This window comes from Cetorhinus maximus, chromosome 25 (assembly GCF_964194155.1).
Source record: "Cetorhinus maximus chromosome 25, sCetMax3.hap1.1, whole genome shotgun sequence".
NCBI lineage: Eukaryota > Metazoa > Chordata > Chondrichthyes > Lamniformes > Cetorhinidae > Cetorhinus > Cetorhinus maximus.
The window spans coordinates 8,760,498-9,865,792 of record NC_135903.1 but is presented as its reverse complement, the minus strand read 5'-3'; the positions used below and the strand labels follow the sequence as shown (position 1 = coordinate 9,865,792).

Genomic DNA, 1,105,295 nt, shown 5'->3' with positions numbered 1-1,105,295 from the left:
TGTCCACAGGTCCCTGAAGGTGGCAGGACAAGTGGATAAGGTGGTAAAGAAAGCATATGGAATGCTTTCCTTTATTGGACAAGGTATTAAATACAAAAACAGGGATGCAATGATGGAACTGTATAAAACACTGATTAGGCCACAGCTGGGATTTTGAGTACAGTTCTGGTCACCACATTACAGGAAGGATGTAATTGCTCTGGAGAGAGACAGAGGAGATTTACAAGAATGTTTCCAGGGGCTGGAAAATTGCAGCTATGAGGAAAGATTGGCTAGGCTGGGGTTGTTTTCCTTAGGACAGAGGAGGCTGAGGGGTGACCTAACTGAGATGTACAAAATTATGAGGGGCCTAGATAGGGTTGACAGGAAAGACTTGTTTCCCCTAGCTGAGGGGCCAATTTCCAGGGGGTATAGATTTAAGGTGATTGATAGAAGAATTAGAGGGGACATGAGGAAAAACCTTTTCTGGCATCTGGAATTCACTGCCTAAGTTGGTGGTTGAGGCTGAAACGCTCAACTCATTTAAAAGGTACCTGGATCTGCATCTGAAGTGCTGTAACCTGCAAGGCCATGGACCAGGTATTTGAAGGTGGGATTTAAAATAAGCGGCTAGTTTCTTTTCTTTCTCTTTTTTTTGGCTGGCATAGACACAATGGGCTGAATGGCCTCTTTCTGCACCGTAACTTTTCTATGTTTTCTACGGCCTTGACAGTGGGCGGAATTTCCTGTTGAGTAAACAACAGCTTGCATTTAGGAAAGATGTGAAGGAATTGGAGCGAGTGCAGAGAAGATTCACCAAAATGGTTCCAGGGATGAGGAACTTCAGTTAGTAGGTAGATGGGAGAGGTTAGGACTGTTTTCCTTGGAAAAGAGAAGGTTGAGAGGAGATTTGACAGGTATTCAAAATCATGAGTGGTCTGGACAGAGCAGATAGGGAGAAACTGTTCCCATTGGTGGAAGGATCAAGAACCAGAGGGCACAGATTTAAGATGATTGGCAACAGAAGCAATGGAGACATGAGGAGAAACAGTTTCACACAGCGAGTGGTTAGGATCTGGAATGCACTGCCTGAGAGTGTGGTGGAGACAGGGTCAACTGAGGCTTTCAAAAGGGAATTGGATCATTATCTGAAATGAAAGCATGTGCAATGTTACAGGGAGAAGGTGGGGGAGTGACACTAAGTGAATTGCTCATCTGGAGAGCCAGCACAGGCTTGACAGGCTGAGTGGTCTTCTTCTATGCTGTACCAATTCTGTGAATTATATAGCGCCTCTAATGTAGTAAAGTTCTAAGTAGCATTATCAAACAGAATTTGTCACAGAGCCACAAAAGGAGATATTAGGGACTGGTGACCAAACGTTAGTTGAACGGGTAGGTTTTAAGGAGTGTCTTAAAGGAGGAGGAAAGGTAGAGAGGTGGTAAGTTTTCAGGAAGGATTTCCAGAGCTTTGGGCCCAGGCAGCTGAAGGCACAGCCACCAATTATTGCATTTGGTTTGATACTAATTTCCTTTATGAACTGATTCCTGCTAGATGCAACCCAGCAGGTGTTTCATGAACTCCAGGTTCTTTGAACAGATTGGTCGACAGGGATGAGGAGTCCCAGACCAGAGTGTAATTTCCTATCCCTGTTTTTCCTCAGTCATAGCTTTTGTTAGACAAGCCTATGATGTTGCAGTCTGAAACAGGAACCCACTTCCTTTTATATTGCAGTAATTGGCTTATCTTATGTGATCAGAAAGCCTGTGTTTCTAACCTAACAACTGTTTAGTCCCATATTATCCACTGAGCTTACTTATTTGGTAATTTAGATGTGCCTATAATGTCCTTTATAAATTCATGTAAAATCATATTTAAGCCCTTCCACATATCAAAGTGTGTATAACAAATAGCGTTCATTGGTGAGAGTGCTCCTAGCCCCTTGTTACACTAAAGATTTGGAAGTACTCAGTGTCACAAGCACTTGTTTGAACAGTCAAGACAGGTTTTTACCTCTTGCCCTATATAGACTGTATTATTGCTGTAGGTAATGGAGGGTGGCTGCACCCTCGGTGGGGAAGGAGATGTGGGCCGGTGCTGTAGGTGAGCTAGGAGATTTGGAAAAAAAATATTTATGCAACAAATGGTTAGAGTTTGGAATGTGGAGCCAGCTAGGTTGGTGGATACAGATTCAATAGTGTGTTTGAAAAGGAACTGGTAAGTGCTTGAAGGATATGGGGAAAGAATGAGGGAGTGTGAATAACTGGATTGCTCTTTGCAAAAGGTAATTTTATTCTTTCATGGAATGTGGGTGTTACCTGCCAGCATTTGTTGCCCATCCCTAATTGCCCTCAAACTGAGTGGCTTGCTTGGCCATTTCAGAGTCAACCACATTGCTTTGGTCTGGGAATCACATGTAGGCCAGACCAAGTAAGGATGGCAGATTTCCTTCCTTAAAGGACATTAGTGAACCAGTTGGGTTTTTAGAACAATTGATGATAGTCACAGTAATGGTAACAATTAAACTAACTTTATATTCCAGGTTTGTTAATTGAATTCTACCAGCTGCCATGATGGGGTTTGAGCCCCTGCTCCCAGAGCATTAGCCTGGGCCTCTGGATTACTAGCCCAGTGACATTACCACTATACTATCATCTCTCCAAAGTTGGCATACACTTGATGGGCTGAATGGTCTCCTACAGTGCTATACTATTCTATGATTTTATAGGTACCTGGGCGAATGGGAGTGGTTTGCACCCTCGGATCTCCCTACCTTTCTGCGACACATTCCTGGGCTACGCCAACCTGATCCACTTTTTCATGCTTACCCCACCTCAGCCAATCTGCTGTCCCTATTTACACCTATTTTTGTCTCTTGTCTCATTAATACACCTTTTTCCTTAGCAACATCATCCCTACAGGTTGCTTTTAAGGATTGCCTTAAAGGAAGAGAGAGCTGTGGGGAGGTTTAGGAAAGGAGTTCCAGAGCTCTGGGTCTAGAAGCTGAAGGTACAGCTCCAAATGGTGGAGTGATGGGAAATGAGAATAGGAAAGAGGCTAGAATTGGAGGAGTGCAGAGATGTCAGAGGGTTTTAGGGCTGGAGGAAGTTAAAAGAGCTGTAAACATATATTGCTTTTCTACAAAAAATATGCAGAGAATGAGAGTGAACATTTGAGGGAACTGAATTAACAGATATCAGTGAAACAGTCAACTCAACACCAGTGTGGGATTCAGATCTGTCATGGGTCAGCTATGCCTGTGACTTCATCAAAATTTATTAAGCAATTCACAACCTAGGAGTGATCAATATCAACAAATCATCTATGTAACAACATTATTAATGCAGAGGCCCTTCTTGGTCTTTGTGAAACATTACTGCCTTTGAGGCTTATAAAACAGGCAAGATCTGTGCATCTCCCTTGTGAATGTAACCAGGAATTATCAAACTAGTATATTCCCAATGCTTGAGTCCATGTTAGATTGGCACTCATGCGTTAGTTAGCGTGACACATGTGTATGGCTTTCTGGTTTCTGGTACTCAAAGTCCAGACTGTGGCTGCTAATGAAAGGTTGCTTTGAAGTTATTAACAGTAAAGTTATTGGGATGTAAAAGAATTTGTTCACTCCATTGCATCACTTTATAGAGCTTTATAACCAATAACAAGAAATGCTCTTATTCCTGACAATGGGCAGAATCGTCCCAGATTTGCGCTGAGTGTGGTAGCAGATGGGTAAAACGATGTTTTACCCGTCAGCCGCAAGGGCAGCTTCTCAAGCCGTATTGTCCCAAACCCACCACATTAATTATGCATTCCCAGGAAACACGCCCTTTCCATGGGGCTGGGGGTGGGGGGGGGGGTTGGCGGGCTCTCATTCACCCGCCGCACCATCATCTCGCCGCTTCATCAGCTGCACGCACACCTCTCAGTGCTTCCAGCCCACGACTGTTACACAGAAGACAGGATGGCCCCAAAAGGCAACAAGACTGCAGCCCCCCAGCTTCAGTGACAAATCCCTCGAATGCCTTCTGGATGCCGTGGAGACTCGCCGTGATATCCTCTACCCCCACTCTGGCTGCAAGATGGGCATCTGCATCACCAATCCAGCTTGGGAGGCGGTGGCAGCGGTGGTCAGCGCCAATGTCCTAAAAGAGGGCAGCCACCCAGTGCCACTACAGGATGAAAGGTCTCATCCGTTCCACCAGGGTAACTCACTCTTCTCATCACTCCCAACTCACAGACTCTCAAACCCATCACACATCCACAGGGATCTCACACCTCAAGGGACAACACCGCTAACTCTCACACACACCCTCACATCTCCATCAGGCTCATATCCTCTCAGGGCCACATCCTCATCCGGTCTATGGCTCCGCTCACCACACAAACATTCCACTCAGTGCCATGTGCCCTGCTCACACTCTCCATCTGTTTTCGTGCAGGAGAAGCTGGCTCACAACAGCAGGGAGAGGTCCCAGACTGGGGGTGGAATGGCCTACATTAGTCCCCTCACTCGCTTTGAGAAGCGTGCTATCACGCTGACTGGTGAGGACATGGACCGTGCCTGCAGTGACAGTGAGGTCAGTGGCAAACACCCTCATGAGGATTCTGCGCCACATCATCCTTCTCTCGTGCAACTGTGAGCGTCTCTCTCTCCTGCTTTTGACTTTGCTGACATGCACTAATTATCTCTACTTTGGTTCACAGGGAGCTCTGCCAAGCGACTGACACCCTCAGCCAGGCAGTCCCTCAGCTCCATCCACATCTTCACCTCCAGCCAAGAGGACACCTCCTCCATTGAAGAACTGGAAATAAGCAGCCTGGAAGACCCGTCACAGCGCTTACCCACACCCTCTACCCGCGCAGAGACACACACCTCGGTGGAACCTAGATCTATAGCAGACTTGGGTTCACAGTCTGGTGGTCACCACACAGACACGTGTCCGCAGCAGGAGGAGGCAGGTTCAGCCGAGCTCCCCGGCACTCGGAGGGCTGCTGGGGAAGAGGCATCTGTGAGGCCCGAGTCAGATGACGAGCCTCTGGATTTGGCCTTCCACTCATCGTGGAGAGTCAAGGGAACCTCATACAGAGCTGATGGAAACCCTCAGCAGAGTGGCAGGCGTGTGCCCGCCCGCTCTCTGATGAAGTGGTGCCCACGTGCACATATGGAGGTCCCCATGGGGAGGATGGCAGATGCTATGGAGACCCTGGTCCAGTAGAATGTGGAGATGTGCACAGACCTGCTCTCCATTGTGGGAGCCATTGGTGAGTTCCTGCAGTGACAACGCGAGAGGGAAATGGGGCACCTCGAGCCTCCAGGAAGGCAGTCCTTCCCCTCAAGGAGTCAGGCCGGGGCTCCCGGGCACCCGAATGGAGGAGGAGCAGCAGCTGGACACCCCTGGGTCATCCACTCAGAAATCTCGGAAGCTGTCCACTCCCTCCGAGTCCCCTTCACCTGTGACCCCCTCAACCTTGTTCTCTGTCACTGCAGAGGGAGTAGCTGATCAACGAGTTATTCTGGGGGAGAAGTGTACGTGTGGCAGGGCCTTTCGGTGCCTCATGTGAGCCCTGTCCTACTCCCGCGGATCCTTCCCATATCACACTCACCTCAATGTCACGAGCATTTTGAATGCTGCATGCTGGGCTTCGCTTTCAGTTGTCCATCTGAGCTGAGCTGCGTCTCCACCCACCCACTGATCATCACACACCCTTGCAGCATCTGATCTCGCCCACCACAACGCTCATTTCACTTTCCATCTGGACAGCGTGGTCTGGATTCGGTTATCGTGTGCTCCCTCGTCTTTTCCCTTCCCCCAGTCACCCATTTCCTTTCCCCCATTACTGTTGACCACCCCCCCCACCCCACCCAACCCCGGCATCACATTCCATCTCCCCTCCGTGTCCTACCAGCCACAGCCCTTTTCCTTTGGGGATCTCCAGGTGAATGTGCACTTTCCCTTCCTTCCCGAAAATCCCACCCCCATCCACGTTCACCTTCCCGACCTCCTCCTTTCCACCCTCAGGGTCTGTGTCTGCCTCCAAGTTCCCACCAACCACCCTCGCCTACCCTTCTATCACTGCCATCGAACCCTCACCCTCCCACCCTACCACCTCACTCTGCCCTCGGTCATTCTCATCCACTCCTTGTTCCACGCCCACCCTCAGTTCGTTCCGTAGGAGACAGTCATGGATTCACCAGAGCCTTTCCTTGCATGTTCACCTGGACATCCTGCACTCCAGACCCCTTTCCCCCTTGGAACCCCTTCCCCCCACCCCCCGACTCTCCCCACTTTGGTCCTCCCCCCCACCCACCTGGCCTCCACCCCGCTTAGTCCTTCCCCATTTCCTATTCGTTCAGACACTCTTACTTCTCCGTCCAGTCTTAGTCCCTCCACTCTCTGCACTCCTTCCTCCCCGCAGACTCCCTCCCCTCTCCGCACTTCTTCCTCTCCCCAGACTCCCTCCTCTCACCACACTCCTTCCCCCATCCAAACTCCTTCCCTTACGCCTTCCACTCCCTTTAAACCTACCTCTTACACCTTATACCCACCAAGGGTACCCCCTGCTCCCCAGTACTCCCTCCCCCCTCCCAACCTCCCCCCCGACACCTTCATTCCTCTCCTCCAACCTCACCCCATTCTGACACCTTCATTTCCCCCCATGACAACCTCACCCATCCTGCCACCTCTCCCTCTTCCAGCTGATCCTAGACCTTCCTCTCCCACCCCTTCGACCATCATCCGTTGTGAGCAGACCCTCAACAGTGACTTTCCAACTTCCGTGAGCTGCTTCGGAGTAGAGGCCATGTCCATGAGAATCCATCCAGCATGCCATGGATGCTCCTCCAGTGTGCCATTGGTGTTGGGCTTCAGCATCTTCTGCTCCTCGGATGTGTCTGCGATGTGAGCGAGGCCCTGGCAGCAAGTCCCGACTTCACACTTGTCAAGACGTGTTCTACACCGGGAGGCAATCACGCCGACGTGGGAAGACGATCCAGCGGCAGGTGGGGGGGGGATGATTCCAGTGTGCTGGCTTTATAATGATATGTGCTGATGTATTACAATGATGCTCCCGACATCCGATGGCGGGGAACGTACCCCGCCATCAATGGGCTGAACGGATGATTGTAAACTGGTTTCACAAGGTCATGAAACCAATTTCTGGCCTTCGCAACATATTGTCCGCTCACTGAGCACGGCTGACGCCAGCGGGCAGGGAAAGTTCAGCCCAATATGTGCCATTACTTTGTGTTTATCTGTTGTTAATTATAATATTGGTAAATTCATCTGAAAATCACTAACATGAGTGAATTTTCAAGCTATTAGAATGAGGATAAGCACAAATGACTCTCAAAGGGAAGAATTTGCCACTGAAATTTATCTCCCTTGGAGTAAGTTGTGTGAAATTCAGACTCCATCCTGCAGAGCTGATCAGTTTGGGAACCTCAGCTTCTGTATTATTTGACGGAAGCTCCAATGGTTTTGAATTGAGACGAAAGGGTGATTTAAGAACTTGGGAGGTTAAAGGTTGCAATTCATGCCTTCTTTTGAAAATATAGTGCGCAATCAGATGGAAGAGTGTTTTTTGTACCCAGCTTTGTGTGGTGATGTGTTTTGACACACTTATGGTCTTAATAGAAAGATTACAAGATTGCAAAACCAACTGAAGACATGATAAAAGCAAAATACTGCAGAAGCTGGAAATCTGAAGTAAAATTAGTAAGTGCTGGAGAAACTCAGCAAGTCTGGCAGTGTCTGTGGAGAGAGAAACAGAGTTAATGTCTTGAGTCCAATATGACTTCTTCGGAATTGAAGACAAGGTCTAGATCCTTTGAAGAGCAAGAACATTTTGTATTTCCTCTGAAGGATATTTGATCGGATCTGGATTTTCATGTTCTATGTAATGTAAGATATATTGTGATCACATTTTAACTTTTATATTTAATATTTATTATCATATTGCTGCTCTCCATCAATTCCCCTTTATAGATAAGCTAGTCAATTTGGTGTACGGTAGCATAGCAGATATGTTAATGGGTTAGTAATCCAGTGACCTGGACTAATGATCCAAAGACATGAGTTCAAGTTCCACCATGGTATCTGGGGGAATTCAATTCAATTAGTTAAATAAATCTGGAATAAAAACCCCAAATCAGTAATGGCGACCATGAAGCTACTGAATTGTGATAAAAACCCATCTGGTTTCCTATTGGCTTTGAGGGAAAGAAATGTGCTATCTTTAATCAGTCTGCTCTATATGTGACTCCAAATTCACAGCAATGTGGCTGACTCCTAACTGCATTCTGAAATGGCCTAGCAAGCCATTCAGTTTTGCATTCACCACCCACCTTCTCAAGGGCAATTAGAGATGGGCAATAAATGCTGGTCTTACCAGCAACACCCACGTCCCACGAATGAATAAAAATATCCCACGTATTTCACTGGGATGTCACGACTCAGTGTTCTTCAAGAAATGCAAAATTTGAGGCCAGGGTTATTTGGAGCCAGGGTGTGCAGATGTAATTTTTTTTTCTTTATTCTGTCATGGAATATGGGCGTCACTGGCAAGGCCAGCATTTATTGTCCTTGAACTGAACTACTTGCTAGGCCATTTCACAGGGCAGTTAAGAAACAACCACATTGTTGTTGGTCTGGAGTCACATGTAGGCCAGACTGGGTAAGGATGGCAGATTTCCTTCCATAAAGGACATTGGTGAATCAGACGGGTTTTTAACAACCATTGATGATAGTTGCCATGGTCACCATTACTGAGAGATTAAATTTATAATCTCAGACTGATTAATTGAATTTAAATTCCACCAGCTACCATGGTGGGATTTGAGCCCATGTCCCCAGAGCATGGCCCTGGGTCTGCTGGATTACTAGTCCAGTGACATTACCACTATGCCGCCATCGGCCCCTTTGCCACCATCACCACCCCCCCCACCCCCACTCACCCCCCTGCCCACCCCTAATGCAAGCTTTGTATGAAAGTGTTCTGTATATCCTGTATTTATTTTTGATAATAACCTCTTGTTTGGAAAGATCAAGGAATTTTCCCTGAAGGTTGGTATAGATAACATCATCCACACTCCTATATCTGCTTTCTAAATTACCTCCTCAAAAAATTCAACTAGATTAATCAGATTTAACTAGATTTAACCTCAACAAAGCCATGCTGGCTCCCACTGGTCAGCTCATATTTGTTCATTCACTTTATTCCTAATGGTAGATTCTACTAGCTACCACTCGACGAGGGTTATATTGATGGGTCTATGATTACCTGATCTCATCATCCCATCCTTCTTAAATAATACAGTGACATGAGCAAGTTTCCAAACTAAAGGCACAATTCCTGAATCAAGAGAGCTTTGAAAGATTTCAAAATGGCTTTTGGTGTGTCATTATAACATTTCATCATCCCACCTTAACCTTAATCTAGACTGCATCTCACTGGAAAAGACTGAATTGCGAATTCCATAATCAGCCATGCGAATGACCAATCTAGACCAATGCAAAATGGACCTTTTTATTCATGGTCAAAACTGCAATTGTACAGCGGTACTCAGGGGCATCAGTATTGAACATCCTGTCTTGCTTGTTATTCTGGTGGTGTTACATGAAGGAAGAATGTTGGGCAGGATACTTATTGTGCCTTGGGATTTTTGATGTCCATTAGAATCAACAGAACACACATTTCATCTGAAGGATTGCACTTGATCTGACAATGCAATGCTCGCTCCAATGAAATGTCAGCTGGATTATGTGCTCAATTTCTAGGAGTAGGGTTTGAACCTAGAGCCAAAACAAAAACAAAAATACCTGGAAAAACTCAGCAGGTCTGGCAGCATCTGCGGAGAGGAGCACAGTTAACATTTCGAGTCCGAATGACCCTTCAACAGAACTTTTATCTTGAACCTAGAGCCCTCTGACTCAGAGGTGAGAGTGTTAGTAATTGAGCAGGGCTGACAAGCCTCAAGGAAGCATTAATAAAAACACAGTAAGGCAAGACAAAGAAATCTGAACATTATCTAGGAGTGCTGGAATAGTATTTGCATACATTTTCAAGTCTTTGCAACACCCAGCAATTGTGCTTGTCTTCACAATGGTTTGGGCTGATTACTCGACAAACACAGGCAATCTCACAGGAAATGCAGCGACAAGGCAAAAATCTGGATTGTGCCCCCTTTAAATCTACCTGGATTGAAGTCCCTGAGGGTGTCATTAGTAACTGAAGAGCACACTTCCTACATAATATAATGGAGTGATTCATTTTTTGAAGGATTGTGCAGTTTACTCTAATACGATTGTGACAAAAGTTAAACATTTTTGTTTTTGCAAGGTTACTCATTGGACCTTTGCCTGCTGATCTCACACACACCAGATTAAGATGAGCTGTTTCTGCAAATTGTATAGAATATGCATGAGATGCCAAATGCTTAGTTTCCTTGACAATGTTCTTAAGAAACATTTTTTGATCCCTTTATGCTCAGGTTCCGCTCGATTCAGTTTGGTTAGATTAACATTTCAGTCAGGTACAATAACAACAACCTGCTTTTATATAGCGCCTTTAACATAGTAAAATGATCCAAGGTGCTTCACAGGGCTGTGAACAAAATTAGACATTGTGCCACATAAGAATATATTACAGCAGATAACCAAAAGCTTGATCAAAGAGATAGGTTTCTAAAGATGTCTCTTAAGGGAGGGGACAGGCAGAGAGGTTTAGGAAGGTAATAGGAACATAGGAACATAGAACCTAGGAGCAGGAGTAGGCAAGTTGGCCCTTCTAGCTTGCTCCACCATTCAATACAATCATGGCTGATCTGGTTGTGGTCTCAGCTCCACTTTCCTGTCCGCCCCCACAACCTTTGACTCCCTTGCCCAACAAAAGTCTGTCTAACTCACCCTTGAATAAATTTAAAGACCAGAATTCCCGAACTTAGGGCCTGACAGTTGAAGGTGCAGCCACCAGGGGTACAGTACTAAAAATTGGGGAAGGACTAGAGACCATAGTTAGAGGAGTGCAGAGATATTGGAAGGTTGTAGGGCCGGAGGAGCTTACAGAGAAAGGGAAGGGCTTAGATTATGGAGGGATGGACAAGCATTGTTTTATACAGGCAAATAGACGAGAAAGGTCTTTGAACTATACTCTAAAAGGCAGCTGTATTTTATGGAGGAACAACCCATTGTAATTGATGGCCCTTTTTCAAAGGGAATGGAGTATAAATATAGGGAAGTCTTGCTAAAAATAAACAAGACACTAGTTGAAATAAAGGCCACCATTCTATTTGCCTTCCCTATTACCTGCTGAACCTGTATGCTAGATTTTTATGATTCATGCACTAGGACCCCCAAATCCCTCTGTGCTGCAGCTTTCTGCAGTCTTTCTCCATTTAAATAATATTCAGCTCCTCTATTCTTCCTGCCAAAGTGCATAACCTCACATTTTCCCACATTATATTCCATCTTTTTTTGCCCACTCACTTAACCTGTCTATATCCCTCCGTAGACTCTTTGTGTCATCCTCACCGCTTGCCTTCCCACCTATTTTTGTGTCATCCGCAAACTTAGCGATAGTACATTCACTTCCGTCATCCAAGTCATTCATATATATTTTAAATAATTGTGGCCCCAGCACTGATCCCTGTGGTACTCCACTACTTACAGATTGCCATCCTGAAAATGCACCCTATCCCAACTCCCTGTCTTCTATTAGTTAGCCAACCCTCTATCAATGCTAATATACTACCCCCAACACTATGTGCTCTTATCTTATTAAGTAATCTTATGTGTGGTATCTTATCGAACGCCTTTTGGAAATCCAAATACTTTACATCTACTGGTTCCCCTTTATCTATCCTGCTTGTTACCTCCTCAAAGAATTCTAATACATATGTTAGGCATGATTTCCCCTTCATGAAGCCATGCCGACACTGCTTGGTTATATTATGCATTTCTAAATGCTCTGCTCTTACATCCTTTATAATAGACTCTAACATTTTTGCAATGATGGATGTTAAGCTAACTGGCCTATAGTTACCTGTTTATGTCTCCCACCCTTTTTGAATAAGGGTGTTACATTGGCAGTTTTCCAATCCTCTAGGACTTTTCCCGAATCTAAGGATTCTTGGAAGATTACTACCAGTGCATCCACTATCTCTGTAGCTACTTCCTTTAATATCCTAGGATGCAACCTGTCAGGTCCAGGGGACTTATCAGCCTTTAGCCCCATTAGTTTTCCTAGTACTTTTTCTCCAGTGATAGTTATTGTATTTATTTCTTCCACACCCCCCCTTTTACCCCTTGATTATTTAGTATTTTTTGGAAGACTGATGCAAAGTATTTAATAAACTCCTCTGCCATTTTCTGGTTCCTCATTATTATTTCCCCAGCCTCATTCTCTAAGGGGCCTATGTTCAATCTGGCCTCTCTCTTCCTTTTTACATATTTAAAGAAGCTGTTTTTATATTACTTGCTAGTTTACCCTCAAAGTTTATTTTTTCCCTCTTTATTCTTTTTTGGTAATCTTTTGTTGGTTTTTAAAGGTTGATAAAATATATAAAAACAAAAATAAAATATATAATTGAATAAAGTAATTAAATAGTTAATTAGAACACATTAAGGATGTCAGGACAGGGCATGTGTCACAGCTGCAGCATTTGGGAGCCCCTGGATGCCAGTTTGATTCAGGGCAAATACGTTTGCAGTAAGTGTTTGAAGTTTGAGCAGCTTCAGCTCAGAGATTGAGCATCAGGGAGGGGGAAAGCTACCCGGAAACTTTGTACCAGGAGGCAGTCACACCTCTTAGGACAGGGTCTTCAGATTTGGTCAGTGGCCAGGGACAGGAGAGTGTGACTGTGAGTGAGGCAGGTAAAGGGACACAGAGGGCAGGAGTGCAGGAGTGTGAGCCTCTGAAATTGTCCAATAGGTCTGAGGTTCTCTCAGCTTGTTTGGATGAGAGTGGGGGCTGCCGGGTGGATGAGCAAACTGGCCATGGAAACGTGGTACAGGAAGCCATTCAAGTGGGGGCAGCAAATGGGAATGTAGTGGTAGTAGTAGACAGTATAGTAATGAGGGTTGACACTGTTCTCTGCAGCAAAGAGCAAGAGTCCAGAAAGCTTTGTTGCCTGCCCGGTGCCAGGGTTTGAGACAAATGCTTGGGGCTGAAAAGGAACTTGCAGTGGGAGGGGGAGGACCCAGTCATTGTGGTCCATGTAGGTACCAATGACATAGGCAGGACAAAGAAGGAGGTTCTTCATGGTCAGTATGAGGAGCGAGGCACCAAATTTAGCAGCAGAACTTCAAAAGTCATAATCCCTGGATTGTTACCTGAGCCACATGTAAATTGACATAGGGCAAATCCAATTAGGGAGATGAATGTGTGGCTCAAAGGCTGGTGTGGGAGAAGTGGGTTCTGGTCTGTGGGGCACTGGAACCTGTACTGGGGAAAGTAGGATTTGTACCGTTGGGATGGCCTACACTTGAACCATGCTGGGACCGGTGTTCTTGCGAGCTGCATAACTAGGGAAATAGAGAGAGTTTTAAACTAAATAGTGGGAGCAAGGGATCAAATTTGGGAAGATGTGGTAAACCAAAGAGTAGAGACAAGGTAAAAGGGAAAGGTGTTATTATGGGAAATGTAAAATAGACCGCGGGAGGAAGGGATAGAATACAAATCTAACAGTAAATCAGCAGATGAAACTAGAGGTTATAAAAAGAATAAAAGGATAAAACTAAAAGCTCTGTATCTGAATGCACACAGCTTTCAAAACAAAATAGATGAACTGAGAGCACACATAGAAATAAATAGTTACAATTTGATAGCCATTACGGAGACATGTGGATTAGGACCTGAATGTTGAAGGGTGCAGGATAGTTAGGAAGGACAGGAAGCAAGGAAAGGGTGGAGGGGTGGGTTTGTTAGTTAATGATGGTATTAGCATAATAGAGAGGATGAACTGAGTTCAGGAAACCAGGATGCGGAAACGGTTTGGGTGGAGATGAGAAATGGCAAAGGCGAGAAGTCACTTGTGGGAGTTGTGTACAGGCCCCCTAATAGTAACCACATGGTAGGGTTCAGCATAAAGGAATAAATAATTGGACCTTGTCAGAATGGCAAGATCATGGGAGATTTTAATTTACATATAGACTGGGAAAGTCAAATGGGCAAAGATAGCCTAGATGAGGAGTACATTGAGTGTTTTTTGGATAGTTTCTTGAAACAGCACGTTCTGGAGCCAGCCAGATAGCAGGCTATACTAGGGCTGGTATGGTGCAATCAGATTGGAGTAATTAATGATCTCATAGTGAAGGCGCCCCTAGGTAGCAGCGACCATACATTCAATTTGAGGAAGAGAGGAGTGGGTCTGAGACTAAGTTTTTAAACTTAAATAAGGGCAATTATGAGGGCATGAAAGCTGTGCTGGCGAAAGTGAAATGGCAAATTAGGTTAAGGGATAGGTCAATAGAGATGCAGTGGCTAATATTTAAGGGATATTTCAGAATGCACAGAATAGATACATTCCAATAAGTAAGAAAAAGTTCAAGGAGTGGACACACCATCTGTGGTTAACTAGAAAGGTTAAAGATAGTACTAAACTTAAAGAAAAAGCATATATTGTGCAAAGGCTCGTGGAAGGCCAGAAGATTGGACAGAATATAAGGAACAGCAAAGAATGACTAAAAGACTAATAAGGAGGGAAAAATTAGAGTATGAGAGAAAGCTAGCCAGAAATATAAAAATGGATAGTAAGAGTTTCTATAAATATTTTAAAAAGAAACAAGTTAACAAAGTGAGTGCTGGTCCTATAGAAAATGAGTCTGGAGAATTGATAATGGAAAACAAGGAGATGACAGATGAATTGAACAGGTATTTTGCATAAGTTTTCACTATAGAGGATACAAGTAACATCCCAGAAGCAGCTATAAACCAGGAAATGGAAGTGGGGGAGGAACTCAGGAAAATTACAGTCACCAGAGAAGTAAGTGATACTGAGTAAATTGTTGGAGCTGCAGGCTGACAAGAGCCCGGGTCTTGATGGACTTCATCCTAGGGTCTTAAAGAAGTGTCTGGTGAGATAGTTGATGCATTGGTTTTAATTTTCCAAAACTCCCTAGATTCGGGGCAGGTCCCATTAGATTGGAAGATAACAAATATAACTCCATTATTCAAAAAGTGAGGGAGACAGAAAGCAAGAAACTACAGGCCAGTTAGCTTAACATCTGTCATAGGGAAAATGTTAGAAGCTGTTATTAAAAACTTGGATAGGCTCAAGGTCATTAGGCAGAGTCAACATGGTCTTGTGAAAGGGCAATTGTGTTAAACCAACGTATTGGAGTTCTTTGAGGAAATAACATGTCCTGTGGATAAAGGAATTGATGGATGTACTGTACTTAGATTTCCAGAAGGCATTTGATAAAGTGCCACATCAAAGGTTATTGCCAAAAATAAAAGCTCATGGTATAGGGGGTAACATATTGGCATGGATAGAAGATTGGCTGACTAACAGGAAGCAGGGAGTAGACATAAATGGGTATTTTTCAGGTTCAAGATGTAATGAGTGATGTGCCACAGGGGTCAGTGCTGGGACCTCAACTGTTTACAATTTATGTAAATGATTTGGATGAAGGGATAGATGGAATGGTTGCCAAATTTGCTGATGACACAAAGATAGGTAGGAAAGTAAATTGTGAAGAGGGCATAAGGAGGCTACAAACAGATATAGATAGGTCAAGTGAGTGGGCAAAGATCTGGCAGATGGAGTTTAATGTGGGAAAATGTGAAATTGCCCATTTTGGCAGGAAGAATGAAAGAGAAGCATATCATCTAAATGGTGAGAGATTGCAGAGCTCTGGGGTGCAGAGGGATATGAGTGTCCTAGTGCATGAATCACAAATGGCTAGTATGCAAGTACAGCAAGCAATTAGGAAAGTTCATAGAATGTTATCATTTATTGCGAGGGGAATTGAATACATAAGTAGGGAGGTTATGCTTCAGTTGTACAGGGCATTGGTGAGACCACATTTGGAGTATTGGTTACTATATTTAAGGAAGGATGTAAATGCATTGGAAGCAGTTCAGAGAAGATTTACCAGACTAATGTCTGGAATGGGTGGGTTGTCTTATGAGGAAAGGTTGGACAAATTAGGCTTGTATCCTCTGGAGTTTAGAGGAGTAAGAGGTGACTTGATTAAAACATATAAGATCTGAGGGGTCCTGACAGGGTGGAGTGGAGAGGATGTGTCCTCTTGTGGGAGAATCTAGAACTAGGGGGTCACTGTTTAAAAATAAGGAGTCGCCCATTTAAAACAGGCAGGGCAAAATTCTTTCACTCAGAGGGTCGTGAGTCTTTGGAACTCTTTTCCTGAAAAGGTGGTGGAAGCAGAGTCTTTGAATATTTTTAAGGCAGAGGTGGATAGTTTCTTGAAAAGCAAGGGGGTGATAGGTTATCAGCGGTAGGTAGGATGCAGAGTTCAGGTTACTGTCAGATTGGCCATGAATTTATTAAATGGTGAGCAGGCTCGAGGGGGTGAGCTCCTGCTCCTTGTTCATATGCAATCAAACCAGACACACTGAGTGAACCACTTGGAAGGAACATTCCATCTCTAAAACATTGCCCCTGCCCCTGCCCCGGTACATCTGCTGCTGAAACCCTTGTCCATGTCTTTGTTGCCTCTAGACTTGACGATTCTGATGCTCTCCTGGTCGGCTTCATATCTTTCCACCACCGTGAATTTGGGTGGCTTTAGTGTCAAATGTAATGGCTTGTGAAGGACAACATTATACTGTGTTAAAGGTGTTGTTAAATTGAAAGCTCTTATTACTGTTCTGTATAATCTTCCAGCTAATGAAAGTTTTTCTCTAAATTAAACGGAAGGAAAGGAATGCATTTTAAGAAGTTTTTTTTTTAACTTGTGTTAAGATAAGGATAGATTGATTTTTGGTGAGTTGTATTTAAAGTTTGGCCAGCAGAGGTGCTGTGGAGACAAGAATAACATTTCTGGTGTGGGAAAGAGCTGGAATGTATTGGACTACCAAAACAAAAATAAACATACCTGGAAAAGCTCAGCAGGTCCGACAGCATCCGCAGAGAGGAACACAGTCAACATTCCGAGTCCATATGACTCTTCAACAGAATTGGACTACTCTGGCTTTTCAGTATGTGATCCGATTACTTAATTAGTACTTGGATGATTTAAAAACAAGCTCTGCTATCCAAACCTGTTAAGTGTGAAAGCCATACTTTTTTGTAATTATAGGACAGAATACTTTGTTATTTTGTAGTTTTGCTCCAAAAAAGTCAACAAAGAATTAAAATTATTTTTCCTGGTCACTAAATTAAAAATAAGGACTAAATTTCTTTCCCCGTCCAAAACTAAACAAATATTCAAATTCAAGATAAAACTTAAACTAAAATGAATAATGTTTCTAGGACTGAAAGAGTATTTTACAGACTTCAAAGCAGAGATTGCAAGTTCAATCAGGCAGATGGGAAATTTAAAGTGCCATGGTCAGAAATCTCTGCTGGTAACCCCTCAAATTTTCGATTAGGCAGCAGGTGATGCTTCTGTCAGTAAACACTTGCAAAATCACCTCCAAACTCTGCACTTTCATTCTCAGCTGCTGTTTATTATTTCTGAATATTTTCTGGTGAGTTTAGTGAGACAGGGAGTTAATAACGGGGTGTTTTTTGAAACATGCATTTGAAGAAAGAAAAACCTGAAAAGACAGTGAAACTAGCTGGAGAAAGTGCATGTCAGAGAAAATAAAAATTCACCTATTAGGACCGAATTTCTTTCAAACGCTAAATAAAATTTAAAGTACAGCCTCCATCCTAAGGCTCTGATGAAGAGTCATACAGCCTCGAAAGGTTAACTGTTTCTCTCTCCACAGGTGCTGCCAGACCTGCTGAGTTTTTGCCTTTTCCGTTTTTATTTCAGATTTTCAGCATCTGCAGTATTTTGCTCTTATTCCATTCTAGGTGCAAATACGCATCTCTGAACAGCCTAGAGGACAGGATGGGCACGGAGACCACCTGGGACCTTTTCAAAGTATATACTTAAGGTTGAAAAAGTGAATTTGCAGCACGTGTTGGTTATAAACCCTGAGGGGGTCTTACACATCACTCCACCCACCCCACTATGCCACACTTCAACCAATCCCCTGTCAGAATTCAGTGCTTTGTCTTGTTGACTTCAATACTCTGTGGTTAAACTGTAGTCTTCAGAAAATCCTGGCAGCGTTGCTGCTTCAGCCATATTGCTCTCTGTAGTAATTATGGTTTTATTTAGTGTGTAATTACTCTTAAAGGTACATGCTTGTTAGGAGAATCACATGGTCTGTAGTAACCAATAGGAGAGTAGCCTGGGCTACCTCAGCAGTCAGTGGAGAAAGAAAATTGGAGTTGAAAGCACACGTTTAGTTGCTGCTGTGTATATTGTAAATAAAATTAACGTTCCCACCCAAGAAGTGTCTGCAGATCAACTCTATCATTAATAGCACAACTCGGCCACCCTACAACACTCCCTGTCTTCTAGAACATTCTCTCTCAGCACGCCCACATTTCCACTGCTACTCACCTTCAAACACCTCTTTAGGACCCTATGTGTTGGCTGTGCAGTTGGGGGGGGAGGGGTGAGTGGTGGGGGAGGGGTGGGTGGAGTGATGTGTAAGACCACCTCAGGGTTTATAACCAACACTTGCTGCAAATTCACTTTTTCAACCTTAAGTATATACTTTGAAAAGATCTGATGGTCTGTACACAATTTGCATTCCTTTTAACTGCGAATAAAAGTTTTTCAAAAGACCTTGTAATTAAACGTAGGTGTCAAAAAGATGCCAAGAAACATCCAACAGGAAAACGATGTCACCCATGACAACAATATACTTATATATAGGCAGGATTTTCCCCACGTCGGATGGGCTTGGCGGGAGTGAGCGGGGTGGCCGCAGAACCAACCACTCACCGCGATCAGCTCCACACCGCCCAGAGTAAGATGGGACCGGGAGCGCTACCTGTGCGGGCGGGGGGAGGAGGGAGAGTCGGGGCCAGCGCTCTGTCGCATATGCGCACAAAGGAGAGCAGCAGTCTCCCTGAGGCACGGGAGATTGAAGCGATTGTTAAAAAAAAATTAAAACAATGAAAATTTAATGAAACATTTCCCCTCATGTGACTGTGGTTACTGTGTCACATGAGACGGGACATGTTTTTATTTTTCATAGAAATTTTAAAATTTAATTAATAAAAGCTTTAGGAGACCTCATCACGCTCGTGGATGAGGCTTCCTAAAAAATGTAAAGGCCGCTTGGCCTTTTCACCTGCCCCCCAACATTAAGATTGGATGGACAGCGTAAAGTTGAACTTAATTCCTTCGCCAATGGCCTTAACAGGCCTTTTAAATATCAGCAGGTACACAGCCGACTCCGGCGCACGCCCGCCAAACGAAACATCGCGGGACAGGGCGAAGACATCGGGATGCACGCCCGATGTCATCACGCGTCATTTTACACACCGGTGTGTCGGGCCTGTCCCACACTGAAAAATCCTGGCCCTAGTGCTTTTAACCTAGAAAGATGTCCCATGTTGTTTCAAATTATAGCAAGATGCAAGAATTCTGGGGCAAAAAGGGTTAAATTATGAAATTATGGTTTGCATAGACTAGGCTGGTATTCCCTTGGGTACAGAAGATTAAGTGGTAAGCTTTTGAGGGTGTTGAAGATGATCAAAGCAGTTGACTAGTATGGAGAGAAACTATGTCCCCTGGTGGGGGAGCCCAGAACAAGGGGGCATAACTTTAAAATTTAGGCGATACCATTCATGGGTGATGTCAGGAAGCAATTCTTCAAAGGATAGTAGAAACCTGCAACTCTCTCCCCGCAAAAGCGTTGAGGCCAAGGGTCAATTGAAAATTTCAAACCTGAAATCAATAGATTTTTGTTGGGCAGAGGAAGTGAGGATTACAGAACCAAGGTGGGTAAATGGAGTTAAAATACGGCCCAAGCCCATGATCTAATTGAATGGTGGAACGGGCTCGAGGGGCTGAGTGGACTAACCTCTTCTTCAATGGCTACATTTTGATATTAAATATCAATATATTCCTAGGATCAATTTGGAAGTGTAAGGAATGCTGCGGAGCACAGAAAGTGAAAGGAAACTTTGAGGAAACTAAACAAAATGTAAATGAAAGAGAGGAAAAGGCGAGAGCAGCTTTTACGTAAAGTAGAACAGAATGGAATCTCCTCAGCCAGTTAAAGGTTATTGTTTGTGTTAGGAAAAAGCTAACAGAGCAGTTGGCTCTTTGCTAAAGTTAGAAATGAAACCAGTCTCTCGAGGGAAGTTCGGGGACGTGCAGAGCTCTGCCTCATTTGAGCAGAGAATTGTGCGGAGTCAGCAGTGAGATTAAGGTGCTGCTGTCAAACCGGTGCGACTGTTTTCACACAGCCCAGACACCTAACAGCAAACTGGAGCACTCAGACTGGAACACCAGGACCCTGAAATCCAAACCAGTGTGAAATAAATTTAAAACAGATATTGGAGATAAAGGCAATAATCTCAAAGATTGATAAAAATGTGTAACAATATGCCAGACTGGAAAGTAGAAAGAAAGATTCGCACTTGGATAGCAAATTTCACAATCTTAAAGATCGCCAGCACTTTGCAGTCAATGGTGGACTTTTAGAAAAGTTGTAATGTAGGCAACACAGCAGTCGATTTGAGTACAGCAAGATCCCACAAACAGCAATATGATAATAACTAGATAATACATTTTTTTTGGTGATGTTGATTGAGGGATAAATATTGGCCAGGACCCTGGGGAGAATTCCACTGCTCTCCTGTGAAGTAATGTCACAGGATCTTTTATGTCTATGTGATGGCCTGAATTTGTGCTCCCGCATCAGGTGTACAGAGTGGGGAGTATTCCTTGCTTCATGAGCCCGACTTCTGTAAAACTGTCCTGGTGGTGGTGGGGAGTGGGGGGAGGAGATGGGGTGGTGGGGGAAGGGGTGGGGTATAATGTCAGGTTTGGGTGACACCGGAAGTAGTGTGGGAGCGGAGGTGGGTCTACCGTGAGTTGGGCGACTTGGTTGGCTATAAAAAATGGGCCATTAGGAAGGCCCTTTTGTGAGCAAGGAAGCTGATGGCTCAGTGTCTGTGCATCGGAGGAGACACCGCTGAGCAATCAGGTGAGTGAAAACTCTCTAAATGTCGTTGAACTGGTTGCTGACTCTGGAACAGATGGCCCATCATGGGCTTTCCATTGGAAAGAGTAGTCATTGTTGCTACCTATTCACATTGCACTGAAGGAGGACACTGAACCACTTAAAGCATCGAATGGCTCACAAGACGCAATCATGGAGATGGCAACATCTTGGCACCACTACCTCCTTAAGATATTCTGCAGTAAGGTAGTTAAATATTATCCCTCAGTGAATGCATGGTGAACAGTGCCACAGTCCTTAGCTCATCCACCTGCCCTTTTGCCACCCATCTATCAGGAAGTGCCCACACAGTTGACCCTTCACCAGGTCCCTCATGGCAGCATACTGACATGGCACAGCAAAGTGACTAAGAGGCAGTAAGCCAGTAGGGTAGTTAGTGGTCGGGAGCACAGCAAACCATCTGGGAGTGACAGCCGCAACATTCCATGGCACTGTGCATTTGTCCAGAGCCACTTCCTCCCCCAGCCCTCAACAGCACTCATGGATGATGTGGAGAAAATGGTTGGTGCATGTGAGCACACAAATGTGATTCACGGTGCATGGTTCACGGTCCTTTTTGTTTCACATCCGTGGAATGTCACTCAGAGGCGATACTGGTGGAGGAGTGGGTGCTGCTGTGGTGCCAAGGTTCAGTGACCAGGACTTGCAGGTTTTAGTGGAGGAGGTACAGAAGAGAGGGTAAAATCTTGACCTCCCACCACAACGAGAAAGGCCTGGGTAGAAATATCTGCTGTGGTAAGAGCAGCGAGAGAACACACACAATCCTGGATTCAGACCAGAAACAGCTTCACGACCTGCTGCTTTCTGGCAAGGTACTTGGCACAAGCACACAAAGATCCATCTGAAGGATTCCACCTGCTTGCTGTAGCTCAGGTGTAAGACCTGTCACATTCCTCTGTTCCATTGAGGTCTGTCTGTCTAAGCTGCTCATAGCTTTTTTTATTCATTCAAGGTACGTGGGCTTTGCTGGCTTTGTCAGCATTTATTGCCCATCCCTAATTTCCCTTGAGAAGAGCACACAGTACAGATATTAATAGGCACTGTGATGCACAGGCACGTGAAAAAGAATTCTCCCTGCATGCACTATAAATCAGGCTAATGTGAAACCATGTTGTCTTTGCAGTATAAGATAGCCCAAAACGTCAGGGGGGTGGCCCAGACAAGGAGGTGGCCCAGACAGGGAGGTGGCCCAGACAAGGAGGTGGCCCAGACAGGGGTGACCCAGACAGGGTGTTGCCCAGACAGGGTGGGTGGCCCAGACAGGGGGTGACCCAGACAGGGTGTTGCCCAGACAGGGGGTGGTCCAGACAGAGGGGTGGCTCAGACAGGGACGTGGTCCAGACAGAGGAGGTGACCCAGACAGGGGGGTGGCCCAGACAGGGAGATGGCCCAGACAGGGGGGGTGGCTCAGACAGGGACGTGGTCCAGACAGGGGGGGTGGCCTAGACAGGGGGGGGGTGGCCCAGACAGGGAGATGGCCCAGTCAGGGGGGTGGCTCAGATAAGGGGGGGTGGCCCAAACACGGGGGGTGGCTCAGCAAGGCTGCAGACAACTTGTTAAGTCAAGCGGACAGCCATGGAAGTAGCCAGGGTGCCTGTCCATCCAGTTGGGTGTCGGTGATGGTGAATCGCTCATTGCAGGTGATTAAGGCGGCGGTAAATGCACTTTGGAACATGGTGGAGGTCATGCTGTCAGTTTTCTAATCACAAGGGGACAAACATACAAACTTGGAACAGGAGTAGGCCACTCGGCCCCTCAAGCCTGCTCCTCCATTCAATAAGATCATGGCTGATCTGATTGTAACCTCAACTCCACTTACCTCCGATAACTTTTCACCCTCTTGCTTATCAAGGATCTATCTAGCTCTGCCTTAAAATATATTCAAAGATTCTGCTTCCACTGCCTTTTGAGGAAGAGAATTCCAAAGACTCACGACCCTCTGAGAGAAAAAATTTCTCCTGATCTCAGTCTTAAATGGGCAACCCCTTATTTTTAAATAGTGACTCCAAGTTCTAGATTCTCACACAGGGGGAAACATCCTCTCCACCTCCACCCTGTCAAGATCCCTCAGAAACTTATATGTTTCAATCAAGTCACCTCTTACTCTTCTAAACTCCAGCGGATACAAGCCTAGCCTGTCCAACCTTTCCTCATAAGACAACCTGCCCATTCCCAGGTATTAATCTAGTATATCTTCTCTGAACTGCTTCCAATGCATTTACATTCTTCCTTAAATACGGAAACAATACTGTACACAGTACTCCAGATGTGGTCCCACCAACGCCCTGTATAACTGAAGGATAGCCTCCCTACTTTTGTATTCAATTCCCTTCACAATAAACGATAACATTCTATTAACTTTGCTAATTATTTGCTGTACCTGCATACTAACATTTTGCGATTTATGCACTAAGACGCCCAGATCCCTCTGCATCTCAGAGCTTTGGAATCTCTCATCATTTAAATAATATGCTTTTTTTTATTCTTCCTGCCAAAATGGACAATTTCACATGTTCCCACATTATACTCCATTTTCCAGATCTTTGCCCACTCTCTTAACCTATCTATATCCCTTTATAGCCTCTTTATGTCCTCTTCACAACTTACTTTTCTACCTATCTGTGTCATCAGTAAATTTAGCAACCATACCTTCAGTCATCCAAGTCATTTACATAAATGGTAAAATGTTGAGACATTGGCATAAGAGGAAGTGTAAGGATGGGTTTACATCATAAGGGCAGTGCAAACATGGTTAAGGCAATGGTGCGCATCAAAGCATGCTTTCACAACGTGAAGGGCTATGCCTACATTACTGCTTTTATGCTTTACACCTAGCCTAGCTCTGCTCACACACACTCCTGGGCCAGCTTATCCCTTAGGCATCAGGAAGGGTGTGAGACATCTGTGGAGGCAGCATCACATCTGACGAGCCCACACTCTACCAACTCAGATACCAGCACATCAGAGGAATGTAGTGCGTGCATAGATTTGGTGGCACAGAGTGAAGGGTACTGCACAAGAGCGCAGAAGGTGGTGTCAGAGTCAGAGACATCTGTGCACATTCCTCCTCAGGGGAGAGAGGAAAGTCACAATGATGCTCCAGTGGGCAAGAATGTGGAACCTCAGGGGTCATATTTTGGGCACAGTTTTTGGACAATTGGATGCAGATGTGTGGACATCTGGCAGAGATCCTTGAGGCAATGAGAGCTCTTGCACTGCCAGTGGTGAAGTCCATCGCAGTGATGAGCTCCACATTGTCCTGGGGACTCAACACTGTGAGCTCCAACCATGAGAGAATGCCACTCTCACGGAGAGACACAGGCAGCGACACTTGGAGTGGATGCAAGAGTAGAATATTGGCCAGGAAAGGGTGCAAGGCTCACTCAGTAGCCTGGATCAGTCCACTCAGAGTATGAGTGCTGATTTCCACAGAATACGTGAAGAGCTGCATACCCTGAACAAGATGGTTGCACTATTGGCACAGTGATTGCTGGAATGGATGACTGCTGCATACCAACAGGCTGCCCCATCAACCCCACCTGAAGGCTGACTTAGGGTAGGAGTTTTTTTTTTCTGGGATGTGGGCATCATTGGCAAGGCCAGCATTTGTTAAAAATCCCTAAATTCCCTTGAACTGAGTGGCTTGTTCAGCCATTTCAGAGGGCAGTTAAGAGTCAATCACATTTCTATGCATCTGGAGTCACATGTAGGCCAGACCAGAAGAGGATGGCAGATTTCCTCCCCTAAAGGGTATTAGTGAACCAGATGGGTTTTTACAACAATAGACGATTGTTTGATGGTCACCATTACTGAGACGAGCTTTATATTCCAGATTTATAAATTGAATTTAAGTTCTGCCAGCTGCCATGGTGGGATTTGAACTCATGTCCTCAGGGCATTAGCCTGGGCCTCTGGATTACTAGCCCAGTGACATTACCACTATGCCACAATCTTCCTTAAACTGAGGAATTGACTGAGGAATTTTAATATCTTGTGACTTTTAGTAAATTGCGACAAAACCAGATAAAGCATCAAAGTCCATCATGCAGGACACAACCTAGTTTGAAAGTGAATTTGATGTCGAAGATCAGCCACGATCTTGGGGAGTGATGGAGCAGGCTCAAGGGGCCATGTATCTCCTCTAGCACCTATTTCATATGTTCGTACGAAAGGAGCAGAAGGCAGAGATATGAAGAAATAATGGCTGGGTGAAGTGAAGTTTGGGTTGTAGATTGGAGGAGAAAGTGAGACTGAGAAAAACGAGTTGTTCCACAGTGTTGAGCTCAGGGGAAGCTCAGGGAGAAGGATGGAGTCAGCAATGATACCAAGAGAGTGAAGATGTAGGGAGTGGGAGCAATGTGTAAACGGGATATTTGGAGCTTAGAAAGAGCATTTTGGGTATTTTATAGAGCAGTGTCCTGAGATTCACAAAATTCACAAACCACACTGGCAGATGATATTCAGTGACAACGTGGGTCTGTCATTTGAATTTGCAACCATCTGTTTTGGAGACAGATAGTTTAACTCCTGCCATTCTGGGAATCCTCTGATGTCCTGACTTTCATTTTTAGCATCATTTTTAACAGCTGGCGATGATTAATAAGTATGTCAGTATATTTCTTAACTGTTTTGTAGCTGCCTCTGTAAAATCAACAATCCTACTGTTGGGTCAGAATGTTGTTGAATGTTGAAGCCTGAGTTTGGCTGACACTCCAGTGCAGTACAGCAGAAGTGCCTGGACCCAGTCGGGTGAAGCAATTGCCCCTTTCTGTTGGTCCAGATGAATGTCAAATGTCCCTGTTCAAACTATTCAATGAAGCACTATTCAAGGTCCCAATGTCCTGACCAATATTCTTTACTCCAACAAAGAAAAACCCTAATGAATTGACCCCCCGTTGCTGTTTGAGAGATAATACGGCTGATAACCCAAAACAGTCACTGCACTTTATAAAGTAATTCATTACGTGAAGCATTTTGAGATGTTAAGATGCTACACAAGTAATAATATTACATGCTTATGAATATTTTATCAGATAATGCTCCTGTGAAGGGTCTTGTGACATTTTATTACCTTAAAAATGCTGTAAATGCAAACTGTTCTCCTTGTAGCTGTAAAATATCATATGGCACAATTCAAAGAAGAGCAGGTGAGTTCTCCCTGGTGCCCTGGTCAATATTTATCCCTCAACAGCACCACAAACAGATTATGCGGCTATTACAGCTTTACTATTTCTGGAAGTTTGTTGTGAGTAATTCATCAACTGCATTTTCATTGCAGCAGTGACTACACTTCTAAATCATTTCATTAGGTGTAAAGAGCTTTAAGATGCCAAGCTCCTTCTGGGAGTTTCTGGTGACAGAGTGCAGCCGTCTAACTGAGTGAAGACTTGGAGTTTGGCGAGAGGGAGTTTGGTTTTAAAGGTTAATTTTGTTCTTAAATTTTGCTCTTAAAATCTAATCTGGTCTGTAATTAGCAGTAACTGGAAAGTACTGTGTAAGCAGGCTAAGTTATTTCTTTCTTGCAGTTTAGGCAGGGTAAACTCACTCTCTGCTGTAGGAGCTAGTTAATTAGCTAATTGGTTGAATCTGGTTATTGTAGCCCCAGCTCAGTTTACTATAAATTCAGGGTTCTTTAGTGCAGCAAATGGAGTGCAGCTGACTAACTGAGTGGTCCATGTAGGTACCAATGGTATAGGAAGGAGGCTCTGCATATTACAAGCTAGGCACCAAATTAAGAAGCAGAACCTCAATGGTAATAATTTCTGGATTATTACCTAAACCACGTGCAAATTGGCATAGGGAAAATAAGATTAGAGAAATGAATGTGTGGCTCAAAGACTGGTGTCAGAGAAGTGGGTTCCAGTTCATGGGGCACTGGCACCAGTATTGGGGAAAGTGAGATCTGTACCATTGGGACAGTCTACACCTGAACCATACTGGGGCTGATGTCCTCGCCAGCTGCATTAGGGAAGTAGAGAGGGTTTTGAACTAAAAAGTTGGTGGGGGGCAAGGGGTCAAATTTGCGAAGATGTGGTAACCCAAAGAGTAGAGACAAGGCAAGAGAGACAGTTATTAATATGGGAAATGATAAACAGACTGTGACAGGAAGGGACAAAGAGTACAATTCTAACAGTAAATCAGCAGATAAGGTGAGACACTACAAAAATAATTAAAGGACAAAACTAAAGGCCCTGCATCTAAATACATGTAGCATACAAACCAGATGGGCTGATAGTGCGAATAGTAATAAATAAGTACAATCTGATAGCCATTGGAGACATAGCTACAGGATGACATAGATCGGGACCTGAATATTGAAAGGTACGTGACATTTGGAAAGGACAGGAATTAAGGAAAAGGTGGAGGGGTGGCTCTGTTAATTAATGATGGTTTTAGCACATTAGAGAGGGATGGCTTAAATTCAGGAAACCAGGATGTAGAAGCGGTTTGGGTTGAGATGAGGAATGATAAAGGCAAGAAGTCACTTGTGGGGGTGGTGTGCAGAGCCCCTAATTGCAACTGCACAGTAGGAAAGAGTATAAAAGAAGAGATAATGAGAACTCGGCAGGAAGGTACAGCAATAGTTATGGGGGATTTTAATCTACATATAGACTGGAAAAATCAGGTGGGCAAAGGTAGCCTAGATTTGGAATTCATAGAATGTTTTTGGGTTACTTCCTTAGAACTGCACATTTTGGAGCAAACCAGAGAGCAGGCTATACTAGGCATGGTATGGAGCAACAACATAGGATTAATTGGTAACCTCCTAGTTAAGGCACCCCTCGGTAGCAGCGATCATAATACAATTGAATTTCACATTCATTTTTAAGGAGAAATAAGTGTGTCCAAGACTAGTATTTTAAACTTAAGTAAGGGCAATTACGAGGGCATGAAAGCAGAGCTAGCTAAAGTAAACTGTCAAATGAGGTTAAGGGATAGGTCAGTAGATGTTCAGGGGCAGACATTTAAAGGGATATTTCAGAATGCACAGAATATCTACATTCCAATGAGAAAGTAAAATCCCAAGGAGAGGGCCCACCATCTGCGGTGAACTAAAAAAGTTAAAGACCGTATCAAAAACCGTATCAACAAAAGAAAAAGCACATAAAGGATGACAGGTCAGAAGATTGGAAAGAATATGAAGAACGGCAAAGAATGACCAGAAGATTAATAAGGGGGGAAAAATTAGAGCATGAGAGAAAGTTAGCTAGTAATATAAAGACGGATAGTAAGAGTTACTATAGATACTTAAATTTTAAAAAGAGTTAACAAAGTGAAATTTGGTCCTATAGAGAGTGCATCTGGGGAATTGATAATGGAAAGTAGGGAGATGGCAGATGAATTAAACAGGTATTTTGCTTCAATTTTCGCTATAGAGGACAGAAGTAACATCCCAGAAATCACTGTAAATCAGGAAATGGAAGGGAGGGAGGAACTCGGGAAAATTACAATCACCAGGGAAGTGGTATTGAGCAAATTGTTGGGGCTGTGGGCTGACAAATCCCCAGGTCCAAATGGACTTCACCCTAAGGTCTTGAAAGAAGTGGCTAGTGAGATAGCTGATGCACTGGTTTTAATTTTCCAAAATTCCCTAGATTCGGGGAAAGTTCCATTAGATTGGAAAATAACAAATATAAGTCTTTGATTCAAAAAGGGAAGGAGACAGAAAGGAGGAAACTATAGGCCAATTAGCCTAACATCTGTCATAGAGAAAATGTTAGAAGTTATTATTGAAGATGTTATAGCAGGGCACTTAGAAAAATTCAAGATAATCAAGTGGAGTCAACACGGTTTTGTGAAAGGGAAATCATGTTTAACCAATTTATTGGAGTTCTTTGAAGGAGTCACATGTGCTGTGGATAAAGGGGAACCGGTGGATTTGCTGGACTTAGATTTCCAGAAGGCATTTGATAAAATGCCACATCAAATGTTATTGCAGAAAGTAAAAGCTCCTGGTGCAGGGGGTAACAAATTGGCATGGATTGAAGATTGGCTAACTAACAGGAAGCAGAGCTGCCATGAACGGGTCTTTTTCTGGCTGGTGGGATTTGACGAGTGGTGTCCCACAGGGATCAGTGCTGGGGCCTCAACATTTTACAATTTATATAAATGACTTGGATGATGCCAATGGCTAAATTTGCTGATGACACAAAGATAGGTAGGAAAGTAAATTGTGAAGAGGACGTAAGGAGGCTACAAAGTGACATAGATAGGTTAAGTGAGTAGGCAAAGATGTGGCAAATGGAATATAATGTGGGCAAATGTGAAATTGTTCATTTTGGCAGGAAGAATAAAAATGAAGCTTATTATCTAAATGGTGAGAAATTGAGGAGCTCTGAGATGCAGAGAGTGTCAAAAATGCATGGATCAAAAAAAGTTAATATGCAGGTACAGCAGGTAATTAGAAAAGCTAATAGAATTTCATAATTTATTGTGAGGGGACTTGACTACAAAACTAGAAAGGTTATGCTTCAGTTGTACAAGGCATTGGTGAGACCACATCTGGAGCATTGGGTACTGTACTGGTCTCCCTATTTAAAGAAAGATGTAAATGCATTGGAAGCAGTTCAGAGAAGGTTTACTAGACTAATACCAAGAATGGGCAGGTTGTCTAATGAGGAAAGGTTGGACAGGCTAGGCTTGTATCCACTGGAATTTAGAAGAGTAAGAGGCAATTTAATTGAAACCTTTAAGATCCTGAGGGGTCTTGACAGGGTGGATGTGAAGAGGATGTTTCCTCTTGTGGGAGAATCTAGAATGAGGGGTCACTGTTTAAAAATAATGGGTCGCTCATTTAAGACAGAGATGAGGAGAATTTTTTTCTCACAGAGGTTTGTGAGTCTTGGAACTCTCTTCCACAAAAGGTGGTGGAAGCAGTCTTTTAATATTTTTAAAGCAGAGCTAGATAGATTCTTCATTAACAAGAGAGTGGAAAGTTATCAGGGGTAGGCAGGAATGTTGGTTTGAGGTTACATTCAGATCAGCCATGATCTTATTGACTGGCGGTGCAGGCTCAAGGGGCCAAGTGGCCTACACCTGCTCCTAGTTCATATATTTGTACGTATGTTTGTATGTTGATTGGCAGATAAATGTTAATCTTAAAAATCCACCAGAAAGGGCAAATGGAGGCCCTGTTAACATCTCAATGAAAAGACACACCTCCAACAGTACAGCACTCCGTCTTCTTCTCTTCTTCTTAGGCAGTCCCTTGGAGTTGAGGATGACTTGCTTCCACACTAAAAATGAGTTCTCAGGTGATTGAAGAGTCCAATGCATGACTTACAGTCTCAGTCACAGGTGGGTCAGATGGTGGTAGGGGGAGCAGGTGGGTGAGGTGCCCGGGTTGCCACACGTTCCTTTCACTGTCGACGCTTGGCTTCAGCTGGCCCTTGGCGATGAGACTTGAGGTGTTCAGCTCCTTCCTGGATGCTTTCCCTCCACTTCGGGTGGATTTGGACTAGGGATTCCCAGATGTCAGTTGGGATGTTGCACTTTTTCAAGGAGGCTTTGAGGGTGTCCTTGAAGCATTTCCTTTCCCTCCTGGGGCTCGCTTGCCGTGTCAAAGCTCCAAGTAGAGCACTTGTTTCGGGAGTTTCATGTCAGGCTTGTGGACGATGTGTCCCACCCAGCGGAGCTAATCGAGTGTGGTCAATGCTTCAATGCTGGGGATGTTGGCCTGAGCAGGAACACTGACGTTGGTGCATATATCCTGCCAATGGATTTGCATGATCTTGCGGAGGTAGCGCTGGTGGTACTTCTCCAGAGTTTTGAGGTGCCTGCTGTACATAGTCCATGTCGCTGAGCCACGTAGGAGGGAACCTGCATTTCTCTTGCAGTTGCCGTGCGGTAAGATCATGTCTGTTGTGCCCCTTAGTGGGTGGAATCCGCACTGCAACTCTGGGAGTAGCTGTTCAGCCACAGAGGGAAGGCGATTGAGGAGGATTCTTGCGATGACCTTCCCTGTGGCTGACAGCAGGGGGATTCCTATATTGTTACTGCAGCCGGACTTGTCACCTTTCTTGAAGATGGTCATGACTATGGCATCTCCTGGCATGCTCGCCTTCTTCTAGATAAGGGAGATGAGGCCATGTATTTGCGCCAATAGTGCTTCTCCGCCATGCTTTAGTGCTTTGGGATTCCATCTACTCCTGATGCCTTGTTGCACTTTAGCTGTCGAATGGCTTTTCTACCTCGTGCTGGTTTGGGGTTGTGCTCAGGTGGTGGCAGGTAGCATTCTGCGGGATGGAGTCGAGGACATTCGCGTTAAAGACAGAGTCTCTGTTGAGATCTTCGAAGTGCTCCTTCCAGCGGGCGCTGATGGCCTCTTTCTGTCCTTGATGAGCACCTCTCCGTTTTTGGCCAGCAGTGAAGTGGGGCCTTGGGTGCTTGGGCTCTAGGTGGTCTTGACTGCACTGAAGAAACCTCACATGTCATGGTTTCCGGCTAACTGCTGGATCTCCTGGGCTTTCTCCACCCACCATCTGTTCTTTAGGTCATGGGTTTTTTGCTGGACCTCAGCCATCAGCCGTCTGTAGAGCTGCTTATTTGCTCTCGAGTTGGGTTACTTTTTCAGGTTTAGAAATGCCTTGCGCTTTTGCTTATCAGCTCCTGGATCTCCTGGTCATTCTCATCGAACCAGTCTTGGTGTTTCCTGATTGAGTGACCAAGCGTCTCTTTGCAGGTGCTGATTCTGGAGGCTTTGAGGGCAGGCCAGGCGCTGTGGACACTGTGTCTCTGGGTCACCGGGAGTCACCAGGTTGGCAGAGAGGCACTGGCTCAGTACTGCAATGATGTGGCAGCTGGTTTATGTATTCTAAGTCTCTGGCTTGAAGCTTTGAACCTTCTAACTCAAAAGCAAGAAGGCTAGCCACTGAGCCATTGTTGAAACAAAGGAGAAATTACTTATGTCAAAAATATTTGGTTGGGGTATGCGCTGCGGATATATTCCCCTGCCTCCCCCCCTCCCCCACTCAATAGCTGGCCCCATGTTTACATGCTGCAGAAGGAGCTAATTTTTAAAGAAGTGAGTCCATTTACAGATAAGAGGTCAAGATAATGAGAGAGAAAGGTAAATGTGCACATCCTTTGTAGAATTGGAGAAAAAGAAATTATATTTGAGTTTGTGAAGGAAATTTGAGATTAATAATGGAATGGTCATTAAAAGGTAAAGTTATTGAATATTCATAAAGCAATGGGACAAGGTGGATTGCATCCAGGAGTGCCCTTTTTTAATTCAATCATGGGATCTGAGCAACAGTATTTACTGCCCATCCCTAATTGCCCTTGAGAAGGTGGTGGTGAGCTTCAGTCCATGTGGTGTAGGTACACCCACAGTGCTGTTGGAGGGTTGAGATTTTGATCCAGTTACAGTGAAGGAACAGCGATGTAGTTCCAACTCAGGATGGTGTGTGCCTTGAAGGGGAATTTGCAGGCGGTGGTGTTCCCATGTGTCTGCTGCCCTTGTCCTTCTTGGTGGTTGAGTTTGCAGGTTTGGAAGGTGCAGTTGAAGAAGCCTTGGTGACTTGCTGGCGAGTTAATGAAATAAGGGCAGAGCCAGGGAGGCGTAGTTAAAAACTTTCTTTAGTTCATAAAATACGAGGTAGTTCTAAACACTTAGAAAATATTCCAGTTTTTGAAAAGGCCAGTAATATAATCCTGGGAATTATCAGCCCCTGTGACTGACATCTACAACAGAACATAAATTGGAGATTTATATAAAGGAAATATGAAAATCTAACGACAGTCAAAGTAATAATTCCAAGTTGATATCAACTTATGAAATGCAGGCTGCTGTGTAACAAATTTAATGAAATTCTTTTGAGGTTGTAATAGAATTGAATACGGAATATGTTATGGATATTAGATTCCTGATTCTCAGAATGTATTTTATAAGATCTGTCACAAGAGATTTGTAACTAAGCTGTGAGGAAGGTGTAAATTTGTGACTACAATAGATAAATAACTGGAAACAGAGGTCAGAACGACGGACATTCTGATTGGCCAGGTTTTGACCAGAGGCTAATGTAAGAAGCAGTCCTGGGATCACTCTTGTTTACAAAATATTTTCCTGAATGTAATTAAAAGTTCTGCACTGAAACAAAGATGTTCGGAAGATTTTCTGTCCTTAATTTTGATGCATGTAAAATAATGAGCAGGGCCTGTGATTTTTCTGGTATCTACTCCCAATGAATAAGACTTGCCACAGGCTTAAGCATTTGTAAAACCCACACTCATCAGTGAATCCATCGTATATACAGAGGCAATCCAATGATTCATGTACCCAGTGATCAGAAAAGGTCAGACAATCAGTGTTATAGTGTTACAGCCACTTCTCTTGGCCTAACTCCCTTCACACATGCCTTCCTCCTGAAACTGGCTAGGTTTTGGGAACAGCATAATAACTATAGCTCCCACCATAGAAGATATGTTGGCGAGCGCGTTCTGTGTGATGGGAAAACTCGAGGTAATCCATGCATAGGAATTTTTAGGAAAAGAAGAAGTAATTGCTGAGTTTAATAAGCTTCCCGTTTTTTCACAGATCTCAAGCCACTAACTCACCTTTGGACCAAATCCCTTATCTTTTTTATATCATGTGTGCATCTAATTACCTCTGGACCTCCCCAAGAACTGAGTCGAGTACATTTGGCTAACCTCTGCCTGGTTTCCATTTTTATTTGTAAATTCCTAGTTTCTAACTCATGTCCTTGTTTTGAACCCTTCACAATCGTGAACAATTGGCCTGGGCCAATTCCCTTTGAGATCTTGAAAATTTCGACCAGGACACTTTGAAGTATCTTTTCTGGAGAAACCAAACAAAGTTTCCTTAACCTTTCTTCTTCATTAAAATTCCTGCTGCCCAGAATCATATTTGTCATCCTAGATCCTCCTAAAAGATACAATATTCTTCCTATAATTAAGTGACAGGAACTGTATGTAGTACCTCATGTGGGCTCTGATTGGCGTGAAACAGCAGCACAATGTCTTCCAATAGCTCTGTTATGACTGAGCAGTTGGTAAAGCTGAGTTACTTTTAAAAATTCCAAAGGGAAACTTTAAACAACTGTCATAACCTATAACTTTAAGTGTTATGTTTGAGATGCAACTCTAAATTCAGGAATCAGACCACCAATTCTTGAGAGGTTTTATATTAAGCTAAATGAAACATTTTATTAATTTACACAAGTTAAATATATACACATGACTACAAATTACTACGATCATAACTTTTAACAAACTCCCAAACTAATCTCCATTAAGGCAACAGCAACCCATAGATTTAACCAGACCCCAGGCAAAGCATTTTCACCGCACAAATTCAAAATGAGGTTCTTTTCACTTTGGTTCCTGTGGAGACAGTTGGAGGTTTATAGCTGCTTTTGATCTCACATTGCCTCTGCTCTACACCCACAAAACTGAAGTTGTATTTAGCACAGTTCATTGAATGTAAATTCTCATTGTATCACCAGCCTCTTCTAACAATAAAACCTCTTTCACAGTACCAATTCTATTAGCAATATAAACATATTGAATGATCTCTGCTCACTAGGTGCCAGAATTCACCCCACGTTCTTGAGTGCTCTATTCAAAAAAATGAAAATTACCCTATCTCTCTTACATCTCAAAACTAGTACACATCATAGCACCCAGACTAGCTGGCTTTAATCCAATTAAGACACACCCACAGGCTAAACCCCTATTTTAAAAGAAAAATATTTTCAAATAATATGATATACATTAATAGCTTCATGACAAGCTCTCCGTTTGTTTTCTGTGGTCAATCACTGTGCTGATCTTTTTTTTCCTAATAATTCCAAGATCTCTTTCTTGATCAGAACTATCAAAAACAGCAACGAAAAGATATAGGCTCACCTCCTGCCCCTCATAATAAAGAAAAGCTGTAACATAAGAGTTATTGGGTGGAAAGAAATGAAATCAGATTTTAAACATTATAAGAAGTGAAAGGGAGGCATGATTTGAAGAGGAAAAGAGAGACAGGGAGGAGAGAGAAAGAACAAACAAGTTTGCATTGATATAGTGTCCTTCACATCCTCGGGACATCCCAAGTGCTTCACAGACAATTACTTATTTTTGAAGTGTAGTCACCGTTGTTTTGTAGATGAAATGTACTGGCCTCCAACAATTCTCAATCCATAATCTTCTTGAGTTTCACTCCCTCAGTGCAGCACGTTATCTGAAGCCCTTGAGTATATGACAGGCCCTAAACCCTTTCATAAATCACACTTCAGCACTGGATTTTGATGAAAGTATGTTATTAGTAAGATCTGCAGCTATTTTTAATTTGGAGCCAAATTAAACAACATGATTTTGCCTCTTATTTCTGTATTCTATTTCCTATGTTTCTATTTGAACCCTTGGACTGATGACAAGGAAACTCCAGTACCCCTGGGTTATTTGGATTAGTTTGTATCCAGCTGACATGATATATAAATGTGAAATAAATTATATGATGGTAAAACTTGCCTGACAAAGACCAGTGTTAGTGCTGTAATACTCGGGTACAGTTGATGATCTGACAACACCTTGATTTTAAATTTATCATCCTTGTTTTCAAGTCCCTCCATGGCCCCATCGCTGTAAAATCCTCCAGCCCACACAGCCTCCTGAGACCTCTATATTCATCCAATTCTGGCCTCTTGCGTGTCCCCGGTTTTAATCTGACAGCTGTGCCTTCAGCTGCTGGGCTCTAGGGAATTCCCTCCCTAAACCTCTCAGCCTTGCCATCTCTCCCTCCTCTGATAAGATGCTCCTTAAAACCTATCTCTTTAATCAAGCTTTGGGTCATCTGCCCTAATCTGCCCTTATGTGGGTTCGGTGTCACATTTTGTTTAATAATATTCTTGTGAAGCACCTTGGGATGGTTTATTATGTTAAATATGATGTTGCTATTGATACTGCATCCTAAGCTGCTAAATTTTCTCAAAAGCACCAAGACTCAAACTGGGGTAACTAAGCCAGTACAATCAGGAAGTAACTTTGCTCAGTTTCTGTTCTGTGGTGAACCAGCTGATTTCAGCTGGGACAATAGTAGGAGCCCCAGAGTTGTCCCAGCTGGAGCAGGCTTGGGAAGGGTAGCATCTTCCCAAATGCTAGCTCCTCATTAGTGGCCCAGTGACCTATTGTGACCCTGATGCAGTATCGGACTTCCATATGGAGCAATACCTGGGCAACAGTAACCATATCATTACTGATTCAACTTAATCAATCAGACAAAGTTGCTGAAAACTTAATGCTGTCTTCATGTGGATCAGATTTGTTTAATTGACAGAAGACTTGAATCAGATCAATTGAGCAGCAAGAACATTATTTCCCTATATTCCATCTTACTTCTGTGTTGGTAATGTTAAACTTGTTTAGAAGCTTGGTTGGACCACAATTGGCAGACTGTGCACAGTTCTGGTCTCTAAATAATGAGGCATTGGAGAAGGTGCAAAAAAACTGATTCCCACGTTTGATACCAGGACTGAGAGAATATGCTTTTCAGGAAAGGCTGAACAAGCCAGTACATTTTTCTCCAGAAGAGAAATGGTTGATGGGCGGTGACCTGATCAAGAGGCCTTCAAAAACATCAAATGGTTTGATAGGGTAGACGTAGAGAAGGTGTTTCCACTCGTGAGGAATTCCAACTCTGGAAATCATAAATATAAGACAGTCACGAATGAATCCAAAAGGAAATTCAGGGGAAACGTCTTTATCCAGAGAGCGGTGAGAATGTGGAACTCACTCCCACTGGGAGTAGTTGAGGCAGATAGCATAGATTTATTTATGGGGAAGCCAGATAAACAAATGAGGAAGACAGGAAATGACGAATATATTGATAGAGTTAGATAAAAACTGGTGGGAGGAGGCTTGTGAAAGAACGTAAATATCGGCGTAGACCAGCTGTTTCTGTATTGTGACTCTGCATAACTCTACGCAATCTTTGTAAGAATCCTATTGCATAAGGAAGCTGTGCACATCCCCAAGGGTAGGAAAAGGTCAATGTGACTATGGTGGACTATGTGTAAGGCCAAATCAAACCGGAGCAAAAATACTCTTACAAATGAAAGAAAGTCATTATCAGGGGAACAGGAAAAGGTACCAAACTCAGCTGAAGCCTCCAAGATCTATTGCTGGAGCAGTCATAAAGTTATTGGAATAGAAAATGGTGGGTAATTGTGATAATATCGTCAATTTTTAAAACAATGTTAGGGGACCATGAAGAACTAGTTGAAGGATTCCTCAGGTAAAGTCCTGGGATATGGCAGAGATTTAAAACTGTTTCTTTGCAGCAGTCTTCAATGTAGAGTACGTTTCTAAATTACAAGTTGTACAGCTGACTGTAAAGTTCAAGGTGTCAACATGGATGTGGATCTTGCCTACATAGAATCACATATCTCAGTACAGATTGGACTGCTGGAACTGGTGGCCTTCAAGTGAACACACTTAAAGAAATGGGGTCTGTTCCCTCAGAGCGCCTTGCTCACATATTTAACAGATCACTGGAGTCTGGGATTGACCCATGGAATGGAGGGAGGGCCATGTGTTGCCAGTGTTCAAAAAGGGCAGATAGATAGCCTCTTTCTGTATTGCGACCATTATATGACTCTAAGTGAGATCTAGGACATTGCAAACCTATTAGCTTGGTTTCAGTTATAGGCAAGTTGCTAGAAGGAGATGATTGGAGATATTCTGTACGAGCACCTAGACAGAGAAAGGGTTTAGGAGAGACCTGCAACATAGCTTCTGGAAAAGAAGGTGAAATCTCACCAACCTGGTTGAAATTTTTTTGAGGAAATTACTAGGTTGCTGGATGTTTGTAGCTCAGTTAATATTGTACACCTGGATTGTCAAAATGCTTTTGAGGAGGTGCTACATAAGAGGCTATTTAGTAAGGCACAGTCCTATGGGGAAGAGTGAGAGTGCAGGGGGTCACAGAGTTCGTTGAATCCTGAAGGTGTGGGACAGGCTCAATTGATCAGCTGGTCCTTTCCTGTCCACCATTTCTTGTTATGTTTGTATAAGTTCCTTACTGGAGATGTCATGTCTGGAAATCAGGGGATGCAAGAAGACGCTTGGCTAGATATTCCAGGTAGCCAACAGACCATCAATGACATAACGCACATGTGAATACTGGCCTCTTAGGTGGAGTGCAGAGAGTAATGTTGACCTGCACCATTGAATTGTATGTAAGGAGGGTATCAGGGAGGAGAGCAGAGAAAACTAGTGAGAAACAAGTGAATTAAAATGCAAGTTACTGAAATAAACTCATAAACCAAAAATAACAACAACTTGCATTTATATAGCACCTTTAAAGTCTAAAACTTCCCAAGGCACTTTATAACAGCATAATCAGACAATATTTAATGCCAAGACAAAGGAGGAGACATTAGGACAGGTGACCAAAGGTTTGGTCAAAGGGGTAAGTTCTAGGGAGCATCTTAAAGATGGAGAGGCGCAGAGATTTACAGAGGGAATTCCAGAACTTGGGACCTAAAGGCACAGCTGCCAATGACAGGATGAAGTAAGTGGGAGACGTGCAAGAGGCCAGAATTGGAGAAACACAGATCTGAATTTTTAGAGTGGTGTGGGAGTGTGATCGGCAGGCCTAGAAGCGGATGTGAAATCCGTTTCCACCCCCGATCGGCTCCCAACCTCGATTTCACACCGACTGGCCAATCAACTGCCGTCCAACATGAAATGAGTGTGGAGACATGCTCAGCGTTGCCGGTGTGGGTGGGAAGAGGGTGAGTGCCGGGACCAATGAGGGTGCAGGCGGGGGTTTAAAAGTTGCTAAGGAGTTTCTGAAGGCTGGCAATAGGCACTCAGGAGCCTCAGGGAGCTGCAATGACATTCAGTGTGTTTCACTGCATCAGGAAGACATTCTGTTGTTACTGTCAGCATGGCATCTTGCCCATGCCAGGTGGGATGGAAGTGCCCGTAGTCAGTCTGCCACCCCTCCTCTCCCCGCCGGTTTCCAGATGATTGCCTGCAGGTTCTTCTGGACAGTGCATGCCCACCGTAAGGTTCTGCTGCCATGAGATGGTAAGAGGAGGCCACCTCACCTGACCAAGAAGGCCTGGATGGAAATGGCAGCCAGGTGAGCGGGCATGGTCACCAGACATGGATCCAGTGCAGATAAAGGTTCAATGGCCTTCTGCGCTCTGCCAGGGTGAGTACTGACTTCATGTGGAACTGTGGGTAGATGTCTGTGGGTAACAGGACTTGTTGGTGCTCATGGGTGTGAAGTGCAGAGCGTAAACTGGCACATATCCCTGTGCCTTCAAAGACTAAATAATTAGACTGGATGGCTGGCATGTATGTAAGGTTGAGGTGGGACAATGTGATGGGCACCTGAACCTGGGGCGAGGCTGCTATGTTCTGGCATGGAGAGCAGGGACTCATGAAAACACTTCTGTCTACAGGAGAAGAGGAACTATATCGTGCAGAGGAGCGAGGATGGACAGATGGTGGAGTGCCAAGATTCCTTATTTTAAGTCCGGTGGAGGTGGAGGCTCAGGAGATGGTGTGGAGCCAGGTCCACTAGTCACGGAGAGGCAGGGGTCACGGCGGAGGTAAGCGTGCAGACGACAGCAGAGGTACTGGAGGAGGGTACAAGAGATGTAGCGCAGTGGCTATTAGACTGAGATGTGTAAACCAATTGTCCCAGTTGCTCCTCATTCAGAATGCCTTTCTGAGGCATATGTCCATTGTGAGAAGCAACGAGAGTGTGTGCACTGTGACTTCACAATGATGTTTGCAACTGACATTCTCTCTTCTTCCCCCATGCTGCCACAGAGACCCCGAGGAGCTCCCTTGACCTCCCCGAGGGGGAGGAGATGTCAGATGCACACAAGTTGCATCCTCCCTCTGCCCCAGCACCTGTGTGTCAGCACGATCAGGCACGTCGGTGGGCATAAGGGTCCCGGAGCAGATGGTAGTGCACAGTGGTGAGGGCACATCACACTCACCTGAGGGGCTGGCAGAGACAGAGAGTCCACAGGGCGCCGGCAGTTAGAAGATTGCTGGAGACCAGGATGATGCTGCGTCCGAGGGAGATGATGAGCCTTTGGAGTCATCGATCAGGCAGCAGATGCTCAATGTCCAGCAGGATGTGCATGAAGATCTGGCAGAGACCCCTGAGGGTCTGCGCGCCATGGTGTCTGTAGTGGAGGAGTCCATGTGGAACATGAGCACTACTTTGAGCTGGAGCTCAGAATGCACAGCTTCCTCCATGGAGAGAGTGGTGACTCTCATGAAGAGGCAGCTCCCAGGAGCAGAATCAGGGGTTTCTGGGGTTGCATTCAGTCCTGCAAGCCCACACACTGGCAGTGACCTCAGCAGGTCACTGCCAGTGGGAGAGATGGATGAGCATTAACTCTGCTAAATGCCCGTCCATCAATGGTGAACAGGGAGGTTCAAACCAACCTCATGTTAGTGGACAAGCTGCAGCTCGCATCTGTGGACCCCTCTCAGGGCGATGTGGATCATGGCAGCAGCTCCTTTGCCTCTCTGCCAGTGACCATCACACCTGATGAGACCATGATGACTGAGGCGTGCCCAGCTATGCTCTGGACTCTCCTGCCAGACGTGGCCTGCACAGGCTCCACCAGCCAGAAGAAGGCCGCCAAGGTCATCAAGGTCAACAGGGCATCAGAGTCAGCAGGCTGCCTCCAATCAGGCTGCCAGCGAGGTGGGTGCAGGGCACAAGGCATAGCACTTGCAAACAGAAGTTTAAGTCACAAAAGGGGTTCTCATGGGTGATTTATGTTTCGTTGGCACAAGTGCACTGGCTAATTTGTGTATTTGGCTTCATTATAAACATTTTTAAAAATTCATTCATGAGATGGGGGCATCACTGGCTATGCCAGCATTTATTGCCCATCCCTAATTGTCCTTGTTCAGAGGGCATTTAAGAGCCAACCACATTGCTGTGGGTCTGGAGTCACATGTCAGCCAGACCAGGTAAGGAAGTTAGATTTCCTTCCCTCAAGGACATTATTGAACCTGGTAGGTTTTTATGATAATCAGCAATGGTTTCATGGTCATCATCAGATGTCTAATTCCAGATTTTTATTGAATTCAAATTTAACCATCTGCCTGGGTGGGATTCGAACCCGGAGCATTACCCTGAGTCTCTGGATTACTAGTCCAGTGACAATGCCACTATGCCACCATCATGAGCCTCCTTTTCAGTGGACACTCTTTGTTCCCCGGGAGACAACCATCCAAGCTAGCTGGAGCAATGAAAGGCCTTGGCACCTGGGGAATGATGGAGGATGTAGGCATCATGGCAGCTTCCAGGAAACCTGGCGTAAACCTGCAAAATCTGACTGTTGTGATCGCACACAATCTATGCGTTAAGGGAGCGGAAGCTCTTTCTATTCACGAAGGCACCTGGCTCTCCCGCTGGTGCCCATATGGGCACATAGGTGCAGTTGATAGCTCCCTGGATGTGGGGAAATCCTGCAAATGCAGCGAAGCCTCTGGCTCACTCAGCCTGGTTGGTCTTGTTGGTCTGGAAGTGAATGAAGATACTGATCCTTCAGAACAGAGCGTCAGTGATTAGCTTGATGTAGCTGTGGGCAGCCGATTGGGTGACACCGCATAGGTCTCCCACTGACCCCTGGAATGAACCTAAGGGGTAAACATTCAGGGCCACTGTAACCTTAAGAGCCACTGGCAGAGGATGGCCACTTACAAGTTGAAGGCGACCTCTGGACCAATCACCTTGCCTATAGAGGTGACAGTCTCCCTGGAGAGGTGGAGCCTTCTTTGGCACTGAACCTCAGACATGTCCAGGTAGAAGGAACGCTGCCTGTAGTTTCTGCCCGCTGGGTGATGGTACCTTCTCTGGCCCTTCTGCCTCACACTTGCTGCTGGCCCTGCATCTCTTCTGGCTGAGCCTCCCAACCCACGGATCCCATTCTGGGGCACTGCCTGCAGGCAACTGGCCTCCTCTCCCTTCTGGCCCGTTCATCCTCTCCTGAGGAGGACCCTCCAGCAGAGTAGATAATCCCCATTTTTTTAGCAGATGTTTGCACAGGATTGTGCACTCAAGGGGCCTCTCTGCAGAAAGCCTCTGCAAACACTGAGAAACCAAAGATCTCTCTAGAAACCTCAGAGAATGAAACTATCTGTAAACCAACTCCAACCATTTCACATCAAAACTCCTACCTACTCACCTTGCCAAGAACCTGTGCACCTTTTATCCCCACCCTAGATATAGAAATCAGGGGCAGGATCTTCTGTCCGGCGAGCCGGGGGGGTGGGGGGGGCCTGCTCGCCGATGTGTAAAATGGCGCAGGGCGACACCAGGCGTGGGTCCCAACATCACCCCGCGTCATTTAGATTTTCAATTCGGTGGGTGCACGGGCAGGATGAGGCTTCATGTGGGGGTATTAACGTTTCTATAAAATGTTTAAATAAAATAAATTGACATGTCCCAGGTCATGTGACAGTGGCACATGAGTGGACATGTCAGTAATTTTTTTTCCCCTTCTTTATTGAAATTTTCAAACCAGAGCCGATCTCCCTGAGGCAGCACTTTGCCTCAGGGACATGAGTGAGCTCTTTCGCGTGCCTGTGTGAACGAGCGCACTCCCGGCTCAGGGAACTCCCCCTCCGCCCGCACAGGGAGCGCACAGCGCTTCTTGGCGGATGTCACGCTGGGCGGGCCTTAATTGGCCAGCCCACGTAAAATGGCGACGCGCCCCCCCAACCGGGGGCGCTGATTGGGAACCCGCTCACTCGCACCCACTCCCACACTTCCCCCCCACCGACGGGGGGAAAATGTTGCCCCATGAAAAATGTGAAGGCTGCCTGGCTGAGTGGCCCATGCGCTGACCATAAAATCGGAGACAATTGCTGTTTAAATGGCCTTAATTGGGCCTTTAATTCTCAGCGGGCACGCTTCCAACTCCCGCACACGCCCACCGACCGAAATATTGCGAGGTACACAATGGCGTCAGGATGCCTTCCTGACGTCATCGTGTCCCATTTCGGGAAGGATCGGGACTGCCACACGCCCGCTCCGCCACCAAAAAATTCAGGCCAGAGAGTTCTTGGAAGGTGTTTACGATCCATTAATCCCTGTTTTAAAAGTGTACGGAGGTCAGGTTGGATTGTCTGTGATCTACAATCACACTTTGTTCTACAATTCTACAGGACTTTGGTGAGGCCACATCTGAAGTATTAAGTCCAGTTGTGGTCTCCTTACCTAAGGAAGGATATTCCTGGAGGGAGTGCAATGAAGGTTCACTCAATTGATTCCTGGGATGAGGGGATTGTTATATGAGGAGAGATTGATTACATCAGAACGATACACTCTGGACTATGGAAGAATGAGAGGTGGTCTAATTGAAACATATAAAATTCTTTAAAGGCTTGACAAGGTAGATGCTGGGTTGTTTTCCCTTGGCTGGGAAACTAGAACACAAGGTCACAGTGTCAGGATAAGGGGTCAGCCACTTAGGACTGAGATGAGGAGGGATTGCTTCACTCTAAGGGAAGTTTTGGAGTCTCTACTACAGGGAGCTGTGGATGATCAGTCATTTTCAGTCAGAGTTCAACCAATTTTTGGACACCAGTGGAATCAAGGGATATAGAGAGAATACGAGAAGTAATATAAAAATGGACAGTAAGAGCTTCTTTAAATATATAAAAAGGAAGAGAGAGGCCAAAGTCAATATAGGCCCCTAAGAGAATGAGGAAATAATAATGGGGAACCAGGAAATGGCAGAGGAGTTGAATAAATACATTGCATCAGTCTTCACGGTAGAAGACACTAATAGCATTCCAAAATTACTAAATAATCAAGGGGCAAAAGGAGGGGAGAAAATAAATACAATAACTATCACTAGAGAAAAAGTGCTTGGGAAACTAATGGGGCTAAAGGCCGATAAGTCACCTGGACCTGATGGGTTGCATTCTAGGATATTAAAGGAAATAGCTGCAGAGATAGTGGATGCACTGGTAGTAATCTTCCAAGATTAGATCCTGGAGAAGTCCCAGAGGATTGGAAAACTGCCAATGTAACACTCTTATTCAAAAAGGGAGGGAGACAAAAATTAGGTAATTATAGGCCAGTTAGCTTAACATCTGGGAAAATGTTGGAGTCTATTATTAAGGATGTAATAGCAGAGCATTTAGAAATACATAATCTAATCAAGCAGAGTCAGCATGGCTTTGTGAAGGGGAAATCATGCCTAACAAATTTATTACAATTCTTTGAGGAGGTAACAAACAGGATAGATAAAGGGGAACCAGTAGATGGAATTTCTTTGGATTTCCAAAAGGCATTCGATAAGGTACTACACATAAGGCTACTTAATAAAATAAGAGCCCATGGTGTTGGGGGTAGTAGGATGGAGGACTGGCTAACTAATAGACCACAGAGAGTTAGGATCAGGGGGGTATTTTCAGGATGGCAGCCTGTAACTAGTAGAGTGCCACAGGGATCAGTGCTGGGGCCACAATTATTTACAATATATATTAATGACTTGGATGAGGGAAATGAATGTACCATCGCCAAGTTTGCCGATGACAAAAATAGGTGGGAAGGCAACTGATAAGGATGACACAAGGAGTCTACAGAGGGATATAGACAGGTTAAGTGAATGGGAACAAACTTGGCAGATGGAATATAATGTGGGAAAGTGTGAGGTTGTGCACTTTGGCAGGAAAAATAGAGGATCTAAATATTATTTAAATGGAGAAAGACTGAAGAAAGCTGCAGTACAGAGGGATTTGGGGTCCTCATGCATGAATTCCAAAAAGCTAACATACAAGTTCAGCAGATAATAGGGAAGGCAAATGGAATGTTGGGCTTTATTTCAAAGGGAGTGGAGTACAAAAATAGGGAAGTCTCGCTAAAACTATACAAGGCACTAGTTAGATCACATCAAGAATACTGTGAACAGTTTTGGTCCCCTTATCTAAGGTAAGATATTGAAGGCAGTCCAGAGAAGGTTCACTGGGTTGATCCCGGGGATGAAGAGATTTTCTTATGAATAGAGGTTGAGTAGGTTTGGCCTGTACTCATTGGAGTTTAGAAGAATGAGAGGCGACCTTATTGAAACATATCAGATTCTTAGGGGACTTGTCAGGGTAGATGCTGAGAAGTTGTTTCCCCTTGTGGGAGAATCTAGGACCAGAGGACATTATCTCAGAGTAAGCGGACGCCCATTTAAAACAGATGAAGAGGAATTTCTTCTCTCAGAGGGTAGTCAATCTGTGAAATTCTTTACCGCAGAGGGCTGTAGAGGCTGGGTCGTTAAGTATATTCAAGGCTGAGATAGACAGATTTTTTATCTGTAGGGGAACCAAGGGAAAAGGCAGGAACATGGAGATGAGGATTATTAGATCAGCCATAATCTCATTGAATGGTGGAGCAGACTCGATGGGCTGAATAGCCTACTTCTGCTCCTACATCTTATGGTCTAAGGCGTAGCTGATCAGCTCTGATCTTATTGAATGGTTGAACAGGTTTGAGGGTTTGAATGGCCTCTTCCTGTTCCTGATGAATGTTCTTGATTGGAGGGGGAAATGCCTCCAAGGGAACCATATCCCAGAATGACATCTCACCCTTAGGGAAGGGAAGAAAATAAGGAGTAATTTTTTCATTGCAGTGTAAGTGAAAACAGAAACTGCTGCATTTGAAGTTTATTTTTCCAGTTTGTTTCTGCTTTCCTGTGATATGAAGTGCTTGGACTGAGCTGTTGAGTTTTAGCCTCTTGAATTGAGTATTGATTGTGACATAATTTCCTGTGCACAGTAAGTTTGATTGTGTTATCTGTTTCTTGGGGGGTTTGTCTGTTTAGGCTGTTTTCCAGCTTTTCACATTATAATTTATGATTTGATTTTCACTGAGTTACTGAAAGGATAAAATTTCTCATTTCAGTCATTACTTTGTAAAGAATATTAGAAATGTCGAACCCCATAGATGTGAATTTAGTGAAAATAACGCCATCTATTTTGGGAAGCATTTATTACTGTTTAGTAACTACACGGTAACCCGAAACATGAGCTTGGTGCTACCTAAAGCCTCTGGTTAATCTCTTAACTCTCCCTTACTACAGAACTTGATTTTATTGCAGCCTGCTGTATTCTTTCCTCTAAAATTCACTTTCCTCCCCTCCTCATTTCCTCTCCTCCCTGCCCATCCCATCTCCCATCCTCTTCTCCTCTCACCTAGTCCCTCCTCTACCCTCCCCACCCCTTCACTCCCCCCCCCCACCCCAATCCCTATCCTCTTCTACTGTCCCCTCTGTTCTCTCTTCTGTCCCCTCACCTATCCTCTCCCCTACTCTCTCCTCTTCCCCTTTTCTCTCATTTTCCCTCCCCTTCAAGGTTAGGTCACAAGCAGCCATGATCTGATTGTATAAGTGTGTCAGGGGGCTAAGACCTTATACTATATATTTTTATAAAATGTACATAGACATCCTTCTGGCTAATTTCTAAAGTTTTAAAAACTGGACAAATACCTTTTAAAATGGCTGAAGCTATGTCTTTCTGTGACCCTTGAACAAAAAAAGCTATCTGACAGTATCGCAGAAACTTGCACCTCATTATCTCTGACACCAACAAACCACTGTGGGCTGCAGAGACAAAATTCAAAGAGAACTATACAAAGGCCACCTGCATTTCCTAACCATGATTGTCTAACTGGAGTCTATTCTTCTGCTAGGACAAAGGACCCCGCAATCTACCTTCCAAGTCTTCATGGTTGGAACACTTAACCATCTTGGGAACCCAGACAAAGGATACACACCCTTCATCAAAGATAATATGGAGAGGTAGGAGTCATGTGAAGTGGACCTTTATCTGGGGGAACCAGTTAAGTTGCCTTGTGGAACTGCAAAGCTCAGTCTGCCATCTTACCATCTACAAGCAGCAACACAGAAATGAGGCTTTGCCTCGAATGAATACCAGGCCCCATCTATACTGTTTCTACTGGAACTTCTGTACCATCGCCTACAAGACTGACTCGTCTCTGCGAGTCTACCTCCTGATGTGCAGTCAGCTCCACTGGAAAGGGAATTAATTATACAGCACCAGTTTTTCAACCTGCTGACCTCCATGAAAGAATACCTCATTGGACTTTGATTGTGGACTGTGGATACATGTGAAATGATATTTTTTTTCTCTGTGGTCTTTGCCCTGTAAATCTTTCTTTCTCTATTCCTCTTTTACTATATGAGTGAAAAGGAGGCAACATTATTACTCTCTTCCCATGTTTGAGTGCGTGCAAATAAACTAACCCTTTGAGTTTATCTTATCTCGAGCTTGCTGTGGGGTTATTAATAGTCATTTGGTAATACAGAACTTGAGTATTGCTGAAAAAAGAGACATTTATTGTCAAAGCTTTTCATCTTGCACTCATCAGGACAATTCAGAAGAAAATACCAATGTCAGGAGAAACAACATATTTATACTGTATGAGAAGAGAGTGCTGATGGGTTGGCAAGTGGATTCTGATTGGTAGAGGCGTTGCCATGGATAATGCACCAATGGATGGTGACTGGCAGTTAACCGCCAAGCATTGTTTGAAATTTAAAGCAGGCAGCTTGACTCTGATTAGTCAAGACATTGCCCCGGGGAATGAACCAGTGAATGGCTGTCACTTATTTTGGTTAGCTGGAACAGGAGCAATGTGCTTACATGCTCTTTCTGTCTGCAAAGAACAGAATTAATAATGCTAAAGTGAGACACAGTCCCACAATTGAGCGAGTGTTTATGCGAGATGAGAATGAACAGATTGGTAAAAGGGTTAATAATTTACATCAGGCCCTACACTATGCTTCATCTGAGGTGCACAAATTTCTTTCATTTTTCAACTTAATCCTTTTATGCTGTTATATTGCTTCAATAGCTGACCACACCATAAACAGTACCCATTTGAAACACATCTGCACCGGAAGTGGTTTGGCAACGCAGTTAACAACACCACTAAACACATAACAAATCTCTCTGACCATCTACTCTCAGAAAGCGAGGAGTTTGTGCTTGCACATGGTTTCAGTTTTGGTGTGCCTTCATCCCAAATCAAACAGGAAGAGGTATTTGCTCTACTCCCAACCATCCCACCACAAACCAACATCTACTGAAGATGCTGAATCCTTGAAAGCACACCCAGCTGATCCAGCGGACATACATTGTGGAATTCTGAACGACCTGTCGGACTTTCACATGCAATGCGAATGTCTTGCAGTATTGCGAGGCCTTGAGACCAACCTGGACTTACACATCAGTAAACCTGACAAAGAGACGGGAATAGTCATCCTTAACAAGCGAGACTACATCAAGAAAGTGTACACCATTCTTAATGATGAGTCCAAACTCGTATCCATTGGACCTCCTGCGCAAAGTGACCGGACATCCTTGCTCGAAAGTAAGCTACAAAAGCATGTGCTGAACTTGTGTAAGAGCGATGAGCTGCCATGTGTTATATATGACAGAATTCATCCTCATGGCTCAGTGCGTCCATGTATGTATGGGCTGCCCAAAACACACAAAAGTGGTGCCCCTCTATGACTGGTTCTGCACAACATAATTGGCCAAATAATTGGGTGAATTGTTACAACCAGTTCTGAGCAAGTTTTTCACATACACGGTGAAGGATTCTTTCACATTTGCGAAGACCATACAGGGCTTGCATATCGATAGCAATGCTGTGTCCATGTGCTCATTTGACATTGCTAAGTCTATTCACCAATGTTTCACTTAAGGATATTTGTGCTGCAGCACTAAATCTAGACCCATTGCGTGAATTAGTATTGATTGAGCTTATGAACTTGGCAACTCATGCTGCTGAGTTCAGTTTTAATGACACCATGTATGCCCAAATAGATGGTGTTGTTATGAGAACAAAAGCAGAAAATGCTGGAAAAACTCAGTAGGTCTAACAGCATCTGTGGAGAGAAAAACAGAGTTAACATTTCGAGTCTTCTTCAGAGCTAAAGAGAAGTAAAAACTTGATGAAATTTATACTGTTTAAGGGGGCAGGAGCAGGTGAAGATGGACAGAAGGCCAGCGATAAGTGGGGGTAGGGGAGAGATTGACAAAGATGTCATAAACAAAAGGACAAAGGAAGCGTTAATGGTAGTGGTAAGGGCTAAAGGAGGTACTGATAGTGGCATAAAGGTAAGAAAGCAGAATGTGGTAATAGCAGGACAAGGGGATGCAACATGAACAAGTGACAGATGGCCCTAGTGGGGGTGGGGTGGGGGTAGGGGACGGTGGTGGGGAGAAAAGACCGAAAATAGGATAAAAGGTGGGGATAAAACAATGAATAAAAATGAAAATAAATAAAAATAAAAATGAGTGGATAAAGTTTTTTTTAAAAGAATATTGAGAAAAGGGGGTTAAAAAAAGGGGTGAGGATGGAGAACAGAGTTCATGGTCTGAAGTTGTTGAACTCAATATTCAGTCCAGAAGGCTGTAAAGTGCCTAGTCGGAAGACGAGGTGCTGTTCCTCCAGTTTGCGTTGAGCTTCACTGGAACATTGCAGCAGGCCAAGGACGGACATGTGGGCATGACAGCAGGGTGGAGTGTTGAAATGGCAAGCGACAGGGAGGTCTGGGTCATGCTTGCGGACAGACCGAAGGTGTTCCGCAAAGCGGTCACCCAGTCTGCGTTTGGTCTCTCCAATGTAGAGGAAACTGCATTGGGAGCAGCGAATGCAGTAGACCAAATTGAGGGAGGTGAAGTGAAATGCTGCTTCACCTGAAAGAAGTGTTTGGGCCCTTGGATGGTGAGGAGGGAAGCGGTAAAGGGGCAGGTGTTGCACTTTCTGTGATTGCATGGGAAGGGGATGAGGTGTTTGGGGTGATGGAGGAGTGGACCAGGGTGTCCCGGAGGGAACGATCCCTACAAATGCTGACTGGGGGTGGGGAGGGGGGGTGTTAAGCGGAAGATGTGTTTGGTGGTGGCATTGTGCTGGAGTTGGCAGAAATGGCGGAGGATAATCCTTTGAATGCAGAGGCTGGTGGGGTGAAAAGTAAGGACAAGGGGGACCCTGTCATGGTTCTGGGAGGGAGGGGAAGGTGTGAGGGCAGAGGCGCGGGAGATGGGTTGGACATGGTTGAGGGCCCTGTCAACCACCGTGGGTGGGAAACCTCGGTTAAGGAAAAAGGAAGACATGTCAGAAGCGCCATTTTGGAAAGTGGCATCATTGGAACAGATGTGACGGAGGCGAAGGAACTGAGAGAATGGGATGGAGTCCTTGCAGGAAGCAGAGTGCAAGGAGCTATAGTCGAGGTAGTTGTGGGAGTCGGTAGGCTTATAATGAATATTGGTGGACAGTCTATCACCAGAAATTGAGACAGGGAGCCCTTACCACTACCATTAACAACCCCTTTGTCCTTTAGTTCGTGACATCTTTGTCAATCTCTCCTTTACTGCCACCTTTGCTGGCCTTCTGTCCATCTTCACATGCTCCACCCCCTAAACAGTATAAATTTCATCACATTTTTACTTCTTTTTAGCTCTGAAGAAGAGTCATACGGACTTGAAACATTAACTCTGTTTCTCTCTTCACAGATGTTGTTAGACCTGCTGAGTTTTTCCAGCATTTTCTGTTTTTGTTTCAGATTTCCAGCATCCGCAGTATTTCGCTTGTATCTTAATGTTGCCATGGGATCCTCTTTAGGTTCCACTCTTGCAAACACCTTTGTTGGGTTCTACGAGAAATATGTCTTCAATGCAATGGCACCCACCTCCTACCCCTTGCACATTAAGTCTACCTTCACTGGTCAATACATGCATTGGAGGGCTTACAGTTCCATATGTTATAAGATTGGTCATGTCGGCAACTTCATAAATAGGGCCTGAGCCATTTGCTCACCATGCAAGCCTGATGCTGAAATAGGGCACATCAAAGGCATCCTACAGGATAACGGCTACCCCGATCAGATCATTTTGCGCTGTTTATCACGCAAACTCATGAATGGGCCCAAGGCCATCACTTTTGGCCCTGAAAAGAGCCCAGTCTACCTCAGATTACTCTGGAAGTGCAAGGCAGCTCAAAAATGTGAGCAATAGGTGAAGCTAGCTGTTTCACGCTGTTACTATGCAGTAGCAACATGAGTGATATTCGCCACTGACAGGATGCTGCCGTCAGACCAAAAAGACTTTCTGCCCATCACTCAAATGAGTAATATGGTATATGAATTTCAGCGCCAGTGTGATGCTAGGTATGTAGTCCTTATGTCCCAAAGACTGGTGGATCATATCAAAGCGCATGACCCTTCTGCTGTTCACAACAGGCAAGGATCGTACCTAACCAGCCCATGCTTGCAAAATTCAAAACATAGTGTCCAACATTAGATGTAATTCCGCAATTGGAAAAAATTTACAAAATAATCCTTAGTGTGCAAAGAATTACGCTGACAACCAATTTAAGATTGTAACTTGGTCTCTCAGTGTGGCTCATTTACTGGAAGCTATATATATTAATACACAGGGCCCTGTTCTTTGCAGACAGAAAGAACATATATACACATTGCGCCTGTATCAGCTAAATAAAATAAGTGGCAGCCATTCACTGGTTCATTCCCCAGGGCAATGTCTTGACTAATCAGAGTCAAGCTGGCTGGTTTAAATTTTAAACAATGCTTGGCTGTTAACTTAAAAGCAAAATACTGTGGATGCTGGAAATTTGAAACAAAAACAGAAAATGCTGGAAAAACTCAGCAGGTCTAGTAGCATCCGTGGAGAGAGAAACAGAGTTAACATTTCGAGTCTGTATGACCCTTCTTCAGAACTGTTAACTGTCAGTCACCATCGACTGGTGCATTCTCCATGGGAACTCATCTACCAATTGGAATCCACTTGCCAACCTATCAGCATTCTTTTCTCATACAGTATGAATATGTTCTTTCCCCTGATATTGGTATTTTCTTGTGAATTGTCCTGATGTGTGCAAGATAAAAAGCTTTGACAAAAAATGTGGAGTTATTAGTAAAAATTGGATCACACCAAAACTGAAGTGTTGGGAAATGCACCATCGCTTATAAAGGGGGAAGCAAATCAAAATCAAAACACCGTTCTGTTTATGGATGGGTGGCAAGCGGAGAAATCAGGATTGTTTAAATTAAAACCCCTCCTGTCTGTAACAGGTGCAAAAGTCTCAAGGGGCTGAATGTCCTGTTCCTATGTTTCTCTCCCCTCTCTTCTCTTCTCACCCTCTCTGCTTCTCTCCTTTCACCTCCAACTCACATTGGGCACAGTTCACCTGGTGGCAAATGCCACCTTCATGTGACTCATCCCAAGAGTCCATTCTTCATGTGTGCACTGAGACAGTGAGGGTTAGATATCCCTCTTCAGTACTGGGACTGGAGAGCTCAGTGGGATAGAAACCCCAACTGCATTGGTTACAGGCTGTTCACACATTTCTGTCTATTCATGTAATCCTCATCTCAATCAAACTGTCAAATATAAATCACCTGCCTTACATTTTACTTTTTTATCTCCAAATGTCCCCTGGGTTTTTGGTGTCATCAAGGAGACAGGGTTATGTTGGTGGGAAATGGGAGCTTTCTTCCCATTTTGAGCACTCAGTGTCAGTGAGAAGCCATCCTAGGACCCATAGAACATGGCGATGTAAACTTGGGCTCATCCAAACTCTGCTGCCCGTACCTTAATTCACACCAAGTACCCCGCATCACCCCCTGTGGTTGCTGAGCTACATTAGCTCCCCATCTGGCAATACTTCCATTTTAAAACTCTCATCCTATTTTCAAATCTTTCCACGGTCTTACCCCTCCTTATCTCTGTTGTCTCTTGCTGCCTACAACCTGAGAGCTCTGTGCTCCTCCAATTCTGGTTAGAGGCATATCCCCCATTTTCTTCAATCTACCATTGATGGCTGTACCTTCAGCTGCCTGGGCCCTAAACTCTGGAATTCCCTCTCTAAACCTCCCCACCTCTTTCTTCACTTTTAAGACACCCCTTAAAACCTACCTCTTTGACCAAGGTTTTGGTCACCTAATATCTCCTGATGTGGTTTAGTTATCAATTTTGTTTGCTAAATCTCCTTTGGAGTACCTTGGGATATTTACTACAGAAAAAAATTAAATGCAAGTCTCAAAATGCCTTAGTTCCAATGTCAGTATAGCACCCTCTACTGCACCATTCTCCACAGTAGCCATCCTGAGTATATCAACCAACTTAGTGCCAGTTTTACAGCCTTGGTCTCCTGACCATTGGACAAGCATTGGATTTTGCCTGGCTGAAGCTATTTTAAGTGATCCCCTGATAGGCAGTTGGCTGAGATTCCCTCCTGTCACTAAAGTGGATTCCAGTTCAGGTTCCAGAGGTGTTATCTTGCCAGCTGTAATCACCTGTGCCATTTATAGAATTTTTTTTAAAAAAATGAATAATGTGTAAAATTTAAAACTTCACAGGTTCTATCCTTTAGGATGTACCAATCAAATTTGCTGTAACATACAGTGGATATTAAAATAGATGTACAACCACACAAAAGCCCAGGATTCTCATGACACATCTATTGTATCTCTCGAACATTTAGCTTCATTGTATGTTTTAAGGGAACCATTCATTGCCTGATGTCCAACAAGGCTACATCAGTAAACGGGTTAAAATCCCTCCGTAGACACCAAATTCAGTTTAGAGCAGTTTCAATTATGACCTTTCATCTCAGCCGGAAATCCGTTTCATGTTAGCTGAGAGCACCTGATATCTTTTGGAGTGGGGGCATTTATGATATATTGGTGCAATTTCCTTACAGCGATCTGAGCAAATCCCTTTCAGAAGCTGGTCGTTTGTGAACCTGCCGGAGAGATTTAAATTTTTGAAACGAGCCGGGCGCTCTGACCTTTTGCAAATCGCACAGGACGTTGGACGGGGAGGAAATGGCATTGACTTTGCGGAAGTATTAGCGGGTGTGGCTTTAAAAACAGTCACTCTGATCTGTTTCAGGAAGATTTTGTTTTCGCTCCGTGTGTGTGTTGTTGTTGCAAAAAAAAAAATGCTCGATTCTGGGGCTGAGCAGATCAGAGAGAGGAGGGCAGCCCTGGAACAAGTGATCTCAGGGGCAGCTGGTGGAGAGGGGAGTGAGTGAGGGAGGGAGGGAAGGAAGGAGGGAGGGAGGCGGATAAACAGTTAATGTGATAATAATTCCGCTGCAAAACACACACACACACACACACCCAACGTGCACCGGTCTTGAAGTGATGAATCCGCAGGCTGCGGCGGATCTGGTTTTGCTGCATGTTCTTGCTCCGGATTTGGAGGAGAGGAGCGGCGGCGGCGGCGGCTCCGGTGCGGATTCGGGTTCGGGGCTGGGGTTGAAACCTCTGCCCTGCGATGGGAGCCGCCGCTCGGCTACATTGTTTCAAGATGCCGCCTGCAAACTGCAACATTTCGACTTCCCCGGAACAAAAGGAACCCGGCCGCAGCTGATGGTTTTCCGCAACCTGGTGCGTGCGGAGGACGGGCTGGGACCGGGACCGGGGGAGGGGGGCAGCCGGCCCGCTACCGGGGCCAATGTGGATCCGCTCCGGCTCCCGCTCCCTTTCCCCCGGGGAGGGATGAAAGCGGCTCCGTCTCCCCCCAGCTCCCCGGGCTGCTGCCCCCGGCAGGAGGAGCGGGTCTGCTTCGACCTGGCCCGGGACTTTGGCGGCTTCTCGGTGGCAGGAGGCCGGGGTGAGTGGCCGGGGCCGCCGGGCTGGGAGTGCTCGGCCCCGGCCGCTCCCAGCCACAGCCCCCGCTCCCTGAGCGAGGAACCGACTGAAACCAGCGACGCCGTCTTGGTGCTGGAGGGGATTGAACCCGGGGTCAGCAACCTGGACATGGGCAGCTGTCCGGCCGAGCCGGCGGCCAGCTTCCAGCTTCATCCCCAGCGGGACAGCAGCCCCCCGGGGAGCGACTCCCGATGTCAGCCGCTGCCTGCCGAGGCCGGCTCCGGCTCCGGCTCCACCCCCGGGCTGCGGGAGGAGGACAGACCCAGCCCGGAGCTGCCCAAGGTCCGGCTCAGTCGGTGCTCCAGCTCCCCCAGCCCCTCACTCGGCGAGGACAAGCTGCTGAGCCGCCTGCCCGGCAAAACCCGCAAGAATTCCCTGAAAATCCGCCTCAGCAAACTCTTCCGAACTAAAAGCTGCAACGGGAGCGGTGATCCTGGAGCTAAAAGACATTCAATGGACCTGGAGACATCAGCTGGATGCCTGGTGCAGATCTCCAAACTGCAAGAGGGTTATGACATGAGAAGGTATGAGGCTTCATTCTTGTTTACCTGGGCTGGGGTGGGGGGGATTTAAAATCACTGTTTGTTATAATGTGTGACCTGGTAAACCACAATACTCCATCGTATCATCCTGGTAAAGTGCCCTGATGGCTTGTGTGAAATTCTGATACTGTGCCCAGGTGAGAAATACCCAGCAGGACAATTGAGGCTTTTAGTCTTTCCCTAAACCACCCCAAAGTTTGGAGAGAGCCCTTTTGAGCTCCAGTAGGTTGAAGTTAAGTGCTAAAGGACCATCACTGCTCCGATCAATTTGAAGCCATGAGTTAAAAGTCATCAACAATAAGTGTGGCACGACATCCGTGTATATTGTCTTAAATACTGGATTTATTCCCTATGGTGTAATTTTAAAAATGCCCTCGAACTGTACAAAATCACAAAGGGGTTGAAAAGAATAAATAAGAAACTATTCCCAGCAGCAGAAGGGTCTGTAAACCAAGGACACAGATTTAAGGTGGCTATAAAACAGCCAGAGGCGATGTGAGGAAACATTTTTATGCAGTGGGTTAGTGTGATCTGGAACGCACTGCCTGAAAGGGTGGCAGAAGATGATTCCGTAATTACATTCAGAAGAGAAATGAAAAAAGAAATGAAGGGGGGGAAAACAAATATAGGGCTACAGGGAAAGTTTTTAAAGGGGGCTTGATTAATCAGAGGCCTACCAAAGAGGTAGCATGGGTAGAGTGGCGTCCTTCTGTTTCATTCTTTGATTGTACGATATATGCAGTGGTATGGCAGTGTTGTAATGATGGCTGGCGCTGTCTCTGAGTTCACCTGCAGGAATGCCACAAAATCTTACTGAGCTCTCAGGTTGAATTCAACTGCAGCATCCCAGTTCTCATGACAGAACAGTAATGTTAACTTTTTTTTGAGGGCAGCCATCGAAAAAGATTCTTATACCTTAAATGGATCCATTCTCAACATCTTGCCCAGCCTAATAACGTAGAAAAAATATGTAATTACAGACCCCCCACCGATTTTCTCCTAAAAGCAATGAGTCACACTGAGAAGTAGCTTTTACCCTAGAAAGTCAAACCGCATGTGTAGGTCTGATGTGTCATAGACCAGGGTAACAGAATCAGTAAGGGGCACACGAGGAGACAGGCAACTGTGCTGGAATGAGATGGAGACCAAGTCAGTAGCAAAGTAGGTTCACGTGGTAAGTTCTGGTAAGTCTTTTTCACGTTTAACTATAGGTTAAGAATCACAATCTGACATAGTATTAACCTTCATCAAAGCCGGCTACCTTATTAAATAGAAGAACTGCCTGGCACGGCAGTTAACTGTCAATCGCCTGAAAGCAGTTGGTGCAAGTGCTGTTATTTGCCGTAGTAGGAAGTTAAACTAGCTAGCGACTCATTAGAGGGTCTTTGAAAGAGATGGGCTTTTCAAACCACACGATCAGTAAGGGGCGTGTGAGGAGGCAGGTGACCACGCTGGAGTGAGAGGGAGACCGAGTGAGTGGCAGACTAGGTTCACGTGGGAATTCAGTGCACAGGGTGGGGGAAGAAGTGTGGTATACATAGGAGTTATTCTAACTTAATTAAGAAAGTAATTAAGTTAACCAAACAGTATAAGAGAGCCCATAAAGTAGCAGGAGTTCAGAGAGAGAATCCATAAAACAGTGGAGAGAGAGAGGCGGGAGTTTACAGATATAATCTATATGACATCATAGGATTCCCATAAGTTGATTGGTAAGTATAGGCCTTTCCAGACTCGGCACCGAGGAGATGATTGGTGAGTGACAGGTGAGTTATTATGTTACATTACTGTAGTAAACACTTTATATAAAGTTTAAGGAATGTCAGTGCAGCTTGGCCATGTGGAATGTGCATCCTGCAGGATATGGGAAGTTGTGCAGGCACAAAGAGCCCTTAATGACTACATCTGCAGGAAGTGTCACCAGCTGCAGAAGCTTGAGCTCTGGGTTGCGGAATCCGAGTGTCGGCTGGAGTCACTTTGGTGTATCCGCAAGTCAGAGGATTACATGGATAGCACATTTGGAGAGGTGGTCACACCTCAGCTAAGAAGTACACAGGCAGAGAGGGAATGGGTGACAGCCAGAGTATTTAAGAGAAACAGGCAGGTAGTGTAGGAATCCTGCACAGGTGGGGAGGAGGAAGAGTGGAAGTGCTGTAATGATGGGGGATTCCATAGTTAGAGGAGCAGACAGGCCTTTCTACAGCTGTAGACATGACTCCAGGATGGTATGTTGCCTCCCTGGTGCAATGGTCAAGAATGTCACAGAACGGCTGCAGGACATTCTTGTGGGGGAGGGCGAACAGGCAGAGGTCATGATCCACACTGGGACCAATGACATAGGTAGGAAAAGGGATGAGGTACGGAAAGCAGATTTTAGGGAGTTAGGAAGGAAATTAAAAAGCAGGACTTCAAGAGCATAACTGATAAGGATATATCAGACAGTGCTATCAAGGTAGGTAGAATACTTGGAAAGTTTGGTAGAATTAGAGTAGGCAATAGTAAGCCATTAGATGGGATCAAAGTTAAGAGGAAAGTTAAAAAGCCTAAGCCATGTATGTGAATGCACGGAGTGTGGTTAATAAGATTGGTGAACTTCAGGCCCAGGTTGACAAATGGAATTATACTATTGCTACAACAGAGACTGGTTCAAAGAAAGGCAGGACTGGGCCTTAAATATTCTTGGGTACGAGGTGTTTAGGGGAGACTGGAAAAGAAGAAAAGGGCGGGGTGAGTGGCAGTATTGATTAAAGATAACATTACAGTATAGGAGAGAGAGGATGTTCCAGAGGGGCCAAGGATGGAATCTCTCTGGCGAAAGGTAAGGAATGAAAAAGGTACAATAATATTGACCGGTGTAGTATATAGCCCACCAACTAGTGGAAGGGGTGTAGAGAAATAAATCTGCAAAGAAATTACAGACAGCTGAAAGGATTAAAGTAATTATAATGGGGGCTTCAATTTGCCGAATATAGACTGGGATAGGAATAGTGCAAAGGGACAAGAGGAGCGAGTGTTCCTGGATTGTGTTCAAGGTAATTTTATGCAGCAGTATGTTTCTAGTCCAAGAGGGCAGGCACTGTTGTACCTGGTCCTGGAGAATGATTTGACCCAAGTGGATCAAATACCAGTGGGAGAGCATTTAGGTGACAGTTATATTGTATCATAAGGTTAGGTTGGCCTTGGAAAAGGACAGGGAATTATCCAGAGCAGCGATAATTAATTGGGGGAAAGCTCATTTCAATGGGATGAGACCATCTGAGTCGAGTGAGTTGAAATCAAATTTTGGCAGAAAAGACAGTGGCTGAACAGTGGGCCACCTTCAAAGAAAAAATATTGCAGACAATGTCAAGATATATTCCCTTGAAGGGGAAAGGAAGGACAAATAAATCCAGAGGTTCCTGGATGACGAGATAGAGGTGAAGATGGAAAGGAAGAAGTGCGCGTATGACAGATGTCAGGTAGAAAATCCAATGGAGAGTCAGGCTGAATATAGAAGGACCAGAAGGGAAGTGAAAAACTAGGAAAGCAAGGAGAGAGAGCATGAAAAGAGACTGGCAGCTAACAGAAAAGGAAATCCCAAGATCTTCTCAAAGCATATAAACAATAAAAGGCTGGTAAAAGAAAATAGTGCCGATTAGGGATTTTAAAAAAAGGGGACTTGCACACGGAGGCAGTAAAAATAGCAGAGATATTAAATGAGTATTTTGCATCTGTCTTCACAAAGGAAGAAGATGCTTCCCAGACTGACGTGAGCCAGGAGGTAACTGGTACACTAGAAGAATTTACAATTGAGAAGGAGGAGCTGTTAGGCTATCTTTACTTAAAATAGATAAGGTGCCAGGGCTGGATCAGATACATCGAAGGGTACTGAGGGAAGAGACACTAGTGATAGTCTTCCAGTCTTCCTTAGAAACAGGACTGGAGAATTGCGACTGTTACATCCCTGTTCAAAAAGGGGTGCAAGGCTAAAGCCGGCAACTACAGACCAGTCAGTTTGACTTCAGTGGTAGGGAAACTTTTGTAACTGTAGTTCGGAGCAATATCAATAGTCACTTAGACAAGCACAGGGTAATTAAGGAAAGCCAACATGGATTTGTTAAGGGAAAATCATGTTTAACTTGCTTACTGGAGTTTTTTGAGGAGATAACACAGAAGGTAGATGAGGGCAACACTGGTGATATGGGGTACATGGATTTTCAAAAGGCATTTGATACAGTGCCACACAACAGACTTGAGCAAAAATCATGGAATAAAAGGGAGAATAAGCACTTGGATAAGAAATTGGCTGAGTGACAGGAAACTGAATAGTGGTTAATGGGAAGTTTTTCACATTGGAGGAAGGTTTGTAGTGGAGTTCCCCAGGGGGTCAGTGTTGGGACCCTTGCTCTTCCTGGATATATATTAATGACCTAGGCTGTGGTGTTCAGGACATGATTTCAAAATTTGCAGATGATACGAGGATTGGAAACCTTGTCAACTGTAATGAGGATAGTCTTGAACTTCAAAAGGTGGAGTGGCAGATGAAGTTCAATGCAGAGAAGTGTGATTTGATTCATTTTGGCAGGAAGAATATGGCGAGACAGTATAAAATAAAGGAAGAGACTCTAAAGGAGGTGCAGGAACAGAGGGACCTCGGTGTATACGTACATAAGTCATTGAAGATGGCAAGGCATGTTGAGAGAGCCATTAATAAAGCATATGGTATCTTAGGCTTTATTAATAGGAGCACTGAGTATAAGAGTAAGGAGGTCATGTTGAACTTGTATAAGACACTAGTTAGGCCTCATCTGGAATACTGCGTCCAGTTCTGGGCGCCATACTTGAAGGATGTGAAGGCATTGGAGAGAGCACAGAGGAGATTCACAAGAATGATTCCAGGGATAAAGAACTGTAGCTATGAGGATAGATTGGAGAGATTGGGATTCCGTTCCTTGGAGAAAAGAAGGCTGAGAGGAGACTTGATAGAGGTATTCGAGGTCCTGAGGGGTATGGACAGGGTAAATAGTGAGAAACTGATCCCATTCGAGAGCATCAAGAACTAGAGGACATAAATTCAAAATAATTGGCAAAAGGAGTAAAAGTGATGTAAGGAAAAATGTTTTCATCCAGAGGGTGATTGGAGTCTGGAATGAACTCCCTGAGTGGGTGGTGGAGGCAGGTTCGATCAAGGTATTTGAAAGGGAATTGGATGGCTATATGAAAAGGGAGAATGCGCAAGGTTATGGGGATAAGGCATGGGAGTGAGACTATGTAGAATGCTTTTTCGGAGAGCAGCATGGACTTGATGGGTCAAATGGCCTCCTGCGCTGTAAAGATTCTGTGAACAGAGGTGGCTTAGTTCCCTTTGCTGAAGGACATTAGTTAATGCTGTTAGAGTTTTTATTGCAGTTTTTGTATTCATTTTCTGCAGTACCAACTCAAACAGAGGCAGGTTCATGAAATTCAATTCTATAACTTGCCAGAGTAGGACTTCTTAAATTTAATTTCAAAGATATCTGGAAATCATAACATTTTTAAAGAACTAGTATCATTAGTAAAAGTGACCCTGAAGTTGTTGATTTTGTTGTGGAAATCTAATGGGTTCACTAATTTTCTTTAAAACCTTAAACCTTACCTGGTCTGTCCTGCATGTGACTCTGGCTCTATACCAATGTGGCTGACTCTTGGCAAGCCACTCAGTCTTTGTAGCAGTTTGATACAGCTACCGCCTTCTCAAGGGCAACTAGGGATGGACAATAACTCCAACTTTGCCAGTGATGTCAACATCCAGAGAATTAAGTTGCTATGATGGGGATTTGAATTCTGTGGCTGGATTACTTTTCCGATATTATAGCTATGAGGCTACTGTGGCCCATGTTATGATTCCACGGATGACAACGTCCGTCACTGAACTGGTCATACTTTACCTGAATGGTGAGTGCTGTGCTGCAATTTAATGGTTGAGCAACTAGACAAATTGCAGTTGAGCCTGAGAGCATCCCTCCTTGTAGTCTACAGACTTGCCACTTCACTTCACAGGGGTCACTGGCTGACTTTCCTGTTCATTAGTCTAGGGATCCTTAGACCAATTGTAGCAACCAATACTGCCACCATTCTTGTGAGGAGCTAACTTCATTTGTGGGTATCAAAAACACAACTCTCCTAATCTTTACGATAACTATTGTCACTTTTTTTTCCTTAAAGGATGATATTTAGTGTACAATATTGATACAACAATCGTATAATGCAAGGAAATATCATGATTGTGTGATATCTGATCAGTCTGAGTTGTATTACGCTGTTATAATTCTTCCACCATTGGAGGCTGTGCCTACAGTTACCTAGGTCCCAAGCTGTGGAATTTCCTCCCTTCACCTCTCTACCTCACTTTCCTCCTTTAAGACACTTACCTCTGACCAAGTTTTTGGTCATCTGACCTAATATTTCCTTGTGCGTCTCGGTGTCATACTTTGTTTTATAGTGTTCCTCTGAAGCACCTTTATTAAGGGTGCTCTATAAATATAAGTTGTTAGTCATGAAGCATCTGTTCAAATACAGTGAAATAGTTGAAGTATCTGAAGCTGAATTTTATGAAATTTTTAAACTAATGTGAATGGTCATCCCCACAATGAATCGGAGGGTCACTGTTTTAGGGACAGGGACATTACACCATGTTAACACGTGCAGTTAAATTGTAGGTGTTATCACTTTAAGGCAACAAGACCCAGTTGCTCCGCACTCTTAAAGCAGAAAATTAGGTCAGTTAAAGATCAAGCTGCTGATCAGAATCTTGGCTTTGTGGGAAAATTAATGTAAGAAGCTGTAGATATTCTGGCTTCATTATTAACCATGATACAGAAGTTTGCTTTAGACAATGTGTGAGACATCAGGATTGATGACCTATATTGAGAATGTTTTGTGGGTATTACTGCTCATGGTGAGTCAGAGGCTATTTTAAAGTAAGTAAAATTTAAAGTAAGCAAAGTATTATTGTCAAAGTGTTACAGGAAGTGCATTTGACAATTACAGGAAGTACCTGTTTTATGCAAGATTTTTAATATATTACAGAGGGTTGCTTATTTTTAAAAAGGCAAATTTCGGAATTGCTATTTACTTTCACTGAAGAACCAGTTGCACAGTCTTATATTTTTTTGGGGGGAGGTTGTGACATTGAGAAGCCATTGTGAAGAGCCAAGGCCCAGGGAGCAGAGGCACCATCAGCACTGAAAATAGTAGGAGAGACACAGCAATAACTAACCTGTGTTAGTTAATGACACCAAACTTAGATTAAAATAAATTGTGGGTTGAAGGAAGGAGTGAAATAATGAGATTGCTATTTTGAGATTCTGGAAAATATTTGAAAAGTAGGTGGTGATTAAATGAGGCTGGTGAGGATTCATGGAGGGAAGAGTCTGGATGCAGTATTGGAGTTTGGGGAGAATAGGAAGGGAGTGTTTGGCAGAGCACTGACTATAGTGTCATTAATATTGATATAAAGTTGAGAAATTTGGCAACAGAGAGGGAGGTGACTTATTCTGTCTGGTCCCACAGTGATAAACTGTTGATCAGTTAAGATTTTCCCTAATCCTTTGAAGAACAGCCTCCGGAATCCTGTCCACAATATCTACTTTGCTCTATTCCTCCCCAGCCATCCTGTTTAACAATATTCTGATCCAAATTAGCTGTGGGAAACAGCTTCCAAAGTGACAGCTGAGCTGGTATGTGAAACCACAACAGAATTCAGATCTATGTTCACTTCATCTACAGATGAGATTCTAAGTTAACGAAGTCTTTATGCATATACTCATACTTACCCTCATCCTCACCAACCTGCCTGCCGCAGATACATCTATCCATGACAATATTGGTAGGAGTGATCACCGCACAGTCATAGAAACAATGTCCCGCCTTCACATTGAGGGTACCCTCCATCGTGTTGTGTGGCACTACCATCGTGCTAAATGGGATAGATTTTGAACAGATCTAGCAACTCGGGACTGGGCATCCATGAGGCGCTGTGGGGCATCCATGAGGCGCTGTGGGCCATCAGCAGAATTGTACTCGAACACAATCTCTAACCTCATGGCCCGGCATATCCCCCACTCTACCATTATCATCAAGCCAGGGGATCAACCCTGGTTCAATGAAGAGTGTAGGAGGGCATGCCAGGAGCAGCACCAGGCATACCTACAAATGAGGTGTCAACTTGATGAAGCTATAACACAGGGCTACTTGCGTGCCAAACAGCATAAGCAGCAAGTGATGGACAGAGCTAAACGATCCCACAACCAACGGATCAAATCTAAGCTCTGCAGTCCTGCCACATCCAGTCGTGAATGGTGGGGGACAATTAAACAACTCACAGGAGGATAAAGTTGCATAAATATCCCCATCCTCAATGATGGGGGAGCCCAGCACCTCAGTGCAAAAGATAAGGCTGAAGCATTTGCTACAATCTTCAGCCAGAAGTGCCAAATGGATGCTCCATCTCTGCTTCCCCACCCCAGATGCCAGTCTTCAGCTAATTCAATTCACTCCATGTGATATCAAGAGACAGCTGAAGGCACCAGATACTGCAAAGGCTATGGGCCCTGACAATATTCCGGCAATAGTACTGATGACTTGTGCTCCAGAAATTGCCGTGCGCCTAGCCAAGCTGTTCCAGTGCAGCTACAATACTGGCATCTACCCGACTGTGTGGAAAATTGCCCAGGTATATCCTGTACACACAAAGCAGGACAAATGCAACCATCCCATCAGTCTACTCTCCATCAGTAAAGTAATGGAAGGGGTCATCAACAGTGTTATCAAGCGGCACTTGCTTAGCAATAACCTGCTCGCTGATGCCCAGTTTGGGATCCACCAAGGCCACTCAGTTTCTGACCTCATTACAGCCTTGGTTCAAACATGGACAAAAGAGGTGAACTCCTGAGGTGAGGTGAGAGTGACTACACTTGGCATCAAGGCAGCATTTGACCGAGTGTGGCATCAAGGATCCCTAGCAAAACTGGAGTCAATGGGAATTGGGGGAAAGCTCTCCACTGGTTGGAGTCATACCTAACACCAAAGGAAGATGGTTGTAGTTGTTGGAGGTCAGTCATCTCAGTTCTAGGACATCACTGCAGGAGTTCCTCAGGGTAGTGTCCTAGGCCCAACTATCTTCAGCTGCTTCATCAATCACCTTCCTTCCATCACAAGGTCAGAAGTGGGGATGTTCGCTGATGATTGTTCAGCACCATTCATGACTCCTCAGATACTGAAGCAGTCCATGTCCAAATGCAGCAAGACCTGGGCAATATCCAGGATTGGGCTGACAAGTGGCAAGTAACATTCGTGCCACATAAGTGTCAGGCAATGACCCTCTCCAACAAGAGAGCATCTAACCATTGCCCCTTGATGTTCAATGGTATTACCATCACTGGATCCCCCATTATCATCATCCTCGGGGTTACCATTGACCAGAAACAGAACTGGAATAGCCATATAAATACTGTGGCTACAAGAGCAGGTCAGAGGCTAGGAATCCTGCGGTGAGTAACTCACCACCTGATTCCCCAAAGCCTGTCCACCATCTACAAGGCACAAGTCAGGAGTGTGAGGGAATATTCCCCACTTGCCTGGATGAGTACAGCTCCCCCAACTCTCAAGAGGCTTGACACCATCCAGGACAAAGCAGCCCGCTTGATTGGCACCATATCCACAAACATTCACTCCCTCCACTACCAATGCACATTAGCAGCAGTGTGTACCATCTACAAGATGCACTGCAGGAATTCACCAAGGCTCCTTTGACAGCACCTTCCAAACCCATGACCACTACCAACTAGAAGGACAAGGACAGCAGATAGATGGGAACACCACCACTTGGTAGTTCCCTCCAATTCACACACCATGCTGACTTGGAAATATATCGCCATTCCTTCACTGTCCCTCAGTCAAAATCCTGGAACTCCCTTCCTAACAGCACTGTGGGTGTACCTACACCACATGGACAACAGTGGTTCAAGGAGGCAGCTCTTCACCACCTTCTCAAGGGCAACTAGAGATGGGGAATAAATGCTGGCCCAGCCAGTGAATCCCACATCCTGTAAAAATGAATTAAAAAAAATATGAAGTTGGGTTGCAAAACGGCCTTGATCTCATTGAATGGCAGAACCAGCTCTAGGGGCTGGACAGCATACTCTTGGGCACAGAAACAATGGACCAAATGATGACCTCCTGTGCTGTGTGATTCTATGACTTTGAAGATGTAGGGATTGATTTGAAGTTTGGGGTTTGAAGTAGTGCAGGATGCTTATTGTGTCAGGACAATGATTCTTGTAGTGCAGAGGTGAAATCAAGTAGCAAGAGGAGGGACAATAGCTCTATGACTGTGTCAAGTTTGAGTCTCTCATGGTAAGCTTTAAGGAACCCACATTTGCTTTAGCCCAGTTGGTTCGTAGGCAGGTGGACTGTAGGTTCAGTACCGAGCCATTTCAGGTACAATGATCCCAGCTTTGACTGCCAACCCTCACTGCGCAGTCTTGCAATGAAGCACAGCTGTATGGTGAGCTCCTGGTAGACAGTCAGCAATTGTGAAAATATACAAAAGCAAGAGTCAGAAGAGGAGGGGAATGGTCCATAAAGTACTGAAAAGGCATGAAAGTTAACATTAAAGAAATGTGTCTGCTGTCTGAGCCTGTGTTTCTGTATAACACTAACGAATCACTGTGTAATGATCCAAAGGACCCTGGACAAGGTGGGTCAGTGTGTATATGGAATTTGACATAAAGTCATGATTAGGTGCAAGAGAGGTGACAAAATGGGTTAGTTATTAGATGGGATGAACTCCAGCTAGTGGAATAGCAAAGGAAAGTGGGTGTTTTGTTTGTTAGGTCATCAAACCCATTGGTTCTATGTTCACATGTGATTGAGAAAAGATATTATCCCTAGGGGTGTGAATTAAAGGTCGAAGGAGATGATTTTGAATTTAAATCAGTTTGGTACGTCTGTCTCTGCAGCCCTGTGTTCTGTGAGGCCCTTGTGCTATAGAATAATTATTGGAGGGAGTCCAGAGGAGGTCTCATGGGGATGAGTTCTGAGAAAAGATTGTCTGCATTGGGACATCGCAGAATGGTAGTGAGACTGGACAGAAATTTTCAGGCATTTTGTAGTATGGAAGTTTGGTCCATTAAATTTGAGCTCATCCAAAACTCTGCTGTCCGTATTCTGAGTCACACTGAGTTGTGTTCACACACAATGTTGTTCATTTATCTAGATTGGTTCCTGGTCCGGCAAGGCCTCAAATTTAGAGATATCTTTATTGTGTTCCTGTCTTTTCATGGGCTCACCTTACCCTACCTTCTATAGTCTCCTTCAGTCTGCCAACACTGAACTCAGAGACACTGACCTTTTGAGCATCTCTGTCCACCCACCAACCAACCTACCATCACTCCTCCATGATGACTATGTCCCATTAACCATTTAGGCTGTAGGGTCTGGAAGATCCTCCCCAAATCCCTTTGCCTCACTCTTGTCCTTTTAAGACTCCGCTTAAAACCGACCTCTTTGGTTGCCCATCCTGTGTTCTCCTTCTTTGGCTTGATGCCAATTTTTGCCTGATTATGCTTCTGTGAAGCATTTTCGTATGTTTTACTGCAGTATGGGCACTATGTAGATGCAAGTTGTTCTGTTGACCACAGGATTCAAGAATTTGGTGACACGGTAACAATGTCAAAGAATAGAAAATTTTGCCAGCATTTTTTTTGGAAGGGTGGGAAAGATGGACCAATGGCGATCTACAGCCCAAGACATTGCTTTATTCCATTGTCTTATTGTTTATCATTTCTACAGCACCTTTTAATATAGTAAAACATCCAATATGGTCATTATTACATCTGTTTGTGGGAGGTAACTGCAAAAATTGGCTGCCACGTTTCCTTCATTACAGCTGTGACAACACTTCAGAAGTACTTCAGTGGCTGTGAATTGCTTTGGAAAATCTTGAGGCTGTGAAAGGTGCCATATCAGAGCAAGCTTCTCCTTTCAGAGGCACCTGCTTTACGAGCACAAGGGACTGTTTCCTTTTGCCTTGCTGAGTTTTATTTAAATCCCTTGGTGTGTCTAACGCCCACATGTCGTGACTCCTTGGGGCAGAGATGTTGCAGGAAATGAAGTGTGGAGTTAGACTGAGCCAAGTGGAAAGGAATTAGAACTGGAAACAGCCAGTCTCTGAAATAGAAAGGACAGGCTGACGCACTTGGCAGGAACTTTCGTCCTTTCTGATGAAGAGACCCACCCAAATTGTTACTCGTCTTTTTTCTCTTTCAGAGACTGACTGACCGACTGTGCATTTTCAGCCTTTTCTGATTTTAGCTTTTAAAACCAAACTAGTGGGTGCCGCAGCCAACTGACTTCTCACGACGACAGAAACAGAATAATTGCTGTTATTACAGATGTGCCTCTACAGGTTATAGAGTAGCTGCAGTGTGGAACTGTCAATTGGAATAGATGAGGGAGAGCCAGCAGGCAGGCAGTTTCCTCATGAGTTAATTTGCCAAAGAACCGGGTGGGTGAGATAGGTGAATTTTTTTTTTAACACAGCGAGTTATGATCTGGAATGCACCGCATGAAAGGGCGGTGGAAGTAGGTTCCAAAATGGAATTAGATAAATACTTGAAGGAAAAGAGTGTTCAGGAGGAATGGGCATAATTGGAAAGGTCTTTCAAAGAGCTGACACAGGCAAGATGGGCTGAATAGCTCCCTCCTGTTCTGTATCATTCTCTGATACAAAGTACCTTCTAAAGGTTGGGTTGGGTTTTACAGTGAGAATTTATAAATAGGAGGTGATTTGTTCCTTTGCAAAATAATAAATTTGGGTCCCTGATCCTGTCTTGAGGAAATTAGCAGGAGGAGGCAGTCACTACAGCCATTGATTTGCTGAAGCTTATTATTTTTTTAAAATTCAGGATTGAGTTAAGTGAAATGATACATTCCTCACTGAATATAATCACACAGGATCCCAGTCTGGGTCTAACCAAGTGGCTTATTTGTAGTCATTACGAATTCCAGCTTCATACTGTGACAGACATGTAAAACACTCTGCCTCTCTGCTACTTTCTCTCCCACACAACACCTTGCGTACTACTGTGCATTCCCCACCCAGCCAAAACCACGTGATCTCCTGCGTAAGATGTGAAACCAGTTGCAAAACCCTGGCCAATTTGTGGGGAGGAAAAAAACTGGGACTTCCCCCTCTCTCATCTCCATGTGATCGAAACCAGAGATCGCTGACCTTTTGTAGAAGATGATCTCCGCCAAACCGAGGAACTGATCCTGCCCTCACAAATGGACAAACGGAGTGCAGCCGAGCTAACTGAGTGAAAACTTGGAGCTTGGTGAGAGGGGGAGTGTTAAGTGTTAATTTTGTTCTTAAATTTTGCCCTTAAAGTCAACTCTAGTCTGTAATTAGCAGTGAAAAAAGAAAATGCTGGAAAAACTCAGCAGGCCTGACAGCATCTGTGGAGAGAGAGAAAGAGTCAACGTTTTGAGTCTGTATGACCCTTCTCTGAGTTTTTCCAGCATTTTCTGTTTTCACTGCAGATTTCCAGCAGTATTTTGTTTTTATCTGTAATTAGCAGTAACTGGAAAGTACTCTGTAAGCTGGCTAAGTTCTTTTTCTTGCAGTTTAGACAGGGTAAACTCACTCTCAGCTGTAGGAGCTTACTGGTTGAATCTGGTTACTGTAACTCAGCTCAGTTTACTATAAATCTTTAGTGCAGCCAAGGCAAACAGAATGCAGCTAAGCTAACTGAGCGAAGACTTGGAAGGGGAGAAGGAGGTGTTTGTTTCCCTTTTCTATCTTTCTCACCCCATAGAAATTGGTTCTTGATCTACTACAGGGAAAGGAGCTAGCTGTTTAGTAAGTATCTGGTAAGTGAGTAAGCTCTATTCTATCCCTGAGGTTTAAAATAGTACATAAGTTGGTGGTAAAGTTAATAAAATATATAAGAAAGCAACATAAATAAGTGATTAATATAATTAAGTAGTTATTTAAAACATATATTAAGGCTGGCAGAACAGGTGATGTGTCAAGGCTGCAGAATGTGGGAGCTCCTGGATAACATTGTGATCCAGGGCAAACACGTCAGCAGTAAGTGTTTGCAGCTTGGGGAACTTCGGCTCAGAGTCATTGAGCTGGAGGCTGAGCTGCAGATACTGTGACACATCGGGGAGGGGCAAGCTACCTGGATGCTTTGTACCAGGAAGCAGTCACACGACTTAGGACAGGGTCTTCTGGTTTGGTCAGTAGTCAGGTATGGGAGGGTGTGACTGCGAGTGAGGTAGATAAGGGGACCCAGAGGGCAGGACTGTAGGAGTGTGAGCCTCTGCAGTTGCTCAACAGGTTTGAGGTTTAGCTTGTTTGGATGAGAGTGGGGCCTGCAGGGCGGATGAACAAACTGACCATGGTACCGTGGGACAGGAAGCCATTCAAGTTGGGGTTGCAAAAAGGAACGTAGTGGCAGTAGGGGACACTGTAGTGAGGGGGATTGATACTGTTCCCTGTAGCAAAAAGCGAGAGTCCAGATGGCTTTGTTGCCTGCCTGTTGCCAGGGTTCAGGACATCTGCTCAGGACTGAAGAGGAACTTGTAGTGGGAGGGGGAGGATCCAGTGGTCATGGTCCATGTAGGTACGAGCGACATAGGCAGGATGAGGCAGGAGGCTCTGCATGGGCAGTATGAGGAGCTAGACACCAAATGAAGAAGCAGAACCTAAAAGGTAATAATTTCTGGATTATTACCTGAGCCATGTGCAAATTGGTATAGGACAAATAAGATTAGAGAAATGAATGCGTGACTCAAAGATTGGTGTGGGAGAAGTTGGTTCTGTTCTGTGGGGCACTGGCACCAGTATTGGGGAAAGTGGGATTTGTATCGTTGGGACAGTCTACACCTGAACTGTGCTGGGACTGGTATCCTCATGAGCCACATAACTAGGGAAGTAGAGAGGGTTTTAAACTGAATAGTGGGGGCAAGGGATCAAATTTGGGAAGAAATGGTAAACCAAAGAGTAGAGACAAGGCAAGAGAGAAAGTTATTAATATGGGAAATGATAAACAGATGGTGATGGAAAGAGTACAAATCTAAGACTAAATCAGATGAGGCTAGATGCTACAAAACTAATAAAAGGACAAAATGAAAGGCTCAGTATCTAAGCACATGTAGTATTTGAAACAAAACTGATGAATTGATAGCACAAATAGAAATGAATAAATATAGGATTAATTGATAACCTTATAGCGATCATAATATGATTGAATTTTACATTCATTCTGAGGGAGAAACGAGTGTATCCAAGACTAGTATTTTAAAGTTATAAGGGCAATTATGAGCAGGAGCTCCCACATGATGCAGCCTTGACACATCTGTTCTGTCATCCTTAATGTGTTTTAAATAATTACTTAATTATATTAAGTGAACTGGCAAATGAGGTTAAGGGATAGATCAATAGAATTCCTGTGCCAGAGATTTAAAGGGATATTTCAGAATACACAGAACATATACATTCCAATGAGAAAGAAAAATTCCAATGGGAGAGCCCACCATCCATGGTTTACTAAAAAAGCTAAAGACAGTATCAAATTGAAAGAAAAGGCATATAATTACACAAAGATGGGTGGCAGGTCAAAAGATTGGAAAGAATGTAAAGAACAGCAAAGAATGACAAAAAGATTAATAAGGAGGGAAAAATTAGAGTATGAGAGAAAGCTAGCTAGTAATATAAAGATGGATAGTGAGAGTTTCTATAGATATTTAAATAAGAAAAGAGTTAAAGTGAGCGTTGGTCCTATAGAGAGTACATCTGGGGAATTGATAATGGAAAGTAGGAAGATAGCAGATGAATTAAATGGGTATTTTGCTTCAGTCTTCGCTATAGAGGAGACAGGTAACATCTGGAAATAGCTGGAGAGGAGGGAGGAGCTCTGGAAAATTACAATCACCAAGGAAGTGGTATTGAGCAAATTGTTGGGCCTGCGGGCTGACTAATCCCCAGGTCTGGATGAACTTCACCCTAAGGCTTTGAAACAAGTGGCTAGTGAGATAGTTGGTGCATTAGTTTTAATTTTCCAACATTCCCTAGATTCGCGGAAGGTTCCATTAGATTGGAAAATAGCAAATGTAGCTCCTTTATTCAAAAAGGGAGGGAGACAGAAAGCAGGAAACTATAGGCCAGTTAGCCTAACACCTGTCATAGGGAAAATGTTAGAAGCTATTATTAAAGATGTTCTATCTGCGCACTTAGAAAACTTCAAGGCAATCAGGCAGAGTCAACATGGTTTTGTGAAAGGGAAATCAAGTTTAACCAACTTATTGGTGTTCTTTGAAGGAATCACGTGCTGTGGATAAAGGGGAACCAGTGGATGTACTGTCCTTAGCTTTCCAGAGGGCACTTGATAAAGTGCCACATCAAAGGTTATTGCAGAAAATAAAAGCTCGTGGTGTATGGGGTAACATATTGACATGGATTGAAGATTGGCTAGCTAACAGGAAATGGAGAGTTGGTATAAATGGGTCTTTTTCTGGTTGGTGGGATGGGATGAGTGGTGTGCCACAGGGATCAGTGCTGGGACCTCGACTTTTTACAATTTATATAAATGACTTGGATAAAGAGAACGAAGGAATGGTTGCTAAATTTGCTGACAGCACAAAGATAGGTAGGAAAGTAAATTGTGAAGAGGACGTGAGGCTACAAAGTGACATCGATAGGTTAAGTGAGTGGGCAAAGGTCTGGCACATGGAGTATAATGTGGACAAATGTGAAATTGTTCATTTTGGCAGGAAGAATAAAAATGAAGCTTATTATCTAAATGGTGAGAGATTGAGGAGCTCTGAGATTCAGAGGGATTTGTGTGTCCTAGTGCACGAATCACAGAAGACCTTATGCAGGTACAGCAAATAATTAGGAAATAGTTAGTGCTATAATTTATTGTGAGGGGAATTGATTACAAAAGTAGGGAAGTTATGCTTCAGTTGTACAGGGCACTAGTGAGAGCACATCTGGAATTTTGTGTGCAGTACTGGTTACCTTATTTAAAGAAAGATATAAATGCGTTAGAAGAAGTTTAGAGAAGGTTTACTAGGCTAACCAAGAACGGGCAGGTTGTCTTAATGGTTGGACAGGTTGGGCTTGTATCCACTGGAATTTAGAAGAGTAAGAGACAATTTAATTGAAACCTTTAAGATCCTGAGGGGTCTTGACAGGGTGCATGTGGAAAGGATGTTTCCTCTTGTAGGAGAATCTAGAACGAGGGGTCACTTTAAAAAAATAAATAAATAAAATAAGGGGTTGCTCAATTAAGACAGAGATGAGGAGAATTTTTTTCTGAGGGTAGTGAGTCTTTGGAACTCTCTCCCTGAAAAGGCAGTGAAAGCAGAGTCTTTGAATATTTTGAAGGCAGAGCTAGATAGATTCTTGATTAACAAAGGGGTGAAAGGTTATTGGGGTAGGTGGGAACATGGGGTTGAGATTGTATTCAGATCAGCCATGATCTTTTTGTATGTGGAGCAGGCTCAAGGGACTGAGTGGGTTACTGTTCCTAATTCATATGTATAGTCTGTCAGTGTTCACTGCTGTTTGTTAATGATACATATGGTGCAATAACATTTACCTGTTCACATTTTTCTCAGCTGAGAGAGTCACAGTTACTAACTCGTTTGTAGCTGCAGGTTTTTCAATGTTCGTCATCGTATGACTGGGAAAAGGGGATTACATTTCACCATCATGGTCATTAAGAAACTAAGGTGAAGGCTTGAGGCCTATAGTGAAGGATTCCAGATTAAAAAGAGCTCCCCTTAATTTACATCAAATCACAGAATTGGGCCATTCTGCCCAAATAGTCCATGCTGGTCCTTGTGCTCTGTGAGCCTCCTCACCCCCACCCCCTTCATCTACGCTTAATTAAAATAACCTGTTCCGATCTCTCGTGCTTATTTAACTTCTCAAATGCATTTATGTTGTTTGCCTCAGATACTTAGTGGGTAAAAGTTTCTCTTGAGTCATTGGATTTACCAATAACTATATAGTGCATTTCACTATCATGAGATACCCCAAACTGCTTTACAGTTAATGTAGGCCCTTGGAAATGTAGTTGCTACTTTAAGTAACGTTCATTCAACACAAATGCCAGGCAATGACCATCTCCAACAAGAGAAAACCTCCCCTTGACAATGGCATTACCATCACTGGATCCCCCATTATCAGCATCTTGGGGGCTACCATTGACCAGAAACTGAACTGGACTAGCCATATAAATACTGTGGCTACAAGAGCAAGTCAGAGGCTGGGAATCCTGCAATGAGTAACTCACCACCTGACTCCCCAAAGCCTGTCCACCATCTACAAGGCACAAGTCAGAAGCGTGATGAAAGACTCTCCACTTGCCTGGGTGAGTGCAGCTCCCACAACACTTGGGAAGCTTGACACCATCCAGGACAAAGCAGCCAACTTGATCGGCACCCCATCCACCAGCTCCAACATTCACTCCCTCCACCACCAATGCACAGTGGTAGCAGTGTGTATCATCTACAAGATGCACTGCAACAACCTGCCCAAGCATCTTCGACAGCACCTTCCAAACTCTACCCCTAATAAGGGCAACAGATACATTGGAACGCCACCATCTGCTAGTTTCCTTCCAAGCCCCACAGCACCCTGAATTGGAAATATATCGCTGTTTCTTCATTGTCACATGGAACTCCCTCCTTATTAGCACTATGGGTGTACCCACACTATATGAACTGCAGCAGTTCAAGAAGGCAGCTCACCACTATCTCCCTCAGGACAATTGGGGGTGGCCAATAAATACTGACCTTTCCAATAATGCCCACATCCTGTGAATGAACACAATAAACTTGATACTGGATCTACATTTGGAGAGATTGCAACACAATATTCCAATTCACCAGAGTCAGTGAGATTATCTGCTTAAAACTCTCTTCAGAGGGAGTGTAGAAAATAAGGGGGGGGACAAAAAGCAGCAAATGCTGGAAATACACAGCTGTCCAGTCAGCACCTGTAAAGTTTTGGGGAGTGTGCCTGAAACTTCATAACTAGCTCTGATGGAACCTGAAACTTTGACCCTGTCTTTTTCTTTACACAAGGACTGACCTGTGTACTTCAGGCACTTGCTAGTTTTATTCTGAAAACAGTGTATTTGGTAATGTGAAGAGTGATCCTACACCAGGAGCCGGGGAATATTATGGAACCTGCCAGCGCAGAAGGAGGCCGTTTGGCCCATCAACCTATACTGGCTCTTTGAAAAGACCTATCCAATTAGTCCCACTCCCCTGCTTCTTCCCCAAAGCCTTTCAAAATTTTGCTTTTCAAATATATATCTGAGTTATTATTCTGCTTCCATCATCCTTTCAGGCCATGCATTCCAGATCATAAGACTTTGCAGTGTAAAAGCAGTTCTCATCTTCCCACTTTTCTTACCACTGATGTTGTGGCCTCTGGTTACTGACTCGTGCCGGTGGAAATCATTTTTACTGATCTAATCTATCAAGACCCTTAATTTTGAAGAGCTTTAGTAAATCTCTCCATAGCCTTCTCCACTCTTAAGGAGAATAGCCCCAGCTTCTCCGATCTCTCCACATACCTCAAGTTCCTCAACCCTGGCACCATTCTGGTAAATCTCATTTGCACCTACTCCAAGCATTGACTTTCTCCCTAAAGTGTGCTGCTTGGAGTTAGGACACAGTACTCTATCTGAGACCTAACCAGTGATTTATTGTGGTTTATCGTAACCTCCTTGCTTAATACATATGCAGTGTGTCTGTTAACACAGTTGTGTCAATGATTGGAGGTGGAGCAGGACTTGCGCAGAACTAGCAGCAAACAATGTATATTTACTCAGTGGACGGAATCTAAACAATGCACTATAGCAAACGGTCTACAGAGTCTGTTTAAAAAGGGGTCTCTGTGAACTGCAGTAAACAAAACTCCATGACCAAAACTACAGCAATGTGTCCTGATAATAGCAGGGGGATTTGTTGCTGCAAAATGTAGTGAGTGGAAGATTGTTACATACAAATGATATCAAATCAATGCCAGCTACTTACTGCAATGCAGTTTCCTGGAGCGATTGGCAGGGGAAATGACCCAATTATCTCTCTTCTGGCCAGGGATTACTGGTGTGACTGTGGGTCAAAATACATGGGCCACGTACCCATGAGAAATGTGATGGACTGCAAATGACACACAACACTAATGACAGCCGCCCACTATGGCGAGTGCTTATTTGGAGATTTCAGAAGGCAACCGTTGAGCTAATTGTAAATATCTTCAGGGTATCTTTCTGCATTTGACATTTGAGTTGCTCCTGGGATAAGTAAAATTTTAATTGGGACAAGTGTATGCCTTGCAGTGCCTGTCTCTGGGGAATTTTATTGACACAATATCTGAGAGTTGAGCAAAGAAATATCCGAACCCCTGTTGCATAGTCATTTTTTATTTTCCAATTGTAACCTCTTATTTGTCCCTTTCCCAATTTGCTCTGTATTGACTGCTGCTACACTCCCTTGCCTGCGGTCAGGCTGTTCACCTATAGGGAATTCCAGACGATCCGAATCCTGATCTCTCCCGATGCACATTCAGGCTTCCTAGAACTGAGGTCTGTAAAATTACCAAGGGGTTCGAGAGGGTACATGTAGGGCAGCAATAGTTGGAGGCTTCAACTACCCTAATATCAACTGGGTTACGAACAGTGTGAAGGGCACAGAGGGCACAAATTCTTAAAAACTGCATTCAGGAGAACTATTTTGGCCAGTAACTTTTTTTTTTGGAAAAATATACTTTATTCATAAAATATCTGGAACAACATTCCAAACCATTTCAAAATCACCATCACAAAAGTACAATCAGGTTCAACTTTTACAACATGTATCACGAGGTGCATCAATACAATCAATGAATATTACAATCATTTGCAGACATTCATTTTGAGCTGTACAACCCGAGGGGCTCTAAACAGTTCCCAGTCCCTCGGTGCACTGTGGCAGAAAGGTCTTAGACAGCGACCCTTCCCCATGCCCGACGAGAGGGAGTGCAGTTCTAGATTTAGTCTTGGGAAATGCAGCAGGGCAAGTGGGTGAAGTAACAGTGGGTGACCATTTTGGAGATAGTGACTAGATTTAGCATAATTATGGAAAAGGATAAATATAGAACAGGAGTAAAAGTTCTAAGTTGGGGAAAGATGAATTTTAAGAAGCTGAGAGATGATCTGGCAAAAGTGGATTGGTTACAGCTACTAGAAGGGAAATTAGTGACAGACCAATGGGAGGCATTCAAAAGCGAGATTATACAAGCACAGTGTAGACATGTCCCCACAAATATAAAGGGCGGTACTGCCAAATCTAGAGCTCCCTGGTTATCTAGAAGCATACAGGATAAAATAAAGCAGAAAAACAAAGCTTATGTTGGTCACAGAAAAAATGCATTAGAAAGCCTAGTGGAGTATAGAAAATACAAGGGTGAAGTAAAAAAGGACAACATTTCAAAAGTACTTCATTGGCTGTTTGAACCTGACACGAAATATGATTGCAATGTACTCCCTTTATTGTCTTCAATCAAGTCCAGACAAATGTAATGTCTTTATTTGGCTGTTTGTTCCCTGCCTGTGTTGCCCTGTTCTTTTCGCTGGAAAGAGATATAATGTTCATCGATCCTATAGATCCTGTTGCTTTCTCCAACTTGTTGAGGAATGCCTGAGATCTTTCCTAAACACTGTCATCACCCATTCATTATAGCAGGGCAAGTGTTATTGTGGCTAATACCCATTCCTTCAAAACGCCAAATGCCAACACGATTACCACTTGGGAATAACTAATAATCTGGAGTTCCATTGTCCTACTTTGTTCCTTGAGACTGCCTTGGTTATCTTGCTTCACAATGTAGCCACTAAAATAAGTCAATGGACACAATTCGTACATTCTGCACTTGCAGCAAAATCTAAACAGCACCATCAGCTAAACTGTACTTTGATATATTAAACCCCAAAGCATCTGGGAATGAACAACTTTCAGCCATTTTATTATTTCTCATTGCAGTTCAAATCTACAAGCTTTCTGTAAATGAAAAACAAAAAAAATTAATCATATGAGGTTGAATCATATGCTATGTATGTAAGAATAGAGTATTTTACAGCTGTAAAGAACTTTGAGGCAGCCTGGGGTTGTGAAAAGCACTATATATCTGCAAGCCTCTCACTTTGAACCAATTGAAAATCAAACCTTTGTTAGTCTTTAGCTGATGTCAGTAATGTGCCTAGGGATATATACCAGCTTTTGATAAAGCCATTGAGGGCTGGATGCATCAGAATGAAAATGAAGTTTAGTGATGAAAGAGTTAAAGGTTCTATTTCCACTTTCCAGTTTGTTGCCAATGCCGCACTTTGCTGTCAGACTAAATCAGCAAGTAGCTTTATAATAAGATTACATTGCAGGGACTATGTCTCAGTAGAACTGGGCCTTAGAGCTGTTATAAATCTAACTGCTTTAAACACGGTTATAACCCATCCTCGAGTACTGTTTTGCTTTGCTTTCTTATTTATTTAACTTAATTCATCTGTGAGATCTGAAGGGTTTTTCTGTTGTGCCTAGGGTTGGGTTTGAGATTCTGAAGCTGCAATCTCTGAATATCCAACAAATTCCTAACAACATTGTCCCTGCATATACTTTTTTAAGAAAAAAAATCTGCATTAGGTATAGGAAGAAAAAGAAACAGCAATGAGAAGAAGCAATGTGTGATTTTGTTGATTTCTCATTCCAAAAGGAATATCTTATTTTGCCAGAATCTCGAATAGTTCTGTGGGTGGTATCACAGACTGATTTGAAATGTTTGAAGACATTTATGCTTCTCCCCTGTTCAATAAAATTGCAACCTCTCTTGGAAATGATTTGAACAAATGGCTTTATTTTTGGAAGCTGTGTAATTTTTAGCTTCTGAACCAGTTGAAATCAAATATCGTTGAGCTTTTTTCCCCTTATTGGCCTGAATCGTAATTACATGTTATTAGTTTAGTACCATGGGAACTGTAATGATCCTAATGATCATAGCAGAAGCAAAAGACACTTTTCATAACCTCACTGGCTTGGAGGCAGTCTGGATTTCTTATGTAGCAGGTTCTAAGTTCATAAGCTAATGGAATGCTTGTCGACCTATCTGTTGTACAATGGCTAGCACTCTCCCCTCCAAATTAGATGTTGGTTTAAGCGCCACTCCAGAGGCTTGAACACAGAATCTAGGCTGACACACCCAGTGCCGTACTCTGGAGTGCTGCACTGTCAGAGGTGCCAACTTTTGGTTGAGACATTAAATTGAGGTCCCGTCAGTCAACGCTTGTAGATGTTAGAGATCCCATGACAGTACATTGAAGAAGAGCAGGGGAGCTCTCTCTCGTTTCCTGGTCGATATTTATCCCTCAATTTAAGGTCTCTTAAGAAAAAAACAATCAGATTATCAGAAAAATCAGATTATTGCATTGCTATTTGTGGGAACCTGCTGCACGCACATTGGCTGTTGTGTTTCCTACTTTACAAGAATGATTGCACTTCAAAAATACTTCATGGGCTGTAAAATGCTTTGGGAAATCCTGAGGTCATGAAAGGTGCTATATTAATGCAAGTCTTGCTATCTTTTATGATGAGCCAAATCAAATATTACTCCCAGAGCTAAATGACTACATTTAAAACAACACTTGGATTAATATAGTAGAATAAACAAGTGTTCACTGACCAGGAGAGGGTACAGCTACAAACCTTCATTAACAAATCATTTGATGGTTGCATCAGCATTGCGAGGAAATAATATTTCTCACATCATAATGTTCATTAAAAACATCAGTGAACAGTTGAAGCAAGGAGATCCACTACTTTTTAAAAGAAAGTTTGGTTACATTATTTGGTTGGAGAATGGCTTGGTGGTTTTAGGGAGAGGTAAAGATAGATAATCAAATAGTCCACAGCACACAACATAGCTGGAAATTAAAAAAGTGGGAATGCTCTCTCCTCGATGGCCTCTATAAACTTGAGCTCACCCAAAACTCGCACCAAGTCCTGTTCACCCATTACCCCTCTGCTCGTTAAGACATCAGTTTTAAAACACTCATCCTTGTTTTCAAATCCCTAACTGCCCTTGAGAAGATGATGGTGAACTGCCTTGAATCGCTGCAGTCTATCTGGTGTCAATTACACTACAGTGTGTCACTGGGTGTTTTGGGATGGGAGGGGCAGGCGACTCTGTACCATACTGCCTCTGTCGTGCTGTTTTACTGCATTTTCGTACTTGGTTACGTCCATTTTTATCAGCATGAGGTGGCGTCAGTTGGAGAAGGGGGTCGAGCCCATGGGGACTCCAGTGAACAGCAGCAATATTCAACGTTGTTACTGTGCCAGTCAATCCCTTCAGCACAGCAGTAATAACACAGCACGTTGCCAGCACTTGCTCCCAGACTCGATACTGATATGAAGAGTTTCTGTTGTTGACTGGACACACTGGGATCGTTTTTTAATAAACTTGCATACAGCTAGGATTTTGCTTTGACTGGAATTCTCTGACCTCAGAATGGAAGGATTTTTTTAATGCAATTTAAAATTAATGAGAAATCTGTTCTCAGACAGTTAATTCAGACGTGTAATTATATGCAGCGATGAACGACCAGGTAATTTTATTTCAATTTATTCTCAGGATGTGGTTGGCACTTGCAAGGATGCCTTTATTGCCCACCTCTACCTGCCCTGGGAAGGTGATGCGAATCTTCTCCTTAAACCACTGAAACCCATGTCTGCTCCCCTGACTGTGTTCAGTGGAAAAACCTCAAGATTTTGACCCAGCGACTGTGATCCTCTTTGACTTGTTATCTGTTACCTTGTTTTAGAGGAAAATTCTTTGTTGACCTTGGGTCCATGAATCCTTCTTCTCCCCCCACCTTTCCCAATATCTCGGTCTGTTTTCACCTTTTCTTTAAATTAAATACAATAGAGAATTTTCATTTGCGTAGCACCTTTCATGACCAGCGAGTTTCATGCTCAATGAAGTACTTTTGAAATAAAATCAGAAAATGCTGGAAATGCTCAGTATGTCCGGCATCTGTGGGGGGAGAAACTAACATTTCAGATTGATGACTTTTCATGAGAAACCTTTTGAAGTGTTGCAATGTGGGGAAAGGCAGAAGCCTATCTGCGCACAGCAAGATCCCACAGCCAGCTATATGATAAACGACTAATGAAGTTGTTGTAGGGTGTGGGATACCATACAGTAGGTTTTAATGAAGTCTTCATAGTTTTAAGTATGTTAACTGTATGTATTTCTTTACAAGAACTATGTATGTATATACAGTATATATTAAGGTTAACTTGCAGGTTGAGTCGGTAGTTAGGAAGGCAAATGCAATGTTGGCATTTATTTTGAGAGGACTAGAATATAAAAGCAGGGATGTGCTGCTGAGGCTTTATAAGGCTCTGGTCAGACCACATTTAGAATATTGTGAGCAATTTTGGGACCCGTATCTCAGGAAGGATGTGCTGGCCCTGGAGAGGGTCCAGAGGAGGTTCACGAGAACGATCCCAGGAATGAAAGGCTTAACATATGAGGAACGTTTGAGGACTCTTGGTCTATACTCGATGGAGTTTAGAAGGATGAGGGGGGATGTGATTGAAACTTACAGAATACTGAAAGGCCTGGATAGAGTGGACGTGGGGAAGATGTTTCCATTAGTAGGAGAGACTAGGACCCAAGGGTACAACCTCAGAGTAAAGGGAAGACCTTTTAGAACAGAGATGAGGAGAAACTTCTTTAGCCAGAGAGTGGTGAATCTATGGAATTCATTGCCACAGAAGGCGGTGGAGGCCAGGTCATTGAGTGTATTTAAGACTGAGATAGATAGGTTCTTGATTGGTAAGGGGATCAAAGGTTACGGGGAGAAGGCGGGAGAATGGGGTTGAGAAACTTATCAGCCATGATTGAATGGCGGAGCAGACTCGATGGGCCGAATGGACTAATTTCTGCTCCTATGTCTTATGGCCTTATATACTAGGCTATGGCTAGGAGCTGTCTCCCTGCTTGCTTGTGCGCACAGCTCTGTCCAACACTAGACTGATCCCTAGGTGCAGGTCATGTGTTCATTTACATCACTGTGGGCAGTACTGTACTCAGTCCCATGTTATATGTGCCAGACCCTTATGCTACAGTTATTTTTAGTGATGCTGGTCCATACACGAGGAGGACTGTTCTAACTTGGGTTGTGGTTGTGAAACTGATGGGAACAGGTGCAGCGCTAATTTTCCATTAGGCCTGATTTTACTCGTTCTGCCCAATCCCTTGGGTCTCCCACTCAGAAAGTTTGGTTAAAGTTGCCCCCATTGTGCATGAAGCATTGTGTGCTTTAGAAATGCAAGTTCCTTCATTCTCTACATGCTGAATGTTAGAGGCCTTGCCATGTTCGCGAAGATTCACAAACTTGTTGGTTACACCCATCATGACCCTCTGCACTGAACTGGGATAATAATCAGATTGATGTCCATTGACAGATGGGTAAAGGAATAGGGTTTAGGTGTAATTAATGACTCCTCATTAGCAACATCTAATCAATGTGAGCCTTGTTATTAGACAAAATGGATCAAGTCCTGAGGTCTTTTAACTAGAATCCAAGTTTATTTTAACCTTTGTTTAATGCTTGTTGGTCAGTCTAAATGTAGAATGTTGTGTGCAGTTCTGAGTGTCTGACCTCCAAAAGGACATTCTCAATGGCTCTGCTGTGTCAGTGTGTTAAGTCTTTTGAAGAGTGCCTGCATAAGCGCGCGAAGTTTCAATGGAGAAAGTCAAACAGAGAGGGGGCACAATTCAGATCATTAAAAAGACAAGGAGAGCTGATATTGTTAGGCATCTAAGTCAGCCTTTGTGTGGACCAGTCCTTGGATGCCAACTTCTCAATTGGAGGATTTCTAGTAATTGAGGTGAATAGTATCAATGTTGGAGAAAGCAGTCGAGGGTTATCCTGGTTGAGTTACACAACGAAGAATCAGGATGCGTAAATGCTGGTGTGGATAAGGTTGGACTGAATGGTCTGTTTGTGCAGCAAGCAGCAGTTGCTGAATCCAAGTAGAGGAGAGGGCACCCAAAAGTGTGGTTACAGGGCATGATGCTTTAAGAAAACTCCACCATCACCACCACCACCATCCCAGTCATGGGACAGACGCCACTGAATATATAGACCTTGTGAGACCTCCACATGCACTAACACTTACTGTACTAGCTGCTTTGTAAATTATTTATAGACCCGAGTGTGCTGAGATAATGCTTCCTGCTCTCTGTACAATGAATCATCCAGCCTGCATGTGACTCACTGTCAGAGGGATTGTACATCACAGCACTTTATACATTAGATGAGGCAGAGCTATTTCAGGTGAGCTATTTATAAATTTGATTTTAATAGCTTTGAGTGGTAAGTCAGTTAGTTTTGTCAAATATAGGATACCTGATGGGGACGAGTGTGTTACCCAGTTACTAATGGTTGCCGCAGACTCTGCTCAACTGAGATCATAATCCAACCGTCTGGTGTAGCACATAATCTGTTTCTCACACCAGCTCTTCTTCTTCTTTTGCAATTTTCAAGCATATCGCTGGCATTTGTGCAGTGTTCCTCATTTCGGGATCCGTCCCAAGGAGGGTTCAGGGTCCCCAAGCCTGTCCCAGACAGTGTTCGTTGTTCCAAAATTACGAGAAGTGTCAAGGCCAATAATGCAGGAGGTAGGAGTTAAATCAGAAGGTTGTGCTTCAAGTTGCTGAGGTTTGAGCCCATGGACTAGAAGAGGAACACTGGTGATGTATGAAATTCCACAGTTTGGAGGTCCTGGGTTAGAGGAGATGTGATAAGTAGTCTCACATTTAAGTTCAGTGAAGATACAAGGAGAAGGTGGTCTGAAGATTGGCTTGTCCTCACAGAGAAAGTGAGAGACACGGTGGGCCCCTCCTACTTGCCTAGTGAGCACCAACAGGCTGAGTGTAGCAGAGGTCTGAAGAAGAGAACTCCAGCCTGTCTTTCTGCTGAGGAAGATAGCCATGAAGAGCTTGTGGTGATGTAGGAAGGGATGAGGTGGAAGAGGAGAGTCACAAAGGGAAAACTTCAGCATTCCCATTGCCCAATGTACTCTGTATTAGATCTGCTTCTGAGGAGAGCATCTGTTTTCTTTCATGGAATGTGCAGCACAGAGAAGGCCATTCAGCCCATTGTGACTGCGCTGACTCTTGGGTAGAACTATCCAATTAGTCCCACTCCCCTTTCCCTCAAATCCCTGCAAATCTTTTCCCCTCAAGTATTTATCCAATTCCCTTTTACAAGTTGTTATTGAACCTGCTTCCACTGCCCTGTCCAGATAATAACAACTAGCTGTGTAAGGCAGATGAAGGACTTGCTTTTAATTAAGGGGAAGCAGTGGCGTAGTGGTATTGTCACTGGACTAGTACTCCAGAGACCCAGGGTAATTCTTTGGGGGCCATGGCAAATGGTGAAATTTGAATTCAATAAAAAACCTGGAATTAAAAGTCTAATGATGACCGTGAAACAGTTGTCGATTGTCGTAAATGCCCATTTGGTTCACTAATGTCCTTTAGGGAAGGAAATCGGTCCTTACCTGGTCCGGCCTACATATGACTCCAGAGCCATTGCAATGTGGTCGACTCTTAAAAGCCCTAGCAAGTTCTTAAGGGCAATTAGGGATGGGCAATAAATGGTGCGACGCCCATATCCCATGAATGAATATAAAAAAAAACACCTTTCACAGTCTCAGGACACTCCAAAGTCATTTTGTAAAGTGGGAAAGGCAGCAGCCAATTTGCATATAGTAAGCTCCCACAAACGGCAGTGTGATAACGACCAGACAGTAAAATGACCTCTGGTGAGTATTCTCTGCCAATTTAAGGTCTACAGCAGCTCCCTTTCTTTCTCTCGCTATTTCTTCATATTTCCCCAGATCTGAGGAATTGTTTGCAGCTGAAGACTGTTCACCACATGTGATTTAACCATTAACCAACAGTCCAATAGACCTGCTGTTTGCTTCCAGAACTTTCCATGTTTTATTGCAGATTTCAGTGTTTTTTCATCTGAACTGATGATTTGAAGTAGAATGTGAGAAACTCAGACACTTGAAGAACGTGGATGAATTGACTTCTGTTCAAAGAAATAAAGAGATCGTATTTATTATTAAGTGCCTTTTACAATCTCAAGACTTTGTAGCTTTGCAACCAATTAAGTATTTACCTGTAGTCACTGTTGTAATGTAGAAAACAGAGGCCATTTGCACATGGCAAACTCCCACAAACAACAATGTGATAATGACCATGTGATCTGTTCTTGTGATGTTGACTGAGGGATAAATATTGGCCAGGACAGTGGGGAGAAGCCCCCTGCTCTCTCTGAAATAGTGTCACAGGATTGTTTACATCCATTGGAGGGGCCTCAGTTTAATATCTTATCCAAAAGTCCGTACCTCTAGCAGTACAGCACTCTCTCAGTATCGCACTGACTGAATATTGAACAAATGTTTTGCGTCAGTCTTCACAGTAGAAGACATTTCATTCCAGGAATAGATTGGCAACCTAGGGGCTAAAAAGAATGAGGAAATTAATATGAGCAGAGTAGAAGTATCAGAGAAATTTAAGGGACTAAAATCCGACAAATCCTCAGGACCTGATGACCTACACCCTCGGGTTCTAAGAGGAATAGCTGCAGAGATAGTGGATGCACTGGCTATATTTTGCCAAAGTCCCTTGGCTTCGGGGACAGACCTATCAGATTGGAAATTGGTAAATGTTGCACTGCTTTTCAAGAAAGGAGGGAGGTAGAAAACAATGAAATACAGGCCAGCTATCCTAACGTCAATTGTTGGAAAAATGCTGGAATCTATTATTAAGGAAGTCTTAACAATGCACTTAGAACAAGTCAACGTGGTTTTACTAAAGGGAAATCCTGTTTGACAGATTTATTGGAGTTTTTTGAGGATGTAACTACTAGGGTAGATAAAGGGAGCCAGTAGATGTTGTCTACCTGGATTTCCAAAAGGCATCCGGTCCATACATAAAAGTTAATAGCAAGATAAGGGCTCATGAAGTTGGGGATAATGTATTAGCATGGTTAGAGGATTGGTTAATGGACAGGAAACAGAAGGTAAGCATAAACGGGGCATTTTCAAGTTGACAGGTAGTGAATACTGGAGCGTCGCAAGGATCAGTGCTGGACCCTCAGCTATTTACAATCTATATTAATGACTTAGAAGAAGTGACAGAGAATAATGTATCTAACTTTGCTGATAATACCAAGCTAGGTGGGAAGTTAAGCTGTGGGGAGGACACAGAGAGGCTGCAAAGGGATATAGACAGGTTAAGTGAGTGGGCAAAAAGATGCCAGATGGAGTATAATGTAGAGAAATGTGAAAGTTATTTACTTTGGTTGTAAGAATAGAAGAGCACAGTATTTTTTAAAGGTGTGAAACCTGTAGGTGTTGATGTTCAAAGAGACTTGGGTGTGCTTATATAAGGCTCACAAAGTTAACATGCAGGTGCAGCAAGCAATTCGGAAGGCAAATGGTTTGTTGGCCTTTATTGTAAGGGGATTAGAGTGCAGGAATAAGAAAGTCTTGCTACAATTGTACAGGGTTTCAGTGAGACCACATCTGGAATACTGTGTACAGTTTTGGTCTCCACATTTAAGAAAGGATAAACTTGCATTGGAGGTGGTACAGCGAAGGTTCACTAAATTGGCCCTCGGGATGAGGGGATTGTCCTATGATGAGAGGCTGAGTAAATAGGGTTGCGGTTTAGAAGAAAGAGAGGTGATCTCATTGAAACATACAAGATTCTGAAGGGGCTTGATAGGGTGGATGCTGAGAGATTGTATCTGGGCTGGGGAATCTAGATATGAGGGCACAATCTCAGGATAAGGGGGCAGTCATTTAGTACTGAGATGAGGAGAAATTACTTCGCTCAAAGGGTTGTGAATCTGTGGAATTCTCTACCTCAGCGGGTTGTGGATGCTCCATGCTGAATACATTTAAGGCTGGGATTGACAGACTTTTGGTGCCTCAGGGAATCGAGGGATATGGGGAGCGGGCAGGTAAGTGGAGTTGAAGCCCAAGGTAAGCCATGATAGTATTGAATGGCAGAGCAGGCTCGATGGGCCATATGGTCTATTCCTCCTATTTCTTGTGTTCTTGGGAGTGTGTCAAGCAATTGGATTATGTGCTTAAGACTTGAGTTGGACTTGACTCCACAGCCTTCTGACTTGGAGCTGAGTGTTATCCATTGAACCACAGCTGACACCGACACAAGTAATCCATCTTGCTAAGGTAAAAGTAGAGAAGATGTTTCTATTTGTGAGGATCACCAATAAATTCAGGAGGAACTTCTTTACCCAGAGAGCATTGAGAATTAGAACTCACTATCACATGGATTGGTTGAGACAAATAGCACAGATGCCTTTAAGAGGAAGCTAGATAAGTACTTAAGGGAGAAAGGAGTAGGAGGATATACTTGTAGGGTGAGATGGAGGCTGGTGAGGAGGATAAACTGTATCATGGACCAGTTGGTTGAAATAGCATGTTTCCAAACTGCTAATTTTATGTAAAGAAAGTTAAACTCTTGTTTCATTTTGGCATTAGTCCTAATGTGGACTTCAAAGGCTTCAGGTACATTCCTGACTCAACAGCTTGTTTGTCCAAATTCTACCAGTTAACGGGTTGCATGTGTGGTGGTCTGGTAGCACACTGAACTTCAATAGCTTCTAGTTTTTAATATTCAGACAAGGCGAATAGCCAAAACTCAATTGGGCAAGATGCCACTAAGCTGGATAAGTGTAGGATGAAGGTGGGTGAAGTAATTTACTGGCAGCAAGAACTTTCCTGCTCTTCTTCGAAATAGTGATGGTGTCCACCTGAAGATTAAAGATTGGAAATACCAATGTAAAAATAAATCTCAATATTATCAGTAATAGTTTGTTACGTTCATTATTGACTGGATGAGATCTTCATTTTATGTTGATTTGAACTTTGACAAATATCCGGCAGAACAGTTGATTGTTGACTGTGATTAAATGATTTGCTCGGGTAAGATAGAGAGGAAATGTTTCCTCTGGTGGCGGGGAGTCCACGACAAGGGGGCAGAACCTTTAAAATTAGAGACCGGTCATTCGTGTGATGTCAGGAAACATTGAAACTTGACTGAAAATTTCAAAACATGAGATTGACAGATTTTTGTTAGGCAAGAGCATTAAAGGTTATGGAACCAGGGTGAGTAGATGAAGTAAGACGCAGATCAGCCATGATCTAATTGAATGGTGAAACAGGCTCGAAGGGCTGAATGGCCTCCTCCAGTTTGTCTGAACTCTGACCTTTACAATTGGAGGGTGAAGTACAGGTGGTTTGGGATCTCTCTGTATGGAGCTTGTGTTAGGACTATGTTGTGGTCATGAAATTACTGGTCCTCATAACGTGATGCAGGAGCCGCAATACTTGTGCTGCTAAATCAAAACACTGAAGTCCTCCTCATCAATAACTGGGGCCCTAACACCAACTTCCTGAAAGAAGCTGGAGAAATAGAAATGAAGAACATCCATTTGTAGCATGGGTTTCCATTTTCCTTCTGAAAGTATCTCAAAGTGAGTGATTCACTTTTGAAGTTCAGACAGTATTGTTATGGAGGAACGTGCAGTGTCTAATTTGTGCACTGCAAGATCCCACAAACAGCAATGCGATAAACAACTGGTTTTTCTGGTTACGGGTTTTTGGTGGGGATTGTGGGGCGAGCTGCTGGCTTTTGGTGGGGGCTCTGCTGTGTATTCACTGTCACTTGGAGTGAGTTCTTCTTATGCTTTTATAAGTGGTGACCACTACAAATGCCTCCAGGGGAGTTTTATCCTTGTTTGTATTTACATATGTTAAACTGGACAGAGTGCCGTTCGTGTGTGTGTGTCCAATTAGCACAATCACCAGCAGTGTCTGTGCTCCATCTCCATTGCTCCTAAACCACTGTTACAGCCTCTGAATTACCGTTGAAATCCTAGGAGCCTGCAGTGACCGAGTCAGTGTGTGATGGGGGTTGTGAATGATGATATTCAGGGAGCAAGGGACGAGAGCCACTTGTCAGTGAGATGGGGGGTGGGGGTGTGGGTGTGGCCCTTGGCTTCATTCCACAATTACACTGCTGGTTGTTTTGAACTTTGCTGCATCAGATGCTCACTTTCCCCGTCTCCAACGGGGAAAATACTTTGGAATCTGGTTGCGTGCAAGTTGTCGGAGCAGGAGGATGTTACTTGTGTTGAAAGCTAGTGCGCGTCGCCCCCTTTCTGGATTGTGTCTGTGACTGGGCTGACAGCTCCATCACAGATTGAATGTGGCAGGCCTGGCTGTGTACCAGAGTGAACCTTGAAGCTGCCAGTGAGTTTGTGCTGCTGGAAGCAGCCAGGCCTTCAGATTCCGACCCCTCCCCTCTGAGGCTCGCATGATCGGGAGGGTGAGGAATCGGTCAAGTGCTGAAGGCAGAATGTGCAGCTAAATCAGATGGCGATTCAGAGCCAGACTAGGCCCCTGAGAATTTGGCCCTGTCACAAACCCTTGATTTATTCTGTGTGATGCAGAGTCCGCCCACAAGCTATGAAATGAGACAACAGTGTGAATATTTAAGTGTAGGCTGCTGTTCAGCAATAAGATGCTAGCCTCCGAGTCAGGGGGAGTTTGACAGTTTTCCCAAGTGCGGGTGTATCTTCCTGTATTAACCAATCTCACTCTGTGTTCCTGCAGGATTTTCCGCCCACTTGTCTGATGTTTCTGTATCTGCTCTTCTTTTGTAGCAAGCCCAGGCTGACACGGACACAAAGTGCCTTCGCTCCAGTATCTTTAGCATCACCTTTCACAGGTAAGGAGTTTGTAATTTGCTTTTACTGTCGTCTCTCTCTCTCACTTCCTTCCCCTCCTCGTCCACTGTCTCTCCCTGCTCCACCACCTTCTGCTCCTCTTCCTCCTCTCCTATTTGCTCTTTCTCCTATCTCCTCCTCCTCCTCCCTTTTCCCTCCATTCTTGTCACTATTTCGCGATGAGCTATTTTGCCACTCTCGGTGAGAAAGGAAGTACTGTCTCAGCACAGATCTGACATTCCATGAATTTCCGCTCTTGCTGTAGAAAGTGTGATTTGCCTCAATCCCAGGAAAACAGCTTCCAGAGGTCATTGACAGTGTCAGCTTCTGAGTGAATTAGTTACCCTAATCTGGGCAGGTAACAGGAGGGAGGATGTGCTGAATCTAACAATTACATAGGGCTGTATGTGAGAGAGCATCATGTCATGGGGGAATAGAGCTTTGGTGACACTGGAACTATTGAGAGGATCTGGTGAATGAGGCACAATTCAAGATGTAGGAAGAAAAGAAAGATTTACATTTACATAACATCTTTCACAATGTCCCAAATCACTTTGCAGCCAATGGAGTATTTTTAAAGTGCTGTCACTGTTGTAATGTACGAAACACAATAGCCAATTTGTGCACAGCAAGATCCCACAAGCAGCAAAGTGAACATGACCAGATATCCATAAAGCGATATTGATTGAGGAATAAATATTATCCCAGGACACCAGGGGGAAACTCCCCTGCACTCCTTCAAATAGTGCTGTCGGGTATTATGCACCCACCTGAGAAGACAGCTGAGGCCTCCAGTTAATGCCTCAATTGAAAGATGGCTCCTCTGACAGTGCAGCACTCCCTCAATATTGCAGTGTGTGTCTCAGCCTGTATTTTGTGGTCGTTTCTGTAATGGGACTTCAACTCCCAACCTTCTGACTCGGGTGATGTTATCCAGTCATGGATAACACAGAGAATGTTGGGAAGTGAAGTACCTCCTGCTAAATCCCTGAGCAGCCTGCTCATTGCTGTTGTGATAAGTTTAGACAGTAAAGACAAATCCCAGAGTTGCTGTTTAATGATTTTTTTTAACCCCCCCCCTCCCCACCCCGCAAAAAAGAAGCTTTGGGGACGTGGTGGAAAATTTTCAATTTAAAGAAGCCTATCTTGACCCCAGCCAGAAAAATTACCTTCTCTTTTTTTTTATCTTCTCTTGTGTCTCAAGAAATGTCAGCCCTCTGCCCGTTTGGTGTCTTTCCTGGTAACGTATTTGATTTAGTAATTATCCTTGGTTCTTACTTTCAAGTTTCTCACTTCAAAATCAACGATTTTGAGTATTTTTTAACCCTTTTAGCTGCTAAATGAAATAAGGAAACCGGGAAGCCTGAAGTTGCTTTTGTTACCTCTACACTCAATTATTCTAACACCCCCCCTCACCAGCCTTGCACCTTGCAGCCTCTGTAAACCTGATCTCAGCCAAAGTTGTGCTATTCACATCCTAACTTTCAATAAGTCTCATGCACTTACCTCATCTTTGTTTGCTGACCTTGGTTCCTGGTCCAATAACACTCCGATTTCAAAATTCTCTTCCTTGTTTCAAATCTTGCCATGACGTCGTTCCTTCCTATCTCTAACATTCTCCTGCCTTGCTCTGACATCTCTGCTCTCCCCCAGTTCTGTCGTCTTGCCCGTCTCTGATTTACTTTCACTCCTCAATTGGTGGCCATGCCTTCAGTTACCGAGGTTCTAAACTCTGGAATTCCCGAAACTTCGCTGTATCTCTACCTCTGATCCCTCTTTTAACTCGCTCCTTAACTCACTCCTTAAGACCTGCTCATTTATCCAATTTTTAGCCACCCTCCTGATAACTCCTGATGTGTCTGAGTACCAGATTTTGTTTAATAGCGCTGCTATAAAGCACATTGAAATGGTTTACAATAAAGGCGCCATCTAAATGCAAGTTTTTGTTTTTCTATATGTAACAACATTATTTTCACAGAGTGATCATTGAGAAATTTTTTTTTAAAATCTCCTCTGCCACTGTCACTTCCCCAGTGTTCTCCCCCACTTGCTCTGAACACACTGACCTTTACAATGATACAGATACCCATTTGGCACAAGTTGGTTTTGCATGAGTCTAGATGACATGGGCGGGAGGTTTCCATGGTCCCATCCATGGATGGGACAGTGGGCGGGGTAACTGAGGGACACAAAATCATGCCTCAGTGTGGATTGAGCCTGTTAAAATCACTGCCGAGAGTGGTATGATTTTGTTAAGAATGAAATAGAGGAAGACCCGAGCTTGTTTAACACTAAAACAGTTTCTCTGAATCATCACAACACCAGTGACCTTCTGGAATAGTTAGGTGCATTTCTGGAGAGATGCGAAGTTGAGTGATTATTATGGGGAGGCAGCTGGTTGGATTGTGTTGATTCAAAAAGGGGGATAGGCCTCTTCACTCCTGTTTCTGGATATTCTATAGTTATCGTGGATTGGTGAGACAGAGATTTGCATTGATGCGTGCCCTGTTAAGTTACATATGTCAAAGTTGTCCTGAGAACAAACTGGGAGGGAGGCTCTTATAGAATGACAAAATTATACAGCACAGATGGAGGCCATTCGACCCATCATACGTGTGTCAGCCCAGTCCAATTAGGCCCAATCTGCTCGTTTTTCCTAAACGCTGTAGATTTTTCCATTTTGCAAGTTGCCACTGAATTTGCGTCTGCCCACCTTGGCAGTGCATTCGGGTTATAACCTGCTGTGACCTTACGTCTTATTTATCTACCTGGCACCCCTCCCCCCACCCCCACCTGGTTCTTTTGCAATTAATCATAAATCTGTATCTTCTGGTTCTCTCTTTGAGGACTTCACCAAGCGAGAGAAAGTAAATCATTCCTGGCACTCAGCGTAGACCTGAGTTTGCAGGTGCCAGGGGTGTAGGAATTTTGGGCAGAGACACTGGCGAGGCAAGACAGAGACTGAGGTGGGAGAAAAATAAAAACCAGATTCAGAAAACCAACACATTCACAACGGGGTGGTGGAGGGGGCGGGGGTGAGTGGGGTGATGTGGGGGGGGGAAGAAAAGGCAAAACCTTTTTCAGTTTTCACTGACCAGTCTCTTTCCCTCTGTTATCAGGAGAAACTGTGTCACTGGTCGACCTGGATATCTCTCGCCGTGGACCCCCCTCACCTCAACCCCCAACGCCACCACCCCCTCCTCGGAGGAGCCTCAGCCTCCTAGGTACAGTATAGAAAATGCACCAAGGGGGTGATTCTAGCCCGTCGCCTGGCATATTCAATCACGTCTTCGTTTGTGACTGACTTTTCTATAAAGATGATGGCCCCTGACTGTGTGCCTGTTTTCCCGTGCTCCCCCCTGACTTGCACCCTGCTCTTGTCTCTATAATGAAGGGGGTTGTTTATGTGAGGGAAGTGAAGCGTGTTGTGTTAACAGGCCAACGACAAACTGACGACCAATTGCACTGCTGGTTAATGCTCTGATCTACCCGTCTGAGATTTAGCTGTTTATTTTCAAATCTAGGTCAGCTTGTTTGTGGAAACTTGATCCCTCCAAGGGGCTTGTTTGATGTCTCCATCACACCCCCAAGTTCAGCGGTGGAGTAAACTGAAGAGGAACTTCACCTGCTAAGAGCATAGTGACCTCCACAGTCAGTGGTTCCTCAGTGACCTGTGCAAACAATCACTGGAGGGTGAGGATGGCATTTTTACCGGTGGGCAGGGAGCTTGTTCCATATAAAATCTGGTGTTGCCCCAGCCCAGCCAATGGAATATAAATTACCGTATCTGATGGACCATAAGATGCACCAGACAATAAGACGCACCAGGATTTTAAAAGGAAATAGTTGGAATTTGCCTCCGGACCAACATTTTTGGGCATTGTTTTTTTTTTCCCAGAGAAGAATTGCATTTTCTGATCCAGCAAGTCTGGTAACTGAAATCGGCCGTTGTTCAGCTGTGGCCTTTCATATGAAATATTTAATCTGCTTACACAGGTAATAAGGTAGATGTGCAAGAGAATGGCCATTCAGCCTGTCCAAACAGGAAACTCCAGCCCATCCCATCGTAGCAGCCAAGCGCTTTCTGGATTTGTCTCGTTCTCCCACCAGGAATCAATTGCACTTGGGCCATCCCTGTGTGAATAAGAAAACCCGAAACTGGGACTCTTCTCACTTAGTTTCATCCCTGTGGGAATAATTATGACTTTGGATGACAATATAGAATGGTCAATATCAGCTCAGCCCCCACCCTGTTGAACACGGTGTGCCATTCCCAGCTCCTCTGAAGTCAACAGTATTTTTTGTGCTTCTTTGTCACACTCTCAGGGTCTAGTTGGATGTTGTGAGTCAAGTTTCTCCTTGCTGTACCATCTCCAGTTGTGTAAACTCTCGTCTGCTGCCTTGAGCAACTAATCGAGGACAGGGAAGCCTCACTTCACCTGAGTTATTGTTTGCTTGATTGTAAAAACCCCGGGACCCGCTAAAATAGCGTGCAAATAACGACACTAATAACTTACGTTTGTATAGCACCTTTTAATGCAGCAAAATGTTTAGTTTTATCTCTCCAACTACTGAGTGTGTTACCTGGATTATGTAAAGTCAGCAGTCAACACCATCCAATGTCATTCTAGAGTCCGTTAGTGTTGGGAGTTTGGGGTCTTCACTCAGCGTCTTTTGGAGTTGTGGAGGGGGTGGGGGGGTGGGGGTGGGGGCGTGTTTGAAATCCTTCCGTTCATAATCTCACCACAAATGCTGGGGCGGGAACCAGCTACCGGCCAAGGTTCGAAGCCCAGGTGATGGATCAGCACCTGCCCTGTTCCCACCCGTTGCCTCTCGGTTTTATTTCTGAGGAAGCTTGTGTTGTTTTCCAGATGATATCGCAGGGTCGCAGCCTCCGTCTTACCCAGTGAGCCCGGCTGCTGCCAGCTTACAGTTGTTGCCTCTGCCGCCTCCTCCTCCGCCTCACGCTTCCATCCAGCACAGTCTCAGCTTAAACGGTAAGACCCTGCCTCTGCTCCTCGAGACCATAAGAAATAGGGAGAGGAGGAGGCCATTCAGCCCGTAGAGCCTGTTCTGCCTTTCAGTATGATCACAGCTGGTCTCCTACCTCAGCTACACTTCCCCACATGACCCCCATTTCTCTTAATTCCATCATCCTTTAAAAAGTACCTCGATGAGCACTTGGCACATCATAACATTCAAGGCTATGGGCCAAGTGCTGGTAAATGGGATTAGGTAGGTAGGTCAGGTATTGCTCATGAGTCGGTGCAGACTCGATGGGCCGAAGGGCCTCTTCTGCACTGTGTGATTCTGTGATCAGGATCTAAAAACCTATCAACCTCTGACTTGAATATACTCAATGTCTGAGCACCCACAGCTCCGGAGTAGAGAATTCCAAAGACTCTCAAACCTGGAGTGAAGGAATTTCCTTCATCTGAGGAAATGGTTTACTAAAGTATTAGAAGTTGGAGAATAAAAGTTACTTTAACTTATTTTTGACACCCATCTTTTGGATCCAACATCTCCCAGTCAAAGAAACTTGTTTCACTGGTTCCACCAATGCAGCCACATAGCTGCCAAGTTTACTTGGTTCTTTTCATACTTTTGTTTTTAGTTTTGACTCTCCCCAGCTGCCACTCGGTCCATCTACATAACAGCAGAGAAAGTAACGCGCCCTGGTGGGAGCCATGGAAGTGTTCCTGGAGACACAAAGAATGATTGAATTTAAGAAGAAGCTGGTGCTTTTCTCCAGCATAATTTTCCCCTGCGAGTGGAGAAAGTGAAAGGGAAATTAAGTAGAGGAGTTTGGAATCGGGAAGGTTTTTGCTGAGGAGAAGGGAGAAACTGTTTTCGTAAGAGCCAGTAAAGAGAAGATGCAAGATTTGAGCTGTATGGCAAAAGAACCAGAGAGAAGATGAGAGTTGGGATGATCTAGAATGCACTGCCTGAAAGGGCAGTAAAAACGGATTGAGTAGTGACGTTCGAGAGGGAGTTGGATAAATAATTGAAGGGGAAAAATTTGCTGGCGAGTGGAGCTGATTGGATAGCCCTTTCAAAGAGCTGGTACAGACATGATGGGCCGAATGGTTACCTTTCCTCTATACGATTCTGATTCTTGGGAATTGAACATTTTGATGTTGGGTCCTGCTCTGATTTCGTTAAAAGTTTTTGACTGTGGAAGAAAGCTGACAATCCCTCATTTCCTTTCTGGAAAAAAGTGTTTCAGCTTTAGTTAAACAACCAGGGCATCCGAACATTGTGTTTGTTTCTCCTCGGCCAATCTGCTACACCAACAACAACAACAACTTGCATTTATATAGCGCTTCTTACATAATGAAACGTCCCAAAGTATTTTCGAGAAGCGGTATCAGACAAAAATTTGACACTCAGCCACGTAAAGATTGACTAAGACAGGTAATCAAAAGTTTGGTCAGAAAGGTAAGTTTAAGGAATCTCTTAAAGGAGAGAGGTGCCAATGGTTAGGGAGGGAGAACTCGAGGGCCCAGGCAGCTGAAGGCTAGTGGATTGACTAAAATTGGGGATGCACAACAGGCCAGAGTTGGAGGACTGCAGAGATCTCCGAAGGTTGTGGGGCTGAAGGAGTTTACAGAGATAGGGAGGACCGAGCCCATGTAAGAATTTTAAAACAAGGTGAGGATTTTAAAATTGAGGCATTGCTAATGAAAGTTAGTGAGCAGAGTGGATGATGAGTGAATGGGACTTGGTGTGAATTAGGGTACGAGCGGGAACATTACAGAGTCACTTTTTTCTTGAAGCTTCTCCATGGCAGAGGAAGGACTGGGGGGTGTGGTTGTCTTTTGTCTGAATGCGGCAGTGAGATGATTGGCTTGTGATCACTCTTGGTTGTGCTCTCTCCTCCTTTTATTGAGGGTGTGGGGATGTCGTTTATTCCTGGCATTGATTTGGATTTTTCTTGTCTCTTGCAGACACCTTGCAGAAAAACTCACTCCAAATCCGGCCGATGACTGTGCAGCCACAACATTGCCCACTGAACAGGAGGGATTCCAACAGTTTTGCAGCCAGTCTGCGGGAGCTTGAAAAGGTACAAGCTCTCTGTCAAATCCTCACCTTGTTTTAAAATTCCTACATGGACTTGGCCCTCCCTATCTCTGTAAACCCCTTCGGCCCCGCAACCTTCGGAGATCTCTGCAGTCCTCCAATTCTGGCCTGTTGTGCATCCCCAATTTTAGTCAGTCCACTCGCCTTCAGCTGCCTGGGCCCCAGGTTCTCCCTCCCTAACCATTGGCACCTCTTCTCCTTTTAAGAAATTCTGAATAACCTGTAAAACTTTCGCTGACATCAATAATCTGGAAAAGAGGAGCAGAGGGTGAAAAAGGAAACGGCCCTCTGGCCTTGGAGCATAAATCGTGACTCAGTGGGTAACACTCTCATCTCCCAGTCAGAAGGTCATGGCTTCCAGCCTCACTCCAGAGACTAGAGCAGATAATCCAGACTGACACTATCAGCTGAGGGAATGCTGCACTTTGAGGTGCCATCTTTCAGATGCGATGTTAAACTGAGGCCCTATCTGGCCTCTTGGGTGGATGTAAAGGATCCCATGGCACTATTTCGAGGGGGCAGCCTCCCTGCTCTCCTTTCCGTGCCCCTGCCCTCTGCCACCACTGCACCAGTGTCCAGGCCAATATTTACCCTTCAACCAACACCACTTAAAAAAAATGATCTGGTCATTATCACACTACAGTTTGTGGGAGCTTACTGTGCAAAATTGGCTGCTGCATTTCCTAAATTGCAACAGTGACTACATTTGAAAAGTACGTCATTGTTTGTAAAGAGCTGCGAAGCGGGTGTATGAACACATCTTTCTTTCAGCTACTCCGTGTATCTATTTCCATATCCATGATGGAGATTGAAAATTCTTTACCAGCCTCATGCCCACTGTTCTGTCTCCTGCAGTGTGGCTGGTATTGGGGTCCGATGAACTGGGATGATGCTGAAATGAAGTTGAAGGGGAAACCGGATGGGTCGTTCCTGGTGAGGGACAGCTCGGACCCACGCTACATCCTCAGCCTCAGCTTCCGCTCACAAGGGATCACGCATCACACCAGGATGGAACATTATCGAGGTGAGGGTGGCAACAAGCTGTGTTTATGAAGTGCTTTTAACACAGCAGAACATTGAGAGGTGCTTCACAGGAGCATTATCAAACAAGCCTCAACACAAAGCCAAGTGAGATCATAGCAAAATAACTGTCATGTTTGCTAGGTTACAACAGTGACTACACTTCAAAAAATGTATTTAATTGGTTGGGATGTCTTGAGATTGCGGAAGGTGTTGTACGAATATAGGATCTTTTTTAAAAACAAGGTGAAAGATGAACTCATTGACAGGGATCGTGGTTGTAAGTTTCATTGCTATAAAATGATCAACTTTTCATTCCTAACCCTTGTGTAGTGGCTGTGCCGGGTATGGTAGAGGTTTGATTGGGTGGGATATGGCACTGACAGTGTCTGTTCTCTGGCCTTTTAATCAATATGATGCTGTTACTGGCTCTGTTTTCAGCAGCAGGAAATGATTTGTAAATTAGTATTTCATCATCCTTTTCCTTGTTGGAGAGGCCAGTGTTTGGAACCTGTTGCTACTGGCCATAAGAAGGAGATGGTGGGCTATCACCACCTTGAACTGCTACAGTCCAAGTGGGATTGTAATGTTTTGATACAGCTGAGTGACCACTTAAGGGTCAACCACACTGATGTGGGACTGGAGTCACATATAGAATCAGATTGGGTGAGGATGACAGGTTTCCTTCTCTTCAAGGTCATTAGTGAACCAGTTTAATAGCTTCATGATCATTTCTTCTGAATGTTTGTTTTTTTTTCCCAAACTGAATTCAAATTCACAAACTAGGATGGTGGGATTTGGACTCTCGTCTGAATTATTAGCTCAGTAATACAGCCACAACATTACAATACCCTACATGTTTTATGTTATGTTGTTATTTTAAAACGCTATTAATTTCCACAGGGGACTTCCCTGATTTTCCACAGTAACTTCAGCTGAAAATCCCTGGAAACTATAAATAAACAAATAATGCTGAAAGATTGGGAGAACTTCGTGGGAATTGATCCCTACAATCTCGGCAGAAGACCCTTACAAACAGGGAGGAGGCCATTCAGCCCCTTCGGCCTGTTCTGCCATTCAATTAGATTATGGCTGATCTGTATCTCAACTCCATCCACCCGCCATGGTTTCTGTAACCCTTCAATATCCTTGCCTAACAAAAATTTATCAATTTCAGTTTTGAAATTTTCAATTGACCCTTGGCCTCGATGCTTTTTGGGGGAGAGATTTCCAGATTTCAGCTACGCTTTGTGTGAAGAAGTGCTTTCTAACACCACCCCTGAATGGCCTGGCTCCAATTTAAGGTTATGCCTCCTTGTTTTGGACGCTTCCCACGAGAGGAAATAATTTTTCTCTTGTCTACCTTATCAACTATAATTATGTTACAGACATCAATTAGATACTAAAACTTTGAACCTGAAAAGTAACCAACAAGTCAACTAAATACCTCATCAAGCTAGCAACAACATTTTCCATCAGCTGATGGCTCGAAGATACTTTTAACATCAAATTTACTTGTCCTCTGCAGAACATCTGCTGCTGCAGTTTGAGCAAGCCTCACACTAGTACACTAGCTCATTGTTAAAGAACAGGCATGCTCTTGCAGACTGGCAGGCTCACACTTGCACTCGTGCACTGACACAAGAATCATGGGTGCCTGGCAATGATTACAGAGTGCTAACCTAATTGAGTGATTCAAATGATGTCAGAAACCACAAGAGCAATGTTTAAGATGTTCCGTAATCCAAGATTAGATTCCAGACTCGGAGCCGACTCCTGCTAAATGTTCATCTTTGGCCCAAAGGCGAAGGTTGCAGAAAGTGCACTAGTTGCATGTTATATAATCTACAGTGCATGCTACACCACCTCTCTACATTGTGTATTATATCATTTATACACTGTATATTGGGTGGAGGTGCAATATTTTATTTCCAGACTCTTAGTTAGGTGATTTGCCACCCTCGCCAGGCAGTCAATTTAACAAATTTGGCTTTCTTTAAGATTCCATTTGTTGTGATCTAAGACTGTGTAACAGTGTGGGGCCACACTGTCATCATCCAGCCCAGACTCTTGGTGATGATATTGTGCAAATGTTGGCTTGTAAAATACAAGCTACAAAACTTATGACTTACTAATGAGTTTCAGAAAAATTAAATGTAAGATGTCAGTTGTCACAAGCACACTTTACTTCCTATTTCCAGGAGCAGCCAGAAGCCAGGCTGATGTTACATTCTGGTGATGAGGAAACACACGAGGGGGTTGCTTTTAACGAGCAGCAATCCAGACTTGTGTAGGTGCAGTTGAGTATAACCTGCTCATCTTTAATTGTCAAAATAAAGAACAGTAGCACAGGACATAAATTTAAATTAGTGAATAGTAAATTTAAAACCGATATTGAGAAGAGCTCCATTACTCGCAGAATAAAAGGCTGGCTGGCTGTGCCTTGTAAAATCTATTCCATCTTCATAAATAACTGGGCCAAAAGGAGAGACGGGCTATGAATGAATGAATACAAAGGCAACTGTAAAACAAAACGAGCTGCTTGGATATTGCCTCTGCACAACATTGGAACTAAGTTAACAGATCTCCTATGTCATTGCTCCTGGATAGTATAGGAGCTGGTATGCAGGTTTTGATCTTCATGCTGGTCTTGACAGAACCTAGTCCACTGCTGTAATACAGCAAATATACTGAAGTGATAACTGACTCAAGATAAAACCATTGCTGAGCTTTTATTGTTACTGAAAGATACAGGCCTCACAGATATAAAAATATAAGAACCAGAGTAGGCCATACAACATCTTGAGCCTGCTCTGCTGTTCAATAAACCACAGCTGATCTTCCACATCAACTCTACTTTCCCACCCTATTCCCATACCCCTTGCTTCCCTTGAACCCCCAATTATCTCTTCATCTCAGTCTTGAATATACTCAAATACTGAATCTCCACAGCTCGTCTGAGATAGAAAATTCCAAAGATTCACAACCCTTTGAGGGAAGAAATGTTCTTTGTTTCAGCCCCTAAATGGCCGACCCTTCATCCTGAGGTGATGAACCCTAGTTCTAGATTCCCCAATCAGGGGAAACTACTTCTGAGCATAAATTGCCTTAGCTTTGAGCGGGGTTATTTGTTGTGTTCCTCCAGTTTCTGCTCAAACTCTTTTGTACATTCAAACATAAACTATTCCATTGGTCAGTGTTTTAGAATATAATTTACAAAATCTTTGCATTAAGAGAAATTCCTCTATATTTAAGGTGGTAACCTGGTGCAGTGTTATTAATGCAGCTGTAAATGGGCTTATCACAAAAAAATAAGCATTTTAACTAGTGTAACTAGTTGGTCACCTGTAAATAGTACAATTTCAGATAAATAACTGAAAATGAAAAGGTTGTGGGTTCATGCACTACTCCAGAGAGTAAGCAATAATCTAGGCTGAAGCTCCAGTGGAGTACTGAGGGGGTGCTGCATACAAACAAAACAAAATAGGAGCAGAAGTAGGCCACTCAGCCATCAAGCCTGCTCCGCCATTCAACAAAATCATGGCTGATCTGTCTGTATTTCTAATTCCACATTCCCATCTACCCCGATAACCTTCAATTCTTGTTAGGCAAGGGAATCAATCTACCTCTGCCTTAAAAATATTCAATGACCCCGCCTCCACCACTTTCTGAGGCAGAGAGTTCCAAAGCCGCACAACCCTCAGAGAAAAATTCTCCTCGTCTCTGCAATCCCTAATTTTAAAACAGCGCCCCCTAGTCCTGGACTCACCCACCAGAGGAAACATCCTTCCCACGTCCACCTTGTCAATACCTTTCAGGATCTGACATATTTCAATCAAGTCACCCCCACACCCCTCACTCTTCAAAACTCCAATGGAAACAAGCACAGTCTGTCCAACCGTTCCTTATAACACAATCTGCTCATTCCAGGTATCAATCTAGTAAACCACCTCTGAACCGCCTCCGATGGATTGTCCGAGGTGCTACCTTTTGTGTCAGACATTAAACTGAGGTTCCTTTTGCCCGCCTCAGGTGGATATAAAAGAGGCCATGGCACATTTCAGCAAAGAACGGGGGAGTTTCCCTGCTGTCTTAGCCAATATCGACCCCTCAATCAACAGCTATAACAGATTAACTGGTCATTATCACATTGCTGTTTGTGGGAGCTTGCTGTGCATTTACTGGCTGCTGTGCTTCCTATGTCACAATAGTGATTGCAGTTTAAATGTACTTAATTAGCTATGAAGAGTTTGGGGATATACTGACGTTCTGCAAGGTGCCGTAGGAATACAAATCTATTTATCTTGGTTCCTATTTTCACTGCGATGATATAATAATCTTTGGTGCTGTGTTAACCTTGGTAATGGACACAAACACAAGCAACGAGAGCTTGGAGCTTTGAGGAAGGACAAGTTACATAGGGAACACACTTATTGAAAAAAAAATTAAGGGAACTGATCACCCATCTCTTGCTGTTTTGGGATCTTTCTGTGAATAAATTGACAGTTGTGTTTGCCTATCTTACAAACGAAACTAAATTTAAAAAATATTTAATTGACTATGAAGTGCTTTGGGATCTTGTGTTAACGTGAAAGGCGCTATATAAATGCGAGGTTTTGTTTGAACCATGTGGTGATGGCTTAGTTAAGGAAGTAGACCATGATTGGAATGTGAATTAGAGTCTGAATGAAACAAAGATAACACTGGGGACTTGCCATGCATAAAAAGAGAGAAAGTGTGTAATAGAAAAATCACTTTTTCTATTCAGTCTTGGGATGTGGGAGTCACTGGCAAGGTCAGCATTTATTGCCCATCCCTTAATTGCCCTTGAGAAGGTGGTGCTGAGCCACCATGTGGTGTAAGTAGACCAACAATGTTGTTAGGAAGGGAGTCTCAGGATTTTGACCCAGTGACCATGAAGGACTGGTCATTATATGACCAAGTCTGGATAATGTATGAGTTGTGGGTGGTGCTGTTGCCATTTGCTTGCTGCCCTTGTCTTTCTGATTGGCGGAGGTGGTGGGTTTGGGAGGTGCTAAATCATTAATCCCTGGGAGTATTCATTGGAGAAGATGTTAAGTGGCTTCAACTGAATCTTGAAGTGTGACAGGAAAAGAATTTGACAGAAACAGCTGTGTGTAATGGTGTAACATTTCTGGGTTCTGAGTGGGCTGAAGGCAGTCACGCTAGATCAGTCCCTGGAAATCTGAGAAGTAACTAGTGTTAAAGAGCATCTGTGGTAAACATTATTCAACAAAGTGACAGAGATGGAAGTCTAATAACAGCTTAAAAGCTCAAAAATTCAACTGCGCAGATGGTGCACGCTCATGCTTAGTGAGATTGGACATTAAGACGCGAGGACAGTCCACACCAGGGAATACTGCAGATCGAGGAGACTAAACTGCTCCCTGCTGTTAGAGAGACTCAGTGATGAAAAAGATTGAAGATATTTCAAAACCATCCTCAACCTTTTGAACACCTTTTGGCCCCATTTCTCATTGGCCCAGGTTTCTAAGGTCTGGCCTAGTTCAGCAGTCTTCAATCCACTCAGAATTCGAGACTCTCCTTGGGCAGAGCTTTTTCTGTCGCGTTCTTTCACCCCAAGCCTTTTAGAAATGGTTGAATTCTCTACCGCAGCCTTAGAGAGTGCGTGTTTCCAACTAACAGCTTTATAGATTACTGCATGCAGTAACTATTTCAAACAGCACATACTTTATCGCAGGCTGCAGTATATGAGTCTTGCAGGCAGTAATGTATTAGGTAAAGTTGTGACAAAGAGGTGTGCATATAGCACAGTGCTCATTGAAATTTACATTTTCAGTGATTATGATCATGTTTCAATGTATCTCCTCGTCCTCCTTATCTGTCTGCAGTCTCTGGCACTGTTGAGCACACCATGCTGCTGTTTCAGTGCATATTATGTAGGGGCCTGTAGTGCATCATGAGCTGTGGTTGTTCAGGCTTTCAGTGGGGGTTGGGCTTCACTATTCCCATTTTATAAAGAATTCAGGGATAATTCCAGATGGCATTGCTCATGATTTGCTGAACTCTCATTTAGTGATTAGGATGTTATGAGCAGCAGACCCCAGAATGTCTGATACATGTTCACTGTATTAGCAAAGGCTCACTGGGTTGACTGATTCCTGGGATCAGAGAGCTATCCTATGAGAAGAAATGGAGTAGAATCGTCTACAACATATTCTCTGGAGTTTAGAAGAATGAGAGGCGTAGATACTGAGAGGCTGTTTACCCTGGTCGGGGAGTCTAAAATTAGGGATCACAATCTCAAAATAAGAGATCGGCCATTTCGGAGCAAGATGAGGAAACATTTCTCCACCCAAATGGTTGTGAATCTTTGGAGTTCTCCACACCAGAGAGCTGTGGATCTCAGTCGATGAGTATACTCAAGTCTGAGTTTGAGGGATTTTTGGGCAATTGAGGGAGTTGGGAGATATGGGAATAGGGCGGGAGAGTGGTGTTGAGGTTGATGCTCAGCCACGATCTTGCTGAATGGCAGAGCAGGCTCGAGGAGACGAAAGGCCTCCTTTTGTTCTTGTGTCTTACGTTCCCAGTGGATGAAACCCAACTCTGATGTTAAAAGTATCTTCGAACCATCTTCAATTCCCCTCCTAGCTGTCGTGCTTCCCAAACCCAAAACTAGACAGTGGATGAGATTGGGATGGAAACTTGAGTTCTAACAGGCACTTTGCCAGTGCTGAGATCTGTCTTTAAAATCTTACCTGCTGATGTGATGAATCACGAATAATATTGCAACAGGCGGAATGGGTGCTTTACGTTTATTGCTAATTTCTGGGCAGCTGATTGAAAAACTGGACTTGTTCAGTCCCAAACCAACAACCTCTTGCATTTATATAGCATCTTTAATAGAGTAAAATGTTCCCAGGTGCTTCATAGGAATGTTACCCAACAAAATTCAGCACCAAGAAACGAGGACAGGTGGCCAAATGTTTGGTCAAAGAGGCAGGTTTTCAGAAGCATCTTAAAAGGTTTAGGGAGGGAATTCTAGAAGTATGGGACTTAAGCAGTTAAAATTGTGGGTGAGCAAGAGGCCAGATTTGGAGCAATGCAGAGAAACTGGAGGTCTCCAGCGGTTGCAGAAGTTAAAGCTAGAGAGAGGGTGAGCCCAAGGATTTGAAAGCGAGGATGAGCATCATAAAATTGATGCATTGCCAATGGAGGTCAGGGGGCGGGTGGGGCTGATGGGTGAACGGGACCTGGTACAAATTAGGATCTGGAGTTTTTGATGAGCTCAAGTTTATCAAGCAGATCAATAATGACCTCTGCGTGAACGATGCTTCTGTTAAGAAGGGAATTTGTATACAGAGAACTAATTAATATAGCTGGCACTAGCAGCAGATATCTGGTGCTGATGGAACCCAGAAGGCTGGAAAACAATGTTCTCATGGCCTTGGATCAGATCTCAGTGACAGAATGGGAACAGTGGTCCGAACATTTCCTGGAGTCGAAGCTGTTGATTGAAGCTGACAGTTTGATTTCACTCCTGTCTAAGCTGTACTTTCATTTACAGTCACTGAAAAACTGGCTGATGTTGTGCCAGTATTGAACTTCCCTGTTTTTTTTTTCTCTTTTTCATTTCCTTCCTCCTCATGATAGTCTAGCTCATAGAGCATGAAAGCCAATCTCTGCTAATTTGCACTGAATCTTGTTCACCCATCACCCCCCGTGCTTGTTGACCCACATTGGCTTCCAGTTAAGCAACGCCTCGATTTTACAATTCCCATCCTTGTTTTCAAATGCTTCAATGGCCTTGCCTCCCTATCTCTGTACCCCCTCCAGCTAATACAACCATCCCTATCCTTGTAACCTCCTCCAGCCCCTCCAACCCTCCCTGTCTCTGTAACCTCATCCAGCCCCTCCAACCCTCCCTATCTCTGTAACCTCCTCCAGCTCCTCCAACCCTCCCTATCTCTGTAACCTCCCCCAGCCCCTACAACCCTCCCAGATTTTGGTTTCTGAGTTCTGTCCTCTTTTTCATCACCCACAGCCTCCATGCCACCATTGGCAGCTGTCCTGCCAATTTCCCAGGCCCTAAGTTCTGGAATTTCTGGAATTCCCTTCCTAAACCTCCCACTTCTCTCCCCTCCTTCAAACTTTTCCTTAAAACCTAACTCTTTGACTAAGTCTATGGTTGCCTCCTTTGGATCAGTGTTAATATTTGATTAGGCTCCTGTAATGTGTCTTGGGAAGTTTTACTCTGTACAAGGTGTTATAGAGTGCTCTAAGTGATATTTGTGCCTCATCAGTGCCGAACAATGCCTATCGCCAACAAGAGAGAATTGAACCATTTATGTTCAATGGCATTACCATCACTGAATCCTCCACCAACAACATTCTAAGGGTTACCATTGACCAGAAACTGAACTGGACCAACCATTTAATACTGTGGCTACAAGCGCAGGTCGGAAGCTGGGAATTCTGTGGCAAGCAACTCGCCACCTGACACCTCAAAGCCTATCCACCACCCACAAGACAGACGTCAGGAGTGTGATGGAATACTCTCCACTTGCCTGGATGAGTGCAGCTCCACACCATCCAGGACAAAGCAGCCGCTTGATTGGCACCTCTTCCACAAACATTCACTCCCTCCACCACCAATGCACAGTAGCAGCAGTGTGTACCATCTACAAGATGCACTGCAGGAACTCACCAAGACTCCTCTGACTGCACTTTCCAAACCTCAACCTCTGCCACCTAGAAGAACAAGGGCAGCAGATGCATGGGAACTCCATTACCTTCAAGTTCTCTTCTAATTCAGACACCATCCTGATTTGGAAATATATCATCTTTCCTTCACTGGTGGGTCTAAATCCTGGGCCTCCCTTCCTAACAGCACTGTGGGTGTACCTACATCACAGGGACTGCAGCGGTTCAGGAAGGCAGCTCACCACCACCTTCTCATGGTCAATAAATGCTGGCTTTGCCTGCGATGCTCAGCTCTTCAGAATGAATAAAGAGGAAAAAAATGCAGGCAAGTTGTTGGTGTTTCCCGGCGACTGACCCAGCCTACGCGGTTTGAGTTTGGCTGCTGAGTCCAGGTGCTATTCAGTGTTTGTTGTTATACGCCAAGAACAAACTGGCTGGAGATATCTTTCCCTAGGCCACAAGATGGTTTTTGGAATGTGGTTTCTTTCTTTCATTTTCCCTCCCCCCCCCACCTCCGCCTTGAGGAACTATCTTCATCTTCAGGAGGCAATGGCATAGTGCGTTTGTCACTAGACTAGTATTCCAGAAACCCAGGGTAATGCTCTGGGGACCCAGGTTCGAATCCCACCACAGCAGATGGTGAAATTTGAATCCAGTAGAAATCTGGAATGAAAAGTCTAATGATGACCATGAAAATCATTGCCGATTGTTGTAAAAACCCATCTGGTTCACTAATGTCCTTTTCAGGGAAGGAAATCTGTCCTTACCTGGTCTGGCCTACGTGTGACCCCAGATCCACAGCAATGTGGTTGACTCTTAATTGCCCTTGTTCAGAGGGCAGTTAGGGATGGGCAATAAATGCTGGCCTAGCCAGTGATGCCCACATCCCATGAACGAATGAAGAAAAAGAAACCACAAATTCAGCACCAAAAAAGTTTTAAATGCTTTGAATTTCATTTTGTATCAAAATTAAGATCACTTTTATTGGAATACAGAACCACATCTATATTCTCTTTCTTTCTCCCCCCTCTCTCTCTTTCTCTCCCCCCCACCCCCCATCTCTCCTTCTCTCCCCCCCCCCCACTTTCTCTCTTTCTCTCTCCCCTCCTTAAATGGATGCCTGGTGGATTATATAATTATATAGAGTTGGGGGTGGTTTGGTAACGCCCATTAATGTGTCAACATCCTGTGCTACAGAGAGGTGATGAGAGTTAGCTATGTTGACTGCACCTTCATATAAACATCACTCCAATAGAAACTTAACCAAGAAATAGAATCTTTGAGAGCTAATACTGTGAGCAAGCTTTAAATATGAGTATCACCACCATGGTTTGGTTTGATGATTCTCACTCTCCAACTGTCTCAGGACTCATGTCTAGTGTGGGTGTATTTTGTTGCAGGTTGGCCTGCATTAGAAGTGTTTATTATTCCCTTTGCGATTCTGCACTGTCCCACTCAGCCTGCGTGCTCGAGGGGAGGCCCTGGGGGCTTTGTAAGTGAGCTATTCGGGAAAAACAAAGACGAGAATTCTAAAAATGAGGACCCCTTCCAAAACATGGCAAACGAGCTGCGTAAGTTCAGTCAGTCGGACTTGTTCTGCTTGTGTTGCCAGCATCACTTCTGCAAAACTAGCCCTGACTTAAACTACAAAGGAAAGTCCTTTGAGTCAGACGGTCATGGGCTCAGAGACTTGAGCACATAATGCAGGCTGACGCTCCCAGTGCTATTGGGCGGACGGGCGGCCTGATGCTCCCAGTGCTGAGGGACAGTTATCATCCACACACTTTATAATAGCGGGGACTGATTATCACCAGGAAGAGGAACCCAGGATGATGTCTTCTAACCCACATACCCCAACCTCGAAACCTATTGTTGATCCAGTGTTGTCAGCCAGCTGAGACTAGCAAGTTCAGAGCTGCGTCCATTTGGGGCATGTTGATGGTGAAAAAGAGAGACTTGCATTTCTGTAGCGCCTTGTACAGCCTCAGTCTGTTGCAATACTCTTTACAGCTAATGAAGTACTTTTTGAAGTGTAGTCACTGCTGTAACATCAGGGAATGGAGAATAAATTTGACCACAGCAAGATGCAAATACAATTTGATAATGAACAAATTATCTGCATTGTTTTAGCGATGTGGCTACAAGAGCAGGTCAGAGGCTGGGAATTCTGCAGAGAGTAACTCACCTCCTGACTCCCCAAAGCCTGTCCACCATCTACAAGGCACAAGTCAGGAGTGTGATGGAATACTCCCCACTTGCCTGGATGAGTGCAGCTCCCACAACACTTGAGAAGCTTGATATCATCCAGGACAAAGCAGCCTGCTTGACTGGCACTATCTCCACCACCTTAAACATTCACTCCCTCCACCACCGACGCACAGTAGCAGCAGTGTGTACCATCTACAAGGTGCACTGCAAGAACTCACCAAGGCTCCTTAGACAGCACCTTCCAAACCCATGACCGCTACCATCTCGAAGGACAAGGGTAACAGACACTTGGGAACCCCACCACCTGGAGGTTCCCCTCCAAGACACTCACCATCCTGACTTGGAAATATATCGCCGTTCCTTCACTGTCGCTGGGTCAAAATCCTGAGACTCCCTTCCTGACACCATATGGATTGCAGCGGTTCAAGAAGGCAGCTCACCACCACCACCGTCACCTTCTCAAGGGCAATTAGAGATGGGCAATAAATGCTGTCCTAGCCAACGGCGCCCACATCCCAGTAAAGAATAAATGATGTAGGTTGGGGGATAAATATTGGCCAAGACACTGGGGAGATCTCCTGTGCTCCTATAAACGGTGGCCATGAGAATCTTAGTGTCTGCCTGAGAGAGCAGGGGGCTTGATTTAATATCTCTTCCAAAAGATGCCACCTCTGCCAGTGCAGCACTCCGTCGGTATGGGCACTGGGAGAGTCATCTGACTGAGGTAGGCATGCTACCCACAGAGCCACTGCTGATACTGAGGGAGCTTTCATGTGCTCAAAACTGACAGAAAGCTAGGGAAGAGTTTATCCATATGATGACATGATGTGACATTGTTCTCTCTCTAGTGAGCATGAAGCTTTGCAAAACTCTGGAATTAATAATAAATAATTACACTCAGAACAGTATCCAATGTGTTCTTTTTTTTTTGCTTGGGGCTGATTGACAGAAACAGGTCCTGTGCCTGAGGCTGAGCACTTGGGTTGTCTTTGAGAGTGATTGTCGAGGAGATTTTAATCATTTTAAATAGAATGATGCAGTGCAGAAGGAGGCCATTTGGCCCATTGTGTCTTTTCCAGCTCTTTGAAAGAGCTATTCAATTAATCCCACTCCCCAGCACCCCCCCCCACCTTTACCCCCAAATCTCTGCAATTTTTTCACTTTCAATTATTTACCCAACTCCCTTTCAATAGTTACTATTGAATCTGCATCCACTGCACTTTCAAACAATGTGTCTAATGTCATTAAAAAGAAATCCCCTCTACTCCTTTTGTCAGTTCCCTTAAATCTGTCCTCTGGTCACCCAACCTCCTGCCACAGGAAATGGTTTCTTCCTAAACACTCTACATCACATGGGCTGTAGCGGTTCAAGAAGGCAGCTCACCACCTTCTTGAGGGCAATTAATACTGACCAAGCCAGTGATCCCCACAACTCGTGAGTGAATGAATAAATTTTTAAAAAACTGTCAAAATCATTAATGATTCTGAACTTTCTCTGCCTTAAACTTCACCTTCTCCCATCTCCATGAAGCTAAATAAAGGTCTCCTTGTCTAAGAGAGGATATAGTTGTCATAGAATGAGTGCAACAAAGGATCACTAGACTGATCCATGGGATGAGGGGATTGTTCTGTGGCAAAGGAGATTGAGTAGTTGAGACTTTGGAAAATGAGAGGTGATCTCAATGAATATATTAAAATTCTAAAGGAGTTTGACAGTGCAGGTGCTGAAAGGATGTTTCCCTTGGCTAGGGAGTCTAGAATTAGGTACCACAGATTCAGAATAAGGGCCATTTATGACTTGGATGAGACGTTTCTTCACTCGGAGAGTGATGCATCTTGTAGATGGTACGTACAGCAGCCACTGTGGAGAGGATGAATGTTTAAGGTGGTGGTGGGCTGCTTTGTCCCTGGGTGATGTCGACCTTCTCGAGGGCAATTGGGGATGGGCAATAAATGCTGGCCTAGCCAGCAACGCCCACATTCCATGGGTGAATTATTTAAAAAAGTGTTGTTGGAGCTGCACTCATCCAGGCAAGTAGAGAATATTCCATCAGACTCTTGGTACATGCCTTGTAGATCGTTTTGGGGACTCAGGAGGTGAGTTACTCACCACAACATACACAGCCTCTGCCCTCTCATGGCTGTGTGTGGATGATGACATGGTCAAGTGGATGCTGCAAGCGGCTGGGAATTATATAAAGGACAAAGGGAACTGTTTCAACACATGGTCCCTGTCCTCTGAAGGATTGGAGGTAATAGGTATTTTTTGTACTCTCCTTTGTTACTGTCTTGTCGAACTGATCCACAGGAGGCGCTGGTGCGGGCCAGCAAAGTACAGGTCCGTTGGTTGCATTGTACCTATGACTCACTGCAATTTCTCTTTCACTACCAGGTACATTCAGCCTCTGGTGTCATCCGAAATTTGAAGACCGCTGTCAGTCTGTGGTCGAGTTCATCGAAAGGGCCATTATGCATTCCAAAAACGGGAAATTTCTGTATTTTCTACGCTCACGAGTTCCTGGTAAGTTGGGGTCTCCCTGCTTTTCTTCATTGAATCTTATTAAGCTCGTGCTTTGACTTCCAGGGGAGGGCCACAGCTGTGTCCAGGACTGTACTTATGGCCATAGCTGGTCCGAGCGCAGTCACTAAACCAGGAAATTCCCAAGATCTGACAATTCCTCACTTCCCTCCATCTTTCCTAACTTCTGTTGATCCTTCATCTTCTGTTTGTGGAATCTTGCTCTGTGGAAATGGCTGTCACACGTGCCTTAATCTGTAGTTTAATCTTTAATGATGTGGCCTTGTTAACCTGAAGGTGAGCAGAATCTGGGAGGAAGGGGAGAGGTTGAGTCTTGCACTCCTTAAAGTGAAAGTGGTTTTGAATGAGGAAGTGGAAGTTTGGTTCCTGTTGACCTGTTGTTATTAACTTAAACCAAAGCAAGCAAACTCCATCAAATTAGCTTGTTTGATCTATTTCTAACATCATTAATTAAACAACTAGGAACATTTTATTATGTCAAAGGTGCTATATAAATACAAGTTGTTATCATAGGACAATGAGGAGGCCATTCAGCCCCTTGAGCCTGTTCCATTATTCAATTAGATCATGGCTGGCTCTTTATCTTGGTTCCATAAGCATTAATTCCCTTGTCTAACAAAAAAAATCTATCCATCTTGGTCCTTAACTTTTCAAATGACCACCCCCAGACTCAACAGCAATTTGGAGGGGAGAGTTCCAGATTTCCACTGTTTTTGTGTGAAGAAATGCTTCCTGACATCACCCCCTGAACAGCCTAGCTCAAATTTTAAGGTGATGTCCCCTCCACCTCCCTCTGTTCAGGATTCCCACCCTCCTGCGTTAGAGATATGTAGCTTCTCTATCAAATTCTTTGAGCATATTAGATCTCCGATTGGTTTTCTGTACTCGAGGGAATTTGAGCCCAGTCAATGAAACCCATCCTAAAAATTGAACCTTCTTTAGCCCGGGTATCATTCTGCTAACTCCCAAGTGTGAGCCACAGGCAGAATGCAGCTACATTCTCTGGTCACTGCCTCATTTTGACTGGGGTGAAGATTAGCAAAGATTGAAATGCTTGCAGAGCGTCAAGTGAAAGAAAAATGATAAACAGCTGATTTGGACCTGGTATCGTGTGTTAATTGGCCCTGAAAGGGCAACTCCTCTGTGTTAAGCTTATTTTAATGGTGTGTATTTTTCTGATCCTCCCTTCCAGACCAGGTGCTGTACCTCAGACAGAGGCTATTTACCCAATTCCTCTGCAAGTACCACTCTCCACTCAACTGAGCTTAGGCAGTAAAAACAAAAATTACCTTTCTATAGCATCTTTCACAATCTCAGGGCATCCCAAAGCCCTTTTGAAGTGTAGTCACTGCTGTAATGTAGGAAATGCAGCAGCCAGCTTGTGCACAGCAAGCTCCCACAAACGTGATAGAGTGGATGTTGATCGAGAGGTCAATATTACTCCAGGACAGTAGGAGGGTCACAACTGTCCTCAGTGCCTCTAGGCCAGGGGACAATACAAACCAGGAAGGCTTCTTGTCCTTCATTCCAGCCCAGTGATACTGTCTGGAAAGTGTGCACTGACAATGGGTGAAGGAAGGTATCTAGTTTTTCAGAAGCAAAACACTGCGGATGCTGGAAATCTGAAATAAAAATGAAAAGTGCTGGGAAAACTCAGCAGGTCTGGCAGCGTCTGTGGAGAGAGAAACAGAGTTAACGTTTCTAGTTGAATATGACTCTTCTCACTCTGAAGAAATCTTATTGGACTCAATGTTAACCCTGCACTTTGCTTCTATTCCAGTTGTGATTTGTTTTTTGCATGTACCTGTCTGCTGCACATTGTCCAGGCTGTGGTGCAGAGGGGTTGGAGTTGCTTTCTAACGGTTTTGAATGGGAGTCTAAACCTTTGGGGGAGAAGAGGCACGAAAAAAGCCTTTCCTTTTATATTTTTTAAAAAGGAAAATCTTTCACTGTGAAGTCTCTTGTTAACCACAGAGCTGCAGGAAGCTGCCATTATCTCATGATTGCGTGTGTCAGAAACGACTGCACCTTCAAACTGAAATTTTAAACAGTTTTCACTGAACTCCTGTCAGCCAGTCTGCACAGTCTGAGTCAGTTTAGAATTTTCTTTCACTAATTTCCCGGGTACACTGCTCACTGGGCCACACACCGCCTCCCCGTCTTGTTTTGGTACAATGTTAACACTGAGCATGCTCTGTTTTGCTGAACTATTACAGTTTGAGTGTGAGTGAGTGGACAGAAAAGGTGAAGTCTTTCTGACCTCCTGTTCCAGTCATTCAGTTTTGCGTTTAAAATTCTCATCCTTGTTTTCAAATCCCTCCATGGGCCTTGCCTCTCACTATCTCTACATCCACCTCCAAACCTCTGAGATATCTGCACTCTTAATTCTGGCCTCTTGAGATCCCCACTTTTAATCACTCTGCCATTGGTGGCTGTGCCTCCTCTGCTTGGGCCCTAAGCTTGGGAATTCCCTCCCTAAACCTCTCCAACTGTCTCCTTTTTAAGAGGCTCCTTAAAATCGGTCTCTTTAACCAAACCTCTGGTCATGTTGTAACATCTCCTGACATGTATCGGGGTCAGGTTTTGTTCAATAATACTTCTGTGAAGTACCATGGAACATTTTAATACACTAAAATGCATCAATATGCAAGTTGTTGTTGTGTTGAAGGTTCCATGGTACTACTGGAGTGAGGATCGAGTCCTCCAATTCTGCCATCCAGGCCGCAATCGAATTGAATAATGGAGCAATTTCAAGGCTCTTAAATGGCCTGTTATTCTGGTTCCTATGTCGCTGGTTCCTTCTCCCTTCAGTGTGTCATATCCCATGGAGTTGTGCCCACCACCACACCCCCACACTCCACTCTGCTGGATCCTGCTGTGTGAGGGTGGGGGTATCAGACTTCTTGGATGAGAGACGTAGGTTATTTATCCTGCTCCCCCACCCAAGAACAGTCACACTTGAATTGCTAGGCCAATACCTTAAATAGGGTTCCTGCCATTGGTGCAGTCAGATTCATGTCAATTTTCCCATCACCACCTCCAACCCAAAACACTGCGCATCTCTAACTCTTATTCTACCATCACAGGTGAAGCATTCAGATAAAGTACCTCCCCCAACCTTTTCACAGCCAGGATCTAGCAGAGAGGAGTGTGTTTGGGGCAAAACTGCCCAGGAGATGACGGGCTGGAGGGTGAGGATACGAGGAACATTAGTAAGAGATGATTCAGAACCTCGAGCTTGCTCCATCATTCAGTTGAATGGAGGTCGGGCACTTCAACTCCGGATAGACCTGGGAGCTGGGCTGCACATGAGCAGACCAGGGCTGGGTTGCACATTTGCCGTTCTGCAGTGTAAGTTCTTTGGGCCCAGTTTGCCTGCACATAAAGAAAGGAAAAATGGTGCAAAAATCTCCGTCATGTGACTGGGAGCAGAGGGCCATGGAAGACTGTCCCAGGCAGGGAACAGGGAGAGGTCGCAAAGGGGAGAGGGGACATGGAGAGGTCAAAAAAGAAGAGCCCCAGAGAGGGGACAGGGACAGGAAAAGGTTCCAGTTCAGTTTAAAAAGTGAGGAGCAGAGAAACAAGCTCCAAACAGGAAAAGGGCTGTGGGTAGCAGACTTTAAATGAAGGCAAGCTCGGGAGAGGCCCTGAAGATCAAAGATGGCAGACGGAGTATGGTGACTCCATGCTGCGGGCCATTGGGGCAAAGGTACCCCTTTGGAATGATGGCGTTCTGCTCAGTGCGGCTGAAGATCTGAAGTTGTGTTTGAGTTGGTGCTTGGGTGCAAACTCGGGAATTCAGGGGAACGGAATCTTGGGAGATGAGATTGAAGCCCTGCATGGTGAGCCGTTGTTGATGCCATCCAAACTGGAGTGACTTTTGGAGAGAATTCCAAGGTTGGATCTTCAAAGGTGAAGATTGGAATCTCTCCTGAGAGAGACAGTGTTTCAGTGAGGTTGGTTGACTAACAGTGTTACTGAGGTCTGGGTGGGTTGTTGAGAAATCCATGGACCCTGTCTTGGTTGCATCTGCCATTTATTGTGTTGTGGTGTGTTTGACCACAGTTGTTTGGTTAATTTACCTGTACCTCATATTCGCCCTGACTGTTAGAGTATAAGATGGATGTTGTAAATCTTTCTGACCTTGGATAGTAAAGTTGATTTTTGTTTGTTCAAAACCAGTAGAATTTTGTGGCTTTACTCGCTGAGCGAGTGTCTTGAATCTCAAACTTTGCCCACTTTAAACAAAATACTATTGGTCCCTAACTGGATCTTACCAAAAATTTGGGGGTCTGGTCTAGGATCGTAAGACGGTGTATAAATACTTGTCTCTGTTATTATATTAGAACTTTTCAACCCAGGGGAATTCAGTGCAGAAACCTTCAGTGTTCGAACACTAATTTCTGCTGGTGTTTAATTTCAGGACCTTTTTTTTTGTTTTGAACAAGTATTCATTTTTAAGGATTAAATATTTGTTGCCAAGGATTATCTGGCGTTATGAGGAGAGAGTGGGGCACTGGGACTAGCTTTTAAGTGGAGCAGCAAATGGCCGGCACAGATGTAATGGGCCGAAAAGCCTCCTTGCTGTGCTATAACTTACTGTGGAATACAGAAATTCTAATGCGGATGTAGCCTGTTCAGTCCAACCGCTCTTTGAAGCCTTTTATCCTCCATCCAAGCTCTGCTCCTTATCCCTTGTCCAGTTTCCATAGTTACTGCCTTTAGTAAATGTGTCTGCCTTTGAAAAGAGAGTGCAGGTAATGAGAGCATTGCTTGAAGTATTTAACTGGATGAGGATAAATCTCAATCCCTGGAAATGGGTTGTAATTGGCTGAATCCCAGATTGAAGGTGACGTGACTATAAGTGGATTGATAATTGCCCGGCCCAGCCTGTACAGCTGGATGGCCTCGACGAGTGGACTCACCAGAACTAATCTTTCCCGAGACATTGGGGGATCAGTCAGAGATGTGGGCCTCACAACACTGATCCTTGAAGCACTCTTCCTCACAGCACTTACCGAGAGGATGACATTGCTAATCTTCACTGGAAGCCATTAGCTTGTTAAGGACTGATTGACCTTTCCTGCTTTCAGACCACAGACCTATTTCTGTCAGATGACACCTGGAAATGCATTTGTAGAAATTTATGTTGCTGAGTAGAGTGTCTGTCATCTCGACTGCACACAGGAGTTATGATGGGGTCAGTGTGTGTGAGAGCCACTTTCACCCCCCCCACCCCCAACTCCCAGCTTTAATTGTGCTGCTCCTCAAGGGAGAGTTAGGCAGCAGCTGCCCGAGGCAGCGAAGCTGATGATTCTCGCTGCTCATAGTGACCATGGGCTGTAGCGGACCAGCGGCCTCCCAACTGCCCCTCCGGTTACACGCACTGCGGGTGCGCTGTCAGAGGGGGCAGCACAGCGTTGCTGCCAGATGCTTTTTGAAGTGTAGTTACTGTTGTCCTGTAGGAAATGTGGCAGCCAACAATTATACAAATCATGGGGAATGTTGGCGAGGGATAAATCTCTCCTTATACATTGAGGAGAACAGCTCTGCTCTTCCTCCTTCGAAATAGTGGCTCTGGGATGTTTTATATCCACCTGAGAGAATAGACCAGGTTTTGGTTTAATGACCATCTGAAAGCCAGTACTTCCAACATTGCTGCACTCCCGACATTGCCGCGCTCCCGACGTTGCCGCGCTCCCGACGTTGCCGCGCTCCCGACGTTGCCGCGCTCCCGACGTTGCCGCGCTCCCGACGTTGCCGCGCTCCCGACGTTGCCGCGCTCCCGACGTTGCTGCACTCCCTCAGTGCCTCACTGGGAGCGTCAGCCTGGATTTTGTGGGAAGTGAAACCAAGGCCTTCAGTCAGATTAGTGCAAATACTCACTGAGCCCCAGCTGACACCAGCGTTTAATTCTGATTCTGGTTTTGAGGTCAGGGAGTGAGATCTTTCTGTGTGTCTGTCGATCAGCTCACTGACGCACACTTTAGCAGTTCAGGCCCCTTCCCTGGAAACTGTAGAGTTGTGTCAACAGGTGCCCTGTGCAGCACACCCGTCACATTCAGCGAACATCCTCCTTTGTGAGAATGTTTGACTGTCGTGTTCCTTTTACGCTTCCAGGTTCTATTTGCACAAAGTGGGGGATGTGAAGAATCAGGATTAAACTGCAGTATTGGAGTTTGGCGCTTATCACAAGTCTTCAGCTGCCTGGGCCATAAACTCTGGAATTCCCTAAAATCTCTCCGTCTCTACCTCTTACTGCTCCTTTAAGGCACACCTTAAAACCTGCTTTTTTACCAAGCTTTTGGCCACCGGTTCTAATATCCTCGTGTGGTTTTTGGTATCACATTTTATTTGATAACATTCCTGTGAAGCATTTTGGGCAGTTTTACTTTTGTTAAAACTCATTTACGGGATGTGGGTGTTGCTGGCAAGGGCAGCATTTATTGCCCACCCCTAATTGCCCTCGAGAAGTTGTAGGTGAAGATTGAGTGTCTTACTAAACCATTTCAGAGGGCGTTAAGAATCAGCCGCATCGCTGTGGGTCTGGACTCAGGTGGAGGCCAGAATGAATAAGGATGGCAGATTTCCTTCAGTGAAGGACATTCGTGATCCAGATGGGGTTTTCCTACATTACTGACACTAGCTTTTTATTCCAGTTTTATTTAATTAACTGATTTTGAGTTCCCCAGCTGCAGTGCTGGGATTTGAACTCTCGTTTACTACGGTAAGGGGGCTTATAAATGCAAATTGTTGTTGTTCTCTATGGTCCCCGGGCAACCCCCTCCATGCTTTAGTGCGGCACATAGTCTCGCAGCTCTGGCCAGAGCTTCTCGATGATGATGATTTTCCTGTTTGCAGGTTTGCCTCCGACCCCGGTCCAGCTCCTTTATCCCGTCTCCCGCTTCAGCAACGTGAAGTCCCTGCAGCACCTTTGTCGTTTCCGAATCCGACAGCTTGTCCGGATAGACCACATCCCGGAACTCCCGCTCCCAAAGTAAGTAGTCGGCAGCCTGCCATGGGGAGGGTTCAGGTGTGTTGTGGGGCTCTGTGGGCCAGGTGGATGGAGGCTGTGCTAATTGGGATGGGGTCTGTGTGGGTCGCTGGGGACTGAGCGGTGTTGGGTGGTGGTCTGTGCTGGGGGTGGTCTGGTCTGTGTGGAGGATAGGTGGTCTGCAGGTCGGGGTTTAAGTGGGGATGCGGTCTTGGGGTGGGGGAGGGGTGGTTCCGGTGCGGTGTGGCAGTGACCATGGGATTGATTCAAGTTGGTGTATGGTGAATGCAACACTGAGACTATAGTAGCTGAACATGAACTGTTCTCAATATGCATTGCAGCCCAGGTCTTGTGTGTACTGCTTCAGGGGTAGAAAGGGATTCAATTGTAACTTTCAAAGGGAATTGGATAAATGCTTATCTGAAAAATTCACAGGAATGTGGGAAAAGAGCAGGGGGACTGGGGCTAAATTGGATAGTTCTTTCAAAGAGCTGGCATTACACGATGGGCCAAATGGCTCCCATTGGACAGTGAGATTCTGTGAACTGCCTTTCCTTGTATTTGCTGCTGACTGACTTTGCATTCCTGATCTCGCTCAGACCCCTCATATCATATCTGCGAAAGTTTTACTATTACGATCCCGAGGAGGAGGCCTACCTTTCTCTGAGGGAAGCTCGTCTCTGTATCGCCCACGAACAGGATATGGACACCCAGACGTAGCTGTCCCAGAAATATCACTCGAACTGTCTAAAGTAAGTAAAGCCAAACGCTCGCTCTGCACCTGTTTATTGAGTTGTGTGGTTTCCTTTGCTTCAATTTTGTCACCCAGTCCCCTACCTCCTGAAAATCAGTGGCCCAGAAATTCCAGTATGAGGAGGGACCGATCTCTCCACCCACCCTTGGGCTTGCAGTCCTGGTCCAGCAGATTAAGAACGTTTTGAAGCATTGGACCAATTGCTGAAAGCAGTCATTTGCTCTGCATTCCGTTGCTTTAAATTTTTAATTCCCCACCTGCTGCCCCCATCCCCAATGAGACCCTCAGCAAATTTGGATGCCATTGGCCCACCGTTGCTATGGAGAAACAGGTTTGTGATTTCACTTTTTTGATCCTTTCGTTCTGCTTGACTTTGGTAATATTCTGTTCCCCTTCCCGCTTTGCGCCAGATCTTCTCTTTGATCAGTGTTAATGGAGCCTGTCCCCAAATTCTGTCCCATCTACAGAGTTGCCCCAGATGCGAACGTGGAACTCGCTACCACAAGGAGCGGTGGTGAACAGCATAGAGGCAGTTAAAGGGGAAGCTGGGAAAGGGGCAAAAGGTTGGACTGATCGGCTCGGGTGAAGGAGTGGGGGAGGAGGCTCATGTGGAATATAAACGTCAGCATGGACCAATTGGACTAGATGGCCTGTTTGCATTTGTAGACTGATAAAAGATAAAATAGCTTCCTGCCAGGCCACCGTAGATTGGCATTTGTTCCAAGCGCAATTAATGCAGATGCTGATTTTCAAACACTTTGTATATAATATGATTACTTTCAGTGTAGTTAGAATGTCACAGGGAAGCCAGGAGGGGCTGCGGACATCAGATGCATGTGATTGTTTGGTAATCTGTGGAACTAACTTGTGTTGTGGTTGAGCTAGGGTTAGGGAATGACACCATGACCCTTCATGCTGCCTCTCTGCTTTGTTCCAGGTTGGAGGGTTGCTGAGGGCAGTGGGAACGGCACATTCTGACTGGATCACTACGCCAGGAGCCGCTCGTGACCGAGGGGGCTCGTCGATTTTCCTGAAATGCTCCTTATTCCCGATGCTTATTTAGACCCGTCGCTCGCTCCGAAAGTTGGTGTGGTGGAGGGTGGGTTGTTGGGGGGAGGGGGGGGGGGGGGTGGAGGAGAGAGTGCATCCGGAACGTGACAGAATTCCTCCCGGAATCCCCCTGGATCGTGAAGATGGGACAGGACAATCAAACGATGGATGATCGATTTGCACTTTCTACAGAGAAAGACAGGTGTTACTAACTTGCAGCTTTTTGCTGGGGAGGCAACAGTTCTCCCGAATCCAGAGACGTTCCAGGTCTTTTGTGCTGACATGCCTGACTCTGAATGAATGCCTGGAAGGGTTATATTGCACACATTTTATTTTTAGTTAATTTATGGATTAAACTACTGGTTATATTCACAGGCTGTTTTATGTATAACTCATGGAAATCACTTGGAATCATAGAATGATTACAGCACAGGCCATTTGGCCCATCATGTCGATGCCGGCTCTCTGCAGGAGCCACTCAGCTAGTCCCACTCTCCCCACCTTTCGCTGTAGACCTGCATTCTTTTTCTTTTCAGATAATTGTCCAATTCCCTTTTGAAATCTGTGATTGAATCTGCCTCCACCACACTTGAAGGCAGTGTATGTATTCCCGATCCTAACCACTCACTGTGGGTGGGGTAGGGGGGGGAGGGAAATTTCCTTGTGTCGTCTTTGGTTCTTTTAGCTGTTCACTTTAAATCGGTTTCCTCTGGTTCTCAACACTTCTGCCCATTAGAACAGTTTCTCTTTATCTACCCTATCCAGATTCCTCATGGTTTTGAACACCTCTATCAAATCTCCTCGCAACTTTCTCCTCTTTAAGGAGAACAGTCTCTGCTTCTCCAATCTATCTATGTAACTGAAGTCCACTCATCCCTAGAAACATTCTCATAAATCTTTTATGCATTCTCACCAAAGCCTTCACACCCTCCTTACAGTGCGGTGCCCAGAATTGGACCCAATATTCCAGTTGAGGCTGTGCCAGTGTTTTCTAAAGGTTCACTATAACTTCCTTACTATGTGCTCTATGCATCTATTTTTAAAGTCCAGGATTCCATCTACCTTATTGACCACTTGTCTCCACCTGCCCCACCACCTTCAGTGATTTGTGCACATCTACCCTCAGGTCCCTCTATTTCTGAACCCCCTTTAGATTGTCCCCTTTTAATTTATATTACCTCTCCTCATCCTTCCCACCAAAGTGAATCACTTCACACTTCTCTGCTTTAAATTTCATCTGCCGCTTGTCCACGTGGACAGTGAGAAGGTTTGCCCTCTTGAAGTCAATCACTATCCTTCTTGCAGATCACAACATTTCCAAGTTTTGTGTCATCGGTAAATTTTAAAATTATTTCTTGTGCAAGTCTAGGTCATTAACAAAGGTCAAGAAAAGTATCTGACCCCTGGGGAACTATGTACCTTCCCCCAACTGTTCACCACTACTGTTTCCTGTTGCTCAGCGAATTATGTATCCATATTGCTACTGTCCCTTTTATTCCATGAGTTATGACTTTGCTCACAAGTGTTGTGGGCACTTTATCAATGCCGTTAGAAGTCCATGTACATCACAGCAACAGCATTGCCTTCTCTGTTACCTCATCAAACAACTTAATCTAGTCATTTAAACATGATTTGCCTTTAACAAATCTGTGCTGGCTTTTCCTCGACTAATCCACATTTGTCCAAGTGGCTGTTAATTTTGTCCTGCATTATCATTTCCACAAGCTTTCCCACCACCAATGTTAAACTGACCGGCCTGTAGTTGCTGGGTTTAAACTTACACCCTTTTTTGAACAAAGGTGTAACATTTACAATTCTCCAGCCCTCTTGACACCACTCCTGTATCTAAGGAGGATTGGAAAATTATCACTTCATCCACAATTTCTACCCTTTCTTCCCTCTGTCCTTGGACGCATCTCATCCAACCCTGGTGACTTATCCACTTTTAAGTACAGAGGGCCTTTCTAATGTCTCCTCTATATCAATTTTAACCCATCTAGTGTCTCAACTACTCCTCTTTCACTCTGACTTTGGCAGCATCTGCACTTCAATGGAACTGCAATTCCCTGGCATGCCTTTATTAACTATACTACCAACCGATTTAACAGAAATTAACTTAGACTTAAAGATTCATCGGCTACTCACCGAGCAGCTGCTTCCCTTGTACTGATGTCACTTTATTTTATAGGGAGGTTATCTTCAATGATTTTACTTTTATCTATATATCAGATTTTAATTTGCTGAAAAAATCAGAACCCTTTAGTGTTATTATCCCTTGTTATTTAATTTAAACTTTATCCCTGTGGACCTGATTAATTGAAAACTGATAATTTATCATTTAATTATAATCAAATTGGTTTTGGTTTTTATATTAATTGATCTAGTTTGACTTAATAGTTGATGATTTAAATTAAATTAAAAGTTTACCAGTATACTCTCCCCATGTGATTTCTTGTTCTGTGACATCACTTTGCGATTTATTCCCACTGTGTGTTCTTGGACTGCTGCTGCTCTTTGACCTGGAAGGATTTTAGTTTAATTGTCTACCCCACAGAGGCTGAGAATGAGTCCAGGGGTGAGTCCTTCCCAGTGCCAGAATCCAACCACCAAGGCAGTATGTATGTCAAATGACTTGCCTCTCCTGATTTATACCAATTTTGCTGGAGAAATGACCAACTGCTGTTTGCTCCTTCCCGGGGCAGTTAGTTGAGTGACCAGGCTTGGGAAGGGAATTCTGGAGTTTCGAGTCTCTAACACTGGCTGGATGTATTCCGTGTGCTTTAGTCACATGACCTTCCTGATCAGCTGCCCAGCCCCCACATCCCCACAATTGGTCTCCTGACCCATCCATCATTCCACCATGGCCTTCCCACAGCCAATTGGAAAGCAAACTGACTCTTTTGTTACCCTATTGGATGATTTGTTTTTTTACTGGTCTGTCACACAGCCATTTTCCCCCCCATGTCCAATATTTTCATAACTAATACACTAAAATGTTCAAATGTTTTTTTCCAAAAAGCCACTTTTTAATGCCCCCTATGGGTTGCTTGCAACAGTGTCCAGTGTCTTCAATTCCCAGAGACCCCAAGGCAAACCTGGAGCATTGATGATGGAAAGCACATAATGGGTCAGCAAAATGCAACATTGGCTTTATTTCCTTCATCCCACCCCACCCCTCCTCACCCTTTGCAATGTGACACAAAGAGCCTCTCTACTTCAGATCTAAAATTCCAGCAATCTCTTGGAAAATTCTACAAGTGGTCAGTGAGTCCAAGGTTTGCTCTTGGTCTCATTTCCTTCACCAGTGAATAACACAGCATCATGTTTACAGGATTCGGCTAAAGCACAAAACTGCTCATGTCGGTAAACAGTGCAACTCAGTCCATAATCCCTGAGCTCTGTGTGTTCTGTGTAACCGGTTTGCAGTCACCCACTTGAAATATATTCCAAGTATGCTTTTTTTGGCCAAGTTTTCTAAATTGTAGATAACCTACATTGAGTGCACAGAAACAAGCCATTCTGTCCAACTCACTTATGCTGGTGTTTATGTTCCACATGCGTCTCCTCCCACACTACCTCATCTCATCCAAACAACTTATCCTTCAGTCCTTATCTCCCTCGTGTGCTTATCTAGTTTCCTCTTAAATGGGTCTATGCTGTTGGTCTCAATCACTTGTAGCGAGTTCCACATTCTAGCCACTCTCTCGGTGAAGAAGTTTCTCCTGAATTTCCTCTTGGATTTATTGGTGACTACCTTATACTTAAGCCCTTAATTTTGGACTCCCCACAAGTGGAAACATCATCTCTACGTCTGCCTTATCAAACCCCTTTGTAATTTTAATAAACCTCAATCAGGTCACCTCTTAGCCTTCTCTTCTTCTAGAGAAAAGAGCCCCTTTTTAAAAATATTTTTCATTCAAAGCCTCTTGCAGATTCATTGTGCCCCTTCCTCGCCTTTGAATCAGAGGGTTGTGGGTTCATGTCCCACTCCCGGAAACCAAGAACTGTGATTGTACTCGAAAGAGTTGCAATCTGTGACTGTTGATAACTCGAAAGAGTTTCAAGGGGGCTGAGGAAGGCTTGATTCTGCGTTCTGATAATTGCAGCTCGTGTTCTTCCAGAGAGAGAATTGCAGGCTGTATGTGCACCGTTGCTTGGGGTGGTTAATTTCTGAATTACTTGTACTGCGGTACAAGTACACCACCCTTTCTGAGGAAGAGTTGTTGCTTCCTACGGGCAATAAAGTCTGGTAGAATCCAGTGTGGACACAATTACATTGCAACACGGCAATTCCTCCATTCTAGGTCATCCCATTTCCTATTCGACTGGATCGGGGCTGGGAGTATCACCTGTCCAGTGTTTCCTCTGGGTTATCAATGCTCCAGGAATTAAAGATTAATCTCCGGACACTGCTGCATGTGATAGCCGGGAGAAAGATCATGCTTGGGTTAGGGTGGAGGGGAGGGGTGGGGAAATCAGAAAAAAATTGCGCTCTTAACTTTCTCTGAACGTTTTCCCTCTTAATATCGGAAATGAGGAGAACAGCTGTTTTACTGGGCAGGGTCATTAGGGTGGGAGGCCAGTGATGAAACCTCCAGGAATAGGTTGAACCAGACTTGGAAGTTTTTTAAATGTAGAACTCCTTCTCCGCAACCCCACCCCCAACCGCCTCTGCCCTCCTCCTTGGATCTCGAGAACCCTATCGACCCATGGGGACAGCCACATTGCAATAGGGAAGTTTAACCCTTGCAGTCATCGGACTATAATTAAAAGTTTACTAAACCTCGCAACTTGAATTTTCTTTCTGCATTGAAGCTCTGCACCTGGGTGTTTGGTAAATGTTAAAATAATCTGCTGCACCGAATGGTTTGAACTTTGTGAAATTTGTAGATGAGAAGCTCCATACTTAGAGCCTTTGACCTGTAACCTGGAACATCAGCTCACTGGAGCAGCCCTGCTATGGAAGATCAATGACGAGAACAAGTCCTTTTCGAATTTATTTGTTAGTTTTAAAAAGAACGGGCTGGATGGGGTGATTGGAGTGGTGGGGTCAAGGGGGAAGAAGGGAATGGGGAACCTTTGATGAAAACCCCAGGAATATAGAGTTGGGAACCGTAACTGTACCCATGTGCAATTTGTTTTTTGGCTCTGTTGTGAGGACATTTGCCCAGTGAGTTTTATTTGCTTCTAAATTTCGACTGTTTCTTTGACTGAGTCTCTCTCTCCCCCACCCCCACATGTGGTGACCATGTAACGTGGGAATGTGTGACTCTCTCTGCTGGGGTCTCCGGGCTCATATGTACACAAGTGAAACTTTCGCTGGTAATATTAGCAATTCAGGAAGATAGTTACACATGCACTAAACTGAGAGCTCAGCAGGACCTTTATGAACTTCAAGAACTTTTTTTGTCACAGAGTGGATTCCAAATCGTGGGAACTTTGGAACTTCAGCATCAAACACTCCAGAATCAAGTGTAAGCAGGACTATCATAGAACCGTATAGGACAGGGGAAGGCTATTCAGCCCATCATGCCTGTGCTGGCTCTTTAAAAGAGCAGTCCATACAATTCTTTTTTTTTCCCATGGCCCCGAAAATGTTTCCTTTTCAAGTATTTATCCAATCCCTTTTTAAAATCTGTTTCCGCAGCCCTTTCAAACAATGCATTCCAGATCACAGCAAAAACGGCTTAATAATAGATGTCTCCTCATTTTGCCGCTCCGGTTCTTTTGCTAATTATCTTAAATCTGTGTTTCTGGTTCGATGAAGAGCAAAGCTCACCCAAACACTCCAAATCCGACCTCAGCAGAGACTCTACCCGTGCCACGTCTGTCGCTTTTCCATTTTTCTGCATCGACTTCTGAACCGAACTCTGAATGGGAAAAGGCCATTCAGCCCTTTCTCACCAGTGACGTTCCCAGTCTGATGCTGCTTGGGTTGGGTTTTCTGCTTTGAGCCTAGGGCCCAATAGGAACTTACTGAAGTTGTGCACACTTCTTTCAAAGAAGGCTGCACAGTCAAGGGAGAGCACAGGCCCCTGAAGTTTAGGCAAAAAAAAAATACAACTTAGAGTCTCAAGAGGCGAAAGGACAAATTCTTCTGCAACATTTAAATTGTTTTAGTGTTTGTGTGACCAGCTGAAGTTTTCCCCTATGTGAAAATAGTCCTGGACAAATCATAAAACAAAAAACTGTATCCCTTTAAGAATGGCCTTGCCTGTTAAATCTAGATATATTTTGTGATTGATGCAAAATCAATGCAGACTGACTGTAACCATCCAGTCTACTGATATTTTGTACATACTCTACTAATAAGCATGTATGTCCTCTCTGTATATAGAGGACCTTGGAACAATCAGTGCTGATGTCAGAGGGAGTCGAGTGTAAATGTTTCAACCCTTGTTTTGTAAATGTTGAAAAAAGGCGGTTGATTATGTATTGTGGATTTGTATTGAATTTCTATTCTTGAAACTACTGGCGTAAAAAAAGACTTGTACAGATTGGAATCTGAGTAAAACTTATAAACCAATTGATTTAAAATTGTTTTTGGGTGTGAGTGTTGGATTTTTTTTAAAAATGGCCGGAATTAATCCTTGTTTCTTTTTGGGCTGTTGCATTTAAACAACTGCTTTATGTTAGAGATTGGTATTTACAGCATGGAAGTAGCCCTCTGCTGATGTTTATGGTCCACACGAGCCTCCTCCACGCTTTACTTTGTCTCACCCTATCAGCATATCCTCTCTTCCTTTCTGCCTCATGTGCTCATCTCCTTTTCTCCTGAAGGCACCAATACTATTCATTTCAACTACTCCCTACATTCTCACCACTCTCTGGGTAAAGAAGTTTCTCCTAAATTCCCCATTGGATTTATTAGTGACTGTCTTATATCTATGACCTCTAGTTTTGGACTCCACACAAGTGGAAACTGCATGGACCCTATCAAACCCTTTCCTATTGGTTCATTTATCCGTTTCCAGACCAGAGTTTTCCCAGCCCATCTACCCATACACCCTCCCCCCACCCCACCACCCCAACCATCCTACTGCCCTGTACCCCTCCGATTTAACCGTTACCTGAGGTGTGCAGAATTGAATTATTTATTCCACACCTCTTCCTGCCTTAACAGGTAAAACACATTAACTTTGTGGGTTTTCTTAGATTAAGGTGGGCTGGTGTCTCCTCCCCCAAAGGACCCTGGCTGGCCAATTGACACAAGTGCTTCCCCACACAGCATTCCCCTCTGCCCCACCGACCTTAAATTCTTGGCCTCAAAGGTCAAGTGTTAATTTATTTTTGGGCACAGCAACCAACTTCTCGGTCTGCCTCCATAAAGGGGAGGGCGATGCTCCTTTTGTGCCTCGTATTATAACTTCCTCATACACACTGATGAGAGGTTAGTTGTCCAGGGAAATGTGGCCTGATCCCCGGTTCTGCATAAATACTTAAGATTGAGCTTTTTTGAATCACAAAAAAGAAAGGATTGCATTTCTATAGTGCCTTTCACAGGCTCAGGATGTCCCAAAGCACTTTACAGCCAATGAAGCACTTCTGAAATGTTGCCACGATGTTGTTTGTAGGAAATGCTGCAGCCAACTTTCACACAGCAATGTGATAATGATCTGATAATCTTTCCTAGTGATATTTACTTGAGGGGTAACTATTGGTCTAGAACACTGGGGATAACTCCCCTGCTCTTTCGAATAGAATGTGGGATCTTATATATCCATCTGAGAGCAGGCAGGGCCTAGGTTTACTGTTTCAAGTCTAAATCTTCTTCAGGTCCCTATAATATGGAAGCACTCTCTGAACATGTTTGAAACCTGTGGTTGTCCCATCTCTCTCAGAGTGGATTGTTAGCAGCCTCTGCCGTGTGATTTACTTTCCTCCTATATTTGAGGCTGGTTTATTTGGTTCCAGGTGACTTGCTCTGTTCACCTGTGTTCCTCCGGCCTCCAATGGTCCCAAAAACTCGAGTGACTAGAAATTAACGCACAGCTTGATTTATAATAAAAACAAAAATACCTGGAAAAACTCAGCAGGTCTGGCAGCATCTGCAGAGAGGAACACAGTTAACATTTCGAGTCCGTATCACCCTTCACCAGAACTAAGGAAAAATAGAAAATAAGTGAAATATAAGCTGCTTTAAGGGGGGGTGGGACAGGTAGAGCTGGATAGAGGGGCCAGTGATAGGTGGAGATAACCAAAAGATGTCACAGACAAAAGAACAAAGAGGTGTTCACGGTGGTGATATTAGCTAAGAAATGTGCTAATAGTGACATTAAGGGTAGAAAGCAGGACGAGCAAGGGATAGATAGCCCTAGTGGGGGTAGGGTGGGGGGAAGGAATCGAAATAGGCTAAAAGGTAGAGATAAAACAATGGATGGAAATACATTTAAAAATAATGAAAATAGGTGGGAAAAGAAAAATACATGTAAATTATTGGAAAAAGGGGGATCGGAAAGGGGGTGAGGATGGAGGACAGAGTTCATGGTCTGAAGTTGTTGAACTCAGTATTCAGCCCGGAAGGCTGTAAAGTGCCTTCCTAGTCGGAAGATGAGGTGCTGTTCCTCCAGTTTGCGTTGAGCTTCACTGGAACATTGCAGCAGGCCAAGGACGGACATGTGGGCATGAGAGCAGGGTGGAGTGTTGAAATGGCAAGCGACAGGGAGGTCTGGGTCATGTTTGCAGATAGTAAAGTATATTCTACTGAGGGGACAATACAGTCCAGTGGCTCTAACTCTTCCCTGGCTCCAGACTTGGAAATGAAAACGGAAAATGATGGAAGCTAAATGCTGTCTTCTCTTTGTTCAGATGCTGATGGACCAAATGCAAAAGAAGTTTTGGGCCTGAATTTCACACTTGGCATGTGCAAAGTCGCAGGGCCCGGAAGTGGATGTAGAATCTGCTCCGGGGCAAGATTGTATTTGCAACACGATTTCACACTGGGTGGCCAATTCAGGCCCGCCCAGTGTGAAATGTGTCTCCCAGTTGGCCTGGGGGTGTGGGCGGGAGTGGGAATGAGTCAGGCGCTGGGTCCAATGGTTTCCCCATGATTTTGATTACTTCAGTTAAACTTCCAGTGGAAAAACAGGTTCTGCAACATGGAAACAAATTTGGTGTTAATACTACAGCTTTTCATCTATGAACTGATCCTGACTCATATTTGTATATAGCCGCTCTGAAATATGCCTCGAAAACCTACAGCTCATGCCCAGCATCTTCCACTGATCCAACGAGACTTAGTAGCAGCAGTGAGGAAGCTGTGGGTGGGGGGGCAGGGTAGTTGGGGGTTGGGGGTTCCCTTCACCTACAAACACCAGTGAAAAAAGGAAAAATAATAGATAAGCATTTTCTCCTTTCATGACTTCAGGAGGTCCTATGGTGCCTCCCGGCTTTGTGAAGTGTCACTGCCCTTATGTGGGGAATGTGCCGGCCAGTCAATTTGCACACAGCAAGCTCCCGTAGACAGCAATGTTGGATCTTTTACATCCATCTGAGAGGGTTGACGTGGTCTCAGATTAACATCTCACCTGAACACTGGCAGCACAGACAGTGCAGCACTCTCTCAGGACTGTGCTGGTACTGTAAGCCCGCGTGCTCTGGGTGGGACTTGAACCCATTACCTACTGAACTCCAGAGAGCAGAATGCTCCAACATGGTGGACACCTATTCCAACAGGGTTGCATCTGGTCTACCTGCTATTACAGCAGCTCTGGACTGCCTGGCACAGCTCAGGCTTGTGGTGGTGGTGGGTGGTTGCAGGGTGGCAGGGGTGTGGGGGTGATGGGGGTGGGAGTGCTGGGGGCTGCAAACAAAGTGTGGTTGTTCCCTTTTTTTTAAAGGGAATCCTTTTTTAAAAAAAAAACGTTTTAATTATGCAGGGATCTGGTCAAATTCCACATCTACTGCTGGGTCAGTTGGGACATCTCCGATGACAAACCTGCAGTATCTTGTCTGTTGGGTCATAATGAAGGCCTGGGTCATGAGGAGTCTGACGTTCAGAGAGCCCCTACCATCAGCTCAACCAACACTGCCCCCCACCCCGCCCTCCGCATATAATTACCGTGGCAATATGCCAAATGGCCATGGATTTTCAAGGCCAACATATTTTGTAAACGACAATGCTCCCCATGGTTTGTACAGACTCGTCTATTTTGTTAGAACTTTGGCACAGATTTATAGGTGAACCAGTTTAGAAAGCTAGCGCAATCAACAGGAAATCAGGCAAAACTCAGAGGTTTAACAGCAGCAAAATCACAAAGCAAATGCAAGTGCTTGTGCTCCGGGGTGGGGCTTTTTATCCCGCTCTTGGATGAGAATTTGATTAAAAAGGTGCTGCCGGCCTGCCCCCTTTGTGCCTGTGCGACGAGTGCAAAACCACGGGCAGCATAAAATCTCAGTCAATGGGCTTTTTAATGACCTTAATTGGCCCTTTAATCGTCAGCGGGTGTGACTCCGACTCGCGCGTGCGCCCGCTGACCTCAATATTGCACACGTGCGCCATGATGTCGGGATACGTTCAGGTCAGGCACGCGCCTGACGTCTGGGTGAAAGATTCAGGCCTTGGTGTTTTAAGCCTTGTTTGCCTTGCAGACAGCGGGGGCTTCCAGCCTACAGAGTTTATCTTCCTCTCACTGTGCCTTATTGAAGAGATTATCTGAAGGCAACTTGAATTAAAAAGAAATGACCCTCTCGTTTTTGTGAGCTGTCGTTTCTGATTCTACCGTTTGTACATAATCTACATTCAGAGATAAGTTATATTAAACAATGTATATTAATAATGGGAATGCCTATGTATTTATGGGAATATGTAGTTTGCATTTGTACTGGAAAAACATGTTTCTGATTCACTGTAATGTCGTGTTTAATCCTCAGTCATGTCTTTCCTCCAAAAGTGGTCCCCCTTCCCTTACTGTCTCTGCTGTTAGATGCAGCAGTGAAATGGGATAAGAGTCAATTGGTCAAATGTGGAGCTAACAATGTACCAGCACAATGTGCCAAACAAGCTCTTTCTGTGCTGTAGCTTCTGTCAATCTATAAGTGGGTCAGAGAAAGCATTGCAATAAGCTAGCTGCTGTAATCAATTCTATTGTGCAGTTCAGTGTTCAGTTTGCTGCTCCCTGTCCCTGATAGAAAAGATTTACATTTATGTAACACCATTCACAACTGCCAGACATCCCAAAGCGTTTGGACAGATTTTTTTTCTTTCACAGGGTGTGGATGTTGTTGGCAAGGTTGGCATTTATTGCTCATCCCCATTTGCCCTTGAAAAGGTGGTGGTGAGCTGCCACCTTGAACCACTGCAGTCCAGGTTAAGGTACACCCACAGTGCTTGTTAGGACTTTTCTGCAGCACTTTGATACAGTTGGGTAGCTTGCTGGGGCATTTCAGAGGGTAGTTCAAAGTCAACCATATTGTTGCAGATGGAGTCACATGTAGGCTAGACCAAGTAAGGATGGCAGATTTCCTTCCCTAAAGGGCATTAGTGAACCAGGTAGGTCTTTACCACAATTGATGTATGTTTCGTAAGGACTATTACTGAGACTAGATTTTTATTTATTACTTACATTTTAACCGAATTCAAATTCCACCAGCTGCCATGGTGAGATTTGAACCTGTATCCCCAGAGCATTAGCCTGGGCCTCTAGATTACTAGTCTAGTGGCACTACCCCAACACCACCACCTCCCCATTAGTTAATAACGTACATGTGAAATATAGTCGTTGTTGTGGGAAACATGGCAGCTAATTTGTGCACAGTAAGCTCCCACAAACATCAATGTGTAACAACCATATAATCTGTTGTGATGTTGATTAAGGGACAAGTTTTGGCCAGAACATCCTTGCTCTTCTTCGAAATACAGTAATGCCATGGCATCTTTTACATCACCAGACAGAGTAAGAGCACTAGGCAGGTAGTGCAAGAGTCCCCTGGGTCCATCTCCCTCTCTAACAGATTTTCAGTTTTGAATATCGCTGGGAAACTGGCTCAAGCCAAGTCCGTGGCACCGTGAGTGGCTCAGCTGTGCAGGGCGGGGACGAAAATGAGCGGAAGAGCAATAGTGATGGGGATTCTATTGTAAGGGGAACAGATAAATGTTTCTGTGGCCGCAGACATGACTCCAGGATGGTATATCGCCTCCCTGGTGCCAGGGTCAAGGATGTCACTGATCGGCTACAGGACATTCTGAAGGGGGAGGGTGAACAGGCAGGGATCGTGGTTCATATAGGTATCAATGACATAGGTAGAAGGAGGGATGAGGTCCTGCAGGCAGAATATAGGTAGCCAGGAAATACATTAAAAAGCAGAACCTCAAAGGTAGTAATCTCAGGATTACTCCAGTGCCACGTGCTAGCGAGATCAGGAATAGGAAAATAGACCAGTTGAATGTGTGGCTGGAGAGAGAGTGTAGGAGGAAGGGATTTAAATTCCTGAGGCACTGGGACCGATTCTGGGGAAAATGGGACCTGTACAAGCTGGATGGGTTGCAGCCCAGCAGGACTGGGACCAATATCATCACAGGGGTATTCATTAGTACTGTGGGGGGAGGGGGGCGGGGTTTAAACTAGAGTGGCAAGGGGATGGGTACCTGAACAGGGAGATACGAGTGAAACAAAGATAGGAATGAAAGACAGAAAAGTAGAAAGCAAAAGTGGAAGGCAAAGGAAACAAGGGCTAGCAGCAAATAAGGCCATAGTACAAAAAAGGATGTATAAAAATGTTAAAAAAGACAAATCTAAAGGCACTATATCTGAATACATGGAGCATTCGCAATTAACAGTGCAAATAGACATAAATGGGTATGGTATGATTGCGATTATACAGACATGGCTGCAAGGCGACCAAGGCTGGGAACTGAATATCCAAGGGTACTCGATATTTAGGAAGGTCAGGCAAAAAGGAAAAGGAGGTGGGGTGATGTTATTAGTTAAGGATGAAATCAGTGCAATAATGAGAAAGGGTATTGGCTCAGAAAATCTAGATGTAGAACCAGTCAGGGTGGAGCTAAGAAGCAACAAGGGGCAGAAAACATTCATGGGAGTTGTCTGTAGGCCTCCAAACAGTAGTGGTAAGGTAGGGGATGGCATTAAAGAGGAAATGAGAGATGCATGCAACAAGACTGCTATAGTAATCATAGATGACTTTAATCTGCATATAGACTGGGCAAAGCAAATTAGCAATAATACTGTGCCAGATGAATTCCTGGGGTGTGTACAAGATGGTTTTTCAGACCAGTACATCAAGGAACCAACTAGGGAATAGACTGTCCAAGATTTGTTATTGTGCAATGAGAAGGAGTTAATAAATAACCTTGTAACCCAGGGTCCATTAGGGAAAAGTGACCATAACATGATAGAATTCTTCATTTGGATGGAAAGTGAAGTAGTCCAATCCAAAACTAGGGTCCTAAATCTAAACAAAGGAAAATACGAAGGTATGAGGGGCGTGTTGGCTACGATAGATTGGGGAACTTCATTAAAATGCATGACGGTGGATAGGTAATGGCTAATCTTTAAGGAAGGAATGCATGCATTGCAACAGTTATACATTCCTTTCTGGTGCAAAATCACAACAGGTAAAGCTAAACCATAGCTAACAAAAGAAATTAAGGATAGTATTAGATCCAAAGAGGAGTCATATAAAGTTGTTAGAAAAAGTAGCAAGCCTGAGGCTTGAGAGCAGTTTAGAATTCAGCAAAGGAGGATCAAGAGATTGATAAAGAGGGGGAAAATAGAATATGAGAGTAAACTTGCAAGGAACCTAAAAGCGGACTGTAAAAGTTTCTATAAGTATGTAACAAGAAAAAGATTGGTGAAGGCAAATGTAGGTCCCTTACAGTCCAAAACAGGAGAATTTATAATGGAGAACAAGGAAATGGCAGAGCAATTAAACAGCTACTTTACAGTATCACAGTATCTTTACAGTGCAGAAGGAAGCCATTTGGCCCATCAAGTCTGCACTGGCTGTCTTCACGGAAGAAGACACAAATAACTTCCCAGAAATGCTAGCGAACCAAGGCTCTAACAAGAAGGAGGAATTGAAGGAAATTAGCTTTAGTTAAAAAAATAGTGCTGGAGAAATTAATGGGACTGAAAGCCAATAAATCTCCAGGACCTGATAATCTACACCCCAGGGTACTAAAGGAGGTGGCCATGGAAATAGTGGATGTGTTTGGTTGTCATCTTCCAAAATTCTGTAGATTCTGGAACAGTCCCGGCAGATTGGAGGGTGGCAAATATAACTTCACTATTTAAAAAAGGAAGGGGGGAGAAAACAGGGAAACCAGTTAGCCTAACATCAGTAGTAGAGAAAATGCTAAAGACTATTATTAAGGATGTGATAACAGGACACTTAGAAAATATCAACCGGATTAGACAAAGTCAGCATAGATTTATGAAAGGGAAATCATGTTTGACAAACCTGGAGTTTTTTGAGGACATAACTAGTAGAATAGATAAGGGAGAACCAGTGGATGTAGCATATTTGGGTTTTCAGAAAACTTTTGATAAAGTCCCAAATAAGAGATTAGTGGTCACAATTAAAGCACATGGGATTGGGGGTGATATATTGCCATGGATTGAGAACTGGTTAGCAGACAGGAAACAGAGAATATGAATAAATGGGTCTCTTTTGGAGTGGCAGGCGGTGACTAGTGGGGTACTGCAGGGAGCAGTGCTTGGGACCCAGCTAATCACAATATATATCAATGACTTGAATGAGGGAACCAAATGTAATATTTTCAAGTCTGCTGATGACACAAAACTAGGTGGGAATGTGTGTGGTGAGGAGGATGTTAAGAAGCTTCAAGGCAATTTTGACAATTTGAGTGACTGGGCAAATACATGGCAGATGCAGTATAACATGGATAAGTGTGAAGTTATCCACTTCGGTAGGAAAAACAGAATGGCAGAGTATTATTTAAATGATGATAGAATGGGAAATGTTGAAAGGGTCCTTTGCAGCAGGTGCAGCAAATAGTTAGGAAGGCAAAAGGATTCATTGCAAGAGGATTTGAGTACAGGAGCAAGGATGTCTTACTGCAGCTGTACAGGGCCCTGGTGAGACCACACCTGGAGTATTGTGTGCAGTTTTGGTCTCCTTACCTAAGATAGGATATACTTGCCATAGAGGGAGTGCAGCAAAGGTTCACTAGACTGACACCTGGGATGGCAGGATTGTCGTATGAGGAGAGATTGGACCAACTAGGCCTATATTCACTGGAGTTTAGAAGGATGAGAGGAGATCTCATTGAAACGTTTAAAATTCCGACAGGGCTGGACAGGCTGGATGAAGGGATGATGTTTCCTTTAGTTGGGGGGCCTCTGACAAGGGGTCACAGTCTCAGGATATGGGGTAGGCCATTTAGGACTGAGATGAGGAGAAACTTCACTCAGAGGGTGGTGAACCTGTGGAATTCTCTACCACAGAGGGCTGTGGAGGCCAAGTCACTGAACATATTTAAGAAGCATATAGATAGATTCCTAGACTCTAAAGGCATCAAGGGGTATGAGGAATGAGGGGGAGTATTGCATTGAGATAGAGGATCAGCCGTGATCATATATGTATGTATATGTATATATATCATCATGGCTAACTCCTAAAATTTTAAAACTGGACAATGAATTTTTTAAATGGCTGAAGCCATGTCCGGCTGTGACCTTTAAATAATAGGATCTAAAATGGCAGAATTGAAGGTCTTTATGCCTCATTATCTCTGAAAAGACGCTAACGACTCCTGTGGGCTGCAGAGACCAAATTCAAATAGGAATTATGCAAAGACCATCTACATTTCATAAACTACACCCGGCCAACTGGACACTACTAGTCTGCTAGGACAAAAAGCCCTGCAACTGTCCTTTCAAATTCCTAAGAGTTGGAATATTAACAATCTCAGGAACCCAGACAAACTAGCTATACTCTCTTGCTGTATTGCAAATCAGTCTGAAATCTTCAATTTACCAAGCAACTGCTCAGAAAAGGGGCTCTGTCTGGGTTTGAACACCTGCCTCATGTATACTGTTTCTACTAGAACTTCTGAATGTTATACCATCACCTACAAGACTAATTCATCTCTGCGTGCCTATCTCATTGTGGAAGTCAGCTCTACTGGAAAAGTCAATTATCCAGTATCAGTTCATTCCCCATTGGACTTTTGATTCTGGATTCTGGATTCAGTAATTCTTAAACAATAATTCTTTGCTCTGTGGTTTTTGTCCTGTAAATCTTTCTTTCTTTACCTCTCATTTATTGTATGAATACACTGGGGCTATGTAGCGACACGCCCTCCCGCCTTTGAGGGTGTGCAAATAAACTAACCCTCTGAGTTCACCCCTTCTCGAGTTTACTGTGAGGTTATTAATAGAAATTTGTGGGGTTGGGAAACACACCACTGCATATAAAAGGGGAAGCAAATCAAAAACACCTTTCTGCTTATGAATGGGTGTTGAGAGGAGAAATCAGGGCTGTTTGAATTACACCCGCTCCTGCCGTAGCAATACTGAATCCTGGAGAGACTCAGCAGGCCAGGCAGCATCTGTGAAGAAAGAGAAACAGAATTAATGTTTCAGGTCATAGAATCATAAAAAGGTTACAGCACAAAAGGAGGCTATTCAGCCTGCTATGTCTGTGCTGGCTCTCTGAAGGAGCAATTCACCTCATGCCATTCCTCTGCCTTTTCCCTGTAGCCCTGCAAACACTTCCTTTTCAGATAATGATCCAATTCCCTTTTGAAAGCCTCCATTGACCCAGCCTCCATCACATTCTCAGGCAAGGCATTCCAGATCCTAACCACTCGATTGACCCTGCCTCCACCATGCTCTCAGACAGGGCATTCCAGATCCTTACCACTCGCTGCATGAAAAAGTTTTTCCTCATGTCATCATTGCTCCTTTGACCGATGATCTTTTGCCGGAGCTGGAAAAAGCTGGAAAGATACAACAGGCTTTAATTAAAAGTAGAGGCAGGACAAGCGGGGGGTGGGGTGCGGAGGGGAGGAAAGAATAAAAGGAAAGGTACAGCATCTGCAGTATTTTATTTTTGTTGACTGGACTAGAGTAGATTTTGTGAAATTTATCCCAATTTGTTTAATGGAAAACCCAGAGTGAAAGGTTCCTGTGAAGGTGAAGGGTCAGTTTCAATGGAAAATTAGCATCTGTAACACCTGCACATCTGTATGGCTCCAGTAAGTGCCCAGTTTAGAAACCAAATGACTTCAGTAAATGTGTGAACCAGAAATGACATGCGAGGAAAGTACAGATACAGACAAGCTACCTCCCTTCACAAGATTCTGATACTGACAGTACTGTAGTTTGGGTTTAAAATTGCCACTTCCTCTTTCTATTAGCAGTGACTATAGCAATGATAAAAGATCATAATTCTACACATTGATTTTCAGAGAAAGGTGGCTTTGCAAATGTCTTTTTGTTTAGATAGTACATCAGGTTGGCAAATAACCCAAAATGGGACTAAAAGCAGGGGATCCCAGCAGACTCTGTACCAACTATTTAGATATTGTGTCTAGCCACAAATTGTACATTGGGATTTTGTCAGCCAGAAGCTGTAGGCCCAAGGCTCACCCAAAACTGGACCTCAGATCTTAACAGCACGTTGCTGGTGAGCTGTGGCCACCACTTTAGGTGATCAGATGCAGTTTGATGGTTCTGTGAGGACAATGTTAGGCCAACTGCCTTCTCGGTAGCATTCAGGTAGTTTCAGCAGGAGGAGACGGGTGCAGGAGAGTGGGGTGGGGGCAAGGTGGACAATGGCCTTCAGGAATGCTGTGGAAGTGAAAGAAAGAACTTGCATTTTTATAGCACCTTTCCCAACCTCTGGTCTGGTCTGTGTAGACCCAGACAATGTGATTGACTCCTAATGGCTCTCTGAAATGCCTAACAAGACATGAAAACTTCTCAAGGATAATTAGGGATGGGCAATAAATGCCTCCCCAGCCAGTGATGATCGATCTAATGAACTAATAAATTAAACTAATTAGTGGAGTTGGGTAGGACTCTATTCTATGGGGTTGGCTTGAGTTTGATCGTGTTGTAATATGTGGGTTTGGACAATTCTATTGTAGTGCACCAGAGAATAATGCCTAGAAGTTTCACACTGTTATTTTCTCTCTGTACGTATCATTGTACATTAGAGGGATTATCACTTTAATCTCCACAAAGTGTAAGAGCCATTGCTCCAGGAAATTAGCTGAAAACTCCTCTAGGCTGTTATATTACAGTCAGTGGATAACAGCAAGACATGTATAAATTTGACTTTCTAATCTGCCTGCTTCCAAGATTTCACTGCAATTAATTTGGTGATGAGAATTTAGGCAATGTGATAATATTAAGGCTACTAACACTGGGGCCAGTATGTCATTTTGTTGATAGGAGCTTTGTTGACGATTCTTAGCCACATCTGAAGTTAAAATCCCAATTTAACAGGAGAACTGACAGATGCTAAGCTGACATTACTGAACAGAAGCAAGAGCCAGGGCTGATATAAAACTAGGAGTGTTTTGACCACTTGTCAGTCTGACAGACAGTGAGAAAAAAATCATCAAAGGGTTTAATAATGGCATCGACAATCAAAGGTGACAAATTAATCTTTTGGTTGTAAATGAACAGAGATTAGAGGAAATGTTTGTTATTTTAAATCCCTGACCTGCTCTGATGGTTGAAATGCCACAATTAAATATGACGAGACTCATTTCCAAATGACACCCCCAGGTGGTATCTCTGTCCACCCGATTAGCAACCCCTGACCCTGCTTTCATTTCATCTTTAATCAGCTAGAGATGATGATCTGCTTTCCTTTCACTGTGAAACATCAGACTCACCCAGGGCTGCTCAACACAATCAGTGACACCAGCACTTGGTTTCAAAGCATAGAGAAGGAAAAAAGGAAGAATAAAACATTTCAAAGAGCTCTTCCAAATCATCATCATCCAATTGAACTTAACACTGAATTTCCTTTAAAACAATATTGGTAATTAATAATTTATTAGCATAGTTATTTTCCTATGGCAATTGAGCTCCTGCAGCAAGATTTGGATTTCCAATGCCGAGACTTTCTAAACCCAACCTAGAGAGGGATTCAAACTTGCTGCCTTTTAAAGACACTATCGTACAAACTTGAGGGTTAAGTTGCAGCCAGTTTCTTGCCAATGGTGAATCTGGATCTGTGTCAGGGGGTTGTGGGCTTGAGCCCCATGTTTATAATTTAGGTCCACACTTCAGTATGGAAATACTTAATTTCTAAGATGCCGTCCTTCAGAAAAGAACATGAGACTAAATCCCAATCTGCTGCTTCCAATCACTCAGTTGGATGTCAGAGATTCCATGCCAATATTTGAAGAAGAGCAGAGGCTTCTCCTGCTATCCTGGCCAACACTTCTGTCCAGGTGCCTTTCATGCCTCAGTTGGACACACTCTCACCTCTAAATCAGAAAGTCATGAGTTCAAGTCCTGATACAACCCCTAAATCTATGCTGATGCTCCCAGCAGAGTAATGAGTGAGTGCCGCACCGTCAAAGATGCCATCTTTTGGATGAGATGTCAAACCAGATCCTGTCTGCCCTTGCAAGTGGGGGTAAAACATCCCAAGACACTATTTCAAAGAGTAACAGGGGTGTTCTCCTCGCTATCCTAGCCAATGCTTATCCCTCAACCAACATCTTTAAAACAGATTATCTGCTCATTATCACATGTTTGTGGGAGCTTGCTGTGCACAAGTTGGCTGCCACATTTTTGGAAGTTAAAATAGTAACTACACTTTTTTAAAAATTCATTCACAGGATGTGGGCTTCGCTGGCTGGGCCAGCATTTCTATTGTTCATCCCTAGTTGCCCTTGAGAAGGTGGTGGTGAGCTGCCTTCTTGAACCACTGCAGTCCATCCACAGTGCTTCAAGTGTACTTAACTGGCTGTAAAGGGAATTGGAACATCTTGAGGGCATGAAAAGTTAAACTTATTTTTTAGAGTTTGAAATTGAAAACAAGAGTATTGAATTCACATTTCTGAGGCTTGAAGAACCTGTGAAGTGAGGAGAGGACAGAGTGATGGGATTGTGGGATTGAATGCAAGTGCAGGACTGAAAGCAGGTGGGGATTGATCAGAGTGCGGGACTTTGTGTGGATAAGGTTGATTACTATTGAAGTTTGTGAAGGGTTGAGGCAGTGGAGACTGCCAGAAGAGCATTTGACAAGTTGAGTGTCAACATAATGAAGCTATTGAATAGGTGATGGCAGGGTGAGGCAGGGTGGACATGGTCAATGCTGCAGGGGTGAGAGAGACTGCTGTATTGACAATGCCACTGATGTGGATGGGGAGGTGAGGCGGGGGGAGAAAGGTGAATACAGTATTGAGCAGAACATCAAGTTGCTGCACTGGAGGTCAATTATATTAAGGTCAGGGGCGCCTAGATCCTGGTGGGAGCCAAGAAGAATAGCTTCAGTTTTGCTAATATTTGAGCTGGAATAAATTCTAGTTTCTCTGGGTCCTGATGTAGTACAGACAGTTGGAGAATACAATAGCTTTTGATCAATGAAGGAGACAGGGAGATAGAGCTGGTATTTTCAGAATAGATATTGAAGCTGACTCCATGTTTCCTGCTATTGCAGCCAGGGTGAGTGGATGATGAATAAGAGATGAAGAATGGAGCCCTGAGTTACAACTCATACCCACAAAAATCTGTTGACGTTGTGGCACTTAAATCCTTTAAAGAGGAGCTGGATAAATTTCTGATATGGAATGGGATTCAGGGTTTTTGGAACAGAAATGGACCCAACCAAACAATCTATGGGACCCAATGGTCCCAGGGCTTCTGGGGTTGGAAGAGGCATGAGACCAAAGTTAAATAGTCAACATGAGACTGATGAACATCCAAGGGTTTTGTTTGGGAATCTGGAGGTTAAACAGATGAATTCAGGTCCAGGGCAGATTATCCAGAGTCTGTAGAAGAACTGAAAACAATAGCCTGGGAGCCTTTTCTTATTCCATACATTCTAATTTTTTTGTTAATTCTGACTTTACCACATGGGTTAATGGGACTGTTAAGGAAACCACTACAAAGGAATTGTAACATTTCCACTGTACACCCTAGAGAAATAATCTAAATAGGAAGTGGATTGGACACAAAATATAGTGTGAATATTGACACCACTGTGTTTGACAATGAGTTGGTGACTGGGTTGGACTTGAGGGTTTCCAAAATCATAACCAAAGCTATAGTAAGCAGCGTATCCTGAGTACAGCACGATTGTTGCTTGGTCATACAGAGCTTGAGTATTGCTGAGAAAGGACCATGGCCTGAATCTTATGTTCTGAGTTTGGGCTCAGCCTGAATGCACACGAAATTGCACGAAAAGGTGTCGGGCGTACATTCCGATGTCATCACGCACGTGTGCAATATTGAGGCTCGTGGGCGCGTGTGAGAGTCAGAGCAGCACCCACTGACAATTATAGGGTCAATTAGGTCATTTAAAAGCTTATCGACTGCAATTTTACATTGCCCGTGTGATTTTTAGCTCGTCACAGGCAAAACGGGTGGATGGAATTCACATTTTAATCGTTTCCTCATCCATAGGATAAAAGGAGCAGCAGTGCTTTCTCTGTCATTGCCAGTCCTTTGCTGTGTGAGTACAGATTTGTCCCAGAGTTTATTGGCACCTCGTTTGATTGTCCAGCCTGCCTTTCAGCATCCCAGGTCCTCATCTTCCCTGGAAGGTTCCCCTGAGTATTGCAGCACAGACCTCCTTCATTTTCAAGACACTACTCCTCTGCATCCCGTCTAATGGGGATAGTGTATTCTGCTGGTGGAACCTCCTCTGAAGAGGAAGAGAGGGGCAGGAGGGAGAGGAGGCCAGGTGGGCACGGTCAGTGTCCCAGGGACAGACCTTTAAGAGGAGAGGCATGGGCTCAGTTGGTGCAGGACCAGCGGGGAGGCCAAGGCAGGAGGGCCGAAGACACCACTACCCAGCATCCAGGGTGTTCAGGCAGCACCCCAATTATCTCCAGATGTCTGAGGTCCAGTGCCGCAGGAGGCTCCACCTCTCCAGGGACACAGTGACAGCAATATGTCACATGATAGATCCGGAAATCGCCTCCAACTGTGCGGGCGGACACCCCATGCCGGTAGCTTTGAAGGTCACAGTGGCCCTGACCTTCTCTGTCTCTGGTTCTTTCCAGGGCTCAGTGGGGGATCTGTGCAGCATTTCTCAATCAGCTGCACACAGTTGCATCAAGTTTGTGACTGGTGCTGTCTTTAGACACGTCCACACATTCATCCACTTCTGGGCAGACGAGGTGAGCCAGGCAGGGAGAGCACGCGGCTTCGCTGTGATGGCTGGGTTCCCCCACGCCCGGGGTGTAATATCCTGCTGCACTCACATGGCCACCAAGGCACCAGCAGGTGAGCCGGGAGCTTTTGTCAACAGAAAGGGGCTCCACTGAATGAATGTTCAGATTGTCTGTGACCACAGGACACAGATACTCCATGTTTGTGCCCGTTACCCTGGGAGCTCACACGATGCTTATGCCTTGTGGCACTCACAGGTACCAAGGCTGTTCCTGGCTTCTGCACGTGGATGGATGGCTCCTGGGTGACAAGGACAATCCCTTAAAGAGGTAGCTGATGACCCCACTCCATTATCCAAGAACTGAGACTGAGGAGAGATACAACAGGTGTCATATCCCCACAAGGGCGGTGGTGGAGAGGACCAATGGGCTGCTGAAGATACGCTTCAGATGCCTGGACCGGTCAGGGGAAGCATTGCAGTATCTTCCAGAGTGTGTCCCCTTATAGTCATCACATGCTACACCCTGCACAACCTGGCATTGTCAATGAGGGCCCACTGGAGGCTGAGGAAAGTGAGGCAACTCCACAGACCACGGAGGATGACTCAAGTGATGGCTCAGAGGAAGAGCCTGGGGAGCTGGGGAGGTGCAGGGTGAGGAACTCGAGGCAGAAGACAGGAAGCCTCATGGAGGCAGGACACCAGGGATGCTGTGATGTAGCGAACATTCAGCTGGCCATCCAAGACATCGATGCCTCATCAAGCCAATGGCACCATCTCCTTTGCTAACAATCAATAAACGAGAACCCAGCCCAGTACGCCAGCACCACACAATGTTATACATTTATAAGCCTGTGCTGCACCTGGCACCTATTCATACCATCCAGCCAACTCAGCCCATTTAAGTCAAACATGAGCAAACAAAGTGTTCATCCCTAATTCAAGCGTCAAAATAATTAACACAAAAAATGTCACCCATGACAAGCCCCTGTTGTGGTCAAGATGCCTTCAACTTAGGTCTGCAGGTGCTGTGTCTTGGTGCCCCCCTCTCGCTGACAGTAGCGTTGGAGGCAGCTGCTGACTCTGCTATCCTGGCAGCCCTGATAAACTAGGCTGTCATACTCTGGCTGCTGGAGCCTGCGCTGGCTGCACCTGGGAGGGTGCATACAACCCCGTGACTGGGCACTCCTCTGTCATCGCGACATCATCAGATGCAGTGGCCACTGACAGAGGGGCGGAGGAGCTGGTGCCCTTGTTAAAACCACCCTGAGAGAAGCCCATAGAGATGACAGGCGACATAGAGTCTGCCAGCGTGAGGTATACTTGCACCTCCCTGCTCACCATTGATGGATGAGCACCCAGCAGGGAGACTAGCTGCCTCATCCTTCTCTCACACTGCCAGTGGCAGTGACTATGCTCCCACTGTTGGCTCCCCAGCTCCTCATGTGAGTGTGATGTGCCGTCACCGCTGCGCATTACCCGCGGAGCCAAATAACTAATGCCCAACGACGTGTGAGTATCTGCGCTGTTGCCTGGTTCAGAGAGATGGAGTGACGCTGGTGCAGGTGTGATGTCTTCCTCGGAGCTCAATAGGGGGGTCCTCGGGGTCGCCAGTGGCTCCTGCAGGTGGTGCATCTGCAGGAGGAAGGCAAATGATCAGTACATGCAGTCATAGTCACAATGCATGCTCAGCGGGCTGAGGAGACAGTGGGGACCTGCTGCACGGTGCCATCTGCATTGGGGCTTCACTGGGCTCTCTGGCTGCAACAGTTCAGTTCCTGATGAGAGGAGCCTGTTATGTTTCTAGTACCCACCACACACACTCCTGTCACCTGCGCTCTCACCTTCACCCGAGACCCCCATCTCACCGCGACAGGTGGAGTGAGCTGGCCGGTGACATTCCAGCTCCAGTCCATTGCTTTCGTGCTTAGTGAGGGTGCACAGATTTGGCTCCTCCACCTGTTCTGCAGCGCTCCGCAGCGTTAGGACTGTTCTTCTCCTGACAGGGAAAAATAGCCTCATTATTGTTCCATCTCCCTGAAGGTCCTTTCCTGGTTTCCACCCACCCTCCCATCTGGGCATTAGGTGGGCCATGTCACTGTGCCACATCTCACCCTGCAATGCACTGAGGCCAGTCGTGCTGACATCCCAGCCTTGGCAGGGCAGGGCTTCAGTGGCCCTGAACTTAGGTCCCTGAACGTTCCAAGCATTGGGCACCCGACTAAAGTTCTCCGCACAGGTCCATGCCATTTCTGCACTTAGCCTTGCTTACCACAGCAGATCATTGAACCTTTTATGACACTGAAGTCATGTGCGGCGCACCACGTTGTGCCCACTGACCTGGGCAGCGACCTCTGTCCAGGCCTTCTTGGTCAGGTGGGCCGGTCTTCTCTTGCCATCCCTGGGCATTAGGAAATGCCACCTGGCACTGACCTCCTTGACCAGCACTGCCAGGCACTCATCTGAGAAATGGGGGGACAGAGTGCCCACCCAACTTGCCCTTCCGCCTTCCACCATGGAAGCCACCAGGTATTGAAGCCATGACTGCACACCAGGATATTTGTTGGATAGCTTCCAAACAGTTCCCTCAGCCTCCCCAACAACTCCCAACAGCCTTCAGGGAGCTGCCTCTTCCATTTTCTGAACAGCCCACTGGGTCCCCATTGAACCCAACGCGTTCCCACCCCCATGCACAGAAAACACATCTGGCAGTCACGTTTCATGCTGGGCAGGCGTTAATTGGTCATCCAGCGTAAGATCACGTTCACAGCACAAACTCGGCCGGGAGCAGGTTTTACACCCGCTTCTGGCCGCGCTGACATCGGGCACACCCCCAAGGTAGAATTCAGGCCCATTTTTCTCATGCAGTATAAATTGTTGTTCCCTTTGAAATTTGGCATTTTTGCATTGTCCTGATGAGTGCAAGGCAAAAAACTTCAACAGCATGTCTCTTTTTTCAGCAAAACAGCAGGATAAGGAGCCACATTTGGTTAGCCAACAGGAAACAGTAGATATAAATGGGTCTCGTGACCCATGAGGATGGATTCTCTTTGCTCCAAAAACTAAAGTGCGGCTTCCAGCCCCCATTGTGTTGATGTGATAATCCCTAGTTTTAGCCACGTTTGCTGATTAAAATATTAATGACCGCCTTGTAATCTCATGATCTAAACTACAGCAGAGTCTCTTGATTGATGGGCTGAATGACCTAATCATCTCCATTCTGGCCACAACTAGTAGTGTCGTTATAGGCTGCAACAAGATATTCACAGTGTTAACGCTGCTCAGCATTAGAACCATGTCCCTGCTGTTAGCAGCTCTACTCACCACTATCTTCCTGTATCCTGTTCCTCTGTTTGGATTGCTTCCTCTCCTCTCACACAGATGCTTGTGGTTGGCTTGTTCTGCATTCGGTTCACTTATTTAAGATGCAGTCACTTGCCAGAGTCCATTTTTTTCAATATTGCTCAATGAGACAGAGCCACATTCCTTGGAGAATTTCAAACTGTTCCTAACAGCAACCAAGACCACAGTGAGATGGCAAAAGTAAGTTGTGTCAATAAAAGAAAGGAAAGGCTTGAACTTATTTAGAGGACTTTTACAACCTCAGCACGTCCCAAAGTGCTTCACAGCCAACAAAGTACTTTTTGAAGTGTAGTCAGTGTTGTAATGTAGGAGTCTCACACAAAGAGCAACAAAATAATGACCAGATAATCTGATCCAGTGATGTTGGTTGAGGCATAAATATTTTCCCATTATACCAGGGAGTACTCCTCTCCTCTCCTTCAAGATAATAGATCTTTTGCCTGCACCTCAGGACTTCAGTGTAACATTTCATTCTAAAGACTGCAGCTCTGACAGTTCAGCACTCCCTTGGTACTGCACTGGGAATTTCAGCTTCAATTACAAGCTCAGGCCTCTGGAGTGAGACTTGAACTCAACCTCCGGACTCAGAAGTGAGAGCACTACCAACTGAGGTATGGCTGATATCTTTAAAAAAAACTGGATGTGACATTCACCATGGCCAGTTCTGTTGGAGGAGTTGGCGATGTTGACACTCGATGAACATACTGATGTCTAGTGAGGCAGTTCATTACTTTGTATTTACCCTTTTAGATGAAAGAAAGAAATGGCATTCTTTGCCTGTACTTCCCGTCTCCATCTCTACCTCACTTTCTCCAACCCCCTTTATCATGAGAACCCAGATGACAGTTGGAACTCAAAATATTATTTTTATACTCTTTTTGCATATTCCCTTTGAAAACATCATTTTGTATTACTTTGTAAAGCAAAAATAGTTGATCTTAGAGTTCAATGTTATCCAGAAACATCCTCAACATGGGGAGAAGTAACTGTCCATCCTCTATATGTTAAGCAGTGTAGTACACTATATATAACCAATTGTCTCCATCCCAAGAGATGCCTATGATCTTTTATGGACTATGATTAATTACTTACAAAACAATCAAAATGAACTTTGAACAGAGCTGTTAACAGTAGACAAGTGTTAGGAATGGCACTTATGACTGATAAGGGTGGAACATGTTAAGGATCCATTTACAGATAGTGAGCTGTGTTTATTTTTACTAATGCAGCAAAATTTGTGAATTTTAAGTGGAGCTGAATGATTGTAATTCCTGCTGAGTGACACTTGTCAAGTTAGAAATTTATAAGATTTCCTCAATGGTGCTTGATCTCATTCTCCTGGTTCATTCTCACATTCCTTATAAATCAATTGTCTTCACCAATTTTCAAGTAAGGGCCACTTTAGCAAAAAACCAGCAGTGTGAGATCCACATCGACTACTAAATGATCATACTCCAGTAACGTCCTTGGGCCAAAAAAATACACAACATCAATGGTTGAATATTCTGATAGTCTTACGGTGGTTGCTATGGTAATATAACTGTTACTATACAACGCACTTACTTAGATATACTTATTGGTGCACATTGTACCATGTGGTCAATGTGACATGTAAAGACGGGCTGACTTTTGATAGGCTCTGTACACATTTTTAATGCTAAAAATAAAATAAATAGGAATGTAATGGTGGGATGGACTCTGGCTCATAGAGACCCTCTGAGGATAAAGCGGTTACTGAAAATGAATGGATGGAGTCAGGGAGCCGCACTTAGTGTCGATGGGAGCAGCCACTGACTCAAGGGCCCTGAAATGAAGAAGACTGGTATAAGTGCTGTCAAGCTAAATGTCAGGGAACAAATATTGATAATGCATCTTTTTTCATTGATGTGTTCGTTTGAGGCGTAATGCAGAAGGATCTAGGCTATGGTCCATGATCACCGACAAAGTCCAGGCTAATCTGATCTGCTAATCTACAGTAGATTCAATAATCTTCCTGTGGATCCAATCTTGAATCTGAACTGCAATTTTCAACACCTACTCTCTGACTTAGATTGGGGCTGGGCAGTGGCCTTCAAGTGTTATTATTCCTTCAATTTAATATTTTGTATTGAAACTTTTTCAGCGTGGCCTTGGGGCTGGGTTGCCAACCCTCCAGGATTGCCCTGGAGTCTCTCGTAATTAAAGACAAATCTTCAGGAGACTGCTGTGAGCGAACCCAGGAAGGAACGTCATAGAGATATTAAAAAATGTATTTATTTTTTGGTTGTTAGCATTAACACTATCAAAAGTGGGTGAAAGGGCTGTTTGACTGATAGCCAAAAACTGGACAACCAATCCAGTTGGTGCAGGAAGGCGGGATGTCATCAGGATGTCCAAGTTGGACAACCAAAGCCAGGAGTGGGAGGTGGGGCAGAAGATCATGTGATGCCATCTCCACGAATTGGCCCAACTAGAGTTGGGAACTGTAGGGGCTCAATGGTACTTAATCAACTATAGTGATGAAGTCTGACGAAAGCTATTTTACAACATTTTACTGTCATTACAGTGGGAATTAAATCAGTCAAAGCCAAATAGCAGAAAATGAATCAGCACTGAATGGACAGTTGCTTTTTATACCTGACCCAAAGCTTGTTCATTATTGAAGTGAAAGGAAAAAAATCTAGTGCGATGCAAAGCAAACTTCCCATTCGCTGCCAGCCTGTTCTGAGCTATTTGACTTTGGTCATGTTTCACTCCCAGTATTACATAACTACCTCATTTTGTTTAATTTAAAAAAAACCCTGGGTGAATGGACCATAACTCAATACAGGATAGAAACAGACAGTTTGCTTAAATGGAAAAAAATTGTTTAAAAAGGGTATAAAAAGGGAGACTATAGCACTTTCATGGCGTCAGGGATTCCTAAAGCGCTTTACAATACTTATTGAAGTGCTGTCACTATTGTAATATAGGAAACAGAGCAGTCAGTTATGTGCACAGGGAAGGACCTCTATAAACAGTAATAAGCTAACAGCCAGGGGATCTGTTTTTTTTAAAGAGATGTTGGTTAAGGGATAAATATTGGCCAGGCCAACAAGGATAGCTCCCCTGCTCTTATGCAAAATAGTGCATGGGATCTTTTCACATCCACCCGAGATTTAAAGTCTCATTGGAAAGATGGCACTTCCCTCAGTATCTGCACTGGTTATGTCAGCCTGGATTATAAACTCAAACCTCCAGAGTGGGGTTTGAACCCATGATCGTCTAGGCTGAGAGGCAACAGTAGTGTTACAGAGCCACTGGACAGCAAATCTGATGCAAGCCAAATTGCCCACGAGCAAGTTAAATTGTGTGTGGTTCTCTGGGAGCTTAAAACAAAAGCAGGCGAATAAAATAAATTGAACGAGCATGAAAAATAATGAGGCAAAACAAACTTGCTCGCCATTTCTAATAGTTTCACCTAAAGCTGAAATGGGTGTATCAGGTACATTGAAGCCTTTCTAATAGGAGGCTGTCGGCATTTTTTGATGGGGTTTTTAACCTGTCCTTGCTGGGGGAGCTTCAATTGATATCAAGAGGGGAAATTTATTTTAAAGAACGTTCCATTCAATAACTGGCAATATCTGGCCATCGCAATTAATTTTGAATTGATGTTTTAAAACTCAATTTTTATTTTTGATAGTCGAACCCAGTTTCAGCAGGCTTACAGACGTCGCCATACATCTTCTGCCTTTTCTCCCCGTCTGCCTGAAACATCCTGTAAAACTGAATAGGGCCTGCCACCTGGTGGAACAAGTTAACTACTGCAACTTGAAAGCAGAGTAAGGAAGGGGATGAAGATGATCTGCACCAGCCCATGCCCATGCTTTAGCTGTTGTAGGCAGCACAGGCTAATATCTGTATTCCGCCAATATTTGTAATGGTAGTGCTAGCTAAACCAGACAGGATCTGCTGAGATAGTCGTCCTGTTAATGAAAACTTTCAAATAGATAGAATCTAAAGATGGAAGACAGAAAGCAGGAAACTATAGGCTAGTTAGCCTAATATCTGTCATTGGGACAATGTTGAAATCCATTATTAAGGTAGTAGTAGAAGGACATTTAGAAAATCATAATAAAACCTGTTGACTCTGCTTGATTGTGTGAAAGGAAAATTGTGTTTTACAAATTTGTTAGTGTTCTTTGAGGATGTAATAAGCAGGGCGGAGAAAAGGGAACCAGTAGATGTCGTGTATTTTGTGATGACCTTTGACCCGGAAGCAGTACAGTAAGGAAAATTTATAATTTTTTAAAAGTATCTGTGGAATTGTTTTTAAGAATGTTTGAAAGGGATTTTAATTGCATGAATTGTAAAGAGGTCAATTGTAATTTTCTTGGATAATAAGGGACCTGCTGTCCCTTAACCTGTAAGCAGTAACAACAGAAAGGAAGTTAAGATACAGACACAGTGTGGCCTGGGACAAAGAAGCTGCAGCAGGGGAAGAACAGAGAAAGCACATTTACAAAGGGCTGTGCGTGTAATCGAGTTAAAAAGGACAGAAAGCTGAAGACACGGTTAGATGAGAGATTGTGAATTGAACAGTTGTGAGGAGGACACACAGAGTCTTCAAAGGGACATAGATAGGTTAAGTGAGTGGGCAAAAATCTGGCAGAGGTGGGAAAATGTGAGGTAGTCCATTTTGGCAGGAGAATGGAAAAACAAAATATTACTTAAATGGAGAGAGACTGCAGAATGCTGCCGCTCAGTGGGATCTGCGTGTCCTGGTACATGAATCATAAAAAGTTAGCATGCAGATACAGCAAGTAATTAGGAAGGCATATGGAATGTTAGCCCTTATTACAAGGTGGATAGAGGATAAAAGAAAGGAAGTCTCATTACAACAATACAGGGCATTGGTGAGACCATAGCTAAAGCACTGTGTTCTGTTTTGGTTTCCTTACTTAGGGACAGATACACTTGCATTGGAGGTAGTTCAGAGAAGGTTGACTATGTTGATTCTTGGAATGAAAGGGTTGCCTTATGAGGAAAGGTTGAGCAGGTTGGGCCTGCACTCATTGGAGTTTAGAAGAGCAAGAGGTGACCTTATTGAAACATATAGGTTCCTGAGGGTGTTTGACAGGTTGGATGCTGAGATAATGCTTCCCTCATTGGCGAATCTAGAACTAGGAGCACAGTTTCTAAATAATCTAAATAATTTAAGATTTAAAGGCGGTGGGGGGGGGTGGGTGGGGTGGGTGGGACAAGAAGAGCTGGATAGAGGGCCAGTGATAGGTGGAGATAACCAAAAGATGTCACAGACAAAAGGACAAGGAGGTGTTGAAGGTGGTGATATTATCCAAAGGAATGTGCTACAACAGGGCCCGCAAGCATTACTCAGACCTCCCTGTTGCTTCCCATTTCAACACTCCACCCTGCTCTCATGCCCACATGTCCGTCCTTGACCTGCTGCATTGTTCCAGTGAAGCTCAACGCAAACTGGAGGAACAGCACCTCATCTTCCGACTAGGCACTTTACAGCCTTCCAGACTGAATATTGAGTTCAACAATTTTAGAACATGAACTCTCTCCTCCATCCCCACCCCCCTTCCGATTTTCCCCCTCCTTTTTGTTTTTTACAATAATTTATATAGATTTTTCTTTTCCCACCTATTTCTATTATTTTTAAATGTATTTCCATCCATTGTTTCATCTCTACCTTTTAGCCTATTTTGATCCCTTCCCCCACCCCACCCCCACTAGGGCTATCTGTACCTTGCTCGTCCTGCTTTCTACTCTTAATTAGCACATTCCTTTAGATAATATCACCACCTTCAACACCTCTTTGTCCTTTTGTCTGTGACATCTTTTGGTTATCTCCACCTATCACTGGCCCTCTATCCAGCTCTTCTTGTCCCCCCCCACCCTTAAACCAGCTTATATTTCACCTCTCTTCTATTTTTACTTAGTTCTGTTGAAGGGTCATTCGGACTCGAAACATTAACTGTGCTCCTCTCCGCAGATGCTGCCAGACCTGCTGAGTTTTTCCAGGTATTTTTGTTTTTGTTTTAGCAATGGAGACTGGGTCTTTGAGTAAATTTAAAGCTGAGTTAGACAGATTTTTGATCTACAAAGGAATCAAGGGTTATGGAGGGTAGACAGGAAAGTGGAGTTGAGTCTACAATCAGATCAGCAATCAGTCTTATTGAATGGCCTACTCCTGCCCCTATTTCTTAAGTTAATTCTATCATATTGTTATGTGTGAGATTTTGTTGTGCATGAATTGGCTGCCAGGTTTTCTACATTACAACCATGATTACCATTTAAAAGTACTTAATTGGTTGCAAAGTCCTTTAAGACGTCCTATGGTTGTGAAAGGTGCTATATAAATGCAAGTTTTTTATGGGGCAGAATTTTACGCCTTGTGGGTGGGCGAGCGCCCGACCCGAATGGATGTGAAATAGCGCGAGATGACATCAGGCAAGCGTCCTGACATCATCCCGCATGCGAGCAATCTTCAGGTCAGCGGGCACGGCAGTCAGAAGTGTGCCTTCTGACAATTAAGCAGGCAATTAAGCCCATTAAGGTGGCAATTGAAAGCGATTTTTTGTGGCCCGTCCATTGTTATGTTTGGCGGACGGGCCAATCGGCCGGGCGGCCTTTACGTTTTTGCTCAAAACCTCGATCCGGGGGGGGATGAAATCTCCGTGGGGAAATAAAATTAAAAGAGATATCTGGGGACTTTTTTTATGAGGTTCGCTTTCAGATGCTTGGTTGTGCTGCATGGACATTGTTTGCAGCGTTTTTGTTGTTTGGTTTATTCTGCGGAGGTCTGCGGCTCCCTGAGGGAGCTGTCTGCCTTCAGGGAGCCCACTGGAAACGCTCACCAGCACCCGGGGCGACATCAGCACCCGCCCCCTTCCTGACCCCCCCACTGGCAGTGCTGAGCCTTCCTCGGTGCGCGTTTCACACTGGCTGGCCGTTAATTGGACAGCCAGCGTGAAGTCACGCTGCGGGAGGGGGCCGATCACGGTGGGGGGCCCATTTCCTGTCCACTCCAGGGCTCAACAATCCCCAACGAGAGAAAATTTCAGGCCATGGTGTCTAGGCAGAACCTCAATTATTCGTTGAATAATTAGTCGTATATTATCTGATTGAATACTGTGACAACATCCTAGGATTTGACAACTTTTATGTACTCTTGACATAGTTCTCTAATCCTTTCATAAAAGCTGCTTTGCTCTTTAGTCATATCCCGAAAATAGACTGTTTACAAACCATGTGCAAAACTTCAGTAGTCAATACTGATTATAAGGAGGTCTGGGTTCTATCACTGTCTCACAATCCATAGTCGAGGCTTCATAGAATTACATAGAATTTGCAGCATAGAAACAGCCCATTCAGTCCAGCTGGCTTATGCTGGTGTTTATGCTCCACAATGCTATTAGGCTGGGCAATAATGCTGCCTTTTTCAGAAACACCCACATCCCAAAAATAAAAAGAACACAATCCTCCTCCCATCCTACCCCATCTAAGCTCATCAACAAATCCTTCTATTCATTTCTTGTGTTTACCTAGTTTACATCTTGTGTTTACCTAGTTTACATCTTGTGTTTACATAGTTTTCCCTTAGCCAGGACTGACACCATGAAAAGTGAAACATAAATGCACATTTTTCTTTTCTCCTTTCACCCACTCATAGGAGAAGTGTAGAGAAGGCAACAATGCTTCTGTGGAACGCAAATCCTTCTATTCATTTCTTGTGTTTACCTAGTTTAATTCCTGTGTTTACCTAGTTTTCCATTAAAAGCATCGATACTATTCACATCAACAAGTTCCACATTCTATTCTCTTTGGGTAAAGAAGTTTCTCCTGAATTCCCAGTTGGATTTATTAGTGACTTTCTTAAATGTATGACCTCTAGTTTTGGATTTGTCCACAAATGCAAACGCCTGCCCTATCAAACCGCTGCATAATTTTAAAGACTTCTATAAGGTCATTCTTCAGCCTTTTATTTTCTAGGGAAAAAAGCCCCAGCCTCTATAGTCTTTCCTGATAGGTATAACCTCACCATTCTGGTATCATCTTTTAAAATCTTCTTTGCACCTTTTTTGGTTCTTCCATATCCTTTTTATAATATCTGTGCAAATATTCTATTTGTTACATTACTTTCGGAATGACTGGGCCGCATTCCAGTTCCTTCCCAACATTGATCTTGATATAGCTTCTAATTTAGGAGATGCTCCAGTGTCGTCTGAGATATTTTGCACATTTATTTTCCTTTCTTTGCAATGGGGATGTATGTGGCTTCTCTACATTTCTCCCAGTAGCATGGGTGAAAGAAGAAAAGAAAGATGTGCATTTATGTTTCACTTTTCATGGTGTCAGTCTTGGCTGTGGAAAGTGCTTTGCCTCTGGCAGAAGGTTGTGGGTTCAAATCCCACTTCAGGGACTTGCACACATAGGGCAGAATTTTGCTGTCGGCAAGCAGGGTGCGGGGCCCGCTCGCCGACGTGTAAAGTGATGCGTGGTGACGTCGGTGGGGGGGAACTCCCAATGTCACTGCGCCCCATTTAAATTTTCAGGAAGGCGGGAGCACAGCAAAATCAGCTGTGCACCCGCCGACCTGTCAATGGCCAATTGAGACCGTTGACAGGATCATTAAAACAATTAAAGGACCTGCCCGTCCAACCTTAAGGTTGGCGGGCAGGCCAGGAACCCCGGCGACAAACAGAGAAAACATGAAACCTCATCCATCAGTGGGATGAGGTTTCATGCAGGGTTTTAAAAATTGTAATAAAGTTACTCTGTAAATTATGACATTGTCACATGAGTGGGACATGCAAGGGAATTTTTTTTTCTTCTATTTTTAATATTTTTCAAAGTCCAGGCGATCTCCCTGAGGCTGCACTTAGCCTCAGGGAGATGTGCACGAGCGCACTCTTGATTTCAGGGATTCCCCCCTCCCCCCGCCGCCCACACAGGGAGCGCATAGCACTTCCCGCCGGACGTCACGCTGGGAAGGCCTTAATTGGCCTGCGCATGTAAAATGGCGGTACGGCCCGCTTCGCTGGTGAGGATCGGCTCCGCGCCCGCCGGAGATTGGGTCAGGCCCGCCCGCCCGACTGGCTGAAAATTCTGCCCAAATCTAAGCTGACATTCTCAGTGCAGTACAGAGTGAGTGCTGCACTGTCAGAGTGTTAAAGATCCCATGGCACTAAAGGAAGAAGAGTAGTCAAATTCTCCCTAAGTGTCCTGTCCAATTTTTATCCCTTAACCAATATCATTAAAAAAAATTATCTGGTCACTGTCACATTGCTGGTTTTAGAATCTTACCATGTGCAGATTGGCTGCTGTGTTTCTTACATAACGACAGTGACTACTCTTCAAAAATATGTCATTGGCTGTAAAGTGCTTTGAGATGTCTTTGATGTCATGAAAGGTGCTATAGAAATGCAAGTCTTTTTTTTCCTTTTTTATGACCTCAGGATATCCCAAAGTGCTTACCAGTCAATGAAGTTTTTTCTGAAGTGCAAGCACTGTTGTATTGTAGGTGGTATCAGGAATTCATGCGGGAAATCACAGATCTGATCCCCAGCTCTGAACGTGAATGCACTTCACTGCTAAGCAGACAGATTACTTCTCTGATGACAGATCACAGATCTGAAACGTTTCTCTCTCCACAGCTACTGCCTGACCTCCTGAGTATTTCCAGCATTTTCTGTTTCTATTTCACATTTTCAGCATCTGAAGTATTTTTGCTTTTGTGGTGTGATTACTTTTGCTATTTATCAGTATGTAGAGTTTTGATTTTTATTCCTGCAAACTGTAAATTCAAAGTGAGCTGCCTCATGCTCCTGTGGAGCGACGTCAATTTATTTTATCAAATGATAGCGCGATACACCAACATTGGAGGAAACAGGGGGAGAAGGGATGAGTTGAGAAATCACGATTAGATGTCACATTGCTTGAGTTTTAAATATTAGGTGTTGGAGGAATAATTGAGGCAGATTCCAGAGGTTTGAGGTCTTGAAAAAGAATGGGTTGAATTGAATGCCTGTATGATTATATTCAACATATCAAGGTCCTGGTGCAGATGAAGAGTACACAGGACCAGCTAATGTGCAGGGTTGGAGGAGCAAGAGAAAAAAACATTGTAGGAATATTTACTGTAGTAATTCAGAGGTCTGTACCAATAATCAAGAGAATAATTGTTCAAATCCCACTGTGATAGCTTACAAATTTGAATTCAGTTTCAAAAGGTCTGGAAATAAAAAGCTGGTATGAGTACAAGCCACCATGAGGCTGTTGATTGGTCATGAGAGTTCAACTGATTCACTGATGTCCTTTATGAAGGGAAACCTGCCATCCTTACCCACTCCGGCCTATATGTGACTCCCGTCTCAGACCAATGTAGTTGACTCTTCACCACTCTCTGAAGTGGCTGAGCAAGACATTCAATTGTATCATAATGCTACAAAGAAGAATTTCAATAGCTTAAGGAGCAGACCCACCACCACTTTTTCAGGGCCTCTAGGGGATGGATAACAAATGTCAGCCTTGCCAGTGATGTCCACATCCTGAGAATGAGGTGTGTGATGAGGAATGTGATTGGAAAGGAAAAGATTGGAACCTATGAGTGGAAAAGAGAGATGACCGATCAGAAAACATATTTTTTCTCGTAGCCCATTCAGCAGTGTGAATGGTGAAGGAAAGAGAAGTGTTTAGATGAAAAGAAAATTGAACTTCTTGGAAGGTTTTAGTGGTGTCCAAGTTCCATTTTGACATCAGAGATGGTGGACGAAGAATGTTGATAAATGAAAACTGATTCAAGGTCAAGAAATCAAAGCTGAAAGGTTATACTTGTTGGTTAAAGTTACAAGTGATTAACTTGGAGATACTGTGCCTCTGAAGAATTGAAAGAAAGTTGCATTATCCCATCAACTGACATGAAACAGGTCAAGATATGTGATTCAGCTGCTTCACCAAGCGGGAAATAGAAGTTGAAGGTGTACAATCTGAAAGAAGTTGATGAATCATCGGAAGAGTAGGGAAGATGGAGTGAACGAAATCAACAGTAGGATATCCTCCTTGTATGTACAGATTGATTTTTATCTGTGGAAGTTGATGATTTGATTTGACCTGCTTCATATCCATTTGGAGTGAAGTTAGTTTTCTAAATTGAGAAAGCTACATGAAGTTCAAGGATCAAGGTGTCCAACAGTTGAAAAAGTAGGAGAGACCCATAAGGCCAGAAGACGTAGGAGCAGAAATAGGCCATTCGGCCCATCGAGACTGCTCCGCCATTCAATGAAATCATGGCTGATCTGATAATCCTCAACTCCGCTTTCCTGCCTTTCCCCCATAACCCATGATTCCCTTACTGATTAAAAATCTGTCTATCTCAGCCTTGAATATACTTAACAACCCAGCCTTGACAGCCCTCTGCAGTAAAGAATTCCACAGATTGACTACCCTCTGGGAGTAGAAATTCCCCCTCATCTTTGTTTTAAATGGACATCCCCTTACTCTGAGATTATGCCCTCTGGTCCTAGACTCTCCCACAAGGGGAAACAACCTCTCAGCATCTATCCTGTCAAGCCCCCTAAGAACTTTATATGTTTTAATAGGGTCACCTCTCATTTTTCTGAACTCCAATGTGTACAGACCCAACCTACTCAACATCCCCTCATAAGAAAATCCCTCCATACCCAGAATCAACCTAGTGAACCTTCTCTGGACTACCTCCAATGCCAGTATATATTTCCTTAGATAAGGGGACCAAAACTGTTCACAGTATTCTAGGTGTTATCTGACTAGTGCCTTGTGTAGTTTTAACAAGACGTCCCTATTTTTATACTCCATTCCCTTTGAAATAAAGACCAACATTCCATTTGCGTTCCCTATTACCTGTTGAACTTGTCTGTTAGCTTTTTGAGATTCATGCACAAGGACTCCCAAATCCCTCTGTGCTGCAGCCTTCTACAGTCTTTCTCCATTTAAATATTATTCAGCTCCTCTATTCTTCCTGCCAAAGTGCATAACCTTACATTTTCCCACATTAGATTCCATCTGCCACTTCTTTGCCCACTCACTTAACCTGTCTATATCCCTCCTTGTGTCGTCCTCACCACTTGCCTTCCCACCTAATTTTGTATCATCTGCAAATTTGACGATAGTACATTCACTTCCCTCGGCTAAGTCATTAATATATATTGTAAATAATTGAGGCCCCAGCACTGATCCCTGTGGTATTCCACTAGTTGCAGGTTGTCATCTTGAAAATGCCCCCTTTATCCCAATTCTCTGTCTTCTATTAGTTAGCCAATCCTCCATCCATGCTAATAGACTACCCCTAACACCATAGGTTCTTATCTTATTAAGTAGCCTTATGTGTGGTACCTTATCGAATGCCTTTTGGAAATCCAAATATATTATATCCACTGGTTCCCCTTTATCTATCCTGCTTGTTACCTCTTCAAAGAATTCTAATAAATTTGTCAGGCATGATTTCCCCTTCATGAAGCCATGCTGACTCTGCTTGACTAGATTATGTAATTCTAAATGCTCTGCTATTACACCCTTTATAATAGACTCTAACATTTTCCCAATGATGGATATTAAGCTAACTGGCCTATAGTTATCTGTTTTTTGTCTCCCTCCCTTTTTGAATAGGGGTGTTACCTTGGCAGTTTTCCAATCCTCTGGGACTTTTCCAGAATCTAAGGATTCTTGGGAAATTACCACTAGTGCATCCACTATCTCTGTAGCTACTTCCTTTAATATCCTAGGATGCATCCCATCATGTCCAGGGGACTTATCAGCCTTTAGCCCCATTAGTTTCCCTAGTACTTTTTCTCTAGTGATAGTTATTGCATTTATTTCCCCCCCTTCTTTTGCCACTTGATTATTTAGTATTTTTGGAATGCTGTTAGTATCTTCTACCATGAAGACTGATGCAATGTATTTTTCAACTCCTCTGCCATTTCCTGGTTCCCCATTATTATTTCCCCAGCCTCATTCTCTAAGGGGCTTATGTTCACTTTGGTCTCTCTCTCTTCCTCTTTATATATTTAATGAAGCTCTTACTGTCCATTTTTATATCACTTACTAGTTTACTCTCAAAGTTTATTTTCTCCCTCTTTATTGTTTTTGGCCATCTTTTATTGGTTTTTAAAACTTTCCCAATCCTCTGGCTTACTACTAATCTTTGCCATATTGTATGCCTTTTCTTTTAATTTGATACTATCCTTAACTTCCTTGGTTAACCATGGTTGGTTTATCCCCTTCCTCGAATCCTTCTTCCTCACTGGGATATATCTTTGTTGTGAGTCATGAACTATTTTCTTAAATGAGAGAAGATATGGTATATCAAAAGGTAATGGTTAGGGGGCACCAAGATTGGGTTTTGAAAGCCTGTGGATCATAAGAGGGAGGTGGAATATGAAAAGGGAAGATGTAACAAATTGAAGCAGGGGTAGACCACATGGCCCCTTGAGCCTGTTCTGTCATTCAACAAGATCACGGCTGATCTTTGACCTCAACTCCACTTTCCTTCTTGATACCCACAGCCCTAGATTGTCTTCGATTCCAAGAATCTATCAACCTCCACCTTCAGTATACTTAGCAGCTGAGCATTCACAGCTCTTTGGGGTAGAGAATTCCAAAGATTTGCAACCCTCTGAGTGAAGGCTGAAGGAAATTACAATTTTAAACTACCGGGTAAGAATAACCTGATATAAATTTGATGTAGGGGAATTTCAAGATTATTTTCCCTCAATATGTTGTAATTAGTAGCTAATTTGATATATGGCATTTTATGGCGGGGAATGGGGAGAGGCTGTTACTGTATCTCTTCTCCCAGTGCCTCTAGACAGCTGGTCCAGGGAGTTGACTAATTGACAGTTGCAGCAATAGCAGATCCTTTTTAATTATTTTATCAGCACCGTCGTTAATAGAGTCTAGACAGCACCATATGAAAAATAGCACCAAAAAGTTATTCCAATAGAATTGCAGAGTGCCAGTCAAAATGTAATTATGCAGAGGTAATTTCACCATTCCCACTGTGCAGGAAATTAAGGACCTGTATCTATAGCTCTTGAGATATTATTGATATAACCTAGAACAATGGGCTGTTTCCAATAAGTATGTTTTTTTTGACATTGCATGCACTGGTGCAAATTGACGGTGCCCGTATACACCTTAGACAATGAAATGAAACGAATGGTTACTCAAAACCTTTGTATTTCCCTTTTCCTCTTTCATGCATGTGGAGATGAAAACCGAACATTCTGATAATCTCTAAGACCGGGCAGGATATAGTCCTCAAATTTCCCACTGGGAGTTAGGGAGTAGGGGTTGGCATTAATGACTCATGACTTCACATTAAGTGTAAAAAGATCAGTACATTAGTGAAAGATTGTTTGCCTTGAAAAACAAAAGCATGTGGGAATCATAAAACGCACAATAATAAATGTCATCATACTCTTAAACAGTGCATGTGAATCGATCATAACTTTGTGCACACTTAATTCAATGTATCAGCTTTTCCATTTGGTGGATAGATTTATTTATACTATTGTGTAGCACTAAGCATATATTTATTAATTTATATTTATTATGATAATTTCATGGACAATATTTCCATATAAAGAAACTACCAGTGTAATTTTATTCAGAACAATCAACATCATGGAGTTATATATGTCAGTTTAAATCCCTATTGATATGATTGTTTTGGATGTTCTTGCAGTTATTTTTATTGAGCAAATTCTGTGCCGTTTTTTCAAATAGATATTTTTCCTGCTGTGCCGTGAAGCAATGTGGGAAAGTGCAAAACAAAAACAGAATTACCTGGAAAAACTCAGCAGGTCTGGCAGCATCGGTGGAGAAGAAATCAGTTAACGTTTCGAGTCTTCATGACCCTTCGGCAGAACTGAGTATAGTTAGGAGAAAGGTGAAATATAAGCTGGTCGAAGGTGGGGGGGGCGGGGGGAGAGAGAAGTTGAGGGTGGGGTGATTGTGGAGATAAGCAAGCAGTGATAGGAGCAGATAATCAAAAAATGTCACAGACAAAAGGATCAAAGAGGTGTTGAAGGTGGTGATATTGTCTAAGAAAAGTGCTAATTAAGAATGGAAGACAGGACACTCAAGGTACAGCTCTAGTGGGGGTGGGGTGGAAAGACTAACAAAGTTTTAGTTTTAGATTTAAAAATATTGGAAATAGGTGGGAAAAGAAGAATCTATATAAATTATTGAAAAAAAAGGGAGGGGGGAGAAACGGGGTGGGGATGGGGGGAGGGGGAGTTTAAGATCTAAAGTTAGTGCAGTCTCACACCTGTAGTAAGACACACGGTGAGTTTTTGAGAAGAAGAGAATTTAGTCAAGGTGTTTACTCACAAGTGTGGAGGGAAAGTTGCGCAATATGGTCACTCATGTATAACCTCTAGTTGCTGTTTTCAGAGCAGCATTGTTTACATAGAGGCACACAGAGTCTACAGTACCATACCCAGGCCATTTGGCCCAACTGAACTATGCTGGTGTGACATGAGTCTCCTCCCACTCCTCTTCATATAATCCTCTCAGTATATCCCTCTATTTCTTTTTCCCTCATGTACTTATCTATCTTCCCCATAAATGCATCTATGCTATTCACCTCAACTACTCCTTGTGGTAGTGAGCTCCACATTGTGACCACTCTCTCGAGTTTCCCGTAAAGTTTTTAAATTTCTATTGGATTTATTAGTGACTATCTTATGGGCAGAATTTTCCATTTGAGGGGGGGAGCAGCGGGAGCGGGCATGGACCTGATTGCCGCCCGTGATCGGGTCTGCGCTGCCATTTTATGCGGGCAGGACAATTAAGGCCCGCCCAACATATTTGCTGACTCCCATGGAGCGGGAGTGTGTGGGCAGCGTGGGCGTAGGCTGCTGACAATGGCCAGTTCCAGGGTGCACCAGAGGGGTTTGGGCGAGCAGGCCAGGCTGGAGGGAAGGGCAGAGGAACAGGCCAGGCTGCAAGGTAGGCCAGAGGAACAGGGCAGGCTGCAGGGTAAGCCAGAGGGGGGGCCAAAGCGCCCCTCGTTTTTCTGATGAATGCCTTGCTGCCCTCCTCGAGGAGGTGGCAGCACAGCGGGAGGTGTTGGTCCCCCTGGATGGGAGGAGGAGGTCCTCCCAAATGACTAAGCATGCCTGGGAGGAGCTGGTGAGCTCCCGTGACATGGTGCAGCGCACCTGGATCCAGTGCCGCAAGCGCTTCAACGATTTGTTGCGCTCTGGCAGGGTGAGTACCATGTTGGCATTGGGCATTTAACATAGCAGGTAGCCTTACCCCCTTGAGGCCCCCCCCACCCCCAAGTCTTACTGTCGTGACTGCATTGAATCATGTTGGGCATTTTTCCTTCGCTGGTTGGCCAAGCAGATAATGCCCATGCTGAGGTCAGCCTGACTGGGTCATGAGGAGATGAGTTCTCCCCAACACCATGTGTTGCTCTTAGTCGCACATGACTAATTTGGGGGCAGCCTGCAGGAGATAAAACTAGGAGCACACTGAGAACTCCAGGACATGTCCTATTCAGGGTGATGAGATGGTGGAATGGGAGCCTCAAAGTGTCGTGGCAAAGACCCATCTGCTGCCCTCTACCCTGCACGTAGTTGCGCCTCCATGCTATGGGAGGAAATACTGTGTGGTTCCTAATGTGATGTAGGCAGCATGTGTCCGAGGGGGCATTGAGTGAGTGAGGAACAGGCATAGCATCTTTGTCAGTGATCAGCAGCAGCGGGGAGAGGTGGCACTGGAGGCCTGATATGCCCCACTCTGGTTGGGGTGTGGAGTGCTCGTGCAGAGTCCATGTGCAATTTGCCCTAATGAATGGTCTTCTCTCTTTCTCAGGAGTGGAATGCACATAACGCCTCTGAGCAGACGAGGACTGGAGGCGGCCAGGCACACCTCTCCATATTAACCCGGTTCGAGCAGGGGGCCCTTGAGCTGGAGAGGCAGCATGCACCCAGGTATACTGGTGTCGGTGAGGCTGGGGTGGCACAGCCAGGTATTTAAGGCCAACAGTGAGGTCCACATTGTCCTCCCAGGAGCCATAGCACTGATGACTGTTAATTTAGTTATTGTTGCAACATTGCTGGGTCATACAATCATAGAGGTCTACAGCACAGAAAAAGGCCCTTTGGCCCATCGAGTCTGCGCCAGTCAAACAAGTACCTAACTATTCTAATCACATTTTCCAGCACTAGGCCCATAGCCTTGTATGCCATGGTATCGTTATGAGAGTTTCTGCTTCTACAACCCTTTCAGGAAGTGAGTTCCAGATTCCCACCACCCTCTGGGTGAAAATATTCTTCTTCACATCCCCTCTAAACCTCCTGCCCCTTACCTTAAATCTATGCCCCCTGGTTATTGATCCCTCCACCAAGGGGAAAAGTTCCTTCCTGTCTACCCTATCTATGCCCCTCATAATTTTATACACCACAATCATGTCCCCCCTCAATCTCCTCTGCTCCAGGGAAAATAACCCCAGTCTATCCAATCTCTCCTCATAACTAAAACTCTCCAGCCCAGGCAACATCCTGGTAAATCTCCTTTGCACTCTCTCTAGTGCAATCACATCCTTCCTATAATGCGGATTCCAGAACTGCACACAATACTCTAGCTGTGGTCTAACCAGTGTTTTATTCAGTTCCAGCATAACCTCCCTGTTCTTATATTCGATGCCTTGGCTAATAAAGGCTGGTATCCCATATGCCTTCTTAGCCACCTTATCTATCTGTCCCGCTAATTTAAGGGACCAGTGGACATGCACATCAAGGTCATTCTGATCCTCGTTACTTCCCAAGGTCCTACCATTCATCGTGTATTCCTGTGCCTTGTTTGTCCTGCCCAAGTGCATCACCTCACACTTACCCACATTAAATTCCATTTGCCACTGATCAGCCCATCTGACCAGCCTGTCTATATCCTCCTGTAATCTAAGGGTATCCTCCTCATTATTTACCACCCCAAAATTTTTTGTGTCAATTGGTTCTGGAAGGTTGAGTGCAAAATAAGTCGGGGGGACAGGGATGAAGTTTATCAGTGTGTGCACGCTAACTGATCCACTGTCCTTGTTCTTCCTTTCAGCATCATCAGAGCATGGCCAGCAGGAGGAGCTACAGATGCCCCCCCTCTCACTCCTGAGGGACCTGAATCAGCATCACACCATCTCTGCCAGGCAGGCACCAGTGCTGATACTAGCACCTCGGTGGGAATTGGAATCTCGGCTAGTGTCCAGGGGCACAGTGGTGAGGGCACTTTAAAGTTGCTGGAGGAGCTGGCAGAGACAGAGTGCCCATGGCGCCAGCAGTTGGAGGACTGCAGGGGCCCAGGCGTATGCTCAGTCGGTGGCTGATGATGTGCCTCTGGAATTGTCTGCGGCGCAGCAGCTGCAGGAAATGCAGCCGGGTGTGCGGGAGCATCTTGGGGAGATACATGAGGCCGTGTTTGGCTTGGTCTCTGTGGTGGAGGAGCCTATGCGGACGCTCGCCAAAGCTATGAGCCACATGTCCGAATGCCATGTGTCCTCCATGGAGAGAGTGGCGACTCTCCTGGAGAGCCTACTCCAGGAGACCCGCCAGGGGATGCGCTCTGACCAGCAAGCCCTCATATCGGCATTGACCCAGTGCGGGAGAGGCGTGGCTCCTATTGTACCGCTGCTCAGCTTCTGTTCTTGGATGGCAGAGAGACATCATGAGCCACCTTCTGAGGGGATAGCCCTTGTCACCCAGCAGCCATCCATCCAGCCGGGCTGGAACACTGAAGAGCCCCGGCACCTGGGAGTGTCTGAGGATGTAGGCGTCGTGGGAGCTGCCTGGGTACCTTGCACAGACTTGTAGAATCTGCAACAAAAACAAAAATACCTGGAAAAACCCAGCAGGTCTGGCAGCATCGGTGGAGAAGAGCACAGTTGACATTTCGAGTCCTCATCTGCATCCTATGGTCACACACTATCTGCACGTTCATGGAGTGGAAGCCCTTCCTGTTGACGAAGGCACCGGGCTCGTCCGCTGGCACCTTGATGGCCACATGTGGGCAGGCTATTGCATCCTGGACACGGGGGAAGCCAGCAATCGATGCGAAGCCATGGCTCTCTGTGTCTGGCTTGCCTGGTCCCAGCGGAAGTGGATGAAGGTCAATGCATGCCTGAACAGAGCGTCTGTCACCTGCTTGACATAAGTGTGGACAGCTGATTGGGAGACACCGCAAAGATTACCCACCAAGCCCTGGAAAGAACCAGAGGCATAGAAGTTGAGGGCAGCTGTGACCTTCAGAGCCACTGGCATGGGGTGTCCACCCTCACAGTTAGGGGAGATCTCAGGCCCAATCATCTGACAGACATAGTTGACTGTCTCCCTTGACAGTCAGAGCCTCCTTCAGCACTGTACCTCAGACATGTTGAGATAGCGGCTTCGCCACCTGTCTACCCTGGCAGCAGGATAGTGGTGTCTCCTGCGGCCCCTTCCACCTTGGACTACCTCTTGGCCCTGTGCCCCTTGTGCCTGCGCCTGTCCTCCCAAAAGTGGCTCCCCTGGAGACTGAATGTGCACTCCTGGCCTCCTCCTCCTTCTAGCCCCCCCACTTCCTCCTCCTCAGAGGTGCCTCCAGTGGACAGATCAGATCCCATTCCCAGGCTAAGGGAAGGCTTCCTGAAAGCCACAGGCACGCAAAAGATTCCTCACTGCAGAGTGCTGACCTGAAGGTTAAAAGTCCAGAAAAAGCAGCTGGGATGCGTTCTGAAGTACTGCAGATCACACAGGCAAGTTTAAAATACTTTCCCCAATAAATACATCACAGAGCAGATTCACAACCTCACTGAGCTCTCTTATCCTGCCCGTGGATGAGGTTAATAGAAAAGTCTCTTACCCACCTGCTCGTTGCGCCCGTGCGCTGACCTGAAGATCGCACGGGCGCCGACAAATTAGCATCGATTGAAGACTAAAGGGTCTTAACTGGCCCCTTAATTAATGGCAGGTGCGTGTCGGACTTCATTGCGCGCCCGCCCAGCGAAATATTGTGATGGCGCGCGGTGATGTCAGGACGCACGCCCGACGTCACTGCACGTCATTTTACACGCAGACATGTGAGACCCACCCCCCACACATCATATGGAAAATTCTGCCCTATGTTTATAACCCCTAGTTTTGGTCTCCTTCACAAGTAGAAACACCTTCCCTATGTCTAGCCAATCAAACCTTTTCGTAATCTTAAAGATCTCCATCAGCCTTCTCTTTCCTAGAGAAAAGAGCCCTGGCCTGTTCAGCCTTTTCTGATTAAAAAAGCTTATCTATTCTGATGTCATCCTTATAAATTGTATTTGTGCCTTCTCCAGTGCCTCATTTTTTACAGTATAGGCACTGCACAGAGCACTCTAAATGTGGTATAACCAAGGTTGAACATTAATTCTCTGCTTTTCAATTATACCCCTCTAAAAATAAAGCTTGATTCGCTTTTTACAGCCTTATTAACCTGCGTTGCTACTTTCTGTGCACCTGTACCCCACAATCCCTTTGCTCCTCTACCCCATTTGGGCTCAGAAGTCTTGCAAACAGATTTCCAGCCTGGTAGGTTGCTGGGAGTGGGTGGATGGTGCAGGAATATAGGTTGAGGGAAAGAGCATATTTCCAGCCTGGCAGGTTTCTGGGAGTGGGTGGATGGTGTAGGAATATAGGTTGAGGGAAATAGCATATTTCGCAAGAGTTCTTGTTACTTTTGAAATAGCTGATTTCAGTCTCCTTACTTACAGAGATAAGATGGTGAGATACACAAAACGTAGGAGGATAGGTCATTAGTGACAAGATAACTATGTTGTTAACTTATGGATGGTTAATAATAAGTGTCTTTATGAAAAGAGCCCATGGTGCTTAGTTTTAAAAGATTTCCAACGTGCCTCATTTCCCCAAGAAAAAAATCCAGGGAGCAGAAACATTTTTATTCAGAAAGTTCTTATGGTTTGGAACGTACTGTGTATTATCTGAAAAAGTTGTGGAAGCAGAATTGTTTGTAGCTTCCAAAGGGGAATTGGATCAATATTTGAAAAGTATGACTTTGCATGCAGCAGAAATTTGCGGAGCAATGCCAAACACGGGCATGATGGACCACATGGTCTCCACCTGTGTTACTGCTGTAAGATTCTGAGAATCTATGAATTTAACATTTTTTTTTGGAAAAGAAACAGGAAAGTGTCACAACCTAGAAATTAAGATAAGGAGAAGAACACAATGAGATACAAGTATGTTATTTAATTTGGACTACGAGCACAGAACTAGGTGACAATGTACAAAATTGATATGCTCCAAATAATATTTGAGTTTAAAAAGAACATTTTCCCCCCATAGAATTGCAAGTGTGTGCAATAGGATCCCAGCTGAATCAGTTCATGTGGGTCAATTAAGAAGATCAGTAAAAGTAGAGCAAGGTGAAAGTCTTATTAGGAAAAGTAGATATTTGTGTAACTTTATGAGCCTGAACAGCTGAACCAATAGAAATCGTGTGCAGGAGTACTAGTGTTGGTTTCAAAGTTAGACAGGCTTCAGTAAATGGATGACTTATCCTGCAAGACATAGGAAATATTAAACAGGCAGGCATATGCCAGCTGGTAATTGCTACCACAATCAATCTTTTTCTATCCTGTTCCCTTCCAGTTATGATTGACATTTAGCACTTTCTTGTGATATTGTTTTTCCATTTTGATTGGATGCTCATTTATTTATGTACGACAGTGGGACTAAAGGGTACAAGAGTAATTGAATAACTATAGCAGAGAAAGTAGTGCTGATAATGTTAGCGGAACCCAAGGTGGCAAAGGCACCAGGCTCTAATGGCAAGTATCCTAGAATAGATGGTGGAGAGAAAATAACAAAGGCCATGTTCACAATCATTCAAACATGCTTGGACATGGAGTTGTGCCAGAGGACTGGCATGTCAATTTGGCTTCTCTCTTTTGAAGGAAGAGAGGGACAAGGTAACAATAGAACAGCCTCTGTAGAGGGTACGGTTTGAGTCCATTATAGTATATAAAATTAACCCTCACTTAAAAAGACACAAGTCTGACAAATTTAGGAGCTCTTTGAGAATACAATAAAATGTTTTGATATAATATAGAGGGGTAATATAGTATATGAATTAAGCTTGGCATTTAATATAGAACCATAGAAAAGTTAAAGCACAGAAGGAGGCCATTCTTGTCCATGCCAGCCCGAGGACACCCAGGTGCCCTTTCTAATCCCACCTTCCTGCACCTGGCCCATAGCCCTGCAGCTTACAGCACTTAAGGTGCAGATCCAGGTACTTTTTAAAACAGTTTAGAGTTTCTGCCTCTACCACCAACTTGGGCAGTGAATTCCAGACACCCACTACCCTCTGCGTAAAAAAGTTCTTCCTCATGTCTCCCCTACACCTTCTGCCACTTATCTTGAATCTATGTCCCCTGGTTCTAGAATTCTCCACCAAGGAAAACAATTTTATCCTGTCCACTCTTTCTATTCCCCTCATAATTTTGTACACTTCAATCAAGTCACCTCTCAGCCTTCTTTGTTCCAAGGAAAATAACCCCAACCTATCCCCAATATGATGTGAAGCAGAAGGCTTTATTAAAATTAAGGTGTATAGCATTAACAAATCTGACTTGAAGATAAAAAGAGAAAAAGCTGGGATTACTCAGCAGGGGAAGCAGCATCAATGGAAAAACAATAGTCAGTTACCATCCATCAGACCTTAGGACACTTCCTCAGGGTTAAGATATGCAGCATCTGTAGTATTCTGTTTATTGTTTCACTTGTAATGTAGGGAATAAAGCATGGGCACCTGAATATTAACAGGATCCAAGCCAGTTGATGAAGCAGAAAACCAAGACACCAAGCTTTTCTTCATTAAGGAAGTTCATTGGCTTGTTCAGTCTTACAGCTCTCCTCCCACACAGCCCAGTGTCCCAGCTATCCCCTATTTATATGTGCTCAATTAATACCCATCACCTGTTTCTCTTAACCATAACAATATAATTGGCAAACCTTAACAATGTAATTTGACAAGACTTTAATACTGAAAGCCCAAAGGGGAAATCCAAATGTTGGAGGAACAAAGTTAGTGGTGTGTTTCTAGGCAACGCTGGGCAATTGTCCTCCAGGAAACTTTGAATTTTCTCATTAATAATCTTGCATTCTGGTTTATTTTGAACTTTTATACTTCATAATTTGAAGAAGAGCAACAGGACAAGGTTTCTTGACCAGTATTTATCCCTCAATCAACACTTAAAAGCAGATTTTTCTATCATTATCATATTGCTGTTTATGGGATCTTGCTCTACTCAAATTGCTTTTTTAAAATCCATTTTTAGTATGTGGGCATCGCTGGCTGGGCCAGCATTTATTGCCCATCCCTAATTGCCCTTGAGAGGGTGGTGGTCAGCTACCGTCTTGAACCGCTGCACATTTTTTACGTTGCAAGAGTGACTACACTTCAAAAGTGTGTCATTGGCTGTAAAGTGCTTTGGGACATCTTGAGATCATGAAGAGTGCTATATAAATGCAAGTCTTTCTTTATTCCAATTAGATTATAAAGGAAGAAAATATAATGCATAGGAAAGGGATGGGTGAACAGAACCAAATAATTGTCTTTCAGGGGCTGACACAGGCATGATGTATGGAAAAGCCTTTTTCATTTATATTACATTTACTGTTACAAAATCTTATTCCCCTGTTAGAGAAAGAAATTGCCTTTGTATTCACCTTTCCTATCTTCAAGGTGTTTCAAACTGCTTCACAACCAATTAATTACTTTTGAAGTGTTGTCAGTGTTGTTATTTGGGTAAACATGGCAGCCAATTTGTGCACTGCAACGTCTGACCAACAGCAAAGAGATAAATGTCCAGTTATTTGTTTTGGGTGGGCTTGTTGAAGAATCAATGTGTCCAGGACACTGGGACATTGACCCTCCTCTTCTTCAAACATACCGCTCAATCTTCTATATCCACTTGAATTGCTTTAACCAAACATCTAAAGATGGCACTCCAAACAATGAACCATTCCCTTCATAATAAATTAGTGTTAACCTAGATTATCTATTCAGGAGATCCAGTGAGACTAGTCCCCACACCCCACTGACTCAGAGAATGCTATCGTTGTGTCAAGCTGACACAATAATATCTTTATGCAGCACTTCCAATGTAGAAAAATGCCCCAAAGTGCCTCACAGAGGTGCTATCAACAAATTTTGGATATTAATTGGGAAGACTGACCAACATTTTGGTCCAAAAGGTTGATGGGGAGCTAGTGCCAAGAATCATAGAATGGTTGCAGCGCAGGAGGAGGCCATGTTTTGATAATTATCCAATTCTCTATTGACAGCCACGATTGAATGCCATACTCTGAGGCAGGGCATGCCAGAGCCAAACCAATTGCCCGTGGGTGAGGATGTAAAGGCTTTACACAATAAAATTGTTAATTTGGGCACTCATGCTCCAGAATTCCACATCATCAGGAACACCAGTTTATAGAGGTATCTTAAAGAATTGCTAGACTTATTTTCTTTGGAGGACGGAGAACCATGGAGATATTGTTAAAACTTTTGCCCAGTAAATTAAATAGGTTGGGTCTAGTTTATAACACATCATTCGCCACATGCTGTGATTTGGATTAAATACGCTTCTGTTGTTCCATGCTTTGTTTTGTGCTGGGAGCTCAGCCCAGCCCAAACAACCAAATCTCATTGGCCAAACCAAGTGTCAATCAAGTACCGCAGACGCCTGAAGCCCGCCCCTAATAGGAGCTTTACATTGTGATTCGTTTATCGAAACATCAATCAACCACAAACGTGTTTTCAGTCCAATCTGTGTGGGACAAAATCTCAAAGGACAATTGAGCACCGTTGTATTCAACAGCGCATTTTTTCGTCATTTGCTCCAATGTTTTGATGCCTTTGATTAATAATTACATTTAGTATCAGAGACCATTGCAAACATTTATCCTAGGTTCCCACCCTTCGGTGCAATGATTGGAGAATCCAATCGTCCAATCACGGTGACGAACCGTTGTCGTCGCGCCCTCCGCCCCGTCGCCAACATCTGGTTCCCATTGGATAACATGTCCGTCAATCAACCTTATCCCGATTTCTATTGGCTGTCCTCTCCTGTCAGTCAGGGCTCGTCTGCAAGCTCCGACGGCCAAAGGCGCAATTTCAAGCGAGGGAGCTCGAGCGGCGGTAGTTGGGAGAGAGAGAGAGGGCAGGGCAGGGGAGGGGCTGGGTTCCTTTACCGGAGCTTTGGGGGCTATTTCTGACAGAAACGTGCACCCTGACAGCAAATGATAGGCGCCGGGGACGGTTTCTAATAAATCGCGGGCTGGGTGGGGGAGTTTGTTCCGAACCGTCGAACTCCCTTTGACAGCTCGACCGCTGCCTCTCTCCTCTCGATCTCGTTCTCTGGGGGGGGGGAAAAAGGTAATTTGATCAATTACTTCCACATTTTTTTTTCTCGCATGTATTGCCTTTTACAAATATATATCTTAAGCTAGGAGGTGATTTTGTGAGTAAAGTATTGAAGTCGGGTGACAGCTGCCTGGCGCCAAAACAAAAGCTGGAGCTGTCAGGGGGAAGAGGGCAGGTTGTCCATCAGTCTGAGCCACACATTTGCACCTCCTGCATCCATCAACCCTGTCCAAACACCTTCACATTTTTACCTCCGTATAATTTCTTTCATTCGCTCCATTAGTTGTTGGATGCCCTTTGGACATTGGGCATTTCTTTCCTTTGGAACTTTAGTATTTCTTACGGATTGTAAGCTTTACACTTTTTTTTTGTTTAAAATAAATCTCCCCTCAACAAGCTCAAGTTATCCAAAACAATTCTTCAATATTGGTGATTTTTTTTGTCCCTGCAGCTCGACACGTGACAGGTTACATTAGCATTTTGATAATGTTCAACTTTGGTGTTGGTATATTAATGTTAATGGTGATGGATGACTAAAACGTCTTTTCTCTTACTTTCTAGAATTTGAAGGTTACAGAGCCTGAAAGATGGTGCTGATTGCCAGTCTTCCTTTCCATGCCAATCAGCAGATGATGATGAAAGTTACAGATGAATATTGATGACCAATAATAAATTGCTGCGTTTTGCCGCAAGGAAATCATTGTTTTAAACAAATGAATAGTTTTTAAAACTTAGTTTCACAAGATGATGGTCCATTTTGTGTGGATTCTTGCGATACAATCTGAGGATGAAGGTGGTAAGAGTTACACGAATTACTGAGCTGGTTTCAATTGAAAAATGATGGCGAACCAAACAAAACTATCATCAAAATTTAATCAAGCAGGAAGACAAAACCTGACTGGAACTGTTAACACGGTATGAAAAATCAAGTGTAAATTTATGCTTTGCTCTCTTCTGTGTTTGTGGAATTATTATTATACTGAAGGAATACCTTTGCGATGTTGTCCTGTTTCATGGATTGAGGCTGGTCTGCTGTTTATAATTGAACATAGCATTAGGTTGTGTTCACGCATTGAAAAAATCTGCAATTCACTTTAAAACAAAAGATCAAAGCTGTTTTCTAAATATCTGGTTTTAATATTGGTTAACACCTGGAAGTGTAAAGCTTGAGGATTATTATGCATGTTGGTTTTATAAGCCCCTGCCTAGAGCCTTGGGACTTTTTACTGTGTTAAAGGTATTATATACATGAAAGTTGTTTACCTTTTTTATGCACAGTCTTTATAGAAATTCTTTATTGAATGCATAAATTTGGTTTGAGAACTCTAAGAAATCATTTCTGGTATTGCTGTAATCAGTTGATCATAAATTTTTGTTTACAGATTACTTCTGTTAATTCACTGAATTTTTAGAGATAAAACAATTAAATTCTAATTTAAATTTAGTAATGCAATTAACATGCAGATGTGAAATTAGGGCTAAAAATGAATGATCAATTTTTAAAAAATGAGTACATTGCATAAGACTACAATAATTTAGCCAAATCAAAAAAGTTTGCAACAGGACTGTAGGAATTTGCCTGAACAGTACAAAAATATCTTGATGCAATTTATATGTACTATATCAACAACAATAACATGCATTTATATATCATCTTGTAACATAGGAAAACACCCTGAGGCACTTCATAGGAACATAACTGGTCAGAAATTGACACTGAGGCACAGATAAAGATATTAAGATGGGTTGGTTGAAAACTTGGTTAAAGAAATAGTTTCTAAGGAGGATAGAGGCAGAATGATTTTGGGACTAGAAATTTCTTGTTTGTACTGATAGTGTATCTGGGGTGGAAGTATAAAATAGTAATCAAGTTCCATACTGCATTCTTTCTCTGCTTGCAGATGGGATATTCAATATTTGCAATTTGAAATACAAAATACATTATTTTCCACATAGTAAACATGTTTAGAGTATTTTCTGCTGACCTGTAGACATAGATGTGGGAGTATGGTTTCAGAGTGCTGGATTCCTTCCACTACTTGCCCCAAGTGTCCAATCTTTATTTTAATCTTAATGGTGAATGCTAGCAGACTATTTGATAATTAGGACATCACAGTAAGGCCAAATCCTAACTGGTTGTCTGCACTTCTCCGTTGCTGAACAGTGGCTGATTTTCTTTTTAACTTTGAAGCAGTGAGGTCAATTATAGTGCCCTAATCATTGCTCTGGCTGAGACCAGCTGATTTGTTTGGACTGGGAATCGAATCTTGGATGTTCATGGTTTGTGTGGCTCATCAATTCGCCTGAGGCTCTGGGAAGCTAAAATAATTTTTACTGGAACATTGTGGTCTCTTTTATGCTGGGACAACACAGTTATGAAACAAAACAAAGTTCCCTGGCAGAGAGCATTTGACCACCAGCCTGAAGCTTCACAGATTGGAGCGGCAGAAATTTGATTTCCCTACTGAGTCCTTGTCTCAGCTTGCTGCACAGGTAGTATTGCGTGGCAGCCAAGTTTCTCCCTGCAAGAGCAAATCAGTGTGAGAGTTATCACTGGGCTGTTCTTGTGCAACATTTGGCAGCCAGATGAATGGAACTTATGATATTCCTATGAAGGGGACACTCTTTCATTCTTTAGGTCATGTTTGGTGTGGCTTGCCAAGATCTCGGCAAGGAGAGGGATGAATTAACAATTAAAGATGGGGTTATGTACGTTCACAACCAAGATTGTACGAATGCTTTAATATTCTAAATCAGATTTTTAAAGTTTTCACCGTAAACTGAAATTACAGTTGGTTTGGTTTTTAAATTTAATTGTAAAGTACTTTTGACCTCAGGAATTATTGGAAATATGAAACCTGCAGCAGTGCTGGGCTAGATTGTCTAAGTACAGCTTTAGATTTTGTTTTATGGTGATAGATAAAAAGGACGAGCAAACAATGCATATGCAATAAAAGAAACATTTTTTAAGCAGAAATCATTATTTTTAAATTGTCAGAAGATGCCAAGCTTTATTTCATACCATAATTATGTTCTAATCAAAAGGATTTACCTTGTAAATACAACCCATTCACAAAACATTTATATTTAATGAAATAAAATGAGCTGACTGTATACAGTCACATATAGCCAAATTAAATCAGAATGGTATCAGTCTGCATATTACATGCATGTAGTTTTAATGTGTAGTTTCTCAGGTCAGGAAGTTTTATATTTTCAAAATGGATGCTAGTCTCATTATTTGTATGTGTAATGATACCTTGGAATATTTAATTTAGAACTGCTTTTGAGTGTACCTTTTTTGATTCCTTCACCCAGAATTTAATACTTAAGTTTAGAATATTCTGTCATATATTCCTTTTTTGTTTTGATTACTCCCATAAATCCTAACTGGAAATTATTTATAATTACAATAAAACGTTTATTTGTATACTGCAGTAGAAATGGCTAAATTATAACTTAACAAACATACAAATCTGCCCCATGTAGACGCTGATACCTTCAGATGCCTAGGGTCCTGACATCTCCTTTTGAAAACTTATACCTGAAAGGAGTTATCGTTTAAAAAATCAGCAGTAGTGAGATTTCTATATTACCAAGTACTGGCATGGTTGATGTGTAACATAATAGAATCTAAAGGCTGTTAATTGCTGAGGGATTTAGGTTTTTCCAAACAACCATCTGTCACTTCTATTTAATCAGATGATGTAACAGAAAATAAACAATTTTCTCATTCAGTTGCAATATTAATGTAAATGTTTGCAGAAGAAGTATTTTAATTGGACATTCTTCATTTATTTTTATTTTAAGCTAGTGTTTGAATGCAGACCATAAAGTTCCAGTTTTGCTTTAATTCGCCTGCCAACAACATTAATCAGCTCAATGAATTACTGCAGGTGATTACTTAAGGAGCAGTAACTTTTTTTACCAGACAATATTGCCTGTGGAATTACTAATTACAATTCTAATACTAATTGACAGTTAAATATTTAACTAAATATAGAGCAGTGTTTCTGATCTGAGGGAATTGCAGTGTTGGGCTTTCAATCCACTTAGTATTTGATCCTGTTGCCTAGAAAGCATATATGATGAGTTTGATCAATTGAATTATTGTAGTATGAGTAGGATAGGTACCAGCTGGGTTGAAGGGATGCATCCTCAGTCTGTGTCTGGTCCCTTTTTAAAATAGAAGTTTTTGGGCAAGAGGAGAACAATTATCTTCATACTTGAAAATTAACATTTTAAAACATTTTGAGTACAGCAGATTTTAATATTAACTGCATTTTTTTTGTTGCATTTTTGGAAACAGATGATTAACTGGATCCTAAAGTTGGAACTAACTGTTAGAGAGCCTAAAATATATCAACACTAAATGTACACAGTAGTGTTAAATAAGATGCCATTTGGTTTCCCAAGGTCTCTGAACCTTGGCTGATTGGGGAAGAGCATGAGAGAATGGAGACGAGTTTCTATCAAATTGTTGTGAAACGTGAAAAGGGTGGGAACATTTTTGATTCCAACTAACCTCAGTGTTAGTAAGAACACATTGTTCAGTTAATGCTTTCAGCAACATTCCATTCTAATGTTGACTCATACTCTAATGTTGAATACACCTATATGTAAACCTTAACACACTTTTAACAAAATAGGCATAGTGAAATACAAACTGACCCACAGGACCATGATGCTAATCTCAAGGTCCTCAGCTCATTGTTGTATGGCCGCAAAGCCTGGATAACTTGCACCTACCAAGGGAAAAAAAACTCGACAACTTGCATCGCCAGTGCTTAAGACGCATCCTCAGGATCACATGAAAAGACTAAGTCACCAATGAAGCAGACCTTTTCTAGAGCACAACCCAGAAGGAAAAAACAGTTCAGACCAGTACCCTTATTTCCCAGCTTTTACTGGTGTTCTATTTGAAGGTATACAAGACCAGTTCGGACCACTATTCTTATTTCCCAGTTTTTACTGTTTTTTCCCTTCTGGGAATTCTTACTGATGTATTGAACAATGTCATGCTTAGTATCTTAATGTGCACTAGAAAAAATGGTGCATGTACCAATTAGGTTAACTGTGATGTTTTGATGGTGACGGATGCAGGATTTTATTTCTAAATCTATACGTAATGTAAGCAATTAGAGTACTGATTTTTCATTATGAAAAATTGTAATCTGAAGTTGCTTTTTGTTCATGTAACAGATATTTTATGCACTAGTACCATTGTGTTTACTGTATAACATCATAGAGTACAGTGGTAGAATATGAATTTAGGGCAATGATTCCCTTTAGGTTTCTCTTCTAGTTTGTTCTGTGCTGATGTGGAGAGGAAACTGAGCAAAGTATAGCAGCTTCTGCCTGGAAGGCAGGGAAATTTGGATACTACGTTTCTTCTGAGGCAATTCTCAGATGATTCCTTGTGTTGGCTATAAATTATCATAAGTGAAAAGTTAGCAGAAGGTTGCCAGTTTGGGCAGTATGTTTGTGACATTGGAATACAAGGGCAAGCAGTAAGATAAATCTGATTTTCAAGCTCGACATCATTTATAACTGGTTTATTTTGCTTGTGTTACTTGTCTTAACCGTTGTGGTACATTCAATGATGTTCATCATCCTCCATCTGGAAGGAGTGATAACTTTGGCTTTGGCGTTTGATGTAAACCCTAATGGAGAATGATTCTTTTTTTATGGCAGTGATTAAGGCCGTGCCTGATTTTTCTTTTTGCTCCCCATCCAAAAAAAAAGACTGTATCACAACTGTGTGTCATTCCTTTGAGTCAAAGCTCTTGTAGACTTGTGGATTTCCTTTTGGGCAGGAGGTAAGTGTCCAATTTCTTACGCTATGTAGGTTTGTCTATCATACAGTACCAGTTCATTAATATATTCCTACTCAGCTGTTAGCTTTATGTGAAAGTAACAATGCAAACCTAAAAATTGGTTTAATCAGTCCTGGAAGCATGCCTTAGTGGCATTGAGGTTATCGCAATTCTCTGTTCTCCAGCTGCTGATGGATGTGCTGCATGATGTAATTGCTTCTTAGTCACCTGGCCATGGAAGATGAACTAGATGTTGTTTTAAAACAAAAAACTACTGCGGATGCTGGAAATCCAAAACAAAAACAGAATTACCTGGAAAAACTCAGCAGGTCTGGCAGCATTGGTGGAGAAGAAACGAGTTGACGTTTCAAGTCCACATGACTATGTGGACTCGAAACGTCAACTCTTTTCTTCTCCACCAATGCTGCCAGACCTGCTGAGTTTTTCCAGGTAATTCTGTTTTTGTTTTAGATGTTGTTTTAATTTGATTAACAGTGTTGCTGCTTAAAGATTCAGGTGTCCAAAGATATTTTAGTTGTTTAGTTTAAAAAAAAATGTTTTTCAGTTTTTTTTTTTGTTTATGTGCTTGCTGCAAGTGCCAAACCATTTGTTTTTGAAAAAGGGGATAATAAACCAAGTATTTCATTCAAACTTATGCCTTGAAGCCTGGGGCTTGTAGCAAATTATGGATCTGTAGTGACCATACCAATTTGTAAGCAATTACCATTATCTGGATACCCCCAGGGATTATTTTACCAGTTGATTTAAAAAAAATGTCTTTAGCTTCCTTGATGGTCTCCCCACCCCTGCCCCTTCAACTTCCTTCAGTATTGTGTGATTTACTCTTGGTGCCCTGCTTTTGACCCTTTACCCTACCATTGGTGGCAGAGCTTATAACCAACTTGCCTCCATTTGCTGGATCTCCTTCCCTAAGTCCCTTTGGTACTTCTCTCTCCATTTAAAAAAACTTGCCCAAAACTCACCTTTTCAATCAAACTTTAAGTTGCCTAGTTTTACATTTCTTTCCCCGGCAGCATTTCTTTTGGAACGCATACTATGGTAAAAGTACCATATAAATATTAGCCTTACTTTTTCTGTAACTTTCTCTCCCTCTCTGCCTTCCTGGATGTGATGCATATTTTATTGATCTCTCTTTCTGATGTTTTTTAAGACATTTGAAACAGAGGAAGATGGAAAGCAACATTTATCACAATGGAGGGATTAAGAAGATATTTATGGCAGTGTATTTCACCATGAGTGGTTGAGAGAATGTGCTTGCAGCTGGAAAGAAGCAAGACATTGGACTGTGACTGGGAGCATTCTGTGATCTGGAAGCAAGCTCAAGGAAGTTGAGCTTAGAAATAAATTTGCATCATAGAGTGTAGGAATGCTTGATGAAATTCAAGCCTAGGACTTGGGAGGACCTTGTTGCAGTAAATTTTGAACAGGGCCAATGAAAGATAGGTTGGGTGTAAAGGATTGCAGGGTAAGGTCAGGACAAATGTATAGAAATAGAAAGATGAGATTAGAAAGAGGGAAAGATCATATGGATTGGTTTAAGAGATGGACTTTGGGGACAGACAGAAAGCAGGGTTGAAACCAAGAAAGAGCTAGGGGCTAATTGTTGGACCCGATTCTTGGGAATGAGGTGGGCCAAGTGGATCAAGTGTCAGTAGGGGAACATTTGGAGGACAACGATCATTGTATCATTAAGTTAAGGTGGCTATAGAAAGGGCAAGGAGCAAGCCAAAGTAAGAATAATTAACTGGGGGAGAAACAACTTCAGTGGGGTAAGAATGGATCTGGCCCAGGTAAATTAGAGTCAAAGATTAGCTGTCAAAACAGTAACTGAACAATGTGCTGCCTTTAAAGAGGAGAGAGTTCAAGTACAGTAAAGCTACATTCCCACAAAGGGTAAAGGTAAACAAGCAAATCCAGAGTTCCCTGGATAATGAAAGAGATAGAAATTAAGATGGAGTAGAAAAACTGTGCTTATGACAGATGTCGGGTGGATAATACAATTGAAAACCAGGCTGATTTATGGAAAGCTCAGAGGAGAATTGAACAAGCAAAGATGGAGTATGAGAAGAGACTGGCAGCTAATATGAAAGGGAATCTATAAGTCCTCTATAGGAATATAAATAGCAAAAGGGTGGTAAGAGGAGCAGTGAGGCCGATTGGGGACCAAAATAAGGGGATTTACACATGAAGACAGTCTGCATGGCTGAGGTATTAAATAAATACTTTGCATTTGTTTTTAACAAGGAATAAGACACTGCTCTGATCATGGTGAAAGAGGAGGTAGTTCAGACATTTGAAGGGTTTAAAATTCACGAGGAGGTGCTATTGGATAGGCTGTTTCTACATAAAAGTTGATAAGGCACCAGGACCAGATGAGCTGTATCCAAGTATACTGAAGAAAGTGGGAGTGGAAATTGCGGAGGCACTGGCCATAATTTTCCAATTTTCCTTGACTTGGATGTGGTGCCAGATGACTGGAGAATTGTAAATGTTACACCCTTTTTTGAACAAGAGTGTAAAGGTAAACCCAATGACTACAGGCCAGTCAGTTTAACCTCAGTGGTAGGGAAGCTTTTAGAGACGATAATTCGGGACAAAATTAATAGTCACTTAGCAAATCAGTTAATTAAGGAAAACCAGCATGGATTTGGTGAAGGCAAATTGTGTTTAACTAACTTGTTGGAGTTTTTTGATGAGGTAACAGAGGGTTGATGAGGATAAAGCTGTGATTGTGGTGTACATGGACTTCCAAAAGGCATTGATAACACTTGTGAGCAAAGCCATAACTCATGGTATAAAAGGGACAGTAGCAATATGGATACAGAATTCGCTGAGTGATAGGAAACACAGCGTAGTATTTTTTCAGACTGGAGGAAAGTTTATACTGGAGTTCCCCCAGGATTGGTGTTAGGACCCCTGCTGTGCCTGTTTATATTTTAATGACATATCCTTTGTGCACAGGGCACAATTTCAAATTTTCCAGATGATTTGAAACATGGAAGTATTGTGAACTGTGAGGAGGGTGGTGTCAAACTTCAATAAGACACAGGTTGGTGGAATCCATGAACAAGTGGCAGATGAAATTTAATGCAGAGAAATGTGAAGTGATTTATTTTCGTAGGAAGCATCTGGAGAGACAATGTCAAATAAAGGGTCCTCAGCCATTTCTGCCAACTCCAGCACGATGCCACCACCAAACACATCTTCCCTTCACACACACACACACACACACACACACACCCCCGCCCCCCCCCTGTTGGCATTCCATAGGGCCCGTTCCCTCTGGGACTCCCTGGTCCTCCATCACCCCAACACCTCATCCCCCTCCCATGGCACCTTCCAATGCAATCGCAGAAGGTGCAATACCTGCTCCTTACCTCCTCCCTCCTCACCACCCAAACACCCCTTTCAGGTGAAGCAGTGCTTCACTTGCACCTCCTTCAATTTGGTCTACTGCATTGCTCCCATTGCGGTCTCCTCTACGTTGGAGAGACCAAACACAAACCAGACAGCTTTGCGGAACACCTTCTGTCTGTCTGCAAGCATGACCCAGATCTCCCTGTCACTTGCCATTTCAACACCCCATCCTGCTCTCATACCCACATGTCCGTCCTTGGCCTGCTGCAATGTTCTAGTGAAGCCCAACGCAAACTGGAGGAACAGCACCTCACCTTCTGATTAGGCACTTTACAGCCTTCTGGACTTCATTGAGTTCAACAGCTTTGGACCATGAACTCTCTCCTCCATCCTCACCTCTTTTTTTTTAATCCCCTTTTTTCAATATTTATTTTTATTCATTGTTTTATCCCCACCTTTTATCCTATTTTCAATATTTTTTCCCACCACTGTCCCCTCTCCCCACCCCACCCCCACAAGGGCCAACTGTCACTTGTTTATGTTGTTCTTTCCAGAGTGCATCCCCTTGTCCTGCTATTATCACATTCTGCTTTCTGACCTTAATGCCACCATCAGCACCTCCTTTAGCCTGTACCACTATCATCAACACCCTTTTGTCCATGACATTTCTGGCAATCTCTCTTTTGTCTCCACCTTTCGTTGGCCTTCTATCCAGCTTCACTTCCACCCCCCTTTAAACAGTATAAATTTCATCACACTGTTACTTCTCTTTAGCTCTGAAGAAGAGTCTTACGGGCTTGAAATGTTAACTCTTTCTTTTATCTCCACATATGCTGTTAAACCTGCTGAGGTTTTCCAGCATTTTCAGTTTTTGTTTCAAATAAAGAATACAGTTCTAAAGGGGATGCAGGAGCAGAGGGACCTGGGTATAGATGTGCATAAATCTTTGAAAGTGGCAGGATAGGTTGGGAGCAGTTAACAAAGCATATGGCATCCTAGGTTTTATCAATGGAGGCATAGAGTACAAAAGCAAGGAAATTATGTTAAACCTGTATAAAACATTGGTTCGGCTTTAACTGGAGCACTGCATCCAGCTCTGGGAACCACATTTTAGGGAGAATGTGAAGGCATTAGAGAGCGTGCAGAAAAGATTCATGAGAATGGTTCTGGGGGTGAGGAACTTCAGTTATGTAGAAAGATCGGAGAAGTTGGGACCGTCCTCCTTGGAGAAAGGAAGGTTGAGAGGAGATTTGACAGAGGTGCTCAAAATCATGAGGGGTCTGGACAGAGCAGATAGGGAGAAACTGTTCCCATTGGTGGAAGGATCGAAAACTAGAGGGCACAGATTTAAGGCAATGGGCAAAAGAAGCAATGGAGACATGAAAAACGTTTTCACACAGTGAGTGGTTAGAATCTGGAATGCACTTCCTGAGATTGTGGTGGAGGCAGGGACAACTGAGGCTTTCAAAAGGGAATTGGATCATTATCTGGAAAGGAAATATTTGCAGGGCTGCAGGGAAAAGGTAGAGGAGTGGCATGAGATGAATTACTCCTTCAGACGCCAGTACAGACATGACAGGCCGAATGACCACCTGTGCTATAACCTTTCTATGATTCTAAAACAAATGCAAAGGGCATAATGGGAGGGTGAGGAGATGTAGTGGAGAGATTTGGACTTGGCGAAAGCAATGCCACAGGAGATCTGCCGTTGTTTCATTCCGTAAATGAACTTCATACCCTTGTCCTTAAAAAGAAATAACAGTGAGCTATTTCAGAGGGAAGAAAAACCTGGACTAAGTCCAATTTCCATGCCAACGCTCTTGAGTGCAAGATATTTATGCTGCTTGCACTTATACATTCTCCAGAAAACTATGGTGCTGTTTTGAAAGATAATAGTTTACAGATGTACTGAGGCAATTGTTCCTGTCATCTCACAAACATATAATCAGGCTCAGTAAAACTGCTTGATTGGATTACTCTTTGCCTTTCTATTTTGTTATGATTATGCACCCATATCAGTTAAATTGTAGCTGGTTGGGCAACTCCCCTTTCAAATTTGATAGTGTGCCAAGATACTCGAATCACATTTTTTTTTGTAAATTGATTTGATTTTTTCTTTATTTGTTCATGGGATGTGGGCGTCACTGGCTAGGCCAGCATTTATTGCCCATCCTTAATTGCCCTTCAGAACTGAGTGGCTTGCTAGGCCATTTCAGAGGGCATCTAAGAGTCAACCACATTACTGTGGGTCTGGAGTCGCATGTAGCCCATACCAGGTAAGGACGGCAGATTTCCTTCCCTGAAGGGCATTAGCGAAGCAGATGGGTTTTTACAACAATCGACAATGGTTTCATGATCATTTTAATTCCAGATTTTTTTTTTTGAATTCAAATTTCACCATCTGATGTGGTGGGATTTCCATAGCATTACCCTGGGTATCTGGAATACTAGTCCAGTGACAATACCACTATGTCACTGCTTGCCTTATGTTCCAACCTTTGAAGGCTCCCTATATCCTGCATATTTCAGTTTAAAAAAAAAAAATGTGGTAGAGCTGTTCCCAAGCTTCTATTAATGCCATTTTTATATACGATCACAAGGAAGTTCGGAACACTGGAGGGGAAAAACTTTCACTTTTCTTTTTACCTCATTTTAAATCTTATCCCAGATTTTATGTCTCCTATCTGCCTCCTACCAATTATATGTTCACTGAGGGCATCATGTGTGAGAAACTTGCTGCCAAGGGAATGACTGTCACGTTCATCCCACAACAGCAGTATTACAAATATGGTTGATCTGTGCCGGCCAGCGATATGCAAGGATACACAATGGGGAACTACAATGGAAATGGAAAGATATTGTTGGGCTTTACTGCATTAAAAATACAAGCTGAAAAGAGGAAACTGACATGGTGATGGATCAGACTGTCAAATGAAGGAGGCGATTTATTATTTTTTTATTGGGGATGTCCAGTACTTTTGTTTCTTGAGTAAACCTTAGTAATTTGCTAGAAAATGCAAGTAGTGATTTGTGATGCACTCAAGACACAACAATAATTTGTAGTTATATAACCTTTAATGTAATAAAACATTCCAAGGTGATTCATGCGAGTGCTATCAAACACAATTTGCCACCGAGCCATTTAATGAGATATTAGAGCAGCGTGGTCAAAGAAATAGGTTTTGAGGAGCATCATAAAAGGGGTTTAGCGGGGGAATTCCAGAGCTTGGAGCCTTGGAAGGTGAAGGCATTGCCACCAATAGCGGCATGATTAAAATAGGATGTACAAAAAGCTAGAATTGGTGGGGAGCGGATAACATGCAGGGTTATAGGCTGGAGGAAGTACAGAGATGGGGAGGGGAGAGGCCTTGGAGGGATTTGAAAATAAGGGTGAGATTTTTAAAATTGAGGCATTGCTCAACTGGGAGCCAATGTAGGTCAGTGAGCACAAGCACGTTGGGTGAACAGGACATGGTATGGGTTAGAATATAGGCATCAAGAGTTTTGGGCGAACTTACGTTCATGGAGACTGAAAATGGGAGGCTGGCCAGGAGTGTGTGGGAATATTCAAGTTTAGCGTTACAGACAGGGGAGGGAGGCAAAACTAAACTCCTTTATTTTTTTCACCCTCGGTCCGATAGCAGAAGTGTTTGAATTTTTTAAATGGACTGTGGCATGTTTCCCCAAACCCCTCTGCCTATGAGGTCAGTTTTTAAAGTGACTTGCAGCAAGCTGTCTTTAGGGTTAAATCAGGTATAGTTTATTCACACATTCAAACCCAGGAATGGTCACAACTTCAGACACATGCAAGAACACAATAAGAAGATGGGAAAGAGGAGCTTTTACAAGTGTGAATACCTTAAAGAAAAAACACCACAGATGTGGATATCAGTTCACGTGATTGCCAGAGTTCAGAAAGTCAGAGTCCAGTGAGGGTTCCTTCACGTAGGAGCTACAGTTCAGCTAGCTGAAGCACGGTTTTGCAGAATTCCTTTAAAGCTGATGGTGATACAGTGAGATGAGGTTGGTATATAGAGACTTGGTCTGCTTGGCAGGCAATGGCAGAATCTTCCAGAAAAATGGAGCTAGAGGAGGCTTAGACTTGATGCAGACTGTTGGTATCCTGGAATCCTGCTTTGATGTTTTCAAGCTGGAGTTTAAACATCAGACTGAGTAGCAAGTCTGGAAATGTAATTTTAAAACTTTAAAGGTCAGAAGCTTGGGTCATGTATGTTGCCTATTAATGAGTCAGTTGCAGGCTAATGAGCAGTTTCCATGCCTATGGTCAAAATCCATTTATCACCTTGGGAGAAAAATGGTGGCTTTTAGTGGCTCTGCAAGTATAATGAGCTTCCAAAGAAGTGTAGAAAATTTACAGCACAGAAAGAGACCATTCACCCGATTTTGTCTGTGCTGGCCCCAAAAGGAAAAATAAAAAAACTAGCTGCCCATTTTAATCTCACCTTCTAGCACCTGGCCCATAGCCTTGCAGGTTACAGCACTTCAGGTGCAGACCCAGAAGCATTTTAAATGAGTTGAGGGTTTCTGCATCCACCACGAAACCAGGCAATGAATTCCAAACACTCACCGCCCTCTGGGTGAAGAAGTTTTTTCCTCATGTTTCCTCTAATCCTTCTGCCAATCACCTTAAATCTTTGCCCCCTGGTAATTGATCTTTCTGCTAGGGGAAACAGGCCATCCTTATCTAGGCCCCTCATAATCTTGTACACCTCAATCAGGTCACCCCTCAACCTCCTCACTTCCAAGGAAAACCACCCCAGCCTATCCAATCTTTCCTCCTAGCTGCAATTTTCAAGCTGTGGCAACATGCTTGTAAATCTCTTCTGTGCTCTCTGCAGTGCAATTATTTCCTCCTTCTGATGTGGCAACCAGAACTCTACACACAATTCCAGGTGTGGCCTAGCCAACGTTTATACAGTTCCATCATTACATCCCTGCTTTTGTATTCTATACCTTGTCCAATAAAGGAAAGCATTCCATATGCTTTCTTTACCACCTTATCCACTTGTCCTGCCACCTTCAGGGACCTGTGGACATGCACTCCAGGGTCTCTCACTTCCTCTATCTCGTCTTAATATCCTCCCATTTATTGTGTATTCCCTAGCTTTGTTTGCCCAAGTGCATTACCTCACGCTTCTCTGGATTGAATTGCATCTGGCATTTTTCTGCCCACTCAACCAAACTATTGATATAATTCTGGAGACAACAGCTATCCTTTTCATTATCAACTACATGGCTAATTTTTGTGTCATCTGCAAATTTCTCAATCATGCCACCCACATTTAAGTCCAAATCATTAATATATACTACAAACAGTAAGGGACCCAACATTAAGCCCTGTGGAACACCACTGGAAACTGTTTTCTATTTGTAAAAACATCCATCAACCATTACCCTTTGTTTCCTGTCGCTGAGCCAATTTTGAACCCAACTCTCCATATTCCTCTGTATCCCATGGACTTTTACTTTTCTGACCAGTCTGCCATATGGGACCTTGTCAAATGCCTTCCTAAAATCCGTGTAGACAACATCCACTGCACCAGTCTCATCAATCCTCCTTGTTACCTCCTCAAAAAATGTGATTAAATTAGCAAGACACGACCTTCCCCAAACAAAATCACGCTGACTATCCCTGATCAATCCTTTCCTTTCAAAGTGACAGTATATCCTGTCTCTCAGAAATGAATCTAATAATTTGCCCACCACAGAAGTCAGACTGACCGGTCTATAATTATTTGGTCAATCCCTCACACCCTTTTTAAGTAATGGTACAATGTTCACAGACCTCCAAGCCTCTGGTATCTCACCTGTATCTAGTGAGGATTGGAAGATGATCTTCAGAGCATCCACTATTTCCTCCCTGGCTTCCTTTAACAGCCTGGGATACAATTCATCTGGCCCTGGTGACTTATCCACCTTCAAGGATGTCAGTCCTTCCAGTACATTCTCTCACTATGCTTATTGTATCTAATATTTCACACTCTTCCCCTTTAACTAGAATATCTGCTTCATTCCCCTCTTTAGTGAAGACAGAGACAAAGTATTCTTCGAGAACCCTGCCCTCCCTCATTCCCTCATTTATTGGTGCCCTCCCTCATTCCCTCAATACTGCTGCCATCCTTCATTCCCCTATTTACTGCAAATAATCAGTCCCCCATTTACTGCGGCCCTCCCTCATTCCCCCCTTTACTGCTACCCCCCCCTCATTCCCCCCTTTACTGCTACCCCCCCCTCATTCCCCCATTTACTGCTACCCCCCCTCATTCCCCCATTTACTGCTACCCCCCACCTCATTCCCCCATTTACTGCTACCCCCCCCTCATTCCCCCATTTACTGCTACCCCTCATTCCCCCATTTACTGCTACCCCCCCCTCATTCCCCCATTTACTGCTACCCCTCATTCCCCCATTTACTGCTACCCCTCATTCCCCCAATTACTGCAGCTCCTCATTCTCCATTTTACTGCTGCCCTCCCTCATTCGCCAGTTACTGCTGCCCTCCAACATTCCCTCATTTACTGGTGACCTCCCTCATTCCCTCATTTACTCCTGCCCTCCCTCATTCCCCATTTACTCCTGCCCTCCCTCATTCCCTCATTTACTGGTGCCTTCCCTCATTCCCCATTTACTGGTACCCTCATTTGCCAGTTACTGCTGCCCTCCCACGTCCCCCCATTCACTGCTGCCCTCCCACGTCCCCCCATTCACTGCTGCCCTCCCACGTCCCCCCATTCACTGCTGCCCTCCCACGTCCCCCCATTCACTGCTGCCCTCCCACGTCCCCCCATTCACTGCTGCCCTCCCACGTCCCCCCATTCACTGCTGCCCTCCCACGTCCCCCCATTCACTGCTGCCCTCCCACGTCCCCCCATTCACTGCTGCCCTCCCACGTCCCCCCATTCACTGCTGCCCTCCCACGTCCCCCCATTCACTGCTGCCCTCCCACGTCCCCCCATTCACTGCTGCCCTCCCACGTCCCCCCATTCACTGCTGCCCTCCCTCGTTCCCCCCATTCACTGCTGCCCTCCCTCGTTCCCCCCATTCACTGCTGCCCTCCCTCGTTCCCCCCATTCACTGCTGCCCTCCCTCGTTCCCCCATTCACTGCTGCCCTCCCTCGTTCCCCCATTCACTGCTGCCCTCCCTCGTTCCCCCATTCACTGCTGCCCTCCCTCATTCCCCCAATTACTGCCTCTAGTTCTACATTAAGGACTTCAGTTCATTTGATTATTCCTGGTATCACTCTCCTCCACGCCAATATTCCACCTCCATGAAAAGGTCCGAAATGCTGTCTTAATTAATGATCTTCAATGTGTTGATCCCACTACTTTTGCACCACCATGATCTACAACCAACTGGCCATGATCTACAACCAACTTCACAAAAGTGAAGATATGCAGCTGCTGGAATTCTGAAATAAAAAAAGAAAATACTGGAAATACTCAGCAGGTAAAGTAGCTTGTGAAGAGAAAAAGAATTAACATTTCATGTTCAATCACAGATCTGACTCTCTGCAAATCTGCCTGACTGCTGTTTATTTCCAACATTTTTGCTTTATTTCAGCATTTATTTTTGATTTTCTTGATTCTAGTCTTTGGGTCATAATTGTTTTCAATCTATAACATTTCCGAGATCAACTACCAACCATGTATCAGCGCCGCACCAAGACCGCCTACTTACACCTCCACACCATTGTCGGACTATGCCCTTGCCTCAGCTCATCTGCTTACTGAAACCATCATCCATGATTTTGTTCTCTCTAGTGTCATGATCCCAAGACATGAAAGAGATCATAAACTGTTAAATCAAACCTTACCTTTTAGCTTATTTAAAAAGTGGACTTTGCTGAACCAAAAGATGGCTGTTACAGGTCACGCAATTCACAAGTTGGCTACAGTTTCTGGAAATTTCCAACAGCAGTTACAAGACAAAAGCTCAACACTCATCCTTGTGGAATCTCACACCTCTCTACATTACAATCAACAAAACCAGTGGGCAGCAGATGATCCATCTCCCCTGCCTGGTCCGAGAAACAAAGGGGAAGCCAATGAAACATGTACATGGTAACTTGTGCTCTAATGCTGAAGATGTGGGCAGGGTGATTGCAAGTTTTTTCGCTGGAAACATGGTCTCATTGCTGAAATAGGTTGGTGAAATAGTTTGCCAGTACGCACATCCTTAATTTTTTGAATGTCTTTGCTCAATGTTTCCAATTATATTTTGATTCCTGTGCTTTTTTTTGTAATGTTTTACGCTAGCGCACATGCTGAATTTAGTTTTGATATATTATCCTCTTGCTTATTTCCTGCAGGTTTAGACTAATACAACCTAACCATTTACTTATCTCAGGAGTTAGCAGTAAATGAACACACACATTCCTCCAGCCATGCTGTGGATTGCTGATTGTTTGTTCGGCAGCAGTGGCCAGTTGAGAGGTCATCTCTACTTCCTTGTAAAACTTCACAAACAATCTGTGTTACAGCTGGTGAATCAGTGGTGTTTTTCAGTTTAATAGAATCCCCTAGTGCAGCATAGAATTTGAATACACTTCATTATTTGCATACCTTCTTCAAATCTGAGTCTCTTGTAGAGACAAAAGTAAACACTGTAGTCTCATTCCCATATTGGGAAACTGAAATGTTCATGACAACAGTGGCCCCTCCCCATTGATCTGCAGTTCGTTGATGCTGTGCTCCTGGAAAAGCTTTCCAGAAGTAACTTGGTAATTCATTCTCTGCTTGTTTCTGTGGCTATGTCAATACACGAAGATAGAAAAAGCACCAATTAACTGAACACAACTGAAATCTATTTTTGCAGAACACCTTTGGTCTGTCCGCAAGCATGACCCAGACCTCCCTGTCTCTTGCCATTTCAACACTCCACCCTGCTGTCATACCCACATGTCCATCCTTGGCCTGCTGCAATGTTCCATTGAAGCTCAACGCAAAATGGAGAAACAGCACCTCATCTTCCGACTAGGCACTTTACAGCCTTCCGGACTGAATATTGAGTTCAACGATTTTAGATCATGAACTCTCTCCTCCATCCCTCTCCCTCCCCCCCCCCCCCCGCCTTTTTCCCCCCTAATAATTTATACAGATTTTTCTTCCCTGACCTATTTCCATTATTTTTAAATGTATTTCCATCCATTGTTTTATCTCTACCTTTTAGCCTATTTCGATCCCTTCCCTTCACCCCACCCCCACTAGGGCTATCTGTAACTCTTTCGAGTTATCAACAGATTGCATGTAACTCTTTTGAGTACATTCACAGTTCTTAGTTTCCGGGAGTGGGACATGAACCCACAACCTTCTGATTCAAAGGCGAGGGTGCTATGAACTGAGCCACAGCTGACACCTTGTTTATCTGTACCTTGCTTGTCCTGCTTTCTACCCTTAATTATCACATTCCTTAGATAATATCACCACCTTCAACACCTCTTTGTCCTTTTGTCTATGACATCTTTTGGCTATCTCCACCTATTACTGGCCCTCTATCCAGCTCTACCACCCCCCCTCCCCCCAAACCAGCTTATATTTCACCTCTTTTCTATTTTTACTTAGTTCTGTTGAAGAGTCATACGGACTCGAAACGTTAACTGTGTTCCTCTCCGCAGATGCTGCCAGACCTGCCGAGTTTTTCCAGGTATTTTTATTTTTGTTTTGAAATCTATTTGTCCTTGCTATTCATAGATGGTCAGGATTATCAGGAATACATAAGGATTTTGCATTTTATTTTGCATCTCCATTGTAGGCAATTAATGTTGGGCTCAATAGGTCAGAGAAAACTAGCAAACATTTAAGAACAAGAGTTAAAAGGGATCTTGGAAATCTGTCTGTCAAATTAATAACCCTGACTGGTGTTGGAAAGAGTAGATGGAATCAGACTGATTCCCGTAATTGAGGGATGTAGAATGAAGGGACATGGGTGAATGAGGTTTAAGATAAAAAGGAGAAACTTTTCTTTACATGCTGCATTCCTCACATCCCCCTCTATTGTGAAGTTGAAACTCTGCCAATATTTATGAAAGGTTAATTAGGTGACTGAAGGAAGGAAGAATAAAGGCACATAAGTACAAGGTAAGCACGTGGAATTAGCACTACTGCTCAGGTGGAGGATCAGTATCAACATGGGCTGGTTAAGTAAGGTGCCAGTTCTGTTTTTGCTTCAAATAATGAAGGCTGTAGCAGATTCAACTACTGATTGTGTGCGATTCAGCCAATGTGCTTCAATGGCTGCCTATACAGATTAATGTATATTAATATTGAGATCTAAGGACTGAGCCTATGGGCCAGGAATGTCTCTTTGGGTTGCCTTCTGAATAATTGCATCTACAGTTATTTCTCCATTGAATGTCAACATTGCAGTAATCATCTGGCAGGTGTTCTAGAGAAAAGTGCTGCTCCTTCCACTTCCAATCTTTTATATAATACTTGCAGGTAATCTAAAATAAGTAAACCTGGTTTCTAACTGTTTTATAGAATTAGGTCACTTGGAATAATTAGAATCTGAAAATAGCTACTGAAGGAGAAGCTGACAACCTTAGCCTGTACTCTTGCATAGGGTAGTGATTTTGATGCCCTATTTTCCAAGCTAGATAAAACCACTGTGCACTTGACATTGTTAATAATAGCTTAGCTCTGTCTTTTAGGATGAAATAAGTTGGTCAAGGAGGGAAGGAAGGTCAAAATTGTCTTCTCTTCCTGCTTGAGCATCTGTGGTCAATATGTAACCCATGATCTTTTTTTTAACATTAACCTAAAGTTAATTCAAAAACACGCATTTGTGATTGACTGCTAACTACTCATTATTTTAAAATATCATAAGCCGTTTAAGCTTTCTGTAATGATTTGACCAAGGAGGACAGCAAAAGTAGATGGGCTATGTTGTACATGTGGTAGCAGGAATAAGTAATGAATGTTTTAAAACACTACTCTGGTTAATTGATACTGTAAATGTGTTGCTCATTATGGAGCACTACTATGAGATCACATCTATTGTTTAATGCCTAATATGTGCAGAGTTAGCTGATTTCTGCTCAGGTGCTGATAAAGACACTTCAATTAGCTACATGCATTTGATCAATAATTTCCCCTTCAATCAGGGTTACTGCTTCTGATAGTTATCCAGTGAATATCGGATGAAGACAGAATCTAGCATAGTTTTGCGTTCTTGTGGTCTGTTCACCTCCTGACACACCCTAACGAGGCAACTTGGAGAGGTGATTAGAGTGATTAGTGGCAGTACATCTATACACCAGCCTGAGTTTGCACCCTCAGAAATGGGGAGGAAACATTGAGGGTGTATTAATTAATGGAAATAAGCAATCAGGATTAATGTAGTGAATTTGCATTCAATTTTGGCTTCAAAACCATCTGGCTGCGATCAACATTTGAAGTATGTACCTGATTAATGTTGATCATTATACTAGTTGTATCAACTTGAGTTGTATTCCCTTGAGGTTAGAAGATAAGGGGTGATCTGAGCAAGGTATTTAAAATGTTCAAAGGTTTCAAAGAAACACAGGAATGTTAGACTGCAGAAGGAGGCCATTTGGCCTATCATGCCTGCACTGGCTCACTGAATGAGCAGTTCACTTAGTGCCATTCTTCTGCCTTCTCCCCGTAACCCTGCACATTCTTCCTTTTTAGATAGCAATCTAATTCCCTTTCAGATGGTTCAGTTGAATCTGCCTCCTCCACACTCTCTCAAGCAGCGCATTCCAGACCTTAACCATTTTCTGCATGAAAAGGGTTTCCTCATGTCACTTTTTTGCTTCTATTACCAATTAGTTTAAACCTGTTCTTAATCCTTTCACAAGTGGAAACAGTTTCTCCCTATCTACTCTCCAGAACTGTCATGATGTTGAATACCTCTGTCAAACCTCCTCTTAGCCTTCTTTTTTCCAAGGAAAACAGTCCCAACTTCTCCAATTTATCTTCATAACTGAAGTTCCTCATTCCTGAAACCATTATTGTGAATCTTCCCTGGACTCTCTCCAATGCCTTCACATTCTTCCTAAAGTGCACCACCCAGAACTGGACACAATACTCCAGCTGAGGCCAAACTAGTGTCTCAGACAAGTTCAACATTATCTCCTTGCTTTTGTACTCTATACCCTTATTAATAAAGCCTAGGATACTGTATGCTTTATTAAACACTCTCTCAACCTCTCCTGCCATCTTCAAGACTTTTGCACATATACACCCAGGTTCTTCTGCTCCTGCACCCTCTTAAGAATTGTGCCCCTTTATTTTATATTGTCTCTCCATGTTCTTCCTACCAAAATGAATCGCTTCACATTTCTCTGCATTGAACTTCATCTGCCATCTGTCTGCCCATTCTACCAACTTGCCTATGTCCTTTTGAAGGTCTACACTACCCTTCCCACTGTTTACAATGCTTCTACTGTTCACAATGCTTCCAAGTTTTGCATCATCTGCAAACATTGAGATTGTGCCCTGTTCACCAAGGTCTAGGCAATTAGTATATATCAGGACATAAGAACTATGAGCAGGAGTAAGCTAAACGGCCCCTAGAGCCTGCTCTGCCATTTAATACGTATTATGGCTGATCTGATTGAAACCTCAACTCCACATTCCCACCTAGCCCCTATAACCTTTCCCCCTATGCTGATCAAGAATCTTTCTAGCTCTACTTTAAAAATATTCCAAGTCTCTGCTTCTCCACTGCCTTTTGAGGAAGAGAATTCCAAAGACTCCCGATCTGCAGAGAGAGAATTTCTGCTCGCCTCTGTCTTAAATGGGCGACCTCTTATTTTTCCCATAAAAGGACACACCCTCTTCACATCCATCTTGTCAAGACCCCTCAGGATCTTGTATGTTTCAATCAAGTCGCCTCTTACTCTTTTAAACTCTAACAGATACAAGCCTAGCCTGTCCAACCTTATAAGACAACCCTCTCATTCCAGGTATTAGTCTAGTAAACATTCTCTGAACTGCTTCCAATGCTTTTACATCCTTTCTTGCATAAGGAGACCAATACTGTGCACAGCGCTCCAGATGCGGTCTCACTAATGGCTTATATAAGTGAAGCATAACTTCTCTACTTCTGTATTCAATTCTCCTCAGAATTAACGATAAAATTCTGTTAGCTTTCCAATTACAGTACTTGCTCTACCTTCATACTAACCTTTTGCAATTCATGCAATAAGACACCCAAATCCCACTGCATCTCAGAGCTCTGCAATCTTTCATCATATGATAATATGCTTCTTTTTTACTTTTCCTGTTAAAATAGTCAATTTCATATTTTCCCACATTATTCTCCATTTGCCAAATCTTTGCCCGCTCACTTAAGGAGACTACAAAAGGATATAGATAGGTTATGTCCTCTTCACATCTTACTTTCCTACCTACTACCTTTGTGTTATCAGCAAATTTGACCAATTTCATCCAAGTTATTTATATAAATTGTGAAAGGTTCGGGCCCCAGCACTGGTCCCTGTGACACACTGTTGTAGCACAGTGGATGGTAAATGCCGAGCTGCTCAAATCCCAGAGGGAAACTTGAAACAGCTGCCACAACTGTTTTGTCATTTGTACTTTATTTCGGGATGCGTGCCTTGAATTCAGTAGTAATGAGCCCACTGACACTTAGAGGTTTTTTTTTTACAAAACTAAATTAAACATTTATTAATAGAAAAAAGGTTTTAAGCACATACATAAGTCTACAAATTGCTACCATAATACTCCTAACTCTCCTAATTAATCTAGTTCCCAGTTGCACCTCTCGGGGGCTAGTGGCAAAATTGGGAGAGCTGCCTCAGAGTCTAGTCAAACAATAGCCTGACATAGTCATCCTCACGGAATCATCTTAGAGATAATGTCCCAGACAGCACCATCACCATCCCTGGGTATGTCCTGTCCTACCGGCAGGACAGACCCAGTAAAGGTGGTGGCACAGTGGTATACAGTCGGGAGGGAGTTGCCCTGGGAGTCCTCAACATTGATTCCGGACCCCATGAAGTCTCATGGCACCAGGGCAAACATGGACAAGTAAACCTCCTTACCACGTACTGCCCTTCCTCAACTGATGAATCAGTACTCCTCCATGTTGAACACCGCTTGGAGGAAGCACTGAGGGTGGCAAGGGTGCAAAATGTCCTCTGGGTGGGGGACTTCAATGTCCATCACCAAGAGTGGCTCAGTAGCACCATTACTGACCGAGCTGGCCAAGTCTTAAATGACATAGCTGCTAGACTGGGTCTGCGGCAGGTGATGAGGGAGCCAACAAGAGGGAAAAACATACTTGACGTCATCCTTACCAACCTGCCTGCTGCAGATGCATCAGTCCAAGACAGTCTCGATAGGATTGACCACCGCACAGTCGTTGTGGAGACAAAGTCCCACCTTCACTTCGAGGATACCCTCCATCATGTTGTGTGGCACTACCACCGTGCGAAATGGGATAGATTTCGAACAATCTAGCAATTCGAGACCGGGCATCCATGAGGTACTGTGGGCCATCAGCAGCAACAGAATTGTACTCGAACACAATCTGTATCCTCGTGGCCCGGCATATCCCTCATCCTACCATTACTATCAAACCTGGGGATCAACCCTGGTTCAATGAAGAGTGCCGAAGGGTATGCTAGGAACAGCACCAGGCATACCTAAAAATAAGGTGTCAACCTGGTGAAGCTACAACACAGGGCTACTTGCATGCCAAACAGCATAAGCAGCAAGTGATAGACAGAGCTAAATGTTGAAGGTAAGCATTCATGTGCAGCAGGCGGTAAAGAAGGCAAATGGTATGTTGGCCTTCATAGCCAGAGGATTCGAGTACAGGAACAGGGATGTCTTGCTGCAATTGTACAGGGCCTTGGTGAGACCACACCTGGAATATTGTGTGTGGTTTTGGTCTCCTTATCTGAGGAAGGATGTACTTGCTATAGAGGGAGAGCATCCTGGGATGGCGGGACTGACATTATGAGGAGAGATTGAGTTGATTAGGATTATATTCGCTGGAGTTCAGAAGAATGAGGGGGGATCTCATAGAAACCTGTAAAATCCAAAAGGACTAGACAAGGTACATGCACGAAGGATGTTCCTGGTGGTGGGGGAGTCCAGAACCAGGGGTCTGAGGATATGGGGTAGACCATTTAGGACTGAGATGAGGAGAAATTTCTTTACCCAGAGAGTGGTGAGCCTGTGGAATTCATTACCACAGAAAGTAGTTGAGACCAAAACATTGTATGTTTTCAAGAAGGCGTTAGATATAGCTCTTGGGGCGAAAGGGATCAAAGGGTATGGGGAGAAAGTGGTAGCAGGCTATTGAGTTCGATGATGAGCCGTGATCATAATGAATGGCGGAGCAGGCTCGAAGGGCTGAATGGCCTACTCCTGCTCCTAGTTTCTATGTTTCTATCCCACAACCACTGGATCAGATCTATGCTCTGCAGTCGTGCCACATCCAGTCGTGAATGGTGGTGACCAATTAAACAACTCACTGGACGAGAAGGCTCCACAAATATCCCCATACTCAATGATGGATGAGCCCAACACATCAGTGCAAAAGATAAGGCTTTTGCTACAATCTTCAGCCAGAAGTGCTGGAGGACCTCCTCTGGAGGCGCCCAGCATCACAGATGCCAATCTTCAGCCAATTTGATTCACTCCATGTGATACCAAGAAACGGCTGAAGGAACTGGATACTGTAAAGGCTATGGGCCCTGACGATATTCTGGCAATAGTACTGAAGAGTTGTGGTTCAGAACTTGCTGTGCCCCTAGCCAGCTGACCCAGCACAGTTACAACACTGGCATCTACCTGGCTATGTGGAAAATTGCCCAAATATGCCCTGTACACAAAAAGCAGGACAAATCCAACCCAGCCAATTACTGCCCCATCAGTCTACTCTTGATCATCAGTAAAGTAATGGAAGGGGTCATCAACAGTGCTATCAAACTGCACTTGCTTAGCAATAACCTGCTCACTGACACCCAGTTTGGGTTCCGCCACTTGGTTGCTGACCTCATTACAGCCTTGGTTCAAACATGGACAAAAGAGCTGAACTCCCGAGGTGAGGTGAGAGTGACTTCCTCTTGACATCGAGGCCGCATTTGACCGCATGGGGCATCAAGGAGCCGCAGCAAAACTGGAGTCAATGGGAATCAGGGAGGAATACTCTCCGTTGTTTGGAGTCATACCTAGCACAAAGGAAGAAGGTTGTGGTTGTTGGAGTTCAGTCATCTCCACTCCAGGACGTCACTGCGGGAGTTTCTCAGGGTAGCGTCCTCCACCCAACCATTTTCAGTTGCTCAATCAATGACCTTCCTTCCATCATAAAGTCAGAAGTGGGGATGTTCGCTGATGATTGCACAATGTTCAGCACCATTTGTGATTCCTCAGATACTGAAGCAGTTCATGTCCAAATGCAGCAAGACCAGGACAATATCCAGGATTGGGCTGACAAGTGGCAAGTAACATTCACGCCACACAAGTGTCTGACAATGATCATCTCCAACAAGATAGAATCCAGCCATCACCCCTTAATGTTAAATGGCATTGTCATCACTGAATCTACATCCTGGGAGTTATGCCATTGACCAGATACTGAACTGGACTAGCCATATAAATACTGTGGCTACAAGAGCAGGTCAGAGGCTAGGAATCCTGTGATGAGTAACTCACTCCTGACTCCCCAAAACCTGTCCACCATCTACAAGGCACAAGTCAGGAGTGTGATGGAATACTCCCCACTTGTCTGGAATTGTGCACTCTTGTCCATTCTTACCCCATTGTGCACTGGAATTGTGCACAACACTCGAGAAGCTTGACACCGTCCAGGACAAAGCTGCTTGTTTGGCACCACATCCACAAACATTCACTCCCTCCACTACCGATGTACAGTGGCAGCAGTGTTATACCATCTACAGGACCAAGTCTCCTTTGACAGCACCTTCCAAACCCATGACCACTGCCATCTAGAAGGACGAGGGCAGCAGATACATGGGAACAGCACCACCTGGAAGTTCCCCTCCAAGTTACTCATCATTCTGACTTGGAAATATACCACCGTTCCTTCACTGTCACTGGGTCAAAATCCTGGAACTCCCTTCCTAACAGTGCTGCAGGTGTACCTGCACCACATGGACTGCAGCGGTTCAAGAAGGCAGCTCACCGTAACCTTATCAAGGGCAACTTGGGATGGGCAGTAAATGCTGGCCCAGCCAGCGAAGCCATATCACATGAAGAATAAAAAAAAAACTCCTCCAATCCTGTTGTTTTATCAACTTTAAGTACAGACAGTATATCCAATACCACCTATTCAATTTTAAACCCTTCTAATGTCTGAATTATCTCCTCTATCACCATGGCCTTGGTAGCATCTTCTTCTTCGGTAAAGACAAAGACAAAGTATTCATTTAATACCTAAGCTGTGCCCTCTGCCTCCATGCATAAATTCAGCTTTTTGGCCTCTAATCGACCCTACTCCTTTTTACTATTTATATGTCTATAGAAGACTTTGAGATTCTCTTTTATGGTGGCTGCCAGTCTCTTTTCATACTCCCTCTTTTACTACTTTATTTGCTTTTATCACCTTCTCTCTGAACCTTCTACATTTCAGCCCGGTTCTCAGTTGTATTTCTAACTGACATCTGTCATAAGCACGCTTTATTTTCTTCTTTATCTTAATTTCTTTTTTGTCATCCAGGGAGCCCAGGCTTTGTTTGCCCTTTCAAGGGAATGTACCTTGACTCTGCCCAAAATACCTCTTCCTTGAAAGTAACCCATTGTTCATCTACAATTTTTCTTGCCAACTTTGACTCCAATTTATTCGGCCCAGATCCATTCTTACCCCATTGAAGTTGGCATTTCCCCAGTTAATTCAGTTAGGTAGATTGAGAAACCATTTCTTCTGGTGGGGGAATCCAGAAATAGAGTGCATAATCTTAAAATTAGTGGCAGGCCCTCTAGGAAGGAAAGTGAGAAGCACTTTTTCTCACACAGCAATAGAACTCTGGCATTCTTTACTTCCGAAAAGCTATGGATGCTGGTCAGTTGGAGCTTTCAAGATTTGAGACCGATAGATTTTTGTTAGATGATGTCAAGGGATATGGAAATAAAAAGGGTAAATGAAGTTGAAATAAAGGTCATTCATGATCTAATTGAATGGTGGACATGCTGGAGCTGAATTGCCTACTCTTGTTTCTGTGTAAGATGATGGGACACCATTTCATATTTTAATTTCCTGCATGTGATTGACTTACCATAGCTATGTGTCATGGGAGGAGTAGAGTGTCAGGGAATTGCCAAGTAAGGAATAAATGATCATGTGGAGAGTTAAGTATGGGGTTTGCTTGTTAGTTCAGAGTGATATAGGAGGTTCAGAAACAGGTTGCCTTCCTTCACATTTTACTAGAGGTGGTAAAATAAGATGGAGATATCAGAGAAGGGAAAAGAGTAATTTTTAAGAGGGGGTCCTAGTGTAGAATTAAAATATAAAATTGGTGGGAAGAAATTCTTTTCAGAAAAATGTGAGGAAATGAATCTGAATTGCATTTTGTGCAATCAAAATATAAACAAACGCGAAAGAAATTCTGTAACCTGGTAACAGTTCCCGCTATTCAATGGTAATTGAATCACACAATAGTGCCCTTTAAATCACTGCATCCGAGTAAGTGGTTTTGAGACATTCAGAGAAGCAGAAATTAGTAGCATAATTGGGTTTTCTTTTGTGAAGTTGTACTGTATGGTATAAGATTTAGATTCCATTTTGCACTTAATATGTGTAAATGTTGCTGTTCAACTTGTGTTGGATGCATTGTATGACGCAACTGATCCAGCATAATAATTTACTTAAAAAAAAACAAGATTCTTTGGCAAGTTAATTCTTGCATTGGCTGAAGATAACTGACTTGTCCTTACATTACAAGCAGATTATAAACTGACACACCTTTTAAGAATTGTTTGACATACTAAAAATGACTTATTAAACAATGTGTGTTTTGTTTCGGTCCTAGTAAAGCTGTAAAGCTTTTAAATATAAACAAGTGCCACAATGTTGTCCTCATTTTGCCTATGGGAGGCAGTCCATACCACCAGGCAACTGTAAGGATGGTGTATTTTTGATGAGATAATCAATGTTATCCTTATTGTTTCATAATTGGGCAGTAAAAGATAATCTTTGCAGTAGAGATGACTGTGTCAGTTCTGTTACATTCAGAATCTCTAGTGTGAGGCACTCCCATCAGTCAAGATCTAATGAAACCTGCACCAGATCTATGTCAGATTATCTTTAGTAGTTTGTGATCTCGTTTGGCTGTTTGATTAGTTGGAAGATGAGCAGTCTTGCCTGTTACCAAGCCATTGTGGGAACTAATTTGGAGCTTTGACTTAGTATTTATTGCTGGACAGCTCTGTAGATGCAGAATGTTACTGGTTGCATACTTAACCATTTTTGGAATGAGTAAAGATCAGTTAATCAAGAACTTTGGAAATATTTTTATATAAGATTTTTGCTCTTGAACTAGAAACATTGGACTGTGGTGCTGTGCATTGGAGCAGAGGAACACTAAATTGAAAGTCCATTTTACTGTCTTTCTCATCGTGGCTGCACTCAGGACTAGTGTTGGCTGCTGCAAAGCTTTTTTGCAGAGTGGGGATACAGCCAAATGAATTCTGTCAACTGTGACAGTGGAGAAGCATTCCAAACAATGAAACATCTCTTAGAATGCCCTCTACTACCAGAGCTGGGTAACCTTCATGATTTGAAGTCTTCAGCTTTTGAGCTAGTGCCTGCACAGAACAGTGGTGAGGGAAGGTGTAGGTACATGACAAGAAGAAGAAAGCTGCACTGTATGGTGTAGGTGCTGCATGGATGTTGAATGCTCCCTGAAGAGGGAGTTCAAAATACAATTTCCTGGAACCTTGTACATAGTTGATTGTGGCCTACCCACTTGTAGCAAGCAAAGATTTGCACCAATTACAGCCTTAGAACATTCAAAACTCTTTACAGCCAGTGACGTTCTTTTGAAGTGTAGTCACTGTGGTAGTGTAGGAACTGCCAAGTTAGTTGAGGGATAAATATTTGCCAGGACACCAGGAAGAAAACTTCCCTGTTCTTCTAAATAACACATGGCATCTTTTACATCTATCTGAGATGACAGGCGAGACATCAGTTTAACATCTCACCTGAAGGACGACACTTTCTGCAGCACTTAAGTGTTGGACTAGATTTTGTGCTCCAGTCTCTGTAGTGGGATTTGAACTCGCTTCTGAACCAAAGGTGTGAGTGCTGCCACTGAGCTGCAGCTGATGCCTAAATATAAGTGAGTAGGACTTATCATGTGGGCACCAGATTAAAATGGACCCTGATGTGTACATCTCCATTATTTTTCACCCTGGTATATCAATTGCTTTAGCAGTGGTGAATACCCAATTAAATTCAGCCTGAAAAATTGGCACTAGACTCCTGTGCTGATGCATTCTTAACCTTCTGATTTTAGGTCGTTGCGGTCCTTTATTCGCCATGATCATGTTGCATCCCTCAGTGCCAATCAACTGCCTTGGTGATTTCGAGACGTCACCTCTTCATTAACTGAAGGAGAACATAGTGATTTCGTTAAGACAGGCTGCTGAAATTAGAGAAAAGCCCATTTGTAGTGAGGAGTAAACATTGGAATTTTCCTATTTCAGCCAACAGAATGTAAAACCTGAGTTGCCATGTTTTTTTAGTATTCCAGTATTTCCTGATTAGAGACTTTTACTGACTGCTATGATGAGAAGCTTTGCTGTTCAACTTATTAGTAAAGATGTCTCAGTGGTGGGAAGGAAAATCCCAACACTTTAGCTGCCAGTAATTGGTGCATTTCACTGCCAATTCTCACACACATTTATCGTTTTATGCCACTTAGTTGACATGAAAATGTGAAGCCTGTGCATTCTTCAAGTAGGACTTAGCACTAGTCTCTAACCTTTCCACAGCTCCAACAGTAAAGGTGAGAGAATTTTCTTCTTTATGCATGGAGCTGCTTGGGTATCAGAAGCAAAAAAAATGATATTGCGTACTGTTTTGAGAGAAAAAAAATACATTCAACTGTCATGAGACATTGCCAACAATTTGATTTTTATATAGGATATTTAATGTAGTATTCATCCCAAAGCACTTAATGAACGATATTAAAATAGAGGACCGAAAGCTTTATCAAAGGTAGATTTTAAGGAGCATTGGTAGAATGGCAGACAGGTTTAGGGAGGGAATTCCAGAGCTTAGCATCAATGTAGCAGAAAACACGACCACCATTGGTGGAGCAATGAAAATCAGGTATGTGTAAGAAGCCAGATTTGTATCTATGAAATGAAGTTTTCATTAAATAAAATTATTCCAATCTAAGTAAGAATTGCAGTACGGCTTTGCTTAAATTAGTATGGACATCATCATTAAACTTTATGTTCATTCTTAAGCTATTATTATTATTCCATTATACTTGAGTTTCACATTTAATACTTTTTGTATTTTTAAAATAACATCTAAATGGCTTAATCATGATCTCTAGTAACGAACTATTTGGATATCAAATGACACAGTGTAACCTTGATTGAATTTAGATATGCTTAGTTGAAAATGGAGGACATCTTTTCAGCTAGCATTAGTGAAAATGAATTTATAATTGAGTGACATGTGAAACTCAGAATTATTAAGAATTATGTGCATTTCCTGTCTACAAAACTTTAATTCGTTAGAACATCATCACGTTTGCCAAATTTTTTTCCAAAATAAATTCCTAAGTCGACATTTATAATAGAAACTGTCCATATAAACTTAACATGCTGTAGTTACATTCTTCTGTCCGCAATGGTGGTGTAATGCATTAGATTTGCATTACCCAGCTCCTCGGCCTGTACTGTAGAAAAATTTCTGTGCATTGTTACGATCAGTTGAGAAGGGGTGAACTGGCTCCCCTCTATTCAACCTCCTTGGTTGGCCACAATAAAGATTTAAGTTAATTCTTCACAAGGATATGTCTTTTCCAAATTAGAATGTATTTAATTATTTAAGCTGCGAGTAATAAGGAGCCAATCAAACAAGGTTTTCTTGAGTCATAGAGCAAATTTATCAACCACTTAATCTGAGGAAGAATAATAAAAACATAACGTCAAGCATTCAGTGCTCATGCAGTCACTTGTGCCCACACACCACCACCCCGCCGCACACGCGCACACACACACACACACACACACACACCAGAAATAAGGGGAGTTAAGAATCCAATTTAAGAAAAAAGCTAACAGTTAAGTGTCCTTTGATTATCCTTGAGACATAGATTTTAAGCGCTGTGGCTGATTTAGATTAGCTGGTTTCTTGAATGCGGGCAGCTGTAGAAGATATCACAATTATTGCGAGTTGGCCTTGCATTTTTAAGCAGTTTGCTCTGTCTCAGTTCAAATTGCAAAATTTCCAATCAGTTGAAAGTTGAAAAATCATATTTTCAAAAATAAAGGGGCATAGCCTCATGACAGCTTCAATTTTTCTGCTTCCCAAATTACTGTAGATTTTCTGTGTGCTGCTATGTCTTATTTGGAAGTGATTGATCCTGATTGCCCAAAATTGAAAATATCCCATTTTTCTGTCAATGGCTTGCTTTTCTCGATAAATGTAGAAATTTATTGAAATAAAAATCAATCTGTACTGGATGAAATTGAGATTTGCCCTGTTATAGATATCTTAGTTAACCTTCACCCCGGGTTTATGTAAATTGGTTTGTCTCTGTTTGTATGACTTGTATTGTTTTGTGCCTTACATCTCCAATTTTGTACTTGCAAAGCAAAAGCCTCCAATTTAACCTTGGTGACCCTTTGTTTTTTCTTTCCAACCTTTATGTAAAATCAGGCAAGTTTCATTTTTGCCATTGAGTCATTTAGGCACAGAAGGAGGAAATTCGGTCTGTTGAGTAATATCCTCCTGGGGAAGTGATTGTCTTGAACATGCTGCCGCCACATGATGGCATGTTTAAAATGGGAAATTAATTGTGTTAGAAATAACAGTTGCAAATATGTAAACCATGGGGAGAATTTTCTCTTTGGCGGGCGGTTCGGGAGCAGGCACGTAGCCGATCACCGCCCATGATTGGCTGCGTGCTGCCGTTTTGCGTGGGTGGGCCAATTAAGGCCCACCCAGCGTGACGTGCACCCGGAAGCACTTAGTGCTACCTGTGCGCGGGGTGGGGAGAGGAGGGAGAGTCAGGGCCTGCGCTCCCTGAGGCACAGGAGATTAATTTGATTTGGAAAACTTGAAAAAAGAATTTAAAAAATTATTCAGATATGCCCCCTCATGCGACACCCTAAGGTTGGACGGGCAGCCCTGTTAATTATTTCAATTGATATTTAAATAGCCTTATAGGCCTTTGACAGTTCGGCGGGTGCGCAGCCAACTCTGGTGCATGCCTGCCGAACTGAAGATCGGAATGTCGCGCGGTGACATCAGGATGCACACCCGATCATTTTACGTGTCGGCGAGCGGGGCCCGCCCCCGCATGCTGACCAGTGATGCCCATTACTCCATGGGGCAGTTATGTCACTAGTACACTACACATCTGGCTGAGGTGAAATGATTAATAAACTGTGGATAAAAACAAAAATTCTCTCTAGGTGTGCTATGTTTTACCCCAAACTAAAATTTGATTGGTACAGTGTATGTCCTTTTAGATGAAGTTAATTTTGGGCTGTTGATTTGAAGCTCCTGGATCTAGGTTGGAGTTCAATATGTCAAAGAATATTAGGTAAATGGTGCCCGATCAATGAACTTGTCTTACTAATCATGCACAACTTGAAGCATGACTCCTCTTTTTGTAGCAGTTCAACTATTGCCGCATCAACATTATATTATCCCTTATCCAGTTGCTTATCAGCCATTTTTAGGTAAGATTCAGTATAGTAATTAATCCATATTCAATACAGTAATTAATTCAGAATACATGCTTTCCATGACTTTGAAATGTTTTAAATTGGTACATTGGTATAGAATGTTGCAATAAAACTTGAAAATTAAAAACAAGTAGCTTTTAAATGAGAAGCACTTGTAATTGGAAAAATATAGATGTTCCATAAATATACTTGCAGTTTGAGTTTTGGCAGTGTGAAAAGCTTTGGCCAAAGGATGTTGTGCCTTGCTGTGTACTGTCTCAAATGTTCTAGCACTTCTAGATGGTGCATAATGAAATTACCAAAGGGCTTGTTTAATCTGCAGCTATGGCGATACGTACATAGATTGAGTTGGCCTGCTGTTCAATTTTCTTTTAAAACTTTTACTGTTAAGCTACAACTTATTGAGATTGGTGTTGCATTGGAGGTAATTTGGCCACCTGATGTGGTCAGTAAAGCAATATTTTCCCCATAGCACTTCAGAAAAGCAAGCCAATGTGTAACGTTGATCTTGCTTGTAGTGTAGGAATAGGATATTATCATAAATTTGATAAATAATTTGTAACATGGGCAACAAAAATACAGGTCTAGACAGAATATGGTTTTGGTTTATATTGTTTAATAAAACTATTATTTACAGCATGCACTATGGGTAATATGACCCTGTTGTTCCACAGGGCCAGGAGGAGTGAACCTTATATACAGTCGACAGGACTGTTTCTTTTGGTAGTAGTCAAAATCGGACAACTGCCCTTACTCTAAAAAGCATGTCAGTGGTGTTACGACCAGGTCATCAGGGGTGAACTGACTGCTCTCTTTTTCCCACTCCTGAGTTGGTTACAACACAGTTTGAATTTAAAAGGGAGGTGATATTGCCTATTCAATATAAATATTTAACTGTGCTTAGCTTGGTGCAAGGAATAAGCCAGCCATGTTCCTTAAGTTAACAAGTAAAAAAGTTAGTTTTATTGCTAAAACTCACTTGGGTAAAGATGCGAAAATTATTAACAAAAGGGTTAAATTGTACAAGTATGTCCAACTACCCACTAATGCAAAAACAACACAGCAATCCCCCAAAGCATGCAAAAAAACCCCAAAACTCTGCAGAGTATCAGACATTAAAAGTTTGGCCAAGTAACAAGTAAAGTCGTCAGAAAAAAAAATTTTCACTGAGTGCCTAGATGCTTGTTTACAGCTGAAGGGTAGCTGCTGGGTCTTGGCAGTGAGTTTTGATATTGTTCCCACTTGTTTCCCACTTGTCCTACCACAATTGTTATGCCTTTTGTAATGGATCAACTTTTTATTGATCCTTTCCCTTAAGATTTAGGATAGTTGTGTGCTAGTTTATCTCACTAGCTGGTGAAAGGTATTGTTTTAATTTAATATGATTCCTTTATCTGTTGTAATCCTCACATGGACATTTTGTTTGGGAGAATAGCCTATATTTGTGCTTTGAATGCAGTATAGTAAGGCCCCGCCTAACATTGGCTCCGCCTAACGTTGTTTTGCTTTATCGTCGGTCAGTTAATGGGGCCTGTAATCTCGTTTAGCATCGTGAGTTTCGTCTTAATGTAGTTTCCTGCTGATCTGACATAGGGCCATAAGAACTGATCAGCACCATTTTGGAGCAGTCTCTCCTGCTCCCTGACCCACCATTTCGCTGATCCTTCCTCTTGCTGAACTCCCTGACTCTTCTGCTTGCCGCTTCCCTCTCCTGAACCCTTGCTGTGAGTGCGGACTCTGGAGATGAGAGGCAGGAGGAGCAGCTTCAACTTGCAGGAGATGAGTTCTCCTTGTGGGCTTGTGATCTGCTTCATCCCTTTCTGATCTAAAATCTTCAGGTAACAGATCTCTGATCCTGACAATGACACAATTCACTCACCAAAGGATTGAATATGTTGGGCTGGGACATGACTCCTGTCTGCCATGGTAAAACCAGCAGGGCAGTGGCCTCCAATACTCCGCTTCCGCCATACTATGGGTGTGGGAGCCTCTCCCAGTTACTTTAAAACCCAGGTGGGGTGGACAGGGAGATTTTTACAAAGGGGTGAAGCTGATCACAAACCCACTTGAAGCAAACTTACCTCCTGCAAACTGAAGCTGCTCCTCTTGCCTCTCACCACTCATCTCTAGAACCCATGCTCAGAACGAGAGTTCAGGAGAGGGAAGTGGTATGCAGCAGGGTTGTCGAGAGGAAGGATCAGAGAGCAGGTGGGTTAGGGAGCGGGAGAGGCCACAAGCCCAGAGGCATGGCAACCAGAGGGTGGGTTAGGGAGACAGAGAGACTGCATGTCTCAGGATCGGTGAAAGGGTGAGTGATGGAGCGACAGAGGCTGCAAACTGGAGGGTTGGCGAGAGGAATGGTCTGCAGGGACCAGAAGGGTCAGGAAGTGGGATGTGTGGCGAGCAAGATTGGCAATAAGCAGGAGGCCCTGTACGTAGTAAGTTACCTTATTTTTAAGTTTGTTATTTAAATTGCCAATGTAGGAATTTAGTAATGTAAAGTATTTAAAACATTTATTTCCTGTAAGCTGAATGTATTTTTTTCTTATGAGGAAGGTCCTACAGCTCCTAACTACAGTTTTTACATTGGTTTTAATGAGAAAATTTAATTGGCTTAGTCATTTCACTTAAAGTCGTGATTTTCAGACAACTACAATTTTAATTGAGGCCTTACTGCACTCTTGATGAGCAAGTTCATCATTACGAATGTGCCTGAATCATATCAACACAAATGTGGAAAAGAATTTCATGATTTAAGAGTTCACTCAAATGTAAGCGAGATCCTTGATTGTTTATTTTCCTGTAGCAATGAGCGTCTTATATCAAAGCTACAATTGCTGTTAATCACCTTGTGAAATTATTTTGGTTTTAGATTATTTTGATTTGTTATAGTGATGTATATGGTTTCGTTTATCTTTGCAACCAGTTTTATTTTTACTCCCTATTTATACCCATTAAAGGAAGAATAAAAGAGAAGCATATAATTGAAATGGTGCATGATTGCAGAGCTCTGAGATGTAGGAATTTAGTAATGTAAAGATGGATCTGGGTGTCTTAGTGCATGAATCGCAAAAGGCTAGCATGCATGCATAGCAAGTAATAAGGAAAGCTAATAGAATGTTATCATTTATTGCAGGAGGAATTGAATACAAAAGTAGGGAGGTTATGCTTCAGTTGTACAGACCACTCGTAAGACCACATCTTACAGTGTACAGTGTTGGCCACCTTATTTAAGGAAGGATATAAATGTGCTGGAAGCAGTTCAGAGAACGTTTACCAGACTAATACCTGGAATGAGAGGAATGCCTTATGAGGAAAGGTTGGACAGGCTAGGCTTTGGAGCTTAGAATAGTAAGAGGTGACTTGATTGAAACATATAAGATCTTGAGAGGTCTTGCCAGGGTGGATATGGAGAGGATGTTTCCTCTTGTGGGAGAACCCATTGAAAACGGAGATGAGGTGAAATTTTCAGGGTTGTGAGTCTTTGGAACTCTCTTCGTGAAAAGGCAGTGGAAGCAGAGTCTTTGAATAATTTTAAGACAGATGGATAGATTCTTGGTAAGCAAGGGGTGATAGGTTATTGGGGGTAGGCGGGATGCAGATTTGAGGTTAGTATCAGATCAGCCATGAGCTTATTAAATGGTGGAGCAGGCTCGAGGGGCTGAATGTCGTATGTTCATATTGTTGCTTTACCTGCATGTGCTACTACACCCTTTTAATATTAACTTCATTGGAGTTTGCTATTGAACACCTAAGTATGTAAGGTGAATCGGCCTGTACCTATAGGGAAAATAAACATAGCTGCAATTTCTTTTTAAGTTGCTTTTCCATCACCAAAAAGTATTTGTATGATACTACTACCGACGTCATGTGCCTGGAGGTCTGTATCAGTGAATGGCTGGTGTGCCCAGGCTCACCTGGCACCTGGATATCTGTGATGTTCTGGCATTAAAGTGCAGGAAGTGCAGAAGTCAGCATGTCTGTTGGTTTTGTGACGAATATAGCATCGGCTAGGCAAGCTTACATGAATGTGAGGTGTTAGTGAGTTCTGGGTTTCTTAGAAGTGATGAGTGGCTTGTGTGGTGGCTCCATTGCCTCATTGTGTGCAAGCAATCATGGAATAGGCCTCTGCTGTATGGCAAGGTTCTTGTGAGACGGACCTTGTTGAGGTGTTCACTTCCATTGGGATGGTGTGAAGTTAGGATGCCCAGGACATTGTACAGTTGGAGTCCTCCTATCTGAAGGGTTGTTAGATGGGGCTTATTTTTTATATCGTTCATGAGATGTGGGTTTTGCTAGCTGACCAGCATTTGTTGCTCATCCGTAATTGCTTTTGAGAAGGCAGTGGTGAGCTGCTGCCTTGAACCGCTGCAGTCCATGTAGTAATATCCACAATGCTGTTAGGAAGGGAGCTTCAGGATTTTGACCCAGCAACAACGAAGGGTTATTTGGAGAGACACCACGTTAGGGATGTAAATGAAGAGCAACCCCTGAAATGGGCTGCTTTGCTCAATTCCAGCTCTCTCCAGGGACCTGCTGCAGTTGCACGTGCAGTGGGGGAACAGAGACAGGTGGGGCCATCAGTTGTCTTGTGAGGGGGCTCTGAGGCAGGATTGTGACAGCTCCAAGGAGTCTGCAATGGTTTTATTTATTTCATAAGGTTTCCATTATGCTGGGCTATTTTTCATAGGGGCATTCACACATTGGACAACAAGGAGAGAAAGTATGAAGGTCAGTACTCATGCTCTGAGCTGCAGCCAACAATTCTTAGCAGCCTCTATCTTCTACCATCACTTAGAACCAACTTCACAGAATCACAGAATTGTTACGGTGTAGAAGGAGGCAATTGACCCATCTTGTCTGCACCGGCTCTGAGCATTTTAACTTGGAGTTTTCCGACAAAGATAGTGGCCGAGGTGGGTCTTTCATCAGTCCTGCTCTGGAATCGGCCTGGCTCTAGTCTGCTTAATTTGGTATCAGACCTGTCTCCAGGCCAGTCAAGTGCCTGATCCCTGGAAAATATCACTTCCCGGTAGGCTGGTGATGGAGGCAGGTTCCCAACCTGGAACTGAACCCACCTCCCAATTCCTGTCTCCGAGGAGAAAATCCAGCCCCATATCTTCAAATGCTTCAGAGGCCTTGCCCCATTTCCTTTGAAACCTCCTCCAGCATTCTATGCCTTCCTGTACTCATCTTCTAATTTCGACCTTTGTACATTCCCCTCACTGCACCATTTGGTGGCAGAACCTTCAAGCCCCCCTAACCCTACTCTGCAATTCAACAACCCCATCTCTCCTCTCGCCACATTTAAAAACAAAACTCCAAAAAACTCCTCTTAGCTCCTCCTCCTATGGTTTAGTTTTTTTTTAGCCTATCTGTAAAAAATCCTTTGAACTTTTTCTACATTAGAGGCATTTATAAATGCTATTTGTGTATTTTCCATATCGAAAAAGCATTGCTGGAAAAAGGGACATGTCAAAGCTTAGACATGTATCTTTTCTCAGCAATACCCAAGTTCTCCACTACCAAACTACTATTGAAGAAGTGTTAAAATAAGGTTGAGTGGGTAAAGTGCAACAAAGTGAGTTGGCTTGATTTTAATGTAATTGTTTTGGAGTGGGATTGATTTAAAAGCAAGTTACTGCTTGTCTCCACAGTCTATTTAACCAGTATGAAAAACTTGTAAACCATGAGCTTTGCTGCCATGAGGGAATTATGGTTATTCTCATGAGTAAAATAAGCCTGGTTATTAATATGGTATTATTATGTTATTGGCAGAAGTTAAAGTGTCATGAGCATTTAGAGACACTAAACTTGTGCCAAGTGCATACGAATGACTTGATTGAGTGATTTTTTTTTTGAGGAAACCTTGCAATCCTAACCATAATGCCAATAATTGAAGTGACCAAAGATGTGGTTATGTTCCTATTATTTCTTCCAGCCTTGAAATTCTGCTATAAACTGTTGTTACTCTAATGCCTGGTAAATGACTATGGATGTCTATTGCATAAGAAGCAACTTGATTTGAACTCTTTTTTTATATCTTTATTTTTGTTATTCCAACAAATACTCTAAGAGCTACTCACAAATAACACACCAATGTATCTTTTCTACCTCTGTCCTCTGTTCGCAATAAAGAAAAATGGCAATATTTGCAGCACAGTTCTGTAGGTTTCTATTTAAAACAAATCTATGTACTTTTGTTTTTCTTCTCGGTTCCTCCCTCTCCCCTTCAGCACCATATGCCAATTCCAAGTTGAAAATAACCTGCATTTATGTAATTTCCTTTGTCCCAAAGCGCTTCACAACTGGTGAAATACTTTTGAGGTGTAGTCACTATTGTGTTGTAGGAAAATATGTAAGATTTCCAAATAGTTTTAAGCACATTTGAGTGAGTTGCATGTACTGAACATAAATAGGCAATGCGTAATGAATACAATTGGTGAGCTAGAGGAATTGAGAAACCTATCGAATCAATTACACAAATCTTTAAAAGTTGATGTATTAGTTGTTCAAAACTTTTTTTCTATATAAAAAAAAATGAATTTGGGATCCTATATGTGATAAAAAGGAGCAAGCAGTACCAATGCAAAGATGTAATATAAGTCATTGGGTTGATTGGAGTTAGTTAGAATATTTTGTCCATTTTTTGGATGACCTCCTTAGGAAGAATGCCTCGACCAGCGAGAGGATGCAGAAAACAGTTACTTAATATAACAATGATGGGCAGCTTTAGTTTTGAGGAAAGATGAGAGAAATTGGAGCTCTCTTGATTAGAAATGAGAAGTTTGGAGGATCTGATTTAAGTGTTCCAAATGATGAAAGGTTTTGATAAGCTGATAGGAAAAACTATTTCTACTAGTTGGTCATTGACTGAAAGGTGTAGATTTAAAATCACCATTAAAAAGAATGAAAGGGAAGCTTATGGGAATCTTTCTTTTATGCAGGAAGTTGTTTGGGAGTGAAATGTCCTGTATAAAACAGTGATGGAAGGAGAATCCATACTAATCTTCTAAAATGGAAGTAGATAAATATTGGAAAAGGGTAGGGAATGGAACTAACTGGAAAGCTCATTCAGAAAATGTGTGTGAATTTGCAATAGGGTTTTTCTTGCTAGGGTTTGCACATGAGAATAGATTTGGTCTGAGATTAAATTGTCGTTACTCATGCTTTGATAATGAAGATAGCTAGAATTTTTTTTTGCAGCAACTCTTATGATCGATGAGACCTTTTTTGTTCAGTATGAATGCCTGCATGTTGCATTGTGGATCCTGGATACACCAGTTTGGAAATCTTGATTTTTCAACTAATGCTTCTTCAGCTGGTGTTTACAATCAGCATTGGCAATATGATGGGCCTCATAGTAGGTGATGCCTTCCTGGATGTTATTTGCTATGCTTTCTTATCTTGAGCAAGCTGTTCCCACTTATACACTGTTTTCGTGTCACTTGCTGTTAATCATGAAATCATATCTAAGTCATCAATGCATCATGAAAGCTATTCAGGATTCATTTATCAAACATTTGTACCGCATGATCTGACCATCGTAGCTGTGCCTTCATGATGTTACGACCGGTTCCTGGGTGAGGAGGAATGAGCTGGCTCTCCTTTATTGTAACAAGGTTAATTTAAAAGGGAGCCCTTTCTCCCCACCCCCATGAATACTTTTTCCCAGTCCATATGTATTCGTTTTACAAGAGCCAATTTAACAAGAGCCATGGTTTTCTTGAGTCAAAGAAGGTGTAAGTTTATTAGTTACTAAAAACCCGAGAAAAATAATAAAAACACAACACATACACACAGATCAGAATGAGAAGTTAAGTGTCCAAATAAAAGTTTAAAAAATATGCAAATCAGTCTTTGGCTTGTCCGTGAGGTGTAGAGGTGATACATTGCAGTTGGGTGATTCTGGTAGAACTGACTTTGGCAGTTTAGCAGTTGGCTTGGAGACACTTGGTTCTGCAGTTTAGCTGAAGAAGCTGTCCTGTTTCCTTTTGTATTGTGGCTTTGCTGAGCCTTGCCTCCAGCAACAGAGAGAGGGAGAGAGACTTTGCCTGCAGCTGCAGGGGTGACTAGGTGATCATCTTGTGATGTCACTCTCACAGCACACTAGCACTGTTCTGCAGCTAGCTTTTTAGCCTATTTTCCCTTGTGTATTCCTGTAAGGGGGAAAAAACATGACTTGCCTCCAGAGCCTGTTTTCTTTGATCTCCGTTCATTTTACACATTTTGAGACATGAATCAACAAGAGAAGGATTTTAGATGACTGCTGGGACATGGTAATCAGTCTTTTTTTCTCTGCAACCACAGGAGATTAAAGTTAAGTCTTTTGCATCTTTCCTATCTGTCTCCCTTTCAAGTGCCTCTGCTTGAAGAAGGCCATGACATCTTTTCAGGTGTGACATTCCATGTTTTCTCAGGACAGGCGGGTCAGTGTAATCCACATAGGAATTTTCCAGAAAGTGGTCACTTTACATTGTCAGCAATCTTCTGCTCAATGTCTTTGTTTGTATTTCTTTAAAAACACACAAGCCTTCCTTAAAAAGTTCAATATGCCCATAGTAATGCGTGTCTATAATTGGCTTTTATGACAATGATCAAAGTATCTTTGCTTGGCGTGACAACATTTTTAAGAACTTGGGTATCAGAAATCATTGTCATCTCAGGCAGCTTGAGTGAAAATGATTTCAGTTTCTTTAATGTGGCATGTGTATGTTGCCCAAACGTCACAGGTATAAAGCAGGGTCATTAGAACAGCAGCCCTTTACTTTGAGCTTGGTCTGCAGACTCATGCCTCTTGTCTCAGAGGTATTCACTTGCCAGAAGTTAAGCTGGCTTTGGTGACACTTTGGAATGCTTCTGTATTGAGATAGATTTTGCTAGACAGGGTGCTCCCACGTAGGTGAATCTGACTTCAGCCTGAAATGTGTGATCACCGGATGTGATGCCTGGATTGGTTAGAAGAGTACTAATGGCTTTTGAGACTGATAGTAATTACAGGCAAGCTGGTGCAGGCCTTTTTTTCTTACTAGTGTTTGGCTAAGAGAATAGGCTCTTATCAATATAAAAAGAGAAAATGTTGGAAATACTCAGCAGGTCAAGCAACATCAGTGGAGAGAGAAAAATAGTTAATATTTCAGGTACATGATCTTTCCTCAGATTCTTATTAACATTGATCTAAGATTAACCGCCTAAGAAGTGTATAAAAATAACCTACCTTGACAGAAGTGACTGGCTTCTAGTTGCCACTTTCCTTGTTGTCAAGGTATTGTAACTTGCTGTACAAAAGATGACAACCATGATCTTGTACTTCACTCCAGCAAGCTATAACATGTTATCTAAAATCTCACTGGATGGCTTAGTGCTTGCGTCAAGTCTATTGAATGTTGCAGGAACTGAAAGTGAAGAAGTTGGAGGTTGCCCTTTCTACTGTTTTTAAAAAAAAAAGAATTGAAGTATTTTCTTTTCACCTCCTCATATTAAATAATAAAACAATTCTGTGCTCGGCTTATAAATGCTGCATAAAATGGCTTGGTGACGTGGAAGTTACATGACCACTTATTGTTCATTGTAAAGAAACCAGTAGTGTGGAATAATTGCAAAATAAAACAAGCGTTGAGGCTTTAATTCAAAACTTTTTGTCTTTGGTTGTAAATCAAGGCCTTCAGTGTTTCTAAGAGATCACTGATATGACTGAAGGGTGTGTGCTTGAATGCACTTACTGGAAGCTAGGTGGTGCAGTCGACTACACTTGGGAACTGTTGAAGTGCACACGTGACGTGTGCATGCCAAACCCACTCATGCAAATACTAAAGGAGGCTGATTAAAATGGTAAATGTTCACCAGCTGAAGACTTGGTCTAAATCTAGTGCAAATGGATGATTGCCTTCTTTTCCACTGACTGCTGGTACAAATTTTATCTTGACATTTTCCTATATTCCTTGTCTTGATTACATGACAAAATACTGTGACTTTATTAGGAGCCTATCTCTCCAAAATATGTTAGCACTTTTATACATCCTGGGAATCTGTTTTTCTTTATTCTAAGTTATTGAATTCTACTGTCACAACATCGCACAATGAAGCTAATATTTCTTTCTGTACTGTATCTTTTGCTGGCACCCTGATAATTCTTGGACTTGTAGTTTTAACGTTATTCAGGCACTCAGTCATCCAGTAAGGTAGCCCAGCAGCGTACAAATATATTGGTTCTGAAACTACACTGTAACGCCCATTTCTTGTTAATGTCAAGACCACTTTGATAAGAGATTAGGTGGACCTGAGGGGCTTGTGTATTTCAGCAAATTATACGAACATGCTGTCTTGATTTTATTGTTTTGCATTGATTTTTGCCTTCCTTGGGCTGCTTTACTTTTTTCATGTTTTATTAAAAAGTTAGCAGCTATCCCCAAAGGAAGAGCTGATGTTTTTTGACAGTTGGCTATAGAGTAGTGTTAACTCTTTACTGAAATTTTGGCGCCATTTTTTCCCCCAAACCTTGATCTTCTGAGGTTTGTGCACTGTTGCTGGGAAAAGAAACTACAAAACCATAGCTACCACCATCCTGTTACTTTTACAGATACTCTCGTTCAGGCCAGAAGCCAAATGGCTGGACTGATGAAATGGCCGCAGCTGACCACATGATGGTAGTTCTGGAAGCTTCTGAGTAATTTAAACAAGAACAAAGGGTAACATATCAAATCCTCTGGAATGTAACATGCCTTGCATCATATAAACATTCCAGCCAAGCCAACACACAGGATTCATAGACGATACGTCTGCAGCAGCCAGCTCTGGACAAAGACAGAGTTGTTTGGGACTTGCCATAGTCAACATTGTACTAATGGTTCTTAGTCTCTGCTCAAAACACAATGGGTTTTAACGTTGGCTGAATAGCATGACCTGAAACCATCCTATCACATGACTGAGACTTGAGCTGTCGAATTCCTTTAATTATGCAGCTCTTGAATTTTATCTTCTTCAGTTGCGGTTTAACCTCCGAAGGGAACTGGACTCCAGGCTAGCAGATTGCTGTTGACCTCCATCTCTCTCCAAGTCTGATTTCAGAAAGACCCCTGTATTTGGCCTACAGAGTGAACTAATACCCATGGTACAAAAATACTTTGCTGCATCTTCAACGGACTCAACCTGCAGCCGAGTTCCTAGGACCAAGACGAGGAATTCTGCCAGACAGACAAATTAAGCCACCTAGAAGAGCCTTCCTTGGACATTGATCCTGGACTCTGGACTCGCATGAAACCATAATTCTTATTCTTGTCTTGGTCTCTGCCCTGAACCCCTTTCTTTCCCTTATCCCTTTTCTATTATATGAATGTAAAAACCCCTTTCCTGCGTTTTGTGTGTGTGTAAAATAAGCAAGCCCTCTTATTTTACCTTATCTTGAGTTTGCTGTGGGGTTATTAATAGAGGATTGGATAACTCCAAAACTGAAGCGTTGGGGAAAATACGCCACTACCACTTATAAAGGGGGAAATTAAAAATCAAAAACACCTTTCTGTTTACAAATGGGGGTAGTAAGAGGAGAAATCAGGCCTGTTTAAATTAATTCCCTTCTAGTCCGTAACACTATCATTAGCTCATTAAAAAGGTACTCAGTGAAACTTGGAACATCATTCCTGTTGCACGGTTGCACCTGCATGTTACATTTAGTAGCTGATCTAGTGGGGGAGAGTTACATAGATTGATATCATTTACTGAATACTCAGCTTTTTAGTTTTAAGTCGCTTAATTGAAAGCACAATTCCTGTATTGTTTTATTCACATTGCTTCATTAAAATTGCTGCATAATTCAAATTTTTTGTCAGTAGAAAGTGATTTGAATTAACGGGAGTATTTGTTCTGCCAATGTGGATCATCATAGCCTCCATGTTTAAATACTGCTATGATGTATGAACAATATGATTGATTGCGATCCTTGAAATTGTACTTACTTTTCTTCAATGTATATCATTCTATTGGAAAATACAACAGCAACAACAAGTTTCATTTAATTTCAATAGTACCTTTTAACTTGTTAATATGCGCCAAGGTGCTTCACAGGAACGTAATCAGATAACAATTGACACTAAGCCAAAGAAGGGGATAAATATTAAGACAGCTGGCTCAAAGCTTGGTTAAAAAGTTATAAATTAAGGAGAAGTGAAGAGGTTTAGGGAGGGAATTCCAGAGTTAGGGCCTAGATGGCTGAAGCGGGGGATGTACAAGAAGATGAGGAATGCAGATCTTTCAGAAGGTTGTCGGGATGGAGGAGATTACAGCTCCGGACTGGGTGAGACTATGAAGGAATTTAAACAGCAGGATGAGAATTTAAAAATGGAGTTGTTGGTGGCCAGGGGGCTAATGTAGGGCCATGAGTGCATGGGTAAATGTGACTTGGTAAGTGTTGGGATACAGGCAGAAAAGTTTTGGATGAACCAACTTCATGGAAAGTACAGGATGGGAGAGGCAGGCCAGGAGAGCATTGGAATAGTAACTCTGGAGATAACAAAAGCATGCTTGAGGGATTCAGAAACAGATATAAACGGGTGATGTTATGGAAATGGAAGTAGGTGGTCTTAGTGTTAGAGAGGACATGTGGCTGGCAGGCTGGAAGCTCAGCTTGGGGTCATGTAGAAGCTAAGGTTGTGAACAGTCTGATTTAGTTTGAGACAGTAATCATGAACGCGAATGGAATTGGTGATTAGAGATTGAAGTTTGTGATGGGGGCTAAAGGCAATGATTTTGATCTTCCTAATTTTTAATTGGCAGAAATTAGTCACCCAGGACTGAATGTTGGACCAGCAGTCTCAACAGAGGCAGTGAATGGATTGAGAGAGGCAGAGATTGTGTCATCAACACACATTTGAAACCTGACATCATGTCTTTGACACCAAGTGGCAACATGGCAGATGAGAAATATAGGAAGAGGCGGGGAGGGGAAAGTTTGAAGGTTGTCTAGCTATGGTTGGACATCTAAAAGTTCTCCCAGTTATTGGGAGCAAAGGTAGTTTGGGCTGATGTTGGCTGCTACTAGAAATAGTTAGAAGAACACAAGGCAATTCGGCATAATAAACCTGTCTCCTTTTCCAAGAATAACTTGCCTTCTCACCATATTCCTCAATCTTATTATTCCCCAGAAATGTGTTAATTATCTTTTGAACCTGTATGTATATATTGCTGCCTTTAATGGTAATTCCATTTCTAAGGAAGCCCTTTTAAAATTCAGCCTGTATCGTTCAATACAAGGGTATAATTTTACTTTAAACATTTTCGGGCTGTGTGGAAGGAGGCTGCTATGTGAGATATGCAGCACAGTTGGCAACAAAGCTGAAGCCTGACATAGCATGAAGATCGTTTTTAGAGAAGCTAGTTCATCTGATGTGCTTGGTAAAGGACACGGAGTAGATAAAAGTAACTTGACACAAAGCGAAGTTGAAATTCTTAATCATAGTGTGAGCTAAAAATGTCTTCAGAATAGCAATCGCTTCAAGAACGATGGGAATTTCATTATATTAGTTTGCAATGCGAAGGTTGGAGTTTCTTTTTAAAGGCATAGTCCTGCAATTACTTGCTTTATGTAGATTGACATTCCAAATCGGCAAACAATTTTGGGCATGGCCAAATTGGGAAACAAGTTTTTGTGCAGTGGCTGTGGTCTTGGGGAGTAGTTAGAGTCCAGCGTGGCATTACTTCTTCCTTCACATTACTTTCAATCATTACAACCATGCAGCTGGGTTTCATACTATTAGAGCTTTACATGAGACTTAATTGATTTTTATTCAATAAAATGAGAAACGATAAAATACTGTATAAGCTAAAGAAATATTCAGCGAAACTCTCATGTTATGCAAAAATGCCTCCAATAAGAAATGACAGCCTTTGGTTTGGTCCTTGCATTATAAAAACTGCACTGCTATTTTACCAACCAACTTATTGTATGGAACTATGGCGTTCCTCTGTCATATCGCTCATGAATGTCAGGCTTGCAATTTCTCGCAGTTTTAAAAAAATAGTTATAAAACCAAAAACTAAAAGTTGGCAATTGTTTAAATAAAATACTACAATGTTTTAACACCTAAATCCAACCATAAAGCTTAGTTTTAGTTTTGTCACTTGCTACATAGTCTGATCCACCACTTTTTAAAAAATGAGATAGCTTGCCTTTTATCCTGTTATATTTGAATTTCCCTATATCACTTGTCATTAAATTAATCAAGATTCGTATTCAGCTTATTCTTTAAATAGTGATTCAGTAACATCACATCATTTCGAGATTTTTTTTATCTAGATGAAAATATATTTTGGCTTTTTAACCGACTTACACTGTTCGGGGAGCTGATAAATCAACAAACTGTAGCACCAACTTTACAAATAAAGGAGGCAAATTTTCAACTGCTAGCCACCTGTATCTTGCCTGAAAAATGAGTGACTAATAGAAAAAGCTCTTGTGGGGACCTTGCCTCATTCATGTTTTTTTTGGACAGACCTTTAAATGGACAGCCAGTGTTTCTACCTGACATTTGCATTGTGAATGAAAACTGGGAGAGAGAGAGAGACAATGGGCAGTTGAATCAATGTTGCCTGTTCGCACTGTCAACCAAAGTCAAAATTACCCCTATGTGGATGTGTAAGAAACCAGCAGATAATTCCATTCAAGGAGCTGATGATTTTTGGTCAGAGAATATATGTTAGACCATTTCTGCCATGAGTACCAATTGGCTCACTTTCCATCAGTATATTTTAGTTCATGTAGCTCTGGTTGTTACGCCTGCATAATATAGCCACCTATTTATAAAAAAGATGGACACTCTAATTTTTAAAAATAATAGAATGAAAGGACAATTTGCCTTGACCTAAGATGGAGTCTAGGGGGACTCCGGTGACGTCTTGGGCGTTTTGTACAGACACTGAGATAGACATGTCTGGGCATATCTCTGTAAATGGTCTTCCCAGGTGTTACTACCTCTCTCCATTTCAATTAGAGATTTAAAATGATAAATGGCTGCTAAACTTGCAGGCCCCATGAAGATGGAAATACAAATAAAGACATTTGGAGGTTATTCATAATTGGAATGTTGATGGCATATGAAATATCTTCCATTATGTGACAAATTGCTTAGCCATCAACCCATTTGTGTGGGCAATAGAAATGTTGATATAATGGTCACATGACACAAACTGGCTTGTTTCGGGAAATACCTTTATTAATTCACAAGGCAGCCTAGAGCAGGCAGTCTAGGACAAGGAACTCAGAAGGGAGAGATCTCAACCCTAAAAAGAAAAGAACCCTGCCTTGAAAAGTCACCTCAGGCAGAAAAGTGGAGCTTTTCTTGTACCTGTGGAGTATAACTTTTACTACAGGGGCACGATCACAACTTCGGCTGGAAAAGCCAGAAATCTGCTATTGCATGGATTAAACCATTGTGAATTCATCAGCAGTGACTTTAACCTCAATTTTTCCTTTAGTGAATCAAGAGAAAATGTTCAAGCCTGTAACGCTTCTGGCGACCTTCTTGAAGAATTAGAGTAATATTGACTTTCAGAACTCTTAAGTGCATGCTACATCTTTAGAAATAATCTTTTCTTGTGTCTGTGTTGTGTGAATGAGGAGTGGGTATTTGTTGCAGTTAACTTTTGGGTGTTGTGAAAATAAACATTTATCCTTTCTTTTGACTTAAACTTACAAGAAAGCCTGTTTTGTGTCTGTTCTTAAAAGTCACAGCACTCAATGGGTTAAAACAGTCCTCTAAAATATGTCTTGTTATGGTCAGTTAGAGGGAAGTTGGCCAACATCTCTCCCCTGTCTGTAATATGGTTGTTTTCTGTGCAACTTCAATTGGATATTAATAGATCCATAGTTCCATTTTTTTTAAGTCTTTCAATTTTCTGTTCAATTAAGCCTAACAACTTTTCTACCCCCTTCCCCGGAATTTAAATGCTGTCAAAGAAATTATGTAAGTTTAGTTATTGTGCATTGGGGAGGAGTATAATCCTTTGGAATGAAAGTGAGATTTCTTTTTAAAAGTTCAACCCTTGCTGCAGTAAATCAGCCCTCAGTTTGATTCCACTTGACAATGTGATGCCATTTCACTGTTATAACAAAAGATCACTGTAAACTATGCAGTTAATAAATGCAGATTCCTGCTTCGTAGTGAATACTTGTATTTAACTTGCGACTACTCTGCCTCATGAAGTTATATATCTCCTGTGAGGGAAAACAAACGTTCCACACAGTACCCGGAATTCCACACACTACCCGTGAACTTGACTCAAAAATCTTGTTTTTAAAGGAGTACATTCATGCGATCATAAGTTTGGTCTGGAATGTCTTTACTGTCCTGTGGGAACCCTTTGTGGGAGCGGTCAGGCAGGACAAAGCAGGGAGCCTGCTGAGTTCAAAAGTGAAAAATTGGACTACAGTAAAATAATTGTTCAGTATGAATGTGGATGACAGCGTTGATTAGGATGGAGGCAGCAGTTTTTCCCCCCCCAGTAAGCTATAGCTATGGCTCAGCATGATGATGAACTGAGCAGTTTGTAATGTTTCTTCTGATGAAGACATGAAGACCAGACAATGTTTGTTTTTGCTTAGAGAGTGTGTGATTGGTGAAAGTTGGCCAAGAATGTTGTTGCAAGATCTGTTGGAAACTAAATGGCTTTCTGAATTTCAGGTTATAAATCTGCCTCGGAGATATCCTCTGCCAGTGTAAATGCCTTTATACTAGGGCTGAGCTGGTCTTTGATCAAACTACATCTCAGATGAACTTTGCCAACTATTTGTGTCATTATAATCGACTGATTATTTTTGTGCTAGGTGACTTTTTTCCCCCTGTGACCTTACTCTCAGTGAATGTTGCATATGTGGTTTTATGATGATGTAACTAAGTAACGTGATCTCCATTGTATTCCTGGCATTTTAAAAAATAAATCGCCTAGGTGTTTCTGTAATTTTTTTTTGTCTTGCACTTTTCTGAAAGCTTCATCTCCAGTCTTTTTGATTTGCTTTTTGCTCTTTCTCTCTGTCTCTGCTTTTTTGTGGGGTTGGTGTCTCTCACTTCATCTACATGGTCTTTCTTCTATATATCTTCCACTCTGCAAAACACTGATGAATATTACTTCATTGATTTATTCAGTTAATATATTTTGCCTTTTTGCCAAGAAAGAAGTGAATAGGATCCACAGCTTGCAAATGGGAGCCGTTGTCTTATTTTCCCCTCCCGTTTTAACAAAAATGTTTGTAACCAGGTTTTTTTTTTAACGATTGAGAGCAAGACTAGTTTGAGCAGAAGGTGAGAGCCTTATTTGCATTTGGGGGACTTGTGTCATCAGGAAGGTACCTTCTCTTGGGTTGAGCTTTCATATCGGCAGGGAATAGATTGTAAACTCAGAACTCAAAGCTTGGGTTTGAGAGAGAAGCCGGCCTGTGGAACGAGAAGTTTAATTCTATCATGGATTATACAGTTTTGTGCGTTTAGTATGTTAGATTTTTATTTTTAGCATGGTATCACCAAGTCACCAGCGTATAAGATTGTGGCTGAAAAAGTCTCAAAATAATGGAATACTTCTATTGGTTACCCTTCTGTTATTAGTTGTTGCTTCTGGATTTTTCAATGGCTGTTTTTCTACTAGTTTAATCATTATTGGCGTTGATTAAAATATTATTGCTTTTTAAGCTTTTAGATTTAAAGGAAAATAAGCTTTTTGGCTCCACCCCTCAACAAAATATGGAGTGTTAAACAAAGCTGTGTACCTTCAGGTTCTAAATAGGCAGACTGCTTGTATGACATCCAGCACTGGATAAGCAGAAATGTCTTCCAAATAAATATTGGGAAGACTGAAGCCATTGTCTTCAGTCCCCACCACAAATTCCACTCTCTCGCCACTGACTCCATCCCTCTCCCTGGCAACTGTCTGAGGCTGAGCCAGACTGTTCACTACCTCGATTTCATATTTGACCTCTATGAGCTTTCAAACACACCCACTCCATCACTCAGACCGCCTGTTTCTATCTCTGTAACATCGCTGACTCTGTCCCTGCCTCAGCTCATCTGTTGAAACCCTCATCCTTGCCTTCGCTACTTCCAGATTTGCCTATTCTAATGCATCTCTGTAAACTTGAGGGTGCTTAAAATCCTGCAGCCCACTTCCTAATCTGCACCAAATCCCATTAATGCTTGCTGAGCTATATTGCCTCCTGGTTAAACAATGCCTCGATTTTAAAATTTTCACTCTTGTTTTCAAATCCCTCTGTGGCCTGGGTCCTTTGTATCTCTGTAATCTCCTCCAGTCCCACAGCCCTAGCTGCCAATTCCATCACTGGCTGCTGGTTCAGGTGGAACCAGACTGCCTGCAGCCTCGGCTTTCTATTTGACTCTGGGCTGAGCTTCTGATTGCATATCCTCCCCAGGCATTGGGTATTAACTGGGGTTTTACTTGAGCACCTATGAAGAAGACACTTATTGAAACTGTGGTGTGGTTGAGTTAGAAGGTATATGCTTGTAATGTTTAACTCTAAATAAATGCTGCAATACATAGTTAAGGTTGGTTTCACCAACTGCCTATCCAAATTAGAACATGGTAGTAGCTTTTGGGTGCCTAAAATTGTAGGTTGAAGCTTAAAGAATAAAAAATCAGACAGAAATCCTATTAGCCATTGTGAGAAATGGCAGTAAGAAAGTGTAAATGTTGGGGTCTGATTACCCACCAATGTTCAGAGTCTGAACCATGTGACCCATGGTGGAAGAACGACTTGGATGTGTGCACATGGTTTACATCTCTACCAAAGGGGAAACATGATAGGGTCTTGACATTGTCACTTCCTACTGGGACTAAAACCAAAACCAGAAATAAAGTATCTGTGATTTGGATGCCTTGATGAAGGTTTAGATATTTTGTTAGAGTTCTCGGTTGAAATTTATAATGTAGGTGATCCATTAAATACCTGTGAGGCATGGTCAGACTTCGGTAGACTTTGGAAAACGGGTGGTAATTTATTAGAGGAATATGTCATGGACTTTAACAGATTGTATAAAAGATTGCCAAAATTCAATATGGAGATCCTAGTTTAGTGTTACTGTTTAAATTGCTGGATTGTGCTAAGCTGTCTCATGTTGCCAGGCTCCTGGTTCGAACTGATGTTTTCTTCTCGGATCCCTGTAAGATCAGATGTCTGCTGTGCTGAAAAAATTCCTGGGGAAACAGTCACTTCATGCAGCCTTGGTAGAACAAATGGAACATTCTGCAGTGATGAAAAGAATAGAGGACTCAATGATTGTCAGATTACAAAATGGTCCACATACTGTGTATAGGCATCAATGCAATGGAAGGGTTACAAGCAGGCAGAATGAGAAATGAAAGTACCTTTAGCAGATCTATTATAGCAGAGGATAGAATTGAAACAGCTATAGTAGGTGGATGAATCTCAGAAATGCCCAAGGAGCTATAGGTGGTTCAGGCGTGACTCAATAATGTGATTAACTGCCCAAAGAAGAGAGATAGGGTCCTCTAAATGACACAGAATTCTGAGGCAGAAGATGAAGACAATGATGAATCCAAACTAATTGAATTGGTCACAAGGAGTTTTGGTCCTGTAATGAATGTGTTAGTCATGCAGATTCATTCAACTGTTCCATGCTGGACAGTGCTTGCATTTCTAACAGTATGTGGAACAGATGGATTAAAATGCAATCTACACTCAGTAAACAGTGAGGATTGATGCGAGGTTTTGGCAGAATAAAAGTGCCACTTGCTTCAGGTTGGGTGATGACAATACATTGAGGTTACTAAAGAGAGTTGTCGTTCCATGTAAGATAGCTGAAGTCGTTTTATCAGTACTGACGTATCTAGTAAGATACCTTTGCTATTGAATAAACTCTGAAAAAAGCAGAAATGAATCTTGATGTGAAGCATGATAAGGCAATTGTTTTTGGAAAGTCAATTTTTTCACCTTATTTGTCAGAGGTTAAAGACTCAAAAAATTCTGGTGTGCTTGAACAGTATGCAAAACTAATAGAGATTAGTCAGATGAATGAAATCTTTTTTTTAAAAAAAAGTTATCTGAGGATGCACCATTTCCCTTTGTAAGTGTAACATTGGCATGACTTTAATGAGATGGCATGGATCTAAAGGTATGAGACAAAGACAGAAATATTTTCAATCTTTTTTAGTTCTAGCAGCCACATTTAGTCTTTCTACAAAAATAATTAGTGAGGACAAAAGTGTGATTATAGACAAAGTTATGGGGAAATAGATAAGGACCGGACTTGGGGCATCAGTTAAGTTTCTAACTGATGAAGGTGGAGAATTTGGTAATGTCAGGAAATATTTTGTCATGTAATGCAAGACAAATGTATAATGCTGCTGGAAAATGCTCACGAGTTCAGACCTATTATGTCAGAACAGATTCTAGAAAAGTCCTCTGACCTTAATTAACTTAAATGTGCCCCTTTTCTTTGCCTTGGAGCGGGGTGGGTGGCTCTTATTTTGTAATCTTGGAGAAATGACAAATCTTGGTATAGTTGTGTTAAACGTTAAGGCCCATTTTTATTAGAGCAACACTAGATGTCATTGACAAAGTTTTGAACAAGGCACGGGACCTCATTTGAAATTCACATTAAATATGATTTGCCATCACTTTTATTTCTGACACAAACAGAAATGGTTGGAAATATAAGCATTGAGCAAATCAACTACTTCAAATATTTAAATGTATCTTTTATTGGTAGCTCTAGGAAATATCACCTACAATTAGCAATATATTTTTTGGTTAAAAAAGAAAGCAGACTGTTTATCGAGAATGACAAACACAGTCAAAACTCCTCTTAAATATACAGTTAAAAATATCTTCTGAACTTTTTTTTAGGCTGAAGGAAACTTTCTAGTATAATAATGATTAATTTTTGAGTGTGTTATGAGCATTTTTGTCTATGAAGCTTTATTTGGTAGTATAAGTTGGTAAACTCACTAGTTGTGCATCAAAGGCTAAATTTTCTGTGCTCCCACAGCCTGTGAATTTTCCATGCATTAATTTTTCAAATGCTGAAAATTTTCTTTAAGTGTTTTAAGGCAGGAAAATAAAGATGGAACTGGCTGACTTGCAAGATGGTGGGGGCTACCTGAGGCTGCAAAAAAAAAAAAATTGTGGTAATGCTCAGGGAGGGACGAAGGATCTCCCTTCCCCACAAGGCAGCAAGATCCTTTTTTTTCTCCATGACATGTCCCATATTTTTTTCAATTCATTCATGGGATGTGGGCTTCGCTGGCTGGGCCAGCATTTATTGCCCATCCCTAATTGCCCTTGAGAAGGTGGTGGTGAGCTGCCTCCTTGAACTGCTGCAATCCATGTGGTGCAGGTACACTCTCAGTGCTGTTGGGAAGGGAGTTCCAGGGTTTTGACCCAGCGGCAGTGAAGGAACAGCAATATATTTCCAAGTCAGGATGGTGAGTGACTTGGTGGGGAACTTCCAGGTGTTCCCATCTATCTGTTGCCCTTCTAGATGGTAGTGGTCTTGGGTTTGAATGGGAGAATTCCTGTAATGCATCTTGCAGATGGTACACACTGCTGCTACTGTGCGTTGGTAGTGGAGGGAGTGAATGTTTGTGGATGTGGTGCCAGTCAAGCAGGCTGCTTTGTTCTGAACAGTGTCAAGCTTCTTGAGTGTTGTGAGACTCCAGGCAAGTGGGGAGTATTCCATCACTCCTGACTTGTACCTTGTAGACGATGGACAGGCTTTGGGGAGTCGGGAGGTAGGTTACTTGTCATACGATTCCTAGCCTCTGACCTGCTCTTGTAGCCACAGTATTTATGTGGCAAGTCCAGTTCTGTTTCTGGTCAATGGTAACCCCCAGGATGTTGATAGTGGGGGATTCAGTGATGGTAATGAACATCAAGGGATGATGGTTGGATTCTCTCTTGTCGGAGATGGTCATTGCCTGACCTGACACTTGTGTGGTGCAAATGTTACTTGCCACTTGTCAGTTCAAGCCTGGATATTGTCCAGGCCTTGCTGCATTTGGACATGGACTGCTTCAGTATCTGAGGATTCACGAATGGTGCTGAACATTGTGCAATTGTCAGCGAACACCCCCACTTCTGACCTTATGATGGAAAGAAGGTCATTAATGAAGCAACTGAAGATGGTTTGGCCGATGACACTACCTTGCGGAACTCCTGCGGTGATGTCCTGGAGCTGAGGTGACTGACCTACAGCAACCACAACCATCTTCCTTTGTGCTAGGTATGACTCCAAACAGCAGAGAGCTTTCCCCCGATTCCCATTGATACCAGTTATGCTGGGGCTCGTTGATGCCACACTCTGTCAAATGCTGCCTTAATGTCAAGGGCGGTCACTCTCACCTCACCTCGAGATTCAGCTGTTTTGTCCATTTTTTGAACCAGGGCTGCAATGAGGTCAGGAGCTGAGTGGCCCTGGCAGAACCCAAACTGGGCATCAGTTTATTGCTAAGCAAGTGCTGCTTGATAGCACTGTTGATGACCCCTTCCATTACTTTACTGATGATGGAGAGTTGACTGATGGGGCGGTAATTGGGTGGGTTGGATTTGTCCTGCTTTTTGTGTACAGGACATACCTGGGCAATTTTCCACATAGCTGGGTAGATGCCAGTGTTGTAGCTGTACTGGAACAGCTTGGCAAAGGGCGCGACAAGTTCTTGAGCACAAGTCTTCAGTACTATTGCCGGAATATTGTCAGGGTCCATAGCCTTTGCAGTATCCGGTACCTTCAGTCGTGTGGACTGAATCGAATTGACTGAAGACTGGCATCTGTGATGCTGGGGACCTCCAGAGGAGGCAGAGATGGATCATCCACTTGGCATCTCTGGCGGAAGATTGTAGCAAATGCTTCAGCTTTATCTTTTGCACTGTTGTGCTGGGCTCCTCCATCATTGAGGATGTGGATATTTGTGGAGCCTCCTCCTTCAGTGAGTTGTTTAATTGTCCACCACCATTCATGACTGAATGTGGCAGGACTGCAGAGCTTAGATCTGATCTGTTGGTTGTGGGATCACTTAGCTCTGTCTATCATCTGCCGCTTATGCTGTTTGGCACGCAAGTAGTCCTGTGTTATAGCTACACCAGGTTGTCACCTCATTTTTAGGTATGCCTGGTGCTGCTCCTGGCATGCCCTCCTGCACTCTTCATTGAATGAAGGTTGATCCCCTGGCTGGATGGTAAAGGTAGAGTAGGGGATATGCCGGGCCATGAGGTTACAGATTGTGATTGTATACAATTCTGCTGCTGCTGATGACCCACAGCACTTCATGGATACCCAGTCTTGATATGCTAGATCTGTTTGCAATCTACCCCATTTAGCACAGTGGTAGTGCCACACAACACAATCCTCAATGTGGAGGCGGGACTTCGTCTCCACAATGTCTGTGTGGTGGTCACTCCTACCGATACTGTCATGGACAGATGCATCTGTTGGAGGCAGGTTGGTGAGAATAAGGTCAAGTATGTTTTTCCCTCTTGTTGGTTCCCTCACCACCTGCCACAGACCCAGTCTAGCAGCTATGTCATTTAGGACTCTGCCAGCTCAGTCAGTAGTGGTGCAATTGAGCCTCTCTTGGTGATGGACATTGAAGTCCCCCACCCAGAGTACATTCTGCACCCTTGCTACCCTCAGTGCTTCCTCCAATTGGTGTTCAACATGGAGGAGCACTGATTCATCAGCAGAGGGAGGGCGGTACATGGTAATCATTAGGATGTTTCCTTGCCCATGTTTGACCTGATGCCATGAGACTTCATGGGGCTTGGAGTCGATGTTGGACTCCCAGGGCAACTCCCTCCTGTCTGTATATCACTGTGCTGCCACCTCTGCTGGGTTTGTCCTACCGGTGGGACAGGACATACTGAGGGATAGTGATGGTGGTGTCTGGGACATTGCCTGTAAGGTCTGATTCTGTGAGGATGACTATGTCAGGCCGTTGGTGGACTAGCCTGTGAGACTGCTCTATTAATTTTGGCACTAGCCCCCATATGTTTTGTCCCAACGACCTCAAATTCCCAGACTCTGACTCTGCCAGTACTGAAACCCACTCATGAGTCTGATTTAGATTCTAGATTTTCTTCCTCTCTGGGCACTGAAAACTCTAGACTACATTCCCACTCCCCTTAACCTGAGAGCCCCCTCTCCATGTCAAAGCTCTCAAGCTTTCCTTCCAGTGGAGCTGCTCTATTGCTCCCAGACTTCCCTTTCCAAAATTTCAGAAACCTTGCAGCCCTGAGTCCTCATTCCAGTATTGCCAAAATCTGCTAAATCCACATCTCCATGCTTGTAGGTCACAGTCTTACGCTTAATGTTGATAATGCAGCATCCCTGGTAATACTGTTTGGGATTGCTGTTCTGGTCTCATAATAAAACCTCTGACTCACTGTGAGCAAGGGCCACAGGAAATCTTCTCGTCATGTAGAAGTTGCCCTGTTTGAGGTATGGCTAAGTTCTGCTTCCATCACACTGATTTTTGGATATCTGTGAACACCACCTGTTCGTATAAACTGACAAAGACTCCTTGTTTCAAATGGTGGATGAAATGGCCTCTGCTCTCCAGCCTTTATATACTAAGTATGCTATCAGAGGTCACATGACTATGGCAGGCCTCATTGCACAAAGGCACTTCTCCAAACGTCCCCCTTTCATAAAAAGAAACAAAAACTACCTGCATACACTATCATTTGCGGTTGCAGTTCAAGCATCTAATATGGTTTGCAATGAAAATCATCATGCATGTACAGAAAACTGCTCATTCTAGTCTGATCCACTTTTGTCTGTCCCTACACATGCGTTACACACAAACTTTAAAGCATTCAGGTCTCCTAATGATATGCGTTTGGGTTGTAATTGGCTGTTCATTTCATGTCTGCTCATTCCTGGGATGATGTTCCCTCTCTGGGGAATGTGGCTGTGGCAATTGTTGCTGATCCGTTGCCTTTATTGGGGAACGGTTGACCCTTGGGACTGATGGTTATTCAGTTCCTTTGCAGTTGGTGAACTCCCATCTTCCTCCTCAGCTGTAATAAAAGTAGCTCTGAAGAAGAGTCAAATGGTTCGAAATGTTAACTCTGTTTCTCTTTCCACAGATGGTGCCAGACCTGAGCTTTTCCAGCATTTTCTGTTTTTATTTCAGATTTCCAGCATCTGCAGTATTTTGCTTTTAATCCTCATTAGCTGTCAGGTGTGAAGGAGCAGATTCTTCAATTGTATGTATCTGTCTGCAGATTCTTCAATTGTATGTATCTGTCTGCAGTTACGATGATACATCTGGTCTTCATTTTCACCGTGTATGATCAAGGTGATAACTTCTCTACACAGGTCCCAAGTTGACAAGTAGGCTGACTTTTGTTGAGAGCATTGAATGTTTACGCTTTGACCAGCTGTCCAATTCTTAGCTCTGGCAATGAATAGGCAGCTTAAAGTGAAATTTGGCTTTGTTGTTCCACTTTTATTTTGTCACTTACTCCTGTTACTACTTCTGGCTTCAGTAGCTTCTTAGCTAATGGAAGAGTAGTTTGGGCGTGGCGTGAAATTAGTCGCTGAACTGGGCTGCTTTCCTTCCCTTCAGTAGATGTGTTTCTTCATTCTAGGATTGCCTTATACACACTTGTGCTGTATCTACTCAATTTTTTGACGATTCCTTTGGCAATTTTCACAGCTGCCTCAGCCTTTCCATTTGACTGGTGATAGTGTGCAGATGACATGAAATACTGATTTACCCAATGATTTACATTGAATTCTTCACTCATGAACTGAGGGCCATTGTCGCTCATCACAATGTCAGCAATGCCATAACAACTGAAGTGTGCATCCAGGTATTCTATGATTTCACTGGTAGTCATCAACGTCAGCTTGTCTTTATTCCCCATAGTCTAAATAGACTGTGGTTTGATAATTAATTCCAAAAAGAGTGAAGAGGTCTACTTCATCCTTGCTCTGTCTGGGATGACATGAGTCATGAGTGGCTGTTTAGCTTGCTTAGCTTGATGTTGATTACAAGCACTGCAGTGGCTGATAAGATCCTTGCTGTCATTGCTTATGTTTGGCCAGTAGAGCACTTCTCTTGCTTTCCACAGACTAGACTTGATTCCTTGATGACTTCCACAGATGTGCTTCAGCATCTCTTTTCTCATCTCCTTAGGAATGATAACTCTAGTTTCTTTATACCAGATGCCATCTTGGGGAATCACTTCATTCCTGTGTGCCCAATGCTCTCTTATAGCAACAGGTGTGTTCTTGATGGTTTCATGCCATCCTTTTATCACTACTTCCTGTAGCACTTGGAGAATTGCACCTCGTTGTGCAGTTTGCTTGATCTGATCAAGACGCTTGCCTGTCAGATTCAATGGCTGGAATTTTCCAGCCCTTCATGCTGGCGGGATCTTCCGGTCCCGCCAATGTGAACGGAGATATCAATGCCCCTGAAGAAGAGTCATATGGACTTGAAATGCTAACTCTGTTTTTCTCTCCACAGATGCTGTCAGACCTGTGAGCTTTTTCCAGCATTTTCTATTTTTATTTCAGTGGCCCGCTGGCCCCACCGCTGGGGGGCTGGAAAATTCTGGCCAATATTTTTGGGTTGATGACTTCCAGAACATGTCGTGCCATTGCTTCTTATCAAATGTGGAAGACTTCACACTTGGTACCAGCATCATGAACTTAATTCAAAGGGAATGCAGCCCTTGACAGCATGTCAGCAATGTACATCCACTTCCCTTCCAATGAAAACTCTGCAAGCTAAGTAACATCCTTTGCAGATGCTTTGGAGCAGGTAGAAATATTTTGAGAAAGATGCTTTGAAATGGCTTATCACTTTGTTTCTCCCAAAAAGGTGCTGATTAAAATGCTCAAGCAAAGACAATAGCCAGGAACTCTTTCTCAATCTGTGTGTATCATCATTCGGTTTGTGTTAACGTTTGGGATGCAAATGCAACTGGTTGTCTTTGCTGCATGAGGGTTGCTCCAAGTCCTGTCCCACTGGCATCACAATCCAGGGTGTCCTCATTGTTAACTTGGTAGTACCTCTGCACTGGCATTGTTGTCACTAGTTGTTTGATGCAAGTGAAAGCTGCTTCATGCTCTGTGTCATTGAACATCCTTTGCAGTGAGCTTGCGGAGAAGTTCACACTCTGATGACAAATTGGGAAAGAACTTTGCTGGATAGTTTATAAATTCTGGAAATTGCTGCATCGTCTTCTCGTCTTTTTCTGCATTTCTGCTACAGCTCTCACCTTATCAGGATCAGAGCGAACTCCTTTCGGTGTCGGTACATTACCTATATACTTGACTTCAGCCGTCTTTAGTTACAGTTTTTCCTTTTTCAGTTCGGGTTCATCTGACGAGCACTTTCTAGCAATCTCGCTAGATATTGATCGTGGTCTGTGATGTCTCCTTCCATCATATCTCCACATCCATAGACTAGCAGATCGTCCACAATTGCTTCCACTCCTGGAAGACCACTGACTATTTCATGCTGTCTGTATTGATACTCCTGTGGAGCAGTAGAAATGCCAAACAGCATGTGCAACCGTCTGTACCTCATAAATGGCATCCAGAACATAGTTAGAAAACTGTTGCTTTCACCCATCTTCGCATGCCAGTATCCATCCTTTGCATCTAGGATGGTAAAGATCCTTGCCTTGGCAAGCTTCAAAAATTTCTCCAATGGTTGGTATGGGGTAGTGAGGTCTCTTTGAAGCTTTATTGAGGTCCTTTGGATCTATGCACATTCTCAACTTTCCAGGTTTTTTCAATGCTACAATGCTGCTAATCCAATTTGAGGACTGGAGTGCGACTTTGAACAAGAGTGCTGGGACTTGGGTGAATGAAGGAATCTTCATCTCTTTCTAAAAATCTAATTTTGTTTGTATTTAACGTTTAACATCTAACTGAAAATTACTGATTAAATTCTAAATTTCATCCAAGGTTAAGCAGGGATATACAAGCTGTCCACTGGAAAACAGTTAAAGTAAGTTAATTAAGGAAACCAGCTTAAACTCTTTTTTTTCTGTACCTGGAACTGAGCTAAGTCTTTGGTTTCACTATATATAAATACAGGCCTCTCGGTGAAACTTAGCACTGGAGTGTGACTTTGAACAAGACTGCTGGGAGTTGGGTGAGTGAGGGAGTTAGGGGAAGCAGGTGCTCCTTTGTTTTTTCTAACTTTTTCACCCTGTAGGAATTCATTCTTAGAAGAAGAAACTAGCTGTTTGGTAAGTATCTGGTAAGTAGTTATTCTATTCCTAAGTCTTAAAATAGTATACGAACTGGTGGTAAGGTTAATAAAATAAATAAGGAAAATAATTAATTGAATAAAATAATTAAGTAGTTAATTAAAACACTAAGGATGGCAGGACAGGAGATGTGTCACGGTTGCAGCATGTGGGAGCTCTTGGATGCCATTATGATCCAGGGCAAACATGTCTGCCATAAGTGTTTGCAGCTCGAGCTTTGGTACAGAGTCATTTGAGCTGGAGGCTGAGCTGCAGACACTGCGATGCATCAGGGAGAGGGAAAGTTATCTGGACACTTTGTATCAGGAGACAGACACGTCCCTTAGGATAGGGTTTTCTGATTTGGTTAGTGGCCGGGGACAGGAGGGTGTGACTGCGAGTGAGGCAGGAAAGGGAAGCCAGAGGGCAGGAGTGCAACCTTTGCAATTGTCTTGAGTCTCTTTCAGGTTGTTTGGATGAGAGTGTGGGCTGCAAGGTGGATGAACTGACAGGTCATGGCACTGTGGTACAGGAAACCATTCAAGTGCAGGGGAAACAAAAAGAAAGGTAATGCTAGTAGGGGACAGTATAGTGATGGGGATTGAAACTGTTCTCTGCAGCAAAGAGTGAGATTCCAGAAGGCTGTGTTGCCTGCCTGCTGCCAGGGTTCAGGACATCTACTCAGGGCTGGAGAGGAACTTGCAGTGGAAGGGGGAGGATCCAGTTGTTGTGGTCCATGTAGGTACCAATGACATAGGCAGGACAACGAAAGAGGCTCTGCGTAGTTGTTATGAGGACCTAGGCACCAAATTTAGAAGCAGAACCTCAAAAGTAATAATCTCTGGATTATTACCTGAGCCATGTGCAAATTGGCAATGGTCAAATAAGATTAGAGAAAGGAACGTGTGGCTGAAAGACTGGTGTGGGAGAAGCGGGTTTGGTTTGTGGGGCACTGGCACCAGTACTGGTGAAAATGCGGATGTATTGTTGGGACTGTCTACACCTGATCCATGCTGGGACCAGTGTTCTAGCGAGCCACATAACTAGGGAAGTAGAGAAGATTTTAAACTAAATATTGGGGACAAGGGATCAAATTTGGCAAGATGTGGTAAACTAAAGAGTAGAGATGAGGCAAGAGAGAAGGGTACTAATATGGGAAATGATAAACCGTGACAGGAGGGGATAGAAAGTAAAAATCTAACAGTAAATCAGCAGCTAAGTCTAGAGGCTACAAAACTAATAAAAGGACAAAACTAAAGGCTCTGTATCAGAATGCATGTAATAGTTGAAAGCAGATTGGGACCTAACTATTGAAGTGTATGTGACATTTAGGAAGGATAGGAAGCTAGGAAAAGGTGGAGGAGTGGATTTATTAATTAATGATGGTATTAGCACAATAGAGAGGGATGACCCAAGTTCAGGAAACCAGGATATAGAAGCAGTTTGGGTAGAAATGAGAAAGGCAAGAAGTCATGTGTAGGAGTGGTGTACAGGCCCCCTACAGTACCTACAAAGTGGGATGGAGTGTAAAGGAAGAAATAATGGGAGCTTGTCAGAAAGGTACAGTGATAATTATGGGGGATTTTAATCTACATATAGACTGGAGAAATCAGATGGGCAAAGGTGGCCTAGAATGAGGAGTTCATAGAATGTTTTCAGCATAGTTTCTTAGAACAGCATGTTCTGGAGCCAACCAGAGAGGAGGCCATGCTAGACCTGGTATTGTGCAATGAGATAGGATTAATTAATGACTTCATCGTGAAGGCGCCCTTAGGCAGCAGCGATCATGTTTGAATATTTGCATTCTGTTTGAGGGAGAGAAGAGTGGGCCCAAGACTAGTATTTTACATTTAAATAAAGGCAATTATGAGGGCATGAAAGCAGAGCTAGCTAAAGGGAACTGGCAAATTAGGTTAAGGGATAGATTAATAGAGATGCAGTGGTAGATTTTTCAGAATACACAGAATAGATACATTCCAACGAGAAAGAAAAATTCGATGGAAAGGACACGCCATCAGAGGTTAAATAAAGTTTAAAAATAGTATCAAAATTAAAGAAAAAACATGTAATTGTACAAAGATGGTGGCAGGACAGAAGATTGGACAGAATGCAAAAAGCAGCAGAGAATGACTTAAAGATTAATGAGGGAAAAATAAGAGTACAAGGGAAAGTTAGCTAGAAATATATTTTAAAAAAGTGAACAAAGTGAGCGTTCGTCTTGTAGAAAATGAATTAGGGAATTAATGATGGAAAATAAGGAGATGGCAGATGAGTTGAACAGGTATTTTGCATTGGTCTTCACTATTGAGGATACAGGTAACACTCCAGAAATAGCTGTAAATCAGGAAATGTAAGGGAGGACGAGGAACTCAAGAAAATGACAATCACCAGGGAAATGGTGCTAAGCAAATTGTTGGAGCTGCGGGCTGACAAGTCCCTGGGTCCTGATTCCTGATGCACTTCATCCTAGGGTCTTAAAAGAAGTGGCTAGTGAGATAGTTGATGTGTTGGTTTTAATTTTCCAAAACTCCCTAGATTCGAGGAATGGTTCCACTAGATTGGAAAATAGTGAATGTAACTCTTTAATTCAAAAAGGGAGATAGAAAGCAGGGAATTACAGGCCAATTAGCTTAACAGTTGTCATAGGGAAAATGTTAGAAGCTACTATTAAAGACAGTATAGCAGGGCATTTGTGGGGGGGGGGGGGTGGAAATCAACGTAATCTGGCAGAGTCAACATGGTTTTGAGTGGGAAACCATGTTTAACCAACTTCTTGGAGTTCTTTGAAGAAGTGGATAAAGGGGAACCGGTGGATGTACTGTACTTAGATTTCCAGAAGGCATTTGATAAGATGTCACATCAAAGGTTATTGTGGAAACTAAAAGCTCATGATATAGGGGGTAACATATTGGCATGGGTAGAAGATTGGCTAGCTAACTGGAAACAGAGGGTAGGCATAAATAAGTCACTTTCTGTTTGGCAAGATGTAATGAGTGGTGTGCCAAAGGTTCTGTGCTGGGGCTTCAACTTTTTACAATTTATATAAATGATTTGGATGAAGGGATCTTGGTTGCTAAATTTGCTGACAATACAAAGATAGGTAGGAAAGTAAGTTGTGAAGAGGATGTAAAGAGGCTACAAAGGGATATAGATAGGTTGAGTGAGTGGGCAAAGGTCTGGCAAATGGAGTATAATGATGGGAAAATGTGAAATTGTCCATTTTGGCAAGAAGAATAAAAAAGAAGCAAATATTATCTAAATGGTGAGAGATTGCAGAGCTCTGAAATGTAGAGGGATCTGGGTGTCATTGTGCATGAATCGCAAAAGGTTAGTATTCAGGTACAGCAAGTAATTAGGTAGGTTAATAGAATGTTGTCTTTTACTGCCAGGGGAATTGAATACAAAAATAGAGAGGTTATGCTTCAATTATACAGGGCATTGATGGGACCACATCTGGAATACTGCGTACAGTTTTGGTCTCCTTATTTAAGGAAGGATGTAAATGCGTTGGAAGCAGTTCAGAGAAAGTTTACTAGACTAATACCTGCAATGAGAGGGCTATCTTATGAGGAAAGGTTGGACAGGCTAGGCTTGTAACCGCTGGAATTTAGCAAGGTAAGAGGCGACTTGATTGAAAAATATAAGATCCTGAGGGGTCTTGATAGGGTGGATGTGGAAAGGATGTTTTCTCTTGTGGGAGAATCTAGAACTTAAGGGTCGCTATTTGAAAGTAAGGGGGCCACCCGTTTAAAGAGAAATGGAGAAATGTTTTCTGACGGTCGTGAGTCTTTGGAACTCTCTTTGTCAAAAGGTGGTGGAAGCAGAGTCTTTGAATATTTTTAAGGCAGAGCTAGATAGATTCTTGATAAGCAAGGGGATTGAAGGTTATTAGGGGTAGGCAGGAATTTGGAGTTGAGGTTACAATCTGACCAGCCATTATCTTATTGATTGGTGGAGCAGGCTCGAGGGGCCGAGTGGCCTACACCTCCTTATTCATAACTTCATATGTTCGAGATGTCACTTTCTTGGTTACTCCCATCTTTTTAAGTTCCCCTATCTTGTTTTTCAGGCTGGACTTCAGGGCAGCTGATACTCTTTTTGGAAGATGCTGAGTTGGTCTCTCGCTCTCCTCCTCTTCAAGATGATATTGACCAGGAAGCTATCGAAGACCTGTGAAGACATCTTTGTAATTTTTTAAGGATTAGTTCAGCAGTCAATGGCTTTATGCCATGTGAAACGCAGCAAACTCCTGCTGCTGCACTAAGGGTTACCAGTCCAAGCCTTTGACTTGTTTATGCTGAGCGGAGTGGATTTTGCTTAGTGTCTACTATTTGGAACTGCAAATCTTTCTTTCCACTGCATTGGGCTCTCGGCTTAATTTGCCCTCTTGTGGTGAGCATTATTCCATCATGTAGCCTCAACTTTACCTTTGACAGCTTCACTTTTGGGTCACCATCTTGAGCAACTTCACACAGGTCTGCGAAGTTCGTTACATTGCATGTAGCACCAGTGTCTATCTTACACTTGATATCAACTTGATGTTTTCCTTCTGCAGTCATCAATCCAGTGGTCACAAACCGTTTTTTGCCTTGAGACTTGATGATGTCAACCTGTTCTAGGGTGTAGAGTGATTCGTCAGAATCATGGTCTGACATCTCTCCAGGAACCATCTTTATAGGCTTGCTTTTCTTCTTTCCAGCAAAACATTTGTGTGCATTATGATGCAGCTTCTTGCAGTTAGAGCACTGCTTTCCCCATGCTGGTCATGCTTCCTTTTCTTTTGTGCGGTGTCCTCTAATATTTACATCCAGTACTCTGGCCTTGAGCTTTCTGCTGGCCCTTCTGCAAATTGTTCTTCCTTCTCTCCATTGGCTTGTGCTTGGAAGGCTTGAACCGCCTCTCCGTATAGCTAAGCCTCATCAGTTCTCCTATCAATACTCAGCAGAGGATGATTGACCACTTCAGAGCTTCTGCAAATGTCAATGGCTTTATTGAGGGTAAGTTTCTCTTCTCTCAGCAGACGTGCCCTCACCACAGGATCTCTTGTTCCTAAGACACTCCTGTTTCTGATCAGATCACCCTTCCATTGCTCAAACTCTTAAGAATCAGCTAGGCATCTCAATGCTGTCATATATTGTTATGACTGATGCAGTTGGTAAAGCAGAGTTATTTAAAAATCGCAGAGGGAAGCTTTAAACAACTGTCATAACCTATATGTTTAAGTGGTATGTTTGAGACGCAACTCTAAATTCAGGAATCAGATCACCAATTCTTGAGAGGTTTTATAGTAAACTAGATGAAACATTTTATTAAGTTACAACACATTAAACACGGATACATGCCTACAAAATACTACTATCATAACTTTTAACAAATTCCCAAACTAATCTCCATTAAGGCAACAGCAACCCATAGACGTAACCAGACCCCAGGCAAAGAATTTTCACCGTACAAATTCAAAATGATGTTCTTTTCACTTTGGTTCCTGTGGAGACAGTTGGAGGCTTACAGCTACTTTTGATCTCGCATTGCCTCTGCTCTACATGCGCACACACAATGGTTGCCTTGTTATACTAGCACAGCCCATTGAATGTAAATTCTCATTGTATCACCAGCCACTTCTAACAATAAAACCCCTTTCATAGTATCAACTTTTATTAGCAATATAAGCATATTGATTCATCTCTGCTCGCTAGGTGCCAGGATTCACCTCAATTTTTGAATACTCTATTCAAAAAATGCAAATGCACTCTACCCTCTGTTTACATCTCAAAACTAGTACACATCAAAGCACCCAGACTAGCTGGCTTTAATGCAATTAAGACACACCCACAGACTAAACCTCTATTTTAAAATAAAAATATTTTTCAATAATATTATATACATTAATAGCTTCATGACATCCCCCTCCCTATAGAAAAATGAACCGTCATAATTCTAGAAGACGGCTTCATTTTAATAACCCATCTCACACTATCTCCTACACTTACTACACTATTACATTACCAGATGCATGCATTATCATAACAGCATATACTCACAAATCCATGGTATCAACAGAAATCACTCCAGTTCAGTGTCCAGGCGTTAAAAAAAGTCCCATTTTCCTTCAAGCTTCAAACTCTTGATAACGCATCTGCGAACAGATTTTCTCTTCCAGCAATATGTATAATGCGTAGATTAAATGGTTGTAATAATAGACTCCATCTGAAAAGCCTTGCACTTTTGTCACAAAATTTGTCCAAAACCTACAAAGTATTGTGGTCTGTATAAACAATTGTTTCTGGTAAATTGTTTGCAACATAAATTTCAAAATGCTGCAATGCTAACACCAAACTCAAAGTCTCTTTGTCGATTGTTGAATATCTTCTCTGTTGTACATTCAGCTTCCATGAAAAATACCCTATCGGTTTTTCAATTCCAGTGTCATCTTCCTCTAACAGTACAGCCCCAATACCTATATTGCTTGCATCAACGGCCAACTTGAATTCCTTGGCATAATTGGGTACTGCCAAAACTGGTATAGTAATTAATACAGTTTTCAAACTATCGAATAACTTCTGATACTCCAGTGTCCATTGAAACTTCTTGTTCTTTTTTAGTAGTTCACTCAGTGGAGCAACCACTTGGTTAAAATTTGGCATGCCCAGAAATCTCAAAACTTCTCGTTTTGTTGTAGGAAATCCGCGTTAGCCTTGACTTTTGCATCTCTTGGAGCCACCTTACCATGTCCAGTGGTATGGCCTAGATACGTAACTTACGCTTTTACAAATACACTTTTAGCCAAGTTCATCACCAAGTTAGTTTCTTGTAGTTGAGTAAATAATTCTTCCAGATGCTGTAAATGCCCCTCCCACATCTGACTGAAAACAATTAGATCATCAATATAAACCGCACAATTGCTAAGACCTGCAATTACTTTGTCTGTCTTTGAAATGTCGCAGGTGCATTCTTCATACCAAATGGCATGACTTTAAACTGATATAGTCCACTTGGCGTTAAAAAAGCTGATATCTCCTTTGTTCTCTCCAACAGCGGTACCTGCAAATATCCTTTTAGCAAGTCAATCTTTGTGATAAATTTCGATTGTCTCACTTTTTCAATGCTATCGTCCAATGGTGGTACAGGATATGAATCCGCTTTTGTCACTGCATTCACCTTTCGATAGTCCATACACAGTCTTTGTGCTCCATCTGGTTTCGGTACCAGTACAATTGGTGAACTCTAGTTGCTGTAACTAGACTCAATGATATAATTTTGAAGCATGAAATCAATTTCTTTTTGTACTTGTGATAACTTTGCTGGATTTAATCTATAAGGTTGTTGCCTTATTGAAGATGATATTCCTATACATACATCATGTATAGCTGAATATGTCTTTCCCAACTTATTTCTACAAATAGGTTTGTGTGACTGCAATAGCTTTTCCAAATCACTTTGACGCTTGCTTGGAAGGTAACTCAAAATTTCATTTAAATTTTCAAGCACCCCTTCATTATCCAATTTGATTAGAGAATAATCAGTTTGAGTCCTGCACTTCTACCTCTTTCTCATCATCCGCCAATACTTATACCTCTTTTTGTTCCTCTTCCCTGTCAAGTTACGTTTTAAGCATATTTATATGACACACCCTCTGCTTCTTTCTTCCATCTGGAGTATTTATTAAGTAATTTACTTCACTCAATTTCTTTTCAATCCTGTAAGGTCCACTAAATCTTGCATTTAATGAATCGCCTAGTACTGGTAACAAAACTAGTACTTTCTCTCCAGAAAGAAAACTCTAAATTTTAGCCTTCTTATCTGCTTTCACTTTCATCACTTGCTGTGATGTCTTTAAATGTTCCCTAGCCAGCTCACATGCTCTGTTCAATCTTTCCCTGAAATTTGATACGTAATTCAGGAGAGTAGTTTCTGAATTTTGACCAAGCCATTTCAGTGGTCTAGTTCAAAAGGGCTAAAACCAGTTGATTCATTAGGAGCGTCTCTAATAGCAAATAAAAAAATGTAATTCCTGTATCCCAATCCTGTGCATAATCATGACAGTATGCTCTTATCATAGTTTTTATTTTGATGCCATCTTTCCAAAGCTCCTTGCGACGCTGGATGATAAACTATTAAACTGTTTTATCCCTAAACTGTTTATCACTTCCTTAAACAGCTGTGACATGAAATTTGACCCCTGAGCTGATTGTATTTTTTTAGGTAAGCCATATCGTGTGAAAAATTTAATTAACTCCTCCCCTATCTTCCTAGTTGTAATATTTCTTAAAGGTATAGCTTCAGGAAACCTAGTAGACACATCTATTATTGTCAATAAATACTGATTTCCATTTTTAGGGAGCGGTCCTACTCAATCAATCACGATCTTGGTAAAAGGTTCTTCAAATGCTGGTTTTGGGATTAAAGGCACCGGCTTAATCACTGCTTGTGGTTTTCCTGTTATTTGACATGTATAACAGGTTCTACAGAATTTGACTACATCCCTATGTAATCCTGGCCAAAACAAAAAACCTCTATCTTTTCCAATGTTTTCCTAATTCCTAAATGTCCCCCCATTGGAATTTCGTGCGCAATTTTCAGAATCTCATTTCTATACCCTAATGGGATAACAATTTGATGCACCTCCCTCCAGCTTTCATTTGCTGAGACATGATCCAACCTCCATTTTCTCATCAAAATACCTTCCCGAAGATGATAACATACTGGAATACATTTTGCTTCCGTTTCTGGATAAGCTTTCTGATATAACTGTTTTAATTGCGAAACATTTTTCTGTAACTTCACTAACCTCTTTGAGTTAAACACTTCAACTGAGCTGTCCTGCATTCCTTCCTCCTGAACAATGTTATCAAACACTCTGCCAGCTAATTGGATTTTGACACCACCTTCTTGCCTTTGAACTGCCTGCCCTCCTCGTTTATCTTGTTCTTCCCAATGAGCCTTTGATCTCGTTATAACACTTTCAGGAAACGATCCAGGATGTTCCTTCTGTAACACCTCTGTTGAAAACATTTCTACAGGCTGCTCAACTACCATAGGCACCACCCACATTTGCAATCCAGCTATATCATTACGTAGAATAAATTGAACCCCTGCAATGGGCAAATTTTCTACCATTCCAACTATAACTTCACCTGACTTCCATTTGCTCTTTAAATTTACCTTCCACAACGGAATAGATTTAGCATCTCCATGACCCCACTTATTATTACCTTCTCCTGCAATATTCCTTTTGAACAGCAAATATCACTATCCCACAACATTAGGGATTGACTAGCTGCTGTCTCTTAAAATGTTAACATCTTTACTTACTCCACCCTGTACACATGGAAAGACTTTCCCTCCACATACAAAATCTTTAAACATTTCTGCAAGCTATTCCTTAGAATTCTCTTGAGTAAACTGTGAACACATTCCCACTTATTTACCTTTCACTGATTCTTCCTGTTTAACCTGTACACAAACCACTAGCTTCTCCTGTGCCTGAACCGCAATCCACAGTACTTTTACTTCCAGAGCTTTTCTGTACTCCAACAATTCCAACAGATTTTTCCTGCAATCTCCAACACACTGACTTTGTGTGCCCCATTTTATTACAATGAAAACACCTCAATTTTCAAATGTTACTTCTACCTTCAGCACCTTCCTTTTTATTCTGAGAAAAAAACTTCCTGGGAACTTCCAGCTACTCCTCTTCCCTGACTACCTACCTTCCTTTTACCTTCCCACGTTTTATCCTTTTCCGATTTGAAAGGGTTACGCAAAAAAGTTTTTAGCTCTATGAACTAACTCATAATCATCAGCTATCTCTGCTGTTTGTCTTACAGAATCACACCCCGCCCCCCACCCCCCGGCTCCCCGTTTATCCACACGAGCTCTCACTACCGAAGGGATTGAATCTTTACATTTTTCCAAAAGAATGACTTCTCGAAGAGCTGCATAGGTTGTCTCTATTTTTAACTCCCCGTATCCACCGGTCAAAATTACTTTGTTTTACTTGTTCAAGCTCAGTATAAGTTTGCTCAGGTTGCTTTCTCATATTCCTAAATTTTTGCCTGTATGCTTCAGGAACCAACTCGTATGCACTCAAAATAGCGTTTTTCACCACATCATTCACTGACATTTCTTCTGATAGCGAAGCATATACCTCATGTGCCCTATTTAACAGCTTAGACTGTAATAATAACGTCCAGTTTTCCTGTGGCCATTTCATCTGTTTAGCTAGCTTTTCAAATGAAATTAAGAACACTTCAATATCTGTTTCCTCAAACTTTGGAAGAGCTTGTACAAATTTAAACATATCCCCACTGGGTTCTACTCTAGAGATAAATCCTTCCTCACCTACTGGCATCTCTTTTTTAACTGCCATCGTTTTCAGTTGGATTCTCTCTCTTCTCTCTCTATTCCCTTGCTTCTAATTCAAACTTCTTCATTTGCAACTGAAGTCTCACTACCTCCAGCTGTGACTCACTAGTGTCAGGTTTCACTTCCAACTGTAGCTGCTGTGCTACACTTTTAACTAAATCTGATTTCCTAGGACCCCCAGGTAACCCCAATTTTAACTTACCTGTCAACTCTTTTGGCTTACTTTTGGTTATTTTCTCCAGCCCAGTCAAAGTTATCTCTTACACCCCCAGATAAGCCTTAACAATTGCCAGTACCATCTTGCAGTCTCACCACTTCTAAAATACCTCACCAACTCCTGAATTCAACGTGTCTCTCGTACTCGTAAGCTTAAGATTCACCAATTCTAAAGCAATCAAGGAATTAGAAATAAATTATCCCGGACGAGCCCCCAATTGTTATGACTGATGCAGTTGGTAAAGTAGAGTTATTTAAAAATCCCAGAGGGAAGCTTTAAACAACTGTCATAACCTATATTTTTAGTATGTTTCAGATGCAACTCTGAATTCAGGAATCAGACCACCAGTTCCCGAGGGGTTTTATTTTAAACTAGATGAAACATTTTATTAAGTTACAACATGTTAAACACAAATACATGGCTACAAAGCACTACTATCATAACTTTTAACAAATTCTCAAACTAATCTCCATTAAGGCAACAGCAACCCATAGACTTAACTAGACACCAGGCAAAGCATTTTCACCGTACGAATTCAAAATGAGGTTCTTTTCACTTTGGTTTCTGTGGAGACAGTTGGAGGCTTACAGCTGCTTTTGATCTCACATTGCCTCTGCTCTACATGCGCACACTAGCACAGCTCATTGAATGTAAATTCTCATTGTATCACCAGCCACTTCTAACAATAAAACCCCTTTCATAGTATCAACTTTTATTAGCAATATTGCTTCATCTCTGCTCGCTAGGTGCTAGGATTCACCTCAATTCTTGAGTGCTCTGTTCAAAAAAATGCAAATGCACCCTATCTCTCTGTTTACATCTCAAAACTAGTACACACCAAAGCAACCAGACTAGCTGGCTTTAATGCAATTAAGACACACCCACAGACTAAACCTCTATTTTAAAATAAAAATATTTTCCAATAATATTTAATACGTTAATAGCTGCATGACAATACTGATCAAATGTTTTCGCCCTGTTCCTGAAATCTAGTGTTGAATGTGTAACAATCATGAATAACATTAGTAGAGGACTCCAAAGTGTGTCCTTAAGGCCTGCAAAATTTCACAAGACTGGCTTTTCTGCTTCTCAGCAAGGTGTAGGGTTCAATAAAGCTTATATCACTCTATTTCCCTAGCAGTTTATTTGTTCAGGTTTCTTGTTTAACTCTGTGGCAATTTCATAGTTTTGCCACTAAGACTGGAAGAGTTTCCAATTTATTTTCAAATCTGCCTTCACCTCCGTAGGAGCAGTTACTGGGTTATTCAAAGTTACACTAACTCACACCCAGGAGTCAACATCCTGTACAAAGTTGCAGATTGAAGTTGTAATTATTCTCTGCTGTTCCTTACAGCAGTGGACTCTTACAGCTATCAAAATCCACTTAGTTTTAGCTGCACTCTCCTAACACCATGGGCAGAATTTCACCCATGTCGGGCCGGCTCAGCGGGGGCAGTCAGGAAGCCAACCACTGCCTGCGACTGGGGCCGGAAGGCAATTTCACAATTAGCCCACCCGAGCGGCAGTGCTCAGGGCTGCCTGTGTGGGTGGGGGAAGGAGTACGAGTGGGGCGAGGGCGACCTTCACGCATGCGCACAAGCGCCATTTGCAAATCTCCGAGGCACAGAGCTGCTTCGGAGATGAATTGATTTCAAAAGAAATATTAAAGATTTTATAAATCTTATAAAACATGTCCTCTCATGTCACATGAACAGGGACATGTTATTAATGCAAAAATAAAGTTTTTATTTCATTTTTATTTGCTTTTGGAAACCTCACCCCGCTTGTGGATGAGGTTTCCAAAAAAGTGCAAAGGCCGCTTGGACTTTTTGCCTGCCCGCCAATTGTAAGGTTAGACGGGCAGTGAAAAGGTTCTTTTAATAAACTTTTTAATGGCCTTGATAGGCCTTTTAATTGTCAGCGGACGTGCTGCCGACTCTGGCGTGCGCCCGCCAACTGAAATATCGCGCAAGTGCGCGATGATGTCGAGATGCACGCCTGATGTCATTGTGTGTCATTTTATGCTCGGTCGGGTCAGGCGCACACCGGCCCGCTGAGCTAAAAATTTTATCTCATGTTCCAAGTGGTGGATGAAATGGCCTCCTCAGCTTTCAAACCTTTATACACCAAGGATGGCATCAGAGGTCACATGACAATGCAAGCCACATTGCACAAAGGAACTTATCCAAAACCCTTGAACTGAATTTCTGCTCATTTGTCCCTACAGTCCAAAACTTTCTCTCCTTACTTAGTACTAATGCCTCTCTCCTGATGTGAATAATTTAAAAAAAATTTTACGGTGCCGCCGCAGTGTCCCCTCCCCACCCCGGCATATCTGGCGATTTAAATCTCCATTCAGTTCGGCGGGACCGTAATATCCTGCCGGGCGGGAGGGGCCGTAAAATCCTGGCCAATGTTGAATTTGGATATTTACCTTTTCCATATATGTGGTTTTTAAATCAGTCAGGTGGTTGTCTTGCAGTTCTTTCAGGAGCCGTTTTCTCTAATCAGAGGGAATTTAAAATGCTGGAGACATTTAATTATTTTGCATACAACACTACAAATAAGTTTGGGGCTATTCCTACTTGATTCTTTTGTGGGTATTAAATAAATCCTGAAGTTACCAAAATGGGATGAATGCACAACCAAAAATGAGTAGCAGCTGTTGTCTTCATAGCTGAATTGTAGCCACGGCATAGCTCAGTACTAATTGGGGCCCTCCCTGACCTTGTATATTCCTTGCAGCATTTACTGGAAACATTGTTGATACATAAGGGTTCTTGGTTGAGCTTTTAATCACCAATTATAATCTGACCATCTACTGTAGCCTTTAAATTTGTTTAACAAAGCTCTGTTGTTTTTATCTCCTTTGTCTTCTGATACTAGCCCAGAGGGCAGATGATCTGTTGCTAAACTCTGATCTTGTTTCTGAACCATATCTGATTATGTGAAGATTTGGAGTTTCTTGCTTATGTTTTAAACTGTTTGGGTATTGTGGATATTTGTGTTGTTTGCATGTTTACATTAAGATTTTCAGATGGCATCTACAAGGGTGCAGATAATGCGTTGAGCTGTGCAATCCTGCCTACAAATAGACAGTGATGCACTTATGGCTTGGTCAGTGGCGAAGGAAGGAAGCTCACTGCTGAGCATGAAGTAAATCTCACTGAAAGATCTAGTGATCTCTCTCTGGTGCGAATTTAGCTCTTGTGCCTTACAGTGGTTTTGTAACTAATTGCAGTGTTGCATACTGAGCATTCACTGTGGAACAGCAGTGATGTAATCGGCCTGTCCAAGCAGCTAATCAAATTAAAGAATTTTCACAGATACGTAAATAGGAGACAAAAAGCAGTAAAATAAAAGCACTTGTAAAAATTTTTATATCGAATAATTTAAAGATTGGGAAACACAGGGTGAAAGTATAAGCTAAAATATTCTGAAACTTTTTGAAGCAAAGTTATTTTAAAAAATCATTAAAAATGTACTTATTAATCATTTTAACTGAACTCCTTGAATATAAAATTACTTTTCAGGGCCAGTTCTGTTGTTCATCAAATGATATTAATCACAATGCCACTTGAAAACCCAATTGCAACTTATTGAACTAGGTGTAACGTTTTAAAGTGTTTGAAACAAACAAAGAAAAGTACAGCACAGGAACAGGCCCTTCAGCCCTCCAAGCCTGCGCCGATCATATTGCCCGTCAACTAAAACATTTTGCCCTTCCGGGGTCTGTATCCCTCTATTCCCATCCTATTCATGTATAAGTCAAGCTGCCTCTTAAACACCACTATCGTACCTGCTTCCACCACCTCCTCTGGCAGCGAATTCCAGACACTTATTACCCTCTGCGTAAAAAACTTGCCCCGCACGTCACCTTTATAGTTTTCTCCTCTCACCTTAAATCTATGTCCCCTAGTAATTGACTCTTCCACCCTGGGAAAAAGCTTCTGACTATCTGTCCATGCCATTCATAATTTTGTAAACTTCTATCAAGTTGCCCCTCAATCTCTGTTGCTCTAGTGAGAACAATCCGAGTTTCTCCAACCATTCCTCATGGTTAATAACCTCCAGACCAGGCAGCATCCTGGTAAACCTCCTCTGCACCCTCTCCAACACCTCCATATCCTTCTGGTAATGTGGTGACCAGAATTGCACGCAATATTCCAAGTGTGGCCTAACCAAGGTTCTATACAGCTGCAGCATGACTTCCCAGCTTTTATACTCAATACCCCTGCCAATGAAGGCAAGCATGCCATATGCCTTACTGACTACCTTATCCACCTGCGTTGCCACTTTCAGTGACCTGTGGACTTGTACACCCAGATCCCTCTGCCCGTCGATGCACTTAAGGGTTCTGCCATTTACTGTGTAATTCCTGCCTGTATTAGACCTTCCAAAATGCATTACCTCGCATTTGTCCGGATTAAACTCCATCTGCCATTTCTCCGCCCAAGTCTCCAATCGATCTATATCCCGTTGTATCCTTTGACAATCCTCTTCACTATCTGCAACTCCTCCAACCTTGGTGTCATCTGCAAACTTACTTATAAGCCCAGTTACGTTTTCCTCCAAATCATTTATGTATACCACAAACAGCAAAGGCCTCAGCACTGATCCCTGCAGAACTCCACTAGTCACAACTCTCCATTCAGAAAAGCACCCTTCCACTGCTACCCTCTGTCTTCTATGACCAAGCCAATTCTGTATCCATCCTGCCAGCTCACCTCTGATCCCGTGCGACTTTACCTTCTGTACCAATCTGCCATGAGGGACCTTGTCAAAGGCCTTACTAAAATCCATGTGTATAACATCCACTGCCCTTCCATCGTCGATCATCTTTGTCACTTCCTTGAAAAACTCGATCAAGTTAGTGAGACACGACCTCCCCTTCACAAAACCATGCTGCCTCTCACTAATATGCCCATTTGCTTCCAAATGGTAGTAAATCCTGTCACGAAGAATCTTCTCCAATGATTTCCCTACCACTGACGTAAGGCTCACCGGCCGTAATTTCCTGGATTATCCCTGCTACCCTTCTTAAACAATGGAACAACATTGGCCATTCTTCAGTCCTCTGGGACCTCACCCGTAGCCAGTGAGGATACAAAGATTTCTGTCGAGGCCCCAGCAATCTCCTCCCTTGCCTCCCTCAGTACTCTGGGGTAGATCCCATCTGGCCCATGGGACTTATCCACCATAATATTCCTCAAGATGCCTAAAACCTCTTTTTTGATCTCAACATGATCTAGGCTATTTACACACTCTTCCCTAGACAAATCGACCGCTAAGTCCTCTTTGGTGACTACTGATGAGAAGTATTCATTCAGTATCTCTCCCATTTCTTCTGGCTCCACACACAGATTCCCACCTCTGTCCCTGAGTGGGCCCACCCTTTCCCTGGCTACCCTCTTGCCCTTTACATATGTATAAAAGGCCTTGGGATTTTCCTTAACCCTGGTTGCCAGTAACTTTTCATGACCCCTTTTAGCCCTCCTTGACTCCTTGCTTAAGTTTCTTCCTACTTTCTTTGTATTCTCCACAGGCTTCATCTGTTCCCAGCCTTCTAGCCCTTACGAATGCTTCCCTTTTCTTTTTGACTAATCTCACAATATCCTTCGTTATCCAAGGTTCCTGAAACTTGCCATGCTTATCCTTCATCCTAGCAGGAACATGCTGGTCCTGAATTCTTACCAACTGACGTTTGAAAGCCCCCCACATGTCAGTTGTTGATTTGCCCTCAAACATTCGCCTCCAGTCTAGATTCCTCTGTTCCTGCCTAGATTGTTATAATTAGCCTTCCCCCAATTAAGCACCTTAACCCGAGGACTCCTGTTTTCCTTATCCACCAGCACCTTGAAACTTACTGAATTATGGTCACTTTTCCCGAAATGCTCTCCTACTGAAACTTCGACCACCTGGCCGGGTTCATTCCCTAATACCAGGTCAAGTATTGCCCTTTCCCTAGTTGGACTATCTACATTGTCTCAGGAAGCCCTCCTGGATGCACCTTACAAATTCTGCACCATCCAAACCCCTAGCACTAAGTAATTCCCAGTCAATATAGGGAAAGTTAAAATCACCGACCACAACAACCCTATTGCTCTTGCATCTTTCCAAAATCTGCCGACATAACTGTTCCTCAATCTCCCGCCGGCAATTGGGAGGGCTATAGTAAACAATGAAAGAAAATCTTTTGAGAAGGCCAAGGAAAGTGGAAGGGGAAGTGATGAAGGAATTTATAGGTGATAGCTCCTGAGGTGGGCATGGTGGCCGAGAGTGTATCTGAATGATGGATTAATGATGACGAAGCGGAACAAATGGACTAGTGCCAGAAGAAAAGGGACCCTGAAGGATGTTACTGAGGTGGGGTAGAGCAAGGCTGTTGAGGCACAAAGTAGAGAGAGGATTTTGAAATTGATTTGGAGGAGTTACAAGAAGCAAGAAGTGGGGAGGTGGAACTGTGTGGCTTTGAATGATTAAGGATGCAGGTAGTTCCATTCTGATGGTGTTGCAATTTATGGAGAATGGTTTCTCCCACCTTGCTCCTGCTCCGCCTGTCTATAACTTGGTTGTAAATCAACAAAGTCATCCATGTTCTGTACTGTAAATCTTTCATGCATGGATGTACTTTTGAAGGTAAGATGCCAAAAATTGAGGATGTTATTTGAAAATGTGGTTTCCCCCAACAAGTTATGAAAGGTTATATGTAGCCAACTTGTGAAGAAAGTATAATAATTTCCATAATATTTTTCTGATTTATTGTGAAGTAGGCTTATGGGAGTAAGTACAGCTGGGTCTGTCTATGTGATTTGGAGTAATGTAGACAGCAAGTTTGAAATCATCAAAAGAAGCTAGGTGCTTGACATGCTAATGAGTAAACATGGATGCTGGCTTAGCATGTAAGGTGTGAAGGGAATTTGCATTTTCAGATAAATGAAGGGATTATTTGGATTTCAAAGGGATCTTAGTCCGTTTACAGCTAGCTAGATAAGCAGGGCTAAAGAGTGTGTTTATTTTCCCCAAAGGTTACTGACAATATTGGCAACATGAAAATATTTTTATTATGAGGAAGATAGTTTCAAGACATATGGAACAATAGAATTTACATGTTAAAAACAAACATAGCCTTTTATTCTCCTTTATATATGTGTCAGAAGGCCTTGTAAGATCTAACAGGAGTGTGCGAAATAACCTTAAGGAACCTTCCAGCCATGTGTGCCTGAGTCTATGTAACAAAACTGAAGTTGAGGAAAAGCCATTTGTAATTCTGCTGTCAAATGGTATTGTGTCACTTTCTGGTCTTGTTTTAAATCTAAAACCTGTTTTGAACTGTTGCCTTAAAGGGGGTGTAACTGGAGGTCAGGTTATTTGGGAATTTTAGGAGTCATTATAGTATTAAGTAATTGTAGTCTCGTGTATGTGCTTGAAATCTTTTCTTTTGTTAATAAATATTTTAGTTTAATTTTTAAAATCCCTAAAGGTCTTGATGGACTGACTACTTCTGAGTTCAGTGCACACATCTCCTGTAATAAATACAAATTGCAAAACCGTTGTGATAGCATGACCAAGTTTCCCTCATGGATTTGGTCCGCCTGGCACACATCATCTACCACGTCAAACTACCATAATTTGCGTATGAAGGATGCATGCTCACTTGTTCCGTCTATGTCATCCTGTTTTATCTTTCTGTGCATAAATACTTGTACCTGTTTGCTTGGACCCCCAAATGGCTACAGTTGGGAATTCTTCAGAAAGAGGAAATCAAACCTATGTCACAGCGCTCACTGATGCTCAAAACAGGATATTATGCACTTAAGTTAGTAATAAGTCAGCAAATATTAGCAAGATGACCTGGTTATGCAGTTTTGGAATCGCATGATTCGAAACAGATTGAACAAGTAAATTGTTGAAACGTAATATTCACCTTTAATTTTGCCTTTACAGCCGTCTCACTCTTGTGTGTCATCACAGAATTCCCTTTATAGCACTTGATTTCAAAACATTTATACCAATATTAGACTTTACTTTTGTATTTAAAGATTGTAGTCGTGGAGCACATGAAATATGAGAGAATTAAAGGCTATGTTTAAATCTTTGGATTCTGTTGAAGTTCGTAAACTAGCTTGTACTTCTCTAGTTTGTGGCTTTATTAGTAGCTCTTTATTGAATGATACTCCTTATTTATTGATCATTACCTGAATCAATATAAATGGTTGCAGATTTGGCAATACAGTCAACTCCTGCCATTTACGACCCCATCTATTGCAAATTTGTTTACCTGCGCGAACGTGTTTGTAAACCCGATCGCAGTTTGTTGCCCCTAAACTTCGCTCAACTATGCTTTGAAATGTTAAACTTCTCACCTTTCCCATGTAGAAAGCACACACTGCACATGTGCTATCTTTGTGCACGCGCATGTTTGCCATTCGTGATTTTGCCCTTCGAGAATTCGTGGAAGTGGACCCCTGCAAACAGCAGGACTTTACTGTATCTCTATCCTCTCTCTCAGGATTTGATATAGAAGTTCAATTGTATCTGTTCAGCATTTCAATACTTCAAGAAACCCTTGGGGCAGAATATTGTGCTTGGCATGAGGGCGCATGCCTGACATGCCCAAGCATAAAATGACGTGCGATGACATCGGTTGTGCATCCTGACGTCATCACGCAGTCTTGTGATATTTCGTTCGGCGGGCGCACGCTGGAGTTGGCTGCACGCCCGCCGATAATTAAAAGGCCTATTAAGGCTATTAACAAATTAAAGGCAAAATACTGCGGATGCTGGAAATCTGAAACAAAAACAAAAAATGCTGGGAAAACTCAGCAGGTCTGACAGGAGAGAAAGACAGAGTTAAAGTTTCGAGCCTGTATGACTCTTCAGAGCTCTGAAGAAGGCTATGAACAATTTAATTAAATTCAAATTTACACTGCCCATCCAACCTAACGGTTGACAGGCAGACGAAAAGGCCAAGCGGCCGTTGCATTTTTTAGGAAACCTCATCCACGAGTGGGATGAGGCTTCCGAAAGCAAATAAACATTAAATAAAAACTGCCGCTCGCAATCCACGCAGGGTGGGCCTTAATTGGCCCGCCCGCTGAAATCGTGGTGCAGAGCTGATCGCGGGCGGCATTCAGCTTCCTGACCGGCCCCACCGAGAACCCCTGCTAAGGGCAAAATCCTGCCCTTGAGCTGAAATCAGTGCAATATTAAGAAGTTTTGTATGAAATTCCTTTGCTATTTTCATAAGACATTTGACTCTATATTAGATTAATATGTTAGAATGACATTTTGTGTTTGAGCACGTCACTTCAGGTTAACTGAAACACTGGTGCCTGCTGTATCAAAATTTTGATGCTTAGCTGCATTTTCAAACTTTTGGTTGTGTATTGACCTAATAACTTCCGCGAGTTTTTATTTTTGTTTTGATCAATGAATGAGAATCGGTTTAAAGTAAGATTTTGTTAGTTGTCATTGGATTTTATTACTTTTTGTTATTGCAGTCAATAGTGTTGCAAAAGCGCTTTCTGGACCAACGTAAATTTAAGGTATACGGGATCACTAGAATGTGCTTCTGGTCACATTCCTTATAATGTGTCACATTCCTTATCTGTCAAAACAAAATAAAGACAATTATCACTTATTACGAATAACACTAAGATTGCCAATCTCTGAAATGGTAACTTAGCAAGGTCAACTCTCCTTTATCTTTTGTGTTCGACGTGGTTAACAACTGGGCACTTGAGTCTTTGGGAGCAGGCGTTAGATTTAATATTGCAGCACCATGAGCTCAGAATTCTTCCAGAAAATTGTTATTATTTTGCAACAATTTCTATCTCAGCACATTCCTAAAATGAAAATGATTTTTTTGTACAATGGAATGTATCTAAATAGCATCACTTTGTTTTGGTGAACAAAAGCTGTGGGTATACTTGGCACTATTAATAAAGCATTTTTAAAGGCTTGACTTCTGACTGACCTGTTTTAAGCTTTAAGTCAAGACTTGGGTGCAAGGTTTAAGGAGCAGGTCACTTAGAATTTATTTTCTACAATTTGAAGTTTAATGCCAAAGACCTCAACTTGAGTAACTTAGGAAGAGCTCATAAAATAATTTCCTGAACTTTTCCCATGTATTTGCTTGTGGTTTAAAGAAAAATTCAAAAGCTTTCTGGGATTTAAAAAAAATTGCCAACTGCAAACCTTACATTGAATGGTAAGTTGGACAAACATGATCCCTACATTCATTTTCCTACACTTTGAAAATGAATCTGGAGCAGTGACAGTTGTGTAATGTTCCTCAACTTTATTGTTGAATCAAACACTGCAAATAAATCAAGTTTTATTATCATGATATATTGGCTTGTAGTAAGCAAACCTTTTATGCTTTTCGTCCATGAAAAGTGTAAAAGGACTATCTGCTAGAAGTCATTACTACCATAAAATGTTATTTGCAGGCACTAATACAGTGCCCAAAAATGAGCACAGTCTGAAACTGCATCCTATTAGGTAGAATGATTGCGAATTAAGATATAAATACGAGTGGTAATTTTGAGGCAGCTAGTTTAAGAGCTGCAGTTATCACACTCTGGTTTCAGTCTTGACTTGGAAGAAATGCTGAGTGCATTGTAGGTGGCTTTACAGGGAGATTGAATAAAATCAAGTGATTTAGTGGCAGCTTTTCTTGTTTGCTTCCTAGTTAGTGACACTTGCAACTAAGATGGCGTAATAGAAAACACTGGAAATACTCTAAGTCTGGCTATATCTGTGGAGAGAGAAACAAGAGTTAAATGTTTCAGGCTAGTGACCTTTCATTTAAGATAGCAGCTATGCTCACATCTGGAACATGAATGTATAATACAAGAGGACCTAAAGAAGGACCTAGACAACAAATAATGTAAATTAGTACAAGCTTTCAAGAAGAAAGTCATATTTGTTGAAAGTATATGCTTCAGAAACAAGTGCCTAAATATTTATTTTTATAACCTAATTTTTATTGCCCATTCAGTGTTTTGTTCTGGGATGCTAAAGGTTTTGTAACCCTTTATTCTAAAGATGAAGCCGACATGTATTTACGAAGAGCTATTCCCTCAAAAAATGATACTTTGCCAATAATGATGTACTGAGCTTGGTTACTACGTTAAATTTATATTAATGCCAGTTGAGTCTGTTGTAGTTCCTCAGCTTGATCTCCACAGAAACATTTTACCTTTAAATATCAGAATTTATAATGCTACCTATGAGTCCTTGCATCGAATTGGCTGAGGAAAATACTGTTTACTCCATAGCATTGAAAGAGTGGGTGAAAGGATGGCAAGGAAAAGTATTTAGTTTTGAAGTTTTCAAAATAATATACATTCCTGCCTTGTGGAAAGAGGCTTTTTGATTTGTATCTATTCTGTTGGATTACAAAGAATTTATAGTTATGTTGGATACCTTGATGCAAAAAAAAGTACTTGGTTTGCTCAAAGTTGTATTTGAGCACACCAAAAGATTGATACTTAAAGTCCCCCAGGAGGATGTCTTTTTTTTCTCTCTCTTTTGGGATGGCAGTGAGGGCTTCATCAAGGTTGGAATTGAACTTTTCCTTATCTTCAACAAAGTTGAGGGTCAGGGCATAAGCACTAATGATGTTACCATATTGGTTACGGCTGAGCTGGAGATGAAGTGTTATGAGTCTTTCATTTATACAACTGGGGAGTTCTGGCAGTCCGTTCAAGATCCTATTCTGGTACTGTGGGGCTGCAGTATATACACTCTACAGGGTACACTGTAATAACTCCGAGATTACCTTGACAACACCTCTCTGCGATCATTACCACAAAGAAGAACCAGAGTACCAATGTTGTGGGAACAGTATCACTTTCACAGTGCCTTCTGAGTCACATGGCAGCCTTGGATATCTGTATAGTGACTGGGTCAGAATTTTGGAATTCCTGAGCTAACATTTTTGGGAGCAATAACCACAAGAACTGCAGCAGTTCAAGGTTAAGGCCCACCATCACCTTTTTGTGGGCAACAAGGGATGGGTAATAAATATGGCCTCATCCTGGTTTCCCACATATTTAATGAACAACAGTGAAATTCAAAATCCATCTTTTGTTTAAAAATTCGGCAGTTGCTTTCCCCTCCTGTTTCTCTGCATATTCCGACAACACTACTCTCAGCTCGTGACCTCCAGAATTCTGATTCCATGTTTCCTCTGTCAATTCCTTTCAACTCTGTCTTCCATTTCATTATCTAGGACACCCTCAGAGTATGTTAAGCTTGCTACTTTGCAAGATTCCTAATTCTACCTTTTCAAGTGACAATTGGTCATTACTTCTAACTTCTGTGTCTGTATCTGAAATGCCTTGAACATTATATTACATTAAATATGCTATATAAACTCAAGCTGTTATTGAAAAGTTTGAAACCTTGGATTGGTCACAACTGAACTTTTATGTCACTAGTTTGTGCCTGTTGCTGAGATACAAAGTGCATGGAGTGAACCTAAACTTGATTGTTACTGACACACACTAGTTTTAGGAGTTTATTTAATTTTGGGCATTAAATGATAAATTAGTAGTACCTGTGGATTATCTTGCTTACTCATAGGCTAAATTTGGCATGTCACTCGAGTTTATAGTGGATTTATTAATGTACTAAGCTGAAGAAAATGTTACGAGCAAATATTTGCATTTGTAACATGATCATTAAGAAGTTTGGCTGTATGAACCTTTTGTTCGCCCTGTTATATTTGCTGCTGTACACTGTTACATTTTTGATAATGATCACAACAGTCTAACCCTTTCAAGTATATTCATAATATGACTTTATCTTTTTTTAAACAGCAACAAAGAAACCATTTGTTTTTTAGCACGCACATATTTGGTTACAAGTATTGACACCTTCTGAACATCCAGTAATGTTTTGGACAAAGGTTCTTGGACAGATTGATAACAAGCATATGTGTTGAAACTGTGAATGCATTTTTAAGCAAAATGAATGCCTTTAGGGTTGTTGGTGTTTATAGGGTTAAATTAAATTTGTACAAGCTAAAACTAAGGTGGGGGGGGGTGGGGAGAGAAATATTTTAGTGGCAAAAAAATGTCAGATTTTAGTGGTTTTCAGCCTGTTTTATTGTGAATGATGTATTTGCCAGAGCGTATACACACACCAAATAAATCTGTGGAAGAACTCGCTGGGCAGCAGCTAAAGGATCTTTACATTCCTACAGAAGCAGCTGTCATGGTTTAGAAATGATGGGTATATCACATGACCTTCTTTACACAACTGGGGGGAGGGGGGGTGGCTGGAGCAGCAAATGCTGCCTTGTGATTTCAAGAGGCTGTATGAGCTATGCATTTGTTGAAGTTCAGCCTGTCGTGCCCAGGCAAGTGAGTCCCATGGAGAGTTTGGTTGTCTTTTTCAATCTGTTGCAAGTTACAGGCTATTAATGATGGGACTATAGGGATGGAACCTGAGTGAACAGGATGACACACGTAAGTGAAATTATATTTGAACGTTCTTTATGTTCATTTTTAAGAAAAAGTGAAATGGATTACCTTGTGTGGTTGCTGCTGGGTGTTGTCTTTAGTTATACAGAGGTGTGTAGAACACAGATAATTAAGAGCTAAATGTGTCTATATGGATTCAAAGTATATTTTAACCTATTGCTCCTCTCTAGCAGCTAACAACTGTAAAATTAACCTGGTGTGAATAATATGACAGTATAAAAGGTGCCGAGTTCTGTTTATTTGTAAGACGTTCCCAGAGGAAGAAAACCTGCCTACTCATAACCAGACTGTAAGAACCTCATATTAAACTTGTCTGATTTTTGAGTGAAACTTTCCTCTTCAGAATAAACGTGCTTTGAAGATGTTTGTTTAGGGTAGGTTTTCCATGACAACTTTAAAAACTGGCTATTGGATTAATAAGGTATATTTTGACCATTAACCTCCAGCAGCAAGCAGTATAAGGTTAACTAATTGAAGGCACAGTGTCTTCTGTTTGACAGATGGTATGCAATATCTGCTGTATAATAAATAGTTGGATAGTATTGTGAATAACCACTTAAGTTTAAGAAGTAACATTGCTACTTTTAGCATGCTGGCAACAGACACTATAATAGGACAGTTAGGTGGGTGTAAACTCATAAAATATTTTGGTTGAAATGGATTTCATTACAAATAAAGAGTTAAAACACTAATTGATCTATTCACAAAGATTGCATAAAAGCTTTGATAAAAGTTTAACATTCTACTGTAGCAATTCCTGTGATGTAGCTTTTGAAAGTTGGGGAGGAGAGTGAAGAAAATAAAAATCTGTCTGCTTGGTTGAATGGACACACACAAGATAGCTCAGGGTTAAAAAGATTAACCACATGCTTTTGTGTATCTATCATCCCATATAATATATGTATTTCTCTGATCCCATAAATTACTTGTGCCATTTACTGCTGCTGAGCCAGAATTGCACATTGACATGACCCTGGGAGCAGGTCACCAATGTTCTTCCAGATTGTGTGCAAATGGCCTGGATTAGTCACCTATGGATCTACATTCTTTACTCGCAGTAAATGTTTACCCGTTTCATTTAAACTGAACAGAGTAGTAACAAATTCCTTTATTTTACCTCAATTTTTAATTACATGTTTTACAGATCTGTATACATTGAAAGATTACTTAATGAATATTATAAATATTGTTCTGTGCCTCAACAGCTTAACTTGGCTTTGAATTGGTAAGTTTGTATTTTTAACTTGGAATTTAGCTGAAGTAAGTTGTGGAATTACTTCTACCAGGAAACCTATAACATAGGCTTAGGACATAAAAGGTAGTCCAGGTCTTGCTACATGCAGGCACAGACTGCTTTAGTAGCTAAATACTTGCGAATGGTACTGAACAGTGTCATCATTAGTGAATATCCCCACTTCTGGCCTTAGAACATAAATTGGAGTGGCAGAAATAGGTCTTGTGTTATATGATGGTGCAACCTCCAGTTTTTGGCCTTTTTAAACTTGGTGGACAACTTTGTGTTGAATTATTGAAACCTTCTCAAGGGCAACTAGGATGGGCAATAAATGCTGGCCCAACCAACGAAGCCCACATCCCGTGAATGAATAATAAAAAAAATATTATTTATGTTCAACTATTATGCTTAACTACACTGGGTATCCTTTTTATTACATGGTGATAAGGTGATTAAGTATCCCCTTGATAGCACTCTGACCTGTGAGACAGAAGGTTGGGGTTCAAGTTCCACTCCAGGACTTGAGCATGTAATTTAGACTGACAGTTCAGAACAGTATTTAGAGGGCACTGCACTTTTGGCAGTTCCATCTTTCAGATGCAACGTTAAACACCCTGTCAGGTGGAAATAAAAGATCCTAAGGCACTATCTGAAGAAGAGCATCCAGCTTCCCTCTGGCATCCTGACCAATTTTTATCCATGTCTGACATTATTAAAACAATTACCTGGTGAATTATCTCATTGCTGTTTATGGGACCTTGCTGTGCAAAAGTTGGTTGCCATATTCCCTACATTGCACAGTGACTACGCTTTATAAATTATTTCATTGGCTGCAAAGCATTTTAGGAGGTCCTGAGGTTGTCAAAGGCTCGATTAGAAATGTAAGCTCTTTTTATTTCTTTTGATGAAAATAATTTTAGCACTGTATAATAGCTCAAATCCCATTGAGAATTTTATGTTCTAAGGCCAGAAGTGGGGATATTCACTAATGATGACACTGTTCAGTACCATTCGCAAGTATTTAGCTACTAAAGCAGTCTGTGCCTGCATGTAGCAAGACCTGGACAACCTTCAAACTTGGGCTGATAAGTGGCAAATAACATTTGCGCCAAGTAAGTGACAGCTACAATACAGGCAGCTACCCAAAAATGGGGAAAAATTGGCCAGGTATGACTTGTCCACAAAAAACAGGATGAGTGCAACCTGGCCAATTACTGTCCCATCAGTCTGTTCTCAATCAATAAAGCGTTGGAAGGTGTCCTGGACAGTGCTATCAAATGGCCCTTATTCAGTGGTAACCAGATGTAGGGAAAATGTGGTAAATCAAAGAGTGGAGGGAAGGCAAAAGAGAGATATTATGGGAAATGAACAACAGACCATGACAGGAAGGGATAGGGGGTACAAATCTAACAGTAAATCAACAGATGAGTCTAGAGGTTATAAAAAGAATAAAAAGGATAAAACTAAAGGCTCTGCATCTGGATGCACGAAGCATTCAAAACAAAACAGATGAACTGAGGGCGCACAAAGAAAGAAATAAGTACGATTTGATAGCTATTGCAGAGACATGGCTGCGGGATGTCATGGATTGGGACCTGAATATTGAAGGGTACAGGACATTTAGGAAGGATAGGAATCAAGGAAAAGGAGGCGGGGTGACCCTGTTAGTTAATGACGGTATTAGCATAATAGAGAGGGATGACCCAAGTTCAGGAAACCAGGAGTTGGAAATGGTTTGGGTAGAGATGAGAAATGGTAAAGGCAAGAAGTCACTTGTGGGAGTCGTTACAGGCCTCCTAATAGTAACCACATGGTAGGGTGGAGCATAAAGGAATAAATAATGGGAGCTTATCAGAAAGGCACGGTGACGATCATGGGAGATGTTAATCTACATTATAGACTGGAAAAGTCAAATAGGCAAAGCTGGCCTAGGTGAGGAGTTTATAGAATGTTTTCGAGAGAGCCAACCAGAGGGCAGGCTATACTAGACCTGGTATTGTGCAACAAGATGGGATTAATAAATGATCTCGTAGTGAAGGTGCCCCTAGGTAGCCGTGACCATAATATCATTGAATTTTACATTCTGTTTGAGGGAGAGAAGAGTGGGTCTGAGACCATGTTTTTAAACGTAAATAAAGGCAATTATGAGGGCATGAAAGCAGAGCTGGCTAAAATGAATTGGCAAATTAGGTTAAGGGATAGGCCAACAGAGATGTGGTGGCAAACATTTACGGGGATATTTCAGAATACACAGAATAGATACATTGCAACAAGTAAGAAAAGGTCCAAAAACGGACACACCATCCGTGGTTAACTAGAAAGGTTAAAGATGATATCAGACTTAAAGGAAGTGCGTATAATTGTGCAAAGAGAGGTAGAAGGTCAAGAGATCGGACAGAATATAAGGGACAGCAAAGGAAGACTAAAAGATTAATAAGGAGGAAAAAATTAGAGAATGAGAGAAAGCTAGCCAGAAATATAAAAACAATAAGAGTTTATGTAAGTATTTTTTTTAAAAAAAGAAATAAGTTGGCAAAGTGAGCATTGGTCGTATCGAAAGGAAGCCTGGGGCAGAATTTTCTGCCTGTTAGGCAGGCGGGCCCGACCCAATCCACGGCGGGCAGGGAGCCAATCCCCGCCGGAGAAGCGGGCCCCGCCGCCATTTTACGTGGGCGGGCCAATTAAGGCCCGCCCAGAGTGACATCCAGCAGGAAGCCCTATGCACTTCCTGTGCGGGGGGGGGGAGGGGGGATTCCCCAAAAGCGAGAGCGCACTCTTTCGCGAGTGCGCATGAAAGAGTGCACATCTCCCTGAGGCCAAGTGCTGCCTCAGGGAGATCACTTACACTTTTAAAAATATGAAAAATAGAAAAAAGAAATCCCGAACATGCCCCCCTAATGTCACATGAGATGGGACATATTCATAATCTACATAATAAGTTTATTAAACTTTTTAAAACTCTACATGAAACCTCATCCTGCTGGTGGATGAGGTTTCATGCTTTTTCTATTGCCCCCCGGGGCTCCTTGCCTGCCCACCGACCTTCAGGTTGGACGGGCAGGTCCTTTAATTGTATAATTGACCTTGTCAATGGCCTTAATTGGCCATTGACAGGTCGGCGGGCCCTGCTGATTTTGCTGCGGGCCCACCTTCCTGAAAATTTAAATGGGCCAGGATAACGTCGGGGGTTCAGCCCGACACCATCCAATGTCATTTTACGCGTCGGCGAGTGAGCCCCGCCCCCTGCTCGCCGACAGCTAAATTCTGCCCCTGGAGAATTGATAATGGAAAGCAAGGAGAAAGCAAGGAAAGCAGAGGAATTGAGCAGGTATTTTGCATCAGTCTTCGCGTTACAGGATACACGTAACATCCCGAAGTAGCTATAAGTCAGGAAATGGAAGGGAGGGAGGAACTTGGTGGGGGAGGAGAAACTATAATCACCAGAGAAGTGGTACTGAGTAAATGGTTGGAGCTGCAGGCTGACAAGGGCCCGGGTCCTGATGGACTTCATCCTAGGGTCTTAAAAGAAGTGCCTAGTGAGATAGTTGATGCGTTGGTTTTACTTTTCCAAAACTCCCTAAATTCGAGGAAGGTCCCATTAGACTGGAAGATAGCAAATATAACTCCACTATTCAAAAAGGAAGGTAGACAAAGTGAGAAAGTACAGGCCAGTTAGCTTAACATCTGTCATAGGGAAAATGTCAGAAGCTATTATTAAAGAAGCTATAGCAGGGCACTTGGATAAGTTCAAGATAATCAGGCAGAGTCAACATGGTTTTGTGTAAGGGAAATCGTGTTGAACCAACTTATTGGAGTTCTTTGAAGAAGTAACATGTGCTGTGAATAAAAGGGGAACTGGTGAATGTACTGCACTTAGATTTCCAGAAAGCATTTGATAGAGTGCCACATCAGAGGTTATTGTGTAAAATAACAACTTTTGGTGTAGTGGATAACATATTGGCATGGATAGAAGATTGGCTGGCTAATGGGAAGCAGGGAGTAGGCATAAATGGGTCTTTTTCAGGTTGGCAAGATGTAACGAGTGGTGTGCCACAGGGATCAGTGCTGGGACCTCAGCTGTTTTCAGTTGATATAAACGACTTGGATGAAGCGACTGGAGGAATGAATGCTAAATTTGCTGATAATACAAAGATGGGAAAGTAAGTTGTGAAGAAGACATGAGTATACAAAAGGATATAGATAGGTTAAGTGAGTGGGCAAAGATCTGGCGAAAGGAGTATAATGTGGGCAAATATGAAATTCTCCATTTTGGCAGGAAGGACAAAAGAGAGGCATATTATCTAAACGGTGAGAGATTGTAGAGCTATGCAATGCGGAGGGATCTTCGTGTCTTAGTGCATAAACCCCAAAAGGTTAGTACACAGGAAAAGCAAGTAATTAGGAAAGATAATAGAATGCTGTCATTTATTGTGAAGGGAATTGAATGCAAAGGTAGGAGGTTATGCTTCAGTTGCACAGAGCACTAGTGAGACCACATCTGGAGTACTGTATACAGTATTGGTCACCTTATTTAAGGAAGGATGTAAATGTGTTGGAAGCAGTTTAGAGGAGGTTTACCTGACTAATATCTGGAATGGGCTGGTTGTCTTATGAGGAAAGGTTGGAAAGGCTAGGTATGTGTCCGCTGGAGTTTAGAAGACTAAGAGGCAACTTGGTTGAAACATATAAGATCCTGAGGGGCCTTGACAGGATGGGTGTGGAGAGATGTTTCCTCTTGTGGGAGAATCTAGAACTAGGGGTTGCTGTTTAAAAATAAAGGTTTACCCATTTAAAATGGAGATGAGGCAAAATATTTCCTCAGAGGGTAGCCTCATGTCCTCTTCACAACCTACTTTCCTATCTTTGTATTATCAGCAAATTTAGCAACCATTCCTTCGGTCGCTTCATCCAAGTCATTTTATATAAACTGCAAGAAGTTAAGGCCCCAGTTATATCAGGGCACTTAGAAAAATTCAAAGTAATCAGGCAGAGTCAACGGGGTTTTGTGAGTGAGAAATTATGTTTAACCAACTTATTTGGAGTTCTTTGAAGAAGTAACATGCTGTGGACAAAGGTGAAACAGTGGATGTACTGTACTTGGATTTCCAGAAGGCATTTGATAAGCTGCCACATAAAAGGTTATTGTGGAAAATAAAAACTCATGGTGCATGGGGTAACATACTGGCATGGATAGAAGATTGGCTAGCTAACAGGAAACAGAGAGTAGGCATAAATAGGTCATTTTCTGGTTGACAAGATGTAACGAGTGGTGTGCCACAGGGTTGAGTGCTGGGGCCTTAACTTCTTGCAGTTTATATAAATGACTTGGATGAAGCGACCGAAGGAATGGTTGCTAAATTTGCTGATAATACAAAGATAGGAAAGTAGGTTGTGAAGAGGACATGAGGCTACAAAGGGATATAGATAGGTGAATTGAGTGGGCAAAGATCTGGCAAATGGAGTATAATGTGGGCACGTATGAAATTGTCCATTTTGGCAGGAAGAATAAAAAAGAAGCGTATACTATCTAAATGGTGAGAGGATGCAGAGGGATCTGGGTGTCCTAGTGCATGAATCGCAGAAGGTTAGTATGTAGGTACAGCAAGTAAGTAGGAAAGCTAATGGAATGTTATTGTTCATTACGAGGGGAATTCAGTACAAAATTAGAGATGTAATACTTGAGCTACGCAGGGCGTTGGTGAGACCACATCTGGAATACTATGTACAGTACTGGTCTCCTTATTTAAGGAAGGATGTAAATGCGTTGGAAGCAGTTCAGAGAAAGTTTACTAGACTAATACCTGCAATGAGAGGGTTACCTTATGAGGAAAGGTTGGACAGGCTAGGCTTGTATCCATCAGAGGTTAAAAGAATAAGAGGTGACTTGATTGAAACATATAAGATCCTGAGGGGCCTTGACAGGGTGGAAGTGGAGAGGATATTTCCCCTTGTGGGAGAATCTAGAACTAGGGGTCACTGTTTAAAAATAAGGGGCCACCCATTTAAGACCGGGATAAGGTCATTTGGTAGTACAGAACTCGGGTATTGCTGAGAAAAAGAGATGAAAAATGTGGGACACAAAACACAAAAATGTCCCTTTTTTTCAGCAATACAGAGATGAGAAATTTTTTGAGAGTCATGAGTCTTTGGGACACTTCCTCAAAAGGTGATGAAAACAAAGTCTGAATATTTTTAATGCAGAGCTAGATAGATTCTTGATAACCAAGGGGTGAAAGGTTTTTGAGGTAGGCAGGAATGTGCAGTTGAGGTTAAAATCAGATCAGCTATGATCTTATTGAATGGCAGAGCAGGCTCGAGGGGCTGTGGCCTACTTCTCCTAATGCGTATGTTAGTATGTTTGTATGTATGTTCATATTTGAGAGGTGAGTTGGGAGTGACTGTTCTTGACATCGAGGAGCCCTAGTAAAATTGAAGTTGATGGGAATCGGGGAAAACACTCTAATAGTTGGAATCATATTTGGCACAAGGGGCAGTGGTTGTGGTTGTTGGAGGCTAACTTACTTGGCTCCAGACATCACTGCAGGAATCCTAGAGCCAACCATCTTTAGCTGCTACATCAGTGACCTTCCCTCCATCATACGTGGGGTGTTCACTGACAAATGCGCAATGTTCAGTACCATTTGCAACTCTTCAGATACTGAAGTAGTCTGTGTCCATATGCAGCAAGAGCTGGACAACATTCAGGCTTGGGCTGACAAGTGGCAAGTGACATTTGCGTCACGAGTGCCAGGCAATGACCATCTTCATCAAGAGAGAATCTAACCATCCCCCCTTTACATTCAATGGCATTACCATTGCTGAATCCCCCGCTATCTACATCCTTGGGGTTACCATTGACCAGAACCTGAAGTGGACCAGCCATATAAATACTGTGGTTACAAGAGCATTTCAGAGGCTGGGAATTCTGCGGCGAGTAACTCGCCCATTGACTCCTCAAAGCCTGTCCACCATCTACAACGCTCAAGTCAGGAGTGTGATGGGATTCTCTCCACTTGTCTGGATGCATATGCCTCTAACAACACACTCTAAGCTCAGCACCGTCTAGGACAAAGTAGCCCATTTGATTGCCACCCAATACAACACATTAAATATGCATTCCCTCCACCAGTGGCAGCATGGGGAGTACTATATACAAGATGCACTGAAGCAACTGGTCAGGGCTCCTTCGACAGCATCTCCTAAACCTGTGACTTCAACCAACTAGAATGACAAGGGCAGCAGATGCACAGAAACTCCATCATCTGCAAGTTCTCCTCCATGTCGCATACCATCCTGACTTGAACTATATCTTTGCTACTTCACTATCGTTGGGTCAAAACTCTAGAACTCCTTCACTTTCAGCAGTGTGGGTGTATCTACACCACATGGACTGCAACGGTTGAATAGGGTGGCTCACCAGCACCTTCTCAAGGGTATTTAGGGATGGGCAATAAATGGTGGCCATGCCAGCAATGCTCATATCCCAAAAATGAATTTTTAAAAATTATTTTGATAATAAGTAGCAGTTATAAGTTACAGCTTCTATCTGAGGATTATGGTTCTATTATTCAAGTTACTTTGGTGCTGTTTGTACTGGATATATGGAGTTGAAGTCTACTATTATTTATACTGGATTATGGATTCTATGCTGTATATGTATCCAGGTTTGATGGTAACTGGTACAACATGTCATCACGCTGCATGCATAGATGACTACATAAGTACTAAATCCAATTACACTCATAACTTTGTTTGCTCAGACTCTGTCGCCCTGATGAGAAAAGGGCAAGGTTTTCAAGTGTTGTCTAGAAATTAATGGATTCTTTGTTTCAAGTATATTAAATCTAGTGACATGACAGGAGTGTTGCTGCTGTATATTACACCTCAGTATAGCTGATATTGAACTGAACTTCTTTCAGTAAAAAAAATGTTTTATGCATTTTGGTTTCCAATCTCCATTTCAGTCTTAGTTTCCTTAGAAACTGGAAGGGTCAGTGTGCCTCTTCGGTTGTGATCTGTCTAAAAAAATACACAGATTCTATCACAATAGGCTCTTCAACATGCCATGGCAAATTGTGTTTGGCACTTAAGTGCAAGTGATGAATCCATCATTTAGAAAGAATAAGTAGCTAAAGCTCCACTGATTTTTTTTTTGCTCTACAATCACAGTCACTATTAACACATTGGGCAGAACTTTACATTTGGTGTGCGGGCGCAGGCCTGACACGCTGGAACGTAAAATGATGTGCGATGACATTGGGCGTGCGTACCGACATCAACGTGCACCCTCGTGATATTTCAGTAGGTGGGCATGCTATGAGGAAGGAGACGCGCCCGCCTTTAATTAACGGGCCAGTTAAGGCCCTTGAGGCACCAATTGTCTTTGATTTTATGCAGTCCATGCGATTTTCAGGGTGTCGCATGGGTGTAACAGGCAGGTGGGTAGGCCACATTTTCAAAAAACTCACCCACGGGGCGGAATAAGAGGTGTGAGTGGGTTCTCTAATGTGAGTTGTTCATAATTTAGATTATAACTTACTGCTGCTTGCTTGTGTGAACAGGAAAACTTAATTTCGCTTCAGAGCTGCTTTGACAGAAATAACGGGCTTCAGTTCAGGACTCCAGAGGAGTCAAAACACTTGGGGCCTTCCAGGTATCAGACAGCCTTCCCTTACCCTGGGAATGGGGATTGTGGTCTCCGCTGGAGGTACCTCCCCTCAGGAGGAAGAGAGGGCCAGAAGGAGGAGGAGGAGGCTGGGTGTCCCTTTTTAGCCTCTAGGGGAGCGACCTGTGGGAGGACAGGTGCAGGACAAGGGGCACAGGGCCAACAGGAAGTCCAAGGCGGAAGGGGCCACAGAAGACGCCACTATCCTGCTGCCAGGGTTTACAGACGGCAATGCAGCTAACCTCATTATGCCTGAGGTGCAATGCCGAAGGAGGCTCTGCCTCTCAAGGGAGACCGTGACCTCCATCTGTTAGATGATCGGCCCTGAGAATCAGCTCCAACAGTCTGGGTGGACACCCCATGCCAGTGGCGCTGAAGGTTACAGTGGCCCTCAACTTCTATGCCTCCGGCTCTTTCCAGGGGTCGGTGGGTGATCTTTGTGAAGTCTCCCAGTCAGCTGTCCATAGTTATGCCAAGCTGGTGACAGGCGCTCTGTTCAGGCGTGCATTGACTTTCATTCACTGTTGCACGGACCAGGCTAGCCAGGCAGAGCGAGCCAGAGGCTTTGCCGTGATTTCTGGGTTCCCCTGGATCCAGGGTGCAATTGACTGCACACATGTGGCCATCAAGGCGCCAGCGGGTGAGCAACAGGAAGGGATCCCACTCCATGAGCGTGCAGATAGTGTCTGACCATAGGATGCAGATTCTGCAAATCTGTGCAAGGTTCCCAGGCAGCTCCCATGACGCTTACATCCTGAGACACTCCCAGGTGCTGAGGCTCTTCAGTGCTCCAGCTCAGCTGGATGGATGGCTGCTGGGTGACAAGGGCTATCCCCTCAAAAGGTGGCTCATGATACCTCTCCGCCATCCAAGAACAGAGGCCGAGCAGCGGCTCAATAGGAGCCATGCCTCCACAAGGGCTGTGGTAGAGAGAACCATTGGTCTTCTCAAGATGCGCTTCCAATGCCTGGACTGTTCAGGGGGCGCAATGCAATACCCCCCAGATCATTTGTCACTGATAGTGGTTGCATGCTGCACTCTCCACAATCTGGTACTGAAAAAGCGGGGAAGCAGTGGAGGAAGATGATGTTGACACAGCTGCCCTGGCAGCAGATGATGAGTCCAGTAGTGAGTCCGAGGATGAGCACGCTCAGAATACTGAGGGAAGGGATAGATGCTGACTTGGGCAACCTCCAGGGAGGCAGGGACACCTGGGAGGCTTTGATCCAACACTCCTTCAGCTAGCCTACCAAAGATGAACCACATGCCAGGGCTGCAGGCTCCATACTCTATGCCTGACAGTGCATGTTGTTCACCAAGCAAATGTTCCTATGTGCCATTTCAATAAAGTTCAGTGACAAACAAGTCACTCATAACATCATGGGTTACCCTTCGCCTGCAGAACTAATGAAGCACCCAGAGGCTTGTTGAACACAAACGCATTTAATGTGTGGTGCCTGGCATACATAAAACAAATAAAATGGAAACGTGTTCTCCATCACACCTACTAATAACTAACTTAAAACTGGGGGAAAGAAATATCACCAGTGATAAGCCCATGTTGTGCTTAAGGTGCTTTAAGTTTACGTTTGTGGGTGCTACGTCTAGGTGCTCCCCCTTGCTGGCACCAGCTTTGGAGACAGCCTGCTCACTCTGCTGTCCTGTTGGCTTTGAAGACCTTGGCTGGCGTCCTCCGGCCTGTGGAGCCCGTGCTGGCCCCGCCTGGGAGGGAGCAGCCAGTGGCATAGCTGGCATCTCCCCACTCACTGCAGCCTCATCGGATGCCACGGTCAATAGCAGTGGGGTGGAGGAGCTGCTGCCCTCATCCGGAGTGCCCTGAGAGGAGCCTGCAGAGATGACAAGCAGCTCATGTGCCAACGTCAAGTCACTTTGGACCGCCCTGCTCACCATTTATGGATGGGCACCTACCTGGGATACTGGATGCCAAATCCATCTCCCACACTGACAGTGACTACCTGAGGCCATTGCCAGTGTGAGGGCTGGCAGGTCCGAGCGCATCCCCAGGAAGCCCTGATTGAGCTCCTGGAGGAGCCTCTCCATGAGAGTTGCCACCCTCTCCATGGAGGAGACAGTGCACTCAGCCATGAGGGTCATTGCATTGCTCATGCTCCGTATGGACTCCTCCACAATGGACACCATGGCACGCATTCCCTCATGTATCTCTGCCAGATCTTCCCGCACATCCTGCTGGACTTCCGGCATCTGCTGCTCAGGGACGTCTCCAGAGGCACATCATCAGCCACCGACTGAGCATGTTCCTGGTCCCCAGCAGTCCTCTAACGGCCGGGGCCCTGGGCGCACTCTGACTCTGCGTGCACCTCAATGTGAAGTGCCCTCACTATTCAGCACAGAGATGCTATCTGCCGAGCTAATGCCCACCGAGGTGCTGGTAACTGCGCAGGTGCCTCAGTGAGGACATTCTGACCTCAGTGCACTGCACCCTTACCTCCCTGTGGCACCCCAACCTCACAATGGCCGGTTGACCTAGGCGCATGGCGCCTCTCCAGCTCCAGTGCCTCCTGCTTGTATCTGGATAAAAGATTAGAAGATGGTGCGGTCCTCCGCCAGTCCACAACCTTTCAGCATTGTTGTGGGATGTCTTCTCCTGAAAGGAGAGAGGAGCATTGATTAGTCCACCATGTACTTGCATTGCCATTGCAGCCTGGCTAACCCCACCTGAGGAACACCTTGTAGGGCTCAGCAGATTCGTGACCCTGGAGCCGCAAGATCCTCATTCCAAGCAGCCAGGGGGAGGCGATGGCATAATGGTATTATTGCTGAATGAGTAACCCAGAGACCTAGGGTAATGTGCTGGGGACCTGGGTTCGAATCCCACCACGGCAGATGGTGGAATTTGAATTCAATAGAAATCTGGAATTAAAAGTGCAATGATGACCATGGAACCATTGTCGATTGTTGTAAAAACCCATCTGGTTCACTAATGAAGGAAATCTGTCGTCCTTACCTGGCCTGGCCTACATGTGACTCCAGACCCACAGCAATGTGGCTGACTCTTAAATGCCCTTTCAAATGGCCTAGCAAGCCACTCAATTGTAACAAACTGCTACCAAGTCTCAAAAAAAAGAATGAAACCTGACGGACCACCCGGCATTGACCTAGGCACCGGAAATGACAATGGCATTTGCAGCCCTGTTGACCCTGCAAAGTCCTCCTTACTAATATCTGGGGGCTAGTACCAAAGTTGGGAGAGCTGTCTCACAGACTAGTCAAGCAACAGCCTGACATAGTAATCCTCACGGAATCATGCCTTACAGATAATGTCCCAGACTCCACCATCATCTTCTCTGGGTATGTCCTGTCCCACTGGCAGGACAGACCCAGCAGAGGTGCGACACTGTGGTATACAGTCGGGAGGGAGTTGCCCTGGGAGTCCTCAACATCGACTCAGGACCCCATGAAGTCTCAGCTGATGAATCAATGCTCCTCCATGTTGAACATCACGCAAGGGTGCAGAATGTTCTCTGGGCGGGATCCATCGCCAAGAGTGGCTCGGTGGCACCACTACTGACTGAGCTGGCTGAGTTCTAAATGACATAGCTGCTAGACTGGGTCTGCGGCGGGTGGTGAGGGAACCAACAAGAAGGAAAAACGTACTTGACCTCATCCTCACCAATCTGCCTGCTGCAGATGCATCTATCCATGACAGTATCGATAGGAGTGACCACCGCATGGTCATTGTGGAGACGAAGTCCCATCTTCATATTGAGGATATCTTCCATCGTGTTGTGTGGCACTACCACCGTGCTAAATGGGATAGATTGCAAACAGATCTAGCAACTCATGAGGCGCTGTGGGCCATCAGCAGCAACAGAATTGTACTCGAACACAATCTGCAACCTGATGGCCTGGCATATCCCCCACTCTCCCATTACCATCAACCCTGGTTCAATGAAGAGTGCAGGAGGGCATGCCAGGAACAGCACCTGCATACCCAAAAATGAGGTATCAGCCTGGTGAAGCTGTAAAACAGGACTACTTGCGTGCCAAACAGCATAACCAGCAAGTGATAGGCAGAGCTAAAAGATCCCACAACCAACGGATCAGGTCTAAGCTCTGCAGTCCTACCACATCCAGTTGTGAATGGTGGTGGACAATTAAACAACTCACTGGAGGAGATGGCTCCACAAATATCCCCATCCTCAATGATGGAGGAACCCACATCAGTGCAAAAGATGAAGGCTGAAGCATTTGCAACTATCTTCAGCCAGAAGTGCCGAGTAGATGATGCATCTTGGCCTCCGGAGGCCCCCAAGCATCAGAGATGCCAGTTTTCAGCCGATTCGATTCACTCCATGTGATATCAAGAAACGGCTGAAGGCACGGGATACTACAAAGACTATGGGCCCTGACAACATTCTGGCAATAGTACTGAAGACTTGTACTTCAGAACGTGCCGCGCCCCATAGCCAAGCTGTTCCAGTACAGCTACAACAATGGCATCTACCCAGCTATGTGGAAAATTGCCCAGGTACGTCCTGTCCACAAAAAGCAGGACAAATCCAACCCATCCAATTACCGCCCCAACAGTCATCTCTCTATCATCAATAAAGTGATGGAAGGGGTCATCAACAGTGCTATCAAGCGGTACTTGCTTAGCAATAATCTGCTCATTGACGCCCAGTTTGGGTTCCGCAAGGGTCACTCAGCTCCTGACCTCATTACAGCCTTGGTTCAAACACGGACAAAACAGCTAAACTCCCAAGGTGAGGTGAGAGTGACTGCCCTTGACATCAAGGCAGCATTTGACTGAGTGTGGCATCAAGGAGCCCTAGCAAAACTGGAGTTAATGGGAATCGGGGAAAACTCTCCGCAGGTTGGAGTCATACCTAGCACAAAGAAAGATGATTGTGGTTGTTGGAGGTCGGTCTTCTCAGTTCCAGGACATCACTGCAGGAGTTCCTCAGGGTAGTGCCCTAGGCCCAACCACCTTCAGCTAAGCATCAATGACCTTCCTTCCATCATAAGGTCAGAAGTGGGGATGTTCGTTGATGATTGCACAATGTTCAGCACCATTTGCAACTCCTCAGATACTGAAGCAGTCCATGACCAAATGCAGCAAGACCTGTACAATATCCAAGCTTGGGCTGACAAGTGGCAAGTAACGTTCGCACCGCACAAGTGCCAGGCAATGACCATCTGCAACAAGAAAGAATCCAACCATTGCCCCTTGATGTTCAATGGCATTACCATCATTGAAACCCCAGTATCGACATCCTGGGAGTCACCATTGACCAGAAACAGAACTAGACTAGCCATATAAATACTGTGGCTACAAGAGCAGGTCAGAGGCTAGGAATCTTGCGACGAGTAACTCATCTCCTGACTCCCCAAAGCCTGTCCACCACCTACAACGAACAAGTCAGGAGTGTGATGGAACACTCCCCACTTGCCTGGAGAAATGCAGCTTCTACAACACTGAAGAAGCTGGACACCGTCCAGAACAAAGCAGTCTGCATTTTTGGTGAGGTGGGGGGGCCCTCCTCCTCCCGTCCCTGGGGACAAGTATATCCCTGCGTGCTGTTGCCACCTCCAGGAGGGCAGCAAGACATTTGCTGGAAAACCGCGGGGCCGATTGCCCCGCTGACCTGCCCTCCTGCCTGCCATGTTCAGCACTGACGTTCTCCATGACTGCAGCTTTCGCATGGCTGCCACGGCCGCTTTTGAATTGGCTGCCGGGGTGCCATTGGACCCGGCGGACATTGAGCTCCTGCCCCCGCCCACCCCTTGTCGCTGATGCTGGAGTCGTGTATTACACTGGATGGGCCTTAATTGGCCAGCCCACATAAAATGGCGGTGCGGAGCTGATCGTGGGCGGTGGTCGGGTTCCCGACCGCCCACTCCTGCCGAGCCCGACTGATGTAAACTGCTAGTCATTGGATATCAGTATTAGTAGTTAAAATGTTAATATGAAATAGATTAAAAGGATATTAGGTCTATATTCCTGATTCAAGTGGGGTGAAGAATAATATAGGTCTGAGAAGAGGCCACTTAATTGTTTACTGACAGAAGAAAAAGATCAAGTGTGAAGCATCAAGAGAGGTTTGTGCATACCTCTTAAGAGTAAATTACTTAGCAAATGAATTTTTGGGCTGGGATTGCAGAATGCTATTGGAGAAACCTGTGTAGTGAAAAAAGAATGCTGTTTTTATTTAACTCTTGCTGGCTTCCTTAGATTTATACATTGCTAATATGCCCATAACTTTATTTTGAACAAAAATATGCATTAATTTAAATCAGGAATGAAGCTTTTTAAATATATTGGCAAGTCTGGTAAAACAGATTTTTGTTTCTGTCTGGTCAAAGCAATAAGACACTACCTTCAATTGTACTATGAAGAGCCTTCTGAAAGACTTCAACCTATATTGCTTTGCAGTTCGTAATTTGTAATTCATAATTCATAGAAGTAATTTGAAATAAAATACAGCTCATCACGCACTATTTTTTCAAGTTATTTTGATAAAAATGATACTTTAGAATTAAAATTAAAGATTGCCAAATGATTTGCTGCACATTCTGGACTGAAACATTTAAATACCTGGTTAGAAAACTTGTTATTGTGGTAAAATTGTTTTTGTATTATTTCAAAATAGCCCTTCAGAGTTGTGTTGTTGATGGACTCCCTAATAATGCATTTAATTAATTTTAATATTGTAGGGTGTTGGTTCAGTTCAGTAGGTCTGAAGAAGTCTTCATAGTCATATGTAGGTTAACTGTAAGTCTTAACTCTTGAACTGTTTACAAATATACAGTAAAGGGTACAAGCTAGGAGCTGTCTCCATGTTTGCTGGTATGCACAACCCTGTCCAATGTCTCTGGGTGCAGGTCATGTGCTCTCTCACAATACTGTGTGGTGCTGTACTCAGTCCCACATTAACCCTATATGTACTAGACCTTTATACTACAGATATGGGGATTGTAATATTTTCTCATCTGTGCTTTAGAGCACAATCTTCAAATGCCTGTATTGTCTTACATAAAAAATAAAATCAGTAACTTCCTCACTCTAACCCTAAAGTTGCATCTGTCTCATTTGACTCTCAACTCCCCTCATGGCCTGAGCAAGTTCATGTCACTTTTTATTCATTCACAGGATGTGGGCTTCACTGTCTGGGCCAGCAGATATTGCCCATCTCTAGTTGCCCTTGAGAAGGTGGTGGTGAGCTGCCTTCTTGAAAGGCTGCAGTCCATGTGGTGTAGGTACACCCACAGTGCTGTTAGGAAGGGAGTTCCAGGATTTTGACCCAGTGACAGCGAAGGAACGACGATATATTTCCAAGTCAGGAGGGTGAGTGACTTGGAGGGGAACTTCCAGATGGTGTTCTCATCTACCTGCTGCCCTTGTCCTACTAGATGGTAGTGGTTGTGGGCTTGGAAGGTGCTGTCTAAGGAGCCTTGGTGAATTTCTGCAGTGCATTGTACACTGCTGCTATTGTGCATCAGTGGTGGAGGGAGTGAATGTTTGTGGATGGGGTGCCAATCAAGCGGGCTGCTTTGTCCTGGATGGTGTCAAGCTTCTTCAGTGTTGTGGGAGCTGCACTACTCCAGGCAAGTGGAGAGTATTCCATCACGCTCCTGACTTGTGCCTTGTAAGTGGTGGACAGGCTTTGGGGAGTCAGAAGGAAAGTTACTCGTCGCAGGATTGCTAGCCTCTGACCTGCTTTTGTAGCCACAGTATTTATATGGCTAGTCCAGTTCTGTTTCTGGTCAATGGTAACCCCCAGGATGTTGATAGTGGGGGATTCAGTGATGGTAATACCATTGAATGTCAAGGGGCAATGGTTAGATTCTCTCTTATTGGAGTTGGTCATTGCCTGATACTTGTATGGTGTGAATATTACTTGCCACTTGTCAGCCCAAGCCTGGATATTGTCCAGGTCTTGCTCCATTTGGACATGGACTGTTTCACTATCAGAGGAGTTGCGACTGGTGCTGAGCATTGTGCAATCATCAGCGAACATCCCTACTTCTGACCTTATGATGGAAGGAAGGTCATTGATGAAGCAGCTGAAGATGGTCGGGCTGAGGACACTACCCTGAGGCACTCCCGCAGTGATGTCTGGAATGGAGATGACTGACCTCCAACAATCACAACCATCTTCCTTTGTGCTAGGTATGGCCCCAACCAATGGAGAGTTTTCCTCCTGAATCTCCACTGATTCCCATTGACTCCAGTTTTGCTAGGGCTCCTTTTGCCACATTTGGTCAAATGCGGCATTGGTGTCAGGAGTTGAGTGGCCCTGGCGGTCAGTGAGCAGGATATTGCTAAGCAAGTGCACTTGATTTCACTGTTGATGACCCCTTACATTACTTTACTGATGATGGAGAGTAGACTGATGGGGTGTTAATTGACTGGATTGGATTTTTCCTGCTCTTCTGTGTACAGGACATACTTGGGTAATTTTCCACATAGCCAGGTAGATGCCAGTGTTGTCGCTGTATTGGAACAGCTTGGCTAGGGATGCAGCAAATTCTGGAGCACAAGTCTTCAGTACTATTGCCGGAATATTGTCAGGGCCCATAACCTTAGCGCTATCCAGTGCCTTCAGTCGTTTCTTGATATCATGTGGAGTGAATTGAATTGGCTGAAGACTGGCATCTGTGATGCTGGGGACCTCCGGAGGAGGCCGAGATGTGTCATCCACTCGGCACTTTTGGCTGAAGATTGTAGCAAATGCTTCAGCCTTATGTTTTGCACTGATGTGTTGGGCTCCTCCGTCATTGAAGATGGGGATATTTGTGGAGCCTCCTCCTTCAGTGAGTTGCTTAATTGTCCACCACCATTCATGACTGGATGTGGCAGGACTGCAGAGCTTAGATCTGATCCGTTGATTGTAGGTTCACTTACCTCTGTCTATCACTTGCTGCTTATACTGTTTGGCACGCAAGTAGTCCTGTGTTATAGCTTCACCAGGTTGATACCTCATTTTTAGGTATGCCTGGTGCTGTTCCTGGCATGCCCTCCTGCATTCTTCATTGAATCAGGGTTGATCGCCTGGCTTGATGGTAATGGTAGAATGGGGGATATGCTGGGCCATGAGGTTACAGATTATGTCCGAGTACAATTCTGCTGCTGCTGATGGCCCACAGCACCTCATGGATGTCCAGTCTTGAGTTGCTAGATCTGTTTGAAATCTATCCCATTTAGCATGGTGGTAGTGCCACACAACAGGTTGGAGGGCATTCTCCATGTATCCTACTGATACTGCCATGGGCAGATGCACTTGCAGCAGGCAGGTTGGTGAGGATGAGATCAAGTATGTTTTTACCTCTTGATGGTTCCTTCACCACCTGCCACAGACCCAGCCTAGCAGATATGTCCTTTAGGACTCTGCCAGCTTGGTCAGTAGTGGTACTACTGAGCCACTCTTGGTGATGGACATTGAGGTCCCCCACCCAGAGTACATTCTGTGCCCTTGCCACCCTCAGTGCTCTCTCCAAGTGGTGTTCAGCATGGAGGAGCACTGATTCATTAGCGGAGGGGGTGGGAGGTGGGGTGCGGTGCGGTATGTGATAAGCAGCAGGAGGGTTCCTTACCCATGTTTGACCTGATGGCATGAGAGTTCATGGGGTCCAGAGTCGATGTTAAGGACTCCCAGGGCAACTCCCTCCCAACTGTACACCAATGTGTCGCCACCTCTGGTGGGTCTATCCTGCCAGTGGGTCAGGACATATATGGGGCTGGTGATGGTGGTGTTTCGGTGTCATGAAAATATAACAATTTTCATAATATTATTGTGATTTATTGTGAAAGTGGGTTAATAGTGGGATTTAATTAAATTGGAGACAGCTGATCTGGAGTTGGAGTTATCAACAAGAAGCTAGGTTTGGAATGCTAAATATGCAAACATGGTTGAAGTTTTAGAATGTGAGGTGTAAGGAACATTTGTATTTTTAGATAAATTAGGTTAGTTTGAATTTCATAGAGATGGTAAGATGTTACACCTAATCAGAAGAAGCTGAGCCAAACAGCGTGTTTATTTTTCCCAAAGGTTACTGATAAAATTAGCACTATGAAGAGATTTATAATTTGAGAGAGGTAAAGTTCCAAAGACATATTGGACAATGGAATTTGCATTTAAAAGGGAGAAACATATAAAGTAGATGAGGCTATGTGTAAGAGGGGGAGGCACCTAAGATCTAACAAGTGTGAAAAGCCTCTAACCTCTGTGCATCAAGTTGCTGTCTACAGGAACCGAAGCTGAGGAAACTCACTTTGAATTTGACTGTTCAGGGTATTGTGTGGCTTTGTCTGGATCTGTTTAAATCTATTTCTTTGTACTGTTGCCTTAATGGAGATGTAACTGTGAGTCAGATTAATTGGGGGTTTTAGGAGTTATTATAATAATTTGTAGACTTGTGTATGTGCTTGAAATCTTTTCCTCTGTTAATAAATGTTTAGTTTTCTAAAAAACCTCTGAAGTCGCGGTAGCCTTATAGTCTTATTACTTCCGAATTTAAGGCACGCATCTCGAAATGAAATATAAATTGCAAAACAGTTGTGACCGCGTGATCAAATTTCCCTCGTGAATTTGATTCGCCTGGCACGCATCATCTGCCATGCCATAACACTAGGAAATTATCTGTAAGATATGATTCCGTGACGATGATTATGTCAGGCTGTTGCTTGATTAGTCTATGAGCCAGCTCTCCCAACTTTGGCGCTCGTCCCCAAATATTAGTGAGGAGGACTTTGCAGGGCCGGCAGGGCTGAGTTTGTTGTTGTCTTTTATGGTGCCTAGGTCAATGCTGGATGGTCCGTCAGGTTTCATTCCTCTTTTTTGAGACTTGGTAGCGGTTTGATAGAACGGAGTGGCTTGCTAGGCCATTTCAGAGGGCATTGAAGAGTCATTGCTGTGGGTCTGGAGTTACATATAGGCCAGACCAGGTAAGCACAACCGATTTCCTTCCCTAAAGGACATCGGTGATCTAGATGGGTTTTTACAACAATCGAGAATGGTTTCATGGTCATCCTTAGGCTTTTAATTCCAGATTTAAAAAAAATCAGATTCTACCATCTGCTTTGGCGGGTTTCAAACCCTAGTCCCCAGAGCACTACCATGGGTAACTGTCTTACTAGTCCAGCGACAATACCACTACGCCATCGTCTATTAGACCTACGTTAAGCTCCCTAAACCCCATTTGCACTAAACTGCTGTCCACTCAATTTTCCTTCCTTGGCTCCATGCTAAATGAAATTATACATGGTTGTCCCTCCTAAATTATTGCTTACTTCCCCTTTTCCCTTTTAAAAATAAAAAAACCCCTAATCCCTTGCAAACCATTTCCTCCATCTCAAACCTCCCTTTCTTCTCCAGCCCTTGAACTTGTTTTCCAGACCTATTCTTGGTCCCCTCTCTCTCCCTGTACATGCTGCCTCTTGACCACATAATCCACTTCGATCAACTTCCACATGTACAGTAATTAATTCTGTTTCTGCACCACCTGTCTTGATTTAACCCTTTGCCTCTGCCACCCTCCCAGCCCCCTAAACACCACTCCTTTTTGTGTGTCACACTGCTTGTTTGACATCCAATCTTGGGTGAGCCATGATTTCTTCCAGTTAAAAATTGGGAAAACCAAAACCATTGTCTTTTCCCTTGCCATGTATCCTCTGACTCGTTCCACTCGAGACCCTTGGCCACTGTTGTGGCTGAGCCAGCCTGTTCGTAACGTTGACTTCCCCATCCCCTCCTTTTGCCTCACCATTAGCCTGCAGGCTTCAGTTGCTTCGTTCCCACACTCTGAAAATCTGTCCCTAAACTCCATGCATGCCTCCTCCTTTTAAGTCTCTCGGTAAAGCCCATCTTTTCACCAACTATTTGGTCATCCGTTTTAATATTTTCTCCATTCCTGCTCTTGTGTGCCATTGGTGCTTTTTCTATGTTTAAGCTACTATATAAATTTGTGGAATTTCCTGCAATGTCCATTGAGAAAATAGTTAAAAGGTTAATCCCATTTCCCGCTTTTTTTTCTGCAAAAAATTAATTTACCAATGAATTTTGCTTAAATGTTAGAAGATGATAATTATATTAATCAGCATTTGAACTTGACAGAATATGGTTATCATTATGTTGTTGGATTTTTTCAAATGTTGCTCATTAGTATCATAATTGCAATTTCAAGTAATGTTCTCCACATTTCACTGTTCAGTTGCCACATCTTTATCTTGGTCATTGAGACCTTGGTTTAACTCAAATTATGTTGGCTGACAGTAAAGGCAATCTTGCCACTGACAGATGTGGCCACCTGTTACAAAAGTATAATAATTTTCATAATATCCTGGTGTATTGTGAAGTAGGTTTATGGGTGTGAGTGTAGATGGTTTTTGTCTGTGTGACTTAATTACATTTGGAATAAGGTAGACTGCAAGCTTGAAATTATCAAAAAAAGCCAGGTGAAGAAAAACTAATGAGTAAACATGGATGGGGTCTTAACTTGTAAGGTGAAGGGAATTTGCATTTTTATATAAGTGAACGGGTTGTTTGGATTTCAAAGAGATGTTATGATGTTTACAACTAGCCAGATAAGCAAGACTAAGCAGTGTGTTTATTTTTCCCAAAAGTTTACTGACATCGACAACATAAAGATTTTTTATTCTGGGAAAGGTAAAGTTCCAAAGACACATGGAACAGTGGAATTTACATATTAAAGAGAGAGAAACACATATAAAGGGGAAATGAAAGGTTATGTTGGAGGGTCATGTAAGATCTTGCAGAAGTGTGTGAAACAACCTTTGGGAAGCCTCCAGCCATTTGTTCATTAATTTGCTGTGTTCAGTAACTAAAGTTGGAGAAAGGCATTTGGGAATTCCACAGTCAAGTGGCTCATGTGGTAACTTGCTGGTTTGCTTTTGAAATTTAAAAATCTATTTTAGACTGTTGCCTTAAAGGGGGTGTGCTATTGAGTCATGTTAATTAAGAATTTTAGGATTTGTTATAGTATTAAGTAATTGTAGTCTTATGTATGTGCTTGAAATTTTCTTTTGTTAACAAATATTTTAATTTAATTTAAAAAAATCTCTGTAAAGGTCTTAGCGGACTCATTACTTTTGAATTCATGCACACATCATCTCGTAATAAATACAAATTGCAAAATTGGTGTGATAGCGTGGCGAAGGTTCCCTTGTGGATTTGGCTTGCCTGGCACACATCATCTGCCACATCATAACAACCAGCATACGATTTACTGCCATAGGTGCAAAAATAATAAACTAAAATTTCAAATTTAATGTGCATAATCATTTCATCTAGTTCATTATCACCACAAATATTGCTGCAAAGCATGATTATATTGGCATGGGACTAAGACCTCACACTATATATTTTTGTTATATATATCCTCACTGGATAATTTCTAAAATTTTAAACCTGGACAATATCCTTTTTAAAATGGCTGAAGCAATGTCCGTCTAGTGACCCTCACTTCTGTACCATCGCCTACAAGACTGACTCTGCATGTCTGTCTCACCATGGAAGTCAACTCTACTGGAAAAGTAAATTATCTAGCAACAGTTCAGCCTGCCAACCTCTGTGAAGGAATTCACCATTGGACTTTGATTCTAGACTCTGTGGACTGCGGACATGTGAAACAATGATTATTTTCTCTGTCGTGTTTGCCCTGCAAATCTTTCTTTCTCTACCCCCCTTTACTGTATGAGTGCACAGGGGCTACTTAGCAACCCCGCCCCACCCCCCTCCCAGCCTCAGCATTTTGAGTGTGTACAAATGAACTAACCCTCTGAGTTCATCCTATCTGGAGCTTGCTGTGGGGTTATTTATAGAAAATTGGATCACACCAAAACTGAGGTTTTGGGAAACATGCCAGTGTTTATAAAAAGGGAAGCAAATAAAAATACCTTTCTGTTTACGAATGGGTGGTGGGGTTGTTCAAATTAACCCCATTCTGTATGTAAAAATATGAAAATCTACCAAGTGAAGTACATATGATATAGTTACAAAATAACTATTAGTATCAGGCATGCCCCAGCTGACCGTATATTATGTTTTATATATTTTAAACAGAATTCAATTGAATGACATATAAAACAAATCTACTTGCAGTACAGAGAAATTAACAAACCATGTACTTTATAAATGTTCACCACCTTGTACATTGCAAGCAGTTCTTTTATTTATTTCATTGCTTCCATTATGGCCATTAGGGGGAGTCATTGTGCCTCTGTGATACAGAGGACAGAATTTTCCGTGTCCGCTGGTGGTGGGCGTGATAGATGGCATGAGCGGACAATATGGCGTGATTGGTTTCACGGTGGCGGGAAGGCAGGATGTGATTGTCCGCTCAGCCCGCCAACAGCGGGCTGCATTTCCTGCCATCGGTCATCAGGAACCTCACTGTAATACATCAGCATATCATTATCAGGCCATCCCTCCAGGTCCTTGCACCCCTGCTGGATTGCCCGTCTACTTTCCTGCTGATGTGTTTCACAACAGCACAGAGGCGCTGTGCACTTGACGGCCTGCACTTTGGGGAACTGGAGGTGAGTGCACAGCAAAGTTCTGCAGAGTTAGCGAGGGTTGCCTGTTGCTTTGCAGGCTTCAGGGACACTGGGTGGGGGTCGGGGTTAAGTGCCGCCCTGCCTCTGAGGCGACTTTTGAAGGTGAGGGGGAGATGGGGGCAAGTGCAGCTTTGCCTCTGAGGCGAATTGTGGGGAGGGGGAAGGCAAGTTCAGCCTTGCTATTGAGGCGACTGGTGGTGGGGTTGGGTGGTGGTCAAGGGCAGCCCTTCCCTTGAATATAGTGCACAAGCGTTTGGGGTGAGGGGGGATAGGGTGGGCGAGGTAAGTTGCCATGCATTCAGGAAACCTGTAAAAATTGACTATTCCTCTGCAACTGAGACAGTTCAGGCACAGCCACAATGATATGATATGATTGGGGTCGGGCTCCTAGCTTATCTTCACACTCAAGCAATATGAAGGCATCAGAGTGCCACCAAGTTCTCCAGCGCTATACCCCCCCCCCCCCCCCCCCGCCCCCCTTGCAGGGCACAGACTGCAAATTCATGAGCACTTTAGTGGACTGCAGAGCAGTTGGACTGAACACATTGTACAATCTCCTCACTAAAGCTGACCATGTAGCAGTCCCTGCTGGAGGCACTTACAGCCCCTTGCAATGTCAGCATCCTGGTTTGGACCAATCTCCCCCATGGTTCAAGCTAACAGGGCAGCCATGCAGCGTACCAGTCTCTCTCTCTCTTTCACCCTGCAGGAGGAGTACATCAGGATCGTGGAGCCTGATGAACTAGCTGTATGGCTAATGGGCTACAGAGCACGAAGGAGACGGTGGAAAGAGCGACTGAGGCTCCTGGCTGCGCAGAGGCAGGAGCAGCAACCTCAGAAGGGGCAGCTGGGGTTCCCGCACATGCCACCCAAGAGCCACAGCGAGCCATCACAGGCTGGCACCTGGCGACACCCAGGGTCTATAGATGCTGCCTTTCATTCCTGCAGATGACTGAGAACCAGTGTTGCCAAAGACTGCGAATGTCCAGGGAACTGGTTGCTCACATCTGCCAGTTGTCGCATGATTTGGCGTCATGGGGACTTGGAGGGCATCCACTGCCAGTGGCTGTGAAATTAACTGTGGCACTCAATTTCTATGCTGGTGGCTCCTTTCATGGCTCCACAGGTGACCTCTGTGGGATCTCTCAAGCCTCCACCCACAAATGGATCCATGAGGCCACGGATGCCATCTTTGGGAGGGCACACAACTTTGTGCGTTTTGCCCGGGACCAGGACAACCAGGATGCAAGAGCGATTGGATTTGCCCAGATCTCAGGTTTCCCACAGGTGCAGGGTGCGATTGACTGCGCTCGTGGCGCTCAGATCTCTGTCGCAACACACGGTGGACTACATCAACTGCAAGGGCTTCCATTCGCTCAATGTGCAGCTGGTGTGTGACTGTGAGAAACGCATCCTGCAGGCATGTGCATGGTTTCCAGGGAGTGTGCTTAACGCCTATGTCCTCGGTCGGTCACAGATCCCTGGAGTCTTCCACAGCCCACAGAAGCTGCAGGGATGCCTCCTCGGGGACAAGGGCTACCCGCAGAGGCCGTGGCTGATGACACCCTTGCGGTGGCCTCAGACTGCAGCAGGGTGATGGTATAATGAAGCTCATGCTGCAACTTGCACCTTGGTGTAACAGACCATTAGGATGCTGAAGATGCGGCTCCAGTGCCTGGACTGTTCTGGTGGAGCCCTGCAATACAGTCCGCAGAGGGTGTCACGTGTTGTCGTCGTCTGTTGCGCCCTTTACAACCTGGCATTCCGACAGGGAGAGGAGCTGGCTGAGGAGAAGGTGGAGGAGCTGCACGTCTCCTCTGATGAGGAGGACGCCGATGGGGATAAGGCTGAGGAGCTCCTCGGAGGCGACGATGATGGGGATGAGGCCCTCGCACTGGCTCAACAAGGCAGGAGTGCATGAGAGGCCCTCAGCTGCTAAATTTGTGGAAGATGATGATGACATGCGGTGAGGTTCCTCACATCGCATTTGTGAACATTTGTCTCCAGTCTGGCTTATGGCAGCGTCAATACGCTCTGTGAGAATGCTCCTGTCACAGAGAGACGAAGCAGGCCCTAATAGTCACTTGATTGCAGGAGGATGATGACGACATTGAGGACACTCCATAAATCTTCACACAGCCTCTGAGACTGTCTGACTCCTGTCTGGCCAAGGGCAGCTCACTTGTGCTCCGTGATCAGGGTCATATGACAGAGACGCAGCCATGAAACTTTAGAAGCATCTGAATTTTGTCTACCTTCAGCACCTGAGCCCTTCAGGAGCTGGAGCACAGCATCAGTGATCACAGATGCTGAAGAGATGGGGGCCTGCCCCTCCTTAAAGGTGCTGAGAGCAGACCGAGAGAATGAGAGAACTCTGTGGCACCTGCCCACTACATTCTGGCAGCAATGACGAGCACCCTCGAGGTGCAGGCATCAGTAATGTCTCTAAGGAGTGAGAGGCCGGACCATCGCTTTGGTCTGAAGGCTAAACAGAGCACAGGGAAGAGGCCCTGGACTGAGACACCCTGGCAACATTCTTGTAAACCTCCTCTGCACTCTCTCCAGAGCTATTACGTCCTTCCTGTAATGTGGTGACCAGAACTGCACACAATACTCCAGTTGTGGCCTCACCAGTGTTTTATACAATTCCAACATTATATCCTTACTTTTATATTCTATACATCTGCCAATGAAGGAGAGCATTCCATATACCTTCTTTACAACCTTGTCTACTTGAACTGCTGCCTTCAGGGACCTGTGTACTTGTACGCCAAGATCTCTCACTTCATCTACCCCTCTTAGTATATTCCCATTTATTTTGTAATCCCTGCAACTGTTTGACCTCCCTAAATGTATGACCTCACACTTCTCTATGTTAAAATCCATCTGCCACTTTACCACCCACTCCACCAACCCATCTATATCGTTTTGGAGATTATGGCTATCCTCTACACTATCCACTACTCGGTCAATCTTTGTGTCATCTGCAAATTTCCCAATCGTGCCCCCCACGTTCACATCCAAATTGTTAATATATATCACAAACAGCAAGGGTCCCAACATTGAGCCCTGTGGAACACCACTTGAGACAACTTTCCATTTGCAAGGGCATCCATCGACCATTACCCTTTGTTTCCTGTTACAAAGCCAACCTTTTATCCAGTTTGCCACATTACCCTGAATCCCACGGGCTTTTACTTTCCTGACCAATCTGCCATGTGGGACCTTGTCAAATGCGTTGCTAAAATCCATGTACACAACATCCACTGCATTGCCTTCATCAACCCTTCTTGTCACTTTCTCAAAGAATTCAATCAAATTTGTGAGGCAAGACCTTCCTTTAACAAATCCATGCTGACCATCCCTGACTAGTCCATGGGGGGGAAGTCTCCACTGGTTGGAGTCATACCTAATACAAAGGAAGATGGTTATGGTTATTGGAGGTCAATCATCTCAGCTCCAGGACATCGCTGCAGGAGTTCCTCAGGGTAGTGTCCTTGGCCCAATCATCTTCAGCTGCTTCATCAATGACCTTCCTTCCATCATAAGGTCAGAAGTGGGGATGTTTGCTGATGATTGTTCAGCACTATTTGTGACTCCTCTCAGATACTAAAGCAGCCTGTGTCCATATGCAGCAAAACCTGGACAATATTCAGGCTTGGGCTGAAAAGTGGCAAGTAACTTTGGTGCTACACAATTGCCAGGCAATGATCATCTCTAACAAGAGAGAATCTAACTATCTCCCTAGTGCATTCAATGGTATTACCATCGCTGGATCCCTCACTGTCTACATCCTGGGGGATCCCATTGACCAGAAATTGAAGTGGATCAGCTATATAAATGTTTTGGCTACAATAATAGGTCAGAGGCTAGGGATTTTGCAGCGAGTAACTCACCATCTGACTGCCAAAAGCCTGTCCACCATCTACAAGGCACAAGTCAGGAGTGTGATGGAATACTCCCCACTTGCCTGGATGAGTGCAGCTCCAACATCACTCAAAAAACTTGACACCATCCAGGACAAAGCAGCCCGCTTGATTGGCACCCCAACATTCATTCCCTCCATCAGCGATGCACAGTGGCAGCAGTGTGTACCATCTACGAGATGCATTTTAGTAACTCACCAAGGCTCCTTCAACAGCACCTCCCAGACCCATGACCTCTACCATTTCAAAGGTCAAGGGTGGCAGACACATGGGGACACCACCACCTGCAAGTTCCCCTCCAAGCCACGCACCATGCTGACTTGGAACTATATCACCGTTCCTTCACTGTTGCTGGGTCAAAATCCTGGAACTCTCTTCCTAACAGCACTCTGGACTGCAGCAGTTCAAGAAGTGGCTCACCAGCCCCTTCTAATGGGCAGTTAGGAACAGGCAGTAAATGCTGGCCTAGCCAGTAATGCCCAAAACCCCATGAACGAATGAATAAAAAATAAACGTGGGTAATGTGCAATAAGAAGTGATTGGCAGCATTTCTATTCCATCCAGAATCTTACATGAGAGAAACAGGCCATTTGCCCTATCATGCCTGTGATGGCTTTTTGAAAGTGATGTCTAATTCGACCACTCCTCAGAGCTTTCACCATACGTCTGCATATCTTTTCTTTTCAAGTATATATCCAGTTCTATTCTTTAGTGTTATTCTATCTAAAGTAAATCAAATTTAAATATGTAACATTGCTTTCAGATGTCTATAGTACCCAGACAATAATGATTTTATAAACTAGCATTCGGTACTACTTTTTCAATTTCGGTTTTTGCCCTTCTATTATCATTTCAGATTTACAGAATTAACTCCTCACAGAGCAATTGCTGCCTGTTACATGGAGGCTGTACCTTTCATGTAATCTGCCTTTAGTAGACATGAACATTTTGGAGATTAACAATGAGCCAAGTTGCAGTTATCTTTTTGCTGGCTTTAATGTAGTCATGTGGTATGCTACCAGATTATTTTTGGCACTGCAGGTATTACTCAAAGTAGGAGTCAAATGTGGGTCCTAACCTCACGTTGTGTCAGGAACGGTCACCCCTCAGTGATTTTTGGCTGGATTGGCCAATTAATGACCAGAGTGTGCACTCGCCATCCATTTAAGGATGATGGTGGCTCTCTAAGCTGGAGGGCCAATAGGAGGCTCTCCGGCATGGAAAGAGGTGAAGCTTGCCATTACAGATAAGGGAGAGAGAGGGTGCCTCCATCTTGAGGTGCCTTCTTAGCAACTTAACAAATGTAAAATAAAAAATGACCACAACTATTGGCCCACCATTATGGAAGGGGAAACTTCTGAACAGAGTGGCTCACGACCACAGTGGCCAGCCAGGTGGTTGCGGGGGGTGGGGGGGGGGGAGCGGAGAGGAGAGGAGAGAGAGAGCTTGAAGGCATTCTGGAATGCTGCCCCTCACTCCCACCCCCAACCCCTTCAGTCTGTTGCTGGGAGGTCACATCCATGGAGCTGGTATGTTCCTGATACTGATGGGGCCCACCCACAGTCTACTTAAATTGATAAATGGCCAATAAATTATCTTATGCTAACCACCGCTTGTGGGCGAGTCACCATTCCATCCTCGAACTGGCCTCCAGGAAAATGGCTCGGGCGTGATGGTGCTGGCATGCTGGCTGTCGACATGAAATTATGCTCCCTTCTGCCTGTGTTCTTGTCTCATATATTAGGTGAAAATTCAGCTTAAGATGTTTTGCAGAATAAAGCAACAAATGCCAACCAATCAGCACTCTCTTCACATACAGTATAAATTGTTGTTTACCCCTTATATTATTCTTGCGAAGTGTTCTGATGAGTGCAAGACAAAAAGCTTAGACATGTCTCTTTTTTTCAGCAAACTACCAAATGACAAAGTATGTTGGTGGGAAAAATGTTACTTTGACTAGGTTGATCGTTTTGGCTTTTACATACACTTTAAAAGTAATTTTGTGACATCTCTGGAGCAATCCATTTTTAAAAACTTACCATTAAACATTTGCTAACTTGGAATACTTGTTGGCAGTAGTTATCTGAACTAATGTTTCTAAATATTTGAAAAATGATAATGGAGATTTATGTGAGAAAAATCAGACCAATTGTTAAGGGTGAGTACTGGAGAGTAATTAGGCTCAAATGTAAGAGACAATTCGTAGAGGGAAAGGAGACTTGATTTTCTTGACATCTATAGAATAAATGTTGTGAGACTTCACTGATTATAAATAATAATGACTGGTGGAAGTATTTCATTGCTTAGATTTCAATTTCCTGAAATAATTCTTTTAGATATAGAATATTATGCTACTGTGTACACAGTTGGCCAGTGCTGTTCTAAGTTATGAAGCGAATTAGAAAACAATATTTTGAAGAATGTATTACAGACTTGTAACTTGGCACCAGAAGCATTTTTTGCTTTGTTTTCTCTTTGGCAATTTTACCTCCTTGCTTGCATGAAGTTTAATGAGCATTGGCCTAACAAAAACCTTTCCTCAAGTGGCCATTATTCATGTGAGAAACTTCAGTGTGCAGAGAATGGTTATTTCTCTGAATGGTGTCAAGAAACCAGTTAGATCCTATTCTTCATGACACTGAAATTGAATCATACACCACAAAAGGAGGCCATTTGGCCCATTCTTCTGCCAGCTCTTTGGTAGGGCTCTCCAAGTTTCATCCCCTGCCCCACCCTGCATCTTGTGCTTTCTTTCCCCACAGTTCTGTAAATTTTTTCTCAAGTATATATCCAATGCTCTTTTGAAAGTTAATATTTATTCTGTTTTCAATGCCCTTTCAGGCAGTGCATTCCAGGTGCAGTATTTTATGCCCGGCCCTATGGCGAGTTGTTGTCTATATCAATGATTTGGATGATAATGTGGTGAATTGGATCAGCAAGTTTGCTGATGACACTAAGATTGGAGGCGTTGTGGACAGCGAGGAAGGCTTTCAAAGCTTGCAGAGAGATCTGGACCAACTGGAAAAATGGGCCAGAAAATGGCAGATGGAATTTAATGCGGAAAAGTGTGAGGTGTTACATTTTGGAAGGTCAAACCAAGATAGGACATACACAGTAAATGGTAGGGCACTGAGGAATGCGGAGGAACAGAGGGATCTGGGAGTTCAGATACATAATTCCCTGAAAGTGGCGTCACAGGTAGACAAGGTTGTAAAGAAAGCTTTTGGCATACTGGCCTTCATAAATCAAAGTATTGAGTATAGGAGTTGGGATGTTATGGTGAGGTTGTATAAGACATTGGTGAGGCCAACTTTGGAGTATTGTGTGCAGTTCTGGTCGCCTAACTACAGGAAGGATATCAGTAAGATTGAGAGAGTGCAGAGAAGATTTACTAGGATGTTGCCGGGTCTTAAGGAGTTGAGTTACAGGGAAAGATTAAATAGGTTAGGACTTTATTCCTTGGAGCGTAGAAGAATGAGGGGAGATTTGATAGAAGTTTACTAAATTATGAGGGGTATAGACAGAGTAAATGTGAGTAGGCTCTTTCCAGATTAGGAGAGATAAACACGAGAGGACATGGCTTTAGGGTGAAAGGGGAAAGGTTTAGGGGGAACATTAGGGGGAATTTCTTCACTCAGAGTGGTGAGAGTGTGGAACGAGCTACCATCTGACGTGGTAAATGTCAGCTCACTTAAGTTTTAAGAATAAATTGGATAGATACATGGATGGGAGAGGTCTGGAGGGTTATGGACTAGGTGCAGGTCAATGGGACTAATGGAATAATATTTCGGCACAGACTAGTAGGGCCAAATGGCCTGTTTTCTGTGCTGTAGTGTCCTGTGGTTCTATGGAATGCGGGGAGGGCATTTAATCAGGCATGATGGTGGCAGATGGGAATCCCGCCTGCACCCTGATCAGTCTATGCCGGGAAGGGCTATGGGTGACCTACCCACCCCCCAGCCAATTGAGGCCCTTAAGCAATTAATGCCCACTTAAGGCCTCATTCCATCATCAGTGGCAGGTGGGCCTGTTGCCACGCAGGGAGAATTATGAACAAACCTGTGTAGCTTGCTTGTGGTCTCCCAGGTGAGGGTCCCTCGTTCAAGGATGCTCTGTGTCTGATCGAAGGACCCCCAGCATTGGGATAGGGGTGTCCGCTGAGAGCCATCCCCTTCACTTACTGCTGGCTGCCTTCAACCCCTTCTCCCTGCAACCCCCACTCTGCGAAACCCCTCCTGCCATTGCTTACCTCTAATCTGGGTAGCTTTGCGATCCTGGGCCCGCGGTGGGTGTATTTCCTGCAGCACCTACCACCTGCCCGATGGCACTGCTGAGCAAAGAAGCTGTTGGCCCCTGTTTGGCCGGCAGCATTCAGCGGATGGGCCTTCCAGGGGATCGGGTCTTCCATGGGATCAGACACCCACCCTGGGAAGGGAAGGACTGCCGATGGCCTGATAATTATCTAATTGGCATGTAATTCAGCTTGCCTTCCCTTAAGAAGGCAACATGGGTCTCTCGTCAGCTATCCAGCTGGTGGCTGAGATCACCTTCTTAAAATTCCCTCCCTAGATCACTCAAACTTGCTGTGTTTAAAACAAATTACTCCTCATGTTGGTCCTCTTTTGCCAATCAGCTCAAATCTGTGTCCTCTAATTTCTGGCCCCTCTGCTACTGGGAACAATTTCTCCTTATTATTAAACTCCTTACTGATTTTGAACACCAGGTACCAGTCTAGTAAATTACATTTCACCCTTTCTCTAAGACCTTAACATCCTTCCTAAAGTGTATTGTCCAGAATTGAACACAATACTCCAATAAATGTCCAATATTGCACATATGTGCACTAAACAAAGAATTGCTGGATAGTGATTTGGAGCAAGAGCTAAAGTAGAGGGTTTGATAAGCAATGAGGATGATTATAAAAGCAAATAATGTGGATGCTGGAAATCTGAAACAAAAACACAAAATGCTGGAAAAACTCAGCAGGTCTGACAGCATCTGTGGAGAGAGAAACAGAGTTGACATTTTGAGTTGTATGACTCTTCTTCAGAGCTAAAGAATAGAAATGTGATGAAATTTATACTTTTTAAAGGGGCGGGGTGGTGGTGGAGCAGGTGAAGATGGACAGAAGGCCAGTGATAGGTGAGGGCAAAGGAGAGATTGACAAAGATGTCATGAACAAAAGAACAAAGGGAGTGTTAATGGTAGCGGTAAGGGCTAAAAAAAAGGTGCTGATAATGGCAAAGGTAAGAAAGCAGAATGTGATAAAAGCAGAACAAAGGTAAACATTCTGAAAAGAACAACATGAACAATAATAGATATCCCTGTGGGGGTGGGGTGGGGGGAGGGGGCAGTGGTAGGGAAAAAAGGGCCAAAAATGGGATAAAAAGGGGGGATAAAACAATGAATAAATGAATAAAAATATAAAATAAGTGGATAAAAAATAAAAATGAATTTTGAAAGTCTGGAAGGCTGTAAAGTACCTAATTGGAAGAATTCATATACGAGGTGCTGTTCCTCCACTTTGCATTGGGCTTCACTGCAACATTGCAGCTGGCCAAGTACAGACATGTAGGCATGACAGCAGGATGGTGTGTTGAAATAGCAAGCAACAGGAAGGTCTGGGTCATGCTTGCGGACAGACCTAAGGTGTTCCATGAAGCGGTCGCCCAGTCTGCGTTTGGTCTCCCCAGTGTAGAGGAGACCGCATTGGGAGCAGCGAATGCAGTAGACCAAATTGAAGGAGGCGCAAGTTAAGCGTTGCTTCGCCTGAAAGGAGTGTTTAGGTCCTTGGACGCAGAGGAGGGAGGAGGTAAAGGGATAGGTGTTGCATCTTCTGTGATTGCATGGGAAGGTGCAGTGGGAAGGAGATGAGGTGTTTGGGGTGATGGAGGAGTGGACCAGGGTGTCCAGGAGGGAACAGAGTCTAGGACCAAAGGGCATAATCTCAGAGTAAGGGGTCGCCCATTTAAAACATAGATGAGGAGGAATCTCTTCTCTGAGGGTAGTTAAATTGTGGAATTCATTACTGCAGAGGACTGTAGAAGCTGGGTCATTAAGTATATTGAAGGCAGAGATAGACAGATTTTTAATCAGTAAAGGAATCGAGGGTTATGGGGAAAAGGCAAGAAAGGGGAGTTGAGGATTATCAGTTCATTCATGATCTCATTGAATGGCGGAGCAGACTCGGGCTGAATGGCCAACTTCTGCTCCTACGTCTTATGGTCTTATGGAATGCTGGGGTGAGGGGAAGATGTGTTTGGTAGTGGCATCATACTGGAGTTGGCAGAAATGGCGGAGGATGATCCTTTGAATGCAGAGGCTGGTGGGGTGAATGCGGAGGCTTGGTGAGGCCAAGGGGGACCCTATCATAGTTCTGGGAGGGAGAGGAAGGTGTGAGGGCAGAGGCACGGGAAATGGGTTGGACACAGTTGGAGGCCCTATCAATCTCAGTGGGTGGGAAACTTCAGTTAAGGAAGAAGGAAGACATGTCAGAAGCCCAGTTTTGGAAAGTGGCATCATCAGAACAAATGCAATGGAGGCAAAGGAACTGAGAGAATAGGATAGAGTCCTTAAGGAAGCAGGTGTGAGGAGCTGTAGTTGAGGTTGCTGTGGGAGTCGGTAGGCTTGTAATGAATATTGGTGGACAGTCTTATCACCTGAGATGGAGACAGAGGGGTCAAGGAAAGGAAGGGAAGTGTCGGAGATGGACCATATGAAAGTGATAGAGAGGTGGAAATTGGAAGCAAAATTGATAAAATTTTTCCAGGTCCAGATGAGAGCATGAAGCGGCACTGAAACAGTCATCGATGTACTGAGAAAAGAGTTGTGGGAGGGGGCCTGAGTAAGACTGGAACAAGGAATGTTCCACATACCGCATAAAGAGACCGACATAACCGGGGCCCATGCGGGTACCCATAGCCACACCTTTTATTTGGAGGAAGTGAGACAAGTTAAAGGGTAAATTGTTGAGTGAGAGAACAAGTTCAATCAGACGGAGGAGAGTGGTGGTGAATGGGGATTGTTTGGGCCTCTGTTAAGGGAGAAGCCAAGAGCCCTCGGACCATCCTGTGGGGATTATAAAAGAGTTCACTGGGACATGGACCGATTAGCAGAATTGACTTGAAGTTGGGAAATGTAATTAAAGTGGATAGCTGTGGGGCAGTACAATTTGGGAGGGAAAATGAGGGGCACAATTATATACTCAAATAATGAGACACTGAAGAGTATGGATGAGCAGAGAGACCTGGTGGTTCAAGTGCATAATTCCCTTAAGGTTCAAGAATAGGCAAATAAAGCCATAAAAACAGCCACAAAAGCATGTTTGGTTTTATCAATAGGGAAAATAGTTCGAGTATACACCGCTAAATCACGTATTTGTTGGTGCACTTTTTAAATAAAAAAACTCAAACAGTTTAAAAAAGACCAAATAATAGTATCCACGAAGAATAGACTATGTACTGAACATGCCTGAATCAAAAATGCCTCTCCAGAGAGCAAAAAGAGTGTTTACATAAGGAGAGTCCCAAGTACTGCAACTGAGGACTCTCCTAGAATCCCAAAAATTTCAGACATTAATTAACTGCAGTTCTTTCAGGTGACGTGCAAGAACCAAGGGAATAGTTTGTGGTTCTGTTCTAAGATTTACTGATGATTGTTTTTAAATGATGCAATAAAGTTGGTATTTCCCAGAAACTGAGAAGCTTGAATCACCATTTCACTAGTAATCTGGCACTATAACTGTAAATGTTGATTGTAAGTATTAGATCAAGCCTTTTGCGCGTATAATTTTACCTTCAAAACCACACACAATGAATGGAACTTTATGACAAAATAAAACTTAAAGATTTAATGAACTTATAGACAAGCTTGTTCATTGATGTAAAATATTAACATGACAAAATGGTGATTTGTCATTTTTCAAAGACCAGAACATTTGTTTTCTTTTTACTTGGTGTCTAATTGAAATTACCTCCATCTGGGAACCCACTGTTCAGATGGCTTTTGGAATAGAAATACTGCAAGGTGCGAGGAGAAGAATAATATTCAATCTTGGTGGTATCAATACACAGAACCAGAGGTTAAAAACATTATTTCTTTTAAGCCTGTACAGTATTAGTGAACTATGCTCTGTAGCCATGTTCTGACTTTGCAATAACAATGCTGCTGAAAAAGATGTTGTTTTACTCTTGTATTTGTACATAATGTTTACTGCAGTCCTTAGACTGTTATGACTAACTTCAGCTTCATTTTGGTGGTATATAAACATGTTTATATAAACAAATAAATGATGTAATAAAACAGTTAATCTTTTTTTCGGTAAATTTGCTAATCCCATTCAATGTGAGGCATGGTTTTTGAAATAATGTGTCAGATTTTTATGATCTCTAAAGTGTGTATTTTTAGTGCAGATAATTCACATTGTCTTCCTTGTTGGAGTTGGAAAATGAGACCGAGGAGTCAAGGACAGGGAGTGGTTGTGGATAGGAATCGAGAACTGGCTATGGATGAGAGCCAAAAACTTAGATGGGCCTCTGGGAATTTGGAAGTGAGTCTAATTATGGACAGACACAGAGCCTAAGATGTTTTAGGTGGCAGTGTTGAAGAGTGAAACAAGACACTGGATGTGATCCCACTGCAATTAAAATAGTAGTGTCTGGAGGTAGCACTGTTCTTTAATTCTGCCCTGTGAGATGGGTGAAACAGTTTTCAGTGTGAACACAAAAATGATATTTTACAGCTGATGAAATATCAGTGGAAGTGACCAAGGTTATAGATGTTTTATCTGAGTAGGTCATTGACTGAATGACTCAATAAAATGACGGGAAATTCTACATCATAATTTGAACTTCCATGAGATGCTATGCTTAGAGGGAGTGCCACTATATTTTATAAATGAAAGAATAAACATTTAAAGTTCAATCTTTTGTTTATTTCTGTTTGATTTAACAAATTCTTTCACATAAACAATGAATTCCGATAACATCGCTGTGGGAACTGGCTTGCAGAGGTTACTGAGCTTTACAGTGTGACTGAAGTGAATTAACATGCTTTTGATACTAATTGTGTAGAGTAACTTGTGAGGCGGTCATATTTAGGCATTTGATCATTTAGTGCCTTGAGTCTTGCACTGGCTGCAGTATAACTACTTCCTGATGTAAAATAAAGTTTATAAATTTTCATTGAACTGCCTGCAAACTTTTCAAAATTAATTTAAAATCACTTGTATCTGCCTTGGGACAGTTGGCTCTTTGTGAATGGTAAAAAATACCTGGAAAAACTCAGCAGGTATTTTCCAGGTATTTTTTATTTTTTGTTTTGGATTTCCAGCATCCACAGTTTTTTGTTTTTGTTTTTGTTTTTATCTTTGTGAATGGTAATAGTTAATTAACATTTGGATGCTGGTGAGCAAAACTTTAACTTCCTTGGGAGGTCAAAACAGTACACTATCTGGTCTCTTTGTTATTATAATGATTGATACACATGGAGAGAGTGTTCTAGAGGGTGGAAAAAATGGATTTGTCTCGCTTTATATCCTCCATATGGTACTGTAGAACTACCTGTATGTCAGGTGATTGAGTCTTGAAAACTTTATTGAATCATTAAAACTTTGTGGCCAGTGAAGCATTAATATGCTCCTTAATACCTCCTTGATGAAGGCCAGTAAAACTTCTTGTGTACTATGGGATAAGAATATGGTCACTGGTCTGGAGGGCATTTTGAGTTTTTTGAGTCTGTTATGGATCCCCTCCTTCCTCCACTGCAACTTCAGCAGAGCTTTAGCTATCAGGATGCTGGAATTTTGTTCCTGACCCCTGTAGCCTTGCCCGTTCTGTCTATCTTCTGAAGGCCTTTTTCAAAACCTATTTCCCTTGGTGTGTTTTTCATCGCCAACCCTAACCTCCCAATTCCTGCTTGGTATATGATTAGCCCCTCTAGCAATTAGGAACACTTCTTTCTTTTAAATTTCTTCCATGAGATGAGAGTATTGCTGGCAAGGACAACACCTGTTGCCCATCCTTAATTGACCTTGAAAAGATGGTGATGAGCCACCTTCTTGAACCGCTAAGTCCATCTGGTGCAGGCCCACTGCAGTTGGGAGGAGAGTTCCAAATTTTGATCCAGCGACAGTGAAGGAATGATAATATAGTTCCAAGTCAGAAAAGTGTGTGGTGTGGAGGGGAACTTGCAGGTGGTGGTGTTCTATACGTCATCTGCCCTTGTCCTTCTAGGGGTTAGAGGGTGAAGATTTGCAACGTGTTATCAAGGACCGTTGGTGAGTTCATGTAGTGCACCTTCTAGATGGTGTACACTGCTGTCAAACTGCGTCAGTGGTGGATGGAGTGAATGCTTAAGGTGGTGGATGAGGTGCCAAACAAGTGGATTTCTTAAGCCTGGATGGTGTCCAGCTTCTTGAGTATTGTTGGAGCTGCACTCACCCAGGCAAGTGGAGAGTATTCCATCACACTCCCTCCTTGTAGATGGTGGACGGGCTTTGAGGAATCAGGAAGTGAGCTACTTGCCTCAGAATTCCTAGCCTCTGACTTGCTCTTGTAGCCACAGTATTTATATACTGAAGCAGTTCTTGTCCAAATGCAGCAAAACCTGGACAATATCCATGCTTGGGCTGACAAGTGGCAAGTAACATTCGTGCCACAGAAGTGCCAGGCAATGACCATCTCCAACAAGAGAGAACCTAACCATTGCCCCATGCCATTCAATGGCTTTACCATCGCTGAATCCTCCACTATTGATATCCTGGGGGTTACCTTTGACCAGAAACTGAACTGGACTAGCCATATAAATTCTGTGGCTACAAGAGCATGTCAGAGGCTAGGAATCCTGCAGTAAGTAACTCTCCTCCTGACTCCCCAAAGTCTGTCCACCATCTACAAGGCATAAGTCAGGAATGTGATTGGCTACTTCAGGAGGAATCCATGTTGCATTTCTTGCTGAAGGTGTTTGCAAATACCTCAGCCTTGTCATTTGCACTGATCACTGATTTCCTGACCGCTCCTGTCATTGACGTCAGGGATATTGGTGGAGCCTCCTCCTCCTCCTAGTTATTTAATTGTCCATCACCGTTCACAACTGGATGTGGCAAGACTGCAGAGCTTTGATCTGATCTGTTGGTTGTGGATGGCTTAGCTCTATCTGTTGCATTCTGCTTCTGCTGTTTGGTATGTAAATAGTCCTGTGTTGTAGCTTCACCAGGTTGACAACTCATTTTTAGGTATGCTTGGATACTGGTCCTGCGTGTGCCCTCTTCCACTGTTCATTGAACCAGGGTCGATCGCTTGGCTTGATGGTAATGGTTGAGTGGGGGCTTCACAAGAACTGTGCAGTGGCCACTCCTACCTATGTTGTCATGGACAGATACGTCTGTGGCAGGTAGATTAGTGAGGACCAGATTTGTTGGTTCCCTCTCCATCTGCCGCAGGCCCAGTCTGGTAGCTATGCCCTTCAGGACCTGGCTGGCTCGGTCAGTAGTGCTGCTACTGAGCCGCTCTTGGCGATGGATATTGATGTCCTCAACCCAAAGTACATCCTGTGCCCTTTCCAGCTTCAGTGCTTCCTCTAAGTGGTGTTCAACATGGAGGAATACTGACTGATTCATCAGCTGAGGGGGGAGGGGTATTTGGGAATCGGGAGGTTTCCTTGCCCATGTTTGACCTGATGCCATGAGACTTCTTGGGATCTGGAATCAATGGTGAGGACTCCCAGGTCAACTCCCTCCTATACCACTGTGCAGCTGCCTCTTTGGGGGTCTGTCCTGCTGGTGAGACAGGACATACCCAGGGATGGTGAAGGTGGTGTTTGGGAGATTGGCTGCAAGGTATGATTCTGTGAGTATGACTGTTGCTTGACTAGTCTGTGGGACAGCTCTCTGAACCTTGCACAAGTCCCCAGATGTTGGTAAGGAGGACTTTGCAGGGTTGCCAGGGCTGTGTGTGCTGTTGTCATTTCCATTGCCTAAGTCGATGCAGGGTGGTCTGTCAGGTTTTATTCCTTTTACATTAGCGGGTATACATCATTTATTGTTTTGAACTTATTAACAACAGTACTGTTAACATTTGGCTCAATATATTTTGTAGAGCAATGAAGGTGGGAGTATATAAAGATCTATTTATTGGAGCAGAGATAGATGATTCCGTAACTTGGAAATCTGAAGGTTGAAGATTTTAATTTAAAAAGGTGAAATGCATCATTTTCTCTTTTAAATGTCCAATTTCAAAAGGGAACAAACGCCTGCACATGGAGACACATAGAACTATATAGATAATGACCCAGTTATTTTTTTGAAGGTCTCAATTGAATCTGCCACCACCACATTCCCAGCAAATCATTCCAGATCCAAACGACGTGTTGTGTGGTTAAAAAAAAAAAGTTTTTCCCCCATGTCACTGTTGCTACTTTTGCTAATCATCTTAAATCTGTATCCCCTGGTTCTCTACCCTTTTGCCACTGGGAACAGTTTCTTCTTATTTATTCTGTCCAGAGCCCTCATGAATTTCGAAAACCCTTCATAACAAATCCCATTTTAATCTTCTCTTCTCCAAAGGAGGACAGCTTAAGCTTCAGCTACCCATGTAACTGAAGTTCACTTGTTTAATAATCATTGTTCGTAGTCAGAAACATATCCGTACATTCTGAAATATTTTGTGAATGCCCATATACCCAATAGCATGAGTCAGTGGGATAGATTTAGACTTTTGGGATCCAATAGCCAGAGTCCTTTGGTTGACTGCCCATTCCGGCGGCGAAGAGGCTCTTGTCATTTTGAAGCTCTGGCCTCACTTAAATTTGGCAGAAGAACTGCAGAACACCAGAAGGTGTCCTTGTGCAGCTCGCTGGTGAAACCTGAAAATGGGCTAGAGCTGTGATTTTTGTGGTGGTGCAACTAGAATTCTAGTTAAGATTGAAGTATTTTTGCATTTTCTTCACTTTTGTCTAATGCCATTGACATTTATTGTGAACAAGCTTGATCTCCAGACGATCCGTAAGGAACACTACATTGCCAGACCCTGCAGTCCCAGGCGGAGTTTTTGTTAAAAAGAAAATGAACACTACTTTCATGATCAAATTTTGCCTTTGATGTGTTACGTGCTCCCAAAGCGATGACTGTGTAGGGGCCAGTCGGCATATTTGCACTGGGGGAGATTGGCTGAGCAGCACCAAAATCACCAGCAGCAGAGCTGGTGGACACGAGTGGACACAAGGCCACAACAAATGTTTGTGAGCACTGCAGTTTCTTTTAGGCTACGTAATTAATGCCTTAATGCTACAGGTAAAGCTGGATTTTCTGTACTGTTTTGCTGAAACTCTAATTACTTTAGAAAAACAAATTTGAACTTGTAAGTTGCAGTTCAGTAAAATCATTCGGAGAATTTTTTTGCATAGTCAAACATTTTAATGACACAGAAATTTATGGGAGGGTTAGGAGAAGAATAAAGTCAGGAAGTAAGAAATCCAGCAGGGCTATTTCCTTAGTTTCTGCAGCCAGCAAACACAGGAAGGCAGTGCAACCTGTTACAGACGGAAAAAGTTGCTTTATTACAGTAAAATGTGGCTGGAAATTACCAGATTGGAGATAAGTCACCAAGTGCAAAGCTATTTTAAGATGGCGCCATTCAGTTTTCAAAACTAACAGATCTTGTTATTGAGGTAGATGAAGTAAATGGCTAGGAGTTGGAACCCCAATCTGTTTTTCTGATGTTATTCTTGAACGTCATTCCTCGTCGTGCTGTAAGATCTAGAATATTTAGTAGCAGAATAATATTTTGAACTGCTATTAGCATCCTGTTTTCTTTAACCAACCCCCCCCCCCCCCTCCCACATGAAGATATTACCATTTACACAGAATAAAGAGCTAACTGCTTTTACTAGTCTGAGGGGGCAAAAAGGTGTTTCGGAAATTGTGATTCCAAACTTTTCCCAGATACGAATAAGCTTAATCATCAGGATAAGATTTTTTATTGTCATTATGTATAGAAACAATGTAAAGTAATTTGTGAATATTTCTTCTTTCTGAAATCTCTATTTATTATAATTTATACAAATAATATTTATTATTCAAATTCTTTCAATGTTTACCATTTGGGTAAAAATATCAAATAGAGGAAATCTCCACTAACTCATTTATGATGTTGGTACACAATGACCAGAGCAATAAATGCCCTGCAAAACTATTGTCATAACAAATAGATAGTACTTTGGTTTGAAACCTTATGTTCCATTCTCAGTTGTCTTGATTTTGTAACATGAGGATTGTTGAATGTAATAAATGAATCTCAAATTGAAGCAACAAGTTGAAAATTCAACAATCCATCTCGGTCTTGGTTTAATCACAGAATTGTTATGGCAAAGAAGGTGGCCATTTGGCCCAATGTGTCTGTTCCGGCTCTCCAAATGAGTAACTCACCTAGTTCTGTTCTCCTGCCTTCTCCCCATAATTCTGCACATTTTTTTTAAAGTAACAGTTTTCCCTTTTGAATGCTTCAATTGAACCTGCCTCCACCACACTGTCAGGCAGAGCATTCTAGACCCTAACCACTCACTGCTTGAAAAAGTATTTCCTCATATCATTATTGTCTCTTTTACTAATTACTTTAAATCTGTGCCCCCTTGTTCTCAATCTTTTCATGAGTGGGAATAGTTTAAGTTTAACAGTTTAAAGGACGACGCAGGTATAGACATTAGGGTGGAGGACTGTGACATATCAGAGGAAATTAACAAAGAGAGAGAGGAGGTATTAGCAGGTTTAGCGGCCTTAAAAGTGGATAAATCCGTAGGCCTGGATAAGATGTATCCCGGGCTTTTGAGGGAGGCAAGGGAAGAAATATCAGGAGCCCTGGCAGTAATTTTCAATTCCTCTCTGGCCACAGGTGAGGTGCCAGATGATTGGAGGACTGCTAACATTGTCCCATTATTAGAAATGGGAGGAAGGGATAGACCAGGAAATTAAAGGCCAGTCAGTCTAACCTAGGTGGTGGGGAAGTTATTCAAAAGAATTCTGAGGGACAAAATATATCTGCACTTGGAGAGACATGGATTAATCCGGGATGGTCAGCATGGATTTGTTAAGGGAAGATCATGTTTGACAAATTTGATCAAATTTTTTGAGGAGGTAACCAGGAGTGTTAATGAGGGTACTCCATTTGATGTGGTCTACATGGACTTTAGCAACGCTTTTGATAAGGTCCCTCATGGCAGACTGGTCAAGAAAGTAAGAGCCCATGGGATCCAAGGCAAAGTGGCACGTAGGATCCAAAATTGGCTGAGAGGCAGGAAGCAGAGAGTAATGGTAGAGGGATGTTTCTATGACCGGAAGCCTGTTTCTAGTGGGGTTTTGCAGGGCTTGGTGCTCTGGCCCTTGCTTGTGTATATAAATGAATTGGACTTAAATGTAAGGGGTATGATCAAGAAGTTCGTGGATGACCTGAAAATTGGTAAGGTGGTAAATAGTGAGGTGGATAGCTGTAAACTGCAGGAGGATATCAATGGACTGGTCAGGTGGGCAGAGCAGTGGCAAATGGAATTCAACCTAGATAAGTGTGAGGCAATACATTTGGGGAGGGCTAACAAGGCAAGGGATTACACTATGAAGGATAGGACCCTGGAAAGTACTGAAGATCAGAGGAACCTTGGTGTGCATATCCATGGATCCTTGAGGGTAGCTGGGCAGGTGGATAAGATGGTTAAGAAAGCATATGGGATACTTGCCTTTATTAGCCAAGGCATAGTATACAAGAGCACTGAGGTTATGCTGGAACTGTATAAAACGCTGGTTAGGCCACAACTGGAGTACTGCATGCAGTTCTGGTCACCACATTATAGGAAGGATGTGATTGCACTGGAGAGGGTGCAGAGGAGATTTACCAGGATGTTGCCTGGGCTGGAGGGTCTGAGCTATGAGGAAAGATTGGATAGGCTGGGGTGATTTTCCTTGGAGCAGCAAAGGTTGAGAGGGGATCCTGATAGAGCTGTATAAGATTATGAGGAGCATAGAAAGGCACTTTTCCCATTAGTGGAGGGGTCAGTAACCAGGGGGCATAGATTTAAGGTAAGAGTTAGAAGGCTGAGGGGAGTTGAGGAGAAATGTTTTCACCCAGAGGGTGGTGGGAGACTGGAACTCACTGCCTGAAAGGGCGGTTGAGTCAGAAACTCTTGTAACATTTAAGAAGTATTTAGATATTCAATTGCGTTGCCATAGCCTCCAGGCCTATGGGCCAAGTGTTGTCAATTCTTTGTTGACTGGCGTGGACACGATGGGCCGAATGGCCTCCTTCTGTGCTGTAAACTGAGTCTGAGTTTCTCCCTGTAAGTCCATGTCCTCTTGTTCTCTGTTTTCACGAGTGGGAATAGTTTCTCCCTATCTACTCAGTCCAGACCCATTATGATTTTAAATACCTCTATCAAATCTCCTCTGAGCCCCCTTTTCTCTAAGGAAAACAGTCCTAACTTCTCCAATCTATCTTCATAACTGAAGTACTTCATCCCTGGAACCATTCTCATAAATGTTTTCTGCACTCTTTAATAGTTTCTTTTGTTTGATCTTCTAGTGAACAGGAAAGAGATGATACTAATGTGTGTGTAGATTGTTTAAACAGTTGACTTCATCAACTGGCTTGAATAAATTAAGACACCAAGCCTTTCTTTGCTGAGAGAGTTTATTGACTTTGTCCAGCACCAACACTCCTCACCCACACCCAGTGTCCCAGCTATTCCCTATTAGTGTTCAGTTAACCATTGCCTGTTTCCCTTAATCCCTGTTTTCTTTAAATTAAAACTTTTGAAAACATAAGAACAATTTTTAAAACTTATCAAAAAGAAACAAAATTATATTTCTTTTCATCTATGTTTAACATTATAGTACAGCCAACCATTAATAGATCTCATATGCTCCCTTCCTTAAACATTTTTTTCTTCTTTACCATGTATAAATAATTATGAAGCAATCAAAGAAAGTATTGGCTTTCCATATCCTCATTATCACACAAGGCGTCTCTCCTCCAGTACATCTAATAATTTCTTGGAGCACGCACCTTTCTTAAAACGCTCTGACAATTGGTGACTTGCATCCACCCATTTTATTTTTGAAATCTTTCTTCTTGCCAACATTTCCTTTGCTAGCAACGTCAATCCTCAACCTTTTATCAGTGACACCGTTTGTCGAATGAACATTGTACAAAAGAGATCAATCATCCACATAGCATTCTATGGGCAAACTTTTCTTAGGTTGTCCCTTGTATAGGATTTCCTTCAGTATATTAGATAAGTGCACCCCCATATCTATTGCTTCTACTAATGTGTTTTTCAGCAACTAAGGTGCTTTTAAGAACCATTTTTATTTTCTTTTTGTTTCCAGGCCAATGGACAAACATGTATTATTCTTTCCCAACAAGAATATGATTAACCCTGCTGTGTTAGAATATCCATCTGGAAGATTGGCATGTGAAGCATTGCTAAAAATAACTAACCTCATATTTTCTGGATTACCCAAGGCTGGAAACTTGACTGTGCATTTCCCTGAATTTAATCTTTTAATGTTTGATTTGCTTTCAGAACTTCCTCAACTCATAGTAGTACTCTGTTCCAATATTTAATAAGTGGCATTAGGCCTAGTCTGAGTACACAACCGGTTCAACTGTCCAATCAAACTTCTTAATTGCTCTGTTTCTTCCTTGGATGTAAGATCCTCTTTTTGTGAGGACTGGCATGATTTATTGAGATGCGATTGGTATTTTTTAGTTAAGATTGTTGATTCAAGGTCACTGCTGACTTATTCTGCTTAATGTTTAATGTTATTTATTTAAAGGCCCCCGAAGCTTGACTTCCGACCTTAAATTCTTTCTTTATTTTATCTGTCACCCATTGCTCAAATTCTGCAGAACCTCCCCAGGGAAAATCATCAATGTGCATCATAAAGGTGCTTGCTAGTTTCTTCTTGTAATACCAATAGAACATTGCTGAGTATGCTTTCAGCTGACCCCAACAAGTTTTCAGCAGGATGGACCTAACTGAGAAATACCATACCCTTGTTGCATCATTCAGCCCATAAACGCACTTGATTAATTTTCACAGTTTCCCTTCTATATCACCACTCTCTTTAGATGGTTTTAAAAATACTTCCCTTTGAAATTTCTCATCCTGCAAAAAAAAATGCAGCTTTTATATCATATGTTGCTAAAAGGGCTGACAAAATTCAAGGTCACTTTTTCCTGCAGTGAGTCCACTCTGATATCTTGATCACCAAACCTTTCTTTGAAACCCCACGACATTAGTCTAGCTTTAGCCTTATATGTGCCATCAGGAAGTACTTTTTCTGTGTATATCCACCTGTGTGATAAGACTGGCTGTCCCTTGTCTGGTATTTCGGTGTATACGCCAAATTCTTTCCAACTTCCCAACTCTTGTTAGGCATCCTTTATCAACTTATCTTCTAATTTATTAGTAGCTACTAAATCATCTTGATCATAAGGGCTTCTACTTCTAGTAGCATTCCTAGCCTGTTCTATGGTCCTTGTTCTTGTCAAACTACAACTCTACTCGCCCTTCGATTTCTTTCTGGACTACTGCTACATGGTCTCTCCCTCCTACAATCAGAGTCCCTTTTGCAAGTCCGCAATCTTTTCCTAGGGCCGTGATTACTTCCCGATCCACTCTCAGATGCACACAGCATTTTCTGTCCTTCCACATCTTTACCTCGTTTTGCCAATCCACGGGTGTTTGTCCACCATCTTGCACATTCAGCCAATGTTTGTATTTGCTGGTGGCTTTTCCTGCCCTCCCTATAATGATGGCATCCTTCCATTCACTGTCCCCTACTGGCATACATGTTACACTAATGCCAACTTTGGGTAGTTGTCCTTTCGGATAAATAGCCTTATCCTGTGCTTCAGTGTTACTTTGTTCATATTCAATCAGCCCTTTATCTTCCATAATCTGCTCCACGTAATTGTCTAACATATGTGTATGTGAAGTGCAGGGTGCCTCTTTACTTCCTATTACCAGTTCAGATTCTGTAAATGTATAATCAGTGCCAATTAGCCTCGAAGAATGTACCTTAACAGTTTGATTTGCCATGTTGTAAAATTGCTATTTTACCATCAATGCCTATAACCTTACCCAAGCCTTTCCATTCTTTCTGCTCTTCTCTTTTGCAATATACAATGTCCTCTGGATTAAAATTTATGTCTGGTCTTATGCAGTGCCATAAGGCTCGCCAAATTTTCTCCAAAACCTCAGCCTTGATAAATGCCTTTCTCCTTGCATGCAGGGCATTCAAATGCACAGAAAAAACTGATCTAATCGCAGTTCCTTCCAAGGCCAGGGGATGATCCCACATCACTGAAGGTGTATCCGGACTTCTCCCATAAACTAATTGATAGGGACTATAGCCCATTTGAAGTGAATTCTTCTCATGGACTGCCCAATCCAGGGCAGATGTCAGTTTATAGCTTGGTTGGTCAGCTAAGGTTTATGTGAAGCACCTCATCAATTACTGCATGATTTCTTTCATAAACTCCATCACTAAAGAGACTTTCCACTGCTGTGTTCATTGCTACGATGTTCGTAGTTTCTCACACACCTTTAAATTCATCGTTGGCAAATTACCCCCCCATTGTCAGTTAGGAATGTAGTCAGTGCTCCCAGTCCAGCTCCTATCCACTTTTCCATTATCTTGTCCACAATTACCTTTTTGTTGTTACTATATATTACTGTTGATATACTGAATATTGTTACCATGTCTATGGAGTGCAAGAGAAAAATATTTTTGCCCTTATCCCATACCTTCAACACCATTGAAACAATTTCATTGAAGTCTGTTGTTAGTGGGAGACTTACTACGGGTCGTGATGGTGTTCTCCAATGTTTTTTTTCAACATATCACATTTCTTACTGATATCTTCTATAAGTTTAGTATATTCATTGTCCATTACCCCTGCATTCTTTGGTATAGTTTTAACCTATGACAAGCTGGATGGGTAAACTGCCAATGTAGTTTTAAAACAATTTGCTGTTTTTCCTCTAAACTTCTACCCCTGATGTAATCAGCACTTCAACATTGTGATTAGAAATGTTAGGCCTTGTTAAGGGGATACAATAATGTCCCAGTAGTGTAAACTGTAAATCTACAGATTTCCCAAAAACAATTGCCTTATCGTGTTTCATATCTAATTTCATTTGCGCCTTTTTCGTAGTTGGCTTACCACAATAGTAAGGATATTTCACTGGACGTTACATCTGTGCTGATGAGATGGTTTACCCTAGCTTTTTTACACAGAATCACCGCTCTCGTAAGTGATTTTAACATGTTATCATCGTTGAACCTGGATTAAGGAGAACTTTCATATTCCTTAACCTTACTTTGGTCTTTAGTATTTAGAGAATTTAGCCAATCCACTCCACATACTGTGGACATGCACCCACTGTCTAGCACAGCACAATTGAATGAGTCTGCACTAGAATACTCATTACTAGATTAAAGCTTCTGGTGACTAGTACAATTCCTTCTGACTGATCAGCATCATCATCTTTTCCTTCCTGGTCATGCAATATTTCACAAATGCTGTTATTCCATTTTGGACAATTCATCGCACAATGATATTTCAAGTGACATCTGAAATACCATTTGCCATTCCTTGGTTATTCCTGGGGTTCATTCTCCTGCCATAATTCCCTAATTCTTGTCATCCGTTAGAGCTACCAAAAGAGTCTCTACCCTCATTTCTTTTGTTTCTGGTGGTTCTTTCGTATTGACGCTTGCGCCCCATATCTAAACAGTCTCAAAATTCTTTCAACATTGAATCCTCCATCTTGTTACTGCGTTAGTGCCATGGAAGTGGCTGGAAATGAATGTTTCCCTCCAAATTTTTTTTAAAACTCTAGACATCTGTTCCAGAAGTGCATCTCTTTCTGAGAATCTAACACCAGTCAAAACCAGGAGCCTATCCATGTTTAATACTGTAGCACAATCCAACAATTTGAAAGCAAGCACTGAATTAGAGATCTCCAAATAGAATTTCTGCAAAATGTTAGATAACCTGTTAAATTCCATGATATATTCTTCTTTGGAATAACAGTCCATCCTTCTAAATTTATCAAAATCTGAGCATGCTTCATCTGCATTTAACAGATCATCTTTCTTATAAGTTTTGTCCATAAATTTTAAGAGATTATCTAAATCTTTCTCAGTGTCCAAATGATGAGTCTCTAGCTCCAAAAAATACTTTGCACTTGATCCTGCAAAATTCGTTGGCCTGTGGTAAACACCTCACATCTGCTCACATGATTGAAGCAAAAGTGCCAAGGCCATACCTTGCTTTTTCTTTGTTAAGGGAGTAACCCTTGTCCATATATCCATTTCATTCTTCCATTGGTCATAGGGCTCAGCTTCACAGAACAACAGAGGGAGATCATACCCTGATACTTTAGACTTGATTTCAGCCATTCTTCTCCAAAGTAACTCCAATTGCAATCTTCTGTCTGAAAAGGTAGACTCATAGATGTTTACAGCACAGGAGGAGGCCATTCGGCCCATTGTGTCCTCGCTGGTTGACAATTGGTTTCCAATTTTACCTTTAGGCCAACCATGTTCTGCTACCAATTAACATGACTCAAGCCAGTTGAAGTCAAAACTAAAACAGAGCATTTCCTTGCTCAGAGTTTGACTTTGTCCAGTCAACACTTCTCAGCCACACCCAGTGTCCCAGCTATCCCCTATTTGTGTTCAAATACCATCACCTGTTTCTCTTAACAATGTAATTGACAAGACATTAACATGGGTGACAGGAATGTTTTGAATAAGCCAAGTGAAACTACCCTTGTCCCAGCTTGTTTCTTTGGTATATATTTGTTTCCGTTAGTATAATTTTTTTCATTTAAATCTAGTCTATTAAAGTAATACTAATCTCTAACATCAGTTAGAGAGCAGATGTGCTGAGTTGAATTTTTAGCTCTCCTTTGAAGCAGAAATTCTGGAATGTAGGGATCATGCATGACACATTGTGCTAGTATGAATAGAAAAATTCAAACCAGTTGTTCATACTATAGTTCTATCAAAGGGAGCATTAGGGGTAAGTACAAGGAATGTGATGTACTGACACTGAATGTGGATTATTAGGTTTTTTTTGTTACATCTGTTGACTTATTTAATCGTATTTGTAGATCTCCTATGGGGATTCTTGTATGCTGTGTAGGGAAATGCATGGGGCTCTCTTAAACTTTGCTTGGAATTCTGTTGAGTAAACAAAGGGATTGCTATGTTGGTTATCTGTTTATGGAACAGTCGTTTTCAATTTCATTTTCTTTCAGCCTCTGGTGGCTGCTTTGAGTGACAAAATTCATTGGCCTGTGGTAAACACCTCACATCTGCTCACATGATTGAAGATAATCATGTATTTAGAAAACTTTGCATATACACAAGCATTTAATTTTGGCAATTTGCAGAAGGTCTTGGGAAGAAGCTCTCCAGTCATGAAAATACAAGATCACTATCGCAATGAATTCACTGGTCCCAGGTGTAAAAGAAACGAGCTATGAGAAAAAAGTTGAGAGAAACTCGCTCATTTAGAGGGTAAACATTTGAGATGGCATTCACTGAGATAATATAAAATATTGAATATTTTGTAACATAAGATATTCAAAATAATTTATTTTCACAAAGTTTCTTTTGAATAATTTGCCATGCAAGGTAAGAGACAAAATATTAGAGGCCTTTTGAGTTGCAGCTTGATACTGGGTCACGAAAATTAAGTTATCAAAGGGGCATGTGCTTCATTGGGCCAAATGGCCTTTCATCATCCTAGGCTTTCTTTATTTTTTCATGATCTGGAATCATAGAATGGTTACAGCACAGAAGGAGGCCATTCAGTCTGTCAAGTATGCCAGCTCTCTTAAAGCAACTCAGCTAGTCCCACTCCCTGCCCTTTTCCCTTTTGCCTTGCGATTTTCTTTTCCCTATGGGCATATATCCAATTCCCTTTTGACTGTCATAGTTGAGCATGTGGCGATGTAGATTCAGACTCTGCATTCAAGATCCTAACCATTTGCTATATAAAAACATTTTTCCTCATGTCGCCTCTGGTTCTTTCGCCAATCACCTTAAATCAGTGTCCTCCGGGTTCTCAGACCTTCCACCAATGGGAACAGTTTCTTCTCATCTACTCTGTCCAGACCCCTAATGATTTTGTACATCTCTATCAAATTCCCTTGCAACCTTCTCTTCTCTAAGGGGAACAATCCTAGCTTCTTCAATCTATCCATGGTTCTAGGGATGAGGGACTTCAATCTCGTAAATTTTTTTTGTTTCCTCTCTGAAGCATTCATGTTCTTTTTAAAGTGCAGTTACCAGAATTGGAGACAATACTCCAGTTGAGGCTGAACCAGTGCTTTATAAAGGTTCATCAGAATAATTGTATTCTCACCATCAGTAGCCTATTGCTAATCTAATTTTCCTGGTCTATTGAATCATTGTTTGTTCTAGTTCCTGCTTTATGTGGAAGGCAAATTCATTTATTTATTCGAAATTAGGCATGAATTAAGAATTAGCAAGGACCATCGTTGTTTTCCTATCACATTATGCTTTGGAACTGAAGATGAATGTACTTTATAAGATGCACAGCTGACCCTAATTTTATCCCATTGAAGTGAAAGAGGGATTAAAATAAACTGAAGAGAACTTGGTGTTAAGTGTTGGTATGCTCCATTTTTTCTGTTGACCATGCACCTCCTAAATGATCATATTAATGGGTTGAGGTGGTGTAGTGGTTATTTATTGGACCACTAATCTAGAGGCCTGGATGAACAATTGAGAACATGAGTCATAATCCCACTTTGGCAGGTTAAGAATTTTAGTTTGTGTAAAAAGAATCTGGAACTAAAAAGTTGGGACAGTAGAAGTGACCATTGAAGCTGTTGTTTTCTTGTACAAACCCAACAAGTTCATTGATATTCTTTATGGAAGGGAAATCTTGATTCAAATTCACACCAGCATAAATGACTGCCCTCTGAAGTGGCCAAGCAAGCTGAATCAAACTGCTGCAAAATGGCATTGTGAGGCCATCTCCACCATACTGATTTAAGTGGTCCAAGAAAGTCCATCACTATCTTCGGGGGGCAACGAGGGAACAGCAATAAATGTTAACTGTGCATTTTTCTTTAAAAACTTGTTTCTTTCATCAAATTTGTAGATTTGCTTTAGTGGCTTATCAGCTTCGGGAACCTAATTAAAAGTAACTTTTTAACTTGTATTTGTGGAACTGTTGTATCATAGCTGAATACAGCACTAGATTTGAAACCGATGAAAGTAATAGAACAATGAAATTCCACTTTTATTATCTTGCCTGTGATGTTTGGCATTCCTAAAGGCACAATTCGAGAGAAGACAGAATTTTCCAGCAAATCTCTCAAAATGCCAATAGAGGGAATGTTTGTGTACAGGTAAGCCTGATATGGCTGGAGTTGTATCCAAAATGTCTTTTAATTTTAACTTCAAATGAGTCAAAAGTATCCATTAGGGTGGAAATTAGTGAGCTCCACAAATGACAAGTGGAGGGGCTGGTCATGTGGATTGCAGAGTTGGGGAAGCACTTCTGCTCCTCCTAGTTCCAGAAGAATGCTTTATGTAATATTTAAATTTACATATCGGTAACAGCCGCTGAAGAATTGAGTAGAGCAGGCCTGTTATGCTCAATCCAGGCCAATTACCACCTGGAGGCCAATTTATTTGCTTATTATCCCATCTGCAGGACAGAGCTTTTGAGGCTGTCACTATTGTTCAGAGGGGAAGGGAGAATTGGAGAGAAAATACTTCTAGTGATTAACCACAGAAGGATAATAGCAAATTTTTGGGTAGCTCATCCTTTGAGTTGGGAGTGGTATATTTTGTATGAAGACTCAGGAAAATGGAAATGGAGAAAGGTTTAACTAAAAACTGATCAGTCACATTATTTTTATGATTAAAAAAAGCAGATGAAACAGCAAAGGACAAATACATCTATCTTTGGACTAATCACTTCTTGTATGGTAATATGATCATAGCACTGGATGAAATTTGACAGGTAACATTGTAAACCCAGACTCTGAACTCACCTAAAGAGCGAGCCCATCTTTGTAGTTTTGGACAGCCCTCCAATACCCTTATTTATAAGAAACACTAATCTGAAGTACGTGTAATACACCCTTGAAGTTCTGACAAGCATGCACAGACAGCTTCAATATATACATTTAATCAGCTGATTGGAATTAACTCCAGTGACCTGATTCAGTAGTTTCAGGGAAACACTGGCATGATCAATTTCAGTTTGCATTTAGCTGCTTTGTGGACCCTGTGATGATAGGAAAACAAGTTTCAATTAACAAGCAGTAATGTTCATTTTAACCCCCAAGCAGGTAATTGGGAATTCCATTTTTGTATATAGCTCTGTGCCTCCCTCCCTCTCTGTCTGTCTCCTTTTTGTCACACAAATATCTCAAACTAACACCTTCCAGTTGTATTAGTTCCCATCATGCCTGCCTGTTGTGCTTTTCTGTGTGCTTATAAGCCATTTTCCCCTGCTCCCTATCTCTGGATCATTCCTATCATGTGACTCACTCCAAAGCTTGATCGTCCCATCTACTGAATCCTAATTGGCTCAATGCAGTAACACACATCTGCAGGTCTGCAGTGCCAACTCCATCAGAAGCTCAACCAGGTACATTCCATACGCCAGGCTTCTCTTTCTTGGCCTACTGCCCCGATGGCAATGCCATTTGTATTAGCCTGAAGTTTGCGGTCAGTGGCGAATTAACAATGCTCAATGCTGACCTCGAAAAAAAGACCCACAGTGATCTGGTGATTTCTGTGGTGAGAACTTTAACTCTCAACATGCAGTTGATTGTAATGTTCTTTAATGGAGATACCCAGTGTCAAGCTGCAGTAATGTTATCAAGTAGCCAGTCATATTAAAGAGTTCTTTCAGCCAACCAGGAGCTGAAAAATACTAATAATCAAATCTTTAAATATTTTTAGAGAGCAAAATAGAGATTGGGATGTAAAAGCATGAGGTTAAGAAAGAAGCTGTGAAGTATCATGAAAAATTTTCAATTTAAAATTAGTTAAAAAGTAGTTTAGAAAAAAATCTAATAGTTAATTATTATGGAGACATTTAACAACAATCTAGAAATATAAAATTAGTTTTACACGGACAGATTGGTTGTTCAGCAGTGTTGCTGTTTAAAAAGCCAGATACACCTTGTTGAACAAGGTGTATCTTTTTATGGAGTTCCTAACAGTAATTCGAGAGTGTTAAAATGAAGTTCTTGCTAAATCAACTGATTTCACTGATTACCGGTCCTGGGGATTGGGGGAAGGGGGAGAGCGCAGCCTGTGGTGGAACAATGAACAAGTAATGACAGTCCGCTGTCAAAAACCCCGCAAAGTCTGTCTATTGTGTTGCTTTTCCTCCAAGTTCAGCTCCTGTTGTTCTTTCCCACCACCACCACCAACCCCCTTCCCCCCCACTCACCAAGTTCCACTCTCTTTGCCCTTGTAAAAAGTCCCAGTACCTAGCTGGCTAACAGCCTTGCCTGTTCCCTTTTCTTTCTTACATGCTCCCGCCCAGCAGCTCAGTCATTTCAAACCTCCCCAATTGTCCGATCCCCACTGTCCACAATTAATTACTGCCCACATTGCCACTCTTCGTGACTCCAAGCTTATTACCCAAGTGTTTACTAGCCACCCTTCATACTTCTCGCTTATCCTCAACTTCCTATCACTTTGCAATATCCGTTACCCTCTGTCAAATATGATTCACTTCCATTTCTTCTAACTCTCCTCAATAATATGACTCTTCTCAGTACTTCCAGAGCTTTCCTGTGCTCTTTTTTTTAGATAGCTCCCAAGCATCAGAAATGTCTTCCATCAAGTCTATATACTTAAATCTCAACACGCCTGAGACTACTCCTACCATGCATCTTTACAATGCTGCCACACTTCAGCATCCTTTTCCACTACTGTTCCCAGACTCTAGTGTCCCAGTCCTCATTGCCACTATTCCTCACTGCTCCTAATCCCACAATCACTATTCCACCCCATTACCAAACCCCATGTCTCGCAACAAAATCCCTGAGTCACCAGTTCAATTGCTGCCATATTTTGAGGCCACCCTCTTGCACTGATTGGGCTCATTCCCCAAGACCCCCAGGCTCTGCCTTTACATCGTCCAACCCATTGGCCACAATATCCTCCTCCCATTTCTGATCATTACTTAGGCTGCTCCTGCCAGATCACCTTCTGTATCCTGTCCTTCAAAGTGGGATAAAAGAGTTTATGTCAGTTTAGTGTTATGATCCCAGCTGATGTAACTACTGGACAAGCCAAATCCCAGCTTGATAAATCCTAACTTTTACTTTTTGTTTAGAAATGTGGAGGGCGGCTACTGCACCGAGTCACAGGAGTCAGCTGATAAACTTATAACAGAAGAATAAAACATTTATTAAACAAGAGAAGATGAGCTATATTACAATACTCCTTCACCCACAACTGTACCTTCACAAATATATACAAATTTGTAAGGATAACGCAAGTTACAAAAGTTATCTTATACTCCAATGTTCACAGTAAGTACACAGACCATGTAAACCAATAGGTGACCTGTGGTCAGGCACACCACACTCTGAAACCAAGTGACTGATGCCACCCCCACACAGATGCTATGGATCTCTCATCAACTCCCACCAGACGCTTGTCACACTGTGAGCTAACTGGTTTCACTGAACTCAGTCTTTCACACAAGGGTTTCCAATCTCCACTCTCCAAGAAGCTGCCTTGGAATCTTCTCCAAAACGATGCTTTCTCTCAGGCGCCTTACACAAGGGTCCACCTACAGTGTTCCGAACACTCCTTCCGCTGTTCCTCCCCCCTTGTACGCCGTGTGCATTCAGGCTTTGCCTTCCATACATACACTCTTAAATGCTCATCCGTGCCAACAAAGCACCACTACTTCACATGCCTATAATAGAATTACAGAACTTTGGCTGTCTCCTTGGATCTTCAGGCCTCTCACAAGCCTATTTGCTTCAGGTCTGTATCTTGCAGCTTTCTCCCTTTAAGCTTGCAGCCTTTCTCTGCTCCTCACTCTTATCTTCACTTAACAGGAACTTTACCAGATTCTTGTCCTTGTCCTTTGACTTAGCTTTAAGGGCTTCTTGGGCCTTCCTCTTTTTCCTTTAGGACCTCTCTCCTGCAGTTCCCTCTCCCAGTAGACTGCTGACAACTTGGTATCTCCCTCGAGATCCAGAATTCACTTGACATTCACTGTTATTTTAACTTTAGAGCAACTAATCTAAGATTCTTAGACTTATTCTCCTCAGCAATCTGCCAGTATGTGAGCGAGAGACATACACTGCTCCCTTCACCTTTATAGCAGAATGACCAACTGAACTCCAACTGCTTTCAGTTTCTTTGTGTCTGTGTGGAGCCTCTCTCTCTGGACCCCTGTTGCTAGGCAACAGCACAGTTTTTTTTCTACCTTGTGTTTGTTTCAACTCCCCTTTCATCTTTTAAGGTGAAACTAAAACTCAAGTACTCCCTTTCTTAACACACAAATGCAGAAATACAAATTAACGTAAAGTTATACCTCATTTATAACACCCACAAATACAAATATAACTTACCTAAACAAACTCTAGTTCCTAACATTAGGTCGTTTTTGAATCTCCCACAAGTGAAAACATTTTCTCTCTTTTCTACCCTATCAACCCCTTCATCATTTTCTATTGGGTTACTCTTTTTTTTTAGACAATATAGCCTTGGCTTGTTCATTATCTCACTTTTGATCATTATAACTCTTCTGTACCAGTATCATCCTTATCATTTTACATCTTTTCGAGTGCCTCTATATCCTTTATGTAATATGGAGACCAGAACTCTGCACAACAGTACTTGAAGTATGATCTAACAAAGTTCTATATAAGGTTAACATACCTAAAATCATGGACGCAAGTTTCATTATGATTGTGAATTTAACTCTGATGCAATATTAGACTTATTGTTTTTCTCTTATATTGGTATTCTTGCGAAGTGTCCTGATGAGTTCAAGACGAAAAGCTTAGACATATCTCTTTTTTCAGCAATATTCAAAATCTGTTTTTAATTTCATTTTGTGATACTGATTTCCAAAAATTAAGCTACATTGTGATAAAAGCTACATTTTCATCTGAAGCAGGAAGATTAGAGTCGAGACAGGACAGTACATTTTCCATGACTAAATCTTGATGTACCTATTTCCAACATTTGAAATCTAAAGTTTAATTGGTGGGTTTGTTGACATTTCAAACTTCCTGAGTAACTCCATAAGGAAATGGCTGCTCTGGGGGGTAACTGGCAGTTTTGAGGAAAATAACATTGGCATGGGGAAACATGTGGAAATGGACTTATGGTGGTGTGTAGAACTACGCTTCTATGGTTGATTTAAAAGACTAGTTTGGTCTGACAAGATCAGCTTTTTTTTCTAATTTACTTAGATAATCATGAAGTAGGCTGTAATTAAAATTAACAACTGACTGTTGCATCTATTTTTTTAAATTTAAATTTTTAAAATCTCCATGTATCGCAGTTCTTCCAAAGTTGACGTTCCATTAACTTGTAGTGGCACCCTGTTGCACCAACAGCTTCTTTGCTGTATATTCTGTGTCTTCAAAGTTGCTGTAGTTGAGGCTTAAACCTTGCTGCTTTCATCTGTTCTGACATCCTTCGGCCTGTTTCTTGACTGCATGCTGGTATCCACCCAACAGCAGGCAGGGGACTTGCCGTATGGGAAGCCCCAAAAGTTAACCCTGTCAGGGTTGTTTGAAGGCTTCCAAGGTGGGTGTCCCTCGTTCAAGGGCACTCAGCACCTGATTGAGGGACATGCCATCGGGAAGGTGGAAAAGCTAGCTGGTGGTCTCTGATTGGCTGACAGCTCTCGGTGAGGGGATGGAATTTCACTCCTGGAGTCCTTGATCCTGGGGAAAGTCTGCCACTGCCAAGTTAAGTGCCCAATTGGTACTTATTTGGGCCTCCCTGAAAAGAGGTGAGGTGGAGCTATTGTTGGCTGTCCAGTCGACAGGTGAGCATCCTGTCGCCTCCATTAAATGCTGCCCTTAGTGTGAGTTAAGGCAGCGACAACAGAGTTTTGGATAACCTCAAGTTTGTGGTACATGGAAGATGTTAAGTCAGCCAGGTGTGTATTGGAATAGTCAAGTTCAGAGATAACAAAGGCATGGATGCATTGTAGGGTTGCTTTGTTGTGTAGGATACAAAAGACATTGAAGTATTCGACTCTCTCTCAGACTGTCTGAAAGGTGGCAGTAACATAGATGGCAAGATTAACTTTCCAAATTCTTTCTTTATAATTATTGGAACAGTTCAGTAGTATTTAATTATTACATTCAAATCACTGATTATCATGGATGCTCTGTAAATCCTGGTTGTGTTTGTTGATTTTTGACATGCAGTAACTATAATGTATATTAAATTAGCAAATCAGCATCCATTTTATGCTTTCTCTTGTCATTTTCGTCTATTTTCTTCCTACTCTGAGAGATAAATTAAGAGAATATGAAGTGTTAGGTGAAGGTGAGCAGAGATTTCAGTCTGCTAGTCTGGCCATGAATCCTGTCGGATTGAAGTAAAGTATAGAAAAATAAATACTTTAAAATCTTTCTCTAATGAGTAACCTCTGTGAATTAGGAAATTCACACACCACAGACCACTATATCATTCTTTTGTATACTTCTATATTGTGCCTTGCTTGATAGAAAATATTTTTTAAGAACATAAGAAGTAGGAGCAGGAGTAGCCATTCAGCCCTTCAAGCCTGCTCTGCCATATAATGAGATCATTGCTGATTTTCTACTTCAATACCATTTCCTGCACTGTCCCTGTATCCCTTGATGTTTATAATATGCAGAAATCTATCAATCTCAGTCTTGAACATACTCAACAACTGAGTCTCCACAGCCCTCTGGGGCAGAGAATTCCAATGATTCACCACCCCCTGAGTGAAGAAACTCTTCTATCTCAGTCTTAAATAGCCTGCCCCTTATCCTGAGACTATGTCCCTTGGTTCTAGATCCCCCCAGCCAAGGGAAACATCCATCCTGCATCTACTCTGTTGAGCCCTGTAAGAGTTTTGTATGTTTGAATGAGATCACCTCTCATTCTTCTAAACTCCAGAGAATAGAGGCCCAATATATTTAATCTTTCCTCATAGGACAGTCCCTCCATCCCAGTAATTAATTCAGTGAACCTTCGTTGCACTCCCTCAATGGCAAGTATATTTTTCCTTGAAGAAGATCAAAACTGCACGCACTACTCCAGATCTGGTCTCACTAAGGCTCCATACAATTGCAGTAAGACATACGACCATATGAATTAGGAGTTGGAATAGGCCACTCGGCCGCTCGAGCCTGCTCCACCAGTGGAAGCAGAGTTCCAAAGCCTCATGACCCTCAGAGAAAAAATTTCTCCTCATCTGTCTTAAATGGGCAGCTCCATCACTTTAAACGGTGACCCCTAGTTCTAGATTCTCCCAAAAGTGGAAACATCCTTTCCACATCCACCCTGTCAAGACACCTCAGGATCTTGTATGTTTCAGTCAGATCACCTCTTACTGTTCTAAGCTCCAGCAGATACAAACCTAGCCTGTCTAACCTTTCCTCATAAGACAGTCCTTCCATTCCAGGTATTAGTGTAGTAAACCTTCTCTGAACTGCTTCCAACGCATTTTACATCCTTCCTTAAATAAGGAGTCCAATGCTGTAATGGTACTCCAGATATGGTCTCACCAATGCCCTGTATAACTGAAGCATAACCTTCCTATGTTGTATTCAAGTCCCCTGCAATAAACAATATCATACTATTAGCTTTCCTTATTACTTGCTGCACCCGCATGCTAACATTTTGCGATTCATGCACCCAGATCCCTCTGCATCTCGGAGCTCTGTAATCTCTCACCATTTAGATAATATGCTTCTGTGAGAATGGATGTTATTTGAAAATAATATTTTGCGGTATATTGTGTTATTCTGTAAATAAGGCTGTGTATGTATGTGTTTTTAATTAAGTTGGGCAGAGTTGAAAGGAGTGAGGTTGTCTGGGGTTTGGAAACATGAAAAGGATAAAGGTGTTAAGTTGAGGCACAAGTAAATAGGTTAGATCTAACATTTAAATTTTTAGATAGGTTGGGACGTTGTTTGAATATCAAAGGGGAGTTAGAGGTACCAATAAAAATGTTTGCAACTTGCAAGAGTTTGTAGGTAAACAGTTAGTGGGGATATGATATTTTATTGACCCAAAAGTAAAGACAAGATGGAAACATGAAAGATTTTATTGTTGGAAGGGCTTGAGTTTCAAAGTGACGCGTGAGAACAATGAAGCGAAGATGAAAGAGAAAAAAGGTATATTAGAGTTACTGGCAATAGCTGTTGAGTGGTTAAGCTTTAGATGGTTTGAGATAGCTGGAGCTGTTGAGAAGTCTTGGGCTGCAGCAAGCAGTTTTATTCTGAAGTGAATTCCACCATAAAGTGGAAAAGGATAAAGGTGATGTGGTACACCTTTATTAAAGCTACACAGTTTGCCTTGTGCAATATTACTGGATTTCCTATTTAAATATCTATAAGGGAGTGCTGCCTGGAAAGTGTTTACTTGTGGGTTTGACCAAGTAGAGAGTTTTGAGGAATGTTTTGTAAGACTAGTCGTAATTGCATAACTGTCATCTTGTGTGCTTAAGTTTTCTTTTCTTAATAAAACTTTTACGTTTAATTTTTAAAAACCCAAAAGTTTACTGGACCTCTTACTGCTGAGATTGGTATGTTGTCTTCTCGTTATCAGAATATAAAAAAAATCGTTGTGGCCTGTAAGCCAAGTTTCCCTATGGGATTTAGTTTCCACAGCAGTTAAAACTGGCTGTGCTCATAATACTTCCTTTTTATTTTTCCTTTCAAAACGGGCAATTTCACATTTTCCCACATTATACTCCATTTGTCAGATCTTTGCCCACTCACTTAACCTATCTATATCCCTTTGTAGCCTCCTTATGTCCTCTTCACAACTTACTTTCCTGCCTATCTTTGTATCATCAGCAAATTTAGCAACCATACCTTTGGTCCCTTCAAGTCATTTAAAATAAATTGTAAAAAGTTGGGGTCCCAGCACTGATCCCTGTGGCACACCACTCGTTGCATCTTGCCAGCCAGAAAATGACCCATTTTTGCCTACTCTCTGTTTCTTGTTAGCTAGCCAACCTTCTATCTATGCCAATATGTTACCCCCTACACCATGAGCTTTTATTTTTCGCAATAACCTTTGATGTGACGCCTTATCAAATGCCTTCTGGAAATCTAAGTACAGTACATCCACCGGTTCTTCTTTTATCAACAGCATATGTTTCTTCTTCAAAGAACTTCAATAAATTGGTTAAACATGATTTCCCTGTCTCAAAGCCATGTTGGCTCAGATATATTAAAGGTGATCAAGCAAAGTGCCCTGCTATAATGTCTTTAATAATTTTCTCTATGACAGATCTTAAGCTAACTGACCTGAGGTTTCCTGCTTTCTGCTCCCTTTTTGAATAAAAGAGTTACATTTGCTATTTTGCAATTTAATGGAATCTTACTTGAACTATAGAGAAGAATACAACATTTTTTTCTTCATTCTTTCATGGGATATGGGTGTCGCTGGGAAGGTTAGCATTTGTTGCTCAGCCCTAATTGCCCTTGAACTGAGTAACTTGCTAGGCCATTTCAGAGGGCAGTTAAGAGACAACTGCATTACTGTGGGTCTGGTAAGACCAGATAAGGATAGATGCAGGGATGAAGTTTCCTCTGGCTGGGGAGGATCAAGAACAAGGGGTCACAAGGATACGGGGTAGGCCATTTAGGACTGAGATGAGGAGAAACCTCTTCACTCAGAGGGTGGTGAACCTATGGAATTTTCTACCACAGGGCTGTGTATATTTAAGAAGGAAATCAATATATTTCTTGACTCTAAAGGCATCAAGGGGTATGGGGAGAGAGTGGGAGTATGGCATTGAGATAGAGGATCAGCCATGATCATATTGAATGGCGGAGCAGACTCAAATGAGCATTTTTTTTTCTATGTTTCTATGGCAGCTTTCCTTCTCTATAAGACATAGGTTTTTAGGACCGTCAATAGTTGTTTCATGGTCAGCATTGCTGAGACTAGTTTTATGTTCCAGCTTTATTAATTGAATTTAAATTCCACCACCTGCCATCATTGGATTTGAACCCATGCCCCCTGGGCATTAGTCTGGGCCTCTGGATTACCAATCCAGTGATATTACCACTATGCCACCATTTCACCCTGAACAATATCAAACTATGTTAGTATTGGGTTTAAAGCTATTGTGTTGTGCTAGTAATATTGATCATTACTTCATTTTGAGTAGACTGGAGTTTGAGTCGGTTTGTTGGGATTGAGTCTTTTGACAATTTGATGCCCAGTTGAGAGCTAGCTGTCACATTAATTCTAATGTATGATTCATAAAGCTTAAGAAATGCTCTGACTGGAACATGAACTGTTAATTCTTTCTGGGATGTTGGAATCCCAGTAGCACCTGTTTAGTATCATAATCAAAATTAATGTTCAAAAAGTTAGCAATTATTAGAACTTACAACAAAATACTGCATTAAACATAATTTTTGTTTTTTTCTTTTTGAAACGGACAAATCGGAGAATCAGTTAAACCAACATCATTTGCAATGATTTAGTTAGAGTGTAACATTCAGGTTTTCAACATGATTCATCCATATTTCAGTGCACACTGTTTTACTGTATTAAATTATGGCACATGGGTGTTGGGTTGGTTTTAGAAGCTAAAATTAAGGTAGGTATATTGTTTTAACCACTACCCTGCTTAGTCCATACAGTGCATTCAGAGAAATTAATTCAAAGGATTAATACACATTCTCTTAATTAAGCAAAACTAGCAAAAATATCAAAACTACAAGAAAATATTAATTATTTTTAAAATTTGTTGCCACCACTGTACAAAGATCAGCATTTGATTAAGTACATTATATAATGAGTTTGAAATTGCAGGAGACCATGGTTTGACCTGGGGGACTTCTCCGCCAGCTCTGTTTAGAGTCAAACTGCATCATTGGCAGTAGCTAAAATGTCACGTTTTATCCCGATTTCAAAATGTGAATGTCGTGATTGAACTAAATTGAAAGGAAAATGATTATGTAACACTATTTCATAAATCAAATTTTATTTGTTCAGGACATGCATTTTACTATGTATGCAATATAGATTATGCAGTTTCTCTCTCTGTTCTGTTCTGCTCTGTCCTGTCCAAAGCAGTTGGGCAAAATTTATTTGGGGAGGAAAGGGAGATTGTAAGTCAGGTTGCAAGGCCAGAGGGCTTTAGGGTAAAGGAGAAAGAGGATGGTAAAAATGGCAGTTTTGAAAGGAAGGAAGGGAGACGATATCTGATGAGAATCAATGGCCTGAATCAATGGCCTGGCTCGTCGTGCGCACACAATTGGTGGGCCTGGAAGCGAACGCGAAATGTGCTTCCTGCCACAATCGGCCCCCAACCACAATTTCATGCTGGCTGGCCAATTAATGGGCAGCCAGTGTGAAATGTGCCCTGAGAAAAGTTCGGCGCTGTCAGGGGGTGGCAGGAAGAGGATGGGCACCGAGAATAGTGAGGGTGTGAGTGGCATTTCTAGTGAGCTCCCTGAAGGCAGACAGCTACAGTGGAGCTGCATCAGGGAGCACCAGACCTGTACAAATTAAATAATAAGAAAAAAAAAGCAGCGAACTGTTTATGCAGCACATTCAAGCACCTGACAGTAGAACTCAAAAAACCTCAGTCACCAGACATCTCCTTTTATTATATTTCACCCCGGACATTTCATCCCACCTTGGATCGAGGTTGTAGCAAAAACGTGAAGCCTGCCACACTGGTCTGTTCGCCAACCATAAAAGTGGACGGGCCATGTAAAATCGCTTTCAGTTGACTCCTTAATGGGGTTAATTGCCCACTTAATTGTCGGTGGGCGTGCTTCTGAGTGCCGTGTCTGCTGAGCGAAATATCATGTGAGTGCACGATGACGTTGGGACACGCCCCTGACATCTCATGTGATTTCATGCTCTGTCGGGTTGGGCGTGCGCCTGCTCAAACAACTAAAATTCTGGCCTGTGATTTGCAGTATTATCTTGTAAGGGGACCAGTAAGGAAATTGAATGATCAGTAATCTCAACGATGAGATAAGCTCAGTGTGAGAAATGGAAATGAGAGGAACAAGTTCAGGGCTATAGGGAAGCGGGGAGTCTGGGGCTGGATTTGGCTCAGTGGGATGGGGGAAGAAGCAGCAGAACAACTGAATGGATGGTCTCAATTTTACTGAGTCCCTTGGAAGTGAGGCTAAAAATGGGATTTTAGGGATGTGGTTGATAATGGAGTAAAGAAGCCTGGGGTTGGGGTGTGCAACCTTTGTGGTCCAGGATGATCTACAATGTTGCTCATGGCTCTGCGATAACAAAAATAATCATGCATAGGCTGTTGTTTTAAATTCACGGTTTATGACATTACAACCATAGAGTCATTCAGCACAACAGGTTGTTGGGCCCATCGTGCCTGGGCTGGCTCTTTTGAAAGACCTTTTCAATATTTATCCAATTCTCTTTTTGAAAATTACTATTGAATATATTTCTACTATACTTTCAGGTTGTACATTATAAATCATAACAACTGGATGCATAAAAAACTTCTTCTCATTTTCCTCTTGAATATTTTTTGACAATGACCTTAAGTTTTTGTCCTTTGGTAACCACCCTCCTACCAGTGGAAAAAGTTTCTCCCTATTGACTGTCCAATCCACATAATTTTGTACACCCTTTTTAGATGCCTTCTTGTTCTTCTCCATTCTAGGGAGAACAATCCCAGCTTATTTTCTCTTTCCACATAACTGAAGTCCGTCATCCCTATGTACCATTCTGCTAACTCTCCTTTGCAACTTTTCAAAGGCCTTGATATCCTTCCTCAAATGTGGTGCACAGATTGAGATAATGTATCCGAGGCTGACAGTGATTTATAAAGGTTTACCATAACTTCACTATATTTGTAATCCATGCCTCTATTTATGAAGCCAAGGTACATGTATGCTTTTCGTTGACAGATTTATCAACTTTTCCTGTCACTTCCAAATATTTGTGTGTTTGTATCAAGCAGGTGGAGATAATACTGATTTTAATTGAATCAATTTTTCTTTAAAGTGGTAGAACTCGATCTTTGTAGTTTACTACAATTGAAAGGTTTAAATAGCATTTTTAAACCTTATTTGAATTTGGTACTTATGGGTCGTTTACTTTAAGAGCAATGTGAGATATGATTCAAAATCTATGTGCAGCAACTTGAGGGAACACCCAGTGAGTAATGCAGCAGAGCAAAATCAGGAACTTACATCAAATGTATCCTGAAACCAAAAATGAATAGGTGTAAATAGAAAATGATTGTTTTGTGTACTGAATAGATATTGTGATAGATATTTACTGTACTTGGGGCTTGGTATATTCAGATTTAGCTATTAAAAATAGATTTATATATCTAGATTGTGGAATGTGATGCTTAGGGCAGATGGAACTGAGCTGATGTCATCGTGTGATACCAGAAGAGTTTGACCTATTTTTATTCAGTATGCTGTTCCCTAGAGTTCTGTATATTTTGGACCTTTATTGCAAATGTGCTGTTAGGTGCTTTAAGTAATGTAGCTTTATGTTGGCATTTGAAATGCATTTACGTAAGCTGACTGAAGTCCAATGGATTATGCGAGAGAAAAAACTTAGCATTCTACACTTTGCTATTACTAACAGTGGATGGAATTAAATAAAGTTTAAGTAAATGTTTTGACATATGTTTATTACAAATATTGTTTTATATTTCATTCAAAGCTTTGAAAATACAGAATAAAATCTGTGAACTACCCTACGTTGGTATGTTCTTAAGCAAAAGAGTGACTCACTCCAAGAAAACAAGTCTTATTGTGGGGGCGGCATTTAATGCAGGCAGTGGGATTTTCGCCATCTGGCTGGAGAGCGGAGAGAGCCCTGCACTGCCTCCCTTGAGGAAAGTCTGCCATATCGTGTTTCTCAGGTACTTAAGTGGCCAGCGGCAGGCCTTCCTCAGGATCAAGGACCCCAGGGTGAAAATCCCGCTCCTGTTTGCTGCTGGCCAGTTGGAAGCTGGCAGCTATCCATTGCAGGTAGCACGACCGTGGTAGCAGCCAGCAATGCATCCAGGAGAGTGGGGAGCCTGCAAGCAAACTCAACAGGGTCGGGCTTCCCGAGAGCGACCCCCGCCTGCGGCTGGTTGAAGCACACCAATGGTGGGATGAGACTCTTGAGTGGTGTTAATTTACCACTTAAGGGCCTCAATTGGCAGCAGGCCTGGAAGGCCATTGATGAGCCTTCCTGCCCCAGATTTAATTGGGCAGAGGCACCCATCTCACCCACCACCTGATTTATATGGCCCTCTACCTTCAAACTCACTTAAGGGAATGGCATTGAATTTCACCCTGTGAAGTTTTGTAATAGACCACTGAGACCCAGTTTAGTACCAATGAAGTTAGAACTGAAGTATTACATGTGCATTGTTCTTTCGCTCAGAGCCCATTTGAAAAAAAGATAGTTCTGTTTATGTTAACTTTGGAATTTTACCAGCCCGATGATAATAGGCTTATAGCAGGTGCTTGGAGGTCGAGGGCAGTAAAATGGTGGAGGAACATGTTGGAGCGGATCCCTGACATCTTTCTGCTGCCGGCCAAATTTCCCTGGCCCTGGGGAGGTTGATCAGTGGGATTGATACCGTGCAAGCCAGTGGCAGGCAGCCGTTTGAGATTGTGTAAACAGCCAGTTGACCACCATGATTATACACAGGTTTTACCATTTTCCATGGGGTGTACCGGGTGCAGAGTGTTAGCAGCTTGCCCTCTCGAGGGAGTTGAGGGCTGACCAGCAGTGTTGACTAAAATTAATAGCCGTTGATTCTGCTGTCATTACAAACAGGCAGGTGGCAAAGAATTGAAGGCTGTGACCTTTAGCGGGTTTGTAGAGTGTAAGGCCACAGGTGAGAACTGTTAGTAGAAGGGTGTTTCTTCGGTCTCCTAGAGCAAGTGCAGGCAATGCGAAGGGGAGAGCCATTGTGCAGTGAGGACTCCAAAGTTAAATGGGTGCTCTGCACTCAATTTTGACACCTACAATGAGGACAAGAGTGGAAGAAAGATGCTACATCAGCCACATGGAATGGTGCAGCCAGTGGGCAGAGGTGAATAATGGCATGATTCTGTGATTGGATGAGAGGGGACATAGGGGCTATAAGACAGTCTAATGTTCAAAGAAGGTGTTACCCTGCTCAGAGGGTCCACAGTTAAAAGCCTAGCTTTATGAAGATTTTGAAGCACTGTGCCTCCTAAGACTGCATTTGTCAAGACTGGTGGTTGCTGACCTATGTGAAATACTGGAGGAGTTGAGGTCACTGGGATGTGGTAGCCACCCATTGCCTGTGGCAGTGCGTGACCATTTTAGATATTGTCTGGAGACAATTGTGGGATCTCTCAGTCAGCAGCCTATTGCTGCATCAAGCAGGTGAAGGATGCCTTGTGCCAGAGGGCAGGGGAATGTATCAAGGTTTCTTACTGATCGGGCCAGTCAGGCTGAGAGGGAGATTGTACTTGGGATCAGGATTCCCTCAGGAACAGGACTGTCTACACTTGGCTATCAAGGCTCTCTGGAGCAGCCAAGGGTAATTTGTTAATAGGAAGGTTCCTCCAGCTATGTCTGAAGCTCCCAGGAAGCTGATATGACTCGTACAACCTGAGATATTTCGAGGTGCCTGAACTCTTCAGTCCATTTGAACCTCTTTGTGGAGAATCCTGGATGTCAAGACAAATCCATTAAAGACATGGCTGCTTACACCTGTGTGGAACCCCAATACAGGGGCAGGGGAAATGTTCAACCGTTGCCATGTAACTAGAAGGGCCACCATCAAACAAGCAATTGGGCTTCTGAAAATGTGGTTCCGATGCTTAAATCTGAGAGAGCACCACACACCCCATCAGAAGTCTCCGGCATCATAGTGGACTACTGTGTTCAATACAAGCTGATGAATCAGAGAGGAGCTGCATTGGAAACGGCGACTACATTGTGTGCGCCGTTGCCTCCTTCATGGAGGATGAGGGGGATGCTCATCGAGACCCAGTGGCCATTTGCTTATATGTCTGCAGGTGCCAATGACCATGGCTATTGATCTGTACAAAGACTACCTCATCTGACATGGAGGCATTCAGGAAATAAATTTCACCCAGTGACAGCTACTACATCCTTTCATGTAAAAGCTTCCAGGTGCTCCTATGTTATGCTCTCCTGGTACCTAGAGCTGATGTGGCAGCAGGCTGTTGGTCTTGATGCTCTGGTGCTTAAGGTGCCAGCAGTGGACAGCCCCTCTGTGTGACTGAGTCCTAGAAGGGTTGGGCACAGATTGTGCCATCTTCAGGGGTCGCCACTGTCCTTGGGGCTTCATGCAATGTTCTTGTCACCCTCAAAGGGGCTGAGGCTCTGCCCTCAGCATGCCTTGAGAAAAGCCCCAGTAACCTTCAGACATCCACTTTTCGAGCCCCACCTGCATGCTCCAGCTTATCTGGAAATGGGCCCATGTGTCTCTGGGCCAGTGTTCAACACTGCTGATGTATGAGGCTATACTGTGGTGGCTGCCAGACATTTCCTGCATCCGTTTGGTCTGCTGCAATGTGGCTCTTCATGTTGCCACTCTCTGTGGTAATTCACTCATATGTCACTCATGGTCATTGACAGACTCCTCCATCACACACACATGGGAGCAAACAGCCTCTGGGAACTCTGACAGATGTCCGCATGTTTACGCTGCTGCTCCAGTGTCTCCTACTTCAATAATGACTCCCAAGACCTGGCAACTGCTGGAAGCTGACCATTGCTAGGACTTTCCTCAATACTCCAATGGGGCTGGCAGAAGCTATTGTTGTCTCTGCCACCTACTCCTGTGCATCTGCAGTGTGCTGACCAGCTGGTGCCATCCACTCTTAAAGCATGTCAGTGCCCACTGACTTCAGAATCTATGCTAGTGGAGGTCCGGCTGTACTGATGCAACACTGTCTCCTCAGGTGGTGGCTCCTCTTTCATAGTTCAGATGCTATTGTTGGCACTGCATCCACCACTAGCCCTGCTTGAGAGGCAGGAATGCTGTTGACTTCAGCAGCCACCCCAATCCCCCTTTCTGTCTTTGATGTTGAGCTTCCTGTGGTCAAGGCCACAAAGGCACCAATGATAATACTCGTCAGACAGAAGGTTTGGTGCCCGTGACCATTTCCTTGCTCTCAACCCCGTACTTCCCTTTCTGACAGGCTGGCCTGTTGCAACCCATCCAATCTCCATCGTGTGCTCCTCCATCTATGTGACTACAAGGGTGAATGGAACACCACCTCCCGTGCATTTCCCCTCCTTAGCATTGAGTGTGCTTCTCCTACAATGACAGAAATACAGATTGTCACATTTGTCTCATGGCCCAGCAGTGCTCTTCAGACTGTGCTACTTTAAATGTCCATCATCCCACCACCTGGAGGCCAGCTGCAAGGGGCCATTCACCCTTGTCACAGCAATGAGCGCCTCTGACTGACCATGGTTCTCCGATGTGAGGCCGCTCTGTGGTTCATTGTGTATGGTGGTCCTTGGTCATTCCCTTTGCCTGGTTCGACCACCTTGCTTCACATTTCAGTGATGTCATATAAGACAAGCATGGCTGCCATTTTGCCATCATGCATGCCACTCACCTTGCCAGACTGCAAGGTCATTGAATCGCTTCTGGCACTGGACCCATGTTGGTGCAACTACCCCACAGCTGCTAACTTCCTTGGACACCTCTAACCATGCTGCCTTCATCAGGCTTACTAGCCTTCTCCTCCTGTTTACTGGGAACAGAACCTCTCTCTGCTTGCTCACTGTTGCTGGAGCTTTTCGAGAGACATCGCTGAAACATGGCACCTTTCTCTCACTCTTGTCATTTCTCCACAGGCTCACTCCTGCTGCACCCCTTCCTCCATCCTCTATGTGCAGCTTGTTTGGAGACTGGTCTTTAAAATATGGCGCCAGTAAACTATCTGACAGCACTCTCCGGTCAGGCACCTGTTATTGGTTGGCTCCCCTGACAGCCAGACTCTAACTGGCCACAGATCGAAAGATTCCTGGTGGAGTCCTGCCACCTGCCCATGCGGCTGCTTGACCCTCAAATGACTCCAGTGTCAGGACAGTGACTAGGTTGGTAAAGTGCAGCCCGTTGTTTCCGACGTATAACGCAAACGTTTGTTGAAATCATCTCAATAAAGATCATTAATAGCTTTGTGTTTCTATAGTAAAAGGCAATTTTTAGCAAGTTTTGTTTCTCTCTCCAAGTTTTCTGTTACTTCCAGTCATATACTTTCATCAGAGGCAGATTCAGAGGTTTTATACTCCAGGTTTGAATATGAACCTTTTGAGGTGACATGATTTCAATGTATTTATTTTCTATTAGGTTGCCTGCACTCTCTTTTGTACTGTGCAGACAGGATTTGGGTGCAGTCTCTAGTCCATGTGCTGTTCTAGCGTTTCCGTCACATGCTTCCCCTGTCAGTTGGAATGTTTACTGGCAGGGAGCCTCCCCCTCTTCCCACTCTGGACTGTTGTTTAAATCACAGCTGTAATGTTTTCGATCTGATTTAGAAAAAAGAGACGAGATCCAGCAAACATCACTGTTTTCTGTAAATAAGAGAAGCCTAAAAGGGACAAAAGTAGTAATATGCTACTCTACAAATTTGTTTTACTTGCTTAATGTATTGAATGTTTTTCTGCGTCTACTGTAATGCTCTGACAGATTCCCTGGTGCAGAGTACTGGAAGTTGATTCTGCTTTCCCCTTTGGCTGTGGACAGGATGATAATTAGAAGACCAATGCATGCTCTTCCGCAGAGCAGATAGGCGGCTTTAGCCTGGGGAGGGGGGAGGCTACTAACTGCAAGTTAAGAGCTGAGCTGGGATATAGATTTGTGTGGCTTTTTACTACATTCTGAAAACTCGGAGGCACACCATCTCACAGATGAATGGCGTGGCTTTCTGTCTCGTTGGAATTCCACCCTATGTGGAGGCACAAGTAAGTATGAAGTAGAGAACATAGAGACAGGCGTCTGCATAGTCTAAATTGAGGCTACAGTATTTCCTTTTAATTATAATGCATTTGTGACTAAGAGGATTAACATATAGGAACACAAGGCCTTTGAGGTAGAACATGAGCAGGAAAACTAAGGGCAAATTGATTTAAGGCTCTGACATGGCATTAAATAAATGTCGCCATCCTCATAGATTTTGATGACCGAGCCTTGTCTTGCTTTAAATTTTTGCTTTTTGGCATTTATGTTCTTGTTTTACGATCTGTTGCTGTTTAATGTTTTGTTCTGTTTTAATGGTTTCAGTAAGTATTGGTATGGTAGTGATGTTTTCTGGTTATGAGTGGGAGCAAGCGCAGCCATGTCAAGTTATTTAAAATCACCAGTGCCTTTCTCTTGGAACAATGCTGCTTTGTAATATGCACTAGATCAGAGTTCAAGCCTTTTCTTGTTCCTCCTCTGTATTCAGAGTTAAAAGAGCAGAAAACAAAACCACGTGTTTTGTGACAGGAATCGACATTCTTTAATTGCTTTTTCCTTGAAATATTAGTTCACAAGTACAGTTACTTCAAATTGCTGCAATATGAATAACAAACTAGAAATTCTGCAATGGGTTTACGAGAGTTTTCACTGATTAAAGTGAAGACCTCAAAGAAATATACTGTCTGCATTGTTTTTTAACCTTGAAGAATGTTTAGCCAAATGTAACAGAAGTAGTTCATTTGGGATTAATGATCAGTATGTTTTGAAACTTTGCAATTGACCTAAAGCACTAAAAATTATCATTATTTGCTTTGTAATATGTTTTATTTAGAAGAAAGGGTTTTGGGTTTATAAATATTGTGGCAATTTTGTTGATGGTTTGTGTGAGTATTTTCTTTTCTCTGAAAATCATATTTGTGAAAATCATTTTTCCTTTCATCTTGTATCTAATTAATGTACATGGATGTGCTAAGTAAATTTAACCAGGTATTATGGGGTTAAATATCATTTGCCTGAGTCAGAAGGTAGAAAGCAAACTCTTATGATGTAAATGAGACCTACCTTACTCAAAAATTGAATAATGACAAATGCATGAACTGCAAGTCAGTATATTCTTCATTAGTCTTGATTATATTCTGAATGATATGACTTGTTTCAAGTGTTTTCCAATGCCTCGCACTTTTTAACTTGTGTCAGCATTTCTTGTGAAGAGTGCATCTGTTTGCCCTAGATAAGTAACCATTTGGATCCTTGAATTTCCTGTAATTGTGAATGTTTTTGTCTTTTGAGGACTCTTCCCATTAAGATTTTACTCCACTCAGCACCTGTGGCCAAGAGGCTAGGTGGGTCACCTGCTCCAAATTCTGCTGATTAGAACTGGCTTCTGTGAGGTGTACAAAAGTGGCAAGGGAGTAACACTTTTTAACCATCATCCCATGCTGACTTGTTTGGCTTAGTACCTTGCTGCCCCCTCCCATCCTAGTAATAAGCCCAAGGCTAGGAAATTACGTGTTGGGGACTGAAACCTTTGCTCTTACTTGCCACCATATGTTGACGACATCAACTTGCTACGCCACTTGCGCCACTTCATGTAATGATAAATAGTTGATCCACCGTGCTTGTAATCTATGAAACTTTGTACTAGCCCTGTTTAGAGCTTTGAACTTTTTTTCTTACAGTAGAAACATCTGATGTGGCAGCTAAATGCAGAGGAATAAAATGCCAAATGTTCAGATCAAAGTTGTCTGCAAAACAAGCAAAGTTGTATATCCTGAATAAATAATCAAAGTTCCATAGTGAATCATGTCTGTAGAGATCTTGTACATATGTTTATGTACTGCTTTAAAGTGTAAATCTGGCTTTTTTAAGCTCTTTTAAATAGGTGCAGGTATATTATGTTGGTTTTGAAGGTATTAAAATTGTGTGCTTATATACCAGAGATTCTGTACATGTTATTAACTGTGGATGGATGTAGATAATGTCAAAAGATGACTTCATTTCTCAAGTCTTTGAAGTTCTAATGGTCTGTCTAGCCAATATCCCCATATGGTAAAAATTATTCTTAAAGTTCATTAGAGAGGTGTCTGGGTCTGTTAAAATCCAAGTATTAACTGGGCACAGATGAAAATTTTAAGAAATGTTATGGCCTGAATTTTTCGGATGGCAGGGTCTCCCTTCACGCCATCTGAAGAGTCCCCCGCTGACTCAGAGTGCTCTGTCGCCATTTCACGCTTGAATGAGTGTTAAGTGGCTACAGGCGGGACTTCCGCCCCTCACTCCGGTGGAAGTCACGCCTTAGAGGTCTGCCAGTCAACCTGATTGGCTGGCAGCTCTCCAGTCCCTGCAGCAACAAGAGTTGCAATAGTAGACTGAAGAGGAAGTGCACCAACATGCCTGAGCCTAAGTCCTGGGAACGCAGGACAAGGTATGTTTAAGGGGCCCCTAGGCAGGGAGGTTAGGGAAGGCCTGGCGGGGGTGGGGGTGGTGTAAAAGGGGTGATCAGGGTGTGGGGGGAAAGGCCGGGGGGAGGGAGGCCCAGTGGCCACTGGACCTAAGGTGGGGGGGCACTCGCAGTCAGAAGGGGGCTTCTGATGGAGGTGCCCGAGATCTAGGCCCATTCTTTTTCGGGCTCATCTCACACCAGGTAAATCCTCCCACCAGCCTAAAAATTGATGCTGGGTGGGAAATGGCCCTTAAGTGACCATCAATTGGCCACTTAAGTGTCTCAACTGGACAAAGGGCATGCTTCCCGCCTAAGGCCTTGCCCAGCTCAGCATAATATCACCATGAGGTCAGGGTGGGTGGGAACCATGGGCGGGAACCCAGAGGGAATCCCGTTCCTTCAATTTCAATTTCTTCCTCCCCCCACCCACGGTCTAAAAATCCGCCAGCGGGGCAGTGTGAAATTCTGGCCCATATTTTACATTTAATTTTTTTTTTTGCAAAAAAGCATTTGAGTGTATTCTGTATACATATTTTTTAATCCCATTGACTCTGGGGCTCCTTGGACATCTCCTTGAATTGTCAAAGAATGTTCAGCATATACTGGAGCCTCTCATTGGGTAATAGCATTTATATTACACATGCAGCCTCTAGCTGCAGTGGTTTAAGGATATTGCTTGTAAGTGTTGGAACTACATTCATCTGTTTGTGTACATGTTACCTCCATATCTTTTTTTATTCATTTACGGGATGTGGGCGCTGCTGGCTAGGCGAGCATTTATTGCCCATTCCTAACTGCCCTTGAGAAGATGGTGGTGAGCTGTCTTTTTGAACCGTTGCAGTCCATGTGATGTAGGTACACCTATGGTGCTGTTAGGGAGGGAGTCCCAGGATTTTGACCCAGTGACAGTGAAGGAATGGTGATAAAGTTCCAAGTCAGTATGGTGAGTGGCTTTGAGGGGAACTTGCAGGTGGTGGTGTTCCAATTTACCCTTTGTCCTTCTAGATGGTAGCGGTCGTTGGTTTGAAGGTGCTGCCTAAGGAGTGTTGGTGAGTTTCTGCAGTGCATCTTGTAGATGGTACACACTGCTGCCACTGTTTGTCAGTGGTGCAAGGAGTGAATGTTTGTTGATGGGGTGCCAATCAAGTGGGCTGCTTTGTCCTGGATGGTGACAAGCTTCTTGAGTGTTGTGGGAGCTGCATTCATCCAGGCAATTGGAGAGTATTCCATCACACTCCTGACTTGTGCCTTGTAGATAGTGGACAGGCTTTGGGGAGTCAGGAGGTGAGTTACTCACTGCAGGATTCCTAGCCTCTGACCTGCTCTTGTAGCCACAGTATTTTATATGACTAGTCCAGTTCAGTTTCTGGCCAATGGCAACCCCCACGATGTTGATAGAGGGAGATTCAGCGATAGTAATGCCTTTGAATATCAAGGGATGATGGTTAGATTCTTTCTTGTTGGAGATGGTCATTGACTGGCACTTGTGTGGCATGAATGTTAATTGTCACTTGTCAACCCAAGCCTGGATATTGTCCAGGTCTTGCTGCATTTGGACATTGACTGCTTCAGTGTCTGAGGAGTCACAAATTGAACATTGTGCAATCACCAGTGAACATCACCACTTCTGATCTTATGATGAATGGAAGGATGTCCAATCTCTCTACACCTTTATCTCCCACCATGATGGTCTGTGGCTCTCTGTTTGTTCCTTGAACGGAGGCCCAACCATTCCCTGCTACCTGGGTGAGTTTGTTCTCATGTTGAACAACTTCTCCTTTAACTCTGTTCACTTACTCCAAACAAAAGGTATTGCTTTGGCTACCCAGATGGATCCTAGCTTTGTCTGCCTTTTTGTGCCTTTGCGGAACATTCCTTGCTCCGTCCTATTAAGGCCCACTCCCTTACCTCTTTTTTTGGTATATTGCTGACTGAATCGGTGCTATTTCCTGTTCTCACCTTGAACTGGAAAGTTTCATAAACTTTGCTTGGTGGTGGCATAGTGGTATTGTCACTGGACTAGTATTCCAGAGACCCAAGGTAATGCTCTGGGGACCTGGGTTCGAATCCCACCATGGCAGATGGTGAAATTTGGATTCAATATATAAAAAAAAAATCTGTAATTGAAAGTCTGATGATATCCATGAAACCATTGCCAATTGTCCGAAAAACCCAATTAGTTCACTAATATCCTTTAGGGAAGGAAATCTGCAGTCCTTACCCGGTCTGGCCTACATGTGACTCCAGACCCGCAGCAATGTGGTTGATTCTTAAATGCCCTCTGAATTAGGGATGGGCAATAAATGCTGGCCTAGCCAGCGATGCCCACATCCCTTGAATGAATAATAAAAATATTTCTCTCGCCTTCATATCGTCCATTTCTGGCTCATCCCTTCCTTTCTTTGACTTACCAGCCTATCCCTGGAAATGTAGACAATTAACAAATATTCACCAACTCCAATGATGCCCATAGCTACTTTGACTACACTTCCTCATAGTCTGCTTCCTTTAAATATTCCATTGTATGCTCCCACTTTTGCCATCTCCATTGTATCAGTTCTGATGATGCAGTCTTCAAAACCAGCGCTTCTGATGTGTCTCTGTTTCCTCAACCAAGGACTCCCCACCCCCGCCACTGTGGTTGACTGGGCCCTTAACTGCCTGTCCCATTTTCTGTACTTCTGGTCTCAGCCCTTCTCTTCCTTGTCAGAACCATGATAGAGTTTCCCTTGACCCCTCTACCCCAACAGCCTCTGTATTCAAAGGACCATCCTTCAGCGTATCTGCCAGCCCTGGCGTGACACCACTATCAAACACATCTTTCCCTTCCATTGCATTTCAGTGTTTTGAAAAGATCGTTCCCTTCATAACACCTTTGTCCACTCCTCAACCACTTTGGCACCACCTCCCCTCCCCATGGCAGCTTTCCATGCGAGCACAGGCATTGCTACACCTGCCTTTTACCTTCTCCTTCCTCACTCAAACACTCCTTCCAGGTGAAACAAGGATTTATATTACTTTCAATTTAGTGTACTATATTCACTGCTCACAATGTAGTCTGTTGAACACTGGGAAGACCATATGGAGATTGGGTGACCACTTTGTGGAACTTCTCTGTTTAGTCTGCAAGCATAACCCTGAACTTCTGGTTGCTTGTCATTTTAATTTACCATCTTGCTCCCACCCTGACCTCTTTGTCCTCGGCCTTCTGCAGTGTTTCAATGAAGCTCACTGCAAGGTCAAAGAACAGCACCTCATTTTTTGATTAGGCATTTGCAATCTTCTGTACTCAACATTGAATTCAATAATTTCAGATCGTAACCTCTGCACCCAATTTGCTTTTTTCTTTCCTATTGTTTTTTACTCTTGTTTTCTCATGTTTTGCTTTTGAAGAGCAGCTGTTCATCACACCTCCACTGGACATTTTTTTTTGTTCTGTTCCATTATCACTCCCTCTGGCTTTGTACCACCAACCCTTTGGTCATTTCATGTCTCCTGCCTCCTACCCGATCACAGACCTTCCCTTTTCTTTTTCCCACCTTCCTCCCTTTTACCTGCTTCCAACCTATTACTGTTCATTTCTAACCTTTCTCAGTCCTGATGAAAGATCATCAGCCTGAAACATTAATCTGATTCTCCACAGATGCTGTGTGACCTGCTGAGTTTTTGTAGCATTTTCTGTTTCTACTTCAGATTTCCAGCATCTGCGATTTGCTTTTTTGATTCTCCATAATCAATTATTTTGAGTAGATGTACCTGCTTCAACATAAGACTAGTTCTGCCATATAACTCATTGCCATCTCTGATTATGTATTTCATACCCTATTCTCCCCAGCACCAGTGTCTACATCCCACACTCTGTCTACCCCATGGAGGCATAGGTGAAGATAACCTCTCCAGCACTGGGAAGCAACTAAAGCTATCTTGGGACTGTATATTATTATCCGCTCCTTCATCAAAAACATATAGCAATGCAAAACTAGAAAGACCAGGAACCACAAAGTTGCAAGCCTAGCATGAAAGGCAGCAACTGAGATCAATGAATGTAGCCAACCGACACAAACTATTGCTGGATAAACAGCCACCTACAGCTTGCACTTATTGGCCTTATTTGGGGTTCTAATGTAAGGCTGAAACCACCCTATTTAAGCAACAACACTATTGGCCTGAAAAGAAGCCTGTGTCTCACTCAGAGGGCCTATCAATCTTTTCCTCTCTGGTGCTATGGAGAATTTCTGTACACATTTACCAGAGGTGAATTCAGCTGGGATAAAAAAGACTTCTTCAGGCTAGGCCACTTCCTTGATCGTGGCTAAAGTTAGCTTTGTCAAAGATCTGATATACAAATTGCACCATGCCAAACGTAAATAGTACTCGAGGACCTGGCCACACTTCAAATGTGAGCAAGCCCCACTGAAACTGTACCTCCAGCCCCAACAAGCATCTATAGCTTCACCCCATGCTTCATGTTTGCCATCAATTTAAAAAGCCTGGGAACAAGACTGGGCCAAGATGAAAGCAGAGGAAAAATGGAAAGACTTGTATCTCACCCAGATATACAAATTGTATTCATCTGTTCCAACTGTTCATTTATGATAGTCGCTTGGTAGTACAGAACTTGAGTATTGCTGAAAAAAGAGGCATGCTGTCGAAGTTTTTCATCTTGTACTCATCAGGACAGACTCAAGAATGCCAAATTTCAAAGGGAACAACAATTTATATTGCATGAGAAAAGGGGTGCTGATTGGTTGGCAAGTCAACTCTGGTTCAGACATTGCCATGGCAAATACATCAGGGAGCTATTTTCTCCCATGCTTTTTTTAATTAAAAAAAAGTGCAATGTCTGGACATATTCCTTTTGCCTGCAGAGGACAGGTGCCTGCATAAGTAGCTTCTGGCAAGTATAAATAAGCTACATTGTAAGCCTGACTGATTTTAAATTGGTTGTTACTGTAATTCTTCAGCAAGTGCTGTCCAATCGTAGAATTGCATCTAATGTTTCCCTGTGGTGCATTTGCCATGGTAACATCTTGACCAATCAGAGCCAACTTGCCAACCACTCAGCACCCCTTTTTTTTATGCAGTATAAATTGCTGCCCCCTTTGGAATTTGGCATTCTTGCACTTGTCCTGATGAGCGCAAGATGAAAAATTTCGACAGCGTGCCTCTCTTTTCAGTAAGTTATGATAGTCTTAAGGTTTTCCAGGCTACTGAACATGACTGGAATGGTATGCATGTTTAACCCAAACCATTTCTTAGTTCTAAAGTAAATATGTGCATGTTACTCTCTTGATTAATTTTAGTCAAATAAAAGTTCCTATTATTATGGTTTATATTCTATTTGTACATCCCCAAATGTGTTGGAAATTGTGTTCGTACTCTGCTTTTAGAATTCCCTCATTAGTTTTCTTGCATATTATTTTTCAGTTTATGACATTGTATTTACTGACTGCCTTGTGACACTCTTACTGTATGCTTTTTATTTACAAATCTATATGCAGGATAGTATCAGTATAGAATGTCTGAGTTAGGGTTATGAGGAGTTCAGATAAATTCAAGGAGAATTTGTGTTGTGCATTTGTATGTTTCAATGCTCCTGGTAGTGATTATTTTGCTGCTGAACTATCAGTGGGAAAGGCAATTGTAGTTTGCTGCTTTGATAAACAGTTGTTAATGGCGATGGTTATTGAACCGAGTTTTCTGGCATTCATTTCACATTTAGTGTGTCTGCTCTTTTCTTACCTCTGGCTTGCTGTGTGAAAGGCTAGTGTTAAGGCATTCTGGAGGACTTTCAAATGGCCTGAAGGCTCACAGATGTTACTATTTTTAGTTTTCTTTTAAAAAGGTTGAACATTGATTGCCTCAGAGCTTTTGAAGTGTTATTGGAAACGTAATAATAATTTGAAAACCTATGTTCCTTGTTTGTTAAAAACTAAATTATTTACTCTCAATCATTAATCTTGACATTGTACCCTCCTAAGTGGAAGGGTCACTGAATTTTTAATTTTAAATTATATAAAATTTGATTCTGAGGACCATGAAATGGATGAAATTATAATATAGACCCAGAATTAGCTTTAAAACTTTATTATCATGAACCAGCATAATCTCAAAGCACTATTTTCATTTGTTCACTGGAGATTGCAGTTGGCAGACTTAAAAATTCAGAAAGTGCTGAAATACTAAATGGAGAAGAAAAAAGGTAGGCTGGACTAGATCTTTGAATCTTAATTTTCTGCTCTCCCCATCATTTTCTTAACTTCTTATTTCTTAATGTGGAATCTTGCCAGGGGACATTTTTACAGTTTCTAGTTGCTTTCCACTACTTCCCTCAGAGACTGTTCTTTGTGAGTCAGACTGGGGTGCAGCTGCCAAAATCAAGTGGCTTTCCAATGCCTACTATTTAATATCTATATACATAGTTCTGATGGACTGTTCAGATCTGTTAATCAGGGGCAGAAACCGTTACTACATCCCAACTGGGCTTGGCTGACTCAGAAGAGATGAGAATCAAAGCTGGGACTTTTTGGTATGATGTATTTTAAGAATACTTTTATATAAATGTCAACCATAAAGGAGAATAAAGAATGCCCTGCCATTGTTATAGCCTGTATAATAAATAAAGTCTGTGATAATAGCATTGCTAGATACTCTGGTGATGATTATAAACTTAGAAAGATAATCCAAACTCTGTCTTTTGTATTTGGACAGCAGTTTTGAATATAGTAGAGCATGATGGGATTAATGATTATGCTCACTATTACCTTCACAAGGGCAATTAGGGATGGACAATAAATGCCAGCAAGACTCGCATCCTATGAATGGATTTTTTAAAAAAGTGAATAAATATGATTGCAAAGAGTGTATTTCAGAGCTGTGGAATCTCAGTTAATAAAAATAAAGCCTGAGCAGTTTATGCCACTGAACATACTGCTATCAAATATTTCAGAATCAAGAATATATGATTTGTTTCTTTAGATCCAATATTAAAATCAGTATGCTTTACATTAGATTACAGTTCTTGAATTATATTAGAGTATCCTTATTAAATGGGGGAGTGGGATGTGGTGTGGATGGGGGACACTAATTCAAAATTGAGCTTGGGTTTCCCATTTGTGGGTTTGTCTGTCTTTTCCCCTCTTTTTTTTCTCTGCCACCCCTCATCTAGCACCCTGTCATTCTATACTGTGCAGTTAATGGCATTTCTTTTTTTAATCAACTTTCAGATGTATTTCTTCAGAAATTAACTGCCATAAAACATGTTTTTAATTGAATGAAAAGGAAAAGTTGACAATAGCAACTCCCACTATAGCACTGTCCAGATTGTATTTTTTGTTATTAAAGCAGAAATTGCTGGAAATACTCAGCAGGTCTGGCACCATCTATAGAGAGAGAAGCAGAGTTAACATTTCAGGTCGGTGATCCTTTGTCAGAACTGCATTCTTTGTTAGTTCCATTTCCATAGTCTAGAGTTGTAGGTAGTTGAGAAGGGAGATTCTTTTATAAAATCAGAAATTTGAGACTGTGGAACTTTGCCTATAGATAGAAGTTTTTTAAAAATTAATTCACGGGATATGGGCTTCGCTGGCTGGGCCAGTATTTATTGTCCATACCTAGTTGCTCTTGAGAAGGTGTTGGTGAGCTGCCTTCTTGAACCGCTGCAGTCCAAATGGTGTAGGTACATCCACAGTGCTGTTGGGAAGGGAGTTCCAGGATTTTGACCCAGCGACAGTGAAGGAACAGCAATATATTTCCAAGTCAGGATGGTGAGTGACTTGGAGGGGATCTTCCAGGTGATGGTGTTCCCATCTATTTGCTGCCCTTTGTCCTTCTAGGTGGTAGTGGCCGTGGGTTTGGAAGATGCTGTTTAAGGAGCCTTGGTGAATTCCTGCAGTGCATTTTGTAGATGGTACACACTGCTGCTACTGTCCGTTGGTGGTGGAGGGAGTGAATGTTTGTGGATGTGGTGCCAATCAAGCAGACTGCATTGTCCTGGATGGTGTCCAGCTTCTTGAGTGTTGTGGGAGCTGCACTCACCCAGGCAAGTGGGGAGTATTCCATCGCACTCTTGACTTGTGCCTTGTTGATCGTGGACAGGCTTTGGGAGGTCAGGAGGTGAGTTACTCGTCGCATGATTCCTAGCCTCTGACCTGCTCATGTAGCCACAGTATTTATATGGCTAGTCCAGTTCAGTTTCTGGTCAATAGTAACCCTCAAGATGTTGATAGTGGGTGATTCAGTGATGGTAATGCCATTGAACATCAAGGGGTGATGGTTGGATTCTCTCTTGTTGGAGATGGTGTTGCCTGCCACTTGTGTGGTGTGAACGTTACTTGCCACTTGTTGGCCCAAACCTGGATATTGTCCAGGTCTTGCTGCACTTGGACATGGACTTCTTCAGTATCTGAGGAATCGCGAATGGTACTGAACATTGTGCAATCATCAGTGAACATCCCCACTTCTGATGTTATGATGGAAGGGAGGTCATTGGTGAAGTAGATCAAGATGTTTGGGACTAGGACAATACCCTGAGGGACTCTTGCAGTGATGTCCTGGAGCTGAGATGACTGATCAGTTATATAATACACTTCAGTTATATAATATGTTGTCTTTCCATAGCCAGGTTATAGAAAATCATCTATTTTTATTATACCGAAGATCATTGTACACTTCTAGGTTGGAGAACTGGTAATAGTTAAAGAATACTCTATCATTTGCTGTATAAGTGAAGGGGAGAAGGGCACCATTTTAAAATTGAGCTTGGGTTTCCCATTTTTGCCTTTTTCCTCTTGCACTCCTACCTACTGCCAGTCTCTCCTGTGCGAGTGATAAGAAATCTTTTTTGTAACAACTTTCATTGATATTTTCTTCATAATTAATTGCCATAGGAAATACTTTTAATTGAATGAGAAATAACAACCTTTAGGGGGATTTTGAGGAATAGTTTTTTCCACCTTTGTTTTCAATGGGTGCTTGAAATTTAGACACATGATTTTCTGACTATTCGTTTAAATGATTGGAAAATTGTGCACCACATGAAGTTCTGAGTGACACTCTTGGTGTGCAGTGTACCCTACAGGAACTGTGGACTTGGAAAATTTCAGCTTGCATTGCCGCTATTTTGATTAATTCAGTTGTGGTCCAAATACATATGATGGCCATGCAGCAATTAAGTAATGTTGTTCGAGTAAAATGTTTGTTGCAGTGGCCGCCAAAATTTCAGACTTGGCACACGTGAAAATCTAGATGTGCAATATTTCCGCTAGATGTTTCTTCTTGCATTCCACCTTTCCCTGCCTCCTCTCTCTTCCCTTGTCCCCTTATGGAGTGATGCAACTGTTGACCTTGCAGCATATCCTGAGAAACTGATGACTCAATAGAATGTATCAGACTTCTCTGAGGGTTGATGAAGGTATGATTTCCTGCAATTTTAAGTGTCACAGTTTCTGACCAGTAAATACTTTCCAACATTTTTACTGCAGAAATATTTTGTCATCACTACTGTTTTGTCTGCTTTGTAGTAAAATTGCCAACAGACTATAAATTGAAAATCAGAATCATTCTTCAGTAAGTATAATTATCAGGACTGCGTTTTGCTTCATTGCATAATAAATAACATAACAGGAAATTTTCTCGAGTCCTGCTGATTTTTTTAAAACAATGGTGGAAAAAGGACATACAAACTGGATTTCACTTGGTCATGTTTAGTCTCTGCTTTTCCTAATTTTTTTAACTCTGGTTTGCCGATGCATGCTTATATGTTCTCACTGTTTTAGACAGACAGAGGTTTTCTTTTATTGGCTACCACCAACAGTGAAAATTAATTTGAACCAAACATTTTTTGATACAAATGTTTAATTCAGATGCTCTGCAACAATCTCTGATCATCAAACTACCTGCCAATAATTACAAAGTCCAGATAAATTAATCAAGATATTTAATATTTTGGTAACAAACCAACAGTACCAGCACATATTATGATATATGCCATTTGAGTTCACGTAACAAACATTCAGGTGATTTTTCTTTGCCAGAGAAAAAATTAAACAGCTTGAATAAAATATGGCACTTTATCTTTAAAGTGAGTAGACATGTACCAAAATATGGAATTGCAAGAGCAAATCAAATGAAATTGAGAATTTTTAGCTGGGGAGTGTGCAGGATTAGACTCATTTGTAGTGTTGACATATTTAGATAGTCTGACAACTTTCACTAGTTAGGCTTATCAGTGAAGGAAGGTGGTGACATACTAGAGGGTTGCTGACAACCATGGAATTGATTTTTACCATATTTGGGAGAGGATAGCTAATGCTGAAGTTGGGGGGAGAAAATGAAGAGTCCCATGGAGCCAAAGAAAATAGGGAATTTCACAGTGCTAGTTTGTGGAAAGACATCCAAATGGAAACTGAAAATTTGGACCCCTTTATCATTGGCTGCAGGCTATTTCCATACAGAAGTAAAATAATGGTTGTATCCTTTTTCAATAAGATGTACTCGAGCTGTAAAAACACATTCTAAAATATATTTAAAGATGGAGATGCTTTGAGCTTAGAATTGCCACTAAAAGCCACAGGTTTTAGTTGGATTAAGTTCTTGATGCTTTACTTATAACTGTTAAGATGAGAACTGGCGAGGCCCTTAACTTCAATAATTAAATTAAAGATACAGCGGCAATTTAAATGTTTTGAATTATAAAGTACCAGAATCAAAATATAGAATTTCCTATAGCAAACCGCAGTGAGAACAGTAATAATAATGCAAATTTGCTGTCAAAAGTTTTGCTCAGTTATTTTGACCTTGTAGCAAGTAGTTTACTGCATTTGTTGGTGGTTACTTTTTTTTTTACTGTTGCACTAAAAATAATTGTGAAATTTGTCGAGATCAACTGATTCAAGAAGCTGATGGTAAAACATTTATGAAAGGCAAATAGCTGCGCATGATAGCTGTCTAGTCTTGGGAGTAATTTTAATCTAACTCACCCATCAGGAAACTGATGGAATCAAACTGACCACTCATTTTATAGCTACCTGATTTAACTTTGAAATTAATTCAAATTAAATTCAGCAGAAATAAAAATCCAGCAGGGTATAAAGTGGGCAGCCAATCTGATTTCATCAGTTTCTTGCCAGGTTGGATAGTAAAAAGTTACCTTAGTTGTTAAACTAAATGTCTGATTTTGTTTGTGGCAGATAATTGACTGCAACAGTATTTAATATTTATACAGTGTTCCTTGTGGAAAAGAATGCTTAAGTGTTTCACAAGGTGGAGATGTGAGTTATAAGTAGGAAATGAAGAATTTAATAGAGGAAGTCCAAAAATGCAGTTGGAGAGAGATTTTTAGGAGGCTTTACAGAAGAGAGTTTGGCAACAATGAATAGTGGTTTGATGGGCCGAATGGCCTAATTTCTGCTCCTACGTCTTATGGTTTTAGGAAAAGTGCTGCCAGAGGAACGTGTTCTTTGGTGAAGCAGAGTGTGTGTGGACAGATGAGAAGTCTGTTTCAGAAGAATGGTATGATCTGAAGATCTCATGGGATGGGGCAGGTTCATGGAAGGATATGAAAACTTGGATGAGGACCTTGAATTTGAATGACTGAGATGCTGAAAGCTGGTGTGGGTGTGCAGAAGAGAACTGCAGAATTCTAAATTAGTTGAAGTTTCTGAAGGGGGGGAGCATGAAGGCTAAAGCTTTTGAATCAAATGCTCAACAGATGTTGAAAGTTAAGCATGCCCAGAACAGGATTACACAAATGGAAAGCTTGGTCCTCAGGTGCAGCAAGAAATCATGAAATTCAGGTCTGCCTGACGTGCTGATGCTTTACTAGGGCATCCATCTTTGCTCCACATTCTTAACTTCATGCTAATTTAGCAGGGTGAGGAATTTGTGCTCAACAACTACAGGAGAATTGGATTGTGAAGTAAAGTAGCAGCAGCAGGAAACAGTAAAGAATAGCCGTGGCTGACAAACTGGGGAAAGAAATGCTGCCTGTTTAAAATGAGAAGGCTTGGGGGGGTGTGTGTGAAAGAATCCCCCTCTGAATTGGAGAGGGCGAACTGAGGGGAGAATAGGATGGAGTGGAAAGAAAGAAAATCACCTCCCTGATCTGGATGGATCGAGGAGAGAAGAGCGAAGAAGGCTGCAATGCAGTGTTGTGGGAGACAAGAGCCAAGAATATTGCGGGAAAGAGCACTCTTACCATTGTGAAAAACAACTGATTTACATTTATGTTGTAGTTCTGAATGACAGTATTGCAAAATGGCAGTGTTGCTTGGTTTTGACAATTAAAAATTGTGCTATGCAAGATTACTATAAATTTAATATGTTGCTGATATTGCACAGCATTTTAACTTATTTGCATTTGGGAGAACTGGACTCCAGTGTTCCTAACCTTTATCAGTGGCCTGCCAATCAAATTTGAGTATCCTTCAGCTAGTTTGTTCTTAACATTTAACTAGATGTTAAATGTTATGTATGTTATGCTATGTTATGTATTCAAAGTAAATTGCACCATTGTGATTTTTAGACTTTGAATACAAAAATTCTATGCTGTAAAAGGTTAACAGCTAAACACAGGCTGACATGGGTGCCCTGTAATAGGGTCAGTGGTCCACTTGCATAACAGAATTTGCATTTGTACACTACACTCGTTGGCAGGTAGATCGGCATATAAATCATTTTGGGAGCAGCTATTATAGTCTGAAAGAAGTATGTGACTCTATTGGTGATTTGCTTTCATTCAACTTCTGCCTTATAAGAGTTTATTTGTAATTTGCCAAATTCTCCAGCAATTTGATTAGAATCGAGTAACTCATTAGGGCAAAACTCTAACCTATGGGATAAAGAGCAATCTTTTGTTGTTAAAACCTGCTTACTATGTTACGATTCCTCTAGAGAACAATTTTGAAAAGTGATATATGTGAATGTCCCAGTGACCAACTCAAAGGTTCACCACAGGATTTCACATTCTAAGACTTTTACTGTAGCAAACAAAGTAAAACCAGATCGACTAAACATTACTTAGTAGGCAACTAATACACTAAACTACAGAAAAGGTATCCCTGGTTTAACTTCTTAACACAATGGAAAACACCATGCTGTGTTTATACATTCTACTACATTCTCCATAGACATGTAGCCTTAAGTTTAAAGTTCAGCTCCTCCTGGTGTTAACAGGATCTCTTCTCCCTGCTTCGCCAAGGTGAATCTTCCAGTGTCCTTCTAAACAAAGTCCTCTTCACTCAACCCTTTGAGCATAATCAAATAGATTTTCTGTAGTAAGGTTACCTGTGGTGATTCCATGCTCTCTAACTTTTCACAGTCCTTGTTTCCTCGAACATGGGTTTCATCCTCACCAGCCCTTCCCTTGGTCATTAACCCAAAAACTGTCCTTGTGTTTTTGTGTAGAAGCACCCATGGTGGGTCTACTCCCCCTTCAATCTGACTTACTCTGAGAATCTGCAGCAGGAAGGCCATGCTTTTTCCTTTATGTCCAGGTGTTAAAACTCACACTTGACTTTGAATAAATATTGACCTGGTCCCCCTGCCCCCATGGCAACTAGGTCACATGGGCTGATCACCAAGCAAAGCTTAGTACAATTTCACACCATCCTCCATTCCAGGGCATTCTGTTTTACCTTAAATTAAAAGAGAGAGTTTAAACTTAACTGTCTTATATAGTCTAGCAGTCATAACTGTATTAAAGCTTGCTTTGGAGGGACACAGGTGGATGTCTTTTTGCATCTTTAAAATCATAGATATACAATGTAAAGTGACATGATGTCACTAGCAGTTTTAATGAGTAGAAAAGTCATAAGTCAGAATTTTCTCTTTCCAAACTACTGGCATTCAATGAGATCTCTAATCTATGAACTTTAATCACCCTCATCAGGAACAAAGCCTGGCTTTGTATTCTGCTTCTGTTTTCCAGAATCTGATGTATTTTGTTTATTGGGAATCTTTCTGTAGGTCCACAAGCCTTGCTGCTTCTGTGATGGTCTACTTGGTTTACCAGCCAAGATGGTCCTGTACTCAACAAATGATGAAGTTCCCAGGCTTTTTCCTGAGTGCTAGGTGCAATGATAAAGCTACTTAAATTGACCCAGGCACCCATGGGAAGAGAAAATTTAGCAAGTGCTCTTGCTCTCTATTGAAATGCTAAGGACTTGCTGCAGCTTGGGTGTGATACTTCCATGCAACTGTAGCCTGTTGAAACTCGTTGCCTTGAATCTCGTAGGAATAATGATGATTTGGACAAATTACTGGACAGTCACTTATTTCATGTTGTGGTGCATCAGAACATAAGAACATAAGAAATAGGAACAGGAATAGACCATTCGGCCCCTCGATCCTGCTCCACCATTCAATAACATCATGGTTGATTATCTTGTGTTTCAATTTCCACGTTCCCATCTAACCCTGATAACCTTTGATTCCCTTGCCTAACAAGAATCTATCTACCTCTGCCTTAAAAATATTCAATGACCCAGCCTCCACCACCTTCTGAGGGAGAGAATTCTAAATTCTCACAACCCTCTGAGAAAAAATTTCTCCTCATATCTGTCCTAAAAGGACGACCCCTAATTTTAAAACAGTGCCCTCTAGTTCTGGACTCACCTACAAGAGGAAACATCCTTTCGATGTCCACCTTGTCAAGGCTGTTCAGGATGTTGTATACTTCAATCAAATCATCCCTCACTCTTCTAAACTCCAGTGATGCCCAGTCTGTCCAACCTTTCCTCACAAGGCAACCCACTCATTCCAGATATCAATCTAGTAAACCTCCATTGAACCCCAAAGCATTTACATCCTTCCTTAAATAAGGAGACCAAAACAGCACATAGTATTCAAGGTCTAGTCTCACAAATGCCCTGTATAACTGAAGCATAACATCCTTACTTTTATAAAAACAAAAAACTACTGCGGATGCTGGAAATCCAAAACAAAAACACAATTACCTGGAAAAACTCAGCAGGTCTGGCAGCATCGGCGGAGAAGAAAAGAGCTGACGTTTCGGGTCCACACGACCCTTCAACAGAACTGTTCTGTTGAAGGGTCGTGTGGACCCGAAACGTCAGCTCATCCTTACTTTTATGTTCAATCCCTCTCGTGATAAAGGATAGCATTCCATTAGCCTTCTTAATTACTTGCTGTACCTGCGTACTAACTTTCTGTGACTCGTACTAGAACACCTGGATCCCCTGCACCTCAGAATTATGCAGCCATTCTCCATTTAAGTAATACTCTGCTTTTTGTTCTTCCTGCCAAAGAGAACAGCTTCATATTTTCCCACATTACACTCCATTTGCCAGATCTTTGCCCACTCACTCAACGTATCTATATCCATCCGCAACCTCCTCATGTCCTCTTCACAACATACTTTCCTACCTATCTTCGTGTTATCTTCAAATTTAGCTACCATGCCTTCAGTCCCCTCATCCAGGTCACTGATGTAAATCATAAAAAGTTGAGGCTCCAGTACAGACTCCTGTGGGACTCTACTCGTCACACCCTGCCAATCAGAAAAAGACCCATTTATACATGCTCTCTGCTTTCTGCCAGCCAGCCAATCTTCTACCCATGCTAATGTGTTACCATCTACACTATACGCTTTTATTGTCTGTAATAATCTTTGATGTGGCACCTTATCAAATGCCTTCTGGAAATCCAGGTACAGTACATCTATAGGCTCCCCTTTATCCACTGCACATATTACTCCTTCAAAAAACTCCAATAAATTGGTTAAACATGATTTTCCTTTCATAAAACCATGCTGACTTTTCCCTATTGCCTTGAGCTCTTCTAAGTGCCCAGCTATAAACTCCTTAATGATCGATTCTAATAACTTCCCCATGACAGACGTCAAGCTAACTGGCTATAGCTTTCTGTTTTCTTCCTCCCTCCCTTCTTGAATAGAGGGGTTATATTTGCTACTTTCCAATCTGATGGAACCTTTCCAGAATCTAGCGAATTTTGGAAAATTAACACCAGCGCGTCAACTACCTCATTAGCCACCTCTTTTAAGACCCTAGGATGTACTTCATTGGAACCTGGAACTTGCCAGCCTGCAGCTCCATCAGTTTGCTCAGAACCATTTCCCCAGTGATTTCAATTTCACCAAATTCCTTTCTCCCGTTCACCTCCTGATTCGCAGCTATTACTTGAATGTTTTTAGTATCCTCGATAATGAACACAGAAGCAAAATATTTGTTCATTTCTTCTGCCATTTCCTTATTATCTACTATTAACTCCCCACTGTCACTCTCCAGAGGACCAACACTCACTTTACTTACTCTTTTCCTTTTTAAATACCTGTAGAAACTCTTGCTATCCATTTTTACATTTCTAGCTAGCTTCCTTTCATACTCTAATTTCTTTCTCCTGATTAACCTTAGTCATTCTCTGCTGTTCTTTATATTCTGTCCAATCATCTGTCCTGCCATTCATCTTTGTGGAGTTGTATGCTTTTTCCTTAAGTTTGATGCTTTCTTTAACATCTTTAGTTAACTACGGATGGTGGGTCCTCCCCTTAGACTTTTCCTTTATAGTAGGAATGTACTTATTCTGAATACTCTGAAATATCCCCTTAAATGTTTGCCATTGCTTCTCTATTGATCTATCCTCTAGCCTAGATTCCCAGTTCACTTCAGCTAGCTCAGTTTTCATCCCCACAGAGTTGCCCTTATTTAAGTTTAAGATACTAATCTTAGACCCACACTTCTCCCTTTCAAAGTGGATGTAAAATTCAATCATATTTTGGTCGCTGCTACCTAGGGGTGCCTTTCATTAATTAATCCTGTCACATTACACAATACCAAATCTAATATAACCTGCTCTCTGCTTGGTTCCAGAACATGCTGCTCTAAGCAACTGTCTAGAAAGCATTCTAAGAACTCCTCATCCAGACTACTATTGCTAATCTGATTTTTCCAGTTTGTGTGAATTGAAACCACCCATGATTATTGCAGTCCCTTTATCACAAACACACAATATTTTCTCTTGAATACTTTATCCTATACTGTGGCTACTGTTAGGGGGCCTGTAGACCACTCCCACTAATGACTTATTTCCCCTACTATTCCTCATCTCTACCCAAACTGATTCTACATCCTGATCTCCTGAACCAAGGTCATCTCTAACGATTGCACCAACGCCCTCTTTGATTAACAGTGCCACCCCTCCACCTTCACCTACCTTCCTGTTCTTCTTGAATGTCATATACCCTTAATATTAAGGACCCAGTCTTTGTCCCCTGGCAGCCACATCTCCATAATTGCTATCAGATCACATTTATTTACTTCAGTGTGGGTCAGTGTGGGCCATCAATTCATTTACTTTGTTATGAATGCTACGTGCATTCAGACAACCTTCAGTTTTGTCTTTTTGTTCAATTTGTAACATCTAGACTTGACTGCTAATGTATTCTTAGGTTTTTTCTCTGTCCCTTCCTGCCATTCTCTGACCCTCATTTCTCATATTACTATTTTGCTCTCCTATCTTGACTTTACACCTTGAATTGCTACCTCTACCCAAGCTTGATCATTCCACTCCACACACACACACACCCACCCACCCCCCCCCCCCCCCCCCACCCCTCTTGTTTAGTTTAAAACCCTCTCTACTTCCCTAGTGATGCGATTTGTGAGGACACTCGTCCCAGCACGGTTCAGGTGTAAACCGTCCCAACGGCACAGCCTCCACTTTCCCCAGTACTGATGCCAGTGCCCCACAAACTGGAACCCACTTCTCCCACACCAGTCTTTGAGCCACGCATTTGTCTCTCTAATCTTATTTGCCCTATGCCAATTTGCACGTTGCTCAGGTAATAATCCAGAGATTATTACCTTTGAGGTTTTGCTTCTTAAATTGGTACCTAACGCCTCTCACTAACTTTGCAGAACCTCTTTCCTAGTTCTACCTATGTCATTGGTAGCTACATGGACCATGACAACTGGGTCCTCCCCCTCCCACTGCAAGTTCCTCTAAGCCCTGAGCAGCTGTCCCAAACCCTGGCACCAGGCAGGTAACATAGCCGTCTGGACTCTTGCTCTTTGCTGCAGAGAACAGTGTCAACCCCCTTCACAATACCATCCCCTACTACTACTGCATTCCTTTTTGCTCCCCCTGCTTGAACAGCTTCCAGTGCCATGGCCAGCCAGCTCATCCACCTTGCAGACTTCGCTTTCATCCACACAGTTTGTGAGCACCTCAAACCTGTTTGACAATTGCAAAGCCTGAGGCTCCTTCCCTACTGCCTGCTCGGTCCCATTACCTGCCTCACTGACAGTTGCATCCTCCTGTCCCTCACTGCTGACCAAAACAGATGTCCCTCTTCCAAGAGGTGTGACTGTCTTCTGGAACAAAGTATCCAGGTATTTCTTCCCCTCCCATATGTTCTGCATTTCGGCTTCCAGATCAATAATCCTGATTCGGAATTCCTCAAGCTGTTTACACTTCCTGCAGACGTGTTTGTCATTGATTACCTTGGCGTCCAAAAGCTCCCACATCTCTCAGCTGTAACATAACACCTGTCCTGCCATTCTAACTTATGTTATTTAGTTAATTTACTTTAATTACTTTCTTCCTATGCTGCAATTTACTGTGTTTATTGAATGCTAGTACCACTGACAACTAAAGGTTATATGCTTCTTAAGGTTTGTGTTTTAGATGTTTGTTTAAATTACTTTATTGCTTTTTAAAATCTTTATTGTTTGATTTTAGTTTTAATGTTTTCAAATTTTGGTTTATTATTTTAAAGTTTTAGTTCTTTTTATTTATAGATCTATTTTAACTCGCCTGTCCTAAGCTGGTTTCCCACACACTGTCCCTTAGACTGACCACTTACCGGCCAATTAACTTACTAGCTTCTTGTGACGTCACAGTTGCTTTTTTTCCTTTTTCCTCGACTGCAGCTTCCCAGCAGTTGAAACAGTGCACTCCTCAGCTCCCGACTGTCTCCCACAGGTCCCCTCTGACTCCCAGCAAGGTAGGCCTCACCCGAATCCCTGGTCTGTATTTATAGGCACTCCTCAGCTCCCGACTGTCTCCTGCAGGTCCACTCTGCTCCGACTCCCAGCTAGACCAAGAATTGGTGTCTTCAAAAGAGGAAGAGGGAGGATAATTAAGAAAATGAACAAACTGGAGCTTTGACCCCTTTATTTGACACCTTTTATTTGGTGTACTATTTGGAATTAGTCATCCTTGGAAAAATGTTTTTCATGGTATTCCTTTTTAATTCAAGCAGTGGAGATAAAGGGTGTGTTGGCAGTAAAAATATAAAGCTGATGGAATAAGAAAGAGAATGATGAAGTGGTTCACTCAGTTAATACTCAGGAAATAGTGGAGAAAAATTCACTTTTTTAATATGAAATGAGCATATATGAGAAGAAAACCGAGGCCACCTTTTACTCCTGACTGATCTCTGGGATTACCAAATATATACCTACTGGGTTCTATATTAAAGCAGAAACTCCACTTTTCTGGAACCTCGTGATCTGTAGACTGTATTGCGAGCAAAAATGAATCCGTTCTCCTGCTGCGGGGGGTGCCTTTGGCATGGCATAGACAGATCATAACAGTTAATACTTCTAAGTCGCATTGTTGATTATAAAGTGGCAAATTAGTTTCACTGAAGTTTTATATTGATTTACCATGTAGCCAATTCACAGTTGTAACTTGTTCATCATTCGTTATTATGAATTTCATGATGTAACTAGTCTTTTTGATTAAATCAGTTTTACACATCAAAACTGATTCAGCCTTGATCTATTCCCAACTTCAGCTTAAGAGGGACAGGCTGGACTGTCCAGTTAAAGAGATCAAAGGCTTGTCATACCACTTCTGTAGACTTAACTAAATATTCGACAGAAAAAACTGCTGAGTTAAACTGTGCTTGTTTCTGAAAGTTTTGATTCCAAAATTTATGGTGTAGGCATATGTTGGGAATGAAAGACCTCACTGAAGATAAGCATATTGAATATTAGCCTATTTTAATTGGATGTACTGACCACAGTGCTATTTAAAATTGCAAAGAAGATATAATCCTTTTTGGAGTTTTGTAGACCTCAGCTCCTGTCCTGTTGGTACCTTGCTGCTCTTTGTCCTGTTTCGCAGCAAGGTACACAAGGTTGGTTTAGGGGAAAGACAGTATTTTGATTAATTTGAAGACACCTGAGTAGCAGTATAATGGTTCAGTTCTTAAATTGTAGAAGGATTAACCCTTCAACTTGCTTTCCTTTCACATAATTAAGCCAAAATTATATAAATCAGCTTTCCAGGATTATATGTGGGGTAATCTTAACAGTTAACAAATCTTCGGTAGTAGTTTGTGTTTCATTTATTTTTTTCTGGAACATAGGAACATGTGAAATAGGAGTAGGCCATTTGAACCATCAAGCCTGCTCCACCATTCAAACAGATCATGGCTGATCATCTGCCTCTTAGGCTGTTCTCCCCAGTATCCCCATATCCCTTGATGTCATTGGTATCCAAAAGTCAACTGATTTCTGTCTTGAGCTTGCTCAGTGACTGAGACCTTCTGCAGCCCCCTGGGATAGAGAATTCCAAAGATTCACCACCCTCTGACTGAAGAAATTCCTCCTCATCTCAGTACTAAATGGCCTGCCCCTTATTCTGAGACTGTGTCCTCTGGTTCTAGACTCACCAGAAAGGGGAAATATCCTATCCATGTCTACCCTGTCACGCCCTATAAGAATTTTGTAAGTTTCAATGAGATCGCCTTTCATTCTTCGAAATTCTAGCGAATACAGGCTCAGTTTCCTCAATCTCTCCTCACAAGACAGTTGCGCCATTTCAGTGATTAGTCTGGTGAACTTCTGTTGTTCTCCCTCTAAGGCAAGACACATACTTCCTTAGATAAGGAGACAAAACTGTACATAATACTCCAATGCGGTCTCACAAGGCTCTATACAGTTGCAGCAAGATATCTTTACTCCTATACTCAATTGAAACATACAAGATTCTGAGAGGACTGACAGGGTAGATGTTGAAGAAGATGTTTCCTCTAGTTGTGGTCGGGGGGGGAGGGAGGGGGAGTCTTGAACTCTGGGACATAGTTACAGAATAAGGGGACACTCATTTAAAACTGAGATGTGAAAGAATTTCTTTTCAGAGGGTAGTTAATGTCTGGAATTCTCTATCCCAGAGAATTGTGGAGGCTAGATCACTGAATGTATTTGAAGAGGAGGTAGATAGATTTTTGAAATCGGGGAGTTGAGGGCCATGAGGAGTTGGCACAAAAGAGGAGTTGAGGCCTGGGGCAGATCAGCCATGATCTAATTGAATAGCGGGGCAGGCTTGAGGGACAGAATGGCCTATTCCTGCTCCTATTTCTTATGTTGTTATGAAAGATCCTAGTTCTTTGGAATGTGTAACTCTCTCAATTCTGTCTTTAGTGAAATTGAATTGTCTTAGTTGAGTCAACTGGTGCATGCAAGCTGATCATTGCAGGACCGTATCTGTGTGGAATGAGTCGTTAAAGCATAAACAGTACTTGAAATCAGCCGTGATGCTGAGCTGCAGATTAATTTATGAGAAATTAGTAGGAATGTTTAGATCTGACAACATTCATAATTTTGGCTTCCTATTGGAAACACAAAATTATTTTGAGATGCACTATGTTCCTGAAGAGAAAACACATTTTAAAAAAAAATGTACATTTTTAATTTACCAAGGAGAGGGATATTAGTGCAGGGAAATGGAATACTTCCCATTTAAGATACTCCCAGATCAGGCATTGCATGACTTAGATGTCTAAAGTAAAGCTTACCTCCATCTGTTCCAACAATGTGCCTCAATCTTTTGACGATCACTCCCTGATATGTTTGTGGGATATTTAGTCTTGTGGCCTCTAAGTCAAATTAACTGTTTAGTACAAATTAGGGGAGCTTGGTGGCACTTGGAACTAAATTGAGATTCCCCAAACTCAGTAGCTATTTTACTAATTTTAACTAGGGAAAAAATCACTGCAAACATATGGAATGATACTTTTAAAACATCTTCTGGTTATCAGTGGGTCTCTGTTATTTCAACTAGTAAAATTAAAACAAGTTTTCCTGGTTTGTGAATTGTGATATACTTTGTTTTTTGTTATATAATATTGTGTAACACTTGGAGCAGAGAAACAGGCCATTTGATCCAGTAGATCCTTGCTTGTGTTGACGCTCCACATGAGCCTTCTCCCATTCCTCTTTAACTAACCCCATCAACATAGGACAATGAATGCCAAATGGCAAAAGCAGGATGCTATAGAGAGAATTAAGAAATCCTACAACCAGTGGATCAGATTGAAGCTCTGCAGTGCCAAAATTGAGAGAGCAGTCTCATAGATTAGTCAAGCCACAGCTTGACATAGTCACATAGATTCATCCCTTCTGCCAATGCTCCAAACTCCTCCATCACCATGCCTGATAATGTGTTCTCCCACCCGCAGAACAGACCCACCAGATGTTGCAGCAAAGTGCTATGTTGTCATGGGGAGTGGGCTCTGGGAGTCCTCAACATTTACTCTGATCCTTAAGAAGTCTCACAGGCCCATAACTTCTGATCTCCGGAGCATCGTACCAAAGATGCGCTGGGCAACCTCTACCCCCCACCCCGCCCAAACCCCACAACCTCCTCCGGAAGTCTCCACATAAGGACTGCATGGCAATTGCCTGGGAAATTCAAACTTCCTATGGGCAATAACCCGGCACTGGGAACCATCCAATTCTCTGAGTTTAAATTGCAGTCTTCAGATGTTTCTGACTGTCTTGCAAAAATAGTTACCCTGGAAAAGTTAGAAGAATTAAAACCACTTCTAATTCCTGGGCAACTATAGTACTGACCCTGACTACATTCCACCCAGTGGACTACAACCCTTTTTCAGAGCTGAAGAGAAGTAGAAATATGATGAAATTTATACAGTTTAGGGGGTGGGGGGAGAGGAGGAGGAGGTGGTGGAGCAGGTGAAACTGGATAGAAGGGCCATACAGACTCAAAAGTTAACTCTGTCCCTCTCTCCGTAGATGCTGTCAGACTTGCTGAGTTTTCCCAGCATTTTCTGTTTTTATTTCAGATTTCCAGCATCCGCAGTATCTTGCTTTTCTCCTAGGCACCAGAACTGATTGCAGTCTTGGTCCAAATGTGGACAAACATTTGAAATGCAGAGGTGAGGTGAAAGTGCCCTTGAGATGCAGGCAGCATTTGAGTAATTGTGGCCTTAAGGAGCCCTAGTAAAGTTGAAGTCAGTGGGAATTCAGAGGAAAGCTTTGCACTGGCTGGAGTTGTATCTAATGCAAAGGAAGATGATTGTGTTTGTTGGAGGCCAATCATCTTGGCACAGGACATTGCTGCTGGAGTTCCTCATGGTAATTTCCTAGTCCCAACCACCTTTAGCTGCTTCATCAGTGATCATCTGCCTGTCATAAGGTCAGAAGCAGGGAAGTTTGCTGATTGTGTAATGTTCCATTCGCATCTTCGCAGATGATGAAGCATTTCGTGCCTGCATGCTCCAGGTTCTGGACAACATTGAGGCTTAGGCTGATAAGAAGCAAAACACTTTGGTGCCATCCAAGTGTCAGGCAATGACCATCTCCAAAAAGGAAGAGTCTACCCACCTCACCTTGACATTCAACAACATTACCATTGCTGAATTCACCCACCATCAACATCATGAGCAGGTTACCATCGACCAGAAACTTAACTGGATCAGCCACAAAACTACTTCGGCTGCAAGTGCAAGTCAGAAGCTGGATATTCGCAGATATTCACCACCTGATTTCCTAAAGCCTTTCTGCCATCTACAAGGCACAAGTCAGGAATATGATAGAATATTCCCCATGCCTGGATAAGTGCAGCTCCAACAACACTGAAGAAGCTTGACACTACCCAAGACAAAGCAGCCCATGTGATTGGCAACTCATCCACCATCTTAAACATTCGCTCACTCCATCACCACTGTTTGCATTGTTCAGCATCTGCAAAGTGCAGGACAACAACTTGCCAAGCTTCTTTGAAAGCACCTCCCAAACCCACAATGTCTACCATCTAGAATGATAATTCTATTGATTTATGAAGGGATGAAGTTCCTGAATCAAATCATATTTGTAGTAAAGCTGTCTGAGGTATAATCTGAAAATCCATACTTAAAGAGCAACATTTACTCTGTGTTCTCACAGGAGTACAAATGGGAGCATTGACGTTTTTATGGTGTTTTGTTTTTGTGAGACAGTGAATAGAGTTTGACAACATCACTAGCATTATTAATCGGCTAACATTTTATTGTAGATTAGGTCAAGAACAAACATTAGCTTAAAATATTAAAGGTTGAGAAACTATTGCTCCAAATTTTCTGCAGTCCCGCTAATATCAATTAAACTCTATCTTTTTCTTATTTTGAACTCCAAACTTATAACACTGTCCCAAAATGTTATTTCCCCATAACAACCATCTGAATTTGTTTTCCACCAATGAACTGTGCACACATATCTATTGGGAACTTAGTTAAGGTTGAGTTCCTTGGTAAAAAGAGTTCAGGCAATCAGTCATGAAAGAGGAAATACTTCTATTGTGTTTGTATTCAGACTTATGTCTAGGTGGTGAAAAGACAGTTTTGGTACCTTTTCAGTAACCATCTTTTTAATTGATTGTTAAAATGTTCATGCCATCACCTTTTGCACAACGTCAAAGCTTACCTGCTGCTTTAAATGAAAGCTCGGAAGGCAATTTCTGAAGTGCAACAAATTCCTGAGTCGGGACTTTGTCAATACCATGTCATTCCCGATGTTGTAACTGGAACTAGCGCCACTTCTGCATTCTTTCTCTTTGCCTATCCCACGCGTTTGTACTTAGATTTTTAAGTGCCAGCAGTGTGCATGCAAAACATGTGTGATTTAGTGATGGGGAAGCTTTTCATCGATGAAACCCACTCTCAGCTAACAATACTGCATCTGCGGGCGGCCGATTAAAGATCCTCCTGTTCAAACAGGGAGACTGTGCACCACTGCCAGAACACTCCACTGCTTGAGTGTGCCATATTCTTTGGAGAGATGAGTGACTGCTGAAGCAGACCAGCCTGACGCTTCAACGACGTCTGCTCTGCACATTCACCTCTGGGCCGTGAAGGAAAGGCGGGAGGTGCTCTTTTCTTGAAGATGGTTTAAGTCAGCCCTCCTTCCAGGCCAAGGTGGTATGAATGGAGGTTGCAGAGGAGGTGAGCATCCATGGGGTCACCGGTTGAACCTGGGTCCAGTGCGAGAAACGGGTCAACGAGCTGCTCTGATCCGCAAGGGTAAGTGCCAGTGTCAAATCTTCAACAGGAGTCTCTTGTATGGTTATCAGTGATGTATATGTGTGAGTGAGCAGCTATGCCAGAAAAGTGTATGATCAGCCTTAATGGCGCATGGCCATTGAGTCCAAAGTGCCTGGAAGTTTTCTTTTTGTGTGCTTGGATGCAATGTGTTAGGCCAGTATGTGTGATGGGGATGCATACAGACAAGGGGGCTAGGTGTCACTTGACATGTCACTAACTCTGCACTTTGTCATGCAGGACAAGCATACCCATAGTTCCCACGAGAGGAGACGCACAGGAGGAGGAGTTCCAGACCTGAGCCTCCTCACAGCCACTGAAGAGGTGGCGATGGCAATCACTGGTGAGGAGGGAGCACTGTCAGTGGCAGATGGTGAGGCTGGACTGGTCAGGAATAAGGAGGAAGAGGCATCCGTTCTGCTGGTAGTATATAAGATGGATGCGACAAAATATGAAGTGCTGAAACTGTGATGATTCTTAATCTGACCCTTTTTGTTCTCCACTACAGGTCTTCACCATCCAAGGACCAGCTCGCAGCAAAGACAGGAGCAAGAAGACACCATCCCTGTGGATGAAGCAACCAGTGCCCGAGAGGATGCATCGTCGTCTGCCTTATCATCCACTTCCGTCAGCATAGTTACACCCACAGGATCCATGGAGGGTTCGCATGTAAATTCGGGAGCACAATCTGATGAGCAGACCACAGACACATCCCAGCAGCTGAGGAAGGATGTGACAGCTGGGCCCTCAGATGATCGGAGACTGCTGGGGACCAGGCCCCTGCTGAGCCCCATGCTAATGGCTTGCCTCTGGTCACAGCCACAAGAAACCTGTTAGACAGGCTTGGAGACAATATGGCGGAGATGCCAGGGATATTATGTGCAGCTTTGCTTGGGATATAGAGGAATCCATGCTAGCTATGAGTTCTACTAAGTCCCAGGCATTTGAGCACATGGCTTCATCCATAGAGAGGATGTCGACTGCCATGGAGAGCTAGTTCGAGCATTCGATCCATATGCACTCTGACCTGCATTCCGTTGCTCAAGCCATGGTCTGTGCAGCAGTCACTAGGCAAGAGTGGGGACAAGGCACCTGGATCTCCCTCCAGGAGTGACTTCCGCTCAGGGTGACAGCGAGGTGCCATTGCGTGCACAGATGGAGGAGGCGCGCATGCCAGCTGCCCCAGGGCCTTTGTGCCAGGGCAGCCACAGGGTTAGCTGCTTCCACATCTCCTCCATTACTGACTCCAACAGCTCCAGCTAGCGAGGCCAAGGGGGTTGCCCCTGCATCCACCAGTAGGCTGGAGCTCTCAAGGCCCCATGCCTCCAGAGGACGCCTGTCATGGTCATCCAAGGTAACGGGGCATGAAACTGAGCAATTTCCACCTCAGCTGCTGATGTTGGGGTACACCTAGATGTAGTGGTAGAAAAAGAAAATGGAAAAATATGAGCACTAAGGTGACACGGGTGATTTTTCCATGCCTGTCTCACTTGTTAAAATACGCACAATATAATTTGTTATCTGTAATCGTTCATGATTATTGAGACTTTTTTGGGGCCTGTCCTATGTTTCTCTCAATATGGTGGCTGGAGAGGAGATAGGGATGCAGACATTATTCCTGAATGAGGCGTTGCATTTTCGTGCGTTCTTTATTGAGTGTTCATGTGAATTGTTCCTTCTGTGATGATCATTCTGTATAACATGACCATTAAATGCAGGCACAGCTGGAACCCCATTGATGCACTCTAGAGGATATTGGTCCACTTAACTCTGTGATTATAAATGGGACAGGTGCAGTTGCATTTAAAGCACATAAACGATGTTGCTGGATCAGATTAACTGGGCAAAGTGAGCTGTTACATGAATGCCCATGTACCCTAAGGTGTCCTTGGTTCCAGCACTCACTAACAAATGTGTGCGACAAAGCTCCACTCCCCATTCTATTCTAGGTGGTAAAGGATGCAGGTTTAGAGAGAACTTGGCAAGGGAAGATGGCAAGGCTAGGTCTACACCCAGGAAAGCGATGGTCATGCAGAAGTGTCATTGTTGTGCGAACCTTGTGTAGATTAGGTTGTCCCTGGCATCTGTTGTATGTCTCACCATGGCATCCATGAAAGGCTCATTTGACTTTATGGGCTCCTCCTCATACTCTGACAAATTCTCATCACCTGAGATGGGCTGATCTTCCTTGCACTCTCCCTCTTGCATCATGTGCCCGCATTGCAGTGCATAGCAGAGAACGACTATTTGTGACACCCTCTGGGATGTGTATTGCAGAGCCCCTCCAAACCTGTCGAGGGAGCAGAAACGTATTTTAAGAAGCCCAATGATGTGCTCGATGATGGGTCTAGGAGCATGAGCTTGGTTGTACTGCTCCACTATCTTGCTCTGGAGATACCTCAACTAGTGTCGTCAGCCATGTACACAGGGGATATCCCTTGTCACTGAAGATCCATCCATCAACCTGGGCTGGGACTTCAAAAAGCTCTGGGAGCAAGTTGTGCAAGATGTATGTGTCGTGACAGCTCCCTGGGAAGCAAGCACATATCTGCATTATTCTTCTCCTGTGGTCACGCACCAGTTGTACGTTCATGGGGTGAGAACCTTTTTGATTTACAAAGGCAGCTGGCTTCTGTGGCCACACGATTGCAGTCGAGGACACCTTGCACTCGAGGAAACCCAGTGATGACATCGAACATGGCAGACCTTGCAGCCTGGCTGTCTTTATCGGCGGTGAAGTGGATAAAATCATTGGCACGACTAAATAGGGCATCAGTAACCTCCTTTATCAACCTATATCTGGCAGCCTGTGATATGCTACATATGTTGCCTGTCACATTCTGGAAGCTACTGCTGGCATAGAAGTGCCAATGTAACTTTGAGGGCCACTGGCATGGGGTTCCAACCAAATCCACATGGATGCATTGATGACTAATCCAACACACCTATGTGATAATTTCCCAGGACATCCTGAGATATCTTTTGCATCACCTCTCTGATGTGGAGGTTTGTTCTTGTCCTCTGGATGCATTGACACTCAGTGCCCATTTTCACCAATGCCTTCCCTGGATGTCTGCATCCAGACCAGCCTTCCCCTCTGGTGCTGCCTGCTGTTGGCCTTGAGGCCCCTGTTATTGGACAGCAATGGCTCTCCTTCTCATTCTCTCCTTCTACTCCCAGGCCAGAATTATACCTTTGGTGTGCGGGCACGCACCCGACATGTCCGAACGTAATCTGATGCGTGATGATGTTGGGTGTGCGTCCCAATGTCATTGTGCTGTCTCACGATATTTCGTTCGGTGGGTGCGCGCCAGAGTTGGCTGCGCGCCTGTCAATAATTGAAAGACCTGAAACGAACTAATTAACTTCAAATTTACGCTGCCTGTCCAACCTAACGGTAGGCAGGCAGGTGAAAAGGCCAAGCGGCCTTTACATTTTTTAGGAAACCTCATCCACGAGCTGAATGAGGTTTCCTAAAGCTAATACAAATTAAATAAAAACTTTCTTTTGACATTAAAAACATGTTACATCTCATGTGACACAGTCACATGAGGGGACATGTTTCATTAAATTTTTAACATCTTTATTTTTTTTAAGAAGTGCTTCAGCCTCCCTCTCCCCTCTCTTGCTGTTGAACCTCTCCCAGTTACCCTGGACCTTATGACTATTCCCCTACCCATGTCATCTCTTACCCCATGCCTACACACCTGACCACCTTAATGCCTACTCTGACCCTGAACCCTCCCTTTATCCTCCTCCATGCTTTTGATTGCTCCCATGACCTACCCCATGAGACCTTCCAGTACCCGACCCTGTCTCTGGACTTGCCCACATACTGAGTACAATTTCCCCTTTTGACTGCGACTGTTCCCTTTGCCACACAGCACTCTTAATTCGACCCTTGGGACCCCACCATTGACAGCTCCATCCCTCCCCTTTTGGTCCTTCATCTACCTTTCAATCCCTGCTTGAACTGCCCACACCCTTACAGGATCATTACACCCAGGATGCTAGGCTCTTCCTTCCACCGCACCTCCCTGCACCCGAACACCACCATATTGTCCATCCTCCCTTCCTTCCACTGTACCTCCTTGCACCTGAACACCACTCTCTGTCCACCATCCCTTTCCTCCATTGCATCTCCCTGCAGCTGAACACAAACCTTTCACCACCCAGCATTTTATGCCACAGAATTCAACATGGAAACCTGCTTACCTTAGTCGCAACTGCACAGAGCCAACCAGTGCGTGCCACCTTTAAATGATCGCAAATGGGTGCCACGAGATTCTTGTGCGTTGCGGACTTTATCCTGAGGGTAGGATTTTATTGAAAACTGTTTCAGGTTAACTAGTATTCGTGGCATGCAAACGTATTACGAGTATGAACCTGTCACAGCTGTCCTAATTTTTGACCCACCACAAATACTTATCTCTCTATCTCAACCCATCATTGGGAAATCGAAATTACACATCCCACCTAATTAAGTGACACTGCATGTCGCTTTCCCACTCTTGTGGGCTCCATAAAATCCACCCCCCCTTTACAAGGCTTGGAGTTTTCACTTTTGTAGTTTGGAATAATTAAGTTGATGGGCTATTGTACTTTATACAAAAATATTTAAAGGACATAAAAAAAACTTGCATTTATATAGTGCCTTTTCTGACCTCTGGATGTGCCAAAGCACTTAACAGCCAACTGTATAATTTGGATATGCATTCATTGTTTGTCATGTAAGAATCTGGCATATCAGGCTACACAAATAGCCAGTTGATCTGTCACTGATGTTGGTTGAGGAATTCATAATTGCTATAATCAGGAGAACTCCCTTATTCTTCAAGTAGCAATGTAGGATCTTTACATCCACTTGAGAGGGCAGATAGGACCTTAGTTTAACAGAGATAACAGTCCCTCAATACTGCACTGCAAGTGTCAGCCTAGCTTTGCTGTTCAGGTCTCCAGAGTGATCCTTGAACTCACAACCTTCCTACTCTAAGGCAAGAGTGCTACCACTGAGCCATGGTGACATTAAGACTGCTAATAATTCTAGATAGCTCTTCTGTTTTGTTCTGTATTTTTTATGTTCTTTTCCCACCTTGGTTCTGTGAGTCCTTGAAACTTTTGTGAAAATGAGGCTGAGCGCTATGACTTAAGACTTCTGCCATTGTCAATTGCAGATTGTCAGCAGGAAGGTTAAGAGGACACCCAACCCTGATTTCAGAACAGAAGAAATAGGAGCAGACGTGTGCCATAAGGCCCCTCGAGCTTGCTCTGTCATTTAATGGCTGATTCTGGACTTCAACTTTACTGCCAAATTCCCTTAGTGTCCAAAAATCTATCGATCTCAGCCTCAATGCACTTGAGGACAGAGCTTCAGCAGCCTTCTGGGGTCGAGAATTCCAAAGAATCCTAACCATTTGAGTGAAGAAATTTCCTCTAATCTAAGTCCTTTTCTCCTAGGCACTGTGCCCTCTATTTTAGATGCTCTAGCCAGGGGGAAATGCCTCTCCGCATCTACCCTGGCAACCCCTTCACAACTTTATATATTTCAATGAGATCACCACTTCCTTCTTAATAGGAGAGAGTATAGGTCTATTCTACTTAATCTCTCCATGTGATAACCCTCTCATCCCAGGAACCAATGTAGTGAATCTTCGTTGCATAGATCCTTCTGTACGGAGACCAAAATTGGATACAGTACTCCAGGTGTGGTCTTCCAACATTTAATAGTTTTTGCCATCTAAAATATTATATTCTACTTACCAATATACTCCACCTGCCACCTCTTGCCCACTCACTTAACCCATCTACATCCCTTTGCCACTTTTGTGTCCTTCTCAGCTTACTTTCCCACCTAACTTTGTATCGTCAGCAACCTTGGATACATTACACTTGGCCTCTTCATCTAAATCATTTAACCTAGATTGCAAATAGCTGAGACCCCAACATTGATCTTTGCAGCATCCAGCTAGTAACAACCTACCAACTGAAAATGGCCTGTTTATTCCTATCTTTCTTCCTGTCCTTTAACCAACCCTCTCTACATGCTAATATATTACCCCTAATCACCTGAGCCCTTATCTGGTGCAATAATCATTAGTGTGGCACTTTATCAATGTCTCTTGAAAAATTAAAATATATTGCATCTACCCTGCTAGTTACATCCTCATCAAATTCTAATATGTTTGTAAAACATCATTTCCCTTTCATAAAACCATGTTGCCTCTGCCTAATATTATGATTTTCTAAGTGCCCTGTTACCGTTTCCTTAATAATGAATTCTAGCCTTTTCCCACGACTGTTAGACTAACTGCCCTGTAGTTCTCTGTTTTCTCGCTTCCTCCTTTCTTGAATAGCAGATTACATTCGCTACTTTTCAATCTACTGAGACTGTTACAGAATACAGGGAATTTTGGAAGATCAGAACCAGTGTATCAACTACCTCTGCAGCCATCTCTTTTAGAACCCTATGATATAGGCCATCAGGCCTAGGGATTTGTTGGCTTTTAGTCTCATAAATTTCTGAAGCATTAATTACTTCTAGTTCCTCACTCTAATCAGACCCTTGGTTCCTCACTATTTGTGATCATATTTTTGTCTTCAACTGTGAAGATGGACATAAAATATTTGTTTCATGTCTCTTCCATTTCCTCATTCCCTAAAACAATTTCTCCTGTCTCAGCCTGTAAGGAACCCATGTTTCCTTTCACTACTTTCTTCCTTCAATGGGAAATTCTATCATAGTCTGTCTTTCCCATTGGATCCTTTACTATGAGGTTACTAATTAACAATGTCTTATTAGACAAAACAAGATCTAAAGTAGCCTGTTCCTTGGTTGGTTCCAGGACATGTAGTTCTAGTAACTTGCCTTGAATGCATTCCATGAACTCATCCTCAAAATTACTTTTGTTGATTTGATTTGTCCCATTTATATGAAGATTCAAGTCCCTGGCAATAACTGTTTTGCCTGTATTAAAAGCTCCTCTTATTGCTTGAATACCCTGTCCAACCATTAAACCAACCTTCAGGATCCTATAAATTACTCCTACCAATGTTTCTGACCTTTGATCTTCTTTAACTCTAGCCATACTGATTTTCCTTCCTGTTCTTCCAAGCCACAATCCCTACCCAATTTGGTGCTCATGCCACCCTTTATCATCAGGGCTAAACCCTGCCCACTCCCTCCTTTTACATTTATTTTTCATTTACTTTCCCTGATTTCTTAATTCAAAGTTTGTTTCAAATTCAACCTCTCACTGTTCATAATCCAATTCTGAATGCTGTGGTCTTAATCGTTCATGGGATGTGAGTATCACTGGCCCATCCTGAATTGCCCTTGTTCAGAGGGCTGACCAGGTAAGGTCAGCAGATTTCCTTCTCCAAACCAGATGGATTTTCACAATCGACAATGGTATCATGGTCATCATTAATTCCAGATTTTTATTGAACTCAAATTACACCATCTGGCGGGATTCGAACCCGGGTCCCAAGATTACTAGTCCAGCGACAATACCACTACGCCGTTGCCTTCCCCAAATTTAGGGGCTTAAGAGCCTAATTTCATATTTCTGTCTTTAAGGTGTGTGTGTCAAGTTTTGGGTTCTTAGGCAGGGTTCATCTTTATAACTCTGCACCTGTTTCACTCTAAAGTAAAGTTTGTTTTCTGCTGGTTATGCCAGAGAGCAGATTTAGAGATGGAATTCATAAAGAATTCCTGTTTGCTTCAGGCCTGTTGCTCTATCTTTGTCCTTAATGCCACACCTTGCAAGCACGTATTAAATGACGATAGGTTTCACATATGTAGGACAGATTCGCATATTCACTTATGTCAGACTCTCAACTTAATTTGACTTATGAGGTTTACTATCAAACCGTTACTAAAATTTGAATTCCTTCCAATTAACACCAACCACTAAGAGGTTAAAAATTCCAATGTTAGACATTTTTAACAGACCATTGTAGGAATACAGGAACAGTCAAGTGGAGCAGCAGCTGTCCAACAGCAATTAGCAAACAAAGGCCCAAGAGTTGAGCATGGCTTTTCATGATTGATTAAGAAGAGCCTGGGAATGAGGCACAGCTGGCCAGTAGCATACAGTAAGTGTCTATTTCAAGGATTGGTGAACTCTGCCAAACTGCAGTGACCCAGTAAGGTTATCAAACCGTTCTGCCGAAGGGCCATGAAGGCTCGAAACGTTAACTGATTTCTTCTCCGCCGATGCTGCCAGACCTGCTGAGTTTTTCCAGGTAATTCTGTTTTTGTTTTGGATTTCCAGCATCCGCAGTAGCTTTTAGCTTTTTGTTTTTATCAGTAAGGTTATTGTTTTGGTTTGGGGAAGATGAGAAGCATCTGATAGGCTCCTTTGGATATTGCTGAATGGAGCTTTTTGACAAAATATACAAGATCGATATATCTGCATTTACAATATGCTGACGTGTCTGATTACTGAAGTGAAAATTTGCATATGAATGCTGCCCAGCTAGCACTGATCTAAGATATGCGTTTTTCCAACCTGTCATTAGCATTTTAAAAAATTCATTCACGGGATGTGGGCTTTGCTGGGTGGGCCAGCATTAATTGCCCATCCCTAGTTGCCCTTGAGAAGGTGTTGGTGAGCTGCCTTCTTGAACCGCTACAGTCCATGTGGTGTAGGTACGCCCATCGTGCTGTTTAGGAAGGGAGTTCCAGGATTTTGACCCAGCGACAGTGAAGGAACGGTGATATATTTCCAAGTCAGGATGGTGAATGACTCGGAGGGGAACCTCCAGGTGGTGGCGTTCCCATCTACCTGCTGCCTTTATCCTTCTAGATGATAGTGGTCGTAGGTTTGGAAAATGCTATATAAGGAGCCTTGGTGAATTCCTGCAGCGCATCTTGTAGATGGTACACACTGCTGCTACTGTGCGTCAGTGGTGGAGGGAGTGAATGTTTGTGGATATGGTGCTAATCAAGCGGACTGCTTTGTTCTGGACCGTGTCCAGCTTCTTGAGTGTTGTGGGAGCTGCACTCATCCAGCCAAGTGGGGAATATTCCATCACACTCCTGACTTGTGCCTTATTGGTGGTGGACAGGCTTTGGGGAGTCAGGAGGTGAGTTACTCATCGCACGATTCCTCGCCTCTGACCTGCACTTGTAGCCACAGTTTTTATATGGCTAGTCCAGTTCAGTTTCTGGTCAATGGTAACCCCCAGGATGTTGATAGGAGGGGATTCAGTGATGGTAATGCCATTGAACATCAAGGGGCAATGGTTGGATTCTCTCTTGTTGGAGATGGTCATTGCCTGACACTCGTGTGGCGTGAATGTTACCTGCCGCTTGTCAGCCCAAGCCTGGATATTGTCCAGGCCGTGCTGCATTTGGACATGGACTGCTTCAGTATCTGAGGAGCCGCGAATGGTGCTGAACATTGTGCAATCATCAGCGAACATCCTCACTTCTGACCTTTATGATAGAAGGAAGGTCATTGATGAAGCAGCTGAAGATGGTTGGGCCTAGGACACTACCCTGAGGAACTCCTGCAGTGATGTCCTGGAGCTGAGATGACTGACCTCCAACAACCACAACCATCTTCCTTTGTGCTAGGTATGACTCCAACCAGCAGAGAGTTATCCCTCTGCTTCCCATTGACTCCAGTTTTGCTAGGGCTCCTTGACGCCTCACTCGGTCAAATGCGACCTTGATGTCAAAGGCAGTCACTCTCACCTCACCTCGGGAGTTCAGCTCTTTTGTCCATGTTTGAACCAAGGCTGTAATGAGGCCAGGAGCTGAGTGGCAGAACCCAAACTGGGCATCAGTGAGCAGGTTTTTGCTAAGCGAGTGCTGCTTGATAGCACTGTTGATGGCCCCTTCCATCACTTTACTGATGATGGAGAGTAGACTGACGGGGCGGTAATTGGCCGGGTTGGATTTGTCCTGCTTTTTGTGTACAGGACATAACTAGGCAATTTTCCACATAGCCGGGTAGATGCCAGTGTTGTAGCTGTACTGGAACAGCTTGATAAGGGCTGCAGCAAGTACTGGGGCACAAGTCGTCAATACTATTGCCAGAATATTGTCAGGGCCCATACCCTTTCCAGTATCCAGTGCCTTCACCCGTTTCTTGATATCACGTGGTGTGAATTGAATTGGCTGAAGACTGGCATCTGTGATGCTGGGGACCTCCGGAGGAGGCCGAGATGGATCATCCACACGGCACTTCTGTCTGAAGATTGTTGTGAATGCTTCAACCTCATCTTTTGCACTGATGTGCTCGGCTCCTCCATCATTGAAAGATGGGGGTGTTTATGGAGCCTCCTCCTCCAATGAGTTGTTTAATTGTCTACCATTCATGATGTGGCAGGACTGCAGAGCTTAGATCTGATCCATTGGTTGTGGGATCGCTTAGCTCTGCCTATAACTTGCTGCTTATGCTGTTTGGCATGCAAGTAGTCCTTTGTTATAGCTTCATCAGGTTGACACCTCATTTTAAGGTATGCCTGGTGCTGTTCCTGGCATGCCCTCTAGCACTCTTCATTGAACCAGGGCTGATCCCCTGGCTTGATGGTAATGGTAGAATGGGGGATATGCCGGGCCATGAGGTTACGGATTGTGTTCGAGTACAATTCTGCTGCTGCTGATGGCCCACAGCGCCTCTTGGATGCCTAGTCTTGAGTTGCTAGATCTGTTAGAAACCTATCCCATTCAGCACGGTGATAGTGCCACACAACACGATGGAGGGTATCCTCAATGTGAAGACGGGACTTCGTCCCCACAATGACACTGTGGTGGTAGCTCCCACCGATACTGTCATGGACAGATGCACCTGCGGCAGGCAGGTTGGTGAGGCTGAGGTCAAGTATGTTTTTCCCTCTTGTTGATTCCCTCACCACCTGCCGCAGACCCAGTCTAGTAGCTATGTCATTTAGGACTCGGCCAGCTTGGTCAGTAGTGGTCCTGCAGAGCCACTCTTGGTGATGGATATTGAAGTCCCCCACCCAGAGTACATTCTGTGCCCTTGCCACCCTCAGTGCTTCCTCCAAGTGGTGTCGGTGCAGACTCGATGGGCTGAAGGGCTTCTTCTGCATTCTGTGATTCTGTGATTCAACATGGTGTAGCACTGATTCATCAGCTGAGGTAGGGCGGTACGTGATAATCAGCAGGAGGTTTCCTTGCCCATGTTTGACCTGGTGCTATGAGACTTCATGGGGCCCAGAGTCGATGTTGAGGTACCAATTCAGAGGGGGGATGTTTAAAAGCATGTGATATAAAGCCAGACACTTTCTTTCATATAGGGTGTGAAGAGATACAACAATGCTATGACCAGATTTAACATTGAGTGGTCAGTATTATCTTACTGTTGCCTTTTTTTGGCATCATCTTGTAAAGGTTTTTTGCACCCTCTGCCCCGTGTTTCTGTCTTTTTGTAATATGGGGACCAGGGTTGTACTCCAAATGTGTCCTTATCAATGTTCTATGTAAGCTTAACATAGCTTATCTGCTTTCCAATTCCATCCCTTTAGGTAAGAACCCCAGTGCAGTGTTTTCATTTTTATTGTCACCTTATCTTCTCATTTTGTACTAAATGATATGAAATGTTTGTCTGTGTCATCTTGGGCTAAGGAAGCAAAATTTAATGCATAACTACATTAAGTGATACATTAAAAGTTATAAATATGTGTGCACATTGTAGGCTGTGCTTTAAATCCGTGTGCATTCAATCAGAATGAGTGAATGCCAGAAGAATTGGATGGTGTGTCTTTACTGATGTGCTCTTCAGTGAGTATTACTATATACCATGAATACAAATCTCATCATCTGGTTATGCTCATCTGGACATTAGGGAACCTTTTCAATGGAACTAAAATTGAACAGGTTCTTCAATGGATGGATAATTCACTTGTCCAGGTTCTCCGCTGGGTGGCAGAGTTGAAAATTGCACCATAGTGTCCTAAATTCTGAAGTGTGCCCAGGATTTTCTGAAAAATTAAAGTTTAATTTGAAAAGTGTACAAAAATATATAGAGAATATTTGCACATGTGTAATTAACATTTCATGGTTGATGGCAGCATGGAGACTTAATTCACTGCCTTCCCCCTCACAATGAAAAAATGATTGTACTTAGTGCAAAAGTGAGGTAGAGGGCATTAGAGATGAACACCACAAAATAAAATTCACAGCTGTCTCTGACCAGCTGTTTGAAGTGCAAAGAATAGAATTGACGAGAATGAAGCATAATAAGTAAATATGGCAACATTTTCTTATTATCAATTTGAGGATAATAAAATTATATGGAGTCCCCTTTCCTGAGGGAGGGGACATGTGCACATGCATAGACTTAACAGAATATCTGAGTGACTGGAAGTTCCAGGTACTTTTTCATCCAAAGCATGGCATTTAATTAACAAGGATGGCTCAAGATTTAACGAAGATATCCCTATGAGATTTCACATCTAAGAGAAAAAAATTCTATCTGGCTGTTAGACCTATGGGATCTAAATTGCAAGCTGAAAAGAGTAGATTTAATTTTCAGTTGAAAGACAGTGCTCTAACAATGTAGCATTTTGATGCGTGGCAGCATTAGAAACTAGTATTTCCCAACCTGGGTTTGCACCCACATCCTTGTGGTTCAGCAACATGAACACTATCGACTGCCCTAATTATATTTTTTCAAGGTCTGCCGTAACTTCTGATCCCTAGTGAGGTATTTTTGCAACATTTCTAGTATATTTCGGAGCTTCAATAGTTTTAATAAAAACCTATATTCGTAATCTTTGGTGCTGTTTGTGATTTAGGGATGATTTTCAACTTATTGTTTTGGAGAATAAAATTGGCATTTTAGTTCAGGCATTTCTAGAAACAGTTCAATTGGAAATCAATGGAACAGAAAAAGGGGCCATTTATATAACTGACCACGTTATCAGTTTTCAGATTGGGTGTCAAGTTGAAAATTACCGCCTTGTGTTTAGTTAGTGTCAGCTTTTTTTTTATTTGTTCAGGGAAACTCTTTCGAGTTATCAACAGTCACAGATTGCAACTCTTCCAAGTTCAATCACAGTTCTTGGTTTCCAGGAGTGGGACATGAACCCACAACCCTCTGATTCAAAGGCGAGGGTGCTATGGACTGAGCCACAGCTGACACCTCGTTCAGGGAATGTGAATGTGCACATCTGGCTAGGCCAGCCTTTATTGCCCATCCCTAATTGCCCTTGAAGGTGGTGGTGAGCTGCCTTCTTGAACCACTGCAGTCCATGTGGTGTAGGTGCACCCAGAGTGCTCTTAGGGAGGGAGTTCCAGGATTTTGACCCAGCGACAATGAAGGAATGACGATATATTTTCAAGTTAGGATGGTGAGTGACTTGGAGGGTAACTTGCAGGTGGTGATGTTCCCATCTGTCTGCTACCCTTGTCCTCCCAGATGGTAGTGGTCGTGGGTTTGGAAGGTGCAGTCTAAGAAGGCCTGGTGACTTGTTGCAGTGCACCTTGTAGATGGTACACACTGCTGACACTGTGCGTTGGTGGTGAAAGGAGTGAATGTTTGTGGATGGAGTGCAAATCAAGTGGGCTGTTTTGTCCTGAATGGTATCGGGCTTCTTGAGTGTTGTTAGAGCTGCATTCAGTGATGGTAATGCCATTAAATGTCAAGGGGCGATGGTTAAATTCTCTCTTGTTGGAGATGGTCGTTGCCTGGCACTTGTGTGGCGCAAATGTTACCTGCCACTTGTCAGCCCAAGCTTGGATATTGTCCAGGCCTTGCTGCATTTGGACATGGACTGCTTCAGTATCTGAGGAGTCACGAATGATGCTGAACATTGTACAATCATCAGCGAACATCTCCACTTCTGACCTTATGATGGAAAGAAGGTAATTGATGAAGCAGCTGAAGATGGTTGGGCTTAGGACACTACCCTGAGGAACTCCTGCAGTAATATCCTGGAACTGAGATGATTGACATCCAGCAACCACAACCATCTGCCTTTGTGCTAGGTATGACTCCAACCAGCTGAGAGTTCCCCCCACCGATTCCCATTAACCTCAGTTTTGCTGGGGCCCTTTGATGCCACACTCAAGGGCAGTCACTCTCACCTTACCTCTGGAGTTCAGTTCTTTTGTCCATATTTGAACCAAGGCTGCAATGAGAGCAGGAGCCGAGTGGCACTGGCAGAACCCAAACTGAGCGTCAGCGAACAGATTATTGCTAAGCCAGTGCTGCTTGATAGCACTGTTGATGCACCCTTCCATCACTTTTTACTGATGATTGAGGGTAGACTGATGGGATGGTAGTTGGCTGGGTTGGATTTGTCCTGCTTGTATACAGGACATACCTGGGCAATTTTGCACCTAGCCAGGTAATGCCAGTGTTGTAACTGTACTGGAACAGCTTGGCTAGGGGTGCGGCAAGTTCTGGAGCACAAGTCTTCAGTACTATTGCCGAAATATTGTCATAGTCTTTGCAGTATCCACAGCCTTCAGCCGTTTCTTGATAACGCATGGAGTGAATCAAACTGGCTGAAGACTGGCATCTGTTATGCTGAGTACCTCAGGTGGAGGCTGAGATGGATCATCCACTTGGCACTTCTGGCTGAAAATTGTTGCAAGTGCTTTGGTCTTATCTTTTACACCGATGTGCTGGGCTTCCCCGTCATTGAGGATGGGTATATTTGTGAAGCCTCCTCCTCCAGTGAGTTGTTTAATTGTCTGTCACCATTCACGACTGGAATTGGCAGGACTGCAGAGCTTGGATCTAATCCATTGGTTGTGGAATTGCTTAGCTCTCTCTATCTCTCGCTGCTTTTGCTGTTTTGGCATGCAAGTAGTCCTGCCTTGTAGCTTTGCCAGGTTGACACCTTTTTTTTAGGAATTGAGATGTGACCCTGTAACTTGACCGAAACTGCTGGATATTATTGAAATCTTTCAGCCCAAACTATTCAACTTCTGACCAGCTGCATTCCAAAGGTGATTGATCCATGTTTCTAGCAACAAAGAGAAATATTTTCATGGAGCTAACTTAAATATACAATGCAGCCCAATTTCTTAATTGGTTTCTGCATGAGCTTTTTTAAGAAATAATGTGCTAATAAATGCACGATCATTTGGCTTAATTGGCTTTGAATGCAAAAATATTCTTTAAACTTTTCAAACTGTTACTAGTAGCTCTTGTATGAGATCTGTAGAATGTATTTAGCCAGCTTGTTTTTAAATTGTGCACTAAAATAAGATTAGGAACAAATGCTTTTCAAGCAGAGTGCTCTTTCCATGTAGTTATTGAAAATTGTTTCTTAAGTGTCTTGCCTTGTAGGAGAATTTAGAATTTTAATGTGCCTTTTGTTACCTCCCATCAGCCATCAAGAAATCACTCAGTTCTTGTCAGCCTAAAGTTCGCATTTCACAAGTAGCTAAATGCACAGCAACTTTCAGAGCCAAAAGGAGACAACTATATATCCATGATATATACAAAAAAAATCAGAAGGAAGCTGTAATGCTTACTTAGAAAACAATGTTTTGCATATATGTATAGTTATTTATTTAGACATCTATTTATTTTACATTTTTTTTGGCAATAGTGAGAAAAAAATGGCCACTGTGGATCAGCTACAAGTTGTACATGCTTCCTGATATTTTTTCCCCTCCCCTTGAAAGGAGACATGCGTAAGGTGCGGCTGATGTGATATTGTCCCTGAAGTAACACCGGGAATAAAAATTCCTCCCAATGTTTGTAAAAAAAAATGTCTTTGTAAACAAAACAATTAGGAACTTAATTGCAGACACAGGGACAATAGCATTGTGGTTATGTTACAGAACCAGTAATCCAGAGGCCTGGCCTAATGATCCAGGGAGACGAGTTCAAATCTGACCTCGTCAGTTGGGGAATTTTAATTTAGTTAATTAAATAAATCTGGAATAAAGACTTAGTATCAGTAATGGTGACCATCAGGTCCTGGTGACCTTCAGATCCTGAAGTAGTCCTTGTCCAGGTCTTGCTGCATATGGGCAATATTCAGGCTTGGGCTGATGAGTGACTAGTGGGGCCACACAAGTGCCAGGCAATAACCACCTCCAACAAGAGAGAATCTTACTGCCTCCCCTTGACATTTAGTGGCATTATCATCGCTAAATCCCCCACTATGAACATCCTGGGGGTTACCATTGACCTGGAACAGCCATATAGATACTATGGATATAAGAACATCCTGGCAATTCTGTGGTGAGTAACTTGCCTCCTGACTTCCCAAAGCCGGTCTACCATTTACAAGGCACAAGCCAGGAGTGTGAGGGAATACTCTCCTCTTGCCTGGATGAGTGCAGCTCCAACGACACTCGGGAAGCTCGACACCATCCAGGATTAAGCAGCCCATTTGATTGGCACCCCATCTACCACCTCCAATATCCACTCCCTCTACCACCGATGCACAGTGGCAGCAGTGTGTACCATCTACAAGATGCACTGCAGCAGCTCACCATGGCTCCTTCGATAGCACCTTCCAAATCTGTGATCTCTACCACCTAGAAGGACAAGGGCAACAGATGCATGGGAACGCCACCACCTGCAAATGTATTATACTGGTCACTTCAACGAGTTCCACATTCTCACCCCTCCCTGGGTGAAGAAGTTTCTCCTGAATTTCCGATTGGGTTTCTAGGTGACTATCTAATATTGACGGCCTCTAGTTCTGCTCTTCCACACAAGAGCAAACATTCTCTGTATCCATTCGATCAAGTCTTCCAGAATTTTAAAGACCTCTATTAGGTCACCCCTCAGTTGCCTCTTCTCAAGAGAAAAGAGACCCAGCCTGTCAATCCTTTCCTGGTATTTATACCCACACATTTTTGGTGATATTCTTATAAATTGCGCAATGTTGGTTTAGCACCTCCTAGACAACTTTACTGCCCATTGAAGACAATATTGTGTGGGTTGTAAACCCAGCGTCCTATCCAATCCCACAGGGAATTAAAGTTAACCCCCAGATAACCTATTTATAGAAAAGGCTGAAATAAAAACAAAGTGCTGGAAAAACTCAGGTCAGGCAGCATCTGTGGAGAGAGAAACAGAGTTGATGTTTCAGGTCGTTGACCCTTCAGCAGAATTGGAAAATGTTAGAGACGTAACAGGTTTAAGTTGCAGTACGATGTGAGGGCAGTGGTTGGAGGAATACTGAATATCCTATAGATATCTGTAATCCCAGGTGGATCTGAAAGTTGACTGCTTGGAAATTCAATTGGGATCCACATGGAATAAGTCTGAGCCGGAGACAACTGCTGAGGAAGGAGATGTGGCTGTGAAAACGAGTTTTGGTAGAAACCCGATCAAACAGGAGGAGGGAAACAGAAAGCAAAGAAGTTGGGACAAACAGAAATCCTGTCCGAGGGAAGAACAGACTTTCTTCTAGGTTGGCCAGACCTGCACATGTATAGAGCTACCACTGCTTTCTGCTGTATACCCCAGCTAATACCCTATTGATTGTGTTATCGTACATGTCATCATAGATCATGTCATCATACATCACTCCTGCTACAGACCGGTCATGCTAGCTCAGCCCCCATATTCCTCTCACATACTTTGCCTGTAGAATACAGTTTGCATGATTGATCTTTCCTTTGACTCGTCAATTTACATTAATTTACAGGTCAGATTATGAGAATTTAAAGATATTCCCTTAATTAAGCAACAGATTAAAACCAGGTATGAGTGGCAAGGTCAGTTTGAAAGTTTCTATATGCAGCAACTTAGGACCAGGAGGAGGCTATTCAGCCCCTTGACTCTGTTCTCCCATTCAATAAGAACGTGATTGACCTGCATCTCAACTCCAATGACCTGCCTTGGTTCCGTAATCCTAAATTCCCTTACCCAACAACGATATCAATAGCTTTTTGGGAGAGAGAGTTCCAGACTTCCACTCACCTTTGTGTGAAGAAATGCCTCCTCACATTATCCCTGAACAGTCTGTGTGTGTGTGTGTGTGTGTATGTGTGTGTGTGTGAGAGAGAGAGAGAGAGAGAGAGAGAGAGAATGGGAGTGTGACTGAGTGCATGAGTGGGAATGGGACTGTGTATATGTGAGTGTGTGGATGTGTGTCTGAGTGTATGCATGGGAGTGTGTGTGTGTGTGTCTGTGAATGGGAGTGCGACTGAGTGTGTGATTGTGAGAGTCTCTTTCTCCTCTCAGGGTGGGGGATGGAGGGGCTGGGGGGAACAGACAAATCACGAAGAACCCCATATAGACCCTGAACACACGATGAAACATGGTGGCAGCAAACTGCAAGTAAAATATCCAGAAAAAACTCCAAGAAAAGACTACAGACATGGCAAGCCTACAGATCTTTGAAAGAAGGTTGAAAGGAATGGATTGAAGACTCACCAAAAAAGTCGGAGCTTTGCGGGTGCAGCAGACGCAAGCCAAGATACAGACCCGGAGTCTGGACAGCAGTGAGCACAGACCAGAATCAACATGCAACACTAGTGAAGCAGCAACAAGTCCAGAACTTGGTACAAGCATGGAATCTATATTGCTGCTCCCAGAGCTTTCCCGAAGTGCTGAAGGCCCGCAGCAAGCTTAGCATTCAGACAACTGGAGAAAGAGGTCTTCCAGGTATAGAACCACTTCTGGTTTGCACAAAAAAGATCATGTAGGTACTCTCTGCAGTTGGCACTATTGCCAACGATGTAATGGTGAGAAAGGGAGTCAATGAGATTTCAAGCTCTTACAAGGAGGTCTTCCAGGCATTTAATTCGTATTTCAGCATTCGCAAAAATTTAAGAACATAAGAAATAGGAACAGGAGTAGGCTATTCGGCCCCTCAATCCTGCCCCTCCATTCAATAAGATCATGGCTGATCTGCCCCAGGCCTCAACTCCTCTTTCTTGCCAGCTCCTCAAAGCCCTCAACTCCGTGATACTTCAAAAACCTATCTACCTCCTCTTTAAATACTTTCAGTGATCTAGCCTCCAAGACTCTCTGGGGTAGAGAATTCCAGGTATTCACTACCCTCTGAGAGAAGAAATTCCTTCGCATCTCAGTTTTAAATGAGTGTCCCCTTATTCTTGTAACTATGTCCCCTAGTTTGAGATTCCCCCACTAGTGGAAACATCTTCTCAACATCTACCCTGTCAAGCCCCCTCAGAATCTTGTACGTTTCAATAAGATCACCCCTCATTCTTCTAAACTCTAATGGATAAAGGCCTAACCTGTTTAGCCGTTCTTGGTAAGTCAACCCCTTCATCCCAGGAAGCAGCCTTGTGAATCTCTTTTGAACTGCTTCCAATGCCAGTATATCCTTTCTTAAATACGGGGACCAAAACTGTACACAGTACTCCAGGTGCAGCCTCACCAACACCCTGTACAGTTGTAACAAGACTTCCTTATTTTTAAGCTCCAAGCCCCGAGCAATATAGGCCAAAAATCCATTTGCCTTCTTAATTACTTGCTGCACCTGCATGCCAACTTTTTGTGTTTCAAGTACACCCAGATTGCTTTGTGCTGCACTTTTTGGGAGTCTCTCCCCATTTAAATAATAGCCTGCCTTTTGATTCTTCCTATCAAAGTGCATGACTTCACACTTTCCTATGTTAAACTCCATTGCCAAGCTTTTGCCCACTCACTCAACCTATCTATATCCCCTTCCAGATTCCTTATTATAGAACGGGCAAAATCTAACAAGCAAAGACCAGGTGAAACTATGGATTCGCTCATCAGCTATCTAAACAGGCTGGCAGATAATTGACCACGGAAAATTGAGGGATGAATTGATTCGTGGTCATATAGTAGTTGGTCATATAGTAGTTGGGGTCCTAGATGAAGCTCTATCAGATCTCTTGCAAATGAGAGAAGATCCAATTCTAAGGCAGTACAAATAGTGAGGTAAACTGAGCTCAGAAAGCAAAATACAACGTTTGTTTGTGGGGAAAGTGAGATCCCTTGGAAAGGAATGAGAGAGGCCATTCAATTTGTAGGCCAGAAGAGGGGAAACACACCAAAACAGAAGCCTGGGAAATATGGGGAAAAATGCACTAACTGCCATCTTGAAATGCTCTGTGTGGTGGGAAAAACCTGCACAAGTGGGAAGAATGCCCAGCAGGGAAAGCAGAGTGCCATAACTGTGGGAAGATAGGACACTTTAAAATTGTCTGCCAATCTAAAACACAGCTTGCAAAAAGGAAAAAATATTAAGGCCAAGCCATATACAAAAAGTGGGAGAATCACAGAAAAAGAAAATAACCTTCATAGGAGAAGTACATGAAACAGAAAATAAATACTGGAGCATTAAACTTGAAGTGGATGGACACCCCACAGAATTTAAATTAGACATGAACAGGTGTTTCAGTCTTATCTGACGAAGTAAAATGGCTTAAGCACATTACAGTACAGCCATCCAGTTACAAGGTCTAGGTGGGACTACACTGAAAGTCATAGGACAACACCTGCCAAAATTAAAATACAAGGATAGTGAAATCATTGAACCTCCTGTATGTCAGACAGAACAAAGAGTCATTGTTGTCAAGCAAGAAGGCATGCTTAGAATTGAAGCTGATCTATAAAGTTGATGAAGTTGCTAATGAGCAGTACAGTAGCAGATGAATGAATTTTCAAGATTATTTACAAGCTTGGAAAAATTGCAGACCAAATACTATGTTCCCCTAAGAGCTGATGCTAAACTAACTTGCCCCCTCTTCACACTGAGCAAGCTCCCTCACCCACTCTTGGCCAAAGTCAAAGGTGAAATTTGTTTTGTCCTGGGCTCGGGGTCTGGATTGGGGTTTCTTTAGGGTTTGTCTGTTGCCCTAAGAATGCAACCATAGACCATCATTTGTAAATTGTTTATTTACAGATCTATATGTACATCTCAGTGCTCAACACGATATATTTCTGCTTCCCACCAGATGTCTTAGCCATGTGTCATTGCATCACAGTTACATCATTTACATCAGTATCAGGTGCTTCAGATGTTAACCCTTTACCCTACATTTCCACGCCAAGTCTTTATCAGAACTACATAAATACCCCCACATCTCCACCCCCAAAGTCTCCGACATCACAGCATAAATCTCTGTGGTGCCTTGACAAATCTCGCTGATCTGGTCCTGATTTCATTTCGAGGTTGAGGGCAAACTTTCGTCATTCAAGGGAGTGTCTTTCACTTGGTCGGTGGTAGGGCTTCCTTGTCTCTGTCAGGATCTAGATAGTATGTCCAAGTTTCCATTGGTTTTCTTTCCAATGATATCAAGGCTCTTCAGTTCCTTCTGATATTTCCCTGGTCCGTCTCGATTCTAAAGGACATAGCTGCTAGACTGGGTCTGCGACAGGTGGTGAGGGAACCAACAATAGGGAAAAACATACTTAATCTCATCCTCATCAACCTGCTTGCTGCAGATGCATTTGTCCATGACAGTATCTGTAGGAGTGACCACTGCACAGTCCTTGTGGAGATGAAGTCCCGTCTTCACATTGAGGATGCCCCCCATCGTGTTGTACGGCACTACAACCATGCTAATCAAGCTTGATACCATCCAAGACAAAGCAGCCCGCTTGATTGGCATCCCTTCTACAAACATTCACTCTCTCCACCACCGATGCACAGTGGCAGAAGTGTGTACAAGATGCACTGCAGAAACTCACCAATGTCCTTAGGCAGCACCTTCCAAACCCACAACTGCTACCATCTAGAAGGACAAGGGCAGCAGATACAAGGGAACACCACCACCTGGAACTTCTCCTCCAAGCCACTCACCATCCTGGCTTGGAAACATATCGCTGTTCCTTGACTGTTGCTGGGTCAGAATCGTGGAACTCCTACCCCTTCCCCCCTCCCCCTACCCTAACAATGTAGGTGTACCTACACCACATGGATTGCAGCAGTTGAAGAAGGCAGCTCACCACCCCTTCCTCAAGGACAATTAAGCTTGGGCAATAAATGCTGGCCTAGTCAGCGAAGCTCACATCCTGTAAATGAATAAATATAAGATAGCGGAACTCTTTCTATTACAATGCCCTCTTTCTGTTGACCTCATATACACTCCTCTACCCGGACTGTAGCTCTTTCAAGTCTCGTGCTCTGTGCCTGAATTTGAAATTACGAGCTTGACTGTCCCTTTGTTGCTCCTAACACTTCCTAACTTTTTCACAATCATCTAAGGTAATGTTAGGTTGTAGTGTTTAATGTAGAGCTGGGCGTTGTGTTCGCAGCCATCTTCCCATCAACGTACATATGAACATACAAATTGGGGGCAGGAGTAGGTCATTCGGCCCCTTGTGCCTTCTCTGCCATTCAATAAGATCATGGCTGATCTGGTTGTGGCCTGAACTCCACATACCGCCTACCCCATATAACCTCTGACTCCCTTGTTGGTCAAGAATCTATTTACCTTTGCCTTAAAAATATTCATTGACCCAACCTCCACAGCTCTCTGGGGAAGAGATTTCCAAAGGTTCACAACCCTTAGAGAAAAAAATTCTTCTCATCTCACCTTAAATGGGAGATCCCTTATTTTTAAACTGTGTCCCTTAGTTCTAGTCGCTCCAAAAGGGGGAAAGATCCTTGAAGCATCCTGTCAAGAATCCTTTGGATCTTTTACAATTCAATAAGATAACCTCTTATTCTTCTAAACTCCAATGGATATAGGCCCAGTCTGTCGAACCTTTCCTCATAGGATAACACACTCGTTCCAGGAATCAGTCGAGTGAGCCTCTGCTCCTAATGCATTTATATCCTTTCTTAAATAGGGAGACCAAAATTCTACTCCAGATGTGGTCTCATCGATGCCCTGTACAACTATAGCAAAACAACCCCACTTTTATATTCCATTCCCTTTGCAATAAAAGACAACATTCCATTTGCCTTCCTAATCACTTGCTGTGCCTGCATACTAATTGCTTGTGATTCATGCACCAGGACACCCAGATCTTTCTGTACCTCGGAGTTCTGCAGACTCTCTCAATTTAAATAGTACGCTGCTTTTCTGCTCTCTCTGGCAACTTGGACAAGTTCACATTTTCCCACATTATATTCCACCCGTTAAATTTTGCCCACTCACTCAACTTATCTATGTCCCTTTGCAGACTCCTTTATGTCCTCTTCATCCAAAGTCATTGATATAAATTTTAAATAGTTGATGCCCCAGCACTGATTCCTGTGGCACTCCACTCATCACATCATGCTAACCTGAAATTACCCATTCACCCTACTCTGTTTCCTGTTAGCTAAGCAATGCTCTATCCATGCTAATATGTTACCCAATAGACCATGAGCTCTTATTTTGTGTCATAACCTTTGATGTGGCACCTTGTCAAAAGCCTTCTGGAAATTAAGTGCAGCAGATCCACAGGCTCCGCGTTATCCACGTTGCTTGTTACTTCAAAGAACTCCAATATGTTAGCTAAACATGATTTCCCTTCCACAAAACCATGTTGACTCTACCTAATTGCTTTGAGATTTTCTAAGTATCCTGCTATAACAACCTTAATAATAGATTCCAGCAATTTCCCTATGACAGATGTTAAGCACACTGGCTTAACATCAATCGTTCTGATGGCAAGAACCCATTTTTTAGTGGGTTAAGAAGGGCTAAGGTTAATATCTTCATTCTTTTTTATTAATTACTTAATTTTCGAACTCCCCTTTCTTCTTCTCCTTTCAATTGAGGATATCTAGGCAACTAGTCACATGCATAAAACCATATTCCTGAGCAAAGTTATGGAACATCTCATTAGCAAACTGAGGACCGTTGTCTGACACCACAATACCCAGGATTGCATGTGTGGCAAAGATTCTTCTTAGTGATGTAATTACTGCCTCCGCTGTGGTACTATACAGCCCGTTCACTTCATACCATCTGAAGTAATATTTGCTGATGACGCTAACTTTGCCTTTGAACTCAAAAAATCCATTCCCTGACAGTCCCATGGCCGAGTAGGAAAGGTAGATCGCTCTGCTGCTGGCCATGCACTGCGCACATAAGACAACTTGTGATTAATTCTTCAATGGAGTAACTGACGCCTGGCCACCAAACTGACTGTTGGGCTCTTGCTCTGTATTTCGTTATTCCCAAGTGACCTTGATGGATTGTCTGTAGAATGCCAAGTGGGAAGTATTTTAAGAATGACTAGTTTGTCATTAAAAACTAAGAAATTGTCGACAATTGTGAGACTTTTTTTGTTCGAAGTATTGGTGAAGTACTGGATTATTTGGAGTGTACTCTGGCTATCCATTCCGACAATACTCTTGTATTTTGATGCACTTGCCTTCCTGCTGTTGTGCTTGCTTAATTTCTTTTCATCTCTTCTTGATAGCTGATAAGTATTTGGTCATGAGTGAAGTATATACTTCCATTTTCCTCAAAATTTAAATCTACCAGTGTGACTCCTTCTACTGGTATTCTTGGTAATGCATCCGCTGTTGTCTGGGTGCTTCCCTTGAACAAACTCAGTAAATTAATTGTATCTCTTGTTTTAGACTGAGACATTGATTTTTGGCAGCATTTTTTGCCAATTTCTTTAGGTTAAGAGTAACCAAAGGTTTGTGATCGGTTTCAATTTTAAACCTTAATCAGAACTTCTCACAGGCCCATGTGGCTGCTAATGCTTCTTTCTCAATGATTGTGTACCTTTTTTCTGTGCCTGTGAGAGATCTTGAATATGTCAGGAAAATATAATCATTTTCATGTTATTGGAATTTATTTTAAGGTAGGTATAGTGTGTGCCTGTGTCTGTGTGTGTGTGTGGGACTTAATTGAAAGCTTTGATGTATCAGAAGAGAAACTAGGCTTGAAATATTAAATAGGTAAACATGGCTGAAGTTTTTGAATGTGAAGTGGAGGGAATATTTGCATTTTTAGATAAAACCCGAGTAATTTGAATTTCAAAAGAGGTGGTGAAATGTTAACACTTAGCCAGAAGAAATCAAATAGTGTGTTTATTTTTTTCAAAGCTTACTGATAAAATTGGTACTAAGATTTTTATATTAGAAAAGTAGAGTTGAAAAGTCACGTGTAAGAGGAAGGCATTCCAAGACCTAACAAGTGTGAAAAGCCTCCAGCCTCTAAGCCTCACGTTGCTGTCTACACAAACTGAAGTGAAGAAAACACTTTGAATTCGACTGTCCAGGGTATCATGTTACGTTGCCTGGGTCTTTTAAAATCTGTGTGTTTTACTGTTGCCTTTACGGAGGTGTAACTGGGAGTTAGATTAACCAGGGGAGCTAGGAGTTATCATGGTAGTAATTTGTGTGCTTAAAATCATCTTTTTATTAATAAAGATTTAATTTAGTTTTATAAGAAACCTATAAGTCTTATTACTACTGAATTCAAGGCACGCATCTCGAAATAAATACAAATTGTAAAATAGTTGTGGCAGTTGTTTCAAGTTTCCCTCTGGGATTTCAACAGCTGAGCATTTACCATCACTGTGCCATAACAAGTGATAAACTAGTGTTACAACCGGGATGGGAGGAGTGCGTGAATTATCAAACCCCACTACTCCGCAGGCCATACCATTCATTTAAATGTTTCATTTTCTCACTAAAAAGGCCAATTGTGTACCTATACCTCTAGTACCCAGGAAAAAGCGACTCTGACCAGGCTTCTTTCAAAAACTCAGAATGATTAGTTTTTAAAACAAAACGTTTTTTAACAAGTTGCAAGTACTGGTTAACACACAATTGTAATCAGGAAGAATAACTATATCTTCCTAAAGAATTCCCCCAGCGCACACACAAACAGGCCAGAAATTCTCGTCGGCGAGCTGGGGGCGGGGCCCGCTCACCGACGCGAAAATGATGCGGGATGACATTGGGGGGAACCCCCGACATCATCCCGCCCCATTTAAATATTCAGGAAGGCGGATGGACAGAGCAATCAGCTGTCTGCCCGCAGACCTGTCAATGGCCAATTGAGGCCATTGACAGGATAATTAAGCCAATTAAAGGCCCTGCCTGTCCAACCTTAAGGTTGGTGGGCAGGCCAGGAGCCCCAGCGGGCTTCTGAAAAAACATGAAACCTCACCCATTGACGAGATGAGGTTTCATGTCTGTTTTTAAAATGTTTAATAAAGTTTTACTCATATTTATTAACATGTCCCATCTCGTGTGACATTGTCACATGAGGGGGACATGTTAATTTTTTTATTTTTCTATTTTTGATATTTAAAACACTGTCAGTGATCTCCCTGAGACAGCACTTAGTCTCAGGGAAATGTGCACTCTTTTGTGCGCATGAGTGAAAGACCGCACTTTGATTGTTGGGGAATCCCTCACCTCCCCGCACAGGAAGCGCATAGTGCTTCCCGTCGGGCAGCCCACTGGGCGGGCCTTAATTGGCCCGCCCACTTAAAATAGCAGCAGGGCCCATTTGGCGGCGGCGATCAGCTGCCCGCCCACCGCTGAGCTGGTGGGGCCTGCCCGCCCATCAAGGGCAAAATTCTGCCCATTGTCTTTCTGAAGAGATGGGCTTTGGAAACTGAGTGTTATAAAATAAAGGATAAAGTCCGCAGGGTCTCGATGTTGTCAACCTGGAGTTCTCTTGTGTGCAGACAGGCATCTGGTCCTGGTAGATATCTGGAAGTTCCCACCAATTGATCTCAGCTTTGCAAGTTTGAATGCAGACTGGTTACACTCAGATGAGGTTGACAGGTTGATAGCTACACACAAGTTCAGGCAAGGTAGAGAGAGGGTGCCTTCTTTCCTCAGCTTGTTCTCACAAAAACTGCCTCCCAAAATAAGCAGGTTCACAAATTAAGGTTTTTTTTCCCCTCTTTCCCATGTGATTCCCAGCAAGTTATCAACCTTCACCTTTTTTTCTCCATCAATTAAAATGATTGCAGTTTAAACTAACAACCAGATCTTCCTCAAGTACCATAAAGGTCAGGTGATTTCTTGGAAGAGACCTGCTTGCTGACAGATCCAATGTGAACTTGCGACCTTTTCAAAAAAAAATCACAAGTTAACATCCAGATGTGCTGATCATGCCATGTCCTTCCATATTGTAAAAGAAAAATTCAGTCTTGAGAGATATGATTCTAACACTAGTCATCCTTGACCATTTTTTTGAAACAGCACTGGGTCCAAGCCTGTCGATGCACCCACTGCTACACTTATTGGCAACTCTGGATCACAGTGTGTTAGAATTTCTGGCGAAGTTAGGAGATTTATGATCTTGTCAAAAAGCATTTTACTGGTCCACATTTCAGCTCCAGTGACCTTGTCTCAAAGCTGCCATAACAACGCGTTGATTTCTGCCAAGTTTGATAGGAACTTGCCTACTTGATTGACCATCCTAAGGAATCTTTCTAATTCTGTGATGTTTTTAGGCTGTGGGAGCTCTCTTATGCCCTTGGTTTTCTGCAGATCAGCTGTAATTCCCGAAGCTTGTGCAATGTGCCCTAAGAATTTTATCATAATCTTTGCAAATTCACAATTCTAAACCTCCTGCTTGTAGGACTTCGAGGACTGTTCTCACACGATGGTCATGTCCTTCCTTTGAGCCGTAAAAGAGGATGTTGTCCATGTGGCATGTTACTCCTTCCATGCCTTCCAGGATCTGAGACATAGTTTTTTTGGAATATGTCAGGTGCAGAAGCAATCCCAAATGGTAACTTGTTGAAAGAATACGACCAAATGGGGGATAAAAGTCGTTAGCAATTTTGAATCGTTGTCTAGGGTCAACTGCCAGAAGCTGCTGTTAGCATCAAATTTTGTGAAAAGGTGCCTTTTGCTAATTTGCCAAGACTTTATTCATGTGGGTCTCAAGCTCCACTGACTTGTTTAATTGAGTCAAGGCCATACAGGTTCTAATTGAATCATTAGACTTTGGTACTGTAACCATTCCAGATCACCACTTTGTCGGTCTGGCTGACCCCTTGTTGTTACATGGATGACATACTGTACATGGCTCCATGAGTGGGCAGTATGACTGGAGAGTGAGAGTAGTCCTGAAAGCTCTAAAGGATGCAGGTTTGACAATGAACAAGAAATGTGAATTTGCAAAACCTATAATTAAACATTTAGGGCACATCATGCAATTCTCAGGAATGACAGCCAACCCACAGAAAACAAAAGTGATTGGAGAGTTTCCACAACCCAAGAATATTTTATAGCGCTACAGAGATGCCTAGGAATGATCAACCTACCAGATTTTACAGAAACCCAATGAGCCACTGAGACAGCTATTGAGAACCTGGAATGTGGACCAGCAAAATGTTTTTGAGATCAAAGATCATCTAATTTCTCCTGAAATTTTAGCACACCACAATCCAGAACTGCCGACCATAGCAGCAGATGCATCACCTATATAGTATAAGGGTCTGGCACATATAGGGTTAATATGGGTCTGAGTACAGTACTGCCCACACAGTGATGCAAGAGAACACATGACCCGCATCTAGGAGTCAGTCTAGTGATGGACAAAACCATGTGCACAAGCAAGCATGGAGACTGCTCCTAGCTTGAACCCTTGACTGTATATATGTACATAGTTCTTGTTAATAAATACATACAGTTAACCTACTTAAGACAATGAGGCCTTTGTTAAGACCTACCAAAAGGTATCCAACACCCATGCACCCAACACGATGGCAGCAAATGGAAAAACCCAAACCCTTGCCAAAAATGCAGAAAAAAAACTAAAATCCTGCATGACTAAAGAAAAATTTGAAAAAGCATTCTGACCTGAAGAAAGCTCAAGAAATGAAGGCAGAAGGAAATCGTCTAGAGAAAAGCTTCAAAGAAAGGCTTGGAAGCCGAAGACAGAAATTAAATTCCTCACTGCAGCAGAAGACTCCATTGAATTCCGTGGAAGTCCACCTTCAGTACTCAGAGTGCAGAGTCAGCAGACCTAGCAGAGGTAAACTAAAACCTTTAAATTCCAGGATACAGCCAAGCCCTGAGAAACTTTTAAATTGTTCAGTGGTCATAAATTGCCATTTAAAAACTCAGTCAGAAAAAACACATTCCTGCGATGGCACCTGAAAACATGGTGTCCGAGCTCGCACCGAAAAGAAAAATTAGTAATTAATTAATTTGGAAGAATTACAACTAAAGAATCAGCTTTAAAGGCCATTAAAGAACGGGATTTGATGCTTTTGTGACTCTAAAACATAGCACTGGAACAGAGAAGTCTGCAGCTAGTTGATCCAAGCAACCATTGTTTAAAACTTTTTCAAGGCTGAGCGTGAGCGCTATTGAAGCGGGAGCCTGCCAAACTGGCAAGCGCAGGAAAACCCTTTGTCTTCAAATTAATGCGGCGCCATCTTGAATTTCAGCAACTTCTTAAAGCTGAACCTACACTTTAAAATCTTTTAACCATGGATCAGGAATCCACTCTTCTAGATCAATTTAGACTTATCCAAGGCCCACATCAAATATGTAACTGGGGACTTTGGAGCAAAAGTTTACTTAGATACATGATTGTTTCAGGTCTGGATAAAAAGATGGAAGCTTAACAAGTTAACATGCTGCTTTACTCAATAGGCCCAATAGCAGACAACATTATTGCTAGACAAGGAATCAACACATCATCTGCTAAATTTGAACAAGCACTAAAATCATTGGATGTTTATTTTAACCTAAGAAGTAACAAAATCCTCGAAAGGGTTAAATTTAATAAATGTGTCCAGAAGCCAGGAGAACCTGTTGACTCATTCATTAATGATCTGTACAGGATGGCTGAAGGCTGCAAAGACGGAGACCTAAAATCTGAATTTATCAGGGATAGAATAGTAGGAACAGCAGACAATGCACTCTCAGACTTGCTGCAAGTGACGGCAGATCTAACCCTTGAGAAAGCTGTCCACATTGTTAGGCAGTCTGAACTCTGTGTGCAGCACAGGTCCATTTTAAGAGAAGAAAGTAAACAGTGGTACAAAGGAAAGCCCACAGTCCAGTTAGTTAAACAGCACAGAAATGGGGACACTGCAGGCCAAGGGAGGCAATACCTTACAAAAGCAGAATTACCTGGAAAAACTCAGCAGGTCTGGCAGCATCGGTGGAGAAGAAAAGAGTCGACGTTTCGGGTCCACACGACCCTTCAACAGAACTGAAGAGTTCTGTTAATACCTTAACTGACCAGTAGAGAGACCATGCCAGAGCTGTGGAGCAAAGCGCCCCCCACAGGCAAGATCAATGTCCTGCAATTTCAGCCAGTGCTTTCAGTGTATCAGAATTGAACACTTTGACAAACTGTGCAAGGCCAAACTATTTAAATGTGCAGAAGACCCAAAGATGATTCATGAGGTAGAGACTGCACACTAAGAGGACCTGCAGCCATGCTTCTTGAGTGAATCAAAAATCTAGAATTTTCATATTAGAATGTGGACTTGTTGATTAACAGCCATCTCACAAACTTTAAATTGGACACGGGGGCCAGTGTTACGGTTCTGTCGGACAGAGAACCATGGCTGGTGACCCGATGGCTGATGCCACCCATGACACCCCTATACAGAGCAGGAGGCACAAATCTCCCGGTGAAAGGCACCCTAAAGGTGACACTGAGGTACGAGGATAAAAGGATCCAAGAGATCCTGTTCGTGGTTCACAACCAGGACTGTTCACTGTTAAGCCGCAAAGCCTGTGTTGAGTTTAACCTTCTGCAAAAAAATTGACCAGGTCAATGAATGAGGACCAGTCTCCAAGTATAAAAATGAGTTCTTGAAGCTCTTTACAGGACTAGACCGATGGCAAAACGCACACAAGATCACGCTGAGGGAGGATGCTAAACCCGTGTTCCTATTCACACCATGAAAGATTCCCTACCCACTCCTGAAATTGCAGCAGCTGGACAAGATGACAAACATGGGAGTCATCTCCCCAGTCACAAAACAGCCACATGGTGTTCCAAAAACTGAACGGGTCCATTTGTATTTGTATCAATCTGACGCAGCTCAATAAAGCTGTAGCCAGAGAAGTACATTCCATGTCCTCAGTGGATGAAAGCCTGACTAAACTTTTGAAGAGCACGGTATTTTCAAAGCTGGACGCCAACAGTAGCTTTTGGCAACTGCCCCTTGACGAAGAGTACAGGCTGCTGTCCACATTCATTACCCACTTTGGCAGATTCTGCTTTAACTGCCTGCCATTTGGAATCACTTTGGTGCCAGAAATGTTTTAAAATATGATATCGGCCATTTTGCAGGGCCTGCAGCGGGTCATTTGCCACGATGCATTGGTTCACGGTACAGTGGTGGAGGAACAGGACAAGAGACTCACAGCAGCCTTGGAGCATCTGCAAGAAGCAGGGCTGACACTGAATAAGAAATGGGAGTTCTCCAAAATATCCATCTGGTTCCTGGGCCACATCATCAGTAACAAAGGCATCACCCACTGAAAAATAAAGCTATTAGTGAGTTCCCAACCCTATCTCGATTCCAGACCTCCAGTAATTCTTGGGGATGGTGAACTAGCTGGCAACATTTTTATCAAATTTGGCACAGGCCACAAAACCTTTTGAGGCATCTGCTTAAGAAAGACCAGGCATGGTGCTGGGACTCCCATCAAGAGCAAGCATTCACTCGCATCAAGGCAATGATGCTCTCCACTGACATGCTGGCCCATCATGACCCATCCCTGCCCACCACCATAACAGCGGATGCTTTGTCCAGGGGCTTTGGAGCGGCCCTATTCAGGGAACAACTAAATGGAAATTGCCAACCACTGTACTACGCTTCCAGAGGGCTGTTGGATGCAGAGATGAGATACACCATCACATGGGCATGGGGGATGTTTTCAAACTACGTCATTGGCCTCAAGGTGACAATCAAAACAGACTATAAGTCTCATTACTGGATCGGAAAGAGCTAGCAAAGATGCCTCCCAGAATCCAGAGATTCTGCCTACACCTCATGAGGTTTGCCTACCAGATCGTGTACGTCCAAGGTTAAAAAGCAAACAACTGTAGACACACTTTCCAGGGCCACAGGCCTTCCAACAAAACAGGGCGTCAATCTCATCAAAGAACTGGAAGCGTACCCCAATTGACAGAGATATCTGCCAGCGACCACCAATAAACTCCAATAGATTCACCAGTATCAAATGCGTGTTGAGGAGTGTGCTTATATTTGCTGTTACCACCAACAAGTATGGCCACAACAGAGACCAAGTGGTGGTACCATGAAAGCTTGGTTCAAACAACAAAAACACTTCATGGTCTCCTGGCCTACAATGAGCGGGCTGGTCATCTCGGCTTCCCTTCAGCCAGAGATCCTTCAAAAATATACCAGGGCAGGGCATGGGCCCAATCCACTGCCTGGTGGCCAGGCATTTCCAAGGCAACTTAGGACACCATAGCAAACTGTCAGGTGTATGTACTGCACAGGCAGAACCAAAGAGAGCCCCTCATCCTCACACAGTTCTCTACAAGGTTGAGAGAGAGGCTGGGCATCGACCTATTTGTCTTCAACAGCAAATTGTTCCTTATAGTGGTGGATTACTTTTCCAGATGGGTTGAGGTGAAGCAACTATATATGATTACCACAGAGGCAGTAATTAAGACACCGAAAGAGATGTTTGTGAGCCACGTCATCCTGGATGAGATCGTGTCCGATACGGCCCACAATTTTCAAATGAGTACTTTGTGCACTTCGCCACCACGTCAGGCTTCTACCATGATACCAGCTCCTTGCAATACCCACAGTTAAATGGGGAGTCGGAAAGAGGGGTCCGCACTGTAAAAGCCATCTTTAAAAAAGCATAAGGACTTTCCCATAGTATTGCTAACCTACAGTTCCAGCCCATTACAATGTGGCCTGCCTCCATCTGAACTCCTGATGGCAGGAAACTCTGCACACAACTTCCAATCCTGCTGAAAAAACTAATACCAGGGTTAGTAACCAAGGATTACCAGGACATCCAAGCAAGAGAGCAGTCCTACAGGCAGAAGTAGGCTTTCACCTACAACAAAAGGTACCGCAACCGACACTCGCCACAACCACAAAGTGATGACCAGATCTGGATTAAAGACCTTGAGAGAGAGAGAGAGAGAGAGAGATGGTACAATCATCAGGAAGGACGATGACAAACCCCCGTCCTAGCTGGTTGGCACCCCAGAGGGTACAGCCAGGAGAAACCAGAGGAGCTTTCTCCTCATCCCTATATCGCCCATTCTAACAGCACTGCGCAGAGATGCCGATGAAGATACCCAGATGCCCGAACAACCTCCCAAATCAACAGAGTTTACCTTCTCCTCCGACAGTAATGCCAATGAGATATGGAAGGGTTTCAAGGCCTCCAGACGACCTGAACCTATGAACTCAGACTTGGAGGGGGGTGGAGAGGGGAAACATAGACCAGATTATTACAGCTCAAGATCACTCCACAGACACAGATGCAATAAAAAGATATGTGACAATTGAGACATTCTGCCTATCACACAAATGAGTAATGTGGTATATGAACTTCAGTGCCAGTGTGATGCTAGGTATGTAGGCTGTATGTCCCAAAGACCCATGGATCGTATCAAACAGCGTGTCCCAGCTGCTGTTTGTAATGGGTAAGCTACAGATTGTACCCAACCAGCCCGCACTTGCAAAACTCGAAACATAGTGTCCAACGCTAGAGATGGTTCCATGAACAACATTTGCTAAATAATCCTGAGTGCTAAGAACTACGTTGACAACCAATCAGGGACAAGCTGCCTGATTTAAATTTCAAACAATGCTTGGCAGTTAACTGTCAGTTACCATCAGTAGTGCATTCTCCATGGCAACACCTCTATCAATCAGAGTCCATTTGCCAACCAATCAGCACTTTCTTCTTCTACAGTATAAATTGTTGTTTTCCCCTTATATTGGCATTCTTGCGAAATGTCCTGATGAGTGCAAAATGAAAAGCTTTGAGATGCCTCTCTCTTCAGCAATGCTGCAAGTAAATTGTTGTTGCACCCAGAAAGGAGTGGTTTGGGCCGTTGACTGTGGGAAGGGAGGAGGTAAAAGGGCAGGTGTTGCATCTCCAATGCTTGGATCAGAATGGGAGGTGTTATTGGTAGGTATTTTTGCAGCACTGCTCATGAGCCTGGAGGAACAGGGGTGCATGCCTCCCACCTCCTCCTCCTCCCGAGATCCTGAGTAAACCTGCAGTGATCTCTCCCTTCCCAGTAACTGGCTACCTCCAACCCTGCTGAATGCCCTCCTCCTCCTTCCCCCATCCCTGCAGTTACTCTCTTCACACAATTGGTTACCACCCCTTACTCCAGCAATCCCTCCTTCCACATGACCCGCTGATCTCCATGAAGTCAGCTGACTCACCCCTCCCCTCCAACCCCGGCGATCTCTTGGACCTCCATGATCTCTCTGACCTTCCACCCCTCTGATATAGTATCACCTCCCCACTGCACAATCTCCTTTTATACCAGCCCCATCCAAGCTCTGTGCTCCCACAATCCCTTATCATTTTGATTGCCAGGAACTATATCGCGATATAACATCATACGTTTAAGTTGATGCATAAGCTTAGCTCCTGTAGTTTATGTTGGTATCTACATCTCTCAATATTGTAATACATTGTACAGTATGTGTTATTCTCTGAATATGTAAAGGAATGTTTAGTAATTCAATATTAACAGTGTTTAATTTGTGTGTGTGTAATGTGTCTGCTTAGAACTAGTATCACATGGTACGTAATGTACTAACAGTTCTTGATTTGTTCTTTGTGTTGTACAAAATTGGAGAGAATTAAAAGTTAACATTTTATTTACTGTCGATAAATTAACTTTGCAGTCATGTTTTGTCAAATCCTTTGAACTTGGATTAAGTTACAGCCGCAGAGCTACATTTATCCTATTTATTAGGGACTGTAACAAACTGTCTATTTTGAATACATTTGAAGAACATTAAAAGCTGTTCAAGTCAAACATTATTGTTTAGCAATTACTTTACAGAATGTTCTCTGCAGTATGTTAAATAAATTGTTAACTTCAACAATTTAAATCCTTTGCCTTGCCCCTACTGCATACATTGAATATAGGTTTCTTGGTAAATTAGTCTTCATCTGCAGTACCCACTGGAGAGAGCCCTGTTTTTGTGCCATTGTGGTTTAGAGGTGCAAAGATACTAATTACTGGTTGCTGCATGATTTGGCTGACTTATCTGATTAAAGGAAAGTACTGATGCATTGCTGGATTTAGCAGGGTAATTTTTTGAGGGAATGCAATACTGAACTGCCCTTTCAGGGCTACTCTCAACTCTTGCTTCCAGAAGTTGCTAGGCAGGGCATTAATTTGGTTTCAGGCTGCTTGGAGGAATTGTAGGAAAAGGGCTGTTTTGCAATTAAATAAACTTTGGTTCTCTGAATTCTTTCTTGACTGTCCCCATAGCAACCACTTTAATACAAGAATTGTGAAACCTGTAATCTACTGAAAAAAATTACAGTAATTTATCATCTTTGATTACATGATTCTGAGTTGCAGAGTAAGACTCCTGGATGAGCCACAAAGCTACAGAAATAGCGTTCCAATATCATTAGCTTCTTCCTGTGCAACAATTCCACCCCCTCGCCCCCAATTCCATTGTACATCCTTGATGCTGTGCAGAGCGTAACTATGTAAGGGATGGAAACAAAAAGCTAAAAGCTACTGCGGATGCTGGAAATCCAAAACAAAAACAGAATTACCTGGAAAAACTCAGCAGGTCTGGCAGCATCAGTGGAGAAGTTGACAGCTGGCCCATCAAGGATGAATAGAGGTTGTAGAGTTTAACTCAGTGACTTTGGGGAATTTAAAGTTATATCTATAGGAGCCTCTAAGAGGTTAAACTGGTGGTATGGAGTCCTGAAAGAGTTATATGGTCTATCAAGCGACATGCGCTTAGTAATAACCTGCTCACTGACATTCAGCTTGGGTTCCACGAGGGCCACTCAGCTCCTGACCCCATTACAGCCTTGGTTCAAACATGGACATAAGAGCTGAACTCCAGAGGTGAGATGAGGGTGACTGCCCTTGACATCAAGGCTGCATTTGACCAAGTGTGGCACCAAGGAGCCCTAGCAAAACTGGAATCAAGGGGAATGAAAGGGAAAACTCTCTGCTGGCTGGAGTCATATCTAGCACAAAGGAAGATGGTTGTGGTTGTTCGAGATCAATCATCTCAGTTCCAGGACACCATTGCAGGAGTTCCTCAGAGTAGTGTCCTAGGCCCAACCATCTTCAGCTGCTTCATCAATGACCTTCCTTCCATCATAAGGTCAGGAGTAGTGATGTTCACTGATGATTGTACAATGTTCAGCATCATTCGTGACTCCTCAGATACTGAAGCAGTCCATATCGAAATGCAGCAAGACCTAGACAATATCCAGGCTTGGGTTAACAAATAGCAGGCAACATTTGCGCCATACAAGTGCCAAGCAATGACCATCTCCAACAAGAGAGAATCTAACCATTGCCCCTTGACATTCAAATGGCATTACCATCACTGAATTCCCCACCATCAACATCCTGGGGGTTACCATTGACCAGAAACTGAACTGGACTGGCCATATAAATACTGTGTCTACAAGAGCAGGTTAGAGGCTAGGAATCTTGTGGCGAGTGACTCACCTCCTGACTCCCCAAAGCCATTCCACCATCTACAAGGCACGAGTCGGAAATGTGTTGAAATATTGTCCACTAGCCTGGATGAGTGCAGCTCCAACAACACTCAAGAAGCTCAATACCATCCAGGACAAAGCAACCTGCTTGATTAACATCCCACCCACAAACATTCGCTCTTGCAGAAACTCATTAAGTCTCCTTGGACAGCACCTTCCAAACCCATGATCACTACCATCTAGAAGCACAAGGGCAGCAGATACTTGGGAACACCACCACCTGGAAGTTCCCCTCCAAGACACTCACCATCCTGACTTGGAAATATATTGCTGTTCCTTCACTGTCGCTGGGTCAAAATTCTGGAACTCCCTCCCTAACAGCACTGTGGGTGTACCTACACCACATGGACTGCAGTGGTTCAAGAAGGCAGCTCACCACCACTTTCTCAAGGGCATTTAGGGAGTGGCAATAAATGCTGTCCTAGCCAGCGACGCCCACATCCCATGAATGAGTAATAATAAAAAAAAAGACTCCATCAGCTGAATAGATTTTCTGCTTCTCTGAACTCTTATCTTATGTGATGGCATTATTTTCTTCTGTGCAGGAACAGCAAAAAGCATTGAAACTAAGTGTTTTTCTTCTTAATGCTGTTCAACAGGAAAAGATCTGGTTCAAGGTTGTATTGTATTTATAACTTTGGTGTTTCCCAGTCATGGTCAGTCTTTTCCTGTAAAGTATGCATTCTTTTCCTGTACATCAGAGATGTCAACATCTGGGAAATATTAGCAGTGACCATTATGAATGTGAAGAATAACAAAGATTGCAAATCCATTAAACAGAAGAGACAGTACCTGTTAAAGAATCCTAAAAGAGATACATTAGAGTGGCACTCAACAGCTGTGCTTATTTTATTTTAAAATGTGGCATAGTGCATTTATTCAGAAAAAGTGGTGTTGGGTGACTTTGAACCCCTGCACCCCTGTGGTGATGGTGCTCCTGCAGTGCCCTTCAGTGACGAATTTCGACCCTGTGACGATGAAGGAATGACAGTATTTATCTAAGTCGAGTTGTGTGTTAAAAAGGGTGGAAGGTGGAGGTGATGCCACTCTTGTGCTTTTACTGCTCTTACCTATTTCATTGTGGAGGTTACAAGATTGGGAGACACTGTTGAAGTACTTTGCTGAGTTGCTGTAACCCTGTAGATAGTATATATTTGAAATTCAATATGCTGGTGATGGAAGATGTAGATGGTTGTACTTTAAAGATTGCCAGAGGTGGGTAGGACTTTTCTTATTAACATGGTTGTTGCTGCGTATGTACACTTGCCATTTGTCAGCATGAACCTGTATGCTGTTTTGGCTCTGTCATAGACTGGCATGGACTGTTACATTAACAGATGAATTGCTAATATAGCTAAACAAGAAATAATCAACAAACAGCTCCACTCCTGAGCTACTCATCATTATAAAAATAATCACTAAACAGCTGAAGATGGTTGAGACAAGGATGATTTGCTGAGGAGCTCCTACTATATTGTCCTGGACTGTGATGATTATTCTTGGATAAATATTTTCTTGATTTCAAAGGCAGTTACTTTGTCTTCTGACATTCAGTCCCTGTTCAGATCAGGCTGTAATAAGGTTTTGAGTTCACTGTGCTGCTGGGACATGAACTGAGCATTAGTGAGGAGATTATTGGTGACTAAGTGGAATTGATATTGCTATTGATGACACTTCCCATCTCTGAGGTGTTAGTTGGCTGGGCTAGATTTACTATTTTTGTGGACAGAAAGTAAGTGGGCAATATTTCACAACTGAGTATTATTCATTCATGGGATGTGGGCTTCATTGGCAGGGCCAGCATTTATTACTCATCCCTAATTGCTCTTGAGAAGGTAATGGTGAGCCGCCCTCTTCAACTGCTGCAGTCCATATGGCGTAGGTACACCCACAATGCTATTAGGAAGAGAGTTCCAGGATTTTGACCCAGCGACAGTGAAGCAACAGCAGTGTAGTTCCAAGTCAGGATGGTGAGTAGCTTGGAGGGCAGTTTACAGATGGTGGTGTTTGCATGCATCTGCTGCCCTTGTCCTAGATGGTAGCAGTTGTGCGTTTGGAAGATAGTGTTGAAGGAGCCTTGGTGAGTTGCTGAAGTGCATCTTGTAGATGGTACACACTGCTGCCACTGTGCATCGTTAGTGGAGGGATTAAATGTTTAAGGTGGCGGATGGGATGCCAGGATGCCCTGGATGGTGTCAAGCTTCTTTAGTGTTGTTGGAGCTGCACTCACCCAGGCAAATGGAAAGTATTCCATCACACTGCTGACTTTGTCTTGTAGAGGGTGGACAGGCTTTAGGGAATCAGGAGGTGAGCTCCTCTGCAGAATTCTCAGACTCTGACCTGCTTTTGTAGCCACAGCATTTATATGGCTGCTCCAGTTCAGTTTCTGGTCAATGGTAGCCCCCAGGATGTTGATAGTGGGAGATTCAGTGATGGTAATGCCATTGAATGTCAGGGAGAGATGGTTAGATTCTCTCTTAGTGGAGATGGTCGTTGCCTGGCATTTGTGTGGCACAAATGTTACTTGCCACTTATCAGCCTAATCCTGAATATTGTCCAGGTGCACATGAACACTGACTGCATCAGTATCTGAGGAGTTGCAAATGGCGCTGAATGTTGTTCAAACAACTGCACTTTTGACCTTATGTTGGAGGGAAGGGTGTTGATGAAGCAGCTGAAGATGGTTGGACCTAGGACACAACCCTGAGGAACTCCTGCAGCGATGTCCCAGAGACGATTGATGTCCCACAGCCACAACCATCTTCCTTTGTGCTAGGTATAACTCTAACCAGTGTAGAGTATTCCCCCTGAATCCCATTGACCAATTTTGCTAGGGCTCCTTGATGCCACACTCGGTCAAATGCTGCTTGATGTCAAGGGCAGCCACTCACCTCACCTCTGGAGTTCAGCTCTTTTATCCATGTTTGGACCAAGGCTGTAATCAGCTCAGGAGCTAAGAGGCCCTGGCGGAACCCAAACTGAGCATCTGTGAGTAGGTTATTGCTGAATAAGTGCTGCTTGATAGCACAGTTGACGACCCCGTCCATCATTTTGATGATGATTGAGAATAGACTGATGGGCGGTAATTTGTTGTATTGGATTTGTCCTGCTTTTTGTGTATAGAACATACCTGGACAATTTTCCACATTGCCCGGTAGATGCCAGTGTTGTAGCTGTATTGGAACAGCTTGGCTTGTGGCACGGCTAGTTCTGGAGCACAAGTCTTCAGTACTATTTCCAGAAATACAAGTAAATGAGTAAATAAGATTGTAACACCTATCGTAGAACATCATGGCTTAAGGGGGTGGCAATTCTGATTGCAGCTCTTCGGCACTGAAGCCAGGAAGTCATCAGGTTCTTTTAGCTTTTAGTACTTAAAGTGCACTTTATTTAGTATCACATGGTATTAACTGAATCAATGATCATAGTATTATGGAATATTATGGCGTATAAGGGGGCTTTTTGGTCCATTATAGCTGTGCTTTTTTTTTAAAGAGCTATTCAAGTAGTCCCACTCTTTCCTTGTAGCTTTGCAATTTTTTTCCCCTTTCCAATTACAATATTACCATTGATTCTGCTTCCATTCCCCTTTTGGGCAGTGCAAGTCATATTACAACTAACTTGATTAAAAAAAATCTTTATCACACCTCTGGTTTTTTTAACAATTACCTTAAACCTGGTCCTCTGGCAAATGGAAATAGTTTCCTCCTTATTTACTCTTATCAAGCTCCTTTTTTAAAATTATTCTTTCATGGGATGTAGCATCGCTGGCTAGCATTTTTATTGCTCATCCCTAATTACCCTTGAGAAGGTGGTGGTGAGCTGCCTTCTTGAACCGCTGCAGTCCATGTGGTATAGGTACTCCCACAGTGCTCTTAGAGAAGGGTTTCCAGGATTTTGACCCAGTGTTAGCGAAGGACTGGCAATAAAGTTCCAAGTCGGGATGATGTGTGGCTTGGAAGGGAACTTGCAGATGGTGGTTTTCCCATGCACCTGCTGCCCTTGTCATTTCAGGTGGTTGCGGTCACATGTTTGGAAGGTGTTGTCGAAGGAGCCTTGAAGGATGCTGCAGTGCATTTTTGTAGATGGTACACACTGCTGTCACTGTGCGTCGGTGGTGGAGGGAATGGATGTTTGTGGATGGGGTGCCAGTCAAGCAGGCTGCTTTGCCCTGGATGGTGTCGAGCTTCTTGAATGTTGTTGGAGCTGCACTTTTCTAGGCAAGTGGAAAGTATTCCATCACACTCCTGACTTGTGCCTTGTAGATGGTGGAATGGCTTTGGGGAGTCAGGAGGCAAGTTACTTGCTGCAGGATTCCTAGCCTCTGACTTGCTCTTGTTGCCACAGTATTTATATGGCTAGTTCAGTTTCTGGTCAATAGATAACCCCCCAGGATGTTGATAGTGGGGATTCAGTGATGGTAATTCCATTGAATGTCAAGGGTTAGATTCTCACTTGTTGGAGACGGTCATTGCCTGGCACTTGTGTGGCGCAGATGTTACTTGCCACTTGTCAGCCCAAGCCTGAATATTGTCTAGGTCTTGCTGCATTAGGACATGGACTGTTTAAGTATCTGAGGAGCCACGAATGGTGCTGAACATTGTGCAATCATCAGCGAACATCCCCACTCCTGACCTTATGTTGGAAGGAAGGCCATTGATGAAGCAGCTGAAGATGGTTGGGCCTAGGACACTACTCTGAGGAACTCCTGCAGTGATGTCCTGGAACTGAGATGATTGACCTCGAACAACCACAACCATCTTCCTTTGTGCTAGGTATGACTCCACCCAGCAGGGAGTTTTCCCTCTGATGCCCCTTGACTCCAGTTTTGCTTCCGCTCTTTCATGACACACTTGCTCACACTTGCTGCCTTGATGTCAAGGGCAGTCACTCTCACTTCACTTCTGGAGTTCAGCTCTTTTGTCCATGTTTGAATCAAGGCTGTAATGAGGTCAGGAATTGAGTGGCCCTGGCATAATCCAAACTGGGCATCAGTGAGCAGATTATTTCTAAACAAGTGCTGCTTGATAGCACTATTGATGGCCCCTTCCATCAATTTACTGATTGAGAGTAGACTGATCGGGCAGTGATTGGCCAGGTTGTATCTGTCCTGCTTTTTGTGTACAGGATATACCAAGGCAATTTTCCACATTGCCAGGTAGATGCCGGTGTTGTGGCTGTAAGATCCTGAATGGTCTTCACAAGGTAGACCAGGAAAGGATGTTTCCTCCTGTGGGTGAGTCCAAAACTATGGGGCATTGTTTTAAAATTAGGGGTCAGCCTTATAGGACAGAGATGAGGAAAAATTTTTTCGATGAGGGTTGTGCGACTTTGGAGCAGTCTGCCTCAGAAGGCAGTGGAATTGGGGTCACTGAATATTTTTAAGGCAGAGGTAGGTAGATTCTTGTTAGGCAAGGGAATCAAAGATAATCAGGGTAGATGGGAACGCAGAACTTAAAACACAAACAGATCAGTCATGATCTTCTTGAATGGTGGAGCAGGCTCGAGGGGCAGAATGGCTGCCTACTGCTACTTAGCATGTACTCGTACTCTGTCCCTGGCCCAAGTCCAGAGTCGTCGTCTTTGGATAATAATTTTACAGACAAGGTGTTACTGAGAAATGATGTAATAATAAGTATGTAGTTTGCAAATGTATTTAAACTGTACAAATGGGTATAAAGTGTTACCTTGCTGCTATCAGTGAGTTCTGAAATCCATCCAGTGCCAACAGAGTGTAATACTGTCACTTTGATTTGCTTACACAAAAATGTAATTTTGGAACAAACCAGCTGGATAGAGAGAATGGGTCTGACAGTGGAATGAGCCTTTATCAATTGACCTGTTAGGTTTGTGTCTCCAGAAACTCTTAATAAGCCTGCAGCAAATGGTGGTGCAGCCCACATGCTGAGATTCAGCTATATCCTTCAACTCTGAGAATCATTCTTGGCATATTGAAGTGAGAATTTTCCATCATAACCTACAGATAAACCTCCTGAAATGTTTGGGAATATTTTCTTTCTTGCTAGTTAAGTCAGGGGGTGTAGGAGATGAAATTATTACTGAGATTCATGCATGTGGTTTGTTTAACCTCATCCTGGATGGAGAGCAATGAATCAAAAGGATTCCAAGTGTATAATTATATCCTAATAATCCAATGAATGAGAACTTGCTTGTCTTTTTGCTTGCATCCTTAAGGTAAAAATATTATCAAAGATATCTTCCTCCACATCTACTGGTTACAATTTGTCCAACATCCTGATTTCTTCTTTTGTTTATTTTCTTCTATGGTACAATATAAATCACAAAGCAAATATTCCTTACTTAATTGTGTCTTGACTGAAGACGCTGGTTACATGATGAACTGCAGGTACAAACTCATGTTCTATCCCTCCATGATACAGCATGTGAATTAGACACCAGTAAGCTGTTGCACACAGTGAGAGGAAGGCCTATACTGGCTCCTGTTCCTGAATGCTGATGATACCAAGATAGGTAGGAAAGTAAGTTGTCAGGTGGAGGTAGAGTGTCTGCAAAGGGATTATAGACAGGTTAAGTGAGTGGGCAAAAATTTGGCTGATGGAATATAACGTGGGTAAATGTGAACTTGTTCACTTTTGCAGGAAGAATAGAAAAACGGTATGCTATTTAAATAAAGAAAGATTGCAGAACTTGGTGGTACAGCGGGATCTAGGCATTCTAGTACATGAATCACATAAAGTTAGTATGCAGGTACAGCAAGCGATCAGGAAGGTAAATGGAATGTTGGCATTTATTGTAAGAGAAATGGAATTTATAAGTAGGGAAGGTTTACTACAGCTGTACAGGGCCTTAGTGAGACCGCATCTGGAGTACTGGGTGCAGTTTTGGTCTCCTTATTTAAAAAAATATATAATTGCTTTAGAATCAGTTCAGAGAAGGTTCACTGGACTCATTCCTGAGATGAAGGGATTGTCTTATGAAGAAAGATTGAACAGGTTAGACCTATACTCATTGGAGTTTAGAAGAATGAGAGATGATCTTCTGAAATATATGAGCTGCTGAGGGGATTTGATAGGGTGGATACCCTGAGGATGTTTCCTCTTGTGGAGGAGGCTAGTACTAGGGGACACTGTTTAAAAATAAGAGATCTCCCTTTTATGACAGAAGTGAGGAGAAACTTTTTCTCCCAAAGGGTTGTTGTTGTGTGGGGATTCTCTTCCCCAGAAAGTCGTGGAGGCTGGGCCTTTGAATTTATGTAAGGCAGAGTTAGACAAATTTTTGTTAGGCAATGGAGTCTCTTGATACCCTTAGTTTTGACTGAGAAGAGTTCATAAATGGATGCAGTCTTCTAACTGCAGCCTTGCCAATGGGTATTGGTTCAAATGCCATGTACATAAGTGACTCTATGTAGATATAGAAACTTTTACGCCGCACTTCCACCCAATTGTGGTTTGTGGTATTTATACTCAATGAAAGAGATATCCTGTGCCCAATAATACTTCAATTTGAAATGAGCTTGTTAATCCCACAGCATGTTGCATGTTTGGGGAAGAATTTCTTAAAAGTATGAAATTAACAGTGTTGATCTTATTGTTTGTTTAGCTTTAAATGAAGCTAATTTTGAGCGAAGTTAATGTTCATCACTTCGGGTACCAATACAAGGTTCTATAGTATGGTGAGATTTAGATCAAACGAGGCAAGCAAAATCTAAATTCAAGCTAAAAGACATGGAAGGGCTGTTTTCCCAAATTGCTGAGCTTCATTTTCATACCTGCTGCAACAAGTCTGGGACAGGTATTTGCTGAGCCATTACTAGAACAGCTTCAGGACATATCACCAGCATTGATTGATAGCACCTGGTGTAAAGCACTAATTATACATTAATTATAAGAGGGAGTTTGCTCCTTTAGGCTGAATTTCACCCATGCCATCTTCACTGGGGAAAAATCTACTGGCTACTTGTTTTGGAAGTCAAAATTATGAGATGAAATAAAAGTTACCTATTTTATAAGAAAAAAATCTATAATGGAGAATGTCTAAGTGTACCTCTTCCAGCAAAGTAGCATCTGATTTGATCTTTGTAGCATTTTGACATTTTCTAAAACAAAGCCATAATCACTTCTAGGAATACCATGTTCTGCTTAGAATAATTTCATATTGCTTCATGGAATTAACTGGATTGTATTTTTGACAGTAGTGTTTCAGCACTTCAGGCACCCATACGTGGTTCTTGGATATGGTGAGATGTCGATTGCACATGCAGCCTGACAGAGTAAATTCCCTATTTTAGTTGTCTAGCTGTGCAGAAAACACCAAACCAACAGTGGAGAGAAACTGAGAGCAGACAGTTCAGTTTAGCATTGGTTGAGACCTGGGAGAAGATTAGTCGTGGATGAGATGTTGTTTTGTGACCTCTTGAAGATCACTTATTTAAAACCCTGACAGTAATGATCTGGGAAAGAATGGCATATTTGCTTTGAGTTTGTATTTATTCTTTCAGCAGCGCAAATAACATGTCTAATATTTGTCTATAAATGAACCATTTTCATTATGATGGTTTGCATCATATCAAAAAATGTTTTTAATTGTAAAATAGAAGAACATAAACATCTGAGCTTTTTTTTACGTACCTCATTTTGAGATCCTCCTTAAACCCACCTTATTGGCCAAGCTCGTATGTCTTTGTTTTTGATTACACCTCTGAAGTGCTTCTTAATGGTGTTAAAGGTGTTATATAAATACAAGTTATTGTTGTCAGTGGCAGTAAAAACATAAAAATAATTTACAAGCCTGCAAGTTTCTGCCATAGAACTATTTGGCACAGATTTTGTATGTCCCAATGTATATAGAGCTGGTTAGTGGAATAATGGGGCCATCTGTTGGTGACCTGGCAGGTCACAAGGACAAAACCAGTAAAGATAAAGGAATAAAAATAAAATACTGCAAATGCTGGAAATCTGAAACAAAAACAGAAAATGCTAGAAAACTCACCAGGTCTAGCAGAGTCTGTGGAGGGAGAAACATAGTTAACGTTTTGAGGTCTTTGGGACACTTCAGAGCTCTGAAGAAGCGTCATATGGACCTGAAACATTAACTGTTTCCCTCTCCACAGATGCTGCTAGACCTGCAAAGATAAAGGTATGTTGCAAATAAGCAATAATTGTTTTACTCAGAAGGAAAGAGTGCAGTTCATTTATTTTAAAAGTTCAATTATTTAAAATTATTTTTGGCTCTTAGGTTTCCCTTTTATTTCAAATAGAACAGGGAAATATTTTCAAGGTTATCTTCCAACCTGATGGATCCATTTGTGCTAAACTGATAGAGGGAGGAGAGTTGATCTATTCCTAACCTCTGCCAACGAAGCTATTGTTTTGGTTGGAAGGTAGTATCTCCAAGTGGCCTGGAGTGATTCACTGACTGGAATTCTTTCTACTCTGTAGTGAAATATCAATCTTGTGCTCCTGGATGCCAGACTGAAGTTGTCATTTACAAAAACAGAATTACCTGGAAAAACTCAGCAGGTCTGGCAGCATCGGTGGAGAAGAAAAGAGCTGACGTTTCGGGTCCACATGACCCTTCATGACCCTTTTTTTGTTTTTAAAGTTGTCATTTATTTGCTGCCAACATCTAACTGAGTACATCTGCTATTTGAGATGAAAATGGTACCCACATGAGGCCATTTCTTTCTTGATGTATTTTGTAACTTGCGAGTGAGTGTGTATGTGTGTGAGATGTAGAACAGAAACATATAAAAACAGCTTGAAATAATTTACTCATGAGAAAGACGTTTGTTTTGTGTGAAATAAAATTTCTGGGCATTAATTGGATCATTAATAGAAAATTAAAGCAAAAGACCTTGGTTAATTAAAAGCAAAGTGATATAAAATCAAGTTGTGATTATCAGGAGGATGGACTTACAGAGCCTGAAGATTGTAGGAGGGCGAGCTGAGGGAGACCAGGTTTCTACAGTTATGAAGTCTTGTGGATGCGTGAGTTGGAGTTCAATTAAGTCCTAATTTCAGAAAGATTAGAACGCAAATCTTCATCATCAAACCTTAGGTGCCATCTTAAAAATTATATTGAGGGCCCCCTATCTTCTGCATATTCTTGTTTTCTTTCTAGCAAGCATATCTGGTATGAAATTATAAAATGTCAGTTGGCTCATTGGTTCCCTCCCATCTGAAAACGTGTATATTTTGGCCTATCATGAACTCTACCCAATATGCTAGCCTCCTGACAGAAGTGAGTACCGCATGCAAAAACCCCATGAACAAAAGTTGCATCTGTCCCTCCCCAAAGATAATTCAACATAACCATAAGTTATAGATGCACCTTGCATCTAATACAATTCAGCTCTGCCCAGTTATATTTCACGTATACACATCCATAGTCCTCTTGTTCCATTGAATATTTTTAATAATACTTCCATTTATATGATGCGGACTTTCCTCTGGACTGATCTGATTTGTCACACTGCATGTCTGACATCCACTACTGCATGTTCAGAAATTTCCTCCAGTTACATTTTGGGAACACCAAAGCCATTATCTTTGTTGCCTACCACAAACTTGGCTCTCCAGCCACTGACTCCATCCCTCTACATTGTCATTGTCTGAGGATGAGCTGAACGATTTGCAACCTTGGTATGTCATAAAAATAAAAATACCTGAAAAAACTCAGCAGGTCTGGCAGCATCTGTTCTGTTGAAGAGTCACATGGACTGGAAACGTTAACTGTGTTCCTCTCCTCAGATGCTGCCAGACCTGCTGAGTTGTTCTGTTGAAGAGTCATATGGACTCGAAATGTTAACTGTGTTCCTCTCCGCAGATGCTGCCAGACCTGCTGAGTTTTTCCAGGTATTTTTATTTTTATTTTGGATTTCCAGCATCCGCAGTTTTTTGCTTTTATCTTGGTGTGTCATATTTGACCCAAAGATAAGTTTTTGATCATATATCTGCTCCATCTAGCGGTGTAGGCTCAAGAGACCAATGGCCTATACTCCTGTTCCTATTTATTATCACGAAAACTGCCTACTTCCGTCTCCTTAACATTGAGATTTTAGCAGCAGATGAGCATTCATGCCTTTGTTGTCTCCATTCTTGACACTTTCAGTTCACTCCTGACCGTCCTATCTTCTGCCCTTATCCTCATGCACACCAAGGCGCATTCACCCTTGTGCTCGCTGGCCCACATTGACTCACATCCCCTCCTAAACCTTTCCACTTTTTTTTCCTCCTTGAAGCTCGCTCATAAAACCTGCCTTTTTGACCAAACCTTTAATCATTTACCCAAAGATCTCCTTTTGTGACTTGGGGTCAAATTTTGTTGGATAATGCTTCTATGAAGCACATGGGACATTTGCTATGTTAAGGGCACTACATAAATGCATGTACTTATTGTTCTTGTGTCTTAAATAAAAACTCAGCGCTTTAGGCAATGAAATATATTCTAAGTAAGATGACTGTTATAATAATGTCAAAATATATCTTTCATTAAAACCTTCAACCTTGTTCTTAAGAATTTATTTTAATAGAGTTGGTTGATATGACTTGCGGGAAATCAATTTGACAAATCTTCTGACCAAAATTTTTTAAATAGGTTTGCAACTCACTAATTTTGTGCTTTTGTCCTCTGGTTTTGCTCACATTTTAAATGAAAAATCCTACTTAAATGTAGTTCATGCAACCCTCCTATTAATTTAAAGATCTGGATCATATGCTTTTTAAAGTGTAATTTTACATCAGTTTGGTAAATCACTCCTCATAACTTAAAATCCTAAATACCTGAATTCTAACTGCTGTTACCTCTCCCTAGTACTCGAGGGGCAGAATTTTTCCCTTGTCGGGCGAGCTTGGTGGGGGTGGGCAGGAGCGATCGGCTTGGACTACTATTTTACGCTGGTGGGCCAATTAAGGCCGGCCCAGTGTGGAGTGTGTGCTGCAGTGCTCAGCGCTACCTGTGGGGGGGGAGGGGGCTGCGGGGTGGTGGTGGTTGGCGGGAGGAGGAGGGCAAGTGGGGATCTTCGCGCATGCACATGGGTGCACGCTGGAAAAGCTCCCTGAGACATACAGCTGCTTCAGGGAGATGAAGAGTTCTGAAAAACAAAAATAAAGAATTTTTAAATGTTAAAAAAACATGTCCCCTCATGTGACTATGTCACATGAATAGGAACATATTTTGAATGAGATGTAATATTTTTAAATTTATATTTGCTGTTGGAAACTTCATCTTGCCTGTGGATGAGGTTTCCTAAAAAGTGCAAAGGCTGCTTGGCCTTTATGCCTGCCAGCCAACTGTAAGGTTGGACGGGCAGCGAAAAATTTAAGTTAATTAATACTTAAAGGCCTTAATAGGCCTTCTAATTGTCGGACATGCTGCCAGTTCCCGTGCGGGTCTGCCGACCGAACTATCGCGCAACTGCGTATTGACGTCGGGACGCTCGCCTGACGTCATTGCGTGTCACTTCACGCTTGAGCGGGTCGGGCACGCACCCCCCCCCCACCCCGCCAAGGTGAAAATTCTGCCCTAGTTCTATTGAAAGTGTTCAGATTTGCTTATAAATTAAGCGCAGTTAAAATAATACTTTTAATATCTACCTATTTTACTTTTAATAGCAGTTTTAAATTGACTGCATAATTTCAGTGAATAGTCCATAATCGCATCCAGTACTTTTCCTTGTACATGATTACTAATGGATTCACATAACATATTTAATGTTTGATTGTACACCGCAATACCTATATTAAAGTTAAACTGCAATTGCTTAATGCATCTCTTTACTTTCAGCACAAACATTCACTTATGTCTTCCTTACTTATTTTGAAGAAGTAATCTGGGTTTTCTTGATTTATGGAACTTGATGGTTATAAATTAGTGAATAGTTAACTGTTTGGCCTGCACTTGGGTAAAACTCATTCACTTTTTATTTTTACACAATGTGATTGACCAGGACAGGAAGGAAATGCAAGGCGATGAAAGTGAGTATGAGGATCTGACAGCTTACTGTGTTCTGTGGAATTTAACATAACAATAAAAGTTTTGTCGAGTTGTCTGCACTGCTATGTCATCTAAAACAATATTAACTTCTCCTTGAAAAATAAGTTGCCCATGCTCCTGAATCACGGTGAAGTTAACATTTAGTGATGAAATAATTGAATTCCATTCATGATGACAGTAGCAACTTGCATTAATATAGCACAGTTAATGTAGTAAACTGTCCCAAAGTGCTTCACAGATGTGTTATAGACAAACGTTTACACTGAGCCTCGGCAGGCAATGGTAGAACAAAAGGCCGAAAGCTTAGTAATCAGCGTCTTAAAACATAAAAGAAAGGTGGCGAAGCGGGCTTTGCTGGCTGGGCCAGCATTTATTGCCCATCCCTAGTTGCCCTTGAGAAGGTGGTGGTGAGCTGCCTTCTTGAACCTCTGCAATCCATGTGGTGTGTGTATACCTGCAGTGCTGTTAGGAAGGGAGTTCCATGATTTTGACCCAGCTACTGTGAAGGAATAGCAATATAGTTCCAGGTCAGGATGGTGAGTGGCTTGGAGGGGAACTTCCAGGTGGTGTTCCCATCTGTCTGCTCCCCTTGTCCTTCTAGATGGTAGTGATCGTGAGTTAGGAAGGTGATGTCTAAGGAGGCTTTGTGAATTCCTGCAGTGCATCTTGTAGATGGTACACACTGCTGCCACTGTGCATCGGTGGTGGAGGGAGTGAATGTTTGTGGATGTGGCGCCAATCAAGTGGGCTGCTTTGTCTGGATGGTGTCAAGCTTCTTGAATGTTGTGGGAGCTGCACTCATCCAGCCAAGGGGCGGGTATTCCCATCACACTCCTGATTTGTGCCTTGTGGTCAGGCTTTGGGGAGTCAGGAGATGAGTTACTCGTCGCATGATTCCTAGCCTCTGACCTGCTCTTGTAGCCACAGAATTTATATGGCTAGTCCAGTTCAGTTTCTGGTCACTCCAGGATGTTGTTAGTGGTGGATTCAGTGATGGTAATGCTATTGAACATCAAGGGGCGATGGTTAGATTCTCTCTTGTTGGAGATGGTCATTATTTGGCACTTGAGTGGTGTGAATGTTACTTGCCACTTGTCAGTCCAAGCCTGGGTATTGTCCAGGTCTTGCTGCATTTGGACATGGACTGTTTCAGTATCTGAGGAGTTGCGAATGGTGCTGAACATTTGTGCAATTGTCAGCGAATATCCCCACTTCTGACCGTATGATGGATGGAAGGTCATTGATGAAGCAGCTGAAGATGGTTGGACCAAGGACACTACCCCGAGAAACTCTTGCAGTGATGTCCTGGAGCTGAGATGACTGACCTCCAACAACCACAACCATCTTCCTTTGTGCTAGGTATGACTTCAACCAGCAGAGAGTTTTCCCCCTGCTTCCCATTGATTCCAGTTTTGTTAGGGTTCCTTGATGCCACACTCGGTCAAATGCAGCCTTGATGTCAAGGGCAGTCACTGTCACCTCACCTCTGGAGTTCAGCTCTTTTGTCCATGTTTGAACCAAGGCTGTAACGAGGTCAGGGGCTGAGTGGCCCTGGCGGAACCCAAACTGGGCGTTGGTGAGCAGATTATTGCTCAGGAAGTGCTGCTTGATAGCACTGTTGATGACCCCTTCCATTACTTCCATTAGGGAGTGAATTTCATAGCTGTGATGATGGGGAAGTGGGGAGGGAGGAAGACACAATAATGAAGATGGTGATGGGATTCCTGATTGCCCCTTTTGGAATTCTGTGCTTGGTTTTGTTGTGCATTTTGTCAGAATTGAGATGCATGTACTTCAATGGAATTGCATTCTAAATGCTTCTAGGGACAGCCACAAGGTGGCAATGCAATCATTGGTGTTTTCACAAACCACAATATTTGCAAGTTGCCCTCTTGTCAGTACTCACCATTTGCATGTGATAAGCAAACTAATGTGTCTAAAAGGAAGATTCATGGACTGGATAGTTATGTGAGCACAGAATACCCAGCCTTTGGAGACATCTGGCGATACCATCATGAATGTTGGTTCTAGTTTGACTGCTGATAAGCAAATCTGGAACATTCAGCATTTTGCTGGAGGACATTTGAGCTTTCTTTGTTCATGTTTATCTCCCTTTTGAAGGCTGCCTAATACAACTCTTGTTCCTTTAGCCACAAGAGCAGGTTATCTGAGCTAGACACCCCTCTATAACTGCTGTCAATACAGTTCTAACATAATTAAATAGGCAGGGAAGAGAGAGTATTCTTTTCTTTGTGTTTTGATTTTAAAACCTAAACGCTCTGCCACTTTTAAAACCTTTTTATGGAAAAATAGCTCAGATTCTGTGTTAACCAATCCATTAGATAATTTTTGACAAACGTGCTTTAAATGATACTGAATTGTGGTTTATTGTTGCATTTTTTCTGAATGTTTTGCTCCTAAAGATGTCAATCTTGCCTCAGTCAATAGCAATTTTGCCTCTTCTGTCAGAGGTGGCTGAACTTCCAGTTCAGTGACATGAGCCTGTTATTTATTTGGAAACAGTTGGCCATTTTAGAGCTGTGGAGGAGAGGAGATTCAAAATAAAATATCAAATAGGACATTCTGCTTTTGTAAAAAAAAACTTATTCAGTGATAATTGGATGAGAGTTGCTAACTCTCTGAAATGTAAATATATCTGAAATGTAAAGAGAAAATGAAAATCATTTCTGCTGATAGTTGGCTGCCCGAAATGTCTGTTTTCAGATAATGCTGTGTATTTCTGTAACTTTCTGGTCTTATTTTAGATTAAAAAATTTTTTTTTGCTTAAAAACACTCTGCCTTTACAGCAGTCCATTCTCCTCTCCACCTCCCAGTTACCTTGTGCTTTCATTGTAGCACTTCTTAGTTTCAATTTGTTGAAATTTCTATTCAATGTTGCCAAGTGTTCACAGATTATTATATAGTGACAGATAATTCCATATGCCCAAGAGTGGAAAGCAGTGTCTGATCAAGGTTTCTGTTGGTTGAAGCAAATGTTACTGTTTCCCGGGGCGGACTCTGATAATAGTCTACTTAGTTTCTTGTTTTTTCATTTCCTTCCCTAACTGATTTTACCTTTCAGTTCTTTTGACTTGTTTTTTTTGTTTGAGTAGCTGTTGGAGTGAGTATTTCAGTTACCACCTGGGATTTTAGCTTGGGTTAGCCTGATTGTGACACTGACCAAAAAATGTATGGGTAGCAGTTCAGAGCATCTAGTCGTCCACACAGTCTAAATGCAGTGATTCATACCATTTCAGGTAGACAAGGATCCAGATGGTGAGATCTCAGCTATGTGTTCAGTTATTGTTTGTCTTCCATTTGTAGACAGACAGTAATGATTTTATTATGGTTTTAATACCAAACTCTGTCTTTGGTTTTAACCCTTAACAGAAAGTTCAGTAACCAAGCACAGCATACAAAGAAACTTATGAAAATGAAATGCTGTAAATACACAGTGGCCTATCAGTATTTAAAAAAGGGAACATTGAGATTTATGTTTCAGGTATAAACTCAACTTCTAAAGAGTACAGGGCTCATCCGAAACATGAACTGCCTTTTACTTCCTCTGACGCTCCAGGACCTGATGTGTAATTCAGGTATTTTCTGGTTTTTGTGAACTGCTATGAATTTTGAGCAAAGCATTTGCACTTTTTCTTCAGATCTGCCCAGAAGCTTACGGATGAGATTAATTTGTGGCTTTTCTGATGCTGGAAAGGAGATCCAGTTACCCTGTTCCTTGAACGCACTAAACTGATACTCTAGTGGAAGTAAAAAACAAAAAAAGTAGGCCTTGTCTACCCACACATAACAGATGGTGCCTCAGAAACAAAGTGGCTTTTCTTGTTTTAAACTTCAAAAGATCAAGCCTGCCTCGGCACATCCTGAGCTGGATTATGTAAATTCTGTACAGAGATGTAACATCTGGAAACCATGGAATGTTACAGAAAGATTCCTGAGTCTTATTAAGTAGCATCCAAACAAGATCCACATTTTATTTTTTGATCCATCGATTTTCTGGATGCATTTAGCTTTTAATTTAAAAGTCCCCAATTTAAAAAAGGCAAATTGTCTTTATTACAACCATATAAATAACAATTCCGATTTATGAATATTGAAAATGTATTACTTCATTTATTTATATAAGAAGTTAATATTAAAACTTGCATGAATTATTTTCTGCTGTTGTTGACATTATTACTGCGCTCAGCTAGATGTGTGGCAAAATTTAGTGTTCAAGGTCTGTTGCTTACAGTGAACTAGTGTGGAATGTTTATCACCAATATACATCAATTCCTGGATGCTGCAATAGTTACATGTTAAATAACTGCAGTACTTTGATGTAGGTACAAACTAAGTTACTGTGATTTCATAGGAGACCTCAATTTGAAAAAAAATCTCCTGATGCAAGTATTATAGCTTGTTATGGCTCATCTGGTTAAAGCAGTGAGTTATTGAATCATGCAGTTTGTCCAAGATGGCGCTAGGCAAATTGCAACATTTCTATGTGCTTTCGGGTTAGTGAGGAATACATTGACAAGATTCTTGCTCCCTAATGTTAATTACTCCTGTTGGAAGTGTGCAGGTGAGGACAGGATCAGCCTCAGCTTTCCCCCTGGTAAAATAGTCTGCAGATACTCTCACATAGACAATGGCTGCTTGGGCAAAATGCTGTGCCTGTGGAGCTGCGCTTATCTAGGAGTTAATCTATACAGGAAAATCAAGAAAATTAGCAGAAAAGGGAGAACATCATTAAATACCATATCAGTTCATAATCAGCATATACCATAAGTACTTGAGTAATGGTTGTACTTGTGTATAAGTCAACCCCTGACTTTTAGCCAAAAAAGCAAAATTTTGCACTTACCACCTGCTTGCCACTGAAGCCAAACTTGCCCAGGTGCAAACCTCCTCATTGATAGAATCGTAGAATAGCACACCATTGAAGATGGCTGTTCAGCTCCTTGTGCCTGGGCATGTCAACACATGATGTCAAGGCTACCACCTCACTGGTGCTCGTTGTGTTCCTGCCAATCCCGCCCTCTATCCAGAAGGAATGGCAGATACACAGCCCAGTTCAGATTTAAAGTTGTTGAGATTGCAGAGCAGATAAATAATTGTGCAGCAGCCAGAGAATTCAAAATATTGGAGAAAAATATTAGAGATTGGAGGAAGTTCTCTCACAGCTTAGGCAGATGCCAAAGAATAAATGTACAAACAGAGGAAAGCCTAGCATGTGGCTGCAGTTGGAAAATAAAATTGCAAAATCCATCAATGAAAATTGCCAGAATGGACTCTCAGTTTCTCAATCTATCCAAATCTCCACCCTGAAATGAGCAAGAAAATTAGACATTGCAAATTTCAAAACCAGCCCTGGATGGTGTACCAGGTTTGTGAAGATAAAAAATTTTGTACTGCGACAGAAGACCAAGATCTCACAACATCTCCCAGCAGAATTTGATGACGGGCTTATCATATTTCAGTGATTTATAGTCAAACATCATTAAAAGAATGGATACAGATTGGCCTGTATTGGGAACATGCGTGAGACTGTCATGAATTTTGACATAGCAGCCAGTCAAATGGCAAGCAAAGATCCAAAGAAGAGCATTAGTGAAGACAGCTAGCCATGAAAATAGTAGATCCATCATTGTTTTGTCATGTATGTCCAATGGAACAAAGCTTCAGCTAGTAGTAATATCCAAGAGAAAAGCCCTCTCAAAACAGCAATTCTCAAAAGGAGTAGTTGTCCACGTTCATGATAAAGGATGGATGGATGAAGTTGGTTTGAAAATATGGTTGGGGAAGGTTTGGAGTTTCCAACCAGGAGGATTATGTAAAGAAAAACGTCTTCTTATCTGGGACATGTTCCAATCATGCCTTGTCAATTATGTTGTTGCTGAAGTTAGATCACAAAATATTGATATATTGCAATGATTCCCAGTGGCCTAACCAGCCCTATTCAACCATTAGATGTCTCTATAAACAAGCTGTTCAAGGATAGCATGAGAAGAAAGTGGAATAGCTCCCTGGATGATCAGAGGATAGAAGACCATTCACCAGGGAGGCAGCATATGGGCTGTGATGTTAGTAGCCTTGCATGAATGGGTTGTAGAGGCCTGGGGTGAAATCAGACAGGAGATTGTCATCAAATCATTCAAGAAATGTGGGATATCCACATTTGGGATATGGTGTTGGTGTGAGATGATGGAGTTGAGGTAGAAGCTCACTCGTGATCTTGATCAGTGGAGGAGCAGGCTTGGTGGGCCAAATTGCCTAGTCCAGCTCCTATTTCTTATGTTCTTGTGTCCTTAGTTTGAATGATAATCTGTCTTTTATTTCCTCCACATACCATTTAATATTTTGTAATATTTAAATGAGATCCTCCTTAACTGTCAGATAAGTTGTAAAGTTTGAACTCCTGGAATCCTTAAATTTTGTCATCAGTCTTTCACACTTGGGATTAGTCTTGCTTCTCTTCTGTGTACCCTTTTTTTGTTAAGTGTGGTGACCATGTTCTACGCTGCATTATTTGTTTAGAAGATGTGAAACATTTTTGGGCTTCATAAGAATGATAAAGCCTTCCTGCTTATTGTCATTCTTATTATTTTATTATTGTTGCTTATTATTCCTTCCACATCAAACATATTCAAGGCAATGTTTGCAGAAGAAAAGGTAGCACTGAAAAAATAAGGCATTCACCTGAAAACTAATGGTTATCTCAAATGCCATATTTGAATCAAAGTCATAGTCAGCTTTGAAACAAGTTAGGCTTGTTAAAGGACAAGGGAAATTTTTCTGTCGATTTTCATTTCAACCCTATAAATGGAATTGTGCTTCTAATTGCTGTCAAGTATCAGAATCAGATGATCTCTGAGGCCACCCAGAACCCTCAGTTCCCACCTTGTTCAACAAAGTGTTTGTTTAGAAGAGAAATAATGTTCTGATCTGCCTAGTGATCGAGAAGAAATTATTCAATTTTTAGGTAATAAGGTGTCAAATCTTTTTCATGTCACAGACACTCTGGCCCCAATATTGGCTGGGAGGGTGTGAAGAAGTGTTGCATTGTAGGAAAAAGCTGGTAAGGCCGAGGGCATGAATACCTTCTGGAATTTTAATGGCAAAGCTTCATTTAAATAATTTTTTGCTGACTTTCACCTGACAGTGGCCAAATTGACAGCCTGGCTGATTAGTGGGAGCATAAGAGGTGACTTGATCAAAACATTTAAGATCCTGAGGGGTCTTGACAGAGTAGATGTGGAAAGGATGTTTCCTCTTTCCTGGAAGAATCTAGAACTAAGGGTCACAGTTTAAAAATAAGGGGTCACTCATTTAAGACCGGGATGAGGAGATTTTTTCTGAGGGTCTTGAGTCTATGGATCTCTCTTCCTCAAAAGGCAGTGGAAGCAGAATCTTTGAATATTTTTAAGGCAGAGTTAGATAGATTCTTGATTAACCAGGGGGTGAAAGGTTTTCAGGGGTAGGCAGGAATGGGAGGTTGATACTCTTTTGAGTTATCAACAGTCACAGATTGCAACTCTTTTGAGTACAATCACAGTTCTTGGTTTTCCAGGAGTGGGACATGAACCCACAACCCTCTGATTCAAAGGCGAGGGTGCTATGAACTGAGCCACAGCACCCCGGTCCCCATGGGAGGTTGATGTTGCAGTCAGATCAGCTATGATCTTATTGAATGGCGGAGCAGGCTCGAGGGGCCGATTTGCCTATTCCTCCTCCTAATTCTCATGTTTGTATAAACAAGTGGCAAGTGACTCTGATCAAAACACTTAAACACACTCATGTAACAGCATCAAAGTAACTTTGGTAGAAAGTTTGGAGACGGTTATCTGCTGCCCACTTATTTGGGGAATACTACAGAGAGCAGAGCATTTTTTCTAAATGGTATATGATGTTACTGCGCAACATTTTTTCTTAAGCCTTTGTCCTTCAGTTGACTTAATATTGACTGGGGTTGGACCCAATACAGAAAGCATCAAATAACTTGTGCAATGTTTTGAATATTTATGATTCAACAGTTGTCTGTCTGACATTAAGACCTTAATGAGCCAAAATTTGCTCCAGCTTAATGCTGGCAGAACTAAAGTCATCCCCTGAGTTCTCCTGATATCAACATGGCCCTTAGCATGACTTTATCACCCTTGCAGCTGGTCCCTTGGGAGGCGCAGATCCTCAGTGTAAGACTAGACTTTGAGCTGAGTTGTGCTTTGCCCCGCATCACATTTGTTCCAGTTTCCATATTGCTTTCTGCAACATTGCCAATCTCCACTCCTATCTCTTAAGGTAAATTACAGTTCATGACTTTATATACTTGAACCTCAACATCTGCATGTACTCTCCCAACTGGCCACCTCTTTCACAAATTACAACTCATTCAAAAAGCTGTAGCTGACATCCTCATCTGCACAGAATCTTGTAATTTCATCATTCCTGCTATTTTCAAGCCTCACTAGTGCCTTAGCGAATTGACTTAATAGTTCCTGTCATTTAAAAAAAATCTTGATCTTAGCTATTCTACTTAAGCAATTTTCTTCAAGTACATGTATTTCAGTCCTCTGGTGCTGCTTACCACTTGTATCTCTGCCCCATAAATGATGGTTCTTTTAGCTACTATGCCCAGCCTGATGAATTCCTTCCCCAGTACTCTATACTTTTCTACTTCCTTCCTTAATTTAAGACATCTCCTTTAAAACCATTCTAAACAACCAACACTTCAGCCTTGTCCTCAACATTCTGTACATGAAGAATGCTCTATTTTATATTGTGCATGTGTACAGAACAGCATAACACCACTCAGCAAGTAAGATGCAACATAAGTGCAGCTGCATAGTGAAGAACAGGGCTGCCTTATAAATCAGTCTGTCGTGTACATTTATATAAGACATCTGTTATACATATTAACTTATTTTAACGTTTTAAATTTGTGCATTATTTGCAAAATTATATTTTAAAAATTTTTAAAGAAATAATGCAAATTTTCCTTGAAGGCAACACTGAGGTATTCTTCAGTTGCTGAACTGTTAATGAGATCTTGTTTGGAGTCCGAAGTCTGGTCTGATTGTCTTTTGACCAATTAGCTCATCTGAGCTCTTGAAAGGGAACTTTATGTGCAAAAAAAGTGACATCATGTGTTTATCGAAAAGAGAGCAGCCAAACCCACAGAAGAAGAGAAGGCGAGTGTAACATATTTGTTTGATTGTTTAGTTTACTCAGTTTACTCTGGCATGTGACAGAATTTGCAGCAATTTGAAACTTTCGATAGTCTCCTGTGAGCGTCAGCTGGCGACTCGGGTCAGAGGTCAATGTCTGCGGCTAACAGCCCGGAACAGCTGTTAGTTCACAGTGTGCAGTGTACAGGGCTGCGGTGTAAGTTTTCAGTTTGTTTGAGTGTCTGACGTTCCAGCTAAAGAGATTGCGCCTGGCAGTCTGTAGTTATGCCCCGCAGCATAACTGTTAACCATCTTTGGAATATATTTGGGTTCACTGTTGATGTGAATGAGAGGAATGGGAAGAATATGCTGGATACTGCACTGTTCCAGCTACCAGATGAACATTTCATTATGTGATATATGATGTGTAACTTGTTTTGTTGTTGTGGATGGAAATCGGAACGCAACAACCATCTTGAACTAATGGTAACCACTTCTGAAAAGATCGCTTTCATGTGGGCTGGAAGTTGCTTTTCTAGTTGGATTAAAGTGAACTAAGGAAGAGACGCAGAGTTATCTGTGAAAGCATGTCCAGCGCTGGAAAAGCTGCCTGCAGCCCAGGCGTGATCTACAAACACTGGAATTGGGAAAGACCAGTTGGGATTGACTGCAGTTCTCCCGAGCCCCGCTGCATTTGGTTAGCTGCACTGAGGAATGTGACCTCAGAGGTAAACCCCAGGAAGGAGAAAGACAGTGATATCTCAGCTGTCAAAAGAAAGCACAGTTTTCCTGTTTGGGAGGAGGAGGAGTTGCTGGTAAGGTGTTTGGTTAGCTGTGAAGTCTTTGTATGTGTATTGTGTAGAAGAAAAAGCTAGATTTAATTTCCTGGATACTGTATTGCCTCAGGAAATCTTTAATAGAATATAAATGCAGACATGCCTTTTTGCAAACATGCACCAACAACGATTCTGCCTCATAAAACACCGTTACAGTTTGTCACGATAATTGCTTGCTTGTGCTATTGATAACTCATTAAAGCACATGCAGAGTTAATGTACCAACAGCAGTTTCTGTAAAACTCTTTTATTAATTTAATTTAATTTAAATACATTTAACCAGTTTTGAATCGGCCACCTTAGGACAAAAAACAGAAATCTTTTTGTCATGGGTATTGACTAAAGGAGCCCAGTTAGTTGATTTAAAAAATATATTTGAGTGTTGATCCATGTCCTAATCATAGAATGGTAACAGCACAGAAGGTGGCCATTTGGCCTGTCAAGTATGTGCTGGTGCCTTGGCACATTTGACTAGCATATCTCACTGCGCCACTGAATCCTTTAGCCTACTTTTCATAACAGTTGTAGTTTGAGCTCCTCTATTATAGAATAAAACTATTATGCAAAACAGAACAGTAATATATTGCCTTAAAACAAACATTTGTTATGAAGACATTCAGATTTTCACAGTAGAAATTTAGTTCATAAACAGGATACTTGTATGTGTGTACTGCTGACCTCTTCTTCATGCCACTATCAATGGCAGGAATCCAAGGTTGCAGGGTGAAGTCAATGGTCTGAGTATAAATCACATAGTCCTGAACTTTTATTAGGAAATTTGAGATGTTCATAATAGGTACTGTTGGAGAAACATTAGTTAATGGGCCGACTTCCTATTCTACTTGTATAACAGCAAATAAATTTATTCCATAGTTCTTTCTGGGTATAGTGAAACAGTAGGTTATATTGATGGACTTTTAATCTAGGGAATGAATGTTCTAATCCCATTGTGGCAGAATTCAAATTCAGTTTTGGAAAACAATCTAGAAATTTTCTGTATCAGCATGAACTGGCCATGAAGCTGTCAGATTGTAGTAATAACTCCTAGCTGACTGGCTTTCAAATAGGGAAAGAAACCTACCATCCTTGCCTGGTGGTCGATATGTGACTTAAGGCCGACACCAACATGGTTTATTCTTAACTGACCTCTGAAGTGGCTTAGTAAGCCACTTAGCCACAGCAAACCACTACAGAGACGATTGCAGTGGTTCCAGAAGAAGGCCTGCTACACTTTCTCATAGCAAATGGGGATCATTAGTAAATGCTGAGCTTACTAGCTGCTGCCATCCCATCCCACCCTAGCCCAAGAACGAACAATTTAAAAAAAATTACGTTATCATGATCCAGAAGAGTGTATTATAATAAATTTCTGCTTCTCGACTTATTTCCAGGTTTTCTGAATTAAATTCAAAGTCTCAAACTGCCAGGATGGAATTTAATACAAGCGACGGGAGAGAGCCACACGTCACCCCCTATGGAGAAGGCTCACTGTATTAAGTGCCAATCAGGGACTTAAGTGGCCAGTGACATGCCTTCTCCAGGATCCCTGGGGCAAAAATCCTGTCCCTTGGGAGCTGGCAGCGGCACAGGAAGGCAAACCCACCTGGCACCCTCCCACGAGATTAAATGCCCTCATCTCCAACGGGACGGCATTAAACTCTGCCCTCCATCTCTACATAATCCAGACCCCTATTATTAGTCTAGTAACATAACCACTATGCTACTGTTACCCAGCTTTACAAAAGTGGTATTGTAACACATAGCACTGTAACTGTTTCACTGTGACATTATGGGAAGAAGCAGTCTGCTTAGCAACCTACTTTACTTTCCAATTTGTGATTTGAAAAAAAAAAAATTTTTTTGCTTTTGGCCTTGTCAAATTAATAGTTTAAAAACAATGAGAATGTGTGAAATATAATCTTTATCTGACAGTAACCATGGATTTTTCAAATAAAAACAAAATGCTGGAAAAACTCAGGTTTGACAGCATCTGTGGAGAGAGAAACAGAGAGAACGTTCGAGTCTGCACGACTCTTCTTCAGAAGAGGCTCTGAAGAAGAGTCATACGGACTCAAAACATTAACTCTGTTTCTCTCTCCACAGATGCTCTCAGACCTGCTGAGTTTTTCGAGCATTTTCTGTTTTTATTTCAAATTTCCAGCATCCGCAGTATTTTGCTTTTATCTATGGAGTTTTCAAAGCTGTTTTCTCATTTAGTTAGCTTGATGACAGATTCTATGGAGAGACTGCACTCCTTATGATTTGGAGTTTGGATCTTTTGTTTTTCTGCTCTCCAGAAGGAACTGGCTTATTTAAATTTACATTGATTCCCACTACATCTCCACCTCTCAAAAGATAGAAACACCTGACAGAAAACCATTTCACGTAGGTTTAAATGACTACTTATTTCCAATTTAATAGTTTACTGGAGCAAAGATATTAGGTGAATAATTTGTAATATATGTTGAAATTTAAAGTACAAGACAAGGCTGAAGCACTTGTAACCATTTTCAGCCAGAAGTGCCGCTCAGCATCCTCCTGAGGTTCCCAGCATCACAGATGCCACTCCTTGGTCAATTCAATTAATTCCATGTGATATCAAGAAATGGCTGAAGGCATGGATACCACCTGACAACAAGCTGGCAACAGCATTAAAAGACTTGTGCTTCAGAACTAGCTGCACCCTTAGCCAAGATGTTCAGTACAGCCGCAACACTAGCATCTACTCGACAATGTGGAAAATTGCCCAGATATCTTCTGTCCACACAAAGCAGGACAAATCCAATCTGGCCAATTACTGGCCCGTCAGCCTCCTTTCAATCATCAGAAAAGTGATAGAAGGTATTATTGAAGTGCAATGAAGCAGCATTTACACAGCAATAACCTGCTCACTGATGCTTAGTTTGGGTTCTGATAGGGCCACTTGGCTCCTGACCTCATTACAGCCTTAGTCCAAACATGGATAAAATAACTGAATTCCAGAGGCGAAGTGAGGATGACTGCCCTCGACATCAAGGCAGCATTTGACCGAGTGTGGCATCAATGATCCCTAGCAAAATTGAAATAGGAATGAGAGGGAAAACCCTCCACTGGTTGGAGTCAAACCGAGTACAAAGGAAGACGGTTATGGTTGTTGGAGGCTAGTCATCTCAGTCCCAGGACGTTGCTGCAGGAGTTCCTCAGGGAACTATGGCCAACCATCTTCAGCTGTTTCATCAATGACCTTCCCTCCATCATAAAGTCAGAATTGGGGATGTATGCTGATATTTCACAATATTCAGTACCATTCGTAACTCCTCAATACTGAAGCAGTCCATGTCCATATGCACCAAGGTAACATTCAGTCTTTGACTGTGACAGGTAATATTCATGCCACACAAGTGCCAGCCAATGATCATCTCCAACAAGAGAGAATCTAATCATCTCTCCATGACACTCAATGGCATTACCATCAGTGAATCCTCCAATATCAACATCCTTGGCGTTACCATTGACCAGAAGCTGAACTGAACTAGCCATATAAATACTATGGCTACAAGATCTGGTCAGAGGCTGGGAATCCTGGGACAGGTAACTCACCACCTGACTCCCCAAAACCTGTCCGCTATCTACAAGGGACAAATCAGAAGTGCTATTGAATACTCTTCACTTGCCTGGATAAGTTATGTTCCAACAACACTCAGGAAGCTGGACACCATCCAGAATAAAGCAGGCGGCTTGATTGGCACCCCATCCACCACCTTAAACATTCACTCTCATCACCACCAACTCATATTGGCAGCATTGTGTACCATATACAAGATGCACTGCAGCAATTCACCCATGCTCCATCGACAGCACCTTCCAAACTCATGACTTCCACCATCTAGAAGGACAAGGGCAGCAGATGCATGGGAACACCACCACCTGCAAACTGCCCTCCGAGCCATATACCATCCTGACTTGGAACTATATCACTGTTCCTCCACTGTGGCTGGATCAAAGTCCTGGAACTCCCTTCCTAACAGCGCTGTGGGTGTATGTGCATCCAATGGACTGCAGCGGTTCAAGAGGGCAGCTCACCACCACCTATCCAGGAGCAGTTAGGGATGGCAAACAAATGCTGCCCTTGCCAATGAAGCCCACTTCCAATGAAAGAATAAAGAAAGTACTTTGAATGCCCATTTTGAAAGTTAGTTTTATGAACTCTTCTTTCAATTTCTTGAATTATCACAATTTGGTGCCTGGTCTTCAATAGAGGGAATATTTGAATGCTTATGAAGTCCTTCCTGCATTACAACAGTGACTACATTTCAAAAGTATATAATTGGGTGTAAAGCACTTTTAAGTCATCCAAAGGTCATGAAAAGAGTTATATTAATGCAAATACTTTTTTTCTCTCTCCCTCCAGATAACTAAAGTTCGCATAAAGATATTTAAGCTTTAAACTCTTAACTCCTTAACAGCTGAGGACTGCAATCAATTTGTGATCAAAGCAGCAATACTACAATGCTATTTAGTCTGTGGCATAGGTTCTTGTACTACTTGTTCTAAGATTAGATCATGAAAATGATCTTGCAGAATACTGATGCAAAATAAACACGGAACTGTTTGGAATGTATGACTTCAATGGGATCATAGCTACAGGAGTAGTCCATTTAGCCCCACAAGCATGTTATGTTATTCAATTAGATCATGGCTCATCTGTACATTCTACCTGCCTTTGCTCCATATCTGTTCATACCCATATTTGATAAAAAATCAGTCTTGAAAACTTCAGTTGACTTGTCATCCACAGCCTTTTGGAAGAGAGAGTTACAGAATCTACTGCACTTTTGTGACAGAAAATGTGCTTTTAGGTTTCATTCCTAAATGGCCGAATTTTAAGATTGTGACTCCTTGTTCTGGATACTACCAACAAGAGAAATGGTTTTCTTGTATCGACCCTATCAATTCCCTTTTATTGTTTTTAACCATTCAATTTTATCACCCTCTTAACCTTCAAAACTGAAGGCAATACAAAACCAGTTTATGCAGCTTGTCCCCATAATTTAACCCTTTTAAGTCTTGTTATAATTCCAATCTCATTGAGTTAAGGCCAACATTCCGTCATATTGTGTCCAGTTCTGGTCACCACACTTTGGAAGGATGTAAGGGCCCTTGTGAGGCTACGGGGATGATTTACCAGAATGGTTCCAGGGTTCAGGGATTTTGGCTGCGAGTTAGATTTGAGATGCTGGGGTTGTTCCAGTTGGAGCAAGAGAGATTGAGAGAAGATTTGATAGAGGGGTACAAAGTTATGACAGGTTCAGATAAGGTGAACAAAGAAATGTTGTTCCCATTGGCTGATTATACAAGGACGAGGGGACACATTTAAGGTTTTGAGCAAGAGGTGCAGGTGGCTGTGAGGAAGAGCTTTTCTTTGCAGTAAATGGTAATGACTTGCTGCCTTTGAGGGTGGTGGAAGTCGAGATGATGAGATTTCGAAAGCAAATTGGATGGGCCCTTGGGGGAAATAAACATGCTACAGGGAAAGAGTAGGAGAATAGGACTTATTGGATTGACCCACATAGAGCTGGTCTGGTCTTGTTGGGCTGAATGCCCTCCTCCTATGCCATAATGTTTCTACGTCTATGACTATGACTCAATGACTGTACAACTCTATCATTTTTGATTACTTTTTGTCTTTGCACTAGCATTTAAGGATTTGTTTAAGTGGATACCTAAATTCCTTAGCCTCTCTATAGTTTCTAGTCTGTTACCATTAAGAAAATATTCAGAATTGTCTGTTTCAGATTCAAATAGGACTTGTTTTGGAATGCATCCCTTAGCCACTTTCCCACATACTCTAACATTTTTGATACAAAATATTTATTGTTTGAAATGCTGCATTTATAAAACTCATTATAAAAAAATATGATTCCATATTGAATGATGAGAACCAATTTGCAAAGTAGCAATTCTTCATATGTGTACATCACTGGACCCTCTAATTACACCAAGCACCACTAGCCAAAACAATTAGGAATGGATGAAAACCACACGTTTCACAATCTGTGACACTGGCCAAAACTGATTTTGTTGTAGGCTTGCTGATCAAACAACCTAGGATATAAATGTATCTGGATCCTCATCTAAGGTCCTCTAAATTGTATCTATTTATTTGATACTGGGTGGATAGCTCGTTCAGTTGAATGCCAGACTTGGGACCAGAAAGTCCCTGATTTGATGCTCTTTGAGCTTCATTAGGTTTTTCATTCTGTTGATGTGGATAAAATGAATACCATGTCTTGGGCACAGGATGAAACAAGGTACCTAAGGCTGCATGCTGCCCAGTTTCAAAATCTCCTCTGTGTTTGTCAGTGGAAATTAGGGGACCAGGATTTTGTACAGCAAACTACTTTTTATATTAAGGTGTATTTGATGCTTCTAGGTTTAATTACTGCGGGGCAGAAAGAGCTTGAAAAGTTAAGAAAAGTTGACCCTGGGCAGGGCTGTGGATGAGGGAGTGTTTGAGATGGGCCTGGAAAATGCATAATTATGCCTGAATTAGATTTGTTTCCTTCCCTGGAGCAGCATAGCTGGAAATTAACCTGCAAAAAAATGTTCAGGTCCTGAGCTTTTGTTACAACCTTTCTTTCGCTGGAACTTGCTGTTTATAATGTGCAATATTCTAATATATTATAACAGATAATATAACACCATCATACATGCATGGTGATTAAGGTTTAAGTGCTGACATTTTTTTGGATGAACAGTTCTTTTCTCAACTGTGTTCATTTTTCTGCAGCAGTGTGCAGCTTTAAAATGTGGACCTGAATCTTTTGGATGGCAGGGCCTTGCTTCCCACCATCCGAAGAGTCTGTGGGGAACACGTCCCCGCCAACTCCTAGTGCCCGCAGCCATTTCGCGCTCGAATGAAACTAGCCCGAAACTCTCCCAGTCCCTGCAGCAATGTGCTGCAGTGGACTGAAGAGGGAATGTAGGAGGGCACCTGAGGCTAAGTATGTTCAGAGGGTCCCAGGGCAGGGGCGATAGGGAAGGCCTGGGCAGGCGGGGTGCGCAAGGGGCGATTGGGGTATGAGAGGAGAGGACTGGGGAGCGGGGGAGGGAGATCACTAAACCTTAAACTGGGGGGCAGGGGTGCTCGACTTCAGAGGGGGCTTTTGATGGAGGTGCCCCCCCCAAACCTGCTTTTCTGCCCGAGATCTACCTCTGTTGATTTTCAGGCTTCCCCCACACAAGTTCAATCCTCCTGCCAGCCTAGTCAGGAAAGTGAGATCTCAAGGGATACAGGGGAAGGTGGCAGGTTGGATCCAAAATAGGCTCAGTGACAGGAGACAAAGGGTAATGTTCGATGGATGTTTTTGCGAATGTAAACGGTTTCCAGTGGTGTTTCACAGGGTTCAGTGTTGGGGCCCTTGCTGTTTATTGTATATATTAATGACTTAGACTTAAATGTGGGAGATATGATTGGGAAATTTGCAGATGAAACAAAAATTGGGCGTGTAGTTGATAGTGAAGATAGCTGTCGACTCCAGAATGATATCAATGGTTTGGTTGCGTCAGCGGAGAAGTGGCAAACAGAATTCAATCCAGAAACGTGTGAGGTAATTCATTTGGGGAGGGCAAATAAAGCAAGGGAATACTCAATAAACGGGAAGTTATTGAGAGGGGTTGAGGAGGTGAGAGACCTTGTAGTGCATGTCCACGGGTCCTTGATGGTGACAGGACAGATGGACAAGGCGGTCAAGAAAGCATATGGAATGTTTTCCTTTATTGGGTGTGGTACTGAGTACAAAAGTAGGCATGTAATGATGGAACTGTATAAAATGCTGGTTAGGCCACAGCAGGAATTTTGGGTTCTGGTCATCATATTACAGGAAGGACATAATTGCCCTGGAGAGAGTAAAAAGGAGATTTACAAGAATGTTGCCAGGGCTGGAAACTTTCAGCTATGAGGAAAGATTGGATAGGCTAGGGTTGTTTTCTTTAGAACAGAGGAGGCTATGGGGTGATCGAACTAAGGTGTACAAAATAGAGGGGCCTAGATGGGGTAGACAGGAAAGACTTGTTTCCCCTAGCTGAGGGGTCAATTTCCAGGGGGCATAGATTTACGGTGATTGGTAGCGGAATTAGAGGGGACATGAGGAAAACCCTTTTCAACCAGAGGGTGGCGGGTGTCTGGAATTCATTGCCTAAGTTGGTGGTTGAGGCTGAAATGCTCAACTCCTTTAAAAGGTACCTGGATCTGCATCTGAAGTGCTGTAACCTGCAAGGCTATGGACCAGGTTCTGGAAAGTGGGATTAAAATGAGCGGCTAGTTTCTTTTTTCTCTTTTTTGGCCAGCACAGACATGATGGGCTCTTTCTGCGCCATAACTTTTCTATGGTTCTAAAAATTGAGGGGCTGAGTGGGAAATGGCCCTTGAGTGGTCAATAATTGGCCACTTAAGGGCCTCAACTGGGGCAAGGGTGGGTTTCCCGTCTGAGGCCTGGCCTGCCCCAGCAAAAATTGCTGTGTGGTAGGGGTGGGTGGGAACCTGGAGGGAATCCCATCCCTTCAATTTGATGCTCCCTCCCTCTTGGAACTGTCAGAAATGTTAACACTACTCCTCCTTCTCCAGAGATGCTGCCTGACATGCTGAGTGTCTCCACATATTCTGTTTTTATTTGTCTTTTCTGGTTTAATTTACAATAGATCTATAGGGAACTGAATAATATAAATAATTGTTTCAATTTAAAAAATAAAATATAAACCGTAGGCCTGCAAACAGACAATGAGCTGGTTCATTGTGCTACTCAATGTTATTATAATAAGTAAGTTCAGTGAGTTTGTCGGAGTAGAAATAGGGTATATCGGATGAATACGTGGCTGAAGAGATGGTGTGAGGGGGAGGGTTTCAGATTCCTTAGACATTGGGATCGGTTCTGGGGGAGGTGGAACCAGTACAAACTAGACGGGTTACACCTGGGCAGGACTGGGACTGATGTTCTAGGGGGAATATTTGCTAGAGTGGTTGGGGAGGGTTTAAACTAAAACGGCAGGGGGATGGGAACCTGTGCAAGGAGTCAGAGGAGGGGGAATCAAGGACAAGAACAAAAGACAAAGGGGAATAAGAAAAGTGATAGGCAGAAAAATCAAAGGCAAGAATCAAACTGGGCCTCAGTGAAAAATAGTGGGAATGGGACAAGTAATTTTAAAAAGACAAAGCCTTAAGGCACAAATGCCTTAACGCGAGGAGCATTCTCAGTAAAGTGGATGAATTAACCGCGCAAATAGATGTAAACAGGTATGATACAGTTGGGATTACGGAGACATGGCTGCAGGGTAACCAGGGATGGGAACTGAACATCCAGGGGTATTCAGTATTTAGGAAGGACAGGCAAAAAGGAAAAGGTGGTGGAGTTGCATTGCTGGTTAAAAAGGAAATTAATGCAATAGTGGGGAAAGATATTAGCTCCGACGATGTAGAATCTGTATGGGTAGAGCTGAGAAACACTAGGGACAAAAAACGTTAGTGGGGGTTGTATATAGACCCCCAAACTGTAGTGTTGATGTTGGGGATGGCATTAAACAGGAAATTAGAGACGCATGCAATAAAGGAACATTTGTAATTATGGGTGACTTTAATCTGCATATAGATTGGGCAAATAAAATTAGTAACAATACCATAGAGGAGGAATTCCTGGAGTGTATACAGGATATTTTTCTGGACCAATATGTTGAGGAACTAACTAGAGAACAGGCCATCCTAGACTGGGTATTGTGTAATGAGAAAGGAATAAATGGCAATCTAATTGTGCGAGATCCCTTGGGGATGAGTGACCATAATATGATAGAATTCTTCATCAATATGGAGAGTGATGTAGTTGATTCTGAGACTAGGGTCCTGAATCTTAATAAAGGAAACTACGATGGTATGAGGCGCAAGTTGGCTATGATGGATTGGGAAACGTTACTTAAAGGGATGACGGTGGATAGGCAATGGCAAACATTCAAAGAGCAAATGGGTGAACTGCAACAATTGTTTATTCCTGTCTGGTGCAAAAGTAAAACAGGAAAGGTGGCCAAACCATGGTTTATAAGGGAAATTAGGGATAGTATTAGATCCAAGGAAGAGGCATACAAATTGGCTAAAAAAAAACAACAGACCTGAGGATTGGGAGCAGTTTAGAATTCAGCAAAGGAGGACCAAGGGATTGATTAAGAAGGGGAAAATAGAGTGCGAGAGTAAGCTTACGGGGAACATAAAAACTGACTGTAAAAGTTTCTATAAGTATGTGAAGAGAAGAAGATTGGTGAAGACAAATTTAGGTCCCTTACAGTCAGAAACAGGGGAATTTATAATGGGGAACAAAGAAATGGCTGACCAACTAAATACATACTTTGGTTCTGTCTTCACAAAGGAGGACACTAATAACATACCAGAAATGTTGGGAAACACAGGGTTTAGCGTGAGGGAGGAACTGAAAGAAATCAGTATTAGTAGGGAAATGGTGTTGGGGAAATTGATGAGATTGAAGGCTGATAAATCCCCAGGGCCTGATAATCTACATCCCAGAATACTTAAGGAAGTGGCCGTAGAAATAGCGGATGTTTTGGTGGCCATCTTCCGAGATTCTGTAGACTGGAACAGTTCCTACAGATTGGAGGGTAGCTAATGTAACCCTGCTATTTAAAAAGGGAAGTAGAGAGAAAACAGGGAATTATAGACCACTCAGCCTGGTCGGTAGTGGAGAAAATTCTAGAGTCCATTATAAAAGATTTAATAGCTGTGCACTTGGAAAACAGTGGCAGAATCGGACAGAGTCAGCATGGATTTATGAAAGGGAAATCATGCTTGACAAATCTACTGGAATTTTTCGAGGTTGTAACTAGTAGAGTTGATGAAGGTGAGCCAGTGGATGCGGTTTATTTGGACCTTCAGAAGGCTTTCAACAAAGTCCCACATAAGAGATTAGCGTATAAAATTAAAGCGCATGGGATTGGGGGTAGTGTATTGAGATGGATAGAAAATTGGTTGGCAGACAGGAAACAAAGAGTAGGAATAAAAGGGTCTTTTTCCGAATGGCAGTCAGTGACTAGTGGGGTACCGCAGGGATCGGTGCTGGGACCCCAGCTATTCACAATATATATATTAATGATTTAGATGAGGGAACTAAATGTAACATCTCCAAATTTGCAGATGACACAAAGCTGGGTGGGAGGGTGAGCTGTGAAGAGGATGCAGAGATGTTTCAGTGTGATTTGGACAATCTGAGTGAGTGGTCAAATGCATGGCAGATGCAGTATAATGTGGATAAATGAGTGGTTATCCATTTTGGTAGCAAAAACAGGAAGGCAGATTATTATCTGAATGGCTATAAATTGAGAGAGGGGAATGTGCAATGAGACCTGGGGGTCCTTGTACACCAGTCACTGAAGGTAAGTATGCAGGTGCAGCAGGCGGTAAAGAAGGCAAATGGTATGTTGGCCTTCATAGTGAGAGGATTCGAGTACAGGAGTAGGGATGTCTTGCTGCAATTATACAGGGCCTTGGTGAGACCACACCTGGAATATTGTGTGCAGTTTTGGCCTCCTTAGGATGTTCTTGTTATAGAGGGACTGCAGCGAAGGTTTACCAGATTGATTCCTGGGATGGCAGGACTGACATATGAGGAGAGATTGAGTTAATTAGGATTATATTCGCTGGAGTTCAGAAGAATGAGGGGGGATCTCATAGAAACCATTCTAACAGGACTAGACAAGGTAGATGCAGGGAGGATGTTCCCGATGGTGGGGGGAGTCCAGAACCAGGGGTCACAGTCTGAGGACACAGAGTAGACCATTTAGGACTGAGATGAGAAATTCCTTCACCCAGAGAGTGGTGAGCCTGTGGAATTCGTTACCACAGAAAGTAGTTGAGGCCAAAACGTTGTATGTTTTCAAGAAGGAGTTAGATATAGCTCTTGGGGCGAAAGGGATCAAAGGATATGGGGAGAAAGCGGGAGCAGGTTATTGAGTTGGATGATCAGCCATGATCATGATGAATGGCGGAGCAGGCTTGAAGGGCTGAATGGCCTACTCCTGCTCCTATTTTCTATGTTTCTATGTTTAGAAAGTTCAGAAAGAAGATGGGAATGCTGGCAGTAGATCTGGAGTCCCACATGAATGTGGAGAAATTGTGGGATTGCAATCTCCAAATGAAACTGAATATTTGTGTCACAGAAACAAAATAATGCAGATGCTAGAAATCTGAAATTAAAAGAGAAAATGCTGGAAATACTCAGCAGGTTAGGCAGTGCCTATGGGGAGAGAAAAACAGTAATGTTTCAGGTTGATGCCTTGTCATCAAAACTAAAAAATGTTAGAGATGTAAGAGATTTTGGCAAGGAAACAGTGGGAGGAGGAGAGGGAAGAAAGAACAAAATGGAAAGTCAATGATGGCTTTCTAAGTGTAGTTCCATTGTTTCAGAACTGAATTTCGCTAAACTGGATCATCAATAAACTGTACGTGAACCTCTGTGTGCCCAGTTTTTTTTAAAAGGGGAAAATGATGATGTTTAAGAGGCATACAAAGAACAGCTTAAGTTTTGTTTCCTCTATGTTACTGTAACATCCCCCTCAAGGAAAATTAAACAGGTCAATGACAAAGTCATTTCTTGCATGAATATATTTGTCAAACTTAATGTGCTCGCTGTTGCATTGACAATTAGAATATGCAAATAAGCAATGTATGATATGTGACTTATTCCAAAGAACTTGTTCTCCAGCAGTGCTGGATGCAAGGGACTATGTCCTATTGGTGTAGGGTATGTAAAAGTATGTAAAAAGAAAAAGATTAGTGAAGACAAATGTAGGTCCCTTATAGTCTGAAACAGGAGAATTTATAAGAGAGAACAAGGAAATGGCAGAGAAATTAAACAACTACTTTAGTTCCCTCTTCACGGAGGAAGACACAAATAACTTCCCAGAAATGCTAGGGAACCAAGTGTCAAGTGAGGAGGAGGAATTGAAGTAAATTAGTATTATTAAAACGACAGTGCTGGAGAAATTAATGGGACTGAAAGCTGATAAATCCCCAGGGCCTGATGATCTATACCCCAGGGTACTAAAGGAGGTGGCCGTGGAAAGAGTGAACGCATTGGTTGTCGTCTTCCAAAATTCTGTAGATTCTGGAACAGTCCTGGCAGATTGGAGGGTGGCAAATGTAACCCCGCTATGTAAAAAGGGAGGGAGGGAGAAAACAGCGAATTACAGATCAGTTAGCCTAACATCAGTAGTAGGGGAAACGCTAGAGTGTATTATAAAGGATGTGATAACAGGACACTTAGAAAATAGCAACGGGATTAGACAAAGTCAGCATGGACCTATGAAAAGGAAATCATGTTTGACAAACCTACTGGAGTTTTTTGAGGACATAACTAGCAGAATAGATTAGGGAGAACCAGTGGTTGTGGTGTATTTGGAGAAAGCTTTTGATAAAGACCCATGTAAGAGGTTAGTGTGTAAAATTAAAGCATATGGGATTGGAGGTAATATATTGGCATGGATTGAGAGTTGGTTAGCAGACAGAAAACAGAGAATAGGAATAAAAGGGTCATTTTTCGGAGTAGCAGGCAGTGACTAATGGGGTACCGCAGGGATCAGTGATTGGGCCCCAGCTATTCACAATATGTATCAATGATTTGGATGAGGGAACCAAATGTGATAGTTCCAAGTTTGTTGGCAACATGAAACTTGGTGGGAATGTGAGGGGTGAGGAGGGTGTTAAGAGGCTTCAAGGCAATTTAGACAGGTTGAATGAGTGGGCAAGTACATGGCAGATGCAATATAATGTGAAGAAGTGTGAAGTTATCCACTTCGGTAGGAGAAACAGAATGACAGAATATTATTTAAATGGTGATAGATTGGGAAATGTTGATGTACAAAGGGACCTGGGTGTGGTATGTTGGCCTTCATTGCAAGAGGACTTGAGTACAGGAGCAAGGATGTCTTACTGCAGCTGTACAGGGTCTTGGTGAGACCACACCTGGAGTATTGTGTGAAGCTTTGGTCTCCTTACCCAAGAAAGAATATACTTACCATTAGAGGGAATGCAACGAAAGTTCACCAGACTGATTCCTGCCTGGGATGGCATGATTGCCGTATGAGGAGAAATTGAGTTGACTAGGCTTCTATTCACTGGAGTTTAGGAGAATGAAAGGGGATCTCATTGAAATGTATAAAATTCTGACAAGGATGGACAGACTGGATGCAGGGATGACATTTCCTCTGGCTGGGGTGTCAAGAACAAGGGTCACAGTCTCAGGATACAGGGTAGGCCATTTAGGACTGAGATGTGGAGAAACGTCTTCACTCAGAGGGTGGTGAACCTGTCGCATTCTCTATCACGGAATGCTGTGGAGTCGTATGTGAAGGGGTAAAAACAGGGCACTATATTCTTGAAGTGCATGTACCAGGACTTTGTACATGTACCAGTTTTGTATTGATAAGAAATGTACTTGCTTTATGTTTCATTGTCCTAGATATACACTCTAACAACTTATTCACTTTTACCAGCCTCAGCACATTGGCTTTCAGTGTTTTGTAAACTCCCAGGTCTTACTTCCACTTCACCTCCTTGAGTGGTAACCCCGAAGGGTCTTTATGTTTAGAATTATTTTGACATAAATGCATCATGCTGCACTTGTCTACATTAAAAGGCACCTGCCATATACTTTTCCATTTCCTCCAAAGTATCTAGATTTGCCTTGCAGACTATTGACTTTGTCTAAGGCCCTAATTCCTGTACATATTTGTGTCATTGGAAAACATGTGGACTGTTCCCTAATGGCTTTGTCTGGATCATTAATAAGGTTGGTGAATAGCAAGGGATCTAACATGAATCCCTCGTTACATTAGTGACAGGCCCCCACACATAGCTGCTACCATTAAAACTACCCTCTGTACATACAGATACAATCTATTCTCTTTTGAACCTAAAATCTGCTGCAAATCTCTGAAAATGCATGATTTGCTTAGTCTTTTGCGCAGCACTATACCAAAGTGTTTTGAAAATCAAGACATAGTCTGTTTGACTTCCATTACCCACTGACTTTGTAATTACCTCAATAACTTCCGTGAGTTGGCGATACAAGGCCCTGTAGTAACCTCTGCTCTTTCTCAATGATCAGGCAACATTTAATGACTTCCATTAACCTTTCTGTAAGTGAAGACACTCAAATGGATTTGTAGTTTCAGGAGGTTTTTCCCACAGGAAGTGATCAGCACTTGGAATGGGCAGGCAGGCAGAATGGTGGAGGTGAAAACCTTGCAATCAGTTAAAAAACAGCAATGTGGAGCTTATTGTCATTCTGGATGGATAAATTAGGATGGACTTTCTCATCTCTAAGTATTTTATGGTCATTGAATCTTCACAATTTTTTCCCAAAAGAAAGACTGAAGTTGGTTGTCAAAAATTCTTTGCTAACAAAACAGGGAGAGGCAGCTGAAATACTTTGTAACTAAGTATGTAAGCAGTGCTTTCTCTGACTCCCAGTGGAATTTCTACATGTTCTAACATGGCCCTTAGTGTTGAAGAATGACATCAATATCTCGTACAGCATGTTATCTATGATGTTATTTGGAAACGTGATTTAAAACTAAGTTGTGACTTGTAAATTTGAATTTGCAATTTGTATTAACAGCACAATCAGGATAAAAGAAATCAAGCTAGCAAAAGATAATTATAAATTTTTTAAGCCAGTAATCTAAATTTGGAAAGTGTTCATTTGAGATTTCTCTCAACTTTTAGGTACCTCTCTTTTTAGTCTCGTATGATTGGAGTGAAATGTCACATCATTCATGGTAAATCATTACAAAATATCCATTCTTGGCCTGCCTCTAGCTGACATTTTAAGAGCATCGACTACAAAAACAAGGAGCTGCTAAGACCCTAGTCAGAGCAAAAGAAAGAGGAGCAGTGGGTCATACAGCCTCTCTAGGCTGCTCTGCCATTGAGTAAGATCATGGCACACCTTTGAGCATCAAGAAACAGCAAGAGCAGCAGGGCTACAAAGAGCACGGAGAGGGAAGGCAAGAGCTCAGCTTGAGAGGCGGGTAATAGTGAAAGCAGCGGGTATGGGCAGTTTCTAGTCAGAGTTCTGATCGTGGGAAAAAAATCAAGGTGTGACATCACAGGGCAGGTAGGAGATTGGCTGATGAGCATTTCTGATCTAAACTTGGGAATATTCTGGGTGAGTCTTATCTTTTCTTATAAATCAGAGTTTATTATTACTAGTAGGTTGTATTAAGTATTAATATGAATCATAAGTATTAGTAACATTTATTGGTAAGGTTTATTGATAGTAAGATCTGGAATTTAGGAAAGTGTAAACTTTTAAATAATCCTAAACTACCTACCTCATAATGAATTCAGAGACACTAGCAGAGGAAGTAAGAAACTAGTGAGTCTTATTTATTTTATTCTTAACTGATGGTGTTAATTTGACTACTAAGCTTTAAATTAGTACAGTAAGTGGCATGAGAAGAGGCATTAATTAAGGAAATAATTAGTCACTTAAGATACAATAAGGATGGCCAGACAGGTGATGTGCTGTGACAGCAGGATGTGGAAGTTAGTGTGATCCAGGGCAAACATGGTCTGCGGTAAGTGTCTGTGGTTTGAGGAGCTTCGGCTTAGAAACCATAGAACCATAGAAAAATTACGGCGCAGAAAGAGGCCATTCAGAGTCATTGAGCTGGAGGCTGAGCTGCGGACACTATGACACATCAGCGAGGGGGAATGTTACCAGGGCACTTTGCTCCAGGAGGCGGTCACATCCCTTAGGATAGGGTCTTTGGTCAGTGGTCATGGGCAGGAGGATGTGATGCAAGTGAGGCAGGCAAGGGGATCGAGAAGGTAGAGATGGAGGAGCCTCAGCCCTTGCAATTGTCAGAAAAGCAGAACCTCAAAGCAGAATCTCTAGATTACCTGAGCCACAAGAAAATTGGCACAGGGCAAATAAGATTAGAGAGTTAAGTGTGTAGCTTAAAGGTTGGTGTGGGAGAAGTGGGTTTTGATTCCTGGGGCACTGGCATCAGTATTGGGGGAAAATGGGAGCTGTACCATTGGGACGATCTTCACCTCAACTGTGCTGGGACCAGTGTTCTGGCGAGTTGTATAACCAGGGCAGTTGAGAGGGCATTAAACTAAATAGTGGGGGCGAGGGAAGATGTGACAAACTGAAGAGAGAGGAGAAGGTAAGAGAGCAGGATAGCAATAAGGGAAATGGTTATCAGAGTGTGTCAGGAAGGAACAGAATGTATAAACATAAGAGTGCGCCAGCAGTTAAGGCTAGAGATTGCAAAAATAATAAAACAAAATTAAAGGCACTCTGTGAATGCTGTGAATGCATTCAAATAACAATGTAGATGAACTGACGGCACAAATAGAGGTAATCAAGTATGAACTAATTGCCATTATGGAGACGTGGCGGCAGGATGACCAAGGCTGGGAACTGAAAGTTCAAGGGTATTCAGCATTTAGGAAGGATAGACAAAAAGGAAAAGGAGGTGGGTCGCATTGTTAATAAAGGATGGGATCAGTACATCTACAGCCCTCTTAGTTCATCTCAGTCCAAAATGGCTGTTCCTTTATCCTGAGACTATGCCCCCTAGTTCTAGTTCCAGCCAGGGGAAAGAGCCCCTTAGCATCTACCTTGTTGATCCCTCTCAGAATTTTATGTTTCAATGAGATCACCTCTCATTCTTCTCAACTTCAGAGAGTATAGGCCCATTCTTCTCAATCTCTGCTCATAGGACAATTCCCTCATCTCAGGAGTTAGTCTATTGAAGCTTTGTTTCACCCCTTCTAAAGCAGTAAATTCTTCCTTGGGTATGGAGACTAAACTGAACAATTGCAACAAGGCATCCTTACTATTGTATACCAACCCCTTTGCAATAAAGAATGACATAGTATTTGCTTTTCTAATTGCTTCCTGTATCTGTATGTTAACTTTCTATGTTTCATGTACAATGACACCTACATCTCTTAAATTTGTACCATTTAAAAAAAACAATTTTTCTATAATGAAGCATGCATACATTCTATAATATGCATGCTTCTATGTAAAATGGGGTTCAGGCAGTAGTTGGTTTCTAGCAAGTAACCACTAGAACTTGAATAAGAACAGAAACTGCTGGAAAAACTCGGTAGGTCTGGTAGCATCTATGGAGAGGGAAACAGTTGATGTTTTTGAGTCCAATATGACTCTTCTTTGGAACCACTAGAACTTTGTTTTGTAAAGCATTAGCATTTCACAATAATACTTGCTAGTCACTCGGCAAGCCGTTAAAAGTATATTTTATTTTTTGTAACATAGATATCTGGACGATGTTACCTGGTCAAGAGATTGGTGGAATTCATGGTGACCACATTGACTTGTGATGCAAAATATTCACTAACATGTCTAGTTAATTGAACTTTACTGTCAGTTGAGGCAGATGCAACATTGTGTGAATGAACAGTTTTGTCAAAATTTCTTTACAGTTCCATCACAAGTAGGAGGGACTAGTTTTAGAAGATTTTATTATGGTATAGTGTGTATTGAACATTTCTGGGAGGGAATCTCCCTCTGCATTGGAGTGAAATCCTTTCTTGTTGCTTCATATTTGGGAGTTGGCTAGCTACCTGAGAGGCACAAATCAAAAGCTAAGTGGATAAAGCATGTTCATGTCAGCAAGAATCCAATAACAGTGAAAAGACATCATTATCTGGCAATAACAGCCAGATTATTTGTTCCATCAAATTCAAAGCAGCGGGACAGATATTTCTGAATTGCAGCATTTGTATGTTTTTAGATGACTGGTTTGAAAGATTTTCTTCCCTACACTCTGCAGATAAATTGGCATGGTACAGCATTCATCATTAACATGCAACCTTTTCTATCTAAAATGGTAAGTAGATGTGTGTGACAATTGTAGAAGAATTTTCCTACTTTTCGTTGCAGGGAAACTCCTTGCTGGGATTATCTAAAATTGTCATATGAGCATATCACTGAAGACTACTTGTGGATTTAGAAAAGATTCAATATATGGTATTGAGTTTTCCCCAGTTGCAGCAAACTTGCAAGTTTGTTGCGCCATTTATCTTGTAATTGTATTCCTGAAAGTTTTTATTTTATATTGTAAATCTATTTTCAAATAATCTGAGGAAATTGACGAGTGATCTCTGAATTTTACTATGGAGGTCCAGGATGTTTAGCTAATGAATAACAATTGTATATCATTAACTTTTTAGAGAAAGATCATAATGGAAGAAAATTGTTGGAACCACCTGCAAGCTTTCTCTGGGCCATAGTTTCCACAGCTTGCAAACCATCCATAAGACCTTATGAAATCTTATGGCTGTTCAGAATGCAGATCCAGAGTCTAAACTGGTATATCCAGCACCTCCTGCACATCTGAAATGTCTCTGGAATGCAGTCTGATGCAAATGGTTTGGCTTGCCTTTTAATGCTAAACAGAACAACTGATGACACAAATTCTCAAGGGTTGATAACCATGTACAAGGGCAAACATTTTCAGCTTGTTGTGAGATTTAAAATGGGCACTTGGAACTTATAGACAGTAATCTCCCTTTTGAAGTTAAAACTGCAAGAGCAAAATCATCTATACTCTGATGAGACTACACTATCTGCTTATCCCCTGGAATCCCCTTTTCTCTGTATATTTATAAAACTCGCTAAAGGGATAGAGCACCACTAAAGTATGATTTTTTTTCTCCAGCTTGATTGTTTGAATCTAATCCTGTAAATTAGTTATGGTTCAGAATGCTACCAAAAGTTTTGCTTTATTGTTTGCGAATAGAGCAAATCAGCTATTTGTATCATGTTCACTTGTACCCAGTGACAGGCAATTATTGTTTCTGCACTCACCTGCCCACAAGTTTCCTGTCTATTAAAATGAATGGGAGGAAATGCACTGGTGATGCATAAATGGAAAACCCTGCCCAAAGTGCCAGTGTTTTTCTATCTTGCGTCACAGTACAATGCATTTCAGTTACGCCTTTAAAAAAAAAATGTTATAAACATTATCTAAAAGGTTTTAAGGAATTACACATACATGTCCCAAGGACAATTGCTACTGGCATCTTTATTGCAGTTGTTCAGGTTTAATGTTACCGAAGTGTGGTTCCAATGACAGTGTTTAGGGAACACAATAACTTGAGCTGCTGAGATTACAGCAAATGCAATTTTATCGTGGATTTAATGTTCTAAATAATTTAATTTATAGTTGAATTTATGTAGGTGGGATATTGCTGTAATTTTTGGAGACAAGTTTTGGATTTTTTTAAATTGAGAAACTTGGTTGAAGGGCCAAGATCCATAGGGCAGGATGCCATGAAAGTTGAAAAGAGTAATTAGCACCAAGCTTAGGTTTTCAAAAGACCAAAGATTTGATTTTTAAAATTATAGAAAGAAAGAAGAATTGAGGAAGATGAGTTTAACAGTTTTGAGATCTCAGAAAAGAATATTTTATTTAGAACATGTACTGAAATGCTTCATTTCTGATGAATTCGGTGACTGGAATTAAAAAAGCAACTTAGAACAGGTGTAAAAATGAAATGAAAAATATAAAATTATATTGATAGCTCCAAACAGATTTTCACGAGTGTAAAACTCAATAGCGAGTCAACTGATCTGTAGCCTTACAGCCCTACCCTTTAGTTCTTGCTCACATAGAAACACTAAAGCAAGTGTGCTTTACTAATGTGCCAGTGTAAATCATTGCAAATAGAATGTGGTCTATTAAACAAATTGGTCGAATAGTTCAACTTTAATTTTGACGGGCTGTTAACTTCCTGCTATTGTGGGATGTGATTTTAATCTGGATAGTTGCTTAAAATGGTATGTTTCCATTAAGTAATGGAGCTGCATAGATTAACTGTTCTCAGTAAGTAAGCTAGTTGGCCATGCAGTTAACTACACAAAAATCATTATCAGAAGTACAGCAAAATAATATGATTACCGATTTAGAATTGGAGTCACAGATGTAATTCCTGGAAATTCGCGGAGGAGCCTGTAGAAAAATGTTAGAAAAACAATGATATATTTCGGGAAGCTGTTCTGATGGGTTTAAATAATCAAGTGCCTTAAACACTCAGGAGTATGTTTACCACAGCAATTAAAAAAAAACATATTTCACTAAGTCATTGGGTAGAATTTTGCCCTCGGTGGGCGTGCGGGCCCCACCGGCTCGGCGACAGGCGGACAGCTGGCCCCCGCCACCGAAACGGCCCGCCCCCATTTTGAAAGGGTGGGCCAATTAAGGCCCGCCCAGCGGCCTGCCTGACAGGAAGTGCTATGAGCTTCCTGTGCGGGGGTGGGGGAGGGAATCCCCAGCTGTCAAAGTGCGCTCTTTCACACATGCGCGCAAAAGAGCGTACTGCTCCCTGAGACACAGTGCTGTCTCAGGGCGATTACTGACAGTCCAAAAAACTTTAAAAATAGAAAAATTAAAAAATTATTAACATGTCCCCCTCATGTAACAATATCACACGAGGTGGGACATGTTAATAAATATCACACAAAATGTATTGAAGTTTTTAAAAAACTGACATGAAACCTCATCCCGCCAGTGGATGAGGTTTCATGTCTTATCAGAAGCCCGCTGGGGCTCCTGGCCTGCCCGCCTGCCTTAAGGTTGGACGGGCAGGTCTTTAATTATTTTAATCACTCTGTCAATGGCCTCAATTGGCCATTGACAGGTCGGCGGGTGGACAGCTGATTTCGCTGTCCGCCCGCCTTCCTAAAAATTTAAAGGGACCGGGATGGCGTCGGGGGTTCCTCCCGAAGTCATCCCGCGTCATTTTCCCGTCGGCGAGCGGGCCCCGCCCCCAAATCGTCGACGGGAAAATTCAGGCCATTGTGTATTCTGTTTGTACAGTGCATGAAACGCTTCACTGGTTTTTATATGTAATCTTTATGTAAATATTAATTGGTTCATGTTGAGGTTCAGATAAGCTTACCAATATGGATGCCTGCGAAGTGATTTTCAGCTGTGTATCTAAATTATTATGGTAACTACAGAAGGATTAAATAATTGAACATAATGCACAACTTGTTTACAAACTCCATCAAAGAACCCAGGTTAAAGCTGTGCAAAATCTGTTGAACACATGAGGTACCAGCAATCCAATCTAATTATAACACACCTGTGACAATAAGATCAAATAAATTAAATAACTTTTGGAATTAGCTGCAACTTGAGTGAGCATTGCAATATAAACAGTATGTTCTAATCAACAACAGTTCACTTGTGCATTTTGAGCCATATATTAAAGTTGTTGAATACCTGTTGGCTCTGGTCCAGGTAAAAGTGATTTTAAAATGTTATCAGTAGGATATAATGGCAACATGTTCTGGCTGAGATGCAAGAGGGGAATATTTTTGTAAAAGAATGAGCCACACATCTATCAGTTTTTCTGCTGTTTTTCACTTAAGCCTACATTGGATTTTTGGAAGACGGCTGTTCCTGGGCAGATTAATGATCTGTGCATTATCACCATTTAGCTGTTAGGATGGATAAATGCACAAAAATCTATCAATCTCAGTTTTGCCTTCAATCGTGTTTAAATTAGAAAAGCAACCAGTACTGACAGTAGGGAGACAGAAGAAAGGTCATTCGAACAGCTAAGTGACTGTCATTGTTCTCATTTAGTCAAATAGTTGGAGCACTACATTGTGTATTCTCTTTTCATCATATATTTTATTAATAATGGTGAACTTTCATGTGGCTCAGCATGTGGTACATGCACTACCTGGTACGATACATAGAGGACAGGATACAGTGGGTTTCACTCCTAGCCCACACTGAATTAGCTGATCTTAGCCAGGGTAGTAGTGATGATGGAACTACACATAACTTCTGTGTCCTATGGCTAGGAAGAGAAAATATTGGTTATGTTTCATGCTTTTGATCAATATTTAGTGACTCCAACGGGAAACTGTTTGTATAGATGAGGATAGCCTCCTATGAATGGCGATTCTGCTGACATTTGTCTGAGGCTATGAAGTATGTCCATTTGGACAAGGTGGCTGTGGAAATGTACCCAGCCTGACTCTGAACTTTCAGAAAAATAAAGAAGGAAAAAATCTTAATTTCTTGGCAGGTGTGGCTTAGAGTTTATCCCAGAGCTGTGCTATTGGTTCAGCAGAGGAAGAGAATAGCATGCTGGACAGCCAGAAAAACTAATATTGAATTGGGGACTCGGCAAAATTAAGCAAGATAACAGTAATGAAGAAAGTAATGGCACTAAAAAGTGACAAATCCCTGGGATTTGATTGATTTCATCTCAGTGTTTGATGAAAGTAGATGAGAACACTGCAGACGCCCTAACTATGACCTTCCAAAATTCTCTTGATTTTGGGAATCGTTCCTCGTGATTGGAAAATTGCACATGTCTCTCCACTATTTAAGATAGGTGAGAAAGGGAAGTTGAAGAATTATAGAACACTTAGCCTAACATCTGATGTTAGAAAGTTACTAGAATCTATAATTAAGGATAGAGCGACTGAACACTTTGAAAATTTTCAGTTGATCAGAGGGAGCTAGCATGGCTTTGTAAAGGGTAGGTCATACTTGATGAGTCTGGTTGAATTTTTTGAAAAGGTGAGTAAAGTAGTGGACAGGAAAGCATCAATAGATGTTATCTATATGGACTTCCAGAAGGCATTTGATAAAGTCGCTCATAAGAAACTGCTTGCTAAAGTTGAAGCCGATAGAATTGAAGGCAAATTATTGACCTGCTTAGGAAACTGGCGGTGAGATAGCAGAAGGAGTAGGCATAATGGGAAGGTACTTTAATTGGCAGGATGTGACCAGTGGTGACCCACAGGTTTCGGTTTTGAGGCCTCAACTATTACCATATTGATGATGGGATAGAATGCCTTATATCCATTTGCCATGACACAAAGATAGGTGGCATTGTAAGCAGTGTAGATGGAAGCAGGTTATAAAGAGATATTAATAGGTTAAGTGAATGGGAAAAACTGTGACAAATGGATTTCAATATAGGCAAACTTTGGACCTAAAAAGGATAGGACAGGATACTTCTAAATGGTGAGAAGCGAGAAACAGTGGAAGTACAAAGAGACTTGGAGGTCCAGATAAATGGATCATTTAATAATCAAAAAGGCTAATGGAATCCTGGCCTTTCTATCTAGGAGACTGGAATACGATTAGAAGTTACTCTACAGCTGTACATAGCCCTGGTTAGACCACATGTGGACTTCTGCATACCACACCTTAGGAAGAACACATTGGAGGCAGTGCAACATAATTTACGAGAATCTGTAAATTCTGAACTCCAAGGATTAAATTATGAAGAGGAATTACACAAATTAGGGCTGTATTTCCTGGAATTTAGAAAAAGAAGTGATTAGATTGAAGTTTTGAAGGTATTTGGGGGGGTGGGGTGGGGGGGTGGGGTGGTCGGCGGACGGCCAAGGTAGGTAGATATTATTTCTGCTTGTTGGGGAGTCTAAGACTAGGGAATATAGTCTGGAACTTAGAGCTGGATCTTTCAGGAGTGTAATTAGGAAACACATCTTCACACAAAGCGTGGTAGAGTTTAGAACATTCCTATGAAAATAGTAATTGATTCAGTTAATTTTAAATCCTGAGATTGATAGATTTCTGTTAACCAAAGAGACTAAGGGATTTGGGACAATGCAGGTACATGGAATTAGCTCACAAATCTGCATTGGTCTCATTGAATGGTGGAATGGCTCAAGGGATCAAATGGCCTATTCCTGATCCTATGTTTCCTGTGCATTACAGCTGCATTCTTTCTGTGGTGAGGAAATCTTTGTAGGAATGAAGCCTCAGATCTCATGTAATATGTCAGACCCATGGGAAGCGCATTTCCTTTATGTATATGGGATAGTATGTTTTATTGCTGATTCAATTGTAGAACCTGTTTTTGAACTCTTCTTTTGCAACATAAGACAGTAATATACATAAATGTGTAGGTCAATTTAATTGTTGAAGTATCTTTATTATGTGTAAATGGAATTAAATTCCTGTAATTTGTGGGGTTTTTTTGGTATTTAAGAGGGAAAAAGCTACCAATAGGTTTGCTGATAGACTTCTTTAGGTGTAGGTTTTTATTTTGGCAATCTTAGTTCCTCGTGTCTTTGCAAATTGTGTTTAAGTTGTATACAGTTTTTGCAGTTACATGCACACTTTCACTATTCAAAATAGTGAAATCTTGAAATGTGGATTTCCTAAATGTCCACTTGATGAGTATTTATTACGAAAACTCATTGAAGAGCAAAATGAAGGAGATTGAGTGGATAAAGTAAAAAGTCATCGGAAAATTGATCCCTTATGAATAGTCTCTGGTTCTGGTTGTGAATTGTTTTCCCTTGGGATATAGCCATTATAGATTGTATAGTTTGAGAATAGGATTATTGTCAGTTTAAATATTCAGGCCAACAAATGAAAAGTTCACAAAATGCAATCTTTTTTTATTGAATGTTTGATTACAGTGGAATGATGAAAGGTGTTTTTATTACTGCATAGACTGTTGTATTTCATACATTTTTACTGTGTTCCACAAAGTGAGGCAATTCGTGCCCCTGGGATGTCCAGTAGGGCTTTGGTTTCAGTTTGATATATTTGGAAAGGATTCTCTTCATCCACTCCTCCCTTCCCTTTATCAGGACATGTACAGTATGAAGAGGTATAGCTAGACATGAGATCTTGTATCAGAAGGAGTCTCTTGCAATAGAATCATAGTATAGTACAGGTCAGAAGGAGACCATTCAGCTCATTGAGTCATCCAGTTAACCCCGTATACCTGCAATTATTTCTCGTTCATGTACTTACCTGATCCCTTTTGAAGACTATTGAAACTGTGTGTACCACCCTATCAGACAGTGCATTCCAAATCCTATCCATTTGTTGCCTGAAAAAGATTTCCTGATATCACCTCTCATTGTTTTGCCTGCCATCTTAAATCTGTACCCGCTGGCTATCATTGTTTCAGTTGTTGGAAGCAGTTTCCTTTTGTTAGAGTCATTATTCTCACATTGAGGAAAGAATGAATCTGGAGCCAGTCTTTTCCATAACCAAGGTTTATTCACAAGCACACCGACTTCCTTTTTCCTCCCTACTACACCAGTGTAAATTGGTTCTTATATACTTAAGAATAATTCCCTAATCTTACCCCAATTAGTAACAGCTGTTCTCAAATTAAAGTACGCACTTCATTGTAACAGGATTCCAACATTAACAACTTTGTCTAAACCCTTTGTCTAAGCACTCCTATCAAATTTCCTCATAGTCTTCTCTGCTCTAAGGAGAACAATCCCAGTTTCTCCCACTTTATCCATGGAACTATAATGCCTCATCCCTGGAAGCATTCTAGTAAATCTCTTCTGTACCCCTTCCAAAGCCTTTACTTCCTAATGTGTGGTGCCTAGAATTGGACACAGTACTCCAGCTGGGGCTGAACTTGTGTTTTACAGAGGTTTAGCATAAGTTCCTGGCTTTTGTACATGGTGCCTCTATTTGGAAAGCCTATAAAAAAAACTGTTAAAAATGTTTCGTGATTGTTTGTTTGTTACACCCTTTAGGGCAAAGCTTATCTATAATACATAACAGGATGGTTGCTGTATGTATTTGCAAGGGCATTTAAGGATGGGCAGTAAAAGCTGGAATTGCCAGGAATACCCATATCCCAAGAACAAATAAACAAAAAATGTATTATTGGGCCAGCATGACTTCCAGCACATGTGAGGTCTGGAGAGAAGGGGGATGACTGTGTACAGTGCCATGAAACCAACACTATATTAAGCTTATGTTTATAGTGCATATCAACCTTGTCTATAGTGTAGAGGATACTAGTCAGAATAAGGTGGTTTATAGAAAGTTGTTGATGGAATAATGTTATTATTATTCTTCAGTGGAGCAGATGCAAGTGCAATTATTTTTGCTTAACCAGATAATGAGAAGTTTATTTTTCAGCACTGTTAGTGCCTGCTGTGTATTCTATTGTTAGTGTTTGTGCATTATTGACTTTTGTTTTCTCATTTTTAAAACTACTAATTTTCCTCTGGGGTTGGACCAGGTGGCCTAATTTGCTTATAATTGGGTTTCTTGGGGCTGCTGGTATTCATATTACCATCAATAACTTACATTTAGGCAGTATCTTTAATGCCTGAGGGACTTTCACAGACAGGTGATATAAGACAGCAGTTTAGTGAAATAATTGGTACCCATGTTATTAAAGTCGCTAACCCTTTTCAGCATGTGCTCCAAATAGGAATACAATAAGGCAGGAAAAAAGCTTCGAAGTCTGAGAAGGATTGTATCTGGATGAGTTCTTCTGCTTTTGTTGCTTTCAGTTAAGGAATAAATCATTATAAATCCCCTCCTTTCAGCCTCTGTTTCAACTAAAACCAGAGAATTTGGTCAGTTTGACCCAGAGCACTATTTTTTTATGCAAGATAATATTGTATTTCATAGAAAAATATTTCTAGGGTGTGCCTAGCAAAATATTACTACATTGCTTTGGGCTCTATGGGAGATCTCAGTCTCCTGTCGAAAGTTATTTGAATGATCAGCATACCTGCATGATTGCATCATGTACGTACCTGGTATTTTCAGAGATTAACCCTCTCTTTGTCTTGAGTCCCTAAACTCTAAACCATTAATGTTACATTATATTTGGATAGTGTTGCCTATCCCTGGAGGGAAAAGCAACACTTTGAGATATGCTTATAAAGCCAATTGTTTAAAATTATCAAAAGATTGCAAATTTATAATTGCAACTGTAGAATTTTTTAAACTTGATTGTATTTTTAACTAACTTGCTCCATTTTCCTCTACAGACTAAAACCCAAAGAGATGGGAAATGCCCCAATGAAAATGCTAACATGGTGCAGGATGAAATATTTTCATGGCCTGGCCCAAAGACAGTACTGCTACAGAAGAACTCTCAAGGTTTTGGATTTACGCTGAGGCACTTCATCGTCTACCCTCCAGAATCAGCTCTGCACCCAAGCTTTAAGGTAGCAATGGCATTGACATTTATAGTATGCAGGACATTTAAGTAGCACAGTACATGCATGCAGGGAAGTGTAAATAGACCCACTGGTCTAGTTAATTCTTCAATCTAGAGGCCTAGCCCTGATTTCCTGTGATATCACAGAGCTTAAATAATAAATGAAAGTTGTTAGATATTTAGGCTCCATGCTGTTATCATATTTGTGTGTCAGCTTTGGAGGTAGGGTGCATGAGAGTATGATGAATTGTACCTTTTGCCAGGTATCTTCCATCTTACTGGGGTATCCTTAACTAAAGTTTTTTTTTAAAAGTTAACAATTAACAAGATTCCAATTATTCTTCTTGAATGCTAAATAATGTCTAAATAGAGACAAAATTTGAAGTATTTTGGCTTCTTCCTGTTAAGTGAGTAGTATGTTTGTCAGAACATTTTGTTAATTCATTAGGATCACAACAAAACTGTTCTGTCGTAGAATTCTTTACATACTTTTTAAAATGTTTTTCCTTTCAAAATGTTAAGCTCTTTTTTATTGTAGATGATATAAACTGTGCAGTTTTACATAAACTGATAGACGTGTAATGTAGCATGCAGACATCATAAAATGCATAATCTGGATTAAAAGTCAAGAATTTATCGATAAAATAATTCTGTTAACAGTCCCGAATCCAATGAGTTTAACTAGAAATTGGTCCTTTGTGTTTCTTCCGTCAATATAGCAGGCTTAAATATGTTCTGTATTTTTGTTGCTGCAATAGTGCTATTTCAAATGATCAAGTCAGCAATAAAAATTATCTCAACAAACAAATGTCAGGTGGTGGGGAAAATGTCAATCTCTTTTAAAGGATGTGACAACAAGGTACTTGGAAAATAATCATGGGCAGAATTTTCCCCCCCGTCAGTGGGGGGGATGTTCAGGAGTGGGCGTGTGGAGGCGCGCCTCCAATTGGCGCCCCTGATTGGGGGCGCGCTGCCATTTTACGTGGGCAGGCCAATTAAGACCAGCCCAGCATGATGTCCACAAGGAAGCGCTATGTGCTCCCTGTGCAGGCGGGGAGGAATTCCCTGAGTTGAGAGTGTGCTCTTTCACACACGAAAGAGCACACTCATCTCCCTGAGGCTAAGCGCAGCCTCAGGGAGATCGGCTCCCTGATATAGTATTCCCAAATTTGCTGATGACACATTCCCACCAAATTTTGTAAGTTGTAAGGAGGATGCAAGGAGGCTTCAAAGGGACTTGGACAGGCAAGACATTCACTTATGAATGGGCAAGAACATGGCAGATGGAATATAATGTGAATAAGTGTGAAGTTATCCACTTTGGTAGAAAAAACAGAAAGGCAGATTATTTCTTAAATGGTGAGAAGTTGGGAATTGTTGATGTCCAAAGGCACCTGAGTGTACTTGTTCAGGCTAGCATGCAGGTGCAGCAAGTAATTAGGAAGGCAAATGGTACATTGGCCTTCATCACAAGGGGATTTGAGTACAAGAGCAAAGATGTCTTATTGCAATTGTATAGAGCCATGGTGAGACTGCACCTGGAGTAATGAGTACAGTTTTGGTCTCCTTATCTAAGGAAGGATATACTTGCCATAGAGGGAGTGCAATGGAGATTCACCAGACCAATCTCTGGGATGGCAGGATTGTCTTATGTGGAGAGATTAAGGAAACTGGGCCTGTATTCTCTAGAATTTCAAAGAATGAGAAGTGATCTCATTGAAACTTATTAAATTCTTACAGGGCGTGACAGGGTAGATGTGGATAGGATGTTTTTCTTGGCTGGTGAGTCTAGAACCAGAGGACACAATTTCAGAATAAGGGGCAAGCCATTTAGTACTGAGATGAGGAGGAATTTCTTTACTCAGAGGGTGGTGAAACTTTGGAATCTTCTACCCCAGAGGGCTGTGGAAGCTTAATCATTGAACATGTTCAAGTCAGAAATAGATAGATTTCTGGATACTAATCACATCAAGGGATATGGGGATAGTGTGGGAAAGTGGTAATGAGGTAGATGATCAGACATAATCCAATTGACTGGTGGAGTAATCTTGACGGGCCGACTAGTCTACTCCTGCTCCTATATTTCTAAGCATCAGAAAAAAGACAGATGGATGTTGTTTATTAAATATGTACTACATCACTTTAATTATAAACCCCTTTCAATTTCACCCATAAGATTTTTGCATTGATCTAAAACGAAAAATTTCAATGGACAAACAGCTGCTCCTTACCAATGATAAAACTGTCATTTATACTATTTATAGTTGCAGGTATTGTTACAAATGCACCTTTCTTCAAACTATGTAATTCCTGCCCTAACCTGACTAAATCACTCCTCCTTCTCATGGCTCACATTAAGACTTCAGTCCTTCAACAGCTAATAGTTGACTATCAGTTGCTGCAGCAAATGGCGACATTGAGTGGAAACAGCACATGGCGGGATGGCTGCACAACTGGACAAAAACTATGAAGTCAATTCACTTCTGTGAAGCTCACATTCTCATGTGGCATACACTCACCTGAACTGGCTTTCATTCTTTACTTCAACAAAAGATAGTGATATGTAACCATATGCCCTGATATTGTTGTTATTCAGTTAATGGGAACTAATTATACCAATCACAACATCAATTTCTAAAGCATGTATTTATTCATGGTTGATATGATTACATTTTTAAGATTTATATTTTTGTAACTCAATAGTGATTATCTACAGCTGTTGGAAATTGTAAAATGCAAACTTACCTTAGATTGTAAGAAATTAATCAACTCTGATACTAAAACATATTTTTGTTTGTGTACATTGCTGTTTCAGATTTAAAAACCTCAAATATCTAGACAGCTTTGATGCTTGAATTCTTAATATAACAGCCCTGTCATTACAAAACAATGCTTCCTCTAACTTGCTGAGTGCAATGTCATGGGAGACCAATTAGTATGTAATTACACATGGCGTACTATAAAATACTTTTGTGACACTGCATATTTTCTAATTCACCATGAACCACAGGAGATCTGCCAATTCATTTGAAAAAAGGTACACAAAAAACAAATTTATTTGAAGTAATTATAAATTACCTATTATAGCTGATAAAGCATGTTAATCAAAAGTCGATTAAGTGGAGAACAATGAGCGATTGAGGCAACCGTCTGGTCATCATAAACTCAACTTTGTGGTAGAGTATTTGTAATAGCCTATTTTGAAACCTCTTGCCATGATAATGTCACTGTGTTGGCTAGTATGATAAGTTATCATTGTAGGAGCTATTACTTATGCATTTTCTACTTTCATTGCATAGTACTTTGTACTGCCAAATGTTTGCAAAGACATCCAACTGAATCCATACATCACTGTTTGGACCATTGTACCCTTTACCACTTCCAAACGCAATCAAGTGCACAAAATTAGGCAGTGCCCCTTTAAAGTTTACAATCTGATTCAAGAGATGAACAATTTGAATAATTTTTTTTCACTATTACACACTTTATCTACTTAAACATAAGTATTACTGTTGATACAGCTGAAGTCAGTGAAACAGGAAAAGGAAATTAAGCCGTTGATTCACCACCATCTGTTCGGTACTGAATTTTATCACCATGTGATACGAGTTTGGCCATGATTTAATAGCACTTGCAAATACATTCTGGCATCAAACCTGCTCCAGAGGTTGGGCCTTATTTATGGGAACCAATCTGGATAATCAAATTCTGAGTTGGCATTGAAAATTGTAAATCAGGCTGTTAGAAATGCAGGGTCTGCTGCTATGATGTCCAAACTGACAATATAAATGGTATCAATCTTTTTGATTGTCAGCAATACTTTATCTGAAGAACACAATGGTTTGCTTGGACTTCAAAAGTCAAAATCTGCCAAGATGATATAGTTTTGCTAATATTCTATTCAAACCATTCAAATGATAACCAGACTCTAGACTCGAAACAAAACAGAAGAACTCCAATCCCTTGTTCCTCCGCTTCTGCAATTTGAATGGATGAATTGGTAGTCATCCGATAAGTCACTTAAGCAAAATTATGCCCATCTACTGCAGTAGAATGCACAGCAATCCTTTCTGACTTTTGAGTGTAACTGACAATTTAGCACTTTTCAAGTGTGTCAACAAATAACCTCAGTATTTACCCGTTCAATTAGTTGCCCATCCTATTACCCTACTGCTGGTGACATATTCACAGCTGGTGTGCAGTATAGCCCTTTAAAATGTTTACTTCTGGTTGCCTTATTCTTAGAGAGAAAGTTGTAAAATCAGGTAGGAACTGCCCCCTCCCTCCTCCCCTGACGCACACATTCTCTCCTCTTCCTTTCTATCTCTCTTTGCTAATTTACAAGCTTCATGCATCAGTATAATTTATTCTGATCATCAAGTGCCCAATGTGATCAATGCATTAGAATTTCTGGTATCCGATTATTGCTGTCACATTGTCTTGGAGGCGAATCGTATAGATGCATTAAAGGGGAAGCAAAATAAGCTTTTGAAGGAGAAGGGAATAAAAGGTTATGCTGGTAGAGTTGGGAGAATGCTGAAGTGGAGCATAAATGCTGACAGGGACTGGTTGGGCTAAATAGGCTCTTTCTTTGGTATATATTCTAAGTTCAAAGAAATGCATTTAATGGTTAGTACCAGTAGCATTTGATGTGAAGTGAAGGGACTTTGTGCAATTAGCTGTAGCTCACATCACACTACTTGCGAATTGAAACAAACAGGACTTTAGTGTACATGTACTTAAACATATGTGGACCTCTGCTCACTTGCTTTCAACTATTTATGACTTTTTTACAGTTGGTTCTTTAGTAACAGTGTAAATTTCAATATAAAGATGATCACCAGGCAGCCTGGGAATTTCAAAATTTAGATTTGTACTGGATGTGTTTATATGGGATGAAGACTCTCTCCCTCACTACTCTATACTGAAAGTAGCTGGACTGCTCTGAGAAAACTCTGAATGGATTTCATGAATATGATTGGGACTCAAAGTCAGAACACTCCAGTGTTGCACGTAATCGGATGGCGTTGATTTTTGAAATTTCTTTTTTCTGTCCTGAAGGTGCTGACTTGCGTTGAGGCATGTTTCCACAGGAGCCATTAGTTCTCCACTACTTGTACATGTGGCATTCTTCATGTGAAATTGGATAGTGGATGTCAGCAGCTATTTGACTATGAGACAGAGCTGAAGCTGATGCTGCATTCATCTGACATTGATCCGTGTGCACTTTCTAGCAGGGTTCGGAAATGGGAGACATAATAATTATGTTTTCCTTTTTCTAGAGACATTGGGGATAATTTTAACCCCCAAAAATGGTGGATTTGGGTCAGGTGGGATGCAACGTCCTTTGTAAGATGTGTATATGCGCGGCCACGCAGCAATCTTGAATTTACCATGCATTGGAATAAGCAGGTCATGACAGTAGCTTGAGCAGGGATGGAGTTGAGCATCAAACCTGAAAACCAAGTTTGAGCCACTGTAGAGTGTGTGTGAAAACGTACAGCTGTGTCAATGACCTTGGGTGGGTGGGTGGGGCGTGGTAGGGCGGTGGGAAATGTGTCTGTTTCTGGAAGTTATCAGCCCACAACGAGAAGGGGAGGAGTTGAGCAGTGGAAGTGGAGACAGCCGGACCTGCATGGGACACCTCGACTCGGGCAGCGGGCTGAGTCTGAGAAAGTCCAGGAGTGACATCACAGGAAAACTTAGGGAGTGTGTTTAAGTAGCTTAAAACTAGGAAAACGTATCATTTATAAAGAAGTAGCTACTTGGATTTCAGTAAGGAACACTAGCAATAGGGAAGTAAAGTTAAATCAAGTCAAAGTGAAATAAAGTAATAAAGTAAACCAAAGTAAGATAAAGTTAGCGTAAATGTAGTAAAGTTAAGTTACTAGTAATTTATTCTACTCACTCTAAGTGTAATAAATAGCTTTTAGAGTTACGGGATGGCAGGTCAATTGGGCCAAGAGGAGTGTACATCCTGCGGTATGTGTGAAGTCGGGGATGCAACATGTGTCCCAGACAAACACATCTGTAAGAAGTGTCACCAGCTGCACAAAATTGAACTCCGGGTTTCTGAGCTTGAGCAGTGGCTGGAGTCACTGTTGGTGCATCTGCAAGGCAGAGGGCTGCGTGGATAGCTCGTTTAGGGAGGTGATAACACCGCAGGCCAGAAGAGTACAGCCAGAGAGGGAATGGGTGACGCCCAGGCAGTCTAAGAGAACCAGGCAGTTAGTGCAGGAGTGTCCTGAGTCTATCTTGCTTGCTAATTGATTTTCCATTTTGGATGCTGATGGTTCCTCAGGGGAGTGCAGCCAGAGCCAAGCCTGTGGCATCACGGGCGGCCCAGCTGTACAGGGTTGTGGGGGGTGGGAGGAAGAAGAATGGAAGGGCAATAGTGGTCGGGGATTCCATAGTCAGGGGATCAGACAGGCCTTTCTGCAGCAGTAAACGTGACTCCAGGATGGTGTGTTGCCTCCCTGGTGCCAGGGTCAAGGATGTCACGGAGCAGCTGCAGGACAACCTTTGTGGGGGGGAGAGGGGTTTAACCAGAAGTCGTGGTCCACATTGGTACCAATGATATGGGTAGGAAGAGGGATGAGGTCCTAAAGCAGATTTCAGGGAGCTAGGAAGGAAATTAAAAAGCAGGACCTCAAGAGCAGTAACATCAGGATCACTCCCAGTGCCACGTGCTGGTGAGCATAGGGATTGGAGGATTGATTGATTAAATATGTGGCTGGAGAATTGGTGTAGGAGGGAGGGCATCAGATTTCTGAGGCATTGGGACTGGTTCAGGGGTAGGTGGGACCTGTACAAGCTGGGCGGGTTACTCCTTAGCAGGATTGGAACTGATATACTTGCAGGGAGAATTGCTAGTGCTGTTGGGGTGGGTTTAAACTAGCTTGTCACAGGAGTGGAAACTTGAGGGGTGGCCCAAATTGGAAGGAAGTAAAGTTGGTAACAGGAAGAAGTAGTGAGACTAGAAGGCGGGGGAAACAAAGCAGAGCATTGAGTATAATTCGAATGCGGAATGATGTCAAAAAGACAAAGTTAAGGATGCAGCATTCACAATAAGGTAGGTGATCTAAAGGCACAAATAGAGATAAATGGGTATGATATAATTGCCATTATGGAAACATAATTGCATGCTAACCAAGACTGGGAACTGAATATTCGAGGATATTCGACGTTTAGGAAGGACAGACAAGAAGGGAAAGGAGGTGGATAATAAAGCACTGGTAATAAGGGATGGGATCAGTGCATTAGTAAGGGAGGATCTCAGATCGGAAGAGCAATGTGTGGAATCTGTTTGGGTGGAGCTAATAAACAGCAAAGTGCAGCAAACAGTTGTTGGAATTGTTTATAGGCCACCAAATAGTAATGGTAATGTGGGGCATGGTATTAACCAGGAGATGAGAGAAGCATGTAGCATGGGCAATACAGTAATCATGGGTGACTTCAATCTGCATATAGACTGAGTAAACCAACTGAGCACTAATGCTGTGGAAGACGAGTTTCTGGAATGTGTTAGGGATGGTTTCCTAAAGCAGTATGTTGAGGAGCTGACTAGAGGATAGACTATTTTAGATCTAGTATTATGTAATGAAAAAAGGCTAACTAATAATCTTGTTGTAAAAGAACCTTTAGGGATGAGTGACCACAATATGATAGAATTTTACATTAGGTTTAAAGTGAGGTAGTTCACTCTGAAGCAAGGGTGTTAAAGTTGAATAAAGGAAATTATGATGGCATGAGGGACAAATTAGCTGAGGTGGATTGGGAAAATACATTAAAAGGTATGACTGTATATAGGCAATGGATAGTCTTCAAAGAACTATTACATAGCTTACAGCACTTATACATTCCTTCAAGGTGCAAAAACCCCCAAAAAGTCAGTGGTCTGTGGCTGACAAAGGAAATTAGGGATTATATACGATTAAAAGAAAAGGCTTATAAAGTTGCCATAAGTAGTAGTAAACCTGAGGATTGGGAGGTTTTTAGAATACAGCAAAGGAAGACCAAAAACTGATAAAGGGAGACTTTATGAATGCAATGTAGCAAGAAACATAAAAATGGAGTGTAAAAGCTTCTATAGGGATATAAAAAGGAAGCATTTGGCTAAGACAAATGTAGGCCCATTGCAGGCAGAGTCAGGAGAGTTCATAATGGGAAATAGAGAAATGGCAGAGAAGCTAAATGATTACTTTTTGTCTGTTTTCACTGAGGAAGATACAGGAAATCTCCCAGATTTAGAGATCCAAGGAACTATGGAGAATGGGGAGTTGAAGGAAATTAGTGTAAGTAAAAAGGTTGTATTGGAAAAGTTAATGGGACTGAAAGTTGCTAAGTCTCTGGGACCTGATATTCTACATCCCAGAGTGTTGAAAGAGGTTTCTATAGAGATAGTGGATGCATTGGTGATCATTTTCCAAAATTCTATAGATTCTGGAATGGTACCTGAAGATTGGAAAGTAGCAAATGTCACCCCGCTATTTAAGGAGGGAGGGAGAGAGAAAACAGGGAACTACCTGTTAGCCTTAAATCAGTAGTAGGGAAAATGCTAGTATCTATTATAAAGGATGTGATAAATGGATATTTGGATAATCATGATCTGATTGGGCATAGTCAGCATGGATTTGCGAATGGGAAATCATGTTTGACAAACTTGTTGGAGTTTTTTGAGGATGTTACTAACAAAATTGATAAAGGAGAGTCGATGGACATAGTATACTTGGATTTTCAGAAGGCTTTTGATGAAGCCCCCCACAGGAGGTTGATTAGCAAAATAAAAGCACATGGGATAGGAGGCAATATACTGGCATGGATTAAGAATTGGCTAACGAGCAGAAAGTAGGAATAAACGGGCCATTCTCGTGTTGGCAGGCTGTGACTAGTGAGATACTGCAAGGATCAGTACTTGGGCCCCAACTGTTCACAATGTATATCAATGATTTGGATTTGGGGACCAAATGTAATATTTCCAAGTTTGCGGATGATACAAAAGCTAAGTAGGAATGTGTGTTGTGAGGAAGATGTAAAGTGGCTGCAGGAGGATTTGGACAGATTTATTGAGTGGGTAAGATGGAATACAATGTAGAAAAATGTGAGGTTATCCACTTTGGTAGAAGGAACAGATGTGTAGAGTATTTCTGAAATGGTAAGAGATTAGAAAGTGTAGATGTACAAAGGGACCAGGGTGTCCTTGTCCATAAATTACTGAAGGTTAACACCTAATGGAATGTTGGCCCTTATTGCAAGAGGATTTGAGTACAGGAGTAGTGAAGTCTTGCTTCAATTGTATAGAAGCTTGGTTAGACCACACCTGCAGTATTGTGTGCAGTTTTGGTCCCTTACCTCAGAAAGGATATTATTACCATAGAGGGAGCGCAACAAAGGTCCACTGGACTTGTTCTGGGGATGGCGAGACTGTCTTATGAAGAGAGATTGGGCAAACTGGGCCTGCAATCTCTAGAGTTTTGAAGAATAAGAGGTGATCTCATTGAAGCCTACAAAATACTTAAAGGAATAGAAAGGGTAGATGCAGGTCAGATGTCTCCTCTGGTTGGGGAGTCTAGAACCAGGGGACACAATTTCAAAATGAGGCGGAAGCCACTTAGAACAGAGATGAGGAGAAATTTCTTTACTCAGAGGGTTGTGAATCTTTGAAATTCTCTACTCCAGACAGCCGTGGAAGCTCAGTCATTGAGCATGTTTAAGGTAGAGATTGATAGACATCTGATTAGCAATAACGTAAAGGGTTATGGGGATAGTGTGGGTAAAAGGAATTGAAGTTTGCGATCAGCCTGATCATATTGAATGGTGGAGCAGGCTCGACAGGCTGAAAGGCCCCCTGTTCCTATGTTTCTATGGGACAGGGCCTCAGAGACCTCAGGAGACACTGAGCTTCAAAAGGTGAGAGTGCTTAGAATTCATCGGTCTAAGGTTATGGGAAGGGGATAATCCCCCAGTAGCTGGCTGGCCTGTGAGGGAAGGGAAGGGGTTGAGCTGCATGAAAGTACTGGGGCCTGCGGAAAGTCTAGTTGCCATTCCTGGATTAGTGAGACTCGGAAGCATTCCTCATCAGCAGCTTCTAGTAGCCCAGAACTCAACCAGGAGTTGAATGCTCTAGAAAGACCCACAGCAACTGAAGGTCACAAACCTGGAGGGCATGGTCAGATAAACACACACACACTTTGAGGTGAAATTGATTAATGGACGAGCATCTACTGTTTCCTGGCGGGCAGTGTTATGATGCTATTTAGGATTTTTATGAACATGGCCAATGAACACCAAATTTCAGTATTGATTTTGTTGCACATTGGCCTGGAAACTGTAGGATAATTGAAGCTTTCTAGCTTATTGGCTAAAATATATGAGAACAGATTATGAGAGTTTCATTTCACTGTTTCGTGAAATGAATTGATCTTTAAGGTTGTTTTTGATCTAAGCCCAGACTTCAAGCTGTGTGCATCTGTCCGGCTTCTTTCGCATTTCATCTGCCTTCCTGACAGTGTGAGCTCGTGTCAGGAATGTGGAGGTAACACTCCAATTGTTTATGTGAAGGGAGAGCGAAATGGGACGGTGCGAGGAGAGAGGCGTGTGTGTGTATGCAGCTGGGCAGCAATCTCGAATGTACCGCACATTGCAGTAAAGGGAGCCACTCTCAACTTTGCAAAAGCTCCATGAAAGTTTTAAAATGTAAACTGCCCATGGAAAATAAAGGAGCACTGAGTGGAATTTGTAACTTGCCCAGTACAAAGAAAATTTAGAGGGAACATCGGTGGGAAGTGAAAATGTTAAACATCTGAAACCGGAACCAAAGCTGCTTCAAAGCCTTCCACTTTGTCTGGGTGGACAAGGGATGGGCAACCAATCCACTCAGGAGGTGGGTCAGTCATTGAAGCTTTTTAAGAAGAATGCATACTTTCATTGAACGGGATTTATATTTTTTAAACCCATTTTGGCTGGGTTTTCCAGACTTTGGGAAACTCAGCAGCTAAAAGGAGGGGGCAAAAGGCTGGATCTTCAGGCAAGCAACTTTACAGTGCTACTTGGGCTGAGAGGAGCAGGACTGTTTCCTCTAGGCCCAACAAGCTAACCTGTAAACTCTACCCACCCTACCTTCATGATCTTTCCCTGTCGTACTTTTTATTCATTGATGGGATGTGGGTGTCATTGGCTAGGCCAGCATTTATTGCCCATCCCTAATTGCCCTTGAGAAGGTGGTGGTGAGCTGCCTTCTTGAACCGTTGCTGTCCACATGCTGCAGTAACACCCATAGTGCTGTTAGGGAGGGAGTTCCAGGATTTTGACCCAGCGATAGTGAAGGAATGGCAATATATTTCCAACTCAGGATCGTGAGTGGCTTGGAGGAGAACCTCCAGGTGGTGGTGTTTCCATCTATCTGCTGTCCTTGCCCTTCTAGATGGTAGTGATCATGGGTTTGGAAGATACTGTCTAAGGAGGTTTGGTGAGTTCCTACATTCTATCTTGTAGATGATACACACAGCTGCCATTGTGTATCGGTGGTGGAGGGAGTGAATGTTTGTGGATGGGGTGCCAATCGAGTGGGCTGCTTTGTCCTGGATGGTGTCGAGCTTCTTGAATGTTGTTGGAGCTGCACTCATTCAAGCAAGTGGGGAGCATTCCATCACATTCTGACTTGTGCCTCATAGATGGTGGACGGGATTTGGGGAGTCAGGTGGTGATGCAGGATTCAGAAGCTAGGAATCCTACCCTCCATCTCTGCCCCCCCTCAAATCTCTTCACAAACTTCGACTCTCCTGAGAATTCCCCATCTCTTCCCTGATCTCCAGCCCTGTTCTTGACCCTCAGCAGCATTTTTTCTGCCCCTGGTCTATGACTCTCCCCACTGTAAACCCCCTCCGCCCCAACCCCATCTCTATCACTGTTCCCTGATCTTCTTTTGATCTCTCCCCAACCCCCACAACATTCATTCCCACTCCTGTGATCACTCTTGACTCTCCCAACCACAATATATGTGTAGTATTTTCACATAGTCCAGATATTTACTCTTCACATAGTAAAATAAACACACTTGGTACTAAAACAGTAATAGAAGTAACACTAAAATAAAAGTAACACTGTTGTGCCGATCCCACCCTCCCTTGATAAAGATATTTATGTTGACAACAGTGATAGGACTTCTGTATTGTGTTGGTTTTGGTTTCTGTATTATACAGCATGCATGGACACAGACTGGGTGACTGCTTTGTGGAACAGCTTTGCTCAGTCCGCAATCATGACCCAGACCTTCCTGTCTCTTGCCATTTCAACACACCATTCTGCTCTCATGCCAACATGTTGGTCCTTGACCTGCTGCAATGTTCCAGCGACGCAAACTGGAGGGACAGCACCTCATCTTCCGATTAGGCACTTTACAGCCTTCTGGACTTAACATTGAGTTCAACAACTTCAGACCATGAACTCTCTCCCTCCTCTTGACTCCTTTTCAGTCCAATATTTATTTATTTTTAAAAAATGTATATGTATTTTTTATTTTCAATGATTTGTTCATTTTTTTAATCCTTTTCCCCCTCCCCCTCCCCGACAGGGCTATCTGTCACTTGTTTTTATGTTTGGTCTCGAGTGCTAACTCTTGTTCTGCTATTAAGACCTTCTGCTATCTTACCTTTATGCCACTCTCAGCACTTTCTTTACTCTTCACCACTACCATTAACACTTCCTTTGTCTTGTGTCCATGACTTCTTTGTCAATCTCCCCTTAGCCATTATCTGTCCTTGACCTTCTATCTGGTTCCACCTGCTCCACCCCAGCTTAAACAGTATAAAATCTATCATATTCTTCTCTTTAGCCCTGAAGAAGAGTCATATGGATTCAAAACGTTAACTCTGTTTCTCTCTCCACAGATGTTGCCAGATCTGCTGAGTTTTTCCAGCATTTTTTGTTTTTTATTTCAGATTTCCAGCATCTGCAGTATTTTACTTTTAGCTTTAAACCTAGTTGGTTTCACTACGTTCTGGACCAAGAAACTGTCACAAAAGCATTCTACAAACTAATCTTCTCAACCATTCTTGCTAATTTGTTTGTCCCAGTCTATATGAAGATAAAGTCCCCTGCAATTTGCTTTGTTACAGGCTCCAGTATTTCTTGTTTAATGCCCTGCCCAACGGTATAACTACTGTTAGGGGGCCTATAAACTACTCCGACCAGTATTTTCTGACTTTTGCTGTTTCTAATTTCCACCCATACTGATTCTACTTCGTGATCTTCAGAGACCAGATCTTTTCTCAGTAATGTCCTTATGTCATCCTTTACTGTAAGGGCTAACCCACCTCCTTTGCCATCCTGTCTGTCTTTCTGAAATATTGTGTACCCCTGAAATATTCATTTCCCAATCTTGATTACATGTTTCTGTAATGGCAATTAAATCTAAATCATTTACCTCTTTTTGTGCCACTAATTAACCTATCTTATTGCAGATGCTTTGTGCATTCAGAAAAATAACCTTTCAATTTCATTTTTTTTACTCCTATTCCCTGCAATGACCTTACTCACTGATGTACATTTTTTGTTAAACTCGAGGTTCCTTCCTGTCTCACTCTGCTTGTCTTTACCCACATCACTATACTTTTCCAATACCTTGACCGTTCTCTTTGAATTTCTGAGTCTCCCTTCATCTGAACCAACCCCGCCCCCCTCACCTGTTAGTTTAAAGTCCTGACCACAGCCCTTAGTTATACACTGAACCTGGCCTGGTTCAAGTGGAGCCCATCCCAGTGGAATAGCTCACTCTTCCCTGAGCATTGATGCTAGTGCCCCATTAATCAAAACTCCTTCCCCTCCTTCCCATGACACTCTTTGAGCCATGTGTTTAATTCTCTAATTTGTTTAACCCTATGCCAAATGGCACGTGGCTCAAATAATAATCCAGAGAAGATTACCTTTGATGTTCTGCATTTTAATTTGGACCCTAACTCCTCAAATTCTCTTAGCAGAATATCATTCCTGGTTCTGCCTATGTTGTTGGTTCCCACATGGACCATGACAACTGGATCCTCACCCTCCCACTCCCATCGAGGAGATGTCCTTAACCCTGACACCAGGCAGCCAACACAGTCTTCGGAGCTCCCTGTCTTGGCTGCAGAGAACAGTTTGTATCCCCCTGACGATACTGTCTCCTATCACTATCACATTCCTTTTCGCTCCACCAACTTTAATGGCATCCTTCACCATGGTGCCACGCTCAGCCTGCTCATCCACCTTGCAGTCCTTCTCATCCACACAGGTAGCAAGCACCTCATACCTGTTGGAGCTGAGGCTTCTCCATCACTACCTGCTGGGCCCCCATATCTGCCTGACCTGCAGTCACATCCTCCTGTCCCTGACCATTCACCAACTCTAAAGTTCTGCCTATCCTAAGAGGTGTGACAGCCTTCTGGAATAAAGTGTCCAGGTAACTTTCCCTCTCCCTGATGCATTGCAGTGTCTGCAGCTCTGCCTCCAGCTCAATGACTCTGAGCCAAAGCTCCTTAAGCTGCAGATACTGACTGCAGACATGTTTGCCCTGGATCACACTGGTGTCCAGAAGTTCCCACATTCCGCAGTCGTAACACTTAACCTGCCCTGCAATCTTTATTATGTGTTAATTAATTACTTATCCTTAATTTATAATTAATAAAACCTATCCGAATAACCTTTACTACTGCTAGTAGACCTTAACTCTACCAATAAAACCCTACAATTATTAATAAATTACACACTTTTGGAAGATAAAGGAGCAAAATATTCCCCAACTAATTTGTATCCCTGTGACCTCACACTTTGATTATTACTCTCTCCTCTCACGCTGTTTTAAAACTCCTCTTACTGTTAACGTCCTCAAAGCTCCTCTTCTCTCGTACCCGCTTACTGTTAGTGTCCCTGCTGCTCCTATCTCACTGTTAATGTCCCCACTGCTCCTCCCGCACTTGCTCGCTGTTAATGTCCTCACTGCTTCTCTCCTCTCGCACTCACTGCTGATGTCCCCGCTGCTCCTCTCCTCTTGCACCCACTCGCTGTTAAAGGCCCTGCTGCTCCTCTCGCACTCACTCACTGTTAATGTCCTGGCTGCTCCACTCCTCTTCCACTCACTTGCTGTTAATGGCCACACTGCTCCTTGCCTCTCACACTCTCTCACTGTTAATGTCATCACTGTTCCACTGCTCTCACACTCGCCCGCTGTTAATGTCCTCATTACTCCTCTCCTCTCGCATTTGCTGATGATGTCCCTGGCAGCTCCTCTCCTTTCACACTTGCTCACTGTTAATGTCCTCGCTGTTACTTTCATAGGAACATAAGAACATAAAAAACAGAAGCAGGAGCCGGCCTTTTGGCTCCTCAAACCTGCCCCGCCATCCAATAAGATCATGGCTAATCTACCCCAGGCCTCAACGCCTCTTTCGTGCCAGCTCCTCATAGCCCTCAACTCCGTGATATTCAAAAATCTATCTACTTCCTCTTTAAATACTTTGTGATCTAGCCTCCACAACTCTCTGGGGTAGAGAATTCCAGATATTCACTACCCTCTGAGAGAATAAATTCCTTCGCATCTCAGTTTTAAATGAATGTCTGCTTATTCTGTAACTATGTTTCCTAGTTTGAGATTCCCCCACTAGTGAAACATCTTCTCAACATCTACCCTATCAAGCCCCTTCAGAATCTTGTACGTTTCAATAAGATCACCCCTCATTCTTCTAAACTCTGATGAATAAAGGCGTAACCTGTTTAGCCGTTCTTGATAAGTCAACCCCTTCATCCCAGGAATCAGCCTAGTGAATCTCTTTTAAACTGCCTCCAATGCCAGTATATCCTTTGTTAAATACGGGGACCAAAACTGTACACGGTACTCCAGGTGCTGCCTTACCAACACCCTGTACAGTTGTAACAAGACTTCCCTATTTTTAAACTCCAAGTCCCCTAGCAATACGGGCCAAAATTCTATTTGCCTTCTTAATTACTTGCTGCACTTGCATGCTAACTTTTTGTGTTTCATGCACAAGAATACCCAGATACCCCTCTGCTGCACTTTTTTGGAGTCTCTCTCCATTTAAATAATAGTCTGCCTTTTGATTCTTCCTACTAAAGTGCATGACTCTCACTTTCCTACATTAAGATCCATCTGCCAAGTTCTTGCCCACTCACTCAATCTGCCCTTTGCAGATTCCTTAAGTCCTCATCACAACATGCCCTCCCACCTATTTTTGTATCATCAGCAAATTTGGATACATTACACTCTACCCCTTCTTCCAAGTCATTAATATAGATAGTAAATAATTGAGGCCCTAGAACTGATCCTTGTGGCACTCCGCTAGTTAAGTCTTTCCAACCTGAAAAAGACCCATTAATCCCGACACTCTGTCTTCTGTGTGTTAACCAATCCTCAGTCCATGCTAATGCATTACCCCCAATACAGTGAGCTCTTACCTTGTGCAATAACCTTTTATGTGGCGCCTTATCGAATCCCTTCTGGAAATCCAAATACACAACTCTGCTTGTTATATCCTCAAAGAACTCTAGCATATTTATCAAACATGATTTCCCTTTCATAAAATCATGTTGACTCTGTTTGATTGCATTAAGCTTTTCTAAATGTCCTGCTATTTCTTCCTTAATGGACTCTAGCATTTTCCCAATGTCAGATGTTAGGCTGACTGGTCTATAGATTCCTGCTTTTTGTCTCCCTCCCTCCTTGAACAAGGGCGTTACATTAGCGGTTTTCCAATCCGCTGGGACCCTCCCAGAATAAAGTGAGTTCTGGAATATTTCGAGCAATGCCTCCACTATCTCTGCAGTCACTCCCTTTCCCCTCGCACTCACTCGCTGTTAATGTCCTCGCTGCTCCCCTCATACTCGCTTGCTGTTAATAGCCCCGCTGCTCCCTTAGCACTCGCTGATGCTTAATGGTCCTGCTGCTCCCCTCACACTCTCTCGCAGTTAATACAGTAGAATGTCAGATGCCTGCCCGTATTAAAAATGCTGTATAAATTTGATGCCTAACTCTGGATGTGCAATTTAATTTGTGCTCCCTGAGTTGAATTTTTTTTCTACAAATGAGGAATTAAATGATCTATTGTTAAATATTCTGTAATCAGTTTGACTCTGAACTAATACAACCATCTAATTTGAAACTAAATCTAGAGTATGAATATTTTTATATTTTCCTGGAAATTAGAGAATATCCAAAGACTGGGATTAGCTCCAGGTTTCCAGCCCAGAAAATGTGCTAACCTCGTTGCCCTAAATTAAATTTAAGACACTAGGAACCCAAAACTCAGTGCAGTGTAAGCAATTTCAAGCTCAGGTGGAATTAGTTTTTGCTGTACCACTATGTTCTCGCACCATTGTTTGGCTGTCTATGGTAATTAGAATTTCAGATGAAATAGGAAAGTTAAGAGACACTTTGAAAAGATAAGGAGTAGATTTGGACTTTATGCAATAGTGTAAAACAGCTGGTAGTAAATCCACAACCCATTTCACATATCTCACCGTTTTTGTATCCACAGATGTTAGATGGGTTGCCGTTTGCTACTGCAAGTTTTGCAGTATTGCACAAAACCTAACCTACCACCAGGCACTTTTGAAAGCAAACTCTTGGCAGGCCTAAAACTTAGCTTCTACATAATGTGCAAGAAATAGCATACAGATAAAACCTATGGGTAAATGCCACTGTAAACACAAGAATGCTGGGTGAAATATCAATATAACATTTGTGGTCCCTGTCTTGTTCGTCATATATATCTATTTTAAAGTGGTGGTATCACCTTGGGCATGTATTCTGACCAGCTCAGTTTCTGGAAGCTAAGTTTAAAAATATACTTGAAGCAAATTCTTTGTTTCATGCTGCATGCCTCCGTTTCTACTCACGATAATGCACCTTAAAATAAACTTTTATCATTACAGCTGCAAGCCTTTGAATTCTTTACCCTGTATAGTATCAAAACATGTGCTTTGGAAGATGCCATCTGAAAGAATGTCTTAATTCTCTGTTTCCTTTATCTAAAACATTGGCTCTGTTCTTTACTATTGATCTGGAAATTCAGAATTATAACTGTGAAGACTTGGCCGTAGGCTTAGTGAGAAAGAGGTATCCCAATTATGGAGGTACACTATTCACTTTGGAACAGTAATTGCATTGTTGTATTTTTGTCCATGGTAAAACATCCAGGTGTCACTTTCAGTATCAATTGCCGCATGTTTAAGTTGTTGAGTCTCACTCAGATACTTTTGCAGGGGGCGGTGGTGAAGGTAGAAATAGTTGATATATGTGTATTATGTGTGCATAGGTTTGTATGCATAATTATGTATATGGAGGTATGTGAAAGTGTATATGTCTTAAATGCCAAACAAAAGTTAGAACATATTGTTACCTTGCAAGGGTTTCTCTGCAGCGATTGTTTCTGAAACTTTTGATTTTAACCCTCCTTGAGAATATCTAATATTATGCACAATAGTTTCAGCCTCCCACCTTGTAATAGTTGACAGAAAAATATTTATCTTGTCACTGCACTGATCTGCTGAGTGAAAATTCATGACTAAGGTTGAGAATATTTGCTGACAGAATAGGTGTTTAGATTAAGCTGTAGACCCCGAAGTGCTGGCCAAGCAGGACACGGTGAAAGAGTGCTGAGCAGGCTGCTAGTTCCCAGTGCTCACAATAGTCGCAGCTTTGTGAATTCAGGAAAAATGAATTGGTTCTGTCAGTTGAGTTAAAAGCTTACGTGTTTCAATTCAAATGTTTTTACCTCAATATTGTATTGTTGCCTAGCCTTTGACCTTTCAATCATCACAATACTTGTGCAGTTATCAGTCTGTTCAACTCCCTCTCCTCCACTTTTTGAAGTCTTTGTACACAGTAAAATTCTTATTTCCACCCATCCTCGTTGTTCTCCTTAGCAAGCCCCGTCTCTTGGCTCCCTGAAGTCTAAGGGATGCAGGCTTGAGCATGTCTGAAGGATAACATGTTTAGCCATCCATCACCAGATCTGCCTGGAGCAAACAAATTGCCGTGAGGCCTCACTTTCCTTTTCTAAAACCGTTCACTATTTCAGGATCATCCTTGAGCGAAGATAACCTGCAGATTTGTTTCTTCACGACCAACCCTCACTTTAAATCCACTGCCCTGCCCCATCCAGCCTCAGTTCTAACAACAAGTACATGGGCCTTCTTTGTTACTAAGAGACCATTGTTTAGTTACCTCTGCTGTTTGTCTCCTGTCCCCTTGCTCACCAAGTGTGAAACCTCCCTAGACACCCTCATTTCTTAGCTTTGAACCTGCATCTTTCTTTAACTTTGCTCCTCGCCTCATACCCTTTCCAAACTCATCTTGTTCATGTAATCCAGCTCCTATCCTTTTGACCCCTTTCCCACTAAACTGTTGACCACCTAACTTCCCTTCAGGACCCCATGCTACCTGGCATTTTAAATGGTTTTTTTCTGCTGAGGTACTATCCCTCTCCATTTGAAAGTCACTACTAAAAGTCATTCTACCTTCAAAAATCGCATTCTTGGCCCCCAAGTTCTTGCCCTTTTCCAACTTGCTTTTTCTCTCCAAAGTCCTTGATCATGCCAATGCTACCCAAATTCATGCCCATCTTTTCTGCAGCTCAATATTTCATTCTCTGCAATTCATTTTCTTTCCTGCCATGGCGCTGAAACAGCCCAAAAAAGATTACACCACGGTAATACAACAACAATAACAGTAGCTTGCACTTGTGTAGCACCTTTAATGTTGAAAAAATCTCATTGTATTTCATGGACATAATAAATAAGAGGCACTAAGCCAAGTGGGAAGGTGATGCACAAGAGACCCGAGTCAGTGTTGTAGGACTGGAAATGAGAAGGGGCAAGTTCATGAAGGGAATTAAACACAAGGTAAAGAGCTTAAATTTAAGGTATTGGGGACTGTTATGAGGCTATGCCCCATCATTTTTGAAAATTTGATTTTTCAACTTTCATCTGATTGGAAATTTTGGAATTTGAAATGAGACAGAACAAACTGCTTAAAAATGCAAAGCCATATTCCAGGGTGAAGGTGAGAAATCAACAAATCACCCTCTGGGGAGTGTGAAGAGAGAGACATTACCTATAACCCAGGCACCCATCGAAACTCGTAACTGTCAAAGGATGAGACATTAAAAATGCAAAGTACTGGATATTGAAACAATGGCTACCACAGACAAACACACCCAAAACCTCTTAGAAATACACAATGGGTGAAGTATATCAAGGCAAGGTTGCCAGCCAGTCAAGAGAGATTGCAAGTGACCCAGGCGGTGTCAAGAATGTTTTCAGTAGAGGAAACCAGCTGAGGGCCATTCTGTCATTCTCTCTCTTTTGGAATAAGAGTGTCACCCGGTTCAAGAATCCAACTCTACCAGAAACCTACTAGCAAATCGAGATCTCATAATAATTGCAACATCTTCTACATCCGACCGCATTCAAGAAACCAACTAACCTAAATTATCCTCAGTGTTTAAAATCTATGCCTCAAGGACAATCAAAGGACACTTAACCATATATTCTTTTACCTTTATTCTTATTGGACTCTCCTTATTTCTAATACTTGTGTGTGGGCCCGAATGATTGCATGAGGGCCGAATGCTTGACGTCGTGTTATCATTATTCTTCTCAGGTTTAGTGGTTAATAAATTTGCTTTCTTTTACTCAAGAAAGCCTTGTTTGATTGGCTCCTTGTTGCTCGCAGCTTAAATAGTTAAATACATTGATTTGTGAAAAAGAAGCTTAAACCTTTGCTGTGACCAACTGAGGAGGTTGAATACAGGGAAGCCAGTTCATCCTTTCTCATCTGGCCATAACAGGGACTGGGAGCCATTGTCAGATATTGCTGCTCATCCAGAACTGGATATTGGACAAGCAGCTTGATAGTGCAAGTGCACTCTTGTCTGTCACGTCTCTCTCTCTTACCCCCCTCCCTCTCTCCCTCCCTCCCTCTCTCTCTCTGTCTCTATCACTCTCTGTCTCTGTCGCCCTCTCACCCTTGTCCTCTCTCTGTCTCTCTATCTCTCTCTGTCTCTCTATCTCTCTCCGTCTGCCTCTATCACGCTCTGTCTCTATCACTGTCTCTGTTTCTATCACTGTCTCTGTCTCTCTTTCTCTCCCTCTCTGCCTCCTCCTCTCCCTCTCTCTCCCCCTCTCTCTCTCCCTGTCTCCTCTCTTTTTCTCCCTCTCGCCCTCCCTCCCTGTCGCCCTCCCTCCCTCCCTCTCGCCCTCCCTCCCTCCATCCCTCCCTCCCTCCCTCCCTCCATCCCTCCCTCCCTCCCTCCATCCCTCCCTCCCTTCCTCCTGCCCTCTCGCCCTCCCGTCCTCCCTCCCTGTCGCCCTCCCTCCCTGTCGCCCTCCCTCCCTGTCTCCCTCTCGCCCTCCCTCCCTCTCGCCCTCCCTCCCTGTCGCCCTCTCGCCCTCCCCCCGTCGCCCTCTCGCCCTCCCTCCCTCCCTCTCGCCCTCCCTGTCGCCCTCCCTCCCTGTCGCCCTCTCGCCCTCCCTCCCTGTCGCCCTCCCTCCCTGTCGCCCTCTCGCCCTCCCTCCCTGTCGCCCTCTCGCCCTCCCTCCCTGTCGCCCTCTCGCCCTCCCTCCCTGTCGCCCTCTCGCCCTCCCTCCCTGTCGCCATCTCGCCCTCCCTCCCTGTCGCCCTCTCGCCCTCCCTCCCTCCCTGTCGCCCTCTTGCCCTCCCTCCCTCCCTGTCGCCCTCCCTCCCTGTCGCCCTCTCGCCCTCCCTCCCTGTCGCCCTCTCGCCCTCCCTCCCTGTCGCCCTCTTATGGGTAGCACGCAGATGAGGAAGAGCCTCTTTCAGGGGTATGGTTAGTGGTACGGGATCACAAGAGAAGCTAATCCTGGGAGTAATCTAGTTTGACTACAATTGGAGAGCAAAGAGCAGAAGCATGAGAGGCCAGCCCCACTGAGCTGGAGTATAGAGTAGAAGCGTCGGAGCAAGATGACCTGGTGGACTATGTCAAAGGCTGCAGGGGGATAAGGAGTTAACACCACAGCTGCAGTAACAGAGAACACTATTTGAAACTTTGCCAGGAGAATTTTGGTCCTGTGGCAGGATTGAAAGCCTAATAGATAAGAACAACAGGAAGTTCTGGAAAAGAGCCACTGTTTTGGGGGTGACACTTTTCCTCTTCTAAATTGCAACATTTCCTGATCATCTGTTACCTCTGTTCTCGCTGATGTACATTGGCTTCTCTTCACCCTGTAACTCCAATGTAATCTCCCCCTTGTGTTTAAATCCATTTCTTGGCCTTCCCCTTCATATTCTTAATTGCTTCAGCCATACACCCCATGTCAGAAGTCTGTGTTCTCCCAGCTGGCTTTTTGCATCCTCTGACAGGCAGCTGTACCTTCAGCCATTTGGAATCTTTGCTCTGGAATTCCTCCTTGTAACTCCTCTCTCTCATCATCTGCGCTTCCTTTGACCTCCTCAGAAATCACCTCTTTAACCAAGGTTTTCCTCACTTTTCCTAAATCTACTTCTTTAAATAGGAATCCATTGTTGCCTGAATGTTCTTTGAATTGTTTTTTTCTTTGTTGATGGTGATATATCAATTCAGGTTGTTGTAGATTTGCTTTGTCAGCTCAACCAATACAAAGGAGGACTTTGTTCACTGCTGTTCTGTATCTGCTGACATGAGCAGGACTGGAACTGGAATCTTAAGCGTTTGGTTGGTCCTCATTGTTTCAAGTGTGTTACAAAGTGCCTATTCTCTGTTTCCTACCACTGCTGGTATCTCATCAGTGCATGGCGGTTCTTGAAAGAGATGAGGAAATACTGCCTTTCTCACTAATAATTAAAACATTGCAGTGTTTTTACTTTGATAACATAATATGTGTGTGACTACTGTCCATATGTGCATAAAATAATCTGGTTATAAACTATCAAGGCAAAGTCATTTGAATCACATGATAAGATTCTGACTTTGTCAACATTATAATATGAAACTGGCAAATTGCTCGTTATGAATAGATTGTGAAGAAACTGGGCCTGTGGAGCCACCTAGTGCCTAGAAAATGCAATTATATAGTAACTGCTGAAATAGCAAAATTAAATTGGTAGAAAACAAGGATTTTCGGTGAGAGATGAAATAAGGAGTGATAATCAGGCGAGGAGAAAGTGCCAGAGGAGTAAGAGGACAGAGGAAGGCATGATATGATAATGAGTCACACCACCACCACCGCCGCCATACTGTTTGACTGGGCCAAGCAGTGGAAAGGTATAGCCTGTTGGGGAGATTTCATTCACCCCTCAGCCAGGGATAAGGAATGTTGAAAGCAAAAGATAATGTAAAAATTATGATGACAAAGTAAATTTTCTGGACTGGTGGTGTATGCCGGAACCCAACTTCTTAATGTATAGGTGAAGGAAAGGAGAATCATATTGTGGCAATATTTTAAATGCAAATTCATTCTTTTTAGTTCCCTTGTGCAAAAATCATTTTAAACGCTATAAGAGAACATCATTATTTTAGTTGATTCCCTGCAATCTTATGGAGATGGAATATTTTGGGTTAAGAAATTGCTGCAGTCCCTCAGCTGGCATCCACAGGGTTTGATCAGTTAGTGTATCTTTTGAATCCAAGGCAATCATCATTCTTTTCATCCTTTGAAACTGAGTAATTTTGCTATTGAATACCAGCAAAGCATTTGTTCATTCATTTACTCCTTGATACTTGGGTCTAAGTTTCAAGCTTCACAAACTTAAGGATACTCCATTCAAATGTATAAACCTATACATTTAAGAACATTCACTTTACCTGCTCCAGATTATGCACATTGAGTTAGCAAATTTCATGTTCTGGTTTTGATACATCATATTTTATTAGGACTTAATAGGCCAGGATACTGTTAACATTTAGGTTTCATAAAATTGTTTTCCTCTTTGAAAATGTGTAACAGACTACCCACGAGTGAATCATTCCTCTCCAGCTGTCTGGGTTGCATTTGCTCAAGGTTAACAATTTATTTGCTGTAACAGTGCACATTGAAATTTATATAGACTGAATACGCATTAGAAATCCTATTTGAATGTGGAGAGATCACACTCGGAAGCAGGCTGTTGCATTCTAGAATGACTGCAGTGTTCATTTACCATTAAATAATGAAGCCTAGCAACCAAGCAGTGCTGTAAGCACAAGACAATATTGCCATGTGTATAAATCCTAGAAAGTTATTCTTAGAATCCTAGAACGATTATAGCACAGAAGGAGGCCATTCAGTCCATTGTCAGTGCTGGCTCTCTGCAAGAGCAATTCACCTAGTGCTATTCCCCCCATAGCCCTGAAAATTTTTCCTTTAACGATAATTGTCAAATTCCCTTTCGAAAGCCACAGCTGAATCTGTGTCCGCGACACTTGCGGGCAGTACATGCCAGGCCTAAGCACTCGACCCACAAGACGCAAAAGTAAAAGCTATTGTGGCATCCCCAATGCCTGAAACAAAATGGGAAGTTTTGAGATTTCTAGGCATGAGTGGATTTTATCAGAAATTTGTGCCAAGCTTTAGCCGTGTAGTTGCTCCACTGACTGGACTATTGGAAACAACCCAGAAAATTCCAAAGGACACGAGTGTCAAAATGCATTTGACAGCTTGAAAGCTATATTAACAAGTACCACCTGTTCTATCAGCATCTGATTATACAAAGCAGTTTAAATTGGCTATTCATGCCAGTATTGGAGCCGTATTGCTACAAGAAGGCGGGCTAGGAATTGAGAAGCCAGTAGGATATTTCTCACGGAAGTTGAGTGTGCAGCAGAAGAAATAGCCAACTATAGAGAAAAGAGACTTTAAGTTTGGTGTTAGCTCTGCAGCATTTTGAAGTGTATGTTGCAAACAATTCTTCAGAGACAGTTACATAAACTGACCACAATCCTTTGAAATTTCTGGAAAAGTTTCAGAACAGAAATGCAAGACTGTTTCGGTGGAATTTATTATTGAAACCATTTAATTTACAAATTATACATGTGGCTGGACGAACAAATTTGATTGCAGATGTGTTGTCAAGACACTTTTCTGGAAGGTAATACAATATTACATCTAAATCCTTAAGCACTTCCTCATTGTCCAATTTAACCCAAGGAAGGTCAATTTCACAATCCTTAATTCCTACCTCTGTTCCCTTACTTATGACTACCAGTACTTCCTGCTGTCTATTCTCTGTCAAATTTTTTTTAATAGCATATTTACGTGGCACACTGGTTGACTCTTCTTTCTACCTGGGGTACTTACTGCGTAGTTTACTTCACTCAGTCTCTTTTCAATCTGGTCAGGTCCACTAAACCTTGCCTTCAACAGTTCCCCTGATACTGGCGACGATACTAACACTTTTTCCCCAGCTACAAAACTACAAGCCTTTGCCCTTTTGTCTGCCCTTGCCTTCACCAATTGTTGAGATATCCTTAAATGTTGCCTAGCTAAATCACACACTTCACTTAATCTCTCTTTGAATTCCATCGCATAATCCAGGAGATTTGTTTCAGAACTCTGATTCACTAATTTCTCCTGAATCAGTTTGAGTGGCCCCCTTACTTCATGACTATAAATTAACTCGAAAGGACTGAACCCTGTTGACTCATTAGGGGCGTCCCTAATAGCAAACAACAAAAATTCACAGAATCTCACAGTGCAGAAGAGGCCCATCGAGTCTGCACCGACATGTGAGAAACCTACCTAATCCCATTTACCAGCTGTTGGCCTATAGCCTTGACTCTTATGATGTGCCAAGTGCTCATCCAGGTACTTTTTAAAGGATGTGAGGCAACCTGCCTCCACCACCCTCCCAGGCAGCACATTCCAGACCGTCACCACCCTCTGGGTAAAAAAGCTTTTCCTCACATCCCCCTAAACCTCTTGCCCTACACCTTGAACTTATGTCCCCTTGTGACTGACCTTTCAATTAAGGGGAACAGCTGCTCCCTATTCACCCTGTCCATGCCCCTCATAATCTTGTACACCTCGATAAGGTCGCCCCTCAGTCTCCTCTGCTCCAACGAAAACAACCCAAGTCTATCCAACCTCTCTTCATAACTTAAATGTTTCATCCCAGGCAACATCCTGGTGAATCTCCTCTGCACCCCCTCCAGTCCAATTACATCCTTCCTATAATGTGGCGACCAGAATTGCACACAGTACTCCAGCTGTGGCCTCACCAAGGTTCTGTACAACTCCAACGTGACCTCCCTACTTTTGTAATCTATTCCTCGATTGATAAAGGCAAGTGTCCCATATGCCTTTTTCACCACCCCACTAACATGCCCCTCCGCCTTCAGAGATCTATGGACACACACGCCAAGGTCCCTTTGTTCCTCAGAACTTCCTAGTGTCATGCCGTTCATTGAATACTTCCTTGTCAAATTACTCCTTCCAAAGTATGTCACCTCACACTTTTCAGGGTTAAATTCCATCTGCCACTTATCTGCCCATTTGACTATTCCGTCTATATCCTCCTGTAGCCCAAGACACTCAACCTCACTGTTAACTACCCAGCCAATCTTTGTGTCATCCGCAAACTTACTAATCCTACCCCCCACATAGTCATCTATGTCGTTTATATAAATGACAAATAATACGGGACCGAGCACAGATCCCTGTGGTACGCCACTGGACACTAGCTTCCAGTCACTAAAGCATCCTTTTGTCATCACCCTCTGTCTCCTACAACTAAGCCAATTTTGAATCCACCTTATCAAATTACCCTGTATCCCATGTGCCTTTGCCTTCTTTATAAGTCACCCATGTGGGATCTTGTCAAAGGCTTTGCTGAAGTCCATATAAACTACATCAACTGCACTATCCTCATCTACACACCTGGTCACCTTCTCAAAAAATTCAATCAAATTTGTTAGGCATGACCTCCCTCTGATAAAGCCGTGCTGACTATCCCTGATCAAACCTTGCCTCTCCAAATGGAGACAGATTCTCTCATTCAGAATTTTCTCCAATAGTTTCCCTGTCACTGACGTGAGACTCACTGGCCTGTAGTTCCCTGGCTTATATCCGCAACCCTTCTTAAATAGCGGAACCACATTAGAATTGAATCCCTTGACCCCATTAATGTGGATAATTTTGACTGTGTGCTCTAATCATAGCCTTTAAAGTCTGTTGCCACCTTTCTAAGGCACCTTGTGATTCAGGGCGATAGGCTGACAACCTAAATTGCTTTACTCCTGGGCTGTTCATTACTTCTTTAAACAGCTGTGACATGAAATTTGATCCCTGATCTGACTGTATTTTTTGGTAATCCATACCTTGTAAAGAATTTGATTAACTCCTCTACAATCACCTTTGCTATAATTTTCCTTAAAGGTATTGCTTCCGAAAATCTTGTGGACACATCCATGATTGTCAGTAAGTACTTTTTCCACTTTTAGTCTTAGGGAGGGGTCCTACAAAATCAATTAGGACCCTGCTAAAAGGTTCCTCAGATGCTGGAATTGGAATTAAAGATGCAGACTTAATCACTGCCTGAGACTTCTTATCACCTGATGTGTGTGACATGTTTGACAGAATTTGACTACATCGTTATGTAGTCCAGGCCAATAGAAATGTTTTTGTATCTTAATTTGAGTTTTCCTCATTCCCAAATATTCAGCCATTAGAATTTCATAAGCCACTCTCAAAGTTTCATTCTGACACCCGGATGGTATCACTACTTGGTGCACTATCGCCCACTTTTCATCTGCTGGAACATCAGGTGGTCTCCATTTCCTCATTAACACATTGTTCTTAATGTAATAACACTCTGGAATGCATTCTACTTCTGTTTCAGAATAAGCTGTCTGGTATAATTTCTTTAAATCTGAATCCTTCTGCTGTAATTCCACTAACTGCATTGAACTAAACACCTCAACCTCATCCTATTTACTCTACTCCTGAGTAATCTTTTCAAAGATTGATCCAGCCAACTGAATTTTAGTATCCTTCCCTGTCTTTTAGATTCCTCCTCTTCCTGTTCAAACTTGTGCATTTGTGATCTCGTTACCACACAATCTGGAAACAATCTAGGATGCCCTTTCTGTAACACCTCTGTTGTTTGTGTCTCAACAGGCTATTCCACTGCAGTAGGCATAGCCAATATCATTCCCTAGAGTAAATTGAACCCCTGCAATGGGCAATTTCTCTACTATCCCAACAATCACCTCTCCTGTTTTCAAATCACTTTTTAAATTTACCTTACACAATAAAATAGGTTTGATTTTGCCATGGATCCCTTTAATTAATGTTTTGTCCTGCAATAACCCTTCTGGACAACAGAGAGCACTATTCCATAACATTAAATATTGGCTAGCCCCATCATCCCTTAAAATTTTAACATATTTTCCTGCTCTTCCCTGCACATATGGATATACTTTCCCGTTGCATTTAAAATCGTAAACATCTCTACAACCTGTCCTTCAGAACTCCCTTGGGTAAGTTGTGAATGCATTCCCACTTCTCTAGCTACCACTGATTCTTCCTGCTCCACCTGTATAAACCCCACTTGGTTTTCTTGCCTCTGGATCTCAGAGCCTATAGTACTCTTATTTCCAGAACTTTTCTGAGTTCCAATTACCGCAATTGGTTTCCTGTTTAACCTCCAACAACATGATCTTGTGTGTCCGGCCTTATTTCAACATATCGGCTTCCTTCCTTCAACTCTATTTTCCACCTTTAATAGACTGGCATCCTTCAGCTTTATCCTTATTGCTAACAATTTTACCATCACTAGGTTTTCTAAGTGTCCATCTTCCCTCCTGATTTCCATATGACCCTTTTCCTGCACTCAGCTGTTTGTGTGAAATGTCGTGCGTATCGGCTAAAACAGCAGCTTCCCTGATCTTTTTACTTTGGGCAGAATTTTGCCCTTGGTCTGCGTGCGGGCCTCACCGGCTCGGCGGCGGCGGCGGGCGGACAGCTGACCCCTGCCACCGAAACGGGGCCCGCCGCCATTTTGAGTGGGCGGGCCAATTAAGGCCCGCCCCGTGGCCTGCCCGACAGGAAGCGCTATGTGCTTCCTGTGCTGGGGGGAGGGAATCCCCAGCTGTCAAAGTGCGCTCTTTCGCGCATGCGTGCGAAAGAGCACACTGACCCCTGAGACAAAGTACTTTCTCAGGGAGATTACTGACGGTGCAAAAAACTTTAAAAATAGAAAAATTTAAAAATTATTAACATGTCTCCCTCATATGACAATGTCACACGAGATGAGACATGTTAATAAAAAGGACATAAACTTTATTACACTTTTTAAAAAAGGACATGAAACCTCATCCCGCCAGTGGATGAGGTTTCATGTCTTATCAGGAGCCCACTGGGGCTCCTGGCCTGCCCGCCAGCCTTAAGGTTGGACGGGTAGGTCTTTAATTATCTTAATTAGCCTGTCAATATCCTCAATTGGCCATTGACAGGTCAGCGGGCGGACAGCTGATTTCGCTGTCTGTTCACCTTCCTAAAAATTTAAAGGGACCGGGATGATATCGGGGGTTCCTCCCGACATCGTCCCGCGTTATTTTCCTGTTGGCGAGCGGGCCCTGCCCCCAAATCGCCGACGGGAAAATTCAGTTCTTTGTCTTTCATCTAAAAATGCCTTAATGTTTACGGGAATGCTATTTCTAAATTCTTCCATAATCATAACCTCTGTTACATTTTCAGAAGTCTTATCTCTCCTTTCTTCCTTCATGCTAAGTTTCCATTCAGACAATTCATACTGTCTTGCTTTTTTCTCTCTCTGAAACTCTTTGACTCTTTCCCTCTCTCCTCAATTACTAACTTCTCTTTGAAGTTCAGGTTCAAGCTTTCGCATTTCTATCTCTTGTAATCTTTTCCTTTTCCTGCTCCTTTTCCCATTGAAGTTTTTTTTATTTCTGTTTCCTTTAACCTATCCTTTTATTTTTCCTTTTTTTTTCTAAACTGAGTTTCTTAATTTCTCTTTTTTCCAATTCAATGCTTTTCAGTTCCATTGTTTGTTCAAGTTCAAGCTTCTTCATTTGCAGCTGAAGTCTCACTACCTCCAGCTGTGACACACTAGTTTCAGGTACCCCTTCCTCCAACTTTAAATGCTGGGTAAGTACTTTAACTATATCAGCCTTACAAAATTCCACTTTTATCTCCACCTGCACTTTCTCTGTTAATTCTTTCAACTAAGTTTCAGAGATTTCAAATACTCCACAGATCCATTTTCCACCCCCAGAAAGTCATAGCAATTGCCAAAGCCATGTTGCAGTCTAACCACTTCAAAACCCCCCAACATAAAACTCCTGAGTTCAGTGTTCTTTTCGTACTTCTATCCCTTGAATTATCAAACTCCAACCCAATCAAGGAATTTTAATAATCCCACAAAGAGCCCCCAAATCTGTTATGACCGCAGCCGATGTTAATTGCTGCGCAAACTAAATCCCAGAGGGAAACTTGGCTTACGGGCCATAACCTTTATTTTTGTGTTCTGAAACCGAGAAGACGACGTTCCAATCCCAGCAGCAAGAGGTCCGGTAACACTTTTGGGATTTTAAAAATTAAAAGTAAAAGTTTTATCAACAAAAATAAAAGAAAACTTAAGCACCCAAGATTACAATTACACAATTAAGGTTAGCCTTACAAAACATTCACCTAAAAACACTCTACCTGTCAAACCCACAAGTAAACACCTTCCAGCCAACACTCCCTTATAGATGTTTAAATATGAAATCCAATAATGTTACACAAGGCAAACTACTGTAGCTTCAATAAAGGTGCATCACATACTCTTTACCCACTTGCACTCTGTGGTAGAATTCACTTCAGAATAAAACTGCTTGCTGCAGCCCAAGACTTCTGGCTTGACCAGATGGGTGATTCAAACTCCTCCAGCCCAGTGCTCCAGCTATCTCAATGGCTCAAACAGCTCCAGCTATCTCCAGCCATCTCTAGCTCTCTCTCCAGCTCAACAGCTAACCACAGCAACTCCAATGTACTGCTTCCCCTTTCATCTTCATTCCATTGTTCTCACACAACTCTTTGAAGCTCAAACCCTCCCAAATATGAGATCTTTCATGTTTCCATCTTGGCTTTGCTTTTGGGTCAATAAAATATCATATTCCCACTACTTGTTTACCTATGAACTGCTTCAAAATGCAAAACCTTTTCTTGTGACCTCTGACTCCCCTTTGATGGTCAAACAAACTCTCAACTTATCTAAAAATGCAAATGTTTGATCTAACCTATTTACTCGTACCTCAGCTTAACACCTCTATCCTTCCTCTTATCACACTTTTCACAGCTTAATTAAATCTCACGCACACACATAGACACCCAGCCTTCTTTACAAAATACACAATATACCCCAAAATACTAAAAAAATCCATTCTCACACCTCATATGTCAGATATTGAATTTTTTTCATTATGTGAATGCTTGTTGTGTTCTGCATATTGCTGAAACAGAACCAGATCTGTCTAGACAACTACTGCGACTGGATCAATTTGTAAAATTATTTTGTTGTTTGAATGAAACAACCTTGAACTGCAAGCAGAAGAAAATCCCTTTCTACAGCACATGAGACAGCTTCAGATTGGTTTCTCCTTATTTAGTTTGTAAGGGTAATTAGGTGAAGCAGCCTCCACAGCTTATCCAAACACTGCTCTTTGAATTTTTCTGCTGAAAATGTGTATTTGGCTTGGTGCTCAAACTGGCGTTGACATCAAGTCAGGGAGCAACTCACTTCCATTATTTTGCACTGTTTCACATGATCCCATTGTATGCTTACTGACACGGAAACCTTGAATAACAGAGAAGCTATGACACCTTCTGGCAGTTATTTGTAAAGGGTGATAAAAACAAAAAGCTAAAAGCTACTGCGGATGCTGGAAATCCAAAACAAAAACAGAATCACCTGGAAAACCTCAGCAGGTCTGGCAGCATCGGTGGAGAAGAAATCAGTTAACGTTTCGGGTCTTCATGACCCTTTGGCGGAACTGAGTATAGTTAGGAGAAAAGTGAAATATAAGCTGGTCTAAGGTGGGGGGGCGGGGGGAGAGAGAAGTTGAGGGTGTGGTGATTGTGGAGATAAGCAAGCAGTGATAGGAGCAGATAATCAAAAGATGTCACAGACAAAAGGATCAAAGAGGTGTTGAAGGTGGTGATATTGTCTGAGAAAAGTGCTAATTAAGAATGGAAGACAGGATACTCAAGGTACAGCTCTAGTGGGGGTGGGGTGGAAAGACTAAAAAGGTTTTAGTTTTAGATTTAAAAATAATGGAAATAGGTGGGAAAAGAAGAATCTATATAAATTATTGAAAAAAAAGGGGGAGGGGGGAGAAACGGGGTGGGGATGGGGGGAGGGGGAGTTTAAGATCCATCACATTCTCTCAGTTCCTTCGCCTCCGTCGCATCTGTTCTGATGACGCTACCTTCAAAAACAGCTCCTCTGACATGTCCTCCTTCTTCCTTAACCGAGGTTTTCCACCCACGGTCGTTGACAGAGCCCTCAACCGTGTCCGGCCCATATCCCACGCCTTCTCCTCCTTCCCAGAAACATGATAGGGTCCCCCTTGTCCTCACTTATCACCCCACCAGCGTCCGCATTCAAAGGATCATCCTCCACCATTTCCGCCAACTCCAGCATGATGCCACCGCCAAACACATCTTCCCTTCACCCCCCCGACGGCATTCCGTAGGGATCGTTCCCTCCGGGACACCCTGGTCCACTCCTCCATCACCCCCTACTCCTCAACCCCCACCTATGGCACCTCCCCATGCCCACGCAGAACCTGCCCCTTCACTTCCTCTCTCCTCACCGTCCAAGGGCCCAAACACTTCTTTCAAGTGAAGCAGCATTTCACTTGCATTTCCCCTAACTTAGTCTACTGCATTCGTTGCTCCCAATGCGGTCTCCTCTACATTGGAGAGACCAAACGCAAACTGGGCGACCGTTTTGCAGAACACCTGCGGTCTGTCCGCAAGAAAGACCCAAACCTCCCTGTCGCTTGCCATTTTAACACTCCACCCTGTTCTCTTGCCCACATGTCTGTCCTTGGCTTGCTGCATTGTTCCAGTGAAGCCCAACGCAAACTGGAGGAACAGCACCTCATCTTCCGACTAGGCACTTTACAGCCTTCCAGGCTGAATATTGAAATCAACAACTTTGGATCTTAAACTCTCCCTCGCCCCATCCCCACCCCGTTTCTCCCCCCTCCCCCTTTTTTTTCAATAATTTATATAGATTCTTCTTTTCCCACCTATTTCCATTATTTTTAAATCTAAAACTAAAACTTTTTTAGTCTTTCCACCCCAGCCCCACTAGAGCTGTACCTTGAGTATCCTGTCTTCCATTCTTAATTAGCACTTTTCTCAGACAATATCACCACCTTCAACACCTCTTTGATCCTTTTGTCTGTGACATCTTTTGATTATCTGCTCCTATCACTGCTTGCTTATCTCCACAATCACCACACCCTCAACTTCTCTCTCCCCCCGCCCCCCCACCTTAGACCAGCTTATATTTCACTTTTCTCCTAACTATACTCAGTTCTGCCGAAGGGTCATGAAGACCCGAAACGTTAACTGATTTCTTCTCCACCGATGCTGCCAGACCTGCTGAGTTTTTCCAGGTAATTCTGTTTTTGATTTGTAAACAGTCCTTTGTCGTATATTGTTTTAGTCCTGAGTGGCATTATTTTGAAATTGCACTGAGAAAATTTCCTTTTACACTGTTAAAATGTATGCTATGCCTAGACTTTCTGAATTCTTTTAATTATTTTCTGTTGCTTCACTTCTTAAATAACCTTTTCCATTATATTTTATTGAAGGCCAACTCTCCACCCCCAGATACAGGAACTACATGAGAGGATTATATGGACTAATTTTGCCTTGCTACAGATAAGCTAGTGGATTTAGAGATTTACCATGATGAGAAATTACTTCCTTTTTGTTTATCTTAATTTGCTTTCAAAAGCTGCCTGTGCTTTTCTCAGGCTTTTCTTGTGATACTTTTAATGCACTTTCTCTTAAGCAGTACTTGATCTTAAGTGGAGTCTCAAGTAATTATTGTATTACCACACTTGAAAGCTTTGCTTTGACACATGCACTAAACTGTTGTGAATGCCACCAGGTAGTGGAAAGGGAGTGTTTTTGTGTATTTAGAGTTGAATTCCCTTGAGATTTGTTTCAGTAAAATCCTCACTAAATGAAAGATATATTAAATTCACAATTAATTATCCCTCCACCCCAATTATATTTTTGAAACATTGTTCTCATTTTCATTTATTTTCCCAAACGGAAGTTTCAGCCACAGTTACTTAGTCCCACCCACAGAGGGTCATCACACTTATCTGAAAAATGCCAGCCGTGCATGGTGCATCTGTGAAGGGCGTTGGCTCTTATCCCTAACATCCAGCCTGGTGACCTCATGCCTCTGAAACTGAGTTGAGAATAACACAGAAATAACAAGCTGTAGCAGTCAAACAGACAATGTACTAACTTTAGTTTAATATCTAAGAAATGGAACAGTGGTTGGAATTTATCAGTGAATTTCAGTGCTGATTTACAAATGTATTTACTGAATAAATTAATTTAAAAAAACTAGTTTTTGTAACCAGCTTAATTTTCTTATTAACAATAATTGTTAATTAATATTATTATTGGAACAATAATTGGTAATAACGCATGAGGTTAGTAAAGAAAATTGAATTGCAGGGATTTGGGGTCATATACTGACGTAGGTTGAGAATTGGTTAATGAACAGAAAACATAGTAAGAATAAATGGGTCATTCTCAGGTTGGAAGGCTGTGACTAGTGGGTACCACAAGGATTAGTGCTTGGGCCCCAGTTATTCACAATCTATATCAATGACCTGGATGTGGGGACCAAATGTAATGTTTCCAAGTTTGCTGATGACACAAAATTAGGTGGGAATGTGAGTTCTGAGGAGGGTGCAAAGAGGTTTCAAAGGGATTTAGACAGGCTAAGTGAGTGGGCAAGAACATGTGTTATGACTGATGCAGTTGGTACAGCTGAGTTATTTAAAAACCCCAGAGGGAAACTTTAAAAAATGTCAAAACCTATAATCTTAAGTGTTATGTTTGAGGTGCGACTCTAAATTCAGGAATCAGACCACCAGTTCTTGAGGTTTTACATTAAACTAAATTAAACATTTTATTAATTTACGTTGGTTAAAACAAATTACTCCTATCATAACTTCTAACAAATTCCCAAACTAATCTCCATTAAGGCAACTGCAACCTATAGACTTAACCGGACACCAGGCAAAGCATTTTCACCATACGAATTCAAAATGAGGTTCTTTTCACTTTGGTTCCTGTGGAGACAGTTGGAGGCTTACAGCTGCCTTTTGATCCCTCATTGCCTCTGCTCTGCACACCCGAAAACTGCTGAAATTATACCTAGCACCACTGAGTGCAAATTCTCATTGTATCACCAGCCTCTTTGAACTCTATCTTTTAACAATGAAACCCCTTTCATAGTACCAGTTTTATTAGTAATATAAACATATTTCTTGGTAGCTGCTGGAGAGGTGTCAGTTTTCACCCCACTTTTTGAATGCTCTATTCAAAAAATGCAAATGCACGCTATCTCTTGCGTATCAAAACTAGTACACATCAAAGCACCCAGACTAGCTGGCTTTAATCCAATTAAGACACATCCACAAACTAAACCTCTATTTTAAAAGAAAAATATTTTCCAAAATATTATATACATTAATAGCTGCATGACACGTGGCAGGTGGAATATAATGTGAAAACAGTGTAAAGTTATCCATTTTGGTATGAAAAGCCGAAATGCAGAGTAATTTTTAAATGGTGAGAGATTGGGAAGTGTTGATGTCCAAAAAGACCTGAATGTCCTTGTTCATGAGTCACTTAAAGCTAGTGGGCAGGTGCAGCAAGCAATTGGGAAGGCAGATGGTATGTTGGCCTTTATTGCAAGGGGATTTAAGTTCAGGGATAAAGATATCTTGCTGCAATTGTGTAGAGCCTTGGTGAGACCCACCTAGCATTGCATACAGTTTTGGTCTCCTTACCTAAACAAGCATAAACTTTCCTTAGAGGGAGCGCAATGAAAGTTCACCAGATTGATTCCTGGGATGGCAGGATTGTCCTATGAGAAGAGATTGAGGAGACTGGGTCTGTATTCTCTAGAGTTTCAAAGAGGCTTTCTCATTGACACATACAGAATTCTTAGAGGGCTTGACAAGGTAGATGTAGCAAATATGTTTCCTCTATCTGGGGAATGGAGTGCCTAGAATCAGGGGAGAACAGTCTCAGAATAAGGGATAGGCCACTTAGGTCTGAGATGAGGAGGAATTTCTTCACTCAGAGGGTGGTAATTCTTTGGAATTCTCTACCCCAGAGGGTTGTAGAAACTCAATCATTGAGTATGTTCAAGTCAAAAATTGATAGATTTCTTGTTAGTAAAGACATCAAGGGATATGGGGATAGTGTGGGAAAATGGCATTGAGGTAGAGGATCAGCCATGATGGAGCAGACTCAAGGGGCTTAATGGCCTACTCCTATTTCCTATGTTCCTATTGTATTCAAAGAACAACGTGTCATATAGTGTAACTTCATACTGCACTACACACCAAATATGGAAGTCATGGGTGAGAATTTCTAGAAAACTGAACATTAGCTATTAAATGGGCCATGTTGTTGATAAAAGGCTTTTTTGACATTGATTTGCAAGATTCATTTACTGGAAGTTCTGTTCAACAGGATTTATGTTTATGATGGTTTTGAACAGTGGAGATGTGAAGCACTCTGTAGGGTGCAGTTTAATCTTTAACTAATGAACTATTAGTCATGAATGCCAAATAAACCTTCAGGAATAGCATTTCCTTTGTTGGAATTCATAGTTAAGATTTTTGGAATTTTAAGAAGCCCTGCCTGCTCATTGTCTGTTGCTAAAACGTCAGAAGCAAAAGGTCTACAGCAAAACTTTACAAATTTTCACATTTTATAAGTAAACCCCTGGTGGACAAGCTTCCCCATCGAGGTTTAGTCAAAATAATAAGGAATAATAAAAAAGTTACACCATCAGAGACGACATTATCGAAGGTAGTTAGGAATGGGCCGTAAATTCTGGTCTTGCCATTGATGCTACATACCATGATAAAAAAGAGCATATGATGTATAAAGAACAATAATTGCCAGAAAATAATAAGAGGTAAAATTGGAACTGTCACACATGCTAACTTCAAAGGGTAGATTTGTTGTAAACTGGTAAAAAAAAATCCCATTAGCAATTATCAGTTTGTTGGTCAGCAAATGTAATTCAAGTAAATTCATGCCACTTAGAGCTGGAGAGAGAAATACTAACTTCTTCCAAAACGTAATTTTCCCGATTACTATGCTTCTCTTGGAATTGATTACACGTATGCACATGTGAGCAATGTGGTTAACTATAGCTGCCAATAGAATTCAGTCACAAATCCTTCCCCTCCCCCATATCCTCCCAGGCAGTTGTATTTTTCGATGAGGCCAATGGGGCCTTCGTGAATGGTGTTGTTTGGATTGAAAGACTAGATGAGCAGCAAAAAGGAAAGATTGAGGTTAAGAAACTATGGGTATTAAATACTAGAAGAAGTGAAGAAGAATTAAAGAAATAAGACAGACGTGAGGCACAGTCTTATACAAGCAAGAAAATAAAGCACACAAGAGAAAGGAACACCACAGAATTTGATAGACTGGGAGAAGAAAGGTGCTGAAAGTAGAAAAAATGTAAGTACTAGCAAGGAGACCAAATGTTCTGACCGTTTACTTAAAGACATACTAAGGGGTTAAGATGATTGTTTCTGTTGAATATGAACAGAATGTGTGACATTAACAGTTTTGTCTTTAATTCCACCAACATTCTCTTTTTAATGGTTTGTGTGCTGAAAATGTCCCTGTCCAACTCCTGAGAATGTAAAGGAAATGTACTCATCTTGTTTGTGACCTTAAACTTTCTAGTTTCTTTCATTCCAAACCTGATTGTAACTGAAATAACACTGTTAAAAATGCAAGTTGGAACCTATTATTTGTATTAGAAAAAAAATAGTCAGTATTAAAGGAAAATACGAATGTTCTTACTTAAGCTTCCTGTATTAAGTGTAAGAAAGATCTTTCTTTTATACTGCATTTTTCATTTCCTCAGGATGTTTCAAAGTGCTTCACAGTTAATTAATTACACTTGAAGTGTAGTCACTTATGTTGGCAAAAACAGTAGCCAAGTTGCCGACAAGATTCAGCAAACAGCAATGAGATAAATGACCAGATGATCTATTTTGGTAGTGCTGATTAAAGAAGGATTGTTGACCAGGACACTAGGATAACTAATCTATTCTTAGAATAACTGAGGAATCTTTTAGGTTCAGCTAAATTGATGAACTAGCCCATAATTCACCAAAAGGCTGGCCTCCAGCAATATTAGCACTCTCTCAGTTCTGTACTGCAGTGTCAGTTTAGATTTATGTGTTCAAGTTCTGGATAGGGCCAGCAACCCATGACCATGTGACGTAGATGTGGTGTTACCATTGAGCCAAGCTGTGTAAGGTTATATATAATATTTTAATACTACATATGTCTAGCTGGGATCAGACAGAATTGTCACTTTCAGAAAGCTGCACTGCCCTGCCCCCAGTTTACAAACAGACTTTTTATCATTGTGGGGCTTCATTGATTTGTTCCGGTTCTACTGGTGAGGAATATAGAATAAGATGCATGGAGAAGGTAAAGGCTAACCCAAAAGTCCAAATTAAACATATTCTGAAAAATAATCCAATGAACCTCTGAACTACCCCAATTTGAGTGTGATTTTGAATTCAGTCTAGAACTACTCCCCAAAAGCACAAAGTTCTAATTGTGCAGAATGGATGCCATTGTACGTAATCCAAGGTCCTGGGTTCAATGTTTGTTCAGCATTTGGTTGAAACAGAAATTTTCCATTGTAATCAACTGCATCCATATATGGTCACAACGTGCTGCTGTCATATTTTCTTTTGGATCTTAGAATCATAGAATGGTTACAGCACAGAAGGAGGCTATTCAGCCTAACGTGTCTGTGCCAGTTCTCTGCAAGAGCAATTCACCTAGTGCCACTCCCCCACCTTTTCCTTGTAGTTCTGCAAATTTTTTCTCTTCAGATAATGATCCAGATCTCTTTTGAAAGCCATGATTGAATCTGCCTTCGCCACAGTCTCAGGCAGTACATTCAAGATCCTAACCACTCACTGCATAATAAAGTTTTTCCTCATGTTGCCATTGCTTCTTCTGCCAATCACCTTAAATCAGTGTCTTCCAGTTCGCGACCCCTCCACCAATGGGAACAGTTTCTCCTAATCTATTCTGTGTAGACCCCTCATGATTTTGAATACCTCCATCAAATCTCCTCTCAACCTTCTCTTCTCCAAGGAGAATAGCCCCAGCTTTCCAATCTTTCTATCCACAGTTGCCTATAATCTCAGTTCCAGGACATTGCAGGTGTCAGCTCTACAACCCTGAACCAGTAGATCCCAGCACTGTAGCATTCTCCAACAGATCCCGGCGCATAAAACAATCCAACAGATCCCAGCTCAGTAAAGCAGTCCAATGGATCCCAGATCTATAACCCTGTCCAACAGATCCCAGCTTGAGAAGAAACGTTCATACTAATGGGAAATGAGGATGCTTTTCCGAAGATTACCAATTCCTTAGGCTGTGCCACACTATCCTGGTTCAACATCAGATGACCAAAGATCAAACAAATTTCACCGCAGGCTTCATTCTGATCCAAGTACATTTACTTCACTGCATTGCAGCTGAATACTAAAGTTGTTGATTAAGAGAATGATTACATAACAACATGTAGCTCTGAAACTTGTCCTGCGTAGAAGTAGGACATAGAATCATAGAATGGATGCAGCACAGAAGGAGCCATTAGGCCCATCGTGCAGAGGGAACATCCACCAACCTTATGAAATTAAAAGATGCTGCTGATTTATATTTACAGTAAAGTTCAGCCATTAATTCAAATTTAAAATACTGCAAACATTAAAATAATGTAACATTTCAGTGTGATGTTGGGGTGGAGTGATATCTGGACATGAAGTTTTTTTTTATAGGTTAACGTTATATCACCCAAAGTTAACATTGTCTGAGCATGTTGAGTGGTAAAATTTACTTTGGCAGTGTTTGCTCATTGAACATAAAGAAGTCATGTATTTGTATAGCACCGTTCACAACCTCAGGTTGTCCCAAAGTGCTTTGCAGTCAATAAAGTACTTTTATAACATAGTCACCATGGTAATGTAGAAAATGTAGCTGCCAATTTGTGCACAGCAAGCTTCTACAAATAACAAAGTGATAATAACCAGATAATCTGCTTGCGTGATGTTCATTGACTGGCAAATCGTAAGATCACAGCAGGTTGCTTTGCCCTGTTATTTTTTTCAGTTCTTGTAACTTAGCATTTTTGTGGTTTCCTTATGCCCGACATTAAGAGGGCATTCTTTACCTGGAACTTGCTCAGTTGTATTTTCAACCACATATGATTAGTTTATCAGAATAATTTGTTGTCATATTAATATTGGTTGTACTGTTCACAACAATCTTTTCAATGGTTAAGTTATTAAAGGAAATTACAAGGAATATTTAATTTTCCTATTTTACCAAGCACTGGAAAACAGTTGATGGAAGCCATGGTAATTACTTGAATTAAAATCCGATACTAGTTAGAGTTTGAGTGCAACAAGGAGAGCCCTTAATTGTCCTTACTGCGTTAAATGTATAAATGATTTATCTAATTCATTTGTTTAAATGACAAAAAGTATATCCGCCAACCTGTAATTGCAAACGATGTTTTGAAGACAATTAAAACCAAATCAATTGCCTATTAAGCAGATGGAAATGTTTGCTTTTGGTAAAACATGCAAACATTAACAGCCTGATTACAGCTATAATGTCAAACACACAAAAAGGCTAGAGAAGTAATAGTTTTCAATTGCCTGTGACAAATTCCACTTACTCATATCATATAAACAAAGCTTCAAGGTTTGGATGAGTGGCTCTTTTTCATAAGGGCATCAATCCTTATCAACCAGAATATATATACAATACAGGCAGTACCAGATATCTGACATTAAAGAGAGCTTTAGTTTTTATTAAACCCCAGGGCAACAGTACTTTACCATTTGATATAGCTTTTTAATTCTTGAGTACCTGAGCATTTTGATACTGTTAGGAACAGGGCAACATTTATGTAAGAATGAATGATGCAGAAACACAGTCAGTTGACCTGTTTCTGTCAGATGGTTTGGCAAACACTGCACAAAATAACTCTAGAAGAAACTCCTAACTCTAGGAGCTCAAAATTTTCTCAGCTCATGTTGAAACAAAGCATTTTATGGCCCTCTGACCACCTTTTTAAGATTTCTCATTTATGCATGATTCTTTACAGGAAAAAAAAGTTAATTTTTTAATGAATTTAACATGCCCAATGTTATTTTCAGTGATTTGTTGTGCTTATTATGGTTGGAATTGTCAGTGATGTGGAAGGAATCAATTTTCCCATTTTGGGATTCCAGCAGAAAGTATGGTTAGGCAAAGTGTATTAGATAAAGAACAAGGCCCCTTCAACTCTATCCTAACAAATGTGCACCACTGCAAAAGAGCACAATTTGCTGCATGGCATTATTTTTTTCATCTCCACCACTCATGACCCTGATGACCTTTATTCCCGTACTGTTCACAAATTTCTTGGTTGCAGCCTGATAAAGGTGCAGCAAGCGCAACAGAGCATCAGGAACTTGAGTGAACAGCAGGAGCAATAATAAATATTCTTAACCAATTAAAAGTTTAAAGATTAAGAAAGTAACAGTGGAACAATAGAGAATGAAATAGGGTGAATTCGAGTCAAATTAAATCCAATGGTTGAATTGACCAAAAGCTGCAATTTTGAGCTGATTGGAAAAAGAACCAGAGGAAAAGCTTTTTCATATAATTACTACTTAGGATTTGGAATGCACTGCCTGATAGAGTGGTGGGTACAGCTGCAATAGTCGCTTTCAAAAGGGAATTGGATGAATACCTAAGAAAAACTTGCAGGTATATGAGGACAAAGCCAAGGGAGTGGAACTAACTGTATTGCCCTTTGAAGGAGTTGTTCCACACCAGATGGGCTGATTGTTATGTACTATTCTATGATTCTATGAAAGAAATTGGATTAGGGGAGAAAGAATAAAAGATGCAGGAAAAATAGGATTTAAAAAAAATATACAATTTAAAAACCTCAAGGAACAATTTTGGAGAAATGAGATTTCACAGTTTCAGTTATTTCCTTTCGGTCCAGAGAGGAGAAGATAAATCTGGTCATTAAAATCTTACATCATCAGCGCAAACTTTCTGCAATGAGTTTAATTTATTTTAGCAGCGCAACTCCAACAATTTCTTGAAACTCACAGGGAGCTTAAGAGCAAGCTCTACATTTTGCATGGTGATTCACAAATCATACAGCATATCTCTTCTTTGCCACAAATTGCTATTTTCTTTACAGGCTTATAAGGACGAGCGTATTTTACTGTTATGTTCTCAGTAACTTCTGGGCAAGAATATTTACTGAGTATTTCCAGAATGATTGGAGGGAAAACTGGGGCAATGGTATGGCTAAAAGCTACTGCGGATGCTGGAAATCCAAAACAAAAACAGAATTACCTGGAAAAACTCAGCAGGTCTGGCAGCATCGGTGGAGAAGAAATCAGTTAACGTTTCGAGCCTTCATGGCCCTTCGGCAGAACTGAAGCATAGTTAGGAGAAAGGCGAAATATAAGCTGGTTTAAGGTGGTGGGAGTGGGGCGGTGGGGGGGGGGGGGGAGAGAGAACTTGAGGGTGTGGTGATTGTGGAGATAAGCAAGCAGTGATAGGAGCAGATAATCAAAAGATGTCACAGACAAAAGGATCAAAGAGGTGTTGAAGGTGGTGATATTGTCTAAGAAAAGTGCTAATTAAGAATGGAAGACATTACACTCAAAGTACAGCTCTAGTGGGCTGGGGTGGAAAGACTAAAAAGGTTTTAGTTTTAGATTTAAAAATAATGGAAATAGGTGGGGAAAGAAGAATCTATATAAATTATTGAAAAAAAAAAGGGGGAGGGAGAAACGAGGTGGGGATGGGGGGAGGGGGAGTTTAAGATCTAAAGTTGTTGAATTCAATATTCAGCCCGGAAGGCTGTAAAGTGCCTAGTCGGAAGATGAGGTGCTGTTCCTCCAGTTTGCGTTGGGCTTCACTGGAACAATGCAGCAAACCAAGGACAGACATGTGGGCAAGAGAACAGGGTGGAGTGTTAAAATGGCAAGCGACAGGGAGGTTTGGGTCTTTCTTGCGGACAGACCGCAGGTGTTCTGCAAAGCGGTCGCCCAGTTTGCGTTTGGTCTCTCCAATGTAGAGGAGACCGCATTGGGAGCAACGAATGCAGTAGACTAAGTTAGGGGAAATGCAAGTGAAATGCTGCTTCACTTGAAAGGAGTGTTTGGGCCCTTGGACGGTGAGGAGAGAGGAAGTGAAGGGGCAGGTGTTGCATCTTCTGCGTGGGCATGGGGAGGTGCCATAGGTGGGGGTTGAGGAGTAGGGGGTGATGGAGGAGTGGACCAGGGTGTCCCGGAGGGAACGATCCCTACGGAATGCCGCCAGGGGGGGTGAAGGGAAGATGTGTTTGGCGGTGGCATCATGCTGGAGTTGGCGGAAATGGTGGAGGATGATCCTTTGAATGCGGAGGCTGGTGGGGTGATAAGTGAGGACAAGGGGGACCCTATCATGTTTCTGGGAAAGAGGAGAAGGCGTGAGGGCGGATGCGCGGGATATGGGCCGGACACGGTTGAGGGCCCTGTCAACGACCGTGGGTGGAAAACCTCGGTTAAGGAAGAAGGAGGACATGTCAGAGGAGCTGTTTTTGAAGGTAGCGTCATCAGAACAGATGCGACGGAGGCGAAGGAACTGAGAGAATGGGATGGAGTCTTTACAGGATGCGGGGTGTGAGGAGCTGTAGTCGAGGTAGCTGTGGGAGTCGGTAGGCTTGTAATGGATATTGGTGGAGAGTCTATCATCAGAAATTGAGACAGAGAGGTCAAGGAAGGGAAGAGAAGTGTCAGAGATGGACCATGTGAAAATGATGGAGAGGTGGAGATTGGAAGCAAAATTAATAAATTTTTCCAGGTCCCGACGAGAGCATGAAGCAGCACCGAAGTAATCATCGATGTACCGGAGAAAGAGTTGTGGGAGGGGGCCGGAGTAGGACTGGAACAAAGAATGTTCCACATACCCCATAAAGAGACAGGCATAGCTGGGGCCCATGCGGGTACCCATAGCCACACCTTTTATTTGGAGGAAGTGAGAGGAGTTAAAGGAGAAATTGTTCAGTGTGAGAACAAGTTCAGCCAGACGGAGGAGAGTAGTGGTGGATGGGGATTGTTGGGGCCTCTGTTCAAGGAAGAAGCTAAGGGCCCTCAGACCATCCTGGTGGGGGATGGAGGTGTAGAGGGATTGGACATCCATGTTGAAGAGGAAGCGGTTGGGGCCAGGGAACTGGAAATTGTTGATGTGACGTAAGGTGTCAGAGGAATCATGGATGTAGGTGGGAAGGGACTGGACAAGGGGAGAGAGAAGGGAGTCAAGATAACGAGAAATGAGTTCCGTGGGGCAGGAACAGGCTGACACGATCGGTCTGCCAGGACAGTTCTGTTTGTGGATTTTGGGTAGGAGGTAGAAGCGGGCCGTCCGAGGTTGGGCGACTATCAAGTTGGAAGCTGTGGGAGGAAGATCTCCAGAGGAGATGAGGTCAGTGACAGTCCTGGAAACAATGGCTTGATGTTCTGTGGTGGGGTCATGGTCCAGGGAGAGGTAGGAGGAAGTGTCTGCGAGTTGACGCTCAGCCTCCGCGAGGTAGAGGTCAATGCGCCAGACAACAACAGTACCACCCTTGTCAGCGGGTTTGATGACAATGTTGGGGTTGGACCTGAGAGAACGGAGTGCAGTGAGTTCAGAGAGAGACAGATTAGAATGGGTGAGAGGAGCAGAGAAATTGAGACGGCTCAATTGTCTGTGACATCTTTTGATTATTTGCTCCTATCACTGCTTGCTTATCTCCACAATCACCACACCCTCAAGTTCTCTCTCCCCACCCCACGCGCCCCCCCCCCACCCCACCCCACCTTAAACCAGCTTATATTTCGCCTTTCTCCTAACTATGCTTCAGTTCTGCCGAAGGGCCATGAAGGCTCGAAACGTTAACTGATTTCTTCTCCACCGATGCTGCCAGACCTGCTGAGTTTTTCAATGGTATGGCTTCTGCTATCAAATCATTTAACTTTTTGTACAAATGTAACATCAAACTTCAAAGGTTGTAGTCCTTAAAGCAGATATTGAGCAGAATATTGAAAAGCTGACAGCTCTAGGAATTGAACCTATGTGGAAGCTCTCTAATATGGGAAAAACATCTTTAAGGTAAAATCTTTTTTAAAAAGAAATCCTGGCGTGTTTTTGTATTCATTTAATTTTTAACAGTATTCCCCCACCTCCCTTAACAGTATTTCTCAGGTGATTTTTCTCCCTCTTCCTCATGACCTTTTAAAAAAAAACTCACCTTAGATCTTGATGGTTTGTCAAGTAAACAGTGACTTTTCCTTAAGATCAAAGCCAATAGCGCTGCTTGTTTATCTGGGAGGTGTTGTGCTGTAAGAGAATGTACGTCATTTGCCTTCCCACGAGATTTCCTCTAGCAGGAAGGATGTTGCAGTCAGATGATTAGCCATTAATTCACCTGTTAATTAACACTGCAGTCTTATATTGAACATTTGTAAAGTGGAATGCCACACCTCTCCAACATCTTGGTATGGTAAGAGTTATGTGGATGGAGTTCTTTTATTCCTTTCTTCTTTAATTGGAGTGGGGGCTTTAGGTTATCAAACTCTGACCGCTTTGGCTTTGTTAAAGTCCTGCTGGTCTGAGATACAGATGCTGCCTTTTTAGGATTTGGGCTCTTGGGTAACATTTATAAGGAGTCCAGCGGACCAGTGAGTGCTCAAGTAGAGAAAATATAGGTAATTGTGACAGTGCACAAATTTCTATAGAGGTAATGACCATCACATGGCCCTTCCCCCAACCACTCCAAAAAGGAGTCCAGTTGGCCTTTGGGAGAAGATTTATGTGGAAAATATTTGAAAAAACTAGGTAGCTACCATTGGGGGAGTTCAGCTTTGGACCAAGCTGGTGGTTTTGATGCTCTGTTCCAATGGCCAGCAGATGATTTTTAAAAAATGTTGGAGTAGAATAGTAGTCTTTTCTAGGGTCATACGATACTCTTAACCAGTATCCCTTAAGGTCAGACTGAGACATTTTTTAAAATAATGGAATAGGATTCAGAGGTGGAAGGGAAGAAATGGTAATGTTTCATAAAAAACATCGTGCTTCAGACAATGCAATAAAACTGTGGAAGAAATCAATGTATGTCTTGAATAGCATAAGGATCTTTAACTAACAGTGAACCCAAGGTTTATTGGAGCATGTATGTTGGAACAAATACAGCCACAATCTAAGATTAATACAGGGTGTGCGGGTTTGAGTTGTTTGGCAATTGTATACAAGAAGAATCTTTTTCATTGTATTTGTCTTTAGGAATTCTCTTCAGAATTTTGCAGGAGACATGTCAAATTTCACACTCTCTGAAATATATATCATTTATAAAGGAACTATTAACATATGAACTTCCTATACCAGCATTAGAGCTGATATAATTTGTTATCCTGATATTTTGCTAAGGGACGATAGAATATTGAAGCAAATTTATCATTGTTCAGTAAAGGGTTGATTCAAGGACTGCATCTGTTTTCTTCATTGAAATGGAAATGTCATCTTTGTTTCAACATCAGCCACACTGCCTGCCTGGATAAAAACCCAACAGTTCCTCTATTTGATTGACCAGGTGCTGTAGGGCATTCCCACACAGTGCAGAGCTGAAATGGAACATACTTCGAGACACAGTCTACAATAGTGCACTCTCAACTTAACTGGGAAGCAAGAGTGGAAAAATGCTGATTGGTTCGAGGCTAACATCACTTTGATGAACCTGTCACTGAAACCAAGGGGTCCAATTTCACTTATTACAAGAGAGATCCAAGTGAGAAGACTCTAAATGCACTAACAGCCCACATAAAGTAAAATCCAACAGACTTCTAGGCGGTGTGCCCAGTGATGACTGATTACATCTTGGCCAGGATATCTAGGTTACCTTGGACACGGAATGCCTGGGGTAAGTATGAAGCAATCAAAAAGGCAAGAGGTCCATCAGCAAAGAAAACAGCCCCATTGAAACAAAGGTAGGGAGGTCATCACTGCGTGCAATAAGCAGTTGGAGGGATGGGGTAGGATACTACCTTGAGCTGTACTCTAGGGTGAACAATGTCACCAAGGAAGCTATAGACTCCATGGAAAAGCCTGCCTGTCATGGCAGAGCTGGATATCGAATCCACAGTGGAGGAACTTAGTAAAGCTACTGATTCATTTGTCATGGGCTGATGCTATACTGCCTGAGGTCATCAAGCATGGGAAATGGGCACTCTCTGTCTCTGCTGGAGGGAGGAAGCAGTGTCGCAGGAAATGTGTGATACAAAGATTGCGACCCTGTACAAGAACAAGGGCGGCTACAGCGATTGCAACAACTATCAGGGCACCTCCCTGCTGAGCATTGTGGGGAAAGCATTTGCCTATGTTGTCTTTGTCAGACTGCAGATCTTGGTTGAACGCATTTAGTGTGATGTCAAAATTGGAAGATCTACAATTGACATGATCTTCTTAGCCTGGCAGCTGCAAGAAAAATGCTGTGAACAAAGGAGACCACTATATATTGCCTCCAACGATCTCTCAACATTCAACTATGTGACCAGGGGCAGTTTATTAAAGATTCTGGAAAAAATTGGCTGCCTGCCAAAGCTGCTGAATGTGACCTCCTCTTTCCACGCCAACATGATGGGTAAGGTCAGCTATGACGGGGCAACATCGGAACCTTTATGACCTGCAGTGGGGCCAAATGGAGTTTTGCTCTGGCACTCTTTGGCATATTCTTCTCTTTGCTGCTGTCATATGCCTATACAGAGGATGTCCACTTACTTACCAGAACTGATGGAAAGCTGTTCAGTCTTGCTCGCCTGAGATCCAAGACAAAAGCGCGCCAAGTCCTCATCAGAGAGTTGCTTTACACTCACGATGCTGCAGTAGCACTCCATACCAAGAAGCAACTTCAGCAGCAAATTGATGGACTCTCTAGCACCTGTAAAGTGTTTGATCTGACCATTATCATCAGGAACATAAATGGCATGTTAAGATTGTTGCTGTACTGCCAATTATCAGCAATGGCAATGTGACTTAGAGGTTGTTGATAGCTTTACATTTCTAGGCTCCACAATCACCAGCAATCTCACTTGATGCTGAAATCAGCACAGGCATCACACAAGCTGCAGTGGCTATGTCCAAGCCCAGTGAAAGAATGTAGAACAGCAGCAACCTGACTGACAACACCAAACTGTGAGTTCCACAAGTCTGCATCCTCAGCACACACCTACAGTGGTGAGACCTAGACAGCATATGCTCGGCAGGAGAAAAGGTGAACATTTTCCACCTTTGCTGCCTCACGTGTATCCTCGGCATCTCTGGCAAGACAAGGTCACCAACTTTGATGTCCTGAAGCATTCTAATTCCATCAGCAATACGCTCTTTGCTAAGCCAATGATACCTGTGCTGGCTCAGCCACGTTCATTGGATGGATGATGATTGTATACCCAAAGACCTTCTGTATGGTAACCACTGGGTCACGACCTCTTGGGCATCCACACCTCTGCTACAAGAATGCCTGAAAGCGAGATATGAAGATGGTGGACATGGACACTGACAAGTTGAATACAGTCACTGATGGCCCTGACCTCTGGAGGCTGACGGTTTGGAAGATATGAGCAGAAACAAAAAGCTTAGCAGGCTGAGAAGTGGGCCCAGAGAAAACGGAGGCTAGTAAAATGTGCACCTTCTCAACCCACTGTCTTCATCCGCATCAAATGCGACAGAGACTGCTGTGCCAAAATGGGGCTCCTGAGCCACACCTTAACACAGCATAACTCGACAGTTGACCACCAGGGCATGAAACATGGTCTTTTAAGACGGAATGCTAAAATCGAAGATTATGATTTTGATTGAGGGATAAATATTGGCCAGGGACATCAGGGCTAATTCCCCTGCTCTTCTTTGAAATAGTGTTATGGATTTTTTTTTACATCCACTGGACTAGGCAGAGGGGCCTCAATTTAATGTCTCATCTGAAAGACAGCACCTCTGACAGCACTCTCAGTACTGGTCTAAAGTTGTAAGCTTTAATTTTTGCCCTGGTGTGGGTCGTGAACCTAGAAGCTTGTGACTCGGGTGAGAGTGCTAGCAACTGAGTCACAGCTGACAATCAAGACATCACTTTGAAAAGACTGAAATGTTAGTATTTGATGAAACATGAAATATGAAAGGGCCATTCAACCCAAAAGCCTTTCCCATGTACATTTTGCCTTGTCATGAACTCTGGACATCCCATTCGATGGAGTGAGCCTTTGGTTTGGTGCCAGCATTTTCTTGGAAGAAACATTCATGTTAATCACTCCATTACTTCACAGTATTGCCCAAGAAAAGACCATGTAGATAGAAAACAAAAACCCATTCAGTTGCCTAAAAAAAAAATCACCACAGATACTCCTTGCCTTTTCCTCAAGTGTAAAACAGCAAAATTTCCAGCAGATTAGTTCTACTTAGTACTCTGATCAGTTGTATTCAAGATCAACTCATCAGTTATCCGAGCAGGCCCTGAACCATATTGCTCTGAGTTTTTATCCTTATAACCTCCAATTCCTTTCTTAAATTAATAATAACCCATCAAATCAGGGAATCTGATACTTAGCATGATGCGGACTGTTTTTACTTGGATTTTGTTTGACAATATTCAATTCTCAAAAACCTGCCTAAAGGGTAGAAAGGTTGAAAAATACCTTTACAACAGTTTTTAGTTTACTAAGTCACATGAATTGCAAGCCAGTTCAGTTGCTTCACTTTGGATTATTAAGTAGTTTTATTTATGTTGATCTTTAATAATTCTACATAGAGAATTTGGAAATATGTTTTGAAACTGTGGCACAAATGATTGTTGTTAGCTGAACTTTCCACTTGGGTTTCGTAAAGTAGTAAGTGTTTGTGTTTAGTCAGCCGAATGAGACTTGTTGTGAGTGATTCTGAAAACCTGTATAAATCACAACAATTGGTGCATTTTTTAAATGCAGTTAGCACTAATGAGGTTTATTAGATAATAGGAGTTCTCCCATGTATGTGCTTGTATGTGTTACTTCATTATATCACTGTATATTTGACACTCATTCATTGGAAGCCTGTGAAAAGTTCCATGCTATTGCTTCCCTTGACCAGCCTTAGAATGAAGCTGTTTTCTGGTGTGGCTTCACCATTCCAAATTTGTCAGGAGGGTGAAGGGTATTCAGACTCATGAATAGAGCTGGAATTGCATTCTGGGGTGTTTTATTACATTGGCTCCAGGCAATAACATTTCCCATGCCCCTGCCAAGCCAACTATTTGTGTAACTCTCAGAACAGCACCTGAACGTTGGTATTGTCTGAGCATTTTCACACCACATTTTCAAAAGAAATTTGCATGTTACTTTCCTGGTATGACTCATTGTTTAAGGAAAAAACCAGATCATAAACTGAATTGCTTGATCGGTTCACTTTATCTGTGCTCAGCAGTATACCTGTGAATTGAAGGACTGATGCCAAGTGCAATATTGTAGAACTATGGACTATGGACTAAATGGGTTTGTTTACACAGTGCTTCTGTTCAGCATCAGCACTGATACTTAAATTAGAAACATACAACACAATCTGGAAGTGCTGAATAATGTTGCACTTGTGTAGTGCACCATGGAGTAGTATGATGCTGGCTCACAGTTATCTGCCCAGAAAGTTTGCGGGTCAGCCAGATTTTGTGAGAAACAGCAAGCAGGAACTCAGCATCCATCTTGGGAGAAATTATCAGGAGGTTAATCAATTATAATTGCCAGCTAACTTTAAAGGTTTTGAAGCAATTCAGAAACGAAGAAAATCTAAGCTCATTCTACCACACCATGACTGAATCATATGTAAGCATCAAGTAACTTTTGTGCCCCCATCATTGAGCCACTTTCTCAATGGGACACAACTGACATCTATTTGGAAGCAGATAAACAAATGAAAAAGTTACATTTTCATATGATCATATTTCTTTGAATGAAACCAATTCTCCATGTATTCACCCCCTGTTTTTTTTCATGCAGTGCTCTTGTGATTTCTTGTTAACTTGAATTTCATAAATGGTCAATTGTAAAATACTCATCAGTTTTTCAGTCATTAAAAAACCTTGTTTTGGTAGGATTAAGGGAATAGGGTTCAAGCAGCTCTGCTTAAAAGTGTTAAAAGGAAAATGTGCCTGCACTTGGGTTTAATTCAGGGAAAAATGAAGAATAATGTTAAAGTACCAAAGGGAGATGCTGAAGGAGATCAGGGACTGATGGTAAACATAACATTAACTATGTATAACCAGTCTTGCTGAAGCTGTGCAGTGGTCTGGCCAGGCTGCAAATTAAATAGTATAACCAGTTCTGGTCATTGAAGTACACGGGCTGTGTCCAAAACTGGAAATGTTCAGAGAAAGGCCATGAGGTTGATTTAGAGTAACAAGCGGGCAGAGTTATGTTAGAAAATCTTAGACCCAATTTTAAAATCCTGGTGGGTTTTGGAGCAGATGAATAGTGAAGTGATTTGAACCTTATTTAAATCCCACTACTTTACAGTGGCAGGCCCCAGTGACTGATGGCAAAGTAATTTGGTCAATTGTAACTGCCTACCCACTGTCTACTATGAAAGTGTGGGTTTCTTATAAAATATCAGATATGTTGAGCTCAATTCATTTGTTGGCCCAGTGAAAACTATCAACCAACTAGGAAAATTTAAAAGAATTGCATATTTTGCCATGACATGTTTTGCCATGACAATGTTGAATATGTTGGCTTGAATTTTCTGTTTTATTTGTTGTGAAGTCTGTAGTTGATTGAGAAGGGTTAATAGCAATTTACCAGGAACATCCATTCAAAGGGGGTGAAAGTAGTAAATTGCTCAAATTGTTACAATCAAAGAATTGCAACAGTTGCACTTAACTAAATTTATTTTGATTCTTTTGTAGGATGAAGAAAATGGAAATGGAAGAGGTGAGTCTTGCTTTAATTATTTTTCAAAATATATTTGCATAAAAAATAGCTGCTGCTGTAACAGATATTTATCAATCCTAGCTAGAGAAAACAGACAATGGGCTGCTTTGTTCATTTTAAGGAGTGTGGAGTGTGAAGAGTTTCCCTGCCTGTACTTGTAGTTGATAACATCATAAAAGTATTGCATTCCAAAAACCAAAAGGAATACAAAGAAAAGCTGTTCCCATTAGTTCATGGCATAAGGACTACGGGACACAGATTTAAGGTTTTGGGCAAGTGATGCAGGGGGATGTGAGAGAGAACAATTTTACATATTGAGTGGAAATAATCTGGAATTCGCTGATGATGGAAGCATAGACAATGATTGATTTCAGAAGGCAATTGGATGGACACTTGAGGGAAAAATAAACTCAGGGCTATGGGGATGGAGCAGAGGAAAAGGACTGACTGGATTGCTCTATAGTGAGCTGGTATGAACTCGATGGACCATATTACCACCACCTGTGCTGTAATGACTCTATGACTATGACTTGATAAAACATAAGATTATTCTATGTCTGTGTCTAAATTTGTGTATATAACTCTAACGTACATAGACCAGTCTCACAGGTCAGGTGGATCAGATGTAAATCTCTTGCCATATCCACCCTTGTAAAACTGACAGATACAATGGCCTGGATTTTGCAATCAGTGGCAAAGGAAGGGTGCTTGTCGGTAACCTCAAAAAGGCTTGCTGAGAGACCTAACTGTCTCTGTAGAGAGAATTTTAACTCTCTTGCCATTCTTTATTCTTTCATGGGATGTAGGCATCGCTGGCAAGGCCAGCATTTGGAATCCCTAATTGCCTTTGATTTGAGTGACTTGCTAGACCATTTCAGAGGACATTTTAAGAGTCAACCACATAATTGTGGGTCTGGAGTCGCATGTAGGCCAGACCAGGTAAAGCTGGCAGATTTCCTTCCCTAAAGGACATTAGTGAAGCAGATGGGCTTTTATAACAATCAATGATAGTTACATTGATTGTAGCGTTCTTTAATGGGGATTCCCAGCATGAAGCTGCAGTGATGCCATCAAGCTGTCCAAACAGCCAATCATATTAAAATATTCTCACAGCCAACCAGCAAATGAAAAGCACTAAAATTAAATTAGTTTTTTTAAAAAAAATGACATAGAGCAAAATAAACATTGGAACATGGGAGACTTTGGGACATAAAGCAGCAAGAGAGAGTGCAAGACTTCAACTAGGGAGACTTCGGGAGATAAAGCAGCAAGGGAAAAGAGCGAGATTTCAACCAATGAGACTTGGGAGATAAAGCAGGAGTGGGGAGGGTGAGACTTCAACCATAGGGACTTCGGGAGATAAAGCAGCAAAGGAAAGTCATGCAAGTCAGAGCACACGTTTGGAAAGAAAAATTGAGGTGCGACATCACAGGGAAGCAGGTAGGTGATTTACTGGCAAGTATTTCCTATTTATGTTATCCAAACTAGGAAATAAACCGCTGAGTCTTATCTATCTCTTTTTTAAAAGTAAGGTTTATTACTATTAGTAAGGTGTATTAACTTTTTTTATTCGTTCATGGGATGGGGATGTCACTGGCTAGGTGAGTATTTATTGCCCATTCCTTGAGAAGATGGTGGTGTGCTGCTACTTTGAACCATTGCAGTCCATGTGTGGTAGGAATACCCACAGTACTGTTAGGAATGGAGTTCCAGGATTTTGACCCAGCGTCAATGAAGGAATGGCAAGTCAGGATGGTGTGTAGCTTGAAAAGGAAATTGCAGGCGGTGATGTTTCCATGTATCTACTGCCCTTGCCCTTCTAGGTGGTAGAGGTCATGGGTTTGGAAGGTGCTTTTGAAGGAACCCTGGTGAGTTTCTGCAGTGCACATGTAGATGGTACACACTGCTGCCACAGTGCATTGGTGGTGAAAGGAGTGAATGCTTAAAATGGTGGATAGGGTGACTGGTAGGGCTTATCAGTATTAATAAAGTTTATTAGTAAGGTTTATTAATAGCAAGGTTTATTCTCAGTAGCAAGGCTATTAACTAACAGAGGAATGACAGGGCTGCCCCAACCTCTAGAGTGCACCATTTGTGCTTCGTGGGAACGCCAGGATGTTTTCCGTGTCCTGGATAACCATTTGTACAGGAAGTGTCATTAGTTGCCACAGCTGGCATCATGGTGGAGCATCCATGAGGTTGAGAGCTTCGTGGAAAGCACGTTTATAGATGTGGTCACTCCGCAGTTTAAGGGAGAGGGGGAATAGGAGACCACCAGACAGTTGAGTAGAAACAGGTAGCTAGTGCAGGAGTGCCCTAAGCGCGTCCCATTTTCCAACCTGTATTCGGATCTGAATACTGATGAGAGTGATGGCTCACTTGGGGAGTGTAGCCAGAACCAAGCCCATGGCAGCATGGGTTGCTCAGCTGTATTGGGGTATAAGGAAGACTGGAAGAGCAATAATGATAGGTGATTTGATAGTTAGGAGAATAGACAGGCGTTTCTGTGGCCACAAACCTGAATCCAGGATGGTGTGTTGTCTCCCTTGGTACCAGAGTCAAGGATATCATTGGCTGCACCTTGAAGTGGGGGAAGGGTGAACAACCAGCAGTTGTGATACACATTGGTATGAACAGCATAGACAGAAAGAGGGATGTGGTCCTGTAATCAGAATTTAGGGAGCTAGGTAGGATATTAGCAAGCAGGACCTCAAAAGTACTCATTTCTGGATTACTCTCAGAACCACGCACAAGTGAATGTTAAAATAGGATGATTAAGCAGATGAATGTATATCTGGAAAGTTAGTGCAAGAGGGAAGGCTTTAGCTTCTTGGGACATTGGGATTGTCTCTGGGGAGATGGGCCCTATACAGAACAGATGGGTTGCACCTAAATGAGCTGGTACTGAGTTCATTGTGGGGTGATTTACTAGTGCAATGGGGGAGAATTTAAACTAACTTGATAGGGGTGTGGGAACCAGACGATAATATCAGTGAGGAGTACCAAGGTGCACAGAACACTGGGAGAGATAGATAGCACTAGAGTAAGAAATTGTATGTTATTAGGTGGGGTCAGAGTAAGGGAGAAAGTAATAACGTCTAAATCAGAGTTACTGTGCATATATGTGAATGCACGGAGTGTGGTTTATAACGTTGGTGAGTTATAGGTGCAGATTGACATGTGGAAATATGATGTTGTGGCTATAGCAGAGACCTGGCTCAAAGAAGGGCAGGACTAGGTGTTAAATATTTCTGGATACAAGGTATTCAGGAAAAATAGAAAAGGAAGAAAAATGGGAGGAGAAGCAGTATTGATTAAGGAGAGCATTGCAGTGCTGGAAAGAGAGAGCGGGTATTCCAGAGGGGTCAAGGACACAATCTATTTGGCTAGAGCTAAGGAATAAAGATGGTGCAATTATATTACTTGGTGTAGCCTATAGGCCACCAATTAGCAGAGAGGATGTAGAGGAACAAATTTGAAAGGAAATTACAGAGAGCTGTAAGAATTATAGAGTAGTTATATTGGGGGACTTTAATTATCCAAATATAGATGGGAATAGTAATAGCATAAAGGGCAGAGTGGGGAAAGAGTTCCTAGAATGTATTCAAGAAAATTTTCTGCAGCAGTATGTTTCCAGTCCAATGAGAGAGGAGGCACTGCTGGACTTGGTTTTGAGGAATGAGGTGGGCCAAGTGGATCAAATATCGGTAGGAGAACATTTAAGGGTCAGTGATCATTGTATCGTAAAGTTTAGGTTGACTATGGAAAAGGACAAAAAACAATCGAGACTAAGAATAATTGACTGGGGGAAAGCCAACTTCAGTGGGGTAAGAATGGATCTATGCTGAATAAATTGGGTTCAGAGGTTGGCAGGAAAAATGGTAGCTGAACGATGGGCTACCTTCGAAGAAGAGATATTTCATTCAAAAGGTATATTCCCTCAAAGGGGAAAGCAGGGTAAACAAATCTAGAGCTCCCTGGATGACAAAAGAGATAGAGGTTAGGATGAAAAAGAAAAAGTGTGCTTACGAAGATGTCAAGTAGAAGATACATTTGATAACTAGGCTGAATATAAAAGATTCAGAGGGGAAGTGAAAAATCAAATAAGAGATGCAAAGAGAGAGTGTGAAAAGAGACTTGCAGCTAATGTAAAAGGGAATCCCAAAGTCTTCTGTAGACATATAAATAGTAAAAAGGTGGTAAATGGAGGAGTGGGGCTGATTAGGGACCAAAAAGGGGATTTATGCATGGAGACAATTGGGATAGCTGAATTATTAAATGAATACTTTGCATCTGTCTTTACCAAGAAAAAAGATGCTATCTGGATGACTGTGAAAGAGGAGGTAACAAATACACTAGAAGGATTTAAAATTGGTAAGGAGGAGGAATTGGATAGGCTGTCTGTACTAAAAGTTGATGAGGCACCAGGACTGGGTGAGATGTATCCAAGGATACAGAGGGAAGTGAGAGTGGAAATTGCAGAGGCACAGGCCATAATTTTCCAGTCTTCTTAGACTTGGGGTGGTGCCAAAGGACTGGAGAATTGCCAATGTTACACCCTCCTTCAAAAAAGGGTGTAAAGATAATCCTAGTAATTACAGACCAGTCAGTTTAACTTTGGTGGTGGCAAAACGTCTAGAAACAATTCGGGACAAAATTAATAGTCAAATTGACAAATGCGGGTTAATTACAGAAAACCAGCATGGATTGGTTGAGGGCAAAATTGTGTTTAACTAACTTCCTGTAGTTTTTTGAAGAGGTAACAGAGGGTTGATGAGGGAATGCTGTTGATGTGGTGTACATGGACTTCCAAAAGGCATTTGATACAATGTCGCACAACAGACTTGTGAGCAAATTATAGCTTGTGGAATAAAAGGGACAGTAGCAATATGGATATGAAATTGGCTGAGTGACAGGAAACAGAGGGTAGCAGTTAATCGACATTTTCGGACTGGGGGAAGGTTTGTAGTTGAGTGCCTTGGGTGTCAGTGTTGGGTCTCTTGCTCTTCCTGATATGTATATATTATAAAGACTTTGACCTTGGTGTACAGGGCACAATTTCAAAATTTGCAGCATGGTGAACTATGAGGAGGATAGTGAAGAACTAAAAAGTACATTGACAAGTTGGTGAAGTGGATGGACAAATGGTAGATGAAGTTCAATGCGGAGATGCATCTGTCCATGACAGCATTGGTAGGAGTGACCACCGCACAGTCATTGTGGCGACTAAGCCCTGCCTTCATAGTGAGGATACCCTCCACCGTGTTGTGTGGCACTACCACCGTGCTAAATGGGATAGATTTCGAACAGATCTAGCAACTCAAGACTGGGTATCCATGAAGCGCTGTGGGCTATCAGCAGCAGCAGAATTGTACTCAAACACAAACTGTAACCTCATGGCCCAGCATATTCCCCACTCTACCATTACCATCAAGCCAGGGGATCAGCGCTGGTTCAATGTAGAGTGCAGGAGGGCATGCCAGGAGTAGCACCAGGCATACCTAAAAATGAGGTGTCAACCTGGTGAAGCTACAGCACACGACTACTTGCATGCCAAACAGCATAAGCAGCAAGTGATAGACAGAGCTAAGTGACCCCACAACCAATGGATCAGATCTAGATCTAAACTCTGCAGTCCTGTCACACCCAGTTGTGAATGGTGGTGGACAATTAAACAACTCACTGGAGGAGGATGCTCCACAAATACCCCCCATCCTTAATGATTGGGGAGCCCAGCACGTCAGTGCAAAAGATAAGGCTGAAGCATTTGCTACAATCTTCAGCCAGAAGTGCCAAGTGGATGATCCATCTCGGCCTCCTCTGGAGGTCCCCAGCATCACAGATGTCAGTCTTCAGCCAATTTGATTCATTCTACGTAATATCAATAAATGGCTGAAGACGCTGGATACTGCAACGGCTATGGGCACTGACAAAATTCCGGCAATAGTACTGAAGACTTGTGCTCCAGAACTTGCTGCGTCTCTAGCTAAGCTGTTCCAGTGCAGCTACAAAACTGGCATCTACCTGGCTATGCGGAAAATTGCTCAGGTATGTCCTGTACACAAAGCAGGACAAATCCAGCCCGGCCACTTATCGCCCCATCAGCCTACTCTCGATCATCAGTAAAGTAATGGAAGAGGTCATCAAAAATTCTATAAAGCAGCACTTGCTTAGCAATAGCCTGCTGACTAATGCCCAGTTTGGGTTCCGCCAGGGTCACTCAACTCCTGACCTCATTATAGCCTTGGTTCAAACATGGACAAAAGAGCTGAACTCCCGAGGTGAGGTGAGAGTGACTGCCCTTGACATCAAGGCAGGATTTGACCGAGTGTGACATCAAAGAGCCCTAGCAAAACTGGAGTCAATGGGAATTGGGGAAAACTCTCCACTGGTTGAAGTCATACCTAGCACAAAGGAAGATGGTTGTGGTTGTTGGTCATATCAGCTCCAGGACATCACTGCAGGAGTTCCTCGGGGTAGTGTCCTAGGGTGAACCATCTTGAGCCGCTTCATCAATGACCTTCCTTCCACCATGAGGTCAGAAGTGGGGATATTGACTGATGATTGCACAATGTTCAGCACCATTCGCAACTCCTCAGATACTGAAGCAGTCCATGTCCAAATGCAGCAAGACCTGGACAATATCCAGGCTTGGGCTGACAAGTGGGAAGTAACATTCACGCCACACAAGTGTCAGGCAATGACCATCTCCAACAAGAGAGAATCCAACCATCGCGCCTTGATGTTCAATGGCATTACCATCACTGGATCCCTATTATCAACATCCTGGAAGTGACCATTGACCAGATTGAACTGGACTAGCCATATAAATACTGTGGCTACAAAAGCAGGTTAGAGACTAGGAATCCTGCGATGAGTAACTCACTTCTTGACTCTCCAAAACCTGCCCACGATCTCCAAGGCACAAGTCAGGAGTGTGATGGAATATTCCCCACTTGCCTGGATGAGTGTAGCTCCCACAACACTGAAGAAGCTTGACAACATCCAGGACAAAGCACCCTGCTTGATTGGCACCACATCCACAAACATTCACTCCCTCCACCACCGATGCACAGTAGCAGCAGTGTGTACCACCTTCGATGCCCCTCTTCGATAGCACCTTCCTAACCCACGACCACTACCATCTAGAAGGACAAGAGCAGCAGATAGATGGGAACACCACTACCTGGAAGTTCCCCTCCAAGTCACTCACCATCCTGACTTAGAAATATATCGCCGTTCCTTCACTGTCGCTGGCTCAAAATCCTGGAACTCCCTTCCTAATGGCACCGTGGGTGTACCTACACCACACGGACTGCAGCAGTTCAAGAAGGCAGTTCATCACCACCTTCTCAAGGGCATCTAGGGATGGGCACTTGAAGCCCACATTCCATGAATGAACAAAAAAAAATGCAAAGTGATTCATTTTGTTAGGAAGGACATAGAGAGACTATGTGAAATGTAGGTTACAACGCTCAAGTGGGTGCAGGAGCGGAGGGCCCTGGGTGTATATATGCATAAGTCATCGAAGGTGACAGGACAGGTTGAGACAGCAGTTAGTAAAGCATACAGTATCCTAGTCTTTATTAATAGGGGCATAGAGTACAAGAGCAAGGAGGCTATGTTGAACTTGCCTCAGCTGGAGTATAGTGTCTGGTCCTGGTTACCAGACCTTCGGAAAGATGTGAAGGCATTGGAAAGAGTGAAGAAAAGATTGATGAGAATGGTTCCAGGTGTTATGACCGAGCAGTTGGTAAAGCTGAGTAATTTTTTTAAAATCCCAGAGGGAAATGTCAGAACCAATAATTTTAAGTGTTATGTTTGAGATGCAACTCTAAATTCAGGAATCATACCACCAGTTCTTGAGAGGTTTTATATTAAGCTAAATGAAACATTTTATTAATTTACACAAGTTAAAACCATACACATGGCTACAAATTACAACGATCATAACTTTTAACAAATTCCCAAACTGATTTCCATTAAGGCAACAGCAACTCAAAGACTTAACCAGACACTAGGCAAAGCATTTTCACCTTACAAGTTCAAATTGAGGTTCTTTTCACTTTGGTTCCTGTGGAGACAGTTGGAGGCTTACAGCTGGTTTTGATCTCACATTGCCTCTGCTCTACACACACAAAGCTGCTGACGTTATACCTAGCACAGTCCATTGAATGTAAATTCTCATTGTATCACCAGCCTCTTCTAACAATAAAACCCCTTTCATTGTACCACCTTTATTAGCATTATAAACATATTGCTTGGTCTCTGCTTGCTAGGTGCCAGAATTCACCCCACTTCTTGAATGCTCTATTCAAAAAAAATGCAAATGCACTCTATCTCTCTTACATATCAAAACTAGTACACATCAAAATACCCAGACTAGCTAGCTTTAATCCAACTAAGACACACCCACAGATTAAACGTCTAATTTCAAAGAAAAATATTTTCCAATAATATTACATACATTAATGATACCAGGGATGAGGAACATCATTTTTTTAGCTATAAAGATAGGTTGGCGAAGTTGGGACTCTTTTCCTTGGAGAAGAGAAGGCTGAAAGGAGATTTGATAGAGGCATTCAAAATCATGAGGGACCTGGACAGAGTAGGTAGGGAGAAACTTTCCCACTCATGAAAGGAGCGAGGACGAGAGGTTGCAGATTGACATAAGAAGCAAAAGGGATATGAGGAAAAGCTTTTTCACACAGCGAGTGGTTAAGGTCTGGAATGCTCTGCCTGAGATTGTGGTGGAGGAACTGAGGCATTCAGAAGGGAATTAGACTGTTATTTGAAAAGGAAGAATATGCAGGACTATGGGGAGAAGCCAGGAGAATGGCACTAAGTGAATATTGCTCGTTTGGAGAGCTGGTGCAGACACGATGGGCCAATTTGCCACCTGCTGTGCTGTAACAATTCTGTGATTCTATGGAATTCTGTGATTCTGTGACATACACATGAGACGAAGGTAGAAGCTCAAATACCATGAAATAAATTTCAAAAATAATTCAAATTTAATTTAATAAACCTAGTGATTAATTATAATAGAGGTATCTAACAGCACTCTACAAATATAAAAATATTTTTCAGGACTACATCAGTTGTTCAGCAATTGTTAGATAGATCGCAATTAAAAACCCAGTTGGACTTTTGAACAGAGTGTAATTTTTTTATGGGGCTTGTAACAGTGATGTGAGAGCAGTAAAGGGAAAGATCTTTCCCCATTAACTGATTTCGCCAATTTTTGGCTTAGGGTTGGGGGTTGTGGAAGGTCTGCACAGCACAGCCTGTGGCGGAGCAGTGTGTGGCAGACTGCAACTTCAGGACTTCCACGTTAATCTGCCCATGCGCTAAATCCTGTCGTGCAGTCAGTTTCACAGCGGTAATGAGAGTGAAAGCAGGTTGTTCCCTGTCCAAAAGCTTCTGCAAACTCTGGGGCAACAGTTAACATATCGTCGAAATAATAATAAATATCACGTGACATGAGCAAAAGTTTTAAATCACCACAAATTGGAAATAAAGGACGATTGCTAGAAATAGAAGAAGCATGGAATATACATTTCCGCACAGATCTCGAAGGAATTTTCCTTCAATACACCTTCTCAACCTAGTATCACTCCACTAATTACTACCCACTACTTCCTCCTCCATAGTCAAAATCCTTATCCAAGACACAGGGCTTGTGGCACAAAGTGTGCCCACCCATATACAAAATATATTTCCTGCCATTTTTCTTGTTTGAACATTGGAAGAAAGGGCCATTTGCTATGCTCTGCATTCAAAATTTGATGAAGGAAACCTGTGCAGTCAGTCGTGGGGTGTAGCAGTGCAGAACCTCAGAGTATTGCCAAGGACAGACTTCTTGGATTCTACCTGTGCCACAGTAGTTCTGTCACCTGATTCTGACATGACCCTTCAGCAGAAAATGTGCAGTTGTCCCCATGTATTCTAATGACTCGAAGAATGGGAAAAATTCAGCCAGAATCAGAACACACCTCCATGGCAGATGAAAGTTAAGCAGAAGGTGCATTCCGGTTGAAAAATCACTTTTTTGTATGAAAAGTTTCCCTAATAGTATAACTTTACAAACTGATCTTGTTTTACTTCACAGGCCTTCAGAAAAGCCGAACAGAGCCTATGGATACCATCTTTGTTAAAAGTGTAAAGGAAGGGGGAGCAGCATATCAAGCTGGCCTTTGTACAGGTAATTATGAACTGCTAAGTCAAAGCGAATCTTTATCTCCACCCGTTAGTATTAAGCCAAAGTCAACAAAACGTGAGTGTTACTACTTTTACTTGACTAAGCTGACAAATTCTCAAATTCTAAGCATCATTGACTACATACAGAAAAGGTTTAACATTGACATTCCTATAATGCCATTTTTCTGAGGCTATGGATTCATTGTTGAAATACAATTATAACCACCCACTAGTATAACACCAAGTGGTTGTGTATGAGTCTTGACTTTGTGTTGATCACATGAGGTGAATCCAATCCTGTCCTAACCTGATGTCCACATGGGCACCCTTCAAACAATGGTCTAGACAGAGTAGATAGGGGGAAACTGTTCCCTTTGGCAGAAGGCTCGAAAACCAGAGGGCACTTACTTAAGGTGATTAGCAAAACAAGCAACAATGACTTGAGGGAAAACCTTTTCACGTAGTGAGTGGTTAGGATCTGGAATGCATTCCCTGAAAGTGTGGTTGAGGTTGATTCTATTGAGGCCTTCAAAATAGAATTGCATAATTACCTGAAGAGATAACATTTGCAGGGCTAAGGGGGAAAGGCGGGGAAGTGGGACTAGCTGAGTTACTCTTGCAGAGAGCTGACACAAATGCAATAGGCTGAATCACCTCCTTCTGTGCTGTAACCATCTATGATTCTATTCTAATAATGTGACCAAGAAAGACAGTGATTTCTTCCCCTTCACCCAGGGATGCAGAGACTAATTGTTTTGTTCCTTTAGCTATTCAGGCATTTCTGACATTTGGTGGCCATAATGTTTGTGTAACCCCTCTATTGCATTTGTATTAATGGCATCTTATGATATAAATATTTGTTTCACACCTTTGCAGTGATATGATCTTAATTCATTACTGTTTGACACAACCCATTTAAGTACTAAGCTTTTACATTTAAGATGGTTTAGTTTATCTGAATTAGTGTAGCCAGATATAGAACTGTATAATGAATATGGCATTTATCAAATTGTTTTATTGTGGGATCCTTTAAATGTACTTTACTTATATAAACCTGCATTTACTTCTGAAAATTCCCACCATATACTGTGAAGCTGCCTTTATTTTCAAAAGAACATACACTACAATATAAGGCTTTAAAAATGAAACTATATTACCCTGAAGAAACTTTTCATGTGGAATACCTAAAATAATGCTTTTATATTTTTCGTGGTTGTCCACACTTCCTTGCTTCTCCATTTTTGCCAGTTGGTTAATAGATTATCCCACTTGATACTGAAAAATATAGAAGATTATGCTTCTCTCTTTGTTGGACTAATACCAATGAACCAGTTATGCTTGGGTAAAACCACTGTGCCCAAGTCCGTCTTGGAATTTTTCTAGTGGCTTGGTTTTAAACAATAGAATTTGTGAATCAGTTCCTGTTAAAGGCTTGTGCAACAAGATAATATCAAAGATATTGCCAGTTGGTTAATAGATTATCCCACTTGATACTGAAAAATATAGAAGATTATGCTTCCTTTATGTTAAGATAGTTGTTCTTAGTTTGGGTTGGGTACGGAAGGGCTACAACTGATTTCAGTTCTCCTAGGCAATGGCAGCGATGGATTGGGGGTGGATGGGTGGTGGAGCAGGTGGTGGAGAACAATCAGCCAGAGTAGTTATCCAATGATCCTGGCTGGAAGTGTATATTAGATGAGGATCGAACTGTAGTTGTTATGTCTCCCACAGTCAAATAGCTTGCTCACATTCATTGAGCTTGTACATGAAGAATGATCACCTGTGACATGCTGTGGAAGGCTGGCAGTGCCCATGCTACTGTGCCCAGTAAATTAAAATATGTTAAGGAGAAGTGGAAAAAAAATGCTCTCTTTGAAGAACTGTGTATATGTACAGCTTTAGTGTGTTTTATTAAAATTGTCCAGCACTGTGTATGGAAAGAGAATGGATAGGTTTTTCTTCAGAGCTATCCAATCACATTGGCATGAGTCCCGAGTCCCACTGCTGAGTCTTGAATAGAGTAATTTTCTAAAACATTTTCAGCACAGAGCAGGAAGCCATGCACATGAGAGGAATATAAAAGTATTATAATCATTATTGCTTCTATTAAAACACATTATGCAAATGTCCATAAACAATGTGAGCATTGTTTTTTTTTCAAATGATAAAATGAGGGCTTCTACCTATCTGTGCATTGATTGAAGCAAATTTGATGGTAAATTGAACCTAATCTTGTACCGTCCATAGAGAAGATGCGTAGCATTGGGGTTCAGTGAAAGTGTTTTAACATGTATTAGAATTACTTCAGTCAAACTGTGGTTACGTGAAATTTCTGATAATGGATTGGACCCAGCAGGACTGATTTTAATATTGCTCTGTTGAAGTCTAGACTTTGGCTTAATGCTACCTTTGTAATGAGTTTTTTTTTTGGCCAATTACCAAAGAACACATGTGGTGAGGTTTTATTGTACCTAATGTACACTAAAATGATGGTGAAATAAATTGCGAGAGTGAAGATGTGCTCCATCTGTCTAGCTAAGATTCCTGTCAGTGGACTTGGTTGTAATATTGTTTACAATGTGCAAATAAATTAGTTTTTTAAAATATATTGAAACAGCAGCTATTTGGGATTGTCTCTCTTTGTTGGACTAATACCAATGAACCAGTTATGCTTGGGTAAAACCACTGTGCCCAAGTCCGTCTTGGAATTTTTCTAGTGGCTTGGTTTTAAACAATAGAATTTGTGAATCAGTTCCTGTTAAAGGCTTGTGCAACAAGATAATATCAAAGATAGATTATTATTTAGTCTGTCTTGAACTTTAGAGGCTGAATTTTTGGGCACTATTGAGAGTAGGAGCACAGGTGGATAGGGCCCAAAAATACTGGCGTAGGCCAGATTGCAGAACTTGATGGTGCAGAGGGATTTTCATGTCCTGGTACATGAATCACGAAAAGTTAGTATGCAGGAACAGCAAATGATTAGGAAGACAAATGGAATGTTGGCATTTATTGCAAGAGGAATGGAATATAAAAGTAGGGAAATTTTATTGCAGCTGTACAGGCTTTGGTGAGATCATATCTGGAATACTGTGTGCAGTTTTGGTCTCCTTGTTTGAAAAAAGATATAATTGCATTAGAAACAGTACAGAGAAGGTTCACTCAACTCATTCCTAGGATGAGGGGCTTTTTTTATGGAGAAATGTTAAATAGGTTGCACCTATACCCATGGAGTTTAGAAGAATGAGAGGTGATCTTATTGAAACATAAGATCCTGAGAGAATTTGAGTCATAGAGGTCTACAGCACAGAAAAAGGCCCTTCGGCCCATCGAGTCTGCGCCGGTCAAATAAGTACCTAACTATTCTAATCCCATTTTCAAGCACTAGGCCCATAGCCTTGTATGCCATGGCATCAGAAGTGCACATCCAAATACTTCTTAAATGTTATGAGGGTTTTTGTCTCGACCACCCTTTTAGGCAGTGAGTTCCAGATTCCCGCCACCCTCTGGGTGAAAAAATTCTTCCTCACATCCCCTATATACCTCCTGCCTCTTACCTTAAATCTATGCCCCCTGGTTATTGATCCCTCCACCAAGGGGAAAAGTTCCTTCCTGTCTATCCTATCTATGCCCCTCATAATTTTATACACCTCAATCATGTTTCCTCTTAATCTCCTCTGCTCCAGGGAAAATAACCCCAGTCTATTCAATCTCTCCTGATAACTGAAACTCTCCAGCCCAAGCGACATCCTGGTAAATCTCCTCTGCACTCTCTCTAGTGCAATCACATCCTTCCTATAATGTGTATTCCAGAACTGCACGCAATACTCTAGCGGTGGCCTAACCAGCATTTTATACAGTTCCGGCATAACCTCCCTGCTCTTATATTCTATGCCTCGGCTAATAAAGGCAAGTATCCCATATGCCTTCTTAACCACCTTATCTACCTGTCCCGCTACCTTAAGGGACTGGTGAACATGCACACCAAGGTCCCTCTGATCCTCGGTACTTCCCAGGGTCCTATCATTCATCGCGTATTCCTGTGCCTTGTTTGTCCTGCCCAAGTGCATCACCTCACACTTATCCGGATTAAATTCCATTTGCCACCGATCAGCCCAGCTGACCAGCCTGTCCACATCCTCCTCACTATTTACTGCCCCGCCAATTTTCGTGTCATCCGCGAACTTATTGATCAACCTTCTCACATTCAAGTCTAAATTGTTTATATATACCACAAACAGCAAGCCCAACACCGATCCCTGTGGAATCCCACTGGACACAGGCATCCAGTCACAAAAACACCACTCAACCATCACCCTCTGCTTCCTGCCACTTAACCAATTCTGGATCCAATTTACCAAATTGCCTCCCTTTTTCTCTTTATCCAATCCTGTATATCCCTCGACATCTACGGTTCCCTGGATTTGTTGGTCCCACCCTTTGTCTTTACTGGAATATGTTGGCCCTGTACTCTCCCTATTTCCTTCTTGAATGAGTCCCACTACTCTGACGTGGATTCGCCTAAAAGTAGCTGCTCTCAGTCCACTCTGGCCAAACCATGTCTGATCTTATTAAAATTGGCCTTCCTCCAATTTAGAATTCTAATTTCTGACCCATCTTTGTCCTTTTCCAGAACAACCTTGAATCTAATGGAGCTATGATCACTATCTGCAAAATGCTCCCCCACTGATAACTCTACCACTTGCCCGGCTTCATTTCCTAAAATTAAGTCCAGGACCTCTCTTGTAGGACCTTCTATGTATTGGCTTAAAAAGCTCTCCGAGATGCATTTTAAGAATTCCGCTCCCTCTAAACCCATTACACTATGACTAACATAGTTAATGTTGGGGAAGTTGAAATCTCCCACTATTACTACTCTATTATTTTTACAATTCTCTGAAATTTGCCTACATATCTGCTCTTCTATTTCTCTCTGACTGTTTGGGGGCCTGTAGTACACTCCCACCAATGTGATTGCTCTTTTTTTGTTTTTCAGTTCTACCCATATGGCTTCATTTGAGGAGCCTTCTAAGATGTCATCCCTCCTTACTGCCGTAATTCATTCCTTGATCAATATTGCGATAACCCCTCCTCTTTTACCTCCTTCCCTGTCTTGCCTGAAGATGCTATATCCTCGAATATTGAGCTGCCAATCCTGCCGCTCTCTCAACCATGTCTCTGTGACAGCAATTACATCATACTTCCATGTGTTAATTTGTGTCTTCAACTCATCTGCCTTATTTGTCAGACTCCTTGCATTAAAATAAATACCATCCAACCTTGCCAAGCTCCCTTGTGCCTTAACTGACCTATAATTTCTATGCCTTCCAGATTCACTTGCTCTCTCTTCTAATTTTGGCTGTGCATCTCCTCCTGCTGAACCTCCTGTCAGGATCCCATCCCCCTGCCAAGTTAGTTTAAACCCTCCCCAACAGCACTAGCAAACCTCCCTGCAAGGACGTTGGTCCCAGGTTCAGGTGCAACTTGTCCGCCTTGTACAGGTCCCACTACCCCCAGAAATGGTCCCAATGTCCCAGAAATCTAAAGCCCTCCCTCCTGCACCATCTCACCAGCCGCGCATTCATCTGGACTAACCTCCTATTTCTATACTTACTAGCACGTGGCACCGGAAGTAATCCAGAGATTACTACCTTTGAGGTCCTGTTTTTTAATCTGTTTCCTAGCTCCCTAAATTCTGCTTGCAGAACCACATCCCTCTTCCTACCTAGGTCGTTGGTACCAATATGTAGCACAATCTCTGTCTGTTTGTCCTCCCCCTTTAGAATGCCCTGCAGCCATTCAGTGTCACCCTTGACCCTGACACCAGGGAGGCAGCATACCATCCTGGAGTCACATCCACGGCTGCAGAAAAGCCTGTCTGTTCCCTTTACTATTGAGTCTCCTACCACTATTGCTCTTCCCCTCTTTTTCCTCCCCGCCCTGTGCTGCTGAGCCACTCAGTGCCATGAGCGTGGCTGCACTCCCCAGAGGAACTGTCACTCTTGGGCGTTGTCCAACACAGAAAAATGGTTCTTGAGCGAGATGTACCCTGGGAACTTCCTGACTACTTGTCTGACACCTTTCTTCTGACTGGTCACCCATTCCCTCTCTGTCTGCCCTTCCGTAAGCTGTGGGGTGACCACATCTAAAAACGTGCTATTCACAAAACTCTCAGCCTTGCGGATGCACCTCAGTGCCTCCAACTGCAGTTCAAGCTCCAAAACTTGGAGCTCAAGTAGCTGCAACTGGTGGCACTTCCTGCACACGTGGTCGGTCAGAGTGCAAGGAGCATCTATGACTTCCCACATGTTGCAGGCGGTACATAACACGGGACTGAGCTGCCCTGCCATGCCTCTAGTTGAAAAAAAAACCTTTAAGTTAAATACAGTAAAAAAAAGTTAAATTATTTATGTACTTGAAATAAAAATTAGAACTCTTACCTTTCCTTAGCTTAATCTATTTTAAACTGGAGAAAAACACTTACCCACTACTCACCAATCAGCTCTCACCTTTGTGTTGATGTCACTTTTTGAAGTGACTGCTTCACCGCGATACTGACTACAGGAAGCTCTTCCCAGACTGCTTCACCGTGGTGCTGACTGCAGGACGCTCTTCCCAGACTGCTTCACTGTGGTACTGACTGCAGGATACTCTACCCAGCTGATAGGGTAGATACCGCGAAGATGTTTCTACTTGTGGGAGAGACTAGAACTGGGAGGGCATAGTTTCAGATTAAGAGGCCTACCGTTTAAGATGGAGATGAGAAATTTTTTCTCTCAAAGGGTTATTAATATGTGGAATTCTCTTCCCCGGAAAGCAGTGTATAGAGGGGGGCCCAGGAGGCAAAGCAACCAAGGACAAGCTGGCAACTTGCTGAATACAAGGAAGGCACCATCAGGCCATGGGTGCACAAGTCTCAGATTTTGGCCCCAGTGGCGATGATGGGTAGCACTTTCTGCAGAAAGGGCAGAGCCCTGGACATCAGGAGGGCAGGGGCAGAAGCAAGAGGCAGGAAGGACACAGAGTCAAATCCTATACAAAGGATCTGCTGCCAAGGAAGGAGCTACCTGGTGATGACCGAAACCCAGTGCAGCAGGAGACTGTGAATCTCCTAACATCTGTGCCCTTGATGCTGAGTACCTCACAGCACCCATTGCCATGCCCTGCCAGTAGCTGTTAAAGTTACTATGGCCTTGAACTTCACTTTTGGTTCCTTCCAAGGATCAGCTGTGCACTTTGATATCTCTCAAGCACTGCATACCATACGTCTCCACCTAAAAGTTACACTGCAGCAATTTGTTAAGCTTCCATCAACAGCACCTTCCAAATCTGTGACATCTACCACCCAGAAGGACAAAGGTAGCAATCACATGGAAACACCACCACCTGCAAGTACCCCTCCAAGCCACATACCATCTTCGCTTGGCTATATCATCATTCCTTCACTAGGGCAAAATCCTGGCTCTCCCTCCCCAATAGCATTGTGGGTTAGCCACACCACTTAGACTGCAGTGGTTCAAAAAAGCAGCTCTCCACTACCTTCTCAAGGGCATCTACGTGAGGGCAACAAATGCTGATCTTGCCAGGGGTGCTAATACACCATGAACAAATTTTTAAAAAATCACTGAAGCTGTATATGACAGAGCTTTACAACATAGTAATTTCATGACATTTGAAGCCTCTTAAGCACAGAAGGTATTGGGTTTTGCTGCAATTGCTGGGTTTCTACGGGGCATCATGGAATGCACCTGAGGCACCTAGTGGCAGGCAGGTCAGATTCATCCACAGTAAAGACTTCCACCCTCTCAACGTTCACAACAAGAGCTCCCTTCATGCGTGCACTCACTTTCTTGGCAGCTGCAGTGACTCCTTAATCCATGGTAGTCCAAGCTGCCGCAGATTTCTATTTCAGCGACCCCACCCTTCCTTCGGCCCCTCCCCCCCACCCCAATGTCTGTGAATGTATCCCAGGGGACATGGGATATCCTTGAAGAGATGGCTCCTCACCTCTATAGGAGAGCCTCAGACAGAGGCAGCACACCTGCTCACTAAGACAACCACTGAGCAGGCCATCGAGCTTCTCAGAATGCAATACTGGTTAAGGTGGTGTCCTCCAAAGCATTACTGGAGGAAATGGATATTGTGGTGGCCTTCTGCATCCTGTATAACATAGCCCTCTAGAGAGATGTTGGCCTTGAGAACAGTGAGCCCTTGGAATGGGTTAGCTCATCTTGCTAGAGAGAAGCAGGCAGATTGGGCACTATACATGACACTTCTCAGATTGCAAGCATCCCTATGGTGCAGGATGCCATCGACTGTGCACACATCACTTTTTGAGTGCCACGTGTCAGCTCTGCTCTATGCTGGAACCAACAGAAATTCCACTGTTGCTCAGCTGGCGTGTGTCCTTAGGTAGAGAATCATGCAGGCCAATGTCCGGCACCCTGACTGCAGTCACGGTGTCTTCATTCCACAGCAGTCTGCTGTGTCGGTGCATTTGAACCAACATGGAAAAGCAAAGCGTGGCTACAGAGCAACAAGGGCTGTCTGCTGACCATGTGACTAATGACTCTGATGCGCACATGTGCAACATCTTTACAATGAAAACCATTCTGCCATAAGAAATGTGATAGAGCATTCCATTGGCATGATGAAACAACACTTCTACTGCCTGGACCACTCTGGCGGAATTCTGCAGTACTCAGCAGAGCAGGTGTCAAGATTTGTAGCGGTCTACTGCGTGCTGCACAATCTCACCATGAGGTGACTGTCCTTGCCACCAGCTATACAGCATGGAGCTGAGGAGCATGAGAAAGAGGAAGGGAGGAGACAACCCCGACAGACCCCTTCAAGCTAGACTGTCAATGAAGAACTCATCCAAGTGTGATACCAATAACCACAACCCCAATTTTCCATTAACCAGCAGTCCCACACCACCTCCTAAGCATCATTAAGCATCAGAGCATCCACTTGACCATAATGCAAAAATAAAAGCTACAATATAAAGACTCCAAGCCAAATTTATAATGAAATAATTACATTTTGCATACAAAGGTAATCTAATCAGCCTTGTGGATTCCATTAGGTCCTGTTTTCTGTGTGCCTTTGCCTGCCCTTGTCCCCATACGCAGTGCTACCTCAATGGCTGCAGCATGGATGGCTGAAGGCTGCTAACTTTTAGTGGTGCAGGCTGCAGATGGCCTTAGAGGACAACCTCCAGCAGCTCTGGGTCTAACTGACCTGGTCGTGGTTGGCACCATCTTGGTATTGGAGGCATTAGCTTCCTGGCTGATGGGCAACTGAAAGGGCACTGGCACTGTGGCAGTAGTTGTTGGACAAACGCTGTCTTCCTCAGAGAGGACAGCAGGTTTGTGCTCCATGAAGGCTGGAATCATTGAAATGAGCAGGCAACATTAAGTTGGGATGCTGCCTGCGTTGCAGTCAGTGGGCGTGGATAAATTGTGTATCACAATACCCTTGCCTGATGGATAAGCGAATAATGGATGTAAAGCACTTGTCCTTAATTTCTGTGTATGCATTTCAGTGGTTCTGGTGTTTCAGAGTTGTGCTATTTTTGTTTTTTTAAGTTATCACATTTGATTTTCCTTGGCATCTGTAATTTACAAACATATGAACATACAAATCAGGAGCAGGAGTAGGCCACTCCCCCTCAAGCCTGCTCCACCATTCAATAACATTATGGCTGATTGGATTGTTACTCAACTCCACATTTCCACCTACCCCTGATAACCTTTCACTGCTTGTTTATCAAGAATCTGTCTAGTTTTGCCTTAAAAATATTCAAAGACTCTGCTTCCACCACCTTTTGAGGAAGATAGTTCCAAAGATTCATGACCCTTAGAGAAACATTTCTCCTCATCTCGGTCTTAAATGGGCGACCCCTTATTTTTAAACAGTGACCCCTAGTTCTAGGTTCTCTCACAAGAGAAAACCTCTTTTGACATCCACCCTATCAGGACCACTCAGGATCTTTATATGTTTCAATCAAGTCACCTTTTATCCTCCTAAAACCCAACGGATACAAACCTAGCCTGTCCAACGTTTCCTCATAACACAGCCCTCCCATTCCAGGTATTAGTCAAGTAAACCTTTTCTGAACTATATCCTTTCTCAAATTAGGAGACCAAAACTGTATACAGCACTCTAACGGTCTCACCAACGCCCTGTATAACTGAAGCATAATCGCTCTACTTTAGTATTCAATTCCCCTGGCAATAAAGGATAACATTCTATTAGCTTTTCCTAATTACTTACTGTACCTGCATACTAACCTTTTGCGATTCATGCACTAGGACACCCAGATCCCTCTGCACCTCAGAGCTCTGCAATCTCTCACCAAATAGATAATAAGCTTTTTTATTCTTATAAAAACAAAAAACTACTGCGGATGCTGGAAATCCAAAACAAAAACAAAAACAGAATTACCTGGAAAAACTCAGCAGGTCTGACAGCATCGGGGAGAAGAGAAGAGTTGACGTTTCAAGTCCAATGACCCTTCAACAGAACTGAGTGTAGTTAGGAGAGGGGTGAAATATAGGCTGGTTTAAGGTGGGGGGTGGGGTGGAGGGAGAGAAGTTGAGGGTGGGGTGGTTGTAGGGACAAGCAAGCAGTGATAGGAGCAGAGAATCAAAAGATGTCACAGACAAAAGGATCAAAGAGGTGTTGAAGGTGGTGTTATTATCTAAGAGAATGTGCTAATTAAGAATGGATGGCAGGACACTCACGGTACAGCTCTAGTGGGGTGGGGTGGGGTGGAAAGATTGACAAGGTATTAGTTGTAGATTTAAAAATAATGGAAATAGGTGGGACAAGAAAAATCTATATAAATTATTGAAAAAAACAAAAGGGAGGGGGAAGAAACAGGGTGGGGATGGGGGGGAGGGAGTTTAAGATCTAAAGTTGTTGAATTCAATATTCAGCCCAGAAGGCTGTAAAGTGCCTAGTCGGAAGATGAGGTGCTGTTCTTCCAGTTTGCGTTGGGCTTCACTGGAACAATGCAGCAAGCCAAGGACAGACATGTGGGCAAGAGAACAGGGTGGAGTGTTAAAATGGCAAGCGACAGGGAGGTTTGGGTCTTTCTTGCGGACAGACCGCAGGTGTTCTGCAAAGCGGTCGCCCAGTTTGCGTTTGGTCTCTCCAATGTAGAGGAGACCGCATTGGGAGCAACGAATGCAGTAGACTAAGTTAGGGGAAATGCAAGTGAAATGCTGCTTCACTTGAAAGGAGTGTTTGGGCCCTTGGACGGTGAGGAGAGAGGAAGTGAAGGGGCAGGTGTTGCATCTTCTGCGTGGGCATGGGGAGGTGCCATAGGTGGGGGTTGAGGAGTAGGGGGTGATGGAGGAGTGGACCAGGGTGTCCCGGAGGGAACGATCCCTACGGAATGCCGCCAGGGGGGGTGAAGGGAAGATGTGTTTGGTGGTGGCATCATGCTGGAGTTGGCGGAAATGGCGGAGGATGATCCTTTGAATGCGGAGGCTGGTGGGGTGATAAGTGAGGACAAGGGGGACCCTATCATGTTTCTGGGAGGGAGGAGAAGGCGTGAGGGCGGATGCGCGGGAGATGGGCCGGACACAGTTGAGGGCCCTGTCAACGACCGTGGGTGGAAAACCTCGGTTAAAGAAGAAGGAGGACATGTCAGAGGAACTGTTTTTGAAGGTAGCGTCATCAGAACAGATGCGACGGAGGCGAAGGAACTGAGAGAATGGGATGGAGTCCTTACAGGAAGCAGGGTGTGAGGAGCTGTAGTCGAGGTAGCTGTGGGAGTCGGTAGGCTTGTAATGGATATTGGTGGAGAGTCTATCATCAGAAATTGAGACAGAGAGGTCAAGGAAGGGAAGAGAAGTGTCAGAGATGGACCATGTGAAAATGATTGAGGGGTGGAAATTGGAAGCAAAATTAATAAATTTTTCCAGGTCCCAACGAGAGCATGAAGCAGCACCGAAGTAATCATCGATGTACCGGAGAAAGAGTTGTGGGAGGGGGCCGGAGTAGGACTGGAACAAGGAATGTTCCACATACCCCATAAAGAGACAGGCATAGCTGGGGCCCATGCGGGTACCCATAGCCACACCTTTTATTTGGAGGAAGTGAGAGGAGTTAAAGGAGAAATTGTTCAGTGTGAGAACAAGTTCAGCCAGACGGAGGAGAGTAGTGGTGGGTGGGGATTGTTGGGGCCTCTGTTCAAGGAAGAAGCTAAGGGCCCTCAGACCATCCTGGTGGGGGATGGAGGTGTAGAGGGATTGGACATCCATGGTGAAGAGGAAGCGGTTGGGGCCAGGGAACTGGAAATTGTTGATGTGACGTAAGGTGTCAGAGGAATCACGGATGTCGGTGGGAAGGGACTGGACAAGGGGAGAGAGAAGGCCAATATGGACAATTTCACATTTTCCTGCGTTATACTCCATTTGCCAGATCTTTGCCCACTCACTTAACCTATTTATATCCCTTTGTAGCCTCCATATGTCCTCTTCACAGCTTACTTTTCTCCCTACCTTTGTGTCAACATCAAATTAGCAACCATACATTTAAGTCATTTACATAAATTGTAAAAAGTTGAGGCCCCAGCACTGATTCTTGTGGCACACTGCTCGTTGCAACTTGCCAACCAGAAGATGACCCATTTATGCCTACTCTGTTTCCTGTTAGCTAGCCAATCTTCTAGCCATGCCAATATGCTACTCCCTACGCCATGAACTTTCATTTTCTGCAATAACCTTTGATGTGGCACCTTATCAAATGCCTTTGGACAATCTAAGAGCAGTACATCCACCGTTTCCCTTTATCCACAGGACATGTTACTTCTTCAAAGAACTTCAATAAGTTAGTTGAACATAATTTCCCACAAACTAAACATGTTGACTCTGCCTGATTACCCTGAACTTTTTCCAAGTGCTCTGCTATAACATCATTAATAGTAACTTTTAACATTTCCCTCATGACAGCTGTTAAGCTAACTGGCCTGTAGTTCCTGCCTCCCTCCCTTTTTGAAGAAAGGATTTACACTCATTATTTATCAATCTAATGGGATATTCCCTGAAGCTAGGGGATTTTGGAAAATTAAAACCAATGCATTAACTATCTCACTAGCCACTTATTTTAAGACCCTAGTATGAAGTCCATCAGGACCCTGGTACTTGTCAGCCCGCAGCTGCAACAATTTGCTCAGTACCACTTCCCTGGTGATTGTAATTTTCTCGAGTTCCTCATCTACCTTTCTATTTCCTGATTTACAGCTATTTCTGGGATGTTACTTGAATCCCCTTGTATCCTCTATAGTGAAGACTGATACAAAATACCTTTTCAATTCATCTGCCATCTCCTTATTTTCCATTATTAATTCCCCAGCCTCACTTACTGTAGGACCAAAGCTCACTTCGTTAACTCTTTTTAAAATATATTTAAAATATAGGCTTTTTTCTTTAAGTTTGATACTATCTTTAACTTTTTTAGTTAACCATGGATGGTGTGTCCTTCCCTTGGAATTTGTCTGCTTTATGAGCTTGTCCACACTGCTATTTCTAACTGTTATTGTGGATCAAGTTAACAATAGAAATGTGACGCCGGGCCTCTAATTTTCTGTGGCCCCAGTCATTATAATGTGTTTTTTTTTGGTGGGTGGGGGGGTGGAAGCAGCTGATGCACTTGGTACCGTTTGATGATCCTTCACAAAGAATCACAGGATTGTTGCATCTCAGAAGGAGGCCATTCGGCTCATCCTATCTGCACCACCTCTCTGAATGCATTTCACCTCTGAATGAATTTCTCCTGCCTTCTCCCCGTAACCCTGCACGTTATTTCTTTTCAAATAATCATCTAATTCCCTTTTGAATGAACCTGCCTCCATCACACTGTCAGGCAGTGCATTCCAGACCCTAACCACTCAGTGTGTGAATAAGTTTTTTTTCATATATCACTTTTGTTGCTTCTACCAATTACTTACAATCTGTGCTATCTGTTTCTTGATCTTTCTGCCAATGGAAACAGTTTCTCGCTATCTACTCTGTACAGGTCCCTCACGATTTTATCAAATTTCCTCTTGACCTTCTCTTCTCCAAGGAAAAGAGTCCAAACTGAAGTTTCTCATTCCTGGAATCATTCTCGTAAACCTCTTCTGCACTCTGTCCAATGCCTTCGCATCCTTCCTAAAATACGGCACCCAGAACTGTACACAGTACTACAGCTGAAGTCTAACTAGTGTCTTGTACATGCCCAACATAACTTCCTTGCTCTTTTACTCTAAGCCCCTATTAATAAAACCTAGGATACTGTATGCTTTAGTAATTGCTCTCTCAACCTGCCCTGCCACCTGCAATGACTAATGTACATATAGAAACATAGAAACTAGGAGCAGGAGTAGGCCATTCGGCCCTTCGAGACTGCTCCGCCATTCATTATGATCATGGCTGATCATCCAATTCAATAGCCTGCTTCCGCTTTCTCCCCATACCCTTTGATCCCTTTCGCCCCAAGAGCTATATCTAACTCCTTCTTGAAAGCATACAATGTTTTAGTCTCAACTACTTTCTGTGGTAACGAATTCCACAGGCTCACCACTCTCTGGCTGAACAAATTTCTCCTCATCTCAGTCCTAAATGGTCTACCCCATATCCACAGACTGTGACCCCTGTTTCTGGACTCCCCCACCATCGGGAACATCCTTCCTGCATTTACCCTGTCTGGTCCTGTTAGAATTTTATAGGTTTCTATGAGATCCCTCCTCATTCTTCTGAACTCCAGCGAATATAATCCTATTTGACTCAATCTCTCCTCATATGTCAGTCCCGCCATCCCAGGAATCAGTTGGGTAAACCTTTTCTGCTCTCCCTCTATAGCAAGTACATCCTTCCTCAGATAAGGAGACCAAAACTGCACACAATATTCCAGGTGTGGTCTCACCAAGGCCCTGTATAATTGCAGCAAGACATCCCTGTTCCTGTACTCAAATCCTCTGGCTATGAAGGCCAACATACCACTTGCCTTCTTTACCACCTGCTGCACCTGCATGCTTACTTTCAGCAACTGGTGTACAAGGTCACCCTGGTCTCGTTGCACATTCCCCTCTCTCAATTTATAGCCATTCAGATAATAATCTGCCTTCCTGTTTTTGCTACCAAAATGGATGACCTCACATTTATCCACATTATACTGTATCTGCCATGCAGTTGCCCACTTACTCAGCTTGTCCAAATCACACTGAAGCATCTCTGCATCCTCCTCACAGCTCACCCTCCCACCCAGCTTTGTGTCATCTGCAAATTTGGTGATATTACATTTAATTCCCTCATCGAAATCATTAATATATATTGTGAATAACTGGCGTCCCAGCACTGATCCCTGTGGTATCCCACTAGTCACTGCCTGCCATCCGGAAAAAGACCCTTTCATAAATCCATGCTGACTCTGTCCGATTCTGCCACTGTTTTCCAAGTGCTCAGCTATTAATTCTTTTATAATGGACTCTAGAATTTTCCCCACTACCGACGTCAGGCTGACTGGTCTATAATTCCCTGTTTTCTCTCTACCTCCCTTTTTAAATAGTGGGGTTACATTAGCTACCCTCCAATCTGTAGAAACTGTTCTATAGAAGTCTAAAGAGTCTATAGAATCTTGGAAGATGTCCACCAATGCATCCACTATTTCTAGGGCCACTTCCTTAAGTACTCTGGGATGTGGATTATCAGGGATTTATCGGCCTTCAATTCCATCAATTTCCCCAACACCATTTCCCTACTAATACTGATTTCTTTCAGTTCCTCCCTCTCACTAAACCCTGTGTTCCTGAACATTTCTGGTATGTTATTAGTGTTCTCCTTTGTGAAGACAGAACCAAAGTATGTATTTAGTTGGTCAGCTATTTCTTTGTTCCCCATTATAAATTCCCCTGTTTCTGACTGTAAGGGACCTACATTTGTCTTCACCAATCTTTTTCCCTTCACATACCTACAGAAACTTTTACAGTTAGTTTTTATGTTCCCTGAAAGCTTACTCTCGTACTCTATTTTCCCCTTCTTAATCAATCCCTTGGTCCTCCTTTGCTGAATTCTAAACTGCTCCCAATCCTCAGGTCTGTTGTTTTTTCTGGCCAATTTGTATGCCTCTTCCTTGGATCTAATACTATCTCTAATTTCCCTTATAAGCCATGGTTTGGCCACCTTTCCTGTTTTACTTTTGCACCAGACAGGAATAAATAATTGTTGCAGTTCACCCATTTGCTCTTTGAATGTTTGCCATTGCCTATCCACCGTCATCCCTTTAAGTAACGTTTCCCAATCCATCATAGCCAACTCACGCCTCATATCATCGTAGTTTCCTTCATTAAGATTCAGGACCCAAGGCTCAGAATCAACTACGTCACTCTCCATCTTGATGAAGAATTCTATCATATTATGGTCGCTCATCCCCAAGGCGCCTCGCACAACTAGGTTGCCAATTATTCCTTTCTCATTACACAATACCCAGTCTAGGAAGGCCTGTTCTCTCATTACTTCCTCAATGTATTGGTCCAGAAAAACATCCCGTATACACTCCAGGAATTCCTCCTCTATGGTATTGTTACTAATTTGATTTGCCCAATCTATATGCAGATTAAAGTCACCCATAATTACAGATTTTCCTTTATTGCATGTGTCTCTAATTTCCTGTTTAATGCCATTCCCAACATCGCCACTACAGTTTGGGGGTCTATATACAACCCCCGCTAACGTTTTTTGCCCCATAGCATTTCTCAGCTCTACCCATACAGATTCCACATCGTTGGAGCAAATATCTTTCCTCACTATTGCGTTAATTTCCTCTTTAACCAGCAATGCAACTCCACCACCTTTTCCTTTTTGTCTGTCCTTCCTAAATACTGAATACCCCTGGATGTTCAGTTCCCATCCCTGGTCACCCTGCAGCCAGGCCTCCGTAATCCTGACTATATCATACTTGTTTGTCTATTTGCGCGGTTAATTCATCCACTTTATTGCGAATGCTCCTCGCGTTAAGGCACAAAGCCTTAAGGCTTTGTCTTTTTAAAATTACTTGTCCCATTCCCACTATTTTTCACTGAGGCCCTGTTTGATTCTTGCCATTGATTTCTCTATCACTTTTCTTATTCCGCTTTCTGTCTTTTGTTCTTGTCTTTGATTCCCCTTCCTCTGATTCCTTGCATAGGTTCTCATCCCCCTGCCATTTTAGTTTAAACCCTCCCCAACCACTCTAGCAAATATTCCCCCTAGGACATCAGTCCCGGTCCTGCCCGGGTGTAACCCGTCCGGTTTGTACTGGTCCCACCTCCCCCAGAACCGGTCCCAATGCCCCAGGAATCTGAAACCTTCCCCCTCACACCATCTCTTCAGCCATGTATTCATCTGATATATCCTGCTATTTCTACTCTGACTGGCACGTGGCACTGGTAGTAATCCTGAGATCACTACCTTTGAGGTCCTACTTTTCAACTTACTTCCTAACTCCCTATATTCTGCTTTTAGGACCTCATCTCTTTTTTTACCTATGTCGTTTGTACCAATGTGTACCACGACCATTGGCTGTTCACCCTTTCCCTTCAGGATGTCCTCTAGCCGCTCTGAGACATCCTTGACCCTAGCACCAGGGAAGCAACATAGCATCCTGGAGTCTCGTTTGCAGCCACAGAAACCCCCAACTATTCCCCTTACAATTGAGTCCCCTATAACTACTGCATTCCCACACTTTTTACTCCTCCCCTGTGCAGCAGAGCCAACCGCGGTGCAACGAATTTGGCTGTTGCTGCTTTCTCCTAAGAAGCCATTCCCCCCAACAGTATCCAAAGTGGTATATCTGTTTTGCAGAGTAATAGCCACAGGAGATTCCTGCACTGCCTGCCTAGTCCTCTTGCTTTGCCTGGTAGTCACCCATTCCCTTCCTGCCTGTGGACTCCTAGCCTGCAGTGTGACCACCTCTCTATACGTCCTATCCACGATACTCTCCACCTCGCGGATGCTCCACAGTGTCCCCAGCTGCCCCTCCAGCTCCAGAACCCGGGCTTCCAGGAACTGCAGCTGGAGACACTTCCCGCACACATGCTGGCTCGTGCCTGGCTTCCAGACATACACCAATGTCCTTCTGCTGCTGCACCCCTTTTAGAGTGGCGCCCTTTATTTTGTACTGTCGCTCCATGTTCTTCCTACCAAAATGCATCATCTCACGTTTTTCCGCATTGAACTTCATTTGCCACTTATCCACCAATTCCACCAACTTGTCTATGTCCTCTTAAAGTTCTACACCACCCTCCTCACAGCTCACAATGCTTCCAAGTTTTGTATATTTGATTGAAGTATATAAGATTCTGAACGGTCTTGACAAGGTGGATGTGGAAAGGATGTTTCCCCTTATGGGTGAGTCCAGAACTAGGGGACACTTTTAAAAATTAGGGGTCACCCTTTTAGCACAGAGATGAGGAGAAATTTTTTTCTGAGCGTTGTGCAACTTTGGAACACTGTGCCTCAGAAGGTTATGGAGTTGGGGTCATTGAATATTTTTAAGCCAAAGGTAGATTCTTTTTAGGCAAGGGAATTGAAGGTTCTCGGGGGGTAGATAGGAATGTGGAATTTGAAGCACAAACAGATGTGCCATGATCTTATTGAATTATGGCGCAGTCTTGAGGGGCCGAATGGCCGACTTCTATTTTGTATGCTCGTATCGTTCGCAAATTTTGAAATTGCACCAAGGACTAGATCATTAATATTTATCAGGCAAAGCAGTGGCCCTAATACTGACCCCTGGCACGCTCCATTACAAACCTTCCTCCACCCAAAAAAACATCCATTAACCCTTACTCCCTCTTTCCTGTCACTCAGCCAATTCTGCATCCATGTTGCTACTGTCCCTTTTATTGCATGAGCTATAATTTTGCTTACAACCTTCAAATGCCTTTTGAAAATCCATGTGCACCACAGCAATAGCATTGCCTCATCAACCCTGTCAGTCACCTCTTAGAAAAAATTCAGCAAGTTAGTTAAACACGATTTTCCGTTAAGAAATCCATGCTGGCTTTCCTTAATTAACCCATATTTGTCCATGTCAGTGTTATGTTTCACACTGCAAATTGTTGGCTATGTCATCCGAAGAATCTGAAGGTGTCTTCCTTGTCTGTGGTTGAACTTTCGCCTGTGTTGGAAGGCTGTGGGTTCAAGCCCCGTTCCAGAGACTTGGGGCAGAATTTTCCCGTTGGCGTGCGGGGGTGGGACCCGCACGCCCATGCTAAAAATTACACGTGGTGACGTTGGGCGAGCGCCCTGATGTCACCGTGCGCCATCACAATATTTCGTTGGGTGGGCGCGTAATGATCTCCGATGCACACCCGCCATTAATTAACGGGCCACTTAAGGCCCTTGAGGCAACAATTGACGCTTATTTTTCGGCACCCATGCAATCTTCGGGTCGTCGCACGGGCGCAACAGGCAGGCGGGTAAGAGACACTTGTGTAAACCTCACCCACGGGCAGGATAAGAGGGCTCGGGGGGGTTGCGAGTGTGCTCTGTCAAGTATTTAATTTGCAAAGTAACTGATACTTGCCTGTGTGAGCTGCAATACTTCAAAACGCATACCAGCTACTTAGATTGGACTCAACCTTCAGGTCAGCACTCTGCAGTGAAGAATTGTTTTTGGGCCTGCAGGTTTCAGGAGTCCTTCCCTTAGCTTGGGAATGGGAGTTGAACTCTCCACTGGAGGCACCTCCCCTGAGGAGGAAGGGAGGGCTAAAAGGGGGAGGAGGCCAGGAGTGCATGTGCAGCCTCCAGGGGAGTCACCTTTGGGAGGAGAGGCACAAGCATAAGAGGTGCAGGACCAAGAGGTAGTCCAAGGAGGAAGGGGCCGCAGAAGACGCCACTATCCTGCTGCCAGGGTGTACAGGTGGCGAAGCCGCTATCTCAATATGCCTGAGGTGCAGTGCCGAAGGAGGCTCCATCTCTCAAGGGAGATAGTCAACTATATCTTTCAGATGATTGGACCTGAGATCTCTGCTGTGTGGGTGGACAACCCACGCCAGTGGCTCTAAAGGTCACAGCTGCCCTCAACTTCTATACCTCTGACTCCTTCCAGGGGTCGGTGGGTAACCTTTGCAGTGTCTCCCAATCAGCTGTCCGCACTTGTGTCAAGCAGGTTACAGACGCTCTGTTCATGCGTGTATTGACCTTCATCCACTACTGTTGGGACCAGGCAAGCCAGACACAGTGATCCAGAGGCTTCACGGTGATTGCTGGGTTCCCCCGTGTCCAGGGTGCAATAGACTGTACACACGTGGCCATCAAGGCACCAGCAGGTGAGCCCGGTGCCTTCGTCAACAGGAAGGGCTTCCACTCCATGAACGTGCAGATAGTGTGTGATCACAGGATGCTGATTCTACAACTCTGTGCAAGATAACCAGGCAGCTCCCACGACGCCTGCACCCTCAGACACTCCAAGGTGCAGGGGCTCTTCAGTGCTCCAGCCTGGCTGGATGGATGGCTGCTGGGTGACAAGGGCTATCTCCTCAGAAGGTGGCTCATGACACCTCTCCGCCATCCAAGAACAGAAGCTGAGCAGCGGTATAATAGGAGCCAGGTGTCCACAAGGGCTGTGGTGGAAAGAGCCATCGGCCTTCTCAAAATGCACTTCCAATGCCTGGACCGTTCAGGAGGCGTACTCCTGTACTCCCCAGATGGTGTGTCGCTGATAGTGGTTGCATGCTGTGCTCTCCACAGTCTTGTGATGGAAAGGGGGATGCTGTGGACAAAGAAGATGTGGATGCAGTGGCTGCGGCTGTACACAATGAGTCCAGCAGTGAGTCCGAGGATGAGCATGCACAGGGAAATGCTGAGGGGATAGATGCTGACCCGGGCATACTCCAGGGAGGCAGGGAACCCTGGGAGGCTTCAATCCAACGAACCTTCAGCTAGCACACCACATGTGGACCTCCAGGACAAGTCTGGGCTGCAGGCTCCATACTCAATACCTGAGTGCAAAGTCTGCCTGGATAGGAACATTAACTAAAGGCCTTGTCAATAAAGCTGAATGTCCCACAAATCACTCATAACATTATTGATAACCATCCACCTGCAGAAGAAAAGAGGCACCCTCAGCCATGGTGACATGTCTGAATTTAATGGTATAACAAAAGGAACTTAAGAGAACAAAATGACAAAAAGGTGTTCAACAGCACACCAACTCATAAAGACCTTATTGTGGGCCAACACAAAAACACCAGTGATAAACCCGAGGTGTGCCTAAGGTGCCTTATGTTTACGCTTTCGGGGCTACGTCTTGGTGCTGCCCCCTCGCTGGGACTGGCATCTGAGACAGCCTACTGATTCTGCTGTCCTTTTGCCCTCGATGATCTTGGCGGCTGTCCTCTGGCCCATGGAGCCTGTGCTGGCCTCACCTGGGAGGGAGCTCCCAGTTCCACAGCTGGCATCTCCCCAGTCGTTGTAGCCTCATCAGATGCAACGGTCACTGGCAGAGGGGTGGAGGAGCTGCCGCCCTCATCCGGAGCGCCCTGAGAGGAGCCCGCAGAGACGACACGTAGCTACTGGGCCGATGTGAGGTCAGTTCGTACCTCCCTGCTCACTGTGGATGGATGGGCACTGAGCTGGGAAATTTGGTGCCCAGACCATCTCCCACACTGGCACGGACCAGCTGAGGTCAATGCTGAAGTGAGGGCTTGTTGGTCCGAGCGCATCCCCAGGAAGCCCTGATTGGTCTCCTGGAGGAGCCTCTCCATGACAGTCGCCACGCCCTCCATGGAGGACGCATGGCGCTCGGCCATGAGGCTCATTGCATCAGTGATGATTTGCGTAGACTCCTCCACCACAGACACCAAGCCAAGCATAGTCTCATGTATCTCCACCAGATGCTCCTGCACACCCTGCCGCATTTCCTGAGTTCGCGGACGACTCCAGAGGCTCATCATCAGCCAACGACTGAGCATATGCCTGGTCCCCTGCAGTCCTCCGACTGCTGGCGCCATGGGCACTCTCTGTCTCTGCCAACTTCTCCAGCGACTGTGAAGTGCCCTCACCGCTGTGCCCCGGGACACTAGCCGTTGACCTAATTCCCACTGAGGTGCTAGTATCTGCGCTGGTGTCTGCCTGGCAGAGATGGTGTGATGCTGATGAGTCCGAGGCTTCAGGGCCCTCAAGTGTGAGAGGGGACCCCTGCTGCTCCTCCTCCTGACCCTGCTCCGCTAATGCTGAAAGGAAGAACAAGGTCATTTGATTAGTTAACGTGGAGACAATGTCAATGTGCATCCCTGTACCCCAGATCATTATGCGCTCATCCTTCCATAAGCAATGGTCAAGCCATGTTGCAAACTTCAATCACTGAACATTCAGCAGTGCCATGGCTGCTGGGGGAACAATGATGATCTTAGTGCTGGGCAAACGTACCTGCCCATGGCATCCCAGCCTCACTGACACCAGTGGACCTGGGCGCATGGCACCTCTCTAGATCTAGGGCTAAGGAGAGAAGAGCTTAGTGTTACTTGTACCTGGACTCTATTTGCGGACGGCCCACCCCAACCAGAGTGGGACATTGAAGGGCTCCAGTGCCTCCTCATCCCGCAGCTGCTGAACACTTGCACTCACACAAAGATGCCAGGCTTGTCTCCCCTCCCCCCCTCTCCCGCTGGCCAAATGCTGCCTACATCACATTTGGCACCACATGTTCTAACCTTCCTTAGCAAGGAGGCGCAAGCATGTGGAGTGCAGAGGACAGCAGATCGATTGGTGCCACGCCACTTTGAAGCTCCCTTCCCAGCATGTCCTCACCCTGACTTTGACATGTCCTGCAGTTCCAGCACAGCGCCTAGGTGCAGCTCCTCCAGGTTGCCCCCAAAACAGTAATGTGGGTGTCACTGTACCATATGCTGCGGGTGCAGAACCCATCTCATCACCACCCTCTCAGGGTGACCTAGGCATGGACAATGTCTGCTGGCCCACCCAGCAAAGGACACATGCCATCAATGATTCAATGCAGTCACTACACTCAGATTTGGTGGGGGGAGACTATCTCCGCCACCTCCTCCCGGGCATGTTTGGTCATGTAGGGGGCCTCCTCCTCCCATCCTGGGGTGCGAGGACCTCCTGCCGTGCTGCTACCTCTTCGAGGAGGGCAGCAAGGTAATTGCCCAAAAAACGAGAGGCGCAGTGCCCCCCTGCCTGGCCTGCTCACCAGCAGCGCTCTGAGGAGCCCTTCCAGTAGCCATGTTTGATAGCCTTTGAAAGGCTGCAGCAGCTTTTTTAAACAGGCTGCCGGGTCACCATTGGTCATGGCAGCCCCACCTTCGCCCACCCACTCCTGCTGTCCTTGGGAGCTGCGATTCGCGCTGGGCGGGCCTTAATTGGCCCGCCTGTGTAAAATGGTGGCACGGACCTGATCGCGGGCGGCGATTGGGTCCGCGTCTGCCCACTCCCGCTTCGCCAACCCGCCAGCCAGAAAATTCTGCCCTTGAGCACATAATCTTGATCAGCACTTCAGTGCAACACTTGAGGGAGTGTTGCGTTGTCAGAAGTGCCATCTTTCAGAGCTGTTGTTAAACCAAGACCCCATCAGCCTCCCCAGATGGACATAAAAGAACCCATGACATTATTTAAAGATGTGCAAGTGAGTTCTCTTCAATGTCTTGGCCAGCACTTACCCCTGAACGAACAGTTGCTCTAGTGATTTATTTAATTGCCGTTTGTGGAACCTATCTGTGCATAACATTTCTTGCATTATGATAGTAGACACACTTCGAAAAGGCCACACTGACTGTAAAACATGTTGACATTCTGCCGTGAAAGGTGCATGTCCTTTTCCTTTGCCAAACAGAGATTAAGCTAGGAGAGAGAAAAATGAGAAGGTAACTCTTTCTGAACTGCATTCATAACATCTGTTGGCTAGCTGAAGAGTATCTGCAAAAGGCCAAGGAGCAGGTCACCCTTTCCTCTCAGCTATGTAGATATGTGGTTGATGCTGTGGTTGAACTGATTCAGCAACAAAACCAGATTTATTAAATAAGAAACTATACAGCTGGTGGTGTGTGCTTCAAACACAAGTTCTGGGTTTTTCAGAGAAAGGGAAAAAGATGAAGAGTGATTGGAGGACCAATCACAGTAGGGGTGCTGTCTGAGAGAAATTATATATTTGAAATTCTTGGTTCAACTACTTGTGGAAATAAGCTACATGTGCACTTTGTGTATTTAATGGAGCAACATCTAAGGATCTCAGATGATGGTGTTGCATCTGTATAATATGGATATGAGGAGGATGTAATTGTACTCTAGTGTAGAGAATGAATCAAGTTCCAACTGTGGACAGACAAACAAAGAAACTTTTGTAATAGTTAATGCGCTTTCTTGAACCTAACATTCTGAACTCCAATTTGTATAAAGTATTGCTTCAAACAGTAAGTTGTGTCTTCAAAGACATATTTTAAATTCACTCTTTGAAAACCATTTTGTTTTCCTCAGGGGATCGTATTGTGAAGGTGAATGCAGAAAGTATAATTGGCAAAACATATTCTCAAGTAATATCCCTAATTCAAAACAGGTAAGTTAACATATTAAAAGACAACCACTTGATTTTTCCTTTTTCAGTGATCACTGCCATGCAGCTACCTTCACTCCAAAGGTATTGTGGTAATGTGTGCAAACTTGTCAGTGTAATTCAGTTGGAATCAATAGGAAATGTCATCATTCGGTAAAAGGGGCCTTCCCTCTCTGTTTGGGAGAGGTGCCATATGGCTAGTGCAATTGCGTTCTGGTGAGAGAGACTAATTTCAATTTTCTTTGAACCCTTAATGAATTTAATGTACAGTGTGCATGCAGGCTCCCAGTAGCCTTTCTGCTAGTGAGCCACATTGGGTGTGTTCTGTGCTTTGGGTGTGCTGCCAGCCTCAACATTTTAGCATCTGATAATTAGGGACATCAAGCTGCTGTCATTGTGTTAGCAGTCCTGTTGTAGCTTTTGGAATGTTTGATTATCTCAGTCTGTACCTATCACAATATCCTAATCGTATCCCCAATCAAATGTTAGGCAGTTCCTTTAGGACATTTAATTTGTATAGTGTTAATTGCTCTTGCTAGATCTCTCCTCAAATAGCATGGTTGGCAATAAAGAATTTGTTTGGTTCATTGTTGTGTTCTCCTTTTTAGGAGTCCTTGGACTCAGCAATTTAATTTTTATGGCATAGTTCCATGGACTAAAATCAAAGAAAAAATATGTCAATGACATTTATGCCATTGATGTAGATTTCGTAAAACATGTCTTTTTTTTTCTCCTTGTATTTAGTGAGGATGTATTGGAACTTTCAGTTATGCCCAAAGATGAAGACATTTTGCAGGTGGTAAGTTACAAAACTTTAATTTTTCTTCTTTCCCTGTTTCAGTCAATTAAGGTGCATAAGTTCTGACCCCTTAGAACTAAGACAGAGGTCACCTGCAGGGTCAGGTTTATAGCAGGAATATGGTTGGTATTTATGGTATTAAATTCTTTAAAATGAAATGCAATTAAGTTAAGATACAGACATTTGAATGAGGTGTAAAAGTGGCTTGCCTTGTACCATTGAGATTGTTGTGTGGATCATATAAGGAATTACTGAATTTATTTTTAACTAACATTTCAGATATGTGACCATTCCACAGACTACTGTCACCTTTTATTTGTTTTTGCATCTTACCACGCAAGTTAACATGCAGGTACAGCAAGCAATTAGGAAAGCAAATGGCATGTTGACCTATATTGCAAGGGGATCAGAGTATAAGAATAAAGTCTTGCTGCAATTGTATAGGGCTTTGGTGACATTACACCTGGAATACTGTATGCAATTTTGGTCTCCATATTTAAGAAAAGATATACTTACATTGGAGGGCAGTACAGCAAAGTTTCACTAGATCAGTCCCTGGGATGGAAAGGTTGCCCTATGATCAGAGGCTGAGTAAACTTGCCTATGTTCTCTGTAGTTTAGAAGATTGAGAGGTAATGTCATTAAAACATTTGTTTCAGTCATCGTTTTTATTTTTGTTTAAATTTCCATCTTCCATATGTTCTGCACATGGTACTGAAGCTGAAGCTTCTTCCACAGCTCACCGTAATACTGTGAGCAGCAGTGGGGATGGTTTCCCTCACTGCAATCACAGAACCACAGAATCACACAGTGCAGAAGAGGCCCTTTGGCCCATCGAGTCTGCACTGACAATGTCTAGTAATATGATGAATACATTTGGAAAGAGTTCCTTTGGTCAGTATTTCTAGAAAAATTGTACATCTTTTCATCAGCAGTATCAATCAGAAAAAAATAATGCTATAAATGAATAGAAGAAATTTTCCGGTGACATGCTGAACAAATAAACATGGCCAGAAGCAACCTGCAGGATTTGTATCACAACAAGCCAGCTGAGACCTGCAATATGGGGCTGAATTTTTGGGCACCCTGAGATGGGGAATGGAGCTGAACAGGGCCTGAAATACCAGTGCTGGTTCTGCAATGCTGTTCCTGGAGCCACCTGTGTTCACCAGGGCAGCGGGGGAGGGTGAGAATGTGATCCCGCCTGATCCCCGATTAAGGCCTCTTAAGGTACTAGGACAGGAAGGACATTGTGGCTGTAGCCCCCGCATAGGATCTACTCTCAAAGAAGGAGCTTCCTGGAGTTGATTGAAGCTCAGTGCCACAGGACACTGATTCCCCCAGCAGATGGTTGCAGTCATCGTGACCTGGCACCTCACAGCACTGGTTGTCATGCTCTACCAGCAGCTGTCAAAATCACTGTGGCCTTGAACTTGCTTGGAAGGTGCCAGAATCAAAGATCAGCAGTGGACCTTTGTGGCATTTTGCAAATAGCTGCACACCATTGCATCCCGCAGGTCACTGATGTCCTATATGCCAGAGCTGGACAATACATTCATTTCATGACTGATGAGGCCTCTTGGGTGCAAAGGGCATTGGACTTCACTGCCAGCGCTGGGTTCTTCCAGGTGCAGGGCATAATTAGTTGCACCCATGTGACCATCAAGGCACCTAGTGAAAGGCCAATAAGATTCATCAACAGGAAGGGCTTCCTGTCCCTCAATGTTCAGCTCGTCTGCAACCATAATAGGAGCTTCCTCCATGTGTTTCATTCTCTAACAGTCCAGGCTGCCACAAATCTTCACTTCAAACCTGGATATTTCTGGATAGATCCTAGGGTGCAAAGGATATCCTTTGAAAAATGACGAAGAGAGTCCCAGACAGTAGCATAAAGGTGACACAATCAAAGTCATCTGCTCACCAGGACCTCCATTGAGCAGGCTTCTCAAAGTGCCATTCCTTGCCTGGAGCAGATTTAAATGGCATCCACAGTAACGCCTGTCATGGGGATTTAAATCACACTTACACTTTTTTTGGCCCGCCTCCGCTCCCATACCTGCAGTCTTGAATTGGCTGCCAAACCCAACTCCAATCAAATTAAGAGGTTGCTCCCTCCTTCCCCCTGTAGGTGAGTTTGAGGCCTGGAAACAGTCCCAAATTCCATTTCCTGCCTCCGACATACAAATTCAGCCCCTGTATGTGGGCTGAATGTATGACGAATCAAGCTTTCCCATGGAAAAATGTGTTAATCACCCAAGTGAACTGAGTTGCCAGACTGCTGACTGTCTAAGCTACTCTTATTTCGCAAGTTTATTTATTTTAAGTTCACGTCAGTTGTTTTTTTGTCAAATTTGAGTTTCTCTGAGCTTGTTAGATGTGCTGCAGGAGGTGATGTGCCTTGACAGTGTGAATGTACTTGCCTGAATGTAAAAGCTAAAGCGATCAGAAGGGAAGGAAGGGAAAATATTTAAGGAAAATTGAACTGTTTTTATTCAGGACTTATTCAGGGCTGACAGACATTTTGGAGTTCTTTGAGGCTGTAACTGACAGGGTAGATGAGGGGGAATCAATGAATACTTGAATTTTCAGAAGGCGTTCAATTAAGTGCCAGATTAGAGGTTGTGTTGCACAAGTTTGGGCTCATAGGACTGCGGGTAATATTTTGTATAGATTGAAGATTGGCTGGCAGACAAAAAACAGAGTTTGAATAACATTATAATTTTCAGGTTGACATGTTGTAACTGCTGGTGTGCCATAAGGATCAATATTTGGGCTCAACTATTTATAACCTATATAATTGACTTGCAATTAGTCCCCTTATTTAATAAAGTCAGATTTGCTTTCACAAAGAGGCTACTAAGGGATATAGACAGTTCAGTGACTGAGCCAGAAGGTGGAAAATGGATTATAATGTGGGGAATTTTAGAAATTATACAGTTTGATAGGAAGATAGAAAAGTAGATTTTTTTTAAAGGTGAAAGACTAATAAATTCTGGTCTTCTGAGGGATTTGGATATTGTATACGAATCACAAAGTTAACATGCAGATACAGCAAGCATTTAGGAAGGTAAGTGGTATATTAGCCTTTATTGCAAGGGGGTTTAGAGTATAAGAGTAAGGAAGTTTTGCTGCAATTATATAGGGCTTTTGTTGAGACCATCCCTGGAGTACTGTACTGTGTAAAACTTTGGTTTCCTTACTTAAAGGATATACTTACCTTAGCGGGGTCGCAGCAAAGGTTTAACAGATTGATGCCTAGGCTGAGGGGGACAACCTTGGGAGGAGTGATTGAGCAGAATGGGACTATATTCTCTGGAGTTTAGCAGAATGAGAGGTGACTGAAAAGTATAACATTCTTAGAGGGCTTGGCAGGATAGATACTGAGAGATTGTTTTCCGTGGCTGGAGAGTCTAGAACTAAGGGTTACGGTCTCATGATAAAGAGGTTGGCCATTTGAGACTTTTTTTCACTCAGAGGGTTGGGAATCTTTAGAATTCTATGTCCCAGATGGCTATAGATGCTCAGTAAGTTGGTACATTCAAGACTGAGATCACTAGATTTTTAGGCATCCGTGGAATCAATGGATGTATGTCAGCGTGGTAAAGTGGAGTTCATTTAGAAGATTGACCTTGATCTCATTGAATTGTGGAGGATATACGAGGGGCCATTTGGCTTCCTGCTGCTATGTTTTTATTTTATTATTGCATGATCCTTTTGTATCGATATTGGAATGCTGCTGTGAAGTCACTTTTTATTAACTAATGGACTGAAGAGGCTGCAAAACTCCCTAGACATATTAGTGCCATAAAGATTAATACCACTCGATTTCATTTGTAGTTAGCTGACTTGTGATCTTATTTTAATCTCTGCTTTATTTAATGATAAAATTGGAAACATTTAATGCATTGTGAGCTATGCTTCGCTGCAGACTCCTAGATGGTGTGTGATATTGCACAGATATTTCCACCCTGAGGAAAAGATTGGGCTCACCAAAAAAAATTGGAAGGAAGTAATGTTTAGCATTTTTTTAGATGCAAGGGCATTTTAATAAGAACATCTGGGGTGGAATTGTCTCCTCCTGCCCTAAGTTCCGTGACGAGATCAGGAATTTGGAGTGAGCAAAAGCAGGCTTTTACACGCAATTATCCGCTCCCCGTCTCTTTAGTTATGTGTACGTGCGGTTCACATTGAGTCTCATGGCGGAGCAGGTGGGCAGGAAGTCAGGCACCCTGCCCTTCTGTCCGGGCACCACATTTAAAAGGCACCTGGACAGGCCTTCACCAATGGGAAGAATGAGCAGCAGAAGGCAATAAATCACACTCCCCGCTTTAGTGTTGTGTCCTTGAAGCATCTGCTCGAGGCAGTAGAGGGAAGATAGGATGACCTCTTCTCCAGGGATGGCCACAGGAGGCCCACCCAAATGACCACTGTGACCTGTGAAGAGGTCGCCAGGGGGGTCAGCATCTGCGATGCAAAGGAGGGCTGCCCTGCAGTACAGGAAATCCACATCACCATTCATTTGTTACTCTCATGGGACCTGATTGTCACTGGCAAGGCCAGCATTCCTCTTGTGCATCCCTAAATGCCCTTGAGAAGGTAGTAGGCTACTGCCTTATTGAACCCCTGCAGTCCATGTGCTCTGTTATTAGCGAGGCAACTTCAGGATTTTCAGCCAGCCACAGTGAAGATGCAGTCATGGGGTGGAGTGCAGGGCAACTTGCAGGTGCTATTGCTCCCGTGCATCTGCTGCCCTTGACCTTCTAGCTGGTAGATCTCGTGGATTGGAGGGTGCTGTTGAAGTAGCCTTAGTGACTTGCTGCAATGCACCTTGTACATGGCACACACTGCTGCCGCTCTTGTCTTGGTGGTGGAGGGAGTAAATGTTGAGGGTGCTGGATGGGGTGTCAATCAAGCTGGCTGCTTTGTCCTGGATCGTGTTCAGCTTCCTGAGTGTTGTTGGAGCAGCACTCATACAGATAAGTGGAGAGTATTCCATCACCCTTTTCACTTGTGCCATGCACATGGTGGTCAGGATTTGGCGAGTCACAAAGTCAGTTAGCAGCCACAGAATTAGCAGCCTGTAACTGATTCTTCTTCATACATGCTCACGATTCATCTTTATGGAGGAGAAGGTGGTCAACAACAGGAGGGAGAGAGGGAGCGGGGATGCCTAAGCTCAGGCCGCTTACTGCGTTCAAGCAGCAGGCTGCCAAGCTGGCTGGGGAGGATCGTGCCTATGCCAACTGCAAGATTGGTCTCCCTCAAGCATCTCATGAGGAAGCATGTGTAATCCAGATAATATTGGAAAATCAAAGTGATTGATGAGTGCCATGTTTGGGCCAGTCTAGGCAGTCACTCATTCTCTCCATCCTAGGCCCAGCAGGAAGAGAGTGGGGCCAGCCACGGCATCTGAAGCAAGCCCCAGTCCCAAGGGTGACTTCATACCTGTATGCCATCATATCATTCACCTACACCCTCCTCCAGCCCAGAGACACACACCTAGGTGGGTCATATATCTAGATTCAGCTCGGGCATACACTCTGGTGGTAACCTCAAATACATGTGTTCACAGCAGAAGGATGCAGTGACAACCAAGGTCTCTGGCAATCAGAGGACTGCTGGAGAAGAAGCCTCTGCTAAGTCTGCATCAGATGATAAGCCTCTGGAAATGCCATGGAGGAGAGGCTGTAGTATCAAAGAGACGCAGGGGAGCATCAGGCAGAGGCATCAGGCCCTCATCAGAATGGTATGAGAGGCAGAGGAGTGCGCCTGCATTCTCTCTGATGTTGTGGCTCTGACATGCGAGCACATCGAGGTCTCCATGGGGAGGATGACGGATGCCATGGAGAACCTCGTCCTGTTGAATGCCCAGTTTCTGCCAGAGATGCACTCGGACCTGCACTCCACCACTCTAGCCATGAGCTTTTGCAGTAGCTACACGAGAGGGGGACTGGCACCTCGACTCCCTTCCACGTGCTCCTTCTCCTCAGGGAGTCAGGAGAAGGGCCCTTGGACACCTACAGGAAGGAGGATTGTCAGGTGACACCCCGGTGGACACTCCCAAGGGCGTCCATGTGATCCCAATCCCCTCTGCCTGTGACCCCATCAGCTACAGCTGCTCAGGCTGAGAAGGGTGCACTTGCCCCCGAGCAGGATACCCAAAACAGGCTGGGGCTTGCCAGACCTTGGACCTCCAGAGGATGCCTTCCGAAGTCATCACAGACAATAGGGCATGGTAGTCAGCAGGCTGCCTCCAACTCTGCTGTGGATGTCAGGGATGCACCTAGATGTAGCAGTAGAGTTAGGAAAATTAAGAAGCATTGAACTAACACTGGTGGCATGGGTGTACAGTCATTGTTTTGGGGTTTTGCACTTCAAAATGTATGTTACCTGCATTTATTGGAAGTCCCCTAGATTAATCCTTGCTGCTAGCTGTTTTAATGATCGTGTGCACTCCACCCCTTTTGGGGGCGGACAAAGGATGGTCTTCCTCTCCCTAGTACATGACTGTGCATGGAGATATCGCTCTTTGACAAGAGCGATGACTGCCATGTGTGAGAGGCCTCCCACTCACACTATTCTGCTTTTCTCCACTGCCCTCGAGACTATGAAGAGACCTTATCACAATGGAAAGACTAACCACATGAGCATGTCAGGCAGGTCCATTCCCCCAGGAGGATGGAGGTTTGCAGTACCAACTTGGCTGCCATTCACCTGTATGCCCCTTGTGGGCACCCCCCTCTTGCCCCACTTCTTCCCACCTCTGCCTGGAGCCAATGGCAAATTGCTCAGAGTGAATAGCAGCTGTACACCTTGCTGGGATCTCATTGTAATCAGAGCCCTCTGGGCCAGACCTGCTACCTTCACTGGACAGTGAGGATTTACAAAGCAACAAGGTCTCATACAGTCTTTACAATTATTAGGGTTTACCTTTCGTTGTCCAGTTGTGCTGACCTTTAGCTCCACCCACCCGGGAAGACACCACCACCGCCACCACCACCTCGAAGTTTTGCAGTTGGAAATTGAGGGTTATTTTTAATATTCATTCATTGGATCTGGACTTCGCTGGCTGGGCCAGCGTTTATTGCCCATCCCTAGTTGCCCTTGAGAAGGTGGAGGTGAGCTGCCTTCTTGAACTGTTGCAGTACATGTGGTGTAGATACACCCATAATGCTGTTAGGGAGGGTGTTCCAGGATTTTGACCCAGCGACAGTGAAGGAATGGCGATATATTTCCAAGTCAGGATGGTGAGTGACTTGGAGGGGAACTTCTAGGTGGTGGTGTTCCCATCTACCTGCTGCCCTTGTCCTTCTAGATGGTAGCGGTTGTGGGTTTGGAAGAAGGTGCTGTTGAAGGAGCCTTGGTGAATTCCTGCAGTGCATCTTATAGATGGTACACACAGCTGCTACTGCGCATCACTGATGGAGGAAGTGAATGTTTGTGGATGTGGTGCCAATCAAGTGGGCTGCTTTGTCCTGGATGGTGTCAAGTTTCTTGAGTGTTGTGGGAGCTGCACTCATCCAAGCAAGTGGGGAGTATTCCATCACACTCCTGACTTGTGCCTTGTAGATAGTGGACAGGCTTTGGGGAGTCAGGAGGTGACTTACTCATTGCAGGATTCCTAGCCTCTGACCTGCTCTTGTAGCCACATATGGCTAGTCCAGTTCTGTTTTTGGTCAATGGTAACCCCAGGATGTTTATAGCGGGGAATTCAGTGATGGTAATGCCATTGAACATCAAGGGGCAATGGTTAGTTTCTCTCTTGTTGGAAATGGTCATTGCCTGGCACTTGTGTGCCGCAAATGTTACTTGCCACTTGTTAGCCCAAGCCTGGATATTGTCCAGGTCTTGCTGCATTTGGACATGGACTGCTCCAGCATCCGAGGAGTCGCAAATGGCGCTGAACATTGTGCAATCATCAGCGAACATCCCCGCTTTTGACATTATAATGAAAGGAAGGTCATTGATGAAGCAGCTGAAGATGGTACGACCTAGGACAATACCCTGAGGAACTCCTGCAGCGATGTCCTGGAGCTGAGGTGACTGACCTCCAACAACCACAACCATCTTCCTTTGTACTAGGTATGACTTCAGACAGCGGAGAGTTTTCCACTTGATTTCCATTGACTTCAGATTTGCTAGAGTTCCTTGATGCCACACTCAGTCAAATGCAGTCTTGATGTCAAGGGCAGTCACTCTCACCTCACCTCGGGAGTTCAGCTGTTTTGTCCATGTTTTAACCAAGGCTGTACTGATGTCAGGAGCTGAGTGGCCCCTGGTAGAACCCAAACTGGGCGTCAGTCAGCAGGTTATTGCTAAGCAAGTGTCGCTTTATAGCACTTGCCTTCCATTATTTTACTGATGATCGAGAGTAGACTGATGGGGTGGTAATTGGCCGGGTTGGATTTTTCCCGTTTTTTGTGTACAGGGCATACCTGGGCAATTTTCCACACAGCCAGGTAGATGCTAGTATTGTAGCTGTACTGGAACAGCTTGGCTAGGGGTACGGCAAGTTCTGGAGCACAAGTCTTCAGTACTATTGCCAGAATATTGTCAAGGCTTTGTAGTTTCCTTCAGCCTTCAGCCTTCAGGGCCTTCAGCCCTTCCTTGATATCACGTGGAGTGAATCGGATTGGCTGAAGACTGGCATCTGTGATGCTGAGGACCTCCAGAGGAGGCCAGGATGGATCATCCATTGGGCACTTCTGGCTGAAGATTGTTGCAAATGCTTCACCCTTATCTTTTGCACTGATGTGCTGGGCTCCTCCATCATTGAGGAGTCCCCCGTCATTTGTGGAGTCCCCTCGTCCAGTGAGTTGTTTAATTCTCGACTGGATGTGGCAAGACTGCAGAGCTTAGTCTGATCCATTGGTTGTGGGACCGCTTAGCTCTGTCTATCACTTGCTGCTTATGCTGTTTGGCATGCAAGTAGTCCTGTGTTGTACTTCACCAGGTTGACGCTTCATTTTTAGGTATGCCTGGTGCTGCTTCTGGCATGCCCTCCTGCACTCTTCATTGAACCAGGGTTGATCCCCTGACTATAGTGGGAGTATGCCGGGCCATAAGGTTACAGATTGTGTTTGAGTATAATTCTGCTGTTGCTGCTGATGGCCCACTGCGCCTCATGGGTGTCCATTCTTGATTTGCTAGATCTGTTCGAAATCTATCCCATTTGGCACGGTGATAGTGCCACACAACACGATGGAGGGTATCCTCAATGTGAAGGTGGGACTTTGCCTCCTCAATGACTGTGCGGTGGCCATTCCTACCAATACTGTCATGGACAGATGCATCTGCGGCAGGCAGGTTGGTCAAGTATGTTTTTCCCTCTTGGTTCCCTCACACCTACCACAGACCTAGACTAGCAGCTACGTCCTTTAGGACTCAGCGAGCTCAGTCTGTGGTGGTGCTACAGAGCCAGTCTTAGTGATGGACATTGAAGTCCCCCACCCAGAGTACATTCTGTGCCCTTCAGTGCTTCCTCCAAGTGGTGTTCAACATTGAGGAGCATTGATTCATCAGCTGAGGGAGGGCGGTATGTGGTAATCAGCAGGAGGTTCCCTTGCCCATGTTTGAGCTGATGCCATGAAACTTCATGGGATCCAGAGTCGACGTTGAGGACTTTCAGGGCAACTCCCTCACCAGGGATGGTGGTGCCTGGGACATTATCTGTCAGATACAATTCCGTGAGGAAGATGTCAGGCTGTTCCTTGACCAGTCTGTGAGACATGCTCCCAATTTTGGCACTACCCCCCCCAAAAATTAGTAAGGAGGACTTTTCAGGGTTGACAGAGCTGAGTTTGCTGTTGTCGTTTCCGGTGCCTAGGTTGATGCCAGATGGTCCGTTCGGTTTCGTTCCTTTTTTGAGACTTTTTGAGGTTTGATACAACTGAGTGGCTTGTTCAGCCATTTCAGAGGGCATTTTAAGAGTCGACCACATTGTCCTGTGTCTGGAGTCACATGTAGACTAGGTAAGGAAGGCAAATTTCCTTTCCTAAAGGACATTAGTGAACCAACAATCGACAATGGTTTCACGGATATCATTAGACTCTCAATTCCAGATTTTCATCTGCTGTGGCGGGATTTGAACCCAGGTCCCCAGAACATTACCCTGGGTCTCTGGATTACTAGCCCAGCGACAATACCAATACGCCATTGCCTCCTTGCCTTGGCCTGGAGCTGGCTCTGTCTCAGTATGGTGCATATATCATATCAGACTGTCCCCACCACCTTTTACCCTCCCCGTGTCACTACCAACTTTTCCCCCCATCACCATCAATCTCCCCTCGATGTCACCTTCACTCTCCCTTCCTTAAGCCTCCCTTGAGCCTCCCCACCTCACCATGGACCCTATCACGGTCAATTTGGACATGCCTTCCCTCCTTGCTGAGCCCACACCAGTCACCATTCCTATGCCCACCCTGATTCTCCCCACTCCTGTAATCCATGCCACCATCCTTGTCCCCTCTCAATGACCCCCCTCCAGATGAGAACTATACCTGTCATACCTGGACCCTGACCCTACTACCTTACCACATCCCACTTTCCTCTCCCCTTCACAGTCACTGTCCCCTCCTAGCACCAGCAACCCCCAGTTCTCCCCCTAGGATTCCAACGTTAACTTGACTGACCCCTCCCTTTGAAACAGTCTGGCCCCACCCCACCACCCCCGCCTTAGCTTCCTCGCCTGTCTTTTCATGGCCCTTCCTCCCCATTCCCCTTCATGCCTTCCTTCCCCCCCTCACTCCACCCACAAACTTCCCTTCTCTTCTGATCCGGGACCCCCCCCCCCCACCAAACTTCGTGTCTTCTACCCACCCCCTCCTTCATCTCCTCTGGACTTCTCGCCCTTCCCAGTTGCACGCCACGAATATGCAGTCAGGTAGCAGAACAGCATAAATTCCTGCTGGCAGGGCAGAAGATTTGATGGGGGCACAAGATTCCAGTTTGTTGGGTTTTAAGGAGCGTGCATGAGATGCAAAATGGGTTCCCACCAAGCTTCAGCAGAGAACCCAACCCCCCATGAATATCTGGAGGGTAAGATCCTGACCTGATTTCCCGATATCGGGAAACTGATTTTTTGCACCCCGCCATATCTTTCACCCCATCCTGCCACAAATCCTGCCGATGGCAGGAGAGGACAATTCCACCTTAGATTTGTGTATTTTAATATGTCTGAAAGGGAAGTATGTTGTCCTGTTCTCAATGATATTTTCAGAAAATTGCTGGTCAAAAGGAAAGATTGGGTGGAAACTCTCCCCTGTACTGTGTGAAAACTTCATGTTAACTTTTGCACTGTCACTGCAGTTTTTGAAGTCTCCGGCTATTCTTTCCAAAATAACCTGCATGCTTTCCTTGCCAACTCTGGGTGTAGCTACATTCCTGTGGTCTTGGGTTAACTGCGTATATGGATGTAAGGAAATTACCCAGCTGTGACGTCACCTTGATATATTACATGAAGGCTCAGAGAGGGATCATTAGGAAAACTGCTGCTGGTCTGTTCACAGTACTGGAGGAACTGCACTTGCACAATGACGAGTTAAGAACGTGGTGAATTATTTCTCTGCATACCAAATTGTGAGTCAGAAGTAGCAGTGGGATTTTGTAAGAGCTAGTTCAGCTAAGGAGAATTTTTTTACGGAAAATCCTGCTTGAAATGAAGAGAAGTTAAACAAGGTAATGAAAGTTCCATTGGTATTGTTTTGATACCCTTTCTTTTCTACTCAGAAAACACTCAAATGACTAAACAGCTACATTTTTGGTTTTTATCAAAGCAACAACATAGGTAAATTACAGATTAGTTTTAATGTATTTAATGAGGTTATGTAAAATTGTAGTCTATTCCAATCGAGGCTCACTTCCTGTTTTTAAAAAGATAAAATGATTTGTTGATTGATGCAACAATGTGTTCAATTGACAGTCCATGGGCGTATTGCACCCCACTGGTTATGCAACAGGATTTCAAACCTACCTGTGCTGTTGGGAGATGCATCAAGCAGGTAGCAAAGTCTATTGTTCAGAGGGAAGGAAAATCAGAAAGCTTTTCTTTGCTTACTGTTCTCAAGTACTTATTAACAGCCACTTTAAGCAGACTGTTGACAGAGCCCTGGGAGGAGGTTACCAGCTAACCAGGAGAGTGTTTTTTTTGGAGAAAATTTTGATGAAAGAGAAAAAAATCTTTTTTTATTAAGGTAAGGAATTTCAGATCACATGAGGGTACCCTAAGAAAGCTTATTTAACTACTTCATATAGGTTATACAAATCCTATGCGCTACATATAAGCGTTTTGCAGTAAGTAAGAACTAGTGCTACATGTGATTCATTTTGGGGAGGAAAAGTCCTAATGTTTAGTTTTATGAATACCTACAGTTGTCTAATTAAATCACTTTTCTTTAAAGTACAACCCAAAAGGGTTATGAGAAGAAAATATTTAGCTTTGCATAGTGCTTATTTCTATACTGTTTCACACTACACACAATTTAACTAATCAGTAAATAATTGGCTTCTTTTAACCCTTTACATTTGTATCCAGTCTTTGCTAAACATGAAATAATGCAAACAGATTTTAAAACTCCTATTCTTGAGCAGCTTCAAAATGCTATGGGAGAATGGTTTGGGTTATTAAGCTCTTTGATATCTTCCCTTTGTGTGGAAAATTACTTGTCCGATCTTTTGTGGATGAGAGTGGGTCACGTTTAGGATGAAGGACTTCAAACTTACTTCAAACCTTCAGAGACTCCAAAAGACAGCTCTGCGGTTACACTAGGGTGGTTTTGTAATACAATAGACATTTTTTTTACATATAGTACAAACTGTTCTTCTTTTCAGATATGGAATATAGTTGCCTATGTAAAAATTGTTCACTTGAAAGATAAAATTGCTACAGAAAGTGATGGGAAACTTGTTATGTTAATGGCATGACATGTTTTTACTTCCCTTTGTCAATTTAGTTTGTCAGTAGGAGTGAGTGAATGGTTATGTTATCATATTTCTTACTGTGCTGTCGATGTTGTATGCTTCGTACTATAAAGCTGCGAGGTTGCACCATGTCCATCTGTCCTCAAATTCAAACAAAATTTTAGATTTTCATTAAATTTGGGTCCAAGGCATATCAGTGTACAGTTCAGCACCTGACAACCTACGCAAATAAACCTCAAATTTTCTTCAAGTTTAGGTATGATGATTCTTGTTTTGATTGAGTTATTCTGAAGTCCCATTCTATACATGTTGATCTGGCATAAGCTGAGCTTGCAAAATGCCTTGCTACATTTCAGTGGTTCTTTGATGTTTTTGATTTGTTTTGCGACATGGATGATAAATGGAAAAACGATACGGGATACACAATTTCTGTTAGAAAATATTCTTGAGTGAGAGCCATTTTCTATCAATGTCTCCTTATTTATCTGATATTGTTTGTATATGCAAATATATATGCAAGCAGTTAAAATAAGTCTTGTTGACATTAAGGGAAATATTCCAAACATGAGTTATTTTGAAGTACAGTGACTATTGAAATGTGGTGAAATGGTTTGGAGTAGTTACTGAAATTATAATTTAAAGGAACAGAGGCACCTTGAGTTAATACTTGTTCCTCTAATCTTATTGAGCTGTTTCACTTGTTTGCCCTCAGTTTTTCGTATTCACGCAAGTTCTCCAATGATGCCACCAGGGCTTATAGCTAAAGAAAACTATTCCAAAGCATATCAATTAAGAATTCATATTTTCTTTGATTTAGTAAAGAGGTTGTTTCTCTTTTTAAATCATGAATGTGCTTTTCAAATAGCTGAAAATTAACTTAGTTTCCTTTTGCTTATAATGCAACATGGACTCCTGGCTTTTGTTGCACCATTTTTTAACCCTAACTATCCTAGAAAAATTGAAGACTTTTCAGGGTATTCTTTAATTGTTTCCCATTGTTTTCTCCTCGTTCTTGCTTCTATGCAGCCTCCTTCAGTTGGGAGGGCAGGCGAGCAAGCTGTGTACTTCTGCCTGGCTTCAGCACCAATACCATCCCATACTCAGCTGACAGTAGACACTTGTGAGGTGAGATGACCTAAAATAGCCTTTAACCTCAGCCAATCCTTCCCGCCTCGTTTCTTTGCAGCCACAGGTTTCTCCCCCACCCCCTCCCCAACCAAGCGGCTTGACGTAGAACTGAAGAACTTTATCACAACAAGATGTAATTCATTACTAACTGTTACAGAACCAATTAACAAGGAATGCCGTACATTCAGCAAAATAACAATGGCTGGTACTTTAACAGACAATATTTACCATGAAATCATGAGCTCATTTATAGAAATATTTCTATCTTTTCACATGCTTAAGGCACAACAAAGTGTTGATGATGTATGTGCTGATTCCATTTCTGCATTACTCACTCATACACTATAGTTAAGATAGAGTGGGGAGGAAGTTTGTGAGACATTAAATGTCAAGTAGAAACTCATTAAATAGTACATGTTCTGATTATCTGGGTTACAAGGTTTTATGGTATTCATTCCATTGTAATCATCAGTTTGCATGAAAGTGAAGCATGAAAATTGTTTTGTTGTTACAATCTAATAATCTAGAATCTTATTTAAAGTTACCAAAGTTACCAACTGCTTACAGCACTATAATAATGCTTGTGAGTATAACTTTTAATAATTGTAGTTTCTCATCTCTTTAAGTAAAATCTTCAATTAATAGAAGTCCAAGTAAAATAAAAGGAAAACGTCAAATGTTAGACAGCAGGCCAATCAGCATCTGTAACAAGAAAAGATACTAAGAAATTTTTGTGTGTGTACACACCCTTCATAAGAACTAAAATTAAAATTGTGGAAGGTTCCATCATATGTGATTGATTAAAAGAGAACTTTTAAGAATTTCAGTGGAATCTAGGCATATTGCAAAATAATTGGCTTGGAAATTAGCTCTGCAGTAGTGACTGGCAATAGACTAACTTGTTCTCTATCTCAGTCCATGTTAAAGTTGCATGGTAGGTTTGTGAAACTGTTAGCACAAATACAGGATTCCATGACTTAACCGCCACCATGATTAATACAAATTGTTAGTGTTGAAAATTAATTTTTCTTCCAGTGAGCTAACTGACTGTACTTGAGTTATTTTTGGCTGCTAAATCTTCAACTTGCTGAGAATCTAGGATTACCTGTTACCAGTTAACACAATCAGTAATTTTTCAAGTGTAATCATTTTCATTTTCTTCAATTTTGCAGGCCTATTCTCAGGATGCTTATCTGAAAGGCAATGATCCATATTCTGGTAGCGCTCAGCACATACCAGAACCGCCTCCTATATGCTACCCTCGACATTTGGCCATGACCCAAACCAAGGAACCTTTACTGACAGAGCCTTCACGGGGACGGCAGGTGGACAATAGGATTTACAACGCTGGCTCAGTTTCTGATAGAGGATTTTACTCTGACCCATCCTCACCTCCGGACAGTGTTACCACAACTAGCCCACCTGCTAGCATATGGAGCGAAGGAAGGGCTAGAGCACGATCGTCAGATATTTTGGCTGAGATTGGAGCAGGTCATTCAAGCCACTTGCACCACATGGAGGAGATACGGTATGGGATGAAACCGAGATCAGTTGTAGTGAGAGGAATGCCTGTTCCTTCCTCTTCAAATGCAACCCAAGGTAGCTCTGTTCCGCAGGGCCAAACCAGCAGTAAATATGGTTCAGGTAGCGCTGCTGTGCAAGATAGGTATGAGGGACATTCTAAACATATTCCTTTTTCATCAGTCTCAAACCACAACATTTATTCGGGTCCAAAGAGTAATATTGGTCAGAGGAGTTGCATCAGTTCTGAGGGCAATGTGAAAAATGACTATTTTCATTCTGATGTTAGGACGTCATGGGAACGACTTGGCAGCCCTAAAACAATCAAACAGCAATATAACCTGCCCAGCTGGCGATCAGCACAGTTACCACGTCGAAGCTCATCCGAGGATCGCTGTTATTCAGCTATGCCCCCAAAATACAGGAGTTTCTCTCAGGACAGACTTGAGGAGACCTCATTACACAAACATTGGCCTCACAGTGCTTCCCAGGACACACTACTCACACCTATGGGTGAATCATGGAGTTATCGAACTCGGTCAGAAGATTATCTGGGAAAATGTGATCGATCTTTGGAGAACCTAACATACGATGCCTTTACAGCAGCTGGGGATAGATTAATAAGGACACGTTCAAGGACTGGAGCAACAACTGATGGGATTTCAAAGTCTGGTGGACAAGAACAAATCTTTTGCCAACAGTATAGACCAGCAGGACATTCATCAGGAAATCCTCTGATGCATGGTCAGAAGCATTCATCCCAACAGAACTCTGGCAACATGAATGCATATTACAATAACAGTAACTCTAGGGTATCTATTCCTCCTCCGCAACAATGCAGGAACAATAGTGGTCATGCTCAATCTGTAAAGAGAACAGATGTTGTGCATGTCGATCAGCTGTCTGTCAGTGTTTCTCAAAATAAAATATCTCCCCTTTCAGATAGGTCAATATTTGGTTCTACTTTGACTGCTAGTGCTCCGAAGGCTGATCGTTGTACACCCTATCAAGTTCAGAGAATTGATGTGCCTGTGGTTCGAGACCAAAGACTGACCAATCATGATCGGCAGGGTGGATTGTATCCACAGCAGACAGACAGGAAGTCTGACAAGGGTGCAGTACTTCAACATGAGATCCGACCATTTGCTGTCACAAAGCCTGGAGCTTCCCAAACCTCTGAATACGTCAGTGAGATTCCTCTGGGGTTTTTACAGAAGGAGCAGGAAACATCGCAAACAAATGAGGCTGTCATTTTAAGGCAAAAACCTCCGACTGGCCGTAGGGTACCGCATCCTCTCAGGCACCCAGCATACCTGGTAGCTGTGGATTTACCAGAGCTACCACCTGCAAATTTGTTGCCAGCTGACAAATCTGAAAATGTGTCATTGCAGCAGACAAATGGAAAGCTGGTAGGGTCAGCTGCAAAATCATCAGAGGATTCCTTGGCTTCAATTCCATATATAGGTATGTGGAAGAAATGATGAAGGATAAAATAAAAATGCTGTGTTAATTATATTTTAGAAAATTAAAAGATCAGTTGCTTTCAGGTTGGCTTCAATGCCATTGAAATGAAATAACCTTTGCAAGCTAGATGAAGAAGTTATCCAAAATCCAGTGTGCACAAATTTTAGTTCAAACAGCAGCGCTCATGTAATGGGCAGAATGTCCTTCAAGATGTGCACTATTCCAATCATACAGCATTATTTCTAAATGTGAATATTATAAATCATTGTACACACTGTAACAAATTGGAGGAGCCTACCCTGATCTTGAAAACAACTTAATCGCACAGCTAAAATTGCTTGTGGCAGAGGAAGCTCTGTGTTGGTGTTTTAATGAATCTGTTTTACTGCATAGGAGAGCTTTAGTCACAAAGGCTGATGGAAGCCAAGTTTATTTCTTCTCCCTCAGCTTTACTTCCATTTATGGTGTTACCAGCACCAGAATGAAAGCTCCCAATGTGCACTGACTGCATTTGCATAACAGGCACACACAAATAGTTCTCCCAGAAGCTGGAGGCAGCAACATTGCAATATTTATAATACAAAGGCCAATTCATACTGTAAATGAGGAAAAAAGGGGAGACAGTGGCAAAGCGGTAATGTCACTGGACTAGTAATCCAGAGGCCCAGGCTAATGCTCTGGGGCATGTGTTCACAACTCCCACCATGGCAGCCCGTGGAATTTAAATGCAATTAATTAGTAGATTTAATTAATAAAAGCCTGGAATTGAAAGCTGAGGCTGAATTGAATGTGCTCCCCCAAGGCGAGTTTCATGGCGCAAGGGGCATTTAACCAGTCGGGTGGGTGTAGGTTTGTGACCCTGCTGTCTTCCTGTCTTGCCTTGTTAAGTCAATTGAGGCCCTTAAACGGGTACTAATCGCTGGTATTCAACCAGTGGGGTTGGGGCAGTCACTATGCGGAAAGCCCAAAGGGCTCTGGAGAGGGTGGGGGGTGCCCTTGTTCAAAGGCATTCAGTGCCTGACCGAGGGACCCAGCATTGGAAAGGAGGTGCTATCGGAGAGCCACACCCTGCTCGCTCTTCCTCTAATTAGCTGGCATCTCTCGGGGGTGGTCGGGTGGTGGTGGGGTGAGTGGGATTTATGCCCCTGGGATCCTTGATCCTGGGGAAAGTCAGCCTTATTAAGTGCCAGTCCGGCATGCGAGACCCTGTCGCCTGGATTAAATTCCATCCCTATTCTTGGTAATGGTGACCATGAAGCTATCATTGATTGTTGTCAAAACCCATCTGGTTCACTAATACCCTTTAGGGAGGGAAATCTGCATTTCTTTCCTGGTCTGGCTACATGTAACTCCAGACCCACAGCAATGTGGTTGATATTTAACTGTCCTCTGAAATGTCTTAGCAAGCTGCTCAGTTGTCAAGAGCAATTAGGAATGGGCACCATCAAATGCTGGCCATGCCATGAAAGAATTTTAAAAAAAGGAATGCAGGAAATTAATTCATCTCTGAATGAAAATTATTTATTTTCAAAGTTATGGAAAATGAAAAATTATTTATATAATGAAAGAACTGGAAATGGGAACTATAGGGAAGAGGAAAACACTTTAATTTAGATATGTTCCATGATAATTTATTTGATGTGCAATCACTGCAAAGCAAAATCCCATTTTAAAAAGTTCATCATTAGTTGGGGAAGGAATGCTAACTAGGACACTGAAAAAGCTTTCTGCTTTTTTAATAGTGCCATGGGAACTCTAACACACACCATGGGCAGGCAAAATAAACTTCAGTTTAAAGTCCTATCTGACATATTACGTCAAATCATTCTAGTGCTCCCTTGGTAATACCTAAATTACCAGGCTTGGTCATGCTGAAGCTACAACCTTCTGACTTAGAAGGTGAAGTGCTACTACAGAACCAAACTTGACACATGTAATAGTTCTCTAATCTTCCTGTAAGATCTTGATCTCTAACTCAAGAAATTAGACATTCAACTGTAAATTGACATTAATGAAAAATCTGAATCTTATCTGCCTTGATATTGTTTAACCAGTATAGAAATTAGAATAATATTTTCTTAAGTCACCCTCTAGCATTGTGATTAACTGCAATTATGAAGGTGTCATGCTTGCTTGGTTGATTGATATTTATTTTCAAGGTTTATAAATGTTGATACAAAGTGGATGTTAGTTTTGATGCTGTTAATTCTTATTGTGCACGGACAAGTATATACTCTGATCTGACAATATAGTAGGCTAGACTGAAGCACAGGATGTATTGCAATGATTTGAAAGACACCACAGGATATACTTACAAGTTTGCACTGGTTGCATCTGTAGTCATTAAGACAAACCACCTGATTGTAGCTGCATTTGCTTGTCTCAGTGAATGCAGGAATTGTGCTGATACTCATGATTCTGGATCCTTTTAAGGCATATTTTTGGCTCTTAGATTATCTTTGTTTCATACCAGCACACTAACATGCTGATTTGTTTTAATAAGTAGCACATTTGTTTGATGGAACATTTTACCAATTCAGTTTTATACTTTGGTTGGTGAATGTTGTAACTCACCGGCTCTTTCATTTATTAAACAATAACTGCACTTAATCAGTTACTATTGTGGTGGGGGTTGGTTTTAATTCTAATGTTCTGCTTCTACTCAAATTTAGTCAAGTCAGATGCTGAAGATAACATCATACCAGATGAATCTTGCCTTCTGATTTTCTGTATAAAAAAATTGGCAAAAACAATGAGTCATGATAACATATATCACAACCCGGTCACAGCAAGTTACAACTAGTGTAAAATCTGAACTGGCATCTTTAGTTCCAAATAGCATTCTGGGAAAGATCTTTGATTTAAATACATCAGTTACAGGACCATACATTAAAGCATTGGTTCTATTGGCTTACTTCATGTGGCTTGAGAGCCAGGGAGTAGGAGAATAACATGGCAGGTTGTTCAAGGTTAATGCATAATTTGCATTCATTCTGAATGCCCTGCTTCTGGTGCCCACTAAAACAATGTGCATTTTATATAGTGTCTTTCATGACCTCAGGACTAGCACGTGCATTTTCAGAGAAATCCAGAGCAGATTACATAGAAATTACAGCACAGAAACAGGCCATTCAGCCCAATTGGCCTGTGACAGTGTTTGTACTCCACACGAGCCTCCTCTCAACTTATTTCACCTTTCTTTATCAATAAATCCTTCAACTCCTTTCTCCCTCAGGTACTTATCCAGCTTCTCTTTAAATGCATCTATACTATTTACCTCAACTCCTTGCGATAGCTAGTGCCACATTTAAGTCACACTCTGGGTAAAGTAGTTGCTCCTGAATTCTTTATTGGATTTATTAGTGACCAGAATAGATTTATGACTCCCAAGTTTTGGACTCCCCTACCAGTGGAACATCTTTTCTACATCAACCCAATTAAACACTTTCATAATTTTAAGCTCAAATTTGAGACTTTCCTGATTACCTAATAAAAGGAAAAGGTGAAAGAATGCAAATAGTAAAAAGTTTGTTGCTTGGAGGAATAATAGGCTGATTTGCCCTGAGAAATTTTTAATTGTGATTAATTTGAGAACACTTTCTTTTTCTTCAATTTCCAGATTGCTTTCAAATCTTAAAAAAATTCTGGGGGAAAAATGTAAGCCTTTGGTGGTATCTGTAGTCAAAGAGCAACCAAGCCATAACTTCTTCAAAAGCTACCTGAACAGTCAATCTCTCTCTTATTCTCCCTTTACAGAATTACTCTGTCCACCAAACCCCACAGATTTCAGTCCACAGTGAGACATTCTGCTGCCCTGCTGCTTTTGTCATTGCCAGTGCTAGCTTTAATTTCTTAATTAAGTTGTTACCTCATTCTAGAAGCAGGTTCTAAACTCTGGGAGGTAGGTAATAATTTCCAATCGAATTTAAAAAAAAGACTATATTGGATCCAAGTGTATAGTTCCATAACCTTGTGATTATGGTAGTGAGCTGGGAACCAAAGGTTATAGAGCAGCAATATTGTGGGAACACCATCACCTCCAAGTTCTTCCATATTTCACATGCCATCCTTCCTTGTTACCAGATCAATATCAATGTTGCCCAGTCCTAAAATCATGGTCAGGAATTATTTTATTCTTCTATGAGATGTGAGCTTTGGTGGCAAGGCCAGTATTTGTTAACCCTAATTGTACCTTGAAAAACCACCTTCTTGAACCACTGCAGTCCATGTGGTGTAGATACACCCTCAGTGTTAGGGAGTTCCAGGATTTTGATGCAGTGGCAGGGAAGGAAAGGCAACATATTTCCAAGTCAGGATACTGTGTGCTTGGAAGGGAACTTGCAGGTGATGGTGATCCCACATGTCTGCTGCCTGTGTTCTCCTAGGTGGTAGAGGTCACAGGTTCAGGAGGTGCTGTTGAAGGAGCTTTGAAAAGTTGCTGTAATGCATCTTGTAGATGGCACATTGCTGCCATTGTCAGCTCGTGGTAGAGGGAATGAATATTTAAAGTGGCAGATGGGGTAGTAGAGTACAAGAGCAGGGAGGTTATGATGAACTTATGTAAGACAGTGGTTAGACCTCAGCTGGAGTATTGTGTACAGTTCTGGGCGCCATACTATAGGATGTGAACGCATTGGAGAGAGTGCAGAAGAGGTTTATGAGAATGGTTCCAGGGATGAGACACTTCAGCCAAATGGCCTCCCTCTGCACCATAACAATTCTGTGAATCTGTGATTCTGAGTGCCGATCAGGCAGACTGCTTTGGGTGGTATCGAGCTTCCTGAGTGTTGTTGGAGCTACACTTATCCTGGCAAGTGGAGAGTGTTCCATCACATTCCTGACTCGTGCCTTGTAGATGGTGGACAGGCTGTGGGGAGTCAGGAGGTGGTTACTTGCCACAGAAATCCTAGCTTTTGACCTGTTCTTGTAGCCAAAGTATTTCATGCCTACAGTTTACAGCTCAGAGTCCACTCTTGGGTCAGTACGTTAATGTCAGGTGTAGGTGGATACAGGACGAACAGTGAGAAAAATACTTATGGAAGCATCCTTGAATCAAGAAGATCCGAAAATGGTGAATTATGTTTCTGGGACAGCTATTTCTTCTCAATGGCTGGACATTGATAACTCTGTTGGCTTCAAGGTAGACATAAAGTAAATTGGGAAGATGACAGACCAGGATGGGCACTAATCTCATTCATACCGTTCCTACCTCTAGACTTGACTGTTCCAATGCATTCCTGACTAGCCTTCCACTTTCTAAACTTGAGATCATTCAAAACCCTGCTGCCTAGGTCTTAATTCACACCAAGTCCTAACTCTTGCACCAAATCCCATTCACTCATCACTCCTGTGCTGGCTGATTTACATTGGCTCCTGGTTAAGAAACACCTCAAAATTTAAAAAATTCTTGTCTTTAAAACCCTCCATGGTTTTGATCCCCTTCCCATTCTTTGTAATCTGTCCCAGCCCTACAACCTCCCCCAAGATATCTGCACACCCCCAATTCTGGCTTCTTGAGCATCCCCAATTTTAATCACACTGCACCATTGGCAACTGTGCCTTCAGCTGCCAAGGCCCTCAGCTCTGGAATTTTCTACCTAAACCTCCTCTTCCTCCCTCAGCTTCTTTAAGACTTTCCTTAAAACCACTTCCTTCTCAGATATATTTTCTACTAAAATATTAGACAATGACAATATAGTTTCTTTCAATTTTAGGGTAATAATAAAAGAAGCCATTGAGTCAGCAAAAGAGGAAAAAAAGTGAATATCTTGAGGGTACATTTTCTGAAGTAATAGCAGTAGGTTGATATTTGGGTTTGGGCAGGACACGGAATGAACAGCTCAGCCTCTGGAATCTAAAATAACAGCTATTAAATAAATGATCTCAATGGAAAAATATAGTTTGAGTATTCGTCTTAACATACAGTGAGAGCCAAACATGTGTTTTGAATTTGCCTAGTTAGTTTCTGAAGAAACTGATCCATGCAGAATGATATAAAATTGAAGGTGGCTGTTTGCAGCTAAAATAAGGGTGATTATAACTGCCTGTCTGGTGGGTGGATATTTAAAATTGCCTGGGAGATTTAACTGCTGAAGTACCACTCCCTTCCAGAGGTCTTCAATTTTAACCTGAGGGGTCCTTGTTTAAATGTATAGTTCAGGCTGTAATTATGTCATCGGGGCCTGAATGCTATTTTAACTGGTGGCCTGACCAGGGAAGCTGTTATGGTTTTTCTGCCACAAGAAGCTAGCAGGGGGATGAATCAAAGTGAAAAAAATAAGTACAGAATACATGACTTTAAAATGAGGATTGAATGACATCTATGTGCACAACTACACTCCAACCCATTTAGCATAAAGAATACATTTAATCTAGACTCCCTCAGATTTTTAAATTGGAGCCACTGTAGCTGTGTTTGATAGGATTTCCCTCTTTTCTTGTCTTAAGCCATTGTGGATACAGTGAATGAATGCAAGCCTGCAGAGTGACAGATTTGAGCTAATTGTCATTGCTATTGAAAGAGGTGCCAGGTCAAAAGTTTTTTTTCAAGCCTGAACTCGTGAATAATTCACCAGGCTATTTCTACAGCTCATCCTCCTATGAAAGAAATAATGTTTATTGAAAAAGCCTTTGGAAGTTCTTCAAAGACACTTGCCAATTGAGATTAGATTTGCTTTTGTTATTGAGGTGCCAAATGCTACATATCAGGTATACTTATTGCAGTTTTTCACTTTGATTTTTGTTCTCAGTTCAGTTGTATTTTCAGACAACTGCAGTGAGACAGGAATGTAGAGATCTGCTTATGAAAATACTTAACTGATTCAGTTAAGAATTCAAAACACTTTGGTGGTGATTTTATCTGAATTAGCCTGACAGGAAGCTAATGCAAAATTAATGCTGTGGAAGTCATGTTTGTTTTGAATATAAAAGGAGTATCAATTTCTCTCCTTTAATCTCCCGTTGCTCCTCTGTGTATTTCTTTGAAATAACTTAATTAGGTTATATTGTTCAAGCTAAAGCCACTATCAGTGTCATGTTTATCCATCTATCAGAGAGACCAACAGTGCACCCTGAGCAATCTAGTTCTATTTCCAGCATAAACCTAATGGCATAAAGATCAATTGCTAATGCTGATATGCATAGCCTTAAGCATTGAAGTGACAGAATAAGTTAGTTTGTCAGAAGCTTATGCTTGTCTATACAGGCACTCCATGTGAAAGTTGTTTTTAGGAGTGATCATGAGGAAAGGATGTTAGGAGAAGCCCAAACTCTGTATCAAAATACAGATTGGCACAAAATCTTTAAAAAATGGTGACTGAGATGGTTCATGGGTAACCTGGAACTCCCTCCCTAATAGCACTGTTGTACCTACACCACATGGTATGCATGAGTTCCAGAAAATGACTCACCCCAGCACCTCAAGGGCAATTAGAGATTTTTAAAAATTCATTCATGGGATGTGGGCTTCGCTGGCTGGGCCAGCATTTATTGCCCATCCCTAATTGTCCTTGAGAAGGTGGTGGTGAGCTGCCTTCTTGAACAGCTGCAGTCCATGTGGTGTAGGTACATCCACAGTGCTGTTGGGAAGGAAGTTTCACGATTTTGACCTGCGGCAGTGAGGGAACGGCGATATATTTCCAAGTCAGGATGGTGACTTGGAGGGGAACTTCCAGGTGGTGGTGTTCCCACCTATCTGCTGCCTTCTAGATGGCAGTGGTCCTGGGTTTGGAAGGTGCTGTTGAAGGAGCCTTGGTGAATTCCTTGGTGAATATATACTGCCATTTCCAGCCACACCCACATGCCTTGAATGAATTAAAAAACTGCATGTGCAATGGTATATTTTTCAAGGAGACGAATATTAGTATATATTCTATTTCAGTTACCCAGATGCCTGTATGAGACACACACTGGTCAGATTTACATTGTTAGATGTAGAATAAAGCCCCTTCAACCCTTAGCGCAACAACGTTTCCTAGATCTAACTTCAGATGAGCAGCGCCTATTGCACCAATGCTAACATTTTCATGTTATACATCCCAGCCTTTCTGCAGCCACTTTAAATGAATTGGCAAGTTATAAGTGTTCTTGTGCTGTAAGTTTATGCCCAGTAGCAGCTGAGGCCACCCAAACTTATTTCACACAGGATTCATACAGCAAATAGAGAAAATGGTAATCACATAAACATAGGCAGTGCTATTTGAAGATTATTTGTGCTGTGTGTATCCCAAAGTTTTTTTTTTCTGTAGATAAATACAAATGAGAAACTGCTAGAAATCGTGGAGAAGTAAGAGAGATTAATAGGACTTTGAAATTAGAAGCAGTAAATAAAAAGAAAACAGAAAAGATGGTGCAGGAGGGAGGGCTTTAGATTCCTGGGACACTGGGACTGGTTCTCGAGAAGATGGCACCTGTACAAGCCAGATGAGTTGCATCTGAACAGAGGTAGGACTGAGTTCCTTGCAGGTCATTCTGCTAGTGCTGTTGGGGAGGATTTAAACTAACTCAGCAGGGGTGTGGGAACCAGGAGAGAATATTAGAAAGTAATACCAGGGTGCGCGGAATGTTGGGAGAGGCAAATAGCACTAGTATAGAGAATAGTAAGTTTATAGATGGAGTCGGAGTAAGGGAGCAAATAATGAAGTCTAAATCAGGGTTACACTGCATTTATGTGGAATGCACGGAGTATAGTTAATAAAATTGATGAGTTACAGGCAAAGGTTGCCTTGTGGGGTTATGATGTTGTGGCGATAATGGAGACCTGGCTTAAGGAAGGGCAGATCTGGGTGATAAATATTCCTGGTTACAAAATGTTCAGAAAAGATAGGAAAAGGAAAAAAGGAGGAGGGGTGGAATTTTTGGTTAAGGAGAGTATTGCAGTACTGGAGAAAGAGGATGTGTCAGAGGATTCAAGGACATAATTGATTTGGCTAGAGCTAAGGAATAAGAAGGGTGCAGTTACATTGCTCGGTGAAAAGGATATAGAGGAACAAATCTGCAAGGAAATTACAGAGAGGTGCAAACATCATAGACTAGTTATAATGGGGGACTTTAATTACCCGTATATAGACTGGGATAGTGGTGGTGTAAAGGGGCAGTGAAGGACAAGCGTTTCTAGATTGTGTTCAGGAGAATTTGCTACAGCACTTTGTGCCCAATCCAACAAGAAAGGAGGCACTACCAGGCCTGGTTCTTGGGAATGAGGTGGGCCAAGTAGATCATTTCCCAAGTGGGGAACATTTAGGGGTCAGTGATCATTGTATTGTAAGGTTTAGGATGATGGTGGAAAAGGATAATGGCCAATCCAGAGTAAGAATAATCAACTGGAACAGAACAGACTTCAATGGGGCAAGAACAGAGCTGAGCCAGATAGACTGGAACCAAAGGTTGGCGTGAAAAACAGTAGCTGAACAATGAGCTACCTTCATGGGCCCCAGCTATGCCTGTCTCTTTATGGGGTATGTGGAACATTCCTTGTTCCAGTCCTACTCCGGCCCCCTCCCACAACTCTTTCTCCAGTACATCGATGATTACTTCGGTGCTGCTTCATGATCTCGTCTGGACCTGGAAAAATTTATTAATTTTGCTTCCAATTTCCACCCCTCCATCATTTTCACATGGTCCATCTCTGACACTTCCCTTCCCTTCCTTGACCTCTCTGTCTCAATTTCTGGTGATAGACTGTTCACCAATATCCATTACAAGCCTACTGACTCCCACAGCTACCTCGACTACAGCTCCTCACACCCCGCTTCGTGTAAGGACTCCAAGCCATTCTCCCAGTTCCTTCGCCTCCGTCGCATCTGTTCTGATGATGCCACTTTCAAAAACAGTTCCTCTGACATGTCCTTCTTCTTCCTTAACTGAGGTTTTCCACCCACAGTAGTTGACAGGGCCCTCAACCGTGTCCGGCCCATCTCCCGCGCATCTGCCCTCACACCACCTTCTCCCTCCCAGAAACGTGATAGGGTCCCCCTTGTCCTCACTTATCACCCCCCCAGCCTCCGCATTCAAAGGATCATCCTCCGCCATTTCTGCCAACTCCAGCATGATACCACCACCAAACACATCTTCCCTTCACCCCCCTGGCGGCATTCCGTAGGGATCGTTCCCTCCGTGACACCCTGGTCCACTCCTCCATTACACCCTACACCTCAACCCCCTCCCACGGCACCTTCCCATGCAACCGCAGAAGATGCAACACCTGCCCCTTTACTTCCCCTCTCCTCACCGTCCAAGGGCCCAAACACTCATTTCAAGTGAAGCAGCATTTCACTTGCACTTCCCTCAACTTAGTCTACTGCATTCGTTGCTCCCAATGCAGTTTCCTCTACATTGGAGAGACCAAATGCAGACTGGGTGACTGCTTTGCAGAACACCTTCGGTCTGTCCGCAAGCATTACCCAGACCTCCCTGTCGCTTGCCATTTCAACACTCCACCCTGCTCTCATGCCCACATGTCCGTCCTTGGCTTGCTGCATTGTTCCAGTGAAGCTCAACGCAAACTGGAGGAACAGCACCTCATCTTCTGACTAGGCACTTTACAGCCTTCCAGACTGAATATTGAGTTCAATAATTTTAGATCATGAACTCTCTCCTCCATCCCCACCCCCTTTCCGACTTTCCCCTCCTTTTTGTTTTTTCCAAAAATTTATATAGATTTTTCTTTTCCCACCTATTTCCATTATTTTTAAATGTATTTCCATCCATTGTTTTATCTCTACCTTTTAGCCTTTTTCGATTCCTTCACCCCACCCCACCCCCACTACGACTATCTGTACCTTGCTCACATTCCTTTAGATAATATCACCACCTTCAACACCTCTATGTCCTTTTGTCTGTGACATCTTTTGGTTATCTCCACCTATCACTGACCCTCTATCTAGCTCTTCTTGTTCCCCCCCCCCCACCCCCAAACTTAAACCAGCTTAAATTTCACCCCTTTTCTATTTTTCCTTAGTTCTGTTGAAGAGTCATGCGGACTCGAAACGTTAACTGTGCTCCTCTCCACAGATGCTGCCAGATCTGCTGAGTTTTTCCAGGTATTTTTGTTTTTGTTTTGGATTTCCAGCATCCGCAGTTTTTTGCTTTTATCTTTTTTCAAAGAAGAGATGGTTTGAGCACAGTCAAAGTATGTTCCCTCAAAAGGGAAGGGTAGGACAAACAAATCGAGAGCTCCCTGGATGACAAAGGAGATAGAAATTAAGTTAAAGAAAAAGTGCCAGGTAGCAAATACAGTTGAGAACCAAGCTGAATACAGAAGGTTCAGAAGGGATGTGAAAAAGCAAATACGAGAAGCAAAGAGGGATTTTGAGAAAAGACTGGCAGCTAACAGAAAAGGAAATCCCAAAGTATCCTGTAAGCACATCAAGGGTGGTAAAAGGAGGAGTAGGGCTGATTAGGGACCAAAAAGGGGATTTACACACAGAGGCAAATGGCATGGCTGAGATGTTAAATGAATACTTTGCATCTGTCTACCTACGAGGTAGATGCTGCCCAGGCCATGGTGACAGAGGAGGAAACTCAGTCACTAGAAGGGTTTAAAATTGATAAGGAGGAGGTATTGGATAAGCTGTTGGCACTTGTACTGTTGATAGGGCACCGTGACTGGATGAGATGCATCCAAGAATATTGAAGGATGTGAGAGTGGAAATTGCAGAGACATTGGCAATAATCTTTCAATGTTCCCTGGATTCGGGGGAGGTGCCGGAGGACTGGAGAATTGCAAACATTATGTCCTTGTTTAAAAAAGGTTATGAAGATCTGCCCTGCAATTACAGTCTGTTTAACTTCGGTGGTGGGGAAATTTGTGGAAACAATTATTCAGGATAGAATTAATAGTCATATGGAAAAAACGTGGATTGACTCAGAAGAATCAGCATGGATTTGTTGAAGGAAAATTATGTCGAACTAACTTGCCAGAGTTTTTTTGAAGAGGTAGCAGAGATGGTTGACGAGGGAAAGGCCGTTGATGTGTCGTATATGGACTTCCAAAAGGTGTTTGATACAGTGCCAGACAACAGCCTTGTCAGGAAAGTTATAGGCCATGGATTAAAAGGGACAGTAGCAATGTGGATACAAAATTGGCTAAGGGATAGGAAACAGTAATGGTTAATGGGTATTTTTCAGGCTGGCAGAAGATTTGTAGTGGAGTTCCCCAGGGGTCGGTATTGGAACCCTTGCTCTTCCTGATATATATAAATGATCTAGACCTTGGTGTGCAGGGGACAATTTCAAAGTTTGCGGACAACACAAAACTTGGGAGAATTGTAAACTGTCAGGAGGACAGTGTAGAACTTCAAAAGGACATTGACACATTGGTGGAGTGGGAAGATACGTGGCAGATGAAGTTCAAAGCAGAGAAGTGTGAGGTGATGAGTGGGACAAAGAACATGAAGATACAGTATAAAATAAAGGATACTATTCTAAAGGGTGTGCAGGAGCGGAGAGACCTGGGTGTATGTGTACATAAGTCATTAAAGGTAGCAGGACAGGTAGAGAGAGCTGTTTCTAAAGTATACAGTATTCTAGGCTTCGTTAATAGGGGCATAGAGTATAAGAGTAGGGAAATTTTGATGAACTTATATGAGACACTGGTTAGACCTCAGCTGGAGTATTGTGTTCAGTTCTGGGCGCCACATTATAGGAAGGATGTGAACACATTGGAGAAAGTGCAGAAGAGGTTTACGAGAGTGGTTCCAGGGAACTTCAGTTATGAGGAAAGATTGGAGAAGTTGGGACTGTTTTCCTTGGAGTGGAGAAGGCTAAGAGGAGACTTGATAGAAGTTTTCAAAATTGTGAGGTGTCTGAACAGAGTAGATAGGGAGAAACTGTTCCCGCTCGTAAACGGATCGTAAAGCAGAGGGCACAGTTTTAAAGTGTTTTGCAAAAGAAGCAAATGCGGGGTAAGAAAGAACTTTTTCACACAGCAAGTAGATAGGGTTTGGAATGCACTGCTTGGAAGTGTGGTGGAGGCAGTTTGATTGAGGCATTCAAGAGGGCATTGGATGATTATTTAAATAGAAACAATGTGCAGGGTTACGGGGAAAAGGCAGGAGATTGGCACTAAGTTAAAATGTTCAAAGCCAGAGAAGACATGATGGGCCAAATGGCCTCCTGCACCATGGTGATTCTGTGCAATAACCGCCTCACAATCCTTGAGACAATGTCCTATCTTCACACTGAAGATATGTTCCGTCGTGCGATAGTCAATATTCACCAAATCAAATCTGATAGCCAATGTTCCAATTCCCCCATCCCTATGAATGTCCTGTCCCACTAGAGGGTGGCATTCTGCTAAGTGGGATAGATTCAAAACCTATTTAGCAGCTCAAAACTGGGCATCCATGAGTTGCTTTGGGCCATCAGCTGCAACAGAATTGTATTCAACTGAAATCTGTAATCTCGTGGCCTGGCATATTCCTCACTCAACCATTAACATCAAGCAAAGGGACAGCCCTTGTTCAATAAGGAGTGTAAGAGAGCATGCCCGGAGTGCCATCACATAGACTTAAAACAGAGGTGCCAACCTGGTGAACCTGCAACACAGGGCTACATGCACGTGAAACAATGGAAGCAGCATGCTCTAGACAGATCTAAATCATCCCACAGCCAACAAATCAGATCAAAATAAAAACAGAAAATGCTGGAAAAACTCAGCAGGCCTGGCAACATCTGTGGAGAGAGAAACAGAGTTAACATTTTGAGTCACATGACTCTTCTTCAAAGCTGAATATGGCTGAAAATAGTACTGAAAACTCGTGCTACAGAATCAGCCAGGCCCCTAGCTAAGCTGTTCCAGTACAACTACAATACTGTCATCTACCCAAAAATGTGGCAAATTGCCCAGGTATCTCCTGTTCAACAAAACCAGGACAAATTCGATCAGGCCAGTTGCCACCCCAACAGTTAAGCCTCAGTCATCAGCAAAATAACGAAGGCGTGATCAACAATGTTAACAAGTGGCACTTATTCGGCAACAACCTGCTCACTGATGCTCAGTTTTGTTTCCACCAAGGCCACTCAGCTCCAGACCTAAATACAACCTTGGTCTAAACATGGACAAAAGAGCTGAATTCCAGAGGTGAGGTGAGAGTGACTGCCCTTGACATCAGGCAGCATTTGACTGACTGTGGCATCAAGGGGCTCTCGCAAAATTGAAGTCAATGGGAATCGTTGGGGGGATACCTCTCTGCTGATATCTAGCACAAAGGAAGATGATTGTGCTTATTGGATGCCAATCATCTCAGTCCCAGGACATTTCTGCAAGAGATCCTCAGGGTAGTATCCTAAGCCCAGCCTTCTTCAGCTGCTTCATCAATAACCTTCCCTCCATTATAAGGTCAGAAGTGGGAATGTTGGCAGATGATTGCAGTGTTCAGTACTATTCACAACTCTTCAGATACTGAAGCAGTTCATGCCCATGCCCAGCATGACCTGGACAACATTCAGGCCTGGGCTGGTAAGTGGCAAGTAACATTCATGCCACTCGTGCCAGGAAAAGACCATCTCCAACAAGAGAGAATTTAACCATCTCCTTAATGTTCAGTGGCATTACCATTATTGAATCCACCATCAATATCCTGGGTGTTACTGTTAGCCATAAACTTAACTGGACCAGTAAAGTGCTAAGTGGCTAGAAGTTGCAAGTTTGGAAGGTTCTGCCAATGGAGGTTTGGCGAGTTGCTGCAGTGCATCTTGTAAATGGTATGCACTGTTGCCTCTGTGCATCAGTGATGGAGGGAGTGAATGTTTAAGGTGGTGGATGGGGTGCCAATCATGTCGGCTGCTTTGACATTGATGGTGTCAAGTTTTAAGTCAGAGACTAGGAATTCTGCAGCAAGTAACAAACCTCCTGACTCCCCAAAGCCTGTGTATGATCTACAAGGCACAAGTCAGGAGCGTGCTGAAATATTTTCCACTTGCCTAGATGAGTACAGCTTCAATAACAATCAAGAAGCTTGATACCATCCAAAACAAAGCAGTCCACTTGTTTAGCACCCCATCCACCACCTTAAACATTCACTCCTGCCACCACTGATGCACAGTGGCAACAGTGTGTGCCATCTATGACATGCACTGCAATTCATCAAGGCTCCTTCGACAGCTTCTTCTAAACTCGCGAGCTTCACCATTTAAAAGACCAATGGCAGCAGGTAAATGGCAATACTACCATCTACAATTTTTTTTCTAAGCCATGCACCATCCTGACTTGGAAATATATCGCCGTTCCTTCGCAGTCACTGGGCCAAACTCCTGGAGCTGCCTTCCTAATAGCACTGTGGGTGTACTGACACCAGATGTAATGCAGCTGTTCAACAAGGTGGCTCGCCACCACATTCTTGAGGGAAATTAGGGATGCACAATGAATGCTTTCTTTGCCAGCAACGCACACCCCCATGAACAAATACAAAAAAATGCCAGCTTTATCTGGAAATTGCCTGGGAGCATCTAAATAAACCTCTCAGCCCAGAAGTTTCGAAAGCAAAATTGCCATTGTGTGTCCTTTAAAGTAATCCACCAGGATTATCGTTTTTGTTACGATTGCTTGGGAAGTTCAAGAACAGTTTGCATTTACATAGCACCTTTAAAATGGTAAATGTCCTCAGACACCATTTGGGGGAACATGGACAGGAAGTAAGAGAGTAAGGAATGTTGATTGAAAGCACACTTGGGAAAATTTTGCAGTGTTGAGGAGCCTTTTCAATGATTTGGAAGAAAGCATGAAGGCCACCAAGTTTAGGGAAGAAGTTACAAAGAATTGAACTGAGGAAACCAGAAGTGGAGGACTGCTGAGGTAGTGGATGTGCGGCTGAAGGAACAGTGATTTTCCTTAATATTCTGCACAAATATGGCAGTTAGAAACGTAGAACAATTTACGGCACAGAGGAGGTCATTTGGCTCATTGTGTCCATGGTGGCCAGAAGAAACTATCCAACCTAATCCCAATTTACAGTTCTTGTTTTGAAAGTTGAAAGTGGTTCAAACTTTCTTGGGATATATCCAAAAACACTTAAAAATTTGAACAGCTATATATCTTTGCCTAAAAAATTCAACAGTCAGAGGTAGAATGGGAGAAATAAAAGACATACAGGACACAGTGTGAATAGCTGAAGGGTTGGCGGATAGGCTGGCGAAGAGGGAAGAATGGAAAAACTAGCAAATTGCTCAGAAGCCTGAAAGAAGAACAGAAGCAGGTCGACATCGAGGATGCAGATCATCCTACTAAAGTTGTGATCTAAGCACTAAGCTGCTTCTGTTTTTAAAAAAAATCACCAGTTTTAAGGTTATGTATTCTGAACAACATTTATATTATGGTTAGGTACAAGATTAGAGTTGGGGAAAGTGCTTCAAGGTGCCATCACTTTACCAAAAGTATTTGTGTGAAGAATACTTTTATTGGCATCATAACATAGGCTTGAATATTTTTTAAAAATCATAATAAATGGAGTGAGTCTTAGTAGCCCACTTACATGTGTTGCATCTGCAGCATCTTCTGTTCCAATTGATTTGGCATGATCTTGTGTTTTTGAAAATTCTGATCTTCAGCACCATGTCAGTGCGTGTAAAGCAGGGCCTGATACCACTGTACACAACCTTTCATTTGCATCTGTTCATTTTACTGTCTGACCTATTGCTAACAAATACAAACATTGATACTTTGTCAATGAAGGATATAGTATACAGCAGCTTCCATTGTAACTGAAATAATGTTGAGTTTCAATGCACAAAGATCATGCGGTGAAGGACTTCACATTCCTCCATTCTTGAATTCATTATTACTACTGATAGAATCTTATTAGTACAAATTCTTCGCTCCATCACTAGTGGCAGAACCTTCAGAGGTATCTACACAGTCCCACATTCTCTTCCTAACCAATTCTGCCTTTATTTAATTCTACTTACTTTTTTGAACATGTTTTCATCATTTTTTAATTCTTTTATGGGATGTGAGCATCACTGGCAAGGTCAGCATTTGTTGGCCATCCCTGCCCTTGAACTGGTTGCTTGCTAGGGCATTTCAGAGGGCAGTTAAGAGTCAACCATATCTGGAGTCACATGTAGGCCAGACCAGGTAAGGATAGCAGATTTCCTTCCATATTAGTGAACCAGATGGGTTTTTATGAAAATCAATTTCATGATTACCATAACGAGACTAGCTTTTTAATGCCAGATTTTATTAATTGAATTTAAATTCCACCAGCCATTGTGGGATTTAGACCTGTATCCCCAGAGCATTAGCCTGCGCCACTGGATTACTAGTCTAGTGATATTACCACTACACCACCATCTCCGCTTATCAACTTCCTAGCTCTTCTGATAATTCCTGCTTTGTGTCTGCCTATCCAATGTTCACATTTTTTAAGCAATGAGTTGCAAACCAGTAGGTAAGTAAACAGTCACTGTGTGTTTATTTGGTAAGAAAGCTTGCTTGGAAGTGTTCAGTTATCCACATTTCATAGAAGCCATGATCTCTATTAGATGGTCTAGTGGGGTACAGAATTGATGGATATGTCTGAGACTGATCAGAATATGGGACAGGAACAGTGGGTTTGTAGTCCATTTAAGTTCTGCCATAAATTCTACAAGTCGTGAGGGTGAGAGATGTGCCTTTCCAAACAAGTGTACAACTATGCAAATGTCTAGCTTAGGATCAGACAATGGGCTGGATTTTATGTGGCAGCAGGTTCCTCACACCCCCCATCCCCGACTAGAAAGTCGGTCGGGAGGCCACCCACGATAAAGCCAGTTGCCCCTCAGCCATTTTAGAGTTGGCAGGGCGTTAATTGGCTTAGGGCAAGATTCCACCTCACCGCTAAACAATTGAGGGAGGAAGTCCTGCCTTAGAGAGCTGCTGGTCAATCGGATTAGCTGGTAGCTTCGTAGTCCTAATAGCTCCATTTTCAGGTGGTGGCCACTGGTGGTACTACAACCAGAACCGAGAGGAGGTTATGGAAACAAGACTTAAGGTAAGCCTGGGGTATCAGTGGGGTCTGTCTGGCAGGCCCCCAGGGAGGGCGGGGGCTGGGGACTGGATTTGAGAACCAGGGAGAGTTAAAGCAGGGGATATTATGGAGAGGGTATAACCTTGGTTGGGGGCGGGGACGGGGGGGAGGCGAGGGAGATGCCTCCGATGGGCACAGGGGACCCCCCCCAACAAACAAGGCTGGACCCCCCCCCAACAAACAAGGCTCCCCCCCACCCCAACAATATCTTGCCCAGTAAAAGCTGCCGGGCTACCTGCTTGGCCTGTGCCTCCCACAGCTGTGGGTAAAATAGCAGAACTGGTGGGATGAGGCACTTAAGTGGCCAATTGAAGGCTTCAATAGGCCCAAAAACAAACAGGCTGCCCAACGCCTACACTGCCCCCCATAAAATGGGAGACAGATTGAGTGCAGGCAGGAAGGCGGCAGGCAGGCCCTGAGCATCCCCTTCTTCAAACATGCCAGCAGGGGGCCATAAAATCCAGCCCAATGTGTTATTAATACCATAATTACCAGCCATTATAGAATCATCAGTACAGCATAGAAGGAGGCCATTCAGCTCATTGAAACAGCTGGTGCAGGTCAAAGAGCAATCCAGTTAGCCCCACTTTGCTGCTCATTTCTCTAATCCCTGCAGTTTTTCTCCCCAAGTATTTGCCCAATTCCCTTTTGATGAATCTGTATTGACCATCATATCAGATAATGCATTCCAGATCCTTATCACTTGACATGTAAGAATTTTCTCATGCAGCCTTTGGTTCTTCTGTCAGTTATCTTAAATCACCTTAAATCTGTGCAGTTTGGTTACCAACCCCTCAACCATTTGGGGAAAGGTTTCCCCTCATTTACTCTGTCTGAACCCTTCATGATTTTAAGCATGTCTAACAAATCTACTTAGTCTCCTCTGCTCCAAGGAAAACAACCCCAGCTTCTCCAGTCTACCAATTTAACTGTCATTCCTGATCCCTGGACCATTCCAGTAAATCTCTTACCTGTACCCTGACCAAAGTTGCACATCTTACCATGATAAAACAGGGGTATCTTGCAGCAACAATTGAGGAAAGCTATACAGTAGTACTTTCTTAATGGTAAGTTGCTGCCTTTCAGTGTGGGTTAGATTCATAATTCTACTTTGGAGCTTTTACTTTGCTCCTTATTTTTCAGACTGTAGCTTCAAAATCTCCCTTGTGTCAATTTCAAAATTGTGAAATTACCCTAAAATAAACAGGATGGTTGCGAAATAAGTTTTCTAAAGGGGATTCCTCTCTTGGAGGAGAAAGAGAAAGGAACAGCAAGCAAAGCAGAAGGCCACAAAAATAACATCTAAAACACATCCTCTTAAATCTAGCAATGTTTCATGCTCTCTATAATATAAAACATTCCCTCTAAGCTACTTGATTACCTCCAACAGCAAACATGAACATGTATGGTTTTGGAGTCTGTAACCAACATATGGCTCTGAATTTCTGGAACAGTTGCTATTTCCAGCTGTTTGCACTGGTTCTCTGAGAGATTGCCAGACTCCCACCAGCAGGAGATAGGGAAGACTTCACTGGCATTCAGGGCCCTATTTTCTGTGTGGAGGCGAAGAATCATTGTCCTCAAACCTGATTTTCTACAGTACTATTGTTCCAATATTTTAAATGAAATCAGACCAAGTTTTGATAGAATGTTTATATTTTTATTTGTCAAAAATATACATATACCTGGGTAGGAATAAAATGGACTCTGGATTCCATAAAAACATTTTTTATTTCCAGATGCCTTATTAATTTTTGATCTGTTCATTTGTTTGTCTGAAGTTACTCAAGATACTGGAACTATTTCCACTGGAACAGAGAAAGTTAAGAGAATATATAACAGAGGTTTATAACATTATGAAGCATGTTGATAGGATAATTAGTGAAAAACTATTTGCTCTGGTTAGGGAGTTGGTGAACAAGGAAAATCTGTTTAAAATTGCAACAAAGTGAAGTGAGGTTAGAAATATCTTTATGCATGGAATTATTTTAGTGTGGGAATTACTGAAACAGAAACCATTGTATCTTTTAAGGGAAAATTGGTTAATTATGTGATGCAGATGAATATACAAGTCTATTGGGAAATTGATTTAGTTTTGGAATGTTTCTGTACTGTAAGACCTAATGATTCTATTCTTTTGCAGTAGTAACCAAGATCTTACTCTGTATGTAATCTCTGTTCTATCTGCGCTATGAGGATTCCATGGCTGCCAATCTCAAACAATTTTATGTTATGTTAATTTTCTATTTAAATCTGATAGGCATCAAAAGTTATTTCTTGTGCAAGCATAATACACAGGCATAATAAAGTGATGCTTTATCTACCTAAATTGTAATGCTATACATCATGCTGTTTTGTGTGAGGAAATGACAAAAATGTTGACACCCACATTTATACAGTTGGCAGCCAGGCATATTATTTTTGTTGATAATTGGTTTGAGGTGTGAAAGAATTGATTTGCAATGGTATTCATGCAGTGATGCATGAAATAATCCCACTGTTTTAGATTGGCAGGACACTTGATTCAAAACAGCCATAAACAACGCATAGGGTTTGAATTGACTTTAGCTAAGAGCACTGTAAATTCAACTGTTGTGTAAGTTACATCTTTAAATTTAGTAAACCTAATTTTAGAATTTGCAGTAGAAATATTTTAGTTAATTATGTTAATCAGGCTTTGAATTTAACCATAATGTTGAAAGTGAATAAGAACAGATATGTATGTGGATAGTACATTTGGCTTGAGCAAGATTTGATTTGATTAGAATTGATCTTAAATGAGCCACACTGCGTTATAACTGTATGTACTTCATTGGCTCTAAAGCACTTTGAGACATCCTGAGGTTGTGAGAAGAAGCGTAGAGATACAAATTTTTTCGTTAATGTATAAAACTTGTGAATAGTTAACAATTTTGAAACTGGATATAGTACTGTAAAGAAATGTTTTATTACATGGATGTAGTTGATTAATTTATTAATTATTTCCTGCCTTCTCTTTCCCTCCACAGATGAACCAACAAGCCCAAGTATTGACCTGGTGGCAGGTCACATCCCTGCCTCAGCTGTTGTTTCTAGTGGTCAGAATCCAGCTCCAACTATCATCACTAGTCCTGCTTCTCCAACTTTCACCTTCCCCTTCACTTACTCACGCCATTACTCTCAGGATTGCAGTGAGTTTGCATATGTACTGATTTTGCTAATGTTTTACAGAAGACAGTGAATATGTAGTGATATAATATGGCAACAAATGATTTTTATCAGTGAATGAAGAGCTATGACATTTTAAGTGTGCAGTAGTATTTGAGTGTTATGCGCACTCCTTCTCCCACCCAAAACAAAAACAAAAGTAAAATCGTGTATTAAACAGAATACTAAAATTCCTCCTAAAAATTAGTCCAAAAGTGGGAGGGGTGTTTGAAAATTACAAGAATACTGCTATGTAAATGTCTGACCTAATGTACATAAGAGGATTGACTATGTGGATCTCACCTTTCTTATAGGTTGGATGCCATTAATTCCTGAGAATGGTATACATTTAGGTTGTTTATTTTATTAACAGAGCACATCCTATCGTCAGCTCTATGATCCTTTTACCATAAATTAAGAATGGCACAGGAACAGTATTAACAGGTTTGCTCTCTCAAAGGTGCAAATAGGGTGAGAATAAACAAAAACAAGGGTTTAGCACCCTAGCACCTCTGAGGAAAAGTTAAAATTGCTGCCTAGCTAAACCTTCATTAAATTGAGATGTTTTACCTCTCCTTAATGCTATTGTATTTACCCAGTGCCTTATTGAGTCTCAAAAACATCTTAAAACATTTCCCAGCTGATGAATCACTTTGCAATTCTGCCACTGTGGTTTTTGCAGACCAAGGCAAACAAATGTGAACTACTGAACTTTTTAATGCTTTCTTTCTTGGAATGTGGCTGCTTGTCAAATTATATATTTACATTAATCAGTTTGGAATTTGCATGATAAATTATTGGCAATAATAGCAGTCGAATGAATTGGTGTAGCTTGTGATTTCAATCATCACTTTATGGAGTTAGTTCTGATATTTCGAGCACCACTTTTAAAGGTATTAAATTTAGCTTGTTCCATTGTGAAGTACATTGTAACTCTAACATCCTATCATGGAATAATAAGATATGGATTCCTAGTTAAGCTCCCTATGCAGTGGCTTTTTAATCAGCCATGCTGTAAGGGAGACACCAAGCTAGGTACAGGGAAGTTTGGAAACCAAAGATCCTCCAGTCAAATTGGCAGAGGCCTAGAAATGGATTAACTTAATGGATTAATCAACAGAGAGCCAATGGGGAATAAAGGTCAGAATTTTCCCAATCCGCCCGTGGCGGGTTTCATGGCAGGCGGGAGCAGAGGATCCAGCAGCAGGCAAAAAGTCGGAAATCGACCGACATAAAAGCATTTTGCAATTCTCCCGATGGTGGGTTAATGGTGGGTTGATTATCCTGCTGACTAGTGGTGTGAACGCCATTTGCATTTATTAACATCTCATGAATGCTCATTAAAGCCGATACTCGCTGGAATCTTGTCAAACCTTCCAATCTTGCCAGTGGGAAAATACATTGGCATCAAACCCGTTTGAAAAGGGGTGGCATGCACAAGTCAGCCCTCGGTTCCCTTGTGACTTCGAGGGATTACAACATACATAGTCTACCTGGCATAGTGCTGCGCCAGTCTTCTTGTGATGAATGCCACACTGCTTGGGCTGTAGGGTTGTGCTGCTTCTGCTCTTTGCCTACGTTGTCCAGAAGAACACCACTGTGCTGTGGTACTCATGCAGGCCTCCACTTTCAGACAGTGACCAGTACTGCGCCGGGGTTGGGGAGTGCAGGGGTCTGCCTCTCCCAGTGGCTGAGACCATTGTCCACAAGGACACCACTGTGCAGTGGTAGTCAGGCTGAACTCCACTATTAAACCAACTGGCACTTCAACTGGATGTGGGCTGTGAGGCGGGGGTGAGGATGACGAACACAAGCTGGGCATTGGGGAAGGAAGGCTGTGGAATGGCAGTGAGGGGGAAGGGCAAACAGAAGTGGGCCTTTCTGAGGTCATTCTGTAACTTGTTGCCACAAGAGTGAACAGGAAGCTTAGAAAGAAAGGAGGAAGACATTCTTGCGATGAAAGCCAATGGCTTCATTAGCACTGTTAAAGGGCTACTCAGAACTCAGTGGCTTCACATCGCAGTCACTGCATCTCGAGGAATTTAGAATTTGGGAATGCAAGCAATTGTGAAGAAGGTACAGCTGCATCATATATGGCATTCCATCAATGAAAACCTGTGACGTATTCACCAGATTTGACATTCTTAACAGGCCAAAAGGCATCCACTCATTGACCATGAGCAACTGATTGGTCATCGATGTTTGTGCTAGTACCTCGGGGACAAGGTAGCATCAGTCACCATGCAAGTTGGGCAGGAAAAATCATGGACTTTTACAGTTCCCATACGTGTCATCCTCTGAGCTTCATTTTCTTGCCCCTTGAATCATTAATGTTTTCAATGTTTCCTTTCAGAGAGAAGGCAAAAGCACATATGGATCTAGGGCTCAATGCTGCCTTTGTCAGAGTCCTAATGCCAATGGAGGAGGTGAAGGAGGGAGAGGCGATGCTGTGCTCAGCTCCAGCAGAAGGCCACACCTGAGGGACATGGCCAAACGGAGCCAGAGCATGCACAGGAGGGTCAGGAGGAGAGACCCAGATAGTGGAGGCGAATTGCCAGACCTATGGTTTATCGTAGAAGAGCCTCCTATTAATAAATGAGAGAGAGGCAATGCTGTGCACGTCTGTGCTTGTCCAGGCTCTGGTACATTCCATATGCCACATTCTTCAGAGAAAACTTGATGCCACGTGGAGTTGGAGGGTATCCCTTGCCAGTGGCTTTGAAGGTGACCACAGTGCTCTATTTCCTTGCCTCTGGATCTTTCCAAGGATCAATGGGGACCTGTGCGGCATCTCAATCTGCAGCACATCGATGCATAAAGGAGGTCATAGATGCCCTTTACAGGAAGGCCCATCAATATGTCAAATTTGCTCTGGACGAAGATAGCCAGGCTGCGAGATTCACCAGCTTTGCCGCCATCTTAGGCTTCCCAAGAGTGCAATAGACTGCACCCGTGTGGCTATACGGGCTCCATGGCAGCAGCTCCTAATGTTTATAAACCTCAAGGGCTAGTATTCCATCAATGACAGCTGGTGTGTGATCATCAGAAGCGCATACTGCATGTTTGTGCATGGTACCTGGGAGTTGCCATGCCTCCTACATCCTGAGTCACTCCCAGGTGCCTGAGATTTTCGAGGGGCCAGTATGGCTGCAGGGATGGCTGCTTGGGAATAAGGGGTACCCACTGAAAAGCTGGCCGATGACACTGGTGCATCGCCCTCAGAGTCATTCCGAGAAGAGGTACAATGCTGCTGACAGCTCTACTCGCTCCCTTATAGAGCAGTCCTTAGGGCTTCTGAAAATGCACTTCAGATGCTTGGACCGCTCAGGTGACTCACTACAATACGCTCCCAATAGGGTTTCCCGGATCATCGCAGTGTGTTGCGCCTTTCACAATCTGGCAATGCAAAGAGGTGAACCCCTGCTAGTGGATGAACTGGAGGAGGGTGAGGGCTCATCGAAGGGCGAAGATACCGAGGCCCAAGGAACCTCAGGAGGCTGCTGAGGGTCTGCGTGAGCACGATCACGCCACAGAGGAAGGAAGATGTGGGAGACTTGCCTGTGATACATTAATTGCTGACAGGCTCCAGGAAGAGTAAAGCTAAGTGAGGGCATATGGCCACATCTCTCCTAGCTCTCAATGCCATTCCCTTTCATTTCAGGGGATGTCCAACCACTTGCAGTGAAAACAAGTCCTTCTGGCCTCTTGAATCGCCAGGCCATGATCTCTGCTTTGGTCTGTGGTGCCCTGTGAGTGAGCTCACTCTGGGAGCTGAGAGTCCACTGAGGAACAAAAGTGATGCAAGAGAAGACTTGAAGCCTTCGCCGCCATCTAATGATGCAAACACTGCTGCAACTGAGATGTGGACATGACAAGGGATTTCCTCCTCCCATGCATGTCTTGTCTTCTGCTGCTACAACTAAGAAGACACAAATGCCACTAGAATATTAATACTGATGAGCTGCCCTCACTCTAGGTGTTCCCTGAGGAAGAAGGGCTAGAAACGCTTACATCACTCACTTCAAATAAATATTTAAACATATCTTCCTGACATCACACAAGGGTGCGGAGACTAGTTCTACTGAGGCTGACATCAAAGAAATGTTAATCTCACAGTGGGACACTATCACTGAGTGGGTGGATGGCTAAACCTCAACATAAAAGGATTCAAATGTACAAAATCACACTGCCTCCAGTTGCCCAAAACAATCACATAACCATCAAATGTATTCACAAAAGTGCAACTTCTTTACACGTATAGCACAACCGTGACCCAAAAGTGACAACAATTTTTCTTAACTTTCCTAACCCTACCGCTATGCCTGGGTACAGCCCTGACATTGGCAGCAGAGGTGGAGGCAGCCTGCTGACTGCTACTCCCTGATATCTGCGATGACCGTGGTGGACGTCCTCTGGTGGCCTGAGGACTGGAGGGCCCCAGCCTGATGAGGGTCACCTGCTCAGGCAGAAGCGTCCCCAGCGGCCTGAGCAGATGGGGTCACCTAGCAGAGAAGGCTGTGAGCAGACGCACACCCTTGGAGTGTCCTGAGAGAAGGTCCCCGGTGTGTCTGCTCACTCTCCCTGTGGATGCCCGAGGGCCCCACCCTGACTCCTGCAGATGTTGCACCTGGAGGATGGTCAAGGTGACTCATTGCAATGTAGCCTACATCTTGATGGTGCCCATCAGGGTGTGCGGCTATGGAGTGCAGGGGCAAGCGCAAATGTGGCAAGACCTGCGGGATCAAGGTCTGTCTGGTGGTCGCCAGCCTTCCCATGGTGACCTCGAGGAGCTCCCATGTTGGAGCAATGACATCAGATCAGGCAGAACGCGGAGGGACTGCTCCATCGTTCGCCCTAGTCTGCTGAGTGACTGTCGAATCTCTGCCTGATGTTCCGCTGCCTGTTGTTGCATCTCCAGCATTGAGTTAGCAGCCACTTCCAGAGGCTCATCATCTGACTTGGACTGAGTGGGTGGCTGGTCTCCAGCAGCCCTCCGATTGCCGGAGACTTGGGCTGTCCCTGTCTCTGACTTCTGCGGGGATGTGTCAGTGAGGTGTTCTCCAGAAAGTGAATCCGAGCCTAATCTAGACCTGTGCCCCACCGGTGTGTGTGTGTCCCTGAGCTGGTGGAGGGTGCGTGTGAGCGCTTCGACGATTCTTCCAGAGCTTCCTCTTCGGACATGGTCTGGGGGCTTGGACTGATGCTCAACTAACTTGTTGGGCTCGATCTACTGGTGCCTAGAAAATAGAATTTCAGTTAATGAGCATGTGAGTCACTGTGATTGTCAGGATTTGATGAAGTGATGGATCTGTGATCCATACTAGGTTGCTGGGAGAGGCTGACCTCCCCTTCTCCTACGGGAGTAATTCCTATCCTCCCCAGCCAGTTCAGCTGCAGCCTCCTTGAACTCAGTGAAGGCAATGATGTCAGCCGTACCTCCCCCGGTCTGTGATCTTTTGTGCCTGTTGTGTGCCAGCTTGGCCTGTATGAAGAAGAAAGAAAGGCATGCGATGAGAAGGGATGGAGCAGAGATTGGGTGAGATGCATGTCCCCTATGTGTGGTGAGCCCTCTCCAGAAGGACCAGAGGATGGATGTGAGCAACCTGGTAGATGGGATGGTGGTGATGTGAAAGTCTCGTTGAGCGAATGAGTGCTGATATGTGTCCCCTGCTAATGGTTGTGTGAGATCTCTGAAGAGTGGAGCCGCTTGAGTGCATAATGCCATGATGAGAGTTTGATATTGGAGGGAGCTGAAGGATGACTTACCCTGGTGGAGCGGATTAGATCATTCATCTTATTCCTGCACTGGATGGCATTTTGGGTGCTGTTGCCAGCCCCACTAACCTGCTCTACAATGGCCTCCCAGGCTGGAGAGGTGAGGCTTGTGTGCTTCCTGGAGCCATCCCTGGGATTCAGGACGTGCCTATGCGCCTGCACTCCTTTGATCAAGGCCTGGAGGGCCTGGTTGGTGAAGCGGGATGCTGCCTCCTTCTGGTGGCTTTCATCCTTCTTGTGGCTGGAAGACATCTCTGCATGTGTCGTGAAGGTGGGTGGGCTGGAGAGAGTGCGATTGTGTGTTGGACTGGTGTTTAAATGTGGTGCCCGGACCTTCAACCCTGCCACCTGACGGTGGGCGGACAAATCAGCTCTTGACCCACCAGGGATTCAGACCAATACTCGCCTGTGCATAAATAATGAGCTTCTAAGTACGAGTTCCTGCCATTTCAGCAAGTGGGGTGGGTGCCGCCAAGACCCCCCCACTTAGTCTCATAAATGGAAAATTCTGCCCAAAATGTCTTAACCAATACCCAATTGAGCCAAGAGAATCCCAAGATCTGTTTTGATTGGTATAAGCTGTTTGACAGTTAATATTACATATTTGAAGTTTCCTATGATACCTGCAGTACAATATCTAGAATCAACAATGAACAAATTTATAGCAGGTACCAATGCACATACAATATTGGCAATGGCAGTTCAGCCACAGCATTCAAATACTAACAGACAACGTAACATTTCATGCTGTAGGTATTGTTATGGTTTCATAATTTTATTTTTTCATTGTCTACTACATTTGCTGTTTCTTCTACTAGGCAACATAAAAGCCAGTCGACGGTCGTCTTACCTCCTTGCCATAACAACAGAGAGGTCAAAGTCCTGCGATGAAGGGCTAAATACATATCGGGATGAGGGAAAAGTGTATTCGTAAGTTTATTTTTTATTATGGGCAGATTCTCTCATTTGAATGTGTGCATAAAAGCCATAGTGTTTCTTCTTAAGTAATTCACGCTTACAATAATTAGATTCACAGCACGTCACACGCTCGGGTCAAAGACCACACAACCAATGTTTTTTATATGGGGAGTGTCTGGACTATTTAGAAAGTACAAGTAACATGCATGGCATGAAAATACATTGGACAAATTAGTTATATTTATTACAAATCTGCTTGATGGTAATGATTATTAGTGAGGCATGTTAAAAGGCAACTTCTAATTGGACAAAAGGTGCCCCTGGACTACGAGTAAAACAGGTAATTGTCTGTTTTCCAAGAAAGTGAGTTTAAAACCTGTAAATTCTGCTCACATTAAAGAAACAAATCTGAACCTTAAAGTTTAAAAGATCCTTTGAGTGTTTTTTATATTTGGTACAGGCTGACTGTCTCTTGGTGACATCTCAGTTTCTAGATATAGCTGAAGCAGTACTGCACTGAGTACACAATATCCTTTTAACCCCTTCCTTTATATATGGTTTCCTCATAAACACAATTGTTCTACAAGGCAAAAAAAATTAATAATGGCCAGGATCTTCGAGTGGGACCCGTCATGGACAGGACAGAAAATTCGGAGAGGCAGTCAAACACCCTTTGACTTTAGACAGGATTTTCCGGAACCTCCCAAATATCTGTAGCCATAAACATGTTTTAAAGGATGAGATCCATTTAATGTGGCAGAGTCAATTAAAATTGAAGTAAAAAAAAATTACATCTGAAAAGAGATAAGGCTATGAATGTTATCTGTCTTGACTTTTAAGGGTGTTATTAATCTCAATAAAAGCTGAGATAGAACAGCTAACACAGCACTTTTCATGCTTTCACCACTAAATCCTGTGTGTGAACACACCTTTTACAATTTTATGAGCTCCATAACATTTGACCTGATTACAATGTATACCTTATTTTAAACTTAAAAGATCAACCAAAAAGTGTGACTTGATCATAATTACAATTTATACCTGTATCCAATTATCATAGAATATGGTTATGTCCACAAAGTCGATATATTTCAATCCTAGTTAAGTTCTTGTTCATTTTTATTAGGAAATTGCCAAAACGGGTTCCTAGTCTAAAGCTGCTGAGGAACTTTTTCACAGATGGGGTAAGTGTTGATTTTAGAAATGAGAGTAAGGAAAATTGAGTAACTCACGGTATTGGTTACCAGTGGAATCACTATTAATAACACTCTGTACTAATGAAATACAGAAGGTCTAGATGTCAACTTTGTTTGACTCTTGTTAACCCGCTTCTTAAATTGCCACTTTGACACAAACTGAGACACGCCTATACAAAACCAAATTACAGCAGAGTCGGGAAACCTGAAATAGACATAGTAAATGTTAGAAAACGTCAGCAGGTCTGACAGCATCATGGAGAGAGAAACAGTGTTAACATTTCTGGTCTATGACCTTTCATCACCATCCATCATGTATAACAGAAACTTATTAAACCTATAAAACCAATAAAGGATGCTGATTTGCCATGCATGCAAAAGGTTCTTCAGGTCATCATCACTAGACCACACCCTACACTCCTGACTTGGCCGCTTCCATTTTGCGATGTTCTGTGTTCTGGTCCTCCGCAATTTTCATGGAGGCTGGCCAGCTTTTCAAAGAGTCATGGTTCATGGTACCTGACGTGTCATGAACCATAGTCTGCATGAGGTGACCTTTTGAAAGGAAAGTTTGAAAAGGTCCTCCTCTTGCCTCTATTCCAAGGTTTTTCCATCCCATCCCAAACAATCACCTATGCCCCTCATGCCCAGGTGTTTTAGTCCTTTAATGGATACCTTGGCTGTCAGCCATGAATACATAATGAGACTTGGCTCAGAAAACCATTAGCCTATTGAAACATTTGATCCCCAGAGAAAAGATTGCTCGATTGACGCTCTGGCCCTCTGATCTGTGTTGTCAATGTTTATTTACACAAGATCAAGGTTTCAGGTGTTTGCAATTTCTGCTTATGATACTTTAAAGAGTCTGGATTGACACTTTTATTGGGCTGTAGTAAAAAGGAGCATTTTTTAAGAAAGTGGGAATCTATAAATGAAAGTTTTTTTTGTTACACATCCTACTGTCACAATAGGGTTAGTTCCTACTATACAATATGGAGTAGGTGAATGGAAATGCCATAGCTTGGCATGTGGTGTCATAGGGGTTGTTTGGTTGGGGGGAATAGCTTGGCATGAGGGACCATGGGGGTGAGGTGACATGAATGGGGCATGGGGGGGTGGGGGGATGTGAGGGGTGAAGGCTGGAGGGCCTTGTTATTTTTATTTTAACTGGGATGAAGTCCCACATCAACGAGGTGGGCCTTTTAAACAGCCCGCCCCTGCACCCGGCAGCCCCTGCGGCTACCTCTGTATTCTTTCATGGGTTAGCTGGCCTGACTGCAGCCCACACCGCCCCCCATAATGAGAAACCGGTCCTTGCGGGCACTTTTCCTCCTGAAGTGGGTGGGCCGAGCCAGGAGATTTCCTGACTCACACTACCTGCCTTGAGGATGAAAATCCAGCCCTAAGGATTCATGGATCATGTTCTTTTTCTCTAGGGTACCTGAATGATTTTAGGGAAAGAAAAGTTTAGTACTTGTGTTTGCATTTATTTCACCATTTTTTCTCCCCAGCAACTTTAGATAGTGATCAGAAGTGGGACTTTTGTTGATTCTTCTCTCAGCCAAAGGTTTCTGCAACAGATTGAAATAGTTCCATTGCTAGGTTGGCTAAGATTGGCTAATTCAACAAGCTTTTTATAAAATAGCAATACAAAATCTAACCGTTTTAGTACTTGCACTCAACTTGCAACAATATATACTGCAATCCTATCAGTTTATAACTGTTCTGAAAGTCAGTCAGCTGGATTTTAGCTAGCCCGTGGCTAAAATGCGACTGCTATGATGCATGAGGCTGTGTGGAAGGCCTTTATATCTGTCAATGAACAGGTATACACCAAAGTTATTGTTTGCTTTTTTGAGAACTTCATTTCATGGGTACAAAGAAAAGTCGATTGACAAATAAATGGTGTCATTTGGCACTATATTTTTTTGAGCACCAGATTTTCCTGATCATTAACAATGGTTTGGATGTATGTAGGACCAACATTTGTCAGTAAGTAGGTGACCCAAGAATACTATAAGAAGCAATGGTGAGTAGGGGAATAAAGTGATTGCTAAGAATGCTAAAAATGATCAATTGGATCCAAATAAGCTGTGACCAATAACTTTAAAACTATGTTAAAACTTCATGGTCTATGATGATTTGTATTACATTCCTCATTTAAGTGCCATATTTAGCTTTAAAGACCAGACTTATAACTATTAACATTTCAAACATACGAACCAGGAGCAGGAGTAGGCTATTTGGCTCCTCGAGTCTGCTCCGCCTTTCGGTAAATCATGGCTGATCTGATTGCGGCCTCAACGTCACTATCCTGTCTATCCCCATACCCTTAGATTTTTAACCAACAAGGGAATTGACTTACCCCTGCCTTAAAAATATTAAATGACCCTGCCTCTACCACTCTCTGTATTATGACTGATGCAGTTGGTAAAGCAGAGTTATTTAAAAATCCCAGAGGGAAACTTTAAACAACTGTCATAACCTACAGTTATGTTTGAGAGGCAACTCAAAATTCAGGAATCTGACCACCAGTTCTCGAGGTTTTACATTAAACTAAATTTTATTAATTTACACAGGTTAAAAATATATATACACATGGCTATAAATTACTACTATCATAACTTTTAACAAATTCCCAACCTAATCTCCATTAAGGCAACAGCAATCCTTAGACTTAACCAGACATCAGGCAAAGTATTTTCACCTACAAATGCAAAATGAGGTTCCTTTCACTTTGGTTTCTGTGGAGAGAGTTGGAGGCTTACAACTGCTTTTGATCCCACATTGCCTCTGCTCTGCACACCTGAAAATTGCTGAAGTTATACCTACCACCACTCATTGAATTTAAATTCTCATTTTCTCACCAGCCTCTTTGAACTTCACCTTTTAACAATGAAACCCCTTTCATAGTACCCATTTTATTAGTAATATAACCATATTGCTTGGTAGCTGCTAGAAAGGCGTCAGTTTTCACCCTACTTCTTGAATACTCTATTAAAAAAATGCAAATATATGCTATCTCTCTTACATATCAAAACTAGTACATGTTAAAGCACCCAGGCTTTAATCCATTTAAGACACACCAACAGCCTAAACCTCTATTTTAATAGAAAAATATTTTCCAATAATATATACACTAATAGCTTCATGACATCACCCTCCTTTTCGAAAAATGAACCGTCATGATTCTAAAAGACAGCTTCTTTTAATAACCCATCTCACACTTTCTGCTATACTCATTACACTATTACATTACCAGATACATGCATTAACATAACGATATATATGCACAAGTCCTTGGTATCAACAGAAATCACTCCAGTTCAGTGTCCAGGTTTTTTCTTAATGCCTCAATTTCCTTCAAGCTTCAAACTCTTGATAATGCATCTTTGAACAGATTTTCTCTTCCAGCAATATGTATAATACATAGATTAACTGGTTGTAATAATAGACTCCATCTGAAAAACCTTGCACTTTTGTCTCTCAATTTGTCCAAAAACTTCAAAAGATTACGGTCTGTATAAACGATTATTTCTGATGAATTATTTGCAAAATAAATTTCAAATTGCTGCAATAACACCAAACTTAAAGTCTCTTTTTTGATCATTGAATATCTTCTCTGTTGTACATTCAGCTTCTGTGAAAAATACCCTATTGGTTTTTCAATTCCAGTGTCATCTTCTTGTAACAGTACAGCCCCATGCCTATATCGCTTGCCTCAACGGCCAACTTGATTTGCTTGGCATAACTGGGTACTGCCAACACTGTGGCAGTAGTTAATACAGTTTTCAAACTATCGAATGACTTATGACACTCCAGCGGCCATTGAAACTTTGTGTTCTTTTTTAATAATTCAGTCAGTGGAGCAACCACCTGGCTAAAATTTGGTACAAATTTCTGGTAAAACCCACTCATGCCCAGAAATTTCAAGACTTCTCATTTTGTTGTAGGCACTGGGAAATCCACAATAGCCTTGACTTTTGCATCTCTCGGAGCCACCTTACCATGCCCAACGGTATGGCCTAGATATGTAACTTGCGCTTTTGCAAATTCACTTTTAGCCAAGTTCATCATCAAATTAGCTTCTTGTAGTCGAGTAAATAATTCTCCCAGATGCTGTAAATGCTCCTCCCACGTCTGACTGAAAACAATTAGATCATAAATATAAACTGCACAATTGCTTAGACCTGCAATTATTTTGTTTGTCAGTCTTTGAAATGTCACAGGTGCATTCTTCATACCAAATGGCATGACTTTAAACTGATATAGTCCACTTGGCGTTACGAAAGCCGATATCTCCTTTGCCCTCTCTGACAATGATACCTGCCAATATCCTTTTAGCAAGTCAACCTTTGTGATAAATTTTGATTGTCCCACTTTCTCAATGCAGTCCTCCAACTGTGGTGTGGGATATGAATCCACTTTTGTCACTGCATTCACCTTTCGATAGTCCACACACAGCATTTGTGTTCCATCCGGTTTCGGTACCAGTACAAAAGGCGAACTTCAGTTACTGCAACTAGACTCAATGATATCATTTTGAAGCATGAAATCAATTTCTTTTTGTACTTGTGATAACTTTGCCAGATTTAACCTATAAGGTTGTTGCCTTATTGAAGATGATATTTCAGTACATACACCATGTAAAGCTAAATTTGTCTTTCCCAACTTATTTTCATAAATAGGTTTGTGTGACTGCCATAGATTTTCCAAATCAATTTGACACTTGGAAGGTAACTCAATATTGCATTTAAATTTTCAAGCACCCTCTTATTATCCAATTTTATTAGAGGAAAATCAATTTCAGAGCCCTGCACTTCTACCTCTTCCTCATCATCCACCATCACTAACACCTCTTTCTTTTTGTTCCTCTTCCCTGTCAAAGTACTTTTTAAGCATATTTACATGACACACACTCTGGTTCTTTCTTCAATCTGGAATATTTATTAAATAATTTACTTCACTCAATTTCTTTTCAATCCTGTAAGGCCCACTAAATCTTACATTTAATGAATCACCTAGAACTGTTAACAAAACTAGTACTTTCTCTCCAGAAACAAAACTATGAATTTTAGCCTTCTTACCTGCTTTCACTTTTCATCACTTGCTGTGAGATCTTTAAATGTTCCCTAGCCAGCTCACATGCTCTGTTCAATCTTTCCCTGAAATTTGATACGTAATCCAGGAGAGTAGTTTCTGAATTTTGACCCACCAACCGCTCATGAATTAATTTCGGTGGTCCCCTTACCTCATGTCCATAAACTAGTTCAAAGGGGCTAAAATCAGTCGATGCATAAGGAGCGTTTCAAATAGCAAATAATAAAAATGGAATTCCTGTATCTCAATCCTGTGCATAATCAAGACAGTATGCTCTTATCATAGTTTTTAAAGTTTGATGCCACCTTTCCAATGCTCCTTGTGACTCCAGATGATAAGCTGTTGACTTAAACTGTTTTATCCCCAAACAGTTCATTATTTCCTTAAACAGCTGCGACATGAAATTTGACCCCTGACCTGATTGTATTTCCTTCGGTAAGCCATATCGTGTGAAAAATTTAATTAACTCCTCCACAATCTTCTTAGTTGTAATATTTCTTAAAGGTGTCGCTTCAGGAAACCTAGTAGACACATCCATTTATTGTCAATAAATACTGATTTCCACTTTTAGGGAGGGGTCCTATGCAACCAATCATGACCCTGGTAAAAGGTTCTTCAAATGCTGGTATTGGGATTAAAGGCACCGGCTTAATCACTGCTTGTGGTTTTCCTGTTACTTGACATATATGATAGGTTCTACAGAATTTGACTACATCCCTACGCAATCCTGGGCAAAAAAAATACCTCTGTATCTTTTCCTGTGTTCTTCTAATTCCTAAATGTCCCCCCATTGCAATTTCATGAGCAATCCTTAGAACCTCATTTCTATATCCTAATGGGATAACAATCTGATCCACCTGCCTCCAGTTTTCATTTGCTGAGACATGACCCAACGCCATTTTCTCATTAATATATTCCCTCGAAGATAATAACATACTGCATACATTTTGCTTCAATTTCTGAATAAGCTGTCTGATATAGCTGTTTTAATTGCAAGTTGTTTTTCTGTAACTCCACTAACCTCTTTGAGTTAAACACTTCAACTGAACTGCCCTACATTCCTTCCCCCTGAACAATGTTATTAAATACAGTTCCAGTTGATTAGATTTCGACACCTTCTTGCCCTTGGACTGCCTGCTTATCTTGTGTATTTTGTTCTTCCCTATGGGCCTTTGAACTCGTTATAACACAATCAGGAAACAATCTAGGGTGTTCCTTCTGTAGCACACCTGTTGAAAACATTTCTACAGGCTGCTCAACAACCACAGGCATCACCCACATTTTCGATCCAGCTATATCATTACCCAGAATAAATTGAACCCCTGCATTGGGCAATTTTTCCACCATTCCAATTATAACTTCACCCGTTTTCCATCTGCTCTTTAAATTTACCTTCCATAATGGAATAGATTTAGCATCTCCATGAACCCCACTTATTATTACCTGCTCCAGCAATACTCCCTTTGAACAACAAATATCACTATCCCACAAAATTAAGGATTGGCTAGCCCCTGTGTCTCTTAAAATTTTAACATCTTTACCTGCCCCACCCTGTATACATGGAAAGACTTTCCCTTCACATACAAAGTCTTTAAACATTTCTGCAACCTGCTCCTCAGAATTCTCTTGAGTAAAATGTGAACACGTTCCTACTTCTTTACCTTTTGCTGATTCTCCCTGTTTCACCTGTACACACACCACTGGTTTCTCCTGTGCCTAAACCTCAGAACCCACAGTACTTTTACTTCCAGAGCTTTTCTGTACCCCAACAATTCCTACAGATTTTCTCCTGCAACCTCCAACACACTGGCTTTGTGTGCCCCACTAGTGTCAGGTTTCACTTCCAGCTGTAGATGCTGTGCTATACTTTTAACTATATCTGATTTCCTAACCCCCACAGGTAACCCCAATTTTAACTTGTCTGCTAACTCTGTCAACTTATTTTCGGTTATTCTCTCCAACCCAATCAGAGTTATTTCTTCTACTCCCAGACAAGTCTTAGCAATTGCCAAAGTCATCTTGCAGTCTCACCACTTCTAACATACCTAACCAACCCCTGAATTCAAAGTGCCTCTCGTACCCGTAAGCTTAAGATTCACCAATTCCTAACCAATCGCGGAATTAGAAATATAATTTAATCCTGGACGAGCCCCCAATTGTTATGACTGATGCATTTGGTAAAGCAGAGCTATTTAAAAATTCCAGAGGGAAACTTTAAACAACTGTCATAACCTATAACTTTGTGTTATGTTTGAGATGTGACTCTAAATTCAGGAATCAGACCAGCAGTTCTTGAGGTTTTACATTAAACTAAATGAAACATTTTATTAATTTATGCAGGTTAAAAATATATATACATGGCTACAAATTATTACTATCATAACTTTTAACAAATTCCCAAACTAATCTCCATTAAGGCAACAGCAACCCATAGACTTAACCAGACACCAGGCAAAGCATTTTCACCTACGAATTCAAAATGAGGTTCCTTTCACTTTTTTTTCAGTGGAGAGATTTGGAGCCTTACAACTGCTTTTGATCTTACATTGCCTCTGCTCTGTACACCCGAAAACTGCTGAAGTTATGCCTACTATCGCTGATTGAATTCAAATTCCCATTGTCTCACCAGCCTCTTTAAACTTCACCTTTTAACAATGAAACCCCTTTCATAGTACCAATTTTATTAGTAATATAACCATATTTCTTGGTAGCTGCTAGATAGGCGTCAGTGTTCACCCTACTTCTTGAATGCCCTATTCAAAAAATGCAAATGCACGCTATCTCTCGGAAATATCAAAACTAGTACACTTCAAAGCACCCAGGCTAGCTGGTTTTAATCCAGTTAAGACACACCCACAGCCTAAACCTCTATTTTAAAAGAAAAATATTTTCCAATAATATTATATACATTAATAACTTCATGACACTCTGGGAAAGAGAGTTCCACAGACTCAGACCCTCTGATAGAAAAAAATTCTCCTTACCTCCATCGTAAATGGGAGGTCCCTTATTTTTAAACTGTGTGCCCTATTCTGGTCTCCCCACAGGCAGAAACATTCTTTCAGTATCCACTCTGTCAAGCCCCCTCAGGATCTTGTATGTTTCAATAAGATCACCCTCGTTCTTCTAAACTTCAAATGGATGCAGACCCAATCTGTCCAACCTTTTCCTCATAAAATAACTCCATCATCCCAGGAATGAGTCTGGTGAACCTTCTCTCAACTGCTTCTAATGCAATTATTTCCTTTTTTTAATAAAGAGACCAAAACTGTATGCATTTCTCCAGATGTGGTGTCACCAATGCCTGTACAACTGTAGCAAAACATCCCCACTTCTATATTCCATTCCTCTTGCAATAAAAGCCAACATTCCATTTGCCTTCCTAAACACTTTCTGTACCTGCATACTAAGCTTTTGTGATTTATGTGCCAGGACACCCAGGTCCCGCTGTACCTCGGAGTTCTGCAGCCTCTCTCCGTTCAAATAATATGCTGCTTTTCTATTCTTCCTGCCAAAGTGGACAAGTTCACATTATACTGTACCTGCCAAATTTTTGCCCACTCACTTAACTTATCCATATCCCTTCGTAAACCCCTTGTGTCTTCTTCACAGCTTATTTTCCCACCTGTCTTTGTGTCATCTACACCTACATTGATTGTTTGCATTTATTCAGCATTTTGTCCCATTATTTTTGACTCTCCATCATCTTTCAGCATGTTATGCTAAGCTTTTATAAAACACTCCTTATGCCCCAGCTCAAGTATTGTGCCCAATTCTGGGCATCACATTTTACGAAGGATGTCAAGGTCTTGGAAAGGGTGCAGAGGAAATTTACCAGAATGGTACCGGGAATGAGGGACTACTGATTGTGGAGAAACTGGAGAAGCTGAGGTTGTCCTCTGTAGAGTACAGAAAGTTAAGAGAGGAATTTGCAATATTTTGAGGGGTTTTGATAAGAGTAAATAAGGAGAAACTGTTTCCAGCTGCAGGTGGCTTAGTAACCTGACAGTGAACAGATTTAGGTGATTGACAAAAGTATCAGAAAAGATATGAAGATTTTTTTTTAATGCAGCAAGTTGGGATCTGGAATGCACTGCCTGAAAGGATAGTGGAATCAGATTCAACAGTAGCTTTTAAGAGGGAATTAGATAAAGTAGATGTAAGAATGTGAAGAGCTGTGGGGAAAGTGGGACTAATCGCTTTGAAAGAGCAGGCACAGGCATGATGGGCCGAATGGCTTCTTATTGTGCTGCATGGTTCTATTTCCAATTTTCTCATTTCCTCCACTGTCCAGACAATGACTTTTGCTGCCCTCTGGCTCAAAGAGCAACAACCACCCACCCTAACTGGATATACTCACTCATTGAGCCTTGACATCCAGATCACAGTCAAAACTTCCACAAAATAATGCTGGATGGTCACCAGGAATGGAAGTCCAGGTTTATTTCCAATCCTCCCTTCCCCAAACTCACCCAGCCAATTGTAGTTCCAAAATGCTAAACCCCGCAGAGATCAGCTGATATAGCCTGTGATTGGTCATGCCATCGGACCTACTTTCACTGACAAAGCTACATATGATGGCTTAAAGCTGAATTAAATTTTCAGATGACACAGAACTTGGAAGTATATAGTTAACTGCGAGGGTAGTGATAGACTTCATGAGGACATAGACAGGCTGGTGGAATAGGCAGACATGTGGCAATGAAAGTTAACACCGAGGTGTGAAGTGAGATATTTTGGTAGGAGGAATGAAGAGAGGCAACAAAGGTTAATGGGTAACATTTTAAAGGGGGTGCAGGAACAGAAAGACTTGGGGACAAATGTGCACAAATCTTTGAAGGTGACAGGGCAAGTTGATAAGTGTTCAAAAAGCAATATGGTGTCCTGGGTTTTATAAATAGAAGCATAGAGGACAAGAGTGAGGAAGTTATGATGAACCTTTATAAAATACTAGTTCAACCAATTGGAGTATTGTGTCCAATTCTGGACACTGCTCTTTAGGAAGGATGTGAAGGCTTTAGAGAGGGTACAGAAAAAAATTACAAGAATGGTTCTAGGGATGAGGAGCTTCAGTTGTGTGATAGATTGGAGACAGAGTTGTTCTTAAAAGTAGAGATGGTTGAGAGGTGTTCAAAATCCTTAGGGTACATGCACAGTTCATAAGAGGGAAATAGTTTTTAAAATGTGTTTGTTAACACAACATCAAGATCTGCCATAAAATATTAAGTCAAGCTCTCTTATATAAAAAAAATTAAAGATTCACTAATGCACTAGTATTCTCCTCAGGCAGGATAGGGGTGAGCTGTAAGAGTACACAATTAGCACTTAAAATATCTGTCAAGAACCTTCTGAATATTTAAAAAATAATTTGAGTGCAAGTATCAAACTTTTTGGTTTTAAAATATCTTTTATCGACCTTAATCTCAGTTTGTGAGTGATGAGTCCACTGGTTATGTGATCAATATTTGAATTGAATTTGATTCCTGGACTATGGTGAACCAGTTGATCTCAACTAGTATAGCAACAGGAAAAATAAAATTGGCTTCATTCCCCCTGGGTGGGGAAATCATTTAGTATTCCCGCTCTTGATCAGTAACCAGTGACCCCCGCTGTAATAAGGTGTGTGTGTGTGTATAGTCACATTGTTATTCGTCTAAATGGACATCTTAAATTCCAATACCTCAGAAGGCTTATAACCTTCAGTGCCTGAATAACATGCATATGGATCTTTGTATTGTTGAACAAAAAAGTTGATATTTATTGGTAGAAATTTTAACTTTGAACAGGGGAGTGGCTGGCCCGTTTGGGAGCGACAGCAGGAAGCCCAGACGATTTTAAAGGCCAGGCGTCATTAATGTCAGTGGTCAAATTTACAACCAAAATGACCGCGAAGTCAGTGGCAAGAGGCAGGAAGTCAGGGTGGCTTGTTGGGCCCAAGGTTATTGCAGGAAGGTAGGGTGGGTGGGCGACAGGGGTTCGAGGACAGTTAATAGTTTGAGCGTCTAAGCAGGAGAGGCCTACATCTCTTTTGGGACTCAGAAAAGCACCCCTCATTGTTCTGGTCTCTCAAAGAAAAGTTTAAAAACTTGCATTACAATGTTTCTTTGATGGTCTACCAGGTGCCTGCTGTTGGAGTGGTGCCAAATGACTTCCTGATTAAGGTGACATCCTGGTCTCATTGATGGAGTAGGATCCCAATTTGCATAAATATGACATTGCCGCTTGACTCACACCCTTGTATGCCTGCAAAATCAGGCATTTTAAAATCATAATAAATCAGGAATGAAGTAGAAATTAAAATTCTGTGTTTCTCAATTTTCAAAAACAATTATTGACCCTTTTATTACTTACTTTTTAGTCCTTGGATAACTTGGATGTTACCGAAAACGCCAGGTCTAAGCGACATTCCACGTCTGAACTCTGTGATGTGACCTTCAGTGATGTCAGGAAAGAAGGATGGTTGTACTTTCGACAGCTTGTCACAGAGAAGGGAAAGGCAAGTCCTAACTCCACAGCAGCCTCAAAACATCTGTCAAACAGACTGCTTACTAATTTAGAAAGAACAAGCTTTTGCATTTGCATAGTTTAGTGCCTTTCATGACTTTTTGACATCCCAAACATTTTGTATTTACAGTGTAGTTACTCTTGTAATGTAAGGAAACTTTTAAGTTTATGATTATATATTAGTTAATCTCTTGTAGCATTGCAGAAGGGGATGCAAGACCCAGGCTCGTAGTCTTCAAGGGAAGCAGGTTAGAAAGTATGGAATTATTGAACCAGGATGCACAAATGTAATTCATTTTAAAGCCATACACCCTGTCCTTATTTTTATGTTTAGACAAAACTTAAAGCAATTTAGAAAGCAGAGAGGTAGAGTTGGTTGAAGTATAGTAATTTTTCTTTGGTGCAGACTGAGGAGCTTTGAAAGAATTTGCATTAAAGGAGAGCCTTCCACTATTTAAGGATGACCCAAAGTGCTCTGCAGCCAATTAAGTAATATGATGATATAGGAAACATGACAGCCTTGCTAAAGGATTAGGGTTAGGGTCCCACAAACAGCAGTGAGATACATGGCCAAATAATCCATCTTTCGTGATGTTGGTTAAGGGAAAAATATTTGGCTTAGACACCAGGAAAACGTCTCTGTTCCTTTAAAGTGCCATGGGATCTTTTATGCTCACCTGAGAGGGACGACTACTACTTTTATGGTGGGGTTGGGATCGGTATCGCCATTTGCTGAAATTGCTTTTTAATGGCATCAATTGGACTTGTCAGTGATACAAAACTGCTATAATATGTTGCAGTATGTCACTATTACTTGCCATCTTTTATTTATTCTAGATAGCAAATGCTATTCTTTCATCGTCCAAATATATGGCCTCTTCAAAAATCTGTAATCTAATTTTAATTAGTATGATAAATTATGCTAAGAAAAATAAAATACATTAAAATTAAAAATCCACAAGTACCATAGAACCAAAGGTATTTCAAACAGTAAACATTCAGAGTTTTTATATATCTATTCTTCATAGATACGCGTTCAGTATAATTTGTTCTGTAAATGAGATGTCAGTAAGGGGCGTATTATAGCTCAAAGGAAGTATTTACAATTCCTGTATAGATTTTACATCTAATAACTAGGCCCCTGTGCTTGTGCATGGCTGACTCTGTTCTACACAAGACTCATCAGTTCAAACTCACTCCCAAAAATCATTGCCATTCCAAAACAAGGAAAAGATCTTTCATTGGCAGCCAGCTAATGACCGATTTCGCTACTTTCTGTGTGCTTTAAGATCTTTGACCGTCTTATCCTGCAACTCATCTCCAGAAGTAGAGACTATCCTGAATGTCAACCAAGCTGGTTTCTCTAATGGCCACAGCACATGATCAAGTTCTGGCACTTACCACCTTCGAAAAAGACTTCCAAGAGAACCTGAAGACAGGCATAGTGCTAAAGGACCTCACAGCCACCTACAATACTATGTGGCACATTGGCCTGCTCCCAAAGCTTTCCAGAGTGTTTCCAACCTGGGTCGTGACGATTCAGAGTCCACCTTGTGCAATGGAAAAGTGCACAGAGAAACAGGCCAACGGACTGCCTCAGGCTCAGTGCTAACCCCAACCTTGTCCAACATGTATACAAATGATCTGCCAGCAACCATGTCCCGCAAGTTCATTTATGCTGATGACATCTGTTGTGCCACCCAAGATCCATCCTTCTATACTCTGGACCACACTCTTAAAGAAGACAGTAAAAAGTTGACAGACTACTGCAGCACATGACGTCTCATGCCGAATCCCTCCAAAACCACATCCAGTGTATTCTGCTTCTTCAATGCAAGTGCCAAAAAAGAATTGCCCATCTACAAGGATGGCCAGAGACTAAAGCATGATCCCAGCCCAACATGTTTGGGAGTGACTCTAGGTAGGACTCTGTCCTTCCAGGGACATCTAAAGAAAACAGCAGCAAAGGTCAAATTCAGAAACAATATGCTAACCGATCTTGCTGGATCTATGTGGGACCCTGCTGCCACAACATGCCAGATCTCAGCACTTGCCCTATCATACTGCACAACAGTACTGTGCACCTGTCTGGCAAAGGTCATCACAAATACATCTTGGGGGCACTTAATTGAATGCAACAATGCACATCATAACTGAAACTCTCCACTCAGTACCCCTCCCCTGGCTTTCTGTGCTTGCAAACATCATTCCCCTACACATCTGCTGACTTACTAAACCCACAAGCTGGTTGAAACCACCCGTGATGCACCTCACTTGCCATTCTATGATGAACTGTTCAACCCAACTACTGTCTGGCTTCTATTTCAGCGCTCTATTTGGAGCAACCTTCCTGAACAAGATCGATCAGCAGTCATCCTTTGGATCAAGGAATTGGAAACTTGGGAAGTCACTAACAAGTTCCTTGTGACAAACCCTATCTGTTGAATGGCAGGTCCTTGTGCAGAGGCCCCTGTGCAGCCAACCTCCACTGCTGAGGCCTCAGTACAAACCCCTTATGCACTTGTGGAGAGACACAAACAATGTTGCAATTACCAAGGAGTGTCCCCTTTACAGACTAAATGTTGGTTTAATCACTTTAAACTCAGCAAATGAGGAGGCTGTCGCTTGGCTTTAAAAATTTGCATTCACTAAATAAAATATCAATTTACTTTACATGATATGTAGTATGATCCTGAATTCAAGGTAGATACTGACTTATTAATTCACAGTAAACTCTGGGGATACTTAATGTGAGGTAATTCAATATTGAGGCACCATAATGGCCTGAGCCGATCATCTGAATATTTCATATAACCACGAGGCAGTTTTAGGATGAATACTCAGTGTAAGCCTGCATAGAACTTGGTTTCCTTTGTCCGCATCCAACAGTTTTAATGTAAGTACAGCATAAAATGAAAACTTAATGCTTAAAAACATTACATTGAAAAGGGACTAAAGCAGGCAGGTTCTGTGGTTGCTTGTGATAAAGCAGAAGTGTCTTTATTAACCATGGATCCATCCTGTAGTAAATGAAGCATATTCTTTGTTCATATAATATAATATTTATATCACGCATGCTGCTTGTTATTTAAAAATTTGGTATGCATATTACAAGACCAGTGGCTGAACAGTAAATAATAATTGATGTGTATTTGGACAGTATAAAATTAATTCTGTGTGGAATCTTTGTCTGCTTTTTATTCTTTCCTGAAAACACACAATCCAATTAGCAAATAAATCAAAAAATATTGATTAACACAGCAAGCCAGTCCGTATCTTAAAGAGATGGTCAGGTTTACCTTTGAGTGGCAGCCTTTATCAAGGATCCAGTAAAGGGGCTCCCAAAAACATCACCCTGTCTTCTGTTTATTTCCAGCATTTGCTGTTTTGATGTTTACACATGGGGAATTCTTTATCTTTCCCTCCCTTACCGATAGTGGGTAAATCCAAGTCGTTCCATTGCAATAAACATAGAGGTCAGGATTCTGTGACGTAGCACTAATTGTAGGAATGTAAAGTACAATTTCCATGTAGAAGAAAGAAAAGGTAAAATCAGTGGAACATTTTGTGCATGTAAGTACTGATGGCCTTTTCTCAAGGAGAGCTGTGCTACTGTTATGTATGCTTCAAATTAATGCAGTACTAATAATGGGCAAGAACCCCAAAGGAATTTTTTGTGGTGAAGAAAGATGCCAATATTTTCAGTATTAAAAAAATCTCACATAAGAAAAATAACTCAGTCATTGATGTTTTGATTTGTGGTGATCTCTTATTTACAAACATTACATTTTGTTGCATTGCTGTATTGATCAAGAAGAATACTGCAATTCCGTACAATCAGAAGTGTATGAGGGACAACTGTCTTTTGGTTAGGAGTAAATGAATTGGGGAAAAAGGATATTATAGTTTACATGATCTGATGACTTGTATTATTGTATTACTTTTTCTTTTCCCTAGTCATTTTCTTTATTTATCTAATGATTTATTCATCTGTTTCTTTACTTATCCATTGTTTCTGCTGGTTATTTGATGGTCTATTGATTTTTCTGCTTATTCAATTATTCATCTGTTGCCAACAAGCCTTAGCTATCCATAAATTAAGGAACTTATTTCTCTCGATCTTCCTAGTTTTCTTTTAACCGTACAAGGAGACTAAGCATACTTATTTTTACAATATTAGAGTGAACTGACATTTTGTTGTTTTCCATTTAGATAATTCAAAACCAATCATTGTTCTGTTTCTTTTTGACAGAGAGTTGTGAGCAGCATTCGTTCTTGGAAAAGGGTGTATGCTCTCCTGCGATCACATTCCCTGTACTTGTACAAGGATAAAAGGGACGCAGTGACTTTTGTTTCTTCCCCTTGTGAGGACGAGCAGCCCATTTGTATTAAGGCCTGTTTGATTGATATTTCATACAGTGAGACTAAAAGGAAGAATGTTTTCAGGCTGACTACGTCAGATTTCTGTGAATATCTGTTCCAAGCTGAGGATAGAGATGATATGTTGAACTGGATTAAAATTATCCAAGAGAACAGTAAAACAGAGGGAGAAGTAAGTACTATTTCAAATTATTTTCTATTTTTTGAATAAATGAACCCGTGACTCATCTTGTAGGTTTAAATTCGGGGTGTCACTTACTGCGCAAGATTCACACTTCAGAGACTGGCAGCCAACGTACCCCACTGAGTACAAAAGCAGCTTGAGTATCCAGTCTAATATTTCAGCTACATAGAGCTGAATACCTGATGTTTCCACATTTCTAGCAAGAGAGCAACCCAACCTATGCTCATCATTCACAATGATGGCACAACAGAGATTAAGGATTATTGGCCTTATTTTTAATATTCATTTATGGGATTTGGGTGTCACTGGTTAGGCGAGCATTTGTTGCCCATCCCTAATTGCCTTTGAGAAGGTGGTGGTGAGCTGCCTCTTGAACTGCTGCAGTCGATGTGGTGTAGGTAGACCTACAGTGATGTTATCCTCTCCATGACGGACCAAAGATTGGAGGTTAAAAATTGAAAAGTGGGGAACACATTTTCATCCGAGCTCATACTCCTCTGTTGTTGTTTTTACTGTGACAATGTAGTGTGCCTTGCCAGTTACCCGCCTTCTAGAGGCACGACACTCCGTTAAGATATTTAAATAAGGCTTCCACTGTAATTGCGAGCCTCATTTAAATTTAACAGCTGCTGGCTGGGTTCCCCAGAGCTTGGGAAACACGGCAGCGAAATGGAGGCAGTGCTGACGGTTCCAGAAGGCGGGAGCTTTTTGCAGCCCACTTAGTGGGCCAGGAAGAGCTGGAGTGCACCTAGCCCAGCCCCTCAAGGAATCTTTCAGCATCCTTTCTGCTGATCGCAGTCTTCTCCCCATCCCATCACTGTGGTTCCTTCCCTCCTGATTGTGGTCTCTTCCTGCCTCCACCACCAAACCCAGATCTGTATTGGGGCCTATAGCAAGGATCCCCAGGTGTAATCTCCCAACACTGGTTTTCCTGCCTGTCAGCCAGTCAGCATGTCAGCTTGGCATGGAGGGATATGGATGAAGAAAATTATAATGAGGTCCTGCCATTAAATTCATGAGGACCTCCCTGTCCTTGGTCTTGCCAAGTTTTCCCTCACACTGCCACACACCTCCACACCCATCCTACCTTTCTCTAAATGGCCCATTGTGTGGAAAATTGTGGGCAAGTGATATAAACCAGCTATAGTTACCAGAGGTTTAGGATTGGCTGATCATCCTGTCCTCTTGATTCTGTAACAGTACAGGAGAGATTTGTTTTTAAATGTTAATGGATTACCTTTTAAAATGTTGTCCCTTTCATTATTAGGACACAAGTGCAAGGTTGATCGAAGTCAAATTAAAGGAGTACAGAAACCAGAGGTAATTAAACTATTTGGATATTGAATTATTTGCAAATGTCATCTTGCAAATGACACAACTGATCAGTATTTTATACTCATCTACTACTGAGTTAGAGAATGGCTACCTTGTTCCCAGTCAGCAATCTGCAATGAAAAGAGGTGCTGATCTTTGTCAGCACAAATGCTTGCTCACTGAATCCTTCATTCTTATTAGCTGAGGACATTTCAGAAATGTTAAATGTTTTCAAGGACATGAACAGTGCTGTGATCCTTTCTCCAAACGGGAATTATTTTTTGGATTGATGATGGACCAAATGGCCTTCCTTTTCTGTAATTATCTCGTGATCTGGTGCTGATTTTTCTCACTATCCTGTTCTTTTTTAAAAAATGTTGACAATCGAATAGTTAAATGCACTATTGAAAGAACAGGAGACGTGGACAGTGCTCAAATTCTACGTATCTTTCTTTTGAAATTTGTTTGCTATGTGATGTTATATGTAGTGCTATTGCGGTCTTGTGCAATCAGTGTGTCATTTCATGGAAAAATCTTACTATTTAAAAAATGAAATTCCAACGGGGAAATCATTTTGAATATTTACCAGAACTTGGCAAACTTCCTTTGGAATGCAAACCTTATACATTGCCATATTTGGCCGAACAATGCAAGTGGCGGTATTGGAGCTGATACCAGTGCCAAAATGTTAGGAAGCAAAGACTCTATGTCCTTCCCAGGAATGTTTAAATCACTAAAAGTTGCTGGTTTCAGTGTGTGTCGTCCATTCAGGAACCTAAGTGAAGTGAGATGCTTTTGGTTTTATAGAAGCACAGTGCCCTTTTTTGTCCAGCCCTCCTTCCCCTTTTGAAGGTGTTGATTACCTTTATGGGTATGATTTGACTGGCTCTATATGCTCCATGGCACAATGTCCAGGCAGCCATTCTTTTTGTGCAAACCTAGCCTGATTGTAAGGGGAGTTTGAGCCTGATTTGTATTCCTCTGATATACAGCACATTTATAGCACCGGTTTGATAGATAGGAATCTGGAACCTAACCTAAAGAGCATTAAGGTCAGTTGTCGAACCCCTACTGCCTTTCCATCTGAAATCAAATAACTGGACTTAGACTGAGAATTAAACCTGGTCCTTTCCTTAAACTGCTAAAGCACTGGTAACTTTGTTTGCAAACTGGTTTAATTTTACCCGATGGAACTTACTATGGCACTATTTCGATGGGCAGTTCTTCACTATGCCATGCCCAATATTTAAGCCTCTATCAGCACCCAAAAACAGATTATCTGGCTTTCATCATATTGCCCCATGTGAGATCTTTCTGTGCACAAATTGGTTTTCTGCATTTTAAGTATAGGTACTTCTCAGTAATTGGCTGTAAAACTGTTTGGAATGTCCTGAGGTCATATTTCTTTCTTTACTTACTTTTATCTCGCACTTTCGTTTTGCAAACACAGAAAAATGAAGATTTAATATTTTGCAGGGCAGGACAGAATGCTTCATTGAGGGAATTGTGGGGGGAGGGGGGTGGGGGTGCATTTTCCAGAATGGCAACCTGTAACTAGTGGAATGCTGCAGGGATCAGTGCTGGGGCCACAATTATTTATAATATATAATGACTTGGATGAGGGAAGTGATTGTACTATTTCCAAGTTTGTGGATGACACAAAAATAGGTGCGAGGGCAAGTATGACACAAAGAGTATAATGAGGGATATAGACAGGTTAAGTGAGTGGGCAAAAACTTGACAGATGCAGTATAATGTAGGAAAATGTGAGATTATGCACTTTGGCAGGAAGAATAGAGGAACTGAATATTATTTAAATGGAGAAAGACTGAAGAAAGCTGCAGCACAGAGGGATTTGGGGGGTCCTCGTGCATGAATCACAAAAAAGCTAGCATACAAGTGCAACAGGTAATAGGGAAGGCAAATGGAATGTTGGCCTTTATTTCAAAGGGAATGGAATATAAAAATAGGGAAGTCTTGCTAAAACTATACAAGGCAATAGTTAGACCACATTGAGAATACTGTGAACAGTTTTGATCCCTGTATCTAAGGAAAGATATACTGGCATTGGAGGCAGACCAGAGAAGGTTCACTAGGTTGATTCTGGGTATGGAGGGATTTTCTTATGAGGAGAGCTTGAGCGTGTACTCATTGGAGTTTAGAAGAATGAGGCGACCTTATTGAAACATATGATTCTTAGGGGGCTTGACAGGGTAGATGCTGAGATGTTGTTTCTCTTTGTGGGAGAGTCTAGGACCAGAGGACATAATCTCAGAGTAAGGGGTTGCCCATTTAAGACAGAGATGAACAGGAATTTCTTCTCTGAGGGTAGTGAATCTGTAGAAGTCTTTACCGCAGAGGGCTGGGTTGTTAAGTATATTCAAGGCTGAGAAAGACAGATTTTTAATCAGTAAGGGAATCAAGGGTTATGGAGAAAAGGCAGGAAAGAGGAGTTGAGGATTATCAGATCATCCATGATTTCATTGAATGGCAGAACAGACTCGATGGGCCGAATGGCCTACCTCTGCCCCTATGTCTTATGGTCTTATGGAAATTAAAAAAAGAGAAATCACATATTGTTATCAAATTATTATTGTTTTATTTTATTTTTATTTTTTTCTGTCCTTGTTCAGCAAATTGAGATTGCTTCAAGGTCATGACCAAAATTATTGAATAATCTGTGCATAGAAAATGTAAGCCTGTGACCTTCTAACTTATGCACTTTGCCTCTTGTCACACTTTTTCTCCTCTGTGTTGTGTAACAGTACTGCTGCCTGATCATACTAGTACTTCATTTTTCTGTCTAACCATGTAATTTTATACTGTTGTTCATCGGTCAGGATATCTTCCTCGGTAGTTATTCCTTTATAGCTCTTTTTCTCAATCAAGCAAATCATAAGGATATATTATTTGTCCTTTGCTAGAGTTCACAAAAAAATCCAACTGTAGAACTGGTTTCTGCTCATGTTGACATTTTCAGTAGTGAAGAGAAGAATAGATAACACAGAGAGAATAAAAGATAGGCAACTATCCATGTATCAGAATGAAACTATGTATTATAGCTAAATAATGCAATATGATTAACTGCCTAACTTGAAAAAATTACTATTGATTTGGTCATATAGTCTTTAATTCAAACTCTGTGTATTCCTATAAATTATGTATGATTTGGACATGGGACCATGTGTCAAAATGCAGAAAATGAATTATTGTACTGCCAATTTAAGTAAAACTTATTATATATCTGAGATTGTACCTGTATTGTGTTGCAGCCCTGCAAATAATAAGTCTGATTCTTCACCAAAAGGATCTCGCCACCATACCACTCGACGTCCACGATCTCCCAGGCAAGACAATGCAAACAAAGGTAATTCAGTTTAACATTGTGACATCACTGCCACGGCCTTGTAACCCATGTACTGCTACGAATCTCATCACTTTCCACTTGCTTCAGCGATTCACCCTCACAATTCAACCCTATCTCCAATCAGTGTGAGTTAAAATGAGGCTTAAGCTTACTTTGGAATATTGGTGATATTTCTGCTGAAGAAAAAAAGATGATGGGTTTAACTGAGATTTTTCAAACTGAGGGATTTGAATGTAAAGAAGACTATTTTGTCTAGTTTTGGAGTCAGTCATAAGTAATTTAAAATTACAGCAAGAGAGTGAAAGGAAAGGTTGCAGAAAATTTATTTGAGAGTTGCTGGAGCATAGAGTGCTTTGCCCAGAGAGCAGTTCTGCCAGAAACTTAAAGTCTTACTTTAGCTAGGAGATTTTTGTTGAGAAATTTCAATGAAAGATCATAGTGGAAGACATCAGAAAGATCAGGACATTCTTCTGGGGGAGGGTGATCAGGCAGAGGTCATGGTCCACATTGGTACCAATGACCTAGATAGGAAGGGGTACGTGGACCTGCAATCAGAATTTAGGGAGCTAGATAGAAACTTAGCAAGCAGGACCTCTAATGTAGTAATCTCCGGATTGCTCCCAGTGCCGTGTGCCAGTGAGTACAGAAATAGGAGGATAAGGCAGATGAATGTGTGGCTGGAAAGATGGTGCAGGAGGGAGGGCTTTAGATTCCTGGGACACTGGGACCAGCTCTGGGGGAGATGGCACCTGTACAAGCCTGGCGGGTTGCACCTGAACAGAGCTGGGACTGAGTTCCTTGCGGGGCGTTTTGCTAGTGCTGTTGGGAGGGCTTTAAACTAACTCGGCAGGAGTGTAGGAACCAAGAAAAAATATTAGTGAGGAACACCAAGGTGCACAAAATACTTAGAGGGACAGATACCACTAGTATAGAGAATAGTAAGTTAATAGGTAAAGTCGGGGTAAGGGAGAAAGTAACAAAATGTAAAACAGAGTTACTATGCATGTATATGAATGCATGGAGTATAGTAAATAAGATTGGGGAGTTACAGACGCAGATTGCCATGTGGAAATATGGGGAAAAATTTTCCCCCCCATTAAGGGGTTCATGCGGGCGCACCTCTGATCGGAGGCATGCTGCCATTTTACGTGGATGGGCCAATTAAGGCCTGCCCAGCGTGGCGTCCGCCAGGAATTGCTATGTGCTCCCTGTGCAGGCGGGTGGGGGGGGGTGGAATTCCCTCAGCCGGGAGTGCGCTCTTTCGCGCATGCACATGAAAGATCGCACAGATCTCCTTGAGGCTAAGTGTTGCCTCAGGGAGATCAGCTCCGATTTAAAACTTTTATTAAACACGTTTAAAAATTTTCACTGCCATGTCCCCTCATGTGACACTGCAGGCATTATAGAGTAGTTATAATGGGGGACTTCTACCCATATGTAGACTGGGACAGTGGTAGTGTATAGGGCAGACAGGGGCAAAAGTTCCTAGATTGTGTTCAGGAGAATTTTCTACAGCAGCATTTGTGCAATCCAACAAGAAAAGACCCACTGTTGGACCTGGTCTTGGAAATGAGGTGGGCCAAGTAGACCAAGTGTCAGTGGGGGAGCATTTAGGAGAAAGTGATCATTGTATTGTACGTTTTAGGATGATGATAGAAAAGGATGATAGGCAATCCAGAGTAAAAAAAATTAACTGGACAAGAGCCGACTTCGATGGGGCAAGAATAGAACTGGGCCAATTGGACTGGAACGAAAGATTGAGAGGAAAAACTAATCAATGGGCTACCTTCAATGGGCTACGTTCAAGTGCAGTCAAGGTATATTCCATTAAAAGGGAAAGGTAGGACAAAAAAATCCAGAGCTCCCTGGATGAAAAAGGAGATTGAAATTAAGATAAAGAAGAAAAAGTGCGCTTATGACAGGTGTCAACCTAGAGGAATAAAGAAGGTTCAGAGGAGAGGTGAAAAAGCACATTAGAGAAGCGAAGAGGGATTATGAGATAAGACTGGCAGCCAACACAAAGGGAAATCCCAAAGTCTTCTATAGGCATATAAATAGTAAACAGGTAGTAAAAGGAGGAGTAGGGCCGATTAGGGATCTAAAAGGGAATTTACCCATGGATGAAGGGACCATGACTGAGTTGTTAAATGAATACTTGCATCCATCTTTACCAAGGAGGTGGATGCTACCCAGGCCATGGTGACAGACAAGGAAACTCTGTCACTAGAGGGGTTCAGAATTGATAAGGAGGAAGTGTTGAGTAGACTGTTGGTACTTAAAAGTTGACAAGGCACCGGGACCGGATGAGATGCATCCAAGGGTATTGAAGGAAGTGACAGTAGAAAATACAGGGGCACTTGCCATAATCTTTCAGTCTTCCCTAGACTCAGGGGTGGTGCCAGAGTACTGGAGAATTGCAAACATTATGCCCTCATTCAAAAAAGGCTGTAAGGATAAGCCCAGCAATTACAGACCAGTCAGTTTAAGTTCAGTGGTGGGCAAGATTCTAGAAACAATTATTCGGGACAGAATTAGTAGTCACATGGTAAAATATGGGTTGATAAAGAAGAGCCAGCATGGATTTCTAAAGGTGAAATTGTGTTTAACTAACTTGCTGGAGTTTTTTGAAGAGGTAACAGAAAAGGTTGATGAGGGTAATGCTGTTGATGTGGTGTACGTGGACTTTGAAAAGGCATTTGACACAGCGCCACACAGCCAACTTGTGAGAAAAGATATTGCTCATGGAATAAAAGGGACAGTAGCAACGCGGATACAAAATTGGCTAAAAAATAGGAAGCAGAGAGTAATGGTAAATGGATATTTTTCGGGCTGGAGGAAGTGTAGTGGAGTTCCCCAGGGGTTGGTATTGGGACCCTTGCTTTTATATTATATATATATTAATGATCTAGATCTTGTTGTGCAGGGGACAATTTCAAAGTTTGTGGATGATACGAAGCTTGGGAGTGTTGTGAACTGTGAGGACGACGGTGTGGAACTTCAAGAGGACATAGACAAGTTGGTGGAGTGGGCAGATAGGTGGCAGATGAAGTTCAATGCAGAGAAGTGTGAGGTGATGCATTTAGGTAGGAAGAACATGGACAGATGATCTAAAATAAGGGGTGAAATTTTGATGGCGGTGCAGGGGCAGAAAGACTTGGGTGTATATGTGCACAGATCATTGAAGGTGGCAGGACAGATGGAGAAAGCAGTTAATAAAGCATATAGTATACTGGGCATTATTAATAGGGGCATAGAGTACAAGAGCAGGGAGGTTATGCTGAATTTATAAAAGACACTCTTTAGACCTCAGCTAGAATATTGTGTACAGTCCTGGGCACCATATTATAGGAAGGATGTGAACACATTGGAGAGAGTGCAGAAGAGGTTTACAAGAATGATTCCAGGGATGAGAACTTCAGCTATTAGGATAGATTGGAGAGGTTGGGACTGTTCTCCTTGGGGAGAAGAAGGCTGAGAGGAGATTGATGGAGATGTTCAAAATCATGAGGGGGCTAGATGGAGTAGATAGCGAGAAGCTGTTCCCGCATGTAAAAGGATCAAGAACGAGAGGCAACAGATTTAAAGTGATTTACAAAAGAAGCAGGTGTGACGTGAGAATCAACTTCTTCACATGAGTGGTTCAGTTCTGGAATGCACTGCTTGGAAGTGTGGTGGAGGCAGGTTCAATCAAGGCATTCAAGAGGACATTAGATGATTATTTGAACAGAAACAATGTGCAAAGGTATGGGGAAAAGGCAGAGCAATGGCACTAGGTCGTAATGCTCATTTGGAGAGCCGGTGCTGTATTGATGGGCTGAATGGCCTCCTTCTGTGCCTTTAAGAATCTGTGATTCTGTGAGAGAAGACTAAATAAATAGTACTTAGTAAGGAGGTGAGAAGTCTTGAAATTTTGAGGACCTGGCAAAAATATTGAGTAAGAGACAAAAGTTTATTGAAGCCTGTAGAGCGTCATTATTCATATATTGTTCTGTAAGTGTGGCGCTGTTACGTTTCCACAGCAAAACTGCCAGTGGAGTGAAACCTGACGTAGACCTGTGCCCCTCAGTAACCTAAAGGTGTATAAGTCGAAATGCTTGCTTGACTGTATCCGCAGGAGTTAACAATTGCACCAGAGGGCACCCTTGTTTCAGATAGTACAGTGCCTTCAACACTTCGCAAAATTAGATGATCACAGAGAGGGAGGTAAAATGAAAGATTGTCGCTTCAGCTGGGGATCCTCTTGCACAAAGATATGGCAGCAGGTCACCTCCCTACCCCCAGCTGGAAAATAGTGGATGATCTGGCAAAGAGGGAATAAGTGAAAAGTGACTGTTAAAATTGTTCTGGAAAAATATATATCCTTCGACTTGCAATGATTTTTAGTGAAATTTGGGAAAGAAAATGTGTAATTGAACCTGTAGAATATATATTTTTTTGTCCTTTAGTTCCAGAAATTCTTTTTAAAAAGGGTGGGATTTTCCAGCCCGACCCGCCGCCAGCTTAAGAGGCTTAGTGCAAATCTGGATGATTCCACACTAAGTGCGGTAGCAGACAGGAAATAGGATGTTTTACCCACTGGCCGTAATGGTGGGTTTTTGCACCGTATTGTCCCATTCTCGCCTCATTAATTATGCAACCGCAGGAAATACACTGTCTCACTGGCCTCCGATTTGCCTGCCATGTTGTTACCTCGCCGCTTGCTCATGCAGGTCGCCATATTTAAACTGCAGCTGCGCACACACTTCTTAATGCTTGCAGCCCAGGAGGGCACCAATGAAGACATGGCCCCAAAAGCCAAGAAGAGTGCAGCCCCTCCACCCACCCCAATTCAGTGACGAATCCATGGTGTCATGACACCGTGGAGGCCCACCGCGATGTCCTCTACCCCTGCTCTGGCCGCAGGAGGCCCAACAGTTTCGCCATTCACTCCGGTTTGGGAGGCGGTGGCAGAGGTGGTCAGTGTCAATGCTGCACACAAGAGGTCAGCCATCCAGTGCAGAAAACAAATGAATGATCTCATCCACGCCACCAGGGTAAGGCAACCATCTCATCACCCTGAACTCACACTCATAATGCCATCACACATTCATTGGCATCCTACTGCCAGCTCAAGGGACATCATCACTCACTCTCCCGCACAAGCCCTCGCATCACCATCTGACTTCATCTCAATAACAAATGCTTCTGCATTATAACATATAGAAGATGAGAGGTGAGGGAAAGAGAATTGAAAATAGATTTTTGGAATCCAGTTAACATTTTACAGATTTCTGGACAACACACTCAAATAAATTGACTGGAGGCGTCCCTACTACAAAAAAGGTCATCTGCTCTCAGGCTGGGATTTTCCAGCCCCATCATGGCTAGACCCGCTGCGGCAGATTCGGCAGCCTGCCAAGAATCCACCTTCCCATTGTGTTTACAATATTGCTAACATATTGCAACCAGAAGAAATCTCTCCTCACCCCCCCCTTTCCAATGTGTGGAATTGTCACATATATCAGTATAGTAACAGGCTGTGCTACAGTGTTGATTGCTTTTGTTTTTAAAATGATGACAAAACTGAATGATGACATTCATTTTATTTAGTATGGGAATTTAATTAGAAAGCAATTTTGGTAATTGTGAATTGAGTTATCCTTGAGATGTAAAACCCCATGAACAAAGACAATCTAAAAGTATTCAGAGGGATTATATAAAAAATAAGTAATTTCCCAAGGCACAGATAGCTGGTTAAAGAGAGTTGGGATACTCTGCTTAGTCTAACTCCATTAGTAACTAATCTCTCCACATCAGAGTGACTGAAGTTTAAATGACTTAATGGGTTATACAGCTTGCATGATGCTATTTAACAAGTGGAGGTGTTCAAACCTATTTATGCTCGATAGCAAAATTGTTCAAGATTTAAAATGTTTTTTTTAAAGCACTTCAGTTTTGTCCTAAAGATCAGGAAATAAAGGACTTAGTTCTCTTGTGCAATTACTGACTGAAGCTCCCCCCATAAATTAACATACATAAAATGTATCTGGCTTGGGTTTCTCTTGTTAAAGTAAAGGTGTACAAAATTATGAGGGGAACAGATAGAGTGGACATGATAAAATTGTTTCCCTTGGTGGAGAATTCTAGAACCAGGGGACATAGATTCAAGATAAGTGGCAGAAGTTGTAGGGGGGACATGAGGAAGAAGTTTTTACGCAGAGGGTAGTGGGTGTCTGGAATTCGCTGCCCAAGTCGGTAGTAGAGGCAGAAACTCTAAACTCTTTTTAAAAAGTACCTGGATCTGCACCTCAAGTGCTGTAAGCTGCAGGGCTATGGGCCGGGTGCAGGAAGGTGGGATTAGAAAGGGCACCTGGGTGTCCTTGGACTAGTATGGACAAGATGGGCCGAATGGCCTCCTGTGCTGTAACTTTTCTATGGTACTGAATCACCTTTTGGTTCAAAGGCTTGTTTCTTTTTACAGATGAAAGTAGCCTTCCTAAGGATAAGAGTTCTTGGTTGAACATAATGAAGAAAACTAAAAAAACAGTTTCTGGAGCAGCTTTTGGGGTTCGATTAGAGGAGTGTCAGCCTGGTGTAAATAACAAGGTAATTGGTTGTGTGTGCTTACTTTTACTAGGCTGTAAGCATTCATGCCTTAATACCTTGACATATATACCTGCTTGTAATTTAAACGTGAGCTTTATTTCTGCTCGAGCATTCTTTCCCTAAACTTTTCTGCTGCTCAATCTCTGTCTCTCCTTTAAGATACTCTTTGAAACCTACCTCTGTGACCAAGTTTCTGGTCACTTGTCCTAATACCTCCTTGTGTACCATGGTGCCAAATTTTGTTTGATACTTGTGACGTGCCTTGGGATGTTTTACTATATTAAGGGCATTAGGGGGCTGGTAGCATAGTGGTAATGTTACTGGACTAGTAATCTAGAGATGTGGAGTAATGCTTTGGAGACATGGGGCTGGATTTAACAGGGGCGTGGACTGCTCATATCCTGCCAGAAGGAAAGTTGGTCCCAAACAGACCAACTTTTTAAAAAGCCTACCCCACAGCAATAACACCCTGGGGCAGCCTAAACAGCCTGAGGGTCAGACCTCTGCCCCTCAGTGGACAGCAAGTCCCAATCTCAAGGGTTACAAGCCAGTCTGATTGGCCAGCAGCTGTAGCAGTCCCAGTGTCACAATTCAGTCGTGGGTGTTGCTGGGACTGCAAAGAGGCCCCAGGAAGAAGATCATAGCGACAGGAGACAGTCAAGTCCCAGGCATTTGGGTTGGGCGGGGTCTCGTAGAGTCTGTGGGGGGGGGCGGGGTGGAAAGAGGGTGTCAGGGATTTGGTTTTGGAGGGCTGGCAGGGAGGAACAAAGGGTTGGGGGCTGACATCTTGGGGGGCACCCCTGATACGCAAAGGATAGCCCCAGTTGATGAGTCCCCACTTCCTTCCCGCCTTTTCAAAGAAACCTTTTCAAAAATGGCCTTTACCTCCTGCCACTGCCCAGCATTTTATGGCAGTGGAGGTGGATTGAGGCTCTTAATTACCATTTATTTGGGCAGTTAAGGGCCTCAATAGGCTTAAGGGTAGGCGGCCTGGTGGGCGTATTACCCACTGCCGTATTATAGAAATGGGTTGAGAGAAGGAGGTGAGTTGGCACCTGCCACTTTTTACATGCCCCCCTGCCGAAAACACACCATGAAGGGGGGGACGTAAAATCCAGCCATGAGTCCTGGCAGCTGGGGGAATTTAAGTTTAATTAATATATCTGGAATAAAATGCTAGTCTCATTAATAATGATCATGAAATTATCCGATTGTCATAAAAACCCATGTGGTTCACTAATATGCTTCAATGGAGGAAATCTGCCATCCTTACCTGGTTTGGCCTACATGTGACTCCAGACCCACACCAATGTGGCTGACTCTTAATTGCCCTCTGAAATGGCCTAGCAAGCCACTCAGTTGTATCAAGCTGCTACAAAAAAATGTACTGTGGGTACTGCAATGGCTTAAGACGATGGCTCACCACCACCTTCTTAAATCTTTATTAGGGATGGTCACAAAATTCTGGCCTTGCTGGTGATGCTCATATCCCAAGAACGAATAGAAAAAATATGAAAGCGAGTAGTTGTTCTTTGTTTCACTATTTGGTGAAGAAAAATTTAGTTTTATTTGTTTTATGTTTTTGTTTTAGACGTAGTTAAATATTGCAGTATGGTGACCTCAATATGTTATTCAAGTATTTATGTGTGTTTGTATTTGTTCTTTCAGTTTATTCCATTGATCGTGGAGATCTGTTGTAAATTGGTGGAGGAAAAGGGTTTGGAGTACACAGGGATCTATAGGGTACCAGGGAACAATGCCATGGTCTCCAGCCTACAAGAACAACTCAATAAGGGAATGACTGATCTAAATACCTCAGAAGAAGTAAGCTTCCAATTCTTCAGCAAACATATTATTACCCCTTTCTCTATTTTGCATTTATACCATTTCAGAGCTGGTTTTGCAGGAAATTAGCTGAGAAGCATTAGCCTTTTGCTCAGGTTCTGACTAGCCCTTTGCGAAGAGCTCATTGTTGACATCAGTCTGTAACCACAGTGTATATTCGTGGTGAACTTGAGTACAAAGCTACACATAATTTGACAGCTTTCATTTAAAAGGCTATAAAAAAACATCAAATTTGAATCAGTGCTTCAAAGAGACATCTGTAATTCTTAGTCTTGACTTTCTGCTATGGTTTCCTTGCTTCGCAAAAGAATGATTAATAGTAGGGATCTGTATTTGAGTGGTGTCCTCTCTCATGGCATATAATGGCTTCTTATATTGAGTAATTTTGTCTTTGCAGAAATGGCAGGACCTGAATGTGATTAGCAGTTTGCTTAAACTGTTCTTCCGAAAGCTTCCCGAGCCTCTCTTCACAGATGGTGAATAAAAAATCTTAATAATTCATTTGTTTCAATTTGAAACCAGTCAATCACTTGTATAATTTTTGGGACATTTAACAGTCATTATACTAAAGCTACAGCAATAAATGCCTGTTTGGGGAAGTTGAGATCTATAATTTTGAAGTCACATAAAATGATCATTAGGTTTCATAGAAAAAAAAGAGAGAAAACTTTTCAGTTATTTGGTGCCTTCTCATATCTAGCCAATGTGTCAAAATTTTTCACATACAATGAATAACTTTGAAGTACCATGGCTGCGATTTAGGCAAAATAGCCAATTTGTGCAGAGGAAGATCCTTTAAGCAGCAAGTGATGAATTACTAGTTAACTTGTTTTTGATGATACCTGTTAAGGAATTGCCATTGACTCCTCTTTCATTGTAAACTCCCACCTCACTTTTTTTTGCTTTCCCAAGTTCTTGAATGTGTTGTCTCTCAAAATCATACCCATCTTCCCGCAACCCCATGTTTGAAACTTTCCAATCACATTTCCACTCACATCACAGCACTGAAATATCCCTTGTTAAAGTCAGAAATTATGCCCGCTGACTGTGACCAAGGCACACAATCCCTCTTCAACCTTCTCGACCTGCCTTCAGCTTTTAACACGGTTAATCAATCCATCCTCCTCCAAAGCCTCTCCTTCAATGTCCAGCTGAGTGAAACTACCCTTGACTGGTTTCTTACATGACAACTGTGGGCGGAATCGTCCAGTCCTGTTGGCGGCGGGCGACATGACAGGTGTGGGCGGACAATATGGTGAGAAGGCCAAAAATTGGATTCACACCATTGTGAAACCAGTTTGAGATCGTCCGCTCTGCCTGTCAATGGCAGGTTGCATTTTCCACTGTCCAACGTCGGGAACTTAATTTTACTGCATTTGCACCTCATTATTGTGCCCTTACTCCAGAATCATATCCCCACATCAAATTTACTGCCCCCGTCGGTATGACTTCAGAGCGACATGCTTCACGACTGTCTTTAAAAGGCATGCACCTGGTAAGCTGAACTTCGAAGAGAACTTGGAGGGTGAGTGCACATGACCTTGTGCCGCACTCATGAGCATCGTCAATAGGACATCAAAGAAGAAGTGCTGTGCATTTGGGGTTGGCGGGGGGGGCACAGGCAAGTTGCTTTTTCCTGACTGGCATTCAGTGTAGTGCAAGAGCTCCAGTGCGGGTGAAGCCGGGAGCGGTGAGGCAGTCAAGGCAGCACAAATGGAAGGAAGTACACAAACGCATGTCTGGGGTGGGGGGCGGGGGGCGGTGGATTGAAGGGGTGAAGGAAATGGCCATGTACTTGGAAAAGCTTGTCAAAAGTGAGTATTCTTCTGCAGCTGAGACTGCTCAGGAGCTCCATTGACATGCTTGGAATCGGGCCACTGAAGCCTTTCTGCCCACTCAAGCAACGCAAATGCATGAAAATGCCGCCAAATGATCCAGAACTTTTCACCCCTCGGGCGCAGACTGCAAATTAATGTACGGGGCAGCAGAACAGTTGGCCGACTAGGCAAGCTGAAGAATCCCCTTGTGAAAGGTGGCCATGGCGCAGTCACTGGTGGAGGCTCTGAGCCGCTTGCAATGTCCTTATTAAGGTTTGGACCAGTTTCCCTCATGGTTCAAGCTAACAGGGCAGCCTTGCAATGTGGTTTAGGAGGATGCCTGCGCCTGAGCTGAGAACACAGCATGCAGTCTAGTGGCCAAAGCTGCCGCCAATTGGACAAGTGGAGTAGGGCGCAGGTGGGTGGTTCGGACAGCCATGAAGCACACTACATGCTGGTAATCCAAGTGGTGGCCAGCACTCTCCGGCATGCATGAAGGGGCCTTCAGATTTAACCAAGCGAGGTCTTTATGACACATATGCTAACCCATGCTTCTCTCTCTTTGATCCTGCAGGAGGAGAACATCAGGATCATGCAGCCTGGTGATTTAGTGGTCTGCCTCATGGCTCACAGGGAGTAGAGAAGAAGAAGAAGAGAGCAGCGGAGGCACCTAGCTAGGAAAAGGGAGGAGCACCTCCCTCAAGATGAAGGGGTGACAGGGCCTGCTGCGCACGCAGCTGAAGATCCACAGAGAGCCGTCTCTTGTAGGCGCCGCACCAGACCCAGGATCTACTATGGCGCCTGTCATTCCTGAGAATAAGTGTCGCCAAAGACTGTGCGTGTCTAGGGAACTGGTTGGTCACATATGCCACCTACTGCAGGTTTTGGCGCCACAGGCACATGGAGAGCATCCGCTGCCAGTGACCATGAAAGTGACTGTGGCACTCAATTTTTACGTCAGTGGCTCCTTCCAGGACTTCACAGGTGATCTGTGTGGGATCTTGCAACCTCCACACACAAGCATATCTAGGAGGCTATGGACACCATCTTCATGAAAGCACAGAACTTTGTGCATTTTTCCTGGTATCGGGAAAGCCAGGAAGCAAAAGCACTGGGATTTGCGCAGATCTCTGGTTTTACACAAGTGCAGGGCTCCATCGACTGTACTCAAGTGGCACTTAGATCTCTCTGGCAACAAGCAGAAAACTACGTCAACCGCAAAGGCTTCCACTCACTAAATGTTCAGCTGGTGTGCAATCACCACAAATGTATCCTACAGGTCTGTGCATGATTCCCAGGGAACCTCCACGACTCCTACATCCTTAGCAGATCTCAGATCCTTGACATTTTTCATGTTCCACAGAGGCTGCAGGGTTGCCTCCTTGGGGACAAGGGCTACCCACAGAGGACATAGCTGATGACGCTCATGCGGCGGCTGCGGACTGCAGCAGAGCGACGGTATAATGAGGCTCATTATATGTGATGAATTCAGCATGCTTCCTCTGGAGGGCCGAGACCTGGAGCTCCCACCTGCTTTGGGTGTCGTACTGTGGGTCAGCTGCACCCTCCTCTGCCTGTGGAGCTACAGCTGTGGGGGTCACAGGAAGAGGGGATTTGGATCGGTTGGATATTCCCAGAGTCACCCAGGTGAATGGCCCTGGGGCGTCAAGCAGCTGGTCCTCCTCCCTAATGGTGTCCAAGGGCCCCTGGCTGACTCTTTGAGGAGAAAGGGAAGCTGGAGTGAGATCAAGCTGCCCCGCATAACTCTCATGTTGATTCTGTTGGAGGCCAACTATGGCATCAGCGACGGAGTGCAGCCCGCATAACAGTGCAGGACTGATGTCCTGCGGACCAAGGTCACCATGGCGGCTTCCAAGCTTCCAGGGTTGACCTCTGTGCATCAGCATGCCGGTGCTATCACCTCGGATCGAAGGCAGACAGACTCATCCATCATCCCCTGCAGTCCGAGGAGTGCACCAGACATCCCTCCCTGATGTTCCCGTGATTGCTTTCTAGCTCCACCAACTGACTGAGGACCCAGTCCAGAGGCTCATCATCTGACTCGAACTCAGCAGATTCCTTCCCTCTTGCAGCCGTCTGAGTGCTGGCAACCAAGGATGTCCCTGCCTCCGGCTGCTGTGGAACAAATTGTGTGCTGTGCTCACCAGAATGTGATCCCAAGGCTGCTGTATATCTAGGTCCCATCTAGGTGTTGACGTGCTGGTGGATGGTGCGGGTGAGCACCATGACAGATCTGCAATGGTGTCGCCCTCAGGGTCCTCATCCGTGGTGCTCTCGGCGCTGGGGTCGGGGTCAAGGTTTCCTGAGAGCGTCGTGTCAGATGTGCCTAGGACAGAAAGTGGAGATTATTAGTGCTTGGCAGCCATGTTGAACACAGAACAGTGGACTCAGAGTAGCGTTGAGAGAGGAATGATGTGGTGCAGGACCCTCGTGGGTGTTTGTCGCCGACCTCACCATCTTCACAGGAGCGGTCTACGTCCTCTCTGGGCAGCTCCAACGTGCAACTCTCAAACGAAGTGAGGACCTCGATATCCGACACTCTGACCCTAGTCTGGGACCTCTCCCGTTGATTGTGTGTGATCTTGTTCTGCATAAAGACAGATGGAGAGAGTGAGCAAGGCGCATGCCAGGCTAAATGAGAAAGATGCCAGGCGTGTATGTGTGCTGAGTGGAGCCATGGACGTGATGAGGAGGCTATCTCCAGAGGAGATGAGGCCAGATACAGATGTGAGTGTATGTCTGAGAGAGTGAATTGTGATGTCCCTTCAGTTGGCAGTGAGTGAGATGCCAGTGAATGTGTGATGGGCTAGTGAGCGGGTGAGTTAAGATTGATGTGATGGTTGACTTAACTTGGCAGCACGGATGCGATCATTCATCTGTTTTCTGTACTGAATGGTCAACCTCTTGTGTGCAGCATGGGCACTGACCATCTCTGCCACCGCCTCCCAAGCCGGAGTGGTGAGACTGATGTGTCTCCTGCGGCCAGAGCAAGGGTAGAGGACATTGTGGTGGGCCTCCACGGCATCCAGAAGGCATCCCAAGGATGTGTCACTGAATCGGGGACTGCACTCTTCTTGGCTTTTGGTGCCATGTCTTCACCAGAGCAGCACTGGACTTCAGGCATTGAGGACTGTGTGCGTGGCTGCAGTTTAAATATGACACCTGGCATGAGGAAGTAATGAGGTACTGGCGTGGCGGGCAAATTGGAGGTCGGCCAACAGCGATCCAGTGTGTTTCTTGTGATTGCATAATTTATGAGGTGGATACGGCACGAAAACCTGCCATTGCAGCTGGCGGTTAAAATGTCTTTTTTCACGCCTGCTACTGGACTTAGTGCAAATCTGGGACGATTCCACCCTGTGACTACACAAAAAAGTACTTCATTGGCTGTAAAGTGCTTCACGATGTCCTGAGGCACTAGATAAATGCAAGTCTTTTTCCTTTTCCTTGGGTATCCAGATAGTTTCCTGCAGTGGCCTCTCTTCTTGCCCCTGCACCATTATCTCTGGATCTATCCTTGTCCTCCTTCTGTCTCTCATGTACAAACTGGCCCTTTACAACATCATCCAAAGGCACAACAATCCAGGTTCTACGTATGCTGACCCCACTCAACCTCAACCACTTTTTTCGACATCTCCATTGCCTTCATGTTGTTAGACAGCTTATTTGACAACCAGATCTCCAAGTAAACAATAGAAAGACAGAGATAACCAGCTTATATTTCACCCCTCTCCTAATATTACTCAGTTTTGTTGAAGGGTCATGAGGACTCGAAACGTCAACTCTTCTCCGCCGATGCTGCCAGACCTGCTGAGTTTTTCCAGGTAATTCTGTTTTTGTTAATAGAAAGACAGAAGTTATTGCCTTCAGCCCCTACCACAAATACTGTTCCCCAGTCACTGAGCCCATTTTTCCATCTGGTCACTGTCTCAGGCTGTACCAACCTGACACCTGAACCCAACCTCAGCATTTTATTTGACCCTGAGATGAGCTTCAGACTCCATATCCTGTCGCTCAACAGGACTAGTTTACTTCCACCACTGCACTGACTCAGCCGCTGAAATCCTCATTTGTGTTTTTGCTACTTCCAATGCTCTCCTGGCTGACCTCCCATCTTCACCAATCATAAATTTGAGCTCATCCAAAACTGTGCTTCTGATCCAGATGCGAGGGCATTACCAGCAGAACCAAGCTGACAAATAACTGCAGCTAACTGAATATTGATGTTTCCTGTACTTTACAGATAAATACAATGACTTCATTGAAACCAACAGACTGGAGGATGCAGCAGAAAGGCTTCAAAGATTTAAGAAACTGGTAAATCCTACAAGATTCTGTCACCCCTTTGTGTATATTCTAACTTTGGATTACCAAACCTGCATTCGCAGCTAATAACAAAAATTAACAATTTCAACGTCAGTTAGAAATGCATTAAAAAAATTAAAACTGACAAAATCCCTTTAAAGAGTTCACAGGTCATTTAAATTGTTCCCTTAAATCTCCCTTAACCATCTTTGCTCTAAGGAATGCAATCCCAGCTTCTCTAGTCTCTCCACGTGACTTGAGTTGCCTAATTTCTGTTAAATCCCTTTGTACTCTCTCCAAGGCCTTGACATTCTCGCTGAAGTGTGGTGTTAGAATTGGACAATGCTCCAACGGAGGTTAAACCAGTGATTTATAAAGGTTTACCATCACTTCCTTGCTTTTGAACTCTGCCTCTATTTATAAAACCAAGGATCCTGCATGCTCTTTTAACAGCTTTATCAATTTGTTCCCGTCACCTTCAAAAATTTGTTTGTGAACCTCTGGATCTCTATTGCTGCACCCCTTTTAAAGTTGTACCATTTAGTTTATACTGCCTCTTTTCATTTTTCCTTCCAATGTGCATTATTTCGAACCTCTACTTTAAATTCCACCGGTCATGCATCTATCCCTTTCACCAGTCTATGCCCTCCTGATGACTTACTATCCTCTCACGGTTTACTACATTTCCAACTTTGTGTCATCTGCACACTTTGAAATTATGCCCTCCAAACACATTCCAGATCATTCATATGTACCCAAAAGAGCAGTAGTGGTCCCATAATTTCCTCCCAGAACTGTTCACTACAACTCTCTACTTTCTCTTGACTTTTGCCTTTTATCTGAGAGGTCAAAGGTTGGACTGAAGCACCCTTATGTTTTTTACATTTAGACGCAGATTCTGTTACATTAGAATTTATAGTAACTGAACTTGAATGTGTTGTGGTATAGTAATGAGGGTTATATGATTTCAGCTTCGGAACTTACCGGAAAATTATTTTGAAACTCTGAAGTTCCTGACGGGACATCTGAAGACGGTCGCAGATCACTCTGAAAAGAACAAGGTCTGTGTAGCCTGTCCATTTGTAATATTGACAGTTTGCCAAATATTCGGGCGCTAAAACTAATATTATTTCCTGTGATTGCATAATTTGTATGGTGGGAAGGGTCGGCTGACATGGCGCGAAAACCCGCCATTGCGGCCGGTGGGTAACACACCTTTTTCATGCCTGCTATCTGGGACAATTCCACCCTGTGACTACACAAAAAAAGCAAAGTGCTTTAGGATGTCCCAAAGCATTAGATAAATGCAAGTATTTTTCCTTTTCCTTGGGTATCCAGATAGTTTCCTACATACGTGGTAAATTATTAAATGCAACATAATCTTACAGTGCCAAGCGGTAGTGGGGAAAATGTTAGGACAGTTGGCCAAAGCTGCAGGCCAGGATTTTCCCATCCCGCCTATGGTCACAGTCAGGAGAGGCATCCACAGTCTGTAGGTGGGGAACAGGTAGTGTAGGAGTGGGCACTCAGTGGTCTCATGGGGGATTGTTCCTATATATGACAGTACAGTAGGCGTCAAGATGGGGAGGGGTAAGGTCTACATGGGGCGTAGGCACATCCACCTCAAACGGCACAGGGGGTAACACAGGGATGTCAACCACAATTACAATGGGATCAAGGATTAAAGGGGAGGACTGAGAGTAATAGGAGGGAGGGAAACTTGAACATTGTGCCTCTCCAGGATGATGGGAGGGATTTCCACGGTCACACAGGGAGGGTTGAAGCTGGTCTGGAAATAAACCCTGAGGACCACCATTTTGGAACCTTAAACAATGGCAAGCAGAAAGTGAAACCAAGAAAAAAACGCTGCTGGGGAGGGATGTTTTGCCTTCTGGATCACAGCACTTGGGGATGAATTAAAGGTGCACCCATGTGGAATTTGTATTACCACATGAAGAGGAATGCACAGCTGAGACATATTAGGAGTATCTCAATAACTACAGAGGCAATCTGGAGCCTTCAATGTATTAGTGCATTCATGTGAGATTAATTCTTATGTATTCCAATGATCAATCTCCTCGCAATAATCCATTATACTAATCGTGGTAATTCCCCAGTGTGATAATGACTCCAAAAACAAGTGGGCACCTGGACAGACAGGAGAAGCCTCTTGGAAACCCCCACCTCAGAATCTTGCAGCTGCCAACTTCAGCGATGGGAATTCCCAGGACCCCCCAAATAATCTCATCCCCCCCCACAGATCATGTACCCTCATGTCAATTCCAAAGGATGTAATCATAGAGTCCACTGAATGAGTAATATAACGCCTCAAGCGTCTGGCCAAATCCATCTCGTGGCAGTAGATCGACTGAAATAGGGCCAGGGTTGGGAAGGACACTGTGATGCTGAGAGTGATCATTGCGATGGCCAGAATTGTATTGGCTAATGGGTGCCTAGACTGTAGCCAAGCCTGTAACCAAGTCCTTGAATCCACCGTCACTCACGAGTCAGCGACAGAAAGAGAACCTTTGTAGGCTGATACTCAGTCATGTCTTTCTTTCAATATTCATGCGGCGAGGAAACCTTCATGAAGATGAAGGGTGCATTTAATGTTGCCTACATCATGGCATGCAGGCAGGAGGAAAGGTAGAGAAGCGTGCTATGGTGGCACCAGGCTCGCCAAAGGGAGGAGCTACATCCTGATGAGCAAGGGGCAGCAGGGGCCCCCCTGTACCCAGAGGATGAGGCTCACAGAAATGCTGCGCGTAGACAGCTCTCAAGACTGAGGGTGTACAGAAGACGCATCTCTTTTCTGCAGGTGAACGAGAGACAGTGTCGTCAACGCCTCCGCATGTCCAGGGATCTCGTGGCTCACATCTTCCACATCTTTCATGAGTTGATGCTGCGGGGAATGGGAGGACATCCTTTGCCAGTGGCTCTGAAAGTCACCGTTGCTCTTAACTTCTACGCGAGCAGCTCTTTCTAGTGGGAGCTCTCAGGCTTCTACCCACAAGTGCATACAGGAGGTGACAGATGCCCTCTTTGCCTAGGCCCACAATTACATGAACTTCGCTAGAGATCAAGCTAGCCAGGCAGTCAGAGCACTAGGCTTTGCTGCTATTTCCAAATTCCCACAGGTGCAGGTTGCCATCAACTGCACTTGTGTGGCTATAAGAGCTCTTTGGCAACATGCAATGTAGTACATCAACAGGCAAATCATCCACTCGCTCAATGTGCAGCTGGTCTGCAACTACCAGAAACACATCATGCAAGTTTGTGCGAGAAACCCGGGAAGCTGCTATGACTTCTGCATCTTCAGTAGATCGCAGATCCCAGACATCTTCAAAGGACCACACAACATTCAGGGGTGGCTCCTCGGTGACAAAGGATACCGACAAAGGACATGACTGATAACGCCCGTCCGATGGCCACAAACTCCAGATGAGGGGAAAGTACAACGATGCTCATTCCGCCACGTGGGCATTGGTAGAGCAGACCGTTGGCATCTTGAAGATGTGTTTCCTGTGACTCAGTAGATCTGGTGGAGCACTCCAGTACACTTCCCAGAGGGTCTCACGGATAATCATGGTTTGCTGCAGCCTGCACAACTGGCGCTGCACAGGAGGGAGGACTTGCCAGATGTCAAGATGGAGGAGCTGCACCTCTTCCCCAATGAGGACATTGAGAGGGATGAGGGTGATGAGGTCGAGGAAGCCGTGGCTGTATGGGAAGGAGCCATAGCATAGGCCAGACAAGGCAGCGTGCACGTAAGGCGCTCAGAGCCACCAGATTCCAGAAGGATGATGACGAGTAGGGTAGTGCTTGTCCTATTAGGCCCATGCCACCACCAGTGTGGCTAGTCTTCTCAACCATCCTCTTCATTCTGAGATTGACAGAAGGTGCTGCCTCTTCAAGCATCTCTCCAACATCCCAGTCGCAAGCGGCACTGCAATCCTCAGTGGAATTATGGCAGTATACCTTCAGTCTGACAAAGCGTCTCAAGGGGATCCATCTCCAATGGAATAAAACGCCTTATGTGTCACTTCAACAATGATACTGCGAGGCTAGACTTGGGCCAGGGCAGACGAGGATGCTCAACAGATGTTAACACTTATTCAAAGCACTCTGTTCTCAGCGTTACCTTAATCCCAATTACATTAAGACCCTTCACTCTCAGTTAGGGATGCGGGGCTTCAGTTAGCCTGACCTCTCAATGGACATAGATCACCTCACGATGACCATCTTCACACATTTGCCTGACAGACATGAAAAGCCTCATTTTGGACACCATCAGTTTCCCGTAATGGTCAGCCCTGGCCCTTGCAATTTCGAGAATGCAGACACACCATGGAGCCCTCAAGGTTCCGCTTCATTGATAATAAAGAGCACACATCAGCTGCGTTACACCCTAGTTCCTAGCCCATTTCTGCTCTGAGCATTGTCTTCCCATCAAGCTAACATATGAATATTGAGACCATGCTCAACAGTTACATTGACCGCAACACATCTCCACATGGATGTAGCATTGCTGAGCTCGGTGAATGTTAGGGGAGGGGAGACTAAGCAGAATGAATGGGCCGGTGCTGCATCCCTTTTTGATAGCCTTATGGGCGCTATGCAGACAATTCCAAGGTGCAAAATGGTTAAAGCTGTAGCTTTGAACACCAGAACAAAATTGTGCCTGTGAGGGACAGAGCACTGGCATAATGAGGTGGGAATGTACGCAGCTTATTGGTCAACTTAGCAGATGCACACCCATAGAGTTGACAACATGCAAGGCAGGCAGGAGTGCATATGACCTTTAAGTATGGGCTGATAGATTGCAAACCTTCACGGATGACAGAGAGCATGGAGTTCATTACCCTTCTCCAAGTGCATCTACATGTCTCCTCTTTCTACACTACACCTTCACCTTCCCATAATACAGACAAGTCAAGGAACTACATGAACCTCCATCTCACACAACCAAGAATGAGCATCACTTGAACCTTCAGTGCACGTCTACGAGATGCCTTGTATAAGCATACTTTACATTGAGGGTGAGGTATTGTTATGATCCCAACTGGGATTACTTCTGGACAAGCCTGATCCCAGGGTGGAATCCAGCTTGATAGATCTTAACTTTTAGTTGTTTGTTTAGATACATGGAGAGGGGCTACTGAACAGTCATCACAGAAAAACAGTTAGGTGATTGGTGGGTATCTCTTCCGTGTCTGTCTTGATAGGTCAAGTGGTCTAAATCAGGAGACATTATTACAGTTGAAGATTATAGTTAAATTCACGTTTAAAATATTTAACACACAAATTAATTATTTAAATAGAACAGAGATGGCTGGGCAGACGATGTGTTGCAGCTTGTAGGAGCTGGTGGACGCTGGTGCGATCCATGGTGACCACATCTGCTGCAAGTGTTGGCTGCTCGAGGAACTTCGGTTCGGAGCTGGAGCCTGAGCTGCGGACACTGCGACACATCAGGGAGGGGGAGAGTTACCTGGACAGTGTTTCAGGAGACAGTCACACCCCTTAAATTAATTAGATCAAATTTGGACCGTGGTCAGGGACAGGAGGGTGTGACTGCAAGTGAGGCAGGTATGGGGATGCAGAACTTAGCTCTGGAGGAGCCTCAGCCAGTGCCCTTGTCCAAGAGGTATGAGGTTCTTGCTCCCAATGTGACGAGGGCACAGACTGCAGGGAGAATGAGCGAACTTACCACAGCACCGTGGTACAGAGCATCATTCAAATGGGGGGAGAAATGAGAAATGTAGTCATAATAGGGGATAGCATAGTTGGGGGAATAGATACTGTTCTCTGCAGCAGAGAGTCCCAAAGGCTGTGTTACCTACATGATGCTAAGGTTAAGGATATCTGTTCTGGACTGGAGAGGAACTTGGAGTGGGAGGGGAAGGATCCAGTTGTTGTGGTCCACGTAGGTACCAAAGACATAGATAGGACTAGGAAAGAGGTTCTGCTGAGGGACTACGAGCAGCTCGGGGCTAAATTAAAAGACAGAACCACAAAGGTAATAATCTCCGGATTACTACCTGAGCCACATGCAAATTGGCATAGGGTAAGTAAGATTAGAGAGACAAATGTATGGCTCAAAGATTGACGTGGGAGAAATGGGTTCCAATTCATGGGGCGATGGCACCAGTACTGGGGAAGGAGAGAGCTATTCTATTGGGATGGATTACATTTGAACCATGCTGGGGCCAGTAGTGTCCTGGTGAATCGTGTAACTAGGGTTGTAGATAGGACTTTAAACTAATTGTGGTGGTGGGGAGGGTTCAATTGAAGGTAAGTTTAAAAAATCAAAAAGAAACAAGGGAGCAAAGATGCAGCTAGTGATGAGGCGAATGATAATCAAAATGTGACAGGAAGGGGCAGGAAATATAAGCAGAAGAGTGCAGCAGAAATTAGAACCAGAAAGAGTAATAATGGTAAGAAGTCAAAGCTTAAGGCTCTTTATCTGAATGCATGCAGCATTTGTAACAAGATAGATGAGTTGATGGCACAAATAGAAATAAATGAATGTGACTTGATAGCTATTAGAGTTGTGGTTGACCAAGGGTGACCAAGACTAGGAACTCGATATTCAAGGGTATTCGACGTTCCGGAAAAATAGGCTAAATAGAAAAGGAGTTGGGGTAGCTTTGTTAATAAAAGAAGGTATCAGTGCGGTGGTGAGTAATGATATAGGTGCAATAGATCATGGTGTGGAATCAGTTTGGGTGGAAATAAGGAATAGCAAGGGAAAGAAGTCATGGGTGGGAGTAATTTATAGGCCCTCAAAGAGTTGCCTCACTGTAAGACAAAGTATAAATCAGGAAATTATGGAGGCATGTAAGAAGAGCGCTACAGTTGTCATGGGTGATTTTAATCTGCACATTGACTGGACAAATCAGATTGGCGGGGGTAACATGGAAGACGAATTTGTAAAGTGCATCAGGAATTGTTTCCTAGAGCAATATTGCAGAACCTACCCGGGAACAGGCTATTTAAGATCTAAAAATGTGTAATGAGGTAGGATTAATAAGAGATCTCATAGTTAAGGATCCTCTAGGGGATCGCATTCACAACATGGTAGAATTTCACATTCAGTTTGAAGGTGAGCAACTTGGGTCTCAAATCAGTGTCCTCAACTTAAATAAGGGCAATTACAGAGGTATGAAGAAGAAAGCGGGCTGGGAAAATAGGCTTAAAGGGAAGGTCAGTGGATGAGCAGTAGCAGACATTTAAGCAGATATTCCATAAAGCTTAGCAAAAATTTATCCCGGTCAAAAAGAAGCTCTCGACGAGAAGGACGAACCATCCGTGGTTAACAAAGGTGCTCAAGGAGAGTATCCAGTCAAAAACTAAGGCATACAAAGCGGCGAAAACTAGTGGTAGGCCAGAGGATTGGGAATTTTTTAGGAACCAGCAATGAATGACTGAAAAGCTAATAAAGAGGGAGAAAATTGATTATGAAAGTAAATTGGCAAGAAATATAAAAACAAACAGCAAGAGCTTCCACGGGTATATAAAAAGAGAGTGGCAAAAATGAGTGTGGAGGATGCGACTGGAGAATTGACAATGGGGAACAGGGAAATGTCAGAAAACTTAAAAGAATATTTTTGCATCAGTCTTCACAGTGGAGGTCACTATAAACATCCCAAAGATATCAGGTAAGCAAGGAGCTAATGGGAGGAAAGATCTTGTAACAGTCTCTTATCACGAGGGACAAAGTATTTGACAAACTAATGGGACTAAAGGCAAACCTGATGGCCTGCATCCAAGGGTTTTAAAGGAAGTGGTTGCAGAGATAGTGGAGGCATTGGTTGAAATATTCCAGAACTCTCTGGATTCCGGGAGGGTCCCAGCAGATTGGAAAACCGCTAATGTGACGTCCCTGTTCAAGAAAAGGGGGAGACAAAAAGCAGGAAACTATAGGCCAGTCAGCCTAACATCTGTCATTGGGAAAATGCTAAAGCCCATTATTAAGGAAGAAATAGGACATTTAGAAAAACTTAACGCAATCGAACAGAGTTAACATGGTTTTGTGAAAGGGAAATCATGTTTGACAAATTTGCTAGAGTCCTTTGAGGATATAACAAGTAGAGTTGATAATTGAGAACCGGTAGATGTTGTGTATTTGGATTTCAAGAAGGCATTTGATAAGGTGTCACATAAAAGGTTATTGCACAAGATGGGAGCTCACAGTATTGGGAATAATGTATTAGCATTGATTGAGGATTGGCTAACACACAGAAGACAGAGAGTCAGTATTAATGAGTCTTTTACAGGTTGGAAAGACGTAACTAGTGGAGTGCCACAAGGATCAGTCCTTGGTCCTCAGTTATTTACTGTCCATATTAATGACTTGGAGGAGGGAGTACAGTGTAATGCATCCAAATTTGCTGATGATATAAAAATAGGTGGGAGGGCATGTTGTGATGACAACATAATGAGTCAGCAAGGGGACATAGATAGGTTGAGTGAGTGGGCAAAAACTTGGCAGATGGAGTTTAATATAGGAAAGTGTGAGGTCATGCACTTTGGTAGGAAGAATCAAAAGGCAGACTATTATTTAAATGGAGAGAGACTTCAAAAAAGTATAGCACAAAGGGATCAGGGTGTTCTTGTGCATGAAACACAAAAAGTTAGCATGCAGGTGCAGCAAGTAATTAAAAAGGCAAATGGATTTTTGGCCTATATTGCTAGGGGGCTGGAGTTTAAAAGTAGGGAAGCCTTCTTACAACTGTACAGGGTGTTGGTGAGGCCACACCTGGAGTACTGTGTACAGTTTTGGTCCCCGTATTTAAGAAAGGATATACTGGCATTGGAGGCAGTTTAAAAGAGATTCACGAGGCTGATTCCTGGGATGAAGGGGTTGACTTATCAAGAACAGCTAAACAGGTTAGGCCTTTATCCATTAGAGTTTAGAAGAATATGGGGTGATCTTATTGAAATGTACAAGATTCTGAGGGGGCTTGACAGGGTAGGTGTTGAGAAGATATTTCCACTAGTGGGGGAAGTCTTGAACTAGGAGACATAGTTACAGAATAAGGAGACACTCATTTAAAACTGAGATGTGAAGGAATTTATTCTCTGAGGGTAGTGAATGTCTAGAATTCTCTACCCCAGAGAGTTGTGGAGGCTAGATCACTGAAAGTATTTAAAGAGGAGGTAAATAGATTTTTGAAATATCGTGGAGTTGAGGACTATGAGGAGCTGGCACAAAAGAGGAGTTGAGGCCTGGGGCAGATCAGCCATGATCTTATTGAATGTTAGGGCAGGATTGAGGGCTGAATTGCCTACTCCTGCTCCTATTTCTTACGCTCTTATGTAGAGATAATTAGTGCATGGCAACAGACTCCAACACATAACATTGCACACTCAATCTCGCTGTCTGAAGGATCAGCTGGTGCAGGGTCCTCATTTGGCTATGCACTGCCAAACTCACTACTGTCACAGGCATGGTCCCAGTCCTCTCTGGCCTGGTGTACTGCGCGCTCCTAATACTGGGTGAGGGCCCTGATCTCTTGTATCCCACCACCAGTCTGGGACCTCTCCCCCTTATTGTGGGTGAACTTGGGCTGCATGAAGACAGATGGAGAGAGTGGGAGCAGGAAGGATGCCTGCCTTGTGTAGGTGCTGAGTGGAGCTGTGTATGGGATGAGGATGTGAGCTGCACAGAATGTGATCCCAGATGGAGATGCCAGGGAATGTGTGGGAGAGTGAGTAGTGATGTCCTTTGTGCTGGTTGTGTGTGAGATCCCTGTGGACTGTCATCCTGCGAATGTGAGGGGCTTGTGAGTGTGATCTAAGAAGGATGAGAAGGTTGAGTTACCCTGGCTGTGCGGATGAGATCATTCATCCGTTTGCAGCAATATATTGCTGTTCTCCTGCGAGCTGAGGTGGAGCTCACTGCCACAGACACCTCCTCCCAAGCAGAGATGGTGATATGGTTGGACCTCTGCTAGCCATCCATCCCCAGGTTAGGGAAGGTCACGGCAGGCTTCAGCAAGGTGCCACTAAACCTGGAGGCTGCACTCTTCCTGCTTTTGGGGGCCATCTTTTGCCTGGAGCAGTCCTGGGCTGCAGACATTGAAATATCTGTCTGCAGGTGCGGTTTAAATGTGGATAAGGACCTGCTTGCGTCATGGTGAGGCCGGCGAATCACAGGTCGCCTGCCAGTCAAACAGTGTGTTTCCAGCTGATGAAGATTTAATGAGGTGAGAGGCGGACAATCGGGTGCAAAAATGGAGCATTGCGGTTGGCAGGAAAACCACTTTTCCTTCCTGCCACCGCACTTAGTCTGCAGAGGGGAAAATATCCAGCCCCTGGTTAAATGAGAAGTTAAGGGGATTGTTTTGAAAGTGGAAAAAGAGGACAGTTGCAAGTTTTTCTACGAGGTAAGGTGGGTCAAATAGCCTTCTCCTATACTATTTTATTCTATGACTCTTCCCATAGTCTGCACAAATAAACTCATCTCCTGTGCTGTTATTCTACTGCCCCAAATTGAGCATCAAGTGTGTGCCTTGGATGGGAGAAAGTTTTAGTAATAAACTTGGTTTTAAGTGTTGCATTTTATGTATGACATGCACCTGCCCACATTCAAGTATTAACAAACCCTATAATTATCTTTTGATAAGAGTCCCAACAGCAATTTGACTCTTGTGTAGCTCTGTATTTTTAATGTGCCCATGATTCTACTGAACAAAAATTTGTATTCCAGCCTGACCTTGTGTTTTATTTCTTCCCTCTCAGATGGAACCACGGAATTTAGCATTGGTGTTTGGCCCAACCCTTGTCAGGACATCTGAAGACAAAATGATTGACATGGTGACGCACATGCAAGATCGGTACAAAATTATTGAAACATTAATACAACATGTAAGTTTAACCTTTCTCCTTATGATTGACTATAATGGATGATTATTTTGAGAGAATTAATAAGGAGTGCTAGGAGGACCAAAATCTATGATAGAATAAAACATTCATGGATCCTGGATGGAGTAAGCATGTTGAGCCCATCGGCCTTTTCTCACTCCAGACCTCGTCAATGCTGTTGTGAGGACTATAGCCATGTTATTTTCAAGGAAGCCTAATGTTAGTAGCCTGAACTGTTACATCAGCATGCCTACACGAGAAAGACCATGGCCAGAATTTTTCAGTTGGTGGACGGGCTCAGTGGGAGCGGGCAGGGTTGGTCGTGGAGCCGATCACCGCCCGCAATCGGCTCCGTGCTGCTATTTTACGCAGATGGGCCAATTAAGGCCCACCCAGCGCAAGACGTGAGCCATAGCGCTCAGCGCTACCTTTGCGGGTAGGGGGAGAAGAGAGAGTCAGGGCCAGCACTCTTTTGCGCAGCTCCGTGCCTCAGGGAGATTGAAGGGCTTTTGAAATTATTGAATAAATGGAGTAAAAATGTAATTAAACATGTTCTCTCATGTAACCGTGTCACATGAGATGGGACATGTTTTGATATTTCGGAACAATTATTTATTTAATTAATAAAAGCTTTAGGAAACCTCATCCTGCTCGTGGATGAAGTTTCCTAAAAAATGTGAAGTCCGCTTGGCCCTTTCGCCTGCCCAACGGTCTTGAGGTTGGATGGGCAGTGTTAACAATTACATTAATTGCTCCCTTAATAGGCCGTTTACATTTCAGCGGGTGCGCAGCCGACTCCGGCGCGCCTGCTGAATGAAACATTGCAACACAGCGCGATGATGTCGGGACACACAGCCGATGTCATCGCACGTCATTTAACGCGTAGGCGTGTTGGGCCTGCCCCCGCACACTGAGTGAAAAATCCTGCCCCATGTTGTTTATGCAGACTCAGCAACTATTTATAGACCAATGTTAACAACGCGGAAGATCATGCTTGACACACACAGTTTGAAAAGTGTTTCAGTCACTTTTAATATGTGTTCATAATTGAAATTTTGTGTCATTATGTTTCCAGCAAATATAAATGAAAACTTCAAATCCCATTGTAAGGATTTGTTTTCACATTGTTATTTCTTTATGGATTGGCCTGGTTACAGCTAATCTATATTATTGTTTGTCTGAAAACTTTAAACCAGTTCAGTTTGCTGATTAATCTCCCAAGCCAGATTCCCATTGTTCATTTTTCAACGCAAGAGAAATTTACTGCTTTGAACTGCAGTGACTTCAGAAAGTTTAACTTGAGTATATTAGGTAATTGCATATAGTGTACAGTAATAGGTATTGTCACTGGATTAGAAATTCCAAGATCCAGGGTGATGCTCTGGGGACCCGGTTTCAAATCTCACCACAGCAGATGGTGAAATTTGAATTCAATAAAAATCTAGAATTAAAAGTCTAGTGATGACCATGAAACCATTGGCAATTGTCGTAAAAACCTATTTGGTTCACTAATGCCCTTTAGGGAAGGAAATCTGCTGTCCTTACCTGCTCTGGCCTACATGTGACTCCAGACCCACATCGGTGTGGTTAACTCTTAACTGCCCTCTGAAATGGCCTAGCAGGCCACTCAGTTGTATCAATCCGCAAAAAAGTCTAAAAGGAATGGAACCGAATAGACCGCCAAGCATCGACCTAGGCACCGGAAATGACAGCTGCAAACTCAGCCCTCTCGACCCTGCGAAGTCCTACTTACTAACATGTGGGAGCTGGTGGACTGCAGTGGTTCAAGAAGGCAGCTCACCACCACCTTCTCAAGTGCAATTATGGATGGGCAATAAAGGCTGTTCTAGCCAGTGATGCCCACATCCCGTGATTGAGTATTAAAAAAATTTGGGAGAGCTGTCTCACAGGCTAGTCAAGAAACAGTCTGACATGGTCATACTCACGAGAACAGACCTTACAGGCAACATCCCAGACACCATCATCATCCCTGGGTATGTCCTGTCCCACCGGCAAAACAGACTTAGCAGAGGTGGCGCACAGTGGTATACAGTCGGGACGGAGTAGCCCTGGGAGCCCTCAACATTGATTCCGGACCCTATGAAGTCTCATGGCATCAGGTCAAACATGGGTGAGGAAACCTCCTGATGACCACATACTGCAGCCTGCCCCCCTCAGCTCCTCCATATTGAACACCACTTGGTGGAAGCATGGAGGGTGGCAAGGGTGCAGAATATACTCTGGGTGAGGGACTTCAATGTCCATCACTACGAGTGGCTCGGTACTACCACTACTGACTAAACTGGGCTGAGTCCAAAAGGACATAGCTGCTAGACTGCGTCTGCGGCAGGTGGTGAGGGAACCAAGAGGGAAAAACATACTTTACCTAATCCTCACCAACCTACCTGCTGCAGGTGCATCTGTCCATGACAGTATCAATAGGAGTGACCACCGCACAGTCCTTGAGGAGACGAAGTCCCACCTTCACATTGAGGACACCCGCTATCTTGTTGTGTGGCACTGCCACTATAAAAAATGGGATAAATTTCAAACAGATCGAGCAACTCAAGACTGGGGCAACCGTGAGGCACTGTGGGCCATCAGCAGCAGCAGAAGTCCATTCAACCATAATATATAATAGCCGGCATATCCCCCACTCAACCATTACCACTAAGCCAGGGGATCAACCCTGGTTCAATGAAGAGTGCAGGAGGGCATGCCAGGAGCAGCACCAGGCATGCCTAAAAATGAGTTGTTAACTTGGTGAGGCTACAACACAGGACTACTTGCTGCTTATGCTGTTTGGCATGCAAGTGATAGACAGAACTAATCGATTCCACAATCAATGGATCAAATCTAAGCTATGTGGTCTTGCCACATCCAATTGTGAATGGTGGTGGGCAATTAAACAATTCACTGGAGGATGAAGCTCCACAAATATTCCCATCCTCAATGATGGCAGAGCCCGGTACATCAGTGCAAAGGGTAAGGCTGAAGCATTTGCAACAATCTTCAGCCAGAAGTGCTGAGTAGATGATCCATCTCAGCCCCCTCTGGAAGTCCCCAGCATCACAGATGCCAGTCTTCAGCCAATTCGATTCACTCCATGTGATATCAAGAAACAGCTGAAGGCACTTGGTGCTGCAAAGGCTGTGGGGCCTGACAACATTCCAGCAATAGTACTGAAGACTTGAGCTCCAGAACTTGCTGAGCCTCTAGCCAAGCTATTTCAGTACAGCTACAGCACAGGCATCTGCCCAGCAATGTGGAAAATTGCCTTGGTTCAAACATGGACAAAAGAGCTGAACTCGAGAGGTGAGGTGAGAGTGACTGCCCTTGACATCAAGGCAGCATTTAACCGAGTGTGGCATCAAGGAGCCCAAGCAAAACTCGAGTCAAGGGGAATCAGAGGGAAAACTCTGCTGGTCATACCTAGTGCAAAGGAAGATGGTTGTGGGTGTTACAGGTTAAACATCTCAGTTCCAGGACATCATTGCAGGAGTTCCTCAGGGTAGTGTCCTCGGCCCAACCATCTTTCAGCTGCTTCATCAGTGACTTTCCTTCCATCGTAAGATCAAAAGTGGGGATGTTCACTGATGATTGCAATGTTCAGCACCATTCACGACTCCTCAGATACTGAAGCAGGCCATGGTTAAATGCAGCAAGACCTGGACAACATCCAGGCTTGGGCTGACAAATGGCAAGTAACGTTTGCACCACGCAAGTGCCAGGCAACGACCATCTCCAACAAGAGAGAATCTGACCGTGGCCCCTTGACACTTACTGGCATTATCATTGCTGAATCACCCACTATCAACATCCTGGAGGTTACCATTGACCAGAAACTGGACTGGACTAGCCATATGAATGCTGTGGCTACAGGAACAGGTCAGAGGGTAAGAATCTTGCGGCAGTTAACTCCTGACTCCCCAAAGCCTGTCCCACCATCTACAAGGTACAAGTCAGGAGTGTGACTGAATACCCTCCACTTGCCTGGATGAATGCAGCTCCAACAACACAAGAAGCTCAACACCATCTAGGACAAAGCAGCCCGCTTGATTGGCTTCCCATCCACAATCATTCACTCCTTCCACCACTGACGCACAGTGGCAGCAATGTGTACCATCTACAAGATGCACTGCAGGAACTCCTTAGGCAACACCTTTCAATCCCACAACCACTACCATCTAGAAGGACAAGGGCAGCAGGCACATGGGAACACCACCACCTAGAAGTTCCTTTCCAAGTCACTTACTATCCTGACTTGGAAATGCATCGCCATTCCTTCACAATCGCTGGGTCAAAATCCTGGAACTCCTTCCCTAACAGCACTGTGGCTGTACCTACACCACACGGATTGCAGCAGTTCAAGAAGGCAGTTCAACACCACCTTCTCGAGGACAATTAGGGATGGGCAATAAATGCTGGCCCAGCCAGCAATACCCGCATGCTGTGAATGAATTTTTAAAAAAGGAAAGAAATTGACCAGAAGCACAGGGCGCCTGCTCATGTGACCATGAAACCTTAATGGGAGCAAATATATAATACACAAATAAAGGAGATAAGGTTTTGTATGCTGAATGCTTTCAGAATTCATTAAAATCTTTGGAATGCAATACCTCTTTGAAACGGTGACACTTCAGTTAAGATTTGGCACAATAATAATTAATGAATTCATAAGCAGATTATTAATTTTAACTGATTTAGATGGTTGCTCATGTCTGGCTTAGTCCCTCAATTTGTTAATGTTATGAATACAGAGAAAATACTTTGCTGCTTACTATTAGTCCTCCAGTGTTTCAACCAATGGTTTGATTTGCTGTCATCCAGGAACGTGACACGATTGTAGATGGGGCACCTGATATCAGAGCTTCCCAGCCTTCCCACCAGAGATGAATTCGTATCAAAATCTGACAATGCTCTTAAACAAATAAATCAACACATAACAAGGCTGTTCTTCACCCCTCTCTATAATGAGTGAAATGATACACAGCCAGTAGCATGTCCCTTTCCTTTGGAATAATAAATTCCAATTCATTGATTCAGTTCAGCATCTGGAGTGGCGTTGAGCACAGTACAAATTAGGATCCACATTTTCTGATTGTGAACATTTTTAAAAGTAATTTTGTTTTGAAAAAATTCACTGCACATTATAACTCCAAAAATTAGATAGCCTTCCTTTTGTGGATTCTTGATTTTGGACTCCAAAAACGATTGCTTAAAGCAGAAAAAAGAGAAAACAGTAATTCAGCTGAGATTGTGCTAAGAATGTTTTCACATTCTAGAGTATTGTTTATTTTTTTTCTTAGGGTAATCAGTTTGTTTGCATTTTTTCCAGTATGATTGGTTTTTCAATGAAGACCGGGACATGGATGAAAAAGTAAGTACTCTTCAACCTAACTCATAGGCATTAAACGAGATCTTCTTACAAAAATAAATGCAATGTATGAACTAGAACAGAATGCTTAAGGGACTATTTAAAAAAAAACCTCTGAACATTATTTGGGGAATAATGACCTGGCACTTAATAAATGGAAAATTTTGAAAAGAAATGGAGAGATTCCTAATTTATCAGAGGGAAACTGGTATTGGTAGAGGCAAAAGTCAGTTTAAAATGATCTGAGCAGTATCTGTATGCGGGCCTAAGTACTTGTCAGTGAAATTAATCAAGAAATCCCAAATTGAATTAAAAAAAACTGAATATACGCTCTTCCAAACTTGTCACATGAGAAACATCTTGATGACTAAGAACTGTAGAGGTTTATTGCACCGAAGGAGGCCACTCAGTCCATTATTTGTGCTACAGCAATCAAAAACTAAGCCTCCTGCTTTGCTGTCTCCCCATAGCCATGGATGGAATTTAACCCAACTTGTCATGGTGGGAAACATAGCAGTCAGGCCCACTTAATCGTGGGAGAGGCCACACATCAGTAGGCCGGCAGTGGGGGAAGCCTCCCGCGATTAAGTCAAAGGCAGGAAGGGGTTGTTGTGCAAAACTTACTTGCCTGCTCACGGCTGGATGTCGATTAGGCTCATTAATGAGCCAGTTGACACTAATTAACCTTGAGTCCACCAGAATTTAGTGGTGCTCAGGGATTAAATAGGAGTCGCAAGACTTTCCGGTGCCCAGAAGGCCACCCAATAAGACTTATTTGGTTTGCCAGCGGCATGATGTGGGGGGCTCCTTTGCTGTCAGGTACTCAGTGTCTGATCAAGAGACCCAGCATTGGAAAAGAGGGGGGGCGCTGAAATCTACCCCCTGCCCTTGCCTCCAATCCACCAGACCCCTCCCTTTAACCCCCTCTTGCCTTCACTCACCTGCGCTCAGGGACCCAATGATGATACCCGGCGAGTTCGTGGAGCATTACCAGCAGCAGGTACTACTACCAGTGGCACTGTTGATAATGGAGGGCTGTCAGCCTTCAAGTTAAATCAGAGTAACACTCTCTCCTTCTATCACCTCCTGAGCACCAAATAATATTTTTCTTGTGGAGAAATTTGCATCTAACTTTACTATTCTGAGTGACCTAAAATACATGAACGCAAGCACCCTTGTTCAAACAGGTGTAAATATTTGCAACCAAGAAACAATGTTTTAAACATTATTGAAAAAGAAAGACTAGCATTTGTATAGTGCTCTTAACGACCACCAGACATCTCAAAGCGCTTTAGAGGCGATGAAGTACTTCGGAAGTGTAGCCAATGTTGTAGTGTAGCAAGCATATTATTGAGACAAAATAAACTTATTTAAAATTTATTTTGATATTCTAGGCTCCAATTGACCATGTAGGTAATACAGAGTTACAGCCAGTACCTAACATAGACCATCTGCTGTCAAACATTGGGAGAACAGGAGGAGCACCAGGGGATATCTCAGGTAACAGAAAATTTTCAATACTGTATAGCTCCCTTCTGAACTGATGTCAAGTTGTAGAGTAGAAGATACCAGATCTGAGATATGAGCACAGGTTTCAATGGGAAATTCCACTTTTTTAATAGCACAGCCCAAACAATGGAGGGACCTGTTTCCATTCATGACTGAGCTTGTTTTCATTATGTATTCAAACTAACTGGGTATATTAATGAGGTATCTGAAGTTACTCAGATTATGATAGGGGCACACTCCTTTGCTTAACTAATTGATTTGACATGGCATGACATCTTATAACACATCCTGCAAAAATTCTATGCAAACTGCCAAATGTGACATGCTGTTCGGATACAGGTATTTTGTATAAAATGTCTCAAAGTGAAAATGTCAATTTTTAAGTAAGTCCAACATTATTTACCCTATTTATTAAATAGATGGTGCTTCTAACAAATCGCTTCAATTAAATTGTAAGACTTTATTCCAATAATATGCAATATATTATTTATATGTGGTCTTCAAATGTTTCCTGAAGTCTTTGGGAATGGGTTAAGCAACCAACATTCAATCTCACTTAACAATGGCCAGGATTTTCCCCTTGGCGATTTGGGGGCGGGGCCGCTTCGCCAAGGGGAAATTGACGTGGGATGATGTCGGGAGCAACTCCCGACGTCATCCCGGTCCCTTTAAATATTCACGAAGGTGGGCAGACAGCGAAATCAGCTGTCCGCCCGCCAACCTGTCAATGGCCAATTAAGGCCATTTACAGGTTAATTAACCTTATTAAACACCCTGCCTGGCCAACCTTAAGGCTGGCGGGCAGGCCAGGAGCCCCAGCGGGCTCCAGATTATTAATGAAACTTAATCCACTGGCGGGATGAAGTTTCATTTCCGTTTTTTAAAAATTTAATAAATTTTGTGTTTATTATTAACATGCCCCATCTCATGTAACATTGTCACATGAGGGGGACATGTTAATAATTTTAATATTTATCTATTTTTAGAGTTTACTTACCTCTCACGAATCTCCCTGAGACAGGACATTGATAGATGGGGATTCCCTCCGCCCCCCGGCACAGGAAGCGCATAGTGCTTCCTGTTGGGCAGGCCGCTGGGCGGGCCTTAATTGGCCCGCCCACTCAAAATGGCGATGGGCCCCGTTCCGGCGGCGGGGTTCGGCTGCCCACCCGCCGCCAAGCCAGTGGGGCCCACCCATTGAGGTAAGAATTCTGCCCAACATTTGCCTGATAACTTTAGTCAGTTCCCCACCAGTTGGGAGAGCGGCTGGATAGACTGGTCAAGCAACAGCCTAGAATAGACATACTCCCGAATCATACCATGTAGCCAATGTCTCAGACTTCTCCTTCATCATCCCACCAGCAAGACAGACCTACTAGAGGTGGCGGCACAGTAATATATATAGTTGGAAGGAATGGTTGTGGGAGTCTTCAACATTGATTCTGGACCGCATGAAGTCTCATGGCATCAGGCCAAACATGGGCAAGGAAACCTCCTGCTGATACTTCTTACCGCCCTCCCGCAGCTGATGAATCAGTGCTCCTCCATGTTGAATATCACTTAAAAGATATTCTGAGGGTAGCAGGGGTGCAGAATGAACCCTGGGTCGGTGACTTTGATGTTTATCACCAAGAGCGGCTCGGCACTGAGTTGACAGAGTCCTGAAGAACATACCTGCCAGACTGGGCCTGCGACATTGGTGAGAGAGCCAACAAGAGGGAAAAACCTATTTGACTTCATCCTCATCCATCTACCTGTCGCAGATCATTGTGTCCGTGATAGTATTGGTAGGGATAACCACCGCACAGTTCTTGTGGAGATGGTTCCATCTAAATGGGATGGATTCAGAACAGATCTAGCAGCTCAAAACTGTGTATCCATGCGATGTTGTGGGCCATTAGCAGCTGCAGAACTGCATTCAACCACAATCTGTAACCTGGTATATACCTCATTCTGCTGTTACACAGGGGCCAACTCTTGATCAATGAGGAGTGTAGGAGAGTATGTCAAGAGCAGCACTAGGCATACCTAAAAATGCCATACCAACCTCATGAAGCTATAACATAGAACTTAAATGCAGGTGAAACAGTGGAGGTGATCCCACAACCAAGAGCTCTGTAGTCCTTCCAGTTATGAATGGTGGTGGACAATTAAACAAACTGGAGGAGGAGGCTCCACAAACATCCCCATCCTTAGTGACGCTGAGCCCAGCATTTGAATGCAAGAGACAAGGCTGAAACATTGGATGTCACCTTCAGCCAGAAGTACCGAGTGAATAACCCATCTGGGTCTCCTCCTGAGGTCCCTTGCACCACAAATGCCAGCCTTTAGCCAATTCAATTCACTCCAGGTGATGTAAGAAACGGCTGAAAACTGCAAAGACAATGGGCCCCGACAAAATCCTGGCTATGGTACCGAAGACTCGTGCTCCAGAACTAGCTGCATCCCTAGCCAAGCTGTTCAGTACGGCTATAACACTAACATCAACCCGACAATGTTGAAAATTGCCCAGGTATGTCCTGTCCACAATTAGCGGCCTATCAGTCTACTCTCAATGATCGGCAATGTGATAGAAGGTGTCATTGACACTGTTATCATGTGACACTTACTCAGAAATAACCTCATTGTTCAGTTATTGTCAGTTCAGGTTCTACCAGGACCACTTGGCTCCAAATCCCATTAGTGCCTTGGCCCAAACATGGACAAAAGAGCTGAATTCCAAAGGGGAGGTGAGAGTGACTGCTCTTGACATCAAGGCAGCATTTGACTAGGTGTGGCATCAAGGAGCCTTAGCAAAATTGAAGTCATTGGAATGAGGGTGAAACTCTCCACAGGTTGGAGTCATACCTAGCATAAAGGATGATGTTTGTGATTGCTGGAGGCCAATCTCCTTAGCCCCAGAACATCACTGCAGGAGTTCTCAGTGTAGTGTCCTAGGCCCAACCATCTTCAGCTGTTTCATCAATGACCTTCACTCCAACACAAGGTCAGAAGTGGGGATGTTCGCTGATGATTACACAGTGTTCAGTATCATTCATGCCTCCTCAGCAAGACCTGGCCAACATTAAGGCTTGAGCTGAAGAATGGCCATGCAAGTGCCAGGCAAAGACCATCTCCAACAAGAGAGAATCTAACCATCTCCCCTTGAAGTTCAACGGCATTTTCATCACTAAACCCAACACTATCAACATCCTGGTGGTCACAATTGACCAGAAACCATATAAATACTGTGGCTACAAGGCTCCTTCGACAGCACCTTCCAAACTCATTACCTCACCAACTAGAAGAACAAGGGCAGTAGGTACATGGAAACATCATCACCGGCAAGTTCCCCTCCGAGTCCCATACCATTCTGAATTGGAACTATATCACTGTTCCTTTACTGTCGCTGGATCAAAATTCTGGAACTCCCTCCCTAACAGCACTGTAGGTGTACCTATGCCACATTGGAATGGAATGGTTGAAGAAGGTGGCTCACCACCTCCCAGTGGCAATTAGGGATGGGCAATTATTGTTGATCTTTGCTCAAATCCCATGAGTGACTAAAAACAAAACAATTGATCTTTTTCTGTATTGTTATCAGGTCTTCTGAGTCAAATGCCTGTTTGTCTGCCTTTCAATAGCATAATTGAATCAATAGCATAATGATTTGAAGAGAAACTGGGAAACACAAACAACCTTTCATCTTTTGCCTAGTGTTGATACTGTCAGGAGTCGAGTGGTAACATCTATGGATAAGCACTCGGTTGCACAGTTACCATTGCTGTTCACAACTGAATGTGCCAAATTTCAGCTGAAAGTCACTTGTGACCCTGACACTTTTTCTGTCAATCACAAAAATATAACAATTGAAGTGCAGTTGTATTACATGTGGTATGTACTACCAATTGTAGAATTTACAGAACTGGCAAAGTCATCTTGCTTGGTTTTAAAAACAAACTGGCTGGTGGCCCATCTATTAGTAGACTGAAACAACCAAGTTAAATTCCAATTTTCATCAATATTTGCAGTTGCACCTCCCTCAGCTAAGCTGTTGTTTGCAGCAGTGAGGATTAGATGAAGTGCATAGCGAATGGCCATGGAGTCACTTGACTGATACAGTACTTCAGCCACCAATTGGCTCAAAGGCGCCCACATTCACCCAGCTATCTTGTTAGCCAGAGTTCATGGTGTACTCCTGGGAACCTACAAAAGGCAGAAACTAGAGACAAGATGCTAAATTTATTTTAAAAAAAGGAAGGTAACTGCATTAACTGATCAAAACCTCAGGAGGCACTTTGAAGACCTGTAGGATATTATCTCATTGCTGAGCTGACCTTATAATTCATGAATACTAAAATAATGATTCATGGTAGTTGCTATGTTTAGGATACAAGCTATCTTTAATTTGAAGAACTTTTTTCATGAAGAAAATTTGAATTATCTAGTAATTCAAATTAAGGAATTGCAATAGCACAGCACAGAAGTCATTTTAGTGCTAAAAATTTGGATTATCTAGTAATTCAAGTAAAGTGATTTTAAATTAACACTGTCTAAGCTGTATCCCACAGGTTTCCATTACATAGCCTGCTAATACTTTTAAAAATTAATTAGGCGAAAAGGAAAAAATAGATTAAAGGGTGCAGAATAGCATCAAAGCTGATCTTATATAAAGGCTTAAAGTTTTCAGTCTAAATTCCTCTGCTGTTTTAGTGCAGGCTTTGGTTTGTTTAAAATAAATGAGAGAATACCTGAATCAAAATTGTACAAAGAAGAATTTGGAATGAGCATACATAATAAGTATATATAAGAGATCAACATCTTTCATAATTTTGGCTTTGGTTCTATTTCAGCTTGAGGTAATATTAGTATTCATTTATTTCTGGGGTTTAGGCTGTTAATGCTTTGAATATTATTGTCAAAAATATATTTTTAAAGGAAATATGCTTTCACTATTTACAAAACTGATGTTTGCATAAAACATGATTAATGATAATGACACTGCATGTGATATAATTCACAGTTTGATATAAATTATTATACAAGTGATTTTTTGACCCATTTGCTCATTTAAGCAATTCTGATAATTAAAACGAACATTATACGTTTTCAGCAGAATGTGGTATGGTGGCTGATGAACATTCAGGCTGTCCAGAGATGGGTTATACCATGGTTTGAAAATGATTGCATCAAAACAGGCGCTCTTCTTCCTTTTATTTTGTGTGTGTTCTTTTTAGATTTTTTCAACATGTGTTCTTCTAATAGGTTTTTCTTTGCTAATGAATGACTCTGTCAATCTTCATCATGTCTGTTATCACTGTGTGAAACAAACAACTGTAAAATCAAATATATGTTGCATATTTGATTGTTGTTCTAAACAACTTGCATTTACATAGCACCTTTAACATTGTAATACAAGCCAAAACCCTGTAAGTATAGAGTGTATTTTACGCTACTATGGTGTAGGAGACAAGTGTGCCTTAGACAGTAGCTGTTATGGAGATCTGAAAAATAAGACGAGGCAGTGAATTCTGTAATTTTACGTATTCTCTAGATGTGGGTGTTGGTGGCAGAGCCAGTATTTATTGCTCATGCTCGGTAAAACTGAGTGGCTCACTGGGCTGCATTAGAGGATAATTAAGGTCAGCCTCATTAATGTGGAGTTACATACAGGCCAACTGGGTAAGGACAGCAGATTTCGTTCCCTAAAGGGCATTAGTGAACCAGCTGAGTTTTTATGATAATTGGACACTTCGTTGTCACGTTACAGATTTTAAAAAATAATTCTCAAACTGCCGAGGTGGGATTTGAACTCACATTCTTTGGAATATTAGTCCATGTCTCTGGATTACTAGTCATTACTAGTTCAGTAACATAGTCACTACAGTATTATATCCAATTTTCAGCCTATTCATTTAGAAACATCTATTTTAAAAGTAGAATCATCTACATTATTTGTAATTCTTGAGAAATACATAGGATGATCAGATGCAGGACGGCACACATCTGGCCCAATATGGTGCGGTCACAGTCATTGTGAGGGAGGAGATGTAAGTGATGGGCACTTGCAGTGGTAATAAGGAAAAAGCAGTAGGTGGGTCAAGCGGGAACAGGCTTCGAAACATTATAAATGTGTATAGGTAGAGGGCTGCCTTCCCCAGCTATCGTATGTCAAAGAGAACCTAAATAGGAATTTGGGTTACTTAGGCAACTTTTTAATAAGCTACGATTAATTTGTTTACAGGTGTTTTGGCTGTGCAATTAGCTCATTAAATGCATGGGTGCAGAAGTCTTAACTTTCAAATTGCACAAAAGTGATAAAGATGGTGAGATGAAGGAGTCTTGGCTGATTTTTAAAAAACTTCTTTTCCGATTTCCCCTCTTTGATGGCTGTTTCCTTAAAATCTTTCTACTGTTTCTTATTCCTAAAGCGGACCTCGTGGAGAAATAAACTGGGTATGATTTGGCTACTCTGTTGCATTGTTGAGTTAAAAAGAAACATTTGTTTGTTATGTTGGGGGGGCTGCATTCGACTTGGGTTTATGCGTGCTCTACAACATTTGTGTGCACCCCAGTTAACAAATTAATAAAGAGCATCAACTGACAGGTCTTTAATCTTGTTTTAAATTAAAAAGAAAATTGCATATAGATTTTTTTCACCGGAATTTGATACATAATGGCTGGTTTTACCAAGTTTATGTCTCATCGAGTATCATTCTCTATTGTACATGTAAGATTTTAACAGAAGCCAGAACACTTGTGTGACTCCAGTTATCATTGAAGTAATCTATCTAAAATTCTAAATATTGGCCTGATTAGGATTTGACTCAAATGGAAGCTTTTTTCTGAGTCTATAAAGCTTCAAGTTAACTTTGTGCAGTGTACAACTCATGCACACATGTGACTGACTTGATGCTTGAGGTTCTGGTGTTCACACCATCTAAAAATAATATTTAATCAATAGAAAAATTGAAACATGCCATTACCCATGTAACTTGGGCCATGATTACCGTCTAATAAATGATATCGCTGTGGAATTTTGATTTTCATTTTGACAGGTAAAAAATTAAATGTCATAACTCTCTACCTCCTCTCCCTCTCCTCCACTTACACTCGCCAAAAATTAAATGCGCCAGATATGTTTTGTTAAAAATTTTTGCTTTTCTTGCGTGCAGTTCCACAATCGCCCACAAAAGTATCTGACAATATTTTCCATTGTCATTGCCAAAATTCAGATGATTGGATCAATCTTGTCATTGCTCTTTATAGTTTGTAAGCTGCTGGTGGTGTACCAGATTGTATTGCAGAACACGTGTTATCTCCACACTTTGTTATGATGACAACTACAGTTACCATCCCATGCAGAGTGTAAACTATACTATTAGAGTTATAGGGTTATTTATTGTTGAGTTGTCCAAAAATGCTCTTTCTCAGGTCTTGGTACAAATCGGAACAAAGCAAATACATGCTGTGTTACTAATAATGGAGAACATGCAGATAATTGCACTGTAAGGCTAGTGTAGCAATGTGTGCTTTGACATTTGAGTGGAGCTACTTGCTGCAGGACCACTGCTTCAGCTAATTAGTTCCTTGTAATTGGTATCATGAATCACATTTAGGGTGGTGCATGTAATCAATGAGAAATGTAGTCTTAAGAGTGTTCGGGACTGTAAGGGTTAATGTGGTACTGGGGAAAGGGTACCCCCCCCGCATTAAGATATAGAGAGTCACATGGGCGTAGTAGTGTATAGCTGTGAGCGTGGTAGAAGTCAGCAGGAAGATAGCACTTAGTCAGGACTGTATCCTGTATATATTAATGTATATGTAATTATGTGTTATTAATAAACAATTATTGTTCAACTATACAAGCCTCTAGACCTCTTCATGAGACAATATGCAATCTTACAACATAATGGCAGCAGGTGAAGGACCCCAAAGTGCCTAAGAATTAAGGAATAAATAAACTGTAGTCTGACCTGAGAGAAGTGCGCCTAACTTGAAAACCTTGAATACACAGCTGGAGATTGCAGGCGTGAAGGCTGAAGAGCAGATGAAAGAACCACTGTGCAATGTAAAAGAACTCCACCTGAGCACGTGAAGGTCTGTTGCAAGACCCAATCAAAAGCAGAGTCAAAGGACCTAGCCAGATTGCAAAAAAGTGAGCAAACTCCAAAAAAAAGGCTGAAATAAGCTTTTAAATTCAGTGCACTGATCAGGTAACACCAGCAACCGACTATCTTAATGAACGCAGTTGAAGAATGTTGTACTCTGGATCCAAAGTTGGCGCCATAACACAGTGGGGAGATAAAACATTTAAAGAGAAGTCAGAACAAAATGTCAGCTTCAATTCTATCCTCCAAGCTTAGGAAAGCAACAAGTTGGCCAAAACGATTTGTTCAAAATCTGCAGAATCATTGAAGTTTAAAATGGCTCTGTAATTGCGACAGGAGCCCACCAAATCCCAACAAGCGCGGGAAGAAAAAAACAAACGATTACTGCAACACCATTTTTTTTTTTAAAAAGCTGTATTTTCCTGTGCTGAAACAGCCATGGGTGGTAAATCAACATTGTGAGACTAAATAAGGCAGATGGGAGAGCCAGACAAGGTGCAAAATTGGGCATTATGAAGAAGAATATTTTTAAGCATCAGGCATGAATAAGAAAACAGAGGCTTAACAAGTGGGTATACTATTATATTCCAGTAGGTCCAATAGCCAATGACATAATTGCCAGATAAGGAATAAATGAATCTTCCTATAATTTTGAAGAAATCATGAAGTCCCTTGACACCTACTTTAACCTAAGAAGCAATAACATTTTGGAGCAAAATTTAACAAGAGAGTCCAAAAGCCTGGGGAACCTATAGACTATTTCATAAATGAGTTATACAGATTGGCTGAAGGCTGTGCCTATGGTGAACTTCAGTCAGATCTCATAAGAGACTGAATAGTAGTGGGAATGGCTGATATCCTTTCGCAAGTACTCCAGCCTAAAGAAGATCTCACTTTGGAAAAAGCCATCCAAATCATCAGATGATTGGAAGTCCACCAGCAAAACCAATCTATTTTGTGTGGCAAAGTTAAACCATGGTACAGAGCAATCCCATCAGTCCGCTCATAAGGCAACAAAAGGGCAAGCAGACTCCAGGGCAAGGAAAGCAATACCGAAGCAAAACACATGATGGTGGCAGACCATGTCAACGCTGTGGTGCCGAAAGACCTAACAGGTGCGAGCAAAGCCCAGCAATCACTGTGCCGTGCTCTCACTGCAACCGCCTGGGACACTTTGGAAAGGTATGTAAGTCCAAAACCTTGAGATGTGCAGAGGTTCCCAAATAAGTCCATGAGATAGAGGAGCCATGCCGAGAAGAAGTCCAACAATGCTGCTTGGGAGAAATTAAGGATTTCAGATTCACATTTTGGATTATTGACGTAACTGCAAATGGTCACCTCACGAATTTCAAATGAGACACAGGAGTCAGTATGACAGTTCTTTCAGTCTGAAGCCACCTACAACACAGGTTACATGGACCAGGAAGCATCAAGCTCCAGATCAAAGATACATTGCAAGCGTGCTCCAGTACAAAAACAAATAAATACGGGAGATGTTATATGTGCTCCACAACCAAGAATTTTCTCTCCTGAGCAAGAAAGCCTGTGTCGAACTCAACTTCATCCAAATTATTGATGAGATTAACCAGCAAGGAGCTGGTTCTGATTTTGAAAAGGATTTTCCAAAACTTTTCACTGACTGGGGCAACTGAAAGCTGCATACAGCATAACGTTGGAAAACGATGCCAAACCCACGTGCTTGTTTATCCCACAGAAAATACCGCACCCACTTATGAAGCAAGTACAACAGTAATTTGATGAGATGACCAAGATGGGGGCCATCTCTCCCATCACACAGCCAACAGTCCCAGTTCCAAAGCCAGATGGGTCCATCTGCATCTGTCGACCTGACACAACTCAAGGCAGTGGTGGTGGCGAGGGAAATCTACCTGATGTCCTCAATGGACAACAACTTGACCAAATTCTGCAAGAGCACAGTGTTCTCAAAACCTGATGTCAGGTTCCATCAAAATCTAAGTTGCTGACAACTTTTATCACCCCATTTGGCAGATTCTGCTTTGGTCGTTTTCCCTTTGGCATTATCTTAGCACCCGAGATTTTTCAGCTCATGGTGTCGGTCATTTTACAAGGCCTGAATGGAGTCCATATGCCATATGGATGATGCCTTTGTCCACGATATGACTGTCGAACATGACAGTAGACTGATGGCTGTCTTGAAATACTTGCAGGAAGCAGGATTGACTCTGAATGTTAAGTGTGAGTCCCCCAAGACCCTCCATTCGATTCTTGGGTCATTTTGTGAGTAGCAAAGGCACCATGGCAGACCCACACAAAACAAAGGCAATTAGTGAGTTTCCAACCACATCATCCGTTCCAAATCTCCAAAGATTCCTTTCATGGTGAACCAGTTGGCGAAATTTCTGCCCAACATAGTGCCTGTCTCAGAACTTCTGCGACACCTTCTCAAAAAGGCCCAAGCATGGTGTTGGGATGCACACCAAGAGCAAGCACTTCATCAGATCAAATACATGCTGTTCTCACCTGATATCTTGGCTCACTACAATCCATCCCTGCCAACTACAATTGCAACGGATGCCTCATCAACAGGATATGGGACAATTCTGTTCCAAGGGCAGCTGGATGGATGCATGACCAGTATATAACACATCTAGGGGGCTGTCAGATACAGAGATGCGGTATGTAGTTATTGAAAAAGAGGCCCTCGCAGTAACATGGCCTTGTGAGAAGTTCTCTGACTATATTGTTGGGCTGAAGGTGATCATCGAGACAGATCAGAAACCATTGGTTTCACTATTGGATGAGAAAGTACTTGCCAGGATGCCCCCCAGAATTCTGAGATTCTGCTTGTGTCTCATGCACTTTGCATACATACAGAGAAGCATCAAATGACTGCGGACAGTGTCCAGATCCATAGTTGACCATCCTGCGGCACACAATGTCAATCTGGCCGAGCTCAAGTCATATTCCCAGTTCATGACAACATGATTGCCGACAAGCTCCAAGAAGCTTCAATAGATTTGCCAGGAGCAGATGGGAGATGAAAAGTGCATCCGCATCCACCAGTGCTGCCTACAGGGCTGGCCACTGCAGCATCCAGGTGGCAATGTTTTGAAAATTTACTCCAAACATAGAAACACTGTTATTGATGATCTGCTTGTGTATGATGAGCGGTTGGTCATTACCGTCTCACTCTGGCCAGAGATTCTACAACAAATCCACCAAGGCCACTTGGGCATCACAAAGTGCAGAGCACGAGCCCAGACTGCAGTGTGGTGGCTGGGAATATCAAGAGCAATTGAACAGATGATTTTAAACTGCCAGGTGTGCGTGCCGCACAGACCAATCCAGAGGGAGCCCCTAATTCCCACACTGTTACCTATCAGACTGTGGGAATGTTTGGGAATGGACCTATTCATATACAACAGCAAGTCCTTCCTCAGCATTGTTGATTATTTCTCTCAATGGATCGAAGTGAAGCGTTTACACACAATGACTACAGAGTCAGTCATTAGGTTGTTGAAAGAAATCTTTGCGATCTATGGCATCCTGGACTAGATGTCCGACAATGGGCCACAATTCACTGATGAATACTTCAATCGTTTTGCCAGGAATTAGATTTCAACACAGAACCAGCCCCCCCAAGGTATCCACAATCTAATGGTGAGGTGGAAAGGGGCATCTGCACTATCAAAACCCTCTTAAGAAAAATGACAACTTTCCAATGTCACTTTTGACATATAAATCCACCCAGTGCAATGTGGATTAGCCCCATTAGAGTTGCTGATGGGCAAAAAGAGAAATTAATCCCTGACTGGGAGTATCAGAAGGTCAGGACCAAGAACAGCCCCATAGACAGCAATAAGCGTCCACTTACAGTAGGAGGTACTATATGAGAAACCTGTCCAGGCTAAATAGAGGTGACAAGGTTTGGATCAGGGACCTTGACAGAGAAGGCGTCATTGTCCTGAGGGATAAAGATGGACAACGGTCTTGATAATACCCCACCAGGCACAGTCAGACAAAACAGCAGAAGTTTTCTCCTTGTTCCTTGTGGCGAACCTCCTATCACACATTTGAGTGAACCACATGTAGAAACCCAAATAATTGCAACGCCAAGTACTACAACTTCATCTCCAACTCCAGACCAACAAAGTCAGCCCAAAACAGACTACTACTCCTCCAAACTTGAAAAGAATGAGATCTGGAAGAGTCGTAAAGCCACCAGACCATCTGAATCTGTAAAGTCAGAGACTTGGGAGGAGAAGGGGTAGCATGTAAATATGTAAATACATTTGGGTAAAGACTTGGGAGGGAGCTGTAGTATTGGTGTGTTCAGGACTGTTAAAGGTTAATGTGGGAATGAGGAAAAAGTATCGCCCAAATTATAGAGTCATAGAGGTCTTCAGCACAGAAAAAGGCCCATCGAGTCTGTGCCAGTCAAACAAGTACCTAACTATTCTAATCCCATTCTCCAGCACTAGGCCCATAACCTTGCATGCCATGGCATCGCAAGTGCATTTCCAAATACTTCTTAAATGTTATGAGGGTATCTGCTTCTACCACCCTTTCAGGCAGTGAGTTCCAAATTCCCACCTCCCACTGGGTGAAAAAATTCTTCCTCACATCCCCTCTAAACCTCCTGTTCCTTACCTTAAATCTATGCCCCCTAGTTATTGATCCCTCCACCAAGTGGAAAAGTTTCTTCCTGTCTACCCTATCTATGCCCCTCATAATTTTATACACCTCAATAATGTCCCCCCTTAATCTCCTCTGCTCCAGAAAAATAACCCCAGTCTATCCAATCTCTCCTTATAACTAAAACTCTCCAGCCCAGGCAACATCCTGGTAAATCTCTTTTGCACTCTCTCTAGTGCAATCACACCCTTCCTACAAAATCAGATTCCAGAACTGCATGCAGTACTCTAGCTGTGGCCTAACCAGCATTTTATACAGTTCCAGCATAACCTCCCTGCTCTTATATTCTCTGCCTCGGCTAATAAAGGCAAGTATCCTATATGCCTTCTTAACCACCTATCTACCTGTCCTACCTTAAGGGACCGGTGGACATGCACACCAAGATCTCTTATCCTCTGATCCTCGGTACTTCCCAGGGTCCGACCATTCATCGTGTGTTCCAGTGCCTTGTTTGTCCTGCCCAAGTGCATCACCTCACACTTATCTGGATTAAATTCCATTTGCCATTGATCAGCTCATCTGACCAGCCCGTCTATATCCTCCTGTAATCTAAGGCTATCCTCCTCACTATTTACCACCCCATCAATTTTCGTGTCATCTGCAAACTTACTGATCAACCCTCCCACATTCAAGTCGAAATTGTTTTATATATACCATAAATGGCAAAGAACCCAACCCTGTGAAACCCCACTGGACACAGGCATCCAGTCGCAAAAACACCCCTCGACCATCACCCTCTGCTTCCTGCCACTCAGCCAATTCTGGATCTTATTTGCCAAATTGCCTTGGATCCCATGGGCTCTTACCTTCGTTATCAGTCTCCCATGCAGGACCTTATCAAAAGACTTGCTGAAGTCCAAGCAGACTACGTCAAATGCATTGCCCTCATCTACACACCTGGTCACCTCTTCGAAAAATTCAATCAAATTGGTCAGACATGACCTACCCTTAACAAAACCATGCTGACTGTCCTTGATTAATCCCTGCCTCTCCAAGTGTAGATTAATTCTGTCCCTCAGAATTGCTTCCAATAGTTTCCCTACCACAGAGGTTAGACTGACTGGCCTGTAGTTCCTGGTTTATCCCTTCCTCCCTTCTTAAATAACTGTATCACATTGGCTGTCCCCCAGTCCTCTGGCACCTCTCCTGTGGCCAGAGAGGTATTGAAGATTATTGCCAGCGCCCCTGCTATCTCCTCCCTTGCCTCACTCAACAGCCTGAGATACATTTCATCCGGGCCAGGAGACTTATCTACTTTTAAGCCTGCCAGATCACTTAGAACCTCCTCCCTTCCTATGCTAATGAGTATCTATATCTATGAGTATCCCTGACTTGTACATCCTCAGCAGGTCTCAGATCCATGACATTTTCCAGGGTCCACAGAAGCTACAGGGCTGGCTCCTCGGGGACAAGGGCTACCCATAGAGGACGGGGCTGATTGTGGCGGCCTGAGAATCCAGTTGAGAGAAAGTACAACGAGACTTATTCTACAACCAGGACTTTGGTGGAGTACACCATTGGGATCCTGAAAATGAGGTTCCAATGCCTCGAGAGATTTGGTGGAGCATTGCAGTACACCCCACAGAGGGTGTCATGTATCATCATGACTTGTTGCTCACTACACAATCTGGCGATGCAAAGTGGGGGGAATGTCCTGAATGATGAGCAGGAAGAGGAGCTGCACAACTCCTCCAGTGAGGAGGAATTGGAAGCGGAGGAGGGTGATGAGGTCCTGGAAGCCCAGGATGCAGGCAATGAGGCCGTTGCTCTGGCCAGACGAGGCAGGAGTACTCGCGAGGCCCTAATAGGCACAAGACTCCGCAAGGAGGATGACGAGATGCAGTGCGGACTCTCTGGAGAGCACAAGATAGCAACTGGGAGCGTTTGGCACCAGTCTGGCAGAGGTCATCGCACTCACGCTCTGTGCAGAGTCTTACCTCATGCAGACCTTGCTGGAATACAGCGGGAACATGGACTTGAAAAGTACTTGATAAATTTGCTTGCATAATCACCTGTCCCCTTCAGCATTACATCTTCATCTGCCCAGAATGCAGGTGAGAAGGGCTGGCAGCCCTGCCTCAAAGGTATTCAGGGCCCAAAATCGCTAGGGCACAATATTCTTGCAGTAAATACAATCCACATCAAGATGCAGGCATCACTGATGTGGTCAGTGACTTTGGGATGGAACAATCCCAGTGATCAGAGGGTACACATGGCACAGAAGAGAGGCCTTGGACTGCGACTCGTGATTTCATTTTGTGCAAGGACCAAGGTTTCAACTCTGAATGACATGAACACACCTTATCATAATCTACATCCCAGAGTACTTAAGGAAGTGGCCCTAGAAATAGTGGATGCATTGGTGGTCATCTTCCGAGATTCTGTAGACTCTGGAACAGTTCCTACAGATTGGAGGGTAGCTAATGTAGCCCCACTATTTAAAAAGGGAGGTAGAGAGAAAACAGGGAATTATAGACCAGTCAGCCTGACGTCGGTAGTGGGGAAAATTCTAGAGTCCATTATAAAAGATTTAATAGCTGAGCACATGGAAAACAGTGGCAGAATCGGATAGAGTCAGCATGGATTTATGAAAGGGAAATCATACTTGACAAATCTACTGGAATTTTTCAAGGATGTAACTAGTAGAGTTGATGAGGGGGAGCCAGTGGATGTGGTTTATTTGGACTTTCAGAAGGCTTTCAACAAAGTCCCACAAGAGATTGGCGTGTAAAATTAAAGCGCATGGGATTGGGGTTAGTGTATTGAGATAGATAGAAAACTGGTTGGCAGACAGGAAACAAAGAGTAGGAATAAAAGGGTCTTTTTCCGAATGGCAGGCAGTGACTAGTGGGGTACCGCAGGGATCGGTGCTGGGACCCCATTTATTCACAATATATATTAATGATTTAGATGAGGGAATTAAATGTAATATCTCCAAATTTGCAGATGGCACAAAGCTGGGTGGGAGGGTGAGCTGTGAGGAGGATGCAGAGATGCTTCAGTGTGATTTGGACAAACTAAGTAGTGGGCAAACGCATGGTAGATGCAGTATAATGTGGATAAATGTGAGGTCATCCATTTTGGTAGCAAAAACAGGAAGGCAGATTATTATCTGAATGGCTATAAATTGAGAGAGGAATGTGCAATGAGACCTGGGGGTCCGTGTACACCAGTCGCTGAAGGTAAGTATGCAGGTGCAGCAGGTGGTAAAGAAGGCAAATGGTATGTTGGCCTTCATAGCCAGAGGATTCAAGTACAGGAACAGGGATGTCTTGCTGCAATTGTACAGGGCCTTGGTGAGACCACACCTGGAATATTGTGTGCAGTTTTGGTCTCCTTATCCGAGGAAGGATGTTCTTGCTATTGGAAGGAGTGCAACGAAGGTTTACCCGACTGATTCCTGGGATGGCGGGACTGACATATGAGGAGAGATTGAGACGATTAGGATTATATTCGCTGGAGTTCAGAAGAATGAGGGGGGATCTCATAGAAACCTATAAAATTCTAACAGGACTAGACAGGGTAGATGCAGGAAGGATGTTCCCGATGGTGGGGGAGTCCAGAAGCAGGGGTCACAGTCTGAGGATAAGGGGTAGACCGTTTAGTACTGAGATGAGGAGAAATTTGTTCAGCCAGAGAGTGGTGAGCCTGTGGAATTCGTTACCATAGAAAGTAGTTGATACCAAAACATTGTATGTTTTCAAGAAGGAGTTAGATATAGCTCTTGGGGCGAAAGGGATCAAAGGGTATGGGGAGAAAGCGGGAGCAGGCTATTGAGTTGGATGATCAGCCATGATCATAATGAATGGCGGAGCAGGCTCGAAGGGCCGAATGGCCTACTCCTGCTCCTAGTATCTATGTTTCTATAACAAGGAGCCATAGAAAAAGAGACATGATTATCAGTGTATTTACATTGATGAACATTACATGCAAGTGATTAACACCCGTGCCCAGGCTGTGCTTCCACCATCTTGGTGGTGTAGTGTATTGTCACTGCACTAGTGATGATGTAGAGACAACATGCAACCTTGCATCAAGAAGTAGAGACAGTGCGTTTATGCCATTAGTGGACATCTTTGGTAACCCTTCTACCATGGAAGCTTGTTGCTTGTGATGAATCGGGTGATGGGTCCGTAGATAGGCTATACCTCCTGATGCTTCAGTCCTATAGAGAAGCGCAGCAGCATTTTTCTTCCATGTTCTAGATTGGGAGATTCTGTTAAAGTGTAGAAGAATTGCTCATTATCCTTGCTGTTTGTGCCACAGTGAATCATGTTTCTTAGAATATTCTTGAGGTACAAAATTAAAGTATATGATTTTTGGTTGTGAGATGTTCACAAACCTAAAAAAGGTTTTGATACTCTGATTGATCCAATAAATATATGCAGTATTTTGAAATTGATAATTGGACAATTTACTTGTTAATTCAGCACCAACAAATCTTGCTGTAGTGTGTTGCAGACTTGTAAAGCTCTAGGCTCAAAATCACTGCAGGAGTTAACAACATGGGAGTAGCTGGTCGTTACATCGTAGTGCCTTGTCAGCCACATATTTTGATATGTTGTTTGATTTGAAGGGGTAGATTTAAACTTAGCACCTGGTGGAAAGCTGCAGCGGTGGATCAATTGCTCACTATATGTCCTGTCTGATTTTCCTCTTGCATCGAAGATGATGGGCAGGGTGTATAACAGGTGCCCAATTTGCTGTCCGCAGTTATCTACCCAGCAGTGAAGGATAAAATCAAGTCCAAGTATTCAATTTTTTTCATCTTAAAATACATGCAGTACATTTTGAATGATTATGAAGTAGCTATTTAATTCCAAAATGCACCACTCAGCACTATTTTTATGTATTTAGGCTACACTTGGATGTACCAATTCAACTTTGCCTTATATATAGTAATATCATGTATTGTGTTTGAGCATTAAGCCTCCTGTACCTTTGTCCTTACCCACGATAGCAAATGTGCAGTTAAGAAAAAGATAATAGAGCAGAATGTTTCACTGTGTTTTGAAGGGTGTTCAAAAGTGTAATTTGTTGTATTTGATTACTTGGACAACTTTTTTAAAGAGAGATGGGCTTAGTTTCTAAAAAAAAAAAGTATATAGTTTGCACTCTGCCTTAATTCCATCATTTCTCCACGTTTCATACTTCATTCCATTCTGTCCTTCTTGCTTGCTGTGTGAAGTCTGGATATTAACACTTTGGTTCTGGCAACAACTTTTCTTTCTGTGACCCAGCATTTAATTGCCTAACCTTGGATCCTCTAACCTTGAAATAATCTTTGGGTTAACTAACGAATGAGCAACTTAAGAAAGTAACTTGCCAATAGATGATTATTCTAGACAAAATAAATCTTTTATCATCCTTACTTTGTGGCACAGTAAAATTTAATGGTCTTGGTGGGTCCCTGATCTTGGTTACTTTGTCGGGGGAAGACCCCCCTGCAGAAAAGACCATATGTCTTCTAACAAGATAAGTCAGTAGGTGAATTGCCTTGGTTACCCTTACAGTGGCCAGTCACAGACCTAAAGGTGACAAAAGCAATTTGAAATAAATTTTTTAAATAATAGTGTCGATGTAACTTGTGCATTGAGAAGTTAAATGATGCACATAAAAATATTTTGTGTCCAAGTAGAACATGTCTTTTAGTGTAATGTCCTGTAGGCCCTGTGGAATATATTAAAATACTGCATTAGACATTTTCAATGGCTGCTCAAAATTTTCAAAATGCCAAACAAATCTGAATGCTATGGCTCTGAGAAATATTCCCATGAACAAGTTCTCCCCCTAACTATGCAGTATAGTAACAAGCTTCTGACTCAGTAGTATTTCTTACAACTTTATGCTGTGATTAGAGATAGTTAATGCATTTATATAGTTTATACTCAAGCTCCATTCTTTGCTAAGAAATTGGTAGGTTGGATTTTATAGTTCATTGAGAATTGGGAATTAGTGAATATCTATCCTGAGGTAAGTATCTTCAACTAATGTTATAAAGTTGTTAAATAATGAATTTAAGTAGTAATTTTACATGTACAAGTTAAATGTATGTCTGTATTAGAACCTGGAGAACTAAGTGGTTGTTAGTTAAAACATGATTTTCTCCCAGGAACTGAGTTTGAATCCAACTGCGAGTAATGAAATAAAATTTGAGCACAGTCCAATTCCTGGTGGGAATGGACCCACTGCACAAAACTGTCCGTGTCTGCACTAAATTGGTAGTCTCGTTCAAAGAGGCCACAAGACAGCTTATCTAGGCAATGGAAAGTGGCAAATCAGCACAATATGTTCTCTGTAGTTTAGGGCTAATGTACAGTTAGAGTAGGTTACAGCTGAGGGATGTTTATCCTCTATTTAACTGTAGGATCTAACCAGGGAGTACTTGATGCTAATACTGGGTGTGTGAGCTGGAAAGTGATAGATTATTCAATACAAAATTCACATTAAAAATGTATAAGTGCATTCTTACAGATTTATTTTTCTGAATGACTAGTTCACCTCTAATCGATACAGTCATTAGGTGTATTAATGGAAAAGATATTCTGATTTTTAGTGATACTTCTGATTATTTTGTCTTAAACAAGGCCTACCAAATGATTTGGGATTGCATAGTGCTGTGAGCGGCAATAGCACTTGCTGCTATTTTCTTTTGTCTTTTCTATTGTCATTTCATGCTTTAGTTGAAGTCCAGTTCAGGGAGAAGAGGCAAAGATCTTTTTTCAGCAATCAATGTCAGCAATGAGATTTAGCTGTCCGAAGACAGTGATTCAGTGAACAGGTCAACAGCATGAGCATTTATTCTTTTCTTTCGTTCATTCATGGGATGTGGGCGACACTGGCTAGGCCAGAATTTTTGCCCATCCCTAATTGCCCTTGAGAAGGTGGTGCTGAGTTCCTTCTTGAACTGCTGCAGCCCATGTGGTGTAGTTACACCCCCAGTGCTGTTAGGGAGGGAGTTCCAGGATTTTGACCCAGCAACAGTGAAGGAACGGCGATATATTTCCAAGTCAGGATATTGTGTGGCTTGGATGGGAACTTCCAGCTGGTGGTGTTCCCATGTGTCTGCTGCCCTTATCCTTCTAGATGGTAGGGGTTATATGTTTGGAAGGTGCTGTCTAAGGAGACTTGGTGAGTTCCTGCAGTGCATCTTGTAGATGGTACACACTGCGGCCACTGTGCGTTGGTGGTGGAGGGAGTGAATGTTTGTGGATGGGATGCCAATTAAGCGGGGCTGCTTTGTCCAGGATGGTGTCGAGCTTCATGAGTGTTTTTGGAGCTGCACTCATCCGGGCAAGTGGAGAGTATTCCATCACACTCCTGACTTGTGCCCTGTAGATGGTGGACAGACTTTGGCGAGCCAGGAAGTGAGTTACTCACCGTAGGATTCCTAACCCCTGACCTACTCTTGTAGCTACAGTATGTATATGGGTGGTCCAGTCCAGTCAATGGTAATCCCCCAGGGTGTTGATAGTGGGACATTCAGCAATAGTAATGCCGTTGAATGTCAAGCAGCGATGGTTAGATTCTCTCTTGTTGGAGACGGTCTTTGCCTGGCACTTGCGTGGCATGAATGTTAGCTGCCACTTGTCAGCATAAGCCTGGTTATTGTCCATGGCTTGCTGCATTTGGTCATGGGCTGCTTCAGTATCTTTGGAGTCGAAATAGTACTGAACATTGTGCAATCATCAGCGAACATCCCCACTTCTGACCTTATGATGGAAGAAAGGTCATTGATAAAACAGCTGAAGTTGGTTGGGCTGAGGATGCTACCCTGAGGAACTCCTGCAGTGATGTCCTGGAGCTGAGATGACTGACCTCCAACAACCACAACCATCTTCCTTTGTGCTAGGTGTGACTCCAACCAGCAGAGAACTTTCCCCCTGATTCCCATTGACTCCAGTTTTGCCAAGGCTCCTTGATGCCACACTCAGTCAAATACTGTCTTGATGTCTCATCTCTGCTTACCTCTGGAGTTCAGCTCTTTTGTCCATGTTTGAACCAAGGCTGTAATGAGGTCAGGAGCTGTGTGGCCCTGGCATAACTCAAACTGACCATCAGTGAACAAGTTATTTCTAAGCAAGTGCTGCTTGATAGCACTGTTGATGACACCTTCCATCACTTTACTGATGATCGAGGGTAGACTGATGGGGCGGTAATTGGCTCTGTTGGATTATTGCTTATTGTGGATGGGACATACCTGGGCAATTTTCCGCATTGCCTGGTAGATGCCAGTCTTGTAGCTGTACTGGAACAACTTGGCTAGGTGCCTAGCAAGTTCTGGAGCACAACTCTTCGGGCCCATCGCCTTTGCAGTGTCCGTTGCCTTCAGCCGTTTGTTGATATCACGTGCACTGAAGCGAATTGGTTGAAGGCTGGCATCAGTGTGGCTGGGGACCTCAGGAGGTGGCCGAGATGGATCATCCACTTAGCATATTGTTGCAAATGCCTTATCTTTTGCTGTGCTTTTTGATGTGCTGTGTTCCCCCATCATTGAGGATGGGGTTATTTGTGGAACCTCCTCCTCCAGTGAGTTGTTTAATTGTCCACCACCATTCACGGCTGGATGTGGCAGGGCTGCAGAGCTTACATCTGATCCGTTGGCTATGGGACTGCTTAGCTCTGTCTATTGCATGCTGCTTACGCTGTTTGGCATGCAAGTAGTCCTGAGTTGTAGCTTCACCAGGTTGACATCTCATTTTTAGACATGACTGATTCTGCTCCTGGCATGGCCCTCCTGCACTCTTCATTGAACCAAGGTTGACCCCTTAGCTTGGTAGTATGGTAGAGTAGGGGGTATGCCTGGCCATGAGGTTACAGATTGTAGTTGAGTACAATTCTCCTGCTGCAGATGGCTCATAGTGCCTCACGGTTGCCAGTCTTGAGTTGTTAGATCTGTTCAAAACCTATCCCATGTAACGTGGTGGTAGTGCCACACAACACGATGGAGGGCATCCTCGATGTGAATACGGGAATTCCTCAAGGACTGTGCTGTGGTCACTCCTACAGATGCTGTCATGGACAGATGCATCTGCGGCAGGCAGATTGATGAGGATGAGGTCAAGTATGTTTTTCCCTCTTGCTGGTTCCCTCACCACCTGCCACAGCAGCTATGTCCTTTAGGATTCAGTCAGCTTGGTCAGCAGTGGTGCAACTGAGCCACTCTTGGTGATGGGACATTGAAGTCCCCCACCCAGAGTACGTTCTGCACTCTTGCCACCCTCAGTGCTCCCTCCAAGTGGTGTTCAACATGGAGGAGTACTGATTCATTAGCTGAGGGGGGTGTGGCATGTGGTAATCATCAGGAGGTTTCCTTGCCCATGTTTGACCTGATGCCATGAGACTTCATGGGATCTGGAGTCAATGTTGAGGATTCCTGACTATACCACTGTGCTGCCACCTTTGCTGGGTCTGTCCTGCCCATGGGGCAGAACATGCCCGGGGATGTGATGGTGGTGTCTGGGACATTATCTGTAAGGTATGATTCCGTGAAGATGACTATGTAAGTATTCTGTATGGTGTTGTTATGCTGCATGTTGTGGTCTCAGGAATACACTGCAATTATCGTAGCTTATGAGGTGGTGGGAAAGCTGCAGCTGGTGTCCGACTTAGAGTGCAATGAGTAAAATTGTCCCCTATTTCAAAATCTGAGGATCTTAGGTTTGAGAGAAAAGAAAACAGAAAGCCTTGGATAATAGGATGGATTGAATTGAAGCTCTGACTCATTTCATGACCAAGTTGGAGGATGCTTATTTAGTCCTTTGTTGGCAAGCTCCTGGTTTAATCCCATGTGGTGAGGGGTCAGGGCCAAATGGAGGCTAGATATTTCCCCATAGAGAGGGGACAGAAGGAGAAGAGGGGAAAGTGAGAGTTCAACAAGGCTACATCTCGCACAAGTTCAATTGGCCAATGTGCGTAATACTAGTCGAGCTCGGGAGAAGATCGTGTGTTTGCCCTATTATCCAGAGACTAGTGGATATAAGAAGACATAAAAGGAAAGAAATGCTTTTGTAAAGACTATTATAGATGGCAGGAAATCATTCAGCTAGACCTTATCTCACCTGATTACTGATGATTTGCCTATAACTGGAAGTGACACACTGCACTAGTGCCTTTCACCTTCAACACATGAAATTCCAGCAAATTCTCCATGGTAGAGCCACCAAATGAGAAATATCTATGTTAATAATTAATACAGGTAGAGTACCTCAAATCCAGCCACCTGAAAACAGGCAGTGTCTGAAAACCAGACTTTTTTTTCCCTGCACTCCAAGTGGCTTAGTGAACCTTGACCCCAACTGACCCAGAGAGAAGAGAGATCATATTGTGTCCCCTATTCACTGAATTAAGCGGTTTTGTTTTTTTTTGCAAAATTCGGCAAGTTCCGAAATCTGACACGGACTCAGTCCTGAGGTTGCTGGATTTGAGGAACTGTACCTGTAATGGTTAATTCCTAATGTGCTTGGCTAAATGTTTGTGTTGGAGTTAATAATATGAGTGCTTGTTGAACAAAGTTACTTGCGCATAATCAGAGATTTGCATTTTCAGGTTTTCTTGTTTTGACGAAAAGCTTTGTAGAGAAAAGTTAATGCATGTTGTATTTAAATTTCTTACAGTAACCCTTTCTTAAAACACAGGTGTAACATCTGGTTTCTTCTTTTCCTTAATGGCTTAAATTGCTTTTTTTTGTGTCTGATAATTAATTGAAAAACTGACCTCCTTAATGTCAACCATTTGTAGTCACTTTCTTGCACTTTGTTCTCTAATCTTAAGGGGAAAATGCTCAATTGTATTGTCAAAGCAATAAATACTGAAAATGCGAATAGTTATTTTTAATTTTGAAGTCCATTGCCATGCTCTGATCTCCATATTGCAGAGAGTGCTGCTTTATTTGTGGCCTGTTCGCACAACTGTGTTTTGTCCTGTGATTCTAACCTTTACTATTAACCATGTTAGTCACAGTGATAACTAATAGGCTGAGCAGCCCCTAATGTGCGCATATGTTTTTGTTAAACTTACAGATTCAACCACTAGTGATTCAGCAAAGTCTAAGGTAAGAACTAAAATGTTTGGAGATTTTAGTTATTCACCTATTTTGCCAACAACTGTGGCCACTACTTCTGAATATTCCTCTTACTTTTTCTAAGCTTTAAATATGCCAATTAATATGCTGTAGCTCTTCCATGCATCCTAACTCTATTTAAATTGAGACAAATCTCACTGCCTCTAGCTCATTCTTTCAAGGAGCTCAAAACTGTGAAATTTCTTAATGCCTTCATTTCCTTCTATAATCTGCAGACTCTTAAAACAGTAGGCTGGTGGCATCTAACCACCATTTCTTGAGTTATCTCTCTGATTCTAGCTAGCTTTAATGGTGCTGGATCTATCTTCTTAAGAGGGCTTTCTTGATTTAAAAAAACAGGAAGTACGATTAAAATGCATCATATAATAAGTACTTACAAGAGAAATCAAAAACTCGTGTTAATCAAATCTTTTTTTTATAAGGGTGATAATATTGTTATTCTTTATTTAAATTGATTCATGCTGAAGAGATGCCCTTAGATGACTTGGTTTAGGCGGGAGGACAGGGAATAGATTTAACATCCTCTGGTGCAGCATCAGTAACCCAACAAGAATTACATATTAGAAATCTAATGGGACCAAATAAGCATATACTCAAAAGAAATTAAACTGAAGTTTTTAAAGAGCTTTTTAATCTATAGAGAATTTTAAAACACGTCCTTCAAGGTCAAAATAGGTACTATCCCTGGTCACCATAAAATCACAAGATAATTACAAATGAGGGAAGGCATTCGGCTCCTCTTAATTCAGCCATTCAGTAACTTCCCCCAGTTTAGCCCTTAAATGGTGTAAAATAAATGCTGGATATTTTCAAACAGAAATTTTTAGGCAGTAGAAGTTTGGAACTCTCTTCCCTCGCTAAAAGACTGGGGATGCTAGGACAATTGGAACTTTCAAGACCAAGATGAGATAGATGTTTGTTTGGTAGGTGAGAGTGACTGCCCTTGACATCAGAGCAGTATTTGACCGAACGTGGCATCAAGGAGCCCTAGCAAAACTGGGGTCAAGGGAAATCCAAGAGAAAACTCTCTGCTGGTTGGAGTCAAACCTAGCACAAAGGAAGATGGTTGTGGTTGTTCGAGGTCAATCATCTCAGTTCCGGGACATCACTGCAGGAGTTCCTCAGGGTAGTGTCCTCAGCCCAACCATCTTCAGCTGCTTCATCAGTGACTTTCGTTCCATCTTATGATCAAAAGTGGGAATGTTTGCTGATGTTTGCAATGTTCAGCACCATTCGTGACTCCACATATACTGAAGCAGTCCATGGTCAAATGCAGCAAAACCTGGACAATATCCAGGCTTGGGCTGACAATCGGCAAGTGACATTTGTGCCAGGCAATGACCATCTCCAACAAGAGAGAATCTAATCATCGCCCCTTGACATTCAATGGCATTACCATCGCTGAATCCCCCACTATCAGCATCCTGGGAGTTACCGTTGACCAGAAGATGAACAGGACTAGCCATATAAATACTGTGGCTGCAAGAGCAGGTCAGAGGGTAGGAATCTTGCGGCAAGTAACTCAACCCCTGACTCCCCAAAGCCTGTCCACCATCTACGAGGTACAAGTCAGGAGTGTGATTGAATACTCTCCACTTGCCTGGATGAGTGCAGCTCCAACAACACACGAAATTCGACACTTTCCAGGACAAAGCAGCCCATTTGATTGGCACTCCATCCACAAACATTCACTCCTTCCACCACTGACACACAGTAGCAGCAGTGTGTACCATCTACAGGATGCACTGCTGGAACTCACCAAGTCTCCCTAGGCAGCACCTTCCAAACACACAACCACTACCATCTTGAAAGAGAAGGGCAATCGGCACATGGGAACACCACCACCTGGAAGTTTCCCTCCAAGTCACTCACCATCCTGACTTGGAAATATATCGCTGTTCCTTCACTGTCGCTGGGTCAAAATCCTGGAACTCCCTCCCTAACAGCACTGTGGATGTACCTACACCAGCGGTTCAAGAAGGCAGCTCATCACCACCTTCTCAAGGGCAGTTAGGGATGGGCAATAAATGCTGGCCTAGCCAGCGATGCCCACATCCCATGAATGAATGAAAGAAATGGTAAGGGTAACAATAAATATGAAGGAAAGGTGGGAAAATGAGGTTGAGGTGCAGGTGTTTCGCATTACCTAACTGAACAGTGGAGTAAAACCAAATGGTTGAATGGCCTCCACCTGTATCTGATGTTCCAATCTTAAATTGAATCTAATTTTAAATTAAACTAAGTTTAATAGTCTTAGCATAATTTATTTTAGTTTAGTGACCTCTAGCTAATTTGAATAATTATTTGTTTCACATTCAAGAAAGATGTCAGACTATCTTAGTATTTGTATCTTACATGTTAGTATTTTTGCAGAAGTACTCCCAAAGTGCCCCCAAAGTGGAACCCAATGATGAGGTATTTTCATGAGTTGGAGAATTAAAGCAAGCATCAGTGTACACCATTTGAACTTAAAATGCAAATATGGCTGTAACATTGTCCCAGCCTCAGTATGTTGTTATGATCCCCACTAATGTTACTACCGGATATGCCAAATCCCAGGGTGGAACCCGGCTAGATAGATCGTAACAGAGAAGTCAGCTGATGAACTTTTAACAAACGAATAAACATTTATTAAACAAGAAAAGATGAACTATATTACAATACTCTTTCACTCAGAACGATACCTTCACAGATATATACGAATTTGTAAGGATTACACAAGTTACAAAAGCTATCTTATACTCAATGTCCACAGTAAGTACATAGACCATGTAAACCAATAGGTGACCTGTGGTCAGGCACACCACCCTCTGAACCAAGTGACAGATGCCACCCCAAACAGATTCTATAGATTTTTCATCAACTACTGCCCCAGGTGCTTGTCACACCATGAGCCAACGGGTCTCACTGAACCCCTTCTTTCACATGAGGATGTCCAATCTCCACTCGCCAAGAACTCGCATTGGAATCTTCTCCCACACAACGCTTTCTTTCATACACCTCCAGGGTTTCAAACTTTCCTTCCTATGTTCCTCTCCCATGGATCACCATGTGCATTCAAGCTTCCTTCTCACTGACTCAGCCGTGTGAACAGAACACCACTGCTTCACATGCTCATAGTAAAGAGTTACATACCTTCGGCTGTCTCCTTAGGCTTGCGAGAAGCCTGAATATCCGTTTTGATTTAAGTCTGCATCCTGCAGCTTTCTCCCTTTAAGCTTTAAGCTTGCAGCCTTCCTCTCTCCTCCTTACTTTCACTTCCACTGAACAGGACCTTTTCCAGACTACTGTTCTTCCTTTGACCAGAAGGTGGTCTTAGGACCCCTCGTTTCTGTCTTACTCCTTGGCTTTGCGGCCTTTTGGTTCTTTTGGGAAATCTGCTCTCTCTGCAGTCCCCTCTCCTGTGTCCAGCTCCTATTGGTTCCTAGCTTCAATTTTAGTTTGGGACATGCTATCTGTCCATCTCCTATGCTGCTACTGCTGGCAACTCCTTTCAACCTTGGAGCATAATCCAACTGAACTCAAACTGCTTTTGGTTTCTCTGTCCCTGTGTAGGCCTTCTGTTGCTAGGCAGCAGCCCAGTTTTTTCTACCTTGTGTTTGTTTTAACTCCCCTTCAAGAGTTATAAAACCTAATTAGAATGCAGGCATCTTTTAAAGCGAAACTAAAATTCACGTTCCCCCTTTCTTAATATACAAATACAGAAATACAAATTAAACTTAAACTTAAAGATATACCTAATTCCTAACTCACACAAATACAAATATAACTTACTTTAACTATCTCTAGTTCCTAACAATGTGAATATGCTGTGGGGTGCACCAACAATTCCCACGGATCATGAAAAGGTCCCAGCTTCAATTTATGATCTATGCTGAGTTACGGTTTTCACTATTTTGTTCTGATTGAATAGACTGGACTCTGCTATAGTGTTACTAGCAAATGGAATAATGGACAGTGTCCATTAGTGTTCCATCAGAAACGCTGGTGCTCTACTCGCGGTACCAGCATATTAAAGGTACCAATAAGAACTACATTGGAACTATTTATTTTGCCCCAGATAGCTACTGGGTGAAGTTACTTGTGCTTTGCAATCACTTCCCGGCTAATCTGGAACTGAAATGCCATTTCAGTCTATTACAACACTCAAGAACAACCGTCCAGGACAAAGTAGCCCACTTGATTGGCACCCCACCCACCGCCACCAACATGCACTCTCTCCACCACCGATGCACAGTGGCAGCAGTGTGTACCATATACAAGATCCACTGCAGCAACTCACCAAGGCTGCTTCAACTGCACCTTTGAAACCTGTGACCTCTAACACCTTGAAGGACAAGGGCAGCAGATGCATGGGAATACCACCATCTGCAAAATCCCCTCCAAGTCACACACCATCCTGACTTGGAACTATATCGCTGTTCCTTCACTGCTACTGGGTCAAAACCTAGAACTCCCTTCCTGACAGTACTGTGGATGTACCTACACCAGATATACTGTCACCACACCTTATCGAGGGTAATTTGGAATGGGCAACAAATGCTGGCCTTAAGTGACGCTTACATCCCACGAAAGAAAAAAATATGCGACATTGATTAATTGTTAACAAGACTATGTAAAATGTTCCAATATTGTTTCCATAATTCTTACAATATACAGTGAGCTCAGGGCGGTCTATGTTGGATTGCTATATCTACTAAAGCAGCTTGTCCAACCTTTTCATGTGAAGGGCCACATCTCAATTTTTATTCTCATTCGAGGGGCCGATGAACAAATTTGGAAAAGATAAGGTTTGGCACAACATTAAACATGCATTTCAATAAAATATTGAGATATGAAGAAAAGAAACAGCTTGCTGAGCAAAAATAAAGCAATGTCAGAGCAATAAATTGATAATTTAAAACAATGAGCAATTAATGAAGATGACCACCAGAGTGTGAGAGGGTCAAATTGAGTTTTGCCTGCTCACTCTCAGTCTCAGGGTACTTATTCACCCACCCTCACCCTCACCCACATCCACTGCATGATTTTCTCTGAGTGTGTTGGTGTGTGGGGGCCGGGTGAGTGCAAACCCTGAGACTTGGAGTGAGCTGGACTATCACACGCACGCACATGCACAAACTCTTTCTTGCTCTCACTCACACAGACTCTTGCTTACTCACACACACACATACACGCTCACATGCAAACACACACATCACAGTCGCTCACACGCACGCTCTCTTCCTCACGTGCGCACACTCGCTCACACGTGCACACTCGCTTGCATGTGCACACACACTCGATCACGCAAACGCATGCTCTCTCGGTCACGCGCATGCACGCACGCTCTCGTGCGTGCTCACTCTCTCACGTGCGCACACTCTTGCTCATACACTCTCTTGTTCTCACACACACACACACCCGCTCACCCTCGTTCACACACATACACAAACATTCTCTCGCTCTCACACGTTCACACACACATTCTTGCTGTCATACACACACACTCTCGCTCACACGTGCACACTCGCTGTCACACGCACACTCTCGCTCACACACACACACTCTAGTTCTCACACACACTCACTCACTCTCTCGCACATACTCATTCTCTCACACACTCGCTCTCACACTCGCTCACATACACATGCTCACACACTCGCGCTGACATAGACATAATCTCGCTCAGGCATGCACACAGTCGTGCACACACATATACTCGCTCTCATGCAGACACAGTCACTATCACAGGCTCATGCACACACTCTCGCTCACGCGAGAGAGTGTGCATGGGTGGAGTGTGCGTGAGCCAGTGTGAGTGGCACGCGCACACGCTCTCTCACTCCTGCACTTACACGCGCACGCTCTCTCCCAAGCACGCTCTCTCCCAAGCACCCTGCGCCCCGCCCTGGCTGCCCACTCACTATCTCACTCTTTCTCTCTCTCACACACACACATTCTCTCTCTCTCACACACACATTCTCTCTCTCTCTCTTTCACACACACATTCTCTCTCTCTCTCTCACACACACACACATTCTCTCTCTCACATTCTCTCTCACATTCCCTCTCTCTCACACACTCTCTCTCTCACACACTCTCTCTCTCACACACTCTCTCTCTCACACACTCTCTCACACACTCTCTCTCTCTCACACTCTCTCTCACACACTCTCTCTCACACACTCTCTCTCTCTCTCACACACACTCACTCTCTCTCACACACACTCACTCTCTCTCACACACACTCACTATCTCTCTCTCTCACACACACATTCTCTCTCTCTCACACACATTCTCTCTCTCCCACACACACATTCTCTCTCTCTCACACACACACACACATTCTTGCTCGCTCTCTCACACACATTCTTGCTCGCTCTCTCACACACATTCTTGCTCGCTCTCTCACACACATTCTTGCTCGCTCTCTCACACACATTCTTGCTCGCTCTCTCACACACATTCTCGCTCTCACACACATTCTCGCTCTCACACACATTCTCGCTCTCTCACACACATTCTCTCTCTCTCTCACACACATTCTCTCTCTCTCTCACACACATTCTCTCTCTCTCTCACACACATTCTCTCTCTCTCTCACACACATTCTCTCTCTCTCTCACACACATTCTCTCTCTCTCTCACACACATTCTCTCTCTCTCTCACACACATTCTCTCTCACACACATTCTCTCTCTCACACATTCTCTCACACACATTCTCTCTCTCTCTCTCACACACATTCTCTCTCTCTCTCACACACATTCTCTCTCTCTCTCACACATTCTCTCTCTCTCTCACACATTCTCTCTCTCTCTCACACACATTCTCTCTCTCTCTCACACACATTCTCTCTCTCTCTCTCTCTCTCACACACATTCTCTCTCTCACACACATTCTCTCTCTCACACACATTCTCTCTCTCACACACATTCTCTCTCTCTCTCACACACATTCTCTCTCTCTCTCACACACATTCTCTCTCTCTCTCACACATTCTCTCTCTCTCTCACACATTCTCTCTCTCTCTCACACATTCTCTCTCTCTCTCACACATTCTCTCTCTCTCACACATTCTCTCTCTCACACACATTCTCTCTCTCACACATATTCTCTCTCTCTCACACATATTCTCTCTCTCTCACACACACGTTCTCTCTCTCACACATATTCTCTCTCTCTCACACATATTCTCTCTCTCTCACACACATTCTCTCTCTCTCACACACATTCTCTCTCTCACACACATTCTCTCTCTCACACATATTCTCTCTCTCTCACACATATTCTCTCTCTCTCACACACACGTTCTCTCTCTCACACATATTCTCTCTCTCTCACACATATTCTCTCTCTCTCACACACATTCTCTCTCTCTCACACACATTCTCTCTCTCTCTCTCACACACATTCTCTCTCTCTCACACATTCTCTCTCGCTCTCGCTCGCACGTTCTCTCTCTCTCGCGTGTGTTCTCACTCTCGCACGTTCTCTCTCTCTCTCTCTCTTTCTCTCTCTCAGTCACACACACTTGCACCAGCAGTCAGTCCCTTCTCCCCCTGATCCCCACCCCCACCCCCACTCACCAGCAGCCAGTTTTTCTCACACTGCTCTGACTGCCTCTTTGACTCTCTGCTGGCATCACACCATATTTTCAGATCTCAGGCTGAAGAAAGCTGCTCCTCTAATCAAGGACTGGTTCTTTCCTATATTTACTGCTGATTGGCTCACTAATGATCCTTGCAACAGTAAATATGGGAGAGAATGGCCTGTGATTGGGGAAGCAGTTCTTTGAAGAATCTTCAAATTCACTTACTGACATTTTGAATGGGTCCACAGGCCAGAGAGAGGCCTGGTGAGCCAGATGTTGGCCCACAGGCCGTGTGTTGGACAAGCTTGTACTAAAGAATTCCCACAATGTTTTCAGCTTAATGGCCGGTTCTAAAGGGTTGAGAAAGGAAAGAGTGAAAATAGAACAATGAGAACACCTCTGAAAACACTGGCAGGCTTTCAGAAGTCCCTGGAGAGTTTGTGTGCAAAAGGAGAGCCTATTAAAATCCCAGTTAAATTGCATGGTTACAGAATCCGCTCCCTCCTAGTGTTTTCCAATATTGTTTCCATTATTCTTGCAATATACAGTGAGCTCAGTGCAGTCTATGCTCGACTGCCAATATCTACTAAAGAATTCCCACAATGTTTACAGTTTAATGGCCAGTTCTAAAGTGCTTCTTTACACAGGTGTAAATTTGAAACTGCTGAATAATTGCTTATGAAGAGGGCGAAATCCATTTTAAAAACCTATTTGTCAGCTGAAAGCCATTCTTTAGAAGTATAGTATTGAGAGCTTTTTAAAACAAATACATGTTTATACATGTCATATATATATATATGTACAGTTGTGTGTGTATATATATAAATATATATATGATGACGAGATTAACATGAGGTATATAATTTTCTGATGTAAGCTTTTTTCTATCCTTGATTCTATGACCCTGCCCTGCACACAATATGGCTGTAGTCCCTTAATCTTTATACATCGTGTGTTTTTTTTGCTTCATTAGCATTTCATACAAATGGAAACATAATTTTATTATTAAGCAACCATCAAAGAAAAACAGAAATGCTGAAAATTTGCAGCTGAACAATCAGCAGCTGAAAGGCAGGTTAACATTTTGGGAACAAACCCTTCAGCAGAACTGATTCCCTTCCATGAGTTCAAGCGACGTATCTCTATTCAAAATGTTGCTATTATTACAGAGGCAGACAACGGTCTATATCTGCTTTTATTTTAGACTGCCAGCATTTTCAATTTTCTTTCTATCCTTATTTTACAAATATGCTTTTGTTCAGTGCTAGTTAACTCATCTTCAGGGAACTAATTTTTTTATTCTACACCATTACAGGGATCGTGGGGATCCAGGAAGGATCTGTACAACAGGGAGCTGGTGATGTCAATCTTTGCAGCGGCCAACCGTAAAAGAAAAAAGCAAAAAGAGGCAAAGGTGCTTGAAAGTAGCACAGATGATGATTCAGAGCATGAACCTATTAAGGCTATTAACAAAGAAGGATCAGTAGACAAGACAGGAGTGGACAGACAGAAGGATGCAACAGGACAGAGAGAGAGACAGTTGGCAAATACCAGGAACACAAGCATGGAGCAAATTTGCCAACCCATTGCTAACAAAGAAGTTCAAAAGGTACCAGGAGAGCCTGATAATTCCAAGCAGAACCACACTCAGACATCCCAATGGGAGAGTGTTGACGAAGCCACTCTGAACTCTTCATATAGACAACAATGCAGCCTATCCTCAACTGGTATTGAGTGTTCATTTAAAGAAGGAACCTCCCTCAAATTGTTGGATTTAGATAGAAGAATAAACTGTGCAGGTAACCAGACAGCCATTGCAAGTCCTCAGTCTCACTGTAATAGTGAAGCATTTTCCAGAAACCCCAAACTGAAGATGTGGCGGACTCCCGAGATGGAGCACAGAGAGACGATTCCCACTGATGCCAGCTCTGTTGTTTCAGGATACTCTACTATCTCATCCACAGTGACAACCCTGGATCACAACTTCAGTTCTGAGGTACAGTCGATTGCTGAAAGCAGGGGGGATGAAGCTGATGATGAAAGAAGTGAGCTTATCAGTGAGTGTGGGGGCCACTTTGAAACAGACAGTGAAAGTGGCTACCTTACACGGACACTGCCAGGCAAGGCCTCCCATTCACAGCAGGAAAGAGGCAGGTTTTGTCGCCGTGAATCAGATAGCAACACAAGCTCCGACAAAGAAGGGATCCCAGCACAAAAGCTAAACAGTAGGCCATCTTTTAATTCTCACAGATTAATTCAGTGTGATACTTTGGCTAGAAAGAAGTTGACCAAGCCAAAAGCAGAACATGAACTTAACACAAAAATCAATGAAGATAAAGAACCTGAAGTGGTAAATCTTTTTGATAATTTGAATGATCCCAATTCCAGCAGCAAACACAATATCCTCAAGAGTGATCCTGACAAAGAAGATGCAACTCAAACATCAAAACGAGCACTGACTGATCAGACGAAGCTGCGATTGAAAACCTCAGCGGATGATATGTTTGGAGTAGGGCTGAGAAAACAGAACTCCCCAGAGACCAGGAGAAAGAAGAACATTAGGAGGAGACACACAGTAGTGGTGCAGAATGATTTATCAGAGTTTCACTTTAGAGAATGCAAGGAGAAGCTACTGGAAAGCAAGGACATTGGCCACAAGGTGGGCAAACCATCCAACACCAGTCAGTTTGGGCAAAATGTTGATTCCAGGGTGGGTCCAGATACTGGAGGAAATGCACAACCAGATTTAGATCATAAAACCAAGGAAATATGCAGACCGATTGATTTAGAATCACAAAATTGTTCCATTCACCAGAGTGGGAATTTACAACCTGAACAGCCAGCACCCAATAGTAAGCATTTGAGTAGCAATAACAACTCAGAGCGTCGGCAACCAACTTCACTGTCTTCCCCATCGGCTAGCTCGACTTCAGGCCAAGCTAAAGACAGTGACTCAAATTCAGCCAAGCACTCGATGGACATAAAGGCTCAGCAACCTGCACCCACCTCTCGATTCCATCAGTATCTTTGATAGAAATTAGTTAAGGCTAAAACATTCAGGAGCTATGACAACATATGGGTTTGCCTTTTTCCCCAAATAACAGGTCGGAAATCTCTGAATTGAATATTTATTTTTTTTTAAAACTCCCTCTCCTTTCGAGATGAGCTAATTAGAATCTGGCTGTCCAGTTTAAAGTAGCAGTATTTATGTGCTTTTACTGTTTTTCCCTTCACTCAACCATCTCTATTTTATAGAATATTGACTGACTACTGCTTTTTATTTTTCTAATTCTCACTCATTTGCTCTAGAGGAACATGTTAAAGGGACATTAAAAAATCCTCTTGTTTTTTTTAAAAAAAAATAGTATTGTTTCTAAATGACTTGTAATTGTTGAAAAATTACCTCCAAAAAAAAAACCTCACATCATTTATCATTTAGAACACTTGATCCCTGAATTTCTCCAGCGGCTCGATTGGTGTCTCACTATAGCCCCAACAGATGTCAGTAGAACACCCAGAAAAAAAGCCTTTTCCAGCTACTTACACTGTTCCTCTGAAGATTCTGCTGGTCTCCTTCCACAGTCACAGCAAGTGGCCCAGCCCAGCCCCAGCCCCGCCCAGCCCATTACAGGATTCAGTCCTGGGTAAAGTGGCTAGCTAAATAGATTTTTTTTTAAGTGACCATTGCAAATGCAAACTAAACACAGAATATGCTTCAACCATATAACAGATCTCAGCTTCTGAAAAAGATAGATTAGAGAACTATAGAAGAACTGTTTTGGTACAGGATCTCTACCCAAACATTAACCTGTATTTTTTTTCTGATGCTAATACATCTGATATGTGTTTGGGCTAAGGAGCTGGGAAGAGTGGGTGCAGGCTAAAGCACATGATAGTAAATTGGCTGTATGTTGTTACTGGGCGGTTTAGACCGAGGGTTGTTAGATACTAACATTGTGCTGCTGCTTTTGCAGTTTGCATGGAAGCAATCTTTTTTGAACTCAGTTCTCTTGCCATTAGCAAAGGATTTTTACTTTAAAAGTCGGTGCTTTGCTTGCTTCGTATAACTTGGTTGGCCTGGAATTCAGTGCAGCTGCCTTATAAAATGGTGAAATATATATATAAAATATATAGAAAAAATGTTTCACTTTATCTTGAATAGTTTTTCCCCAGTTTCAGTTATACAAAAGAAAGAAAAGTAATTGCATTACATGGTTAAACCCTTAGCTAGCATAAAAAATCTATTTAACAAAGTAATGTTACATTGCTATTATAGGTAAATATAACTGTTTCCTTTCACTGAATTGTAGTAGCATAATGCTACCTCACAGTGAAATCTGTGTCAATTTGTCCTTTAATTCCTTCTCTTTTTATTTGAATTTAAAATTAGCCCTTACTATTACCACTGCTGTAATTGAAACTTGCTAAATGGGGAGCAAATTCAAGTGTCATTACACCACATTTGAATTTTGAGAGAATTTGGTAATTGTTTTCCAAATATATTTTCATTTTCTCCACATCATTTTCTTGCATTTTGCCCATCTGGACAGCATCCCTGACTGAGAAGTGGTGCAGGTGGCTTGCTCCCAGCCTTGTGCTATTAATGGATATTTGCTGTGAGCAACACAAGAACAACTAGGGTGTTTTTCACAAACCCAAGCATGAACCTTGGGTGCAGGTCCACCCTGTTCAGTGGCTCAATGACACCATTTGTTGGATTTTTGTTGTTGTCATCTCCGAATTTTCAGAATTTTGAGAAAATTTAGATTAAAGGAACAATCATAATAATATCTTTCTTTTACTGACTTCAATCTCCCTCATCTAGGGTCTAAAGAACCAATCGTATTCAGTTTAAAAGACATCGTTAATTAAATGACAACCAGCAGTCAATTAATATAGTGTGCAACTATCAGTTTAGTGACAGGCTTCTGTGGGTATGTCAACAGCAAGTGATTTCAGTGCCTTAGGAAGGCAGATAAATGGTCTGGTACCTTAAATGAAAGCAAAGCACTAGGGCAGGAATTTTCTTGCAGCTGCTTCCCCGCCACAGTTTCACTGCACTTCTGCCAGTATTACAGGGTGAAGCAGGAACAGCCAGGAGGAAATTCCCAGTCCATGCATGATGGCGGAAATTAGGCTACAGACAGTAGAAGTCTTCCACGTTCCTCCTTTAACTTTGACCCTCAGAGATGGCTGTGAATTAGTGGCTATGAACAAATCAAGTAGCTGACACTACGTCAATTTGTTTTAAATGTTTACTATGGAAGTTAGTAATGGAAACTCTCCCATTAACTGGCTAGTTGATCAAAGATTTTCTACCTATCCAAGAATAAATTTTGCTTATTGTAGGTTAGCTTTCTGCTGTTAAACAACAGATTTAATTTATCTTTGTTATTAAGAAATCGATTTGTAAAAAGGATAAATCTGTTCTCTTAAAATAAGTACCTATAGTTTACTACAACTAATGCACTAATCATTGAATTATTTATATTTTATATTTATTTATTAACTTAAAGATTAGATTCCCAATCTAACAAGATAACATTTTGTTATTTAATTGAAATGTCACTTTGAGAACACTGTTTCCATGTTAAAATATTTGATAAGTTGTTTTTATTGGTGAGATAAAAAAACTTAAGAGAATTGTGCACCCTTTTTATCCTGATAATAGAATGGTTCCAAGATTGTTGATGAATTTTGATGGAAATTTTTATAGTTGTAATGTCGTTGGAATCAGATTCTAAAACATTTACTAAATAGCTTTTCATGAAGGCAGTGCTGCTTTAACACAGATTTTTAGTGGTTTTGTACTGTTTGAAATATCAAACAAACTCACAATATGAAATTGAACTTCAATTTCATTTTAATCACAATGAGACAAATAGGGGTAGCACTTAGTGATCAGCACTCTCTACACCTTTAAAGGAACAGTGTGGTTTCACGGAGTTCACATCTATTCTACATGCAATCTGTAGTTGTCACACCAGATAGATCAAAAATCCCTCCTGCTATTGTTCAGAGGGTTAATCCTGTGAGTAGCTACAGTTGGAAAAAGGTCCTAGGTTTGATCCTGGTCTTTGCTGATTGAGCTCAGCCAGGGGCAGGAATGCCCGTTAGCATTGGCCTTGAACACGAACAACGGTCACAAAGAGTATCTGCTGTCTATGAGGAAAGCTATATTCCAGAAAGAATCTGTGCTTTCAGGAGAATGGAACAGGCAATTGGAGTGGGGCCGGGCTTAAGGTTAGGGGGAGGTGATGGTGCAGTAGAGAAATAAAAATAGTTAAAGTACCCGTACAAAACAATTTAAGATCAATTTTGGAAATTTAATTTCTCCAGAATTCTTTTTCATTTTCTCCCATTTCTGTTTTCCAGCATAAAGCATTTTCCCTTGTACGATAGCAACCAGGTCATTTCTGCTCTTCAAACAGCCTGGAGTAATATTTAGTTTACTTGTGTGAATGAATTTTATGTTTTGGGCACTTAATGCTAGTGTCATCTTTGCATATCACAGCACCACATATATATATAATTATATTTACACTAATTAAGTGAGGCAAGGAAGGTGCAGTTAAGGTTTTTGTCTTGGTGAGATTTTCAGGTGAACACCATGGAAGAAGCTCAGGCCACAGATACGTTTAGAGCTATCTCAAGTTGCTGAAGGAAGCAGATCTTGGTGTTTTGATTTAGGATTTAACCACCAGTGAGGCATTGATAAGAACAGATTTTTCTAAACTTCCAACCCACAAAATTCAAGCAGGTTAAATAATGAATCCAAAATAGAAGAGGGAGTACCGCGTAATTGCTCAGGTTTCATGGGCCAGAATGCCTTTTTTCGATCAATTACAGTTTAGATAGCCTGCTGAACACGGCACAATTAAAATTCTTTATTCTGACACATTTTAAATAAACTGCATTAATTTAGTGTGGTTGGCAAAAGAATGAAATTGCTCCTATTAACTCACTGTTAAAAGTGATAATTAGAGAGACTGACTAATTCCAAACTCCTGCCAGAACAGCTGTATTAAATCCATAGTCCAGGCAGCTAGCGACTGCACAACTTCCACATTTCCTGCTTGACGGGGTGCCCAGAACCTTTTGTGACAAATGGCATGGGCTCAGAATTCTGTCCTTGAGTTTTTTCTCCTACAAAGTAGCACCCATCTTCCCCGCTCCCCACACCCCTGCCAGCCAAAACAAAGTGAAAAAGAAAAGGATATATATCCACTCCTTTAACTGGAAACTTTGTTGTTCATGCATTTCATTCACGAGATTGATATGGATGAAACGTTCAGCCTATTTGAGTTCACAGGTGCAGGAGGAACCAACAACCCCTCACCTTCTTTCACCCCTCCTTTTCCCACCCCATTGCAACATCTATTTATTTCGTAATAGTTAAATTGTAACAATCTCACTTCAAGATTATGAAGTCACACCCCTCTGCAGGGCCTGAGTGTATAATCTAGGCTGACACTTCAGTGCTGCCAATTTCCTCACCAACTCGCTTCCATCAACCAAGCAAAGCCAGTTAACTTATCATTTATCTTATTGCTGTTCATGCAAACTTATTGTGTACAAATTGGCTGTTATTATTTCCTTATTTAACAGTGACTACAACTCCAAAAAAATAGTAATTATTTGGCTTTGAAGTGCTTTGGGACAGCCTGAGAACTTGAAATGCACAATATAAATACACGTTCTTTCTGTTGGTTTCACTCCCCTACCCAGATTTAATTTCATGTGTTTTGTACATTCTTCTTGTGAAGAACAACTTCCTGACATTAGTCCAAAATTTATTTGCTTTTCACTAGTTTGAACTGTGCCTATTTACTTCAAATTGTAACAATGGGATAATGCTCTGGATCTGGTTACAACTTTATATAACTCTGATAAATCATTTGCTTTTCTAAGAGGTGGGGTGAGATGGTCTTGTGTTTATCAAAAATCTAAGAATACTGTAAAATCTTGGAGGTTGGTATTAGAGAACCCAATGAAAGCAAAGTAAAGAACCAGAGCACATGATACCTGCTGATTCTTAAAATAATACAGAATCGCCACATGGCTGTTTGGACAAAATCTCCCCTTATTAAGATTTGCGTTTCAAAAACACTATTTACCTTTAAAGCCAGCGCTTGACACATTATTCACTGGGAGTTGTACCATAGAATAGGTTTTCAGTAGAACACATCCTGAATTTAATTCATAATACTCAGATATGTGTCTTTATATTCACAACTGCTGCAATCTGAGGGTGGAGAAAGGGGAATTTTAATTTTTGGATGCTGTTTAAAAAAAAGTGCTGCTCCACTCCATGGTGATGACATCTTCTGTACATTTATATATTGTTATACTGAAATACCAGATGCGAATAGAACACTCTGGCATATGTAATTAATAGATTAGCTAATAGTTGTTTTTATTTACAGGCCACATTACCCATTCACTATTATTAAATTTAGCGATTCTGTCCTTTCTCAGTTCACATTTTGAAAGCTTTTATATTAAATTCCATGGGGAAGGGAAGAGCAGTTCTGCATAGTTTTTAGATTCCTGATTTCCTCTGACTTGTGCTTAGAAAGTTCCAATCTTTCACCTTTTGAGGCCACCTGCAACTCAGCTGTTTTGCCCTGCCGCTATTTAACATAATGCAACGAGACCAAATTCACAAGAACGTAAGATAGGAGCAGGAGTAGGCCATTTTGGTCCCTCTAGCCAGCTCTGCCATTTAATAAGATAATGAATGATCTGATATATTGTGAATTCATAATGGCAACATTGCAGACACTGTTAAACTTGCAGTTAGTTGGGGAGAGATAACAAAACTATAATGTAAACTGGCTCCTGATGCTTTTGGCTTGATACAGTTGAGGCTATATGATTTTGTATGGTTTTGTATTGAAGATTGCCCATTTAACCTCTGTGTGTATATAAAATATATATAATATATTTTTGTTTGCATTGTTTACATTAGTGCTTCTATGCACATTTGTTTGTTTCTACTGTTACTTGAATTTTTAATTTTCGATACTTTTGCTCCACAGCTTGCTCAGGTCGAATTAAAAACTCGGTAACAATTCTTACAAATGCATTTTTAAAAATTAAACTAGAGCCAGAGGTGAACTCACTTTAATGCCATGTTTCTGTATTAAAAGCCATTAAATTACCAACAGATATTGGATAAGGGCTAGGAAAGGTCATAACATAATAACTCAGGTGCTTGGTATGAAGATTATGAAATAAAAAATGAGCTGATAGAGAAATCATGCTTTTGGGAAGAACAGTAATGGGTTTTTTAAATAAAAGAAATTGAGATCCCATATTCTGCTTTTCAGTGAATTCCCAGAATTTTGATTAGTAGTGTTGAATCGTGCATTTCTTTGAACTCAGTTAAAGCTGTAATTTTGTCAAAGCAAAAGTCAACTTTACTGTGTAGACCAGCCTAAATATTATGATTCCTCCCTTGTCTCCTTCACCCCAATAATGAAATATACCTGTGATTCTTATTAAATGTTTGAAATAGCATGGAGTTCATTGCAGTCTGAAATTGCTGTAATATGCAGTATGATGCTTTCACAAACATGGTGTGTTAAGTTGGCAAATAATCCATGTTGACACTGAACATATTATGGGTACTGTGTACAGAAATTCCTTGAAGCTTAAAAACTAGGATAATAGATGGTATTTCCTTTTAAGTTTTAAATCCATGCAGTTCAAATTGTGGTCCATTCCTGTGGAAACATGGCTTTAAATGAAGACCCCATCTCTAACCCATGGTGCCAGATTTAAAAACATTGTACTGAAACCTTGCTTCTTAACTGTTTATTCTAAAATGTTATATACACTGAGTCCAACTTCCAAAACTATCAAGGTTTGCCCAAAAGTATCTTAAAATATGAATTTCTCACTCCTGGCATCATCTAAAAAAGAACTAAAAGATGTTTTAGATGATTTGTGAAAATATTTTCTAAAGTGTCTGAAATTGAACATTACCACATTCTGTGCAAATGCACCTTAAAACAGGCAAAATTATTTTAATATGGTTTTAAATTTGAGTTGTAATTGTAGTTAGTTAGCTCTTTTTGTTTTATTTACCTGTCCTTGGAAAGTGCCTCATTTTTTTGCAAGTCATTTCTTAACAACAGTCTAGATTCCAGACTCCATGGAATTTATGTTAATGTAACTTTTAAAGATTTTTTTTTAATTTAAATACAAATGTTGCCTATATGTAGGCTTTTTTAAATGTAGTTATGTATAAACTACATTTTGTTTTTCATGAACCACGCTGGAAAAATCAGGACAGAGCTTTGTGGCACATCTATCTTGCTGTTGCCTATTGCGCACACACCTGTGTCAATGACTGGCTGATGTTCTGCTTTGTCCTAACTGGGCTTTGGAGGTCCAAACTCTGATACCAAATTCAGCCAGCCTGATCAGGAGCATCTGTATTGGAATCTAGGGAGAAGATGGGGTTGAGGATGATGGGGAGGAGAAAGGGGTAAGAGCTGGGCATGAAATCTAGCATTGAAGCAAGGAATGAAATACCAATCACTCATGCCTTGGTTAAAAGAGCAACAGGCTACACTGTCAAAAGAAACTTTATGCCACCCCAAGAAGAAACTTAAGACGTGATGTCTAAAGGGAGATGCTTTAAGCCGCACTTTTCCAGCTTGTATTATTATTTCTTTTATGTTGCTGTTTACCTGCAGTATTGAGATTATTTGGCAGGCGGGCATTTCAGAGCTTCCATTTAAAAAAAAAAAATCAGGCATTCCAATGAAGCGTTGAACAAAACTGTCAACGTGACCTTTCTCCATATACTGTGTGCAGTTTATTGAATTATGCAAATTTGCTGTAAAGTTAACTGCTTATTTTGTAAATATGTTCTAGGATGTCAACCCTGACAAAAGCCGTGTAACATAGATATATAAATTGTTTTTTCCTCTTTGCCAACTGGCCATAAAAGAACAATGTGTTATTGTTAGATTCTGCATGAACTTCTTGAGTTTACAACTGAAAATGTACATGCAAAAGGAGATGCTTTAAATAATGCACCATCCTGTTTTATAAAAATGGAAATAAACTGACTTCCCTTCCAGTAAATCTAGAGTGGGTTTCTTTTTATTACTAGTGAATCACTGGTGCTATTAGGCATGATAAATTGGATAAAAACACTTTTATATTTGGTCAGGAATGTTATTCTGTGAAGGTGGATCTGTATCCCTCTGAGGCCACAAAGTCTAATTGTTACAGTACAGGTCAGCTGGAATTTACTTGTTTGATTAGGGAACTTTGCAGATTGGAATGTGCTTTGTCAATTTTTCCTCTCTTGTTGAGTTCTCCAGAAAGTACTTTCCCATTTTATGAAGCTAGTAGGTGTATGTAAACAAATCTCTTATGAATTAAGGGTACATTTTATAGTTTTATGAAAATACACATTCCCAAGCATAGTTTCTGAAGTCGCTGTACATGTTGACTCTGACTACATAGTACCTATGGGAGCATGTCTCCCCCCATCAGGCTTTGGGGAGGGTGAGGCAACTTGTTTGGTCTAGAGTTATGAAGAAGGGCCCTGCAGAGTGTGCTCAAGGCAAGAGGGTGGGTTATTGCATTGCGGAGATAGTTTATGCCAAGTAGGTCTCCAGGAATGATCCCCAGACCACTTAGTATTTTCTCAATTCCTAATAGAGGCCAAACAGGCTGGCCGACGCCCCCCCCTTGCCTGCAGTAAAAATTTCAGACAGGTCCGGGCCCAGGTGGACAGGCCGCTCGCTGGATTTTATAAGGCCCCCACCTTCACACCCACTGGCGGGGCAGCATAAAATCCAGCTTTATCTTTCAATTTTCACCAAGTTGCCAAGCACTTCTAGCTTTTTTTCTCTTAAGCAGAAAATGTTGAATTTACAGTGCAGCTCAGAGACACTTCAGAATAAAACAGTGGGTTAACAGTGCTGAATTGGATTGCTACTCTCCAGGATACCCCTGTAGTCTCCAAGAATCAGAGAAATAAACCTAGGACAGAATATTTTGTTTGGCGGACAGACGTCTGTCTGACCCGCTTGAGCGTGAAATGACACGCAACGTCGGCCGACTGTGCTGACATCAATGTGCAGTCGTGCGACAATTAAAAGGCCTGTTAAGGCCACTAAATAATCAATTAACTTAAATTTTTCATGGGCCAGATGAGGTTTCCAAAAGCAAATAAAAGTTTTTAGATTTAATTAATAACACATCCCTGCTCGTGTAACAGAGTTACATGAGCGGGACATGTTTTATTACCTTTTTATTTTTTAAAAAAATGCTTCATCTCCCCGAGGCAGCGCTGTGCCTCAGGGATTTTGAAGCGCTCATTTGCCCGCATGCGCGAAGTTTGCGCTCGGCCCGCTCACCCTCCCCATCCCACCCAGGCAATGCTAAGTGCTGCTGCTCGCGTTTCACACCTTAATTGGCCCGCCAGCGTAAAATGGCGGTTCAGTACCAATTATAGGCGGCACTCAGCTTACCCACCAAGCCCACCCGCCAATGGCAAAATTCTGCCCTAGGATTATTCAAAGAAAGTGAGAAACTTCTTGAATACTTTATTAGTTATAAAAATATCGGAGAGTTGAAATCATAAATTGATGGTCAAGGCTGCTGTGTCGATTCCCTCAGTCATCACCAAGTCACAGTAATTCTTGGTACCTTACCATTGCCGCAGGTGTATCGTTACAAGACAACATTTCTTTAACAAAAACAAAAATTGCTGGAAAAACTCAGCAGGTCTGTCAGCATCTGTGGAGAGAAATACAGAGTTAACGTTTCAAGTTCGTTTGACTTCTTCAGAACATTTCTTCATGTGTTTTCCACAATAAAAGCTTCAACAGAGGTTTGTTAGTTTACTGGTGGTAGGATGTTCAAGGCTGTCATTATCAGTATGTAGCTGGTATATAACGTGAGCCTCAAGCCCCAATACCTCAGTCCCATCAATCTAAAACTGCAGACACTGGAAATCCTTGAAACAAAAGTAGAAAAATGCTGAAAATCACTGTCACTCGGTCGACCTCCAGAGAGAAAAGTTGACGTTTTTTTGAGGTATGCCAGGGCATAGGAACAGAAGGAGATCATTGAAGCCATGATCAACCATTCAATAAGATCATAGCTGATCTGCAGTCTAACTCCATATATATGATATTGCGTTTGTCAGAACGGAAACAAATACGACTGATGAAAAGCATTAAAAAAGGTACAGGACAATGTGAAGAGAATTGGGAGGAAAACCCAGACAAAGAAACGAAATGGACTTGTAAAGTACACAAAATGTTTAAAAGCCTGATATGAAATAATGAGAGAAAAACATTTGAGACACAAGTCCAACACTGCGTGGTGGGATGAGGGAACTAGAAATTGAAGCACAAAAAAAGGTGCAGATTTATTTCTATTTATATTTCTGACTGGTTTGCCCAGTTTTAAACTTCATTTGTAAATGGCTGTTTATCATTGGTGGATAAATCCTTAATTGGAATCTCTGCAGAGTGAGATAACAGTAGAATTGTGGGAGACATAAAGCTAAAAGTGTAGCCCCAAGCCTCCACGCTGACCACTGACTTAAAGACAAAAGATTTAGAGCCTGCCATTGTAGATGAATTCTTTGTTTCACTGACTAGAGTAGATGTCAAGGTGCTATTGGAGAGAGGGAGTAGAGTAGGGTTAACTTGCTGCACAAGTGCATTCATTAATTTGTTTATATGAAATTTCTTTGTATCCCCCAGTAACACACGTGAAATAACATCACCAGCTGCACTTCAAATCGGGGCGTTTGGTATCACCAGTACAATCGTGTGTTTTGACTATAGGGGAATCAGAATTTAATCCAGCCAATGGGGGCTTTGCCTGCTTGCTGGAGAGCTGGTGAGAGCCCCATGTTGCCTCCTATGCAGAAGGCCTGCCATATTAAGTGCCAGTGAGGCACTTAAGTAGCCAGCGGCAGGCCTTCCCTGGAATCAAGGACCCAGTGGGGTGGAAATTATGACTTCTCGAGAGCTGCCAGCCAATCAGAGGCTGGCAGCTGTCCATTTCAGGTAGCACCAGCAGAAGTGATGGTAGCAGCTGGCAATGCACCAACCAGGGACCCAGGGTGGGATGGAGGTTGCTGAAGAGGGGAGGGGAGTGGAGAGGGAGGTGGGATGGCTCTCAATGGGCACCTCTGTTCCTGAGGCCAAGTCCCTTGAACGAGCACTGATTGCCTGAGAACAAGGGACTCCCTCCCCCCACACCAACCCTCAACTTGGGAGCCTCCAAGCAAATCTAGGCCTTTGCCTTTTGGGCTCCCTGCATAGCCAACCCCCTAATAACTGCTGGCTAAATATCAGTGGCAGTGGAATGAGGGTATTCATTTCCAACTTAAGGGCCTCAATTAGTGGTGGGGCGAGAAAGCTGTCCACGAGCCTTCCTGCCACAGAACTAGGGCAGAGGCAGGTAGGAAGTGGGGACCCCAGCTGGCATCCTCCCACCCAATTAAATGCCTCCAGTCTCTCCACGGGGAGGCATTAAATTTCGCCCCTCGGAGTCTGACTTCCATTACTACTCAGCATGTCACATAGCAGTGATGAACGAGAAACACTTTCAGTGATCAAATAAGCTCACCCCACAAACTCTACTCCCTAGTGTACAGGGCAATGCAGGCTGTGGAAGTGAGGATCAAGGTGGGAACTGAAAGATACGTAAAGTGCTTTGCAACATTACTAGAATCAAGGCACACTAGGCATTGAGGGGAACTCAAAATACTTTTACAAAAATGCAATCCCTTTATTTCATCTCTTCACAGAAACCACATTAATTACAGATTGTCATGGCATCGACTTTCAGTACACATCTCACTACTCTACAAATGGAAGATCCCAGTTTACAAAAACTCTGTAGATATGTTCAATACAATGACTAATCACAGCTCTTACTGACCAAACAGTAAAGCCCCATGCACCAGAGAAAAAAAAATACACAGTCTAAACAAAAAATGTTCCTATTGTATCCAGATTTTCACAAATTTTTTATATTAAGATTCACGTACAGACACTAATCTAGATGCATCGTGCAATTTCTTAGCATATACATGCATAATTAGAACCCTTTATTATTTAAAAGCAGGAATAAAGTGAAGTTCATGTTTTATGATTACTGACACATCCTTCAGGAGACTATGAAAAATGTCACATTTATGTAAAAAAAATTAATGCATAAAAAGGCATTTTTTATTTTTTCACTTTTACAATTTGCTTAAATAGAACTTTTTTAAACGTTTTCTTCTAAACACACACATTTGATACATCCCGAAACAATCATTGCCTTTTAATCAATTTGGAAAAGACCAAAATCCAGAACAGACATTTCCAGCATATTCCGGTTTGAACCAAAAGTAATTCATTTTAAACAACAAATTTGAAGGTAATGTTTGGTGCTCTTGCACTTTATTGGCTGTAACTTTGTTGATTTATGTTAAGATTTGCATTTTTTCTGTGAGAGATGAGGTGATTATGTTCATTGTGAGAATGCTGAAATATATCATTACCAGCTGGTTTTTCACTGCCTTTGTGAATGATTAACTCAATCACTTTGAGCAAAATATTAACAGTTCTGTTTTCAAGATAATAAATATTCTGTTGGTGTGGGAGGGGGGCGTTGAGGGGTGAACATTTTGTGCCCATCGAAATGAGCAATGCCAATGCTGGGGAATGAAATACTTTATCCAGGTTTGCATCCAGCCTCAACATCAAATACCCTCAGTTATGTAGAGAGTGAGGCTTTACACCGTGTGTCAGTGGCTCAACTGGGTCTGTATTTCAGACTCCGCTGGTTGCTAGTCTGGAGCTTCTTGAGCTGAGAAATAAAACATTGACCAAAAGGACTTGCTAATATTCTGGATGAGAAAAGCAAATCTCCAGGGGAGGGATATTGATGAAATAAATCAATAGATAACTTCCACCAGGAAAGAGTTCATATGTTTCTGGTGTTTTTAAATGATGTGGGAGGGGGAAATAAAGGAGTTACATACATGGAAATGACCTCACAGCCTGTCCTTCTCCTGTGATAAGTTTTCCTTTTGTATTGGTCACAGAAAGCCAATTTCTCATGGTAACCATGTCCAGTCAAGATTGTTCAGCTCAACAATTTAATATCAAAAATGAAAACTATAGAAAATAAAAGTGCTTATTCCCCACACCCCTGCCAATTTCTAATATTTCTCCAGGAAGTCTTACTGGTTAATGTTTTAGAATCTGTATGTTATATACCATGTACTTATCTGATCAAAGTACATTTGGAATATAGATGCTTCATTCTGCCCTGGGACTTAGTGCCACTTTGTAGGGTGTTTGGTGAAGAAACTAAATATTTTAAGAAATGATGGGATATCTCCCTCTCTCACTGAACAAACTGGGTTCATATATGAAATGGTTTGAAATGTTGGATCTGATTTTAATCATTGTTCTTGGATGCCCTTGAGGCTTTATCTCTCCCTGGTTTGTGTACCTTTCACACACAAGGCTGAACACACTTTGAAGGGGGTCGACGCATGTCGAGTACCAAGACATTTTTGCATTAATTCCCATTTAGAAAGTGAGGGGAAAATGATTCTCCCTCATCAGCAGGACCTCATTATTACCACTCACAGGAACAGTAGGCGGTATGACTGACTGGAATATCCACAATTGTAAGCAGGTCAACAAATTTTGAAAAGAAGCACTCTGTCGATGCATTCAGCTAATTCTGCACCTTATGAAGTAGAGACCGAAGCCTTTCCATCAACAGCAAAGCAAACACCAGGACTCGAAAAACTACCCTCATTCGCCTGGTGCCAGACTTCATAAAACTTCTTAAGTAGTTTTTTTCTAAACAGAAAAATCTTTCACATCTCCCAGAGGAAGGGTTTTTACAGAATCAGTGAGGAATTAGAGCTCAGCCCCCAAATAAAGAGAAAGCTAGCCCCTGTGAGTTTGTACTATGGAAGTCCGGCTGAGTGGGCTCAATTATGAAGCAGGAATTCAACATGTCTAACTTCAGTATGCTATTTCAGAACCAAACTCTTCATCATGGGTCACATTCAAACATGAATAGTTGTTCGCAAAAGGAGTCGGATACAATTCACACAAACTGAATACAAAGTGTTAAAAGACTTCACTTAAAATGTAAAGAAACTTCTTGCAATTGCAAGTAATTGCTTTGTGAATACTATTCTTTGTACAAAAATTATTTAAGACAATATACAAAAAGAATAAGTGAATACATTGACTCTGCCAGTGATATATATACTCTGCAGTTCTAGATATTGATTTAACAGAAATAAATCATTCTTCATATTCTCTATTTTTCAAATCCTGTGCTTTCATATATATTGTTCCTTGTGGAGTTTATTTAATTTTACTTATCTAAGGTAAAGTTATCCAGTTCATGGTGTTTTACCCACTTTACAAGTGCAACCACTGAGAAGGACTGGACCTTACTGTGGGCTGGATCAGATCAGACACATCCGATACAAACTGTGTTTCAGAGCTGTACTGTGTTACACCAACTGAGTGAGTAATCAGGAGTGAGAAAGTGAGCAGAGAGAATGAGTGGGAAGCACGAGAAAGGAATAAGAAACACAGCAAGAGAGAAGGAATGGGTGAAAGACAGCAAAAGTATGGATGAGTGAGAGGATATGAGAGAAAAAATGACGGAATGATAATAAAGGAAAGTCTCACAATCACTTTTACACTCTACATAGCAGGGCTGAGCTTGATCAGAGTCAAGCTCTCATATTGGAATATTGTGCTCATCATTAATTTAGAAAATAAAACTTTTTAAAAATCATAATGTAAGTAAAAAGTGACCAGGAGCCACCTTTAAAATATAGAATGCAGACTGAGACTAAGGGCTGGGGATGGATCAGGTTCATTGCAACTTATTCATCCAATGGATGGGACAGTGCTGATACCCTAAACTCAACAGGATTGCGAGGCATTTGGTGCATTAAAATTAAAACTAAGGTGCATCAACACTAGAGGGAGCACATCTGAAGGGAAGATCTGCCCCTCCCTGCATTGCATAATGTAAATAGTCTGACATTCTGAGAAGCAATGGAAAGTTGAAGCTGCCAATTTTCCATACGGTTAAGATCACCAATTCCAGTAAAGAAAGGCAGAGAGCTGATTCGCAATGTACCACCCATTCACAGCAGCAATGGCCTTTCAGTGCTGACCAATACAATAAAGGTCATGGACATGAAGTACCCGGTAAAGTGTAAAAGGCTATTTAGAGACTAAGTTTAGAAAGAGTGGAACATGATGAGAATTATATTTGTTTAGTTTTCATTTTTTACAAAATATTTCATAATTTTCACATCTATTCTACTGTGATATATCTATAAATCACTTGTGCTGTTTCCACTATTAATAAACAAGCTAACACACTACAGCTCTGACACCAGCTGGCATTCTGGATCAAAGCAGGTGACTGATTAGCAGATGGAGATTGATGGCAGAAGCGTTGTAGCCCCTCGGTGCACATTCTCCGTGAATCAATCATCCTCTTCTCGCAGTCCCCTCGACTGGATTGGGTGCAAGGGAGGAGGAGGGAAGGAGAGAAGGAAATGGGAGGGGGGAATTGGAAAGGGGGGAAAAGGGGGCGGTGACTGCAGAGAAGATCGTGTTGCTTGAAGCCGGTGAAATGGAAGCTCTTTAAAGACTCCAAAGCCGCAGCGATTCAGCACAAAGGGCAGCAGCAGCAGAAGGAGCAAAGCAAGACATTTTGGAATGAAAGGGAGAGGGGATAATGATGGGAAAGTTCGCTGGATTTCACTATAGTCAATGACTGTGCACTGTACTAGCTGCAGGTGTGAAAACAAGCAACTAGCAGGGAGGCTGGCGATTGGCTAGGAGCGCTGTCCAGTTCTGGATAAGGGCAGGTTTTCAACACAGGTTGGTAAAGTCTTGGGACAACTGGCTGAAGCAGAAATGGGATCTATACCAGGATGTGGAGGCAGGACAAGGTCCTTAGCAGCAGCATCACAGAAGAAGAAACTTCTTTTATTACCCCCATCAGCAGTCTGAGGACCTCCACAGGTCTCGACGCAGATTTCAGGAGGCAAACAGTCTGGTCAGAGAGGCAAACCCTTGCCTTTGGCCCTTACAGCAGAAAAGTCCCATAATTATTACAGAACTTGAAGACTGAAGGGGTGAGCACTGGGCTTACTGGGCCAGGCAGAGAAAGTCCAAAACACAGAACAGAAAGGCAGCAAAGCAAAGCAGAAGTAGCAAGGAGAGGAGGGAAAGAGACAAGAAATTAACATTAGAATCTTCATACATTGAATACTCTTTATATTAGAGGTGATAATGATACATAAGAAATAACTGACTGAAGACAACAACTGAACAGGTACCATAAGAACAAAAGAAAGAGGAGCAGGAGTAGACCATGCATCCCCTCGAGCCTGCTTCACCATTCAATATGATCAAGGTTGATCTGCTTCAACTCCACTTTCCCGCCCACTCCCTATATCCCTCGATTCCCTGAGAGACCAGAAATCTGTCTATCCCAGCCTTGAACATATTCAACGATGGAGCATCCACAACCCTCTGGGGAGGCAATTCTAAAGATTCACAACCCTCTGAGTGAAGAAATTTCTGATCATCTGTCTTAAATGATCGACCCCTTATCCTGGGTCTGTGCCCCCATGTTTTATGTTCCCCGACCAGCAGAAACAATCTCTTAGCGTCTACCCTATCAAGCCCCTTCAGAAACTTGTATGTTTCAATGAGATCACCTTTCCTTGAAACTCAGTAGACAGTAGAGCCCCAATGTACTCAAGCTCTCATTGTAGGACAATCTTCTCATCCCAGGATCCAACCTAGTGAACCTTCACTGTACTGCCTCCTTGGCAATTATATCTTTCCTGAGATATGATCAAAACTGCTCACAGTACTCCTGGGCCAGAATTTTACAGGGCCTCAGGAAATGTGCTGGGAATCGGTGATGGTGAAAATTCAGGTGTAAAGGGGTAGTTTGGAAGGGTAGCCCAGCGGTATGTGGATCCTGCGCCATATGGGCAGACCACCCTGCGGGGGGCTTGGGTGAGGGGGGGCTTTCCTACCTGGGAAACATCGCCCTTTGCCCTCATCAAGCACTCCCCGAAACCTCACTGGAGCCTGTCTGACTGACCCTGACAAACCCAACCCCACTTACCTGGGTTCTAAGGCCTCCTCCATCATTGCTGCTCCTGCTTGGTTGCAGTCCCAGCAGTGGTCACTGCTCCCGGTGGCGCTGCTGGGATTGAAAAGCTTCTTGGGGCGAAGAGACCTCGTCCCTTAAAGATACAGGAGTCCCAACAGCAGGCAGTTAATTAAGATCGGGTAGGGGCTGGGGTGGGATTGCCCTCAGCTCTCCGGTTAGTGCACAGGGCCACCACTGTCTCATAAAATCCCAGCCCAGGTATGGTCTCATCAAAGTCCCATACAATTGTAGCAAACCTTCCTTATTCTTGTGCTCCAATCCCCTTGCAATAAAGGCCAACATGCCATTTGCCTTCCTAATTGCTTGCTACACCTACAGGCTAACTTTCTGTGTTCCTTGAAGCCTCTCTCTCTCTCTCAACATCAACCAGAGCCCTAACAGAATGGGACAGAACAGGAGGTGAGTCAAATACTCACTTGAGAGAGACAAAGAGGATCTGTATCTGAGGGGTGGGATTCGGAGGCAGGCAGTGACAGAGATTGGTCATAGTTAGGGTTGGCAACTCTGGTTGGACATATTCCTGGAGGCTTGATCAAGTGACATTCAATGATGTGACTTTCGATCAGGTGACATTTGCCCATGGTTTATGACATTTATTGCCTTAGACAAGTGCCCTGTGTATTTTACCTTGTATGTGAGCAATATACAATTGAGTTGTGTCGGCCTAGGGAACTGTACCAGCAAAAGTCAATGTGACTTTGCGAAGAAATGAGAGTCTGGGAGAGTGGGGAAGGATGTGGGGTGGGGTGAGAATGGAGGGAGGGCAGGGGAAAAGGAATATTATTCAGTGAGTGACATATTCACGTCAGTACAGGTTTATTCAGTGTTCATGTCTCCCCCAGAACTTTGCTTTGGTGCAAATTAAATCTCAGTGTTTAAGGGAATGTGATGGTCTGCATGCGGAAGGCAAACCATTTATTTTAAAGATGTATCAATACCCAAAATCTCATTGACTGCTTAAAAACTCTCCATTCTTGCCACAAGATGGCTGTCAAGTGCTGTGCTGTCATCTCATGGCAAGACCAATCTGATATTGCAGGAAGACAGATTTCATACAATCATAGAAGCTAGAAGCACAGATGGAGACCATTCAACCCATCATGCTTGTGCTGGCTCTTTGGTAGAGCTATCCAAATAGTTCCACTCTCCCACTCTTTCCCTGTAGCCCTGCAAATTTTTTCATCTTCAAGTATGTAACCAAGTTTCTACTGAAGCTGTTTCCATCGCCAAGGCAGCAGATTCCAGATCAGAACTGTATTAAAAATAATTTTGTCTCCCCTCTTTAGTAATTTTACTAAATCCCTGGCAATTTGCCAATTTTATTAATTGCTAATTTTTCATCTTTATCATTTATTCTTTCATGGGATGTGGGCATCACTGGCAAGGCCAGCATTTGTTGTTCATCCCTAATTATCCTTGAACTGAGTGGCTTGCTAGGCCATTTCAGAGGGCAGTTAAGAGTCAACTACATTGCTGTGGGTCTGGAGTCACATGTAGGCCAGACCAGGTAAGGATGGCAGATTTCCTTCCCTAAAAGGCATTAGTGAACCAGATGGGTTTTTACAACAATCAATGATAGCTGTCATCAAAGATTAGCTTTCTATCCCAACTGCCATGGTGGGATTTGAATCTGTATCCCAGAACATAATCCTGGCCCACTAGATTACTAGTCCAGTGACATTACCACTAGTTCTATTGGAAGAGCCATTCACTGGGAGTGGAGTGAGCTTCAACAACTGTCCCTGAAATTGCAAAGAAAATAAGTGATTTCCCTATAAACTGACAGTTCATTGAAAGTCTCCATCTCCTCAACACACAGCCATTTTACATTGCAGACTGGTGAACCAGCTATCCTAGCTGCCATTCTGCTCTAATTAACCTGTTTGTGCCACTTTTATCTTTAAACCCTGTGCCTGTCAGCCACTGATCTTAAAAGAAACAGCTCTGGATGTGACTGTTCCTGGACATGGTTTATAAGTTTGTGTTGCAGAATGGGGCAGTGGTTACTGCATGCTCTAGCCTGCTGAGACAATACAAGAGCACTCACTCACACCATCAAGTTTCCTGGTACGACCCGTGGGTACACACAGACCTGCATCAACCTGCAGTGGTCTGTGTGCAAGTGTTTATATGTATGGATATCTGTGTATATATACACATACACACACACGTTCTGGTATTTAGACTTGTGTATTTGACACCGATCTCGATATTGTCTGTCTGAGGGTGGTAGTAATGCAAAAATGGGCTCATAGTGAATTTGTGACCTGACTGACCACTCACCTAACTGACCCTTCTGCCCAAATGACTCTCCTCGCCTGACTGACCACCCACCCCACCCCACTAACCTCCACAATCCCTGAGGCCAATTTTCTTTTTCATTCCCTTCAGTGTAAAACTTTACATGGATCTCGGTGTAAAAGAGGCTCCTGAGCTCACAAAGGCAGTGACCAAGTTCAACTCCCGAGAGATCCAGGCCGCTATGCGCCTGCTACTGCCCGAGGAACTGGCCAAGCACGCCGTGTCGGAAGATACAAAGGTGGTGACCAAGTACACCAGCTCCAAGTAAAACTCGACAATGGACTGAAAAACATTCACCCTCTCCCCAAGTTTCTCTCCAGGCTCCAGTGCAGGGACCGCCGCAGTAAGCTTTGCTCCACGGGTGAAATGCGAGATGAGTCAGATTCTGCGTGTGCGTGAACAGAGAGTGAGGGAGAGAGTGTCAGGGAGGAGACCACGGAACACAGACTGGGCTGGTGCAGGAGTCGAGCAGCGGACAGGATAGTGACTTAACATTAAGACAGTTTTAGTTTAAATGCTCACTTGTTGTCTAGAAGTAAACTACCTGCTGACTGCCCTGTTGGCTCTGCAGTTTCAGATATTCTTCCCGCTGTTTGTTATGCTTCATTTTTTCGCTGCTGCCGTGCTGTTGCTTGAGTTTTGGAGCAGCTGGAATTGCAATCCTGCTCTGGGGTGAGGGACCACTCCCAGTCTGGGAACAGAGAGAGAGAGAGAGAGAGAGAAAGAGAAAGAACAGAATAAAAACAATCAGCAGTCTCACCTGACAGATTCAACACAGGGACTCCTTCATTCCCTCTCCCCCCACCCCAATCACCACTCCCCTGCCCCAACATCCCAGACCCCCCCTCCCCTGGCCTGACCTATCCCCCAATGCCAGAGATAAAGAAACACAAACCATACAAGCTGGGAGGGGGAGGGTGAGCATTTGTTATTCTGACTATTCCTGGTCCTATCCCCTGCCAGCAGGGAGCATGGATGTGGGACAAGGAATAATCCACTTTGTCCCCTTGACACCCATCCCCCGCCCCCCTTCCCCAATCCCTGGCTCCCCAACCTCCTTCCCGCATTCCCTACCTGCCCCTTCCCCTCCATTCCCCTTCCCCGTCTCCCTCATCCTCATCTCCTCAATTCCCTCCATCTCATCCCCCTTCCCTGTCTGCCCATCACCCCTGCCTCCCACCCAGTAAATCTTGGCCAAATCCCTCTGTGAGGGCAGGAGCCTTCCTCTTTCAGATGGTAATGAGCATGCTGTGCATTTCCAGCGTTTGCAGGTTTTTAAAAAATGTGTAAAATTAATATTTCAAACATTGATAGCATGATCATCTACAGATTTGCTGCTTGGTAATTGAAATGTAAAGATCAAAAGATGGTGCGTTCCCTGGATGGTTGAGTGGGTGACCAGCCTGCTTATGGTGGTACTGAGCAGGGCAGAGAGAATGCCTACTGTATCGGTGCTGAGTTTGATGATCTGGCTCTGGCTACGCATTAAAAATTAGCCCAATGAAACACCTCACAATTCTTTACCCAATCAATTCTTTTGAAGTGTAGTCACTGTTGTGATGTAGACAAACTTCACTCAAAGGGTTGTGATTCTTTGGAATACTCTACCCCAGAGGGTTGTGGATGCTTCATCGCTGAATACATTTAAGGCTAGGATAGAGAGATTTCTGGTTTCTCAGGGAATCAATGGATATGGGGAACAGGTGGGAAAATGGGGTTGAAGCCCAAGATCAACCACCATCATATTCAATGGCAGAGCATGCTTGATGGGCAATGTGGTTTACTGCTCCTATTTCTTGTGAACACAGAACTAATTTCTGCACAGCAAGATCCCACAAATGCCAGTGACGTGAATAACTGGCCAAGCGGTTAGCATCGACATGGTCTGAGGGAAGGATGTTGGGTGCAGCACACCAGGGAGAGCTCTACTGCTCTTCCAAATAGTGGACTTGGGTTATTAACATCCCACTGAACATACAAACAGGACTTTCAGTTAAATTACATCTGTACAACAGCACTTCTGATAATGCAATGGTCATCTAGGTCAGTGTCAGCCAAGTCTCAGTAGGTATTATTGAAGTCAACTGCTTGTTGGCTCAAGTAACTCTCCAGAGACCTCAGTACAACATTTAAACCCGCACTCTCAGTGCGGTACTAAGAGAGTGCTGCACTGCACTGTCGGAGATGATGTCTTTTGGATGACATGTTAAACTGAAGCCCCACTTACCCTCTCAGGCAGACATAAAAGATCCCATGGTACTATTTTGAAGAAGATTAGGGGAGCTTTCCCTGGTGTCCTGGCCAATATTTATTCCTCAGTCAACATAATTGTAGGAGCTTGCTCCACACAGATCGCCTGTCCTGCTTCCTACCTTGTAATGGTGACTACAGTTCAAAAGTGCTTCATTAGGACAACTGAGGTTATGGATGGTGCTACAGAAATGCAAGTTCTTTCTTTCTGCATTGGACTGTCATCTTAAATTATGGGCTCAGTTTGATAGTGGGACTCAAGCCCAGGGGAGGGTGAGGGTGAGGGGGCAAAAGCAACACATTGAGGGCACTACAATTACCCTAAAACCTCTTGAGATGGGGGAAGAGGATAAGACGGCTGATGCTGACACTATGGGATTGCAACTGGAAGTGAACATTTCCAGGTATTGGGAGAGAATAGGACCACAAGTCACCCATGGTCAAAACTTATACTGACTAGTAACTGTGAGACTTCATATCTGATCCAACAAGAGGGGGAGGAGAGAAAATAACAGAAAACTGCATGAACAGTGAGGTGGTCTCAATTCCTGCATGTAGTAAAGTGCTGATGTAGCAAGAGCAAGAGTAAAGAAAAATAAAATCCCCTCAGCCCACACAGAATATTAACATGATTCTGAAATAAATTGTTTCCAATATTCCTGGCAAAAAACATGCAAATGCTGGAATTAAAACGTTACATTTCCAGATACAGATCCAAAGAATTAAAAGAACCTAATCCCAAACTGGAGGAATGAATGAATCTTGTTTTTGATGCTGTACTGAGCACCAAGATATCACACAACTCACTATAACCAGGGATTAAGCACAGGATTATCTAGTTACTAACAAACTGCTATTCAAACAGCTATTTAACTGATTAACCTAATGTGCTGTTATCCCACTAGTAAAAGCCTCCACCAGCCTGTGAAGAGTAGGCTTTGAATGTCTCATTATTAATCCTTCAAAGACCAACAATGGTTCAGAAAATAATTTTACACCAAGACACATTTTCCCTTGATCAGAGGGTGTGGGTGCAGGGACAACGTCAGAATGACAAGCAGCAATTTCTCCCTTTTCATGACTTCATGAAGGCTGAATACAGACAACAGAGAGCAGCTGTCACAACCCATGTCTGCCTAGTGTCTCCGATGGTAGTTACACCTCGGGATTGCTTGGTCATGTTCGGTTTCTGCATCACTGAACTTGCCATGGATGTGACTTACTCTGCTGCAGTTTGTGTTCAGTGTTAAAGGGGCATTGCCTTCTGGATTTATTAGGATGAAGAACATAATCCAGATTGGCAATGACCTGTCATCTGCTATGATGTAAATGACATTGGTTCTTTTTTTCCTCCCCCGCCCCAAAAAAAGGGGTTTGGCAATTCTATCCCTCCCCGATGAAGACAATGCCCCTTTAAATTGCACAGCAAGATTAAACTACTAGACAAGATAAGATGAGAACGCAAGAATCAATGAAGAAATCTGAAAATTGCAATTCTAAAAGATTAACAGCATTCCCAAGAAGAGAAATTTGATCAGCTTTATAAGAACATCAGTAGAAGCAAACAGGTCCAGGCAGGTCTAGGATTATGAATGGAGTCAGTTTATCGACCATCTTTATTCAGGCTGAAGGAATCAGAAAGAAACTAAATCTAAATTGGAAAAAAATAGTAGCAAATCATTCAAGCTTCCCAGGCAGAGGCAGAGTTTAAGAAATAAGAGCAGTGCATCTGAACGTGATTCAATGCTAACTGAATGATTGCGTGGTGCAAACAGCCAGGAGAACACAGGAGAAGATGGGGCCATAGGGGAGGCCCAGGGAGAGCAGTGGGCAAAGTGTATAAGATAAAGAAATGAAAATGGAACCTTTGCATCTGCTGGCGACAGTTGGGGCTTTGGGAGGAGGGGCGGCTTAACTTTAGAACTTGGAGACATGCTCTTCTTCGAGGTTGAGGGTGCGAGAGATGGCTGGTCCATCAGGTGTGACACATCCTCTTCCTTTTCTACCACAATAGGTTGGTTAGATGCAGCGTAAATGCTGGGATCGTCCACCAGCTCCTCTCTCGTCTCGCAGATGTTGGGGGCACTTAAAAATTCTTTGGAAAATATAAAATCACTGCACGGATGTTGGCTGATTTGGGTGATGGTGGATTCCAATTCCCTGATTGTCTCCTCAAGACTATCCATTGTCTTGTAGGTGCTATTTTTGATTTCTTCCGTTCTGGCAAAAGCTGTGCTTGTGCTTTGTGTCTTCGATGACCTGCTCTTCTCGATCTGGTTAATCTGGTACTTCTTCACTTCTGTTTGTTTTTCACCAGTTACTTTGTCTATCTTTTCCTCCTCTTCGTAAACAACCACTTGCAAGGTTTTCCCTCCAGTTTTTGTTCCCGATTCGATGGCTTTTGACAACGCGTTCAATCGTTCTTTGGGAAGACGAATCTTAACATACGAGTTTCCATTTTTTAACTCTGCTCTCTCAGGAGATGTAACATTTGGAACAGAATGTAAGGGTTTCTCATCCGAAACTGTGTCATCATACTTCAGATCTCCTTCTAACTTATTCACAGGTGTGCAATCATTTGATTCGGAGTTGGAAGGCACATCAACTCCATCAGAAACAGAGGACATTGTCAAGGATTCTGCTTGCTGCTCAAATGGGATTGAAGAAGTTTGAGTTTCCTGATTGGAGACTTTATCTCCAATTACTGTTTGAAACTCTTCATCATACTCTTCGAATACAGTTGACAACCTCTTGTATGCTGTTTTGATGTCCATGGGTTCTTCAAATATGATCACAACTGGCTTCTCGTCCAAGGAGACAATCAGGCCATTCCCCTCACCTTGAGCTCGGATTGGATCCAGAGGCAGGAGACCTTCCGACTTTTCTTCCTTGTCTGAAGAAACATTCCAGGTTTGAATATCCTCACCTTTCTCACTCACCATTTCCTGAACTTCTCTTCTGGATAAAGCTTGAATCTGGTTTTCTGTTATCATAAAAGCCACATTTTCTTCAGCATCACCAATGCAGGATGCTTCCTCAATGCGATTGATGGAAAGCTCTGATTCAGGTTGTAGAGAGATTTCCAGGTGCTTTTCTTGGATTTCTTTTGCCTCCAAGTTTTCCTGGTCTGGGGAAGGGGATTCGGATCTTGTCTGGTCTGATTGTGCCAGGGCAGCTTCAAGAAACATGAACTCTTCCAACACTATTGCAGACGGCACAAACTGCATCCAAGTCTCGGAACTGGACAGTGCCTGTTGACTCCACGTAGGAAGAGAGGCCAGACCCCTTCTGGCTGTGTCTCTGCCCTCTACTGTTCTGTCAGCTGTCTCTTCATGTGTGTTAGTTGGTGCTGTTTCTTCAGCAGCCTCAGACCCCATCATTTCATAAACAATAGGAGTACAGGAACCAGATGTCAACTCAGTCAACACAATCTGAGGGAGCTGGGATAGGCTTGGGGAACTCGGGACGTCTATTTCCTACAGATGCAGACGTGGATAACATAAGGAAATAAATGAATAATTAGTTAGCAGCAATTACCCCGAGTCTCTGCACTCCAAATTCTGACTCACAGCTGAGGTAATATACAGTGCTAGCTCCATTATCAACCTTATTGGAAGGGACCTCAATGATGGTTAATGGAAGTTTGCAGATAACCAAAAACCTCCAAATACTAATCATAAAAATCTGGTACAACAATACACTAAGAATAAAGACTTAAACAGCACAAAATAAAGAAAATCCAATATTTCTTGGGCTGTGGGGTTAATTGTGTTAATGTGCGGATCAGTGAGACAGTAGGCAGAATTTAATAGCCCATCGCGGCAAGCCATTCAAAAGTCCATTGACTTCGGTGCGACCAGAAAATCCCGCTGGCGTAAAATTCTGCCCAATATCTTAGAAAACACTTTGTTCTGCAACAATTCCAATGGATAATCAGGAAGGCAGATAAATCAGCTGCCATTGTAGCAGACAGTAATTTGGTGTTTAGTTTTACCTTGTTTGAATCTTGCTCTTATCTTGAATGTAAAATTTCCTGGTGGAAAATGGCCTGGTGAGAATGTTGAGCTGATCACAAGTTAAGTCTGACAGCGAGGAATGGGTGGATTGGACATTGGTACGGGGAATGGAAGGTAAGTCAAATATCACGCCGGTGGGGGGGGGGGGGGGTTGTTGTCGGTTCAGCTGAGAGTGGGTAGGCGGTTTCTATACACGTTACTGTCCCTCCTGACCCACAAGCAGTGCTCTAAAGGCACTTAAACTGATAGATTGAGCCTTCATATCTCCCTTCACTGATGGGTTTCCTTGAGGATCATGAAACTTAGCCTGCGGGTGTTAAAAACTAAACTTACTTACTAATACTTACCTCTGTTCAAACCAGAAATTGAAGGTTGGGTTATTTATTTTAAACCTCTCCCAAATGCCTTCCCACAGCTGTCCTGTGGGGGTAAGATACTCACCTCTCTCCCAGCCTCTGCTATGCTCTATTCTGCGATCTCTGTGCTCCTCAAATTCTGGCCTCCATTTCTCCATCACTGGTGGCCGTACTTTCAGCTGTCTAGATCATAAACTCTGAAATTCCCTCTTCTAATCCTCTCCAACTCTCTTCCTGTCTTTCTCCTCCTGTAAGATGTTTCTTAAGCCTAGCTGTTTGATCAAGTTTTTGGCCATCTGCTCTGTACATCTTTATATCACTTGGTGTCAAATTTTGCTCCTTAAAGCAACCTGAGATGCTTTACTACATTAAAGGTGCTATATAAATGCAAATTGTTATTGTGTGATAATTTCCCTATAGATTCTAAATGGTTGCCTTTGCTTCTTTATTGCTTATTTGGAAGTGTAATAGAAACTTGCATTAGTGTGTGATGTCAAAAGATTTTAAGGATGGTTTTAGTGTTTCTCTTGTGGCGTTGCTCCTGGTGACCTAGGTAATAAAAGTGGGTGTTACCAGCTAAGTGTGATGCAGGATATATTACAGGAAGGTAATTGTGACTCTTATAGGAAGGGCAACACATTCATGATATGACAGGTGCAAACAAATAAAACCAGGTGAAATTAAATTGACTAGAGGTAATGTGTTTAATGGAGATTGAGCTGAATGGAATGGAGAGTGTGAAGAATTGTTGAAATGATTTTGAATTATTAAAGTGAAGAAATCAAATTGGTTTATACCATTCCAATGATCTGAGTTCATTGTCAAGTAAATGACAGGGTTAGAATTAATTCACTGATTTGAAGCCATTCTTATTCACCACCAGGAGACAGAAGAAATTCTGATGGGAGAACATCTCGCAATCCAGTGATTTTTAAATCTGGTTCATGCAGTGTGTGAGATGATAGAAGAGAACCATTTGTTTCTGAAGCTTATCCTGTTTCCAGTGCCTTTTGGACAGAGGTAGCAATCTGAAATAACATTTGCTATATTTAAAAAAAAGACATGCTCTCGCCCAAAGCAGTTGCACTTAATGCATGTTTGCACCAGTTATACCTGAAACAGGTCCTACCAGTTCATTCCCCACAAACACACATACACACAAATGCACCAATCCTGTAGTATATTGCAAGATCTGAACATTTTGTTATACTGCCCTCTCTGTTGTGGAGGTATAAATAAAGTTAGTTCAATAATGACAATAATGACTTTTAATAGAGGTTTCACCAGTTCCTCTCTCAGCCCTGTGCTCACTGACATACATCAGCTCCTGCTCCGGAAATGTCTTGATTTTGAAATTCTCATTCTTGTTTTCAAATCCTTCCATTGCCTCACCACCACCCTCCCCCCATTTCTGTAAAGTCCTCCAGCCCCACAAACCTGCAGTTGAGCAGTGTTACTGTAATACACAACCAATCCATGCCTTAAACTCATGTACCAATGCCCAAACACCTCCAACAATCGATACCCCAAATATTTCCGCCCATCCATGCCACATCCACATCTACCCATTCAGGGCCAAAGTAGCTCAGCCACGTCATACCTGGAATTGGAAAACAAAAACAGAATTACCTGGAAAAACTCAGCAGGTCTGGCAGCATCGGTGGAGAAGAAATCAGTTAACGTTTCGAGTCTTCATGACCCTTCGGCAGAACTGAGTATAGTTAGGAGAAAGGTGAAATATAAGCTGGTCTAAGGTGGGGGGGCGGGGGGAGAGAGAAGTTGAGGGTAGGGTGATTGTGGGGATAAGCAAGCAGTGATAGGAGCAGATAATCAAAAGATGTCACAGACAAAAGGATCAAAGAGGTGTTGAAGGTGGTGATATTATCTAAGAAAAGTGCTAATTAAGAATGGAAGGCAAGATACTCAAGGTACAGCTCTAGAGGGGTGGGGGTGGAAAGGGTGCACTCCGTTCTCTCAGGTCCAACCCCAACATTGTCATCAAACCCGCTGACAAGGGTGGTACTGTTGTTGTCTGGCGCATTGACCTCTACCTCGTGGAGGCTGAGCGTCAACTCGCAGACACTTCCTCCTACCTCTCCCTGGACCATGACCCCACCACAGAACATCAAGCCATTGTTTCCAGGACTGTCACTGACCTCATCTCCTCTGGAGATCTTCCTCCCACAGCTTCCAACTTGATAGTCGCCCAACCTCGGACGGCCCGCTTCTACTTCCTACCCAAAATCCACAAACAGAACTGTCCTGGCAGACCGATCGTGTCAGCCTGTTCCTGCCCCACGGAACTCATTTCTCGTTATCTTGACTCCCTTCTCTCTCCCCTTGTCCAGTCCCTTCCCACCTACATCCGTGATTCCTCTGACACCTTACGTCACATCAACAATTTCCAGTTCCCTGGCCCCAACCGCTTCCTCTTCAACATGGATGTCCAATCCCTCTACACCTCCATCCCCCACCAGGATGGTCTGAGGGCCCTTAGCTTCTTCCTTGAACAGAGGCCCCAACAATCCCCATCCACCACTACTCTCCTCCGTCTGGCTGAACTTGTTCTCACACTGAACAATTTCTCCTTTAACTCCTCTCACTTCCTCCAAATAAAAGGTGTGGCTATGGGTACCCGCATGGGCCCCAGCTATGCCTGTCTCTTTATGGGGTATGTGGAACATTCCTTGTTCCAGTCCTACTCCGGCCCCCTCCCACAACTCTTTCTCCGGTACATCGATGATTACTTCGGTGCTGCTTCATGCTCTCGTCGGGACCTGGAAAAATTTATTAATTTTGCTTCCAATCTCCACTCCTCCATCATTTTCACATGGTCCATCTCTGACACTTCTCTTCCCTTCCTTGACCTCTCTGTCTCAATTTCTGATGATAGACTCTCCACCAATATCCATTACAAGCCTACCGACTCCCACAGCTACCTCGACTACAGCTCCTCACACCCCGCTTCCTGTAAGGACTCCATCCCATTCTCTCAGTTCCTTCGCCTCTGTCGCATCTGTTCTGATGGCGCTACCTTCAAAAACAGCTCCTCTGACATGTCCTCCTTCTTCCTTAACCGAGGTTTTCCACCCACGGTCGTTGACAGGGCCCTCAACCGTGTCCGGCCCATATCCCGCGCATCCGCCCTCACGCCTTCTCCTCCTTCCCAGAAACATGATAGGGTCCCCCTTGTCCTCACTTATCACCCCACCAGCCTCCGCATTCAAAGGATCATCCTCCGCCATTTCCGCCAACTCCAGCATGATGCCACCACCAAACACATCTTCCCTTCACCCCCCCCCGGCGGCATTCCGTAGGGATCGTTCCCTCCGGGACACCCTGGTCCACTCCTCCATCACCCCCTACTCCTCAACCCCCACCTATGGCACCTCCCCATGCCCACGCAGAAGATGCAACACCTGCCCCTTCACTTCCTCTCTCCTCACCGTCCAAGGGCCCAAACACTCCTTTCAAGTGAAGCAGCATTTCACTTGCATTTCCCCTAACTTAGTCTACTGCATTCGTTGCCCCCAATGCGGTTTCCTCTACATTGGAGAGACCAAACGCAAACTGGGCGACCGCTTTGCAGAACACCTGCGGTCTGTCCGCAAGAAAGACCCAAACCTCCCTGTCGCTTGCCCTTTTAACACTCCACCCTGTTCTCTTGCCCACATGTCTGTCCTTGGTTTGCTGCATTGTTCCAGTGAAGCCCAACGCAAACTGGAGGAACAGCATCTCATCTTCCGACTAGGCACTTTACAGCCTTCCGGGCTGAATATTGAATTCAACAACTTTAGATCTTAAACTCCCCCTCCCCCCCTCCCCACCCCGTTTCTCCCCCCTCCCGTTTTTTTTCAATAATTTATATAGATTCTTCTTTTCCCACCTATTTCCATTATTTTTAAATCTAAAACTTTGTTAGTCTTTCCACCCCACCCCCACTAGAGCTGTACCTTGAGTATCCTGCCTTCCATTCTTAATTAGCACTTTTCTTAGATAATATCACCACCTTCAACACCTCTTTGATCCTTTTGTCTGTGACATCTTTTGATTATCTGCTCCTATCACTGCTTGCTTATCCCCACAATCACCCTACCCTCAACTTCTCTCTCCCCCCACCCCCCCACCTTAGACCAGCTTATATTTCACCTTTCTCCTAACTATACTCAGTTCTGCCGAAGGGTCATGAGGACTCGAAACGTTAACTGATTTCTTCTCCACCGATGCTGCCAGACCTGCTGAGTTTTTCCAGGTAATTCTGTTTTTGTTTTGGATTTCCAGCATCCACAGTAGCTTTTAGCTTTTTGTTTTTATACCTGGAATTGGTCCTGTCTGGTCCATATGCACAGCATTCTTTGAAAATAATGTTCCGTGATCACAGAATGCATTTCTGTTGTCCAGTTTTCACTTTCTCAGGTAGCCTGTACCCAAAATTGCCCGCGTTCTATTCTCTTCTGTTACAGTGTCAGCCATACTTAAAAATCAACCATTTCATCGCCAGTGTGAAGATTGCTGGCTTCCTGCCCCTAAGCCAATTCGGTTGGGAAAATTTCTCACATATTTCTAAGCTCCCTCATTACTTACCAACACAGTGCCCGGGTTAACAGGAAGGATATTCTCCGAGACCCCCGACTCTTCAGCATTTGGGATGCCATCTGAATTCTGACGGGACACGTTTACAGGATTATTGGATTGGCTTAACACTGAATGTCCGCAGGCTGTGAGAGGAATCACAGTTAAGCCTGAGCACACACACACACTCTAGGAGGCTACACTGGATAATAATCAGCAGCAGATTCCAGGATGATTCATTCCCTCCTGGTTGAGGTGATGAGACCAATTGTGACCCCATTTCTGGTCCAGAGTTTAGGACAGACTGATTATTTATTCTGGGACTCTCTTGTTCTATAGGGATCAGACAGTGAACTTTACAACTGAGGAGAGGAGGGGACATCTCAATTATTTTTTAACCTGGAGGGATGCAATTTTCTTCCCCGAGTTTGAGGAGTTGTTCACTGTTTCCTTTATTTCAGGTTTCACCATTTCCCCTCTCAGCCCTGTGCTCGCGCACGTCAGCTCCTGCTCCGGAAATGCCTTGAATCTCATTGTTGTTTTCAAATCCTTCCACTGCCTCACCACCCATCCCTCCGCCCACTTCTGTGAAGTCCTCCAGCCCCACAAGCATCTGAGATATCAGTACTCCTTCAATTCTGGATTCTTGTGCATCCTCGGTTTCCATTGCCTAGATTCTAAGCTTTAGAATTCCCAATGTAAACCTCGTAGTCTCTCTCTCCTCTGTCAAAGATTGCTCCTTCAAACCTACCTCATTGACCAAGCTTTCATCATCTGCCTTAGCATCTCTTTATGTGGCTTGATGTCAAATTCTGTTTGATAACACTCCTGAGAGGCACCATGAGGCATTTTACTACATTAAGGTGCTAAATAAATGCAAGTTGTTGTTGTGAGGGGGCAACAATCAACAAAGTGCCACTATTCTGCTCACATCCCTCTGTAGAAACATTTATCTCAGCTTGACTCACACCAAGGGGGCACCTGTCATCTTACACACTTTCCGATGTGTATGTGCTCAGATATGCATTTTGCACACAGATTGATGCAGTAAATGGTCACACTGGCAAGCTGTGAGTGAAGGATATGTTCTTACTTAAATACGTTTGTGGAAATGAAGTGAGATAAAACTATCTTGTTTTCAATCAATTATTCATTAACAAACACACCCGACAACACCAGATGCTTTATGATTTTCTGAAAATAACAGTAAATCCTTAAAAAGGTTCTTTAAGGTTCAGTATTTTAGATGGAGTGAATATTGACACCACTATATTCTCCAATGAGATGGAGGCAAGGGTGGGTCTTGGGTGTTTAATTCACAATCCAAACTCATGACCGAAACTACAGCAAAGTCTCCCGAAAACAGCAGGATTATTTCTCCAGCAGTGTGTGGAAGACAGTTACATACAAATCCCAGTCAGTTGCAGCAGTGCAGTCCCTGGGTGTAATTTACAAGGGGAATTTCTCAATCATCTCCATTCTAGTTGACAGGACATGTGGTATCACTGGGCTGAATTAAATGCCAGTGACAGGGGCCCTGAAGGCAGGCTGGAAAGCCATTTCCAAGAGCCCCAGTGCAATTCTATGCCCATCAGGAAATTAACTGCCTGATGTCGGGTTTCCCATCCTTTAAAGATGGAGATCCCACCTCCAAAAGCTGCTGGCCAATCAAAGGGCTGGCAGCTCTTCCAGTCCTAGCAGTGTCACTGAGGATGGAGGCTACTGCTGGTACTGCAGCTGCCAGTAGCAGCCACAAAGGAGTGGGCCCCCGAATGGAGGTGACTGGGGTCGGGCTTCTGGGTCCAGTTGGGCAGTCTCCCAGCAAGGCGGGGTAATTCATGAGGACAAGGGGGTGTTCCCATGGGGCAGCCCTTGCCACCAAGGAGGTTCTCTGTGGGCCACAGGGTGTCTGATCAGGAGGATTCCCACACCACAGTCCTTTCAGAGACTGCAAAGTGGCCACCAGCTTTCACTGGGTTTTCTCCCAATGTGGCAGATAGAGCCTCCGGTACTGGCAGAATGCTACTTAATTGGCCACTTAGGGGCCTAAATTGGCCTCTGGGTGGGAAGGCTGTGCCCCTGAGTGAACTGGACAGAGTTGGGCAGGTGACGCGAACTCCACTCCTGCCTACCCTCCTGATTCTATGCTCTCCCCTGCCACCCAGCACTCTCCTGTAGGCTGGGTGAAATTCTGTCCACTATCTGCAGCTGATTTTGAAAGCTCCCTCCCCAAGGTTTGCAGGTGTCAATCACAATGACACTCTCAGCCCTGCAGTTAGTCACATCTGCATTGTTACTGGCTCACGAACAACCATCCCTCAATTTCCCCCCTCCTCCCCTCGAGAAGATTGATCTCTACTCAGCCCCTCCCTGCTTGCCGTGGCGTCAGGGCCATTGGTAGGTGCCCCAATCCCATCATTCTGTGGCACCACCAATTGATGGTCTATCCCCTATCCCTGATTACAAGATTGGATGATTCAGTCTATCAAGAAAAATTGAAAAAGGCTTCCTTGATCAAAGTGAAGACCTGGTATTACTGATATCATAAATTAGACTGCATTTCTCTTAGCAACAAACATAATTTGAACCATGTTACATAACTTTAGTCCCACTGAAGCCTAACTGGAAGTGCTCTTAATTCTAAGCAAAGAAACTGCAGAGTAACCCCAAAAGTTATTAACAGTTGTTAAGGTGTGGACAGAACACATTTTGAAAAAGGGAGAACAGGTTAGTGCCAGAGCCTTAGGTATAAAGGAAAGGGTTGGTGAAGATTGTTGGATGTAATTAAAAGGCAGCAGAAGTACAGTCAGAAAGGGCAGGGTGCTGGGAAGTATCTCCAAAAGCATTCCATTTGGCATGTTGTTGGCGTGGGAACGTGTGGCATACTGGCATGGCAACATGCTGTGCCATCAAGCAGTAAGGCTCATGCCCCTCCAAGTTTGACACAGTGGGCTTCAATTGTCCATCAGTTCGTTAGGCGGACAGGAACGTCAGATGAAGGGAAGGAAAATGGAAAGGTTGGGTTAGTGTTGTGCAGGTCTAATGGTCAGTTAGATAGCACCATTAACTGACCCTTGGCACCAGGGTGCTCACCTGCTCTACTGGGTCTCGGAATAATATTGACTTAACAAGGAACAGAGCCAGGGAAAGGGGCAATAAAAATAAATGAACAACAAAGTATTCCTGGGATCTGTTGGCCAAAGAGTTGTTTTTTATAAAGTTCTGAACTAGAATGTTTTGTCACAGAACTGTTGCTTGTTAATCTCTTTCAATACAAGATAATTTGATACCAAAGTTGATCCACCATGGCGAAACTAGACACACAATTCCTTCCTAAACAGCAGAACTGATGATTGAGAATCTAGCCAGTCAAAAGGTGGGGGGTTATTATATTCAGGTTAAGGATCCATTGAGTCCAACATCAACTCAGTTCCTATCGAGGGCTCATCCACACAGTGGATTGGACACTAATTGGAGATTATGACAGACAGTCTGGGAAATGCAGACATTGCACCCGGTTTGAGGGGCTGAATGGTCTATCCCTCTGGAATTGTCTCCACAGACCAGAGTTGCAGGTTCAACTTGGGATTCCATTATTTATCTGATGCGCCATTTGGAGTCCAACCAGTGGGAGGGATGTTATTGAGCAGCCCTGTGAGGAAGCAGCTCACTATCTCTGACTGTTCCTCTTCCTCAGGACTCCAGCCGACTGTTTGGGGAGAGCGGGGAAGATTGTAGGTATATCTCACCTCACATTGGTGCTTCAATGCTGCAGTGCTAATCTTCAGAAACACACATAGCCATCTCTCAGCTACTTCAATTGTTGGCCTTGTGACATGCTCCAGGAATTAGTAAATAGGAAATTGGTAAAAATTGAACAGTGCAGCACGCTGGTGACATTTACTGGCTATTGTACCGGTGCCAACTTTACAATCTGAGCGTGCAGTTGGTCCTGAGGCTTTGGTGAAGATTCACAGTGAAGAGGCAAAAGAGTAAAATAAGTGAGCGGGAGATGCTAGCAGCAGTGGTTAGTCAGGGAGGTGGAAGCAGGCTAGTTAGAGAAGTGCTCAGAAGAATTTTGAAGCCACAAGGCTTTACCTTCAGTCCTCTGGTGGGTAGGGAAACCCTGCAAGACCTGGGATCTGGAGTGGGGAAAGCAGCCATCCCCTGGTCACTTATTGTCTTTGAGCCTGTGAAAGTTACAGGGCTTCTTTGAAAAACCTGGGAGGACCAGAAATTGGGGAGAAAGACATGAAAAACATTGTGTAAAGTACAACCTTTCTTCTGAAAGACTACCAATGCCCTTCACTAAAAATCGCTTAGCATCAAAATAAGGACAATCTGCAAATTGAAAAATGGGATGATTTTAAACAGAGCGAGTGCACATTCCTCTCTGTGTGGAATCAGAGCCCGGTGAACGTGTAAATGGGCAAATTCTTTTGCATCAACTGGGACATTTCCAAGTTGGCAGCTATAAGTACAAGTTAAAGTAAAACATGTGACTATAATGGAATGTCACCCCGGCCTCGGATTTATTAGCGCTGTTTTGAATGGGATTTCACCTGTTCTGTCCTGTTGTGGTCTTTTCCGGAGCAACAAGCTGAGAAGCCTTGGGCTGGGAATTCCATCAGCTACCCATTAGCCTAAGTTGGGACATACACATTGGGCAGAGCGATTCCAGTCCAGCTCAGCACAGTATGGCTAGAAACACTCTCACCATAGCTGACTGACAAATACCACGTTGATGCCTTCAGTGGGGAACATTGCTTTTGAAGCCAGTTAGTGATAAAACACTGATATCATTTGACACTCCTTCACCAGCCTGAATGTTAACTTGTAGTAAAAATTCTCCTTTAGCAAAAAGACAGACCAGTGTTGAGTATAAAATGGACTTGACAGTGTCATACAGTGAACCTCTTAGTACCAGCTGAGGAAGGAAATTGGTCCAGTACAATGCAGTGGCTTTTGTACTCACTCTGCCCCAGAGCAATATCAGTGTTAGTCCAAAAACACAAACCTCCAATTCAGCCATGATTCTATCTTCTTCATCGTCATCGTCTCGAACAGCTGATGCCACAATCGGTGGTGGCGTTGATGGAGGTTTTGCCTCTGACATGGTCCTTCTCAGCTTGACATGTGGTCTCGGCCCATCAGTCTCATCAGAGTCAGCCTTCTGATAATGACAGAAGGAAGAGAGTCTTTAACAACAGAATTTCCTTTCACCTTTAGCTCCACAAACAGTATTCCTGCTAAGTTGAGCTTTGATCTTGGTTATTACATTTTTGTTCTTAGGAACTTGCATTTATATAGCACTTTTAATTCAATAAAACATTCCAAAGTGCTTCATGGTACTGTAACCAAACAAAAGTTACAACAGTGACTGTATTTGAAAAGCACTGTGCTGACAGCAAAGCACTTTGAGGGATCCTGAGGTTATGAAAAGTGCCATAGAAATGCAAGTTTGTTCTTCCAGTCTCTGGCTGGTCGGACACGTCACATACCCCAGAAGATGCGCTACGGGACCCCTTAGAAGTCCCAATGCAAGGACTCTGTGGGAATTGCCCAGGAAGTTTGAACTTCCAATGGGCAATTCCCATGCTCTCCAGGACTCTCTGAAAAAATCTCTAACTCTGAGTTAAAGTCAGAGACTCTGGATGGTTCCAACTTACTTACCTGGATAGTTACCCAGGAAATGCTTGACTGAAAAGAGCCATGTTGAACTCTTGGGTAACTGACCACCCACCCCCATCCCGACCCCCTCCCCCAACCCTCCAATCCCTGACTCCCATCCCCAACCCTCTGATTTCCCCTGATCCCCCTACTCTCCCCAGATCATCCGACTCCTCCCCAACCCAACCTGACCTCACAACCTACCATTCTGCCACCCCATCCTCCCTGCCACCCTACTCATTAACGCACTTACCTCACTCATACTCATTCGCTAACGCACTGAAAAGCTATTTAAATGTCCCAAAGTTTTTCACTGTGTTGGTGAATGAAGACTTACTAAAACACAGCAGCTAGTGCCATAAAAAGGGGCTTGGCTTCCCCTAATGACCCTGCCCTACGAAGAGGTACGTTCCACATTTTTGAAGAGGGCCAGTGTAGAAGTTCACAAATGTGGTGTTCTGGCGCTGTGTAAAGAAATGGGAGTGGAGTGGCAATCCGACGGTGATTGCCACTCCTCGGAAGGTTCACCTCTTTCCTTTTTATAGTCGGGTGACCATGAGATCTCAGAATGATGATGACAGACCCGAGTTTGCTCATACTCAAGATGAATCACTGTCGTTTGCAGCTCAGTGATGCAGGAAACAGTTCAGCACCATTTGCACTCTGCCTCTCGTTTAGCTGTGCCCAACTGTACTCACTAATGCCCTTACTGTACCCAGTCTGACCTGTATCTGACTCCAAACCCAAAACAATGTAGTTGACTCTGAATGACTCTCTGAAATGGCTTAACAAACCATTCATATAGAGATGGGAAATAAATATTGTCCTTGTGTAGTAATTGTAAGTAAAACCTTTCATACTGTTTTGGGGATCATGTGACTGTACAGACAAATCAGCCCTAAGTGCAGGTGATCTTAGGGGCGGTGCATTTTAGCCTTGCCCTCGGTACAAGAATGTAGCTTCATCAGGAGCTCTGTAAATAAAATTTACTGTTTCTTACAAGAAACCTGCCCAGTGCTCCAAGTTTATTAGAATTTGCAATGAGGATAAATAGCTCCAACACTGCACCTTGCATCTTGAATGTGAGTATTTTGATTTTTAAGGGAAGAAAGAAAAGTATACTCACCAGTAATGCCTCTCTTCAGCAGAATTGACCCATACGACTCATCTATCAAGGACTGGAGTCGGTACACAGAGCATCTACTTTGTGGTGAACGAAATAAGGCAGAGGAGAAACAGAAAGCAATTCTTCGAAGTGTCTGCAGGAGCAAAATGTATAACCTAATCTGTAGTCTGGCAGCTCCGAACGTGCCAAATTCCAGATCCTTCACCGAGCTAGTAGACCTCGTGAAGGCACCTTTTCAGCCTAAACTATCGGTGATCATGCAAAGATTCAAGTTCAACTCTAGAGTAACAGCCCCAGGTGAGTCGATTGCAATGTACACCAAGAAGTTAAAACAGTTAATGGAGCACTGTGACTTCAGAGATACTCTAAATGACATGTTGCAAGATCATTTGGTTTGCGGCGTACACGGCGACGCCATTCAGCACCGTTTACTTGCAGAAGTTAATCTAGATCTAAAACACACCATGGAGATAGCACTAGCAATGGAGAATGCTGAGAAGGACTCGCAGGCTTTGCAGAGTGTGTAACATGGCATCGTTCTGCACTTAGGGGCAGGAACCTGCCACCAGACGTGGCGTGAAGACCAGGGAGCCAACCGCGAAGTGGGGCATGGTCCCTACTGCTCGAAAAACAAGAAGAAATACTGGAAGCAACTCACCAGTAATTCAGAAATTAAAATGTTACCAATTTGGGGGTAATCATGTACCTGCAGATTTAAAGAGACAGAATGCCACCACTGTCACAAAAAAGGGCATGTTGTAAACATGTTATAGGGCAAGTGATGCAGCGTGAAATCAAGACAGCCATTCAGATAGCAGGCCAAGTTGAATGAAGTGCACAATATAAATGAACCAGGAGCAGCTGATACTGATATCCATTCCCTACACAATCTGAAGGTCAGGAAAACTGAACCAATCACTGTTGCCCTTCAAGTAATTGAAAGCCTCTGCTCATGGAGGTTGACACAGGAGCATCGACCACAGTGGTGGGAGAACACATCTTTAAATACCTCAGTGAAGGAACCCAACCATTGAATTTGGAGCAAACCACGGCTCAGCTGAAAACGTATACTGGAGAGGCAATACAGGTGAAAGGCATCACCTCTGTACCTGTATCCTACAGGCAACTGACAGCCCAGCTGCCAGTAATTGTTGTAACAGATGAAGGACCTATCCTTCTGGGCTGTGATTGGTTAGAAGAAACTAAACTCAACTGGTCAGAAATTTTTCAAGCCAGAACAGGAGGAATTCTCGAGTTGTTAAAAAAGTATGACAGAGTATGCCGAGATGAGTTAGGAAAAATAAAAGGTTTACAAGCTAAAAAAATACGTGGATTCTAAAGCAACACCCCGGTTTTTTAAGGCAAGGCCTGTGCCTTACGCCCTAAAGGAGAAGGTGGATGCGGAATTGTGCCGTTTGGAGAAGTTAGGAATAATCCAACCAATCCAATTTTTAAAATGGGCAGCACCCATAGTCCCTGTGATGAAACCAGATTCGCATCTGTGGAGATTACAAATTAGCTTTGAACAAGGCTGCGAAATTAGACAAATATCCAATCCCAAGGATTGAGGATCCATATGCTAAACTCACAGGGGCGAGATCCTAAACTGGACATGAGCCATGCATACCAACAGCCAGAGCTGGACAACACATCAAGAGGTTACCATAAACACGCACAAGGGCCTGTACCAATATACACACCTACCCTTTGGTGTGTCATCTGCCTGTGCAATTTTCCGAAGAACCATGGAAAGCCTACTACAAGGACTTCTGAGTTACTGTGTACCTGGATGATGTCCTGATCACATGATCAACGGAAGCAGAGCAACTGGCCAGCCTAGAAGAGGTTCTGAAGAGATTTTGAGGCTGGCGTATGTTTGAAAAAAGAGAAGTGCACCTTCCAAGCAAAGGAAGTTATGTACTTGGGTCATTGAGTGGATGCCCAAGGGTTGCATCCATTAGAGGAGAAAGTCAGGGCAATCAAGGAAGCGTCTTTTCCTACCAATGTCACAGAGCTGAAGTCCTTTTTGGCCATAGTAAATTATTATAGTCGCTTCTTGCCTAACCTATCTACGGTGTTAGCCCCTTTACACTTATTATTGAAGAAGAACCACAGATGGTCCTGGATGGCACAGCAAAAGAAAGTCTTCATAAGAGTCAAGAAGTTTTTACACTCGTCATGTCTGCTAGTGCACTGTGACCCATCTAAGGAACTGATACTCACTTGTGATGCATCTCCCTACGGAGTGGGAGCAGTATTGTCACACAAGATGGAGGATGGATTTGGAAGACCAATAGGATATGCGTCTGCAGCTGAGAAAGGTTACTCACAAATTGAAAAAGAAGGCTTATCTATCGCATTTGGAGCGAAGAAGTTCCATCAATGTTTGCATGGTCGACACTTCACCATAGTGTCAGATCACAAGCCACTGTTGTGTTTGTTTAGTGAAGATAAAGCAATCCCACCGATAGCCTCTGCTAGAATTCAAAGGTGGGCTTTGATTTTGTCGGCATGTGAGTACACCATCCAGGTGTGCAGATAACAAATACAGATGCCCTTAGTCGTCTTCTTTTGCCAGATAGCATTGCACATGCTCCAATACCTCAAACAGTTGTACTTGTGTTGAATTTCCTGGACTCCTCACCAGTCTGCGCGAGACAGAGAAAGAATTGGACAAACTGGGATCCAATTTTATCAAGAGTCCGAGAACAGGTATTGCAAGGATGATCAAATGCGCAAGACTCTAAAGAATTAAAACCATTCTATGCCCATAAATCTGAACTGAGTTGTCAAGATGGTATCTTGTTGTGGGGAGCAAGAGTCATCATCCCTTTGCAAGGGAGAGAACCACTATTGACAGAGCTTCATAGTGCATATCCTGGTATTTTGAAAATGAAGATGCTCTCACAAAGTTATGTCTGGTGGCCAGATATAGAAAAAATGGTTAAACATTGTCTCCAGTGTCAGCAACAGCAGGAGTTGCCCATTTCAGCTCCACTGCATCTGTGGGAGTGGCCTGGTCAACCCTGGGTTAGACTACATATCGACTATGTAGGTCCATTTTTAGATACCATGTTTTTAGTGATCATCAATGTGCATTCTGAGTGGATAGGTGGATATGAAGTGAGATCTATTAAAAAGCTGCACCAATGTTTTAGTGTACATGCCCTATCAGAAATCATTGTTTCAACTAATGGTACTGCTTTCACTAGTACAGAATTCCAGAGATTCATGAACTTAAATGGGATTAAATACGTCAGAACAGCAACGATTCATCCCTCATCCAATGGATTAGCAGAAAGAGCAGTACAAATTTTTAAAACAGGCATGAAGAAACTATCCAAAGGAACGTTAGAAACACAAATTTCAAGATTTCTTTTCAACTATCGCACGACTCCTCATGCAACCACAGGTTCAACAGCTTCTGAATTTCCAATGAAGCGCCGACTTCATACAAGATTGAGTCTAGTATTCCCTAATTTAGAAGGGAAGGTGAAGAAGAACCAGAGTAGTCAGAAAGTGAATCATGATGTTCAGTTACTGTGGGAGAGAGAGATTTTGTGTGAAATTTTGCAACTGGACCGAGATGGGTTCCTGGTACATTCAACTCTGCAACAGGACCTTTGTCATACCAACTGGAAGCGGAAAACAGGATTGTTAGGAAACACATGGATCATCTCAGAAATAGAGGAACACTCCAACAACCAGTTACTCCACCTAAAATCGAAGGTGAACCTTTAATCCCTGAGGTGCCAAACCGACAAAGAATAGACATACCTGATGTCTCTGTTGAAGTAAATAATTCTGAACTGCCATTGTCTAAGGATGTACCTGATGCTGCAGTTCCTGGTCAAGTCGATCCAATGGAAGGATCTCAAGTCGTAGAGTTACGTCGCTCTACCAGAATCAGAAAGCCACCTCAAAGACTAAATCTATTATTGCATGAATTGTATTTGATATGGGTTAGATACTTTGTAAATAAGAGGTAAAACAAAATTAAAGGGGAAGGAATGTAGTAATTGTAGGTAAAACCTCTCATACTGTTATGGGGATCATGTGACTATAGGCAAATCAGCCCTAAGCGCGGGTAATCTTAGGGGCGGAGCTTTCTAGCTTTGTTCTCGGTACAAGCATGTAGCTTCATCAGGAGCACTGTAAATAAAGTTTACTGTTTCTTACAAGAAACCTGCCCGGTGCTCCAAGTTTATTACACCTTTTCTTGCCAGTAAAACAAACTAGGCTCCTAGAATTCCTGCTCTTCTGGTGATGTTTCTAGGAAGCGGTAATTTTCCAGCTCCCATACACCAAGTCAAAGGAGTTCTGCTTCACAGACCCAACACAAACCTGTAGTTTTTCCTTTTTCATCCTATTGCCAAAGGAATGGCCTTCACTGCCAGCTGGCCACAGTGACAGGAGGGAAGAGAGGAGTCTCAGTGTCAAGAGGATTCCAACACTCTATGATCCAGCTCAGAAAGAAAGACACTTATTGGGTTTAAAAGCCTCAACAAGAGTTTAACGACGCGAATCGGATACTTTACACTGATGAAGATCAGACTCAATGATGGACTCAGCAAGACAACACTGAAGAAAGGACGTGTTCTGTCTAAGCATATTTCACTGCAATACTCATTCACTAGGGGAGGCATTAGCAATGATACAGAATCCGTTCATCTCCAAACAACCACAATGTCCACTCAGATCACAGCAACTATCCACAGTTTATATAGAAACAGAAACAGGCTATTCGACCCAACTAGTCTGTGCTGATGTTCATACTCCACACAAATCTCCTCACATTCCATCTGCCTCATCTAAGCCTTTCCTATTCCCTTTTTCCTCATCTACTTGACTAGTTTCCTTTTGAAAGCCTCTAAACTATTTGCAAAGGAATTTCTCCTTATTTCCTGATTGAATTTATTACTAACTCTTTATCTATAGCTCCTTGTTTGTTAAAGGGACATTGCCACATTGAGAACTGTTTCTATCACACTTTTTTTGAGGATTTTGCCCCTTTAAGCTGGGTGGATGGGTATTGCAATGACACTTACCTTGAGAGCTGCTTCTTTTTTATTTGTAATTATGACTTCCCCAGTCCTGCCTGTGGTCAACCCGTGGGATGATGGGAAACTCCGTCGTGGAGGAGGTGGAGGGGGTGATTTGGAGGGTTTCTCTGTTCGGTATCTGTGGACTGTCAGCTCCTCTGCAAAACAAACTGACCCGTTAACTGATTAACATTGGTTAACTAACCTGTTAACTGGTTAATATTGGCTACCATTTCATCCTCCAACCCTCCTCCCGATTGACAAGAGTGAGGAGAAACACCAATCCAGTATGATACTGAGGGAGTGCTGCACTGTCAAAGGGGCAGTACTGAGGGAGCGCTGCACTGTCAGAGGGGCAGTACTGAGAAAGTGCTGCACTGTCAGAGGGACTGTCTTTCAGCTGAATCATTAAAACAATGCCAGGTGGATGTAAAAGCTCCCTGGGCAATATTCTGAAGAAGAGTAGGGCTGATCAATGTTTGCCCCTCAACAAACATCATAAATAAACAGATTATCTGGTCATTACCACATTTCTTAAAGAACAAATATGATTATTAACATCTATCCTGCTTTGCGTACACCTTGAAGATGGTTTTCTTTTGGTGTTTACTCAATTTCCTCTTATTCCTCTTTAGAGTAATTCTAGATCATCCTCCAACCGAACTTCAAACAATTCCTAATTTTGAGTATTACTGGGAAAAAAAGACATTTTTGTCAAAGCTTTTCATTTTGCACTCATCAGGACAATTCGCAAGAACACCAAATATAAATGGAACAACAACTTATACAGTATGAGACGAGAGTTGGCAAGTGGACTCTGATTGGCAGAGGCGTTGCCATGGAGAATGCACCAGTTGATGGTGACTGTCAGTTAACTGCCAGGCGTTATTTGAAATTTAAACCAGGCAATGTGACTCTGATTAGTCAAGCCATTGCCCTGAGGAATGAGTCAGCGAAAGGTTGTCACTCATTTTGTTTAGCTGAAACAGGCGCACTGTGTGTACATGTTCTTTCTGTCTGCAAAGAACAGGACCCCATGCACACTGCGACCCCATGCACACTGCGAACCCAACTGACAATCTTAAATTCATTGTCAGAGTAATTTTTAGCACACTGAGGATTATTTAGCAAAGGCTGCTCAATCGTGGAATCACATCTAATGTTGGACACTGTTTTGAGCTTTGCAAGCATGGGCTGGTTGGGTACGGTCTGTACCTTGCCCATTGTGAACAGCAGCTGGGACATGCTGTTTGATATGATCTGCCAGTCTTTGGGACTGCTAGCTGTTTCACACTGCTACTATACAGTAGCAACATGTGTGGTATTCGCCACTAACAAGATGCTGCATCAAGCCAAAAGGACGTTCCGCCTATCACACAAATGAGTAATGTGGTATATGATTTTCAATACCAGTATGATGCTAGGTATGTAGGCTTTACGTCCCAAAGACTGCCGAAAGCTTTGCAGTTAACGGTCAGTCACCATCAACTGGTGCATTCTCCATGGCAACATCTCTACCAGTCAGAGTCCACTTGCCAACCAATCAGCACTCTCTTCTCATACAGTATAAACTGCTGTTCCCTTTACATTTGGTATTCTTGTGAATTGTCCTGATAAGCAAAAGACGAAAAGCTTCGGGATGTCTCTTTTTTCAGCAATATTCAAGTTCTGTACTACCAACTGGCTAATTCCTAGTTTTCTTGATATTTTTGACTCTTTGATAAGAAGTTGAAATAAAGAAATAAGACTGTGAGAGCAAAATAATAGAATCTGAGAAACTTACCACACAGAAGAAGGCTATTCTGCCCATTGAGGCTGTTCTGGCTCTTTGATAGAGCAGTTGTGCCTAATTCCATGCCCCTTGCCTTTCGTCTGTAATCCTGCAAATCCCTCACCCTCAAGAACCTGTCCAATTAATTCCCTTTTAAAATTATTTACGGAATCTGCTTCCATTGCCTTTTCAGGTTCAGAGTTCCAGGTCCCAACAATTCTCTGAGTGAAAAAAATTCTGACCTCCTCCCTCAATTTTTTTCCACTGATTTTAAATCTCTGACCTCTGCTTATTGACCTGCGGATAGTTTTTCTCTATCTACCCTATCAAAATCCCTCACCATTGTGAAAAGCTCAATCACCAGTTATTTTTTGCTGTTCCAAGGAGAACAATCTGATCTTTTCCAGTCTCTCCTCAAAACTGGAGCCCCTCACCTCCTCATCCCTGGGAACATTCGAGTAAACCTCCTCTTATCCATTCTCAGCCCTTTATGCATTTCCTGAAGTTTGGTACTGGAATTATTCACAATACTCCAGCTGAGGCCTAACCAGTGATACAGAAAGTTCTAGTGGTTTGAATGTGCTGCAGTGAAGGTTTAAAGTGACTGGAACGAGATCTCCTCACCTGAGTGTCTCCGTCCGTTGGCATCTGTCTTGGTGACTGTTTTCTGTGCGTGCTGGGGTTTTGTCTGTTTCGACTCCGCTGTTGGCATGGTGGCTAATTTTGGTTTGTTGGTAAATCCTAGATCAGGGATTGCTTTCATCAACTCAGCTTGTGTGTCTTCCAGTAGACGGTTAATGTCCTTGTTACTGAACTGAGTCAAGCTGGCTCGCTTCTCCTCCCAGTCTCTCTCTGCTGCCTTTAAATAGGAAGAGTAAATACACAGCCTGGGAGTTATACATTCGTCCCATTGCTCAGACACACAGATTTTGCAATCTGAGGGATTAATATTAGTTTCTTTAGCAAAATGAAAATGGAACTGTATAAAATGATGACTTGGTGAGCTTTGGCTCAGTAGTAGGATTCCTGCCTCTGGGCCACAGGGTTATGGGTTCAAGCCCCACTCCAGAGGGGTCTGGTAAACAAAGATCTGAGTTGTGGGCTGAGCTGATTGGCCATGGCGGTGGCCCAGCCATTGACCAGAAAGCCAGCAGCAGTAGCCACCACAGCCATTGCTGCCAGGCCTAACAAAACAAAATGGCAATCAGGCAATTAACTGCCTGTCATAAGGATTTCCGTGCCTTGGAGATAAAGATCCCACCTCCAAGAGCTGCTAGCCATTCAGAGAGCTGGGAGTGTTCAGTCCCAACAGTGCCATCAAGTGGGACTGCAGGAAGCCCAGGGCCAGGAACATTGCTGGAGGTCTGAGGAAGAGGTGAATGGGGGAGGCTTGCCGCAGTCAATCAGGCAGGCCCTGATGAGGTGGGGTGGGCTTGGGGGTGCGTGGATTTCTAGTGGGGTGGTATTTGCCACCAGCAGGAGCCTCCATGGGGCACTAGCCTCCCCCCCCCCCCCCCCCCCACCCCCCCCCACCCCACCCCACGAAGGCAGGTTGCCAGGGTGTAGTTGGTGGACTGCCCCTAGCTCCCCTGGTAGAATACCAGCAGCAGCAAAATATGGCCCTTAACTGGTCAAGGAATGGGAAGACTGACCTTGACATTTCCCGCACCAGACTTAATCGGGGGGGTGGGTCTAGGGAGGCAATGAGATCTCCACTCCATGCCTTCCCAATTGATTATATGCTTCCAGCCAATCTTCCAGAGGAGTGATGGCTCCCCCCCTCCCCTCTGACCTGCCATCATATCTTGCTGCTCTCCCCTGGACCAAGCAAATATCCTGTCCACATAAAGATAGGTTTTAGTTACAGAAATTCCCCAGAGTACAGGATGTAAAAGCAGAGAAAGAAATAGGATTCCCTGCAGCCGTTATACATGGGGGAGAAAGAGGAAGAACTTAATTTTAACCAGCTAGAAATGAAGAGACTATAGAGCTCAGTTTACCGTTTCCAAGGTCAATGAAAAACAGCCAAGAGGAAAAATCTCCTTATCCCAATTCCATTCCAAGGAGATCTCTACTTTTCTTTTTAAAGTATTTTTGTGCCTTCCTCTCTTCATTTCACCTACCCTGGAGTAAACAGGAAATCACCTTCTCCATTGATAACAGGCATTGGAAAACAATGAACTGTCCTTCAATGTTCATTCTCCCTTGGCAGAGGAGTTGGGGAGAGGGGACAACGAGAGGCGGGGTAGGGAAAGGGTGAGAATGGGGAAGGGATGGGATGGGAAGGGAGAGGAGAGAATGGTGAGAAAAGGGGAGGGGAGAAGAGGGGGAGAGGACAGAAGGTGGAGGAGAGGGAGGGAGCAGGGAGTAAAAGGGAGGGAAAGAGAGGGGAGGGGGAGAAGAGGGGATGGAGATCAGTGGGAAGGGGATGGGGAGGGAATGTGAAAGTGGCTTTGTTGGGACAAGGAGGGGGGAAAACAGGAAGGAGAAGGACTGGAGATCTGAAGGATGGGGGAGGCAAGGGGATGGGGAGTACGGAATGTGGACGAGATGGAATGGGGAGAGGTCGGGAAGAGAGGGAAGGGGAATCTGAAGGTATGGGGAGGAGGAGGGAGAGAAAGCGGAGGAGGAGGGAATGGGACAATGAAGAGAGGGCTTGGGAAGACTATGACTGGTTGGAAGCTCTTTACCTCAGGCTGTGGACACAAGGCTGGTGCAAACCCATGCCCACTATCTGACAGATAAACCATAGAGCTTTGCTCTAACTATAATTCCCACTCCAAGGCCCTAAACTTTGTCTTTGACAACAGAACAGCCTTTACTGCAACAATTTGCAATTTCTCCATCATCCACCCTTTGAATGAGATGGTTGTTTGTGCTGAGTTACATGTGGTTTAACATGTGGATTAAGGGGATAGGGGGTTGTGGTTTACCCTCACTCATATTTCAAAGTCTCCTTCCAGCCGTCACACAGAGGCTTTTACACGAACTGCTAAACTAGAAAGGAACATTTAGTTCACCTTCTGGCATCCACGGTCCAGTGATAATGGAGTTGTTGATTAATCACGGTGATCAATTTCTGTCAATGAGTTTACAACAGACCCAGGCATGAGGTGAGCAAAACCAACCCCCTCAATCGTGAAGAGAATTGGAAACCAAAATCACCTGTTCCTCCAAAGCTACACTTACCTCACGGCATGTCTCAAATTACTTGTAAACTGTATCCAAAATATTATTTCTTTTATTTCATTAGCCTGACCTGCAACTGAACACAGATCCTTGAATTAAAGGCCATTGTGAAGACATGACCAATGACTGCAAGAGATGACAGGGTGTGAGTCCAGCATACTATGCCACCTTCAAAGCTTCTGCAACTTTTAAGTTCTTAAATGTTAATATCTTACTTCAACAGAGATGGTTTGGTCCACGTTCCTCTTGCCTGACGCTCCTGGAGCCTCCTCCACTGAGTTGCTGTGGGTTGTGATCCCCTGGCCCATCCCTGGAGAATTCTGGGAAGAAGCAGCATGAACTGGGGAATTCTGGGTAAGCTGAGCCAGGACGGAATTGTGGCTTTGCCAGTTTTTCACTGAGGTCATGTGCATTTCCTGGAAATTCGAGGGAGGGCTGGTAGGAATTTCAAATTCGGAATTCCGGGAGTACAACTCTGTGCTCATGTGCTTTGGTGATTGGGCAGCAACTTCCTCAGTTCCTTTCAGCAGGGTCTCATTTGCTTGTCTGTGGAATAAATCCAAATTCAACATAAATGTGAATTCCCACTAGGTGATTAATTTTTTCCTCCTAATTACACACACCCTTTTTTTAAAATCCAATTTGGCCCCACTTTCCCCTGAAGGTACCAATCTAAAATCACCCTCCCAGTGCCAGCAAAGTTGTGATTCACAATTAGTTTGTAGTTTAGTTATGTGTAATGATCAAATTATATTAATAAGTTAACCTAATATTATATTCTGCTTAATTGTAATTAATGTAGGACACTGTTACCATGTGACTGTCCCTTTGTCTGTAGTTGCATCCTTACTTAATAAGTGAAATATGCTATATGGCTCTAAGCCTGGGCAAAGCTATGCTTGTATAGTTTAATTGCAGGCTATTGCTGTGAATCCCATCAAGGTTGAAGGGACCAGAGTCTGGAACCATTGCACTCCCTAGCAATTAACACTTATCAGCGTGTACTCTTGACGCAAGGCTCAGTAGGGAGTTAAAAAGTCCTATTGTATGAGGAGAACAGCTGTGAGGTTCCAAGCCTTCAGCTCTATCTCCTAAATTAGTTTAGTCTTTTAACTTGTAATGCCTTAAAAAGAAGCAGTCACTTTCTTTTCTATTATATAACAAGCCTATGAATTGCTTTGGTTCTGTAAGCTTAACAATTAAGTTCCACAATTAGTTTGTATCTATGTCATTCTTTTACTCTTGTTACTCATATGTATCAATTGAATGTATTTTGCAAGTATATCTTGCACCAGCTTTAATACACTGAATTTATGCACTGATTTCATACATGTTCTGTGTAGATTTTATGTATGAAGTAACTTGGTAATTTCTGTATTGGTTTTATGGCTATGTGCCACTTTGTATTCTTTTGCTATTTTTAATTAACTTGTGCCAAGCATCAACAGCCACGATTGAAATCCACACCAGCGAAGTAGTTCCTTCAGCCCAAAATACTGATAAGCACCTGTCTTAATGAGAATCCCACAGGACATGCATCAATTAGACATATGGGACGATGAGGCCAAAAGTTAATCACCACTACCTGATACCATATGCTCTCTTATCTCAAATAAGCAGATAAAGAAACTATTATTAGGCACCCCGTTATCTTGGCAGAAAACTATACAATTAAACAAAATTACAGAAACATGGTTTAATGAAAGGGAGTGATCCACATGTGCTGACACCTTAGGGAACCAATCAGGAGATAATAGGAAGTGACATCTCTTAAGTAACCAGGCACTGATCATGCACCCCCTATACCAATCAAAGACTGATCACACACCACCCAAACCAATCAGAGTCTGATCACGTGCCACTTAAATCAATCAGAGACTGATCACACACTACCTAAACCAATCAGAGACTGATCACGCACCACCTAAACCAATCAGAAACTGATCATGCACCACCTAAACCAATCAGAGATTGATCACACACCACCTAAACCAATCAGAGACTGATCGTGCACCACCTAAACCAACCAGAGGCTGATTATGCACTGCCCAAACCTGAGTCCAGGAACAGTACTGATCATGAGAAAGGGCTATGCCTCACAAAGTGTTAATAAGCACCAACTCCCAGTAGCAATGCACGCAGAGGGAAAAGATGAAGAATTGAAGAAATTGCAGAGAAGAGAAGCAGCATGTCTGCTGGAAGCAGAAGAACAAAGACAAAAAGAGAGGAACGAACCCAAGTGTTGACTGCTTCCAAGGCTGAACTGAGAGGCAAGAACCACGTGAAGCCAGTAAACCTAACTTTGTTAAGTATTATCTTTTGTTACTTAAGTAATTTTTCCTGATATTACGGCACCAGACTATCTCTTATTGCCTGAATGATTAAAACCTCAAAAGGACAAAAAAAATTAAGTGAGGGGGGACTCATCAGATTAGAGTTTAAACGTGCTTCCCCAATCCCCCAAAAACTCTGACAGCTACACTGACGGAAGGTCAGTACTGAGCGAGTGCCACACTGTCGGAGGGTCAGTACTGAGGGAGTGCCGCACTGTCGGAGGGTCAGTACTGAGGGAGTGCCGCACTGTCGGAGGGTCAGTACTGAGGGAGTGCCGCAACTATCTCTCGGGTGTAATGCTAAATCCGAGGCCTCCGTCTTCCCTCTAAGGTGGATGTAATAAATGTTGTGTAACTATTTCAAGAGAAGCAGGGGAGCTTTATCCGGAGTCCTGGTCAATATTTATCCCTCAACCAACACCTAATAACAGATTAGCCGATCATTAGCACATCGCTGCTTGTGGGATTTTGCTGTGCTGAAATTGGCCACTGTGCTTCTTACATTACTGCAGTGATTACACTTGAAAAGTAATTCAGTGGTTGTAATTGCTCTTTGGGACGTCCTCAGGTCGTAAAAGGTGATATATAAATGCAAATCTTACTTTCTGTAGACAGAGGGCAAACCAGACCTTAAATGAAAAATACTGAACACAGACTAGAGCAAATAGGCCTGATAAACACACAGGTTTACACTCCGGACTGATGCTCAAAGGAGCACACGTGTTTTCAATCATTACGGTTTTAAAAATTTTAAAAAGGAACATTTAGAGGCGGTGAGGGAAGGAAGAATGGAGAAAGGGATTGTCAAGCGGTAAAAGGGGGGATGGAAAGTCAGAAGGTAAAATTGCCAGAGACTCACAGGACAGACAGCTCAGGGTAGGAGTTGGGGGGGCAGGACTCCCCAGGGTAAAAGGGTAGAAAACAGGTGTATTTACCTGAACCGCCTTGGGCAGGCCTCCACAGGATAGGCCGAGTTGGAGGGCGAGCAGCTGTGTAAGAAAAACAAGAAGATCGAAAATGAGTCACTGCAGTGAGTTCCCCAAACAGAGCTCTGAGTATAGTGACCAGAGCTAAGCACTACTTTCTGACTCAGTCTCAGTGGTACTCTGTAACTTATTCCAGAGCTACTCAGCCAGGGTTTCTGAAATCAGTCAGAATAGTCTGTAACAGGATGGTTTTAAATGTACTTTCCATGCAACACTGTTTGGACCAGAGCTCTGATACCCTCCTTCTAACTTACGGCAAGCCCTGTTCACCCATCACCCCTGTGCCCACTGACCTACGTTGGCTCCTGGTCCGGCAATGCCTCGATTTTGAAATTCTCAACCTTGATTTCAAATCCTGCTATGGCCTCACCCTTCCCTGTCTCTGCCATCTTCTCCAGCCCCACAACTCTTCGAGACCTCTGTGTTCCTCCAATTCTGGTCACTTGCACATTGCCAAGTGGGTCACTATTGGAGAGTCAAGTGTTGCCATCATTAATGATCTGAGATAAGCAGAGACAGCAGTACAAACTCAGTGAAATGCTCACCAAGGAATAATTTCTTCGCAGAAAGGATGGAGAGAATGAAATGCGTTGCTTCAAAAGGTAAGTGGTTACAAACTTACCTGGAAAGTAGCAGTATTAAAGGAGGTGGAGACCGAATAATCAACTGGGAGTGAAAAGGTGACCTAGCTGCCTTTAGCTCACAAAGTGGTGACTAAACATCCAGTTGATGAAGCCTCGATCGTTCCTGGCTCTAAGGACTAAAGGCAGACATGTTGGGCTGGATATCCCCTCTGTGAGTAGGAAACAGGAGCTGGGACTGTTTCCGGGTCCTGAACCCTGAAGTAATTAATTGGTTGTAATTGCTCTTTAGGACGGCCTCAGATCATGAAAGGCGATATATAAATGTGAATCTTACTTTCTTTAGGCAGAAAGCAAACCAGCCCTTAACTGAAAAATCCTGAACATATGTTTTCAATCATTACAGTTTTAAATTTTAAATATAAAATTTTAAAAAGGGAACATTTAGTGAGGAAAGGAAGAAAGGACAGTTACCCCCTGAGAGAAGCAGTCACTCTTTGGGACTTACCCCTTCCCATCATATTGGGAAACTGGGGGCTGACAGGTAAATCCCAGGCAGCCTCCTTTAATTGTGCTCAACAAAATTCATAATGAGCCTAATCGGCCTCCTACCTTGTGGGGTGGGAGTGGGGGGGGAAGTCCTGCTGAGCTCCGAAACCACCTTGGTAAAAATGACCATCATCAAGAACCAACATCAGAAAACCAACATACCAGTCATGACCGGTATTTTTAGGCCCCGTCCACCTCCGTTCCTGCCATTGGCAGGGCCCAAAAAAGCTGCCCGTTGACTTTGTCACATCCTCAGTGTATCTTTACCTGAAAAGACCCGGAATTGAGCAATTCCCCCAATATTTCCTACCTAGGGGTTGCCGACTATAAGTGGAAAACCAGGTTGGTTTCATCAATGATGCCCCTCCTTTAACCACCTTGTCTCCACTCTCCTGTCATTGGTCAATTGGTTGCTCAGCAAATCCATTTGCCCTGCCTTCCCACATCATTGAAAAGTGAACAGACTCTCTTACCTGATTGGATGATTTTTGACTCTCAAGTCCTCCCAATCCCCAATAAGTAATAAACAAAAGTATTCAAAGAAACTAAAACAAAATACAATTACATTTCAATGCTCATGAAACGTTTCTCCTAGGAGATTAATCTTTAATCAATCTTTAATTCCTGAGGGATGCTCCAGAGAAACCTTAGAGGGTTGGCAACCCTATTTCCTTCTGTTATTCTGCCCCCTGGTCCAATCTATGAGTAGTGACTGAATGGCCACTGTTGACCCAATCAGCAATCTCCAACAAATTCTAGACTTCAATCAATTCACGTGTGGGCCCCAGCAACAGGGTCATCAAAGGATCATGGCTCTTAAAATAGGCTTCTGAATTGTTAAAGAGGTCATGCTTTCTGTCATTTCTATTTCGGTACTTCTGCAGTTAGTATCCAATGTAGCAGGAAGCCAAGGGTCCATCACATTACCTTCTCAATGTGGCTAAGGTGTCCGTGACAGTTTTGCATCGTTTCAGCAGGATGTCTAATCTGTGAGGCTCCTCTTTCAGGAACTTCACTGCCTCCACCTCCACACGTAGGATCACCCGCATTTTACTCTGCAGATTGGGGAACTGAGCTAGAGAGACACAGACAAACCAAATCAGTATCACAGACGCATGAACAGCATTTTTCCAGTGTGGATTCTCTCCTACTTCCTAGAATCTGGACTCTCATCAAAGAGACCCAAACCCAAGACTCAATTTAGATCTGTTTGTAAGCTTCCTGGAGTAGGATGGAAGGAGAGACAGAGACAGAGAGGTGATAGGGAATGACAGAGTGAGAGAGAGTGAGAAAGATAGAAAGGGGTAGGGAGAGAGAGAGAGACAGACAGACAGGGTCATAAATAAAGAAGCAGAGGCCGACAGAGGGATAAAGAGAGAGAGACAGAGATAGACACAGACAGAGAGAGGGACAGAGACACAGAAAGGCATAAAGAGAGAAAGATAAAGAGACAGACAGGAACATAGAGAGGGATGGAGAGAGAGAGAAATAAAGAGACAGAGAAAGAGAAACAGAGAGAGTGCGTACTATGGAGGTTGCTGTGTGACTAAACAAGGTTCTCTGAAGCTTGGTCAGGTAGATCATATTTAATTTAATGAGGCTACATTTGATTGTTCTGATTTTAATGTTGCATGTCCCAGAGGTTAAAATGAGCTTCGAGTGTTAGATGTTCTGGAAAGGTAAGTGCTGGTTGCCATTGTGGTCCTGCAAATCCCAGTCTCACAGGCGAGATCTCACCAGTATTTTAGTTTTAAGAGTTCCATGACATAATTTAGACCCCGGGGTGATTTGTACTTTGGACTGCAGCTATGACACTGGGGGGATCATGGCCTGAAGAGGTCTACGGCTTCTCTAGTGTTGCCAACTCTGATTGGATGTATCCCTGGAGGTTTCATCACCTGGCCTCTCTCCTCCAAACACCCAACCTGGTCAAACATCCTAGCTACAACTAATACATGAAAGCATTACAAAGAAAATTAAAATAAAGCACAATTGTTTTTTATGCTCTATGATTTTATTTCCTGGGTTAAGTAGTGTCCAAGAGATTAACCTCCGATTCTTGTAAACTCCAGGGCAATCCTGGAGGGTTGGCAACACCTAGATGCCTCCCAGCTTCAAAAGGATAATCTGGGCGTCCCTTCCCCTGGGTCCTTGGTGATGGTGTTGTGGCACTGAAGATCCTGTCTTCGTCTCTCCTCCACCCCTAGCCCCCTTGTCATTCTTATAGAATCACAGAACATTTGAGGCAGAGAAGGAGCCCATCATGTCCATTCCAGCTGAAAAAGAGTGACCTAGCCTAATCCCGCTTTCTAGCTCTTGGTCAATAGCCTTGTGGGTTACAGCACTTTAAGTGCATATCCAAGTATTTTTAAAAATGAGATGAGTGCCTCTGCCTCTACCACCCTTTCAAGGAGTGAGTTCGAGATCCCACCACCCTCTGGGTGAAAAAAATTCTCAACTCCCCTCTAATTCTTTTAATTCCTGCCTGGTTTAAGTCAGCTTTTCGTAATTTGAATCAGGCCTTGGAGTTAAGATGACCTCACATTAGCGCTTTCATTTGTACATCAACCCCCCACCCCCCCGAACACCACCCCCCCCTATTCCCTGTTAATGGTTTGTTGATTTTGTTGTTAAAAGATGCACATGTGATCAACATTGTTTGATTAAGGGCTGGATCACATATAAAGAGAGGCAGCTGAGACACTGGGGTAATAGTTTGAAGGCAGAGATCTCTAAGGCTGCATCCTGTGACTAAACCTACTATCAAGGAAAAGATCAGTATCTTATTTCGTACTTCACCGTCTGGATTGAATCCATTTGACACAGTGGTAGAGAATGGTTGCCTAAAGGTGAAGATTGGAAATTAAGATTAGATTGGAGTTACTTTCAAGAAGAATGGCTGAGAACAAGTATGAAGTGTCACAGTATGATTTCTCACTGATGTGCTCTGAATCTGAACCTCATGATCAATGGAAGAATAAAGTAGATATATGACATGGGTTACCATCCTTAGTAAAGGAAAAACAAGGTGTGGCCCTGGCACTGTTGCTTCCCACCAAGAGCAGGATCAGATACAAAGTATTTTCAGAGCTAGAAGCTTGTCAGTTAGCCACTCAGGAAGGTTTGGATATTCTATTAAAATTTATGGACAAAATTCATAAGATGATCTGTTAAAATGTATATGCGGCATGGTCAGACTTTGATGAACTTAGAAAGACAAATGGTTACTCCATGGAAGAATATATCATAACAAATTATGGAGGATTCAATGTTCACGGAAGTTTGAGACCGTTCAGATATGGGGTACAGGCGTCAATACAACAAGGGAATTTCAGATGGATGGAAACTTCTTTGGCAGATCTGGCAGACAATAGGCATGGAGCAATAATAAGAGGAAAGGACCCCAGGAATGCCTGGGGAATTATTAACAGCTGTTTCAGATGCAATTCGAAATATCATGCAGTAAATTGACCAAAATGTAACAGCAGGGTTTTTGATGTGGTGCACAACACGGAAGGGGAAGATAACGATATTGATCAGTCTGAAGGAATTGTACTAGTCACAAGAAGTTTCACTCGGTGAAATGTGTACTCTTCGCGGATTGATTTAATTGTGCCATTTTGGACAGTGGTTGCATACCCACAGTATTGGTTGAAAAGTTATTTGGATGCACAAAGTTGTAAGGATCGAGGTAAGGTAAAGGAATATGGAAGTTTTACTTGCTTCAGATTTGGGGATGACAACACATTAAAGTCACTGAAAAAAGTGGTGATTCATGGTAAATTAGCAGGGGTAAGCCATTTTTAGTACAGATGTGGCATCTACTGATACTTTTGCTGCCGCACAATCCATCCATGATAAAGGCACAAATGGAATTGGACATGGATCATGATAAAGCAATTGTCTTTGGAAAGTCTGTAGATTTGCATTTTACTCAATCAGGACATAATTGCACCTTTAACAAAACCTAGCATCTCTAATCAGAATGTTGAAGTGTTAATGGCCATCAGGTGACAGGAATTTGAGAGGAAAAAAAGCATATTGTCTTAAAGTTACATCGACAACTTACTCATCCCTCTTTTGTCGCAGGTTAAAAATCTTACTAAAGGATGCAGGGGTAGTTGATGATAAGTACACCAATCTTTTTGAAGAGATTAGTGAAAAATGTGACATATGCAAAAAGTCACCATCACTGACTACTGCTTTGTAAGCTTCCTATTAACGTGAGACTTTAATGAAGTAGTAGCTATGGATTTAAAGGTGTGGGACAAGAATGTAAAATGACAATGTTTCTACTTCATAAACATGACAAGATTATCTGTCTACAGTAATACATGGTAAAAAGACAAAAGAGTGACTGTGGATAAAATCATGGAGAAATGGATAGGGACCAGACTGGGAGAACCAGTTAAATTCCTGACAATGGAGGCAGAGGGGAATTTGTCAATGACAAATTTAGAGACTTGTGAAAATATGAACATTGAAGTAATGAACACTGCAGCTGGGATTTGTGAAAGAAATCACGCAATGGTTGATGAAATGTTTCACAATATCTTAGCTGACCAATCAAATGGGCAGTCCATGCAAAGAATTCACTTCAAATGGTTGGGGACTATAGTCCGTGTCAGTTGGTCTGTGGGAGAAATCCAAAAATACCTTCTGTGGTGCGTGATCATCACCCTGGCCATGGAAGGGAATCTACAATTAGTTCCACCTTTTCTGGGCACTTGAATGCCCTACATATAGGGAGAAGAGCGTTCATCAAGCCAGAAGTTTCAGAAAATTCAGCAAGCCTTACGGCATCACATAAGACCGTCAAAGATAAACTTTAATCCTGAGGATTTCGTATACTATAAAAGAAAGAGTCATAAAGAGTAGAAAGGTCTGGGTAAAATGATAGGATGTGATGGGAAGACAGTTATTCTCCAAAAGGGTAGTTAGAATATTAGAGTCCATTGATTATAGACTTGCAGAACCTGAGCAAATAGTAGAAGGTGATGAGGCACCCTGCACCCCACATACTCATATGTTTGACCGTTCTGAAGAGCAGAATACAGTAGATAAGGGGCTGGGTGACGATAGACAGAGTGATACCGATGCATAGGATAGAGCTATTTATCCCAAAGGACAACTACCAAATGTTGGCACTAGAGTAACATACATACCAGAAGAGTCCAGTGAATATAGGAATGTAACCAATGTAGGGGGAGAAGGGAAAGGCACTGGCAAATTCAAACATTGGCTAGATGTTCAAGATAATGGACAAAAGGTAAGATCTGGTGATGAGGAAAATTAGGTAGAACTATGGAAAGCTAGAAAATACCATTTTTTTTTATTCTTTCACAAGACATGGGTGTCAATGGCTAGGCCAGCATTTGTTGCCCATTCCTTATTGCTCTTGAGAAGGTGACGGTGAGCTGCTTACTTGAACCGCTGCAGTCCATGTGGTGTAGGTACACCCACAGTGCTGTTCAGGAGGAAGTTCCAGGATTTTGACCCAGCGACACTGATGGAACAGTGATATATTTCCAAGTCAGGATGGTGAGTGGCTTGGAGGGGAACTTCCAGGTGGTGATATTCCCATGTGTCTGCTGTCCTTGTCCTTCTAGGTGGTAGTGGTCGTGGGTTTGGAAGGTGCTGTCTAAGGAGTCTTGGTGAGTTCTTGCAGTGCATCTTGTATATGGTACACACTGCTGCCATTGTGAGTTGGTGGTGGAGGGAGTGAATGTTTGTGAATGTGTTGCCAATCAAACAGGCTGCTTTGTCTTGGTTGTTTCTTAAGTGTTGTTGGAGTTGCATTCATCCAGGCAAGTGGGGAATATTTCATCACATTCCTGACTTGTGCCTTGTAGATGGTGGACAGGCTTTGGGGAATCAGGAGGTGAGTTACTCGTTGCAGGATTCCTAGCCTCGGACATGTTCTTGTAGCCACAGTATTTATACGGTTAGTCCAGTTCAGTTTCTGGTCAAAGGTAACCCCCAGGATGTTGATACTGGGGGATTGAGCGATGGTAATGCCATTGAATGTCAAGGGGCGATGGTTAGATTCTCTCTTGTTGGAGATGGTCATTGTCTGGCACTTGCATGGCACAAATGTTACTTGCCACTTGTCAGCCCAAGCCTGGATATTGTCCAGGTCTTACTGCATTTGGACATGGACTGCTTCAGTATCTGAAGAGCCACGAATGCTGCTGAACATTGTGCAATCATCAGCGAACATCCCCAGTTCTGACCTTATGATGGAAGGAAGGTCATTGATGGAGCAGCTGAAGATGGTTAGGCCTAGAACACTACCCTGAGGAATTCCTGCAGTTATGTCCTGGAGCTAAGGTGATTGACCTCCAACAATCACCATTATCTTCCTTTGTGCTAGGTATGACTCCAACCAGGTCATGGGTTTAGAAGGTGCAATGTGAGTTTCCCTAATGGATCTGGATGTAACTCTGGTCCTGGGAAAAGATCATGTACTGGCAACAGAACTTCTGATCATGAGAGGGTGAGGTCACATAGCAGTACTCCAGAACAAGATAGGAGGGCAAGTAGAGGGCATAGTTTGACTGGAGCAAGGACTATAAAGCACCACCATAGGAACACCTATGTGGAAATAGAAGCCCTTATGATTGGGAAGTTTTATTGGCTACAAACAAATTAGAAAATATATCGATACAAGGTGTGAAACAAAGGAATTGGATAGTTGGAAAGAATTTGATGTCTATTCAGAAGTGACAGATAGGGGACAGCCAGCCTTATCTCACAGGTGGATATGAAGGGAAAAAAGTACTTCCTGATGGGACATAAGGCTAAAGCCAGACTCGTGGCTCAGGGTTTCAAAGAGAGACTTAGTGATCAAGTTGTCAGAGTGGACTCCCACAAGGCAGGAAAAGTGATCTTGAAGATTGTATTAGCTCTCCTAACTATATATTCGTGGGAATGTTAAGTCAATGGACATAAAAGCCGCATTTTGACAGGTGAAAAATTTCAAACAGAAATGTTTTTGAAACCTGATGAAGTGAGTGATATAGAAGCGAAGCTGTGGAAATTAAACAAATGTGTTTGTGGATTAAATGATGTGTCAGGGACATATTTCTCTGTTAGGTCTGTCTTGCTGGAATTAAGTTGTATTCAGCTGAATGCAGACCCAGCATTGTTATACTGGTATCACAAAGAAATTCACAGGCATCTTTATGATGCACATCGAGAATTTAATGGGGAGGTTCTGTGCAATTTGAGCAGTATGTCATAGATAAGATTAAAGGGAAATTTAAGATTGGAAGTTAGGCCTCGGGGCCTTAAATATATAGGGTTAAGCATTAACCAGATTAGGTCGGGTGTAACTTTGAATCAACAATCATATCTAGGAAGTGTTAATGGTACCCAGATAAATGGGGCAAGTTCCTCACAGAAAGATGATCTTGCATCCAGGGAAGAAACAGGCAAGTTAAGAAGTTTGTTTGGACAGTTAAATTGACTGTGCTGTCAGATAATACCTGATGCCAGTTATGGGCCAGGGTTTTCCAGCTCCACAGTAGCAGGACCCATCATGGGGGGTATGTAGCAGGCCAGTCAAAAGTCCAATGACTTTCAGCAGCACCGAACGATCCCGAAGGTGGGCGGGGCCAGAAAATCCTGGCCATGATGTATTAGAACTGAGTACTATGATGAAACACGCTACAGGTGAGGAGGTTGAGTGCAAATAAAACCTTAAAATTAAATTCAGAGAAATGCACACTCAAGTTTCCAGCCTGGGGTGACCTGAAGAAATGAAACTCATCCTTTTTAGTAATGCTTCCCATGTCAAACTTCCAGATGGATATTTGAGTACGGCTGGGTTTATCATATTCTTGGTGGGTAGAAATCGGAAGTGCTGTTCTTGGCCTGGAAGCCAAGAAAATAAAAAGTGTGGTTTAAAGTACCCTAGCTGCAGAAACACCGGTACTAGAAGAAGGGATAGTTATGGGATTGTATTCATTTAACATTCTGAATAAAATCCTACATAAGGGATAATCTGAGAAAAGTTTGTCCATAGAATGCCATGTGGATAACTGTTCATTCCCTGGGATAATATTCGTTTGATGAAGGAGTGTTACTGAGAAAAGGTTGAGGATTGACCTTGCTAAAAAATGAAAAATTTTGGAAAGAAAAGGGATTTCTAAAATAAAATGGGTCGACACAATTCACCAATTATCAGACTGTTTTGCAAAGAGAGATGTTTGCTCTAAGAAATGAATGAATGTCCTAGAATATGGACGTCTATTGAAATGAATTATCAGAATTATGGAAAATCATTTTGTTTCTTTGATTGCTATGTTAAAGCTTTTTTGTTTAAAGAAAGGTGAATCTGTTAATCAGCAAACCATTATGTTGTTAAAGATACACAGGTGATGGGAATTGTTTGATTACAGACTAGGATCACATATAAAGAGAGTCAACCCCAGAAATGACATTTTGATTTGATTTTGTAAGTTTCCTTTCACATTTTTGTTTTAGTTACAGTGCCCCACCAAGGGCTGTCACCACCCCCGCCTTTGATTTTTAGTTTAATTTATTGATTTTGTTTTTTAAAGGCATCTATAAAGAGAGTTAACAGGAACACTGGGGTAGTAGATAGGAGGCAGAGATCTGCAAGGCTGCGTCCTGTGAATAAACCTACTATTAAGGAAAAAGAGTCGTATCTTGTTTTGTACTTCACCATTTGCCTTGGATCCATTTCACACTGTCACCCCTTCCCGCACAAAATCATGCCTCGGGGGTCAACAGAGTCTGTATGAGCTGGGAGGGTAAAAGTTGGGGGGGGGGGGGGGGGGTGGGGTTTAATGAACCAGGGCGCCATCTGCCCAGGACTCCTTCCGAAAAAAGTGTTTTCTTTCGGAAATCAGGGGGAAACTTTGTCGCGGTCTCCCCTGGACTCTCATGACTATGGTTACAATGTAGGCGTAAAGGCACCCCGGGGTCCTTTAAGTGATATCCCATGGAGGGTGTGAGTATCTTCTGGACACAAGGACCGAAAATTCCTGCCTTCATGTTCCATTATTCCTCCCTTTCAGATCAACCGGTAGTGGAGAACCCTCCCATCTCTGTTGGCCAGTTTTCGAGGCCCCTTACCCTTCAGTTCAGTGAGAGTCTCTCCCAACTGACGCAAGACCAGTGCCTTCTCCTCTAGTTCCTGCACAGTAATCAACCTCTGATTCAGAGCTGAGTCTCGCTGTAAATCTTCCACTGACTTCTCCAAGTCGCTGTCAACAAGAACACAAATTAGACTCCAACCTCCTTCAGAGAAACAGTAACTGAGGTTAAAACTGTCAACTGATTTGTCAGTCTGATTAGTGCTCTCGAAGGAACAATAAACCTCTTGTGTGAGCCTAACCCTGGTATCTGACAGTGGCTGCAATCAAAAATACTGCCATTTACACGTTGCTTTAACACATCTATATGAGCTCAAGTGTTTTGTATAATGAATTGTTTGCAATCCAGTACTGTTATTAGGTTTCAAAAAAGTGTGTTATTCTTTTTTAAAGCTGGCTCTCTTATCTTACCCATCTGGGCCCAAACCTGACTCCAGTTCCACTCCAATGTAACAGACTCTAAATTACCCTCCAAAGTGCCTAGTAAGTCACTGGCAACTAGGGATGGGCAATAAGTGTGTGAATTAATAAAGAAAGGGCCTGATTGACAAAGGTCCCTGCCCAAATAGTGTATGAAAGACCTGCAATAATGATCTGTTTCTTCATGGAAGTACTTAGCACAGCCAGTGAGGGGCAGTAGACCCTCACACATATAATTGGCTCATTACAGAAATTTACCTTCACTTGAACCGACCGGGCAGTCATTTCAAGGTGATACTTTCACTGTTCATTGAGCTCCAAAGCAGAGCTGATTAAAACAAATGGTGGTAGTGTTCAGGGTAGTTATGGCAAAAGATAATTAGGACAAAGTAAAAATCTGGGTTAACAGAGCCAGTTACAGGCTTGAACCGTTAACACTGGATTAGCAGAAATGTTAGCGCAGTGGTTAAATTACTGGATTAATAATCCTGGGAATTTGAGTTCTCATCCTACCATAACATCTTAATTTGAATTCAGTTTTTAAAAATCTGGTAAATTCAAGCGCTGATGAATTTATGATTAAACAACCTTTAGTGAAGGAGACCACCCATCCTTCTCCAGTCTGGCCTACATGTAACTCCAGTCAGACACCTCTCTGAAGAAGTCTATCAAACCACTCAATCGTTTCCACTTTTGTAGGAAAAATAGAAAAGCAGAATATCATTTAAATGAAGAGACTGCAGAATGCTGCAACACTGAGGGGCTTGGGTGACCTTACACATGAATCACAAAAAGTTAGCAGGCAGATACAACAAATAATTGGGAAGGCAAATGGAATGTTGGCCTTTATTGTAAGGGGTCTGGAGTATAAAAGTAGCAAAGTTTTGCTACAATTGTACAGGGCATTGGTGAGACAGCACTGAGAATGCTGTTATAGTTTTGGTCTTCTTATTTAAGGAGGGATTTCCCTGCATTGGAGGCAGTTCAGAGAAGGTTCACCAGCTTGATTCCTGGGATGAAAGGGTTGGCTTATAAGGAAAGGTTGAGCAGGTTGAGTCCAAACTCATTGGAGTTTGGAAGAATGAGAGATGATCTTATTGAAACATATAAAATTCTGAGAGGGCTTGATAGGGAGATGCTGAGAGGATGTTTCCCTTGTGGGAGAATCTAGAACTAGGGATCACAACTTCAGAATAATTGGTCTCCCATTTAAGATGGAGATGAGGAGGAATTTTTTCTGTCAGATAGGGTCATTACTCTTTGGAGTTCTCTACCTCAGCAAGCAGTGGAGGCTGGGTCATTGAATATATTCAAGGCTTAGTTAGGCAGGTTTTTGATTGATAACGGAGTCAAGGGTTATGGGGGAGCAGACAGGAAAGTGGAATTGAGGTCCTGATCATGTCAGCCATGAACTTATCGAATGGTGGAGCAGGCTCAAAGGGCTGAATGGCCTACTCCTGTTCCTATTTCTTGTGTTTCTATGTTTCAAACTGGTATCTAAGGATGGAAAATATACATATATATATGAACCTTGCAAGCAAAGACCACATCCCAAGAATAAATACAAAAAGATGGTGATCCATCACTTAATACCAAGATTATAAAACCACACAAAATCTCTAATTACATAACTAAATACATTGTCAACCCTTGTTTTTCATTTCTCTCTCTCCACAGCCTGCCTGGGTCCATGCTCTATCGCTGAAGAAGGATTGAAGACCAGAGCACACAGGCCAGTGATGGATAGTTAACCTTCATACATGGAGCTGGCTCACTGGATGCCACTGCATCCGCTGAGGTCAGATGGGACCTCAGCTTAACCTTGCATCTCTGACAGTGCAGCACTCCCTCAATACTGCACTGGGAGCGTCAGCTGAGATAGTGTGCTCAAGTGATTGGATTGGGACTTGAATCCATGTCATTGGGTAATAATATTTTGTGCCTCTGAGTCACAATCGGCCAAGATTGATACAGGTAAATATCTGTCGAAAAGATTTGTTTATCCTTTATTGAATTCAGTGTAAAACACTTTGTCAGTAATCCCCAACAACCGTTAAACTCCCAGCTCCTTCAACAGGAATAAACTGTGTAACCTAGCTACCAAACATAATCACACAAACGCACATGTTTATCTGCTCTCCTCCTCCCCATGACAAACACATACGCTTCACAATCGATTACACAGTGATCTTGCATTTAAAAACTTCCATATAACTTCCATGGAAATACACATTAGCCACATTATTTTGTATTTCTCTTTCATTGATCCAATTATGTCTCAATTCTGAAACCGATGCACCGTCTCTCTGTACCCCTGCCTCAGTTAACATTATTGGATCATGCAAAACCTAAATCTGATTACAGGCAAATCACTTTATTTCATTTTAAGTGGGTTAGTTTATGATTAATGCGATGTGTAGTTGGATGTTTTTGGGATGTGCAATGGAGTACCTGCTGTTGCTTGGTAACAGGATGCAGCTCACAGGTGTGCAGTCCACCTGGCCATCTTAAGAGGGGATAAAATGTATTACCAGTAACCAGCAGACAGACCTGGTTTGTCAACTAACAGCTGAATGCTACTCGGTAACCCTGGAACTTGACAGCAAAAGTGGAACTTCAAACTGGCAAATATCACCCCCTGTGTTCTCTGACCTACGTCATAGGAACATAGGCCATTCGGCCCTTCAAACCTGCTCTGCCATTCAATAAGATCATGGGTGATCTGGTTGTGGTCTCAACTCCACTTTCCTGTCTGCCTGCCACCCACCCCCCCCCCGCCAAATAACTCTCCATGATTCCCCTGACTATCAAAAACCTAACTCTGCCTTGAATAAATTCAGCCTCCACTGCGCTCTCTGGGGAAGAGAATTCCACAGACTACTGACCCACTGAGAGGAAGAATTTCTCCTCATCTCTGTCTTAAAAGGGAGACCTCTTATTCTTAAATGGTGTCCCCTGGTTCTAGTCTCCCTCACAAGTGGAAACATCCTCCGGGTATCCACCCTATAATCTCCTCAGGATCTTAAATGTCTCATTCTTCTAAACTCCAATGGGTTTTGGCCCAACCTGTTCAACCTTTCTTCATAAGAAAAGCCCCTCATCCCAAGAATGAGTTGAGTGAACCTTATCTGAACTGCTTCTAACGCAATTATATCTTTTTACAAATGAGACCAAAACTGTACACGGTATTCCAGATGTGGTCTCACCAAGGCCCTGTAGAACTGCAGTAAAACTCCTTTTATATTCTATTCCTTTTGCAATAAACACCAGCATTTAATTTGCCTTCCTAGTCACTTGCTGTGCCTGCATATTGACTGTGATTCATGTACCAGGACACCCGGGTCCCTCTGTACCTCAGAGTTCTGCAATCTTTCTCCATTTAAATAGCTATATCCCTTTGCAGACTCTCTACCTCCTCTTAACTTACTTTCCTACCTATCTTGGTGCCATCTGCAAATTTAGCTGCCATACATTCAATCCTTTCATCCAAGTCATTGATGTAGATTGTAAGTAGTTGAGGCCACAGTACTGATCCCTGTGGCGCTCCACTAGTTACAGCTTGCCAAAAAAGTGATCCATTTATCCCTGCTCTCTGCTTCCTGATGGCTAAATAATCCTCTATCCATGTCAATATATTAACCCCTACACCATGTTCTCTTATCTTGTGTAGTAACCTTTGATATAGCACCTTATCAAATGGCTTCTGGAAATCCAAATACACCACATCTACAGGTTCCCTTTATCCACCTTGCTTGTTACTTTTCCAAAAACTCTAAGAAATTATTTAAACATGGGGTGGCATTTTCTGTGCCCGCTGGTGTCGGGCGTGTTCAGCAACATGAGTGGACAATACGGTGGGAAGGCCAAAAATAGGTTTCTCAACATCGTGAAACCAGTTTGCAATCATCCACTCTGCCCATCAATGGCGGGCCACATTTCCTGCCGTTGGATGTCGGGAACCTCATTGTAATACATCTGCATATCATTATAAGCCTAGCCCACTAGAATCATCCCCCCATGCTGGATCGTTCAAGCACATCATCTTGATTTCACAACAGCATATATAAGGCGTGCACTTGGCGGGCTGCACTTCACCCGGGACTTCAAGGTTTATTTGCCTACCTTGCTTCGGGCAGCACTCGCTGTCATCAGCGCCAGTCTTCGCAGGCAGCACCACATCACCTTTAGGGGGCTCACAGGCAGACCAGCCGTAAGGTGGGGGTGGCTTTTCAATAGCTGCAGGGCTAGGGCTTGCTTGGGGAAGAGGGAGAAGTGGCCTCAGGCAAGGGAAGAGGCTGCAGGGAGAGGGCTGTACTGGAGAAGGAGGGTATCCCAGGGTGTGTTTGGGGGCATATACTGACCTGTGCAAATGGCCTCAAGATGGTGAGGGCTGAGGAGGCAGTCTCCAGAGGAGATGAGGCCAGATGATATGGGAGGGTATGTGTGAGTTTAGAGTGATGAGATGGTTGCCATTCCTTGGCTGCATGGATGAGAATCATTCATCCTCCATCTGCATCGGATGGCCAACCTCTTCTGTGCAGCATTGACACTGATCACCACTGCCATCACCTACCAAGCCGGTGTGGTAATGTTGCTGCCCTTCCTGCAGCCAGAGCGAGGGTAGAGGGCATCACAGCCAGCCTCCACCGCGTCCAAAAGGCGCTCAAGAGATGCGTCACTAAACCTGGAGGCTGCAGTCCTCTTGCCTTTTGGGGCCATGTCTTCTTTGCTGCAGTCCTGGGTTGAAAGCACTGAGAGATGCCTGCATGGCTGTACTTTAAATGTGGCACCTGGTGTGATGAAGTGGTGAGGTGACAGTGTGGTGGATGAATCGGAGCCCACCCGCCATCGAAATGGTGTGTTTCCCAGGACTACATTATTATTGCGGCGAGATTGGGACGATATGGCATGAGAAGCTGCATTGCGGCCGGCGGATAAAACGTTGTTTTTCCCGCCCGCTACCGCATTTAGTGCAAATCTGGGACGATTTTGTCCGTGATTTCCCTTTCACAGAGCCATGTTGACTTTGCCAGATCACATTATGATTTTCTAAGTGCCCTGTAAAACCTCCTCAAAAATAGATTCTAGCAATTTCCCTATGACAAGCATTAGGCCAACTGCCCTGTAGCTTCTGCCTTCATCTCCCTCCTTTCTTGGGTAAAGGTGTTACATTAGCCATATTCCAATCCACAGGCACCCTTCGAGAATGTAAGGAATTTTGGAAGATAATAGCCAATGCATCAACTATCTCTGCAGCCATTTCCTTTAAGATCCTAGGATGTAGGCCATCAGGTCCTGGGGACTTGTCAGCCTTTAGGTTTAATAGTTTCCCACCACCTTTTCCTACGTTTTTTAAAATTCATTCATGGGATGTGGGCGTCACTGGCTAGGACAGCATTTATTGCCCATCCCTAATTGCCCTTGAGAGGCTGGTGGTGAGCTGCCTTCTTGAACCATTGCAATCCATGCGGGGTAGGTACACCCACAGTGCTGTTAGGGAGGGAGTGCCAGGATTTTGACCCGACGACAGTGAAGGCCATGGTGGTCTGTCAGTTTCATTCCTTTTACACTTTGTCGTGGTTTGGTACAGCTGAGTGACTTGCTAGGCCATTTCAGAGGGCGTTTAAGAGTCAACCACAACGCTGTGGGTCTGCAGTAACATGTAGGCCAGACCAGGTAAGGGCGACAGATTTCCTTCCCTAAAGGACATTAGTGAACAAGATAGGGTTTTACACAATCAATGATAGTTTCATGGTCACCATTACTGAGACTAGTTTTATGTTCCAGAGCTATTATTTGAATTTTAATTCCATCAGTGGTTTTTGAACACATGTCCCCACAGCATTTGGCTGGGCCTCTGGATCATTAGTTCAGTGACATTACCACTATGCCTCCCTATAAAATGATGGTGATTGTTTTAAGTTCATTCCTCTTGTTTGCCTCTTGATTTTCAAGTATTTTTGGAAAGTTTTCGAAGTCTTCTACAGTGAAGACGGACATAAAATACCTGTTCAACGCCTCTGCCATTTCCTCGTTTTCCATTATCAATTCCCCAGACTCATTCTCTAGAGGACCAGCATGAGCTTTAGTTACTCTTTTCATATTTAAATACTTGTAGAAACTCTTACTATCTGTTTTTATATCACTAGCTAGCTTTCTCTCATACTCTACTTTCTCCCTCTTTATTTTTTTTTAGTCATTCTTTGTTGGTTCTTAAAATATGACCAATCTTCTGATATACCACTAATCCTTGCAGATTTCTACAGTGCTTCTTTCAATTTGATACTATCCTTAACTTCCTTATTCAGCCACAGATGATGCATCCTTCTCAAAGAGTCTTTCTTTCTGACTGGGATAAATCTTTGCTGAGAGTCCTTAAAAGTCTGCCATTGCATCAGCACTGTTCCTACCTTTTAACCTAGGGCAGAATATTGCGCTCGTCGGGCGGGTGCGTGCCCGACCCGAACGAGCATAAAATGATGCGCAATGACGTCAGGTGAAAAGGCCACACGGCCTTTGGATTTTTTGCAAAACCTCATCCACGGGCAGGATGAAGTTTTGATCAGTCGTTAAATAATTTTAAAAAAATTTTCAAACTAATTTCTAACATGTCCCTGCTCATGTGACATGAGGAGACATGTTATTAACATTTTTAAAATCTTTCTCTTTTATTTTCAAAAATCTTCATTTCCCTGAGGCAACTCTGTGCTTCAGAGAGCTTTTCCTGCACACACCCCCAACGCATGAGCAAACTTCCACGCTCATTCCCCCCCCCCGCACCGAGCGGGCCTTAATTAGTCCACCAGTGTGAAATCATGGTCGGGCCCTGATGGCAAGTAGCAGTCGCTTTCCCGGCCGCTCCCGGCCCCACCCCTAGTTTCCCAGTTCACTTTAGATAGCCCTGCTTTCATGCCCTTATGATCACCTTTATTCAAGTTTAAAACATTAGTCTTAGACCCACACTTCTCACCTTTAAACTGAACATTAAATTCTATGATGTTATGATCACCGTCGCCTTAAGACTCCTTTGTCATGAGGTTATTTATTAATCCCGTTGCAATGCACATTACCATGTCTAGAATAGCCTGCTCCCTGGTTGGCTCTAGAATGTACTACCCTAAGAAACTGCCCCACATTCTCTCTATGAACTTTTCTAGGCTACCTTTGCCAATCTAATTCACCCAATCTACATGTAGATTAAAGTCACCTGTGATTATTGCAGGACCTTTCTTACATGCCCCATTTATTTCTTCCTGTATACCCTGTCCTATAGTGTGACTACTGTTAGGGGGCCTATAAACTACTCCCACAAATGACCTCTTACCATTACCATTTCTTATCTCTACCAAAACTGATTCTATTTCTTACTCTGTCGAGCTAAGGTCATCTCTCACTACTGCACTAATGACATCCTTAATTAACAGAGCTACCCCACCTCCTTTTTCTTGCTTCCTATCTTTTTGAAGTGTCAAATACCCTTCAATATTCAGGTTCCAGCCTTGTTTACCTTGCAGTCATGTCTCTGTGATGGTTATCAGGTCATGCATATTTATTTCCATCTTTGCTAACAATGTATCCATTTTACTATGAATGCTGCTCGCATTCAGTTACAGAGCCTTTAACTCCGTCTTTTTACCATTTTTGCAATCTCCGGCCTTATCTACTGGTGCACTCTTAAATTTGTACTTTCTGTCCCTTCCTACCACACTCTGGTTATTGTTACCCAAATCGCTACCCTGCTGTATTACCACTTTGTTACCCTTTGATTTACTACATCGCCTCTCTCATGATCTTTTCCCCTCGCTATTTAGTTTAAAGCCCTCTCTACCACCCTACGACTCACCTGAACACTGGTTCAATATGGTTCAGGTGAAGAATGTCCCAACAGTACAGCTCCCACTTTCCCCAGTACTGATGTCAGTGCCCCATGAAACAAAACCCATTTCTTCACACCAATCTTTTAGCCACGCATGCATCACTCTAATCTTATTTACCCGCGCCAATTTTCTTGTGGCTCAGGTAATAATCCAGAGATTATTACCTTTGAGGTTCTGCTCATATTCCCTCAGCAGAACCTGTTTTCTTGTCCTATCTATGCCATTGGTACCCATGTGGACTTTGACCACTGGATCCTTTACCTCCCACTGCAAGTCCTCTCCAGCTCCGAACAGATGCCCCGAACCCTGGGCAACACAGCCTTCTGGGCTCACGTTCTCAGCTGTAGAGAACTGTGTCTATTCCCCTGACTATACCGTCCCCCACTGTCACTACATTCCTATTTACGCCCCCCGCTTGAATGGCTTCTTGTACTCGGGTGCCATGGTCAGTTCGCTCATCCACCTTGCAGCCCCTGCTCTCATCCATACAAGCTGCAAGAATCTTAAATCTGTTGGGCAATTGCAAGGGTTAAGACTCCTCTACTTCCACCTTCTTGATCCCTCACTTGCAAGCACACCCTCTGTTCCTGATCACTGACTAATTGGATGACCCTAGTTCAAGGGGTGTGACCGCCTCTTGGAATAAAGTGTCCGGGTAACTTTCCCCCTCGCTGATGCATCGCAACATCTGCAGCTCGGCCTCTAGCTCAATGACTCTGAGCCAAAGTTCCTCCAGCCATAGGCATTTAGTGCAGACGTGTTTGCTCTGGATCAAACGGGTGTCCACAAGCTCTGACATTCCGTCGCAACACATCACTTGTCCTGCCACCTTTATTATGTGGTATGTGGAACAACACCTCCCAGAAGTTCCCCTCCAAGTCACTCACCATCCTGACTTGGAAATATATCACCGTTCCTTCACTGTCACTGGGCCAAATTCCTGGAACTCCCTTCCTAATAGCACTGTGGATGTACCTACGCCACATGGACTGCAGCGGCTCAAGAAGGTAGCTCACCACCACCTTCTCCAGGGCAACTAGGGATGGGCAATAAATGCTGGCCCAGCCAGTGAAGCCCAAATCCTATGAATGAATTTTTTAAAAATTATTTTTCCTAATTAATAAAGCCTACTACAACTAATAAGCTTTACTACCATTAGGAAATCTTACTACTAATAAAACATTTCAGTTATCAATAAATTATGTTCCAGATTATCAATAAAATTTGAAAGGTAAAGGACAAAAATACTCACCAACCAATCACTTACCTGTTTTCCTGTGCTGTCACACTTTGATTTTTTTAGAGACTGGACCCGACCCAACCAGACCCTCACTCTCTTTTCAACTCTCCAAAGCTGCTCTCCTCTCCACCAGCTCTCAGTCTGACAATGCCTCAATTTTAAAGCTGTTTTTCTCATCTTCAAATCCCCTCCACAGCCTTGCCATTCTCTCTGTCTGTAAACTCCAATCCTACAACCCTTTGAAAACTCCACGGTTCTCCAATTCTGAGCTCTTGAGCATTCCCTGAATTACTTCACCTCAGCTTTTCTGGCCGTATCTTCAGCTGCCTGGGCGCTGAGCTCTGGGCTTCCCTCCCTAAACATCTCAACCCCTCCAGCCTCCTTTAAGATGCTCTTTAAAACCTACCGCATTGTTCCAGCTTTTGGTCACTTGTCACCTTTGGCTTGACGCCAATTTTTGTTTCGATAATTGTACCTGTGAAGCGCCTTGGGACATTTTACACCCCTCCCATTTAATTAATGCCATAATTACTAAATGCTGCTGATTTTCAGCAAGTCAAACTGTGTAATGCAATAAAAACAGAAAATGATGGAAAAACTCAGCAGGTCTGACAGCATCTGTGGAGAGAGAAACAGAGTTAACATTTCGAGTCAGTATGACTCTTCTTCAGAGCTGTGCAATGCAATGCTTTTCTGAACTTTTCTGCTGCTTCTCCTCAGCTCCAAGTACAAAGTTCCCTCAGACCCTTTGTTCTCTCGACTCTGACTTGACTGATTCTGAGAATGGCGTGTATCAGTTCCTGCTCAGTTAATTTTAACCCAGAACCTCAAAACTGGGAGAAATTCCTTTCAACCCTTGGCCTTCCCTTCAATGTGCTTGTTGTGGAGATTTCCACGCTGAGAGAATCGATCAAGAATTCAGGTTGGGCTGTCAGGAGAGACACTTGTAATCCAAATGGAAGGAAGTTCCTGTCTCTCTCTCTCTGATTTGCTTGCCTGCATTCCCAATAGATGCTCAATTTCTTTAATTTATTCACAGGATGTAGATGTCACTGGCAAAGTCAGCATTCATTGCTCATTCCCAATTGCCTTTGAGAAGGTAATGATGAGCCGCCTTCTTGAATGCAACTGAACAGTTTTCTCAGCCATCTCAGAGGGCAGTTAAGTGTCAACTACATTGTTGTGGAGCTGGAGTCACGTACAGGCCAGACTGGGAAAGGATGACAGATTTCCTCCCCTAAAGGAGATTAGTGAACCAGATGGGTTTTTATGACAATCGTCATGTTAAGGTCATTGTAGTGTCCTTGAGCTCAATGCTCTGCAATTTCGAGTGATGGTTCGTACAATCTGCCTTAGCTCATGCAATTATCTAGTTTTGCAAATAATTTTGAACATACTTCAGCTGCTGTATAGTCATCTCTTCCTCATTCAGGTACTTCTGTCTCTCCTCCTCTACCAGAGCACGCTGGCGATGGAGAGGGTCTTCCTGCTTCCTCAGAGTTTCCGTCACCCTGATGCTGATCTCTGACTCCAAGCGTTTCATCATGTTCTTCATGGTGTCTTGGCTTTGGACCTGTAGAGAGAATAATGAACAATTGATACTGGAACTGCAAGCTTCTATCTAACAGAAAAGACTGAATAGACTGGAAGTATTTTCTACAGAAAAGAGAAGACTGGGGAGGCCAAACTAGGCCATAAATATAAGATGGTCACTAATAGATCCATTAGGGAACGCCAGAAATAATTTTTTACCAAGAGTCTGGTCAGAATGCGGATCTTGCTACAACAAGGAGTAGTTGAGGTGAATAGCATAGATGCAGATAATGGATAAAGACATAAAGGAGCAATGCCTTGGCTGAGACTGGTTAACTCCTAGAGACCAGGGTCTGAATTTTTGGGCCTGCCAAGGTCAGGAATGGAGGCTGATGAAGCCCGAAAAATCAACGCCGACTGGTGTGCCAGTTTCTTAACGCCATTCTCCGTGGTGGCCATTTTTGTCCATGAGGTGGGTGCCAATTAGGCCCACTAAGAGCACTGTCGAGCAAGTTAAGATTTTCCAGTTGGCCTCCAGTGTTCTGATCCGGCGGGGTGAGGTGAGGATAGCTCAATTGCCTGCAGGTGGGCACCCATCAACAGGCTGGTGGGACACCACTCCAGGCAGGCATACAGAACTCCCCTGCCTGCTTGTGTGTGGGTGAAACCACAGGCCTTCCTGTAGAGGGATTCCCCCCTCCCACACAACCATGCCCCCCTCCCCAAACCACTTGCCCAAAATGGTGACCCAGCTGCTGAATCTGCTTTTTACTTCAAGTTTTAAAAATGTTGGTGAGACAGTGCGTCCATGTTGAAGCGCCCTCTCATTTCCTTACCCTCTACTGCAGCCTGCTGCTGCTCTCAAGCTGGAAGGCCTCTGATTGGCCCTCTAGCTTTGAAAGCCTGCCTGCCATTCTTAATTTGACAGGGAACCTTTCCGCGTGCCGATTAAGGTGGCACCTCTGCAAAAATCTGGAAACAATTCCAACTCCTGTTTCCCGCCTCCAGAGACAAAAAACAGCCCTAAGAATCAAGACAGCAACATTCCTGGTTTCTGTGCCACAATCCCAAGAATCTGAATATTTATCTATCCATCCCGTTGAGGAAATTCAATAGAAAGAAATGGAAAATGCTGCATTGGATCTAATGGAATCCTTATAACTTTAATTTTATTACTGCATTCCTTCAGTACTGATGTTAATTTGACACAGGGGAGGTGGCGGCCTTGTGGTATTGTCTCTGGACTAGAGATCCAGGGTAATGCTCTAGGGGCCTGGGTTGAATCCCACCATGGCAGATGGTGAAATTTGAGTTCAATAAAAATCTGGAATTAAAAAGTCTCATGACAACCATGAAACCATTGCCAATTGTCGTAAAAACCCTTCTAGTTCACTAATGTTTTTTAGGGAAGGAAATCTGCTGTCCTTACCTGGTCTGGCCTACATGTGACTCCAGGCCCACAGCAATGTGGTTGACTCTTAAATTGACAAGGGCAATTAGGGGTGGGCAATAAATGCTGGCCTAGCCAGTGACACCCACATTTCATGAATGAATGAAAAAAAACAGGGGTTAATGGCCAGCAACCTAGACAGAGGCTTCTATAACTCGACATTGAACATCAAATCTGTAGAATAATAACTAATTTCATGGAATAAGAAGCTTCGCAATTCCCTGTCATGGGGCAGAAAGCTTTGCTTGGCGGGTGGGCGCGCATCCGACCCGCTCGAGTGTGAAATGACTCGCGTTGACGTCGGCTGAGCGTGCTGACGACAATGCGCAGTCACGCGATAGTTCCATTGGCAGCGCGCATGCCGACAATTAAAAAGCCTGTTAAGGCCACTAAATAATCAAACAACATAAATTTTTCGCTGCCTGTCCAACCCAATGGTTGAGGAGCAGGCAAAAAGGCCACTTTTGCATTTTTTTGGAAACCTCATCCACGGGCAGGATGAGGTTTCCAAAAGCAAATAAAAATAAAAGTTTTACAATTGAATTAATAACATATCCCCATTCATGTCACATGAGGGGACATGTTTCATTACATGTTTATTTTCTTTTTTTTAACAATGCTTCATCTCCCTGAGGCAGCTCTGTGCCTCAGGGGGATTATGAAGCACTCACTTGCACGCATGCAAGAACTCGCACTCGGTCCGCTCTCCCCCACACCCCCACGCAAAGGTAGCGTTGAGCGCTGCCACTCGTGTTTCACATTGGGCGGACCTTAATTGGCTCGCCAGCATAAAATTGCGGTCTGGTGCCAATCGCGAGCGGCTTCCCGACGGCCCATGTCCGCCCCCACTGAGCCCGCCCGCTAAGGGCAAAATTCTGCAGATGGTCATTCAGATCTACAGGTGAAATTTCTAACCAAGGTGGGACCCAGCTGCCAGTAACGTGGGATAATTTCACAGAGACCTTCTTGCCTCTCTCTCAGATATCATCACTCAGTACTGGCCAACAAGTAATCAGATTAACCAGGAAAATTCCTTTCCATTCAGGAACAGCTGTTTTGAGTATCTCAGAATCAAGGGCACCTGAGGGTAACTGCGCAGTTATATTCTGATCAAAAGGGAGGTGAGGGTTGGGAGGGGTGAGAGTGGATTTGAATTCTCTTCCAAACTCAGATTTTGGCTGTGAAATTGCTCTTGTAAATTTAGGGGCAGGATTTTTACCTTGTTGGGCAGGTGCAGTGGGCCCCGACCTCGATTTCATGCTGGCTGGCCGCTAATTGGCCAGCCAGCATGAATCGCACACTGCAACACTGAGCGCTGCCAGGGTGGGGGCAGGAGGAGGGCAAACGCTGAAGTTTGCACATGTGCGTGGGTGCACACACTGAAAGCTCCCTGAAGGCACAGAGCTGCCTCAGGGAGCTGAAGATTTTTAAAAACGCAAATTAAGAATTAAAAATGGTAAAAATATGTCCCCTCATGTGACTCTGTCACATGAGCAGGGACATGTTATAAATGAGATTCAAACATTTTTATTGTATTTTTAATTCCTGTTGGAATAGATGAGGTTTCATTAAATTTCCATTTAATTATTAATTTAAGGGCCTTCATATGCCTGTTAATTTACAGCGTGCATGCTACCGACTCTCTGTGCGCCCGCCAACTGAAATATCGCTTGAGTGTGCGGCGATATCGGGACACTCGCTTGACATCATTGTGCATCATTTTACACTCGAGTGGGTCGAGCATGCGCCCACTCGCTCAGCTAAAAATTCTGCCCTAGGTATTATTTATGAGGCATAGTGCAAGGGTATTTATAGATTCAGGTTTGACTATGGAGAAGTTCTGCTTGCACTTCCAGTTTCACAAGAAGAATGGGGTCTCTGGCAGAGTTCTGAAACACTATTAGCTCTGGAGAAAGAATGAAGGAAAGAAAGAGAAAAGAAAGGGTAGAAAATAACCCAACAAACATCTCCCAAATTCTGACGAAGAGTCATTTAGACTCGAAATGTTAACTCCATTTCTTGCCGAACAGATGCTGCCAGACCCGTTGAGTTTTTCTAGCATTTTTTGTATTAATTAAACATGTCCCAAACCTGAGACCTCCAGCATCCAGAAGGGTCACATGTGAACACCACTACTTCCAGGTTCTCCTTCAAGTCTTGAGATCTTATAGTCAAGGGTTAAAGGGGTATCAGCAGGAAAGTGGACTTAAGTACTGTTAAGAATAACACTTACTGTAACCAACAGGAGAGTAGCGTGGGCTACCTCATCAGTCAGTGTACAGTTACAGTTGGAGTTGAAAACACACATGTAGTTGCTGCTGAGTATGCTGTAAATAAACTTAATGTTTCCACCCAAGAAATGTCTGCAGATCAACTTTATTATCAGTAGTGCAACTCAGCCACCCTACAACAAACTGGCGATGAGGATAAAACAGGATTGAAGAAATCAAGTTAGAAAATCAGCACTGTACCTCGCCCAGTGACTGTAAGTAGCAAGCTCCATTGGAATTGAAGACGTTCTCCTCTCTCAAAATGCCACAATTTGGGAGAATTGATCTTTTTGAACCAGCCACAGATGATTGGTCTCAATACATAGAATGCCTCGTACTTTTTTCCAAACAATCGAGATTACAGAGGGAAGAGAAGAGGCAAGCAATCCTCTTGAGTACTTGTGGGAGCAAAACCTACAGTCTGATTCAAAGTTTGATGGTACCCAGTGCCCCAGATTCGAAGAGTTTCAATTAATTGGTGGACCTTGTGAAGGGTCACTTTCAACCCAAGCCTCAGTCACAAGGCAGAGGTTCAGGTTTAATTTGCAAAATAGAGCCCCGGGTGAGACAATTGCATGCTAAGTGGCAAATTTGAAGCAGCTAACAGAACATTGAGAGTTTGGTACGACCCTGAACGACATGCTCAGAGATCGTTTAGTGTGTGGTGTGAAAGAGGACTCTATTCAGGAAAGATTATTGTCCTAAGTAAATCTGGATTTCAAGAAGATGCTAGAGATAGCACTGGACATGGAAAGCGCAGTAACAGATTCACAAGCAATACAGGGTGTGCAAAACGGCGCCGTCCTCCATATCGGGTGGGAAACCTCAGCCGAAAGTGCCGCAAAAAGCAAGACTCTGCTGAGAAGCAGGAAACATCACCCCCAGCCAAAGAATAAAGAAAAATCACTTTGCAGCAAAATCAAAGAACAATTTTAATAGAGGTGGAAACAAGCAGCCTTTGAGCAATGGGCAGTTTAAAACAATTGAATGCTACTATCGTCATAGAAATGGACATATGATGAAGCAATGCAAGGAAAGATTCAAACAGGCTTACAAACAAGAGAAGAAGTCCAATGAAATCTACAATGTAGAAGAGCCTGAAACAACAAATTCAGACATTTACTTGTTTAGTCTGAAAGTTGGAAACACAGAACTAATATTTGTCACAGTGAAAGTAAATGGCAAACCTGTTAGAATGGAAGTGGACACAGGAGCTTCCGCTAGTGATTGGGGAACGTACCTTAAGATATTTGAATAATGGTGAACATCAGTTAAGTTTAGAAGAAACAACCGCCAAGCTAAAAACATATACAGGTGAAGACATTTAAGTAAAAGGCATAAGCAGAGTAACTTGCCATTATGGAGGCCAATCGGCAAAGCTGCTCTTGATGGTGGTAACAGGTGAAGTGCCCAGACTCCTAGGGCAAAATTGGTTAAAGGAGATTAAGTTAGACTGGTCTGAAATTTTCAGTTGAGAGCAAGTGAGCTACCAGAGCTACTTAGAAAGTACGCCACTGTCTTTAAGGATGAACGGGAAAATGCAGGGCCTGCAGGCCAAGGTTCATATGGATCCGGAAGTAACCCCTCACTTCATGAAGGTGAGGCCGGTGCCATATGCCCTGCGAGAAAAAGTCAACATTGAACTGAAAAGACTAGAGAAACTGGGCATTATACAACCTGTTCAGTTCTCAGAAGGGGCAGTACCCAAAGTCCCCATCCTTAAGCCCACCCAAAACGTCCGAATTTGTGGAGACTACAAACTGATGGTTAATAAAGTAGCTAAGCTAGACAGGCACCCTGTTCCAAAAATCAAAAACCTGTATGCCAAACTGGCAGGAGGGACAACGTACACAAAGCTTGACATGAGTCATGCTTATCAACAACTAGAGTTGGATAATAACAAAAAACTACTGCGGATGCTGGAAATCCAAAACAAAAACAGAATTACCTGGAAAAACTCAGCAGGTCTGGCAGCATCGGCGGAGAAGATAAGAGTTGACGTTTCGAGTCCTCATGACCCTTCAGCAGAACTGAGTAAAGTTAGGAGAAGGGTGAAATATAAGCTGGTTTAAGGTTTGGGGGGGTGGGGGGTTGGGGGGAGGTGCTGGTTGTAGGGACAAGCATGCAGTGATAGGAGCAGATAATCAAAAGATGTCACAGACAAAGGAACAAAGGCGAGTAAAAGGTGGTGATATTATCTAAGAGAATGTGCTAATTAAGAATGGATGGCAGGACACTCAAGGTACAGCTCTAGTGGGGGTGGGGTGGAAAGACTGACAGGGCATTACAGTTATAGATTTAAAAATAATGGAAATAGGTAGGAAAAGAAAAATCTATATAAATTATTGGAAAAAACAAAAGGGAGGGGGAAGAAACGGAAAGGGGGTGGGGATGGGGGAGGGAGTTCAAGATCTGAAGTTGTTGAATTCAATATTCAGTCCGGAAGGCTGTAAAGTGCCTAGTCGGAAGATGAGGTGCTGTTCCTCCAGTTTGCGTTGGGCTTCACTGGAACAATACGCAAACTGGAGGAACAGCACCTCATCTTCCGACTAGGCACCTTACAGCCTTCCGGACTGAATATTGAATTCAACAACTTCAGATCTTGAACTCCCTCCCCCATCCCCACCCCCTTTCCTTTTCTTCCCCCTCCCTTTTGTTTTTTCCAATAATTTATATAGATTTTTCTTTTCCCACCTATTTCCATTATTTTTAAATCTATAACTGTAATGCCCTGTCAGTCTTTCCACCCCACCCACACTAGAGCTGTACCTTGAGTGTCCTGCCATCCATTCTTAATTAGCACATTCTCTTAGATAATATCACCACCTTTTACACGTCTTTGTTACTTTGTCTGTGACATCTTTTGATTATCTGATCCTATCACTGCTTGCTTGTCCCTACAACCCCCCCCTCCCGCCCCAACTTCTCCCCCCCCCCGCCCTAAACCTTAAACCAGCTTATATTTCACCCCTCTCCTAACTTTACTCAGTTCTGCTGAAGGGTCATGAAGACTCGAAACGTCAACTCTTTTCTTCTCCGCCGATGCTGCCAGACCTGCTGAGTTTTTCCAGGTAATTCTGTTTTTGTTTTAGAGTTGGATAATGCCTCCCAGGAATTTGTCACAGTTAATACCCATAAAGAGTTGTACCAATATACACGATTGCCTTTCGATATCTCCTCAGCTTGTGCCATCTTTCAGAGAACAATGGAAAGCTTACTGCAGGGACTGCCCCAGGCTGTAGTCTATTTAGACAATGTATTGGTGACAGGATTCACTGAAAAAGAGCATTTGGCAAATTTAGAAGAAGTCTTAAAACATTTCTTGCAAGCTGGAGTGTGTCTAAAAAAAGAAAAATTCACATTCTAAGGGAGGGAGGTCATCCATTTGGGTCACTGGATAAATTCACAGGGCCTCCACCCGGTTGAGAAGAAAGTGAGGGCTGTAGGAGAGACACCTGCGCCAAAGAACGCCTCAGAGCTCAAATCATTCCTAGGAATGATAAACTATTATAGGCGCTTCTTACCCAATTTGTCCACAGTGTTAGCCCCCTGCATTCTTCACTCAAATAGAACCAATGTTGGTCTTGGGAGGCACCCCAGAAAGAAGCTTTCATAAAGGTGAAACAATTGTTGCACTCAGCCAATCTATTAGTGCATTATGACCAGATGAAAGAATTAGTGTTGACATGTGACGCATCTCCCTATGGAATGGGAGCAGTGCTCTCTCATTGGATAGATGACAGCACGGAACGGAACGGCCAATAGGTTACATATCAAGAACACTCACCATACCGGAAAAGGGATACTCACAGATAGAAGAAGAAGGCCTATCCATCATCTTTGGTGTCAAGAAATTTCACCAGTACGTACATGACCACCATTTTACAATTGTTTCAGATCACAGACCAGTGAGGGCAAGGCTATACCACCCATAGCTTCCGCAAAAATACAATGATGGGCAGCATGCGAATACACTTTTGTACATAGGCCTGGCAATCAAATCGCAAACACCGATGTCCTTAGTTGCTTGCCTTTACAAGAAAATGAAAAGCACGTCCCAGTTCCACAGGAACTTGTTTTACTGTTAAATTTCTTACATTCCTCGCCGGTATGTGCTCGACAGATCAGAGACTGGACAAGTTGGGACCCAGTCCTAGCTCAAGTACGAGATCAAGTGCTATGTGGTTGGTCACAGGAACCCATATCTGACAAAATGAAACTGTATTTCAACAGAAGACATGAAATAACCAACCAGGGTAGTATCTTATTGTGGGGAGCACAAGTGATAGTTCCTCCAAAGGAAAGGGAGCCACTTTTAGTTCAATTACACAGTGCCCATCCAGGAATTTCCCAAATGAAGACCATAACACACAACTATCTTTGGTGGCCTGGGGTGGATGGCGAAATAGAGAGTTTAGTAAAGCACTATGTGCAATGTCAGCAGCTGCAAAAGTTGCCAGTGACAGCTCCGTTACACTCATGGGAGTGGCCAGGTAGGCCCTGGGTGAGGTTACACATTGACTACGTTGGACCTTTCCTGGGAACAATGTTTCTGCTCATCGTTGATGCCCATTCAAAATGGTTGGAAGAATATGAGGTGAAGTCACCAACATCAGGCACTACAATTGAGAAACTACATCAGAGTTTTGCCATTCATGGACTACCAGAAGTAGTTGTTTCTGATTATAGCACAGCATTTACGAGTGCTGAGTTTCAACGGTTTATCAGCCTCTACAGTATCACTCATGTGAAAACTGCACCATACCACCCTTCCTCAAACAGACAGGCCGTAAGGGTAGTTCAAACGTTCATGATAGGCATGAAAAAGCTAACTAGTGATTTCTTGGCAACTAAGTGAACACTCTTTCTTTTTCATTACAGGACTATCCCTCACACAACAGATGTCACACCTGTGGAGTTGTTGTTGAAACGTCGTCTCAGGATGAGATTGAACTTAATAATGCCAAATTTAGAGGGGAAGGTGGAAAGGAGTCAGGGAAGCCAGAAAACTAGACACGAATGGCATAGTCGCAAGAGGAAATTTACCGTGGGAGATCTGGTATATCTGAAAAATTTCGGGGAAGGACCAAAGTGGTTACCAAGTGAAATAAATGTGGTGACTGGACCTCTATCTTACCACGTGGAGGTGGAAGACCGGGTCATCCATTAACATGTGGACCGCTTAAGGAAGAGAAAGACAAATCACCAAGATTTAGTTCCACCAGTGATCATGGCCAGGTCTGCATTTCCTGTTGAGGATATTCAACCCAGGACTGATATGTCTGATGTTCCTATAAGAGTTGAGGATAGAAAACTGCAAGTGCCCACTGAAGCATTTGATGTTCGGGTAACTCCGGAAAAGCAGGTTCCTGACAAAGAATCTGAAGTTGTGGAGCTGCAATGTTCCACATATATCAGGAAACCACCTGAAAGATCGAATTTGTAAATTCTTTACCCAGTGTAAATATTATGTTGTCTTGAAAAATATGTACTTGTAATTATAGCCAAGTTAAAGGGGGAGGAATGTAGTAATTATGGTTTTATTTAGTATGTAATGTACCTTTAACAATAATACTTGTTAGGGAAGATCACATGATCTATAGTAATCAATAGGAGAGTAGCGTGGGCTACTTCCGCAGTCAGTGCAGAGTTAGAGTTGGAGTTGAAAGCATACGTGTAGTTGCTGCTGAGAATATTGTAAATAAACGATGTTTCCATCCAAGAAGTGTCCGCAGATCAATCTGTTAATAGTACAATTCAGCCACCCTACAACAGAGAGAGAGAGAGAAAGACACACACAGAGAAAGAGAGAGAGAGAGACAGAGAGAGAGAACGGCACAGAATTTGAGTATCGGCCATGACTCACTTGATAGTATTCTTGCCTCCGAGTCACAAGGTTCTGAGTTCAAGTTTCACTCTTGGACTTCAGAGCTTCACTGCCAGATGCGCTGTCTTTCAGATAAGATGTTAAAAACATCTTAAACCATATTAAAAACATCAAGGGATACGGGGATAGTGCAGGAAAATAATGTTGAAGTAGAAGATCAGCCATGATCTCATTGAATGGTGGAGTGGGCATGGAGGCCGAATGACCTACTCCTGTTCTTATGTTAAACTGAGCCTCCGCCTGCCTGCTCAGTTGGATGTAAAAGATTCCATGACACTATTCCAAATATGAGCAGGGGAGTTATCCCCGGTGTCCCTCAATCAACATTACATTGTTATGTATGGCAGCTTGCTGTGCGCAAATTGGCCTCTGTATTTCCCATGTTACAACAGTGACTACACTTCGGAAGTACTTTATTGGTTGTAAAGTGCTTTAAGATGTTTGGTGGTTGTGAAAAGTGCTATGTAAATGCAAATCTTTCATGTTTTAATCTAATGATAAAGACAATTAGATACCTGGAGCTTACGCAGCTGCTGAAGTTGGTTGCGTAGGTCGCTGGCATTCTGCTGGAGATCGTGTAGATGCAGCTGCATCTGGAGCCTGGTGATGGCAGTGGGGTGGCTGATAGATGCAGCTGCGCCTGAGCTGGTCACAGTGCTGCGAACAGAAGGACTGAGGGCTGACAGCAAAAGAGAGAAATAAAAAATGCATGATGAGTGAAAGCCCAGAAACAGATCGAGCTTTTCAACAAGTTTAAAACTCCCAAATACTCCAGGCGAGGAAAACGATCACAGGACACTACTGTAAGCAAAGTGAGAAGGGCAACAGCCCAAGGGAATTTGGACAACACATTGGTGTGAAATGCCAGGAGCTTCAATCAGCAAATCATCCACCGGCTTAGATTTCATCTCAAAGGTTTTTGCACAGTTTACTGTGGAAACATCACATGCACAGTCTGCTGCCAGCTGTGTCAACAGGAACAGAGACAGAAAGATGAGCATGAGCTGCCGAGAATTCCACCAGCACAACCAAAACCCACCACCACTCGAAACTCTCGATGTCAGAGCTGCAAGGTCACTTTGCTCAGAATTGCTGTTTAAAACATTACAGAAGAACAATGTTTAATTGCTAGGCAGTGATTTACTACCATGTTTACACAAAGCTTGGGGAGGTTGCGACTCCTGTTGATATTGCACATGAATGATATGGGCGGGCCCATGTGATATCTGTGAGCAAACACTCAACATGTTTTTATGAAATTCTTTTGCTTTTCAGCAGGGTAAACTAGCAAGTAATATAAAAATGGACAGTAAGAACTTCTTTAAATATATAAAAAGGATAAGGGAAGCCAAAGTGAACATAGGCCCCTTAGAGATGAGGCTGGGGAAATAATAATGGGGAATCAGGAAATGGTAGAGGAGTTGAATAAATACTTTGCATCAGTCTTCACGGTAGAAGATATAATAGCATTCCAAAAATACTAAATAATCAAGGGGCATGAGGGGATCGAGGAAATAAATACAATAACTATCACTAGAGAAGAAGTATTAGGGAAACTAATGGGGCTAATGGCCGATAAGTCCTCTGGACCAGATCCTAGGATATTTAAGGAAGTAGCTACAGAGATAGTAGATGCACTGATTCTTCCAAGAATCCTTAGATTCTGGAAAATTCCCAGAGGACTGGATAACTGCCAATGTAATATCCTTATTCAAAAAGGGAGGGAAACAAAAAAACGGGTCAGTTAGCATAACATCCGTCAATGCGAAAATGTTAGTGACTATTATAAAGGATGTAATAGCAGAGCATTTAGAAATGCATAATATTATCAAGCAGAGTCAGCATGGCTTCATGAAGGGGAAATCATGTCTGACAAATTTATTAGAATTATTTGAGGAGGTAACAAGCAGGATAAAGGGGAACCAGTAGATGTAATATATTTGGATTTCCAAAAGGTGTTCGATAAAGTATCATACCTAAGGTTACTTAATAAAGTAAGAGCCCATGGTGTAAGGGGTAGTACATTAGCATAGATAGAGGATTGGCTAATTAATAGAAGACAGAGAGTTGGAATAAGGGGGGCATTTTCAGGATGGCAACCTATAACTTATGGAGTGCCACAGGAGTCAGAGCTGGGGCCACAGTTACTTACAATATATATTAATGATTAGATGAGGGAAGTGAATGTACTATCGTTAAGTTTGCAGATGACACAAAAATAGGTGGGAAGGCAAGCGTTGAGGGTGACACAAAGAGTCTATAGAGAGATATAGGGAGGTTAAGTGAGTGGGCAAAAACTTGGCAGGTGGAATACAGGGCAGAATTTTCAGCCTGTCGGACGGGCCATGCGGGAGTGGGCGCTGGCGGGCGCGGACCTGGCGATTGTGTCTGTGCCGCCATTTTACACAGGCGGGCCAATTAAGGCCCGCCCAGTGTGAAACGTGGCTCCCGAAGACACGGGAGTAGGTGGGCGGTAGCAGGACTGCTATGACCGCCAGGTCCAATGGTGACCTGGTGGCCTGTTTAAAAGAGCTCCTGCAGCCTTGCAAAGATCTGTCAAACATGGCCAGCAGAAGGGCTCCGCAGAGCACTGCTGGTGAGCAGGCCAGGCAGAAGGTAGGGCAGGGGGGCACTGTGCCCCTCGTTTTTCAGATGATTGCCTTGCTGCTCTCCTCAAGGGACGGGAGGAGGAGGCCCCCTCCACATGACCAAACGTGCCTGGGAGGAGGTGGCGGAGATAGTGAGCTCCCACGACGTGGTGCAACACACCTGGATCCAGTGCCACAAGCATTTCAACGGCCTCCTGTGCTCGGGAAGGGTGAGTACCATGTTGGCCTTGGTCACTTAATCAATGCAGGTAGGCTTTCCCCACTGACTGCACCCCACTCCACCCAACTCTGAATGTAGTTACTGCATTGAGTCATTGACGGCATGTGTCCTTCACTGGGTAGGCCAGCAGATATTGCCCATGCCTAGGCCACCCTGAGAGGGCAGTGATGAGATGGGTTCTGCAACTGCAGCATGTGGTACAGTGACACCCACATTACTGTTTTGGGGGCAACCTGGAGGATCTGCACCTAGGTGCAGTGCTGGAACTGCAAAACATGTCAAAGTCAGGGTGCTAACATGCTGGGAGGGGAGCTTCCAGGGCACCGATCTATCTGCTGCCCTTTGCGTTCCACGTGCTTACGCCTCTTTGCTTTGCAAGGTTAGACCGTGTGGTGCCAAATGTGATGTGGGCAGCATTTGGCCAAGTGTGGTGGACAGGCCTGGCATCATTGTGAGAGTGTGCAGCAGCTGCGGGGTGAGGAGGCACTAGAGCCCTGCAATGTCCCACTCTGGTTGGGGTGGGTCGGCAGTGAAGAGATTCCAGGTACAAGTTGCATTAATCAATGCTCTTCTCTCCTTTTCAGGAGAAGAATGCTCATAATGCCACTGAGCAGTTGAGGACTGGCGGAGGGCCGGCCAGTTGGCAATCATTAGCAGGTTCGAGCAGGAGGCCCTTGAGCTGGAGAAGCGCCATGCGCCCAGGTCCACCAGTGTCGGTGAGGCTGGGGTGCCACGGGCAGGTATGTTTGCCCAGCACTGAGGTCACCATTAGTGTCCCAGCAGCCATGGCACTGCTGAATGTTCAGTGATTGAAGTTTGCAACACGGCTTGACCATTGCTTATGGAAGGATGAGCGCATAATGATCCGGGGGACAGGGATGCACATTGACATTGTCTCCACGTTAATTAATCAAATGTTGTTGATCTTCTTTTCAGAATCACCAGAGCAGGAACGGGAGCAGGAGGCACAGGGGCCTCCTCTCACACCTGTGGGCCCTGAAGTCTCTGACCCACCAGCGTCACACCATCTCTGCCAGGCAGGCACCAGCGCAAACACTAGCACCTCGGTGGGAATTAGATCATCGGCTAGTGTCCTGGGGCACAGCGATGAGGGAACTTCACAGTCGCTGGAGGAGCTAGCAGAGACAGAGAGTGCCCAAGGCGCCACCCGTCAGAGGACTGCAGGAGATCAGGCATATGCTCAGTCAGTGGTTGATGATGTGCCTCTGGAGTCATCCGTGAGGCAGCAAACGCTGGAAGTCCAGCAGGGTGTGCGGGAGGATCTGGCGGAGATACATGAGACTATGCTTGGCTTGGTCTCCGTGATGGAGGAGTCCACGCGAACCATTGCCAAGGCAATGAGCCAGAGGATGGCTGCTAAGATCATCAAGACCAACAGGACAGCACAGTGAGCAGGCAGTCTTAGATGCCAGTGCCAGCAAGTGGGGAGCACCTAGACGTGGCGCCCAAAAACGTAAATTTAAGGCACCTTAGGCATACCACGGGTTTCTCACTGGTGCTTCTATGTTGCCCCAAAATGAGGTCATGATTAGTTGGTTTGCTGTTCAACACCTTTGTGATTGTGATCAGGATTGTGTTGGAGGTCCATCTGTGGTGTGCTAGCTGAAGATTCGTTGGATTAAAGCCTCCCGGGTGTCCCTGGAGTATGCCCGGGTCATCGTCTACCCCCTCAGCATTTCCCTGCGCGTGCTCATCCTCGGACTCACTGCTGGACTCATCATCTGCAGCTGCAGAAACTGCGTCTACATCTTCTTCATCCACAGCATCGCCCCTTTTCAGTGCAAGATTGTGGAGAGTGCAGTATGCAACCACTATCAGCGACACATGATCTGGGGGGTACTGGAGTGCGGCCCCTGAACGGTTCAGGCATCGGAAGCGCATCTTGAGAAGATCGATGGTTCTCTCCATTGTACCGCTGCTCAGCTTCTATTCTTGGATGGCGGAGAGGCGTCATGAGCCACCTTCTGAGGGGATAGCCCTTGTCACCCACCAGCTATCCATCCAGCCGGGCTGGAGCACTGAAGGGCCCTGGCACCTGGGAGTGTCTGTGGACGTAGCCGCGTCATGGGAGCTGCCTGGGTACCTTGCACAGACTTGCAGAATCTGCAGCTTGTGATCACACACTATCTGCACGTTCAAGGAGTGGAATCCCTTCCTGTTGACGAAGGCACAGGGCTCACCTGCTGGCGCCTTGATGGCCACACGTGGGCAGGCTATTGCACCCTGGATGTGGGGGAAGCCAGCAATCGATGCGAAGCCTCTGGCTCACTGTGTGTGGCTGGCCTGGTCCCAGCGGTAGTGGATGAACGTCAATGCACGCCTGAAGAGAGCGTCTGTCACCTGCTTGACATAAGTGTGGACAGCTGATTGGGAGACACCACAAAGATTACCCACCAAGCCCTGGAAAGAGCCAGAGGCATAGAAGTTGAGGGCAGCTGTGACCTTTAGAGCCATTGGCATGGGGTGTCCGCCCACACAATTAGCGGAGATCTCAGGCTTTTCATATGACAGATAGAGTTGACTGTCTCCCTTGAGAGACGAAGCCTCCTTCGGCACTGCACCTCAGACATATTGAGGTAGCTGCTTCGCCGCCTGTATACCCTGGCAGCAGGACAGTGGTGTCTTTTGCGGCCCCTTCCGCCTTGGACTTCCTGTTGGTCCTGCACCCCTTGTGCCTGCGCCTCTCCTCCCAAAGGTGGCTCCCCTGGAGACTGAATGTGCACACCTGGCCTCCTCCCCCTTCTGGCCTCCCTTCCTCCTCAGAGGAGGAGGTGTCTGCAGTGGATAGCACAGCTCCCATTCGCAGGCTAAGGGAAGGCTTCCTGAAACCTGCAGGCCCCAAAAAGGATCTTCACTGTAGAGTGCTGAACTGAAGGTTGGGAGTCCTGTCCAAGCAGCTGGTACGAGTTTTGAAGTATTTCTGCTCACACAGGCAAGTATCAGTAACTTTCCAAATTAAATATCTGACTGAGCACATTCGCAACCCCACTGACCCCACTTATCCCACCCGTGGATGAGATTTATACAAATGTGTCCTACCCACCTGCCCATTGCGCCCATGCAATGACCTGAAGGTCGCACGGAGCCCGAAAAATCGCTGTCAATTGGTGCCTCAAGTGGCCCGTTAATTAATGGCGGGTGCACATCGGAGATCATCACGCGCCCACCCACCGAAATATCGCAATGGCGTGCCGTGATGTCGGGACGCTCGCCCAACGTCACAACGTGTCATTTTACGTGTCGGCGTGTGGGGCCTGCCCCTGCACACCAACGGGAAAATTCTGCCCATAATGTGGGGTTATGCATTTTGGCAGGAAGAATAGAGGAGCTGAATATTATTTAAATGGAGAAAGACTGTAGAAAGCTGCAGCGCAGATGGATTTGGGGGTCCTCGTGCATGAATCACAAAAAGCTAGCATACAATTTCAACAGGTAGTAGCAAAGGCAAATGGAATGTTGGCCTTTATTTCAAAGGAAATGGAGCATATAAATAGGGAAATCTTCCTAAAACTATACAAGGCACTAGTTAGACCACACCTAGAATATTGTGAACAGTTTTGGTCCCCTTATCTAAGGGCAGTGTGGATGGGTGGGGGTGGGGAGGGTGCGTATGGGTGGGGCGGTGTAGATGGGTGGGGGGTGGGGGTGCTGAGGATGTGGAGCACACTGAGGTGAGAAATTTAAATCCCTGATTTTCCGTGCTGTGCTCAGGATTGAAATCACCAAATTAAGGAGACATTTGGTTGATCAGTAAGGTTTGGGAATCCAATTCTGCAGCAAAATCTCGCTTGACTGGGATGCAGAATAGAGAGTCAGGAATATATCCTTGCTGAATTTGGTCTTTCACAAACCCCTGTCGAGGAACCCAGTAGCAACCCACATTTAATCATTTCAGCCACATGCAATGTGGACCAATCAGAAAGAGGAACTCAATGATGCCACATTCATTCATACAGACACAAAAACTAAGATGTGCTGACAAGGGATCATGACCAAACCCACCATCTTTCCCTGACTATTTTGATATGGATGGGAGGGGTGAATTTACAGATATACAAGATGGAGATGAATATTATACTCACTTCCAGTGCCTGAGCTCCCATTTATTGATTCGGATTTATCACTGAGAAAAATGAAAATATAGTAATTAAAATAAGCATTAAATCTGAAGCTAGCTTTATGCAGAGGAGCTGAACACACAGCCTTTTGTCATGTTGGACAACAACAACATTTTGTATTTGTGCAACACCTTTAATGTTGTAACACATCGCAAGGAACTTCACAGAAGTGTTATCAAGCAAAAATTCACACCCACTAAATCTGGGTCCTGCCCGCCATTTTCAAAGGTCTGCAGAGTCTTCCCCACTCTGCAAAAATCTAGCCCCATGTCACACCCACAGGCGGAAACATCATCTCCATCCTATCAAACCATATCATAATCTTAAAAGGACGCTATTCAGTCATTCTGGAGTTCTCTTTTCTGGACAAAAGAACCCCAGTGTGTTCAATCTTTCCTAATAGGTATAACCTCTCAGCTCTGGTATCATTTGATCTTTCCTGTAAAGCACCTTGGGATGTTTTACTACATTTAAGATGCTATATTAATGCAAGTTATTGTTGTTGTTTCAACCAATCAGGTACAGGGGAGCAGTGCTAGAGCCTGAGAATGAAATGTTTGGGGTTCTTTACCTGACAGGTTCTCCCTCATTCCCTCGTAAAAGTGCATTTTGTACCAGTCCTGTCAAACTGGCAATCTGCTTCTCCATGGCTTCCATCCGTTCCCTGTGACGAGAAATAAAGACAGCAAAATACAGTCAAACATCTCAACAAACCATGACAAGTGTCTACACCACTATTCCTAGCCAGAGTCAAGATAATTGGGTAATTTCCTTGTGCAAATGACTGGGATTGATTTTATGTACAAAATTTAATGGGGAACACTGCTGTAGATTCAGTCAGGAGTTCTCTTTGAGAGACTCTTTTTTTAAAAAGATAGACCATTTTCTGCAGTATGCTTATTAAAAAGATGCTATTTGCTGAATAAATAAATTCTGTTCACTTCAGAAGAGAATGTTTGCCTTAAGTCCCACCTTGTCTCCAATTCATTGGCTGAAACGGTGGTGTCAATGGACACTCTGATGTGAAGAGAGACTGGGCAGGGCAGTGGGTTAGGCATTGTCCTTTCACCTCTGTTCGAAACAGTCAGTCAGTCAGTTTGCTGTGACTACGGTAGGTTATCGAAAGTGTTGACGAGGAAATTTTATCCCCACAGAGCATTTAACAACCACCACAGTCTTCCTCTTCCAGCTGCGCATCTCCATGGAGGCACTGAGCTTAACATAAGGCTGGGTGAAGGAATCCCCAGATTCATTAATGGAACCATATTGCTCATCTTGGGCCATATTTTTTGAAACTGGAGTGGGCTAACATACTGTTTTACATGAAGGAACATAAGGGGATGAAGAATCAATCAATCACTTTGAAAATGAGCCAGGCAGTGTACAGTGCAGAATCAAAGCAAAAGAAAATCCAACACACATCATTGCACAGGGGAAAAAAATTATTGAGTTTGGTTAGCAAAATCAAGCAAGGTCTGTTTTATACGATTCATTGTTTATGCCAGAATTCTTAAATTAAACAATATATAAAAATATAATTTATAAACCTAGTTAAACCTGGACTGAGGGCAATCCCATTCACATCTCCTCCAATAATGCAGCAGCTCAAACTAGTCTACAGCAGGACCTCCCCTGGTCAACATTCTGGTGTGGGTGGCAAAGTGACTGGTAACATCTGCACCATATGAGTGCCAGGCAATATCCAACTCCAACAAAGTCGAACCATCTCCCTCAAACTGCTTTGCCCTGGATGTTATCCCCTGTGATTGCTGATCTACATTGCCTCCAGTCCAGCAACGTCTTGATTTTAAAATTCTTATCCTTGGTTTTCAAATTCCTCCATTGGCCTTGTCCCTCCCTATCTCTATAATCTCCTCCAACCTCACAACCCTCCTCGATATCAGCGCTCCTCTAATTCTGGCCACTTGTGCATTCCCAATTATAATTGCTCCGTCATTGGCAGCTGTGCCTTCAGTTGCCAAGGCCCTAAGCTCTGGAATATCCTCCCGAAACCTCTCCGCCTCTCTACCTCACTTTCCTCCTTTAAGACAGTCCTTAAAATCTACCTCTTTGTCCAAGCTTTTTGTCATCTGACCTAATATCTCCTTATGTGGCTTAGTGTCATACTTTGTTTTACAATGCTCCTGTGAAGCAGCTTGGGAGGTTTCATTACGTTAAAGGCACTATATAAACGTAAGCTGCTGTTGTTAAGCTCCTTGAGTGGTGTTGGAGCTGCACTCATCTAGGTTGAAGACAAAGGTTCATCAGCACCTTCTCAAGGCAATTAGAGATAGGCTATTAATGTGGAACACCTGTTGTAATATGACTTTAAGGGATATCAGCATGACATCACTAGAAGGGAAATGTGACATGTGATCCAGTCTTAGTTTTACTTTTGCTCTGAGCAGAGCACACAGCTCTGATGCCTTCAAGCTCTATACCTATGTATGTTCATTATAATAACACAACAACACTCACAGCTTAGAGCAAATTTAAAAATAATTGGGATTGCCTGCAATGCAGTTTAGAAATGAATGGTCCAGCTTTTGATGGATTTGACTGAAACTTCGTTAAGAGAAAAATTCTAAATTTCCAAGTAGCCCATTTTATATTCTATTTATTTCTGATGGACAGGTTTTAGTTATCAAGGCTTTCAAATTAATTGTCAGTAACTGAGGAAACAGCAGAACTCCAGCTGTCATCACAGCTCCACCCCGACTCATTCTGATTGGTTTCTGCTTTGGCTGAAGGTACCAATCTTAATCACAAGACACAGGAACAGAACTACCTGTGTGTGCTCTGAAGAACTAGAGAGAGAGAGAGAGAGATTAGTCAGACTGCAGCGATATTTAAGCTGCATTTGAAGGGCAGGTGAATTCAAAACTGTGGAAACAATGGGCTGAATTTTGTGACGGAAGCTCTGGGTCTGAGGTGAGCCCTCATTGGCCAGCAGCGGGATCTGGGGAGGCTTTTCCCAGCAGCTGCCAATTAAGTGGCCATCACCGGGACTGCCATCCCTATTAACCACGACTGTCCAACCCCAAAAGCTGCTGGACCAAAGGGCTAGCAGTTCAGCAGCTTCAGCTGGGCCATTACTGGTGCTGGCCATTGCTGAAGGGGTGGTGGTCACCAAGGATTGGCGGAGCCATTGTCATGGGAGTAGCAAGTGCCTCTTGGAGGCCATGGAGTGCCTAAAAAGGAGGGGCATCGCCTTCATATCCTGCTGGGAGGCTGTCAGGTTCCACTTGATAGTCTCCTCATGTGGCGAGGGCCCCCTCCAAAGCAGGCAAAATGCCAGCCTGGAGCTGGGGGGGGAGGGGGGGGCGCCTTTAATTGGCTACTAAAGTGACACAACTGGGCTCCAGGCGAGCTGTCCGTCTGCTGGATTTCCCGCTCCTGGAAAAATGGTGTGGCAGTGGGAAGATGTCAGACATCTCTCCCACACTTTCCCGTGCCATTTTGCCAGCCTGCACACCTCCCAGCTGTCGTTAAGGGGCTGGTAAAATTCCCATAATATTTTAGAGAGAGGAATGGATCAGAGTCCCTAGGGACAGGTAGAAGCAGCTAGTATTGATTCATTAACACATTTTGGGATGCAATATGAATGATTTGAAGCATGACATGTTGTTGCATGGAGTGTGTTCGGGAGGAACAGATGACTCTAGACCGATGGTTCTCAACTCTCTCCACCACTGGGGGTTTTCCTCACCTTGGAATGGATTTTCATCCTCGAGGCTGGTAGTGGGAATCAGGGAATTTCCAAGCTTGTCCCTCCCGTCCTGGGAGAAAGTGCCGGCAAGGATTTTTATTGTGGGGCGTGGCGGGGTTGGCCCTGGAATTCCCCCCAACAACTCTGATGGCCCTTCATGCCCCCCATGCCAATGCCCTCCATCGCGACTCTTTAAAGTATCAACAGCAGAAAATGTCAACACTTGAAACCTCTTTATCTTTTGTAGGTAAACATTGTGATATTGGCAGGATAGAACAGAGAGCCAGAGCTGTCAATCAAGCAACACTTTCCCTGCGGCTCAGGTCTGGGGTCTCAGCCAAGAATACATAATGAGGCTGAAGTCAGGCCAGCTAACCTGGGAAAATGTTTGGAGGCAGCCACAGGGGCAGAGGCGAGCTGTTTAAAAGTCCCGCCTCGGCTGTGGGACTTAGTCCCAATTTGTAGTAATTATGGTTTTATTTGGTGTGCAATGTACCTTTTAGAATAATACTTGTTAAGGAAGATCACATGATCTGTAGTAACCAACAGGAGAGTAGCACAGGCTACCTCAGCAGTCAGTGTAGAGTTATTAGGGTTGGAGTTAAAAGCACATGTATAGTTGCTGCTGAGTATATTGTAAATAAACTTAATGTTTCCACCCAAGAAGTATCTGCAGTTCAGCTCTATCACTAATAGTACAACTCGGCCATCCTACAACACAATTATAATGAAAAACAGAAAAGCCCTCCAGCCCTAACTCCTCATCATCCTCCGCATGCTCCCCAAGCTCCAACCAAGCCATCTCATTTCACCCCCACATACCCAGGGTGGGCGGGGGGGTGGTGGTGGGCATGAGGGGCAAAAGGGAGTGAGTAGGAGGAATACCTTGGCATGGGGAAGCATGAGGATGACCTTTTTAAACTTACCTTTCAAAGCTTCCCTTATGCAGATTATGGTTCACAGCTTCTTGAAAAGTTGACCCGACTTCATGAAAATAGCAGGGGACCAGGACATGCCCATCCCTGCAATGGAGCCAGGTTGGGAGTGCAGGGTGCAGGCTCATGCCCCAAACTAGCCCAAACCCATAAAAAGGCTCTTCTGAAAATTGGAAACCCTGGGAATGAGTCGGGAATCCTAAAATCGAGTCCAGCTGCCATTTTTAAAGGGCCCTGAGTCATTCCAACTTGGTGAAAATCGAGGCCGGAGTGAGACAGAGAAACAAAGTTTGGAAGAGCAATTGAGTGAAAGACAAATTGAGTTGGAAAAACAGAGAAACATTAAAAATGAGAAACTGAATGAGACAAACCGGCAGAATGAGAGAGCAACTGAGTAAGAATGACAAAGCAAGAGAGATTAAGCAAGAGACGAATGAGTCAGTGAGAGATGCAGGGACTGGAGAGAGATGCAGACACACTGAGTTGAGAGATACAGTCAGAGTGAGACAGACAGACGTGAGTGAATAAGAGAGACAGAAATTGAGTAGGAGAGAAATCAAGAAAAAGAGTGGCAGGCTGAGTAAGGGAGGCAGAGAAAGATGAAGAGGCAGAGAGGGTAAGGATTGAACAAGTGTATCCCTGTAACAGTTGAATACTGAAGTCACACAGAGGAGGATGTAAGGAGTGGAGTGAGAATGTGGTAAAATTAAATAAACCAACACACTGCTGATCTGCTTGGTTGCTTCCTCTCAGGTAATTATTATTACAGGCTCCTTGAATACCAATAATCCAGGGATACAGAGCACTGCACAGTGCAAGAAGCTATCGTTAATTCCACTTTGTCACTAATAATCAGTAATGGAAATTAATGCTGCTGAACTTGCTCTTCCAAGTGAATCAAAAGTTTCAAGTCTCCACTGTGATGGTGATTAGTCTGAAGTTGCACGTGACCAAGGATGTGTTTCACATTTCTGACCCTGTGATCATATCCTCTCTATACAAGTACAAGAAAGTGAAGGAACTCTGTGGCACCAATGGGTCCTAGAGGTAGAGTCAAAGGGGGAAGAGGGGAGATAAAGAGAATGAGGCAGACACCTCAAATAATCTGGCCTCTGTTTTTGTAAAGTGAGATGAGGTGAGTCTATTAGCCATATAGAGCCCTTTAGGCACCGTGTCCATTAATGTTTTGCTGTTTTAATGGGTAATAGACAATGGGTAAAATGGTGCTACAATGTCCTCACAGGACAAGTTTTGAGCATTCTGACAAATACTGGGGCTACACAAACAGGACATTCTGCAGCAATGACTCACCTCCTGACTCCCCAGATCCTGCCCACCATCTACAAGACACGAGTCAGGGCTGTGACGGAATACCCAACACTACGCAAGAAGTTCAACACCATCCAGGACAAAGCAACCCACTTGATTGGCACCCCATCCACCACATTCACTTCCTCCACCACCGGCACACCCTGGCGGCAGTGTGTATCATCTATAAGATGTACTGCACCAACTCATCAGGGTTTCCACAAACTTTACCACCTAAAAGGACAAGGGCAGCAGAATTTTGGGAACACCACCACCTGGAAGTTCCCCTCCAAATCACACACCATCCTAACTTGGAATTTTTTGGCCGTTTCTTCACTGTCACTGGGTCAAAATCCTGGAACTCCCTCCCCAACAGCACTGTAGGTGCACCTACACTACATGGACTGCAGCGGTTCAAGAAGGCAGCTCACCACCACCTTCTCAAGGGCAAATAGAGATAGGCAATAAATGCTGGTCTAGCCAGCAATGCCCACCTCCCATGAATGATTAAATAAATTTTAAAAATAAAAGATTCCTATCAGGTTCCACATCAGAAATACTGAGGAAGAATTTGTACAATTGACTAATTGTAAATCCTTTCAGACTTCTGGGTGGGAGGATTTACATTTTTCCCATGTGGCAGTGCCATCATAAAACATGTTCTTTCATCTAGGAAAGTCATCCTGCTGTCTCTATGATGTTATTAGCATCCATTTCCCCACATTACTGGTGCACCGTGTCTGTAGTGTGTACTAGCCAAAGTTCCTGTGAATATTTATGCAGAACTTTCCCTCAGAAGATTGAATCAAAAGACTCGAGAGCTTCATTAATCCTCGCCTTCACTCTCAGGTCACAGAACTGTGAAATAATGCCTTTCATTGACACAACAAGAATATCACAGCCATGTAAACTGTAAACCACTCTCCATAATTCCTAATGTGTCCCCTCTACAGTTTACACTGCGGCAACTAGCTAAGGTTTCCTGGCAGCACCTCCCAAATCTGCCTCGTCCACCAAATAGGGCAACAAAGGGAGTGAGTACATAGAAATGCCACCACCTCCAAGTTACTCTCTAAGTCACAAGCCATCCTGACTTGGGCATATATCACCATCCCAACTGAGAGAAGGTAGTGGTGAGCTGTCTTCTTGAATCACTGCAGTCTGCGTGGCAAAGATGCCGCCAGGGAGGGAGTTCCAGGATTTTGATCCAACGGCAGTTAAGGAACAGCGATATAGTTCCAAGTTAGGATGGTGTATGGCTTGGAGGGAATGGTGATGTTCCCATGTCTCTGCTGCCCTTGTCCTCTAGGTGCAGGAGGTCAGAGGTTTGTAAGGTGCTGTCAAAGAAGCTGTGGTGAGTTGATGCAGCGGAGCTTGTAGATGGTACTCACTGCAGTGAGTCATACTCACTTTATTTCCTATGGCTTGTGGGTCAAAGCCACAAATTGCAAAATGTATTGGTTTCAGTTATACAGTTCATGCTGGGATTTGACCTCAATGATCTCCAGGTCACTAGGTGACCATAACCAAATTTTCAAAACTAAATAAGGACAACAGTTTGAAATTGCTGTATTGAATGAAAGTTGAATATTTCTTTACCTCGTTTCTGGGTCATTGACAGCCAGTGGAGAGCTGTACCCAGATGCTGGCCTCTCGGTTGCCCCTGTCCTCTCACTTGGTCCTGGAAGAGCTTCTGTTGCAGCGGCGGGATTGGCATTCCTGGATTTTGTCACTGTGGTCTCAATAACGACTGCGGTTCCTGGGTCCTTTCGGAATGATTGCCGCACTGGAGAGGACCTGCTGGGTGGCCCAGAGTAAGGGCTGTGCGGACTTTGCCCTTGTTGGATGTCCACCATTCTGCTGTCAGGAATTTTCTGAGGTGATGAAGGAGGCATTCTGTAGCCCAGCCCGGTGCCGTAAACGTCACTGTAAATCTGGGGGCTCGGTTTGTAAAAGGCGTCCTCCAGGTCACCCTGCAGTCCTGCAGCTGAATAAGTGCTGAGCGACCTCATCGAGCCACGTCGATAAAGACCTCCTGGGTAAGAGAAAGGGTCCTGTATTCCCGCTAGTGACTGTGTTGATGCGATACTTAGCCTCCCGTCATGCATCATGTTGTATGGGTCAGCGTACAAGCCTTCGTTTTTCATCAGCACCACATTCTTGTTGCTCATGTCTTCGTCTGGTTTAACGTCCCTCCGCTCCAAGATGGCACTAGGGCTCGGCGAGATGGGCTGGGAAGAGGGCATGCTACCCAGGCGTTCGGAGTGGTGAACCGGGCTCCCGGTGTAGGAAGGGGGACGCCCGCCGCTGTACGACATCCGGGAACGGGAAGGGGATGAGGATTGTAGCCCAGGCGTTGGGGAGCCTGACACCAAATGAGGGGAGCCAGAGGTGACATTGCTGAGGCGACGAGTGGGTGAAGATTCCCGAGATGTGTAAACCATTTCTCTCTGTTTAACAGGAAGAACATTGATTATTAGATCAGATGTCAAACCTGTGCCCAAGAGAAGTCAGGTACCTGAAAAAGGTTGGCTCTGAGACAATCCAAAATATTCAGAAGATCAATATGGATGAGGAAGACCATTTGTCCATCTTCATCCATTCAGAAAGAATCTACAGTTTACACATCATTCAGCTGCTTCCTAAACAAACCCAGGGGGTTTTACCTCAATGATACTTTCTGGAATTCCATGTGTGGAAGAGTCTTATTTTTTAAAGAATTTTCTGGCACTAGTCCTTTTGGGCCTGTGACTCCTTGTGAATTGAAATGTTTACAATGTACTTTTCCTCTATTGTTTAGCATCCCTCTGGCCTCTCTACGGTCCTACCTCAGTCACAGCCTGTCAAAGTTGGAAAGTCTCTCCAATCTGGATTTAGAACACAATCTCTGGATTATTAGTCCAGATTACCAATCCAGTAAAATAACAAGGACACCACTAATGTGCAATGTAAATGAGGTGCATCCAATAGCACATAAGTGTATTCCATGGGGAGAAAGGGACAAAGGAAGTGGGTAATAGATAACAGAGGACATCAAGCATCATCCCCGAGTCAGATTTACTTGCAATAAAATCAGCTTAAAGAAGTCAGAAACTGTTTCCTTAGAGCAAAGGCTTACTGTACTGATAATTACTCTTCAGTAATTATTAGCACTCCCATATGTAAATGGTAACCTTTGCTGTCAGATCCCTCAGATACAGATGTGGCTCTCAATGACTATTAGTTGAAGTGTTATTGTAGGATGGCAGTGAGTGGGACATCATCAGTATTCACCCCCCAAGCATCTCGTTAGTAATCAGCTTTTATTCATTAGCTTGTTTTCCTTCCTTTTGACAGTACCAATCTCCCTTGTCACATCATTTTACTACATCTTGAAGCATAACCTGTTCTCATTCATAATGGAATTCTTAATTGTTTTTTTGGAAAATGACTGGGTGATGTAGGTGGTGGGGCTGTTAAAAAGACATTCTGATGATGTGACAGAAGAATTATGATACTTAGGGATAGGATTCAATGGACCAAATGGCATTTACCTATCCTTGGCTTTTCTTATATGTTTACGTGGGAGATTGCCTAACGGTTCAAAAGGTTTTCAATGTCTTACCCTCAGGTCTCCATTTGCGATATGGGAAGCGGGATATGGTGCATAGACTGGATCTTTCCTGAAAATTTTTATTATACTTCGATCTTGGATATCCCTGGAAGAGAAAAAATGAGTGGTGAGATATTGTGGAGCTAAAAAGACAACATTCCTGATAGTTTGTTTCTGTCCACTTGTTACTGAAGTTTCCTGGCATTTCATTCTTGCCCTAACAGGATGTATAAGCTTCAGATTCTGCAAATACAAAGTGCGGATTCTAACTGGTTCCTTAGAACGGAGGCTTACACTTCTGATAATCACTCTTCAGCAATTATTAGCACTCTCAAAATGTAAATGGTAGCCTCTGCTGTCAGATCCCTCAGATATAGATGTGGCTCTCAATGAATATTAGTTGAAGTGTTATTGTAGGATGACAGTAAGTGGGGCATCATCAGTATTCACTTCCCAAGCACCTCATTAGTAATCAGCTTTTATTCATTAGCTTGTTTCCCTTCCTTTTGGGCTGAGTGAAGGGGTTTAGTGGTGGGAGCAGAACAGTATTCTTCCGAGGGTCACTACTGAGTACATTGCGGTGTTGAATCTCGTATTGCTCAAATATGTGACTTGGCCACAGTGTATTAAGAGTCAGAGCTAATCCAATCGAAGAAAGGAAGATTTGATCTAATGTGGATATCACTGGAACCCAAGAACATGGCCTAGTCCCCCTTGCCTCCATCCCCTCCTCCATAGCCAGTTCCTCATTGTTGAGCTTGAGCAGTTCAAATGGTTGAGCCTTGCCTTTCCCAGGTCATATCCTTCTGAAAATCACAATCAAAGAAACATACAATCTTGGAATGGCCTTTCAGCCCATCATATCTGTACCAGCTTTTTGAAAGAGCTGTCCAATTAGTCCCACCCAATCCTTCCCCAAAGCCCTGCAAATCTTTCCTTTGCAATCAATCCCTTTTGAAAGTTACTATTGAATCTGTTTCCACTGCCCTTTTTGGCTGTATTGTAGCATTAGTGATCTGCCTAAGGCAGGTCCTCTGTTCAATTCTCCATACCTCACGGACTTGCGCTTTCCCCTTCAGTTGCTCATAGGAGCCTCCCATTTTCAATTTCAATGAACAATATGACTAGGTTAAAGAATCCATGAGATGGTTTCCTGTTGCCTTCCTCCTATGTGCTTAAAGGAAACAAGTTCTCTTCCTGAAGGATCCTCTGTCCGTAAGCAGGTGGTATCCCTCAAGGTTTTACCTCATCGGCCATTACCACCGAAAATTTGCTGGCTCCACTGTTAGCTATGGCTCATAACCCTAACCATGGGATCCTTAGCTGGGCCTGGAGTGACTCACAAAAGGGCTGGGATGACCACTCCCAAGGTCTCAAATGACTGTGCTTTCCTGTGTATTCAGGCGGTGTATTCAGGTTAAAACAATTTAACCCATAGAAAAAAATCTTTTCCATTCCCCCTGCACCCTTCTTCTTTTGTTAATTATCTGAAATGTGTCCTCTAGTCACCAAGCCTTTTGTCACTGAAAACAGCTTCTCCCTCTCTGTTTCATCATAGCGCAGCACTTCATAAACTTACACCATATTCAATCTCCCTTTATTCTTATCTGCTCTAAGGAAGCAATCCATTTCTCCAGTCTTCCCACAGAACAAGTTCCTCACCCCTGGCTCAGTGTCAAAATTTTGTTTGAATCACCCTAGGACATGTTAAAAGTGCTACATAAATGTAAGTTGCTGTTGTTGTCCTGTAACAATGAGACACATTCAAGCCAACAACTGGCATTGAGTGACAGAGCATTCATTCTCTACTAAGCTTTCTGGTTTACTTACTGGATATTCAGTCTTGACAATTTCGATGTCATTTATGATGACTGTTTGGAAATGTCAACTGTCCTTTGAGTCATTGGGTACAAGGCTGACCTGAGCACAGGTGGAATCTGTTACTATGGAGCAGGTTAGACCATTTATTTCAACAACAAAAAATCACTAAGCATTTGATAAATCTCTGAAGCTTTCAGTCAAGATACTACTTAAGGGGAACTGGCTCTTTGTACCTTACATCTTCCAGTTCATAAAAGACGTTTCTTGTCTCATCCTTGATGAGGATAACAGTATTAGGTGACTTTAGCATTCCTATTGTGAGTTTCTGGGGGAACATGTGGACAATCAGAGCATACAAAGTATCCAGGCTGCTGATTTCATGAGTAACGTGGACACGTCTGGTTTCATCACCATACTGGAGGAAGAGTACCCCTGCCGGAACAAGAGAACATACATATCAATCAGAAATATATCCTTAGCATAATCACAATCATAAATCACACCCTGGGCATAAGCTCTGCTTTATACTTAAGTAAACTTGACATCTCTCACATAATTTTCTCTCCTTCGCCTTCATGTGTGAAATGAAACAGGAAATGTTGGTTCAGTACTCCACCAAAGGGAATCGTAGTCCAACCGGGCTCTTCTCTTAACTAATGTAGAGCCCCACTTGTCATTTCTGCACGCCTCTGACCTCTATAATGTAGCAAACCTGTTGTGTTCTCAATGAAGACTATCATTGGTGTTAATCACTTGAATTCTCAATGAAGGCTATCATTTGTGTTAATCAATTGAATTCTCAGTGAAGGCTATCATTGGTGTTAATCAGTTGAATTCTCAGTGAAGGCTATCATTGGTGTTAATCAGTTGAATTCTCAGTGAAGACTACCATTGGTGTTAATCAGTTGAGTTCTCAGTGAAGACTATCATTGGTGTTAATCAGCTGAGTTTTCAGTGAAGACTATCATTGGTTTTAACCTGTTCAGTTTCTGTTGAAGACCATGATTGGTTAGGTGCAGTTTACTCTTTCGTTTCCACAAGGTCTTTGCTGTACTACTTGGCACACTGGAAGTTCCTGCTCTCAAGTTCATTAACAACCCATAACTAGCTGCAATTGCAGCAAGGGCCATCCTTCATTTTCATATCTAATCTGGTGAATCCTTCCTGTGTACTGTGGAAACTCTCCCTCCAACAATGCAGCTAAGTTCAAGTACCCAAGGTGTGGGGACTTGTAGAGTTGATTAGAGTTTTAGCTTCCGGAATGGAGTGTCTGATAAGATTGTACAAGAAAATATCCAGAAATCATTTCAGTAACAGCTGGATGCACTGATGGGGGGATTTCTGGATGGATGTGCCAAGATGAGCTGAATAACTTTCCCCTTCTTTACCTGTCTGATCCTCAGCCTAGTAGCAACATTAGGAACAGGAGGAGGTCATTCAGGCCCTTGAGCCTGCTCCACCATTCAATTAGATCATTGCTGATCTATATTCATTTAACCACCATAGCTCCATATCTCTTAATATTCTGACCTAACAAAAATCAGTCTCAGCTTTGAAATCTTTTTCTGGCCAGGCCAGGTAAGGATGGCAGGTTTCCTTCCCTAAAGGACATTAGTGAACCAAATGATAGTTTCATGGTCACCATTACTGAAACTAGCTTTCAATTCCAGATTTTATGAATTGAATTCCACCAACTGCTGCGTTGGGATTTGAACCCATGTCCCCAGAGCATTAACCTGGACCTCTGGATTACTAACCCAGTGACATTTGCCACCATCTCCCTCAATTATCCAAGCTACAATTGTACCAGAATCCACAGCCTTTTCGAGGGAGAGTACTGTCCTTCATCTGAAAAAGTGTTTCCTGATTTCACTCCTGAATAGCCTAGCTCTAATTTTAAGTTTACGTTCTCTTAAGGGAATTCTGTCTCTTCATGTACCCTAATGAATCGTTTAGACATTTTAAATACCTCAATCAGATCATCACTCAATCTTCTAAACCCAATGGAATACAGACCAATTTATAAAATCTTGCCTCATAGTTTAACCCTTTATATCCTGGCATTTCATTCAGTTGAGTCTGTCCTGCACCCGCTTCAAGACCAATATAATTCTTCTGCGGTCCAATGCCCAAAACTGAGTGCACTTAATCCAGATGGGGGTCTGACCAAGGTTCTGTACTAGTGAAGCATAAACAAAAACTTGCATCTTTAACAAAGTAAAATGTCACGAGGTGGTCCACAGGAGCATAATCAGACAAAAAAAACAGTGAGTCACAGAGTCAAAAACCCAGTGAATTACCATTCCAGGTGGTCTCACTATTACAAAGTACTGCAGATGCTGGAAATCTGAAATAAAAACAGAAAATGCTGGAAATACTCAGCAGATTAGGTAGCACCTGCCGAGAAAGAAAGAAAGTTAATGTTTCAGGTCAATGACCTTTCATCAGAACTATTTAATCATTACCTTTTCAGTAGGGGGCATATCATGAAAATATAATTATTCTCATAATACTATTAAGATTTATTATAAAGGTAGGTTAGTAGTGGGGTTTGGATAGTTTCTCTGTGTGTATGTGGGATTTAATTGAATTGGAGACAGCTAGTCTGGAGGCTTTGAGTCATCAGCAAGAAGCTAGGTTTGAAATGCTAAATACCTAAATGTCGCTGAAGTTTTAGAATGTGAGGCGTGAGGGAAATTTTCATTTTTAGGTAAATTAGAGTAGTTTGAATTTCAAAGAGATGATAAGATATTACACCTGGCCAGAAGAAGCTAAGCCAAACAGTGTGCTTATTTCTCCCAAAGGTCACTGATAAAATTAGTACTATGAAAATATTTATATTATGAGAAATGTAAAGTTCCAAAGACATATCGGAATAACAGAATTAGCATTAAAAAGGGAGAAACATGTATAAAGGAGATGAGGCTATGTGTCAGAGGGGAAGGCATCCTAAGTTCTAACACAAGTGTGAAAAGCCTCCAGCCACTGTGCATCAAGCTGCTATCTACAGGAACTGAAGCTGAGAAAACTCACTTTGAATATCATTGTCCAGGGTATCTATGTGATTTTACTGTTGCCTTAATGGAGGTGTAACTGGGAGCTAGATTAATTAGGGGTTTTAAGAGTTATTATAGTAGTAATTTGTAGATCTATGTATATGCTTGAAATCTTTTCTTTTGTTAATAAATGTTTAATTTAGTTTTCTAAAAACCTCTGAGGTCATGGTAGTCTTATTACTTCTGAATTCAGGGCACACATCTCAAAACAAAATACAAACTGCAAAAGTTGTGACCGTGTGAGCAAGTTTCCCTCGTGGATTTGATCCACCTGGCACACATCATCTGTCACGTCATAACAGGGCAGAAGAAAGTTAAATTACACTGCCAGCTTGTCATTATCATCAATGGGTGCAAGTCCTGTGAAATGACCAAAGTGTTGGTTGCCCACGACAGCATCAATCTAACTAAGTGAAAAGGAGAGCTGATGCAGTCTCTCCCACTGATAGGCGCAGCAGGAATCAGCTTACCTGGCGAGCGAAGTTTGGTCTGGCTCGTGGACCTAGAAAGGGGCAGACTCTGTCGGAAACGGTTAGACCGGGTGAAACCGATTGGGACTTCTGCCTCTGACATGGTTTCCAAGGACTCTGCCGATGCGAACGGTAGTTTGGCTGCCTGGTCTGCCAGTCCAGATTGCTGGCTCTGGGAATGTCTGGGGCTCCGAGTCTGTTCAAGGAAATAAGAGACAGAACATTAACTAGATGTCGCCACACCTGCCTCTGGCCCAAACAGCATGAGGCACTTCTGTATATCGGCCATATCTTAGTCCAATTTCAGGGGAACGTGCTCATGCGTCACATTCCCGTTTTCTTATTTGGACTGTTAAACTGATCGCACACGGATTATGGGTCTGCGATGCCACGTCAAGAAGGAAACCATGCTGAGTTACGCTAGAGATTACAGGGAAGTTTAACTGGACTAGATATATAAATACCATGGCAACAGCAGCCAGTGAGAGGCTAGGAATCCTGTGGTGGGTAACGCACCTCCTGACTCCCCCAAATCTGTCCACCATCTCCAAGGGACAAGTCAGGAGTGTGACGGAATACTCTCTGCTTGCCTGGATGAGTGCAGCTCCAGCAACACTCAAGAAGCTCAACTCAAGATGCAGGACAAAGAAGCACGCTTGATTGGCCACCATCTTAAACATTCGCTCCCTCCATCACCGACGCACAGTGTGTACCATCTACAAGGTGCACTGCAGCAATTCACCAAGGTTCCTTCAACAGCACCTTCAAAACCTGCGACCTAGGAAGACATGGACAGGAAATGCATGGAAACACCACCACCTGAGTTTCTCTCCAAGTCACACGCCACCCTGACTTAGAAATATATCGCTGTTCCTTCACTGTCGTTGCATCAAAATCCTGGAAGTCCCTCCCTAACAGCATTGTGGGTGTACCTACACCACATGGACTGCAACGGTTCAAGAAGGCAGTTCACCACCACCTTCTGATGCACAATTAGAGATGGGCAATAAATGCTGGCCTAGCCAGTGATGCCCTTACCCCGAGAATGAATAAAGAAAAAAAACTCAGCCCTTCGAGCCTGCTCTGCCATTTGATAAGATCGTGGTTAATTTGATAGGGGCCTCCTTCACTGTTGCCGGGTCAAAATCCTGGAACTCCCTCTCTAACAGCACTGTGGATGTACCTACACCACATGGAAATATATCTTCTTGCAGCTGTTCAAGAAGGCAGCTTACCACCACTTTCTCAAGGGCAATTAGGCATGGGCAATAAATGCTGGCCTTGCTGGCAACGCTCACATCTCAGGAACAAATGAAAAAATTACGCAATTTTAACCTAACTTGCCAGCCGGGAAGCCCATGGGAATGGGTGGAGTCCGGTTTTACATCCATGCCTGATATTGTTCTGGAGGGTAAAATCGGATGGGGTGTTAATACCAGTGTTGCACCTAACCCTGTCAGTTTCCAGATGGAAAATGATTCTATTTGTTTCCAACAGTTGCTGGCACTCCAGTCCCATTGCTGCCTGCAGCTCCGTTCAGAGGAATGCAGGTCACCAGGACCAAAATTATCCTAAACTTATCCAGGAGGCATTCAGAATAGCTGATCAGAGACAAATATGTAACACAGCTGAAATAGGTTCACAGTGCAGTTCAATCATTATTTAGGAAGTAAAAATTTCTGCTTGAAGAGTGAAGAAACCAGGCACCCAATAGCTAACCCCATCCAGTCAAAGGCAGATCCTTCTAATCACTATTTCTTTCATTCCATCATTTTTAATGCATTTGTGCACAGATTGAATGTATCAAGTTTCATGTTTTCTTTTTTTTAAAAAAGAAATTCACAGACTTGACCTCCCACCGTTCCTGTCATCATTTTCTCCCATCCCTCCTAAGGATTGTGATTTGCAGTTAAAAATAAAGGGTCTCCAATTTAAGACAGAAATGAGGAGAATTGTTTTCTCTCATAGGGTCATCGTCTGTGGAATTCTCTTCCCCAGAGAGTAGTGGAAGCTGGGTCATTGAATATTTTTAAGGCTGAGTTAGATAGGTTCTTGTTTGACAAGGGCATCAAACGGTATCGGGGGCAGGCAGGAAGGTAGAGTTGAGGCCTCTATCAAATCAGCCACGATCTTATCAAATAGCGGAGCAGGCTCGAGGGCCGTTTTCTTTCTTTATTCTTTCATGGAGTAAGGGCATCGCTGGCTAGGCCAGCATTTATTGTCCATCCCTAATTGCCCCTTGAGAAAGTGGTGGTGAGCTGCCTTCTTGAACTGCCGCAGTCCCTGTGGCGTAGGTACACCCACAGTACTGTTAGGGAGGGAGTTCCAGGATTTTGATCCAGCAACAGTGAAGGAACGGCGATATATTTCCAAGTCAGGATGGTGTGTGACGTGGAGGGGAACTTGCAGGTGGTGATGTTCCCATACATCTGCTGCCCTTGCCCTTCTAGGTAGTAGAGGTCACGGGTTTGGAGAGTGCTGTCGAAGGAATAGCTGTTGAATGGCCTACTCCTGCTCCTAATTCATATGTTTGGAAATTGCCATTTATATTTGGGAGCTTCAGAAATCCTGTGCCAGACTCAATAACTGCTGTTTAACCAGTTCAATGGTAGCCTTTAATTGCCACAATCATTTCAAATCCTGTCAATGCAATTCAAGCATTAGAATAGTTACTTCCTCTTCCATCATTGGTTGAAGACTCTTTGAGGAGTAAAAATGAATTATTTTGCTGCATAAATAATATTTGAGCAGTGTCTGAACAAGTAGCAAGGAAGTGTAGCTCACCTGGATACTGTCTGTACTCTATCCTCTGAGTCTGTGTTATTACTGAGACTCAGCTCTGCTCTTCTTTGACATCAGAGATTGATCCTTAAGTCATGACTCCCCAAATCCTCTCCAAATTGTCCTCAAAACTACTTCACCTTCCCCTTCCTCTCTTGTCTTCCTAGACAGAACTCTTCACCCATTCCATTGTTGCCCCACAATTTCCCTCTTTTCCCACTCAGTATCCACCACCATTTTGTGAAGTCCTCTGAGACATTTCTTCATATGAAGAGCAAGGTATAAGAAAGAAAATTTGCACTAATATGGTAACTTTCACCACCTCTTGTACCATCCTGAAGCATTTCACAGCCAATGGAGTAATTTTGAAGTGTAGTCACTGTTGTAATTGAGGAAACGCAGCAGGTAATTTGTGTGCAGAAGACTCCCACAAACAGCACCGAGATAAATTATCAGATAATCTACTTTAGTGATATTGGTTGAAGAATAAATATTGGCAGAATTCCCAGGGAGAACTCCTGCCCATCTCTGAGTCATAAATCACAAAAGGTCATTCAGCCCAGCATACTTGTGCCAGCTCGTTGGAAGAGCAGCCTAATTAGTCTCCACACCCCTGCTCTTTTCCCATAGATTAGTGCCATGTGGTTTTTTACATGTGCCTGAGAGGACTGATGGTGCCTCAGTTCAACATCTCATCCGAAAGGGAGTGTTGCATTCCACTGGTACAGCACTGGGGTGCTAGCCTCGATCAGCTGCTCAAATCTCTGAAGTGGGACTTGTGACCATGAAAAGAAGCATTTAAATGTAAGTTCTTTCTTTGTAACCAGACTCCCTCAGAGGGTCAGTTGACTGAGCTTTATAGCCTGAAAGGATCAGATCTACTTCTGTGCTGATCTGACATGTCTAGGATGCTGCAACTTGTAGTATAAAGGGTTAATGTTAAATGTGCAAATATATAGTCTATATCATCACCGATGTCAGATCACATGATAAAAGAGCATGGAGAGAGATAGTTCTATGTAAAGCCTCATGCAGAGTGTACATTGTAAATAGTTAGCATGATGTTCAATAAGAGATAGAGTTTGCTAACAACATCACCTCCAGCATTGTCTGTGGTCCAGATCCACAACTACCACATCTAATACCGAAACAACAACAACAAACAACTGAGCCAAGTGCCCCTCGACTAGCGAGGGCAAGGCCTCTTCCTGGGTGCCTGCTTCTGATCACTTGCTGGTCACTCCTGCTGGGGGTTGCAGTGTGTGGTCAGGTTTGGGATAAATAGTGATGCTCTTCATGGTTGATCAGCCTATGACTGTTCAGGCTGACAAAAAAATAAGCATCCAGTGCCCATGGCCGAGTTCATCAGGGGAGGGAAAGAAACTGAGGAAGGTGGAGCTTTAAAAAAGTGCAAAATATTTAAGAGCTAATGTCAGCCTCCAGGGAAGGAGAGAGATCATGAGTGTCTGGTCTGAGATGCCCTTAGTTTTAGGGAGGGATAGCTATATCCTCACCCAATGGGAGAAAAGGAAAATTAGTAAATAAAGGAGACTCTGCTTTGGTTACTCTTCCAGTTGAGGACATGTCTTCAGGGTGAGTGCCAGAGTGAGGGAGATGGTGAAGGAAGAGTAAGAGGTCGAAGGAATAGGCATGGAAAAAGGGAGGTTGGGGGGGTGAGTACAAGGGAGTGGGAATGGGGAAGGGCGAGGCTCATGATGAGGGTGAGGACCAGGGCAAGGATGAGGAGGAAGATGACACTAAGACTGAGGGCAAGGAGGGAGAGAAAGGGTGAGGAAGGTGAAGGAGAGGGTGAGAGTGAAGGTGAGGGAAAGGGTGAGGGTGAAGGAGAGGGTGAGTGTGAAGGTGAGGGTGAAAGTGAGGGACAGGGTGAGTGAAGGAGAGGGTGAGAGTGAGAGACAGGGTGAGGGTTAAGGAGAGGGCAGGAGAGGGTGAGTGAGAGGGTGAGGGTGAGGGAGAGGGTGAGAGAAAGCGTGGGCAGTGGTTAGTTAATTGTTGGATAACCTGACACCGTTTATTTGAGATAGTCTGGTAAGTGACTGCTTTTTTTTAAACCAGTGGTGAAATCTATTCTAGGTTTGAACCACATTCCCACATTAATCTTAACCAACTGGCTGTAGAATTACTCATTTCAGGAATTTCAAGATTAATGGGCTGAGGCAGGCCTACAGATTTCCAACATTTTTCCATCTCTACACTGTCCCCATCAAACACTCCCAGGACAGGTACAGCAAAGGATTAGATACAGAGTAAAGCTCCCTCTACACTGTCCCCATCAAACACTTCTAGGACAGGTACAGTCCTAAAGGTTGACCCTGAGACTGTGCGCACTAGTTCTAGACTCTTAAGAATTTAATAGAAGAAATAAATTAGCCATGTTTGGAACACTTAGATAAGACTGGTGACATTTTGTGTGTTTGTGGCTACCATAAAGTAGAAAACTACTCGAGGAGGCTAAAGATTGGCTACAACTGTGAATCTATGAGTGCAGATTAGCTCTAGGCTCCAGTAGCAGGATGTAATCAATTTATAAAATAAAAACAGAAAATGCTGGAAAAACTCAGCAGGTCTGTCAGCATCTGTGCAGAGAGAAACAGAGCTAACATTTCGAGTCGGTATGACTCTTCTTCAGAGCTGTGCTGACTCGAAACATTGACTCTGTTTCTCTCTCCACAGATGCTGTCAGGCCTGCTGAGATTTTCCAGTATTTTCTGTTTTTATTTCAGATTTCCAGCGTCCGCAGTATTTTGCTTTAATTTTAGTGTAATCAATTTATGTCCCATTCACAGAATGCATATAATGTAGCTACCCTGATGAATACAAATTATTGTTTGATATCTTAAATCAAGTCTGGATGTAGTTCTGGCAGAGAGATCTTTCACCCCCCCCCCTCCCCGACTGTTGTTCTAATCTGTGCAGTTACTACCTGGCTGCCTGAATCCTCCCCTGTCCTCCAGGGCCAGGGAGAGAAATCATCAGTCCTGATGCGTCTCCTTTTTCTGGACCCCCTTATCTTGCACCCCACCCCCCGCCACCCTTCCCTTTACCCTCCCCCTCAAATCCTTCGGGTGCCCAGAATTGGGAACTATAGTCACAGTGGGGTTGAACTGTTATATATTGGTTTAGCAAAACTTCTTGGCTTTTATACTTATATGCCTCTATTTATAAAGCCCATCAAAAGCTCAGGTTTCAGTATGATACACATTACAACCATGGCATTGTCAGACAATTACACACAACTTGGTCGTTCAAGTTATGCAATCGGCTCCACTTCTTTTAGCCTTACCCTATGCAATATCTGGACAGCAACATCCAAAAGACTTGAACCTCACAAGCACTGCAAACAACAATCCCATGTACAAATGAGAACATCTTGAACTAACAATAACGTATTCTACTGGCCCTTGACTCCTGGTTTTAATTCCAAGTTTAAAAATGACAAAAAATCTACCAGTAAATTAGCACCAACCAATTCACCTGTAATAATGTGCTATTGCTACCCACTCAAGTGGTTTTGTTAACAGAAAAATTACACTTTGTATTGAGTGATAAATACTTTCTCATTTTAAATTGAAACTAACCACACTTACAAATGCCCAGCACGGAGCATATAAGACAGCAAAGTACTGCAGATGCTGGAAATCTGAAATATAAACAGAAATGCCGGAAATACTCAGCAAGCCACGCAGCATCAGTAGAGAGAGAAACAGAGTCAAACACTTCAGGTCCACGATCTGCACTCTTTTGAGTTTGTATGAGAGTGTGTGAGTGTGTGTGTTTGTGTGAGTGAGAATGTGTGTGAGGGAGAGGGTATGTGTCCGTCTCACTCAGCCTCAGGGCTCTCTCTCTCTCTCTCACTTATTCTCATGCACATTCACTCATGCTCACACTTCCCTATTCTTACTTCCAAAATCTTTCACTTCACAATTTTTCAACGTTGAACTGGATTTGTCAAATCTCTGACCCTTATTGTATTTTACTACTCTATGTCATGCTATGGGCTGGAATTTTCTATTCTGGAGACTAAGTGCAGTGTCAGGCGGGAAAGTCAGCGTGATTCCCGCTGGGTGGATGAACCCACGTGATCTTCATCTTTTCAGCTTATTAATTATGCCTACTCCTTCTCCTTGTTCATATGTTCATATCAGCGAGGAGCTTGTCGAATCTCATGGCGGGGTGGGCAGGGATTGATGCGCCCCGCCATTACCTCATGGGGTCGAAGGTCCTGTTGCCATATTTAAACGGCGCCCGCATACACATTCACTCACTGCAGGACAGGTGTTCTGTCAGATAGGTAATCCATGGCGCCTAAAAGATCAAAACTGTCAGCACCATGGTTCAGCGAGGTCTCCCTGAGGATCCTCCTCCAGGACGTCCAGGAAAGGCGGGAGGTCCTCATTCCTCAGGATGGGAGCAGGAGGTCCTCCCACCTGACCACGCTGGCCTGGGAAGAGATCATGGGTGGTCAGGCCGTGAAAACAAGGACTGCCCTGATCTGCTCTGCTTTGCCAGATTAAGTGAAACTTCTACTTATTCCAAACTCACACTCTCACAAGGCCATCAGGCAGTTTCAGGGTTACAGTCCACAAGGGTGTCAGGCACTACCAGAAGATGGAATATCAGCACAGCCTGTCTGCCAGCCACTTTAAGATCACCATCTCATGTAAGATCCTGCACTAACGATATCTTAATTAATCCCTTACTGAGGAGAGCTCAGCAGAGACAACAGGCATGAATGCTCTTTCATCCATAGTGCTCACAGTTAATTTATCTGTTTTTATGCAGGGCAAGATTTCCCACAACAAAAGGGAGTGAACCAAGACTGGCAGGGGATCCTGGAGTTTACGGCACTCTTCTTCCTTACAAGGAACAGGCTGAAGAGCTGGCTGGAGATGACAGAAATCGTTCATGCACGGAAGGTGAGATCAGTCTTCCCCAACAATCCAATTGAGGAGGCAGGCCTCCTAACTGATGAAGACTCATCACTGTGTTCACCTGCACCCTCCACCAGTGCAGATACACACACCTCGGTGGGACCTAGTTCTAGAGTAGACTTGGGTTCACAATCGGGTGATCACCTCACAGACATGCGTCCTCAGCCGGCAGAGGCAGTGGCAGCCGAGGTCTCTGACACTTGGAGGATTGCCGGAGACCAGGTCCCTGCTGAGCCTGAGTCCAATGACAAGCGTCTGCAATTGGCCCTAAGAGAAATGTTGGAGATGCAGAGACAGGCAGGGGAACATCAGGCATTCTTGTCAGAGTCTGTCAACAGACTGGAACGAAGGATACAAGAGTCTGTCCATATTTTGCCTGACGTTGTGGCTCCTACATTATAGATCACACATAGTCATTGTCTGCATGTGGCATGCAAGTGCATTGAAGTGTCCATTGGAAAGGTGGTGGCCACCTTGGAAACTCAGGTCCAGCATTTCCTGCCGGATTTGCGCTCGGACCTGCACATCATTGCTCTAGCCATGGGTGCATTCCAGCAGTGGTTAGGCAAGAGGGTGACAGGGCATCTCGACCTCCCTCCAGGTGCTCCTTCTCCTCAAGGAGTCAGGGAGGGGCCATCGGGCACCCAAAGGGAGGAGGAGTGCCAGCCAGGCACCCTGGGGGCATCCACCCAGGGCACTCCAAGGGTGTTTTGCCACTTCAACTCCCCTCTGCCAGTGACCCCATCAACTCTAGCAGGTCAGACTGAGGAGGATACATCTGCCCCAGCACAGGAGACCCTTAGCAGGCCGGGGCACTCCAGGCCTCAGCCTACCAGAGGACGCCCGCCAAAGTCATCTCAGGCAACAGGACATAGAAGTCAGCAGGTTGCCTCCAGCTCTGCTGCAGATGTCAGGGTTTCCCCATAGACATAACAATAAGGTTAGAAAAATTAAGAAGTTTTAAATACACAATGGTGGCAGAGTGACATGTCACTGCGCGCTGATGTCTAGGCATGTTGGGCTCAGTAGCAAGATGAGACCTCTGCATTATTCACACATGAGATCTAGCGTTTGGAGAGATGGTGCTGTCCGGATGTTGCTCTCCCTCTTGTGGCAGTCAAGCAATAACCATTGACGAATGTTGTTCCTGTTAGTTCCTGTCTAAAACTCCAGCTGCCCCAGGACTCACTGTTGGTTCCATTGCTGCTCTAGCAAACACTGCTATTGTGACTCCTGTAGTCCTGTAGTGGGCCGGCAACTGCATGGGAGAGCGAGGGCGTGGCCAAGGATGAATTACATCACCCAGAATGCACCCTGGCTGTCAAAACAAATGGCCGTATGTACTCAGGCTCTCCCTCCAAGACAATCGGACCTTGAGGGCTGGAACGTATTTCAGAGCAGAGCACCCGCCTCATGCTTATGTGCGAGCACACTGAAGCGTGAAGTGGCCACTTGAGAGTGAGGGCAGTGCTGCTCCAGCCTGGACCACCCCTGAAGGCACGGGCCCCAGTGATTAGTACCGTGCACATCCCTCACCTGGGCACTGCCGCCCTCCTTAAAATTTCGGGCAGGTTGGGGGTAGATGGGTAGGCGGAAGGAAGGCCACCCATTGGATCTTATGTGCCCTCCACCTTCAAACCAACTGGTGGGGGAGTGTAAAACTCAGGTTCATTGCTGTCTTATTCACTAAACATCTCTCAGGTTCTCTTAAGTAGGTTCACTACAATTCCAGTATGATCGCTAATTCAACACTGCAAACAATCTGAAGCACAACTGGACTCACTCTTAGCTCTTCACGCAAAGTCAGTCCTGGTACCCACCATGGATTATATCTAGTGATTACAGCAAAGTCACTGGTTTTCTGAATGGTTTTGCTGCCACTATTCTGTTTTTGTATTTGTTTTTACTGTGTAAAACCGGTTGGCCCAATTAGGATCAGGCTGCAGGAAGACGAACACTCTGGAGTCCTGGGCTTCAACAGGCCAATGAGGAGGTGGCAATGTACCAGGAGTCAATCTTCTCCATATGGCAGAAAAAAAAACTTGCACTTACCTAATGCCTTTCACAACCTCAAAGTGACCCAGATCACTTCACAGCTAATTAACTGGTTGGAAGTTGTAATATAGGAAACCGTCTCCAGCCAGAGAACAACAGAATTCCTCCAACTGGACATTCAAAAAGTACACAAGGAGGCTATTCAGCCCATTGAGTCTGCTTTCTGAAAGAGCACCCAGAAAATCCTGGACACAATAGACCCTATATTAGCTGTACTCAGGGTTACCCAATCTCTGGAAAGGATCCCAAAGGAGGGGGTTGGGTGGCTCATCAACATGTGGCCTACAGTATCCTCTTGGGAACAGTGTGGCATTTCCACTTGTCTTCCTCTTTCCCTGCAGATTTTTTTCCATTTTTCACTAGAAATTCATTTCCATTTTGCAGGTTACCATTGAATCTGTTTAATATTGAACCAGAAATTCAGATTCTCATGTATATAGGAAGTTGTGTTTTTATAGCATCGGTCTCACCCTCCAGACTTTTCAGGTTGCAGTTACAGAATTACTTTTGAAGTGTAGCCTCTTGTTGTGTAGACAGCCAATAAGTGCACAGTAGGATCTCACAATGAGAGAAACAAAAGTTTAACTTTTTTTGTTGTTCGCTGTCAAGGTGTGTCTCATTTTGGGTATGCGCATGGGATCTTATACATTCACCTGAGAGGGCACCTCAGTTTAGTGCCTCAGCCAAAAGATGGCACCTCTGGCAGTGCAGCACTCCCTCAGTACTACACTGGGTGTGAACCCACAACCTTCTGACTGAATGGAAAGTGTGTTACCCACTGAGCCACGTTTAGATATATATCCACATGCACGTGCACACAGGCATGCCTGCACACACACACACACACAGACAGGCATGCACACACGCACACAGATAGGCATACACGCACACAGATAGGCATGCACACACACATACATACGCACACACACATATCACAATGAAGAATATACCAGAGTATATAGTAAAACTGACAACATGTTCATGATGAGCCAGTTTTCAATTCTGGAAAGAAAAGTTAATGAAGTGTTGGCAGTGAAAAGCACATCAGACAGCACTTCAAACACCAAGTCACTGGCATGTGTAATACATGTACCGAAGGAAAACTATTTCTGGCTTGCTCGTCAAATCAGATCTTGCTCAGTTTTTCTGCTTTCTCCTTAACCCCTTCAGAACTTGAGGGCATTAAATTTCTCATTTCTTAAAATAAGAAAGGCATTTGCATTTCTGTAGCACCTTTCATAAGATCAGGACATCCCACAGTAAATTAAGCCTATGAGGTACTTTAAGTGTAGTCACTGTCGTAATGTAGGATATATGGCAGCCAATTTGCACACAGCAAGATCCCACAGCCATATGATAATGACCAGTTTTTATTAAGGATGTTGATTGTGGAATGAATATTGGCCCAGGAGACATGGGCACATTGCCACAAGGGGCTGAATTTTGCCGTCGGCGAGCAGGGGGCAGGGCCTATTCACCGATGCGAAAAATGATGCGGGATGACGTCGGGGAATCCCCCCGACGACATCCCGCCCCATTTAAATCTTCAGGAAGGCGGGCCCACAGCAAAATCAGCTGCCAGCCCACCGACCTGTCAATGGCCAATTGAGACCATTGACAGGATCATTAAAACAATTAAAGGACCTGCCTGTCCAACTTTAAGGTTGGCGCGCAGGCCAGGAGCCCCGGCGGGGAATAGAAAAAACAAGAAACCTCATCCACCGGCGGGATGAGGTTTCATGTAGGGATTTTAAAAGTTTAATAAAGTTTTAGTGTAAATTATGAACATGTCCCATGAGGGGGACATGTTAAGGATTTTTTTTCCCCTATTTTTAATGTTTTTAGAACTGTCAGCGATCTCCCTGAGGCAGCACTTTGCCTCAGGGAGATGTGCACTCTTTCGTGCGCATGCGCGAAAGAGCGCACTCTCGCTTACGGAGAATCCCCCCCGTCCCCGGCCGCACAGGAAGCACATAGTGCTTCCCGGCGGACGTCACGCTGGGCGGGCCTTAATTGGCCCACCCACGTAAAATGGCGGCGGGGCCCGCTTCTCCGGCAGGGATCGGCTCCCCGCCCGCTGGAGATTGGGTCAGGCCCGCCCACCCGGAAGGCAGAAAATTTTGCCCAAGATCTTTCACATATACCTGAGGGGACAGACAGGGCCTCAGTTTAATGTCTCATCTGAAGAAGGACACCTCCGATTGTCAGGAGTCCTTCAACACGGTACCAAACTGAACCCATTAGCTTCTGACTGAGCTAAGAGTGTTACCCACTGAGCCACAGCTGACACTCTCTGCACCAATGATCCATGATTAAATTAGTACAAATTTTGGAGCTTGTGATCCATCAGTTGTCTATCTTATGGTTAGAAATTTGGGAATGTGAATGGTCTGAGAGAATGGACTTGAACTCACGACCTCTGAATCCAAGTAGGCGAGTGTGCTGCTTACCGAGACACATTAACTGAAGTTTCTCTGTAGGTGCACAGCACAACTTAATGCACAACTTCACAGAATGGTCCAATGACCATTTAACTAACATTTACTTGTTACACACACACACGCACACTCTCTCTCGCTGAACACACACACACCCTCTCTCACTCGCTGAACATACACACACACTCTCTCTCTCTCGCTGATTCACACACAGTCATTTGGTGCCCTAATGATCAGATCCTCCTGGTGGGAAGGCCTCACAGATGACAAGGCGATTAAACATTCTTCACACACACTGGTCAAAGTACAAAACTCCACTGAAAATCAAGGTCAGGGAGAGTAAACACAATGATAGGGAACCATTGCGTGACAAGACTAATGTCACCCTCCACAACTCCTCACTGATAAGCCTGCCTGCGTGCAAGTAAGCAGAATTCAATTTGTAAACTAGTTGAAACTTTCATTTTGGGAACATGGCGTCCTGTATTTCATTGTCAAGTAGGAGACCTCAGCATTTCCTTTGATCAGTGATGGGCACCTTTGCTCATCTGAGACCAGCCAAGCTCTTTAAATAAAACTTTTGTGTTTGAGCACTCGTTGAATAATCAGTCAAGCAAATCCTCTGAAGATCACATAATGCAGGTCTTGTTTGAAGTGTGGAAATTTCAATAACATTAAATGCTGCGACAACTAAAATGACAGCTGGAGAGTTTGAAAGGTCTACCATATTGGAGGCCATCTTAAAAAGGAATCTCTAAGGTAGACAGTGAAGCCAAAAGTCACAGTAAACAATTTGTTTAGATCTAGGAACCTTTTCCTCTCTGGGTTCTTATACACCTGATAGGGTTTAATATTGCGAGTGCTCAGCAGGCAGTCAGCAGTACATTACACTGCAGGGCACATTCTTTCCTCTGGTTACTGCATGGAAAGGCTCCATGTACGTGTACTACACACAAGCAGAAAGCCAATTGACAGAACCATACAGCATGGAAAGCGGCCATTCGTTCCATTGTACTTGTATTGGTTCTTTGAAAGAACCATCCAATTAACATCACCCCTGATAACCCTATGATACTTTTCCTTTTTAAGTGTTTATCCAATTCCCTTTTGAAAGTTACTATTGAATCTGCTTCCACTATTCTTTCAGGTAGTACATTCCAGATCACACCCTGTGTAAAAATAAATTCTCTCCATCTCCCCTCTGGTTCTTGTGCCAATATATATTTGCATTGGAGATGGTACAGCCAAGGTTCACTGAATTAGCCCCTGGGAAGAGCGGGTTGTCCTATGAAGCTGAGTAATTTGGGTCTATATTCTCTGGAGCAGAACTTTTCATATGGCGGGCTTGGCGGAAGCAAAGCCGATCACCACCCGCAATCGGCTCCTCGCCACCATTTTACATGGGTGGGCCAATTAAGGCCTGCCCAGCTTAAGACGTAACTGGTAGTGCTCAGTGCTACTTGTGCGGGCGGGGGAGGAAGGAGAGTCAGGGCCAGCGCTCTTTCGCGCATGCACGTGAAAGAGCGCTTCAATCTGCCTCAGGAATCGATATTAAAAATATTAAATAAAAGGATTAAAATTTATTTAAACATGTTCCCTCATGTGACTGTGTCACATGAGTTGGGACATGTTTTTATATTTATGAAAAGTTTTTTACTTATTTAGCAAAAGCTTTAGGAAACCTCATCCTGCTCATGGATGAGGTTTCCTAAAAAACGCGAAGGCCACTTGGGCTTTTCGCCTGCCCGCCAACTTTAAGGCTGGACAGGCAGTGTTAACAATTACAATAATTGCTTTGTTAATGGCCTTAATAGGCTGTTTACATTTCGTCAGGCATGCAGCCAACTCCGGTGCGTGCCCGCCGAACGGAATATCGCGGGTCTGCGCGATGACATCAGCACGCACACCCGACGTCATCTTGTGCATCGGCCTGTTGGGCCCGCTCCCGCACGCCGACTGAAAAATTCTGCCCCTGGAGTTTAGAAGAGTGAGAGGTGATCTCATTGAAACATACAAAATTCTGAAGGGGCTTGATAGGGTGGATGCTGAGAGATTGTTTCCACTGGTCGGGGAATCTAAAACACAGTCTCAGGATAAAGGACCAACCATTTAGGACTGAGATAAGGAGAAATTTCTTCACTCAAAGGGTTGTGAATCTTTAGAATTCTCTACCCCAGTGGGTTGTGGCTGCTCCATCATTTAAGGCTGAGATAGACAGATTTTTGATCTCTCAGGGTTTGGTCTCTCGGGGAATCAAGGACTATGGGGAGCAGGTGGGAACATGGAGTTGAAAGCCCAAGATCAGCCAGATCATATTGAATGGCAGAGCAGGCTCAATGGTCTACTCCTGCTCCTAATTCTTGTGTTCAATTATGTTAAATCTGTGCCCTCTGGTTGACAAGCCACCTGCCAGCAAAAACAGTTTCTCCCTACCTCCTCTATCAAATCTCCTCATAATTTTGAACATCACTATTAAATCTTCCCTTAATCCTTCTCTGCTTTAAGAACAATCTCTCCACATAGCTACGTGTCTGCCTGCTGCTGCAATTTGCAATGTTGGAGTAATAGCTGATCAGTGAAAGAATGATTAACTTGCATAAATTTGCACAATGCCTTTTTCATGTTTCTCGGGAATGTCTTAAAGCACACAATGCATAACTTTGCATATAGTGTCTGTTGTTATGTAAGCAAATGTAACGGCTGTTTGACACCCAAGGAAAGTTCAGTGGCCAGTTAAACTGTTCCTAGTGGCATTGGTTTGGCAAGAACATTCACTAGAAGAACTTTCTGCTTCTCTCTAAGTCATTGGGTCAAATGGCCTGTTTCTGTGTTTTAAATTCTATATAAAATTACTGAAGAGGGAATATGATTACAGGGGAAAAATTAGATAAAATTTCAAGTAAAAATGAGAAAAAAAATGGTATAAAATGGGATATCATTCGTGCCTTTGTTACCTCTAGACTCGACTATTCCAACGCACTCCTGACCGGTCTCTCACATTCTACCCTCTGTAAACGTCAGGCTATCCAAAATGTGGCTGCTCATGTCTTAACTTGCACCAAGTTCCTTTCCCCTATCCCTCCTGTACTCGCTGACCTACATTTATCCCGATTTTAAAATTCTCACCCTTGTTTTCAAACCCCGCCGTAACCTCTCTATCTCTGTAATCTCCTCCGAGACATCTGCATCCCTCTAATTCTGGCCTTTTGAGCATCCCTGATTTTAATCGCTCCATCATAGGTGGTCTTCAGTTACCAAGGCCCCAAGTTCTGGGATCACTCCCTACGCCGCTCCATCCCTCTACCTCGTTTCCTCCTTTAAGGCACTCCTTAAAATCTACCTCTTTGATGAAGCTTTTTATCATCTTTTGATCTCCTTATGTGGCTCAGTGTCGAATTTTGTTATATAATGCTCCCGTGAAGCGTCTTGGGACGTTTTATTATATTAAAGGCGTTACATAAATATAAATTGTTTTTGCTCTTATAATTATGCAGAAGAGAAAAAATACTAAAACTGTGAAAAAGGGTGTAAATTACTAGGACGAGAAAAGGAAATAAAATTACAGGAGGGAAAATCAGAGAGAATTACAAGGAAAAGATAGAGGGAAATTACCTAAAAGTACATTAATAAAAAGACGAATGTCTAAGTTTAAACCCTAAATATGTTTTGCTTCAGGTCGGGAATAGTTAAATAGGTCAAAAGCAGATTTCTTCCTCCTTTAACACTGTCAAATTTTCCAGCACAGCTTCAGATGTTCCCAGTATGCACTAGGAAGCTCCACTTTTGACGTCAAGTTCATTAAATTGTCCAAAACATGTCATTTTAATCAGGAGTTCGACAGCTGGTCCTCACAGAACTGTGGAACTGAGATTAACACAAAACAGTCAGTGAGTGTTGGATAATCAATGCAAGTTTAGAGGGTTACAAAATCTGGAAAATGAGACTGGTTAAACCTTCACATTATCTACGTGCAGCTGCCTCGCTGGCGATGTTAACACTGGCAGTCAGCAATAGATTACAGCTCTTGAGTCGATTTAGGTTTAGGGATTGCAAAAACCCAGGATTAAATAGGAAAAACGACTTCAGACAGTTGGAGTTAGCAGCTCATTGCTACAACAACTTGCATTTATCTAATGCTTTTAACATAGTAAAAACATCCCAAGGCACCTCACAGGAGTGAAAATCAAACAAAAATTTGACTTAGAGCACATAAAGAGTCAATGGGACGCATGATCAAAGGCTTGGTCAAAGGGATAGGTTTTAAGGAGTGATTTAAAGGAAGAAAGAGAGAGGTAGAGAGGCAGAGAGGTTTCAAGCCTAAGGCATGTCCACCAATAGTGAAAGGGAATCATGGATGCACTAAAAACCAGATTTTGAATAGCAGAGATTACCTCGGAGGGTTGTAGGGCTGGAAGAGATTATAGAGATAGTGAGAAGCTTGGCCATGGAGTGATTAGGAAACCACAACAAGAATTTTAAATTTGAGGCATTGCAGGACTGGGAGCCAATGTAGGTCAGAGAGGACAGGGGTAATGGATGACCAGGGCTTGGCGCAAGTTAGGATACAGGCAACAGAGGTTTGGCTGAGCTGAAGTTTAAGGAGGGTGGAATGTGGATAGTTTAAAAATACCAACTTGCAAATTGCTGAGTTGAGAGGTCTGGATACAACTGGGCAGGATTTTCCTGGCCCAGGTGACTGGTGGCCTCGGAAGGAAGTGGCACCAGAAAATAGCAGAGGTGGGGGGAGAGGAGCTCCCAGATGCAGCCCACCACCAGGAAAGCTTCCCAGTGGTAAGACTATATGCAGAAAGGCTGCCCACTGAATGGAGTGAGCAGCCAATTTAAATATTTTAAGAGACCCAATTAGGGTCACTGCTTTGGGCCTGCTGGTGGAGTGGCCCCTGCCACACAGGGAGGCCACCAGCTTCATGAAGGCGACCTCCCTGCAATCATCTGGGGGACCATTGGTGCTAGAGGTTCCATGCCCCAAAGAGGGGGCAGGGAGGGTCACCCCTGCAGCCCAATGGGACCACCCCTTAATTGGACCGCAAGTCCGGAGGCAGTAAATTTCGAGGCTGTCTCTGGTAAAAAGGCAGAGCTGGCCCACCTAGGAAGTGCAAACTCAGGATCTCCATTTCACTCCCTTGCCAGGGTCCCAAGGCCTGTGGTAAAATCCTGCTCAACAAGTTGCTTAAATAGCAACACTGGCACAGAACCTACTGGCATCAAATGAACATGTCTGATCCTGAACGTGAACTGCTATTTGGAAATTTGTTAATGAGGAAGGCAATCTAAATTCAAATTCAAAGCTCTTTTGGAGGAGTATGGATGTGCTACTTAATGTGGTCCTGAGCTACAAAAACAAAGGAAGTCCTGTATTTGTACCCTGATCACTCCTAACTAGGTGATCACACCCAGTGCAGTGGGTGGCCCATATTGAGGGGTTTGGGGGAAAAATCATCTGAGGTCCCAGCCCCCAATTGATATCCAGTGACTTCTGCTGGGAACTGACCATGTGTGCACAAGGACAGGATCAAACATGTCTCAGTAACGATGAACAACAAAGTTTTTACCAATAATGAGCTTCCAGGCATTCTGGAACTGAGGGAGTTGCGGGGGGGGGGGTTGCAGAAGAAGTCACAAAGAGGCGAGGTGGAGAAGAAACAGGAGGGAGGGGAAAAATCCCCCAAAATAAAAAAGACAAAATAATAAGAAAAAAAAGACAAGATAAAAATGTCATTTTAAGATACTGACTTTTAAATTCAACTATCAGACTTTTAAACGTAAATGCCGTTTCTCTATAATCACTTATCATTACCTCATCTATACTCTGTGCGTGACATCAGAAAGCTTGCTTAATAAAAGTGATAACAGTTTTCCACACTGCAGCTGTCAAGCAAGTTCAATGCATATATGTAAAAACACCTCACATTGTCGGACAAGGCTAATCAACAAGCACTGGGGAAGGTTTCAGTTTTCAGGTTGCTGTTACAATCCAGTTAAGTACCAAGAGTGACACAAGCAGCAACAACAGACGTGAGGAGCCTGCCCAGCATCATTCCACCTCTAAGGGACTTATTCAATTATGTAGCACCTTTCACAACTTCAAGATATTCCAGAGCACTTTACAGTCCACTAAGTGCTTTTGAAGTGTAGTCACTGTTGTAATGTAGGAAATGCAGCAATTTGTGCATAGCAAGATCCCATGAACAGCAATGTGTTAATGACCAGATAATCTGTCTCAGTGATGTTGATTGAGAGATAAATATTAGCCCAGGACACTGGGCTGGACTCCCCTGCTCTTCTACAAATGCCATGGAATTTTTTACATTCACCTGAGAGGGCCTTGGTTTAATATCTCATCTGAAAGTCAGCACTTGCTATAGTGCAGCACCCCCTCAGTACTGCACTAGGTGTGTCAGCCTAAAGGGTCTACACATCTGGTGGCAACACGTTGTATTTTCCGAAGTTGATGGGAGGAAGGGATTCAGCAAATAATGACCACTAATTTAGTGAATCTGGCAAGTTTGCTTTGGTTTTGCCGTCCATTGTATGCCTCATGTTCAGAACCAATAGCATTGACATGGCAAAACAACAATAGAAAGTCAGCTTAGACTGTCCTGTCCAAAACCAGACACTACGCAAAGAAAGGACTTGCATTTATGATTTTCACTTTTCACAACCTCAGCACCTGCCAGACTGTTTCAGGGCTAATACCCTATATCCGTAGCCTTCCATCTCATTCCAAACAGACGTCTGATGTTCTCCTGCATTTCCAGTTACATGAGAGGTTGCTAACCTTCCAGGGTTGTCCTGGAGTCTCCAGGTATTAAAGGTTAATCTGTAGGGAACTGCTTTAAGCAACCGAGGAGAATTTCCTATTTATTTTAAAAACTTAAGAACATAGGAAATAAGAGCAGGCACAGCTGTAAAGTCCCTTGAGCCTGCTCCACCATTAAAACTTTTACATCAACTTCGCTATGCGCCCTACGCTCATATCTCTTGATTCCCTCTGTGTCCAAAAATCTACTCATTTTAGTCTTGAATATACTCAATGAGTGAGCATCCACAAACCTCTGGGGTAGAAAATTCTAAAAATTCACAGCCTTGAGTAAAGAACTAAAAAATTACATTTATGTAGCAATTTTCACACCTTCTGGACATCTCAAAGACCTTTGCACATAATGAAGTACTTTTTGAAGTGTAGTTAATGTTATAATGTAGGAAACATGGCAATCAATTTGCACACAACAAGCTCCCACAAATGGCAACGTGACCACGACCAGTTAATCTGTCTTTTTTTGGTGACGTTGATTGAGGAACATTGGCCAGGACACCAGGGTGAACTCCCCTGCTCATCCTTGAAATAGTGCCATGGGATCTTTTATATACACTCAGGCAAACAGATGGGGACTCAGTTTAATTTCTTGCATGAAAGACTGCACCTCCAACAATGCAGCTCTCCCTTTGCACTGCAACAGAGTGCTAACCTTGATTTTTGCACTCAAGCCTTGGAGTGTGACTTGAACACAGAACCCTGTGACTTTGAGACAAGAGTGCTACCAACTGAGCCACAGCTGACATAACCTCACCTCACTTCTAAAAAGTTGACCTATTTCTTTGAGCTCATTCATTTATTCATTAGAAAAATATTGGAGATGCAGACAAAGGCTGTTTGACTGACAGTCAAGAACCATCAGGTTATTCAGGTTACGAAGAGTTTGCTTGATTTGTGATTATTTAGGAAGGCAGCTCACTTGGAGGATGAGCTGGTGGGAATTTGGGGTTGGGTGGTTGGAGGCAGCGGCTTCTGATGAAACCTGTGGACATACACCCAATTAGAGTTGGAAAATCTCAGTTACAGCTTCTTGATGTGTGTGGCTACTAAAACCCATCTTCACAGCATGGTACAGGATCCAGGAAGAGCAAATGTTATTGGGAAAATATGTGCTTTTCATTGGCAGCTGTGCCTTCAGCAGCCAAAGCCCTAACTTTGGAATTTCTTCTCTCAACCCCTCTATCTTCATTTAAGACATTCTGTAAAACTAAGCTCTTTGCCAAACTTTTAGGTCACCTGTCCTAACATCTCGTAATGTGACTTGATGCCAAATTGAGCTTCGTGATACTCCTGTGAAGCATCTTGGAACGTTTTTACAATGTTAAACGATCTATACGATGCAAGTCATTGTTGTTTAACACAGCTCACTCACAGGGAGGCTGGAATTATTGCCAATCGCCTGACACTAATTACAGATTTTGATTTATTCATCTTTGTGCTCCTGCCTCAGAGCTTCTGTCTCGCTGGATGGTTTCTGACCAGCTTGTTGTAATGAAGCCTGCTTACACTTCACCAGCCATGGCCATTATTCATTTTAGAAGGTGGAATTTCAGATACAAGTCTGTTTGGAACAGATGGAATCTTTCCCACCTTCCTCTCGCCAGGAATGGCCTGGGAACATGCGACTGGGAGAAAGATGCTGTTTTTTAACTCCTTTGATGCTTCTTTTGTAATTCTAGATTAAGTGGAAACATGAAGCTCTACCATAGTGTAAAAGTAACATTGTAAACTACTGTTCAAGCTCAGTTAACAAACTCTATTTTCTGTGCTTTGTGCACACTACCTCAAATCAGCTGTCTAATTGCAACATTGTCAGATGTCAATTCTGAATGGAACATAGGTCAGAAATTCCATTTGTCTAAACATTTAAACTGCTCCTGTTATACTTCTGTGGCGTAGTAATTTTACACAGGTGTTAACCCATTTATTCAGGAATAGTGAGGAATGCAATCCTGTTTAACAAAATTAATTAAGTTTATTTAATACAAAGGTTGAAAATTATGAAGCGTTTTGATACATTAGGATCTGGAGAAACTTTCCATTGGCAGAAGGAATCAGAGGATTCAGATTTAAGGTAATTGGCAAATGTGCCAGAGGAGATAGGAGGAATTTTCTTTTTAAAAACGCAGTGTTAATGAGGATCCGGAATGCATTGCTTGAAAAAGCAGTTGAAGCAGATTCCACAGTAACTTTTAAGAAGGAATTGGATAAACACTTGTTGGGAAAAAAAAATTCCAGGGTTATAGGGAAAGAGCAGGAGAGTGGAGCTAATTGGGTCGCTCTTTCAAAGAGCTGGCACAGGCACGACGGGCTAAATGGCCTCCTTCTGTGCTGCATGATTCTCTGAACTTAATGCAGTTTGAAACATTGAGTGCTTGTACCATTACATGTCTACAATAGACACTCAAAGTGATATGAAAAATGAAAGCTTGCTGATGTGAAGGAGCACCTATATCATTAGACTGGGGAATGGTACAAAAGAGGGAAAAATGCATGCGGAAAATAGCCTTTAAAAGTCCATATATATCAAAGAGGTCTGAGATTCAAACCACAGTCTGTGCTGAGTTAACTGATCTTTGGTGGGGCAGATATAGGGCAGTTAGACTGGTGGGGAATATTAATAACCAGGGTTCCCACTTCTGATCCTATCCAGTGAATCTTTGATGGAAAGAGGAATATATACACTGGATGAGGATCAGCTATGGTCAAAGAGTCTGTGGTCACTCAATGAATTATTCACATTGCAAGGACGGCATTGTACAATGAAGGACTGGAGTGTCACCCCCCCTTACGGTTGTGCTTTGCAGGAGCCAGTACTTTCAGAGGAAAATGTTAAACCTGCAGCTAAACAGGCCCATATGGTCTCATTTTTGTATCCAATTAGGTGGCTGCAAATAATATATCAGCTCACAATAGAAAGTGCAGCATCTCCGCAAGTTGTTAAGAGGTAGACATCATCAATATGCAGTTTGGTGATCATCAACATGATATTGGAACTCAGCTGTTAATGGTAACATCAGTGCTGGAGGCAGTCGGTGTGGGACAATGAGTAAATGCAGCAAAACCCAAACTTCTACATGAAGGTAAACTTTAGAAAGGGCATTGCCTTCTCAAAATATTTTGGCAAAAATGATGTCATCATAAACATGCAACATGATGCTGAAATGTACCACAGCATCACTCAAACAAGTTATGGTCCCAAAGACAAGGGGCAGAATTTCCCCCCCACCCCCACCTCTGATCGGCACCCCAAATCGGGGGCGCGCCGCCATTTTACGTGGGCTTGCCAATTAAGGCCCGCCCAGCGTGACGTCCACACAGAAGCGCTGTGCGTTCCCTGTGCGGGCGGTGGGTGATTCCCTAAACCGAGAATGCGCTCTTTTGCGCATGCACACGAAAGAGCGCACTCATCTCCCTGAGGCTAAGTGCTGACTCAGGGAGATTGGCTGTACATTTAAAAATCTAAAAAATTGAAAAAAAAATCCCTGACATGTCCCCTCATGTGACACTGTCACATGAGTTGGGACATGTCCATAACTTTTACATACACTTTAATTACATTTTTTAAAACCTACATGAAACCTCATCTTGCCTGTGGATGAGGTTTCATGCTTTTTCTAATGCCTGCCAGGGCTCCTGGCCTGTCTGCCAACCTTAAGGTTGGACGGGCAGGTCCATTAATTACTTCAATGACTCTGTCAATGGCCTCAATTGGCCATTGACAAGTTGACAGGCGCACAGCTGATTCTGCTGAGCCCCCACCTACCTGAAAATTTAAATGGGGCGCAGTGACGTCGGGAGTTCCGTCCGATGTCATCCTGCGTCATTTTACGTGTCAGCAAGTGGGCCCTGCCCCCCACTCGCCGACAGGAAAGTCCTGGCCAAGGAATCTCATTCGATCAAACATAGCTCTCAACCAAAGCAGAAGAAAGCCCATGATAACAAGGGACAGCTCTTCATTTGTCAGTTCCCTAGTTAAAAGGGAACAGGAATATAGATGTCTTCCCAGACATTTGGCAAGCTCCCTGAAACCCCTTCCCACTTCCTACCTGTTCAGTCCAGGATAGGTCTAGCCTTCCAGCGGCATTCTTGCTTCTGAGTTAAAAGATTTTGAATTCAAGACCCACTTGAGCTGAAAATCCAGGCTGACTCTCCCAGTGCAGTACAGAGGTAGTGTTGTACTGTTGGGGGTGCTGTCTTTCATTTGAGAGATTAAACTGAGAGCTGTTTTTCTTCTTGGAATCGGATAACACATTTGGCTCATTGAGTCTGTGCAAAATATTTCTCCTGAACCTTATTAATCACCTTTTTAAATACATCACAGAATATTCAGAATATTATGGGTTTAAAATTAACACTGTTTTTGGCAGTATCATGGTCAAATCATATTCCCATGAAACTTATTGGAAGATGGATACATTACTTTTGGAATGCAGCATCGAATATGGACACTGTACCTTGACAAGGTGGCCTCCAGAGGGGTCAGGTGACTTGTTTTGAGGTTACTATACAGACTGGGACTAACTCCATGTTTGGACATTTCTGGAAAGTCATTAAAATGTAAATTGCCTTCCCAGGTGTTGTTGACCGCCCTCTCCATTTCAACTCATGAGTCTTAAAGTAACAGCTGTTAGGCTTGCTGGGTCCATGAAGATAGGATGATAAATAAAGACATTCAGGAGGCCACTCATGGCTGGAATGTTGGTGGGATATCATTCATTCCCCATTATGTGTGAATTACATCTGCCGTCAACCAATTGTGTGGACAATGGAATATATTGATACTGTTGTCACATGACTAAAACTGGCTGGAAATAGCCATTATTTCATTAATCCAGAAGGATAGAGGAGGGCAAGCCATCTCTTACTCAGCACAAGGATGGACCCTGCCTTGAAAAGGAAGTCATCTCAGGCAGTGAAGTGGGGCTTATTTGTTTTACCAGCAGGATTATAAATTGTTAATACAAGAGCTTGGCCACAATTTCATCTGAAATAGCCAGAAACTTCCAACTTCTATCGTCTCTAGTGAACCAGGAGAGAATCTTTCAGGCCTGCAATGTTTCACCTACCATCTTAAGGACTGTTTAAAGAAGTGACCGGTTTCTTTTATCCTTTAAGTAATTGAAGTACATATTACATCTTTAGAAATTGTCTTTTCTTTGCCTCTGTGAATATGAGTGGGTGTTTGTTGCATACATTTTTGGTTGTTCTGAGAAATAAATGTTAAATCCATTCTTCTGATTTAAACTTACAAGGAAGCCTGTTTTATGTCTGTTCTTTAAAGTCACAGCATTCAAGGGGTTAAAACACTCCTGCTCAAAAATGCATCTTGTTCCAGATAACTGGGAGGTGAGAAAAGGGGGAAATCATCCCACATCTCTCCCCATCCGTAACAGCAGCACGATGCTACCAGAAGTGATTGCCATTGATGGAAGAGACCAATACCAACTTTCTTAACGTATCCCATGACACTATTTTGAAAAAGAAAAGAGGAGTTTACCAATAGTGTCCCAGAAAATGTTTATCTCTCAAACTACATTGCTAAAAACAGATTATTTGGTCATTGCCGTTTGTGGGACCTTGTTGTGGACAGATCAGCTCCTGCAGTTCCAACATTAAAATAGTGACTACACTTCAAAAAGTACTTCATCAGCTGTAGTGTGTTTTGGGATGTCCTGAGTTTGTGAAAGGTGCTATACAAATGCAACTTCATTCTTTATTAGTGCAAAGCACCTCTTTCCATTCTACAACCCAGCAGCATAAATCGTAGCAACAGGAGATATGAGTAAGCAGGACGAGAACAAGGCTGGAGTGCTGAGCAGGGCAGAGGTCCTAAAGGGATTGTGGAACAGGAAACATCCAATGACTTCTTATCAACTCTGCCCCTTTCAAAGACTGGTTTCAATCAGCTCTATTGTTTAGTGTACCTCGTCTACTTAACCTGCCGAGGAAAGGTTTAGCAAAGTGTCACCCTGCCTTCCTCAGGTGAATCCACTACCACTCCACATGGCAGAGTTAGCTTCATATTGTACATAAGCAATTGCCTGTCTTCCTCAGGAACCATCTCATTCCTCACAAGATTCAGTAGACAAGAGGCTACTTGGGCGAAACCGCCCAATACTCCCAAGAGAGGAACTAGTTGGATAGCTCTTGCAAAGGGCCTGCACAAACACAATGGGCTAATGGCCTCCTTCTGTACTGTACCATTCTGTGATTCTGTGATAATGGAGATATGAGGGGTTAAATTTGCAGGGGAGAGAAAAAGTAGACAAGAACAATAAAATGGAAACAACGAACAATACAGTAGTTAATTTAAAAATATACTTTTTTCAAGGCAGGATTATCTGAAAGCATTTAATTCAATTCTGCTTAATTCTGGATTAATGTTGATCAGCCATCATAGGACAAGGAATTTTAATCAGACGCTGTATGCAGTTTCAAATCACTTGTAATAAAATTAATGAATTCCACCAATTAAAGGAATATTCATTGCTGGAAATCATGCATGTTCCAGTCATCCAATTACATCCAAATTCATAAATAAAATCAACAACTCTGGTCTCATTACTGCAAACTCTGCATTATTTATTTTGATTAATTCAATAAAAATCTTCTCATCCACCTTGGGTAGAGATTGCAGTTATTAAAGGTTAACACCTTTATTCAAGAAAGGAATGAGGCAGAAAGCAGGAAACAAGAGGCCAGTTAGCCTAACATCTGTCATAGAGAAATTGCCAGAATCCGTTATTAAGAAGGATACAGCAGGATACTTACATAATCAAGATTTGATCAGGTAAAGCCAACATGGCTTTGTGAAAGGGAAATCATGTTTAACTAGTCTTTTAGAGTTTTTGACAGAGTAATGTTAAAGGTGGATAAAGAGGAACCAGTAGATGTGGTGTACTTGGATTTCTAAAAGGCATTTGATAAGGTACTAAATCAAAAGTTACTACATGAGATAAGAGCACATGGTGCAGGGGGTAACATATTATCATGGATAAAGGATTGGTTGGCTAACAGGGAGCAGGGGATAGGGAGAAATGGGTCCTTTTCAGATTTGCAAACTTTAACTAGTGGAGTGCCACAGGGATCAGCTATTTACAATCTATATCAATGGCTTGGATGAAAGGACTGAATGTATGGTAGCTACATTTGCTGATGACACCAAGATAGCTAAGAAAGTAAGTTGTCAACAGAAGGTCTGCAGTCCAATGAGTGGGGGAAAATTTGGCAGATGGAGTATAATGTGGGAAGATGTTGACTTGCCCACTTTTGGCAGAAAAAAGCAGTATACGATTGAAATGCAGAAAGATTGCAGAACACCGTGGTAAGAGGGATCTGGGTATGCTGGTGCATGAATCACATAAAGTTAGTATGCAGGTACAGAAAGTGGAATCTAGGCATTTATTTCAAGAGGAATTGAATGTAAAAGTAGGGAAGTTTTACTACAGCTGTACAGGGCCTTAGTGAGACCACATCTGGAATACTGTGTGCAGTTTTGGTCTCCTTATTTAAAAAAAATGCTTTAGAAGCAGTTCAGGGAAGGTTCACTGGACTCATTTCTTGATGAAGGGGTTGTCTTATGAACAGTTTAGGCCTATACCCATTGGACTTTAGAAGAATGAGAGGTAATCTTATTGAGACATATAGGATCCTGAGGGGACATGATAACGTAAATATCCGGAGGATGCTTCCTCTTGTGAGTGCGTTGTCGGGTGGACAAGTTGTCTATTCATATTAGAGTTGATCTGCAGACACTTCTTGAGTGGACACATTGAGTTTATTTACAATATACTCAGCAGCAACTACACAGTGTGCTTTCAACTCCAACCCTATCTCTAAACTGAATGCAGAGGTAGCCCATACTACTCTCCTATTGGTTACTACAGATCATGTGATCTTCCCTAACAAATATTAGTCTTAAAGGTACATTACACACTAAATAAAAGCATAATTACTACATTCCTCCCTGTTTAACTTGGCTATACATGTTATATTTATAAGTACATATTTTTCAAGACAACATAATCTTTACACTGGGTAAGGAATTTACAAGTTCAGTCTTCCACGTGGTTTCCTTGTACGTGTGGAACGTCGCAGCTCCGCAATTTCAGATTCTTTGTCAGGTACCTCCTTTTCCTGAGTTGCCTGAACATCGGTGGGAACTTGCAGTTCTCTATCCTCAACTCTTACAGGAACATCAGACATGTCAGTCCTGGGTTGAGCATCTTCAACAGGAAACGCAGACCCAGTCATGGTCACTGATGGAACCATATTGTGATGATTTGTCTTTCTCTTCCTTAAATGGTCCACATGTTTACGGACGATCCGGCCTTCCACCTCCACGTGGTTAGATAGAGGTCCAGTCACCACACTTATTTCACCTGGTAACCACTTTGGTCCTTCCCTGAAGTTTTTCACATATACTGGCTCTCCCACAGTAAATTTCCTCGCACGACTATGCCAGTCATGTCTAGTTTTCTGGCTTCTTTGACTCCTTTCCACCTTCCCCTCTAAATTCGGCATTATTAAGCTCAATCTCATCCTGAGACAGCCTTTCAACAATAACTCTGCAGGTGTGGCACTTGTTGTGTGAGGGGTAGTCCTGTAATGAAAAAGAAGGCGTGCTAGCTTGGTTGCCAAGGAATCACCAGTTGGCTTTTTCATGCCTGCCTTGCACGTCTGAACCACCCTTTCGGCCAGTCCGTTTGAGGAAGGATAGTATGGTGCAGTCTTCACATAAGTGATACCGTTGAGACTGATAAACGTTGAAACTCGTAAATGCCGTGCCATTATCTGAAGCGACTACTTCTGGTAGCCCGTGAATGGCAAAACTCTGACGTAGTTTCTCAATTGTAGCACCAGACGTTAGTGAATTCGCCTCATATATGTCCAACTATTTTGAATGGGCATTGACAATGAGCAGAAACATTGTTCCCAGGAAAGATCCAACGTAGTCAATGTGTAACCGCACCCAAGGTCTACCTGGCCACTCCCATGGGTGTAATGGAGCTGTCACTGGTAATTTTTGCAGCTGCTGACATTGCACACAGTGCTCTACTAAACTCTCTATTTTGCCTTCCATCCCTGGCCATCATAGATAGCTGCGTGCTATGGTCTTTATTCGGGAAATTCCTGGATAGGCACAACTAAAAGTGGCTCCCTTTCCTTTGGATCCCAGAATAGGATGCCAGCCTAACTGGTTATCTCTTGTCTTCTGTTGAAGTATGGTTTCATTTCATCAGATAAGGGCTCCTGGGACCAACCATGTAGCACTTGATCTCGTACTTGAGATAGGACTGTGTCCTGACTTGTCTGGTCTCTGATCTGTTGAGCACACACCAGCGAGGAATCTAAGAAAATTAACAATGAGACAAGTTCCTGTGGAGCTGGGACGTGCTCATCATTTTCTTGTGAAGGCAAATGACTAAGGGCATCGGCGTTTGCGATTTGATTGCCAGGCCTATATACGAAAATGTGTTCATGTGCTGCCAGAATTAAGGCCCATCATTGTATTCTTGCTGAGGCTATGGGTAGTAGGTAGATGTCAGCACCAATTCTTTCATCTGATCATAATACACTAATAGATTGGACGATTGTTTCACCTTTATGAAAGCTTCTTTCTGGGGCGCTTCCCAAGACCAACATTGGTTCTTTTTGAGTAGAGAATGCAGGGGGGCCAGCACTGTAGACAAATTGGGTAAGAACCACCCATAATTGTTGATCATTCCTAGGAATGATTTGAGCTCTGAGGCATTCTTTGGAGCAGGTACCTCTCTTATGGCTCTCACTTTCTCTTCAACCGAGCGGAGGCCCTGTAAATCTACCTGGTGACCCAAACAGATTACCACCCTCGCTTGGAACATGCACTTATCTTTTTTTAGACACATTCCATTGCAAGAAACGCTTTAAGACTTCTTCCAAGTTTGCCAAATGCTCCTTTTCAGTGAATCCTGTCATCAATACATCATCTAAATAGACTACAACCTGAGGCAGTGCCTACAGTAAGCTTTTCATTGTTCTTTGAAAGATGGCACAAGCGGAGGAGAGACTGAAAGGTAATCGTGTATATTGGTACAACCCTTTGTGGATATTAATTGTGACAAATTCCCAGGGGGCATTATCCAATTCTAGTTGTCCGTAAACGTGACTCATGTCAAGCTTTGTGTCCATTGTCCCTCCTGCCAGCTTGGCATACAATTTTTGGATTGGGGTACCTGTCCAGTTCGACTACTTTGTTAACCGTTAGTTTGTAGTCCCCACAAATTTGGACACTTTGGTTGAATTTAAGGACAGGGACTATGGGTGCTGCCCATTCTGAGAACTGAACAACTTGTATAGCGCCCAGTTTCTCTAGCCTGTTCAACTCAGCATCGACTTTTACTCTCAGGGCGTATGACACAGGTCTCGCCTTCATGAAGCGAAGGGTTGCTTCAGGATCCACATAAATCTTGGACTGCAGGCCCTGGATTTTTTTTTCCCAGTTTGCCCTTGAAGATGGTGGCATACTTTCTAAGTAGCTCTGGTGGCCCACTTGCTCTCAACTGGAAGATTTCAGACCAGTCTAACTTAATCTCCTTTAATTAATCTCACCCAAGGAGGCTTGGCCCTTCACCTGCCGCCAGCATCAGGGTAGCTGTGCCGATTGGCTTCCATAATGGACAGTTACTCTGCTTATACTTTTTACTTGAATGTCTTCACGGGTGTACGTTTTAAGCTGGGCAGCTGTTTGTTCCAAGCTTAATTGATGTTCACCATAATTCAAGTATCTGAAAGTATGTTCCCCAATTACGGTAGTGAAAGCTCCCGTGTCTACTTACATTTTAACAGGTTTGCCATTTACTTTCACTGTGACAAATATTGGCTCTGACTTTCCACCTTTCAGATTAAACAATGAGTAAATGTCTGAATTTGTTGTTTCAGGCTCTTCTACATTGTAGATTTCATTGAGCTTCCTCTCTGGTTTACAAGCCTGCTTGAACCTTTCCTTGCACTGCCTCATCATATGTCCATTTCTGTGACAATAGTAGCATTCAATCTTTTTAAACTGCCAATCGCTAAAAGACGGATTGTTACCACCTCTATTAAAATTATTCTTCGATTTCATTGATGTTATTTTTCTTTATTGCTGGCTAGCGGGGGCTGTTTTCCTCTTCTCAGCAGAGTCTCGCTTTTTCGTGTTACTTTTGGCTGAGGTTTACCACCTGACGTGGAGGATGTGCCATTTTGTACACCCTGCATTGCTTGTGACTCTCTTACTGCGATTTCCACGGCCAGCGCTATCTCTAGCGCCTTCTTGAAATCCACTTAGGACAATAATCTTTTCTGAGTAGTGTCTTCTTTCACACCACACACACAACGAAATCTGAGCATGTCGTTCCATTAGCTGCTTCAAATTTGCCACATAGCATGCAATTGTCTCACCTGGGGCTCCACTTTGCAAATTAAACCTGAGCCTCTGCGTTGCGACTGAAGGATTGGATTGAAAATGTCCCTTCACGAGGTCCACTAATTCAACAAAATTCTTCAAATCTGGGGCACTGAATGCCATCAAACTTCAAATCAAACTGTAGGTTTTGCTCCCACAAGTACTCAAGAGGATCACTCGCCTCTTCTCTTTCCCTGTAATCTCGCCCCCCCACCCCCCCTTAAACCAGCTTATATTTCACCCCTCTCCCATTTTTACTTAGTTCTGTTGAAGGGTCATGAGGACTCGAAACGTCAACTGTACTCTTCTCCGCCGATGCTGCCAGACCTGCTGAGTTTTTCCAGGTATTTTTTATTTTTTATTTTGGATTTCCTGCATCCGCAGTTTTTTTGTTTTTTAAGAACATGAAGCGTCCTATGTATTGAGACCGATCATCTGTGACTGATTCAAAAGAATCAATTCTCCCAAATTGTGGCATTTTAAGAGAAGATAACTTCTTCAATTCTAACGGAGCTTGCTACTTACAATCACTGGGTGAGGTACAGTGCCAATTTCTTTCTAACTTGATTTATTCTGTGCAAATCCTGTTTTATCCTCATCGCCAGTTTGTTGTAGGGTGGCTGAGTTGCCTATTTGTAATAGAGTTGATCTGCGGACACTTCTTGAGTGGAAACATTAAGTTTATTCACAATATACTCAGCAGCAACTACACATGTGCTTTCAACTCCAACTCTGTTTACACTGACTGCGAAAGTAGCCCGTGCTACTCTCCTATTGGTTACTACAGATCATGTGATCTTCCCTAACAAGTATTAGTCTTAAAGGTACATTACACACTATATAAAACCATAATTACTACTGCGGGAGACTACAACTAGGGCATAGTTCAAAGATAAGACAAAAAACAGAGATGAGGGGAACAATCTTTTACTAAAGGGTCATTTGTGTGTGGAATTCTCTTCCCCAGAAAGCAGTGGAGGCTGGGTCTTTGAATTTATTCAAGGCTGAGTTAGACAGATTTTTGTGAAGCAAGAGAGTTAAGGGTTATAGTGGACAAACAGGAAAGCTGAGTTGAAACCACAACCAGATCAGCGATGATCTTATTGAATGGTGGAGCAGGCTTGAAGAGCCAAATGGCCTACTATGTTCCTATGTTATTGGCTTGTAACAGTTGTTCACCTGGTATGTTTGTTGTATGCCACAGGTCACTGACAAGAGTTGCCAAATCTGCCTGGACATCCTACTGGAGTTATCATCACATGATCTCCTACCACCACGCCCCCCCACCCCCCCAACACTCCTGCCATTGGTCACCCAAAACATCCATCCTCATACTGCCCACTTTCCCAAGTCAATCAGAATGCGAACAGACCCTTCATTATTTGATTGAGTGATTTTGGGCTGTCAGTCAAACAGCTTTTTAGCTGGTATTACTAATAAACATAAGTGGTGAAAGAAAGCTAAAATAAAACCCACTAAATTCTTATTGCCCCCGTGAGTTTCCTCTTGCGTTTACTCACCGCAGTGTCCTGGAGATTACAACAACAGCAACAATATCTTATATTTATATTGCACCTTTAACATAATAATCATCCCAAGACGCTTCAGTCAGAGCGTTATAAAACAAAGTACAACACTGAGCCACATAAGGAGATATTCGATATGATGACCAAAAGCTTGGTCAAAGAGGTAGGTTTTAAGGAGTGCCTTAAAGAGGGGAAGTAAAGAGAGAGATGAAGAGGCTTAGTGAGGGAATTCCAGAGTTTAGGCCCTAGGCAACTGAAGGCACAGCCAACCATGGTGGAGCAATTAAAATTAGAGATTCCAAAAAGACCAGAATTAGATCACAGAATTGTTACGATACAGAAGGATGCCATTCGGCCCATTGTGTCTGCACTGGCTCTCTGAATAAGCTTTATGACTCAGTGCCATGCTCCTGCTTTTCCCTGTAACTCTGCACATTATTTCTATTTAAATAATCATCTAGTGCCCTCTTGAATGTCTCAATTGAACCCGCCTCCACCACACTTCCAGACAGTGCATTCCAGACTCGAACCACTCACTGTGTGAAAAAGCTTTTCTCACATCGCATTTGCTTCTTTAACAAATCACTTTAAATCTGTGCCCCTCATTCTTGATCCTTTTATGAGCAGGAAAAGTTTCTCTCTATCTACTCTATCCAGGCCTCTCATTATTTTGAACACCTCTATCAAATCTCTTTTTAGCCTTCTCCTCTCCAAGGAGAACAGTCCCAACTTCTCTAACCTATCTTCATAACTGAAGTTTTCATCCCTGGTACCACTTTTGTAAACCTCTTCTTTGCTCTCTCCAATGCATTCACATCTTTCCTAAAGTGTGGCACCCAGAACTGTACACAATCCTCCAGTTAAGGTCTAACTAGTGTCCTACACGAGTTTAACATAACCTCTTTGCTCTTGTACTCTATGCCCCTATTAATAAAGCCCAGGATACTGTATGCTTTATTATCTGCTCTCTCTACCTGCCATGCCACCTTTAATGACTTATGCACATGTACACCCAGGTCCCTCTGCTCCTGCACACCCTTTAGAGTTGTACCCCATATTTTATATTGTCTCTCCTTGTTCTTCCTACCAAAATGAATTACCTCACACTTCTCCATATTGAGCTTCATCTGCCACCTATCTGCCAACTCCACCAACGTGTCTGTCCTTTTGAAGTTCTACACTGTCCACCTCACAGTTTACAATGCTTCCAAGTTTTGCATCATCCCCAAATTTTGAAATTGCACCCTGTACACCAAGATCTATATCATAGATGAGCACAGATATATCTCAGAGGATTGTGAGGCTGGAAAAGATTACAGAGGTAGGGAAGGGAGAGGCCATGGAGGCGACTTGGAAACAAGGATGAGAATTTTAAAGCTTGACTGGGAACCAATGTCAGTCAGCGAGCACAGGGGTGTTGACGAACGGATTTGATGCAAGTTAAGAAACAAGCAGCAGGGGTTTGAATGACCTCAAGTTTATGGAGAATTGAATGTGGGAAACTAGCCAGGAGTGCATTGGAATAGTGAAGTCTAGAGGTAATGAAGGTATAAATGAGGATTTCAGCAGCAGATATGATGAGACGGGGCAAATTCAGGCGAAGATACAGAGGTGAAAATAGGCAGTCTTAGTGATGGAATGAATATATGGTTGAAAGCTCATCTCAGGGTTGATTAGATTTTTAGTAAAATGGTCCCTGGGGATCAGGAGGCATTTTCCCCTTTCAAGTATCTATGCAGAGAAATTGGGCTTCGCAGGGGTGAAGCCAATGCTGTGGCATATCTACATTTCAGATTTGTGTTTACAATATCTATCACTTTACTGACGTATGCTGTCCGTCAAACCTCAGCAGAAACAACAGCTTAGCTTCATGTGCATAGAAAGTTTTGTATTCACATAATCAGACATGTAGACACAGGGATGCTTATCTGCTTCGTCCAGTTTTTATAGAGTCATAAAACAGTATTGTAAAGGAGGAGGTCATTTGGCCCATTGAGTCTGTGACAGCTCTTTTCAAGATTAGCCCAATTGGTCTCACACCCTGGCTCTTTCCCCATGACCCTGCAATTCTTTTGTCCTTCAAGTTTTTATCCAATTCCCTTTTAAAAGTTTGCAGTCAATCAATACTTAGATCCTGAAGCTTCAAATATGCTTCCCAAGTCATTGTTGAAAAAATTATAGCTCGACATCCCAAACTTAAATTAACTTAATGTGGTCATAATATCTAAAATTTATGAATAACTCCATCTGCTGAAAATCTACAGCTCTTGTCTGGTTAGTCCAGCTGCTGAAAACTATTAAGGTCACATAGCCGCACGGTTTAAGGATGGCTGGCATGGAAAGTCTACTGCTGAGATTATCTTTGCTTCACACTGGAGACTGAATTATGCGGACAGAAATGCCCCGACAGTGTCTACTCAATGTCAGGAGATGCAAAAAATCCTTTAAATGGATCTTTGGTTTACAATATTCTTAACAGCAGGAATTTGGCATATTTGTGTTGAGAACCATGATCAAACTCCAAGTGGTTAAAAACCAGGGACTACACTGTTCATTCTCCAGGCACTGGAGAATATTAATGACAGCGAATCGTTGTAAGTGTCTATTTGAAAGGCAGCCACGCTTTCAGATGATGACAAATCATTGCATCAGCTACTTGGGTCACACAGGTTCAGGAATAGACCATTCAGCCCCTCGAGCCTGCTCTGTTATTTAATGAGATCATGCTTGATCTGCAACCTAACTTCATCCACCCAACTTGGCTCCATATCCCTTAATACTCTTGGCTATCCTTTAGACTTCACTATTCCTTTGCACTCCTGGCTAGTTTCCCACATTCTAACGTCCGTAAACTTGAGGTCATCCAAACCTCTGCTGCCTGTTTCTTAACTTGCACCTAGTCCATTCACCGACACCCCTGTGCTCAATGACCAACACTGGTTCCCAGTCAAGTTTTAAAATTCTCATCTTTGTTTCCAAATCCCTCCATGGCCTCTCCCTTCCCTACCTCTGTAATCTTCTCCAGTCTCACAACCCTCAGAAAACTATCAATCCCAGATTTAAAATTAGGTATTGAGATAGAATCTGTTGCTTTTTGGGGTAGAGTCCCACACTTATACCACCTTTCACATACAGAAGTGTTTCCTCATTTCTCCGCTAAATGGCCTCACTCTGATTTTAAGGTTAGGTCCCCTTATTCTAGACTCTCTACAGTGGAAAAAAGGTGCTCCCTTTCTACCCTATCAACTCCTTTCAAAATGCTAAAAATCTCAATCACATCACCACTCAACTTTCTATAGGGAATACAAGCTTTGTTTATGTAATCTCTGGTGAATCTGCGCTACACTCCTTTCAAAGCCAATATATCCTTTCTAAAGTGCAGTGCCCAGAACTGTACACAATTACTTCAGAATGACTGTTTTGAACCACCATTTTAAATCAAACATAACCGAACACTGGTTACACACATAGTAAAGAAGGAGAGTGAGAAACAAGAGTCTATTTCAAACAGCAGACCCAAGGTGAAAAGCTATTGCTCACTGGGATCCATTAAGAGTCACTAAATGAAGAAAAGGTTAGACTTAAAGGTCTAGTTGTCATGTTTTGCTGTGTATCCCTTCAGTATTTTGACAGGAAGAGATAACATTGATGGAATGAACTGTGCGATCTGAGGGTGATCTGATAAGCACTGTGGGATGTCAAGCATGGTACGGGTGAGACAAACTGTAACTGCAGGTCCCTGTTATACAACAAGACTTCTAATCATCCCCTCAAGTCATCCCTTGAAATGCTTCTGTCTGCCAGTCAGTCTTCCCTTCAAACTATAAGCTTTTAATAACACAAGGTTGGTGCCATCTGATTACGACTTCCTCATCTTTGCAAATTTGCTACTGCCTGGCATGCCTTCGGCCATGGCATCACATATTTTATATAAATATGCATTGAAAAAAAGAAACAATTTGCAGCTAGGCATATCTTGGTGAATGTGACACATCAGCCTGAGGCTTCTTAACACTGTAACAAACTGCACAATACTTAAGTTCCACAATACCATAAATAAAATCAAACTTGGAGAAGGTGCAGAGGAGATTCACCAAAACCATACCAGAACTTCAGTTATGTGGGGACACTTAGAGAAGCTGGAGTTGTTCTCCCTAGCGCAGAGATGGTTAGAGGAGATTTAATAGAGGTGTTCAAAATCATGAAGCGTTTTGATAGAGTAAATATGAAGACACTGTTTCCACTGGTAGGAGGGTCAGGGCACAGATTGAAGAGCCAGAGGGGAAATTGCTTTACTCAGTGAGTTGTTATCATCTGGAATGCATTGCTTGAAAGGAAGGTGAAAGTAGATTCAGCAATATCTTTCAAAAGGGAGCCAAATAAATACTTGAAAAGAAAATATTTGGAGGGCTATGAGGAAAAGCAACGAATGGAAGTAATTGGAAGAACAGTTGGGCCAAATGGTCTGTTTTTGTGCTACAGATCCTACGTAATTGGATAGCCTTTCAAAGAGCTGGCATAAACATGATGGGCTGAATGGCCTCCTTCTGTGCTGTAGGAGTCTATTACATATTATATTACAGTGCCTACACAGCAAAATATCTCCAAATGAAGGAAGTCCCTGTTAATTCTTTCATGAATCAGAGTACTGAATATTGTGCCCAATATAAAATTGGTTCCATTGGATCAGTGTGTGGGTACATTCCACAGGTCGGGACTGATTCTGGTTTGTGTCATGCCCACTGAAGACATGACCTAGTCATAACTTTAAATGTGGACTGCACTCGGTATATAATTTTTTGGAACTGTCTTTTATTTAAAAATGGATACAAACAAGACTGTTAAGACAGCTGCCAAGGGTCAGGTGACCTTTGCAATTTCTGTACAGAAAAAGGATTAATTCATGTCTGAAAATGTCTCTGGAAAGTTCTGAAATGCAAATGGGCTTCTCAGGTGCAAAAGGACCATCCTTACCACCTCAATGGAAGAGGTCTAACTGGCTGCCAGATATATCAGAGCCGTGAGGATGGAATTTCAAATAAACTCTTCCAGTGAGCTAATCATAGCTGGTGTGTTGATGGGTTATCAATCATCCCCCCATTGTATATCAATCACCCTGGCTCCAACCCATTTAGTGGACAATGGAAGGCACTGAAACTTGCCATCATGTGACCGAAACTAGTTTCTGATGCCAAGTCCTTTATTATTCCAAGAACCAAAGAGAAACTAGTCAGCCAGTATATACAACATCAGCTACAAGACATCAGCAGCAGAAAAGACAGTAGACCCACACATTTTTAAGCCTGGAGATTGTTATATCTAAATTGTCACCCAGTCTAATTCTTATTCCAAGCCCACATGTAAAGAAACTTGATCTTCTGGTAAGAAACTATATGCAACTAAATTCGCAACCTGCTAAACATCCATCTCTTTGAGGGAATTCTACAATACTCGCTGGTATACAATTAAAGTTATTGAAACCACCTAAACTACCCTTCCAGAGCGAAAATGCTGCCTTCACCAGGCCCACTACAACCGTTTTCCTACAACATGTCAAACACGTGAACCATGAACTATTCTTTTGTTTACAACTTGTAAAAGTGCACTATTCTCTCAGACTAAATTTTTCTCACGCATGTGTGTGTGTGCATGAGTAACACAGAATTTAGACTTTTGGGGTGAACGTGTGAGTAAATAATCCTCTTTATTTAAACCCACGAAAGCTGGCTGCTGCTATTTAAATTGACCACACACTCCGGGAGCCAAGAAACACACACATCTTCCTTTCTAAAACCACACTTATTATGGACAGTGAGGGAAAGGGTACAAGAGTTTCAGCTCTCTCCCTATGCTGTCCGCCACACTGAATACTGAATATTGTGCTTGGTATAAAATTGGTTCCAATGGCTCCATCCGTAAGTACATTCCCTAGTTTGGGACTGATTCTGGTTTGATTCCTGATGCTTGCTAATCCCACCAGTAATGATGAAAACTAGGGAAGGGAAACAGGTCACAGGTTATTTTCCAGATAGCAATCCACTAGCTAGCGTCAGGTTAGGATCAGGCTGATGCTATGTCGGCCCAATTACCTCCATCCACGTAGTCAAGAACCCTATGAACGATGACTGTCTCAGTCGACATCCGACTGAGGTACCGAAGCCTCATAAAGAACATTGTGGCTCAACACCTTAAAAAGTGGAGGAAGCTAACCCATCTTCTGCTGCTTCATGAATGACCTTCCCTTCATCATAGTGGGGATGTTCACTGATGATTGCACAGTGTTCAGTTGCATTTATGACTTCTCAGATAATGAAGCTGTTTGTGCCCGCATGCAGCAAGACTTGAACATTCGGATTTGGGTTGATAAGTGGCAAGTAACATTTGTGCCTCGCAAGTGCCAGGTACTAACCATCTCCAACAAGAGACAGTCTAACCACCTCCTATTGACATTCAACTGCATTACCATTGCTGAAACGCCCATCATCATAATCCTGTGGGTTACCAGTGACCAGAAACTTGATTGAACCAGCCATATAAATACTATGGCTACAAGAGCGGGTCAGTGGCTGGGAATTCTGCAGCGAGTGACTCACCTCCTGACTCCCCAAAGCCTGTCCACCATCTACAAGGCACAAGTCAGGAGTGTGATGGCATACTCTCCACTTGCCTGGATTAGTGTGTCCCCAACAACACTCAAGACGCTCGACAGCACCCAGGACAAAGCAGCCCGCTTGATTGGCACCCCATCTACCAACTTTGACAGCACCTCCCAAACCCATGACCCTCCACCACCCAGAAGAACAAGGACCACAGATGCATGGGAACACCACCACGTGCAAGGTCCTTCCAAGCCACACACCATATTGATTTGGAACTATATCGCTGTCACTGGATCAAAATCCTGGAACTCCCTCCCTAACAGCACTGTGGGTATAGAAGACTTTGGAACTCTGCCTCAGAAGGCAGTGGAAGCGGGGTCACTGAATATTTTTAAGGCAGAGGTAGATAGATTCTTGTTAGGCAAGGGACTAAAAGGTTATCAGGGGTAGATGGGAATGTGGAACTCGAAACACAAACAGATTAGCCATGATCTTATTGAATGACAGAGCAGACTTGAGGGGCTGAATGGCCTACTTCTGCTCCTATTTCGGATGTTCATGCATATGTTCGGATCTTCTTAAGGGCAATTAGGGATGGGCAATGAATACTGGGCTAGCCAGCGACACCCGTATTTCATAATTGAATGTAAAACAAAGTTGGGAGGGTGCTGTAGTGCAGTTGTGCGTATGTTGGGGGGGATGGGGAGTATTGAGGAAGTGAGATTGGGGGTGGGGCAAATTGCTTATTGCTGCAGGGGATGGAAGAAAATCAAAGGAGGAGGTAACACTACCCCGACTTCCTGTTTAACAGGTGGCACTGTTTTATCCATCAGTTGGATAGACAGAATCCAAGCATTATTGCTTGGCAAATCGCATAATGGAATGTCCCCTGTGTAGTGTCATATCTTTTGATGGACTCTATCAACAGATGCCATATTAATTATTCATCGCAACAGATGTAAGGCACTTCTCATTATTTATAAAATGAACTGAACTTAAGAGCTGCAGGAACCTGATCCCCAGGAACCATCACCACAGACAAACATTCCCAAGTATTCACCTGTTCAGGTGAAGGTGAGTGACTTAACCGAACAGATGGGTTGACATATAAACCATACTTAAAGGAACAGTGTAGGCCATTAATCCAGTTAGCACAGATAAAACTGCTCCTCGTAGCACAATCTCACTTGAGTGTCACATAACCCCTCAATGAGATAATCAGCAGTGCAGAAGGAGGATTGCAGAGAGGAAGAGACAAAGACAGGCAGAAGGAGGTATAGAGGGACATGGAGAGATAGAGGAAGGTGGGAGGAGGAAAGAGAACAGGAGGGGAGAGGAGAAAGGAGTTAAGGAGAGATGCAAAATTGGAAGGCAAGATTGCTAAATAATACTCCCAGCAGAAGGAAGCAGCATTGATATACAGTACTCCATCCCTCAATACATTTTAGTTGGGGAGATGGTGGTGCAGTGGTAACTTCACAGCACTAATCACAGTAATCCTGAAATCTAGGCCTTTATTCTGGGGGTCTGGGTTCAAATCCCACCATGGAAGCTGGTGGAGTTTGAGTTCAATTAATGAAAGTCTGGAATTGAAAGCTGGTCTCAGTGATGGTGACCATGAAACTATCTTTGGTTGACATGAAAATCCATCTGGTTCACTAATGCCCTTTAGGGAAGGAAATCTGATATGGCTCCAGACCCACAAATGCCCTCTGAAATGACATGACAAGCTACTCAGTTCAAGGGGCAATTAGGGATAGATAACAAATGCTGACCTTGCCAATGATGCCCACATCCCATGAAAGAATACATTTTTAGAAATTCATATCCTGGGAATGGGCCCGGGTCAGGATTTGCACATGGGGGTTTCTTGGAGGCATGTCTGATTTTTGTTAGCAAGGAGTGGGGATCATGACATGTGCAGATTAGACTTGGTAGGAGTAGGTCTATATTTTGTAGAGTCCTTTGGAGAAATGAGGTACCCTTTCAGAGAGATAGAGTACCCCTTTGGATATGGTCCCGGGGCACCTTTTGGGGAGATCAGGTGCCCCTTGGGATTGTTAAAATCAGGCATGAATTTGCATAAAAAGTGCATAAACTCATTAACTGTTTAGCTCATTGGAACTGTCAAAATGAACTGTCAAAGACAACCGTCAAGGAATTTAAACTACCCGTCCTTTAAATCTTTGAAAAATGGTCCAGAGGGTTTAAAAGAAATCATTGCTTGCTATTTCACTCTGTCGGTTGACATAAGCCTGAGGAATACCATTACTGGATTAGTGCTGCATGACTTCACAACAGTCCATTGCCACTGCAGGGTGCCTTCCATTTCATAGTTTGACAGCTCCAAGCGGTTATAGAGTCTTTGAATCATATTTGTAATATTATCCAGGAAAACTAGTCCATTCCACATACTCCACTGCTATCTTGCTTGTGTTTAATCTATTTGTTCACCTCCACTATGGTCATTAACCTCTGAACTTTCCTCTGTTGCCCACCCTAAATGCCAAGTAGGCTGTTGTCCCTCTGTTGAAATTCAGCAATCTTGCTCAATCTCTTTCTCTGATTCAATGGCCCAGAACTTAGTTCCCCTGGTTGGGGGGGGGGGGGGGGGGGGGGGGGGTCATATCCTGGAGATTCCTGAGAAGATGTGCAGGGGACATCCTCCCTCCCGTATGTCCCCACGGAAGGACTGCATGGGAATTGCCCAAGAAGTTTAAACTGCCGTTGGGCAATTACCCTGCACTTGAAACCACCTGAAACTCAATTTAAATCAGAGACTTTAGATGGTTCCGACTCTTTTAGCAGAACAATTACCCAGCAAATATGGGAAGGATTAAAACTGCTTTTAACTCCTGGATAACTATAGTACTGACCAATAACCCCCAAAACTCCCACTGAGCGACCCTGCCCGCCAACTACTCCCCTGACCACACCCACACCCCCTGACCATACCCCCAACCCCCCTCAACCTCGGACTGCTCCCCAACCCTCCAAGTGCCTGCCCAACCCCTGGCCGCCTCCCCCCCCACCCCGATTGCCCCCCACTCCGACTGCTCCCCTAACCTCCCCAACTACCTGTCCGGCCCTCTGACTACCCCATACCTCTCTGACTATCCTCCTACTCCCCCCACAACTATCCTCCTGGCACCCCATGTGCCCCCCACCCCACTCCCGACCTGCAGGACTACCCCCCCCACCAAACACTATGAGCCCCCAAACCTCCTCCGAATCCATACCCCAACCCATCCTACCCACACTATACACACTTACCTTCTCCCTGGCTTCTCAAAGTGGCTGGTACCTTTAAACTGACCCAGTTTACAGCAGCTAGTACAGTAAAAAGGGGCGTAGCTTCACTTTTCCCATCCAATGCTGCTATGCACAGAAAGCCCTCCAAGAGGTGCTGCACTGCACATTTCTCACTGGGTCCGGGATGGAAGTCTGGGTGAGAAATGTGCAGCTCCATGCTACGATAAGTAAAAATGAGCAGAGTGTCAATCCAACGGTGATTGCTAATCCACGGAGGTTCAGGGCCATTGTTTTCCCAGACCTAACTGCAGTGAAACTCCTTCCCTACAATCTTAAGGCCTTAAAACTCACAAACCTGGCTCCACCCAACCATTACTCCCCGATTTAATCTATCTTTTCTCTTATTTTCTTCAGCCTTGCCACTGTCCTCCATGTTGGACCTGCCTCTTCACTGAGGGGTTCCTCACTAAAGAGAACGGGGTGGGGGGAAGGATCAAACTCATTTTATTTGTTGAATGAGTTTGACTAAAGGAGAGAGCAAACATCTCCTTATCCTATGAGCACGAACATGCTCCCTCAGGGTGGGACGGGCTCTAGACTGGGTTCCTTGCAGAAACAGAGCGGATCCAGATCACGGTGGAAGTTGAAGAGCTGCTATTGCTGTAAGGTTGGTTAAATTAATTGCTTTCATTCAGTCTCATTAATCTTAGCAACAGGGCAAGACACAATTCCTTGCCTTCCAATCAAGGCTGACTTAACATTTATTTTTAAACTCTTTTCACGTTGTGAATAGCTCCTGATCTCCCAATCCAATGAGGCCAGATTCTATATCCTGTTACACCACTTCTTATGGTAAATGCCTTGGGAAAAATGTTTTCTTCCTCTCCCTTGCTGTCCTGACGATCTTGACTCCCTCACTGAAAAGAGGTCCCATGGGAATCATCTGCGCTCCAATAACTCACTTTAGCAACCATGGAGCATGTATATGCCTGTCAGTAGATTTTGTCAGATTATCCAGGCTGTAGGATGTCAAAGCTACAGACAATTCAGATTCTTTCTGTGCCTTCCATATGCGTGTGTGTGTGTGTATATGAGCGCACGTGCAAGCTCGTGTGCATCTGTAAGTGAACATGAGTGAGTGTGCAAGTGGTGCATGCATATAAGCATATGTCCATGTGTCTGCATGCGAGTGTTTGCGTGTGTTACTACATACAGATAAAATAGTAAATGCATCCATTGTAGAGATAATAAAGATATCCTCATTTCAAAATTTGTGGGTGAAATTTGCCTTGCTCCATTCTCTTCCTTTACTTGATGCCACAGCTTTGGTACTAGAAGCTTTGTAATAAACTATTAATATTGAGTTGATGTGACATTTTTCAATATTATTATTCTTCTTGCTGAATTTATATTACTTGATAAAAAGAACCATAAAAATGTTAGATGAGCTTTTATTATTTGGGAGATTCATGAATGTTTAAATTTTCAATCATTCTCTTAGGTCACACCAAGAAATGAATGAGTTCCTGAGGAAGAATTATTTCCATTGCAGAGAGAAATGAGGATGAAAGAGGCAGTAAACAGTCATTTTTCCAGTGCCGTGATTCCGGAATGTTCTTGGGAGCGTTACTTTTGTGTTTCTGAGGCACTTTGTATTCAACAATCAGTGAAATTACAAAATGTAAGCACGAGAGCAGCTCTGAGCTGTGGCATGAAGTGCTGGAGTAGATTTAATCACACTGAGCTCACCCACAGCAGGAGGGGAGAGCTAGAAACTCAGAAACAATAATTGCTGCATTGTTTTGTTGGGCTCCGTACTGACCATGGCTCGCTCTGTGCAAGGAACATTGAGCTTAAACTCAGCCTGGTGTCCCAATCAAAAGACCCCACAATGCTCCAGCACCAATACATTTCAACAGGAATTCGAGGTGAAAAAAGCTGTTCCTCGAACATTAATCATTAACCTTTTGAACTACCAACTTGATTTTCTTTTCACACTTTGTGCTGTACTCACTTGGTAAATGCTCTCATTTTAAGCTGCTGCCTCCTTGTCTTCTGGCAAAAATTAGTACCGCTAAGAACGTGCAGTTATCAGACTTTATATCTCCTTGCTTTTTCTTAAAATAATTTTCTGCATTCCTGTATTTTTGTAGAAAGTAAGAGCTGTTCATGCTGTGGAATTGAACGTCATATCAATGTCAAGGTCTCCTTGGTGGGGTATAACATAATCACTACCTTCACTAAATCTTCGTACGTCAGGTCAGCTGTGACAATGCCGATGACTGATCTCTACTGCTGAGTTCTGAACTGGCTGGCCTTCTTCAGTCATCTGCATCCATCCCTTCCTGTGACAAGTCGCTCTTGACATTGTCTATCTAGCACTTCTTTGCACGTCCTTGCTTTCTTGTTCCATCTATCTCAACTCCATCTGCCTGCCTTGCTTCTGTCACCCGTAATACCCTTGCCCATCAAAAATCTATCAAACACAGGTTTGACATTTTCAACTGACCCCCAGTCTTGATGCCATTTGATGCAGTCAGTTCCAGGTTTCCAATATCCTTTGCGTGAAGAAATGCTTCCTGACATCACCCCTGAAATGCCTAGCTGTAATTTTGTTCTACCCCCTAGTCCTGGATTCCCCGCCCCAGAGGAAATAGTTTCCCTCTGTCTCCACCCTATCAATTCCTTCAATCATCTCAAATACCTTAATCAGATCACCTCTTAATCTTCTACTCAAGGGGTATGTATAGAATCTGAATGTAGAGTAGACCACACTCAGACAGAATGGAAAGTGATGATCCAATATCTCACAGAATCCTTCAGCAAAGGAGGCCATTCAGCCCATCGTGCTTGCGATGGCTTATAACCCTACCCTTTCTCCACACTTTCCTCCTTCAATTATTTATCCAAATCCCTTTTGAAAGTTATCATTGAATCTTCTTCCACCATGTCTACACTCCCCTTAAACTTCCTGTATATTCAGCACCAGTGATTTCACTGGAGCAGTGACTGCTCCCTGGTGAATGCTTCCCCCCTCAGGGTGAGTACACACAGCTCAACCCGCACAATTACCCAAAATGAGGTCTTATTATTAGAAGCCCCCAAACTAATGGAAACTTTTGCTCTTCAATTAATAATTGAAAGCCAGCAGGACAATGTGAGTGCATGGCTATTCTGGGATTTCACTGGGTCTGATAGGTGAACAGAACACTGAATAACAAGGAATGGAGCAGTGGGGGTGAGGTAATGGGTGTGGAGTGGGGCCAGAGCATGATAGGGTGCAGAATGATGGGACAGGGGCCAGAATGTGAGGGGGGACCAGAGCGTGACAGAGGGCTAGAGCAAGGTGGGGGTTGTGTGGGGCCAGAGCATGACAGAGGGTGAGAGTATGATGGGGGTTGGGAGGGACCAGAACGTGACAGAGGTTGAGAGTGTGATGGGGGTTGGGAGAGGCCAGAGTGTGAAAGTGTGATGGGGGTTGGGAGGGGCCAGAGCGTGAGCAAGGGGTAACAGGTAAGCTTGCTCACCAAACAATCCCGGGCAAAGATCAGACATTCAAATGAACTGCCACTGTCAAACACTAGGAGTGGAATTTTACGCCCTTGATGCGGTGGGAACAGGGCCGTAAAATGCAGCGAGCCGTTCAAAAGTCCATTGATTTGGGACTGTAAAATCATACTGGTGTAAAATTCCACCCTAGAACTGCGTTTCCACAATCTTCTCACCTGAAATGTTTGAATTTTTAAAAACTTATTCTTTTGCGGGATGTGGACATCGCTGACTAGGCCAGCATTTATTGCCCATCCCTAGTTGCCCTTGAGAAGGTGGTGGTGAGCTGCCTTCTTGAACCGCTGCAGTCCCTGTGGTATAGGTACACCCACAATGCTGTTAGGGAGGGAGTTGCAGGACTTTGACCTAGCGACAGTGATGGAATAGGTGAAAAAGTTCCCAAGTCAGGATGGTGTTTGACTTGATGGGGAACTTGCAGGTTGTGGTATTCCCATGCATCTGCTGCACTTGTCCTTCTAGGTGGTAGTGGTCGTGGGACAGGAAGGTGCTGTCGAAGGAGCCTTGGTGAGTTTTTGCAGTGCATCTTGTAGATGGTACACACTGCTGCCAGTGTGTCGGTAGTAGAGTGAATGTTTAAGCTGGTGGATGGAGCACCAATCAACCAGGGCTGCTTTGTCCTGGATGGTGTTGAGCCTCTTGAATGTTGTTGGAGCTGCACTCATCCAGGCATGTGGAGAGTATTCCATCACACTCCTGACTTGTGCCTTGTAGATGGTGGACAGGCTTTGGGGAGTCAGGAGGCGAGTTGCTCACCGCAGAATTCCCAGCCTCTGACCTGCTCTTGTAGCCACAGTGTTTATATGGCTAGTCCAGTTCAGTTTCTGGTCAATGGTAACCGCCAGGATGTTGACAGGAGTCCAACTCTGTGGGAGCCTCCGTGTCACCCAAACACCCAATCTTTCAGCAAGTATCGGCACTCTATTCAGCTAAGAAGGGATCACACTTGAGCACAGTCTTGTCCTTGTCCAATGTCCACAGCATCATACGCCATCTTGGCTGAAGTCAGTTACATAAATCAAACCTGGGACTGACAATGAGCAGCTCACTGCCACTCTGTGTATCAGCAGTAAAATAAATTCCTTAAAGAGGCATTAGGTGTAATTAATGGGTAAAAATGATCAAGTTTTGCTTGAAATAAAGGCATCTTGAAATATGAAGTTAAATAATTTTCCAAATAATGATGTTGCAATGTATTTTATTTAAAACTCCCATTTTGATTGTTAACCTTAAATTATGTCTTCTACCTCTGTAGCAGATGACTGAGAAATCAGGCTTTATTTGAAAAAAAATCTACTGCATGAAAACTATTGTCTCTCCACTGGCTGGTGTTCTATACACACAGACAGATAATTACTCATCCAGTACACAGGACACTGAGCCAACCTGAGTTGGAGCTCCAAGCTAGAAATCCGTACAGCTGCACGACACACGCATTTTACTCTGCAGCTTTGGATGCTAAAGGTTTTCTGTGTTTATGTTGAGGGCAGACAACATAATAATAAAAAAAAGAACCCTGAGTTCTGCTCCAAAAGCCTTCCTTACAAGCATCAAGGAAGGTTTCCACTGTGCACTGTAGACAGTGAACTAAGATCAATATTCTTTTGTAAATGTGTTCTTTTTTAATTCACTACACACAGTGCATGCAGGAAATCATTGCCCTGCTGATGTTGAAAGTACAACCCTTTCAATGAGGTTGAGCTGCACACTCATTCTGTTAATTGGTACAGCAATTAAAAGGAAGAATTTGGTTCCCGATACACATTTCCTCTTGCAATTCTACCAGCACTAACATTCCGTTATGTTCCTGAGAACCTAAAAACTTAGGTAGGACACAAAAATGAATTTTTGTAATAACAGAACACATTTGTGGGGTGGGGTAGGGGACAGTGTGGGGGGTGGGTGCAATGGAGCAGTACCTGTGGGGAGCTGATTTCATGGGTTCAACCACATTTGAACTCAAAATTTACAATAATGCAAAGTGATAGAAGTCGGATGCTGGATTAATAACTATCATACTGTAAGGCCCACCTCATCTCTCCCAAACCTACCCTTTAAACTTGTGATGGTGGTGGCAAATTGAGTTTAAAACCACTTTCAGAGGCAGGTGACAGACTCTCCATTCGCTTGTTTCATTTGAGCACTTTGGAATGAAAACCATACTTATTCTCAACCCTGTAAATCTGTTAGTGACAGACGGGAACCAAATTATCTTCCTTTTCTGGTGAGTCAGCTCCTGCTTACTCCAAAAAGAAAGGGGCATGTTGGAAAATGATTTTTTTTTGCAATTGGCTGTTAGGTTACTCTGGTGCTGCTGCTTTGTGTGGCTCACAAGCTATGTCACGCAGATTAGCACTGGCAGGTTCATTTAATGGAAACATTTGACAGAAAAATATTCATTTGCCATTGAAGATTAGCAGTAACCGGCTACACTGGCAAGTGTTAAGCAGCCTCAGAGCAAAGATCACAATCACCCAGAGGGAATAGTGAAGCTCAACCAAAGCGACCACCAGTATTCAGGGCCACAGCCACCAGCCCCAACCCTAACAAAACCTCCAAGGACCGAACGAGTTTTCTTTATCCCCCTAACCCTCCCAACCTTTATCCTTCCCACTGCAGCAGCCTGAAGTGTTAATATATCCCTCCTACAGGCACCTTACAGTCAGTGACACAGTGGCTCCAGAAATCACCTGAAGTTGGCCAAACCAGTGTGTGAAAGTTTGAGGAACTTCAAGGGCAAGTCTAGGGAACATTAGCATAGTGGTAGGTGTTGCTGGGCTAGTAATCCAGAGGTCTGGACCAATGTGCCAGGGGTATGACTTTAAAACCCATTACGGCAGCTGGGGGAATTTAAATTTAATTAGAGGGGGTGCAATGGAGGCTCACCAGACTAATCCCTCGGGATAGCAGGGTTGTTTTATGAGGAGAGATTGAGGAAACTGGGCCTGTATTCTCTAGAGTTTCAAAGAATGAGAGGTGATCTCACTGAAACTTAGAAATTTCTTACAGGGTGTGACAGGGTAGATGTGGATAGGATGTTTCCCCTGGTTGGTGAGTCTAGGGCTAGGGGACACAGTCTCAGAATAAGGGGCAGGCCATTTAAGACTGAGATGAGGAGAAATTTCTTCACTCAGGGGGTGGTGAATCTTTGGAACTCTCGACACCAGAGGGCTGTGGAAGCTCAATCATTGAGCATGTTCAAGACAGAAATGGAAAGATTTCTGGATATTAAGGACATCAAGGGAAATGGGGATAGCCATGATCAAATTGAATGGTGGAGCAGGCTCGATAGGCCGAATGGCCTACTCCTGCTCTTATGGTCCTATGGGCTGCATTTTACGCTGATCGGGCGGACGCACGTCCGATTTCATCCCGCACACAAGCAATATTTCGGTTGCATGTGAGTTTTGGAGCTGCACCCACCATCAGTTAAAAGGCCAGTTAAGGCCATTAAAAAGGCAATTGACCAAGATTTCACTTTGCCCGTGCGATTTCATGCTCATCGCACAGGCAAAACAGGCAGGTGGGCTGCTGACATTTTGCAAAAACCTCATCCAAGGGTGGGATAAAAAGGGCCTGCAGCATTGCCAGTGTGAGTAGTGAGGAGTTTTGGAGATAGTTTGCTGCTGGTTGCTTATTAATACTTGGCAGCTTCATCTCCTTTTGGGGCTTCATTGCTAGCATTTCCAAGCTGCATGTCAGGGCTTATTGGCGTCGCCAAGGCCCCCAGTGGATATTGACCATGTGGTCCCTCCCAGATATCAAACAGTCTTCTTTTACTCTGGCAATAAGGGTTTGGTCTCCGCTGGAGGCACCTCCTCTGAGGAGGAAAAGAAGGGCAGAAAGGAGGCCAGGTGTCCCAGTGCAGCTTCCAGGGAAGGGACCTGTGGGAGGGGAGCACAGGCACAAAGGGTGCAGGGCCAGCAGGTAGTCCAAGGCAGAAAGGGCCACAGAAGACACAACTATCCTGCTGCCATGGTTTACAGACTGCGATGCAGCTACCTCAATATGTCTGAGGTGCAATGCTGAAGGAGGCTCCGCCTCTCAAGGGAGACTGTGACCTCCATTTGTCATGATTAGGCCTGAGGTCACCTCCGACTGTGCAGATGGACATCTCATGCCAGTGGCTCTGAAAGTCAGGGTGGCCCTCAACTTCTATGCCTCCATCTCTTTCCAGGGGTCAGTGGGGGGTCTGTGTTGAGTGTCCCAATCAGCTGTCCACAGCTGCGCAAATCTGGTGACAGTCGCTCTGTTCAGGCAGGTCATGACATTTATTCATTTCTGTAGGGACGAGGCCAGCCAGGCTATGTGAGCCAGAGGATGTTCAGCAATTGCTGGGTTCCCTCGCATCCAGGGTGCAATTAACTACACACGTGGCCATCAAGGCACCAGTGGTCAGCCAGGTACCTTTATCTACAGGAAAGGTTTCCACTTCATGAAAGTGCATAGTTTGCGACCTCAAGACGCATATTCTGAAAGTCTGTGCAAGGTACCCTGGCACCTCTCATGACGCTTACATCCTCAAATATTCCCAGGTGCCAAGGCTAGTGCTGCAGCTTGGCTAGATGGATGGCTGCTGAGTGACAAAAATTCAAAAGGTGGCTTATGATGCCTCTCTGCCACCCAAGGACAGAGGCAGAGCAGCGTTATAATAGGAGTCATGCCTCCACAAGAGCGGTGATAGAGAGGACCATAGGTCTTCTGAAGATGCGCTTCCAACACTTGGACCATTCAGGGACAGCACTACAATACCCCCCAAAGTGGGTGTCACTGATAGCAGTTGCATGCTGCGCTCTCCACAATCTGACTCTGGCAAGGGGGGACCCACTTGAGGAAGAGGATCTTGACACAGCTGCACAGGCCACAGAGGGTGAATCCAGTAGTGATTCAGAAAAGGAGCACGGTAAGGAGAATGCTAAGGGCGTGAAGGCAGACCTCAGGGAGGCAGCAACACCAGGGACCCCTTGATCTAACACTCCTACAACTAGACTGCCAATGATCCGCTCCCACCTCATGCCAAGGCTGCTGCCTCCATCCTGGATCTCTGGAATGCCCCTGTCATGTGAGCCCAAAGTCCACTCAGTGCCTGTGCAATAAAGTTTAGAGCCACTCATGTCAAGCATTACATACCGGCATACCCTGCAGCAAAATTAAAAGGCGAAGTATATTCAGGCCATCACAACAAAAGCAAATTTAATGTTATTGTCACATTCAAATCACATTGACATGACCATTACTGGTGTTGATGTCCACACCAGTAGACACATAAACCAAACATAACTGAACAGAAGATCGCCCGTGAACAGTCCCTCTTGTGCTCATGGTGCCTTAAACTCTCTTGGTGTTCCACCGTACCCCCCTCACTGGCAGCGACATTGGAGACAGCCTGCTGACTCTGGTGTCTTGTTGGCCTTGGTGGTTGTCCTCTGGCCAGTGGAGCCTGTGCTGGCCCCACCTGCGAGGGAGCGGCCAGTGCCACGGCTGACATCTCCCCAATCATCACAGCCTCATCAGATGTCACAGTCACTGGTAGAGGGGTGGAGGAACTGCTACCATCATCCACAGTGCCCTGAGATGAGCCCGCAGAGACGACAAGCAGCTCATGCGCCAACGTGAGGTCGCTCTGGATCTCCCTGCTCACCATTGATGGACGGGCACCTTGCTAGGATACTGGGTGCCTCATCCATCTCCCACACTGGCATTGACCACCTGAGGTCATTGCCTGTGTGAGGGCTTGCAAGTCCAAGCGCAACCCCAGGAACCCCCGATTCTGTCCCGGGAGTTGCCTCTCCAGGAGAGTTGCCACCGGCTCACTGGAGGAGGCAGTGCGCTCGGCCATGAGGGTCAATGCAGTGCTTATACTCCGCATGGACCCCTCCACAACAGAGACCATGGCACGCATACCCTCATGGATCTCTGCCAAATCTTCCTGCACATCCTGTTGTAATCGATGACTCCAGAGGCTCATCATCTGCCTTCGACCCAGCATCATCCTGGTCTCCAGCAGTCCTCTGACTGACGGGCACTGCCTCCACCTGCACCTCAAACGAGTGTGAAGTGCCCTCACCAATGTGCACCAACAATGTAGCTGATGTTCTAACGTGCACCGAGGTGCTGGTATCTGCGCCGGTGCCTGCTTCAGAGTGCGGCTGTGACGCAGGTGTAGATGAAGCCCGGCGGTTCTCTGACGTCAGGGATTGCCACTTTGGGGTCCTGAGAATGAGTGCATGCTGGCGAAGCTAAGGAAGAACAAGGACATGTCATTAGTTAAAGTCATCATTCTGTCACTGTGCATGCCAGGCACCCTGGTGAGACATTGGAGATCTGCATCATGGTGCCATTGTCTTTTAATGATCAATGGGGACTCCAGGTTTGAGGCTCCAATCAATGAAGAGACTACACTAGAATGGTTGCACAAGCCGAGAGTCTCACCTCTGTGCACTGCACTCTTACCTTCGTCTGACACCCCTGCCTCTCCACGACTGGTTGCACGTGGAGTGTGCCGGCTCTCCAGCTCCAGGGCGTCCTGCTCGAACCTGGTCAGCAGCAACAGGTTGGGCAGGCTTCTGCCTGTCCGTGGTCTCTCCAATTGGTTATGGCTTGTCTTCTCCTGAAAGGACTGAGGAGCTTTAGTCCGCTCTCTACCTGCAGCGCCATTGCAGCCTGGCCAATCCCACCTGAGGAACACCTCGGCAGGGCACATCCGAGTCGAGGCTCTCAAGCCGCATGGCAATCAGTCTAAGTTTCCAGGATTCACCCCCTTGGCCAGCTCTAGCGTCACTGGCAGTTGGCACTCCTGCTCTAACACCCCTGAGCTCCACGGGGGAACGGCCAGCCATTAACACTTCACCACACTGATTCATGCCAACATGCTATTTACCTTTCCTGAGCGCAGCAGGTCATTGAACCTCTTGCGGCACTGCACCCATGTGCGCCGCACATAGTCATGGCTGCTGACCTGGGCTGCCACTTCCTCCCAGGCTTTATTCCTCAGGTGTGGTGGCCTCTTCCTAGCAGCCACCTCCTCCAGGAGCATGGCAATGCACTTGTCCGAAAAGCGGAGAGCCGAGTGCCCACCCAACCTGCCTTCCAGCCTGGTATCTCCAGCCGCTGGCAAGGCCATAAGTACATTCTCCGCAAAGTAGACTGTATGCTTCTACACCAGCAGCCTTTAAGGGGCTGCTTGTGCCATTTTTAAACTGGCTGCCGGGTTGCCATTGGACCTGGCGCACAATACACCCCCGCCCAGCCCTTCCCGACCATTGGGAAGCTGCGTTTCACGCTGGGCGGGCCTTGATTGGCCAGCTACCGTGAAATCGCGGATGTGGGCTGATCGTGGTCTGGGACCTGTTTCCCGGCTGCTCCCGGGCCCACCGATCGCGCCTGCCCACTGAGCTGAAAATTTAGCCCTATGTTTCTAATTACAAGTAATTAAAGTACAGTATAAAATGCTAGTCTTATTAATGACCATGAAACAACCCGATTGTTGTAAAAACCCATCTGGTTCATTCACCTTCTTTAGAGAGGAAACCTGCTGTTCTTACCTGGTCTGGCCTAAATGCGACTCCAGACCCACACAACACAGTTGTCTCTTAATTGCCCTCCGAAATGGCCGAGCAAATCAAATGTAGGTGGCTCCCAACCAGCAGCTCAAGAGCAATTAAGGATGGGAAATAAATGCTGGCCTTGTCAATGATGCTCACATCCCAAGGATGAATAAAAAGAAAGCTATAGCCAGTGCAAACTGAGTTTCCATGATCTGTAACACTGGTTTAAAATCACGTTGTGCTGGAAGTCAACCCTTCCCAATAAAACTGGCCACACCCCCAAATCGAATTAATCCTGTTCCTTTTTGGGAACGATTGGCAATCTTGCTCCAAATTGTGGTCTGTATCCAAATGTTTTGAATGAAAACAATAATCACAGATGTATCATCTTCCATGACACAGCCCAGTTGGACAGCGTAATAAAGCGTAACTGTTTATTTAAACCCCTTTGCATTAACATTATTGAAGGGTGTATTTAAGAGTAACAACTTGGTGCAGTTGTATTAATACAGCTGAAAATGAGTTTATCACAAGAAATAAGCATTCTTAATGATAGTGACTAGTCAACTGCATGTGAGTAACCTGATATTAAAACACTGAAAATGTTTTTTTTTAAAAAACATGTACTGAAACATTTACTGGTTTCATTTGTGTAGACTAGTGAATGAAGTAGCAAATATTTTTTTTTAATATTTAAAAACTTTCAAGAATTGTTATTCACCTTTGTGCCAAAGAGAGTTTAATTTGAAGAGCCTCCACGAAAGGCCACAAATAGTCGCAATTAGCGGAAACTCTCCGTGGACCCACTGCTGGATAAAATAAGCATGGTGATGGGTTACAGTGAGGAGATTGATGGAGAAGAAAATATTCGCCAGTTAGAAATAAATGGCGGGGGACACTTATCCGCTCTCCAAGAGACTGCCGTGAAAGGTTATGCCTTGTGCAAAAAGACCCTTCCTTACCAAGTAATCATTTTGGTCCCTTATTTACTTCCTTGGCGCATGACATCTCATCTAAGCGTTTCTGTGGGATGGTTCTGCCTAAGTCTTTGCAGCCAGGATTTCATACTCCATCCATAACACAGAATCTGAACCTTAAGGAATTTATATAGTAACTTTCACAATTTCAGGGCATCCCTAGAGCACTTTAGAGCACCTAGAGCCAATTAAGTACTTATGAAGTATAGTTGCTATTGCAATGCAGGACACAACATAAACAATTTGTGCACAGCAAGCTCTCATAAGCAGCAATACAATTATATGCTTCAGTGATGTTGATTAAGGATTAAATATTGGCCAGGACAGAAGAAGCAAAACGGATATTCAGGAGGAAAGGCAATGGTTTGCCTGAGAGCAACGCACGTACAAGAGCTTGTTTCTGTTGCACCACAGAATAATAATTGGCCACAAGTATTTTATTCTACTCTACCTATAAGGCAACCTCTACCTAACAGCTGTTATCAAATCTGCTTCACGTATGAGAAATGTAAGCTCTCTGTTTTTGATTTCTGCTTTAATCATTTGTTTTTATTTACATCCATTCACAATCATTATTTGTCTTGGAGAAAAGACAGAAGAACAAATGAATGCAAGAAAAATGAGGAGAAGCCATTCAGCCCTTTGAGCCTGCTCCATGATTCAAATGGTCATGTCTGATCTTCTACCTCAGCTCCCGCCTTAACCCCATAATTCGTTAGTTCCCTTAGTCGCCACAAATCTACCAAATCTACAAAAATTCTACAAAACTAACATCGACAAATTTACAAAAATCTATCAAGCTCAGTCTTGAATATACTCAATGACTGGGAGTTCTGCCGAAGGGTCATGAGGACTCGAAACGTTAACTGATTTCTTCTCCACCGATGCTGCCAGACCTGCTGAGTTTTTCCAGGTAATTCTGTTTTTGTTTTGGATTTCCAGCATCCGCAGTAGCTTTTAGCTTTTTGTTTTTATCACTGGGAATCCATAGTTCACTGAGGTAGAGAATTCCAAAGATTCCTAATTTTGAGTGCAAAACCTTCTCCTCAGCTCTGTCCTAAATGGCTGGCCCCTTATTCTGAGACTATGACCCCTGATTCTATACTTCACAGCTAGGGGAAACATCCTCCGAGCATCTACTCTGTTAAGCCCCATAAGAATTTTATATGTTTCAATGAGACCACTTCTCATTCTTTTAAATTATAGGGAATATAGGCCTAGCCTACTCAATCTGCCTGTTTATCTTGACACTGTCACCCTGGGGCACCCTCGGACAACATTTATTTCTTGGCTTTTTGGATGTGCAATAACTGGCACAGTATTTAGAACAAAGTATTTGATTGTTCCACGCATTAGTATGATCAGTCAATCGAGCAGTCACTGTTCACCCATCACCTTCCATTTGACTGTTATGTTTTGAAGAGATGTCAGAATAATTAGCAAAAGCTTCACTTCACAGCATCTCAGCCCCAAGAATCATACTTTGCTCATTTTGCACCAATTTAATAAACTCTTCATTCTGTAATATGAAGTCCTGAACTCTCAGCCCTGATGATCAAATCTTGCGTAGAAAGATTTCTGTCCCAGTGCAAGATAAATCTGAGACAACCTGGGATTGAGGATATTTGGTTAGTAGTCCCAGTTGATATATCATGGAGCACACAAGCAGCAAAAACGATTAGACAAGTTGATGGGACAGCATTAATGCAAGAGTTTTTAGCTCCATTTACCAGAGATGCCAACTTAACGCTTTATAGAAAGCGTTGAGGACACAACTACCAATTGGTGACGGTCACTTACAAATGACCTTGTATGCCACTCATGTATTTGCTATTTTCTCATGGGAATCATTTCAACTTTGAAAGTTCTCCCCTACTTGTGGCTCATTTGGTAGCACTCTTACCTGAGTTAGGGAGTTGTTGGTTCAACGCATCCTTCACCTCTCCGGACACTCCAGCCTGAAATCCAGGTAGACACTCCCAGTACAGTACTGAGAAAGTGTTGCATTGTAAGAGGTGCACTCTTTCAGATGATTCCTGTCTGCTCTCTAAGGCGATTGCAAAAGATTGCATGGTGTGATTTTGAAGAAGTAGCAGGGAACTTCTCTCTGGTGTCCTGGCAAATATTTATCCTTCAATTAACATCTCAAAAACAGGTTAACTGGTCATTATCACATTGCTATCTATGGGAGCTTGCTGTGTTCAAATTAGATGCCGTGTTCCCTACATTGCAACTGTGACTACATCAAAAGTTCTTCATTGTCTGTAAAGTGTTTTGAGATACTGTGAAAGGTGCCATTTAATTGCAAGGATTTCTTGCTTGTTCATACACAGTATCTAGCTAGGGTCTGCTTGGAGACGGCAAAGAAAAACCATCTCTTGCTTCCAGACACAAAAATTCGAAGGTATGTGGAGTGGTAGCTTGATGAGAATAGCTTACTCAATGTCAGAGTGCAGCCTCTGCACTGCAGAAGAGGAAAAAATTCCAGGGTTCTGAGGAAAGGACAGGGGAATGGGACTAATTGGATAGCTTTTTCAAAGAACCAGCAACACAGATAACACGGGCCTTCTGTGTGATTCTCTACATAGCAAGGCAGCAAGTGAAAGAGCGTAGGAAGACCAGAACCTTCAGTGGACGGTGGAGTCAGATGATGACATGATAGGCCCAGATCATGCACAGTGCTCCCCACTGGAGACACTAGCGTGTCCATACGGAAAGAAGTGTCAGAACCCAAGATGTCATGATGGCTACAATCAGAATATGGAACTGAAGTGATTCCACTTTGAGTTATTCCAGCATCCCAACATTAAAAACTGTATAGTTCCTTGCATCAGACCTCATCCCAATCAATGGTAGAGTTGCCAACTCTGGCTGGGATGTGTCGGCAGAAGTGATGTCGCGGAAAGAGGGCGGCATGGTGCGAGCGGGTTCTAAAGGAGCACGACGGAGGAAAACACATCAACTCCAATGAGGCAAACGGGGCAAATTAGCAGCGAGGGTGAAGAACCATTAAAGTTTAGCGGGGAAAAAGGAGCTATACTCACGCTTAAGGGGCCTGATGCAAGATCCGACACCATGGTTTCAAACGGGGATATTAGGGAGCTGCTAAAATTGGGGAGGAAATACATTGCTTTTCCCTCTGTGTTTTTGAGGAAAAGATCTGAGGTGGAGTCATCCAAACCCCCGCCCCCACTTGTGCAGCTCACACTCAAACGAACCGCCGCTGCTCGTGGCCCCAAGGAAATTCAAATCCCATCGCAGCCCGCCAAAGTCCCAGCCAATCAGAGAGCTCCTGGCTTTTTTTTTCCGGTTTAAGGTTTGAATTTGATTGGCTGGCTTTGCGCTGGCTGTGATGTCACTGCGCGCCGATGCCTCGTGCTGGGAGTTGGAGCTTCTTTGCTGTTGCTGGCGGTTGGTGCTGGTCCAGTTGCGGCCCCCAGAAGTACGTGCGTGCTCCCGGCTTACATTTCATCTCATCACATCGCCAGCCAAGTACGCAATCAGATCACCGTTTTCAATCGGTTTTCAAAGAATGTAAAAAGTAATGTGTATTGTATTAATTTATCTGCTTAAAATATCCTTTTAGAATCTCCTGGATTGCTTTCAAGAGCCACTGGGAGGCAGGTGCCAATTCCGGTTGACTCCAGGCCAAACCGGGAAGGTTGGCATGGGCCAAAATGAAATTCAGCAACAGGTGTTGTCTTCACTCAGTCGGGGTTGTGGGAGTAGCTGAGTAGCTCACAGAGATCTAGCATGGACACAGTGGGTCGAATGGCCTCCTTCTGTGCTGTAATCATCGTGTGATTCTAATCATCGTAACCCTCCTCTTCCGAGTGCCTTCATTCTTGCTGGATTGTGATTCCAGGAGCCAAGTCCTCCTCCAGTAGTTCATCTAAGTTGGCCTTCTTTACACGGGACCCCAGAGAGCAAGTGCCACCTGGCTATTTGATAATGGGGGCTGCACAACAAGTTTTCTCATGTGACATCCAAACTGCTCATTTTGCAGCAGGGCTGGCTGAGTGGGAATTAATTGAGTGATTACTTTCTCGCCTTCTCCACCAGCTCAGGATCGCTGAGATAAATTATAACATCTTTCGTGACAGCTGTAGCGCAGTGGGTAGAACTCTCGCCTTTGAGTTACAGTGCTGAGAGTTCAAGTCCCATTCCAGAGCTTGAGCCCAAAAGTCAAGGCTTACACTCCAATGCAGTACTGAGGGAGTGCTACCTTGTTGGAGGTGCTGTGTTTCAGATGAGATGTTAAACCAAGGCCCACCAGCCCTCTCAGGTGGATGTATAAAATCTAATGATGCTGTTTCAAAGGAGAGCAGGGGAGCTATCCTTGGCATTTTGGTCAATAGTTATCCTTCAATCAACATCAGTAAAAGAATCTGGTCATTATCACAATTATTTGTGGGAGCTTTCAGGTGGAAGGCCATTGCTCCTGGGGCTTTCCCACTGGCAAGATGGTCAATGGCCTTGTACGATAATGGGCTCACTGTCCAGTTCCTTTATGACAGGAAAGTCTGGAACGGCAGTGAGATCCTCGCCTCTGACAACATTCTCCGTTGTGTAGAATTTGAGGGAGTGTTCCACTCACCTTTCTATGTGCTTGCTAGGTTCAGTAAAGATCATCCATGTCTTTGTCTTCAAGGGGGCTGATTTGGTTGCTGCTGGCCTGTTGCTTTCTTGATTTCTTCTTAAATCCTTGTAGCATCCCAGGATTCAAAATCATTGTATGCATTTTTTACATTCGTTCACGGGATGTGAGGGTCACTGGCTAGGCCAACATTTATTGTCCATCACTAATTGCCCTTGAGATGGTGAGCTGCCTTTTTGAATCACTGAAGTCCATTTGGGGTAGGTACACCCACAGTGTTGTTAGGGAACAAGCTCCAGGATTTTGACCCAGCGACACCTTCAAGTTGACCAGGACTGGAGTCAATGCATGGGAAGTTCTCACTGCTGATGGGAGGGCCTGGAGACAAGCAGCCAGGAAGGGCATGGAAAAAGTAGAGGGCAAAAGAAATGACCAGATTGTGGAAAAGAAGGCCTCCCTTGAAGGAAGGGTCTGCCAATCAAGAATCTGCCTCTAAAGCCACAGATGACGTTCAACGCTGAAATGACATACACCGAGGGTGAAAATAATATATATATATACATAAATTATATATGTGTGTGTGTGACCGAGAGTGAGTGTGTGTGAGCGAGAGTCTGTGTATGTGAACGAGACTGTGCATGAGTGAGAGTCTGTGTGTGAGTGAGAGTGTGTGTGTGTGAGTTGCTGTGTGCAAATTGGCTGTGTTCCCTATATTTCAAGAGCTTTGAGACATCCAGTGGTTGAGAAAGATGTTATATAAATGCAAGTTTTTCTTGCTTCGAAATAGCTGTGCCCACTAACTGAGCACAACAGTAAGTACACTTCAAAAGAAGTACTTCATTGGCTGTAAAGCCCTGTGGGACATGCTGAGGTTGTGAAAGGTGCTATAGAAATGCAAGTTCTTACTTTATGGTTTATATCTCAGTAATGCGCCGCTCACACATTTAAACCTAGAAAGTGGAATATTTTGTTTTGACTTAGATAGAAAATCGTGAAAATATGCATTTAAAAAATGGCAGCTGCCATTGGTGAAAAGTTTAATGCTCATTGGTGTCACATTGCAGATCCTACTCATCTCATTGAGAGATCGCTCCCTTTATGTAAGGACTTAACCCGAGGGGATAATAAACACTGACTGCATTTGAACATGATAGAAGCAAGGTATTGCCCCTCTAGACTGGTAAAGCAACCTCGGTTCTGTAATAATGTGCAATAGGAATACTCTTTCCATCATTTCAGTGGCCCAAGGGCTGATGGATTGATATTTGGCAAATTAGCCCTTTTTATTCACAGAGAGTTACAGAGATGACAGATGCCTGCTTCAGAGAAGGCAATATCCAGTTTATGTGGGCGATGGGACTGTTAATCCTTGCTGAATACATTATTCTGTTGTTTAGCTTTCCTTTTAGTATGACAACAATGAAAACTAAGACAGCCAGCTTTTGTTACATTGCCCTTTGTATAATAACATAATCTCTGGAGGATTCTCCAGGCAGCTCAGCATTCCTTCGAATAAGTACTTCGATGTAGAGAATGCCTACCTCCTCACCAAAAAACATCATTTTAACAGACAGCATTGGCATTTTTATCTTGTGTGTTTGAAAGTTCTCCCCTGATGGCCAAGTGAGTTAATTTAATGAATAGCTGAGCCATGCAGATGTGAATAACCCCAAATTCAAGCACTGGCCTCTGCTGGATTATTTTATCTAAGCTCAGGAGGTCTTTGGTGCCAGGGACTTAGGAGAAAGGAAGATATTTGTCCAATGCTGCCCTCTCCATGGGTTTACTTTTGAACTTGGTTGAAAACTTACCAACTCTTTTGGGGAGGGGAGGTGGGCACAGGGTAAAAACCAACTAATCTGGGGCAAAAATTCTAACAATGAACTCATCCTGTCCAAATTGGGCTAGAGGAACAGAGGGATATGCAGTACAGCTCACAAAATGTAGAGGTGCTGTTTAATAAAGCTATTAAAGAAAGCAAAAAATACACGGGCTAATTTCTAGAGGGATGAGGTTGAAACTTAGAGAAGTGTTATTAAATTTGTATTGAAGCACTGCCTACAGTCCTGGTCTCCGTATTATAAAAAAGATACAGAGACACTGGAGAGGGCTAGAATGAGATTTACTCGAATTATAACAGAATTACAAACAGTTGCTTGGTAGTACAGAACTTGAATATTGCTCAAATGAGAGACATCATGTACTGATCAGGACGAATACAAGAATGCTGAATTTTAAACGATCACAACAATTTATGCTACAGTAGAAAAGGGTGCTGATTGGTTGGCAATTTGACTCTGATTGGCCATAGCATTGCCATGGAGAAGGCAACCTACCACACAATTGAACAACGTTGTGTATGAATTTCAGTGCTGGTATGATGTCAGGTACTTAGGCCGTACATCCCAGTGATTGGCTGATCGAATCATACAGCAAGGTCCTTTGGTTGCTCGTAATAGGCAGAGTACAGACCACACTCAACCAGCCCGCGCTTGTAAAACCCAAAACATAATGTCTACTGTTAGATGTGATCCTGTGATTGGGCAGCACTCGCTGAACAATCCTGAGTGCACTTGTAGCTACACTAACAACCAATTTAAGAAAATCAGTCGAGCTCGTAGCGTGGTTCATTTATGCTTACTAGAAATGACATACATTCATATGCAGGAACCCGTTCTCCACAAACAAAAGAATCATGTTCAAGCCTTGAGCCTTTGAATTACCCGGGTTCTTGGGGAGCTATAGTTCCCTGTTGCTTTCTTCATCGTAATGCCTCAGCCAATCGGAGTCGACATGCCAACCAGTCAGCACCCTTTTCTCCTGTAGTATAAGTTGTGATTATTTGAAATTTGGCATTCTTGTGTTTGTCCTGATGAGTGCAAGATGAAAAGCTTCGGCAACATGTCTCTCTTTTCAGCAATATAGCAGAAATGAGTAGTCAAATCTATCAGAGAATAAAATGATCAGCGTGGGGATCTTTTCTCTAGGAAAAAATACTGGGAGGTGATAGAATAGAGGTCTTAAAGATTATGGAAGGGTTTGATAAGGTAGATGTAGAGACATTGTTTCCACTTGTAGGTGAGACCAGAACTAGTTGTCATCAATAGTAAATCCAATCGGGAATTCAAGAGAAACTTCTTTACCTAGAGTGTGGTGAGACATTATGGAACTCGCTATCACAGAGCGTGTTTGAGGTGAACAGCATTGATGCATTCAAGGAGAAGCCAGATAAGCACATGAAGGACAAAGGAACAGAAGGATATGTTGATGGGGGTTAGATAAAGAGGGTTAGGTGGAGGTTCGTGTGGAGCATAAACACAAGGACCAGTTGAGCTGAATGTTTCTGTGCAGCAAACACCCTGTGAGATTCCAATTATCATTGTACTGGTTTGAAAAGAAAATAGACAGACATACCTTGGTGATCACAACAAGCCAAAGAAGGGGTTTGGCCATGAATTATGGGAATAAGATGATTGTCTATTATGGTGAAGGGTTCAGTACTGGACGACACAAATAAACAAAAGTTAGGAATTAATAAGGGCAAGTCAGAGTCAACTTTGTCACCCATAGACTAATGAGCTGGGGAATATGTTAACATGGAAGTCTGGTCAAATGGGCAGCAAAATTGATTTTAAAGATAATTAGATGCATTCCTCTGAAGGAGGGATAGAGAGATGTGGCGGGGCAGATCTATTGACTGCCCCCAATGGCCTTTGCCTGGTCTTAAAAATTTGTACAATACAACAGTTACTGTGCTTCAAAAGTACTCCACTGGTTGTGAAGTACTTCAGTACCTCCTGAGGGTGGGAAATGAGCTTCAGTGTCAGCCTCAGTTGGTAGCACTCTTGCCTCCGAGTCAGAAGGTGTGGATTCAAGTCCCAGTCCAGCTGAATACAAAATCGTGGTGACCTCTCCCAGTGTCTTTCAGGTGGGACTTTAAATCAAAGCTCTGGGTGGATGTAAAAGACCACATGGCACTGCTTTGAAGAAGAGCAGGGGAGTTCTTCCCAGTGTTCTGGCCAATATTAAAACCAACAACATTAACAAAAAGGTTATGTGGCCACTACTACATTGCTGTTAGTGGGAGCTTGCTGTGTGCAAACTGGCTCCTGCATTGCTTACATTACAGCAATGACTACACTTCAAGCAGTTCTGTGACACAGGACTCTGTGCTCTACGGGCTGTTCCCAGGGACACACACCGAGACAAACATCAACTGCAGCTGGAGGATCATCAACTCGGTGAAAGACGCGCTTTGGTCTGCCCGAAACTTGTTGGTCTTCCAGCACAAAGAGTTGTCCCCGACCGATTGTTGCGGACTGGCACAATCCAAAGTCCAGGACTACGTGCTGAGGGACGCACTAAAGCTTGGGGCAGCTGCCGCAAAGGCGCAATGGGGAAGGGTCGCTGTCTAAGACCTTTCTACCACAGCGCACCGAGAGACTGGGAACTGTTTAGAGCCCCTCGGGCTGTACAGATCAAAATGAAAGGCTGTAAATGACTGTAATATTGTTTGTACTGATGCACCTGGTGATACATTTTGTAAAAGTTTAACCTGGATTGTACCCTTGTAATGTTGTTTTTGAAATGGTTTTGAATGTGATTGAAGATTTTTATGAATAAAGTATATTTTTACAAAAAAAAAAAAAATGACTACACTTCAAAGGTTCTTCATTGTCTGTAAAGCACTTTGGGACATCCTGAGGTTGTGAAAGGCGCTACATAAATGCAAGTTTTTAATATCCTCGTGCCATCAGGATTTCTGATTTTGAACAGGATGTTTTATCAACTAGATCCCTTTCAGGATTTCGCTGCAAGCAGAGATCAAGAGCCTGTATTATTTAGAGACAAAGCCTTGTGAATTTCTCCAGCGTATACATCTGCTCTGACTGACAACAGGTTTGCAGATCTGCTGTTTTCACGTGCGCATGAAGCGCTGACACAATGCAGCAAGCAGCTTCGAACATTCCTGCTGTTCTGTCATTCTCCCAGCAGGCAGATCAACACAGTAACTACATCCTTAAATATTCAGAGATTTCACATTAATTAAACCGTCCTATGGAGAGGAAATGCAGGAAAAGGCAGAAGATGCTGAAATTACACAGCAGGTCTAGGAAAGGAATCTGAGAGGTTAATACTTCAGGTGGAATTCTTTATTTATGTTTGCTATCTCAGACACTGACTGACCTGCTGTGTAGTTCCACTGTTTCTCCCCTGAATTCAGATCCCCAGCTTTAAATAGAAACAATGTGCAGTGTGACGGGGAAACGGCAAGAGATTGGCACTAAGTTAAAATGCTCAGAGAGCCGGTGCAGACATGATGGGCTGAATGGCCTCCTACAACGTAACAATTCTGTGATTTTTATTTTATGTTAAATCTCTTCTGGGTAGAAAGGTCTGCTGGATAGTTTCCTGTTGCAGGACAAATTCTAAGCTTTCTTACTTGCTAATGGTATTTCTAACTGAGCTGTACATGAATCTGTTTAAAATGAGGAACCTGATTATTTGTGAACTTAAGAGGGTTGTGAATCTTGGCAATTCTCTACCCCATAGGGCTGTGGATGCTCAGTTGATGAAAATATTCGAGACTGAGATCAATAGATTTTTTGGACACTAAGGGAATCAAAAGCTATGGGGATAGGGTGAAAGTGGCGTTGAGGTAAAAGATCAACCAGGGCCTTATTGAATAGCAGAGTAATGACCTACCCTTGCTCCAATTCCTTATGTTCTTGTGTTCTGTCTTTGGCTGCAGTCCTCCTCGGTGTGTTAGCATACTCTGCTGCCTGAATCCTAACTCCAAGTCCCATTCATCATCACCCTATGTGCTCACTTACCTACATTGGCTCCTGGCTAAGCAACGTCTAGATTTTAAAATTCTCTACTGCTGAGGAGGACAAGGGCAGCAGAATCATGAAACCGCCACCACTTGCAAGTTCCCCTCCAAGTCACACACCATCCTGTCTTGGAACTATATCATTGTTCCTTCACTGTCACTGGGTCAAAAAACCTAGAGCCCCCTTTCTAACAGCACTGTGGGTATACCTACACTACGTGGACTGAAGAGGTTCAAGAAGGCTATCAAGGGTAATTAGGGATGGGCAATAAATGCTGGTCTTGCCAGAGATGCCTGTGAATGAATAAAAAGTCCTTCCCCTGAATTATGGGTGCTATAGGAACGGTAATAGGCCATTCAACCCCTTAAGGCTTATCTGCTATTTGTCAAAACCAGATCAGGCATTATCTAATCAAAGTATTGGGTGCATTTCCCAGTATTTGGGTTGACAATGAAGGTGAGTGTTGCAATTGTCTGGGGAATAGAAGGATTGGCTCACTTTGAAAATGATGCCTTTTGCCCTTTGGAAATGGATTATTTTTCTTTATATTTAAAACTAGCTTCATTCTGCCGCATATAATCCATGACTGGGAGAGCTTTTTAAATAACATAATAGCAAATAGGGATTCCAAACAATTCCAGTCAAAACTCTGGACAGCAATTTGTGTAAAATCTGCCCAAATGCTGTTTCCATAGACAATCTACCCACCCTCATGTTCCCATAGACACTCATCCCCTCCAGTACCCCTCCCCATGTTCCCATAGACACTATACCGCCCCCAATCTACTGCTGCTGTTTCATCCCTTCTCTCCAAACTACCACTTTTCTCCCACTCCTGTTCATGTTGATATTCTCTTTTCCCTGCTCTTCCCCGTCTCTTTAGTGACATTCTCTTTACCTCAATTACATCAATGTGCCCTCCTTACCACCCACCCCTCCCCCCCACCCCGTACAAACCACACTTGGCTACTCCATGCTCTGCAGTGAGCTCTTTTGCTAGACTCTGTCCCATCCTACCCTTCCTCCATTCCCCCCACCCTGCCTGCATTGCCTGTCACTCTCCATTCCTCCAAGTGTTGTGCTTAGTTTCTCTCTTCTTCCTCTAACCCTCCAGGCTTCCCCCCAGATTCTCCCCTCTAACTTTAACACCCAGAAATCCTCCCTATTACTTCCCATTACTCTACACTACCCCACTAGTGCTGCTCGAACACAATGCAGGAACCATTGTCGGCCAGCAAGCACAGGGGTGATAGGTGAACAGGACCAAATATATTCAGATATAGGCAACAGAGTTCTGGATGAACTAAAGTTTACAGGTGGTAGTGGGATGGCTCTTTCTCGGATTGCAATGACTTGTTGTTGGGCTGGCTGTGACCTCCTATCCATTCTCAACTCTCCAGCACCACTCCCCACTATTAAAATACTCACCTTCTCATTCCTCTATATTTATGTTGGGATGGCAATAGGCTGGTCAGTAAACATGCACTAAAATCAAATCTCCTGCACTCTGGGTAAGTGATCATATGCCTTGTGTGTGGGCCACAGGTTGGGAACTAGCATGGGTAGTTGGCTGGCTGATTGCCTTATACACAAGTATATTTGGTAATGTATCACATTACATTAATCAGGAGGTAGCCCTGGGCTGTGCAGAATAGACCAACCTGAAACCATGTTGTTCTATTCTTCGACTGATGTAAACATGCAGCCTGTCTGTCACTTCCATTGCCTCTTGTGCAGGGCTGAACTCAAACACACTGCTGTTTGAAGGTGCAGAGCACAAATAATTGAGAAAGCTATAGCTATAATTACACAGACTTGTCAGTTCAAAAACAGCAAAGAGCAATTAGCAGCAATTCTCACAACAGGGTGAATGATAAAAAAAACTATTCTGTTTAAACCTAAGAATGGGAGTGAAGCAATATTGTATTTGAACTAAAATCCATCAATGTGCATTATTCCAATAGATGGGTCCCTCACTATAGCCCTGCCTGACTCTCAGATAGCACACAGGAAAATCCACAATACAGAACTGCATTGGGGAAACAATAGGTCTTGTGGCATGTTACACAATAGTATGGTAGTCAGAAGCATGTTGCTATTAGGGGCATTATGGGGTTTTGATACCATTAACCCTGAGATTAATTGACATCTTTGTGCCTCCTAACATCCTCAGGATTTCTCAAGTACTTCAAAATCCAGTCAATTATTTTTTGATGTACAGCCACTCCTGTTGAGTAGCCAAATGCAGCAGCTAATCTGCACACGGCAAGGTGCCGCAAACAGCAAATAAAATGCATTAATCTGTTTTTGGTGTTGTTGGTTGAGGGAGAAAAGTGGGCCAGGATGCTAAGAGAACTGCATGCTCTTCTTTCAATGGTGTTTTGGGATCTTTATCATTGAGCTGAAAGACTTGTCAGTACTGCATTGAATTGCTAACACATCTTAGATTATGTCATGCTCAAACCTTGGAATGGGACTTGAATTCACAAACTTCTGAGTCAAAGGATCGAGTTGACAATCAATATTAGTGTTGGTCTCGTCACTGACTGATGCAATCACCTGGTGCGCTGGTTAATACACTCCTCCCTCAGCTAACAGTACAAAAACAATGTAATTCGTTATTCAACTCACTAGTCTTAGCAGTATCTTGCTGTTTGCCATATGGCTGCTATATTTGGTTAATTAACTACTGCAACAGAGGAATTAACTGCACACAAAGTGCGTTGAGCCATTTAAGTGACGCTCTAAGGTACTTATAAGAGTTAAAGTTTGTGCTAGCTGTGAGTGAGTTGGTAGCACCCTTGCCTCTTAGCCAGAAGGTTGTGGGTTCAAGTCCCACTCCAGGATGTGAGCACAAAAACCCTTGGCTGATACACCAGTGCTGCACTTATTGGAGGTGCCAGTTTTTGGATGGAATGTTAAACTGAGGCCTTGTCTATCCTCTCAGGTGGATGTAAAAGATTCCATGGCGAAGAAGAGCACTGGAGTTATCCCTGGTGTCCTGGCCAATATTTATCCCTCATTTAACAGCACAAAAAATAAATTATATGATTCATTATCACATTGCTGTTTGTGGGATTACAACATCTGCAGCAAGACAAGAGACCAGTAGGAGGGGACGAAGAAATGATGAAGAGGTTCAAAACTCCTCATTTAGGTTTCTTCTACGCTGCTTGCAGAACACCTTTCAGCTCATAACAATGCTCAATCAACAGTTGATATTAAGGGGATGGATTAAGACAATTAGTGAAATAATGTGCAGCTTCAGGACATTCAATGCCTGAGATTTAATAAAGCATCCACTAGCTATTAGAATTTCATTAAGTAACAGGAACACGAGAGCAGTAAAGCTCTCTGACTCTTTCTCCCCTCCTTTAAGATACTTCTTAAAGCCTCTTTGACCAAAGCTTGGTGTCAGTTTCTGTCTTATTACGCTCCTCTGAAGAACCTTGGAATATTGTACCACACTAGAGGTGTGATATAAATGCAAGTTGTTGTTATAATGTCAAGCTTCTACAAATCATTGTGTAGAATATTGCAGCCAGCTTTGGATGCCTTACTCTTGGAAAGATGTCGACAACATGAAGAGGTTGAGTTTGATTAAAAGATGCTGAGGGCGAGAGACTTTACAGAAGGAGAAACTGAGACTCTTATTAAAGCAGAGAAGGATAAGAGTCCTGATGAAAGGCTATCGACCTGAAACATTAACTCCGTTTCTTTCTCCACAGATGCTGCCTGACTGGAGTGCTTCCAGCATTTTCTGTTTTTGTCAAGATCAAGAAAGAGATCTCATGATGTTGAAATGATGGGAATTTTTGACATAAATAGGGAAAATCTATTTCCATGGCAATGCGATTTGGGAACTAGCGTATATAAATATGACGCTGAAAGATGACAGCCTCCTCATGGACAATAGAAATTACAGGACTTGGGTTTGGATCTAGAGTGGCAGCAGGATGATAGTTAAAAGAGAACATGGTGGCTTCTCTTTGAATTTGATCCCACAGGGCCACTTTTATACACTTTATACGTAAGTGTTGTAAAATAGCAAGGATGTTTGGACATATTTCAGCATAACTTTGAAAAGAGGAGAAACAGCTCTGTCATATTATTGGATCTCTGCATTTCAGACTAGACGGGACACCAAGGCCCATCTGCCTCCTCAGGTGGATGTATAAGAACCCATAGACCAAAGAAAAATGGAGGAATTTACCTGCTCTATATTTATCCCTCAATGGATTATCTGGTCATTTATTTCATTTTTTTTCTTTATTGTTTCATGGGATGTGGGTGTCACTGGCAAGTCAAATATTTGTTGCCCATTCCTATTTGCTGTTGAACTGAGCAACTTGCTAGGCCATTTCAGAGGGCAGTTAAGTGTCAACCACATTGCTGTGGGTCTGGAGTCACATGTAGGCCAGACCAGATGGCAGATTTCCTTCCCTAAAGGACATTAGTGAGCCAGATGGGTTTTTACAACAAACAGTGATAGTTGTGGTCATCATTACTGAGATTAGCTTTATCATACTAGATTTATTATTTGAAATTAATTCCACCAGCTGTTGTGGTGGGATTTGAACCCCTGTCCCCAAAGGATCAGCCTGGGTCTTGAATTACCAGTCCAGAATTACTATGCCACCATTTCCCAATTATTGCTTGTGGGAGCTTGCTGTGCACAAATTGATTGTTGCATTCCCCACATCACAATGACCACAGTTCAAAAGTACTTCATTCCAGCACTTTGGGCTATCCTATGGCTGTGAAAGGTGCTACAGAAATGCAAGTCTTCCTTTCTCATTCTTTCTTTGATCCTCATTCATCCCCAACAACAGTCACTGAATCTCCCTGTCCTGTTGCTCCCCATGCCATGCATTGCCCACACCCCTCTACTTCGCTAATCATTGCCCAGCATCAATTTAAAAACATTGTTTACCCAAAGATTTCATTGGTAACACTGGCATAAAGCCAGTGGGTGTCCACACAGCCTGGTCATTAAAGAAAAACCTTACAGAGAGGACAGAAAGAAAACTATCAAACTGTTCACAACAGGATGATGCGGGAGATAGGAAGCATGAGTCATTAACAGCTTCCCAACCAATCACCAGCAACACCATACACTGCCCATCAGGCCCATCATTGTCTATGACCAAGATCAAGGTCTGTATCTGGCTTGTTAGGCACAACAACAGTGCAATGTTACACATTGAGGGTTCAGCCCATCAACTTCAGTTCCTCTACAACCAGTGAACCGAGATAATGGATTGAAGCATTCCAAAGTATTCAGTCCAGAGACTGGAGTAACTCAACAATAATAATACCATCTGGGATAAGAAATTGGCTGAAGAGTCAGAGGCAGTAGATACTTGTTAGGGCAGTGATGTCAGGGTTGTACTAAGCAGAGTATCCCAGAGATCAGAACTGTGAACCCCATTGTTATTAATTTACATTAACAAGTTGGGTTCAGAAATGGAAAATTGGCCAGAGAATTTTAAACCAGGGGCACAGTCAATTTTGATGAGGTACCTAAGAAATTACAGAACAAGCTAAATAAAAGCTATAAATGGGCTGAAGAGTGGCAGATGGAATCTAATTCAGATGAAAATGGGTTACCACACAATGAGTAAGTGAGTAACAGTTACTCATGAATAGGGTTGAAATAGCAAGGATAGGATCACGAACTCTGGCTGCACCTATTCTGTGAAATTTCATCACGACATTCCATCTTCAACCACCCCACTCCAAGTTGCTGCCATTGGTCACCCAACAAGTCCATCCTCTTAGCACTCTGCTTTCCAAAGCCAATTAGAAAGCAAACAAGCCTCTTCGTTGCTTGAATACAATTAAACCACCTTTTCCCCCATTTCTAACAAGTGGGTGCAGGAGCAGAGGGACTTCTGTGTGTATGTGCATAAGTCATTGAAGGTGGCAGAAGAGGTTGAGAGAACAGTTATTAAAGAATATTGTATCTTAGGTTTTATTGATAGGGTCATAGAGTACAAGAGCAAGGAGGCTATATTAAACTTGTATAAAACACTAGTTTGGCCTCAGATGAATTTTGCATTTCTGGGCACTGCATATTAGGAAAGATGTGAAGGCATTAGAGAGAGTGCAAAAAAGATCCATGAGAAAAGTTCCTCATCCCTGGAACCACAGTAACAAAGATAGATTGGAGAAGCTGGGACTGTTTTCCTTGGAGAAGTGAAGACTGAGAGGGGATTTGATAGAGGTATTCAAAATTATGAAGGGTCTGGACAGAGTAGGTAAGGTGAAACCGTTCCCACTTGTGAAAGGATCAAGAACAAGAGGGCACAGATTTAAGATAATTGGCAAAAGAAGCAATGGCGACATGAGGAAAAACATTCTCACGCAGTGAGTTGTTAGGAGCTGAAATGCACTGCCAGAGAGTGTGGTGGAGGTAGGTTCAGTCGAGGTTTCAAAAGGGAATTAGACTGTTATCTGAAAAGGAAGAATGTGCAGGGCTACGGGAAGAAGGCAGGAGAATGGCACTAAGTGAATTGCTGATTGAGAGCTGGTGCAGACACGATGGGCTGAATGGCTTCCTGTGCTGTAACAATTCTGTGATTCTGTACATTCAAGGGAATACAAGCCTGGTCTCCATACCCTCATAATTTAATTTTTTTAATTTCAGCATTTGTTGCCAAGGGGAAAAAAACAAGTTTTTTTTTTAAAAAGGGTTGTAATTTCTTGCCACAGCAATTGTCAGTCCTCTCTTTTCTCCACTGATGATGCAGTAGCATAAATCACCTACAGGCGATACATCTTTCGCAGCTTGCTAATATTGGATTTCACCCCTTCTTGAGCATTTCCTACTCTGCAGAAGACAACACCCTTTTAAGATGTTACCTGGATTCTGTGAAAATTGGCTTACATTTCGAGAGTCCCTTTAAATTCTGGATCTCTTTTTAATAAAAAAAAATGTTACAAATCTGAGCAAGTAACAGCAACACGCTCTCTCACACCTCAATGCAGGCTATTCACTCAATGCCATACAGCAGTTATTCATTCTACAGCTGCCTGTCTCACTGATCTGTTCCATGGGTTATCCATGGGACCCTCAATGAGCCTGGCATGGGAGGTTCACCGTTAATTGGAAGCTGACTCTGTTCCTGTGTGAGATATATTAGTGTGCGATTGCACAGACATCAGAGTGGAGCTGAAATCCAGCCTCACCCTCCAATCTGCACACACATTACCTCTCACATCCATCACTTAGCATGATCCTTGCCACTAGCCCTAATGGTCATTAGTAATTCATCCGATTCAGTTCCATCTTAACACTGTTGGATCTGTAAAATAGAATCATCCAATCTCGCGTCTCCCCTGTGGCATAATAATTCAAAATATTCAGACCCAGTTACAAGTGGCTCCAATGAAATTTGTGACGACTGTTCTCCCAGTGGATGGCTGAACACAGAATCAGCTGTCAATCACTGTGATAGCAACACTACCCTGCAGACTGCAGAACAGTCTAGATTCTCTTGTATTTTTTTGTTGGACTGCAGATATAAGTGTAATCTGTTTCTGGATATCTCGTAATTAAATTAACACAATTCCATACGATTCAATAAATTTGTAACAGATCCATTCAGTTTAATGGGATTGTAATCTCACTCTAACACAGATCCACTCAGTTTAATGGGACTGTAATCTCACTCTAACACAGATCCACTCAGTTTAATGGGATTGTAATCTCACTCTAACACAGATCCATTCAGTTTAATGGAATTGTAATCTCACGAACACAGCTGCATTCATTTTAATGGCTTTGAAATCTCACTGTAACAGCTCCTTGCAACGTATACAAACCCAAAATACTGCAGAAAATGGAAATCAGAAATGAATATGGAAAATACTTAAAATAGTCAACAGATCTGGCAGCATCTGTAGAGGGAGAAAACCAGAGTTAACGTTTCAGATCAAACACCTTTCATCAGTACTCTGAGGTCATTGATCTGAACCGGTAACGCTGTTTCTCCCTCCCCAGATGCTATCTGATTCGCTGAGTATTTCCAGCATTTCCTGTTTTTATTCCACTTATTGTTTGCAAACCATCTTACTATAATGCAGTTCAACTCAATTGAAAGGTTGAAGTTTAAAACATCACTAAAATCAATGGAAGTGTAATATGATTCACTAACATGCCTCCATTCAATTCAACCCATTAGCAACCTGTCTCACTGGAACACACCTATAATCAATACAATGGGATTGTAATCACTATCACGACAAGCTCAAAGAAACAGTGAAAGTCAGAAATATTTGATAAGGTGACTCAGTATGAGTCCAAACATTAGTATTCTAAACATTAATAACTGATTGAGAAGCAGTGACAATTATAATATTCTTAATGTTGTTCAACTAATACAGAATGCAAAGGTCTATAAAATACAAGCTTTATTGGAACACACCTTACTGCTCTGACTACATCTTCCACAATGCTGCATGAGAGCAAATCATGTAATGTTGCATCACTTCCTGTGATGCTGTACACAATATCTGATTAACATATTAAACAGTTAGAATTAACCCATTAAACTACTACTCCCCCCAAGTCTCTGATTTCCATTTCTACATTGCAAAGATCAAACAATCCATAACTTTAAACTCTGGTGTGTTGCAGTCCTTAATCTTGTTTTTTTCTTAGCTCCCCTTCTTTCCTCCATTCATCTTATATGGACACCCGCTGTGGTGGTTTCATGGATCTATCAGAACAGATCCTCATCTTTGTAGGGGATTGGGGTATGAGTCAAGCAGATGGTCTTTCAGACTCTGCTGGACAGGAGAGGAATTAGCAGATGACTCAGGTTCACCAGTCAGGTTGCCATCTGGATTGTTGATGAATGAGGTTACAAGGTCTGGGATTCCATGTGTTGCAAACATCTCCTTTAGTGATGTAATTACTGCCTCAGAAGTGTGAACCCTGTGGTTGCTTGACTTCTATCCATCTGGAGTAGTGATCTACTACAATCAAAAACATCTATGTATTCAAAGAGGTCCATCCCAAGATGTTCCCATGGTCATGATGGGAAGAAAGATGACATCAACTGTTCTCTTGGCTCCTGATGATGAATAGCACAAGTAATGCAGTTTGATATCTTTTCTTCCAGCAACTTTGAGCGACTTGGTCATCAAATGGAATACCTTGCTCTGGCTCGATATTTTGTGATGCCTAATTGTCCTTGGTGCAGTTGTTGCAGTTTATTGAGTCTCAGAACTCTCGGGATGATCAATCCCTTGTCACAGATGAGTAAATCATCAACTACACTAAGGTATCCACTCTGTTCACTGTATTGTCTGAGAATGGGATCGTGTGATATGAATGCTGGCCATTCTTTGATGCAGTAATCTTTGACCTGAGCACATTCCTCATCAGGTTTCTGTGCATCTCTGTTTTTGTTCAGTTGCTGAGTTGTTGCTGGTAGAGTTGTGGTTGCTGTTAATGCAAGGAGGTCCCCAGCATCACAGACTTCAGCCAATTTGATTCATTCCACGTGATATCAAGGAACGGTTAAAGGCACTGGATACTGCAAAGGCTATGGGCCCTGACAATATTCTGGTAATAGTACTGAAGACTTGTGCTCCAGAACTTGCCATGCCCCTAGCCAAGCTATTCCAGTATAGCTACAACACTGGCATCTACCATGCAATGTGGAAAATTGACCAGGTATGTTCTGTACACAAAAAGCAGGACAGATCCAACCCAGCCAATTACCGCCCCATCAATCTACTCTCCATCATCAGTAAAGTGATGGAAGGGGTCATCAACAGTGCTATCAAGCAACACTTGCTTAGCAATAACCTGCTCACTGATGCTCAGTTTGGGTTCTGCCAGGGTCACTCAGTTCCTGATCTCAATACGGCCTTGATTCAAACATGGACAAAAGAGCTGAACTCCAGAGGTGAGGTTAGAATGACTGCTCTTGACATCAAGGCAACATTTGACAGAGTGTCAAGGAGCCCTAGCAAAACTGGAGTCAATGGGAATCAGGGGGAAAACTCTCTGCTGGTTGGAGTAATATCTAGCACAAAGGAAGATGGTTGTGATTGTTGGAGGTCAATCATCTCAGTTCCAGGACATCACTGAAGGAATTCTTCAGGGTTGTGTCCTCGGCCCAAACATCTTCAGCTGCTTCATCAATGATCTTCCTTTCATCATAAGGTGAGAAGTGGGGATGTTCACTGATGATTGCATAATGTTCAGCAACATTCGTGAGTCCTCAGATACTGAAGCAGCCCATGTCCAAATGTAGCAAGACCTGGACAATATCCAGGCTTGGGTGACAAGTGGCAAGTAACATTTGTGCTACACAAGTGACAGGCAATGATCATCTTCAACAAGAGAGAATCTACCATCGCCCCTTGATGTGCAATGGCATTACCATTGCTGAATTTCCCACTATCAACATCCTGGGGTTACCATTGATCAGAGAGTAACTCACGTCCTGACTCCCCAAAGCCTGTTCACCATCTACAAGGCACAAGTCAGGAGTGTGATGGAATACTCCCCACTTGCCTGGATGAGTGCAGCTCCAACAACACTCAAGAAGCTCAACACCATTCAGGACAAAGCATCCTGTTTGATTGGCACCTCATCCACAAACATTCACTCCCTCTACCACTAACGCATAGTAACAGCAGTGTGTACCATCTACAAGATGCACTGCAGGAACTCACCAAGCCTTCATAGACAGCACCTTTCAAACCCATGACCATCTAGAAAGACAAGGGCAGCAGGCACATGGGAACACCACCACCTGGGAGTTCCCCCCCAAGCCACTCACCATCCTGACTTGGAAATATATCGCCGTTCCTTCACTGTCGCTTGGCCAAAATCCTGGACCTCTCTCCCTAACAGCACTGTGGGTGTACCTACACCACATGGACTACAGCGGTTCAAGGAGGCAGCTCACCTCCGCCTTCTCAAAGACAATTAAGGATGGGCAATAAATGTTGACCTAGCTAGCGATGCCCACATCCCGTGAAAGAATTTTTAAAAAGGTTTCTATCTCTTCAACAAGGGCTACATCACCTTGTTCAGGCCTTGCCACTGGGATAAGGGAAAAAGCATCCATCATTCCCAGAACATACTCTGGGCGGAAACATCCCAGATTTGCACTAAGTGCGGTAGCAGGCAGGTAAAATGTCAGTACTTCCTGTTCAAAAAGTGAGTAACTCTGGTTCTGAATCACATACAATATCTCTGTAATTTTCTTCTCTCGATATTGGAGGGTTGTCTTCAGTTCTCCTATAACCTTGAGTTCTATCATGCCCATATAGTATTTTGCATGATGGCTGAAGAGAGTCTCTCTCCAACCATTGTTCAACATCCAAAAGAACCAAAATTGCTGCATCTGGGTCTAACTTAAAGTGCGTTTTGTGTCAGCACTCCAGTAGCTTCTACTTGGTTCCAGGATCTCTCCAAGGAAATGCACCTCAATATCATGGATATCATCTGCTTTATGGATTTTGCCACCTTCGAAGGCCTTCTTTTGTGCATATTTTATACAGATGTCTTGCTACAGTACAAAGCCTGGAAGTGACTTATCTTTCCATATAAATGGCATCCAACCTCTTTTTCCTGCCACACCAATTACAGTTAGCTTGGACTGTTCATGGATGCTCTTCCTGTCTCTCCTGCTTTTTTATGACAGCTTTTCCTTTTTTATATTTGACATACCCTACTGAGTCAGTTGCTTTTGGGATAGGGCCCTCCCTGACAGCTCAAACCACAGCTCGATTCTGTTTCCACACCCCAGCCTGTATGCACAGTTGGATTGTCTTTGCTAAGGTTTCTGTAAGTGGTCAGACAAAGGCATCATCCAACACCCACGACGATTCTTTCTCTGATCAGTTCATCTTTCAAGCTGCCATACTCTCAGTCCTCTGCAAGTCTATATAGGTCATTTATGAATGCATCAACACTTTCCCCTTGATGTTGGGTATGTTTGTTAAATTTAGCCTGCTCAACAATGATATTCTTTCTCAAATTCCTGCTCTTGCTCTCCCAGCATACTCTTTAATAGTTCTCTTTTTTGACCAACTATCTGGTTAGACATAAAAGAAAGGCTTGTATTCATATAGCACCATTCATGACCTCAGGAAGTCCCAAAGCACTTTTCAACCAATGAAGTATTTTTTGAAATGTAGCCTCATGGAGGTTACAACAGGATTTCTGCCATTTCTTGGCAAGGATATGGCTGCAACGTTATTCACTCACTGAATATAAGACCATAAGTCATAGGAGCAGAAGTAGGCCATTTGGTCCATCTAGTCTGCACCGCCATTCAATGAGATCATAGCTGATCTGATAATCTTCAACTCCACTTTCCTGCCTTTTCCCCATAATCCTTGATTCCCTTACTGATTAAAAATCTGTCTATCTCAGTCTTGAATATACTTAACGGCCCAGCCTCTACAGCCCTCTGTGGTAAAGAATTCCACAGATTGACTACCCTCTGAGAGAAGAAATTCCTTTTCATCTCTGTCTTAAACAGGCGACCCCTTACTCTGAGGTTATGCCCTTTGATCCTACACTCTCCCACAAGGGGAAACAACCTCTCAGCATCTACCCTGTCAAGCCCCCTAAGAATCTTATATGTTTCAGTCACATGGGTTGCCTCTCATTCTTCTAAACTCCAATGAGTACAGGCCCAACCTACTCAACCTCTCCTCATAAGAAAATCCCTTCATACCCGGGATCAACCTAGTGAACCTTCCCTGGACTGCCTCCAATGCAATATATCTTCCCTTAGATAAGGCCATCAAAACTGTTCACAGTATTCTCGATGTGGTCTGGCTAATGCCTTGTATAGTTTTAGCAAGACTTCCCTATTTTTATGCTCCATTCCCTTTGAAATAAAGGCCAACATCCCACTTGCCTTCCCTATTACCTGCTGAACTCGTATGCTAGCTTTTTGTGATTCATGCACAAGGACCCCCAAATCCCTCTGTGCTGCAGTTTTCTGCAGTCTTTCTCCATTTAAATAATATTCAGCTCCTCTATTCTTCCTGCCAAAGTGCATAATCTCACATTTTCTCACATTATATTCCATCTGCCAAGTTTTTGCCAAATCACTTAACCTGTCTATATCCCTCTTAGACTGTGTCATCCTCACCACTTGCCGTCCCACCTATTTTTGTGTCATCCGCAAACTTGGTAATAGTACATTCACTTCCCTCATCCAAGTCATTAATATACATTGTAAATAATTGTAGCCCCAGCAGTGATCTCTGTGGCACTCCACTAATTACAGGTCGCCGTCCTGAAAACGCCCCCCTTAACCCAACAATCTGTCTTCTATTAGCAAATCTTCTATCCATGCTAATATACTACCCCCAATACCATGGCTCTTACCTTACTAAGTAGCCTTATGTGCAGTACCTTATCGAACACCTTTTGGAAATCCAAATATATTACATCTACTGGTTCCCTTTTATCTATCCTGCTTGTTACCTCCTCAAAGAATTCTAATAAATCTGTCAGGCATGATTTCCCCTTCATGAAGCCATGCTGACTCTGCTTGATTATATTATGCATTTCTAAATGCTCCGCTATTACATCCTTTATAACAGACTCTAACATTTTCCCAATGACGGATGTTAAGCTATAGTCACATGATTTTTGTCTCCCTCCCTTTTTGAATAAGGGTGTTACATTGGCAGTTTTCCACACCTCTGGGACTTTTCCAGAATCTAAGGATTCTTGGAAGATTACTACCAATGCATCCACTGTCTCTGTAGCTACTTCCTTTAATATCCTAGGATGCAATCCATCAGGTCCAGGGGACTTATTAGCCTTTAGCCCCATTCGTCTCCCTAGCACTTTCTCTTGTGATAGTTATTGCATTTATTTCCTCCACCCACCTTTTGCCCCTTGATTATTTAGTATTTTTGAAATGCTATTAGTGTCTCCTACTGTGAAGACTGATGCAAAGTATTTATTCAACTCCTCTGCCGTTTCCTGGTTCCTCATTATAATTTCCACAGCCTCATTCTCTAAGGGGCCTCTGTTCTCTTTGGCCTCTCTTTTCCTTTTTATATATTTAAAGAAGCTCTTACTGTCCATTTTTATATTACTTGCTAGTTTACCCTCAAAGTTTAATTTCTCCCTTATTTTTGGTCATCTTTTGTTGGCTTTCAAAGCTTTCCCAATCCTCTGGCTTACCACTAATCTTTGCCATGTTGTATGTTTTCAATTTGATATGATCATTAACTTCTTTGGTTAAACGTGGTTGATTTATCCCCTTCCTAGAATCCTTCTTCCTCACTGGGACATTTGTGAGTCATGAAATATATTTCTTAAATGCCTGCCATTGTTCAGTGTTAAGCACTACACTACACCATAACATATAAGAACATAAGGGGCAGAATCTTTAGGTTGGTGTGCAGGCACGCGCCTGACTCACTCAAGCATAAAATAGAGCGTGATGACTTCGGTCGAGCGTCCTGATGTCATCCTGCGATCGTGCGATATTTTGGACAATGGGCACACGCAAAAGTCGGAAGCACGCCCACCGACAATTAAGAGGCCATTAAAGTTCTAATTGTCCCCAATTTTTTGTGGTCTGTCCAACCTTATGGTTGGCGGACGGGCGAATCTGCATTTTATATTTTTGATGAAACCTCATCCAAGGACGTGATGAAGTTTCCATTATTAAACTGAAAAAAAAATAAAAATGCATGGACAGAATTTCTATCATGTATATGTTCAGGTGACTGATTCTGATACGTGGACATTTTTTTCCGAATTTTAAAATCTTTATTCATTGGTTTTAAATTCTTTAGCTCCCTGAGGCAGCTCTCTGCCTTCAGGGAACTTTCATTCCGCGCTCCCCCACGCCCGCACTTACGTCAACACCCGCCCTATTCCCACCCCTACCCCGGCAGTACTGAGTTTTTCAGTGTACATTTCACACTAGCTGGCCGTTAATTGGCCAGCCAGCGTGAAATTGCGGTTGGGGGCCGATCGCAGGTGGCGGTCTATTCCCCGGCCGTTCCCAGGCCTGCCAATCACACACGCACGCTAAAATCCTGCACCAGGAATAAGAGCAGGAATAGCCCATTCAGCCCCTCAAACCTGCCCCACCAGTCAATAAGATCATGGCTAATCTGATTATGGCCTTAACTCCACTTTCCTTGCCTGCCCCCAGAACCCTTGATTCCCTTGTCTATCAAAAGCCTCCGACGCTCAATCCTGTAACCCTTTTAGTTTATAGTCTTACACATACATGGTAGGATTTTCCACACCTGCCCGCCGCCGCGATCTTCTGGTCTCACCGCAAGTCAATGGACTTCTGGCTGGGGCACCGCCTCGCCCGTGGTGGGTCCCACCCGCAACGGGGCCAGAAAATCCCAACCAGAGAAGGTGAGAAGAGAGGATCTCATCCATACAGTGCTGGCTGATGTTCCATTTTATCTGATGGTTCAGCTCAGTGACGATACACAGTGGGAGTTGGGGAGAAGGTGTGGGGAATTGAGTCTCGGGAACAGCTTCCACTTTCCTCAGAGCCTTTACTTGCTGGATAGCATTCTCATCTCTCAGTCAGAAAACAGTAAGTTCATGTTCCATTCAGACACTGCACTACAAAAATCTAGGCTGATACTCTGAGTACAGCATTGGCAGAGGTGTCGTCTATCAGATAAATTGTGAAATCAAGGCGCTGTCTGCTCCCTCAGGTAATCCTGTTGCTCTATTTCAAACAGGAGCAGGGGAGCTATCCCTGGTTTACTGGCCAATAGTTAACCCTCAACCAACATCACTTGAATGGATTATCTGATTATTATTCACTGCTGTTTGTGGGAGCTTGCTGTGCACAAACTGACTGCTCTGTTTCCTGCATTACAGCAGTGCCTACACCTTTGAATCATTGAGTACGTTCAAGACTGAGATCGATAAGATTTCTACATAGTAAAAACATCAAGGCATATGGGGATAGTGCAGGAAAATGGTGTTGGAGTAGATCAGCAATGATCTCATTGAATAGCAGAATGGGCTCGAAGGGCTGAATGGACTACTGCTCCTATTTCTTATGTTCTTATTTATTAGAAGCCCTTTCAGGCCATGAAAGGTGCTATTTAAATGTAAGTTTTTTCAATCTTTCAGATAATTGACCTCCTCAAAAATCTTTGGTAAAAAATCCTTGAGCACTGGAATCAAAAGATCCTGCACTCCATAAACGTTTCACCAAGTATTGCACGTCATCCAGTGCTGAAATCTCTGGCTGCTGCAAATTTTCTTTGAACATCTGAAAAAATGAGAAATGATAAATCATGCTTTATGATGTTATTTTAGTGTTCAGAGCCACAGTGATAAGTTGACAGGACAAACTGCTTGGTTGACTTTGGGTCAGCCCTTCAAGTACATAGTAAATCTCAACATCCCTTTATCACACACAAAGCAATGGAAATCTGGAATTCTTTGTCCCAAAAGCTGCAGCACAGAGGGATTTGGGAGTCCTTGTGCATGAACCCCAAAAAGCTCACATACAAGTTCAACAGTTAATAGGGAAGGCAAATGGAATGTTGGCCTTTATTTCAAAGGGAATGGAGTATAAAAATAGGAAAGTCTTGCTAAAACTATACAAAGCACTAATTAGACCACACCTAGAATACTGTGAACAGTTTTGATCCCCTTATCTAAGGAAAGATATACTGGCATTGGAGGCAGTCCAGGGAAGGTTCACTAGGTTGATCCCAGGTAAGGAGGGATTCTCTTATGAGGAGAGTTTGAGTAGGTTGGGCCTGTACTCACTGGAGTTTAGAAGAATGAGAGGCGACCTGATTGAAACATATAAGATTCTTAGGGGGCTTGACAGGGTAGATTTTGAGAGGTTGTTTCCCCTTGTGGGAGAGTGTAGGACCAGAGGGCATAATCTCAGAGTAAGAGGGCGCCTATTTAAAACAGAGATGAGGAGGAATTTCTTCTCTCAGAGGGTAGTCAATCTGTGGAATTCTTTACCGCAGAGGGCTGTAGGAGCTGGGTCGTTATGTATATTCAAGGCTGAGATAGACAGATTTTTAATCAGAAAGGGAATCAAGGGTTATGAGGAAAAGGCAGGAAAGTGGAGTTGAGGATTATCAGATCAGCCATGATCTCAATGAATAGCGGAGCAGAATCGATGGGCCGAATGGCCTACTTCTGCTCCTACATCTTATGGTCCAAAAGGCTGCAGATGCTGGGAATCATTTGGAGCTTTTAAAACTGAGATCAATAGAATTTTGTTGTATGCATTGGAACAAGGCCAGTCAATCCCTCAAGCCTGTTCTGCTGGCAGGGATAACTAGGCAGACAGAGTTAAGGTGGGTAAATGGCGTTGAGCTGCCAATCAGCCCTGACCTAATTGAATGGCAGAGTGGGCTCAAGGGGCTGAATGGCCTATCCTCATTCCTTTGCTCCTGAAATCAAAGTGCTGTCAGATACATTATCTGTTTATAATACATGGAGAGGAAAGACTTCGCAAGCTTATAGGATTTTTAAGCACAGATTTGGAAGCAGTGCATTGTGCCAGTCCTCTGTACCAGAAGCCCCGTGCACTGGGACCCAGTGACCAGTGTACATGGACCCCATGACCTTCTGTGTTGCAGCTGCCTGATGGAATTCTCTTGAATGATTTTGAAGCCTCGTCTCCACTCTTGCCAATGCTTCAGTGTCACAGTCTGTGCATAATAGAGTACTGCATGCCAAAACATGCTGCATAAAAAACACAAATGCACAATATTTTGATTGGTTAAACATCTTCTATTGAAGATATTTGGTGAGGGAATAAATAAGAGTAGAAGAACATTGAAAAGAGCAGAGGGCTTTAAACGTAAACACAGGCTACCTGGCAAAGGCAGGAAGTTTGGAAGGTGGCAGAACAAGCTGATTGAGCTGTTGAAAAAAAAAGGGATCCTTGGTTTTGCAAATAGATGCACAGAGTACAAAAACAAGGAAGTTATAATAAACCTTTATAAACCATTTGTCAGTCCTCAGTTGGAGTATTGTGTTCAATTTTGGCCACCAAATTTTAAGGAAGGATGCTAGGGACTTTGAGACTGTGTAGAGGAATTTTGCTAGAATAGTACCAGAGAGAATGGAGCAACTGGAATTGTTCTCCTCAGAGCAGAGAAGGTTAGGTGATGATTTAGTAGAAGTGTTCACAATGAGGGGCTTTGATAGAGTAAGTATGGTGAAACTGTTTCCACTGGCAGAAGGGTCAGCACCAGAGGACACAGATTTAAAGTAACTGTCAATGAACCGGACAGGAGATGCAGCAAGCTGTTACGAAAATGCACTGGAAGCAGATTCAGTAGTAGCTTTCAAAAGGGAATTGGCTATACTTGAAAAGAAAATTCCCGATGGGGAACAGTTTTTCTCTTCAAGCTGTCAAAACAGAAGTGGCTCAAATTTTTCTTAAAGCTTTGTGTTTACATGCAATACGCAGCACAGAAACAGGCCATTTGGCCCCACCAGCCCATGCTGGTATTTGTACTTCACTTGAGCCTCCAAATATCTTTCCTCATTTAAATCTACCATTGTAACTGTTGGATCCTAGTCACCAGGTTGTTGGATCCTGTTTGCACGCTTGTTGTAAGGGGTGGCCGATTTGGTACTAATGATACAGTTGAGTAGCAGACACTTCATATGTAGAAACTCTATTTATTCACAAAGGTACTCAGCAGCAACTAAACATGTGCTTACACTTCAAACTCTCTCTATACCACTGCTGCTACTAACTACTGAGTACTAACTACAGAGGTAGCCCACGCTACTCTACTATTGGATACTAAGATCATGTGACCTTCCATTATAACATCCTTCTTAAAGGTATATTGCCCATCAGATTACCACTAACCCTCTCTTCCCTTCTCCCTCATATGTTTATCTAGCTTCCCTCTAAATGCATCTATACCATTTGCTTCAACCACTCTCAGTGGTAGCAAGTTCCACATTCTTTCTGGGTAAAGACGTTTCTTCTGAATTCCCTGTTGGATTTCTTGGTGACTATCTTATATTGATGACCTCTAGTTATGCTGTTCCCCAGCAATGGAAAAACTCTCTGTAGCTATTCCATCAAAACCTTCCATACTTTTACAGGCTTTAGGTCGCACCCTTCCACATTGTTCTTGCAAGAGAAAAGAGACCCAGCCTGAGCCTCCTTTCCTGATAGGTATAACCTCAAATTTCTGTTTTCACCCTTGTAAATCTTCTTTGTGGCCTCTCCAGTGCCTCTACATCTTTTTTATAATATGATAATCAGAATTGTACACGGTAGTTCAATTCTTTCAATTCTCAAGCAGGCAAATGGTAGGTCTTTTGGAAGATAGACACAGGAGAGGAGGGGAGCCCAGAGGTTGGGGGTTGTGAGGCAGGGGGAGGATCGTAATAATGAGAGACTCATTTGAATTTTGCCTCCTGTTGGCTATTTTCAGACCAGCAGGGCTAGTTACCACGGTGAACTTCATGACACCAATGATTCATCCATGCTGATGGGTAGATCCTGGCAAAATTAGCAAGTTAAGAAGCCAAAGTAAATGGAGTTTAAAACATAAAAAGCAAAATTGATCAGTGAATGGAACTCTGCAGGCTGAATTCTCATTAACTGCTCAATCACAATTGCCACTAACACTTAACATTTTGCTGATTCAGCCTCTGTCAAGAAATGCCCAAAAAATCTGAAAAACAACACCTGGAATATTTCAGCTCTGAATCCACAGCATTCCACACTTTCATCTGGAGGCAGGTTTTCAAAGGATTAACTCTCTTGCTATTGCAGATTTGGAGTCATTGTTGCTGCTGTCAGTCCCTGGGCCCTGGAAACCAGCAGGTGGAGCCACTGTGTGGGTTGCTGAGAGTGGCTCAGGGCAGCGGCAGGTCAATACACAGCAATTCTGAACAAGTGTCAGCTATTCACTCAATCTTACCAATTTCACCGGAGAACACAAAATACAACACTCTATAGCAACTCACCTAATGCCTGCTGAGAAACTGGAGGAGATAAGAGACTACATGTACAAAGCGAGACTTAAACACCTTCAAATATAGAAGATTAATGGGTTATTTAATTAAGATATTTAAAATGTTTGAAATATTTGGTAGATTAGATATAGAGATAAACTATTTTCTCTTTTGGAGGAGAGAAAACAAAACTTTCCTTTGCGCTTTTCATGACATCTCAAAGCCAATGAAGTACTTTTTGAAGTGTAGTCACTGTTATAGGAAATGGGGCAGCCAATTTGCACACAGCAAGCTCCCACAAACAGCAATGGGATAATGACCAGTTAACCTGTTTTTTTTTGTGACGTTGATCAAAGGGTAAATATTGGCCAGGACACTGTGGATAACTCCCCTGGTCATCTTCAAAATAGTGCTGCAGGATCTTTTACATCTATTCAACCAGGCACCAAGGCCTCAGTTTAACATCTGAAAGGTGGCACCTCCATCAATGCAGTACTGCTTTCATACTGCATTCGAGTGTCAGCCTTGTATTTTTGTGCTCAAGCCCTGGAGTGGGACTGGAATTTGAAACTTTGTGATTAGAAGGCCAGAGTGCAACCCACAGAGTCACAGTTGACACATAAGGAGGAATCCAGAACAAGGTAGCAAAACAATAAAATAGGATTAGATTGTTCAGGAGTGATGTCAGCAAGCACTCCTTCACACAAAGAGTAGAAGAAATCGGGAACTTTCTCCCCCAAAAAGCTGTTGAGGCCAGGGGTCAATCGAACATTTCAAAACTGAGATTGATAGAATTTTGTAAGGCAAGGGAACCAAGGCAGATGGATGGAATTAAGATACAGATCCACCATGATTTAATTAAATTGCGGAATAGGTTCAAGAGGCTGAATGGCCTCCTCCTCCTTCAACAGCACCTTCCAAACCTACGACCATTACCATCTAGAAGGACAAGGGCAGCAGATAGATGGGAACACCACCACCTGGAAGTTCCCCTCCAAGCCACTCACCGTCCTGACTTGGAAATATATTGCCGTTCCTTCACTATCGCTGGGTCAAAATCCTAACAGCACTGTGGGTGTACCTACACCACATGGACTGCAGCGGTTCAAGAAAGCAGCTCAGCACCACCTCAAGGGCAACTAGGGATGGGCAATAAATGCTGGCCCAGCCAGCGAAGCCCAAATCCCGCGAATGAATAAAAAAAAACTCCTAAATTGGAGGGTCAAAGGTTTGCCCCCTGCTCTGTACTAAGTCAACTGACCTGAGCTGAGCTGATGCAGTCCCAATGATGCTGAGAAGCCTCGATAACTCATCAACCATTCATTAGGTGGAAGCTCAGATTCAGTGTGCTGACTGGTCATTTTAACCTTGGGGATATCAGAGCTAAGATTACCCTGCCCTTGTCCAATTGTCCAGCCGGAGCTCCTGGATTTCAGTCAGAATGAGGAAGGCCAATTGTTTCACCCCTCTCTCCAGTCCACATTGAAGCCCATTGATAGGCCGACACTATCAGTGCACTGTTGGAGGTGCTGTCTGAAAAAAGCTGAAGCCCCTGTCTGCCCTCTCAGGTAGATATAAAAGATTCCATGGCACTATATCAGAGAAGAGCAGATCTCCTGGGTGTCCTGGACAACACTTATCCCACATCACTAAAATAGATTATTGTGTCTTTATGTCATTGCTGTTTGTGGGGGCTTGCTCTGCACAAATTAACTGCATCAGTGATTACATTTCAAAAGTAATTGTTGGCAGTAAAGCGCTCGGGAGGTCCCAAGAGTGTGAAAGGCGCTATAAAAATGCAAGCTTTCCCCTTTATATCAATATCCTAATCGTCACCCCATCAGGTAAATCTGCACAGCGTAGGGACCATACCTGGATCAGTCCTGGGCTGGACATGTTCCCCAATGTGAAGTAACGTTGCCAATTGAGCAGGGGGGATGGGAACTGCACCAGTTTACAACCTGACAACAAGAACAATGTCCCAAGACACTTCACAGGAACATTATCAAATAAGATTCAACAATGAGACACTTAAGGAGATGTTAGGGCAGGCATCCAAAAGCTTGGTCAAAGATTAGGTTTGAAGGAGGAAAGAGAGGTGGAGAGGTTTAGGGAGGGAACTTGGCTGCCTAGTACAACAATCAGATGTTATCCCAACACCCTCCACAGACAGTTACCTGGCCCCACTAGACCACTGTACAATTAAAGCTTCAGTCAGTCAATGTTTTTTTTATTATTCATTCACGTTGAGTTTAAACTGCCTGTCTACACTCTGTGCTTCCTATTGCTGAGCTGCCATGGGAACATTTGTCTCCTCAAGCTGTCAAGACAGAAGTGGTTTAATTTTTCTTAAAGCACCTGCTTCTGATATACAGTTTATTTTAACAGCTTCCTGCTAAAATATTTTCCCTCACTCAATGTGACGTCCCATTGCCTCCCTCTCTCCAAAAACAGTGAAGAGCAAAAGCAACACTCATTTAAACTTTCTATAAAACAGATCGCTCATATCACAGTCGCTCTGAGCCACTTGCACAAGTGCCATCTGTTGGTTATGGAGAAAAGGAGGGGGAGAGGGAGAGGGAAGGAAAGGGGGGAATGGAGTGTGGGAAGGGTGAAGATTTGGGGGCAGAGAGGAATGAGGAAGAAAAGGAGGGGAGGGGAGAGGCAGGGATAGAGGGAGGGGAAAGAGAGTAGGGGAAGGATAATGGAAAGGTTTAGAATATTTGCATGTGGCTGTTGCATATATCATTGGGAGTCCTTAATAAAGCAGAACAGGATTCTCACTGAGTCCATATGTATCCCACATGGCCAAACGCCCACAACTTCTGATTCACTCATCTTACTGGACTTTACCCTGTTGGACTCCGTGCAACAATGACTGCTGTGTTTCCCTCCCAGTCGGTGACTGCACCCTTTTTTATATATTTAAAAAGCGATTCACTGGACATAAGCAGCTTTGAGAGGTTCTAAGAGATGTAACAAGGTGCTCTCTCATTACACATTCTTTTATTCCTTTACAAAACAACAAACTGCTGCCATTAAGTTAAGCTTTCTTGATTGGGTCCCTATCAGAGACAAAAATTACTGTTTGAAATTAATTCATCTTGCAAAAAACCCATGAAATGGAAACAACAGCTGTCTGGTGGGCTTGTTTGGATGGGTTGAATTCTGGAACTTGCCACCATTGAACAAACAGCATGATTTAACCCATTCAGTGCTGGCTATCTCCTCCACCTTCCAAAAGGCAATAATTTAAAGCATAACTTGATGAAGCAGCAGGTTTGGTGAAGAAATGGCTAAATCTTATTTGGGAGACGTAGAGGTGCTTGCACACTAGACGTGATCTCTCTGTTAGAGACGCCACCCACGGGATTACCAGCACAATGAGTTAATTGGTCGAAGCCCCCATAATCACATCACTTGATGAGTGATTGACAGGAGGGAGGGACAATACATATAGTTACTACAATTACCGACACGCTTTTAATTCCAGATTTATTTAATTAACTGAATTTAAATTCCCCAGCTGTTGTGGTCAGATTTGAATTCATGTCTCTGGATTGTTAGTCCAGTAACATAACCACTATGAGGGTGAATCAATTTCAAACTACTTTTCTTTCTGATCTTCTGCCTGTATCCAACTCCCACCAAACCTCAGAGCATCTGTGGAGAAAAGGTGGAGTTAACGTTTCAAGTCCGTATGACTCTTCTTCAGAACTGAAGAAGAATCATATAGACTCGAAATGTTAACTCTGTCTTTCTCTCCACAGATGCTGTCAGACCTGCTGAGTTTTTCCAGCAATTTTTGTTTTTGTTTCAGATTTCTAGAATATGCAGTATTTTGCTTTTATCCCACCAAGTCTCCTTCACCCCATCATCCTTTCTCCATTAACTTACATTGGCTCCCGGTCCAACAATGCCTTGATTTTAAAATTCTCATCCTTGCCTTCTAATCCCTCCAGGGCTTTGCTCTACCCAATCTCTGTAACCTCCTCTAACTCTACAACCCTCCAAGATCTCTGCACTCCTCCAACTCTGGCCTCAAGCTTATTCCTGATTTTAATCGCTGTACCATTGGCTGACGTGCCTTCAGCTGCCTGGACCCTCAGCTTTGGATTTCCTGCCTGAAGCTTTTCATCTCTCCACCTCCTCGTTTAAAATGTGCTGAAAACTGATCATTTTGACCAAAATTTGGTCACCTGTCCTGATATCTTAGCATCAAATTTCACTCAATAACACTCCTGTGAGACACCTTGGGATGTTTTACTAGGTTAAAAGCCACTTTATCACTGTACGTTTTGTGATTTTCTTGTACAAATTCAGTTATGTTTGACTCACTGATTGAGCTTGTGAGCAAATATTCCCGTGTTAATGTCTGTTAATGAGACAGCATAGTTGAACAGTGAGTTTGCCTCTTGGCTTGAGACTGATTGGGACACTTTGCAACAGCTGTACCCGCTTTCACCAGTCAGATTTTTTTTTTAATTATTCACGGGATGTGGGCTTTGCTGGCTGGGCCATCATTTATTGCCCATCCCTAATTGCCCTTGAGAAGGTGGTGGTGAGCTGCCTCCTTGGACCGCTGCAGTCCATGTGGTGTAGGTACATCCACAGTGCAGTTAGGGAGGGAGTTCCAGGATTTTGACCTAGCGACAGTGAAGGAACAGTGATATACTTCCAAGTCAGGATGGTGAGTGACTTGGAGGGGAACTTCCAAGTGGTGGTGTTCCCATCTATCAGCTGCCCTTGTCCTTCTAGATGGTAGTGGTCGTGGGTTATTGTAATGAGAGAAGTCTCCCAGAAGTTGGAGGGACAGCTGCCCTGGGTCCCTACACTCAAGAACCACACTGAATTTCATACAATCTAGGACCACCCCTAGCCCCTCCCTAGATCAGCCCATCTGAGATTAGAAATTTCACACGTGAAGGCTTGAGGGTGAAAATCTTTGCCCTACTGCTCTGCCGTTAATGATCCTTATAAGCTATGCCATGTATGGCTGCAAAGCAATCGTGAAGGTACTGCACATGCATGACTGCGCAAAAAGGTACCTTGCATTGAAATAAACAGGCTGCACACAATGAAGAAAGTTTAGAGGGGTCTTTGCCTGCAGTGCAGTGTTTCAAAGAAATGTCATTCCGTCTATCTGCCCGTTTGTCTCTCTTTTACAAGATGATCACATCATTGGCAGAACAGGCATATACCACCTTTGGGGCTGATTGCTAGGAGACCAACAAGCAGGTTTCCTAGCAACCAGGTTGACTTACCCCAGAGAAGTAATAGGGAATTTGGGAGAAATTTCTTTATCCAAATAGTGGTGAGGATGTGGAGCTCGTTACCATGTGGAATAGTGGAAGCGAATAGTAAAGATACATTTGGGGGAAGCTAGATAAACACGGGGGAGAAAGGAATAGAAGAATATGCTGACAGGATGAGATTAAGAGGGGTGGGAGGAGGCTCATGTGGAGCATAAACACTGGCATGGACCTTATCTCTGTGTGCATATTTGTCATAATTCTACATAAAACAGATTACTTCCTTGAAAGACCTAAGCAACAAACGTAAACAAAGGAGCTGATAGTGACATTATGGTAAGAAAACCTTAATGCCACTATCAGCACCTTTTTTTTAGCCCTTACCACTACCATTAACACTCCCTTTGTCCTGTTGTTTATGACATCTTTGTCGATCTCTCCTTTGTTCCCGCCTATTGCTGGCCTTCTATCCAGCTTTACCTGCTCCACCCCTCTTAAACAGTATAAATTTCATCACATTTCTACTTCTCTTTAGCTCTGAAAAAGGGTCATACAGACTGGAAACGTTAACTCTGTTTCTCTCCCCACAGAGGCTGCCAGACCTGCTGAGTTTTTCCAGCAGTTTCTGTAAGCAAAAGAATTGTTGTTTGCACAATAATGTATCGAAAAACTGGGTTCAGTGTGTCTCAAGGGTCAGACTCACAATGAAGGGAACGGCCATGGACAGCAATAGCAAATTCACTTTAATATTCATTTTTATGTTGAATGATTTTCTTGCTCAATGGGACGGAGCTGTTTTGTCTATTACTCAGCAGCTACCTAATGCCAACTCTTCAAATAACGGTAGAAATAATCTGTCTGTCTTTAATAAGGCCCCGAGGTTTCAGAGTGCAAACTATTTGTTGATTGTTTTCAGTAAATGAGTTATTATCCAAATGAAATACTGTCATTTATTCAATGACCATTAGCGTTAATCTGCCTGTCACCTGCAGAACAATTCAATGCACTGAATTATCACTTAACCGCACTGTTAACAGGGCCCACAATTCATTTAAACTTAAGTACTCATGCTTTTTTTCCCCGACATTCTCACTGCCTCTTCTGAACTTGCTGATTGTTGTTCTCACTGCCTATCCTCAAATCCCTTGTCAAAAGGGTAATTCCTCATATGTAAATTTTGGCACTGAGTGTGATAATGTTTGGATTTTGTAGGAACATCTCTGTCCTCACCCACTGGTCCACTTTCTGTGGTCATAAGAATATGCAAACAAACATATAAACCTTGAATAAAAGCAAAATACTGCGGATGCTGGAAATCTAAAACAATAACAAAAATAACTGGAAAAACTCAGCAGGTCTGACAGCATCTGCGGAGAGGAACACAGATGACATTTCGAGTCTGTATGACTCTTCATCAGAACTAAGGAAAGAGAGAAATGAGGTGAAATATAAGCTGGTAGAGCGGGTGGGACAGGTAGAGCTGGATAGAGGGCCAATGATAGGTGGAGACAAAGAAGAGATTGCCAAAGATGTCAAAGACAAAAGGACAAAGTGGTGTTGATGGTGGTGATGTTATCTAAGGAATGTGCTAATGGAGAAATTAAGGGTAGCAAGCAGGACAAGCAAGTGGCAGATGGCCCTAGTGGGGGTGGGGTGGGGGGAAGGGATCGAAATGGGCTAAAAGGTGGAGATAAAACAACAGATTGAAATAAATTTAAAAATAGATGGGAAAAGAAAAATATATATTTTTTTAAATGATAAATTATTGGAAAAAGGGGGATCAGAAAGGGGGTGGGGATGGAGGAGAGAGTTCATGATCTGAAATTATTGAGCTCAATATTAAGTCCAGAAGGCTGTAAAGTGCCTAGTCGGAAGATGAGGTGCTGTTCCTCCAGTTTGCATTGAACTTCACTGGAACATTGCAGCAGGCCAAGGACAGACATGTGGCATGACAGCAGGGTGGCGTATTGAAATGGCAAGCGACAGGGAGGTCTGGGTCATGCTTGCACGCAGACCGAAGGTGTTCCGCAAAGCAGTCACCAAAACAGTTGAGGTGTAAGGGGTGACCTCAAAACCTCAACCCCCTCCCACGGCACCTTCCCATGCAACCGCAGAAGGTGCAACAGAAGCAGCACTTCACTTGCACTCTCACTTGAAGCTCAACGCAAACTGGAGGAACAGCACCTCATCTTCCGACTAGGCACTTTACAGCCTTCTGGACTTAATATTGAGCTCAACAACTTCAGATCATGAACTCTCTCCTCCATCCCCATCCCCTTTCCGATCCCCCTTTTTCCAATAACTTATCATTTAAAAAAAATATATTTTTCTTTTCCCATCTATTTTTAAATTTATTTCAATCTATTGTTTTATCTCCACCTTTTAGCCCATTTCAATCCCTTCCCCCCACCCCACCCCCACTAGGGCCATCTGCCACTTGCTTGTCCTGCTTGCTACCCTTAATGTCCTCATTAGCACATTCCTTAGATAACATCACCACCATCAACACCCCTTTGTCCTTTTGTCTATGACATCTTTGGCAATCTCTTCTTTGCCTCCACCTATCACTGGCCCTCTATCCAGCTCTACCTGTCCCACCCCGCTCTACCAGCTTATATTTCACCTCATTTCTCTCTTTCCTTAGTTCTGATGAAGAGTCATACGGACTCAAAATGTCAACTGTGTTCCTCTCCGCAGATGTTGTCAGATATAAACCTTGAAGTCTTGTTTTAAAATTCTCATCCTTGTTTTCAAATCCATCTGTCTCCTCCCTATCTTTGTAATCTCGTCAGCCCCACAACCCTCTGAGATCTCTGCACTGCTTTCATTCTGGCCTCTTAAGGATCCCCGATTTTAATCACTCTGCTGATGGCGGCTGTGTCTTCAGTTTCCTAGTCCCCTAGCTCTGGAATTCCCTCCCTACACCTCTCCACTTCTCCACTGTGCTTTCCTCCTTTAAGAAACTCCTTAAAACCTGCCTCTGTGACCAGGTTTTTAGTCATCTGACCTAATATCTCTTTATGTAGCTCGGTGTCAAATTTTGTTTGCAACAAAATGCTCCTGTGAAGCGCTTCAGGGAGTTTTACTATGCTAAAGGTGCTATATAAATACAAGCTGTTGTTAAGGCTTGATCTGTTCAACTTAATCTATACTTTACAGAACAGCAAGTCGTAGTCAGACCAGACTAATATTCTCTGACACATTCCACCCTGGCCAGTCATGCCGTCCATGCTCAATAAGATTGGTAACAGAATCCAGAGACTTGTATTGAGCTGCTACAAGTTTGAAGCCACCTGCAGACTACAAAATTAAGATATTCTACAACTGCTCCCCTTCTCAGACAGCTTTTAAAAATTTATTTCACAGGATGTGGGCATCGCTGGCTAGCCCAGCGTTTTTATTGCCCATCTCTTGCATTTGTATTGGCGGAAGAAAGTGGCTGGAAGTTCCCCTCCAAACCACTCACCACCCTAACTTGGAAATATATCGCTGTTCCTTTACTGTCGCTGGGTCAAAATCCTGGAACTCCCTCCCTAACAGCACTGTGGGTGTACCTACACCACATGGACTGCAACGGTTCAAGAAGGCAGCTCACCACCACCTTCTCAAGGGCAATTAGGGATGGGCAATAAATGCTGGCCTAGCCAGCAAAGCCCACATCCCATAAATTAATGAGAAGGGAAGGTTAAAGATAAAAGCAAAATACTGCGGATGCTGGAAATCTGAAACAAAAACAGAAAATGCTGGAAAAACTCAGCAGGTCTGACAGCATCTGTGGAGAGAGAAAAACAAAGTTAACCTTTCGAGTCTGTATGACCCTTCTTCAGAGCTGAAGAGAAGTGGAAATGTGATGAAATATATACTGTTTAAGGGGGGCGGGGCAGGAGGAGCTGGATAGAAGGCCAGCGATAGGTGGGGACAAAGGAGGGGTTGACAAAGATGTCATGAACTAAAGGACAAAGGGAAAAGAAGGTTCCTGTCTTAGTTATGCTTTACCAAGATGGTGATGCGACATGCAGCAGAAGGAAACATAAACTCTACTGGTGCGAGGGAGGTCAGAATGGCGTGTATAGGGATCAGTCCGGATCTCATGGGTAGGACTGGGTAGTCTGCATTCTAGCTCCATTCAATCACTGACTATACTGTCAATACTTGCAATTCAACATTCGTGTTAAACTATATCAGCTTACTGAAACCAACCCCAATGTGTGTTCTGCTTAAAACCATGCAAAAGTCTCTTGCAGGACCTGTTACCATGACAACAAACATCTATATGATAATAAGATTTTTGCCTGTATATATGTATGAGTGCAGGCTTCCTATTTGCTCTCTGAATGTTGAAATTACAAAAGTCAAAAGCAAACTGCAGCAATAAGAGTTTTGTACCCCTGTAAGACTGAACATCTGAAACCCAGACCATCAGAAGGACTGATTAGCACTTGGGATGGGGTAAAACCAGCAGGAATACCAGCAACAGCATATATTGACTGCCGTTAGCATTGTACATATTCCCCAAATCATCCTTGATTGGTCATAATCAACCTCCATGTCCCAGGTGCTGCACTATTATTGAGAAATGGCACAGGAGATCAATCAAGAATTAATAAAGAAAAGTCAATATTTCTTTTATTGATTTATTTGGATAAATGTGGCTTTTATTCCAGGTCAAGTAACATATAGAGCAATAGAAGTCTCCTGAAACAACACTCAGTCCTAACCTCATGAAAGCTGCACACTACAAAATCTCCCTTTCAGATTTATTGGCAATTTTCAATTTACAGCCTGTCTGAGAGAGATTGCACAATTCACACTAATCAGCAATGATTAGTGTGTTGTAGCCTTGCAGGCACCATGTACTGGAGCAAAGCTTTTCAAAGTTATTTGTTATTAACAACCCTGTGAGTGAGATCTCAAACTATGGATTGAGATTGAAACCAAACTCCTGGAGGTAGTAAGATAGGTCCCAACCTGCCCAGCTTCCAACTGAGAAAGTAATACACAACCATAAGGATAGGTCTGCATAATGTCAGGTCAATATGAATTCAGTAAAGAATGAAGGAAGGCTTGCTTTTATACAGAGCCTTTCACAACCTCAGGGATCTCAAAATGCTTCACAGATTAATCATTATCGTAACGTAGGAATCACAGCAGCCAATTTGTGCACAGCAAAGCCCCACAAACAGCAATGCAATAATAGTCAGATAATCTATTTTAGTGATATTACTGAGGGTTAAATATTGGTCAGGACACAGGGGAGAACTACTCTCCTATTGTTGAAAAAAAAGAGACAAGCTATCGAAGTGTTTCATCTTGCAGTCATCTGGACAGCGATGCAAGATAAACCAATGGTAAAGGGAACAACTATTTATACCGCATGAGAAGAGAGTGCTGATTGATTGGCAAATGGACTCTGATTGGCAGAGGCATTGCCATGGGGAATGCAACAGAGAACAGTTAACTGTTAACTGACACGCTTATGTTTCAAATTCAAACCAGGCTGGTCGACTCTGATTGGTCAAGGCATTGCCATGGGGAATGAACCGGGGAATGGCAGTCCCCCAAGCTTCTGTTTCGTTGGAAAAGGCATAATGCATGGACATGTTCTTTCTGTTTGCAAAGGACAGGGCCCTGTGTGTGAATATATGTGGCTTTCTGTGGTATAATGGCTACTCTAATTAGATCATTGCTCGCTATATATCGCACAAACTCGTCAATGGGCCTAAGGAAATTAGGAGAAATTTTTTCTCTCAGAGGGTTGTGAGTCTTTGGAACTCTCTTCCTTAAAGGGAATTGAAGCAGAATCTTTGAATATTTTTAAGACAGAGCTAGATAGATTCTTGATTAACAAAGGGGTAAAAGGTTATTGGGGGTAGACAGGAATGTGGGGTTGAGGTTATGATCAGAGCAGCCATGATCTTATTGAATGGCGGACCAGGCTCGAGGGGCCGAGTGGCCTACTCCTGCTCCTAATTCATATGTTCTTATGCCACTTTCAGCCCTGAAAAGTGCCTAGTCTACCTCAGATTACCCTGGAAGGGTAAGGTATCTCAAAAATTTGAGCAACAGGTGAAGTTAGCCATTACCTGCTGTTATTATGCAGTAGCAACACGAGTGGCGTTCATCACTAACAGGATGCTGTCAGCAAGCCAAAAAGGTGTTTTGCCCATCACACAAATGAGTAATGTGGTATACGAATTTCAGTGCCATTGTGATGCCAGGTATGTAGGCCATACATCCCAATGACTGGAAGATCAGATTAAACAACACATCCCTTCCTCTGTTTGCAACAGGCTTAGTACTGACCGTACCCAACAAGCCCGTGCTTATAAAACACAAAATATAGCATCCAACATGAGGTGTGATTCTGTGATTGGACAACATTTGCTAAACAATCCTGATTGTGCTAAAAGTTACACTGAAAACCAATTTGACGTTATCAGTTGGGCTTGCAGTGTGGCTCAATTATGCATACTAGAAGCCACATATATTCATACACAGGGCTCTGTCCTTTGCAGACAGAAGGGGCATGTCCATGTATTGCACCTTTTCTAATTAAACAAAAGCTTGGGGACCACCATTCTCTGATTCATTCCCCTTGACCGATCAGAGTCAACCTGCCTGGCTTGAATTGGAAAAAAAAGCGTGACAGTTAACAGTTAACTGTTCTCTGCTGCATTCTCCATGGCAACACATTACCAGAGTCCTCATGCCAACCAATCAGCATTGTCTTCTCATGCGGTATGAATTGTTGTTCCCATTACTGTTGATTTATCTTGCGTAGCTGTCCTGATGAGTGCAAGGTGAAAAGCTTCGACCGCATGTCTCTTTTTTCAATACGCAAGCTCTGTACTACCAAATGACTACTCTCCTAATCTTAAAAATAGTGCTATTGGATCACTTATGTGCACATTGGAGGGCAGCCTGCACCTCTGGCAGCACAGCACCCACTCAGTACTGTCACTGGGAAGTCAGCATTGATTTTATGATCAAGGCTGTAGAGTGAAGCAATGACGTGCTGACTCAGGAGAGATTACGACCCGCTGAGGCGAGCTGACACACTAGCAATGTCCAAAGGAACCTGTAGCATAAGAACATAATAAGAACATAAGAACTAGGAGCAGGATTAGGCAATTCAACCCCTCGAGCCTGCCCCACCGTTCAATACGATCATGGCTGATCTCATTTCGACCTCAACTCCAATTTCCCTCCCTCACCCCCTAACTTTTCAACCTGTTACTAATTAAAAATCTGGCTATCTCCTCCTTAAATTTATTCAACATCCCGGCATCCACTGCACTCTGAGGTAGTGAATTCCACAGGTTCACAACCCTTTGAGAAAAGTAATTCCTCCTCATCTCTGATTTAAATCTACCACCCCTTAGCCTAAAACTATGGCCTCTCATTCTAGAACGCCCCACAAGGGGAAACATCTGCTCCACGTCTACTTTGTCTATCCCCTTTAGCATCTTATAAACCTCAATTAGATCTCCTCTCATCCTTCTAAACTCTATCGAGTATAGGCCTAAACTGCTCAATCTCTCCTCATAAGACAAGCCCCGCATCTCTGGAATCAATCTAGTGAACATCCTCTGAACCGCCTCCAGTGCAACTACATCCTTCCTCAAGTAAGGGGACCAAAACTGTGCACAGTACTCCAGGTGCGGTCTCACCAATGCCTTGTACAGTTGCAACAACACTTCCCTATTTTTATACTCTATTCCTTTAGCAATAAATGCCAAAATTCCATTTGCCTTCCTTATTACCTGCTGTACCTGCAAAATAGCTTTCAGCAATTCATGCACGAGGACACTCAGATCCCTCTGCACTGAAGCATTCTGAAGTTTCTCTTCATTTAAATAATAAGTCGCCTTTTTATTCTTCCAACCAAAATGGATAACCTCACACTTATCCACATTAAACTCCATCTGCCAAATTTTGGCCCATTCACCTAACTTGGCCATATCCATTTGTAAATTTTTTATTTCTTCATTGCAACTTACTTTCCCACCTATTTTGGTGTCATCTGCAAATTTAGCTATCGTATCTTCTATCCCTGAATCCAAGTCATTAATATAGATTGTAAATAGTTGGGGCCCAAGGACCGAACCCTGTGGCATCCCACTAGTTACAGCTTGCCAGCAGGAATGGTGGAGGTAAAATCTGGTGAGGGAATCAACAGATCAACACATCAAAGCATCAAAGATTATGGGCAAAATTTTCACTCAGCGTATGGGCACGCGCCCGACAGGCTAGTGCGTAAAATAGCGCGTGATGATGTTGGTGAGCATCCCGATGTCATCGCGTACTCAGGCGATATTTTGGTTGGCGGGGGCGTGCGAGAGCCAACAGCACACTGGCCGACAATTAAGAGGGCTATTAAGCCCATTAACGGGACAATTTACTGGAATTTTTCACTGCCCGTCCAACATTACGGTTGGCAGGTGGGTGAATCAGCCAGGCGGCCTTCGCATTTTTCAGGAAACCCCATGCAAGGGCAGGATGAGGTTTCCGAGATTAATTTTAAAAAAGGTAAAAATGTTTGGACACAAAATTTTAGCATCCATATGTTTAGGTGACTCGTTCTGATGCCTGGGCATTTTGTCCGGATTTTAAAACCTGTTTTTATTGAATTTAAATTCTTCAGCTCCCTGAGGCAGCTCTCTGCCTTCAGGGAGCTTTCATTCCACGTTCCCCTGCGCCCGTGCTGACTTCAGTGCTCGCCCTCCTCCCACCCCCAACCCAGCAGCGCTGAGCCTTCAGGCTGTTAATTGGCCAGTCAGCGTGAAATTGCAGTTGGGGGATGATCTCGGGAAGCGGTCCGTTCCCCGGCCGCTCATGAGCCGGCCGATTGTGGCGTCTGCCGACCTGAAAATGCTGCTCCATGAGGCAGGTCTCATTTTCCCAGAAACCAGACTAATTGGTTCTTCCTTGTTATTTGTTCAGGCTATGTCCGTTGGGTAACATCTCACAAACATTGCTTAAATCCATCTTTCACATCAATAAGCAACGCAACAGCTGGGCGCATTAGAATGCTGAATATTTCAAAGTTGGGCACCAATCCACATCCCCTGTTCCGTCACTCACAGACTGGTAAACAAGGCTAGTAAATCAAACATCTGTCCTTTCGTTTGGATTCCCACTGAATTGAAAGATAACAATGCTCCCACGTAAATGGGGGGTCACTTCAGTCGCACTATGAGTAATAAGAAGCCAAGAATTAAAACAAAAAAGCTTGCATTTATATAATACCTTTCGCACCCTGAGGAAGTCCCAAAGCTCTTTACAGCCAATGAAGTGCAGTCACTGTTGTAAAGTGGGAAGTGCAGCAGCTACTTTGTGCACAGCAAGCTCCCACAAACTGATGTTGCTCAAGACACCAGGCATAACTTGCTAATTTTTCAAAATAATATCGTGAGATCTCTTACATCCACCTGAGAGGGGAGATAGGGCCTCAGTTTGACACCTCACTCAAAGCCAACACAGGACTCCCTCAGTACTGTACTAGAGTGTCAGCCTTTGATTTTTGCACCCAAGTCCTAGTTTGAGACTTGAACTCATAACCTTCTGATATCAGAAGAACGTTACCAACTGAACCACAGTAGATGCATCTTATATTTATGTTCTCTAATTTTGGACTCCCAACAGTGGAAACGTATCTTCTCTATAAACCCCTTTGTTATTTTAAAATCCCCTATAAAGTCACCACTCAAACTTTCCTTTTCTAAGAAGTGATTCCTAGCCTGTTCAGCCTTTCTCTACTAAGAAAGAAATCAAAACTGAGAAAGATGTGTAGCAGACAAGGATAGTGTGTGAACATAAAAACAAAGCACTTAGTGGGATTGCCTTGACTAAGTGTCTCCTTTGAAAGAGTAAGGAAAGAGCAGGGAGCATTGTCAATTGGTACTTAAGGGAAGTGGAGCTGCATCTTTCCTGCTATTTCCAACAATAAAATAATGATCTAAGCAAAAGATGTGAAGATTCAGAGCAGAGATCAGCAAAGGCATTTGAAAATCAAAAGGTGAAAGTAAATTTGCTCCTGTGGAGCATAAGCACCACCATGGACCAATCGAGTTCAATAGCCTGTTTCTGTGCTGCACATCCTATGCAAAATAATTCTGGGTAAAGACTTGGGAGCTGGTCTTGCTGCACTGGTATTAAGCTTGCAGGAAGGATGTGAGATACCCTGTTAATACGGCAGGAATTCAGCCTCATCACCCCGTGTGTTACACACTGACTCAGGGGCTGTCGTTGTACACATTGCCATCATTGCTTAGCACTGATATCAGAAACATTTCTATATTTCAACAACAATGGAACAAATCAGGCGCCCAAGAATGCCGTAGACGCTGCTCTATGGAACGGATGAACTTGGACTCTAAAACTTAGTGCAAGTTGGTCAACATTGCACCCAGTATTGACTCGATAGCGTTGGGGGAATGTTGAGTCTAAGGAGGCAGTGAAAATCCTACAAATAGAGCTAGATAAAATCTTTAAGTGGGCAGAACAGCGACAGATGAAATTCAGCATGAATATATGCAAGGTTCATCAGACTGGAGAATAAATGAGGCAGGTTACATACCCTGGGTATGGAGTCAGAATAAAAAGTAGTAGAAGTGAAAGTGACCCAGGGATACTTAGTAATAACATCACCCAGCTACTGCCAGATACTCTTAGTCAGAATGGAATCTAATCTACAGTTCAAACAGAGTAGATTCTCGATTGCTGGTAGCAAGGCATAATTCCACAAATTGTATTTTTTTTGAATATAAAAAGGGACATAAATATTTTAACAGCTGTGCTGGGCATCTGCAAACATCTCTGTCAAAACTACAGTAATTAAATCCCTTGCTCTATACATGGCTCCATATCCATCAACAGCTTCCAAATGCAAGTCTCTAAATCCCCTTTACAAGTCATTAACCAAATTCATCAGTAGTAATGTTTGGGGAAATAATGCAGAGACTCAAAGCAACATACATGTGTAATGATTGTTCAGTGGATCGGTCAATGTTACCCAGCTTTTGGATTGTCTTATGACTAAACAAGGTCTAGAGTTATACAGAAAATTGACTAGACTTCAGCCACATTATTGGGTGGAAGAAAATAGGTTTCAGTAACATCTAATGAACAGTACGAGTCTTGCACTCAGTCTCCAACATAGGTATACATCCAAGCTGTGGAATAGATGACAAACCTAGAAGCAAAAACTTAGCATTGAGAACAGACTAGAGAAACTCAGGCTATTCAGCCTTGAAAAGAAGCAAATGGGATGGATTCATGTGTACAAAGAACTGAGGTTCATTTGGTATTTCAAATTAAACCGTGACTGGAGTACAAGGGGAAACAAGTGCAAAATACAAAGTGCAAATTCAGGACTGAGATCAGGGAGCTCTGGGAAATGGTCTTGGGAATGCAAGTGGAAACAAAAACCCTTGGCCATTGACAGGGCATTAGTTCGAAGCAGTGGTGCAAGGCCAGGATTTTATGGCCCCGTCGTGGCGTGTCTCCCCCTGGTGGGTGCAGCAAGCCATTTAAATCTCCACTCAGTTCAGCAGGACTGTAACATCCCGCTGGGATGACTCAGGAGCCATTTAAAGATGGCAGACGGGTCCTGATTCAGGGATCCTTGCCCCCATTCCCGGGCTATCTGATTTTCAGGAGTGCGTTTAAAGGGTGCGGGCTGTTTCCTGTCAGAAGCCCGCATCCGGCACCCCCCACCTGGCTGACTCCACTGCGGAGATAGGTATCTCCCACTCCTCAGCAATTTGCATGGAGTTTGGGCCAGGGCTTTAAAGCTTCATGGTTCAGTGCCCCAGAGAGGAGTCCTAAACCCTGCTGTGCACAAGGGGACCTTTTAATAGTTAAGTTCAAAAGGTTTCCTTCATGCTCCCTATGCCAGGCTCTGCCCCCATATACCCCCTATGCCCCCTCATGCCCTCTATGCCAACCTCTGCACTTCCATGCCCATTGACCCACTGTACACTTTATAGAACTAATGAACATCACAGTGTAAAGTGGGATGTGTAAAGTAAAAGCTTTGAAAAAATGTACTTCGTTGATAAATTTCTCCTATGAAAAAAAGTCCGGACTGAAAGCTAATAAAAGTGTCAATCACCCAGGCCCTTTGAAGTTTCAAAAAACACAAACCACAAGCACAAACAAACCACAACTTTGTGTCAGGCACACACATGCACGCACACACAGATGCACACGCACACAGGCACACACACACAGGTAGACAGACACAGGAACAGATGCAAGCGCACACACACACACACACACACACACACATACTGACAAACACACTAACACACACCCAGAGGCAGGCAGACAGACACATGCACAGAAACAAACAGGAGTGTGTGCACACACACTGAGAGGCAAACACACATACACACACACACAGGCGTACACACACACAAACAGGTATACATACAGACACACACAGACAGGCATACAGACACATACAGACAGGCATGCACACATACACACAGAGACAGGTATATACACACACACAGGCATATACACACACAGACAAACAGAGACACACAAGCACAAACAGGCACACACGTCCATACATGCGCACACACAGACAGACAGGCACACACAAAAGTGCATACAAGAAATACAGAGACAGACAGGCACACACAGACACAGAGACAGACAGGCATACACAGACAGGTAGACAGACACACAAAGACAAACACACACACACTGAACAGACAGGCAGAGGCCAGCAGTCACATGCACAGAGACAGGCAGGAGTGCATGCACACACAAAAGAAATACAGAGACAGACAGGCGCACACACACACACACACACACAGACAAATACCATAACACAGGCATACACACACACACCCAGGCAGGCAGACAGTCACATGCACATAGGCAGGAATGTGTGCACATACACGGAGAGGCAAGCACACACACACACACACACAAACAGGCATGAAGACACACACAGGCACGCACACACAGAGGCACACACACACACAGGCAGAGAGGCACACAGACAAGCACGTGTGTGCACACACACAGGCATCACACATATAAACACACAGGCATACAAACAGACCGGTGTGCACACACACACAGGCAGACAGACATACACACAGACTGACACACACACATACAGGCAGACATACAGACAGACAGAAAGGCACACACCCACACAGGTGGACAGACACACAAACACACACAGGCAGACAGGTACACATCCACAGGCAGACAGGCGCACACACACACAAACAGGTGCGCGCACACAGACAGACGTGTATACACACACACACATAGACAGGTGTGCACACACACAGACATACAGGCACACACACATGTGCAAATGCACACACAGGCACACACACACACGCAGACAGGTACAGACACATGCACACACACAGGCGCACAAGCGTACACACAGGCGCACAAGCACAAACACACACAGACAAGTGCACACAAACAGACGTGCATTTACACACACACAGAAGCATACACACATGCAGGTGCACACACACATACACATAGAGACAAACAGGCACACACACAAATAGGCACACACACAAGCACACACACAGGCACACATGAACACAAACACTCAGGGGACACACGCACATGCACACACACACAAAGACAGACAGGAACACAAGCACATACAAGAAAAACAGAGACAGGCAAGCACGCACACACAGACACACACGTATACACAGACACACACACAGACAGACAGGCACACACATGCACACAGACAAACAGAGACAAACACACTAACACAAACATACAGACAAACACACTAACACACACAGACAAACACACACACGTAGACAGGCACACACAAGCACGCACACAGGCATGCACACACACAGATGCACACACACGCACAAGTAGACAGACAGACAGACAGGTGCACACACACACATACAGACAAACACACTAACACACACACAGGTGCACACGCACACCCACACACACACACATGCGTGCACACACATACATATAGAGACAAACAGGCACACACACACATGTGGACACACACAGGTGCACACACATGCACACAAACACACAGGGACATACAAACATGCACACACACACAAAGACAGGCAGGAACATAAGCACATACAAGTAAAACAGAGACAGGCAGGCACGCACACAGGGACACATGTATATACAGACAGGCACACACAGACAGACAAACACACACACACACAGGTACACACACACACCCCCCAGGCAGAGGCAGGCAAACAGTCACATGCACAGAGACAGGTAAGAGTGCATGTGCACACACATGGAGAGGCAAACACACACACAAACAGACATACACACACACACACACACACACACACAGAGGCAGGCACACACACACAGGCAGGCAAGCACAGGGACAGGCATACACACATGCACATACACACAGGCATATACACATACACACGTACGCACACATTCACACAGACAAACAGGCACACACATGCGCACAGGCACACACACACATAGGCACACATGCACACACACACACAGACAGGCACTTACAAAAGCACACAGAAGAAAAATAGAGACAGTCAGGCACACACGCACACAGAGATAGACAGACACAGAGACAGAGAGGCACACAGACAAACACGCTAACACAAACACAGGCAGGCAGACAGTCACATGCACAGAGACAGGCAGGAGTGTGTGCACACGCACAAGAAAATCAGAGACAGACAGGCACACAGAGACAGACAGACACATATGCACACAGAGATAGACAGACATAGAGACAGACAGGTACACACACAGATGAACACACTAATACACACACGCAGGCAGAGGCGGGCAGTCATACGCACAGAAACAGGCAGGAGTGCGTGCACACACACGGAGAGGAAAACACACACATAGGCATACACAAACACACACAAACACTCATACACACACACACACACACAGGCATACACACACAGAGACAGGCACACACACAAGCATAAACACACACAGAGAGACAGGCATACATGCATACACACACACAGGCATACACGCAGATGGGCACACATACACAAGAGCGCACACACCAGCAGGCATGCACACACACACACACATAAACAGGCACGCGCGCGCACACACACAGGCAGGTGCACAGGCACATAGACACACACACACACACACACATGCATGCATGCACACACAGACACACACAAACACTCAGGCACACATGCACACACAGGTGCACACAAACACACACACACACACACACACAGGCACGCACACACACACATGTGCGCACACACATAGACACACACACACACACACATAGCCAAACAGGCGCACATACGCGCACACATATACACACACACAGAAGAACACACACACAGAAGAACACACACACACGGCATACAAACACAGAAACAGGCACACATACACACACACATGCACACAGGCACACACGTGCACGCAGATACACACAGGCACACACACACACACACACACACACAGGCGCACACACATGCAGACAGACAGGCACATACAGACACCGAGGCAGGCGCACACACACACACGGACAAACACACTAACACACAAACATAGACAGACATACAGGCAGGCAGACAATGACATGTACAAAGACAGGCAGGCATGCATGCACACACGCACAGGCATACACACACACACACACACAAACCCAGGCACACACGCATGCACACACACAAAGACAGACAGGCACACAGGCAGACACACAAAGGCAGGCAGAGGAAGGCTGACAGTCACATGCACAGAGACAGACAGGAGTGCGTGCGCACACATGCAGGCATACACACACACACACAGACAGGCATACACACACACAGGCATACACACACACACACAGACAGGCATACACACACACAGGCATAATTACACACATAGAGAAAGGCATACACATACACACAGACAGGCACAGACACATACAAACAAACAAGCATACGCACACACACAGACTGACATATACATACACACACACACACACACAGAGCACAATTTTGCCCTCGTCGGGCGGGCTCGGTGGGGTTGGCTGGGAGCGACTGGGAAGCCGCGATTGGGGCTGGACCGTGATTTCACACTGGGTGGGCCAATTAAGGCCCGCCCAGCGTGAACGCCAGCTGAAGAACCTCTGAGAAGGGGCGGGTGGGGGGGCTCGTTGTCCACCAGGTCTAGTGGCGTTCCAATGGCCAGTTCAAAAACAGCACAGGCAGCCCCAGGAAGGCGGCTCACATCGGAGTTGCAGCAGCGACATGGCTGCAAACGAGGATGCAGAGACTGGGCGAGGTCGGGTGGGCTCTCGGCGCCCCGTTTTTCCAATGGGTGCCTTGCCACCATCCTGGAGGAGGTGGCTGCCAGAAGGGACACCCTTGTCCCCAGGGGTGGGAGGAGGAGGCCACCGCACCTCACAATGAGGGCATGGGGGGGAGGTGGCAGCCTGGGTGAGCAGCCACGACATGGTGTGGCGCACCTGGATGCTGTGCCAGAAGCACTTCAATGACCTGCTGCGCTCGGGAAAGGCGAGTACCGTGATGGCATGGATTCGTGTGTTGAATTGTTTTAGGCTGGCCGTTCAGCCCCCCATGCCAGAGCTGGCCAGTGGGGGGGGGCCCTGGCTGCTTTGACTGAGTGCCTTGTGCCTCGAGGGCCACAACTTGGATCTGCCCTGCATGGTGCTCCTCAGCTGGGGTTGGCCAGTCTGCACTGGTGCTGCAGGTACGGAGTGGACTAATCAATGCTCCTCTGTCCTTTCAGGAGAAGGCATCCCATAATAATGTTGGGAGGTCGCGGATTGGCCGGGGACACCCATACCTCCTCATCCTCTCCCGGTACGAGCAGGAGGCCTTGGAGCTCGAGAGGCACCAAGCATCTTAGTCAACCAGCCGCGGTGAGGCTGGGGTGTCAGACAAGGATAAGAGTGCAGTGCACTGAGGTGAAAGTTTAGGATGGTTCAAACATTTTTGAGCAGTCTCATCACTGATGGGAGCCTCCAGACTGGATTCCTCATTGATCATTGAAAGACGATGGTACCACGATGCACATGAAAGACGATGGTACCACGATGCACATCTCTATTTTCTCACCAGGGCGCCTGGCATGCACAGTGACAGTGTGGCCACTTTAACTAATGACATGTCCTTCTTTTCCCTTAGACCTGCCACCCAGCAGTGAAGCTCAGCACCTCCAGGAGCTATCCCTGACCCCGGAGGACCACCATGCTCCCCAAGCACCTGCGCCACACCCACTCTCTGAAGCAGGCACCAGCACAGATGTCAGCACCTCGGTGGGCATTAGTTCAGCGGCTGGTATCTCAGTGCACATTGGAGAGGGCACTTCACACTGGCGTGAGGTGCAGACGGAGGCAGAGAGTGCCCAAGGTGCTGGCAGTCAGAGGACTGCTGGAAACCAGGACGATATTCAGTCAAAGGCTGGTGATGGGCCGCTGGAGTCGTCCATTAGGCAGCAGATGCCGGATGTCCAGCGGGGTGTGCGGGAGGATCGGATAGAGATCCAAGAGGGTATGAGTGCCACGGTCTCCATTGCTGAGGAGTCCCTGCAGAGCATGAGAACTGCATTGACCCTCATGGCCGTGCGCAATGCCTCCTCCTTTGAGAGAGTGGCGACTCTCATGGAGAGGCTACTCCGGGAACAGAATCAAGCCCTCACACAGGCACTGACCTCATGAGATGGATGAGGCACCCAGTATCCCAGCTAAGTGCCCGTCCATCAATGGTGAGCAGGGAGGACCAGCACAACCTCACGTTGGCGTACGAGTTGCTTGTCATCTCAGTGGGCTCCTCTCACGGTGCTCTGGATGATGGCAGCAGCTCCTCTGCCCCTCTGCCAGTGACCGTAGCATCTGATGAGGCTGCAGCGACTGGGGAGATGCCAACCATGGCACTGGCTGCTCCCTCCCAGGCGGCACCAGCACAGGCTCCACTGGCCAGAGGACGACTGTCAAGGTCATCAAGGCCAACAGGACAGCACAGTCAGCAGGCTGTCTCCAATGCCAGTGCCAGCGAGGGCAGAGCACCTAGACGTAGCACCCGTGAATGTAAGTTTAAAGCACCTTAAGCACAAGCGGGACCGTCACGGGTGATCTTTTGTTCCCCTATTTTGTTTTTCTTTTTTTAATGACCACCAACACCAGATATTGTTCCGTTCAATACTATGTGAGTTCCAACCTTAAATTACATTTGCTTTTGTGTTATTGGCCTGAGTATGCTTCGTTTGTTTTGTAGGTGCAGGGTAGGGCAGTATGTAATGCTGAATGTGGGTGGTTTGAAATGTTATTGCACAGACACTGAGTGTATCTTGGGGGCCAAGGAAATGGTCATTTCTGCGACCCAGGATGGAGGTGGCAGCCCTGGCATCAGGTGGTGGTTCTTATTTGGCAGCCTAGCAGAAGGAGCGTTGGATCAATGAGTCCCTGGTGACCCTGCCTCCCTGGAGGTTACCGAGATCTGGCTCCACGGCCTGACCGTTCTCCTCACCGTGCTCCTCTTATGACTCACTACTGGACTCATCAGCTGGGGCCTGTGTAGCTGCGTCAACAACCTCTTCCTCCAGTGGCTCCCCCCTTGCCAGTGCCAGATTGTGGAGAGCGCAGCATGCAACCACTATCAGTGACACCCACTCTAGGAGGTATTGTAGTGCTCCCCTGAACGGTACAGGCATCGGAAGCGCATCTTGAGAAGACCTATGGTCCTCGCCATCACCGCCCTTGTGGAGACGTGGCTCCTGTTGTACTGCTCTGCCTCTGTTTTTGGGTGGTGGAGAGGCATCATGAGCCACCTTTTCAAGGGATAGCCCTTGTCACCCAGCAGCCACCCATCCAGCCGGGCTGGAACACTGAAGAGCCTCGGCAACTTGGAGTGACTCAGGATGTACGTGTCATGGGAGGTGCCTGGGTACCTTGCACAGACTTGCAGAATCTGCATCCCGTGGTCACACACTATCTGCACGGTCATGGAGTGGAATCCCTTCCTGTTGATGAAGGCACCCGGCTGACCCGCTGGCACCTTGATGGCTGCAAGTGTGCAGTCAACGGCACCCTGGACGCAGGGGAACCCAGCAATCGCTGCAGAGCCTCTGGCTCGCTCAGCCTGGCTGGCCTCGTCCATATGGAAGTGAATGAAAGTCAATACCCGCCTGAACAGAGCATCTGTCACCAGCTTGACGCAACAGTGGACTCCATACAGATCCCCCACTGAGCCCTGGAAAGAGACAGAGGCATAGGAGTTGAGGACCACTGTGACCTTCAGAGCCACTGGCATGGGGTGTCCACCCACACAGTCGGAGCTGATCTCTGAGAAATGGAGGTCACGGTCTCCCTGGAGAGACGGAGCCTCCTTCAGTATTGCACGTCGGACATATTGAGGTAGCTGTAATGCCACCTGTAAACCCTGGCAGCAGGATAGTGGCGTCTTCTGCAATCTCTTAGGCATTCGACTGCCCACTGGCCCTGCACCCCCTGTGCCTGCGCCTCTCCTCCCACAGGTCCCTCCCCTGGAAGCTGCATCGGGACACCTGGCCTCCTCTCCCTTCTGCCCCTCTCTTCCTTCTCAGAGGACGTGCCTCCAGCAGAGACCACAATCCCCATTACCCGGGTAAAGGAAGGCTGCCTGATACCTGACAGGGTCCACAAGGTCCAAATCCTCAGGGGGCCTAGAAGAAACTAATGAGTCCTGAAATGACGCGTGGAAATGCTAAGAATGAAGCCCCGATCAGAAATTAAGCTGCTAAGTACCAATAAGCCACCAGCAGCAAGTTATCTCCAAAACAGCTCACTACCCACGTTGACAATGCTGCTGACACTTCTTATCCAGCCTGTGGATGAGGGTTGCAAATTGTGGCCTGCCCACTTGCCCGTTGTGCCTGTGCAATGAGCAAAAAAATTGCACAGGCAACGTTAAATCATCATCAACTGGATTGTCAAGGGCCTTAACTGGCTTCTTAATTAATGGCGGGCACGGCTCCGAACCCTGCGTGAGCCCGCTGAGCGAAATATCGTGTGTGCGCGATGACGTCGGGACGCTCGCCCAATGTTATCGCGTGTCATTTCACATTTGTTCAGGTCGGGTGCATGCCTATAGGCATACACGCACAGGCATGCACACACACACATACATGCACACACACAGCCAGGCATACCCACAAAGGTATACACGCACACACAGACAGGCACACGCACACACACAGACAGACAGGCACACACAAAGACAGGCATACACACACAAACAGATAGACAGGCATATACACAAGCATATATACAGGCATAAACACAGGCATATACACTCACATACACGGAGGCATACACACACACAGACATGCATGCACACAGACACACACACATAAACAGACAGGCACACACAGACACACAGAGACAGACAAGCACACACACACACACACACACACACACGCAGACAGGTGCACACGCACACACAGACAGGCGCGTGCACACACACACACACACAGGCACACAGAGACAGACAAACAGGCACACGCGCACACACACACACATAGACAACAGACACACATACAGACAGGTGCACACAGACATGCAGAGACAGACAGACACACACGCATGCATGCACATACACACCTGGAAACTGAACGGATATCTACAGTAACAAGAAAGTTCAGCTTATCAACGTCCACTCTCCGTCACTTCATCTATGTCGCCCACACTGCCCAAGAGCTCAAACTCTTCAACTTTGGCGGTGTCTTCAGAACACATTATTAAGGAATTAGTGGAAATGGTAATTGAGGCTGAAAGGGTTAAATTATGAAGTCATGATGCATCGACTATGCTTTTATTTTCTCTAGTATAAGAAATTATGGGGTGATCTAATTGAAGCATTAGATAACTAAAGAACTTTCTAGTGGAGGTAGAGAGAAACTAAACATCCTGGTGGCAAGGAGTCCGGAACAATAATTACAGTTAGGTCATTCTCACACAGATGTCAAGAAGCACTTCTTAACACAAAGGGTAGTGGAAATCTGGAACTCTCTCTCTCACCTGCCCCACCAAAAAAGAAAGTTGTTGAAGCTGGGGGTCAACTGAAAATTTTGAAACTGATGTAGATTTTTATTTGGTAAGAGTTTTAAGGGTTATTGAACCAATGGGGAAATTAAAATCACATCGAGATCAGCCATGATCGGATTGAATGGCAGAACAGGCTCAAGAGTCCGAATAACCTCCTCCTTTTCCCATATTCCTATTGGGAGTTGGATGAAATTGTGAAAATAGAGAGTAGTTATTAATGGAAACAGGGAGTTAGTGACAAATAGAATCCCCTCGACAGCACGAGAGCTCTTTAATCTTGATTATTGTTTAATTAAGAAGTGGCAATTTCCTGTGGTATTGCGTACAGCGTATCAGGACTAGCTGTGGTCTTGGGATGAAGTAGAGCTAGAGGATGGAGCAAGAATTGGACTAGGGGAATGCAGACACAATTCATTTTAAAGTATTCTTCTCCTATTTTTATATTTCCATTATAAATTCCACCATGCATCCATTCAGGGAAGGAGAGCATAATTATAGCATGACTGGTTTACAGAAGTCGGCATCATAAACAAATGTGGAGAAAATATTGACAGGAACGGTGCAGACATGAGCGGCTAAAAAAAAATTGGATCGCCCAGCAACAAAGTGCAGGAGTTCAACACAGATGATTCCCCCAGGAAGACTCCCAGAGTAATTACAGACTCTTTACATGGAGAAAGTTCCAAGGAATGACTAAATCTGCAATCTGGGTGCCTGTCCCTTTAAATAAAGCGAGCGCAGTCTCCAGCATTCAGCTTCACACTTGTTTTCTCTGGAGTGAATAATAAAGAGGCAGCCTGCACTTACGTAGCCCAAATTTGGGATCCTGGCATTAAGTTTTGCAATGTCAGGAAAGTGTTGAATCAACACCCTCCCTGTATGCATCCTAACCCTCAGAATGTGACACGGGCTGAGAAAGAAGTGATTGGCAGCATGGCGCGAGGTCCCTGTACTATTGTGACATATGAGACCACGCAATGTAATGTCACACCTTAAATGTTTAATAGATTAAGAGATTATTTTAACACAAGAATAAATAAATACATTTGTAGATGATATAAAATTATAGGCATGGATTGAGAGTGAGCAGGTTTAGACACATGAATGAGATCATGAATGGCAGATGCTATTTAGTGCGGAGACAGGCTGTATTATATTTATTCAGCCAGGCAACTGAAGACTAGGCTGATCTCTGCATGGGTGCCCATGCATCAGAGGAGGAAAGATATTGATCAAAGGTTCATAGCAATCTGAGATAACTATAGAAAAATCAAATAGAGTCACTGAAAGTATTGCTTAGCTAATAAAGTACAAGTTTAAGATCACTAAACATGGTAAGATAAGGCATTGATTCAAGTTCCCTTCCAAGTCACACAACATCCTGACTTGGAACTATATTGGAACTGGGTTAAAATCCTGAAACTCTCTGCCTAACAGCGCTGTGGGTGCACCTACGCCACATGGACTGTAGCGGTTCAAGAAGGCAGCTCACCGCCACCTTCTCAAGGGCAATTAGGGATGAGGAACAAATTCTGGCCTAGCTAGTGATGCCCACATCCCAAGAATGAATTTTAAAATTATACTTGGAATATTGTGTCCAGCTCTGGTCCACACTTCTGAGTGATACTGAGTCTGTTGAGAGGGTGCAAAGGAAGTGAGTGAGGATGATACCTCAGGCCTGAGAGAGTTAGGGATATTCTCACAGGTCAAATATAAGATCAGGGTGATTATCAAATGGATTGGATTTAAGAGACTTTGATGAGATGCTCAAAATGGGTAATCATAGTAGACGCAGAAAGCCAGGTTAGAAGGCTGAAATGTTTCTTTTTCCAGGGTTCATTGTTACAGGTTACTACTCAATATGGTAAGGAAGGGTACTTGGGACCACCTTGTTAATCACAATAAGTGCTTGCCATGGAAGAACGAGTCCAAAGCTAGTCTTTTATCTCAGACTGGTTTATTCTCAAGCCATCTCTTCAGTGCAGAAGACTTTTCCAGTCCCTTCCACGTCAGAGTGTTACAGCTGTACCCATTTATACTATTTTGATGGGTGAACCAATGCCCATCACCTGTTTTAACAAGCAGTTGCCTTTAACAATGTAATTGTTATACCATCGTCATTGTCAGTCAACAAGAACATTGTCAAGGCCCAATAACAATGAAATTACTGATACATTGACACACCTTTAAGACAGGACATACATGTTCTTGAGGAAGGATGACACTACAGATATGAGGTTTAGTTACAATTACCAAGAGATAACATGTGTAACCATGGTCTCTAGGAACTTGTTTGATTTTCCATGGAGTTAGGGAGGAGTTTCCCAGAGAATCTCCTGTTGTTTTAGATGTTCTATTGTTCCCTGCAACATCACTAGCAACAGGTAACTGCAGTGCAGGAATTTACATCTAAAAGTTTAGTCTATGTGGGCTACTGACGTGAAAAACCATGGATCAGTGGGTAACAATCTTGCCTCTGTGTCAGACGGATGTAGGTTCAAGTCCCACTCCAGGGATTTGAGCATAAAATCCAGGTTGACACTACCAGTGCAATATTGAGGGAGTACTGCACTGTCAGAAGTACTGTCTTTAGGATGAGATGCTAAACCAAGGCACTGTCTTATCTTTTGGATATATTTAAAAGAGCCCTTGATACTGTTTCAAAGAAGAGCAGAGGAGGTCTCCCTGGTATAAAAACAGAAAGTGCTGGAAAAACTCAACAGGTCTGATGGCATCTGTGGAGAGAGAAACAGAGTTAGCTTTTCAAATCCATATGACTCTTCTTAGGAACAATTCTCCCTGGTGTTCTGGCCAATATTTATCCCTCAACCAAAATCACTGAAACAGATTATCTGGTCATTATCACATTGCTGTTTGTGGGAGCTTGCTGCGAGTAAATTGACTGTCGCTTTTCTGACATTAGAGAAGTTACTCCACTTCATTGGTTGGAAAGCCTAAGCTCATGAAATGTGCTATATAAAGCAACTCGTTCTCTTTTAATGTCATGAAATCTCGGGGGACACAGGATTTTATATCACAGTAGGTGGCCCTTTATTGTGCCTGTACCATCTCTCTGGAAGAACTATTCATTTAGTCACATCCCCCTGCCCCACAGAATTATATCAAGCTGAAAAGCATGTCTACACGCAAAGAGTGGTAAAAATTTGAAATCCTCTTCTGCAAATGGCAGTTGCTGCTAGGTCAATTGTTGAATCTATCAATCCACAATTATAATATTATTAACCAAAGCTACTAAGGGATATGGGGGTGGGTAACATGAATTTAGGTCACCATCAGACATGATTTCATTGAACAGCCAGACTCCAGGAGCTGAATAGCTTCTTTCTGTACCGACTATTGTGATTAATTTTCTCAGGTTCCAAAGACCTTGGTGTCTCGTGGGGGTGAGGTGAAATAAACCATGGGTGGAATACATTTAAAAATTTTAACACCCCCACGAGAGCTACCTTGCTTGTCCCGCTCTCCAATCTTAATTAGCACATTCTTTTAGATAATATCACCACCTTCAACATCTCTGTTTTTTTGTCTGTGACATTTTTTGGTTATCTGCTCCTATCACTGCTTGCTTGTCCCAACAACCACCCCACCCCACCCCTCCCCCTTAAACCAGCTTATATTTCACCCCTTTCCTATTTCTACTTAGTTCTGTTGAAGGGTCATGAGGACTCGAAACGTCAGCTTTGTTCTTCTCCGCTGATGCTGCCAGACCTGCTGAGTTTTTCCAGGTATTTCTGTTTTTGTTTTGGATTTCCAGCATCCACAGTTTTTTGTTTTTATGGCTTGAAGGTCACAGGTAGGACACCCTTGGTCTACTGGAGAGGTCTAGTGTTGATGGGTCTGACAACCCTTTGTCAGTCATCTTTTCTCTTTCTGCATATTAGCCTTGACCGGTCACATAGGGTTTTTTCAACCATTAAAAAGGCAAAGGAAAATATAAAAAGCTGCAATCTTCAAACAGTACTTTTATTCGACAAAAAACTCAGTCTGCTAGAGCTCAGCAACCGCAAAGCACACAGATCCCCAGCTGTTCTTTGCTCTTTTGTGCTGTTCGTGGCAGTAACCGTGCCCCATCTGACTGAAGATCTCACAGAGACAAAAGTATCCCTGTTGGCTACAAATTAAAATCAGATTACAAGTTTATTCTCCTCTCATTGTCATCAATGTATGGGCGCTGGTTGTTGAAAAGGGGCGAGAGTGCTGAGCAGGAGGAGCTGACATTATCTACATAAAGCGGGGTCCACAAGTGTTTGCACAGGATAACTAGGCATGTCTGTCCTTCCTGGGTTGTGAGCTAAGAAATGCTCTTCAGTTTAATTTGGCTCGCATGCGTCTGTTTAAAAAAAAGGAAAACTTTGATTTATATAGCACTCCCATGAGCAGCTAATGTCTCAAAAGCATTTTACAACCAATGAAATACTTTTTGAAGTGTAGCCACTGTTGCAATGTAGACAAGGGCAGCCAATTTGCGCTGCAGCAACCTCCCACAAACAGCAATGTGATAATGGCCAGATGATCGGTTTGTTGTGATGTTAAATGAAGTATAAATATTGGCCAATTGACTATTCTTTAAACAAGCTTTTGGTCAACTGATCTAATATTTCCTTATGTGGCTTGGTGTCTAACTTTGTTTTAGAATGCTCCTGTGAAGCACCTTGGGATGTTTCATTATGTTAAAGGTGCTATATAGGTTGTTGTTGTTGCATGACCAGCCTAGAATTGCCCTTCTACTGTAGCAAGAGCCAGTACCCTGAATAGGGAATGGGGAGAGAACAGGAGAGAAATACAGGAACGAAATAACAGGGGATGACTCCCTTGCTCTTCTTTGAAATGGTGCCCCATGCTCTTTTACATCCAAGCAGGCAGATGTGGCCTCAGTTTAACATCTCAATTGAAAGATGGTACCTCTGACAGTGCTACACTCCCTGCATTGAAGCATCAGTTTTGATCTTTGTGCTCAAGCCTTGGAGTGGGGCTTGAAAGCAGAACAATGTGACTCAGATCAAAGTATGTGATCAATTGTGCCATGGCTGACAAAAAAAAGCTGTAGCTAATTTTGTATGTGAGAATCATCCCCAGCACATAAGGACATAAGAAATAGAAGCCATTCGGCCCCTCGAGCCTGCTTGGCCATTCAATAAGATCATGGCTGATTGCATTGCGGCCTTAACTCCATTTTCCTCTCTGCACCCCGTAACCTTTGACTCCCTTGTCAATCAAAAACCTGTCTAACTCAGCTTTGAATATATTCAATGACCCAGCCTCCACTGCTCGCTAAGGGAGAGAATTCTAAAGTTTAATGACACTCTACGAGAGGAAATTCCTCCTCACCTTCATCTTAAATGGATGGCCTCTTATTTTTAAACTGTGCCCCCTAGTTCTAGATTCCTCATAAGGGGAAACATCCTCTCAGCATTTACCCTGTCAAGTTCCCCCAGATTCTTATATATTTCAATCAGATCACCTTCATTATCCTAAACTCCAATGAATATAGGCCCAACCTGCTCAGCCTTTTCTTATAAGACAAAGTCCTGCTCAATCAATTGTTAATTTTGAAACCTGAGATTGATAGGTTTTTGTTAACCAAAGGTATTAAGGCATATGGGGCAAATGTGGGCATGTGGAGTTAGGTTGCAGATCAGTCATGATCTCATTGAATGGCAGAACAGGCTCAAGGGGCAGAATGGCCTACTCCTTTTCCTATGGATCGCTTAAGCCAACCATCAGGACTCCACTTGATTGTAAAAGCATGGAACTGGATTCCATTGCCATGTAACTGGGCGTCTTTAGCCTTTCAGTGGTTTGATAACGTTAGGAAGTGGGAATTCAACCAGGGCTATGCTCCTGGTCATTTACAGTGATTCCCGTTGGAAAGTGACGATATGCTGACAGCAGGCAAGGATAGATTCAGGGGTACCTTGTGATTCACTCCACCACACCTATCACCGTATGTTTCCAAATTCCTTCACGGCCTTGACCTATCTATCTCTGTAATCTCCTGCAGCCGCAAAACCCTCTGCGATATCTGCACTCCTAAATTCTGCCTCTTCTGCATTCCCAATTATAATTGCTCCACTATTGGAGAGTGTGTCTTCAGTTGTCTAGGCCCCAAGCTCTGGAATTCCCTCACTACACCTCTCTACCTTCCTTCAAGAAGCTCCTTAAAACCTACTTCTTTGACCAAGTTTTTGATCATCTGATCTAATATCTCCTCATGTAGCTCGGCGTCCAACTTTGTTTTAGGATGCTCCTGCGAAGCACCTTGGGATGTTTTATTATGTTAAAGGTGCTATATAAGTTGTTGTTGTGCATAACCAGCCTAGAATTGCCCTTTGGTAATGTACCGCAGCAAGAGCCAGTACCCTGAAGAGGGAATGGGGAGAGAAATACAGGAAAGAAATAACAAAGCTCTCATCAATATCTCATCCTGTGATAAAGGTTAAATCTAAATTTAATGGAAAAACACACCAGCAGGCAACATTCACAGAACGGAAATCCCTCACAGAAACAAGCAGCAGGATTTTCCAATAGAAAGCTTCCTGTTTTTTTAAACTACTCCAGGATTTTCCACTTTCTGTTTTGGCTGCAAAATCCATCCCCGACGGTAAGGAAACACCCTTAATGGGAAATCCCTTCCTTCCAAGTGACCAGCATTTGGTGGGTCGGGGAGCTGTGATTGGTGGAACAGCGACTGGTGACTTAAAGGGACACATTGGGTAAGATGTGACACAACTCTGAGGGTAGTACATTAACACTCTTGATCAGAGTTATCGCCGCAGCTCTGGCGTTGAGTAAATCTCCGCAAACTGCCTGGAGGATATAAGCCAAGAAATGACACTCACAAAAAAAGGGTTTGAATAAACCCAATAACCTGTCCTGTATTGTAACACATTACTATATCCATATATGTTAAAGGGGTTATTTCTTTCACCACACTAATGGCCAGAGGAAGGTCATCCAAAGGTGTCAAGTGTGACTCTTTTAATATCACTAGTCCTTTTGAGACTGATGATGTTATAATTTGCTGCTCATTCACTGAGCAAAGGAAGAATCCGGAACCAGTATTTCCTTAACATAGGTTTATTCACATAACCCAGAGAACTCCCTTTTCCTTGCCCCCATACAGGTGGAAACCGGTTCTTATAAATACTTAAGAATAATGCCCTAACCTTTCCCCTGTTAGTAACACTGACAACTAGAGCATGCCCTTCATTGCAATATTAACTGGGGATTCTCATGCAGGACAAGTTCTCAGATTACAGAGGGGTGGAAGTTGTGCTTTGTTGCATAAAGTCTGATTAAACTTCATTTAAAGTTCTGCATTCAGTTCCGGGCACTGTATCACAGGAAAGATATGTTGGCCTTGGATGGTGTGCAGTGCAGATTTGCTAGAATGCTAATGAGGCTAAAGGGTTAAATTGTGAAAACGAGTTGTAAAGACTAGGCTTGTATTCCCTTGAGGATAGAAGATAAAGGGATGAACAGTCGCTTGGTAGTTCAGAACTTGAATATTGCTGAAAAGAGTGACAAGTTGCTGAAGATTTTCGAATCAAACAGCAAGTTCCTTCTGTTGTTCGTAATAGGCAGTGTACAGAACGTACTCAACCAGCCACCCTTGCAAAACCCCCCAAAAAATCTACTGATTGATGTTATTCTGTGATTGCACAGCAGTTGCTGAACAATCCTGAGTGTGCTAATGGCTTCACTAACAACCAACTTAAGACAATCAGTCGCGCTTGTAAAGTGGCTCATTTATGCTTGCTAGAAGCGACATACACTTATACACAAGGTCCCATTCTCTGCAAACAAAAGAAATATGTTCAAGCCTTGTGCCTTTTTTGAATTACCCAGAAGCTTGGGGAGCCTATAGTTCCCTGCTGCTTTCTCCATGGCAATGCCTCAGCCAATCAGAGCCGACTTGCCAATCAGCACACTTTCCTCCTGTGGTATAAACTGTTGTTTGTTTGAAATTTGGAATTCTTGTGTTTGTCCTGATGAGTGCAAGACAAAAAGCTTCGACAACATGTCTCTCTTTTCAGCAATTTTAAGGGATGTTCTAATGGAAGTGTTTAAAATGATTAATGCAGTTGATAGGGTAAATAGAGAGAGGCTATCTCCTCTGTGATAGAATCCAGAACAAGGGGGCATAACCTTAAAACTAGAGCTAGGCTGCTCAGGAATAATGTCAGGAAGCACTTCTTCACACAAAGGGAAACCTGAAATTCTCACCTCCAAACAACTGTTAAACATTTCAAAAGTTAGATTGATAAATTTTTGTTTGGTAAGGAAATTAAGGGTTGGTGAACCAAGGTGGGTGGATGGAATTCAGATTTAGGTCAGCCACGATTGAATGGTTGAACAGGCTGGAGAGGTTTAATGGTCTCCTCCTGTGCCTATGTTCTTCCTAGCAGAATGGTATTTGGAGTGGTGTGCGCTGTCTGTCTGCCAATTGGATGCCATCAGTCAGGTGCCAACGTGTCTCTGCCAAATTGTTCCATATTTCACCCACACTCTGTTCACATGAGGATCCCTTGATTGTTAAATGGATTAGTACAGAGGAATGGGCAATGTCAAAGCAACAAGTCAGTTTAGGGAACTCTCACCTACCATGAGAGTCCATCATATCTGGTTTCAAAATTCAACCCAACAGACCTGTAGAAATCATAGGATATTAAACATTTTAGTTGGAATAGGACAGTGGGAACAAGTTAAACTATTGGATACCACAGTGATGATATCCATGGGCAAGATAGGTAGTTACTCTGCTGAAAGGTGGGCGTGTACACAACTTAACCTGTGCACTGGATGCGGCGATGACAGAGGGATCTTGTATCAGATTGTTATAAATAAACAATTTCTGGATTGCAATCTAAAAAAGCACACACCATGTCTCCTCAGTGGTTTTCAAATTTGCATTAACATACCTGTGATGGGTGCAAAGACAAACTCCCATCTATCACGCCATGGTGTTTCTAGATGCATTAAGCCATCTGGTTTGAGCTTTGCAGATCGCAATCAACACATGAAGGAGAGATCATCAAAATAGGGCACAGCACAGGCTGCCAAAGGCAAGCAGCCATGCTGGGTAAAAGTGGAACGGACATTAAACTCATAAAGAATACTATACTTTCCATATCCAGAACAAACACACCCTCCACACATCCCTATTCATTTGAGACATGGAACATGACATCCCCATTGCATCAGCCCCCCCCCTTCCACTGCACTCTTCACACAGCAGCACGGCTCATAAGCTGGAGGGAGAGACGAGCTGCACAGATGGACAGGACAGATGGCGGTGAGATGCCCTCACAGCACCACCCTGGCACCATCCTCCATCTCAACTTGTGGCTTTTCTTTCTCTTCCTCCCTACTGCTTCCAGTGTCGACATCAATCACTCTCAGATTTAGGAGCAAGCGTTAGCAAAAGGAAGAACAGGCTACCCGGGGAGAACACTTGCAACGTGAACACTTGCTCTCCACCGCCAATCCACCACTTTTACACTCACATATAAACCAATATCCCACATTTAATCCGAAAAAGAAGAGGTTAATTGCTTACATGCAAGTAAACATTCCAGACGCCTGCCCAATTGGAATTGGAGTTGAAACTGTGCAAGAGCCATTCCATACAAGACCTTTGCAGAGGGTGGAGAGAGTCAGGACTGGATCCAAACCCAAGTGACCAAGATGAAAGTGATGTTGCTAACCCACTGCACCACCCAGTCCCCTTGAACACTTAATTATTAACAGGCGACCTCTTTGCTCTTGAAGAATTCTGAAGCAAGCTGAGGAATGTGTTTGTTGCTTCTTTTTGGGGTGAGAGGGAGCGAATTTTTATACTCATTGAAAATTAGACTGTTAAAAGGAGGATCCTTGGAGAGCCAATGCCAGTGAGTGTCCATATGATGGTGCCTCTGTGCATGGTGTGTCTGGGCACTGCATGTTCCTATGTGGCCTGTCCATATATGGGGTGGCTGTGTGATTCTGTGTAGTGTGATTCTACGTGGTATAAGTACATGGTGTGACTCACCACAATGTGACACTCCATGGTGTAACTGCACGGGATGTGGCTGTGCGGTGGTAGACTATGCAGCATGATTAAGCGGGTGTGGCTGCGCAGGGGATGGCTTATTTTTATTCATTCATGGGATGTGGGTGTCGCTAGCTAGGCCATCATTTATTGCCCATTCCTAATTGCCCCGCACGGGGGAGGGTGGCTGCATGGGGGGAACAGTTTAATGCCCAATATATGTCTACTTATTACTTTGGTAATCTATACACTTTCCAAACCATAAACATTTTCTCTCCATAAACTGTACTCTCTCACACATGCACACACACAGACACACACACACACGCACATATGCACATGGATACATGTGTACAGATACTCACATGTACACATACAGACACATAAACGTGCACATCCTCATGGCTAAAGAGGGAGCTTAATCATAAACTGAATGACAAGCTATCAATCAGTGGGCACTAGTGGGGAAGAAGGCAGGTTAGTAGATGGAGCTATGGAGATTTTTGGAAATATTCCAGTGGTTGAAGACAGTAATGAGGTGATGCAAAATAATGGCTGTTCTACTAACATTCTACCTGATGGAGGAGCGGGGTTGTTTCTGAGAATCATCAGGATTATCATTGTGTGCTCTACAATTCCTTTACTGTACAACTGCTACATATCAATATTCCAATCCTTCCCAAATAGAGCTTGGAGTGATCTCAATCCCACCTTCTCTCCATATTTTTCAATCATTTCTTTCTCCAGAATCAATGACTTTTTCTTCCCTAGCTCACACACTTTGGGTGATCATTTTCTCACAGCTTCCCTTCATACTCCGAACTTTCACATTTACCCATAGATATTTGAACCCTTCACCCTACAGTGAAGTACTTGTCTTGGTTCACTCTTTTCCATTAATAAAGCCTATTTTTGCGCACCAGTATACCAGGACTCTCTGTTTCTTATCTTTCCTCCTGAACTAGTATATTAGGTTTTTTATTTGAACTGTCAATACCTTTTAGCAGTTCAGCAAGAGTAACTGATAATTCCTGACACATGATACCGTGAACCCCCACTCGAGCAATCCACATCGCAGGAACATTTATGGGACTATGTCGTACTCAGGCATTTTTCAGTTCATCAGCCACCTAATGTTCCCAGAGCAAATGCTCATGTGTCAGATTAATAACCGTGCTTTAAGCAATTTGATTTTGATAGTTTCTGTGATTAATTACACGGGGTGCTCACCTGGCAGTCTATTGGCGGGGGAGGTGGGGGGCAGCTGAGGGCACTGGTCCCTCACTGATCATCAAAGCACCTTCTGTAATTATTCCAATGCTCTCCTGGTCACCCACCTTCCAACTCCTGCACATTGAGGCTCGTCCAAAACTCTGCTGCCCATGATCTAACTTGCACCGAATCATGTCAATCCATCACCCCTCTGCTCACTGACCTCCATCCAGCAATATCTGAATTATAAAATTCTTATCCTGTGTTCAGACCTCTCCATGACCTCAGCCCTCCCTACCTCTGTAATCTTTTTCAACCGTACAACCCTCCGAGGTGTCCTTGCTCCTCCAATCCTGGCCTCTTGCGCATCCCTGATTTTAATCACTTCACCACTGGTATAGGGCCCAAGCTCTGGAAGTGCATCTCTAAACCTCTTTGCCTCTTGACCTCTTTCTTCTCCTTTAAGAGCCTACCTTAAAACCTACCCCTCTGACCAAGCTGTGGCTCACCTTCCCCAGTGTCTCCTCATGTGGCTTGGTGTCAAATTTTATTTGATGACGCTCCCGTGAAGGGCCTTGGACATCCTTACTATATTAAAGGCACTACATAAATGTAAGCTGTTGTTGTAACAGTTCAAAGTGCTTCAAGGGCCAGTGAGCTTTGCCATCTTTTAACCCCTTTATACTTCTGTGGCCCGCCTTCCGCAGGGGTACGTCTGGGCAATGACCACATCGGGGGCAGGTGAAAGAGAGCGACGGGCAAACCCTTGGTAACTTGGCCTGCCGCCTTATCAGAGACTGAATGCTGTCTCCATTTACACTCCTAGGTCAAGGCATTCTGGTTCAAACATTTTCTGGATGAGTTTTACTCACCTTTGTTCGTTTTTCCGGGTTGATGAGATGGAAGTCTCCTCTCCTTGTTGGCTGTAAGGGGTGTACGGACACAAAACATGAGCTTGGGCCAGTCCAACCCAAATACTGGGCATGAGACACAGAAAAAAAAACTGCGAAATAACAGAAACCTCACAGGAGCACATTGAGAAGCATGACTTAGGTTGGGGTTTCAGGCACATTGATGGGATGCAGTCGAGGGAGTTCAGAGGATGTAGAATCTCACAGCACACGTGGAGGCCATTCAGCCCATCAGCTCTGTGACGGCTCTTTAAAAGAGCTATCTAATTAGTCCCATTTCCCCTGCTCTTTCCACATAGCCCTACAATTTTTCTCCTTCTTAATTATTTGTCCAATTTCCTTTCCCAAGTTACTATTGAATCTGCTTCCAGGCAGTGTATCTCACATCATAACAGCACTCTACGCAAAAATAAAATTCTCATCAGCTTCCTGTCCACAATCTTGACAATTCATTAAAATATTAAATAGTTACAGACTCATGGACCACAGAAATGCTGACATCAAATATGGGAATAAAAAGAAGAGTCATAATGACACAGAAGGAGGCCACTCAGCCCATTAACTCCATGCTGGCTTTCTATAGGAATGCAATCCAATCTCCCACTCTATCCCCGTAGCCCTGCACGTTTAATTTCTCTCAAGTGCCCATCCAATTTTCTTCTGAAATCATCGAGCATCTCCGCTCTCACCACCCTCATGGGCAGCGAGTTCCAGCTCGCTGTGTAAAATAGTTCCTCCTCACATACACCCTGCTTCTTTTGACCAAAACCTTAAGTCTCCTAGTCCTTCCACCATCAGTCAACGGGAAATGAAATTACAGTCTCCAGCACTTCACCTACATCCAGTAATGTCAACTCCAACATCCCATAAACCACCACAGAAATTCTTCAAAATCAAGGGCTGGATTTTACGCTCCCCTGCGGACAGGTTTGAAGGTGGGTGGGTGGGGGGGGTAACGTCCAATCCAGCAGGTGACCTTTCTGCCAACTACTCACTGGCCCCCGACCTGTCTGAAATTTTACCGGGGGCTGGGGAGGCACTTAAGGCCTCATCTGCCCCCACCGGTATTTTACCTGCAGTGCGGTAAGGCCCACACCATGCAGGAAGCCTGGCAACTTTACTTTTGCAGGCTGTTGTCTGAAAAGGTGAGCGGGTGGTGGGGAGGGATCTCCTCAGTGGGGGCCTTAAGCCCATCAGAGGCACCCCTACACAAGTTCATCCACCCCCCCCCACCTTTAACCCTCCCCCCCGGCCTCTTGAACCCGGTCCCCCAACACCCTTGCAACCCCCCGACCCCCTCGCCAAGATCCCCGCCCCGCATTTACCTGGGTTCCTCGGCGAGGTGAGACTGCCTGTAGTCCCGGCAGTGGGCACCGCTCTCAGCTGGCGCTGCTGGGACTACAGAGCTGCTGACCATTCGGTTGGCCAAAAGCTCTCTAAGGCGCAGCTTCCTCCAAGACAGAGGTGGAAGTCTCACCTTAATGCTGCTGCCAACCTTAAATTGCTTGGGGGCAGCCATCAGGATCATGGGCAGGCTCCACCCAGGCATTTTAGCTTGTTGCGGGGAGGAGGGAGGGGTGGAGGCGATTGGGCGGGAACCACGGCATCCTGTAAAATTCAGCCCAAGAGATTTGCTATAAAAATCATGAGTTGCTTTTTTTGTCCAAACATTAATCAATGACAATTGGTTTATTATCTACATTGGTGGCTTATTCAATCTCTAACATTACTGCTGCATCTGAAATAAAAGTAAAATACTGCGGATGCTGGAAATCTGAAACAAAAATAGCTGGAAAAACTCAGCAGGTCTGACAGCATCTGTGGAGAGGAAGACAGAGTTAACGTTTTGAGTCCATATGACTCTTCTTCAGAACTAAAGAAAAATAGAAATGAGGTGAAATATAAGCTGTTTAAGGAGGGGTGGGACAGGTGGAGCTGGATAGAGGGCCAGTGATAGGTGGAGGCAAAGAAGAGGTTGCCAAAGATATCATAGACAAAAAGTCAAAGGGGTGTTGACGGTGGTGATATTGACTAAAGGATGTGCTAGTGGTGACATTAAGGGTAGGAAGCAGGATGAGCAAGTGACAGATGACGCTAGTGGGGGCGGGGTAGGGGGAAGGGATCGAAATAGGCTAAAAGGTGGAGATGTATGGAAACAATGGATGGAAATAATTTTAAAAATTATAATAGAAATAGGTGGGAAAAGAAAAATATATTAAAAAAATATAAGTAATTAGAAAAAAGAGAGATCGGAAAAGGGTTGGGGATGGAGGAGAGAGTTCATGATCTGAAGTTGTTGAACTCAATGTTAAGTCTGGAAGGCTGTAAAGTGCCTAATCGGAAGATGAGGTGCTGTTCCTCCAGTTTGCGTTGAGCTTCACTGGAACATTGCAGCAGGCCAAGGACGGACATGTGGGCATGAGAGCAGGGTGGTGTGTTGAAATGGCAAGCGACAGGGAGGTCTGGGTCATGCTTGCGGACAAACCGAAGGTGTTCCGCAAAGCAGTCACCCAGTCTGCGTTTGGTCTCTCCAATGTAGAGGAAACCGCATTGGGAGCAGCGAATGCAGTAGACTAAATTGAGGGAAGTGCAAGTGAAATGCTGCTTCACTTGAAAGGAGTGTTTGTGCTGCATCTGAAAATGGTTTTAGTAAAGACTTTAAAAAATTTCTACATGTTGTAAGTTGTGCATTCTGTCTCATCAGACAGAGAATCATGTCTACCAGTCTAGTATCTCTGCTTTGTGGAGTTAGTGAACGTGGCAGCTTTTGGGGGTGGGGTGGGGGGTGGAATTCTATTTTGATTTGCAGTTCTGAGTCCAAAAACTTCCAACAACTGGGAATGAATAACTAGCATTCATTTATACAAAGTGGGTGAGCTTTGTATTCTTTCTTCTCTCACCTGCCTTGTGTTCATCTTCTCTCACCCGCTAGAGAGATTATTTTGGGCACAGGTTGGAAAATCTCTATGGGGCCTCCAGAGGTCCACAGATCTCAGTTTGTGAAGCATGGTGCTAGTGCACTCAAACATTTTTTTTTAGTTCTGGGACTCCTTTTCAAATGAATTAATAATCCCTAACACCCCTCCCCATCTAAATTATAAAGCTACTTATGAATTTAAAATCGACCGAAATAGGATTTCTGAAACATTTAAAACCTTTAATTACCATTTTAAGCAGTAGAGGAAATAACAAGAACTTGCGTTTATACAGCACCTTCAACATAATAAAACATCCTAAGGTGCTTGACAGAAAGTGTTATAAAGGAAAAATTGACACCGAGCCACATAAGGAGATATTAGGACAGGTGATCAAAAGTTTGGTCAAAGAGGTTTTAAGGAGCATCTCAAAGGAGGAGAGAGTGATAGAGAGGCGTAGAGGCATAGGGAGGGAATTCCAGAGCTAGGGGCCTAGGCAGCTGAAGGCACAGTTGCCAATGGTGGAGCTATGGAAACCGGGATGCTAAAAAGGCCAGAGTTAGAAGATGCAGAAATCCCAGAGGGCTTTGTGGCTGAGGGAGGGGTGACACCATGGAGAGACATGAAAACAAGGATAAGGATTTTAAAATCAAGGCACTTCTTGACCAGGAACGAACGCAGAGAGATAATGGGTGAATGGAACTGGGCACGTGTCAGGATGGGCTGCCAAGTTTTAGGTGACTTCAAGTTTATGAAGGGTAGAAAATAAGCAGTCAGCCAGACCCAGTATAATTCCAGGCTACCAATCAAAGCCTGCCCTAAGCTTAGCAGAGACCCAGTGCTGGCTCTCTTCCTACTCTGAAACCATGTAGAACCATAGGATCATTAACACTGACCCAGGCCAATGCAGAAAGTAAAACATTCCTGTTAACACAGAAAAGTTGGGCTCTGTTCTCTTGGCCTTTAAGGTCTTGCTTCCAATCAAAGGCGTGTCTCAGGAAACATGATCAGAGCCCAGCACAAGGGGAATCAAGACACTAAGTTTTGACATTCAGTCGCCAATGGATTGGAGGTTACGTTCCCCAACTGGGCGCACTCCCCTCCCTCGCTGATGAAAAATTTGGCGTGATAACGTTGGGTCGCCAACCTGACATCATTGCGCCCATCTCTGATAATATGGAAGATGTGCAGGTGCTGAAATTGGAGCCCACCGGCCATTTTGAAATCATTAATTACCAAGCTATTGAACGTGTTAACCAGCCAATCGGCTACAGTTTTTCATTTCCCATGGCATTTTTCCGGGCAAAAAAGTTTGGCAGTCTTTTATGCCAGCTAAAACAAGGCAGCAGAAGGGATGGTAGATGAGGCCTGCCACTGGCACCAAGGTGAATGTACCAGCAGATTCTGCTGAGTAAGATGGCAGTGTCTGTATGATTTTTTTAATGACATTTTTTCAAATCTTTTTTGTGCCTACAATGAATAATAAAGACTTATTCTGAGCAGGGGACCTTTACAATTCTAGCCATAACCGCGGCCTATACCCCTCTGCCCCATGACGCCCTGGCCTACTTTGCCGATTTTCGGAACCCACAGGTTATTGACTCACACCAAGGTGTGATTCATATTCCACTGTGAACATAACTGCAAAAAAAAACTATATTATTTTTTATATTAACTCCAAGTCACAAGAGCTGCATTATTATTGTAGCATCTAGAAACGGGCATGAGAAACTGGCCCTGATAATAACTGCAAGATCAGAAGGGGGCGAGGGGAAGGGTCTGTGGTTGGGATACAAGTTTCCTTGGCACCTCTTATTGGCCTCCTTCCCACCAGACAGCCAATAATTGCCCATCTAATGCTTGATTGGGCATGCGGAGATTTAGGGGGGGGAGGGGGGGAGGAGCGTGCATAACCTCAGTTTCTGTTTCACCTCCCTCACCCCCAGTGAGAAACATAAAATCCAGCTCCATGCGTTAAAGAGTCCTGAAGAGAAGGGAGTATAATACCAAACTAAAGCCAAACTAAACCCCCTGTCAGTGTAATACCGCACTATTCATTTGCTATTTATTTCTATCTCACTTATATACAGATTATGTGGTTACAAGCGAGTAATAAGGCTACTCACTGACTAATGTTTAATGAATGGGTTCAAATGACAAACAGAGGAGCCAAACTCAAGTAGTTTGTGAAGATTTGAACTCCTTGATTGCATTTCCTAAAATGCACTCTGCAGCGTAATCAAACTAAATGAGCACTAATGACAGAAGAGGAAGGCAAATGGACTGATTGATGTCAGTAAGACTATCGTAATATCACAGTTGTGTACAGATGACTGGTAGAAGACTGCCGGGAGGATGTAATGAGAGAATTTTGCATCTCAAATGCAAAATTAAAGGATAATTAAGAGCCTCATTCCAAAGTGCTATTTCATCTCTTGTTCCAACAGTGCATTCTAGATGCGCCTACTTGAAACGGCAAAGTTTAAGTTGCAAGTGAGTAAGTGTTGTTAAGATACTGATCAGATATGATCTCACCGAATGGCAGAATGAGTTTGAGGGGTTGAATGGTCTACTCCTGTTCCGATGTTCCTAAGTGACTGCAACAGGAATCTCTCTTTAATCAAACCCCCTCAATCTATCTCGACACTCAATTAAACTGTTTAATCTCTGTCAGTGGAACTTGTAACTCTCTCTCACCTGTTATCTCAATTAATATTTTTAACCTTGCAGTTAATCAGTCTCTTAATTTCTTTAATTTATCTCAGATCAGTGCCTGTACTTTTTAATGAACCAGTTCAAGTGCTTATGATAACAAGCCTGTACAGGGATGCTGTGTCCCATTTTGCTGAAATCCTCCAGAGCATTATCTGTTCAATACCTTACCAGTTTTTCTTAAAACAAACTCTCGTCACAACAGACAAATTATTTCCACACCAATATATTTTGTTTCTCTATCGCTCTTTGTTCTGCTGGCAGCTGGGGTGCTGCTGGATAGATGGAGACTCTTCACTTAACAGCCGATCGTTACCTTCAGTAGATGCCGGGGGAAATTCCACTGCAGAGGCATCACAGGCAGCAGAGTCTGCCTCCAATTGGGAGTCAGGGGCAGAAGCTCTGGGCTGATTTTTCTTGGGATTCTGAAACCGACTGTCTCACTGGTACCACTGGCAGAGAAGGAGTAACCAACACTGAACAAGGCTTGATGCCAATAACTTCATTATCTCACCAGTCAGTATCACACTGTGAAGTGGAGTTCTAACTCACTAGGGAAGGCGTGTACAAAACGTTAATGGACATCTTCAGCCTTCTTTCTTTACCAGGAAACTCAAGCTTTATTCACAATTAAAACACTTCAGAGTTCCTCAAAAGATTAAACAAACAGTTTGCTCTTCAACAATGTTATTTCTAAACACCACTCAGAATCCTTGCTGATACCAGGACACCGGTAGTACAGGCTGTGAACAGGCATATTGAGATGGCACGTATCAAAAAAGAGTTTCACACAGACTGAAACTCAATATCTTATATAAAACGCAAGTAGGTTGACCAATTTGCAAAAACTTAACTAGGAGAAAATCCACTTTGGATCTTACCTCAGGTCCGGCTGTCTAAAAACCAACTACAGTTCGACTGTCAGCTGTACAAATTCCAGAGTCAAAAAGTGTTCCCGCCCCAGTCCTTCCCCCAACACACTCTGTACCTGTCAGGAAGGTACCTTGAGTCCTTAAGACCTAAGTGGGAGACTTAGTGCAAACACTGACCATCACAAATAAAAAAGATTGCAGCCCATGTTTAAACCTTCCTTAAGTAAAATCCACAGGCTCCTTCCCATCCCATGCAATGCTATGAATGGGAGTGCTTCACCAGTTGCATGCAGTGAATCACTTTGTCAAACAAGCCCTTGTAAACCTAGTTTCTTGGCAAGCGCTCAAAGGGGAGGAGCGATGCACTCACAAGAGCTTTACTGCCAGCAACAGAGATAGGACAGAGGAACGGAAAGAAGAGGAAACAGAAGAGTGGAGGGGGGGGGGGTGGAGGAGAATGAGAGAGGGTGGGGAGGACACGGAGGGGGTGAGGGGGTAGGATGAGTGGGTGGGAGATTGGCGTGAGCTTCCAGATGGACAAAGGTCCAAACCGGAACACTGTAGCTGTGATCTGATAGGAAACTCTTGCTGTCCTAAATCCCGGCTATTATTTTACAGGCAATAAATAAGAGCTTGATAAGCACAGATTGAAATCTCCTGGGATGCTCATCGAGGTGACCCATTTGATTGACCTCTTCCTGGCTACAGTGTCCAGGGTCAGTTGGGCAGCCTCTGCCTTAACAGCAGTGCATTCCTTAACTAAAATTCTGCAACATGCTTTCACTTTTCCTATCTCCCTCCCCTCCTGAAGGTGTGGCACCTTTCTGGAATATTTTTGCACCTCTATAACATGACTCACTTACAGACTTACCCCTCCCTCTCTCTGATGCCAAAACTCTAATTCACATCTTAATCACCTTAAGGAGTCATTTCTCAAATACTCTGACAGCCTTCCCTCCCTTCATCCACTCTTCGTAACCATAACTTGTTTTTAGACACCAGCTTGAATGTAGAAAAACATCCCCAGGCGCTTTTCAGTGATGTAAATCAGCAAATAAAAAAGACTTTAATAAATCCAAAATTCTGCTGCCCCTGTCCTCTTCAGAACGGAGTTTCACCCCATCACTCCTGGCTCCCTGCCTGCCAACTCATGGATTTCAAGAGTTTTGTCTTCATTTCCAAGTCCACGTGCAGCTTTACTTTACATTCACTGAGGGAGCTATCCACCATGATCTCCTAGATAGTGCCCTCTGATTTCCAATTCTGGTGGTCCCTGTGTTCCTTCTCCTCCATAAAGACAGAATCTTCAGTCAATAGGCTCCTGCTCTGCCAAGCGCCTCCTAAAAACTACTTCATCTCACTCTCCTATCCTTCAAAAGTAAATTTGTAATCTTCCTGCTCAATTGTGACTTATTTGGTCTTCTCCATTTCCCATCTCCGGTTCAGTGTCACCCTCTCACTCCGTAAAAGGCTCCACACGTTCCTTGACAAGATAGGACTAATGAAATTGTTTCTGTTGCATTGTTTACTGATATTAGGCTGTCCTCCGTGGCTCCATTCCCCATTCCTCATGAATGAGCCTATAGGGAATGGGTCAGCTGTTTGGGAAGCTGGGATGGGAGCTGAATGCATCCTCAAGAATATGCTACAAGGGAACTAGCCCATGCCAAGAGACTAGCAGGGCACCCAAAGCTCCAATTTCAGGATGCCGTCAAAAGAGACATGAAAGCCCCCAACGTTAATCACAACAGGTGGGAGACTCCAGATGACAACTGATGCAAATGGAGACACCAGCTATGGGCAGGAGTTCACCAGCGTGAAGACATGTGGGCTGGGATTTTCCAGGCAGGACCCGTCGTGGGCAGGATGGAAAATTTGGTGACCCAGCAAAACGTCCATGGCAGGACTGGAAAATCCCAGCTGGTGGATTCAGAAACTCCAAAGTAGGTGCCAGCCCTTCAAACACGGCGTCAGCAGAGACCACCCCACATCACCGGCAAGGGACAACTTCACTTTTGGCACCTTTGGCAGATTTTGCCTTTCCAGAATCAGCTTGTTCAGCCATCAAAAGAAGTGGAGATGATCTCATCTGACCTCACCAAAGTTCTGAGACTGCATTCCCATCATCTCTTGCAGATGGAAGGAGGCCAGTCACAAGAAGGGGTCTCTAAACAGCAAACAGATATGGGAACCCTGGAAGATTCACTGCCCTCTCTGGCCAGCAAGGCCAGCATTCCTATCTATATAACTCAGTGGATTGCTAGGCCATTTCAGAGAACAAGTTATGACTCAACCGCATTGCTATGGGTCTGGAGTCACACATAGGCCAGAACGGGTAAGGACATTAGATTCCTTCCCTGAAGGGCATTAGTAAACCAGGTGGCTTTTTTAAAGACACAGGTTCATGCTCATCATTACTGGTACTAATATCTTTTTTTCAAATTCCAGATTTATTTAATTAAGTGAATTTAAATTTGCCAGTTGTAGTGGGATTTGAACCCATGTCCATCGATCATTAGGCCAGGCGCCTGGATTATAAGTTCAGTAACATTACCATTTCGTACTCTTAATCGCAGGCTGGACCCCACAAGGTAACATTATTTCTTCTATAATGGTCAGGCGGTAGTCCCCATTTGTAAGTGGTAAGTTTGTAAGCTTCTCCTTGTTGGGAGTGGGAGGTAGTGATGAGGGTGTGGGATGAATAATTTAACTGTTCTTGCAGGCCCTGACGTACTTGTACTAGATTTTCCAGCAATTTCAGATGCTTAACGAGCTACCCAAGGTCATGCGACCTCACTCTGACCCCGTCAACTTTGTCCCCAAAGGTCAGGGGAGGGCAGGCCTCAGAACTTGTGCTGATAGGCGACAATACTGCGGATTTTTGGGGATGATAAATTTTTGTTATAAAACAACTTAGAGATAACCCTAGAAAAAGGCTGGGTGAGATTAATAGTGCATGCTGAATGCCCTGGTGCAGCATTCCTTTGTTCCCTGTTTCAGCCAAGCTGTTAACACGTTATTAACACAGCTTAAAGCCCACATTAAAATAGCAGAGAAATACCATACCAACGTGTACAGCATTTGCCAGCTGATACTGCCAATCATTCCCAGCTTATACAGACAAGTCTTCACGATGATTTTCATTCAATATTAAGGACATGATGTTGTATGACAGGTTTGAGCACCACCCTGAAAAAACATCTCCGATACGATGTTGTAATCCATTTAAATGGGGGAAAATAATAGTTCAGCTCTGGTAAAATAAAAGGGATTACATCAAGCCCTCCCAACTCAGGGCGGGTTCTTTGTAAACTCCTCCTACAGCAAAAACCAATTTATACCGACTGAATCAGTCATGATGCAGAAAGTAAAAAAGTCAAAATTAGAAACACTTTCAGAAAGTAAAAATGATTTATTGCAGGACATTTTTGGCAAAGGATCAGTAAAATGTACTAAACTGACCAGGTTGGAACCTCTGACAACTAAAAATGCAAATTCAGCAGGCTGCAATTAAGCTGGGAACAGACTTTTCATTTAAATATTATGTTTGGATCAGCGACACCACATGATGGGGATGAACGCGGCCTGGCTCAACACAATGCATTCATAGATTGGGAGAGTGACAGGGATTGGAGCCATATATGAACGTATGAATTAGGAGCAGGAGTAGGCCATTTGGCCCCTTGAGCCTGTTCCACCATTTAATAAGATCGTGGCTGATCTGATTGTGGCCTCAACTCTACCTACCTGCCCCCCCCAATAATCTTTGACTCCCTTCTCAATCAAGAATCTATCTAGCCCAGCCTTAAAAATATTCAATGACCTTGGCCAATTCACTGAGGTCTATACGCTGGGGGAGTGAGAGGGGATGAGGCGAATTCATTGAGGTCTATACGCTGGGAGAGTGATGGTGAATACTGCGAATTCACTGAGGTCTATACACTGGGAGAGTGAGAGGGGATGAAGCGAATTCACTGAGGTCTATACGCTGGGAGAGTGAGAGGGGATGAGGCGAATTCACTGAGGTCTATACGCTGGGGGAGTGAGAGGGGATGAGGCGAATTCACTGAGGTCTATACACTGGGAGAGTGATGGTGAATAAGGCCAATTCACTGAGGTCTATACGCTGGGAGAGTGAGAGGGGATGAGGCCAATTCACTGTGGTTTATACATTGGGAGAGTGACAGAGAATGAGGTGAATTCACTGAGGTCTCTACACTGGGAGAGTGAGAGAGGATGAGGCCAATTCACTGAGGTCTATACACTGGGAGAGTGACAGTGAATGAGGTGAATTCACTGAGGTTTATACGCTGGGAGAGTGAGAGGGGATGAGGCCAATTCACTGAGGTCTATACACTGGGAGAGTGACAGTGAATGAGGTGAATTCACTGAGGTCTATACACTGGGAGAGTGAGAGAGGATGAGGCCAATTCACTGAGGTCTATACACTGGGAGAGTGACAGTGAATGAGGCGAATTCACTGAGGTCCATACACTGGGAGAGTGAGAGGGGATGAGGCCAATTCACTGAGGTTTATACACTGGGAGAGTGACAGTGAATGAGATGAATTCACTGAGGTCTATACACTGGGAGAGTGAGAGGGGATGAGGCCAATTCACTGAGGTCTATACACTGGGAGAGTGAGAGGGGATGAGGCCAATTCACTGAGGTCTACACACTGGGAGAGTGAGAGGGGATGAGGCCAATTCACTGAGGTCTATACACTGGGAGAGTGAGAGGGGATGAGGCCAATTCACTGAGGTCTACACATTGGGAGAGTGACAGAGAAAGGGGTCACTATTGAATTTTCAACATTGTAAGGGAGAAACAGGTCTTTTGGAAATTATGGAATGTCTGGTCTGAGCAATTAGAATGTACACAACAGGTTGGCAGGAAAAGTGTTTTACACATTGGGATGAATGTGAAGGGATTTAATCCATTGGAATTCTAAACTTGGAGTGAAATTAACCGAGATGAGCAGAGGTATTGATTGGCTTATTTGCCTGACCTAGGTGATATACTAAGAATGCCATTAATTTATCTCAAACATTACACTGCTTCTTGCATGTACTGAGAATCCCCGGGTGTTAATTTATTCTGTGAGCATTCTCCTAAAGAAAATTAAGTATTTATCTAATGTTAGCTGAGCCTGACTATCCAAAGCAGAGTCAAACTGATACTCCTGCTCAGCATTTTTTAACCAGATTGTTTATGGTGTCTTTTGGCCCAAGTTACAGTCACATTCTGCTGAAAGTCATATAGATCCTAATGCGATATGATTCACTGCCAAAACTAGCAAGCTAAAATTAAGCAAAACATTTCGGAATTCATGAGTTATCAGTCTGAGGTTAAATGTGCAGTTACTATTTGGGTGTGGAGTTGCAATGCTTTAATCTAAGCTCAGTTAACTTTTTTTTTCAAAAAGTACTAATTATTTTATGACAAACCCATTATGCACATAAGGCAGAGGCTTCTACAATTCTAGAAACATTGAATTGGTTACTGCAAAGCACTGGCTTCTCAATACTGTACAAACTCATTGAAAGGAAAGAATGATCTGTCCCAGTGGCCCAACTGGTACATGCACTGTCCAGTGTAGTTAAATAGACAGTTTTGTGCTTATATAGCATCTCATCAAATCCATGTGAAAGGCCACAAGGTACTTCGCATAAATTACTTCTGCAGTGCAGTCACTGTTGGGGAGGCAAATGTGGCAGCAAATTGCTACACAGCAAAATCCCACAAACAGCAATGAGACGAATGACCAGCTAATCCATATTTTGGTTGCTGCTGGTTGTCAGATGAATGTTGCCCAAGCCATGTTCCATGGATCTTTAACACCTACGTAGGGTAGAATGTTCTGCTGGGCGTGCAGGCATGCGCCTGACACGCACTCGCATGATATTTCGTTCGGCGGGTTCGTGCGAGAGTTGGCAGCACACCCGCCGACAATTAGGAGGCCTATTAAGGCCAATAAAGTAGCAATTGACGGCGATTTTTCACTGCCCATCCAGCATTACGGTTGGCGGGTGGGTGAACCTGCCGGGCAGACCTTTCCTTTTTGATGAAACCTCATCCAAGGGCGGGATAAGGTTTTCTCTATTAATTTTTAAAGAATGAAAATGTTGGGTCAGAATTTTCATCATCTATATTTTTATTTGAGTGAATCTGATGAGTGGTCATTTTTTTTCTGCAGTTTCAAATGTTTGTTGATTGTTTTTAAAGTCTTTATCCCCCTGAGGCAGCCCTCTGCCTTCAGGAAGCTTTCATTGCACACTCCCCTCCGCCCGCCCAGAATTCAGCGCCCGACCTCCTCCCGCCCCCACACCGGCAGCGCTGAGCCTTTCAGTGGTCAGGGGCCGATCACAGTTGACGGTCCGTTCCCCGGCCGTTCCCAGGCCCACCAACTTGAAAATTCTACCCACGCAGATTAAGGCCCTGGTTTTGTGTTTCGTTGGAGGGCAACAACTTTGACAATGCAGCACTCCCTCAGGTTACATAAACTTGGCTGGCATCCCATGGGCTATTGAAGATGGAGGGTGAGCTGATCGAGGTCTTTAATATAACTAAATGAGTTTATAAGTTAGATGGAGAGAAACTATTTCTTTTGGTGGTGGGGGTTGTGGGGACGGTGGTGGTGGGATGGTGGTGTCCAAAACAAGGAGGCAAAACCTTAAAATTAGAGCTAAGCCATTCAGGAGTGATGTCAGGAAGCTCACAAAGATTTCTTCACGTGAAGGGTAAATGGGAACTTTCTCATCCAAAAAGCTTTTGTAGCTGGGGTCAATTGAAAATTTCAAAACTGATTGATAGATTTTTTTATTGGGTAAGTGTTTAAGGGATATGAAACCAAAGCAGGTAACTAAAGTTGAGGTACAGAACAAATATGATCTAATAGAAGGGGCTGGATGGCCTGCTCCTGTCCCTATGTTCCACTTGCCCTTGGATTGGACTTTGAGGTAGGACAGCGCAAGCAAAAACCTTGGGATTAATGAAGAAGCAGTTGGAAACTCCAGTGGGAGTGGGGGCTGTAGGCTTGCTTGCGATGGATGAGAGAAGATCAGCCAAAAGGCCTTGTTCAATCACATCCTGTGAACCTAAATGTTCATTTTCTCAACACAAGTCTCTCCCTATTGGAACAGGACACAGCAGAGTATTCTTGCTACAAATGCACCAGAACATGCAGATGAGGACCTGAAAGAGGTCTTTAACATTATGCAGGAGTTTGATAACTTCAACGCAGAGATGATGTTTCCACTTGTAAGGGAGACAAGAAAAGCCTGAGATATGGTAGTTGCTAATAAAACCAATAGAGAATTCAGGAGAAATAAAAGAATCTCAGCCCTTGACCCAGCTGAGGTTGAACAGGAATGTTGCTCCCTGTGATGATCAAACTTTAGTTTGACACTCACTGACAGCTGCTGCTGTGCAAAGCATCCAGGCTTTTAACATCAGGCTGTATTTTGGATATCTGAATCCTTGAACTACATTGAATGTACACCGCAGAAACAGGCTGTTTGGCCCAATTGGTCCTTACCCGTGTTCATGCCCCACATGGGGCTCCTTCCAACCCCTCCTCATCTCACCCTGTCAACATATCCTGCAATTCATTTATCCCTCATAAACGTAGCTAGCTTCCCCTTAAATGTAGCTATGCAATTGGCCTCAAATGCTCAATGTTGGTGAGGAGGTTTCTCCTGCAGCACTTCAAAACCCATGGGAGTGGGCTATGCTGGGACAAGATCACCGTTACTTGGCAATAGGTTGACTGTCAGCCTACTGCCTAAGCAGAACTGACACTTTCACCGGCTGCTGCACTGGGATGAGTGCAGCTGTTTATGGGCTTTTGCCTCAGGGCCATAATTAATGAGAGATGAGCTACTATGAGAAGACACCAGGAGTCTGGAATAATCATAAAAGAAAAAGACTTTTTGATCAAGGTCTTGCGATCACATGCAAATCCACTCTCTGCAGTTAAATGTAATATTTTACATCTTGGAATGCAACAACTGGAGTGAACTTTAAACACATGGACTGCATTTAATTAGAAATTAATGGGCCAAACTGTGCAGGAATGTATTTAAAAGCTAACCAGTTGTCACACTGCTGACAAGGTGTGAGACAGTCTCTCACTGTTATGAAATTAGCAGCCATGACATACAAGGGCCATTTTTATCCTGTGCGTTTTTGTTCGCTGTTTGTCAAAGTGCATGATGTTGAAAAAGTATGCAAGATCCTTGGCTTCATAAATAAAGTACAACAGTAAGGAAGTTATGGTAAACCTTTATAAACCATTGATTAGGCGACAGGTAGAGCATTGTGGCCAATTCTGAGCACCATATTTCAGGGAGGATGGCAATGTCTTGGAGAGGGTACAGTGAAGATTTACCAGAATATCAGCAATGTGGAGAGACCACAGAAGCTTTGGTTGCTCTGCTTAGAGCAGATTTGATAGAGGTGAAAAGATTCCAGGAGAATCCTGGAAGGTTGGCAACCCCTACTGATGAGCGGGAGAGCCAGCAGGCTGGCATGACTCATTATTTTACCATTGCTCATGACGTCATGAACGTTGGCACATGTAATATTTGGACACTTCAGAAAGTGGAATTGTGCACCATCGTGCTATCGATGGTGGTGAGCAGAGATAAATCGCAGGTAAATATTTGCAGGAAAGAAATCTTCTGCATCAACAAAGTCATCTCCTTGGGGAAAACAGTAGGAGTTATGCCAACCAGTTATTTGTCCACTTAAAGCTGATGTCTCTAGGTGGACTGGTGTTGAATTACAATGGGCCACAGCATCTATATAAGAAACAGAATTTGTCAAAATAAAACTAGGCCAATGACACATGCAATTTGTAGTGGTCAGAGTTATGGAGAGAAAGAAGCCAACAAAGGTTTTGTAAAGCACGCAGAGGGCAGTGCTATGGTCCACATAGGGATTGACGCAGGTCAATCTGTTCATATCAGACAAGAACACCTCCAACAACAACGATGGGCAGGATTTTACATCCCGTGGGTGGGCGCACACCCGACCCGATCGGGTGTAAAATAGCGCACAATGACGTCAGGCGAGCCAACAATTAAGGCCATTAATCAATTAATTAAAAGCCATTTTTCGCTGCCCGTCTAACCTTGTGGTTGATGGGCATGCGAATTGGCCAGGCAGCCTTTGGATTTTTTAGGAAACCTCATCGACGGGCAGGATGAGGTTTCCAACATTAATTTTAAAAAATAAAAATGTTTTCACATAATTTTTATCACGTTTATGTTCATGCGAATGAGTCCAATGTGGGGACATTTTTTTTCCAATTTTCAGAAGCTTTATTTTTGATTATAAAATTCTTTAGCTCCCTTCCCTGCCTTCAGGGAGCTTTCAGTGCGTGTTCCCTCACACATGCACAGACTTTTGCACTCACACACCTCCCTGCATGCAACCTGGCAGCGCCAAGCCTTTCAGTGCGCATTTCATGCTGGTTGGCCAATTAATGTCCAGCCAGCGTGAAACCGTGGTCACGGACCAATCGCGGGTGGCAGACTAGGGCCAGGCGCTCTGGGGCCCGCCCGTCGTGCCTACCTGACAATCTAAAAATCCTGCCCAATAACTCCCCCATTACAATCTACCATGAATCCACACCGTGGAATAAATAACTTGTTCTGCAGTTTCTCATTGTGTACCTATCCCCAGTGCTGTGCCATCAGACTGACCTTTCAAAGCCAAAATACTGAGCTTAGAATGATACAGCACAGGAGGAGGCCATTCTTCCCATTGTGCCTGTACCAGCTCTTTGGTCAAACTATCCACAATCTACTGCTCTTTCCCCTTGGTCCTATCATTTTTTCCCCTTCAAATATTTATCCAATTCCCTTTTGAATGTTACCATTGAATATGTTTCCATCATCCTTTCAGGCAATGCGCTCCAGATTACAACTCACGGTGTAAAAAATGCTTCCTCGTGTCATCTCAGCTTCTTGTGTGTTACGGATAGGAGGGGGTTAATTTAAACAGCCCTGATTTCTCCTCCCACCATCCATCCGTAATCTAAATCAAAACGGAAAGGTGTTTTGATTTTGATTCCCTCCCTTTATAAGCAGTGGTATATTTTGTAACCCCTCAGTTTTGGTATGATCTAATTTCTATTAATAACCCCACAGCAAACGCAAGATAGGGTGAACTCAGAGGGTTGGTTTATTTGTACACATCAAACGTGAGAGGAGGGGTGAACGTAGCCTCCTTTTTCACTCATATAATAAAAGAGGGGGTATAGAGAAAGGAAGATTTACAGGGCAAAGACCACAGAATGAAGTATTATTGTTTCACGAGTCCAGAATAGAGAATCCAGAATCCAATGGTGTATTCTTTCACAGAGGTCAGCAGGTTGAAGACTAATGCTGGATAATTCACTTTTCCAGTAGAAATGACTTCCACGATGGGATAGGCACATAGTCATGAATTAGTCTTCTAGGTACAGAAGTTCAGAACATACGAACATACGAAATAGGAGCAGAAGTAGGCTATTCCGCCTTTCAAGCCTGCTCCGCCATTCACTAAGATTATGGCTGATCTGTTTGTGTTTTGAATTCCATGTTCCCATCTACCCCCGATAACCTTTGATTCCCTTGCCTAGCAAAAATCTATCTACCTCTGCCTTAAAAATATTCAAATATTCTAGCAGAAACAGTGTAGACGGGGGCCAGGCATTCACCTGGACCGAGCTCTTGTTCTGAGCTGCTGCTTGCTAGATGGAAAATAGAAAATTGCTAGATTGGTAGCACAGCAAGATAGTATCACTAGTTCCTCCAGCTAGTGGGTCATGTCACATGACTCCCACCTGTCCATTTTGGCTTTGACAAAGGATGCATATCCCTTTGTCTGGATTCTTGAGGTTGTTATTTTTTCAACCATTAAGAATTTGAAAGGAGATTGAAGGGTCCTTTGTCCTAGCAGACTAATAGTCTCTATTGGCCAGACCTGGCTTAGGAAATGAAGATGGACTTTGTGTAACTCCCTTTGAGCCACAGGATCGTTAGCATCTCTTTGGAGTTAACATGGTGCAAATTTCTCCAATAGTTCCTACTTTCCAGGGTTACAGGCAGACATAGCTTCAGCCTTTGTAAAGTCTTTATCCAGTTTTGAAAATTTTGGGTGTATATATATATATATATATATATATATATAATCATAAAAATATAGTGTGAGATCTTAGCTCTGTGACACCTGTCATCTGTGTCTACCCACCCTCCTGCCACTGGAAACAGTTGAACCTGTTTCTTCTCCCCAAAATACAAACTCTCCTCCATTTTGCATAAGGTTAACTCATTAGTGTTACCAACCCTTCAGGATTCCCCTAGAGTCTCTAAGAATTAATTAATCTCCAGTTCACTACTGTGAGCAGCACCCAGGAGAAATATCAGACAGATATTTTTTTTTAAACGTATTTTGTCTTGAACATTTAAGTTTACTTGTGGAGATTTGGAAGACATTGCCTGTGGTTGAGACAGAAACCCTCATCACAATTAAACAGCACACTGCTGTATTCTTGAAGCGCTGTAACCTAAAGGGCTATGGACCAAGAGCTGAAAAGTGGGATTAGGCAGACTAGCTCTTTTTTGGCTGACCAAATGGCCTCCTCCTGTGCCATAAGTTGGACCTGACCTGGGGTGGAAGTGCAGTGGGGAATGGGCTGATTGGCTGACAATTGAATAGTGAATAGTTTATTCACTTTCTGATTAGTGTAGGGAGGCAGAGGCACCATGAAGATGGGCATGTCGCACGGCTGATGGCAGGAGTGTGGGAAGTCATGTGATTAAACCTTCAGCAATATGTCCAGCCAGAGTCTCTATAAAGTGAGGAAATTTGAATCTGGGGATCACATCCAGTTAACAGAGATTAGAGCCAAGTATGTAACCATTCTATTCATATCTCCCTCCCCAGAGCAGCAGCGAGTGTGTGTACCCACCCCATCCCTCAGAGGGCCTCTCCTTAGCCCCACACAACATGAGATATTTAAGGCTGTTATTAGTTTCAATCCTACATATTTACAATATATACACAGAGCATGGTGTGAGCTGTCAGTGCAGAGACTTTATGAGGTGACATTCTGAAGGATCCAAGACTGATGCTTTTTTGCTTTAATAGATAAAAAAATTGAGGAATTTAACACCATCCAATTTTCTGGTTGTAGCAGTAATACAGCTGAATACTGGGGATTAGTGTTGTGATTTTAATAATCAACATGTAGCATGACACAGAACCCTCTTGTTCATACACCAGGCTTCCCATTAGACTCAAAGCAGCTTCCTCAGTAATAGAGCCATTCTCTCCAACACACTGCCCTCACTAAACAATCGGCAACACACCATTTGAGCAACAACCCATTGATTTCAGTAGAGACTCCCCCGTTGAGCATATCAAGAGAGCCTGTAGTTTGTGTCGCAGCTTTCCTATTTTCAGAGGGTCTCGAGCCAGCAGACCCCACTGACTATAATGAGACAGGCTTCAGCCTCAAACTGATGATTTTAGTAGCATCAAGAATCATGTGATCATCGTTCAATATTCAAAGGGCAGAAAGGAGCACACTGTGTTTCAAATCGGCAGGCAGCAGAACCACATAAACACTGATGATGAATTGCAGGTGACCGACAGCCTGTGGTACAGACATGAAGACTGACTGTGTAGTCAGGCAGCAAATAATTATTTAAGTGATGCATGTGAAGATTTCCACAGCACAAGAGGAATTCTGCATATTAAACCCAACAGAACCAACTTCATGCAATAGGTCATCATAAGAGGCAATTCTCATTGAAATCTTTGAGGACATGCTTTTTGTCAAATCTTCCCCAAACGTGGTTTTTGAAATTTCCTTTCTGATCTGATTATTGGAAAACTGTTCAATACCAGCGGCTGGGTCACAAGGAGCAGGAATTTCAACATTGCTCGTTTTTATTTATGCTTCCAGTGGGCTCCACAGCCCTCAAATGTCGGACCAAATGGCCATTCTTCAGAGTGAACCCAAATCACTCTGAGCGAGAATAGGCTCACTCATGAGGGGCATCATCCTGCAATAACTTGACATCCATATGAAAGCAGGCACAGACTTGAACACGTGCACAATTTTTTTAAACATGGGATGTGAGCATCACTGGCTAGGCCAGCATTTATTGCCCATCCCTAATTAAGCAGTGGTGGTGCTATTTCAGGGGGCATTTTTAAGAATCAACCACATTGATGTGGATCTGAAGTCGCATGTAGGCCAGACCAGGTAAGACAGCAGATTTCCTTCCTGAAAGGACATTAGTGTGGTGAAGTGAGAGTGACTTCCCTTGACATCAAGGCTGCATTTGACCAAGTGTGGCATCAAGGAGCCCTAGCAAAACTGGAGTCAATGAGAATCGGGGAAAAACTTTCCACTGGTTGGAGTCATACCTAGCACAAAGGAATATGGTTGTGGTTGTTGGAGGTCAGTCACCTCAGCTCCAGGACATCACTGCAGGAGTTCCTCAGGGTGGTGTTCTCAACCCAACCATCTTCAGCTGCTTCATCAATGACCTTCCTCCCATCATATGTTCATGGGTATGTTCACTGATGATTGCACAATGTTCAGCACCATTTGCAACTCCTTAGATACTGAAGCAATCCATGTCGAAATGCAGCAAGACCTGGACAATATCCAGGCTTGGGCTGACAAGTGGTAAGTAACATTCGCACCACGCAAGTTCCAGGCAATGACCACCTCCAACAAAAGAGAATCTAACCAACGCTCCTTAACATTCAATGGCATTACAATCACTAAATCCCACACTATCAACACCTGGAGATTACCATTGACCAGAAACTGAACTGGACTAACCATATAAATACTGTGGCCACACCACCACCTGGAAGTTCCCCTCCAAGTCACTCACAATCCTGACTTGGAAATATATCGGTGTTCCTTCACTGTCACTGGGTCAAAATCCTGGAACTCCCATCCTAACAGCACTGTGGATGTACCTACACCACATGGACTGCAGCGGTTCAAGAAGGCAGCTCACCACCACCTTCTCAAGGGCAACTAGGGATGGGAAATAAACGCTGGCCCAGGCTGCAAAGCCCACATCCCATGAATAAATAAATAAATAAATTAGTGAAGCAGATGGGATTTTACAACAATGGTTTCATGGTCATCATTACACTTTTACTTCCAGATTTTTTTCAAACTCAAATTCTACCATCTGCCATGGCGGGATTCAAATCCAGGTCCCCAGAACATTCCCCTGGGTCTCTGGATTACTATCACAGAATCACAGAATTGTTACGGCGTAGAAGGAGGGCATTCGGCCCATCATGTCTGCACCTGCTCTCTGAGCATTTTAACTTAGTGCCAACCTCCTGCCTTTTCCCCGTAACCCTGTACATTGTTTCTATTTAGATAATGAGGGGGATTCCTAGCCTCTGGCCTGTGCACAGTTTTGGTCCCTTTACTTGAGGAAGGATGTAGTTGCACTGGAGGCGGTTCAGAGGAGGTTCACTAGATTGATTCCAGAGATGCGGGGCTTGTCTTATGAGGAGAAATTGAGCAGTTTAGGCCAATACTTGCTAAAGTTTAGAAGGATGAGAGGAGATCTAATTGAGGTATATAAGATGCTGAAGGGGATAGACAAAGTAGACGTGGAGCGGATATTTCCACTTGTGGGGCATTCTAGAACAAGAGGCCATAGTTTTAGGCTAAGGGGTGGTAGATTTAAATCAGAGATGAGGAGGAATTACTTTTCTCAAAGGGTTGTGAATCTGTGGAATTCACTACCTCAGAGTACAGTGGATGCCGGGACGCTGAATAAATTTAAGGAGGAGATAGACAGATTTTTAATTAGTAATGGGTTGAAAGGTTATGGGAGAGGGCGGGAAATTGGAGTTGAGTCCCAAATGAGATCAGCCATGATCGTACTGAATGGCGGGGCAGGCTCGAGGGGCTGAATTGCCTACTTCTGCTCCTAGTTCTTATGTTCTTATAATCATCCAATGTCCTCTTGAATGCCTCAATTGAACCTGCCCAGAACTGTACACAATACTCCAGGTGAGGTCTAACCAGTATTTTATATAAGTTCATCATAGCCTCCATGCTCTTGTACTCTATGCCCCTATTAATGAAGCCTAGAATACTGTATGCTTTAGAAACAGCTCTTTCTACCTGTCCTGCCACCTTTAATGACTTATGTACATATACACCCAGGTCTCTCTGCTCTTGCACACCCTTTAGAAGAGTATCCTTTATTTTATACTGTCTCTCCATATTCTTTGAACCAAAGTGCATCATCTCACACTTCTCCGCATTGAACTTCATCTGCCACCTATCTGCCCACTCCACCAATGTGTCAATGTCCTTTTGACGTTCTATACTGTCCTCCTCACAGTTTACAATTCTCACAAGTTTGTGTCGTCCACAAACTTTGAAATTGTCTCCTGCACACCAAGACCTAGGTCATTTATATATGTCAGGAAGAGCAAGGGTCGCAATACTGACCCCTGGGGAACTCCACTACAAACCTTCTTCCAGCCCAAAAAATACCCATTAACCATTACTCTCTGTTTCCTATCCCTCAGCCAATTTTGTATCCATGTTGCTACTGCCCCTTTTATTCCATGACCTATAACTTTCCTCACAAGTCTGTTGTGGTGGCGTAGTGGTATTGTCCAATGACAATACCACTATGCCACCACCTTCCCTATAGACAGGCATACATACATGGCCCTGTACACACAATCAAGTATGTGTACAGACGACCATACACTGAAGCACTCATGCCATATTAACCAGACACACACACACACACACACACACACGAGTTTAATTTAAACAGCCCTGATTCCTCCTCTCACCACCCATCTGTAAACAGAAAGGTGTTTTTGTTTTTGATTTCCCCCTTAATGTGTGGTGATGTATTTTCCCAACTCCTCAGTTTTGGTGTGATCCAATTCTCTATTAATAACCCCACAGCAAACTCAAGATAGGGTGAACTAAAACCATTTTTTTTTTACATACACACTCAAAATGCAGGGTCGGCGGGGGGAGATGGAGGGTGGGGGAAGGTGGGGTGTCACTATGTAGCCTCTGGTACATTTATAGAATAAGAGAGGGATAAGGGGAAGAAAGAGGCACAGGAAAAAGACCACAGACAAAATAAGAATTATTGTTTCACGTGAGTCCAGAGTCCAGTATCAAAAGTCCAATGGTGTATCACTTCAGAGAGGTTAGCAGACTGAAGCTGATGCTGGGTAATCCACTTTTCCAGTAGCGATGACTTCCACAATGGGAGAGGCAAACAGAGATGAATTAGTCTTGTAGGCGCTGGTACAGAAGGTCCAGTAGAAAACAGTGTAGGTGGGGAGCCAGGTATTCAAGAACATGGACAGAGCCCTTTGCTGCTGCTGCCTGATAGATGGGAAATGGCAGCTTGAGCCTTTTTTTCAGCCCCACAAGGCAATATTACAGGTTCTAGCAGCTTTGTGGAGGGGCATTGGGAGGGGAAGTCATGTGACATGACTCCCGCTTCTCCACCTTGGTTTGGACAAAGGATGTATATTCTTGAGATGGTTAATGTTTCAACCATTAATAAGTTCAACAGACGCTTCCGAGTCCTTTTGTCCTTGCAGACGGATCATCTGCATTGGCCAAGGGCTTTGTACTATTCCTTGGCATTTAATCTCTGCAGTCGCAGGGGGCATTAGCGCCCCTTTAGAGATAACGAGCTTGCTGCTTTTCTGAAGGCCAGAAATTCCTTTGGTGTGAGTCATAGCCAGTCATGGCTGCAGTCAGTTTAAAGCCTTTGTTCAGTTTTACGAAAAATAATTTTGAAGATTAGCCAGAATGATTTATATATTTCACAAAAAATATAGTGAAGTCTTAGTCCCCTGACACACACACACACAATAAAGAGGTGCACAGTTGCATGTGCACTTATGAAGCATACACTCTCCTGCAAAAGTCACTTTATAGCAGGAATCTTGGCTAACCCAGAACTCTGAAGCTGATGATAATGCCCCCATTGCCAACCCAGCTGAGACTCGAAAACCCAGCAGGAAGATCTGTCTGTTCTTCATCCAGGGGACACAGAAGAGTGACACCTGCCTCCATTTACTGTAAGATTTTATAAGGAACCCCCCTCACCCAAAAATAAGTACAAAACGCTCTCTGGTCCTCAGATGGTTCCATCAGTAGCGAGAATTGATAAATAGGGCTTGTGTTTCACAATCAAAGACCCTAAGAGAGAGATTAAGTTCCAGGAGTTTCAGATATTATTTTCCTGCTGCATAGCAACCAAACACAATCATTGTCTTCAATGCTGCTTTCTGCTACTCGCAGTTAAAAATGTGAACAAGTTTGTCTGGGCCACAGCACCTCCTCTTGGCTCAGGCTGCAGGCTACAGCTGCACTGCTCCATTAAACCAAGGAATAAATGTTGACGGACTCAGTGTGGAGGAGATGAATTATTGCACTCACCTTCCCTTCTCAGGGCAATGGAGGGGCTAGGGGGTGGGGTGATTTTGGCAAAGGATTTAAACGGATTCAACTAACGGTCCCATGGGACACCCAGTGAGAAACCGTTTACCGAGCTAGAGCTCTCTGACATCCCGAGAGGGCTCGGAAGAGAGTGATATTGATGATGCTGGTGGTGGAATCCAAAAGTCTTTTATCATCTTAGATATATTTACAGGGTAGTCAGAGGAAGGGTGAACTTAAAAAAGATGCAGAGAGGATGTCTGAGGTAGTAAATGAGAACTTCATATCTGTATTCAGTAGGGGATGCTGCAAATCAAAGTAAAGGAGGAGGTAGCAGAGCATTGGATAAGGTAAAAACAGATTAAAGGTAAGGCACTTAAAAGCTTGGCATTGCTCAAAGTAGAAAAGTCACCTGGTCTGGATGGGGTGTATTCTAGTTGCTGAGGGAAGTAAAGGTGCAGATAGCTGAGACTCTGAATACAATATTCCCATCCTCTATAGGAATGGGCATGGTGCCAGAGAACTGTTAGAATACAAAATATTACACCCCCGCTCCAAAAGAAGGGTCATATGGACTCGAAACGTTAACTCTGTTTCTCTCTTCATAGAGGCTGCCAGACCTGCTGAGTTTTTCCAGCATTTTCTGTTTTTATTTCAGATTTCCAGCATCCGCAGCATTTTGTTTTCATCAGAGAGACAATCCCAGCAACTGTAGGCTAGTCAGCCTAGTGCCTGTGACAGAAGAATAATCTGCAACAAAATTGTCACTTGGAAAAACACAGGTTGATAAGTGGCACCCTGCACAGATTTGTAAAAGACAAATCATTTTGCTAACTTGGCTACATTCTTTGATGAAATAATGGATTAATTAGGGTATTGTGGTTGATGTGTATGTGGACTCTTAAAAGGCATTTGATAAAGTGCCACATAATAGACACGTTAGCCAATTTAAAGCCTACAGGATTAAAGGGACAGTGGCAGCCTGGATATGTAATTGGCTGAGAGACTAGGAAACAATGGTGAACAATTGCTTTTCAGACCTAGAGGAAAGTGTTTCCTAGGGGTTAGCATTAGGACCACTGCCCTTTTTAATACATATTAGTGACTTGGACTTGGGTGTACTGTACAGGGTATAATTGCAAAGTTTGCAGATGACACAAGATGTGGAAATCTAATGAGGGAGGGTAGCGTAAGGAGGAAACAGGCGGACTGGTGATAAGGGCAGACACATGGCAAGATGTCATGTAATGCAGAGACATGTGAAATGATTAAATTTGGTAGGAAAAGAGAGGTTAGGCAATATAAAATAAGTGGTACAATCTTAAGGGCAGTACAGGAACAGAGCGATCTCGGGGTGTTTATGCACAAATGTTTGAAAGTGGCAGGACAAGTTGGAAAGGCTGCTAAAAAAAAAAGTCATATGGGATCCTTGGCTTTATAAACAGAGGCATAGGGAACAAAAGCAAGGACATTACGATAACCCTTGATAAGCCGTTGGTTAGATCCCAGCTTTAATACTCCATCCAATTCTGAGCACCACACTTTAGGAATGATTTCAAGGCCTTAGACAGGGTGCAGAAAAGACTTGGTCGAATGATACCAAGGAAGCAGAACTTCATTTAAGTGGAAGGAGTGGAGAAGCTGGGATTGTTTTCCATAGAACATAGAAGGTTAAGGGGAGATTTAGCAGAGGTGTTCAAAATCATGAAGGGTTTTGATAGAGAAAACAAGCAGCAGATGGTCAATAATCGGAGGGCAGGGGTTTACTTTACTTCGAGAAAGAACCAGGCGTGGGAAGAGGAGAATTTTTTTATGCAGTTGGGTTATGATGGTCTGGGATACTCTTCCTGAAGGGTGGAAACAAATTCAATAATTACTTTCAAATTGGTTTTGGATAAATTCCTGAAGGGGGAAATGTTACAAAATTATTGAAATGGCAGAAGAGTAGGACTAATTGGATAGTTCTTTCCAAAGAGCCTACACAGACACATGTAGGTGTTTTGGTGTTGTACTGTCCTATGGTCTCAGCAAGAACCACGTGCCTTTAGAAGACAAGAGAAGCAAATGTAGACATTAATTAAAATAAGATTTAAAATACCCCACCCTTTCCCATCACAAGTTCAGGGCCTGATAATTAAATGATTAAAATCTCCAAGCGTCAGAGTCCCTTCCAATAACTAGAAGGAGAGGCCATTCATAACACAAATTTATAGAGCAATTATTCAGATAGATATATTAGAAATGGACAAGAGCTCATGAGAAGGGAGACTGGTTTTCAGTGATATACTGCTTCATTTGTTCTTCATAAACAGCAGAGTAATAACGAGGGTGAGGTACAGGTCAGAATTACAATGCTATAAAATCTTATCATTACTGATCCATCACAAGACCTACACAAAGGAAAGAAACTCATCTCAAACAAGTAACTGACTGAATGGTCAATCTAATTTAGAAACCAAAACCACAAATGTGATCGCTTTGTGAATTATCTGCAAAGACTTACATTTCTAGAATGCCTTTCGTCAGCTTAGGAGCTCCCAAAGGAGTTTACAGCCAGTATTTTTGAAATGTAGTCATTGCAGTAATGTAAGAATTGCAGCAGCCAATTTGTGCACAGCAAGGACCCACAATCAGCAATATCACAATGACCCAATAATGGTCTAGAATTTGCTGTCAGTGGCAAAGGAAAGGTTTTTCCCAATCACTTCACATACAAATGCCCACAGACATTTCACTGGTTTGTCAGCGAAGACTTCTAGTTATTGACGTCTATTGCAGGGGATCTGTGGCATTGTGAGAAGGACAAGGAGTTGGGAAGCTCTTCAACCAATTAGATTGAAGATTCTTCACTGAGGCACGCAGACTGCAAAGCAGGGAAGTAAAAAACAGGAATTATGAACAAGTAAATCTTTGAAAAGGAAACAAAATAAAAATTGGGAAATGCACATAGGGTTATAGGAGCTTTGCAAATAAAAGCGAAAAACAGAAAGATTAAAAAATTGCAAATTTTTATCTTTTAAAAAAATCTGCAACATTTATTCTCTTCAGTGGAAATGAGGCCCCAAACTTATAGGGAAAAATTTTCCCGTCAGCGAGTGGGGGTGGAGCCCGCTTGCCGACGTGTAAAATGACGCGCAGTGACATCGGGCGGACTTCCCAAGCCCAGGCGGCCTTTGCATTTTTCATGAAACCTCATCCACGGGCAGGATGAGGTTTCATGAAGTGTTTATTAGTCAAATAAAAATTTTTGAAAAAATTAATGGACAAAACCCAGCTCATGTGACAGTTTCACATGAGGGGCACATGTCTATAATTTTTCTTTACCTTTATTAGATGTTTCAAAACTTAAACTAAGGCACCTCTGTTGTGTGGGGGCGCCAACCGGGCTTGCACTCGCTCCTGTCCGCCCCCACACATGGAGTTCAGCTCTTTTGGCCATGTTTGAACCAAGGCTGTAATGAGTTCAGGAGCTGAGTGGCCCTGGTGGAACCCAAACTGAGTGTCAGTGAGTAGGTTATTGCTGAGCAAGTGCTGCTTGATAGCACTGTTGATGACCCCTTCCACCATTTTACTGATGATGGAGAGTAGACTGATGGGGCGGTAATTGGCTGGGTTGGATTTATCCTGCTTGCGTACAGACCATACCTAGGAAATTTTTCACATAGCCAGGTAGATGCCAGTGTTGTAGCTGCACTGGAATAGCTTAGCTAGGGGCATGGCAAGTTCTGGAGTACAAGTTTTCAGTGTTATTGCTGGAATATTGTTAGTGCCCATAGCATCTGCAGTATCCAGTGCCTTCAGCCATTTCTTGATATCACATGGAGTGAATCAAATTGGCTGAAGACTGGCATCTGTGATGCTGGGACCTCCCAAGGAAGCAGAGATGGATCATCCACTCAGCACTCCTGGCTGAAGATTTTCACGAATGCTTCAGCCTTATCTTGTGCACTGATGTGCTGAGCAATTTATTAATTGATTTATTCCCTAACTTTGACATCTATGTGCACAAAATTGAAATTGTAAGTAACTGATCTGCTCTTACCTGTTTACACTGAATAGCATCAGCAGATAGCAGAATTGACAGTAAAATGGGCCTACTTTATGCCAATGCCTACTTAGAACCCTATCAAATGGCACTCCCTGAGTATTAGCTAGGATTATGCGCTTAAGTCTCTTTAGTGTGGCTTTGATCTATGACATTCTGATTCAGAGGTGAGTGAGTCATGCTGACACCCAAATTACACATCACAGCTGCAAACATGATCCGTCACTGCAGCCTTGGGGTGGGAGTGAGGGGATTGGTGGGATGGTGAGTTGGGATCCTCCTTGTCAAGGTGGTAGCTGTGGTTCAGTTGACAGTACCCTTGCTCCTCAGTATTTTTAAGTCCCACTCCAGAGACTTTGGGCAGAATTTTTCAGTCAGCGTGCGGGGGTGGGCCTGACACTCCAACACGTAAAATGACGTGCGATGATGTCAGGCGTGTGTCCCAAAGTCATCGCGCAGTCCTGCAATATTTCATTCGGCGGGCACACGCCGGAGTTGGCTGCATGCCCGCCGATATGTAAACGGCCTATTAAGGCCATTAAGAAATTAATTGAAGTACTTGTTAACGCTGCCCACCCAACCTTACAATTGACAGGCAGGCAAAAAGGCCAAGCGGCCTTTGCGGTTTTTAGGAAACCTCATCCACGAGCGGGATGAGGTTTCCTAAAGCTTTTATTCAATAAATAAAAGTTTTCTCATACATATGAAAACATGTCCCTTCTCATGTAACACAGTCACATGAGGGGACATGTTTAAATAAATTTATAAACATTTTATTTAATAATTTTAATATTGATTCAATCTCCCTGAGGCATGGAGCTGCCTCAGGGAGATTGAAGAGTTCTTTCACAAGCATGTATGAAAGAGCGCTGGCCCCAACTCTACCTCCTCTCCCCGCCCGCAAAGATGGCGATGAGAGCTACCAGCCACGTATTATGCTGGATGGGCCTTATTTGGTGAAGCAGAGCCGATCGTGGGTGGCAATCGGCTTTGTAACTGCCCCCGCTTGCTCCAGCCAAGTCCTCCAGCCATATGAAAAATTCTGCCCTTTATCATATAATCTAGACTGCTACTTTATTACTGAAGGGAGTGCTACACTGTCAGAGGTACCGTCTTTCAGCTGAGAAGTTAAACTGTGCTTCGGGTGCGTGTAAAAGATCCCTTCGCACTACTTCAAATAAAACCAGGTAAGTTCTCCCCTGTGTCCTGGCCAAAAATTATCCTTCATAAACATTACTAAAAACAGATTATCTGGTTATCGTTAATGCCTTATCAATTACATCATTAAAGTTTGTTAATGTCAATCACTTTGCTAAGGCCAAGAGAAACAGGTGATGAGTGTTAAAGTCTTTGAGCACATATAAATAGGGGATAGCTGGGACACTGCATGTGTGGAAGGAGAGCTATGAGACTGAACAAGCTAATAAACTCTCTTGATAAAGACAAGCTCTGTGCCTTGGTTTTGGCTTCACCAATCACCTTGGATCCTATTAACAGTTATTATTTGTGGGAGCTTGCTGTGCAAAAATTGCCTGCTATATTTCTCTTAATTACAATAGTGACCATATTTCAAAAGTACTTCATTGGCTGTGAAGCAAAGGTCATGAAATCCGTTATAGAAATGCAAGTTCTTCAGCCACGGAGGGTATTATAACTCAATCTAACCTTTTCACATGTTCTGCGTTTCCAGCGATGAAATTTCTGTATTGTAATTTGTATACACAAAACTTTAGATAGACAAAAACATTAGATTTAAACAGTAATTTCAGCTACCTCTTGCATTCTTAAAAGAGCTGTTTTGCCTTTGTACAGAATTAAAGACAATACGACAATACTGTCTAAGGAAATCTACATTTCAATGGTGACCGTCTGGACCAGCTAATTTCCTGGAAGGAAGTCACTACATGTACTCAACAACTAATTGCATCAGTAACTCCCTCGTGACTTTGAAATGTCAAATGCTTGCAAAACTTACAGATGTCTCCCTCAGAGGCTGTTCTCAGATACAATTGATAGGTAAGTTAAAAGCAATACAAACCCCATCAGAAATATCTGGAATTATGTTGTTTATGTCTGTTTGAATGGCACACTTAATAAATAACATTTTTTTTTTGGCTGATGGCTTCCAATTCAAAGAAAGATGGGAATTATGTCTGAGCACTCAACCCAAGATGTTCAATTAACTATTAGCCCGCAGGTTTCCATATTTTGACAGTGAGAGGCTCCTTCAATTTGAATTATCCACACAACATTCATCTATAACACAGTTACAATATTCTGAAAAAGGCACCAAAGTTTTGGACCTCTTATTTGGGACATAGGAACAAGAGGAGGCCATTCAGCCCCTCAAATCTTTTCCACTATTTAGTTAGGTCATGACTGATCCATATTTTTTCCCCATTCATCTGTCTTAGTTCCACATCCTTTGAAGCCCTTACCTAACAAAAATCTACCGATCTCAGCAGCCATTTAAAGAGAGAGAGTTCCAGATTTCCATTGCCCTTTGAATCAAAAAATGATGCCTGGTTTTGTTCCTGAAATGCCCACCTCTAATTGTGTCCAGTTTCACAGTTTGAAGTACTATGCAAGTCAAATATTGTGTTTTCTGGTTCTTTTGCTTCTGTTTAATTATATTCCTTACAAACAAATCTAACTACTAGTTTTAGCCTGAACAACTGCATGGTGTGTGGTGTTTTCTCCTTTTCGGAGTGGAGAAGAGCACTTGTTGGGGGAAGCTCACCCAATCTCCAATGCAAAAGGAGTGTAAGAATATAACTGTTAGCCCTTCAGTTACTCCCGTTCACTACATGCACAAGGTATAACTTTCAGATCATGAGGGGCTTGTGTCAGCTCATGGAAACCAACATTTTCTGTGATCATGAGTTGGAAAGAGTGTGAATTATAATGGAAACTAAGGTAGTGATCATGAATGGAAATCTAGCTGAATCTTTTAAACCCTCTCTAACCTAGGGTCACTGAGGCCATTTGTAACTTCTCAAACATCCACAAACAATGCAAGGGAACTAAGAACTCAACATTAGCTCGTGAAGAAACATCAAATAAAACAAACAAATAGAAGAGAACTGTCAAGGCTTCCATCTGTTCACGTTAGAGAACCTGTCCTGTTGCTGAATGAGCCAGTGATAATTTTCTGTTTATACGGTGAATTGAGTGGATCGAAGAGTATGTAGTGATCGTACTGTTTATACTCTTTCGAGTTATCAACAGTCACAGATTGCAACTCTTTCGAGAACAATCACAGTTCTTGGTTTTCCAGGAGTGGGACATGAACCCACAACCCTCTGATTCAAAGGCGAGGGTGCTATGAACTGAGCCACAGCTGACTGTTTATGCTGCATCATCTATAAGAGTTTGTATATTGACTGTACCAAAATGACTCTTAAGCAAAAGATAGGACCATGGTCGGAGGAGCTGAACTATACATGTGTTTCAAGTCAGGTTACACTTGAATTGGTTGGTTTCTTAGGCAAAAAACTATTTAAAAAAAAAATCTACCATAACAGCTGCCAACAGCACAAACAGATTTCTGAAACAATATAGTTTTAAGCAGCTGCCAAGTGAAGGTGTTCCATCATCCTTCATCAAGATCCCGGCACTCCTCAAATTCTGACCTCTTGTGCATCCTCCATTACCTATGCCCACAACTGGCAGCCATGATCTCACTGCCAAGGCTCTGAACTCTGGAATTCTTTCCTTAAATCTATCCACCTCACCCTCGCCCTTTAAGATGCTCCTTAAGAGTGGAGAGTGCTCTTCTCCACTCCGAAAAGAAGAAAACACCACACACCTTGCAGTTGTTCAGGCTAAAACTAATAGTTAGATTTATTTGCAAGGAATATAATTAAACAGAAGCAAAGGAACCAGAAAACACAATATTTGACTTGCATAGTATTTCAGACTGTGAAACTAGACACAATTAGAGGTAGACATTTCAGGGTTTAAAAGATTCTGCTAGATTTCCATTCATGATCTTTTGTGCACCTGCCTAAATATCTCCTTATGTGGTTCGGCATCAAACTTTCTGATAATGGTCCAGTGAAGTACCTTGGACGTTTTACTATGCCAGAGGCGCTATATAAATGCGAGTTATTGTTGCAGATCTCAATGTAGGTAGACAAAGAGTGAAAAATTGCTGGAAATGTAATAAAGACAGAAAATGCTGGAAATAGACAGCAATTGTAATGAGAGGGGAGTTACGCAACATTTGCACATCTGAGTGCTTGCCATTTATCTTTAAATGTATGTCTATAACTTGCTGACCTCATTCAATCTGATGAGGAGCTGGGGTTGAATCCATGTAATAATATCACCATTCCCACACTTACACTCACTCACGAACAACCCCACCAATTCACTGGGTGGGTGGTACTTTACCCTGGTACAAAGGCCCCTCCCCCCAGTCAGTGCTGTCCCCTAATAATGCCAAACCCACAAACATTGATTCAACCAAAACCTGTTAAATCGTACCTTTTTTCATGGACAATCACTGAAATTTACTTGAAGCACCTCACAGGTATCCTCTGTTCAATCCTGGTGGAATATTTTCACTTATCATCTCTGCTTTCTTTAGCAGATAAACCGAATTTAACACCAACTGCGTATCAAATCAGTTTTGGTCCAGAGACAGCACTTGTTTTAAACAGGGATTGTGGGTGGGGTTAGGTGTGGTGGGGTGGGGTTGGTGGGAGACAACCTCGTAAAGGCAGACAGACCAGCAGGTATGAATACAGCGCAATAACGTTTTAAGATAAATAAGAACCTTCCCTTTTATCCCTCAAGCCCCATTTAAACGAACACAGTGCACAAAGAATGGTGATTTCAGTGACTGAGCAGACCCACACTGTTCATGCAGAGCACATGCAGAAATGGCTGCACAGAAACGATACTGACCTTGAAACTCCAGTAGTTTGACTGCAATGGTAAAATTAATAGATGAGTTATTGGTTAGATTTTATCAGTACTTTATTAAGCCATGAATATCTGAAATTAAACCCATTAAAAGACTAAAAGGTTTTGGAAGGGAGGAAAATGCTACTGGCCACTTCTCTCTCCCTCCAATTGTTACATTTCCTTTTGCTGCGAATGATAACTGACATTGAACAACACGTCACTGGCACCAGCTTCTAACCAGCACCTTACGCATTGTTCAAGAAGCGAGTGTAAACGGTCATGGCTGAGCCCACTCTCGTCTCACCCCACATCCCAAACATGTGGGCAGAGTGATCAGATCTCCTGGCTGATATTTGCCCCCTCCAATCCTATTAGCCCAGAGGCACTGAGGTCAACAGGCCGAGAACAGTTAACTTAACGCAAGCTGGGGTCGGTCGATCGAACCAGTTTGGCTCATTCCGACACTGGACCGTGCACATCACAACTGAGCTTACTCAGCAGCTGCTATCCCTTGTGTCCAATTGTGCCGGGCAAACTCACTGGGCGTTGCAATTCAGTGTGATTTATGTCTTTGCATTAAATGCTTGCAGGAAAATAGATTGTCAAATATTTTTACATGAGAGCAGCCCACCTTTAAATAAAGTTCCTTAACGTTCTTGTTATTGTCAGTTTAATTGAAGTTCTGTTGTGACATCAAGTTAACCCAGAAGGAACAACGTGCTCAGAGACTATGACTGTCAATCAAAGCACAAGCAATATTTTGCAAACGTTTCCCCCCCTTGCTGAGAATTTTTGCTATTTGAAACCTCCCTTGTTTTAAACTTTGCCCCTGATTTGCCCAGGTTTGGTCCAAAGTAAGGAATTTCTCATTCTTCCTAATTCCTAAAAAAAGTGTTACGCTGGAGATCAGAACAGAGAAAGGAATTTCAAATCAAAGTCTTAAGTGTTCATTCATTAATAAACTGATCTATACTGCATGCTAATTTTAACATGGGGGAGGGGAATTTGTATTTTTAAACCCAGAGGTTGTTTTCTGTGACAAGCCATGGCACAAAAGAAGCCTCATTAAAACAATGATCCACTGTGTCAATACACTGGCGGGTAATTTAACCCCACTCTAAAACACAAGAACCGTACAGCTCTCTGCTACTCAGCATTGTTGATTAATGTAGCCCTTCATCCCTGTTTAGCATAATTTATTCTACATTTAAATAGCTTATGGTCACTGTGCCGATGCGAATGAATGAATGCAGAGTTCCTGCTTCTGCCTTCTGGCTGAAAAAAAATAGAATCTGTGAGTTAGCCGTGGCTCACCGGGGGGTTGGTTAGCTCAGTTGGCTGGATGGCTGGTTTGTGATGCAGAGCGACGCCAACAGCCTGGTTCAGTTCCTGTACTGGCTGAGGTCATCCATCTCAACCTTGCCCCTTGCCGGAGGTGTGGTGACCCTCAGGTTAAACTCATCATCAAATAGTCCTCTGGGAGCATGGTGACTTTCACTTTCACTATGGAATCACAGATTCTGAAGGCTGTGAGTTCAAGTCCCACTCCAGGAGAGTCCAGAATCCAACTTAAGCCAGGGGAGTGGTTGCCTTACTGAACTAGTAATCCAGAGGCTTGAACTAAAGGTCTGGAGATGTGAATTCAAATCCCACCACTGGCAAGGGAATTTAAATTCAATTAATTTAATAAATCTGGTTTACATGTGACTCCAGGTCCACAGCAATGTAGTTGAATCTTAACTGACTTTGGAAATGGTCTAGCAAGGCAGTTATATTCAAGAAGGCAGCTCAAGGACAAGTAGAGATGGATACTAAATACAGCAATAGTTCTGTGAATGAATCATGAAGAAGGTGAAGATAAGCTTCAATTATGGCTTTCAAAAGAGAATTGGATAAGCACCTGAAGAGAAAGAAATTGCAGGGTTATGGGGAAAGGGTAGTGGAAAGCTGAGTTGCACTTTTGGAGAGCTGGCGTGAACACAATGGGCCAAATGACATCCTGCAGTGCTGTAATCATTCTACGTTTTTATACCAATCAGAATCTTTGACAGCGCCATTGGGTGGGGGAAGAGCTCTATTCTCTTGTTCTGACCTGCCCTAGAACAATTCCTATACACCCACTCAAAATGATCATTTCTAAGTACTATTGCGAGAGGATGTGTTTCACAATGAAGTATCAATTTTGTTCCATTAGGAAAAATACCCACAAAACTATCTGGGATTTAACAGTTAAGATCTTTTAGACCATGCTATGTCCATTGCACTTTGTCCAGAATGATAACTGGAGCAGAGTATTGTGTCCAATTCTGGACCTCACTTTAGGAAAGATGGCTTGGCCTTGGAGAGGGCGCAGAAGGGATTTAATAGAATGGTACCAGGGATGAGGGACTTCAGTTATGCAGTGACACTTAGAGAAACTGGGATTATTCTCCTTACAGCAGAGAAGATTAAGAGAGGATTTAATGGGGTGTTCAAAATAATGAGGGGTTTGATAGAGTAGATAGGGAGAAACTGTTTCCACTGGCAGGAAAGGTGGTAAATCTAGGGACACAGATTTAAGGTAATTGCTAAAATAACTGGCGACAAGGCAAGAAGAATTTGTTTTCACACAGTGAGTAATGATCTGGAATGCACTGCCTGAAATTGTTGTGGAAGCAGATTCAATAATGATTTTCAAAAGGGAATTGGATAAATACTCAAAAAGGAGAGATTTTCAGGTCCCATTTTCCAGGAGTAAGATGAGAGCAGAGATAGTCCATTTTAGTCCAAGATTTCAGCTGAATTTTTGGATGGGGGTGGGGGGGGGTGGGTGCAGTTGTATTTAGTAACAGACCGGAACTTCCCCAAATGTTACTTCAACACTCACCCTTTCACATTTAATTCCTTCAGTGATGGGCCAAGGTCCTCGCAACTTTCCTGAATCAATGCTTGAAACAATTTTCTCTGGTCAACATAAACCTCTGAGATCTCTGCGTTCCACCAATTCTGGCCTCTTGCCCATCCCTCATTTTAATGGCTCACCACTGGTGGCCGTGCTTCCAGCTGCCTAAGCCTTACACTCTGGAATTCCCTCCCTAAACCGCTCCACCCCACGACCTCTCTTTCCTCCTTTAAGTCACGCCTTTTAATCCAATGCTTTGACCAACTTTCTCTTAATATCTCGCTATGTGTCTTGGTATCAAATTCCATCTGGTTACACACTCATGAATTGCCTTGGACATTCTATCACCAGGAAGGCCCTATATAAATATATGTTGCTTTTGAAGAGGGGCAGAGCAATCTAGACTACATTCTCTCCAGCATTCCCTCAACAAGGAGGGGTGGAATGTGGGAATTTTATTCCAGAGTGGCACATTTGGTGTGTGAATCCCTCACGCGTTTAACTGCAATGTGCTGATTCTGAGGATTTGCTCTCCAACTTTTGCTAATTGTAGTAAAATTTTGAGAGGGATGCCTTTTTTTAAATAATGAAAGTGCTGAGATTAATTAGCTGGCAAGTTAAATGAAAAGTTTAATGTGTTATTTCACTCCTTTGAATTTCAGAGCCTGTGATTTTAACCATTAAATCAGATGATTTCATAGATCCACAGAACTTTTCCAGCACAGATGGAGGCCACTCGGCCCATTGCATCTGGCCTGGCTCTTTTCTCGAGCACCATAAACAAACACCCTCCCCCTCAGCAGAAAGCTCTCCTTGAAAAACCTGATCAAAGTGTAATTCAGCCTAAAGTAAAGATATGAAAAGAGCTCTTGTCCTTTCCCTGGTACGACTTGTATCTCAAGCAATCTCTGGACAAAAGGTTTCTTAGAGTGCGAGTTGCTGTTGATCTCAACAATCAATGCCGTTACTGAGGGAGGAAGGGGGAGGGAGTGTGGTTTGCTCCATGTGTGCAGCGGGTCGCAGTGACCCGGGTGGAACTGATTAAGAGCAGTTTCATGCTAGAGATTGGAGCCAGTGTCTAAATCCATATTCCACAAAACTAGATCAGTCGCTTATTCACTGAGGAGTGTTGCTGTAAGCTGGATAACATTATTAAAAACACTAGACCACAGAAAGAAAAACAGACTTGCATTTATAGAGTCCTTTTCATGACCTCAGGTCAGCCCAAAGTGCTTTACAGCCAAATGAAGTTATTTTGCATTGTATTCGCTGTTGTAATGTAGATGGTCCCTGGGATAGAGGGAGAGGTGGGGAGGGAGGGTGATGCCAGAACAATAGCAAAGTGCTGCAGATGCTGGAGATCAGAAATAAAAAACAGAAAATGCCGGAAGAACCTAGCAGGTCTGACAGAATCTGTGGCGAGAGGACGTTTTGAGTGCAGTATGCACAAGAGGTTCCAAAGAAGAGTCATATTGGACTCAAAACATTAACTCTGTTTCTCTCTCCACACATGCTGCCAGACCTGCTAAGTTCTTCCAGCATTTTCTCTTTTTATTTCAGATTTCAATCATCCGCAGTATTTCGCTTTTATATGATTGCACACATCAGATGTGGCTTGGCGGCAGCACTCTCGTATCGGAGTCAGAAGGTATCGGAGTCAAGACTGGTAATCAAGGCTGGCACTCCAGTACAGTGCTGAGGGACCGCTGCACTGTTGGAGGGTACTGGCTTCCAGAGGTGATCCTAAACAATGGCTGCATCTGCTCTCTCAGTTGTACATAAAAGGCACTATTTTGAAGACGAGCAGGAGAGTTCTGTCCTGGACAACATTCACTCCTCAACAAGCATCACTACAGCAGATTATCTGATCATTATTTCATTGTTGTTTTCTTGATTGGCTGTCTCATTTTTTACATTATAATACTTCAAAAGTATTTCATTGCTTGTGATGCACTTTGGGATGTTCTTGAAGATGTGAAAGGTGCTCTAGAAATGAGCATTCTTTATGTCTAGAGACTGTGTTTTTAGCCACGGTTACTTCAACACTGCACACAAATTCCCAAATTCCAAGAGGGGAACTACCATCAAAGGAATTCAGATCAGAGAACTGGGGATACAGAGTTTTGACACCATCTCTGACTCACACTCCCTTTAAGTTGCTTTCCTGTAGGGAGTGCAGGATCAGTCATATTGTCCTTAATCTTTTAAAAAGATCCATATTTATATATAGACATGTAGTAGTTGATTGTCTGTGATGTTACACACATACACAGGGCCAAATCCAAGTGTAACCATCAGCTGAAGTGAGGTTAGAGTTCAGGGCATGCACACACAATCTACTCGTTATTTTAAAGTCATAAATTCAATCCTTATGCTTAAATTTCCAAGATAGGTTCTGTCCATATTTCAACAATTACTTGCATTTATATGCACCTTTAATGCGGCAATATGTCCCAAGGTGCTAAACAGGAGTGTAGACAGATTTTTAAAAACTGACACGGAACCAAACGAGGAGACATTAGATTTGGTGACCAAAGGTTTGGTCAGAGAGGCAGGTTTCTGAGGAGAGTCTTAAAGGAGGATTCTCATGGCAATTACCTATATGAGCGTGGCACACTTTAGGAACATAGGGCAGAATTTTACATTTGCCATGCGGGCATGCGCCTGACACGCCGGAACTTAAAACGATGCACGATGATGTCGGGCGTGCTTCCCGATGTCATTGTGAACTTGTGCGATATTTCGTCCGGCGGGCACGTGCTGGAGTCGGCTGCGCGCCTGCCAATAATCGAAAGGTCGATTAAGGCCATTAACAAGGTAATTGTGTCGAATTTTACACTGTCCATCCAACCTTACGGCCATCGGGCAGGCGAAGAGGTCTAGCGGCCTTTACGTTTTTTAGGAAACCTCATCCATGAGCGCGATGAGGTTTTCTGAAGCTAATGCTAAATAAATAAAAACTTTCTTTTGAAAATAAAAACATGTCCCATCTCATGTGACACAGTCACATGAGGGGACATGTTTCATTGGGCTGAATCTTCGGCTCTGCGGGCGGGGGCGGGGCCTGCTCGACAAGGCGTAAAATGGCGCGGGTGATGTTGGGCGTGCATCCTGACATCACCGTGTGTCATTTAGATTTTCAGTTCGGCGGGCATGCAGCCAACTCGGCTGCGCACCCACCAAACTGTCAAAGGCCTGTTAAGGCCATTAATGAACTAATGAAGCCTATTGAGAAAGCTGCTCGTCCAGCCTTTAAGGTTGGCGGGGGGCAGGTGAAGAGCCCAGGCGGCCTTCGCATTTTTCATGGAACCTCATCCACGGGCGGGATGAGGTTTCATGAATGATTTAAAATTTTCAGAAAAAATGTTATTAAAATTAATGCACATGTCCCAGCTCATGTGACAGCTTCATATGAGGAGACATGTCATAAAAAATTTTTAAACACTTTATTAGACTGTTTAAGCTTAAAACCAATCTCCGAGGCACCTCTGCGCCTCAGGGAGATTTCTGCGCTCTTTCGCACACATGCACAAAACAGCGCACTCCCGACTCAGGCAACCGCCCCCTCCCAGCCTGCACAGGGAGCACTCAGCGTTTCCGGGCGCACATCACGCTAGGCAGGCCTAAACTGGCCCGCCCCCCTAAAATGGCGGCGCCTAGCCGATCAGGGGCGCCAATCGGCTCCACGTCCGCCCACGCCCATCCCCGCACAACCCCCCACCAACCCCGACGGGGAGAAAATTCTCCCCATTAAATTTTTAATGTCTTTAGTTATTTTTTTAAAAAAGCGCTTTAACCCCTCTGAGGCACGGAGCTGCCTCAGGGAGATTGAAGTGCACTTTCGTGCGCTTGTGCGAACTGCGTGTTAGACCCGACTCTCCCTCCTACCGCACCCCCCTGCCTGCACAGGTCGCGCTCAGCGTTAGCGCTCACAATCCATGCAGGGCAGGCCTTAATTGGCCCGCCCATGTGAAATCGCGGTGCGGAGCCGATGGCGGGCGGCAGTCAGTCGGCTCCCCAATTGCCCCCACCCACTCCCGTCGAGCCCACCTGACGACTGGAAAATCCTGGACATAGGAACAGGTAGCAGGCCATTCAGCCCCTTGAATTTGTTTGGCCATTCAATATGATCATGGCTGATCCTGCTACATGCCTTGGAAACACAGGAGTTAATGTTCTTATCTAACAAAACTCTATCAATCTCAGATTTGAAATGTTCAATTTAGAACATTTTCAATTTGAACAAAAATGTTCAAATGTTTTCAATTCCCCAGCCTCAACAGCTCAAACTGGGCCTTCTCCCATTCATTTAGGTTTTATAGAAACAGTGGCCCCACTTCTCATTTTCTCCCCAACAATTTTCCAAATTTTCCTGAAGTGCAGAGATCTTGCTGAGGTTCAGTTCACAGAATCCACTGTCACCTAGTCGACCACAAGACCCGAGGGAGTCATCAGGCAGCTCAGTCCCAACACTTGACATCAAAGCTAATTTGGTAGCAACTAGGAAAGATGGCACCGGTAATTTCTCTACCAGCGCCCCTTCCCCACCTCCACCCCTCACCCAACTTCTCCTGTTGGCACCAGATGGGAAGGGTGTGGCTACATTTGGCCTTAAATGAACCCCAGGGTTGCAGGGGGACAATTAGGTGAAAAGCTGGAGTCAACACTTCAGATGAAAACAGAAAGAAAAACACATTTGGTGTAAACAAAAAAAAAAGATTTCCAATCTGTAAAAACATTAAACCACAGGCCAACAGGGATTTCTTTAAAACAATTTGGAATTTGAGCAGGGACTAATGTTCTAATCATTTATTTACATTAATTTTTATATTGGATTTCATGTATTCATTTTTCAAGGTAATTGTCATTTTGATAGGAAAAAGAAATTTGTTGGGTTTTGCAATTAAATTTAAACATGAATTAGCCCGGATATAAGATTAATGGTGTGTTGCCTGCACAGCTAACAGAGTCAGCAACCATTCTGGGGAATTTTACTTCATGAAGTATAGATCCCTGCTTTTCTCATTCTACACAAACACACACCAACACATACAAATTCACACCCACACATACACACACCCACACATACAAACACACACCCACACATACAAACACACACCCACACATACAAACACACACCCACACATACAGAGACACACATCCACATGCAAAGACACACGTCCACATGCAAAGACACACGTCCACATGCAAAGACACACATCCACATGCACAGACACACATCCACATGCACAGACACACATCCACATGCACAGACATACAGACATGCATGTGCGTTTGCACACAGTTTCTCTAAAGCAAGTGATGCTGACATTGTACATCTGCTGCTGCTGTTGTGTTGGAGTTTGCTTATCTTGGACTAGGCAAGGGGTGAACCCGTGCCTTTCATGTTCTACATTGCTCAGAATCACATCACAAGATGCACTTATTGGTAACTATTCAGACTTTTATACCACAGGAACAGGCCATTCAGCCCAACTGGTCCATGCTGGTGTTTATGCTCCACACAATCCTCCTCCCACCCCTCTTCATCTCACCCTATCTGCACATCCTTCTACTTCTTTCTCCCTCACATACTTATCTAGCTTCTCCTTAAATGTGTGTGTGAATATACACTATAATATTAATAAAGATGTGGAGAGGATCACTATGCCCTTTCTTGTAACTCACTCGTTGTCATTCTGCATCTATGACTATGGACGAAGAATTGGCTAAGTTGTGATGCTCCCATCTCACAGGAACATAGGACTTAAGAGCAAGAGTAGGCCATTCGGCCCTTCAAGCTTGTTTCACCATTCGATAAGATCAAGGCTGATTTGGCTGTGGTCTCAACTCCACTTTCCTGTCTGCCCTCCCTGCTCCATAACCCTTGACTCCCCTGTCTATCAAAAATCTGGCTAACTCAGCCTTGAATAAATTCAATGGCCCAACCTCCACTGCTCTCTGAGGAAGAGAATTCCACAGGCTAAAGAGCCCATGAGAGAAAAAAAATTCTCCTCATCTTCAACTTAAAAATGAGACCTTTTATTATTAAACTGTGTCCCCTAATTCGAATCTCCTCCCCAAGAGGAAACATCCTCCCAGTATCCACCCTATCAAATCCCCTCAGGATCATAAATGTTTCAATAAGAACACCTCTCATTCTTCTAAACTCCAGTGTGTTTAGGCCCAACCTGTTCAACCTTTCTTCATAAGAAAAGCCCTTCATCCCAGGAATGAGTCGAGTGAACCTTCTCTGTACTGCTTCTAACGCAATTACATCCTTTTTCAAATAAGGTACGCCAGATGTGGTCTCACAGCCTCACCCTGTACAGCCTCAGTAAAACTTCCCAACTCTTATATTCCATTTGCCTTGCTATAAATGCCAACATTCGATTTATTGGCCCAATGATCTCTTCACTGCTTTACCAACAAAGCCAGCCCTCAACATCTATCTCCCTATCTTTTTCAATCCAGTATTCTCACCATCCACCTGTGGGAAATTTTCTCATCAAGCTCCCTCATTGACTTACTCTCAAATTCCCAACTCCTCCTTCTCTGGTCCCTACTTGTCTTGATGATTTTACTGCTCACATGCCCTCATTCTCATCAAACTACTCACCCTCTCCCACGCTGACATTCATTCATCCTGCATAGTCCCCACCTCCTGCACTGTAAGTAAGAGGGTCAGAAACATCAATGCAGCTGGTGAACAGTTGGTCAAATGTTTATCATTAGATTTGGTGCCCAGCTTTACTTTGCTTGGTTCTCCTGAGCCAAATCTCATTTTCCAGGATTTTTCTGGAGGCACCATCAAAGATCCTTTTCTCTTGAACTAACTCCTTCCGACTCCTGATCTCTACTCTCACCTCTAACGCCAACTACCAAGAACTTGTGGATTGCTTTGCCTCAAAGATCGAGATCCTCCACAGCTCCCTTGCGAGCTTCCACTTCTCTTCCCTTTCTGTTCTCAGTTTCTCACCCGCTCTCTTCCTCTGATTGCCCATCACTCTACAGTTTATCATCCATCTCCCTCCTTGCCCTCTCCAAGTTCATCTCTACCACAAAACTTACCTCCTGTTCCCTTAATCTCCATCTCACCAATTTCCTGATCAGTCAACTACCCCCCCCATGTCCTGAAGAGTAGCACCTCAAGTGTGTGTCGGCGTCAACAGGGAATGGGAGACAAGCTCATGAAAAAATGCACGGTCACCATGAATCCATTAAAAAAGAGCCTGATAGCAAACACTGGAATCATGAAATACACAAATAGAACTTACATGAAAGGTAACTTTTCAGATTCAAGAAACATAAGGTTGTAATTTTGGTACAAGCCAGAAAACAGGAGCATTGCTTCCTTTCCATTTGTCAATTCTTCCATCTTGTGCCCAGCTCAGGTGCATTTTTCCTGAGTATATTCAGATAGAAGGATGGTAGAGGACCCGGGGACAGGATTATCAACCAACATTACTAAAAATGATCAGATTATCTGATCTTAACCACATTGCTATTGCTGGCAGCTTGCTGCATGCTAATTGGCTGCTGCATTTCCTGCATTACAACAGTGACTAAACACTTCATTGGCTGTAAAGCACTTTGGGATGTCCTGTGATTGTGAAAGATGCTATAGAAATATATATTTTTTTTGATCAACTAACAAAAGCCACAGCCTAAAATTGAAGGTGTACGATTTTCCAGCATATTCAGGCTCTATTTACAGACTAGGTTGCAGCTGGTGCAATAAATACTAATTCTGGGTGCTGGCCTGTTACAGTTCACTCAGGGATGTTGTGGCCTGAAGTTGTGGATAGTGACGGGAGAGGCTCCTACTTTCTTTCCATCGCAAGACGACCAGGAATCTCTCCTACTCTTGCCACCTGCCATTGGCGTGTGTCAGAAGGATTTACAATTTGATACTCAGCCTGTTTGGCTGCATCATGAACGCACCTTCATTGGCCATCAAGTCCTGGACTTGGACTTGAACTTGAACCTGGAACCTCAGGCTTAGAGGCAGGGATCCTACCCACAGTGCCACAGGACCTCCAAATACTAATTCTACCACAGCATTTAAAAAGATTCCAATTATTTTCTCACTCAACAAAGAGGGGCCTGTGATTGGGAAAAGGATGACAATGGTGGATAAAGTCATAAAATAGGAGGTGGATAACAGAGTGAACTAAAGAGGCTTAAGGACCTTGCCTTGGTTCTTGAACTCTTCTCTTATTGATTGTGGGACTCAGGTTCTATGCTCTGTAGACAACAGGAATCCACAATGTCAAGTCTGGCATAAAAGCAACTCCCTAAATAATGTGAGAGACAAGGCAACAAAGACAGATTTCAGATGCTATCTCTATCTGGAGCCACTGTGAACCTGAGTAGAGCACAGTCTGTCTTTGATTTGTTTCTTTAACTCATTCACAGGCAACTCTATCTGCAGTGGTCCTTTTGATTTCAATTTGCACACTCACTCCACACGTCAATATTTTGAGGCTATTCTTTTTATTTCCCCTCCCCCACCTCCCCAAACAAACCCTGTCCTCTCCCTCGTGCTAACAACTATTTTCCAGCCGTGTCTGTCAGTATCTCTTTGTAACCGGCTGCTAAAACTTAATGAGAGGTTGACTTGCCTTTGAGGTTTCCTTCAGGAATGGGAAGAGGCCATTCAGCCCTTTAAGACAGTTCTCCCATTCTGTTAGATCACAGCTGCCCTGTATCTTAACTCCATTTATTAACTCCATTAATTACATTTACCCACCTTGGTCATGTGACCCTTAATATCCTCGCGCAACAAAATTCCATCAAAGACAATTTTGAAATTTTCAAGTGACCCCAGGCCTCCACAGTTTTGGGGGAAGAGAATTCCAGATGTCCACTTTGTGTGAAGAAATGCTTCCTGACATGATTTCTAAACAGCCCAGTTCTAATTTTAAGGTGATGCTTCCTTTTTTCTGGGCTCCTCCACCAGAGGAAATTGTTTTGCTCTATCGACCCTATCAGCTCTCCAATGAGATCACACCTTAATCTTCTCTACAAAGGGAATACAAGTCCGGTCCATGCAACCTGACCTCGTAATTAAACCCTCTAGGTCACTGAATGGGAGGTTCTGCTTGTCAAATACTTGTCATCCCTTCCATTTGGTGAACACGCACCCACTACACCTCCTCCCATGTGTCATGCCATCTACTGTATCAGTTCCATCAGGTCCCCTACTGCTCGGGTTTTTCCCTCCTTCTTCCCTGCAGTGGTCACCCTTAGACATGCATGGCTCAATGAGAGCAGACAGTTTTCCAACACGATGTCTTAATGGTGGGTCAAGGTTCTGAGTGTCAAGAGTATCCAACCAAGGAAAGCATCACAACCATGTCCAACAATGACCTTACCTGATGTCTACATTCTTCCCCCTCTCCCCGCAATACACAGACAGACAGACACACACAGACAGACACATACAGACACACATATAGACAGACACACACATACAGACAGACATACACAGACACACAACACTTTAATAATAGTGAAAGTAATAGTGAACTCTGATATTTTTTATCCTTTGCCCAACTCATTTTCACCAATGAAGCAGAGTACAGGCACACTGTTCCCTTGGTAACACTAGACTCAGAGTCTACACTGCCACAGTGACTTGAATTTCTACTAATCATCAGATTCCTTGTGCCTTCACTCAAACACTTGGATAATTACAGGGGTAGACTTTAAACAATAGATCGGCATAGAAAAATGTTTGAAAAAGATCTTTTGGAGCTGTCCTTTCATCGGCGGCACTTTGTTACCATGGTAACAGGTAACGTTACCCTCATTACTGTGAAGTCTTAACTAAAGAGCTGGGGAGCCTGGACTCATGATATCGTCAGTATTTATCATCAAAAGTTGCACTTTTGTAGTGAAAAACCTTATTTGAAGCATTTTCTTGACAGCATAACGTGCAGAATACAAAGGGGTCAAGCATTCCATAGAAAGCCGAGGTGTGTGAAGAGAATCAGATCTGTGTCGGTATGTCAATGCTTAGCAGCTTTCATTCTCCCCCCACTCCTTTCTACCCCACCCCCTAGATTTGTCAATCCTCTAGGATTGGCCCAGAGACTCCTGGAATTGAAGATTAATCTCCAAGATGCTGCAGCAAGCAAAACCAGGAAAAAAAAAATTATTGACGCATTCAACAAAATTGTGTTTTCTTCCTTTTCTTTGAAAACTTACATTAGTGACATTCAAATATTGGATTGATCCCTGGCGGCATTCCGCAGCAATCGTTCCCTCCGGGACACCCTGGTCCACTCCTCCATCACCCCCTACACCTCAACCCCCTCCCACAGCACCTTCCCATGCAACCGCAGAAGGTGCAACACCTGCCCCTTTACTTTCCCTCTCCTCACCGTCCAAGGGTCCAAACACTCCTTTCAAGTGAAGCAGCATTTCACTTGCACTTCCCTCAACTTAGTCTACTGCATTCATTGCTCCCAATGCGGTTTCCTCTACATTGGAGAGACCAAACGCAGACTGGGTGACCACTTTGCAGAACACCTTCGGTCTGTCCGCAAGTATTACCTAGACCTCCCTGTCGCTTGCCATTTCAACACTCCACCCTGCTCTCATGCCCACATGTCCGTCCTTGGCCTGCTGCATTGTTCCAGTGAAGCTCAACACAAACTGGAGGAACAGCACCTCATCTTCCGACTAGGCACTTTACAGCCTTCCGGACTGAATATTGAGTTCAACAATTTTAGATCATGAACTCTCTCCTCCATCCCCACCCCCTTTCCGATTTTCTCCCTCCTTTTTGTTTTTTTTCCAATAATTTATATAGATTTTTCTTTTCCCACCTACTTCCATTATTTTTAAGTGTATTTCCATCCATTGTTTTATCTCTACCTTTTAGCCTATTTCGATCCCTTTCCCCCACCCCACCCCCACTAGGGCTATCTGTACCTTGCTCGTCCTGCTTTCTACCCTTAATTAGCACATTCCTTTAGATAATATCACCACCTTCAACACCTCTTTGTCCTTTTGTCTGTGACATCTTTTGGTTATCTCCACCTATCACTGGCCCTCTATCCAGCTCTACCTGTCCCACCTCCCCCCCCAAACCAGCTTATATTTCACCTCTCTTCTATTTTTACTTAGTTCTGTTGAAGGGTCATTCGGACTCGAAACGTTAACTGTGTTCCTCTCCGCAGATGCTGCCAGACTTGCTGAGTTTTTCCAAGTATTTTTGTTTTTGTTTTGGATTTCCAGCATCCGCAGTTTTTTGCTTTTATTCAAATATTGGAGATGGGAAAGACGGTCAAGGTTAATCCAATTGGATAACAATAGTCAATACCCCTTTCCAGTTGGCTGTGTAAAGGCAATGTGCCCAGAGGATGGACCAATGAGGGAATTGTGGGGGTGGGCCAGTTGGTGGTGGGAGGTCATGTGATGAAAGCTTCAAGAATAGGCCCAACCAGATATGGCAGCCCTACTCCTCCTCCCCCTGAACAGCACTCCCACAGTGAACCTCCTCCCCACTCTGCAGACTTTTCATAATCAGCCACGTTTCTGCGCAGGGGGAGGAACCTGGCTGTTTCCTCAGTGGAAGGATGGTGGGGAGGGCATGATACCTGCAGCCTTGGCTCAGCCTAAAGCAGGTTAGGCCCTCTGTCAGCTGGCTCAAGTCACACTTCAGAGACTTGAACATGGAATTCCAGGGCGACCCTCCCAGTGCAGTATAGAGGGAGAGCTGCACTGTTGGAGGTGCCGTCTTTTAGATGAGACATTAAACCAAGTCTGCTCTCTTAGGTGGATGTAAAAGATCCTGCAGCACTACTTTGAAGAAGAGCAAGGGCGATATCCCCATTGTCCTGGTCAATATTTAACACCACTGATAAAAAATAGATTATCTTGTCCTGGATCACACTGCAGTTTGTGGGAACTTGCTGTATGCAATTTGGCTGCCACTTTGCCTATATTACAACAGTGACTACCCTTCAAAACATGTACTTCATTGGCTGTAAAGCACCTTGGGATGTCCGGAGGTTTTGTGCAGATTCAATTAATCGGATTCAATGAATGGGGGGTCAGGAGACTCCCCCACCTCCTAAAACACATTGTGATGAGGCCCAAGGTGGAACAGCTAAATATCTCTGAGCAATGGTATGTGACCTACAATGGAGAAAGAGGGAAATTTAATTAACTAAAATGAAGGCATCTCTTGTGTTTTACAAGACCAGTGACATGGTGTCCAGCATTAACTAGCTTTGAAAGAAAAATACTTTTATTTATTTCTATTAACATAATCCCACAATAAAGGTGTGAACTTGGCCTGATTCAGACAACAACTTGCATTTACGTAACACCTTTGACATAATAAAACTTCCCAAGGTACTTCACAGGAGCATTGAAAACAAAATTTAACGCAAAGACAGGTAAAATGATATTAGAACAAGTGACTAAAAGCTTGGAAATAGGTTGATTTTAAGAAGTAACTTAAAGAAGAGGAGAAAGAGCGAGAGAGAGAGAGAGAGGGGTTTAAGGAGAAAATTCCGGAGGTTAGAGTCTAGGTGGCTGAAGGCACGGCCACCAGTGGTGGAACAATAAAAACTGGGAAAGCACAAGAAGCCAGAATTGCAGGAGCGCAGATATCTCAGCGGCTTGTAGAGCTGGAGGCGGTTACAGAGATAGTGAGGGGGCAAGGTCAGGGAGCCAGATAGAAAATTCCAAACTGCTGGCATTATGCACTGTTCATTAAATGGTGAAATGAAGGAACATCAGCACAAAAAATATTAACCCTTTATGAGGTTGTTTTTGTAAACACAAAAGGGTTTGCCAAGAACATGACACAATAGTGTAAAAAGAAAAGTGCACATGTTACTGCATGAAATGTAAACAGACTGCAAAGGGATAAAGTACATTAGTGACGATATAAAGTGCGAGGCAATGTGACTCTTAACAGGAAGCAGGTGAAGAATGCTGCATGTTTCTACAAAACAACTGTGTTTATAAAGCATGAATGTACTAAAACAGGATTAGACAAAAGATTAACACTGAGCCACATAAGGCAACATTTGGACAGGTGACTAAAAGTTTTGTCAAAGGGGATAGGTTATTGAGAGTATTTTAAATGAGAGAGGTGGAGAGGTTTAGGGGGGGAGTTAAGGATCTTAGGGCCTGCACAGCTGAAGGCCCAGCTGCCAATGGTGGGCCAAAGGAAGTGAGGGGGGGGATGTGCAAAAGGCCAGAGATGGAGGAACATGGAGTTCTCAGAGGCTTGCATGATGTTACAGAGATGGGTTAACCTTTACTGGAGGAAATGCCCCTTAATAAATGAGCAGCGTTGAATTTTCTGTCATTTTTGGCAGCGCTGACGTAGCGTCTACATGACCACAATTCCCTGCATATTCAAATATAAGGGGCCTGGCCTCCAGTGACGTCTGTGACAAGTCACCTCTGGGTGTGAGCATCGACTCATTTATATCACATTGCGAAAGTGAAAGTAGTGTTCTGTGGCTGTAATGAGCGCTGTGGCGTTTAATTACTCAATAGCTCTTCCAAATGATATCTAGTTACCATGCAGACCCACTCTTATGGTGATGTGTGTGGACTATCAGTTCCCTCTCCTCTTTAGGTCATTAATACAAAATGGCAGTGGTTTGCGATTGGCTGTTGCTACCCTGTCTGTCGAAATCAGAATGTCCCTTCAGCTGGGCACAAACAAAGATTTTTGCAGTCTACTGTCTACTTTTAATCAGAACACTTTGCCACAAAATGAGTACTGTGTCCCAGCACTGCAGAGAGCTCCAAGGGATGCCGGGGAAATCTGTAGAGGAAAACTAGAAGTTACATACAAACCAGGAGTGGGAGTAGGCCACTCGACCCCTCGAGTCTGCTCCGCCACTCAATAAGATCATGGCTGATCTGATTGTGGCCTCAACTCCACATTCCTGCCTACCCCCGATAACCTTTGACTTCCTTGTTAGCCAAGAATCTATCTATCTCTGCCTTAAAACTATTCAATGACCATGCTCCACCAGTCTCTGGGGAAGAGAATTCCAAAGACCCACGACCCTCAGAGAGAAAAAAATTCTTATCTCTGTCTTAAATGTGAGACCCCTTATTTTTAAACCTTGTCCCCTAATTCTAGTCTCTCCCACAAGGTCAAACATCCTTTCAGCATCCACCCTGTCAATTCCCCTCAGGATCTTACATGTTTCAATAAGATCACCTCTAAATCTTCTAAACTTCAATAGATACAAGCCCAGCCTGTCCTCATAAAATAACGTCGTCCCCCCCCCCTCATCCCAGGAATCAGTTGGGTGCCTTCTCTGAACTGCTTCCAATGCAATTCTTTCCTTTATTAAATAAGGAGACCAAATCAATACACAGTACTCCAGATGTGGTCTCATCAACACCCCGGACAACTGTAGAAAAACATCACTACTTTTATATTCCATTCCCCTTGCAACAAACAACAACATTCCATTTGCCAGTTGTCAGATCAATGACATCATGTACCTCCAAGGTCTTCAGATAGTTTGGGAGAGTTTGTGGCTTGGTGACACAGAAACTGAGGAATACACACCAAAATAAATTCAAATAAAACACTGTTTATTTTCGTTCCGAAGGTCATGTGGGTTCATTTAAATGAATTTGATCTCTCAGCATAACGATCATTGCATTCCAACTAACTTGTGAATGCCTTTGAGAAAAGATAATAATGGCAACAAATGCTGAGATCTGTTTTCTGGAAGAGCATGGTGCCAGTTTGTAGAATGTCTCTTACATTCTCTGTGTTTATATCAGGTCAGTCTGTTAGAAACCGGAGGCAAAGTCACCAGGCAAAATAAGAAAGTGGCCTTTCTGCCCTGATAGACACCTGCACTTGCTACTGACCTCAGTCTCCTATCATCACTCATCCTTGGCCTGGGATCCAGCGATGATGCTCAGCCTTGACTGGGTGTCATACCGGCAGCAGCCATCACCTCCCTGGTGGCGTTGCCACTAAATAGAGTTGTTGGCCTCTGACTGGCTGGCAGCTCTCGGTGGGTGGGACTTCTGCTCGTGGTCCTTGATCCCGGGGAAAAGCCCACCGCTGGCATGCCAAGTGCCTGAGTGGCACATGATGTGGCAGACCTTCCCGAAAAGACGTGATGCAGGACCCCCATCAGCTTCACAAGATTCCAGTCACTGTCTTTGGCTTCAGAACAAAAACAGAACTTGACTCCAGCTCGTTCAACGCCATAGGAACTCTGCAGATGGTCACAGTTGAAAGGAAGATGGTTCCCAAACCACCACACTAATAACGGCCACTGTGGAGAACTTCCGTAAAGAACAAAAAAAGGCCCTAACACTTAATACAAACCTGTTCCTTCTCAACCTAAGTATATGGAAAAGCAACAAATTGATCCAGGAATGAAATTCCAAAGAGTCCTTAAGCAGTGCAAATTCTTTCAGTGCTCGCTGTTTAATTGGAAAGGCTTCATTGCCATGAAAACAAAAGAGATAAAGTTTATGTCACTGGGTTGAGGGAGTTTAGTGTTCAGTCTTAACTGACTCAATGTATCTGCATGAGCTGAACAGCTTTGCTTGCCAAGTGGCTTGTAAAGTTGAAAAATAAGGACAGCCCTCAACTAGTGCTAACCCCAGCCTGTGAATTCACCAACTAACTAATGGCCCCACTATGGCCAGCCTGTGACTTTGCAACTAAATACCACCAGCGTGTGACCAACACTATTGTAAAGTTTCATTGTAGTGTACGGCCAGTTTTATTCAATGTGTGGAACCTTTAGTTTTTTGTATGAGCGCATGGTGTCTAGCCCAGAAGAAGACCTGTGCAAAGTACCTTCCAGGTTGCTGCATGACTGCACACTCACGCAGTGTAGTGGGAACAATGCCTGTGGCTAAGGTCAGGTCATGTCTGACACCCTCAACTACTGCCAGCCTATTACTAATGCAAGTCCACAGCCAGTGACTAACCACAACCAGTGCCAGCCTGTGACTAAGGCCGGCATAAACCTAGTGCAAGTCCTAATAGTGCCAGCTCAAAACTAATGTCAGCTTGAGATTAATACCAGTTTTCAAGCACACACGTTTGCAACTACAATTTACTTCCTTGGATTAAAGGTCCCACCAGTTGCTGTTGGTGGTCTTCTTCAATTGGCAGATATGCAATCGATTTACAATTCGCAGCCTTGTTTCTTTTGCCTTCTGTGAATTAAAGGAGTTTGTTGTGCCTTTCGCTGAACAGGAATATCCACTTTCTCAAAATATTTTCATTAAGTAAGTTTATAGAGAGTGCAGAGTTCCAATGAACCCCAATGTGCAGTGTTTAAATCGAGCTAGAAACTGGACATGGACTGCCGTTGGTGTCAAGCCCAAGCAAGGCAGCCTCCCTCTGGAGTTTATTCTGCAATGATTTGGTGCAATCAGTTCACCACCAACTCCAGAATGGTCCTGTGAATTTTCCATAGCATTAACCATCTTATCTTGTGGGTAAGGTCCCCTTATGTGGAGAGCTGGTGTTGCTCTCCATAGAGCAGAGAAGATTAAGGGAAGATTCTATAGCGGTGCAAGGGTTTTGATAGAGTAAATAAGGGGATACTGTTTCTAATGGCAGATGGGTCACTAACGAGAGGGGACAAATTTTAAGATAATTGACACAAGCTAGCAGGGGCACAATGAGCCAAGTAGCCACTCTCTGTGCTGTATCATTCAATGACTCTCTGTGCCTCAGTGCCCAGAAATGGATGCAGGACACTCAGGGTCACACCAGGGCACTATACAGTTTGAAAGGCGATTTCTTTAATACAGAAAACCACAAAGTCATCTTCCAAATAGTGACTTGTGTTTAAAGTGGGGCAGCACAGATGATCTTTGTGGAGCTGAAATATTCTGTATTTAGTTAAGGGAAGAGGGGAAAACTAAGACTAAAAGTGCCGGTGATTATTGATTTTTCTCTTGAGCAAGTAGAGTCGTACAGATTCTGTGTAAAACTTCACTGCTGCTAAACACACACAGACAGATTCAAGGGCCAAAACTTTTGGAGATTTAATGAGATGTGCAGTTGCATGGCAGAGGGCTGCGGTAGCCTTTCTGCGCAAAAGTAAAACAGATGCTTTTACTTGTAGAATCCAATTTGCCCCATGTTTAGTTTATATAAAATACAAAAAAAAGTTTTCAATGTACTAGGTTAGTACCAAACATGTTGTAACCAGGTCTGGCAATGAATGTTGGTGATTTTTGCACTTAGCTTCAGTCACCATCTACTATCTTAATATGGTTGTCAACCCATTTCACCTTAAACCTACTAACATTTTGAGTGGCATGGTTCTGCACTCCTGTAGGAGCCTAGCCACAAATAGCACCTAAGGGTGGCAGGGCACGGTGACAACAGTGGCTTCAGCTTGGCTGTGCCAAAAGGAGGTGATGATTAGATACCAGGACTTTTGAAAACATAATTGAGGGGAAATTTTTAAAAAAAATAGAAGTCTGACCAATTAACCAGTGATAGCTAGAAATGTTTGGTGTAAGGGAGTTTCGGATTGGGGTGAGCAGGTGGTATCTCCTGTGAGAGGCACTGTTGGCAGGTCCAGGAAATTAGCCTTGAAAAGCTCTAAATTCCTGCAGTGTCCCAGATACCGATCCCCTCTGGTATCAAGGCCTACCCGGAACACTGAACCATTCCAGTATCACAGCCACATCTGCGACACTCCAAAAGAAACGTCAGCACATTCTCTGAGTCAGCGAATCAGTAAATAATGCCAGTAACAAACTGCAGTGTTTCTGAAGGCTTGGAGCTGCTGGTAGAGGTGGGAGCCTGTTCATGGGTACATCTTAAAGCAGTGTGTCATTTCTTTATTGCCTGAAAAACATTTCACAAACACTGAAATCCTGTGTCTTTGTGTGTGTGTGTGTGTGTCTGTGTATGTGCGAGCATGTGCATTTAAATGCTAAATGCTATTGCACATCATCAAATGCATGATTGCACTGCCTGTACATGATGTCATGATTAAGATAGCAACACGAGCAGGAACTTGTATTTATTCTACGGCAGGTATTCTGAACAGTGTTTAACTGATTTCCAGAGGATAAGGAGGTCAATGAGCTAGAAACAAGAAGAATTGCGGGGTGGGCTGGGGCCACACACATGATTTCAGTGTTGCGACATTATTCACTGATTGGGAGGAAACCAAAGGCATCTTCAAGGAGATAGTTTTTAAGGGCAGGTAAGTTAGGGCAAAGGTTTGAGAGAGAGAGCTACAAAAATATCAGAGGTGAGAGATCATGGGAATTTTTTTAGGGGAGTGAGAATCAAGGGTTTTCATGCATGAAGGCAGCAGTACCCCTTTAAGAAGAAAACAGCGCAGGAAAACCACACCATTTCAATTCCCCGCATCATGTCCTCGTTTCTAGTTCACTCATTTTCTAAATCAGAGTGAAGAAAATCTCAAATGACTCCTCATTCCTTCTCCCCGCCCACTCTGTACCCTGCACCCCGCCTGGAATTGTACAAGACTGGCACCATTCAGCTGTTTCAGCATCAGCTGATTCACTCACTCTGCACTCAAAAGTTCATGAAGAGGGAATAGCACAAAATCTGCATCTCCAGAGCTTCAAGAGGTCAATGGTTACAATTGATCACAATACAATTTGAGGTTGTGCAACATGCACAGTTAATTTGCCATAGTATTGAGCAATGCTTTGTGTGCGAGTACATTTTTAAGTTATTGAACTGAATTTTCGCCAAGACAGGATGACTTTGGAGCCCTTTTAAAAATGTTGACAGATCCCAATCATGGGATTCCCAACCCCATTCCCAGGGTTTCCAAGGTTTGGGAGTGCCTTTTAAGGGTGTGGGCTGGTTGGGGCCGCGATACCGCACCCTGCTTTCCTGACCTGGCTGGCTCCATTGTGGGGATAGGTATATATGAACCTACGAACAAGGAGCAGGAGTAGACCATTCAGCCCCTCGGGCCTGCTCTGCCATTTATAAAGATCATGGCTGATCTCACAGTAACCTGAATTCTGCATCCCACCCTACCCCCAATAACCTATCAACCCCTTGCTTACCAAGAATCTACCCACCTGTGTCTTAAAATTAGTCAAAGTCTCTGCTTCCACCACCTTTTCGGGAAGAGAGAATTCAAAAGGCTTACGATCCGCTGAATAAAAAAATTTCGCCTCATCTCTGTTTTAAATGGGCGACCCCTTATTTTTAAACAGCGACCCCTAGTACTAGATTTTTCCACAAGAGGAAACACCCTCTCCACATCCACCCTGTCAAGACCCCTCAGGATCTTATATGTTTCAATCAAGTCGCCTTGTGCCAATCCTCCACAATTTTCATGGAGTTGGGCCAGCTTTTCAAAGAGTCATGGTTCATGGCGCCTTAGAGATATCATGAATCATAGTCTGCATGAGGGAACCTCTTAAAAGTTCAAAAGGTCCTCCTCATGACTCCCCATGCCATGGCATGTTCCCCACCCATCCCACATGATCCCCCATGCCAAGCGTGCCCCCCACACAACCCCTTTGGCCCCCTCATGCCAACATATAGCATTTCCATGCCCATTTACCCACTATACACTGTATAGAAAGCATGAAACCTATAGTGACGTTAGGGTGTGTTAAAAAAAAGCAGTCATTCGTTGATAACTTTCAACTTCCTTAAAAAAAAACCTTCTTACTACAGGGCAATAAAAGTCCAGGCCCTTTAAAGTATCAGTAGCAGAAAATGCAAACACTTGAAACTTCTTTATCTTGTGTAAATAAACATTGTGAAATTGACAGCATAGATCAGAGAGCCAGAGTTGACGATTAAGCAATGTTTTCCCTGGGGCTCAGGTGTTGCAGTACTCTAATGGATTTCTGGGCTCTCAGCCAAGCCTCATTATGCATTCTTGGCTGAGAGCCCACTCATTTATTTTAGTACTGGAACACCAGAGCCCCAGGGAAAAAACATTCCTTGATTAACAACTTTGCTCCCTGACCGATGATGTCAATTTCACCATGTTTAGTTAGATAAGATAAAGAGGTTTCAGGTGTTTGTATTTTCTGCTACTGATGTTTAAAAGTGTCTAGATGATTGACACTTTTATTGGCCTGTAGTAAAAATGACTTTTTATTTAAGGAAGTTGAAAGTTATCAATGAATGACTGTTTTTAAAGCTTCTTTTACACATCCTATTGTCACTAGAGGGCTAATTGGTTCTATACAGTGTATAGTGGGTGAATGGGCTTGGAAGTGCCATAGCTTGGTATGTGGATCATGAGGGGCCATAGGGGGTAGGTGGAGGACATGAGGTGGCATGAATGGACATGGGGAGTGTGTGGGACGTGAGGGGTGAGAACTGCTTTTATTTTTACTGGGACGGAATCCCACAGCACTGAGGGGGGCCTTTTAAACAGACCACCTCCGCACCCGGCAGCCCCTGTGGCTGCCTCCAAACTTCTTCCCAGGTTGGCTGGCCCCACTCCAGCCTGCGCCTGCCCCCTCCCCCACCCCCCCACCCCGGGAATGCAAATCCTGTCTTTGCTGGCACTTTCTCCCAAGGTGGGTGGGCTGAGCTGGGAACTTGCCCCGCTCCCACTACCAGCTCGTTAATTCTGGAAAGATTTTTCAATGGTGCCTTTCCATCTCTCCCTTAAAGGGGAAACATCTGGACAATAAGATTTGATTAACTATTATTGATAAAGATGGGACACAGTGACCACTCATTTGTCCCAATTTTAGGGCCACAAACCCCTTCCAGACAACAAAAAAAATGTTGCTGCCTGATTGTGGAAATGCTCCACCTTTAACCTAGGTCAACCTCTTTTTTTCCCCAAGAAGGTAATTTCACCCTTCATTGTAAGTAATCCCAAAACTGTACAAAGGTCAGGGGTCACTCATTCCAAACAGGAAATTGCTCTTGAAGCGCCTTGCTGGAAGTGCAATAAGCAGTAATGTACTCTCCCGGGTGACCGATCACTATCAGGGAGGTTCAGTGAACTGATAGAGTCTACAACAGACTGAATATTGACAGCAAAATTAAAGAGCAGGGTTTTATTTAAACCAGAATGACTCCATTTTAAAATTAGATAAGGAGGCTCCACCCATTTAGATTTAAAATATTAATGAGCCCGACTTTTAAAAATACATTGCATTCTTTTTGATAAGCGATCTCAGTCCCAAGGTTTCCTTGACGCTAACAGCTGTTATTATTGCAGTTCTGCCCTGTTTCAAAATTGAGACATTCTCATAATACGAGTCGCATTGCATTAACAGGCCAGATCTTGCTGGAATTGGACATCATTTACCGTTCCCCTATTAGACTTCTTCCTGCACCCTTCAGCTTGAAAGATATCTGTGCAGCAACTTGCCGGAGTGTGAACTAATGGCCAGTGGCACAGTGAGGACAACAGGGCATCCAGGAATTTAGGAAATGATAGGACTATGAGTCTGTCTGATTAACCAATGACAATTAAGGATAGAGAAGGAATCAGGAACAATGGACAAGAAAATGGGGCGAATTAACATCAAATCAGAAACAGAAAGAGAAATAAAGAAAGGTAAAGAAAGAGAAAAAGAGAAACAGAAAAGAGCAAGAAAACAATTAAAATATATAAAATTGAAAATATTTTAAATCTCTAGGAATTTATTCTCTGCAGGAATAAGACTCAACATTTGAAATAGTTCCTTTCCTGGTCTGGAAATGTTGATTGGCAATCGTTATCAATTAACCTATCATTAACGTTGTATCTGTGCTGTTACATATGATCCCTAACTTTCTGCTGTGAGTTTAATAGGCAATTAACATCAAAATCCAACAGATGGTTAAAAATAATGAGGAACTGGAGATGCTGTTTGTTTGTAACAAATCAACCAAGTTCTGGAGATTCACAACTCACAGTGTATCTCTTAATCAGCAACAATATCTTATAAATATATTCTAGCCTTTAACGTCATAAAACATTCCAAGGACTTTCACTGGAATGTTATAAAGCAAAATATGACACCAAGCATATAAGGAGATAATGGGTCAGATGACCAAAAGCTTGGTTAAGAGTTAGGTTTTAAGAAGTGTCTTAAAGGAGGAAAGCAGGTTAGAGAGGTGGAGCAGTTTAGAGAAGGCATTCCAGAGCTTAGGGGCTAGACCCCTTAAGACACAGCCACCAACAGTGGAGCAATTAAAACTCGGGATGCTTAAGAGACCAAAATTAGATGAGCAAAGATACCTCCGGGGATTGTGGGGCTGGAGGAGATCACAGGGACAGGGAGAGGTGAGCAGGGAGGGAGTTGAAAACAACGATGAGAGAATTTTAAAATCAAAATTAGGAGTTGATGTAGGTCACAGGAGTAAAAGGGGAACAGGGCTTGGTGTGAGTTAGAACATAGGAAGCAGCATTTTGCATGACCTCAAGTTTATGTAGGGTGGAATATGGGAGGACAGCCAGGAGGGCACTGAAATAGTCAATAATCCTCTAAACTTGCTGACATTTCGAGTCCTCATGACCCTTCAACAGAACTAAGTAAAAATAGGATAGGGGTGAAATATAAGCTGGTTTAAGGGTTTTCCCCCTTGAAGGGTCATGAGGACTCGAAACGTCAACTGTGCTCTTCTCCGCCGATGCTGCCAGACCTGCTGAGTTTTTCCAAGTATTTCTGTTTCTGTTTTGGTTTTTGATTTTCCAGCATCCGCAGTTCTTTGCTTTTAATCCTCTAAACTTGATGGCCAATGTTCACATCAATAATGGAGTGCGTCACTAACACAACATTAAGAACACAGTGAGACTTGGGCCAATGCTGCAATGAAGCAAATAGGTCCAGACTAGAGGTATTAATCTACAGGATTGTTTTTGTCAATTACTTGGACTATGAAGATTGTACATCATTGGGAGTTAGTAAACTGCTGAATGTGTAACCTCTTAAAACCATATAATGAAATAAGTTCTTCCTTTTAACAGTTCATACCAGATAATTAGTAACCCCAACAATGATATAACACAACACACTGTCGCCCTTGTTTATATTGCAAGATAGATTATACAGAGTCAGGAACAACAAACTGGAAACTGGGCAAACAGCCTGATACAATATCATCACCCACAACTGATCCATTGAAACTTCACCAGAGTACAGCTTAGCAAGAGGTAAAACATCATGGCAGCCTGCATTGTAGTCTATACTTACAATAAAGGCTTGCATATATTGTGCTTAAGATAGAAAACCATCCCTAGGTGGTTCATAGGAGCGCTATTTGACAAAAAAGATGATGCTGAGTCAAAGGAGGAGAGATCAGGAGAGGTGACTGAAAGTTTGGTTAAAGATGGAAGGCTAAAGGATGCTCTTAATGGAAGAGAGAGGTGTGGAGAGGTTTAAGTTTAGGAAAGGAAGTACCGCGCTTGGGAACAAGGCAGCTGAAGGCACGCTGTCAATAGTGGGGCAAAGGATGTCTAGGATGTGGCCCATGCTACTGTGTTTGGAGGGTTTCCACTCTTCTAGAACTAGCAGTTTGTCTATGAGGCTGCGGTGTTACCAAATTCTAGGAAGACCATTCCATTCCGAGGTTGCCGTGGTGGAGAGGCTTGCATATCCCCGTGAACCCAAGAGCGACGCAGTCTGGAGCTCTCGCTCCTGGTAGGGTCTCCCATGGTGGTAAGGTCGAGGGAGAGGTTCCAGACAAAGAATGATCTAAGAAGATCCTCAACAGCAGAGTAGACGGAGGAGGCTGCGCCCCCAACGGCTGCGAAGGGGAAAAAAGTTGCAATGGGGAAGTTGCCCCAGTCATCATGGTCCACCATGCCACTGACCATCCACCAGCCACCAAGACCACGTGGAACCTGGCAGCGTACTGGAGCCCCCACGCTAAACTATGCCACGCGCAAGCCTCCGTCAAGCGAAAAGCCCTGTGGTGATGGAGGATTGGTGACAGGGGCAGGGCTGTGATACCTGGAGGCCCCTAGCCAAGATCCCAAACACAGGCAGCGAATGTGTGGCGGTTTTCAGGCACCTGTATTGGGTCAGGGGTTCCTTTTGGCTGTTACACCTGCGATTGAGAAGTCCCCTTCAGGGTGCCCTCTGCTCACCCTGAACTGGGAGGGGGCTAGCCTCTGCGCAACAGCATGCCCCCACTGCGGAAGAACATATGGATCCAGAATTGGGCTCCTGATGGATGTCATCCTTGATTCCAAGGGACAGCTGATGACGAGGAAGACCATTGGCAGCGCCACTGCATGGCAAATCCTTCATAACCGAATTTCCTTTCTAACTTATTTTTCTCTCTTATTAAAATGGAGCTCGTGAGCATAAAAGGTGTTCGCTGTGGCTCAACACTCTCGCTGCTGAGTGAAACCATCAGTTCAAGTCCCAATCCAGAGACATGAGCACAAAAAACACAGCGGACACACCCACTGAAGGAGTGCTGCACTGTTTCAGGTGCTTCTTTTGGATGAGGCTGGATCAAAATCCTGGAACCCCCTCCCTAACAGCACTGTAGGTGTACCTACACCACATGGACTGCAACGGTTCAAGAAGGCAGCTCACCACCACCTTCTCGAGGGCAAGTAGGGATGGGCAATAAATGCTGGCCCAGCCAGTGATGCCCACATCCCGTGAACAAATAAATTTTGAAAAAAAGAGGCTCATCCGTCCTCTCAGGTGTTTAATTAAAAATTCCCAGGGCACAGCTTTGAGCAGGAGCTGTGGGACGGCTGTCCCTGGTGTCCTAGCTAATATTTATCCCTCAATCACCATCACTGGGAAACAGATTATCTAATACCTGATTGTGGGATCTTGCTGTTCACAAATTGCTGTCATGTTTACAAGAGTGACTACACTTCACAAAGTACTTCATTGGCTGTTAAGTGTTTTGGAACATCTTGTAGCCATGAAGGTAATTAGCCAGAGTCCACAAAGGACTGTAGGCATCTCTCTCCATTACAGAGAGAATTGGTTACATATAGTTTGAGGGTGCCACTTTGCAAGCCTGGGGCAAGGTGAGGAGGCAGGCCTTGAACCACCAGTACAGGGACAGAACCCACAATGTTGGCTTCATTCTGCATCACACACACTGTCCATCTAGCCAACTGAGCTAAACAACGCCCCAATCATGAAAGACACTGTATAAATGCAAGTCCTTTTTTGGTTTGTGAAAGCGCTGAAGATACAGATCACAAGATGAATGAATACACACGAGGAAAACCATTTAACTCATCAATCCGAGCAGAACCTACAAAGCTGCGATCATAGCATCTATCGACTTCTTGAGAATTCCTCTTTTCACTACACAGAATGCACACTCCACAAGATGCAATCTCTGACCCAATGTTACCTCGTTATTTGGAAATTGGTTGCTTCCTCATGCTGAGAGATTCTGGGACTTCTCAAACTCTGTTCCCCTGTTAATGCACTCAGCACTCAGCTTAGAAATGTTTTGAATATCAGAAGTAGAATTAACTCATGGTGATGGTGATGGTGTTGGTGGGGAAAGGGGAGCAATGAACCTAAAGACCTCAATAACACGTGGCCACCAGATAATTACACATGAAGACGACCATTAGGCCCACCTTCATTGATCCATACCAAAAACTCCTGAGCATTCCCTGTTGCAGCATTCAATCTTGCAGTATCCAATCGCTTCTTATTTTCCAGAGTTTTCAACTGTACTGTTGTATCTGGAAGTCCATTTGCTGCATTGTTCACTCTCTGTGTGAATAGGACTTGCTGATATCAGTCCCTAATTTATCTTTTACTAGTTTGAAACTGCTACTTGCTTTACCTTTCCAATTTAGTTTACAGAAATATTTCAGATGTACCTTTTCCACTCCTTAAACTCACATAATTCTATAATACCATCTCTCAGACAACTCCTTTCAACTTAGAAATGCCCAAATTTCTTCAGATCTTTAACACTGGGGATCCTGGATCATCTCTGCACTCTCCCTCCAATCTTGAATGTCTCCCTTGGGTCTTGGAGACAGGTGTGAACACAATACACAAGATGTGGTCTGATCAAAGTCCTGTACAGTTTGACCATAATTTTCTCTGCCTTGTATTGCATAAGAAGATAAGAAATAGGAGCAGGAGTAGGCCAAGCTTAATCCACCATTCAGTAAGATCATGGCTGATTTTCTACCTCAACTCCACCTTCCTGAACTATCCCCATATCCCGAGATCCCCTTTGTATCCAAATACTTGTCGATCTCAGAATATATTCAATGACTGCCCATCTATGACTCTCTGTGTAGGGAATTCCAAAGATTCAGAGCAAAGAGTGAAGGAATTTCTCCCCAACTCAGTCCTTAGTGGTCGATCTCTTGTCCAGAGACTGTGACCCCTGGTTCTAGACTCCCTAACCAGGGGAACCAACCTCTCAGCATCTACTCTGTCAAGTCTCTTAAGAACTTTATGAGGAGAAAGTTGTTTACACAGCAAATGCTCCATTGATGTTATTGAAGAACACCTTATCAGTAAGTCAGTAGTGAAATATGCATGAGGACTCGAAATGTCAGCTGTGCTCCTCTTCACCAATGCTGCCCAGACCTGCTGAGTTTTTCCAGGTATTTTTGTTTTTGTTTTTGTTGTGAAATATGCACTGCCTGCCCAAGGGAATCAATGTAAGTTTGCATAGCACCACTCCAAACAAATTTCTTCATATATTTCAATGAGATCACCTCTCATTCATCTCAATGCTAGGGAATATAGGTCTATCAACATGGGACAATCCACTTATCCCTGTATTCCGTTCTGCCACATATAAAGAAATATTCTGTTACTTGAGGGTATGTTTGAGGCTCAGAATTTCCTTTCCATCCAAACTTTGCCTTCCCTATTCTATGATAATCTCTCCAGACTGCAGGCAGGCTATATCTTTGCAGATCGCCAGGACCCTCACTCTGGATGGTCTCTTAGCTTGGCATAACCCTACAGCAGTGCTCAGATCAGAATCTCAGTAGGAGAATGGGTACACCCAATAAATAACCTTATTCCTCAAAGCAATGGCAGTCTTAATAATAAGACTGGCCCTTTAAAAGGTAATTGAGGCAAGATCCCTCTTGAAAGTAACATAAACAGGAAATGTTATCCAACATCCACATGGAGGCCTCCATGACACTGGCCTTTCCTTCCAATTGTACAACATAACTATGGACTTCAGGCACAAACTTTCTGTCACGTAACAAACTCTGCCACGATCTTTAAGACTTGCCACACAAAAGGATATTTTATTTTCCAAAATACTCCCTGGACAAAGCAACCACTAACTCCTAGTAATAAAGGCGTTACTGTATGTAAATTACACCAAACAAGGTGACAAGAACAGCAGGATCTAGTTAGAACATTATAATTATTTTACAGCAAAGATGCTGCAAAGGCTGTAGAACTCATCATATCCTATGTCAAAGAGACCCAGATTCTTGTTTCTGTGTATATAGCAGACACAGCATATGTAGTAATCAACTGCAAGTTAATTCTCAATAAACATAGAGCTGGTGGTTTGGGAATCCTTAAACAACCTGTGTAAACAAATGGCACTACGGCCTCAATATTACCTCTCCCATAGCCTCGCCACTGACAGGCAGGAGGGTCATGGGGAGGACGAGGTTAAAGACTTAAATACAAAACTTACACCCTCACTGTGGCCATTGCCTCTGTCATGGTGGCTGATATCTGGATGCCCGAGGAACGCGCTGTGGATCCTTTGTTGACATATTTAAATCAGGATTCTCACAGTGCAATTGGAAGCCCGATTTCCCAAGATTGGGAAAGCCAGCAGTGAAAGGGAGATAGCGCCACAGGGGAAGGTGATGTTTCAGTGCTCCTTGTGTGCCAAGAGCAGGAGTGTTTCCTCTACACAGCTTTCCCCTCCTCCTGCACAGCCCCAGTCTCCAGCCTCCCTCTGCACAGCCCCCAGTCTCCAGCCTCCCTCTGCACAGCCCCCAGTCTCCAGCCTCCCTCTGCACAGCCCCCAGTCTCCAGCCTCCCTCTGCACAGCCCCCAGTCTCCAGCCTCCCTCTGCACAGCCCCCAGTCTCCAGCCTCCCTCTGCACAGCCCCCAGTCTCCAGCCTCCCTCTGCACAGCCCCCAGTCTCCAGCCTCCCTCCCCATTTCCTCCACAGCCTCGATTGCAAGCCTCCCGCTCATGCCTCCAATGATCTCTCATCCATCTTTCTCCAACCCCGCTTGCAAAGGACTGTCCCCCACAGAGTCCTAGCTGTGCCTGACTGCTTTTGGCATTCCCTCCCGCCGAGCCAGCTGGGCTGTCCATTGGCCTGGCAGCTGAACAAGATGGGAAATGGAACAAAAGAATGTTAATGAGGTGCTGCCATTAATTGTTGGGAAACACTTGCTGCTTCTGTGTATTTACAAGAGGATCCCTGTCTCAAAACCCAAGAGTCAAAGTTCATGTTGAGGCTTCACGTGTCCACTTATTGGAGGAATGAGGCTGTGTGCTGGTGTCCCCCACACCCTCTCTGTAAATATTGAGGCCAGTGGTCAGGGTGTATCCTGAGACTGATTAAATGTGGGGTATGTGTACATTGTCACAAATGCATATATTTATGTTTTTATGTGTACGTACAAATAATTTAAATTTAAGGGTTCAGGACAGTTCTAAACACCAATTCTCAGCTTACAATCTTATTTGAATCCCACGGTTAGATTTCAGCCTGTGATCCACTCCCATATACCCATGTAGACCCTTCAAATTGCTCAATTGGATTCCAGCCTGCAATTTACTCCATACATAAATATTCGGAACTTGGTAATTTGATTCCAATTTGTGACACAGCCCCCAGATATCCAGTATTCTACCTAAAAACCTACGGAACACCTTGGATTAGATTGCCACTTACCCTGACTACCTGTTACCTGCTGAACCCTGAGCTGCAAGAGAAGTTCTGGGTTCTAACTGCTACACAAAACTGTCAAAACTTTGCTCCGTTTGTTCGTAAAGTCACTGGAAGCATTGCCCAGGGACCGAAGCAGTCTCACAGGACACACTCCGGGCTAACAACTATAATGTTAATGATCATTAATAATGACTGTCCACCTTTAAATCAACAATGACACTCACCCAAAGGAGCAGTTCTTTTTTTTTTTAAAATTTCACTGCTGGAGTGAAGCGAACAATTTCTACAAGATCTGTCATTCCACCGACAGCTGCAATCAAGCATGAAAGGGCCAAAGTTGGTTTGCTCGAACACACAGCTAACATGTCGAGAAGTTAAGGTGAGTCCAGATCTTACCTGGACAGCAACAGGGATTGTGTTAAAAGAGTCCGTTCAGCCATCTACAGGAATCCGTCTGAGTGACAATGATCGCTCTGGCAACCGGAGCATTCTGTCTGCCAGGCCGCTTTGGAAAAAAAAAATACTTCCGTGGTGTTTGACCCTTTACAACATCTGAAGCTTTTTGTTGGGGGGGGCGGTGGTGTTGTATTGAGCTAACGGCACACCCGGGAAGTCGGCGCTGAATATCTTTCACAATACTGACCTTTGCAACGTGATATCACTGCATTCCTAAAAAAAGGAATTGAGCACTCTCCATGGTTACCACTACTCCACCTGTCTTCACACATACACACACTGTGCTTTTTTACTGCACAGCATTTAGCTGCAGTCCTCTGCGTTTTTAGCTGCCTTTGCAGTAGAGCTTGATTTATCTCCCTCTGCTCAGTTCTTTAACCCCACCCCATCCAATCCTGGCTTTAATTAGATGTGCTGCTCATTTATCCTTTTTTTTTGTCCTTCCGCTCGGTATAAAATTATTGACCAACTTTCCTTTTCTCTCCTATTTACTCTCGGATTTTATCTGTTTTGTATGAGTGGTGAATCCCGGTGGCGTCATCAATGGGTTACATCAGGAGGAGTGACTAAGCTTTCTCACAATGTGAGGTTGCTGAATATACCTATCAGCTGATTCAGGCCACAGCTCTGCAGCCAGCCAACCCCCCTCAGTGATCAGCGATTCATCCCCATCACCCCCCTCTCTTCCCTCTCCCTCCGGTACTATCGATATCAGCAGCTTAATGCAACCCCCTGCCTTCACCCTGTCATCAGTCACTGCTTAGGGTTGACTATCCTCCAGGATTGTCCCTGGAGTCTCCAGGAATTTAAGATCGATTTCTGGGATGCGCTGCTGACAACCCAGGAGAAAAACCGCAGATGACACCAGGAAAGAAAACTCATTGGGTCTTTTTTAAAAAGTGTGTGGTTTCATCACAGCTGGGTCAAGTCAACAGCTCAGAAATCACAATCAAAGCTTCTTCTGTCCATCTGAACTGACACATCGGGTGAAGATGGTAGTCCCAGTGTTGAGCTTACACATAAACAGAGAGGGAGAGATGCTTTTTTTAAAAAAAAAATTGGGAATGGTTATCATTGAGAGACTAACCACAACAATACCACAAACTACATAGTGCAATTTTTGCAATTCTCAACTTTTCCTTCTCTTCTCTGAAGGTCCTGGCCCACACTGGGTTCAAGTATCAGAGTCATCAGTCACCCCATTAATACCTTGACCAAACAACCATTCTTCATATGAACCGTGAAGGTGAGTGTTAGTGGGCTATCCTGCAGTGGGTGGTATTTTATTATTCATTCATGGGATGTGGGCGTCGCTGGCTGGGTCAGCATTTATTGCCCATCCCTAATTGCCCTTGAAGGTGGTGGTGAGGCGCCTTCTTGAACCGCTGCAGTCCATTTCCACCCAATTTTGATCCTGTTCTCATCCAAATGTCCACTTACACACATTTTCTAAGGTGAAGCACTGAATAATGGTTAGAATGATGCACTGGCTGGTTTTCACCCCTTTCCCTATCCCAAGAAGACAAAGGCAAATGGCTGCATTGTTACCTTTGCCCTGTTTGAGGCCAGCTAACCGAGCACAGATCAGGGACTGAACCCGGAACTGTGAGATTGGCTGGCTCAGTATCTTGTTGGATGGTGCCTGTACCCACTGATTCAGAAAGTTTGACAAAGCATGCACCAACTTTGTTTCACTCTGAAATTTAGCACACAAACAAACCAGGCATATTTGGGAAGAATAGAGGGTTGTAGGAACAGGAGAAGGCCATTCAGCCTCTAGCACCTGTTCTGTTATTCAATGGGAACATGGCTGATCTGTGACCTAATTCCATATACCCATCTTTGTCCCATATCTCTTAATAATCTTAGCTGACAAAAAAAATGATTAATCTCAGATTTAAAGTAAACAATTGATCCAGCATCGTTTTGAGGAAGAGTGTTCCAAACGTTAATGTGGAGAAGCATTTCACTCCTGAAAGGGTTGGCTCTATTTTTTTAAACAACAACAGTTTACAGGATAGTCAGTGAGTAGGAGGCCGCTTTGGCTCAGCTATATTTTTCCTCCCCAGTCAGAGCATCCAATTGTTTGTTACATACTTCCAGGAGTTCTCACCTCCACTGTCCTACCCAGAAGTCTTTACCATCTGCTGATTCATGCGAAGAGCCATTTCCTGATATTTATTCTAATTTTGCCTATTCCCAGGTTAAACTTTGACCCTTTGTCCTACATTTTTAGTTCAGCCATAAGTCAAAGGATACGGGGGGCAGACAGGCAGATGGGGTTGAGGCCACAATCAGATCAGTCATGATCTTATCGAATGGTGGAGCAGGCTCGAGGGGCCAAATGGCCTACTCTTGTTCCCAACTGGTTCTTGTGTTTATAGTCGACTTCCAAATGTACCATCTCTAATCTGGTTGTTAATTAAATAAATCAATAACTTGCATTTATACAGCACCTTTGACATAGTAAAATATCACAAGGCACTTTACAGGAACGTAAAGCAAGACAATAAAATTCACACTGAGCTGAAGGTAGAGGCAATAGGACTAGTGAGGTTAGTTCTAGGGATGTGTTTAAGGAGGAGGGAGAAGTGGATAAGCTGGGAGGTTTTATAAGGGAATTCAAAGCTGAGGACCTAAGATGGCTGCAGGAACAGTGCCCTTCAGTTGGGGCAAAGGAAATGGGGGATGTAGAAGAGGGCAGGGTTGGAGAGGCATAAAGTTCTTACAGAGTGATAGGGCTGGAAAAAGTTACAAAGGTAGGGAGGAGCGAGGCCTTGGAGGGATTTGAACATAAGTTTAAAATACTCCATGCATTCCCCTCGCAATCACCTCTTTTAAAGGCAGAGAAACACACACTACTCCAAGCTTCCTTCGTAAGTTTGTGAGTTCTCTGAATTCAGGGATCAAAGTTCTCAGGAAAGGCCAAGAACATTAGGTACTTCTTCTGGTTGAAAATTTTCAAGGAAGAATGAACATCCTTTAATTTATTATGTCGTCTGTTATTGTTTAAACCAGAGTGCTGATGACATCAAAAGAATCTGGACTCGGAGGAAATGCTGAGCCCAGCAGTATAAAGGAGCTAAATACCTGAAGCCACATTAGGTCAGTGAGTTTATGTAGTGAGAAGCTGGGGATGTTTCTGTTAAAAGAGAGGATGTTACAGAGTGATAGAGTTATTTAAAATTGCAAAGGGATCAGATGGTGTAGATAGAATCAGACTGCTTCCAGTAATTTAGGGTTTATAATTAGGAACATGGATAAAAGATTAAATGTAAGAGATTTATGAGAGAGTAGCAGAAACTTTTTTTTACATAGAGGTGGTGGAATGTACTATCAGAGATTGAAGTGGAGATCATGTCAATATTTTAAGAGATTAGTTAAAAGTGAGAGGGGGAAATGAAGGGATTTAGAAACAGAGTGAACACATGGGTCTGAATTATCATAAAGATGGAGAGCCTGAAAGATGGAGGCCGGAACCCGGAAGTCCTGCCCACAAACATGGCACCTACTATTTTCACAAGGGGGAATGGGGCAGGTTCTAAATTGCATATCCATGGTTCATGAAGGCAACTGCACATGTTAAAGTGCAACCTCAAGGCAATCTGATTTTCGCTGATGGGATGTCCAAAACATGACTTGTGCACTTTAGACCTGGTAGGAGAAGGTCTAAAGCTGCCAGAGTCCTGTGGAGAGGTGGGGTATCCTTTTGGAGAGGTTAGGTGCCCTTTTGGATATGGTCCCTTGACAGTTTTGGAGGAGGTCAGGTGCCCTTTGGGAAATGTAAGATGCCCTTTGGGATTGTTAAAATTAGACATGAATGTGCATAAATAGTGCATAAACTCATTGGAACTGTCAAGAGAACTGTCAAGCTGTCAAAATGAGCTGTCAAGGTATTTATAACTCCTGCTCTTTAAATAATTGAAAAATCTGCGGGCAGTGTTATAAAAAATCAGTGCTTGCTATTTCACTCTGTCTGTTGACATAAGCCTGAGGGTTATCATTACAGGATTAGTGCTGCATGACTGATTTCTCAACCTTTCATTATCACAGTGGGGTGCCTGTCAGTACACAGTTTCACTGACAGCTCCAAGTGTTTATACGCTTTTTGAAGTGGGACTATGAATTCCAATGCTTGTTTTTATAAGGGACTAAATGAAGTTAAATGTAATGAATAAGTTTTTGTCAAAGGAGTATATTTTTGAAATAGTGAATTCATCAATAGAAACTTAATATCTTTATTTCATTTCAGCATGGGTCCTGAGGTCTGCCCACGGTGGACATTGGGTGAGTTGGCATGGTAGGTGTAAGGGAAATGGGTGGTGTGGGGGCATGGGTTGACACGAATTTAGCATGGGGCTACAAAGGGCCATGCAGTAGGTAGAGAGGCATAGTTTGGCATGGAGGGTATCAGGGGCCATGGAGGTATTTATATGGATATATTTATATGCATGTATTTATATTGATGCATTTACATGGATGTATTTACATGGATGTATTTACAAGGTATATTTACACAGATGCATTTACCCAGATGAATTTACCCAGATGAATTTACCCAGATGAATTTATGTGGATGTATTTACATGGATGTATTTACATGTGTATTTACATGTGTATTTACATGTGTATTTACATGGATGTATTTACACGGTGCTCAATGATCTTTTGGTTGACAAACGTTTGAACATTGAGGTTCTGGACAGGAAAGCAGAACTTCAATGCTGATATTTCTGCTTCAAACACACTAGATACCATTCTGGAGTTCTTTCACACGGCTTTGGCAATATTTCCCTAACCACCTTTTTCACTCCTTGGGCTATGATCTTGATAGAACTTCAATATTTCCTGGTGCAGATGTTACTTTCCCCGACTTCTCCCAACATGACATCAAGTTGCTCCCTCTAACCACCAGTCTAGTTTTCCTTTCAGTCCCCATTCGTTTTACAATAATCTCACTTACCTTAGCCTCAATCTTGTTCCCTCCATCCCTGAACTCGCAGGCACTCCAGGATTCAAAGCCCTGCTGTAAGAAACATTCAAAACTTTGAAGCAGAAAGGATCAGGTAACATTGTAACTTCAACTACAGAAACACAAAGCATTACATTTGGCCATGTTCAAAGATTAAACCCATTTAAGTTACCTGCTGTTATCCAAAATGTAGGTCCTGGGACCAGAAATTATATTTGCAGTATTGTACTTCCTTTTACCTCCAAACTAAAAGCTTTCAGTGTGCCAGTCAGAATCTAATATCAGTCAAATCTCCAACAGGTAGAGTCCATTATTCTGAAAACAGAACATGTTTCTAGAACATCTGTGGTGTATAAGCAGTGCCAATGGCCATATGGGGAATTCAAGAGATTTCCCTGCATGTTCCCGTGAATAACTCCAGTATTATCAGCACTCGCCTTTTCCCATAAGAATCCTGAAGAATTCACCATGGTTTTGCAGCATTCAGTCCAAGTCTTTACTTTTTTTTAATCATTCATGGGTTGTGGGCATCGCTGGCTGGGCCAGCATTTATTGCCCATCCCTAATTTTCCTTGACAAGGTGGTGGTGAGCTGCCTTCTTGAACCGCTGCAGTCCGTGTGGTGTAGGTACATCCACAGTGCTGTTAGGGAGGGAGTTCCAGGATTTTGACCCAGTGACAGTGAAGGAACGGCGATATATTTACAAGTCAGGATGGTGAGTGGCTTGGAGGGAAACTTCCAGTTGGTAGTGTTCCCATGTGTCTTTGTTGCCCTTGTCCTTCTAGATGTTAGCGGTTGTGGGTTTGGAAGGTGCTGTCTAAGGAGTCTGTGTGAGTTCCTGCAGTGCATCTTGTAGATGGTACACACTGCTGCTACTGTGCATCAGTAGTGGAGGGATTGAATGCTTGTGGATGGGGTGCCAATCAAACGGGCTGCTTTGTCCTGGATGGTGTCAAACTTCTTGAGTGTTGTGGGAGCTGCACTCATTCAGGCAAGTGGAGTGTATTCCATCACACTCCTGGCCTGTGCCTTGTAGATGGTGGACAGGCTTTGGGGAGTCAGGAGCTGAGTTACTCGCCGCAGGATTTCACGGTTCTGACCTGCTCTTATAGCCTCAAAACTGATCTGGCTAGTCCAGTTCAGTTTCTGGTCAATGCTAACCCCCAGGATGTTGATAGTGGGGGATTCAGTGATGGCAATTGAATATCAAGGCATGATGGTTAGATTCTCTCTTGTTGGAGATGGACATTACCTGGCACTTGTGTGGTGCAAATGTTACTTGCCATTTGTCAGCCCAAGCCTGGATATTGCCCAGGTCTTGCTGCATTTGGACATGGACTGCTTCAGTATCTGAGAGCTCGCGAATAGTGCTGAACATTGTGCAATCATCTGCGAATATCCCCACCTTATGATAGAGGGAAGGTCATTGATGAAGCAGCTGAAGATGGTTGGGCCTAGGACACTACCCTGAGGTAGTGCCATCTACTGCTCCTGGAATGCTTCAAGATGAAGCACCAATCCTTAGGATGCCAGGTATAATGTTTAAATTAACGTTCCCATTAACCTGCAGATATTTCAAGTTGCTGATACTGGCTCACCTAGTGTTCTGATTTTACATTTATCCACCAATGAGGCATAAAATGTAAAGAAGAAGCCTCTCCAAATCTTTGAACACACAAAATTCAGCTGATGAGAAATAAGAACAAATGGAATGGGGACATCTGGACATTCGTAGGCCAAATTGTCAGGTTAGCCACTGCTGGTCTAGAAGATCAGTTATTTCTGGAACATAAACCATAGGCCTTTTGCAGCTTAATTGATTTTTCTTTTGCGGTTTGAATACGAGATCCTTTCTTGCCTCTCGAGCATTTATATAATGCCTTTAACACAGTTAAAATGTCTTAAGGTGCTTCACAGGAGCTTTATTAGACACTGAGCCACACAAGAGGATATTAAGACAGATGGTTAAGGAGGCAGGTTTTATGGAGTGACTGAAAGGTTTGGGGATGGTATTCCAGTGCTTAGGGTGTAGGCAGCTGCAGGTGATCGTCAATAATAAAATGATGAAAATTGGGGCGTGCAAGAGGCCAGAGTTGAAGGAGTGCAGAGAATTGGAGGCTGTAGGGTTGGAAGACATTACAGAGGTAGGGAGAGGGCGAGGCCAGGGAGGACTTTGGCAAACAGTTTCAAGCTAAGAAACACACCAAGTGGCTGCGTCAGGTCACAAACAGTGATGGAGATTCTTCATGAAGCTGCAGTCAATGAGTTTATCAAAAAGCCTCTATCTGTTGATTCTTTAATCATTTTGGATGCTTTGATTCTTCATTCATTCCAGCTATTTTTCCGTACCATTTGGGTTCCCTCTTGGCACCACAGGCTATTCCCAGAATGAGGGGTTGGGCCCATGGTCTGCCCTTAGGCCTTGGCCTAAGCTAAGATATTTGTGAGCAGCTTGTTGCTATGCCCTCTCTGCCAATTTTTCCTTTCCCTCTCCCCAAATTAACCCTAATGAGACTAAAAATTTCCCAGGTGGAAAATCATGTGCTTGAACCAGAATCAAATAGTGTTAGGTTATATGTTCATGCAATTTTAGGCTCAATTACTCCAATGTGCTCCTCTCTGGATTCCCATTCTGCATAAACCCCCAATAGTTCTAAAACATATCCTATCCCACATCAAGTCCCACTCAGCCATTACCTCCATTTTCATGACCTATGTTTGATTTCTTCCCTCCAATATATAACACTTAAACCTTTATTTTAGTCTTCAAATCCTTTCTAGACTTTGCTGCGCCCTTTCTCTGCAATTGATTTACACTCCTCCCACATCCTGCAGTCCTTCTGTGTACCCTTTTCCTTTAACCCCAACATTGGAGGGGCTGTGTCTTTAGCTGCCTTGACCTCACTCTCTAGACACCAAACTCCTCTAACCTTATCCTTCTCTATGCTCTTTTAAAAATACGGTAGCACAGTGGTTGTGTTACTGGACTAATGATCTCGACTTCAAATCTTGTGACAGCTGGGAATTTAAATTCATTTAACTGAAAGGGTAGAATTTTATGCCCTGCAGGTGGGTGTGCGCCCGACCTGACCGGGTGTAAAATAGCGTGCGATGATGTCTCGATGTTATTGCGCACTTATGCAATATTTCGCTCAGCGGGCACACGTGAGAGTCAGCAGCACGCCCGCCAACAATAAAGAGGCCTATTAGGGCCATCAATCAATTAACTAACCCATATTTTTCGCTGCCCGTCCAACGTTACGGTTGGCAGGTGGACGAATCAGCCAAGCAGCCTTTGGATTTTTGAGGGAACCTCATCCACGGGCAAGATGAGGTTTCCGTAATTAGATAAAAACAAGAAGAATGTTTTGACATAATTTTTATTGTTTATGTTCATGTGAGGGGAGTCTTATATGGAGACATTTTTTCAGATTTTCAAAATCTTTATTTTTATATTTAAATTTGTCAGCTCTCTGCCTTCTTCAGGGAGCTTTCAGTGCACGCTCCCCCACACCCGTGCAGACTTCAGCGCTCACCCTCCTCAAGCCCCCACCCCAGCAGCGCTGAGCCTTTCAGCGCGGGTTTCACACCATTAATTGGCCGGCTAGCGTGAAATCACGGTTGGGGGCTGATCGCGGGCGGCGGACTGTTTCCCGGCCGCTCCCAGGCCCACCCGCTGCACCCGTCCAATGACCCAAAAATCCTGCCCAATAAGTCTGGAATTTAAAACTAGCTGCAGTAATCCTGCTGGATTGTCACCTGGTTCACCAATGTCCTTTAGGGAAGGAACTCTGTCATTCTTACACAGTCTGGCCTCTATGTGACCCCAGACCCACAGCAATGTGGTTGATTCCTTAACTTCTCAAGGATATTAGGCTTGGGTAATAAATGTTAGCTTTGCCAGTGATGCTCACATCCTGTGAATGAATCCAAAAAAAATCCTTTTTTTGACTTGGCTTTTGCTCTGCCAGCTATTTGCTGAATGGAAACATTGTGCTATTGGAAAACTCAATTGTTTCGACCAGATTGTGAAAAGCACAGCTCAGTGGAATCTACCCTCAGCCCATGGCCAGAGTTACACCATGTCAAACAGAAGACCCACATTGTGGCTTCTATTAGTTCATGCTGACCCCTGGTTACGTAGTGTCCTTCAAATAATGACTGAGTGAAGACAATCCCGCATTTTACACCTCACCTCACACTCACTGGACATGGGACTGGCGTTGCAAGCCTCTACCCTTCCCCCCATCCACAGCCATCCTGCCCTTCCCCAACCCGAGACCCACACAGAGAAGCATTCTAACCACAGGATCCTCCACAGAGGAGCATTCTGGCCTCCTTACAACATCCCATGCCTGAGCAACATTTTAGCTTTGCAAACCCTCCCTCAGTGTGTATTTTTTTGTTCTCTGCTCACTCACCTCTCTATCTCTTGACTCTCAGTCTTCACCCTTTCCTCTCTTCCTCACATTTTTAATCCCACCATCTTTATCCCTCTCTCCATCCACCACTACAGCTTCACCCGCTGCCATCCTTTTCCCATCTCTTCCATTCCCCTGTTACCCTCTTCATCAGATTTCTCTCTGCTCCTGGTAACACCCTGCCCTTTAATCCTGGAACAGGAGGAGGCCATTCAGCTCCTTGGGCCACTTCCACTATTCAATTAGATCATGACTGATTGATATCATAACTCCAGCTACTCACTTTGGTTCTGTAACCCTTAGCAACTGACTAAAATAAAATCTATTAACAATATTTTAAAATTTCAATAGACTTCTGCCTCAACAGCTTTTGACGGGTCAGAGTTCTAGACTTTTACTGTTCCGTTGTGTAAAGAAGTGCTTCCGGACATCATGCTGAACAGTCTAGCTCTAGGAACACGAGTGGCCCATTCAGTTATTCAATTAGAACATGATTCTTCTGTACCTGAGCTCTATTTTTCTACCTTTACTCCATATCGCTTGATCGACCTAGCTCATACAAACCTACCATCTCAGTCACAGAATCACAGGCCTGTTACTGTGTAGAAGGAGGCCATTTGGCCCATCATGTCTGCACCGGCTCTCTGAGCATTTTAACTTAGTGCAAGTCTCCTGCCTTTTCCCTGTAACCTTGCACATTGTTTCTATTTAAACAATCATCCAATGCCTTCTTGAGTGCCTCAAATGAACCTGACTTCTCTAAACCCTAACTACTTGCTGTGTGAAAAAGTTTTCTCTCACCTCGCATTTGCTTCTTTTGCAAAACACTTTAAAACTGTGCCCTCTGGTTCTCGATCCATTTGTAAGCAGGAACAGTTTCTCCCTATCTACTCTGTCCAGACACCTCATGATTTTGAAAATTTCTATCAAGTCTCCCCTTAGCCTTCTCATCTCCAAGGAAAACAGTCCCAACTTCTCCAATCATTTCTCATAACTGAAGTGTCTCATCCCTGGAACCATCCTTGTAAACCTCTTCTGTGCTCTCTCCAATGCACTCACAGTTGTGTAAGCTCAAATTGGCCAAGCATCCACAGTCTTTCATGGTGGAAAGTTCTAGATTTCCACCACCCTGTGTATGAAAAAATGCTTACTGATTTCACTCGTGAATGGCCCAGCTATAATTTTATAATTGTGCCCCTTTGTTCTTAAAACCTCCAGAAGAGGAAATAGTCTTCTCCATATCTAGCCCATCAAATCCTCTTAGCATTTTACATACCTCAAACAGATTACCCCTCAATCTCCTAAACTCAAAAATACAAGTAATATTTAAGCAATCTGTCCTCTTAATTTACCCATCCAAAATCCTCCATCAACCTAGTCGACCTAGGATTTGACTGCTCATGTGCAAGACCACTGGAGATTGATTAGTATGAAAATAATTCCCGTGTAAACATATCACAACTGTAGATAAGTGAGAGAAATCTCCAAATCCTCTTCCTACACAGTTTGACTCTTGAAACTATGTTGCTATGTTGCTAGTACAACAATTATCTATACAGCATCTAAACACACACTACAATGAACAAGATGAAGATGAATGAGCTATGTGCACTTGATATACAATGATGTGGTCGAATAGATCTGCTCAATACCCGAGGCTCTATTTTTGCTGTGTTGGCTGAGAAGTGTCTATATGGGACTAACGTTGGTGGGTCAACTAATGAGATCATGTTTCAGTGTCCATCTTTTATGAATACATGTTTTATTAAAACAAAACCATTCTTTTGGGGATCTCGAACTTTAATTGGATGCTAGTGAGCCCGCACATTGAAAATTGGTTCTCTAGATGGATGGATCATGAGATTGTGTGACTTTACCTGACTGAGTTAAAATGGTTGAATTATGATGACAGGTTACTTGGACTAGGTTTGCATTCCCTCGGGTATAGAGGATTAAGAGATGATTTACTGAGGTGTTAAAGATTATTTAAAAGGTTTATGGGGTAGATAGAGAGAAACTATTTCCTTTGATGAGGGGAGTCCAGGAAACAAAGCCTTATAATTAAGGTTGGGCAGTTCAGGGGTGATGTCAGGAAGAACTTCTTCACATAAAGGGTAATGGAAATCTGGAACTCTCTCCCCCAAAAAAACTGTTGTGACTGGGGTGGGGTGTGTCAATTGAAAATTTTAAACAGATTGATAGATTTTTGTTAGGCAAGAGCATTAATGTTTGTGGAACTAAGGCAGGTAAATGGAGATAAGGTACAGATCAGCCACAATCCAACTGAATAACCGAACAGGCTTGAGAGGCTGAATGGCTTCCTCCTCTATCATAGTATATTTACAGTGCAGAAGGAAGACATTCAGCCCATTGAGTCTGCACTGGCTCTATGAAAGAGCATTCCACCTAGTACCACTTCCCCGCCTTATCCCCGTAACTTTGCATATTCTTTGTTTTCAGGTAGCAATCCAATTCCTTTTTGAATAACTCAATCGAACCTGTCTCCACCACCCTTTCAGGCAGTTTATTCCAGACTCTACCCACCCTCTGGGTGAAAAAAAAAATCCTCACATCATACTTACTCCTTTTGCCAATTATTTTGAATCTGTGCCCTCTAGTTCTTGATGTTCTCTTGAGTGGGAACAGTTTCTCACTATTTACCCTGTCCATACCCCTCAGGATCTTGAATATCTCTATCAAGTCTCCACTCAGCCTTCTTTTCTCCAAGGAAAAGGGTTCCAACCTCTCCAACCTATCCTCATAGCTACAGTTCTTTTTCGCTGGATACAACTAAAAATATTCTGGATGAGCAGCTGAATAGTTGCAGGAGATCAAAGCTGTGAATGCTGCATTAACTAAAATGTCCAAGACTGAGAGCAACTGAATTCTGATACGCTAGGTAAATGGAACAGAGGTAAGTGAAGTTGAATCAAATCATGATCTGACTGAATGGCAGAACAGGCTCGAGGTGTTTATGGTTTACTCCTGTTCCGATATAATGGATTATCCATTGGATACAATCTCAGATCGATTTTCTTCTGCTCTCTGGTATCATCTCTGCATAGTTTGGTGTTATTATCTATCTGGGTACTATTAAAAATTATGCACTGGGCATAAACTAACATTCCATAAATCTTAAGATGAAAGCAAAATACTGTGGATGCTGGAAATCTGAAACAAAAACAAAAATAATTGGAAAAACTCAGCAGGTCTGGCAGCATCTGTGAAGAGGATGTTCCTCTCCGCAGATGCTGTCAGACCTGTTGAGTTTTTCCAATTATTTTTGTTTTTATTCCATAAATCTTACTTGGCATGATTGTTGGCCATTTTTCCATGTCAACAGTTACCAGAGTAATACCAACAACAAACAAGTCCAGGTGAGCTAATGTTGGGGGGCAGGGGGCAGGTTTAATGGAAAGCTCTTCTTTCTCTTCACTGTCCCAACAATGGTGGCTGTCAGGGGCAAATTTGGACTGGTCACTCCCTAGGTCGCATCCTGATCAGAGTGGGAAGTTCTGCTCTGATCATTTCTAGCAAAATTGTCAATCTGTTCTTGTAGAAGTGCTTCCATTGTGCTTACAACATCTCGAGCATACATATAGCAGAGGATCCCCCAACCCCACCCCACAATCCCAAGTGTCTGAACCCACTAAGGCTACTCCGTATTACACCAGTGTGGCTCCTATCATTCCCTGGCCTGTCTCAGGGACATATTGAATTGATCCTATTGTCATCTTGGACAAGCACAGTGAAACATTAAAGACAATTGGACAAATGTGTAACAGGGAGCAATTTAAAAGGCTATGGTGAAAGAGCAGGGGAGTGGGACTAATTGAATACCTGCACCAAACAGCCAGCACAGGGACAATGGACTGAATGGCCTCCTTCTGTGCTATATCATTCTATAATAAGGAGTGCTGGATTATGGATTTATCCTTAAATTTGACTGAGGATCTTCAGTTCACATGGTTTTCGCCTCTCCTCCCCATTTCTCCTGTCTCACCAAACACTCAGTACTCAGGGCTGCTTCTGTCTTCACACTGCTAATGATGACCCAAATCCTCACTGAGACCACGTCATCACAATATGTTGACAGCCACTCTGCATCAGTGGAAACTCTGCTGCCATTTGCAAGAGCTGCGGCTGTCTGCTCACTGAATACATCACCAGCTCGGTAGAAGTATCCATTATCCTTAACCTCATGGGTTCCAGGAACCACCCCTGTGCTGCACAGATGACGGGTGAAGGTAAGTGAGGTCTCACCTTTATTCTTGGCATCAGACACCCAGGCATTTCTCACAAGGAAATGTGCAATAATCAACGCTCTGAATCACATTACTAGGCACTGACAATACAAGGAGCTCAAATATTATCAACAGAGTGAAAGGAGTTGCCACTATTTCAACATCATGTGAGCCCTAAGCTGGGTTGTGGTTGTCTCCTGAGCCAACTTATACCATTTGTTTCAATAGTCATGCCTGGTAACACCTGAGTAAACAGGTCTGCCGGGCCTCAGTTGGTAGCTCCTGAGTCAGCATGCTGTCAGTTGACTCCAGGATCTTGAGTCCAACATCAAGACCCAAAATGCCATCGCAGTACCAAGGAACTGCTAAACTCTTGGAGCTGCAGTTTTTTGGATGAGATGTTAAACCTGAGATGCTATTCTGTCTTAGGCATGTGGAAAAGATCCCATCACATTTTTTCAAAGATGAGCCTTTACTGGTGTTCTGGACAATATTTATCCCTCAACCAACAGGCAATCTGGCCACTATCAAGTTGCTGTTTGTGGGATCTTACTGTGTGAAAATTGGTTTCCATGTTTTCCACATTACAGCGGTGGCTACCCTTCAGAGAGCTCGCCATTGGCTGTAAAGCTCTTTGGAACATCCTGAGGCTGTGATAGGTGCTATATCAATGCAAGCTTTTTTTTAACTCATATCATGCCCATGTGAAATGATTCTCCCCAAATCGCCTTCTGATTCTTTGACTACTCTGTAATAAACTTCCAGGCAGGTTTATTGTAAGAAACAGTGAATTTTATTTACAGAGCTCCTGATGTAGCTACAGGCTTGAACCGAGAGCAAGGCAGGAAGCTCCACCCCTAAGGTTACCCATGCTTAGGGCTGATGCGTCTGTACAGTCACATGATCCCCATAACAGTATGAAAGGTTTAGCTTACAATTACTACACACTCCAATGAGTGGCTACTCTGATTGGGGCGTTTGATCAGGAGGAGTATGAGAGGCGAGCACAATTCTGTCCTCACCCATATGTGCACAGAGTCCAATAGAGGTCACTAGATTATTTTGTAAGACATGAAACCAGGGCCAGAATTTCCCTTCCTGCCGTCCGAGGAGTCGGCGGAGAACACATTGCCTTTGATACTCGCCGCCCTGCAGCATTTAATGCTCCTCACTTGGGAGGAAGTCCTGCCTCATAGAGGCCAGTAGTTCTCTAGTCCCAGCAGTGCCATAAGCTGTAGTGGACAGGACTGGGACAGCCAGCAGTCTGCAAAGCCTAAGTCCCAGGAGTCCAGGACAAGGTACGTTTTTGGGATCTCTCGGCGGGGAGGGGAGGTGAGGCACAGAGGAGGCTAGGACTGTTGGTGGAGAGGCTGGTGGGAGATGAAGCACCCGCAGTAGCCAGACATTTTGAGGGGGGTGCCTGATGTTAAAAGGAGGCTATTGATGGAGGCATCCTCCCCCTTACTTCCCGAGGACCAACATTTCGGGCTTCCCCCACCCTGCCCCTGAACTATTCCTGCCAGCCTGAAAATTGAGACCGGGTGGGAAATGACCCTTAAGTGATCAATAATTAGCCACTTAAGGGTCTCAATTGGGGCAAAGGCCTCACCCATCCCATCTAAAATTGCTAGGGTTAAGGTTAGGCTTAGTGTTAAGGTTAGGGTTAGGGTTAGTGTTAAGGTTAGGGCTAGGGCCCAATTGATGCTCTCCACTCAGCTAAAATCAACTAAATGATCACAGAGCAGGGACTGGATATTGCTGCGTGCTAGTTTATATAATTCCCTGTCAGATGAAGCAGAGATTAACCAACATCTGGAACAAAATTGCGGAGACGAATGGACGGGTGAGAGCCCAGTGGGAAGGCCATCCAAAGAATTTTACGGCCACTCCCTGCCTACAGGTAAAATTCTGCCCGATGTTGATGTTTTTTCTCCCCTTCCTCCAGGGTTAGGGGTTAGGGGTTAGTGTTAGTGCTAGTGCTAGGGTTAAGGTTAGGCTTAGGGTTAGTGTTAGGGTTAGGGTTAGTGTTAAGGTTAGGGTTAGGGCCCAATTGATGCTCTCCACTCAGCTAAAATCAACTAAATGATCACAGAGCAGAGACTGGATATTTCTGCGTGCTAGTTTATATAATTCCCTGTCAGATGAAGCAGAGATTAACTAACGTCTGGAACAACTTCCATCCTTTTAAAAGAAAGAACTTTAAAACAAATACTACACATGAATAAACTGGTTCCTCCTTAGCTTTACTGGCAAATGAGATGTCAAGCTGATAGATTCACCTCAGTTTAAATGGCAGAAAATGAGCCATTTACGTATGTTGTCAATCACCCTGCCAGGCAAATAAAAGAGGCAGCACATTAAAGAGAAAAAGGAATAAATTACATTTCTATAGCACCATGCACAACCTTGGTATAACCCGAAGCACTTTACAGCCAGTGGAGTGCTGATAAAGTGTAGTCACGAGGTTAATGTTGGAAACACTGCAGTCAACTTGGGCATAACAAACTCCTACAAACAGCAATGATTTTTTAATCAGTGTCATGAAGCTATTAATGTGTATAATATTATTGGAAATTATTATTTCTTTTAAATAGAGGTTTAGTCTGTGGGTGTGTCTTTGTTAGTCTTAATTAGATTAAAGCCTGATGTAAACGGAGAGGTAAAGGTACATTTGCATTTTGTTGAATAGAGCATTCAAGAAGGGGAGTGAAATCTTGCACCTAGCTAGGAGAGACCAAGCAATATGTTTATATTACTAATACAATTGGTACGATGAAAGAGGCTTTATTGTTGGAAGAAGTGAAGTTCAAAGGGGCTGGTGATACAATGAGAATTTACATTCAAAAAGATGTGCTGGGTATAACAGAAAGCAGTTTTGTGTGTGCAGTGCAGAGGCATGTAACATCAAAGCAACTGTAAGCCTACAACTGTCTGCAAAGGAACCAAAGTGAAAGGAACCTCATTTTGAATTTGTAAGGTGCAAATGCTTCGCCTGGTGTCTGTTTAAAGTCTATGGGTTGCTGTTGCCTTAGTGGAGATTAGTTTGGGAATTTGTTAAAACGTTATGATAATAGTAATTTGTAGCCATGTGTATATGTTTAACTTGTGTAGATTAGTAAATGTCTCATGTCGTTTGATATGAAAACCTCTTGAGAACTGGTGGTCTTATCCCTGAATTTAGAGCTGCAACTCAAAACATATCACTTGAAAATATAGGCTATGACAGTTGTTTAAAGTTTCCCTCTGGGATTTTAAATAACAGCCTCTACCAACTGCTGTGTCATAACAATCAGGTTGAGGGATAAATATTGGCCAGGTTACTGAGGATAACTCCGCTGCTCTTCTTCAAAATATTGCTAATGGATCTTTTATATCCGCCCCGGAGGGAAAATGGGACTTCAATTAACGTTTCAATTAATTAAGGGTCAGTGTTGGGACACTTGTGCTTCCTGATATATACTAATGATCTAGACTGTGACGTTCAGGGCATGATTTCAAAATTTACAGAGATTGAAAACATTGTCAACTGTGATGAAGAGAGTCTTGAACTTCAAAAGGACATAGACATGTTGGTGGATTGGGTAGACAAGTGCCAGATGAAGTTTAATGCAGAGAAGTGTGAGGTGATTCATTTTGGCAGGAAGAGAGTATAAAATAAAGGGAGAAACTCTAAAGGAGGTGCAGGACAGAGGGACCTCGCTGTATATGTACATAGGTCATTGAAGATGGCAGGGCATGTTGAGAGAGCAGTTAATAAAGCATATAGTATCTTAGGCTTTATTAATGGGGCATTGAGTAGAAGAGGAAGGAGGTCATGTTGAACTTGCATATAAGACACTAGTTAGGCCTCATCTGGAGTACTACGTCCAGTTCTGGGTGCCAAGCTTGAGGAGGGATGTGAAGGCATTGGAGAGAGTACAGAGGAGATTCACAAGAATGATTCCAAGGATAACGAACTGTAGCTATGAGGATAGATTGGAGAGGCTGGGACTCTTTTCCTTGGAGAAAAAAAGGCTGAGAGGAGACTTGATAGAGGTATTCAAGATCCTGAGGGGTATGGACAAGGTATATAGTGAGAATTTTTTCTCACTCAAGAGAGCATCAAGAACTAGAGGGCACAGATTCAAAATAATTGTCAAAAGGAGTAAATGTGATGTGAGGAAAAAGGTTTTCACCCAGAGGATGGTTGGAGCCTGGAGCAAACTTCCTGAGAGGGTGGTGGAGGCAGGTTCGATTGAGGTATTCAAAAGGGGATTGGATTGCTACCTGAAAAGAGAGAATGTGCAAAGTTACAGGGATAAGGCAGGGGAGTGTGATTAGGTAGAATGCTCTTTCAGAGAGCCAGTGCAGACTCGATGGGCCGAATGGCCTCCTTCTACACTGTAAAGATTCTATGATTCTGTCTCCGCTGAAAGACGACACCTCCAACAAAATTATTTGGTAGGTATCAAGATTACTACTGGCTGGAGAGATACATAGTTGACTTGGTGCTTCAGTTTAATTGCTAATGAGATCCTCAAGGATGTGACTGGCCATAACATTCCCAGCAAACTGTACTTTTTATCCTGTGCCTCAGTGTCTTTAGAATGGACTGCAGTAAGATAGCCCTTCTATAAAAATAAAACTTGCATTTATATTGCAACGTTAATATAGTAAAGTGGTTCACAGGAGTGCTAAGCAGTAAAATTTGACCTTGAGCCACATAAGGAGATATTAAGGACAAGTGAACAAATGTTTGGTCAAAATGGTAGGTTTTAAGGAGCATCTTAAAGAAGAAAAGAGAAATAGAGAGATTTAGGGAGGGAATTCCAGAGTCCAAGCTTAGTGCACAGCAACCAATGGTGGAGTGATTAAAATCAGGATGCACAAGAGGCAAGAATTGGAGGAACACAGATATCTCGGTGGGTTGTGGAGCTGAAGGGGGTTGGAGAGATAGGGAAGGGTGAGGCCATGGACAGATTTGGAAACAAAGATAAGGTTGTCATTCTAGAAATCTGTTGCATCAATGGAATGACAATCACAGAAGCTCTGGAAAGTGTCACCAAAACTCAAATCGATCACCATTCAGTTAAATAGACTGAATAAACAAATAGAGTAGGCAATCAGTTGATGCAATCAGATTAAATTAGTGTGTAAAATTCTACGTTTGTAAGATGAGTGTGCCGATATAATCAAAATATCCAGCTTGTCGCCATTACCTGTATTGTGTGTGGGGTGGAACTGAAGATTTTTTAAAGTTGCTCCCTTGACCCTATTCACACTGACATTGTAAATGGTTTCCTGGCCTCAGATAGTGTACCCCTTATTCTCAATCATTGGCCATTTCAAAATACCCATCTGACCTCTTTGCTCTTTCCAATTACCATCCACATCTCCAACTTTCCTTTTGTCTTCAACGTTCATGAACATTTCACTGGCTCCCAAGTCCATGGCCATCACAGTTCCATATTTGAACCTGTGTGATCAGGTTTCCACTCCTGCCACACTGCTGAAACACCCCTAATCAAAGTCACAAATGGCATTCTCTGTGCCCGTGATAATGGTGCACTAATTCTTGTTTGACACTGTTGACCATACCATCTCTCCTCCAACATCTCTCCTCCATTGTCCAGTTCTGTGTCATTCCTCCACCTGGTTCCACTCTTACCTATCTAAACATAGCCAAAGCGTCTCCCACAATGGCTTCTCTTCCCACCCCTGCACCATAACCTCTGGAGACCCCTAGTGATTTGTCCTTGGCCTATCCCTATTCCTTGTGTATGTGGTGCCCCTCATGGAGATATTATCCAAACATATAGGATCTGCTTCAGCGGTACACTGGTGACACCCAGCTCTAACTAACCACCACCTCTCTCAACCCCTCCACTATCTCTGTGCAGTCAGGTTGCTTGTCTAACATTTAGTTTTGAATGAGCCACAGTTTCCTCCAGTAAAACATTTGCAAGGATGAAGCCATAATCTTCAGTCCCTGACATAGACAGTTTGAGTATCCATTATCCGAAATCCTCGAGGTCGATCACATTTTGGATTTCAGATCATTTCAGCTTTCGGATACGGTGTATAGGACTAGGACAGTACAATGGCCTAAGCCTAGGCTAGCTATAGTCTAAAGTCAATAAAATGGCCAGAAAAGTAAGATGTATCACAGAATAATAAATACAGGGTACCTGTAATAAGTTCCCACCCGTGGCGCTGTGCTTGTAGGAGAGGGTTCAGAGTGTCGATGTACAAACAACTAGTCTTCCCGCACTAAAGTTCGGGTTCAGTCAACGAGGTTCATGTCGGCTCAGGTCAGGGACTTCCCATGCTAAAGGTCAGGCGGGGTCAGCAAGGTTCTTGTTGGCTCAGGTTGTGTTGGCTCAGGTCAGGGACTTCCCGCACTTAGGGTCAATGAGGTTCAAAAGAAATGTGGTTTTTGGATCTGTTCAGTTTTCGGATTTACAGATGAAAGGTACACGACCTGTACCTTCATCATCAATTCTATCTCCTCCCCATAAAATGTCTCAGATTGAACCAGATTGTTCACACAGTTCAGCCCCAGGCTTCATATCTTCAATGTCGCAAAGACTGCTACATAACATTGCCTTTTCTGAATGCCCTCAGCTCATCTGCTACACAGCCTCATCCATTCATTTGTCATCTCAATACTCTCCTGACCAGTCTGCCAGCCACCACCCTCTGTAAACTTGAGCTCATCCAAAACTCTGTTCCCCTTATCTTATCCTGCACCAAGTCCCATTCACCTGCCCTTAGTGACCTACATTGGCTTCTGGCTGCCCTAACACCTCAAATTTAAAATTTTCATCCTTGTGTTTAATTTACCTCAATAACTTGCCTGTCCTTATCTCTATTCCATCTTCCAGACATAAAAATTCCCCAGAACTCTCCCTTCCTCCAACCCTGGCCTCTTCTGCATCAATCCTCCACCTTCCTTCACCCATTGGCAGCCACACCTTCAGCCACAATCTGGAACGGCTTCCCCTAACCCCTCCTTTCCTTAAAATCTGCTTCTTTGACTAGGCTTTTGGGTGTTGTCATTGGCAACGGTGGCTGCATCCTTCCTTCTACATAAGATGATGGACGTGCAGCAAATCCATTGCGGATCGGGTAGCTTCATATGGTGCACTTTTGCTGATGGCTGTAGAAACCAATCGATGAGAGGCAGGCTCTGCCACAAGTGAGGTGGTTAGCAGGTATTGTAATGGGGCTTTTGGTCACCTCTTCAGATATGTCCTTTGGTTCAGTCTCCATTGATCGGGCCTCTCTAATTCACTTTGTGAAGGTTTTCTATATTAAAAAATGCTCTTTAAAAAAGTTGCTCTTTAAAGGCAAGTTTCCACTGGATGGTTGAGGATTTTTAATTTAGTCAAGTAAAGGGATAATGGCATAACCAACATTAGCAACAAGCACTCCCAGGTCAGCTACAACAGGGGTTAAATGCTCTGGCAACTGTGTCTGGACAATACATCTTAATAGCCATCCTCAATAAGAGCATCTATTATTTCACCGGCTTTCCTGCGCAGTCTAATGAGGAAGGATTTAGGACCCAGCTATTAGCATTTTTGTGTTATGTAGTCATGGCCACAATGAACTGGTTCACTCCACACTAAACTCATTTCACTTAGAGCTCTAACAGTGCAGAAGAGAGAGAAGGCTTTATCCCATTAATCTGGGTTAAATGTAAATTCCAGATGAAAGAACAGAGTGTTAACTTTCTGGTGCTACCCAGTGTCCATTCTGAAGCTGGTTCAAAATACCACAGTCTCCTTTTAAGGTCGTATGTTTGTATGTAAAATTCATTTATTAACTTCACTGGTTACCAGTGCTCCTGGTCCCTATTTAGTCTTATACAATGGAAAATAAATATTCTTGTTGTACCTGTTCTCTAAGCCGTTCTTGCTGCCCTCGGATTGCCGTGGCGTGTTGAGGGTACTTGTGCTTCAGATGATCAAGAAAGGCTTCCCTCTTTCTTTCCATGTCCGACTTCTGCATGCCAGTGAGGGCCTCCAGGCTTTGCGCCGCAATTACCGTGTGCCGCCTCTCCGAGGTGTGAACGAGGCCCACGTTGGAAAAGCGTCGAGTTCCATTTCCCAGGGTCCTGTACTCCCTGGGGTATTCAGCATCATCGGCAGAGATCATATGCGAGCTGGATTTGTCTGAATCTAGGGGAGAATAAGAGGGCATGCGTAAACAACATTCACATTGTCATAAACCTGGTTAGACCACAGCTGAAGCACTGTGTCTGGTTCAGGGCACCATTCTCGAGGAAGGATGTCAACGCCCAGGAGAGGGTGCAGAGGAATTTACAGAAAGGCACCAGGGATGAGGGACTTTAGATGCGTGGAGAGTTGAGAGAAACTGAGATTATCCTCCTTGGGTTGGAGAAGATTAAGGGGGAATTTAGTAGAAGAGTTGAAAATGGAGGGGTTTTGATAGGTTAAATAGCGAGGAACTGCTTCCACAGGCAGGAGGTAATTGGAAGGCATGGATTTAAGTGAACTGGCAAAAATGCCAGGGGGGAGATGAAGACGATTTTTTTAACGCAACAAATTGTTGTGATCTGGAATGCATTGCCTGAAAGGGTAGAAGCAGATTGAAAGGAAATTGAACAATTCCTTAAAAATGAAATATGTGCAGGGGAATGGGACTAATTGGATAATTCTTTCAGAGAACTGCCACCAGCATGATGGGCTGAATGGCCTCTTTCTGTGGTCAATGATTCAATTACAGCAGTGATCACACTTCATAAGTACTTAATTTGCAGTAAAACTGCTTTGAGACACTCTGAGGTGTGTTGGAGTGAATGGTGGGCACCCATCTTCTGGCTGATGTCTGCCCGCTTTTCCTTCCATAAGTACTTTGGTATGGTGTTCATTAGGTCAATCTGGTCTGACAAATTGATTGGTTAATGGACTGACTGACTGATGGATCGCAGTAGAGTCACTGCCCTCAGGGAGAATGTTCAAATTGTGAAAGAAAGTTTCTAGTCCAAGGCAGAACAAGAGAACTTTCTCCAAGTAGGTTATCCTTTATCAACAGGGAGGGAGGAGAGGCTTCACCAGACTGGTGGTTGCAACCTCTCTCTTCTAGAAATTTAGTTCTACCCCCTGGTAAACAGTAGGAAACCCTCGTACTACAGAGACAACCCCTGACCCCAGTTCCAACATCATCTTGGAACATCTTACTATCCTCATTATCCAACATTCAATGCTCACTGATGTTTTGCCTCAAGCCAAATCAAGTTTCTTCCTTTTATATATAATTGCGGTTGTAAATTGCTGACTAAATATAGATCATCTCTCTGCTGCACTCACAAGCCTCATGTAACACCATTTACTGGCACATATCTCTCTTTTCCCCTTACCAATCCATTCCTGGTCTGATATTAAACCAGCCACAAATTCACCCAGCTCTGCTGCTCCATAATCCTCACATGTAAAACCCTCCCTCCCTGCGTCTGGAATGTTCTATTAGAGGATAGAGCTGTGCAATTTCTACAATTTCCCAGAAGTAAAGGATCTGCTGTGAACAGGATAAATTCACAATCCCTACGGGAAATCAAAACATGTTTTAGCTCAGGTCTACTTGTAAGGCTGTGGTAAAGTCTTCCTTGTACAGAGCTGGTTTGTGTTCGTCTATTCATTAGAATTGAATAAGAAGAAACTGCTAGAAAGACTGAAAGTACCATCTTTAAAAAATTCTGAAAATGAATGTCATCTGAGAAGAAGTTAACATAGAAACACTTCTTCGGAACTCAACAAAGGGGTCTACCTGAATATTAACCTCTCCTTTCAGAGGCTGATGGGTTGGCTGTCTTTTGGCTGATGCGTGTCCATTTGTATAGAATAAAAACAGAAAATAGCAAGCCAGGCAGCACCTGTGGAGAATGAAACAGAATTAACATTTCAGACCGATGACCAGAGTTTTGATGAAAGGTCATCAACCAGAAACGATAAACTCTGTTTCTCTCTCTTCAGATGCTACCTGACCTGCTGAGTATTTTCAGGATTTTCGGTTTTGAGTTCAGATTTCCCGCATCAGCAGTATTTTGCTTTTTCATTTACAGAGTTCTAGCCCATAGTTTCTTTCAGCTCACAATTCAGAATACATGAATACATTCCATTACACAAATCCATGACTGCCTTGAGCCAGACAGTCACACAGGTTAACACAAGCCCATTATGCAGAACCAGACCATCGTTTCCTCGGCCCTGTTATGTATTTATTTTGACTAAAGTAGCAGGATTTCACAGAGCATTGCATGGTTTCAGGAGATTTCTCTCTCCATACAAGTGATTTGGCATTAAAATAATAGAAGTTGAGGCTGTATTAAGAATTATGAAACATGGAGCAAGGGCACAGAGCTGCCAGAAAGAGCTGACACGGCAGGCAGACCTGACTGTGGGCATGTTGAGGATAAGAGAATTGATTTATGTTAAACAGGTGAAGAGAAACGCATTATTCACACATGCCCAAGGTCTGTACAACAATTTACATTTTTGCAGCGGTCCTCATGGAGAGAGTAACAGCTGAGTCTTTTACAGCAGGATTGATGTCACTCGGGCTAAGAAGATTGGAGGAAGTAACACAAAGTCAAGGAGCCTTTTGAAAACGGAATGGGGGACCAGGGGGAACATGGGGCAGAGGGATTCTGGGAGGGACTTTCAGAGGATGGGGCAACAGCTGCTGAAAGAATGGGTGGAGGGGGCAGGAGTGGGGAGCTGGGGTCAGACCGGTGGAGGGAGGGAAGGGGAGGCGGGTGTTAGGTGGGAGCAAGGCCATTTCCCAGTCATTTTCCTTTATTCTCCCTTCACCCGATGCAGGGTCGATGCCAAATAACTCCTCTAGGTGTCAGCACACGACCTCCTTCCTCCAACCATCCCACCCTCCCATTGGTCACCAACAAGTCCACCCCCAACTTCCCACACCAATAGGAAAGTGAATAGATTCTCATGATCTGATTGGATGATCCTTTGACCATCAGTTTGATATTTTAATAAACAAAACTATTCGAACACAACGTATGTATGATTTATTTTTCCTGGGTTTTTCTGAAGATTCAAGTTTAATTTCTGGAGACTAGGGTGACCCTGGAGGGCTGGGAACCCAAGAATGCTCATCCTGAGGATAGCAGCTGGTAATTGTTGTGTGTTGTGGAATCAGATTTGAATAATACTCATTAAATTGGAGCAATTTTCTTTTTATCTGTACTTTTATTTAGCAGCCACACTGTAATCTACTGATTCAATTCGGATCCTAGTAGCCTTTCTAGATCCTGTACATTCCAGCCAGGAATTACCTCCAGGAAAAAGCAACCCACTTGATCAGCACCCCATCCACCACCTTTAACATTCACCGCAGCACACAGTAGCAGCTACAAGATGCACTGCAGCAACTCGCCAAGTCTCCTTCGACAGCTCCTTCCAAACCCACAACTGCTACCACCTAGGAGGTCAAGGGCAGCAGACATGTGGGAACCTGCATGTTTCCCAGCCCTACACCCCCCCCCACCACAATTGCACACCATCCTGACTTTAGAATATATCGCTGTTCCTTCACTGTCACTTGATCAAAATCCTGGAACTCCCTCCCTGTTAGCACTGTGGGTGTGGGCACAGACTGCAGTGGTTTAAGAAGGCAGCTCACCACCACCTTCTCAAAGGTAATTAAGGATGGGCAATAAATGCTGGCCCAGCCAGTGATGCTCCCATCCTGTGAATGGATGAATAAAAAGTTCAGCTCCATCTGCTGGATACAAGTGCAATTACACAACACTGTATTCAATCAAGACTCAAATATATACATAGTAGTTACTCAGTATTTACAGTGCAGAAACAGGATATTTGGCCCAACTGATCCAGGATGGTGTTTATGCTCCATACCAGTTTCCTCCCACCCTTCTTCATTTAATCCAATCAACATAAGCTTCTATTCCTTTCTCTCTTATATGTTTAGCTAACCTCCCCTTAAATGCACCTATGTTATTTGCCTGAACTGTTCCTCCAGTTGCCATTCTCATTACTCTTTGGGTAAAGAAGTTTCTGCTGAATTCCCTATTTGATTTTTTAGTGACTATCCTACACCGCTGGCCCCTCAACTAGAGGAAACATCTTTGCGATGACTATCCTGTCAAAGTCTTTTATAATTTTAAAGACCTCTATCAGGTTGATCCCTTAGCATCTTTTTTCTAGAGAAAAGAGCCCAGACCTGTTCAGTCTTTCCTGATAATGCACTGGGGGAGGATGAACAAGACAAGGGAATGCATAATAAATTGTAGGATACTGCAAAGTGTAGAGGAACAGAGGTACCTTGGAGTGCATGTTTACAGATCCCTAAAAGTAAATAGAAAAAGGGTTGTAGAAAGCACGTCGTTTGCTTTCTCTTACTGGGCAAGGCCTAATGCATAAGAGCAGGGAACATAGGAACAGGAGCAGGCCATTCAGCCCACCGAGCCTGCTTCGCCATTCAATTAGATCATGGCTGATCATCTACCTCAACACCATTTCCCTGTGTTATCCCCATATCCCTTGATGTCATTAGTCTCCAGAAATCTATCAGTTTCTGTCTTGAACATGCTCAATGATTGAGCTTCCACAGCCCTCTGGGGTAGAGAATTCCAAAGATTTGTCACCCTCTGAGGGAGTATGTGCTAGAACTGTGTAAAACACTAGTTAGACCACAGCTAGAGTACTGTGTCCAGTTGCGACAGGTTACTGAGGAGATTTACGAGGGTGTTGTCAGGAACAGAGAACTTTTGCTATGAGAAGAGGTTGGTTAGGCTGTGGTTGTTTTCTTTGGAACAGAGGAAGCCGAGGGGAGATTTAATTGAGGTGGATAAAATCATAATGGGCCTAGATAGAGTGGATGAAAGGACCTAAATTCTGGGATTATCTCCCTACCCCACCCTGTCCCTACCTCTCTCTCCTATTTTAAGTTACTTCTTAAAACCTATCTCTTAGACCAGGCTTATGGTCATTTAACCTATATCACTTTACATGCCTCAATGCCATTCTTTCAAATAAAACACCCGTGAAACACCTTGGAATGTTTTATTGTGTTAAAAGGCACCAAACAAAAATAAGTTCTTGTTGTCGTTTAGTTCTATAGGAATGTTATTGATTGGTTGTTGACATATTGGCTTTGAGAGAAAAGATGCTGGTTGACAAAGTCAAGGTTAATCCAATTGTATAATAAAGAGTCTGTCAGCTTTCTGATTGGCCATTGGGAAGCAATGCACCTAGAGGATGAACCAATGGGTGGTGTGTAGGGGTAGGATGGTTAGAGGTGGAAGGTTAAGTGGTGCTTCCTCCAGGGAGTGCATCCAACTGGAGTTACCAACCCTAGACATCATGTAAATGGGGAACAATTAAACAAGACTATTTGCCTGTCTGTATCCTTACATTTCATGATTATAAATGGCTATGGACCACACCAGGGGCATTTACTCATGAATAACTGGAGATGAAAGAGATCATTGAGGAAATAAGGATTATATTCTTTACATATCACTGGTTAGGCTTCACCTGGAGTATTGTGCCCAATTCTGGGGATTACACTGTAGAAACAATATCAAAGGCTTTGGAGAGGGTACAGAGGAGGTTTGCCAGGATGATCCCAGGGATGAAAGGGTCAATTATATGAAGCCACTCACCATCCTGAACTAGAAATATATCGCTGTTCCTTCACTGTTGCTGGGTCAAAATCCAGGAACTCCCTCCCTAACAGCACTGTGGGTGTACCTACACTACATGGACTGCAGCGGTTCAAGAAAGCAGCTCACCACCACCTTCTCAAGGACAACTAAGGATGGCAATAAATGCTGGCCTAGTCAGTGATGCCCACATCCCGTGAATGAATAAATAGAAAAAAGAAACTGGAGAAGCTAGAATTGCTCTCCTTAGAGCAGAGAGATTTAATGGAAGACCTAATAGTAATATTCAAAATTATGTGGAGCTTTGAGAGAGCAATTAGAGGGAAATCTTTTCCTCAGGTTAAGAGGTCAATAATCAAAGGTCAAAAATGTTAAATAATTCACAAAGTAAAGGTGAAATGAAGAGAAATTCCTTGATCCACAATATACTAAAGGATGGTGGAAGCAGAATTCAGTCGAACCTTTCAAAAAGCAATTGGATATGCACTTGAATGAACTACTCACTTTACAGGGTCATGGAGAAAAGATAAGGGCGTGGGACTAAATTAGACAGCTCCTTCGAAGAACCAGCACAGGCCTGATGGGCTGAATGGCCTCCTTCTGTGCTGTAAGATTCTATTTTCTGAAAAGAGAAGCAAGTTAAGTTGCTTCTGCTGGGCTGCGATAAGGTGGGGAATGAGAATTTACACTTCAGCGTGACTGAGAGCATCACCGCTACCAGCTCTGGCTCTGGCTGGTACAGTCCTGGAGATAAGCATGAGAAAGAACAAACATTGAAAGGTCCACATTATTTTGCTAAAGTTGCTCTGCCTCTTGGTACATTGGTATAAAATTTAGTTTGATTTTAAATTCCATTAATGTTTACATCAAGTCATTTTTCTTTTGCTGCCATTCATTCCAGAATTGCAAACTGGCTACTTCGGCAATGAACGTTAACATTGCAGAGAAGAATAGTTGCAGGACGCTGCCTGGATCTACTTGTGTCTCAGTAGTTTAGTGTCGCCAAGTCAGGCTGGGTGTTTTATCACATGATGTCCAGTCTCATACCACCCCACCTTGTCAAATAGCATCCTTCCGCATCCAATTTTTTTACAACAAATAAAGTAGTCAAAGAAAATTAATAAAAGATGCATTTTTAATATGTTTTTTACCCAGGTTTCGATCACCGTGACCCCGGCCAGAATGTTACGCCCCGCGGGTGGGCGCTCACCCAACCTGATCGGACGTGAAACAGCGTGAGATGATGTCGGGCGGGCGTCCCGATGTCATGGCGCACTCACACGAGATTTCGCTCGGTGGGTGCGCGCGGCAGTCGGCAGTGCGCCCGCTGACAATTAAACGGGCAATTATGCCCATTAAGGATGAAATTAACAGCAATTTCACATGGCCCGTCCACATTTACAGTTGGCGGATGGGCCATTCTCCCAGGCGGCATTCACAGTTTTTGGTCAAACCTCGATCCAGGGTGGGATAAAATCTCTGTGGGGAAATTTTAAAAAAGAGATATCTGGGGACAGTTTTTTTTTTAATGAGGTTTGCTTTCAGGTGCTTGATTGTGCTGCATGGACATTTTTTGGCAGCGTTTTTGTCATTTCTTTGATCCTGTGGAGGTTTGCAGCTCCCCGGGGCAGCTGTCTGCCTTCAGGGAGCTCACTAGAAGTGCTCACCCACACCCTCAGTTAGATCAATGCCTGTCCTCTCCCCGCTCCCACCCAGGCAGCACTGAGCCTTTCCCAGTGCGGGTTTCATGCTCGCTGGCTGTCAATTGGCCAATCGCGGTCAGGGGCCAATTGCAGGTGGAGGCCCATTTCCCGTCTGCTTCCGGCTTCGCCCATCACGCCCGCCCGACGAATAAAAAATTCAGGCCCAGGAGATTTATCTTCAATTCCTAGAGACTTCTGGACATCCCTGGACTGTTGGCAACCTAACAGCACCTCGACACCTTGGGGTAGTGACTTGTAGAGATTGAACCCCGCGTCTGAATGAGTGGGCTTGATGCTCACCTGATATTGAGCACAATCTCACTTAAATACCACCAGTGAGCTGCAGACACCTACTAGGAGTTGCCAGGCTACTCGATGGCGAAGAAGCTTCTATATCAGGTCACTGCGTTGCTGTCGTTGGAACCTGGTAAGTATTTAAAGGGGAAGCAAAAGGGTGGGGAGGAGTGATGTGGTCATTGGGGGAGGGGAAGAGACAGGGAATGTGTCTATCAAGTTGGGAGGGGGTGGTGGATGTGGTGATCCGGGGTTGGAGGGAGAAGGGGTCAGCAATGGCTCATGTTTTTAATATAGAACTGGGGGACAATACTCCTGCAAGCAACCATTCCCCCAGCTCCACATTCAGATAAGTGTTTTTTTAAACTTAAATTTTTGCTGTTAGTCATCAGGGGTCCCTTTAAGGACTACCCAGTCAGCCAGGCCACAGGTAGGCCTGGTGTCAGAGTGTGGCTCGAACCCATGACCCTCTGACTCAGGGGCAAGAATTCTACTTCTGAATTGAGGTGGAAATCCATGGACGGAGGGTTGGAACTGCAGCCTTTACCATGTTCAGGGCTAGTGACTGTGACTCCTCTTCACGCAATGGCTCAGAGTAGTACATTTACGGGGATAAATTAGATCCAAACACCAGGCACCTGAGGTTCATCGACCATCAGACTCTTTGGCTGTTATGCAGAGGTCTGTGCCTTTCACAGCTCATGCCATGATCATTGCATTCTCTAAATGTTCACATTGAACAACCACCTGGAGAAAAACAACCACCTTTTAAGCTACTGCTGAGAGCTATTTGGAGGTCCTGTGATGAGTCAATGCCAGGCAAGGGTGGGAGAAGCAAGTGTCTGCAGGTTATTGTAGCTTTTCTATATTCCCTTCAGCCCTGATATCTTTCTCCTTTTATTTTCCTCCTCAGTTTCTTTGCTGGAATTGAGAGAGCACCCAAGCAACATGTTGAAAAGAAAGGGGGTTGTCGAATGTGATGTTGCTACCATTGAAAGTAACACAGTGTTCTTGGACTGACTGGTCTGTGTACAAACGTTTATCTTTGTTCGATGATCTTGAAAGAACAGCTTTGTTGGAGAGTATTCCTCCTCTTTGTTGAAATTATCTAACAATCTTCACGCCAAATATTTATTTACCCCATCAAAAAACCCTTCAATTTCATTCAACACTTAAGCCTCTGCTCTTATATCAATACAGGCTCTTCTTATAGCTCTGCCTCAGTCCTGGACAAGATGTGAGAAAAGGCTGGTACTTTGATAGACAACCTTTCACTCAGCCCCTTTCCCTATTGCGACTCTATTAAACTGATATTACGGCCATTGATTCCTTTGAATTTTCCTCTTATTCACTCCAATTTTCAAATATGCTGCCCTACACATTCTTCCTCTATCCTACTTTGGCCTATTTTGGCTCCCAGTTAAGCAACGTTTTGATTTTAAAATTCTCAGCCTTGTTTCAAGTCCCTCCATGCCTCACCTTCTCCCCATTTCTGTAATCTTCTCCAACCGTACAACCCTCTGAGATATCTGTGCCCCACTGACTCTGGCTTCTCGAACATCCCCAATTTTAATCAACACCATTGACGGCTGTGTCTTCATCTGCCATGGCCCTATGCTTTGGAATTCCAAGTAATTTGGTGTCAAATTTTGCTTTATAATGCTGCTGTGAAATGCCTTGGGACATTTTCTTATATTAAAGGGGCTATATAAATACAAGCTGCTGTTGTTGTTGCATTCCCTCAGTGTTGAAATTGAGACTCAATCTCACCACCTCCTAACACATTATTTCCAAGCAGAGTGGTGGAAGCAAATTCAATGGCAACTTTCGAAAGGGAATTGGATAAATACTTGAAAAGAAAATAATTTACTGGGCTTTGTGGAAAGAGCGAGGGAGCAGGACTAATTGAAGAGCTCTTTCCAAATAAGCCACATAAGGACAATGGGCCAAAGGCAGTGTTCCCAGTAAATCTTGGTTGTGTGGGGCCATTTTTTTTCCAATACGAAGTAATTTTAAATTCTTTTGTGATATTAACTGTTGAGGAACAAAGCCCACAGGATGCCTTCCAGCTGCTGCACAGTTGTGTGCATGTTTAGTGGGAACATTAGCCAAATGTCCTCCTTATTTGTTGTGTAATCCTATGATTTAACTCCTATTTAGTCACACCAACAATCAGCGAGAACATACAAAATCATGGATTAAGGAAAGGCCATCCTACCTATCAAACCATGTCCACTCTGTTCCACCATAGACTCTACTCCATCTACCTATTCTACCTCTGTGTATAAATCTCTCTAATCCCCAAAGATGATCAAGTGAAATTCCAGGATATTCTTCCAATCTTCACATCTCCACGATTCAATGCTGGTCTGTCCCCCTGCAACAAGCATTCCCTCTCTGGTCCAAGCACCCAGTGTACCTCATGGAGAGTTTCACCATCTCAGAGTACGGGCACTTTTAACACTACAGAGGATGGACCAACAGGGGATATCAAGGTCTCTGTCCATCAGCTGTATATCTTCATAGGAATAATTAAAGATTAACAAAACTGCTGGCATTGTAACCCATGAAACTGTTGACTGGAGAAGCTGCCATTGGGTTGAAGTCAACAGTTTCATTACCATTAAGTTAGGAAGCCAGTCCGAGGCCAGAGCTCATACAGCTGAGCCCAGAGCTGCTCCAGGGAGTAACAATCCCTCTACTCACCAAGGGCAAGGATAAAAGGGGAGAGAAATACTGAGGTCTCTCTCATGATTAAGGCCAGGCGTTTAAATTACTCAATACCGTTCTGTAAAATCTCCCCCACAATGCCCAAAAGATGTCTATCTAGCTCTTTATTGTAAGAGGTGTTTCAGCATTAACTTATTTTGATGGGAGTTAGTTCATTTAAGAAGAAAATTTTCTTCAACCTTGAAGTATTAACAGAGAATGAGATAGAATCTACACCACAGAAACAAGCCATTTGGTCCAACTGGTCCATACTGGTGTTTATGCTTCATATGAGTCGCCTCCAATTCAGTTTCATCTAACCCTTTTAAAATAACCTTCTATTCCTTTCTCCCTCCTATGTTTATCTTGCTTCCCTTTAAATGTTAAATGTATCTATGGTATTTGCCTCAGCTTCTCATTTTGGTGTGGATGGTCATTTTCAACCAGTCCTTGAGTTCTGTGCTCACATTCTACATCAAATTGGTTCTTATTTATTGATGCCTTTTACAACGGAGAAATCTGGTGAAAGGTGAAGGTTCATAGTGCAGGATAATATGTTGAAAATGGGGGGGAAAAGTGAAGGTGAGGCAAAGAATATTTTTAAGAGCTTTTCGAACATTAAAGACTTAAATCGTGCTCTCCCAATAATAATCCTCATTCCACTGATAAAATCAGGCTCAGTCCTTCAACTCCATTTGTCCAGAAATATTCTTGTCCCTCTCCTCAAAACTCTCCAGGTTTTGTGATTTCAGGTGTACAAAACAACCCAAACATATACCTTTGTAATCTACCCAAAGTTAACAGAACCGCTCCAGATTTATAATCACAAGACTTAGAGTGACCCTTTTTCTAAACCTGTTGCAATTGCAATGCAGAAAAATTCACTGGAATAAAGCCCTAGCGATTAGTGTACTGACTATTCAAAGAAATTTGCTCCTGTGCTTAAGATTCCAACAAACAAAAATCAGCCCTTTTCAAAAAGTCTGCTTTCCATTGTGGTGGTAGATACCTATCAATTTTCCGAGGTCCAGCAGGGAATTATAAACTTAATGAAGTCATCAAAAGGTGTTAGAAATATGTCAATCTGTCTCGCAAATCTACATTCAGAGCAGTGAGATATTCAGAACTTGCCTTATGCTACATTTATTACAGAGCTATATTTGTCATTAAGGTGTCAACATTAGCTCAGTTGGTAAGATTCTCACCTCTGAGTCAGAAGGTCATGATTTTAAGCACTGCACTTGAATACCAAATCCTGGCCGACACTTTCAGTGCAGTACCAGGGAAATGCTGCACTATTGGCTCTGTGATCTTTGGTTTGAAGCTTTAAATTGAGGCCCCTTTTGCCCTCACAGGTGAAGGTAAAAATCCCGTGACATTATTGTGAGAGCCGTTATACAAATTGTATTTCTTTCCCCAATTGCTCTCAGGTTGCTATAATGACTGTACAATTATGAAGATAGATTTTCCATAGTGTTTCTTGTGACATCAGGATGTCCCAAGGTGCTTAGCAGCCAGCGAAGTACTTCTGAAGTGTAGTCACTGTTGTAATGTAGGAAATGCAACAGCCAATTTGCGCACAGCAAGCTCCCACAAACAGCAATGAGATAATGTCCAGATAATCTAGGGTTTTTTTTGGTAATATTGGTTAAGGTGTAAATATTGGCTCAGGACATGGGGGAGAATTTTTATGCTCCTTTTGAAATAGTGCAATGGTATCTTTTACTTCCAGAGGGCAGATAGAGCCTCGGTTTAATGTCTCATCCAAAAGACACCACTTTCTTTATAAGAACTCTCTGTACTGTCAGATTCATGTTGATGAAATGCATATTAATTCCCCATCTCCACCAGGCACAGCTTAACAGATCTTAGAGATATAGAATCAATATCCAATTCAATGAGAGAAACAGATTGGAATCGATTTTTCATTCTTCTTATCTTGGTGTTTTATTGCTGGAACATTATTTTCCAATTTCTCGCAACTCAGCACTGGGAGGCTGGGAATATTTTTCTTGACTCACAGCTCTTTGCGAATCAAGAAATGTTGTTGATTCCTCAGGCTAGCTCGGTTGAGCACAGTCAGGGTGGGACTTCAAATCTCAAGGCTGTCTGTCTCTCAAAACCTGTCTGTCTCGCCTGAGTGGGCCACATCAGCTTGCAGTCAGTACAGTGAGAAAGAAGTGTAGAGAGAGAGATAGAGACACCTCTCAACAGGGGGGGTTAGATTGTATGCAAAAGCCCTCCACTCGTCCACTCTCCATGCTTCAGTGAGTGGCTAAGCAATCACAGAACTCCAGCAAACATGAAGCTGACTTATTTGAGCCTTTAGCACAATGGGGGTGTTACAATTACTTTCAGCGCCTCTAGGTTATGAAAATTCATCATTATCCCTTACATATATAGGAGGATTTGCAGCACGGGCCATTCCACCCAACCAGCCCATGTTGATATTTATGCTTCACTCAAGTCTCCTCTAGTCTTTCCTCATCTCACTCTATCAGCTAAACCTTCTATTTCCTACTCCCTCATATGTTTTAACTAGCCTCCCCTTAAATGAATCTATGCTAGCCACTTCAAGTACACCTTGTTAGTGGCGAATTCGACATTCTCACTACTCCTTGGGTAAAGAGGTTTCCCTGTTTGATTTCTTAGTGACTATTTTATATTGATGGCCTCTGGTTTTGCTCGTCCCCACAAGTGGAAACATTCTCTCCATGTCAACTCCATCAAAAACTTTCCTAATTTTATAGACCTTTCTTCAAGAGAAAAGAGCTCTATCCTCTCCTGGTATCCTGGTATTCATCATCCTTGTTAATCGTTTTTGCACCCTCTCCAGTGCCTCTATATCTTTTTTATAATATGGTGACCAGAATTGTACACAGTGCTCCAACTGAGGTCTAACCAATGTTCAATATAATTCTTAGCATAACTTTACTTTTCAACTCTATTCCTCTAGAAATAAACCCTAGTATCCAATTTTTAATCTACAAGTGACTCATTAATGTCAGCTTTGGCTCAGTGGGTAGAACACTCATCTCTGAATCTGAAGTTTTTGACCTATTGCAGAGCCTTGAGTACACAATAACAGGCTGACACTCCCTGTGGGAGTGGGAGTGCCGGCTATTGAAGGTGCCGTCATTTGGATGAGATGTTAAACCCGAGTTGATATTCTGTCCTCTCAGATGGATGTAAAAGATCCCAAATTACTATTTGAAGATGGACAGAGGGTCCTTCCTGGTGTCCTGGTTAATATTTATCCCTCAACCAACATCAAAATAGCTGTTGATTAAATTGTTGATTTTAGGAGCTTACAAATTAGCTGCTGCGTTTCCTATAGTCACAGCTGTCACTAGGCTTCAAAAGGTAATTCATTGCTTCAACAACTTTGGAAAATCCTGAGGCTCTGAATTGCGCTCTGTAAATGCAAGTTTTTTTCTTTCTCTGTTCACCCTTAACCTGTCGGGTGCTTTCCAGCTGCTGATGGACCTGCCGCATTTGCAGAATATTCTATTTTCAAAAAGTGCTTCCACCAGCATGATGGGCTGAACAGTCTCTTTCAGCCTCTAAGGCTGGAATTAGGCGGGGCCAGCAAGTCATTGAAATCTCCGTTCACATTGGCCGGACTGGAAGATCCCGTCGGCATAAGGGACTGGAAAATTCTGGTCTAAGTTTCCATGGTAAGCTCTATGCCTCTGCAATATGCCACATAAAAGATATATGAAGTGATGACAGCCTCTCTGTCGCACACACAAGAATGCAGTAAATGATTAAACCACAGTTCCTTAAGGTGTAACCACCTTTGGGATTTACAAAACATTGGAATTTTCAGAATTCCAAAAGATTGTCTCAATGGAACCCGAATCTGATTAAAATGAAGATCAGCCTTACACAGTCCTGGTAACGCCTGATATATTAAAGACAATGATTGCTCCTCCCACCTCAGTTTGACTGTGAACAAGGACCTAGTCAGCATCAAAAAAAAGATTTAATCTGTTTTGTCATTATTGTGCACTGCAAATAGTCCATCTCCCCATAACATTCCCCCACTTCAACCCCTTCCCCACTTCACATCCTTATAGGGTTGCCAATTGTGATTAAATACATTCCCGGAGGTTTTATCACATGACTTGCCCAATGTTTGAGCCATTAGACAACCAATACAACCATCCTGGTGATGCACAGCCTTCCTACGCCAATTGGAAAGCAAAAAGACCCAATTGGATAATGCTTCATTGTCAACCAAACAGCCTTTATCCCCCAATTTCAATAGATTTATATCTGGTAAAGAGAAATGCTCAAAGAAAATGAAAAAAAAACTATCTTTTCTAATGTCCCCATAACTTTTCTCCAGGGTTGCACAGAGCCATGTGCTGGAGATTGATCCTCAATTCCTGGAGACTCCAGGCCAATCCTGGAGGGTTGGCAACCATATGCTCTTCAGAAATCAGCAATACAAAAGCAAATAAAATGCCACTAAATGGTCATAGTCACAATGGTGTGGGTGATGTTTCTGCGATCGGGAAGGGCAAACCCTAACTGTTTAGGGAAGTCACAGCTCAATTGATTGTCATCAACACAGTGTCATCAGTCACATTTGGCCTTCCAAGCCAGAAAATTCCATACCTAAATGGTTCTGGTCTATGAAAGGGGGTGGAATACATCAACAACTTGCATTTATATAGTACCTTTCATGTAGTAAAATGTCCCAAGGAACTTCACAGGAGCAATTATCCAACTGAAAATGTGATACCAAGCCACATATAACAAGATATTAGGTGAGGTGACCAAAAGCTTGGTCAAAGAGCTACGTTTAAAGGAGAATCTTAAAGGAGGACAAAAGTGCCGAGAGGTTTAGGGAAGGAATTCCAGAGTTTTGGGTAGCTGGAGGCGTGGTCACCCATGGTGGAGCACTTAAACTCAGGGACACGCAGATATTTTGAAGGGTTGTGGGGCTGCAGAAGATTGCTGAGATAGGAAAGGTTGAAACCATGAAGGGATTTGAACACAAGAACAAAAATACGCACAGAGAGAGAGAAAATGTGTCTAAGTAATATGAAATGGGCACATGATAAATGTGCAAGATTTTCTCCCAGGCTGTGTACAGCCTGGGGAATCTTTTCACTGAGGTTTTTACTTAAATTTGTTCTTGGAATGGAGCAGTCATTACTAAGGTGACATTTATTGCCCATCCCGCATTGCCCTGAGGAGATGCTGTTGGAGCAGCTTCTGGAGCAGCCCCAACACACGATGCAATACTTGCTGGACCATTTCATAGGGACTTAGGGATAGCTGGAAGAAAGACCAGTCCATCTAGTTCACATTCTATCATCCTGGTAGTTGCATGATACAATGACAATGGAGTTATTGACTTAATCATAGCAACTTTATCACTATTAATTAGTGTACAACGGATCCAGACAAAAGACGAGGAAAACCCCCAGTGGTGGAGAGCTTTGGGAACCGTCTGTTCCTCCTAAGCACACTATACTTACATGTTATGTCACAAATTACTCATAGACTATGTCTCAAATTATTCATTTCAGAAAAAAATATCTCTAATCTACATTTGAATAAAACAATTCTGTTTCTGCCATCTGCCTCTGGGGTCTGTTTTCAGATTAACCACATGCTCACTGAAACATGAGCCCCGATATTTACAGGGAGATGGGGAGGGTTCGGGAACCTGGCAAGGCCAGGGGTGTGGAGGTCCTGTCCGACTAGGTGGCAGGGCCTCCTAATCACCTTTTAGCTTTAGTTTTTCAGCTGGCAGCCAGTGAAATGGAGAGTTTGGCTGGTAGGCTGGAGGGCGCAACAAGGGATCCTTGGTCACTGGGAGAGGGGCTTGCGGGGTGAGAGGCTGGAGATCGGACGTGGGTGAGACTGAAGCTTACCTAGAGGGATGTGGGAAGCGCCCCTGCTCCTCCTGGCCTATTAAAGACATTTACCTTGAGGAGGTGGCAGCTCCCAACTCCCTTTCACTGCAGCATTTCCTGACACTGGGGAAACCAATGCAGCAGCAGGAAATTTAAATTGGGTTGTCAATTGCACAATGGAAACCTCGTTTAAATATGTTAATAAAGTTCCACTTGGCATTTTGGGACGTGTTTCCATTATTTAGCTTTTTAAGCACCCCTTTCCCTCACCCAAACCTTTCCTGTGTGTAATATTGAGGTCAATATTGGACTTACCACCGCCCCACCCCATCCCAACCCCATGCCCCTCCAAACACAGGCAATGTCCTCTCGTTCACCTGCATAAGATGAAGCAGCTTGACATAGTCAACATAAGAGAGGGCAGTAAAGGGTCAACCATGAAGATGTGATGACAGGTTTCATGCATAGGTCCAGACTGGGGGCAAGGACAGCAGATTATGTTCTCCAAAAGGACATCAGATGGAGCGTCCCTATCCCCCACTCCTCCTAAGTTATTTTCACAATAACAATGTACAAACAGCTTCATGAAGTGATGAGTTGAGTAACTGAGAATTGAGCAACACTTACCACATTGGTGGCTAGTAGAACTGATGTGTTTCAGCGTGGGGAAAATTGGGATCAAGGGGAGAAGGGATATTCTCAAAACTCAAATGAAGTATTTGTACAGAAATGGCTTAGCTGGTAAATGCACTGCTTATCGTGTGACTGAGTGGTACACACCAGAGAGGACCAAGACTCCATCCTTGCTAGCTCTGTGGTACATGGTGACCTCAATTAGGCCAGGAGTAAAGCCCCACAATGAAATTCAGCTTGGGGGGGAGGGGTGAACTGAAAACAGTCAGTCATGAGTCAATAATCCTTAGTGACATCAGATGACAGGGTTGGGTTCAGTTGTGATGGCGCATATAGACAAATAGCCAGCCACCACAGACATCACCATGCCAACAGATGAAAAGTGCCAAGTGCATGATGTGCTAGAGGCTAGCTTGTGCCTGTGGAGTTGGCTGCTGGTCAATGCTGTCAAGAGGGGAGGAAGAAGAAAATCTGGATTTGAAGGCATCTATGTCCACAGTGAAGAATCAATCAACTTATACTGTACAGGCCATTTGGCCTAACTACTCTGTGCTGTGTTTATGCTCTACGTGAACCTCCTCCCACCTTACTGCATCTCACCATATCCTTCTCATGTATTTATCCAGCCTCCTCTTTAATGCATCTACATTATTCACTTCAAGTACTTCCTGTGGTTGTGAGTTCCACATTCTCACACTCCCCGGGAAATCATTTTCTCCTCAATTCTTCATTGGATTCATAGTGCTTGGGCTCCCTCACAACTGGAATCATCTGCTCTAAATCTATCCTATCAAACCCCTGCTTAATTTTAAAGATCTTTATCAGGTCACCTGTCTTCAGGTGAAAAAAAAACCCTATTTACTGATACCCTCTCCCAATTCTTAGTACTTTATTTGAACTATTTACTGATGTCCTCCTCAATGTGTTAGAAAGAATGTCTTTCATTTCCATAACCTCAGGATTTCTCAAAGCGCTTTACAGCCAATTAAGTATTTTGAAGACAAAAACAGAAACAGAAATACCTGGAAAAACTCAGCAGGTCTGGCAGCATCGGCGGAGAAGAGCACAGTTGACCTGTCATGAGGACTCGAAACGTCAACTGTGCTCTTCTCTGCCGATGCTGCCAGACCTGCTGAGTTTTTCCAGGTATTTCTGTTTCTGTTTTTGTTTTGGATTTCCAGCATCCGCAGTTTTTTGTTTTTAATCTAAGTATTTTGAAGTGTAGTCACTGCTATAATATAGGACAGACACACTGAAGACAATGTGTGCACAGCAAGCTCCCACAAACAGCAATATGATAATGGTCAGACTTCAGTGATGTTGGTTTAAGGATTAATACAGATCAGGACACCAGGGAATACCGTGGATGCTGGAAATCTGAAACAAAAACAAAAATAGCTGGAAAAACTCAGCAGGTCTGACAGCATCTGTGGAGAGGAAGACAGAGTTAACGTTTCGAGTCTGCATGACTCTTCATCAAAACCCTGATGAAGAGTCATGCGGAGTCGAAACGTTAACTTCGTCTTCCTCTCCACAGATGCTGTCAGATCTGCTGAATTTTTCCAGCTATTTTTGTTTTTGCACCAGGGAATACTGCCTTGCTGAACTTCATAACAGTGCAATGGGATCTTTTATGTCTCTTGAAGAGGGCAGATAGGTTTAATGCCTGATCTGAAAAATGATACATCCACCAGTGCAGCACTCCCTCAGTACTGCACTGCAAATGCCAGCCTGGATTTTGTGCTCAATTCTCTGCAGTGGGGCTTGAACCCACAACTTTCTGATGCAGAGGTGAGAGTGCTAACCACTGTGCTAGAGGAGAAAGGGATAGTGGTGTCAAAAGTAGAGATGTGTGGGTGGGAAAAGCTGAGCTGCACTCACCACACAGTACAGTCAGTAGTTCACAGATCTGTTTGTTTGAATGACCTTGCCCTCCTACATACCAGAAAATGTTCCAGTTTCAAATTTTGCTTCAGGATGGATGTGATTTCATAGTGGAATATGCAGGGACATTCCATAAAAATGAAGCCAGCTGCTGAACAATGCAGACAGTGACAGCACCAAACTGGTCCAGAGATGCCTCATGGACATGAAGTGAGCTACAGGTCAAGGTGACACGAACTGTGAACTTGGCTTTTCCCACAAATGTAAAATTCACTGAAAAATTTAATCATTAATTATTTTGATGAGCCAGAGGCCAGAGTTCCTAGTAAGGACAGACTTTGAAAAGCAAACTTTTGTGACAATCTTAATTAAGCACGCAAGGGTATGATAGTTTAGTGGTTGTGTTAATGGACTAATAATCTAGAGAATGAGAGTTCAAATCCCACCCGCATGGCAATATGAGAGTTTAAAGTTAGGTCAAGAATCATTGTGATCCAGAAATAAAAACTGGTCACAGTAAAAGTGACCATGAAGCTGTTGAATAGTCATAAAAATCCATCTGATTCACTGATGTCATTTAGGGAAGGAAACCTGCCATCCTTAACCAGTCTGGCCTACATGTGACTCCAGTCCCACACCCATGTGATAGATTCTTAGCTACCCTGTGCAAATGCCCTAGCCAGCCATCAGGATGGCTTGGGATGGGCAATAGAATGCTGGCCTTGCCAGTGACTTACCCATCCTGGGAATTTAAAAAATCTTAAAACAATTATCACTGAAAAATGAAACTTGCCTGGTCTGTGTTGCCATTGAAACACGAGCAACTTTATTCACTTTAACCCACCTCCCACTTTCTTTGCCCATCTCCTGAAGATATAGACTGCTGTTGGGGCATGATTGCACCTATAAACACCATCCCCCAGTGCTCATCCTTTGTTTGTGAGTCTAGTCAGTGAGTGTTGGTCGGCTATGGTGAGCATCACATCGAAGCCCAATCCACCCCACTGAAGGTCACTGAATATTGCTCGTGACCAGGATCCCTGGCTGATATCCTCAGGGGCCTCACCTCATTTTCACCGTTGGCTGAAGATCAAAACCAGAAGGAAGTGCGATGAGAAACTACCTCAATTACTCTTCCTAGTAAGCGACTCAAGGATCGCACATGTGAGATTTGAGTTAGAACTTTGCCTACACAACAGTTGGGTGATAGTATATGGTAGAAATATATACCATGCTTTTAACTCTGAGATTAACTACAGGTCTAAGGAAACTCCAGCCTCCCTGGGCTGAATGAATAGTGAGATTATTGCGTTAATTGGCAATACTAATCAGGCCTAAGGATAGAAGAAATGGCAAGCGGTGTGGTAGGAAGTGGTCTTCTGAAATTGGAGCAAAGATATATTGATGGGGCAATGTAATAGGAAACTCTGCATGCAATTGAACTCTAGCTGACCTGGTGCCTGAAGTAGAAAGTAGAAAGAGCACCAACGATCCTTGCTAAATATTATTCCATTTCTTTCAATTTCCCTTTTTCTCTCACCCATATGTGACTTTTTGTTTCGCCTGTCTTATCATTTTTAATTATTTTCCTTTTTATTAATCTCTCCTGAACAATTTCAAATCTTTGTATTTGGATCCTACTCCTTGTTGAGATGGGAGCAAATTTTTAAAAAAACAAAACAGCAGGGTTTATACAAGGTTATGGAGGAGTGTCAATGTCAAATATTAAGTTTCAATTTTATCTGATGGAACTTTTAAAAAAGGCACTTTCAAATGTTAAAAACAAAGACACTGGCTTAAGGTAGTTACCATAGGTCACCTGACTTTTGGAACTGCAAGTTGGCCAAGCTTCTGGAAGTTTCTCAAACGTGGATAACAATGAACATGCCAAGACCACATTCTTGTGGAATGTTGCTTCTACCTTAGTCTGGATTTACCCCAAAACAGCAAGGACAATAAAGCCTCAGATTTTCTGTATCCAGGACTACCGGGTAACAAAGAAGAACTAATGAAGCTGATTATGCACAAGGGAAGTGCTAAGAACCCCAATCTGCCTCTATTGTATGTTGATGCTTTTGACCATGGGAGGTGGAAACCCCTTCATTAACATGAATAGACTCAGTCTGATGGGCTTCTTTGAGTTTAAACGAGTAAAGGGTTAATTTTTTTGAGCTTAAAAACCCAACCAGGTAAAGACATTAAAATCTTAAAACAGGTAAACAGACATCCCAGACTGTTTTCCATCGCATATCAATGGCCAGTTGTCACATGATCAAAACTCTGATTTTTGAAAGCCTTGTATTACCAAAACCCTGCTGGCTTTGGAGCAGTCTGGAGAAGGAACATCTGAAGACAGCAAAAATGGTGCTTGCCTCTCTTTCTGAACTAAAGTGAACACTGTCTGCTGATATTGTACAGTGGACAGCAGGCAGAGAAATTAGAAAGAAGACTTCAAATTCCAAAGCAGCATTTCCAAGGAAAAAAACAAGCATTACAATTACATAGCCTCAGCTATGAACAACAGTGAAGGACTCATAATCAGTGAACTCTTTATATCTTTGCCTTTTATCGTTGAATCATAATTTGGCCAAAAGTTAACCTCCTCTACTTTGTAAATTATATTTTTGAATGCTTGTGTGTGTATGTTTGTGTGTTGTGACAGTTGGGATGTCTGTTTACCTGTTTTAAGATTTTAATGTCTTTACCTGGTTGGGATTTTAAGCACAAAAAAATTAACCCTTTACTCGTTTAAACTCAAAGAAGCCCATCAGACTGAGTTCTTTACAATCAGCACATAAACAGCTAAGTGTATGCACTGAATTAACACATTCATCCTCATAAGTCTCAAAAACGTTGTTACAATCAACCAAGGAGTGGGAAAAAGGGGGAGCCCTTGCATTTGTATTCATCTAGTCGTAGCAATAGGCTGAGAAATAGCCTTAAAATGTAATTAATTCATAGGAATATAAAAACATAGGTAGATGCCTGACACAAAAGGAATTAATTTAGCGCATTGTTTCTCTGCTGGCTGAAAAAGAACCATCCAGTCTAATTGCATTCATTTTTCAGCACTTGGTAGGTTATAGCGCTTCATTGGCATATCCAAGCGTTTTCTTAAATGTGATAAGTGTTTCTGCCTCTACCGTCCCTTCAGGCAGTGAGTTCCAAACCCCTGCCACCCTCAGGGTGGAAACATTTTTCCTTAATTCCCCACTAACCCTCTACCATTTACTTTAAATCTAAGCCCCCTTGTTATTGACCTCACTGCTAAGGGAAAATTTAGCGAATAGCAAGTCAGACATGGACAATAAGTCACAGTTTCCACATTAATCATTTAGATGTAGAATCAGAAGGGCAAATGAACAAACAGACTGGCCAATAAACCCAAGCTGACTATCATAGAATGGTTAATCTTTCTAGAACTCATACAGCCAATTTATTCCCTTCTTAAATCCTATAGAGAACCATGTGATCCTGTTATTCTGCATTAATATCACAAGCTATTTAAATGGTATCACTTCAGCTTCTATCATTAACGATGATTGTATCCGATTGATACCATGATATAGATTATAAAAAATTACAGATGTCATGGTAAGCCAAGCCTATAATTTAAATCAAGGTGTTCAGGTGATCCCCATAAACCACTTAATTCTCTTTCATGGTTTAAGGTCATTTCTCCATTAACTGATAGTTTTATTACCCAATGTCATTTATCCTTCTCTCTGATATGATAGAGTCGAGACTGCTTTTCTTTCTATATATAGATAGATTTAGCTACTCGGCATTCAAATGAGGAACATCAGTGCTGGGAAAGAAGAACAAATTCAAGGCAGATACAAAATAGCCCTGTGACAAATACATTTTGGGCACAGGGGCATATGTAGCCAGGCCTTTTCTTATTGTGAAATTTAGTGGAAAGGCCAGGGGTAAAATATAAGATTAAAGTTGAGAATAATGGGAGAGAAGAGGAGATAGATCAAAAGATTATTGTGTTACGCGACACTAGTTTGGGTTCATTCACTGGAAGAGGAAAAGTAGACAGTAGAGAAGCAATAATCAATGTTCTTGATAGGAGGAAAGGTTTAGAATCATTCAATAATACAGCACAGAAGGAGGCTAATTGACCCATCATGCTCTTTGAAAGGGCTATCCAATTAGTCCCACTCCCCTGCTCCTTCCCTATAGCCCTGTAAATTTTTCCCTTCAAGTACCTATCCAATTCCCTTTTGAAAGTTATGATTAGAATCACAGAAACTTACAGCACAGAGGAGGCCATTTGGCCCATAGTGCCTATGCTGGCTCTTTGAAAGAATAACTGTGCTTAATCCCACATCCTTGTTTTTTTGTCTGTAGCTCTGTAAATCCCCCATTCTCAAGTAAATCAAATTAAACCTGCTGCCGGACAAGGAGTACATAATGGTTTGTTGAAATTTAAAGCATTAAATATGATAATGTAAACATTTGTATGCTGTAAAAGTGGCCAGACTTCTTGTACCTTACACAATACAGCCGTAATCTGTAGTTAAACCTAAAGGCATTCAGAGCCCCATTAATGCTCCAGTCAGGTAGGACATCAGAGACAGAATATTAATTATTTCCCAGTCTTAACAATGTAACTCCTCTCCAGGGACAATTGCTCTTCTTGTAGCAGAGTGAACAGGTAGGGAGATGATACTCACACAATTCCCCCTTTACCTAGCCTATGGTAAATAGACAGAAGTGACTGATGCTTTGCCAACACTGATCTCAATACTTACTTCAGAATTTAACATAAAGAAGTCTCTATAAATCTGATTAAAGGCAGTGTTGATAATCCAAATGAGAGGGTTTTGTTTTTTGCTGCATTGTAATATTTTATTGTATTTCTTGGGAGATGGATTTTAAACGTAATAAGAAATGGATTCTTAAAAAGCTTACAGCCAGCTCATTGCATAAAATTAAAAAAAATATAACATTTACCAGCAGAATCAGACAGCATTTTAAAATGTAAGATTTTTTGATAAGAGAGCAAAATATCCCTTGATATTTTGGCCGGGGTTTTCCGGCCCCATCGTGTTGGGACCCATAGCGGGAGATTCAGTGGCCCAACTAAAAGTCCATTGGCTTTCGGTGGGACCAGACGATCCCAGCAGTAGGCGGGGCCAGAAAACCCCGCCCATTAAGTGGTAACTTGGTAAAGTTTGATTAACACAGAATTAACATGCATTTTAAATTAGTGTCAATCCACCATCTGTGAGTTAATTTGGTGAAAATGAATTTTTAAAAATATACAAATCTATTTTCTAGTTAGATTGGGGTGCGGTAGTGAGTTCCTTAGCAAATTTGGAAGAAATACAATTAAAAACTTTTCAAAACATACCCACGAGTGTCCTTGAACTCAAAAGCCCTGACTTAATTATTGGAGCTTCTTTGAAGTCCAGCAAATGAGCACAATTAGTAGAAACAACCAATGGAAATTCATCCTGAAGGGGGAGGGTGATAAGGCAGAGGTCATGGTACACGTTGGTACCAATGACATAGGTAGAAAGAGGGATGAGGTCTTGCATCAAGAATCCAGGGAGTTAGGCAGTAGACTAAAAAGCAAGACCTCTCGGGTTGTAATCTCTGGATTACTCCCAGTGCCATGTGCTAGCGAGCTCAGAAATAGGAGAATAGCGCAGATGAATACGTGGCTTAAGAGTGCAGGGGGGAGGGTTTCAGATTCCTGGATCTCTGGGACCGTTTCTGGGGAAGGCGGGACCTGTACAAGCGGAATGGTCTACATCTGAACCAAAGCGGGACTAACATCCTTGCGGGCGGGTTTGCTAGTGCTGTTGGGAGGAGCTGAAACTAATTCGGCAGGGGGAAGGGACACAGAATGTTAGCAGAATAGGGACACAGCATAATACAGTAAAGCAATCAAGTCAGGGGAGTACAGCTGCAATACGTTTCAAGGACAGGGTGGATAGGGAGCAGCTGTCCCCCTTAGTTGAAGTGTCAGTCACGAGGGGACATAAGTTCAAGGTGAGGGGCAGGAGGGTAGGAGGGATGTAAGGAAAAACTTTTTTACCCAGAGGGCGGTGACAGTCTGGAATGCGCTGCCTGGGAGGTTGGTGGAGGCGGGTTGCCTCACATCCTTTAAAAAGTACCTGGATGAGCACTTAGCACGTCATAACATTCAAGGCTATGGGCCAAGTGCTGGTAAATGGGATTAGGTAGGTAGGTCAGGTGTTTCTTATGTGTCGGTGCAGACTCGATGGGCTGAAGGGCCTCTTCTGTACTGTGTGATTCTGTGATTTGGATTCTGTGACTTGTCCACGAGTGTGGCTAGTTTTTAGGTGGGGCCAGCTTCTAGCTCGATGATTTTAAAATTAGCGCAAAAGATTGCGAGAAGTCAGTTTGCACTGAACACAATTTATGCTTAAAATTCCACCATCTTCTGTGTTGGTTACATTGGGGGAATTGCACCAAAATGGATCAATTCAACCATCGCAGGCCTCTGTCACTCTGTGGTGTTAATGGGAAGCACATTTGCCCCTGAGTCTGAAAGCTGTGGGTCCAAGTTCCACTCCGGGGATTTAGGCCACAAAATCTAAGCTGACATTCCCACTGCAATACTGAAGGAGTGCTGTGGTACTGGAGGCGATTTCTTTTGATCAAGACATTAAACCACTTTAAGTGGATGTTAAAGATCCTTCGGTTACTATTTCAAAGGACAGCAGGGGTTGTTCTCTCTGGTGTCCTGGTCAATAGTCATCCCTCAAACAACATCTCCAAAACAGATGATCTGGTCATAAGCTCTTTGCTTATGGGAGCTTGCTGTGCACATATTGGCTGCCCCATTTCCTACATTACAACAGTGACTACACTTCAAGAATGATTTAATTGAACGTAAAGCGCTTTGGGCATGCTGAGGTCCTGAAAGGTGCAATTTTAAAAATTATTTGATGGGATGTGGGCATCACTGGCAAGGCCAAAATTTATTGCCCATCCCTAATTGCCCTTGAACTGAGTGGCTTACTAGGCCTTTTCAGAGGGCAGTTAAGAGTCAACCACATTGCTGTGGGACTGGAGTCACATGTAGGCCAGACCAGGTAAGGACAACAGATTTCCTTCCCTAAAGGACATTAGTGAGCCAGATTGGTTTTTACAACAATCAATGCTAGTTTCATGGTCACCATTACTGATACTGGCTTTCAATTCAATAATTAATTGAATTTAAATTCCACCAGCTGCTATGGTGGGATTTGAACCCATGACTCCAGACCATTAGCCTGGGCCTCTAAATTACTAGGCTAGTGGCATTACAACTACACCACCACCTCCTCCTAAATTATCTTCTCACATTAACCCTTACACTGCCAGCAGGTTCAGCAGAAATTCCCATTTAAAAAAAATCTTTCTCAATGTCTTTTTTTCTCCCTATTCCCGAAGATGTTGACTTCACTCTGGCTCCCTGACCTACAATGGTTTCCAGTCAAGTAATGCCTCAGTTTAAAATTCTCATCCTTGTTTTCTACTCACTCCATGGCCTCACCCCTCCCTATCTCTGTAATCTCCTCCAGTCTTCCAAACCTCCAATTCTGGTCTCTTAAGCATTCCCAATTCCCACTGGTAGCTGTGCCTTCAGTTGTCCAGGCCCCAGTTCTGGAATTTACTCCCTAAACCTCTCCACCTCTCTGTCTCCCGTCCCTCCTTTAAGATGCCCCTTAAAATCTATCTCTTTATCTGCCCTCATATCTCTTTATCTGGCTCAGTGTCAAATTTTGTCTGATAATGCTCCTGTGAAGCACCTAAGTTAAAGGTGCTATATAAATACGAGTTTTGTTGTGGCTACAAGCCCACTGGTGCTTTGCCAAGTGAGCATTCTTCATGTGTGAGGCTAAATTGGCAACATTAAGAGGTCATTGACTGCAAGAGGTTTCACTGCCAGGCAACAGCCTGTTCTCAGTCATGTGATAGTGGTCCCTGGCTGTCTAATAGGCATTGTCCATGTAACCTGAGATCTTGTTTCTTAAGAGGAAGGAAATCACATTAGTGTGTGTGGACAATCTAGAAAAGTGTCTCATTCAGAGACAGTATAAAAGATGAGAGATTTATAGACGTTTGAGACTCAGTTCATCCCATGCACTTGGGTTTAATGATATAAATCTTAAGTTCTTGATTGCATTATTAAAACATATTCCTCCCCTCCACCCTACTCCTTTCACCCTTATTGTTCTCCCTTTGACCAAACTACACTCTGCCTCCCTCCTCCCCCTTTTCCTAATCCAATGGTGATGACTCATGGTGTGAGTATCCGGGCAGCAGCAGATCTTCAGAATATGGTGCATTCCTAGCAGTGCCAACCCTCACCTTTATCATCATACCACAATTTCCCACCATCCTGTTACCCAGGAAGAGCCAATGAGTGAAGGCAGTGGGTTTTTTTTGCAGAGGTTGTCCTTGATAGTTATTACCATGGTTACACAGTGGAAGCCGAACATCGGACTGGAACGTCTATGGAATCTGCTTGATAAAAAAAAAGTCTCCATTTCTTTCGAACTTCACCTGTCAAATGCACAAAGTAACCCCTTCAAAATAAAGAGAGAGAGAGAGAGAATGTAGTAGAGTGAGATCCCTCTTGGATTGAGAAATACCTTGTGTAACAGGTGGGTGGTTATAGGTGGTTTTGTACTTGTATGATCCAAGTTTCATAGGAGTCATGGAGAAATCTATGGAAGACAGAAAAAGGTATGAAATTTAATACACCCAAACATGAAATCAAAGCTGAAGAAAATATGGATGATGGTGTCCAAAAATGACAGAATTAGTGGTGACGTTAAGGGGAGGTGGGAGGCCTTTGCCCCAAATTTGCCACCCACCTCCTCTTCTGTTCAGTTGTTTGGTAGAATAACTGGGAGAGTCGATATGGCGAAGGCTCTGGGAGATCATGACCCACTAGCAATCCATGTGCCAACCTTGTTTGGCCTAATTTCATTCTCCACCCTCTCCCTCCTTCAACGACCAGAAGCCCCTACGTTGAGTTACATAGGCAAAAAGAAGCTTTGGCTGACTGACTTCACACATTATCACTGAGATGCCATTCGTAAATGCAGTTGAACTGTCCTGATGTGTTGGTCAAGGAGTCCTCTCAGCACAGTCTGGAGGCCATGGCTTCCTGCAGTTATCACATCTGACCGCTGTTATGTTGGAGACAAATTCCCTTTGCTGCTATCTCTGGATTACAACTGAAGCTCTTGTTCAGACTCTAGCTAATGTCAGATACAAAACATGGAATAAGGTAGTGTCAGATACAAATTGTGGCATGGATTCAATGGCTACATTAATGTCAGAAACAAAACATGGGAGTGGATCACTAAACTTAGCTAGTGTCAGACAGAAAACTTGGAATGGATCAATGCACTAAGGCTGGAATTTTCTTGTCCTGAATTGGGATGGAATGGAAGTGGGATAACAAAATAAATTTCGCCGACCTGCTGGTCTGCCACCTCTGTTCCTGACTCTGTTGACTTTTCGAGGACAGGGTCGGGGGTCAGGGGGAGAGGGGGGCGAATGGGAGAGTGAAGTTACCCAGCTCATTAATTAGGCATTGAGGTAATTAGGGAGCTTGTTAAGAGCTCACCTTCTGACTTCCGAGATTTTCATGGGTGCTGGTGGCTGTTATGAGCTCCCTGAAGCTGATCAGCCAGGTGGGAAGAGGAGCGCCAGTTTTATTTAATGTAAAAAGGCCAAAGTTTGGACAAAGAGAGTACTGAGTAGTAATGAACTTTTAGTAACCAAACTTGCTTTAGCCTATCCTGGGTCCCAGCTCGCCATTAACCCTGGCCACTTTGAACATGAAGATCCTCTCATGCCTTTAACACCATGCGCAGATGGCAGCCATGGTAATAGCTCTTGATTCTGAAAGAATGTGGCCCACATTCCTGGGTATCCCGCCTCCCTTCCTGCACCCCGGCCGCTGATTGGGCGATAGGCTCAGCTCATTAAGACCCTGACCCCGTGAAAATCACACTTCATGGCTCGCTGGCATTGAACCCGGCCTCCCATTTCCCACCACGAATGGGAAAACCCGGCCCTAAGTGTCAGATAGAAAATTTGGATTGGTTCAATACGTTACATGAATGTCAGAAATAAAACATGGAATCGATCAACTAACTACACTAGTGGCAGATACAAAACATGGCCTGGATCCCAACATCCATACTCAGGCATATATGACTTGTTCTCTCAGTGGGTGTTATCATTGGTTATTAGAAACAACAAACCAAGGCCCCACATAACTGCCTTTGGTTGATGGAGTTGCCGTGGTACATCTGCTGTCTTGCCCAATATAGTGATAGAGCTCACCGATGACATGGTTGAAGTTCCAACCTTTCGCCATCATCAGCCAACATGGTGGCATTGTATTTGAATATTCAGAGTGGGACAACTCCATCTATTCCAAGGAGCTGCTTGAAAATTCTCCAATAAAGTGATTCTGTCGTTTCAGGCTGATATTTTGGCTGCATCTTTTCTATTGTCCAGGAGCTATTCTTTGTGAGAGTCCAGACACTGAATTCAATAAACCCAAACCTGACCTTCTACTTACCCAATTCTTCTGGCACCAACTCCCAACAGGAGTTACTAGACAGCAATCGGGAGGGTCCCTGGCTGGCGTTTCTCTCATACCACCCTTGATGGGCCAAAGCCAATTGTATTAGATAATATTTACAGCACAGAACCAGGTCATTCAGCCCAACAGATCCAGGCTGGTGTTTGACCTCCACACCAACCAATTGTAATCAAGTATTCATTGCTTAACGGATGCTATCAGGCAACCCCCTCTTCCACAACTCACTTTGCACCTGTGTTCTATGACAGCATATAAAACAACTTCACAATCATTTCCCTGGATGTGTCAACAGATGTCAGACCACAACAACTTATATTTATATAGCGCCTTTAGCATAGTAAAAATGTACCAGGGTGCTTTATTCTTTCATGGGATATGGACATCACTGGCAAGACCAGCATTTGTTGCCCATCCCTAACTGTCCTTGAACTGAGTAACTTGCCAGGCCATTTCAGAGGCCACATCGCTGTAGGTCTGGAGTCACATGTAGGTCAGACCAGGTAAGGATGGCAGATTTCCTTCCCTAAAGGGCATCAGAAAACCAAATGGCCTGGAGGTGTTTTTACAGCAATTGATGATAGCTTCATGGTTACCATCACTGAGACAAGCTTTCAATCCCAGATTTATTAATTGAATTTAAATTCCACCAGCTGCCCTGGCGGGATTTGAACCTGTGACTCCAGAGCATTATCCTGGGCCCCTAGATTATTAGTCTAGTGGCATTACCACTTTGTCACCATCTCCCCTAATTTATCAAGCAAAATTTGACACTGAGCCACTTGAGCTATGAGAAGAGGCGACCAAAGCTCGGTCAAAGAGGCAGGTTTCAAAATAGCATCTTGCAGGGGGAGAGAGAGGTGGAGAAATTTCCAAGCTTTGGGCCCAGGCACAGCCACCAAAGGCAGACCGGGATGTCGAAGAGCCCAGAGCTGGAGAAGTGCAGAGATCTCCCAGGCTGTAGGGCAGGTGGGGATTACAGAGATAGGGAATAAGCAAAGCCCAGTAATGAATTTGAAAACAAGGACGAGAATTTTAAAATATGAGGCATTGCCAGACCCAAAGCCAAGGCAGATCAGCAAGTACAAGGGTGATGGGCAAACAGGACTTGGTATAATGTGTATATGGGCAACAGAGTTTTGGATGAATGAGGCCCACAGAATGAAAAGCAAATTCATTGAGAAGTGGAAAATCTCTCCTATCTATCAATGAGGACGAGAACAGGAGGGGAAGGTGTTGGGTGTGGCTAAATGATTGGTCCATCAATAAATCTCAATAAATATTAAACTGCAGGGTCCTAGCACCTGGAAAACTAAACCACAATAAAGTTACATCTGGAGATTTTCAATAAAGAACAAAAGTTTTGATTTATTTTGGATGGGAGGGAGATGATGTCATAGAAAATGTGCTTCCCTGTCATTTCTACCCTACACCCAATTTTTTTCACTCCTCTCCTGACTCCAGTAGGAACATGGTGGCTGATCTAATGTTGGAACTTCCTGTAGCAGGTGATTATGGACAAGATTTTTCACCTTGAAGGGGCCACAACAGAATCCCAATCACATGAACACGTGGGGTGATTTTTTTAACCAAGAATCACCACAAAATAAACAGAAGCAGGAACACTAGTTAAAATTTTCTCTCCCATAACTGCAGTGAGGAAACCACAGAATAATGGGAAACAAAGGAAGACAGTGATTTTCTGCAGCACTTTTTATGCCCTCAGGACATCGCAAAGCACTAGCAAAAGTAGCCAATTGCTACTTTTAAAGTGCCGTCATTGTTATAATTTAGGAAATGCAGGCACAGCAAGATCCTACCAACAGCAACGAGATAAAGCATTACAAAAACAGAAACAGAAATACCTGGAAAAACTCAGCAGGTCTGGCAGCATCGGCAGAGAAGAGTACAGTTGACGTTTCGAGGACTCGAAACGTCAACTGTACTCCTCTCCGCCAATGCTGCCAGACCTGCTGAGTCTTTCCAGGTATTTCTGTTTCTGTTTTTGTTTTGGATTTCCAGCATCCGCAGTTTTTTGTTTTTATCTCTGAGATAAAGCATTAAATAATTTGTTTCTCTGGGGTGGTTGGTTGAGGGGTAAACATTGGCCAGGACACTGGGGAGAATTCCCCTGCTCTTTGCCTTGTGTCATCGAACCTTTCACATCCTCTTGAGAGGTTGGATGGGGCCTTGGTTTAATCTCCTCCAAAAAGGTGGCATCTCTTGCAATGAAGCATTATTTCAGCACTGCACTGGGGTGAGCCTAGATTAGAAGCTGGAGTCATCAATCAGGAAGAGAGTATGGGATCATTTCCAACATAAAGAGGGATATTGGTTACAGAATATTCCCAGATGCACTTCCCCGACATCAAGGCCAAGGGTTTTACGGCCCCTCCTCCCAGGGGGTTATTACAGCCCCGCCGAACTGAATGGGGGTTTAAATGGTTTGTTGCATCTGCCGGGGGGAGACACGCCAAAGCGGGACCATAGAATCCTGGCCCAAAGCTGCAGATGCAGCAAGTAACATTTTTTTATTGAACCTTTCCACTGGTCACACCAATGATTGGCATTCACTGAGGAACAATATACAGAAGGGGTGAAGTGTGGAAGGGCGAGGGGGGCAGGGGGTGGTGCGGGAGGTGGCGAGGTGGTTGGGGGGGGGTGGTGGCGATTGCATTTAAATAACCAGCAGGAACCTGACAAATCTGCTTCATAGCCCAAAATTCAAATTGACATCGGAGCAATAGTCAATGAATAAGCTCCACAGACGGGTGAACCAGAACAGGGTAAGGATCACTAGAGGGACTATTTGAAAGCATTGGGTTCAGAAAGACATAAAGGGGAAATTAGAGAATAACGTTCAGTCCCAGGAGAATGCGCAAGTTACTGAGGCTATCCCGAGCTAAAAAGACACAGACATGGACGCTAAGGTCAGGAAGAAATGAACAGCTGAGTTGGAATCTGCCTAGGGCCTGGAAGCAGTGAACAGAGTCCATTCCTTCCATATAAAAATTGAATGAAGCCACAAAACAGGCATCAGTCTAATAATTGGCAATAACATTTTTATTAATGTTGTCTATTCCTTCCAGGCCCTAAGCCCTAAGGATTAGAAAATAACTTTAAGAAGTAACAAGTACCATTGATGTCATTGTAAGATGATTCTAAGACGTCATTCTAAGCCACACTGCCAATCGCCAGACCCTGTCTCTCTGTTTTCTGTACCAATGCCCAGTACTGGAGGCAGTGACAGCTATCTCTGGGCTCAGAGGCTGGTGGAGATTGACGCCTGGCACTGAGGAGTAGCAGAAATCAGGCCAGGGCATTTCTGGCTGACGGCGAGGCATGGAACTGACCTGGGTGAGGTGAGGCTAGGATGGGTGGAATGGGTTGGAGGGGGCAGTGAGGCTGGGCTGGGGTGGGCTGAGTCAAGTGGTTGTTTATTGTGAATTAGTTACAGAGACAACCCATCAGACGTACCACTTTCTTACTTCAATGACCCGATTAGTCACCGGTTACACAGTTGTGAGCTTGAATAGGTTTTAGGGCTAAGTGAAGGGTCGTGTTTTCTGGGATCTGATTGAAGGGAACACTACACATTATAAGGTTCAACTCAGAGCTTTTAATACTACAGAGACATGTAAGTCACCTTGAGAACCTTGTTTACAATGCAGTGGCTGACAGTGGACACTTTTACTGTATAGTAATGGATAGAGATTATAAGAATTAATGAACCAAAAAGTACAGATCAGTTTCTCCCCACTGAGCTTTAAGATCGGGGATAATGGAACCTTTTGCTGGTATGGTATGTGGCCTGCAACAAGCAGCACATAGGCTTGTGTCAAGATCCAGGATGTGTTAGAGGGAGATTGGTAGTCTCTACACTGCTACAACCATGTACAGCATTTGTACTCCATCTCCTGAGGCCATCTTCCTGCAACACCTCCGACCTACTTCAACCTGCATCTCTTTTTGCTCTTCGGCCTCTTTTCAGCCTTAAGCTTCCTGAGAGGAAAGGGCCAATTAGCTGCTTCTGCCGAGGCCGTTTCTCTCAGAGGCAAGCTGTCTTCCTTTCCTCCTTTGAGATTCTCCTGTCTTTTTTATCTGTACTGCTGATGCACAGCTAACTTGGAAATAGCTCCAGACCGCAGCAACCCCGCCCCCCTTCCCCTGCCTTGCCTCTCCTTTCAATTTTGCCTGCTTTCTCTGCACAAAACTGCAGAGAGACAATTGGGGGGGGGGGTGTGGTGGTTCTGTTGCTGTTGCTAACAATCCAGAGAATGTGAGTTCAAACCCCACCCATGACAACTTGAAAATGTAAATTCAATAAAATGCATGAGGATTGAAGCCGGCCGATCCTTGCAAAGATCCAACTGGTTCAACAATGGCTCCAGGGAGGAAAATCTACTGTCTTTACCTTGACTGGTCTTTGTGTAGCTCCAGGTTGATTCTTAAGTAAAAATAGAAAATGCTGGAAACATTCAGCAGATCAGGTTTATAGTTGCTTTTATTTTAGTGGTTGGTTCTTAACTGCCTCTGGGTAAAGAACACGGTCTTACCTAAAAACTTTGACCAGTGGTTCAAGGAGAACTGTCTTCATCATCACCTGCCCAGGGCAGCTAGGGAATGGACAATAAATGCCATCACTGCCAGTGATGCCCACATCCCGAGAATGAGTATTAATTTGTGTTTGTAGCTGGAGTTCCCAGAACAGGGAAGGATCTTTCTCAAATGAACGCAAGTCAACCCATTACCTCAAAGAGTTAAACCCCACACACAATCTCACATCTACTCGGAACTGAAGAATGTGGATCAGGTAGGTTTATAGATATGGCCTTTGCGATGTGCTAAATCTGCTGATCTCAGTGGAGGGGGTGGCAATAGGGTTTACCTATCAGCCAGGGTACCAGCTCCCCTTATTGCACAATGCAATGTCGCTGCAAAAAAACAAAATTGGGATGACCTAATAGCCCAGGGACAATCAGAGTTTGAGTTCCTGTATTAAGAGTGGGCACTCGGGCTATGTGGCAGTCAGGGTCAGTCTCCCTGTGCTGTGGAGCATTACTGTTTAAACTAGAAGGTGGTGGAGACAATGAAGGAGCCCAACTGAGAGAGGCCAACAATCTGACATTGAGCAACAAGCTCACTCTCACAAACCCTCTTACTAGATAATAAGTCATGAGTCCTGCCTTAACGTCAACAACAACAATTAAGTTCTATATTTCACAGCACAGAAGGAGGCCATTCGGCCCATCCTGCCTGTGCCAGCTCTTTGAAGGAGCTGTCCAATTAGTCTCACTCCCCTGCTCTTTCCCTAAAACTCTGCATTTCTTTCCTGTTCAAGTGTATCTAATTTCCTTTTGAAAGTTATTATTTGAATCTGCTTCCACCAGGCATTTGTTGTCCAGTTCACAACACCTCACTGTGCAAAAGAATTTTCCCTCACCCCCACCTCTGGTCCTTATGCAAATTATTTTCCATCCATATCCTCTGGTTACTGACCTTCCTGCCAGTGGAAACAGTGTCTCCTTAATTATTCTATAAAAAACCCTTCATAGTTGTGAATGTCTTGTTGGATCTCCCCCTTAACCTTCTCTGCTCTAAGGGGAACAAGCCCAGCATTTTCAGCCTCTCCGTGTAACTGAAGTCCCTCAGCCCTGGCGCCATGCAAACTCAGGCAAATCTCAGGTGCTCTCACAAAAAGATTTTGCCGTTCTTCCTGAAATGCCATTCCAAAAAAATTGGACGCAATTTTCCACCTGAGGTCGAACCAATGATTTCTAAAGTTCGGCATAGCTTCCTGGCTGTTGTGTTCAATAAAATTAGAAAAGAATTTAGAAATCTCTTCACAACATAACTTTCTACTCCCTGATTTCATTAACATTTAAAAGCAAGGGAGCAGCGAGGAGAGGTCAGTGTGTTCTGATGTTGAATAAATTTACAGTTAATAGTTTGATTGATCCCGACGGAGAAACACATCAAAGTAATTTCAGTCAAAGCCCAGGCTTGAGACTGCTTGGTCCAGGATTGCAGTGAAATATTAAAAAGCTCCTTCCTTACAGTGGGAAAAGGTGATTGAAACAGGACTGGAGTCAAATGTCAATCCATCGCTCGCTACCGGAGATTCTCTTCTGTATTAATTAGCCAGGTTCAATCATGTCAGGGTCATAAATTGGCATTTAAACCATTCCAAGTGTTAAAAGCTCAAAAGTTCCGGGGATTTAATATGCAAAATAAGACATTCAAGGACTTGCAAAGTCTTGGGAAATCTGGAACGCAGCTTCTGTTGGACTGTGCAAAACTGAGCAAAGCAGATCGGCGAGGGACAAGGTTCATGCCCAATGAACAACAGCAAAAACTTGAATTTATATAGCACCTTCAACATAGTAAAACATCCAAAGGGTCTTAGCAGCATTAACCGAGCCACATAAGGAAATATTAGGACGGGCGACCGAAAGCTTAGTCAAAGAGGTAAGTGATAAGAAGCATCTTAATGGAGGAGACAATGTTAAAGAGGTGGAGGGATTTTGGGAGGAAATTTCAGTGTTTAGGGGCCTAGATAGCTGAAGGTGCAACTGCCAATGGTGGGACAATGGAAATTGGGGATGCACTAGAGGCCAGGTCTGGAGCATTGAGAAGTCCTCAAAGGGTTACAGGGCTGGAGAAAATCAGAGATAGGGCACGACGAGGCCATGGAGGATTTGGACACATTAAGCAGGAACTCCCTCAGTACTGCCCCTCCAACAGTGTAGCACTCCCTCAGTACTGCCCCCCCCCCCAACAGTGTAGCACTCCCTCAGTACTGCCCCACCAACAATGTAGCACTCCCTCGGTACTGCCCCTCTGGCAGTACAGCACCTCCTTCAGTACTGCTTCTCTGACAGTACAGCATTCCCTCAGTGCTGCCTCTCTGACAGTGTGGCATCTCCCTCAGTACTGCTTCTCTGACAGTACAGCATCTCCCTCAGTCCTGGCTCTCTGACAGTACAGCTTCTCACAGTATTGACCCTCTGGCAGTACAGCATTCCCTCAGTCCTGGTCCTCTGACAATACAGCTTTCCCTCAGTACTGCACTGGAGTGGGACTTGAACACACAACCTCTGACTCAGAGCTGAGAGTACTACCCATTGGGTCAAACCTGATAGAGAAAAACCATTTCCTCTGCGGGTGTCCAGATTATGGGAACATAACCTCAAAATTAGAGCTAGACCATTTAGGGATGACATCAGGAAGCACTTCTTAACACAAAGTATGGTGGAAATCTAGAACTCTCTCCCCAAAATGCTGATGAGGCTGGGATCAATTGAGGTGGATAGATGTTTGTTAGGCGAGGGGATTAAGGGTTATGGAACCAAGGTGGGTAGGTGGAATCAAGGCACAGATCAGCCATGATCTAATGGAATTGTGGAACAGGTTCAAGGGGCTGAATGGCCTCCCTTTGTTGCCACTTTCCTCTGACTTTGTTGACTCACTCACGGATTAAGCCCAACACATATGTATGATTTCTGTGGTCTGAGCTGCTGTTCAGTCCAATACAAGGCTTCATTTTCAGGAGATAATGCAGACAGAGTTCTTGGCGGCTGGTACAGTACAATCACGTTGTGTATTGCCTTGCAGAGAGCCCGGAGTACAAACAAAACGCTGACTGAGGTCAATGATAACAATTTTGGGGCGGGTGGGGGGGGAAATAAATACACATCCTTAGCTTCAACAGGGTTGATTTTATATTCTGGTCAAAAGGATGGAACAGCTTGCAATCGAAAACTCAATTAGGACACCCTCTGCCTGACTGAAAATAAATAAAAATAAAGATTCTTCAATAAAGTCTGTGTTCTGGCATGTATTGCTTATAGCTCACTCAGACCCATTAAACCCAATACCCAAGGCCCAACAGATCCAGCGGGTTGAAGATGCTCCTTAAGTTCATTGGCTCTCATCCTTCTGTAACGCCTACCATCTTCACATTGTAAAATGAGTTCAGTACCCCATCCCCAAACTCACCTCCCTGACAACATCTGTGTTAAGGAAAAGACTGGCTCCAGATGTGTCCTTTACTCAAAGTATGAACAGTGACTTGAACATGGTAGCAGAGAAGAAACTTTGGGCTCTGGTGATTGGAAGTTGAATAAGGAGTTTTTTTGTCTGTATCTTCTGAGGGGAAAAAAAGGAATATACTACACCTGGCAACATCTGGTGCAAAATGGCTGAGGCCCAATGCAAATTCTCAAACTTTGATTATCCACTGGTTTTTAATGGCGTCTGAACCATACAAATAACTTTGAAATTTTTTTGGCCCTTTTGGTGACATTTTCTTGGGAGTGTAAGTCAGTAGACTTTTCTTTATTCATTCATGGAATGTGGGTGTTGCTGGCTAGGCCAGCACAGAAAAGGCTGCATTTCTGCAGGGGGAATCACCTCTAAAGGGAGGTGTTTCTTAAACGTCCTAAAGAGATGCCAGATGTAGAAGGAAAATTTTGGACGTTAAAAAGTGCAACTATGATTTGAACAATGCTTCCAGAGTATGGCACTTTTCAGTTAGGTCAGTGTTGTTAAAATTTTGTTATCTCCAACTGAAGGCAGATCCTGCCATGTTTTACTGATACCATGGTGGGGAACTCCTGGGCATCTTTATGATGCATGTTGACGACTTCCTATGGGGTAGTGCTAGCGAGTCTCAAAACAATGTTATTGACAGGATTAGAGCAGAAATTAAGGTTGGAGTCATGCTTCTGGGGCCTTTAAATATATTGGGTTGGAAATAAAACAGTATGGGTCTGATGCTACTCTATATCAACAATCGTCTTTAGAAAGCGTCAACCCTGTCACAGTCAATTGGGCTAGATCCTCGCAAAAAGATGCAGATGCTTCCAAAGATGAAATGGAACAACTGCAAAGTGTAGTCGGACACTTGAACTAGTTAGTCACACAAAGGCTGGGTGCAAGTTTTCATATCTCAGAACTGAGTACTATAATGAAACAACCCAAGGTCCAGGACATTTTACGGATGAAAAAAACATTAAAAAAATTAAAGATGGAGAAATGCATACTGAATTTTCCATCTTTGGGTAACTCTAAGAATATAAAATTGATTATTTTTAGTGACGCCTCTCATGTAAATCTTTATGATGGATTTTCAAGTGCAGCGGTTTTTATAATATTTCTAATGAGGGTAAGTGGAAAATATTGCCCCTGGGCTTAGAAGGCCAAGAAAATAAGAGAATAGTAAAATGTACCTTAGCTGCTGAAACTCTTGCATTTGTCGAGGCAGTTGACATGGCATTCTTTTTATAAAAGATATTAGGGGAAACTCTATATGAGGGAAATGCTGAAGAAAATGTACCGATAGAGTGTTATGTAGACAATCGTTCCCTTTGGGATAATCTGCACCCCACAAAGTGTGTAAATGAAAAAAAGATTAAGAATTGACATTGCAAGTCTAAAACAAATGGTGGAGTAAACGGAAATTGCTAAACTCAGTGGATAGATACAAGCCATCAGTTATCAGGTTGTTTTATGAAAAGAAATGCTTCTAGTGATAAATTATTGGGAGTATTAGAAGAAGGGTGATTCATGTGAGCCTGAAAATGTGAGATTTATTTCTCTTTCATCATTTTTTGTCTAAAAATAAAAAATGCACTTGTTATTTTTTTTAAGAAGGAAGGGGATTTGTTAATGTTTGAATCCTGTTACAATGAAGCGCATCCTTTAATTTGTAAGTGAGAGCAGCTATTACTAATTGGGGAAAGATTAGGGAATTATTCTTAAGTATATTAGAACTGGTTTACACCAGTGTAGGGGGAGGAAAAGGAGAGTCTTTGGCTGTGCTCTGTGGTTTTGTGAATAAACCTGTGTCAAGGAAAAGACTGGCTCCAGATGTGTCCTTTAGTCAAAGTATGAACAATGACTTGAACAGGCCATTTGGTCCATCATGCCTGTGCTGGCTCTTTGAAGAGCTATCCAATTAACACCACTAACCCTGCTCTTTCCCCACAGCCCTGCAAACTTTTCCTCTTCAAGTTTTTATCTTTCCTAATCTTAATTTGTGCTTCACAGGAGTGTTAGCAAACAAAATATATCACCCAGCCATATCATGAGATATTGAAAAGGGGACAAAGAGCTTGGTCAAAGCTAAGCTTTAAGGGGCATCTTAAAAGAGGAGTGAAAGGTTTAGGGAGGAATTTCCAGGGCTTAGGGGCTAGACATCTGAAGGCAGGGCTATGATGAAGCAGTCAAAAATTGGGACTGCGCAAAAGGCCAGAATTTGAAAGCAATTGTTGAAGGACTACTGGATTGTCAAAAGTGCCCTCCATGTTAGCAGACCTTAAACAGAAACTCAATCTCCCTCTTCAGAATGGTTTTGTCCCTTCTGCAATGCCGAGGGGAAGTCTGTCTGTTTTGGTGATGGAATCAGTTTAGGTGGGTTGAAACTTCAGCCTTCAAGTGGCTACAAACAATGAGATCTGGCCGTCCCACCTCCCGCCCGCCCCCCCAAAATCCCCGGCCTTTAGAAGCCCACCTACCCAGGTAGGTCTCGGAGCATTGAACACTGCCTTGTTTCACTGACATGCTGCCTCCAAAAGCCCGCCTGGAATATAGATGCAGCATCAAAAGAAAATTGAACACTGCTTCCCTTTATCAAAAAGGGCTTGTGTACTTAACCGGAGGGACCTGTTTCTCAGGTTCAATGGATTCTTTTTAGTATGTAAGCACATCCTCTGCTTCACTGAGATTGTGTTACGCTTGAAACTCCGGAAGATAACTTTGCCTAAATGTGTGTGATAAAGGTGCCCTTGTTGCATTTGCAATTCTTTGCATTCAGCACTTTGCGAGACCCATCATGCTGACAGGGACCGACAATGTTCTGGTTTGCCCCCACTAGAGTTTGTTACTCATCTTGTGGCTGCTCTTTGCTCGCATTGTTAAGCTCTCTTGCTTTTTTTCTTGAGTGTCACAAAGCAACAGTGTTTACTTCCAGACACTGCTATCTCACCAAAAATCCCACAACCCTATGTTCACATTTATTGGAAACTGATACAGGCACAGGCTCGACTCCCTCAGTGACACTGGGCCTTCAGGTCAGGTTGAATAGTATTGAGCTCTGAGCTCTGCCACTGACCTGATTTTCTAACACAAAACCAAGAATACTCCCTAGCAGTGGCGTGGTGGTATTGTCACTGGACTAGTAATCTAGTAGACCTAGGGTAATCCTCTGGGGACCTGGGTTCAAATCCCACCATGGCAGATAGTGAAATTTGAATTCAATAAGGGAAACCACTGCCCTTTAGGGAAGGAATCCTGCCATCCTTACCTGGTCTGGCCTACCTGTGGCTCCAGAGCAATGTGGTTGACTCTTAAAAGCCACTCAGTTCTCAAGGACAATTTGTGATGGGCAATAAATGCTGGTTTAGCCACTGATGCCCCACAAATATGGTGAAAGAATAAATCTTAAAAAAACAACACTGAAGAGGGCCATTGTGCCTGTGCTATCCAATTAGCCCCACTATCACTGCTCTTTGTCCAATTCCCTTTTGGAGGCACAATTCAATCTGTTTCCATCTCTTTCAGGCAGTACATTCCAAATCGCGACAACTTATTGCTTAGAAATATTCCTTATTATTTTCCCTCTGGTTCTTAACCAATTATCTTCAGTCTGTAACAAAAACAGAATTACCTGGAAAAACTCAGCAGGTCTGGCAGCATCGACGGAGAAGAAAAGAGTTGACGTTTCGAGTCCTCATGACCCTTCAACAGAACCTGCCAGACCTGCTGAGTTTTTCCAGGTAATTCTGTTTTTGTTTTGGATTTCCAGCATCCGCAGTAGTTTTTTGTTTTTATCTTCAGTCTGTGTTGTCTCATTACTGATCCTCCTGACAGTGGGAACAGATTTGCTCTATTTACTCTATCAAAGTCCCTCATCATTGTGAACGCCTTGATCAAATCTCTATGTATCTATCAGTTTACTCTCCTGCTTCCTGAAGTCACTGGCTCATGCTTTGGCATCTCACCAAAGCGACCATTCTCCATATACTAGCCTTGACGGTGAACACCGGAAGGTGAGGGCCTTGAAAGACAAAGAATAAGTTCCAGAGGAAGGATCATAATCAGGTGTGCACACACACATTTGGGCAAAATTATCTTCCTGAATTCCGGTATAATCTCTGAGCCAGAGTACGTGCTCACACACTGAAAGGCATTCCCTGAAACTGGAAAGTAGGTTCCTCCCGTTGAATTTTCAAAACCTTTTGATAAAGGGGAGTGGTGCTCTTTTTTTTTAAAGCTGTGCCTATATTACAGACCCATCTCTGGAGGCAGCATGACAGTGAAAACAAGACAGCAATGCCGTTGTTCATCTGCCTGATCCTGCCCTCTGGTATCTTTCCCTCCTCCTTCGAGTCTCTCAACTTGTTTCACGCCGCCCTTAAAATTCTTGTTGTCTAATATCACTTCCCCAAGACCTACCCCAGGTTTATCGCCAAGATATCCCCTATCGTCTTCTCTGCACTCGGTGATGAATCATTCTCTGTGAGTTCAATCTCTATCCCAATTCCCACTGCCCTCTTCCCTCTGACTGCATTGCTCTTTCCAAACCTCTTCCTCCAAATAACAGTGACTACACTTCAAAAGTGTTTCATTGGTTGTAAAGTGCTTCGGGAAGTCCTGAGGTTGTGAAAGGTGCTATATAAGTGCAGCTTCTTTCTTTGTTTTACCCCTATTCATGCCACACTGGACCCTGCCATCTCAAACAAAAACAGAAACAGAAATACCTGGAAAAACTCAGCAGGTCTGGCAGCATCGGCGGAGGAGAGCACAGTTGACGTTTCGAGTCCTCATGACCCTTCAACTATCCCTGCCATCTCATATGGCTTCTCTACTCTCACGGTCCTGATCACACACAAGGTCATCGCTGACCACTTTTGTACAGTAAGGCCTCACTTAAAGTTGTGGCTGTGTTCCTGAATACCACAACTTTAAGTGAAATGACTTTAAGTGAATCATAGGTTCCTATAGGAATCAATATTAAAGCCAGAATTAGGTTCCTCTGGACATTTCTCACCCGGAAAAAGCAATGTACAAGTTGAAATAATGTACTATACGTGTACAGTACTGTGCATTCCTAACTGGCATAACTTGCAAAGTAAAATACATCCCTAAATATAAAAGAAATACAATATACAGTACAAATAAATTCTTTTTTAAAATTACAGTACTCACCTCAGTGCAGTACTTCAGATTGACCAGGCTCCATCTACTGGCAGAAGTTGGTTAGTGTCGGTAGCAGCCGAAGTTCCAGAACTACTTGCACCGACCAACTTCTGTCACTAGACGCAGCCCAGGACTTCAGTGAGAGTTCATAGGCGAAGCCAGGAGTGAAACCAGAAGTCGGGAGACGCTGAAGAACAGACCCCGGGGACTCTAAGGTAAGAACAGAGGCTGGGAGGCAAGGGCAGGAGTTGGCAAGGGTGGGAGTTGTCAGGGGTGGGAACGGGAGGAAGCGGGACAGAGCGTGAGGGCTGAAGCACTGCAGGAAAAGTCATGTGAGCAGACAGGCCACAGAAGAGGAAGCCTGTGGCAAACAACGTTAAAGTGAAACGAGCCACGTTAAACTGGTATATTGACAACTACTTTGTTAATGACGTTAAAGTGAAACAACATTAAAGTGAATTGACATTAAGAGGGAATTTATTGTATTCCTCTTCTCCCACATCCCTCAACTCTACTTCCTTCAGCACCCACCCTTGAAACACTCTTCCCACAAGTCACTTCCAATTGCACTTTCAAGGTTTTGCATGCCTAGTGATGGGCCCCACATTTTCCATGATAATTCTGCAGCTGTCGGTCTGCTCGATCAATCCTCATCTCTATCTTCGTTTCCAATAAGACTTTTACTCTATCCTGTCCTGGTTAGTCCCCTGACGTGATTCTCTGAAGACCAAAGGATGCACATTGGTTTAACCATCCATTGCCAGTAATGGCTAGAACACATCAAGCACTATCAGGCTCCACTCACTCAGTGAAAACTGCACATTACTCTCCACAATCAACAGTCTACTTAAAGCCCCTCAATAGTGCCCCTTCTACTCTCACGCCCCTGACAGGTATCATACTATTACCTGGGGGGGTATAGCTCAGTGGTGGAACATTTTTCCACAGATTGTGTGGTTCCCTGGTTCAAGTCCAGGTGCCCTTCACTGAATCCAATTTTTACTGGCATGGACTTGATGAGCCAAATGGTCACCTTCAATGCTGCGGTGATTTTATGACATTGTGTAATCCAACACTGCATGGCGTGTTGATGGGAGTATGCATTCCTGTTTCTCCCCTCTTGCTGGTTCTGATAGCTAGAAAGAATGGCCTTTTCTTAAACTCATCTGTGCCTGATAGAAGAGACTATTCCCATCCTTATTTGAGGAACTGCACCTTTAATTGCAAGCAGCAAGGATTCCTGGCTCCAGGTCGTGGTGTCCCCTTTAAGAAAGACTTGCATTTCCTTGGATCCTTTCCCAACCTCCGCCAATTGAGTGTTTTTTAAAGTGTAGTCACTGTTGTGATGTCGGAAACACAACAGCAAATTTGTACAGAGCAAGATCCCACAAACAGTAATGTTATAATGAGCAATTGACCGGTTTGTTTTTGTGGCGCTGCTTGAGGGATAATTATTATTCAGGGGAACCCCTTGCCCTTCTTCAAAATATTGCTGTGGGATCTTTTCTGTCCAGCTGAGAGATCCGGTTGGTTAACGACCCAACCAAAAGAAAGCACCTTTAGCAGTGCAGCAGCAGGCGACCAGCCTAGATCCTGCACTCCAGACTTTGGAGTGGATCTTGAACCCACAACCTGCTGACCCCGAGGTGTGAGCCACAGCTGACGTAATAAGTGGCTACCTGCTGGAATAATAAAGGGTGTGGAATAATTGTGCGTTTATTTAGGAGAAATTAAATAACCTCGAGAATCATATGTGTCATTTCCTATTGAGGGATAAATAAATTAATTAACATTTCAAAGTGAGAGTCCTTGACGTTTTTTCAACAGACAATCCGACCAGATTGCTGACATTGAGCTTATTGGAATGCATGGGAGTCAGAACCATGGTATCTCAGAGGACCCATCGGGATTTGTTGATGTCAAATGAATGTCAAACAAGTCCCTTGGGGCTAAAACTACAGCAGTAAGATTTTTCTGCTTACGAGAAATCTATGGAAATGAGGAGGCAAAGAGTAGAATTTGATTCTGAAATAAAAGACAGACTCCCCGCTGCTCTGTCCAGCATCTCTCCAGCTAGATTTTCAGGACGCGGAAATGCTGGAATTCCTGGGACCGATAGGGTTGAGGGCTGGATCATCTCTAATTTACTGCTGGCTCTTAACCCTTGCATCCGTGATCTCCTCACATCTGCTAACTCTTTGGGATTGCAGGATAGATTATATGGTCCTGGTACCGACACCAGGCAACTCTTGGGAATGTAAACCCAGATCGCCCCAAAGAGTTACAAATAATTCATTGGCGTTCATGAGACAGAATTCCATTACTGGGCTCACTTGAAAGTTTCCATGATACAGATTCGTACGGCACAGAAGCAGCTGTGGTGACATGGTGGCCATGAGATTTCCAGTGGTGGGATTTCCCATCCTGCCATCTGAAGAGTCAGTGGGAAACACTTCCCTGCCAATACTGCCTGCCCCGCAGCCATTTCATGCTCGAATGGGCGTTCATTGGCTGCAGGCGGGACTTCCGCCCCTCACTTGGGAAGAAGTCCCATCTTAGAGAGCTGCTGGCCAATCTGATTGGCCAGCATAACATAAAAGCAAAATACTGCGGATGCTGGAAATCTAGAACAAAAACAAAAAATACCTGGAAAAACTCAGCAGGTCTGACAGCATCTGCGGAGAGGGATACAGTTGACGTTTCGAGTCCGTATGACCCTTCGTCAGAACTAAGACATATAGAAAAATTTCTTAGTTCTGACGAAGGGTCATACGCACTCAAAACGTCAACTGTGTTCCTCTCCGCAGATGCTGTCAGACCTGCTGAGTTTTTCCAGGTATGTTTTGTTGATTGGCCAGTAGTTCTCCTGTCCCTGAAGCGACAGAAGCTACAGTGGACAGAAGTGGAATTTCATAAAGTCCACGGAGCCTAAGTCCCGGGAGCGCAGGGAAAGGTGAGTGTTCGGGGTCTCAGGGCTGGGAGGGTAAGGAAGGCCCGGGGAGGTGGATAGTGGGGGATTGGGGTGTTGGTGGAGAGGCTGGGGGGCGGTGGGGGGTCCAGCGGCCACCGGTCATTAAGTGGGGGAGGGGATGGGAGGGGGCACCTGAAGTTAGAAAGGGGATCCTGGTGGAGGTGCACCCCCTGCCCCCACCTCCCCTGCTTCCTGCCTCAGGCCTAAATCCGATCATTTTCAGATTTCCCCCACACAAGGGAAATCCTCCCGCCAGGCTAAAAATTGAGGCTCAGAGGGAAACGGCCTTTAAGTGGTCAGTAGTTGGCCACTTAAGGGCCTCAACTGGGGCAAGGGTGGGCACCCTGCCCGAGGCCTCGCTCGCCCCAGCGTAAAGTTGCTGAGAGGTTGGGGTGGGCGGGAACCCAGCAGGAAGCCCATTCGTGCTATTTCACACACCCCTCCGCCTAAAATCCCATTGGCAGGGGAACGTGAAATTCAGGCCCGTCTCTGTATTCGCCCTTCGAGAGAGTTATCCAGTTACTCCCACACCTGCTCTTTACTCTTGGCCTTGCAATTTTCTCCTTTTTAAGTATTTATCCAGTTCCCCTTAGGAAAGTTATGGTTGAATCTGCTTCCATCCCCCTTTGTGGCAGCGCGTTCCACATCTTAACAACTCACTGCATATAAAACAAAAAAATTCTCTAATTTCTCCCTGGAACGTTGGGTTAATTATTTTAAATCTGTCTCCTGTGGGAACCAATCCTTTTGCCAGTAGAAGCAGCTTCTCCCTATCGACTCTTTATCAAAACTCCTCATGAATTTTGAACACGTCTATTAAACTTCCTCTTAACTTCCTCTGCTTCTCTACTCCTCTCACATCATTGAGGTCCCTCATTCCCGGATACCAGTTGTGTGTTCCAGTTGCGCGAAGATGTGTTCCAGGGACATGAACTGGTTAAAATCCAGCCTTGCATCTTCCTCCATTCATTGATTTTGTTGAAACGAATGCATGTGCAAATTGGAAAACACCACTTCACATCCGGTCCAGTTTCCTTTTTGCCAAAACCTTCAAATGGAGGAGAGTTGTACTCTTAATCTTTGTCACGATGTTTCAAGGGTACATATGTTTCAAATTGGATTATCGATTCAAGGAACGTTGTCCTTTTGAAGAAACAAAATACCAAACATCAGGTATAGAACACTCCTATGGTGTTGTAGTTTTAAGAAGGACTTAAATAGGCATAAGCTGGGACTGAAAGTGGAGAAAAGAGGAAGAGAAAAATACATTGTGCGGAGGTAAAAAAAAGACATTACATTTGTTGTCTAAATGTACAAGACATGTTCATCTATCTCCATAGTTTCCATTCTCCCAGGCATGTTCTGAATTAGAAATTGGGAATGATCCTGTGTGGGCTGTGTGTAAGTGTAAGGAAAGAACTTGCTTTCATATACTGCCTTTCATGACCTCAGGACATCCAAAAGCATCTTTTTTTTTATTTGTTCATGGGATGTGGGCATCACTGGTGAGGTCAGCGTTTATTGCCCATTGAGAAGGTGGCGGTGAGCCGCCTTCTTGAACCACTGCAGTCTGTGTGGTGTGGGTACACCCAAAGAGTGTTGTTGGGAAGGGAGCTCCAGGATTTTGACCCAGCGGCACTGAAGGAACGGTGATATATTTCCAAGTCAGGATGATGTGTGGCTTGGAGGGGAACTTGCAGGTGGTGGTGTTCCCATGGATCTGCTGCCCTTGTTCTTCTAGGCGGTTGGGGTTGTGGGTTTGTATTGCAGTGCATCTTGTGCGCCAGTGGTGGAGGGAGTGAATGGCCACAGTGCGCCAGCGGTGGAGGGAGTGAATGGCCACAGTGTGCCAGTGGTGGAGGGAGTGAATGGCCACAGTGCGCCAGTGGTGGAGGGAGTGAATGGCCACAGTGCGCCAGTGGTGGAGGGAGTGAATGGCCACAGTGCGCCAGTGGTGGAGGGAGTGAATGTTTAAGGTGGGATGGGATACTGATTAAGCAGGCTGCTTTGTCCTGGATGGTATCGAGCTTCTTGAGTGTCGTTGGAGCAGCATTCACTCAGGCAACTGGATGAAGTCAAAGAAGTACTTATGAAACTTTGGCACATTTATAATGTAGGAAATGTGGCAGCCAATTTACCACAGCAAACTCCCACAAACAGCAATGTAATAATGGGCAGATCATTTGTATAAAGGATATTATTTGAGGGGTAACTGTTGGCCAGGACACTGAGGAAAGCTCTCCAGTGTTTTTTCAAAATATCACTGTGGGATCTTTCCTGTCCACCAGATAAATTTAGCATTTCATCCGAAATTTGACACCTTTGACAAAGCAGCACTCCCTCAGTAGTTCAATGGAAATGTCAGCCTGGATTATGTGCTCACTTCGCTGTAGTGGGGCTTAGAATTCACAAATTTCTGATTCACAGCTGCCGGAGCGGTAACATCTCGTAGATCCACGAACTACTTATGAAATGCAGCTACTGTTGCTGTGGCAATGTGCTAGCCAATGTGCAGACAGCAAGGTCTCCCAAAGGGAGAATGGTGCTGTTGATTAAGGGAGACAACAATGTTAGCCAGTGGACCAAGAGGATATCATCTCATGCCCCGGTTTAACATCTCATCTGGCAGCTGCCACATCCATTAATGCAGCACTACCTCAGTACCACACTGAAACTTCAGCCTAGATTTCATATTCAAGACCTGCAGCAGAGTTTGAACCCAGAACCACTTGTTGTGGAAATTTGAGTGCTAGCAACTGACAGTGACAAATGAGACTATCACAGATCACTTGTCAGTACATCTGATGGAGCTGGGTGGAGTACTGCAAAGTATTTGATCATACCCCATCTCATACCTCACTGGGAAGTTCAACATTAAATTATCTGGGTGGTGTGTGTGTGGGGTTGGGGGGGAAGAATGGGTTGGGGGAGTCACTAACCATTCTTTCCCATCTGGGACAAGAACAGTAGCTATTACTGAGATATGAGCTTGTTTGAGGTTATTACAAAGCAATTTAGAAAGATCATTTAGAATGATGACCTTTATCTAAGAGATTTTTCTACACAAGTCCGACCAACGAGATCTGATTGATTACTGCAGAAGACAAGTGTTTTGTTTGGGTAGTTTTCTGTTCCACCAGTTCCACAGGAGGGTTACCAGACATAAGGGCAGGTGATGACAAACTTGTTCAAAGAGGTCGGTTTCAAATAGCATCTTAAAGGGGGAGAGAGAGGAGGGAGAGGCGAAGAGGTTTAGGGCCAAGGCAACTGAAGGCACATTTGCCAATCATGCAGAGATGGAAACCGGGGATGTGCAAGAAGCCAGAATTGGAGAAACACAGAGATCTCAGCGGGTTGGACTATCCACAACCCCCAGTGGCAATTTCCAGGTTTCCAAACTTGTAGATGACAAAGATGTAGGTTTAAAGAAAGGAAAGTTGAATTTATGTAGCACCTCTCACAACCTCAGCACGTCCATCTGCTTCACATGAAATACTTTTTAAGTGATGAACATGTTCCCGAACATGGCTCCATCATTTTCTGTATTTGCTGAGGGTTTCAAACTAATTTCTTCCTCTCTGCTGAATGAATGGGTCTCACCAGAATGGCAGGGATGGCCAACTGTGGCACCACTCACGCACATACAGCAGAGGCTTGTCAACACCCATCTATGCACCTGTTTTCCAAGTGATTGTAACGATTTTAATCCCTCTTTAATCCCTGCCAGACCCAATAATACCAATAACCATGCGACTTGTGGTATTTGCTGTGTCGTTAACAAAATCCTCATTAAATATTAACACATCTTTTCTTCAATTCTTGCTAAAGCCACTACAACATTGTTATGTTTAACATGTAACCCAGGGGATGGTTTTAATGGAACAGCAGGCAGACAATAGATAGACCAAAGAAGAGATCCTTAAAGGAACAATGTCTCTTGTGAAAAAGATTTCTGCTGAACTGTTTGCAATTTGCTTGCAATGCACAATATAGAGGCTTGAAAAGTAAAAGAAAGAGTTTGCATTTATATAGCTCAGAACATCTCAAAGTACTTCACAGCCAATGAAACACTTGTTTGAAGTGTAGTCACTGTTGTAATGTAGGAGATACAGCAGCCAATTTGCACACAGCAAGCTTCTACAAAGAGCACTGTGATATTTACCAGATAACCTATTTTAATGACATATGGTGGACAGGACATTGGGACATCTGCCCTGTTCTCCTTTAAAACAGCGCAGTGGGATCTTACCTGACAGAGCAAATGGGAGCATGGTTTAGTGTCTCATCTGAAAGATGGCACCTCCATTAATGTAGTACTGAAGTGTCATTACGGCTTAATGTCTCTGGAGTGAGACTCGAACCCACGATTTTCTGACTCGGGAGCAAAAGTGAGTCAAGGTTGATATGCACCAGATGGACAGGTGACAGGATCAGAAGAAGCTTCCTGTTCCTTGATATCCTGAGCCAATAAAAATCTACTGATGTCAGTTTTGAAAGCTCCAACAGTCCCAGGCTTCTGAGGGAGAGAATTCCAAATTTCTACAACCCTTTGTGTGAAAATGTGCTTCCTGATGTCTTTGCTATATGACCTAGTTTTAATTTTAAGATGTTCTTGATATGCCTATCCGAGGAAATATTTTCTCGGCATCTACCTTAATATTTTATACACCTCGATCTGACGGAATTTATCTCATCGTTGTTAATGGGACACTGCCGGTGGAAATTTGTACCTTGTTTCTTTACATAACGAGCATTGTATTTCAAATTTATTGTGTGAAACATTTTCAAATGTTCTGATAATATGATAAGGTGCTTTATAAGTACAAATAGTAAAATCCTATACTACTCACAGTAGCAAAATCAGCAATGGGTTAATGGAGAGATTTTGATCCTTTGAATTTTAAAGGTTTTCTCCGCTAGTCAATGGAACAAACTGTTAGATCTTTCCTTCTGACGTTTTCCTGAACTGATCAGAAGCTATTTTGATTGACATGGAGGTTTAGAAGTGAACTTCTTTTTGAACTGGCTCCTTGTCAGCCTTGACGCAGTCAGTGTCCTTCAGTACTCGGAGGGAAAGTGGTTCAAGAGAAGTCCTTCAAATAAGAGTTTATCCTCTAATTCTGTGCAAACTTTTCTGATTAAGGTGACTCTCTCTGGAGTGGAGTTCCACAGGTGTTGGCTGCCTCTCTTCTCTCTTAATGACAAGTCAGAAGCAGCAGATGATCACTAATGAGGTGTGCTGCAGACAAATGTGTCTCTCATCCAAAGCTCACACAGGAAGACTGTTATCAAGACCAGGAACCATGGCTAGGCTCTCTCCTCCCTGGTTCGGGATACTGTGGTAGCATCCCCCACGCCTCTAGTCCCTTTCAACCTGTAGCTGATGGTATTGGGAATCCATATCTTGAAACAGCACACTTGTGATTCATGAGCTTTTCTGTGTTTTGAGATGCTCCAAGTATTGCACAGCTTTTACTTTTTCTGTTATGCCCTATCTACAAGACTGATGGCACTCACTGTTCAAACAGTGATGTTTTTCAATTCATGGGGTTTGAGGTGAAGAGAAGACAATGATAGCCACTTTATGAATACTCTGAGACTCTCTTTTTACTTAAGGGCCGTGAGTCATGAGTATCAGAACTGTGGGATGTAAAACTGCCTTTTGTCGAGAGTAGGATGATAGATGTCAGGAGCTGTCTTGCAATCTGGAGCCAGGCCTCTGTGTAGAGTTTCCTTTATCAAAGTCTGGATATGCTGCGGTGGGAGCTATTAGCAATTTTATTGCAAAGGTCAGTGGATCAAGTCCTAGATGGCTCAATGGGTTATAACGTACCATCCTATCATCTCTGGGCCCAAGACTGAAATCTGTCCCAAACTGATGGAGGAAAGTCTACCAGTTGTAAGGGTCCTACGGGAGGTGTAGATTGGCCATCCTATCAAGCTCTTGCTCTCCACATGCTCATAGTACAAAACTGACCTTAATTCAATGTAAATTGACATTCAATTGTTAATCTCATTGAGAGGGATCATAAGAATGGCTGGAAATGGTTTTTTGATCTTGGAGTAATGGGTCGGGTGGTTGGGTGCTCAAGAAACAATAGATGAAATTTAATGTAATTGACACAGGTGCAGCCCACTGGTTGGAGACCGGGTGGGAGCCCCGCGTTGCTTCTGATGGGAGGCCCGACTGGCTTAAGTGCCTCTCAGGTACTTAACTGGCCAGCAGCGGGCCTTCCTGGGGATTCAGGAACTCACGGGCAGAAATCCCACCCATTGAGAGCTGCCACCCAATCAGAAGCTTTCCATGACATGCACTGCCACTGTGAGTGGTGGCTGCTGCTGGTAATGCAACTAGGAAGGGGTCTAGGATCATGTAGGGACCAGACTGAGGGGGGGGGAAAGGGGCTACAGGGAGGGGATCTCAGGAGGGGTGTGGCAGGGGAGTCCAAGGCAAGGGCAGGGCGATGGTTTCAGTATCCATTCCCCGATGATGGGTCCCTCAATCGGGCACTAAGTGCCTTTGAAATTGGGGACCCACCCCACCCCCCAAGAAGGCCATGGGTAAACCTGCCAGGGTTTGCTGGACAGCCTTTGGGAAGGACGGGGGAACTGCGCCCCTCACACATAAACCCTGAGCCAACACCAAATATTGGTAGGCTCAGAGATAGTTAGTGTCAATTGGCTCCATAATGAGCCTCATAAGCCGCTGTGAGTGGGCGTTTCCCCCATTGACCCGTTCCTGCCTCCAACTTAATAGCGGGAGATTTTCCCACCCCCAGGAGGCTGATGTGTGGCCTCCCCTGAGATTGAGTATGCCAAACCATCATATTTGCCGCTATGATAGGCTGCATTCAATCTAGCCCAATGTTCGGGAAGACTCCGCACTTGGCCTGTATTTTGCCTGGGCAGCCTGGGTCTGGACATTGGACGTGAAAGTGGTTTGTTAGCCAGCAACAGCCTCATTTAACTTTATGAAACCAATAATTCATTTAAAAAGTATGAGACTCGAGTGGAGAAGGTTAAGGGGAGATTTGATAGAGCTGGTCAAAATCATAAACGATTTTGATGGAGCAAATAAGGAGAAGCTGTTTTCAATAGCACAAGGGTTGGCAACCAGGGTCCTCAAATTTAAAGTAATTGGTAAAAGAACCAGAGGCAACATGAAGAAAATAATTTCTGCAATGAGTAATTACAATCTGGAATGCGCCAGGTTAGTGGAAGCAGGTTCAGTAATAACTTTCAAAAAGGAATTAGATAAAATAATTGAATTGAAACATTTGCAGGGCAGTGTGGAAGGAGTAGAGAAGTGGCCTAAGCAGATAGCACTTTCAAAGAGCCAGCACAGGCACAATGGGCCAAATGGCCTCCTTCTGTTTTGTGCCATTCTATGATCCCCCTCCGATGGAAAGGTTCCTTTCCCCCCACCTCCAACTCCAGGAATATCAGGCCCCATATCTGTTTACTGTTTAATATGGAGATTCTAGCTCCTCAAAGAAATTGAGGTGTGAATTGTTTGGGGAACGGTAGATCCAAATTGGAGAAACTGTTCAGACTGATGTGGAGTTTTGGATCTGCACACTATACAGTCTCAGTAATAGTGATTATTTTCACTCAGACCAAGTAACAGAAATAACTACAGCACCTTGATGGAAAAAGTCAACAGCAGCATCACCCAGTAACTCATGCTCACCCAGTAACTCCTGCTCACCCAGTAACTCCTGCTCATCAATATCCTGCTCACCAAAAAAAAACCTGCTTACCAATAACATACTCACCAAAAGAAACCTGCTCACCAATAGCCTGCTCACCAATAACCTGCTCACCAATAACATGCTCACCAATAACATGCTCACCAAAAGAAACCTGCTCATTGATAACCTGCTCACCAATAACCTGCTCACCAATAACCTGCTCACCAATGCTTGGTTCAGGTTCCACCAGAGAGACCCAGCTCCAAAGTCATCAGCCTTTTATTCCAGACATGGATCCAAAAGTCAAAGAGCAAATCCCTTTGCAGCATTCAGATGAATATGACACCAAGGAGCCCAAGCAAAATCGGTCAATGGAGGTGGAAAGGAAGAAAGTTCCCAGTAGGTGGAGATGTAGCTGACACAATGGAAGCTGGTTGCAGTTACTGGAACCTTATCATCACAGCCCAAGGACATTACTGCAGAAATTCCTCAGGTTTGGATCCTCCACCCAACCATTTCAATGCCCTTTGCTGCTTCACAAGGCAGGAACAGGGCTGTTAGATAGAGAATTCCAGATTCTGACTCTGTGATGGTGAAGGATCAGTATCACGTGGCTATGTCAGGATGGTGTGTAATTTGAAGGGGATTCTACAATGGTCAGCGACAGTTACAACTCCTGATGCAGTCCGTGCCTACCAATAACAGGAGCTGGATAACATCCAGGCTTGGACTGACAAGCGGCAGCTGGCTACCATTTTGAATATATGTAAAATGGCACTACTGTAACTGAGTCCCCATTCCCCACCACACCGCCCCCCCCAAACCCCACCCCTGGCTTCCTTCCAACACTGCCCTCAACATCCTGCAGGGTCAGCACTGACCAAATAATGCACTGGACCAAGCATAGTTATAAGAACAAGTCTGAGGCAGCTTACACTGTTACTGTGCTCAAATAAGCTGCATCTGGATGGGTGAAGCTACAATAACACTTGAGAAATATCCCAGAGACAGCAATTCACTTGACTGGCTTTCATGTTACCTGATTCAATATCCACCTGCTCCATCAGTTACTGTGACTGCACTGTATATAACCCACAGCACTCATTGTAGCAACTCACTGAAGATATGCACCAACATCACCTCTCTCCCGGCAGTATCTACCTTCAAAAAGTACAAGAACAGCAGTGCTGTGGCTATGCCATCACCTCCAAGTCCCCAAACACCCCCCTTCTCCCACCCCCCCGCCCCCCCCCACCACCCCCCTTAAACCAACTTATATTTCACCCCTTTCCTATTTTTACTTAGTTCTGCTGAAGGGCCATGAGGATTCGAAACGTCAGCTGTGCTCTTCTCCGCCGATGCTGCCAGACCCTGCTGAGTTTTTCCAGGTATTTCTGTTTCTGTTTTTGTTTTGGATTTCCAGCATCCGCAGTTTTTTGTTTTTATCCCCAAGGACCTGTTCCTTTAAGTCCACAAGGCACCACTGCTGTAAAGACCCTGAGGTCAATTACTGGCTAATAGTTGTTGATGAAGGGAGTTTGCAGAATTCCAGATCCTTGTTAAATTTCTGACTCCAGGCTAATCTAGCCTCACTCAGCAACGGCAATTAACCTGAAATTGACCTCAGCATGAAATATCTGCCTTTTGTTCTCTCTTCTTCTTCTTAATACTTTTGACATTAATGTGTGAAATATGATGGGTGTTCTCAAAATGATTATATAGATGGACTGAAGCCCCTCCAGCATAATGCACAGCTCTAGATTTCTGTGTCCATTCATAAAGTGTCATCACAGGATAGCTGATTGATGACTCCGGTGAATATTTTCATTGAAACTGACCATTCCATCTTCGCCATGCATCATCAGTTTATTCCCGTTCCCAGAAGGTGTTGAGAGCTTTGCTGGGAGTTTCAAAAATTTAATTTGCGAGATGTAGGCATCGCATTTGTTACCCGTCCCTAATTGCGCCGAGACATTGATGGTTGTGGATCTTTCTCTTGCGCTGCTGGTTGTGGTTTGATTCGACTGAATGGCTTGCTACTCAGGGAAAGTGAATTTACAGGGCCTTGGGGGGGAGAGCAGGGGAGTGGGGCTAACTGAACAGCCTCCCCACAGCTGGGAACAAAACCTGCTGGAAAAGCTCAGTAGGTCTGGCAGCATCTGCGGAGAGGGAAACAGAGTTAACGTTTCAAGTCCAGTATAAAGGAGGGGTTGCAAAGAAGGAGCATACTGGACTCTATGTTAATTCTGTTTCTCTCTCCACAGACGCTGCCAGACCTGCTTGAGTTCTTCCAGCACTTTCTCTGTTTATTTCCGATTTCCAGCATCCTCGGTATTTTACTTTTACTTTAGCTTTTTCAAACAGCTGGCAGAGGCATGGTGGCCTTGTACTGTGCTGTAAGGTTCTACGATAAAGACCTTCAGAGAGATATAAAGAGTCAGCCGTGTTGCTGTGTCTCAACATACAGACTGGATAGGGTAAAAAAGGCAGGTTTTGTTCCCCAAGGAGATCCAGTTGGTTTTTTATGACAATCGACAATCGTTTTGAGGTCACTATTACCGACAGCTTCATGGTCACTTTTATTAATGCCAGCTTTTTTAAAAACAGAAGCTGAACCCAAATTCTCAAACTACCATGCTGGGGTTTGAACTTGTGTTATCAGGATTATTAACTCACCGACACGACCACAACACCACCTTATCCCCTACAGTATTCTCCACAGGCATCAGTCAGCCTCTGACAACTTGCTCAGGCTTGGCCACTGTTTACATGTGCCTTGATGTCCAGGGGGATCTCCACTAGATTCCAATCCATGTGCTGCCCAAGAGAAATGATTGATAGTGGTCAGTGTGGGAACTCTACTTAACTCCCGAGTTCAGATACGCCGGGGTCAATTGTAACACCCAGTTGCTATCCTGTTGAGACCAATTAAGGCAGAACTCACCAAGATTTCTGATGGACACCTCATAGAGTCCAAGGCTCACTGATACCTTTACCCAATCTGGGCAGAATTTAATCCAGGAAACAGAGGTCTCACTCACTGGTGAGAGCCTTGCGTCACCTCCTTTAGGGAAGGCCCAGCAGGCACTTAAGTGGTTTTACCTGGGATCAGGAACCCCAGGGCTGGAAAGCCTGCCCCTTAAGGGCTGCTGGCCAGTCAGAAGGGGCAACTCTTCATTTCTGCCAGTGCCACCAGGAGTGGTGGTAGCTGCTGGCAATGAATCCACCAGAGATCCAGTGGTGGTGATGGAAGGGAAGGGTGGGGGGGAGCTTGGTGGTGAGGGAGGGGAAGAGGGGTTGTAAGAAAGGGCAGAGGGGTGGCTCTCAATGGGCCACCATATTTCCCGATGCCTGGTCCCTCAATAGGGCCTAAGCAAAGAAACATGACAGGGTTTTGCTTTTCAGACTCCCTACATGGCAACTGCATTGTCCACCACTGGATAAATACCAGCAGCAAAGAGATGAAGCCCTTAGGTGGGCTGTGCACTTAAGGGCCTCAACTGGTGTCGGGCGGGAAGGCGTCCGTGAGCCTTCCCACCCCAGATTTCATTGGGGCAGAAGTGGGAAGGCAGCAGGGTCCCCACCCAGCACCCTCTAGCCCGATTAAATGCCCACCCTGCCTCCAAATTCACCCCAGGGGAGGGCATTAAATTCCACCCTATTGCATTAGGGAGTCCGGGTCACCTTTTTTTTCTCAAAACCAGGAATGAGGTTGGTTGGGGAGAGGGAAATGAAAAAAACATGCTTTTTGGTTGCATCGGCTTTTTAAACTCGTATTGTGAAAAGCAGCACATGAAGCATTAAAAACCAAGATCATACAAAGCATTCTTGAAGAGCTCAGAGCCTATGCTTTGGGTACATGGACACCACAAGACATGATTCTCTGTTACAGACACAATGGCCTGAATTTTACCTTTGGCGGGTGCGCGCAATTGGCTTGCCCGGGAGCAGCCAGGAAACGGACTGTTGACCGCGATTGGCCCCTGACCGCAATTTCACACTGGCTGACCAATCAACAGCCAGCCAACGTCAAACACGTGCTGAAAAGCTCAACGCTGCCTGGGTGGGGGCAGGAAGAGGGCGGGCAATGATGTCAACGCGGGCACGGGTGGGCGCTGTGAGAGAGCTCCCTGAAGGGAGACAGCTACCTCAGGGAGCTGCAGACCTGCAAATGATCAAATAAAGATTTATAAAGCTTCAAAAAAGTCCATGCATTGCAATCAAGCACCGAAAAATTACCTCATAAAAATGCTGTCGACAGATAATTCTTTTTATTTATTTCATAACAGAGATTTCAACCTGCCTCTTGGATGAGGTTTGATGAAAAATGTAAAGGCCGCCCGGCCGATTCACCCGTCCGCCAACCGTAAGGTTGGATGGGCCATGAAAAATCAGAGGCAACTGCGCCGTTGATGGGTTTAATTGCCCTCTTAATTCTCAGCAGGCACGTTTCCAACTTTAACAAAAACAAAAACAAAAATACCTGGAAAAACTCAGCAGGTCTGGCAGCATCGGTGGAGAGGAGCACAGTTGACGTTTCGAGTCCTCATGACCCTTCCAGCGATGCTGCCAGACCTGCTGAGTTTTTCCAGGTATTTTTGTTTTTGTTTTTGTTTTGGATTTCCAGCATCCGCAGTTCTTTGCTTTTATCTCTACGTTTCCAACTTTTTCATGCGCCCACTGAGTGAAATATCTCGGGAGTGCGCGATGATGTCAGGATGCTCGCCCGATACCATCTCATGAGATTTTACACCCAATTGGGTCAGGCATTCGCCCGCCTGTGGGAAGTAAAATTCTGCCTAATGGGTAATTTGAACGGTGAACTGTTTGATTGACCAGAGCCAACACAGTTAACTACATCTTTGCCAAAGTAAAAGACTGACTACCATCCAATATTGATGAACGCCTTATTTAATGTAATTATTGCAGTGTTTAAGATGATTAAGGGAGCTGATTGTGTAGACGGAGAGAAACCATTGCTTCAGCTGTTGTGTTGGTTGAGGGGGGATCCAGAACAAGGGGGCAAAACCTTAATTAGAAATAGTCCCCTCAGGAGTGAGGCCAGGAAACACTTCTTTGCACAAAGTGCAATGGAAATCTGGAACTCTCTTGCAAAAAGCAGTTGAGGCTGAGGGCCAATTGAAAATGTCAGAACTAAGATGAATAATTTTTTGTTAAGCAAAGATATTAAAGGCAAATGGAAATTGCCTGGATGGAGATAAGGTTAGAAGGAAACCATAATCTAATTGAATGTTAGAAAAGGCTCAATGGCCTACTCCTGTTCCTATGGCCCTTCTTTCAAACTTTAACCAAGCTTTTGGTCACTTGTCCTGATTTCACATGTGTGTCTCAGAGTTAACTTTCATTTGCTGATGCTCCTCTGAAGCCACAATGTTAAAGGTGCAATATAAATGCAAGTTGTTTTTATGTCCCTAACTTGAAGAGGTATAGCCATCGATTTTGTTTCTGTAATACTTCAAAAGGAGGCCAGGTTTGACTTCTGCTTTACCTGAGTCAGGCTGCAGTTAGTTCTGGAGTGTTACAGTCAACAGCATCAGAGTGATAGGTTTTCTTTTTCAGTTTTTGTGCCAGAAAAGTAGAAGAAGGTCAAGTAAAATACATTCCTGTTTGAGGACTCACTTTAGTGAGAAAGTGAGTGCTCTCTTTATCATTTTGAATTGAGGAGAGTGGAGCAAGGTGTGTATCACTGCATTACACTCTACTATTCATCCATTTGTCATGTGCAAATAAAACCATTTGTTGGCTTAAGAGCCTGTCTATCAGTCTAGTGAGAGTATTCAGCCCCCTTTCAAAGAGAGGAGAATCACAATGTCACATGGAAAATTCTAGTAGCAACATTACAACAGTGATTAGATTTCAAAAATCCATGGTTGACAGTAAATTGCTTTGAGATCTCCTGAGATCATGTAAGGTACCTGCATAAATGCAAGTTGTTTCTTTTTAGAGTAACACATTCAACATTCTGTGTTATGATCCTTAGGTTTTGTCATTATTTGCCTACATATTGTTAGAAAGTGGGCACTCCAGATCACTGGGGAAACAAAGAGATAAAAACAAAAAACTGCGGACGCTGGAAATCCAAAACAAAAACAGAAATACCTGGAAAAACTCAGCAGGTCTGGCAGCATCGGCGGAGAAGAGCAATTGCTCTTCTCCGCCAATGCTGCCAGACCTGCTGAGTTTTTCCAGGTATTTCTGTTTTTGTACTGGGGAAACAAGCTTTGCTTACATGGGCTGGTGATACCGATTCTGAGAGAATATTGGCCATAAAATACACAAATGTGACTGGGGGAGTTGCATTACTCACTTTTCCATTCAGCTCAAGCGTATCTGTTAAATTTTCACCCACTGCTTTTTCCACTTAGGTCCTTGTTTTCAAGTTGATTAGTTCCTTTGATGTATTATTTACTGCTTAGAATAGAAGGATTCACTTTCCATGTTAAATTCCACCTGACTGCACCTCTAACTTAATCTATCCAAACAAGAGCAAGCTCCTCATGCACTGCAATCAGAAAGGAAAGGTTTTCGGACTCAAAGTATAGACAAAATAAGATGTAACAGCACATCAGTCCTGACTGACAAACACTCAGGGCTGCAGAGGACAAGACAGACAGACTCGCCTTTGTACAACTTCACATCGCTTTTTCCCAAAGTGCTTCATGTACAAGTTACTCTGAAGAACAGCATTTTGTGTATAGGAATGTTCAAGACAACTTGCATTTATATAGCGCCTTTTAAAAAATTTGTTCATGGGATGTAGGCGTTGCTGGCTAGGCCGGCATTTATTGCCCATCCCTAATTGCCCTTGAGAAGGCAGTGGTGACTGAACCGCTGCAGTCCATGTGGTGTAGATATACCCACAGTGCTGTTAGGAAGGGAGTTCCAGGATTTTGACCCAGCAACAATGAAGGAACAGTGATATATTTCCAAGTTAGGATGGTGAGTGGCTTGGAGGGGAACTTGCAGGTGGTGGTGTTCCCATCTGTCTGCTGCCCTTGTCTTCCACATGGTAGTAGCTGTGGGTTTGGAAGGTGCTGTCTAAAGAGGCTTGGTGAGTTCCTGCAATGCATCTTGTAGATGGTACACACTACTGTCAGTATGCGTCGGTGGTGGAGGGAGTGAATGTTTGTGGATGTGGTGCCAATCAAGTGGGCTGCTCTGTCCTGGGTGGTGTCCAGCTTCTTGAGTATTGTTGGAGCTGCACTCATCCAGGCAAGTGGAGAGTATTCCATCACACTCCTGACTTGTGCCTTGCAGATGGTGGATGAGCTTTGGGGAGTCGGGGGTGAGCTATTCACCACAGGATTCCTAGCCTCTGACCTGCTCTTGTAGCCTCTGTATTTATATGGCTAGTCCAGTTCAGTTTCTGGTCAATGATAACCCCAGAATGTTGATAGTGGTGGATTCAGCGATGGTAATGCCATTGAATGTCAAGGGGCGATGGATAGATTTTCTCTTGTTGGAGACGGCCATTGTCTGGCGCTTGTGTGGCACAAATGTTACTTGCCACTTGTCAACCCAAGCCTGGATATTGTCCAGGTCTGGTTGCATTTGGATCTGAGGAGTTGTGAATGGTGCTGAACATTGTACAATCATCAGCGAACATCCCCACTTCTGACCTTTTGAAGGAAGGAAGGTTGTTGATTTAACAGCTGAAGATGGTTGGGCCTAGGACAATACCCTGAGGAACTCCTGCAGTGATGTCCTGGAACTGAGATGGTTGACCTCCAACAACCACAACCATCTTCCTTTGTGGTAGGCATGACTCCAACCAGCGGAGAATTTTCCCCCGATTCCCATTGACCCATTTTGCTAGGGCTCCTTGATACCACATTCAGTCAGATGCTCCCTTAATGTCAAGGGCAGTCACTCTTTCCTCATCTCTGGGAGTTCAGCTCTTTTGTCCATGTTTGAGTCAAGGCTGTAATGAGGCCAGGAGCTGAGTGGCCCTGGCGGAACCCAAACTGGGTGTTAGTAAGCAGGTTATTGCGAAGCAAGTGCTGCTTGATAGCACTGTTGATGACCTCTCCCGTCACTTTACTGATGGGGTGGTAAGTGGCTATGTTGGGTTTGTCCTTTTTTTGTGGTCAGGGCATACCTGGGCAATTTTCCACATTGCCAGGTAGATGCCAGTGTTGTGGCTGTACTGGAACAGCTTGGCTAGGGGTGCAGCAAGTTCTGGAGCATTTGCCGCACCCCTAGCCAAAATGCTGCAGTGCAGCTACAACATTGGCATCTATTGTAGTATTGTAGTAAAATGTCCCAAGGCACTTCACAGGAGTGTTTTCAAACAAAATTTGATACCAAGCTGTAAGAGGAGATATTAGGATAAGCAGTATCTTATAAGAGATCTTAGAGAGAGAGAGAGAGAGAGAGAGAGAGGTAGGGAGGGAATTCCAGAGCTTAGGGACTAGGCAGCTGAAGGTATGGCCTCCATTGATGGAGCGAAGGAAGTTGGAATGTAGAAGAGGCCAGAGCTGCAGGAATGCAGATTCTCAGAATTGTAATGACATTCTGTCCCCAGCAATGTCCCACAAACAATGACCAACCTACTTGTTTTTAGCGGTGTTGATGAATGTTGCCAAGACACCAGGAAAACACCCCGCTCTCCTGTGAATAATTTGTAGTCTTTAAAATCCACCTAATCAGGCAGGTGGAGCCTCAGTCAAACAACCCATCCACAGAAAGGCATTTCTGACAATGGGATCAACTCAAGGCATGGTCTGGAGCTGGGGTCCATAAGCTTTTGAATTACTAAGTGAGACCAATTCTGCTGAAAAGATTTGATAAACACTTCGCAGCACAAACAATGGCTCTCTAATAACCAGCAAGATAGTGATATTGATAAATGGAGTGAAGCTGAACTTGTTCTCTGATTGCAAGTAATTGTATGACAGTACGCCAGAAAGTGAAATAAAAACTCTCAGTCACTATGGAGAAGTGTGGCACCATTGAATGGTTGAAGAGAGATAGTGCACAGTATAAAGCATTGCAGAATCCATGGTGAACTGTCTGATAATGCATGCTAATTTACAGTGCTGTCCGCATTGAAAAGGGTGTTCTTAAAACTGTCAGCACTACTGTGAGCTACCTCTCTTTCTTTCCCTCTCCTAATGGGGACAGTGCAATGTGTGTTCTGGAATAAAGGATTCTCCATTAGGACCCTCTGATTTAATTGTTTTTCCCAGGCAGCTGCTCTCAGTTCTAGTACTGGAGAATGCAAAGCTATATTTCCGGCAAATATTTGTGCAGTTGGTGCAATTTCATATTTGCAGATAAATTGCATGGAAATCAGAGATTAACTGGCTTATAAATGCTTTGAAACAGTCTGCTGTTTGTTAAGCAGGTGTCACAAAAACACATTCACTGTTGCTGACCCAATGGATTCAGTAAACCCTACTCGGCTGCGAAAGTACTTATGAGATTGTCTTGACTGCTGTCGAAGCTTTTCATCATGTGCTGGTCTGGACAGATGCAAAAATGCCAAATTTCAAAGGGAGCAACAATTTATACTGCATGAAAAGGGTGCTGGTTGGCTAGCAAGTTGACTTTGATTTGAGTCAAGGTGTTGCCATAGAGAATGGATCAGTGAACTATTGCCGCCCCCCCCATACTTTTGTTTACTTCAAAAAAGGCGCAATGCCTGGACATGTTCGTTTTGTGTGCAGAGGACAGGTCCCTGCTGTGTGTGAATATATGTAGCTTCTAGCAAGTGTAAGTAAGCCTCATTGTGAGCCCGACTGATAATCTTAAATTGGAATTATAATTATAAATTTCAAAGTAAGTTTGGACAAAGAAAACCTTTGGCCTGTTTGTTCTTTTCCTTCCAGTATACCATCCCTGCTGCCAACAATAACAATTTGCATTTTTATAGCACCTTCAACAAAGGAAAGCATCCCGAAGTGGATCACTGGAGTATAGTCAGACCCAAATTGGTACCGAGCCAAAGAAGGGCAGGTGACCAAAAGCTTGGTTGCTAAAGTGAGCTTGTTTTTAAAGAGCCTCCTGAGAAAGGAGAGGTAGAGCGGCAGAGAGGTTTGGGGAGGTAATTCCAGAGCTTGGGGCCTTGACAGCTAAAGGCACGTCCACCACTTGTGGGATGAAGCAAGTTGGGAGTGAATCCTTTAACAGCACTTTATTCTTAAATGAGTCCAGTGTCCAGAACTCAAACACCCTTCCTCACTAATAACCCCAACATATTCACTACAACTTAGTTGCATTCACTCACAACTTTATATAATACAAGTAATAGCCAGTGGAATATTTCATTTTGGAATGACTCAACATTGGTTAGCATTTTCTTACAACAGGTCTGCACAATTTTACATTTCAAGTAGCTATTTTCCATCTCAACAATAGCTCAATCTATCAGTCTCTTCTGTCATGCACACTGACAAAAAATTTTAGATGAGCTTGAGGGTGACAAGGTTTGAAAGGTCACTTCATATGCTCCCTATAACCCAAAATACAGCAACACAAAACCATATCTACATAGCACATGTGAAACCCAGGCCACTGAATTAATTTGTTATCCAACTCTCATTTGCATAATTTATTCAGTAGCTGGAGCCAGAGCTAATTTCCTTTGGTATACTTTGATCATTTGTCCTTGTGCTAATCTTATCTCTCTCTCTCTCTCTCTCTCAGACTCATTAGCAAGCAACAAGGAGCAATGAATGTTTTTCTGTCCCTGATGGTTAATAGTGAGGTAGAAAGCTAACACAATGCTGAAGAGTGGGAAGAACATGGAACTCTCTACCACATGGGGCGGGATTTTTCAGTTGGCGTGCGGGGGCGGGTCTGACATGCTGATGTGTAAAATGACGCACGGTGACGTCAGGTGTGCAGTCCCGCGATGTTTCGTTCGGTGGGTGTGCGCCAGAGTTGGCTGCGCACTTGCCCAATATGTAAACGGCCAAATTAAGGCCATTAAGAAAGTAATTCATGTCATTAGTAACGCTGCCCGTCCAACCTTAAGATTGGCGGGCAGGCAATAGGGCCAAGTGGCCTTCGCATTTTTTAGGAAACTTCATCCACAAGAGATTTCCTAAAGCTTCTATGAAATAAATAAAATTTTTCCCGAAATCTAAAAACGTGTCCCATCTTATGTGGCACAGTCACACGAGGGGACATGTTTAAATACATTTTTAAACCTTTAATTTAGTTTTTTGAACATCGATTCAATCTCCCTGAGGCAGCTCCGTGCCCCGACTCTCCCTCCTCCCCACCGCCTGCACAGGTTGTGCTGAGTGCTACGGTTCACGTCTTACACTAGGCGAGCCTTAATTGGCCCGCCCGCGTAAGATTGCTGAGCGGAGCCAATTGCGGGCGGCGATCGGCTCCACGACGCCTTCACCCACTCCCGCCGAGCCCGCCCGCAACCTGAAAAATTCAGGCCATGGAATCAGTCAGGCAAAAAGTATAGATGCATTGAAGGGGAATCTCACCCCCTCCACATGTTGCCCTTGAGTTGTCCTTCTGGAATGTGCCATTGCAAAGAAAGTCTGTAAAGGGATGCAGTGGCTTTTGTCGCGGTTCATCCTGAGCAGCTCCCATGACACAGGGCTTTCTGCTCTACAGGCTATTCCCAGGGGCGCACACCAAGATAAACGTCAATTGCGGCTGGAGGATCATCAATGCAGTGAAAGATACTCTTTGGTCTGCCCGAAACTTGCTGGTCTCCAGTGCAAAGAGATGTCCACGGCCGAGTGTTGCAGACTGGCACATTCCCTGATCCAGGACTAGATGCTGAGGGGCATGTTAGCCGCCACAAAGGAGCAATGGGGAAAGACCACTGTCTAAGGCCTTTCAGCCATAGTATACCTAGGGGCTGGAAACTGGATAAAACCCCTTGGACTGTTTGTTTGGCATGTAATAGAACTTATAAATATTAAGTTAAATTGTAACTGTAAATGAGCAACATACAATTTTGGAAAAACTGATTTGGTTTGCACCTTACATAATGTCAACTTTGTCACGTCACATCACCTTTGAACAGTCATGTAATGTACTTTTATAAATGTTATGAATAAAGTATATTTTGGGGGAGAAAAATAGCAGAAAGGGGTAGAAGGATCTGTTGATAGGATTAGATGAAGAGGGTTGGGAGCAGTCTTGTGTGGGACATAAACACTGGCAGAGAGCAATTGGGCCAAATGGCCTGTTCCGGTGCTGTAGACTTGAGGTAGCAGATGCTATATTCCTGAACTATTTATAGAAGAGGAAAGCCAAAGGCCAAAAGATGTATTCTGTCTGACAAAGCATATAGCAGCTGAGGCTGTATCTCCTTGTAATTCTCATTCTCATTCTCAAGATTTTCATAAGGAGATAGGGAGGTTCGCTTCAGGGAGTAATGGATTAAACCACTTTCTGCATTTATAATTATCCAGCATATTTGCGCTGCAATGAAATGATATCTTTGTATGGAAAGCTGTTGAAAACAATAGGTTTCCGATTTGTAAGTCAGGTCAGTGCAACTGTAGCTGACCATTTATAAGCTAATTGATCCCTTTCACTAAGAAGACAAGTGCCCAGTCAATTGGATGCCACATAGTGTTGTTTTGGCCACAGTTGGTACAATGGTAAGCATGGGGGATGACACTGGAACGAACAAATTTTACATATATCTGTCCTGCATGTCTTCCATCAGTCCTTGCTTGAGTGACGGCCATTTGTTGAATTTCCTGCAACACTATTTCCTGACCAGTGAAATTCTCTACAGATGAACTCAATAAGGAATGTAGCTGTGATATATACACAGCCAAACAACTTTATGACACCGATGAGAGCAATACTTGGCTCAATCAGAGATGCTCAGTCCAAAATACTAACATGATCACCAACCACCACTTCCAAAATCACATGGAACCATGACCATGCAGACATGTACATGGTACATTAACCTGGATTGCCATTCACCTATTTTGAGGTAGATTGTTGTGCTTTTGACTCGGATATCCAAAAATTTCCAAAGTGTACCCTGGTCCCCCAAGGAAGTAAATTCTGAGGATCCACTCTCAGTGAGTCAGAGAATCTCAACTTGATGGCTGCTGACCCTCTCTCTGGACAGCAATCCTCCAATTTCCCCAACCTCTTCTTGTAGCTCATCCCCAATATACTTTGGATCCTTCATATTTATCTTCCTTCTAACTCTGCCAGTACATATATCTTTTTGAACTGTGACTACCAACCTTGTCCACAGTCCTCCACACACAGTCTGACATGACCATTATGAAACCTCTTGAGGCTATATGCAAACATACAAATATATTAATTAGGAGCAGGAGTAGGCCATTCTACCCATCAAGCCTGCCCACCATTCAACAAGATCATGGTTGTAACCTCAACTCAACATTCCCGCTTACCCCTGATTACCTTTCACTCCTTTGCTTACAAGAACCTATCAACCTCTGCCTTAAAAGTATTCAAAGACTGTGCTTCCACTACCTTTCAAGGAAGAAGGTTCCAAAAACTCACTACCCTCTGAAAGAAAAAATTTCTCCTCATCTCTGACCTAAATGGGCGAGCCCTTATTTTTAAACAGTGGCCCCTAGTACTAGATTCTCCCACAAGAGGAAACATCCTCTTCATGTGGACCCTGTCAAGACTGCTCAGGGTCTTAAAGGTTTCAATCAAGTCGCCTCTTTCTCTTCTAAACTCCAACGGATACAAGCCTAGTCTGTCCAACCTTTCCTCATAAAACAACCTGCCCATTCCAGATATTAGTCTGGTAAACCTTCTCCGAACTGCTTCCAATGCATTTACATCATTCCTTCAATAAGGTGACCAATATTGTACACAGTACTCCAGATGTGGTCCCACCAATGCCCTATATAACTGAAGCATAACCTCCCTACATTTGTATTCAATTCCCCTCACAATAAAGGATAACATTCTATTAACTTTCCTAATTACTTGCTGTACCCTCATACTAACCTTTTGTGATTCATGCACTAGGACACCAAGATCCCTCTGCATCTCAGAGCTCTGCAATCTCTCACCATTTAGATAATATGCTTCTTTTTTTATTTTTCCTGCCAAAATGGACAATTTCACATTTTCCCACATTATACTCCATTTACCAAGTCTTTCCCCACACACTTAACCTATCAATAGCCCTTTGAAGTCTCGTTATGTCCTTGTCACATCTTACTATCCTATCTATCTTTGTGTCATCAGCAAATTTAGCAACCATGCCTTTGGTCCTTTCATCCAAATCATTTTTATAAATTGCAAAAGTTGAGGCCCCAACACTAATCCCTGTGTCACACCACTTGTTACATCTTACCAACCAGAAAAAGACCCATTTATGCCTACCCTCTTTTTCCTGTTAAGTTAATACTCAGTGCTGCTGGTGATGTATTACAGTATCATCTCTGCATGTTATCTGGCCATTAGTAGTGACGGTAGACCAGTCACTTTTGGGTCCTTTCCTAATTCTCCCTGTATTAATCCCTTCAGTGCAAATTAATCATCGAACTGCACAGAAGGAGCCATGCCAAGGATGGACCACACAGGAAAGATGGAGGAAGAGGAGGAAGATGGCTTGAGTATTCATGCTGGATGCTGCAGAGATGTCAAAATAGACAAGGAGGGTTAAAGTGGAATGGTCACAATCACAGATTGTTTCATGGGTGACTTTGACCTGAGTGGTTTCAGTGCAATGGACAGGGTAGAAACCAGACTCAAATGATCCAAACAGAGAATTGAACGAGTGGGAGTGTAAGCTCACAGGCTCAGAGAGCCAATGCAGGCAGGATGGGCTGATGGACTCCTCCTGCACTGTAACAATTCTGTGATTCTGTGGTTCATGTCACATCCAAGGACTTTGGTCCAGAAGGGAGGTTGGAGATTGGATGGTAGTTGGAGAGGTGGAAAGGGATTTTGGGCCACTAACAATGTTGGTAAGCAATGGGGACAGGATAGATAATCAAGTGGTCAAGACATGGATGTTAGGGGATCAGCAGGAGAGGGTTTAATTGCGGAGATGAGCTTTGGGAAAAGGCTTTAAGATATGAGAGATGCTGCAAAATGATGTGATCTTGAAGAAGGAGGTGTTGGTAATGGGGTAGGAGAGAGGAGATGCCTCTCAATCTTTGAGAGAGAGAAATCCATGTACTCCTTGTAAATTGGTCATAAGGAAAAGTTATCTTGTGCAATTCACCTTTTTTTTCCTCTTTGGGTTGGTGGTTATGGTTACATCTTTTGCACTAACAACACAGGGACATGGTCTTTGTAAGAATTCAATGACATAGACCCACATCATTCGGGCTAAAACCCATGTCTTTCCACGTTTACTTTTAAACTAAGATACTAAACGTGGAAAGTACATACTACACAGTATAATAAGGAATGGGCCCAGGAGCCTCTCTAATGGAACACAGAACAATTTTTGGGACATAGCCACTTCTTAAAAAGACCACACAAGCAACATCTTTCAACAGCGACACTATGGTCACAAATATTACTTCCTGTCTGTGTCCCTAACAGGCTCCTGCAGGATGTTGAGCACTTCCCTTAACTGTTGTCTATTGTTTTCAAAGAGGTTTTTAAAAATGTTTCTAAGTTCCTTCCCTTTGTTCTTCCACTTCCATTAATGTTGTCTTCCATCCTTATCTCTGTCTCTGTCTCTCTCTCGCTCTCACACTCACACACATGCGCAATTTGATGTTCTGTACTGTTGTTTATGGCACTAGGTGCCTCAGCAATGTCCAGCTGTCTGAATGCCAAGTAGTGTTCAGGGGGTATGTGGCAGTAAGCCAGGTGATCACACATGCTTTGTCGCTGAATGGAAGGGCAGCTGGGGAAGGATGGTGAGAGGAGGAAAGGACATTTCAATTTGAATATCTATGAATACCAATTTTTAAAAACCAACAGGAGCTAACAACTTATTACTCCTTGGATCATTCATGAAATTGAATTCCATCCCACACAAGAGTCTCAATTCAGGAAACAGACATTACACCTTACAGATTATAAAAATAAAATGGTATAAAAAGCAAAGGTAATCACAGTGCAATCTGCTGAAACAGTCATGCAGGGCTGAGTTCCGCCACCCTCAGTGAAATAATTAACAAGTCTTCATTCACTTCTTTTTACAGATGTCATTACTAGGAGAGGGACATTTACTAAATTGTTGTTTCCAAAAGTCAACAGTGAGAACTTCTAGACCAGGCACAGCAGGAGTGAGATGCAGAGTCAAGCACCACATACGCTACCTGATCCAGTCTTCACAGATCAGGTACAGCACAGGTGAGGTGTAAAGCCAAGCTTTCTCTACATTACATTAACAGTGTTCCTTAGTCCCAAACACCAAAGAGCATCCCTTACTGCATCCATGTGACATCTCCATGTCTCACATTAAATATTTTCATGAATTCTATGTGTGAGGTAATATGAAATTGTACTGATCATTGTAATGGATTGGTGGCCATTAAGGCAGTCTCAATTCAGTTGCAGACTTCTAATATTGGAATTAAGACACATTATTGGGGCAGTGTAGAAGAGTTTTACTCTGCATAGCTCTGCTCTAACTAGCCTAGGGGCAAGGGAGAAAGAGATATACGGATAGAGAGAAACATAACTGAGGGAACATTGAGAAAAAGGAGAGAGCATGAGTGGGCACACAAGGAGATATTTCACAAGAAGTGAAGAAAACTGAGTTAAAATCAGAGATAGAATGATCCCAGGTCACCACTGCAGGCCTCACAATGATTGGATTCGGGGTAGCACTGCTAACAGTTTTGGAAGGTCAGCTAATTACCTTGGATGCTGCTCAACCTGGGATGTTATAAAGGCACAGGGAGACTATGGGATGGGAAAGGCAGCAAAGGGACACTTATCATTACAACCCACTGAGAGCACTACACCCTCCAATTCTGACCTCTTGTGCATCCCCCAATTTCTTTGCAGGGGCATTGGCAACCCTGCTTTCAGGGACCCTAGTCCCTAAGCATTGGAATTCCCTCCCTAAACCTCTCTGCCTCTATCACCTCTAAAACTGTCTGCAGAACCAACCACTTTGACCAAACATTTTGGCTACCTGCCTCTGGGGTACAGAGAAAGGTTAAGTGATCTCCTGGAAACATATAAAATTCTTAGTGGTCTTGACAGTGTCACGTTCCAGTATATTACGAACTTTCACTCAATACTTAATATTTTTAAAAACAACGAAAGACTACAAAAAGATGGCCACCCAAGGATTGCTTGACTTCTTTTGTGGATTGAAGCATAGCCCTGTCTAAGAGGGAACAAAGGGACCTTTCCAGAGTGATGTTGACTCAATGCCTTTTCCTGAAACTAATTCAAAAGGGTGATTTCAAATTGAATGGGTCAATCAGATACAAAGGCACTGGCTGTCTTAAACCCTCAAGCTTTACACACAGAATGTATAATTGACCTGTCCTCCCAGCTTATTTGGAAAAAGGACTTTGGTCTTGTAATGGGTCGCATGGTGAGACAGCCATGTTTGTTGGCTGCTTTTAAAACAGCAAGAAGCTGTTCTGCAGAGATTCCATCAGACAACCATCGAATTCACTGACGTCAACTAAGCAGCCAAGGAATAAACAATCACACTTTGAAAGTGGGAATAGGACTCTCAACAACCTGTTCCAACTTCAAGTTCACCTGAGAACCAACCTCCTAGAAAGTCAGCTACAAGAGGCTTCACAGGTTACTGAAAATCCGCTGTCGTACAAGACCTTCACTTCAACTAAAGCATCAACTCATCTAAGAAACTACAGGCCTGCCATGAAAGAAAGACTGAGACAATTATACATTGCAATTATATTGTTTTTCCCTCATCTGTAAAGTGTGGGTGAGTGGAGTGGGTGAGATGTTGCATTTGTAAACCCTTGGGAAAGTGTATGACAATAAATAACCTTCCTTATTTTTACATTGACAAAAAGTTTGCTGCTGGAGTTATTTACATTGGGACAGTCACTCTGAGCATACAAAAGCACACACTCCTCACATAAATTCTGCCCATGACAACAGGGTAGTTGCAGAGAGGCTCTTTCCTAGGGCTGGAGAGCCTAGAACTAGGATTCATGGGGCTGAATTCTAACCTAAACAAACAGGCAAGTTTGGATCAAGTATAAGGCTTAGGGCAGAAATTTTCGCTCGAGCGTGAAATGACGTGTGTTGACATCGGTCGAGCATGCCGACATCAACGCGCAGTCGCGCGATGGTTTGGTTGGCGGGCATGTGCCAGAGCCAGCAGCACGCCCGCCAACATTAAAATGCCTGTTAAGGCCATTAAGTTATCAATTAACATAAATTTTTGGCTGCCGTTCAATCTAACGGTTGGGGGGCAGGCGAAAAGGCCAAGTAGCCCTTGCATTTTTTTGGAAACCTCATCCACGGGTGGGATGAGGTTTCCAAAAGCAAATAAAAACAAAATAAAAACTTAAATTTTAATTAATAACGTGTCCCTGCTCATGTGACAGAGTCACATGAGGGGACATGTTTTATTACGTTTTTATTTTAAAATTTAAAAAAATATATATCTCTTCATCTCCCTGAGGCAGCGCCGTGCCTCAGGGAGATTAAGCAGCACTCACTCACGTGCACGCACTAAGTTTGCACTCAGCTGGCTCACTCTCCCTCCCCCCACCTGTACAGGTAGGTGCTCAGCGCTGCCGCTCGCGTCTCACACTGGGCGGACATTGCAATCGCGGTGCAGTGCCGATTGTGGGCAGCGGGTGGCTTCCTGACTGCCCTCGCCCGCACCCACTGAGCCCGCCCGCCCGCCAAGGGCAAAATTCTGCACTTAAAAGTTTGAAAAATCTGTTTCCCAACCCAAATCCACCTAATTTCCGGCTTCTATGCATAGTCTCAGGATAAGGGACCAGCCATTTAGGAATAAGGTGTGGAGAAATTTCTTCAGTAAGAGGGACATGAATCTTTGGAATTCTCTACCACAAAGAACTGTGGATGCTCAGTCATTGAATTTTTCAAGAATGAGATCGATAGATTTTTGAGCACTAAAGAATCAAGGGATACAGGGATAAGAATAATCTGGAGTAGAAGTTGAAGGTCAGCATTACCTTGAACCTAATCCTGCTCCTATTCCCAGTTTCTGATTTTTCTTATTTCTCCCACTTTGGTTCTTCAAATATTGTCCAGTTATCCTCTTTCAAAGCACCTTGGAAGTTTTTACTATGGTAAAGGCACTTTATAAATTCAAAATGTTGTTATTATTGATTAATTTTACTTTGCTTTTGCAATGTATTAAAGTAAAAAGGTTTTTAAAACCTAACATTTTAGGAGAACAAATTTTGCTTCAGGAAAGGGTTTATTAAAACACTTTAAAGAGCATGTTGAGGTTAATCAGAATGAACTGTTTTCCTGGACATTGCCAGAAGATTATAAACCCCTGACTGCTCTGCAAGGTTAGAGAAGCCAGCTAGAAAGATATCCTCTCAGTTCCCTGTCATCTGTAACAAAGTGTGACATTTCCAACTGCGACAGTTATTTACATTTTACAAAATTATCTTTTATGGAATAAAAATGAATTGTTCAGTGCTGTCATTGTATAAATATTGTCCCAGGATTTTTTGGAGTGGGGACATCTCGTGCTATGCACCACTAATTACACTCACCTTTTAGCCAAAGTATTTAGTACTACAGGAAGTGTGATAATGGTGAAGCGAGGGCAACAGAACACCTAGGATCTTGGTGAACATTGTGACCAATAGTCTAACTCTTAGTCTAAACCTGCTCACCAGTGCTCAGACTGGGTTCTGCCAAAACCGGTTGGCTCCAAGCCTCATTAGAGGCCATGAACAAGAAAGCTGGATTCCAGAGATAATGTGAGAGTGACTGCTCTTGACATCAAGGCAGCATTAGACTGAGTGTGGTACCAAGGAGTCCTAGTAAAGTTGAAGTCAATAGGAATTGGTGGAAAACCTCTACTGGCTTGAGTCAAATTTGGCACAAAAGTAGATGGTTGTGGCTGCTGGAGGCCAATCATCTAAGCCCCAGGTTATCACTGCAGGAATTTCTCAGAGCACTGTCCTAAGCCAGCCGTCTTCAGCAGCTTCATTAATGATGTTTTCTCAAATGATGAACAGTCCATGTTCACCTGCATCAACTCCTGGACAACATCCAAGCAAGGGCTGAAAAGTGACAACTAACATTCGTGCCCGAGAATGACCAACAAGAGAGAGTCTAACCATCACCCCTTAATATTCAATTACCAGATTCGAATCTCACACCAACAACATTGACCAAAAACTTAACTGGACCAGCTGATCAGAGGCAACGAATCCTGTCTAGCAGCTTATGGCAATTCAAAATTCTAGACGTATCTCTTCTTCGCCACAAATTATTGGGCAATTTATACATCAACATTGATGAGTGTATTCAATTTACAATCATTTTGGTAATAAAATTTGGGCCAATATATACAATAAAATCTTTATTAACCGGTACGCGCAAGGAATGGGTAGTGATGGTTAATCAAAAATGCAGGTTAACGGAGAGTTCCATTTCCCGACGGAGTACAGCGCAATACTTGAACTTTCAAAGCATAAAGTATAAAATAATATGCAAGTACTCACAAAGTAACAATTTTCATTTTACTTCCAACCTTCAACAGTATATTAAAACATAAATTAAAATATAAAATAATACAGTATACAGGTAAGCATGAGATCGAATCCTCAGCCTCTCTTACAATCATTCCTGAAGATGTAGAAGGTACAGAAGATTGGATTGGGCCCCAGTACAAGCCCTAGATGCTGTACTAAATAAATCCCTGATGGCAGTTGTCTATTTGCCTTCTGCCTTTTCAGCGTGACAGTAGAGTGCAGAATGTGCAATTGTATAACCTCTTGTGCTGAGTAACAAGCCTGCCTTTCAGCAAATGTAATCAATGTATCAAAAGTTGAAACAGCATTAGCTCAAGTTATTTTCTCCTCCTCAGTGAAATCTTCCTCTTCAGAGTCTTTTTCCATTTGCTTCGGCTTTTAAGGATTCACAACACTCTCCATAATTTCTATATTACTAACAGTATGTGTCACTGCAGCCTCCTTGTCTGCTTCAACCCACTCTTCTATCTCACTTTCACAATGTCTGCTCATTGGGTGTGTAAAAGGTGTATCATTCGCCGTTTCCATCATTTTGGATAATGTATTTGTTCGAGGCCTTACATTAAATCCTTCAACATCTTTTTCACCAGAAGAGTATTCCTCGAACGCCTGGGGGTTACCATTGACCAGAAATTGAACTGGACTGGCCATAGAAATACTGTGGCTACAAGAGCAGGTCAGAGGCTGGGAGTCCTGTGGTGAGTAGCTCACCTCCTGACTCCCCAAAGCCTGCCCATCACATACAAGGCAAAAGTCAGGAATGTGATGGAATACTCTCCACTTGCCCGATGAGTGAAGCTCAAACAGTACTTAAGAAGCTCTACACCGTCCAGGACAAAGCAGTCCACTTGATTGGCACCACATCCACAAACATTCACTTCCCCCACCACTGACACACAGTGGCAGCAGTGTGTATCATCTAAAAGATGCACTGCAGGAACTCACCAAGGATCCTTTGACAGCACCTTTCAAACCCACAACCGGACAAGGGCAGCAGGTGCATGGGTACACCGCCACCTGGAAGTTCCCCTCCAAGACACTCATCATCCTGACTTGGAAATATGTCGCCGTTCCTTCACTGTCACTGGGTCAAAATCCTGGAACTCCCACCCTAACAGCACTGTGGGTGTACCTACACCACAGGGACTGCAGCGGTTCAAGAAGGCAGCTCACCAACACCTTCTCAAGGGCAATGAATGCTGGCCCAGCCAGCGACACTCACATTCGGTGAAATAATTTTCAAAAAGCTTAACATTGGGCAACAATTTTCTCCACGCCCTCTTCAATGTCGCACTTTTCACTGATTTCCAGGTAAAGGCCACGTTAAAAATTGTATCTTTTATGCTATAAACAGATTGGAAGTTCTGTATAGTGCCTTCATGATCGATTAACTTTCTCATGAAACCTCTTCTGTAGCAACATTTCATATTCTGCTTGAATTAATAAGGTTAAATTGGGAGACAGGAAATTGGTGAAAATGTCACCGTTCACTAACTCAGATTCCTGTGGGGGAGCTCAACAATTGTCCAGCAATAGGATATCTTCGATAACTTCAGGCTTGCCTATTTTTCTAAAACATTCTTTCACCGTGGGTACAAAAACATGACGAAACCCATTCTTGAGAAATGTATCTGCCCACTCAAGCGTTACTCTGTGCATTGTAAATTACAGTTTTACAGTTACCTGTAACTGTGCAACACCATTAAATGACCCAGGGTGCTTAAAATTTTTCCAAGCACGAAAAACTCTGCGTCACGTGAGCCTGCAGCAATCGCACACATAATTCTATCTTTACTCTGCTTCAAACCAGCACAATCAGATACACTCGCACCTGCCGGGATAGAATTCGCTAAACACTGTCAACATTAGCCAGTTTTGTCTGCGTTATAAATTTGATCAAGGAGTATATTATTCAGCAATGAACATGTTAAAAATTCACACCATTTTTCTGCAGCTTCATGGTCAGCTAGTTATTGTTCACTGGATACATCTAATCTGCTAATGCCGTGACGATGTTTTAAAATCCGAAAGTCGTCCATCAGGAAATGCACATGGTTCAGTCAATTTCATTTCCTCATGGAACTTCTTTTGACTTTTCAGTGAACATTGGGCCGGAGACAGAGGGATCCCCCAAAAGGTTCAGTGAATACCATTCATATAAAACTCTGTCCAGCCGCTGTAACTTAGGCGCACGCAGAGTATGGCATCCTTCAACAGCTTTATTTGATTTTGGAACCAGTGAAAAACTTCAGCAATTTTTCTTTTTGACCCCTGATATCGTGTATCCGTGGATGAGCCAACATTATATTCTTTTAGTTGTTTAGCAGTACAAGAGCTTGAGTATTGCTGAAAAAAGACATTTTGTCGAAGCTTTTCGTCTTGCACTCATCAGGACAATCGCAAGAATACCAATGTCAGGGGAAGCAGCAACTTTATACCATATATAAAGAGAAGAGAGTGCTGATTGGTTGGCAAGTGGACTCATTAGTAGAGGCATTGCCATGGAGAATGCAGCAGTTAATGCTGATTGACAGTTAACTGCCAAGCATTGTTTGAAATTTAAACCAGGCAGCTTGACTCTGATTGGTCAAGGCATTGCCCTGAGGAATGAATCAGTGAATGGCGATCATTTATTTTGTTTCACTGAAACAGGTGCAATGTATGTACATGTTCTTTCTGTCTGCAAAGAACAGGCCCCTGTGTATTAATATATATAGCTTGGCAGTTAACTGTCAGTCACCATTAACTAGTGCATTCTCCACGGCAACACCTCTACCAATCAGAGTCCACTTGCCAACCAATCAGCACTGTCTTCTCATACAGTATTGAGTTGTTGCTTTCCCCGACATTGGTATTCTTGCGATTGTTCTGATAAGTGCAAGGCAAAAAGCTTTGATCAAATTTCTTTTTTCAGCAATATGATGTTCTTTCATCAAAACCTTCCAATTCTCGCCCTTTTCAATATGTCTACAGATGTCAATTTTCTGCTCTGGTATCAACACTGCTCTTTTGCTCTTCTCACCTCAGCTTTTCCCTGGTTTATTAGATGCCATTGTTGCAGGATAGGGTTTACAATTCACACAAGAGCAAAAATAAAAATTCCAACAGTGGCTACAAACAAGAAGGACGACCAGTGCCTCTACTGAAAGCTTGCCCAGCCCTACTGAGGTGACCTGGGAAACCTTTGGGTTCCAGATCACTTCATAATTACTTCCGGTTGGTAAAGTGACAATTCGTATTAGGAGAAAATCAGAAACTCTGGTTAGCAGAGAATTCTGGTTGGTAGAGTGCTGGATAACATAAAGTTTACTGTAATTGGTAATTCTTCCAATTGTAGTCCATGGGTAATGTCTGGCCAATGAGTCGTATAAGAGGAATCAGGATCAGGCTTTTAATAATGTGTGGTTCCGAACATTGCTCCCTAGAAATTAGTTTCTTGGGAAGAGAGTTGCACTGGGACTATGCAATATAGAGAGTGTCATTTTTACAATTGCACAGAAACATGGCCAGGACAATTTTGGACTATGTGGGTCTCAGAATTTCAAACGGCAGGTGATGGTGGAGCATTTAAATCGGGGATGTGCAAGGGGCCAGACTTGGATGAGTGCAGGAATCTAAGGGTTGTAGGGCTGGAGGAGGTTACAAAGATTAGGAAGGGCAAGGGCCATAGAGGGATTTGAAAACAAGGATGAGAATTTTAAAACTGAGATAATGCTGGGCCCGGAGCCATCCTGGCCAGTGATCACAAGGGTGATGGGTGAACGGAACTTGATGTGATTAAGAACACCAGCAACTTTCGGTGAGATGGAAGGCTGGCTGGGAGAGAAATGGAATAGTCAAGTCCATAGGTAACAGGGGCATGAATAATAAGATGATTCCCTCTCAATCTTATCTCCCTTTGTGTAAAGCCATATTGTCTTGTTCTAATGACTTTACATTTCATAGTTATTGATTGTTACTCATTCCTCTGTTTTATTCTTGGTTGATCTTAGACTCAGCATCCTTTTGCTCATTTTAAGAAAAATAAGGTAGAATATTCCATTCTCTCCACTCCTTTGGTGCAACTCCTGATTTTAAGGATTGCTGAAAGAACAAGATCAATTTTGTCAGCCAGTTTCTTAAGTACGTACACTAAACATGTGTGGTTCAAAACCTTTCACCTCTGCAAAGCAATCAAATCTATGCAACTCAGCAGTCAGCCTGGGAACACCCAAAACATGAGGAATTTACCCCTCCCCCCACCACCCCACCTTACCCCTCCACCCCGCTGCCCCTGCTAGACACACAGACACATACACACATACACACATGCACACACAGACACATAGACACATACACACACACACACACACACAGACGTACAGGCACACATACACACACGCACACACAGACACGCACACACACATAGACACACACTCACACACAGAAACAGACACATATACACAGACACACACACAGGCACTGACACACACAAACACACAGATGCACAGACACACACTCACACATAGACACACATTCACACATAGACACAGACACATAGACACAGACACATACATTGACACACACGAGCACACATAGACACACGCACACACACAAAAACACACACCGCAGACACATAGACACATATACACAGACACACACATTGACACACACACAGAGACTGACACACACACACACACACACAGATGCACACAAACACATGCACACGCGCACACACACAGACATGCACACTCACACATAGACACACACACACACAGAAACAGACACATGCACACTGACACATGCACACTGACACAAACAAAAACACACACTGCAGTCACACAGACATATACACACACACACATCGACACACACACACAGACACTGACACACACACACACGCGCACACACACTGACGGATCACTCCTAGATACACATACCTCCCACCACTTATGAGGAAACTAAAGCCAAAATGGACTCTAACTAGTTTGAAATTGGAGCTTTGTAAATAGTCCAATTCAATCTGTATCACACCCGATCCGATACAGAAACCCTGTCCAATAGGTCAAATGGGAATTCACAGCTGGTTAGAGATTGAGTAGATCACTCACAAAGTATTTTTACATTTCCTGATGCTATTGAAAGCATGTTGTGTAGGGTGGCCTGGAGTCTCAAGGACTTCCTGATTAATCTCCGTTCCTGCAGTGATCAATTCAGGAGAAAAAATCATACAAACATAAAAAGAATTCTTGTTTTCATTTCCTTTGAGCACTTTTATTTATTAGTTGGAGATATTGGAGACAGGAAAATTGGCTATTTGACTGGAGGAGTGTTTGGAGATGATAGTTCATACAATGAAACTTTCAAGCATATATCCAAGCAGAGTTGGCAACTCCAACCTTGAACAATGCCAGAGATCATACAATCAAGAGTGTGTCATTATGGGACCCTGAGGAACTAATTGGTGGCATTTGATGAAGATAGTCAGCTCATCAGTCTTGTTTCTTCCAAGGAACATCATGGGTCCCATCTATTTAATATCCTTGCGTAAATCTTTGAAAATTGCTTCCCTGTGCCTTAAAGGCAATCGAACCAAGATACCAAAGAGCCAACTCTACAATCAGTCACTCCCAGTGAAAGTGGCGCCTGCAGTAAATGCAATATAGACAATCACATGCTCAAACAGGCTGAAGGTCATTAGCTGCAGGCCTGCGATTCTCCACCCTACGTTCCTGCGGGTGGTGTATCTCACTGGGAGCTCCGATTGTGGAATTGGCTCTCATGCTTAAAGCTCTGCATTGACCCTGCTCCGTTACTGTCCACAGTTGACAGTTTCTTGGTCTCCCAGCAGTACTCAAAGTGATCACCCGTACATGTACTCACCTGTAATCTTTAATAATAATTACCTAGTTAGCAGCTAGCATTGGCTGCGTCAATTTGCAACACAAGTTTCTGGACCAGATTTTTGATTGTTCCATTAACATACAAGATGATCCAACGGTTAGTCTGAAACATGTAATTTGGTCCTGTCATCTTTCGAGTAATTTAATTTTCTCTGCAATATGTTATTTGATCCAGTCATTGTCAGGACAGTAACAGAGCTCAGAAAGAAAAAGTAAAGAAAGACTTGCATTTATATAGTGCCTTTCACAACCGCTGGATATCCCAGAGTGCATTTACAGCCAATGAGGTATCTCTGAAGCATAGCCACTGGTGTAATGTGGGAAACCCAGCAGCCAATTTGTGCACAGCAATGTAAAACTTTACCTCTCCTTATTCTAGTTCATAATTAAAATGACAGCATTATGATAATGACCAGATATTCTGCTTTGGGATGTTGTTAAATATCGATCAGGAAAACAAGGATAACTCCCTGCTCGCTCTCAAAAAATCATAACACAGGATCTTTTATATTGCAGCTGAGAGGGCAAACATCTAATGTCTCATCTGAAAGACAACAGCTCACTTAGTACAACACTGCCAGCATTGATTTTTGTGCTCTAGACCTAGAATGGGATTTGAACCCATGACCTTCTGACTCAGACACAAGAGTGCTATTAACTGAGCCATACCTAACACCTAAACAAGGTACAGTGCTGTTGCTGCCATTTAGGTTAAAACGTGCCGCCGGCTGTAAGCTCCGACTTGGCATTTACGCTGCCGCAATATTGGTGATTCGGTGTTTAGGCTCGGCCCCCAGACACTGTGCCAACTGTCACAGCGCTAACTTTTTAATGAGAGTCTACACAGCATGTGTTTTGCTTAATGAAGGGGAAAAAATATTGAATTATCTGAGTCTTTTTTGAGCCTCATTAATTTTAGTCTCATGTCCTCTATTTCTGTCCAAATTAAATAACCAGCTAACATCTATATTATCCAACCCTCTTAGCACATCAATGATCATGTCCCTTTTTAATCTTTTTTTTAAGCAATAAAAAGTACTTCTGACTTTCTCTTTGTAACTTAGAATACAAAATCTCTGAATCCCTGTGAACCTCCCTTAAATTCTTTAATTTTCTTCTGAAAAGTAGGTTGTCTGAAGTAAGTCAGATGCAGCCTCACTAATGCAAACCGCATAAGATTAGATAGATTTAAACTATAATCAAACCTCTACCCTAGTTCCTGAACAACCCATTAACAGCTTCTGTAGTAATTGTAGCTTTAAGGAATGTAGTGACTGTAATTTTAAGACTTATTTGTTGTTTGCTATCACGTGACAGTGTGAACGAATCAGCTCTAGGCACGGGGAACCTTAGAGTGGGGAGTTCTAGCTGTGGAGCTTGATGGAAGCATGTAACTGCTGTTGCAGCCTGTAAATAAAGTTTGATGTTTCTAATGAGAAACCTATCTGGAAAATCAAATCCATAACAAATTCCTGCTCATGGAAACTCCATAACTCTTTTCTTTTCCACCTTGCTGCTCGACACCTCTCCATTTTGCACACATTTCATGTTTCTAGTTCCAACAACCTAACACGCAAGAGAAAGGAGAATCCATGTCCGCATTGGTTTTAAAAGTAAAAGGAAAGTTTGTCGAGGAATACTGCATCTCTTTTCTCATAGAACAAGGTTACCCTTTAACTCCGTGCTTTTTTGTGGAACAACTTTCCACCTCTGTTTGCCTCGACTGTGACTTAGGTTCTTCAAATCACCACCTCACCCTCAAGTTGTAACCACTCACCTCTGCTCCATGTGCTCCAGCCGGGTAAATGGGCGAGGGGGTCACACACGCCTTCGCAGCTTCCAATAGCAATGCTGCTCTGTGGGTCAGCAGGCAGGAGGCACGTTTCTATGGGGTAAGGCAGACAGTGACAGTTTGTGCCAATGATTTGGGATGTGCCAGCAGGTTGCTTGGCTGAGAGCTGCTGAATGGATACAAGGACATCACAATGTGCATTACTGGAGTCTTACCACAAGTGAGAAAGCCCTGTAATTAATGAGTGAAGTGGGAGAGGGAGATGGTGGGGGTGAGGGTTGGGGTTGGGCGATCTTTCACATGAGTGACTGAGCTTTAGTAACACACCCTCAATGGTGTAATGTTCCACTTATCTTATTGGTTACTTTATCAATGTGCCACACAGCCCATAAACATTGAAAATTAACTTTGGATATATTATCACATTCCCAGACTGTCAAATTATCACCAACTTGCATGGAATAAAGATTTTTCACACACAAGTCTACTCATAAGCAGGGATAAACCATTCAGATTTGTCTTGTACCTTTAATCAGTTGTCTCTCACTATAAAGAACATCTTCTTAAGAAAAATAGATGCTCAATATTAAAGCGTGGCAGGGTTAACATTAGCATCTTTTTATTTCTGTCTAATTCTATTACAGATACTTTTACTTAATCAGTAAATTCTGACAGCATTGCTTAACTTGCAGGCTTTACTTATCCAGTAGAATGAGGGAGTTGAATTAACTGACCTAGTTGAAATTGCAGTCACATTCCTTGGATTAAATACTGATGTCATTTGGTTCCCTCATATTGTCAGGCACAGCAAGATCAGAAGCTGCACTCATCAAACAGCCTTCCACACTGAATGCCTGCGTTTCTCCCTTGTAGGCCCCTTCTCCCACAGGAACTTAAACAAGCTAATCTTAGCGAGTCTACAAGAGATATTGGACGAGTGGTTCAATTATGCTATATCCTTATGCTTATTCAAGGCAGAGTTAGACAAATTTTTGATAGGCAAGGGAGTCAAGGGTTATGGGAGGCAGAAGGGAAAGTGGTTTTGAGACCACAAGCAGATCATCCATGATCTTATTGAATGATGTTGCAGGCTAGATGGGCTGAATGGCTTAATCCTGGTCCTAAGTCCTATGCCCCAAATTTACTCCCTGCCTAATTCCTGTACACAAACATCTGGGTGCATACATCTCATTACATTGAGTGATCCAGATGTCAGCTGGATAAGAGCTTGGACCAGAATCGTTCTGACCTAGGCCACTCATGATTCAGCTGTATTATCTAATTAACGAGCAAACAAAACTCCCTGATGGGAAAGTGATTCGCTGTAGAACTAAACCAGGACTACCTCAGGTTCGATTCTCGGTGTGAGCTAGCCGACATTAGGTACGCTGGCAGCGGGATGGCTGCGATCAACCTCTGTTTCTGTGCGAAGAAACATGGTTTGTGGTCAGGTGAGAAATCAGATGAGGTTCCACCTCCCAGGGGCTTTCCATTGAGCATTGTTGGAACTGACAGGATCTGACTGAACTTCCGGATGAAAAAGGCCTGCTCACAATCATTGTCTAGACTCACACATGGAAAGTGGCCATTTGGATGAGATACTGGAAATGCTGCACAGGACTAGCAGGCCAGGATGAAACACAAAAATTTGGATTGGCAAAATAAAGAATTGGGTGCAGGCCGGAGGAACCAGGCAAGAGCCTGCCTCATGATAATTTCAATGTCTTATTTGAAATTATATAATGATGTAGATTTAAAATTTAGGCAAATGTGTTATAGGAGATTTTTATACTCACAATACCAAACATAAGACATTGGGGAGAAAAAAACACTGCCAAATTCTAACGGCTCAAGAAATGACATTTTGGTCAAAAATTGGGATGAGAATTGGGCAGAATGAAACGGAGATGAACTAAAAGAGTTGCATGTTTATTGATTCACCTCAGCCTCAACTATCACTTTTTGTGATATTGAGTGGGAAAGGCCAACAATGTGCCGAAATAGGTGATAAGATTCAGCTGCATTATTCTGTGCACATGTGGGTGGGATGCAGCCAGCAGTGCGAGATCCTGTTAAGAGAGCAGGGATCACTCGCAATCAATAAAGCTGCTGGTCAGACATCTATCTGATTGCTGGCTGGACCCAGACCCCATTTATAATTGAATAATACCATTGGACTGAAACACTAGAATGAAAATGGCCAGGAGCTATTCCGCAAAAGAAAATTTATTGGCTAATTGAGGTCAGCAAATGATATTTGAGCTAAGGGCTGTTGACGCCACTCAAACAGATTTTGCAGAGAGTAGAGGGCAGAGGTGTCACAAACTAAACAAACACAATTTCCTTCTCTTGAATAAAATGCAAGCAAATATTGGATGTGTTTCCGAGCTATAACTCTTATAATCATTGATCGTAGGGACCTCGCTCCGGGAGCAGCAGGGAGATGTACATCAGTCACGATTAGCATCAGAGATGTTGCTCAAAGACAGAAGGCTAAGAGCCATGATGCTGTGTTTCCTGGCCCTGTCCTGACTTTTGCGTTGTCAAAGAGTTTTGATGAAAAGTCATTGACCTGAAATGTTAAGTCTGCTTCTCTTGTCACCTATGCTGCCAGACCTGTTGAATGGTCCCAGCATTTTCACTTTTTACTTCAGATTTCTAACATTTGCAGTAGTTTGTTTTTGAGTATTGCTAAAAAAGAGACAAGTTATTGAAGCTTCTTGTCTTGCACTCATCAGGACAGACGCAAAAATACCAAATTTCAAAGGGAGCAACTGTTCATACTGCGTGAGAAAAGGGTGTTGGTTGGTTGGCAAGTCGGCTCTGATTGGTCAATGCTTTGCCATGGAAAATGCACCGGGGAACTATTGCTTTTGTTTAATTCAAAAAAGGCGCATTGCCTGGACATGTTCCTAAACATGTTCCTCTGGAACCCGCCCCTCCAAAAAGCTGTAGAGGCCGAGGGATTCATTAAAAATGTCAAAACTGAGATTGATTGTGTTTTATAAGGCAGGAGTATTAAAGGATACGGATCCAAGGCGGGAGAATGAAGTTAAGGTACAGATTAGCCATGATCTTTTTCAATGGTGGAACAGGCTTGAGGGGCTGAATGGCCTCCTCCTGATCCTACTGCTGCTTGGCGGTAGCTAGTGTAGCAGAAAGTCCTTTTCTCATACTCTGTGCAAAATTTCACTCCAATGGTATCAAGGATATTATCTGCATAAGAAAGATGAATTCTGGAAAATCACAGACTTTTTTTTTAAAGCTTTGGTAGTTCACTCATGAATCATGTTTTTGGTTATGAATTCAGATATGGCCAATGGAAAAAAATATTTGTTTTCCAAAATAGAGATAAACAACAACAAGTTTTAAGAACTAAAGGGAAATCAATTTATCTCATATATTTCATTCAGGATCAATCACAGCATCAATCTGGGAGGAATGGGTGAAGAGAGGAGTAGGGTCATAACTCCTTCCCAATCCAATAGCTATAGGCACTGGTTAAATGAAGGTAGTCTGCTTGTAATTAATAACTTCAATGATGTTTTGGGCAGTGGGGCTCAATATATATGACTTACTAGTTTGTTGCTCCCCATTTTCACCTTGTCAGCCCTTCCACTGACCCACACTGTTGCACCTCTTTATATTTCCTTACATAGTCGGCAGTTCCCCACATTCAGCAAGTTAGGAACAGTTAGGAAAATGCATTTATTAATTTCTCAAAGAGCTAATAAACATAAACATCAATAGGAATCGCCTCTGCAATTACAGTACCAACTCTTCTAATTATCCCAAATTCATCTAGAACAGAGCAAACAAATTTATTAAATGACTGTTACTTTCAATAATCTTTCAGTTCAAATAGCTGGCAGCTATTTAGTGTCCATATACACAAACGTTGCTGGGAATGCTGAGGGCCCATTCTACCACACCACCCCAATTTCCCCAGTGATTTCCATAAGGCATAGGCACTCGTGAATTGAAAAGCACCAGCTCAAGAGGAAGCATTTTTCTGTAAAATCTGGACCCTTTTGCACCTCGAATTCTCCAAACATACATAAGTGATTTGTATGCAGTTGTGGCTTAGAGTCCAGATCTTACAGTAACTCATACAGTGATGATGACAGCAATGTCAGTTGTATTTGGAGCTTTATATAATATTGTCTTCTCCCCGCACTGCTTCCCCAACTCAGGGAGGAGTGTAATTGAAGGGACTTAGAAAGTCTACTTGTCAAGTGTAGTTTAGCAGAAGATTTTAATCCAGCTTGGATCAATAACCCACAGTTTTGTGCAGGGCCCAGGTCCAGTTAATTAGGGAGTTTTTACTCCAAATTTGTTTCCAAGCCATTTGGAGTGCAAAGAGAAGACAACTGTTTGAGAACAAGCTGTGACTTGTGAGTTTATTCCCATCTCCACCACAAACATAGCTGCATAGAATCTTCACTGTACAGAAGCCATATACAAACCAGGCCCGAGGGGCTGTAGCCAACATACACACAAACACATACATGAATTAACAACCCAACTAAATACAAATAAGAGGCTACCAGCATTGCAGAGCAGAGTGACATGGAGTTCTTCAAAAGCAAAGCATAGACTAGAATAGGGCTAGCAACATACAACACAGAAACCTTCAAAAGTTCCTCAAAAAATGTAAGCCTAGGACAAGTGTAAATAGCAAGCAGCTCTGGATTCATTACTTCTAAAAAAAACATTGGTTTCAGTTATTTGGTGATAGGCTCAGCTGTAAAGTACAATAGTTGTTTCTGTGGCAATAGAGCAAACAAAGTCTCTCAACTCCATTAACCACCCAACTAGACTTCCAAAGTCTGAATGTAAAGGTCATGTTTGTATCCATGGTCTGTCTACCTCCCAGCTGTTAGTAGTCACTAGGCAACAGAGAAGAGCCTTGAAAAAGACAATACTCAACTCTGCAGAGCAAAGAAACAATCAAAAATGGGCCTTGTCAGAGAAAAGGATCCCACATTTTGTTGACTTTGAGCACTGTTTCGTTAATATGATTCACTTACAGACTTATATTCCATTATCACTGCCAGTATAAAATAAACCACACAAGGTGTTAAACCAGGGCCCTGCATCTCCTCTCAAGTCGACTTAAAAATCCCTTGGCACTAACTGAAAAGAGGAGGCTGTATTTCCCTGCGTGTCCTGGTCAACACTTATCCATTGACCTATATCACTAAAGATTAATTTGCTCATTATCTGATTGCTGCTTGTTGAATCTTGCTGTGCACAAATTGACTGTTGTGTTTCCTACATGACAACACTTTACAAATGTACCTAATTGGCTGCAAAATGCTAAGGGGTGTCCTGAAGTGATGTAAGATGGCACCTCCAACAGGTCGATTCTCCCTCTGCACAAAAATATCAGACTAGGTTATATGATCAAATCTCATGGGGTCGGATTAGAACACAGGACCTCGTGACTCAAGAGGGAGATTGGTATCCATTGCCCCAGAAGGCCTACATAGCCTATGTGATTAGACTGGAGCATTAATCACTAATTGGTCAGAGGAAGGAAAGGGAAGAAAACAGGAGGAAGATTGACTCAACTCATTTAATTGGATCATAATCTGACCCCTTGGTCATTTAATATTAAATTCTCTGCCCTGCTTAAATGTCCATCAGTCTTTCATTCAATTAATCTACGAGTAGATGGCGCTATGGCAAATCTTAAAAATGTGAATCATGTGCAAAGCTCATTGGGATGTCAATGCTGTGGTATGAAGATAGTGTTGTGGGTAGGACACAAACAGAATTGTTTTTTGATAGGAATTAGTTGGGTAGGTGTAGGCACAAGACGACTCTCCCCAGAGAATCTCTCACTCCGTGCTGTGTATGAATGAGGAATAAATGTCAGCTAGAACATTTGGGAGAATTCCCATATTCTTCTTCAACCATTTTCTACTTCTACATGACATATACAAAGATCCTCAGTGTGAATTATCTAGCTTTATTCATTCAGCTGCACTGCTGAACACAAAGACAAAATATAGGACGGTTATCCACTCATTGAAGGTTGGGAGTAAGAGGGATTGACAATGGGAAGAGTATCACAAGGGGAGTTCCCAGGTACACTAACAGTAGATGCTGGAGTCACATCCCAGTATGGTGACCTTACTCCACTGGGCGTCAATCATCCAGATTTGTTCTGGAGTCTCTAAGAGTTAAACTGTATTAAGTAACAGAAGAGAGAGGCATTAAAAGAAATATAAGAACATAAGAAATAGAAGCTGAACAAGGCCATTTGGCACTTTGAGCCTGCTCACCACTTAACAAGATCATGGCTTCAATCTCAACTCCACCTTCGCACATTATCCCCATATCCCTTAATTCCCTTAGTAGCCAAAAACCTATCAACCTCTGTCTTGAATGTACTCAACAACTGAGCACCCACAGCTCTCCGGGGTAGAGAATTCCAATGATTCATAACCCTCGCTGTGAAGAAATTTCTCTTCATCTCAGTCCTAAATGACAACAACTTATTCTGAGACCGTGTCATGACCAACCCCTTATTCTGAGACTGTGACCCTGTGTTTTAGAATCACCAATTAGGGGAAACATCTTCTCAGCAGCTACCCTGTCAAGCCACTTTATTTTTGAATGGATTACTTCAAATTCTTCTAAGCTAAATGGTATGTTTTATCATTTTTCTTGAAAATCATGCTTGCTAGTGATGCAAAAAAATTATTCCAATAGGGTGAGGGAAAGGCTGTTTGACTTAAGGTGAGGTGGAGGTGGGGATCTCAAGGAATATATCCAACCAGAGTTGACAACCCAACTGTATATAATTCAGTGAGCGTGTCTGATATAACGCTGCCCCTTTAAACATTGACTCAAACTTTACACAATCGAGGCAGCGCTAACAAATAGACAGTGAGTTTGATAAGAGGTCTGCCAGCTGTGCAATGTGCCATACTAGCAACAATTTATCATGAATATCAACAGCCCTGTCAGTCATACAGGATGCCTGAGACATATCAACAAACAGTGCCTCCGAGCAGCCAGATACCCCATCATACTCACTGAACATGATGACATTTAAAATCCTGCTTTGCCCCCGCTATTCCTCCCTATGCAAGTAATTATTTTACTGGTATCTGACAAATGCTGCTTTTCTTTCCATGTTCAATGAGCCTTCAGGGTGTAGATCTCTCTGGACTGTTGCATCACGCAAAAAGTGCTGGGTGCGTATTAACGCACGAGTGACAGTCTCGCTTGGGGTTACTATGTGAGGTGATGTGAAGTAGGGAACTCCTTCACCCCCACTTTCAGGAGTCCAGGTCAAACTGGTTTGATAACACATTGAGTGCTATATAAATTCAGCCTTCAATTGTCAACACGTGAAGACCAATTTCAGTCTCTTGGGCAACTAACTTAATTGTGGTTTTATTGATGCTTACAAACAGTGATAAAACTAACCAAAACGGGAGAAGAGGGTTTACTTGAGTAATATAAACTCCATTTTACTGATTTAAATTAATTGTCATTATTTTTCTCTTCTTTTGTTCTCCATCCATTACCTTCTCCCACCTGCTTTCCCTGTTGGAATTCTAATTCCGTAGGTTCTGGCCACCCGCTAGTATTTATCAACGTTAACCCATCAAACGATATAAGATTTCAATAAATAACAAATACACTTCACTCATTGTCGATTTTTCCTCAGTTCTGATCTCTTTCATTCTCCCCTCTTCTGATTTTTCCACAATGGTCTTGACTCTTGGCTTGGGTTCAATTCTATGGTTTCGGTTCAATTCTATGGCTTCCATGATCAGCCTCCAGAATGAGTGGGAATTCTTAGGAGCAGAAGTTGGTCAACAGGCTATCAGATCAGGACCATTAGAACAGATACTAATCTTCTCATCACCAATCATCTACTCACACATGTAAGTGGGAGTCAGGGGGAGGAGCCCTGACTGATCTTCCCTCCCTGGTCCCCAGGTATTAAGGAACTCAACCCTTGTCCTACCTGAGATGATCTAGTGCTGCACAAACTGGACATTAAACCTTGCACTTTCCTGGCCTGTTGGTTCAGTTACTCACTGAGCTAAAATTAACTATTTTAAATCTGGGATCAATAGATATTTACTAGCCAAGGATATAAAATGATATGGAACCACTGCAGGTAGATGGAGTTAAGGTATGGATTAGCCATGATCCTACTGAATAGTGGAACAGGCTTAAGGGTCTGGATGGACTCCTCCTGTTCCAGTATTCCCATTTTCTCTATATCTCTTTTTTGAAATTGGCTATTTTCTTTCCTGATTTATCCTACCTTTTTCTCTCCCCTATAAAAACTTATTCTTTAACCTTAATGGTGATCTGATCACCCCAGTTCTCTCTCTCAATCTATATTGGAAATCAGAGCAAGTCTACAAAAGCTGGATTTTCATTGGCTGCGGAAATCATTCCGAACAGCTGATTTTCAACCAATCGACGGCACAGGCCACTGTGGAAGGCCAGGGTGAGAAACAGGCGAGTTAAACTGCAATGTCGTAAAGGGTTAACGATCACTTACTAGGGAGGCCAAGCAATCAATAGGACTGAAGGTGGGAGAAAGGAAATGTGACACAGGAGCAAAAAGAGAGAACAAAAAATTGCCTTTTTGTTAAAGGAAAAAGGCAGAAGCAGAAAGGCAACAATTGGAAAATTAATATTGAGCCTGTACATTCGAAAAAGGAAACAATTTTTAATTCATTGTTTGGAGAGCAACAATATATAGTGCTTAAATGATACAAACCCAAGACTGTATTAAACAGAGCTGGAGGTTTTTTTTTGTTCCTCAAGGTCAGTGTTGCATAGCATCTACTAGATCTGTCAAAGCACATATCACAAAATAATCAGTGTGTAAAGAGAGAATGAAAGAAAGACCTTGCAGTTAAGCGTGCCTTTCAAGACATCCAAAAGCACTTCACAGCACTTTACATAACCGGACACTATTATAATGTAGGAGACACAATGGCCTGTTTGCACACAGCAAGGTATCTCAAACAGCAATGAGATAATGACCGGCTAATCTGCTCTAGTGCTGTTGGCTGATGGATGAAGGTTAGCCCAGGACACCAGGAGAATTATAAATCACGTTAAAAATTATGAAGTGTTTTGATAGAGTGGACAGGGAGAAACTGTTTACCCTGGTGAGCGAATCGATAACTAGAAGACATAGATTTAAGGTAATTGGCAAAAAAAAAACACAGGGAGGAGAAGAGAAGAACACTTTTTCTGCAGAGTTGTTGTGCTCTAGAATACATTGCCTGATAGGATGGGTAAAAGAAAATGTATTTCAATCATAACAACTTGCATTTATATAGCACCTTTACCATGGTGAAACATTCCAAGGAGCTTCAGAGGAGCATTATCAAACAAAAACTGGCACCAAGCCACATCAGAAGATATTAGGGCAGAAGATCAAATGTACCTCAGGAGTAACTTTCAAAGGGAATTGGATATATTACTTGAAAAGGGAACGATTGCAGGACTATAGGAAAAGAACAGGGAAGTGGGATAATTGGAGAGTTTGTCAAAAAAGCTCGCACAGGCACGATGTGCTGAATGGCGTTGGTGCTATAAGATTCTATGGGAACTCCCATCCTATTCTCCCAATAATGCCATGTACAGTATAATTTGATCACCTGATAAGGTAGATAATCCATCCAAAAAATGGCATGTCAGTGCCATGGAATATGTGTTCAGGTGTAGTAATACATTAAAACATTCTTTATTTCCTAACAGCGTGTTTGTAAGTTCAAAATAACTCTCCCATGAGGTGCTTTGGGACATTTTAACCACCTTTAAAGGGTGCTATATAAATGCAAGCTATTTTTGTTATTGTTGCTGTGTGCAAGATGGAGTTATAAGTAAGTTACTGAATGCAGCGTTATTTTTGATCGTAACAGATCTGTTAGATCTGTTTACTTCTTTTCTCACTTGATCTCTGGATTATTAGGAATCTTGACAACAGCAGCAGCACAAAAGACACATATGGGAGTCAGTGTCAGGATCAAGCTCAATTCCAGCCTCCATCATGGTTGAACAGTTCGCCAAGAGTCTCTTGGTTTATGGGAACTGGCCATTTGGATGAGGGCTGCTCCTCTCCATGTAGCTCGATATGAGGCAGCACCCTATACTGACAGGGCAGAAAGTGGGAGAATCTCAAGGCCACAAAATGACACAACTTTAAAGAGCTTACAGGAATTTGTAAAGAGGGCAAAATTAATTAGTGAACATGGACCAAATCCCAATTGTACCCGCTTTCAAACTGCCACAGCAAGAATATTTCCCCTCGTAGGCTTACAAAGGCAAGAAATGCTGCAGCAATTGCTAAATGAGGTTTGAGGTACCGATTGACCAAGTTTTACAAATAAAGTGAGACTGTCAGAGCAATTTACAGCAGCAACATGATCTGCTTCACCCTGCGAAAAGAATCTCTTCCACTTGGCTAAGGATCTTATCATGCGATTTAAGAAAGGATGTAGAGCAAGTGAGATTGAAGCAGACCAATATCTGGTTACCAATCCTACAAAAGTCTACACCCTCAGTGTCTAGGGCAATTTGCTCCTTCATCAACACAATTTTGCATGAGGGGTTCTGGAAATGTCAGTTTCTGGTGCATTTAAGTGATGACAATTCATTGACTGAAACAAATCACTTATTCCAGCAGTGAGGAGGGTTCTTGAGGATTGGAGACAAGGGCTATTTCAGTCCTGAGAGGTTTCAATAGAAAGAGAGCGGGATGATCTCACACAACCCAACCACCAAGGTCGCAACTGAGCAGGCACAAGGCTAGGGCTACAGGAGCTGATCTTTACACAGTGCCATTGAGGGGATTTGTTAACCATATGTATTTTACACATTTAGCATAAGCTTTTGTGAAAACTGCTGGAAGGTGCAGACACTGGTCTGGAAAAGGTAGAGAGGTTGCTTTCAAACCCCTTCATGGCCACACAGCCCCTGCTCCTGTAACATCCTCCCGTCCCACAACCCTCCGAGATCTCTATGTTCCTTCACATCTGACCTCTTGATCATCCTGATTTTCTTTGCTCCACTATTGGCGCCCATGTCTTCAGACCCTAAACTCTAGAATTCCCTTCCTACTTCATTTATCAAGCTTTGGTCAGCTGTCCTAGCATCTCCTTATATGGCTTGGTGTCAAATATTGTTGATAACGATCATGTGTCACACTTTGGTTCATTTTACTTTGTTAAAGGCGCTATGTAAATGCAAATTGTTGTTGTTCTATCAATCTCCCCTTAGCCTTCTCTTCTTTAAGGAGAACAACTCCAGCTTCTCTGATCTATCCACTGAACTCAAATCCCTTATCCCTGGAACCAATCCGGGAAATCTCTTCCGCACCCTCTCCAAACCCTTCCGAAAGTGCAGTGCCCAGAAATGGACACAATACTCCAGTTGGGGCTGAACTAGTGTTTTCTATAGATTTAGCGCAACCTCCTGACATTTCTGTTTTAAGCTTCTATTTATATAGCCCAAAATCCCTTATGCTTTGTTATGCACAGGCACCCCTAGCTGTTCTTGCACCCCCTTAGCTGAGACTATCTTGTCTTGCTTCCTACCAAAATATATCACCCCACACTTTTCTGCATGGAGTTTTATCAGCCATTGTTGTAATATGTCTTTAAGGGATATCAGCATGACATCACTAGAAGGGAAATGTGTCATGTGGTCCAGTCTTAGTTTCCCTTTTGTTTTGAGAAGTGCACACATGCACAGCTCTGATGTCTTCAAGCTTTATACCTGTATATAACTGCTCTCATGTGCTTTGTCTTAATAAATGAACCCACAACGTGTTTCTCCAATGCCTTATGAGTGATTGGTGCCTTGTGTCTTGCACAGTAAATAAGCCCAAGGTATTATATCATTATAATAACATGACAGTCATGTGCCTGCCCATTTCACTCGACTATTTATGTCCTCTTGAAGTCTAATACTATCTTTCTCATGGTTTATTTATACTTCCAAATTTCATATCATCAGCAAATTATGATATTGTGCCCCATACTTGCATGTCCTAGTCATGAATGTACATCAAAAGCAGCAGTGTTCCTAGTACTGAACCATGGTGAGCACCATAGTATACCTCCTTCCAGTCGGAATAAAAGACATTCACCATAACTTTGTGTGTTCCAGCCCTTAATCAATTTTGTTCAGTGTTACAACTGCCCCTTTTATTCCATGGGCTTCAGTCCTGCTAACAAGCCTATTATGTGGTACTTTATCAAATGCCTTTTGAAAGTCTGTGTACAAAACATCAACTGCGCTGCCCATCAACTCTTTCTAGTACTTCATCAAAAAACTCAGTCAGATTAGTCAAACATGATTTGCCCTCAACAAATCCATGCTGGCTTGTCTTTACAGAAATACAATTTTGTTCTTTCCAAATATATTCTTTTGGTAAATCTCCTGACTGATAAAGATGAAACCAGTGAAGAGCTCTACTGAAAGGCAGATGTTGTCTTCATTAGAATATCCCGAAATGTGTTTGCAGTTGACAGCAGAACCGATTGCAAGTTATGGAGTGGAACGGTGACAGTCTGTCAGTTCATCCTGTGCTGCAGTGCAAGAGGAAGTGTGAACTAACTTTTTTTGCACAGCCACGCAGTTTGTTTTCAGTGAATGAAGCAGAGGTATTGTCAAACTCAGGCTGAAATAGGTGCATTGTTTGCAAAAACAACTAATGTTCATTCACAATTGAGCAGCCCTAAATTTATGGGACAAGCTGTTGCCCAAAAGATTCATAGCTTCCAGATCTTGCAGATACATAGCTGTGCGGTTGATGATATTTCCTGATGAATCTAAAAATCCTCATTTTTGTTTTTGAATCTCTCCATAACCCCACCAAAAATGAAAAGAAACTGAAGAAACAGGATGCAAGTTGGGAAGAGTGTCTTGCAGTCAGCATCACGGTGAAGCAGTCTGGGAAGAGTGTCTTGCAGTCAGCATCACGGTGAAGCAGTTTGGGAAGAGTGACCTGCAGTCAGCATCACGGTGAAGCAGTTTGGGAAGAGTGTCCTGCAGTCAGCATCACGGTGAAGCAGTTTGGGAAGAGTGTCCTGCAGTCAGCATCGTGGTGAAGCAGCCTGGGAAGAGTGCCCTGCAGTCAGCATCATGGTGAAGCAGTTTGGGAAGAGTGTCCTGCAGTCAGCATCATGGTGAAGCAGTCTGAGAAGAGTGACCTGCAGTGAGCATCACGGTGAAGCAGTTTGGGAAGAGTGTCCTGCAGTCAGCATCGCGGTGAAGCAATATGGGAAGAGTGACCTGCAGTCAGCATCACGGTGAAGCAGTTTGGGAAGAGTGTCCTGCAGTCAGCATCATGGTGAAGCAGTCTGGGAAGAGTGTCCTGCAGTCAGCATCGCGGTGAAGCAGCCTGGGAAGAGTGCCCTGCAGTCAGCATCATGGTGAAGCAGTTTGGGAAGAGTGTCCTGCAGTCAGCATCATGGTGAAGCAGTCTGAGAAGAGTGACCTGCAGTGAGCATCACAGTGAAGCAGTTTGGGAAGAGTGTCCTGCAGTTAGCATCGCGGTGAAGCAATATGAGAAGAGTGACCTGCAGTCAGCATCACGGTGAAGCAGTTTGGGAAGAGTGTCCTGCAGTCAGCATCATGGTGAAGCAGTCTGGGAAGAGTGTCCTGCAGTCAGTTCTTGTTGAAAATAACAAGAGTGACATCTGGAGAGAGATGCAGTGGTTTCTGTCGAGGTTCATCCCAAGCAGTGCTGTGACACAGGACTCTGTTCTCTACAGGCTGTTCCCAGGGACAGACACACACCGAGACTGCAGCTGGAGGATCATCAACTTGATGAAAGATGCTCTTTGGTCTGCCCAAAATTTGTTGGTCTTCCAGTGCAAAGAGTTGTCCCCAACCAAGTGTTGCAGACTGGCGCATTCCAAAGTCCAGGACTATGTGCTGAGGGACTCACTAAAGCTTGGGGCAGCTGCTGCAAAGGCGCAATGGGGAAAGGTTGCTGTCTAAGATCTTTCTGCCATAGTGCACCGAGAGACTGGGAAAGGTACTCGGGCTGTACGACTCACAAAGATTGTATGTAGTGAATACTAAATGTATCATAATTGTATTGAAGCACCTCAGAGTGCAACATGATGTATGTCGATAACTCCAATCCCATTGCACTGTCTGACTGTCTGTAATGACCATATTGAAATGTCTGTAATGTTCATTGATTGCATTGAAGCACCACAGGGTGCGACATGATCCATGTGTAAAAGTTGAATCTAATTGCATTTTTTGTGATGGCCATTTGGAAATGTTTTGTAATGTTCTTTCAGGTATTTTATGAATAAAGTATATTTTTCCAAAAAAAACAAGAGTGACATCACAAGACAGCGCAAGAGAGCGACGGAGAGATCGGAATCAGCGTGAGTGCGGGGAAGCTTCAAAAAGTGACGTCAGCACAAAGGTGAGAGCTGATTGGTGAGTAGTGGGTAAGTGTTTTTCTCCAGTTTTTTTCTCTAGCTTTTCTCCAGTTTAAAATAGATTAAGCTAAGGAAAGGTAAGGGTTCTAAGTTTTATTTAAAGTACATAACTAATTTAACTTTTTTTTACTGTATTTAACTTAAAACAAGGGTTTTATTTTCAACTAGAGGCATGGCAGGGCAGCTCAGTCCCGTGTTATGTACCGCCTGCAACATGTGGGAAGTCATAGATGCTCCTTGCGCTCTGACCGACCACGTGTGCAGGAAGTGCCACCAGCTGCAGCTACGTGAGCTCCGAGTTTCGGAGCTTGAGCAGCAGCTGGAGGCACTGAGGTGCATCCGCGAGGGTGAGAGTTTCGTGGATAGCACGTTTTTAGATGTGGTCACCCCATAGCTTACGGAAGTGCAGGCAGAGAGGGAATGGGTGACCATCAGTCAGAAGAAAGGTGTCAGGCAGGTAGTCAGGAAAACCCCAGGGTGCATCTTGCTCAAGAACCATTTTTTTGTGTTGGAAGACAGTGAGAGTGACGATCCTCTGGGGATTGCAGCCACGCTCATGGCACTGTGAGTGGCTCAGCTGCACACGGTGGGGTAAGAAAAAAAGAGAGGAAGAGCAATAGTGGTAGGAGACTCGATAGTAAGGGGAACAGACAGGCGTTTCTGCGGCTGTAGATGTGACTCCAGGATGGTATGCTGCCTCCCTAGTGCCAGGGTCAAGGATGTCACTGAATGGCTGCAGGGCATTCTAAAGGGGGAGGGAAAATAGACAGAGATTGTGGTACATATTGGGACCAACAACATAGGTAGAAAGAGGGATGAGGTCCTGCAAGCAGAATTTAGGGAGATAGGAAACAGATTAAAAAACAGGACCTCAAAGGTAGTAATCTCTGGATCACTTCCGGTGCCACACGCTAGCGAGTATAGAAATAGGAGGTTAGTCCAGATGAATGCGCGGCTGGAGAGATGGTGCAGGAGGGAGGGCTTTAATTTCTGGGACATTGGGACCGTTTCTGGGGGTAGTGGGACCTGTACAAGGCGGATGGGTTGCACCTGAACTGGAATGGGACCAGCATCCCTGCGGGGAGGTTTGCTAGTGCTGTTGGGGAGGGTTTAAACTAACTTGGCAGGGGGATGGGATCCTGAGAGGAGGTTCAGCAGGGGGAGATGCACAGCCAAAATTAGAAGAGAGAGCAAGTGAGTCTGGAAGGCATTTAGTTATGAGGAGAGATTGGATAGACTGGGGTTATTTTCCCTGGAGCAAAGGAGATTGAAGGGGGACATGACTGAGGTGTATACAATTATGAGGGGCATAGATAGGGTGGACAGGAAGGAACATTTCCACTTGGTGGAGGGATCAAAAACCAGGGGGCATAGATTTAAGGTAAGAGGCAGGAGGTTTAGAGGGGATGTGAGGAAGAATTTTTTCACCCAGAGGGTGGTGGGAATCTGGAACTCTGCCTGAAAGGGTGGTAGAGGCAGATGCCCTCATAACATTTAAGAAGTATTTGGATGTGCACTTGCGATGCCATGGCATACAAGGCTATGGGCCTAGTGCTGGGAAATGGGATTAGAATAGTTTGGTACTTGTTTGACCGGCGCAGATGCGATGGGCCTTTTCCAGTGCTGTAGTCCTCTGTGGCTCTATGACTCTATTCAGAGCGTGTGTTTTAGTTCATGTGCTAATTACATTTGGTGAGCTGGAGCCATCCTGGCTTTGATTCAAAGTGGATGGTGGCTCAATGCCTGGTCGCAGATGAATAATTCTGCCTTTTAAATGACCATCACAATAGTGAAAAATGCTGCAACCAATCACTCAACAAGCCCAACATAAACAACTATTCTGCTGTAACCATTTATATCTCCTCTGGAACCATCTGTTGTTTCTTTACTTGTCCAATTATCATCCCCTTTTGCCTCGCGCCATCATCTCTTTTGAGGCGAGGCGAATTGAAAACTTCAAAAAGCAGATTGTTTGATTTTGGTTGGGTAAAGGATACAGAACCAAGGCAGTAGATGGAGCTAAAATACAGATTAGCCATGATCAAAATTGAATGGTAGAACAGGATGGAGGGGCCGAATGGCCCACTCAAAAAAAACTCAGTCAGATTAGTCAAACATGATTTGCCCTCAACAATTCCATGCTGGCTCTCCTTTACAGAAATACAACTCTGTTCTTTCCGAATATATTCCTTCAGTGAGCTTCCTGACTGATAAAGATGAAACTATGATGAAGGCCCACTTTAGGGGAGACAGTGGCGAGTTGGTAATGTCACTGGACTATCTAGAGACTCAGGCTAACGCACTGGGGATACAGGTTCAAATCCCAGTTGGTGGAATTTAAATTCAATTAATTCATAAAATCAGTTAATTATGTGGAAAAAAACTTGGAATTTAAATCTAGTCTTAATAATGGTGACCATGAAACTACCATTGATTATTATAAAAACCCATCTGGTTCACTAATGTCCCTTTAGGGAAGCAAATCTGCCATCCTTACCTGGTCTGGCCTACATGTGACTCCAGACCCACAGCAATGTGGTTGTCTCTTAACTGCTCTCAAAGGCAATTAGGGATGGGCATCAAAAGCTTACCTCACCAGTGAAGCCTACATCCTCTGAAAATATTGAAAATAAACTGCTCGTATATTCCTTGCCATTTCATCACTCCTGATCTCCGACCTATCGCTGACCTTCCCTTTTGTTCTTTCCCTGCTTCCCTTTTCCCTAACTCTGCGTTTGTTTAAAAAACTGTTAAATCTCTAATATCTTCCAGCTCTGATGAAAAGTCCTTGACCTAAAGTGTTAATTCTGGGCTGGATTTTACGGGGCACCAGAAACAGAACTGGACTAGCCATATAAATACTGTGGCTACAAGAGCAGGTCAGAGGCTAGGAATCGTGCAACGAGTAACTCACCTCCTGACTCCCCAAAGCCTGTCCACCATCTACAGGGCACAAGTCAGGAGTGTGATGGAATACTCCCCACTCGCCTGGATGAGTGCAGCTTCCACAACACTCAAGAAGCTCGACACTGTCCAGGACAAAGCAGCCCCGCTTGATTGGCACCCCATCCACAAACATTCACTCCCTCCACCACCGATGCACAGTAGCAGCAGTGTGTACCATCTACAAGATGCACTGCAGGAACTCATCAAGGCTCCTTTGACAGCACCTTCCAAATGCACGATCACTACTCCTAGAAGGACAAGGGCAGCAGATACCTGGGAACACCACCACCTGGAAGTTCTCCTCCAAGTCACTAGCCATCCTGACTTGGAAATATATCGGCTGTTCCTTCACTGTCACTGGGTCAAAATCCTGGAACTCCCTCTCTAACAGCACGGTGGGTGTACCTACACCACATGGACTGCAGCGGTTCAAGAAGGCGGCTCATCACCACCTTCTTAAGGGCAACTAGGGATGGGCAATAAATGCTGGCCCAGCCAGCGAAGCCCACATCCCGTGATTGAATTTTAAAAAAACATATTCCCTGCACCACCCACCCAACAGCCTGCCCATCTGAAACCCAGCTGTCTCACAGCGATATTACACTGGGAGCACTCTTAATTGTTTCAGAATTGGACCTTTTCCCCCATCGGGGAGGAAATGCTGCTTTAGAGAGCTGCTGGCCAATCTGATAGGCCAGTAGCTCTGTAGCTCAAACAGTGCCAGAATTGAGCAGTGCCCACTGCTGGATCTACAGGCAGTCCCTGAGGAAGAAGACTAATGGAAACCAGGCTTAAAAAGGTAAGTCTGGGATTGTGGATGGGCATGGACCCCACTGAGATTGGGTGGGGGGAGTGTGGGGGGTGGGGGGGGGGCATTTGAAAGGCCATGGGGGGAGAGTTATGGTGGGGGGCACAATCTTGGGGGGTTGCCTCCGATGGCCACGGGGAACTCCCCCAAGGGAGGTACTTCACCCTTCTTGCCCAACGGCTGCCCACACAGTGAAAGCTGAGGAGTTACTCACCTTTTCCTGCTGCATGTAAAATAGATGCAGAGGTGGAATGAGGCCCTTAAGAATAAGGCCATTATTTGGTCTCTTAAGGGCCTCAATAGGCCTATGGGCAGGCTGGCTACCTCTTGCTCCCCTGCCCACCCTCATATGGGAGATAGGTCAGAGATGGGTGGGAAGGCATTGGGAAGACTACCTGCTTTATTTACGAGCTCCCCACCCTTGACCTTTAAATAGGACAGCGAATTTTTAAAAATTCTTTATAATTCGCGGGATGTGGGCTTCGCTGGCTGGGCCAGCATTTATTGCCCATCCCTAGTTACGCTTGAGAGGGTGGTGGTGAGCTGCCTTCTTGAACCACTGCAGTCCATGTGGTGTAGGTACACCCACAGTGCTGTTAGGGAGGGTGTTCTAAGATTTTGACCCAGCGACAGTGAAGGAACGGCGATATATTTCCAAGTCAGGATGTTGAGTGACTTGGAGGGGAACTTTCAGGTGGTGGTGTTCCCATCTGTCTGCTGCCATTGCCTTTCTAGATGGTAGCAGTCGTGGGTTTGGAAGGTGCTGTTGAAGGAGCCTTGGTGAATTCCTGCAGTGCATCTGCAGTGTACCTACACCACATGGACTGCAGCTGGGGATGGGGTAGCTTCATGTGGTGCACTCTTGCTGATGGATGAAGAGACCCAAACCCATGAGAAGCAGGTCCTGCCACAAGTGAAGTGGTTCTCAGGTGTCGGTTGTGTGTTGTTGTTTTTGGTGTTGGCGCCTGGTGCCAAGCCGTTGTAACCAGTGATTGTCATGGTGGTGCAGGTTGGCCCAAAGGGAATGTCGCCAATTTCCTCTGTCCTCTCCCAGGTTCAATAATCGATGATTGGGCCCTTCACATGACGCTTGTGAGCATTCCTGAAGCGGAGCTCTGGGCGTTCTATTGGCTGTCTGGCCCTGGCTACCTCACCATACAGAAAATGCTTATGTACGTGACTGACCTCTATCCTGCAACCGTGCCTCTGCTTGATGAGTGCCAACGTACCCAGGTGCTTTGCCTTTGGCAGGACTGCTGCATTTATGATCTGCTCCTTCCGTGGGATACGCAGAATGCGCCGCAAACAGCGAAGATGGCAGTTGTTGAGCTTCCTGTCTTGATAGCTGCAAATTGTCCATGTTTCACAACCACACAATAAAGTGCTGAGAACACAGGCCTTCATAGAGCAGCATCTTGGTCCTAAGAATTAGCTTGATGTTATTCCATGCACATTTTGTGAATCAGCCACTGCTTTCCCTATATATGTGCTGAGCAAGCCTTGGTTTAAACAGCTTAATGCAACTGGCCTCTGACCCATTAAGCCACTGTATACTTTCCGAAAAATGTCTATGGAGATTAACAAGCCAAACCTTCAACAAGCTCTGAAGAAGAATCATACAGACTCGAAACGTTAACTCTGTCTTTCTCTCCACAGATGCTGTCAGACCTGCTGAGTTTTTCCAGCATATTTTGTTTTTGCTTCAACATAGCTGGCTCATTTATTTTAATGGAATAAATGAGGTGAAACATTTTCTAGTGGCAGAAGCGTCAGTAACGAGGGGACACAGATTTCAGGTGATTGGCAAAAGCACCAGAGACCACATGAGGGAACAATATTGACACAGTGAGTTGTGACGGTCAGGAATGTACATTGGAAGAAGGCTCAATACTATCTTTCAAAAGGGAATTTGATGAATACTTGAATGTGAGAGCTTTGCAGGAGCAGGGGAGTGGGACTAATTGGATAGCTCTTTAAAGAGCTGGAACATGCACGATGGGCTGAATGGCCTCCTTCTATGCTGTATAAATCTATGATTCTAAGTCACATCGGCAACATTAAGGCCATCTCCCCCTGCTCAAAGAGACAGGGCTGATCAAACCCAGTGAACACTGTGACAGGGCAGCAGATTGTTAGTTCCTAATATAATTGCACAAAAGTTGCCCATTCTTTTTACAATGAATTATGGCCCAGAACGAAGCAGATGCCTGAATACCTTCAGGTCAGGAATGATGGTCTCTCAGTTCTACAAAGGGAAATTTGGCCTCAGCTCAAACTGCTCTTCTCTGGGCGAGTTTCCATGGTTACCCTGTCCTCAGCTCTTGATGCAGACTCTCAACTGAAAATGCAGGGAGTTGGACTTGGATTCTGTCTCAAAAACGTCAGGTTAAAGGCAGGAAGAATTAGCTCCAAATAATTATGGAAGGGCCTTAGAGAGGACATAGAAGAGATTTACTAGAATGGCACCGTGTATAAGGGACTTCAGTTATGTGGAAAGATGGGAGGAGCTGGGGTTGTTCGTAGGCCTGAATTTTTAGCTCGGCGGGTGGGCACGATCGGTGGGCCTGGGAGCGGTTGGGAAACGGACCGCCGACCGTGAATGGCCCCCTGACCGCGCTTTCACACTGGCTGGCCAATTAACAGCCAGCCAGTGTGAAGCGCGTGCTGATACGATCAGCGCTGCCTGGGTTGGGGGTGGGAGGAGGGTGAGGGCTGAAGTCAGTGCGGTGAGGGGGTGAGGGGGGTGGGGTTGGTGCGATGAAAGCCCCCTGGAGGCAGACAGCTGCCTCATGGAGCTGAAGCATTAAATACAAAAAAATAAAGATTTTAAAAACAGGGAAAAAAATGGTCATGCATTGGAAACAGTCACCTGAACATATATAAGGTGAAAATTCTGTCCAAACATTTTTATTGTTTTAATATTTAATGACGGAAATCTCCTCCCTGCCCTTTGATGGGGTTTCCTGAAAAATGCAAAGGCCGCCTGGCTGATTCACCCCACCCGCCAACCATAAGGTTGGACGGGCAGCGAAAACTCCCAGTTAATTGCGCCGCTAATGGGCTTAATAACCCTCTTAATTGTCGGTGGGCGCTTCTGAGTGTGGCGCACGCCCGCTGACCGAAACATTGCACTATTTTATGCTCGAGTGTGTCGGGCATGTGCCCTCATACCGAGCGAAAAATTCTGCCCATAGAGAAGGTTAAGAGGAGATTTGATAGAGGTGTCCATAATTATTAATCGTTTAGATAGGGAGGATCTGCATTCAGAGAGCGTGAACTGAGGGGAGAATCTTCGGCTCGGCGAGTGGGGGTGGGGCCCGCTTGCCGAGGGGTAAAATGACAGGCGGTGATGTCGGGCGTGTGTCCCGACGTCACCGCGCGTCGTTTAGATTTTCAGTTCCGTCAAAGGACTATTAAGGCCATTTAACGAACAATTAAAATAATTAACGGAGTTGCCCGTCCAACCTTAAGGCTGGCGGGGGGGGGCAGACGAAGAGCCCAGGCGGCCTTCGCATTTTTCATGGAAACTCATCCCCGGGCGGGATGAGGGTCCATGAATGATTTTAAATTTTCTCAAAAATTTTTACTGAAATTAATGAACATGTCCCAGGTCATGTGACATGAGGGGCCATGTCATAAACATTTTTTCAACACTTTATTGAACTGTTCAGATTTAAAATTAATCTTTGTACCTCAGGGAGGTTTCTGCTCTCCTCCGCACACATGTGACTCCCGACTCAGGGAACCCCCCGCCACCCCCCCCAGCCCGCACAGGGAGTGCACAGCGCTTCCGGGAGCGTGTCATGCTGGGCGGGCTTTAATTGGCCCACCCATGTAAAATGGCGGTGCGGACCCAATCGGGGGTGCTGATCAAGTCCGCGCTGACCCCCACACAACCTTCCTGATGGGGTGTGGGGTGGGATTTTACCCTTAAAGTAATTTGCAGAAGAACAGGTGACATGAGGGACTTTACTTTTACACAGCGGCTCTAGTGATCTGGAATGCACTGCTTGAGAGGGTGGTGAAAACAGATTCAGCAGTAACATTCAAAAGAGAACTGAAGCAATCATCGAAGAGGAAACATATTCAGGGCTACAGGGAATGCAAAAGGAAGTAGGATTAATTGAATAGCTCGACCAAAGAGCCAGCACAAGCACAATGGGCCAAATGGTCTCCTTCTGTGTTGATTCACAAAATAAGTTAGTAAGATAAAATACACCATCCTCTATCTCCCTGCATCCACAACTGCTGAAATCAAGCCCTGCTCCTGCTCTAAGTTCATTCTTCTCCAACCCTTGCCTCCTGCAGTCCCACCTTCGCCCTATAAATATCTTAAAACTCAAGCTAAACCTTGACATCGCTCAGCCATTCTCACTTGACTGATCTCTCCTACTCCCCGACTTGCTTTGGTTTCAGAATTCAAGTGGAATAGAGGCGTTTTTCTCTTTCCTCCTTGTGACCGGGATATTTCTTCACAGCTCAGCTCCACAGGCACTAGAAGTGAGCAAATTCTACAGAGCACTCCTCACGCCATCCAGAAGTTAGACCACAGATTTTGATCATTTTTGCAAGGTTAAATACTGTGGCGTTCAATAAACTGGTTCCACTGTGTTGTGACAATGGTATTTCTAAACCATCTATTCTATTGTTCCAGCCTTTTAATTCTGCAGGGGTGTAATGAAAATTGTGGTAGACTTGCTGAATGCTATTATATTGGAAGAGTGCTCATGTACCGTCCAACATTAAGGGTAGAATTTTCAGGTTGGCCGGCGGCCACAATCGGCGATCCCGGGCAGCAGCTGGGGAACGGACCACTGACCGTGATTTCAGCCCCCCCCACCGCGATTTCGCACTGGCTGACCAATTAATGGCCAGCCAGTGAAACGCGCACTGGACGTCTCAGCACTGCCGGGGTGGAGGTGGGAGGAGGGCGAGCGCTGAAGTCAGTGCGGGCGCAGGGGAGCACGGAATGAAAGCTCCCCGAGGGCAGAGAGCTGCCTCAGGGAGCTGACAAAATTTAAAAATCAATAAAAACAGAATTTTAAATCCTGAAAAAATGTCCACGTCTCAGAATGAGTCATCTCAACATACGGACGATGAAAATCTTTTCAAAACATTTTAGTCTTTTTTTTAATTAATCACGGAAACCTCATCCCAGCCTTGGAAGAGGTTTTCTCAAAAATGCAAAGGCCGCCTGGCCGATTCAGCTGCCCGCCAACCGTAACATTGGACAGGCAGCGAAAAATCGCCGTCAATTGCTACTCTAATGGCCTTAATAGGGCTCTTAATTGTCGGTGGATGTGCTGCCGACTCTCGCGCCCACCCGCCGACGGAAATATCACGCGATCGCACGATGACGTTGGGATGCTCACCTGACGTCATCGCGCGCCATTTCACACTCGAGCGTGTCGGGCATGCGCTGTACACCGAGCGGAAAATTCTGCCTAAGCCTATTGATGCTTAAACCTTTACTGCCTGAACCCTGTATCATTGCAGCTAACCAAAGCGGGTTTGATTCCACTACTCCTCCTGCCAGATTATTTCAAATGTCTAATATAGTCCTGAGTAAAGGGTGTTTATGTTATATGTACTTTATAATAATTCACAAAGAATGACATAAAATATACAGAAACAAGACTTTTGGCCAAACTGTTGTATGCTGCTATTTTATGCTCCAGGATGCCAATGTCTTATTAATTACATTGTTAAGGTTTAATGGCAATTACATTGTTAAACAGATGATGGGTATTTGCACAACTATAAATGGGGATAGCTGGGACTCTAGTTTCAGTAATGTTGACTGTGAATTAAGTCAGTAAACTCTCTCCAGCAAAGAAAGCAGCTGTGTCTTCAGTTTAACTTTGCCAAGCGGCATGGATTCAGTTAACACAGGAGCCTCCTCCCATCCCTCTTCATCTCATGCTGAATCAACATTTCCTCTTTCTACTTTCACCCTCATGTATCTACAGCATTCCCTGTCCAAGCACACCATGTGGTAGTGTGTTACACAGCTTAACCACTAATGGTTTCTCCTGAATTCCCTATTGGGTTTATTTATGACTAACTTATACTTCTGGCCCCTAGTCTCCCCCATAAGTAGAAACATGTTCTCTGTGACTATCTTGTCAAACCCCCTTCCATGTGACCTCTATCAGATCATCCTTCAGCTTTCTCTTTCCTGGAGGAAAGAGCTCCAGCCTGTTTTGTGTTTCCTGATAGCTCTAACCTTCCCATTCCACAGCTCTGGCTGCAGCCCATTGTTGCATTATCCAATAATTTAAAAAAGGAGAAACACTTAGGCCGGTATTTCCCATTCGAGGCCTGTGTCTTGCAGCAGGGGCGGGAACCGGGAGTGTTTCCCAGAGCCCAGTGGGAATTCACACCGAATTGCATGATGCTGGGCTCATTAATTATGAAGTCGAGGGTTTCCTGACATATTGCATGGCGGGACGGGCTAGATGATTCACGCCGGTTCTCATATCCGGGCACCATATTTAAAAGGCCCCTGGACATCAACTTCTTTGTCATGAACCCACCGTTGAAGGGGGAGATGGCCTGGAGGTCCCAGGGGGCTCCGGCCCCCAGATTCAGTGAAGCTTCCCTCAATGTGCTCCTCAATGCAGTGGAGGCCAGGAGAGGCGTCCTGTGCCCTGAGGATGGAAGGAGGAGACTGAGCCGTGTGACCAACCCTGCACGGGAATGAAGTCACCAGGGTGGTCAGTGCCCACGGCTTCCACTGGAGGACTGCCCTGCAGTACCAGAATTGGATGAATGGCCTCACCCGGGCCGCCAGGGTAAGTGAACCCTCAACTGCTGACACTCACCTCAATGGATGGTAGAGGGGGCATGGGCCTCAGTGACACTGGCACCATCAGTGCGGCCCATGCATAAAAGAGCTACTCAACGTTATAAGTTGATACTTCATAGCCTCACCGCAGTCCATCCAGTCTGCAGGTGGAGTGGATACTGGGGGTCCCTGACCCTTCCACACAGAGAGCTCTGATGCTATCTGGGAATGGGGGGCGGAGAAAGGGAGTTTGTTTTGAGGGTACCAGAAAGCACCAGTAATGACATGCCTCTCTGAGCCTTACCCTTCTACCTGCATGGGCTCACCGCTCTGGAGGGTGCTGCCCCCTAACTGTTGTGGACAACCTGCAGTGCATCAATCACACGGCACACAATCCAGTGGGTTATTTGTAAGACTGGAAACATGAGGAAGATACATGGAACCCAATAGCTCTCAACCCCATCTTCTCTCTTTGCACAGGAAAGGTTACAGGAGAGAGTGCGAATAAACGGGAGGGGGCCTGCCTGAACTGAGGACCCTCACTGAGTTCGAGGAGCAAGCAGCCCAGCTGGAGGGGGAGGAACTGGACTGAGCCTGGGCCGATAGAGAGGTCGGTGGGCAGCCTCCATCCAGTAAGGACTCATGCATTATGTAGTCACATAGAAACCTAAGGGCCATGTTGGAGGCAGCTTTCTCCTCTCACCAGATGCCAGCAGGAAGAGGGGAAGGTCAGAAGAAGAAGCCCTGCCCAGCAGTACCTCCAGCCCACAGAGGACTGAGGACATTGAGGAGGAGGAAGAATGTACACCTGTACAGCCATCATGCAGGCTCAGAGACACACACCTCGGTGGGCAACTAGATCAAGTTCAGGTAGGATCTCACATTCTGGTGGTCACCGCATGGACATGTGTTCGCAGCAGGAGGAGGCAGGATCAGCCAAGTGGACCGGCACTCAGAGGACTGCTGGGGAAGAGGCATCTGCGACGTCCAAGGTGGGTGACAAGCCTCTGGGACCGATCCTGACTGAAATGCTGGGGAGGCTGCGAGTGGAGGGGAACATCAGGTAGAAGTGGCGGACGCCCTCAACAGAGTGGCACGTGAGGCGGAGGAGGCCGTCTGCTCTCTGATGAAGTGGTTCTGACCTGTGCACGCACGGAAGTCTCCATGGCGGGAATGGGGACCTGCCATGACGAGCGGGAGCACACATTCCCACTTTCATATGATGCCAGCGGGAAACTGACTTTTCAGCTCCCGCCTCATTGGCCACTCCTGCCCGTCATTAAACCCGCCCTGGGGGAAGGGAGTCTGGAAGATCCCGGCCTGAGTTTGGTCTCGCCCATTAATCTTTTAAAAGCTGATGGTTTTGTTTTACTTTGATATAAAATTGATGTGACACAGTGGCTGAAACATGGCCCCCTGAGCAAGTGAGTGTACTGGGTGTGGTACCAGCAGAGACATCTTTCTCTCTATCATTTCTCACTCTAAACAAAGTGCCTAATGATATTGGTTGACAAGCTGTGATTAACTAAAACTTGCATTTATATAACACATTTAACATGTTAAAACGTCCCAAGGCAACCCACAGGAGTGCTGCCAAACCAAATTTGACACTGAACCACTGAATTGTTGATGATAAATCTCGGATTGCTAGATTTTGGTTAACTAAAGTTATTAAGGGATATGTGGCAAAGATGGGTATACAGAGGTAGGTCACAGGTCAGCTCTGATCTCATTGAATGGCAGATCAGGCTTGCGGGGTTAAATGGACTCCTCTTGTTGTTATGTTATTGTGCTAGATGCTGACACTGGGCGCCTGGAATAGGGAGAACTCTTTTCTGCAGAACTAATAGCACTCGCTTTGATGAGCACAAAAATAGAAAAAAAAAATACACACAAACTCAAATATTCCATTATTAGGGTGTTACAAAGAGTTTATGGGAAACCATAGTAACATAGTCCATCCTCAACAAACCTGCCCCAACCCCATCTCTAGCTACACAACACCCCTGTACCCAACATCCCTGTACCCAACACTCATGTACACAACATTCCTGTACCCAACACAGCATTGTACACAACATTCCTATACCCATCACAGCATTGTACACAACATTCCTATACCCATCACAGCATTGTACACAACACTCCTGTACCCAACACCCCTGTACCCAACACTCATGGGCACAACATTTCTGTACCCAACACCCCTGTACCCAACACTCAATTACACGACACTCCTGTACCCGACACTCCTGTACCCGACACTCCTGTACCCGACACAACATTCTTGGACCCAACACTCACGGACACAACATTCCTGTACCCAACACTCACGGACACAACATTCCTGTACCCAACACCCCTGTACCCGACACCCCTGTACCCGACACCCCTGTACCTGACACCCCTGTACCCGACAGAACACTCCTGTACCCAACACACCTGTACCCAACACCCCTGCACCCATTACAACAAAACTAACAATTGATACTGACAGAACCCACCAATGTACAATTTAGTTAACAAACCTATTAACTTTCGTCTCTGTGAAGCTCAGCAATCAAGCTGCAGGCTAAATGTATCACATTGCAATGTAAGATTGTGATTTCTTTTTTGCAGATTCAGATTATAACCATGCCCCAGCATTCAAGGGCAAGGTGCTGCTTACACACTTGATTTTATGGAACTTGTTTCACTAGGATTTGCCCTTAAACTCGCAATGCTGAGAGTTTACCACAGTATTTCATCGGCCCCGTGTAAATGTTAAATGTTTCTATTAAGACGCAGAGAACTTAAGCTGCCCCTGTGAAGCCCCCTGTGGTCAAACAGTCTGCCAACACTAATGGCCTGGGTTCACGTACGAAGTATGGTTGCCTGGGCGAACTACGTTTGTGGAACCTGTACACTAAGGAAAGTTTACTCTTTGAGGGAAAAAAGCAGAGGTTGGGCTGTCAAATCTGATTGGATGTAATCCTGAAGGTTTCATCACATGACTTCCTTGCTCCAACCATCCATCCCTGTCAAACAGTCTTTTCCCGCATCTAACGCCAGCTCGAATGAATTTTCTCTGGCCAGTTGCTTGTGGCAGTGCCCAACAACAACTTGCATTTATGTAGCACCCCTAGTGCAGTATAATGTCCCAAGGCGCTTTACTGGAGTGCATTCAGGCAAACTTGACACTGAGCCACATTGGGGGATATTAGGACCGGTGGCGAAAAGCCTGGTCAAAGAGGTGGCAACATCTTAAAAGGAGGAGAGACGTGAAGAGGTGACCACACTTTTCCCAGAGCTTAGGGCCCAGGGAGGCTCAGCTGTGAACGGTGGAGCGATTAAAATCGGAGTTGCACAAGAGGCCAAAATGGGAGGAATGCAAAGCTCCCAGATGATGATAGTGGGAGGTTAGAGGGATAGGGAGGGGCAAGAACATGGAGGCATTAACCTTTCATTCCTGAGGAATCCAGGACAATGCCTGGAGGATTAGCAAACCTAAGTGGAGAATTTCCTTTTAAAAAGAAAGAAACATAAAAACAAAATTAAATCAAAGAGGGAGCCAAGCTGTGCCCTCCTTTGACATCACTTACAGGCAGCTAAGAGAGGAGTGCCCCCACCTGGAAGGATGTGAGAGAAGTATTGCATTAAAATGATTTCCATCCAAATCAATCCAAGTGAGCAACAAAGGTTAAAAAAAAAAACACCCTGTCACATAATCTAGCTTCAGGCACTCCCTCTTCTAGCCAGACCACATATCCGAGAGCTGGTCTGATGTGACTTGTACATCAGAGCAAGCAATCAGCTACCAAGCGTAAAAGTCATTAAGTGCCACATGCTTCTTTGTGACGCTCTGCTTTTCCAAAGAGAGTATGTGCACTGAATAATAGGCTGCCTGGAATGCTGCGAGACACCAGCAAGTTCTGCATCACAGCCAATCTGGCTCAAAATGCCTCATTATTCAGATACCACAGGGGAGCAGTTGCTGGATATTTTTTTTTTAAAGCCCTTCCCTGCGTGTTCAACTAAATTTTAATAAACATGGCTCCGCGCTTCTACAATTGGACAGCAGCCACCTTGGGGAAGGTCAGCCAGCAGAAGGGAGGGGTAAATCAGGAAGGCAAGTTGTGGCAAAGGCAAAGGGCAGGATTCAAGAGCATGTGCTGGAAGAGTTTGATCTGTTGCAGCCCGGGATCAGCTTTCTTTTGTTTAGCATTTCCTTGCATGGGGAGCATGGATAATGTCCACGCAATTACATTCTCAAACACACTTTAAAGAGACAAGATAATGACATTTTGTTCTTGTGTCACCAGCCAATGCAGTGCCATTCTTTCACCCTATGCTGGAATGTGTGACTCGCTCTATGGTTTCCCCTCCTGCAACAACAACTTGCATTTTCCTAGCGCCTTGAGCCCAATAAAATGTCCCAAGGCGCTCCTCAGGAGCAATCATCAAACAAAATTTGACACCAAACCACATAAGGAACCACAAAATCTGGGTGGATGAGGCAGGTTTTAGGGAGCATCTTAAGGAAGGAGAGAGGAGGTACAGAGGCCGAAGGGTTTAGGGAAGGAATTCCAGAGCTTAGGGCCATGGCATGGCCTCCAATGATGGAACAATAAAAACCAGAGTAATGCAGAGACCTCAGAGAGTTTTAGGGCTGGAGGAAGGTTACAGAGACAAGGAGGAAATGAGACCATGGAGGGACTTGAAAACAAGAATGAGAATTTCAAAGATCAAAATACCTCTAGATGTCTGCTCTTAAGTACTAATCTCCAAATTGAAACGCTATAACTACTGGCGAGCTGGTGAACTGGGGCCCAATGTAAGGTCTGCATGCCATGGTGATGGGTGAACAGGTAGGTCTTGGTGTGAAGTAGGATATGGGCAATGGAGTTTTGGGTGAGTTCAGGTTTATGGATGCTGAGGAAGGGTCTTGCTCAATGTACTCTATGCTCAGGGCCAGAAACTTACTATGTGGAAGAAGGCAGGGCAGTGACAACCTCCCCGCACAGCTGGATTCCAACCTGCCATATGGAAATGTCTAAAATATATTTTAAAAGTAGGCTATTTTTACATTACATGATGTGAATTAATTATTAATGTGGTGACTCAAACGAAGGTCATAGTTGCAACCCCATCTGCTTCCAATGCACTAAAAGCTGTGCCTTGCTGCTCTGTGGGAGCCCCTGTGTCTTTTTAAATAAAAAAAGCCTCTTCCCTTTGGCTGTAGTTAAGAAGCTGTAAGCTTTCCTCCAGATTTTGTTAATTGCATATTAGAGTAATTTTTAATTGTTTGCAGGTGGTGGGTAATAACTGAGGGTTCACTTGAGCCCCTATAAATAGACACAGACTGAAACTGTGTTTTTTGGATTAGGAAGTGTATGCTTGTAACATATAATTCTGTAAATAAATATGGAAATGTGCTATGATTGGCCCTGGTTCTATCCTTTTATCTTTTCTGGAGATTCCCCAAGCCTGAAAACAGATATCTGTTGTGCCGACACAACCGAGACATCATAAGGTCATGGTCTTGAGTACTGATTGTCCTGTGGTCTCCAGAAGTTGGTCTAGATTCTCCAGGAATTAACAATAAATCTCAAGGATGTTGTTGCAAGAAAACTCAGGAGGGAAATCATAGGATTATTAATAAAATGGCGTATTTTATTTTCATTTTTTAAAAACTATTTTTTGTTAGTCATAAAAATATTGGAGATGGGGGAAGACTGTTTGATGGGGCACAGGCAGAAGTCCATGTGATGAATAATTCTAACTGGAGTTGGCAATTCCATGTGTGCCCCATAGTATGTGTGGTCCCTTCAGTGAGACACAAAGTTGGCTGGCTTCCACTCACAAAAGCAAGGGGACAAGTGGATGAAATTATACTATGTAGGGTTGGATGCACTGCAGCAAGTCAGCACAGCCAGAATCTGTGACTGCAACAAGAACTTATATCTATATAGCACCTGTAACATGATGAAATGTCCCAAGGCACTTCACAGGAGCATCCTGAAACAAAGCATCATATCAAGCTGCATGAGAAGATATTAGGTTAGATGGTCAAGAGCTTAGTCAAAGACATATGTTACCAATTAGAAGGACAAGGGTGGCAGGCACAGGAGCTAGAAGGACAAGGAGGGCAGGTGCAAGGGAACACCACCACTTCCGAGTTCCCCTTTAATTCCCACACCACCGTGACTCGGACAAATACCCCCGTACCTTCATTGACCGGGGTCAAAATTTTGGAACTCCCTCCCTTACAGCACTGTGGGTGTATGTACACCATATGAACTACAGCAGTTCAAAAAGGTGGCTCATCACCACCATCTCTCAAGGGCAATTAGGGATGGACAAGAATTAAGCCCCGTATTCGAAATCAAAATGAGCAAGTCAAAAGGTGTTAACATTCATTAAACCAGAGTCTGCAAAAAAAAAAAAATCAGCTTTGATGTGCTTTTGCTTCACCTTGCTATCCAATCTTAGACAAAATAACGCCCCTTGAAATATGAGTTGATAGAATACTACAGGGAAGAGAGCACAACCTCACAACAACAACAAATCAACCCGATATAAACCCATCTTCTCCATTCTCAATGAAATGTTGTGCAAAGGTGTTGACAGCAGTGTAGTCTGCAATAAACAAATCCCATACTTTGATTAAGTACCTTGCTTCGCTGTCTCTGCATCTCATCAGCAGAGGAGCCATCCGACTGCCTTGTACAATCTAGACAAATGGGAGTTGTTGCTTGAGAAGAAAAGCTGAATAAGTACGTGTCTATTCACGCTACCCAGTAATTTCCATGTAGGAATATTAGAGGCACACAAACAAGTACGGAGTGTTGCTGTGTAAATAAATGGCTCGTTCTGAAAGGGAGTTACATCAATTATTCCACAAGTGTGAAAGAGCCATAATTCACAATCTCTGCAGGCACATTTGAATTTTAATGGGCCATTTCATGACATAAATTATATCATAACTTCCCTCTTACCAGTCAATTCTTTGCTTTATTATACAGGGATCTAGTTTCCCTGTGCAACAATCCCTTTTCAATGTTCTCCCTGCCTTTCCTGGAGTGATAAGTGACTGTAGGATACTGTCTAATGTGCAACAGTTCAAGGTGTCTCCTGCAAGCTGCCATTCTTCATAAATCAGCGTAGACAGTAGATGCTGGCAGACTATTTTTCTGCATGTGCTTAGGGGAGAGAGGAGTGAAAAGAAAATGGTCACAGTTGCTCCTTATTCTGTCCTAGGCAGACTTTCAAAGCTACCACATTATTTACCCTTGATCATGGCATTTCTTAGCCTCAGTATCTCTGGGACCTTCCATGTCCCTCACAGCATTTAATTACCTGGTCCAAAGCAACAAAATAAAGATAAAACATTTTATGGGCAAATAAAAAAGAAAGCAGGCTTAAGGCCTTTATTTTACAGGTCTACATTTGCAGCTCTGAGAGCAGTAAACTTGTCAAAAATCATACTAAAACAGGCTGAAGAAGATTGTCAGTGTTGTGTGTTTGTTTAGTCCAGAAGTGGGCACAAATTGTGACTGTAGCACCCCCCCCCCCCCCCAAGAGTTAGGAGGAGGTTAAGTGCTGGGTAGTGCCATGTCCAGTCATAGATTCAAAAATCCTATATTATACATATAATATGTATTATATATATGCATAAATATATATATAATATACATATATATTATATATTACATATATATGTATTAAAGTGGTCTTTCCAGGAAGTTTTAACGTGCAAACTAAACATCAACGTTGTTTTCATGTATTCAGTGACTTAAGTTGCAATAGTGCGACTAAAAAGAGTTTCAATGTATTTTCAGAACTCATCGTGATTCTACATTCCTATCAAGTCCTGTCTGGTCTGAACTCAGCCAGCAAACTTAAATGACAAACAAATCTTACTAACATCCTTTCACGTCAGATATAAAAAGAAAAAGAGATGAGACAATTTGGCGACAAGGAGCAGACTGACCTGGAAGGCAGTGAAGATGAAGAGCGTCAACAAACTCCGAGGACTGGATATATATTTGGCTGAGGAAGTGATTGGCGTGATCCGAGAGGGGGTACAAGGTACTTTTCCTATTTTGGAACAGGCCAGATAGATCCTAATTTTCTCATGTGGTCTTTTTATATTCCTGTGTTCTGACCAGGCATCTGGTAGTCAGCACAGTTTGGCTAGTTTTTCAGCCCAGCTTCTGGTGGTGATGGACTTTGATCAATTTGCCTTGAATCGTAGAATCACTGAATTGTTATGGCGCAGAAGAAGGCCATTCGGCCCATCATGTCTGCACCAGCTCTCCAGATGAACATTATGACTTAGTGCCATTCTCCTACCGTTTCCAAGTACCCTTGCACATTGTTTCTATTCAAATAATCATCCAATGCCCTCTTCAATGCCTCAATTGAATCTGCCTCCACCACACTTCCAGGCAGTGCATTCCAGACTCGATCCACTCGCTGTGTGAAGAAGTTTTTTCTTATATCACATTTGCTTCTTTTGCAATTCACTCAAATCTGTGCCCGCTCATTCTCGATCCTTTTATGAGCGGGAACAGTTTCTCCCTATCTACCCCGTCCAGACCCTCATGATTTTGAGTACCTCTATCAAATCTCCTCTTAGCCTTCTCCTCTCCAAGAAGAACAGTCCCAACCTCTCCAATGTATCTTCGTAACTGAAGCCCAGGATACTATATGCTTTATTAACTGCTCCCTCCACCTGCCCTACCACCTTCAATGATCTATGCACATATACACCCAGGTCCCTCTGCTCCTGCACACCCTTTAGAGTTGTATCCCTTATTTTATGTTGTCTCTCCATGTTCTTCCTACCAAAATGCATCACCTCACACTTCTCCGCATTGAACTTCATCTGCCACCTATCTGCCCACTCCACCAACTTGTCTATGTCCTTTTGAAGTTCAATACTGTCCTACTCATGGTTTACAATGCTTCCAAGTTTCACATCATCTGCAAGCTTTGAAATTGTCCCCTGCACACCAAGACATAGATCATTAATATATATCAGGAAGAGCAAGGGTCCCGATACTGACCCCTGGGGAGCTCCACTACAAACCTTCCTCCAGCCCAAAAAATATCCATTAACCGTTATTCACTGTTCCTTATCACTCAGCCAATTTTGTATCCACGTTGCTACTGTCCTTTTTATTCCATGAGCTATAACTTTTGTCACAAGTCTGTTGTGTGGCACTGTATCGAATGCCTTTTGAAATGTCCATGTACACCACATCAACAGCATTGCCCTCATCAGCCTTTTCTGTTACCTCTTCAAAAGACTCCAGCAAGTTAGTTAAACATGATTTCCCCTTTAAAAATCCCTGTTGGCTCTTCCAAATCAACCCACATTTTTCCAAGCGACTACTAATTCTATCCCGAATAATTGTTTCTAGAAGCTTCCCCACTACTGAAGTTAAACTGACTGGTCTGTAATTGCTGGGCTTATCCTTACAACCTTTTTTGAACAGGGCGGAACGTTTGCAATTCTCCAGTCCTCTGGCACCTCCCCTGAGTCTAGGGAAGACTAAAAGATTATGGCCAGTGCCCCTGCAATTTCCACTCTCACTTCCTTCAATATCCTTGGATGCATCTCATCTGGTTCCGGTGCCTTGTCAACTTTAAGTACTGACGATTTATGCAACAATTTCTCCTTATCAATTTTGAACCCTTCTAGTGACAGAGTTTCCTCCTCTGTCATTTCCAAGAACCAAGTCCAACAGTGCAACCTTTCTTGTTGGACTGGACACATACTGCTGCAGAAAATATGCTTTGTGACTTATATGAACTGCCTTAATGTTTCAGATCTGTCACCTTCCAGTAGTACTGTTCTGGTGAGAGGTCTCGGACCTGAAACGTTAGGCGGGATTTTCTGGTCCCACCAGCAGCGGGTACCATCGTGGGCAGGATGGGAACGCTCTCCAAGTTTTCCCATCCCACCCGTGATGATGCCCGCCACTGGCGGTACCAGAGAATCTCAGCTGTGAACTCTGTTTCTCTCTCCACAGATGCTGCGTGGTTGCTGAGGATTTCCAGCACTTCCTGTTTTTATTTCAGATTTCCAGCGTCTGTAGTACTTTTGTGATTTATATTAAATGCATGTCCAGTGCCCAAGGAAATTGTTCACATTTTACCACCTTAATGACAGATGGCACAACATAATGACAAGACTGGCAACTTCCTTTGCCATCCAGTAATATCACTGTCATACAAGAATTAACAGAGCTGTGCCCCATAAGATTAAATAAAACCTTCAAATCTTTTAAAATTCTTCTGGTTCTGTAGGCAATATCTATCCAGAATGGAGTGTGGGGTATGATTAATATGAAGGGATGGTTATAGTGGAGCTCCATATTTTATCGACTGCAGACAGCACCATTTTGCAGAGACATATCAGATAAAATGTTACACTATCACCAGCTTCTTCCATCACAGCAAGGGGCCCTTTGAATTGATCTTTTTTCTTTACTCACCAATTTCTATTCCCTTCACTCCCTTGCCAAGAGGCATTGAGTGCTTCCTGGGGCACAGCTGCACAGTCACTGATACTGATACCTCATCCAGTTGGCTATTATTCATGTGTATATCTTAGTGGGCTTACATTTCGCCTGTAGGGAACAGGGGGCATGGGATTGGGGACCAATCCTAATCTGCAATAACAATAGCTTGCATTCAGATAGCACCTTTAATGTAGTAAAATGTCCCACGGTTCTTCACAGGAGCATTTATCAATGAAAATTTGCCACTGAGACACGTAAGGAGATATTCGAGCAGATGACTAAAAGCTTGGTCAAAGAAGTAGGTTTTAAGGAACACCTTAAAGAAGGGGAGAGAGAATGAGAAGGAGCGGGAGAAGTGGAGAGGTTTAGGAAGGGAATTCCAGTGCTCAGAGTCCAGGCAGCTGAAGGCAGAGCTGCCACGATGAAACATGGGAATATGCAAGAGGCCAACATTGGAGGAGTGCAAAGATCTCAGAGGACTGTGGAGCTAGAGAAGGTAATGGAGTTAGGGAGGGGTGAGGCCATGGAGGGATTTGAAAACAAAGCCCGACATTCACAGAGGCATCTTTTCACATGGAAACATTGGAAGGATAATCGGTGTGGTGAGGGTGGCGGGTGGAGTTGAGAGCCCTGGTTGATTGCTCTCCCCAATCCACAGGCACTAAGGCAAGTGAGGCCCTTTCTGCTGTGCTGGCTGAGATCGGCTAACTCCAGGGATGCAGAAATATTCAGATACCACTTCAATATGGCATTCAAATCATTGACATTACTAGGGTATGAATTACTAAACAGTGCGGACATGGTAAACTCAGAATGTGGCTATTAAGTAAGTTGAGGATAAAGGTCAGATGAGAGAAATGGAAACGGCTGAATAGTATATTTAAAACCAGTATTTGGATGGGATTCCTTATTCAACAAGTGATTAACATCAAACTGAAACCATAGAAACAAAATTATTAAAGGGTTGTAACATCCCACTGGATGTTATATTGGAAGATTTTGGATAAAAGAGAAATGACATTGTCTCCTACCAACAGGCCCCAAACCATCACTAGCTTTGTCACCTCTTTGAACTCGACTTTTTCAGGGGATGGGTTTCTCCTCCAACCCAAACTGTGTTTCATGAAGGTCTCCTTTGGGTGGTTCCAAATATCTTAAGTGAACTGGATGTTACAGCCTCAATCACTGTTGAGTTATATGGAATGGAAAATCTCACATTGGGGCAGTAAGAGGGCTTTTCCTGAGATTGGGACTTCAGGGACATTATTGGGAAAAGTAGCAGAAACTTTATTCTTTAACATAACTGTGCTATACCTGGTTTAGATGTGTCTAATCATGCTACTGAGGGCCTGAAACAATGTTCAACTCCCCATGTTTGATCAATACAAAAATATACCAGATAATATAATGGTTTTAGGCTTTGAGTTCAGATTTGTAAAAAAACAATATCTTTCTTACCATGGGACAGTGGAGATGTAGAGTGGACTCCCAGCAAGGTAACCAACATTGCATCAATCAACAGCTATAAAATGGGAGCTGAAGCGATTGAGAAGGGGGATCAAGAGATGTTAAATGGCTGCATACAGTGACACCACTAGTCTCAGGCAGAATGGAGATCATTGGATAATTACTCTGTAAATCACTCTTGGAGTCCACATTGCTATTTTACACTCATATATTGTACGCAACTGTTCTCTGTACTCAGCTGAAGAAATTACCGTGCTCTTATTGGGAGACTTGGCTTTAGATTTGGTCATGAGTTATCTTTGTTGTAGTTTTCAGTTGTTAACTAGACTCTGTAGATTGTTTGCTGTATTGGGTTATTTAAATAGATTCTGTTTGCTGTAAAATAGATTGTTGTGAGTCCTGCTTTAAGTCCCATCCTATCTCCAACTCATTGTTTGACACAATATTAAGAAGCATTTTTCTTTAAGTGGAGGATTCAGTGGCTGGTAATGGGGACTGCTAATTATAAATCAATTCTGGATACAGCAGGACCCATGGGCTGTAATGACCTTTCCTTAATCCGACATCTTAAAGAAGCAAAACTACCATAAATTTGCACCAATTTGAACACAGTTAATAAACAAATCAAATGTGGCATAAGTGCAAACTTTGCATTATACTGACTGATTGTACCAGAGTTTCCCCAAAAGGTTCCATCAAGGTCCTTGTTCACTAGGAGTTATTACCCCTCCAGGCAACATTCTTTCAATTAATTAATTCAAGCTTAATTTGATGCCAACACAATTGAATTTTGCAACAGTACTGAAGGGTAGTTAAAAGCTTTGTTAAACTTAGACACAGCTCTGGAACAACACACATTCAGAAAGTTTCTGCCTGTGGTTTGCATTTTTGGATGAATGCTATTGGGCCAGTGCAAATTCACTTATTTCTAGAAACCCTTCCCTGGCATCTCCCAGTTTAATGTATAACTTATCGCAATGTATGCATGTCAGCTCTTGAACAGCAGATGGACCTCTGGTGGAATTGATGATGGAATGTAAGTTTTTTTCACATTCTGGGATATTGATTGGTTGGGCAATGGTATCACAGATCTTGTTTTCAGCCAACAGAAACTCTTTTCTAATGCTGTTTGCTTCCATCTTCAAAATGGAAGAAAACAGGTAAAGAGAAATTTAGAATTTTTTTTTTCCAGCGATGAAGAGAAACAGGCAGGTGAAGTAAATTGGTGGAGAGATTGGTGGAAAAGTCTCCAGACAGGGAAAAGTAAATTAAGGTTGTATTTACCTGTATTGCCGTTCTCAGTACAAGCTTGAGGAGAGTGGATATTATGGACTGTATACATTGTGAAAGTGGCCACAAAATCTGTTAAGATGGCTGTGTGTACTGTGGAAAGTATTCGATTGTGTGGCCAATATTTAGTTAAACATGAACCTGTATCAGGGAACTCAACAGCCACCAGTGAAACTAAAACATCTCATTGTTTAGGGATGAACCAGCGTTTATGGAATATGAGATCTCTAGACTGTTGGTCTCTGAGTCCCATATTGAACAAAGGAGAAATTTTGAGCTCAAGTTGGGGCAGAGATAAGAGTGAATGACCATTGTCATTGTATCGTGGTGGTCTGGACCCCAGAAGTGTTAACCCTGCAGTCATGTGACTGAAACTAACTTTCGGGGACTGTAAGTTAAAATACCCTGAACAAAGCAAATGCAGAGGAGAGAACCATCTTGAAACATCGCCAGAGAAGCAGGCAAAGGCTTCAACAGGGAGAGACAGAGAAAGGCATCCAAAATCAGCTACTGGTCTGTTGTAAAGTAACTAGGCAGCTAAAAGTATCATGCCTGCAGAGCCGGAAGCAGGAACTTTCTCTCCTCCCTGTAAACCTGATTCCATTTACTATGCTTCCCTGTGAAAGCAGCCTTCGACTGTTCAACAGTGGAAGGCATTGCAGCTGCAGAAACAATCCTACAACAGCAAAACCTTCACTTCAGACAACACAACATCCCTAATTCAAACTACCAGGCCTGCACCAAACAAGAGGTGTAACTGATTCAATTTATAAATATCATTTTTAATCTTCACCTGTAACTAATCTTTGTATGTGTGTGTGTGTGTTAGCGACTTTAACTTTCCTTAAGTAGCTTCCAGAGCAATAGTGTGAAATAAACTAACCTTTTCTTTTCAGTAAAAAGACTTTGTTTCTGGGTTATTTTAAATTGAAATACTCACTCTAAGGGTAAAGTATACACACTCACGTGCAATCCATTGTTCATGGGTTACTTTGGGGAAACATCTTTTAAAGCGTCTGTGACAGTTCTAGTTCTATAAGTTGTCACTGTGATCAAGTTGTTGCAATTAATTTTAATGTTGCATTCTCTTTTTCTGTTAACACTATTCGAAGCCTTCAGCCACCAGCCACATTCCCAAACACTAACCTTAATCCCCTCAACCTTGTCATCCACCTTAACTTCAAAACCTTCCCAAAACCCCACCTCTTTGGTCATGGATGTGTCCCATCTTTTCTACTTCGGGTCTGGTTAGATACATTCTTGGAGGTTTCATCAAACAACCTCCTGCTGCTAACCGCCCCTCTTCTGCAAATTGGTCGCTCAACATGTCCATCCTTGTGGTGCATCACCTTTCCGCAGCCAATCGGAAAGAGAGCAGACCCTTTGTTAGCTAAATGGATTTTTAAAAAATTCATTCTTGGGATGTGGGTTTCGCTGGCTGGGCCAGCATTTATTGTCCATCCCTAGCTGCCCTTAAGAAGGTGGTGGTAACCTCCCTTCTGGAACTGCTGCAGTCCATATGGTGTAGGTACATCCACAGTGCTGTTAGGGAGGGAGTTCCAGGATTTTGACCCAGCCACAGTGAAGGAACGGTGATATATTTCCAAGTCAGAATGGCAAGTGACTTGGAGGGGAACTTTCAGGTGGTGGTGTTCCCATCTACCTGCTGCCCTTGTCCTTCTAGATGGTAGTGGTTGTGGGTTTGGAAGGTGATGTCTAAGGTGCCTTGGTGAATTCCTGCAGTGTATCTTGTAGATGGTACACACTGCTGCTACTGTGCGTCGTTGGTAGAGAGAGTGAATGTTTGTGGATGGGGTGCCAATCAAGCGGGCTGCTTTGTCCTGGAGGGTGTCGAGCTTCTTGAGTGTTGTGGGAGCTTCATTCATCCAGGCAAGTGGGGAGTATTCCATGGGCAGAATTTCACCCATGTCGGGTGGGCTCAGTGGGGGCGGGCGGAGACGATCGGGAAGCCAAGATCAGGGCGGGACCGCGATTTCACATGGGTGGGCTAATTAAGGCCCACCCAGCATGAAACATGAGCTGCAGCTCTCAGCACAGCCTGTGCAGGCAGGGGGAGGAGGGTGAGTGGGGAACTTTGCGCATGTGCACAAGTAAGCACTCGTAAATCTCCCTGAGGCACAGAGCTGCCTCAGGTAGATGAAGCGTTCTTAAAAAAAATAAAGATTTGAAAAATGTAATCAAACGTGCCCCCTCATGTGTCTCTGTCACATGAGCAGGGACATGTTATTAATTACATTTTAAAACTTTTATTTTATTTATATTTGCTTTTGGAAACCTCATCCCGTCCATGGATGAGGTTTCCAAAATTCACCTGCCCCCCCAACCATAAGGTTGGATGGGCAGTGAAAAATTTAAGTTAATTTATTGTTTAAAGGCCTTAACACGCCTTTTAATTGTCGGTGGGCCGTGCTGCCGACTCCGGCGCGTGCCCACCAACCGAACTATCGTGCAACTGCGTGTTGACATTGGCACTCTCAGCTGATGTCAACGTGTGTCATTTCACACTCAAGTGGGTTGGGTGTTTGCCCATCCACCAAGCTAAAGATTTTGCCCCACCACGTTCCTGACTTGTGCCTTGTAGGTGGCAGACAAGCTTTGGGGAGTCAGGTGAGCCATTCACCACAGGATTCCCAGCCTCTGACCTGCCCTCATAGCCACAGTATTTATACGGCTAGTCAAGTTCAGTTTCTGGTCAATGGTAACTCCCAGAATGTTGATAGTGGGGGATTCAGTGATGGTAATGCCATTGACATCAAGGGGCGATGGTTAGATTCTCTCTTGTTGTAGATGGTCATTGCCTGTTACTTGTGTGGCACGAATGTTACTTGCCACCATAAGACCATAAGACATAGGAGCAGAAATTAGACCATTCGGCCCATCGAGTCTGCTCCACCATTCAATCATGGCTGATAAGTTTCTCAACCCCATTCTCCCGCCTTCTCCCCGTAACCTTTGATCCCCTTACCAACCAAGAACCTATCTATCTCAGTCTTAAATACACTCAATGACCTGGCCTCCACAGCCTACTGTGGCAATGAATTCCATAGATTCACCACTCTCTGGCTAAAGAAGTTTCTCCTCATCTCTGTTCTAAAAGGTCTTCCCTTTACTCTGAGGCTGTGCCCTCGGGTCCTAGTCTCTCCTACTAATGGAAACATCTTCCCCACGTCCACTCTATCCAGGCCTTTCAGTATTCTGTAAGTTTCAATCAGATCCCCTCTCATCCTTCTAAACTCCATCGAGTATAGACCCAGAGTCCTCAAACGTTTCTCATATGTTAAGCCTTTCATTCCTGGGATCATTTTCGTGAACCTCCTCTGGACCCTCTCCAGGGCCAGCACATCCTTCCTGAGGCACGGGGCCCAAAATTGCTCACAATATTCTAAATGTGGTCTGACCAGAGCCTTATAAAGCCTCAGCAGCACATCCCTGCTTTTATATTCTAGTCCTCTCGAAATAAATGCCAACATTGCATTTGCCTTCCTAACTACTGACTCAACCTGCAAGTTAACTTTAAGAGAATCCTGGACTAGGACTCCCAAGTCCCTTTGCACTCCAGATTTCTGAATTCTCTCCCCATTTAGAAAATAGTCTATGCCTCTATTCTTCCTACCAAAGTGCATGACCTCACACTTCCCCACGTTGTATTCCATCTGCCACTTCTTTGCCCATTCTCCTAATCTGTCCAAATCCTCCTGCAGCCTCCCCGCCTCCTCAATACTACCTGTCCCTCCACCTATCTTTGTATCATCTGCAAACTTAGCCAGGATGCCCTCAGTTCCTTCATCTAGATCATTAATGTATAAAGTAAAAAGTTGTGGTCCCAACACTGACCCCTGCGGAACTCCACTGATCACCGGCCGCCATCCTGAGAAGGACCCCCTTATCCCCACTCTCTGCCTCCTGCCAGACAGCCAATCTTCTATCCATGCTAGTACCTTGCCTCTAACACCATGGGCTGTTATCTCACTGAGCAGCCTCCTGTGTGGCACCTTGTCAAAGGCCTTCTGGAAGTCCAAGTAGATAACATCCATTGGCTTTCCTTTATCTAACCTACTCGTTACCTCCTCAAAGAATTCTAACAGATTTGTCAGGATGACCACCCCTTAATGAAACTATGCTGACTTTGCCCGATTTTACCATGCACTTCCAAGTATTCTGAAATCTCATCCTTAATAATGGACTCTAAAATCTTACCAACGACCGAGGTCAGGCTAATCGGCCTGAAATTTCCTGTCTTTTGCCTCACTCCCTTCTTAAACAGGGGGGGTTACATTAGCGATTTTCCAGTCCTCTGGGACCCTCCCTGACTCCAGTGATTCCTGAAAGATCACCACTAATGCCTCCACTATCTCTTCAGCTATCTCCTTCAGAACTCTGGGGTGTAATCCATCTGGTCCAGGTGATTTATCCACCTTCAAACCTTTCAGTTTTCCTAGCACCTTCTCCTTGGTAATGGCCACCATACTCACCTCTGCCCCCCGACTCTCTTGAACTTTGGGGATGTCACTCGTGTCTTCCACTGTGAAGACTGACGCAAAGTACCTATTCACATGCCAGTCCAAGCCTGGATATTGTCCAGGTCTTGCTGAATTTGGACATGGACTGCTTCAGTACCTGAGGAGTCACGAATGGTGCTGAACATTGTGCAATCATCAGCGAACATCGCCACTTCTGACCTTATGATGGAAGGGAGCTCAATGATGAAGCAGCTGAAGATGGTTGGGCCAAGGACACTACCCTGAGGAACTCCTGCAGTGTTGTCCTGGAGCTGAGATGGCTGACCTCCAATAACCACAACCATCTTCCTTTGTGCTAGGTATGACTCCAACCAGTAGAGAGTTTTACCCCGATTCCCATTGACTCCAATTCTGCTAGGGCTCCCTGATGCCACACTCGGTCAAATGTGGCCTTGGTGTCAAGGGCAGTCAGTCTCACCTCACCTCGGGAGTTCAGCTCTTTTGTCCATGTTTGAACCAAGGCTGTAATGAAGTCAGGAGCTGAGTGGCCCTGGTGGAACCCAAACTGGGCATCAGTTAGCAGGTTATTGCTAAGCAAGTGCCACTTGATAGCAATGTTGATGACCCCTTCCATTACTTTACTGATGATTGAGAGTAGACAGATGAGGCGGTAATTGGCCATGTTGGATTTGTCCTGCTTTTTGTGTACAGGACATACCTGGGCAATATGCCACATAGCCGGGTAGATGCCAGTGTTGTAGCTGTACTGGAACAGCTTGGCTAGGAGCGCAGCAAGCTCTGGAGCACAAGTCTTCAGTACTATGATGATTTTTGACTGTCGGTTAAACAACCTATTTTTCTCATCTCCAGTATTTTATAAGTAATAAATAGAAGAATGAGCAACAAATGGATTAAAAAAACACAATCTAATGCCCAATGGCCTTTTTCCTGGGTTTGCTCACTGCAGTGAAATGGTGATTTATCTTCAACTCCTGGAGACTTTGGACCAATGTTGGAGAGTTGGCAACCCAACTACGAATAATGGAAGAGTCTCGGTACTGAGTGTCTACAGGTTGTTCAGTATTAAAGGGACCTCGCTGATGAGGAAAATATAATGCTTAGTGGACATCAAGAAACACATTTTAATTTTTAATCTACTTCAATTCTTAGTCTCTTTGTTATTTTCTACCATCCATTTTGAAGGCAGGAAGGAATTCTAAGGCTTTAGGACAAGAAAAGTTCCCAGCCCCAAGTTCACAACCACTTGGAAGTTCAAAGTCTGAAGGGTGATATGATTATGATAAGCAAAGGGTTAAATTCAGAAGTGCAGGAGTAAACTCAATTGCCTGCACAGTAAGGGTTAATTGCAATTTTTCAGATTTGGTACTTTTTTTAGAAAGAGCAGCCTTGGTGTCAATTCATTGGCCTGTTTTCACGTTGCTCTAAGCTGTCAGCAAAGACTCGATACAATTAAACTGTTAGCATCTAATTTCGCTACTGTCTGTATTTCACTGAGACAGCACCCACCCACTGCCAACACGCACTGCATCGCAATGGCAGTCCTGACAGGCACTTCACCCAGAACAACATCATAGCGATGTTGTTTCCTTGACAACCGTGCAAGGCAGTATCAGCCATGGCACAAAAGCTAGAGTTTATGAATTACTCTTTCTCCCCTCTTCCCGGAACATGTCGCCCTCCACCACTCAGCAACATTGCCCCATTGGAACCACTCTCCAGGGTCTAGTAAAGTGCCTGTGAGCAGCAAGCATTGACTTAGCTGTTAACCCTTCTATTGCCACCCAATAATACATACATATACGAACATAAGAATTAGGAGCAGGAGTAGGCCATTTGGCCCCTCAAGCTTGCTCCACCATCTGATAAGATCATCGTATAATAGTAATAATATATATTAATAATAATAATGTAATAATCAAACAGTGCTTTTCTTTTATTCATTCATGGGATGTGGGTGTTGCTGGCTAGGCCAGTGTTTATTGCCCATCCCTAACTGCCCTTGAGAACTGCCCTTGATGAGCTGCCTTCTTGAACCGCTGAGATCCTGCAAATCTAGAAGCTGCGCAACTTTCATGTAAATAAGTCTCGCTGTCACACTAAAACTTGTCAACCCAGAAGAGAACTTGGGCCTCTTCCAATGTTCTCCCATCTCCTGTTATCTCCTTCTGCAGCCACAAGACCAGTGGAACCACATCCAACCTCCATGTGTGAGCTAAAAGAGTGTCAACACACTATTTGGCAATGAGGGGTCAGGGGTCAGGGGAAGCGACAGATTCACAACTTTCCAAATGATAAGACAGAGTTTTGTTACTAACTAGTGAGCAATAATTTCCTCCGCTGGGGGAGCTCCTAACCAGGGCTACCTCAGATAAGTCAATGGAGTGACGCTGGGTTAATCCCTATAACATCAAGACATATCCAGAGGGGATTTTCAAATTGTGTTCAGGAGGAACCTTCTCAGGGGCAATTAGCGATGGGCAACAAATGATGGCCTTGCCAGCAATGCCCACATCCCATGAAAGAATATAAAGAGAGAACTAATTGCCGATTTTTCCTTTCCATCACCGAGAAGGGAAAGGGTCTATTCTAAGTCCCCAGCACCCTGGGTAAGATCAACAATTCCAATGCAGCGCAGGGATCGAACGTAGAACCTTGTAATGTGTGGCTCAGTCTTTTTAATCTATTAAATCATCAGGGCAGCTTCCCTACCTACAAGATTCTGATACTGAGATGACTCGCAGCTCATCCACTCCTACATATTCGTCAATACCGCCCTCAAACTAAACGATGAGTTGGGATGACTCAAGCCTTCCCAAACCTAGTTTGCTGCTTCATGTCTCATCTGTCAGCAGGCTCCACGGTCAGAAACTCAACGCGTTAGGAACCCCATCAGGCCTCTCCACCAAATAATCACATCTGGTCTTTGGGTTTAAGAAGAAACCCAACTAAAAGACACTTTCCTCTTCCCCATTCTGGTCAGTTTCCCAGTGAAGTCACAGACTGTTGAATAAATTTTCGTTTTATAACGAAAACAGCTTGTTTTAAAATATAAGCGAGATTTGGTGTCAGATATAAGTTTGTGTCAGCCTTGGCTCAGTTGGTAGCACTCTCGCCTCTGAGTCAGAAAAGCGGGTTCAAGTCCCACTGCTGAGCTTGAATACAAAAACCAAGGCTGACGCTCCAGGGCAATGCCGGAGGTGTTGCCTTTCTTGGTGAGATGCTAAACCGAGGTGCTGTCTGCCCTCTCAGTGGTCATAAAAGATCCCGTGCCACTATATCGAAGAGGAGCAGGGTACTACTCCCTGGTGCACTGACCAATATTTATCTCTCAAACAACAT

General features: G+C 43.2%; 3 protein-coding genes and 1 long non-coding RNA gene across 27 annotated transcripts; 3 read left to right on the top strand and 1 right to left on the bottom strand.

The window, feature by feature from the left end:
- The first annotated feature begins 54,308 nt into the window (after positions 1-54,308).
- Positions 54,309-120,314, top strand: socs7 (suppressor of cytokine signaling 7). Of its 2 annotated transcripts, XM_078529378.1 has the most exons (10): positions 54,309-55,424; positions 89,294-89,358; positions 92,476-92,580; positions 94,228-94,353; positions 96,304-96,419; positions 97,292-97,460; positions 110,742-110,870; positions 117,750-117,885; positions 118,482-118,634; positions 119,574-120,314. In XM_078529378.1, exons 1-9 carry the CDS (start codon positions 54,391-54,393, stop codon positions 118,600-118,602), a joined length of 2,001 nt encoding a protein of 666 aa, XP_078385504.1. In that variant the 5' UTR covers positions 54,309-54,390; the 3' UTR covers positions 118,603-118,634; positions 119,574-120,314. The 2 variants fall into 2 exon arrangements, with proteins under 2 accessions (XP_078385504.1, XP_078385505.1); XM_078529379.1 differs by lacking the exon at positions 94,228-94,353.
- Positions 120,315-171,317: 51,003 nt separating this feature from the next.
- arhgap23a (Rho GTPase activating protein 23a) lies at positions 171,318-672,623 on the top strand. 14 transcript variants are annotated; one of them, XM_078529389.1, is made up of 25 exons: positions 171,318-171,667; positions 442,827-443,006; positions 495,249-495,273; positions 505,385-505,477; positions 529,938-530,016; positions 530,758-530,812; positions 544,757-544,855; positions 546,031-547,843; positions 568,854-569,015; positions 575,625-575,736; positions 576,851-576,908; positions 588,379-588,516; positions 592,777-593,076; positions 594,356-594,408; positions 597,675-597,769; positions 604,230-604,354; positions 606,023-606,178; positions 606,597-606,675; positions 612,281-612,354; positions 613,314-613,403; positions 623,089-623,214; positions 628,550-628,591; positions 629,983-630,088; positions 653,886-653,917; positions 662,839-672,623. In XM_078529389.1, the coding sequence occupies exons 1-25, from the start codon at positions 171,590-171,592 to the stop codon at positions 664,552-664,554; spliced, it is 5,886 nt and encodes a 1,961-aa protein (XP_078385515.1). In that variant the 5' UTR covers positions 171,318-171,589; the 3' UTR covers positions 664,555-672,623. The 14 variants fall into 14 exon arrangements, with proteins under 14 accessions (XP_078385515.1, XP_078385517.1, XP_078385516.1 ...); XM_078529391.1 differs by lacking the exon at positions 171,318-171,667 and adding an exon at positions 256,118-256,141; XM_078529390.1 differs by lacking the exon at positions 171,318-171,667 and adding an exon at positions 327,561-327,742.
- Positions 672,624-676,280: 3,657 nt separating this feature from the next.
- Positions 676,281-1,059,256, bottom strand: srcin1a (SRC kinase signaling inhibitor 1a). Of its 10 annotated transcripts, none has more exons than XM_078529401.1 (24): positions 1,059,169-1,059,256; positions 1,005,063-1,005,137; positions 977,573-977,856; positions 961,021-961,083; positions 768,162-768,357; positions 764,869-765,067; positions 762,827-762,920; positions 760,822-761,672; positions 753,842-753,934; positions 753,235-753,275; positions 746,818-746,981; positions 736,560-736,735; positions 725,606-725,736; positions 717,431-717,578; positions 715,323-715,376; positions 712,270-712,603; positions 709,490-709,724; positions 707,101-707,252; positions 700,274-700,429; positions 699,355-699,477; positions 695,269-695,346; positions 688,178-689,788; positions 684,585-684,753; positions 676,281-680,722 (listed from the first exon to the last, which is right to left on the bottom strand). In XM_078529401.1, exons 2-23 carry the CDS (start codon positions 1,005,127-1,005,129, stop codon positions 684,592-684,594), a joined length of 5,412 nt encoding a protein of 1,803 aa, XP_078385527.1. In that variant the 5' UTR covers positions 1,005,130-1,005,137; positions 1,059,169-1,059,256; the 3' UTR covers positions 676,281-680,722; positions 684,585-684,591. The 10 variants fall into 10 exon arrangements, with proteins under 10 accessions (XP_078385527.1, XP_078385529.1, XP_078385528.1 ...); XM_078529403.1 differs by having other exon boundaries at positions 684,607-684,753; XM_078529402.1 differs by having other exon boundaries at positions 712,270-712,600.
- LOC144667864 (uncharacterized) lies at positions 826,433-836,355 on the top strand. The gene is made up of 2 exons (XR_013573388.1): positions 826,433-827,256; positions 836,281-836,355. It is a non-coding gene; the product is annotated as an uncharacterized LOC144667864 (long non-coding RNA).
- Positions 1,059,257-1,105,295: the final 46,039 nt, after the last annotated feature.

Bases quoted from the DNA above. Each gene is read 5' to 3' on its own strand.
- socs7 (XM_078529378.1), top strand. From the start codon at position 54,391: ATGAATCCGCAGGCTGCGGCGGATCTGGTTTTGCTGCATGTTCTTGCT. The intron at 92,581-94,227 runs GTACAGTATAGA...GTTGTTTTCCAG, and splicing joins GAGGAGCCTCAGCCTCCTAG to ATGATATCGCAGGGTCGCAG. The intron at 110,871-117,749 runs GTAAGTTGGGGT...TCCTGTTTGCAG, and splicing joins TCTACGCTCACGAGTTCCTG to GTTTGCCTCCGACCCCGGTC.
- arhgap23a (XM_078529386.1), top strand. From the start codon at position 414,736: ATGTCCAGCGCTGGAAAAGCTGCCTGCAGCCCAGGCGTGATCTACAAA. The intron at 569,016-575,624 runs GTGAGTTTGCAT...TTCTTCTACTAG, and splicing joins CCATTACTCTCAGGATTGCA to GCAACATAAAAGCCAGTCGA. The intron at 623,215-628,549 runs GTAAGTTTAACC...CATTTTTTCCAG, and splicing joins TTGAAACATTAATACAACAT to TATGATTGGTTTTTCAATGA.
- srcin1a (XM_078529401.1), bottom strand. From the start codon at position 1,005,129: ATGACTCCTATGAAACTTGGATCATACAAGTACAAAACCACCTATAAC. The intron at 725,737-736,559 runs GTATGTTCAAAA...TCTTGTTGACAG, and splicing joins ATGACTATACAGCAGCTGAA to CGACTTGGAGAAGTCAGTGG. The intron at 717,579-725,605 runs GTAAGGGGCCTC...GTGTCTCTCTAG, and splicing joins GACTCTCACTGAACTGAAGG to CTCAGTTCCCCAATCTGCAG.